This window comes from Corythoichthys intestinalis, chromosome 9 (assembly GCF_030265065.1).
Source record: "Corythoichthys intestinalis isolate RoL2023-P3 chromosome 9, ASM3026506v1, whole genome shotgun sequence".
Taxonomy (NCBI): Eukaryota; Metazoa; Chordata; class Actinopteri; order Syngnathiformes; family Syngnathidae; genus Corythoichthys; species Corythoichthys intestinalis.
In genome coordinates this window covers 50,707,221-51,805,585 of record NC_080403.1, presented here as the reverse complement: position 1 = coordinate 51,805,585, position 1,098,365 = coordinate 50,707,221, and the positions used below count along the sequence as shown (strand labels likewise).

The 1,098,365-nt window shown below is 39.9% G+C and overlaps 18 protein-coding genes, 1 long non-coding RNA gene and 10 other non-coding genes across 35 annotated transcripts; 15 read left to right on the top strand and 14 right to left on the bottom strand.

Annotated features, from left to right (window-relative positions):
- Positions 1–123,708: 123,708 nt before the first annotated feature.
- Positions 123,709–513,465, bottom strand: arhgef10la (Rho guanine nucleotide exchange factor (GEF) 10-like a). 3 transcript variants are annotated; one of them, XM_057845783.1, is made up of 27 exons: positions 512,990–513,465; positions 480,478–480,720; positions 474,279–474,306; positions 469,625–469,719; positions 466,707–466,778; positions 466,505–466,635; positions 465,738–465,833; positions 462,707–462,815; positions 456,092–456,192; positions 455,949–456,026; positions 446,079–446,258; positions 437,883–437,999; positions 395,924–396,016; positions 395,673–395,843; positions 380,269–380,414; positions 373,583–373,755; positions 351,256–351,371; positions 344,716–344,843; positions 297,380–297,480; positions 276,691–276,812; positions 225,734–225,820; positions 188,165–188,376; positions 187,937–188,094; positions 171,029–171,171; positions 144,389–144,560; positions 135,062–135,184; positions 123,709–131,588 (listed from the first exon to the last, which is right to left on the bottom strand). In XM_057845783.1, exons 2-27 carry the CDS (start codon positions 480,713–480,715, stop codon positions 131,056–131,058), a joined length of 3,723 nt encoding a protein of 1,240 aa, XP_057701766.1. In that variant the 5' UTR covers positions 480,716–480,720; positions 512,990–513,465; the 3' UTR covers positions 123,709–131,055. The 3 variants fall into 3 exon arrangements, with proteins under 3 accessions (XP_057701766.1, XP_057701767.1, XP_057701769.1); XM_057845784.1 differs by lacking the exon at positions 465,738–465,833; XM_057845786.1 differs by lacking the exons at positions 466,505–466,635; positions 466,707–466,778; positions 469,625–469,719; ... (1 more) ...; positions 480,478–480,720; positions 512,990–513,465 and adding an exon at positions 466,266–466,475.
- trnat-ugu (transfer RNA threonine (anticodon UGU)) lies at positions 400,772–400,844 on the bottom strand. The gene has a single exon. It is a non-coding gene; the product is annotated as a tRNA-Thr (tRNA).
- Positions 402,473–402,545, bottom strand: trnat-cgu (transfer RNA threonine (anticodon CGU)). The gene has a single exon. It is a non-coding gene; the product is annotated as a tRNA-Thr (tRNA).
- trnat-ugu (transfer RNA threonine (anticodon UGU)) lies at positions 402,655–402,727 on the bottom strand. Its single transcript has one exon. It is a non-coding gene; the product is annotated as a tRNA-Thr (tRNA).
- On the bottom strand, positions 403,173–403,245 carry trnat-cgu (transfer RNA threonine (anticodon CGU)). Its single transcript has one exon. It is a non-coding gene; the product is annotated as a tRNA-Thr (tRNA).
- On the top strand, positions 408,142–412,471 carry LOC130921652 (zinc finger CCHC domain-containing protein 12-like). Of its 2 annotated transcripts, XM_057845788.1 has the most exons (3): positions 408,142–408,420; positions 408,503–408,569; positions 408,889–412,471. In XM_057845788.1, the coding sequence occupies exon 3, from the start codon at positions 409,851–409,853 to the stop codon at positions 411,573–411,575; it is 1,725 nt and encodes a 574-aa protein (XP_057701771.1). In that variant the 5' UTR covers positions 408,142–408,420; positions 408,503–408,569; positions 408,889–409,850; the 3' UTR covers positions 411,576–412,471. The 2 variants fall into 2 exon arrangements, with proteins under 2 accessions (XP_057701771.1, XP_057701770.1); XM_057845787.1 differs by having other exon boundaries at positions 408,142–408,569.
- On the top strand, positions 475,922–475,993 carry trnat-ugu (transfer RNA threonine (anticodon UGU)). Its single transcript has one exon. It is a non-coding gene; the product is annotated as a tRNA-Thr (tRNA).
- On the top strand, positions 477,350–477,422 carry trnat-ugu (transfer RNA threonine (anticodon UGU)). The gene has a single exon. It is a non-coding gene; the product is annotated as a tRNA-Thr (tRNA).
- trnat-cgu (transfer RNA threonine (anticodon CGU)) lies at positions 477,862–477,934 on the top strand. Its single transcript has one exon. It is a non-coding gene; the product is annotated as a tRNA-Thr (tRNA).
- Positions 478,144–478,216, top strand: trnat-cgu (transfer RNA threonine (anticodon CGU)). Its single transcript has one exon. It is a non-coding gene; the product is annotated as a tRNA-Thr (tRNA).
- Positions 478,480–478,552, top strand: trnat-cgu (transfer RNA threonine (anticodon CGU)). Its single transcript has one exon. It is a non-coding gene; the product is annotated as a tRNA-Thr (tRNA).
- Positions 487,698–487,770, top strand: trnat-cgu (transfer RNA threonine (anticodon CGU)). The gene has a single exon. It is a non-coding gene; the product is annotated as a tRNA-Thr (tRNA).
- A 7,423-nt stretch (positions 513,466–520,888) lies between the features above and the next one.
- Positions 520,889–610,092, bottom strand: chd5 (chromodomain helicase DNA binding protein 5). The gene is made up of 38 exons (XM_057845922.1): positions 609,837–610,092; positions 594,267–594,415; positions 579,488–579,706; positions 574,152–574,270; positions 573,531–573,766; positions 568,250–568,362; positions 568,040–568,172; positions 567,810–567,976; positions 567,491–567,712; positions 565,382–565,591; positions 565,086–565,297; positions 564,855–564,986; positions 560,637–560,745; positions 560,383–560,574; positions 560,075–560,275; positions 559,870–560,007; positions 557,113–557,234; positions 556,845–557,018; positions 556,616–556,757; positions 556,417–556,548; positions 555,036–555,153; positions 553,390–553,514; positions 553,053–553,302; positions 552,817–552,989; positions 552,556–552,730; positions 548,682–548,768; positions 548,434–548,522; positions 545,206–545,339; positions 544,996–545,140; positions 542,078–542,237; positions 534,939–535,280; positions 533,827–533,985; positions 533,163–533,271; positions 532,963–533,095; positions 529,813–530,008; positions 529,567–529,730; positions 529,372–529,498; positions 520,889–525,828 (listed from the first exon to the last, which is right to left on the bottom strand). Exons 1-38 carry the CDS (start codon positions 609,901–609,903, stop codon positions 525,710–525,712), a joined length of 5,994 nt encoding a protein of 1,997 aa, XP_057701905.1. The 5' UTR covers positions 609,904–610,092; the 3' UTR covers positions 520,889–525,709.
- Positions 610,093–618,831: 8,739 nt separating this feature from the next.
- LOC130921865 (60S ribosomal protein L22-like) lies at positions 618,832–622,119 on the bottom strand. The gene is made up of 4 exons (XM_057846206.1): positions 621,802–622,119; positions 621,394–621,507; positions 619,493–619,617; positions 618,832–619,249 (listed from the first exon to the last, which is right to left on the bottom strand). The coding sequence occupies exons 1-4, from the start codon at positions 621,892–621,894 to the stop codon at positions 619,108–619,110; spliced, it is 474 nt and encodes a 157-aa protein (XP_057702189.1). The 5' UTR covers positions 621,895–622,119; the 3' UTR covers positions 618,832–619,107.
- Positions 622,120–626,587: 4,468 nt separating this feature from the next.
- rnf207a (ring finger protein 207a) lies at positions 626,588–677,467 on the top strand. 2 transcript variants are annotated; one of them, XM_057847107.1, is made up of 19 exons: positions 626,588–626,663; positions 630,235–630,425; positions 642,355–642,487; positions 642,551–642,695; positions 644,734–644,815; positions 644,915–644,990; positions 645,051–645,176; positions 647,069–647,115; positions 651,684–651,756; positions 651,867–651,935; positions 652,069–652,137; positions 653,586–653,692; positions 663,157–663,334; positions 664,978–665,163; positions 665,230–665,281; positions 666,913–667,030; positions 667,099–667,194; positions 669,211–669,312; positions 677,318–677,467. In XM_057847107.1, exons 2-18 carry the CDS (start codon positions 630,235–630,237, stop codon positions 669,269–669,271), a joined length of 1,809 nt encoding a protein of 602 aa, XP_057703090.1. In that variant the 5' UTR covers positions 626,588–626,663; the 3' UTR covers positions 669,272–669,312; positions 677,318–677,467. The 2 variants fall into 2 exon arrangements, with proteins under 2 accessions (XP_057703090.1, XP_057703088.1); XM_057847105.1 differs by lacking the exon at positions 677,318–677,467 and having other exon boundaries at positions 669,211–671,528.
- Positions 638,135–640,239, bottom strand: zpr1 (ZPR1 zinc finger). The gene has a single exon (XM_057847108.1). The coding sequence runs from the start codon at positions 640,077–640,079 to the stop codon at positions 638,745–638,747; it is 1,335 nt and encodes a 444-aa protein (XP_057703091.1). The 5' UTR covers positions 640,080–640,239; the 3' UTR covers positions 638,135–638,744.
- Positions 677,468–678,147: 680 nt separating the features above from the next.
- agtrap (angiotensin II receptor-associated protein) lies at positions 678,148–705,822 on the bottom strand. Of its 2 annotated transcripts, none has more exons than XM_057845010.1 (5): positions 705,631–705,822; positions 701,359–701,393; positions 701,141–701,249; positions 694,888–695,098; positions 678,148–678,471 (listed from the first exon to the last, which is right to left on the bottom strand). In XM_057845010.1, exons 1-5 carry the CDS (start codon positions 705,655–705,657, stop codon positions 678,347–678,349), a joined length of 507 nt encoding a protein of 168 aa, XP_057700993.1. In that variant the 5' UTR covers positions 705,658–705,822; the 3' UTR covers positions 678,148–678,346. The 2 variants fall into 2 exon arrangements, with proteins under 2 accessions (XP_057700993.1, XP_057700994.1); XM_057845011.1 differs by lacking the exon at positions 678,148–678,471 and adding an exon at positions 678,484–678,840.
- On the bottom strand, positions 685,486–894,774 carry LOC130921299 (uncharacterized). The gene is made up of 8 exons (XM_057845008.1): positions 894,594–894,774; positions 880,276–880,508; positions 880,096–880,198; positions 879,916–880,011; positions 878,410–878,930; positions 877,489–877,913; positions 871,582–877,281; positions 685,486–685,509 (listed from the first exon to the last, which is right to left on the bottom strand). The coding sequence occupies exons 1-7, from the start codon at positions 894,633–894,635 to the stop codon at positions 876,416–876,418; spliced, it is 2,286 nt and encodes a 761-aa protein (XP_057700991.1). The 5' UTR covers positions 894,636–894,774; the 3' UTR covers positions 685,486–685,509; positions 871,582–876,415.
- Positions 712,088–759,168, bottom strand: draxina (dorsal inhibitory axon guidance protein a). Its single transcript, XM_057845009.1, has 7 exons — positions 759,084–759,168; positions 749,973–750,199; positions 723,597–724,016; positions 717,708–717,992; positions 717,544–717,636; positions 713,579–713,668; positions 712,088–713,505 (listed from the first exon to the last, which is right to left on the bottom strand). The coding sequence occupies exons 3-7, from the start codon at positions 723,991–723,993 to the stop codon at positions 713,393–713,395; spliced, it is 978 nt and encodes a 325-aa protein (XP_057700992.1). The 5' UTR covers positions 723,994–724,016; positions 749,973–750,199; positions 759,084–759,168; the 3' UTR covers positions 712,088–713,392.
- Positions 767,616–792,578, bottom strand: pank4 (pantothenate kinase 4 (inactive)). Its single transcript, XM_057845007.1, has 19 exons — positions 792,436–792,578; positions 792,007–792,089; positions 787,222–787,427; positions 786,970–787,153; positions 786,781–786,873; positions 784,478–784,631; positions 784,233–784,414; positions 784,081–784,162; positions 781,266–781,366; positions 780,890–781,045; positions 777,817–777,929; positions 777,658–777,745; positions 777,426–777,577; positions 773,586–773,641; positions 773,452–773,501; positions 773,265–773,369; positions 773,023–773,123; positions 772,879–772,947; positions 767,616–769,684 (listed from the first exon to the last, which is right to left on the bottom strand). Exons 1-19 carry the CDS (start codon positions 792,563–792,565, stop codon positions 769,450–769,452), a joined length of 2,340 nt encoding a protein of 779 aa, XP_057700990.1. The 5' UTR covers positions 792,566–792,578; the 3' UTR covers positions 767,616–769,449.
- Positions 806,490–811,826, top strand: LOC130921303 (transcription factor HES-5-like). The gene is made up of 2 exons (XM_057845012.1): positions 806,490–811,218; positions 811,300–811,826. The coding sequence occupies exons 1-2, from the start codon at positions 811,168–811,170 to the stop codon at positions 811,579–811,581; spliced, it is 333 nt and encodes a 110-aa protein (XP_057700995.1). The 5' UTR covers positions 806,490–811,167; the 3' UTR covers positions 811,582–811,826.
- Positions 821,620–823,018, bottom strand: LOC130921306 (transcription factor HES-5-like). Its single transcript, XM_057845015.1, has 2 exons — positions 822,954–823,018; positions 821,620–822,873 (listed from the first exon to the last, which is right to left on the bottom strand). Exons 1-2 carry the CDS (start codon positions 823,002–823,004, stop codon positions 822,592–822,594), a joined length of 333 nt encoding a protein of 110 aa, XP_057700998.1. The 5' UTR covers positions 823,005–823,018; the 3' UTR covers positions 821,620–822,591.
- Positions 832,060–834,031, bottom strand: LOC130921305 (transcription factor HES-5-like). Its single transcript, XM_057845014.1, has 2 exons — positions 833,901–834,031; positions 832,060–833,820 (listed from the first exon to the last, which is right to left on the bottom strand). The coding sequence occupies exons 1-2, from the start codon at positions 833,949–833,951 to the stop codon at positions 833,539–833,541; spliced, it is 333 nt and encodes a 110-aa protein (XP_057700997.1). The 5' UTR covers positions 833,952–834,031; the 3' UTR covers positions 832,060–833,538.
- Positions 843,648–844,257, top strand: LOC130922089 (transcription factor HES-5-like). The gene has a single exon (XM_057846604.1). The coding sequence runs from the start codon at positions 843,648–843,650 to the stop codon at positions 844,002–844,004; it is 357 nt and encodes a 118-aa protein (XP_057702587.1). The 3' UTR covers positions 844,005–844,257.
- A 7,219-nt stretch (positions 894,775–901,993) lies between the features above and the next one.
- atrip (ATR interacting protein) lies at positions 901,994–924,473 on the top strand. 2 transcript variants are annotated; one of them, XM_057847235.1, is made up of 17 exons: positions 901,994–902,293; positions 905,186–905,520; positions 907,243–907,325; positions 907,393–907,563; positions 907,646–907,743; positions 909,347–909,486; positions 909,556–909,630; positions 909,719–909,836; positions 909,902–910,024; positions 911,660–911,879; positions 911,949–911,996; positions 913,405–913,574; positions 913,643–913,779; positions 913,847–913,938; positions 914,022–914,096; positions 917,662–917,917; positions 924,192–924,473. In XM_057847235.1, exons 2-17 carry the CDS (start codon positions 905,187–905,189, stop codon positions 924,263–924,265), a joined length of 2,214 nt encoding a protein of 737 aa, XP_057703218.1. In that variant the 5' UTR covers positions 901,994–902,293; position 905,186; the 3' UTR covers positions 924,266–924,473. The 2 variants fall into 2 exon arrangements, with proteins under 2 accessions (XP_057703218.1, XP_057703217.1); XM_057847234.1 differs by having other exon boundaries at positions 909,347–909,630.
- Positions 924,474–959,822: 35,349 nt separating this feature from the next.
- On the top strand, positions 959,823–970,919 carry LOC130921390 (snaclec echicetin subunit alpha-like). The gene is made up of 4 exons (XM_057845223.1): positions 959,823–959,956; positions 962,979–963,101; positions 970,597–970,693; positions 970,806–970,919. Exons 1-4 carry the CDS (start codon positions 959,846–959,848, stop codon positions 970,910–970,912), a joined length of 438 nt encoding a protein of 145 aa, XP_057701206.1. The 5' UTR covers positions 959,823–959,845; the 3' UTR covers positions 970,913–970,919.
- Positions 970,920–1,022,242: 51,323 nt separating this feature from the next.
- LOC130922300 (snaclec coagulation factor IX-binding protein subunit A-like) lies at positions 1,022,243–1,036,316 on the top strand. The gene is made up of 6 exons (XM_057846995.1): positions 1,022,243–1,022,339; positions 1,022,414–1,022,441; positions 1,022,621–1,022,706; positions 1,035,780–1,035,911; positions 1,035,986–1,036,076; positions 1,036,154–1,036,316. The coding sequence occupies exons 1-6, from the start codon at positions 1,022,277–1,022,279 to the stop codon at positions 1,036,273–1,036,275; spliced, it is 522 nt and encodes a 173-aa protein (XP_057702978.1). The 5' UTR covers positions 1,022,243–1,022,276; the 3' UTR covers positions 1,036,276–1,036,316.
- Positions 1,036,317–1,050,968: 14,652 nt separating this feature from the next.
- LOC130921275 (uncharacterized) lies at positions 1,050,969–1,054,183 on the top strand. The gene is made up of 4 exons (XR_009064322.1): positions 1,050,969–1,051,039; positions 1,053,660–1,053,788; positions 1,053,863–1,053,956; positions 1,054,034–1,054,183. It is a non-coding gene; the product is annotated as an uncharacterized LOC130921275 (long non-coding RNA).
- A 21,190-nt stretch (positions 1,054,184–1,075,373) lies between these two features.
- On the top strand, positions 1,075,374–1,089,285 carry LOC130922205 (killer cell lectin-like receptor subfamily E member 1). Its single transcript, XM_057846817.1, has 7 exons — positions 1,075,374–1,075,394; positions 1,077,254–1,077,316; positions 1,077,388–1,077,415; positions 1,077,769–1,077,854; positions 1,082,076–1,082,207; positions 1,088,815–1,088,908; positions 1,089,000–1,089,285. The coding sequence occupies exons 2-7, from the start codon at positions 1,077,254–1,077,256 to the stop codon at positions 1,089,173–1,089,175; spliced, it is 579 nt and encodes a 192-aa protein (XP_057702800.1). The 5' UTR covers positions 1,075,374–1,075,394; the 3' UTR covers positions 1,089,176–1,089,285.
- The last annotated feature ends 9,080 nt before the right edge of the window (positions 1,089,286–1,098,365 follow it).

The window sequence follows — 1,098,365 nt, the reverse complement described above, 5'->3', positions numbered from 1 at the left end:
AATATGACTTTTTTTTTTTTTTTTTAAACAGCCATCAGTATTCAAAATCAAAATTCCTTGTTGATAGTCACCTCTGCTCATGCTCATCAACTTCCATCCGGGATATATGACTGTCACTGTTATGCACTTAATTAGTGTTTCTCAACTGGTATGTTGTGACCAGTGTTGGGAATAACACCGTTATGTAACGGCGTTATTTTTTCAGTAACGGGGTAATCTAACTAATTATTTTTTCCGCAGTTAAAACGCCGTTACCGTTACTGACGGTCAACAGCGGTGCGTTACTTACTTTGAATAAATTGAAGAAACTACCAGCCGTAGTGAGTCTACTCTGCTCTGTTTATTTGTCATCCAAGACTTGGGGTGCGTTCAGGTTCATGGCAATGAAAATAGTAAACACACATAGCCTACCTTTGCAAGAACGATGGAGTTGCCGTTTGATACGGTCATAATGTGCAGGTCCTGTACCCATCCGCAGCAAAACTGTTCGTAGCTTTGTAGCGATTTGTAATTTCGGAATCGCTGATGAGTTTAGTAACATACACCAAACAATAAATACAACAGAATGTCCATTTCGCGTAATTGTGGAAGCCCGTCGACATCTTTACTCCATTTGTCTTCGGCTTGCTCGTAAGGGTCAACATTGTTCACATCCTTGAGTTTGATCACATATCTGTTCTTCGCCTAAGTAACGAGTTTGTCTCTTTATCGAACTGGCAAGTTAAAGTTTAATGTCCCGCGAGCTAGATGTGCTTCCAATATGGCTGCGTTGTTGTCAAATCTCACATGATCCCCCACTCTGTGACGTAAACGCTCGCGCCTAATAGCGCACGTACTTCGGAGCCGGTTGTTTATATGTGAATTGTCTCGCCCTATGTTTGTATATGTGTATTTGTTATAGATGTCCCGATCACGTCATTTTCAAAGTATCGGAATCGGCAAAAAAATATCGGACATGCCTTTTTTAAATATATATACTGTATATAAATTAAATCGTTTTCTCATTGTATTTAACGTTACAGACAAAATGTCTTCCACTCATCCAGAGTCTTTAGTTTTGGCTTAAAGTAGGGCTATCATATTTATCACATTAACGGCGGTAATTAATTTTTAATTAATAACGTTAAAATATTTAACGCAATTAACACATGCGTTGCGCGACCCACTCACGATTTGTCGCGTTCAATCTATAATGGCGCCGTTTTACCTATAGATAGAGGTAAAAGACAGCGTAAAATGAGTAGAGTGAATTTTGGCAGTCTTTGGAGCCTTTTTTTAATTGGCTAAAGCCTTACAATCCCTCTCTCAACAATTAGAAATATTGTGGGAAGCAATGTGGGGAGGAAAGGTAGTAGTTGATCTTTTTCTTAACACCCTATGTTATATCCCAACGCAGAGAAGATATATCAATTGGTGCCCATACACACAGTCATGGTTGCACTTCTCATCATGCATTTGGGCAGAACAGTTAAATGGCTACAGTATCATTTACTGAAAGCTCAACAAATACACTAGATGGCAATATTTAGTCACAATATACAAAGTCACAAGTCTTTCTATCCGTGGATCCCTCTCACAGAAAGAATGTTATTAATGTAAATGCCATCTTGAGGATTTATTGTCATAATAAACAAATACAGTACTTATGTACTGTATGTTGAATGTAAATATTCGTCTGAGTTTTATTCATTTTTTTCTTAATGCATTGCCAAAATGTATATGATGGGGGAAAATTATCAGGAATGATTGGAATTGAATCGGGAGCAAAAAAAAAGCAATCGGATCGGGAAATATCAGGATCGGCAGATACTCAAACTAAAATGATCGGGATCGGATCGGGAGCCAAAAAACATGATCGGAACAACCCTAGTATTTGTTGTTAATACAGTTTGTTTAAAAAAAAAAAATTAAAAACCTTCAGAGCTGGTGTTTTCATACACAAACCGAAACAGCGCGTGCGGCAAACACACACGCAAAACAGATGAAGAGGAATATGATGGCAGAGCACTTAGAGTAAAATTTGTCCTTTACGAGGTGGAGATATAACCACTATTTCAAGTTGGTCGAAATTAAAGGAAAGAACGTGCATGTAAAGTGTAATTTATGTCGCGGGAAAAAGCTTTTGTCGACATCTGGGGTAAGCAATTCAAATCTGTTTATTTTTGTTGCACTTCAAGTGTAGGATAACTCTGTTGCTGGTGAGGTGCAACAAATACTACAAGGTTCGATAACACAACTACCTGTCTGTTCTTCTCTATTCAACTGACTCAAATACTGCTCAGAAAATTTCAAATTCTTTGACATACAACAACTTCTTTTTAAAGTAAGGGAAAAAGTTACTTTCCCTGGTAACTAGTTACTTTTACTACAGAGTAATTCAGTTACTAACTCAGTTACTTTTTGGAAGAAGTAGTGAGTAACTATAACTAATTTCTTTTTTAAAGTAACGTGCCCAATACGTGACCTAAAAGTTGTTTATGTTGCCTCGGTGGGTTACCTAGCTTACTGCTCTCATTCCTCCCTGCTGCGAGCAAATGACTTTCCAATATCCATTTGCAAGATTAATGCTGTCAATGCTAATGAGTCAAATAGAAATAAAAAATAAGACATCTTGTTACAGATTACAGGAACTGCAGTAACTAGGCAATTCATACAGATTGATTCTATTAATTTTGATCACATAAACAAATAGCAATAAATAGCATCAGAATTTGATGCAGTTCAAATACCTCATATCATATCAACACATTACTAGACAAAACTCTGAAGTGAGCACCTCACTCAAATCGCATTTACCGTATTGGCCCGAATATAAGACGGCGCTGATTATAAGACGACCCCCTCGTTTTCAAGACTCAAGTTTGAAAAAAGACTTTTTGAACACCAAATTAATTTTTATACAGAAAATAATTACAATACATCAGAAACAAATGATTATAACAATATATTTGAGAGAAAAAGCATGTTATTTTGCCTCATTCAAATCTTAATATCTGAACATTTAAATATGTAAACTAAAGTGCAGTCACATTCGTAAATGAATGGCTTCTGGTTTTTGAAATGTAAATAAACCAATCTATTGTGATACAACAACAAAATTGCAATAACTGCATTAACCATCAAAGTGAAGTCTCACTGTAACTGTAGTCTTGAAACAAATCTGAATAAGGAAAAACATTGCAATAAAATAATGCAAACTGGTTAAACTAGTAGCTGAGATCTGTCATGACAGAACATCGCTTCAATGATATCTGGCGCCATCTAGCGTCGTGAATGGGGAGAGTAGCTGAGATCTGTCATGACAGAACATCGCTTCAATGATACAGTGGGGAGAACAAGTATTTGATACACTGCCAATGGGTTCCATTGGCAGTGGATCAAATACTTGTTCTCCCCACTGTATCTGGCGTCATCTAGCGTTGTGAATGGGTATAATGTCGAGAAAGCGAATATAAGACGACCCCCTATTTTTCAATCTTACAGTTGTGGTCAAAAGTTTACATACACATGTGAAGAACATAATGTCATGGCTCTCTTGAGTTTCCCGTTATTTCTACAACTCTGATTTTTCTCCGATAGAGTGATTGGAACAGATACTTCTTTGTCACAAAAAACATTCATGAAGTTTGGTTCTTTTATGACTTTATTATGGGTTAACAGAAAAAGTGATCAAATCTGCTGGGTCAAAAATATACATACACGGATATGAAAAAGCCAATCATTGATTGAACAAGTCAGGACAGTCACTTGGAGCCATTTCAAAGCAGCTGCACGTCCCAAGAGCAACAGTGCAAACAATTGTTTGTAAGTATAAAGTGCATGGCACTGTTTTGTCACTGCCACGATCAGGAAGAAAACGCAAGCTATCACCTGCTGCTGAGAGAAAATTGGTCAAGAGGGTGAAGATTCAACCGAGAATCACCAAAAAGCAGATCTGCCAAGAATTAGAAGCTGCTGGAACACAGGTGTCAGTGTCCACAGTCAAGCGTGTTTTGTATCTCCATGGACTGAGAGGCTGCCGTGCAAGAAGGAAGTCCTTGCGGCACCTTAAGGCTCGACTGAAGTTTGCTGCTGATCACATGGACGAAGATAAGACCTTCTGGAGGAAAGTTCTGTGGTCAGACGAAACAAAAATCGAGCTGTTTGGCCACAATGCCCAGCAATATGTTTGGAGGAGAAAAGGTGAGGCCTTTAACCCCAAGTACACCATGCCGACCGTCATGCACAGTGGTGGTAGTATTATGCTGTGGGGCTGTTTTGCTGCCAATGGAACTAGTGCTTTACAGAGAGTAAATGGGATAATGAAGAAGGAGGATTACCTTCAAATTCTTCAAGATAACCTAACGTCATCAGCCCGAAGATTGGGTCTTGGGCGCAGTTGGGTGTTCCAACAGGACAATGACCCCAAACACACATCAAAAGTGGTAATGGAATGGCTAAATCAGGCTAGAATTAAGGTTTTCGAATGGCCTTCCCAAAACCCCATTGAGAACTTGTGGACAATGCTGAAGAAACAAGTCCATGTCAGAAAGCCATCAAATTTAACTGAACTGCACCAATTCTGTCAAGAGGAGTGGTCAAAGATTCAACCAGAAGCTTGCCAGAAGCTTGTGGATGGCTACCAAAAGCGCCTAATTGAAGTAAAAATGGCCAAGGGACATGTTACCAAATATTAGCGCTGCTGTATGTATATTTTTGACCCAGCAGACTTGATCACTTTTTTCTGTTCACCCATAATAAAGTCATAAAAGAAACAAACTTCAGGAATGTTTTTGTGACAAAGAAGTATCTGTTCCAATCACTCTATCAGAGAAAAATCAGAGTTGTAGAAATAACTGGAAACTCAAGAGAGCCATGACATTTTCTTCACAAGTGTATGTAAACTTTTGACCACAACTGTATTTCAATGCATAAAACACCGTCTTATATTCAGGCCAATACGGTAATTGCCAATGTATTCCTAGCCAGTTAGCTAAAACATGGCAGCTAATCTGCTACTTCAATTTGCGATCAGAGTAGTTTACCACAACTGCCTGATACATAAAGAGTTAAAGTTGAACAATTTAAATTCGCAATTTGTGGGAATAGGCGACCAAACAAACATTGACACAGAGGTAAAAATAAACGACAAGAATGGGCAGTTTATCTGGCACTAACATGTAAAGCAGGTGGGATGAAGTAATACGCAACTTCGACTATGATTGGCAGTTTGGCACACACACCGTAATATTGATGCTACAGTCACTTGTTGTTGGAGTAATCGAAAAAACGATTCTCTACTATAGCCACGTTTACATGCTTTTATTCATACCGATTCAAATCATTCCGAATGGAAATTTCAGATCAGCTGTTTACATGTCACTTCATCTATTCCGATCCAGCGTTTACATGTGACTGCCTTTATTCCGAAAGGACGTTTGACAACTGCCGTCTGACATGCGCAGATTAATCAAAACAAAGCGTCACGTTGCAAAACATGAAGATCGATCGTCGGAGTGCTGCTGTTTTAACTTTAACCCACTTGTTGTGTTTGTGGGGTCGTATCAGCTTCTGCTGTTTTGCTCTTTTGCCTTGTAGTAGCCGGTTTTCCACCGGTTTCTAATCTGGTCAACGCTCCAAGTCTATTCCGGCTTCGTGTAACCTCTCGTGAACTTTTTTAAATAGTTCACTGTTCCTCGTTTTACGCCCGTTTAAGCGAGCAATTATATTCAATTCTTTTAAAGTTTGAATTAAATACAATCTTTCCGCCGGACTCCAATTAGGTGCGCTGTGCTTGGAAGCCATGTTGCAAGTGACGTTACTTACGTCACCAAGTGACGTCACCACGTCAGTACGGAGCATGTGCAGAAAGAACGCAACCAGCCACCATTCCGCTTCCCTGTTTACATGATATAATTTTACTTCTAATCGGTTGGGGAAAAGGAATATTCCACCCCTGTGAATCGGAATGAAATTCCATTCGGTTTGGGCCTGTTCATTCCGAATGAGGTGTTTATATGGAACACATTTATTCGGTTTGAACAAATATTCCGATTGTAATTGGAATATTTGGCTCCATGTAAACGTGGCATATGTGTAGGGTTGGGCATCGTTTGAAATTGAACGATTCCGATTCCACGTTTTGATTCCGGTTCTGAACGATTTTTGATTTTGATTCTTTGAAGAGGCAGGGTCAAAAAAATTGTATAGTTTATATTAAAGTCTTTGTTACGGCTCGCTCAACTTCACCTTCACATCCTCGTCCACCTCATCACTGACTCAGCTGTGCACACCTGTCACCAATCTCCACACCTTCCTCCACTTCCCAGTCAACTGCCTGCCACTATAAGAGACCAGTCTGCACGTCATTCAACGCCAGAGCTTCACCTCACCTCTTATGGTAAAAGTACAGGCCACTCTAATGACTAACTTTGTGACTCATTTTTACTTGCTCTCTTTCCAGCAATACCGACCAACTCAGCCTTCAAGCACAATCAAGAAATCTGCAGAGCCACCACTTCCCACCAACTTTCCTTTTTTTTCTCTTTGTCTAATAAACACACCCTTGGATTTTGAATTCCAGACTTCTCATTGCTGTGCTTTTGGGTCACACCATCAGGCCCCCTTAACAGTCTTAACTTCTTGATGATTTTTTAAAATTATATGAACTTCTCACAGGGCTATTTAAAATTTTTACATCAGTAATATCAGTCTTTCAACTTGAATGTGATGAAGTTTCTTTCCACAGGAGTGCACTTTCACAAAGATGTTTATTTTTCAAAAGCTCATAGAGAAAACATTTACACATATTGTTTTGCCATACGTGTACCTTAGCTGGTAGCTACAACAAAGCATTAGTGTAAATTCTTATATTGATGTAGATGAGGCAAGATAAGGTTATCTTATTTGTAAAACAAATTCTGCTGTTTTTACAGACACATGCAATGTTTATGTTGTGATAATACCAATTAGTACTGGTGTCAACAATAATCGATACGGCGATGCATCCCGATGCGGGGCATGGACGATTCAATTTGATGCGGGCAACAAGGCGAATCGATTCAGCGCATTTTAAAATATATAAGACTAATAGCCTAGATCTTGAGCCCGAACCCGAACCAACCCGACCCGAATTTCGGGCCGAGTCGGCCCAAAATGTCAATGATTTACGTTCGGGTCGGGTCCAGCCGGACTTTTCGCTCGCTTTTTTTTTTTTTTTTTTTAAATAAATATATATTTGTATACTAAAACGATGTATGGATGTTAAACTAAGGAATATTTGCTATAAAAATTAAGAAATTGGATAAAACAGAAAGAAGGCGCCTTGGTAATCCCAAACATGAGCCGCAGCAGAGCCAGTGCATTGTTTGCGCACATGAACGCCGTGGCCCCGCCCTCCTTTTAATCTTCCCCTCGCACTTTGGCCTCTCTGCGAGTCTGCAACTGCATCCTCGTATTTCCTTTTCGAATTTCGATATAGAGCAACAAGAGGTGAAAAGCAAACTAAAAACGGGGGGATCGAAAAGGCAAGAATCCACGAGTGGTGTGTGGAAAGGATTTAAATCGATAGTGAAAGATACTACAGAAACCGTGTCGGCCTTGCCGAATGCAACAAATGTGGCGCTTTGCTCTCATACGAGAGCAGAAAGACTGGCACCTTGACGCTGAGCAGGCATTTTAAAAACTGTACTGGCCTAAAAGATATTAGTCAAACATCGTTATTATCATTTGTTTCGAGGGCTGCACCTCTTCGTGCTAAGCAGGACATCGTGGTGTTCCTTTAAATGTTATTATTTATTTTGTTTCAGTGCTCCTTAAGGCAGGTTGTTCTTTTGTGTGTTCTAATGCGCGTCATTAAAATAAAGAATGTTGTTTAAAAGTATTTTAGTTTATTTTTGTATATGCTGCTGTTCCTCTCATTGTCATAGAGGCGCGTAGTGAGCAAAATATCCCACAAAGAAATATATTTAACAAACCTTTCCAGCGTTATTTCGTTGTGTAAATGCATTTATAATGATCAGAAAAATAGGTAGACTATTTAAACATTAAGAAAACATGCGTTTTTTTCTGCCACCTCGAAGAAATTAAAATAAATGTCTATTGCATTTTGCCGAGGAATTGACGCATGAACTATCCACCTGATAGAACAGACACAAAAATATAAAAAATATAAATGTTTATCGAATATGCATCTTACAGTCTTGTTTAACTGGGAGAATTTATTTAAAAAGACGGGCTTTAATTTGTTATCATTATGCACATGGCATCATCACAAAAAACGCAACCACGCATTGCATCCCCGCCTTTCCTCCTCCACCTGAGTCCTCACAAATAAAACGGGGTCGGGCCTACGAATAAAACGTACATTTTCGGGGGGGTTCCGGGCGTGGGCCTACAAATAAAACGTAAAATTTTGGGTTTTTTTCGGGCTCGGGCATACAAATAAAAAATAAATTTCGGGTTTTTTCGGGCCCGGGCCTGCAAGGTAAGTTCATTGCTCGGGCTGGGTCGGGCTTTACGCGCAGGCCGGGCCAGGTCTGGTCGGGCTGGATTTTTTAGGCCCGAACTAGGCTCTCATATAAGTACGTTAAAAAATCTTCCCTGCGCAATTCTGGTGATGCAACGGATTTGGTTTCCCCATTTGTATTATTATTCTCATGTTTACCTGTAGAGGAAGCTACTTTACATTCAAAGCAATGCAGGGGGGGATGAGGAACCCAAATCCGCTTCCTCACCGGAGTAACGTCACAGACATGCGCAGTTGCAATCAAGAGAGCAGAGAGATAGGACATGACATAACAATGGCTGAAGCGGAGAAAGAGGGAATGCTACTGTGTGTAAAAAAAAAAAAAGAGAGAAAGCCCTGGTCTCATTCAAAGCACAAATTAAATGCTGTGATCTTTTTTTTTTTTTTTAATAATATATATATATGAAAGTATACTATTTTCATTTGACTTCAACCAGGAGTGACACAAGAGCCAATAAAAAGTTGTTTAATGTCTGACCGCTTGTGTTGCCTCATGATTCACGAAAAATATGCTTTGCTTTAGAATTTGAATGCATCACAGGCTTTATTGCATTGCCGAATCGAACCGAATCTAATCATGACCCTCTGAATCGAATCGAATCGAATCGTGGCCCTCCGAATCGAATCGGGAGGGCAGTGCCGATGCACACCTCTACCAATTAGGCCAGTGAGTCGCGCTGTACGAGTGTGTACCTATAATGCGTAGAAGAAGGGATGAGAAGGTCTGGCTAGGATGCTATGTGATGTCTGCATGTGCTCACTGCTACGAGTTCATTAAAAAAGTAATCGAATGTTTATATGGCTGCTTTTTTCAAAACAAGCAACCAGTGTTGTTAATAACGGCGTTACAATATAACAGCGTTACTAACGGCGTTATGTTTTTTCAGTAGTGAGTATCTAATTAATTACTTTTCTCATCTTGGCAACGCCATTACCGTTACTGAGCGGGAAAGGCGTGCGTTACTATGCGTTACTAAGTTGGTTGAATAAAAAAAAGTCAGAGAGATGGACTCACTGAGATGAGAGAGCAGAGCAGGAGTGGGGAAGACGCCGTTGCAAACGCGATGCTAGGTAGCTCCAATAATACCTGACTGTAGCCTACAAACTACGCCCACATGATAAGGTAGATATCGCATATTATAGAACTAGATGCAAATGATAGACACGGCTGCATTGGCAACATGTTTTAAGGACTACATGCGTTAGTAAACAGCCGCCATCTTAAAACAGTAGACCTCTCAGGAAGGCTCTGTTGTAGAGCTCCTTTCTAGCGAACCTACTTTTAAAAATATATATATATATATATATATATTTAAAATGGTCCTAAATCGGCAAAATCTTGACTTAAATCTATCTTTAAATGATGAAACAGTTTTAAAACTTACACATGTTGAAAGTAGACAGAAGGGAACTAATGCAATAGCGGGAGCAATTTTAACAACTTTAACGGTTGATTCACAACTTTAAATGACTTCCACACATAGCAAAGGTTACTATCTAGTTATTGCAATACCCTTGTGTCTAGTTAAGTGGAGGGTAAAGAATTGGGCCAATTGTCCCAAAAACCCTTTAAACTTCACATTGTGTGACCTTTTTTTTTTTTTTTTTTTTTTTTTTTTTGACAGAAAAAAAAAAAAAAAAAACATGAAAATTTTCACTAGTTACTTTGCCAAGTAACTAATTACTCTTAAATTCAGGTAACTGAGTTACTAACGCAATTACTTTTTGGGAGAAGTAATTTGTAACTGTAATTAATTACTTTTTTAAAGTAAAATTAACAACACTGCAAGCAACGCAGCAGATTATAAAACAAGATGCTTTTATTACTGTTGATTTTAAGGGAGATGGCAACGCGCTACGTAAAGTATGTATCTGCTTATATAGCTACATTAGCCCGATGTAATAGTACTATCGTATAATAGTAATATATATACAGTATATAGTATAATAGTATTATCGTACTATTCCATCCATCCAGCATCTACCGCTGAATCCGGGGTCGGGTCGCGGGGGCAGCAGAAGACAGAGGTAATTTATTGTTTTTCTTACCTGGTTCTGACTGGTTAGCGGACAAGGACCAGCGCAGCGTGTCAAATACGCGCCACTCAGCTACACACTTAGCACTCGGCACTTGTATTCCATGAAGCCTGAGGTGTTTAATCGTATTGGTCGTGGATCTACCTTTGCATGATATAGTTGTGTTGCAAATGTTGCACTGAGATGACTTGTCTGTTTTTTTTCTCTCAACTCATATGCTTATCACAAAGTTACTTGCATAAATTACCATATTAAAGTGCCATGTGCAGATTGTGTATATTGCGTGAAGAGTGTAATATCACTAGGGATGGGAATCAGACCCGGCTGCAGAAAGAAATTACAGGGGGGGCATTACATTTTTTTTTGGGGGGGGGGCACACTTCTTCAACGTAAATTTAGCCGTAACAGTGGTGCTTTTACCCATTATATTTTCTGATGATAGTGTCAGTCGGTGAAACTGCAGGAGGTGGCAGCGCTATACCTTCATGTTGACTTTCGGCCGCGTCTTTGTCATGGCTTGAGTTCGTCTTTACTTTCTTGAAAAAAACACGGATGTCCATACCAATTTGAATTAGCAACGGAGGAGCCGCTCAATCGCCATTTCTGTAACCGGAGCAATACCTATCCAATCGTAGTACCCAATGGCCGGCTACTCATACTAACCCCATATCTGTGATTGGCTAGAAATTGCCTACATTCGCTACTCAGATTGGTTGAATGGAATGACGACAGATCAAGATAGGATGACTAGAGCAGTGTTTTTAAACCTTTTCTGAGTCACGGGACGTTTTTATGTTGGAAAAAATCTCGCGGCACACCACACCAAAATGTTCCAAAATTACTTTCTGTACAGTATATTTAATTATAAAATAATTTCTCAGTATTTATACTTCCTCAGTGTGAAACGTTTAGCAATTAGGCTTGAAAACCTATCAGACAGGGGACTTGAGCAATGTCTTTAAGCACATCAGGGCTGGTCGTCTCGCTGACAATGGCTTTGCAGGCAGGTAGTATTAACGTCTCTGCCACAGTTTGGGACTTTTGGGATTTAGCAACAAAGTAACTGGCTTTCAGGGCTTTCTTATTTACCTTTGTAGTTTTTCTCTGTGTGTTTTCACGAAGGTGTAAAAAAATAGTCCATCGACTTGTTCTGAAGCGACGGGCGTTCATTTGGAGATGACGTTTAAGCTTGTATGGCGCCATGGCGCTAGATAGCCGCTCGTGTCGCGTTCAAGAACTGCACGGATTTCTAGCCATCTCCCACCTTGCTGTCCTCAATAATGTGTTGGAATAAAACAAAGAGGGAGGATTAACAGTGGTCACATATGGATAAAATGGAAAGGACACTTTTGTGTATATCGACACTTGACGAGTCAAATAATGAACAGTAGACGTGCTGGGGTCCACATTGTTGCGGAGAGCAAGGTGGCTGATGGCTAGAAATCCGAGGAGCTCTTGAACGCAACACGACTCATCTGCACACAACCGAGAACTTTTTGCCTACTCCTTCCTTCCTACTGCAACTTTGCCCGACGATGTTAAAAAAAAGCGACATTGGATAATTTCTCGCGGCACACCTGACGATCTCTCACGGCGGTGGCACAATCGGTTGAAAAACACTGGAATATAGGGTTCATTCTCTCCGTGTGTGTGTGTTTTTGTGGAAGATTTTTTAAAAATTACGCAGTACAGTTTAATCGAGCTAGGGCGGGCACAGCCGTCCCTCAGGGCGGGCCCGGCCCCCTAATGCCCGCCCATGCTGCGGGGTCTGATGGGAATTGACATCCGATTCCAATTCCGAACCGGATCCTAGTGTTCCGAGGCCTCGACATCACAATGAAAAACGATCCCTTTAACGATTTCTAAAGACGCGTATTGTGCGTCTCACGTCACGTCATCGCGTGACGTGTCTTGTTGTCCAGATGCATCAAACTAGCATGGCGCCAAGAACCACTCGCTCCAAAGTTTGGCTTCACTTCACCAGGAAAGAGGGTGAAAATAAAAGGTTACGATGGTTTAGCACGAGCATTGCAGCTGTAAACATAAGAATGACAGCACGTAGGTTCAAACGCTCGAAAGTGTGTCTTCACTTCACGAGGAAAAATTACAACAAAGCGACTTGCAGTCATTGTAAGGTGGATATAACTGCGTCGGGAGGGAATACGACTGTACCGTCCTCACCGAGACGCTAAGGCTCAGTCCTGGCTATACAGCGAGCTAAACTCCCAAATGACGATGCAGAAGACGTTGGTATAATATGCTGACTTTATTTAGCCGTCGTTATGACACCATCACTTGAAGAGTGAAACTAAAAATAGAAATGAAACAAATCAATTTTGTCCCCAATAACAAACAGGTTCGCATCAACTTAGATCAGCAATGATTAGCTGCTAATACAGTAATAACACAAACGGTTAGCATGCGTTCGCTAGCATTAGCACATCGTTCAAACCACTACACAACTGGATTTAAGTTTTCGATCGCGAGTGGAAACACACAACAACAACACAAAAGATGATACATACAGGCGTTGCCTCTGTAGATATTTTACAAACATTAACAAAGAACGCAGGCTCGTAGCAGTGTTTCCCTCTCTCACTAACTCGCTCACTCGCTTGGATGCTTTGTAGCTGCACTTCTTCTTCGCGTGTAAGCGCGCTCATCTTCACGTGAGCGCGTTCTTCTTCGCGTGAGGAAGCACAAGGGCGCCCCCACTTGAGCGTGAAAGCACCATAAAAACTAAAAGGCAGGCATTTCAATATAATGGTAAATAAAACACTTTAACACAGACATGTCCAAAGTCCGGCCCGGGGGCCAAATGCGGCCCGTGGTCAAATTTCATCCGGCCCCCAGCATCTGTCATAAAATCCATAACGTCTGGCCTGCACACAGACTTAATAAATTGTTCAGCAGTACTGCTACCAGAAAATGAAGTAGCTTACACACTAAATGCTCCTCCTCATTTACCCACTAAAAGGCAGCAGCACTCCAAGCAACATTACCCTTTGTGACCCTTTACTTCCAATTTTCTAAAATGACGACAATCAACAACAACAACAACAACAAAAAGTTGACTGCGACGGCCGACATTCCGAGGATAGGTGGAATTTGGACTATTTCTTCACTAAAATATGCAACAACTGTGTCTGCCTCATTTGCAAAGAGACAGTCGCTGTTTTTATAGAGTTCAATGTGAGGCGATATTTACCAAACAAGACAAGCTGACATGTACGACAGTATTACAAGGGACGAAACACAGCGAGAAATCAAAGCAACTTGAAGCTAGTTTAATTTCACAGCAGCAGTATTTCGCAAGAGCCCGAGAGTAGAAAGAGAATGCCACAAAGGCTAATTGCGATATTGTTGAAATTATTAATTTTAAAAAATAATGAATCAAATGTAACACACAGAATGGCTTGCTAAAATTTGCTTAAGGCGGAAAACACAGACAAGACTGAAAAAGCAGTTTCTGCTCTTGCACTCCTCTTTAAAAGAAACTGTTGTATTTTAAGCCAAAACAACTGTTGTGTTTGATAGAATATGTCTATATGCTGCCACAGCAGATTAAGCGCATTAAGCCCCCAAACTATTTTTAATTGTCCGGTTTACCCTGGAAACCCCCGTTTACAGATGTCGCGCAACCGCTTTCAACCTAGCAATAAAAAGAAGGTAATTAATTATATTTATTATTCAAAATGTCTGTCATTTTTAGCTTAGAATCATTAATTGATGTATAATATTGACTTATTTTTTCTAAATACGTTTTTAAAAAATTATTCACTCACATATTTTAAACTTTTAAACAAATTACGTCACAATGAAAAAATTTGCGTCTAAAAAAAAGTCGTAGAGATCTACCCCATAACTATCGCTTAATTGTATTTTTTTCGTTACTGTCACATTTTCCCCAATATTTAAGATGATAAATAATCGATGCAAACAAAGAAAAATCGAGAGAAAAAAAAGATGTTTAAAAGGGTACATATATGAAAAAGAAAATCTCGACCACTCCTCGATGTCTGCGATTTCTGCATCACAACCCTTGTTATATTACCATGTTTCACGCATATAATCCACCAAAAATCCAGGTGTGGCCATTCAAGCTGTGTCTTGACACGCGGTGATACATGCATGGAGTTTTTGGATCGAAACAAGGTAAGTACGCGATAATATCTCGTTAAAGTCATTGCGTCTGTAATTCTGCTCTCGCGTCCTTTCACCTCCAGACCGGGTTTTGCTGTTAAAAAAACAGTTTTTTTTTTAAAATACCCTCCTGTTCAAAATTGTTCTTTTCCCAGAAAATTGAGATTTTAAGCTTTCCAATGATGTATCACACATGCATATCGGACAATTTTGAAATTTGGCCAAATTGGTGGTCTCAGAGCGAAACTTCAAGCCACCTGAGAGTTTTCCGCCTTAAATATATTGTTCTACGTAAAGGACGTCAGCCAAGGTCGGCCCCCGACATTTTTACCACACCAAATCTGGCCCCCTTTGCAAAAAGTTTGGACACCCCTGCTTTAACACATATTGCCAAAGGAAGAACAACGACCTATATGCCAATTATATATATATATATATATATTTTTTTTTTTTTAATTCTATAAGAAAAATGTTTCAGTAAAATGTTATACATTCTTGTGTATTTGCTAGAGATGTCCCCATAGATCGGCATCGCGATCACATCATTTTCAAAGTATCGGAATCGGCAAAAAAAATATCGGCCATTCCTTTTTTCAATATATATATATTTTTTTTTTTAATTAAATCGTTTTCTAATTGTATTTAACATTACAGACATAATATGTTACACTCATCCAGAGTCTTTAGTTTAGGCTTAAGATAGGGTTATCAAATTTATCACGATAACGGCGGTAATTAATTTTTTAAAAAATGTATCACGTTAAAATATTTAACAGAATTAATGCAAGCACTGCACGACCCACTCAAGCATTGTCGCGCTCAATCTGTAATGGCGCCATTTTACCTGTATAGAGAGATAAAAGACAGCGTAAAATGAGTAGAGTGAATTTTGGCAGCCTTTGGAGCCTTTTTTTAATTGGCTAAAGCCTTAGAATCCCTCTCCCTACGATTAGAAATATCATGGGAAGCAATGTGGGGAAACAAGGTAGCAATTGATCTTTTTCTTAACACCTTATGTTAGTTCCCAACGCAGAGAAGATATATCAATTGGTAGCACTACGCACAGTCATGGTTCCACTTCCCATCATGCATTTGGGGATGGCTACAGTATCATTTACTGAAAGCTCAACAAATACACTAGATGGCAATATTTAGTCACAATATACAAAGTCACAAGTCTTTTTATCCGTGGATCCCTCTCACAGAAAGAATGTTAATAATGTAAATGCCATCTTGAGGATTTATTGTCATAATAAAAAAAATACAGTACTTATGTACTGTATGTTGAATGTATATATTCATCCGAGTTTTATTCATTTTTTTTTCTTAATGCATTGCCCAAATGTATATGATCGGGAAAAATTATTGGGAATGATCGGAATTGAATCGGGAGCTAAACAAAAGCAATCGGATCGGGAAATATCGGGATCGGCAGATACTCAAACTAAAATGATCGGGATCGGATCGGGAGCAAAAAAACATGATTGGAACAACCCTAGTATTTGCCACTTATTTCCACAGTTAACATTGAGACCTTGGGCCTCTTCGTATCAATTCCAGTCCCTAAATACCACCATATTAAATATTCACATTTTCACATATTAACAGATTATGCTAGGTAAACGTAAAACTTCAAAGTATTTTATTTATTTACTTACTTATTTCCAGTGAAATTTATAATGGGCACTGCAGATCCATACTGGGGCACGAGCGTCAGTGAAATATGTCTGGCGACGCCCATGCTGGACAGTATAAAGTCATGTACGCAATCGTACATAATTCCTCCTAAATAAAGTGAAAATGTTGTCATTAAAGCACTCGATGACGCCGACGGCCGTATTTTCTGTTCTAAATATGAATTCACAGATGGTCGCACGCGTAAATCGGACTCCTGTCCACAGCCCCGTAAACGCCAAAACAAATTGCCGTTAACGACCTTGAAATCGGCGCCCGGCTTTAAGTTGACGGTGTGAAAGGTTGGCGTCGACCCCGTCCTAATGTGCCGCCGACCACCCGTAAGTCACCTTGATTGCATTTTAATGCGTCGTGCAAAAAAAAAAAAAACCAAAAAAACAAGGGCTAATGGCCCGGTCGTTGGCCGGGCAGGCTGACAGAGACGTACGACCCCGGCTCGGGAGACGAGTCAATCCACGCCAAGGCCTCTGCCAAGCGCGTATCGCGCGGGTGCCTTCCCGTCGGAGGGGTCGAGGCGTTCCGCTAATAGGCCTCGAAAGACGTTCCGCCTCACCCTCAAAGGAAAGTAATTACACCACTGATATTCAAAGGCGAGATTACAACCTCGCGATACGATCTCTGCTTCCCTGATGCGCAAAATGAGCATAATGGATCTAGGGGGAGCTGATAGCGTTGTTGATCAATACCAATGACTCACTTATTACGCTGGCAGCTTCTCGGGCTGCCGCCTTTCAAACTTCATTTTCCAGCTCATTTTGTGTAATGAAGAAAAATCTACCTATCAACATCTCGGCTCACGTCAGACAGATGAATTATGTTGCAGATACACACGAGTAGCACGTACAGTACACTAAGCACCTAAGTTCGCAACTGAAATGGACTTTTAGCACACTAGCAGATATTTCAGGCAAACCCCCCAAAAATTGCTATGCGGTTTCCTTGACAACGGATGATTTGGCTGCCTCAGACAACAGTGGAAGGACGGCAAAATGGCAAAAGCAAAGTTTGAAAGACTGAGAAATTCATTGTGAATCATTTCACTTAAAGCATTTGACAAGCTCTCAGAAACAGCGAAGTAATTTGAAATCCATGTAGAATTGACGGCGTAATCACCTTTTTTCTCTGTCATATTTGAGGAAATTTCAGATAAAATATGAGAAATGGCTAAAGACGTTTTCTGTGGGTATTGTATTTAGCAGGTGATGTGAAAGCAGCTCAGATAGGCGATTGTAACACAACTTTGGGAATGAAAATTTTGAAGTGCAAGTTTAGCCGTCAATGGCATAGCCTTACTTGGGTGCCAGTTGAATGTCAATGCGCTGTAATGGTAAGTTTATAGTCATAAATTACAGCCACACATGTTTTTCTGCCATTTAAAATGAATGGAAATTTTGGACGTGCATAGCCGTCAACGGCATGGACGTGAATGGCCTGCTAAACTGCCATATACCCCCCAAAAATGCCACATACTAAAAAAAAAAAAAAAACATGCCACAAACCAAAAAAAGCCTCATGTCAAAATGCATTTTGCGACAGGGCAAAAGTAAAAAATGCCACTTGCCACATGGCAAAATAAAATGCCACATGGCAAAAAAAATCCAACATGGCAAAAAAAATGCCACATGCCATAATCCATTTTTCTACATGGCAAAAAAAAAATGCCACATGGCAAAATCCATTTTGCCACATCGCAAAAAAAAAGCCACATAGCAAAATCTATTTTTCCACATGGTAAAAAATGCCACTTGCCACATAGCAAAAAAAAATACTACATTGCAAAATCAGTTTTGCCACATGGCAAAAAAATGTCACATGGCAAAAAGGATTTTGGCAAAAAAAAAAAAAAAAAAAAAAAATCAAAGCCACCTGGCAAAATCAATTTTTCTAGATGGCAAAAAAAATGCCACATGGCAAAATCCATTTTGCCCAAAAAAATCCAGCATGGCAAAAGAAAAATGCCACATGGCAAAATCCATTTTTCTACATGGCAAAAGAATGTCACATGGCAAAATCCATTTTGCCACATCGCAAAAAAATTGCCACATAGCAAAATCCATTTTCCACATGGTAAATAATGCCATTTGCCACATGGCAAAAAAATGTCACATGGCAAAATGGATTTTGGCAAAAAAAAAAAGCCCCTTGACAAAATCCATTTTTCTACATGGCAAAAAAATGCCACATGGCAAAATCCATAACTTGTACTAACATTTATCTTTTAAGAACTACAAGTCTTTCTATCCATGGATCGCTTTAACAGAATGTTAATAATGTTAATCTTGTTGATTTATTGTTATAATAAACAAATACAGTACTTATGTACCGTATGTTAAATGTATATATCCGTCTTGTGTTTTATCTTCCCTTTCCAGCAATAATTTACAGAAAAATATGGCATATTTTATGGATGGTTTGAATTGCGATTAATTACGATTAATTAATTTTTAAGCTGTAATTAACTCGGTTAAAATTTTTAATCGTTTGACAGCCCTAATATATATATTTTTTTCCCAACATAAGATACAAGGTCACAAGCAGGAGCTGTTTCCGGACAAGCCACATCCAGTATCAGTGGGATTGAGAAGTGACTGATGGCTTAATGCGGCAAATCTGCAGCAGTGAGGCTAACCATCAGCCGTCTATTAACATCAGTCAGAGCTTCGGGCGTGGCTTCCGAGAGAGTGAGCAGTCCTGGCTGCGGGGCATTGATTTCACGTGGGAGGATGCGATGTTGCAGCTGGCTCGGGGAAGTGCAATTTTGGGAGTGCGCACAATGTTGAGGCCCGTAATTATGATTATAGACGCTGCTCTAGACAGCAATAAAGAGGCCGAGAGTCCTCTTCGCAGGCTCGGTAATTTTGACAACAGTCAATAACTGTCAATAGGTGCTCTGCAATTGTGCTGACTGCAAATGTCAACGCTGGAAAAGTACAAGTGAGGGGTCATTAGTTGTGCTGAGATTCAACTAAATGGGTTTAAAGTCGCGACTGCTGTTGATTTGTGTGACTGAGCTCGTAATTCAATTTACTTGTTAAAACTGATTTTCGGCAATGAAACACATAGGCTAAAGATGGCTAAAGTAATGATTGTGTTTCAGCGCCATTGACACCGATAGGCGTCAAATCCTTGTTGAACAGGGAAGGTCAGCAGTAATCATTTTCCAATGAGTTAACATTTTGTGACAAAGAACTGTGTTGAAATGAAGAGAGAAGTTTCATTTCGTCATACAATACAGTATGTAGGCCTGTCGCGATAACAAATTTTAGCGGGCGATAAATTCTCTCATAAATTATTGCGATATGCGATATTATTACGCCTTCCCCCCCATTTTTTTTGGTTACCAATTTACAATAACACAGTAAGAATACAGTATATATTGATAATACTAAGTAATAGAGATGTCCCGTCGATCGATGCCGATCGATCAGGTCCGATCACGTCATTTTCAAAGTGTCGGAATCGGTAAAAAAATATCGGACATGCCTTTTATTAATTTTTTTTTTTTTTTTTTTTCATTAAATAGTTTTCTAATTGTATTTAACATTACAGACATAATGTGTTACACTCTTCCAGTCTTTAGTTTAAGCTTAAGGTAGGGTTATCAAATTTATCGCGTTAACGGCGAGAATTAATATTTTTTTACATTTATCACGTTACAATATTTAACGCCATTAACGCATGCGCTGCACGACCCACTCACGCATTGTCGCGTTCAATCTATAATTTACCCATATAGTATATAGAGCTAAAAGGCAGCGTAAAATGAGTAGAGTGAATTTTGGCAGCCGTTGGAGCCTTTTTTAAATTGCTAAAGTCTTACAATCCCTCTCCCAACGATTAGAATAATCGTGGGAAGCAATGTGGGGCAGAAAGGTAGTAGTTGAAAAAATTAATTAACGCACGTTAACGCGATAATTTTGACAGCCCTAAAACCGACATTTGGTCAGCTGAGCATCACCGTTGTCATGATTGTAAAATGAAACTTGATCGACAACGGGCCGGTGTGTGCCGAAAAATAGCTGCCTCGCGTGAAATGTCCCCCCTGGCGGGAGCGCTTATTTGTAACGCTTTATTGACGTGAAAACATCAAATGTTTTGATGGACGCATTACAGTAATGGATTTACAACTGTAAGATCAGTTTTAAATAATTAAGTTACACAAAAGACTAGTACTGTATTTTAGTAAAAAATCGTGGACTGGGCCACATAACCATCTTTGAACAGAAATGTATTAGTCTACAGGTTTTCACGACCATATCCAAATGACAATCACACAGGTATGACATTTATTTGTTGACGCAGAGTAAAATAATGCATATTCACAGTTCAAGAAAGTCGTTTTCGTGTGGGCGCTCCCGTCAGGGGGGACATTTCACGCAGGGCGGCTATTTTTCGGCACAACACCTGTTTTTGCGCTCACCTTCTTGTTGCGCGACCGTGGCAACGATCTTCGTAGTCTCCGTCTGATGATGTCTGCGATCGTGTTGGCATCATATTGATGTTTTCGCCGCTGTCTGACGGCTGTCGACACAAATGCATCATGGAGCGAGATAAATAAACCGTGCTGCTTTAGAGATTTGCCCTTTTAACAAAGGGCGCACAGCAACTACTAAAATGGCCGTTTATCTTCTCTGTTACTGCAACCAACCGCCACACATGCCTTCACCATTTTGATTAATCAATGTTAATGATTGTCAGGAAGGTTTTTGGGTTCGTTTACTAGGCGGTGATTCCTTAGACAAGCAGAAAAACACACAGTAATAGGAGGAATGTATGTAGCGGTAATATGTAAACACGATGAGCTGACGGACAATATGGCGGCACCATCCAGGGAGGCGGAGTTGTGACGTCACGTGATTGGGGTCTATACTGAAATATTGCTCATTCGGCGCATAGAATTAAAATCGAAAATCGTCAGGCTTATCCTTTTCTACATTTATTATTTTTTTTATGACCGTGTTCAAGCCCGCTTCGTGTATAAAAGCAGAGTTCAAGCTAGAAGCTAATGCACAGCTACATCGCTCCCGTCCTGCCTGCCGCTTTTGCTTTTCTGACGTCATTGCTGCATGAATTCCGACTCGGGGGACTTGAAAGTTCAGACCGCCAGCCACATTCTGGAAAAATGTGGCCCAGATCGGATTCAGACCACATACGAAAGTGACCCAGATTGGATTTGAAATGGTCCAGTTCTATGCGACTTGTCACGTTCAGATCGTCAAGTTAATGCTTCACTCGAGTCGGAAAAACACGAAAAAATCGGATTCATGCATTAAGACTAGGGCTATCAAAATGATCGCGTTAACGGGCGTTAATTAATTTTTTGAATTAATCACGTTAAAATATTTGACGCAATTAACGCAGATGCCCCGCTCAGACACATTTAAATGACGGTACAGTGAAACGCTCACTTGTTAATTGTGTCTTATGGAGTTTTGCCGCCCTCTGTTGGCGCTTGGGTGCGACTGATTTTATAGGCTTCAGCACCCATGAGCATTGTGTAAGTAATTAATGACATCAACAATGGCGGGCTACTAGTTTATTTTTTGATTGAAAATTTTACAAATTTTATTGAAATGAAAACATTAAGAGGGGTTTTAATATAAAATTTCTATAAATTGTACTAACATTTTCCTTTTAAGAACTACAAGTCTTTCTATCCATGGATCACTTTAACAGAATGTTATTAATGTCAATGCCATCTTGTTGATTTATTGTTATAATAAACAAATACAGTCCTTATGTACCATATGTTGAATGCAGAGGTTGCGCTAGACTTTTTCGTTGTCTGTCATTTTGACTGACAGGGTAATAAAAATCCGGTCATAATCTATTTTTACTTGTCACTTAAATTTTTAAAATGACTATATCTTGATGCAGTCACTATATGTATATACACAATAATACAATCATACTTTATAATATAAAGTAACTAACATTAGTGCAGTCATGGATTACAGTAAGCAGGCCAGTGCTGTGTTTCCATATATATATGTATTATATTATGTATATACAGGATATATATCCACCCCCCCCCCCCCCAAGTGGGACCTTCCATGATCCTAATACATTTAATAATAATAAAATATTATATAATTCATATACATATATATATATATATATATATATATATATATATATATATATATAAATATATGTATATATACAGTGCCTTGCAAAAGTATTCGGCTCCCTTGAACCTTGCAACCTTTCGCCACATTTCAGGCTTCAAACATAAAGATATAAAATTTTAATTTTATGTCAAGAATCAACAACAAGTGGGACACAATCGTGAAGTGGAACAAAATTTATTGGATAATTGGTAACACTTTATAATAACTATTCGTTTTACTAGTTAATAGATCACAAGTAAACTGTTGATAAATGATTTATTGTTGATTTGTGAAGTATTTGTTAACAGTTTGTTAAGCATTTACAGGGTGTTCTTAACCTGAAACACAGTTTGTGTAGAAACGTTCCAGGTTTTTGTGTGTAATGTTTGGCATTTCTATCTTTTCGGGTTAAGAAATGCCGTTCACTTCAAAAGAAAAGGCATTTTGATAAGGCATTTTGCAGGCAGCGCTCATGTTTTACATTTATGAAAATCTGTCATAGAACCAACAAATATTTGTACTTTTCTTTGTATATTTAACCAATAAAACTTATGACCTTCAACATAAAGTATATATCGTTTTATTAAGATCCATCAACTAGATTGGGCATTTAGAATGGGGTCAACCATATTGGAACACCCTGTAAATGCTTAACAAACTATTAACAAATACTACACAAATCAACAATAAATCATTTATCAACAGTTTACTAATGATCTATTAACTAGTGAAACGGATAGTTATTATAAAGTGTTACCGGATAATTTAAACTTTTTTAACAAATAAAAAACTGGAAAGTGGGGCGTGCAATATTATTCGGCCCCCTTGCGTTAATACTTTTTAGCGCCACCTTTTGCTCCAATTACAGCTGCAAGTCGCTTGGGGTATGTTTCTATCAGTTTTGCACATCGAGAGACTGACATTCTTGCCCATTCTTCCTTGCAAAACAGCTCGAGCTCAGTGAGGTTGGATGGAGAGTGTTTGTGAACAGCAGTCTTTAGCTCTTTCCACAGATTCTCGATTGGATTCAGGTCTGGACTTTGACTTGGCCATTCTAACACCTGGATACGTTTATTTTTGAACTATTCCATTGTAGATTTGGCTTTATGTTTTGGATCATTGTCCTGTTGGAAGATAAATCTCCGTCCCAGTCTCAGGTCTTGTGCAGATACCAACAGGTTTTCTTCCAGAATGTTCCTGTATTTGGCTGCATCCATCTTCCCGTCAATTTTAACCATCTTCCCTGTCCCTGCTGAAGAAAAGCAGGCCCAAACCATGATGCTGCCACCACCATGTTTGACAGTGGGGATGGTGTGTTCAGGGTGATGAGCTGTGTTGCTTTTACGCCAAACATATCGTTTTGCATTGTGGCCAAAAAGTTCAATTTTGGTTTCATCTGACCAGAGCACTTTCTTCCACATGTTTGGTGTGTCTCCCAGGTGGCTTGTGGCAAACTTTAAACGAGACTTTTTATGGATATCTTTGAGAAATGGCTTTCTTCTTGCCACTCTTCCATAAAGGCCAGATTTGTGCAGTGTACGACTGATTGTTGTCCTATGGACAGACTCTCCCACCTCAGCTGTAGATCTCTGCAGTTCATCCAGAGTGATCATGGGCCTCTTGGCTTCATCTCTGATCAGTTTTCTCCTTGTTTGAGAAGAAAGTTTGGAAGGACGGCCGGGTCTTGGTAGATTTGCAGTGGTCTGATGCTCCTTCCATTTCAATATGATGGCTTGCACAGTGCTCCTTGAGATGTTTAAAGCTTGGGAAATCTTTTTGTATCCAGATCCGGCTTTAAACTTCTCCACAACAGTATCTATGACCTGCCTGATGTGTTCCTTGGTTTTCATAATGCTCTCTGCACTTTAAACAGAACCCTGAGACTATCACAGAGCAGGTGCATTTATACGGAGACTTGATTACACACAGGTGGATTCTATTTATCATCATCGGTCATTTAGGACATCGGATCATTTAGAGATCCTCACTGAACTTCTGGAGTGAGTTTGCTGCACTGAAAGTAAAGGGGCCGAATAATATTGCACGCCCCACTTTTCAGTTTTTTATTTGTTAAAAAAGTTTAAATTATCCAATAAATGTTGTTCCACTTCACGATTGTGTCCCACTTGTTGTTGATTCTTGACAAAAAAATTAAATTTCATATCTTTATGTTTGAAGCCTGAAATGTGGCGAAAGGTTGCAAGATTCAAGGGGGCCGAATACTTTTGCAAGGCACTGTATATAATATTTTTTTTTTTTATTTCTTCTCATTATTATTATTAAATAAAAATGCACGTTGATACGACGCACATAAAGGAAACTTCAATTTTTTAAAAAAATCGTTAGAAAGTTGTATGGACTTACAATCCGCTAGCTTGTTGTTTCCTGTTGTCTTCCGAAATACACCTGGGTGACGGCGCGTCAAGTTCATTGGCGACGTGCTACCGTGCTATGCGAGCTCAGCTTAGCAAAAAGAGTACACACAGTGGTGGCACCCTCCATATTTTCCATGAAATAATTTCAGGCTCTGGCTAGTCTGGTCCGCTTTTTTGGCTTTATGCCGCTTTCACCGTGTTACCAATTCTGCCCTTCTTGGTAATTGGCGGCGTTTTCAACTGCTCGCCGCAGTGAGGAGTGAACCGGCGATTCACTTGATTCGTCGTCATCCTTCATCCTCCACTACATCAGTCCCTCTTTTTTCACCTCTTTTATCAACACCATCGTCGTTTTGGGGCTTTTTGAAGAAACTTCGGACACTCAGTTGCCTTGACATTTTTCCGAGTAAGGCCAACGACGTCATGCATCAAGAGAGACAATAGCTAATTAATATGCTCACTCGCCACCCTGTGGTCTGGGGTGTGAACTGCAACCTGTCAAAATGACGGCTGGACTTCAGTTTTTTCCGTCACCGTTTTAAAAAACCGGTCAACGACGGAAAATATTTGGTTAACGCGACCCCTGGTTGAATGTATATATCCATCTTGTGTCTTATCTTTCCATTCCAACAATAATTTACAGAAAAATATGACATATTTCATAGATGGTTTGAATTGCGATTAATTGCGATTAATTACGATTAATTAATTTTTAAGCAGTAATTAACTCGATTAAAAATTTTTATCGTTTGACAGCCCTAATTAAGACTTTTAGTATGAACGTAGCCTTAGGCTAGGTTCAAATGTGTAAAACGAACATATCCAGAAGTCAATAAAACAGAGTGAATTCCTCATCACAGCATATTGCGCTGTTTGTAACAAGGAAGCAGAACATCTGCTGCACGCACGCGCACGCAAGCACGCACGTGAGGCGATAAATTGCAGCAGGAAAATTACCCTCTTCATTTTCATTTACCGTGCGATGAATGGAATTATTGCATATTGCGACAGGCTTAACTGTATGGTGGGAGAATGGTTCAGACCTGTCAACCCGAGGCCGTTGGCAATCTTACAAATAGTGACGTATGCCCTTACAAATTGGTAACTAATCTTACAACGTTTTTATATAGCGTGCAATATGAAACAAAAATAAAACTCAATTTTTAAAATGAATTAATTGGTAATATTGTCACATATAACCTGGTGCAATCAAAGAACAATATCTTCAGCTAGATCATGATTACTAAAATTTAACAATGACTTTTGTTATAATTGTATGTAGCACTTTTGGCAATTTCTATGTATGAATGTAAGAGTAATTACTTGGCAAAGTAACGGGTTTTACCTTTCATGTTTTTTTTTTTCATTTAAAAAAAACAAAGCAAAAAAAAAAAAAAAAACATAGTAAGGGCCCAAATACACCAGATGCATGATCGTTGCGGTTCCGGTCCGACTCCGGTAAAAAACAGTGCCGGAGCCAATCCATTCCCATTATATCCTATTGTTCAACGTATACCGGCCGCGTCAGTGCTCCAGATTGCCCGCGGACTATCTCCGGCGTGCCGCAGCCCACCGGATGGTATAGGCCAGACGTGTCCAAAGTCCGGCCCGGGGGCTAAATGCGACCCGCGGTCAAATTTCATCCGGCCCCCAGCCTCTGTCATAAAATCAATTACGTCTGGCCCGTACAGACTTAATAAATTGGTCAGCAGTGCTGCTACCAGCGTACGAAGTAGCTTACACACTAAATGCTGCTCCTCATTTACCCGCTGAAAGGCAGCAGCACTCTAAACAACATTACCCCATGTGACCCTTCCCATTTTCTAAAATTGCGACAATCAACAAAAAAACAGAAAGTTGACTACGACGGCCGACGCTTCAAGGATAAGTGGAAATTGGACTATTTCTTCACTAAAATACGCAACAACTCGGTCTGCCTCATTTGCAAAGAGACAGTAGCTGTTTTTAAAAAGTTCAATGTGAGGCGATAATACGAAACAAGACACTCTGACATGTACGACAAAATGATAGGGAAGATACGCAGCGAGAAACTGAAGCAAACTTGAAGCTAGTTTAATTTCACAGCAGCAGTATTTCGCAAGAGCCCGAGAGTCAAAAGAGAACGCCACAAAGGCTAATTGCGAGATTATGCGAAATTATTAATTGAAAAAAATAATAAAGCAAATGTGATACACAGAATGGCTTGCTAAAATCTGCTTAAATATATTGTTCTCCGTAAAGGACGTCAGCCAAGGTCGGCCCCCCACATTTTTACCACACCAAATCTGGCCCCCTTTGCAAAAATTTTGGACACCCCTGGTATAGGCTATTTTCTATTTTTGCCGGACACGCATCCGACAAAATGGGCGGAGCTGGGCCTGGACGTAACAGCCCAGTTGCTTATTCACGGTTTAAACACCAGCAAACATGGACAAAGAACGTTTCATCATGGAGGTGGAAAGTCACAAAGATGCAGCAGATCGTTATTATAAGGACAGCATTAAAAGAGAAGCTGCAAGGTGTCCTATTATGTGTGTTTTTCTGGCAATGATATCAAACACACGACGTGCTGACAACTTTGAGCGGAAAAAAAAAAATAAAAGCAGCGTATCTGAAAGTGGCTCCACCGCTGAAATTCTCATGCCCGGCGCACACACAATGTCGGTTTGTATACAGAGTCGAGGGGGAAAAGTACGAAAGAGAATAAGGAGACACCCACAAGTTTCAACCTGGTGGTCTATTCAAGACGTTTCTCTTTTTTTCCTGCATTTTACTTGACTTTTCATAGAAAACCCAACAGTTTGCGCTGTGCACAGGAATCTGCAGTGTTGAGACACCAATTCCAAGTACGCTGTTTTTTAGTTCGTGTAGTATATAATCCGCTATCCATTTGATAAATATTACAGATTATTTAACAGTTGTTTATAACAGCTCTATGAGATGTTATGTGCCATAAATTTTAAATGTGCACAAAGATATAAACCCACCGACACAACCAAGGGCATAATAGGGCCCCGCCCCCCTTTCCCCCACACACGGAGCCCTGATCTCAACGTGATGCAGTCAATCTGGAATTAAGAGACAGACATAACTAAAATAACAATATGCAAAGGAAAAATGTGCTCTCTCTCTGCTTCTCTGATGAGTATAGACTCCGTGTGTTTTTCGTTGTTTTCAATGGCATATTATAGCGCGCAATTACGCGAGCGCTCAAGATGGAACGGAGTCGGCGGACCGCAGCTGTGCGCAGCCGGTATGATTTGCCTGTTTTTGACGCATCTGGTGTATTTGGGCCCTAACCTTTGCTATGTTTGGAAGTCATTTATTGTTGTGAATCAACCTTTAAAGTTGTTAAAATTGCTTCCGTTTTTGCATTAGTTCCCTTCTGTCTACTTTCGAAAAGTTTTAAAACGGTTTCGTCATTTAAAGATGGATTCAAGTCAAGATTTTGCTCATTTAGGAGTCTTGTCGATAAAAAGTTACATAGACTCGCTAGGAAGGTTCACTACAACAGAGCCTTTCTGAGAAGTCGACTGCTTTAAGATGGCGGCTGTTTACTAACGCCGCCGAGTCTGTCATTTCGCATCTAGTGCTTTATGCATATGAAATCTACTAGGGGTGTAACGGTACACAAAAATCTCGGTTCAGTACGTACCCCGGTTTTGAGGTCACGGTTCGGTTCATTTTCGGTACAGTTAGAAAACAAAATTCAAAATATAAATGTGCTAGTTGTTTATTACACACTTTTGTGCTTTCAAAAATAGGAACATTAGCCTATACAAAGCTAGAATTCTGCTCAAAAATAGAAAATACAATATTCTGAAATGTAGATATTTTGAAAAACAAAATAAAAATAACTTTGTATAAGACTTTTTCTTCAAAATAAATATCTGATGTGCAAAATTGAACAGTTGCAACACTGAAGTGAAGAGTTGTTCCATCTATATTCTTTTTTAATTTGAATTCCCCACCCAGAGGGCCAATCATCTTCCATGTTAACATTGAACCGTTACCCACGCTGCTCACTGCACTTCTGAGTGGTGCGACGGCCCCGGCCGTTTAATTGTTATCTTTTTTGAGACTGTCAGTCATCTGATCGCCGCGTCCGCCAGCTGGCTGCCTCCCCTCCCAACGTGGCGTACTCTGATTGACGCCGGACGGGCTGACGATGTCACCGCCGCTGACGGGCCACCCGAACTAGCCGCTGTCTGACGTGTATCCATTATGCAGCGCTTTGTTTACATTTGCGGCAATAACGACACTTGCTTTACGGCAGCTAATCCGATACACGGTAATACGGCTCTGGGTAATACTATTAGGCCATTGTTTGAGCTTGCATACCCGTGTGTGTGTTGTATTGTGCCTGAGTCTTGTTAACCAAATAAAGGCAGCATTAACAAAAGTCATCTGACCGCTCGTCAGTTTACAGTCAACACTCAGGGTTTGCAACTTCGCATTTGACAGGAGGCGTACCTCCTTGCCAGCTGTTTGCTCGCTATTCATTCACCTGTGCATTTGATCACTATTTTGTTACACTCCCGCTCTTTCGGTGAGGTATTTTGTGTTCATTCGTTATTGGATCGTTTTTGTTCACCACTGTAAATAAGAGCACCGCAGCAGTAGAGGTAAACTGCCGTTTTCGTTCAACCCGTTTTGTTTAGTGTAGAAGCCAGGTTAGTGGCTGTATTGTTTTTTCTTTTTTACGATCAGGGTTTACTTAGCGGGTGGGGTTCAAGTGTAGTTTCATTTTGTTTGTTGTTTTGGCCCGGGCTTACGCTGAAGCCAGCTTCTTCCGCATTTTGTATATTTTGTTCATTGCGAGTTCGACTTGTGTGAATAAATTTGAGTCCACTTGCAACCTGTGTGCGTGTCTCATTTTATGTTACGCCCTTAGCAGCCGTCCGTGGGGCGTAACAGTGGGATTATGGGAAGCATGAGCGGGCATTCCGCGCTTGCGTTAAATGCGTCAAATATTTTAATGTGATTAATTCAAAAAAATTAATTACCACCCGTTAACGCGCTAAATTTGACAGCACTTTACATTTCGTCAGAAACTCGTTCGGTACATCCCCGTATCCACACGAAACGGTTCAATACAAATACATGTACCGTTACACCCTTAATATCAAGTGGGCGTAGATTGGAGGCTGTCGGCTACTGTCAGGAAATAATGGAGCCACCTAGCATCGCGTTTGCAACAGCGTCACAACACTCTTCCCACCTTCCCACTCCCGCTCTTCTTTCTCCGTGTTTCTGACTTTTCTCGTGTCATTCAATCAAGATAGTAACGCACATTGTCTCGTTGCCAAAACTGTGACAAAATCCGAACGGAGAAAAATAAATTTACTGCACGAAAAATGTACGGATTTTGAACGTACGGCATACACATTTAAAAATCATTGCTCACTTGTACATATTACGCCGAAACCGTACAACTTTACAGGTATGGTGGTCTGAATGTCTGCCTCACAGTTCTGAAATTGTTGGTTGAATCACGGCTCCGGCTTCCTTTTCTCAATGGACAGTTGGCAACGCTAGCTAACGGACCCCCGTGACATTCGTGAAGATGAGCGGTTCAGAAGATGAGTGAATACTGTAGTCTTTCCTCATGGGAAAAAAAGTGTTTTCCTTCAATATTGTCATTTACGTACAAACCCGTTTGGATCGGTACTGCAGGTCGGTAGCACTGCTAGCATACTCACCCTGCTCTGCCATACACAAATCTGACCTGTCTTCCCACCTCCTGTCCTATGGGTTATCAGGTGTATGCCCCCCCTACATGGTCATTTAAGTCATTATTAGATTGTAATGCTTAATTATAGCTGGATAGCATAAATATTAAAGCTGTCAAACGATTAAATTTTTTAATTGAGTTAATCACAGCTTAAAAATTAATTAATCGTAATTAATCGCAATTCAAACCATCTATAAAATATGCCATATTGTTCCGTAAATTATTGTTGGAATGGAAAGATAAGACACAAGACGGATATATACATTCAACATACTGTACATAAGTACTGTATTTGTTTATTATAACAAAAAAATCAACAAGATGGCATTAACATTATTAACATTCTGTTAAAGCGATCCATGGATAGAAAGACTTGTGGTTCTTAAAAGATAAATGTACAAGTTATAGAAATTTTGTATTAAAACCCCTCTTAATGTTTTTGTTTTAATAAAGTTTGTAAAATTTTCAAACAAAAAATAAACTAGTAGCTTGCCATTGTTGATGTCAATAATTACACAATGCTCATGGGTGCTTAAGCCCATAAAATCAGTCGCACCCAAGCGTCAGCAGAGGGCGAAAAAACACCAAAAAACACAAGTAACAAGTGAAAATGACACTGTGCTGTCATTTTAATCTGTTTGAGAGGGGCATATGTGTTAAATGTGTCAAATATTTTAATGTGATTAATTTAAAAAATTAATTAACGGCCGTTAACGCGATAATTTTGACAGCGTTAATAAATATTCAATCATTTTAATCACAATTGTCCTGTTTTCCTTCTTTGTAGCCTACTAGCCAACTTTTATTTGCTATTTTCATGCAAATTTCTGCCTCGTTTGATAGACTTAACTTTTACACAAATGTAATCACCCAGCCCTAGTGGCCGCACATGTTCCCTGTATCAAAACAAGTCGCTCAGCCCTGCATTTATGAATCACAATTGAGGGAATATGAACCAAGATTTTCTGTTTCAAATCAAAACAAATGCAAAATCCAGATGTCCTCCTTCGACTTTCAAGCTTTCCACCTTGTTTAGCCTGCCTGTCATTCAGCAATCCTTCGGGGCCTCTATTTTGCATGTAATGTAATTGTTGCTGACAAAAGACTCCAAATGTTTTGCCAAGATATGTCAACATTTCACTGATGGGCTATGCACCTGTACCTCCTGTCTACTCGCACGAACGTAACGGCTCAATTTGCTACAGCGTCAACAATTTGTAAAAAGCCTTTAAAGGCTGCGCGGACAAAATATACGAGTGGAAAAAGGCTCCCCACAGCGATGTTTGATCAATCGAAAAGAAAATATAAGTAATGTTCCCCATGTAAACATTTCAAGAGTTCTGTTTATATTCAAAGCGAGAACCATGTCGATTTCAATATTATTTTGCAGGATGATCGTGGCAATTTCCAACCATGCAATTTTCACACTACAAAAAAATGTATTGATTTTAAAGAAGTAATTTTGCTTTCCTCGTTAAAATGTGTTTTTAAGAACAATTTTTTGAGTTGTTTTTTTTTTTTTTTTGTTAAAATGCAGGGAAGTTACTTTATCTCCTTCACTGCCATAGACGGCGACAGACGTCCAATCCATTTTGATCTTGTAAATTTTCAACCACACCATTTTCACATTGCAAAAAAAAAAAAGCAATTATTTTTTTATCTTTTATTTATTTATTTTTTTAACGTACCTCGTTTATTAGGAGAAAACGGTGAGCAGGAAGGCATTATGGGGGAACAAAAGAAAAGACGGAGAGAGAGACAGAAGAATCACAAACAATAAGAAATACATTGAACGCCAAAACTGACTATTAAAGGTGTCCCCATCCCGATCGATCAGGTCCAATCACGTCATTTTCAAAGTATCGGAATCGGCAAAAAAATATTGGACATGCCTTTTTTTTATATATATATATATTTTTTTAATTTAAATCATTTTCTAATTCTATATAACATTACAGACAAAATGTCTTACACTCATCCAGAGCAGTTTTGGCTTAAAGTAGGGCAATCAAATTTATTGCGTTAACGGCGGTAATTATTTTTTCTTAATTAATCACGTTAAATAATTAACGCATGCGCTGCACGACCCACTCACGCATTGTCGCGTTCAATCTATAAAGGCGCCGTTTTACCATTATATAGAGCTAAACGCAGCGTATAATGAGTAGTGAGAATTTTGACAGCCTTTGGAGCCTTTTTTTATTTGGCTAAAGCCTTACATTCCCTCTCTCAGCAATTAAAATTAACATGGGAAGAAAGGTAGTAGTTTATCATTTTCTTAACACCTATATTCTTTCCCAACGCAGAGAAGGTTGCACTTCCCATCATGCATTTGGGTTGAATGGCTGCAGTATCATTTACTGAAAGCTCAATAAATACACTAGATGACAATATTTAGTCACAATATACAAAGTCACATTTATCCTTTAAGAATTACAAGTCTTTCTATCCGTGAATCCCTCTCACAGAAAGAATGTTAATAATGTAAATGCCATCTTGAGGATTTATTGTCATAATAAACAAATACAGTACTTATGTACTGTATGTTGAATGTATACATTCGTCCGAGTTTTATTCATTTTTTTCTTCATGCATTGCCAAAATGTATATGATCGGGAAAAATTATCGGGAATGATTGGAATTGAATCGGGAGCAAAAAAAAAGCAATCGGATCGGGAAGTATTGGGATCGGCAGATACTCAAACTAAAACGATCGGGATCGGATCGGGAGCAAAAAAACATGATCGGAACAACCCTACTGACTATGGATATGTTACTGCTATCGTTAGCTCGTTGTATATCCGGTTGACACCATGTGGAGGGTCTGATGACAAAGAAAGAGGGGGGGAGTCTGAAGGATAAGTGATTGGGAGAGGTGAAGTGTACACAAATCAACCATGTGGTCTAGAACCATACACTGAGTATAAGGGGGGGGGGGCATGCCTCCCCTGATGGCCGAAAAGTGTCATTGCACGTAATTGACTTGCCTGTATATAATTTTTAAAATTAAGAGTTTTCCGGTAAAATATTCTCTATAAAAGTTGTAAAGCAATAAAACAAACAACAAAAATAAATGAAATGAACAAAAAAAAAAAAAGAAAAATTATATTAGGTCAAAATAATTTTTCAACCAGATCATGTGACTAAGACCTTAGACGGTCATTTGCTTTGGTTAGCCAAAACCACCTGAGGACCGAAGAGGCAAGGTGGATATAAGGAATTTTTTCAAACCTAAGCTTTCAAAAGGGACAACAACTACTAGGCAAGAAGCAAGGATTGAAAATGTGGACCATGAAACGCCAGAGAGCACCGCCAAAATGGTGAGGGGAGTTTCAATTTTCCCCACTAAAGACTCTAATTGTACAACAGAGCCACCACCGGCGGGTGTTGCATATTCAATGGATGACGATTTTGGCGAAAATTATAGCAGTCCTAAGCAGCCTGATTTGGAGTTCCCCTCAAAAATGATGGGAAACAAAAAAAAAAAAAAAAAAAAACGCTCATTTTCAACTTACTGTGATAAATATTCGGGGTCATCAACATGTTGCCCCCCCCCCCCCCCCCCCCCCGTCCCAAAAGTTAAACTCCGCCTATGTCTAGAACCCAGTATTTGTGTGAATCCCTTACGAGTGTGAGTATGTTGCCATCCTATTCTATGCTGTTTTATCGCGAATCCTGGCACCGAGGTTTCTACTTGAGTGTATCTAATTGCACCTAGTCATGCGTGAATCCAATCAGACATGTGATATTCCCGCAGATGAGTGGAGATGCTGCGTGGGTGCCACACCAGGTCCATGGCCCTTCCCCAGCCAACAGGGGGGCCCGGGGCGAGCCAGCGCAGCCCATCCCAGCAAAAGGGCTGTCGTTATCCCCTGGGATCTAGGGTGGTCCCCCGGGCCATCCCCGACCCCATCAACCGGGCATCAGGGATGGGATAAGGGGACGCGCCACCATACCCCCACGCCCAGCACCGCTGCCGCACCCGGCCCAGGAGCCACCACCGCGGCCCCCCAACCGGCATGGCACACAAATACAATTAATTCTGAAAAACAAATTTGTTTTAGTAGTCAAACTGTGTTTTTTACGTTATTACGTTAACGTTATTTTCAGGTTACGACACATTTAAACGGGAAAATATTGCCTCTTTTTAAGACAGAAATTTTAGGTTAAGAGAAGAAAAAATACGGGTAGTCCCATGATTTACATGATCATGTTACATGATTTCGACTTTACGACGCCGGAGTCTCGTCCGCCATTTCGTCTCGTCCGCCATTTCGTCTCGTCCGCCATTTTGTCTTGTCCGCCTTTTCGTCTCAAGTCAGTTTAAAAAAATTTTTTTTTTTTTAGAATGTTGACATTTGTTTGTGATTCATGCTTTTATTTTGGTGAAGGAAGCGCAGCGCAGATAGCACTTCCGCATGCGAGTAAGAGCTTATGTACACAAGAAGAAGAGCGCACACACGAGGAAGAGCGCATTTACGCCGACGAAGAAGTGGGTGAGAGACGAGCCTGCGCGCAAATATGTTGCTTGTGGAGCATCCACAGAGGCAACACTTGTACATAACACCTTTTGTACTGTATTGTACATTTTTAATTGTGGTCATATAGTTGGGGCAAGTTTATGTGATTGTTTTTGATGATGTGCGGACGCTAACTGATACATGCTAATCGGTTTATGTGGATTAGTATTTCTGTATATGCAGCTAGTTGTAAATGCACATTTGAATTGCTGTTATTGAAGATGAAACTGATTTCATCATGAGCAGCTGAATAAAGTCAGCAGATGATACGGACGTCTGACATTGTCATTTTGGAGCTTAGTTCGATGTCTAGCTAGGACTGCGCCAACGTCTTGGTGAGGACAGTACAATGATGAATAATACATATTTTTTGATGGTTATTTTGAGATTTAGGGGTAGTTAAAGGATTAATTCCGACTTACTTGGAAATTTGGGTTACGTCGCCAGCGTAGGAACCATAGGCGGAGTTTGACTTTTGGGGTAAGGGGGGCACAACATGCTGATGATCCCGAAACGCAGTGTCAGCAATAAAATTACCTTACAAGAATTTTTATAATAATAAGTTGACATTGAGCGTTTTTTGTTTCCCATCATTCTTGAGGGGAATTCTAAACCAGGCTGCTCAGGCAATACTTTTCGCTAAGATCGTCATCCATTGAATTTCGTACGCCCGCCGGTGTCTTGCCAATGTAGTTACCCCAGTCAAAAATGGTATTCCCTGGGCAGAGGCATATGGGGTAGATTTGTGTCTTTATTATTCAATCAAAAAAATAAAGTTGCTTCAATCAAAATATATATTTTCAGTCAAAAAAAAGTCGCTTCAATCAAAAAAAAATGTTTGAATGCAAAAATAAATTTGAAACTCGAAAAAATGCATGTGAAAGCTATTTTCCTTTGATTATTATTATTATTTCCTTTTTTTTTTATTGGAGTCAAGTTTTTTTTTTTTTTTTATTGAAGCAACTTTTTTGATTGAAGTAATGTTGATTTGTGTTTAGCTAGGACTTTTTTGTCTTTATTATTCAATCAAAGAATAAGTTGCTTCAAAAAATATATTTTCAAAAAGAAAAATCACTTCAATCAAAAAATGAAAAATTTCAAACTTTTTGAATACAAAAAAAATGTTTGAGATTGAAAAATTTGCATTTGAACTCAAAAATACTTTCAAAGAAAAAAATCTAAGGCTGTCAAACGATTAAAATTTTTAATCGAGTTAATTACAGCTTAAAAATTAATTAATCGTAATTAATCGCAATTAATCGCAATTAAAACCATCTATAAAATATGCAATTTTTTTCTGTAAATTATTGTTGGAATGGAAAGACACAAGATGGATATATATATTCAACATGCGGTACATAAGGACTGTATTTGTTTATTATAACAATAAATCAACGAGATGGCATTAACATTATTAACATTCTGTTAAAGCGACCCATGGATAGAAAGACTTGTAGTTCTTAAAAGATAAATGTTAGTACAAGTTATAGAAATTTTATATTAAAACCCCTCTTAATGTTTTCGTTGTAATAAAATCTGTACATTTTTCAATCAAAAAATAAACTAGTAGCCCGCCATTGTTGATGTCAATAATTACTTACACAATGTTCATGGGTGCTGAAGCCTATAAAATCAGTCGCACCCAAGCGCCAGCAGAGGGCAGCAAAACTCCACAAAACACAATTAACAAGTGGGCATTTCATTATACTGTCATTTAAATGTGTCTGAGCGGGGCATGTGCGTTAATTGCGTCAAATATTTTAACGTGATTAATTTTAAAAAATTAATTACCGCCCGTTAACGCGATAATTTTGACAGCCCAAGAAAAATCATTTGAAAAATAAAAATGCCCTCCCATAATTTTTTATTTTATTTATTTATTTATTTTTGTTGAAAAGTGAAATGACTAATGTGCTAGTCACATAATCTGTTCGAAAAAAAATAATTTTGACCCATTATAAAATATCTTTTTTTGTTCATTTCATTCATTTTGTTGCAGTTTTATCTTTACAAGTTTTATGTATATATAGGAAAGTCAATTTCATGCAATGACACTTTTCGGCCACCTTTTCGACCCCCCCGTCCCCTCCTTAAAATCCGCTTATGGTAGGAACGGAACTCGTTCGTAACCCTGGGAATACCTGTACTATACAATACTGTAAAAGAGACGTATGTACTTCCTCTTTTCTTCTTTTAAATGTCAGTCATAAGATCATACTGCCCTAATATTTCCCATTATGCTTTCCTGCTTTTCTATTGGCTTATTGTTAATGATGTTGCCAATTTGGGTGTCACAGTATGATGACGTTTACAGGCGCGACGGTGTTATTGTTGATATGGCGGTTCGACGTCCGAGTCAAATGAGCTCAAGGCTCCTCGTTTTTTTATCTCACAAAGAGTTTTTTTTAAAGCCCACAGACGGTTCATCACATTAGTAGCACATTAAAGCATAAGTCATGTGTTTTTTTTTCTGTTTGAAATGCACGGAAATGAACCTTACCACATTTCCTGCCATGGATGGCAATGAAGGTCCAATCCATTTTGAGGTCAATTTTCAACCCATTATCACACTGCAAAAAAAAAATAGATTTCAAACAACAAATCTTGTTTTAATAGTAAAAATGTGGGGATTTTTATGCATTTTACCTCATTCATTAACATTGACGGTGCAAGATGTCCAATCCATTTTGACTCTGTTGTTGTCAACCCTCCCTGTCAAAATGGATTGGACGATCATCACCGTCGATGGTACCGATACATGATCATTCACTACCAAGACATCTTCAATTCATTTGTGCAACACGCATGACTGAGGCTTTTATCGCCCCGAGTATTTAGCGACTAGCGACAGCCGCTAGTGACGTCAACACATTGGCATGTAATGCAGTTGCGGCAAGAAAAATGTCATTCATAATGTTCCGGCATTTCCGTCAATCCTCGTCGACTTAAAAATCTTCAGCGTTTGTAGCACAGCTAACGCTAAGAAAAAGCTGGAGTGCCCGAGCGGCAGCTTGGCTAAGATCCACTCGGCGGTAATCCCTTTACAGTAATGGCACTCTGTCTGTATTCCAGGTGCGTCATTAGCCATCAGATAACACTTTTAGAGAGCTGCCAGAGCACCCATTTTGAAGCATCTTCAAGTGTTTACGTTCTCACTTTTCTCACTGCTTAAATGGTTTTGAATTACTCATGTTTGGCCATCTTTTTGCGCTGCATTACATTAGGCAACAATCATGCATGGTGTTATTGTAGAAAGGAGGAAGGAGAATTTTAATTGCTTACATGCATAGGAGGAGATTGACTTTTGGGGCAGGGGGGACACAACATGTTGATGTCCCTGAAACGCAGTGTCAGCAATAACATTAACTTACAAGAATATTTATAATAAGTTCACAATGAGCGTTTTTTTTTTCCCCAAAGAAAAAAAAAAGTTGCTTCAATCAAAAAAAAAAAATGTTTTTGAATGCAAAAAGAGGCCTGTAATTGTCAACATGGGTAAACCTCAACCGTAAGAGACAGAATGTGAAAAAAAAAAACAACAGAAAATCACAATGTTTGATTTTTAAAGAATTTATTTGCAAATCATGGTGGAAAATAAGTATTTGGTCAATACCAAAAGTTCATCTCAATACTTTGTTATACACCTTTTGTTGGCAATAACGGAGGCCAAACGTTTTCTGTAACTCATCACAATTTCACACACTGTTGCTGGTATTTTGGCCCATTCCTCCATGCAGATCTCCTCTAGAGCAGTGATGTTTTGGGGCTGTCGTTGGGCAACACGGACTTTCAACTCCCCCCACAGATTTTCTATGGGCTTGAGATCTGGAGACTGGCTAGGCCACTCCAGGACCTTCAAATGCTTCTTACGAAGCCACTCCATTGTTGCCCTGGCTGTGTGTTTGGGATCATTGTCATGTTGAAAGACCCAGCCACGTCTCATCTTCAATGCCCTTGCTGATGGAAGGAGATTTTCACTCAAAATCTCTCGATAGATGGCCCCATTCATTCTTTCCTTTACACAGATCAGTCGTCCTGGTCCCTTTGCAGAAAAACAGCCCCAAAGCATGATGTTTCCACCCCCATGCTTCACAGTGAGTATGGTGTTGTTCGGATGCAATTCAGTATTCTTTCTTCGCCAAAAACGAGAACCTGTGTTTCTCCCAAAAAGTTCTATTTTGGTTTCATCTGACCATAACCATTCTCCCACTCCTCTTCTGGATCATCCAAATACTCTCTAGCAAACCGCAGACAGGCCTGGAGGTGTACTTTCTTCAGCAGGGGGACACATCTGGCAGTGCAGGATTTGAGTCCCTGGTGGCGCATTGTGTTACTGATAGTAGCCTTTGTTACTGTGGTCCCAGCTCTCTGTAGGTCATTCACTAGGTGGTCATATGGTTCTGTTTTTTTTTTTTGCTCACCGTTCTTGTTATCATTTTGACGCCACGGGGTGAGGAGGGAGTAGAAAGTCCGTGTTGCCCAACGACAGCCCCAAAACATCACTGCTCTAGAGATCTTCATGGAGGAATGGGCCAAAATACCAGCAACAGTGTGTGAAAAGCTTGTGAAGAGTTACAGAAAACGTTTGGCCTCCGTTATTGCCAACAAAGGGTACATAACAAAGTATTGAGATGAACTTTTGGTATTGACCAAATACTTATTTTCCACCATGATTTGCAAATAAATTCTTTAAAAATCAAACAATGTGATTTTCCGTTTTTTTTTTTTCACATTCTGTCTCTCATGGTTGAGGTTTACCCATGTTGGTAATTAGAAGCCTCTCTAATATTTTCAAGTGGGAGAACTAGCACAGTTACTGGTTGACTAAATACTTACCCTAATTTTCGGACTATAAACTGCTACTTTTTTCCCTCATTTTGAATCCTGTGGCTTAGGCAAGGCAAGGCAAGGCAAATTTATTTATATAGCACAATTCAACACAAGGCAATTCAAAGTGCTTTACATCACATGAAGACCATAAAAATCACATTTAAATCAACACAACGTAAAAACCAAGACAAATGATCGCATTTAATCACAGAATAAAAATAAAACAAAAATAAAAATAAAGCAAAAACTACTACTACTAATAATCATTGAAATCAGCAATGGAGATAAGCACAAGAGGAATAGAAGGCAGGTAGGTTGAAATATATAGACAGTTATGGATATGCAGTGCCAAACAAAAGTGTTTTTAGCCCTGATTTAAAGGAGCTAACAGTTTGAGCATACTTCAGACATTCGGGTAACTTGTTCCAGAGGTGAGGAGCATAATAACTAAATGCTGCCTCACCCTGCTTGGTTCTTGTTCTTGGAACATGCAGAAGACCCGTTCCAGACGACCTTAGGGGTGTAGATGTCTCATAGGAATCTAACAAGTCAAGCATGTATTTTGGTCCAAGGCCATTAAGTGTTTTGTAGACGAGCAGTAGTATTTTATAGTCTATCCTTTGACTCACTGGAAGCCAGTGTAGCGATTTCAAAACCGGTGTAATGTGATCCAGCTTCCTTGTATTTGTGAGGACTCTGGCTGCAGCATTCTGTACTAGCTGCAGCTTCCTGACTGATTTTTTATCAAGACCTGTAAATATACCGTTGCAGTAGTCCAATCTGCTGAAAATGAATGCATGCATAAGTTTTTCCATGTCTTGTTGAGTCAGAAGCCCCTTAATTCTGGTTATATTTTTTAGGTGATAATAAGCGGATTTAGTGACGGACTTTAGATGACTATCAAATTTTAGGTCTCAGTCAAAAATTACGCCAAGGTAGTACGCTTATAGTCCAGTGCGGCTTATTTGTTGATTTATTTGGGTTAATAGGTAACACTTTATTTGACAGTGGTATCATAAGACTGTCATAAGGACATCATAATTATGACATGACACTGTCATGGGCAGTAATGAATGCTTATGACGGATGTCAATATGTGTCATATAATATCACTAACTCCATTTATTTCCTGCTCAGATCTTTTACGTCCATACAAAAGTGAGATAATTTGCTGGGTGACACTAACCGACATCTATTATAAGCATTAATTAATGCTTATGACGGTGTCATGTCATAATTATGACTGTCTTATGACATTATTATGGCACCACTATCCAAGAAAATGTTACCAAATACCATAACTAGCAATTAATGAAACAACTGGAACAGTAACTGAAGAATTAATTAGCACAGAACATGACTGTTATTTACATTTGTAGCGCCGCAATGCATGCTAGGAGGAATGTTGGATGACAACATTGTTGACAGCAGGTGGCAGCAGAGGTTGACTGTCTCCCCCAAGGGAGCAGTGATGGCCAAATGAAGCTTTTAAAAACAATAAGGCTTTGCAGCCAATTGGTTCAAAGCTTAATGGTGGTTCATTTGGTCTCATGACAGTCTTATGATACCATTGTCAAATGAAGTGTTACCAGTTATTATCTTTTGGTGTAAATATCCCATAATACAATGAGGACAACTGCGGCTTATAGTCCAGTGCGTCTTATCTATAAACAAATGCCGTTTTCATGTCAAATTTGGTGGGCGGCGGCTTATAGTCAGGTGCGCCTTATAGTCCAGAAATTACGGTATTTGCCCCACTGTATGTTTATTTTTTAGTTAAAAACAAAAAGAAAAAAAACATTGTGCATTGAGTAACTTTGAACAAGTAGCCACAGCCCACAGCAACCTCCGAGCAAAAAAATAGTCAAGCCCCAGTTGTGAATATTGTCATCGACATTCAACCGTCCTATTTTAAGTCTGAGTCATGAGCTGTTCAATTATTCCAACGCCATTCTAAGCGCATGTCACATGACGTTTTAATAGAAGAAAAGGTTATTCTTCTCTCGGGGCGTGGGTTTTAAGATGAGTGGCTGCTCTGTGTATTCATACATAAACTATGCCGTGACCTCTGTCAAGCCAAAGAAAGAATAAGGTCGCGATTCCTCGCGCTATTTTTTTTTTTTTTTTTAACCACAGAAGGCTTCATGTCGGATGCTATTGGCAAAATCCCGGCAGCCATTTTCCCTCTTTTAAAACCAGCTGTCGTTCTCTCGTCTTAGTTAACTCCGATTCTTCACGGCTAATCTCCTTTGCAGAGAAAAGAAAACATCGAAAGACACGAAGGTTAGAAAAGCATCGAGGAATTACTTTTTTTTGTTTTGGGGCATGTGTTATCCATCACACGTCGTCTCTAGTTTTTTTCAAGCAACATCTTGACATAATCTTCAGCAAGTGGCCGTGTTGCTTCCCCATTCAACTGTCAGTCACTTTTAATGCGCCACGCTGTCGTCATCAACTTGCTCCAGCGGTTTGAAATGACCAATTACACAGTTGGATGGCCATTATGACCACGTAAGCCGCCCCCCCACTCGCTGAGTCCTTTTTAAATGAGTTTTCCTCGCGCGAAATCATCTTAAATGTGCTAATAGTATTATGCAAATGAGAGTAAATATCAGGAGGACAAAGATGGCGGAAATGGCGCCTGTGAGTTGGGGGAAAAGCAGATTAACAGTAAAAGACAGATTTGGGAATTCTTGGACTTCATCCCGATATTCTTCTGCCCATCTTTGCCTGTCATGCTTGTCAGGTCTGAAATGTGAAATTCTAGATTTTTCAGGGCAACACGGAAAAATTCAACCACTATGCAGCAAGTCCTTTAAGGTTAAATGAATTGGACATCTTATCTGTATCAATGGTAGTCTTAGTCTTTGGTCAATTAACTGCGTACTTATTGTTGCTTTCAGGTTCCAAGTTAGCCAGTAAAGGGCAGGCATGCTTTTCGGGTGTCTCTGGGCTGATGGGATTCATTTGAAGCTGAAGTTACACCATGTCTGTATTTACAGTGGTCTGAAAAAGTATCTGAACCTTTTGGAATTTCTCACATTTTTGCATAAAATCTAATGTGATCTGATCTTTGTCAAAATCACACAGATGAAAAAACAGTGTCTATTTTAACTAAAACCACCCAAACATTTATAGGTTTTCATATTTAAATGAGGATAGTATGCAAACAATGACAGAGGAGGGAAAAATAAGTAAGTGGACCATCACATTTAATATTTTGTGCCCCCCCCCCCCCCCCCCCTTTGGCAGCAATAACTTCACCCAGACGCTTCCTGTAGCTGCAGATCAGTTTGGCACATCGATCAGGACCAATCTTGGCCCATTCTTCTCTACAAAACTGCTGTAGTTCAGTCAGATTCCTGGGACGTCTGGCATGCTGTCTTTAGGTCATGCCACAGCATCTCAATGGGGTTCAAATCTAGACTTTGACTTGGCCACTTCAGAACGTGTGTTTTGTTCTTCTGAAACCATTCTAAAGTTGATTTACTTCTGTCTTTTGGACCATTGTCTTGTTGCACCATCCATCCTCGTTTTAGCTTCAGGTTTTCCTGCAAAACTTTCTGATAAACTTTTGAATTCATTCTTCCATTAATGTTTGCAAGTTGTCCAGGCCCTGAGGTAGCAAAACAGCCCCAAATCATGATCCCTCCACCATGCTTCACGGTGGGGATGAGTTGTTGAGCTGTTCCATTTTTCCTCCACACATGACGTTGTGTGTTACTCCCAAACAATTCAACTTTGGTTTCATCAGTCCACAAAATATTTGGCCAAAACTTCTGTAGAGTGTCCAAGTGCCTTTTTGCAAACATTAAACCAGCAACAATGTTTTTTGTAGCTTCCTCTGTGGAGTCCTCCCATGAACACCATTCTTGGCCATAGTTTTACATATAGTTGCTGTGTCCACATAGATATTGGACTGTGCCAGTGATTTCTGTAAGTCTTTAGCAGAGACTCTAGGGTTCTTTTTTACCTCTCTGAGTATTCTGTGCTGAACTCTTGGCATCATCTGTGGTGGATGGCCACTCCTTGGGAGAGGAGCACTGCCAAACTCTCTATTTGTGAACAACGTCTCTCATTGTTTATTGATGAACATCCAGACTTTTAGAGATGGTTTTGTATCCTTTCCCAACTTTATACAAATCCACAATCCTTGATTGCATACAGCTCTTTTGACCGAGCCATGATGCACATCAGAAAATGCTTCTTATCGAGACAATTCTTACCAGGTGTGTGTTTTATAGTGGGCAGGGCAGTTTTAAACAACTCATCAGTAGGAGTGGGAACCTCTTGGTAACTCACGATACGATACGATTTGCGATACAAAGCTCACGATAACGATGATCTGACAATATGGCGATACAACGATTATCGATACATTGTAGAACAGGGGTCCTCCCTCCTTTAACACACCTGAATCAAATGATCAGCTCATCAGCAAGCGCTGCAGGAGCCTGAGAATGATCGTGATTTTTTGGTTCAGGTATGTTGGAAGAGGGCAACATGGAAAACAAGCTGGATAGGGGCTCTCGAGGACCGGACTTGGGCACCCCTGTTGTAGAATATCCTAGAATGATTTCCTGACCAAAGAACTAATAAACAGAAAAACAGGCTTCTCCTGTAAATTGGAATGAGTTTATCACGAGTAGACGTCCAATCCAATTGAACTGGGAGGGTGGCAGCGAATGAACATTCGTTCATTCGCTGCCATCCCTCCCACTTCAAACGGATTGAACGTCTATGGATGTCCGTGGCAGCAAATGCCAGGCAATGAGGTAATTTTGGGACATTTAAGGTAATTTACCTGTTGATTTTCAGTTAATTCCTGTTGATTTGGGGGTATTTTATGGGTCACTTGCTGTTTATTTTGCGTTATAGAACAGAAAGTGACCTGGGAATCACCCAAATGAATAGGCAGAGACTCAAACTCAACAGGAAATGACCTTTAGATGCCCTAAAATGAGCAGCAAGTGACCTGATGATGTCCCGAAAATCAGACCGAATGACTGTGAATGCTCTGGTTTTGAATGAACGAACGTTCCCAGTCTAAATGGATTGGGCGTCGAGCACAGTCACTGGCAGCCTGAGAGTTAACTGAGACGCTGTTATGGTGGAAGATTTTGGTAGCAACTTGATGGTTCTTTTTTCAATTTAAAAAAAAAAAAAAAAAAAAACATTGACACCTTTATAAAACGATATCTCAATTCTTGACAGGAGCATATCGATAACCTTTTGGGGTACAAAGTATCACAATATATCACCATTTTGATATTTTGTCACACCCCTACTCATCAGTGATTGGGCACGCACCTAACTTAAATTGTTTGGTAAAAATTGGTTTCAATTACTCTTTAAGTCTCCTTAGGCAGACAGTTCACTTACTTATTTTTCCCCCTTCTGTCATTAGCCACGTTTACATGCTGACTTTTATTCATACCGATTCAAATCATTCCGAATGGAAATTTCACATCAGCTGTTTACATGTCACTTCATCTATTCGGATCCAGCGTTTACATGTGACTGCCTTTATTCCGAAAAGACGTTTGACAACTGCCGTCTGACATGCGCAGATTAATCAAAACAAAGCGTCACGTTGCAAAACATGGAGATCGATCGTCAGATCACCTGCTGTTTTAACTTTTCGAGTGGAAACAAAACTTCAGAATGACACGCCGTTCATTTAAAAAGTTGTGTGGGTGCGCTGTGCGTGTGCTTGGAAGCCATGTTGCAAGTGACGTTACTTACGTCACCAAGTCACGTCACCACGTCAGTACGGAGCATGCGCAGAAAGAATGCAACCAGACACCATTCCGCTTCCCTGTTTACATGATATAATTTTACTTCTGATCGGTTTGGGAAAAGGAATATTCCACCCCTGTGAAACGGAATGAAATTCCATTCGGTTTGGGCCTGTTCATTCCGAATGAGGTGTTTATATGGAACACATTTATTCGGTTTGTACAAATATTCCGGTTGTAATTGGAATATTTGGCTCCATGTAAACGTGGCTATTGTTCGCATGCTATTCCCGTTAAAATATGAAAACCTATAAATATTTGGGTGGTTTTAGTTCAAGCAGACACATGCCACGTTTACATGGAGCCAAATATTCCAATTACAATCGGAATATTTGTTCAAACCGAATAAATGTGTTCCATATAAACACCTCATTCGGAATGAACAGGCCCAAACCGAATGGAATTTCATTCCGATTCACAGGGGTGGAATATTCCTTTTCCCAAACCGATTAGAAGTAAAATTATATCATGTAAACAGGGAAGAGGAATGGTGTCTGGTTGCGTTCTTTCTGCACATGCTCCGTACTGACGTGGTGACGTCGCTTGGTGACGTAAGTAACGTCACTTGCAACATGGCTTCCAAGCACACGCACAGCGCACCCACACAACTTTTTAAATGAACGGCGTGTCATTCTGAAGTTTTGTTTCCACTCGAAAAGTTAAAACAGCAGCTGATCTGACAATCGATCTCCATGTTTTGCAACGTGACGCTTTGTTTTGATTCATCTGCGCATGTCAGACGGCAGTTGTCAAACGTCCTTTTGGAATAAAGGCAGACACATGTAAACGCTGGATCGGAATAGATGAAGTGACATGTAAACAGCTGATGTGAAATTTCCATTCGGAATGATTTGAATCGGTATGAATAAAAGTCAGCATGTAAACGTGGCTACTGCTTTTTCATCTGTGTGATTTTGGCAAAGATCAGATCACATTGTATGGTGATTTTTTTCAGAAATGTGAGAAATTCCAAAAGGTTCAGATTAGAGATGTCCCTATCGATTGGCATCGTAACGTTACAGACATAATATACACTCATCCAGAGTCTTTAGTTTAGGCTTAAGGTAGGGTTATCAAATTTATCCCGTTAACGGCGGTAATTAATTTTTTTTTAATTGATCACGTTAAAATATTTAACGCAATTAACGCATGCACTGCACGACTCACTCACGCGTTATCGCGTTCAATCTGTAATGGCGCCGTTTTACCTATATATAGAGCTAAAAGGCAGCGTGAAATGAGTAGAGTGAATTTTGGCAGCCTTTGGAGCCTTTTTTTAATTGGCTAAAGCCTTACAATCCCTCTCCCTACGATTAGTAATATCGTGGGAAGCAATGTGGGGAAGAAAGGTAGTAAATGATCTTTTTCTTAACACCCTATGTTATTTCCCAATGCAGAGAAGATATATCAATTGGTAGCACTACGCACAGTCATGGTTCCACTTCCCATCATGCATTTGGGCATGGCTACAGTATCATTTACTGAAAGCTCAACAAATACACTAGATGGCAATATTTAGTCACAATATACAAAGTCACAAGTCTTTCTATCCGTGGATCCCTCTCACAGAAGAATGTTAATAATGTAAATGCCGTCTTGAGGATTTATTGTCATAATAAACAAATACAGTACTTATGTACTGTATGTTGAATGTATACTGTATATTCGTCCGAGTTTTATTCATTTTTTTCTTAATGCATTGCCAAAATGTATATGATCGGGAAAAATTATCGGGAATGATTGGAATTGAATCGGGAGCAAAAAAAAAAAAAAAGCAATCGGATCAGGAAATATCGGGATCGGCAGATACACAAACTAAAACGATCGGGATCGGATCGGGAGCAAAAAAACATGATTGGAACAACCCTAGTTCAGATACTTTTTCATACCCCTGTAAGTTCCCATGTGCTTTCAGTTCTTGTTGGGTCATTGTCTATTTGAGTGTCTTGTCTATACCTGCGTCAAAGCCCTTGTGTTCCCTGTTTTCTGCCCACTTTTGTTTGAACTTTGTGTTTTTTTTCGTCCCGATAACTAAAGCATTTTGAGTTCACCGCCTCCCTGCCATGCCTCCCGTGTTTTCCCTGCAATTGGGTCCTCCTTACCCTCGGCGTCATGACACTGAACTCAACTGAATGAGTTCTTCAGCTTCCAAATCTCAGAAATGTCTTGTTTTTTCAGAGCAACATCCAATTAAAAATGGACTCAACATGCATGATTGAGACACGCATCCAAAATTGATCTGAGCGTGCCCGGCGACAAATCGCCTCCCATTTGCGCCCCACTTGATATTTTTGTTCGCTTGGCACGTGCCATTTGATATCTTGGGGTTTCATTGCCATAGCAACCAAGTTATGAATTACAAAACACAAGGCAAATGCTGTTTAGACCTGCTTCAAACATGTCATTTTCCATCAAAGAGAAAAGATGAGTCTGTGGAAAAGGCACGCATTTGTTTAAATTGAATACCTCCCTGCTATACCGGTGCAATCAGAGTTCTTGAGCCATAATTCACATGGGATCAAATTTGTCGCTTCCAGAATGAATTTATTGCTTTTATGACAGCAGCTGTGCACTTTCTGTTGAAAATATTACAGCACATACATAGCTCTGCATTACTGAAAGGCTGAAAACTCACTAAAAGCTTTTTGCTGTAAGAAAATGGAAGTTACTGTATGGTAATGCATTCAGACAGTATTTATTTGTGTGAATGGAAAGAATGACGTAAAGAAATACGCATATACAGTTGTGGTCAAAAGTTTACATACACTTGTGAAGAACATAATGTCATGGCTCTCTTGAGTTTTCTCTGATTTTTCTCTGATAGAGTGATTGGAATAGATACTTCTTTGTCACAAAAAACATTCATGAAGTTTGGTTCTTTTATGACTTTATTATGGGTGAACCAGGGGTCGCGTTAACCGAACATTTTCCGTCGTTGACCGATTTTTTAAAACGGTGACGGAAAAAACTGAAGTCCATCCGTCATTTTGACAGGTTGCAATTCACACCCCAGACCACAGGGTGGCGAGTGAGCATATTAATTAGCTATTGTCTCTCTTGATGCATGACGTCGTTGGCCTTACTCTGAAAAATGTCAAGGTAACTGAGTGTCCGAAGTTTCTTCAAAAAGCCCCAAAACGACGATGCTGTTGATAAAAGAGGTGAAAAAACAGGGACTGCACAAGCGGGCACGTAATTCAAGTCCATGCGCACCAGGAGGAAGGTGTAAGACTCCGTTCAGGCCACAGCAGGTGAACTGTTAATTTCATTGTTCCATATGTAGCCTACCTACTGGGGCCACAGTCAGCTGTTTTTGTCAATGCGGAGAAAAAGTTACATATTCATCTGCTTGATGTGTGATGGCACGGTGTGGATTCTCTGTTAAGCTTGTTCAGACAGAATATTAATTTCAAATGAATGAAAACGAAATACTATTGAATATGTTGAAGCGGTATGCAATGTTAAGAGTCTTGTTAGCTCGAATTGCTGTGTCCAGCCGCTGTAGCTCTGCTGCTCTCTGTGAACTCTCTATTCAAGCCGCAACGCGTGTGTCTCTGTCACTCGGCGCTCGGCCAAATGGACACACAAGTACGGAAGGTGAATTATGACAAACAAAGGGTCACCACAATGTCATTATCATCATTTTAAAAATTTAAGGGATGGGTAAAAATAGATTATGACCGGATTTTTATGACCCTGTCAGTCAAAATGACAGACAACGAAAAGTCTAGCGCAACCTCTGGGGTGAACAGAAAAAAGTGATCAAATCTGCTGGGTCAAAAATATACATACAGCAGCGCTAATATTTGGTAACATGTCCCTTGGGCATTTTCACTTCAATTAGGCGCTTTTGGTAGCCATCCACCAGCTTCTGGCAAGCTTCTGGTTGAATCTTTGACCACTCCTCTTGACAGAATTGGTGCAGTTCAGTTAAATTTGATGGCTTTCTGACATGGACTTGTTTCTTCAGCATTGTCCACAAGTTCTCAATAGGGTTTAAGTCAGGACTTTGGGAAGGCCATTCGAAAACCTTAATTCTAGCCTGATTTAGCCATTTCATTACCACTTTTGATGTGTGTTAGGGCCATTGTCCTGTTGGAACACCCAACCGCGCCCAAGACCCAATCTTCGGGCTGATGACGTTAGGTTATCTTGAAGAATTTGAAGGTAATCCTCCTTCTTCATTATCCCATTTACTTTCTGTAAAGCACCATTCCCATTGGCAGCAAAACAGCCCCACAGCATAATACTACCACCACCGTGCTTGACGGTAGGCATGGTGTACTTGGGGTTTAAGGCATCACCTTTTCTTCTCCAAACATATTGCTGGGCATTGTGGCCAAACAGCTCGATTTTTGTTTCGTCTGACCACAGAACTTTCCTCCAGAAGGTCTTATCTTTGTCCATGTGATCAGCAGCAAACTTCATTCGAGCCTTAAGGTGCCGCTTTTGGAGCAAGGGCTTCCTTCTTGCACAGCAGCCTCTCAGTCCATGGAGATGCAAAACACGCTTGACTGTGGACACTGACACCTGTGTTCCAGCAGCTTCTAATTCTTGGCAGATCTGCTTTTTGGTGATTCTCGGTTGACTCTTCACCCTCCTGATCAATTTTCTCTCAGCAGCAGGTGATAGCTTGCGTTTTCTTCCTGATCGTAGCAGTGACAAAACAGTGCCATGCACTTTATACTTACAAACAATTGTTTGCACTGTTGCTCTTGGGACCTGCAGCTGCTTTGAAATGGCTCCAAGTGACTTTCCTGACTTGTTCAAGTCAATGATTCGCTTTTTCAGATCCATATATGTATATTTTTGACCCAGCAGATTTGATCACTTTTTCTGTTAACCCATAATAAAGTCATAAAAGAACCAAACTTCATGAATGTTTTTTGTGACAAAGAAGTATCTGTTCCAATCACTCTATCGGAGAAAAATCAGAGTTGTAGGAATAACTGGAAACTCAAGAGAGCCATGACATCATGTTCTTCACAAGTGTATGTAAACTTTTGACCACAACTGTAGTTCATTCTCATTGGTTTTCGATCATTTGCTGCCACTGACGATGATTGACATCCAATCAGTTTGAAGTGGAATAGGCTGATAGTGATGGCACTGAAACATGATTATTTAATTGTGATCCACGTTGTTCTTGATTGTATAGGGTCCATATCAGGGAAATGTCTTGTGTTGTTAGGGTTTCAACAAAATTTTCATCATATTTTGGATGTCTATCATGGATTTAGCAGTCGGGCCTCTGTTGGGGGTACAAAAGGGCTCCAAATACGGCTACCGGACAAAAAAATTTTTAATTTATTTTATAGACCCTACTCACCTACGTCACAAAATGACGTGTCGCTGTATCCGGCCGCCATATTGTCCGTATTTTTTAGACTTATTCTCATTGTTTTCAGTTAGTCGTGCAAGTTATAGAGCAATTCATGGAAGCCCCGGTGTTATCTGATGCTGTAAACTCATTGGATGCGTTGCATAAAAGGCGTTATGTGGAAAAGCTTCAGTTTATCCATTCGCCAGATCCATATTTGATGCCTAAATCGATGTTTTTCGACCCGCTGTCTTCGCCGTCTTTGCCTGACATCTGCTAGCTACCCTGATATTTACAACTATCTTGTCCACACAAAATCAGCCTATTCTCACGAAAGTTTGAAAAACTTTAAGAGCTTGGAGGCTTATAAATACTTCGTTGCTGGTTGGGTGAAACAGGTCCTCGTCCACGAAAATTCGGCAGGAATCTATCGTGTGCTCGGGAAGGTGAGTTACGAAATTTTCAATTCAAAATCTTTTGTTCTTGCTAACATCCACTGTCAAGTCTAATGTATTTCATGTCATTTGTCAATGGAGCTAGGGCTTTTAATGTTTATATGGTTTAGCGATAGCACTCTCACTACATACATATATAATATGTAATAAATATGAAGTGCGATAGCACTACTCCAGATTGTCCCTAGTTGAATTTATTTTTTGGCTTTTGACCTCAATAGTGAAATTGTAAATTAATTGTATGACAACTGTCTGATTATCCCCTTATAATTATATATTTTCAGGTAGTTCATTCACAACGTCTGAGTGTATGTTGTCGGCGATTAGCCTAGCAATGATCTTAATTGTGGTTGTCAGCCCAAAACCCTCTAAATATATATTAAATGCATCTTACCAGATATAAAATGACTACTACATAATCTGTGGTAGTCGTTTGGAGCCCAGTTTTCTCGTCGAATTGCAGCAGTCAATCTCGGTCTCCTCTCCGGGTCTCTCGGAATACGGTAAAACTTCAAGTCTCTCCATCTATCTGCTCTGTTCTTGCAACCGACCGCCACACACGACTTCACCATTTTGATTATTAATGTTAACGAGCAGAAAAACACGCCATAATAGGAGGAATTTACGAAGCGCTAATGCATTAACATGACGAGTATACGGACAACATGGCGCTGGGGCGTGGCTGTGACGTCACGTGAGTAGGGTCTATAAATGGCGGAAAACACAGACAAGGCTGAAAAAGCAGTTTCTGCTCTTGCACCCCTCTTTAAAATACTGCAATTTTTGGACTATAAGCCGCTACTTTTTTCCTTCATTTTGAAACATAAGCTTATTTGTTTATTTATTTGGGTTAAGAGGTCACACTTTATTTGACAGCGGCTTCATAAGACTATTTTAAGACTGTCATAATGATGAGATGACACTATCATGGGCTTTACTAAATGCTTATTTCATTAAGTGTCATCCAGCAAATTATGTCACTAACTCCATTTATGTCCAGCTTGGATCCATTACATCCATTCAAAAGAGAGATAATTTGCCTGATAGCACTAAATTACATGTTATAATGCTCAGGACAGTGTTATGTCATAATTATGATTGTCTAATGACAGTCTTATAGCGCCACTGTCAAATAAACTGCCACCAAATACCATGACTAGCAATTAATGAAACAACTGGAACATTAACTGAAGAATTTATTAGCACAGAACATACATTTTGAGTGTTATTTACATCTGTAGCGCTGCAATGCATGCTAGGAGGTATGTTGGACGACAGCAGCGTTGACAGCAGGTGGCAGCAGAGGTTGACTGTCTCACCCAAGGGAGCAGTGATGGCCAAATGAACATACAGTCGTTTGATGCCGCTGTCAAATAAAGTGCTACCGGTTAATATATTTTGGTGTATACAGTGCTGCTCAAAAGTTTGTGAACCCCCTCAACATTTTGGAATTTTCTATTATTTCAACCTGATTTCCTAATCAATCAATTCAGTAGTTTTTTTTTTTGTTTTTTTAACAGTTGTGTTGTCGAGACTAAATTAAAAAGAGTTTTCATCAACTGATGTAGGTGCAAAATTGAACTGTTTGGTCACAACCAAAACCGCCATGTCTGGCGAAAAGTCAACACTGCATACCACCAAAAGAACCTTCTCCCAACAGTGAAGCATGGAGGTGGGAATGTCAAGATCTGGGCTTGCTTTTCATCCTCAGGACCTGGACAACTCCACATAGTCCAGGGAATCATGAATTCTGAGGAATATTGTCAAATCCTAGAACATAACCTGACGCCATCTGTTTTGAAGTTAAAGCTTGGCAGAAGGTGGATCATGCAACATGATAATGATCCAAAGCATTCCAGCAATACAACCAAGGAATGGCTGAAAAAGAAGAAGATTCGTGTTCTGGACTGGCCCAGTCAAAGTCCTGACCTAAATCCCATTGAAATGCTGTGGCGGGACCTGAAGCGAGCAGTTCATGCCAGACGCCCATCAAACCTCTCTCAACTGACTGCGTTCTGCAAGGAAGAATGGGCAAAAATCCCCCAAAGTAGATGTGAGAGGCTGATTAGTCACTACAGAAACCGTTTGGTTGAGGTAATCTCTGCAAAAGGAGGCGCAATATCCTATTAACTGAAGGGGTTCACATACTTTTGCACACATGATATCTGAGTTTTTCTTAAATCAACCACTTTTGTTAAATAAAGAATGACAATATAACTATTTCTTTTGTTTCAGTCCATTATTTGGAATGTCAGTATTGTGGATTTGGGTATAACTTAACATTTAATAAGGTTATTTTAGTTTTTTTTACAAAAAATCTGACCATCGCTGTGGGGTTCACAAACTTTCGAGCAGCACTGTATATCCCATAATACAATGAAGACAGAGTTAATGGGGCTGTTGCTGGTGCTGAATGTTTAGAAATATTTTAAAACTGTTTTCTTTCCTCATGCAGTTGTTCACAAAGTGGTGAACCCAGCCCCACCCTTGCATGTGCACAACTGAGACTTTCTAACCATTGTACTTTACGGTGTGTGCGAATGGGTAGCTAATGTATGGAAAAAAGTGTAATTACACACTCTTGGAAATGCTGGTGCGCCATTACAATTCCTTCAAAACAGGCTTGTTCAAGTGCATTAGCACAAAGAGGAACAGCGCTTTCCTCCATGTGCCGCTGGTCTGTCTGTCTTCGTCTTAATAGCATGCTGACCACTTCACCAGTCGCGCCTTCATAAATTTGACGCAGACTGAGTAAATTAGAATTACTCCTCATTTGTATGTGATTTCCATTTTCCACGTGGCTCTGAAAAAGAGCCCGAGTTGGGCAAAATAAGAAGATTAAAAGCAAATACTGTATATGTTTGTCAGAGCCAGAGTTTGGGTAAGACTTTCACGTCAGTTTTAAGTCGTCAAGTCCCATTGCTACTGTAGCTTACAGGAATTAAGTGTCCTTTTGTTGCCGGATCTCTGCTGTGGCTCATTTCCAATTAAAGTGCAAGGTTTCTTTTTTTGCACGGAGCAGAGTATGATTTCAGATGAGATGAGGGTGGCACAGATCATAAATATAATCCCACTTAACGTTCATTCAAAAGTGTAGTCAGTTGACATGATTAAGAGTGCAGTCTTTAGATGTACTGTATTTGCTTCTTGACGGTTGTCAATAGAGATGTCCCGATCGACGGGTCCGACCACGTCATTTTCAAAGTATCGGAATTGGCAAAAAAATATCGGCCATGCCTTTTTTTAAATATATATATATATTTTAATGAAATCGTTTTCTAAATGTATTTACTGTTACAGACATAATATGCTACACTCATCCAGAGTCTTTAGTTTAGGCTTAAGGTACCAATAACGGCGGTAATTAATTTTTTAAAAATGTATCACGTTAAGTATTTAACGCAATTAATGCATGCGTTGCACGACCCACTCACGCATTGTCGCCCTCAATCTGTAATGGCGCCGTTTTACCCATTTAGAGAAATAAAAGGCAGTGTAAAACGAGTAGTGTGAATTTTGGCAGCCTTTGGAGCCTTTTATTAATAGGCCTTACAATCCCTCTCCCTACGATTAGAATTATCATAGGAAGCAATGTGGGGAAGCAAGGTAGCAATTGATCTTTTTCTTAACACCTAATGTTATTTCCAACGCAGAGAAGATATATCCATTGGTAGCACTATGCACCATCATGGGTCCACTTCCCATCATGCATTTGTGTTGAATGGCTGCAGTATCATTTACTGAAAGCTCAACAAATACACTAGATGGCAATATTTAGTCACAATATACAAAGTCACAAGTCTTTCTATCCGTGGATCCCTCTCACAGAAAGAATGTTAATCATGTAAATGCCATCTTGAGGATTTATTGTCATAATAAACAAATACAGTACTTATGCACTGTACGTTGAATGTATATATTCGTCCGAGTTTTATTCATTTTTTTCTTAATGCATTGCCAAAATGTATATGATCGGGAAAAATTATCGGGAATGATTGGAATTGAATCGGGAGCAAAAAAAAGCAATCGGATCGGGAAATATCGGGATCGGCAGATACTCAAACTAAAACGATCGGATCGGGAGCAAAAAAACATGATCGGAACAGCCCTCATTGTCAACGGTTATAAAGGAGATTCTTGCCACTTGATTGTGATTGAAGTCCAATGCATTTGAACTGAGAGGGACGGAATTCCACAGGAGTCAATTTTAAAGTGCATGTGACACGAAAAAGCATGTTTATTTCATAATACACGCGGTATTTCATGTTCCTGAATGATATGGACTGCTTGGATGTGTGTGGAAGCGATTGTTATATTTATTTAGTTTTTTTTTAATCCCGCGCAATGAAAATGAGTGACTTCCGGCTTCGGTCAAGCATTGAGGAGGAGGGTGCTGTGACGTGTACGGGTGAAGGCGTCCTCTTCACTAAACAGCCGTACTGTTGTGTATGAGGACTAAGGATTCAGCTGATTTTGCGGATTAATACGTTTATTTTTCGCATCACGCCAGCCAAACGGCTGCAGAAAAATCTTGCTTTGTGAGGGAGAGGCGTATACGCCTTTTGGAGTTTCAAAAGGTTCCCATTCATATATGGATATTGGCCAAAACAAGCCTTTCTACTGTGGGACCATTGGACTTACGAGGAAGTGAGTAAACATCTTGTTTTGTATTATGTCAAATACGAATACAGCGATTACAAAGTAAACACTACAAACTTTCTTTAAATAAAGGACTACTTACGTTTGATCATTGATGGGCATGTAAAAAGCTCTCCTCATGCACATTAGCTGTACGTTAGCTGCACAACAACTGCAGCCGCCTTCCTCCGGGGAACGAACTGTAAATTGCTCTCCGCCGGGCGGTTGGCTGATCAGCGAAGACAATCGACAACCTAGTCATCATGTCAAAAGTTCTGGGCTAGTTATATGTGATTTTCCGCTTCGAAGGCTTTGTAACATCACTCGGTTCGCGTTAGCATGTCGGCTAGCTGTCACGCCTCTTGGTTTGTTTACATTCTCCGAAGCCGGGGAAGGGAAATGATGTAAGCCCGATATAGGTGTCATAAAATATCGTTTGGGAGGTGCGACAGTAAAGGTGAAGTCGACAGTTTTGACCATTATGAAGTAATTTTGCCATGTCGTCCGGAATAAGTGCATTTTTATTATTTCATATTCCATTTAGCACAAGACTGTTATTTGCCATGACCATGCCATTTATATAGCAATTGGGGAAAAAAATACTTGGATAAAAAGAATATCCTGTAAAAATATTGACGTAAAGAGACAGAAACAATGACATTTTGCTGCTCTCTTCGTCGCGTTTTCCTCGTTGTGAATACTTCCCCCTCGACGGGCTGAATAGTAAAACCGATGAGCCCAGTCTCCCGCTAACGTCATCCACCTGTTGGGGACACTAGAGCCCTATAATGGCAGGCATGGCTAACCGGCAGATTAAAAGACTAATTTCTCGTCATCTGCGTTTTGCTAAATTGTTGTATACAGTCGAATCGTCTCAAAATATGATTCTAATTCACATAATCATGCTATTTAAAACTTTTTTTCTCATGTTGTATGCTCTTTAAAGCCCCTGCTTATTTCATATGATCATGTTTGTGTTAAAAAGCTATCAATTTTCTCAAAAATTATACTCTGATCCAGTGGTGTTACCAGGATGCCAGGTCTGGGTGTGCATTAGTCTTACCTGAGGGTGCAAAAATAAAAAAATTAAAAAATGCTACAATGCTCAAGTAGGTCGAAATCCAGCGTAGTTTGTTTTCTCCTTGAGATAACTGTTGTTGTGATTTGGTCTAAACAAATAAAAGTTGATTTGATTTGATTTGACTTAGAACACATCCATAACTGAACAGTATGGACATGCAGGTGAAAATGTTTTTTTAGGTAACCTATTGTGGTTTCTCGGTTTTATTGTTATTATTATTAGGGTTTTTCCGATCATGTTTTTTTGCTCCCGATCCGATCCCGATTGTTTTAGTTTGAGTATCTGCCGATCCCGATATTTCCCGATCCGACTGCTTTTTTTTTTTTTGCTCCCGATTCAATTCCAATCATTCCCGATAATTTTTCCCGATCATATACATTTTGGCAATGCATTAAGAAAAAAATGAACAAAACTCGAACGAATATATACATTCAACATTCAGTACATAAGTACTGTATTTGTTTATTATCACAATAAATCCTTAAGATGATTTACATTATTAACAATCTTTCTGTGAGAGGGATCCATGGATAGAAAGACTTGTGACTTTGTATATTGTGACTAAATATTGCCATCTAGTGTATTTGTTGAGCTTTCAGTAAATGATACTGTAGCCATGCCCAAATGCATGATGGGAAGTGGAACCATGACTGTGTGTAGTGCTACCAGTTGATATATCTTTTTTGCTTTGGGAAATAATATAAAGTGTTAAGAAAAAGATAATTTGCTACGTTGCTTCCCCACATTGCTTCCCATGATATTTCTAATCGTAGGGAGAGGGATTGTAAGGCTTTAGCCAATTAAAAAAAGGTTGCAAAGGCTGCCAAAATTCACTCTACTCATTTTACGCTGCGTTTTATCTCTCTATATAGGTAAAACGGCGCCATTACAAATTGAGCGTGACAATGCGTGAGTGGAACGCATGCATTAATTGCGTTAAATATTTTAACATGATACATTTTTTAAAAAATTAATTTCCGCCGTTATCGGGATAAATTTGATAACCCTACCTTAAGCCTAAACTAAAGGCTCTGGATGAGTGTAACATATTATGTCTGTAAGGTTAAATACAATTAGAAAACGATTTAATTAAAAAATATATATATATTTAAAAAGGGCATGGCCGATATTTTTTGCCGATTCCGATACTTTGAAAATGACGTGTCGGACCCGATCGATCGGAATGCCGATCGATCGAGACATCTCTAATTATTAGAGTTATTCTTTGCTCCGCAGCCCTTTTAAGCTCCATTGACCCCCTTAGAATGCTTCAAAATGCACCAAAATCAGGAGGCAGATCAAGACAGGTGCAATCTTTGATACAGTGTAAAGACAAATTCCAAATACACTATGTAGCGCCCCCTAACAGTCCTTCTGTGTTCCGCCGACGCTTTGAGCCCTTCTTTGACCCCCTCAGAATGCTTCAAAACTCACCTAACTCAACAGCCAAGTGAACACTGGTGAAACCTTTGATGAAGTGTGAAAAAAAAATAATAAATCAAAATATGCGTAAATGTGTGTAGCGCCCCCTAGGAACAAAATCAACATTTCAATTTTTTTTGTTTTTGTTTTTAAGGAGAAAGAGGCGGTAACAACGCAAAGGTTAAAACTTAGAACACATCAGTACTATATGAAGGGGATACCATACGCGGTGCCCAATATGCCATTAGTACTACATCCAATTTTCTTTGGGTGGGCAGAGCGTGTCCGTGGGTGGGCACTGCCCATCCCTGGCCCCTCCTTGTAACGCCCCTGCTCTGATCAACTCATTGCCTGCCATTGACAGCGACAGACATCCAATCTATTTAAACTGGGAAGGCTGACAGTAAGTGGCTAAACTAAGGGGGGCCGAGGGGACCGGCGACCCCCGCCAAAGTTGCTGAGAAAAATTCTAAGCTGTGCTGGCACAACAGCAGTTGTAATTGGGTGCTTAAAAAGTTAATAACTTTGGAAGAAAAGTGCTTGTCAGCTTTTGAGCGCGTCACATGTAAGCCGCAACCGGGGCTCGGGCTAATGACGGCGACAGGGATTTAATTAAAACGCCTTTTCTCCCCTTCTACTCTTTGACTTCCTGTATTTCAAACGCATTCCGACTCAATTTCTCACACGGAGTTTGATTTGAATAATTCCTTTGCTTAAAGCTGCTTTTGAATTTAATTAAGATGCCTGTTTGTACTCGGAGACCAACAGATGCCCCGTGTTGGTTTAGCGTGAAACAACAGCAGCTTGCTTTAATTGAACAGTTCACCTCTAATGCAGTGTGTAAGCACCTAAAGACTCCCTTAATCTGCTGCGTTGCATTATTTCTCCTATCGTTTTTATTACTGGAGGCAGGACTATGAGTGCCTACGGGTTAACTTGGGTGGAAGTCATGGTTTGAAATACAATAGAATAGAATGCAATTTGTTGTCATTGTACATGGAAGCAAATGATTGTTGCCAGTATTCCCAGTTAAAATTAAATGAGCATCACATTAACTCATTCACTGCCAGCCATTTTCACCGGTGCAACCCCCTTCGCTCCTGGCCGTTTTACTGGATTTTGACTGATTTTGCAAGGCCGACAGAAAATTATGTTCTATTGCTATATAAACATGGAACCCACTGTTGAAATTTGCCTCCCCAGACAAGCCGCACGGAAACAGCGACAGCTGAACAAAGTGCTCTGGCGATGCTGCCTCCGCGCGCGCCAACCGGGAAGGCGGAACTTTGCGCGTTCATCTCTGGTCTTAACCCTTTGTACTTACTCCATGTTCTAAGAGTTTAAAAAAGACTCGCCGAAAGCAGGTTGACAATTTATTCGTCGACAATGGTCAAAAACAAGGCAAAAACAGACAACGTAGGGACTATTCTGGATCCAAAACAAGGCTACATGTTTCTGAGCAGCAAAATCTGTCTTATCTCGGTGTCCAGTGTTTTTTAAGTCCGTGGGCCGGCCGAAGGTGTGTCCAGGCGTTGCTTTGGGATCATCCCTCTCTGGCCGGTTTCGGGCTGTTTGGGTTCATGCGTGGATGGGATGTGGTTGCCACAGCAACCAACGCTGGTCTTGACGTCACAAGCGCCTGCTATCAACTTTGTTATCCTGGCTGGCACTACATGTTTTAGGACAAAGCGCGCTGGTCTTTGTCCTTGTTCGTTTGTCGGGAGGACTGATTGCCAGAGTTGGTGCGTCAATCTTGCTCGTGGCGTACACGTTTTGGGCTTCTGTGATAAGATGGCATTGTGTATCTATTCTGTTTCTTTAAACTATGGTGTGCTATTTATTTTACATAGGTGTGTTAGAGTAGTGCAGTCCTACAGTGAATATGAGAAATGATACTATTCCCTGATTGATTATATTACGTGAGTTCGAGTAATGCAAACAGTTAGACAGTGCCTACGAGAAACGGTACCATTTTTCCTTTTCCCCCTCATGAGCGCCGATAAGGTGATTCACTTTACTGTGTTCAAGGCCACTGAGTGGAGTCTGCCTAAACTATAGTTAAATGAATGTGTTATACTAATGCAAACAATTATATGGTGTGTGCAAGAACGGTACCTTTTCCCTTCACCACCAAAAGAAAGATTAGACTCTCTTCTTTCAGCAGGAAAAAAGTAAGTTCATATCTTTTTCCATTCTTTAGAAATCAGCATTGGAAAATAGCTTAATTTCAGCAATTTTCCAATTTCTGATGAAAAAACGGAGAAATTGAGCTTTTTGTGAAAGCATACATTTCAAACATAACTTTGACTTTAACACAGCTATTTTTTGCTTTAGTTACATCCCAAACATCTGAATAATGTTTTCCTTTTACAAAATAACATAAACAACAAGACAAATAGAGATTTTGATAGCAAAGTAACAATTTATTTACACATAACTAACTGAGATGACGCTGTTGTGGCCGCAACAGCCGGGTTAACTCTTCCCTCATCGCCGCCTGTCTCATAAAGATGGATATTTTTGAGTCTCTGCGGGGTCTGCTCGGCGAGAAGCACGGACTCAACGACATCGTCCGCTGCACTGGTGATCCCGATCGTTCTGCTCGGTCATCCAGCGCCTGGCATCTCGGGCATCCTCTCAGTTGTCCTACTCGGTCGTCCGCTGCCTAGCATCCTTACGCCAGCGCCCCGGCCGTGTGGTCCGGCCGTTCGTTGCCGTTGAATCGGGTTGCGGGTCTTACCAAATGCCCTACTGCCCTCCAGTGGCCAGTTTTTTGCTTTAAAGTGATCCTCTAACTTAAATACATGTAGGCTCTAATAAACCACAATTGTTCTCTTGAACTAAAATATATTGTTAGAAACACATAAAATGTTAAATCAATGGCAATATTTTATAATATTTAGTCCATATTTTGACCGTTAGTTGGCGCCATGGTTTGCGGGCTCGCAGTGATGACGTCATTGGAATCTTTCCAAATGTGTAGCGTGTTCAACAATTGCTAATTGCTGCCTAAACTCGCGAAGTAAAATACCACGATGCGCTGCTTTTGGATGCAATTTCCAGTCAAATGGAAACAAGGGGAGTGAAGTTAGTGGTGAAGGTAGAATTATTATTTTTATTGAATAAATGGGCAAAAGTGGAAGCTTCTCCCCCTTTTTGGTCCCTGTATGCACGTATCCTACCCACCACGCGTTACAACTGGCGCCCGAACATTTTTCCTGGATCCTCAGTCAAGTAAGGGATCCGTCTATTTTCTGGATCTGACGGTCCCACCGCGTCTGCAATATTGCTTCCGGATCTGTCCATTTTTTTGATTCGTTGGTCCCACAGCGGCTTTTCAGATCAGTCTATTTCGTGGAATCGACGGCCTGATCACAGCTACGACATTGCCATGGGATTGGTCTAATTCCTGGATCTTCGAGTGAGTAAAAAACGTGGATTTGAATTACTATTGCTATCTTTTTTGTTGACTATTCTTCGTGGGAGTTTTCCCCAAATCATACTATATAATTAAAGCACTATGGCACGCTACTGTGACGACAGTGACGCTGACATGGACCTTACAACAATGTTGGAGTTCGTCAGGGAATGCGTGTTTGCGTACTGCTGAGCTCCCGAGTGAAGAGTGGTCAAGGTTGAAATATTATTTTTTGTGAATAAATGTGCATAAGTGGAAGCTTCTCCCCTTTTTGGTACTTTTATACACGTATCCTAGCTACCACGCGTTACAATGTACAAGACATGGATTACACAAGGTGTGCTCTTTGGCCTGTACTGTATGTAAAGCACACGACAGCTCTGGATGCTAACAATCTACATAATTATATTGGGATAAGTTTGAAAACGCAATATGCTTACCTTGAATATCTGCTAATAAAACCGGACAGCATACACTCTCGCTCCCAACCGGAGTTCCCAACAGGACTCTCTCGCATCACCAGTTTTGCCCAACTTTTGACTTATCAGGTATTTGCTGCACGCATTTTTCCCTAAAGCTCGTCTTGTGAACGACCGACAGTGCTGTCCTGCCCTTCACTTTTCAGATCTGGTTCAAATAGGAAGGGTAGAACTGACGACATGTTGGGAAAGCTAATGAGTGACACGCTGGAATTTCGTCAACGTCATAGGAAGGTATTCAGTTTTCATCCTAGACAATAAACGCACACTGCCAAATAGAGCTGGGAATCTTTGGGCACCTAACGATTTGATTACGATTCAGAGGCTCCGATTCGATTATAAAACGATCATTGATGCACCCCCTTTTTTTTTTTTTTTTTTTAATGTTTTGTACATTAGTTCCAAAATTGTTCAAAAATACTCTCAGGCTAAACCAAACTACTATATCAGTATCAAGTTAACATATAGCAGTAAACAAATATACAAAAATAACAGTAAATAAAAAACTCCAGTCCCCATTCTGTATCAGCAGCTTTAAACTACATTCAATTAATTTAATGTTGTGAATCAACCGTTAAAGTTGTTAAAATTGCTCCTGTTATTCCATAATTTCCCTTTTGTCTACTTTCGACATGTGAAAGTTTTAAAACTATTTTAAAGATAGATTCGAGGCAATATTTTTACCGATTTAGGAGTATTTTAGATAAAAAGTTAATTCGGTTTGCTTGGAAGGTTCGCTACAACAGCCTTGCAGGGAAGTGTACTGCTTTAAGATGGCGGCCGTTTACTAACATTCCGCATCTAGCTTTTTGTAGGTGTGCTGCTAACACTACCGAATCGATATTGCATCTAGTCCTATATAAATGATATCTACCGTAACATTATGTGGATGTACTTTGTAGCAGCTTTTCGACAGCAGTCAGGTATGTTGTTGTGTTTTGTGTTGTCAAGACTACAGTTACAGTTAGACCTCACTTTGATGGTTAATGCAGTTATTGCAATTTTGTTGTCATAATAGATTGGTTTATTTACATTTCAAAAACCAGAAGCCATTCATTTACGAATGTGATTGCACTTTAGTTTACATATTACAATTTTCAGATATTAAGATTTGAATAAGGCAAAATAACATGCTTTTGCTCTCAATATATTGTTATAACCATTTGTTTCAGATGTACTGTAATTATTTTCTGTATAAAAATTAATTTGATGTTCAAAAAGTCTTTTTTCAAACTTGAGTATTGAAAAAGACTGGGTCGTCTTATAATCAGGGCCGTCTTATATTCAGGCCAATATGGTAATTCAGTTCAATACCAGGAGATCTTGGATGCAAATGTCATGCTGTCATTGACAAAGCTGAGGCTTGGGTGAGGTTGGACCTTCCAACAGGACAATGATCCTAAGCATACCTCAACATCTACCACATCATGGTTGCAAAAGAAGTGATGGGAGATTCTGGAGTGGCCATCACATCACCAGACTTAAATCCCATTGAAAATCTCTGGTGGGACTTCAGAAGGCGGTTGCAGCACACAAGCCCAAAAATGTTAATGAACTGGAGGCCTTTGCCCATGAAAAATGGGCAAAGATACCTGTGGATTGCTGCAAGAAACTTGTGTCAAGCTATGCTTCACGTCTAAAGGATGTTATTGTTGCAAAGAATGTTGTACTAAGTACTAAAGTTATGCATACCTAAGGAGTTGAATAATTTTGTCAATAAAGTAATCACAGAAAGGCCATACAGTGTCCTCCATAATTATTGGCACCCCCAAAAAAGATGTGTTTTTTAGCTTCTAATTTTTTTTATTTTTTTTTTTAATTCAAATAATATGGGACCTTAATGGAAAAAAAGAGAAAAATCCAACCTTCAATACAAGTGCATTCATTCAGTGGGGAAAAAAATCCCACATAAAGAAAAAAATATTTGACATCAAATAATGTGTGTCACAATTATTAGCACCCCTGGTATTAATACTTTGTACAACCCCCTTTTGCCAACCAAACAAGGTCTGGGGACTGAGATGGCCATGGGAGGAGCTTGATTTTGTGTCTGGTGAACCATTTCTGTGTAGATTTGGCCATATGTTTAGGGTCGTTGTCTTGCTGAAAGACCCAGTGAAGACCCATCCTAAGCTTTCATCTTAAGCTTTCGTGCAGAGGGCAACAGATTTTGATTTAAAATGTCCTGGTATTTCAAAGCATTCATGATGCCATGCACCCTAACAGGGATCCCAGGGCCTTTGGAAGCGAAACAGCCCCACAGCATCACTGACCCACCTCCATACTTCACAGTGGGTATGAGGTGCTTTTCCTACTTAGAGTGTTTGTTGCCAAAAAGCTCAATCTTGGTCTCACACGAAAATACACACGGTCCCAGGCTTCAACTGGGACCGTGTGCTTTGGTCAGATCAGACCAAGATTGAGCTTTTTGGCAACAAACACTCTAAGTGGGTCTGGCATGCCACGAAAGATGCGTATGCTGAGAAGCACCTCATACCCACTGTGAAGTATGGGGGTGGGTCAGTGATGCTGTTGGGCTGTTTCGCTTCCAAAGGCCCTGGAAACCTTGTGAGGGTGCATGGCATCATGAATGCTTTGAAATATCAGGACATTTTAAATCAAAATCTGTTCCCCTCTGCCCGAAAGCTGAAGATGGGTCGTCACTGGGTCTTTCAGCAAGACAATGACCCTAAACATATGGCCAAATCTACACAGAAATGGTTCACCAGACACAAAATCAAGCTCCTCCCATGGCCATCTAAGTCCCCAGACCTTGTTTTGTTGGCAAAAGGGGGTTGTACAAAGTATTAATACCAGGGGTGCTAATAATTGTGACACACATTATTTAATGTCAAATATTTTTTTCTTCATGTGGGATTTTTCCCCACTGAAGGAATGCACTTGTATTGAAGGTTGGATTTTTTTCTTTTTTCCATTAAGGTGCCATATTATTTGAATTAAAAAAAAATATTAGAAGCTAAAAAACACATCTTTTTCAGGGGTGCCAATAATTATGGAGGGCACTGTATATTGGAAAATTCCCAAAAAATATTTATGTTATTCCAGTTGTATTTGTCTATTTGACATGTTATTATTTAATGTGATTATAAACCAGATGTAAAAAAAATGTCAAACTTGCAAAAACACTTATCTACTGTGGGGACTGAGTTATTTTGAACACAACTGGAAGATCCTGCTTCAAATCCTACTGCCATAATAAAAGCTGGACCACTCCCATTTCCACTCATCCTCACCCCCAAAGGCCTGTTAACGCACACTGGATAGGCATCCTCGTTACCTCCGTGACAAAGCCGCGAACCAAACAAACATCGGACCAGAACAAAGCTCCCTCAACGATTGCTTCTGCGTTCATCAGCCCGATAAACAGCAATAATCACAGTAATGATGTGTATCCGAGGGCATTTTGGGGGGAGGCGGCAGGCGGGATGCTAATCTGGGAAGCTTGTACGGACTTCCAGGGGATAGCAGCAGTCCTGCGTCTGCTCAGATAAGGCCGCCCGGCCTCCGTCGGTGGGCCGAGGGGCTTGCTCGAGTGCGATAAGACGCTCTCGGGCTTTGGCCCGTAGCTCAGGTATTAGCTCGCGTCCGCACAAAGGAACGTCCGCGAATGGCACGTGGAGGACCAACCCGGGCGAGAGCCAGACACTCCGGCCGAGCGGATAAGCGGAGCTGGGACAAACGGGCTCGGCCAGCGTGCAGGTCGGCCGGCCCCCTGCCGCGGAGGATGAAGGCGAGCGCTCCATGACGTCCCATCAGGCGCAGCTCGCCAAACAACAGATTATTGCTGTTTTGTTTATCTGCAGGACGGTCAATGGATGGAGGAAATAATCCTGGAATTATTGCTCAATTATGCTTTGTTCTCGTTTGCTTTTATCTTTTTGTAGTTGTTCTGTAATTGACTTTATTGCATTGGGACATTACGTCATACATGTAGTGTTGTCACAGTTAAAGGTTTAATTCTGGAGATTAACACATTGGCTGCCATTGAGGGTAAAAGCCGAACCAGATCTGCTATATATAGTAGAAAATTGCGATAGTATCTTTGCTGTGATGGTTGGTATATCAGATCCCTTCCTGTTGATTTTTTTTTGCATTTTGTGTCCACTTCCTGCCCATATTGGGACACTTCCTGTTGATATGGGAGGGTTTCAGGGTCACTTTCTGTTGATTTGGAGCAGCCTCCCTAAGTAATTTGTTGTTGTTTTATTAAAAAAAAAAATCACAAAAAATGCTGACATATTCACAATAAAGTTGCCACAATATTAGTTTAAATAAGGGCTGTCAAACGATTAAAATTTTTCATCGAGTTAATCACAGCTTAAAAATCAATTAATCGTAATTAATCGCAATTCAAACCATCTATAAAATATGCCATATTTATCTGTAAATTATTGCTGGAATGGAAAGATAAGACACAAGACGGATATATACTGTAGCAAAGGTTACTATCTAGTTATCGCAATACCCTTGTGTCTAGTTAAGTGGAAACCCAAAAACCCTATAAACTTACGCAATTACTTTTTGGGAGAAGTAATTTGTAACTGTAATTAATTACTTTTTTAAAGTAAAATTAACAACACTGATTATAACAATAAATCAACAATATGGAATCAACATTAACATTCTGTTAAAGCGATCCATGTATAGAAAGATTTGTAGTTCTTAAAAGATAAATGTTAGTACAAGTTGTAGAAATTTTACATTAAAGCCCCTCTTAATGTTTTTGTTTTAATAAAATTTGTAAAATTTTCAATCAAAAAATAAACTAGTAGCTCGCCATTGTTGATGTCAATAATTACACATTGCTCATGGTGCTGAAACCCATAAAATCAGTCGCACCCAAGCGCCAGCAGAGGGCGACAAAACACCAAAAAAAAACACACGTAACAAGTGGACATGACATTGTGCTGTCATTTTAATCTGTTTGAGCGGGGCATGTGCGTTAATTGCGTCAAATATTTTAACGTGATTAATTTAAAAAATTAATTACCGCCCGTTAACGCGGTTTGAATCAATAATCATATAACCTGTCATTATTAACTTAAATATGATCATAAATCTGTCAATGACTTCATACAGTAAGGTAGAGACCCCTTTCAGTGCGTCACTATCCAATCCATTCCATTTGTTCATCTAGAGAATGCCCACATCTCTGAAAATCCCGTCTGCGTTTTCCCTGTGACATTGCTAGCAGTTGGTACTACCTTTTTTTTCCTGCAGTCGGTCTCTGTGCACGTTTAACCTTTGTTGTTTTGCGGTTAAAAGTTACATCCCAACCTCTAAAATAACGCTGCTGCTTAGCTGCTTCTAGCTAGTTAGTTTGAAATTTATTTAAGGTCGTAGTAGCGTTAACTGTGTACTCTTGCTACCACTATCTTTGGGGTGACTTCCTAATGGAGCATTAGCTGTGTTTCAGTATGGGAGCTGTGCTCATTCACGTCTGATTATCATCAGTGAATAGTCATAATAATACACTATGCACAATAATCACTTCACCATCTTTATTAGAGTCAGAGCAGAAGAGCAAAGAGGGGTGACAGGGGAGAGTCCTCTACTTAAAAGGTGAGTAGGAGAGTAATGATTAAAAAGTGGCGAAAGCCAAGAAGATGATTATATATAGCATACATACACCCCCCTGTGACCCAGACATTACTTAAATTCAGGTAATTAGTAGTATTTTTCAGGGTTTGAAATTATATTATTATATCTTTGTTAGCGGTTTGTGAAGTTTTGTGTTTATACGCTCCGTTCACTTACATCCTGTGTAACCCCCCTCCCCCCTTCTTAAAACCTAGTGACGCCCCTGATTTGGGGGAAATTCGAGTCACTTCCTGTACATATTGGGTCACTTCCAGTTGGTTTTGAAGCATTCCAGGGTCACTTCCTATTCATTTGGGGGCATTTCAGAGTCACTTCCTGCTCATATTGGGTCAATTTCTGTTGATATCAGGTAACTTATATACGTCGGGAAAAAAAGTTTTTGTGCTATTGAAATGAATGGCACATAGGGCTATTGGAAATCAATGGGAAATTTGTCCTATTTGAAATGAATGGGTATGTTTTTGGCAAATTTTGGGCAAACCGTACGTTTTTAGCAAAAACTTATACAGTACTACTTTATTTTGCTGCTTAACATCCCGAATTGTTTGATGTATCAATAAATGTGATTTGGGCAAAAAATGTAGGACAAGTTCTTTATGATTTTTTTGTTTTTCCAGAACCATCCCCCCCAACATGGTGTCAACCGGAAATACAACTAGCTAACGATAGCATCAACATATTCATAGTTAGTATAGGTGTTTAATGTATATCTCGTTGTTTTGTTTAGATGCATACAGACAGAACATACTGGACTAAAGATGCCTTTAAAAAAATAAAACGTAATAATATCAACTAGGATTGAATTAAATATGCTACGTGACTAATGTGGTCAAAACATCTACAATCTTCTTTAAAGCTACCACAAGAAAACAAAACTTAACTCATTCACTCCCAGCCATTTTCACCAGAGCAAGGCCCTTCACTCTCAGCCGTTTTTCTGGATTTTGACTGATTTTGCAAGGCCCACAGAAAATTGTGTTCTATTGCTATATAAACATGTAACCCACCAAAAGAAAGATTAGACTCTCTTCTTTCAGCAGAAAAAAAGTAAGTTCATATCTTTTTCCATTCTTAAGAAATCAGCATTAGAAAATACAGTAGCTTAGTTTGAGCAATTTTCCAATTTCTGATGAAAAAACGGAGAAAATGAGCTTTTTGTAAACGCATACATTTCAAACATAACTTTGACTTTAACAAAGCTATTTTTTGCATTAGTTACATCCCAAACATCTGAATAATGTTTTCCTTTTACAAAATACCATGAACAACCAGACAAATAGAGCTTTTATAAGCAAAGTGACAATTTATTCACACATGACTACTGAGAGATGACGGTTTGTCGCCGAGATGACGCCGTTGGCGCCACGTCAGCCGTGTAAACTTTTCCCTCATCGTTGTCTGTCTCACAAAGATGGATTATGTTTGCGTTTCTGCGGGGTCTGCTCGGCGAGCCGCTGCACTGGGGGTCTCACTCGTTTTGCTCGGTCGTCCAGCGCCTGGCCTCCCAGGCGTCCTCTCGGTTGTTTTGTTCAGTCCGAGCGCCGCCTGGCATCATGCCGCCAGGGCTCCGACCATGCTGCCCGGCCGTTCACTGCTGTTGAATCGGGTTGCGGATCTTACACAATGCGCTACTGCCCTCCAGTGGCCAGTTTTATTGCTTTAAAATAGGTTTGGAGTGTTGTTCTTTGTTTCTCAGATAGAGCGGAAGATATATATGCTTCTTATTTAAAAAAAAGATGTATAAATACGTTTTTGAGACAGTGAAGCATTTAAAAATAGAACGTATTTATATGTTTCTGGGAGCAAATGAGTTAATAGTATTAAAGGAAAACACTTGCAAAAGTCAATAAAAAGGTAATAAAAGACTCAGTAAAAATACTAATGTTAAGTACTCGCTGCTTTTTACCGATGTGAGCACGTGTCGGACGTCTTGCCACGTAGAAGGAATTGCAGATCACCGGTAGTGTTCGTCTAGTGACAGTGACAAATTACGTCCTCACCCCGAGCATCCATTGCGTGCAGAAAACATCCTTGGTATGTCAAAACATGTATTAAATATTATAGATTTTTAAATCAATGGCAGTATTTTATGTGTTTCTAAAACATTTTTCAGTAAAAGAAAACAATTGTGACTTATTAGAGCCTACAAATCTTTAAGTCCGAGGTTCCCTTTAAAATTGCATTTCAAGGTAGGTTTACAGTTGATATTATCCAGTCAGTTAATGTTCCGAATTAGGTGTAAAATTTCAAATTAGGCCTTCAAGATGTTGTCTGGATTCCAAATGAGGGTTTCTACTCAACATACTACTCAGCAGATTGGAACAGTGGGTAGGGCCTACTGACACTGTTCTTCAGTGGTTCACATCTTATTTACATGATAGGGATTTCTTTGTGTCAATCGGAAACCATCAGTCAGAACGAACCAAATTCACATGTGGAGTCCCTCAAGGGTCAATTCTTGGACCACTCTTATTTAACATCTATATGCTTCCCCTAGCTCAGATTATGGAACAGTATCCTTTCACACCTATGCAGATGACACACAACTGTACATTTCTGTGTCCCCACGTCACTAAATTACCACCTAAAAAATATAGCCAGAATTAAGGGGCTTCTGACTCAAAAAGACATGGAAAAATTGGACAATTGCAACGGTATATTTACAGGTCTTGATAAAAAATCAGTCAGGAAGCTGCAGCTAGTTCAAAATGTTGCAGCCAGAGTCCGCACAAATACAAGGAAACTGGACCACATTACACCGGTTTTGAAATTGTACACTGCCTTCCAGTGAGTCAAAGAATAGATTATAAAATACTACTGCTTGTCTACAAAACACTTAATGGCCTTGGACCAAAATAGATGCTTGATTTGTTAGATTCCTATGAAACATCTAGACCCCTGAGGTCATCTGGAACCGGTCTCCTGTATGTTCCAAGAACAAGAACCAAGCAGGGTGAGGCAGCTTTTTGTTATTATGCTCCTCGCATCTGGAACAAGCTACCTGAAGGTCTGAAGTATGCTCAAACTGTTAGCTGCTTTAAATCAGGGCTAAAAACACTTTTGTTTATCACTGCATATCCATAACTGTCTAAATATTTCAATCTATTTGCTTTCTATTCCACTTGTGCATTATTTTTTTTTCTTTATTTAATTTTTTAAAATTATTATTATTATTTATCCTATAGACCCTACTCACCTACGTCACAAAATGACGTGTCGCTGTATCCGGCCGCCATATTGTCCGTATTTTTTTAGACCTATTCTCATTGTTTTCAATTAGTCGTGCAAGTTATAGAGCAATTCATGGAAGCCCCGGTGTTATCTGACGCTGTACACTCATTGGATGCGTTGCATAAAAGGCGTTATGTGGAAAAGCTTCAGTTTATCCATTCGCCAGATCCATATTTGATGCCTAAATCGATGTTTTTTGACCCGCTGTCTTCGCCGTCTTTGCCTGACATCTGCTACCCTGATATTTACAACTATCTTGTCCACACAAAATCAGCCTATTCTCACGAAAGTTTGAAAAACTTTAAGAGCTTGGAAGCTTATAAATACTTCGTTGCTGGTTGGGTGAAACAGGTCCTCGTCCACGAAAATTCGGCAGGAATCTATCTTGTGCTCGGGAAGGTGAGTTACGAAATTTTCAATTCAAAATCTTTTGTTCTTGCTAACGTCCACTGTCAAGTCTAATGTATTTCATGTCATTTGTCAATGAAGCTAGGGCTTTTAATGTTTATATGGTTTAGCGATAGCACTCTCACTACATACATATATAATATGTAATAAATATGAAGTGCGATAGCACTACTCCAGATTGTCCCTAGTTGAATTTATTTTTTGGCTTTTGACCTCAATAGTGAAATTGTAAATTAATAGCCCAAAACCCTCTAAATATATAATAAATGCATCTTACCAGATATAAAATGACTACTACATAATCTGTGGTAGTCGTTTGGAGCCCAGTTTTCTCGTCGAATTGCAGCAGTCCATCTCGCTCTCCTCTCCGGGTCTCTCGGAATACGGTAAAACTTCAAGTCTCTCCGTCTATCTTCTCTGTTTTTGCAACCGACCGCCACACACGACTTCACCATTTTGATTATTAATGTTAACGAGCAGAAAAACACGCCATAATAGGAGGAATTTACGAAGCGCTAATGCATTAACGTGACGAGTAGACGGACAACATGGCGCGGGGGCGTGGCTGTGACGTCACGTGAGTAGGGTCTATTCATGATTAAATGCAATTTTTTTGTACAATTTTATTTCCTATTTCGACTGTCTTTGTTTTTACATCCTATTAATTTCAATGTGATTTTTATGATCTTCATGTGATGTAAAACACTTTGAATTGCCTTGTGTTGAATTGTGCTATATAAATAAATTTGCCTTGCCTTGCCTTGGCTCAAGATTAGGGTTTCTAACAATGATCCCGAGAGTTTCAAATCAGGGTGTTTGTGCGCTAATGGTGAGTGATCCCGTTTCACTGCACTGCCGGCGATAAACTTCGGATCCGTTTGACCTGGGAGGTCTGGCTCATTCATAGTCAGCCCTCCAAGCTCAAACGGATTGGACGTCTATTGCCGTCAATGGCTGCTAATGATTACAGAACCTGACTTCTTTTTTATCTACTCAAACATCATAATTTCCATGAATTGTTCTTCACATTTGTAACTCAGAATTGCCTCTTAACAAATCAATAATCGTAGAACCGTAACCCCTCTACTCTGAATTTGTTCGCCAGCGGCAATGCGGAGGAAGCGAGCAGATGTCCAAATATCCACTCCAGCGTTTAATTACGAGCCGTCCCCGATTGAAGTAAACAGCGCGTGATTGTCAGTGCATTACCGTTCTTTCACAAGTTCCTCCGGTTTTAATCAAGTGGGTTTTCGGCTTTCGGGTCTTCACCGAAGAGCATCCGCTAGCGAATTTTGAGGACACGTCATTAGGTACACTTGTACAGTCTCTCGTGAAAGTAAATAGACCGTCAAAAGAAATCAGGCACTAAATGGGAATTGGGCTATTAAGACCTGCGGTGTAAACGGAGGCGAGATCAGAAGCGATAAGTCACCCGGCTTTGGGTTCTGCCTCCGCTGCATTTTGTGCCGGTGACTTTGCGCTAGCGCGATTTACCGTCGGTGGAAATGGTGTCCGCGAGAAGGAGGGGCAGCCTGTCACGGCGACGCCATACTTCAACACGGGCAGGCCAATTGTGATGCGCACCTAACGTGAGGGTGTATATCACGACACTGCGGAGATTGTGTTGTGCTGTTACGAGTAATGGGGGAGGTGTTGGATGCTGAGGAGGAATCATGGCCCGTCGTGGGAGGTCGAGAGGTTAACGGAGCTAGCACGTGACATCCATTTTTACTGTACAATTAAATATAAACAAACAAACAAACAAACAAACAAAACAACCAGTTCAAAATGATTTCAAAATAAGAAATTATGAGGTACATTACATTATAAAAAATGGTATTTAGTGATGTTGTGTGCTTGGTTTAATTGTTTTCTTTGTTGTAGTATTTTTTGTACCCAATGTTTTATTTTGATGGTGTATATACTAAAAATATTAATCATTTTATTAGGGCTGTCAAACAATTAAAATTTTTGATCGAGTTAATCACAGCTTAAAAATTAATTAATTGTAATGAATCGCAATGGCGTACCGCACGCAGACTATTTGTAGACCGTGACGTCGCATTGTAAAGCGGAAGTAAAGCCGGAGTGGGACATTATAGACCCGCCCTCGCATAGACACAGCGTAATTTGTGCTACTTTTCTCCGGTAATCTTTCAAAAACGAACATGGCGATCACGCATTGCTTTTTTGAAACTTGTAGAAACGACTCTAGACATTACGACACATGAAGGATGTTTTCTTCATACGTTTCCGGAAACCAAAAACTCAGGAGGAAAAAATGTGAAGACCGAACTTGCGCGGACTTTTACACCAGCTCGGTGAATCCATTCACATTTCATGTGCGGTAAACATTTTGTTGGGTTGGCATGGTCTTTCAGAGGACAAAGATGTAAGCCATTTTTATATTTTTAACTTATTTTTTCAGCGTAACGTTGTGCCATACTGCTTCTGTCTGACAATGAATGACCTGAAAAGAATTACAATGGTATCTGACTGCCACTGTTACAGTTTCTGTTATATACAGTGCCTTGCAAAAGTATTCGGCCCCCTTGAATCTTGCAACCTTTCGCCACATTTCAGGCTTCAAACATAAAGATATGAAATTTAATTTTTTTGTCAAGAATCAACAACAAGTGGGACACAATCGTGAAATGGAACAACATTTCTTGGATAATTTAAACTTTTTTAACAAATAAAAAACTGAAAAGTGGGGCGTGCAATATTATTCGGCCCCTTTACTTTCAGTGCAGCAAACTCACTCCAGAAGTTCAGTGAGGATCTCTGAATGATCCAATGTTGTCCTAAATGACCGATGATGATCAATAGAATCCACCTGTGTGTAATCAAGTCTCCGTATAAATGCACCTGCTCTGTAATAGTCTCAGGGTTCTGTTTAAAGTGCAGAGAGCATTATGAAAACCAAGGAACACACCAGGCAGGTCCGAGATACTGTTGTGGAGAAGTTTAAAGCCGGATTTGGATACAAAAAGATTTCCCAAGCTTTAAACATCTCAAGGAGCACTGTGCAAGCCATCATATTGAAATGGAAGGAGCATCAGACCACTGCAAATCTACCAAGACCCGGCCGTCCTTCCAAACTTTCTTCTCAGACAAGGAGAAAACTGATCAGAGATGCAGCCAAGAGGCCCATGATCACTCTGGATGAACTGCAGAGATCTACAGCTGAGGTGGGAGAGTCTGTCCATAGGACAACAATCAGTCGTACACTGCACAAATCTGGCCTTTATGGAAGAGTGGCAAGAAGAAAGCCATTTCTCAAAGATATCCATAAAAAGCCTCGTTTAAAGTTTGCCACAAGCCACCTGGGAGACACACCAAACATGTGGGAGAAGGTGCTCTGGTCAAAGGAAACCAAAATTGAACTTTTTGACCACAATGCAAAACGATATGTTTGGCGTAAAGGCAACACAGCTCATCACCCTGAACACACCATCCCCACTGTCAAACATGGTGGTGGCAGCATCATGGTTTGGGCCTGCTTTTCTTCAGGGACAGGGAAGATGGTTAAAATTGACGGTAAGATGGATGCAGCCAAATACAGGAACATTCTGGAAGAAAACCTGTTGGTATCTGCACAAGACCTGAGACTGGGATGGAGATTTATCTTCCAACAGGACAATGATCCAAAACATAAAGCCAAATCTACTATGGAATGGTTAAAAAATAAACGTATCCAGGTGTTAGAATGGCCAAGTCAAAGTCCAGACCTGAATCCAATCGAGAATCTGTGGAAAGAGCTGAAGACTGCTGTTCACAAACACTCTCCATCCAACCTCACTGAGCTCGAGCTGTTTTGCAAGGAAGAATGGGCAAGAATGTCAGTCTCTCGATGTGCAAAACTGATAGAAACATACCCCAAGCGACTTGCAGCTGTAATTGGAGCAAAAGGTGGCGCTACAAAGTATTAACGCAAGGGGGCCGAATAATATTGCACGCCCCACTTTTCAGTTTTTTATTTGTTAAAAAAGTTTAAATTATCCAATAAATTTCGTTCCACTTCACGATTGTGTCCCACTTGTTGTTGATTCTTGACAAAAAATTAAAATTTTATATCTTTATGTTTGCAGCCTGAAATGTGGCGAAAGGTTGCAAGGTTCAAGGGGGCCGAATACTTTTGCAAGGCACTGTATATATCCGTCTATGTCTTATGTCTTATCTTTCCATTCCAACAATAATTTACAGAAATATATGGCATATTTTATAGATGGTTTGAATTGCGATTAATTACGATTAATTAATTTTAACCTGTAATTAACTCGATTAAAAATTTTAATCATTTGACAGTCCTAGTTTTTTTTTTTTTTTTTGTACCTGACACGTTTTAATCTCCCATCATCATTAGATGTCATAAGATGACACATCTGTTGAAGATAGACTTCATAGAAACATATCAGGTTTTGACGCTTTGAACCTTCACGGACCAAATAACCAATTTGCTCTCTGTGTTGAAGATTATCTGGGAAATCTCAAATTGCATCCAAGGGATTTTTTTCAGGTTCATGGTCCCACTGTGCGAACCGCAAACCACTTAGCAAGACCTCCCGGGGGGCTAATGGGCTCGCGTCTCATAATTTACCCATAAGGCCGCTCCTATGTGGCTTCCCCAGTATTTAATATTCATAGGATATTCAAGATGATGTATCCGGAGATCCGAGAGGTGAGAGCCGTTGAACTAATGTATTAACGCTCTTTTATTGGAGCCCGCCATGGAGATAATTGATGTCATTTATGGAAGATCAATGATATGATAATAAATGATTACCACAGACCCACAATTAGATCGCAGGCAATGTGTGAACTATGAGTAGCTTGGGAATATGAGTATCTTTTCCCGTATCTACTGTTTGTATTACTCTACCACACCCAATATAAAATAAATAGCATCTAAATCATAGTTTAAGTAAACAAGTAGAATATATTTGAAGTATGAGTGGAGTTGGAGTGATTGGAATTTGCAGTGCCAAGACAACGGGCAGATAAGGGCGATAACAACCACATGACGCCTGCTGACTAAGGAAGCCCAACGCGCGCGTCATGCAGCTAACTGAGCGAGATTGACGTTGACGGAGCGAGACAAGCAGGGGATTGCTAAAACAATTACAATGGGGAAAATAAGTATTTAGTCAACCACCAATTGTGCAAGTTCTCCAACTTGAAAAGATTAGAGAGGCCTGTAATTGTCAACATGGGTAAACCTCAACCATGAGAGACAGAATGTGGAAAAAAAAAACAGAAAATCACATTGTTTGATTTTTAAAGAATTTATTTCCAAATTAGGGAGGAAAATAAGTATTTGGTCACCTACAAACAAGATTTCTGGCTGTCAAAGAGGTATAATTTCTTCTAACGAGGCTCCACTCGTTACCTGTATTAATGGCACCTGAACTCATTATCGGTATAAAAGACACCCGTCATCAACCTCAGTCAGTCACAAAGAGACCAAAGAGCTGTCCAAGGACACCAGAGACAAAATTGTAGACCTGCACCAGGCAAGGAAGACTGAATCTGCAATTGGTAAAACGCTTGGTGTAAAGAAATCAACTGTGGGAGCAATTATTAGAAAATGGAAGACGTACAAGACCACTGATAATCTCCCTCGATCTGGGGCTCCATGCAAGATCTAACCCCGTGGCATCAAAATGATAACAAGAACGGAGAGCAAAAATCCCAGAACCACATGGGGGGACCTAGTGAATGACCTACAGAGAGCTGGGACCACAGTAACATAGGCTACTATCAGTAACACAATGCGCCGCCAGGGACTCAAATCCTACACTGCCAGATGTGTCCCCCCTGCTGAAGAAAGTACACGTCCAAGCCCGTCTGCGGTTCGCTAGAGAGCATTTGGATGATCCAGAAGAGGACTGGGAGAATGTGTTATGGTCAGATGAAACCAAAACAGAACTTTTTGGTAGAAACACAGGTTCTCATGTTTGGATTCGAATTGCATCCGAAGAACACCATACCTACTGTGAAGCATCGGGCTGGAAACATCATGTTTTGGGGCTGTTTTTCTGCAAAGAGACCAGGACGACTGATCTCTGTAAACGAAAGAATGAATGGTTCCATGTATCGTGAGATTTTGAGTGAAAATCTCCTTCCATCAGCAAGGGCATTGAAGATGAGACGTGGCTGGGTCTTTCAGCATGACAATGATCCCAGACACGCAGCCAGGGCAACAAAGGAGTGGCTTCGTAAGAAGCATTTCAAGGTCCTGGAGTGGCCAAGCCAGTGTCCAGATCTCAACACCATAGAAAACCTGTGGAGGGAGTTGAAAGTCCGTGTTGCCCAACGACAGCCCCAAAACATCACTGCTCGAGAGGAGACCTGCATGGAGGAATGGGCCAAAATACCAGCAACAGTGTGTGAAAAGCTTGTAAAGAGTTACAGAAAATGTTTGGCCTCCATTATTGCCAACAAACTTATTTTCTACCATGATTTGGAAATAAATTCTTTAAAAATTAACAATGTGGTTTTCTGGGGTTTTTTTCCACATTTTGTCTCTCGTGGTTGAGATTTACCCATGTTGACAATTACAGGCCTCTGTAATATTTTCAAGTGGGAGAATTTGCACAATTAGTGGTTGACTAAATACTTATTTGCCCCACTGTACAAGCCCACATCTGGACCCAAAAATCCCACCATCCGCTCTTTTGGTAACCAACAATGGACAGTCCAGAACAATGAAAGGACATCCTCTCCTCCCACAAGGAACATCTGATAACGGAGGAACCCATTGGACACTCAGCACTCACGTAGCGCTGAGGCTGGCAAAATCCTCAACTCTCGTTGCCCTGACAACAGTAACGCCCGAACTCTACTGGCCAATCCACAACAGACAATAACCCTAAACAACGCTCAAACACACTCTTCTTCCGGACCACAGCCCGCCTCCAAAGAGCCTTTAAAATACTCAATGATTTACTAATTGCTGTCATTTTTTTCGGGAATTTTTTGTTGACCTGTTGATTGTTGACCCTGGATCTAACCTTCCTCTTCGTCTAGGTCAGTTTGGCGTTTTTGCCTTGCTGTGTGATTGCTGTCGACTTGGAATGAATTGTCAACTTGTGTTTCGACCCCTTTTTCCAGCTTTTAAAATGGCGCCAGTAAAAGGGGTTGAAACTAGAGGCGTGCAAAATTTCCGATTCTTAGATTATTTGCGAATCGGCCGATCGATTCACAAACATCCAAATTCCGATTATTGAATTATACCAGGTAAAGCGGAAATAAAACGCAGTCAGTGCGGTCTTCGGGACGCAATGAGGAAAGGACCGAGAGGAAATATCATGTGCAGCTAATGCCGCTAGGTAAAAAAAAAACAACAATAATACCTGACTGCGGCCGTCAGCCGCTACAAACAGAGCCCAGTGTCTCGTTGCTACAAACATACGGCAACATATGGCTATGGTAGATATCACATATATCTAGACTAGATGTGAAATGACTGACTGCCCTGCGCTAGTAAACAGGCGCCATCTTAAAGCAGTAGACTTCACTAGAAGGCTCTGTTGTAGAGAACCTAATTACTTATCTAAAATACCCCTAAATCGGCAAAATCTTGACTTGAATCTATCTTTAAATGATGAAACAGTTTTAAAACTATGTCGAAAGTAAACATGAGGGAAATTATAGAGTAACGGGCGCAATTTTAACAACTTTAACGGTTGATTCACAACATTAAATTAATTGAATGTAGTTTAAAGCTGCTGATACAGAATGGGGAATTGAGTATTTTATTAACTGTTTTTAACCGGTAACTTGATACTAAAATAGTAGTTTCGTTTATTTAGCCTGAGAGGATTTTTGAACAATTTTGGAACAAATATACAAAACATAAAAAAAAAAAAAAATTTTAATGGGGGGGGCATCAATAATCGATTTGTAATCGAATCGGAGTGTCTGAATCGTAATCGTAATCGAATCGTTAGGTGCCCAAAGATTCCCACCTCTAGTTAAAACTAAGGTGAACACGCAGAGTTTGGCCTTTTGGCCGGGTTGTTGAGTTTGTGCCGGCCCGGATCATTGGAATTGCGCCAGTGCCGTTCCGGTGGTTTGGCTGGTGTAATTCCGGCAATCTGGCTAAAAGGTCAAATTCCAACACCGCCTATTGTATTCCTATGCATCGTTTCATCATCCCATACTTGCATTTTCTGACAGGATTTGGGCTTCTATCCTCCTTAAATAAACTCCCACAAAATGTATGAGCCATCAACAGAAAACAGCCTGAGCCTTTTAAATATTGCTTTTATTTTGCGAAAACCTGTAATGAAAATGAAGCTACTGAGTTTTTCAGGTTCCTTGGTTGAGTTGAAATTGAGAAATAAATTCCTTGTGTCCAAAATACTAACCCTATAGTAGGTAACTAGGCACTTGATCCGGTGTCAGCTCGCCATATCCACATAGCCATCACGTCTGCTGGGCACCATCAATCCAACAGTCCAAATGATAGGTTACGCACTGTTCTGGTGCGGACCGTGCAGACCGGATATGCTAAAAATCTGAAATTTAACGGTGGACATGTGACGTCACAACAGGCAAAGGCAGGCATCTGCTGCTGCGTTAAACTGGAGAACACGCAGGATTCAGAACACGTCATCTCAGCGTCAAAAAACTTTTATGGTAAGTGCTTTATTCAAAGTCATAATTGAGTTTTGAAGTCACTGCTTTACTGTTAAACAAGTTATTCAATCGAGCATTAATAGTAAATAATAATAAAAGTAGCCAGTGTATTCACATACCTGTCAACCTGAGGCCGTTGGCAATCTTACAAATAGTGACGTATGCCCTTACAAATTGGTGACTAATCTTACAACGTTGTATGTAGTGTGCAATATGAAACAAAAATAAAACGCAATATTTAAAATAATATCAATTTATTGGTAATATTGTAACATATAACCCGGTGCAATCAAAGAATCAATATCTTCAGCTACATCATGATTACTAAAATTTAACAGTGGCTTTTGTTATAATTGTATGTAGCGCTTTTGGCAATTTCTATCATGTCTTGATGGCTACACTTCATGGCATTTCAGCTCGCAATTCAGTTTGACTTGAGGGTAGTTCGTTAGTGTGTCCAATTATAAATTAAAAAGGTCAATTGATAAAATTAACTTACCAATGCAATCTTTGAGGGAACATTTCTTTTGCTAATTCTGAGAAGTGATCAGCAATAGTTGCGGGCAAATTGTGTTCGGCAACACATTGGCAGAATGAAATCTCCGCTTTTGTCACTTTTCATTCTGCAGACTTCATCTTTATGACCAGTGTTGTTAATCTTACTTTTAAAAAGTCATTAATTAGTTACAAATTACTTCTCCGAAAAATTTATTGAGTTGGTAAGTACCTTTCATGTTTTGTTTTTTTTTCATTAAAAATAAATAAATATATAAATAAATAAAACATAGTAACCTTTGCTATGTTTGGAAATCGTTTAATGTTGTGAATCAACTGTTAAAGTTGTTAAAATTGCTACCGTTTTTGCATTAGTTCCCTTCTGTTTACTTTCGACATGTTCAAGTTTTACAACTGTTTCATCTTTTAAAGATAAAGTCAAGATTTTTCCGATTTAGGAGTATTTTAGATAAAAGTTAGTTAAGTTTGCTAGGAAGGTTCACTACAACAGAGCCTTTCTGAGAAGTCTACTGCTTCATAATGGCGGCTGTTTATTAACGCTGCGGTCTGTCATTTTGCATGGAGTTCTATAAGCATTTGTTATCTAGGCGTAGATTGTAGGCTGTCGGCTACAGTCAGGAAATATTGGGGCCACCTAGCCTAGCATCGCGTTTGCTACAGCGTCACAACACTCTTCCCTCTCAGTGTTTCTGACTTTTCTCACGTCATTCAACCAATGTAGTAACGCATCGTAATGCACAGTCTCGTTGCCGAAACGGTGACAAAATCCGAATGGAGAAAAAAAACCCGTAATGCATGAAAAACGTACAGATTTTGAACGTTTGGCGTACACATTTAAAAATCAGTGGTCACTTGTACAAATTACGCCGAAACCGTACAACTTGACAGGTATGCATTCGAGTGATCTGCAATGTCTGTAATTCAAAATTTGTGTGCCATATCCGCGCCATACATTAATGTCGTGTTTGCTACTTTGGACCAGTTCTGGTCCAAAACTGGTTGCTGATCCGGCAAGTGAATCCCAGTTTGCCCCATTGTTCAAAAAGACACCGGGGTGGATCCGTCTTACGAAATTGGGCAGAAATTTGCAGTACATCTGGCCCATGTCCACTCTAGTTATATTTTGCGATCTGGGTTGGTTTGGCCACATTAGTTGATTCTTTCATTCTCAGAATCAACAGGTTAGTTGTTCATTTCCTCCTAAAAATCTCCTCATAGAAGTTCACTGTCAAACCAACCATAAAACCAAGAGAATGACTTCCTATTTTTGAAGTTCTTCCTTGTAATTGCATGAACGTCATTTGCACATTCAGCGTAATCTGCTAGAATGAAAGCCAGTGTATGGCGTCATCGCCAAGTGAAGCTGTCACAACTCAGCTCATACGTGACACGCACACGCTTTGTAATAGGCCGCCTCTGTCGAGAGAGGATGTACCTGTCAAATTGCCGAAATGACTACACGCGGGTGTCGAGAGGAGAATGCTGGCATCTGCAACATCTGTGATGATATCCCCGATGAATTTACGGCTCGATGATTTTCAGTGTTTTTGCGAAATGGAATTATGCGGCGAGAACATTCAGGAATATCTAGAATAGGATTCGGCTTAGGCAAATAAGCACTGGAGCAGTGATCGTGTTTCAGTGCCATTTACGCCAATGGACGGCCAATCCATTAGGGGTCCAAAACAATAACAGAATTTATTCAATATGCTTAAAAAGGAGAAGGATGAAGCGTATTATTAATTAAACCTACCCTCCTTTTCATATCACGAGTCCCCATATTAACAACTGAAATTCATAGGTAACCATATGAATTCTATATTTATATGGTTACGTTTATATGGCATACATTGTTATATTTTAAACAATGTATGGGTTTTAAATTACGGTTTCAAAGTATTTACGTTCCAGGCAGGGCCAGCCGTGGGTAACTACAGTGGGGCAAATAAGTATTTAGTCAACCACTAATTGTGCAAGTTCTCCCACTTGAAAATACTAGAGAGGCTTGTAATTGTCAACGTGGGTAAACCTCAACCATGAGAGACAGAATGTGGAAAAAACAGAAAATCACATTGTTTGATATTTATAGAATGCATTTGCAACTCAAGGTGGAAAATAAGTATTTGGTCAATACCAAAAGTTCATCTCAATACTTTGTTATGTACCCTTTGTTGGCAATAACGGAGGCCAAACGTTTTCTGTAACTCTTCACAAGCTTTTCACACACTGTTGCTGGTATTTTGGCTCATTCCTCCATACAGATCTCCTCTAGTGCAGTGATGTTTTGGGGCTGTCGTTGGGCAACACGGACTTTCAACTACCCTCCACAGATTTTCTATGGGGTTGAGATCTGGAGACGAGCTAGGCCACTCCAGGACCTTGAAATGCTTCTTACGAAGCCACTCCTTTAATGCCCTGGCTGTGTGTTTGGGATCATTGTCATGCTGAAAGACCCAGCCACGTCTCATCTTATATGCCCTTGCTGATGGAAGGAGATTTTCACTCAAAATCTCTCGATACATGGCCCCATTCATTCTTTCCTTTGCACAGATCAGTCGTTCTGGTCCCTTTGCAGAATAACAGCCCCAAAGCATGATGTTTCCACCCCCATGCTTCACAGTGGGTATGGTGTTCTTCGGATGCAATTCAGTATTCTTTTTCCTCCAAACACGAGAATCTGTGTTTCTACCAAAAAGTTCTATTTTGGTTTCATCTGACCATAACACATTCTCCTAGTCCTGTTCTGGATCATCCAAATGCTCTCTAGCGAACCGCAGGCGGGCCTGGACGCGGACTGGCTTCAGCAGGGGGACACGTCTGGCAGTGCAGGATTTGAGTCCCTGGCGGCGCATTGTGTTACTGATAGTGGCCTTTGTTACTGTGGTCCCAGCTCTCTGTAGGTCATTCACTAGGTCCCCCCGTGTGGTTCTGGGATTTTTGCTCACCGTTCTTGTTATCATTTTGACGCCACGGGGTGAGATCTTGCATGGAGCCCCAGATCGAGGGAGCTTATCAGTGGTCTTATATGTCTTCCATTTTCTAATAATTGCTCCCACAGTTGATGTCTTTACACTAAGTGTTTTACCAATTGCAGATTCAGTCTTCCCAGCCTGGTGCAGGTCTACAATTTTGTCTCTGGTGTCCTTTGACAGCTCTTTGGTCTTGGCCGTAGTGGAGTTTGGAGTATGACTGACTGAGATTGTGGACAGGTGTCTTTATACCGATAATGAGTTACAACAGGTGCCATTAATACAGGTAACGAGTGGAGCCTCGTTAGACCTCTTCTACAGCCAGAAATCCTGCTTGTTTGTAGGTGACCAAATACTTATTTTCCACTCTAATTTGAAAAAAAATTCTTTAAAAATCAAACAATGTGATTTTCTGAGGTTTTTTTTTCCACATTCTGTTTCTCATGGTTGAGGTTAACCCATGTTGACAATTACAGGCCTCTCTAATCTTTTCAAGTAGAGCTTGCACAATTGGTGGGTGACTAAACACTTATTTGCTCCACTGTATCATCTTGAAAATAATTAATATATCCTTTATATATAGCATTTGAAATGTACTTGATAATATGAGAAAACATTTGTGAAGCGTTGCATGAGTATTGTTTTTTCCCCCCAAAAGCAATTTGGCTCCGCCTCCACTACATGGTATTGTAGTCCAGTGTTTTTCATCCTTTTCTGAGTCACGGCATATTTTAACATTGGAAAAAAATCTCGCGGCACACCACAAACTAAAAATATTCCAAAATTACTTTCTGTACAGTATATTTAACCCTATATTGCCAGATGTATCACATTTATTATCTATATATTATATTATATATTATATTTATTATCACTGACAATGCCTTTGCAGGCAGGTAGTATTAAATGTCTCTGCCACAGTGTGGGACATTTTGGATTTAGCAACAAGTTCAGCAACAAGTTGATTTGATGGCTTTCTCATTTACCTTCTTAGTTTTTCTCCCAAAAATGGTTTGTTTCTCTATGTTTCCATGAAGGCGAAAAAAATATTTCATTGACTTGTTTGGAAGCAACAGGTCTTTTGTTTAGAGATTATGTTTAAACTTGCTTGGCACCATGGCGCTGTTGGAAAGCTGCTTGTGTCGCGTTCAAGAACTGCTCAGATTTCGGCCACCTTGCTGTCCTCGACAATGCGTTGGAATAAAACACAGGGAGGATTGATGGTCTTCACATATGGATAAGGTGGCTGGTGGCTAGAAATCCGAGCAGTTCTTGAATGCAACATGAGAAATACCTCCCTCATCTGCAAACGCCCTAAACCTTATACCTACCCCTTCCTTCCTACTGAAACTCTGCCTGACAGCGTGAAAAAAAACACCGGTTGAAAAACAATGCCCTGGGCAACCGCCTAGCTCGCCTATGCTGAGTTCCAGTGGTTCCCGATCAGGGTTTTAAACCATAAATTAGCAAAGTGGAACAGTGGACCAGCTCTACAACCTTGGTAGGGTCCTCGAGGGTGCATGGGAGTTCGCCCGACTAGTCAATATGTGTCTTGTGGATCTGGCGAAGGCGTTCGACCGTGTACCTCGGGGAGTCCTATGAGGGGGTGCCCCGGGAGTACGGGGTACCGAGCCCCTTGGTAAGGGCTGTTCGGTCCCTGTACGGCAGAGTGTCAGAGTTTGGTCCACGTTACCGGCAGTAAGTCGAATTCGTTCCCAGTGAGAATTGGACTCCGCCATTGCTGCCCTTTGTCACCGATTCTGTTCATAATTTGTATGGACAGAATTTGTAGGTGCAACCGAAACGTTGAGGGCGTCCGGTTTGGTGACCTCAGCATTGCAGCTCTGCTTTTTGCAGATGATGTGGTGCTGTTGGCTTCATCATCTCTCACTGGAGCAGTCGAATGTGAAGCGGTTGGGATGAATATCACCTCCAAATCGGAGAACATGGTCCTCAGTAGGGTTGTTCAAATCATGTTTTTTTGCTCCCGATCCCGATCGTTTTAGTTTGAGTATCTGCCGATCCCGATATTTCCCGATCCGATTGCTTTTTTTTGCTCCCGATTCAATTCCAATCATTCCCGATAATTTTTCCCGATCATATACATTTTGGCAATGCATGAAGAAAAAAATGAATAAAACTTGGACGAATATATACATTCAACATACAGTACATAAGTACTGTATTTGTTTATCATGACAATAAATCCTCAAGATGGCATTTACATTATTAACATTCTTTCTGTGAGAGAGATCCACTGATAGAAAGACTTGTGACTTTGTATATTGTGACTAAATATGGCCATCTAGTGTATTTGCTGAGCTTTCAGTCAATGATACTGCAGCCATGCCCCAATGCATGATGGGAAGTGGAACCATGATGGGAAGTAAAACCATGACTGTGCGTCATGCTACCAATGGATATATCTTCTCTGCTTTGGGAAATAACTTAAGTTGTTAAAACACAATCAATCGCCACATTGCTTCCCATGATATGTCTAATCATAGGGAGACGGATTGCAAGGTTTTAGCCAATTAAAATAAGGCTCCAAAGGCTCCCAAAATTCACTCTACTCATTTGCGCTGCCTTTTATCTCTCTTTATAGGTAAAACGGCGTCATTACAGATTGAGCGCGACATTGAGCGAGAGGGTCGTGCAGCACATGTATTAATAGCGTTAAATATATTAACGTGACACAATTTTTAATAAATTAATTGCCGCCGTTATCAGGATATTTTTGATAACCCTACCTTAAGCCTAAACTAAAGACTCTGGATGAGTGTAACATATTATGTCTGTAACGTTAAATACAATTAGAAAGCGATTTAATTAAAATATACTGTATACATATTAAAAAAAGGCATGGCTGATATTTTTTTGCCGATTCCGATACTTTGTAAATGACGTGATCGGACCCGATTGATCGGCATCCCGATCACACATCTCTAGTCCTCAGTCGGAAAAGGGTTGGAGTGCCCTCTCCGGGTCGGGGATCAGATCCTGACCCAAGTGGAGGAGTTCAAGTGTCTTGAGGTCTTGTTCACGAGTGAGGGTAGGAGGGAGCGGGAGATCGACAGCCGGATCGGTGCAGCGTCTGCAGTAATTCGGACTCTGCACCGGTCCGTAGTGGTGAAGAAGGAGCTGAGCCGAAAGCCGAAGCTCTTGATTTACGATTTATGGTCACGAGCTGTGTTTCGTGATCGAAAGAACAAAATCCCGGATACAAATGGCCGAAATGAGTTTCTTCCGCAGGGTGTCCGGGCTCTCCCTTAGAGAAGCTCGGTAATCCGGGAGGGACTCTGTGTCAAGCTGCTACTCCTATGCGTTGAGAGGAGCCAGCTGAGTTGGCTCGGGCATCTGGTCCGGATGCCTCCTGGACGCCTCCCTGGAGAGGTTGTCCGGGCATGACCCACCTGCAGGGAACCTGCCGGAGGAGCTGGTTGAAGTGCTTGGGGAGCGGGAAGTCTGGGCTCCCCTGTTAAAGCTGCAGCTCCCGCGACCTGACCCCGGAACAAGCGGATTATGGATGGATGGATGGATGGATGGATGGATGGATGGATGGATGGATGGATGGATGGATGGATGGATGGATGGATGGATGGATGGATGGATGGATGGATGGATGGATGGATGGATGGATGGATGGATGGATGGATGGATGGATGGATGGACTTGACCCACCTCTGACACACTCACACAGCCCCGACAGAAATACATGTCAACAACATGCAGCCTTCTCCGCCCCCTTTGAAGAGGAGGGATTTTTAAAGTTTTTGTCAACCAGAAGCAGGAACTGTAAGTAATTTAAAAAGACACCAGTGTTGTGGAGGTGGGAAACATAACACTAATTTTGCTACTGAAAGTCCAACCTGCATCAGAGTTAGCATCACATTAAACTGTATGAACTTGCTAACCTGCAAAAGTTGAGTAACAAGCTGCTTAGAGAGAAGTGTCCTTCTGTTTGTGTTTTCTACTGTTAACGTTAATTCAATTAAATTTGGGATGCTGCGAGCTACCCACACTAGCGTTGCGATTGACTGGTCGATCGTGATCGACGTAATGAGCACCCCTGATTTAGCATATCAATTAATTAGGTTCATATTCGTGAGAAATGTAGCCCTTCCAAGCAAAATGTGTACATGCAGGTTACACTGTTTTATCGTCCCTACAAATGTTGAGCCCAAATTTACGCCCCTGCTTTGAATGCTCATCTTTTCATGCCATTCACTGCACTAGACGTCCAATTCATTTGTGAGCACCAGTCGAAATAAACTGGACGTCTAGCCCCGTCAATGGCAGCCAATTAGTTAGTTGTGTTGGCAAAATGGTGTCTTCTATATTTCAACAATTTTGCTGGGGCGTGATCAGCTTGCGTTGTACTTTATGTCATTCCATCAACAATCACTTTCACCGTCATCACATTTTGACGTATTTGTCAAAAAGTGACATATTAATATCCACGTACAAGACAAGTACGGCATAAAGTTAAATGATCCCGGCGCTGGAAACTTCTTGACACAAAGGCTATATATTATTATCTTGTATTTTGATGTATACGGCGTATATCTCGCCCCCGCCATGCCGGTGCTGCTTAATGGGCTCTCGAAGCCTCTTGACTGTTCATAAATCAGACGTTCAGCTTTGGCGCTATAACAAATTGAGTCATCTAGCAAAATGCGTGTATCCATGAATCTTGACTGGGAATGTGTACGCAAAGAGAGCTGACGGACGAGAGCCAACCAGGCCGGAGGTATTTTGCATGTCGACCGCGAGTGTGTGGCTTTCTTTCATTTCGACACGCACCACAACTTTTTCAACTGGATTATTTTTGTTGTCTCGTTGCGGGATGCTCGGCTTTCTTCCAGCGTTGTTTTGCGACCATAAAGTTGGTGGGACGGTCAAACTGTGAGTACGGAAACTAGTTTCATTTGAAGGACCGTTACGACTGCCAAACCTTGATGCCACGATTATCCAACTAATCGGCAGCTAATCGATTGTTAAATGAAATATTTTGATAGCCGAGTTTGAATTGTGTCAGTGAACTAAAAATTGTCCAAATCCACTTTTTTAAAGCCTCTTAATATCATACGCAGTGTATTATTATATGTTTTCATCTATTTTTTTATTACAAAAAAGGAGGGAAAATGGTAAATATTTTCTTTTATTTTAAATTTTATACATATATATATATTATTATTTCATTTTATTTTATTTTATTTTTAATCAAAAAAAGGAAAATATACCTTAGGTATTTTCTTTTAATTTTAAATTTCAATAAAAATTCAGTAATTATTCTCACTTCAACTAATTTTATTTTATTCATTTTTTTTATAATCAGAAAAAAAATAAGTCAGTAAAATAAGTTAAAAAATTTAATTTCCTCAGTCTTTGTGTTTTGTTGACATTGTTGAACTAAAAATTGTCCGAATCTTATTTTTTCACACTCTTAAATATTTTCTTATGCTTTTTTTTCTCAAATATATTGTAATAGTTTTTTATTTTATTTTTTATTCGTTTTTTTTTTTTTTTAATATATATTTTTTCTAAATAATTTACAATTAAGTTACATTAATTTAAAAAAACAAAAAAAAGGGGGGGTGAATGTGATTGTTTTATTTGTGTTTTTTTTGTTGTTGTTGTTATTGTTGTTTTTTTTTTTACATGGGGAAAAAAATGTAAATATTACCCGAATTACACAATCTTTCTTTGAAAGAGCCAGATTTTTTGTGTCTAAATTTAATTTTTAAAAAAATATATAATTAATTGATGCACAAGATTTACTTTTGCGGGCCGGATAAATGATGTGACAGGCTCGATCCAGGCCCGAGGCCTGGGTTTTGACACCTGTTATATGCTTTTTAAATAAATTTTTAAAAATCTACCTATCAACAACCCCAACAGCAGATGACTATGCCAGATCCAGTGTCAGCTCTCCTGAATATCAGTACGCCAGATGCGGCCGGGATCATTAATCTGACAGTCCAGATAATTGGTTATGCACTGTTCCGGGGTGGAGGCGCTCAAAATCTGAAGTTTAACGGTCGACATGTGACATCACAACAGCGCGAACCCTGATGGCGGGCATCCGCGCTACGACACTAAACAGGAGAACACACAGGATTTAGGACATGCCATCTCAGCGTCAAAAAACTTTTATGGTAAGTGCTTTATTCAAAGTCATAATTGCGTTTTGAAGTCACTGCTTGACTGTTAAACAAGTTATTCAATCGAGCGTTAATAAAATGGCCGGTGTATTCAAGAGATCTGCCATGTCTCCAAGTTAAGTAATTCAAAAATTGTTGGATAACAACATATGGAGGTAGAAAGCATTTACTCTGTGTTGCTGTAAATGAGATATAAATATAGGAGGAGAACACACAGGAGTTGATGACACAGCATCTCAGCGGACAGAAAATTTTTATATTAAGTGCTTTACACAAAGCGTGTTTTGAAGTCACTGCTTGACTGTAAAACAAGTTATTCAATCGAGCATTAATTGTTAGGTTTTGTGTTGATTTCTCCTAGTGTGACTTGTCTCTGTGATTGCCCATTGATTTCACCTGTTGTGCCTTCTCCTAGTGTATCCTGCAATCTACATCCTACTGTGTTACCCAGCTGTTCCTCGTTGTCTCGTTACCCCTTGTCTGCGTGTGTGTATATATGCACCCAGTTTCTTGTCACTCCTTGTTGCGTCATTGTCAAAGTCCGTCTACGTCCACATTCTGGTCAGCATTCTCACGTTTCTCCAAGCCCTCGTGTTCGCCTCAGTAAGTTTTTAATACCCACCCTTTTGTTAGTGACCTGAGTTTTGTTTGCTGCGTTTTTTGGGATCTCCACATTATTTGCTGATACTTTTTTTTTTTTTGCTTGCCTTAATTAAATCATTTTTGCACCGTCTACCTGCCTCGCCTCCATTTTCCTGCAATTGGGTCCACACACCACCTGCCTGCCCGTGTTTTTCCTGACATTAATAAAATGGCCGGTGTAGTCAAGTGATCTGCTCTGTCTCCAAGTTAAGTAATTCAAAATTTGTTTCAGAACATATGGAGGGAGAAAGCATTTACTCTGTATTGCTGTAAAAGTTTTGATTTTGGAATACGGTTAGGGCCCCTGAGCCCTGCACCTCCGCCTTGTGTTTGTGTATGTGTGTCACTGCCTTGATTGCAGGATTGGATAAGATGGGTGAGCCTGGGACCAAGTGTCGGTGATCATCGTCAGCGGCTTACTTAAACTGGTCCTTGGCCTCACATCATCACCAGATCAACAACTCAACTACACATGTTTGTGACTCCAGCTTTCAGCAAACAAAGAATCTTGTAATCCTGATACTAAGCTCATTCTTGTTTTTTTTCCCTTGATCCTGTACTGCTTGCCTGCCAGAACACCTGCCTGATTGTTCACTTGTTCACCAAGCTGTCCACCGGATTCTTCAGACACTATTTTCCACTCCTTCTAATCATCAAACTCTTGTTAACACTGCCAGTCTGCCTCCTGTCTCTCTGCACTTGGTCTAAAAATGGATCGTCTTTAATGTTAGAGTTGCTTATTCCAGTTAAAATATTTTGTGAAAAAAACAATCTTTTGGTGCATTAATATGTTAGCATTAATACATGGCATGAAAAAGAGTGTTGTCAGTATTGCTTTTAATAGACACATTTAATTTGCAATATAAACACATTACAGTATGATAGACTGAACAAAATGGACCCCAAATGTCATACTGAAAACAGCTTTGATACAAATCTGGCCATGCTTGGGTAGCATGTGTGCCATATCGGGGCCATACCTTAATGTGGTTTCCGCTACTTTGGACCAGTTCTGGCCAAAAACTGATCCAGCAAGTGAATCCATACTGAGTTTGGGCCATTGTTCAAAAAAGACACTGGGGTGGATCAGTTTTATGAAATTCACCATTCCATCTGGCTCAAGTCCGTTCCAGTTATATTTTGCTATCTTGGTTATCAAACGTGAGCATGAAAATAATAATTTGCTGCTTTCCTACTAGTTTCAAGTCCAACATTTTCCAATATTCACTTTACTACCAATCTGTTGCCACGCAGACAGACAATGTCTCGTATTGATTATTGTGTACAAGCGAGAGACTTTCTTTGAACAAAAACAACATTGGATCTTAGTCACGCTTGTTGAGGGCAACAAAGCATGTCTTTAAAGAAGCGCCACAGAAACAGAACGAGTACCATGCCGCGCAATTCTAATTGATTTGCGCTCCGTCTGGTGTGTGTTCAATTATTGAAGCGGCGCAGTTGAGGAGACTTAACCGTCGCAGGCGTTTGCCATAGAATCGTCAATTAAAAGTTACTTTAGGTCACGCAGCGTTACGGTATCAACGCCAAGCAGCATTGACGATTCCTGAGCACGTTCTGAATTAGCGTAATTTTTGTTTCTGTCTAAATGGGTTGTTTTCTTTATCTTAATGGAGTCAAGGTAGCTATTAAATTAGAGATGTGACCGAAAATTTTGCGCCGAAAACTTTAGGCTGAAAATTGAATTTTCGATTTCCGGTTAAAATACCGAAAGTTTACCGAATAGTGTGAAGAACCGTGGTCCCCTTGTGATGACGTAATCAGAACACGACAATTTCACGTCATGGAGTTGTGTCACGTCATTTCCTGTTTTATTTTGAAGGCTTCACCCTCCTTGTGTCTGTACACTTGCCCTTCCTCTTGTCACCTAATCACCTATTGTTTCCACCTGTTGCCCATTACCTCTTGTGTATAAATAGTCTGCATCTCCCCTGTCTGGTGCCAAATTGTCTTACTACTCATGTTAGTCACGTCGGCCTGGTTTCACAGCATTCATAGTTGTCTAGATTTTACTTTTGATCATAGTTGTCTTGGCTTATTCCTCCAGTTGGAGCGTTTTATGTTTGTAATTTTCCTCCTTTTGGAGTGCCTTTTGTTTGAGTTTTTGATCGAGATTGTCCTGACTCATTCCTCCATTAGGAGCGCCTTTTGTTGGTATTTTTCCTCATCCCCGCATGCTAGCGGAAGAACCTCTGTTTTCTCAATAAAAGTTTTTGCCTGAAACTCCGCAGTTGAGCCCGCCTCGTCATCTCGGCCTGACAGACAAGAAGCAACACGTTGGCTGACTCTACTGACTCACGGCCAACATGTCCACAGTTTGAAAGTATTTTGAGGTATCAAAATAAAATGAATTTGCTTCATCGGGACACGCTCTTTCTGAAGTTGCTTTCCATCGATGTCCGCGTCACATCGAGTACAGTGTATTTGATCTATGGGAGGCCGTTTGAGAAGTAAATCATACTTTCTTTCACATGTAACGTCATACTCTCTCAAATGCACAACTACCGCATTGGCCCGAATATAAGACGGCCCTGATTATTAGACGAACCCCTCTTTTTCAAGACTCATGTTTGAAAAAAAGACTTTTTGAACACAATTTTTATACAGAAAATAATTACAGTACGTCTGAAACAAATGATTAACGATGCTGTATATTTGCGTGAAAAAGCATGTTATTTTGCCTCGTTCAAATCTTAATATCTGAACATTTAAATATGTAAACTAAAGGGCAATCACATTCATAAATGAATGGCTTCTGGTTTTTGAAATGTAAATATACCATTCTATTGTGATAAAACAACAAAATTGCAATAACTGCATTAACCATCAAAGTGAGGTCTAACTAACTGTCGTCTTGAAACAAATCTCAATAAGGAAAAACATTGCAATAAAACAATGCAAACTGGTTAAACATGAGAGTAGCTGAGATCTGTCATGACAGAACATCGCTTCAATGATATCTGGCGCCATCTAGCATCATGAATGGGTATAATGTCTTGACCCCAAGTATAAGACGACTCCCACTATTTCGGTCTTATTTCAATGCAAAAAACACCGTCTTCTCTTAGGGCCAATACGGTCCTTGCTTTCACATGTAACATCATACTCTCACACATGCACAACTATGCAGCTACACCAACATGATTACAACAACAGCACCAACACCGACATGAGTACTACAACAGTTACACCAAGTATGATTTACTTCTCAAACATTCTCCCATACTCCCATATTGAGCCGTGCGTAAGTAGTTGAACTACAGTTCCACAGAAACGTACATCGAGTTCCAAATTTCTTTAGCTTAGCAATTTTGAGAACCCTGCCTGATATGAATATAATTTTTTTTTAAAAAACATAATTCCCACATGAAAGGGTTCCAAAAGTCAAGAAAAAATGTTAATGTGACAGACTGCCAGCTGCTCGTCACACACTTTGGAGTCCATCAGACAGCGGAAAGAACAAGCTGTTCTTCATCCCGACCTGGGACCCTAATGTCTGGGATTTGTTCAAAATGGAAGAAGATGTCAACCTGTCATTTCTATTCTGGATGATGGGCGCTGTATGATTCTCGCTTCTCTTAAAACATGGTTAGTTTTTCAAATACATTCAATAAGCCATTATTAGTTTTCGCAACAATTGTTTAAGGCCAATTAACTCATTCAGTGTGCAACCCCCCTCGCTCCCAGCCGTTTTACTGGATTTTGACTGATTTTGCAAGGCCCAAAGAAAATTCTGTTCTATTGCTATATAAACATGGAACCCACCAAAAGAAAGACTCTCTTCTTTCAGCAGGAAAAAAAGTAAGTTCATATTTTTTCGATTCTTTAGAAATCAGCATTAGAAAATAGCTTAGTTTGAGCAATTTTCCAATTTCTGATGAAAAAACAAATTGAGCTTTTTGTAAACGGATACATTTCAAACATAACTGACTTTAATCAAGCTATTTTTTGCTTTAGGGGCAGTTAACATGGCGACTCTGCGACACAAAGATGCAGTGACTGTGTTGCGGAATGGCCTCGCGTGCATATGGTGTCGGCGAAGACGAAAAATTCTGAATCCTGCCTCCAAAGTGGAAGACTTCGATTGTGGGGGATTGAGGGGGGCTTTCTCCACATGCATATCAATGGCTCCCGCGCCGTGAGACCGCGCCGATAACGTCAGCACTTGTACACGTCACATTGGGCGTGGGCAGCAGTGCTACTAAAAATTACAAACAGCAAATATGGCAGAATGTCGGCTTTAATTTACTGTTTTTATAATATTTTTAAATTAAATATGTTGAACGTTTTTGTGCCTTTTTGAACAAAACAAAAATGCCATTGCTTCGAGTGGGCAGGCATATTTTTTTTCTGGGTTGAGGAGCTTGGTGGGGTTAAAGTGCATCATTCGCTGTCACCTTGTAAATCTGCACTGCCCCCTAGGGCTTGGCATGAATACGACATCGTTTTCATGCGGAATTGCAACACCGTTCGAATGGAGACGGGCCCATATAAATGCAAATTTGAAATTTATCGTATTCTCGGAAAAACACCATGTAAACGGCCCCTTAGTTACCTCCCAAAAATCTGAATAATGTTTTCCTTTTACAAAATAACAAACAACAAGACAAATAGAGCTTTAGATAGCAAAATAACAATTTATTTACACATAACTAACTGAGAGATTACGCTGTTGTGGCCACGACCGCCGGGGTAAACTTTTTCTCATAAAGATAGATTTTTTTTTTTTTTTGTCTTTCTTTTGTGGAGACCACTGCCTCGTGGCGGAGTTCGCCTGGGGAACTTGTTTGGCTGGTTTGGCCGTGCGCGTTTCCGGCTGAGTCACGGGACACTGGAGGGTGTGAGGGACGCGAGCGGCCAAGCACAGGCTCTGCTCGGCAAGCAGCACGGACTCAACGGCATCGTCCGCTGCACTGGTGGTCCCGGTCGTTCTGCTCGATCGTCCAGCACCTGGCATCCCGGGCGTTCTCCCGGTTGTTCTGCTTGGTCGTCTGCCGCCTGGCATATGATCCTGGACGTCCATTCAGTCATCTTCCGCCGGCACCCCGGCCGTGCGGCCCGGCCGTTCATTCCGTTGAATCGGGTTGCGGGTATTACCAAATGCACTACTGCCCTCCAGTGGCCAGTTTTGTTGCTTTAAAATGGATTTTCAGCATTGTGCTTTGGAGCTAATTTGAATCAGAACTTAAGAGATGTCTCTTGTGAAAAAAAATGTAAAAGACGTATAAATACGTCTTTGGGACACTGAAACAATTAAAAATAGAATGTATTTATACGTTTTTGGGAGCAAATGAGTTAAGGTTTCAAACGATGGTGATTTAAAATTTGTGGTTCAGTCTAGCTTTATGGTATCAAATTAGTGCTACATCAAGTCAGTGTGGTTTTAAAATAAAGGTTTTAGACAGCTTTTAACTTCCCTCTTGGCCAGAAGCAGAAAGGTTCTCATCTTAAAATGATGGGAGAAAATATTTCTTGTGCCTCCCCTTTAAAGCAAGAAATCATTCTATAAATGAGAGGCAAGCGTGGCCTCCTCAGTTCCCTTTTTTTTATGGCGCTGCCATTTAACCGACGTGCGGAAAAGGTTAGTGTGTCACGTATTCTGGGACAGCGGCCTGTGAATGCATGAATAGCGCTTACAAGCACAGCCAATTATTTTTTAACAAGACCTCTAAGGGAAGCAGGTACAACACCGACGCTAGCCTTGACGGAATAACAGCCTTTTTCAGAGAGGAGGAGATTATGAGAGTGTTCGTTGATTGAACTGGAACGTCACTTGTGACAGGTTTGATCTGGTCTGGACACTTCCGCCCCCTGTCGGCCTGCGGATAAAAAAAATCTGCCTTTGTTTGGAAAATGACTGATAAAGGACTACTGTTTTTTAATGGTTTGGTTTAAAAAACAACAACACAACAATAAAAATGAAAGAGATATACAGGGTAGGGCAGAGTAACTTGCTTATTTAAATTTGGCGCCTTGAAACGATGGTTGCTCTGAGGATGGCAGGGTTGGACTTATTTGAGAGGATGGGGCTTAAAGTTTGGTTCTTAATATGTGTTATTTATTTTGTGTTTATTAATCAGGAACCCCAGTGAGCATCATGGAGTGGACAAGTTTTTCAAGCGGTCGCTCAATCGTCGCAACGCAACGTGCATTCTGAAGACTCCCACGAACAACAAGGACACCCAAAAACATTGGCACGGTGAGACAATCTGACAGTCTGCCCACGAACAAGCATCTGCTCTGAGGTTGTCTGCTTGTTCTGTGAGACGAAAACGGAGCGCCATAGAGCAAATGAACCACCAGCTATGAGCCAATTGGCTGCAAAGCTTCATTGCTTGAAGAAGCTTCATTAAGCCATCACTGGTTGATATTGAGTCAATTTCTCACTTCCCTTGGGAGATACAGAGAACCTGCTGCCACCTTTCTCAATACTGTTCTCGTCCTATATGCCTCATGCATCCCAGCCTGCATTGCAGTGTTACAGATGTAAATAACAGTCATACTTCATGTTCTGTGCTAATTATTTCTTCAGTTATTGTTCCGGTTGTTTCATTAATTGATAGTTATGCTACGCAGTTTGATGTTACGTGATATTTTTAGTTTCGTTTTTGAAAACGTGAGTTTAAATGGCCTTTATTTAACTTGTTTCCTCCAAAAACGTGTATGTACGTTCTATTTTTAATTGTTTCAGTGTCCCAAAGACGTATTTATACGTCTTTTACGTTTTTTTTTTTTTTTTTTTTTTTTTTTTTTACAAGAGACATCTCTGGGTTCTGATTCAACTTAGCTCCAAAGCACAATGCTGAAAATCCATAAATCTGGCCACTGGAGGGCAGTAGCGCATTTGGTAAGACCCGCATCCCCGATTCAATGGAACGAATGGCCGGGGCGCGGCGGAAGACGACCGAATGGACGTCCAGGATGCCAAGCGGCGGACGACCGAGCAGAACAACCAGAAGGACGCCCGGGATGCCAGGTGCTGGACGACCGAGCAGAACGACCGGGACCACCAGTGCAGCGGACGATGCCGTTGAGTCGGTGCTGCTCGCCGAGCAGAGACAGGCGGCGATGAGGGAAAAGTTTCCCCCAGCTGTCGCGGCCACAACAGCGTCATCTCAGTGAGTTGTGTGTAAATAAATTGTTACTTTGCTATCAAAAGCTCTATTTGTCTTGTTGTTTATATTATTTTGTAGAAAGAAAACATTATTCAGATGTATGGGATGTCACAAAAGAAAAAAATAGCTGTGTTAAAGTCAAAGTTATGTTTGAAATGTATGCTTTTACAAAAAGCTAAATTTCTCAGTTTTTTTCATCAGAAATTGGAAAATTGCTAAAACTAAGCTATTTTCTAATGCTAATTTCTAAAGAATGAAAAAAGATATGAACTAACATTTTTTTCCTGCTCAAAGAAGAGAGTCTAATCTTTCTTTTGGTGGGTTCCATGTTTATATAGCAATAAAACAGAATCTTCTGTGTGCCTTGCAAAATCAGTCAAAATCCAGTAAAACGGCTGGGAGCGAGGGGGTTGCACTGGTGAAAGTGGTGGCTGGGAGTGAATGAGTTAATGACCTGCTATTACTTGTCATTGCTCTTGAAGTGGCTAGAAGCCTATTCTTCTGCTTACGCAATATAAGTGAAAAATTGAACCTCATGAGCACCACAAAATGGCTGGTGGCTCCTCGTGGAAAAGTTGCAAGGTCAGTAAATCGATTCGATGAAACTATTTATAAGCTACATTGATCAAATGATGTAGCAGTGCATTCTAGTGGTATTTCGCGATCTATGCACACCCCTAGGAACTTGGCGCGCCGGGCGACCGCCCAATCTGCTCATGCAAGGAACCGCCACTACTAACAAGGGATATTATTAAACCCAATTCGGGAGGGCACTGACAAACGCATTTGAATTTTCAGCAATTCACTTCAAAAGAAGCCATTGAGTTAATAACTGACACAACCAGGTTACGAATGTCGATTGGAAGCGTTTCAGTCACTAGCTCTTACACGTGAACTTCCTGTTTGCACAAAGCGAGCCCGTCAACTACATCTCTGAAATCCCCCAACATCGACATTAAGAAGCCTTTCCTGCGTCTTCCTTTTTCTCGTGGCGCACTCAGTGAATAATGCAAAGCCAGCCGGCGTGCCAGGTGATAAATTCTCCAGTGTAAATCCACAAGGCAAGTCGGAGGAGTGACTGTTTTGACAGCGCATCGTTATCATCAGAGAGAGAGAAAGGATTGCCAAGAGTCGGCGGGGGGGCTCAAAAAGCTCGTCGGCCGAGATTAAGAGGTTGACGGCGGGTGGTTAAATTGCTCCCTCAATGGATGATCGCATGACCGCTTAACAGATTCGTCCTCGCCAATAACGAGACTACAATGACCTGTAGGAGATGACGTACAGGTGCCCGCTGGTGTCACGTGATGGCGTTAACACTTATTTATTTTCTTGTTGTTTAGACACCGAGAGAAAAAATCTTGTCACGTGCTCGGCAACTGATTTCTTCGCTGACTATACTGAGGGGCAGTTTACATGGCGACTCTGCGACACAAATGACTGTGTTGCAGAGTTGCCTGGCGTGCATGCGGTGTCGGCAAAGACGGAAGGGGAAGACGAAAAATTCTGAATCCTCCCTCCAAAGTGGAAGAATTCCATTGCGGGGGATCAGGGCCGGTCCAGCCTATACACAGACTATGCAGCTGCCTAGGGCCTCTGACCACTAGGGGGGCCCCAATCTGGCAATTGTTTAATTTATAATTTATTTAGTTTACTACAGTTTGCTTTATTTGAATTTTGTGAGTTTTGATGCTTGATTACAAGCTTAAAAAATTAAAATTCTTCCTTAACCTCTTTCTTTCCTCTTTTAGAAAAAGATTTGGCGCTATCTATTGTAAGTATTGACAATCATTTGGGGTGAGAAGTTTGAAGTATGCAGTGCAACAAAATCTGATTAATATACAAAATATGGACGTATGGGTTGGATTGCATGTATGGGTTTCACAGTACACTGTGACGAAATGGTGGGCCAAAAATATGGGCCCCTTTGCATTATTTTGCTTAGGGCCCCCAAATGGCCTGGGCCGGCCCTGCAGGGGATTGAGAGGGGCTATCTCCGCATGCATATCAAAGGCTCCCAAAGGCTCTCGAAATTTGCAGTACATCTGGCCCATATCCGCTCCAGTTATATTTTGCTATCTTGGTAGGCAATAGCCAATGGCAGAGCAGCTATAATTATGTTACGTTCAGTAAACTGTGGGAGCTGCGAGCAGCAGTCCATACGTATTTTTGCCTTTCGTATCCTGAAATTTCTTTCGTAACAAGACGCAATATTTTCCCGCTGAGGCACATCGTTACCTGAAAATTCTGTATGTAGAGATGTTCGTAAGTCGAGGTACCACTGTACCCGCCATACTTGCATATTTGCGCACAGTGTCCCATTACACTTTGCATAATTTCAAATCCTTGCATCTGCAGGAGGATTTAACTTCCAAACACGATTGCAATCAAGTAAAAAATACACTTGGATAGCACACTTCAATCAATAACACACTTCTACGCAGTGGTTAAACAAAGCTGATCATGAGTAAGACTGGGACTGGTCGTGGTTGAGTCGCTATCGAAAAGTCTGATGTCAGCTGTGATATGTTCACACGCTTAAGCACTGTATAATAGCTCCGCATATCAGCATGGCATTGAATATTGCACGTTAATATTGCACGTAAGTAAGTATTGCACATAGAACATCTGAATAGGAGTGGAGTAGCAGCAGTTGGACAGTGAACGCATTGAATATTACACGTTAATATTAGGGGTGTCAAACGATTAGAATTTTTAATCAAGTTAATTACAGCTTAAAAATTGATTAATCGTAATTAATCACAATTAATCGCAATTCAAACCATCTATAAAATATGCCATATTTTCCTGTAAATTATTGTTGGAATGGAAAGATGAGACACAAGATGGATATATACATTCAACATACGGTACATAAGTACTGTATTTGTTTATTATAACAATAAATTAACAAGACGGCATTACCATTATTAACATACTGTTAAAGCGATCCATGGATAGAAAGACTTGTAGTTCTTAAAAGATAAATGTTTGTACAAGTTATAGAAATTTTATATTAAAATCCCTCTTAATGTTTTCGTTTTAATAAAATTTGTAAAATTTTCAATCAAAAAATAAACTAGTAGCCCGCCATTGTTGATGCCAATAATTACTTACACAATGCTCATGGGTGCTGTAGCCTTAAAAATCAGTTGCACCCAATCGCCAGCAGAGGGCGACAAAACTCCAAAAAACACAACAAGTACACATTTCAATGTGGTGTCATTTTAATGTTTGAGTGGGGCATGCGCGTTAATTGCGTCAAATATTTTAACGTGATTAATTTAAAAAAATAATTACCGCCCGTTAATGCGATAATTTTGACAGCCCTAGTTAGTATCGCACATGAGTAAGTATTGCACTTAGAATATTGCATGTAAATGAATATTCGACATTGGGTGATGTGGTTACACATGGCAGTTCAGGGTGGAGATGGCTTCAGCAAAGAAACTTAAGCCAAATAAGTCTATTTCCACATCAGAAAACTAATACTTAAGGAAAGCATGCAGAATCATCTTAATTTTACTCAACAAAAGCAAATTTTGGATTTTTCTAATACAATCACAACTTATTTAGGTTGAACGATGGGAATTGTTCAAACGGTCCCGAAAATTTTCCAGAAAAAAAAAAAGTTTCAAAATGTATTTAGTCCTACAATTTTTGACCAAATCACATAATTTGGGCATCAAAAATTCCGGGACGGTGAGGGGCATAAAATTTGTATACAGAATTTTGGAAAAAAATTACATTTCCCCGAAAATTTGCCCCAAACTTTCCCATTCATTTTTAATGGGAACTTTTCCATTCACCTCCAATGGAATTTCCAATGGAATTGACATTGCATTGATGCCACTGACAGCCATGTATGTCGAATCTATTGATGCTAATGTACTTAGATTTCATTGACGCATATGTGAATCGATGCCATTGACAGGCATGGACGTCAAAAATTTTTCCCATTCATTTTCAATGGGAAAAAAACAGCGTCCCCAAATTAAGAGAAAATGACCAGATATCAATAGGACTTGTCCCCCAAACTTCCCCGAATTCCATTGACGCTTATGAAGGGTGCTGCCATTGATGGCCATGGACGTCCAAATTTCCCATTCATTTCTAATGGCATTGGATTCCATTGCCGCCGATGTAAGTCGATGCCATTGACGGTCATGGACGTCCAAATTTTTCCCATTTATTTTCAATGGCAAAAAAAAAACAATGTCCCCAAATCAACAGGAAATGACCAGATATCAATAGGACGTGTCCCCCCAACTTCCTCGATTCCATTGACACTTATGGAGGGTGCTGCCATTGACGGCCATGGACGTCCAAATTTCGCATTCATTTCCAATGGCATTTACTTTGACCGAACGTGTCGGCAGCGACGCATTTACGTATATCATCTTTGAAGCTTCGTCACACTGTAATTACATCACCCACATGCTGCTGGTTGGTCTCGTTTGAAAGTGCGGAAGTTGATGTCCACACCAGTTTTTATTTGAAGTCAATCGGCCAAGAAAAACGGGAGATAATGTCATTTGAGTTTTATAGTTTTATTGCACTCATAAATATGCATTAAAACGCTGCATGGACCATGTATCCATCTCCATATTTCCATCATTTCTTGTCCTTTTTCAAAAGCACAAGCAGCACAAAAGACTACTTATCCCAAGAGTTGTTGTGATGTCAGGAAGGACGAACCGAATGTGATCATTTTTAATAAATTTCCGAGCGAGGCGCCAACTATTGAAAGGGAGGCATGCGAAGCAAGCCGCGGCCGGTGTCGCGCCGAAAAATGCACAACACCGGTTGGTTTGAGCGAGCGACTTTGAAACGTGCAGAATGAATCTAAAACTACATTTAGCACAAGCTAATGCATTATTTCATTAACTCAAGGATGAAGATGAGTCGCATTTGTCGTTGTTTTCCTCTGATGATTCGGCGTCTCGACGAGTAGAAGTGACAGTAGAGCACAAACGGCGAAAGAGTAGGCTGTGTGACGTTGTGTGTGACGCAGCTCCGTGACCTGTTCAAGAAGAAGCTTTGAGTGCGCAAAAAAAAAAAAAAAAAAAAAAACCTTTATTGGGTCGCATGCCTGAAAATTTTGAATTGAACTACTTGTCAATATTTTTTAAAATACTTTTTTTCAATGTTATATATTTTTTCTTCACTATAATCTTTTCAATTTTTATGTAGATGTGTGTGCGAGAAGCTTGATTGCATGTACGTATATACTTTTGATAAGGTGATGGGTACAACACCTAACTTCACAAAGAGATATCTTCCTAACCCTTTTTGTGTTAGATGATATATATAAATGTTTTTCTCACTAGTTTGCACACTATATAGACTGTTTTGACCATGGTATGTGTAAAGGCCAAAAACGCCTATGACCATACCTGCTGTTTGTGTTGAATTGTCAAACATAAAACTATTCAATCTAATTTTTTTCTATTGAATGTTTATCCTAACAAGTTGAATAAATATTATCAAGCTTCAAAACGGTTGGTCGAGCATGTTTGGTTGTCAATGGGACGTCAACATTACAAATTTTGAAAAAAGATTTTGGGGTTTTTTTGTCTTTTTGGGTCCAAAATGTGGATTATAATTGGTCAGTGAAGAAAACAACAGTTTAGACATGAAGTTCAAGGTGTCCTGAAAAAAGGGACCCAATTTGGCCATTGTAAACATTTTTTTCTTTGAAATATAAAGGCAACATCAAATGCATGCAAATTCGGCCAAAATAGGCTTAGGTGTTAAAGGGTTAATGCCGTTGACGGGCATGTTTGTCCATTCTATTGATCGCCCTGGGCGGGGCTAAGATCTGTATAGCCGCAATGCAAAGACCCAGAATAATTTCTCCAGAATCTGCAGTTTCTAGTTTGAATGTAAAGTTACGCTATTGTGTATGGATAAAAATCCAACATGGGGTTCCGTAACAAAACAAAGAGCTTTTGAAGTTCAAAATTCTTGTAAATAAATGCATAAATCCTGGAATATCTACAGATATGAATATAAAACAGTCTAGATTCTTGGTTAAAAGCAAAAAAAAACACACAAAAATGGGCCGTTATGATTTATTTTACGTAAATATTTCCATTTCATTTTTTCACAATGTTTCAAAGTGGACGCATGGTGCTATTTTATATCATAATTTCCTTGAATCCTTGACCAAATCACTCTTGAGACACTCCTGCCTGCTTGTGTACACTAAAACCTTTGTCCTGTTTCCACCTAAATCCGGCGTTAGAACACAGCGTGTATGAGTTTATCGCAGTGAAAATGCCACGACGCTCTACCTGGCCGGGTCCCCAACAGGAAGCTGTGGCGCCATGTCTAAACTGATATTGTCAACTGATAGTGAAGTCTATGGCTCAACTACGTCAAAAAAAATCAACCTATTTGCTGCACATTTCTACAATGTATAATCAGGGAAATACACAACTGCACACCAAAATCCTACCCCAGTTTTTCATGGTTATCTATCACGATTGTATACTTGCCCAATGCCCATCATTTAGAACAGATGTTAGTAAATGTCCTCAAATGATGTTTCATTCAGAATCAGTGCAGTTCTTGATCGACACTGATCATTTGACAAAGTAGTCAGGTGCGCTGGTTGCATGAAAAACAAACAACTTCATAGAAATCCTTGTGAAAGAACAAATTGAGAACCACTTTGTGTCTTTAGGGAGCTTGCCAGTGGTTTTGAATGGGCTTTGATTGGCTTCGCTTTTCAGGGCAGGTTCTGCAGACTAAATGCAAAACTCACATTTTTGAAAACGGATGACATCAATAGTTTCTGAACCTCAAAATTGACACTCACTCAATGCCATTGACGATGATAGACGTCCAATCTCTTTTGACTGGATTCGTTCATTCGCCTCTCCCAGTCAAAATGGATTGGACGTCTATTGCCATCAGTGGCAGCAAAAAAAATTGTGGTATGAAAAAGTGTCTGAACCTTTTGGAATTTCTCAAATTTCTGCATGAAATCACCATCAAATGTGATCTGATCTTTGTCAAAACCACACAGATGAAAAAACAGTGTCGTCTTTAACTAAAACTATCCAAACATTTATAGGTTTTATTAAACAATGATAGAAGGGGGAAAATAAGTAAGTGAACGATCACATTTAATATTCCGTGCCCCCCTGCCGCTTTGGCAGCAATAACTTCAACCGGCTATCGATTATTTCAGTAGTCAATTAATCGAGTAATCGGATAAGGAACATATAAAAATAAAAAATCTAAATTCTCAAAAATACCTGAGATGAGCCTCGAACAGTATAAAAAATAAATCAGAATCTAAGTACAACCAAAGAAAAATTGGCAAACTTACACAGCAAAGGTCTGCTATCTTAAATGCTACAAAAAGCAAACGTTTATTTTTTACAATGCTCTTAAATGATTCAAAAACATATTCCCATAAAAATCGGCTAAATATACCTACAAACAAAATTTTGAATGCATTAAATAAACATTACCTCAAACAAAAACTTTGCTTATGTTGATCTTAACAGGGAGCAGCTGGATTCAGCCATGTCCCACTAGAGGGCAGTGTACCCACCCAAATCAATAAATCTACAGTGGTATGAAAAAGTATCTGAACCTCACATTTCTTCATAAAATCACCATTAAATGTGATCTGATCTTTGTCAAAATCACACAGATGAAAAAACAGTGTCTGCTTTAACTAAAACCACCCTAACATTGATAGGTTCTCATATTTTAATGAGGATAGTATGCAAGCAATGACAGAAGGGGGAAAAATATGTAAGTAAACCATAGAATTTAATATTTTGTGGCCCTCCTTTGGCAGGAATAACTTCAAGCAGGCGCTTCTTGTAGCTGCAGATCAGTTTGTCACATCAATTAGGAATCTTTGCCCATTCTTCTCTACAAAACTCCTAAAGTTCAGTCAGATTCCTGGGATGTCTGGCATGAATCGCTGTCTTTAAGTCATGACACAGCATCTCAATGGGGTTCAAGTCTGGACTCTGACTTGGCCACAGCAGAGCGTGTATATTGTTCTTCTGAAACCATTCTTAAGTTTATTAATTCTGTGTTTTGGATCATTGCAGCATCCATCCTCTTTTTAGCTTCAACTGTCTGACAGACGGCCTCAGATTTTCCTGCAAATCATTCTGATAAACTTTTGAATTCATTCTTCCATTAATTATTGCAAGTTTTCCAGGCCCTGAGGCAGCAAAACAGCCCCAAATCATGATGCTCCCTCCACCATGCTTCTCGGTGGGGATGAGGTATTAATGTTGGTGAGCTGTTCCAATTTTGCTCCAAACATGATGTTGTGTGTTACTCCCAAACAATTCAACTTTGGTTTCCTTAGTCCACAAAATATTTTGCCAAAACTTCTGTGGAGTGTCCAAGTGCCTTTTTGCGAACATTAAACGAGAAACAATGTTTCTTTTAGACAGCAGTGGCTTCCACCAAGGAGTCCTCCCATGAACACCATTCTTGGCCATGGTTTTACATATAGTTGACGTGTGTGAGATATTAGACTGTGCCAGTGATTTCTGTAAGTCTTTAGCAGACACTCTCAGGTTCTTTTTTACCTCTCTGAGTATTCTGCGCGGAACACTTGGCGTCATCTTTGGTGAACGGCCGCTCCTTGGGAGAGAAGCAACAGTGCCAAACTCTCTCCATTTGTAGACAACTTCTCTGACTGTCGATTGATGAACATCCAGACTTTTAGATATGGTTTTGTAGCTTCTCCGAGCTTTATACAAATTAACATTTCTTGATCGCAGGTCTTCAGACAGCTCTTTTGACCGAGCCATGATGCACATCAGACCATGCCTTTCATCAGGACAATTCTTACCAGGTGTGTGTTTTATAGTGGGCAGGGCAAATTTAAACCACTGTTACGTCCTTCGGACAGCTCGCTAAGGGCGTAACATAAAACGAGTCACACAAGTTAACAAGTGGCACAAATTTATTTACACAGTCAAACTCGCCATGAACAATATAGACAAAATGTGGAAGAAGCGCGGCTTCAGGGTAAGCCCAGGCCAAAACAACAAACAAAAGGAATCTACACTTAAACCCTACCCGCTAACTAAACCCTGATCGTAAAAAGGAAAGAACAAAAAGACAGCCACTACCCTAGCTTCCTACTCTAAACAAAACAGGAGAAAACGAGTCGAACAGAAATGGCAGCTTACCCCTACTGCTTCAGTGCTCTTATTTACAGTGGTGAACAAAAACGATCCAACACAAAAGATCTCACCGAAAAAGCGAGAGTGTATCAACCTAGCGATCAAAGCACATGAGAGTGAATGGCGAGCAAACAGTTGGCGAGGAGGACAGCGGCAAGAATGCTGTCAATGCCCTTTTTCGTGACCAATCAGCGGCGGCGACATAGTCTGTCCATTCCGCGTCGATCAGCTTACATCACGTTGGAAGGGGAGGTAGCCAGCTGGTGGAGGCGATAATCAGCTGACTGAAAAAGTCTCAAAAAACAATAATTAAATGGCCAGGGCCGTCACAACCACTCATCAGTGATTGGGCACACACCTGACTTAAATTGTTTGGTAAAAATTGGGTTTCAATTGCTCGTTAAGTCTACTCAGGCAGAGGATTCACTTATTTAGTTTTTCCCCTTCTGTCATTGTTTGCATACTATCCTCATTAAAATAAGAAAATCTATAAATGTCTGGTTGGTTTTAGTTAAAGCAGACATTGTTTTTTCATCTGTGTGATTTTGACAAAGATCAGATCACATTTGATGGTGATTTTATGCAGAAAGGTGAGACAGTGGCGCCACCCGGGGGTGGCCAGGGGTGGCCGTGGCCACCCCTATGAATTGGTTGGCCACCCCACTGGCCACCCCGCTTGCCAGTATATCGTTAGATTGTTGTAGCATCAGTTATGCATTTCATCCAAAATGAATGCATTTATTTTGTTTTGTTAGATGTAGGGCTGTCAAATTTATCGCATTAACGGGCGGTAATTAATTTTTTTTTTATTAATCACGTGAAAATATTTATCACAATTAACGCCGTTTTACTTCTATACAGAGATAAGAGACAGTGTCAAGTGAGTGGAGTAGATACAAGCATTCATTGAGATGGTGCTTTTAATTGGCGAAAGCTTTGTCATCTCTCCCACAGCAACTATAAATATTGCGGGAAGCGACGTGGGGTAGAATGACAGGAGTTGATCTTTTTCTTAACACCCTGTAGTGTATTGTATCCAACGCAGAGAAGATATAGCATTTGCAGCCACCACACACAGTCATGGTTGCACCACTTCCCATCATGCATTTGGGCAGAACAGTTAAGTCGCTACAGTATCATTTACTGAAAACTCAACAAATACACTAGATGGCAATATTTAGTCACAATATACAAACTCACATTAATCCTTGAAGAATTACAAGTCTTTCTATCCGTGGATCCCTTTCACAGAAAGAATGTTGATAATGTTAATGCCATCTTGTGGATTTATTGTTATAATAAACAAATACAGTACTTACGTAAGAATGTTGAATGTATATATTCGTCTTATCTTTCCATTCCAACAATAATTTACAGGAAAATATGGCGTATTTTAGAGATGGTTTGAATTGCGATGAATTACGATGAAATAATTTTTAAGCTGTGATTAACTCGATTAAAAATTTTAATCGTTTGACAGCCCTAGTTAAATGTACACCTTATGCCTAATATATACATAACACAATAAAACAGAATTGTTGTGGAACTCAAAATGTTGACTGGACAGTTACAGACTATGCACATTAAATCATTAGTAACATCAAATATTACACAATACACCAAAGAATATCAGTAGCCGTGTCCTTAAGTCTTTCTGATAGTTTTTCCCTGACCTTTTTACTGCAATAATATAATGAAAACCTGAAATTATGGCTTTTAGTTTTGGCCACCCCAAGATTTTAAGTGGCCCCATCTGGCCACCCCTATGAAAAATTTCTGGAGGCGCCACTGATGTGAGAAATTCCAAAAGGTTCAAATACTTTTTCATACCACTGTAATATAAAATCTCAGTCCTTTGTCCGAGCTTTGACACCCGAATGTTTTTAATGAGTCTACCGGTGCGCACGACAGGGACCGAAGCGAGCGGTGTTGCGTTAATGCGAATGTATAATTCAACACGGTGGCACTACAAAGCGTCCAAATGAATTCTCCGTGTCGGAGACACGGAAGCGTGCGTTTGAGCAGCGAGGTCGTCGAGGAGTTGGCGACGTTCCGTGTGCAAACCTTGAGATGAAGAGAACTGAAGATTGCGTGCACGGCTTTCTGCCGCACTTCATTATCTGCGGCAAAGATCAAATATATGGACATTAGATGTAGGTTTTCACATTTGTTCATACAGAAGCCCACTTGATTGGACAAATGTCAGTATTTTACTATGCATTCATCTATGTTGACTTCATTATTTTTCTCTCCGACTAATGACTTTGGATTTTTTGGAGTGGAGGATGTCTATAAGACAGAAAATGATCAGTGACTCAGCAAATAGCCAAAGAAAGCAGGTTCCCGGCACTGACATCTTTACTAAACTGTGACATGGCGGGAGCCGTGCCAGATTAGATATTTCTCTCGTTTTGGGCCGCTTGCCCGCTTTGGACAAAACTTTTGTGGTGATATACGCTTCGAACACAATGTTAGAGGGGTAGCAATCAAACTAAAGACATTTTTGTGTTTTGTACACACAACTGTTAAGAACAACAAATCAAGTAACATACGTATTATTGAGTTGACCTAGCATACGCAAATCAAGAAACTAACACACAACTGCCTTTACTTGGCCTCAGTGCAATTGGATTTTGAGTTTTTGTATTAGCATCTTAGTAACACGCTAATGAAACAATTGACTGACTATTAACTCATTCACTCCCAGCCATTTTCACTGGTGCAACCCCCTTCGCTCCTGGCCGTTTTACTGGATTTAGACCGATTTTGCAAGGCCCACAGAAAATTCTGTTCTACTGCTATATAAACATATATAAACACAGATAAACCCACCAAAAGAAAGATTAGACTCTCTTCTTTCAGCAGGAAAAAAAAGTTAGTTCATATCTTTTTCCATTCTTTAGAAATCAGCATGAGAAAATAAGCTCAGTTTGAGCAATTTTCCAATTTCTGATGAAAAAACAGAGAAATTGAGCTTTTTGTAAAAGCATACATTTCAAACATAACTTTTACTTTAATACAGCTATTTTTTTCTTTTTGTGACATCCCAAACATCTGTTTTCCTTTAACAAAATAACAAACAACAAGACAAATGGAACTTTTGATCGCAAAATAACAATTTATTTACACATAACTAAACTATTGAACTGAGAGATGACGCTGTTGTGGCCGCGGCTGTGTCGGCAGACGGGATAAACTTTTCCCTCATCGCCGCCTGTCTCATCAATATGGATTTTTTTTTTTGTCTTTCTTTTGTGGTGACCACTGCCTCGTGGCGGAGTTCGCCTGGGGAATTATGTGGGGCATGTTGTGTTCCTGGGGGGGGAACTGGTTTGGCCATGCGCGTTTCGGGCTGAGTCGCGGGACACTGGAGGGTAGCGGGGGACACGAGCGGCCGAGCACCGGCGGCGTGGGCCCTGCCCGGTGAGCAGCACGGACTCAACGGCATCGTTAGCCGCACTGGTGGTCCTGGTTGTTCTGCTCGGTCGTCCAGCGCCTAGCATCCCGGTCATCCATTCAGTCGTCCTCCGCTGGCGCCCCGGCCGTTCGTTCAGTTGAATCGGGTTGCGGGTCATACCAAATGCGCTACTGCCCTCCAGTGGTCAGTTTTATTGCTTTAAAATGGATTTTCAGCAGAGAGTTCTAGCCTCCGGTGGAAACCAGCAAGCTGTGGCGGCTAGCTTCAAACTGGCGTCGAGCACTGCTTCCAGCATTTTGTCCGAGGTCTGCAAAGCCCTCCGGCCTGATTTGTTTGCCTTGGCCTACAACCCGCCAGTGGGAAGCCATAGCAGATTTCTAGTAGCTATGGAACTTCCCAAACTGCGTTGGAAGCCTTGATGTTAAAGTTATCATAAAAGCCCCCAGGCACTCTCAATTAGTGATGATGTATCTGAGTGTGAACTGTCTATTGTGGAAAATTAAACATCAAAACAACTCTTTTGACACCAAACTTGTGCTTTATTCTTCATATACTTGAAGTGTGACACGTGAATAAGTCACACTCACAGCAAACATATGTACACAACAAATGATGAAGTGCCAAAAATACGACATAAAGTGATAAAAAAGCTGGTAGTTTTTGGCCGACTGGGTCCCCGCTTCGTGTGGACATTCGATTCCGAACGCACACACACTCGTCTCGGTGGTCCTTCCATTATTTTTATTCAATCGCTGGCTGACCTCCAGCCCCGTATTTTCAGCAATCTCCTCCCACGAATTGCTTCCCATTTGGCAATCTTCATAATGTCTTGACGAGACATTGTAGAAGTTGTCGTACTTGCTCTTCGTTGATACTCTCGTCGGCTTGGTCCATTTTTTGCGTGTATCAAAATCATGTTTGATAATGGCGGTGATTTCGCGCTGAACCGGAAACAACAGTCTGAGCGGACCAGTCACAGTCCATTTCCGCCACGTCATATGCGTCGACGTGACGGTAGGGTTAGAAAATTCAATAGGAGCACATCAGGCTACGGCGCAGGGTCGTAAATCGGGTCTTCCTTGACGCCGCAGGTCTGACGTGGAAGCATAACTCCGCCTTGATAGCGAGCTACTTGAAGTCGTCAAAGGTCCCACAAAACCCTACAAACACAATGCCGCTTGGCGGTGAATTACAGATTAACGCCGCAGAACTATCGAATGCTCATTGACGCCGTAGTCCAGGGGTCCCAAAAATTTTTCCTGTGAGGGCCACCTAACTTTTCCCTTCTCTGGTGAGGGGCCGGGGTCAGATTGTAACAGAAAAAGTGTGACGATTGCAGGAGTGCCTAAATGTAAAAAATTATTGTTTTTCAGAAAGCCACAATCAAATAACCCGTTCTGGATTCTTCACGGAACAAAAGTAAATAAAATAAAAATAATAACATAACATAAGAATAATAAATAATAATAACACTATTAATTGAATAGATAATAACCAAATAACCCTCTCTGAGTTCTTCACAGAAAAAGGCAAGGAAATAGATAACACTATTGAGAAAGAAAAAAAAATTCAAAATGCTCTCTGGTACAGATCCCAATCACCAACGTCACACAATGACGTGTCGCTGTATTGTGCCGCCATATTGTCCGTCATTGTGTGTCCGTATTCTCAATGGTCTCAATTTATCGTGCAATTTATAGTGCAATTCATGGAAGCCCCGGTGCTTTCAGACGCTGTAAACTCATTGGATGTGTTTCATAAAAGGCGTTATGTAGAAAAGCTTCAGTCTATCCATTCGCCAGATCCATATTTGATGCCTAAATCGATATTTTTCGACCCGGTGTCTTCGCCGTCTCTGCCTGACATCTGCTACCCTGATATCTACAACTATCTTGTCCACAGAAACTCAGCCTATTCTCACGAAACTTTGAAAAACTTTAAGAGCAGCACTCTAAGCAACATTACCCCGCGTGACCCTTTACTTCCAATTTTCTAAAATGGCGACAATCAATTAACGCTTCAAGGATAGGTGGATATTGGACTATTTCTTCAATACAATACGCAACAACTGTGTCTGCCTCATTTGCAAAGAGACAGTTGCTGTTTTCAAAGAGTTCGATGTGACGCGATATTATCAAACAAGACCCGCTGACATGTACGACATTACAGGGAAGATACGCAGCGAGAAATTAAAGCAACTTGAAGCTAGTTTAATTTCACAGCAGCAGTATTTTGCAAGAGCCCGAGTGTCGAAAGAGAACGCCACAAAGGCGAGATTGCTGAAATTATGAATAAAAAAAATAATAATAATAATAAAGCAAATGTGACACACAGAAGGGCTTGCTAAAATTTGTTTAAATATATTGTTCTACGTAAATCAGCCAAGGTAGCCCCCCACATTTTTACCACACCAAATCTGGCCCCCTTTGCAAAAAGTTTGGACACCCCTGTTTAACTGATGATCCGTAGACGAGGCCAGCTTCTTTCACTTGGTACCAGCTAAATATTATTCAAAAAATAATGATGGCGGAAGAAATAAACATCTTGAATTTGAAATTGTATGTTGTCGGCGATTAGCCTCGCAATGATCTTAATTGTGGTTGTCAGCCCAAAACCCTCTAAATATATATTAAATGCATCTTACCAGGTATAAAATGACTACTACGTAGTCTGTGGTGATCGTTTGGTGCCCAGTTTTCTCGTCGAATTGCAGCAGTCCATCTCGCTCTCCTCTTCGGGTCTCTCGGAATGCGGTAGAACGTCAAGTCCAACCGTCACACACGCCTTCGCCATTTTGATTATTAATGTTAACGAGAAGAAAAACACGCAGCAATGTACATAGCAGTAATGTGTTAACACGACGAGCTGACGGACAATATGGCGGCTCCAGTCAGGGGGGCGGAGTTGTGATGTCATGTGATTGGGGTCTATTGTTCAGGGGGCCGGACCAAATGTGGAGTAGTTTGGGGACCCCTGCCGTAGTCGCTTCGCCGTCACTGCAACACAGTAACAAGAGTGTGGGAGATAAGAGGTTTGAGTGAAGCGAGAGTAAAAAGCATGTTCAAAATGATATATTTTTTACCTTCTAATTTCCACATCTGCTTCCCCATCAAATCAAATATTACACGGCAAAATTAATTTTGTCTACACCGAAACTACACCCAAGTTTGTAGTATCCTGTTTCCAACATCTAACACGTCCCATAATTCTCCTCACTCAAACGCAAAATGGGGATCCGGCCGCCGTGGGCCACTCGGCGCGAGCTGGCGAGTGCGTTTTGACAAAAAATCACAAGTGTCAGCGCAAGCATCGATTCCCGATAGCTTTCGAAGAACTAACGCTCTTAACTGCTCCCTGCCTGCGCATTTATTTGAATTAAGTGGTGAAATCAATCTTAATGAGCCCACGCGCGGTGCGTCGCCTTCTTTTTCTTGGTTCGCTTCAGACTGAGATGAATGCAATGGGAACAATGTTGCTGTGTGTTTACATCGCTAGCATTCTATATTGATGGTGGTCCATTAACTACCTACTACTACTGTGAAAGGGAGTCGCTGACTATTTTTTAATAAGCATTCAACATCCAGGAAGTGGACCATTTGAAACATGCAGTAATAAACACTTTGTCAAAGAAGCACAACAGTCGTAGGTGGAATTTGGCTTGTGTGTGGGGGTGGGAGGGGCAAAACATGTTGATGACCTCGTAATGCAGTGTCATCTTGACTCTGTGTTCAATCCTTGGGGGGGGGGGGGGGGGTTCAGATTTTTTTGACATAAGGCTAATCGTACAGTTAGTGGGTTGTTAATCAGTCAGTGGAGTTGGTTTCAACAAATTTCGAGCAGTTTGTCAGTTATTTGTTCCTTTCAGGGCTCCGGAGTGGCTAAGCTAGCGCGAGTCAATGGTGCCTGCTAGGAGCCTGTCTTGTAAAAAAGGCGTATCCTGTTTCCAGCAGGGAGCGCCAGGCCTAATGGTTAATATTTTAATGCAGTCGTGTTCAGGTTGGGATACCTCTCATATGAAATATACTGAACCTTGGATCAGGGAATTATTAGTCATTTACTGAATTTGGCGTGTTGTCAAATAAAGGTTGACATTGGCCCCCGCCCAGGTCAGGCCCATGAAGGAAAACCCACCATTTTCATAAATTTAGGTATCAAATGTCTCATGAAGAGTCTCGCCAATTTTGAGGAGGATCCAGCTTACTCCCTAGGAGCCAATGTCTCAGATAGGACCCCTGTAACTCGATATAAATTTCACATTAAATCCAAAATACCCGAGTTCCTGTTGGGTTTGGAATATGGGTGCAAGAGACATTTTGGAGCGGTGTTGCACAAGTTATTGACTCCCCAAATTTCACCATTGAAAAAACTTATCAGGCCTCTTTGAAAAATTCAAGGGGGCGATGTTGAGCCATTTTGTTACTATTTTTCGCATGGTCGAAAATTATCAAAATTTACGCCAAGCCGCATGTTCGAGCATGATAAGGACTTTAAATTGTGCTGTTTCTTTTGCCATGAAGAAATAATGATAAGTAAAAAAAACTGCAATTTCTGGAGAAATGACTATGGGGCTTTGCTGTGGTAAATACAGCTCTAAGACTCGCCCAGGTTGATTAGGGGACATTTCAGGGACACGTCTTGTTGATATCAGTTCAATGCAATGTAAATGCCATTCAAAATGAATGGGACATTTGGAGGTACCATGGGGCAAATAAGTATTTAGTCAACCACCAATTGTGCAAGTTCTCCTACTTGGAAAGATTAGAGAGGCCTGTAATTGTCAATATGGGTAAACCTCAACCATGAGAGACAGAATGTGGAAAAAAAAGAAAATCACATTGTTTGATTTTTGAAATATTTATTTCCAAATTAAAGTGGAAAATAAGTACTTGGTCACCAACAAACAAGCAAGATTTCTGGCTGTCAAGGAGGTCTGACTTCTTCTAACGAGGTCTAACAAGGCTCCACTCGTTACCTGTATTAATGGCACCTGTTTTAACTCATTATCGGTATAAAAGACACCTGTCCACAACCTCAGTCAGTCAAACTCCAAACTCCACTATTGGCCAAAACCAAAGAGCTGTTGAAGGACACCAGAGACAAAATTGTAGACCTGCACCAGGCTGGGAAGACTGAATCTGCAATAGATAAAACGCTTGGTGTAAAGAAATCAACTTTGGGAGCAATTATTAGAAAATGGAAGACATACAAGACCACTGATAATCTCCCTCGATCTGAGGCTCCATGCAAGATCTCACCTCGTGGCGTCAAAATGATAACAAGAACGGTGAGCAAAAATCCCAGAACCACACGGGGGGACCTAGTGAATGACCTACAGAGAGCTGGGACCACAGTAACAAAGGCTACTATCACTAACACAATGCGCCGCCAGGGACTCAAATCCTGCACTGCCAGACGTGTCCCCCTGCTGAAGAAAGTACACCTCCAGGCCCGTCTGCGGTTCGCTAGAGAGTATTTGGATGATCCAGAAGAGGACTGGGAGAATGTGTTATGGTCAGATGAAACCAAAATAGAACTTTTTGGTAGAAACACAGGTTCTCGGGTTTGGAGGAGAAAGAATACTGAATTGCATCCGAAGAACACCATACCCGCTGTGAAGCATGGAGTTGGAAACATCATGCTTTGGGGCTGTTTTTCTGCAAAGGGATCAGGATGACTGATCTGTGTAAAGGAAAGAATGAATGGGGCCATGTATCGAGAGATTTTGAGTGAAAAGAGCAACAAAGGACTGACTTTGTAAGAAGCATTTCAAGGTCCAGGAGTGGCCTAGCCAGTCTCCAGATCTCAACCCCATAGAAAATCTGTGGAGGGAGTTGAAAGTCTGTGTTGCCTAAGACAACCCCAAAACATCACTGCTCTAGAGGAGATCTGCATGGAGGAATGGGCCAAAATACCAGCAACAGTGTGTGAAAAGCTTGTGAAGAGTTACAGAAAACGTTTGGCCTCCGTTATTGCCAACAAAGGGTACATAACAAAGAATTGAGATGAACTTTTGGTATTGACCAATTACTTATTTTCCACCATGATTTGCAAATAAATTCTTTAAAAATCAAACAATGTGATTTTCTGTTTTTTTTTTTTTTCCACATTTTGTCTCTCAGGGTTGAGAGATTTGATATTTTCAAGTGGGAGAACTTGCACAGTTAGTGGTTGACTAAATACTTATTTACCCCACTGTATGTTGACCTATGTTTTACTTCCATTGAAAATGAATGGTAAATTCGACATATGTGGCTGTCAATTGCAATGTCGTTTGCAAGGCAAAGCCCCATATAATAATACTTTGCATTACAATAGGGCTCTCGCACTAATTGATGCCTGGGCCCTAATAATAATTGAATATGTGGTTACCTGTATTTCATGATAATTTTATATCTTTTTTTGAATAAATATAATCTAACAACTTTTAGCCTATACCATGTATGTTTGTTTCTGTACATCTTTGCGATTTTTTTTTTTTTGCTTACTTGATGGAGGCCGATAAGTGGAGGCAAGGTAGCCTTTGTGTGCGTTATCCTCACCATTATTTTATGCAAATGCACGGCAACATTTCTTTTGTCGTACGGTGTGTGTTTGTGTTCTATTTATCGCGGTTGCGCTGGCAAGCAAGCTTGCGGAAATGAAAGCCGATGCAAATACGGGGTGCCTCTTCTAAGGCGTGTGTGCTGATAAAGAGAGAGGACCTTGAAAGCGGTGCGGCTTGATCCGATTAAGGTGAGCCTCAGGAATCATATTTTCAGTCATTTGTCGCCATTGACAGCAATAGATGTCCAATTCTGGCTTGAAACCCAATTCCACTTCTGGTGTTTTATTTTGTCAGGCAGACATTTTTGGCTCAGTTCCTGCTCAGGCAGAACCTCAATGAGAGTTGACAGCTCCGTGCGGATTCTAAAGTTCAGTTACCATGGCAACATATCAACTTTCTTCGATTGGAAGTTGCTGAATAAAATTGTTGAGCACGGAAAAAGTCGATCTGAATGTTTGGGATATATGATCTTTTGTCATTTCAAGGTCTTTGGATGTATACGATTTGAAATAATTTTGAATGATGCTTTGTAAGTTCCAGGAAATGTATGAATAATATAAGAACTAAATTTGTTGGAGAGAATGAAATAAATTTTACGGGGGTCAGTTACGTTGAGAGTCAAAGTGTTATTTTTAGCAATGTCCCGATCACATATTTTTGCACCCCAGTACGAGTCACCCGATTTGGGAATCTGCTGATACAAGGTTTGGGTTTAGGCTTAGGTAGTATTTGAAAATAACTGTCTTAGACGGCAATATGCATGGGCACGAGAACCATTTCCATTAAATAAAAAGACATTATTATTTTTCAATTATAAAAAAGGGGTCGGGTTAGGGTTTTGAGTCCCGATCCAAGACCAAAAAAAGTGTTGTAAAAAAAACAATTTTTGCTGTGCCACTGTGCCGCATTCATAATGTGATTTTTAAAAAACTAGAATAACGTCGAAAAATGCCTGTCTTTATTGCCGTATTGGCCCGAATATAAGACACTGTTTTTTGCATTGAAATAAGACTGAAAAAGTGGGGGTCGTCTTATATTCGCGGTCAAGACATTATACCCATTCACGACGCTAGATGGCGCCAGATATCAATGAAGCGATGTTCTGCCATGACAAATTTCAGCTACTCTCAAGTTTAACAAGTTTGCCTTATTTTATTAACACCTTTATCCTTATTCAGATTTGTTTCAAGTCTACAGTTCCAGTTAGATGTTTTAAGGGGCCATCCCATATCAGATGGGAAATGCTCTGGCACAAATTACATTCAATGATCCTCCTAGAAAATAATCTTAATGATTTAAAAGCCCTGCTTAAAAAATAAAATTAAAAATAAAATTCTAAAAAAGTAAAATTAATTATAAGAATTTTGGTCCCAGCAATTAATCATATAAAAGCTATCTATTACATAAAACCCAGTTTTTATTTAATTAAAAAAACATAAATACTACTAAAATTTCTTTGTTAAAAGGATAAGTCCCCCCCCTCCTTGGCTCCACCCCTCCCCCTCCCAGGTGTCGGGTCAGGAATCCCCAGGGCACCACACCGGAAAAAACAGAATCTAAAAAGTGCTTAAAATATTAAATAAATAAATAATAATAAATCATTCCATCAAAACAGGTAAAACCATCTTTAGAAAATTTACAAGATTGTAAAATCACACCAAAAAATATATATTAAAAAAAAAGTTCTCTCGATAAGATTAATAAAGTGCTTAAAATAGAAAGTGCATAAAAAGGTTCCTTCTCCAGGCGCAGTAGTTACAGTTCGACTTCACTTTGATGGTTAATGCAGTTATTGCAATTTTGTTTTTTAAATCACAATAGATTGGTTTATTTACATTTCAAAAAGCCATTCATTTACGAATGTGATTGCACTTTAGTTTACATATTTAAATGTTCAGATATTAAGATTTGAATGAGGCAAAATAACATGCTTTTTCTCTCAAAAAGTTTGTTATAATAATTTGTTTCGGATGTACTGTAATTATTTTCTGTATAAAAATTAATTTGGTGTTCAAAAATCTTTTTTCAAACTTGAGTCTTGAAAAAGAGGGGGTCGTCTTATAATCAGGGCCGTCTTATATTCGGGCCAATACGGTATTAAATGTTTAATTGAGCGAGTCCACTCAAATCGACGAACACATTTTGAAATAACTAAAATATTACAATGACTAATAAGTATTTTCGTCCTAAAGACTAAAACAAAATTTAAAAGGGCTCTCAAATATAACACTGACCAGAAACAACTAATTTTCTCTTAAATAACCAGAATTCAACTTAGAATGTACAAACCAAGTGCAGTGGTATCTCGACATACTGTAAGTAATGGTACATAGAAAGTAAACTATGCTTGAAAAAAAAAGCCCGAATTTCAGGTCTTTTCACTGTTTAGAGTCTTTTTCAATACTCTTTCAAGGGCGTAGGTTTGCTCTCAGCATTGGTGTGGACAATATAACAGCATAACCTGCATGTACACTTTTTGGTGGGGATGGGACATTAATAAGACCAAACAGATTGAGTGGACAGAGTTCAGGGCTACATTTCTCATGAATATGAACCTAATTAATTGATAGGCCAAATGATAATGCAAAACAAATCTGAATTTACTCATACTAACTTTCATATGTATTGGTTCAGGTGATAGTTTAATTAACGCTAACGGTCGAAAACATACAGGAGGACATTTCTCTCTAAGCAGCTTCCTACTGGAGTTTTGTAGTTTAGCAAATTCACACAGTTTAATGTTATGCTAACTCTGATGCAGGTCGGACTTTCAGTTGCAATATTTGTGGTGTGGTCCCCACCTCCACAACATTGACATCTTTTTACATTACTTTCAGAGGTTGTTGCTCCTGGCCGAATCAAGCTTCTAATTTCGCTTCTTTTCGACATGTTGTGTAAGTCATCAGCTAATCAAACGTGGGTTTGAGGGTGTAAAAATGGACTGGCACATTCAGCAAGTGAAAAGGGGTAAATGTAAGTCTCAGCATAATGAAAATAATTCACTTAATAATACATGTGGGGTCAGTTCTAACCTTACAACATGTGGCAAAATGTAATTTGGAATTTTTTCTTGCCATGTGGCATTTTTTTGGTATATGGCAAAATGTATTTTGGCATGTGACATTTATTTTGTATGTTCCTTTGTTCTGGTATGTGGTATTTTTTTGTTTTGTTTGTGGCATTTTTTTGGTATGTGGCAAAATTCATTTTGCCATGTCGAATTTTTTTGCCATGTGGTAAAATGTATTTTGGCACGTGGCATTTTTTTGGTATGTGGCAAATATGATTTTGCTATGTGGCTGTTTTTTGCCATGTGGCAACATGTACCTTAGCATTTGGCTTTTTTTCTTGCCATTTGGCATTTTTTGGCATATGGCAAAATATATTTTGGCATGTGGCAAATTTGATTTTGCCATGTGGCATTTTTTTGCCATGTGACAAAATGTATTTTTTGTATGTGGCATTTTTTTTTGCCATGTAGCATTGTTTTTTGGTATGTGGCAAAATTGATTTTGCCATGTGGCAAAATGTACATTGGCATTTTTTTCTTGCCATGTGGCATTTTCCTTTTTGGTATCTGGCAAAATGTATTTTGGCATGTGGCATTTTTTTGGTATGTGGCAAAAATGTACCATGTGAATTTTTTTTTAGTATGTGGCAAAATGGATTTTGCCATGTGGCATTTTTTTGGTATATGCCTTTTTTGCGGTATGTGGCAAAAGGAATTTTGCCATGTGGCATTTTTTTGTTTTTTTGTTTGTGCCTTTTTTTTTTGGTATGTGGCAAAATTCATTTTGTCATGTGTTTTTTTTTTTTTTTTTTTTTTTTTTAAGTATGTGGCAAAATGTATTTTGCCATGTGGCATTTTTTTTTTTTTTTTTTTTGACGTGGCTAATTTTTTTTTTTTGGTATGTGGCAAAATTCATTTTGGCATGTGCCATTTTTTTCAAAATGTTTAATGAATTATAATTGTAATGAAGGTGGAGGTCTGCCATTTCTTTTTCCCATTAACTTCAATGTTTCGATCAAATGTCCAATACAGATGCGCAGAGCTATAAAGCAAACATTTGTCTAAAAAAACATGAAAAACAGATATTTTCAGCTTCAGTTATTAATATTATTAGTACATTCAGTATGTCTAAGATGTTAGCAAATACAACAAAAGAAGACACCAAGGCAAATGTTGACATATTCACCAAAGAAATAAGCACATGGTTCAAGGTAGCATCTGTTGGTTTTTTTTTTTTTTTTTTTGCGGAATCATGCATATTTCATCGGCGAGAATGCAAAAACAGAAAAGCCCAAACACCTCCACGCTGACCACAAGGATGTCGTGGCACATAAATCTGCGTATATACGTTTGCCACGCGCATTTACATTTAGATGACAGCCGGCGAGGCAGCTTTACGCGTCTCGTTGGCGGAACCATTCCCGCAGAAAGACGGGTGATGAAAGGATAAGGTGGGAAGCCAAACACGGCGGGAAGGTTAAGTAAAGACTTGAGGTGGAGATGCTGAGCGCCGTAACCTTCGCCGTTAGACGCCTCGCAGAAAAGCCCGGATTTGGCTTCCGGCAGCGTGTGTACTAGCAGAGACGTTCAGACGGGCGCCACCGCTTGTGAACGAGCATTTTGGCTTCAAATGTAATAGTTACTTGTCAGTTTTACAAAGCCAGAAAAACAAAACTGTCACATTCGGCTGCTATCAGATTGTGTTCTCATTACAGAGTGTGGGCAGTGTTACCTGGTCGCACCTGCGGCTAATCTCATCAGCGGGGTATTTAAACCAGAGGTTAATTTTATTAAAAGCAAACAAAAAATACACACGATTGCGGAAAAGGGGGAAGAACACAAAGGGTCCATTACAGTAGGTCGACGGGGATCAATAATAGTAACCTAAGCGGTAGGCAGAGAGCCGATAAGAAACAAAATACACTCAAATACCAGCACAACGTAGAGGATTTCAAAACAAGGGCGGCAGACAAACAAGCTAGCAAATGCACGAAATTCAAGAGTACAAGGTGTACCCTTCTCTTGGATCGCCTGGATTTAAATAGTCTTGATGAGTTTGAATTAACTGCAGGTACGACGTCGGGAACGCTCCCACAATTGGTGTTCTGTAAAAATGTTGCGAGATTGCTTAATCCAACATGGCGGCTGTCACGAAACTAAGAGCTTTTTTAAATTGAAAATTCTTGCAAATAAATAATTAAAATACGGAATTTCTATAGATATGAACATAAAAACAGTCTAGATTCTTGGTTAAAAGCAAAGAAAAGGGCGGTTATCATTCATTTTACGTAAATAATTTTTTTATAATTTGATATAATAATTAATAATTTAAATAATTACGGTATCGTTTAATCTAACATGACACAAAACAAAGAGCTTTTTAAATTGAAAATTCTTGAAAATAAATGCTTAAATTGGGGAATTTATATAGATATGAACGTAAAACAGTCTAGATTCTTTTTTAAAAGCAGAAAAACAGGCAGTTATTCATTTTACGTAAATATTTCAAGCCAAAATTACAGTATTGTTTAATCCAACATGGCGGCCGTCACGAAACGAAGAGCTTTTTAAGTTGAAAATTCTTGAAAATTAATGCTTATATTGGGGAATTTCTATGGTTATGAATGTCAAACAGTCTTGGTTAAAAGCAGAAAACTGGCCGTTATCATTCATTTTACGTGAATATTTAAAGCCAAAGTTATGGTATTGTTAAATCCAACATGGCGGCTTTCACGAAACAAAGAGCTTTTTTAAGTTGAAAATTCTTGCAAATAAATAATTAAAATACGGAATTTCTATAGATATGAACATAAAAACAGTCTAGATTCTTGGTTAAAAGCAAAGAAAAGGGCGGTTATCATTCATTTTACGTAAACAATTTTTTAATAATTTGATTTAATAATTAATAATTTAAATAATTACGGTATCGTTTAATCCAACATGACACAAAACAAAGAGCTTTTTAAGTTGAAAATTCTTGAAAATAAATGCTTAAATTGGGGAATTTATATAGATATGAATGTAAAACAGTCTAGATTCTTTTTTAAAAGCAGAAAAACAGGCAGTTATTCATTTTACGTAAATATTTCAAGCCAAAATTACAGTGTTGTTTAATCCAACATGGCGGCCGTCACGAAACAAAGAGCTTTTTAAGTTGAAAATTCTTGCAAATAAATGTTTAAATCACGGAATTTCTATGGTTATGAATGTCAAACAGTCTTGGTTAAAAGCAGAAAACGGGCCGTTATCATTCATTTTATGTGAATATTTAAAGCCAAAGTTATGGTATTGTTAAATCCAACATGGCGGCTTTCATGAAACAAAGAGCTTTTTAAGTTGAAAATTCTTGCAAATAAATGCTTAAATTGGGGAATTTATATAGAATGAATGTAAAACAGTCTGGATTCTTGGTTAAAAGAAGAAAACAGGCAGTTATCATTCATTTTATGGGAATATTTCAAGCCAAAATTGTGGTATTGTTTAATCCAACATGGCGGCCGTCACCAAAGAGCTTTTTAAGTTGAAAATTCTTGCAAATATATGCTTAAATTGCGGAATTTCTGCAGATATGAACGTAAAACAGTGTAGACTCTTGGTTAAAAGAAAAAAAAAAAGGGCAGGTAACATTCTTTTTATGTAAATATTTATCAATAAAAGAAAAAAAAAAAGGGCAGGTAACATTCTTTTTATGTAAATATTTATCAATAAATATAATAAAGCTATTTTTTTCCCATTCATTTCATTGTATTCACAATGTTTCAAAATGCATGCATGGTGCTACCTTGAATCGTCAACCAAATCACTCTTGAGACACTACTGCCTGCTTGTATGCAGTAAAACCTTCCTATTTCCACCTAAATCCGGCGTTAGAACACAGCGTGTTTGAGTTTATCACAGTGAATAGTGAAAGTCACGCTCTATGGGTTGGCCTCCTAAATACTCCAGAGGGAAGGTGTGGCACCAAGTCTGGGGAGGTTTTCTTGTCAACTGATGGCCGCGTATATGATCAACCAAAACTGAAGTTACCTAGTGTTGCTCTAAAAGGAACCAAGGTAAAGAATACTTGTAGCAGGACTTTGAATTTGAATAGGGTGTGTGTAAGTGGGGTGCTAGTGAAAAGATTTTTGTGGTCCCCTCCAGATCGCTGGCCAAGCGAGGAGGGTGTGGGGATTGGGGGGGAAAAAATACACCACATTTGTCAGAATCTTGGAAGCCTCATTTAGTTACCGCAGTTGTTAACATGTTTATTTTCACTTCAAGGGACTTTCAAAGAACATTTCAAATCCAAGTCATCTTTTTTCCTAAGAAAGAAAAAAATCCTACAACACATAAGTGCTACACGTTCAAAGCATTCTAGTGTAAACAAAAAGATGAGCATTACAAATATGTGCAACAAAGTTTAGTGGAGTCTCATGGTTCACTTTCACAAATTTGGCGAGTCTTCGCCCCGTTTGCTTTAAATCGTACGCTTTCAGCATTGTCCAACACCTGTCCTGCAGGGGGCGGTCTCGCACATTTCAAGCTGTTTGTCAAACACCAACAAAGCTTAAGAAAGGGTTTCCCTTATATATTCATATGAACGACATTTGTTTTTAACTGGGATGTCTAGCTTTGAATGATCATGTATCAGTGCCATTGACTGCAATAGACGTCCAATCCATTTGGAGTGGGAATTGTTAACCCTCTGATGCTAATTGTTTTTTTTTTGTTTTTTTTTTTCATTTTGGTCACTAGTAGATATCCAAACGTCAATTACCGTCAATGGCAACCAATGATTTAAGTTATGAAATAACATTAAATCAGATATACAGTGGGGCAAATAAGTATATAGTCAACCACCAATTGTGCAAGTTCTCCTACTTGAAAAGATTAGAGAGGCCTGTAATTGTCAACATGGGTAAAACCTCAACCATGAGAGACAGAATGTGGGGGAAAAAAACAGAAAATCACCTTGTTTGATTAAAAAAAAAAAAAAAAAAATCCAAATTAGAGTGGAAAATAAGTATTAACTTCTTCTAAAGAAGTTCCACTCGTTAGTTGTATTAATGGCACCTGTTTTAACTCATTATTGGTATAAAAGACACCTGTCCACAACTTCAGTCAGTCACACGCCAAACTCCACTATGGCCAGGACCAAAGAGCTGTCGAAGGAAACCAGAGACAAAATTGTAGACCTGCACCAGGCTGGGAAGACTGAATCTGCAACAGGTAAACCGCTTGGTGTAAAGAAATCAACTGTGGGAGCAATTATTAGAAAATGGAAAACATACAAGACCACTGATAATCTCCCTCGATCTGGGGCTCCATGCAAGATCTCACCCCGTGGCGTCAAAATGATAACAAGAACGGTGAGCAAAAATCCCAGAACCACACGGGGGACCTAGTGAATGACCGACAGAGAGCTGGGACCACAGTAACAAAGGCTACTATCAGTAACACAATGCGCCGCCAGGGACTCAAATCCCGCACTGCCAGACGTGTCCCCCTGCTGAAGAAAGTACACGTCCAGGCCCGTCTGCGGTTCGCTAGAGAGCATTTGGATGATCCAGAAGAGGACTGGGAGAATGTGTTATGGTCAGATGAAACCAAAATAGAACTTTTTGGTAGAAACACAGGTTCTCGTGTTTGGAGGAGAAAGAATACTGAATTGCATCCGAAGAACACCATACCCACTGTGAAGCAAGGGGGTGGAAACATCATGCTTTGGGGCTGTTTTTCTGCAAAGGGACCAGGACTACTGATCCGTGTAAAGGAAAGAATGAATGGGGCCATGTATCGAGAGAATTTGAGTGAAAATCTCCTTCCATCAGCAAGAGCATTGAAAATGAGATGTGGCTGGGTCTTTCAGCATGACAATGATCTCAAACACACAGCCAGGGCAACAAAGACGTGGCTTCGTAAGAAGCATTTCAAGGTCCTGGAGTGGCCTAGCCAGTCTCCAGATCTCAACCCCATAGAAAATCTGTGGAGGGAGTTGAAAGTCCGTGTTGCCCAACGACAGCTCCAAAACATCACTGGACTAGAGGAGATCTGCGCCAAAATACCAGCAACAGTGTGTGAATAGCTTGTGAAGAGTAAAAGAAAACGTTTGGCTTCCGTTATTGCCAACAAAGGGTACATAACAAAGTATTGAGATGAACTTTTGGTATTGACAAAAATACTTATTTTCCATCATGATTTGCAAATAAATTCTTTAAAAATCAAACAATGTGATTTTCTGGGTTTTTTCCCCACATTCTGTTTCTCATGGTTGAGGTTTACCCATGTTATCAATTACAGGCCTCTCTAATATTTTCAAGTGGGTTTTACCTTCCTCATTTACCTTTCATAAATAACGTTCTTTTTAGATATTTCTTAGTTCATAAGTAGTGTAGCTGTTGCAATGAGAACATGGGTCAACATACAGTTAGTCCCCGGGTTACGAATGAGTTACGTTCCTATGTTGGCGACGAAACCCGAATTTACACTTACGTCGGAATTATCCCTTTAAAAAATCAAAAGAACTATCCAAAAAGTCCAAATGTTTTGTATTTTGTTTAATGGTGGAGGATACACTGCCCTCTAGTGGCAGCGTTGGATCTTGCTGGACGTTCAATAATGCTTCCTTACAGGACCACTCAGACGTCTCACATGGATGAAAGGATAGCTACGCTCTGGTTTGGCCCACTTTAGGCTGTAAGTTGTTTTAGCTAATATATGTTTGTGCGTTCATTTGTAATTAAGTTTAGAGCTACTGTTTGTGGAATGACATGAGAGCGATTTGCTACTAGAATTGTAAATACGTTAGCATTAGCATTTAAGCTAGCAGACTTTTGTGAAGCAAATTAGGCTAATTTAATCTACTGAATTTAATAATAATAATAATTATACATGTTATTTGACGGCGCCTTTCTGGCACTCAAGGTCACCATACAATCATTTAAAAAAACAATCAGAAAAATGAAAGACTAAAAACATTAAAAACAATTTAGTATAGAACATTTAAAACGAAAAAAAATACTAATCGATGAAAATAATTAGCAGAACAGTAAAACACAAAGAAATCAGGGTTTATTATGGATATGCGAGTCTGAACTAGGGCTGCAGCTATCGATTATTTTAGTAGTCGATTAATGGATAAACCACTAATTCGAATAATCGAGTAATTGGATAAGGAAAATGAATAATTAAATTACCTGAGCTGAGCCTCAAACGGTATTAAAAAAATAAATAAATGAGGATCTATGTACAACAAAAGAACAATTGGGTAACTTACATCGCAAAAGTCCGCTAATTTTTTTACAATGCTCTAAATGGTTGAAACACATATTCCCACAAAAATATTCTAAACATACCTATTAACTAAATTACGAATGAATTAAAAAAAAATATTAGCTCAAACAAAAATTAGCTTATGTTGGTCTTAACAGGGAGCACCTAGATTCAGCCATGTGAATTGAGGCATACTAGAAGGCAGTAAATCCACCCAAATCAATAAGACGAAATGCAAACACTTTCAAAATAAACCATTACAACGTTACTTTAAATAAACGAATACTCGAAGCGGCAAAATTGAATATAAATTTTTTTTTGTCCTCATTGAATACTTGAGTTAATCGATTAATCGTTGCAGCACTAGTCTGAACAGGTGAGTTTTGAGTTTGGATTGAAAAAGGGGGAGTGAGTCGGTGTTCCTGAGGTCGGGTAGTGGTGAATTCCAAAGCCGGGGGGGGGCAGAGCAGCTAGAAGGACGTTTGAACACCAATTGTTTTGTGTCGTGTGTGTTATTGTTAAAATGTGTGTCGTTTCGAACAGACGTGTACATATTTGTGTTATAGCTTTACAAATTGTCAAAGCGAAGGAAGTAAAGTTTAAATTAGGTAGTTTGTGTGACTAAAAAAATTAAAAAGACCAGAGACAAAAGGCGGACGAGACTCCGGCGTCGAAAAGTCGAAATTGCGTAAGTCGAGTACGTAGTAACCTGGGGACTACCTGCAGTTGTTCTGACGTAATTTGGGTGGTGCTGAATTCAAATCTGACCTTTTGTGCAAATCAAGATTTCAATTTTTGTTGTGCAATGCAAAATTATTGCACAGCAATACTATAACAAAGTGGTGGGTATATAGCTGGCACTTAAAAAACACCCAAAAAGCATTATGTTGCAAAACTAAAAAATGCAATTTTGGGATAAATTGCAATGCTAGCTTTGCTGAGATAGTTGGTATAACTATATTCCTGTTGATTTTTGAGCATTTTTACCTGTTGATATAATGTCACTTACAAAGTAACACGTTACGCTATGTTTTAGACAAACTGCAGATACGGGAGACCAACAATAAGGACATTGTGACGATATGTTAAAATTAGTCAACGGTGAAAAGCTAATGTTGAAAACAATTCAAAAATATATACCGTATTGGCCCGAATATAAGACGACTCAAGACTCAAGTTTGAAAAAAGACTTTTTGAACACCAAATTAATTTTTATACAGAAAATAATTACAGTACAACTGAAACATATGATTATGACAATATATTTGAAAGAAAAATCATGTTATTTTGCCTCATTCAAATCTTAATATCTGAACATTTAAATATGTAAACTAATGTGCAATCACTTTCGTAAATGAATGGTTCCTGGTTTTTGATATGTAAATAAACCAATCTATTGTGATAAAACAACAAAATTGTAATATCTGCATTAACTATCAAAGTGAAGTGTAACTGTAACTGTAATCTTGAAACTAATCTGAATAAGGAAAAACATAGCAATAAAATAATGCAAACTGGTTAAACTTGAGAGTAGCTGAGATCTGTCATGACAGAACATCGCGTCAATGATATCTGGCGCCATCTAGCGTCATGAATGGGTATAATGTCTAGACCGCGAATATAAGACGACCCCCTCTTTTTCAGTCTTATTTCAATGCAAAAAACACCGTCTTATATTTGGGCCAGTACGGTAACTATGCAAAGGACTGAAAAGTTGATTTAGTTCTCGGTGAAAATATGACGAATCTGCATTAAATAACACTAACACAGTGAAATCTTAAGATAAGAAAGTAGTTTGTTCCGGAGTGGCTTTCGTATCATGTTTTTTTAATCGCCTAATTCGTTCCAAGCTCTACTTAAACATCACATTAAATTTATCGCCATGTCCTTTGATTGCCTGTCTGTTGTACCCCCCTAGTGGTGCTTAAGTGTATCTAATTCAGTGGTCTCCAAAATATTCCACATAGGGCTGCAGTGGGTGCAGGGTTTACTCCAACAAAACAAGACCAAACCTTTTCACCAATCTGGTGTTTTATAAGTGTAATCAGTTGATTGCAGTCAGGTGCTGCTTGTTTTAGTAGAAACCACATTGGTTAAAAGGTCTGTGCTTGGTCAGTATGAACAAAAACCATGACCCACAACGGCCCTCGAGGACCGGTTTGGAGACCCCTGATCTAATTTGTTAGGTTCCAGCTCTTCTACAGACGTTATCACATGACGACTGGAGCTCATAGCAAACAAAGAGTGCTAAAAGACGAGCTAACTTTGGTAGCCGTTGCTTGTTATTTCATCTTGCTGTTTGCTTCATGTTGTTTTCATATACATGAGCATAGTGTAGGACATTGTGGTGTGTACCATAACTTTCGCACTATAAGGCGCACCTGAACTTAAACCGCCACCCACCAAATTTGGCACAAAAACGGCCTCACTGGATGGTAAGCCGCAGCTGCCCTCACTGTATTATCGGGTATTCATACCAAAAGATATGAACCGGTAACCATTTATTTGACAGCAACATCATAAGACTACCATAAGACCAAATGAACCACCATGAAGCTTTGAACCAATTGGCTACAAAGCTTCATTGCTTCAAGAAGCTTCATTTGGCCTTCACTGCTCCCTTGGGGGGGACAGTGAACCTCTGCTGCCACCTGCTGTCAAAACTGTTGTCGTCTTACATGCCTCCTAGCATGCATTGCAGCGCTACAGATCAATCAAATCAAAACAATCAAAATACATGTTCTGTACTTAATATTTCTTCAGTTACTGTTCCAGTTGTTTCATTAATTGCTAGTTATGGTATTTGTTAAACTCTTTATTTGACAGTGACGCCATTAGACTGTCATTAGACAATCATAACTATGACATGACACTGTCATGAGCATTAAGCAAGGTTTATAACAGATGTTATTTAGTGTTATCTGGCAAATTGTGTCACTTTTAAATGGATGTAAAATATTCAAAGTAGACATAAATGGATTTAGTGAAATAAGTTAATGACATAAGCATTCAGTAATACCGATGATAGTGTCATGTCATAGTTATGACGGTCTTATGACAGTCTTATGACACTGCTTTAAAAAAAGTTACCTATTAACCCAAATAAATCAACAAATAAGCTGCACTGGACTATAAATAGCAGGATTCAAAATGAAGGGAAAAAGTCCAAAAATTACGGTATATTTAATTATTTGTTTACATTTATAGTCAAACATAGTTACATCATTGGATTGTTGCGAGTGGGAATAATCTATTAGAGTGCGTATTATCTTTTGTTTGATGAACAATTCTTCGGAATATTGAGCGAAAAGCTTCGAAAAACTTTTCGTAAAATGAATTTTTCTTGCACCGAAGCTTTCTTATCTTAAGGTACCACTATATAAGAATAACAAAAATGCCAATTGCAGGAAAAGTAAAGCATACAGGAAATAAAAACTAATAACAGATTTGAAATCAGCAACCACAAACTGTAAAGACTGAGTTTTTTAAAAATTGTCGGCTAATCGACTGTTTGGTAAATACCAGTTTTTGTGCAATTTGCCTGTTTGGGAAATTGTTGTTACTCTGTAATGACTTGTTTCTATGAATAAGAATGTTTTGTGATATGTGGGAAAATTCAGTTGTTATTCTGAGGCTGGGCAATGGCAACAACGCTAAAAACAAGGCAAAGTGCTTCCCTTATGATCACATCTTTCTGCCAAGATGAGTAAACATACTATTCATCTGGAATGCTATGTAATTTCACTAGAAGTTAAGTATGTTGTTATAAATTAAACAGTCAAAGGCAATTGCCAAACCATAAGAATGTTCTCTAAGGAATCCCCGCCAGTCCGAGCAGCCGCGGGAGCACCTTCTCGGAGCCTCCGGAAGCCCCGCCCTCCAGAGACCACGGCGGCCGAGACCACCCCATCCCTGCCCCTGCCGTCCTTCTCTGAGGGGCGCCCCCGCACCCACGTCTCGGGGTCGTCGCTGAGCTCGTAGATAGAGCCGTCCTCAACGCTGTGCTCTAGGGACTCCAGCGACGAGTCGGACGCTTCGTCAGCCGTCAGCGGGCGCCCGGGCAGTCCAGATGTGGAGCGGAGCTTGTACCTTAGCAGGACACCGCGGCCCCGCGCGCGGCCCTCACCCGGCTGCTGCAGGGATTCCTGGGAGGACGCGTCACTGGGATCCTCGCCCCCGCACGCAGAGTCCGGCCCGTCAGCTACCGAGTCCCTCTTCAGGAGGTTCGGGGACAAAGTGCTGGTGATGGACGTCAGGAAGTCCACCGGTCCGCAGTGGGCATTCAGGGAGACTCTGCCTTTACCTGGACCAGGTGAAAGCACTCAGATGAGGAGGTCACCTCGTATAAGGGGGATTTCATGGGTCTTTTGTTTTGTGAATAACCAGTTACTATTATTTTGTAGTTATTTGGGAAAACTACTTTTTTATTATTATTATCTTGCACTATAATGTCACTTTCATTGCACTGCTAATGCTATAACACTGTCACATGCATCTCACTCAGTAATATGTTCTCACATATCTGCCTCAGTCTATGTACTGTATGATCTGGGTACTGCATTCGCAATATTTGCAGTTACTCTATAGCGTTTTTGCACTGTTACATCAATACAGTGGGGCAAATAAGTATTTAGTCAACCACTAATTGTGCAAGTTCTCCCTCTTGAAAATATTAAAGAGGCCTTTAATTGTCAACATGGGTAAACCTCAACCATGAGAGACAGAATGTGGAAAAAAAAAAACAGAAAATCACATTGTTTGATTTTTTTTTAAAGAATTTATTTGCAAATCATGGTGGAAAATAAGTATTTGGTCAATACCAAAAGTTCTTCTCAATACTTTGTTATGTACCCTTTGTTGGCGATAACGGAGGCCAAACGTTTTCTTTAATCTTCACAAGCTTTTTACACACTGTTGCTGGTATTTTGGCCCATTCCTCCATGCAGATCTCCTATAGTGCAGTGATGTTTTGGGGCTGTCGTTGGGCAACATGGACTTTCAACTCCCTCTACTGATTTTCTACGGGGTTGAGATCTGGAGACTGGCTAGGCCACTCCAGGACCTTAAATGCTTCTTACGAAGCCACTCCTTTGTTGCCCTGGCTGTGTGTTTGGGATCATTATCATGCTGAAAGACCCAGCCAAGTATCATCTTCAATGCCCTTGCTGCTGGAAGGAGATTTTCACTTGCAGAAATACAGCCCCAAAGCATGAGGTTTCCACCCCCATGCTTCACAGTGGGTATGGTGTTCCTTAGATACAATTCAGCATTCTTTCTCCTCCAAACACGAGAACCTGTGTTTCTACCAAAAAGTTCAATTTTGGTTTCATCTGACCATTACACATTCTCCCAGTGCCCTTCTGGATCATCTAAATGCTCTCAAGTGAACCGCAGACGGGCCTGGACGTGTACTGGCTTCAGCCGGGGGACACATCTGGCAGTGCAGGATTTGAGTCTCTGGCGGCGCATTGTGTTATTAATTGTAGCCTTTGTTACTGTGGTCCCAGCTCTCTGTAGGTCATTCACTAGGTCCCCCCGTGTGCTTCTTGGATTGTTGCTCACCGTTATCATTTTGACGCCACGGGGTGAGATCTTGCACGGAGCCCCAGATCGAGGGAGATTATCAGTGGTCTTGTATGTCTTCCATTTTCTAATAATTGCTCCCACAGCTGATTTCTTTACACCAAGTGTTTTACCTATTGCAGATTCAGTCTTCCCAGCCTAGTGCAGGTCTACAATTTTATCTCTGGTGTCCTTCGACAGCTCTTTGGTCTCGGCCATAGTGGAGTTTGGAGTGTGACTGACTGAGTTGTAGAAAGGTGTATTTTATACCGATAATGAGTTAAAACAGGTGCCATTGATACAGGTAACGAGTTGAGGCTCATTAGATCTCGTTAGAAGAAGTTAGACCACTTTGACAGCCAGAAATCTTGCTTGTTTGTAGTGACCAAGTACTTATTTTCCACTCTAATTTGGAAATAAATTCTTGACAAAGCAAACAATGTGATTTTATTTTTTTTTCCCCACATTGTCTCTCATGGTTGAGGTTTACCCATGTTGACAATTACAGGCCTCTCTAACCTTTTCAAGTAGGAGAACTTGCATAGTTGGTGGTTGACTAAATATTTATTTGCCCCACTGTATCTATGCACAAACTGTCATTTGAACTAAGTCAGCCATCTCATTCCTTGTCCGAGTACTGTAAATTGTCAAATACCCACTGTTATATTATCACTACATCACCACTTTCTAGTCACTTATTCACTTTAGTCCCAATCTGTGTACAGTGTAACCTTTGTTTTTATATTAGCGACGCTTTACTCTAGTTACTCTCTATAATGACAATAAAGGTGTTCTATTCTATTCTATTCTATTCTTCTTTTAGGAATGTAAACAGTCTTTCACCTGTATAAAAGTTTTCTACCTTCTAGGTAATCTTTGTGCTTTGACACTATCTCTTCATTCACCTACTGAAGATGCAGTTTATACAGAGCCGCTAAAGGGACATCGACAGAAATAAAACTTAAGCAATCTGGTGCACACCAGATTGTATTGTGTACACCAGATTGTTTCTAGTGTGCACAGTTATGTACAGTACTTCCTCAATCAAAGTACATTTAGGGCTGAGACTTGAGTGGAACAACACTTCTTCATTCAGTGTGCTTCTCATCACATGTGCACACGACTCATCACAGAGGTTCCTTTTTACTGTATAACCACACCCACAGGGAGCACACAACTATGGCAACAGCAGTGTGACATTAATATGTTAAATGCACCAGAAATTATCTGGTAAACATGAGCATTATAGAATTGCATTGTCACAACAGCCTTGCATTGTCACAACAGGCTAATTTGCATAACATATGTCCACTACCTTAAATGCTATAAAATGCAAATGTTTACAACAATTGGCTAACTTGCATAGCAAAAGTCCGCTAGCTTAAATGCTAAATAATGCTAATGTTTACAAGAATTGGCTAACTTGCATAGCAAAAGGCCGCTAGCTTAAATGCTATACAATCCTAATGTTTACAACAATTGGCTAACAGATAGTTTCTGGTCCGCACCATATTGCTTAAATTTATTTCTGCAGATGTCCCTTTAGGGGCGCCGTAGGTTCAGGAGCAAAACAGGTTTTGGTTTTATGATCAGAGACACTTCGATATGATCACCAGGACGGGTGTTCGAACCCACCACACTTAAGTTTAGAAAAGAATACTCCGCCAGTTGCTTTCTTGTCATTTCTGGAGTGTTTTATTATTTTAAGAATGACCGTTTTTTTTCCCCCTAGAGGTGATCTTTAATTTGGAAAACAACATGTCCTTTTCTGATTATTATCTTGACAAACATCTGGAACATCATGAAATCTGTCCTTAGCCTGAGTTATGCCAGCTTGCTCTGGAAGTGATAATAATAAACACTTAACTACATCTGTAACATCATGAGCTCTGTCATTAGCCTGAGTTATGCTAGCTTGCTCAGTAAGTGATAATAATGAACTGAGTTTTTAAGTCAGGGGCTATACAATTATCTCCTGTGGAGATTTGACCTTTTTGTATCGGAATAATCTGTTCTTCTTTATAATAAGCCTTTTTGGTCATTGAATTGATTTTTGGGCAATTATTTGTGATTGCTAGACATGAGCTAAGCTTAAATTTTGTTTTCAGGACTGGCCTGTTTAAGTGTGAATGACAGTCATTTTAGGAATGACCTGTTGTATTGGAAACTATATTTTTAGGGAACGTGAAATGAAGGCATTTTTGTCGAGATTACCTGTTATTTTTGGTATGCCCTCCAGTTTGGGAACAGGAAGAGTGACAATGAAGCCTTGGGCGGTGCCGACCCACAATAGTCCTTGACAGATGAGCAGGCTGGTAACTCGCATGCTTTCTGGAACTGAAACATAAAAACCAGGAGAGGCAATATGACAAATTCAGCTACAAATCTATGACTATTACCACTACTATTATAACTATTTATTCATTTCTCGGCCACTGATTGCCCTCCCAGTCAAAATGGATTGGACGTCTATATGATTAATGATGCGCTGGATTTATATTGCACTTTTAAGGACAGTCAAAGATGTTTTAAATTGTATTATTTTTATTTTATTTTTTTATACTTTATTAAACGTGCCCTGTTCAGCTTTTTGACACGGAGAATGGAAGTCTAAGTGTTCGGTTGGACAGAACAGTTGAAATGTTTCACATTGAGAGTATGACATATTCCCGTTGTGATCATTCAAGATACCTTGTTTATTAAGACAAAGCAGTGAACAGGAAGGGGTTATGGGGGAACAGAAGGAAAGAAAAGAAAGAAAAAAGCACAAACAACAACAAGAAATACATTGAAAGCCTACACTAACTATGAATATGTTGAGGCTATCGTCAGCTAGATGAAGAAGGGGGGGTGTCTATAAGATAAGTGATTGGGAGGGGTGGAGTGTACACAAATCAGCTCTGTGATCTAGAAACCAGTAACCGTTTGAATCACTTGTGAGTGTAATGCCATTGGCAACCGACCATACGCTGCCCCATTGCCAATCCCGGCACCGAGGCCCCCCTCCCAAGCTTGCCCAATCACATCCAGCCGTGTGTGAGCCCCATCAAACATGTGACAGCCACGTAGACGAGGGAAAACCACCCCACGGCCATGGCCCCAACCCAGCCAGCCCAGGGAGGGAGGGCGGGCGTTTAGAGCCAGCGCAGCTCATCCTTCCTGTCGCAGCCCGGCAAAGGAGCCATTGTCAACCCCCAGGGATCCAGGGTGGTCCCCCGGGCCACCCACGTCCCCATCAACCGGCCTTCAGGGATGGGAAGAGGGGACACACCACCAACCCCACGCCCACCCCACCACCCACCCGGCCCACGAGCCACAGCCCCCCAACTGGCACGGCATACCACTGGACCCCCAACGGCCCACCAAGCCCAGGGCAGGACAGGGTTCCCCGCCGGAGCAGGCGACACCCAGTCGACACACCGGCATCTGGCTAGCTACCCGCGACGGAGCGCAGGGCGAATACCCCAGCAGAGAAGAGAGGGGAAGGCGGAAGCAGGAGAATGCCGAGGAGCCGCCACGTGGCGACGCGAGATCAGAGCCCCGACCTCCCCCCACTCCTGCGGCCGGCAGCCCAGGCAGCGGGGAGGTCACGCCCCGGGAGCCACGCCATAGAGAAAAAGTGTGGGACCCACCTACTACCCTGCACTATAAAAAATTGCTGTAAATTTACGGCCAATTTTGAACACTAAAATACCGTTTTTGTGTTAAACAGTTTATAACTGTAGTTAGCAATGCATTGTGGGTTACCAACATTAAAGCAACAAGACAAATGCTTTAAACGGTATGTTAATGTTTCAATTACATGACACTACAGTATTTTTTGGAAACTGAGTTTTGACTGGAAATTTGGAGCATGGTCAGAAATCTGACATCTTTTTAGGGCTGCAGCTATCGAATATTTTAGTAGTCGATTAATCGATGGACTAGTTAGTTCGAATAATCGAGTAATCGGATAAGGAACATGAAAAATTAAAAATACCTGAGCTGAGCCTCAAACGGTATACATTTTTTCTAAAAAATGAGGATCTATGTACAACAAAAGTTCAGTTGGCTAACTTGCATTGAAAAAGTCAGCGAGCTTAAATGCTATAAAATGCTAGTTTTTTTTTTTTTTTTTTCCCCATGCTCTTAAATGGTTCAGACACATACTCCCACAAAATACGGCTAAATATACCTATGAACTAAATTAGGAATGCATTAAAAAACAGCGCGAACAAAAACTTAGCTTACGTTGGCCTTAACAGGGAGCAGTTGGGTTCAGCCATGTGAAAAGAGGCACACCATAGGGCAGTGTATCCACCATAATCAATAAAACTAAATGCAAACACTTTCCAAATAAACCATTACAACGCAACTTTAATTAAACGAATACTCGAAGCAACAAAATTTAATTGGAAATTTTTTTTTTGCTAACTTAAATAGAAAAATTCCACTAGCTTAAATGCTACAAAATGCTAATGTTTTTTTTTCCCCAGAAGTCTCTTAACAAATGTTTCAGACACATTTTCCCTGAAAAAAAAAAAGGCTAAATATACTTACAAACTAAATTATGAATGTATTTAAAAAAACATTAGCTCAAACAACACCTTAGCTTATGTGGGAAGCAGCTGGATTCAGCCATGTGAAATGAGGCAGACTAGAGGGCAGTGTATCCACACAAATCAATAAAACTAAAATCAAACACTTTCAAAATATACCATTACAATTACGGTAAACGAATACTCAAAGCAGCAAAATCTAATTCGAATATTTTTTTCTAATCGAATACTTGAGTTACTCGATTAATTGTTGCAGCACTACATCTTTTACATTGTGGCAATATAGACTATGTTTTTTGCCAATTTAAATAACTAGACAACGCAAATAATTTGCCATCAAATCCTGGAAGACCTAATTACCCATAATTTGGATGTTGGAGACTCTTCAGAGGATGACTTTAGATCAGACATGTCCAAAGTCCGGCCCGGGGGCCAAATGCAGCCCGTGGTCAAATTTAATCCGGCCCCCAGCCTCTGTCATAAAATCAGTAACATCTGGCCCGCACACAGACTTAATAAATTGGTCAGCAGTACTGCAACCAGCTTACACACGAAATGCTGCTCCTCATTTACCCACTAAAAGGCAGTAGCACTTCAAACCCTTATTGCCAAATGTATCACATTTGATACACTTAAAATTTCATGATTTTCACACTAATTTAGAATTTTGACATTTCTTTTTGGAAAAAAAAAATGATGGATGCAAGTCAACACATGCATCTACAGGTTCCATTAGAAAAAAAATTACACATATTCATTTTGAATTTTCTTTTCATAAATTTGAAAAAAAGTTTCATTAGGACCTTATTTTTCAAATTTTGGGATTCTCTGATAATTGCTTCGTATTGCAGGGATTTAAGGGCTAAGCAACATTACTCCGTGTGACCCTCTACTTCTAATTTTCTAAAATGGCGACAATCAACAAAAAAAAGTTGACTGTGACGGCCGACGCTTCAAGGATAGGTGGAAATTGGACTATTTCTTCACTAAAATACACAACAACTGTGTCTTGCCTCATTTGCAAAGAGACAGTTGCTGTTTTTAAAGATTTCAATGTGAGGCGATATTACCAAACAAGACACACTGACATGTACGACAAGATTACAGGGAGCAGCAGGAAATTGAAGCAACTTGAAGCTAGTTCAATTTCACAGCAGTAGTATTTCGCAAGAGCCTGAGAGTCAAAAGAGAACGCCGCAAAGGCTAGTTGCGGGAATGTTGAAATTATTCATTAAAAAAAATAATAAAGCAAATGTGACACACTGAATGGCTTAATAAATTTTGCTTAAATATATTGCTCTATGTAAAGGACGTCAGCCAAGGTCGGCCAATTTATAAACGGCAAGTTAATGAAGTCTTACTCATATTACCTAAAATATTTTATATTAAACTAAAGTTCAGAGGATTGCTGGATAGCGGTATACTGTATAATACTGAGTGTCTCATATGTATGCAACAGTGGAGTTACAATACGATCAAATTTATTTTTAATTATTTCTCTATTTATATTTGTATTTAATTTATTATGTCTATGTTTTGATTATGTTAGTAGTTTTGAATTTTGATGTTGCAAATGCTAGTTAAATGCATTAGCGTTAGCTGTAGCGGACGATGTATGGGAGTTGAGCCTCAGACTACAACACAATCACATCGACGCAAACACCAGACTGGATGTTTTGTTGGCCTATAGGCTATATTATTATATTATTTGACGTCGCCTCCATTCTATTCTACTCATATATTATATGTTTTTTGTTGTATCCCCACTCTGATCTAAACTGGCCCATCTGACCTGACAGCAGAAAGAACCATATTAGCACCAAAGAGTTAAAAAATTCCAACAAAACAGAAAGCACATAATTCTATTAGGAATCAAGTATCAAGTAATGGTTTACATACTTGAAGCCCTTGAAAAAAAACCTTCACATTTGTTTAGTCAGTGATCAAGTGGTAACTGTGCATTATCATGTGACGTGTGTGTTTGTGCATGTCAATGAGATAATTGCACACTCGTACGGTGTTATTATTAACCACGTGTTTCCAGGCTGCTAACAAAGGGCTTAAAAACATGCTTTGTTACGCCATTATTTTCCGCATTTCCGACTGTCAGCTCCCATTGTGGCCCAGTTATCTATAGAACTTTCAGCAAGATGCCTCTAATTGAAACGCCAAAGCTCTTGTGATCGCAAGACGACAACTCCAAAGGAAGTCTGCTGCCTTTTGTGAACCCCGAAGCAAGACTTTTTTGGCCCCAAGGGCCAAAGCTCCAGACTGCCTCCCTTGGCTCGACCTTCCCACACTCCCCCCTTGTATCTCTTGCATATTTCAAGTAGGCGCGCCGGCCGGAAGACCCTCGGGTCGCCCGTTTTTCTCATGCGGGAGTGCGCGCTCTTGAGAGTCTCCCCGAAATACAAAGTAGGGGAAAGAAGACGGGAGTTTTGATGCACGGTGGAGACAGGCGTTGCGTTTCTTTATTTTTAATTTGTATCGTATTGTAAAAAGTAAAACATGCTTAAGGGATATCTACTTTTTTGCACCCTATTTCATCATTATCATCAAGTCAAACCTGTACATTTTGATATTTGATCTGTTTTGCATATGATTTGTGAGTAAATTATATTGAAAATACAGTAACACTTTACAACAATACATTAGTTAATGCATTTTTAGACAATAACTCATGTTTAAGTAACATGACAATAATTCATTTAATCCCTTATCTAACATTTATTAAAATATTAATTAACATGAGTTAATGCATTAAGTTCAAGGCCGGCCCAGCCTATGCGCAGACTATGCAGCTGCTTAGGGCCCCTGACCACTAGGGGGGCCCAGATAGGGGGCAGTCTGGCAATTGTTTAATCTATATTCTATTTTGTTTACTACAGTTTGCTTTATTTGACTTTTGTGAGTTTTGATACTTGATTACAAGCTTAAATAAATAAAAGTTGTTCCTAAACGCCAAACTTTTTTTCTAAAAGCGGAAAGAAAGAAGTTATCTACTGCAAGTACTGACAATCATTTGGGGTGAGAAGTTTGAAGAATACAGTGCAACAAAATCTGATTAATATACAAAATATGGACATATAGGTTGGATTGCATGTATGGGTTTCACAGTACACTGACGAAAGGGTGGCCCAAAAATATGGGCCCCTTGGCATTATTTTGCTTAGGGCTCCCAAATGGCCTTGGCCGGCCCTGATTAAGTTAATGCATTAGTTAATGCATTGTAAAACAATAATGTTTAAGTAACATTACAACAATTCATATAATCCCTTGTTTAACATTTAGTAATATATTAATTAACATTAGTTAATGCATAACCAGACTAACATAGTTTGGTGAAATTAAAAAAAAAAAAAAAAAAAAATGCCTATTTAGGGTTGGGGTTTGTTAACTTATGCATTTATAATTTTTTAGTTAAGGGACACATGTGCTACACTTTACAATAAGGGTCCAAAAACATTCATTAATGGTTAATTAAGGTTAAGTAATACTTATGAGGTACGTTCACGTCAGGGCCGGCCCAGGTCATATGGGGGCCCTAAGCAAAATAATGCCAAGGGGCCCATATTTTTCGTCACAGTGCACTGTGAAACCCATACATGCAATCCAACCCATACGTCCATATTTTGAATATTAATCAGATGCTGCTCCAGAAGGATAAATTCTCTTCGACATATTCGTGCATCTATTTTCCAAGCAAGTTTGAGCACCAATCATTGCAAAGCAGGTTCAATGTCACTCCCCAGGTTGCTAGATTGTGATGACAAGAAAATGGATGTTTGCACCAATAAACGGCAATGTGCGACACATTATTCACGATGCTCTATTAACAACGTATAAAATGAGGTTGCCAGATTGGGGGCTCTTAGTGGTCAGGGGCCCTAAGCAGCTGCATAGTTTGCGTATAGGCTGAGTCGGCCTTGGTTAATGTGAAATAATACCATACTTAAGGTTACGTTATAATTAGGGCTGTCAAAATTATCGCGTTAATGGGCGGTAATTAATTTTAAAAATTAATCATGTTTAAATATATGACGCAATTAACCCACATGCCCCCTTCAAACAGATTAAAATGACAGCACACTATAATATCCACTTGTTACTTGTGTTTTTTGTCTCCCTCTGCTGGCGCTTTGGTGTGACTGATTTTATGGGTCTAAGCACCATTGTGTAATTATTGACATCAACAATGGTGAGCTAAGGTCTATTTTTTAATTAAAATTTTTACAAATTTTATTAAAACAAAAACATTAAGAGGGGTTTTAATATATGATTTCTATAACTTGTACTAACATTTATCTTTTAAGAACTACAAGTCTTTCTATCCATGGATCACTTTAACAATGTTAATGTTAATGCCATTTTGTTGATTTAATGTTATAATAAACAAATACAGTACTTATGTACAGTATGTTGAATGTATATATCCATCTTGTGTCTTATCTTTCCATTCCAACAATAATTTACAGAAAAATATGGCATATTTTATAGATGGTTTGAATTGCGATTAATTACGATTATTTTTAAGCAGTAATTAACTCGATTGAAAATTTTAATCGTTTGACATTCCTACTTATAATATATAATAGGGCTGTCCCAAACGACTATTTTCTCCTGATTAGTCAGCCAACTATTTTTACGATTAGTCGACTCATTAAAAAAAATTTTTTTTTTTTTTACTAATTTAGCAATGAAAATTTTGTTGACGCTTATCAATTCACAAAAACATTTTGGAACACTTAAATTCTTTATTAAAGTACAAATAAACACATAAATAACAATAATAAATCACATCTAAACAATGACTTCAAATGCTGACAGAATTAACTAGTGCAAAAGAATGGAATGTAAACAGATTCCGAACACTGACTTCGCCTTTCCAACATGATTCAAAACAATTCTTTGAAAAACACCTAGCATTAATATTATAGTATAGTACTGTTTATAATAGTTTAATAATTATTATAATTTTCATTGCCAATCTGATTTTTCATAAAGGGTGTCATTTTAAAGGTTTTCTTAGTGTATAATCTGAATTCTGAAGTATGTGGGATTAACTCCAGAAATCGTTATTCATATGATGAACATGACATTCTTTTATTTTGAAATGTTCAACGGAAGTACGTTCGCTAAACAGCTAACTTAAGCTTTACACTCTGCAAAAAAAGCAATTTTTGTCATTGCATGTGGTGTCAGTAAGATTTTTTTTTCTTCATTTTATTCGTTTGCAAATGCTGTTAACCAGCGATTTTTCATGTTTGAAGTGTCACTTTTTAAAAGCAAAGTTTGCGTTTATGAGAAGACTGCCAATGTTTTATAGCAGGCTAAAGTAGGTTGCCTTTTTCCCCCATTCACCTCAGTGTAGCAATGCTAATGTTACAGTGTTTATTATAGATGTGTTTTTGTTATTTTGTATGTCTGAACTTTAATTCTACAGCGTGTTGATAAGAGAAAGGAACTGGAGTCTCATATGCCATCAGCACGCACGCACGCACGCACAAATGTATGCACGCACTCGCGCAGCGATAAAACGCAGCTGTGAAAATTACCGCCCTCATTTTTATTTGCCGTGCGATAAATGGACTCATTACATATCGCGACAGGCTTAGCAACTTCAATAAAACATGACGTTAGTTAGTTAGATGGATTTACTCCTGTCGTCTTCGAAAATTACAACTGGGTGACAGCATAGGTGTTTATTCACGGCCGACGTGCAGCCAAGCTTGGCATTGAAGAGACATGACACAACGGTAAAAAAATGTGTAAAAAGTGTCAAACTTCATAAATAAATGTCATTAAATAAATGTAGCTTGACATTTCACATGAGTCATGGAGGAGAAGGCAATTCGGCCATTGCGAGGGAATATTAGGAGTGTTTGTCTTGGGAAAGGCCAAGTCGGCCTCTGCTGGGTTTTCTAGTGTTAAACTTATTTATTAGCGCTTAGAAGTCTACTGCTTTAAGATGGCGGCTGTTTACTAATGCCGCTGACTCTGTCATTTCTCATCTAGTTCAACATACATGTGATCTCTATGAGACGCATCAGATACCACAGTAGCATTACGCGGGCTAGTTTTTAGCAACGTCGGCAACATTTATAGCGGCTGTCGGCTGCAGTAAGGTTTTTTTTTTTATTGCTTCTTCCTCTAAGCTTGTGACATCAGCGCGTTGTCCCGCATTAAAAGTAGTCCGGGCAAAACGTGATGCTTAGAGCTGTCAAAATTAAAGGATTGCTCGAGGTGGATAAAATTACTCGGATCAGTTTTTAAATTCGAGTTACTCGAGTATTTGTTTCAGCTCTAATCAAATTAGTTGGCAACTAATTTTAATCGATTAGTTGTTGCAGCCTTAATAAATATCCTTTTCTCTTTTATAATATGCACCCTTAGACCCACAAGAAATTCCGATAACCAAAACTTTACAGTTCCCCTACACCTCTTGCCACAACAACTGGAGAAACTTTACCATCAATATTTCATGGCTGAGGACGAAAGGAAGCGCGAGCCGGGTGACGTGTGGCATCTTAAACCGACCGCAGCTGAAGAAAGGGTGCGAGCGGGTCGCTGAGAGGAATTACAGCCGAGCGGATGAGAAGAAACGAGCGAGCGCAGGGGAAAAAAGTAGGACAAACACAGAGCATCGCATTAACTCCAAGCGGGCGCGTGTTTGGGAAACTAAGCAGGAGCGTACGGGAGGCGTAGATACGTTCGTCAGGTGTTTGCACTGAAGCCCCCTGAGGAGGCCCTTCTTCCTGGAGACTCTTTCATTCATATTAATCCCCCAGCTTTCACCCCCGTGGCTGCGCTGTGTCTCGGGTGCTTACTTATTCATATCGGTCCCCCACGTGCTGGAGCAGCGGGGGCAATTTGAACGAGATGAGAATATCATGCGAGGTATCGTCAGTGTCTTACCTGTGGCACGGTCCTGAATTTCGCTACCTAGGAAAGCTGTAGCCGCCCATGTTGTAAAATAAGTAAAAACAGATATTGAGATATTTACCGGTGTTGAGCAGAGTAGAGCGCGTCGAGATGTTTATCTCCTGCAGCAGTTCCAGCGTCTCGGTGTGAAAGAGACGAATGGATGAACCCTCCGAGAACGCCATCCACACCCCGCCGCCGGCGTGAGCTACGTGCGCCACGCTCACCGTCGGGTCAGGGTGAACCTCCACTTTCTGCAATGTTGGAGGACGACAAACATAAGCATATCTCATAAGATCGGATAAACTGAAAGGTACTTTATCCCGCTACATCATTATTTTATGAAGCACTCTGGTTTATGACAAAATCTCCAAACGCTGGTTTAGTGTTGTGCTCAAGGGTCAAGACCACAATATCCAAGATGTGACTTGTCTTTTTGGAATCGAGACTCAGCCAAGACCCCATTGCGGCTAAAACAAGATTATAACAAGGTGGGATCAAAATGAGACCAATGACAGACCATATCTTTTGGGAAATATCAACAGGGAGTGACCCCAAAATGCAGTCAAATCAACAGGAAGGAACCGTAAAATTCCTCCTAATCAACAGGAATTGACGCGATATCAATGGTGACGCTGACCGCCGTACACACACTCGGTCAATTTGGCCACAAAATGTCGCAGCAACTACGCACTTTATGCTCAATCGGACTTCCAACACATCCCAAAGATGCTAAACGAACACTTCACCTCACGGCAAGAACGTGCAACACGAAAATGATGTAAATGATGCTAGCTGTCTCGACGAGGAAGCTACGAAACGGACGCACGTGTAGCGGCTCCAACCTAGCGCTGGAACCCTCCAGAATAAAGGAAAAATCCTCACGTTCACTAATGGACGCACACAGATCAACATTCCCTCGCACATCTTCCAGCTCTCTGTAGGTCATTCACTAGGTCGCCCCGTGTCGTTCTGGGATTTTTGCTCACTGTTCTTGTTTTAACACCACGGGGTGGGATCTTGCATTGAGCCCCAGATCGAGGGAGATTATCAGTGGTCTTGTATGTCTTCCATTTTCTAATAATTGCTCCCACAGTTGATTTCTTTACACCAAGCGTTTTACCTATTGCAGATTCAGTCTTCCCAGCCTGGTGCAGGTCTACAATTTTATCTCTGGTGTCCTTCGACAGCTCTTTAGTGTTGGCCATAGTGGAGTCTGGAGTGTGACTGACTGAAGTTGTGGACATGTGTCTTTTATACTGATAATGAGTTAAAACAGGTGCCATTAATACAGGTATCGAGTTGAGTCTCATTAGACCTCGTTAGAAGAAATTAAACCTCTTTGACAGCCAGAAATCTTGCTTGTTTGTAGGTGACCAACAATGTTGGGAGTAACGCCGTTATAAATAACGCCGTTACGTAACAGCGTTATTTTTTTCAGTAACGGGGTAATCTAACTAATTACTTTTTCCGCCGTTACAACGCCGTTACCGTTACTGACGGTCAAAAGCGGTGCGTTACTTACTCTGAATAAATTGAAGAAACTACCAGCCGTGTCGAGTTGACTCTCTGCTCTGTTGATTTGTCATCCAAGACTTGGGGTGCGTTCAGGTTCGAGAATAGCACACGTACTTCTGACTCCAAGCTGTTTGTCCCTGCTCATTCAATTAGACAATGCTTTCCAAAGTTTGGTAAGGTTTCTCTGTTTGCTACACCTGATGCTAGCCTCGTTCCCATCTCCCACTGTCAGCCAGCAATAATTCTGCTTCCATCTTGAGGACGGCAGACGCCTTGAAGGTGACGTGAATTGTCGGGAAACGAGCCTACCTAAATGCAGCCCCTCGAGAGATGCGATGGAAGTGATTGTGATTGGCTGATGGTTAGAGTCATGTGTCGTAGTAAGCCAATCAGAGCCAGTGATTTCACAAGCAAACCGGAACAGCGCGTGCGGCAAACACACACACGCAAAACAGATGCACAGGGTCGGGATGGCAGAGCATTCAGAAGAAAAATTGTCCTTTAAGAGGTGGAGATATATACACTATTTCAAGTTTGTCGAAATTAAAGGAAAGAACCTGCATGTAATGTGTAATTTATGTCCCGGGGCAAAGCTTTTGTCGACATCTGTGGTAAGCAATTCAAATCTGCTGAAGCACCTAACAAGTTAAAGGGCATGAAAACGCAAAGGGGGTGTGAGACATCAATAGAACCGTTATGTGCCAAGATAACAAATATTGATAAAGTTAACAAAAAAATCAATCACATTAATGAGCAATTATCGAAAATAGATCGAAAATGACGAACATTTCCGAAAGTGTTCCGGAAACAGCCGAATGGGGCGGAGACGTCATAACAAGGAAACAAAAGGTCGAGGCAGGTGCCATTGTTGTTTATCGACGAGAGAGTTGCGTTCGTGTTTTATCAAAAAAATTGCTAAAATGGTTCAAACCTGTCATGCTATGTGGTTTACAAATAGCCATTTGTCGCAATGTAGTACCCATGAGTTCCCGAACGCGAGAAAAAGAGCTGGACTACGCAGACAATGAGTAAAGTTCGTCAGTGCTAAGAGGGCTAATTTTGCAATTTTACAGGGAAACGGGAACCTGACGAGCCAGAAGATGTGCCTACAACCTACCTAACCAACCTGGTAGAGAACTCTACCGAAGTTCTGGATTAAAGTCATTTCGGAATATCCCGACATCGCTTGGAGCGAGCTGAAAACTGTGCTACAATTTCCAACATCGTGTATTTGTGATGCTAGCTTCTCTCACTCTCCCATCTCGGGACCGTCTCGTCTCAACGAAACAAACTCAGCCCTCCCACTGATTCAGCGGGTGAGTTGTATTTTTTTCCCTGCACTTAACACGACGGGGCTAAGAACAAATGCTATTTTATATTTGCTGTATTTTTCTGCCGCACATTGCTGGTGTTCTGACAAAGTTGGCATGCGCGTAACGTTAAAAAGGACCGCGAATGCAGCGATTCCTAAGTACACACTACAAACTTTCTTTAAAGAAAGGAATATTAACTTACGTTTGCCATGTTTGGCGCACGCAACAACTGCACGTAGCCCTCTCACTTAACGACTTCGCCGTGTCGTTAAGCGTTAATTTACGCCATTTCCGTGTTGCACATGTATGTTTGTGATGTAAATAGTTTTTTAGCACCATTGGATAACATTGAGAGTCCAACTGAATATAAAAGAGGGCTTTTTTCACCGCCACAAAAGCTTTGGGAGCAAAATTTTATAAGGGTGCAAAATTTGACAGGACACCGGTCCGTGAAAAAAAGACCCAAATCACACCGGTCCGTGGTGCAAAAAAGGTTGGGGACCCCTGCTCTAATCTCATTCATATTTGCGTCGGTTGGCAGAGCGAAACCGATGATAGCATATTAAATGATAATTATTCTATACATTACTTTATTTTGAGGTCACGGTGTATCAGCTTCACAAAAAGAAATGCAAAACAAACCATTCGGTGATTCTGTTGCCGCCGGCCGGTGTTTCATCAGTGTGATTGCTCCCCTCAATGATCCTTTCATTAGGCTGCATTGGCTTTTGGCTCAAATTGATAACCCAAAACACCAAAGAAAGGTTCATAACTCTCCTCGTCACCATTAGAAGAACGTTCGTTACGTCGGATTCGTCGCTGCAACTAGAAACAAAATTGTCCGCCATCATCGCCGCCATTCAGTACTTAGCACTGAGCCGGGTGTTTCCTTGTTGTGACCTCACGCACACAATATGCTAGATTTCCGGCATCTCGCGGGCAGGTCCTTTTAGCTTGACAATCGACCTAATTTCTATCATTTTCTTGGTGTTGCGATGTGTGTAATTACACGAAGTGGCATGATATGAATTCAAAAGGCATGCGTTGATGGATAAATGATGGAATATTAGCTTTTCCCCAGGTGTTGTCGTACCCTTTAAAACTACCAGTCTGTTTTTCTCTCTTCCACTGACTCGAATACTGCTCAGAAAATTTCAAATTCTTTGACATACAACAAGTTCTTTTTAAAGTAACGGAAATAGTTACTTTCCCTAGTAACTAGTTACTTTTACTATAGAGTAATTCAGTTACTAACTCAGTTACTTTTTGGAAGAAGTAGTGATTAATGTAACTAATTACTTTTTTAAAGTAACGTGCCCAACACTGGTGACCAAATACTTATTGTCCACTCTAATTTGGAAATAAATTCTTTAAAAATAACAAAATATGATTTTCAGTTTTTTTTTTTTTCCCCCCACATTCTGTCTCTCGTGGTTGAGGTTTACTCATGTGGACAATTACAGGCCTCTCTAATCTTTTCAAGTAGGAGAACTTGCACAATTGGTGGTTGACTAAATACTTATTTGTCTCACTGTATGTGTTTACAAAAAGCTCAATTCTCTGTTTTTTCATCAGAAATTGGGAAATTGCTCAAACTAAGCTATTTTCTAATGCTGATTTCAAAAGAATGGAAAAAGATATTAACTAACTTGTGGGCCTTGCAAAATCAGTCAAAATCCAGTAAAACTGCCGGGAGCGAAGGGGGTTGCACCGGTGAAAATGGCTGGGAGCGAATGAGTTAATGGCAGGGTACCGAAATTTAGCATGCGCCAGGCACTCGTGACTTCTTTTGACGTCACTTCCCCGTCTTCCGTCTCCTCCGGTGCATTGTCTCGGAGCGCTGGTGCTTAATGAGCAGCTCAAAAAACAAACGCAATTAGCCTTATCGCGGCAAAGCAAGCAGCCCTCGCGGTCGGAGGCATGACAAGGCTCGCCGAGGGCCGTCATCTCAGCGCCGGTATCGCTGTCAGCACGGAGGCCGCGCAATTAAGGGGGTGAAAGGAAGCGAGCGAAGATGAGAACGTCGAGGCCGACTGGGATTAGCACCTGTTTGGGCGCCCTTGCCGGCGGGCGCTTCTTTGTTTGAAACGCCTGCTTTGATGTGTTTTCTCTTCTAATTGGCTCCTCGGCTGTGGGCGGCGGCTCGGGCTGCCAACGCGCGGGCGGATCGAGAGCGAGCGTTAAAAAAACGTGGATGTTCACCATGGAGAGGAGCGCTGAACGAGTCTTGCAGATGAAGCGAAGTCTGATGGTGACTGAAATCGGGAAAGGGGGGGGTGATACGATTTTCGCCACAAGGCTCACGATAAGACGATACAACAATTATCGATACAGGAGTCAGGAAATCATTCTTGGATATCCTACATAATGACTAATAAACAGAAAAATAAGTAAAAATGAGTTTATGACTAGTAGATGCCCACTGGGAGGGGTGGCAGCGAATGAACATTCGTTCATTCGCTGCCATCCCTCCCACTTCAAACCGATTGGACATCTATGGCCGTCAGTGGTAGACAACGCAAGGCAATGAGTTAATTTTGGGGCATTTCACATCATTTTCTATTGATTTTCAGTCACTTCTTTTTCCTTTTGGGGCAGTCACGGGTCACTTTTTGTTGATTTTGGGACACTCGCGGGTCACTTCCTGTTGATGTTGGTTTATTAAAAAAGAAGTGACTCAAAAATGTCCCCAAAAAAATAGGAAGTGACCTCAGGTGGGTAGTAACTAGGGGTGTGCCATCTATGGCACCCCACGATTTGATCGATACGATTCAGGGTGCTAGTAGGGCCGCAGCTATCGATTATTTTAGTAGTCGATTAATCGATGAACCATTAGTTCGAATAATCAGATAAAGAACAAGAAAAATTAAATTACCTGAGCTGAGCCTCAAACGGTATAAAAAATAAATGAGGATCTATGTACAACAAAAGAACAATTGGCTAACTTACATAGCAAAAGTCCCTAGTTTAAATGCTATAACATACTAACTTTTTTACAATGCTCTTAAAGTGATCCTCTAAGTTAAATACATGTAGGCCAGACATGTCCAAAGTCCGGCCCGGGGGCCAAATGCGGCCCGTGGTCAAATTTTATCTGGCCCCCAGCCTCTGTCATAAAAACAATAACGTCTGGCCGGCACACAGACTTAATAAATTGGTCAGCAGTACTGCTACCAGCATATGAAGTAGCTTACACACTAAATGCTGCTCCTCATTTACCCACTAAAAGGCAGCAGCACTCTAAGCAACATTACCCTGTGTTACCCTTTATTCCCCATTTCTAAAATGGCGACAATCAACAACAACAAAAAAAGTTGACTGTGACGGCCAACGCTTCAATGATAGGTGGAAATTTGACTATTTCTTCTCTAAAATACGCAACAGCTGTGTCTGCATCATTTGCAAAGAGACAGTCGCTGTTTTTAAAGAGTTCAATTGAGGCGATATTACCAAACAAGACACGCTGACATGTACGATAAGATTACAGGGAAGATACTGTACGTAGCGAGAAATTAAAGCAACTTGAAGCTAGTTTAATTTTACATTTTAATTTTTAGCAGTATTTCGCAAGAGCCCGAGAGTCGACAGAGAACGCCAAAATGGATAGTTGCGAGATTGTTGAAATAATTAATTTAGGGCTGTCAAATGATTAAAATTTGTAATCGAGTTAATCACAGCTTTAAAATTAATTAATCGTAATTAATTGCAATTCAAACCATTTATAACATATGCCATATTTTTGTGTAAATTATTGTTGGAATGGAAAGATAAGACACAAGATGGATATATACATTCAACATACTGTACATAAGTACTGTATTTGTTTATTATAACAATAAATCAACAAGATGGCATTAACATTGTTAAAGCGATCCATGGATAGAAAGACTTGTAGTTCTTAAAAGATAAATGTTTTGGTTATAGAAATTTTATGTTAAAACCCCTCTTAATGTTTTCGTTTTAATAAAATTTGTAAAATTTTCAATCCAAAAATAAACTAGTAGCCATTGTTGATGTCAATAATTACACAATGCTCATGGTGCTGAAACCCAAAAACTCAGTCGCACCCAAGCGCCAGAAGAGGGCGACAAAACACCAAAAAACACAAGTAACAAGTGGACATGAAACTGTGCTGTCATTTTAATCTGTTTGAGCAGGGCATGTGCGTTAATTGCGTCAAATATTTTAACGTGATTAATTTTAAAAATTACCGCCGTTAACGCAGTAATTTTGACAGCACTGAATTAATTTAAAAAAAAAAAAAAAAAGCAAATGTGACACACAGAATGGCCTGCTAATTTGCTGAAATATACTGGACTGTCTCAGAAAATTAGAATACACAATATTCTAATTTTTTGAGACAGTCCTGTGTATATATACAGGACTGTCTCAGGAAATTAGAATACACAATATTCTAATTTCCTGACTGTCTCAGGAAATTAGAATACACAATATTCTAATTTTTTGAGATTAGAATATTGTGTATTCTAATTTCCTGAGACAGTCCTGTATATATACACAGGACTGTCTCAAAAAATTAGAATATTGTGTATTCTAATTTCCTGAGACAGTCCAGTATTGTTCTACGTAAAGGACGTCAGCCATGGTCGGCCCTCCACATTTTTACCACACCAAATCCGGCCCCCTTTGCAAAAAGTTTGGACACCCCTGATGTAGGCTCTAATAAACCACAATTGTTCTCTTGTACTAAAATATGTTGCTAGAAACACATAAAATGTTAAATCAATGGCAATATTTAATAATATTTAGTCCATATTTTGACCGTTAGTTGGCGCCATGGTTTGCGGGCTCGCAGTGATGACGTCATTGGTATCTTGCGTGTTCAACAATTGCTTATTGCTGCCTAAACTCGCGAAGTAAAATGCCACGATGTGCTGCTTTTGGAAGCAATTTCCAGTCAAATGGAAACAAGGGGAGTGAAGTGAGTGGTCAAGGTGGAATTATTATTTTTACTTAATAAATGTGCACAGGTGGAAGCTTCTTCCCCTTTTTGGTCCCTGTATGCACGCATCCTACCCACCACGCGTTACAACTAGCGCCCGAACATTTTTCCTGGATCCTCAGTCAAGTAAGGGATCCGTCTTTTTTCTGGATCCGACGGTCCCACCGCGTCTGCAATATTGGCTTCGGATCTGTCCATTTTTTTGATTTGTCAGTCCCACAGCGGCTTTTCGGATCAGTCTATTTTGTGGAATCGACGGCCTAATCGCGGCTGCGACATTGCCATGGTATCTGTCTAATTCCTGGATCTTCGAGTGAGTAAAAAAAGCGCAGTTTTGGATTACTATTGCCATCTTTTTTGTTGACTATTCTTCATGGGAGTTTTCCCAAAATCATACTAAATAATTAAAGCACTATGGCACGCTACAGTGACGACAGTGACTCTGACGTGGACCTTACAACAATATTGGGAGTTCGTCAGGGAACGCGTGTTTGCGTACTGCTGAGCTCCCGAGTGAAAAGTGGCCAAGGTGGAAATATTATTTTTTGTGAATAAATGTGCATAAGTGAAAGCTTCTCCCCTTTTTGGTACTTTTATACACGTATCCTAGCTACCACGCGTTACAATGTACAAGACATGGATGACACAAGCTGTGCTCTTTGGCCTGTACTGTATGTAAAGCACACGACAGCACTGGATGCTAACAATCTACATAATTATATTAGTATAAGTTTGAAAACGCAATATGCTTACCTTGAATATCTGCTAATAAAACCGGACAGCATACACTCTCGCTCCCAACCGGACTTCCCAACAGGACTCTCTCGCATTCCCAACTTTTGTCTTATCAGGTATTTGTGTCACGCCTGGGTATATTCTTGGTATATTCTCTTCCTGCTTTATTTTGAAGCCTCACCCTCCTGTTTCCACCACTCACCCTTCCTGCTGTCTCACCTGTCTCATTATGATTACCAATTGTTCCCACCTGTGTCCTATTCATCATGTGCTTAAATTGTTTGTCACTCCCTAGTCTCGTGCCAAAGTGTCTTCGTCTTTCGTCTTCACTATAGCCCATGTTCATCGTCCATGATATTCTACGTTGTGAGTTTATTCATAGTATTCTACAGTTTGTTTTTTATGCTTGTTGCAAAGTCCTTTGTTATAGTATTCTACTCCAGTGCGTTTTTGCCTGGCTCTCCTGTTTCCCGTTTGTCCCATTTTATTTCATAGCTTGTTATTTCCTCCTTCTGGAGCGCCCTCAGTTTGTTACTGCTTCTGATTATTTGTGTTCATTAAAAGACTGACTTCTGCACTTGAGTCCGCTCCATTTTGCCAAGTGTGACAATTTGCTGCACGCATTTTTCCCTGAAGCTCGTCTTGCGAACGACCGACAGTGCTGTCCTGCTCTTCACTTTTCAGATCTGGTTCAAATAGGAAGGGTAGAACTGACGATATGTTGGGAAAGCTAACGAGTGACGCGCTGGGATTTCCGCAACGGGACCAGTGACATCACGCACTGCGACGTAACAAGAATGGCGACCCATCACTTAAAATAATTTTACAAACTTTATTAAAACAAAAACTTTAAGAGGGGGTTTTAATATCAAATTATTATAATTCATACTAACATGTATCTTTTAAGAATTACTTGTCTTAAAAACAGGATCCCTTTAAGAAATGGTTCAGACACATATTCCCACAAAAATAGGCTAAAAATACCTATAAATTAAATAATGAATGCATTAAAAAAACTAATATTAGCTTAAACAAAAACGAAGCTTATGTTGGTCTTAACAGGGAGCACCTGTATTCAGCCATGTGAAATGAGCCGGAGGTTCGAGCCTCAGCCAAAAATAGCGCACCTAAGTCGGACAACTTTGATGCGAGGTAACCTGTTAATGGCCTAAAAGGAACTAGAACTGACCTGTAAATGGCCACAAAAGACTGACTGTGAATGCTCATGTTTCTGTGCCATTGACGGCGCTAGACGTCCAATCCAGTGAGCTAACGTAGACACTAGAGATGATCCCAATCACGTCATTTTCAAAGCATCGGAATCGGCAAAAAAATATCCGCCATGCCTTTTTTTAATATACAGTGATACCTCAGCTCACGATCATAATTGGTTCCCAGAAAGTGTGTGTAAGGCGAAAAGTTCGTCTTCCGAACATTTATTTCCCATAAGAAACCATTAAAATGAAAATAATCCGTTCCCAGGTCCCCATAAAACATAATTTTCTACTAAATAAGCCTTAAAACTACACAAAAATATACCTTATTTTCTTTAATGTCTTCTTAGGCTTAACACTAGCCTGTGGTGGGGTCTTTTTCGGTCCCATAATAGCAAAAGTACACTCAATATGGTCCAAAATGTCTATCAAACACAAACCACGTCCGCACTCAACGAAAGGGAGAGGACGAACTGGGACGCCGTGAGCGTGCGTCAGCTTCTCGTGGCGCTGTTCGACCGCGTGGTTTGGTTCGTCCGCCGAAAACTAGTTCGTCAGCAGAGACTATATGCTCGCGAATTTAATGTTCTTGAGGCGAAAAGTTCGTGAGCTGAGGTATCACTGTATATATTTTTTAATCAAATCGTTTTCTAATTGTATTTAATGTTACAAACATAATGTTACACTCATCCAGAGTCTTTTAGTTTAGGCTTAAGGTAGGGTTATCAAATTTATCCCAATAACGGCGATAATTAATTTTTTAAAAAATGTATCATGTTAAAATATTTAATGCAATTAATGCATGCGCTGCACGACCCACTCATGCATTGTCGCGCTCAAATTGTAATGGTGCCGTTTTACCTATATAGAGAGATAAAAGGCAGCGTAAAATGAATAGAGTGAATTTTGGCAGCCTTTGAAGCCGTTTTTAATTGGTTAAAGCCTTACAATTCCTCTCCCTACGATTAGGAATATATGGAGAGCAATGTGGGGAAGCAAGGTAGCAATTGATCTTTTTTTTAACAGCTTATGTTATTTCCCAACGCAGAGAAGATATATCAATTGGTAGCACTACGCACAGTCATGGTTGCACCATCATGCATTTGGGCATGGCTGCAGTATCATTTACTGAAAGCTCAACAAATACACTAGATGGCAATATTTGGTCGCAATATACAAAGTCACAAGTCTTTCTATCCGTGGATCCCTCTCACAGAAAGAATGTTAATAATGTAAATGCCATCTTGAGGATTTATTGTCATAATAAACAAATACAGTACTTATGTACTGTATGTTGAATGTATATATTCGTCCGAGTTTTATTCATTTTTTTCTTAATGCATTGCCAAAATGTATATGATCGGGAAAAATTATCGGGAATGATTGGAATTGAATCGGGAGCAAAAAAAAGCAATCGGATCGGGAAATATCGGGATCGGCAGATACTCAAACTAAAACGATCGGGATCGGATCGGGAGCAAAAAAAATAGTTGAGATAAGCATTCTATACATGCCATTGATGGTGATAGAAGTCCAATCATTTGACTGGGAGAGTTGGCAGCAGTGGAATGACATGTCTGTGGTGATTAGACCCACAACAAAAGAACTTATGACAGAAAGGAAGACCAAGATTTCCACTTTAAAAGCGAAGGATGAGATGAAGCATAAATATTTTGGTATTATATTTTAGTTTCAAGGGCAAACAATCAAGGCACACACACAACTAAATGAAACGAAATCTTCATATCAAGCTGCAAACAAGATTCTTGTCACTTCTAAGACAGCTCAACAAAGGGTAACCGAGCATTCACGCCAAGCGGTGTGGATTTTAGGTGGGCATACAAAGATACACTCAGGTGCTGAAAATGATAAAAGACTAAAATGATGGACAGATTGTTTGAAGGCACACAATAAGCGAGAACAACAGCTAGAATTAAGCACATGAAAATGCAAATGAAACCCTATTTTGGAAATGTTTTTGTTTTGCATAAAAATGTCATTTGTTTGGAAAATTACAGTATTGTCACTTCTCAAAAAGTGCACTGATTAAGAGAAAAAAATACAGCAGGATTTTCCCATAAGAATACATTACAATTCCATTAATTCATTCCACAGTCTGAAAAACCAACACTAAATGCTTAGTAAATACTCTTCTTGTACTGTTACAAATGGCAATTACACATAGCTAAACAAATAGATTATTAATAAAATCAGAATAAAATTACAATAATGATAATAATTCATGTAATAATGTAACGAATCGGGTTCTAATGTGGCACACCATGCTGAATTTTTCCAATCATTTCCATCTTCATTTCAATGGTAAACGTCAACTTTTTCCTTGATAACCACCTGCACTAACCTTGGAACCCGCGTTTCCTCTAACAAGAAAATCTGCCGTGACTCTGTCTTCTGGCAAAACAAAGAAACTGAGGCGCTGTCATAAATCGTCAAATGTCAAGCATGTCGTCTGATGTAGAAACAAATGGCGAGTCAAATTTTACGTCGGATAAAAAAAAAGATTGTGTGTCGAAACGATCGTATGTCATGGTACCACTGTATAATGTTTAATGATGGAGGATACACTACCCTCTGGTGGCAGCGTTGGGTCTGGCTGGGCTGTCGCCTTGTATGACTGAGAAGCAGAGATAGACGTCTGACATAGATAAAGGTTAGCTGCGCTCTGGTTTGGCCCACATAAGGCTGTAAGTTGTTTCAGCTAATATATGTTTGTGTATGCATTTGTAATTAAGTTTACAGCTACAGTTTATGAAGTTACGTGAAATAATAATAATAATAAGAAGAAGAATAAGTAGGGTTGTTCCGATCATGTTTTTTTGCTCCCGATCCCGATCGTTTTAGTTTGAGTATCTGCCGATCCCAACATTTCCCGATCCGATTGCTTTTTTTTTGCTCCCGATTCAATTCCAATCATTCCCGATAATTTTTCCCGATCATATACATTTTGGCAACGCATTAAGAAAAAAAAAATGAATACAACTCGGACGAATATATACATTCAACATACAGTATAAAAGTACTGTATTTGTTTATTATGACAGTAAATCCTCAAGATGGCATTTACATGATTAACATTCTGTCTGTGAGAGGGATCCACGGATAGAAAGACTTGTAATTCTTAAAGGATAAATGTGACTTTGTATATTGTGACTAAATATTGCCATCTAGTGTATTTGTTGAGCTTTCAGTAAACGATACTGTAGCCATGCCCAAATGCATGATGGGAAGTGCAACCATGACTGTGCTTAGTGCTACCAATTGATATGTCTTCTCTGCGTTGTGAAATAAAATAGGGTGATAAGAAAAAGATCAATTACTACCTTGCTTCCCCACATTGCTTCCCACGATATTTCTAATCGTAGGGGGAGGGATTGTAAGGCTTTAGCCATTTAAGACAAGGCTCGAAAAGCTGGCAAAATTCACTCTACTCATTTTACACTGCCTTTTAGCTCTCTATATAGGTAAAACGGCGCCATTACAGATTGAGCGCGACAATGCGTGAGTGGGTCGTGCAGCGCATTCATTAATTGCGCTAAATATTTTAACGTGATACATTCTTTTAAAAAATTAATTCTTAATTAATTACCGCCGTTATCGGGATAAATTTGATAACCCTACCTTAAGCCTAAACTAAAGACTCTGGATAAGTGCAACATATTATGTCTGTAACGTTAAATACAATTAGAAAACGATTTAAAAAAAAATAAAAATAAATAAAAAAATTAAAAAAGCCATGTCCGATATTTTTTTGCCGATTCCGATACTTTGAAAATGACGTGATCGGACCCGATCGATCGGTAAGAATACATTTTATTTCTAGAGCGCTTTTCAAGCCAGACAAAGAAGCTTCACAATACAAATGGAATCACTGTATCAACAAAACAATCATTATTGGAAAAAAAGTGTGAGCGATTTGCTATTAGAATTTTAAATACGTTAGCATTCGTAGCATTTAAGATATCAGATAGGCAAATTTGGCTAGTTTAATCTACAGTCCTGGACACAAATCTTGTCGCTCATCCATTTTGTCGAAACAATTTGCTAATAACCTGACTTTTAATTATTCAATTAATTTCAGAAATGGCTCATATGAAAGGTAAGACCCTCCCAAATGATGTTGAATGTGCAAAAATGTATTTGTTTCACTGAAAAAAGATGAAGACATAAAGGTCAAATTTTGGCAAGACAAAAGTTTTGTCGCCTACAGAAAGTAGTGTAAAAATTGAACAAAAGATGTAATTCAAATACAAAAATATGTTACATAAGCGAATAAAGTAGTGGTGCTGTGAGATCCAAATTTAATATTTTGTATGACGTCCGTGGGCTTGATGGACTGCATCCATGCGGTTCGACAAGGATTCCTACAATTTACTGATGAAGTCATCAGGAACATCAAAGAAAGCAGTCTTGCATGCCTCCCAGAGTTCATCAACATTCTTGGGTTTCGTCTTCCATGCTTTCTTTTTCATCCTGTTCATGTCTGGTGACTGGGCTGGCCAGTCCTGGAGGATCTTGATCTTCTTTGCTTAGAGGAACTTTGAGGTAGAGATTGAAGTATGCGATGGAACACCATACTGCTGCAGAATGTGTCCCTTTTTATGGTTAGGAATGTAAGAGGCAGCTAAGATTTGTTGATATTACAGACTATTTATCTCTCAGGGTGCAGACAAATAAAAAAACGTGTAATATTTGCCAAGGCCCACAACCTGTTAAAAGGATGGAAGCTGGAAAAGTGGCAAAAGGTGGATTTTTTCAGATGAATCTTCCATTGAATTACACCACAGTCACCACAAATATTGCTGGAGACCTACTGGAGCCCGCATGGATCCGAGATTCACTCAGAAAACAGTGAAGTTTGGTGGCAAAATAATGGTCTGGGGTTACATCCAGTATGGGAGTGTGCAAGAGATCTGCAGGGTGTAAGGCAACATAAATAGTCTGAAATATCAACAAATCTTAGCTGCCTCTTACATTCCTAACCATAAAAAGGGACAAATTCTGCAGCAGGATGGTGCTCCATCGCATACTTCAATCTCTACCTCAAAGTTCCTCACGGCAAAGAAGATCAAGATCCTCCAGGACTGGCCAGCCCAGTCACCAGACATGAACATCATTGAGCATGTCTGGGGTAGGATGAAAGAGGAAGCATGGAAGACGAAACCCAAGAATGTTGATGAACTCTGGGAGGCATGCAAGACTGCTTTCTTTGATGTTCCTGATGACTTCATCAATAAATTGTATGGAACCTTGCCGAATTGCATGGATGCAGTCCTTCAAGCCCACGGAAGTCATACAAAATATTAAATTTGGATCTCACAGCACCACTACTTAATTCGTTTATGTTATGTAACATATTTCTGTCTTTGAAGTACATTTTTTGTTCAATTTTCACACTACTTTCTGTAGGCAACAAAACTTTTGTCTTGCCAAAATCTGACCTTTATGTCTCCATCTTTTTTCAGTAAAACAAATATATTTTTGCACATTCAACATCATTTGGGAGGGTCTGAGCTTTAATATAAGCCATTTCTGAAACCAACTGAATAATTCATAAGTCATGTTATTAGCAATTGTTTCGACAAAATGGATAAGCAACAAGACTTGTCAGGGAACAGTACTATATTTACATATTCATCAGACTAGATGGATGTTTGAACAGAAATTGTTTTGTGCCAAGTGTTTTATTGTTAAAATGCGTGTCGTTTTGAACTTAAGTGTTCATATGTGTGTTGCAGCTTTACAACTTGTCAAAAGTGAAGGAAGTCAAAAGGACAATTGCCTTGTTTGCTGTCTGGAAAGCTCAACAACTTCAAGTTTAGTGAGGACAGACCACGTCTGGGGACAAAATAGTGGACGAGACTCCGGTCTCGTGAAGTTGAAATCGAATACTTCGTAACCCGAGGACTAGCTGTACTGGTGTCACGATACTAAAATTTTCAACTTTATCAATACTAAAAAAATGGGTTTTTTTGAAATATTTTTGATATGACATTAATAAAAATACTTATATCAGGGGTCGCGTTAACCGAATATTTTCCGTCTCTGACCGGTTTTTTAAAACGGTGACGGAAAAAACTGAAATCCATCTGTCATTTTGACAGGTTGCAATTCACACCCCAGACCACAGGGTGGCGAATAAGCATATTAATTAGCTATTTTCTCTTGATGCATGACGTCATTGGCCTTACTCGGAAAAATGTCAAGGCGTGTCAAGGAGTGTCCGAAGTTTCTTCAAAAAGCCCCAAAACGACGATGGTGTTGATAAAAGAGGTGAAAAAAGAGGGACTGCACAAGCGGGCACGCAATTCAAGTCCATGCGCACCAGGAGGAAGGTGTGAGACTGCAATCAGAACACAGCAGGTGAACTGTTAATTTCATTGTTCCATATGTAGCCTACCTACTGGGGCCACAGTCAGCCGTTTTTGTCACTGCGGAGAAAAAGTTACATATTCATCTGCTTGATGTGTGATGGCACGGTGTGGATTCTCTGTTAAGCTTGTTCGGACAGAATATTAATTAAAAATGAATGAAAACTAAATACTATTGAAAATGTCATTATTATCATTTTAAAAATTTAAGTGACGGGTAAAAATAGATTATGACCGGATTTTTATGACCCTGTCAGTCAAAATGACAGACAACAAAAAAGTCTAGCGCAACCTCTGACTTAAATTGAGTTATACTGTATTTCCACAAACTATTTCAGTGTTTCTCCATTTGTGGTTATTATTTTTGACAACAACACAAAACTTCCTTGAATGGCCCCAAAATGGACCGCAAGTGACCCAAAATGTGAAGAAAGTGGCGTCCAATTCATTTTGACCGGGAGGGGCGAATGAACGTTCACCATTGCATTAGTCCGTGAGTGACAACTGCTTGCCTCCGCGAAAATGTCACGACCAGTGAGACGGGTATGAATGAAATAGAACACATTAGACAGTAGAACACATCAAATACCAAGTAATACACCCGCAACGATGAGGTGGTCAGTCAAGGTTGACGGTAGCGATGTGTCACACCCCCGATGTCAACAACAGCTCCACTAAACACCGCAATCGGGGACGCTACGAAGGATCTGAACAGCTCATTAGTCTTCGGTCACGCTGGGTGACAAGGTGTCCTCTGCTCGTGTTTGAGTCGAGTAATGGGAGGAGGAAGGAACACTGATTGATGTTCGCTATTGATCAGAGTAGAAGCATCTGCGGACGTTCTGCTTTTTTAGGGATATTTTTACAACTAAGACCCAAAAACGACTATTTGTGTTTGTGTAGTCTGAAGGCAAGAAATGTATAAGTTATGATTTTTTGCATTTTCCTTGTAAATCGTCGGTTATGGAGGACCAAATGGGACAGAATGAAAAATATAAACACATCTTTAAATAAATACTTAATTGTGTCATTAATTAAAATGGAAATGAAATAAACATGATTAATTATTGAGCCCCTAAAGGGATATCAACAGAAATAAAATAATTTTAAGCAGTCTGGTGCGCACCAGATGGTTTCTCGTGCGTACCAGATTGTTTCTAGTGCGCACCAGAAACTATCTGGTAAACATTAGCATTATATAGCATTTAAGCTAGCGGACGTTTGCTATGCAAGTCAGCCAATTGTTGTACTCATTAGTATTATATAGCATTTAAGTTAACAGACTTTTGCGATGCAAGGTAGCCAATTGTTGTAAACATTAGCATTATATATCATTTAAGCTAGCGGACTTTTGCAATGCAAGTTAGCCAACTGTTGTAAACATTAGCATTATATATCATTTAAGCTAGCGGACTTTTGCAATGCAAGTTAGCCAACTGTTGTAAACATTAGCAGTGAAGCGGGATGCTTTGCTAAGAGTCTTTATTGCTCAAATTGCTGTGTCCAACTCTCGTGCACTCTCTCTCTAATGAGCCGGAACGCGCGCGGCTCTTTATAAGGTCCGTCACGTGACTGTGACGCAGCCGGTAACGCGCTCGGCCAAACAGACAAGTAGGGTGGGTGAATTATGTCCAACAAAGGGTCACCACACAGGTCCCCCCAGAATTCACCCACACAGGACGCCAGGCGCAACCCGAATCAACAGTACGGAACGGAAGGGTTGCGCGGCTGGGACGTCAGTGGAAGACGACCGAACGGACAGTCAGGCGGCCGACCAGGATGCCAGACTCGGGACGCCCAAGCAGAACAGTCTGGAGGACGCCCAGGATGCCAGGCGGCGGGCGACGGAACGCGACGATCAGGCGGCCGTCCAGAACGCCAGATGCGGGACGTCCGAGCAGAACGGTCTGGAGGACGCCCATGACGAGGGGCGCGCCGTGCAGCACCGCGCAGGCGAGGCCGGAGAAGCGGACGCCGAGAGAGGCGGCACGCGTCGCTGAGCAGCGGTCGAGACTTGCGACGAGCAGCACCACCCAGTCGAGGCTGCAGACGAGGGCGACGGGCGCGGCGGTCGGAATCGGCCGGTCGAGGCCGGAGACGACGGCGACCGGTGCGGCGGTCGGAGTCGCCCGGTCGTGGACAAGGGCGACAGGCGAGACGAACCAGGCCGACCGGTCGTAGCAGGAGCGGGGGAAACGCCGAAACCGGAGCGACGTCATCGTTGTCCAAAGGCGGAGGACGAGGAGAGACGTCGGGGGCGGCGTTCGCTGGCGCTGGCCGACATGCAACCTCGGAGACTACCGGAGGCGCCGGCACAGCAGCAAGGCTAGCGGCGATGGCCAGCGGCGTAGGCTGATGACTGACCTCGAAGACTCCCGGAGGCGTTGGAGTGAGGTCAGAGGCGGCGGCGTCCAGTGGCGCCAGTAGAGGGGCGACCTCGGAGACTTCCAGAGGCGCAGGTGCTGGAGCGGCGTCGTTAGGAAGGCCAGAAGCAGGCGCAGCAATGACGTCGTGAGGCGAAGTGTCGCCGAGAAAACCAGGGCCGGACGGGACGCCGTCGAGGGGACCAGGGCCGGACGGGACGCCGTCGAGAAGGCCGCAGGCGGACGGGGCGTCGTCGAGAAGGCCGCAGGCGGACGGGCCGTCGTCGAGTAGGCCGCAGGCGGACGGGGCGTCGTCGAGTAGGCCGCAGGCGGACGGGGCGTCGTCGAGTAGGCCGCAGGCCGGCGCAAGGGCGGCGCAGCCGGGAAAGCCAGGGACGGGCGCACCGTCATCGAGTAGGCCGCAGGCGGGCGCACCGTCGTCGAGTAGGCCGCAGGCGGGCGCAACGGCGCCGTAGCCGGGAAAGCCAGGGACGGGCGCAGCGGCGTCGACGGAGAGCGGCGACGGAGCCGAGGCGAGCGAGAGCGGGGCCGGAGGCGAGACAGCAACTTCGGCGTCGGGAAGAGCCAGAGCAGAAGCGCGCGGCGGTGGCGCGGGTACCGGGACAGCAGTACGGCTGCGAGGAACCGGGGCGGAAGTGCCGCCATCTATGGCGGGTACCACGGGCAGCAAGGTTCGCGAGGCGGGCACCTTGGGCGCCTCTGAAGTCGATTTGTACGACGGTTCATAAAGTCTGAGGAGGTGCGCCTTGAGCCCCGTGTACTTGCCCACCTTCGGCGGATAGACCACGAAGCGCTGTGCTCTAACCGCCGTAGAGTACCCGAGCGCGGCCACCACGTGGTAGAAGCGCATGGTGTCGTCGGAAACACCACGGAGGACGAACTGCTCCTCCGCGTTAGCGAACCACGCGGCCGCAGAAGACTCGGAAAACGTCGGAAGCTCGAAAAAGCTAATAGCCGCCATTGCCGAAAGTGTTCAAACTGCCTCTGAGACTTCAGCGAGGCAGTCGGGGTCACCAGTGAAGCGGGATGCTTTGCTAAGAGTCTTTATTGCTCAAATTGCTGTGTCCAACTCTCGTGCACTCTCTCTCTAATGAGCCGGAACGCGCGCGGCTCTTTATAAGGTCCGTCACGTGACTGTGACGCAGCCGGTAACGCGCTCGGCCAAACAGACAAGTAGGGTGGGTGAATTATGTCCAACAAAGGGTGACCACAGCAGTATATAGCATTTAAGCTAGCGGACCTTTGCTATGCAAGTCAAGCAATTCTTGTAAACATTAGCATTACATATCATTTAAGCTAGCGGACCTTTGAAATGCAAGTTAGCCAATTGCTGTAAATATTAGCATTATATAACATTTAAGCTAGCAACCTGTGCAAGCTGCTATACGATGACAAAAAGCAGACCAAAGAAGACCTATTGAAGTCTGTCGAGTATGTTGCTTTGACACGGGACCACTGGACTTCCTTGAGTAATTCCTGACTGTGCAAAAAGCCAACGACAGACACTATGCAGTAAACTGTGCAGACCAGATTTTTTCGGTAGCTGAGTCCTGGGAGATTGAACGAAAAGTCACAACAATTGGTACGGATTGTTAAAAAACTTAAATGTTGAAGTGTTGCACTTTGATTGCTATTTTCTTGCAGTTTTATTATCAGTGTTTACATTTCACTATTTGATAGAAAATGTTTGGTGATATTTTATGCCTCATCGTTTTATCTTGTATACTACGCACTGGAAAGTAGTTAGTTAGTTTTTTAATTCTTTACATATCTAAAGAAAAATGTTTTCAAAGAACATGAATAATCAGGCTGCCGAAACACTTGAAACCTGAATAGCTGTATGAGCACTTAGACCAATTCTTGGCTGATGACATTACATATTAACAGGAATAAATTTGTTGTTAAGCTCAAAAAGGCTTTTTTGAATGAATGAATGGAATTTTATTATCATCATCATCGGTATCATTGACAATTACAAAATGTGATATGATTTGCCCGAAGGAACCGAAGAAGAAGACAAAGGCGGACGGGATGAAGCATATGCTTATCAGTTTCCCGTCCCCCATACAACTAAAGACGCACATTCAGGCATGGAACATACATCAAAACTGTAAAATAACACAGTCAACAATCTGGGTTTAGTAACTCAGCGTCCAGTCAAGCATCTCGATTAATTTCAGGGCGTACAAGGTTATGACTTTGTCGTGTCCCTGACATTTTTGGATCTGTTTGCTGTGGCAGTTCGGCGAGTCAAGTTGTCATGCAAAAAAAATCTTCGACCCTTTCAGGTGGCGGCGCTGGTTAAGCAGGGCAGTCTTGGTCTTGTGGTCTGCCAGCTTCATGAGCACCGTCGCTGGTCCTTTCCCCCCAGATGGGAGCAGAAGGCAGCGACGGATGTCCAGTGGTTCCATGTTTATTCCATACTCTTTCACCTTAGCAATTGCCAGTTGCGCCACTGTGTCCCCTGGGCCAGGCGTCAGTTGTAATCCAGAAATGATGAGCTCATTTGCGCGTCGGCACTGGTCGAGTTCGTCAGGCAAAATTTCCAGCCTCTTGATGCGAACATCTCTCTCCTTGACCAATTGCTTGAGTTTCTCGTTTTCAGCGCGAATTAACTGGAGCTCTCTGACGATTTCTTGATTCTGGTTTTGAATCAAGCCAGTCAAGGAGACCTCCAACTTCTGTATGGAGGATTTTATTTCATCCAAGTCTCCAGGTTTCAAATTCTTTGGAGCCATACTGGGAGTCGAGCTTGCTGGCCCTGAGCGCTTATCGGTTAAGATAAGAGAGTGCTTCAGGAGCTCAGCGTGCGTCCGTACACGGTGAAGGCTGAGCAGCGATTGAGAACATGATTTGTTTTGTCAATATATGGTTTTCACTCAGAATGCGATTAATTTCGATTCATTAATTACAGACCCTGTAATTAACTTGATTATTAATTTTAATCGAGTCCCACCACTAATAGCAATAGAACAGAATTTTCTGTGTGCCTTGCAAAATCAGTCGAAATCCAGTAAAACGGCCGGGAGCGAAGGGGGTTGCACCGGTGAAAATGGCTGGGAGTGAATAAGTTAAGCGAGCAGACTTTTGCTATGCAACTTAGCCAATTGCAACAACTGATTTTAAAATGCATTAAAAACACAAATATGACACCTGGTTCAGTGCATCACGAAAATCAGCAATTTTTAGCAATGCACCCTTGTTCCTGCTATAGGTTATAAATGACAAATCCAATCCTGTGACACTTTGATCCATGACAACCTGACATGACAGTTCGATCCATAACAGAGGTCACATAGAAGTCTGAAGGGAATTTGCGCACGCGTTTTACTTCGAAATCTACACACCTTTTAGATTTCAGTCAACAAATATATGATGATGACTACATTACAGCTAGAGGACGCATAATCCCGATGTCTTCCAAATTCATCCCGAGGCTCTGCGGAGCTTATGACAGGGTATCTACATCCTTATGTCTGATGATTTATTCATGCCGAGCAATCCTCACTCCATTCATGTGCAGCTTTGTCAGCAATATACTTGATTGTATAGCCACTCATATTGCGCGCACGTCGCCGCCGATCCCCTCCGAGGCTTCGTGGATAAGCGGCGTCAAATGAGACAAACGGCAGCGTCCGGCGGAATTCATGTCGACGTGCTGCGTCTGTACGTGGAGGTTAAAAAATATAGATAATACATACCGGTGAGCCTGTGAGGCCTATCCGGTGATACGTTTGACCGCCAGTTCTGCTTGCCGGCGCCGTGTCAAGACAAGCCTCATGAGGGCACATTAGTGAGAAAGACAAGGTTGGCTCTGAAGTAACCATGTTGACCTGTTAAGCTCTCCGGTCAACTCGGCTCATTAAGTCCTCACCGCTAGAGCAAGGCAACTTAAGGAGACGTCTCCATCCTACACATCACAGTCTATTCAGAGTATGTATTTCGGATCGTTACCCTATTGGAAGAGCTGTCACTAAAGCACATTTCACTCAGAAAAGCCTTTACGGGCTTGAGGTTTTTTTGCAGCATAGATTCAAAACAGACATAGTTGGTGTAGGAAAGAAACTCCAGTTCCTGATGTAGCAAATCAGCCCTATTTTGCATATGTAAACTAGGGGTGGGAACCTTTGGGTACCTCACGATACGATATGGTTGAGATACGAGGCTCACGACAACAATGATCTCACGTTATGACAACTATCAATCCATGGGTCAGGAAATAATTCTAGGATATTCTAGTGCAGGGGGGTAAACCGAAAATTTACCATCACCGAAATTCTTCACGATGACCGACGTAATTTTGACCATGTCGGTAAATTCGGTAATTTAATAAAACAAGAAAATACAGTGGTACCTCGACATACGATCGCTTTGATACACGATCTTTTCGACATCCGACGTAAAATTTGACTCGCCATTTGTTTCTACATCCGACGAAAAGCTCGAAATACGACGACATGGCAGCACCGCAGACGAATGCACGACGGATTTTCTTGTGTGACAAATCGACACAGGTTTCAAAAAAAAGGTTGGTACAGGTGGTGAAACAAGGAAAAAGTTGATGCTTACCTTCTAAATGAAAATGCAAATGATTGAAAAATATGAGCGTGGGCTGGACATCCGTGAAATGGCTAAACAATAAATCTCCACAGTCCTCCTCCGACCATCGTTCGCCAGTCTTTATAAATTAAGCTAACAATTCTTATTGTGGTAACATCTCCATATAAATTGCCAGATTCGCCACGTTTTTATCATTTATTTCACAACTTATTCAAGACAAAACACCTACTGTGTGCTGCAATTGACGGTGTTCTCAAGAAAACATTAAAAGTGAAAGTGAAACTCTCAAGCTCACCGCTCTCTGTCTCTGGCACGTCAGCCCCGCGGTGCGTTCAGGTAGCACATAAAACGTCCGCCACATTATAACCCGATTCATTACATTAATACAGGAATTATTTTTATTATTTTTATTATATTATTCCGATTTTTATTTATAATTGATTTGTTTTGCTATGTGTAATTGCAATTTGTCATAGTACCAGCAGTATTTATTAGGGATTTAATGTAGGTTTTTGAGCTGTGGAACGAATTAATGGAATTATAATGTATTCCTATTGGAAAATCCTGCTCGACATACGACCATTTCGACTTACAAACAAGGTCCTGGAACGGATTAACTTCGTATGTAGAGGTACCACTGTATAGTCTTTTCATCCCGCTTTGACTCTGTGTTGTACGGCTATGTTCATTCCCCTTTAAGAAAGCAGACAGTGTGCTTGCGTATGGAGTCACGTGGACTTCAGGAAGCCAAACAAATAGAAGCCCGGAAGGCTAACGCTAGCGGCTAACGCTACAAGTAAACGGGATGGAGTTGGGCTTAAGTTAGCTTCGCCAAACTTTCACCCGACATTAAGTAAACTCTTGGCGGGTTCCAGACGGGCTTTCACCCGCTGTCCTCCCTGGTTCTCACGATTTCAGGAGAGGATGCTTTCAGTGCTTTCTTCTGGTAGCCAAGAAACAGGCTAACGCTGGCGGCTAACAGCGGCTACAAATGAACGTGAAAGAGTATGATAGCGGCTCTAACCTTGTCGAAACGGCTGAAATTAATGAGTGGACTGGGCACGGACTTCATGTAGCAATCATTATGTCGCATTATTTGGCATCTCTGTGTGATTTCTCAGAAAGCTTTCATGATGGTAAAGCACTCAGCATAAAGTAGAATCCAACAGTGAAGCCTATATATAAGATGACAGTTTAATGGCCACAGCTATTTTTCTGTTTGTGTTTGCTTTATTCTGCCATCATAAAACCTTAAATGTTTCATTGGCATCAGAGCAATACAGCTTTAATCTGGTTGTGTCTGTGTGGGGGGGGTGCATGTATTAAAAATGTTTCGGGGAAAAAAAAAAACCTGAAACCTTGACGTAAACACTTGTGTTGAATAATTATGTCACAGCAGCCATTACCAATAAGTTGCCTGAAGTGTAATGTTAAAGCTGCAAGTCATTTGTGTTAGAATGACATGTTTGCACAGTGGTCATATTGATTTTTATAATGTTGTACAAGTCATACAAGCTGTTATAAATGTTCACACTAGAATTCTTTTTGTTTACAAGATTTTGTTTTTAATACTTAACCCTTTAAGTCTGGGCCTATTTTGTCTGATTTTGCATGCCTTTGAAGTTGCCTTTATATTTCAAAGACAGAATTGTTTACGATGGCCTGGTTTGGTCCCTTTTTTTGTGACACCTTGAACTTCATGTCCAAACTGTTGTTTCCTTCACTGACCAATTATAAATCATAATTTTGGGCCTAAAAAGACCAAAAATTCCAAAATCGTTTTGTCAAAATTTTTAATATTGATGTCCAATTGACAACCAAACATGCGTAACGAACCGTTTTGAAACTTTGTAATATTTATTCAACATGTTAGGATGAACATTCAACCAAAAAAATTTAGAATAAATAGTCTTTTATTTGACAATTCAACATAAACAACAGGTATAGCCATAGGCGTTTTTTGCATTTATACATGCTCTAGTCAAAACAGGTTATATACAGCAGACCAAACAGTGAAGAACAGTGAAAAAATATACCATCTAACACAAAAAGTGTTTAGAGGCCATCTCTTTATGAGTTTAGGTATTGCGGCCCATCACCTGATGAAAACTATGTACACACAATCAAGCTTCTTGAACACACATTTATATACACAAATTGAGAAGACTGATTGTGGGAAAAAATATATATATATAACATTGGGGAAAAAAGTATTTTCAAAAATATTTACAATAAACAAGTTAAATTTTTTTCAGGCATGCCACTCCGAAAAGCAGTTTCGTCCTGGAATTAGACACAGGGCTACATCACAGCCCACACTTCCATGGGGTGTCGGTCCTCTTTCCACCCTTCCATTTTCATTTCACTTTACTTTCATTGTCACTATAAATGTACATGAAACAAAAGTCAGTATTTATGAAAATAATAAAGTATAAAATAAAAATATATACAGCAATAAATAATAATGGAAATCTATATGTATGACAATAGAAAGAATACCGTAGCTGAATATGTGCTACATCCCTAATCTTCATATAGAAAGAAGACCACAAATTATACTTTGATCTGATATGCACATTTTATTATTACATACACAAACACGCACTTATATTGCATCAAAATTAACTTCGTCTTGCAATATCAAAAGAAACTTTTACAGCATTAAAAAAAAAAAAAAAAAAAAAAAAAAAAAAAAAAAAAAAGTGAGTTGGCTTACCTCTGCTCGTCGATGGCGTCACCCACGTGTTCAAATCCGTCACTATCTTCACTCGAGGACTCTTCCGAGGAAGACGATGATGACGAATTTGGACCACCCTCTTCCTCAAGTTGATCAAAAAGCACAATTGCTTGCGCTAAATTTAGTTTTCCGTTCATCCTCAAAGTCACACAAAGTCGCTCGCCCGCTTGCTTGACTCAAACGGCCGTCGCTCGCCCCCTCGCTGCGTCAGAACACTCCTGCCTCTCGTTCGGTGGAACCTCGCACGGCAGTTATATTTGTAAAAAAAAAAAACGCATTTTGTGCTTCCACTGTGACTTCGAAAGGGTTCGTTTGATTTGTGTTTTTTTCATGGAGCTTCCGTTTTGAAAAAGGACAAGAAATGATGGAAATATAGACATAAACAAATGATCCATGCAGCGTTTTAATGTTTTTTTGAGAGGAGAATAAAACTATAAAACTTAAATGACAATATCTCACGTTTTAGTTGGTCGATTGACTTCAAATAACAACGAGAGTAAACCGCAACTTCCGCACTTTAAAACGAGACCAACCAACGGCATGTGGGTGACGTAATTAAAACGCGAGGGTGCTTCAAAGACGACGTGCGCTGAGGACGCGCCGGCGCGTCCTTCGACTCTCAAGGGTTAATGTTTAGACTGCATGTGCAATTGTTAAATTGAAAGCTGGTAAATAAATTTAACGAGAAACGGTTCATTTGTATTCCATGCATTGATTCAAAATTTCAAATTATATAACAGTCCGCTCGGGCGAATTTATCGTCATTTATCATTATCGAGGTAAATCTGCTCAATTTATCGTGATACCTACCATACCATATCGCCCAGCCCTAGGATTTTGTACAAAACAACGTGTCCACATATTTGCTGCAAAAACATAAAACTGATACGTCAGTGATTCTATGTTTACCTGAGTGCTGAGGCTGCAGATGTCAACCACCGTGACCGAATTTCCGCAACTTGCCCACACCGAGTCGTCGAGCACCAAAAGGGTCCGTACCGGATCTGAACCCAAGCTCACGCTTCTGCCAGAATCCGGGTCCCAGGGATCATCTGTTAAATTTTTTAAAATGTGAAAATGATAAATGTTACATTCAAGAAATACTGTAATTTCTTGCATAGTATGCACATATTTTATGCATTTGTGTGCATGTTAATGTTTTATATTATTTTTAATGTATCTGAACCAGGGCTGTCAAATTTATCGTGTTAACGGGCGGTAATTAATTTTTTAAATTAATCACGTTAAAATATTTAACGCATGCACGGAACGACCCACTCACGCACTGCCGCAAACAGATTACAATGACGCCGTTTTATGTATATTGAGAGGTAAGAGGCAGAGACAAGCGAGTGGAGTGGACACAGGCATTCATTGGGGCTGCGCCATTTGTTGGCAAAAGCTTTGGCATCTCTTCCACAACAATTATATCCATTGTGGCGAGTGACGTGGGGAAGAATAATGGGAGATGATCTTTTTATTAACCACTGTATTGAACACAACGCAGAGAAGATATACCATTTGCAGCCACCACTGACATTTATGGTTGCCCAGCGTCCCATCACGCATTTGGGCAAAACAGTTAAGTCGCTACAGTATCATTTACTGAAAGCACAACAAAAATAATATTCTTATCTCTCAAAAAGAAATAATGTTCACAAAAAGAAAAGCGCTCAATGCAAAGAGAACTGGCATTCCCAATCAAAATAGCTATGCAAAATATTACTCAGACTTTGGTCAAACTCTATTCAAACATTTCGTTTAGCTCAACAAATACACTAGATGGCAATATTTAGTCACAATATACGGACTCACATTTATCTTTTGATAATTACAAGTCTTTCTATCCGTGGATCCCTTTCACAGAAACAATGTTAATAATGTTAATGCCATCTTCTGGATTTTTTGTTATAATAAACAAATACATTACTTATGTACAGTATGTTGAATGTATATATCCGTCTTGTCTTATCCTTCCATTCGAACAATAATTTACAGAAAAATATGGCATATTTTAGAGATGGTTTGAATTGCGATTAATTCCGATTAAGTAATTTTTAAGCTGTGATTAACTCGATTAAAAATTTTAATCATTTGACAGCCCTAATCTGAACATCTGAAGAACAGTAATGAATATTCACCAAAATTTGAAACTGTACACAATGTTTGCGCCAGTACTTTTTGTTTTATGAGTGTAAACGTTTTTCTATGGGCACTAATCATAACGGAAAAGCTATCTATTTATCTATCACCTACTAATATCAGAGGTAGGTAACGTTACATGACGCATAAACAACAAACTGAGAACGTGCCCAGTCTGTTAATGTAACATAGCTATTAAAATTTTGTTTGGCCCTCCTCAGTTGTTTTTATAAGTTACCACTAATGTTGAAACACAGGCCTTGAGTGCTCTCTTGTGGTTTAGTGTGAAAATAACACGTGAAATGATATAATAATGTGTTAGTAATTTTAATATAAAAAATTGTAGCAACCTTGGTACTCGTACGCCAAAATGCGAGCCCCCACCTAAAATCTAATTACCATAATTTTCAGAATATAAGCCCCTACTTTTTTCCTTCATTTTGAATCCTGCGGCATATATGTGTGGCCTATTTATTGATTTTGGGTTAATAGGTAACACGTTATTTGACAGCAGCGTCATAAGACTGTCATAAGACCGTCATAATTATGACATGATGCTTTCATTGGCATTACTGAATGCTTATGACAGATGTCATTAAGTGTTATCCAGCAAATTATGTCACTAACGGCATTTATGTCCAGCTCGGATCTTTTACATCCATTCAAAAGTGAGTTAATTTGCCGGATGACACTAAATGACATCTGTTATGAGCATTCATTAATGCTCATGACAGTGTCATGTCATAATTATGATTGTCTAATGACAGTGTTATGGCGCCGCTGTCAAATAAAGTGTTACCTAATGCCAGTGTTGTCAGTAATCTATCTGATTACTTTCTTTCAGTATTGAGCAGTCTATCGTGTTAATTTTTTCAAGCCAGTAATCTGATTAAAGTTCGTTTTCTCAGTGCCGGTGCGTTACTATTTTGTTGTTGCCTCATACTGTATGTAGAATGAAGAATATTGTAGTCATGAACGAAGAGCATTTGAATAGAAAATACTGCTCTTGAGTTTGGGAGTGACATCCCATCTCACGTCTTCTCATCAGAAAAAAAGACGGGTCACGTGTATTACCATGCTGTGTGCGCGCTGTCGCCACGTCGGTCAACAACATAGCCTGGCTACCTATCAGGATGCTAACAGTAATGGAGCCGGAGAGATACAACAAACAGCTGAATTTGCTCACTGGAGATACAGCCATTACTTCACATATCCGTCCAGTAAAGATGACAAAAATATCTCCGTGCGTTGCAAACTCTGCACTGGCTCAGAAAGACTGTTGACCGCTAAAAACTCAACATCCAAATCAACAAGGAAGCACTTGAAATTACAGCACAACGCGAAAAAACTCGAAACAAAGCCGACAGGTACCGAGACAGCCAGCACTTCTACAGTTTGTAACCAGCCTTTATAATATGTGTAATTATGTACATTTTTTAGTCAGAGTTTGTAATCATAGGCTGAGTTTTACATTTGGGGACTGGGGGAAAAGCATGTTGAAGACTCTGAAACAAAAGTCAAAAGTCTGGACACACTTCATCATTTTTGCGATTTATATATTTTCACTACTATTGTTAATTTCCACTGAAGACATCAAAACTATGAACGAACATGTTGAATGGCAAAAAAAAAAAAAAAAAAAAAAAAAAAAGTGAAATAACTGAAAACAGTTTTTGTGTTTTACATTCTTCAAAGTATCCATCTTTGAGGTGTCTCCAAACTTTTGGCCAATACTGTACATATATACACATCTTGACACTGTTCGAGTTCAATCAATTGTTCAAGTTGTTGTTGGTAGCGTTTGAAAGTTTAGGTTTAAAGAAATTCTAAATATCCATCTTGCCTCCTCTGATGTAATTTTGGCTAGCAAAGCTAGCAAAGGATAGTCTCCAAGGTGCTAGTCACATGATCTGTTCAAAAAATGATTTTGACCCATTATGAAAACTTTACGTTGTAGGATTTTTGTTCATTTCATTAATTTTTGTTGTTTGTTTTATTGCTTTACAACTTTTATAGACAACATTTTAACGGCTAGGTCTTTATTTCAAAGGGGAAGTTCAGAATTTTTGACATTAGGCTTAATCTTGGAGTTAGCGGGGGTTTAATCGCTGGAGTTGATTTAAACAAATTTCGTGCAGTTTGTCTGTTATTTTTTAGTTTTAGGGCTCCGGAATGGCTAAGCTAGGGCGAGACAATGGTGGTTGAAATGAACTCCTTCGACTAATTAAACCCCCGCTAACTCAAAGATTAAGCCTTATGTGGAAAAACTCAATTACACGCGATCACATTTGTCTGTTATTTTTATGTTGAGGCAGCAAAAGGAGAAAAATTGGTAAAAAGTAACTGATAAGTTACTTTTAAAGTAACTTACTTACTTTGATAGTAAAGTAATCAGTAAAGTAACTAAATTACTTTTTGAGGTGTAATCAGTAATCAGTAATTAATAGAGATGTCCCGATCGATCGATCGATCGGGTCCGATCACGTCATTTTAAAAGTATCGGAATCGGCAAAAAAATATCAGCCATGCCTTTTTAAAAAAAAAAAAAAAATATATATATATATATATATATATATATATATATATATTTTTTTTTTTTTTTTTAAATCGTTTTCTAATTGTATTTAACGTTACAGGCATAATATGTTACACTCATCAAGAGTTTAGGCTTAAGGTAGGGTTATCAAATTTATCCCGATAACGGCGATAATTAATTTTTATGAAAAATGTATCACGTTAAAATATTTAACGCAATTAATGCATGGGCTGCACGACCCACTCACGCATTGTCGGGGTCAATTTGTAATTGCGCCGTTTTACCTATATGTATCTAGTGGGTAGGGCTTACTGACACTATTCTTCAGTGGTTCACATCCTATTTACATGATAGGGATTTCTTTGTGTCAATCGGAAACTATCAGTCAGAACGAACCAAATTCACGTGTGGAATCCCTCAAGGGTCAATTCTTGGACCACTCTTATTTAACATCTATATGCTTCCGTTAGCTCAGATAATGGAACAGTATTACATCTCCTATCACGCCTATGCAGATGACACACAACTGTACATTTCTGTGTCCCCACGTGATTATAGTCCCTTAGTCTCCCTGAGTAAATGCATTCATCAAATCAATGAATGGGTATGCCAGAATTTTCTCCAGTTAAATGAGGAGAAGACAGAGGTGTTCATTTTTGGGCCAAAAAAGGAAAGGTCAAAGATAAGCAAGCAACTTAGCACAATGTCACTTACAGCTACAAATCAAGTCAGAAACCTTGGCGTAATTATTGATTCAGACCTAAAATTTGATAGCCATCTAAAGTCCGTCACTAAATCTGCTTATTACCACCTAAAAAAATATAACCAGAATTAAGGGGCTTCTGACTCAACAAGACATGGAAAACTTATGCATGCATTCATTTTCAGCAGATTGGACTATTGCAACGGTATATTTACAGGTCTTGATAAAAAATCAGTCAGGAAGCTGCAGCTAGTACAGAATGCTGCAGCCAGAGTCCTCACAAATACAAGGAAGCTGGACCACATTACACCAGTTTTGAAATCGCTACACTGGCTTCCAGTAAGTCAAAGGATAGACTATAAAATACTACTGCTCGTCTACAAAACACTTAATGGCCTTGGACCAAAATACATGCTTAACTTGTTAGATTCCTATGAGACATCACCTCTGGAACAAGTTACCTGAACGTCTGAAGTATGCTCAAACTGTTAGCCCTTTTAAATCAGGGCTAAAAACGCTTTTGTTTAGCACTGCATATCCATAACTGGCTATATATTTCAATCTACCTGCTTTCTATTCCTCTTGTGCTTATCTCCATTGCTGATTTCAATTATTATTAGTAGTAGTAGTTTTTGTTTTATTTTTATTTCTGTTTTATTTTTATTTATGTATTTTTATTCTATTTGTGATTAAATGCGATCTTTTGTCTTGGTTTTTACGTTGTATTGATTTAAATGTGATTTTTATGATCTTCATGTGATGTAAAGCACTTTGAATTGCCTTGTGTTGAATTGTGCTATATAAATAAATTTGCCTTGCCTTGCCTATATAGAGAGATAAAAGGCAGCATAAAATGAGTAGAGTGAACTTTGTCAGCCTTTGGAGCCTTTTTTTAATTGGCTAAAGCCTTACAATCCCTCTCCCTACGATTAGAAACATCATGGGAAGCAATGTGGGGACGCTAGGTAGCAACTGATCTTTTTCTTAACACCTTATGTTATTTCCCAACGCAGAGAAGATATATCAATTGGTAGCACTACGCACAGTCATGGTTCCACTTCCCATCATGCATTTGGGCATGGCTACAGTATCATTTACTGAAAGCTCAACAAATACACTAGATGGCAATATTTAGTCACAATATACAAAGTCACAAGTCTTTCTATCCGTGGATCCCTCTCACAGAAAGAATGTTAATAATGTAAATGCCATCTTGAGGATTTATTGTCATAATAAACAAATACAGTACTTATGTACTGTATGTTGAATGTATATATTCGTCCGAGTTTTATTCATTTTTTTCTTAATGCATTACCAAAATGTATATGATCGGGGAAAATTATCGGGAATGATTGGAATTGAATCGGGAGCAAAAAAAAAGCAATTGGATCGGAAAATATCCGGATCGGCAGATACTCAAACTAAAATGATCAGGATCGGATCGGGAGCAAATAAACATGATCGGAACAACCCTAGTAATTAAATTACTTTTTTAAGTAATCCGTGACAACACTGCCAAATGTCATAACTAGCAATCAATGAAACAACTGGAACAGTAACAGAAGAAATAATTAGCAAAGAACATGAATTTTGATTGTGTTTTACAACAACAGTGTTAACAGCAGGTGGCAGCAGAGTTTGACTGTCTCCCTCCAAGGGAGAAGTGATGGCCAAATGAAGCTTCTTGAAGCAATGAAGCTTTGCAGCCAATTGGTTCAAAGCTTCATGGTGGTTCATTTGGTCTTATGATAGTCGTATGATGCTGCTGTCAAATCAAGTGTTACCGGTTAATATCTTTTGGTGTAAATATCCCATAATACAGTGAGGACATCTGTGGCTTATCTATGAACAAATGCTGTTTTCGTGTCAAATTTGGGTGGCTGCTTATAGTCGGGTGTGCCTTATTTAGTCCGAAAATTACGGTATGTTCATTTGTCTTATTTACAGGACACAGAGCTCTCTGTGTAATAAAACAAACACACACTGGTATAAAAGAGATGAAAAGAAAGCACTTTGTGGATCATTTTAATTAGCGTCTGCTTTCCAAATAATTTGCCAATGTAATGGTTTTAATTGCCGAGCACATGACCCAGTGTCCGGTGATTTCACACTTAGCTGCATTTTGTGAGGCTGTAAAAAACAAAAAAAAATGTCAGGAGTGACACACTGCCCTTTTCCTGCAACAAATAAATTGGAGTATGATCCTCGTCTTCCACCTCTGTGACGTTTCGCTTGGCCGGAGCGCGAGGGAAGTGGACCGTTGTCTTCTTTGAGGATTAATCACAAAGCCCTGCCACCCAGGCGCCTGATTATAAATTGAATTACATATGCATTTCCTTTCCTGCGCATTAATGAAGTCAAATTAGAGAGTGGGCCGCACTCGGCCATTTAATTAACATTTGGAGTTGTTTATTCCTGCCTTTCATCGCATTACAATGCCTTTTGACTCCAGTGGGTTAATTGCATGGCGTGATGAAAAGGTTAAATTCACCCCCTTCTGTGAAATTTTGCTTGCAGAAGGGAAGCCAGCTGTGCTGCTGCGGAACATATGTAGTTGTTTTCATTGTATCTTTCATTTTTGAATGTGTAAATAAGCTCTGTAAAAAAGGTTGTATTGTGAGGAAGTTGAAACCCCTTAGAAGCAAAGCAGCCCCAAAATTTAACTAAGTCATGTTTCATAGTACGGTATTTTCCAGACAAAGTTGGAGTTTTTTTCCATAGTTTGGCCAGAGGTGCGATTTATATTCTGGAGAGACTTATGTGTCAAATTATTTACATATTATTATTAGGGCTGTCAAAATTATCGCGTTAACGGGCGGTAATTAATTTTTTAACTTAATCACGTTAAAATATTTGACGCAATTAACGCACATGCCCCGCTCAGACAGATTTAAATGACAGTACAGTGAACTGCCCACTTGTTAATTGTGTTTTATGGAGTTTTGTCGCCCTCTGCTGGCGCTTGGGTGCGACTGATTTTATGGGCTTAAGTACCCATGACCATTGTGTAATTATTGACATCAACAATGGCGGGCTACTAGTTTATTTTTTGATTGACAATTTTACGAATTTTATTAAAACGAAAACATTAAGGGGGTTTTAATATAAAATTTCTATAACTTGTACTAACATTTATCTTTTAAGAACTACAAGTCTTTCTATCCATGGATTGCTTTAACAGAAGGTTAATAATGTTAATGCCATCTTGTTGATTAATTGTTATAATAAACAAATACAGTACTTATGTACCGTATGTTGAATGTATATATCCATCTTGTGTCTTATCTTTCCATTCCAACAATAATTTAAAGAAAAATATGGCATATTTTATAGATGGTTTGAATTGCGATTAATTACGATTAATTAATTTTTAAGCTGTAATTAACTGGATTAAAAATTGTAATCGTTTGACAGCCCTAATATTATTATATCATGTCACATGTTATTTCCACATTCCTCAGCCTCCCTAGGAAAGTCTACTCTTACTACTCCTAGTACTGGAATGGAGGGTCCGGCCGATTGTCGAACTTCAGATTGAGGAGGAACAATGTGGGTTCCGTTCTGCTTGTGGAACAACAGACCAGTTCTTTCCTCTTGAATCTTGGAGGGGGTTTCGGATTATGCTCATCCTGGGATGTACTGTGGGACGTACTGCGGGGTACTGTATGTCACATACAGTGGGGCAAATAAGTATTTAGTCAACCAATAATTGTGCAAGTTCTCCCACTTAAAAATATTAGAGAGGCCTGTAATTGTCAACTTGAGTAAACCTCAACTATGAGAGACAGAATGTGAAATAAAAACAGAAAATCACATTGTTTGATTTTTAAAGAATTTATTTTAGGGCTGTCAAAATCATCGTGTTAACGAGCGGAAATTAATTTTTAAAATTAATCACATTAAAATATTTGACGCAATTAACGCACATGCCCCGCTCAAACAGATTAAAATGACAGCACAGTCTCAAGGCCACTTGTTACTTGTTTTTTTTTTATGTTTTGTCACCCTCTGCTGGTGCTTGGGTGCCACTTATTTTATGGGTTTAAGAACCATGAGCATTGTGTAATTATTGACGTTAACAATGGCGAGCTACTAGTTTATTTTTTGATTAAACTTTTTGAACAAATTTTATTCAAACGAAAACATTAAGAGGGGTTTTAATATAAAATTTTTATAACTTGTACTAAGATTTATCTTTTAAGAACTACCATGGATCGCTTTAACAGAATGTTAAAGAGCATATGACACCAGAAAAAAAGTCTTAAATGGCATTATTATGTGAATTAGAATCATATTTTGAGACGATTCGACTATATACAACAATTTAGCAAAGCGCAGATGACGAGAAATTAGTCTTTTAATCTGCCGGTTAGCCACGCCTACCATTATAGGGCTTTAGCGTCCCCAACAGGTGGATGACGTCAGCGGTAGACTATGCTCATCGGTTTTACTATTCAGCCCATTTAGGGGGAATTATTCAGAACGAGGAAAACGCGACGAAGAGAGCCACAAAATGTCAGTGTTTCAGTCTCTCTACTACAATATTTTTACAGGATATTCTTTTTATCCAAGTTTTTTTCCCCAATAGCTATATAAATGGCTTGAGAAGGACCAGTCAGCCCGTCGAGGGGGAACTATTCACAACGAGGAAAACGCGACGAAGAGAGCTGCAAAATGTCATTGTTTCTGTCTCTGCTTCAATATTTTTACAGGATATTCTTTTTATCCAAGTATTTTCCCCAATTGCTAAATAAATGGCATGGTCATGACAAATAACAGTCTTGTGCTAAATGGAATATGAAATCATAAAAATGCATTTACTGGCAAAATTACTCCATAATGGTCAAAACTGTCGACTTCACCTTTACTGTCGCACCTCCCGAACGATATTTTATGACACCTAAATCGGACATATGTAATTTCCCTTCCCCGGCTTTGGAGAATGTAAACAGACCAGAAGGAGTGACAGCTAGCCGACATGCTAACCCGAACCGAGGGATGTTTCAAAGTCTTCGAAGTGGAAAATCACACATAACTAGCCTGGATTATTTGACATGACGACCCGGTTGTCGAGTTTCTTTGCGGATCGGCAAACCGCCCGGCGGAGAGCAATTTACAGTTCGTTCCCTGGAGGAGGGTGGCTGGAGTTGTTGTGTAGCTAACGCGCTAACAGCTAACTGCTAATGAGCATGAGGATAGCTTTTTACATGACTATCAATGATCAAACGTAAGTAGTCCTTTATTTAAAGGAATTTTATAGTGTTTACTTTGTAATCACTGTATTCGTATTTGACATAATACAAAACAAGATGTTTACTCACTTCCTTGTAAGTCCAATGGTCCCACAGTAAATATCCACGGTGAATGGGAACCTTTTGAAACTCCAAAAAGGCGCATACGCCTCTCCCGCATACAGAATGATTTTTCTGCAGCCGTTTGGCTGGCGTGATGCAAAAAATAAAAGTATTAATCCGCAAAATCAGCTGAATCCTTCGTCCTCATACACAACAGTACACTGTATAGTGAAGAGAACGTCTTCTACCGTACACGTCACAGCGCCCTCCTTCTCAATGCAAGACCGAAGCCGGAAGTCACTCATTTTCATGGCGCGGGATTCAAAAAACTAAATAAATATAGCGATCGCTTCCACACACATCCAAGCGGTCCATATCATTCAGGGGCATAAAATACCGCGTGTATTATGAAATAAACATGCTTTTTCGTGTCACAGGCACTTTAATGTTAATGCCATCTTGTTGATTTATTGTTATAATAAACAAATACAGAACTTATGTACAGTATGTTGAATGTATGTATCCGTCTTGTGTCTTATCTTTCCATTCCAACAATTCCATAATTTACAGAAAAATATGGCATATTTTAGAGATGGTTTGAATTGAAATTAATTACGATTAATTAATTTTTAAGCTGTGATTAACTCGATTAAAAATTTTAATCGTTTGACAGTCCTAATTTATTTGCAAATCATGGTGGAAAATAAGTATTTGGTCAATAGCAAAAGTTCATCTCAAAACTTTGTTATGTACCCTTTGTTGGCAATAATGGAGGCCAAACGTTTTCTGTAACTCTTCACAAGCTTTTCACACACTGTTGCTGGTATTTTTGCCCATTCCTCAATGCAGATCTCATCTAGAGCAGTGATGTTTTGGGGCTGTCATTGGGCAACACGCACTTTCAACTCCCTCCACAGATTTTCTACGGGATTGAGATCTGGAGACTAGCTAGGCCACTCCAGGATCTTGAAATGCTTCTTACAAAGCCACTCCTTTGTTGCCCTGGCTGTGTGTTTGGGATCATTGTCATGCTGAAAGACGCAGCCACGTCTCATTTTCAATGCCCTTGCTGATGGAAGGAGACTTTCACTCAAAATCTCTCGATACATGGCCCCATTCATTCTTTCCTTTACACAGATCCCTTTGCAGAAAAACAGCCCCAAAGCATGATGTTTCCACCCCCATGCTTCACATTGGGTATGGTGTTCTTCGGATGCAATTCAGTATTCTTTCTCCTCCAAACAGGAGAACGTGTGTTTCTACCAAAAAGTTCTATTTTGGTTTCATCTGACCATCACACATTCTCCCAGTCCTCTTCTGGATCATCCAAATGCTCTCTAGCAAACTGCAAATGGGCCTGGACGTGTACTGGCTTCAGCAGGGGGACACGTCTGGCAGTGCAGGATTTGAGTCCCTGGCGGCGCATTGTGTTACTGATGTCCTGGTGTCCTTCGACAGCTCTTTGGTCTTGGCCATAGTGGAGTTTGGAGTGTGACTGACTGAGATTGTGGACAGGTGTCTTTTATACGGTTAATGAGTTAAAACAGATGCCATTTATACAGGTAACGTGTGGAGCCTCGTTAGATCTCCTTAGCCCTCGTTGACAGCCAGAAATCTTGCTTGTTTGTAGGTGACCAAATACTTATTTTCCACTCTAATTTGGAAATAAATTCTTTAACAATCAAACAATGTGATTTTCAGTTTTTTTTCCACATTCTGTCTCTCATGGTTGAGGTTTACCCATGTTGACAATTTCAGGCCTCTCTAATCTTTTCAAGTAGGAGAACTTGCACAATTGGTGGTTGACTAAATACTTATTTGCCCCACTGTGCTTCCTCTGGATCGACAATATTGTTAGAAAAATCCACAGAATCGCTGAAAAACGCTTCCTCCTCCATTGAGCTCAATGTTAAATCCGCTGATATCGCTTGTTGTCTGACGTCAACACCAAGATGGAGGCGCCAGAGCACTATAATGACATTAGTAGCTAAACGGCAGATTTAAAGACACATTTCTCATAAATCCGTGCTTTGCCAATTTGTTGTATATAGTGGAATCGTCTCAAAACATAATTCCAATAATTCCAATACTAATGCTATTTAAGATTTTTTTTGTCATGTCATTTGCACTTTAATTTCATAGTGTTGAACTCATTGCCTGCCACTGACATTGATAGAGGTCCCATTCATTTAAACTGGAAGGACTGGCTGTGAATGCTTATATTTCAGTACCATTGATAGTGTGAGACTAGCTTTTGAACTAAATGAACGCCCTATAAGGGGTTAACAGATGTGCTGAAAGCCTTCCAGGTCTTCTGTCCTGCCTTCTCATAAACAAAACTGTTAATACTCCTCCCCTTTATGTAATTAATCATCCTTTTGTTTATTTATTTTAGCTGGGAGGACAGCAAGGGCCTGTTTGACGAGATATCACATCCAGGTAGGAAGTTTTTTTCCAAAGGGGGAAGGGGGGAGAAGCGCTGCTGGGAGCGTGTAACGCCTCACCGCATCTGACATGTTGTCTGGCGCATGCTGTTGTTTTGGCGCTGACAGGAACAATGCGAAGGGAAAGGTGGTCGGCCATTGATTCGGTGCGATGCGCCTCGCGTGTGGCAGCTAACATACGAGCAAAATAGATGATGTGTGTATTCATTATAAGATCGATCCACCAACTGAATTGTTGGCTTTTGTTGATTGTGCAATCATTAGAATTGTTCTGTTTATTTGTTTGCTGCAAGTTGACAGCAATTTTGAATCACTGGCTCGACACCGAGGAACATTATTTTTGCTGTTGGAGGTCTGAGAGCTGGTTTTAATCATTTTTGGGTGCTGAATCCAAAGGTGACATCAGTTTTTTTCTCAGTCTAAACAAAAGGATACTGTGGAAAATGCGAAATTTGAAAAACACTTTAAAAATTAAATAACATATCGTAAATCCTCTCGGTTAAATCGTTGTGGTTAAAAACGTATGTATTTTAGGTTGAACTTCGTATAGGTCATACTTAGAGGTGCAACAATTAACTATTATTATATTACAACTATTATTATATTATTATCATTATATTATTACATATTATTATATATATGGGTTGTTTCGATCATGTTTTTTTGCTCCCGATCCGATCCCGATCGTTTTAGTTTGAGTATCTGCCGATCCCGATATTTCCCGATCCGATTTTTTGCTCCCGATTCGGGGCACCAATTGATATATCTTCTCTGCGTTGGGAAAGAACATAGGGTGTTAAGAAAATAATCAACTACTAATTTTCTTCCCCACATTGCCTCCCACGTTATTTTTAATAGCTGAGAGAGGTATTGTAAGGCTTTAGTCACATTAAAAATGGCTCCAAAGGCTGTCAAAATTCTCTCTACTCATTATATGCTGCCTTTTAGCGCTATCTATAGGTAAAATGGCGTCTTTACAGATTGAACGCGGCAATGCGTGAGTGGGTCGTGCAGCGCATGCGTTAATTATTTAACGTGGTTAATTTAAAAAAATTAATTACTGCCGTTAACGCAATAAATTTCATAGCCCTACTTTAAGCCAAAACTACTCTGGATGACTGGAACACATTATGTCTGTAACGTTAAGTACAATTAGAAAACGATTCAATTAAAAAACTATATATATATATATATATATATATATATATATTTTTTTTTTTTTTTTTTTTTTTTTGCCGATTCCGATACTTTGAAAATGACGTGATCGGACCCGATCGATCATCCCGATCGATCATCCCGATCGATCGGGACATCTCTAATTATATATAACTATTTTGATAACCGATAAACCGTTTAGGACCTTACTTGAAATTAAAACAAATACCTTTTGAGTTGTAAATATCAGATTTCTTCTTATATTTTTGTTAAGTCAAAGTAGGACATGAACAAAAATCTGCTTTTCTTTGGAAAACAACATTTCACATTTTTGCCAATTTTTGGACATCTTACTGTCTGAACTAGCTTCTTAATAAAGCTGCAACAACTAATCGATTCAATCGATTAATTAAATAGTTGCCAACAAATTTGATAATCGATATAGTTGAAGGAAATAGTCATCCATTTTGTCTTCATTGACACTTGAAACAAGCCGAAAACAACTTTAAGGTGACTTGTGAAGGTAACTGAAAGAAGTGAAATTTATCTGATTAATCGATTAATTAATCGTTCGATTAATCGATTATGGAATTAATCCTTAGATGCTACTACAAAAGGATTGGACGTCTATGGCCATCAATGACAGACAATAAGTTAATTTGGGGGCATTTTATGTCATTTCTTGTTCATTTTTGGTCATTTCCTTTCCCTTTTGGGGCATTTATGGGTCATTTTCTTTGGATTTGGGGGCATTTGCAGGTCACTTCCTGTTGATTTTGGGTTACTCAAAAGGAAGAGACTCAAGAATGTCCCCAAATGAATAGGAAGTGACTTAAAATCAACAGAAAGTAACCTGTAAATGCCCTAAAATCAACAAGAATCGACCTGTAAATGCCCACAAAAGACTGGCTGTGAATGCTCTGGTTTCAGTGTTATTAACAGCACTATACGTCCAATTCAGTCAAAATGAATTGGATGTCTAGCGCCGTCATTAGCAGCCTGTGAGCTAATGTAGAAACTATTCTAATGTAAGATTTCGAATACAACATGTTGGTTCCTTTTTTTTGTTTCTTTAAAGGGAACCTCATACTTAAATAGAACAATTGTGGCTTATTAGGGCCTACAAGCACTAATAAGCCACAATTGTTCTCTTTTACTAAAATATGTTATTAGAAACACAGATATTATTGCCATCGATTTAAAAATCTGTTATATTTAGTACGTGTATTGACCTACGGAGGACGCCGTGTTTTACGCACACAATGCACGCTGCGGGTGATGACGCGGTTGGGCTGGTCTGGGAAAATGTCTGTGCAAGCTAGCAAACGAAGCCAGTATGACGACTGGCATGAATTGTTTATACAGAGCTGTCGGATGAGTTCCCAACGTCGTACCTGCATCAAATTCCAGCTCATCCGAAGTGTCTTTAAACCGATCCTAGGCGGCTTGCCAAGATATTAACTTGCTGCAAGTGGACAGTTTGTATATCCCTTCATTACTAGTTGCATCATTACCTTGTTTTTTTTCAGTTGTCTGCCTCTTACTGCGGTTTCCCTTTTTTTTTTTTTTTTTTTTTTTTTTTTTTTAAATCGATCTCAATCTACTACCCTTTTTGTGTCTCCATTTTGGCAATCGTGTGTTTTTTTGTGTGTTCAATAAACCTTTTCACGCAATCCCTATGTTATTGTTGTCTGCTTGCTGTCTGAATCAGCCGCGTTTTCTAATGCCGTGGTCAAGCCAGTGGCACTTTTTTTTTGGGCTACAAAGTATCGCGGTATATGACCTTTTCGACATACTTATTGTTACTCTTTATTATCTTTTTTTTAACCCTAGAATTTTAAAAACATCTCTCAAAATGGTTAAAAATAACTAGACAACAAAAAAAAAAGTAAGTACCGTATTGGCCCAAATATAAGACAGTGTTTTTTGCATTGAAATAAGACTGAAAAGTGGGAGTCGTCTTATATTCAGGGTCTAGAAACTATACCCGTTCACGACGCTAGATGGTGCCAGATATCATTGAACCGAATGCTGAAGTTGAGGAGTAATGTTCTATCATGACAGATCTCAGCTACTCTCAAGTTTTTAACCAGTTTGCATTATTACAATGTATTTCCTTATTCAGATTTGTTTCAAGACTACAGTTAGTTAGAAATCACTTTGATGGTTATTGCAGTTATTGCAATTTTGTTGTTTTATCACAATAGATTGGTTTATTTACATTTCAAAAACTGGAAGCCATGCATTTACGAATGTGATTGCACTTTAGTTTACATATTTAAATGTTCAGATTTTTAAGATTTGAATGAGGCAAAATAACATGCTTTTTCTCTCAAATATAATTTTATAATCGTTTGTTTCGGATGTACTGTAATTATTTTCTGTAGAAAAATAATTTGGTGTTCAAAAAGTCTTTTTTCAAACTTAAATCTTGAAAAAGAAGGGGTCGTCTTATAATCAGGGCCGTCTTATGTTCGGGCCAATACGGTATTTGGTATGTGGCAAAATTGCCATGTGGCATTTTTTTTTTTGCCATGTGGCATTTTTTTGCTATGTAGCAAAATGGATTTTGCCATGTGGCATTTTTTTGGTACGTGCCAAAAGGACTTTGGCATGTGGCATTATTTTTGGCCATGTGGCAAAATTGATTTTGCCGTGTGGCATTTTTTTTGCCATGTGGCAAAATTGATTTTGGCCATGTGGCAAAATTGATTATGGCCATGTGGGGGTTTTTTTGGCGATGTGCCAAAATTGATTTTGCCAAGAGGCATTTTTTTTTTTTTTTGGGTGTGTGTCAAAATGGATTTTGGCGTGTTGCATTTGTTTCCATGTGGCAAAATGGATTTTGCCATGTGTCATTTTTTGCCATGTAGCAAAATGGATTTTGCCATGTGGCATTTTTTTGTCATGTGGCAAAATGGATTTTGTGAAGTGGCATTCTTTTTGCCATGTGGCATTTTTTTTTTTTTTTTTTTTTGTGGCAAAATTGATTTTGCCAAAATTTTTTATGCCATTTAAAATGAATGGAAAATTTGGCATGGACGAGCATGGCTTGCAAAATACCATATGCCCCGAAAAAAAATGCCTCATACCAAAAAAAAAAAAAAAAAAAAAAAGACACATGGCAAAGAAAATGCCAAATGGTAAAATCCATTTTGCCACATGGCAAAAAAATGCCACATGGCAAGATCCATACATATTTAAATGTTCAGATATTAAGATTTGAATGGGGCAAAATAACATGCTTTTTTCTCTCAAATATATTGTTATAATCATTTGTTTCAGATGTAGTGTGATTATTTTCTATAAAAAAAAATAATTTGGTGTTCAAAAAGACTTTTTTCAAACTTGAGTCTTGAAAAAGAGGGGGTCTTCTTATAATCAGGGCCGTCTTATATTCGGGCCAATACGGTATTGTCACACCCCTAGTTTAGACTGCATGAAAATGTCAGGTACATGTTGCAAAAAAATCTCAATTGATCTCCGGTGTGAACGTAGCCTAAACGGCGACAACAAAAAATACAAAGCATGTTGGAAGCTTACCTCCGTTTTTCCTCCCATAAACCATCAAGGTACCGTCGTGCAAACCGGCAAACAGGAAGCAAGGCGAGTGTTTCAGGCACAGAACAGGGCAGCCCTGGGGGTTACTAAGGGTCAAGAGGCACTGAGCCGTAGCGTCCACGCTGCCGTACACCAGAATTCTAAAGACGATGAACTCAAATGAACACCGTAATTCCAACTTTCATGGAAATGTCAAAGCGTCTTTCTCACCGTCCGTCATCTAAACCGACACAGACGCCGGTGCTGTTCCCCGGCTGGAGCTTGTGAGCGCCGTCCTCCGTCTCCTCGGCGGGAGAAACCTCTGGCACGTATTCCAGACAGCGGACGGCGGAGCCCACTTGCAGGCTCTTCACAGCTCTCGGCACAGGTCTGTTGAGGGAGAATATCTCGATCTGGCCCTGATCTTCCGCGCCGGCCGCCACCTGCGAAAAGAAGGAAAATGAAAGAAAATGTTCAGGTAAAAAGGAAAATAAATGTTTGGTGTAGCGTGGAAAACACTTCATTGTAACGTGAAAAGGTGAGTCACCTTGATTCAAGACTCATAAAAAGTATAGAATAGTGGAATTCAATTAACGTAATCGAAAACTTTATTTCATACTTGGCTAATCGTTTCGAGTGCTTGTGTAGTTAAAATGATCCAAAAGGTTTGAATTTCATCCTGTCAATGGAAAATATTCTCCGGTTTCGTAGTCTGGTTTTACTTAATTTTTATCACTGATTAATAATTTCAAGTTTGCATAGATGCTATAAAATGGTGAGCAATGACAAATGACTGCACTGATACAATTTTACATTAAGAAAACAAATTCGGCACTCAAACCATGCTACTTTATTTATTTATTTTTTAAAATACCATTCATCGTTATCCCACCCAAAACAATGCATCAGGGAACGCTCCCTTTTTTTCTGTAAATCTTGTTGTGATATCATTACCAGAATTTATGATCTTTTAGCTAATTAACTAGCTATTACATGTTGAGAGGATGACAGAACGGTCACATGGAAACAAGAGACTTCTCATTCCCATTCTGGGTGGAGATTTTTTCAGCAGTGCCGAGAACGAAAAGTGGTACCGGATTGGCCCGACTATAAGACGGCGTTTTTTGCATTGAAATAAGACTGAAAAAGAGGGGGTCGTCTTATATTTGCGGTCTAGATATTGTACCCATCCATGACGCTAGATAGCGCCAGATATCATTGAAGCAATGTTCTATCATGATAGATCTCAGCTACTCTCCCCATTCACAACAATAGATGGCGCCAGATATTATTGAAGCGATGTTCTGTCATGACAAATCTCAGTTACGCTCATTATTTTATTGCAATGTTTTTCCTTATTCAGATTTGTTTCAAGACTAAAGCTACAGTTAGACTTTACTTTGATGGTTAATGCAGTTATTGCAATTTTGTTGTTAAATCACAATAGATTGGTTTATTTACATTTCAAAAACCAGAAGCCATTCATTTACGAATGTGATTGCACTTTAGTTTACATATTTAAATGTACAGATATTAAGATTTGAATGAGGCAAAATAACATGCTTTCTCTCACATATTCATTGTTAAAATCATTTGTTTCGGATGTACTGTAATTATTTTCTGTATAAAAAAATAATTTGGTGTTCAAAAAGTCTTTTTTCAAACTTGAGTCTTGAAAAAGAGGGGGTCGTCTTATAATCAGGGCCGTCTTATATTCGGGCCAATACGGTATTTGGTATGTGGCAAAATGGATTTTGCCATGTGGCATTTTTTTGGTGTGTGCCAAAAGGACTTTGGCATGTGGCATTATTTTTGGCCATGTGGTAAAATTGATTTTGGCCATGTGGCAAAACTGATTATGACCATGTGGCTTTTTTTGCCATATGCCAAAATTGATTTTGCCATGAGGCATTTTTATTTTTTGGTATGTGCCAAAGTGGATTTTGGCGTGTTGCATTTGTTTCCATGTGGCAAAATGGATTTTGCCATGTGTCATTTTTTGCCATGTGGCAAAATGGATTTGGCCATGTGGCATTTTTTTGGTGTGTGCCAAAATGATTTTGGCATGTGGCATTATTTTTGGCCATGTGGCAAAATTGATTTTGCCATGTGGCATTATTTTTGGCCATGTGGCAAAATTGATTTTGCCGTGTGGCATTTTTTTTTTTTGCCATGTGGCAAAATTGATTTTGGCCATGTGGCATAATTGATTATGGCCATGTGGTTTTTTTTTGCCATGTGCCAAAATTGATTTTGCCATGAGGCATTTTTTTTTGGGTATGTGCCAAAATAGATTTTGGCGTGTTGCATTTGTTTCCATGTGGCAAAATGGATTTTGCCATGTGTCATTTTTTGCCATGTGGCAAAATGGATTTGGCCATGTGGTATTTTCTTTTTTTGCTATGTAGCAAAACAGATTTGGCCATGTGGCATTTTTGCTATGTGGCAAAACGGATTTGACCATGTGGAATTTTTTTGTCATGTGGCAAAATGGATTTTGTGTAGTGGTATTCTTTTTGCCATGTAGTGTTTTTTTGCCATGTGGCAAAATGGATTTGGCCATGTGGCATTTTCTTTTTTTGCTATGTAGCAAAGCGGATTTGGCCATGTGGCATTTTTTGCTATGTGGCAAACCGTTTTTGGCCATGTGGAATTTTTTTGTCATGTGGCAAAATGGCTTTTGTGTAGTGGCATTGTTTTTGCCATGTGGCTTTTTTTTTTTTTTTTTTTTTTTTTTGGTATGTGGCATTTTTTTGCCATGTGGCAAAATTGATTTTGCCAAAAATCACAGCCCAACATGTTTTTCTGCCATGTAAAATGAATGGAAAATTTGGACGTGCATAGCCGTTAATGGCATGGACGTGCATGGCCTGCAAAAATGCCATATGCCCCGGAAAAAAATGGCTCATATTAAAAAAAAACAAAACAAAACAAAAAAAAAGACATACCAAAATCCATTTTGCCCCGTACCAAAAATTTGGTTACACCCCTGTATAACGCGCACCCCAAATTTACTTGTAAAATCTAGGGGAAATTATTGTACCCGTGTATAACGGGCACCCTAATTTTAGCACCAATAAATAGAAGAATACAGAAAACAGCTTGTGTACAAATACAGAAATGTAATTTTACTGAACGGTGAAACACAGCACAAGCATAGCACATTGGTAGTTCAAAACATTACCATAAACTGACATTATTTACGGTAAAAATATGATTTGACAACTTCTCCATTTTACAAGAATCTAGGAGAAAACAAAACAGATGTGACTTTTCTTTTGAAGGCTGCTGTATAACTTGCTCCTTATATCATGATGAATAAATGTTTCTTCCATGGAATGATACGGTAAAATGAAAGTGAGAACGTAAGTCGGAAATCCGAGAGAGCTCACCGCTGTCGACACGACAGTAACAATAGGAACTATTGTTATTTGGGTTTGACTTTCCCGAGGGACAGATATAGTTGACGGACGCAGGAAGACTGTGTTGTTACGTTTGTTATGGTCCGAGTTACGGAGCTGCAATAAACGTCGACTCAAATGAGTTCAAGAAACTTAGTTCTGTGCTTTATGAAGAGTGAAAAAAGCAGAATTTAACACAGACGAAATCATTTGGCCGATCAGAGTGAAGTGTTACTGAAACAAAAGTACGCGTTATATTCGGGAAATTACGGTAAATAATGGACAAAAATTTGTTTGGCTACTTAATTAATTAGTAATGCACGATGCATCGATAATCGTGATAACCGCGGTCATCATCAAAACCGTAATCATCGTTCAAGAATTAAATCGTAGCACCCTGAATTGTAATCAAATCGAATCCTGGGGTGCACAAGATGGCACACCCCTATCAGAGACCATGGTCCTCAGTCGGAAAAGGGTGGCATGCCCTCTCCAGGTCAGGAATGAGATCCTGCTCCAAGTGGAGGAGTACAAGTATATTGGGGTCCTGTTCACGAGTGAGGGTAGGAGGGAGCGGGAGATCGACAGGCAGATCGGTGCAGCATCTGCAGTAATGCGGACTCTGTAGTAGTGAAGAAGGAGCTTTGGCGAAGCTCTCGACTTACCAGTTGATCTACGTTCATAACCTCGCCTCTGGTCACGAGCTGTGGGTCATGACCGAAAGAACAAGAACGCGAATACAAGCAGCCGAAATGAGTGTCCTCGGCAGGTTGTCCGGGCTCTCCCTTAGAGATAGGGAGGGACTCGGTGTTGAGCCGCTACTCCGCCGTGTTGAAAGAAGCCAGTTGAGGTAGCTCAGGCATCTGGTTCGGATGCCTCATGGACGCCTCCCTGGAGAGGTTTTCCGGGCATGTTCCACCGGAGGGAGGCCCCAGGGAGGATCCAGGATACGCTGGAGAGACTACCGTAATTTCCCGAATATAACGCGCACTTTTATTCCGCAAAATCAACTTGTAAACTCATGGTGCGCATTATAAACGGGTACATGGATGGAGACAGAAATATATATATATTACATATAAATATATATATAAAAACCGATTTTTTTTTATTGATACGGCCACGTTGTGTTGAAGAAACGAATGCGGTGACCCGTTGCCGACCATCTCGGTACGTGACGTCACCATTTTATTTCGGTAATACTTCACTCGAATCGGCCGAATGATTTCGTCTGCGTTCAATTCTGCTTTTTTCACTCTTCATAAAGCACAGAATTTAGTTTCTTGAACTCATTTGAGTCTACGTTTATTGCAGCTCCGCAACTCGGACCATAACAAACGTAAGCACACACAATTCCTGTGTCCGTCAACTATATCGGTCCCTCGGGAAACTCAAACCCAAATAACAATAGTTCCTATTGTTACTGTCGTGTAGAGCTGAAACGAATACTCGAGCAACTCGAGTAACTCGAGTTTAAAAACTGATCCGAGTAATTTTATTCACCTCGAGTAATCGTTTATTTTGACAGCTCTAAGCATCACGTTTTGCTCGGACTACTTTTAATGCGGGACAACGCGCTGATGTCACGTGCGTAGAGGAAGAAGAAAAAAAAAAAAAACTTACTGCAGCCGACAGCCGCTACAAACGACGCCGACGTTGCGAAATACTAGCCCGCACGATGCTACGTTGGTAGCAGGTAGCGTCTGATGAGTCTCATAGAGATCACATGTATCTACATGTATGTATGTATGTACATGTATGCGTGAATGCGAAATGACAGACTCGGCCGCGTCTGGCCAGCGTTAGTAAACAGCCGCCATCTTATAGCAGTAGAGCGCTAAGTGCTAATAAAGAGCGCTAAGCGCTAATAAATAAGATGAACTTTAATGTCATTAGCTCATGACACATAACGTTAGCCCTGCGGAGGGCTAGGTTTCTATTAATTATGACCACGTTCGATGCGTGGCTAACGTGTCTTACATACAGGCTTTAACATAACCTAGCGTTGTGGAGTGATGAGGGTGTAAAATAAAAACTCAATAATGCTAACTATCAATTTTAGCTAAGTAGTCATTGCTGGATAAAACACCAAGTAGCACTGGTCCCTAATGTTCTCCAATACAACCTGTATCATACATTTATTTTGAACACTGCAAAAAAAATTAATAAGATCTAAAGGTTTTTTGAGTGAAAGCAGTGAATTAAGTCTTTTTTTTTTTTTTATTCTAGTTACATCTGAGATGCAATTGTTGGCTGTTTTCAACAATATACATCGAAAACAAAGACATTGATTGACTGAAAATGGTTCAAGATTAGATGAAATGTCTTGTTTTCTCATGTATATTTATAATTGCTCTTCACCTAAAAATATATTTGTTTCATCCGATTACTCGATTAATCGATAGAATTTTCAGTCGATTACTCGATTACTAAAATATTCGATAGCTGCAGCCCTACTGTCGTGTTGACAGCGATGAGCTCTCAAGGATTTCCGACTTACGTTCTCACTTTCATTTTACCCTATCAATCCATGGAAGAAACATTTATTCATCATGATGAAACGAGCAAGATATACAGCAGCCTTTAGACCAGGGGTGTCCAAACCTTTTGCAAAGGGGGCCAGATTTGGTGCGGTAAAAACGTGGTGGGCCGACCTTGGCTGACGTCATTTACGTAGAACAATATATTCAAGCAAATTTTAGCAAGCCATTCTTTGTGTCACATTTGCTTTATTATTATTTTTTTAAATTAATAATTTCAACAATCTCGCAACTAGCCTTTGTGGCGTACTCTTTTGAATCTCGGGCTCTTGCGAAATATTGCTGCTGTGAAGTTAAACTAGCTTCAAGTTTCTCGCTACGTATCTTCCCTGTAATCTTGTCGTACATGTCAGCAATATCCCCTCACACTGAACTCTTTAAAAACAGCGACTGTCTCTTTGCAAATGAGAAAAACACAGTTGTTGCGCATTCTAGTGAAGAAATACTCCAATTTCCAACTATCCTTGAAGCGTCGGCCGTCGCATAGTCAACTTTGTTTTTGTTGATTGTCACCGTTTTAGAATATTGGGAGTAAAGGGTCACACAGGGTAATGTTGCTTAGAGTGCTGCTGCCTTTTAGTGGGTAAATAAGGCAAGGCAAGGCAAGGCAAATTTATTTATATAGCGCAATTCAACACAAGGCAATTCAAAGTGCTTTACATCACATGAAGATCATAAAAATCACATCTAAATCAATACAACGTAAAAACCAAGACAAAAGATCGCATTTAATCACAAATAGAATAAAAATAAATAAATAAAAATAAAGCAAAATTAAAAATAAAACAAAAACTACTACTAATAATAATAAGTGAAATCAGCAATGGAGATAAGCACAAGAGGAATAGTAAGCAGGTAGATTGAAATATATAGCCAGTTATGGATATGCAGTGCTAAACAAAAGCGTTTTTAGCCCTGATTTAAAAGAGCTAACAGTTTGAGCATACTTCAGACGTTCAGGTAACTTGTTCCAGAGGTGAGGAGCATAATAACTAAATGCTGCCTCACCCTGCTTGGTTCTTGTTCTTGGAATATGCAGAAGACCCGTTCCAGACGACCTTAGAGGTCTAGATGTCTCATAGGAATCTAACAAGTCAAGCATGTATTTTTGGTCCAAGGCCATTAAGTGTTTTGTAGACGAGCAGTAGTATTTTATAGTCTATCCTTTGACTCACTGGAAGCCAGTGTAGCGATTTCAAAACCGGTGTAATGTGGTCCAGCTTCCTTGTATTTGTGAGAATTCTGGCTGCAGCATTCTGTACTAGCTGCAGCTTCCTGACTGATTTTTTATCAAGACCTGTAAATATACCGTTGCAATAGTCCAATCTGCTGAAAATGAATGCATGCATAAGTTTTTCCATGTCTTGTTGAGTCAGAAGCCCCTTAATTCTGGTTATATTTTTTAGGTGGTAATAAGCGGATTTAGTGACGGACTTTAGATGGCTATGAATTTTTAGGTCTGAATCAATAATTACGCCAAGGTTTCTGACTTAATTTGTAGCTGTAAGTGACATTGTGCTAAGTTGCCTGCTTATCTTTGACCTTTCCTTTTTCGGCCCAAAAATGATCACCTCTGTCTTCTCCACATTTAACTGGAGAAACTGTCATTGACAGTGATAGACATCAAACCAGTGTTGTTTTCGTCAACGATGACGATAACTACAATTCCTTCAGCGCGCCGCACAGCCCAATCCGATTTACCGACCGTCACCGTTCAAATGTCAAAATGACGGAATTTTCACCCACCTATAGGAATTTTTCGATGGACCCCCCAAAATTTCCATTCGTTCGTAAACATGTTTTTAAGGAGCAGCATTTAGTGTGTAAGCAACTTCATATGCTGGTAGCAGTATTCCTGACCAATTTATTAAGTCTGTGTGTGGGCCAGACGTTATTGATTTTATGACAGAGGCTGGGGGCGGATGAAATTTGTCCACGGGCCGCATTTGCCCCCCCGGGCCGGACTTTGGACATGTCTGCTTTAAAAGAAAAGTCACATCTGTTTTGTTTTCTCCTAGATTCTGGTAAGTTGGAGAAGTTGTCAAATCATATTATTACCGTAAATATTGTCAGTTTATGGTAATGTTTTGAACTACCAATGTTGCTTGTGCTGTGTTTCACCAATCAGTCAAATGACATTTCTGTATCTGTACACGAGCTGTTTTCTTGTATTCTTCTATTTATTGGTGCTAAAATTAGGGTGCGCGTTATAAATGGGTACAATAATTTCCCCTAGATTTTACAAGTAAATTTGGGGTGCGCCTTGTATTCTGGGAATTACGGTATGTCTCTTGGCCGGCCTGGGAACGCCTTGGAATTCGGCCGGAGGAGCTGGTTGAATTGGCTGGGTCCCCGCAACCCAACCCCGGATTAAGTGGTAGACGATGGATGGATGGATGGATGGATAATATATGTATCTGTCCCACAAATCCAGTTTCCAACTAATCCTAACCATGAATTACTATAAAAATCTAATCATTTTTAAGAGTGTCTGAACAGTTAAATAAATGTTTAAAACCTATTTCAGTGCTTTCATGGAAATTCCGCGTGCTTGATTGACTATACTTTCCCTGTCAGCAGTTTGAATAAAGTGAAATATCAAATCAATTATCCTTTCTGACTTTGTCATTTGTAGCCGCTGCTCAAGTTGAATGTTAAACACATTATCATCTACTGTCTTTTTTATTGCGGGAGAAAAAGTTCAAGCGAGTTCTCGAAAAGGATCAGCGTTGCTTAGCAAGTTTACAGGGTCAAGAAAGAATTGATCGCCGGAGTTCGTCGTTTTTACCACTTATGCTGACATTTTCACATTTCACGGTCACATTGGTGGTGGTATTTGATTGGATTCAGGGTATTCAAAGAAATTTCCTCTTGATTCTTTGTTAAATTTTCACGAATATGATGAATCATTCAATTTGGGTTTACAAACATCCTCTATGGGACGGAGTCCGGCGTTGTCATCGGCGCAATTAAAGCCTAGGGCCCTGCCAGACAAGCGAGCAATTCACTGGAACAAACCGCCGCCAATCATAATGACTGTAACAAAGCAATCCGCACGCCAGATGCTACGTGTCCGCCTTAATGGGGAAGCTTTCATTTCCTGTGTTGCATGCAAACACTGGCCTTTGTGGAGGAAAACATTTTCATTTGTGATTTTACTCCTCTGATAGAAATGATTTACTACGGAAATACTCAAAATTAGCAGGAAGTGATGCCGAATTGAATAACGATAAACAGGAAGTGACCCAAAATGCAGTAAAATAAACAGAAGTCACTCGCAAATGCCCTCAAAATCAAAAGCAAGTGAACCAGAATTTCACTTTGGGGGGCAAAATTTTTTCGAAACACAACTTGTCGTACAATTTTTGACCAAATTGCATAATTTACACATTAAAAATTCTAGGACGGTAAGTGGCATAAAAGTTGAATGCAAAATTTAGCAAAAATGTACGATTCCCCCAAAATTGGCCAAAAACTGTCCCATTCCTTTCTAATGGGGTGCCATTGACAGCCATGTATGCCCAAATTTCCCATTCATTTTCAATGGCAGGAAAACATAGGTTCTTGCGATTTTTGACCATTTGCCATGACAGCTCATTGACATTTTGTGACCTGATACCAATATGACATGTCCCCGAAATGTCCCCAAATCAACAGGAAGTGAGCTGCTGATATCAACAGGAGGTGACCCAAAATGCAGTCCCTCGCAAATGCCCTCAAAATCAAAAGCAAGTGAACCAGAATTGAACTTAAATCAACAAAAAGTAACCCCAAGTGACCAGGAAGTGACCTGTAGATGCCCCAAAATTAACTGCCATTGACAGCGATAGATATCAAACCAGCGTGGTTTTCGTCAACGATGGCGATAACGAAAATTCCTTTGGCGCGCCGCACAGCCCAAACCGATTGAGAGACCGTCACCGTTCAAATGTCAAAGTGACCGGAATTTTTGCCCGCCGCTAGGAATTTTTAGATTGACCCCCCCCAAAATTTTCCATTCAAACATGTGTTTATTTTTGGGGGGGGGGGACAATTTTTTTTTCGAAACGCTACTTGTCGTACAATTTTGGACCAAATCGCCTAAATTAAACAAAAAATTCCAGGACAGTACGGGGCATAAAAGTTGTATGCAGAATTTAGCAAAGATGTACGGTTCCCCAAAAAATTGCCAAAATCTTTCCCATTCCTTTTTAACAGGATGCAACGTTGGTTCAAATTTCCCATTCGCTTTCATTGGAATTTCAAATGGAATTTATAGTGTATTGATGCCATTGACGGCCATGTATATCAATTCTATTGATGCCAATGTACTTGGATTCCATTGACGCATATGGATGTCGATGCCATTGACGGCCAGGGACGTCCAAATTTCCCATTCATTTTCAATGGCATTTACTTTGTTTAATGTCACTGACGGCCATGTTTGTTGATTCTATTGATGCCAATGTACTTGGATTCTATTGACACAAATGTAAGTAAATGACATTGACGGCCATGGACATTCAAATTTCCCATTAATTTTCAATGGCAAAAAAAACAAATGTCCCCAAATCAACAGGAAATGACCAGTTAACAATAGGATGTGTCCCCCAAATGACCTGATATGTCCAGGACACGACCCCCCAATTGTCCCCAAATGACCTGATATGACCAGGACACGCCCCCCAAATGACCTGATATAACCAGAAGACGCTCCCCAAATGTGCCCATATGACCTTATATGATCAGGACACGCACCCCTAAATGTCTCCAAATGACCTGATTTGACCTAGACATGTCCCCGAAATGTTCCCAAATCAACAGGCAGTGACCTGGTATGACCAGGACGTGTCCTCCAAATGTCCCCAAATCAAAAGGAAGTGACCTGATATTGTCCCCGAAATGTCCTGAAACAAACCTGGGCGGGGCTAAGATCGGTATCTCCACACAGCGAAGACCCAGAGTAATTTCTCCAGAAATTCTCCAGTTTCTAGCCGCATTTATTTTCTGGTTACTTAATAAAAGATTATGTTAAATTATATTCTATTGATGCTAATGTACTTGGATTCCATTTACGCAAATGTAAGTCGATGCCATTGACGGCCACGGACGTTCTAATTTCCCATTAATTTTCAATGGCAAAAAAACAAATGTCCCCAAATCAACAGGAAATGACCAGTTAACAATAGGATGTGTCCCCCAAATGACCTGATATGACCAGGAAACGCCCCCCAAATGATATGATATGACCAGGACACGCCCCCCAAAGGTCCCCAAATGACCTGATATGACCAGAACACGCCCCCCAAATATGCCCATATGACCTTATATGACCAGGACACGCCCCTCAAATGTCCCCCAAATGACCTGATATAACTAGGACACGCACCCCCAAATGTCCCCAAATTACCTGATTTGACCTGGACATGTCCCCGAAATGTCCCCAAATCAACAGGAAGTGACCTGATATTGTCCCCGAAATGTCCTCAGACAAACTTGGGCGGGGCTAAGATCTGTATCCAATGTTCCCTCTATGCTGCGCGCGTGCGCAATCGCGCACTGCTGGCACCTACTCTGCGCACAACAAATTCAATGCTGCGCACAAAAAAAAAAAAAAATCAACAGAAACGTATGTTGTAACTCGGTGAGTGACAGGTGTCCAGCAAATGATACGATAAGGTTCACTTCCGCTACGCAGCCAATCATAGCATTGACATTGCTTGCGTATTGCCCAGCCTACACGCGCGGTGTAGTTTTAGCAAGCTGACAACAGTGCGTGAGTGCGGCGGAGTTGAGAGACGTAAAGGCCAACCCCTTATCATGGCGAAACGAACGGGCAGCGACACATCCACTCACCAAGCCAAAGTAAAAAAAAGAAATGCGGTCCATATAAGAAGGAGTGGCTGTCCTAGCATGTGCAAATAGACGAACAAGCGGTGAAACTGAAGCCAAAGTACCAAGTGAGTTTTCAGAGGGAAAAATGTGGACTGAATGGAAGTTGGACTACCTCAAGCGTCATATTCAGCAGAAAAGTCATTTTAAAGCTGTTGAAAATGACAAAGACTCAAGATGCGACAGGGGATTAGTACATTATTGCGGGAGAATGCAAAAGACCGACAGAAGAGAAACGAGCTGTCCCACAAAACAAAATCTGACCCAGAGCAAGTTGAAGTTCTCATTGACAATATTTTACTCACCATCGAAATGAATGCTTCAATGGTGTCAGTTCAACAAATCCACAATCACATGGCAAAGTATGTGAGTATACCAGAAAGCTGGCGAAGTAAAAACTATGCCTTTGAATTTGTATACTCAATCAATGATATAGTGGAGAACGAGACTATGTGCAGTGTTAAAAATGCACCCTGGCATACACTGATAGTAGATGAGAGCACTGACATATCAGTACACCAAATCCTATATATGTTAAGACGTGAAAAATAAGGTACAATTTAAGTCAGATTGGTGTGTATTCCAGTGACATTTATTAAGATATTTTAATTATGGATATTAATCATTAAATGCTCTTACTACTGGATAATTTACGGGCAGTAGAAATGCTAATAGGCGTGAAAAGGCATGATACTGGTGTGTGTGGCCGCTATGTACCGTATTTTTCGGACTATAAATCGCAGTTTTTTTCTTAGTTTGGCAGAGGGTGCGTCTTATTTTCTGGAGCGACTTATATGTGAACTTATTCACACATTATTATATCATTGTTGCTAGTTAGCATGTTGTTTATGCTATAGTTATCTGAATAACTCTAAATAGCTATGTTACATTGACATACCAGGCATGTTCTCAGTTCGTTGTTTATGAGTCATGTAATGTTATCATACCGTACACTTCTTCAGCCTGTTGTTCTCTATTGTATTTTTATTCTAAATTGCCTTTCAAAATGACATGTCTGTTTTTGGTGGTGGATTATACCAAATAAATTTCCCCCAAAAATGCAACTTATACGCCGGTGCGACATATATGTTTTTACTTTTTCATTGCGCATTTTTTGGCTGGTGCAACTTATAGTCCCAAAAAAATACGGTACACATCTGATGTTGCTCACCATGGGCCGTAGTGTGCTCAGGGAGATTGTGTGTTTGCTCAGACACATGAAAAATTAGAGGGAACATTGTCTGTATCTCCACATGGTAAAGACCCAGAGTAATTTCTCCAGAAATTGCAGTTTCTAGCTGCATTTATTTTCTGGTTAATTAATAAAAGATTATATTAAAAAGACAACAATAACAAATTGTATAAAGGGTGAAGAAATGTGCCTATAGGAGGCAGGGCCTGGTAGGATTGTGTGTGCGATGTCATGAAGTTGGAGTCTGACTAAACTGGCCAGAATCGGCATAACTTCATAAAAAGAAGGCGACAAACTACAGAAAAACAAGAACAAAATAAGCACATCAGTCAAATAAACCAAGGTTATATTAAGCAATAATGTTGATTCTGTTGCCAGAGGATGAGTGGCAAACAGGCAGATATGGACAAAGACAGTTTTATTGGAAGCTGTGAGAGTGTTACAGAAAAGGACAGAACATTTATTACGCTCGACTAAATGACAAGGCTGAACATTTTTGAAATGAGATTGATCGAATAGTCGCGGGTAAATTATTCTCTTGTATTTGTTTTTACTTTGTCGGGTGTTTGTAGATTATTTATAAGAGTGTATATGTGTGAATATTAATGTTGGAACAAAAAAACTGAAAATGTGTTGAATGTCAGAGATGATAAATAGTGGAAAAGGGAATAAAGAAGCCATTCATTAAAGGGAATACATTCATGAATAAACTGCATCGATGCACCGAATTAAAAAAAAAAAAAAAAAAACAGTAAAAGTTTTATTTATTTATTTATTTTTTTGCTGGTGTCACCAGTAAGATGCTGGTCAACTATATATACAGTAAATATAAACAGCTTCATAGGAATTACGGCTCCCACGAAAAATAGATAATTGATTAATCACCAATTAATGATCAGTTAATGATACAAACAGGATCTGTCTTTAAGTAAATGACGAAAATTTATTACAAGCCGATTTCACAAAGTTCCTGGTGAGTCGTCATTGACAAATAGTCATTAACCACGTAAAACGTGGGATGACTATATTTCCAAAACACACATGTAAGCAGTGTTGTTTTCGTCAACGATGACGATAACGAAAATGTTTCGTCAACGAACAATTTTTTTCATGACAATGAGGTCACGATGAGGCGCTGCAAACGTGTCTTGAGAAACTGAAACATAACCAGATGGATGCCAGTTGTCATCTGACGACACGAGAACATGATGAAAATTCGCCATAGTTTCTGTCATCGATTCACAATAACTATCTGAAGACAGTACACAAGAAGGCCCACAAACAGTTTGCTGAAGACATGTCAACAAAGCACATGGATTACTGGAACCATGTCCTATAGTCTGATGAGACCGGCGGGCTTTCTTGTGTACCGTCTTCAGAAGAGGCTTCCTCCTGGGGTGACAGCCATGCACACCAATTTGATGTAGAGTGCAGCGTATGGTTTGAGCACTAACAGGCTGACCCCCCACCTCTTCAATCTCTGCAGAAATGCTGACAGCATTCCTGTAACGAGTCATATGACATTTTGGAGGGAAAATGACAAACAGTACTCAATTTGGACATTTAGGGATGTACCTAGTTTCTATGCGGTGTACTCACCTTTGTTGCCAGGGTTTCGATATTAATGGCTATATTTTGAGTTATTTAGAGGGAAAAATAAATGAACTCTATTATATAAGCTGCACACAGACTACTTTTTATTGTGTCTAATTGTCATTTTGTCAGTGTTGTCCCATGAAAAGATATACTTAAATATCTGCAGAAATGCGAGGGGTGTACTCACTTTTTGTGATACACAGTAATGTACATAAACTAGTTACTTTGCCAGGTAACTTATTACCTTTTAGATGGAGTAAATGAGTTTAGGGCTGCAGCTATCGATTATTTTAGTAGTCGATTAATCGATGAACCATTAGTTCGAATAATCGAGTAATCGGATAAGGAACATTAAAAATTAAATTACCTGAGCTGAGCCTCAAACGGTGTGAAAAATAAATAAATGAGAATCTACAGTTGTGGTCACAAGTTGACATACACTTGTGAAGAACATGTCATGTCTCTCTTGAGTTTCCAGTAATTTCTACAACTCTTGATTTTTCTCCGATAGAGTGATTGGAACAGATACTTCTTTGTCACAAAAAACATTCATGAAGTAATCACCTGCTGCTGAGAGAAAATTGGTCAGGACGGTGAAGATTCAACCGAGAATCACCAAAAAGCAGATCTGCCAAGACTCAGAAGCTGCTGGAACACAGGTGTCAGTGTCCACAGTCAAGCGTGTTTTGCATCTCCGTGGACTGAGAAGCTGCTGTGCAAGAAGGAAGCCCTTGCTCCAAAAGCGGCACCTTAACGCTCGACTGAAGTTTGCTGCTGATCACATGGACAAAGGTAAGTCAGATGGTCAGACGAAACAAAAATCGAGCTGTTTGGCCACAATGCCCAGCAATATGTTTGGAGGAGAAAAGGTGAGGCCTTTAACCCCAAGTACACCATGCCTACCGTCAAGCACGGTGGTGGTAGTATTATGCTGTGGGGCTGTTTTGCTGCCAATGGAACTGGTGCTTTACAGAGAGTAAATGGGATCATGAAGAAGGAGGACTACCTTCAAATTCTTCAAGATAACCTAACGTCATCAGCCCGAAGATTGGGTCTTGGGCGCAGTTGGGTGTTCCAACAGGACAATGACCCCAAACACACATCAAAAGTGGTAATGGAATGGCTAAATCAGGTTAGAATTAAGGTTTTCAAATGGCCTTCCCACAGTCCTGACTTAAACCCCATTGAGAACTTGTGGACAATGCTGAAGAAACAAGTCCATGTCAGAAAGCCATCAAATTTAACTGAACTGCACCAATTCTGTCAAGAGGAGTGGTCAAAGATTCAACCAGAAGCTTGCCAGAAGCTTGTGGATGGCTACCAAAAGCGCCTAATTGAAGTGAAAATGGCCAAGGGACATGTTACCAAATATTAGTGCTGCTGTATGTATATCTTTGACCCAGCAGATTTGATCACTTTTTTCTGTTCACCCATAATAAAGTCATAAAAGAACCAAACTTCATGAATGTTTTTTGTGACAAAGAAGTATCTGTTCCAATCACTCTATCGGAGAAAAATCAGAGTTGTAGAAATAACTGGAAACTCAAGAGAGCCATGACATTATGTTCTTCACAAGTGTACGTAAACCTTTGACCACAACTTGTATGTACAACAAAAGAACGATTGGCTAACTTACATAGCAAAAGTCCGCTAGTTAAAATGCTTTAAAATGCTAACTTTTTTACAATGCTCTTAACAAATGGTTTAGACACATATTCCCACAAAAATAGGCTAAATATACCTAAACTAAATTACGAATGCATAAAAAAAAAAAAAAAAAAAAAAAATTAGCTCAAACAAAAACTTAACTTATGTTGGTCTTAACAGGGAGCACCTGGACTCAGCCATGTGAAATGAGGCAGACTAGAAGGTAATGTATCCACCCAAATCAAGAAAACTAAATGCAGTTTCAATACAAACCATTAAGACGCCACTTAAATTAAACGAATACTCAAAGCAGCAAAATTTTATTCGAATCTTTTTTTCTAATCGAATACTCAAGTTAATCGATTAATCGTCGCGGCACTAAATGAGTTACAAACTCAGTTACAGTTAGTAATTACTTGTCACAAAAACTAATTATTATTCTGAAGTGGCCCGAAACTGGTGACAAAGACAGAACATTTTTGAAGAACTTAGTGCCAATCTTCCACTGACAGAGAAAGACTTCCGAGCCGATTGAATCGCCGTCAATGGCAGCGAACGAGTTATCCCTCCACGTCCCGCCACCTGAAAGTCCATGTGACGACGCCACGGTGAGAAGGCCCGTATCGCTTCATTAATCTCTTCTGAGAGGCGCCTCGCCAGACGTTGGCACGAAACACGAGGACCCTTCTCGGCGGGGGGAAAGCGGGGATTTGTTCCTTGCCTAAATCACATCACGCGACGCTGACAGGAGCTAAATATAGTCTTTAGCCCCTCTCTTCCACGCTCACCCGTATTTGCATGCAATCATTTGTTTGATTTGTATCAGCGAGCGGGATCTGGACAGGAGAGATCCTGTGGGCTCTGGAGGACGAGCCAGAACAAATAACGCTCTGTTGAACAGACTGCGAAGACAACGATAGCGAGGAATTAGCGGGCCGAGAGGAAAAAAGATGGTTTCAAGTGGCGCCTCCCCACCTACACGCTTCAGCCCGCCTCGCCGTTTGCACGCTCACGTTTTAGCCCCTCGTGACATCCGCCGCCACGTTCCTGGCAAAGCGCTCGCCACTCGTTTAGGGAGACGAGCGATGTGGAGTGTTGATCTGGACTCGGTCCCGCTCGCCACTCAGGGGGGAGGCGGCCACTTCCAAAATGCTTTGCCAGCTTTAATTAGATTGCTTTAGAGTGCGCGAGACAGTGGCGGTGAACTACGCTCGAGTCGGAGACGAGGGGCTCCAGTTGTTGTCTGATGCTTTTCGGACTCTACTAGAGATGTTCCGATCGATCGGCATCCCGATGGATCGGGTCCGATCACGTCATTTTCAAAGTATTGGAATCAAAGTATTGGAATCGGCAAAAAAATATAGTTAAATGGCTACAGTATCATTAACTGAACACTCAACAAATACACTAGATGGCAATATTTAGTCACAATATACAAAGTCACATTTATCCTTTAAGAATCACAAGCCTTTCTATTCGTGGATCCCTCTCACAGAAAGAATGTTAATAATGTAAATGCCATCTTGAGGATTTATTGTCATAGTAAACAAATACAGTACTTATGTACTGTATGTTGAATGTATATATTCGTCCCAGTTTTATTCATTTTTTTCTTAATGCATTGCCAAAATGTATATGATCGGGAAAAATTATCGGGAATGATTGGAATTGAATCGGGAGCAAAAAAATAAAAGCAATCGGATGGGGAAATATCGGGATCGGCAGATACTCAAACTAAAACGATCGGGATCGGATTGGGAGCAAAAAAACATGATCGGAACAACCCTAGACTCTACGATGTAAATACCAAAGAAAATCGGGAAATCTGTTTTAGCAAATGTCCGCTATTAGCAGCGGTTAGCTTGCCCACTCGAAAAGGAGCGTCATTTCTGGACTATAGAGCGCACCTGGCAATAAGCCGCACCATCGACAATTTACTAGTTTACAGGCATCCACGGATGTAAGGACTGGGGGTATGACAAAATTTCGAAATGGTGATACAGTGGGGCAAATAAGTTTTTAGTCAACCACTAATTGTGCAAGTTCTCCCACTTGACAATATTAGAGAGACCTGTAGTTATCAACATGGGTAAACCTCAACCATGAGAGACAGAATGTTGGGAAAAAAAAAAAAATCACATTGTTTGATTTTTAAAGAATTTATTTGGAAATCATGGTGGAAAATAAGTATTTGGTCATTACCAAAAGTTCATCTCAATACTTTGTTGTTGTTGTTTTATCCTTTGTTGGCAATAACGGAGGCTCGCTTTTCACACACTTTTGCTGGTATTTTGGCCCAATCCTCCATTGAGATCTCCTCTAGAGCAGTGATGTTTTGGGGTTGTCATTGGGCAACACGGACTTTCAACTCCCTCCACAGATTTTCTATGGGGTTGAGATCTGGATACTGGCTAGGCCACTCCAGGACCTTGAAATGCTTCTTACGAAGCCACTCCTTTGTCGCCATGGCAGTGTATTTGGGATCATTGTCAGGCTGAAAGACCCAGCCACGTCTCATCTTCAGTGCCCTTGCTGATGGAAGGAGATTTTCACTCAAAATCTCGATACATGACCCCATTCATTCTTTCCTTTACACAGATCAGTCGTCCTTGTCCCTCTGCAGAAAAACAGCCTCGAAGCATGATGTTTCCACCCACATGCTTCACAGTGGGCATGGTGTTCTTCGGATGCAATTCAGTATTCTTTCTCCTCCAATCACGAGAACCAGTGTTTCTAACAAAAAGTTCTATTTTGGTTTCATCTGACCATAACACATTCTCCCATTCCTCTTCTGAATCTTCCAAATGCTCTCTAGCGAACCGCAGATGGGCCTGGATGTGTAGTTTCTTCAGCAGGGGGACACGTCTGGCAGTGCAGGATTTGAGTCCCTGGGGCGCATTGTGTTACTGATAGTAGCCTTTGTTACTGTGGTCCCTCTGTAGGTCATTCACAAGGTCCCCCCGTGTGGTTCTGGGATTTTTGCTCACCGTTCTTGTTATCATTTTGACGCCACGGGGTGAGATCTTGCATGGAGCCACAGATCGAGGGAGATTATCAGTGGTCTTGAATGTCTTCCATTTTCTAATAATTGCGCCCACATTTTACCTATTGCAGATTGAGTCTTCACAGCCTGGTCCAGGTCTACAATTTTGTCTCTGGTGTCCTTCAACAGCTCTTTGGTCTTGGCCAGAATGGAGTTTGGAGTGTGACTGACTGACATTGTGGAGAGGTGTCTTTTATACCGATAATGAGTTAAAACAGGTGCCATTAAAACAGGTAACGAGTGGAGCCTCATTAGACCTCGTTAGAAGAATTTAGACCTCTTTGACAGCCAGAAATCTTGCTTGTTTGTAGGTGACCAAATACTTATTTTCCACTCTAATTTGGAAATAATTTCTTTAAAAATCAAACAATGGGATTTTCAGTTTTTTTGTATGTAGAACTAGATGCGAAATGATAGACAACGGCGGCATTAGAACATGTATAGGAAACTAGATGCGAAATGATGGACTTGACGGCGTTAGTGAACAGCCGCCATCTTAAAACAGAAGACTTCTCTAGAAGGCTTTGTTGTAGCGAACCTAAATAACGTTTTATCTAAAGTACTCCTGATTTAGTGAAATTATTTTCCACTCTAATTTGGAAATATATTCTTTAAAAATCTAACAATGTCATTTTCTGTTTTTTTCCCACATTCTGTCTCTCATGGTTGAGGTTTACCCATGTTGACAATTACAGGCCTCTCTCATCTTTTCAAGTAGGAGAACTTGCACAATTGGTGGTTAAATAAATACTTATTTGCCCAACTGTATGTGAAGGAGTTTTTTTTTCCTGAATTCCATCTAATTCCTGCCTCGCACATATGTGTTTAATAGTTAGTTTGGGAATTTCTTTCCCTTTTCCATCCATTTATTAACTCACTAGCTTTCATTGACGGCGATAGATGTCCAATCCATTTTGACTGGGGGCTGGCAATGATGGAACAATGGCAGTGAAATAAATTAATGCATTCCAAATAGAAACTGTGGTGACAAATTGTAGACAATAGTCGTCAAGGTGTTACAATCAAAACTTTAAAGGCCCTCTTAGACATTCATAAGCCATAAAATAAAGCAAGGCCAACAACCTTGGTTAAGCCTTTCGAAGCATCCGTCCCTCATCGCAAAGTGAGATTAGATGCATGCAAAAGTGTGGCAGCGTTCAAGGCCGGTGGCTGCCCACACGCTGCCTGCTTCATCGGTTGCCAAGGGAAATGACAGTCTCGCATTATTTAAAGCTTTGGACATATTAACAGCTGCTCCGGCAAGACTATTAAGTACCGACACACCTCTTTAACATCACTTACTAATTTCATACAAACTAATTCCGTGTCAGCCATTTACTGAGAAATACAAACTGTTTTGCGAGATTTTTTAAACCATTTGGACGGTCTAGCCCCGTCAATAGCTACATTTACATGGACACGCTTATTCACACCATTGACACCGAACGTGTCGGCAATGACACGTTTACGCATATCATCTTTGAAGCCTCGTCACGTTGTAATTACGTCACACACGTGCCACTGGTTGGTCTCATTTGAACGCGCGGAAGTTGAGGTCCACACCAGTTTTTACTTGAAGTCAATCGACCAAGTAAAACGGGAGATAATGTCATTTGAGTTTTAGTTTTATTGCACTCATAAATAGGCATTAAAGTGCATACGAAAGGTTAAAAAAAGTCCTAAATAGCATTATTATGTGAATTAGAATCATATTTCGAGACGATTCGACTACATACAACAATTTGGCAAAGCGCAGATGACGAGAAATTAGTCTTTTAATCCGCCCTTTAGCCACGCCTACCATTGTAGGGCTCTAGCGTCCCCAACAGGAGGATGACGTCAGCAGGGTCTTGGTTTCATCTGATTTAGAATGCAGCCCACTGAGGGGAAATTATTCAGAACGAGGGCTATGTGACGGAGAGAGGCGCAAAATGTCCTTGTTTCAGTCTCTCTACTCCAATATTTTTATAGGAGATTCATTTATCCAAGTATTTTTTTCCCCAATTGCTAAATGAATTGTATGGTCATGACAAATAACAGTCTTGTGCTAAATGGAATATGATATAATAAAAATGCATTTCTTCAGTACGACGTGGCTGAATTACTCCATAATGGTCAAAACTGTCGACTTCACCTTTACTGTCGCACCTCCCGAACGATATTTTATGCCACCGTAGTTAGTCAGGCTTTTCTCATTTCCCTGCCCTTGCCCCGGAGAATGTAAACAAACTATGAGGCGTGACAGCTAGCCAACATGCTAACCCGAACCGAGTGATGTGTTAAAGCAGTGGTCTCAAACCGGTCCTCAAAGGGCCGCAGGGGGTACTGGATTTCATTCCAACCAAACGAGACAAATACCTTTTCACCAATCTGGTTTCTTACAAGTGTAATCAGTTGATTGCAATCAGGTGCTGCTTATGTTAGTAGAAACCTCATTGGTTGAACTGTTTGTGCTGGATCTGTTGGAACAAAAACCAGGACCCACTGCGGCCCTTTGTGGAGTCGGTTTGAGACCGCTGTGTTAAAGTCTTCGAAGCGAAAAATCACACAAAACTAGCCCGGATCGTGTCACACAGCAGCGGCGTTGTCGATTTTCTTCGCCGATCGGCAACCCACCCGGCCGCAAGCAAGTTAGAGCTTGTTGTTCCTCTGCTGCGGTCAGAGGGCTCATTTGACTGCCGGACAAACCAGCCGACGTCGGATGACTGCGTAACTGCCACATGGTCAACATGAATATGGCGTAAATTAATGCTTAACTACACGGCGAAGACGTAAACAGTAAGAGTCATACGAGAGCAGCTGCAGTTGTTCTGCAGCTAACATGGCAGGATGTGTCTGAGGAGATCTTTTCTACATGTTTGTCCATGATCAAACGTAAGTATCGTATTTTTCGGACTATAAGTCGCAGTTTTTTTTCCACAGTTTGGCTGTGGGTGCGACTTACAGTGGGGCAAATAAGTATTTAGTCAACCACTAATTGTGAAAGTTCTCACACTTGAAAATATAAGAGAGGCCTGTAATTGTCAACATGGGTAAAATTCAACCATGAGAGACAGAATATGGGAAAAAAAAAAAACAGAAAATCACATTGTTTGATTTTTAAAGAATTTATTTGCAAATCATGGTGGAAACTAAGTATTTGGTCAATACCAAAAGTTCATTTCAATACTTTATTATGTACCCTTTGTTGGCAATAACAGAGGTCAAATGTTTTCGTAACTCTTCACAAGCTTTTCACACACTGTTGCTGGTATTTTGGCCCATTCCTCCATGCAGATCTTCTCTAGTGCAGTGATGTTTTGGGGCTGTCGTTGGGCAACACGGACTTTCACTTCCCTCCTCACCCCGTGGCGTCAAAATGATAACAAGAACGGTGAGCAAAAATCCCAGAACCACATGGGGGGACCAAGTGAATAACCTACAGAGAGCTGGGACCACAGTAGCAAAGGCTACTATCAGTAACACAATGCGCTGCCAGGGACTCAAATCCTGCAATCCCAGACGTGTCCCCATGCTGAAGAAGGTACACGTCCAGGCCCGTCTGCAGTTCGCTAGAGAGCATTTGGAAGATTCAGAAGAGGACTGGGAGAATGTGTTAAGGTCAGATGAAACCAAAATAGAACTTTTTGGTAGAAACACAGGTTCTCGTGTTTGGAAGAGAAAGAATACTGAATTGCATCCGAAGAACACCATGCCCACTCTGAAGCAACGGGGGTGGAAACACCATGCTTCGGGGCTGTTTTTCTGCAAAGGGACTAGGACGACTGATCTGTGTAAAAGAAAGAAAGAATGGTGCCATGTATCGAGAGATTTTGAGTGAAAATCTCCTTCCATCAGCAAGGGCACTGAAGATGAGATGTGGCTGGGTCTTTCAGCATGACAATGATCCCAAATACACAGCCATGGCAACAAAGGAGTGGCTTTGTAAGAAGCATTTCAAGGTCCTGGAGTGGCCTAGCCAGTCTCCAAATCTCAACCCCATTGAAAATCTGTGGAGGGAGTTGAAAGTCCGTGTTGCCCAACGACAGGCCCAAAACATCACTGCTCTAGAGGAGATCTGCATGGAGGAATGGGCCAAAATACCAGCAACGGTGTGTGAAAAGCTTGTGAAGAGTTACAGAAAACGTTTGGCCTCCGTTATTGCCAACAAAGGGGACATAACAAAATATTGAGATGAACTTTTGGTGTTGACCAAATACTTATTTTCCACCATGATTTGCAAATAAATTCTTTAAAAATCAAACGATGTGATTTTCTAGCTTTTTTTTCTTCTCCACATTGTGTCTCTCATAGTTGAGGTTTACCCATGTTGACAATTACTGGCCGCTCTAATAGTGGGAGAACTTGCACAATTAGTGGTTGACTAAATACTTATTTGTCCCACTGTATATTTTCTTTGTTTTGATGAATACTTTTTAAAACCCCGTGATGCATTGAATCTGCGACATATGGATCCATTGTGCATTTCGCCCTGTACTTCGCAGACTGTTCTTTTTTTTTTTTAATCTGCTTTCCTGAGATTTCTGTGGTGGACTAATTAGCTTAGTTCCACAAAAAACACCGCAAATTTTTGAAATGGCGAACCGGTCAGAGGCAGGGGTTTACCACCAATGTCGGTATTAATGTCTGACTCGTAACAGACAGCACGGCCGAGCCGAGCGATGGGCCACATCGAACCAGATGAGGCAGAAACTCCCAGCAGTGTTGAGATGGAAGAGGCTCCTTATTGAACGTTCAGGGCTTCATTCATATTGCTCTTTGATTTTGCGAGCCGGCATCGGAAGAAGAGAGGGAGCCTTCTGAGTTATTGAGTGTCAAGGCACACCAGAGTCAGCACATCCCCACGGCAGCCCGGTTAGGGACCGCTAAAGAAAATAATGTGTGTTTAGGGAAATAATGCGGCATGAAAAGAGTGACAATCCTTTGCACACGTTCATCTTTCTGGTCGGCAAACACTGGGAAAGGGTAATCGTTCTTTGACCTGGCACGCCACAGTAGAGTATTTTTTATGAATATAATCAGAAAGTAAGTGCAGTAGGTGCAAGAAAATAGAATACAAGCAAAAAAAAAAAACCACCTAATAAAAACACAAAGCGCTGCGGAGGACCAAAACTGCCTAAATTAAAATAAATAAGTACATTTATAAATCAGACTAAAAATAAAAAATGATTATGAATACAAAAATGAGAAATAATATATAATAAATCGAAAACATTTTTTTCACGCTTTACATTCTTTATTTGACTGTCAATGTCAATATGCACAAGAAAATGCTACTTAAATGTCTGTGTGCCGTGTTTGCCTATTGATTGGTTAAGTGGATTCTAATGCTTAGTTAATGCTAACTGCTAGCTCTATATTAACGTTAATGCAATTTGCTTACTGATTTGCCAAAGTTAACTTCAAATGCTAACCGCTAATGCTAATTGTCGTCTGCAGGCCTTCACAATATATAGTTTGAACATCGCCATCGCAATGTACACATATGCAATAGTTAATAGATTTTTTTTTTTTATGTCAACTTTGTTTTGCTTCATAAAAGCAGCAATTGTGCAGAGACATGGCTTCCTGGATCTATTTCATATACACCAATCTTCATCATTCACAGATAAACCGATACCAAGTCCAAATCCGAAACCGAATAAAAATATGTTTGTTTGTTTTTTTTGCTTTGACGTTTACGCTGCCGAGAACAGCCCCTTACTTACACAATGAATAAGTTGCCACAGCACACTTCAGGCTGTGTATCAAGCTTAACGATGATTAACACATTTGTGCCTTTCATCGTAGAGCTACCGAGGTATCTCTGGCCAGATCAAAGCCACAAACCTGTCAATCATTGTTCACTTTAGGTACCAAACGCCAGCTGCACTGGTGACCAAGAAAAACAGTTTGATGGGGCGTCCCACCAGTGGGATATGCCCGGAACACCTCTCCAGGGAGGCGTACAGGAAACATCCAAACTAGATGCTTGAGTCACTTTAACTGCCTCCTCTCAACGTGGAGGAGTAGCGGCTCTACCCTGAGTCCTTCCCGGATGACCAAGCTTCTCACCCTATCTCTAAGGGAGAGCTCGGACAAACTGCGAGGAAACTTTCGCCCGCTTGTATCCGGGATCAGGTTCTTTTGGTCACAACCCACAGCTCATGACAATAGGTGAGGTTAGGAACATAGATCAGCAGGTAAATTGAGAGCTACGCCTTTTTGCTCAGCTCCTTCTTCACCACAATGAAGCTTTACGGAGTCCGCATCACTGCAGATGCTGCACCGATCCGCCTGTCGATCTCCCGCTCCGTCCTACCCTCTCTTGTGAACAGGATCTCAAGATACTTGGAACTCCTCCAGTTGGGGCAGGGTCTCCGGAGAGGGCACACCACCCTTTTCTGACTGAGGACCATGGGCTCAGATATGAAGGTTCTGATCTTCATCACAACTGCTTCACACTCGGCTGCGAAACGCTTCAGTAAGAGTTGGAGATCACGGCTTGATGAAGCCTCAAGCTCCACGTCATCTGCAAAAAGCAGAGATGACACCTAACCGGACCCCCTCAATGCTTCAGCTGCACCTAGGAATCCATCCATCAATCATCTACCGCTTAGTCCAGGGTCGGGTTGCAGGAGCAGGAGCTTTAGCAGGGAAGCCCAGACCTCCCTGTCCCCAGCCACTTTAATCAGCTCCTTCAGCGGGATCCCAAGGCGTATCCCAGCCAGCCGAGAGACACAGTCTCGCAAGAGTGTCCTGGGTCGTCCCCGGGGCTTCCCACAAGTGGGATATGCCCGGAACACCTCTCCAGGGAGGCGTACAGGAAACATCCAAACTAGATGCTTGAGTCACTTTAACTGCCTCCTGTCAACGTGGAGGAGTAGCGGCTCTACCCTGAGTCCTTCCCGGATGACCAAGCTTCTCACCCTATCTCTAAGGGAGAGCCCGGACACACTGCGGGGGAATTTTTCGGCCGTTTGTATCCGGGATCTTGTTCTTTTGGTCAGGAACCACAGCTCGTGACCATAGGTGAGGTTAGGAACATAGATCAACTGGTAAATTGAAAGCTGCGCCTTTTTGCTCAGCTCCTTCTTCACCACAATGAAGCTTTACAGAGTCCCCATCACTGCAGATGCTGCACCAATCCGCCTGTCGAAGTCCCGCTCCCTCCTACCCTCACCCGTGAGCAGGACCCCAAGATACTTGGAACTCCTCCACTTGGGTCAGGGTCTCTTCCCCAACCCAGAGAGGGAACGCCACCCTTTTCCGACTTAGGACCATGGGCTCAGATTTGGAGGTTCTTCTTCATCGCAACTGCTTCACACTTGGCTGCGAACCGCTTTAGTAAGAGTTGGAGATCCCGCCTTGATGAAGCCTCAAGCACCACGTCATCTGCAAAAAGCAGAGATGCAACTAAACCGGAGCCTGTAAATGCTTCGGCTGCGCCTAGGAATTCTGTCCATAAAAATTATGAAGAGAATCGCTGACAAAGGAAAACCTTGGCGGTCTCCAACCCTCCCTTGGAATGAATCCGACTTACTGCCGGCAATACGGACGAAACTCCAGTACCGGTCGTACAGGGACCGTACAGCCCTCACCAGGAGCTCGGTACCCCGTAATCCCAAAGCACCCCCACAGGACGCAGTCTTTCTCCAAATCCACAAAACACATGTAGACCGGTTGGGCGAACTCTCATGCACCTTCGAGGACCCTGCCGAGGCTGTAGAGCTGGTCCACTGTTCCACGGCTAGCGATGGAAATTGATATGATTTTTACGATTCCGATTCCATTATCGATATTGCTTAACGATTCGATTCTTTATCGGTTCTCTTATCGATTCTAATTTGGGGAAAAGGAAGAACAAACGTTTTGATTGGCATCGAGTTTGTTGAATCAGAAGTCACAACCTTAAAAATTCACAACGAGGTCAAAAGAAGCCCAAGGTCTCAATGTTAACTGTGGAAATAAGTGGCAAATACACAAGAATGTGTAACATTTTACTGAAACATTTTTCTAATAGAAATTTTAAAAATTGGTATATATTGGCACATAGGTCGTTGTTCTGCCTTTGGAAATATGTGTTAAAGTGTATTATTTAGCATTATATTGAAAAGCATGCCTTTTAGTTTTTAGTGTGCTTTCCCGCTCAAGTGGGGGCGCCCTTGCGCTTCCTCATGTGAAAAAGAACGCGCTCACGTGAAAAAGAGCGTGCTTACATGCGAAGAAGAAGTACAGCTACAAAGCATCCAAGCGAGTGAGCGAGTTAGTGAGAGAGGGAAACACTGCTACGAGCCTACGTTCTCTGTCCATGTTTGTAAAATATCTACAGAGGCAACGCCTGTATATATCATCTTTTGTGTCGTTGTTGTGTGTTTCCACTCGCGATCGGACACTTAAATCCAGTTTTATAGTGGTTTGACGATGTGCTAATGCTAGCGAACACATGCTAACCGTTTGTGTTATTACTGTATTAGCAGCTAATCATCGCTGATTTACGTTGATGCGAACCAGTTTGTTATTGGGGATGAAATTGATTTGTTTCATTTCTATTTTTAGTTTCACTCTTTAAGTGTAGGCTGAATAAAGTCAGAATATTATACCAACGTCTTCTGCATCGTCATTTGGGAGTTTAGCTCGCTGTATAGCCAATACTGAGCCTTTGCGTCTCGGTGAGGACAGTGCAGTCGTATTCCCTCCCGATGCAGTTATCTCCACCTTGCAATGTCTGCAAGTCGCTTTGTTGTCATTTTTCCTCGTGAAGTGAAGACACACTTTCGAGCGTTTGAACCTACGTGCTGTCATTGTTGTGTTTATGGCTGCAATGCTCGTGGTAAACCATCGTAACCTTTCATCTTCACCCACTTTCCTGGTGAAGTGTAGCCAAACTTTGGAGCGACTGGTTCTTGGCGCCATGCTAGTTTGATGCGTCTGGACAACAAGACACGTCACGTCACGTGACGACGCAATACGCGTCTTTAGGAATCGTTAAGGCTTTTTCATTGTTATGTCGAGGCCTCGAAACACTAGGAACCAGTTCGGAATTGGAATCGGATTTCGATTCTCATCCGCGGCCGGGACAAACCCCATTCTTGTGAAAATCTTTGTTTTTTTAAAGGATAATTTTATGCTCCCTAAAAAAACACTGCATTGACTCATCAGTCAGAACAACAAGCAAACTGTCAGGGAAGCTCAAGTTTGAACTCCAAGACAAGTGCTACCTCAATAGCTCGATTAGAGAAATAAATACGACCCCAACCATGGATTGATTATCTTCGAAGGCTTTATGTACAAGAGCTCTCGGGTACAGACGCGGAGCCACGCACAAAGCGCCTCTCCGCATGTGGACTAAAGAGACATGCAGGGCATGCCTTTATTTATGGGTTCACATCATAGAAACAAAACCGAAACTTACTAAGAAACGAAACTCGTCATCTCACAAACCTTGGTATTTTTCCATACAAAAACATCTTTGAGCTTAGACCTTGAACACTGGTCCCGGCTAGATCGAAGATAAGAAAACATCGTCCTCTCTTGTATTCATTCAGGGCATATTGAAAAACAACAGAACATAACAGTCCATATTTGGGCATATGGTGATACCGTCTACGATCGTCAAGGCCATGAGAAGACACACTCAAAAAGATTACAACAGATTAATATAACAACGATACTCTATGCTATAATCAGGGGTGCACATAAGTGGTCCGCATGCGCGCATGCGTACTGGACGTAGACAAATGCGCTGGCCCTCAACGGCTTCCATACGCTTTTGCGTACCGATGGCTGACCACTGTATTTGCGGCGGACACGAGAAAATAACTTCTCAAAATTTTGAAGAGGCAGGCCACACTGAGTAATTACTTTAGTGATGGGACGAAATGAGCCGAGGTTCCGAAGCTTGTGTCGAGTAATGGGAGGGGGGTTTCCACGAAGCTTGTAGCGAGGCGCGCTTCATTTCGGCAAAACCCGGAAATGATGACGTGGGAAGCCTCGCCGGCGGCCGGCTGAATCTCATGAGTGCTTCGGAAGTGATCCAACGTTTGGCGCACATTGCAAAAACAGGACAGACTACGGTATAAATTGGTTGCAAAACGCAATGGCGATCGCCTGTTATCTCACATTTTGTGGATTTCGGGCTCCTGTACTTGTTACATCTGTGCGCAACAGTGCAACCAGTGCAATCTTTTTTCGAGCCTTGTCCTTTGCTTGCGATGGAACCTGCGCGAAAAGAGCGATCCTCCCCCGTATGGGAACATTTTGATTTTATTGCTTTCAATAAGGTAAGGGAGAAAAACTACTTTAATATAAATGTGAGTGTGTGTGTGTACCTATCTGAACCAAACATCAACAGAATGAACAATCCATTAGTGTACTGGGAGGCACAAAAGAATACCTACCCAAATTTATATAAACTGGTACTCACATTTCTCTGCACCCCAGCTTCATCTGTGCCTTGTGAAAGAATATTTTCTAAAGCTGGTGAAATATTTCCCCCCCCAAAAAAAAACTGTTTAAAGCCAGCCACTGTGGGAAAGCTATTATTTCTAAATAAAAATGAATAACAAATTACCCTTAGCACTTGTTGTATTTTGTTCACATACTAAATTACTAACAGAAGCACATTCATATCTTTGTCTTAAGCAAATAGCCATTGAATTCTTAACAATGTTGACCTCTTGGGCTTCTAGACCACTTGATGGCGCCATAGGGTAAATGAAGCACCATTAAGCTTTGCTACATGTGCAAACCAATTGGCTGCAAAGCTTCATTGCTTCATGAGGCTTCATTTGGCCATCACTAAATTACTTCCGTGTTCCCCCACCCCCGTCAAAAGACAGACAGACGACAGAGATGTCACCGGAGCTACCGAAAAAAAGGACTTTTGCTGAAAAGTGGCTACAGGAGGTACCATGGCTAGAAGCAAATGATGCTCGCACGGAAATGCGGTACAAAATGTGCCGTGAGAATCCCAATGTCGCGGATAAGAGCAGCGCATTTTATGTAGGGTCAAAGAATTTCAGCCATCCAAACTTTGAAAAGCACGAAAAAACCAGAGCGCATGTGGCAATTAAGCAAACTATCGATGTCAAACAGGACCCCACTCGCCCTATGGACAAGTGGCGGAATAAAGGTAATGAACAGCGACATGCACTGACAAACGTGTTTTTGCTCGCATTTTACAAAGCTAAACATGCACGTTCAATGAGGTCTTATGAGGAGGATATCCCACTTTTAAAAAGGCTTGGAGTTCATGTGGGAGCCGCATAATGCCCTTTATTTTGAATTGGTGCTTCTTATTTCTTTACATTTCACTTCAAAGTAATGGCAATTTTGTTGTGACAGTTGATGTTAATCAAGCATTAATTGTTAATATAATCAATTAAAGTTAATTGGCTCTAAGTAAAGCTTGTCATAAATTTATCGCATCAGGCGGGTCGGCTCTCAAGCTCAACGAGGACCAAGTCACATCTCCAGGTCCTCCTCTGAGAACCTGGGCAAAAAAATTATGTGCACCCCTGGCTATAATGTTCTCATGCAAGCATAACAAATGCATACAAAATATGAAATGTATAATGGTTGTGTTTTAAGCATGAATAAAATTCTCTCACACAAACTAATTAACGGACAGGAGATAACAGCAAATTTTGGACTGTGGGCAATCACGTGACTTTGATAAATGGACTTCAACGTGTTTTTATTTTTGTCTTTGGAAAAGTGGCAAGATTGAGAATGAATGTCATGTACTTATCTCTAACAGGCGAAAACCTGAGGACGCTGATCCGTGCTTCCTGTCTTTTTCCTTGGGCGGCCTACGCTAGTTTTCGCCACTTTCTGGGCCAGAAGAGGATTACCTGATCAGCTGCCCACCTACCCACCGCAAACAAGTCCAAAAATAAATACTGCATCTTATTTTTCTTCCAGTTTGCTTTTCTTTCCAGGCAGCTGCAGCTGAACTCCCACAAGTCCCATTGCATTGTGATCGGGTGCGCTTCATCAAAGACTCTGCAGCACATCGCCTACCTCCAACTTACCTTTATGTTACACCAATTCAGTTTCCTAGCAACATTTGACTGCGCCTGCCTGTTTTTGGCCTTGGAGATTCACTCTTGACTTGCGAGTTTATTTCCGAATGAAAAACACTACTATCCCACATCAGCTTTGTATTTTGAAAATCCAAAATGAAGGGAAATATACTTAATAGGGGTCACTACAGGCGACAGATAGGGGTGTGACAATATATTGAAATGTTGATGTCTGTGTTTTCTCATTGGCTGCCATTGACGGTGCTGGGCGTCCAAACCATTTTGACTGGGAGGGTCAAACATAGATTAGACTTCAAGCACAGTCAATGGAATTGAAAGAGAGCATTCACAGCCAATCTTACCGGTTTGGGGGTCACTCCATGTTCATTGGCTGCCATTGACGGTGCTGGGCGTCCAAACCATTTTGACTGGGAGGGTCAAACATAGATTAGACGTCAAGCACAGTCAATGGGACTGAAACAGAGCATTCACAGCCAGTGTTACCGGTTTGGGGGGCATTTTTAGGTCACTTCATGTTAATTTTAGGGCATTTACAATGCCTGTTGATTTTGAGTCACTTCCTATTCATTTGGGGACATTCCCGGGTCACTTCCTGTTCAGTAACCCAAATTTAACAAGAAGTGATCCGCAAATTCCCCAAAATCGAAAGGAAATGACTAGTGCTGCAATGATTAATCGATTAACTTGAGTATTCGATTAGAAAAAAAACATTCAAATTTTATTGCTTCGAGTATTCGTTTAATTAAAGTGGCGTTGCAATGGTTTATTTTGAAAGTGTTTGCATTTAGTTTTATTGATTAGGGTGGATACACTGCCCTCTGGTCTGCCTCTTTTCACATGGCTGAATCCAACTGCTCCCTGTTAAGACCAACGTAAGCTAAGTTTTTGTTTGAGCTAATGTTTTGTTAATGTATTCATAATTTAGTTTATAGGTATATTTAGCAGTTTTTTTGTGTGACTATGCGTCTGAACCATTTGTTAAGAGCACTGTAAAAAAAAAAGGCATTTAGGGATAGGCATAGCATTTAAGTTAGCAGACTTTTTCTATGCAAGTTAGCTAATTGTTCTTTTGTTGTACATAGATCATCATTTAAAAAAATGTTTATACTGTATGAGCAGTGTTGTTAATCTTACTGAAAAAAAGTAATTAATTATAGTTACAAATTACTTCTCCCAAAAAGTAATTGCGTTACTAACTCAATTACCTGAATGTAAGAGTAATTGGTTACTTGGCAAAGTAATTGGTGATAATTACTTTTTTTTTTTTCCCTCCAAAAAAAAAAAAAAAAAAAAAACATTGGCCACACTATATGAAGTTTTTTGTGGAGGTTTTTGGTACAATTGGCCCGAGCCCAATTCTTTACCCTAATTTACCCTTTACCCTGAATCAACTGTTAAAAGTTGTTAAAATTGCTCCCATTATTGCATTAGTTCCCTTCTCTCTACTTTCGACATATGAAAGTTTGAAAACTGTTTCATCATTTAAAGATAGATTCAAGTCAAGATTTTGCCGATTTAGAAGTATTTTAGATAAAAAGTTACTTAGGTTCGCGAGGAAGGTTCTCTACAACAGAGCCGTCCTAAAATGCCTACTGCTTTAAGATGGCGGCTGTCATTTTGCATCTAGTTATATCTATATACAGTACAAGTGATATCTACCATGTCTACCATATCTACAATAACATGCGGGCGTAGTTTGTCGGCTATCGGCTACAACATGTATTATTGGAGCTACCTAGCATCGCGTTTGCTCGGCGTTACAACTTTCTTGCCTCCTCCCCGCTCCTGCTCTGCTCTGTCGTCTCGGTGAGTCCGTCTCCCTCAGACTTTTCGACCAATATAGTAACGCATAGTAACGCATGCCTTTCCGTCCTCAGTAACGGTAACGGCGTTGCCAAGATGAGAAAAGTAATTAATTAGATTACCCACTACTGAAAAAACCGTTATTTTGTAACGCCGTTACTAACAACACTGTGTATGAGGCTCAGCTCAGGTATTTTTTCATGTTTCTTATCCGATTACTCGATTATTTCAACTAACTAGTCCATCGATTAATCGACTACTAAAATATTCAATAGCTGCAGCCTTAGAAATGACCAAGAAATGTCCCAAAATCAATTGACAATTTTTTTTTAATACATTTCGTATTGTAGTATGATTTCCTTAAAAAAAAAATTCACTCGCATATTTTAAACTTTTAAACAAATTACATCACAATGAAAAAAATGGTGTCTGCAAATAAGTCACGTGTATCTACGTCATAACTATCGCTTAATTGTATTTTATTGTTTTCCTTGGCACTTTAAGGAATATTCATTCTAGGGCTGTCAAAATTATCATGTTAACGGGCCATAATTGATTTTTTAAATTAATCACGTTAAAATATTTGACACGATTAGCACACATGCCCCGCTCAAACAGATTAAAATGACAGCACAGTGTGATGGCCACTTGTTACTTGTGTTTTTTTGTCTCCCTCTGCTGGCGCTTTGGTTCGACTGATTTTATAGGTTTAAGCACAATGAGCATCGTGTAATTATTGACATCAACAATGGCGAGCTACTTGTTTATTTTATTCATTGAAAATTTTACAAATTTTATCAAAACAAAAACATTAAGAGGGGTCTTAATATAAAATGTCTATGTCTTCTACTAACATTTATCTTTTAAGAACTACAAGTCTTTCTATCCATGGATCACTAAGAGAATGTTAATAATGTTAATGCCATCTTCTTGATTTATTGTTGTAATCAGCAAATACAGTGCTTATGTACCGTTTGTTGAATGTGTATATCCGTCTTGTGTCTTATCTTTCCATTCCAACAATAATTTACAGAAAAATATGCCATATTTTATAGATGGTTTGAATTGCGATTACTTACGATTAATTAATTTTTAAGCTGTGATTCACTCGATAAAAAATTTTAACCGTTTGACAGCCCTGATTCATTCATATAGTCATGTATACAGGCAGTCCGAGGGTTCCGAACAAGTTTTGTTCCCAGGTTGGCGATGTAACCCGAATTTCCGTGTAAATCGGAATGAAACATTTAAATAGGAGTGGGAACCTCTTGGTACCTCACGATACGATACGATTTGCGATACAAAGCTCGCGATTACGATGATCTGACGATATGGCGATACAACGATTATCGATACATTGGTCAGGAAATCATTCTAGGATATTCTACAAACAACTAATTAACAGAAAAACAAGCTTCTAGTGTGAATTGGAATTAGTTTATCACTAGTAGACGTCCAATCCATTTGAACTGGGAGGGTGGCAGCGAATGAACGAATGCCATCCCTCCCACTTCAAACGGATTGAACGTCTATGTCAGTGGCAGTCAATGCCAAGCAATTAGGTAATTTTGGGCCATTTAAGGTCTCACTGGAACAGCACCAAACAAAAGTTCCAGCATCATCCCCTTGCCCAATGCAGATTCTTGACTCTTGACAAGGTGATGATGCTGGAACTTTTGTTTGGTGCCATTCCAGTGAGATTTACAAAGATGATTGCTTGAAGAAGACAACAAAATTCCCTCAGTCCTTGATGATATGGGGCTGCATGTCAGTCAAAGGCATTGGGGAGATGGCTGTGGTTAAATCTTCAATAAATGAACAAGTTTACATTGAAATTTTAGGCAGCTTTCTTATCCCTTCAATTGAAAATATGTTTATCATTTTCCAAGATGACAATGCATCATGCCACACAGCTAAAACTGTTCAAGCGTTCCTTGGAGAAAGACTCATCCAGTCAATGTTATGGCCTGCAAATAGTCCAGATCCCAACCGTATTGAAATTGAAAAAAACGGTCCACACCAAGGCTCCGACCTGCATGGATGATCGGGCAACTGCAATCAAAGACAGCTGGCACCAAATTGATGAAGAATACTCATCAAGTCCATGCCTCAGAGACTGCAAGCAATCATAAAAGCCAGAGGTGGTGCTACTAAATACTAGAAATGTGTTTTAATTGTTATTTCTTTGTTTCTCATGATTCCATATTTTTTTTCCTCAGAATGGAGTGATTCCATAAATATTTCCTGCACTTGCTCTATAAAGGTAACAATTACTGACCACCAAAATGTTTTTATTAATTTCATTTAGTGTTTCTGAATGCTAAAGAGTTGCACTTTTGAACTAATTATTTTTTTCAAGCTTTTTATCTGAGTTTGTTCTACATGATAAAATGTCTGAGTGAGTGCTCTTCCGAGACTGGTGATTGCATACTTTTTGCTAGGGGTTGTATTATGGTGCAAGATTTTGATAACTTGTTGGCTCATTTTTTTTAATTTTGTTTTTTTTAAACATTGAAATCTTTTTAAAACGATATCTTGATTCTTGGCAGGAGCATATCAATAACCTTTTGGGACACAAGGTATCATCATACATCACCATTTCGATATTTTGTCACACCCCTACATTTAAGTACCTCTCAATACAAAATAACTGTCCAAAAACATGTCCGGTGTATCACAAAAGTGAGTACACCCCTCGCATTTCTGTAGATATTTAAGTATATCTTTTCATGGGACAACACTGACAAAATGACACTTTGACACAATGAAAAGAGATCCTCATTTATTGATTTATTTTTGATACCGTTTGAGGCTAAGCTCAAATATTTTAATTTATTTTGAAATTAAAGTGTATTTCTGCATAGTTTGAAGAAACACTCAGGGAATTTGATTTTCACTCGCATTTAATGCTCTTTTGAAAGTGCAATCTTAGCAAACCTTTGTATTACAGTGGGGCAAATAAGTATTTAGTCAACCACTAATTGTGCAAGTTCTCCCACTTGAAAATTTTAGAGAGGCCTGTAATTGTCAACGTAGGTAAACCTCAACCATGAGAGACAGAATGTGGAAAAAAAAAAAACAGAAAATCACATTGTTTGATTTTTAAACATTTTTTTTTGCAAATCATGGTGGAAAATAAGTATTTGGTCAATACCAAAAGTTCATCCCAATACTTTGTTATGTACCCATTGTTGGCAATAACGGAGGCCAAACGTTTTCTGTAACTCTTCACAAGCTTTTCACACACTGTTGCTGGTATTTTGGCCCATTCCTCCATGCAGATCTCCTCTAGAGCAGTGATGTTTTGGGGCTGTCGTTGGGCAACACGGACTTTCAACTCCCTCCACAGATTTTCTATGGGGTTGAGATTTGGAGACTGGGTAGGCCATTCCAGGACCTTGAAATGCTTCTTACGAAGCCACTCCTTTGTTGCCCTGGCTGTGTGTTTGGGATCATTGTCATGCTGAAAGACCCAGCCACGTCTCATCTTCAATGCCCTTGCTGATGGAAGGAGATTTTCACTCAAAACCTCTCGATACATGGCCCCATTCATTCTTTCCTTTACACAGATCAGTCGTCCTGGTCCCTTCGCAGAAAAACAGCCCCACAGCATGATGTTTCCACCCCCATGCTTCACAGTGGGTATGGTGGTCTTCGGATGCAATTCAGTATTCTTTCTCCTCCAAACACGAGAACCTGTGTTTCTACCAAAATTTCTATTTTGGTTTCATCTGACCATAACACATTCTCCCAGTCCTCTTCTGGATCATCCAAATGCTCTCTAGCGAACTGCAGACGGGCCTGGACGTGTACTTTCTTCAGCAGGGGGACACGTCTAGCAGTGCAGGATTTGAGTCCCTGGCAGCGCATTGTGTTACTGATAGTATCCTTTGTTACTGTGGTCCCAGCTCTCTGTAGGTCATTCACTAGGTGCCCCCGCGTGGTTTTGGGATTTTTGCTCACCGTTCTTGTTATCATTTTGACGCCACAGGGTGAGATCTTGCATGAAGCCCCAGATCGAGGGAGATTATCAGTGGTCTTGTATGTCTTTTTGTATGTCTCTTTGACAGCCAGAAATCTTGCTTGTTTATAGGTGACCAAATATTTATTTTCTACTCTAATTTGGAAATAAATTCTTTAAAAATCAAACAATGTGATTTTCTGTTTGTTTTTCCCCACGTTCTGTCTCTCATTGTCGAGGTTTACCCATGTTGACAATTACAGGCCTCTCTGATATTTTCAAGTAGGAGAACTTGCATAGTTGGTGGTTGACTAAATACTTATTTGCCCCACTGTACATCTCCTAAAATGTATTCTGCAACGCATTAAATGTTCCTCATCCGATTACTCAATTACTAAAATAATCGATATCTGCAGCTCTTATTTAATACTGTGTTTTGATTTTTCCTCAGAATTTTCATTTTTCTTACAAAAAATGTGACTTTATGTCTTGCAGGGTGCTCATATATCCAAATTCCGAAATAAAATTTAAATTCAAAACTAGCCTAGTGTCAGCTGGTTCCTTTCTTGTTCAAATATAAATGCAAATAGCACTCGTTTGTAAAGCTAAAGCGAGAACGATAAGGTAAAACATTAAAAAGCACTTTACTTTTTCTTCTCATCGATTCTGGTTACTATTACGGAGTGGATCAGTGTATGAGAGTGTGAGTGCCTTACTCACCCAGAGGAAGCCTTGAGGTAAGGATGTGCTGGCTGCCGAGAAGCCTAACATCGCACAGTGAACAGGATTGTGGATGGCGGCTTCAAGCTACAGGAGACAAAATCAATATTGATTTCTCATACATCACTTCAGGACATTCTTTTTTTTTCTTCTCCCTCCCGACTTCTTCATTGTTTCCAGGCTGTCTCGCTGCATTTTATCAAAGCGACACACACACATTGGCACCGGTTTTGACACTTTTCCCAAATTCAATTGGGTTCAAAGCGTCCCGCGGGTGTTTGCTGAGGACTTTGTTATCCTGTTAGTAAGTGATGACGCGCCAGCCTCGTTGGAGGGCAACCACACGTCAAAGTGACATCAGCATTGGCATCTGGTCACACCATGACAGTGCCAGTAGAGGACTATGAAAAGTGTTGCGACCCTAATTTATCAACAATGTGGCAGCTACAAACCATGATACGATTAATAGTCAACGAATCAGCGAATAATTTTTCAATTAGATGAATAACAAGCTCATACATTGCCCTCCATAATTATTGGCACCCCTGAAAAAGATGTGTTTTTTAGCTTCTATTTTTTTTTTTTTTTTAATGCAAATAATATGGGACCTTAATAAAAAAAAAAGTCAAAAATCCAACCTTCAATACAAGTGCATTCATTCAGTGGGGAAAAAAATCCCACATAAAGAAAAAATTATTTGAAATCAAATAATGTGTGTCACAATTATTAGCAACCCTGGTGTTAATACTTTGTACAACCCCCTTTTGCCAACAAAACAAGGTCTGGGGACTGAGATGGCCATGGGAGGAGCTTGATTTTGTGTCTGGTGAACCATTTCTGTGTAGATTTGGCCATATGTTTAGGGTCATTGTCTTGCTGAAAGACCCAGTGACGACCCATCTTCAGCTTTCGGGCAGAGGGCAACAGATTTTGATTTAAAATGTCCTGGTATTTCAAAGCATTCATGATGCCATGCACCCTAACAAGGTTCCCAGGGCCTTTGGAAGCGAAAACAGCCCCACAGCATCACTGACCCACCCCCATACTTCACAGTGGGTATGAGGTGCTTTTCAGCATGCGCATCTTTCGTGGCACGCCAGACCCACTTAGAGTGTTTGTTGCCAAAAAGCTCAATCTGTGTCTCATCTGACCAAAGCACACGGTCCCAGTTGAAGCCTGGGACCGTGTGTATTTTTGTGTGAGACCAAGATTGAGCTTTTTGGCAACAAACACTCTAAGTGGGTCTGGTGTGCCTGGCATTTTTTCCATTAAGGTCCCATATTATTTGAATTTAAAAAAAAAAAAAAAAAAAAAATAGAAGTTAAAAACCACATCTTTTTCAGGGGTGCCAATAATTATGGAGGGCACTGTATGTAAATCCCGTCTGATTTATTGTTTATTGCTCTGGGCTTTACATTTCAACTGGAAATGTGTATTCGATCCAAAAACTAAGGACAGAGATAATTTTTATATTAGGTGAATATTTACGGGATCTTTTATTTATATACTAGATTTCCGTACTATTTCACATGTTTGTAGTGTTCCCGCTGTACTTAATCCTGGTTTTAAACGTTCTGCATCTGGAGTAACTTTTGTACACCACCAAACAATGTGCTAATTAGCATCGCGCTCGGCGCTAACTATTAACTTCTCAAAAAAAACAACAATAAAAGCTAAACAGTACAGGAGGGTTCGTCTACTCACCTCTGATAGACACAGGACTTAGCAAAACACTAAGGACTTTTTCCAATTGACACGACTTAAACCTACTGCTGGACAACTTAAAGTGCCTGTGACACGAAAAAGCATGTTTATTTCATAATACACGCAGTATTTTATGCTCCTGAATTAAATGGACCGCTTGGATGTGTGAAGAAGCGATTGATATAATTATTCAATTTTTTGAATCCCGCGCTACGAAAATGACAGATTTACGGCTTTGGTCTTGCATTGAGGAAGAGGGCACTGTGACGTGTACGGGAGAAGGAGTCCTCTTCACTATACAGCCGTACTATTGTATGAGAAGGACTAAGGATTCAGCTGATTTTGTGGATTAATTTGTTTATTTTTCGCATCAAGCCAGCCAAACGGCTACAGAAAAATCTTGCTGTACGAGGGAGAGGAGTGTGTGTCTTTTTGGGGTTTCAAAAGTTCCCATTCACCGGTGGATATTGGCCAAAACAAACCCTACTACTGTGGGACCATGGGACTTACGAGGAAGTGAGTAAACATCGTGTTTTGTATTATCTCAAATAGTGGGATCATTTTAATATGTAGGTGGCTTGCATTTTGTGGCTGACATGCTCCTTGTCCCCTCGGCCGACGACCAGCAGCATGTCGCACGTCCCCCTACCGGGAGAGCCCTATACTCAGCTTATTGCCCTCTTCATGTGCCCAGTGTTCTGTCAAATTTTCCAACCGATCAGAAATTGCAACTTTGTGTTGAAAATAGCCGCGAATACAGCGATTACAAAGTAAACACTACAAACTTTCTTTAAATAAAGGAGTAATTACTTTTGATCGTGGATGGGTATGTAAACAGCTCTCCTTATACACATATTGTCATGTTAGCTGGGGTGGCGTGGCTCAGTGGTAGAGTAGTACACAAGGTCGTGAGTTCGATTCTCTGTCCTGATGAACTCGCTTAAGTATCCTTGAGCAAGATACTGAACCCCACATTGCTACTGGTGTTGCGTCACCAGTAGGTAGATGGCAATGTAGTGTAAAGTGCTTTGAGCACCTTGAAAGGTGGAAAAGCGCTATACAAGTATAACTCCATTTACCATTTAGCTGCATAACATCTGCAGCCGCCCTCTTATGAGTATCTCGCTGTTTACAACTTTGCCGTGTAGTAAAGCATTATTTTGCCATACTCGTGTTAACCATTTGGCAGCTACGCGCTCCTCCGACGTCGGCCGGTTCGTCCGGCGGTCATTATCCAGCTGCGTACCCGCAAACGAGCCCTCTGCCCTCAGCAGGGGAACGACGAGCTCTAACTTGTTTGCCATCGGGCGGGTTGCCGATCGGCGAAGACAATCGACAACCCAGTCGTCATGTGAAATGATCCAGGCTAGTTATGTGTGATTTTCTGCTTCGAAGACTTTGAAACATCACTCGGTTCGGGTTAGCATGTCGGCTAGCTGTCACGCCTCTTGGTTTGTTTACATTCTCCGAAGCCGGGGCAGGGAAATGACAAAAGCCGGGCTAACTACGGTGGCATAAAATATCGTTCGGGAGGTGCGACAGTAAAGTTCAAGTTGACAGTTTTGACCATTGGGGAGGAATTTTGTCATGTCGTCCTGAATAAATGCATTTTTATTATTTCATATTCCATTTAGAGACTGATATTTGTCATGACCATGCCATTTTTTTAGCTATTGGCTTGGATAAAAAGAATATCGTGTAAAAATATTGGAGTAGAGAGACTGAAACCATGACATTTTGCGGCTCTCTTCGTCGCATTTTCCTCATTCTGGTGTAATTTTGCCATGTCGTACTGGATAAATGCATTTTTATTATTTCATGTTGCATTTAGCACAAGACATATTTGTCATGACCATACCATTTATTTAGCTTTTGGGGAATAATACTTCAATAAAAAGAATTTTCTGTAAAAATTTTGGGAGTAGAGAGACTGAAACAATGACAATTTTCGTCCGTCTTCGTCGCATTTTCCTCATTCTGAATAATTCCCCCACTATATCCTGAATAGTAAAACAGATGAAATCGTTACTCTGCTGACGTCATCCACCTGTTGGGGACGCTAGAGCCCTATAATGGTAGGCGTGGCTAACCGGCAGATTAAAACACTAATTTCTCGTCATCTGCGCTTTGCTAAATTGTTGTATATAGTCGAATCGTCTCAAAATATGATTCTTATTCACATAATAATGCTATTTAAGACTTTTTTTCTCCTGTCATACGCACTTTAAACCTACTGCTGGACAACTCAAAGAGACGTAGCAATAAGCTACAGTATCTCTCCTCCCAAATACACACTCTCCCCCTATTAGTAGGAGTGACGTTCTTACAGGAAGGCACTGCCCCCTGGGGGCCGGTGGCATTCTCTTCACATCCAACATTTTGCGTGCGTCCGTTAAAGGTGTCCGGGCGGCAGACGTGTCTTGAATTACTTTCTGCTGCTAGTGGCTGTCATAAAGGTTATTAGGGAAAATCATCGTTCTTGAACATTTATGAATCGCAATCAAATCGTCACGTGCCGAAACACGATGCAGCTAATAATTGATTTTTTGGAACACCCTTAATGACGCGCACACATATGGACAATTTGCCCCAACTCTCGGCTGAGTAAGCAATCTTGAAATATTGTTCATTTGGAGCACAGAAAGAAAACTGAGCATTGTCAGGCTTATCCTGCCCACACCCCCATTTTATTTTTTTAACGACTGTTGTCAAGCCCGCCTCTTCTCTAAATGTCTCGTTCAAGCTCGTGCTAATGCTAATGCCTAGCTCCATCGCTACCGTAGCGCCCTTTCTCGCTCTTTGCTGAAGTAATTGCCGCATGAATTCCGATTTGGGGGACTTGACAGTTTGGACCGCAGCCACATTCTGGAAATTTTGTCTAAGATCGGATTTTAAACACATACGAAAGTGACCTAGATCGGATTTGAAATGGTCCCCTTTTATGTGATTTCCCGTTCAGGCCGTCAAGTTAATGCCTCACTCCAGTCGGAAAAACACGAAAAAATTGGAATCATGCATTAAGACCTGCGGTATGAACCTAGCCTTATAGTCCAAAAAATAAGGTAATCATTTCAGAGACTTAATTTCTGCCACTTAGCAGTAAATATAAAAGATCGGCTAGCGCAGAGGGATGGAGTGGAGGTGGATGGAGAAGCGGGGGAGTGCGCCTTTCTCTGTCATCCTCCTCACCGACCACTATCAATCACAGCTGATTTATGGTCCTCGGAAAGCAGGGTCCGCCCCCTTTTCCCTTCTCTGGGGTGTGTTTGTAAACAAAAAAAGGTCAGCGGCCACCGCTTTCTCCATCCGCCGGAGACACCCACCAAACCACCCGCCCGTCCCGCCGGATGTTCGTCTCCGTCACGAAGCGCAACTCGACCTTTCTCGTTCCTCTGTAAAACTTTTCTGAGCGCTCCCCTACTGCCGTTCCTCCGTCCCGTCCCGTCACGCCAAAGGACGTTTTTTATAGTTGATTAATTACCGGCAGCCGTAACGCTCTACCATATGGAGGTTACGGGAGGGCATGAGAAAAAAAACAACCTTCCGGTGGATGCCACTGCTGGGTTTTTATCAGCCGTTGGAGAATAGCAAACAATTTTCCCCGGCTCAAATTGCTTTGTTATGTTAGTAGGTGGGGGTGTCAATAATTGTGGAGGGGGTTGATAGGGGTATTTTCAATCCATTTCACCTAGCATTCAAAACGACACATTGTGCAAAAAAAAAAGTAGAAGGGAGTACATACTTTTATGCTCGAGGATCACATTTTATTAATTCATAAGCTGCCGTTGACAGCACCAGATGTCCAATCCATTTGGAACTGGTCAAAATGACCGTCGTTTTGTCCAGCAAAGTGCGTATGTTAGCAGATTTGAAGCCATATTATTAATTGTCTTCTAATTAATCTTCTTTTACAAATTCCGAGGTCAAGACTTAAACAGTGGGGGGACCGATCTTTTGCAGTTGCTGCCCCCAGGTTATGTAATAGCCTACCCCCTGAAATCCGTACCATTACCAATTTAGGCCTTTTTAAATCTCGTTTAAAGACGCACTTTTTTTAGACTCGCTTTTTCCCCTGACTAGGGTAGCCTGGTTTTATTTCTTAATGGTTTTAATTAGAGATGCCGATCGATCGGGTCCGATCATGTCATTTTCAATGTATCGGAATCGGCAAAAAAATATCGGCCATGCCTTTTTTTAATATATATATATATATATATTTTTTTTTTTAATTAAATCGTTTTCTAATTGTATTTAACGTTACAAACGTAATATGTTACACTCATCCCGAGTCTTTAGTTTAGGCTTAAGGTAGGGTTATCAAATTTATCCTAATAATGGCGGTAATTAATTTTTTAAAAAATGTATCACGTTAAAATATTTAACGCAATTAATGCATGCGCTGCACTACCCACTCAACGCATTGTCGCGCTCAATCTTTATTGGCGCCGTTTTACCTATATAGAGAGATAAAAAGCAGTGTAAAATGAGTAGAGTGAATTTTGGCAGCCTTTGGAGCCTTTTTTAAATTGGCTAAAGCCTTACAATCCCTCTCCCTACGATTAGAAATATCATCAGAAGCAATGCGGCAAATGATCTTTTTCTTAACACCTTATATTATTTCCCAACGCAGAGAAGATATATCAATTGATACCACTACGCACAGTCATGGTTCCACTTCCCATCATGCATTGGGCATGGCTACAGTATCATTTACTGAAAGCTCAACAAATACACTAGATGGCAATATTTAGTCACAATATACAAAGTCACAAGTCTTTCTATCCGTGGATCCCTCTCACAGAAAGAATGTTAATAATGAAATGCCATCTTGAGGATTATTGTCATAATAAACAAATACAGTACTTATGTACTGTATGTTGAATGTATATATTCGTCCGAGTTTTATTCATTTTTTTCTTAATGCTTTGCCAAAATGTATATGATCGGGAAAAATTATCGGGAATGATTGGAATTGAATCGGGAGCAAAAAAAAAAAGCAATCGGATCGGGAAATATCGGGATCGGCAGATACTCAAACTAAAACGTTCGGGATCGGATCGGAAGCAAAAAAACATGATCGGAACAACCCTAGAAATTAGTCTTTTAATCTACCGTTTAGCCACGCCTACCATTATAGGGCTTTAGGATCCCCAACAGGAGGATGACATGGTCATGGTTTCATCTGATTTAGAATTCAGCCCATTGAGGGGGAATTATTCAGAACGAGGACAATGTGACGAAGACAGACGAAAATTGTCATTGTTTCAGTCTCTCTACTCCGAAATTTTTACAGAAAATTCTTTTTATTGAAGTATTTTTCCCCAAAAGCTAAATAAATGGTATAGTCATGACAAATAACAGTCTTGTGTTAAATGCAATATGAAATAAGAAAAATGCATTTATTCAGTACGACATGGCAAAATTACACCATAATGGTCAAAACTATCGACTTCACCTTTACTGTCGCACCTACCAAACGATATTTTATGCCGCCGTAGTTACCCCGGCTTTTGTCATTTCCCTGCCCCGGCTTCGGAGAACGTAAACAAACCAAGAGGGGTGACAGCTAGACGACATGCTAACCAAAACGAGTGACATCTCAAAGTCTTATTTTCACTTATCGAAGCGAAAAATCACACAAAACTAGCCCGGATTATATCACACGGCAACGGGGTTGTCGATTGTCTTTGTTGATCAAGCAAGTTAGAGCTCATCGTTCCCCTGCTGCGGGCAGAGGACTCGTTTGCGGGGAAGCAGCTGGACAATGACCGCCAGAAAAAAAACAAACAAAACTAAAATCATGTTCTGTGCTAAATATTTCTTCAGTTACTGTTCCAGTTTTTTCATGAATTGCCAGTTATGGGATTTGGCAACACTTTATTTGACAGTGGTGCCATAAGACTGTTATTAGATAATCATTATTATGACATTACACTGTCATGAGAATTCATTAATGCTTATAACAGATGTCATTTAGTGTTATCCAGCAAATTTTCTCACTTTTGAATTAATACAAAAGATCCAAGCTGGAATTACAGTAAAAGGAATTAGTGACATAATTTGCCACTTAATGACATAAGCATTCAGTAATGCCCATGATAGTGTCATGTCAGAATTATGACGGTCTTATGTCTTAGGACCCAGCTGTCAAATAAAAATAATACCTACTAACCCAAATAAATCAATAAATAAGCCGCACTGGACTATAAGACGCAGGATTCAAAATGAAGAAAAAAAAGTAGTGGCTTATAGTCCGAATATTACGGTATTATCGTAATTTATAGTACTGAAAGAGTTAAAAATGAAGGACAACTTGGCTTTGACAAAACCAGTCATTCACTGCCACCCCTCCCAGTTCAAATGGTACAGCAACTGATAAACTCATTTAAATTCACAGCAGAAGAATCAAAAGAGCCAGATTTCTTCGGTTACTGTTCCAGTTGTTTCATTAATAGCTATTTATGCTACTTAGTTTGTTGTTATGTGATCATTTTAGCTTTTTGTTTTGAAAATTTAAGTTTGAATGACCTTTGATTAAATGGCGTGCTATTACATGTTGTTATACATAATATGGTTGGAAGTCCGTTCTTCTGATTTCACATTATAAGTGGGAAATTATCCTCCCTGCCTCATGAGTGCCACAATATGGCTGGCGGCTACTTGTGGTACAGTTGCTAGATGGGTGCATCAATTTCACTTAAATATCTATGAGCTATACTGCGAAAATCCTGTGGAAGTGCATCTAGTCTACATAACGCGATCTAATTTTTTCAAACTCGATGCGTATCGTGATGTTTTGGATCGCGATATACAGCCAAACGATATTTTCTCTAGGGCTGCAGCTATCGATTATTTCAGTAGTCGATTAATCGATGAACTAGTTAGTTTGAATAATCGAGTAATTGGATAAGGACATGGAAAATAAAAATACTTGAGTTGAGCGTCAAACGGTATTAAAAAAATAAATAAATAAATAAACGAGGATCTATGTACAACAAAAGAACAATTCGCTAAATTACAAAACTCCGCTAGCTTAAATGCTATAAAATGCTAACGTTTTTTTTTTTTACAATGCTCTTAACAAACGGTTCAGAGACATATTCCCACCAACGGCTAAATATATCTATAAACTAATTCACAAGTGCATTAAAAAATATTGGCATAAACAAAAACGTAGCTTACGTTGGTCTTAACAGGGAGCAGTTGGATTCAGCCATGTGAAATGAGGCAGACTAGAGGACAGTTAACTTTTAAAATAAACCATTTCAACGCCACTTTAATTAAACAAATAATCTTCTCCCAAATCTAAAACCTAGTATCCCTGGAATTTGCCATCTTTGCTTGACTGTGATAGACGTCCAATCCATTTGAATGAATGTTCATTTCCTGCCACCCCTCCCAGTTCAAATAGATTGGGCGTCCACTAGTGATAAACTCATTTAAATTCACAGCAGAAGGATTAAAAGAGCCACATGATTGGACATCTATCACCCTCAATAGCACTGAAAGAGTTAAAACCCTAAAACAGCATCTTGGCTTTGACAAAACCAATCGTCAGTCTCATTTGTAAAACTGTCTTTGAAGGTAAATGCGATCCCACGTGGGGAAAGGGAGAGCGGTGCAACCAGAGGATGGAAAAGGATGACGAAGCGGGCAGGTGAGCTAATTAAAACGAGATTTGTAGACACGATGAGAGGGAGGCTAAGACCCCCGATCTTGCCCTGCCAGTTACCCCGGGAGGGCGTTGGCCCATATGCTGCTTCCAGGTGCTTTACACAGGGAGATAAATGTCTAAGATTAGACTCAATGCTGTGAAGTGGACCGAACTGCAATACGTATTCATCCCACTAAAAGAAAGTTTTATATTTGATAGTGTAAATCAGGGGTGTCCAAACTAGGGATGTCCCGATCCAGGTTTTTGCACTTCCGATCCGATATTGTCTTGCACTTCCGATCCGATACCGATACTGGCCGATACCGACACCGGCCTATCTGAGCATGATGTTTACTCTCGGGATGCAATGCGGTCCGTTTCTCATTGCGTCCCGAAGACCGCGGTGTGTGTTAGTTCCGCTTTACTTGACATATTTCAATAATCGGAATTTGGGTGTTTGTGAATCGTTCTCGAATCTTCAACGGCTGAATCGCTCAAGGATGTAATGACGGCTGAGCATGTTGTACCGTGGTTCTAAGTGTAGGATGGTGCGTCTTTACTCACGAGAGATAATGGCTCATCATCCAGAATGAATTCTTCGGCAATGACTCCTGTTATTCCCTGGGCTTTGGGACTGTGGAGTGCCAGTTTGTCACGCATAGCAAACGTTTCTGCCAGTGTTAGTTGCGTAGGACCTTTCTTTTTGTCTTCGGTTTTCTTAACACACTCCTTATATTGTTTGTGGCGGTATTTCGCTAAATGCTTGATTAGGTTGGTTGTATTAAAACTTCTTACAGCTTTACCACCACGCTTGACTTTATTGTGGCATATGTTGCATTCTGTCTCTTTGTCGTCCTTTAAGGTGAAATGATCCCACACAGCTGACATTTTTACCGATAAAGTCTCTCGGTAAATTGGGAGACTGTAATGTAGTGTGTGGAAGGTGTGCCGTAAAATGCGGACCGGATATTAGGGAAACCGAAGCAAAAACTGGAATGGATTATGTAAATTGGTGCACTAGACTTTAAAAAAAAAACTGGATCGGAAGTCTGGATCGGAATTTTTCCGTGTCGGCCGATCCGATACAGATGCGCATTTTTTTGCCCATATCGGCATCCGATCCGATCCAAATATCGGATCGGGACATCTCTAGTCCAAATTGGTCCTAAAGGGCCACTGTGGGTCCTGGTTTTTGTTCCTACCAATCGAGCACAGACAGTTTAGCCAATGATGTTTCTTCTAAAACAAGCACCACTTGACTGCAATCAACTGATTACACTTGTAAGACATCCGATTGGTGAAAAGATGTCGTCTTGTTTTGTTGGAATGAAATCCAGCGCCCACTGTGGCACTACGTGGAATAGTTTGGACACCTCCGGCGTAAATGTTCCCCCTAGTGCTCCCTGTTTCTACTGTAGACCACAATGTCATCTGAGGATATCATGCTCCATGAGAACTCCAATCGAACTTCATCTGTCAGCCGTTTTCTAGAGTAATTCTGAAATGACCGCATATTAAATTGTGCTATTTCCAATTCTGTAGTCAGTTCCAACACTCAAGCGCCATCTTGCCCCTCCGGTTCCACACAACAACATTCTTTACACGCTCTAACAAGCACTAATAGAAAATTTCCACTGTTTATTAAGTGGCAATTGACTGGCGTCGGCAGCACTGCCGCCCACCATCAGCCCTCGACGGCGCCGCAGGCCGACACGTGGGGTGGTGACGCGCTAGTCAACAGTCCAGAAAATGATGGTGTTCAAAGCGTGGCTAAAATGTAATGTGATTTTTCATGAGAAAACTCGCATTCTTATGATATTGTATTTTATTCCTTGGCTACCACTGACAGCGAGAGACGTCCAATCCAACTTGTCCGGGGGGCTAGCAGCTAACGTTTTTTCGTCAATAGCCGTGAGTTCATAAAAGTTTATAGCGTTTACGTAATTAACTCATTGGCATACAATTAGGCAAATAAGTATTTACTCAACCACCAATTGTGCAAGTTCTCCCACTTGAAAATATTAGAGAGGCCTGTAATTGTCAACATGGGTAAACCTCAATCATGAGAGACAGAATGTGGGAAAAAAAACAGAAAATCACATGGTTTGATTTTTAAATAATTTATTTCCAAATTAGAGTGGAAAATAAGTATTTGGTCACCTACAAACAAGCAAGATTTCTAGCTGTCAAAGAGGTCTTACTTCTTCTAACGAGGTCTAACGAGGCTCCACTCGTTACCTGTATTAATGGCTCCTTTTCTAATTAATTATCGGTATAAAAGACACCTGTTCACAACCTCAGTCAGTCACACTCCAAACTCCACTATGGCCAAGACCAAAGAGCTGTCGAAGGGCACCAGAGACAAAATTGTAGACCTGCACCAGGCTGGGAAGACTGAATCTGCAATAGGTAAAACGCCTGGTGTAAAGAAATCAAATGTGGGAGCAATTATTAGAAAATGGAAGACACACAAGACCACTGATAATCTCCCTCGATCTGGGGCTCCATGCAAGATCTCACCCCGTGGCGTCAAAATGATAACAAGAACGGTGAGTAAAATTCCCAGAACCACACAGAGGGACCAAGTGAATGACCTACAGAGAGCTGGGACCACAGTAACAAAAGCTACTATCAGTAACACAATGCGCCGCCAGGGACTCAAATCCTGCACTGCCAGTACAAGTCCAGGCCCGTCTGTGATTCGCTAGAGAGCATTTGGATGATCCAGAAGAGGACTGGGAGAATGTTATGGTCAGATGAAACCAAAATAGAACTTTTTGGTAGAAACACAGATTCTCGTGTTTGGAGTAGAAAGAATACTGAATTGCATCCGAAGAACACCATACCCACTGTGAAGCATTAGGGTGGAAACATCATGCTTTGGGGCTGTTTTTCTGCAAAGGGACCAGGACGACTGTGTATAGGAAAGAATGAATAGGGCCATGTATCGAGAGATTTTGCGTGAAAATCTCCTTCCATCTGCAAAGGCATTGAAGATGAGACGTGGCTGGGTCTTTCAGCATGACAATGATCCCAAACACACAGCCAGGGCAACAAAGGAGTGGCTTCGTAAGAAGCATTTCAAGTTCCTGGAGTGGCCTAGCCAGTCTCCAGATCTCAACCCCATAGAAAATCTGTGGAGGGCGTTGAAAGTCCGTGTTGCCCAACGACAGCCCCACAATATCACTGCTCTAGATGAGATCTGCATGGAGGAATGGGCCAAAATACTAGCAGCTGTGTGTGAAAAGCTTGTGAAGAGTTACAGAAAACGTTTAGCTTCCGTTATTGCCAACAAAGGGTATATAACAAAGTATTGAGATGAACTTTTGGTATTGACCAAATACTTATTTTCCACCATGATTTGCAATAAATTCTTTAAAAATCAAACAATGTGATTTTCTGGTTTTCTTTCCACATTCTGTCTCTCATGGTTGAGGTTTACCCATGTTGACAAATGCAGGCCTCTCTAATATTTTCAAGTGGGAGAACAATTTGCCCCATTGTAAGATGAATTCTAATGTTTCTATTGCCTCACGGCTTGCCTGTTTTCTGTCAAATTTTATACTGGATCAGGGTTAGGGCTAGGACTGTTAATATACAGTGGGGCAAATAAGTATTTAGTCAACCACTAATTGTGCAAGTTCTCCCCCTTGAAAATATCACAGAGGCCTGTAATTGTCAACATGGGTAAACCTCAACCAGAGACAGAATGTGGAAAACAAACCCAGAAAATCACATTGATTTGAGTCCCTGGCGGCGCATTGTGTTACTGATAGTAGCCGTTGTTACTGTGGTCCCAGCTCTCTGTAGGTCATTCACTAGGTCCCCCCGTGTTGTTCTGGGATTTTTGCTCACCGTTCTTGTTATCGTTTTGACGCCACGGGGTGAGATCTTTCAAGGAGCCCCAGATCGAGGGAGATTATCAGTGGTCCTGTATGTCTTCCATTTTCTAAAAATTGCTCCCACAGTTGATTTCTTTACACCAAGCGTTTTACCTATCGCAGATTCAGTCTTCCCAGCCTGGTGCAGGTCTAAATTTTTGTCTCTGGTGTCCTTCAACAGCTCTTTGGTCTTGGCCATAGTGGAGTTTGAAGTGTGACTGACTGAGAATGTGGACAGGTGTCTTTTATACCGATAATGAGTTAAAACAGGTGCCATTAATATAGGTAACGCGTGAAGCCTCGTTAGACCTCGTTAGAAGAAGTTAGACCTCTTTGACAGCAGGAAATCTTGCTTGTTTGTAGGTGACCAAATACTTATTTTCCACTCTAATTTGGAAATAAATTTAAAAATCAAACAATGTGATTTTCTGTTTTTTTTTCCACATTCTGTCTCTCATGGTTGAGGTTTACCCATGTTGAAAATTACAGGACTCTCTAATCTTTTCAAGTAGGAGAACTTGCACAATTGGTGATTGACTAAATACTCATTTTCCCCACTGTAAATGAGTTGTATTTGTAAATAGAAAAATGCAAATTTTGCTTTTGTTGAGTAAAATTAAGATGATTCTGCTGGCTTTCCTCAAGTATTCAGTTTCTGAGTCATTTATTAGCTGATGAAAATTTCCACACAAAAAAAAAAAAATTAAGTTGCTATTTTGAGCAAAAACTCATGTAAATATTGTTATTGATCGTGAAAGTATAGGTGATTATCTCTGCATTTGGTGATTTCTGTGCATCTAGCATAAAATTTGAGGATTTAACAGCCATTTTAAGTTTTGTTTTACTTCTATCCAAAACAATCAATCAGGATTATATTAGGGAACTACTTTGAATTTTTTTGATGTCGCTGCTAATGGAGACTCATATATACCTAACGGAGGTGCCTGTTTTTGTTTTTAGGCCGCTATAGGCTCCCTACCGATCAGCTCCAGGCTCTGTGTCCCGTCGACTTATGGTGAAGTCTATGGATTGGACATCTAGTGCCGTCAATGATAGGCAATGAGTTAAATGAGGGCCTTGTAAAGGGCTAACTGACTAACGGGACAAGTTACAAAAAACAAAACAAACTAAAGTGAATTCAGTGGAATCGTTAGAGGAAGAACGATACAATATTTGTCTTAAACTCATCAACATTTTGGGGCCAATTAAGTAATATTGGTTGATTTCCCAAGACTCGCTAATGTGCTGCAGCACAGCGGTTGGCAACCTTTATATAAAAAGCATTTTGTTGGTCTCATTTTATGCATAACCTGCACGCGCACAGTTGCATACACTGCTGACAACCGTCACGCTGGGCCAGCAAATTGTTGTTTGCTCATTCCGGAACGTCCGATACATCGAGTTCCCTAATGAAGCCCGCGCAGCGTGGTGCCGAGCATCAAGGTTGCCGCTTGACGTTTGCGATGCGGTCATCCGGGGCGCCCTCGGATTCAAATTCAACCCGCGTCCCCTCAAACGGATCAAAGGCCCGAGCGCCCGCTGCTCTCCTCGCGCGCCGACATTCAAAGTCGTACGAAGACAATGAAAGCTATAGAAGAGGAGGGGGTCTGATGTTTAATTCCTGATGGGGTAGCTGTCAGCATGAAGAAGCGCAGTGATGTCATAATTACCACTGCAGTCACGCTTCTCCACAGCAACGCAACAGAATGGAGACGCCGGCGAGGTTGTTGTTAACGTGTCCTTCATCAGAATGGATGGTAAAATTGGATACATATTTGCTTAGGTGGTTGCTAGGCACATTCTCAGAAAAACACAAAAGTAAAGAAACCAGAGGAGCACTCTGACAGAACAGACATCTACCAAAGCAGTCAAATTGAAAGCATCATCATATTTGTTAGAGTTATGACTTTTGACCTTACGCTCTTCTCATTTTAGAACCTACTCAGAAAAATTGAGTTAAATAGGCTAATCTGTTATCAAGTTATTGCGAAATTCCTTTTCTGACCTCTGTGACCTTTGACCTCATCACCCCAATAGACATACAGATCCGAATACCAGCGGTGGATGAAGTACTAACTCTTTTTTGCTGAAGAAAAGTACAGCTACAGGGGCAAAAAGTAGGAGTACAAGTATTTAAGAAAAATATTACTCAAGTTTAAGTACAAAGTACTTGCTTTAACATTTTCTTTATAAGTAAAAAGTAAAAGTATTTTCTCCTGACATGTGCAGCACCCATGTTAAGGCACACTACTGTTTTTTTTGTTTTGTTGTTTTTGTTGTTGTTGTCAATATCTTGTTCACCTGCCTAATTTTGCTTGTGCTCGTATTGCTGCCTCTAGTGTTCAACTGCGGAATAGTTGCAAAGGGCTTATCGATTGCGCCGGAGGCTTGAAAACGAAACAATCAACTCACAATGTAATGTGTAACATAGGCGACATTTTGAAAAGTAGTGGAGTAAAAAGTACAGACACGTGCTGTAAAATCTAGTGAAGTAAAATTACCACTTCATATTTGTACTCAAAGTACAGATACACAATGTACTTCGGTACAGTGGGACAAATAAGTATTGAGTCAACCACTAATTTTGCAAGTTCTCCTACTTGAAAATATTAGAGAGGCCTGTAATTGTCAACATGGGTAAACCTCAACCATGAGAGACAGAGTGGGAAAAAACACAGAAAAACACATTGTTTGATTTTTAAAGAATTTATTTGCAAATTATGGTGGAAAATAAGTATTTGGTCAATACTGTTATGCATCCTTTTTTGGCAATAACGGAGGCCAAACGTTTTCTGTAACTCTTCACAAGCTTTTCACACACTGTTGCTGGTATTTTGGCCCATTCCTCCATGCAGATCTCCTCTAGAGCAGTGATGTTTTGGAGCTGTCGTTGGGCAACACGGACTTTCAACTCCCTCCACAGATTTTCTATAGGGTTTAGATCTGGAGACTGGCTAGGCCACTCAAGGACCTTGAAATGCTTCTTACGAAGCCACTCCTTTGTTGCCCTCGCAGTGTGTTTGGGATCACTTTATGCTGAGAGACCTAGCAACGTCTCATCTTCAATGTCCTTGCTGATGGAAGGAGATTTTCACTCAAAATCTCTTGATACATGGCCCCATTCATTCTTTCCTTTACACAGATCAGTCGTCCTGGTCCCTTTGCAGAAAAACAGCCCCAAAGCATGATGTTTCCACCCCCATGCTTCACAGTGGGTATGGTGTTCTTTGGATGCAATTCACTGTTTTTTCTCCTACAAACACGATAACCTGTGTTTCTACCAAAAAGTTCTATTTGGTTTCATCTGACCTAAACATATTCTCCCAGTCCTCTTCTGGATCATTCAAATGCTCTCTAGCGAACCGCAGACGGGCCTGGACGTGCAATGGCTTCAGCCGGGGGACACGTCTGGGAGTGCAGGATTTGAGTCCCTGACGGCGCATTGTGTTACTGGTAGTAGCTTTTGTTACTGTGGTCCCAGCTCTGTGTAGGTCATTCACTAGGTCCCCCTGTGTGGTTCTGGGATTTTTGCTCACCATTCTTGTTATCATTTTGACGCCACGGGTTGAGATCTTGCATGGAGCCCCAGATCGAGGGAGATTATCATTGGTCTTGTATGTCTTCCATTTTCTAATAATTGCTCTCACAGTTGATTTCTTTACACCAAGCATTTTACCTATTGCAGATTCAGTCTTCCCAGCCTGGTGCAGGTCTACAATTTTGTCTCTGGTGTCCTTCGACAGCTCTTTGGTCTTGGCCATAGTGGAGTTTGGAGTGTGATTGACTGAGGTTGTGGACAGGTGTATTTTATACCGATAATGAGTTAAAACAGGTGCCATTAATACTGGTAACGAATGGAGCCTCTTTAGATCTCGTTAGAAGAAGTTAGACCTCTTTGACAGCCAGAAATCTTGCTTGTTTGTAGGTGACCACATATTTATTTTCCACTCTAATTTGGAAATAAATTCTTTAAAAATCAAACGATGTAATTTTCTGTTTTATTTTCCACATTCTGTCTCTCATGGTTGAGGTTTACCCATGTTGATAATTACAGGCCTCTCTAATCTTTTCAAGTAGGAGAACTTGCACAATTGGTGGTTGACAAAATGCTTATTTGCCCTACTGTACATTAACAAAGAACATGTGATTTGTTCGAGGATTCAAGGTAATTTTTAGATTTTTTTGTAACATGCATGCATTTTGAAACGTTGTGAAAAAAATCAATGGGAGAAATTAACTGCTACGGCATTGGCGTCATAATTCGCAATATTTACGTCAAATAAATGCTAACTGCCTGGTTTTTCGCTTTTAACCAAGAATCGAGACTGTTTTACCTCCATTCCTAGAAAGAATTCAGGGATTTAAGCATTTATTCAGTAGAATTTTCAACGTAAAAAGCTCTTTGTGGTGATAAGGGAGCACCACAGTGGCTTAAAGACTAGCAGCACATTTTACATATTTAAGTAAAATAAATGCTAACTGCCCATTTTTTTTTTTTTGCTTTTAACCAAGAATCAGGACTGTTTTACGTCCATATCTATAAAGAATTCAGGGATTTAAGCATTGATTCACAAGAATTTTCAACGTAAAAAGCTCTTTGTCTGTGTTTCCACTCGGTCAGCTTTGACGAAGATGAGCCCCCTATTAATCGGCCATCGACCCATGTCCCGTCAATATATCGTGAAGTCTAGGCATGGGAGAAATTCATGTGGTTATATGAGATTAAAATGGTACTTTTTGGTCTTAATTCCACTTATACTGTTTGAAGGAAGAAGAATGATAAGTACCATTCCAAGAACACCATCCCTACTGTGAAGCAGTACGGTGGTAGTATTATGCTTTGGGGGTGGATGACTGCACTGTATTAAGAAAAGGATGACCAGGACAATGTATTTTTGGATTTTGGGAAATAACCTCCTTCCCTCAGTTAGAGCATTGAGAATGCGTCGTGACTGGGTCTTCCAACATGACATTGGCCTGAAGCAGACAGCCAGAATTACCAAGGAGTGGCTTCGTAAAAAGCATTTCAAGGTTCTGGCGGGGCCTAGCCAGCCTCCAGAACCAAACCCAAAAGAAAATCTTGATTGATTCGTGTGGAGCAGGGGTGCAAAATCCCTGCTGCAGTCTGTGCAAACCTGAAAAGTTACAGGAAACGTTTGACCTCTGTAATTGCATTCAAAGGCTACTGTACCAAATATTAACAGTGGTTTTCTCAGATGTCCAAATACTTATTTTCAGCAGTATAATACAAATAAAATGTTCAAAAAATCATACACTGTGATATTTGCTGTTTTGTGGATAGTCCACGCGGGCGGTTCCGTTTATCCTCATCGAACCCTGTTCATTTTTTTTCCAGCCAGGAGGTATATCATTGTGTGTATCAAATAAGAGTTAAACCAATCAATGATTTAACTACTGAATAAAGTTATGTACGTACCATGGGTTCATAACTGTGTACATGCTAAGTGGATCACTTGTGATACTTACAGTTTCAAGTCATCTCCCGCCATCTCGTGGCATCCTAACGCGGTTACAGCTCCTTTTATGAGCGTGAATTATTTTCCGATTTCGGTGGCGGTTCATTGACGGGCGGGTAAAATCGACACGATTCCAATTCGCATTTACAGCTAGGAAAACATCACCTCATCATTAGAGCTGTCATCGCAGGCGCAAATTAAAAATCCCAAATCCAATTCGCCATCCCTGCTCCAGCTGTTTAGTGAATTAATTAAAGATTTAGTCGCGCAGCGGGCTGTGATGACATGACAATATTTGCATGCTGATGGCGGCCGAGCCTCCTGGGGTCTTTATTTATGCGGTTTTATTTTCAATGCACTTCAGGTTTCATCTGGATAATCATACACGAGCAACTGTCGCTTTGGAGAGACTACCGTGGAAAGGAAGGGTGCATTTACAGTTGGCTGCATGACCCATCTTACATCGAATCAAGATATTGGAAAAGCATAATGAATGAGCCAACCTTTTGGTGTAACAGTCCAATTTGTCGTCCGTCTTTTTTCAACAGAATACAAAATGTGCAGCAACTATTCGGCTAAAAAGAATAACTAAAAAATAGGGCTGTCAAACGATTAAAAATTTTAATCGAGTTACTCACAGCTTAAAAATTAATTAATCGTAATTAATTGCAATTCAAACCATCAATAAAATATGCCATATTTTTCTGTAAATTATTTTTGGAATGGAAAGATAAGACACAGGACTGATATATACATTCAACATACTGTACTTAGTACTGTATTTGTTTATTATTGCAATAGATCAACAAGATGGCATTAACATTAACATTCTGTTAAAGCGATCCATGGATAGAAAGACTTGTATTTCTTAAAAGATAAATATTATAAGTTAAAGAAATTTTATATTAAAACCCCTCTTAATGTTTTCGTTTTAATATAATTTGTAAAATTTTCAATCAAAAAATAAACTAGTAGCTCGCCATTGTTGACGTCAATCATTACACAATGCTCATGGTGCATAAAATCTGTAAGATAAGTTGTATGCCAAATATATTATGCCAGTTTGCTCTCCCACAGCTATTATACGTGCACTCCAAAGCTATTATGAAGAATACAGTTTTAGCCCATAATCATGTGCTTACCAGTGATTGCTCACATTCTGCTGATCAATAGATACACACACATATGTTGATTCATCACACAACGTCTCAGTACTTTTCCACCAACCTACAGTACTTTGAGTGCAAATGTGTGTTCAAAACAAAGATATCTTGCCTGCTCAGGAGTGTGACTTAATTCAATCAGGAAGCACTGTTCAATCAATGACTAGAATACTGCCACGTTGGACAACAGTGTTGTAACTGTATTCTGCTCATCAACAAGCCCTCAATAAAAGTTAGCAGCGCGGGAGAGCTGGGAGAGAGACTCTAATGAGACATTGGTCGCGGAACATGTCTCCTGGCTCTCCCAACCTGCAGGTTGAAAAATGTCAACTCTCTGACTCTGTCTCACCGTGCCCTGCCTTTTGTCAGCTTGCCTTGGGTAAATAACTAAGTTAAAGAACGAGTTTTAGACCCAACAAATCAGTCGCACCAAAGCGCCAGCAGAGGGAGACAAAAACAAGTAACAAGTGGACATGACACTGCTGTCATTTTAATGTTTGAGCGAGGCATGTGCATTAATTGTGTCAAATATTTTAACGTGATTAATTAAAAAAATTAATTATCGCCCGTTAACGCAATAAGTTTGACAGCCCTACTAAAAAAATTAAAATGTTCGAGCTTTTAGTAACACAATGTTCAACAGATCAAGCTAATTTGTGAAAGACGTCAAATAAAATGGCAACATTGCTTGGCTCACATAATGTGACATTAACTCATTCACTCCCAGCCATTTTCACTGGAGCAAGGCCCTTCGCTCCCGGCCGTTTTACTGGATTTTGACTGATTTTGCAAGGCCCACTGAAAATTCTGTTCTATCGCTATGTAAACATGGAACCCACCAAACGAAAGATTAGACTCTCTTCTTTCAGCAGAAAAAAAAGCATACATTTCAAACATAACTTTGACTTTCCCACAGCTATTTTTTGCTTTTGTGACATCCCAAACATCTGAATAATGTTTTCATTCTACAAAATAACATTAACAACAAGACAAATAGAACTTTTGACCGCAAAGTAACAATTTATCTACACATAACCAGTGTTGTTAATAACGTCGTTAGAATATAACGGCGTTACTAAAGGCGTTATTTTCTCCAGTAGAGAGTAATCTAATTAATTATTTTTCTCATCTTGGCAACGCCGTTACTGTTACTGAGGCGGGAAAGGCGTGCGTTACTATGCCTTACGACGTTTGTTGACTGACGCGAGAAAAGTCTGGAAAAAGACGGACTCACGGAGACGAGAGAGCAGAGCAGGAGTGGGGAGGAGGCAAGGGAGTGTGACGCCGTTGCAAACGCGATGCTAATATGCTAGGTGGCTCCAATAATACCTGACTGTAGCCTATAGCCTACAAACTACGCCCAAATGATGCTTTGGTAGATATCACATATATCGTTAACATTAATAATCATAATGGTGAAGGCGTGTGTGGCGGATGGTTGCAGTAACAGAGAAGATAGATGGAGAGACTTGACGTTCTACCGTATTCCGAGATACCCGGAGAGGAGAGCGAGATGGACTGCTGCAATTCGACGAGAAAACTGGGCTCCAAATGATTACCACAGATTATGTAGTAGTCATTTTATATCTGGTAAGATGCATTTAATATATGTTTAGAGGGTTTTGGGCTGACAACCACAATTAAGATCATTGCGAGGCCAATCGCCGACAACATACAGTTTCAAATTCAAGATGCCTTTTTCTTCCATCATCATTACATTTTGAATAATATTTAGCTGGTACCGAGTGAAAGAAGCTGGCCTCGTCTACGGGTCATCAGTTAAACAGGTGTGTCCAAACCTTTTGCAAAGGGGGCCAGATTTGGTATGGTAAAAATGCGGGGGGCTACCTTGGCTGATTCAAATAGAACAATATATTTAAACAAATTTTAGCAAGCCCTTCTGTGTGTCACATTTACTTTTTTTTTTTTTTTTCATTAATTCATAATTTCAACAATCTCGCCTCTGTGGCGTTCTCTTTCGACACTCGGGCTCTTGCGAAATACTGTTGCTGTAAAATTAAACTAGCTTCTAGTTGCTATAATTTCTCGCTGCGTATCTTCCCTGTAATGTTGTACATGTCAGCGTGTCTTGTTCGGTAATATTATCGCGTCACATCGAACTCTTTAAAAACAGCGACTGTCTCTTTGCAAATGAGGCAGACACAGTTGTTGCGTGTTTTATTGAAGAAATAGTCCAATATCCACCTATCCTTGAAGCGTCCACCATCGCAGTCAACTTTTTTTTTTATTGATTGTCGCCATTTTAGAAAATTGGAAGTAAAGGGTCACACATGGTAATGTTGCTTACAGTGCTGCTCTTAAAGTTTTTCAAACTTTCGTGAGAATAGGCTGATTTTGTGTGGACAAGATAGTTGTAGATATCAGGGTAGCTGATGTCAGGCAGAGAGGGCGAAGACAGCGGGTCGAAAAATATCGATTTAGGCATCAAATATGGATCTGGCGAATGGATAGACTGAAGCTTTTCCACATAACACCTTTTATGCAACGAATCCAATGAGTTTACAGCGTCTGAAAGCACCGGGGCTTCCATGAATTGCTCTATAAACTGAACGACTAATTGAAACCATTGAGAATAGGGCTAAACGGAGATGGACAATATGGCGGCCGGATACAGCGACACGTCATTCTGTGACGTTGGTGAGTAGGGTCTATACAGAACTAGATGCGAATGGCATTAGCAACATACAGTGCCTTGCAAAAGTATTCGGCCCCCTTGAATCTTGCAACCTTTCTCCACATTTCAGGCTTCAAACATAAAGATATGAAATTTAATTTTTTTGTCAAGAATCAACAACAAGTGGGACACAATCGTGAAGTGGAACAACATTTATTGGATAATTTAAACTTTTTTAACAAATAAAAAACTGAAAAGTGGGGCGTGCAATATTATTCGGCCCCTTTACTTTCAGTGCAGCAAACTCACTCCAGAAGTTCAGTGAGGATCTCTGAATGATCCAATGTTGTCCTAAATGACCGATGATGATAAATAGAATCCACCTGTGTGTAATCAAGTCTCCGTATAAACGCACCTGCTCTGTGATAGTCTCAGGGTTCTGTTTAAAGTGCAGAGAGCATTATGAAAACCAAGGAACACACCAGGCAGGTCCGAGATACTGTTGTGGAGAAGTTTAAAGCCGGATTTGGATACAAAAAGATTTCCCAAGCTTTAAACATCTCAAGGAGCACTGTGCAAGCCATCATATTGAAATGGAAGGAGCATCAGACCACTGCAAATCTACCAAGACCCGGCCGTCCTTCCAAACTTTCATCTCAAACAAGGAGAAAACTGATCAGAGATGCAGCCAAGAGGCCCATGATCACTCTGGATGAACTGCAGAGATCTACAGCTGAGGTGGGAGAGTCTGTCCATAGGACAACAATCAGTCGTACACTGCACAAATCTGGCCTTTATGGAAGAGTGGCAAGAAGAAAGCCATTTCTCAAAGATATCCATAAAAAGTATCGTTTAAAGTTTGCCACAAGCCACCTGGGAGACACACCAAACATGTGGAAGAAGGTGCTCTGGTCAGATGAAACCAAAATTGAACTTTTTGGCCACAATGCAAAACGATATGTTTGGCGTAAAAGCAACACAGCTCATCACCCTGAACACACCATCCCCACTGTCAAACATGGTGGTGGCAGCATCATGGTTTGGGCCTGCTTTTCTTCAGCAGGGACAGGGAAGATGGTTAAAATTGACGGGAAGATGGATGCAACCAAATACAGGAACATTCTGGAAGAAAACCTGTTGGTATCTGCACAAGACCTGAGACTGGGACGAAGATTTATCTTCCAACAGGACAATGATCCAAAACATAAAGCCAAATCTACAATGGAATGGTTCAAAAATAAACGTATCCAGGTGTTAGAATGGCCAAGTCAAAGTCCAGACCTGAATCCAATCGAGAATCTGTGGAAAGAGTTGAAGACTGCTGTTCACAAACACTCTCCATCCAACCTCACTGAGCTCGAGCTGTTTTGCAAGGAAGAATGGGCAAGAATGTCAGTCTCTCGATGTGCAAAACTGATAGAAACATACCCCAAGCGACTTGCAGCTGTAATTGGAGCAAAAGGTGGCGCTACAAAGTATTAATGCAAGGGGGCCGAATAATATTGCACGCCCCACTTTTCAGTTTTTTATTTGTTAAAAAAGTTGAAATTATCCAATAAATTTTGTTCCACTTCACGATTGTGTCCCACTTGTTGTTGATTCTTGACAAAAAATTAAAATTTTATATCTTTAGGGCCCGAGCACTAGGCGTGCGAAGGCCCTATTGTAATGCAAAGGATTATTATTATTATTATTATTATTATTCTTCTTTCTTCATGGCAAATGAAAATGGCCAATTTGGAGGCCTGAACATGCACGAAAAGTCACCAAAATTTGCACATACGTGCAGATTCGCGTAAATTTCGATAATCTTGCGTCGTTTTGAAAAAATGTCAAAAAATGGCTCAGTGGCGCCCCCTTGACCCTTAAAATTTTCAAAAAGGCCTCTCCTCTCAGGTTTTCAACGTAGAGCAATGAAATTTGGGGAGTAGATACCTTATACCTAACTGCTCAAAAAAGCCTCTTGCACCCATATTCCAAATCCAACAGGAAATCGGTTATTTTGGATCGAATCTGAAATTTTTTCGGTTCACAGTTGGAGTTCACATTTGGAGGCTTGAACATGCACGAAAACTCACCAAAATGTGCACATATGTTCAACTTTGCGTAAATTTTGATAATCTTTGAAAAAAATTAACAAAAAGGCTCAGTGGCGCCCCCTTGAAATTTTCAAAAAGGCCTGTCCTATTAGGTTTTTTCAACGTAGAATGATGAAATTTGGTGAGTCGATACATTGTGTAAAACTGCTCCAAAAAGTCTCTTGCACCTATATTCCAAATCCAACAGGAAGTCGGAAATTTTGGATCAAATGCGAAATTTTATCGATTTACATTTGAGACCTTGTCGCTGAAGAAAATAGTTGGATCGTCTTCAAAATTGGTCAGACTATTCAGGAGACATATGAGATCTTAAGTTTTCAAAATGGTGAGTTTTCATCCAAGGGTCTGACCTGGGCGTGGTCCCAAAGTCGGCCATTTTTGGGCAAAATACCAAATTCAGAAAATGATTAAAAACTCCGTGATACAACGTTCAATCTTTTTCATTTCTAGCATGTATATGAGATATCCCAGCCTGAACACGACTGCATTGAAATATTACTCATTAGGCCTGGCGCCCCCTAGTGGGAACAGGAAATGGCCTTCTTTACGAGACAGGCTCCTCCTCCAAGGGAAAAAAATCTATTGACTTCAAACCTGTTTCAGGGGAGCCTCAAGACATGTGTTCAGGTGCCTGATGAAAAATATTGAGGTTTCGTTGAAGCGGAGAGGTCCAAACTGGAAGTGAAAATGACCGTCAACAATTTGTCTCGCCAAAAACTTTGAACAGTCATAACTCGGCAGATATGCAACATATCTGCGCCAAACTTTCCGTGTTTGTTGAGAGTCATACCCTGAAGGTTCTTGTAGGGGTCATTTGCATCAACTCTACAGTGCCAACTAGTGGCGACAGAAAGAAGTTTTAAAAAAGGCCTTTCCTATTGGGTTTTTTCAACATAGAGCGAGGAAATTTGGGGAGTAGATACCTTATGCAAAACTGCTCCAAAAAGTCTCTTGCACCCGTATTCCAAATCCAACAGGAAATCGGGTATTTTGGATCAAATGTGAAATTTTTATCGGTTCACAGTAGGAGTTTACATTTGGAGGCTTGAACATGCACGAAAACTCACAAAAATTTCGACATACATGCGGCTTTGCATAACGTTCAATAATCTTGCAACGTTACGAAAACATGTAAAAAAATGGCTCACTGGCGCCCCCTTGAAATTTTCAAAAAGGCCTCTCCATTTAGGTTTTTCTAACATAGAGTGATGAAATTTGGAGAGTCAAAACTTTGTGCAAAACTGCTCCAAAAAGTCTCTTGCACACACATTCCAAATCCTACAGGAAATCGGGTATTTTGGATTGAATGTGAACTTTTTATCGATTTACAGTGTGCACATTTTACACCTTGGCACCTAGGGAATTAGTTTGATCATTCTCAAAATTAGTGAGACTGTTCATGAGGCATATGAAATCTTAAGTTATAAAAATGGTGTGTTTTCATTCATGGGCCTGACCTGGGCGGGGCGCCAAACTCTTCCATTTTTTCGCCAAAAACCGAATTCGGAAAATGACTGATAACTCCCTCATACAACGTTCAATCTATTTTAAATCTGGCATGTGTGTGAGGTATACCAGCCTGAGCAGGACTGGATTGAAAATTTACCATTTGTGCCTGGCGCCTCCTAGTGGGAACAGGAAATGCCCTTTTTTACGGGACACACTCCTCCTCTAAAGGGAAAAAAATCAATCTACCTCAAACCTGCATAAGGGAAACCTTAAGACCTGTCTTCAGGTGCCTGATGAAAAATATTGAAGTTTCGTTGAAGCGGAGGGGTCCAAACAGGAAAGTGAAAATGACTGTCAACAATTTTTCTCTCCAAAAACTTTGAACAGTCATAACTCGGCAGATATACAAGATATCTGCGCCAAACTTCCCGTGCTTGTTGAGAGTCATACCCTGAAGGGCCTTGTAGGGGTCATTTGCATCAACCCTACAGCGCCAACTAGTGGCGATAGAAAGTCACTCGTTTTTCCAAAACATGTCCAGTTCTTTTCATGTTGGTCATTGTAGTTTCAAGACCTATTAAAATACTTTTTTACGGCCAATGTCCACGTGTCTCTGTCTGTTGCCGTGACGACCCTTTGTTCGCCATTTAAAGGAAATATTTTTTTTCAGAGACTCAGGGAGCTTATAGAGCCACAATAGTTGGCACACTTGGTCGAATTGGCCGAGTTAGAAGATTAATTTTGGTTTTGAATAAGGGCTTGGCTGCACAGCTCAGTAGTGGCTCCTTTTTTGTAGTACTCTCTCCAATAGGGGTTTTTATCTCTTGGGTGTGGGAATGTAAATAGGCGACTTTCGAGCATGTTAGGTTCTAATGAGATGATTAAAGAGGAGGATCTGCCACCACCCTGACCTGCACACAGTCCGAGTTGCGTGACGTCCGAGTTGCGCTAGATTGCGAGGGCCCGTTCAGTCCTGCTTGTTATTATTCTTCTTTTTTCAGGGCAAATGAAAATGGCCAATTTGGAGGCCTGAACATGCACGAAAAGTCACCAAAATTTGCACATACGTGCAGATTCGCGTAAAATTTGATAATCTTGCGTCGTTTTGAAAAAATTTCAAAAAATGGCTCAGTGGCGCCCCCTTGACCCTTAAAATTTTCAAAAAGGCCTCTCCTCTCAGGTTTTCAACGTAGAGCGATGAAATTTGGGGAGTAGATACCTTATGCCTAACTGTTCAAAAAAGCCTCTTGCACCCATATTCCAAATCCGACAGGAAATCGGATATTTTGGATCAAATGTGAAATTTTTTCGGTTCACAGTTGGAGTTTACGTTTGGAGGCCTGAACATGCACGAAAACTCACCAAAATTTGCACATACATGCAACTTTGCGTAAATTTTGATAATCTACAAAAAAATGTAACAAAATCGCTCAGTGGCGCCCCCTTGAAATTTTCAAAAAGGCCTTTCCTATTAGGTTTTTTCAACGTAGAACGATGAAATTTGGTGAGTCGATACATTGCGTAAAACTGCTCCAAAAAGTCTCTTGCACCTATATTCCAAATCCAACAGGAAGTCGGAAATTTTGGATCAAATGTGAAATTTTATCGATTTACATTTGAGACCTTGTCGCTGAAGAAAATAGTTGGATCGTCTTCAAAATTGGTCAGACTATACAGGAGACATATGAGATCTTAAGTTTTCAAAATGGTGAGTTTTCATCCAAGGGTCTGGCCTGGGCGTAGTCCCAAAGTTGGCCATTTTTGGGCAAAACACCAAATTCAGAAAATGATTAAAAACTCCGTGATCCAACGTTCAATCTTTTTCATTTTTACCATGTTTATGAGATATCCCAGCCTGAACATGACTGCATTGAAATATTACCCATTAGGCCTAGCGCCCCTAGTGGAAACAGGAAATGGCCTTCTTTACGAGACAGGCTCCTCCTCCAAGGGAAAAAAATCTATTGACCTCAAACCTGTTTCAGGGGAGCCTCAAGACATGTGTTCAGGTGCCTGATGAAAAATATTGAGGTTTCGTTGAAGCGGAGAGGTCCAAACTGGAAGTGAAAATGACCGTCAACAATTTGTCTCGCCAAAAACTTTGAACAGTCATAACTCGGCAGATATGCAACATATCTGCGCCAAACTTTCCGTGTTTGTTGAGAGTCATACCCTGAAGGTTCTTGTAGGGGTCATTTGCATCAACTCTACAGTGCCAACTAGTGGCGACAGAAAGAAGTTTTAAAAAAGGCCTTTCCTACTGGGTTTTTTCAACATAGAGCGAGGAAATTTGGGGAGTAGATACCTTATGCAAAACTGCTCCAAAAAGTCTCTTGCACCCATATTCCAAATCCAACAGGAAATCGGGTATTTTGGATCGAATGTGAAATTTTCATGGGTTCACAGTAAGAGTTTACATTTTGAGGCTTGAATATGCATAAAAACTCACCAAAATTTGCACATACATGCGGCTTTGCATAACGTTCAATAATCTTGCAACGTTACGAACACATGTAACAAAATGGCTCAGTGGCGCCCCCTTGAAATTTTCAAAAAGGCCTCTCCTTTTAGGTTTTTTCAACGTAGAGGGATGAAATTCGGAGAGTCGATACCTTGTACAAAACTGCTCCAAAAAGTCTCTTGCATGCATATTCCAAACCCAACAGGAAATCGGGTATTTTGGATTGAATGTGAAATTTTTATCGATTTACAGTGTGCACATTTTACACCTTGGCACCTAGGGAATTAGTTTGATCATTCTCAAAATTGGCGAGCCTGTTCATGAGGCATATGAAATCTTAAGTTATCAAAATGGTGTGTTTTCATTCACGGGCCTGACCTGGGCGGGGTGCCAAAGTCGGCCATTTTTTCGCCAAAACACCAAATTCGGAAAATGACTGATAACTCCCTCATACAACGTTCAATCTATTTTAAATCTGGCATGTGTGTGAGGTATACCAGCCTGAGCAGGACTGGATTGAACATTTACCATTTGTGCCTGGCGCCTCCTAGTGGGAACAGGAAATGCCCTTTTTTACGGGACACACTCCTCCTCTAAAAGAAAAAATCAATCTACCTCAAACCTGCATAAGGGAAGCCTTAAGACCTGTCTTCAGCTGCCTGATGAAAAATATTGAAGTTTCGTTGAAGCGGAAGGGTCCAAACAGGAAAGTGAAAATGACTGTTAACAATTTTTCTCTCCAAAAACTTTGAACAGTCATAACTCGGCAGATATACAAGATATCTGCGCCAAACTTCCCGTGCTTGTTGAGAGTCATACCCTGAAGGGCCTTGTAGGGGTCATTTGCATCAACCCTACAGCGCCAACTAGTGGCGATAGAAAGTCACTCGTTTTTCCAAAACATGTCCAGTTCTTTTCAGGTTGGTCATTGTAGTTTCAAGACCTATTAAAATACTTATTTACGGCCAATGTCCACGTGTCTTTGTCTGTTGCCGTGACGACCCTTTGTTCGCCATTTAAAGGAAATCTTTTTTTTCAGAGACTCAGGCAGCTTATAGAGCCACAATATTTGGCACACTTGGTCGAATTGGCCCAGTTAGAAGATTAATTTTGGTTTTGAATAAGGGCTTGGCTGCACAGCTCAGTAGTGGCTCCTTTTTTGTAGTACTCTCTCCAATAGGAGTTTTTATCTCTTGGGTGTGGGAATGTAAATAGGCGATTTTCGAGCATGTTAGGTTCTAATGAGATGATTAGAGAGGAGGATCTGCCACCACCCTGACCTGCACACAGTCCGAGTTGCGTGACGTCCGAGTTGCGCTAGATTGCGAGGGCCCGTTCAGTCCTGCTTGCAGGCCTAGTTATGTTTGAAGCCTGAAATGTGGCGAAAGGTTGCAAGGTTCAAGGGGGCCGAATACTTTTGCAATGCACTGTATATAATAAATAATTAGATGCGTTAGTAAACAGGCGCCATCTTAAAGCAGTAGACTTCTCATGAAGGCTCTGTTGTAGAAAACCTTCGAAGCGAACCTAAGTCACTTTTTATCTAGAATGTTCCTAAGTCGGCAAAATTTAACTTAAATCTATCTTTAAATGATGAAACAGTTTTAAAACTTACACATGTCGAAAATAGACGGAAGGAAACTAATGCAATAACGGGAGCAGTTTTAACATCTTTAACAGTTGATTCACAACATTAAATGACTTCCACACATAGCAAAGCTTATTATCTAGTTATCGCAATATCTGCAATACCCCTGTGTCTAGTTAAGTTTAAATTTAAGAAAGATTTTTTTTTTTTTTAATTATCACCAGTTACTTTGTTAAGTAACTAATTACTCTTAAATTCAGGTAACTGAGTTACTAACGCAATTACTTTATGGGAGAAGTAATTAGTAACTGTAATTAATTACTTTTTTAAAGTAAGATTAACAACACTGCACATAACTAAACTATTGAACTGTTGAACTATTTGCGCACATAACAACGGGGAAGGCTCTCGGCTGCTACCTGTTGAATGAGGTGGCTCCCAGTAATCTGATGAGTCCGGATCATGATCGGTCTCACTTTTTTCATCATCTTCATCGTTGGTTTCAACCTCGGGCTCAGGAGTAACGCAACGTGAGATCCGCAGAACGCGTGCGGAACCTGATGCTGTTGAGGCCGTCACCGTCTGTCTCATTAAGATAGATTTTTTTTTAATCCTTCTTTGAAGATGGTTTCGTTTTCTTTTCAAAAAACTCCTCAAGTGTCGTTTGCCTTTTTTTTCCGATCGTTCTCCATATTTTTTTCCAAATTCTCACGCGTCTTCACAAGATCCCTCCAATTTCCGTTTCTTGACTATTTTTCTTCACTTCCTTTCATGACCCGAGATGAGTTCGTACAAAATGCGCTACTTCCCTCCAGTGGCCAGTTTTATTGCTTTAAAATGAGTTTTGAGCATTGTGCATTGCAGTTTAGGTGCAACAGAACCTAGAGATGCCTCTTGTAAAAAAAAAAATTAAAAAAAAAATAAAATAAAAAAAACGTAAAAGACATATAAATACGTTTTTGGGACACTGAAACAATTAAAAATAGAACATAGTTATACAGTTGTGGTCAAAAGTTTACATACACTTGCGAAGAACAATGTCATGGCTCTCTTGAGTTTGCAGTTATTTCTACAACTCTGATTTTTCTCCGATAGAGTGATTGAAACAGATACTTCTTTGTCCCAAAAAACATTCATGAAGTTTGGTTCTTTTATGACTTTATTATGGGTGAACAGAAAAACGTGATCAAATCTGCTGGGTCAAAAATATACATACAGCAGCGCTAATATTTGGTAATATGTCCCTTGGCCATTTTCACTTCAATTAGGCGCTTTTGGTAGCCATTCACAAGCTTCTGGCAAGCTTCTGGTTGAATCTTTGACCACTCCTCTTGACAGAATTGGTGCAGTTCAGTTAAATTTGATGGCTTTCTGACATGGACTTGTTTCTTCAGCATTGTCCACAAGTTCTCAATGGGGTTTAAGTCAGGACTTTTGGAAGGCCATTCGAAAACCTTAATTCTAGCCTGATTTAGCCATTCCATTATCACTTTTGATGTGTGTTTGGGGTCATTGTCCTGTTGGAACACCCAACTGCGCCCAAGACCCAATCTTCGGGCTGATGACGTTAGGTTATCTTGAAGAATTTGAAGGTAATCCTCCTTCTTCATTATCCCATTTACTCTCTGTAAAGCACCACTTCCATCGGCAGCCAAACAGCCCCACAGCATAATACTACCACCACCGTGCTTGACGGTAGGCATGGTGTACTTGGGGTTAAAGGCCTCACCTTTTCTCCTCCAAACATATTGCTGGGCATTGTGGCCAAACAGCTCGATTTTTGTTTCGTCTGACCACAGAACTTTCCTCCAGAAGGTATTATCTTTGTCCATCTGATCAGCAGCAAACTTCAGTCGAGCCCTAAGGTGCCGCTTTTGGAGCAAGGGCTTCCTTCTTGCACGGCAGCTTCTCAGTCCATGGAGATGCAAAACACGCTTGACTGTGGACAGTGACACCTGTGTTCCAGCAGCTTCTAATTCTTGGCAGATCTGCTTTTTGGTGATTCTCGGCTGAATCTTCACCCTCCTGACCAATTTTCTCTCAGCAGCAGGTGATAGCTTGCGTTTTCTTCCTGATCGTGGCAGTGACAAAACAGTGCCATGCACTTTATACTTACAAACAATTGTTTGCACTGTTGCTCTTGGGACCTGCAGCTGCTTTGAAATGGCTCCAAGTGACTTTACTGACTTGTTCAAGTCAATGATTCGCTTTTTCAGATCCATGTATGCATATTTTTGACCCAGCAGATTTGATCACTTTTTCTGTTAACCCATAATAAAGTCATAAAAGAACCAAACTTCATGAATGTTTTTTTGTGACAAAGAAGTATATGTTCCAATCACTCTATCGGAGAAAAATCAGAGTTGTAGAAATTACTGGAAACTCAAGAGAGCCATGACATTATGTTCTTCACAAGTGTATGTAAACTTTTGACCACAACTGTACGTTTTAGGGAGCAAATGATTTATAGTTTTATTACTTTTCATAACAATGGATTCCACAACAGTGGACTAAATATGCGCTACAACGTACTCAACTTTTGTTCAGAATTAGCTTCCTGTCAGTGGTTACCAGTGTTGTTAATAACACCGTTATTTTTGTCAGTAGTGAGTAATCTAATTACTTTTTCCATCTTTGCCAAAAAAAAAAAAAAAACGACACGGAGAGAGCAGAGCGGGAGGGGGAGAAAGGAAATGGTTGTGACGCCGTTGCAAATGCAATGCTAGGTGACTCGGAGCATTAGCGTAGCATTTGCATTCTCGCTAGCATTAAAAAAAATGTTTTTTCTTTTTTTTTTTTCCATTCAGTTCGTGGCGTTCAGGTGGGTAATGACCATATTTTGATTTCCAAAAAAGAGGACACTCGGCCCGGCCTCAAGATACTTAAATTTTACTTGAAGTTAACTCACAGATGCCTTATCAATTTAATATATTTAAAGAGTGCCTCTTCCGCCTGGATAGAAAATTCAGTTTTATAACAAAATAATTTATATATAACTTAATACACAAATTCTCAGAGGTAAATCAACAGGCTTTTTATTTCTAAAATAATAGAAAAATAATAAAACGTAAAAATAAAATAAAAAGGAACAACAACAAAAAAAAGTTAAAAAAAAAAAAAAAAAAAAAAAAACTGGGATGAAATAATGATAAATAAATAAAAAAAAAAACCTCTTCTGTATTAGCAAATAATCCTCACACGAATTGGTCCCGTGAAGAAATAGTGAAAACCGGACTTTTCATGAATTTCTAAAACCCCGCCGGATGCCCTGGACAGGATGTAAAAAGTGGACATGTCCGGGCATCGTATTTTTTTTTTTTAAGGTAGACTGACAAATCTTTGAGTATCGTAATTATTGCTGATTCTCAGGGGGTATAAATACTTATGAACTCCAGTAAAAAAAAAAAAAATTTAATCATACAATGTGATTCCTGTATTTTTTTAGATTATGTCTCTAAGTGGAAATGCATCTATGATTTAAATTTCAGACATCTATCTATTTTCTAAGTGGGTGAACTTGCAAAATAACAAAGGGTGCAAATACCTCTGCTCTATTGAATTATGAAATATATAACTAATCTGTAGAATAGATATTATCAAGCTTCAAAACAGTTTGTTGAGCATTTTCGGTTGTCACCGGGGCATCAATATTACAAATTTTGACAAACAGATTTTGGATTTTTTTTTGTCTTTATGGGCCCAATATTGATATAATTTGTCAATGTAGACAATAATAGTATGAACATGAAAGTTATGGTGACCTGAAAACAGGGACCCAACCAGTCCATTGTGAACAATTCTTTCTAGAGAATGAACATGTCATTTTCAAAGTATCGGAATCGGCAAAAAAATATCGGCCATGCCTTTTTTTAATATGTATATATATATATTATATATATATATATATATATATATATATATATATATATATATATATAGATATATATATATATATACTGCATATTTTTTAATTAAATCATTTTCTAATTCTATTTAACGTAACAGACATAATATGTTACACTCATCCAGAGTCTTTAATTTAGGCTTAAGGTAGGGTTATCAAAAATATCCCGATAACGGTGGTAATTAATTTTTTAAAAAAATGTATGTATGTAAATGTATGTATGTATATATACTTTTTAATTAAATCATTTTCTTAATGTATTTAACGTTACAGACATAATATGTTACACTCATCCAGAGTCTTTAGTTTAGGCTTAAGGTACCAATAACGACGATAATTAATTCTTTAAATTATATCACGTTAATGCAATTAATGCATGCGCTGCACGACCCACTCACGCATTGCCACGCTCAATCTGGAATGGCGCCGTTTTACCTATATAGAGAGATAAAAGGAAGCGTACGATGAGTACAGTGAATTTTGGCAGCCTTTGGAGCCTTTTTTTAATTGGCTAAAGCCTTACAATCCCTCTCCCTTCGATTAGAAATATCATGGGAAGCAATGTGGGGAAGCAAGGTAGCAATTGATCTTTTTCTTAACACCTTATGTTATTTCCCAACGCAGAGAAGATATATCAATTGGTGGCACTACGCACAGTCATGGTTCCACTTCCCATCATGCAATAGGGCATGGCTACAGTATCATTTACTGAAAGCTCAACAAATACACTAGATGGCAATATTTAGTCACAATATACAAAGTCACAAGTCTTTCTGTCCGTGGATCCCTCTCACAGAAAGAATGTTAATAATGTAAATGCCATCTTGAGGATTTATTGTCATAATAAACAAATACAGTACTTATGTACTGTATGTTGAATGTATATATTCGTGTGAGTTTTATTCATTTTTTTCTTAATGCATTGCCAAAATGTATATGATCGGGAAAAATTATCGGGAATGATTGGAATTGAATCGGGAGCAAAAAAAAGCAATCGGATCAGGAAATATCGGGATCGGCAGATACTCAAACTAAAACGATCGGGATCGGATCGGGAGCAAAAAAACATGATCGGAACAACCCTAATTCTTTCTTTGAAATATAAAGGTAATATAGTAAGCATGCAAAATCGGACAAAATAGGCCTGGACCTTCGAATGTTAACTGCAAGTGCAAAAGTGCAGAAGTACATGAGTATGTGACTTTCACGAAGCACAGAAGGACAAATCTTGAGTCAACTGGAGACAAATCCTAAGGTAGCCATTAGAGTGGGGATTTCCTTTTTATATTGTCTTCTTTTTTAAAGCCCCTTTTGTTCATAACATCTGCGCTTTGCTACACAAATCTTCCTTCATCTGGTACACGGGAGTTTCATAAATCCGTCACTCAGCGGGCAGCGGCACCCTCAGTCTCTGAATCTGCGAGGCGAGCCTGTTTACGGAGGCCGCGGCCAAAACCCGGCCATGCTGTGTAATCACTCCATCAACGAGGGAAGATGGATGCACAACATGCCCTCCCGAAAAAAAAGTCCCAATACATGGGAGTGTGATTGTGTGGGCTTTGCAAAAGATGAAAATCACCTGTGACTATTTTAAAGGGAGGATAAACAACAAAAACACAATACTGAATAAATAAGAATAATCATGTTTCAGTGGCATTGACACCAATAGATGCCTATTGTCGTTAAAATACAATAGGCTTGTCACAATCACATATTTTTGTACGCAAGTTCGAGTCTGAGGATCCCGAGTATCCGATCCGATACCTTAATAATTTAGTAAGAGACAAAAAAAAAGGCATATCCAAATGTAAAATATTGTTATATTTCATCCATTATCACTCTTACATAAGCAGATTTTAAAGGGGGGCCAGGGGAGCCAGGCGCCCCTGGTGGCCAAAAAATGTCATTGCATGTAATTGACTTTTCTATATATAGTGTATCAAAGTTGTAAATAGAGATGTCCCGATCCGATATTTGGATCGGATCGGACGCCGATATGGGCAAAAAAATGCACATCGGTATCGGATCGGCCGACACAGAAAAATTCCGATCCAGACTTCCGATCCAGTTTTTTATGAAAGTCTGGTCCGGGTTTTCCAGCGCACCGTTTTACATAATCCATTCCAGTTTTTTCTTCGGTTTCCCTAAAATCCGGTCCGCATTTTACGGCACACCTTCAACACACTACATTGCCGTCTCCCAATTTACCGAGAGACTTTATCGGTAAAAATGTCAGCTGTGTGGGATCATTTCACCTTAAAGGACGACAAAGACGAAGAGGCAGAGTGCAACATATGCCACAAATAAAGTCAAGCGTGGTGGTAAAGCTGGAAGAAGTTTTAATACAACCAACCTAATCAAGCATTTAGCGAAATACCTACACAAACAATATGAGGAGTATGTTAGGAAAACCGAAGACAAAAAGAAAGGTCCTACGTAACTAACACTGGCAGAAACTTTTGCTATGCGTGACAAACTGGCACTCGACAGTCCCAAAGCCCAGGGAATAACAAGAGTCATTGCCGAAGAATTCATTCTGGATGACGAGCCATTATCTCTCGTGAGTAAAGACGCACCATCCAACACTTAGAACCACGGTACAACATGCCCAGCCGTCATTACATCGTTGAGTGATTCGGCCGTGGAAGATTCGAGAACGATTCAAACATCCAAATTCCGATTATTGAAATATGTCAAGTAATGCGGAACTAATACACAGCGAGGTCTTCGGGACGCATTGAGCTGCAATTAGAAAACAATTTAATTAAAAAAAATATATATATATATTAGGGCTGTCAAAATTATCGCGTTAACGCGCGGTAATTAATTTTTTTAATTAATCACGTGAAAATATTTGACGCAATTAACGCACATGTCCCATTCAGACAGTATTCTGCCTTTTGGTAAGTTTTACAGCAAGGCTTTTTGTGCTGTCTAACAGCGAACTCTTGTGGTCGCTTTGCGACATGGTTTATTGTCTTCTTGCCAGTTCAATATGGCTGCACGACGTCTCGGCCTGACGCCTACGTTGTAATGTTGTACTTATATGATCCTTGGACAAGATTTGTCCGTAAGTATGGTTGTTGTAAAGAAAGTACATATTATTTTAGTAAGCGAAATGTTATATTTTTTGTATGAGATGCTTTTTGTTTATGTTTAGTGAACCTGTATAGTGTATAGCGTGCTAAGCTAACGTTGTTGCTAATGCAATGCTTGTGTACTTTTTTTTGTAGTTTTACGACGGTCTAAAGAGGACAATGGTTTGAGGCCATTTTATTAATAAATCAGATGAAAAAGGAAGAAGTCTGATTATTAAGGCGTCGTTCACTAGCTGTCTAGCTTTGGAAAAAGTAGACGCTTCGGAGTGAGGACAGCATAGACAGATTTAAATGACAGTAGAGTGAAATGCCCACTACAGTCCTTATGTACCGTATGTTGAATGTATATATCCATCTTGTGTCTTATCTTTCCATTCCAACAATTTATTTTACAGAATATATATATATAATTTACAGAAAAATATGGCATATTTTATAGATGGTTTGAATTGCGATTAATTGCGATTAATTACGATTAATTAATTTTTAAGCTGTAATTAACTCGATTAAAAATTTTAATCGTTTGACAGCCCAAATATTTATTAAAAAAAGGCATGGCCGATATTTTTTTGCCGATTCCGATACTTTGAAAATGACGTGATCGGACCCGATCGATTAAATTTGTATATTTTTTACGACAATTAACTTGATATGAGGGAAATCAAAATTGTTTTGTGTCAGATTAAAAAACCCAAAAAAATTATAATTGTTTACTTGATTTCTGATGTATGAAACTGTTAAGCGCAGATGATACACAGATTAATCGACAACAGTGATGTGCTCTTGATTGCGGCGTATTACAGCTGAGGAAGGAGGCAGAAGAAGCTGCCCGGCTTCCTAATCCCGATGCGGCCCAAACCGGTTTGTCATCGCACACTTCAAAGCGTACATGATGAAATCCCCCCCGAGGAATTAGAGGAGCGCTGTCATCGCGGGCCTGTGCTCCCTAATGCTTCATAAACTCAGTCGGGCGGGGAAACGTGTGCCTCGACTGCTTGTACAGCCGCCGCAGATTTGAAAGGCTGAAATCTTTTAAGAGTTTCCAAGGAAGACGAGGCTTTCAGCCAAGGAATTTGGGCATCATTATGTTGAGAACGACTACTGGAAATGGAGAGGTTCGTTCAGCATGTTGCAGTGGAGGAATCTGCTTTACGTGAATACAAAAATGCAGCAAAAGAAAATGTCTTGGCTGGGTAGATACTTTGCGGGATTTTTGCTGAGATGTCGTCTCTCTTCTGAGCATCAACCTGGACTAACTTTAAGGAACTCATTTGCAGGAATATCACGTCTGATGGGATTCACGTATGACTGGGTGCAATTAGACACACTCAATTAGAAAAACTCAGGATTAGCGGTCAGATAGAATAGGATGCCAACATACTCACACTCACAAGGGATTCACACACACACAAAAAAAACAAAAAAACCCTCTCATCTCATTGCAAAGATTTTACCTCAGCTGTCATGACAGATGTTTGGGGATACTGATGCAAAAACAGATGTTAACCCGGTTTAAATGTCTGCAGAGCTGTTGTGTGCTTTTATTGACATCTAACTCTGTATCATTTTAGTTGCGTGTGTATCTGCAAAGAAGGATGCAAAATTATAATTGATTGTCTTAAAAATAAATAGAACCATCTTGCCCTGAATTTGTTCAGAAAGCTATGTTACATACATATTAGGGCTGTCAAACGATTAAAATTTTTAATCAATCACAATTCAAACCATCTATAAAATATGCCATATTTTTCTGTAAATACTGTACATAAGTACTGTATTTGTTCATTATAACAATAAATCAACAAGATGGCATCAACATTAACATTCTTTTAAAGCGGTCCATGGATAGAAAGACTTGTAGTTCTTAAAAGATAAATGTTAGTACAAGTTATAGAAATTTTATTTTAAAACCCCTCTTAATGTTTTCGTTTTAATAAAATTTGTAAAATTTTCAATCAAAAAATAAACTAGTAGCTCGCCATTGTTGATGTCAATAATTACACAATGCTCAAACCCATAAAATCAGTCGCACCCAAGCGCCAGCAGAGGGCAACAAAACACTTGTAACAAGTGGACATGACTGTGCTGTCATTTTAATCTGTTTGAGCAGAGCATGTGCTTTAAATGCGTCAAATATTTTAACGTGATTAATTTAAAAAATTAATTGTGTTAAATGTGCGTTACATGCGTCAAATATTTTAACGTGATTAATTTAAAAAATTAATTACCGCCCGTCAACGCGATAAGTTTGACAGCCCTAATACATATACATATATATATATATAAATTATATTTTTATAATTATATAGTATATTATTATAATTATATTATTATAATTATATATATATTATTTTTTTTAATTAATCACGTTAAAATATTTGACGCATTTAACGCACATGCTCTGCTAAACAGATTAAAATGACAGCACAGTGTCATGTCCACTTGTTACTTGTGTTTTTGGGTGTTTTGTCGCCCTCTGCTGGCGCTTGGGTGTGACTGATTTTATGGGTTTCAGCACCATGAGCATTGTACAATTATTGACATCAACAATGGCGAGCTACTAGTTTATTTTTTGATTAAAATTTTTTGAAATTTTATTAAAACATTAAGAGGGGTTTTAATATAAAATTTCTATAACTTGGACTAACATTTATCTTTTAAGAACTACAGGTCTTTCTATCCGTGGATCGATTTAACAGAATGTTAATAATTTTAATGCCATCTTGTTGATATTTTGTTATAATAAACAAATACAGTACTTATGTACAGTATGTTGAATGTATATATCCGTCTTGTGTCTTATCTTTCCATTCCAACGATAATTTACAGAAAAATATGGCATATTTTATATATGGTTTGAATCGCGATTAATTACGATTAATTAATTTTCAAGCTGTGATTAACTCGATTAAAATTTTTAATTGTTTGACAGCCCCAAAATATATATAAACAATGTTGTTAATCTTAAAATCTTAAATCTTAAAATGTAATTAATTACAGTTATAAATTACTTCTCCCAAAAAGTCATTGAGGTAGTAACTCAGTTACCTGAGTGTAAGAGCAATTACTTACTTGGCAAAGTAACTGGTGTTACCTTTCATGTTTTTTTTGTTTGTTTTGTTTTTCTTCAAGAAAAAAAATAACATAGGTCACACGATGTGAAGTTCAAAGGGTTTCTTGGAACAATTGGCCCAATTCTTTACATAAATCTTAAGTAGACAAAGGGGTATTGCGTATATTGCGGTAACTAGACATTAACTTTTGGTATGTTTAGAAGTCACTTGGTAACAATTTACAATAAGGGTCCCTTAATTAACATTAGTTAATGCATTTTAAGACAATAATTAATCTTTCAGTAACATTACAATAATTAATATAATTGCTTATCCAACATTTATTAATATATCAATTAACATGAGCTAATGCATGAGCTAATGCATTAATTCATAGCATAGTTCAAAACTTTTTTGCATTTCCAAAAAAAGTGACACTTCGATAAAAAATAATAATAATAATAATAATTTCAAATAAAAATATTATTTAAAAAAGAAAAATAGGGAAGGGCAATTTTATTTATTAAATGATTTTTTTCTTTGATTGAAAATATATTTTTTGATTGAAGCTTTTTTTGGGATTGAATACATTTAGACACAAATGTCCTACCCATAATATGGCCCAAACACAAAAAGGATTGCTTCAATCAAAGAAAACATTTTCAATGAAAAATTAAGTGTTCAAATGCAAATTTTTGAGTCTCAAATATTTTTTCGCATTCAAAAACTTTTTTTTTTTTTTTAAATGAAGTGATTTTCCTTTTCAAAATATTTTTTTTTGTTTGAAGCAACTTATTTTTAGATTGAATAATAAAGACACAAATGTCCTAGCCAAAATGCGGCCCAAACGCAAAACGTTACTTCAATCAAAAAAGTTCCTTCAATCAAATAAAACAGTTTTCAAATGCATTTTTTTTGTTTTAATTATATTTTTGCATTCAAACACATTTTTTTTGATTGAAGTGACTTTTTTTTTTTTAACTCATTTTCTCCCAAAAACGTATAAATACGTTCCATTTTTAATTGTCTCAGTGTCCCAAAAACTTATTTATGCGTCTTTTACATTTTTTTTCCACAATAGACATCTCTAGGTTCTGATGAAACTTCGCTCGAAAGCACAACGCTCAAAATCCATTTTAAAGCAATAAAACTCGCCACTGGAGGGCAGTAGCGCATTTGGTAAGAACTCATATCGGACCATGAAAGGAAATGAATGAAGAGAAATAGTCAGGAAACGGAAGTTGGAAGAAGTAAGAAGCGTGAGAAAAATGTGGAGAACGATGTAAACACAAGGCACATGCCCCACACAAGTTCCCTAGGTGAATTCTGTTACTAGGTAGTGGTCACTACAAAAGAGAGATTAAAAAAAAATCTATCTTGATAAGACAGGCGGTGATGTGGGAAAAATTTACCCAGCCGCGGCCACAACAGCGTCATCTCTCAGTTAGTTATGTGTAAATAAATTGTTACTTTGCTATCAAAAGCTCTATTTGTCTTGTTGTTTATGTTATTTTGTAGAAGGAAAACATTATTCAGATGTTTGGGATGTCACAAAAGCAAAAAATAGCTGTGTTAAAGTCAGTTATGTTTGAAATGTATGCTTTTACAAAAAGATCAATTTTCCTGTTTTTTCATCAGAAATTGGAAAATTAGCTAATCGATTTTCTAATGCTGATTTCTAAATAATGGTAAAAGACATGAACTAACTTTTTTTTCCTCCTGAAAGAATAGTGTCTAACCTTTCTTTTGGTGGGCTCCATGTTTATATAGCAATATAACAGAATTTTCTGTGGGCCTTGCAAAATCAGTCAAAATCCAGTAAAACGGCCGGGAGCAAAGGGGGTTGCTCCGTTGAAAATGGCTGGGAGTGAATGAGTTAATTGAAGCAACATTTTTTTGATTGAATTATAAAGACACAAATCTACCTCCATAGAAACTAATAAATTAACTCATTTGTGTGTCAAACATACTGTACATGACCAGTCAATATGATTTCTACTCTGTGTCTATGTTCCGTGACCACCTCACCGTCCATTCCGACCCCGCCTCCTCAAGACGTCTTCATCTTTCAAAAAGGTAGCGTGGGCAGAGTGAGCGGGCGTGGACTTCAAAACATTCATGTTAACTCCATTAGCGCAGATAACGCCAACAGAGAGAGAGAGAAAGTTTGTGAGAGATGGAGAAAATGAAAGAGATAAATGGACTATCTGTCTGCCTCGGACTCACTCAGCGCCGCTGTGATAAAGGTTTATCTCCGCCGGCAAACAAGTTGGCCCGCTCGGCCTCTCCGGCTCCCGCTGAGCGGCTCCCAGACGTGGGTTGAGTCCCTCCGGGGGGGCAAACATTGTTTGTGACACGGCAACTTTAGAACTTTGTCCATTTGAGATGAATTGGGCCGCTTTGGTCAGATCTCCTTTAATCCAAGATTTCTTACTTCCTTACCGTCTTTGTGCCAACGTGACTAAAGTTCAAGGAAATGGAACAAAATAACCTCCTAAAAATTAGTTTTTGAAATAAAATTCAATTTCTGGAGAAAATACGTCGGGTTCTTTGCTCTCTCTCTCTCTCTCTCTCTCTGATTGGTCATTTCCTATTAATTTTGGGGCATTTTCAAATCCTTGTTAACTAATTTCCTGCCATTGACAGTGCTAGATATCCAATCCCATTTTGACTGGGAGGGGAGGAGAAAGGAAGGAACGTCCAAATGGATGGATGTCTAACGCCGCAATTGGCACTAAAACATGAGCATTCACAGCCAGTCCTCCAAATTGAAATGAATTGGATGTCTATTTTAGGGCTGCAGCTATCGAATATTTTAGTAGTTCTTAGTAGAGCTGAGCCTCAAACGGTATATATATATATATATATATATATATATATATATATTTTTTTTTTTTTTTAAATGAGGATCTATGTACAACAAAAGAGCAATTGGCTAACTTACATAGTAGTCCGCTAGCTTAAAAGCTATAAAATGCTAAAGTTTTTTTTACAACGCTCTTAACAAATGGTTCGGACACATATTCCCAAAAAAAAAACTGCTAAATATACCTATCAAGTAACTGATGAATGCATGAAAAAAAACATTAGTTCAAACAAAACTTAGCTTACATTGATCTTAACAGGGAGCAGTTGGATTCAGCCATGTGAAAAGAGGCAGACCAGAGGGCAGTGTATCCACCCTAATCAATAAAACTAAATGCAAACACCTTCAAAATAAACCATTACAACGCTAATTAATTAAACGAATACTCGAAGCAACAAAATTTGTATAATTTTTTCTTATCGAATACTCGAGTGAATCGATTAATCGTTAAAGCACTAGTCGATTTTCTCAATGATAGGTAATTACCATAATTTTCGGACTATAAGCCGCTACTTTTCCCCCTCATTTAGAATCCTACGGCTTATAGTCCAGTGTGGCTTATTTGTTGATTTTTTTGGGGTTAATGGGTAATGCTTTATTTGACAATGGTGTCATAAGACTGTAATAAGACCGTATTAACTATGAAATGACATTATCATGGTCATTACTGAATGCTTATGACAGATGTCATTAAGTGTCATCAGGGCAAATTACAGTGGGGCAAATATGTATTTAGTTAACCACTAATTGTGCAAGTTCTTCTACTTCAAAAGATTAGAGAGGCCTGTAATTGTCAAATGGGTAAACCTCCACCATGAGAGACAAAATGTGGAAAAAAAAAAACTGAAAATCACATTGTTTGATTTTTAAAGAATTTATTTGCAAATCATGGTGGAAAATAAGTATTTGGTCTATACCAAAAGTTCATCTCAATACTTTGTTATGTACCCTTTGTTGGCAATAACTGAGGCCAAACGTTTTCTGTAACTCTTCTCAAGCTTTTCACACACTATTGCTGGTATTTTGGCCCATTCCTCCATGCAGATCTCCTCCAGACCAGTGATGTTTTGGGGCTGTCGTTGGGCAACACGGACTAACAACTCCCTCCACAGATTTTCTATAGGGTTGAGATCTGGAGACTGGCTAGGCCACTCCAGGACCATGAAATGCTTCTTATGAAGCCACTCCTTTGTTGCCCTGGCTGTGTGTTTAGGATCATTGTCATGCTGAAAGATCCGGCCACGTCTCATCTTCAATGCCCTTGCTGATGGAAGGAGATTTTCACTCAGAATCTCTCGATGCATAACCCTATTGATTCTTTCCTTTACACAGATCAGTCGTCCTGGTCCCTTTGCAGAAAAACAGCCCCAAAGCATGAAGCTTCCACCCCCATACTTCACAGGTGGTATAGTGTTCTTTGGATGCAATTCAGTATTCTTTCTCCTCCAAACATGAGAACCAATGTTTCTACCAAAAAGTTCTATTTTGGTTTCATCTGAACATAACACATTCTCCCAGTCCTCTTCTGGATCATCCAAATGCTCTCTAGCGAACCGCAGACGGGCCTGGACGTGTACTGGCATCAGCAGTGGGACACGTCTGGCAGCGCAGGATTTGAGTCCCTGGCTGCGCATTGTGTTACTGATAGTAGCCTTTGCTACTGTGGTCCCAGCTCTCTGTAGGTCATTCACTAGGTCCCCCCGTGTGGTTCCGGGATTTTTGCTCCCCGTTTTTGTTATCATTTTGACACCACACGGTTAGAACTTGGATGGAGCCCCATATTGAGGGAGATTATCAGTGGTCTTGTATGTCTTCCTTTTTCTAATAATTGCTTCCACAGTTGATTTCTTTACACCAAGCATTTTACCTATTGTAGATTCAGTCTTCCCAGCCTGGTGCAGGTCTACAATCTTGTCTCTGGTGTCCTTCGACAGCTCTTTGGCCTTGGCCATAGTGGAGTTTGGAATGTGACTGACTGAGGTTGTAGACCGGTGTCTTTTATATGATAATGAGTTAAAAAAGGGTGCCATTAATACAGGTAACGAGTGGAGCCTCGTTAGACCTTTTTGACAGCCAGAAATCTTGCTTGTTTGTAGGTGACCAAATTCTTATTTTCCACTCTAATTTGGAAATAAATTCTTTAAAAATAAAACAAAGTGATTTTCTGTTTTTTCCCCACATTCTGTCTCTCATGGCTGAGGTTTACCCATGTTGACAATTACAGGCCTCTCTAATCTTTTCAAGTAGAAGAACTTGCACAATTAGTGGTTGACTAAATACTTATTTGCCCCACTGTAGATTTGATCATTTGAAAATCTAAAGGTTTTTGCAATTGAAATTTTGAACAACCGTCAACATTAACAGGCGAAATCGAAGGAGAGCATGTGTTGCGTGAATTTTCTAAACGTTTCCAAGCTTTGCACATTTACTTGCTTCTTTCTGAATAGAAAGCGGAGATACCAGCGAGGGCGGGGGGCACGTATGTGCTGCTGCTGAGTTAAGCCCCAAATCACCGTCTGCTCTGCATGAAAGGCTTAGAGTCACTCCATTTAATGCCACCTTCTCTTTAGTCCAAAATAGGAAAGTAATATTGCCACTAAAGTCAAACTCTATAACTGAAACGTTCCCTTGCTGCCCACGTTGGAACCCCTAACAACAAGACTGCGAGCCAGAGACACTAGCCACTTGTCCACTCGAACAATCAAAGGATTCAATCCGTATTGCTTTGAAGCTGCATGATTTCCAAGTCATTTCAAAGCATAATAATGCCATTTCATATCTTGGCAGCAGACAACAAGTGAGCAACAGCTCTTCCGTTCAACTCGGAAAATAAGTTCACGCTTCTGCGATGCCCTTCGCCGGAGCTCTCAGGTGCTTCATTTCTTTGTGCACGGAGCGGAGAAGACGAGCGGAATCCTGCGAGAGAGCCTTCTGGAAATATATTAATTGACTTTCCGCTTTTTGCGGTCAGGTGTAACGCACGTTAGCGGAGATACGCCTGGCGAGGCCTTCTGGGAAATCCCTCGGTCGCGCAGCTGCCGCATCAGCTAACCTTCGCCTTTCCATGATGAGGCTAGCAGACTACGACAAGAGGTGGGTGTGGCGTGGAGGTCTTTATCGAATGTTGAAACATTGATTTACACTCGGATGTCCCGCAGCTATTAAGATAATTGCATGATCACGTTATAACATCCCTCTCAGGTGACTCCATTCCCTCTGACAATATCCCCCACCTTGCTCCGGAAGACCTGCAACTGCATTAGACGGATTGAAAAGATGCTCTAAAATATCACTTTTGATATTGTATTTCAAAGCATTTCCACTTATAAAAGCACTTCAGTCTATCCGACAACTGTGCTAATGATTTAATCGATGGATTGTCATTGCATGTATTGTTGGACGCAAAAGTCTTTCAGATAGAGATTACTTGAGTTAGGAATAAGATGCCACTTTTTAAACTTGGGATTTTCTACAATGTGTTAGATAGAGTGGTATGAAAAGTATCTGAACCTTTTGGAATTTCTCACAATTCTGCATAAAATCACAATCAAATGTGATCTGATCTTTCTCAAAATCACACAGATGAAAAAACAGTGTCTGCTCTAACTAAAACCACCCAAATATTTTTAGATTTTCATATTTTAATGAGGATAGTATGCAAACAATGACAGAAGGGAGAAAAATTAGTAAGCGAACCATCACATTTAATATTTTGTGGCCCCGCTTTGGCAGTAATAACTTCAACCAGCACATTGTTCAGGACTAATCCTCGCCCATTCTTCTCTACAAAACTTCTGTAGTTCAGTCAGATTCCTGGGATGTCTGGCATGAATTGCCGACGTTAGTTCATGTCCACAGCATTTCAATGGGGTTCAAGTCTGGACTTTGACTTGGCCGCTCCAGAATGTGTATTTTGTAGGGCTGTCTAACGATTAAAATTTTTAATCGAGTTAATAACAGCTTAAAGATTAATTAATCGTAATTAATCGCAATTAATCACAATTCAAACCATCTATAAAATATGCCATATTTTTCTGTAAATTATTGTTGGAATGGAAAGATAAGACACAAGATGGATATATACATTCAAAATACGGTACATAAGGACTATTTGTTGATCATAATAATAAATCAACACGATGGCATTAACATTATTAACATTCTGTTAAAGCGATCCATGGATAGAAAGACTTGTAGTTCCTAAAAGAAAAATATTAGTACAAGTTATAGAAATCTTATATTAAAACCCCTCTTAATTTTTTCGTTTTAATAAAATTTGTAAAATATTCAATCAAAAAATACACTAGTAGCCCGCCATTTTTGATGTCAATAATTACTTACACAATGCTCATGGGTGCTGAAGGCTATGAAATCAGTCGCACACAAGCGCCAGCAGAGGGCGGCAAAACTCCATAAAACACAATTAACAAGCATTTCAGTGTACTGTCATTTAAATCTGTCTGAGTGGGGGGAGTGCGTTAATTGCGTCAAATATTTTAACGTGATTAATTTAAAAAATTAATGCCCGTTAACGCGATAATTTTGACAGCCCTAGTATTTTGTTCTTATGAAACTATTCTGAAGTTGATTTACTTCTGTGTTTTGGATCATTGTCTTGTTGCAGTATCATCCTCTTTTTAGCTTTAACCGTCTTGCAGACAGACTCATGTTTTCCTGCAAAACATCCTAAAAAAACTTTTGAATTCATTTTTCCATTGATGATTGTGAGTTGTCCAGGCCCCGAGGCAGCAAAACAGCCCCAAATCATGATGCTCCCTCCACCGTGCTTTAAGGTCAGGATGAGGTGTTGATGTTGGTGAGCTGTTCCATTTTTTCCCCCACACATATTGCTGTGTATTACTCCCAAACAATTCAACTTTGGTTTCATCAGTCCCCAGAAAATATTTTGCCAAAACGTCTGTGGAGTGTCCAAGTGTCTTTTTGAGAACATGAATGTGCAAAAATGTTTTTTTTTTAATTATTATTTTTTTTTATATTAAGACAGCAGTGGTTTCCTCCGTGGAGTCCTCCCATGAATTCTTGGCGATAGTTTTACATATAGTTGATGTGTGCACAGAGTTATTGGACTGTGCCAGTGATTTCTGTAAGTCTTTAGCAGACACACTAGGGTTCTTTTTTATCTCTCTGAGTATTCTGCGCTGAACCCTTGGTGTCATGTTTGGTGGAAGGCCACTCCTTAGGAGGGAAGCAACAGTGCCAAACTCTATCCATTTGTAGACAACTTCTCTGACTGTTGATTGATGAACATCCAGACTTTTAGAGATGGTTTTGTATCTTTTCCCAGCTTTATACAAATCAACAATCCTTGATCGCAGACAGCTCTTTTGACAGAGTGATGGGGGAAAATATTACATTATGCTTTTGTGATGTATGATTGCTTCTGTGACATAGATTGTAACAAGTTCTATTGTTTTTATGTCTGTGAACAACTTCTATTGTTTTTCACCTTGTTCCCATAGTTAGGAGACGCGCTTGAGTAGGGAATCTCACGAGATAACTTGTTTTGCACCAAAGTTTTTTTTTTTTTTTTTGTTACACGCCTGTGTCCCATAGTTACACGCCTGGATCCCATAGCTAGAAGGGAATCTCACGAGATAACTTGTTTTGCACCCATAATATTTACCATTTGTTGCGTCTGTTGCAGCACAGCTCATTTGTCCTTTTTCAAGGGGGCTGAACCAAAAGTAGCTTTAATTTTTGTCATTGGACAAGGCCGCACCGCTCGGGGACGGAGGTTGGCCTCTACACCTCCGTGGGGCGCGTCCCTACAAAAAACGGACATTTCCGGGCGACCCGTGAAGTCCGCCAGCGGGTCACGTACGGATCGCCTGGCTTTGTTCCTTCGCCGCCTTACCGGAGTGTGTTGGCTTCCTGCTCATTAGTCACGGTAAGCGATTTTCATTGCGAAGGGACATTTCGTTTTGCTGTAACGGTAACGCGGGGATTCTGAGGTTGACAAACTCAAATCTAGCGTCATCGTTGACATTTGTTGATACTTGTTTGCTTGCGCTTGTGGGATTGTAATCAATAAATCTCATTTATTCTGCATTTTCTAATCAATAAACATTGTCTATTTTGCAAAAGTGTGCCTGTTACTGATTCACCGCGAACCTGGAAATTTCGGAAAAAACAGAGCCATGATGCACATTAGACAATGCTTCTTATCAAGACAATTCTTACCAGGTGGTGTGTTTTATAGTGGGCAGGGCAGCTTTAAACCACTCATTAGTGATTGGGCACACACCTGACCTTTGTTTGGTAAACATTGGTTTCAATTGCTCGTTAAAGGCAGAGGGTTGACTTACTTATTTTTCCCCCCTTTTGTCATTGTTTGCATGCTATCCTCATTAAAATATGATAACCTATAAAAGTTTGGGTGGTTCTAGTTAAAGCAGACAGTTTTTTCATCTGTGTGATTGTGACAAAGATCAGATCACATTTGATGTTGATTTTATGCAGAAATGAGAGAAATTCCAAAAGGTTCAGATATTTTTTCATAGCACTGTATAATAGACCTACAGGCAGCGTGGACTGCGCAGATAAGCTAATAATTATAAAATAATAATAATAAAAAAACATTTCCGTCACATTTTACACCATGAAAATAGTATGTAATGCAAGGATGACAAAAATGAGAACGTAGAGATGAAGACAACAAAAGGAACTGTGTGCAATGAGGAGTTTCGTTTCACTTTCGAATGTGAAAATCAGCAGCAAAGGCAAAATTATTTGTCGTAAACTTTAAATTGGAAAACATTTGAACGGGCTTCCACTTATTGACTAATCCGAGTAGAGATTCGTGTACGTCGTCCTCTCGTGGTTGGCCGCCATTGATGGAGTGTTTGTACTCAAGTATTTTTGATTGAATTTTTTTTTTTTTTTTTTTAATGAATGAAGTGATTTTTGATTTGATTTTTTTTGTTTGTTTGTTTAAAGCAACTTATTTTTTGACTGAATAATGAACACACAAATGTCCTAGCCAAAATGTGGCCCAAAAGCAAAACAAAATTACTTCAATCTGTTTCAATCAAAAAAAAAACAAAAAAAAACAATAAAAAAGTTTTCAAATGCATTTTTCTGAGTTTCAAATTTATTTTTGCATTCAAACAATGTTTTTGATTGAAGTGGCTTTTTTTTGGATAGAAAATATATGTTTTGATTGAAGCATTTATATGCTTGAATAATAAAGACAAATCCACCTCCATATGTACTTCAAGTTGGTGTAGTTGTTCAAAAGTGATACTGAAGATGTAGACTTGAGTGGATTTGGTAGTATTTTGGAGTGACATCAATAGTTTGTTTTCTTATCATTATCTGAATAACTCAATATGTTAACAGATACCGAGTTAGCACTTTGTTCCCTGTTTTATTCCTACTATAAAATATTATGTTTGCGCTTTGTCTCTGATTAAATAAAATGACCTCCACAAAATTCGACTTATACTCGGGTGCGACGTATAGTCCGAAAAATACGGTCGTATAAAGTCATGAAGTGACTACAGTGGGGATAATGATGTTTTAGAAAAATGTGAAACCCTTCGTAGGAACAATCCTTAAAGAACCTTTGCTATCTTGGAGAGAGTTATCGCAAACAAAGATGAACACCCTCAAAGACTTCTTTTGAACTGCCGAGGATAGGTTATCACCCGTGTCGGTTGTTACTCTTTGTCAGCACGATTACAAAAAAAAAATCGTCAGTGTTCTTGCAAACTGGCAAGAAGGAGTAAACGCCACGAGATGAGGGGGAAAAGGCATTTAAGGCAGAAGGAGGATCGATTTAACACGGCGACGAGCTTCATTTCTCACAATGGCACAGCCCGAAAGTGTGCTGGCAGAGTTGTTAAGTATTGAATTAACACCCGTTATGGCTACGTAATGAAGGGAATTCATAGGATGTGACTTACCTTTCTCTCAGGGGACTTGGTCGCAAAAACGGGCATGTGACAGACAAGCAGCGGACCCCAAAAAGGGGCCGTCGGCTTGCCCTCGTGCTCGCCGGACAGCCAGCCGGGGGAGTTTTCCTCGCCTAAAAAATTCAGAAAACAACCTTTAAAGGAAGCCTCGGACTTCAAGACTTGTTGGCTCCAAGAAGCCACAATTGTTCTCTTTAATTAAAATATGTTCTTAGAAACACATATATTATTGACATTGATTTTAAAATTTATAATATTTAGTACATGTTTTGACCTACGGAAGGCACCATGTTTTAAACCCGCAATGCACACTGGGGGTGATGACGCTGTTGGGCTGGACTGGGAGAATAGCTGTGCTAGCTAGCAAGTGAAGCTAGGATGATGACTGGGATGACTTTGTCACATTCTGCTGCTGGTCAGAATGTTTTGTTACAGAGATGTGGGATGAGTTCCCAACGTCGTACCTGCATCCAATTCCAGCTCACCGGCAGTGTCTTTAAACCGATCCTAGGCGACTTGCCGAGATATTGACTTGCTGCCATTTGACAGTTTGTTTATTCTTTCTTTGCTAGTTGCATCATTGCCTTTTTTTTTTTTTGTCTGTCTCTCACCTTGGTTATCCCTCAGATTTTTTTTTATGGATTCACAGCCAGTTCTCTGTGTTAACATAAAATGGCTGTCTATCGCCGTCAATGACATGCAATGACTTAAAGACAATTAAAAAAATAAATAAATCTACTTTAGAGAATCGTAACCAGATGTATTCCTGTTTTTATTCATTTTAATGTAAAAAAAAAATTGCTTTAATTGACAATGTAATAATTTATAATCATAAAAAATATATTTCATAAAACCCAATAATGATGAATAAGTTTTAAAAAATTTTTTATCATAATAATAATAATGGCTAACATTTAAGTTTTATTGAAGGACCAAAAATAATTGCTTTCCCTACGGAGGGTTAAAGGTCTGAAGTGTCAAGGGTTAAATATATATTTAAAAATTTCATCAAAGCTTTTACATGTTTTCCTGTAATTCCTGTCTACCCTGTCACAATTACTTCAATATCAGAAAGCTTAACATTTCCACTCTGTCTTGGTGAAATATCAACAGATGTGCCGACAATTACTGGCTTTGTAATTCCTGTCCACCCTGTCACAATGACTTCAATGTCAAAAAGCTTAACATTTCCACCCTGTCATGGTGAAATATCAACAGAGGAGACAACAATGACTGATTATGTTTCAGTATTCTATATTTTCACCAATGGGTTAAACTCTAAGATGAAGTAAACACGTCCACCCTGTCATTTACACCCTCCCAAAAAGAAAGTTTCAGAGCGGCACGGTGCCCCCACCAGTTTAAGTGTGAAGCCAGCGCTCATGATGCAAGAAGAAGACGACGGCAAGCAGCGGTGAGCGCAAATTAGCCTTGACCTTCAGTCTTCCCAACCTCGTAATGATGATGAATAACAGTAAACAACATTAACGAGCGCACGCACATCGCCACGCATCCCATTGACACACAATGATGAACTTTTTTCCCCCTCCAACTCCCTAACTTCTACAGGAGAGAAGCCACCTTGCTACAAATCGACTGCACCTTGTCACTTTCAAGGCAAAAAAGCTTAGAAAACGATGCGGGGATGAAGAATTAAACCGCTTTTTATTCACACGGCCTTACGAACACGCAGCGCGAAGGACGACCCGAACGCCGCCGATCGACATGATGAAATTAAAACATCAATGGCGTTTCGCGTAAATGTATTTGTTTTACAAGGACAAATGCGGCAAATGATTGCGCTCGCAGATTTCATTGTGATGAGCATGGATTTGCCATAAATAGGCCTTTAATGTCAGCTTCCTGATAGCAATTACGTGATGCATCTGTGACCTACCGCATCTGCAGGGGAAAAAAAACAACCAATCAGCAGGCGTGCAACGTAATTAGATTCGAATGAATACATTATTTAATGTTATTCGTATAAATATTTTAAAGACTGAGGCGGGCCCGCAAGGACACACGGCTAACCTTAAGACACTGACCTGAAAATCAGCACGTTCCCAATTAGGGACACTCACACTTTGGCCTTAATTGAACAAAATGCCCCCAATTAACTTAATGTGGAATTTGTCCGCCAAAGTGGTCAAAGTCAATATTACACACACACATCTCTTGTCAGTGAGCCACCACAATGTCCCCATTACAACAATTCCATTGGACACTGCAATGACAATAAATAATTTTAATTCAATGTACTTCAAGTGTGCCGTATATCAAATAAACAATGTGTCAAATTGACTCTAACAGTGCGGAACTATGTTCTTGTCGATTGGTTTGTAAAAAGATAGGCATTGCTGATGTGGCAACCCCTTACATCTTACAGAATTGGCGAAGCAGCCTGTACACAACTACTTGCCCAGCTCAGGCCCGTGAATGAAAACTCACCATTTTGATAACTTAAAGTGCCTATGACACGATGAAAAAAAAAAAAAACTAAATAACATTAAAATGTGAATTAAAATCATATTTTGAGACGATTCTACTACATAAAAAAATTTGGCAAAGCGCAGATGATGTGAAATGAGTTTTTAAACTGCTGTCTAACCCCGCCTGTCATTGTAGCGCTCTAGCGCCTCCATCTGGGTGATAACGTCGGCAGAGTAAAGATTTCAGCTGATTTATAATTTAGCCCATTAAGGGGGAAGATTCAGAACGGAGAAAATGCGACAGAGAGCAACACAATGTCATCATTGTTTTTATCTCTCTACTCCAACATTTTTATAGGATATTCTCTTTATCTTAGTATTTTTACCCAATTGCTAAATAAATTGTATGGTCATGACAAATAACAGTCGTGTGCTAAATGGAATATGAAATATTAAAAATGCATTTGTTCAGTACAACAGGGCTAAAGTACTGCATATTGGCAAAGTGACGACATCTTAAACCTCCCGAACGGTATTTTATGCCACCGGAGTTAGTAGAGGTGTGCACTATTGCGTATTGGTGTAAATATTGCGAACTATGATGCCAATGCCGTAGCGGCTAATTTCTCCCATTGATTTTTTTCACAACGTTTCAAAATGCATGCATGGTACGAAAAATACAATAATTACCTTGAGGCCTCAAACAAATTACTCCTGTGACAATCCTTCCTGTTTGAATGTGGTACAGCTTTCATACTTTTATCCTAAATCCGGCGTTGAATCGCTGCATGTGTTGCTGTGACCGGCTGCGAATGACTAAAGCGGATTGTGGGATGGGCCCCCTGCTTGAAGGCGTTGCACAGTGGCTGGCCGAATTGACCCGTCAATACAATTATAAAGTCTACACACTAGCAGTGCAATGGTTTGCGGTTCAAAGCAACCATAAGGTTCGCCCTGTACAACAATACGCCTTTATGAACCGCGACTTTTCGGTTTTGCAATTAATGTATTCCGAACGCTTGTGGAATGAATTGATTGAGCTCTGTGTGCCTGTGTGTGACGTGAAGCACGAGCACCTGTGTAATAGAAGCCGAGTAACGCCCTCTCTCGCTTACGAGCGAAGTGAAAGTGAAACAAGAAAGAAAACAAATACCTGTAGCTATGGCGAGCGGAGGAGTGGAGAGACCGAATTTTGAGGAAGCATCGGCTTCTTTCAAATCTGCGGTGTGGCAAAATTTTGGTTTCCCTGTGGACTACAATGCGGAGGGAGAGAAAATATTGAAGAAAAAAAGAATTTCAAGCATTGCTCAGCGCTTGTTCCCCATGCTAATGGCAACACTTTTATAACATGACTCCGGCACCTCAGCCGGCATCATCCACAGATATCACTTTCTCAGGGCAAGAAAAACCCTGAAGATGACACAAATCAAAACACACAGCGGGCTTCGTTAATGTATTTGCAACGCTTGACCTGCGTTACATTGCTCCCTCGCAGACATATTTCTCCAACAACGTCATCCTCGACATTTATGAAATGGCACGCAAAGCCATAGAAGATGATTTCGCTAAAGCACATAGTTTCGCCATGACCACTAATAGCTGGACGTCCCGTGTTACAGAGTGCTAATACCTAACTGTGACAGTCCACTATAATTCATACCTGTCAAGTTGTACGGTCTCGTCGTAATTTGTACAAGTGAGCACTGATTTTTAAATATGTACGCCATACGTTACGTTCAAAATCTGCACGTTTTTCATGCATTATGTTTTTTTTTTTTCACCCGTTCGAATTTGGTCACCGTTTCTGCAATTAGACAATGTTCGTTAATATGTTGGTTGAATGACGCGAGAAAAGTCAGACACGGAGAGGGAAGAGTGTTTGTTGAGACGCTGTAGCAAACGCGATGCTAGGCTAAGTGGCTCCAATATTTCCTGACTGTAGCCGACAGCATACAATCTACGCCTAGATATCTCATGCATATAGAACTACATGCGAAATGACAGACTCGGTAGCATTAGTAAACAGCCGCCATTTTAGAGCAGTAAACTTCTCAGAAAGGCTCTGTTGTAGTAAATCTTCCGAGCGAACCTAAGCAACTTTTTATCTAAAACACTCCTAAATCGGCAAAATCTTGAGTCTATCTTTAAAGGATGAAACCGTTTTAGAATTTTCACATGTCGAAAATAGACAGAAGGGAACTAATGCAAAAACGGGAGCAATTTTATCAACTTTAACGGTTGATTCACAACATTAAATGACCTCCAAACATAGCAAAGGTTATTACCGTAATTTCCCGAATATAAGGCGCACCCGTGTATAATGCGCACCCCAAATTTATTTGTAAAATTTAGGGAAAAATATTGCACCCGTTTATAATGCGCACCCTAATTTTAGCACCAATAAATAGAAGAATACAAGAAAACAGAGCTCGTGTACAGATACAAAAATGTCATTTTACTGACTGGTGAAACAGCACAAGCATAGCATATTGGTAGTTCAAAACATTACCATAAACTGACAATATTTACGGTAATAATACGATTTGACAACTTCTCCAGCTTACCAGAATCTAGGAGAAAACAAAACAGATGTGACTTTTCTTTTAAAGGCAGCTGTATAACTTGCTCGTTTCATCATGATGAATAAATGTTTCTTCCATGGATTGATACGGTAAAATGAAAGGGAGAACGTAAGTCGGAAATCCGTGAGAGCTCATCGCTGTGACCACGACAGTAAAAATAGGAACTATTGTTATTTGGGATTGAGTTTCCTGAGGGACAGATATAGTTGACGGACACAGGAAGTCTGTGTGCTTACATTTGTTATGGTCAGAGTTGCGGAGCTGCAATAAACGTTGACGCAAATGAGTTCAAGAAACTAAATTCCGTGCTTTATGAAGAGTAAAAAAAGCAGAATTTAACACGGACGAAATCATTCGGCCGATTAGAGTGAAGTATTACCCAAACAAAATGGTGACGTCTTGTACCGTAATGGTCGGCAACGGGTCGCCGCATACGTTTCTTCAACACAACGTGGCCGTGTCAATAAAAAAAAAAAAAAAAAAAAATCGATATATATATATATGTAATATATATATATTTCTGTCTCCATCCATGTACCCGTTTATAATATGCACCATGATTTTACAAGTTAATTTTGGGGAAAAAAAGTGCGCGTTATATTCGGGAAATTACGGTATGTTTTTGGGTTTGTTTTTTTTTTTTTTCATGAAAGGTATCACCAGTTACTTTGCCAAGTAACTTTTTTACTACTGTGTGTGTATTTCAGTAGTCAGTCAATACACTAGCCAAAGAGCTAAGAGGCATTTTAACAGTCAAAAATGTTTACATTTTAAGTGTTTATTTCATTTTTTAAAAAGCAAAATAAAGGCAGTTTTTTTTTTTTTTTTTTAAAATACAAAACGCAAACCGAAACCGAACCGAAACCGTGATCCCAAAACCGAGGTTCAAACCGAACCGTGGGCTAACTGAACCGTTGCACCCGTACTACACACCGCTTACTTTAACCGCACTTCATGTTGTTCTGTCCATGTCCGCCAATGTTTCGCTCAGGAAACTTGTCTATAGTCCGGAAAATACAGTTACTGACGTAATCAAAGAGTATAACAGAGACTTGAAGAGACTGTAGTTCAAAGATGAGACATGGCAAAATCCCTGATATCCATGAATATTTCAGTACTGCTGACGGCGATAGACGTCCAATTCCTTTGCACCTGGAGGGCTGGCAGCGAATGAACGGCTCTCACCGGCTTGCACCCGCGAAAATTAATTTTCCGAGCACGTTTTCCGTTTCACCACCCCCGTGACGCAAAGGCCAAAGATATAGACTAATTAAATAAAGCAGTGCAATTGATATTTCAGCATGGATCAATGCGAGTGCAGGATCTGTTAATTAAATCCTTGATAATGTTTACTCATCATAAACATTTCCCACGTTTGAGCTTGGCAAGATAGAGCGTGGGCGGGGGGGTCTATATGGCGAGGGTGTGTGTGTGATAATCGGAGACGTTTGACAGATTAATTTCGGGGTCGTGCAAACAGCCTTCACGCGCACGCTTGCTGAAAGCTTTTTTGTTCTGCTGCTTTCAATACTCGGAAGATTTAAAAAAAAAAAAAAATTAAACGCGGAAAAATGAGTTGATTCATCGAATAGATATGTTTCAAAAGCACAAAAGAGGATGGATAAAAGTTACATGTGAGGTTAAGCCGGTGTTGTGTGAACTTCCATGGTCGTTATGGCAACCTGGCAATCTGAATCCCGAGTGCTGGTGAAAAATGTAAGATTTGAAGGCAACGCGTTCCTATGGATTTGGCGTATGTGGGCACGAGGCAGGTTATCGGCGAGTGGATTAAGAAAGAGGGTTAGCATGTATGTGCGCCAGCCATGTGTTGTGGGAGAGACTTGGAAATTTAGAAAAAATGTACTTCAAATACAAAAATATGTTACATAAGCGAATCAAGTAGTGGTGCTGTGAGATCCAAATTTAATATTTTGTATGACTTCCATGGGCTTGAAGGACTGCATTCATGCAGTTCGACAAGGATTCATACAATTTATTGATGAAGTCATCAGGAACATCAAAGAAAGCAGTCTTGCATGCCTCCCAGAGTTCATCGACATTCTTTGGTTTCGTCTTCCATGCTTCCTCTTTCATCCTGTTCATGTCTGGTGACTGGGCTGGCCAGTCCTGGAGGATCTTGATCTTCTTTGCCTTGAGGAACTTTGAGGTAGAGATTGAAGTATGCGATGGAGCACCATCCTGCTGCAGAATTTGTCCCTTTTTATGGTTAGGAATGTAAGAGGCAGCTAAGATGTGTTGATATTTCAGATTATTTATGTTGCCTTCCACCCTGCAGGATGGATGTAACCCCAGACCATGATTTTGCCACCACCAAACTTCACTGTTTTCTGAGTGAATCTCGAATCTATGCAGGCTCCAGTAGGTCTCCTGCAATATTTGTGGCGACTGTGGTGTAATTCAATGGAAGATTCATCTGGAAAAATCCACCTTTTGCCACTTTTCCAGCGTCCATCCTTTTGACCGGCTGTGGGCCTTGGCAAATGCCACACGGTTTTTTAATATTCTGCACCCTGAGAGATGTGCAGGGTGGAAGGCAACATAAATAGTCAGAAATATCAACAAATCTTAGATGCCTCTTACATTCCTAACCATAAAAAGGGACAAATTCTGCAGCAGGATGGTGCGCCATGGCATACTTCAATCTCTACCTCAAAGTTCCTCAAGGCAAAGAAGATCAAAACCCTCCAGGACTGGCCAGCCCAGTCACCAGACATTAACCTCATTGAGCATGTCTGGGGTAGGATGAAAGAGGAAGCATGGAAGACGAAAACCAAGAAAGTTGATGAACTTTGGGAGGCATGTAAGACTGCTTTCTTTGATGTTTTTGATGACTTGTATGAATCCTTGCTGAACCGCATGAATGCAGTCCTTCAAGCTCATGGAAGTCATACAAAATATTAAATTTGGATCGCACAGCACCATTACTTGAGTTGCTTATGTTATGTAACATATTTTTGCATTTGAAGTACATTTTTTGTTCAATTTTCACACAACTTTCTGTGGGCGACAAAACTTTGTCTTGCCAAAATTTGACCTTTATGTCTTCATTAAATGATTAATCTTTTTTCAGTGAAACAAATATATTTTTGTACATTCAACATCATTTGGGAGGGTCTTAACTTTCATATGAGCCATTTCTAAAACCAATTGAATAATTAAAAGTCAGGTTATTAGCAATTGTTTCTACTGAATTGATAAGCAACAAGACTTTTGTCAGGGACTGTACTGTGTCCGGGTAGAACATTGGAACTTTTGCCAGAATAACATTTTTTTTCCAGATCGAGTCGTGATATTATGATATAAAAGTTTACCAAGGTAAGAAACTCGTAAATTTTGAAAAAATATAATACAACTGTGTTGTCTTTCATAGTGGAAATGACATCTTTACTGTTAAAAAAATATATTTTCTCTAAGAAGTAGCTTTTTGTTCTCCAAAAAAATAGCACTTTTTTGTTGTAATAATTTCATTCTATATTTATGTGATCATACATCCCAATGACAAGAGAGCTTTTAATTGGCCCCAAAGTAAGGTATGGAGGATTACAGCATTAATATTCATTCGAAAGGATGCTCAGTGACGCACGGGAGGGGCAATTTTAGCCAAACAGCCTTAGGCGAGCATCCCACCCTCCGCCTGCCCTCTCTGTTCCCTGCAGTGGGGCTGATTGCACATCTCAATCATCCCAACAGCTCTCGTCCCTTGTTTTGCCCTCCCATAATGCATCGGCCTCGCCGCAGTCAAAGTCTGAGACCCCGAGCTTGGCGGGGAAGCGATTAATTTCAAGAATGGCAAAGCCCATTAATTAGGCAATGTTTCGGGCTAGTTCCTGAAGACCCCTCATAAAATACATTGTACTGTCATTGTCTCTTGAAAAAAAACTGTATTTTGGGGGAAAGCTTGGCCCGGTCATGCAGGGTTGAGTATTTTAATGACATACTCAGACAACAATTTGTTGTCATTAAAGCAGTCACGATGTGAGGAAGGGGTGTTACTGTACATTGGTAAACGGCAATTTAGCCAGAAGCCGCCCGCGAGGTGTACGGCTTTCTGCCATTTATGGCCTCAAGCGCCGACATAACTTTTGACTACAGTTACCTTAGGCACTGTTATGCCAATCAAATGTGATATTGATGAAAATTAACCACAAAGTTTTGAACGATGGCGCACCATCCGCGAAATTCAATTGAAACTCGCTCAAGCTGAAGTAGGGCTGCAGTTTTCGATTATTTTAGTAGTCGATTAATCGATGAACCATTAGTTCAAATACTCGAGTAATCGGATAAGGAACATGAAAAATTAAATTACCTGAGCTGAGCCTCAAACGGTATAAAAAACAAATAAATGAGGATCTATGTACAACAAAAGTAAAACTGCCTAACTTACATAGCAAAAGTCCGCTAGTTTAAATGCTATAACATGCTAACTTTTTTACAATGCTCTTACCAAATGATTCAGACACATATTCCCACAAAAATAGGCTAAAAATACCTATTAACGAAATAACGAATGCATTAAAAAAAAAAAAAAAACATTAGCTCAAACAAAAACATAGCTTATGTTGGTCCTAACAGAGAGCACCTGGATTCAGCCATGTGAAATGAAGCAGACTAGAAGGCAGTGTATCCATCCAAATCAATAAAATTAAATGCAAACACTTTCAAAATAAACCATTACAACGCCACTTAAATTAAACGAATACTCAAGTAATCGAATTAGGAACATGAAAAATTAAATTACCTGAGCTGAGCCTCAAACGGTATAAAAAACAAATAAATGAGGATCTATGTACAACAAAAGTACAATTGGCTAACTTACAGAGCAAAAGTCCGCTAGTTTAAATGCTATAACATGCTTTTTTACAATGCTCTTAACAAATGGTTCAGACACATATTCCCACAAAAATAGGCTAAAAATACCTATAAACTAAATAACGAATGCATTAAAAAAAAAAAACATTAGCTCAAACAAAAACGTAGCTTATGTTGGTCTTAACAGGGAGCACCTGGATTCAGCCAAGTGAAATGAGGCAGACTAGAAGGCAGTGTATCCATCCAAATCAAAAAAATTAAATGCAAACACTTTCAAAATAAACCATTACAACGCCACTTAAATTAAACGAATACTCGAAGCAGCAAAATTCAATTCAAATCTTTTTTTCTAATCGAACACTCGAGTTAATCGATTAATCGTTGCAGTACTAAACTCAAGTTTCCGTGCCAAAGAAGGGGTTTAACGGTACACACAAATAAAAAAAGACCCAAATCACACCGGTCCGTGGTGCATAGAAGGGTGGGGACCCCTACTCTATATCACCCAAATCACAAAACTGTCAGGTAAACTTTAATTTGGGATTTAACTTAAACGATATTCTGTTTTATCATTTGTTAGACTCTTCTTGCTTTCACTTTAAGTTCATCTATTCACTCAATGTTGCTGTAATCTCTTATTTCTTTTCTTTGCTAAAGCATGATGGGTTTACCTTGTGTTTGAATGGTGCTATAGAAATCAACTTGCCTTGCTTTAAGGGGTAACATTGAAGTTTAAAAGGTGCTGTTGGAGCGATATAAAAGTGATTTTACTGTCGTTTTATGAAAGGCATCTGCTCCTATAGTTTTTTTCATCAACACATGTGCAAGGGCAGCGCACTTGTTTTTGTTCACAAAAGATTGCGATTCACCCAGCCAAAGTGTCTTTCTTCCTGTAAAAATATAAGTTATTTTCTGATTGAATTAGAACTTTTCCTCGAAAAGCCTGTACAGTCCCTGACAAAAGTCTTGTCGCTTATTCATTTTGTAGAAACAATTGCTAATAACCTGACTTTTAATTATTCAGTTCGTTTCAGAAATGGCTCAAATGAAAGCTAAGACCCTCCCAAAAGATGTTGAATGTACAAAAATATACAGTGCCTTGCAAAAGTATTCGGCCCCCTTGAATCTTGCAACCTTTCGCCACATTTCAGGGTTCAAACATAAAGATATGAAATTTAATTTTTTTGTCAAGAATCAACAACAAGTGGGACACAATCGTGAAGTGGAACAACATTTATTGGATAATTTAAACTTTTTTAACAAATAAAAAACTGAAAAGTGAGGCGTGCAATATTATTCGGCCCCTTTACTTTCAGTGCAGCAAACTCACTCCAGAAGTTCAGTGAGGATCTCTGAATGATCCAATGTTGTCCTAAATGACCGATGATGATAAATAGAATCCACCTGTGTGTAATCAAGTCTCCGTATAAATGCACCTGCTCTGTGATAGTCTCAGGGTTCTGTTTAAAGTGCAGAGAGCATTATGAAAACCAAGAAACACACCAGGCAGGTCCGAGATACTGTTGTGGAGAAGTTTAAAGCCGGATTTGGATACAAAAAGATTTCCCAAGCTTTAAACATCTCAAGGAGCACTGTGCAAGCCATCATATTGAAATGGAAGGAGCATCAGACCACTGCAAATCTAGCAAGACCCGGCCGTCCTTCCAAACTTTCTTTTCAAACAAGGAGAAAACTGATCAGAGAGGCCCATGATCACTCTGGATGAACTGCAGAGATCTACAGCTGAGGTGGGAGAGTCTGTCCATAGGACAACAATCAATCGTACACTGCAAAAATCTGGCCTTTATGGAAGAGTGGCAAGAAGAAAGCCATTTCTCAAAGATATCCATAAAAAGTCTCGTTTAAACTTTGCCACAAGCCACCTGGGAGACACACCAAACATGTGGAAGAAGGTGCTCTGGTCAGATGAAACCAAAATTGAACTTTTTGGCCACAATGCAAAACGATATGTTTGGCATAAAAGCAACACAGCTCATCACCCTGAACACACCATCCCCACTGTCAAACATGGTGGTGGCAGCATCATGGGTTGGGCCTGCTTTTCTTCAGCAGGGACAGGGAAGATGGTTAAAATTGACGGGAAGATGGATGCAGCCAAATACAGGAACATTCTGGAAGAAAACCTGTTGGTATCTGCACAAGACCTGAGACTGGGACGGAGATTTATCTTCCAACAGGACAATGATCCAAAACATAAAGCCAAATCTACAATGGAATGGTTCAAAAATAAACGTATCCAGGTGTTAGAATGGCCAAGTCAAAGTCCAGACCTGAATCCAATCGAGAATCTGTGGAAAGAGCTGAAGACTGCTGCTCACAAACACTCTCCATCCAACCTCACTGAGCTCGAGCTGTTTTGCAAGGAAGAATGGGCAAGAATGTCAGTCTCTCGATGTGCAAAACTGATAGAAACATACCCCAAGCGACTTGCAGCTGTAATTGGAGCAAAAGGTGGCGCTACAAAGTATTAACGCAAGGGGGCCGAATAATATTGCACGCCCCACTTTTCAGTTTTTTATTTGTTAAAAAAGTTGAAATTATCCAATAAATTATGTTCCACTTCACGATTGTGTGCCACTTGTTGTTGATTCTTGACAAAAAATTAAAATTTTATATCTTTATGTTTGAAGCCTGAAATGTGGCGAAAGGTTGCAAGGTTCAAGGGGGCCGAATACTTTTGCAAGGCACTGTATTTGTTTCACTGAAAAAAGATTTATAATTTAATGAAGACATAAAGGTCAAATTTTAGCAAAACAAAAGTTTTGTCGCCTACAGAAAGTAGTGTGAAAATTGAGCAAAAAATGTACTTCAAATACAAAAATATGTTACATAACATAAGCGAATTAAGTAGTGTGCTGTGAGATCCAAATGTAATATTTTGTATGACTTCCATGGGCTTGAAGGACCGCATCCATGCGGTTCGGAAAGGATTCATACAATTTATTGATGAAGTCATCAGGAACATCAAAGAAAGCAGTTTTGCATGCCTCCCAGATTCCATCAACATTCTTGGGTTTCATCTTCCATGCTTCCTCTTTCAATCTACCCCAGACATTTTCAATGATGTTCATGTCTGGTGACTGGGCTGGCCAGCCCTTGAGGATCTTGATCTTTTTCCACTGCAGCAGAGCTCCACGAGACCTGGTCACCTGAAGTCCCTGTGTCAACCAGAACATTCTGTCGAATTCTGTCTAGAAATGGCCTCCATGGTCGAACAGTCTGTCGAATTCTGTCTAGAAATGGCCTCCATGGTCCAATTAGTGCCCAGAAACCAACATTAAACAAAAGACAATTAAAAAACCATGTGGCATTTGCCAAGGACCACAGCATGTCAAAAGGATGGATGCTGGAAAAGTGGCAAAAGGTGGATTTTTCAGATGAATCTTCCATTTACAGGGTCCCCCCAGGATTGAGAAATCTAAATTCAAGACTTTTAAGACCTTTTTTAATGCCATTTCAACTGAAAATTAATACTTTTCTCGCACCCATTATTTAGATAATATTGAATTATATTAAAAAAAATAAAGCACTGAACATCAAATTTAACCTCAATTACGAAGTGTGTTTGACAAAAGAATCACATTTATTGAAGATACAATTAAAACATTTAAATATAAGGTCTTTCAGAATTTTTTTTCCCAGGATAAAATGGATTTTACACTATTATTGTAAAGCAACTTCAGAAATTACATTTGCAAGACAACAGGTTTCCCTTTTAAGAGGACCTAGTCAAGGTGGTATGGAGGTAATTGTCAAGTTGGCCACCTTAACTGTAAAGTGCTTGCAATTGGCAGTGAAAGTTTAAAAAACAGCCACTCAATGGCAGTAGTTTACCATTAATTACCACAAAATAAAAAAGCTACACATGACCGTTTCCCTTGGTAACTTTTTTTTTTCTAATCACATTACAAGAAGTATAAAAAACACGTTAATCCTTTGTTAGCTATTGAAGACATTTCTTTTAATCAGATAGAGAAAATCCATACTCTTATTTAATCAAGAAAAACATTTAAATATACCAGTTGTTGTTTTATTATCACCTACATTATAATTTGCCTATCACCATGCCATGTTATTCAGATCAACGTTACCCCGCACTTGTTCCAATAATAGACAGCGTCAACCGTGTTGTGTATCTGAGAGATGGTGAATTTACCACTCCGGGTTATCCATGATAAGGCTAGTACACCTGCCAATACCCCATTGAACATGGCTAACTCTTGAGTTAAAACTGCGAAATTCACATTCATTCAAAAGGCAAACCGTGCAGAAATACATTATTGCATCTAACACATTTTAATTGGAGAAATTGGCAACTTACTTTGAAATGTTAAGCAGGTCCACTCCCTTCGCATGACCCATAAACTGCGACCCAAAGTATCTGGATGCGACTTGGTCGCCGATCCAATATCTCACATGCTGGTCCAACTGTTTGGACTTGGTTGTCTTGTTGAGGCTTTCGTCGAACATAACAACTAAGGCATCTGAGCAGTTCCTTGCGTTAGCACACAGTACTGTGCGATTGCCTGCTGTTGATGCTAATGATGCTAACGGCGCGCACGCACGAGGTGCAGCGCATCGTAAAAATTCTATGCGTCATCTTGGATTTACAAAAAAAAAAAAAAAAACTTCGTCACGGATATAATTTAGGTTTCACTGAGATGTTCTTGAAAATTAAAACCACTGTGAAAAAATTCCAGACTTACGACAGCTAATTTAATGCTTTTAATACCTTTAATAATGGAAAACTAAATACAATGCTTTTTTTTTTTTAAATACTTTTAATAACCCGCGGGTACCCTGATTTAATGACACCACAGTCGCCGCAAATACTGCAGGAGACCTACTGTAGCCCGCATGGATCAGGAATTCACTCAAAATCATGGTGGTATGGTGGTGGCAAAGTTCCTCAAGGCAAAGTAGATCTAGATCCTCCAGGACTGGCCAGCCCAGTCACCAGACATGAACATGCTTTCTTTGATGTTCCTGATGACTTCATCAATAAATTGGATGAATCCTTGCCGAACTGTATGGATGCAGTCCTTCAAGCCCATGGAAGTCATACAAAATATTAAATTTGGATCTCACAGCACCACTACTTAATTTGCTTATGTTATGTAAGAAATTTTTGTATTTGAAGTACATTTTTTGTTCAATTTTCACACTACTTTCTGTAGGCGACAAAACGTTTGTCTTGCTGAAATTTTACCTTTATGTCTTCATTAAAGGATAAATTTTTTTCAGTGAAACAAATATATTTTTGTACATTCAACATCATTTGGGAGGGTCTTATCTTTCATATGAGCCATTTCTGAAAGCAATTGAATAATTAAAAGTCAGGTTATTAGGGCCCGAGCACTAAGCGTGCGAAGGCCCTATTGTTTCGCAAAGGATTTTTTTTTTTTTTTTTTTCCAGGGCAAATGAAAACGGCCAATTTGGAGGCCTGAACATACACGAAAAGTCACCAAAATTTTATCGATTTACAGGGTGCACATTTGAGACCTTTTCGCCGAGGGAGTTAGTTGGATCGTCTTCAGAATTGGTGAGACTGTTCAGGAGACATATGAGATCTTAAGTTTTTAAAATGGTGCGTTTTCATTCATGGGTGTGACCTGGGCGTGTTGCCAAAGTCGGCCATTTTTTCGGCAAAATGACAGATTCAGTAAATGACTAGTAGCTCCTTGACACAACGTTCAATCTTTTTCATATCTGGCATATATGTGCGGTATCCCACCCTTAACACAAGTGCATGAAAACATTACCTCTTAGGCATAGCGCCCCCTAGTGGGAACAGAAAATGCCTTTTTTTACGAAACAGGCTCCTCCTCCAAGGAAAAAAAATCTATTCACCTCAAACCTGCATCAGGGGAGCCTTAAGACATGTGTTCAGGTGCCTGATGAAAAATACTGAGGTTTGGTTGAAGCAGAAGGGTCCAACAGGAGAAGTGAAAATGACTGAAGCCATTTCGTCTCACCACAAATTTTGAACAGTCATAACTTGGAAGATCTACAACATATCTGCGCCAAACATCTCGTGCTTGTTGAGTCATACTCTGAAGGGTTCTGTAGGGGTCATTTGCATCAACCCTACAGCGCCAACTAGTGGCAATAGAAAGTCACTCATTTTTCCAATACATGTCCAGTTCTTTTCAGGTTGGTCATTGTAGTTTCAAGACCTTTTGAAATACTTCTTTTACGGCCCATGTCCACATGTCTCGGTCTGTTGCTGTGACGACCCTTTGTTCGCCATTAAAAGGATTTTTTTTTTTTTTTTCAGAGACTCAGGCAGCTTATAGAGCCACAGAATTTGGCACACTTGGTCGAATTGGCTCAGTTAGAAGCAGAGGTTGCGCTAGACATTTTCGTTGTCTGTCATTTTGACTGACAGGGTCATAAAAATCCGGTCATAGTCTATTTTTACCCGTCACTTAAATTTTTAAAATGATAATGATGACATATTCAATAGTATTTAGTTTTCATTCATTTTTAATTAATATTGTAACGCTTGCTTGGAGGTGAAAAATTAGACACTGAAGTCGTGGTATTTTTCTCCCTTTTTACTCTGCTTACCGCCAACAACTCCGCCCCCAAAGAAAAGGAGGCAACGATATAGACCCCAATCACCAACGTCACACAATGATCTTAATTGTGGTTGTCAGCCCAAAATCTTCTAAATATATATTAAATGCATCTTACCAGATATAAAAAGACTACTACATAGTCTGTGGTGATCGTTTGGTGCCCAGATTTCTTGTCGAATTACAGCAGTCCATCTCGCTCTCATCTTCGCGTCTCTCAGAATACGGTAGAACTTCAAGTCTCTCAGTCTATCTTCTCTGTTACAGCAACCAACCTCCACACACGCCTTCACCATTTTGATTATTAATATTAACGAGCAGAAAAACACGCCGTAATAGGAGGCATGTACGTAGCGGTAATGTATAAACATGACGGGCTGACACACAATATGGCGGCTCTGGTCAGGGGGGCGGAGTTGTGACGTCATGTGATTGGGGTCTATACACAGGCGGCAATCTTGTCCATCAATTGGATAACGCGCTGGCACACCGGGTGCACCAATAAGAACCTCGCGTTGATGTGTCAATCACGGTGCCGCCGCCAGACCCTGGTTACGCTACAATATTCTGACAGAATAGCCAACGACGTCATGCATTAAGAGAGACAATAGCTAATTAATATGCTAACTCGCCACCCTGTGGTCTGGGGTGTGAATTGCAACCTGTCAAAATGACTGACGGACTTCAGTTTTTTCCGTCACCGTTTTAAAAAACCGGTCAACGACGGAAAATTTCCGGTTAACGCGACCCCTGGTTAGAAGATTCATTTTGGTTTTGAATAAGGGCTTGGCTGCACAGCTCAGTAGCGCCTCCTTTTTGGTAGTACTCTCTCCAATAGGGGTTTTTATCTCTTAGGTGTGTGAATATGAAGAGGCGACTTTCGAGCATGTTAGGTTCTAATGAGATGATTAGAGAGGACGATCTGCCACCACCCTGACCTGCACACTGTCCGAGTTGCGTGACGTCCGAATTGCGCCAAATTGCGAGGGCCCGTTCAGTCCTGCTTGCAGGCCTAGTTCGCAATTGTTTCTACAAAAAGGATAAGCGACAAGACTTTTGTCAGGGACTGTAGGACAATTTTGAAATTTGGCCAAATTGGTGGTCTCAGACCGGAACTTCAAGTCAGCTGAGTGTTTTCCGCCATATACGTTTTTTTCCCTTAAATTACTGCATGACCTGACTGTAAAATAATTGCTAATAATTAAATGCAATCATTTTCAACTTTTGTGCCTTCGCTCATGTCAATGTCAGTGTGCATAAAGCTTCAAATTCTGCCTACAATTACCATTTGACGTGTACATTTCTTCACTATTTTAAAGGGAACCTCGGACTTAAAGACTTGTAGGCTCCAATAAGCCACAATTGTTCTCTTTTACTAAAATATGTTATTAGAAACACATAAAATCAGCTCTACACACTCGCCCCAAAAAAGTTTAAAGTGCGTACGACAGGATAAAAAAACTCTTAAATTATTATGTGAATTAGAATCATAATTTGAGACGATTCGACTAAATACAACAATTTGGCAAAGCGCAGATGACGAGAAATTAGTCTTTTAATCTGCCGTCTAGCCGCGCCTACCATTATAGGGCTCTCGTGTCCCCAACAGGTGGATGACATCAGCGGGAGAATGGGCTCATCGGTTTTACTATTCAGCCCGTTGAGGGGGAATTATTCATATCGAGGAGCCGCAAAATGTCAATGTTTCAGTCTCTCTACTCCAATATTTTTAAAGGATATTCTTTTTATCGAAGTATTTTTTCCCAATTGCTAAATAAATGGAATGGTCATGACAAATAACAATCTTGTGCTAAATAGAATATGAAATAATAAAAATGCATTTATTCAGTACGACATGGCAAAATTACTCCATAATGGTCAAAACTGTCGACTTCACCTTTACTGTCGCACCTCCCGAACGCTATATTATGCGCCGTGGTTAGTCAGGCTTTGGTCATTTCCCTGCCCCCCGGCTTCAGAGAATGTAAACAAACCAAGAGGCATGACAGCTAGTCGACATGCTAACCTGAACCGAGTGATGTCTCAAAGTCTTATTTTCGCTTTTCGAAGCGAAAAATCACACAAAACTAGCCCGGATCATATCACACTGCCGCGGGGTTGTCGATGGTCTTCGCCGATCGGCAACCTGCCCCTCGGAGAGCAGGTTACAGCTCGTTCCCCTGCTACTACGGACAGGAAAGCTCGCCGGGGAAGCAGCTGGAGAGTACCGCCGGACAAATAAGCCGACGTCGGAGGAACGCGTAGCTGACGCATGGTCAACATGAATATAATGAAAAATAATGCTCTACTGCACGGCGACGACGTAAACAAAAAGGGGCGTGCAGTTGTTGTGCAGCTAACATGACATAAAGAATGTGTCTTAGGAGATCTTTTCTAGATGCCCATCTACGGTGGCCGAGAGGTGTCAGGCGAAATGCAAAGTCCAAACACTTTGCAAATAGAAAAAGCATGAACCCCAATTGCAAACGCTTTGCAAAAGATAAAAAGCACGAATGCAAACTGACACAACACGATCCCCAATTCCTAAGGCGCGATTGCAAATTGGCAAAAGCACGAACCCCAATTGCCACAACACGGCAGCAAATGGCTCGCAGCACGAATGCAAATTGCCACAACACAATCCCCAATTCCTAAAGCACGATTGCAAATTGGCAAACGCACGAACGCCAATTGCCACAACACGACAGCAAATGGTTTGCAGCACGACCGCAAAAGGCTCGCAAGAAAATTGCAAAGACAATGACCCAGAAGTTAAAAAATAATAATAATAATAATAAAAAAGACGACACGTTGTGTATTGCTATATGTGCTTTATGACCATCTCTACGGGCCTCCATAAAGCTGCCCCCCATCAGACGCAAATTTATATAAAAATGATGTTAATCGTTTGTGCTGCAACGGTTTTGTGTAGATACAGTATCATGCTTTTATTGATAATTTAATTACGAGTGGGGACGTCATTCGTAGCTTTTTCTTAGCTTAGCTCCCGCAGCTAATGGAGCGTATCAACTCTCTCAATAACAGAGGGTTGTCCTAACAAGGCTAGCACGAACGTACCGCAAACAAATTCGGGTCCATTTTGCAGTAAATTGGGGGGCTTGAGATATTAATTTCGAGTGAGTGATGACATCCCTCTAAATTAATTACGAGTGGGGACGTCACTCGTAGCTTTTTCTTAGCTTAGCTCCCGCAGCTAATGGAGCGTACCAACTCTCTTAATAACAGAGGGGTGTCCTAACAAGGCTAGCGCGAACGTAGCGCAAACAAATTTGGGTCCATTTTGCAGTAAATTAGGGGGCTTGAGATATTAATTTCGAGTGATGACATCCCTCTAAGCCCCCAATAAGCAATTGTTGAACAAGCTACACATTTGGAAAGATCCCAATGACGTCATCACTGCGAGCCCGCAAACCATGGCGCCAACTAATGGTCAAAATATGTAGTAAATATAATAAAATATTGCCATTGATTTAACATTTTATGTGTTTCTAACAATATATTTTCGTACAAGAGAACAATTGTGGTTTATTAGAGCCTACATGTATTTAAGTTAGAGGATCACTTTAAGAACCCACGATTTAAACCCAGTATTAGAATTAGCGCATCTCCTCCATGTACAACTGAAACTATTTTAGCATTTCCTTTTTTTTTTTGTTATTAGTTTGCAATTCTACAGACATTATTTAGTCTCTGACTATCATCCACACCCACACTCTTGCACCTATGCCAGCATCCCCCCCGAGCCGCCTGCCGCGCGCCTGATAAAAACGTGCGTGACGAAGGGAGCCGGGACCGTGAGCCGCCAGAGCGCTCCACTGTAAAGCCTGCGGATGTGTCGCCCTGACTCAAAAGCCCGCGGCTGCCGTCCAAGGTTCAAGTTGCGTGCTAAAGGGATCAATTCATCGACAAACAAATCCTAGCTGTGCGCTATAGGTGAACTCTCGACCATGAAAAAATTGGTTGGAACATACACTAATAGCTCCGCCTCAGTGTTGGCATGACCTCGAAGATGTGCAGTGAGGCAACAATGACGAGTAAGCGATTGAAAAGAAACGCTGTGAATTGTATTTGACCCTCAAGTAACAGATCCTCTGAATAAAGAGTTCTTTATATTTCTTATCGTATATACAGTTAAAAATTAATCCTTTCACTACAGTGGAGGTTGAATAATTATTATTATTATTTTTTTGGTTGTGTGTGTGTGTGTTGCGTTCCTACGTTGCGCAATCTTGGCCAAGTGCAACCGGTTGACCCAGGAGATCTTGCTAAGGGGGTTTGGAGTGTTGAAGACCACCATGAAGCTGACGGGACGACCGGACCTGCAGAAAAATAACAGAAACAGTTGCTTTTAATAGGGTTATGGTTAAAGTTTTGCTGTTAATAGGTGTGAGAGCTAGCAAAATGAATGCATGCTAGCAAAATTAACATCCATTAGAAAGCAAAAGCAGGTGACACTTCAAACAGTAAAAATCGCTGGTTAACAGCATTTGCAAGTTAAAAAAAAAAAAAAAAAAACTATGAGTGACACCACAAGCAATGACAAAAAGTGCTTTTTTTGCGGCGTGTGAAGCTTTTAGCGGTTTAGCGAACGTACTTCCAGTGAACACTTCAAAATAAAAGCACGTTACGTTCATATAAATAACCATTTCTGGAGTTAATCCCACATACTTCAGAATTAATACAATAATATGTAATGGCTTTAAAATGACACCCAATTTGAAAAATACGTATGGCATGAATATTATAATTATTATAATACAATACATTTAGTAGTATACTACAATAATAATGCTAGATATTTTTTTAAGAATTGTTTAAAATAATTTTGGAAAGGCGAAGTCAGTGTTCTGAATCTGTTTACATTCCATTCTTTTGCACGAGTAAATGCCATCAACATTTGACCTCATTGTTTATTTGTGATGAAATATTGTTATTTACATGTTTATTTATACTTTAATAAAGAATTTAAGTGTTCCAAAATGTTTTTTGGAAAATTAATAAGCGTCAACAAAAAATTCATTGCTGAATTAGGAAAAAAGAAAATAATAATAATAATTTACTTTTTATTAGTTGACTAATCGTAATAATAGTCGGCTGACTAATCGGGAGAAAATTAGTTGTCTGGGACAGCCCTACTGGAACATATTTCCTCCATACCCTTCTCAATTTTTTAACCCCTTACCAATTTTCATGCCTGTATGTTTCTCTGCTTCATGCTCGCACAGCCTCTCACTCTCTTGCTGCTTTTCTTGGTCAGCAGTACACTGGAGTTTGCTTGTTCAAGTTAACGATGATTGACAGGTTTGTGGCTTTGATCTTGCCAGAGAAGTTTGGTAGTGCTACTGTCAAGTTCAAAAATAGACCCTTAGGTAGACATTTGTAAAATTACCCAAAAGTAAGGAGAGAAGACACTCAGTTTTCTTGGCTAAGGAGAACAAAGAGGGACTAGACAGAGGAATGCTAGATTACGCTGTATAGTCACCAAAATTGATCTAAGGAAAAAACCCTCTTTGCTCTTTTTATTAGGGGTTTGTCCTAACACAGAAGGGTGCCGCCCTGAAGGAAGGAGGAAAGCAAGCTGGAGACACCCATGTGATTTTGGTTGGCTATGTGTGAGCATGTAGGTGGAACTAACTAAATACACGTGTGTAAGCAAAGGCACAGGTAAAAAATGGTCAGAATGACCCAGACACTTCAGTTATGCAACGCTGCGGCCATGGAAGATGTCCTCGAATGGAAAATTGTCCTCGAAGGTCTAGACGAAAGTCCAGACGCCAGGTGCTGAAGATGTCCCGGAAGGTCTAGTTACGCAATGATGGCCATGAAGCAAGGCAGTTGTCATCCCAACAGTCTTTACTCTTTGTAACACTTAAACATACTACAACCTCGTATAGCAAGCAATAATCATTTACTGGTTATATCAATAAGAAAAAAATATGGCAATATATATTATGTACGGTATATATGAGCACAAGCAAATATTCAATCAATCAAGCAAATATTCAATCAATCAACCCTCGATAATTACCTCAACAGCTACCTTCAAAGCCACGGATCTGTTAATCATCGTTTAGCTTGTTACACACTAGCGGGAGTGTCGGGATTGGCAACTCATTGTTTAAGTGAGGCTGTTCTCGGCAGTGTGAGTGGATTTACTCAATGAAGCATCTAATAAAGATAAGCATTTTTCTATGTTATTCTTGTTTAAAAATAATTCGGTGGGACAGTAATATGTTTATAGCAAGTTTTATCTACCATTTAGCTGAATTGCGTACACGTAACACAAACCTGAGCAACAGAGAATTTAAAAGCATGACTAAAATGGACATTTTGTACTCGCTAGATGAGCTTGCATGTTTGACCCACCACTCTAATGGAAGGACCTTCAACTGATGCAAGTTCAACATAAAATGAACTCGCACAATTAAGTTCATACACCTCAAACGTAAAAAATGCGCTTTTCATTTGTAATTTTTAATGTAATTTCGCTTCGGAGTTTTCATTTTCTACGTCAATCTGCATGTAAGGGGCAGTTTACATGGTGACTCTGTGACACAAAGACGCAACGACTGAGTAGCGGACTCGCCTCGCGTGCATATGGTGTCGGCGAAGACGGAAGGCGAAGATGAAAAATTCAGAATCCTGCCTCCAAAGTGGAAGAATCCGATTGCCGGGGATTGAGGGGGGGTTTCCTCGGCATTCATATCAAAGGCTCCCGTGGCGCGAGACCGCGCCGTTAAGGTCAGCACTCGTACACGTCACATTGGGCGTGCGCAGCGGTGCTACTAAACATTAAAAACAGCAAACATGGCAGAATGTCGGCTTTAATTTACTGTTTTATTAATATTTTTACATTAAATATGTTGAATGTTTCAATTTTTGCGCCTTTTTGAACAAAAGAAAAGTGACATTGCTTCGAGTGGGCGGGCATATTTTTTTCGGGGCTGAGGTAGCTTGGTGGGGTCAAAGTGCATCATTCTCTGTCGGCCTGTAAATCTGCACTGCCCCCTAGGGCCTGGCATGAATACTACATCGTTTTCATGCGGAATTGCGACATTGCTCAAATGGAGACGCAAGTGCAAATGCAAATTTGAAATTTTTCGTATTCTCGGAGAGTCACCATGTAAACGGCCCCTAAAACTGCATTCCCTTACATACAGTATATAGAGCCCTGATTCCCGGTAGTTGATTTCCTTTTACGCTTTCATGACGCATACCCGAATCGTGCCAAACATGGGGGAAAAAATGCTATTAGAATGGTGTGACTGTAAATCCAGCCTAAACGAATCAGCAAATGTCACTGCAAGTCGTCGAGACGCCGGGGGCGAGATGCTCTTAAAACGCCTGGTAGAAGCTTTGGCTTGTTTATTGGGGGCCTCGTTGCCTCTGGCATATTTAAAAGAAGTTGGCGTGGGTTGTGACTGCCGAGTGATTACAGCGTGACCCTGGCGGGAGTTTAAATACCTCGAGCGGTGGCTTTAAGATCACACGTTTAAGTGCGCAGTCAAAGGGAAAAAGGCTTTAGGATATGCCCAAGTAATGTGGGGCAATGGGCGAGTTGATTTAGGGGGCAACCTGGATGAGAAACAAGGAGTACTTATGTTGTCATTGACGATAGACGTCCAATCTATTTTGATTGGGAGAGGAGTCGAAATGCATTAGACATCTATTGCCATTAATGGCAAAGATTACTGCACATTGCAATTGCATTGTTTTATTTTTGTTACAGAGGGGATTTTTCCGAATTCCACACAAAGAATATTAGTTGGGAGGTGTTATTTTTTTCCTCTCTTCCACCCTTTTGTTTTCCCTTTTCTTACATATCGGGGTGCATCTAGGCCAGGGGTCGGTCACTATTAACACTCAAAGAGCCATTTAATCCACGGAAAAGACAACTGTGTAAATACGATATATCCGGTATATATACAGTGGGGCAAATAAGTATTGAGTCAACCACTAATTGTGCAAGTTCTCCCACTTGAAAATATTAGCGAGGCCTGTAATTGTCAACATGGGTAAACCTCAACCATGAGAGACAGAATGTGGAGAAAAAAAAACAGAAAATTCCCATTGTTTGATTTTTAAAGAATTTATTTGCAAATCATGGTAGAAAATAAGTATTTGGTCAATACAAAAAGTTAATCTCACTACTTTGTTATGTACCCTTTGTTGGCAATAACTGAGGCCAAACGTTTTCTGTAACTCTTCACAAGCTTTTCACACATTGTTGCTGGTATTTTGGCCCATTCCTCCATGCAGATCTCCCCTAGAGCACCTAAGCTGTTTTTGGGCAACACGGACTTTCAACTCCCTACACAGATTTTCTATGGGGTTGAGATCTGGAGACTGGGTAGGCCACTCCAGGACCTTGAAATGCTTCTTACGAAGCCACTCCTTTGTTGCCCTGGCTGTGTGTTTGGGATCATTGTCATGCTGAAAGACCCAGCCACGTCTCATCTTCTATGCACTTGCTGATGGAAGGAGATTTTAACTCAAAATCTCTCGATACATGGCCCCATTCATTCTTTCCTTTACACAGATCAGTCATCCTGGTCCCTTTGCAGAAAAACAGCCCCAGAGCATGATGTTTCCACCCCCATGCTTCACAGAGGGTATGGTGTTCTTCGGATGCAATTCAGTATTCTTTCTCCTCCAAACACGAGAACCTGTGTTTCTACCAAAAAGTTCTATTTTGGTTTCATCTGACCATAACACATTCTCCCAGTCCTCTTCTGGATCATCCAAATGCTCTCTAGCGAACCGCAGACGGGCCTGGACGTGTACTTTATTCAGCAGGGGGACACGTTTGGCAGTGCAGGATTTGAGTCCCTGGCGGTGCATTGTGTTACTGATGGTAGCCTTTTTACTGTGGTCCTAGCTCTCTGTAGGTCATTCACTAAGTCCCCCCGTGTGGTTGTGGGATTTTTGCTCACCGTTCTTGTTATCATTTTGACGCCACGGGGTGAGATCTTGCATGGAGCCCCAGAACAAGGGAGATTATCAGTGGTCCTGTATGTCTTCCATTTTCTAATAATTGCTCCCACAGTTGATTTCTTTACACCAAGCGTTTTACCTATTGCAGATTCAGTCTTCCCAGCCTGGTGCAGGTCTACAATTTTGTCTCTGGTGTCCTTCGACAGCTATTTGGTCTTGGCCATAGTGGAGTTTGGAGTGTGACTGACTGAATTTGTGGACCGGTGTCTTTTATACCGATAATGAGTTAAAACAGGTGCCATTAATACAGGTAACGAGTGGAGCCTCGTTAGACCTCGTTAGAAGCAGTTAGACCTCTTTGACAGCCAGAAATCTTGCTTATTTGTAGGTGACCAAATACTTATTTTCCACTGTAATTTGGAAATAAATTCTTTAAAAATCAAACTGTGATTTTCTGTTTTTTTTTTCCACATTCTGTCTCTCATGGTTGAGGTTTACCCATCTAGACAATTACAGGCCTCTCTAATCTTTTCAAGGAGGAGAACTTGCACAATTGGTGGTTGACTTAATACTTATTTGCCCCACTGTATGGCAGAAAACACAGACAAGACTGAAAAAGCAGTTTCTGCTCTTGCACCCCTCTTTAAAAAAAAAAAAAAAACTTTTATTTTAAGCCAAAACAACTGTTGTGTTTGATAGAACAATATGTCTATATGCTGCCATAGCAGACTCATGGCGCATTAAGCCCCCAAACTATTCTTAATTTGTCCATTTTACCCTGAAAACCCCCGTTTACAGACGTTGCGTAGAGTAGTCATTCTCAGGTACAATAGTGTGCCTTGAGATACAATTAATCCCACTGTGCAAACTATATTAAAATCAATTGGCCAATTTTGAGGTGAGGAACTTGCCAGCACTGCTTTTTTAATGCTTTTGATGTCATTTATTTGTGGGCCTACTGAGACGTTTAGTAATGAGTCCAACCGTGCCTTAGACGATTGAAGGTCGCGCAGAGTTCACGTGCGATAACTGGGGTCCTCGACCACCGTGGATTTTATTGATTTCCAAACGGCTGCAAAACGCTGGCGTTAGATGAGGTCAAAGGAACATGTTCCCTTGCCGTCGACCATTATTTCTGGAGATAGTAATACGCTTAACGGGTCCCGCGAAGCCTACAGCGTGTACAGCGTGGGAGACCAAGAGAGCGTGCCAGCGTGACATCCAATGACAGACGCTCGTAAGAAAGAATCACTCATTAATCTTTAGCCCATCCCTCCGGCATTGACGTTGTAACCGGGACAAACTGGAAATGGAAGGCCCACAGACGAGCGATACATTAATAATGTGCTCTGTGTGATTTTTAGACAGCAGGATTGACAAGTGGCCAAAGAGCCAGCTGGCAAGCTGGCGGATGTGCTTCAATATGGGCCAAAAAAAAAAATGCTCTTGGTGATCATGCTGTGTTTTGCTGCAGATGGAATTTGGAGCCACTTCTGACTAATTCTGGCCCGCATCTGCCTTGAAACAATTTGGCATTATGTATCAGAAATGTATTCTATTTTATTGATTTGATCAAAAATATTGTTTTCAAATGAGGTAATCATGACGTAGCACCTGACATGATTATGAACGATTGCTTATGATGGATGTCATTAATTTTCAATTAAATTACGTAACTTTGATGCATAATTGTGTTTCAAATGCCTTAGGGTTAGGAGACTTAAAGACATGTCAGTGTCATGTCATGTTCGTGACTTGGGTCATGTCATTTTCACAACAAGGTCATGTCATTTTCACGACATGGATCATGTCATCTTCATGACATAGTCATGTCATTTTCACGGCGTGTCGTGGCATGTCATGCTTACGACATGTGGCATGTCATGCTTATGATGTGTCAGGATCAAGGCACTTAACAGGGTTAGGACAGTTAATGACATTTGTCATAATCATTAATGTCACCTTCATGACATGAGTCATGTCATCATCATGACATGATCATGTCGTTTTCACGACTTGGATCACGTCATCTTCATGACATGGTCATGTCATTTTCACGACGTGTCATGTCATGTTCACGACATGTGGCAAGTCCTGATCACGACATCTGGCATGTCATGCTCATGAAGTGTCAGGATTAGGACACTTAACAGGGTTAGGACCGTTAATGACATCAGTCATAAGTATTCATGTCACATTCATGACACGTGTCATGCCACCTTCACGACACGTGTCATGTCACCTTAATGACACGTGTTATGTCACCTTCATGACACGTGTCATGCCACCTTCACGACACGTCATATTCAATGACAAGTGGCATGCCACGATCACAACATGTGGCATGCCACGATCACAACATGTGGCATGTCATGATCACGACATATGTCAGGATCAGGACACTTAAGAGGGTTAGAACAGTTAATGACATCTGTCATAAGCATTCACGTCACATTAATGACATGTGTCACGTCACCTTCATGACATGTATCAAGTCACCTTCATGACAGGATTAGGACACTTAACAGCATTCATGTCACGTTCATGACATGTGTCATGTCACGTTCATGACATTTGTCATGTCATGCTCATGAAGTGTAAGGATTACGACACTTAAAAGAGTGAGGACAGTTAAGGACATTTGCCATATGCATTCATGTCACGTTAATGACATCTGTCATGTCACCTTCATGACATGTGGCATGTCATGATCACTACATGTGGCAAGTCATGCTCATGACGTGTCAGTATTAGGAGATTTAAATGACGTCTGTCATAAGCATTCATGTCACGTTCATGACATGTGTCATGTCACCTTCATGACGTGTCTCGTCACCTTCATGATATGTGGCATGTCATGCTCATGACATGTGGCATGTCATGCTCATGACATGTGGCATGTCATGCTCATGACATGTGTCAGGATTAGGACACTTAACAGGGTTAGGACACTTAATGACATGTGTCATAAGCATTCATGTCAGCTTCATGACATGGGTCATGTCATGCTCTCGATATGTGACATGTCATGCTCATGACAGTCTTATGACATTGTCACTAAAAGCATTCAGAAAAAGTGTTACCAAAAACCTTATCTTTAGTGAGCGTTATAAAATAAGTATTTGTTTCCAAGGTCGATGTGGTCATCTCCATGAGATGGTCATGTAATTTTCAGGAAGTGCCATGTCATGTTAACAATATGTGGCATGTCATGATCAAGACATGTGCCAAGTCATGCTCATGAAGTGTCAGGATTAGGACACTTACGAGGGTTAAGAACAGTTAATGACATCTGTCATAAGCATTCATGTCACGTTAATGACATGTGTCATGTCACGCTCACGACATATGGCATGTCATGGACACGACGTGGGCGAAAAAGTTACCAAAAACCTTATTTTTAGTGAGCAGTATAAAATAAGTAGTTGTTTCCAAGGTCGATTTGGTGACGAGTTTTCAGACAAAGTAGACTTTAAAGCACTGCCAAAACAGAATTGTGAAAAAAACTTTTCTCACATCAAAGAACAATGATTTTTCTTTCTCTTTCTTTACTTCATTTCTTCTTGTGTGCTCAAGCATTTGACTTGCTTCAAGCATTTTCCCTCATCAAAAAGTTTTTTTATCATAATTTTGACTGTATTACCACTTTTGAGTAACTTCCTAATATAAGAAAATATGTGCAGTACCTACATAGGTGTATGACGGTGTTTCTTGACCCGGGTTTGGCCATTAAGTCCAAAGGCTTTTTCACAAAACTACTAAAAATGTACAATTCAGCCAAAATTTGCCAAAAAAATACCCATTTGTTTCTAAAGGGAAAAAAAATTCCCTATCTTTCAAATGGCCTTATTCACCGTTCATTTTAATAGCACCAAAACTTCCATTCATTCTTATGAATTTCCCACACAAGTGACCCAATATCAACAGGAAGTGACCCTGAAATGTCCCCAAATCAACAGGACATGAGCCAAAATCCCTGCATATAAACAGTTATGGACCCAATATAAATTTGCATTTGCTGTGTAAAATACTTCACAGAAGCAGCTTTCATTTTGATCAGGAATATGCATTGAGCGACTGATCAAAATGATACCGTCACTGCCTGAATTTACACTAGGAAAATCTCTGCCGCCCATTTTCTCCCCTCCACAAACACAGAAACACACAACAATCAACACCTATTCTCATGTGAAAGCGAGCTGGACATCACAAGGAGGACTTTGATGACAAGAAGAAAGCCCCAAGATTTTTTTTGTAGGTGAGAGTGTGACAGAGAGAAAAAAAAAGAACATTTTTCATTTCATGGGACTTTAAGTTTAATACACAGAATTTTCTGTCAGCACGGCGAGCGCCTGCTTGTCGCTCCAAAGTGCTCGAGTGCAGCCACGTCGTCGTCATTCAAGACGGGTTGTGACAATCACACGGCCCAGACACAGTAAATTGGCCCTCGGTGAAGGCGCGCACTCTGGCTCTCCGTGTGTGTGTTGAATTTCATCATGAGCTACAAGCCCTGCTTGACCTTCAGTCTTTAGATGTCGAGTCAAGTCGTGGGTCTCTTGCTTCTAACGGTCACAACAAACTCGCGTTAAGTCGCCCTTAGCGACAAGGCTAGCCAGTGATCTGATGTTCCACAGCCAAATATGGTGTGAAAATGTCCATAAAGTAGCTACAGTGGGGCAAATAAGTATTTAGTCAACCACTAATTGTGCAAGTTCTCCCACTTGAAAATATTAGAGAGGCCTGTAATTGTCAAAATGGGTAAGCTTCAACCATGAGAGACAGAATGTGGAAAAAAAATAGAAGATCACATTGTTTGATTTTTAAAGAATTTATTTGCAAATCATGGTGGAAAATAAGTATTTGGTAAATACCAAAAGTTCATCTTAATACTTTGTTATGTACGGAGACCAAACGATTTCTGTAACTCTTCACAAGCTTTTCACACACTGTTGCTGGTATTTTGGCCCATTCCTCCATGCAGATCTCCTCTAGAGCAGTAATGTTGTCGGGGTGTCGTTGGGCAACAGGGACTTTTCAACTCCCTCCACAGATTTTCTATAGGGTTGAGATCTGGAGACTGGCTAGGCCACTCCAGGACCTTGAAATGCTTCTTACGAAGCCACTCCTTTGTTGCCCTGGCTGTGTGTTTGGGATCATTGTCATGCTGAAAGACCCAGCCACATCTCATCTTCAATGCCCTTGCTGATGGAAGGAGATTTTCACTCAAAATCTCTCGATACATGGCCCCATTCACTCTTTCCTTTACACAGATCAGTCGTCCAGGTCCTTTTGCACAAAAACAGCCCCAAAGCATGATGTTTCCACCCCCATGCTTCACAGTGGGTATGGTGTTTTTCGGATGCAATTCAGTATTCTTTCTCCTCCAAACACGAGAACCTGTGTTTCTACCAAAAAGTTCTATTTCGGTTTCATCTGACCATAACACATTCTCCCAGTCCTCTTCTGGATCATCCAAATGCTCTCTAGCGAACCGCAGACGGGCCTGGACGTGTACTTTCTTCAGCAGGAGGACACGTTTGGCAGTGCAGGATTTGGGTCCCTGGCGGCGCATTGTGTTACTGATAGTAGCCTTTGTTACTGTGGTCCCAGCTCTCTGTAGGTCATTTGCTAGGTCCCCCCGTGTGGTTCTGGGATTTTTGCTCACCGTTCTTGTTATCATTTTGACGCCACGGGGTGAGATCTTGCATGGAGCCCCAGATCGAGGGAGATTATCAGTGGTCTTGTATGTCTTCCATTTTCTAGTAATTGCTCCCACAGTTGCTTTCTTTACACCAAACGTTTTACCTATTGCAGATTCAGTCTCCCCAGCCTGGTGCAGGTCTACAATTTTGTCTCTGGTGTCCTTCGACAGCTCTTTGGTCTTGGCCATAGTGGAGTTTGGAGTGTGACTGACTGAGGTTGTGGACAAGTGTCTTATACCGATGAGTTAAAACAGGTGCCATTAATACAGGTAATGAGTGGAGCCTCGTTAGAAGAAGTTAGACCTCTTTGACAGCCTGAAATCTTGCTTGTTTGTAGGTGACCAAATACTTATTTTCCACTAATTTGGAAATAAATTATTTAAAAAATGGGTTTTTTTCCACATTCTGTCTCTCATGGTTGAGGTTTATCCATGTTGACAATTACAGGCCTCTCTAATCTTTTCAAGTAGGAGAACTTGCACAATGTGTGGTTGACAAAATACTTATTTGCCCCACTGTACCAGTTGATTTTCAGTTACTTCCTGTTGATTTGGGGGTATTTTATGGGTCACTTCCGGTTTATTTTGAGCTACAGAACTGGAAGTGACCTGGTAATCACACAATGAATAGGCAGTGACTCACACGCAACAGGAAATGACCTGTAAATGTCTTAAAATGAACAGCAAGTGACCTATGAATGCCCTGAAAATCGGACTGAATGACTGTGAATGCTCTGGTTTCGAATGAACAAACTTTCCCAGTCTAAATAGATTGGGCGTCAAGCACCATCAATGCAAAGTTAAGAGAGTTAGGGTTAACTGAGACACTATTATGGTGGAAGATTTTGGTCGCCACTAGAGATGAGAGATCGACATCCCGATCGATCGGGTCCGATCACGTCATTTTCAAAGTATCGGAATCCGCGAAGAAATATCGGACATGCCTATATATATATATATATATATATATATATATTTTTTTTTTTTTAAATTTATTTATTTTTAATTAAATCGTTTTCTAATTGTATTTAACATTAAAGACGAAAATACACTCATCCAGAGTCTTTAGTTTTAGCTTAAAGTGGGGCTGTCAAATTTATCGCGTCAACGGCGGTAATATCATTAAAATATTTAACGCAATTTACGCATGCACAGCACTACCCACTCACGCATTGTCACATTCAATCTATAATGGCACTGTATTACGTATACATAGAACTAAAAGGCAACGTGAAATGAGTAGAGAGAATTTTGGCCGCCTTTGAAGCATTTTTTTAAATGGCCAAAGCCTTACATTCCCTCTCTCAATGATCAGAAATATCGTGGGAAGCAAGGTGGGGAAGAAAGGTAGTAGTTGATCTTTTTCTTAACACCCTATTTTATTTCCCAACGCTGAGAAGATATATCAATTGGTACTATTACGCACAGTCATGGTTGCACTTCCCATCATGCATTTCGGCAGAAGTTAAATGGCTGAATTATCATTTACTGAAAGCTCATAAAAATCCACTAGATGGCAATATTTAGTCACAATATACAAAGTCACATTTGCTCTTTAAGAATTACAAGTCTTTCTATCCGTGGATCCCTCTCACAGAAAGAATGTTAATAATGTAAATGCCATCTTGAGGATTTATTGTCATAATAAACATAGAATGTATATATTCGTCCGAGTTTTATTAAATTATCGGGAATGATTGGAATTGAACCGGGAGCAAAAAAAAGCAATCGGATCGGGAAATATCGGGATCGGCAGATACTCAAACTAAAACGATCAGGATCGGATCGGGAGCAAAAGACATGATCGGTACAACCCTAGTCGCAACTTGTTGGTTCTTTTTCTTTTTCTCAAAACATTCACACCTTTTTAAAACGATATCTCGATTCTTGGCAGGAGCATATCGATAACCTTTTGGGATACAAAGTATCACGGTATATCAACATTTCGATATTTTGTCACACCCCTATAAGTCACACCAACATTTATCTTTTCAGAACTACAAGTCTTTCTGTCGGCGGTTCCCTTTAAATAAGCAGAACCCATCTAAACTTCTTAGTTCGGGGCTTTCGTTTGCATTGCTTCAACAAAAGGTTATGACCATCCGCCCCGGTGTCAAAATAGCTCCAAGGATACGTGCCAAATGAGTAAAAAATGTTGGCCAGAAAACAAGCCCCCAAAAAGTTAGCATAATTTATGCTTTTTGCCAAGTTTTGCTAGTCACATTTGCATTTGTGGAATTTGACTGTCGGTGAGATTTGCTGGCTAGGATGCCAAGCAAATGTGAATAGTGCTTTGGGAAAGGAAGAGAGGGAATTTTTTTGTTTGTTTTGTTTTTTTACTTTTACCCCTACGAGGGATTCCAGGGGTGTGTTGAAACTTGACAAGTGACACCATTCAAAAATGAAATAACAAAAAACAATTCAGTTCTCAAGGGACAGATGCTGTTATGTTCGTGATGGATGCATTTATTTCCATGGTAAAGCCATCATTTAAAATGTAATACTGTGCTGGTTTGAATACAGAGTTAAATAATGTAAATATATTTGACTGGAGGCTCAAAGAGAACAACAACAACAACATGTTCCAACACATGGTCTTTCACTGCGCTGGTGAGTGTGACCAGAGGCGAATATGCTGTTTACTTAGGCCACGAGCGGCACATTACCATCACTTCCATCCAAAACTTTCTCATTCCATTATTACTTCCAGCGAAGACTTTTTGCAACTTTTTGACGATGTTTTTTGACGGATAACAAAAACTGTAACCAGTTTACAATGGGCCGAACAATGAATATGTCAAACATTTGTCGCTGTCAGGCAGAAACCATCTCAATAAAGCTCTATTTCATATTTTTCGAACATGGATACAAGGACGATGACTTAAACGAGCTAAAAAAAATTTTACATGATAATTGTCACATTTTTAGACAAAAATGAACACGTTTTTACACAATCGTATCATGTTTTTATATGATCATTTTCACATTTTTACATAATCGTTATCACATTTTTACAAAACAATTTTTATACAAAATTTATCATGATTTTACACTATCATTTTCACATTTTTACATGATCGTTTCACGTGTTTACAAAAAATGATCACATTATTTTTAAACAAAAATAATCACTTTACACAATTGATCATGTTACACAAAATTATCCCGCTTGCACATGATCGTGATCACGTTTCCACGTGATCGTTTTCACATTTTTACAATGGAAGTTATCACATTTTTACACAGAAATTATCACGTTTTTGTCAAGGAACGCGGGCAGGCAGGTTGTCTGGACCCAAATGCAGGGAAACAAAAAATGCAGCGAGGCAAGTGGCAGTGAACTCAAAAACACCTTTTAATGATAACTAACAAAATCACAAAGTACAAACAAAAGGGCTAGGGCTCAAAAGGCAATGTTCAAACAAAACTTACTTAAGCGAAGGGACGGGAACACGAGGACTTGGACGGGGCTTGACTTGAACGTTGATGTAGACACGGACATTGACATAGACAATGACGCAACCGGGAGTGACAAGAAACTGGGTCATTATATACGCAGACAAGGGGTACACTGTAGTATACACTGGGAAAACACACACAGGTGAGAGCAATGGGTAATCACAGGGACAAGTCACACTAGGAGAAACCAACCAACCAACACAAAACCTAACAGTTTTTACATATCACGGTTTTACATCTAAAAATTGCACATTTTTTTCACACAATTATCACGTTTTTAAATGATTGTTATCATGTTTTTATAAAAAAATAAAATAAAAAATCGTTATCGCGTTTTTACACATTTTCACATTTTTAAATGATCGTTATCACGTTTTTACAAAAAATGGTCAAAAATCACTTTGCACAAAATTATCACATTACACAAAAATATCACGTCTGTACATGATCGTTATAACGTTTTCACGGGATAGATTTCACATTTGTACATTGTAGTTATCACGGTTTTACAAAAAAATTCTCACGTTTTTACCTGATATGACTGTATTACCCTAAAAAAAAAAAAAAAATGCTTTTTTCACAAAAAGTATCATTTTTTATACAAAATTATGTGCTGTTTTCTTCAGTGATGACAGTAACGAAAATATTTCATTTCGTTTTCATTTACGTGGTACTTAGCACATTTTTACACAAAAATCATCATTTTACACAAAACTATCACGTTACACAAAAGTACCACATTTGTACGTGATCGTTATCATTTTTTCACATTATAGTTTTCGCATTTTTACATGGTAGTTATCACGTTTTTACAAAAAAAAAAAAAAAAAAAAAATCTTACGTTTTCACATGATATCACGGTCTTACAAAAAAAAATGCATTTTTTTTCCACAAAAAGTAGCACATTTTTACACAAAATCGTTGATCGTGATCATTATCGCGTTTTTACATAATAGTTTTCAATTTTACATAATATCACGGTTTTATGAAAAAAATTGCGCATTATAACAAATTATGTTTTTACATAAAAAATATCACATTTTTACATGATAATTATCACATTTTTTAACAAATATGTTCACGTTTTTACACAAAAAAATCCCAGAGTTTGTTTTCACAAAAAGTATCACATTTTTACACCAAAATGATCACTTTTACATGATCGTTACCATGTTTTTCCACGACTGTTTTCCCGTTTTTACATGACAGTCATCACGTTTTTTCAACAACAAAAAAAAGAGCATATTTTTTACACAAAATGTTCACGTTCTTACAAGATCGTTATCCCGTTTTGACATTTTTACTTGATTGAAGTTTTTTTTTTTTTTTTTTTTTTTTAAGAAAAAAATCACATTTTAATGCAAAATTGTCACTTTTTAACATGATCCATATGTTTTTACAAGACACTTCACGTTTTTAAATGATCGCTATTACGTTTTTACATGATCATTTTAACATTTTTACATATTTATCATATTTTTATGGGGGGGAAAAAATCACTTTTTAACGCAAAATTATCATGTTTTTACATAATCGTTATCACGTTTTTACACAAAATTATCAAGTTTTTACGTGATAGTTACGTTTTTACACAAAAATGATCATGTATTTACATGATCATTATCACGTTTTCAGTTCTCACATTTTCACATGATGATGATGATGATGTTACATTTATATAGCGCTTTTCCACCTTTCTAGGCGCTCAAAGCGCTTTACACTATCTCACCATCCACCTACTGGTGACAGTTATCACGTTCTAACACAAAAATTATGTTTTTACACAAAATGATCATGTTTTTAAACAAAATTGTTTCTTACGTTTTTAGAAAAAAAAATCATGTTTTAATGCAAAATGAACCCGTTTTTAAATAATTATCCCATTTTTACACAAAATGATCACGTTTTTACATGATAGTTTTCCATTTTATGCAATATCACGGTTTTAAGAAAAAATGTGCGCATTTTTACACAAATTATGTTTTTACATACAAAACCACGTTTTTTGGGATTGTTATCACATTTCTACACAAAAATGATCATGTTTTAACACAAAAATGATCACGTTTTTTACGCAAAATTATCACATTTTTACATAATATAAACACAAATACCATTGCACTCTTAGGAAAAGCATCTAAAACAAACTTTAATATGTGAATTTCAGAAAAGAAATAGCTGTTACTTTTGTATTCACTAAAATAAGATGCACTCGTTTTCATTTTTAACAACAAATAACATGAAAAAAATTGTCAATCAGTTTTTGGGGGGATGGGTTAAGCTATATTAACCAGCCCTGGTATAATACTAACGTGAGATAGTGTTTGGATTCAAGCAAAGTCCGTTTCAAGGATTCCGCCTGAGAGCAAGAAAAAAATAATAAAACCTAAATTAGCTGGAAAGATGAGAAGTCATCGCCTGTAAGCTCCAATTACATCGTACTTCACTGAGAAGCCTTCTAATTCAACTGTGACTTCGCGCATACCTTCCGAAAGTCTGCCTTCCTTCTTTGACATCTTCCGCTGATGTTTAATGGGTTTGGAGCACAAATGACCGCGAAGGCCACAGCAGAGACGCTCATCATTTTTTCACTAGGCCTCTTGAACTCTTGATACGGTTGCCTTTTTTTCTTTTTATCCTAACTTGGAAGTTTATTTCACCTATTTTTAACATCACAGCCTACCATCAATGCTCCAGAAGATCAAGGGATCAAAATGGCTATTTCTTTAAGTCCAACTCCCACACAACATGACACTTAGAGTCTATATAGAGAGGTCCTAGAAGATGACATGGCAAACAAGCGGAAGTGTCATTCACGCCGCTCGCTGCTTAAATATAGCCCAAGCAACTTGTAAAATACAGAGAAAGAGACCAAGCATGATAAGACAGACTCTGATTGGATGACTGACAGCCGCAGTGCATGTGCACACCAGCAGAATTAAAGGAAAGATGAAAGCGGTAGGAGGTAAAGGAGAGAGGAAGGAATGGAGCTGATTTATGGCAGCAGGTGAGCGGCGAGGCACCGGCATGACACTGATGCACAAGGACGCGGCGACATGAGGGCGAATGAGTGGCAGGCCCACGTTTGCCGGCTCGATGCTTCTTTAAATTTGCGAGGATTTAAGATTGTAGAATCTGAGAAAATGGCCAAATATGACAGAGAGGCTAGAGAGATGTTTGCATTACAAAAGTCGTTAGCAACCTTTTTTTTTTTAAATTACTTCTGAACCACATTTTGAGTATTTAAAGGTAACCATGGAAAGACAGACTTGTAGTTTTGAAAAGATAAATGTTAGTATGAGTTCTAATTAGTGCTGTCAAATTAATCGCATTAACGGGCAGTAATTACTTTGTTTTAATTAATCGCGTTAAAATATTTGACGCAATTAACGCATGCACGGAATGACCCGTTCATGCGTTGCCTCAGTTTACAATGACGCCGTTTTAGCACATTGAGAGCGAAAAGGAAGAGAAATGCGAGTGGACACAGGCGTTCATTGGACCGCGCCTTTTATTGGCTTAAGCTTTGGCAACTCTTTCACAACAAATATAAGTATTGTGGCGGAAAAAGTGGGGAAGAATGACAGGAGACGATCTTTTTCTTAACACACTTAATTGAACACAACGCAGATACTACTGTATACCATTTGCAGCCACCACTGACAGTCATGGTTGTCCAACTTCCCATCTTGCATTTCGGCGGAACAGTTAAGTCGCTACAGTATCATTTAGTGAAAGCACAACAAAAATAACATTCCTATCTCGCACAGGAGACAAACTTTTTCTCAACACGCTTAAATGAACACAACGCAGAACATACTCGATACCATTTGCAGCCACCACTGATAGTCATGGTTGTCCAACTTCCCATCAAGCATTTGGGCAGAACAGTTAAGTCGCTACAGTATCATTTATTGAAAACACAACAAAATTAATATTCCTATCTCTCACAAGAGACAATCTTTTTCTTAACACGCTGTAATGAACACAACGCAGAACATACTGTATACCATTTGCAGCCACCCCTGACAGTCATGGTTGCCCAACTTCCCATCATCCATTTGGTCAGAACAGTTGAGTCGCTACAGTATAATTTAGTGAAAACACAACAAAATTAATATTCCTATCTGTCACAGGAGACGATCTTTTTCTTAACACGCTTAATTGAACACAACACTGATCATACCGTATACCATTTGCAGCCACCACTGACAGTCTTGGTTGCCAAACTTCCCATCAGGCATTTGGACGGAACAGTTAAGTCGCTACAGTATCATTTAGTGAAAGCATAACAAAAATAATCCTATCTCTCAAAAAAATAATGTTCACAAAAAGAAAAGCACTCAAAGCAAAGAGAACTGGCATTCATAATCAAAATAGCTATGCAAAATACACATAAAACTTACTCAGACTTTGCCTTGGTTAGATCTCTAATTAATTTAAAACTCCTTGTCACCTTGTGGTGTATTTCAATCACTGCCTTACGTAGTTAAAGACACTGTGGAAGAACGGCAGGGAGCCCATGTGACGTCCCGCTCGGCGATGTCAACAATTTTAAAATGATTTGAAATTTTACAAATTTTTTTCAAACGAAAACATTAGGAAGGGTTTTAATATAAAATTACTATAACTTGTACTCAAATTTATCTTTAAGAACTACTTAATAAACAAATACAGTACTTATGTACAGTATGTTGAATGTTTATGTCTGTCTTGTGCCTTATCTTTCCATTCCAACAGTAATTTACACAAAAATATGGCATATTTTAGAGATGGTTTGAATTACGATTAATTGCGATTAATTAATTTTAAGCTGTGATTAACTCGATTAAAACTTTTAATCGTTTGACAGCCCTAGTTATAATAATTTCATATTCAATCCTCTATGAATGTTTTCATTTTTATAAAATTTGAAAAATTAGTTTAACTAGCAGGTCGCCATTGTTTTTGACGACGCAATTCACTCTGGGCAGTGACGTCAATGGGCAGCGCTGCCATACTGCGTAAAAGGGTTTATTGAACACACAAAAAACACACGTTCGCAAAAAGGGAGACACAAAAAGGGTCCGTGAAAGTAGGACGGGATCAATTTTTTAAAAATAAATAAATAAAATGATAAAAATGAGGAAAAACCGCAGTGAGAGGTAGACACATGAAAAAAAAAAACAAGGCAATGATGTCACTAACAACCAAGGGATATACAAATTGTCAAATGGCAGTAAGTCAATATCTCGGCAAGGCAAGGCAAGGCAAATTTATTTATAGTGTTTCTCATAACCAGCGTTGTTAATCTTATTTTTAAAAAGTAATTCATTATAGTAACAAATTACTTCTCCCAAAAAGTAATTGCGTTAGTAACTTACCTGAATGTAAGAGTACTGGTGAAAATTTTCATGTTTTGTTTTTTTTTTCCCTCAAAAAGTCATAGGTCACATTATGTGAAATTTAAAAGGTTTTTGGGACAATTGGCCCTAGCCCAATTTTTTCCCCTAATTTACCCTTTACCCTGAATCAACGGTTAAAAGCTGTTAAAATTGCTCCCATTATTGCATTAGTTCCCTTCTGTCTACTTTTGACATGTGGTAGTTTTAAAACTGTTTCATCATTTAAAGATCGATTCAAGTCAAGTTAAGATGGCGGCTGTTTACTAACGCATCTAGTTCCTATACTGTACATGTTGCTAACGCCACCGTGTCTGTCATTTCGCATCTAGTTCTATATATATGTGATATCTACCATGCCTACCATATAATGTGGGCGCTTTAGGACAGGGGTGTCCAAACTTTTTGCAAAGGGGGCCAGATTTGGTGTGGTAAAAATGTGGAGGGCCGACCTTGGCCAACGTACTTTACTTAGCAAGCCATTCTGTGTATCACATTTGCTTTATTATTAATTTTTGTAATTAATTTAGGGCTGTCAAAATTATCACGTTAACGGGCGGAATTTTTTTTTTTTTTTTAATTAATCACGTTAAAGTATTTGACGCAATTAACGCACATGCCCTGCTCAAACAGATTAAAATGACAGCACAGTGTCATGTCCACTTGTTACTTGTGTTTTTTGGTGTTTTGTCACCCTCTGATGGCGCTTGGGTGCGACTGATTTTATGGGTTTCAGCACCATGAGCATTGTGTAATTATTGACATCAACAATGGCGAGCTACTAGTTTATTTTTTGATTGAAAATTTTACAAATTTTATTAAACAAAAACATTAAGAGGGGTTTTAATATAAAATTTCTATAACTTGTACTAACATTTATCTTTTAAGAACTACAAGTCTTTCTATCCATGGATCGCTTCAACAAAATGTTAATGTTAATGTGATCTTGTTGATTTATTGTTATAATAAACAAATACAGTACTTATTGAAGGGGAAACAATATCGTCATCGCACACACCATATAATTGTCTGCATTAGTCTAACACATATATAGTCTAACACATACATATGACACCGTCTAAGTGTTTGCATTACTCTAACACACGTAATATAATTAATCAGGAAATAGTATCATTTTCATATTTACGGTAGGACTACGCTACTAATATAAAATAAATAGAACACCATAGTTTAATGAGAGGAAATAGAAGAGATACACAATGCCGTCTTATCACAGGAGTGACGCACCTACTCTGGCAAATCTGCTCTCCCAGCAAACTCCAAGGACAAAGCGCTTTGTCCTAAAACAAGCACAACCAGCCCGGACAGCAAAGTTGATAGCGGGCGTCCCAATCCGCGCACGAACCTAAGTCGCCCAAAACCGGCCACAGCGGGGGTGGCACAAAAGCAACGCCCAGAAACGCCTTCGACAAGACCCGCGTCAGCAAAGACTTCAAAAAGACTGGACACTGAGATAAGACAGATTTCTTCTGCTCGGAAACATGTAGCCTTGTTTTGGATCCAGAATTGTCCCTCCGTCGTCTGTTTTTGCCTTGTTTTTTACCATTGTCGACGAATAAATTGTCAACCTGTTTTCGGCGAGTGTTCTTCAAGCTTTTGAAACATGGAGTCAGTGTGCAAAGGGTTAACACAGGAACGCGCGGAGTTTAGCTTCCTCCTGGCCAGTCTCTTCGGGGGCGTCGAGCGGCAGAGCACATTTCCGTTCTGTTGCCGGCCTCCCCGTGCGGTTTGGGCTGGGAGGACTAAATTCCTTCAGTTGGTGACCCCGACGTACAGTATGTTAAATGTATATATCAGTCTTGCGTCTTATCTTTCCATTCTTACAATAATTTACAGAAAATTATGGCATATTTTAAAGATGGTTTGAATTGCGATTCATTACGATTAATTAATTTTTAAGCTGTGATTAACTCGATTAAAATTTTTAATCGTTTGACAGCCCTAAATTATTTCAACAATCTCGCAACTAGCCTTTGTGGCGTTCTCTTTCGACACTCGGGCTCTTGCGAAATACTGCTGCTGTAAAATTAAACTAGCTTCAAGTTGCTTCAATTTGTTGCTATGTATCTTCCCTGTAATCTTGTCGTACATGTCAGCGTGTCTTATTTGGTAATACCGCCTCACATTGAACTCTTTAAAAACAGCGACTGTCTCTTTGCAAATGACGCAGACACAGTTGTTGCGTATTTTAGAGAAGAAATAGTCCAATTTTCACCTATCCTTGAAGCGTCGGCCGTCACAGTCAACTTTTTTTTTGTTGATTGTCACCATTTTAAACATGGGGAATAAAGGTTAACACGGGGTAATGTTGCTTAGAGTGCTGCTGCCTTTTAGTGGGTAAACGAGGAGCAGCATTTAGTGTGTAAACTACTTCATATGCTGGTAGCAGTACTGCTGACCAATTTATTAAGTCTGTGTGCGGGCCAGACGTTATTGATTTTATGACAGAGGCTGGGGGCCGGATGAAATTTGACCACGGGCCGAATTTGGCCCCTGGGCCGGACTTCGAACATGTCTGATTTAGGAGAATTGGCGCCACCACTCTGGTGCGCAGGGTATTGCATTAAATGGTGTAATTGTAACGTGTGGGGGGACTAGTCAGCAGCATTGTTTTCGTCAACAATGACAATAATGAAAACATTTCGTCAACAAAAACACTTTTTCAAGACGACGACGACGAGACGATAACAAGCTAAAAATGTGTTTTTGGAGACTAAAACACAACGAGATAAATGCCAGTTTTCGTCTGACCAGATGAGAACGTGACAAAAATGCGCAGCAGTTTCCATCACATGTTCACAATGTTTGACATTTATAGTGTAGTTAGCATGCATCGTAGCATTGTCTGTTTGCATCACGCATGTGACGTGCTGTTAACCCCCCGCCGACTCCAGTGTGTCGTCTCCAGTCGAAATCACGTAAGTCAGGTACGTCGAAACCCGGGGCCTACTTGTATTTTCTTTTTTTAAAAAATCAAGCAGAATTCTTCACTTCTCAACCGTTGAACAAACTTTCTGAACACCTGCTCAAAATTTGAGTCAATACAGAAAACCTTGCTGTTCACGTCTGCTTATTCATACATAGATATTATTACCAGATAAGTGTTTTTATTTGAAATCAGCTTGCATTTATTCTGAGATTTTAACTCAATAATATTTTGTCATTTTAGTATTTTATCTTTTCATTTGTCAGGCTTTAAGGTTAGGGTTTTATCTCGCTTTTCATCTTCGCATTCTTATTCCTCATTATTTGTTTGCCTCTCTAAAGCAAAGAAGCCTTGAGAATAAATGCTGCTTTCCAAATAAACATGCTTTGCCTGAAATCAAAGGACTCATTTATGAAAGGTGCACTTGACTTTCATTTTTCTACATTATTTTTCATAACATTGGATGCCATATTAGCAGTTTTGCGTGACAATTTGCATTGAAAATACCCAGAATGTCCTTTTTTTTCAGTCCTGTCCAACATATGGCGGAAAACACTCAGGTGACTTGAAGTTCCGCTCTGAGACCCCCAATTTAGCCAACTTTCAAAATTGTCCGATATACACGTGTGATTGGAAAGCTTAAAATCTCAATTTTTGCGGGGAAGAAACATTTTGACCAGGAGGGCATTTTGAAAAAAAAAGTTTTTTAACCCTTTAACACCGAACGTGTCGGATGCGACACGTTTACGTATATCATCTTTGAAACCTCGTAACGCTGTAATTACGTCACCCACGTGCCCATGGTTGCTCTCGTTTGAAAGTACGGAAGTTGATGTCCACACCAGTTTTTATTTGAAGTCAATCGACCAAGTAAAACGGGAGATAATGTCATTTGAGTTTTATAGTTTTATTGTACTCATAAATATGCATTGACACGCTGCATGGACCATGTGTCTATCTCCATATTTCCATCATTTCTTGTCCTTTTTTCAAAACCGAAAGCAGCACAAAAGACTACATATCCCAAGGGCCGTTGTGATGTCAAGAAGGACGAACCTAATGTGAACATTTTTAATAAATTGACGAGCAAGGCGCCAACTAAGGGAAAGGAGACACGCGTAGCAAGCAACGGCCGGTTGAATTGAGCTAGCGACCCAAAAAACGTGCAGAATGAATCGAAAACTAAATTTAGCGCAAGCTAATGCATTATTTCATCAACTCAAGGAATAGGATGAGCTCTATTTGTCATTATTTTCCTCGGATCAGTCGGTGTCTCGGCGAGTAGAAGTGACAGCAGTGCGCAAACGGCGGATGAGTAGGCTGTGTGACGTTGTATGTGACGCAGCTTAGTGACATGTTCAAAAACAAACTTTATTCAGTGCGCAAAAAAACTTGGGTCGCATGCCTAAAAAAATTTGAATTGAACTGAACTACTTGTCAATATTTTTTGAAAATACTTTTTTTCCAATGTTTGTTATTTTTTCTTCACTATGAATCTTTTCAATTTTTATATAGATGTGTGTTCGAGAAGCTTGATTGCATGTACATATATACCTTTGATAAGGTGATGGGTACAATACCTAACTTCACAAAGAGATCCAAACCCTTTTTGTGTTGGATAATATATATTTAAAAAATTCTCACTATTTTGCATTGTATATAACACGTTTTGACCATAGTATGTGTGAAGGCCAAAAACGCCTATGACCATAGCTGCTGTTTGTGTTGAATTGTCAAACATAAAACTATTCAATCTTATTTTTTTCTTTTGAATGTTTATCCTAGCAAGTTAAATAAATATTATCAAGCTTCAAAACGGTTGGTCGAGCATGTTTGGTTGTCAGTGGGACTTCAACATTACAAATTTTGAAAAAAAGATTTTGGGATTCTTTTGTCTTTTTGGGTCCAAAATGTGGATTAAAGTTGGTCAGTGAAGAAAACAACAGTTTGGACATGAAGTTCAAGGTATCCTGAAAAAAGGGACCCAACTTGGCCATTGTGAACAGTTTTCTCTTTGAAATATAAAGGCAACATCAAAGGCATGCAAATTCGGCCAAAATAGGCTTAGGTGTTAAAGGGTTAAACAGTAAAACCCCATCTGGAGGTGAGAGCACGCGAGAGAAGAATTACAGACGCCATGACTTTAATGAGATATTATCGCGTACTTACCTTTTTTCGATCCAAAAACTCCATGTAGCGTGTATCACCGAGTGTCAAGACACAGCTGTGAATGGCTACAGCTGGATTTTTGGGGGATTTTATGGGTGAAACATGGTAAAATAACAAGGGCCATGATGCAGAAATCGCAGACATCAAGGAGTGGTCGAGATTTTCTTTTTCATATATTTACCCTTATAAACTTTTTTTTCAAAAAATTTTTTGTCTGGATCAATTATTTATCATCTAACATATCGGAGAAAAAGGGACAGTAACAAAAAAAATACAGTTCAGCGATAGTTATGAGGTAGATATCCGTGACTTTTTTACAGACGCCATTTTTTTCATTGTGACCTTATTTGTTTAAAAGTTCGAAATATGCGAGTGAATAATGTTTTCAAGTCGTTTTTTTTTTTTTTTAACGAAATATTAAACATCAATTAATGATTCTAAGCTAAAAATGACGGACATTTTGAACAATAAATATAATTTCTTACCTTCGTTTTATGGCTGGGTTGAAACAAAAGCGGTTGCACGACATCTAAACGGGTTTTTTCAGGGTAAAACGGACAAATTAAAAATAGTTTGGGGGCTTAATGCACCATGAATCTGCTATGGCAGCATATAGACAAATTGTTCTGTCAAACACAACAGTTGTTTTGGCTTAAAATACAGAAGTTTTGTTTTAAGCGGAGTGCAAGAGCAAAAACTACTTTTTCAGCCATGGCTGTGTTTTCCGCCATATACATGGTGTTCTTCGGATGCAATTCAGTATTCTTTCTCCCTCCAAACACGAGAACCTGTGTTTCTACCAAAAAGTTCTAATTTGGTTTCATCTGACCATAAAACATTCTCCCAGTCCTCTTCTGGATCATCCAAATGCTCTCTAGCGAACCGTAAACGGGCTTGGACGCCACGGGGTGAGATTTTGCATGGAGCCCCAGATCGAGGGAGATTATCAGTGGTCTTGTATGTCTTCCATTTTCTAATAATTGCTCCCATAGTTGATTTCTTTACACCAAGCATTTTACCTATTACAGATTCAGTCTTCCCAGCCTGGTGCAGGTCTACAATTTTGTCTCTGGTGTCCTTCGAGCAGGGGTTAACCGAATATTTTCTGTCGTTGACCGATTTTTTAAAACGGTGACAGAAAAAACTGAAGTCCATCCGTCATTTTGACCGGTTGCAATTCACACCGCAGACCACAGGGTGGCGAGTGAGCATATTAATTAGCTATTGTCTCTCTTGATGCATGACGTCGTTGGCCTTACTCTGAAAAATGTCAAGGCAACTGAGTGTCCGAAGTTTCTTCAAAAAGCCCCAAAACGACGATGGCGTTGATAAAAGAGGTGAAAAAACAGGGACTGCACAAGCGGGCACGCAATTCAAGTCCATGCGCACCAGGAGGAAAGTGTGAGACTACGTTCAGGCCACAGCAGGTGAACTGTTAATTTCATTGTTCCATATGTAGCCTACCTACTGGGGCCACAGTCAGCTGTTTTTGTCACTGCGGAGAAAAAGTTACATATTCATCTGCTTGATGTGTGATGGCACGGTGTGGATTCTCTGTTAAGCTTGTTCGGACAGAATATTAATTTAAAATGAATGAAAACTAAATCCTATTGAATATGTTGAAGCGGTATGCAATGTTAAGAGTCTTGGTAGCTGTAGGCGCACTATCCTATTCCCCTCACTATCCACTCGCGGGGGCCTGCGCTCGTCAGTGACGTTCCTTATTCTCGCTATATGATTATACAACTTTAACATTTGTTAATAATACGCTCTGTGTGTAGTATCATCCATCGCTTTTCCTTTTTAAATGGGCACTTATAAGCGAACGCAAGAAGTAACAACGGGAACATTTTTAAACAGGCATTTCACGGGAGAGCATTTCGACTCTTCGGCCAATCATATAGCGAGAGCGAGTGGATAGTGAGGGGACCGCGCGCGGCTCTTAAGTGTCTCTGTCACATGACTGTCGTAGCCGGTAACACGCTCGGCCAAATGGACACACAAGTACGGAAGGTGAATTATGCCGAACAAAGGGTCACCACAATGTCATTATCATCATTTTAAAAATTTAAGTGACGGGTAAAAATAGATTATGACCAGATTTTTATGACCCTGTCAGTCAAAATGACAGACAACGAAAAAGTCTAGCGCAACCTCTGGTAAGCACATAAATATTATGCACTAAAATGCATGTTTATATGATGGCAATTTAATTTTTGCTCCTTAGCAAAAAAAAAAGAAACACAACAAAACATTTTTTTTTTTTTTTTAAAGCATTAAATGTATTGAATCGGATCAAAAATCGTGTGCCCGTATCGAAAATCGTACCGAGCCGTGATTTAACTGTATCGTAGCATCCCTATGGAACACCATTGCAGAAGCTATGACGGGAAAAGTTTTCATTTGCCTAAATACTAAAGTTATTAAGTGCAATTTTATTTTATTTTTCTTGAAAAACACATTTTATTTATTCTGTGTTTCTGTGCGGTATCAATATTGTTATCTTTTACTTAAGAGGCATGGTCTATTGTTTATAGTTGTGATTTCTTAAATAGTATTTTTGAATTTAAGAGTAAATATTGTTCGCGTTTAAATGGGTGTACTTGATCTTTTAACATATGCTGTATTGTCACTGTTATTGTAAATTAGTTTTAAAAAAAATTGGGGGGCGGGTGCAATAATATCGCATATCACAATAATTTATGAGATAAATTTTTGCACACTAAAATTTGTTATCACGACAGTCCTAGTTCAAAAACTTATTTTCCTTACTGTATAAACATGTCCGTTACATTGCCACACAAAATGCCTGTACAGCTAATAAAGGATTTATGACAAAGAGAGTTTATTAAAGATTCTTCCAAATATAATTGATCTCAACGGGAAATGTTTTGGAGTGAGTCACCATTAAAAAACAGGAACTTTGCCACAGCGATTCGGTATGTGAGATAACGAGTATGTCTCCTGTCTTTGTCGACCTTTCAAGCCATTCATCAAATCTTAATATCGGCCTGTCAAAAATGCGGCACCTGTGTTTTTTTTTTTTTTTTTTACATTTTTCGGGATATGGTCTGAGGAAGCCGACACAAAGAATAACTGAATACTTCGAACGTAGCAACGCTTTTCAAGTTGCGGCAGAATTTGGAGCCCGCAGCCGTTGACCTCCTGGCGCCAACGCCGAATTATTTTCTGCTTTTTCAACTCAGATTATGAAAAGTTAATGCAAGAACTCGCATTGGATGTCTTTGAGGGGGCTAAGAGTCACACCCCCATCTCCATTTTGTCTCCGAGTTGAAGTCGCCGCATAATGCGGGCGGAACAGCGCCAGCTTTGAGGCTTCTTTAATAATGCAACGGCGGCGAAAACACGGAGCAACTTGATCTTTGACCGCCGCTCCCTTAAGCGGGCCCTCGCGGAACCGTCGGCGCGTGGGTCGATTTTTATTGGCAGAGCAAAAAGCTCTCAGGTATTTTATTGGCTGTCAAGTCAGCCCACACTTTGACTCAATAAGATGTTTTATTGGCAGGCAACCATTTGAGATAAGAGTGCTGCTTGGTGGCAGTTGAGACTGTTTTGGGTTGATCCTTTGTAGGACACTCGTTTAAATACAGTGTTCCCACAAGGGATTAATTCGTTTTCGGAGGGCCTTTCGTATTGTGATTTTTTTTTTTTTTCATATCATTTTCATTATACATATATTATCTTTTTCTTAGCACAGTTAATTGAACACAACGCAGAACATACTGTATACCATTTGCAGCCATCACTGACAGTCATGGTTGCCCAACTTCCCATCATGCATTTGGGCGGAACAGTTAAGTTGCTACAGTATCATTTAGTGAAAGCGCAACAAAAAATATTATTCCCATTTCTCACAGGAGACAATCTTTTTCTTAGCACAGTTAATTGAACACAACACAGAACATACTGTATACCATTTGCAGCCACCAATGACAGTCATGGTTGCCCAACTTCCCATCATGCATTTGGGCGGAACAGTTAAGTCGCTACAGTATCATTTAGTGAAAGCGCAACAAAAATTCTATTCCTATCTCTCGCAGAAGACGATCTTTTTCTTAACACGCTTAATTGAACACAACGCAGATCATACTGTATACCATTTACAGCCACCAATGACAGTCATGGTTGCCCAACTTCCCATCATGCATTTGGGCGGAACATTTAAGTTGCTACAGTACCATTTAGTGAAAGCGCAACAAAAATAATATTCCTATCTCTCAAATGTTCACAAAAAGAAAAGCGCTCAATGCAAAGAGAACTGACATTCCCAATCAAAATAGCTATGCAAAATACACATAAAACTTACTCAGACTTTGCCTTGGCTAGATCTCTAATTAATTTAAAACTCGCCATTGACACCTTGTGGTGTATTTCAATCACTACCTTACGTAGTTAAAGACATTGTGGAAGAACTGCAGGGAGCCCATGTGACATCCCGCTCGGTGAAGTCAACAATGGTAAGCTATTTTTTTTTTGGATTGAAAAATTCACACATTTTATTAAAACAAAAACTTTTAGAAGGGTTTTAATATAAAATTACTATAACTTGTACTCAAATGTATCTTTTAAGAACTACAAGTCTTTCTATCCGTGGATCCCTTTAACAGAAAGAATGTTAATAATGTTAATGCCATCTTGTGGATTTATTGTTACAATAAACAAATACAGCGGTACCTCTACATACGAAGTTAATTCGTTCCAGGACCTTGTTTGGAAGTCGAAATGGTCGTATGTCGAGCAGGATTTTCCCATAAGAATACATTACAATTCATTAATTCGGTCCACAGCCCAAAATCTGAAATAAATGATAAAGACCTGTCGAAGCTGGCGATTTCTTTGGTGATGTTACCACAATAAGAATTGTCACCTTAACTTATAAAGACTGGCCAACGGAGGTCGAAGGAGGACCGTCGAGAGTAGACATTCTATGGCCATATTGTCGAGCCAATTCATGGATGCAGACACCATGCTTATATTTTGCCATCATTTACATCTTCATTTCAATGGTAAGCGCCACCGTTTCTTTTTTTTCTCAACCTGCACAAACCTTTTTGGATCCAGTGTTAATTTCTCTCACAAGAAAATCAACCGTGCGTCCGTCTTCCGGCAAAACAAAGAAACTGCGGCGCTGTCAAAAAACGTCGTATTTCGGGCAAGTCGTCGGATGTAGAAACAAATGGCGAGTCAAATTTTACATCGGATGTCGAAAAGATCGTGTGTAGAAGCGATCATATGTCGAGGTACCACTGTACAGTACTTATGTACAGTATGTTGAATGTTTATGTCCACCTTGTGTCTTATTTTTCCATTCCAATAATAATCTACAGAAAACTATGGCATATTTTAGAGAGGGTTTGAATTGCGATTAATGTTCAATAATTTTTAAGCTGTGATTAACTCGATTAAAATTTTTAATCATTTGACAGCCCTAGAAAAAATTAGGACACCTTATGGAAGCCTGTGTTTTCTAACATATTTGGTCACATGGATATTCAATTTCAATTTTACAATCTTGAGAGATTCAAGTAATACAACTAAAGAATTAAAATTAAAAAAAAAAAAAAAAAAGTTATTTTATAACTCTCTGTAAAATAAAAATTTAAACAAATGCAATTTTTGTTGAGGAATAAATTTGAACACCCTACATTCAGTCCTACCTAAAATGGCTATAATCACACAAGTGTATCACAAAGGCACTTGGTTAATCCACAGAAGTTTTGGCAAAATATTCTGTGGAGTGATGAAACCAAATTTGAATTGTTTGGGAGTAACACACAACGTTAATGTGTGCAGGAAAAAATGGAACAGCTCACCAACATCAACACCTCATCCCCAGCGTGACGCGTTGTGGAGGGAGCATCATGATTTGGGGCTGTTTTGCTTCCTCATGGCCTGGACAACTTGCAATCATTAAATACCTGGATGAGCACTAACTACCTTCTACTTAACCCTGAAAAGACAGAAGTCCTTATAATAGGCCCGAAAAGTGTGCGCGACTCTTTAGCTGCCCAGATAGTCACTCTGGACAATGTAAGTGTAGCCTCCAGCACCACAGTTAAAAACCTAGGAGTGTTATTCGACCGTGACTTATCGTTTAGCTCACATTAAACAAACCTGCAGAACGGCCTTCTTTCACCTGCGCAACATAGCCAAAATTAGAAAGATTTTATCTAAAAGTGATGCAGAAAAATTAACGCATTCGTTACATCGAGATTGGATTACTGTAACTCCCTACTTGCAGCTTGTCCTAAAAGTTCTCTAAAAGGTCTTCAGCTAGTCCAAAACTCAACAGCAAGACTTTTAACAGGAACCAATAGAAGAGAGCACATCAGCCCTGTGCTCCAGGCCCTTCACTGGCTTCCAGTCCAGTTTAGAATTAAAAATTTAAAATCCTCCTTCTTACATTTAAGACCATTAATGGGTTGGGGCCATCTTATCTCACCGATGCTCTGGTTCCATACCGCCCCAACAGAACACTCCGCTCTCAGAATGCAGGTCTACTGGTAGTTCCCAGGGTTTCTAAAAGTACTGTCGGAGCTAGAGCCTTTAGCCACCAAGCACCTGTTTTATGGAATCAGCTTCCAGCTAATATTAAAGAAGCCAGACAGTCTGCACATTTAAGATTAGATTAAAAACGTTCCTATTCGACAAAGCTTATGGTCAGGCTAGTTGAAGTCTGAGTAGACTCACAGTTTAGTCTAAGCTGCACTAGAAGCTATAATGCTGGGGGAAGTACATCCACTGAGTTCTATCTCCTTTTTCTCACTCTACCTACCACTTGTCTTAATTTATTTCTATTTTCCAATGTAGATATCTAGTTGTATAGTCTCTTCATCACTACTCACCCAGTGTCCCCTTTCCCTCCTCCCCTCTGGGGAGGGGCTATTTTTCAGCTGCAGCCTCCTGACTGTCCGGACCCCTAGCTGGATGGACGTCCTCGTTGCTACCCCCGTCTCATCTGGCTAGATGGACCTCTTCTTGTTCCTTTACTCCACTGCATCTTTACAGACTAACTTCGCCTGCTAATTCCCATTAGCGGTTCTGGGGCTTCCTGTCTATCCGTCCTGGGAGTGGCTCTCTCCTGACTGTGACACTCCCCAAGGTTTCTCATTTTCTCCCAAAGACTTTGGAGTTTTTGGAGTTTTTCCTTGCTGACATGGAGGGTCTAAGGATGGGGGATACTCAGGACTTGAACTTTATTTATTCATTTTTGTTGCTTTGTTTGCTGTTTCTGATTGTGTATCATATTGCCTCTGCAAAGCCCTTTGAGACAACCTTGTTGTGATCCAGGGCTATAAAAATAAAATCGAATTGAATTGAATGGAAGAATGAATTCAAAAGTTTTGCAGGAAACCTGAGGCCGTCCGTCAGACAGTTGAAGCTAAAAAGAGGATGGATGCTGCAACAAGACAATGAAGTCCAAGTCAAAGTCCAGACTGGAACCCCATTGAGATTAGGGTTGGGCATCGAGCATTGAGCATCGATGGGACCCGGTTCTAACACTCCGGTTCTCCCGGAACCATTCCAATTTTGAAATTTCGATTCCCTGTTTCGATGCCCTAACCGCCGAGCGGCTACCGAAAACCACGAAGAAGAAGCCACAAGAAGCGCCTGTTTGTGCATTGCAACCGTGGACACGGTGCGGCGGCGCTCAAAAGTTTGACTTAACTTTACAAAAAAAAAAAAAAAAAAGTGACCAGTTATCTCAGTGCAACATTTGCAACACAACTACATAATGCAAAGGTAGCTGCACGACCAATTATGCACGACCGGCTTCATTGAATATAGCCTAAGTGCCAAAGAAGTGCCTAAGAGAAAAGCTAGCTGAGTGCTCTAGTTGACACGCTGTGCCGTCAGAACTAGGTAAGTAAAACAATAAATTACAGTTGTGGTCAAAAGTTTACATACTCTTGTGAAGAACATAATGTCATGGCTCTCTTGAGTTTCCAGTTATTTCTACAACTCTGATTTTTCTCCGATAGAGTGATTGGAACATATACTTCTTTGTCACAAAAAAACATTCATGAAGTTTGGTTCTTTTATGACTTTATTATGGGTGAACAGAAAAAAGTGATCAAATCTGCTGGGTCAAAAATATACATACAGCAGCGCTAATATTTGGTAACATGTCCCTTGGCCATTTTCACGTCAATTAGGCGCTTTTGGTAGCCATCCACAAGCTTCTGGCAAGCTTCTGGTTGAATCTTTGACCACTCCTCTTGACAGAATTGGTGCAGTTCAGTTAAATTTGATGGCTTTCTGACATGGACTTGTTTCTTCAGAATTGTCCACAAGTTCTCAATGGGGTTTAAGTCAAGACTTTGGGAAGGCCATTCAAAAACCTTAATTCTAGCCTAATTTAGCCATTCCATTACCACTTTTGATGTGTTTTTGGGGTCATTGTCCTGTTGGAACACCCAACTGCGCCCAAGACCCAATCTTCGGGCTGATGACGTTAGGTTATCTTGAAGAATTTGAAGGTAATCCTGCTTCTTCAATATCCCATTTACTCTCTGTAAAGCACCGGTTCCATTCGCAGGAAAACAGCCCCACAGCATAATACTACCACCACCGTGCTTGACGGTAGGCATGGTGTACTTGGGGTTAAAGGCCTCACCTTTTCTCCTCCAAACATATTGCTGGGCATTGTGGCCAAACAGCTCGATTTTTGTTTCGTCTGACCACAGAACTTTCCTCCAGAAGGTCTTATCTTTGTCCACGTGATCAGCAGCAAACTTCAGTCGAGCCTTAAGGTGCCGCTTTTGGAGCAATGGCTTCCTTCTTGCACGGCAGCCTCTCAGTCCATGGAGATGCAAAACACGCTTGACTGTGGACACTGACACCTGCGTTCCGGCAGCTTCTAATTCTTGGCGGATCTGCTTTTTGGTGATTCTCGGTTGAATCTTCACCCTCCTGACCAATTTTCTCTCAGCAGCAGGTGATAGCTTGCGTTTTCTTCCTGATCGTGGCAGTGACAAAACAGTGCCATGCACTTTATACTTACAAACAATTGTTTGCACTGTTGCTCTTGGGACCTGCAGCTGCTTTGAAATGGCTCCAAGTGACTTTCCTGACTTGTTCAAGTCAATGATTCGCTTTTTCAGATCCATGTATGTATATTTTTGACCCAGCAGATTTGATCACTTTTTCTGTTAATCCATAATAAAGTCATAAAAGAACCAAACTTCATGAATGTTTTTTGTGACAAAGAAATATCTGTTCCAATCACTCTATCGGAGAAAAATCAGAGTTGTAGAAGTAACTGGAAACTCAAGAGAGCCATGACATTATGTTCTTTACAAGTGTATGTAAACTTTTGACCACAACTGTAAGTCTGTCTTCCGCTGTTCCGCGATCCGACCCCGGATGGATGGATGGATGGATGGATGGATGGATGGATGGATGGATGGATGGATGGATGGATGGATGGATGGATGGATGGATGGATGGATGGATGGATGGATGGATGGATGGATGGATGGATGGATGGATGGATGGATGGATGGATGGATGGATGGATGGATGGATGGAGTAGTACGGGAATAAATCGCGTTTTTACGTCGGGCTATCGTCAATATCATGTATATAGAACTAGATGCAAAATGACCGACTGGGGCGGTATTCGAACATATAAATAGAACTAGATGCTGGCGTTAGTAAATAGCCGCCATCTTAAAGCAGTATACGCCTCCGTCAAAATCAACAGTATTAAAAGGATTTTTGTTTTGGAATCTATGTGTGTTGCTTATTTAGAAAGAAGCAGCCATATGAAGCATTCGATTCCTTTAATAATGAACTCGTAGCAGTGAAAACATAGTATCACTTCGCAAAGCATCCTAGCCAGACGCTCTCATCTCTTCTTCTCCGCATTATACGTACACACTACTACAGCGCCACTCACTGGCTCAACTGGTATTATCACAACATTGCATGTGTCTGTAAACACATCAGAATCGGTTTCACAAATAAAGAAACATTATTTTGCCTCATCTAGATCAAATTATAATCAATAGAACAATGTATACTAATGCTTCATTGTAGCTCTCAGCTAAGGTACATGTATGGCAAAAGAATAAGTAAATGTTTTTTCCGTGAGCTTTTGAAAAATAAACATCTTTGTGAAAGTGCACTCCTGTGGAAAGAAACTTCATCACTTTCGACTGATATTTATCTACAAGTTAAAAATGTCATATTAATTGTAATAATAATAATTAATATAAAATTCACATGAATAAGAATACATTTAAAATTCATATAATTAAAAAAAAATCGAGAAGACATTAAAATAAACTAATACTATTTTAAACTATAGATATTTTGATCCTGCCTTTTTTTTTATTTTTTTTTTTTTATTATTATTATACCCTGCCTCTTAAAAGAATCGAAAATGAGAATCGTTCGGAACCGGAATCGAAACATGGAAGGAGAATCGGAACTGGAATCGTTCAATTTCAAACGATGCCCAACCCTACTCAGGATGCTCTTAATATGAAACAGAAGCGGTGATTGCATTTTGGGTTAATGAGGTCAAAGAAGTCCGAAAAGGAATTTTGTGATAACTTGGTAACAGATTCGCCTATTTAACTCAAATTGGCAGGGTAGGTCAAAGGGTCAAAGGTCAAAGAGGTCGGAAATGTGCTATACTCTCAGAGTGCGCATCTAGTTTTACAGTGTAGTTTGTATATCAGTTTCCACATTAAATTGCATGAAAATCAGTTCATGTCTAATTTTCAGGTCTCTCGAGTTGTACACAAGTACAATTACAATCTCCCCTAGACATTGGTACGTGGTCAAAGCGGAAAATTCATAAGGAGCCTCTGTAATGAGAGACCTCTTCAACTTGATGAACTCCCAATGAGTGGATGAGATGAAGAAACTTGAAGTGCATATTGGTGGCTCCCAAAATATTAATACGCCACTGTCACACACGGGTCGCTGCCTTGAGGCGAGCAGTTGGGATTCTCCCAGCGTACTCGCTTTGTTTGCGGTGTACAGCTTGTGATGTGCCCGCTTGACTACAGAACGTCGCTCCGGGCCAGACAGGAAGGGACGTCCCCATTGAGGTTCTACGCTGGTACTCATTGAGATGCACAATGTGAAGTAGGCCTTGTACATTGTTACAAGGATTGCCAGGGGGTGGGAAATCTCTGGTAAATTTACACAGAAAGCTGTGTTTTGGAACGAGAATAGAGGAAAGATTTCTGCCACAAAATGAGAGGGAAAGGGACCTGAATCTAGCATGCGCACAAACATGAACATAAAAATTTAGTAGTTAAAATTGGTCAGTTAAGTCATTCAAATCGCAACGGTAATTACATGGAAATGTATGATATTCAAGAATAAATAGAAACATTTTGTTTTGCCCATGCAAGGGCAATACAGTAACTAGGGTTGTTCCGATCATGTTTGTTTGCTCCCGATCCGATCGTTTTAGTTTGAGTATCTGCCGATCCCGATATTTCCCGATCCGATTTTTTTTTGTTTTTTTTTTTGCTCCCGAATTAATTCCAATCATTCCCGATAATTTTTCCCGATCATTTACATTTTGCCAATGCATTAAGAAAAAAATGAATAAAACTCGGACGAATATATACATTCAACATACAGTACATAAGTACTGTATTTGTTTATTATGACAATAAATCCTCAAGATGGCATTTACATTATTAACATTCTTTCTGTGAGAGGGATCCACGGATAGAAAGACTTGTGACTTTGTATATTGTGACTAAATATTGCCATCTAGTGTATTTGTTGAGCTTGCAGTAAATGATACTGTGGCCATGCCCAAATGCATGATGGGAACTGGAACCATGACTGTGCATAGTGCTACTAATTGATATATCTTCTCTGCGTTGGGAAGTAACAAAAGGTGTTAAGAAAAAGATCAATTGCTACCTTGCTTCCCCACATTGCTTCCCATGATATTTCTAATCGTAGGGAGAGGGATTGTAAGGCTTTAGCCAATTAAAAAAAGGCTCCAAAGGCTGCCAAAATTCACTCTACTCATTTTACGCTGCCTTTTATCTCTCTATATAGGTAAAACGGCGCCATTACAGATTGAGCGCGACAATGCGTGAGTGGGTCGTGCAGCGCATGCATTAATTGCGTTGAATATTTTAACGTGATACATTTTTTTAAAAATTAATTACCACCGCTATTGGGATAAATCTGATAACCCTACCTTAAGCCTAAACTAAAGACTGGATGAGTGTAACATATTATGTCTGTAACGTTAAATACAATTAGAAAACGATTTAATTAAATAATATATACTGTATATATTAAAAAAAGGCATGGCCGATATTTTTTTGCAGATTCTGATACTTTGAAAATGACGTGATCGGACCCAATCGATCGGCATCTCTCACAGTAACATATCTGCTCCATTTTTAGCGGTGTATCTATAAAAACTCATTTGTTACAGAAAATAAGTTAAAACTGTGCCAACTGCAGCTCATAAATGTAGAAATTTGGAAGTTGATGTACCTTCATGAAATCTGGTCGTGAAAGTCAGAGCTAGCAAAAAAAAAAAAAAAATGCATATGTTCCACAACTATTCAGCATTGAAGTTACCTAACATCCAACCAATTTATTACTGTAGATTTCAGGTTTATTCCCATGAATAATGAAACCGTTTCCAACTAGACTCCCAACCAAGCCAGCAAAATAAAATGAAAGTGGGTTTCTTTGTGCACCTCCCTGAACCTGCCTGCTGTTCCACACTCCCCTTAAAATCTGCCATCACTGCACCCTGGGTGGCGTTAGAATGGGTTGGCGTGCCGACTGTGCAACCTGTCGCCCCCCTGCCTACACCACCAGGGTGCTAGGACGGCCAGGCGCAAATTACGTCGTAACCGCGCAGGCAGTGTTGCTTCTATTACCTGGAGGGAAATTGAGTTGGCTTTTTTCCACTCCAGACTAACTTTGTGGTCGTCTTTGGGGACTGGAAACAGTGTGTGTGAATAGAATATGTGGGAATCAGAGATTTTCTTGTTGTCTATTGTCTGTTCAATGTGGAAGTTATTGTTAAGGGTGTGACAAAAGATCAAATACAGTATGTACAGTAGGGGTGTGACAATGTATCGAAATGGTGATATATCGTGATACTTTGTACCCCAAAAGGTGATCGATATGCTCCAGCCAAGAATCGAAATATCGTTCTAAAAAGGTGTCAATGTCTAAAAAAACAAATAAAAATGAACCAACAAGTTGCTACCAAAATCTTCCACCATAATAGTGTCTCAATTAACTCTCAGGCTGCATTGACGGTGCTTGACGCCCAATCCATTTAGACTGGTGGACAGTCATTCTGTCTGATTTTCAGGGCATTTAGAGGTCACTTGCTGTTCATTTTTGGGCATTCACAGGTCATTTCCTGTTGAGTTTGAGTCACTGCCTATTCATTTGGCTGATTCCCAGGTCACTTCCTGTTCTGTAACTCAAAATAAACAGGAAGTGACCCTTAAAATACCCCAAAATCAACAGGAGGTAACTGAAAATCAACAGGTAAATGACCTTAAATGGCCCAAAATTACCTCATTGCCTGAAATTGGCTGCCACTGACGGCCATAGACGTTCAATCCGTTTGAAGTGGGAGGGATGGCAGCGAATGAACATTCGTTCATTCGCTGCCATCCCTCCCACTTCAAACGGATTGGACGTCTACTAGTGATAAACTCATTCCAATTCACAGCAGAATCTTGTATTCCTGTTTATTAGTTGTTTGTAGAATATCCTAGAATGATTTCCTGACCAATGTATCGATAATCGTTGTATCACCATATCGTCAGATCATCGTTATCGTGAGCTTTGTATCGCAAATCGTATCAGGAGGGACCAAGAGGTTCCCACTCCTAATGTACAGTATATCGTGATATATCACAATACTTTGTATCCCAAAAGGTTATCGATATGCTCCTGCCAAGAATCGATATATACGTTTAAAAAGGTGTCCAAAAAAAAAAGTTTTAATGTATCACATGGGAGTATGATAAACTCCCATTGTGATGATTTTTCATTGTGTTTCTGTTATTACGAGAAAGTGGTGAGCAGAAAGGAGTTATGGGGGGACAAAAAGGGAATTACAACAGGAGAAAGAAACAGAAGAGAAAAACAAACAACAACAAAAAATACAGTACATTCAACGCCTACACCAGCTACAGCGGGGAAAATAAGTATTTAGTCAACCACTAATTGTGCAAGTTCTCCCACTTGAAAATATTAGAGAGGCCTGTAATTGTCAACATGGGTAAACCTCAACCATGAGAGACAGAATATGGAGAAAAAAAAAAAAAAAAAAAACAGGAAATCACATTGTTTGATTTATAAAGAATCTATTTGCAAATCATGGTGGAAAATAAGTATTTGGTCAATACCAAAAGTTCATCTCAATACTTCGTTATGTACCCTTTGTTGGCAATAACAGAGGCCAAACGTTTTCTGTAATTCTTCACAAGCTTTTCACCCACTGTTGCTGGTATTTTGGCCCATTCCTCCATGCAGATCTCCTCTAGACCAGTGATGTTTTGGGGCTGTCGTTGGGCAACACGGACTTTCAACTCCCTTCACAGATTTTCTATGGGGTTGAGATCTGGAGACTGGCTAGGCCACTCCAGGACCTTGAAATGCTTCTTACGAAGCCACTCCTTTGTTGCCCTGGCTGTGTGTTTGGGATCATTGTCATGCTGAAAGACCCAGCCACGTCTCATCTTCAATGCCCTTGCTGATGGAAGGAGATTTTCACTCAAAATCTCTCAATACATGACCCCATTCATTCTTTCCTTTACAAAGATCAGTCGTCCTGGTTCCTTTGCTGAAAAACAGCCCCAAAGCATGATGTTCCCACCCCCATGCTTCACAGTGGGTATGGTGTTATTCGGACGCAATTCAGTATTCTTTCTCCTCCAAACACGAGAGCCTGTGTTTCTATCAAAAAGTTCTATTTCGGTTTCATCTGTCCATAACACATTCTCCCAGTCCTCTTTTGGATCATTCAAATCCTCTCTAGCGAACCGCAGACGGGTCTGGACGTGTACTTTCTTCAGCAGGGGGACACGTCTGGCAGTGCAGGATTTGAGTCCCTGGCGGCGCATTGTGTTACTGATAGTAGCCTTTGTTACTGTGGTCCCAGCTCTCTGTAGGTCATTCACTCGGTCTCTCCGTGTGGTTCTGGGATTTTTGCTCACCGTTTTTGTTATTTTGACGCCATGGGGTGAGATCTTGCATGCAGCCCCAGATCGAGGGAGATTATTAGTGGTCTTGTATGTCTTCCATTTTCTAATAATTGCTCCCACAGTTGATTTCTTTACACCAAGCGTTTTACCTATTGCAGATTCAGTCTTCCCAGCCTGGTGCAGATCTACAATTTTGTCTCTGGTGTCCTTCGACAACTCTTTGGTCTTGGCCATAGTGGAGTTTGGAGTGTGACTGACTGAAGTTGTGGAAGGTGTCTTTTATACCGATAATGAGTTAAAACAGGTGCCATTAATACAAGTAACGAGTGGAGCCTTGTTAGACCTCGTTAGAAGAAGTTAGACCTCTTTGACAGCCAGAAATCTTGCTTGTTTGTAGATGAACAAAAACCTATTTTCCACTCTAATTTGGAAATAAATTATTTAAAAATCAAACAATATGATTTCCTGTTTTTTTTTTCCACATTGTGGTTGAGGTTTACCCATGTTGACAATTACAGGCGTTTCTAATCTTTTCAAGTTGGAGAACTTGCACAATTGGTGGTTGACTAAATACGTATTTGCCCCACTGTATATTTATAATGGCTCTTTACCTAAAAAAATGATTTATCCGGTTACTCGATTAATTGACGGAATTTTTAGTAGAATACTCGATTACTAAAATATTCGATAGCTGCAGCCCTACTTACAAGTGAAATCAAAAAACTGTATTGGTTAAAACGGCCTGTGCTCGATCCGTGGACCAAAAACCAGGACCCACAACTTAAAATGGTGATTCACACTACTAAAAAAATAAAATAAATAAATAAAAACAATTACTACATTTTTCACCCTCATGTCATTCCAAATGATTTCCTTTCAAAGCAATCCAGGGACCCTCGTACGAGCGCAACATCTGGCGCCATCAAACACGTGAGTAAGCAGATTGGCCCAGCAGGTCTGCCGCGCCATCGACAAGGAAACCGGGAGACGCCGTCAAAAGCGATGCCTACGCTCAAGCTGTCACTTGAACTCATCGCCGAGGGTGGTCGGCCCGCTCCGAGCGTTTCACCGCGGAGGTCAATCATTGCAGCCTTTCTTCTTCTTACGATAAATTCTCTCAGCGGGACCCGAGCGTCTCCGTCGCAATCAGTCTTTTTTGTGCCTCTCGTTCGTGCTCTTTCCACCGCCGGCGGCCGGAAAATGGGATCCATTATCATCCGACATTATTTCATTTTCCCGCTTCCTGCGTCGTGTCCAAAATAGCACTTTGGTTATCTCTCCTCACGCAGAGGTCCTCACAACCCATCAGGATTCGATTCAGTCTTTAAAGTGGTTTGTATAAGTCATTTAGAGCATTTATACACACAAAAACTAGGATACAAAGCCAGGCGTACAATATTACAGGAGTCCAACATGCCATGTGTGTCGTATTATTCAAACTCTGTAGCCGTGCTCGCAAACAATGACAAAATCGCTCATTTTGTGCACTTTAGCAAAACATGGTTCAAGTTTGGTAGCGATTGGACAAAACTAGGGCAACCCTGCCAATGTATAGAAAAAAAGTGGCCAATCAATTCTTTTCATGTATGGCTTTTCAAGACTTTTTTTTGTGGTTCTACTCGTAATAGTGATGCCTATTACAGGTGGACTGGCATTTGTCTCGTTATGTTCTAGTTTCCCAAGCCCCGTTTTTAGCTTGTTGTTATGTCATCGTCATAAAAAAAATTGTCGACGAAATATTTTCATTATCGTCATTGTTGACAAAAACTAGAGATGTCCCGATCCGATATTTGGATCGGATCGGACGCCGATATGGGCAAAAAAATGCGCATCGGTATCGGATCGGAACACGGGGAAAATTCCGATCCAGATTTTCGGTCCAGTTTTTTTTAAACTGCGGTCCGGGTTTTCCAGCGCACCGATTTACATAATCCATTCCAGCTTTTGCTTCGGTTTCCCTAAAATCCGGTCCGCATTTTACGGCACACCTTCAACACACCACATTTACATTACCGTCTCCCAATTTACCGAGAGACTTTATTGGTAAAAATGTCAGCTTTGTGGGATCATTTCACCTTAAAGGACGAAGAGGCAGAGAGAAACATATGCCACAATAAAGTCAAGCGTAGTGGTAAAGCTGTAAGAAGTTTTAATGCAAGCAAACTAATCAAGCATTTAGCGAAATACCACCACAAACAATATAAGGAGTATGTTAAGAAAACCGAAGACAAAAAGAAAGGGCCTACGCAACTAACACTGGCAGAAACTTTTGCTATGCGTGACAAACTGGCACTCGACAGTCCCAAAGCCCAGGGAATAACAAGAGTCATAGCCGAAAAATTCGTTCTGGATGACGAGCCATTATCTCACGTGAGTAAAGACGCACCATCCAACACGCGATTCGGCCGCTGAAGATTCGAGAGCGATTCACAAACATCCAAATTCCGATTATTGAAATATGTCAAGTAAAGCGGAACTAATACACAGCGCGGTCTTCCGAAAGTAAACATAACTTGTCTTAGACCCGGGTAATGCCAATGCTCAACTCACGGCTTTAGCTCAACTCATGCCGCTGGATAAAAAACACAAGAATACCTGACTTTTGAAGTATTGAAAACCAGATGCATTAGTAAACAGCCGCCATCTTAAAGCAGAAGACTTCCCTAGTAGGCTGTTGTGAACCTTCCAAGCGAACCTAATTAACTTTTTATCTAAAATACTCCTAAATCGGCAAAATATTGACTTGAATCTATCTTCAAAACAGTTTTAAAACTTTCACATGTCAAAAGTAGACAGAAGGGAAATTATGGAATAACGGGAGCAATTTTAACAACTTTAACAGTTGATTCGCAAAATTAAATGAATTGAATGTAGTTTAAAGCTGCTGATACAGAATGGGGACTTGAGTATTTTATTTACTGTTTTAAAATGTTAACTTGATACTGAAATAGTCGTTTATTTAAACCTGAGAGGCTTTTTATACAATTTTTGTAACTAATGCACGAAACATTAAAAGCATCTAATACAGACATGTCCAAAGTCCGGCCCGGGGGCCAAATGCGGCCCGTGGTCAAATTTTATCTGGCCCCCAGCCTCTGTCATAAAAACAATAACGTCTGGCCTGCACACAGACTTAATAAATTGGTCAGCAGTACTGCTACCAGCATATGAAGTAGCTTACACACTAAATGCTGCTCCTCATTTACCCACTAAAAGGCAGCAGCACTCTAAGCAACATTACCCTGTGTTACCCTTTATTCCCCATTTCTAAAATGGCGACAATCAACAAAAAAAAAAAACAAAGTTGACCGTGACGGCCGACGCTTCAGGGATAGGTGGAAATTGGACTATTTCTTCTCTAAAATACGCAACAACTGTGTCTGCATCATTGGCAAAGAGACAGTCGCTGTTTTTAAAGAGTTCAATGTGAGGCGATATTACCAAACAAGACACGCTGACATGTACGACAAGATTACAGGGAAGATACTGTACGTAGCGAGAAATTAAAGCAACTTGAAGCTAGTTTAATTTTACATTTTAATTTTTAGCAGTATTTCGCAAGAGCCCGAGAGTCGACAGAGAACGCCAAAATGGATAGTTGCGAGATTGTTGAAATAATTAATTTAGGGCTGTCAAACGATTAAAATTTGTCATCGAGTTAATCACAGCTTTAAAATTAATTAATCGTAATTAATCGCAATTCAAACCATTTATAACATATGCCATATTTTTGTGTAAATTATTGTTGGAATGGAAAGATAAGACACAAGATGGATATATACATTCAACATACTGTACATAAGTACAGTATTTGTTTATTATAACAATAAATCAACAAGATGGCATTAACATTGTTAAAGCGATCCATGGATAGAAAGACTTGTAGTTCTTAAAAGATAAATGTTTTGGTTATAGATATTTTATGTTAAAACCCCTCTTAATGTTTTCGTTTTAATAAAATTTGTAAAATTTTCAATCCAAAAATAAACTAGTAGCCATTGTTGATGTCAATAATTACACAATGCTCATGGTGCTGAAACCCAAAAAAATCAGTCGCACCCAAGCGCCAGAAGAGGGCGACAAAACACCAAAAAACACAAGTAACAAGTGGACATGAAACTGTGCTGTCATTTTAATCTGTTTGAGCGGGGCATGTGCGTTAATTGCGTCAAATATTTTAACATGATTAATTTAAAAAATTAATTACCGCCGTTAACGCAATAATTTTGACAGCACTGAATTAATTTTTAAAAAAATAAATAAAGCAAATGTGACACACAGAATGGCCTGCTAATTTGCTGAAATATATTGTTCTACGTAAAGGACGTCAGCCATGGTCGGCCCTCCACATTTTTACCACACCAAATCCGGCCCCCTTTGCAAAAAGTTTGGACACCCCTGATCTAATAGCTTGGGGGATTTGTGGGATTTTCCACCGAGGTTGTTGGTGTGTTTTGCTTTTTTAAGACAGTTGACAATATTATTTGCACGTTTTACTGACTGACTATGCCATTTCTGTTTGTTATCTATAATGTTTTGTGTTAGTCACTGAATAAACAGGTTAGTTTCTTGTTACCAACCATTGTGTGTTATTCAAACTCACCTAATTCAGCTGGCTAGTTGTTATCAAGGGTACTAAAACCTTTTTCAACACGAGTCTGACAACTAAGTAAGGAGGCTAAATAACTTTAAACTTTAACACATGCTCAGATAGGTCGGTATCGGCCAGTATCGGTATCGGATCGGAAGTGCAAAACAATATCGGTATCGGATCGGAAGTGCAAAAACCTGGATCGGGATATCCCTAACAAAAACAACAATGGAAACAATCAATAAATTCCCAATGCATCAGATCGGTACTCAGTAGACGTGTGCCAATTACCGGCTTCAAGGTATACCGTGGTATGAAAATGTCAAGGCTTCAAAACAGCAAAAATTTTCCGTCATACCGTCGCTAAGGTATTAGCTATTTTTTTATGTCCCAAAAATGCATGGGGAAATCCCTCGCTTGCAGCTGTAAGGCTCAGCCCTTTGCCCCACTGTATAGTTATATAAGTTTTTTTTTTTTTCCAATTAAACATGTCTTGTATGTATCTCTTTCCAATGCTAAATCTGAATAAATACATTGAACACACAAAAAATAATAATAATAATTGGGGGTGGGGGGGACTACTTCGCAGTTTTTCCACTTATCGCGGCGGGTATGGTCCCCGTTAACCACGAAAAACGACGGATCACTGTATTCCTCTATATACTGGCCAACAATGTCTTTATAACGAGTACAACAGACGTTATGGCATAAGCGGATTTTAAGTGGTGGCAGAAAAGTGTCATTGCATGTAATTGACTTTCCTATATATATATATATATATATATATATATATATATATATATACACATACATAAGTTGTAAAGCAATAAAACTGCAACAGAAATGAATCAAAAGAACAAATAAATGTATTTTTATATTGGGTAAAAAATATTTTTTGCACAGATAATGTGACTAGCAACTTAGATGGTCATTTGCTTTGCATATAATTTTCAAAAACAAAACAAAAAAAATTAGGGGAGGGCAATTTTATTTTTCAAATTATTTTTTTATTTTGATTGATTTTTTTTTTTTTGATTGAACTTTTTTGGGGATTAAATGATTTAGAATCAAATGTCCTACCCATATTATGGCCCAAACACAAAAAGGATTGCTTCAATCAAAGAAAACTTTTTCAATGAAAAATTAAGTGTTCAAATGCAAAATCTCAAATATTTTTTCGCATTCAAAAACGTTTTCCATGATTGAAATTTTTCTTTTTTATTGAAGTGATTTTTTTTTTTTTTTTTTAAAACAACTTATTTTTTGATTGAATAATAAAGACACAAATGTCCCAGCCAAAATGTGGTCCAAACACAAATCAACATTACTTCAATCAAAAAAGTTGCTTCAATAATAAAAAAAAAAAACTTCAATCAAAAAAATAAATAAATCAAGGAAAATAGCTTTCGCATGCATTTTTATTTGAGTTTCAAATTTATTTTTGCATTCAGATTTTGCAAGCGACTTTTTTTTGGTTGAAAATGGAGATGTCCCGATCGATCGGCATCGGGTGTACCATCGGCATACCGATCGATCGGGTCCAATCACGTCATTTTCAAAGTATCGGAATCAACGTCATTTTCAAAGTATCGGAATCAACAAAAAAATATCGGCCATGCCTTTTTTTAATATATATATATATTTTTAATTGAATCGTTTTCTAATTGTATTTAACTTTAGAGACATAATATGTTACACTTATCCAGAGTCTTAAGTTTAGGCTTAAGGTAGGGTTATCAAATTTATCCCGATAATGGCGGTAATTAATTTTTTAAAAAATGTATCATGTTAAAATATTTAACGCAATTAATGAATGCGCTGCACGACCCACTCACGCATTGTCGCGCTCAATCTGTAATGGCGCCGTTTTACCTATATAGAGAGCTAAAAGGCAGCTTATAATGAGTAGAGTGAACTTTGGCAGCCTTTGGAGCCTTGTTTTAAATGGCTAAAACCTTACAATCCCTCTCCCTACAATTAGAAATATCGTTGGAAGCAATGTGGGGAAGCAAGGTAGTAATTGATCTTTCTCTTAACACCCTATTTTATTTCCAAACGCAGAAAAGATATCAATTGGTATCACTAAGCACAGTCATGGTTGCACTTCCCATCATGCATTTGGGCATGGCTACAGTATCATTTACTGAAAGCTCAACAAATACACTAGATGGCAATATTTAGTCACAATATACAAAGTCACATTTATCCTTTAAGAATTACAAGTCTTTCTATCCGTGGATCCCTCTCACAGAAAGAATCTTAATATTGTAAATGCCATCTTGAGGATTTATGGATATAATAAACAAATATAGTACTTATGTACTGTATGTTGAATGTATATATTCGAGTTTTATTCATTTTTTTCTTAATGCATTGCCAAAATGTATATGATCGGGAAAAATTATCGGAAATGATTGGAATTGAATCGGGAGCAAAAAAAAGCAATCGGATCGGGAAATATATAGGGATCGGCAGATACTCATACTAAAATGATCGGGATCGGATCGGGAGCAAAAAAACATGATCGGAACAACCCAAGTTGAAAATATATATTTTGATTGAAGCAACCTTTTTTTTAAATTTTATTTATTTTTTTATTGAAGCACCTTTTTTTCTGATTGAATAATAAAGACAATAAAGACAATCTACCTCCATATGGCTCGGGTAACTACATTGGCACGACACCGGCGGGTGTACCATATTCAACGGATGACGATCTTGGCGAAAAGTATTGCCTAAGCAGCCTGATTTAGAATTCCCCTCAAGATGGATGGGAAACAAAAAAATGCTCATTATCATCAATATTCTTGTAAATGAATTTTATTGCTGACACTGCGTTTCGGGGTCATCAACATGTTGTTCCCCCCCTGCCCCAAAAGTCAAACTCCGCCTATGGTTATGGTCCACAGAAATCAAGGTGATGCCGGCGTCCGCGATTGTACAGCTCGGAGTGGAAAGGCTTAATTTTGTGTGACAATACAATCTTTTTCCTAACCTCTGAAAATGACATGATTAGGCCAGATTTCCCATCACTTGCTCGGGGTCATCCCTCATCAAAATGCTCGTAAATAGCTATCAATATGAGGTTGGCTGAGCTGAAAATTCACACTGCATTGAAACAAAGCTGAAATGCACAGTTCGAACATTTAAAAGCTGCATGCGTTACAGTACTCACTTGTCTGGCCTTCCGGGCACCTGCAGGCGCAAGCGGCATTTGTTGGCGCTCTGGATCTGCTCCTCTTTGATACGAATGAGCCTCTGCAGTGCCAGACACCAGTCCTGGGCCACTGTGGTGTTCAGGTTCTTTGATGGAAGAGGAAAGTGAACATGATCAACGACGATCGGCAAGTTTGGGAAACATTCGTGGGGACTTTCGGTCCCGATCGGCCGTTAAAATGTATCATATCATTGGCAGAATGAGATGATCAAACAGAATGGATGCATTTCCAGAAGCGAGTGAACATTTTGTCCGATGTGACGGCGACATTATTCGTTCTCCTGAGGACGATGAGCTCTATGAGCAAATGTTGCGGCATTAGTTCGAGAGGCTCTTCTGTGATTGCAGTGTCTCACCGTCAACCGTTTTTTTTAACGCAGTGGATGACAACTGTCAGCGGCAGACTACTGGGAAGTGTCCTGATTTGAACGCAACGGGTGGAGTGGCGGCGTACCAAGAATGACGATCGCATCAGTAGGGGGGCAATATATTGCTCTCGCCTTGCTGATGAGAAGATAGAAGCCTCATTTGAAGCAATTGAGAGAATTGGGGAAGCAGTGTTGACTATGTTTTGGAAGCCCGGGCGCAGAATTTATGGGAGAAAACAGTAACATATTAACCTTTTATAGTGAACTCATTTAACTTATTATCTTCTATTGACGGCGCTAGATGTCCAATGTATTTATACTCTTTTGATCCTTTTGCTGAGAAATATAAGTAGGTTATGTGACAATTTATCTAAATGGTGATGTATCGTGATACTTTGTATCCCAAAAGGTTGTTGATATAGACCCTACCCACCGACGTCACAAAACCACGTGCTCGCTGTATGGTTCCGCCCACTTGTCCGTCATTTTGTCTCTGTATTAGCATTGGTTTCAATTGATCGAGGAATTTAAAATGCATTTCATGGAAGACCCGGTGCTTTCTGATGCCGTAAACTCACTGGATGTGTTGCATAAAAGGCGTTATGTGGAAAAGCTTCGTTCTATACAGTCGCCAGATCCATATTTGATGCCCAAATCGATGTTTTTCGACCCACTGTCTTCGCCCTGTCTGCCTGACATCTGCTACGCTGATATTTACAATTATCTTGTCCACACAAAATCAGCCTATTCTCACGAAAATTTGAAAAACTTCAAGAGCTTGGAGGCTTATAAATACTTCGTTGCTGGTTGGGTGAAACAGGTCCTCGTCCACGAAAATTCGGCAGGAATCTATCTTGTGCCTGGAAAGGTGAGTTACGAAATTTTAAATTCAAAATCTTTTGTTATTGCTAACATCCACTGTCAAGTCTAATGTATTTCATGTCGTTTGTCAATGGAGTTAAGGCTTTTAATGTTTATATGGTTTAGCGATAGCACTCTCACTACATACATGCGTGTATGTTGTCGGCGATTAGCCTAGCAATGATCTTAATTGTGGTTATTTGTCAGCCCAAAACCCTCTAAGTATATCTTAAATGCATCTTACCGGATATAAAATGACTACTACATAGTCTGTGGTGATTTTTTGGTGCCCAGTTTTCACGTCGAATTGCAGCCGTCCATTTCGCTCTCCTCTTTGGATCCCTCGGAATACGGTAAAACTTCAAGTCTCTCCTTCCATCTTCTCTGTTAGTGCAACCAACAGCCACACACGCCTTCACCATTTTGATTATTAATGTTAAGGAGCAGAAAAACACGCCGTAAATAGGAGGAATGTACGTAGCCGTAACAGGTTAACACTATGTTTTGACGGACAATTGGGCGGTACCATTCAGGAGAGCGGAGTTGTGACGTCACGTGGGTAGGGTCTATACCATGCACTTCACTATCAGTTGATGAGACAGCTCCTACAGACATTGCGCCACGGCTTCCTGTAGGGGGCCGGGCCAGGCAAAGCATTGTGGCAGCTTTCACTGCGATAAACTCAAACACACGCCAGGTTCTGATCATGTGGGAGCAGAGGTTGCGCTAGACTTTTTCGTTGTCTGTCATTTTGACTGACAGGGTCATAAAAATCCGGTCATAATCTATTTTTACTCGTCACTTAAATTTTTAAAATGATAATAATGACATATTCAATAGTATTTAGTTTTCATTCATTTCAAATTAATATTCTGTACGAACAAGCTTAACAGAGAATCCACACCGTGCCATCACTCATCAAGCAGATGAATATGTAACTTTTTCTCCGCAGTGACAAAAACAGCTGACTGTGGCCCCAGTAGGTAGGCTACATATGGAACAATGAAATTAACAGTTCACCTGCTGTGGCCTGAACGCAGTCTCACACCTTCCTCCTGGTGCGCATGGACTTGAATTGCGTGCCCGCTTGTGCATAATCAAATGTCTCAAGTGGGATTGCTGCAGAGGCTATTGTCGTGAGGTTTTGGACTTTTGCCTCGGACAGACGACTTCTCATGGCCGTTTTGATGTTGTTCTGGAGGCTGAATCAGCGCTCTGCGGCCACACTTTTTTCACCTCTTTTATCAACACCATCGTCGTTTTTGGGGCTTTTTGAAGAAACTTCGGACACTCAGTTGCCTTGACATTTTTCCGAGTAAGGCCAACGACGTCATGCATCAAGAGAGACAATAGCTAATTAATATGCTCACTCGCCACCCTGTGGTCTGGGGTGTGAATTGCAACCTGTCAAAATGACGGATGGACTTCAGTTTTTTCCGTCACCGTTTTAAAAAACCGGTCAATGACGGAAAATATTCGGTTAACGCGACCCCTGTGTGGGAGGAAACCGGAGTCCCCATGGAAAACCCACGCAGGCATGGGGATAACATGCAAATTTCACACAGGAAGTCGTTTTAGTGTAAAATCTGGGCATACTTAACCATAGACTTCATAATGATATTGGTGGGACACGGGGTGAGGGGCAGATTAATAGGGGGCCTACCTCCGTCAAAGCTGACCGAGTGAAAACACAGACAAAGAGCTTTTTACGTTGAAAATTCTAGAGAATAAATGCTTAAATCCCTGAATTCTTAATATATATTGTGAAAGAATATATTTTATTCATGCTTATAAAACACATTACTGGTGTGGTATTCATTTCTTAGACTGTATTCAACCATGTTCATGTGCTCTATTTCTTTGAATATAATATGAAGAGGTGTTGTTGACTGTGTTATCAAATTTTCCCTCCCTTTTGGTGCCAGCCACGGCCAGGTTCTCAAGGTCGTAAGCTGTGGAAAATCAACAGAGTTGAAACTTCTTTTTCACTCCGTTTTTTCTAGTGATCGTTTCACAGTAAGCATCCAGTTTTGAGAATCACCACCAAATAAGGCACTTCCTATAGACCCTACTCACCTACGTCACAAAATGGGCGTGTCGCTGTTTCCGGCCGCCATATTGTACCTCTTTTTCAGACCTATTCTCATTGTTTTCAATTAGTCGAGCAAGTTATAGAGCAATTCATGGAAGCCCCGGTGTTATCTGACGCTGTAAACTCATTGGATCCGTTGCATAAAAGGCGTTACGTGGAAAAGCTTCAGTTTATCCATTCGCCAGATCCGTATTTGATGCCTAAATCGATGTTTTTCGACCCGCTGGCTTCGCCTGACATCTGATATCCTGATATTTACAACTATCTTGTCCACACAAAATCAGCCTATTCTCACGAAAGTTTGAAAAACTTTAAGAGCTTGGAGGCTTATAAATGCTACGTTGCTGGTTGGGTCAAACACGTCCTCGTACACGAAAATTCGGCAGGAATCTTGTGCTCGGAAGGTGAGTTACGAAATTTTCAATTCAAAATCTTTTGTTCTTGCTAACATCCACTGTCAAGTCTAATGTATTTCATGTTTATATGGTTTAGCGATAGCACTCACTACATACATACGTGTATGTTGTCGGCGATTAGCCTAGCAATGATCTTAATTGTGGTTGTCAGCCCAAAACCCTCTAAATATATATTAAATGCATCTTACCAGATATAAAATGACTACTACATAATCTGTGGTAGTCGTTTGGAGCCCAGTTTTCTCGTCGAATTGCAGCAGTCAATCGCGGTCTCCTCTTCGGGTCTCTCGGAATGCGGTAAAAATTCAAGTCTCTCCGTCTATCTTCTCTGTTTTTGCAACCGACCGCCACACACGACTTCACCATTTTGATTGTTTAATGTTAACGAGCAGAAAAACATGCCATAATAGGAGGAATTTACGAAGCGCTAATGCATTAACATGACTAGTATCCGGACAACATGGCACGGGGGCGTGGCTGTGACGTCACGTGAGTAGGGTCTATACTGTTGCTATTCTGAACTAAACAATCACTGCACGCCATGTACTCACTTTCTGCATATTCTTGTGTTATTACGTATTATCATGTGATTTTGGCGAATAAAAGATGTGCATGATGAAAAAAGATTCGGAGATCGTCATTGTGCACGTAAGCTGAAACTCGAGTGGCTTCTGATTGGGATGTGAGATTCCAGTTTCCTTGTGACTGTCTTTAGAATAGAATACTGGTTGTGTTTTATTTCCTGACGTATATGGACATAAAACAGTCTCGATTCTTGGTTAAAAAAAAAATAAAAACGGGCAGTTAGCATTCATTTTACGTAAATATGTGGAATGTGCTGCTAGTCTTTAAGCCACTGTGGCGCTGCCTTAGCACAACAAAGAGCATTTTACATAGAATTTTTTGGGAATAAACACTTAAATCCTGAATTCATTAGAGATATGGACGTAAAACCGTCTCGACTCTTGGTTTAAAAAAAAAATTTTAAAAAGGGCAGTTAGCATTTATTTTACATAAATATGTTGAATGTGCTGCTAGTCTTTAAGCCACTGTGGCGCCGCCTTATCACAACAGAGTTTTTTACATTGACATTTTTGGGGATAAACACTTAAATCCCGAATTCCTTATAGATATGGACGTAAAACAGTCTCGATTCTTGCTTAAAAGAAAAAAAACTGGGCAGTTAGCATTTATTTTACGTAAATACAGTGGGGAGAACAAGTATTTGATACATTGCCAATGGGCTTTCCCATTGGCACTGTATGTTGGCAGTGTATCAAATACTTGTTCTCCCCACTGTATGTGTATGTTGGCACTGTATGTTGGCAGTGTATCAAATACTTGTTCTCCCCACTGTATGTGGAATGTGCTGCTAGTCTGTACCACAACAAAGAGCTTTTTACGTTGAAATTTTTGGGAATAAATGCTTAAATACCAGAATTCTTTATAGATATGGACGTAAAACAGTCTTGATTCATGTTTAAATTAGGGCTGTCAAACGATTAGAATTTTTAATCGAGTTAATTACAACTTAAAAATTAATTAATCGTAATTAATCGCAATTGAAACCATCTATAAAATATGCCATATTTTTCTGTAAATTATTGTTGGAATGGAAATATAAGACACAAGATGGATATATACATTCAAAATACGGTACATAAGGACGATTTGTTTATTATAACAATAAATCAACAAGATGGCATTAACATTATTAACATTCTGTTAAAGCGATCCATGGATAGAAAGACTTGTAGTTCTTAAAAGAAAAATGTTAGTACAAGTTATAGAAATTTATATTAAAACCCCTCTTAATGTTTTCGTTTTAATAAAATTTGTAAAATTTTCTATCAAAAAATAAACTAGTAGCCCGCCATTGTTGATGTCAATAATTACTTACACAATGCTCATGGGTGCTGAAGCCTATAAAATCAGTCGCACCCAAGCGCCAGCAGAGGGCGGCAAAACTCAACACAAACACAATTAACAAGCATTTCACTGTACTGTCATTTAAATCTGAGCGGGGGGAGTGCGTTAATTGCGTCAAATATTTTAACGTGATTAATTTAAAAAAATTAATTAACGCCCGTTAACGCAATAATTTTGACAGCCCTAGTTTAAATGCAGAAAAAAACAACAACAACAAAAACGGGCAGTTAGCATTTATTTTACGTAAATATGTTGAATGAGCTGCTAGTCTTTAAGCCACTATGGCACCACCTTATCAAAAGAAAGAGTTTTTTTACAATGAAATTTTTGGGCATAAACACTTAAATCCTAAATTTTTTATAGATATAGACGTAAAACACTCTCGATTCTTGGTTAAAAGCAAAACAAACCGGGAAGTTAGCATTTATTTTATATAAATATTGTGAATTATGACACCAAGGCCGTAGCGGGTAATTTCTCCCATTGATTATTTTCACAACGTTTCAAAATGCATGCATGGTACGAAAAATATAATAATGACCTTGAATCATCAAACAAATCACTCCTGAAACACTCCTTCCTGTTTGTATGCGGTAAAGCTTTCGTACTTTTTCGACCTAAATCCGCCGTTGGGTCGCTGCATGTGTTGAATAACTGCGACCAACTTTGCCCGACTGAATCGGAGTGTAGGATGCCCCCTACTTGAAGGTGTGGCGCAGTGTCTGATGAACGTGACCCGTCAAGATCATTATGAAATCTATGGCTTAACATTATTAGGTAGTAAATAAATCAACGGTCGGGTGGGAATCACTAATCAAAACAAGCCGAGTACCTGGTACGTCCCTTCTAGGGTGCCCACCAGTAGCGTCACGTCCTCCACCACACCGAGGTCATGCTGGAGTTCCTGCAGTTCTTGGTAGAGCCTTGGAGGACCCAGAAGGGATTTACCTAAAACATACAAAATAGCCGTCCGATCGAAATCAATTTGAATAGCAGTCAATGAACTAATAAACCTGAATTGGTAAGACCCGAAAACAACAATTCAAAGTTTAGAAAATAGCAACTGCGGTCTACCTAAAAGTGCAGAGGCATAAATGAAAAAAGGTGCGTTGTTTGCGTCGAGCTACACGGACGGATCGATCTTCATCATTACGGCGCGGAGCCTGAGATACGGAATGTAGAAACTGTTATTCGGGGCTATGATGCCCTTTGCTGGGCCAAAAGGAACGCAGGTGTCTTATTAGACGCAAAACACGGCATCGATTCGCAGGCGGCGCTACCTTCAAAGTCTGGCCGCCGATCGATGGCGCGCCTTCCCCGCGCCTAATTAAATCCACAAGGTACGTTTGACTGCAGAGGTGTCGCGCACCGTCACTGCTGCCGTGTAATAAACTAAGAAGAAGATCACAGGCAGTCGGCGGGCTTAGCCGTCCCTCCTCGGGGACTTGTTGTCTAGCCTCGTGAACGGGAACGAGAGGATGTTTGGACGGGCTTGAGATGTTCATTTAAGGGGCTCTATCGTAGAGCTTCGCTTTTAATGGGATCTCTCAGACGCGGGAAGCATGTGACAACAGCAAGGAAATCAATAAACGGTGAAAAAAAATGGAAGAGGGCTTGCGCCAACTTGTGTACAGGTTCGACGATACGTGGTTTTCTTGGTTAATTTATTTGGAGGTGGCACGGTGAACCTCACAGTTTAAGTAGCAGCTAGGAGAGCCTAACCAAAGTGGTATATACAGTGGGGCAAATAAGTATTTAGTCAACCGCTAATTGTGCAAGTTCTCCCACTTGAAAATATTAGAGAGGCCTGTAATTGTCAACATGGTTAAACCTCAACCATGAGAGACAGAATGTGGAAAAAAACAAACAGAAAATCACATTGTTTGATTTTTAAAGAATTTATTTGCAAATCATGGTGGAAAATAAGTATTTGGTCAATACCAAAAGTTCATCTCAATACTTTGTTAAGTACACTTTGTTGGCAATAACGGAGGCCCAACATTTTCTGTAACTCTTCACAAGCTTTTCACACACTGTTGCTGGTATTTTGGACCATTCCTCCATGCAGATCTCCTCTAGAGCAATGATGTTTTGGGGCTATCGTTGGGCAACACAGACTTTCAACTCCCTCCGCAGATTTTCTATGGGGTTGAGACCTGGAGATTGGCTAGGCCACTCCAGGACCTTGAAATGCTTCTTACAAAGCCACTCCTTTGTTGCCTTGACTGTGTGTTTGGGATTGTTGTCATACTGAAAGACCCAGCCACGTCTCATCTTCAATGCCCTTGATGATGGAAGGAGATTTTCATTCAAAATCTCTCTATACATGGCCCCATTTATTCTTTCCTTTACAGAGATCAGTCGTCTTGGTCCCTTTGCAGAAAAACAGTCCCAAAGCATGATGTTTCCAACCCCAATGCTTCACAGTGGGTATGGTGTTATTCGTGTGCAATTCACCATTCTTTCTCCTCCAAACACAAGAACCTGTGTTTCTACCAAAAAAGTTCTATTTTGGTTTCATCTGACCATAACACATTCTCCCAATCCTCTTCTGGATCATCCAAATGCTCTCTATCGAACCGCAGATAGACCTGGATGTGTACTGGCTTCAGCAGGGGGACATGTCTGTCAGTGCAGGATTTGAGTCCTTGGCGGCGTATTGTGTTACTGATAGCAGCCTTTGTTACTGTGGTCCCAGCTCTCTGTAGGTCATTCACTCGGTCTCCCTGTGTGGTTCTGGGATTTTTGCTCACCGTTCTTGTTATTTTGACGCCACGGGGTGAGATCTTGGATGTCGCCCCAGATCGAGGGAGATTATCAGTCATCTTGTATGTCTTCCATTTTCTAATAATTGCTCCCAGAGTTGATTTCTTTACACCAAGCGTTTTACTTATTGCAGATTCAGTCTTCCCAGCCTGGTGCAGGTCTACAATTTTGTCTCTGGTGTCCTTCGACAGCTCTTTGGTCTTGGCCATAGTGGAATTTGGAGTGGCACTCACTGAGGTTGTGGAAGGTGTCTTTTATACCGATAATGAGTTAAAATAGGTGCCATTAATACAGGAGTGGAGCCTCGTTAGACCTCGTTAGAAGAAGTTAGACCTTTTTGACAGCCAGAAATCTTGCTTGTTTGTAGGTGACCAAATTCTTCTTTTCCACTCTAATTTGGAAATCAACTCTTTAAAAATCAAACAATGTGATTTTCTGGGGGGGGGGGGGGGGTTCCGCATTCTGTCTCTCATGGTTGAGGTTTACCCATGTTGACAATTACAGGCCTCTCTAATATTTTAAAGTGGGAGAACTAACCCTAATCTCCTTGCTCGAACTGACTTTTCGAGTGACTCAGCACGGCTAATCAGTTTCCGTCGTGAAGTGCTCCGCGGAGGGTTGCGGACGCGCCCGCTCTGCTTGTGTTGCCCAACGGCAGCCCCAAAACATCACTGCTCCAGAGGAGATCTGCATGGAGGAATGGGCCAAAATACCAGCAACAGTGTGTGAAAAGCTTGTGAAGAGTTACAGAAAACGTTTGGCCTTCATTATTGCCAACAAAGGACACATAACAAAGTATTGAGATGAACTTTTGGTATAGACCAAATTACGGCTGCAGCTATCGAATATTTTAGTAATCGAGTAATCGACTAAAAACTATCGATTAATCGAGTAATCGGATAAAACAAATATATTTTTAGGTGAAGAGCAATTATAAATATACATGAGAAAACAAGACATTTCATCTAATCTTGAACCATTTTCAGTCAATCAATGTCTTTATTTTCGATGTATATAGTTGAAAACAGCCAACAATTGCATCTCAGATGTAACTAGAATTTGAAAAAAAAAAAAAGACTTATTCACTGCTTTCACTCAAAAAACTTTGAGATCTTATTAAAAAAAATATATATATATATATATATATATCTTACCTAAAAATGCCGTTACGCTTGATAACACACATCACTTAAAAGTTTTCCCACGTGTTTCAATTGAATTTCTCTTTGTGTCAAGCCATTTTTAAGTTCTAGTTAAGTTTTAAGTTAGTCTAAACTGTAAGCCCTGATAGGATTTTGAGTTTTTGCAGTGTTCAAAATAAATGTATGATACAGGCTGTATTGGAGCACATTAGGGACCAGTGCTACTTGGTGTTTTATCCAGCAATGACTACTGAGCTAAAATTGATAGTTAGCATGATTAAGTTTTTATTTTACACCCTCATCACTCCACAATGCTATGTTATGTTAGATCCTGGATGTAAGACAAGTTAGCCACGCATCTACAGTGGTCATAATTAATTGAAACCTAGCCCTCCGCAGGGCTAACGTTACGTGAGCTAGTAGTGACAGTAACGTTAATCTTATTTATTAGCGCTTAGCGCTCTACTGCTTTAAGATGGCGGCTGTTTACTAACGCTGCCCAGACGCGGCCGAGTCTGTCATTGTGCATCTAGCTCAACATACATGTGATCTCTATGAGACGCATCAGACGCTACCTGTACCAACGTAGCATCGTGCGGGCTAGTATTTATCAACGTCGGCGTCGTTTGTGGCGGCTGTTGGCTGCAGTAAGTTTTTTTTTTTCCTTCTTCCTCTCCGCACGTGACAGCGCGTTGTCCCGCATTAAAAGTAGTCCGAGCAAAACGTGATGCTTAGAGCTGTCAAAATAAACGATTACTCGAGGTGAATAAAATTACTCGGATCAGTTTTTAAACTCGAGTTACTCGAGTTGCTAAAGTACTCGTTTCAGCTCTAGACCTAATATTTATTTTCCACCATGATTTGCAAATAAATTATTTAAAAATCAAACTGTGATTTTTCTGGGTTTTTTTTCCACATTCTGTCTCTCATGGTTGAGGTTTACTCATGTTGACAATAACAGGCCTTTCTAATATTTTCAAGTGGGAAAACTTGCACAATTAGTGGTTGACTAAATACTTATTTGCCCCACTGTAATGGAGACCCACAACTAATTTCAGGCCACCTTTGGATTTAAAAGCTGTAACATTATGAAAGGTGTTATTTTCCAACCAGGAATGCACTTTTACTGGACTGAAAATGTGCCATAATAATAGATGCCCTAGCAGTATGGCTCAGGTGGAAGCGTGATGATCAAGTGGGTTGGATACTGAGCCCTAGTAAATAAGTCAAACTGTCCTTTAGTTTCCTCAAATGCTGGGTCATTTGAAGGTCAACTGAGCATTTATCTACTCTGAACAACTTGAATGCAGAGCTGTACATCTTGCAATGATTGTAAAGGTCAACAGACATATCGGTATCTATGGACTTTTATCAGGATCGGCCTTCGGCTAATATAATAGAAGAACTTACTGTTAGCTGTTTGGGTGCTGATTGACTATTTTATTGGGCTGATTTATGGACTTTTGTCAAAATCGCTCGACATACGGTAATAGGATCATTATTATGTTCACGGTTTGGGTGAGGAATTTTTCTTAAAAAGGTCAACGGATACATTGGACTTTTCCACAATCGGCCGATATCTGCTGATATACTGTATAGCGGCTATACAGAAAAATTCGGGCCAATACAGTATATTGGCTATACTATAGCCAATATACTGTATTGGCCCGAATTTTTGTATTGAAATAAGACTGAAAAGTGGGAGTCATCTTATATTCGGGGTCTAGACATTATACCCGTTCACGACGCTAGATGGCGCCAGATATCATTGAAGCGATGTTCTGTCGTGACAGATCTCAGCTACTCTCAAGTTTAACCAGTTTGCATTATTTTATGGCAATGTTTTTCCTTATTCAGATTTGTTTCAAGACTACAGTTATAGTTAGACCTCACTTTGATGGTTAATGCAGTTATTGCAATTTTGTTGTTTTATCACAATAGACTGGTTTATTTACATTTCAAAAACTCTATGAATGGTGACGGTCAAACGATTTGGGCTGTGTGGCGCGCCGAACAAAGCCAATTAAAAAAAAATAATTATAAAAAAAAATAATAAAAAAAAAGACTTACTATCTGGGCCTTTGCCTAAATCGGCAATCAGCTGAATTATATATATTTTTTAAATTCAATATCTGCCTTTGAAAAATCGCATATCGGTCGACCTCTACAATATTGAATCTATTATTCTATTGTATCATTTCAACATATCAGCTGTTACTGTTCAAATGGACTGTGTAAATGCCAGCTAATTAGTTAATAAGCGATTAATCTGTAGATTACATTTCGATTAATTGGGTGGGGAAAAAAAACATTTCTCTCTGTATTCAGAAAACAGGCAAGAACCGGAAACTGCCGACCCATAATTTGATTATGATTCATCAACAAAACGTGAGAAAAAGGACAAAAATGTTGATCATCATTTTTCATAGTTGTTTACAGTAAATGGTAAACTCTTTACCGATTATTATACAAGTTGTCAATTATTTCGACTAAGAAAGGTTTTTTTGATTATGTAAATTTGCACTCATTTAAATGCTACGATTTTGCAAAAATGTCCGAAAATAAACGAGCATTTTTCAACACTAGGTGACATCCAGTGTTTAAAAGAAAAATCTCAATTGAAGTACAGCTATATACACTTCCAAAAAAAAAAAAAAAAAACGGTTTTATCACAAACATACACACTGGTGCAACTGGTCAGAATTACAGCACCTCCGGCTCAGTCGGCGCAAGGTAAAACCCTGCCAAATTCTCCTGAGGTGAATGTGCTGAGTTGTAATCCAGCGTAATCCAGTCAAACCCAGATACGGGTTTTCACGCTGACAAATGGACGTCCGCGAAGGGTCGAAACATCGGCTTTTACCTCACTAAATCGCATGGGTGTGACCGTGTTCACGCTTTGCAATGGACTTGAAGGGTTATTGTGGGAAAAGGTGACCGTAAACCCTTGTCTGATCCGCATCCAAATCCTGCTGGAACACGTCGGACAGTTGAATTGGACTGAGGGCTGGCAGCGAATGAACCCTCTCAGTTCTCAGTTCAGCCCTTTCTATTGAAATGGACTGGACGTCTATCGGCGTCAATGGTAGCCAATGAGTTAAACTATTTTGAGATCATGGTTTACGGTATATTTCTGAATTTATTCAAGAGTTCTCAAACTCAATTTATCTGAGGCTGCCACAGGAGATAAGAGTCTGGGTCGCATCAAGTATTCCGCAAATAAAATGTTTACTACTCAATGATTGAAAAAAAGGATGTACAACTATTCTTATCTTCTGAATCTTTCAAAATCACATTTTAGACCGGTTTTGCTCACATAATTTCCTCAGCAACACAAACATCAACAGGAAGTGATCCGTATAGCCCCAAATGGAAAAGGAATTAACCTAAAATCAACGGGAAATGCAGTGACATGCCCCAAATGAACTCATTTCCTGGCATTGGCTGCCACTGACGTCAATTCGAACATTCACTGCCATCCCTCCCACTTCAAACGGATTGGACGTCTACTAGTGATAAACTAATTCCAATTCACGGTAGAAGGATGACAACTGCTTGTTTTTCTGTTTTTTAAATGTTTTGTGGATTGTGGATTTGGAGATCCTGAAAATGATTAACTAGCCTGTCGATAACTGTCGTATTGCAATATCGTGAGATCATTATTAATCGTGAGTGATAATATAATTATTAAGATGTTGTAACAACTTCTATTGTTTTTCACCTTGTTCCCATAGTTAGGATACGCGCCTGAGTAGGGAATTTCACGAGATAACTTGTTTTGCACCATAGTACGTGCTTGAGTCCCATAAGTTAGGAGGGAATCTCACGAGATAACTTGTTTTGCACTCATGGGAACACAACATCTGCTACCGGACAGCACAACCTGGGAACCACGCAAGGAAAAGCCCCTTTTTCGAGGGGCTGAATCAAAAGTAGCTTTGTCATTGGATGGGGCCGCGCCGCCTGGGAGCATAGGTTGGCCGTCTCCGCCCCCGTGTGGCGCGTTCCTACAAAAACCGGGCATTTCCAGGCGACCAGTGAAGTCCGCCAGCGGGTCACGTACGGATCGCCTGGCTTTGTTCTTTCGCCGCTTTACTGAAGCGTTGGCTCCCGCTCATTTGTCACGGTAAGCGATTTTCATTGCTAAGGGACATCTTGTTTTGCTGTAACGGTAACACGGGGATTCTGGGATTGACAAACTCAAATCTAGCGTCACCGTTACCCTTGTTATGCTTGTTTTTGATACTTGTTTGCTTGCTTTTGTGGGATTGTAATCAATAATTCTCATTTATTCTGCATTTTCTAATCAATAAACATTGTCTATTTTGCAAAAGTGTGGTTGTTACTGATTCACCGCGAACCCGTAACTTTTCGTAAAACAGATGTTTATTATATATTTGCTTTAATCAATTGCTGCTCATAATGAAGAGATGCTTTGCTTGTTATTGCTCACAATGAAGAAATGTTTTGTCTTGTTTTGCCAACTGGCATGCTCGAGATAACGTGGCAAAGACAGCGTTGCTGTGCTAGAATGCTTTGGCACACATGCATTAATTTCACCTACATGTACATTGAGGGAATCTGACCCCTTTGCCAGATTGCCGGAATCACGCCAGCCGAGCCGCCGGGCCCGCGCGGGCGCAGCTCCCCGACAAATCGGACAACCCGGCCAAAAGGCCGAACTCCGCGCGTTCACCTTAGTCTTAACCCTTTGTACCGTCTCCATTTTGAAAGCTGGAAAAAGGCTTCGACAATTTATTCTGAGTCGACAGCAATCATACAGCACAGAGGAACCCAGGTGAGGATCCACGGTCACCATATCATAAGTAGGGCTGTCAAATTTATCGTGTTAACTGGTGGTAATTAATCTTTTTAATTAATCACGTTAAAATATTTGACGCAATTAACGCATGCACGGAATGACCCGTTAATGTGTTGCCTCAAACAGTTTACAATGACGCCGTTTTAGCACATTAAGAGCAAAAACGCAGAAAAATGCGAGTGGACAAAGGCGTTCATTTATTAGCTTAAAGAGCATACGACACGAGAAAAAAAGTCTTAAATGGCATTATTATGTGAATTAGAATCATATTTGGAGACGATTCGACTATACACAACAATTTAGCAAAGCGCAAATTACGAGAAATTAGTCTTTTAATCTGCCGGTTAGCCACGCCTACCATTATAGGGCTTTAGCGTCCCCAACAGGTGGATGACGTCAGCGGTAGACTGGGCTCATACGTTTTACTATTCAGCCCATTGAGGGGGAATTATTCAGAACGAGGAAAACGCGACGAACAGAGCCGCAAAATGTCATTGTTTCAGTCTCTCTACTCCAATATTTTTACAGGATATTCTTTTTATCCAAGTATTTTTCCCCAATAGCTATCTAAATGGCTTGAGAAGGACCAGTCAGCCCGTCGAGGGGGAACTATTCACAACGAGGAAAACGCGACGGAGAGCAGCAAAATGTCATTGTTTCTGTCTGTTTACTTCAATATTTTTACAGGATATTCTTTTTATCCAAGTATTTCCCCCAATTGCTAAATAAATGGTATGGTCATGACAAATAACAGTCTTGTGCTGAATGGAATATGAAATAATAAAAATGCATTTATTCAGGACGACATGGCAAAATTACTCCATAATGGTCAAAACTGTCGACTTCACCTTTACTGTCGCACCTCCCGAACGATATTTTATGACACCTAAATCGGACATATGTCATTTCCCTTCCCCGGCTTTGGAGAATGTAAGCAAACCAGAAGGCGTGACAGCTAGCCGACATGCTAACCCGAACTGAGTGATGTTTCAAAGTCTTCGAAGCGGAAAATCACACATAACTAGCCTGGATTATTTGACATGACGACCCGGTTGTCGATTGTCTTTGCAGATCGGCAAACCGCCTGGCGGAGAGCAATTTACAGTTCGTTCCCCGGAGGAGGGTGGCTGGAGTTGTTGTGCAGCTAACGTGCTAATGCTAACGAGCATTACGAGAGCTTTTTACATGCCTATCAATGATCAAACGTAGGTAGTCCTTTATTTAAAGGAAGTTTGTAGTGTTTACTTTGTAATCGCTGTATTCGTATTTGACATAATACAAAACAAGATGTTTACTCACTTCCTCATAAGTCCAATGGTCCCACAGTAAATATCCACGGTGAATGGGAACCTTTTGAAACTCCAAAAAGGCGCATACGCCTCTCCCTCATACAGAATGATTTTTCTGCAGCCGTTTGGCTGGCGTGATGAGAGAAATAAACGTATTAATCCGCAAAATCAGCTGAATCCTTCGTCCTCATACACAACAGTACACTGTAGCATGAAGAGGACATCTTCTACCGTACACGTCACAGCGCCCTCCTCCTCAATGCAAGACCAGAGCCGGAAGTCACTCATTTTCATGGCGCGGGATTCAAAAAACTAAATAAAAATAGCAATCGCTTCCACACACATCCAAGCGGCCCATACCATTCAGGGGCATAAAATATTAGTATTAAATAAACATGAATAAACATGCTTTTTTGTGTCACATGCACTTTAAGTTTTGACAGCCACTACTAACAGTCATGGTTGCCCCACTTCCCATCATGTACCATTGGCAGTGTATCAAATACTTGTTCTCCCCACTGTATTTGGGCGGAGCAACAGACGATCTTTTTCTTAACACGCTTAATTAAACACATATTGTATACCATTTGCAGCCACTACTGACAATCATGGTTGCCCAACTTCCCATCATGGATTTGGGCAAAGCAGGAGACGATCTTTTTCTAAACACGCCTAATTGAACACAACGCAGAGCATACTGTATACCATTTGCAGCCTCCACTGACAGTTATGGTTGCCCAATTTCCCATAATGCATTTGGGTGGCGCAAGAGACGATCTTTTTCTTAACACGCTTAATTGAACACAACGCAGTACATATTGTATACCATTTGCAGCCGCCACTGACAGTTATGGTTGCCCAATTTCCCATCATGCATTTGGGTGGAGCAGGAGACGTTCTTTTTCTTAATATAAAATTACTATAACTTGTACTCAAATTTATCTTTTAAGAACTACAAGTCTTTCTATCCGCGGATCCCTTTAACAGAAAGAATGTTAATAATGTTAACGCCATCTTGTGGATTTACTGTTATAATAAATACAGTACGTATGTACAGTATGTTGAATGTTTATGTCCGTCTTGTGTCTTATCTTTCCATTCCAACAAAATGTACAGAAAAATATGGCATATTTTGGAGATGGTTTGAATTGCGATTAATTACGATTAATTAATTGTAAAGCTGTGATTAACTCGATTAAAAATGTTATTTGTTTGACTGCCCTAATCATAAGTCAACAAAAGGTTCCAGAGAAAAAATGACAATGTTTAGTTACACATTCAGCCTTTTGAAGGCTCTCGTGGGGTGGGTCGTGGGCAGGAAGAAGGGTGTGTTTGGGCGTTATTTAGGATTATTGTCTGTTTGTGGATTGGACAGGAGGAATCGGGAGTTACTGTTGTCAGGGCAGCAAAAGTTGTGGATTTTGCCACCTCTGCGTCAAAGGGGCTTTTGGACTCTTGTCAGTCGTGTTATCAGTTGGATATCGGGCGTTCTCCGGTGTCCCTTGTGTTGGGTCAGAACGTCCCGCCATTTGTTCTGGACCAGGGGTCGGGAACCTTTTTGGCTGAGAGAGCCATGAACACAACATATTTTTAAATGTAATTTCTATGAGAGCCATACAATATGTTTAATACTAAAAATACAAGTAATATGTGCATTTTATGTAATTTCAACACTTTTAAAGTACAATAAGTCTCTGAATTTTTAATAACATATCAGTAATAACAAATTAAATAATAATTATTAAATAATATTTAAATAGTTATTTTAATCCACAGATACTCTTGTACTTACGGTTTTAAACCAGCAGGGGGGAGGCGTTCGCTACGTGCCGTGCATGGGCAATAAATGTTCGCATTTTAGAGCAAATAAGAAATCAGCCGTCTTGGCAGTAATGTGAGACGGAGGTTGTAAACTAGTATTTTTTTTTCTTGTTTGAGGTGAGAAAAAGAGTACAATTTGACTGTGTATATTAGCGGATTGCTTTATTTTATGATGATTGTGATGTGTGCTGAGTGTTATTATAGTTCAGAAATATGTTAATCGTTAAGTATTGTAATGTCCGTAACTATTTGTGGGCCTTTGAAGAGGCCATCAAATGGCAGAGTAGTGACGTAGCGGGAAGCAAGGAGGAGAGAGCGTACGGCATGAGAGCGGAGTTAGCATGTTGCGGATGCCGCTGTTATTTTGTTTACTATTTCTATGGTTGCCACAATAAAGTGGGAAAGTCATCACCGACTCCTCTCCTTCCTATTTCCCCATTCGGGGCTATTACAGTATGTTTATGTATGACTGCAGATGTGCAGATGCCAAAAAGCTCAATCTTGGTCTCACACACACAAAAAAAAAAAAAAAAAGGTTCCAGGCTTCAACTGGGACCATGTGCTTTGGTCAGATGAGACCAAGATTAAGTTTTTTGGCAACAAACACTCTTAAGTGGGTCTGGCGTGCCACGAAAGATGCGCATGCTGAGAAGCACCTCATACCCACTGTGAAGTATGGGTGTGGGTCAGTGATGCTGTGGGGCTGTTTCGCTTCCAAAGTCCCTGGGAACCTTGTTAAGGTGCATGGCATCATGAATGCTTTGAAATACCAGGACATTTTTAATCAAAATCTGTTGCCCTCTGCCCGAAAGCTGAAGATGGGTCGTCACTGGGTCTTTCAGCAAGAGAATGGCCAAATCTACACAGAAATGGTTCACCAGACACAAAACCAAGCTCTTCCCATTGCCATCTCAGTCCCCAGACCTTGTTTTGTTGGCAAAATGGGGCTGTACAAAGTATTAACACCAGGGGTGCTAATAATGTTTTCTTTATGTGGGATTTTTTTCCCCACTGAATGAATGCACTTGTATTGAAGGTTGGATTTTTCTCTTTTTTCCCCATTAAGGTCCCATATTATTTGAATTTTTAAAAAATTATTAGAAGCTAAAAAACACATCTTTTTCAGGGGTGCCAATAATTATGGAGAGCACTGTATGTTCCGGGACCTGTGCCCGTCTCGTCATCCCTGCGCTGGCAAAAATACTTTGCTTTCCGGCACCTTATGATTTACAAATTAAGCACTGGGAACAAGTATGGAATCTGTATTGTTTAGTCTTAGTATTACATCCTATAGGTTCCCTCCGCTCTGCTTGCAAGTTATTCAACTAAATTGAATGCCTTCTCTCTTTATTTTCTGTAATGTTTATAAATGACCTCCTAAGGCTTTGTATTTGAACTCGACAGTAAGCCTTGTATCGCAAATCGTATCGAATCGTAAGCTACCAAGAGGTTGCCACTTCTAGTCGCAACACATGCAGCGCATTCAACCCTCTTGCCAGCGCAATAGAACGGCAGGACAGTATTCGAGAATGACATTTTTTTTCCCTCAAGGGGTTTTACTGGAGCTTTCAAACTTTTCATCACCATGACACTAAATACTAAGAGGGAGCTGAGAGAAAGGTGAAGAACTGAAAAACCCACATGTCGGAAAAGAAATCTCTCTTTTTTCTGGGCTGACTTTAATGCAAGTGCTTCATTCAAAGGCACTTTCCATTCAATGCAAGCTGTCAGAGCAAGGTCAGGACCAAAAGGGTATTCTCAATTTTTGTGGGATATTAGAAGAAAAACAGTATCTACTAGTATATTCAAAATTAGGCGAGTGACAAAATATCGAAATGGTGATATATTTTGATACTTTGTATCCTAAAAGGTTATTGATATTGTCCTGACATGAATCGAGATACCGTTTTAAAAAGGTGTCAAAGTTGGGAAAAAATAAAAATAAAAAATCCATTTAGACTGGGAAAGTTTGTTCATTCAAAATAGGGCTGCAGCTATCGATTATTTTAGTAGTCGATCCATCAATGAACTATTTAGTTCGAATATTCGAGTAATTGGATAAGGAACATAAAAAATTTTACCTGAGCTAAGCCTCACACGGTATATACAGTGCCTTGCAAAAGTATTCGGCCCCCTTGAATCTTGCAACCTTTCGCCACATTTCAGGCTTCAAACATAAAGATATGAAATTTAATTTTTTTGTCAAGAATCAACAACAAGTGGGACACAATCGTGAAGTGGAACAACATTTATTGGATAATTTAAACTTTTTTAACAAATAAAAAACTGAAAAGTGGGGCGTGCAATATTATTCGGCCCCTTTACTTTCAGTGCAGCAAACTCACCACAGAAGTTCAGTGAGGATCTCTGAATGATCCAATGTAGTCCTAAATGACCGATGATGATAAATAGAATCCACCTGTGTGTAATCAAGTCTCCGTATAAATGCACCTGCTCTGTGATAGTCTCAGGGTTTTGTTTAAAGTGCGGAGAGCATTATGAAAACCAAGGAACACACCAGGCAGGTCCGAGATACTGTTGTGGAGAAGTTTAAAGCCGGATTTGGATACAAAAAGATTTCCCAAGCTTTAAACATCTCAAGGAGCACTGTGCAAGCCATCATATTGAAATGGAAGGAGCATCAGACCACTGCAAATCTACCAAGACCCGGCCGTCCTTTCAAACTTTCTTCTCAAACAAGGAGAAAACTGATCAGAGATGCAGCCAAGAGGCCCATGATCACGCTGGATGAACTGCAGAGATCTACAGCTGAGGTGGGAGAGTCTGTCCATAGGACAACAATCAGTCGTACACTGCACAAATCTGGCCTTTATGGAAGAGTGGCAAGAAGAAAGCCATTTCTCAAAGATATCCATAAAAAGTCTCGTTTAAAGTTTGCCACAAGCCACCTGGGAGACACACCAAACATGTGGAAGAAGGTGCTCTGGTCAGATGAAACAAAAATTGAACTTTTTGGCCACAATGCAAAACGATATGTTTGGCGTAAAAGCAACACAGCTCATCATCCTGAACACACCATCCCCACTGTCAAACATGGTGGTGGCAGCATCATGGTTTGGGCCTGCTTTTCTTCAGCAGGGACAGGGAACATGGTTAAAATTTACGGGAAGATGGATGCAGCAAAATACAGGAAGATTCTGGAAGAAAACCTGTTGGTATCTGCACAAGACCTGAGACTGGGACGGAGATTTATCTTCCAACAGGACAATGATCCAAAACATAAAGCCAAATCTACAATGGAATGGTTCAAAAATAAACGTATCCAAGTGTTAGAATGGCCAAGTCAAAGTCCAGACCTGAATCCAATCGAGAACCGTGGAAAGAGCTGAAGACTGCTGTTTACAAACACTCTCCATCCAACCTCACGGAGCTCGAGCTGTTTTGCAAGGAAGAATGGGCAAGAATGTCAGTCTCTCAATGTGCAAAACTGATACAAACATACCCCAAGCGACTTGCAGCTGTAATTGGAGCAAAAGGTGGCGCTACAAAGTATTAACGCAAGGGGGCCGAATAATATTGCACGCCCCACTTTTCAGTTTTTTATTTGTTAAAAAAGTTTAAATTATCCAATAAATTTTGTTCCACTTCACGATTGTGTCCCACTTGTTGTTGATTCTTGACAAAAAATTAAAATTTTATACCTTTATGTTTGAAGCCTGAAATGTGGCGAAAGGTTGCAAGGTTCAAGGGGGCCTAATACTTTTGCAAGGCACTGTATATATATATATATATATATATATATATATATATATATATATATATATATATTAGGGCTGTCAAAGGATTAAACTTTTTAATTGAGATAATCACAGCTTTAAAATTAATTAATCGTAATTAATCGCAATTCAAGCCATCTGTAAAATATGCCATATTTTTCTGTAAATCATTGTTGGAATGGAAAGATAAGACAAGACAGATATATACATTCAACATACTGTACATAAGTACTGTATTTGTTTATTCAAACAAAATATCAACAAGATGGCATTAACATTCTGTTAAAGCGATCCATGGATAGAAAGACTTGTAGTTCTTAAAAGAAAAATGTTAGTACAAGTTATAGAAATTTTATATTAAAACCCCTCTTAATGTTCTTCTTTTAATAAAATTTGTAAAATTTTCAATCAAAAAATAAACTAGTAGCTCGCTATTCTTGATATCAATAATTACACAGTGCTCATGGTGCTGAAACCCATAAAATCAGTCGCACCCAAGCGCCAGCAGAGGGCGACAAAACACCAAAAACACAAGTAACAAGTGGACATGACACTCTGCTGTCATTTTAATCTGTTTGAGCGGGGCATGTGTGTTAAATGCGTCAAATATTTTAACATGACTAATTTAAAAAATTAATAATCCCCCGTTAACGCGATAATTTGACAGCCCTAATAGATACACTCACCGGCCACTTTATTGGGTACACCTGTCCAACTGCTCGTTAACACTTAACTTCTAATAAGCCAATCACATTGAGGCAACTCAGTGCATTTAGGCATGTAGACATGGTTTAAGACAATCTCCTGCAGTTCAAACCGAGCATCAGTATGGGGAAGAAAGGTGATTTGAGTGACTTTGAACGTGGCATGGTTGTTGGTGCCATAAGGGCTGGTCCGAGTATTTCAGAAACTGCTGATCTACTGGGATTTTCATGCACAACCATCTCTAAGGTTTACAGAGAATGGTCCGAAAAAGTTCTGTGGGCGGAAATGCCTTGTTGATGCCAGAGGTCAGAGGAGAATGGCCAGACTGGTTCGAGCTGATAGAAAGGCAACAGTGACTCAAATAACCACCCGTTACAACCAAGGTAGGCAGAAGAGCATCTCTGAATGCACAGTACATCGAAGTTTAAGGCAGATGGGCTACAGCAGCAGAAGACCACGCCGGGTGCCACTCCTTTCAGCTAAGAACAGGAAACTGCGGCTACAATTTGCACAATTTCATCGAAATTGGACAATAGAAGATTGGAAAAACGTTGCCTGGTCTGATGAGTCTCGATTTGTGCTGCGGTATTCGGATGGTAGGGTCAGAATTTGGCGTCAACAACATGAAACCATGGATCCATCCTGCCTTGTATCAACGGTTCAGGCTGGTGGTGGTGGTGGTGGTGTAATGGTGTGGGGAATATTTTCTTGGCACTCTTTGGGCCCCTTGGTACCAATTGAGCATCGTTGGAACGCCACAGCCTACCTGAGTATTGTTGCTGACCATGTCCATCCCTTTATGACCACAATGTACCCAACTTCTGATGGCTACTTTCAGCAGGATAATGCGCCAAGTCAAAGCTGGAATCATCTCGGACTGGTTTCTTGAACATGACAATGAGTTCACTGTACACAAATGGCCTCCACAGTCACCAGATCTCAATCCAATAGAGCATCTTTGGGATGTGGTGGAACGGGAGATTCGCATCATGGATGTGCAGCCGACAAATCTGCACCAACTGTGTGATGCCATCATGTCAATATGGACCAAACTCTCTGAGGAATGCTTCCAGCACCTTGTTGAATCTATGCCACGAAGAATTGAGGCAGTTCTGAAGGCAAAAGGGGGTCCAACCCGTTACTAGCATGGTGTACCTAATAAAGTGGCCGGTCAGTGTATATAAAGAGGATTTATGTACAACTTACATAGCAAAAGTCCGCTAGCATAAATGCTGTAAAATGCTGACGCTTTTTTACAATGCTCTTAACAAATGGCTCAGACACATATTCCCACCAAAAAATGGCTAAATATACCTTTCAGCTAAATGACGAATGCATTCAAAAAAATCATTAGCTCAAACAAAAAATTATTGGCACCCCTGAAAAAGATGTGTTTTTTAGCTTCTAATATATTTTTTTCTAATTCAAATAATATGGGACCTTAATGGAAAAAAAAGAGAAAAATCCAACCTTCAATACAAGTGCATTCATTCAGTGGGGAAAAAATCCCACATAAAGAAAAAGTTATTTGACATCAAATAATGTGTGTCACGATTTTTAGCACCACTGGTGTTAATACTTTGTACAACCCCCTTTTGCCAACAAAACAAGGTCTGGGGACTGAGATGGCCATGGGAGGAGCTTGATTTTGTGTCTGGTGAACCATTTCTGTGTAGATTTGGCCATATGTTTAGGGTCATTGTCTTGCTGAAAGACCCAGTGAAGACCCATCTTCAGCTTTCAGGCAGAGGGCAACGGATTTTGATTTAAAATGTCAAATTTCAAAGCATTCATGATGCCATGCACCTTAACAAGGTTCCCAGGGCCTTTGGAAGCGAAACAGCCCCACAGGATCACTGACCCACCCCCATACTTCACAGCGGGTATGAGGTGCTTTTCAGCATCCGCATCTTTCGTGGCACGCCAGACCCACTTAGGCTACGTTCATACTACAGGTCTTAATGCACACCTCTGATTTTTTCGTGTGTGTGTTTCGGGGTGCCAATAATTATAGAGGGCACTGTATGTTGGTCTTAACAGGGAGCAGATGGATTCAGCCATGTGAAATGAGGTAGACTAGAGGGCCGTGTATCCACCCAAATCAATAAAAATAAATGCAAACACTTTCAAAACAAACCATTACAACGCCACTTTAATTCAACTAATACTCGAAACTGACCTTAAATGGCCCAAAATTACTCATTGCCTGGCATTGGCTGCCACTAACGGCCATAGACGTTCAATTGGATTGGACGTCTACTAGTGATAAACTCATTCCAATTCGCAGCAGAAGCTTGTTTTTCTGTTTATTAGTTGTTTGTAGAATATCCTAGAATGATTTCCTGACCAATGTATCGATAATTGTTGTATCAACATATCGTCAGACCATCGTTATCCTGAGCTGTGAATCGCAAATCGTATCGTATCGTGAGGGAACAAGAGGTTCCCACTCCTATTCAAAGTAAGACTCGGTAATTCCTCAGCAATGCTAGCTTGTACTGCGAGTGATTAGAAAAGTGGCTGCAATGGATATGAAATAAGGGGCTGCAGAATCTTCTTTGACCTTTCTGGGAGTGTAGTCATTCGTTTAAGGTTTTTCACTATTGGCAGCAAGGTTCTGTCCTTGCGTGGTTTACTGTACATCAAGGGTCTTAAACTCAATTTATCGAGGAGCAGCTGGAAATAGTCTGGGTGAGTCTGTGCTGCAAGGAAAAACCGACTAATGTCGCTAATTCACTTTGGCTATGTTGTTGGTAAAAACGGCAAAAGTTATCATCAGCTTGAGCTACTGTATGTTAGGACAAATGAACATTTAAAACAGTACTTCTGTGACCTTCTGTGTGGGGGGCATGTGACCTCGGAGAACAGACTTTTTTGCCGTACTAGAATAAAGTGTAATTGCGTATCCACTCATTGGGTGGCAGTGGCGCTCTCATTTCCAGAGTGTTCGGCTGTGCGCAGTATTTTTTAAAGGGATCCTCTATTTTTAAGACAAGTAATTCTTAAAAGATAAATGTTGGTATGGCTAACCCTAACCCTAATTAGATCGGTTGGGTCCGATCACGTCATTTTCAAAGTATCGGAATCGGCAAAAAAATATCGGCAATGTCTTTGTTAATTTTTTTTTTTTTTTTTAAATTAAATCGTTTTCTAATTGTATTTAACGTTACAACATAATATGTTACACTCATCCAGAGTCTTTAGTTTAGGTTTAAGGTAGGGTTATCAAATTTATCCCAACAACGGCGGTAATTCATTTTTTAAAAAATGTATCACGTTACAATATTTAACGCAATTAATGCATGCGCTGCACGACCCACTCACGCATTGTCGCGCTCAATCTGTAATGGCGCCGATTTACCTATATAGAGAGATAAAAGGCGGCGTAAAATGAGTAACTTGAATTTTGGCAGCCTTTGGAGCCTTTTTTTAATTGGCTAAGGCCTGACAATCCCTCTCCCTACGATTAGAAATATCATGAGAAGCAATGTGGGGAAGCAAGGTAGCAATTGATCTTTTTCTTAACACCTTATGTTACTTCCCAACGCAGAGAAGATATATCAATTGGTAGCACGACGCACAGTCATGGTTCCACTTCCCATCATGCATTGGGGCATGGCTACAGTATCATTTACTGAAAGCTCAACAAATACACTAGATGGCAATATTTAGTCACATTATACAAAGTCACACTATCCGTGGATCCCTCTCACAGAAAGAATGTCAATAATGTAAATGCCATCTTGAGAATTTATTGTCATAATAAATACAGTACTTATGTACTGTATGTTGAATGTATATATTCGTCCGAGTTTTATTCATTTTTTTCTTAATGCATTGCCAAAATGTATATGATCGGGAAAAATTATCGGGAATGATTGGAATTGAATCCGGAGCAAAAAAAAGCAATCGGATCAGGAAATATCGGGATCGGCAGATACACAAACTAAAACGATCAGGATCGGATCGGGAGCAAAAAAAACATGATCGGAACAACCCTAGTTTTAATAGTTTGATATTAAGACCCCTGTTAATGTTTTTGTTTTAAAAAAGTTTGTAAAATTATTTTAAGTGATAGGTCGCCATTCTTGTTACGTCGCAGTGCGTGACGTCACCGGGCCCGTTGCCGAAATTCCTGCGTCACTCGTTAGCTTTCCCAACATGTCATCAGTTCTACCCTTCCCATTTGAACCAGATCTGAAAAGTGAAGAACGGGACAGCACTGTTGGTCGTTCACAAGACGACCTTCAGGGAAAAATGCGTGCAGCAAATACCTGATAAGACAAAAGTTGGGCAAAACTGGTGATTCACTCGCTGCAAATGAGTCTCAATGGCTACAGAGCGAGAGAGTGCTGTTGGGAACTCCGGTTGGGAGCGAGAGTGTATGCTGTTGGGAACGCCGGTTTTATTAGCAGATATTCAAGGTAAGCACATTGTGTTTTCAAACTTATCCCAATTATGTAGATTGTTAGCATCCAGAGTTGCCGTGTGCTTTACATACAGTACAGGCCAAAGAGCACACCTTGTGTAATCCATGTCTTGTACAGTGTAACGCGTGGTAGGTAGGATACGTGTATAAAAGTACCAAAAAGGGGAGAAGCTTCCACTTATGCACATTTATTCACAAAAAATATTTCCACCTTGACATCTCTTCACTCGGGAGCTCAGCAGTACGCAAACACGCGTTCCCTGACGAACTCCAACATTGTTGTAAGGTCCACGTCAGAGTCACTGTCGTCACTGTAGAGTGCCATAGTGCTTTAATCATTTAGTATGATTTGGGGTAAAATCCCACGAAGAATAGTCAACAAAAAAGATAGCAATAGTAATCCAAATCCACGTTATTTACTCAATCGCAGATCCAGGAATTAGACCGATCCCATGTCAATGTTGCAGCATTGATCAGGCCGTTGATTCCACAAAGTAAACTGATCCGAAAAGAAGCTGTGGGACCGACGAATCAAAAAAATGGACAGATCCGAAACCAATATTGCAGACGCGGTGGGACCGTCGGATCCAGAAAATAGACGGATCCCTTACTTGACTGAGGATCCAGGAAAAATGTTCGGGCGCCAGTTGTAACGCGTGGTGGGTAGGATACGTGCATACAGGGACCAAAAAGGGGGAGAAGCTTCCACTTATGCACATTTATTCACTAAAAATAATAATTCCACCTTGACCACTCACTTCACTCCCCTTGTTTTCATTTGACTGGAAATTGCATCCAAAAGCAGTACATTGTGGCATTTTACTTCGCGAGTTTAGGCAGCCATAAGCAATTGTTGAACACGCTACACATTTGGAAAGATCCCAATGACGTCATCACTGCGAGCCCGCAAACCATGGCGCCAACTAACGGTCAAAATATGGACTAAATATTATAAAATATTGCCATTGATTTAACATTTTATGTGTTTCTAACAACATATTTTAGTACAAGAGAACAATTGTTGTTTATTAGAGCCTACATGTATTTAAGTTAGAGGATCACTTTAACCAAACAAGAGCACACATCAAAGAGCACTGGAGATATGAAGAGCCAAGCCAATACGATTCTGATTTTTATTATTATTTTTTTTTTAAATAGTTTTATTGCCCAATGCAAAATACTGTATGTGCAGACTAGGGCTGTCAAAATTAGCGTATTAACGGGCGGTAATTCATTTTTTTAAATTAATCACGTTAAAATATTTGACACAATTAACGCACATGCCCCGCTCAGATTAAAATGACAGCAGTGTTATGTCCTCTTGTTACTTGTTTTTTGTTGTTTGGCGCCCTCTGCTGGCGCTCGGGTCCAAATGATTTTATGGGTTTGGGGAGTGAGCGTGGTATAATGACAACAATGGCGAGCTACTAGTTTATTTTTTGATTGAAAATTTTACAAATTTTAATAAAACTAAAACATTAAGAGGGGTTTTAATATAAAATTTCTACAACTGGTACTAACATTTATCTTTTAAGAACTACAAGTTTTTCTATCCATGGATCGCTTTAAGAAAATGTTAATAATGTTAATGCCATCTTGTTGATTTATAGTTATAATGAACAAATATAGTACTTATGTACCGTATGTTGAATGTATATATCCGTCTTGTGTCTTATCTTTTCATTCCAACAATAATTTACAGAAAAATATGGCATATTTTATAGATGGTTTGAATTGCGATTAATTCCAATTAATTAACTTTTAAGGTGTAATTAACTCGATTAAAAATTTTAATCGTTTGACAGCCCTAGTGCAGACAAAACTTTCGAATAGAGGGCCTCAAAATTATTTCCTGATGGCCCCGACTGAGCCTCGATCCCTCAATTTGGGAGCCCTGCATTACATGACAATCCTGATAGAAGATCGTACGCTCGATGTCACATTCATCAGAAATCCGGTCAAGCAGCCGTACGAAAAAAGGGTCGGTCGAATGTTTTTGACCAGCGGTCCCCATCCGACGCCGCCGGCTCTTTAATTGGGCCCGGAAAATGGCGGCACAATCCCAGCAGATTGATGACTGCGCCGCGAACGTGTTTGTGGTCTATCAGAGAGTGAAATGAGACGCCGGTGACTCTGCGACGGCAGAGAGGGAGGAACCGTCCACCCTCGCATCGCTCTTCAAGATAAAGCACCCCGAGGCTGGCGCGGGAACAAGTGGCCGTCATCGCCGTCCCTTCTTGCAAACACCGTCCTCAATCAGAGTGACAAGCAGAGCGGGCGCGTCCGCAACCCTCCGCGGAGCACTTCACGACGGAAACTGATTAGCCGTGCTGAGTCACTCGAAAAGTCAGTCCGAGCGAGGAGATTAACTCAGGGGTGTCCGACGTGGGCCTAGGGTGTATTGTAGAGTATAATAAAAAATTTCAATAGCTCTCAACTGGGACTCACCTGAAGTGTGGGCGGCGTTTTGCCGCTTGCTAGCATTCTGCGGGAAGACGGCGTCCTTGCTCTGGGATGTCTCCTGACCCACTTCCACAACCTGCACCTGCTGCAAGGGGGCGCTCCACTTCATGGTGTACTTGGGCCCCACCGGGACTAAGCTGCTGATGTCTGGAGAGCCCCTAGTGGGAGCCAATGAGAATAATTTGAACTGGAACGGTTGGCAGTGAAAGATTGTGATTTTGTGCAATTGACAGCAACAAACATCCAATCTATTTGGACAAATTTAGTACCGTATTGGCCCGAATATGAGACGGTGTTTTTTGCATTGAAATAACACTGAAAAAGAGGGGGTCGTCTGATTCAGTATTCGTGGTCTAGACATTATACTAGGGCTGCCAAACGATCAAAATTTTTAATCGAGTTAATAACAGCTTAAAAATTAATTAATCGTAATTAATCACAATTAATCGCAATTCAAACCATCTATAAAATATGCCATATTTTTCTGTAAATTATTGTTGGAATGGAAAGATAAGACACAAGATGGATATATACATTCAACATACGGTACATAAGTACTGTATTTGTTTATTATAACAATAAATCAACAAGATGGCATTAACATTATTAACATTCTGTTAAAGCGATCCATGGATAGAAAAAAGATAAATGTTAGTACAAGTTATAGAAATTTTATATTAAAACCCCTCTTAATGTTTTCGTTTTAATAAAATTTGTAAAATTTTCAATCAAAAAATAAACTAGTAGCCCGCCATTGTTGATGTCAATAATTACTTACACAATGCTCATAGGTGCTGAAGCCTATAAAATCAGTCGCACCCAAGCGCCAGCAGAGGGCAGCAAAACTCCATAAAACACAATTAACAAGTGGGCAGTTCACTGTACTGTCATTTAAATCTGTCTGAGTGGGGAATGTGCATTAATTGCGTCAAATATTTTAACGTGATTAATTTTAAAAAATTAATTACCTCCGCGACCCTCGTGAGGAAAAAGCGGCATGGAAAATGAATGAATAAATGAATAATTACCGCCCGTTAACGCGATAATTTTGACAGCCCTACATTATACCCATTCACGACACTAGATGGCGCCAGATATCATTGAAGCGATGTTCCGTCATGTCAGATCTCTACTACTCTCCCCATTCACGACGCTAGATGGCGCCAGATATCATTGAAGCGATGTTCTGTCATGACAGATCTCAGCTACTTTTTGCATTATTTTTCCTTATTCAGGTTTGTTTCAAGACTACAGTTACAGTTAGACTTCACTTTGATGGTTAATGCAGTTATTGCAATTTTGTTGTTTTATCACAATAGATTGGTTTATTTACATTTCAAAAACCAGAAGCCATTCATTTACGAATGTGATTGCACTTTAGTTTACATATTTGAATGTTCAGATATTAACATTTGAATGAGGCAAAATAACATGCTTTTTCTCTCAAATATATTGTTATAATCACACACATAAAACTTACTCAGACTTTGCCTTGGCTAGATCTCTAATTAATTTAAAACTCCCCATTGACACCTTGTGGTGTATTTCAATCACTACCTCATGTAGTTAAAGACACTGTGGAAGAATGGAAGGGAGCCCATGTGATGTCCCGCTTGGCGAGGTCTACAATTTTGTCTCTGGTGTCCTTCGACAGCTCTTTGGTCTTGGCCATAGTGGAGTTTGGAGTGTGTGTGGCTGAGGTTGTGGACAGGTGTCTTTTATACCAATAATGAGTTAAAACAGGTGCCATTAACACAGGTAACGAGTGGAGCCTCGTTAGGCCTCGTTAGAAGAAGTTAGACCTCTTTGACAGCCAGAAATCTTGCTTGTTTGTAGGTGACCAAATACTTATTTTCCACTCTAATTTGGAAATAAATTCTTTAAAAATCAAAAAATGTGATTTTCTGTGGGGTTTTTTTCCACATTCTGTCTCTCATGGTTGAGGTTTACCCATGTTGACAATTACAGGCCCCTCTAATCTTTTCAAGTAGGAGAACTTGCACAATTGGTGGTTGAATAAATATTTATTTGCGCCACTGTACCTTGAAACCGGTTATCGGCACATGCCTATTCTCAAGCATACGAATCAGTCTTTTTTTTCTGTTGAATGTTTATCCTATCAAGTTGAATAGATATTATCAACCTTCAAAATGGTTCGTCGAGCATGTTTGGTTGTCAATGGGACATCAATATTACAAATTTTGACAAAATTCTAAAGTCTTTTTGAGTCTAAAATGTTGCTTTTAATTGGTCAGGGATGAAAACAACTGTTTGGACATGAAGGTTATGGTGTCGTGGAAAGGACCAAACTAGGCTATTGTGACAATTTTTTCCTTGAAATACTGTATAAAAGCAATGTCAAAGTCATGCAATTTCGGACAAAATACGCTTCGGTGTCAAAAGGTTAAGGAGGGCTGTTTTGATAGGCAATCAAGAATTTCACCAACTTTTGCGTTCCTTGCACGCGTTAAAAAATTGCTCATCTTTTTAAAGGTAACATGGCGGGTTTTTTAGTAATTAGAATTAAAAAGCGGCTCATCACATGTGTTCCCAACCACGACTGGACACCCCGCCGCACCGAGGAGCTCATTGGCATTCATGTATTCGTGCAATCACGCAGACAATCAACATCGTGCTCAGTTTGTCGAGATACCGGAGGGCGGACAAACAACTTTGGGACTCTTGAGCGCAATGATACATGGAGAGATAATTACTCCGACAAGAGGGCTGTGAGCAGCATCTTTGGGCAGGGGGAAAAAAAACATCCAAAAATCAAAATATAAATTCTTATTGATGATTCATACTCGTGATGCAAGGAATAATCAATTGAACTGATTAATTCGATTTTTAAAAGAGCTTTGAATTCAATTTTGCGATTATTCGTTTGATTAGAGTGGAGTTGGAATGATTTGTTTTGAAAAAGCTGTACCGTATTTGGTTTTATTGCTTTGGAAGGATACACTGCCCTCTGGTGTCAACAGTGAATATGACATAACTAGGGCTGCAGCTATTGATGATTTTAGTAGTCGATTAATCGATGAACTAGTTAGTTCGATTAATCGAGTCATCGGATAAGGAACGTTAAAAAATAGCTGAGCTGAGCCTCAAATGGAATAAAAAAATAATAATAAAAGAGGAGTACAAGTACAAGGACAACAAAAGAACAATTGGCTAACTTACATAGCAAAAGTCCGTTAGCTAAAATGCTATAAAATGCACTTTCATTTCACAAGAGCAATAAATGCATTTTAAAAAATGAATTAAAATCCGTAAGCGTAGCATCAATAAATTTTTTTTAAAAAGTTAATAAATGAGGAGTACAAGTGCAACAAAAGAACAATTGGCTAACTTACACAGCAAAAGTCCACTGGCTAAAATGCTATAAAATGCATAAAACTTCTTTTTTTTACAATGCTCTTAACAAATGATTCAAATACATATTCCCACAAAAAATGGCTAAATATACAGTGGGGCAAATAAGTATTTAGTCAAACAGTAATTGTGCAAGTTCTCCCACTTGAAAATATTAGAGAGGCCTGTAATTGTCAACATGGGTAAACCTCAACCATGAGAGACAGAATGTGAAAAAAGAAAAACAGAAAATCACATTGTTTGATTTTTAAAGAATTTATTTGCAAATCATGGTGGAAAATAAGTATTTGGTCAATACCAAAAGTTCATCTCAATACTTTGTTATGTACCCTTTGTTGGCAATAATGGAGGCCTAACGTTTTCTGTAACTCTTCACAAGCTTTTCACACACTGTTGCTGGTATTTTGGCCCATTCCTCCATGCAGATCTCCTCTAGAACAGTGATGTTTTGAGGCTGTCGTTGGGCAACACGGACTTTCAACTCCCTCCACAGAGTTTCTATGGGGTTGAGATCTGAAGACTGGCTAGGCCACTCCAGGACCTTGAAATGCTTCTTACGAAGCCACTCCTTTGTTGCCCTGGCTGTGTGTTTGGGATCATTGTTATGCTGAAAGACCCAGCCACATCTCATCTTCAATGCCCTTGCTGATGGAAGGAGATTTTTACTCAAAATCCCTCTATACATGGCCCCATTTATTCTTTCCTTCACACAGATCAGTAGTCCTGGTCCCTTTGCAGAAAAACAGCCCGAAAGCATGACGTTTACACCCCGATGCTTCACAGTGGGTATGGTGTTCTTCGGACGCAATTCAGTATTCTATCTCCTCCAAACACGAGAACCCGTGTTTCTACCAAAAAGTTCTATTTTGGTTTCATCTGACCATAACACATTCTCCCAGTCCTCTTCTGGATCATCCAAATGCTCTCTAGTGAACCGCAGACGGGCATGGACTAGAGGTGGGAATCTTTGGGCACCTAACGATTCGATTACGATTCAGAGACTCCGATTCGATTATAAATCGATTATTGATGCCCCCCTTCCCCCATTTTTTTTTTTTTTTTAATGTTTTGTATATTTGTTCCAAATTGTTCAAAAATCCTCTCAGGCTAAATAAACCAAACTACTATTTTAGTATCAAGTTACTGGTTAAAAACAGTAAATAAAATACTCAAGTCCCCATTCTGTATCAGCAGCTTTAAACTACGTTCAATTAATTTAATGTTGTGAATCAACCATTAAAGTTGTTAAAATTTCGCCCGTTATGTCATAATTTCCCCCATGTCTACTTTCGACATGTGAAAGTTTAAAACTGTTTCATCATTTAAAGATAGATTCAAGTCAGGATTTTGCCGATTTAGGGGTATTTTAGATAAAAAGTAATTAGGTTCTCTACAACAGAGCCTTCTAGAGAAGTGCACTGCTTTAAGATGGCGCCTGTTTACTAGCGCGGGAAAGTCTGTCATTTCATGTCTAGTCTAGATATATGTGATATCTACCATAGCCGTATGTTGCCGTATGTTTGTAGCAACTAGACGCTGTTTGTAGCGGTTGACGGCCGCAGTCAGGTATTATTGTTTTTTTTTTTTACCTAGCGACATTAGCTGCACATGATATTTACTCTCGGTCCGTTCCTCATTGCGTCCCGAAGACCGCGCTGACTGCGTTTTATTTCCGCTTTACCTGGTATAATTCAATAATCGGAATTTGGATGTTTATGAATCGTTCTCGAATCTTCCACGGCCGAATCGCGACTAATCTAAGAATCGGAAATTTTGCACGCCTCTTGCCTGGACGTGTTTTCCGCTTTACCTGGTATAATTCAATAATCGGAATTTGGATGTTTATGAATCGTTCTCGAATCTTCCACGGCCGAATCGCGACTAATCTAAGAATCGGAAATTTTGCACGCCTCTTGCCTGGACGTGTACTGGCTTCAGCAGGGGGGACACGTCTGGCAGTGCAGGATTTGAGTCCCTGGCGGCGCATTGTGTTACTGATAGTAGCCTTTGTTACTGTTGTCCCAGCTCTCTGTAGGGTCATTCACTAGGTCCCCCCGTGTGGTTCTGGGACTTTTGCTCACCGTTCTTGTTATCATTTTGACGCCACCGGGTGAGATCTTGCATGTAGCCCCAGATCTTTCTTTTCTAATAATTGCTCCCACAGTTCATTTCTTTACACCAATCGTTTCACCTATTGCAGATTCAGTCTTCCCAGCCTGGTGCAGGTCTACAATTTTGTCTGGTGTCCTTCGACAGCTCTTTGGTCATAGTGGAGTTTGGAGTGTGACTGACTGAAGTTGTGGACAGGTGTCTTTTATACCGATAATGAGTTAAAACAGGTGCCATTAATACAGGTAACGAGTGGAGCCTCGTTAGAAGAAGTAAGAACTCTTTGACAGCCAGAAATCTTGCTTGTTTGTAGTGACCAAATACTCATTTTCCACCATGATTTGCAAATAAATTCTTTAAAAATCAAACAATGTGATTTTCTGTTTTTTATTCCACATTCTGTCTCTCATGGTTGATGTTTACCCATGTTGACAATTACAGGCCTCTCTAATCTTTTCAAGTAGGAGAACTTGCACAGTTGGTGGTTGACTAAATACTTATTTGCCTCACTGTAGCAAATCAATAAGTAGTTGTTCTTTCATGCATTGCATGTTTTCATAAAATATTCTTTTGTTGTACTCAGATTCTCTTTTTTCTTTTTTTTTGAAACACCATTTTTGCTCAGGTATTTTCATTTATTTTTGAATGCACCCATTGCTCTTGTGAAATGAAAATTAAATTCTTTGGATTTTGAAGAAAGGCATTTTATCTTGTATCCGCATTTAATGCTCTTCTGAAAGTGCAGTCTTGGATTTTCAGCTCAAAATCAATGTTATTGCAAGCTGAAACACTTGTTTCTTTGTTTTTTTCATCTCCTACAATTATTCCGCAACGCGTTAAATGTTTGTTATCCGATTAATCAAACTAAGTAATTGATAGATTACTTAAATAATCAATACGTAGCTGAAGCCCTAATTCATACGAATGAGGCAGAGTCACTAACCTGCAGCTATTTGTAAGGAATTTGAACATTTTTTTGTTTAAAAAGGCAATTGAACTCCTGCACGCTCAGATAGCACCCGAAAGCTCTCGCAGACATCTGTCACGCGCCGGAATATCCTCAGAGCGGCACATTAGAGTCTTGTGTAACCTAATTGCCATTTGCCGCCAGTCTCCCTTGGAAAATTCGACAACTGTGCAAATGCAAGAGTTGAGAAAGAAGGGATTTCGCATCTCCCGCCGGGACTTACTTGACATTTATGTTGGCGCAGATTAAGACGTCGTCGAAGAGGAAGACCTTGCGCTCTTTGGACTTGAGGACTTGTCCCCGCTCGCCGTACACGGTCTCGATGAGCGTCTCGCATTGGACCAGAGCGCCCTGCTCCAGGTTCAGTTGCTGAAAGTGACACTGACTGTTAGTGTTTTTCTTTGGTTTAAGCCTGTTTTTTTGTCTGGTTTCAATTTGCAAGCATATCTGATTATATTTCCTCCTCAAAATGGATTTTTAGGGCTGACTGTTCACATTATTTATAAAAAGTGTCCAAATAGATCGGGGCCTGTTCAGAGAGGGCCACATTATTGACACACCTGACAGGTTGCTGTGGCAACAAAGGCGTCACCCACCATAGAGTGACATCAGAGACTGTCAAATCCCATTTGAGCTGCTCAGACTGAGGCCATGTCTACATGTAGCAGGGTTTTTTGTGCCAACTCGATAGCTCGATTAGAAATGAATCAGACCATCCAGTCGGGCAAATAAGTATTTAGTCAACCACTAATTGTGCAAGTTCTCCCACATAAAAATATGAGAGGCCTGTAATTGTCAACATGGTTAAACCTCAACCATGGGAGACAGAATGTGGAAAAAAAAAAACAGAAAATCACATTGTTTGATTTTTAAATAACTTAATTGTAAATCATGGTGGAAAATAAGTAATTGGTCAATACCAAAAGTTCATCTCAATACTTTGTTATGTACCCTTTGTTGGCAATAATGGAGGCCAAACGTTTTCTGTAACTCTTCACAAGATTTTCACACACTGTTGCTGGTATTTTGGCCCATTCCTCCATGCAGATCTCCTCTAGAGCAGTAATGTTTTGGGGTTGTCGTTGGGCAACACGGACTTTCACCTCCCTCCACAGATTTTCTATGGGGTTGAGACCTGGAGACTGGCTAGGTCACTCCAGGACCTTGAAATGCTTCTTCCAAAGCCACTCCTTTGTTGCCCTGGCTGTGTGTTTGGGATCATTGTCATGCTGAAAGACCCAGCCACGTCTCATCTTCATTGCCCTTGCTGATGGAAGGAGATTTTCACTCAAAATCTCTCGCTACCTGGCCCCATTCATTCTTTCCTTTACACAGATCAGTCGTCTTGGTCCCTTTGCAACAACAAAAACAGCCCCAAAGCATGATGTTTCCACCCCCATGCTTCACAGTGGGTATGGTGCAATTCAGTATTCTTTTTCCTCCAAACAAGAGAACTTGCGTTTCTAACAAAAAGTTCTATTTTGGTTTCATCTGACCATAAGGCATTCTCCCAGTCCTCTTCTGGATCATCCAAATGCTCTCTAGCGAACCGCAGACGGGCCTGGACGTGTACTTTCTTCAGCAGGGGGACACGTCTGGCAATGCAGGATTTGAGTCCCTGGCGGCGCATTGTGTTACTGATAGTAGCCTTTGTTACTGTGGTCCCAGCTCTCTGTAGGTCATTCACTAGGTCCCTCCGTGTGGTTCTGGGATTTTTGCTCCCCGTTCTTGTTATCATTTTGACGCCACGGGGTGAGGAGGGAGTTGAAAGTCCGACGACAGCCCCAAAACATCACTGCTCTAGAGGAGATCTGCGTGGAGGAATGGGCCAAAATACTAGCAACAGTGTGTGAAAAGCTTGTGAAGAGTTACAGAAAACGTTTGGCCTCCGTTATTGCCAACAAAGGGTACATAACAAAGTCTTGAGATGAACTTTTGGTATAGACCAAATACTTATTTTCCATTCTAATTTGGGAATAAATTATTTAAAAATCAAATAATGTGATTTTTTTTAGTTTTTTTCCACATTCTGTCTCTCATGGTTGAGGTTTACCCATGTTGACAATTACAGGCCTCTCTAATATTTTCAAATGGGAGAAATTGCACAATTAGTGGTTGACTAAATACTTATTTGCCCCACTGTACCATTGATTGCTTGCTTCGAAGATTTTATATAAAAACTTGATATATCCAAGGTTACAATAGCGTGATCCGGCAAGGAGCCGTGAACACGCAAGAGTACAAGGAGGCTGGACATTTATACTGTTGAAAGGGTGTTACCCAAGGATGCTTACTGTGAAACGATACCTATGAAAATGAAAGTGAAACTTAAGTATCAACTCTGGTGGTTTTCCACAGAAAAACATGGTGACTTACAACCTTGAGAACCTGGCTGTGGCTGGCACCAAAAGGGAGTTGAAATATGATAAGACAGTCAACAGAAACTCTTTGTATTATGTTCAAAGAAATACAACACACGAACCTGGATGAATAGTCTAACAAATGAATATAGTATCACACCACTTATGTGTTTTATAAGCATGAATAAAATTTCTTTCACAGGTCGGTCTATCTCTACCTAAACTACTTATGACAGAGAAAAGCATGTTTATTTCATATTTCACGAGGTGTTTTATGATTCTGAATGAAATGGACCGCTTGGATGAGTGTGAAAGCGATCGTTTTATATATGAAAATGAGTGACTTCTTGGATTGAGGAGGAATGAGAATGTGACGTGGATCAGCATATCACAATACAGCATTGCTTTCAGCTGGTTTTGCGGACTAATTTGTTTATTTTTCGCATCACGCCAGCCAAATGTGCTGCAGGTTTTTGTTGTTGCACCAGGAAGAAGCGTGTGAGCCATTTACTTGAGTCGGAAAAACATGAAAAAATCAGATTCGTGCATTAAGACCTGCGGTATCAACCTAGCCTAAGTGAGTAAGCTACGTGTTTTATGTTATGTCAAATACTGGGCTCATGGCACACGTTTTAATTAGGAGGTGGCTTGCATTTTGTGGCTGACAATGCTACTCGTCCACCGAGAAAGGGACTCGGCAGACGACCTGCAGCTTGTTGCACATCCCCCTCGCTCCTCTTCGCTTGCCCGCCGAGAATGCGCTTTCCTCGGCTTGGCGACAAGCACTGGAAGCCCGCCGTGGCCACAGTAGAGCGACGAGCTGTAACTAGCTCGCCCCGGGGGCTGGCCGATCCAGCTCAACTCAGTCCTCTTCCCGTGCCCACCGAGAACGCACTTTCCTCGGCTTGTCCACAGAGAATGGGCTATTTTCGGCGTTCATTCCCGGCAACGAGCACTGCCAGGCCGCTTTTGTTTGTTTTGTTTGTCTCAGAAGCCGGGGGCAGGGAAATGACAAAAGCCGGACTAACTCCGGTGGCATAAAACACTGTTCGGGAGAGGAAGAAGTCGGCAGTTTTGACCGTTATGCAGTAATTTTGCCCTGTCGTACTGAATAATTGCATTTTTAATATTTCATATTCCATTTAGCACAAGACTGTTATTTGTCATGACCATGCCATTTATTTAGCAATTGGGAACAAATACTTAGCAAACAAGAATATCCTGTAAAAAATATTGGAGTAGAGAGATTGAGACAATCATGACATTTTGCTGCTCTATGTCGTATTTTCTTCGTTCTGAATCTTCCCCCTCAATGGGCTGAATTCTAAATCAGAAAATTGTGACCCTGCCAACATCATCTTCCAGCTGGGGACACTACAGCGCTATATTGACAAGCAGGGCTAAACGTCAGATTAAAATACTAATTTCTCGTCATCTGCGCTTTGCCAAATTTTTGTAGATAGTCGAATTGTCTCAAAATATGCTTTTAATTCCGATAATAATACTATTTAAAATATTTTTTATGCAGTCACAGGCACTTTAAATGGCTTAGAAACTAAACATCTGAGCACTTTTTTAACCCTTTAACACCGAACGTGTCGGCAGCGACGCGTTTACGCATATCGTCTTTGAAGCTTCGTCACGCTGTAATTACGTCACCCACGTGCCGCTGGTTGGTCTCGTTTGTAAGTGCGGAAGTTGATGTCCACACCAGTTTTTATTTATCAGCCCAGAAAAACGGGAAATAATATCATTTGAGTTTTATAGTTTTATTGCACTCATAAATATGCATTAAAACGCTGCACGGACAATGTATCCATATTTCCATCATTTCTTGTCCTTTTTCAAAACCCAAAGCAGCACAAAAGACTACATATCCCAAGAGCCGTTGTGATGTCAAGAAGGACGAACCAAATGTGATCATTTAAAATAAATTTCTGAGCGAGGTGCCAACTATTGAAAGGGAGGCATGCGAAGCAAGCAACGGCCGATTGGTTTGAGCGAGCGACTTTGAAACATGCAGAATGAATCCAAAACTACATTTAGCGCAAGCTAATGCATTATTTCATTAACTCAAGGAAGAAGATGAGCCGTATTTGTCGTTGTTTTCTTGGGATGAGTCGGCGTCTCGGCGAGTAGAAGTGGCAGCAGCGCGCAAACTGCGAAAGAGTACGCTGTGTGACGTTGTGTGTGACACAGCTCCGTGACCTGTTCAAGAAGAAGCTTTACTGAGTGCTCAAAAAAAAAAAAAAAAAAAAAAAAAAACTTTATTGAGTCGCATGCCTGAAAATATTGAATTGAACTGAATTGTCAATATTTTTTAAAATACTTTTTTTCAATGTTATATATATATTTTTTCTTCACTATAATCTTTTCAATTTTTATGTAGATGTGTGTTCGAGAAGCTTGTTTGCATGTACGTATATACTTTTGATAAGGTGATGGGTACAACACCTAACTTCACAAAGAGATATCCTCCAAACCCTTTTTGTGTTAGATGATATATATAATTTTTTTTGTCACTATTTTGCACAGTATATAACCTGTTTTGACCATAGTATGTGTAAAGGCCAAAAACGCCTATGACCATACCTGCTGTTTGTGTTCAATTGTCAAAAATAAAACTATTCAATCTTATTTTTTTCTATTGAATGTTTATCCTAACAAGTTGAATAAATATTATCAAGCTTCAAAACGGATGGTCGAGCATGTTTGGTTGTCAATGGGACACAGGGCCGGCCCAGCCTATACGCAGACTATGCAGCTGCTTAGGGCCCCTGACCACCAGGGGGCCCCCAATCTGGCAATTGTTTAATTTGTGTTCTATTTTGTTTACTACAGTTTGCTTTATTCGACTTTTGTGAGTTTTGACACTTGATTACAAGTTTAAAAAATTAAAAGATCTTCCTTAACTTCTTTCTTTCCTCTTTGAGAAAAAGGTTTGGCGCTATCTTCTGTAAGTGCTGACAATCATTTGGAGTGAGAAGTTTGAAGTATGCAGTGCAACAAAATCTGATTAATATACAAAATATGGACGTATGCGTTGAATTGTATGTATGGGTTTCACAGTACACTGTGACGAAATGGTGGGCCAAAAATATGGGCCCCCAAATGGCCTGGGCCGGCCTTGCCCCACAGTACACGTTTTTGTTGACGAATATTTTCCTGGGCTGAATTTTGTTGTACTTTGGATGATTCAAATGAGCTATTGAGAAGTATCTCAGTATGGAATTGGAGGTGCCGTCATCTTCACAAGATGATGATTTCCCCAAATGTACAATTCAAGGCAATGCTTGGCAATGTCGTGTACATAGTTAAGAGATCAAGAATCAAGAAAGATGCATATAAGGTTACAATTTTAATACATTTTTACCAAAACATGGGCCCCTTGGTATTATTTTGCTTAGGGCCCCAAATGGCCTGGGCCGGCCCTGATGGGACATCAACATTACACATTTTTTTAGGTGTTAAAGGGTTAAACAAACTGTTGTGCAAACCTGGTAAAAGGTCATCCAATGTTATCAAAATAATGTGACAAAAAATAATGTGAGTCAAGTGCACCTTTTAAGTTAAAAAAATCTTGCAAATTTTCAGAAAGCTATAACTGCAGTATCTATGTAATGGGTAGAATAATGGCGGCTAAAAGATACAGTTGCCTTGAGTTTGCTGCATATTGAGTTTGCCACACAAGTTAAGCACCCAATAACGGAGTTTTATTCAAGAGGAAGCGTTTTTATCTCTTTATCCCGCTTCTTTTACGAGTGTCCAAATCAATGCATCCACTTTAATACATTACGTGACCATCTGAAGGTGGTCGCACAATGCTGGCAGCAGCGAGGAGCTCATTCAGATATGGATTTCCATCACCTTGCAAGTTCATAAAAGGAGAAAACTAGTTTCGCTGCACAAGTTTTTATTTTTTCCATTTTGTGTTTTCAAAGCAACTATTATATGTTATTAACAATAAAAAAAAATCAGTTTGAGCTTTTACAATAGAGTTCTCATTTTGTTAACTCATTCATTGCTATTCATGGCACCTTGATAAAAGAAACACTCGTGTGCGACTACAGGCCCTCTACTGGCTCTACTTCTAACCTACGGGAAACAATAGCCACGTTTACATGCTGACTTTTATTCATACCGATTCAAATCATTCCGAATGGAAATTTCACATCAGCTGTTTACATGTCACTTCATCTATTCCGATCCAGCGTTTACATGTGACTGCCTTTATTCCGAAAGGACCTTTGACAACTGCCGTCTGACATGCGCAGATGAATCAAAACAAAGCGTCACGTTGCAAAACATGGAGATCGATCGTCAGATCAGCTGCTGTTTTAACTTTTCGAGTGGAAACAAAACTTCAGAATGACACACTGTTCATTTAAAAAGTTGTGTGGGTGCGCTGTGCGTGTGCTTGGAAGCCATATGCAAGTGACGTTACTCACGTCACCAAGTGATGTCACCACGTCAGTACGGAGCATGTGCAGAAAGAACGCAACCAGACACCATTCCGCTTCCCTGTTTACATGATATAATTTTACTTCTAATCGGTTTGGGAAAAGGAATATTCCACCCCGTGAAACAGAATGAAATTCCATTCGGTTTGGGCCTGTTCATTCCGAATGAGGTGTTTATATGGAACACATTTATTCGGTTTGAACAAATATTCCGATTGTAATTGGAATATTTGGCTCCATGTAAACGTGGCAATTGAGTCCTCAATTAATTAATCAACACTTGCCACGTTTACATGGAGCCAAATATTCCAATCACAATCAGAATATTTGTTCAAACCGAATAAATGTGTTCCATATAAACACCTCATTCGGAATGAACAGGCCCAAACCGAATGGAATTTCATTCCGATTCACAGGGGTGGAATATTCCTTTTCTCAAACCGATTAGAAGTAAAATTATATCATGTAAACAGGGAAGCGGAATGGTGTCTGGTTGCGTTCTTTCTGCACATGCTCCGTACTGACGTGGTGACGTCACTTGGTGACGTAAGTAACGTCACTTGCAACATGGCTTCCAAGCACATGCACAGCACACCCACACAACTTTTTAAATGAACGACGTATCATTCTGAAGTTTTGTTTCCACTCGAAAAGTTAAAACAGCAGCTGATCTTACGATCGATCTCCATGTTTTGCAACGTGACGCTTTGTTTTGATTAATCTGCGCATGTCAGACGGCAGTTGTCAAACGTCCTTTCGGAATAAAGGCAGACACATGTAAATGCTGGATCGGAATAGATGAAGTGACATGTAAACAGCTGATGTGAAATTTCCATTCGGAATGATTTGAATCGGTATGAATAAAAGTCAGCATGTAAACGTGGCTACTGATACAAAAACAGAAATCATAAATCAGGCTCCGAGGGTCGATAAATACTGGGCAATGCTCAATAGTTACCAAGTTTCAAGACGATATGTTAGGAGAACTTCAACGCACGTGTCCCAAAGAACTACATGAGCGGCAACTTGACAGGCCTTCAGCCTGTAAAAAAGTAGATTTTGGCACCTATAGAATATAAAGTAGCACTCTTTAAATAATGGATCCAAGAAACTGGATCATTGAAAATGTACATCAAAATACAGTGGTGAGTCGTCTTATAAGTTCTCCCACTTAGAAATTATGGAGTGGCCTGAAATTCTCATTGTAGGTGCATGTCCACTCTGAGAGAGAGAATCTAAAAAAATAAAAAAAAAAATCCAGAAATCCCTATGTATGATTTCTTATTGATTTATTTATGTGATACAGCTGCAAATAAGAATTTGAACACCTCAGAAAACGAATATTATAGGGCTGTCAAACGATTAAAATTTTTAATCGAGTTAATCACAGCTTAAAAATTAATTAATCGTAATTAATCGCAATTAATCGCAATTCAAACCATCTCTAAAATATGCCATATTTTTCTGTAAATTATTGTTGGAATGGAAAGATAAGACAAGACGGATATATACATTTGACATACTGTACATAAGTACTGTATTTGTTTATTATAACAATAAATCAACAAGACGGCATTAACATTAACATTCTTTCTGTGAAAGGGATCCACGGATAGAAAGACTTGTAATTCTTAAAAGATAAATGTGAGTACAAGTTATAGTAATTTTGATAGTTTGCATATTGTGACTAAATATTGCCATCTAGTGTATTTGCTGAGCTAAACTTAATGTTTGAATAGAGCAGGGGTCACGTTAACCGAATATTTTCCGTCGGTGACCGTTTTTTTTAAAACGGTGACGGAAAAAAATGAAGTCCACCTGTCATTTTGACAGGTTGCAATTCACACCCCAGACCACGGGGTGGCGAGTGAGCATATTAATTAGCTATTGACTATTGTCTCTCTTGATGCATGACGTGAAATGTCAAGGCAACTGAGTGTTTGCCTGGCACGGCCAGACTGTTCTCCCTGTATTTTTCAAACACTCTGGGACCCAGCCCATTAACGGCCTTTCGAGTAGGTACAAAATCAATCGACAAATCAGATTTGTTTATTTGCGTGACGTGTTCTTCACGAGCAACGTCACTCTTGTGCGCCGAAAGTCGTCTCCACAACAACACGGATGGCGAACGGGAGAGCCGAGAATATGTTCCAATCCGCGGTAAATTCAGTTTTAAATGAGCTAAAACACATCGACACGAGTCATTGACAACAGTCTGTCTCGCGCTAGCCATGTTGAATAAACTCCGCTCTCCTCGTATGTTTACTTCCGCGCGCAAGTCCCTCCTACTGCCCTCGTCGCTTTGCTAAAATCCCATCTGCCCGTTGCTGATTGGTGCACTCCGCTGTCTGTTTGCCTCTGTTAAGCTTGTTCGGACAGAATATTAATTAAAAATTAATGAAAACTAAATACTATTGAATATGTCATTATTATCATTTTAAAAATGTAAGTGACGGGTAAAAATCATCAGATCATGACCGGATTTTTATGACACTGTCAGTCAAAATGACAGACAATGAAAAAGTGTAGCGCAACCTCTGGAATAGAGTAATTTTTTCCATAGCTATTTTGATTGGGAAAGCCAGATCTCTTTGCATTGAGCGCTTTTCTTTTTGTGAACATTATTTTATTTTTGAGAGATAGGAATATTATTTTTGTTGTGCTTTTACTAAATGATACTGTAGCGACTTAAATGTTCTTAACTGCCCAAATGCATGATGGGAATTTGAGCAACCATGAGTCACAGTGGTTGCTGCAAATGTTAGATCTTCTCTGCGTTTAGTCCAATACATGGTGTCGAGAAAAATATCATCTCCAGTTACACTTCGACATGTCTCTTGCCACAATAATTATAACAGTTGTGGAAGAGATGCCACCGCTTCTTCCATTAAATAGCGCGGTTCTAATAAATGCCTGCGTTACCAATTTGCCCTTCTTGGTAATTGGCGGTGCTATGGATATATATATATATATATATATATATATATATATATATATATATATATATATATATATATATATATATATATATATATATATATATATATATATATATTAGGGCTGTCAAACGATTAAAATTTTAATTAAAATTAACTCGTTTGACAGCCCTAATATATATATATTAGGGCTGTCAAACGATTAAAATTTTTAATCGAGTTAATTACAGCCTAAAAATTAATTAATCGTAATTAATCGCAATTAATCGCAATTCAAACCATCTATAAAATATGCCATATTTTTCTGTAAATTATTGTTGGAATGGAAAGATAAGACAAGATGGATATATACATTCAACATACGGTACATAAGGACTGTATTTGTTTATTATAACAATAAATCAACAAGATGGCATTAACATTATTAACATTCTGTTATAGTGATCCATGGATAGAAAGACTTGTAGTTCTTAAAAGATGAATATTAGTACAAGTTATAGAAATGTTATATTAAAACGCCTCTTAATGTTTTCGTTTTAATAAAATTTGTAAAATTTTCAATTAAAAAATAAACTAGTAGCCCTATTCTGTCCTCTATGTGTGTGAGTACACAAATTGACAGATAGCGAACATAAGTTCCAAAAAAAAAAAAAAAATCAGACGGTGTGGCAAAGTTGCATGGGCTTTACTGAAGTCATCTCTTTTTGACAGGAGCACGTTTCTTGTATTTTTGTAAAACTGAAAATAACAAGGCAATGTGTCAATAACTTGCATAAATCACAAAATAACATAAAATGTACACACACGTGTCCATTTGAGCAGTAGCACTAGCCAATTAGCTCACAAGCATCTAACAATGTAACTGCATTTCACTATATATGTGAACAAATTCAAATACACATCATCAATAACTATCTAATGCTCATGAATATAAACAAAGGAGAAATATAACTCACAAGCGATGCATGTATTAGACACAAACAGTGTGATGGGGCTATGAGAACTGCGACTGAATACTGGATGCGGACGTTAGCTGGTCTGAATAGCACTGTCTATTAGTGTGAGTTCGCGTCGACATATAATCACGTCAGAAAAGCGCGCCGAAACCCAAATAATCAGCTGCACTGAATCGCCAGCAGAGGGCGACATTACGCCACATAACATATGCAAGTCACACCCAAGTGCCAGCAGAGGGCGGAAAAACTCCATGAAACACAATTAACAAGTTGGCCTTTCACTGTACTGACATTTAAATCTGTCTGAGCGGGCCTAGTGCGTTAATTGCGTCCAATATTTTAACGTGATTAATTTTAAAAAATTAATTAACGCCCGTTAACGCGATAATTTTGACAGCCCTAATATATATATATGTAGGCTGTCAAAATTATCACGTTAACGGGCGTTAATTAATTTTTTTAATTAATCACGTTAAAATATTGGACGCAATTAACGCAGATGCCCCGCTCAGACAGATTTAAATGACAGTACAGTGAAACGCTCACTTGTTGTGTTTTATGGAGTTTTGCCGCCCTCTGCTGGCGCTTGGGTGCGACTGATTTTATAGGCTTCAGCACCCATGAGCATTGTGTGAGTAATTATTGACATCAACAATGGCGAGATACTAGTTTATTTTTTGATTGAAAATTTTACAAATTTTATTAAAACGAAAACATTAAGAGGGGTTTTAATATAAAATTTCTATAACTTGTACTAACATTTTTCTTTTAAGAGCTACAAGTCTTTCTATCCATGGATCGCTTTAACAGAATGTTAATAATGTTAATGCCATCTTGTTGATTTAATGTTATAATAAACAAATACAGTCCTTATGTACCGTATGTTGAATGTATATATCCGTCTTGTGTCTTATCTTTCCATTCCAACAATAATTTACAGAAAAATATGGCATATTTTATAGATGGTTTGAATTGCGATTAATTGCGATTAATTACGATTAATTAATTTTTAAGCTGTAATTAACTCGATTTTAAATAAAAACACTTTCAAAATAAACCATTACAACGCAACTTTAATTGAACGAATACTCGAAGCAGCAAAATTGAATTCGGATCTTTTTCTTTTTTCTAATCGAATACTCGAGTTAATCGATTAATCTTTGCAGCACTAATTTCAAGCTCTTCATAATGTACTGTTTACATAAAGAAAAGGCCACGTACGCCTCCTGCAGTGCTAGGAAGCATCTCGGAGGATGTCCTGACTACCGCAGCGTCAACCCGGCGGTTCGCTCAAGGCCTGAGCCCATAAAGGGAGTGATTGGTGGTTTAATGGCTTCCTTCCTGTAAGACTGTATCCTTAAAGTCGTCAGTTTCAGGGCACAATGGGCTTTGCAGCACATTTATGTATGCTGGGTGTGTGAGCGCGTTCACACTCTCGCTGTTATCGGTCCAATCTGGCCAACGTCGACAGTTTGAAGGAAACAATGAATATTTCATTGGGCGGTTATGGGGGCAATAGAAGAAGAGGCGGTCTCCCTTTCTGCAGTGTCACTGCAGTGAATTGGGTGCGAGGGGGAATAAAGGAGGATCGGTCCAATCGGCTCATCACAGAGGAAAGAATCGTCTGACTGGGGGGAGGAATGAGTATAGAAAGCGATGAGGGGCGTGAGTAGAGAGAGCGGTCTACAGTTTCCAATTAAATGTATCATTTAGCGTCTAATTATTTGGATGCAGCGCAGCATTTGTTGAGACGCAAGGCGGGAGGACCGTCATTTCGGGACGTTAATGGAGAGTGGCTGGAATAATAGGCGTCATATTTAGGAGTTTATCAAAATGTTAAAAAAAAAAAATCCTCCCCACTAGAGATCATTGCCAATGATTAGGATTCTGGTTATGATCTGACACTAACTGTTGATAAACTGCTTCTTGAAGTGGAACTGAGTGCAAGTGTCAGTTTACTTTCTGATGAAGTTGAAAATGGCAGGTTAATCCCTCGCCTACATCACTTTGTAGGGTTGTCCAAAGCAGTGTTGTTATTGGTAGCCCTTTTAATTTTTGTCTTTGTCTCTTGGACGAAAAATACTTATTAGTAGAGATGTCCCGATCCGATATTTGGATCAGATCGGACGCCGATATGGGCAAAAAAATGCGCATCGGTATCGGATCGGCCAACACGGAAAAATTCCGATTCAGACTTCCGATCCAGTTTTTTTTTTTTAAAGAAAGGTTTTCCAGCGCACCGATTTACATAATCCATTCCAGTTTTTGCTTCGGTTTCCCTAATATCCGGTCCGCATTTTACGGCACACCTTCAACACACTACATTTACATTCCCGTCTCCCATTTTACCGAGAGACTTTATCGGTAAAAATGTCAGCTGTGTGGGATCATTTCACCTTAAAGGACGACAAAGACCAAGAGGCAGAGTGCAACATATGCCACAATAAAGTCAAGCGTAGTGGTAAAGCTGTAAGAAATTTTAATACAACTAACCTAATCAAGCATTTAGCGAAATACCACCACAAACAATATGAGGAGTATGTTAAGAAAACCGAAGACAAAAAGAAAGGTCCTACGCAACTATCCCTGGCAGAAACTTTTGCTATGCGTGACAAACTGGCACTCGACAGTCCCAAAGCCCAGGGAATAACAAGAGTCATTGCCGAAGAATTCATTCTGGATGACGAGCCATTATCTCTCGTGAGTCAAGACGTACCATCCAACAGTTAGAACCACGGTACAACATGCCCAGCCGTCATTACATCCTTGAGCGATTCGGCCGAGGAAGATTCGAGAACGATTCACAAACATCCAAATTCCGATTATTGGAATATGTCAAGTAAAGCGGAACTAATACACAGCGCGGTCTTCAGGACGCAATGAGAAACGGACCGCATTGCGTCCCGAAAGTAAACATAATGCTTGTCATAGACCCGGGTAATGCCAATGCTCAACTCACGGCTTTAGCTCAACTCATGCCGCTGGATAAAAAACACAAGAATACCTGACTGCTGCTGACAGCCGCTACAAACTACGTCAACGTCGTTTTACTGGAGATAATAGATATCATCTGTATATAGAACTAGATGCAAAACGACAGACTCGACTGCGTTAGCAACATTGAAGTATTGAAAACCAGATGCGTTAGTAAACAGCCGCCATCTTAAAGCAGAACACTTCCCTAGTAGGCTGTTGAGAACCTTCCAAGCGAACCTAATTAACTTTTTATCTGAAATACTCCTAAATCGGCAAAATCTTGACTTGAATCTATCTTCAAAACAGTTTTAAAACTTTCACATGTCGAAAGTAGACAGAAGGGAAATTATGGAATAACGGGAGCAATTTTAACAACTTTAACAGTTGATTCGCAAAATTTAATTAATTGAATGTAGTTTAAAGCTGCTGATACAGAATGGGGATTTGAGTATTTTATTTACTGTTTTAAAATGTTAACTTGATCCTGAAATAGTCGTTTATTTAAACCTGAGAGGCTTTCTATACAATTTTTGTAACTAATGCACGAAACATTAAAAGCATCTAATGGCTTGGGGGATTTGTGGGATTTTCCACTGAGGTTGTTGGTGTGTTTTGCTTTTTTAAGACAGTTTAAAATATTATTTGCACGTTTTACTTATGCCCTTTCTGTTTGTTATTTATGTTTTGTGTTTGTCACTGAATAAACAGGTCAGTTTCTTGTTACCAACCGTTGTGTATTATTCAAACTCACCTAATTCAGCTGGCTAGTTGTTATCAAGAGTACTAAAACCTTTTTCAACATGAGTCTGACAACTAAGTTAGGAGGCTAAATAACTTTAAACTTTAACACATGCTCAGATAGGTCGGTATCGGCCAATATCGGTATTGGATCGGAAGTGCAAAACAATATCGGTATCGGATCGGAAGTGCAAAAACCAGGATCGGGACATCCCTAATCTCAATACTTTGTTATGTACCTTTTGTTGGCAATAACTGAGGCCAAACGTTTTCTGTAACTCTTAACAAGCTTTTCACACACTGTTGCTGGATTTTGGCCCATTCCTCCATGCAGATCTCCTCTAGAGCAGTGATGTTTTGGGGCTGTCGTTGGGCAACACGGACTTTCAACTCCCGTGGCGTCAAAATGATAATAAGAACGGTGAGCAAAAATCCCAGAACCACACGGGGGGACCTAGTGAATGACCTACAGAGAGCTGGGACCACAGTAACAAGGGCTACTATTAATGACACAATGCGCCACCAGGGACTCAAATCCTGCACTGCCAGACGTGTCCCCCTGCTGAAGAAAGTACACGTCCAGGCCCGTCTGCGGTTCATTAGAGAGCATTTGGATGATCCAGAAGAGGACTGGGAGAATGCGTTATGGCCTGGACGTGTATTTTAACACTTGTGTTGAGTAATTATGTCACAGCAGCCATTAACAGTAAGTTGTCTTTTTGAAGTGTACTGTTCAAGCTGTAAGTAATTTGTGTTACAATGACATGTTTGCACAGGCATATTAATTTTGACAATGTACATTGTTCAAGCCATACAAGCTGTTTTAAATGTTCATACTTGAATTCTTATTGTTTACAATACATTTTTGTATACTTAATGTTTAGACTGCATGTACAATTGTTAAATATATTAAATTGAAAGCTGGTAAATAAATCAACAAGAAATGGTTAATCTGTATTTCATGCATTGATTCAGATTTTCAAATTATATAACGGTCTGCTTGGGTGAATTTATCGTCATTTATCATTATCGAGGTAAATCTGCTCAATTTATCGTGATACGTGCTTAAGGCCATATCGCCCAGCCCTAGTAAATTGTCGTGTAAAGTTAGAGATTCTTTTCACACATATGCATGAATAACTTAAACACCCAAACATTACTGGATTGCAGACATGTCTGAGAGCTTGAATTGATTAGTCACCTTACTGAGCAGGCGATCGCTAACGCTGCGAGCGAGCTGCTGGGTCTCGGCGATCTGGTCGGCGACTCGCTTCTGCTCGTTGAGCTTCTCGGCCAGCGTCTCCAGTTCGGTGAGGGCGAGCTGCAGGGGCAGGCGGTCCACGTGGCCTTTAGGTGTGTTCTTAAGCATGTCCTGGAGGTGGGATAAGGCAACATTTGATGTTTTTGCTCGAGGAAGGAGTCGCTTCATGGCTGAACAAGGAATGTCAGTACCTGCAGGAGCAATATGAACTGTGGGAATCGCTGGACGGGCTTCACCATTAGGCCGTAGAGAGTGATGCGGTCCGTGCTGGAAGCCTGTTTCTTCTGCAGGATGGAAGCAAACCGCAGGGCACATTTTTCAAAGACAGAAAATGTACCTGCTTGTTCTCTTAAAGCAACACTGGTGACTTTCCAACTTTTAAAAACATTTTCATAACATTTGTGATGATATGTCAACTGACGACCATGATATGCTATTGTTTAGCCACAACAGGATCCATTACCTGATTAATATTCATCCTTCACACAGCCGCTAGAAACAGAAATGTCATTTAATCCGTCTGCAGGCTACCGGGAGATCATGTTTTTATGACAGTATGCGGGTGTGCGTTGGTCCTCATGCGAAACGCAATCTTCCCTGTGGCAAAACACTACCACTTTTGTCCACTGGCGTCGCTAAAATCGACCAAAATTGAAAAGTTGCCTAGTATTGCTTTAAAGGTGCTATGAAACGGTGACAATGTCCAAAAATGAAATTAAGTGCAGTAATTTTTAATTATGCATGTAGAAAACGAATTTGGCACTCAAATCTGGCTGTTTTTTACCATTTCATAGTTATTCCACCTAAAACAGGATGTCTACCTTTATTCCCAGCAATTCAGGTTATGACATCACAACCAGAATTGATGATCATGTCCAGCTTTCTAGCCCTTCGCTAGCTAGTACATGTAGACAGAATGATAGAACGGTCACACGGCAACAGCAGAACAGAGAGCCTATGATAGCCTGCCAGTAGAGTGCAAAAATCTGCAGCTGATTCTGGGTGTGACATTACCTTCTGTTTGGATTTTTTTAGTGCGGGGGGCCAAAGCAGCTAAGAAAGAAAGACTAATCAGGATCTATTTTTCTACTTTTTGGGGTGGATTTGTGTCCACAATATGGTCTGTTATCATTTTAAAGTCATTTTCTGTAGTACAGGTCGTCCCCAGGTTACAAACGAGTTCCGTTCCTAGGCTGGCGATGTAACCCGAATTTCCGCATAAATCAGAATTAACATAACGTAACGTTAAAAATACATTGTCTCCATTTCTTAAGAACTGTGTCAAAAATCTAGGGGTCCAATTTGATTCTGATTTTAAATTTGAGAAGCAGATTTCCTGCGTTGTACGTGACTGTTTTTATCAGCTTCGCCAGATTGCTAAGGTGAAATCTACTATTTCACGCTCTGATTTGGAGAAATGGATCCATTCTTTTGTCATAACTCAGCTGGATTATGGTAATTCTTTGTATGCAGGCGTCGGTCAGGCTGCACTGGCCCGTCTACAACTTGTGCAAAACTCAGCTGCTCGACTCCTAACTAAAACCCGCAGGCGCGAACATATCACCCCGATTTTAGCATCTCTTCACTGGCTCCCAGTACATTACCGAATGCATTTTAAGATATTATTATTTGTTTTTAAATGTTTGAATAATCTTGCGCCGCCATATCTGTCAGAACTGCTTCAGCCTTACAGTCCAACCAGAACCCTCAGATCAGCTGACCACCTGCTTCTAGAAGTCCCAAGATCAAGGCTGAAGCTTAGGGGTGACCGTGCATTTGCAGTGATGGCGCCCAGGCTGTGGAACCAATTACCACTTACTATTAGACAGGCCCCTTCACTTACGGATTTTAAATCACGCCTTAAAACATTTTCTTTTTCTTCAGCTTTTAATGGGCAATGACTGTTTATTTTATTTTTGTGTTTGTTTTATCTTTGAAAGTTAACTTATTTTGCTGTTTTATTGGTATGTAAAGCACTTTGGTCTCCTTGGCGGATTTTTTAAATGTCCTATACAAATAAAGTTGATTGATTGATTGATTGATTGATTGATAGATTGAACCCTTTAAGTACCCTGAAATACCCCATAAACCTCAAAATAACTCTCCAAAAATATGTATTTTACACCATATTAGATAAAATAAAAAATAGGATACTGTGAGGTATGTTGTGTTAAATGCAGTCATGTTCAATGGCTATTTGGGCTTTAAAAAAAAACACACACAATTTGGGCTTTATGCACGAGTGAGTCGCCTTCCTGAGAGAAAAGGGCGATGTGGAAAGAATAGGGAGGTGAGAGAAGGAGGATATCATGGCTGCTCGGGTCACCAGCGTCGCCTCTCCTAATGTGAGCCTGCCTTCCGAACCGGATCGGGACTCACAAGAGGAGCCGGGGGAGAAGCAGAAGCACCAGCAGCATGAGAACAAGGAAGTGGGACCTGACGCCTTCAGGAACTGCAGAACGGCAGCGAAGCTGCTGGGGGAGGAGGGAATCCTGACATGGCAAGAATTGGGTACTGTTTACGCGATTAAAAAAAAAAAAAAAAAAAAAAAAAAAAAAAAAAAACGACTTCAGACAGAATGCCAGATGAGACTCCGGCGTCGTAAAGTTTTTGAGTTTTTGAGTTTTGGGGCAGTGGCGCAGTTTGAATTTTAAAAAGTTACATTCGCGTGTTTGTCGTCATGCCAATCCATGTAGTATGGGAGGCCATTTGTGAAGTAAATCATACTTGCTTTCACAAGTAACATCATACTCCCACATATGCACAACTGTACAACTCCACCTACAGTACTATTCTCTCTCCCACTTAGTAGTGTAGTCTCTCACATCCACTACAATACTGTCACTCACACTAGTATACTCTCTCAGGCATAGTAGTATAGTCTCTCACTCAAACTACTATACCCTATCACATATTACTATAGTCATACACATACACACCCTTATAATATCACAAACACACTACTATAATATCTCACACATAATAGTAGTCTGTCACACACACTAGTATAGTCTCACAGACATAATGGTATATTCTTTCACACATTTAATAAAGTTTCTCATATTCACTAGTATAGTCTCTCACCTACACTACTATACTCCTTTACACGTTGTAGTATGGTCTCTCACACAGTACAATATTCTTTCACACGTAATAGTATAGTCACATACACTGACAATTACACTGTGCACAAATAGGAAGGAAGATGATTTAAACACCCGTTTAAAGATGACGGTCCTAAAAATAAACACAACCGTTCGCAAAGTTTAAGTGGCTTGGGGACATTTAAATCAAGAATGAAAAATCATTATTATAACTGTGCGTATATGAAACTATAGTTGTGTGTGAGAGATTACAGTAGTGGGTGGGAAAGACCATGCTAATACGTGTGAGAGAGTATTGTAGAGTGTGTGAAAGACTATACTGCTATGCATAACAGTGTATGATAGTGTGTGAGAGTATAGTAGTGCGAGACTATAGTAGTGTGGGCGAGAGTAAAGTATTGTGTGTGAGAGAGTATAGTTGTGTGTCTGTAAGACTATACTACTGTGTGTGAGAGAATATTGTCATGTGTGTGAGACAGCGTACACTAGTGTATGTGAGAGAGTATACGAGTGAATAGAGGTGGGAATCTTTGGGCACCTAACGATTCGATTCGATTACAATTACGATTCAGAGGCTCCGATTCGATTATAAAACGATTATTGATGCACCCCCCCTCCTTTTTTATTTTTATTTATTTTAATTTTTTTTTATGTTTTGTACATTAGTTCCAAAATTGTTCAAAAATACTCTCAGGCTAAACCAAACTACTATTTCAGTATCAAGTTAACATATAGCAGTAAACAAATATACAATAATAACAGTAAATAAAAAACTCCAGTCCCCATTCTGTATCGGCAGCTTTAAGCTACATTCAATTAATTTAATGTTGTGAATCAACCGTTAAAGTTGTTAAAATTGCTCCCGTTATTCCATAATTTCCCTTTTGATCCACCTGTTCATTGAAAGCATTTAAAAGTAGTGGAATCACTTTAACCACTTTTTATGAATGAAAGGAAAAAAATGCGCTAATTCCTATTTGTGCCTTTATTAACACACTGAATCATTGTCATATCAAGACTGCACATAAATTAGACCAAAGTATAAAATCAATTTCACAAACTAATGACCTCCATATCAAAAGATGTGGAAGGAGTAAAAGCAAACTCTGGATCTTTCTATGAGGAAATTCACTACGGAAGGCCGTAACCTCTAATTAGGTAAAAATGTGAGTGAGCAATAATTGGAGTAAGACACTTAAGAGTTAGGTAATGAGCGTGATGATGATTGAAGACATCATAATGGATCATTAAGGTTCTTATCGCCGTCTGCCCTGTACTTGTTCTACTTCTTCTGTTCCTTAGTATATTTAATGATTAATAACAGAACAAGAACACATGCTTGTGAACTTATAGAAAAAGCAACAAGTCCACTTGAAATGAGAGATAGTGGGTGAAGTTAACAAAGGAAAGTGTAAAAGAGTGAAGTCACATGAGATGTGATTTTTTACCATCAAAATAGCAATCTATTCTACCAACAGCAAGTAAAATGTCAAGTCAAAGAATCGACATGACCTTTTTGGTAGAAAGGCCCAAGTGAAAGTTGAACTCACGACCCATGGTTTACAAGAACCTCCCTCGTTCATCACAAGGTCCTGGTGAGAGTTGAACACACGACCCCTGGTTTACAAGACCAGTGCTCTGACCGCTGAGCTAGAGAGCCCACTATCCTTACCATTTTTTACCCTCAAAACAGCAACCTAATCTACCAACAGCTAAAAAGTAAAGAGTGAAGTGACAGAAATGACCTCCATCATTCACAGTACGGCCCTGGTGAAGCTGAACACACAAACCCTAGTTCACAAGACCAGTCCTCTAACCGCTGAGCTACAAGGCCCACTAACTGCTTGTATCTTACCCTCAAAACTGCTACCTATTTCTCTAACAACTACAACATGAAGAGTCAAGTAAGAGAAACGACCTCCATCATTCATAGTAAGGCCCTGGTGAGAGTTGAACACACGACCCCTGGTTTACAAGACCAGTGCTCTGACCGCTGAGCCACAGAGCCAACTAACCTTACCATTTTTTGTCCTCAAAACAGCAACCTAATCTACCAAAAGCTAGAAGGTAAAGAGTCAAGTGACAGAAACGACCTCCATCATTCACAGTAAGGCCCTGGTGAAATTGAACACACTAACCCTAGTTTACAAGACCAGTCCTATAACCGCTGAACTACAAGGCCCACTAATTACTTACATCTTACCCTCAAACCGCCTACCTAGTTTTCCAACAACTACAACATGAAGAGTCAAGTAAGAGAAACGACCTGCCTTGTTCATAGTAAAGCCTGAGTTATACTCCCGCGTTGCGGTGACGGCGTAGCGACTACGGCGTCATTCGACATTCGATAGTTCTGCGGTGAGGGAACGCGTTGCTCTGTAATTCACCGCCAAGCCACTAGAGGGATGTGGCGTTATGTTTGTACGGTTTTGGGGCATGCTTGTTTACTTCCGCTAGTCGGAGAAAAAATAAACAATGCAAGATGGAACTCTTGAAAGTAAATATTCTGCTCATCAACACTGAATAAATATTGAACATACAAATGTTGACGGGCAGGCGACGCAGAAGACGGTTTCGAGGCGGTCTGGCCGACTTTTGATGCCGCACAGAGACTCGGGTGGAGAGAGCTAGCTGTGGCGGCTAGCTTCAAACTGGCGTCGAGCACTGCGTTCAAGGTCTACAAAGCCCTCCAGCCTGTTTGCCGTGTCCTACAACCAGCCAGTGGGAAGCCATAGCAGATTTCTGGCGTCTAGGGAACTTCCCAAACTGCGTTGGGAGGCTTGATTTTAAGGTTATCATAAAAAGCACCGAGGTACTCTCAATCAGTGATGATGTATTGTGTGTGTGAACTGTCTGTTATTGAAAATTAAAGATCAAAACAACTCTTTTGACACCAGATCTGTGCTTTATTCTTCATATACTTGAAACATATGTACACAGTAAATGATGAAGTGCACCAACCAAAAATACGACATAAAGTGATAAAAAGTTGGCAGTTTTTGGCCGACTGGGTCACCGCTTCGTGTGGCCACTCGATTCCGACCACCCACGTCTTGGTGGTTCTTCCATTTATTTATTTTTTCGATCGCCGACCTTGCCATTTGGCAGTCACAATAATAATTTCTTGACGAGACTTGCTCTTCGATGATACTCCCGTCGGCTTGGTGCATTTTTGCGTGTAGAAAATAATGTTTGATTCTATTCTACAATGGCGGTGTTTTCGCCCGGAAACAACAGTCTGAGCGGACCAATCACAGTCCGTTTTCGCTACGTCTACGCGTCTACGCGACGCGAAGGTTACAAAAATCGAGAGGTGCGCGTCAGGCTACGGCGTAGGGTCGTAACTCGATTCTTCCTTGACGGCGTAGGTCTGACGCAGAAGTATAACTCAGCCTTAAGGCCCTTGTGAGAGTTGAACTCACGGCCAGTGCTCTTACCACTGAGCTACAAAGGCCACCAATCTTGGCTTTTTTCCCCTTAAAACACCAACCGAGTCTACCAACAGCTAGAAAGCAAAGAGTCAAGTGACAGAAAACCCCTGGTTTACAAGACTAGTGCACTAACTGATCTATAAGGCCCACCCTCAAAACCTAATGAGGAGTCAAGTAAGCAAAATGACCTCCCTTGTTCATAGTAAGGCCTTGGTGAGACTTGAACTCACGACCCCTGGTTTACGAGACCAGTGCTCTTACCACTGAGCTACAAAGCCCACTGATCTTTGTGTTTTCATATATTTTTTTTTACCCGAAAAACAGAAACCTAGTCTACCAAGAAAGTGAAGAGTAAAGTGAACGAAAAACTCTCCCTTACTGACAGCAAGGCCTTGGTGAGAGTTGAACACACGACCGCTGGTTTACAAGACCACTGCTCTACCCGCTGAGCTACAAGGCCCACTTACTACTTGTATCCTACCCTCAAAACTGCTAACTAGTTCTCTAACAACTACAACATGAAGAGTCAAGTAAGAGAAACGACCTCCATCGTTCATAGTAAGGCCCTGGTTGAACACACGACCCCTGGTTTACAAGACCAGTGCTCTAACCGCTGAGCTACAAGGCCCATTAACTTCTTATGTCTTACCCTCAAAACCGCAACCTCGTCTTCCAAAGTCTTCCAACATGAGGAGTCAAGCAAGAGAAACGACCTCCCTTGTTCATAGCAAGGCCGTGGTGAGAGTTGAACACATGACCCCTGGTTTACAAGACCAGTGCTCTACCCGCTGAGCTACAAGGCCCACTAACTTCTCATATCTTACCCTCAAAACCACAACCTAGTCTTCCAAAGTCTTCCAACATGAAGAGTCAAGCAAGAGAAACAACCTCCTTCGTTCATAGTAAGGCCCTGGTGAGAGTAGAACTCACGACCCCCAGTTTACGAGACCAGTGCTCTTACCACTGAGCTACAAAGCCCACTGATTTGAGTGTTTTTTACCCTAAAAACAGCAACCTAGTGTACCAAAAGCTAGAAAGTAAAGACTCAAGTGACCGAAAAACTCTCCCTTATTCACAGCAAGGCCCTAGTGAGAGTTGAACACCGCCCCGTTTTACAAGACCAGTGCTCTAACCGCTGAGCTACAAGGCCCACTAACTTCTTACATCTTACCCTCAGAACCGCAACCTAGTTTTCCAAAGTCTTCCAACATTGAGAGTCAAGTAAGAGAAACGACCTCCTTCGTTCATAGTAAGGCCCTGGTAAGAGTTGAACTCACAACCAGTGCTCTTACCACTAAGCTACAACTTAGCACTGAGCTACAAAGCCCACTAATCTTGGCTTTTTTACCCTCAAAACACCAACCGAGTCTACCATCAGCTAGAAAGTAGAGAGTCAAGTGACAGAAAACCCCTAGTTTACAAGACCAGTGCACTAACCGCTGAGCCCACTAAAGGCTTATCACGACCCCTGGTTTACGAGACCAGTGCTCTTACCACTGAGCTACAAAGCCCATTGGTCTTGGCTTTTTTTACCATAAAAACAGCAACTTAGTCTACCAACAGCGAGAACGTAAAGAGTCAAGTGACAGAAACGACGTCCCTCGTTCATTGTAAGGACCTGATGAGAGTTGACCACACGACCCCTGGTTGACAAGACCAGTGCTCTTACCACAGACCTGCTCCAAGTCTCTGAGATTTGAAGCGTGCCTTCTCCAAACCGCTATTTTTAGATCTCTCCACAGGCGTTATCTGGGATTCAGTTCTGGACTCTTTGCTGGCCACTTTAAAAGTCTCCAGTGCTTTCTCTCAAACCATTTTCTAGTGCTTTTTGAAGTGTGTTTTGGGTCATTGCCCTGCTGGAAGACCCATGACCTCTGAGGGAGACCCAGCTTTCTCACACTGGTCCCTACATGATGCTGCAAAATTTGTTGGTAGTCTTCAGACTTTATAATGCCATGCACACAGTCAAGTGTCCAGTGCCAGAGGCAGCAAAGCAACCCCAAAACATCAGTGAACCTCCACCATGTTTGATGGTGGGGGCCGTGTACCTTTCTTGAAGGCCTTGTTTTTTTTCCTGCAAACTCCAGCATGGCTTTTTTATGTCTCTGGGTCAAAAGTGGAGTTTTCCTGGGTATCCTACCATAGACTCTGTTTTCATTAAGATGCGGAGGGATAGTACGGGTAAACACTGTTGTACCCTCGGACTGCGGGACAGCTTGAACTTGTTTGGATGTTAGTCGAGGTTCTTTATCCACCATCCTTACAATCTTTCATTGAAATCTCTTTACAAATTTTTTTTCCGTCCACATGTAGGGAGGTTTGCCACAGTGCCATGGGCTTTACCCTTATTGATGACACTGCGTACGGTAGACACAGGAACATTCGGGTCTTTGGAGATGGACTTGTAGCCTTGAGATTGCGCATCCTTCCTCACAATTTTGCTTCTCAAGTAGTCAGACAGTTCTTTGGTCTTCTTTCTTTTCTCTAAGCTCAATGTGGTACACACAAGGACACAGGACAGAGGTTGAGTCAACTTTAATCCATTTTAACTGGCTGCAAGTGTGATTTAGTTACTGCCACTGCCTGTTATGTGCCACAGGTAAGTAACAAATGCTGTTACTTACACAAATTAGAAAATGATGATTTTTCAAAGGGTGCCAATACTTTTGTCCGGCCCATTTTTTGAGTTTTGTGTAAAACGATAATGATTTTTTTCCCATTCTCTTTTGTGTTTTTTCATTGCAAGCAAAATAAATGAAGATATTACTACTAAAGCATTTGTAATTGCAAATTTTCTGGGGGAAATTGAGCATTAACTGACAGAATTGGAGGGGTGCCAATACTTTTGGCCAGCACTGTATGTATACATGTACATGAACATATATATACATATGGTATCAGTATGGTATCGGCCGATACTGCACAGCCAGGTATCGGTATCGGGGCCAAAAAATTGTATCAGCACAACACTAGTAATAACCACTTCAGCCTGCTATAAAACACTGGCACTCTTCTTCAAAATGCAAACTTGCGGTTTGAAGGTGGCACTTCAAACATGAAAACTCGCTTGTTTACAGCGAGAAAAAAAAATCTGTTGCTAATTCCCAATGCATGACGAGCAAAATTGAAGACGAGTGCACCTTTGTTTTTTAACGGAGTGTAAAGCTTACTGTTAGCGGCTTAGCGAACATACTTCCGGTGAACATTTCAAAATAAAAACAAAGTAAAAGCACATAATCAGGGGTGCACATAAGTGGTCCGCATGCGCGCACGTAGACAAACGCGCTGGCCCTCAACAGCTTCCATACGCTTTTGCATACCGATGGCTGACCACTGTATTTGCGGCGGACACGAGAAAATAACTTCTCAAAATGTCGAAGAGGCAGGCCACACTGAGTAATTACTTCTGTGTTCCCCCACCCCCGTCAAAAGACAGACAGACGACAGAGACGTCACCGGAGCTACCGAAACAATGGACTTATGCTGAAAAGTGGCTACAGGAGGAGCCATGGCTAGAAGCAAATGATGCTCGCACGGAAATACGGTACAAAATGTGCCGTGAGAATCCCAATGTCGCCGATGAGAGCAGCGCATTTTATGTAGCAGGGGTCCCCAAACTACGGCCCGCGGGCCGGATACGGCCCGCAGCCACATTTGGTCCGGCCCCCTGAACAAAAAAAAAAAAAAAATTTGGAAAAAAAAAAAAAAAAAAAAATTTGGAAAAAAATTTTTTTTTTTTTTTTTTTTTTTTTCCAATAGAGTTATTTATGTCCTGGCTTTTTTCTGTGAAGAACTGAGCAATGGTTATTTGGTTATTATCTATTTAATTAATACAGTATTATTACATTATATTACATTACATGATATTATACTATATTATATTATATTCAGGGGTGCACATAAGTGGTCCGCACATGCGTACTGGACGTAGACAAACGCGCTGGCCCTCAACGGCTTCCATACGCTTTTGCGTACCGATGGCTGACCACTATTTGCGGCGGACACGAGAAAATAACTTCTCAAAATGTCGATGAGGCAGGCCACACTGAGTAATTACTTCCGTGTTCCCCCACCCCCGTCAAAAGACAGACAGACGACAGAGACGTCACCGGAGCTACCGAAAAAAAGGACTTTTGCTGAAAAGTGGCTACAGGAGGTACCATGGCTAGAAGTGAATGATGCTCGCACGGAAATGCGGTACAAAATGTGCCGTGAGAATCCCAATGTCGCCGATTAGAGCAACGCATTTTATGTAGGGTCAAAGAATTTCAGCCATCCAAACTTTGAAAAGCACGAAAAAAACAGAGAGCATGTGGCAATTAAGCAAACTATCGATGTCAAACAGGACCCCACTCGCCCTATGGACATGTGGCGGAATAGGGCGGAATAAAGGTAATGAACAGCGACATGCACTGACAAACGTGTTTTTGCTCGCATTTTACAAAGCTAAACATACACGTTCAATGAGGTCTTATGAGGAGGACATCCCACTTTTAAAAAGGCTTGGAGTAAATGTGGGAGCCGCATAATGCCCTTTATTTTGAATTGGTGCTTTTATGTTTATTTCTTTACATTTCACTTCAAAGTAGTGGCAATTTTGTTGTGCCAGTTGATGTTAATCAAGCATTAACTGTTAATATAATTAATCAAAGTTAATTGGCTCTAAGTAAAGCTTGTCATAAATTTATCGCATCAGGTGGGTCGGCTCTCAAGCTCAATGAGGACCAAGTCACATCTCCAGGTCCTCCTCTGAGAACCTGGGCAAAAAAATGATGTGCACCCCTGATTATATTATATTATATTATATTATATTATATTATATTATATTATATTATATTATATTATATTATATTATATTATATTAAGGGCTGTCAAAGTTATCGCGTTAACGGGCGGTAATTAATTTTTTTCATTAATCACGTTAAAATATTTGACGCAATTAACGCATATGCCCTGCTCAAACAGATTAAAATGACAGCAGTGTCATGTCCACTTGTTACTTGTGTTTTTTGTCTCCCTCTGCTGGCGCTTGGGTGACACTGATTTTATGCACCATGAGCATTGTGTAATTCTTGACATCAACAATGGTGAGCTACTAGTTAATTTTTTTGATTGAAAATTTTACCAATTTTATTAAAACGAAAACATTAAGAGGGGTTTTAACATAAAATTTCTATAATTTGTACTAAAATCTATCTTTTAAGAACTACAAGTCGTTCTATCCAGGGATTGCTTTGACAGAATATTAATGTTAATGCCATCTTGTTGATTTATTGTTATAATAAACAAATACAGTACTTATGTACAGTATGTTGAATGTATATATCCGTCTTGTGTCTTATCTTTCCATTCCAACAATAATTTACAGAAAAATAAGGCATATTTTAGAGATGTTTGAATTGCGATTAATTACGATTAATTTTTAAGCTGTGATTAACTCGCTTAAAAATTTTAATCGTTTGACAGCCCTAATTATATTATATTATACTATATTATATTATATCATTTTTATGTTATTTACTGTGGTTCCATGAAGAATCCAGAAAGGGTTATTTGATTGTGGCTTTCTGAAAAACAATACATTTTTACATTTAGGCACTCCTGCAATCGTCACACTTTTTCTGTTACAAACTGACCCCGGCCCCTCATCAGAGAAGAGAAGGGTTATGTGGCCCTCACAGGAAAAAGTTTGGGGACCCCTGTTATGTAGGGTCAAAGAATTTCAGCCATCCAAACTTTGAAAAGCACGAAAAAAACAGAGAGCATGTGGCAATTAAGCAAACTATCGATGTCAAACAGGACCCACTCGCCCTATGGACAAGTGGCGGAATAAAGGTAATGAACAGCGACATGTGTAACCCAGGTTAACATAGTCTCACCAAATTAAGAGCCATTGATAACGACAACCAAATAAGACAAATAAGACTACATTATTAAACATTAAAATGGAAAAATGTTTAAAAACCCGTGTTTAAAAATATTAAAAACCTGATATAATCATCAAACTAAGTTATTTGACAATTACTTGATTTAAAAGAAATAAAAAGTTAAATAATTCGGCTACACTTTTATTTTGAAAATCTCTATTGGCACTAACCTGTAGAATGCGCACTTGCACCGCTACTGCTCATTCGTGATTGAAGAAGGAAAGCGGTAAGCCCCTTAGAGTTGCTGCTAAAAAGATTAAAATATGATAAAAACTATGATACTAAAACTTTTCTTCTAACTGTGAAAGGTGTATTTTTGGACTACTCACAAGCACTGTTCATCTCTATGACAAACTGCTTGCTGAAAGGGACTTGGTGAGTTAGAAATCCTACTTAATCATATTTGTTTAATATTTTAGTTCATATTATTTGAGCCAGTGTATGCTAAAAGTGTCAATTCATGATATTTTTGTCACACGATTGTTGTAAACCAAGAAATGGTGGTTAATTGAACGTATGACGTCGCAAAATGTCTCCTTTTTGCCTAGCCTAGCCACCTGCTCTGTCGGTTTATAACGTGCGTCACTGCACTTTTGTCGACTTCACTCGACGATAACTTTATTTTAAAACATACTTAGATCTCTTTAGTGTGCGAATTAGTTTATTTATTTATGTATTTTTGTGAATTCGATAGGCTATTAAAGCTTGATCCAGAACTAATTGAGAAATTGTTGGAAAGAGAAAGTCCAACCAAGAAACAAGATGGCGAGCTAATCCGGAGAAGATCCATCGAACTGTGCCGCACGCAGGAGCGAGAAGCACGCGAGATTCCCGTTTAACATCCTTCGACCTGGTAGGATCTACTATATTTTTTTTTGTTGCCCCAGCGGAGGATTTTCCCCCCTCTGATCTCAAGGAACAGCAGAAAGACTGGAAAAAAAAAGACATTGATACAGAAAAAGGACACTCCTATCTATCGGAGCCGTTCAGCCTTTTGCTGAATTGTTTTGAGTTTACCATTTTTGTCAAGTTTATTTTTCTGCATCTGTCTTTAATGCTCTAAGTGTTATTGACTTAAGGTTTTGTTGATCAACAAAATTATACCATTTGATGAGAAATTTTGAATATTGAAGAAATCAATTGATTTAAAAAGGAAAATTAGAAATCTGAAAAACAAAAACAACCCGGGTTGATAGATCCTAAAAATAATCAAAAATAACTGATTATAAGATAGGAGAAATAATTGATAATAGATCCTACAAATAATCAAAAATAACTGATTATAACATAGGAAGAGAACTTAAAGGAAAAATTGACTTATTCAATAAGGGAACAAATTTCCTTTTGTGAAATTTATATATATATTTTTTTCAATTCTTTGTTAACTGTATGTCATTGTATGTCTATTGTGTGTTTTTGTTTATAAAGAATAGGCCGGCAGTTCAACAACATAATTTGTCCGAGTCATTTATTTGGTTTGTGCATATACTGCTTCAGTAGTCGAACCTAGTACTAGCCATTGCATAATTAATTGACTGTAATCACGTCATAGGTGTTACAGAAACTTGGCGAGCTAGCCAGGAGCAGTACATAAACCAAATAAATCTCCCTGGCCTAGACATTGAAATAGACCAAACTAAAAAAAAAAAAAAAAAAATGGATACAGTTGACAAAGAAAACGTTAAAATTCCAAACGCAGTTATAGTTAGTGGGATCACTAATACAGCTGTTGATGAGGAGTTAACTGACTTCCTGAATCAGTATGGGCGAATTGCTAGAAAAATCTCAGTCGATGAACCCCAGTCACCCTTCCACAAAAATGCCATTGTGGAATATGAGAGCGGAGCTGCCCTGAGAGCTCTTGAGCATTTACTGCCCCATTCCCTCGAATGTTCAAGTGACGTTACTTACCAGATCAGAGCTCTTTCAACTGAGTATATATCAGCTTTCACAGATAGCGCCACCAACAGTTTTTTCAGCGAATTGCAGAAAATTGCCAAACTCAGTGGCAAATCTTTTGAAGCTGTCTTGCATGAGCACCTTTCCAAATGCGCTCAGTCAGTTGGAAGCAGTGTTGAACCACCTGAAACCTCAAATTCAACCTCAGAGACACAAAGTGAACCAACAACCACAGATGATAGACAACAATCAGTAAATGACCAAATTCAACATGAAACTATTCAACCGATCAGCACAAGCATAACTTCCAACACTTTTAGGCCAGCTAATGTACCACAAAGTGTCTCTTCATCTGGTACACCAACAAGCCTCATACATCACCCAGACGTCCAAAAAGTTGTGGTAGAACACATAGTTCGAAGTGAAGCTCCGATATCACATGCGAATGCCTCTTTCCGCCTCAAGCAGTTTTCGGGCAAAGTACCCTGTCCTCCACATGAGGCAGATTTCGATACATGGCGCCATAGTGTGGAGCTCATACTTCAAGATCCTGACTTATCTGATTTGCACCGTTCACGCAAAATTTTGGACAGTCTTGCGCCACCTGCTGCAAATGTGGTGAAGCCTCTTGGGCCCAAAGCCTTACCAGCTGCTTATCTTGAACTGCTTACATCAGCTTTTGGTACAGTTGAAGATGGCGAAGAGCTTTTTGTCAAATTCGTAAACACGTTCCAAGACCCAGGCGAAAAGTCCTCACACTATCTTCATCGGTTGCAAACAGCTCTAACCAAAGTTTTGAACAGAGGTGGTATACTAGCTAGTGAAGCTGACAGACACCTTCTACGTCAATTCTGTCGCGGGTGTTGGGATAATGTTCTGTTAGCTGATCTTCAACTTGAAAAAATGAAAGAGAATCCCCCTACTTTCACTAATCTACTTCTGCAATTGAGAATAGAAGAAGATAAACAAAATGCAAAAGAAAGTCGGATGAAAAGCCATTTTGCTGCTACCAGACCAAAAGTAGCATCGCATGCTATTGCTGAGAATGATAGCATCCCGGATACCGATCTTGCTGAAGTGCGATCACAGATAACTGAAATACAAAAGCAACTGACCAAAATGAAGCCTCAAAAAGAACGCCCACAAGTAGTTCTTCAAAATGATGTAGTCACTGAACTAAAAGCACAAATTGCTGAACTCCAGAGTCATATCGCAAGGCTAAAGCCAGAAAGTCAGAATAAAAGACCAAATACCAAGACAAAAGCAGAATCTAAAGGAGCTCATCAAAATTCTCCAGCATCCAAAAATTTGAAGAGCAGGCCAAAACCTTGGTATTGCTTCCAGTGCGGTGAAGATGGTCACATCATTTCTTCATGTTCCAATGATCCCAATCCGTCCTTGGTTGCTGATAAACGAAAACAACTGAAAGAAAAGCAGTCACTTTGGGACAGGCAAAACAGTCCCAAGCAGACTTTAAACTGAAACCAGCGCTCATAGCGGGACAGATGGGCGCTGCACTTGAAACTAGTCCCACTGAACAGCTACGAAAGACCAGAACACAATTCCAGCGCAACCAACCTGCCACTGCGACATTACCCAAAGGCCTAATTGGAGCTAAATACACAGCACAAGTAATAATCAACAAACAAGCTTGCAATTGCCTACTTGACACCGGATCACAAGTGACCACAATATCTCAAACGTTCTACAATAGTTATCTCTCACATATGGAAATCCATTCAATAAATGACCTTCTGGAGGTTGAAGCTGCAAATGGTGAAAATGTTCCATATGCAGGTTATATCAATGTTGATATTACCTTTCCAAAGGACTGCTTTGGAAGTGAATTCACTGTGTCCTCCCTTGCTTTAATTGTTCCAGACACACGGTCCAGTGTCCAGTCTTCCCTCTTGATTGGCACTAACACACTCGACCTTCTCTTCGAAAATTTTCTTTTGACTAACACAGATCTCAGTATCCTTCCACATGGTTACAGAGTTGTATTAAGTGTGTTGCAACGAAGACATAAAACAAAAGAGAACAGCAGCTTTGGTCTTGTCACATTTTCAAGTAAACACCCTGAAAGGCTTCCTGCTGGACAAAGTCGAGTCTTGGAAGGAAAAATCCATGTAGACTTTGAGAACCCAGGCAAGTGGGTCGTGGTCGAGTCTCCCTCCGCATCTTCCTTGCCTGGTGGTGTCATAGTCACCAATTGTCTACTTAAACTTCCTGATAAATGCTCACAAAAACTTGCAGTAGTTCTGCGAAATGAAAGTAAACATGATGTGTTTATCCCGGCAAAAAGTGTTGTGGCTGAAATTCATGCTGTTCAAGAAGTAATGAAACCCAAGCAGAAATCCAGCTCAAATTCCACTACTAAGCTGAATCTAAATTTTTCCGATTCTCCAGTTCCTGCTGAATGGAAGGAGCGTATCGCACAGAAGTTAAGTTTGTTGCCTGAAGTTTTTGCACTGCACAGTACAGATTTTGGTTGCACTGATAAAGTCAAGCATCAAATTAAATTAAGTGACGAAACTCCATTTAAACACCGACCCCGTCCAATACGACCACAAGACCTCGATGCTGTACGCCAGCATTTGCAAGAACTGACTGAAGCAGGAATAATTCGGGAGTCTGAGTCGCCATTTTCCTCGCCAATTGTTGTGGTGAGGAAGAAAAATGGAGATATAAGGCTTTGCATTGATTATCGGAAACTGAATTTAAACACAATCAAAGATGCCTATGCGCTTCCTAATTTGGAAGAGACCTTTTCAGCGCTCACAGGATCGAAATGGTTCTCAGTCCTCGATCTGAAAAGTGGTTACTACCAAATTGAGGTCGATGAAACAGACAAGCACAAGACAGCCTTCACATGTCCATTAGGATTCTTCGAGTTTAACAGGATGCCCCAAGGCGTAACAAACGCACCAAGCACGTTTCAAAGACTAATGGAGAAATGTATGGGTGATATCCACCTAAAGGAAGTCCTTGTCTATTTGGATGACCTTATAGTTTTCTCAGAAACACTTGAACAACACGAAGCCCGCCTTCTTCACGTGCTTCGTCGTCTCAAAGAATATGGCCTTAAGCTTTCGCTTGAAAAATGCATATTTTTCCAGACATCGGTAAAATACTTGGGCCACATTGTTTCCCAGCGCGGTGTTGAAACAGATCCTGAAAAAGTTGCTGCTTTAAAGACATGGCCAAGTCCCCAGAATTTAAAGGAGCTTCGTTCCTTTTTGGGATTCACAGGTTACTACAGACGATTTATCAAAGACTTCTCTAAAATTGTCAAACCGCTTACCAATCTTACAGCTGGATACCCACCGCTCAGGAAGTCAAATAGCCACAAATCAAGCGATGTCCAATATTTTCAGCCAAAATCTTCATTTGGGCAAAGATGGACAGAAAGTTGCCAGCAAGCATTTGAAATGATAATACACAAACTGACTTCTGCTCCAGTTTTGGGTTTTGCCAACCCCAAGCTGCCGTATGTATTACATACAGATGCCAGTACAACTGGACTAGGAGCAGCTCTTTATCAAGAGCAGGATGGAGAGATGCGTGCAATTGCCTATGCAAGCAGAGGACTGTCTGTCAGTGAGAGTCGTTACCCTGCTCACAAACTCGAATTTCTTGCTCTCAAGTGGGCTGTAACAGAAAAGTTTTGTGATTACTTGTATGGCAGTCCTTTCACTGTAATAACAGATAGCAATCCTCTAACTTATATTTTGACCACAGCTAAGTTAGATGCGACAAGCTATCGCTGGTTGTCCAGCCTTTCGTCTTTCGAGTTCCAGCTTCGTTACAGAGCAGGCAAACAAAATGCTGACGCAGATGGCTTATCTCGACGCCCACATCCTGAGCCAGTCAACGATTGTGTATCACTGAAAGAACAAGAAAGAATCCGCCAGTTTGTCCACCACCACTTAGCTGGTGCAGATCCTTTCACCCACATTCCGCACCAAGTTGTAAGGGCAGTCTGTGAAAAACACTTCGTTTTCCAATATTTTGGCTCGGACCACAATGCACTTACTAGTCCAATAGTAACTTCATTGTCCATGTCCGCTGACGCTATTCCAGACAGTTTTGATCAGAGTAACATTCTTCCTGTTGGTTCAAGCATTTCAGAAGAAGAGTTGAGAAAAAGCCAAAGAAATGATCCTGCCATCAATATAATCATTCATCAGCTCGAAACAGGTGAAACCCCTCCACCTACTGTACGGAAAGAAATCCCACAACTCTCCATTTTTCTGCGTGAAATAAACAAGCTTGAGCTGCAGAATGGAGTTTTGTACCGGAAAAGAAATCTTGGCGAAACACAGTATCAACTCATTCTTCCTGAAAGCCTGAGACCTATGGTTCTAAAAAGCATACATGATGACATGGGTCATCTTGGTTTTGATCGTACCCTCGACTTAGCCAGATCAAGATTCTTCTGGCCGAAAATGGCTTTGGACATAGAGAAGAAAATAAAAAGTTGCCAGAGGTGTGTCTGCCGAAAAACACTGCCTGAGAAAGCAGCACCCTTGGTTAATATACATGTCACCAGACCTCTTGAACTTGTATGCATTGATTTTTTGTCTATTGAGCCAGACCGTAGTAACACAAAAGATGTCCTTGTAATCACTGACTTCTTCACAAAGTACGCTGTTGCTATCCCGACTCCGAACCAAAAAGCCCGAACCGTAGCCAAGGCCCTGTGGGAGAACTTCATTATCCACTATGGTTTCCCAGAGAAGTTACATAGTGATCAAGGGACAGACTTTGAATCACGAACCATCAAACAATTGTGTGATATGGCTGGAATACAAAAAGTTAGGACCTCACCCTATCATCCCAGGGGAAACCCTGTTGAGAGGTTCAACAGGACGTTACTAAACATGCTTGGAACATTGAAAGATGAAGACAAGAAACATTGGCATGACTTTGTAAAGCCACTCGTGCATGCCTATAACTGCACCAAACATGATAGTACAGGATTTACCCCATATGAGCTAATGTTTGGTAGGCAGCCTAGACTACCAATCGACCTCATGTTCAATGTTTCTCTGAATCATCATCAGCAACAATCCCATTCTCAATATGTGAAAACTCTAAAATCTAACCTCCAAGAGAGTTACCAACTGGCTATTAAGAATGCTGCTAAAGTTGCTGATCGAAATAAAACTAGATATGACAAGCATGTAACCGAATCTGTCCTAGCAGTTGGTGATCGTGTGCTCGTGAGAAATATTCGAATTAGGGGAAAACAGAAATTGGCTGATAAGTGGGAGTCTACAGTCCATGTAGTTGTGAGTCAGAAGGAAAATTTACCTGTATATACAGTAAAACCTGAGCATCACAACGGTCCCACTAGAACCCTTCACAGAGATCTTTTGTTACCCTGTGGTTTCTTGCCAACTGTTCCAGTGAGTCCTCTTGTAGAGAAGAAGCCACGACGGCCATGCACACGACAACACCCAACACACAATCCTGACGAATCTGAACCAGAGTATAACTCTGAGGAAGAGGAAGACTATTATTCATTCCATCTTCCAGTTCCTCCACGCGAGATCTCGAAGTCAATTGAAGAGTACGAAGTAGTTCTTCCCAAACCACAAGCAGATCTTCCTGACGAGCAACCAAAGTTGAACGATGGTGTAGAATCATTACTTCCTACCTTACATGATGATGCTCTGGAGGTCACACATGAAACCTTGAATTCACCTGATGTAGAAAAATTACTGGAAATGGAAAGATCAACAGAAAGTCTACTTGAACCTGAAGGAGATCCAGGCATTCATCTGGATGGAGCAGTCGAATGTTCAGACTCAAATAAGACTCATGCTGAGGAAGCAACAAAGCTTCAAGTAAATGGAGTGGAGCCTCTGAACAATGTCAATGAAGAAAATGCCACTGACAATGCCCTAGAGACAGAACAAGTTTTCAGAAGATCGTCCCGAGAGAGACGAAAACCTCAAAGGTTAACCTATCCGCAACTTGGCAACCCTATTGTCAGCATAGTTCAATCCTTATTCCAGAGTTTAAGTGAAGCTGTAACCACTTCTATTGAAGCCCATGAGATAAAGGTAGTCTAATTTGTGCAATATGCAAAGGGACTTGCATAGATTTTAGTGGGGAGGGTGTAACCCAGGTTAACATAGTCTCACCAAATTAAGAGCCATTGATAACGACAACCAAATAAGACAAATAAGACTACATTATTAAACATTAAAATGGAAAAATGTTTAAAAACCCGTGTTTAAAAATATTAAAAACCTGATATAATCATCAAACTAAGTTATTTGACAATTACTTGATTTAAAAGAAATAAAAAGTTAAATAATTCGGCTACACTTTTATTTTGAAAATCTCTATTGGCACTAACCTGTAGAATGCGCACTTGCACCGCTACTGCTCATTCGTGATTGAAGAAGGAAAGCGGTAAGCCCCTTAGAGTTGCTGCTAAAAAGATTAAAATATGATAAAAACTATGATACTAAAACTTTTCTTCTAACTGTGAAAGGTGTATTTTTGGACTACTCACAAGCACTGTTCATCTCTATGACAAACTGCTTGCTGAAAGGGACTTGGTGAGTTAGAAATCCTACTTAATCATATTTGTTTAATATTTTAGTTCATATTATTTGAGCCAGTGTATGCTAAAAGTGTCAATTCATGATATTTTTGTCACACGATTGTTGTAAACCAAGAAATGGTGGTTAATTGAACGTATGACGTCGCAAAATGTCTCCTTTTTGCCTAGCCTAGCCACCTGCTCTGTCGGTTTATAACGTGCGTCACTGCACTTTTGTCGACTTCACTCGACGATAACTTTATTTTAAAACATACTTAGATCTCTTTAGTGTGCGAATTAGTTTATTTATTTATGTATTTTTGTGAATTCGATAGGCTATTAAAGCTTGATCCAGAACTAATTGAGAAATTGTTGGAAAGAGAAAGTCCAACCAAGAAACAAGATGGCGAGCTAATCCGGAGAAGATCCATCGAACTGTGCCGCACGCAGGAGCGAGAAGCACGCGAGATTCCCGTTTAACATCCTTCGACCTGGTAGGATCTACTATATTTTTTTTTGTTGCCCCAGCGGAGGATTTTCCCCCCTCTGATCTCAAGGAACAGCAGAAAGACTGGAAAAAAAAAGACATTGATACAGAAAAAGGACACTCCTATCTATCGGAGCCGTTCAGCCTTTTGCTGAATTGTTTTGAGTTTACCATTTTTGTCAAGTTTATTTTTCTGCATCTGTCTTTAATGCTCTAAGTGTTATTGACTTAAGGTTTTGTTGATCAACAAAATTATACCATTTGATGAGAAATTTTGAATATTGAAGAAATCAATTGATTTAAAAAGGAAAATTAGAAATCTGAAAAACAAAAACAACCCGGGTTGATAGATCCTAAAAATAATCAAAAATAACTGATTATAAGATAGGAGAAATAATTGATAATAGATCCTACAAATAATCAAAAATAACTGATTATAACATAGGAAGAGAACTTAAAGGAAAAATTGACTTATTCAATAAGGGAACAAATTTCCTTTTGTGAAATTTATATATATATTTTTTTCAATTCTTTGTTAACTGTATGTCATTGTATGTCTATTGTGTGTTTTTGTTTATAAAGAATAGGCCGGCAGTTCAACAACATAATTTGTCCGAGTCATTTATTTGGTTTGTGCATATACTGCTTCAGTAGTCGAACCTAGTACTAGCCATTGCATAATTAATTGACTGTAATCACGTCATAGGTGTTACACATGCACTGACAAACGTGTTTTTGCTCGCATTTTACAAAGCTAAACATGCACGTTCAATGAGGTCTTATGAGGAGGACATCCCACTTTTAAAAAGGCTTGGAGTTAATGTGGGAGCCACATAATGCCCTTTATTTTGAATTGGTGCTTTTTATTTCTTTACATTTCACTTCAAAGTAATGGCAATTTTGTTGTGCCAGTTGATGTTAATCAAGCATTAATTGTTAATATAATTAATTAAAGTTAATAGGCTCTAAGTAAAGCTTGTCATAAATTTATCGCATCAGGCGGGTCGGCTCTCAAGCTCAATGAGGACCAAGTCACATCTCCAGGTCCTCCTCTGAGAACCTGGGCAAAAAAATTATGTGCACCCCTGCACATAATGATCAACATGTAAATAAAAATTTAGTTAATCTCACATACTTGACATTCTACACTAAGGATAGCTTTAAAATGACACCCATTATCAAAAATATGATTGGCAATAAATAATTTGGCTTCAACTTTGCTGACATGCGCACTTTACAGGATGAGATGACAGTCATTTTGGATCAAATAAACACTTTGATGGGCTTTAATTGGTAGAGAACAAAAAATGGCTTTGGGTTTCTCACCTATTTCATACTCTGCATTTAGCTAGTTTACAAATGACTCGTTATGCATTGTGTGTGTTTTTTTAGAATATTTATTATTTTTAATAGAGTTTGTTTTATTTAAGAATAACTATTTACTGCATTTCAATGAGTGATTTTTCAGGATGTATTGTAAAAATTGACAGTAATATGGCATATCGGCAATAATTTATGAGTAGCGTTGTCACTAAATTAATCTGATTACTTTCTTTCAGTAACGAAGAATCTAATGCGTTTATTTTTCCAAACCAGTAATCTGATTAAAGTTAGTGTCCATAGAGTTTGTGCGTTAATATTTTGTTATTGCCTCACAATGTATGCAGAATGTAGAATATTGTAGTCATCTACAAAGAGCATTTGGAATAGAACATGTTAAAAAGGTTCCCACTGCGCGTTCATTTCCATTGTAACCGCTAATAGTTACTTTCTGTTTTAGTCTTGTGTCACACGTACTAAGTGTTCAGGGACTGAGAGGCGCGAGGAGTGCAGGTGCACATTCGAGCCGAGTGCAGCCACCTGTCGAGATGTGTAGGAGAATATTGATCTGTGTGCGTCCATGACTGAGCGTGAGAATTTTCCCTTCATTCTGGAGGGTTCCAGCGATCGGTTGGAGCCGCTACATGCGAGGGCCGTTACGTAACTTTGCCGTTGCAACTGCGGGTAGTCATCGCTCCCGCCTACTAAAGTTTGTTATCGCAACAGGCCTACTTAGAATTATTTTATGGATAAATGATACCGTATTTAGTAGGGTTGGGAATCTTTGGCATGAAGCCGATTCGATATGTATCTAGATACACAGGTTACGATTCGATTAAAAAAACGATAGATTTTTAAGGCCGAGCGATTCGATACGATTCGATACAGTGTAAGAACGATACGGTTCGATAGAGTGAAAATGATACGATAGTAAATATTTGTTGTGTGTGTTTGTACAGTATTTTAAACATATAAAAATACCACATTTCTAGTATAGCAAAATTAAACAACTAAATTTCATATCAATGTTATGTTTTATTTTTTTATGGGAAAAAAAAAAAAAAGGCTTACTATATGACCGTCATTTTGTTGGATGGGATTGATAATAAAACAAAACTCCAGTGACAGACAACAATAAAGTGCAGTAATTCAATTACTGTATTTCCTGGTGTTTTTAACACAAGAGGTAAGTAATTTAAGTGCAAACTTTCAACGTAAACATCTTATAAACAAAAAATATTAATTATATGCAGCAGCTCTAGAAAAAAAACAATTAAACCTGCTAGTGTTATCATATATAAATAATAAATTATGCTTTACGACTGGTATAACTGGGGGAATAAAAACATGGCATTTTAGACAGACAGGTCAATAATCTTTTTAAAGAGACCCTGCCTCTAACTATTGACACTATCTTAAATATAATAAATACCTCATTAGTTACTGGCTACGTGCCGCAGTCCTTTAAATATGCAGTTATTAAACCGCTCTTGAAAAAACCTACTCTTGATCCTGATATTTTGGCCAATTATAGACCTATTTCTAACTTACCATTTCTCTCCAAAGTCCTTGAAAGAGTGGTAATTAAACAGCTCTGTCAGCACATACAGGACAATAGTTTATTTGAACAGTTCCAGTCTGGCTTTCGAGCTCATCATAGCACTGAAACCGCATTAGTTAAAGTAACTAATGACTTGTTACTTGCCGCTGACGTTGGATTAGTCTCAATCCTGGTTCTGCTGGACCTGAGTGCAGCCTTTGACACAATCGACCATAATATCTTATTGCAGAGATTAGAATGTGACATAGGCATTAGAGGAGCAGCCCTCTGCTGGTTTAAATCATATTTATCTAATAGGTACCAGTTTGTCAATGTAAACCAGCAATCATCATCGTACTCTAGAGTTAGTTATGGTGTGCCGCAAGGATCTGTCCTCGGGCCCATCTTGTTTTCGCTGTACAGTGATACCTCAGCTCACGAACATAATTGGTTCCCAGAAAGTGTGCGTGAGGCGAAAAGTTCGTCTTCCGGACATTTATTTCCCATAAGAAACCATTAAAATGAGAATAATCCGTTCCCAGGTCCCCATAAAACATAATTTTCTACTAAATAAGCCTTAAAACTACACAAAAATATACCTTATTTTATGTATAATAAGTGTGCTATTGTATTATAATTAAAGAAATAAACTGTACTGTATAATAAAGTTGTTTTATTTACCTTTGCGATGGTATGGGAGTGGGAGGAGTGGGAGGAGGAGGGAGGGAGTTACTGTTTGGAAGGAGAGTGTTACCGGCAAAGTGCGCAGTTAGCGTAGACTCCACTGCTGTGCCCCCCACATGCTTTTGGTTGTTAATAAAAGTGCCCACAAAAAGCCATCCGACGCCTCTGGGTGTTTGTATGCACGCCGCCTCCTTTCTGGAGAGGAAATCGGGCGAACCGAAGACAACCGACGACAACGAGCCAACGTGACTCGCCGGTCCACTTCTCACGACGGTGGGAAGCTGAAAGCACCGCCAATTACCAGTCGAGGGCGAATTGGTAACACGAGTCACCTTCCATAAGGACTGTATGTAACTCTTTTTCGGTCCTATAATAGCAAAAGTACACTCAATATGGTCCAAAATGTCTATCAAACACAAACCACGTCCGCACTCAACGAAAGGGAGGGGACTAACTGGGACGCCGTGAGCGTGCGTCAGCTTCTCGTGGCGCTGTCCGACCGCGAGGCTTGGTTCGTCCGCCGAAAACTAGTTCGCCAGCAGAGACTATATGCTCGCGAATTTAATGTTCTTGAGGCGAAAAGTTCGAGAGCTTAAGCGTTCGTGAGCCGAGGTATCACTGTATATGCTTCCTCTAGGTAATATCATCAGAAAACATAGCATTAACTTTCATTGTTACGCTGACGACACACAACTGTATTTATCAATTAAACCTGAGCAGGTCAGGCAAGTAGAAAAACTAAGCGCCTGCGTCCGATATATAAATACCTGGATGAGCACTAACTATCTTCTACTTAACCCTGAAAAGACAGAAGTCTTTATAATAGGCCCGAAAAGTGTTAGAGACTCTTTAGCTGCCCAGGTAGTCACTCTGGACAATGTAAGTGTAGCCTCCAGTGCCACAGTTAAAAACCTTGGAGTTTTATTTGACCCTGACTTATCGTTTAAAGCACACATTAAACAAACCTGTAGAACGGCTTTCTTTCACCTGCGCAACATCGCCAAAATTAGAAGTATTTTATCTAAAAGCGATGCAGAAAAATTAATTCACGCGTTCGTTACATCCAGATTGGATTACTGTAACTCCCTACTTGCAGCTTGTCCTAAAAGCTCTCTAAAAGGTCTTCAGCTAGTCCAAAACGCAGCAGCAAGACTTTTAACAGGAACCAATAGAAGAGAGCACATCACCCCTGTGCTCCAGGCACTTCACTGGCTTCCAGTCGAGTTTAGAATTAAATTTAAAATACTCCTTCTTACATTTAAGACCATTAATGGGTTGGGGCCACCTTATCTCACCGATGCTCTGGTTCCATACCGCCCCAACAGAACACTCCGATCTCAGAATGCAGGTCTACTGGTAGTTCCCAGGGTTTATAAAAGTACTGTCGGAGCTAGAGCCTTTAGCCACCAAGCCCCTGTTTTATGGAATCAGCTTCCAGCTAGTATTAAAGAAGCCGAGACAGTCTGCACATTTAAGATTAGATTAAAAACGTTCCTATTGGACAAAGCTTATGGTTAGGCTAGTTGAAGTCGGAGTAGACTCACAGTTTAGTCTAAGCTGCACTAGAAGCTATAATGCTGGGGGCAGTACAGCCGCTGAGTTCTATCTCCTTTTCTTACTCTACCTACCACTTGTCTTACTTTATTTCTATTTTCCAATGTTAATATCTAGTTGTCTAGTCTCTTCATCACTAGTCACCCGGTGTCCCCTTTCCCCCCTCCCCTCTGGGGAGGGGCTATTTTTCAGCTGCAGCCTCCTGACTGTCCGGACCCCTGGCTGGATAGACGTCCTCGCTGCTACCCCCCTCTCATCTGACTAGAGGGACCTCTTCTTGCTCCTTTACTCCACTGTATTTTTACGGCCTATAACTTCGCTTGCTAATTCCCATTAGCAGTTCTGGGGTTCCTGTCTATCCGTCCTGGGAGTGGATCTCTCCTGACTGTGGTACTCCCCAAGGTTTCTCATTTTTCTCCCAATTGACTCTGGAGTTTTTGGAGTTTTTCCTTGCCGGCATGGAGGGTCTTAAGGATAGGGGATACCCAGGACTTGAACTGTATCTATTCATCTTTGTTGCTTCATTTCTAATTGTGTATCATATTGCCTCTGTAAAGCCCTTTGAGACTTCTGTTGTGATTGAGGGCTATACAAATAAAATTGAATTGAATTGAATTAATCATTACTTTAACCTAATACACAGCACAGTCATTCACTTATGCTTGCGCTTCCTCATTTTTTATTCCTCATCACTGTCCATATCTTTATTGAAGGGCAGATTTTTCTTGAGGAAGATCAACTAATCCACATGTTCATGTTTAAGTAGACTGCGTTTCTTGGAAACAATATGCCGCCCTTTCCACCATTGTAGTGGGTTATTTTTCAGGGTCAAAAACTCACGATGTCTGTACCGCTCCACACTTCACACAAGCTCTGTCCCATGCGAACAGATCTGGCTGCCTTCATCACTTCAAAGTCCGACTTTTGTTTTCCTGGGTGCGTTGAAAATCAATCGCTGCACGTCGCTGGCGTCGGTGATCACACTGTCCAATGTTTTAGCATGTTGCTTCGTTGCCACTACTAGTTTCGTTTTGGGCTGTGAAGAAAATGCTACAGAGAGTGCGTTACAGTGGTTTCGTTAGCTCTCGCGTTGTTATGACACGCCCGTGACGATCGGGTAATGACGGCGACTAGTAGCGGTTCTGCCGAAATGCATGGGAAGTTGAGGCAACCACGACTGTGAGTAGTGCTTGTCCATATTATATCATGCGTGCGGTCTCGCGCTAAGTGCGCTGTGTGGTGAATGACACAAGCGCAGCATGTGAAGTAAAAGCTAAATTATTATCATATTAAGCAAAGCATTGAAGGCATTAGAAGCCGATTCTTGTGTTCGCGATAGCCGAAATCTATCTCTACTATCGGTTCATTGAATATTTAATGGCTAATTACTGTCGAATGGTAACTTTACTATCGATACATCTGTATCTCTCACCTGTAAAATCGGATATCCGGTCATATTGGTTTATCGTTCTCAAGCTTAGTATTTAGTTTTGCAAAGTACCGTATTGGCCCAAATATAAGACGGTGATTTTTGCATTGAAATAAGACTGAAAAAGAGGGGGCCGTCTTACATTCGCGGTCTAGACATCATACCCATTCACAACGCTAGATGGCGCCAGATATCATTGAAGCGATGTCCTGTCATGACAGATCTCAGCTACTCTCCCCATTCACGACGCTAGATGGCGCCAGATATCATTGAAGCGATGTTCTGTCATGACAGATCTCAGCTACTCGCAAATTTTAACCAGTTGGCATTATTTTTATTGCAATGTTTTTCTTATTCAGATTTGTTTCAAGACTAGTTACAGTTAGACTTCACTTTGATGGTTAATGCAGTTATTGCAATTTTGTTGTTTTATCACAATAGACTGGTTTATTTACATTTCAAAAACCAGAAGCCATTCATTTACGAATGTGATTACACTTTAGTTTACATACTTAAATGTTCAGATATTAAGATTTGAATGAGGCAAAATAACATGCTTTTTCTCGCAAATATATTGTTGTAATCATTTGTTTCGGATGTACTGTAATTATTTTCTGTAAAGATGTCCGATCACGTCATTTTCAAAGTATCGGAATCGGCAAAAAAATATCGGAAATGCCTTTTTTAAATTTTTATTTTATTTTATCGTTTTCTAATTGTATTTAACGTTACAGACAAAATGTCTTACAGTCATCCAGAGTAGTTTTGGCTTAAAGTAGGGCTATCAAATTTATTGCGTTAACGGCGGTAATTAATTTTTTTAAATTAATCACGTTAAATAATTAACGCATGCGCTGCACGACCCACTCACGCATTGTCGCGTTCAATCTATAAAGACGCCGTGTTACATATAGATAACGCTAAAAGGCAGCGTATAACGAGTAGAGAGAATTTTGACAGCCTTTGAAGCCATTTTTTTATGTGGATAAAGCCTTACAACACCTCTCTCAGAAATTAAAAATAACGTGGGAGGCAATGTGGGGAAGAGAGGTAGTAGCTGATCATTTTCTTAACACCCTATGTTCTTTCCCAACGCAGAGAAGATGTATCAATTGGTGCCCCTACGCACAGTCATGGTTGAACTTCCCATCATGCATTTGGGCAGAAGTTAAATGGCTGCAGTATCATTTACTGAAAGCTCAACAAATACACTAGATGGCAATATTTAGTCACAATATACAACGTCACATTTATCCTTTTAGAATTACAAGTCTTTCTATCCGTGGATCCCTCTCACAGAAAGAATGTTAATAATGTAAATGCCATCTTGAGGATTTATTGTCATAATAAACAAATACAGTATGTATATATTCGTCTGAGTTTTATTCATTTTTTTCTTAATGCATTGCCAAAATGCATTAACATACATACAATACATTAATCCATTAACATACATATGTAATTTGTCGTATCAGACTGGTAAGTTTCCAAATAAAATGAAGATAGCCAAGGTAATACCAATATTCAAAACTGGGAACAAGCATTCCTTTACGAATTATAGACCTATATCTCTATTACCTCAATTTTCAAAAATATTTGAAAAACTTTTCAACAATAGACTAGACTCATTCCTAGAAGAACACAACATCCTTGCTGAAAATCAGTATGGGTTTAGGTCAAACAGGTCTACAACTCTGGCAATAATAGAAGCAATAGAATCAATAACAAATGCTATAGACCACAAGAAATATGCTGATGGAGTATTTATAGACCTGAAGAAGGCATTTGATACAATTAATCATGAGATATTATTTAATAAACTCCAACGATATGGCATTAGAGGAATATTGCTTGAATGGGTAAAAAGTTATTTTAGGGGGAGGCAGCAGTTTGCCAAATTAGGTAATAATTCCTCATCATGTTTGGATGTTGTGTGTGGTGTCCCACAGGGGTCAGTATTGGGCCCCAAATTCTTTCTTTTGTATATAAATGATATACATGTGCAAGGTTTCCACGCTACTGCAGTTTGTGTTGTTTGCTGATGACACAAATATTTTTCACTCAGGGGATAACATATTACAATTGCAGGGGGAAATAATAACAGAAATGAACAAATTAAAAATATGGTTCAGTAATAATAAATTATCATTAAATTTAGAGAAGACAAAAATAATATTATCTGGGAACAGTAAAAACGATGCACAGTTGAAGATAATAGTAGATGGGATAGAAATTGAGAGAGTACATGAAATCAGGTTTTTGGGGGCAATTATTGATGAAAAACTTAACTGGAAACAACATATCAAACACATGCAGGGCAAAATTTCGCGGAATATTGCAATGATAAATAAAGCAAAGTGGGTATTAGATTCCAAATCACTCCACACTCTATATGGTTCACTAGTCTCTCCTTACTTGCAATACAGTGCCGAAGTATGGGGCAATAATTACAAAACTTCGGTATATTCAGTAAATGTACAGCAGAAAAGGGCATTACGGATCATACACAAAGCTGGTTATCAGGATCGTACAAACACACTATTTCATAAGTCAAAATTGCTCAAGCTTTCGGATATCGTACAATACCAAACAGCACAAATAATGTTCAAAGCTGTAAGAAATTTATTACCTCAGAACATTCAGCAGTTGTTTACAAACTACGAAACAAGTTACAATTTACGGGGATCTTGGGACTTCAAAGAACCCAGATTTCGGGAGACAAGGAAGTTTTTGCATATCAGTATATGGGGTGAGACTACTGAGGAAATTTCGTGTGGATTTAAAACAATGTATAAATATTGGACAATTTAAGAAACTATAAAGATATGATTTTCAAGAAATATAAGGATGATGGAAATATGGATAATAACTAGGGTGTTGTGGTTATTGGGATATGGGACATTGCTGTCATTTATTCATTGATTCATGTTTTCTGGGCTTTTGCAACATTTGTGTATAGGTCATATGCAGGGTTATATGGTGAGATTGTATAAGTGTTAAACAAGAATGTATATATTTAAATGTAAGGAATGGAACTGATATGCCAGGACTTAAGGACAAGGGGTGGGAGTAAATAAGTTTTTACTTCTTCTCACTCCTTTTCGAATACTCATATTTTGTTTTTTCTTTTTTTTCATTATTGTCACCGATTATCGGTACCTATGTATTAAGTATTCAAAATAAACGTGTTCAAAAAATGTATATGATCGGGAAAGATTATCGGGAATGATTGGAAATGAATCGGGAGCAAAAAAAAGAAAGCAATCGGATCGGGAAATATCGGGATCGGCGGATACTCAAACTAAAAAGATCGGGATCGGCTCGGCAGCAAAAAAAAACATGATCGGAACAACCCTAATTTTCTGTACAAAAAATAATTTGTTGTTCAAAAAGTCTTTTTCAAACTTGAGTCTTGAAAACGAGGGGGTTGTCTTATAATCAGGGCCGTCTTATATTCGGGCCAATACGGTAGTACTCTCATCCTAGGAGGGCGTAAGAGAAAATAATTGAGAAGAACTGACTTATAAAAGAGCCCAGATATAGGCTGCATGGTCTCTTTCCTTCCACCACTGAACGGTTCTCTTTCAAGATGCTATGAATAATAGAAAATACATAAGTGGTGCTGATTGAGGACATTATTACTTCTTAATCAGGTCATTGTTGTTCAGCTCAGCTCTGCTAGGCAGCTTACAAAGATGACAGATAAAGCCCCCGGCCTGCCTCAGACAATAATATACTTCACCTGACTGAACACTGAGGACAGGACCTGAATTTCTCCGCTGATACAAAAAGCCGCACCTGCAGTAATCCCGCCTCGAGTAATCATTTATGGGGGGCGTCAAGCAGAGTCGTTCTCCCGCCGGCAAATGGGAGTCTGAACACCCGGCGGGGATTCGTTTATGATTTGTTATTGGACGCTTCCAGGTGGCCGGGTGTCGAGAGGACGTGAGCGGCGGACGTGAGCGAAAGATGCGGCTCGACGTCGTGAAAATTACAAGGTCTTAATGTTCTTACACCACCATTAGCCTGAATGTACCTCTCCCCGGGGGATCTGTAAGAATGGTGGAGCGGCAAAAAGGGAACGAGGGGAGATGGGACAATATGTGCATCAGGAGCCCCACTGCTACGCCACTTTAGTTCTAATGGAAATGCTCCAAAATCAACAGGAAGTCATCAAAAATAAACAGGTGGCAAACCAAAAATTAACAGCAAGTAAGCCAGAAATGCCTCAAAATCAACGGGAGTTACCAGAAAATGCTAGCAAATCAACAAGAAGTGGCCAAAATACAAGAGAAATTATCTAGAAATAACTCAATATCATCAGGAAGTAACCCGAAATGAACAGGAAGTGGCCCAGGAATTTCCCAAAATACACAGGAAATGACCAAAAACACAAGAAGTGACCCAGAAATGCCCCCAAATCAACAGATCAGCACGCCAAATGACACAACCAGACACTGCTAAGATGCAGGCTAACTACATATAAAATGTCACACATTGTGAACAAGACATGGAAAATATTGCGCATCATCAACACGCCGTAGAATTAAAGTTCAGACATAAAAAAATAAGAAAACACATGTATATTTAACACTGTAAACGTTAGCATTGCTACATTGAGGCTGTAGTGGTGCAACCATGACTGTGTGTGGTGGCTGCAAATGATTTATCTTCTCTGCGTTGGGTACACTACAGGGTGTTAAGAAACAGATCAACTCCTGGCATTCTTCCCCACATCGCTTTCCACAAAATTTATAGTTGCTGTGGGAGAGATGACAAAGCTTTTGCCAATTAATAGCACGGCCCCAATGAATGCTTGTATCTACTCCACTCAGCCTCATATCTCTGTATATAAGTAAAACGGCGCCATTGTAGGCTGTTTGCGGCAAAGCGTGAATGAGTCGTACCGCGAATGCGTTAATTGCGATAAATATTTTCACGTGATTAATTTTTAAAAATTAATTACTGCCTGTTAACGCGATAAATTTGACAGCCCTACATTTAACAAAACAAAATAAATGCATTCATTTGGGATGAAATGCATAACTGATGCTACAACAATCTAGCGATACACTGGCAAGAGGGGTGGCCAGTGGGGTGGCCAACCAATTTATAGGGGTGGCCACGGCTGGTGGCGCCACTGGTTAATAGCATTTGCAAACGAAAAAATTGAGAAAAAAAACATCTATTACTGACACATGTAATGACGAAAAGTGCTTTTTTGTGTGTTTTTGAGTGTAAATCTTACCGTTAGCGGTTTGGCTGACGTACTTCCAGTGAACATTTCAAAATAAAAGCACGTCATTTTCGTCATATAAATAACGTTTTCTGGAGTTAATCCCACCTACTTCAGAATTCAGATTCTACACTAAGAGAAGAAAAAAATATATTACATTCGTCGACTAATCGTAAAATTAGTCGGCTGACTAATTGGGAGAAAATTAGTCGTTTGGAACAGCCCTTGAAGCCACTGCTGTCTAAAAAAAAAAACAATGGATAACGATAAATGAAGATAAATTCGCCCAAGCGGACTGTTATATAGTTTGAAAATCTGAATCAATGCGTGAAATACAAATGAACTGTTTGTCGTTGATTTATTTACCAGATTTCAATTTAACATATTTAAACAATTGTACATGCAGTCTAAACATTAAGTATCTAAAAATGTCTTGTAAACCATAAGAATTCAAGTATGAACACTGATAACAGCTTGCATGACTTGAGCAATGTACAACATTATAAAAATCAATACGACGACTGTGCAAACATTTCAAACAGACAACTTATTGTTAATGGCTGCTAAGTGTTTACTTCAAGGTTTCAGGTTTTTTTCCCCAGAAAAAAGGTTTTTTTTTTCCCCGGAGCATTTTTAATGCATGCACGCACACATGCACCCCACACAAAGAAACACACACACACATATTAAAGCTATATTGCTCTTTTGCCTATGAAACATTTAGGATTTTATCATGGCAGTAATGACACAGAATGAAGTAAGCACATACAGAAAAATAGCTGTGGCCGTTAGACGGTCGTATTATAGCGTCACTGTTGCATTATAATTTATGCTGAATGTTTTACTGTCATAAAACATATCAAAGAAATCACACACACACAGATAAAAAATAACACGACATACTAATTGTCCGATGCAGTCTGTGCTAGAGCAGGGCGGTAAACCGAAAATTTACCGTTACCGAAATTCTTCACGATGACCGACGTAATTTTGACCATGTCGGTAAATTCGGTAATTTAATAAAAGAAGAAAATATAGTCTTTTCATCCCGCTTTGACTCTGTGTTGTTCGGCTATGTTCATTCCCCTTTAAGAAAGCAGACAGTGTGCTTACGTTAGGAGTCACATGGTTTTCAGGAAGCCAATCAAACAGAAGCCCGGTAGGCTAACGCTAGCTGCTAACGCTACACGTAAACGGGATGAAGTCGGGCTTAAGTTAGCTTCGCCAAACTTTCACCCGACATTAAGTAAACTCTTGACAGGTTCCAGATAGGGATGGAAAAACCGAGGCTTTCTGAAACAATGAACCACTTTTAAGACAATTGCCCTAAATTGAATCACTGTTTGACACACTGCAAGAGCCCCATCTACTGGATAAACAGTGCACGTTTCTTTTTAAAAGTAAAGTTGACAAATTGCCCCAGCATTACATATCTTCAATAGAATTAAGTGGATGTCGTCTATTTCAACCAGGAGATCGTGTCGTCATTAAGTGTGATTTACACAATTAAAGTTGACCTCTTTAAGACTGTGTCATTGCTTTTGTCTGTGAAGATGTGTTCAAAGCAGTATTTGTAATACACGACAGTGCTAGTCTTGTAAGTGGCTCGTCCTAGATGACAGGGAGTAACTATGTATTGTTTATTTTTTGTAAAAATTACAGTACAGTAAGCACAGTGCTTGGGAACAGGAATATTATTTATTGCATACTGTAAGGATTTCCAAAATCATAAGATGTAAATAATTGAGCTGAATAAAAGAAAGGAAAGGTTTGTGAAACATTTTATTTTTAAATTAAGTATAATTTCTGGGGGGCGGGTGGATGTGTCGTATTTGTATCTATTCCAAATATCTAAACGTATGCCACTATCTAGTGTATAACAATGCGGAATGAATTTAATGAAATTCAAGTGATGATATTTTTCAAGTCATACAAGCTGTTATAAATGTTCACACAAGAATTCTTATTGTTTACAAGATTTTTTTAATACTTAATGTTTAGACTGCATGTGCAATTGTTAAATTGAAAGCTGGTAAATAAATTTAACGAGAAACTGTTAATTTGTATTCCATGCATTGATTCAAATTTTCAAATTATATAACAGTTTGCTTGGGCGAATTTATCGTCATTTATCGTTATCGAGGTAAATCTGCTCAATACGTACTTAAGGCCATATCGCCCAGCCCTAGTCTGTGCCCAATCCACTCATTAAGTTCAGCCATTTTGACAAGGTTAGAGCCGCTATCCGACTCCATCACGTTCATTTTATAGCGTTAGCAGCTAGCGTTAGCCTGTGACCTGGCCAGTGTTGGGCACGTTACTTTAAAAAAGTAATTAGTTATAGTTACTCAGTACCTTTTCCAAAAAGTAACTGAGTTAGTAATTGAATTACTCTGTAGTAAAAGTAACTAGTTACCAGGGAAAGTAATTATTTCCATTACTTTAAAAAGAAGTTGTTGTATGTCAAAGAATTTGAAATTTTCTGAGCAGTATTCAAGTCAGTTGAATAGAGAAGAACAGACAGGTAGTTGTGTTATAGAACTTTGTAATATTTATTGCACCTCACCAGCAACAGATTTATCCTACACTTGAAGTGCAACAAAAATAAACAGTAAACAATATAATAAAATAACAATCAGCAGTAAACAATATAAAGTGAATTTAATCAATTAAATCTAACTCTCACAACCTGAGATAACTGGTCAAGTAGACATAGCCTACTGTACTTCAAGTATTTTGACTTGAAATAGTGTTTATATCTCCACCTCGTCAAGGACAAATTTTCCTCTGAATGCTCTGTCATCATATCCCTCTGCATCTGTTTTGCGTGTGTATGTTTGCCGCACGCGCTGTTCCGGTTTGTGTGTGAAAACACCGGCTCTGATCGTCTTACCAGGACACATGACTCTAACCCTCAGCCAATCACAATCACTTCCATCACATCTATCCAGGTGTTGCATTCAGGTAGCTTCATCCCCCTACTCCTCCCGTCACCCTCAAGCCATCCTCAAGATGGAAGCAGCATTCTTGCTGGTTACCAGTGGGGGATGGGAACGAGGCTAGCATTCAGGTGTAGCAAAAACAGAAACGTTAGCAAGCTTTGGAAAATCATTGTCTAATTGAATGAGCAGGGACAAACAGCCTGGAGTCATATTAAGTACGTGCTGTAATATTCTGATACAGAATTATCCGAGGCACCCTAAAGTGGACACGGCCCCAATATTGTTTTGCTCACATGATGCGGGAGTGAGTTAGAGACACGGCCTGCCGAGAGCCGTACGTTTGTGTTAATGTTGAAGTTATATGTGCTATTAAACAAATGGAGTGCCAGCACGTCCTGTGTGGTATATCTTTGCTAAGAAAAAGCACAAAACAAAACGTGCGCTATTCTCAAACCTGAACGCACCCCAAGTCTTGGATGACAGATAAAGAGAGCAGAGTAGACTCGCTACGGCTGGTAGTTTCTTCAATTTATTCAGAGTAAGTAACGCACCGCTGTTGACCGTCAGTAACGGTAACAGCGGAAAAAAATAATTTGTTAGATTACCCCGTTACTGAAAAAATAACACCGTGATGTAACGGCGTTATTTATAACGGCGTTATTCCCAACACTGGACCTGGCTACCAGTAGAACGCACCCTCTTCTGAAATCTTGAGAACCAGGGAGGAAAGCGGGTGAAAGCCCGTTTGGAGCCCGCCAAGAGTCTACTTAATGTCGGGTGAAAGTATGGCGAAGCTCCCTTAAGCCCGATTCCATCATGTTTGCTTGTAGTGATAGCCGCTAGCATTAGCTGCTAGCGTTAGCCTACCGGGCTTCTGTTTGTTGACTTCCTGATAACCACGTGACTTCATACGTAAGCACACTGACTGCTTTCTTAAAGGGATCCTCTATTTTTAAGACAAGTAATTCTTAAAAGATAAATGTTAGTATGAGTTATAATAATTTGATATTAAAACCCCTCTTAATGTTATTGTTTTAATAAACTTTGTAAAATTATTTTAAGTGATAGGTCGCCATTCGTTACGTCGCAGTGGTGACGTCACCGGTCCCGTTGCCGAAATTCCAGCGTGTCACTCGTTAGCTTTCCCAACATGTCGTCAGTTCTACCCTTCCTATTTGAACCAGATCTGAAAAGTGAAGAGCAGGACAGCACTGTCGGTCGTTCACAAGACGAGCTTCAGGGAAAAATGCGTGCAGCAAATACCTGATAAGACAAAAGTTGGGCAAAACTAGTGATGCGAGAGAGTGCCGTTGGGAACTCCGGTTTTATTAGCAGATATTCAAGGTAAGCATATTGCGTTTTCAAACTTATCCCAATATAATTATGTAGATTGTTAGCATCCAGAGCTGTCGTGTGCTTTACATACAGTACAGGCCAAAGAGCACACCTTGGGCAATCCATGTCTTATACATTGTAACGCGTGGTAGCGAGGATACGTGTATAAAAGTACCAAAAAGGGGAGAAGCTTCCACGTATGCACATTAATTCATAAAAAATAATATTTCCACCTTGACCACTCTTCACTCGGGAGCTCAGCAGTACGAAAACACGCGTTCCCTGACGAACTCCAACATTGTTGTAAGGTCCACGTCAGAGTCAGTCGTCACTGTAGCGTGCCATTGTGCTTTAATTATTTAGTATGATTTGGGGAAAACTCCCACGAAGAATAGTCAACAAAAAAGATGGCAACAGTAATCACAATCCGCGTTTTTTACTCACTCGAAGATCCAGGAATTAGACCGATCCCATGGCAATGTCGCAGCTGCGATCAGGCCGTCGATTCCACAAAATAGACTGATCCGAAAAGCCGCTGTCGGACCGACGAATCAAAAAAATGCAAATGTCCGAAACCAATATTGCAGACGGGGTGGGACCGTCGGATCCAGAAAATAAACGGATCCCTTACTTGACTGAGGATCCAGGAAAAATGTTCGGGCGCCAGTTGTAACGCGTGGTGGGTAGGATACGTGCATACAGGGACCAAAAAGTGGGAGAAGCTTCCACTTATGCACATTTATTCACTAAAAATAATCACTCCACCTTGACCACTCACTTGAGTCCCCTTGTTTCCATTTGATTGGAAATTGCGTCCAAAAGCAGCACATTGTGGCATTTTACTTCGCAGGTTTAGGCAGCAATAAGCAATTGTTGAACACGCTACACATCTGGAAAGATCCCAATGATGTCATCACTGCGAGCCCGCAAACCATGGCGCCAACTAACAGTCAAAATATGGACTAAATATTATAAAATATTGCCATTGATTTAACATTTTATGTCTTTCTAACAACATATTTTAGTACAAGAGAACAAATGTGGTTTATTAGAGCCTACATGTATTTAAGTTAGAGGATCACTTTAAAGGGGAATGAACGTAGCTGAACAACACAGAGTCAAAGCGGGATAAAAAAGACTACTAGTATATTTTCTTGCTTTATTAAACTACCGAATTTACCGACATGGTCAAAATTACGTCAGTCATTATGAAGAATTTCGGTAACGGTAAATTTTCGGTATACCACTCAGCTCTACTCGGGCCGTAAAAATAATTGAGACTGAGGCCATGTCCACACGTAGCAGGGTTTTTTAAAAACGAGAATTCTGCCCTAATACGTTGGGATAAAATAATTTCGTCCACACCTGCACGTTTGTGTAGAAAAAAAATAATAAAAAACTTTCACAGCCAACCGCCTTCATTCATTTTGAAGTACATTCAAAACAATAAAATAATTGTCCAAAATACCCATTATTCAATAAGAAGCACAGCAAGATTTTGTAAAAAAAAAAAAAAAAAAAAATGGAAGCAAAAAAGCGCCTATTTGATATACTCCAAATGTAAAAAATTGGTCTCGTGTAACATGAGGACAAAATTTGTCGCAGCCAGTGGCGTAAATCTTCAGTTATCAGTGTCCACAAGATGGAGCCACAAACGCAGAATTCGCAAATCTTCACCTTCCCCGTCATTTTTAAGAACCCTGGTTTAAATCTGCGTGCGCGTGTGGATGATAGGTTAAACCGTAGAAAAATATCTTCTTTTTGCCAAATCCCCTGCTACGTGTGGACATGGCCTGAGACTAAAAAAAAAATTACCGTCATTTTCGGACTATAAGCCGCTACTTTTTTCCTTCATTTTGAATTCTGCGTCTTATAGTCCAGTGCGGCTTATTTGAAGATTTATTTGGGTTAATAGGTAACAATTTATTACAAAGCGCCATCATAACATTGTCATAAGACCATCATTCATACTTATGACACGACAGTATCATGGGCATTACTGAATGCTTATGTTGTGAAGTGACATCCGGCAAATTATGTCAATAACTCAATTCATGTCCAGCTTGGATCTTTTACATCCATTCAAAAGTGAGTTAATTTGCCGGATACCACTAAATGACATCTGTTATAAGCATTCATAAATGCTCATGACAGTGTCATGTAGGGCTGTCCCAAACGACAAATTTTCTCCCGATTAGCCAGCCGACTATTTTTACGATTAGTCGACTAATTTTTTTTTTTTTTTTTAACTAATTTAGCAATGAAATTTTTGTTGACGCTTATCAATTCACAAAAACATTTTGGAACACTTAAATTCTTTATTGAAGTTCAAATAATCAGATAAATAACAATAATAAATCACAAAAAAACAATGACTTCAAATGCTGATAGAATTAACTTGTGCAAAAGAATGGAATGTAAACAGATTCAGAACACTGACTTCTCCTTTCCAACATGATTCAAAACAATTCTTAAAAAAATACCTAGCATTAATATTATAGTATACTGTAGTACTATATATAATAGTATTATAATAATTATTCACTGCCAATCAGACCTTTCATAAAGTGTGTCATTTTAAAGGTATTCTTAGTGTAGAATCTGAAGTATGTGGGATTAACTCCAGAAAAAGTTATTTATATGACGAACATGACATGCTTTTATTTTGAAATGCTCACCGGAAGTACGTTCGCTAAACCGCTAATTTAACCTTTACACTCCGCAAAAAAGCACTTTTTGTGATTGCATGTGGTGTCAGTAATAGATTTTTTTCCTTTTGCAAATGCTGTTAACCAGCGATTTTTCATGTTTGAAGTGTCACCTTTTAACTGCAAGTTTTGGAGAAGGCTGCCTGTTTTATAGCCGGCTAAAGTAGGTCGTCTTTTTTCCCCATTCAACTCAATGTAGCAATGCTAACGTATATAGTGTTTAATATAGATGTGTTTTCTTATTTTGTATGTCTGAACTTTAATTCTACAGCGTGTTGATGAGAGAAAAGAACTGGAGTCTCATATGCCATCAGCACGCACGCACAAATGGATACACGCACGCATGCACGCGCCCTCATTTTTATTTACCATGCGATAAATGGACTCATTGCATATCGCGACAGGCTTAGCAACTTTAATAATACATGGCATTAGTTAGTTAGATGGACTTACAATCTCCTGTCGTTATCATTCCCGGCCCACGTCCAGCCAAGCTTGGCATTGAAGAGACAGAACACAACAGTGTACCCTCCTTTGTTTCTTTAAAAATAAGTCAGTGTTTTGGACTCTCTGGTGCGCTATTGTTTGGGCTTTGTGCCGCTTTCCCCGCTTGCATACCAAGCGTCCGACATTCTGAACTTTCCACGCATATATTTTTTTTAACCCTTCATTAACCGTCGATGGGATGTTGTGCTCGTCGACGGATTTACGTCATCGATGACATCGACTATGTCGACTAGTCAGGACAGCTCTAGTGTCATGTCATAATTATGACAGTCTTATGGCACCACTGTCTAATAAAGTGTTACCAAATACCATAACTAGCAATTAATGAAACAACTGGAACAGTAACTGAAAAAAGTATTAGCACAGGACATGAATTTTGATTGTATATACATCTGTAGCGCTGCAATGCATGCTCGGAGGCATGTTGGACAACAACAGTGTTGACAGCAGGTGGCAGAAGAGGTTGACTGTTTGACAGTGATGGCCAAATTAAACTTCATGAAGCAATGAAGCTTTGCAGCCAATTGGTTCAAAGTAATTGGTATGACGCCGATGTCAAAGAAAGAATTACTGGTTAATATCCTTTTCGTGTAAATATCCCATAATACATACATACATACATACATACATACATACATACTACAGGACAGCTGCGGCTTATAGTCCAGTGCGGCTTATCTATGAACAAATGCCGTTTTCGTGCCAAATTTGGTGGGGGGCAGCTTATAGTCAGGTGCGCCTTATAGTGCGAAAATTAGGGTAATAGGGCTGCCAAAGACAACACTGCTTCCCACGCACTGCGATTAAATATATGATTGTATCTGTAGTCTGCATTTTGCCTTGAGTAAGTGGTGCTGAAGTTTAATAAACGATGTTTTTTCTATAGTTCAATGAAAATTGCCCTTGAATTGTCAATGTTGTTTGAAGACCTCCTTTGTACTATACACAATCCAATATGCAAAGCATTCAGCACCTTGCCAGATTTGAAAAAAATATTTTTCTCTTGAATGAAAAAAGGTAAACTGCTGCAGAGGCGGACTTTCAAGTACGCAAAACAATTTAAAACCTAATTAGAAATTAAAGGACCCGAAATGGGAATAATGTGAGGCAGTCAAACATTTCTCATTGTAACACGGAAGTAACCATTCTCCGCCGACCTGTGTCAAATAAACACCCGGTGCTGCAGTCTAGTAAATAAAATTGCCCCTAGCCACTATTTGAGAAAATGAAGTATATATTCCCACACTATAAAAGGTGTCTACATCTAATAGGACCTATTTTCAGAGTTGCTGGACATTTATAAAGCACATAAAAAGATAAGTTGTGAAAAGTATTAGTTTGTCTCTTTAGAAAGTGAAGATGTATGCATTATTAAACGTCCATTGGCCATGGAGGCGAGGAGACAAGACACGATCGGCTACAAATACTACAGAGGAAAACAAACCCTTATTTTGGGGGGAAAAAACATCTAATAAAACAAAAGCTCACCTTTAGGAATTCCAGAAAGGCCGGCTTGGACAGACAGGCTTTTTTAATGAGCGCCATGGCATTGGTGAAGTTGTTCACGTAGTCGCTGTACACGTCCAGCACCATGGACTTGGAGAACTGAAGGCACATTGAGGAGCTGTTAACCTAGGGCGCTTATTAAATGATTGGCTGCCACTGACGGTGCTCAACGTCCAATCTTGACTGGAACATTCATAGCCAATCCAGTTTTAAGTGAATTTTTGTCAATTACGGAGGACCAATTGGAATGAGTTTATGACTAGTAGACGTACAATCCATCTGAACTTCAAACGGATTGGACGTCTATGACCGTCAGTGGCTGCCAATGCCAGGCAATGAGTTAATTTCGGGGCATTTACATTATTAACATTCTGTCTGTGAGAGGGATCCACGGATAGAAAGACTTCTAATTCTTAAAGGATAAATGTGACTTTGTAAATTGTGACTAAATATTGCCATCTAGTGTATTTGTTGAGCTTTCAGTAAATGATACTGTAGCCATGCCCAAATGCATGATGGGAAGTGCAACCATGACTGTGCGTAGTGCTACCAATTGATATATCTTCTCTGCGTTGGGAAATAACCTAGGGTGTTAAGAAAAAGATCAATTACTACCTTGCTTCCCCACATTGCTTTCCACAATATTTCTAATCGTAGGGAGAGGGATTGTAAGGCTTTAACCAATTAAAAAAAGGCTCCAAAGGCTGCCAAAAATCACTCTACTCATTTTACGCTGCCTTTTAGCTCTCTATATAGGTAAAACGGCGCCATTACAGATTGAGCGCGACATTGCGTGAGTGGGTCGTGCAGCGCATGCCTTAACTGCGTTAAATATTTTAACGTGATACAATATTAAAAAAAAATAATTACCGCCGTTATCGGGATAAATTTGATAACCCTACCTCTAAGTCTAAACGAAAGACTCTGGATGAGTGTAACATATTATGTCTGTAACGTTAAATACAATTAGAAAACGATTTACTTAAAAAATATATATACAGTATATTAAAAAAAGGCATGTCCGATATTTTTTTGCCGATTCCGATACTTTGAAAATGACGTGATCGGACCCGATCGATCGGGATGCCGATCGATCAGGACATCTCTAGTTACAGTTGTAAGAACTGCTCCCGTTATTCCACAGTTTCCCTTCTGTCTACTTTCGTCAAAGTTTTAAAACTATTTCATCATTTAAAAATAGATTCAAGACAAGATTCTGCCGATTTAGGAGTATTTTAGATAAAAAGTTAATTAGGTTCGCTACAACAGAGCCTTTTAGAGAGGTCTACTGCTTTAAGATGGCAGCTGTTTACTTACTCCGCAAAGTCTGTCATTTCGCATCTCTGTTCGATAATACAAGTTCTAACACCGACGTCGTCTGTCATTTTGCATCTAGTTCTACATATCTATGATATCTACTGTAGCTAGAGATGTCCCGATCAATCGGCATCCCGATAATAGATGGCAATATTTAGTCACAATATACAAAGTCACAAGTCTTTCTATCCGTGGATCCCTCTCACAGAAAGAATGTTAATAATGTAAATGCCATCTTGAGGATTTATTGTCATAATAAACAAATACAGTACTTATGTACTGTATGTTGAATGTATATATTCGTCCGAGTTTTATTCATTTTTTTCTTAATCCATTGCCAAAATGCATATGACCGGTAAAAATTATCGGGAATGATTGGAATTGAATCGGGAGCAAAAAAAAGCAATCGGATCGGGAAATATCGGGATTGGCAAATACTCAAATTAAAATGATCGGGATCGGATCAGGAGCAAAAAAACATGATTGGAACAACCCTACTATATACACTTTATGTTGAAGGTCATAATTTTTATTGGTTAAATATACAAAGAAAAGTACAAATATTGGTTCTATGGCAGATTTTCATAAATGTGCAACATTAGCGCTGCCTGCAAAATGCCTTATCAAAATGCCTTTTCTTTTGAAGTGAACGGCATTTCTAAACCTGAAAAGATAGAAATGCCAAACGTTACACACAAAAACGTTTGTACAGTCAAAATACTAATAATGAAATACATAAATAAATCAATAAATAAAATTTCTGGCTCCGTGGCAACCTTCACGTCGGGGAGTTTTGGCAAGAAATTCTAGCCACTTTCACCCCTGCTTTAGACATTAACAGGTCACTTGTTGTTGATTTTGGGACATTTACAGGTCACTTCCTGTTGATTTTGGGTTACTAAAAAGAAAGTGACTCAACAATGTCCCCAAATGAATTGGACGTGACTCAAAAGAAACAGAAGGTAACCTGTAAATGCCCAAAAATGAACAGGAAGCGACCTGTAATGCATAGGCGGAGATTGAGAGGATGCCTAATACACATGTGTGTCGAGCTGTACAAATTGTCAAAAGTGAAGGAAGTAAAAAGCTTCAAAAACTAAGCACAACTGCCTTGTTTTTCTTGCAGTTTGTAAAGCTGAACAACTGGACTTTTAGTTAGGACAGAAAACGTCATATTATTAAAGTAAAGTAAAATATAAGATATTGTGAGGTACAATAAGGTACTGTTTATGTGTCCAAAAAAGACGAGACAAAATGGCGGATGAGACTCCAGCGTGGTTAAAGTCGAAATGGCGTAAGTCGAGTGCGTCGTAACCCGGGACTACCTGTATATCCGAAGGTAAAGTATTCTTCTGCGACTTTATTTCGTAACGCTGGCTGATGGTTCACAATGACTATGAACTAAGATCATCATACCTACCAGTTATCCTATTATATCAGCTGATATTGGCTGATCTTGAAAAAAGTCGATAAAATATTATCTCGGTACATCGGTCGGCCAATACAGTTGGGCAAATAAGTATTTAGTCAACCACTAATAGTGCAAGTTCTCCCTCTTGAAAATATTAGAGGCCTGTAATTGTCAACATGGGTAAACCTCAACCATGAGAGACAGAATGTGGAAAAAAAAAAAAACAGAAAATCAGTTTGATTTTTAAAGATTTTATTTGCAAATCATGGTGGAAAATAAGTATTTGGTCAATACCAAAAATTCATCTCAATACTTTGTTATATACCCTTTGTTGGCAATAACAGAGGCCAAGCGTTTTCTGTAACTCTTCACAAGCTTTTCACACAGTTGCTAGTATTTTGGCCCATTCCTCCATGCAGATCTCCTCTCGAGCAGTGATGTTTTGGGGCTGTCGTTGGGCAACACGGACTCACAACTCCCTCCACTGATTTTTTATGGGGTTGAGATCTGGAGACTGGCTAGGCCACTCCAGGACCTTGAAATGGTTCTTACGAAGCCACTCCTTTGTTGCCCTGGCTGTGTGTTTGGGATCATTGTCATGCTGAAAGACCCAGCTACGTCTCATCTTCAATGCCCTTGCTGATGGAAGGAGATTTTCACTCAAAATCTCTCGATACATGGCCCCATTCATTCTTTCCTTTACACAGATCAGTCGTCCTGGTCCCTTTGCAGAAAAACAGCCCCAAAGCATGATGTTTCCACCCCTATGCTTCACAGAGGGTATGGTGTTCTTCGGATGCAATTCGGTATTCTTTCTCCTCCAAACACGAGAACCTGTGTTTCTACCAAAAAGTTCTATTTTGGTTTCATCTGACCATAACACATTCTCCCAGTCCTCTTCTGGTTCATCCAAATGCTCTCTAGCGAACCACAGACGGGCCTGGACGAGACACGTGACGGTTACCGGTTTCACGGTTTACCGTGGTGTGAAAACGTCGCGGTTTCAAAACCACTAAAATTTTCTGTCAGACCGCAGTACGGTATTCGCTATTTTTCATGTGTCAAAAATGCAGACTGAAGTGGCTTGGCACGGCAGCGCTCACCCCCTCCCGTTTGTTGCTGTGTGTGAAAGTGACGCTATCGGCTAGACAGCCAGTGAACCCAAAAACAAATACTCCAAACATAAAGCGTACATTTCTTAAATTTATTGAGCTCTCAAATCATGGTAAGTGGAATATACAAAATGAATACATTTAAAACATTGTACAATTGTATTTTTCCATGTGTGAGTAGCTTCAACAGATTAGCACCATGAAAAGTTTGCCAAAAACAAAACACACATTTTCCTTCCAAATTCAATATACAAACTAACTAAAAGCTTACAAAGACGAATGTTAGCCTAGGCTTAGCTGGGAGAGCAACTTCGTCGAGTGTTACAGCCGCAGAGTGAGAAAACAAGCTTGATTCGCTTGAATGAAGGGGTAAAGGGGATAGCATCAAAGATCGCTAATTGCGAAGGATACTCTTGCCCTAAGCACAAATCCACGTTAGCGGGATCAAGGGGAGGTCTCACTCCCAATGTTTTTTTTGTTGTTTTGTTTTGTTTTTTTGTTTAGATGAAACCTTTCCACAACAATATTTACACTTTAAACTAACTTATACATTTTTAACTTATTAACTTATGAATTCTTTGTTTTTTAACACATAGGCATGACATCATGTAGACTAGAGATGACACAGTGGCTGAAAATGGCGAAACTTCACTTGAGCTTTTCCACCCTGAAAAAAAAGTCATGCAGTAGAATTATTTTAATTTTTATTCAGAAGTGTTTTTACTTTTTTATGGAAATTATTTTGTTCTTGCTCTAATCTGGAGCAACTTGAGCTGTGGCTGTGGGTTTAGTCTATAAGTTATATTTATTTCAATTTTATTTAAAATATATATTTTTTTAGGGCTGTCAAACGATTAAAATTTTTAATCGAGTTAATTACAGCTTAAAAATTAATTAATCGCAATTAATCGCAATTCAAACCATCTATAAAATATGCCATATTTTTCTGTAAATTATATATATATTCTGTAAAATAAATTGTTGGAATGGAAAGATAAGACACAAGATGGATATATACATTCAACATACGATACATAAGGACTGTAGTGGGCATTTCACTCTATTGTCATTTAAATCTGTCTATGCTGTCCTCACTCCGAAGCGTCTACTTTTTCCAAAGCTAGACAGCTAGTGAACGACGCCTTAATAATTAGACTTCTTCCTTTTTCATCTGATTTATTAATAAAATGGCCTCAAACCATTGTCCTCTTTAGACCGTCGTAAAACTACAAAAAAAAAGTACACAAGCATTGCATTAGCAACAAGGTTAGCTTAGCACGCTATACAGGTTCACTAAACATAAACAAAAAGCGTCTCATACAAAAAATATAACATTTTGCTTACTAACATAAAGCCTTTCTTTACAACAACCATACTTACGGACAAATCTTGTCCAAGGATCATATAAGCACAACATTATCAGCCCGAGACGTCGTGCAGCCATAATGAACTGTCAAGAAAACAATAAACCATGTCGCAAAGCGACCACAAGAGTTCGCTGTTGGACAGCACAAAAAGCCTTGGTGTAAAACTTACCAAAAGGCAGAATACTTTCTGAGCGGGACATGTGCGTTAATTGCGTCAAATATTTTAACGTGATTAATTTAAAAAATTATTTACCGCGCGTTAACGCAATAATTTTGACAGCCCTATTTTTTTTTTTATTGATAATTTATTTTAACAATATTTTTTGTTCCAATTTGCAACTATGTTCTGAACATTTTTTTTTTAATCCTGTTCAATGGAATTTTTTTTTTTTTTTTAACCCATACATCTCAAAATAACACATTTTGGAGCTATAATTGCAATACCGTGATACCGTGAAACTGCGGTATTTTTGCCCACGGTTATTGTACCGTCAAAATCTCATACCGGCACATGCCTAGCCTGGACGTGTACTTTCTTCAGCAGGGGGACACGTCTGGCAGTGCCTGACGTGACACCTGACACCTGACGGGTGGAGTGACGGCAGCTGTCAGCAATCACCATCACCAGCCTACTTAAGCCAGCCAGAGCTCCACCACGTCGCTGGATCGTCTCTTTCAGTTCACTGTTAGTGCCTTCTCGCGTTGTGATTACTTCTGTGTGGATTCATCTGATCATCGACCTATTTGCTCTGTTCCAAGATTTCGTCTACGCCTTGTGTTTTTGGTACCTTTGCCCAAGACGCTCAACGCCACAGACTCCACAACTCTGCTAACATTAAACTACTTGAACTTAGAGCCTCACCATCTCACGTGCCTGTTTTGGGGTTTCTCTGCCCACGACCGTAACACTGTAGGACATTCACGAGGTCCCCCCGTGTGGTTCTGGGATTTTTGTTCTCCGTTCTTGTTATCATTTTGACGCCATGGAGCCCCAGGTCCAGGGAGATTATCATTGGTCTTGTATGTCTTCCATTTTCTCATAATTGCTCCCACAGTTGACTTCTTTACACCAAGCATTTTACCTATTGCAGATTCAGTCTTCCCAGCCAGGTGCAGGTCTACAATTTTGTCTCTGGTGTCCTTCGACAGCTCTTTGGTCTTGGCCGTAATGGAGTTTGGAGTGTGACTGACAGGTGTCTTTATACCGCTAATGAGTTACAACAGGTGCCATTAATACAGGTAACGAGTGGAGCCTCGTTAGACCTCGTTAGAAGAAGTTAGACCTCTTTGACAGCCAGAAATCTTGCTTGTTTGAAGGTGACCAAATACTTATTTTCCACTCTAATTTAGAAATAAATTCTTTAAAAATCAAACATTGTGATTTTCTGTTTGTTTCTTCACATTCTGTCCCTCATGGTTGAGGTTTATCCATGTTGACAATTACAGGCCTCTCTAATCTTTTTGAGTAGGAGAACTTGCACAATGGCGTACCGCACGCAGGCTATTTTTAGACCGTGACGTCGCATCATAAAGCGGAAGTAAAGCCGAAGTGGGACATTATAGACCCGCCCTCGCATAGACCCAACGTAATTAGTGCTACTTTTCTCCGGTAATCTTTCAAAAACGAACATGCCGATCACGCATTGCTTTTTTGGAACTTGTAGAAATGACTCTAGACATTACGACACATGTAGGATGTTTTCTTCATACGTTTCCGGAAACCAAAAAATGTGAAGACCGAATCAACTTGCGCCGACTTTAACACCAGCTCGGCAAATCCATTCATGTTTCATATGCAGTAAACATTATGTTGGGTTGGCATGGTCTTTCAGAGGACAAAGAGGTAAGCCATTTTTATATTTTTAACTTATTTTTTTAGCGTAACATTGTGCCGTACTTATATATATATATTTATATATATAAACAACTTTAGTAAGGGGGAAGTGTAAATAAATTATAGGATTAAGATGTCTTATCAATGAAAAAATTAAAAGTGTTCGTTGGCTGTCACTGAGTAGCATTTGCGATCGCTACACAAAGCTAACTAAATTACCCCCAAGAACGGTAAGACACGTAGGACAACCAGAGGATATAAAAGAAGGACAGGGCTAATGGTAAAAGATAGCTTGTTGAAACAGGAGAATGTCATTGTCAGTCGCGTCGATAAAAAAAGCTAAAGCTATGCTTGGGTCGGCTAGTTTTTTTTTGTCTTTTTCAGCCTTCAACACTAAAGCCATCTCTTTAACTGAACATTTTTATGTTCTTCCACATCTTTGCCAGTCAATTTGGCACCAGGCACATCATTGTCAGAGAAAATTGGTAGGTTTAGCTCTGTAAACATCTCCTTCGTACACGATTTCCATTCATTTCCTATTAGGAACAAACGGTGCCTTGTTCCTACTTAGCAACAGTAGCTAATTACATGAATATTAATGAGCGGAAGTGACGTGTGGCATGCGGTACGCCATTGGTGGTTGATTAAATACTTATTTGCCCCACTGTATATCACTTGACGATCGGTTGACCTTTAAAATGAACCACAGGTCTTTATGTAAAAATGATGTCAGCACTAAAATGAACCCCCTCTGAAAACTGCAGTGATTTAAGGTGAGGTTTGTAGCAGCACATTCAAATGCTTTCCTTTTACTTTATTCCATGATGAAAAGAAAAGGTCAATCCCATCCACAACTTTTTTTCTTACTTTTTCCACCGAGGCCTCATTTGGCGCTCGGACAGCAATAAAGCAGCGCCGCATGATGCCCAGCTGAGAATTACAGGCTTGAACCCTTGGCACTGATGGACAAATAATGAGTGGAACTAATGGGCGCAGAGTTCCACAGTAAAAAAGCCCGATGAGGGAGTTCATTTTAAGACCAGAGTGGAAGACCACTGACAATAAAATCTTAAACCTGCAGCTCACTTGAACTATGGCAGAAGAAGAATGAAACGACAAATGCAAACAAGTACTGACCGAGGCCACGAACAAGTCTCCGATTTTCTCGCAGCTGTCCCATTCGGCCACTCGGGACGCCAGCGCAATCTGGAACATGGAATGGCAATGCGTAATCTCCCGGACTCGGTAAAAGATGGGCCGGATCTTGCGCGGACTCAAAATGCGTGGGTCGGCCTCCAGCAGAGGTTTGTGGTATTCCTACGAAGAAAGTATCATGGAATTCATGAGAAGCGCAATTACTTTCACCATCTTAAGTTAAATGATGTCTGATCCATTTGAATTGGAAATTTTGGTTCACGACACATGTTAACTTTGCGGTATTTATGTTCAACAGCAGCTTAAGTCAGGTCAGAAAGGATGAGGAAAAACTCATTTCTATAAATCTCTAAAATGCTTGAGATTTGTACAATATTCCTAGAAAATCACAATGTTCTATCACTGCTAAGCTATTTGAAGAACGGGCGCGCAGGCTATTCATGTCATCCCTAGGGGCTACCTGCTGCCTCCAGTCTAATTTGTGCAACTGAAGCGTGACAGTAGAGTTTATTTTTCCTCTTTGAGGTCAGACCAGGGCGCTTGATGTGCATGTGTGAGGTTTTGAAGCACTCTAGTACATAAAATGACCGATCTCAGCATCTTGAAAACTACAGACAAGGGGTATTCTGCTAAATACATATTCATACATTTTTTTGGAACACTAAAGTATGTACTTTTAACAAGGGCTGTCAAAATTATCGCGTTAACGGGCGGTAATTTTTTTTTTCTAATTAATCACGTTCAAATATTTGACGCAATTAACGCACATGCCCCGCTCAAACAGCTTAAAATGACAGCACGGTGACATGTCCATTTGTTACTTGTGTTTTTTGTCTCCCTCTGCTGGCGCTTTGGTGCGACTGAATTTATGGGTTTAAGCACAATGAGCAATGTGTAATTATTGACATCAACAATGGCGAGCTACTAGTTTATTTTTTTGATTGAAAATTTTACAAATTTTATTAAAACGAAAACATTAAGAGGGGTTTTACTATAAAATTTCTATAACTTGTACTAACATTTACAAGTCTTTCTATCCATAGATCGCGTTTACAGAATGTTAATGTGAATGCCATCTTGTTGATTTATTGTTATGATAAACAAATACAGTACTTATGTACAGTATGTTGAATGTATATACCATCTTGTGTCTTATCTTTCCATTCCAAAAATAATTTACAGAAAAATATGGCATATTTTATCGATGGTTTGAATTGCGATTAATTATGATTAATTAATTTTTAAGGTGTGATTAACTTGATTAAAAATTTTAATCGTTTGACAGCCCTACTTTTAACGTTATTGGTGGGTGAGGCTACATAAGGGTTTGACAGAATTCTTCACCAAAGTATTAATCTGGTAGAGCAATTTTAATGCCCCTTAAACAGCCAGCAGGTGGCAGAAGTGTATTAAATGCACTCTGCAAGTGTCAGTAAAAGAAGGGAGTTGGAGGACAGATGTCTTGTGAAAAAATGGTGAGAAGTGAACGATAATTATTAGGGCTGTCAAACGATTAAAATTTTTAATCGAGTCAATCACTGCTTAAAAATTAATTAATCGTAAATAATCGCAATTCAAACCATCTCTAAAATATGCCATATTTTTCTAGAAATTATTGTTGGAATGGAAAGATAAGACGGATATATACATTCAACATACTGTACATAAGTACTGTTTTTGTTTATTATAACAGTAAATCCACAAGTTGGCATTAACATTATTAACATTCTTTCTATTAAAGCAGGGTCCCCCCAGGATTGATAAATCTAAATTCCAGACTTTTAAGACCTTTTTAATGCCATTTCAACTGAAAATTAATACTTTTCTTGCACCCATTATTTAGATAATATTGAATCATATTAAATAAATAAAGCACTGAACATCAAATTTAACCTCAATTACTAAGTGTGTTTGAGAAAAGAATGCACATTTACTGAAGATACAATTAAAACACATTTAAATATAAGGTCTTTCAGATTTTTTTCCCCCAGGATAAAATGGATTTTACACTATTTTTGTAAAGCAACTTCAGAAATTACATTTGCAATACAACAGGTTTCCCTTTTAAGAGGACCTAGTCAAGGTGGTAGGTTGGTGATTGTCAAGTTGGTCACCTTAACTCTAAAGTGCTTGGGAAAATCTTGCAATTGGCAGTGAAAGTTTAAAAAATAGCCACTAAATGGCAGTGGTTTACCAGTAGTTACCACAAAATAAAAAAGCTACACATGACCATTTCCCTTGGTAATTGTTTTTTTCTAATCACATTACAAGAAGTATTCAAAACACATGTTAATCCTTTGTTAGCTATTGAAGACATTTCTTTTAATCAGATAGAGAAAATCCATGCTCTTATTCAATCAAGAAAAACATTTAAGTATACCACCAGGAGGTGTTTTACTATCACCTACATTATAATTTGCCTATCACCATGCCATGTTATTCAAATCAACGTTACCCCGCACTCGTTCCAATAATAGTGTCAACCGTGTTGTGTATCTGAGGGTGATGGTGGATCTACGACTCCGGTTTATCCATGTTAAGGCTAGTACACCTGCCAATACCCCATTGAACATGGCTAACTCTTGAGTTAAAACTACGAAATTCACATTCATTCGAAAGGCAAACCGTGCAGAAATACATTATTGCATCTAACACATTTTAATTGGAGAAATTGGCAACTTACTTTGAAATGTTAAGCAGGTCCACTGCCTTCGCATGACCCATAAACTGCGACCCAAAATATCTGGATGCGACTTGGTCGCTGATCCACTACCTCACATGCTGGTCCAACTGTTTGGACTTGGTTGTCTTGTTGAGGCTTTCGTCGAACATAACAACTATGGCATCTGAGCAGTTCCTTACGTTAGCGCACAGTAATGTGCGACTGCCTGCTGTTGTGATGTTGATGCTAATGATGCCAACAGCGCGTATGCACGAGGTGCATCATGATTTGTAGTGCAGCGCATCGTAAAAATTCTAAGCGTCATCTTCGTTATGGATTAAAAAAAAAAAACTTCGTCACGGATATAATTTAGGTTGCACTGAAATGTTCTTCAAAATTAAAACCACGGTGAAAAAATTCCAGACTTACGACAGCTAATTTAATACTTTTAATACCTTTAATAATGGAAAACTAAATCCAATGCTTTTTTAATACTTTTAATAACCCGCGGGTACCCTGTAAAGTAAAGATACACGATGATATCGGTCGCCGATAATTATCGGCCGATAATGGCAATTAAGACGTCACACAGATAATCCAGATAATAAAAAATTCAACCGATAATGCAATCCGATAATTATATACTTGATTTAGCCTCCAAATGTGCACAACCGAAGAATTCAGCACGCCGCCTCCTCAACCCCTCCCCTCTCTGAAGCCCCTGAGGGAGGAGGGGTTGAGGAGGCGGAGTTACACGACAAGAAATAGTTGAACATTATGGCGGCTGTTACTAAAAAAACGACGCTGTCGCCATTTGCGAAACATATACCGCAGAACTTCCACGAGGCCGAAAGAAAGCGTCCTCATTCAAAACCACTAACCCAGCATCCATTTAAAACTGCATCACAAAGATTTTTGGAACGAATACCAGGCTGCTGCTGCTAGCGGGAATGCTAAAGCTATTGTAAACACTAAGTTAAACTAGGGGCTTGTGACGATACAGAGTCGGGTTGTTTGGGAAAGCAGCCCAAGGCGGGTGGTAAACTCGCATCTAAGGCTAAACACCGGCACGACTGGAGACCGATAGTCCGCAAGTAGCCGTCTTCCGACGGAGCCCGCCGCTCTGGCCGGTCCGGCAGGCCGCCGCCGCCTCGCCGTCGGCGGGGCGGGCAGAGCCCGGTTCCCCGGCTTCAGGACCTCCGGCGAACACCCCGGTTTCTCGAGCGTTCCCTCACGGCGTGTGAGCAGAGCCAGGCCCCGAATACACCGCGGCAAACCGGCCGGATTATCCGGTACGAACGTAGCCGCCGCCGAGACGAGACACGATTTTTTTTTTTTTACCGAAATGACCCGAGAGCCAAAGCCCTGGATAAAAAAATAATGCAGTTTATACGACCACCATTCTTCATGAAAAACATGCCAATCACATTTTCACCACTACATTTGGAAAAGTGATGTCCAGTAAGCAAGCTTATCATGACGGCTCAGTGGTTAGATGATAATTTAAACATAGAGAAAACGAAGTCAGCCCGTCAATAATGCATTCAGTATGTAAAATAACGAGCGGTCAGATGACTTTGTAATGCTGCCTTTATTTTCGGCTTAACAAAACTCAGGCACAAAACAACACGCACGGACATGCGAGCTCCAACTGCATCCAAATAGTACTGCCGTTTATCAGTTTAGCTGCTGTAAAGCGAATGTCGCGACTCGTGAGTGCCGCAAATGTAAACAAAGCGCTGCAGAATGGGTACATGACATCTCGCTCTTTTGAGTTAGTCATTTTCACAGTGTGCAACAAAGCATATAACATTAGCAATCCATTTTCAAATTAATTTAACTTATTTTTCTGCTCAATTACAGTCACAGTAGATAATCTAAACTTATTGGCACTTATTAACACTTATTAATTTAAATATGCACATTCCTGTTGTAATGAAATAACAATAATATTCTGTAGCCACAAATATTCAAAATCTTTTCTTTATCCAAGTTTTTTTTAGGATTAAGTATAATAATGTATTGCTTAAAATAAGGCTGTTAAGATTATTTTCAGCTAGCTATTTTTCTTCCAAGAAATCTGAGAAATGCACCTGAAGCGCTGGCAGATAATTTAACTTATTTCCAATAGATTTACACTTAAAACTGACTAGTTTTAAGGAAGTGTGTTTTGCAGTGTATTAATGTTATGTTAGGAATGGCTTACTTTTAAAGGCATTTTTGTGCAACTTAGGTATTTACTCTGTAAGTAATTGTTGCCAAAAGTTTACCATTACACAATGTCAGACAATGTCATTATTTAGATGTTGGAATTGACGACTTGTTCATATTTTATGTTGAAAAGAAAAAAGAGCAATAAATTATATTTTATATTCTTTTGTTTAAAATTTTACATAAATCTTTTAATAGAATTATCGGCTTGACATTATCGGTTATCGGTAGGAATGAGGAGGAAATTATCGGTTATCGGTATCGGTTGAAAAATGTATTATCGTGCATCACTACTGTAAAGGGATCCAAGGATAGAAAGACTTGTAGTTCTTAAAAGATAAATGTGAGTATAAGTTATAATAATTTTATATTAAAACTAGGGTTGTCAAAATTATCGCGTTGACGGGCGGTAATTAATTTTTTAAATTACGTTAAAATATTTGACGCATTTAAAGTACATGCCCCGCTCAAACAGATCAGAATGACAGCACAGTGTCATTTCAACTTGTTACTTGTGTTTTTTGGTGTTTTGTCGCCCTCTGCTGGCGTTTCGGTGCGACTGATTTTATGGGTTTAAGCACCATGAGCATTGTATAATTATTGACATCAACAATGGCAATGGAAATAACAGCGTGTTGAAAAAAAGATCAATTACTACCTTTCTTCCCCACATTGCTTCCCACGATATTTCTAATCGTAGGGAGAGGGATTGTAAGGCTTCAGCCAATTAAAAAAAGGCTCCAAAGGCTGCCAAAATTCACTCTTCTCATTTTACGCTGCCTTTTAGCTCTATATATAGGTAAAACGGCGCCATTACAGATTGAACGAGACAATGCGTGAGTGGGTCGTGCAGCGCATGCGTTAATTGCGTTAAATATTTTAACGTGATCAATTTTTTTTAAAATTAATTACCGCCGTTAACGGGATAAATTTGATAACCCTACCTTAAGCCTAAACTAAAACTGTAACGTTAAATACAATTAGAAAAGGATTTAATTAAAAAATATATAAATATTAAAAAAAGGCATGTCCGATATTTTTTTGCCGATTCCAATACTTTGAAAATGACGTGATCGGACCCGATCGATCGGGAAAAAGCACACAGTAATGCCCATTATAGTGTCATGTCATAGTTATGACTGTCTTATGACGCCGCTGTGAAATAAAGTGTTACTTAATAACCCAAATAAAATCCCCCCCAAAAAATCGCACTGGACTATAAGCCACAGGATTCAAAATGAAGTAAAAAACTAGCGGTTTATTGTCCGAAAATTACGGTACGGCATTTCGATATTGTGATATAAAATTGCCCATATCGCAATAAGATTTTTTTCCCATATAGCACAGCACTATTTGTTGAAAACCAATTTTAAAGGCCTTTTTCCATTCCCAGAAGAGTAGGTCTTAGTTTCACTCTCAGTCTGGTTTCAGTCTAGTCTCAGTCATGGTCTTGAGCACAAAACTACAATAGACTATCACCATCATTGGCAGGAAACTCTGTAAACTACAAAATTGGAAGCGGTAAAAATCTACGTTTGTGTGTGTGGGGGTTTGTGTGTGTATGTGTAAGCAACCAATAGTTTAGCCAACAAAGCAAAGAGTTGTTTATCTCCCAATTGACAAACACTCCACAAAATAAGAGAAACAAAAAGTTGATTCAAGTGATTTCAACTTGTTTGGAAGTGATGCCTAGTGAGGCGTAAAAGGTAAACACCTCGAGGTGAACTCACTGAGATGTTGATAAAGCCTCGCGGAAGCAGCCTGGCACATGTCTTCAAGTGGACATAATGTGTGCCAGGCTATTGAAGCAAAAGTGGTCCCTTTCTTTGTATTCCTGGCAATTTTCTCCCTCCAAAAAATCCATCCAGCGGTAAAGAACGTCACAACCTTCAGTGTCTAATTGGCCTTGTGAACACATCGCCTTTTAGCACACGATTGGACGCCGTGACAAGACGGACGTTTTTCCACTGAGTTGCACATTGCAAAGTGTCCCATCTGGTCGTGTTGTTTTGTTTGTCCAATGCGTAGAAATCGCTTCTAAAGCTGTCACGGGATTGTCTTGTGTTGGGTTTCTATTGTGCAAGTAGGGCTGCAGCAAACAATTACTTTGACAGACAATTAATCATTCATTATTTTTGCAAACATGTTATTTATTTTAAATTATTTTACTATTTATTATTTAGTATGTAAGTATCGAACTGGATCATTGTTTTACAAAGCAAATATTTGATTTTTATTAATTACATCGACTTTCATCTGAGAGACAGTGAGAACGAAAATTAGTGTTTGGTATGAGGCAAAATTTATTTTGGAATGTGGCATTTTTTTTAGTATGTGGCAAAATTGATTTTGCCATGTGGCATTTTTTTGGGGTATGTGGCAAAAAGGATTTTTGCATGTGGCATTTTTTGTTATGTGGCAAAATTGATTTTGCCATGTGGCATTTTTTTGGTATGTGGCAAAATTGATTTTGCCATGTGGCATTTTTTTGGTATGTGGCAAAAATGATTTTGCCATGTGGCATTTTTTTGGGGTATGTGGCAAAATGGATTTTGGCATGTGGCATTTTTTGTGGCATGTGGCATATTTTTGGTATGTGGCAAAATTGATTTTTCGGATGTGGCATTTTTTTGGGTGGGTGGCAAAATAGATTTTTGCATGTGCCATATTTTTGGTATGTGGCAAAATAGATTTTTGCATGTGGCATTTTTTGGTATGTGGCAAAATTGATTTTGCCAAGTGGCATTTTTTTTTTTTTTTTTTTTTTTTTGGTATGTGGCAAAATGGATTTTGGCATGAGGCATTTTTTGTGGCATGTGGCATATTTTTTGTATGTTGCAAAATGGATTTTGGGATGTGGCATTTTTTTGGGTAGGTGGCAAAATAGATTTTTGCATGAGCCATATTTTTGGTATGTGGCAAAATGGATTTTTGCATGTGGCATTTTTTGGTATGTGACAAAATTGATTTTGCCAAGTGGCATTTTTTTTGGGCTAAGTGGCAAAATGGATTTTGGCATGTGGCATTTTTTGTGGCATGTGGCATATTTTTGGTATGTTGCGAAATGGATTTTGGGATGTGGCATTTTTTTGGGTAGGTGGCAAAATAAGATTTTTGCATGTGGCATTTTTTGGTATGTGGCAAAATTGATTTTGCCAAGTGGCATTTTTTTTTTTTTTTTTTTTTGGTATGTGGCAAAATGGATTTTGGCATGAGGCATTTTTTGTGGCATGTGGCATATTTTTTGTATGTTGCAAAATGGATTTTGGGATGTGGCATTTTTTTGGGTAGGTGGCAAAATAGATTTTTGCATGAGCCATATTTTTGGTATGTGGCAAAATGGATTTTTGCATGTGGCATTTTTTGGTATGTGACAAAATTGATTTTGCCAAGTGGCATTTTTTTTGGGCTAAGTGGCAAAATGGATTTTGGCATGTGGCATTTTTTGTGGCATGTGGCATATTTTTGGTATGTTGCGAAATAGATTTTGGGATGTGGCATTTTTTTGGGTAGGTGGCAAAATAAGATTTTTGCATGTGGCATTTTTTGGTATGTGGCAAAATGGATTTTTGCATGTGGCATTTTTTGATATGTGGCAAAATTGATTTTGCCATGTGGCATTTTTTTGGCTCTGTGGCAAAATTGATTTTGGAATGTGGCATTATTTTGTGGCATGTGGCATATTTTTGGTATGTGGCAAAATGAATTTCGGGATGTGGCTTTTTTTTTCGATGTGGCATATTTGCAGGCCATGCACGTCCATGCCCTTGACGGCTATGTACGTCCAAATTTTCCATTCATGTTAAATGGCAGAAAAAAATGTGTGGCTGTGATTTTTGACCATACACTTGCCATAACATCGCATTGACATTCAAGTGGCACCCAAATAAGGCCATGCCATTGATGGCTATGCATGTCCAAATTTTCCATTCATTTTGAATGGCAGAAAAATGTGGTTGTCATTTTTGACCATACACTTTACATTACAGCGAATTGACAATCAACTGGCACCATTTAAAATGAATGGAAAATTTGGACGTGCATAGCCGTCAATGGAATGGACGTGCGTGGCCTGCAAATATAACATATACCCAAAAAAAAAAAAAAATGCCACACGCCAAGATTCATTTTGCCACATACCAAAAAAAGGCCACATGCCAAAATCCATTTTGCCACATGCCAAAAAAAAGGCACATGGCAAAATCCACTTTGCCACGTACCAAATACCACTTTTCATTCTTGGCCCTGCTAATTTTAATTGCTTTTAAATAGCTTTAAATTTAGCTAAATTACTTTTTAAAAATTAAAAAAAGAATATTTACTTTTTTAATTAAAAGAAATAATTTAAAATTGAATAAATAAAAATATTTTAACATAAATATATAGTAAAATACATAATACATTTTTAGAAAATAAATATAATAAACATAAAAATAAAAAGTTATATAAATAAACACATACAAATTAAATAACAATATTTTTTTTAAAAAACAAATATACAGTATATACATATATAGGAATATAATAATATAAAAATATTAGAAAATGAACTAAAAACAAATATGTACCGAATATATACAGTATTAAGGTTGTAATAAAATACTAAAAAAAAACAAATTAGATAGAATTAGGTAAACATAATTTTTTTTTTTTTTCTCACTTTTTTCGTGAAAAAGAATTCAAAAATAGATTAGATAATATCTGCTATTTACAGGCTTAAAAAAATGAGGGCCAACAATGTCTGTAAATAACTACTCAACTATAACAAAAAAAAGTCTAAAAAGGTAATTTGGTAATTGATTCGTCAATTAGATTATTCCTTGCACCCCTGCATTCAAGGGGGCGTTTACCGTGAATAACTCTCAATAACCGCTAGCTAATGTGGACTTTTTATTTTGGTTGCGTGTATCATTCAAAGTAATTTTGTACATTCCCACTATTCAAATGGGCAGTTAGTGACGAAAAGAATCTCAAATCACCTGCAGAATCCTCCGCAAGGACTCCAGGTAGCTACGCTCGCTCTGAATGATGGATCCGAGGATGTGACGCCGGACAACCTGCAACAACGAAAGGCCGAAGTGATACCCTGAGATGCGTTGATGACACTTTAAAAAGTCTCCACCTGGTGGCTGGTCAGGCCCTCCGGCATGGCGCTCAATTGCGGCGGCGGATGCGTCACGTCTGATATCGCCACGTCCAGGTAGCCCGCGTCGTCCTCCTCCTCTGTTTTCAAAAGACAAGTGAGTTAAAAGGGAGAAAGGAAATGATACTGAAAGGGCTGGCAGTGAGTGATCATGTGTTAAAAATGGAATTACGTTTCTTTGTATAGCCCTAAATCATCAAAAGAGATCCAACAGGGCTTCACAGACACATTATTGATATTAAAATGTTCTAAATATTTATATTACATGAATTAATATCAGTATATTAAATAAATACAATTCAGTACTGGTGAATTATTAATATAATTATAAAATAAATGGGTAACAAAAATTTTAATTATACATGAGCATTAAACAGTAATAAAAAAATAAAGATTAATGGTGACATCCCCTGATCGAAAACTCTCATCAGGCCCAAGAACAAATAAAAAGAGATCACAGTGTGGCGTCCCAGGGCCACAGGGCTCGCCACAGAGGTCAGCACCATGGCCGGCGACACACCTGGCAACCAACACACCTGCTGGCAATTGCCTCATTAGGCAACACCTGATGAGGCAATTGCAATCAAGGCTCTTTCCCAAAAGAAGGAGATGAGTCGCGAGAGCTACCTAGAGTGAGAGACTCGAGAACTACCAAGTGGCTTCGTAAGAAGCATTTCAAGGTCCTGGAGTGGCCTAGCCAGTCTCCAGATCTCAACCCCATAGAAAATCTGTGGCGGGAGTTGAAAGTCCATGTTGCCCAACGACAGCCCCAAAACATCACTGCTCGAGAGGAGATCTGCATGGAGAAATGGGCCAAAATACCAGCAACAGAGTGTGAAAAGCTTTTGAAGAGTTACAGTTAACGTTTGGCCTCCGTTATTGCCAACAAAGGGTACATAAAAAGTATTGAGATGAACTTTTGGTATAGACCAAATACTTATTTTCCACCATGATTTGAAAATAAATTCTTTCAAAATCAAACAATGTGATTTTCCGTTTTTTTCCCCACATTCTGTCTCTCGTGGTTGAGGTTTACCCATGTTGACAATTACAGGCCTCTCTAATATTTTCAAGTGGGAGAACTTGCACAATTAGTGGTTGACTAAATACTTATTTGCCCCACTGTAAGTGTACAATGTGTAGATGCATTTAAATAAATATTGTTTACGTCAATATTTTTTAGGGTGTAGGTGGGCAAGACCACATCCAATGAAATTTAAAACTAATCTCACACCTATTCTGGCATACATTTATGAAACAATGCTGTTTAGTGTTTGTACCTTTGTTTAGGTTTTCGTCAAGCATGACCAAAATCCAGATGCCTTATTGACCTGCTCGGTCAGTTGTTTGGTGATGAAAGGGGCCAGACCAAACTTAGTAATGTAGGCAGTCTTGTTGCTCCCAAATGTGAAAGTCGTGGCGATCTCTGAGTCGGGGAACATGACTTTGAAGAGCTCGCTTTTATTTGAGAGCCACAAAGAGCTCTCATGTTACCTGGCTGAGAGGGCTCGGTGCTGCTGGCAGCCGAGGTGACTGTTGCGGTTAACGTCGGGTTAGCTGAGCAGAACTGGGATATGGGTGCCTGCCTCCATGTACCTGCTGAGCATGCTAAATATTTAGCACTCTTCATGTGCGACTCCAAGGCCATATGTCCCATTGTGCCGAGCATGACATTTTTACGGCACAGGCTGCACCGACCGAGCCTTTCACTCATTCCCTGGTACAGCCTGAATGAACCTAGTCATATTTTGAGTCACTCAACCACAAAGGGTCCAATCTGCACTTTCCCATCCCAAAGGTGCTGTGCCGACGACTACAGCTTGTCAGTGACTTACTGTACGTAAAGCTCCAACGTAATGCTGCATTTTCGAAAACGCGGAAATCTGGATTTTCCGACTGAAACAGTGCATTTATCGGTCAGAGATCGATAAAGTTGGAGAAAATGAAAAATAATTTTATGACACAACGTTCCATACTTTTTTGTTTACTAATTATACAGTTTTTAGCTCTATCACGCAGATAAGACAGGGAAAAATTAAGACATTTGAGAATGAAATGTAAGACTTGTAAACAAAATTTAACCCGATATTGCCAAATGTATCACATTTGATACACCTAAAATTAGTGTTTTGGCCGCGATACCGATACCTGGCTGTGCAGTATCGGCCGATACCGATAGCATACCGATACCACCCCGTTTATACATATATATATATATATATATATATATATATATATATATCCCCCCCCCCAAAGAGCGACATAATTGGATGTGAAATCATTGCTATCAAGGCTTTGTCAGGCTGTTGCTTACCTTTGCAAAATAGGAAAAAGACTAGTACAAAGTGAATAGTCTACTAAACCCTTGTAGACAATAGTTGAATAAACCTTTGGCTCTCAAAGGCCAAAATAGTGCTACATTTGTGAAATTAATAAAACATGTACAATGCTAGCCCAACAGTAAGAAAGTAAAAATAAATTCATAATAATAAACTCAGAATGAACTGAATAAACCTTATAAACCTCTCAAAGGCCAAACAGTGCAACTTTCATGAAATTATTGTCACATTCTGCTGCTGGTTAGATTGTGTCTTGTTGCTGGGCTGGTCATGGGAGCTTTCCTGACGTCGCACCTGAATCCAATGCAGGCTCATCAGCGGAGCATTTAAGCATGGGTGATCTCAAAGATATTTGCCTTGCTGACCGCCATTTGACATCTCGCACTATAGTCTCGCTACATTTGCTTGTTACGCCCCTGCATTGGGTTTTTTTTCTGTTAGTGTGCTGCTCTCATTTGTAACCTCTACCCTGTGCAGGTATTTGAGTGTTTTTATTTTGGTTTTTTGTCTCGCTGCCTTTCGTCTTAGTTAATCTCGAGTTTGTAGTATTGAACTCCGTCGACCTGCTGTCACGGACTCATTTTGTTATTTCTTCTATCCCGTGATCGCGTGTTTTTTTTTTTGTTTGCAATCATTAAACCCTTGTACGTATCCCTCGCTTGTTGTCCGCTTCGAGGTCCAACCTTGTTTCCGCATTTGCGGACACTAACAATTATAAGTAATAATAATTAACCACAGCATCCCGTCTCTCTATTAGCCTCCTTTTTTTCGGGAGGGGGCAGTCCCTTATTTCTATTTCTGAAAGGTGGCAACCCTACTTTGGAAACAGTTCTCAAATTACTGCGGCATTTCTTTCAGTAAAAGACAATAAAAGTAAAGTAGACGTAGTGAACTGACCAGAGATTGTTGCTCCGGTCCAGCGACCTTCCTCTGGATAGCAGTCCTGCTCTTGCAGGCTGAAACCCGTTGTGTTCGTTCACGTTTCGTCTTCAAATGTTTTATCAGGTTCGAGGTATTGAAACTGGCCGATTTAACTCCACATCTCGAAACGTTCAGGCCGCAAATCTTGCATGCAGCCATTGATTTTAATTGACGGGATTTCTATTTTGAAATATTTCCCGACCGCTGCCATGTTGGCGCCGCCATGTCGGCGCCACCAAGCGGCCTTGTCATTGGTCAGGAGTGGCTATTGGCCCGTTCTCATTGGTCTGGAGCAGGCCAATAGCAATAGCTGCTTGGTGTTCACGTGTCATCATCACACAACACAGAGACAGAGTGTAGTGAGCGCCAGCGCTAGGAGAAAAAAAAAGGCTGCGGTCAAATGTTATAATAATGGACCGGTAAATGGTATCCGCGCCGTCTTTGTTGGTACTCGCCGATACCGATACCACCATTTCGGGCCGGATCGGCGCCCCCTCCCGATACTAGTATCGGTATCGGTGCATCTTTACTAATTATACAGTTTTTAGCTCTATCACGCAGATAAGACAGGGAAAAATTAAGACATTTGAGAATGAAATGTAAGACTTGTAAAAAAAAAAAAAAAATGAACCCTATATTGCCAAATGTATCACATTTGATACACCTAAAATTTCATGATTTTGAGACTAATTCAGAATTTTGACATTTCTTTTTGGAAAAAAAATGATGGCTGCAAGTCAACACATGCATCTGCAGGTTCCATGAAAAAAACAAACTGGATTTAGCAAGGGTTATAGATATCTGAGCGCTTATTACACATATACATTTTGACTTTTCTTTTTACAAATTTGAAAAAAGGTTGTAATGGTACACAAAATTCTCGGCTCGGTACGTACCTCGGTTTTGAGGTCACAGTTCAGTTCATTTTCGGTACAGTAAGAAAACAAAATGCAAAATATAAATGTGCTAGTTGTTTATTACACATATTATTGTGCTTATAATAGGAACAGTAGCCTATACAAAGCTAGAATTCTGCTCAAAAAGTAGTGGGTATTTAAAGATAATAATCCAACAACAATTTGCCTTTCACACCCCGCGTATTGGTCAGCTTCCTTTCAGAAAGAAAGAAGAAAAAAGAAGCCCTGTGCTAAAGAGAAAAGCAATCCCAATGACAAAGATTTTAACCTGTATTTTACAAATGAAATGCCTCAATCAATCATTTTTTTTTCTTATGAACGGTTTTCAAAAGCTTTATTTTTGGATTTTCTCAAGTTAAAGCGCCACACAGAAATTAATAAATTTAATTGTGTAAGCAGGATCTGTCTATTATTCTTATTATTTAATTACAGGTGTTTTAGCTCATTTCAATTTATTTTATTTAAATGGGCTATTATTTATTCTATTATGTGTTTGTATTTTACAAATGTCATGTAGTAATCATTTATATTGTATATTTTATGTTGTGTAACTTTAGTTCCTATGTGAATATTAGTTCCTACTTGTTTTGTTGTGGTAGGCGGGTTTTGTATTGAACACGGGGCCGTGTTGGTTATTATTATAGCAGAGAAGACAACTGTAAATCAACAAAGACAAGTCAACTGTGCCCCGATCTACCACTCAAGAGATCTGATGGACTCAAAAATTAAGTTACGATTGCATATTAGTTTGAAAATCGACCGGATCCACCGTATTTTTACACGAGTGACTTCCTGTCTGCCCGATCCTAGCTACCGGTTGTAGTATTGACGCAGAAGGGTCGCGTCTCGCGTCAAATAATAAACTCTGCCGTTCTTTTCGCGTGCATCGTGTTGAGCCGCTTCTGGGACGCGTCTAACACGCGGCCGCACTGCGACTTGTGTGCATTGGCTGATTGACTTTAACGGCCGCATTTCACTGCGTTCTCGCGGCGGCCATGTTGTTGCGCCGTTGACGTTTCTTACTGTCCTACCGTGTTGGTCCTCATTATAGTAGAGAATACGGAGTAAATATAATCTACACAAAGAAAGTGTAACCCGATCAACTCGCAGCCTCAAAAAGTAAGGGTTACATTACGTCAGAAACTCGTTCGGTACGCCTCCGTTCCGAACCGACCACCAAGTACCGAAACGGTTCAATACGAATACATGTACCGTTACATCCTTATTATTTTTCAAATTTTGGGATTCTCTGATGATTGTTTCATATTGCTGGCATTAAAGGCTTAAGACCTTTAATTTACAGTTATCAAATGTAAGACTTTTTCAAGTTTTTAACACCCCGCGGGTACCCTGCTTGAAAACTGCGCCCAGAGTAAAGATGTGCGAATTCTGCGTTTGTGGCGCCATCATGTGGACACTGCTAACCGAAGATTTAACTGTGGAAACGTCACTGACTGCGACAAACTTTGTCCCTACGTCACACATGAGACCAATGTTTGGTAACACTTTATAATAACTATCCGTTTTACTAGTTAATAGATCATTAGTAAACTGTTGATAAATGATTTATTGTTGATTTGTGAAGTATTTGTTAACAGTTTGTTAAGCATTTACAGGGTGTTCCAATATGGTTGACCCCATTCTAAATGCCCATGCTAGTTGATGGATCTTAATAAAACTATATACACTTTATGTTGAAGGTCGTAAGTTTTATTGGTTAAATATGCAAAGAAAATTACTAATATTTGTTGGTTCTATGGCAGATTTTCATAAATGTGCAACATGAGCGCTGCCTGCAAAATGCCTTATCAAAATGCCTTTTCTTTTGAAGTGAACGGCATTTCTTAACCTGAAAAGATAGAAATGCCAAACGTTACACACAAAAACTTGAAACGTTTCTACACAAACTGTGTTTCAGGTTAAGAACACCCTGTAAATGCTTAACAAACTGTTAACAAATACTTCACAAATCAACAATAAATCATTTATCAACAGTTTACTAATGATCTATTAACAACTAAAACATCATTATTATAAAGTGTTACCCAATGTTTACATTTGGAGCAATTTAGGTGATTTATGCTTCCATTGATTTACAAACTCTTGCAGTGCTTCATTTTGAAGAACACATGCGATAGATTGGGGTATTATGGATGAATATTTTTCACGCATTGTTATGAATGTACTTAAAAATGAATGCGGTTGACGTGGAAGCTTTTCTTTTTTCTACAAATGTGCTGGTGTGGACGTAAATATTTTTTCCTGACGTATTACAGCAGGATCCTCGATATAAAAAACCCTGCTAGGTGGCCGAAATAATGAACTTTGGACAAGTCACTGCTATCAGATTAACACATAGGCTGAAGGTGAGCCCCGAACGTATCTTAAATTAAGCAAAAATCAAGATTTTAGGTTACCAATAGTGTCTTTCCGGTGAAGGAAGGAGACTTTGCGCATGACGGCCATTCTGGTCTTTTCAAGCCCATCCTTGGTGTTGCTTCTAGCTGCCTTCATGAGCTGCTGCACCTGGTGTGGGAGTTTCAAGGGGAAAGATACATCAGAGCACCGTCATTGGTTGCCTAGCTTACTGACAGAACGCTATCACGGTGGGAATCTCGCCATCTGCGGCCCCCCGCACGCCAGTGCTCATCAGACCTGCGAACGAGATGACGGCGGCGCGGGGAGAGCCGCGTTCGTGGCTCGACGTGTCGACGAAGTCCACCTCTGAGCCCGACAACCAGACGCCGCACGGGGCCCGGAATATACACTGGCGCGTCACATCATTGTTGTATTTTTAGATGAAAAGTAGGTCAGTCGTTCGAAGAATGGCGGCAGTCAGGGAATTAAACGTTCAAAAAATAGCATTCCACAATGCATATTTGATATTTAAAGGTACGGTAAGGACAGTCCCGTGATATCACTATAATTATGTAAGTATGCACTTATATAATTGTAAGTAAAATACTTGTGCTGAGTTTAGTCACAACTTTGATATTTCACCAAAAAGGTAGAACACACATTAGTCAAGTCATAATACTTGCACAAAATTTCCTATTTTTGATTTTGACCTTTCAAAAGTGTATTAATGATTCAAAGAGAGGATTAATTAAAAGTCATAATCAAAATTCCTGTCTTTGCTTCAAAACGCTGTCCAGAATTTAGCAAATCTGGACAGATTTCAAAGAGTCATAACTTACATTTTCTTCTGATCGTGTTCAATCTTCACACTTGACCAACTTTTAAGATGATGTTTCTCCATTGTGTGATATCTCTGTCATGGCATCTCTGTCGTGGCATAAAATATCGTTTGGGAGGTGCGACAGTAAAGGCGAAGTCGACACTTTTGACTAGAGATGTCACGGCATTTTCAAAGTATCGGAATCGGCAAAAAAAATATCGGCCATGCCTTTTAAAAAAAATTTTTTTTTTTATTAAATCTTTTTCTAAATGTATTTAACATTACAGACACAATATGTTACACTCATCCAGAGTCTTTAGTTTAGGCTTAAGGTACCGATAAAGGCGGTAATTAATTTTTTAAAAATGTATCACGTTAAATATTTACCGCAATTAATGCATGCGTTGCACGACCCACTCACGCATTGTCGCGCTCAATCTGTAATGGCGCTGTTTTACCTATATAGAGAGATAAAAGGCAGCGTAAAATGAGTACAGTGAATTTTGGCAGCTTTTGGAGCCTTTTTTAATAGGCTGCAGCCTTACAATCCCTCTCCCTATGATTAGAAATATCATGGGAAGCAATGTGGGGATCCAAGACAGCAATTAATCTTTTTCTTAACCCCTTATGTTATTTCCCAACGCAGAGAAGATATATCAATTGGTAGCACTACGCACAGTCATGGGTCCACTTCCCATCATGCATTTGGGTTGAATGGCTGCAGTATCATTTACTGAAAGCTCAACAAATACACTAGATGGCAATATTTAGTCACAGTATACAAAGTCACAAGTCTTTCTATCCGTGGATCCCTCTCACAGAAAGAATGTTAATAATGTAAATGCCATCTTGAGGATTTATTGTCATAATAAACAAATACAGTACTTACTGTACGCACTGTATGTTGAATGTATATATTCGTCCGAGTTTTATTCATTTTTTTCTTAATGCATTGCCAAAATGTATATGATCGGGAAAAAATATCGGGAATGATTGGAATTGAATCGGGAGCGAAAAAAAAGCAATCGGATCGGGAAATATCGGGATCGGCAGATACTCAAACTAAAACGATTGGGATCGGATCGGGAGCAAAAAAACATGACCGGAACAACCCTTCTTTTGGAGTAATTTTGCCATGTCGTCTTGAATAAATGCATTTTTACTATTTCATATTCCATTTAGCACAAGACCATTATTTGTCATGACCATGCCATTTATTTAGCTATTGGGAAAAAAAAATACTTGGATAGAATAATATCCTGTAAAAATATTGGAGTAGAGAGATTGAAACGATGACATTTTGCGGCTCTCTTTATCATGTTTTCCCCGTTGTGAATAATTCCCCCTCAGTGGGCTGCATACTAAATCGGCGAAGACAATCCACAAGCCAGTCGTCATTTGAAATGATCCGGGCTAGTTATGTGTGATTTTCCGCTTCGAAGACTTTGAAACATCACTCGGTTCGGGTTAGCGTGTCGGCTAGTTGTCACGCCTCTTGGTTTGTTTACATTCTCCGAAGTCGGGGGAGGGAAATGACATATGTCCGATTTAGGTGTCATAAAATATCGTTCGGGAGGTGCGACAGTAAAGGTGACGTCGACAGTTTTGACCATTATGAAGTAATTTTGCCATGTCGTCTTGAATAAATGCATTTTTATTATTTCATATTCCATTTAGCACAAGACCGTTATTTGTCATGACCGTGCCATTTATTTAGCTATTGGGGAAAATACTTGGATAAAAATAATATCCTGTAAAAATATTGGGAGTAAAGAGACTGAAACGATGGCATTTTGCGGCTCTCTTCGTCACGTTTTCCTCGTTGTGAATAATTCCCCCTCAATGGGCAGCATACTAAATCAGATGAAATCATGACTCCGTTGACGTCATCCACCTGTTGGGGACGCTAGAGCCCTATAATGGTAGGCGTGGCTAACCGGCAAATTAAAAGACTAATTTCTCGTCATCTGCGCTTTTCTAAATTGTTGAAAATAGTCTAATCGTCTCAAAATATGATTATAATTCACATAATAATCCTATTTAAGACTTTTTTTCTCCTGTCGTACGCACTTTAATAGTAATGCTAGCTGAGGAGTACAAACTAGCTTCAAACCAAGCCCAAATTGTACCTTTAAATATACATCATTTGAAGCACCGGGAATAACAAAGACAAGGTCACAAAAGCATTGGGAAAAGGGTTAATATAGCCAAGAGTCAGCTGGATTTGTCGTAAACATGTTTGAGTTTGTTTTTTCCTTGAAATGCGATACCTTGATGTCATAGTTGTGCTTGCCAGACAGCTTCATAGCCAGCTCACGCTTGGTCCTGGCGCAGCGTTCCCTCAGCCGTCGCACTTCAGGGGACAGCTACAGGTGAGGGAAAGGGGGGGAGGCAGGTGGGTTGTATGGATGCAGCATTAGGGGAAAAAAATCAACGTGGAGGCAACAGGAAAATGAGGGCAGCAGGAGACAGATGATCAAAGCGGCACAAAATGGTAGTCGGAATAATGACGAGGAGTGAAAAGCACGGCGCGGTTATTATATTTGGAGCGGGGGTTGATTTATGAGACCTGCTGGCAGTCAAAAAAGGTCAAGTGTGAAAATAAAAAATCAACTTCCAACATTGAGAAAGCATAAAAAAAGTTAATCGGGTAAAACTAATTAAAAGGAATGTGTTTGGGAGCAGGAAAACCTAACGGTTAATGTTTCCTGAGTAATTACTGCATAAAGTCTTCTCCGCTTTGCTCAGCAGACTGAAAAGTGCAAAGACTTTCCCACAGGCTTCCGCGCTTTAATTACCTGAGCAAGACATTCTGTCCACATACATCACGCTTTTGTTTCCAACTCTTTGCTCTGCCATCGATTGAGCTTCCCTTGAATAACAAACATGTGCGTGCAGATGGTTTTAAAAAAATGGCTATTAGGCCTAACATAACCTCTCTCATATCTGTATGGATTCCACAGAGCAGAGGCACGATGCTGGGGTGTGCCCACAGCGCCATCAAGCGGACGGAAGCGGAAGTAGTGAGTGCATTTACCTTGCTGCGAGTGGGAACTTTGCTCTCTCCATCCGACTGCTCGTCGTAGCTCTCAAATTCGCTGGAGCTCCACCCGTTGCCCGCAACGGATGGGCCGCAGGAGTCCCGCTGGACATCCTCGTAGAGCGTGTCTACAGAACAAACACGAGGAGAATGGAAATGAGTTTAATGTGGTTCAAGGTGAGTTGCAGTTTTCACGCACCTTCATCAGGTGAGATGGGCTCCTCACTCGGGACGTCGTCGTAGATGACGTCGGCTTCAATTTCAAGAGATGCTGGTGAAGAAATATAGCAAGAATGTTTATATCATTCGTTTTTTTTTTTGTATGATCCTACAGTGTCACAAAATTTTTGAAATTACTATAACTATATCAATGTATTTGATTTGGATGAGTAATACTCAATTTTGATTAATTGTCATCGTTAGTGGTCACAAAAGGTCATTTGTCAGTGAACTCCCAGTTAAAATGAATCTGGATATTCATGGCCGTCAGTGGCACTAAAATATGCAGCAGGGCCGAGAACGAAAAATGATATTTGGTATGTGGCAAAATGGATTTTGGCATGCGGCATTTATTTTGTCATGTTGCAAGATTGTTTTTGCCGTGTAGCATTGTTTTGCCATGTGGTATTTTTTTGGGGTATGTGGTAAAATTGATTTTGCCATGTGGTATTTTTTTTTGGTATGTGGCAAAATAAATTTTTGCATGTGGCAAAATTGCCATGTGCCGTTTTTTTCGGTATGTGGCAAAATAGATTTTTGCATGTGGCAAAATTGCCATGTGGCGTTTTTTTGCCATGAGGTTTTTTTGTTTTTTTTTTTGGTATGTGGCAAAATGGATTTTGGCACGTTGCTTTTATTTTGCCATGTGGTAGAATTGATTTTGCCATGTAGCATTTTTTTATCCATGTGGTATTTTTTGGGGTGTGTGGCAAAATTGATTTTGCCATGTGGCTTTTTTTGGGGGGTAAGTGGCAAAATTGATTTTGCATGTGGCATTTTTTGGGGTATGTGGCTTTTTTGTATGTATGGGGTGGTGTGGCTCAGTGGTAGAGTAGTTGTCCCCCAACCCAAAGGTTGTGGATTCAATTCTCCGCCCTGATGAACTCATCTAAGTGTCCTTGAGCAAGACACTGAACCCCACATTGCTCCTGGTGCTGCGTCACCAGTAGGTGGATGGTGAGATAGTGTAAAGCGCTTTGAGCGCCTTGAAAGGTGGAAAAGCGCTATATACAGGTAAGTATAACACCATTTACCATGTGACATTGATTTTGCCATGTGTATTTTTTGGGGTATGTGGCAAAACTGATTTTGTCATGTGGCATTTTTTTTTGGTATGTGGCAAAATGGATTTTGGCATGTGGCATTTATTTTGCCATGTGGTAAAATTGATTTTGCCATGGAACATTTTTTTGGTATTTGGCAAAATGGATTTTGCCATGTGGCATTTTTTCGGGTATGTGGCAAAATGATTTTGCCATGAGGAAACATTGAATTTGCCATGTGGCAAAATGATTTTGCCATGAGGCAACATTGAATTTGCCATGTGGCTTTTTTTTTTTTTTTGGTACGTGGCAAAATGAATTTTGGCATGTGGCTTTTTTTTGCAGTATGGCAAAATTGAATTTGTAATGTGGCATTTTTTTGGTATGTGGCAAAATGGATTTTGGCATGTGGCATTTTTTTTGTCACATGGCAAAATCAATTTTGCCATACTGCATAAAAATGTCAAATGCCAAAATTCATTTTGCCACATACCAAAAAAAGCCACATGGCTAAATCAATTTTGCCACATAGCAAATTCAATTTTTCCACATAGCAAAAACAATTTTCCCACATGGCAAAATCCCATTTGTGTGCGTCATGCACACACAGTGCGTGCATGCTATCAATACATATAAACCTTGAATACAAGTCTAAACGGGGCTTATTTATGTCTGTTACTTGTCACCTCTTATTGGAAATCAAAATATGATCGGCTCTAGAATGACGTCGAGTCAGCATTTGTTTTGATGCTCCTGCACATGCGGCTCAGTTTGCAGAGCGCATCTCTGACTGCGAATTAGTGCGCATGTGTGATACTTGAACGGGCTCAAAGGACAAAGGCAGTCTGAACGGTCACGCCAAAAAAAAAAAAAAAATATGACAAAAAAATCGGAAATGTGCATTAAGACCTGTGGTATGAATCTATATCTGTGGTATACTGTTTGAGGCTCAGCTCAGGAGTTTTAATTTTTCACGTTCCTTATCCGATTACTTGATTATTCAAACTAACTAGTTCCTCGATTAATCGACTACTAAAATAATCGATAGCTGCAGCCCTATTTTTTACTGTTCTCAACTTCGATTAAATGGTCTACATTTTGGAAAGTCGTTGTCCGATCTTTTCTCCGGATTATAGAAGTTAGCGTTCAGTGTCAGTGGTTACAAAGACATGAACGCACGGCGTTGGACTATGAGATCAAATGCCGATATTAAATATTGCACCAAGAGTGTTACCTCGATAGTACTTTAATTTTGTTTAGTGAACTAAACACACTGAGTACAACCAAAAAAACAATTAATTGATTAGGGTCTCCACTTTGTCACACGGCTTCTTCCTCTCGTCACTAGCCTAATTTAGCTCTCTAAGCTTCTATCGATCGGCTTCTAAACTACCGTTTGTCTGCATTGCTTTGCTCCTTAGCCTCCCGACAGACGTAATCACTGTTTCCAATTCATCTGATTTAAAAAAGTCTATTCCGTCACGGATTACTAGTCCGCAGACTTCCAAAGCGACTAAAAAAAAAAACCACTGTAAAAAAGCGGATTATCAACACAAATGTTTCTGTTGTTCCGATATTAACAGGATTGGACTCATGTCAGTGTAGGAATTGAGCGTGCGGCGTTCTACCACTGTCGTCGCTGCAGAAATCAATAAAGTGAGAGATGAACTCAAGGTGCGCTGCCTCTTCGGATCAGGCTCACCCGCTGCCCGCGTCATTGCGTCGTCGCCCGCAGAGATACCGAGCGACGCTTTAACAATCCAATCCCGATGTCTGAATGAACCCGTATCCCCAGGCGAGTCTGGGTTTAATCTACGGCAATACTTCCCTTTGTCAAAGTCATTCCGTTTCGTACCTTCCGGAACGTCCCCGGAGCTTTCCTTGGCTGTTTCCGCCTCGCTGGCTCCTGGATCAGCGTCCGCTGTTATTAGCTGGGCTGCTGCGGGGACCCTGTGAGGTTCCAGAACATCAGCAAAGTTACGCCAACAGGTGTTTGATTCACTTGTGTAATAATCCAGAGCACTGCTATGAATAGTGAAAAGCTAGTACCGTATTTTTCAGACTATAAATCGCCGTTTTTCTTCATACAGTGGTATGAAAACGAATCGGAACCTTTTGGAATTTCTCACATTTCTGCATAAAATCACCATCAAATGTGAATTGATTTTTGTCAAAATCACACGGATAAAAAAACAGTGTCTGCTTTAACTAAAACCACCCAAATATTTACAGGTGTTTATTAGAGATGTCTCGATCGATCGGGTCCGATCACGTCATTTTCAAAGTATCGGAATCGGCAAAAAAATATCGGACATGCTTTTTAGTTTTTTTTTTTAATTAAATTGTTTTCTAATTGTATTTAACGTTACAGACAAAATGTCTTACACTCATCCAGAGTCTTCAGTTTTGGCTTAAACTGGGGCTATCAAATCTATCGCGTTGACGGCGGTAATAACTTTTAAATATTTAACGCAATTAATGCATGCGCTGCACTACCCACTCACGCATTGTCACGTTCAATCTATAATGGCACCGTATACATAGAGTTAATAGGCAACGTTAAATGAGTAGAGAGAATTTTGGCAGCCTTTGAAGCTTTTTTTTTTTAATTTGGCTAACGCCTTACAATCCTTCTCTCAACAATTAGAAATATTGTGGGAAGCAATGTGGGGAAGAAAGGTAGTAGTTGACCTTAACACCCTATTTTATTTCCCAACGCAGAGAGGATATATCAATTGGTACCACTACGCACAGTCATGGTTGCACTTGCCATCATGCATTTGGGCAGAAGTTAAATGGCTACAGTATCATTTACTGAAAGCTCAACAAATACACTAGATGGCAATATTTAGTCACAATATACAAGGTCACATTTATCCTTTAAGAATTACAAGTCTTTCTATCCGTGGATCCCTCTCACAGAAAGAATGTTAATAATGTAAATGCCATCTTGAGGATTTATTGACATAATAGACAAATACAGTACTTATGTACTGTATGTTGAATGTATATATTTGTCCGAGTTTTATTCATTTTTTTCTTAATGCATTGCCAAAATGTATATGATCGGGAAAAATTATCGGGAATGATTGGAATTGAATGGGGAGCAAAAAAAAGCAATCGGATCGGGAAATATCGGGATCGGCAGATACTCAAACTAAAACGATCGGGATCGGATCGGGAGCAAAAAAACATGATCGGAACAACCCTAGTGTTTATATATTAATGAGGATAGAATGCAAACAATGACAAAAGGGGCAAAAATAAGTAAGTGACCCATCACATTATATATTTTGTGGCCCCTCCTTTCAACTTCAACCAGACGCTCTCTGTAGCTGCAGATCAGTCTGGCACATCGATCAGGACTAATCTTGGCCCATTCTTCTCTACAAAACTGCTGTAGTTCAGTCAGATTCCTGGGATGTCTGGCATGAATCGCTGTCTTTAGGTCATGCCACAACATGTCAATGGGGTTCAAGTCGTGACTTTGACTTGGCATCTCCAGAACGTGTAATTTGTTCTTCTGAAACCATTCTGAAGTTGATTTACTTCTGTGTTTTGGATCATTGTCTTGTTGCAGCATCCATCCTCTTTTTAGCTTCAACTGTCTGACAGACAGTCTCAGGTTATCCAGCAAAACATCTTGATAAACTTTCGAATTCATTCTTTCATTAATGATTGCAAGTTGTCCAGGCCCTGAAGCAGCAAAACAGCCCCAAATCATGATGCTCCCTCCACTTTGCTTCAAAGCGAGGATGAGGTGTTGATGTTGGTGAGCTGTTTCATTTTCCCTCCACACATGACGTTGCGTGTTACTCCCAAACAATTCAACTTTGGATTCATCAGCCCAAAAATATTTTGCCACTACTTCTGTGGAGTGTCCACATTAAACGAGCGACAATGTTTATTTTAGACAGCAGTGGCTTCCTCAGTGGAGTCCTCCCATGAACACCTTGGCCATAGTTTTACATATACGTAGTTGATGTGTGCACAGTGATGTTGGACTGTGCCAGTGATTTCTGTAAGTCTTTAGCAGACACTCTAGGGTTCATTTGTACCTCTCTGAGTATTCTGCGCTGAATTCTTAGCGTCACCTTTGGTGGACGACCACTCCTTGGGAGAGAAGCAACAGTGCCAAATTATCTCCATTTGTAGAAAACCTCTCTGACTGTCAATTGATGAACATCCAGACTTTTAGAGATGGTTTCGTATCCTTTACCAGCTTCATACAAATCAACAATCCTTGATCGCAGGTCTTCAAACAGCTCTTTTGACTGAGCAATGATGCACATCAGACAATGCTTCTCATCAAGACATTTCTTTTTGATTTGTAGTGGGCAGGGCAGCTTTAAACCATTCATCGGTGATTGGGCACACACCTGATTTAAAATGTTTGGTAAGAATTGGTTTCAATTGCTCTTTAAGTCTCCTTAGGCAGAGGGTTCACTTCCTTATTTTTTCACCCCCTTCTGTCATTGTTTGCATGCTATCCTCATTAAAATATGAAAATCTATAAATGTTTGAGTGGTTTTAGTTAAAGCTAACACAGTTTTTTCATCTGTGTGATTTTGACAAAGATCAGATTACATTTGATGGTGATTTTACGCAGAACTGTGAGAAATTCCAAAAGGTTTAAATCATAATTAAGCAGAAAAATACTTGGCTTTAATAAATGCTTCATTGAGTGTGGCCACTCAAATCCGCTCATTTACACACAATGAGTTGCCACAGCAACTGTTTAACAAGTTAAACGATGATTGACGCATGTGGTGCTTTGATCTTGATCTCAAGAGGAGTGAACTTTGAACATTAAACGTCTGTCAATCATCGTTTATCTTAATAAACAACTCAGGTGCACTCACTGCCTGATCAACAAAGAGCAGGGGGAGAGGGAGGGAGAGTGAACTTCACGATCAACTCAGGACAGCTCATCTGTTTCATTGAGTGAGTCTACTCAAATCTGTTCACTTACTCAGAATGAGTTGCCACAGCAACTGTTTAACAAGTTAAACGATGATTGACGCATGCTGCGCTTTGATCATGCAAGAGGAGGGAACTTTAAACATTAAACATCTGTCAATCATCGTTTACCTTAATAAGCAACTCCGGTGCACTCATTGCCTGACCAACAAAGAGCAGGGCGAGAGGGAGGGAGAGTGAACTACACGATCAACGATCACGATTTTTTTTGTTTGTTTGTTTTTTAATTGGAAAAAAATCTGCAATGGACTGATGGCGCGAAGTTTGAAGCGCAGAGTGGCGAGGGATCACTGCATATTGATTCTTAAAATATTCCACAGTGACAGCCCTAGTTAAATATTAACTAGGAATAAAATGCAGAACAACTGACACTATAAATCCCCCATATTTATATGCTTGCAAATCTAGCCGAAATGATGAGAGGACTTCATGAAAAAAAAATAAATGCACTTCAAACAAGCTTTACAGAAAGACTGCAAAGTAGGAAAAAAAGTGTATAAAGTTAAGGACACAAAAAGAAAAAGTGCTGAAAAGTCAAGCTGCACTCTGCATACACGCACCGTTGTCATGGCTGCCTTTTTTGTATGCTTAATGAAGACAATCTGTCACTGGGTAAAAAGAGGATACTAAAGTAAATGTTGGCTTTGAGGACCGAGCGAAATGCTGCCTTATGTTTAATAACTGCTATTAAAAAAGGAATACATCCACAATAACAATAGCAAAGTAATCTTTTTCCAAAATCTGCTGACACTTTTAACACCTTGACGGTGGGAAGTTGCTATTGATAGCTCACCGATTTAGGAGCCCGACTTATTGACTGAGGCAAAGTGGAAAATGTAGACTCAGCAGAAATTATTCCAGCGTGAAAAATAGTTGGGACCCTACGTGACTCCTCAAACACGCACGCAGTAAAGTGTGCGTTCAGATAATTATGGTGCGCTAACTTTTATATAAAGCATATATTCAGCACATTATATTAAATTAGTTCCTCTTATTTAGCGATTGTAAGCAACGTTCAAAATGTTGTCAGAGCAAACCGTATGATCTTACGCTGTTAACTGGCACGAGAATGTAAACAGGAATGAGATTAAATCTTAGGCCAAACAAGTGATAAGCAAATGAAGCAGAACAAATAAAACCCAAACTAGGTCTAAAAACTGATGTCCGATGTGGGTGCGACCAATACAGGAAATAAAACTCCACCCAAATAGACTCACACCTGGGTCACTTCTCCTAGCACAGGAAAATCCACAGGAATCCAAATTACAAGAGTAAAGGTTTCTGAGCACACTTCCTAGAAGGCCATGCTGGTGTCATCATCATCTGAATTCTATATGGAACTTTGCCTGATGAAGTCATGCATTGATTTCCCTGCTCTGTCGAATTTGCACTCATGGTCGCTCCCATCTGGCATGGAAATGTCACTCAAACTGTGTTGAATTCTAGTGGAAGTTCGACATTGTCTTGATACGTGTCAACTTGGTCTATTTTAAGATTTAGTAATTGTGTCTGCTGTGAATGCAACTTACCCAGTGGCTGAATCAGCAACTGGAACATCTGTCAAAAAGAGGAAGAAAGACATTATTAAAAAGGCGAAAGGATAGTGAAGCCTCAGGCATAGGTTTTGCATGATTAGATGCGTCTATAGTGAGCTTATGTTTGGATTTGGTGTTCAAAAAGGCAAACAGTCAGAACACAATCATAAGTGTGCTACTATAGACTAAAGCCTGAGTTATACTCCCGCGTTGCGGTGACTGCGTAGCGACTACGGCGTCATTCGACATTCGATAGTTCTGCGGTGAGGGAACGCGTTGCTCTGTAATTCACCGCCAAGCCACTAGAGGGATGTGGCATTATGTTTGTACGGTTTTGGGGCATGCTTGTTTACTTCCGCGAGTCGGAGAAAAATAAACAATGCAATATGGAACTCTTGAAAGTAAATATTCTGCTCATCAACACTGAATAAATATTGAACATACAAATGTTGAGGGGCAGGCGACGCAGAAGACGGTTTCGAGGCGGTCTGGCCGACTTTTGATGCCGCACAGAGTTTTAGACTCAGGTGGAGAGAGCTAGCTGTGGCGGCTAGCTTCAAACTGGCGTCGAGCACCCAAGGTCTGCAAAGCCCTCCAGCCCGATTTGTTTGCCGTGTCCTACAACCAGCCAGTGGGAAGCCATAGCAGATTTCTGGCGTCTAGGGAACTTCCCAAACTGCGTTGGGAGGCTTGATTTTAAGGTTATCATAAAAAGCACCGAGGCACTCTCAATCAGTGATGATGTATCGTGTGTGTGAACTGTCTGTTATTGAAAATTAAAGATCAAAACAACTCTTGACACCAAATCTGTGCTTTATTCTTTATATACTTGAAGTGTGACACGTAAATAAGTCAGACTCACAGCAAACATATGTACACAGTAAATGATGACGTGCACCAACCAAAAATACGACATAAAGTGATAAAAAGTTGGCAGTTTTTGGCCGACTGGGTCACCGCTTCGTGTGGCCACTCGATTCCGACCACCCACGTCTCGGTGGTTCTTCCATTTATTTATTTTTTCGATCGCCGACCTTGCCATTTGGCAATCACAATAATAATTTCTTGACGAGACTTGCTCTTCGATGATACTCCCGTCGGCTTGGTCCATTTTTGCGTGTAGAAAACAATGTTTGATTCTATTGTACAATGGCGGTGTTTTCGCGGTAAACCGGAAACAACAGTCTGAGCGGACCAATCACAGTCCGTTTTCGCTACGTCATACGCGTCTACGCGACGCGAAGGTTACAAAAATCGAGAGGTGCGCGTCAGGCTACGGCGTAGGGTCGTAACTCGATTCTTCCTTGACGGCGTAGGTCTGATGCGGAAGTGTAACTCAGGCTTTAAGGATGTGATGAAAAGCCAGCATGTCCTCGACTAGCTAACTGCTAAGCTAAAGGCATAATAAATCTGCATTTATCTAATCACCCCGATACCGAACGTAGACATCCCTATAATATACAGTACAGTAGTTGCAAATAAACTGCTAATTTAGCAATACAGCTGCTTACACTATGTTGCCCTCACAATCTTCATTCAGGATACCTTCCAATTACTGGACTGGTCCCACTTTGCTCTCGGAACTGCCTGAATCTACTATGTCATAGACTTTGAAGGTAGAACTGGAACAGTCAGAGGGCCTTGTAGCTCAGTGGTTAGAGCGCTGGTCTTGTAAACAGGGGTCATGAGTTCAACTCTCATCAGGGCCTTTCTACAGATGAAACGCATCATTTCTTGAATTTGACTCTTTACTTTCTAGTTGTTGATTGCAGTTTACATCGTGACTCTTCACGAACACAAGAGAGTTCAAATTTGCATTTACATGGTTCGGTCTCCATTCGAACAATGTCGCAATTCCACGTGAAAATGCAGTATACATGCCAGGCCCTAGGGGCAGTGCAGATTTGCAAGGCGACAGCCAATGATGAACTTTGACCCCAACAACCTCCTCAGCCCGGAAGTTTAAATACCCGCCAACTTCAAGCAATGGCATTTTTCTTTTGCTCCAACCAAAAGGCACAAAAATGGAAACATTCAGCATATTTGAATAAAAGATATTATAAAAAAAGTAAATTAAAGCCAACATTCTGCCATATTTGCTGTTTTTAATGTTTAGTAGCACCGCTGCGCACACCAAATGTGACGCGTGCGAGTGCTGACGTTATCAGCACGGGAGCTTTCCATTGATACGGATGCGGAGCAAGCCCCCGCAATCAAATCCTTCCACTTTTGGGTCCGGATTCAGTGGTTTGCGTCTTCGCAGACACCATATGAAGGTGAGGCCATTCTGGAACACAGTCATTGCGTCTTGGTGTCGCAGTCGCCATGTAAACTGCCCCGAGGTTGCAGTTTGGAAAGCAAAACACTAAAGGTTAGTGGGCTTTGTAGCTCAGTGGTAAGAGCCCTGGTTTCGTAAATCGGGGGTCGTTAGTTTAACTCTCACCAAGGCCTTACTATGAACAAGGAGGCCGTTTCTTCAACTTGACTCTTTACTATGGAGTTGTTGGTATACTAGATTGCTGTTTTGAAGGTAAAACATCAGTCCTTAGTGGGCCTTGTAGCTCAGCGGTTAGAGCACTGCTCTTATTAACCAGGGATTTTGAGTTCAACTTTCTCCAAGGACTTTCTATGAACAATGGAGGGTGTTTCTTCAACTTGACTTTTTACTTGTTAGGAGACGAGATTGCAATTTTGAGGGCAAAACAGAAAAGGTTATTAGGCCTTGTACCTCAGTGGCTAGCGCACTGGTTTCTTAAGCCAGGGATTGCGAGTTCAGCTCTCATCAAGGCCTTACTGTGAACGAGGAGGTCGTTTCTTCAACTTGACTCTATACTATTTAGTTGTTGGTATACTACATTGACGTTTTGAGGGTAAAACACCAATGGTTGGTGGGCCTTGTACCACAGCTGTTAGAACTGTGGTCTGGTAAACCAGGTACTGCAAGTTCAACTCTCTCCAAGGCCTTTCTATGAACGATGGAGGGCATTTGTTCAACTTGACTCATTACTGTCTAGTTGTTGGTAGACTAGGTTACAATTTTGAGGGTAAAACAGGAAATGTCATAAGGCCTTGTAGCTCAGCGGTTAGAGCATTGGTCTTGTAAACCAGGGGTCGTGAGTTCAACTCTCACCAAGGCCTTACCTTCAGCGAGGGAGTTCACTTCTGTAACTCTTTATGAGGTAAAACACCAATATGTAGTGGGACTTTACCGCTCAGCGGTTATTTGCGAACGATGGAGGTCGTTTCTTCAGCTTGACTCTTTACTTTCTAGTTGTCGGTCAGCTGGATTGCAGTTTTGAGGGTACACGTCAGTTGAAAGTGGGCCTTGTAGCTCAGTGGTAAGAACGCTGGTTAGTTGTCAGTACACTAGGTTGCAATTTTGAGGGTAAAACACATGAGGTTAGTTGGCCTTGTAGGTCAGTGGTAAGACTGGTCTTGTAAACCAGGGGTCGTGAGCTCTACTCTCACCAGGGCCTTTCTACGAATAAGGAATGTCATTTCATCAGCTTTACTTTTTAACTTTCTAACTGTTGGTAGACTTGGTTGCAGTTTTGAGGGTAAACACCACAGATCAGTGGGCCTTGTAGCTCAGTGGTAAGAGCACTGGTCTCGTAAACCAGGGGTCGTGAGCTCAACTCTCACCAAGGCCTTACTATGAATGAGAGAGGTTATTTCTGTGACTTTACTAAAACACGTGAGGTCAGTGGTAAGACTGGTCTCGTAAACCAGGGGTCGTGAGCTCAACTCTTACCAGGGCCTTTCTACGAATGAGGAATGTCGTTTCATCGCCTTGACTTTTTACTTTCAAACTGTTGGTAGACTAGGTTGCAGTTTTGAGGGTAAACACCACAGATCAGTTGGCCATGTTGCTCAGTGGTAAGAGCACTGGTCTCGTAAACCAGGGGTCGTGAGTTCAGCTCTCACCAAGGCCTTACCATGAACGAGGATATCGTTTCTTCAACTTGACTATTTAGTTGTCAGTACACTAGGTTGCAGTTTTGAGGGTAAAACACATGAGGTTAGTGGGCCTTGTAGGTCAGTGGTAAGACTGGTCTTGTAAACCAGGGGTCGTGAGCTCAAATCTAACCAGGGCCTTTCTTCGATTAAGAAATGTCATTTCATCGGCTTGACTCTTTACTTTCTAGTTGTCGGTCGGCTGGATTGCAGTTTTGAGGGTACACATCAGTTGAAAGTGGGCCTTGTAGCTCAGTGGTAAGAGCGCTGGTCTCGTAAATCAGGGGTCGTGAGTTCAACTCTCACCAAGGCCTTACCATGAACGAGGAGGTTGTTTCTTCAACTTGACTCTACTATTTAGTTGTCAGTACACTAGGTTGCAGTTTTGAGGGTAAAACACATGAGGTCAGTGGTAAGACTGGTCCTGTAAACCAGGGGTCGTGAGCTCAACTCTAACCAGGGCCTTTCTACGATTAAGAAATGTCATTTCATCGGCTTGACTCTTTACTTTCTAGTTGTTGGTAAACTGGGTAGCAGTTTTGAGGGTACTCAGCAGAGGTAAAGGGGCCTTGGAGCTCAGTGGTAAGACCACTGGTATCGTAAACAAGGGTTGTGAGCTCAGCTCTTACCGAGGCTTTACTATGAACGAGGGAGGTCATTTCTGTGACTATACTATTTAGTTGTTGGTATACTAGTTTGCAGTTTTGAGGGGAAAAACAACAAGGCTCAGTGGGCCCTGTAGTTCAGCGGTTAGAGTGCTCGTTTCTTTGGCTAGACTCTTTACTTTCTAGTTATTGGTTGACTGGGTTGCTGTTAAAACATGAGAGCTTAGGGGGCCTTAGAGCTCAGTGATTCAAGTGCTACAACTCTTGATCATCAGAGTTTTAACTTTAGTTTCTAGATGTAGGCAACTGAGTTAATTTGAAGTTTTGAAGCTAAACCACACAATCCAGGGATCGTGAGTTCAACTCTCACCAGGGCCCTCGCAAAAACGAGGGATGTCTTTTCTACGACTTGTAAATTTACTTTTGAGTTGTTAGGCCTTCCAATCTTATACATTACTCTCTTAAGACTTGTCCTCCAGAAGAAGTCGTGGGTTGACAAACACGTCTAGTTTAACATATTGTCTGTGTAAGCTGTTGCTAAGATATGAAGCGCAAGATAAAAACCAGCAACTGTGAACATTAAATAAATAATAACAAAGGTGTTGACTGTTCACCTAAAAGAGCAGTGTGGGTGTATGTTGCTGTTTGTAAGCCTTCGAATAGAACATTAAACTGAAGATAAATAGCCTGTATAATGACAATGCGAGAGAAAAAAAAGTGTTTTCCACATTTATATCATTTCGGGTCAGTTTCATCAAGTCTTGCATGCATAAAAATTCAATTTGCTTGCTGCTGTGATAAGACTCATTACTGTGTTCATTTTGGTCACGATAACCATGATCTGGATGAAAGGAATGTAGGCCAGAACCAGATTAGTTTGCTGTTTTTAATGTGAGAGCGACAACAGAAGGCGTTACAGTTCATCGTTTAGAGGAATCGCCTAGTAAACCATTTTGCGCTGTTTGTGAAAGTCTTGTATCATAACTACTGTATTTAGTGCTTCCGGAATTAGCAATTCGGGATTACAGAAAATGCTGACTGTTGAAAAGTTTTTTGTCAGGTCATCACTTCACTATTTTTCTGTAGAAGCAACAGTTATGTAAATGTGCCTTGAGAACCTCTGCTATGATATCATCCCTCTGACTACAGTTCAGCCAAAACACATGCAATATTGACTGTGTAATAACATTACATGCATGGAAGGCTGAAGCAGCCCTCAGAGGTGCTCTGTTTTGCTAAGTGATTGCAGAAGACCGCCAAGCTTATTTGGGGCAGACTAGTAAAGTAGAAAGACCGTGTGTGCGCAGATGTGCACTAATTTCACTGACTTTATAGCATCTGACAAATGTAACGGCGGGTTAAACTGGTGTCACGAGCCTGATGTGTAAACATGGCCTATCAGGCAAGGGAGGGTGTATACTTACTCCTTCTTACATAACAGCACCCCCCACTACTTTTCATAAGAATTTCTCCTTTGTATCATCAAAGTCTGACTTCATGGATTACGACATCAAATTACAAAATTGAAAAACCCGTAAAAAAAACCCTCTACAGTATGCGGTCTCAACGTCTGTTTTGAATGAACAACAGTTGACCTCTTTAAAAAGGGTCAATACCAATAAGGAATGTCTCACCATCCTTGTTGGCGCTTCCTTCCTGCGGCGTGACGTCTTTGACAGCCCGCGAAGAGTCCTCGCACATCTTTGGGACTTCCGGCTTTGACAATTGAAGCAAGTCTCGGTCATCCCCCGGAGGCTTCTCTTCGTCCTCGCTGTCGTCAAAAACAAACTCCTCGCCTTGCTCCTCATCCTCTTCCTCCTCCTCCACCTCCTTGTCCTGCTCTGGTAGTTGGTGAGATACGGCGGTGGACATGGCTCCTAAAGGAATTGTATTCAGAGATCAGACCACCATTTTCAATCATTTATCAGTCAAGAAGAAACAAGAGTACGAGGCCTTGTAGTTCAGTGGTTAGAGCACTGGTTTTGTAAACCAGGAATCGAGAATTCAATTCTCACCAGTGCCTCCTTCCTGACTGTTAAGTAACATGTTCTGTTGACTGACCAGCCACATTGGGCAGTTCAAGGGTGAACTATTTTCACTAGGGGTGTAACGGTACACAAAAATCTCGGTTTTGAGGTCACGGTTCGGTTCATTTTCGGTGCAGTAAGAAAACAAAATGCAAAATATAAATGTGCTAGTTGTTTATTACACACTTTTGTGCTTTCAACAATAGGAACATTAGCCTATACAAAGCTAGAATTCTGCTCAAAAAGTAGCAAGTATTTAAAGACAGTGTTTCCCACAGGATTTTAGGAGACTGTGGTGGGAGGGTCTCTGACCATAGGATTTTTTGAAACTGTGGTGGTGGGTTGCATCGGAGTCGGACAGCCACACCATGTCGTGCCACGGCGATTTTTTTATTTTTTTCATTATTTTTTTTCCCCCAAGAAGAACCATAACAAAGATATATTTGAAATATTTCATTAGCTAGGCTAATGTTATAGCTCTCAGCTACGGTACATGTATGTAAAATGCGTTGCTGATTACAGCTACGTTACCCTATGTAATAATGCGACTTTTTTTCTCGTAGCAATAGTACAACTTACATCTCGTAGTGACTCAGGGTTGGCAACCCAAACTGTTGAAAGAGCCATATTTGACCCCCCCCCCCCAAAAAAAACCTGATACAGTATGTCTGGAGCAGCAAAAAATTAAAAGCCTTGTACAAGCCTTATAGCATTATCAATACTAGCTATATTAGCCTACTATAAAAATGACTAAGTTGGCTAGAAATACATAATTAGCCTTCATGATTAAATGTTTATTTTCCCTGCAGTGGATCCTATAGCGCACCACGTGACTACTCTGTTGTACGATGACACCAAAAGTAAATGGTAAATGGTGTTATACTTATATAGCGCTTTTCCACCTTTCAAGGCGCTCAAAGCGCTTTACACTATCTCGCCATCTACCTACTGGTGACGCAGCACCAGGAGCAACGTGGGGTTCAGTATCTTGCTCAAGGACACTTAGGCAAGGTCATCAGGGTGGAGAATTGAACTTAACTTCATTACAATATTAATGAATTGAAAGAATGTTTGTATCATGTTTGTCCTCCTAGAAATCCTATTAAAACAAAAAATATATTTCCCTCCCCCATCTTTTTCCATTAAGAAAAAAAAAAAAGCTCCGAAGCAGCACTAAAGAGCCGCATGCGGCCCAAGAGCCGTGGGTTTCAGACCGCCGTCGTAGCCCTCCTTTTTCCTTTTTATTTGACCCTCATAAGTACTACATTACCACAACAATAACAGTCCTTCTGTCAACAGACCCATTTACAGGACTGGGGGAATTCTAATGGCCGTGTAAAGAGTTTTTCTTGATTCGGTGAGAAGGTGAATAGTTTTTTCCCCGTTGTTCGTAAACTAAATTTCCACACAAACGCACATCGAGGTACCATTAACTTAGCAAGGAGAGGTATGAGAGTCATTTTTCGAGTGTCCCAGAGCTCGCGAAATTGGGGGGGGGGGGGGGGGGGGGGGGGCGCATTTATCCAACTCCTGTCTGAAGTTGGCGCGTCGGTGTTGTGCCGAAAAATAGCCACTCCACGCGAAATGTCCCCCCGACGGGAGCGCCCACACGTCACTCGTACAAACAGCCTTTTCTTACCAATCGATGGACATGGAAACGACGTTCTTGTACCGTGAATATGTATCATTTTACTCTGCTTGAACTAATAAATACTTTACTGTGACCAACGCTCTGAAAATAGAGCAAGGCTTTATTTTGGGCCCCGCCTCTCCGCGCAAGTTCAATCAAAGTTTGCTGTCCGTCCAAGACGGCTGTCCACCGCTCACTTTCGCCGAAAAGTCCGATCCAAACTATTGTAATGCCCCGGATATGGGGAAGAAGGAGAGAAGTCTGTATTTGCTTACCCACTTGATTGTGGTAACAATAATAAAGAAAAACAATAACAAAATAACAGCGGGCTGCTAAGACATGCGACCGCTATCTCTCGCTATCTCGCTCGTTCTCCCATTCTTCCTACTCGTTCCCCTTGCGTCTCTTAAATAAATAAATAAATAAAATACTACTCTAAAATGCTGCTCTCGCTCGCGCGGGTAGTAGAGTGGAGTGGGCTACAGCTGTGTAATCGGCTGACTGACGCATCTGATTAGTTTTTTGTTTTTTTTTTCCCGGCGTTGGGGGGGGGGGGGGGGGGGGTGTCAAACGAGACTGTGGCGGGCCGCCACAGTCTCGTTCATTGGTGGGAAACACTGAAAGATAATCCAACAACAATTTGCCTTTCAGACCCCCCGTATTGGTCAGCTTTCTTTCTGAAAGAAAGACGAAAAAAGAAGTCCTGTGCTAAAGAGAAAAGCAATCCCAATGACAAAGATTTTAACATGGATTTTACAAATGAAATGCCTTGATGAAACATTTTTTTTTCTTATGAACGGTTCTCAAAAGCTTTATTGGTGGATTTTCTCAAGTTAAAGCGCCACACAGAAATTAATAAATTTAATTGTGTAAGCAAGATGTGTGTATTATTCTTATTATTTAATTAGAGGTGTTTTAGCTCATTTGAATTTATTTTATTTAAATGGGCTATTATTTATTTTATTATGTGTTTATATTTTACAAATGTGATGTAGTATTCATCTATATTGTATATTTTAAGTTGTATAACTTTAGTTCCTATGTGAATATTAGTTCCAACTTGTTTTGTTGTGGTAGGAGTAGGCCTAAACGATATTGGAAAAAACTATTGCTGCAATTTTTGGGGGGTTTGCGATATAATATTGCAATGTTAAAAAATATATATATATATTTTTTTTTTTTTTTTTTAAGTAGTGATGCACGATAATACATTTTTCAACCGATATCGATAACCGATAATTTCCTGCCCCTTCCATCCGATAACCGATAATGTCACGCCGATAATTATATTCAAATATGTATGTAAAATTTTAAAGTATACATAGATCAAATGTTACTGTGCAAAAATGTAATTTAGCGCTATTTTTTTCCACATCAAATGTGAACAAGCAGTAAATTTCAACATCTAAACAATAGCAATGACGTTGTGTAATGGTAAGCTTTTGGCAACAATTACTTAGAGAGTCAACACCCAACTTGCACAAAAATGCCTTTAAAAGTAAGCCATTCCTAACATACATCACATTACTACACTGCAAAAACACCTCCTTAAAACTAGCAGAATTGGACAAAACTGTTGATTGCGCACATTTGGAGGCTAAATCAAGTATATAATTATCGGATTGCATTATCGGTTGAATTTCGTTTTATCTGGATTATCTGTGTGATGTCATAATTGCCATTATCGATGACCGATATTATCGTGCATCTCTATTTAAAAGACATTTTTACTAGATGACTTGAATAGCTGTTTGGAAAGACTTTGGATGACTCATCATGACCACAGTGTACAGTATTCCATCCATTTTTCGCGGTTAATAGGGACCAGAACCCGCCGCGATAAGCGAAAAACCACGAAGTAGCGCCCCCCATTTGTGTGTGTGTGTGTGCTCAATGTATTTATTCAGATCTAGCACTGGAAAGAGATACATATAAGACACGGTTTTCCCCCAAAGTATGATTTTCAAAAATGTATATACAGTATATATATTTTAATAAATGTTTTTAAGCACTTCAAAAGTAAAAATTATGATCAGTTTTAAGCATACTTGTCCTACTGAATCATTTTTAAACAAAAATAAAGTACTGTAGTAGAAAAATGCTTGGCTTTATTAAATGTTTCGGTTTACCTAACATGGCTGTGACTCTTGGAGTGACATGTAGAAATTACAAACTCCTCATTATCATTTCTGGCCTTTATTTTATATGTCTCGAACGTCTCCACATCCTCCCCTCCACAGACACACACATTCATTCCAGCCCGCGCTTCTTTGCAGAAACTGTTTAACAAGTTAAACGATGATTGACAGATTGCTGCCTGGCTTCTTACACCAGATCAAAGCCATCGTTAACTTTAATAAGCAAGTGCCGCAGTGACTGAGAGCTGGGAAAGGGGGTGAGAGAGGCTGTGCGAGCGAATGAAGCAGATCAAAGGTTTCAAAGATCAACACGCGGCCGCACTGCGACTGGTGTGCATTGGCTGATTGACTCTCACGCCCGTGTTTCACAGCGTTCTCGCGGCGGCCACGTTGTCACGCCGTTGATGTTTCTGGGTTATACTGTCCTACCGTGTTGGTCGTCATTATAGTAGAGAAGACGGAGTAAATATAATCTACACAAAGAAACTGTAACCCGATCGACTCACAGCCTCGAAAAGTAAGGGTTATATTACGTCAGAAACTCGTTCGGTATGCGTCCGTTCCGAACCGAGCACCACGTACCGAAACGGTTCAATACTATTACATGTACTGTTACACCCTTAATTTTCAAGTGCGCAGAGCAAGAAGCAATAATACCTGACCGCAGCCAAAAGGTGCTACAAACTACTCCCACATGATGCTACGGTGGTAGCGTCCGATGCATCTCATAGATATCACATGTATATAGACTCCAATCACGTGACGTCACAACTCTGCCCCCCTGACTGGTGCCGCCATATTGTCCGTCATCTCATCGTGTTTACATATTACCGCTATATATATTCCTCCTATTACTGCGTGTTTTTTTGCTTGTCTAAGGAATCACCGCCTAGTAAACGAACCCAAAAACCTTCCTGACAATCGTTAACATTGATTAATCAAAATGGTGAAGGCATGTGTGGCGGTTGGTTGCAGTAACAGAGAAGATAAACGGTCATTTTAGTAGTTGCTGTGTGGCCATTGTTATAAGGGCAAATCTCTAAAGTAGCACGGTTTGTTTATCTCGGTCCATGATGCGTTTGTGTCGACAGCCGTCAGACAGCGGCGAAAACATCTATATGATGCCAACACGATCGCAGACATCTTCAGACGGACACTACGAAGCTCGTCGTCACGGTCGCGCAGCAAGTAGGTGAGCGCAACAACAGGTGTTGTGCCGAAAAATAGCCGCCCTGCCTGAAATGTCCCCCCTGACGGGAGCGCCCACACGGAAACGACTTTATTGTACCGTGAATATGTATTATTTTACTCTGCTTGAACTAATAAATGTCATACATGTGTGATTGTCATTGGGATACGGTTGTGAAAACCTGTAGACTAATACATTTCTGTTCAAAGATGGTTATGTGGCCCAGTCCACGATTTGCTACTAAAATACAGTACTAAAATTTTGTGTTATCATTTAAAACTGATCTTACAGTCGTAAATCCATTACTGTAATGCGTCCATGAAAACATTTGATGTTTTCACGTCAATAAAGCGTTATAAATAAGCGCTCCCGTCATGGGGGACATTTCACCCGGGGCAGCTATTTTTCGGCACACACTGGCCCGTTGTCGATCAAGTTTCATTTTACAATCGTGACAACGGTGACGCTCAGCTGACCAAATGTCGGTTTATATTCGGGCCGGTGCCGATTTTGGGTACCCGACTCCTCATCGTGACATAAACTGGAGTATGATTGGAAATTTTGTGGTCTCAGGACGAGCTCTGACGCACGGGACGGGACCGGTGAGATTTTGGCAGAACACCGGACGGGAGGAAACATTGGTTTGGGCATCAAATATGGATCTGGCGACTGGATCGACCGAAGCTTTTCCAAATAACGGCTTTTATGCAACTCATCCAATGAGTTTACAGCGTCTGAAAGCACCGGGGCTTCCATAATTTGCAAGTGAATCCACCTTTAGAAACTACGATCATTGACAATACGAACACACAAGACGGACAATATGGCGGCACAATACAGCGATCACGTGATTGTGTGACGTTGGTGATTGGGGTCTATAGAACTAGATGCGAAATGACAGACTCGCCTGCGTTTGTAAACAATCTCATCTTAAAGCAGTAGACTTCTTAGCGCTAATAAATAAGATTAACATAACTGTACCATGTTAACGTAACAGCCCTGCGGAGGGCTAGGTTTCTATTAATTATGACTACTGTCGATGCGTGGCTAACGTGTCTTATGTACAGGCTTTATTTAATCTGTAAAAACAGCACTGTAGAGTGATGAGGGTGTAAAATAAAAACATAATAAAGCGAAAGTCAATTTTAGCTCGGTCGTATTTGCTGGATAAAACAAGTAGCACTGGTGCCTAATGTGCTCCAATGCAACAGGTAGCATACATTTATTTTGAACACTGCAAAAACTCAAAATCCTATCAGGACTTACAATTTAGACCAACTTAAAATTTAACTAGAACTTAAAAGTAGCTTGACACAAATGCAAATTCAATTGAAATGTGGAAAAAACACCTAAACTTTTAAGTGATGTGTGTTATCAAACGTAATGACATTTTAAGGTGATAAATAAGATATTTTTTTAATTAAAGATCTGAAGTTTTTTGAGTGAAAGCATTGAATTTGTTTTTTAATTTTTCTAGTCACATCTAAGATGCAATTGTTGGCTATTTTCAACAATGTACATCTAAAATAAAGACATTGATTGTCTAAAAATGGTTCAATATTAGGTGAATTGTCTTGTTTTATCATGTATATCTATAATTGTGCTTTACCTAAAAAAATGTTTTATCTGATTACTTGAATGAATTTTCAGTAGAATACTCGATTACTAAGTATTCAATAGCTGAAGCCCTACTCTTGTTATAACAATTTCAATAATTTTTATTTTATTTTTTTTTTGTCTTGAGTCCACTTTTGGAGGATTTCATACACAGAAATGTACTTTACTTTGCTATGAGAACTAACGTCTTGGGATCTATACTAGCAGTTTGTTTAATAAGGTGTTTTTATGTTTGTAATTGCAACTCAGAGAAGGCCTTGTAGCTCAGTGGTTAGAGCACTGGTCTCGTAAACCAGGGGTCGTGAGTCCGACTCTCACCAAGGCCTCTCTCATGATACAATTAAAAAGTGTAGCTCAGGGGTTGTGAGTTCGATCCTCACTGGTGGTGGGAACCTCTTCATACAACATGAAATCATTCTAAGTTATTTAACAAACAGTTAAGCCATATTTTTTATCCTTCGGCTTTTTATCATTAGTCCAATGCATTTGAACTGGGAGGGTGGCAGTGAATGATTTTTTTTTTTTTTTAGATGAGATTTAAACTTTTATTGTCCTCCCATTTCAAACGGGCCCCTCCCACGTCTTTGGCCGTCAGTGGCAGCCAATGCCAGGCAATGGGGTAAATTGTGGGCCAATTTCAGGCCATTAGCTGTTGATTTTCAGTCACTTCCTTTGACATTGGAGCATTTCAGGGTCACTTCTTGTTGATTTTGGGGCATTTTATGAGTCACTTCCTGTTGATTTTGGGTTACAGAACAGAAAGTGACCCAAAAATCTGCCAAAGCAATAGGCAGTGACTCAGACTCAAGAGGAAATGACTCGTAAATGCCCTGAAATGAACAGAAAGTGACTGTTTGAATGTTAATTCGCCCTTCCTTGTCTTCATGGATTGGGCGTTGAGTGCTGTCAATTGCGGCCATAGAGGTAACTGTAACACTGTTATGGTGGAAGATTTTGGAGGCAACTTGTTGGTTCCTTTTTTGTTTTTGCCACCTTTATCAAACGATATCTCGATTCTTGGCAAGAGCATATTGATAACCTTTTGGGATGCAAAGTATAACGATATATCACCATTTCGATATTTTGTCACACCTCTAATCCTCACTAAGACCTACAGTGCCCTCCATAATTATTGGCACCCCTGAAAAAGATGTGTTTTTTAGCTTCTAATAATTTTTTTAAATTCAAATAATATGGCACCTTAATGGAAAAAAAGAGAAAAATCCAACCTTCAATACAAGTGCATTCATTCAGTGAGGAAAAAATCCCACATAAAGAAAACATTATTTGACATCAAATAATGTGTGTAATTTTGTGTGAGACCAAGATTGAGCTTTTTGAGATTAAAATGACAGCACAGTCACATGTGCACTTGTTACTTGTGTTTTTGGTGTTTTGTCAGGTGACTGATTTTATGGGTTTCAGGACCATGAGCATGGTGTAATTATTGACATCAACAATGGCGGGCTACTAGTTTATTTTTTGATTGAAAATTTTACAAATTTTATTAAAACGAAAACATTAAAGGGTATGTCAACCCCTGGGGAAATGTTAATATTCCATCATTTATCCATAATCGCATGCCTTTTGTATTCATATCATGCCACTTCGTGTAATTACACACAAGAAAATGAGAGAAATTTGGATCGATTGTCAAGCTAAAACGACCGGCGCCCGAGATCTGGCAGATTGTGTGCGTGACGTCATTACAAGTGAAGAGAGTGCCACCGGCCACTAGGGGGGCAGCGCCTGTCTGCATCAATATAATTCCTTCTAGTGAGGGGAGAATTAGGGGTGTTTTGAGCTGTTTATGTTGTTGCATTGTGTTCGTCCTGCACATATTCCAGGTTCCCTCATGAAGAAACACCCCTCGTTGTCAATAAAGAGAATTCAGAATTGACAGTGAGGGGTGTTTCTTCAACAAGAAAAAGGCTCAGTGCTTTAATACTGAATGGCGGCGATGATGGCAGACAATTTCGTTTCTAGTTTCAGCGACGAATCCGACGTAGAAGGACGTAACGAATGTTCATCTAATGGTGACGAGGAGAGTTACGAAGCTTTAATCGGTGTTTTAGGTTACCAATTTGAGCCCAAACGAACGCCAATGCAGCGTAATGAAACGGTTATTGAGGGGAGCAATGACACTGATGAAACATCGGCAGCAGATCGTGTGGGAAACACCAATGATTTGTTTTGCATTTCTTTTTGTGAAGCTGATACACCGTGACCGCAAAATAAAGTAATGTATAGAATAATTATCATTTATTGCGCTATCATAGCTTTTCGCTCTGCCAACAGACACAAATATGAATGGGATCAGAGGATTTGTTCTATATATTTTACGAGCGATAATTCATACATGTGTCCAGTCCTGTATCCAATGCGTGATATTTTTTTATTATAAAAGAGTACTCACTTTGGCCATTTCGAGCTTGGCTGCTCCCCTCCTTTGCTTAGCCTTAGCCTCCTTTGCCAGTCATCATCCTCTTTCTTGATATCTCGGGACATTTAGGTGGGTGCGCGTGTATGGTGGGCACCGCATCTCCTTTGAGCAGCAATCTTTTAGCAAAACCCGATTTCACTTGTCCATAGTTCGAGAAGCTTTCAGGTGGAAAATGCGCACCACAGAAAACCGTGCCAGAGGCTGTGTCTAGAAAATTAGCCCTCTTTGCACGGACGAACTTTACCCATTGTCTGCGTAGTCCAGCTTTTTTTTTCGCGTTCGGGAACTCAGGGATACTATAGTCCGATAAATAGATATTTGTACACCACATAGCACAGCAGTTTTGAACCATTTTAGTGATGTTTTGGTCAAACAAACCCGAACGCTACTCTCTCGTCGTTTAAAAAACAATGGCACCTGGCTCCGCCTCGACTTTCATTCACTTGTAGTGACATCCCCGCCCCATTCGGCTGTTTCCGGAACACTTTCGGATATGTTCGTCATTTTCGATCTATTTTCGATAATTGCTCATTAATGTGATTGATTTTTTTGTTAACTTTATCAATATTTGTTATCTTGGCACATAACGGTTCTATTGATGTCTCACACCCCCTTTGCGTTTTCATACCCTTTAAGAGGGGTTTTGATATAAAATTTCTATAACTTGTACTAACATTTATCTTTTAAGAACTACAGGTGTTTCTATCCATGGATCGCTTTAACACAATGTTAATAATGTTAATGCCATCTTGTAGATTTATTGTTATAATAAACAAATACAGTACTTATGTACAGTATGTTGAATGTGTATATCCGTTTTGTGTCTTATCTTTCCATTCCAACAATAATTCACAGAAAAATATGGCATGTTTTATAGATAGTTTGAATTGCGATTGATTAATTTCTGAGCTGTGATTAACTCGATTAAAAATATTAATCGTTTGACAGCCCTAAATTTAACATTATACTTATGTTCCAATTTGCTAACATGTTTTGAAAAATAAAAATCCTGTCCAATGGAAAAAAGTATTTTTTTTTCTTACCCAGATACCTCAAAGTAACACATTTTAGAGCTGTAATTGCAATATCATGATACTGTAAAATCGTGATATTTTTGCTTAAGGTTATCATACAGTTAGAATCTCACGCACATGCCTAGATAGATGGGATGTCCAGCATTGCATTTTGACTCTAAAGAAAACCATCAGCAAATATTTATGAATATTCAAGAATTAACAGTTAGACAAATATGTTAATATTATAAACCACCCTTGGTAACCCCCCCTAATAACTTTTGCCTCCCCCACTTAAAAGCAGATTTGCTCATAGCAGAGAGAAATGTCCACCACTGAGCCAGCTTAGTACTGACATAAACATAATTCCAAGCAGTGAAACGTTGCGTAGAACAGGAAGAAAACTATTATTCCCCCCCTTCGTGATAAGAGTTAACTGAATAGACAGATTGCAGAGGCCGGAATGTTCTAAGCTTCTTAGCATATAAATCATATAAAACACCTTTGCGATAAAAAGGCCTATTAAAAACACTCCACAACAGCCAGCATGCTACTGACATGGAAGGTTCAGAACGAGTAAAGCCGCTAAATAAATTCTACAATCAGTAGAACGTAAGCACACAAAATGAGCAACACTGATGTGACATATGGCGGTTAGCATGTCTGCTAGCTGAATCAAAAAGTCTGAGGCAGCTTAGAGGCGGATTAATTAAGACGGGCCCACAACAGCTAATGACTATGTCAGAGCTCTGACAGTACCAGTGGTCCAGGGGAATTAGAAATTTCCTACTATTTGGTTTTCAGTGGACCAAAAATGCTCATGGGTCAATGTGCCTGCATCATAAAAACTAAACAGTTGCCAGTTGCCCTTATAGTTAAAGAGGTGGTGCCCATATTACAACATAACAGGATGGTTAACTAAATAGCCTCGGTTTATGAGATGGTAAAAGACAATGAAACTTGTCCAATTGCCTTGTCCAATTAAATACTTCCTTCAATATAGCAGAACAATCCCTCGACTATCAAAGGTTCGTGGTTAAATCCTACTTTTGGTGCCTTAGAGTAGCAGTTTACAACTTTAATACACAAGCTAATTATTTCTATGCTCTACAAAATGGTGATTTTACACAAGAACTTCTAGGCTCATAGTACCGTAGCGTGCGGTGAGATCGCCGCATCTGCTTTGCATTTTAATCAGGACGCCTCCCGTACCCAAGGATTCTTTGGCTTTTACGGGCCGGAACTACGTGCGTGTCGATTGTAAAAGCAAAAAAAATGTCGCCGTAAGCAAGCACATATTGCTTCACCTACTGTAAATGTCTGTCATGATGTGATAGAGTCCTGCTACTGCTTTTCGATGATCCAATGAGGAGTTTTTTGAGACCTCTTTGAAGTCTGAATCACCAACCGTGTGTGGGTGTACTGATTTTTTATCATTTGAAAGACAGAAAGAGAATCAAAAAGTGCAACTAGCATTAGAAATGGCTTCCGTTTACAAACAGAGGAGATTCTACAGCAGGTCTCATCCTACGAGTTTCTCCATCCGGCCCACTGGCTACCCCCAGCTAGCAACAATGACCCCTCTGTGGGGAGCAAACCTCTAGCAGGCCTGCAGAAAAGCATTGTTTCTTCATTCGTCACTGTGCTACTCATTAGCTCACGGGTCATTTGGGCCACGGCTGTGAGTTCTGTGCTTTCACGCCACTCGTGTGAAAGTAGAAGGACGCTTCCTCTTGGTGGGGGAACCGCTGAAAGAAAAGCCCAACTTTGAGCTTATAGACTACCAAATACAGTGGTATCAAAAAGTATCTCAAACTTTTGGAATTTCTCAAATTTCTGCATAAAATCACCATCAAGTGTGATCTGATCTTTGTCAAAATCACACAGATGAAAAAAAAAACAGTGTCTGACTTAACAAAAAACACCCAAACTGTCAGGGAAGCCCCTTTTTGAACTCCAAGACAAGTGTTACCTCGATAGTTCGATTAGAGAAATAAATAAAAACCCAACCATGGATTGATTTTCTTTGATTTGACTTTATAAACAAGAGCTCTTGGGTACAGAATGATTTAACCCAACCAGGAGCTGTGATCACCCAGAAAGTACGAAGCTGTACAATAGAAGCTGGGCATTTACAGTGCCTTGCAAAAGTATTCGGCCCCCTTGAATCTTGCAACCTTTCGCCACATTTCAGGCTTCAAACATAAAGATATGAAATTTAATTTTTTTGTCAAGAATCAACAACAAGTGGGACACAATTGTGAAGTGGAACAACATTTATTGGATAGTTTAAACTTTTTTGATAAATAAAAAACTGAAAAGTGGGGCGTGCAATATTATTCGGCCCCTTTACTTTCAGTGCAGCAATCTCACTCCAGAAGTTCAGTGAGGATCTCTGAATGATCCAATGTTGTCCTAAATGACCGATGATGATAAATAGAATCCACCTGTGTGTAATCAAGTCTCCGTATAAATGCACCTGCTCTGTGATAGTCTCAGGGTTCTGTTTAAAGTGCAGAGAGCATTATGAAAACCAAGGAACACACCAGGCAGGTCCGAGATACTGTTGTGGAGAAGTTTAAAGCCGGATTTGGATACAAAAAGATTTCCCAAGCTTTAAACATCTCAAGGAGCACTGTGCAAGCCATCATATTGAAATGGAAGGAGCATCAGACCACTGCAAATCTACCAAGACATCTACCAAACTTTCTTCTCAAACAAGGAGAAAACTGATCAGAGATGCAGCCAAGAGGCCCATGATCACTCTGGATGAACTGCAGAGATCTACAGCTGAGGTGGGAGAGTCTGTCCATAGGACAACAATCAGTCGTACACTGCACAAATCTGGCCTTTATGGAAGAGTGGCAAGAAGAAAGCCATTCCTCAATGATATCCATAAAAAGTCTCGTTTAAAGTTTGCCACAAGCCACCTGGGAGACACACCAAACTTGTGGAAGAAGGTGCTCTGGTCAGATGAAACCAAAATTGAACTTTTTGGCCACAATGCAAAACGATATGTTTGGCATAAAAGCAACACAGCTCATCACCCTGAACACACCATCCCCACTGTCAAACATGGTGGTGGCAGCATCATGGTTTGGGCCTGCTTTTCTTCAGCAGGGACAGGGAAGATGGTTAAAATTGACGGGAAGATGGATGCAGCCAAATACAGGAACATTCTGGAAGAAAACCTGTTGGTATCTGCACAAGACCTGAGACTGGGACGGAGATTTATCTTCCAACAGGACAATGATCCAAAACATAAAGCCAAATCTACAATGGAATGGTTCAAAAATAAACGTATCCAGGTGTTAGAATGGCCAAGTCAAAGTCCAGACCCGAATCCAATCGAGAATCTGTGGAAAGAGCTGAAGACTGCTGTTCACAAACACTCTCCATCCAACCTCACTGAGCTCGAGCTGTTTTGCAAGGAAGAATGGGCAAGAATGTCAGTCTCTCGATGTGCAAAACTGATAGAAACATACCCCAAGCGACTTGCAGCTGTAATTGGAGCAAAAGGTGGCGCTACAAAGTATTAACGCAAGGGGGCCGAATAATATTGCATGCCCAACTTTTCAGTTTTTTATTTCTTAAAAAAGTTTAAATTATCCAATAAATTTTGTTCCACTTCACGATTGTGTCCCACTTGTTGTTGATTCTTGACAAAAAATTAAAATTTTATATCTTTATGTTTGAAGCCTGAAATGTGGCGAAAGGTTGCAAGGTTCAAGGGGGCCTAATACTTTTGCAAGGCACTGTATTTGCTGTTATACAGTAGCTGTTCCATTTTTCCTCCACACAAGGCATTGTGTGTTAAGCCTGAGTTATGCTCCCGCGCTACGGTGACGGCGCAGCGACTAAGGCGTCATTTGACAATCGATGGTTCTCCGTCCAGGTGACGCATTGCTCTGTAATTCACCGCCAAGCCACTAGAGGGGTGTGACGTTATGTTTGTACTAGGGCTGTCAAAATTATCGCGTTAACGGGCAGTAATTAATTTTTTAAATTAATCACGTTAAAATATTTGACGCAATTAACGCACATGCCCTTCTCAAACAGATAAAAATGACAGCACAGTGCAATGCCAACATGTTACTTGTGGTTTTTTTTAGTTTTGTCGCCCTCTGCTGGCGCTTGGGTGCGACTGATTTTATGGGCTTAAGCACCCATGAGCATTGTGTAATTATGGACACCAACAATGGCGGGCTACTAGTTTATTTTTTGATTGAAAACTTTACAAATTTTATTAAAATGAAAACATTAAGAGGGGTTTTAATATAAAATTTCTATAACTTGTACTAACATTTATCTTTTAAGAACTACAAGTCTTTCTATCCATGGATCGCTTTAACAGAATGTTAATAATGTTAATGCCATCTTGTTTATTTATTGTTATAATAAACAAATACATTACTTATGTACCGTATGTTGAATGTATATATCCATCTTGTGTCTCATCTTTCCATTCCAACAATAATTTACAGAAAAATATGGCATATTTTATAGATGGTTTGAATTGCGATTAATTACGATTAATTCATTTTTAAGCTGTAATTAACTCGATTAAAAATTTTCTTCGTTTGACAGCCTTAGTTTGTACGGTTTTGGGGCATGCTTGTTGACTTCCTCTTGTCTAGTTTAATGGAGAAAAAAATAAACAATGCAAGATGGAACGTTTGAATGTGGATCTTCAGCTCATCAACACATTGCTGCTCGTGCCTTCATGCCTCCCAACATGCAATGTGGCGCCACGGATCTACAATTCAAAGTTCAATTTCTGTGCTTATTATTTATTCTGCTGCTATTCCAGTTGTTTTATTACTGTTTTATTTACTGCTAGTGATGCTAGTTTGTTGATATGTGTTCTTTATTTTTTTTTTCGTTTTACTACCATGAGTTTGTATGACCTTTGATTTAATGACCGGCTTGTCAGTGTTTATGAAGTGGGTATCGAACCTCCCTCACTGATAGCTACTCGCAGTAAATTTGCTGGGTCTGTAATAGTCATAGGGCTATATTCCTCAAATCATGTGGCAGAGCAACTAGTCTATGTACTGTAACCCATTTTTTTCCAAACTTGATGCGTATTGTGACATTTTGTAACACAATAAATGACCAAATGACATTTTGTCCTAAATCTACATATTCCTGGTCATTTTACAGGATTTTAACTGACAGTGATTAAAGCAACGAGAGAGAGAGAGTTCACTGCAACGCTCAGGTTGGGTTGCTGAATCAATAATACTGTATTACGAAGTATAGAGGGTTAGCTTGTCTTTTGTGTTGTTAGATCCAGTGTGCTTCCGTCAGAGGTGAGTAAATTAAGCCAATTGAATTTTTTGTGTTCTTTGTTGATGAGACGTTACTACTTAGCATGGAGCACTAAGTTAGTTGGCGATTATGCTAATCAGTGTCTTAAGTGTCTGTTTGTATTGTGTTTTGGAAACGCATATTAGCACTTGAGTTATTGTTAGATAGTAAAGTTTTCTCATTTCTTTTTATAAAGAAACCACACACATAACCCCATTCATTTAACCGCTTAGAGCAGGGGTCGGGAACCTTTTTGGCTGAAAGAGCCATGAACACCAAATATTTTTAAATGTAATTCTGTGAGAGCCATACAATATGTTTAAAACTAAAAATACAAGTAATAGGTGCATTTTATGTAATTTCAACACTTTTAAAGTACAATAAGTCTCTGAATTCTTTTTAATAACTTTTATAAATGATAATAAATTAAATTATACAATTTACAAAAAAATACAATTATTAAATAATATTAAAATAGTTATTTTAATATTTTGTGTCCACAGATAGACTGTTGTACTTACGGTTTTAAACCAGCAGGGGGGAGGCGTTCGCTACGTGGCGTGCATGGGCTATAAATGTTCGCATTTTAGACCAATGTGAGACGGACGTTGTAAACTAGTATTTTTTTCTTGTTTGAGGTGAGAAAAAGAGTATAATTTGACTGTGTATATTAGCGGATTGCTTTATTTTATGATGATTCTGATGTGTGCTGTGTGTTAATATAGTTCAGAAATATGTTAATCGTTAAGTATTGTAATGTCCGTAACTATTTGTGGGCCCTTGAAGAGGCCATCAGACAGCAGAGTAGTGACGTAGCGGGAAGCAAGGGGGAGAGAGCGTACGGCGTGAAAGCGGAGTTAGCATGTTACGGATGTTGCTGTTATTTTGTTTATTATTTCTATGGTTGCCACAATAAAGTGGGAAAGTCATCATCGACTCCTCTCCTTCCTATTTCCCCATTCTGGGCTATTACAGTATGTTTATGTGTGACTGCAGATGTGCTCGTAATGGCGAGCGGACGACGAGTGAATGCTAGTAGTGTCTAAAATGCAGAAGTTAAAAGTTTTGTCACAAAAACTAGTATTTGTTTATTAATTATGTAAGAATCCACATTTCAGAGCGAATAAGAAATGAGCCGTGTGTGTGCAGCAATGCGAGACGGACGTTGTTTTTTTCTTTTTTTCAGCTGTACAAGAAAAAGGAAAATAAAGCAAAATTAAATGTGTAGCAACAGACTGAAGCATTTAATTCCTGTCTGCACCACGCTACAGATCCATAGTTATTATTTCAACCGATTGCCACACACATCATCAGACTTTAGATGTTCTCCACTGCCGCACCTGTAGCGTCCCGAATGTCGCCTGATCACTAGTTTGCTAATGGAAAATATGTGAGCGCCCCTTACTGGTTGCTATTTTTAACGCTTCCCCTGTGGCTCTTACGCCCGCCAGGTTTCCCCCGAGGTCCTAGCACCCTTCCCATTACATAACGACTTTTTTTTTTTTTTTTTTGAATAACTGAAGATTTGTCTGCGAGCCATATGCAGCTGTCAAAAGAGCCATATCTGGCTCGCGAGCCATAGGTTCCCGACCCCTGGCTTAGAGTCTCCGTTCAACACAAACTCATTCAAACTGTAAATTGTCATACAAGAGAGAGTGCTTTGAAATTGGATTTGGATTGTATTTATGAACAACTGTTTGATAAAGAAATTGTCCGATTAATCGATTATAAAAATACCGTATTGGCCCGAATATAAGAAAGTGTTTTTTGCATTGAAATAAGACTGGAAAAAATGGTGGTCGTCTTATATTCGCGGTCTAGACGTTATACCCATTCACGACGCTAGATGGCGCCAGATATCATTGAAGCGATGTTCTGTCATGACAGATCACAGTTACTCTCAAGTTCAACCAGTTTGCATTATTTTATTGCAATGTTTTTCCTTATTCAGATTTGTTTCAAGACTACAGTTACAGTTAGACCTCACTTTGATGGTTAATGCGGTAATTGCAATTTTGTTGTTTTATCACAATAGATTGGTTTATTTACCTTTCAAAAACCAGAAGCCATTCATTTAAGAATGTGATTGAACTTTAGTTTACATTAGGGCTGTCAAAAGTATCGCGTTAACGGGCGGTAATTAATTTTTTTAATTAATCACATTAAAATATTTGACGCAATTCACGCACATGTCCCGCTCAGACAGATTTAAATGACAGTAGAGAGAAATGCCCACTTGTTGATTGTGTTTTATGGAGTTTTGCCGCCCTCTGCTGGCGCTTGGGTGCGACTGATTTTATAGGCTTCAGCACCCATGAGCATTGTGTAAGTAATTCTTGACATCAACAATGCCGGGCTACTTGTACTAACATTTATCTTTTAAGAACTACAAGTCTTTCTATCCATGGATCGCTTTAACAGAATGTTAATAATGTTAATGCCATCTTGTTGATTTATTGTTATAATAAACAAATACAGTCCTTATGTACCGTATGCTGAATGTATATATCCATCTTGTGTCTTATCTTTCCATTCCAACAATTTATTTTACAGAATATATATATAATTTACAGAAAAATATGGCATATTTTATAGATGGTTTGAATTGCGATTACTTGCGATTAATTACGATTAATTAATTTTTAAGCTGTAATTAACTCGATTAAAAATTTTAATCGTTTGACAGCCCTAGTTTACATTTACATTACATTACATTACATTTAAATGTTCAGATATTAAGATTTGAATGAGGCAAAATAACATGCTTTTTCTCTCAAATGTATTGTTATAATCATTTGTTTCGGATGTACTGTAATTATTTTCTGTATAAAAATGAATTTGGTGTTCAAAAAGTCTTTTTCAAACTTGAGTCTTGAAAAAGAGGGGGTCGTCTTATAATCAGGGCCGTCTTATATTCGGGCCAATACGGTAATTGTTGGTAGCAGCCCTAATTTGAACTATTATCTTTGGATAGATTAGCATCAGGAAGCCAAAATCTATACTTTGTTCTTCTCTGTCTTCTGTGTGAAAGGTAGTGACAGATAATGACATGTTCTACCTACTTCATTGACTTTTCTGCAAAAAAACAGGCAGATAAATGACAGCGCTGCTGTGATTCACAAACTCTCATGCGAAAGAGACTTCTGGTTCATGGACTCCGTAACTCACCGTGCTATGAACAGACATCTGCTGACTTTATGAGCGCACATTTGACAGAATTCATTACAAATGTATGCCTTGTGAACAAGGTGCAGTCTGCCGTTGGCCTAGTGTCAGCTGGGATAGGCTTCACTACCCTACACTGAATGAAAATCAGCAGTGTAGAAAATGGATGGATGGATTACTAATGTACGGCATGGGTCAGAGAAACCAAGGTTTAACAGTTACTTGTTATAATTGCGGGAAAACAAATATTACCCAAGGGTTATAGTGTCACGAGGACACTGCATAGGTCGCCTAGGCGAAAGTAGAAAACAGGAATGAAAACTAACAGATGCCTGACCAGACCTTGAATCCAAACACAGTTTGTTAAACAAACTGTAGTCCTCGGTACACCTGCATACCAACCTAAATCCATGTCAACCCATCCCAAATGTTATTTGAAAATACAATCATTTACGTCATATTCTTCTTTCCTGAGTCATATTCCCATCACGTGTCGGCTTCCAGCTCTGATGTACACAATTCAGTCTTTTTTTCTTTGGACAACGAGCTCTGACACGTTCTGCTTTGCAGACTAATTTCTAGATGGTGAACCATCTTAGCCTGGAATGGAATGCGTGTGGGGAATGACAGCTTTAATAGATATGTACGTATTATATTGCACAACAAACCAGCCGGTGTGTTCCAATCCTGTTCAGTGCAAGCTTATTTTTATAAACATATATTTTTCTATGGCTTTTTTGTCCACACACAAAGTTTTTTTTTTAGAAATGGCCAATGTTGGGAAACTGTTGCCAGGATCCAGTCATTAAAATGGATGGTTTGTTGTTTTTTTTTTCCTCCACTGTTATCTTTACATGACTGGCTAAGCTACATTGTCATCGGCCTTATCAACCCATGAAAGTATGGAGAATATTTGCAATTGATGCCCCTACCCAAAAATAATATACATATACATATTAGAGCTGAAACTATGAATCGATTAACTTGAATAATTCGATTATAAAAAAGCTGAGCTGACGTGACGACTCAACGTAGTCGACGTATTCGATGACGTAAATGCTTCAACGAGCACAATATCCCTTCGACGGTTAATGAAGGGTTAAATATATAAATAAAAAACTGAAAGGTGGGGCGTGCAATATTATTCGGCTCCCTTGCGTTAATACTTTGCAGCGCCACCTTTTGCTCCAATTACAGCTGCAAGTCGCTTGGGATATGTTTCTATCAGTTTTGCACATCGAGAGACTGACATTCTTGCCCATTCTTCCTTGCAAAACAGCTCGAGCTCAGTGAGGTTGGATGGAGAGTGTTTGTGAACAGCAGTCTTCAGCACTTTCCACAGATTCTCGATTGGATTCAGGTCTGGACTTTGACTTGGTCATTCTAACACCTGGATACGTTTATTTTTGAACCATTCCATTGTAGATTTGGCTTTATGTTTTGGATCTTTGTCCTGTTGGAAGATAAATCTCCGTCCCAGTCTCAGGTCTTGTGCAGATACCAACAGCTTTTCTTCCAGAATGTTCCTGTATTTGGCTGCATCCATCTTCCCGTCAATTTTAACCATCTTCCCTGTCCCTGCTGAAGAAAAGCAGGCCCAAACCATGATGCTGCCAGCACCATATTTGACAGTGGGGATGGTGTGTTCAGGGTGATGAGCTGTGTTGCTTTTACGCCAAACATATCGTTTTGCATTGTGGCCAAAAAGTTCAATTTTGGTTTCATCTGACCAGAGCACCTTCTTCCACATGTTTGGTGTGTCTCCCAGGTGGCTTGTGGCAAACTTTAAACGAGACTTTTTATGGATATCTTTGAGAAATGGCTTTCTTCTTGCCACTCTTCCATAAAGGCCAGATTTGTGCAGTGTACGACTGATTGTTGTCCTATGGACAGACTCTCCCACCTCAGCTGTAGATCTCTGCAGTTCATCCAGAGTGATCATGGGCCTCTTGGCTGCATCTCTGATCAGTTTTCTCCTTGTTTGAGAAGAAAGTTTGGAAGGACGGCCTGGTCTTGGTAGATTTGCAGTGGTCTGATGCTCCTTCCATTTCAATATGATGGCTTGCACAGTGCTCCTTGAGATGTTTAAAGCTTGGGAAATCTTTTTGTATCCAAATCCGGCTTTAAACTTCTCCACAACAGTATCTCGGACCTGCCTGGTGTGTTCCTTGGTTTTCATAATGCTCTCTGCACTTTAAACAGAACCCTGAGACTATCACAGAGCAGGTGCATTTATACGGAGACTTGATTACACAGAGGTGGATTCTATTTATCATCATCGATCATTTAGGACAACATTGGATCATTCAGAGATCCTCACTGAACTTCTGGAGTGAGTTTGCTGCACTGAAAGTAAAGGGGCCGAATAATATTGCACGCCCCACTTTTCAGTTTTTTATTTGTTAAAAAAGTTTAAATTATCCAAGAAATGTTGTTCCACTTCACGATTGTGTCCCACTTGTTGTTGATTCTTGACAAAAAAATTTAATTTCATATCTTTATGTTTGAAGCCTGAAATATGGCGAAAGGTTGCAAGATTCAAGGGGGCCGAATACTTTTGCAAGGTACTGTATTTATTCAGATTTAGCTTTGGAAAGAGATACATTTAAGACATGTTTTTTCACTTTTTTCCCTAAAATATGACTTGAAAACTTGTATATATATTTTAATAAATGTTTTTTAAGCACTTCAAATGTAATAATTATGATCAGTTTTAAACAACTGTCCCACCAAATCATTGTTAAGCAAGAAAAAAACTACCGCACATCCTTGCGACGGGACTATCGCGCATGTAAGCCTGTCGCAATATGCAATACAGTGGTACCTCTACATACGATCACTTCGACACACGATCTTTTCGACATCCGACGTAAAATTTGAGCCGCCATTTGTTTCTACATCCGACGAGTTGCTCGAAATACGACGACGTGACAGCACTGCAAACGAACGCACGGTGGATTTTCTTGTGTGAGAAATCAACACAGTTTTCAAAAAAAGTTGATACAGTTGGAGAAACAAGGAAAAAAGTGATGCTTACCTTTGAAATGAAGATGCAAGTTATAGAAAAATATGAGCTTGGGGTGCGTGTCCCTGAACTGGCTCAACAATACAGCTCCGTGGTCCTCTTCCGACCACCGTTCGCCACTATTTATAAGTTAAGGTGAAAATTATCATTGTGGTAACATTGCCAAGGAAATCGCCAGCTTCGTCACGTTTTTATCATTTATTTAAGAACTTATCCAACACAAAACGCCCATTAAGCAGTTGACTGCTCTCAAGAAAACGAAAGTATTATCTCTACCGCACCGACCTATCTCACTTCGCGGTGCGTTCAGGGACAGTAAAAAGCCTGAACTGGCTCAACAATACAGCTCCGTGGTCCTCTTCCGACCACCGTTCGCCACTATTTATAAGTTAAGGTGAAAATTATCATTGTGGTAACATTGCCAAGGAAATCGCCAGCTTCGTCACGTTTTTATCATTAATTTAAGAACTTATCCAACACAAAACGCCCATTGTCTTAAGCAGTTGACTGCTCTCAAGAAAACGAAAGTATTATCTCTACCGCACCGACCTATCTCACTTCGCGGTGCGTTCAGGGACAGTAAAAAGTGTCCGCCATATTAGAATCCGATTCGTTACATTATTTACAGGAATAATTATTAATTATTCTTCTTATTATTATATTATTCTGAATTATTTATTTATAACTTATTTGTTTTTCTATGTTTAATTGCCATTTGTAACAGTGCCAGCAGTATTTATTAAGAATTTAGTATATGTTTTTAGGCTTTGGAACGAATTAATGGAATTATAATGTATTCCTATGGGAAAATCCTGCTCGACATACGACCATTTCGACTTACAAACAAGGTCCTGGAACGAATTAAATTCGTATGTAGAGGTACCACTGTAATTCCATCTATCGCGCAATAAATAAAAATGAAGGCGGTAATTTTTCCGCTGCGATTTATCGCCTCGCGTGCATGTGTGTGCGCACGTGCGGCAGACGTGCTGTTAAAAGTTCGGATTCCTCGTTACCAACTGCGCAAAATGCATCTTTGTTCCAGGTCCGGCAAAAACTAGCGCCGGAGCCAATCGTTCCCATTATATCCCATTGTTCAACGTATACCGGCCGCGTCAGTGCTCCGGAGTGACTGTGGACCATCTATGGCGCGCCGGTGTTGTTGACGTGTGAAATAACATGTGAAATGATATCATAATTAGAGGTGTGCAAAATTTCCGATTCTTAGATTATTCGCGATTCGGCCGTGGAAGATTCGAGAACGAGTCACAAACATCCAAATTCCGATTATTGAAATATGCCAAGTAAAGCAGAAGTACGACACACTCAGCGCGCCGCGCGGTCTTCGGTACGCAATTAGGGACGGAGCGAGAGTAGCTAGACGTCATGCTTCTCATTACCCGGCCCCTCGGGTAACGCCAATGCTCAACTCACGGCTCTAGCTCAACTCATGCCACGAGATAAAAAAAAAACAAACAACAACGTACCTGACTGCTGCCGAAAAGCTGCTACAAGCCACATTATGTTACGGTAGATATCATTTATATAGGACTAGATGCATTATAGCTTCGGTATCGTTACCAGCACATCTACAAAAAACTAGATGCGGGCGTTAGTAACGGCCGCCATCTTAAAGCAGTGCACCTCCCTGCAAGGCTGTTGTTGCGAACCTTCCAAGCGAATCTAATTAACTTTTTATCTAAAATACTCCTAAATCGGTAAAATATTGACTTGAATCTATCTTTAAAATAGTTTTAAAACTTTTACATGTTGAAAGTAGACAAAAGAGAAATTATGGAATAACGGTAGCAATTTTAACAACTTTAACGGTTGATTCACAACATTAAATTAATTGAAAGTAGTTTCAAGCTGCTGATATAGAATGGGGACTGGAGTTTTTTATTTACAGTTATTTTTGTATATTTGTTTACTGCTACATGTTAACTTGATACTGAAATAGTAGTTTGGTTTAGCCTGAGAGGATTTTTGAACAATTTTGGAACTAATGTACAAAACAAATTTAAAAAGAAAAAAAAAAAAAAAAGGAGTGGGTTGCATCAATAATCGTTTTATAATCGAATCGGAGCCTCTGAATCGTAATCGTAATCGAATCGTTAGGTGCCCAAAGATTCCCAGCTCTAATCATAATGTGTTAATAATTTCACACATAAGTCACTCCTGAGTAAAAGTCGCACCCCCAGCCAAACTATAAAAAAAAAGACTGCGACTTATAGTCCGAAAAATACGGTAATCAATTACTTAAATAATCGATAGCTGCAGCCCTACTCCAAATTTAGGTTAATAGCTCCACTCTTTGATTTGGCATGATCTTTACATACTGTGAGTGCTTTTTGTGGCTGACAGATAAGGTTTTTAACTGCAAAAAAAGAAGCATTAAGTCCATGCAGTCGCAGTCAGGGCTTGAAGTATCAATCTGACAGGTAGGCCGAGCATTTTTGAGGATGAAAGGCTTTTGGATGACTTATAAAAGAACTCCCACTTGGACAAAACAAAGAGCCTCAGGAGTGAACAAAGTAAAAGCTATTCTTCTTATGGGGGGGAATAAGATGACAAAATAGAGATGAAATCGACTCCTACACACCCATCTCCTGACCTACATACAACAGAGAGAAAAAAATCCCCCCACTGTCGAGAAAATTGGGTAATAAGTGAAATGACGTTGCTGGTTAAAAGTGGTCCAACAGGCCAGAAAACTTTGGGACTAATTACCGGCAGCAAAACTGTACTGAAACTTGATTTCTCAATACAACTCATACAAGGGTGCTCTGTCTTCGCAAAGAATGCATGGAATTTGTTACATCTTCAATGTAAACCATGATGTGTTTTCACAGACACGCAATTACGTTCCCTTTTGTAACGCGGTGCTTTGTCAATTAAAGCGGAGCTGAACTCTTACAAATCCTAGGGCTGTATATTTTAACATCTTTTTTGAAATGCAAAATAAACAACTTGACGTGCCACAATTAAAGAATGATCTAGCAAGACATGCAGTCAGTTGCCACTGAACTGGATTCCCCAATAATTTTAATCAAAGATCTTGACAAAGTCAACATTGGAATATGGTTATTCCATAGAAAACTGCGCCTGGATTTGTCGTGGACCACAAGATTTGGGACGAGATATCATTTGGCAAGATGTCACGATACGCAAAAATGGATCACGATATACAGACTAGTTTTATTGCCCAATGATTTGCACAAAATAGCTCATAAATAGTTCAGTCAATTCGCTTTACTAACCCAGAGACTTTACCATTAGTGGCCACCATTCAATTTGTGGCACTCATAAGGCAGGGAGGATCAATTCCGTCTTAATTTGTAAGCTTTAGAACTGGCTTCCACCCACTTCACAAACAATGACAAGTAATAGCAGGCCATTAAATCAAAGGTCATTCAAACTCATTGTTTCGAAACAAAACTAAAATGAACACATAACAACAAACTAAATAGCATAACTAGCAATTAATGAAACAACTTGAACAGTAACTGAAGAAATATTTAGCTCAGAACATGATGTTTGAATGTTATTTACATCTATAGCGCTGCAATGCATGCTGGGAGGGAGGAGGCATGTTGGACGACAACAGCAGTGTTTCCCCTAGGATTTTTTGAAGCTGCGGTGGTGGGCTGCATCGGAGTCGGACTACCTCACCATGTCGTGCTATGGCAAAATTGCGTCATATCATGACTTTTTTTTTTTTTCACATTTTGTTTCCCAAAAAGAACCATAACAAAGGTCCATTTGAAATATTTCATGAACCAGGCTAATGTCGTAGCTCTCAGTAACGGTTCATCTACGTAAAATGCGTAGCTGATTACAGTTACATTACCCTCCGTAATAATACTAGAGATGTCCCGATCCGATATTTGGATCGGATCGGACGCCGATATGGGCAAAAAAATGCGGATCGGTATCAGATCGGCCGACACGGAAAAATTCTGATCCAGATTTCCGATCCAGTTGTTTTTTGAAAATCCGGTCCGGTTTTTCCAGCGCACCGATATACATAATCCATTCCAGTTTTTGCTTCGGTTTCCCTAAAATCCGGTCCGCATTTTACAGCACTCCTTCAACACACTACATTACCGTCTCCCAATTTACCGAGAGACTTTATCGGTAAAAATGTCAGCTGTGTGGGATCATTTCACCTTAAAGGACGACAAAGACCAAGAGGCAGAGTGCAACATATGCCACAATAAAGTCAAGCGTGGTGGTAAAGCTGTAAGAAGTTTTAATACAACCAACGCAACTAACACTGGCAGAAACTTTTGCTATGCGTGACAAACTGGCACTTGACAGTCCCAAAGCCCAGGGAATAACAAGAGTCGTTGCCGAAGAATTTATTCTGGATGACGAGCCATTATCTCTCGTGAGTAAAGACGCACCATCCAACACTTTGATGTTGCATTCCAGAGAAGTGGGAAGTCGGATTTATCCCACTCGGATGGTACCAGTTCCGACCTCAAAGCGTTCCAAGCAAATGTAAACAACAAAGATGGCTGATCGTGACGAGGTGTGTTTTATTTTGGCCATCCAAAGACATTTTGACCTCCAGCGAACCTGCCTTCCTATTAGCGATCAAATAGTAGAGGAAAAACGACGGCTGCGTTATTGCCCACACTGTAAACTGCCTTTTTTTAGTTACATCCTTTGCTGATCGTCAATATAAAAAAACATAGCACAACAAAGATAATTCACTGTATGATAAAAAATACATGGCGTCTCAAATAAACTTGATTTACTTCATTATTGTGTTATCATTCGTTTTCTTGAGCGCCATTTTGTCCAGTGACGTCAGATTGAAACAACTTGGAAGTCGGGGTAGTTATTTTTTCTCTGACTTCGCGACTTGGACCTCCCAGTTCAAGTGGTGTTCCAATTATATTTTCCTTGTCGGAGGTCGGAAAAGTCCGTCATCCCACTTTTCTGGAACGCAGCATTAGAACCACGGTACAACATGCTCAGACGTCATTACATCCTTGAGCGATTCGGCCGTGGAAGATTCGAGAACGATTCACAAACATCAAAATTCCGATTATTGAAATATGTCAAGTAAAGCGGAACTAATACACAGCGGGGTCTTCGGGACGCAATGAGAAACGGACCGCATTGCGTCCCGAGAGTAAACATCATGCTTGTCTAATAGATATCATATGTATGTAGAACTAGATGCACAATGACAGACTCGACAGCGTTAGCAACACATGCATTGAAAACTAGGTGCGTTAGTAAACAGCCGCCATCTTAAAGCAGGAGACTTCCCTTGTAGGCTGTTGTAGTGAACCTTCCAAGCGAACCTAATTTATCTAAAATACTCCTAAATCGGCAAAATCTTGACTTGAATCTATCTTCAAAACAGTTTTAAAACTTTGACATGTCAAAAGTAGACAGAAGGGAAATTATGGAATAACGGGAGCGATTTTAACAACTTTAACAGTTGATTCACAAAATTAAATTAATTGAATGTAGTTTAAAGCTGATGATACAGAATGGGGACTTGAGTATTTTATTTACTGTTTTAAAATGTTAACTTGATAATGAAATAGTCGTTTATTCAAACCTGAGAGGCTTTTTATACAATTTTTTAACTAATGCACGAAAAATTAAAAGCATCTAATAGCTTGGGGGATTTGTGGGATTTTCCACTGACAGTTTACAATATTATTTGCACGTTTTACTGACTGACTATGCCATTTCTGTTTCTTATTTAGAATGTTTTGTGTTTGTCACTGAATAAACAGGTCAGTTTCTTGTTACCAACTGTTGTGTGTTATTCAAACTCACCTAATTCAGCTGGCTAGTTGTTATCAAGAGTTCTAAAACCCTTTTCAAAATGAGTCTGACAACTAAGTAAGGAGGCTAAATAACTTTAAACTTTAATACATGCTCAGATAGGTCGGTATCGGTATCGGCCGGTATCGGATCGGAAGTGCAAAACAATATCGGTATCGGATCGGAAGGGCAAAAACCTGGATCGGGACATCCCTAGTCCACACATCACTTTGACTAATGTATTCAAATAACGCACCCTGGTCCTGCTCACCCTAAATTCATAGTCGTTTTCAGTTAGCATAGCTGGTTGCAACAATGCCATTCCCAGTAGCAACACAAGCCAGGTTGAAAGCAGCGGAATGAAGCTATTTTTACTAGCTCGCTTGAAATAAGGAGCACTTAAGACTTTGCAAACAGCTGTAAATCTGCCACCAAAAAAAGCAAGAGTGCAGCAAGCGACAATAAACGTCCCACACGGGAACAAATGTTGGCGATGTACGAGAAAGTCACGGATGAGGAAATGCAACTTTTTGGACTTTCCTCCAGGCAAACAATTGCACAAGGCTCAACAGCACGAGGATCTAAAACGTTGCCAGGCGCTGATGTTACTGGAGCGTTTCCTTCCACTTTCCCTAAAGACTTACTATCTTTAAATGGTTCACCCTGCGCCAATATGTCTTTGGTCTCAACAACCTGAGTGGGAAGCTGTTAGAGCTGACACTGCCTGGCTAAGATAGACAATTAGTCACTATGACTAGGGCTGGGCGATATGGCTTAAAGTAGGTCTCACGGTAAATTGAGCAGATTTACCTCGATAGCGATAAATGACGCTAAATTCGCCCAAGAGGACTGTTACACAATTTGAAAATCTGAATCAATGTGTGAAATACAAATGAACTGTTTCTCATTGATTTATTTACCAGAGTTCAATTCAACTTAAACGATTGTACATGTAGTCGAAACATTAAGGATATAAAAATTTCTTGTAAACCATAAGAATTCAAGTATGATCACTAATAACAGCTTGTATGACTTGAACAATGTACAACATTATAAAAATCAATACGACAACTGTGCAAACATGTCATTGTAACACAAATGACTTACAGTTTGGACAAAACACTTCAAACAGACAACTTATTGTTCATGGCTGTTGTGACATAATTACTCAACACAAGTGTTCACTTCAAGGTTTCAGGTTTTTTTTCTCCAGAGCATTTTTTAATACATGCACGCACACATGCACCCCCCACACAGACGCACACACACACATTAAAGCTATATTGCTCGTTTGCCAATGAAACATTTTCAGATTTTATCATGGCAGTAATGACTCAAAATGAAGCAAGCACATACAGAAAATTAGCTGTGGCCCTTAAACAGTCATATAGGCTTCACTGTTGCATTATAATTTATGCTGAATGCTTTACCCTCATAAAAGATATCAAATAAATCACACACACAGAGATACAAAATAACATGACATACTAATTGCTAGTTGCCTGGTACACCAGACTCACCGCTGTTCCAGCTATTGAGTCTGGCCACCATTCCCGCGGATACAATTTCCAGGGCGGAGCAAGCCATAGCAAACAGACAGCGGAGTGGACCAATCAGCGACGGGCAGACGTGACGTTAGTAAAATGACGACGGAATGACGGACTTGCCCGCGGAAGTAAACATACAAAGAGAGCGGACTTTATTCAACATGGCTAGCGCGAGACAGACTGTTGTCAATGACTCGTGTCGATGTGTTTTTGGTCATTTAAAACGGATTTTACGATGGATTGGAACATATTCTCGGCTCTGCCGTTCACCATCTGTGTTGTTGTGGAGACGACTTTCGACGCGCAAGAGTAACGTTGCTCGTTAAGAACACGTCACGCAAATAAACGAATCTGATTTGTCGATTGATTTTGTACCTGTTCGAGAGGCCGTTAACGGGCTGGTTCCCAGACTATACTCTCAGTGTTTGAAAAACACAGGGAGAATAGTCTGGCAGAGCCAGGCAAAATTGCTAGATGCAGTCCGTGCCAAATCCACTCATTAAGTTCAGCCATTTTGACAAGGTTAGAGCCGCTATCCGACTCTATCACGTTCATTTTATAGCGTTAGCCGCTAGTGTTAGCCTGTGGCCTGGCTACCGGTAGAAAGCACCCTCTCCTGAAATCGTGAGAAACAAGGAGGAAAGCGAGTGAAAGCTCGTTTGGAGGTCACCAAGAGTCTACTTAACGTCGGGTGAAAGTGTGGCAAAGCTCCCTTAAGCCTGACTCTATCACGTTTGCTTGTTGCATAAAGTCAGTATGCATCTCGCCTAATGCAATCTTCTGATATGCTTGCAAGCATGACCACGAATGGAATTGTTTTTCACTGAAACTGCTGATATATATATGTTCTTTTTTAAATTATGACAAAGCAGCGAACAGGAAGGGGTTACGGGGGAACAGAAGAAAAGAAACACAAACAACAAGAAATACATTGAATGCCTAAACTAACTATTAATATGCTGGTGCTATCGTCAGCTAAATGTATTTCCAGTTGACACCATGTGGGGGGCCTGTTGACCAGGGAAAGAAGGGGAAGGGGGTGGGGAAGTGTTGGCAGAGTTAACCCTCACAGCGGTACACGTTGCGTACCTTTTCAGTTAGCGAAAGCACCGAATATAAAAAGTAGATACAAACTGTTCAAAAGGAGGACAATGAGACGCTGCTGCTTGCTTGGTCACTCGCTGCACACACACTGACTGCATGCAGGGGGGCATTTATTCACCACCACACAGGTGCACACAATCAGGTCAATTAACACATAATTGAGAGCATAGTTTAACAGGAAGTCTATAAGCTAAGTGATTGCGAGGGGTAGCGTGTACACAAATCAGCTCTGTGATTTAGAACCCAGTAATCATGATAATGCCTTGTGGGTGTAAGCCCGTTGGCAACCGACCCTACGCCGCCCCACTGCCAGTCCCGGCACCAGGACCCTCCACCCGAGCGCGCCCAATCACATCCAGCCGCACGCAGGCCCCACCAAACACACTCATAGTTTTGCCTCAGATAATCATCGACTTTTAACTGCCAAAGCAACAAGGCTCATGACCTATTTTGCAAGATCTGCAAGAAGAGTTAATCACCAAACGTTCCAGACACACCTCCTTATTTGTATATAATGAAGGCCTAGCCCTCTGTTTAATGTGCATTTCTCTACACGGCTTGTCCTGTAACTAAGTGCACCCAGAAATTTCTGAAATTATAACTGCACAGTATTGATCTCTTGCCTCCAGTCTTCATTCAACAATCCAGTCCAGCCGTCTCACCTGAATTGAAAACGAACACGCGGAGGACCAACAAGCGATAGCCACTAACGTTAGCCTACCGGGCTTCTGTTTGTTTGAGTTCCTGATGACCATGTGACACAATACGTAAGCACACTGATTGCTTTCTTAAAGGGGAATGAACATAGCCGAACAACACAGAGTCAAGGCGGGATGAAAAGACTATATTTCCTTGTTTTATTAAATTACCGAATCTATCGACATTGTCAAAATTACGTCGGTCATCGTGAAGAATTTCAGTAAGGGTACATTTTTGGTATACAGCGAGTAAATTTAATTCCAACTAATTTGGATTCCTAGGAATATCATATCAGAAAGTAAACCCGGTAGCACACGCCTTGTGCTATCAGCAGATGCTGGATTATTTACTCTTTGAGTGTGAATTGTGCCTGTGTCATCAGTTTGGCTTTCACCTGCCTTGCCGCATGCTGGCAACGCACCCTCGCGAACAACTCGGCTAATGTGATGGATGTGCCGAGGAAGCAGCAGTATTGATGTTGCTGTCGTAAGTCAAGGTCACCCATCTGTCAGAACAATAGTGCACTGCCTTTATATGTCACTATTGTGGCAAGACAAGGGTGCGTTTAAAGCACTGGACACGCAAACAAGGATTGCATTCATCTTTTAAAAAGATGACAAGAGTACAAACAAATGGTAGCTTTTGTAACTTTGCGGTTCTTTTCTGCACCGACAGGTGAGCGACACTGGTATCACCTGGATTTTTAAGCCCCGCCCTATTACATATTATTCAAGTTTACCCTAGGAAGACACATTCAACAACTTTTGGACAAACTGGAATGGATTTTAAAAGAGTAGGCTCCTACAAATGCTAATTTTTCTTCCAGTATCACTTCCCCTGCTGTCTTCAGGGCACAAATCCCCGTTGTGCAATTTTTGCCGGCTCAGTGTTGTTGTCAAGCGAACCTTCAAGCATATCAATGGAGTTTTGTGCGTGTCCGGGCTTCCGGAGGGGTGCGTGAATGGATTGGGCTGTGACTAAGAAGACAACAATGTTGTACAGTGAGCCCCCACCACCCTGAAAGATGGAGGAAATGCAAATCAGGGCTATGCTTCTTCCCCTTAAACCCTCTCTTCCCAAGATGGGACCCCCATTGACGCTGTGTGACGTCCTTCTCAGGAGGGGAGGCTATTTATAACTCGGTGTCCCGCCCTGTCATTGGCTGGTGCCCGGTCCAGGGTGTTCCCCACTTTGCATGCCAAAAGTCAGGTGGGATTTGCTTATGTGCCCTGTCATTGGCTGGCAAGTACCTGTAAAGTCTATAATGGAAAATGAATGATTGAAGAATTAGGGAATGACACAGTATTGCAGGCTTTCATCTTTCCTTGAGGAGGAACCCCAAAACAAGGCCCCTGAACCCCATTACTCACTGCTCAGTACTCCCACCCCCCATTATTGATCCCCACTCTTGTGCTGCCTCTGCAAAATGCAAAGAAAAAGCCTCACCTCTGCGTCCTCTGCTTGCTTCAATGCTGGTAAACTCGCATAAAAATCCCACTTCTCATCTTTGGAGTGTCTTCGTTTCGTGTCCCGTTGGCAAGTAGGTACGCTCGTACGCCACCTCGCTAGCCGGCTGTAGTCGTCCTTCGTCGCGCCTTTCTCTGTTAAGCCCTCGCCGCCTTTTCAGTAGTGCTTTCCCCCCAGCTTCCATCCCTGTCTGTCCTTTCTTCGCTTCGTCTCCCTCCTCCCACCGTCCACGACCCCGCGCTGTTACCCAGACAGCGGCACAAAAGCTGGACGACCGAGGGAGAGCTCTCACGCTACACCGGCCAATGGCGAAACAGGTCAACGACAAGTGAGTGACCAATAGGAGGGATCGAGCAGGGATTTTGGACCAATCACGGAGAGGTTAGGGGGTAAATAGGCGGGCATAGCGGAATTAAAACCAATCTGTCTCGGCGGTCGCTTCCGGGTTTCGCTTAATTTTTGCGGCATTTCTATTAAAACTTTTTGGGGGAAGTACATTAAATGATATATTGATCTTGTTTGATACTATAATATGAAAGTAGAGGTATAATTATTGTTTGTTTAAAGATTTAATACTCGGCATACTTTTCGCTGTAACAGTGGCGTAATACATGCTGAATATACGTAATGCAATACATAATGCTTGAATTCCAATGACATTATTTGTTACTAGTATTACTACTATTTTGTTACTACGTTTTTTAGTCACAAACAAAAGTTCGCTAAGAAATCTCCTATATTGACATTTTTTGGGTCAAAAATAGATTATACACTAAAATGAGTAAGACTAACTAACCTTTTTTTTTTTTTTTTTTTTTTTTTTTTTGAAGCCTCTGGTTAAAAATGTATCTTTTTTTTTTTTTCAAGTTAAACTGTATATATTATCTTTTTGATTAATGTGAAGCGGTTTGCAATGTTAAGAGTCTTTATTGCTCAATTGCTGTGTCCAGCTCTGTAACTCTCTGCACTCTGTGAACTCTCCTGTATTCTCTCTAATGAGCCGGAACGCGCGCAGCTCTTTATAGTGTCTGTCACGTGACTGTGACGCAGCCGGTAACGCGCTCGGCCAAACAGACACACAACTACGGTGGGTGAATTATGTCCAACAAAGTGTCACCACAAATGTCTATTATTTTGTAATGATAATGTAACCAGTATGAATACATCTGTATTTGTCAATTTTTTGTCAATTGTTTTTTGAAGCAGATTTTTGTAAGCATGCAAGTTTGAATTAAAGAAAAAAAGCCTCACCTTCTATATGGAATAACTAACTGTATTTTCAAGGAGTCATTAAAAAACTGACACAGTCAAAGCCTGACTCAATTGGCTGTTTATAAGACTTATTTTTATTTTACATTTTATAAGGGAGAGCTGAAAGCCTTTTAATGTTGGAGCCTGGAAGAGTTTCAATGTGCCACAGGGAAGTTTTGTTATATTCCCTTTATTTTCATCCCCTGTATAAAGTGTGTGTATGTGTGTATATTTATTTTTAAAAAATTTTAAAATCGTCTCGCCCACCCGGGCGATATGGTCTCTCCTCGCAAGTTCCGGTCCTCTACCAGAGGCCTGGGAGCTTGAGGGTTCTGCGCAGGATCTTAGCTGTCTGTCACGCCTGGGTGTGGGTTGTCATGTCTTGGTATATTGTTGTCTCTTCCTGCTTTATTTTGAAGGCTCAACCTCCTGTTTCCACCACTCACCCTTCCTGCTGTCTCACCTGTCTCTGATTATGATTAGCTATTGTTCCCACCTGTGCCCCATTCCTCATATGCTTAAATTGTTTGTCACTCCCTAGTCTTGTGCCAAAGTGTCTTCGCCGTTCGTTGCCACCAAAGCCAGTCCATAGCCAAAGATATTCTAAGTTGTAAGTTGTTCATAGTATTCTGCCATAACTCTTTGTTATTTTGTGCCTCATGCCTAGCGCTTTGTTGTAATGGTATACTCCAGTGCATTTTGCCTGGCTCTCTTGTTTCTCGTTTTTATTATTTTTGTTTCATAGCCCGTTATTTCCTCCTACTGGAGCGCCCTTAGTTTGTACTTGCCTCTGGCCATTTTAAGTTATTAAAAGACTGAATTCTGCATCTGAGTCCGCTCATCTTGTCTTCTGAATGGAGATGTCCGACGTTGTTCCTGGTATCTGTTGGAGCCATTCACCCAGCTTGGAGGTTACTGCCCCTAGTGTCCCGATCACTACTGGCACCACTGTTGCCTTCACTCCCCACATTTTCTCCAACTCTTCCTTCAACCCTTGATATTTCTCCAGCTTTTCGTGTTCTTTTTTCCTGATGTTGCTATCGCTCGGGATTGCTACATCTATCACTACTGCCATCTTCTGATGTTTATCCACCACCACTATGTCAGGCTGGTTGGCCTTCACCAGTTTGTCTGTCTGGATGTGGAAGTCCCACAGGATCTTGGCTCGGTTGTTCTCGACCACCTTTGGAGGTGTCGCCCACCTTGACTCTGGGGTCTCCAGTCCGTACTCGCCACAGATATTCCTGTACACTATGCCTGCTACCTGGTTATGTCGTTCCATGTATGCCATGCCTGCCAGCATCTTACACCCTGCTGTGATGTGCTGGACTGTCTCAGGGGCCTCTTTGCATAGCCTGCACCTGGGGTCCTGTCTGGTGTGATAGACCCCGGCCTCTATTGATCTTGTGTTTAGGGCCTGTTCTTGTTCTGCCATGATCAGTGCCTCCGTGCTGTCTTTCAGTCCGGCCTTTTCCAGCCACTGGTATGTTTTTCCCATGTCAGCTACCCCCTCAATTTGTCAGTGGTACATACCATGCAGCGGCTTGTCCCTCCATGATATCGCCTCAGGGTCCTCCTCTTTACTGGGCTTCTGTTGCCTTAGGCATTCACTGAGCAGGTCATCACTGGGGGCCATTTTCATGATGTACTCTTGGAGGGATGTAGTTTCCTCCTGGATAGTGGCTCTGATGCTCACTAGTCTTCGGCCTCCCTCTTTCCGCTTTGTGTGGAGCCTCAGGATGCTGGACTTAGGGTGAAACCCTCCTTGCATTGTAAGGAGCTTTCTTGTCTTGATGTCGGTAGCCTGCATCTCCTCCAGTGGTCAGGATACGATGCCAGCAGGGTATCTGATTACTGGTAGGGCATATAGTGGGGCAAATAAGTATTTAGTCAACCACCAATTGTGCAGGTTCTCCTACTTGAAAAGATTAGAGAGGCCTGTAAATGTCAACATGGGTAAACCTCAACCATGGGAGACAGAATTTGGGGGGAAAAAATCTGAAAATCACATTGTTTGATTTTTAAAGAATTTATTTCCAAATTAGAATGGAAAATAAGTATTTGGTCACCTACAAACAAGCAAGATTTCTGGCTGTCAAACAGGTCTAACTTCTTCTAATGAGGTCTAACGAGGCTCCACTCGTTACCTGTATTAATGGCACCTGTTTTAACTCATTATCGGTATAAAAGACACCTGTCCACAAGCTCAGTCAGTCACACTCCAAACTCCACTATGGCCAAGAACAAAGAGCTGTCGAAGGACACCAGAGACAAAATTGTAGACGTGCACCAGGCTGGGAGGACTGAATCTGCAATAAGGTAAAACGCTTGTTGTTAAGAAATCAACTGTGGGAGCAATTATTAGAAAATGGAAGACATACAAGAACACTGATAATCTCCCTCGATCTGGAGCTTCATGCAAGATCTCACCCTGTGGCGTCAAAATGATAACAAAAACGGTGAGCAAAAATCCCAGAACCACACGGGGGGACCTAGTGAATGACCTACAGAGAGCTGGGACCACAGTAACAAAGGCTACTCAGTAACACAATGCGCCGCCAGGGACTCAAATCCTGCACTGCCAGATGTGCCCCCCTGCTGAAGCCAGTACACTTCCAGGCCCATCTGCGGTTCGCTAGAGAGCATTTGGATGATCCAAAAGAGGACTGGGAGAATGTGTTATGGTCAGATGAAACCAAAATAGAACTTTTTGGTAGAAACATAGGTTCTCGTGTTTGGAGGACAAAGAATACTGAATTGCATCCGAAGAACACCATATCCACTGTGAAGCATACGGGTGGAAACATCTTGCTTTGGGGCTGTTTTTCTGCAAAGGGACCAGGACGACTGATCTGTTTAAAGGAAAGAATAAATGGGGTCATGTATCGAGATATTTTGAGTGAAAATCTCCTTCCATCAGCAAGGGCTTTGAAGATGAGACGTGGCTGGGTCTTTCAGCATGACAATGATCCCAAACACACAGCCAGGGCAACAAAGGAGTGGCTTCGTAAGAAGCATTTCAAGGTACTGGAGTGGCCTAGCCAGTCTCCAGATCTCAACCCCATAGAAAATCTGTGGAGGGAGTTGAAAGTCGGTGTTGCCCAACGACAGCCCCAAAACATCACTGCTCTAGAGGAGATCTGCATGGAGGAATGGGCCAAAAAACCAGCAACAGTGTGTGAAAAGCTTGTGAAGAGTTACAGAAAACATTTGGCCTCTGTCATTACCAACAAAGGGTACATAACAAAGCATTGAAATGAACTTTTGGGATTGACCAAATACTTATTTTCCACCATAATTTGCAAATAAATTCTTTAAAAATCAAACAATGAGATTTTCTGTCCCCCCCCCCCCCCCCCGAATTCTGTCTCTAATGGTTGAGGTTTACCTATGTTGAAAATTACAGGCCTCTCTAATCTTTTCAAGTAGGAAAACTTGCACAATTGGTGGTTGAATAAATACGTATTTGCCCCACTGTATATCAGTTGACGATCGGTCGACCTCTAACCCTATACTTATTTGACCCACTGTATTTGTAGCTGTCCAGCACATCAGTTATGTTGCCTTCGGGTAGTTCAGCCCCTTCAGTTGAGATCACCTTCCCTCTTCTGGAAACCATTCGCCCACATTTATCTAGTCCACTAGATGTAAATGGGTTACGTAAATGGGGTTCTCCAGGGTAAAATTGTATATCAATAGTAATTTAGGGAAGTTCAGTGACCTAACATTCTGTAAAGTCATTTGGTTTTATGGAAATACAATAAAATACTTATTTTAATTGTTTTTTTTTTTTTTTATTCAAATGTTTCCTTTGCTTGTTTTGTTATCACTAAGTTACTCAAGAGAATGCCCCCGGCCCCTAGGGGGCAGCGCCGTTCCATTGTAATGTTATTCATCTCAACAGTGGGAGAGGTGGAACTTGGTAGTTGTATGAGACGTTTATGCTATTGCTATGTGCTATTTGTGCTCCACACATATTTCTGTAAGTCTACTCTCTGTTAATGTCAATTATGTGCATCTTGTTGTATTTTGGCTTACATATGTACAGAGAAAGATATGTTATCTGTTGTGTTAGTACTTGTTGTTCTGTTTTCAGTTAAGTTAGTATGCTGTGGCTAATTAGATATTTTCTTGTTCTTCAGGGTTCCCTCATCTTTGTCAATAAATGAGAATTATAACTTGACATTGAGGGGTATTTCTTCAGTCACCCTTAAGAAAAAATTAAAATTTTGAAGAGTGAAAATATTCTTTAAAATGATCATGCAGTAAAGGATAATACTTTTTTAATAATTTAAAATAAAAGATTTACTTGAATTTCACATTTACCATGTATGTATTGTATCGTTACAACAATTATCTTCAAAAAATCAAAACAAATTAATTGTAAAAGTCATGTATTAGCCTATGTATCTTTAATTTTTTAACTTATCATTATAACTGTTTTTCAGCAGTTTCGTATATCAAATTTAAACTTGATGAGTTATGCCCTGCTATTTAGGATAATTAGTTTAACTGTAATAATAATAATTTGAAATACAAATAAGGGTTAGCCTAATGTTAATAAAGTGGTAATTTCATATTTATTGTTACAATCAAAACTAAAAATAAGTAGTTTAATTAAAATTATGTTTTGCCTACCAGTGTTTTTTCTTTTCGCTTATTATTTATGTAATGTAATTTTCGGACTATAATCCACTACTTTTTTTCCTTCATTGTGAATCCTGCAGCTTATTTGTTGATTTATTTGGGTTATTAGGTAACTTTATTTGACAGCGGCGTCAACACACTGTCATAAGACCCTCATAATTATGACATGACACTATCATTGGCATTACGAAATGCTTATGTCATTGTCATCCGGTAAATTATGTCACTAACTCCATTTATGTCCAGCTAGGATCTTTTATATCCATTCAAAAGTGAGATAATTTGCCATATAACACCAAATGACATCTGTTATAATCAATTCATAAATGCTCATGTCAGTGTCATGTCATAATTACAGTGGGGAGAACAAGTATTTGACACACTGCCGATTTTGCTGGTTTTCCCACTTGCAAGCCATTTAGAGGTCTGTAATTTGTATCATATGTTCTCTTCAACGGTGAGGGACGGAATCTAATACAAAAATCCAGAAAATCACATTGTATAATTTTTAAATAATAAATTTGTATTTAACTGCATGAAATAAGTATTTGATACATTACCAACTAGTAAATATTTCGGCTCTTAGTTCTTTTTTAAGACCCCCTCCTGTTCTCCACTCATTACCGGAAGTAACTGCACCTGTTTGAACTTGTTACCTGTATAAAAGACACCTGTTCACATGCTCAAACAAACAAACTCCAACCTCTCCACAATGGCCAAGACCATAGAGCTGTGTAAGGACATCAGGGATAAAATAATAGACCTGCACAAGGCTGGGATGGGCTACAGGAAAATAAGCAAGCAGCTTGGTGAGAAGGTAACAACTGTTGGAGCGATTATTAGAAAATGGAAGAAGTTCAAGTTGACGGTCAGTCTGCCCCGTTCTGGGGCTCCATGCAAGATCTCACCTCGTGGGGCATCACTGATCATGAGGAAGGTGAGGGATCAGCCCAGAACTACACGGCAGGACCTGGTCAATGACCTGAAGAGAGCTGGAACCACAGTCTCCAAGAAAACCATCGGAAACACATTACGCCGTCATGGAATAAAATCCTACAGCACACGCAAGGTCCCGCTGCTGAAGCCTGTGCATGTCCAGACACGTCTGAAGTTTTCCACTGACCATCTGGATGATCCAGAGGAGCAATGGGAGAAGGTCATGTGGTCGGATGAGACCAAAATTGAACTTTTTGGTCTAAACTCGGCTCGTCGTGTTTGGAGGAAAAAGAAGGATGAGTACAATCCCAAGAACACCATCCCAACCGTGAAACATGGAGGAGAAAACATCATGTTTTTGGGGCTGCTTCTCTGCCAAGGGTACAGGACGACTGCACCGTATTGAGGGGAGGACAGATGGGGCTATGTATCGCCAGATCTTGGCTGACAACCTCTTTCCTTCAGTGAGAGCCCTGAAGATGGGTCGTGGCTGGGTCTTCCAGCATGACAACGACCCATGGCACACAGCCAATGCAACTAAAGAGTGGCTCCGTAAGAAGCATCTTAAGGTCCTGGAGTGGCCTAGCCAGTCACCAGAGCTGAACCCGATAGAAAATCTATGGAGGGAGCTGAAAGTCCGTGTTGCCCGGCAGCAGCCCCGAAACCTGAAGGCTCTGGAGAAGATGTGCATGGAGGAGTGGGCCAAAATCCCTGCTGCAGTGTGTGCAAACCTTGTCAAGGACTACAGGAAACGTTTGGTATCTGTAATAACAAACAAAGGTTTCTGTACCAAATATTAAGTTCGATTTTAGTGATGTATCAAATACTTATTTCATGCAATTAAATGCAAACTTATTTAAAAATCATACAACGTGATTTTCTGTTTTTTTGTATTAGATTCTGTCCCTCACAGCTGAAGAGAACTTATGATGCAAATTACAGACCTCTACATGCTTTGCAAGTGGGAAAACCCGCAAAATCGGCAGTGTATCAAATACTTGTTCTCCCCACTGTATGATGTCTAATGACAGTCATATGGCGCCACTGTCAAATAAAGTGTTAACAAATACCGTAACTAGCAATTAATTTCCTCTAAATGTCACAAAACACTCAACATGAACCAAGTTTTAGTTGACATTGACAAGCGCATACAGAACATGTCATCAGAAGATTTATTAAAACACAATGAAACAAAACCACAGTACAAATCAAAAGATGACCGTTCACTTTGTGGTCCAGTCCCTTCACAGCACAAGTCAGAAGAAGACCGTATGCGTCGTCTTCATCAAAACGCCCCCCCCCCCAGCCCCAAAGTGAACCGCCATAGAAAAAAAGCTTCAGAAGCTGTGCATTCGCTGCAACAAAAGGTGCCTCGTCAAGGTCTTTTTTGTTCTTTTTTTTCCTAGCTTTTGAAGCCATGTTCAATAGAAGCATGTACATATGCAATATTTATATTAGACTGAAGTCTGTTTGTTTTTTTTAGTACATTCGTCCTGACTTCAGTTTGATTGCATTTGATCAGAATACGTTGTCTCCGGCGTTCCTTTCGAGGTCACCTTGCGGACATTCATCTTATTTTCATGGGGATTTCGGCACCTTATTTACACGTTTCTGAGGTTTCGTCTGTAACGCGAGTCGTTTGCGACAAGAACAAAAACGATAGTGCAACAAAAAAGCTTTCACATGGAATGAAATAAATAGTCTGCTTGGATGGGAAGAGACAATAAGGTTTGGGCGCTTTCGTATCAGGAAAACCACAATCGTGGGGCAAAAACCGAGCTGTATGTTAAAAAAACGACCAGGTGTGTTTGTTTGTTGTGTTTACAATCAACAACCATAATTTGTCACAAAACCAAAAACTTTCGGAAACGGAAAACTAAACTTTGATGGTCCTGTCGTGGTTCTTTTACAACCTAACCCAAACCGGCTAACTACAAATGAGGAGATAAAAACTACGTGTTGGTCCCAGGTTCTAAAGAGAGGATTAGCATTACGGTATTAAATATACACGAAACAAGTCATGTTCATGGAGGACTGAAGCGAGAATTTCGCATCCATGCTGAAAAAAACTGCAAGGGTGAGTTTTTTGTTCTAATGCAGTGGTTCTTAACCTTCCTAATGGTACCGAACCCCATGAGTTTCACATGTGCATTCACCGAACCCTCAAGAATTTAATAATAATGCAACTTTTTTTTAAAATTCAGAACCGATATAGCTAAGCTAGCAAGCTAATATCCAACTCAGTGGTTCTTAACCAGAGGTGGGTGGGTTAGTAACCCATTACATTAACTTGAGTAACTTTTTAGAAAAATGTTCTTCTAAGAGTAGTTTTACCACGACATACTTTTACTTTAGATTCGTGAAGAAGAAACACTACTCTGGACTACATGAGAGGCGTTACATTCTTCCTCTTTATTCTACTAATTCGATTTGACTTTATTTTTTAATAGAATAGAACTTTATTGTCATTGTTAGCAAGAACGTTGTCAACAATCAGAGCTATCCACAGTGGCTCTACCCATAGGCGGATCTTTTCAGGCGAAGTAGGCGATCGCCCTAGGCCCCCAACCAGCTGCCCTTGCCCCAACGAGCAAGGGCTTGGGTCACCGGAGCCAGCAGCACCCCCAACTATTCGTCATGTATAATTATGTTAGCATACCAAACAAACAAATAACAAAACAAAAAGAAAGCCATTTGAATGCTGCATTTATATTACCCCCCCAACACACACGCACTACAATGGATTGTTCCACGACGACGGACTGAGTATCAGTCGCTTAGCTTCATTTAGCGCTGTTTAGCTTCGCTTAGCTCCGTTTAGCATTGCTTAGCTCCGCTTAGGTGTTCGTTAGCTTCACTTAGCTCTCCTGCGTTTTTCACCCCGCTAAGCTCGCTATTTTTACAGCTCACTTGCTACTTTGCACGTCGGCTATCGTTGATTTCGAACACATGAGCGTACGTGCTCTCCATGAGAGCCAAAGTGCAGTGTGGGAGAAGTTGAGAACAGGCCGGAGGCCGCTAATGCCTCTTTTAACTTTCTTCTTCACACCGAACATAAAATACACGACAGCACACTCTGTGGCAAAACAATGCAGTACAGCTTCAATCAGTCATACAATAACACTCAACAGCTGGTTAACAGCATTTGCTAACGGAAAAAAATTAAATCTATTAGTGACACCAAAAGCAATGATGAAGAAAGTTTTTTTACGGAGTGTAAAGCTTTCGGTTTGCAGTTTAGCGAACATACCTCTGGTGAACATTTCAAAATAAAAGCACGTCATGTTCGTCATATAAACAAAGATTTCTGGAGTTAATCCCACATACTTCAGAATTAATATTATAATATGTTGAGTAAATACTACAGAATACAGATTTTACACGAAGAATGATACTCTTTATGACAAATATGATTGGCAATGAATAATTATTATAATTATACTATTGTATAGTGTACTATAATAATAATGCTAGAATTTTTTTTTAAGAATTGTTTTGAATAATGTTGGAAAGGCAGACAGAACACATCATATTAATAAGGTAATGTAAAAAATAAGATATCGTAAGATGCTGTCTATGAGACTAAAAAAAAATTACTGGAGACAAAATGGCGGATGAGATGCTGATAAGTCGAAATCATTTAAGTCGAGTACATCGTAACCCGGGGGCTACCTGTATTGGAAAATTCTTAGAACATTTTATAAAAATGATATGCTAAGAAAAAAAAAAATAAATACCACTATTTAAAAAAATCCAACAATGTAAGCAGTTATTAACATTGTTACACTTATATAGCGCTTTTCCACCTTTCAAGGCGCTTTACACTATCTGGCCATCTACCTACTGGTGACGCAGCACCAGGAGCAACGTGGGGTTCAGTATCTTGCTCAAGGACACTTAGACGAGTTCATCAGGGTGGAGAATCGAACCCACAGCCTCTGGTTATGGGGACAACTACTCTACCACTGAGCCACGCCACCCCACTTATTGAGTACACTTTTCGCCCAATACTTATTTGTAGTTGAGTGATGAATACTTTTGATTGAGTAATATTATTCTGAAGTAACACTTCTTACCTGAAGTAACATTTCTTGAGTAAAGTTTTTAGCTACTCTACCCACCTCTGGTTATATTTCCTCATATCAAGTGCGACTGACTGGAGACAAAATGGCGGACGAGATGCCGGCGTCGTAAAGTCAAAATCGCGTAAATCGAGTACATTGTAACCCGGGGACTACCTGTATTCGACACCTCTTATAACAGTTCAAAAAGAGGATATGGTAAGAAAAAAATATACCACTGTTATGAAAAAAATCTGACATTTTAAGCAGTTACTCACAATGTTACTCAATAATTTTTGCCTAATACTTTTTTTTGTACTTGAGTGATGACTACTTTTACTTAAGAAAAAAAAAAAAAAAAAAAAACTTTATTTTAAAAAATCTGACAATGTAAGCAATTATTAAAATGGTTACTTATTGAGTACACTTTTCGCCTAATACTTTTTTGTAGTTGAGTGATGAATACTTTTGATTGAATAATATTATTCTGAAGTAACACTTCTTGAGTAAAGTTTTTAGCTACTCTACCCACCTCTGGTTATATTTCCTCATATCAAGTGCGACTGACTGAAGACAAAATGGCGGACGAGATGCCGGCGTCGTAAAGTCAAAATCGCGTAAGTCGAGTACATTGTAACCCGGGGACTACCGGTATTGGACACCTCTTATAACAGTTCATAAAAATGATATGCTAAGAAAAAAATATACCACAGTTTTTTTAAAAAAATCTGACATTGTAAGCAGTTACTCACAATGTTACTCAATACTTTTCGCCTAATACTTTTATTGTAGTTGAGTGATGACTACTTTTACTTGAGTAAAGTTTTTAGCTACTCTACCCACCTCTGGTTATGCTTCCTCATACCAAGTGTGAGTCAACCTTCCACTGAGCGAACCATCTTCTCCTCCCATTGGATAGAAGACTAGCAGTTGAAAGAAATAGAATAAAGCCTGTAAATAGGGTGCAAACCAGTCCAAAACCTGGTTTAAAACGACACTTTGCCTTTAGCCTCTGTGTCTTAACCTTCGCCGAACCCCTTAGACTTACTCACCGAACTCCTGGGGCTCGCGCGAACCCAGGTTAAGAACCACTGTACTAATGTTATGGTCAAAATGAAGTAATGGTCCCGTTGCTATCTTCAAACTGTATAGGTTATAGTTGTTAAACCAGGGTTACGGATTTTTAAATTAGGTAATGACTTGATGATGCCGTCAAAGTGACTGGATTAAATTTTCTAACAGAGGTTATGGATTAAAATTTGGGTTTCCAGTTAGGGATTCAAGCCTTTAAAACAGACAGCATTCTCGATTTCAAACATAAGCGCACATGTTCATGAAGGACTGAAGCCAAAACATAGCTCTGATGGTCCCGTCGCATTCTTCAAACTAAACCAAAAAGCAGCCTCCGCATTCAGAGTGCAGTCACTAACATTCAAATCACAAAAATATCCCGAGTCGGGTACAAACCGAACACGCTGCAATGCATCAAAAGTCCTGCAGGTGTCACCCACAACACCATCCATGTGAGGTAAAGACCGTCGCAACAAGCAGGAGGCGCATTTCCGGGCATGTACTGCATACATGAAGAGGTTTTCGAAATAATCAACACGACATGAATGACGAATACTGCGTTAAAAAAAAAAAAAAATTGAGGAAAAGTCACACTTTACCTCAGTCCTGACATCTCGTCGGAGGGTGTTTTTTTTTCAGTCAAAATATTAAGTTAAAAAACCTCTGCAAAGGTCAAAGTGCAATTCTTGAGATTCAATATGTCAGCAAATGAAAACGCGGGAGAGAAAGCGTCTCAGTCCTCGATGCAGATGACATCGCTCGCCTTTCCGGACTTGAGGTCGGGCGTGGCCGCGTCTCGCAGGGACTCGAACGTCTTCTTGTCTAGGTGGCTGCTGGGCGGACCGTTTGAAACTGAAACCAGGACATTTGTGTACTTATGAATTCAGGAATTCTCAAACAATTGTAATGTAACTACAGTGGTACCTCTACTTATGAACGTCTTAACATACAGAATTTTCAGGTTAAGACACGCCTTTCGAGAAAATATTGCCTCTTGTTAGGAAAGAAATATAAGGATAAGAAAGGCCAAAATACAGTGTGGCTGGTACTCCCAGCTCCCAGAGTTAATTGAGCGTAGCATACTTTTAGCTGTTCTGCCATTGGCTATTTCCTAGCATTCCTGCTATTCAATTGGCTAAGAGGGACCTCTATTGTATGTGTATGCACAAGCACGTGCGGTGGGGCTTGAGCACTTGCCCCTTTGCCCCTACATGCCCAAAGTGCCCCTTTTGTGACATGAGGAGTCTGAGGAGATCTGGTGGTTGAAAACAAACGGTGTTACCCTATTCAACTGTGTTCGAGCAAATACTGTAGTGAAAATTCTTACACCAGGTTTATTGTGGGGATTTAAAAAAAATTTTTTTTTTATAATATTTAATTTTCACTTACCGTATATAGTTTTGTACTTTAATAATGAATTATTCCCCTGCCCGAAGGCTATTTCGACCCGTGTGTCTCTACTCGCTATAGTAGAGGTGGGAATCTTTGAGCACCTAACGATTCGATAACGATTACGATTCAGAGGCTCCGATTCGATTATAAATCGATTATTGATGCACCACAACCCCCCGCTTTTAATTTTTTGTACACTAGTTCCAAAATTGTTCAAAAATCCTCTCAGGCTAAACAAACTACTATTTCAGTATCAAGTTAACCGTTAAAAACAGTAAATAAAATACTCAAGTCCCCATTCTGTATCAGCAGCTTTAAACTACATTCAATTAATTTAATGTTGTGAATCAACCGTTTAAGTTGTTAAAATTGCTCCCGTTATTCCATAATTTCCCTTCTGTCTACTTTTGACGTGAAAGTTTTAAAACTGTTTCATCATTTGACAATAGATTCAAGTCAAGATTTTGCCGATTTGGGGTTGTTGTATTTTTGGATAAAAAGTAACTAGGTTTGCTACAACAGGGCCTTCTAGAGAAGTCTACTGCTTTAAGATGGCGCCTGTTTACAAGTGCGGGAAAGTCTGTCATTTCGCATCTAGTTCTTGGTATATGATCTAACACGGCCATCGTCTGTCATTTCACTTGTAGTTCCGGATATATGTGATATCTACCATAGCCGTATGTTGCCGTATGTTTGTAGCAACTAGCAACTGGGCGCTGTTTGTAGCGGCTGACGGCCGCAGTCAGGTATTATTGTTTATTTGTTTTTTTATCTAGCGGCATGAGTTGAACATGATATTTGCTCTCGGTCCGTTCCTCATTGCGTCCCGAAGACCGCGCTGACTGTGTTTTATTTCCGCTTTACCTGGTATAATTCAATAATCGGAATTTGGATGTTTGTGAATCCTTCTTGAATCTTCCACAGCCGTATCACGAAAAATCTAAGAATCGGAAATTTCACACGCCTCTACTCTATAGGCAACCATATTTGTCCGTTCTCTTAACAACGTTATCTAGAAAGGTACACATTTATGAGTTCTCTAATAATGAAATAATAGTTTTGAAAAAACTGCTGATGGTGGCTCAGTAAACATCTAATTTGATTTGTTCTCAGATGAAAAATAAGTTGAGTAAGGAAGTTTTGATATAGAGTTTGAAGAAAGAAAAGAGGCAAAGACTGACTGAGTCACAGCCAGAAAGTGTTGATGACAGTGTTGATTTCTATTCACTGTTCCCTCATCCCAGTTAAAGCCTGTCAGAGTCACAGCCATTTATAGTGTAAAGCTGGTTAAACTGAAGTTATGTAGTTGTAAGCTGAAAAATAAACACTAAATAAATAACCCACGTTGAGAACCAAACTTTAACCCCCACCCTCTTAAATAAGTCCATCCCTACCATCCTCAGAGCAACCACCGCTTCAGGGTGCCAAATTTAAATAAGCAAGTTGCTTATTTATTTACTTATTTATGGTTGCCTATTTATTTACTTATTTATTGTATCGGCTGGATGTTGCCTGCTACAACGGGGGATCCTGCCCTGCCCTGGGCTTAGTGGGCCGCTGGGGGCCCCATGGCGTGCCGTGCCGGCTGGAGGGCTGCGGCGGCGGCTCGTGGCCCGGGTGGGCGGACGGGGTTGGGGATGGGCGTGGGGTTGGTGGTGCGTCCCCTGTTGCCATCCCTGAAGGCCGGTAGATGGGCGCGTGGGTGGCCCGGGGGACCACCCTGGATTCCGGGGGGGGGGAGGCGAGAGCTCCTTTGCTGGGCAGCGGGAGGAGGGATGGGCTGCGCTGCCCCCCCACCCGCACTGAAGCCCCACACGCCCCGCCCTCCCTCCCCGGGCTGGCTGGCTGGGTGGGGGCCGTGGCCCTGTGTCGGCGCATGCGTGGTGTCTCCGCTCGTCTGCGTGGCTGTTGCGTGCCCGGTGGGACTCGCGTGCGGCTCGATGTGATTGGGCACGCTCGAGCGGGGGGGTTTCGCTGCCGGGATTAGCGATGGGGCAGCGTAGGGTCGGTCGCCAACGGGCTTACACTCACAAGGGATTCACACAATTACTGGGTTCTAGATCACAGAGATGATTTGTGTACACTCTACCCCTTTCTATCACTTAGCTAATAGACTCCCCCACCTCCTTCCCCCTCTTTGCCTGGTCAACAGGCCCCCCACATGGTGTCAACTGGAAATACATTTAGCTGACGATAGTACCAACATATTAGTAGTTAGTGTAGTTAGGCGTTCAATGTATTTCTTGTTGTTGTTTGTGTTTCTTCTCTTTCTTCTCTTGTGTTTCTTTTCTTCTGTTCCCCCATAACCCCGTCCTGTTCGCTACTTTGTTATAATAAACAAGGTATGTCAGACTCTCAATGTGAAACATTAAAACTGTTCAGACTATCCAGGCACTTAGACTTCCATTCTCCGTGTCAAACAGCTGAACAGGACAGGTTAAAATAAATAAATAAATAAATACATGAAAAAAAAAATAATAATAAGCAAGTTGATCTGCCCCACCCGGTTTTATGACTCAAAATCAATAGGTTTCACGTTGCTACTGTTAGGTCTCCAAAGCCTGGGGCCTTTTGCATGCATCGGAGAGTTGGACCAAGCTACCCATCAAGCAAGGGGGATTGCAACTGTTTATTCTAGTTATTTTATGCGGTGCGGTGGAAATTGTTGAATCAGCATCCCAACTGCTCAGTAGCCTTTTTGGATTTTCATCTAAAGATTAGCAAAATTACAAAAATTCTAAATATAAATGCGAATTTGAGTTAAATTACAATATGAAAACCTATAAATGTTCGGGTGGTTTTAGTTGAAGCAGACAGTTTTTTAATCTGTGTGATTTTGACAAAGGTCAGATCCGATTGTGATTTTAAGCAGAAATGTGAGACATTCCAAAAGGTTCAAATAATTTTTCATACCACTGTAGTACAAGTAAGAAAACTACAGTTTGATGCAAAATATTCGTGTGAACTGTGCAAAGACTATGTCTTGAAGACGTCACTTCTCACCACTGACGTACGGCCCCAGAGGCATCTGACTGTAATTGACCATGGGCTGCCCCCCGGGTCCCCTGAACGCACCCCCAAATGTGCTTCCGTACATCTGGGAGCAGGTGAATCCCCCTTGGCTGAAAGTCTGAGACAGACGGGAAAAAAAAATCACTTTAAGGTCAAGACAGATGTATAAAATCGGGATCCACGCACCTGCTGCGGCGGAGGTTCGCCACCCCGACTGGTGAGACGGCTCAGAATGCTGCGCTCGGACATTTGCAAGCGAGCCGACACGGGCGGGATTCGTGACAGCATGTTGGGGAGCCGCGTCACGTCGGCTTTCATGTCGCTGAGGAGCTCCTCCAACTGGTTCAGCACTATATTGAGAAGAAAACATTCAAAAATTATCGCGACTTATAGTCAGAAGACCAAGGAGAAGTCACAGATCTTAAGGTTTACCTTTATGCAGAACGGCGTTGGCGGGCTTGTTGCCGCCGAGTGATTCTTTGGAGAGGTGCTGGTGGGACTCGGCCAGGCACTCCACCTCAGTGAAGCGGGTGTTGAGCGCCATGGCGGGGTGCCCGGGATCCTGACTCATGTTGAGGTAGGCCGCGCGCCGGAGCTGCTCCTCGATTACCAGCGCCTGTTCCAGTAACTGTACGGATGGGACGACTTCATGTCAGGCTTTCAAACTTGAGTTTTATTGTATTGGGCCGAATATAAGATGGCCCTGATTATAAAACGACCCCCTCTTTTTCAAGACTCAAGTTTGAAAAAAAGACTTTTTGAACACCAAAATAATTTTTATACAGAAAATAATTACAGTACATCAGAAACAAATGATTATAACAATATATTTGAGAGAAAAAGCATGTTATTTTGCCTCATTCAAATCTTAATATCTGACATTTAAATATGTAATTTAAAGTGCAATCACGTTCGGAAATGAATGACTTCTGGTTTTTGAAATGTAAATAAACCAATCTATTGTGATAAAACAACAAAATTGCAATAACTGCATTAACCATCAAAGTGAAGTCTAACTGTAACTGTAGTCTTTAAACAAATCTGAATAAGGCAAAACATTGCAATAAAATAATGCAAACTGGTTCAACTAAAAAGAGTAGCTGGGATCTGTCATGACAGAACATCGCTTGCTTCAATGATATCTGGCGCCATCTAGCGTTGTGAATGGGTATAATGTCTAGACCGCGAATATAAGACGACCCCCTCTTTTTCAGTTTTATTTCAATACAAAAAACACAGTCTTATATTCGGGCCAATACGGTAATTCAGTAAAAATATGGTTTAACTCCATATAAGGCAAGTGTACGCAGCTCTGAAAGGGACATTGACAGGAATAAAATAAACATAAACCATCTGGCGCGCACCAGAAACTATCTGGTAAACATTAGCATTTAAGCTAGCGGACTATTGTTTGCACGATACCTAATTGTTCTTTAGTAAGATCCTCATTTATTATTTTTTTATATCATTTGAGGCTTAGCTCAGGCGCGCATTGGACACCAGCAGTTTTGGTGCGCTAAAAAAAAAAAAAAAAAAAAACATGATTTAGCTGCGCTTTACTTCAATCTTGGACTCAACTGGCGCCTGAGCTTAGCCTCAAACGATATAAAAAAAATAAATAAATGAGGATCTAAGTACAACAAAAGAACTTGCATGCCAAAAGTCCGCTAGCGTAAATGCTATACAATGCTAATGTTTACCAGTTTGTTTGTTGTGCGCACTACAAACAATGTGGTGCACACCAGATTATTTAAATGTATTTTATTTCTGTCGATGTCCCTTTAAGGGCTCTGTATAAGTGTCTATTTTTGTTCATTTAAAAATAACTTAAACACCTAAAGATCTGGCGACCATACATGTGGAAATCACATTATTGGTCACGTAGGCCAAATTATGAATTAACATTTCATATACAAGTGTGGCTTACACGACCCAAAATGTGATGTCCACATATATGGATGCCATGTCTTCGTTATAATTAACTCTGGCAGTAGGTGAAACCTAAGGAAGAGGTGATTAAAATTTGGGCAAATGAGGTCAGTGTTCAAAGTTCGCAAAGGTCATAAAAACAATACCTTGGTAAAGAAATTAGCCTATGTAACTCAAATTTGCAGGGAAGTTGATATGAAGGGAAAGGAAAGGGTCAAAGGTCACAAATGTCAGAAAAATAACAATGCTTCGAATTTGGCTGCCTAGGCAGGTCAGAGTGCTCCTCTCGTGTTTTTGTAATTATTACCTTAATTATTGAATTCTTATTAATTAATAGTAATAATTATTCATGATAATTACTAATTAATTTAATAATTTAATCCATTATTGTATTTTAATGTATACTGTGTATTTTGTAATGGATGATTAAATGTATTTATAATAAAATGTTCATAAAAACAAAAATAATACAATTAAAATTAATCAAAACAGATATACACTCTGGTTATATCCTCCAATAATACTCAAAACTTTATTTGAGTTTTTTTTTTTTTTTTTTAATGTCGTAGACTCGTAGTATTTAACTCATTGCTTGCCATTGACAAAAATAGATATCCATTCATTTAAACTGGGAAGACAGGTTGTGAATCCTCAAGCTTTATAATGCCATTGTTGGCGCAAGAAGTCTAATTCATTTTGACTAGGAGGGCTGCAAGTGAGATATCGCTTCCAGCCTCTCCCAGTCAAAATGAATTACCGTAATTTTAGGACTATTAGCCGCTACTTTTTTCCTTCATTTTGAATCCTGCAGCCTATATTCCCGTGTGGCTTATTTGTTGATTTTTTGGGGGATTAGTAGGCAACACTTTATTTGACAACGCCGTCATTAGACTGTCAAAGGAGCGTCAAAATTATGACATGACACTATCATGGGCATTAATTAATGCTTATGACAGATGTCATTAATTGTCATCTGGCAAATTATGACACTAACTCCATTATGCTCCTCACCTCTGGAACAAGTTACCCGAACGTCTGAAGTATGCTCAAACTGTTAGCTCTTTTAAATCAGGGCTAAAAACGCTTTTGTTTAGCACTGCATATCTATAACTGTCTATATATTTCAATCTACCTGCTTTCTATTCCTCTTGTTTTTATCTCCATTGCTGATTTCAATTATTATTATTAGTAGTAGTTTTTGTTTTATTTTTATTTTATTTATTTATTTTTATTCTGTGATTAAATGCGATCTTTTGTCTTCGTTTCTACGCTGTGTTGATTTAAATGTGATTTTTATGATCTTCATGTGATGTAAAGCACTTTGAATTGCCTTGTGTTGAATTGTGCTATATAAATAAATTTGCCTTGCCTTGCCTTATGACAGTCGTATGATGCCGTTGTCAAATAAAGTTTTACCGGTAATATCTTTTGGTGTAAATATCCCATAATGCAGTAAGGACAGCTGCGGCTTATAGTTCAATGCGGCTTATCTTTCAATAAATGCCATTTTGGTGTCAAATTTGGTGGGTGGTGGCTTATAGTGAGGCCCGCCTTATAGTGAGAAAATTACGGTAGATAGCTACTGATGTCAATAGCTCCTAATGAGTTAAACTGACCTATAAAGAGTCTAAATTATACTTAGTTTGCACTTACCTTGAACCGTCTAGCGAGGAACTTATTCTTCATCTCCAAATAGTTGCCTTTGTGTATCTCCGTCTTAAAGGGCTCGTTGAGGATGGCGTAACGTGGGTCGTTTTGGATGTCCTGCCAGCGCGCGTAGCCGTGTCTAACGCCAGGTCAAGGCCAAAGCACACAATAGAGAAAACCTCTAAAAAGTTTATTATTTAGGATACGTGACAATCCCCGCCAGCAGCCAGTAGTCGTGGCGACGATGCCAGATCTCCGCCATCTTGCCGGACGACAGCGCCGCTCGCTCTTCCGTCTGCCAAAGTGTGTGTAACTCTGCGGACAAATTGCTTGAGTCATTTAAAAGAAATCCTGATTAAAATGACATGTTGTTTCTGTATGCTTTATTTTAATGTTCGTAACTAATCTACAATATGTATATAATCTGTCATTCTTTACATGCTATCCTCATTAAAATATGAAAACCCATAAATGTTTCGGTGGTTTCAGTTAAAGCAGACACTGTTTTTACATCAGTGTGATTTTGACAAAGACATTTGATGGTGATTTCATGTGACAAATTCCAAAAGGTTCAGATACTTTTTCCATACCAATGTATATTTAATAATCATATTTGAAAGTATGTGTTCTTGAATAAATAGTCCTCCTCACAGGGCCACAGTTTGTTTTACATCACCACATTGTGACGTAAACAACAACGGAGATTGACGTAAAAATAATGTTTTTTAATCATATAGTATATTAAACTGCGAATTCTTTTCAAAATTTGTATATACCGTAAATTATTAGTTACTAACATTTAAATAAAACATTTTGGAATTCTCTTTACGACTCATTTGTTATGGAGTAAGAGTTAAGTGAATCTGTCACCTGTGAAGCCGCCATCAGCGATGTTGAACATGAACTTGGTTTTGAATCCGATCTTCTCCTCCTTTTTGGTGTCGTCCACATCTTCAGGTGGGTCTTTGTCGCCGTTTAGTCGAGCGTCCGGGACAGCAGCAGAAGGGGTGTCCTCGCTTTTAACATCATCTGTGCAAACAATAAGCATCAGGGCTGAAACAGAAATGTCATAGAAATTTAAAAACGTGTATTGTTGTGAAAAATACGTTTTAAAATGATAATTTGGCATTTTTCAACAAAAAAGATTGTAATCTTACAGAAACAAATACCTAAATATAAAATATATATATATATTTTTTTTTGTGGCATAGTAAGTTGCAGTGAGGACCGCTTTATATTATGAAAATAAGTGTATCAATTAGGGCTGTCAAAATTATCACGTTAACGTGCGGTAATTAATTTTTTAAATTAATCACGTTAAAATATTTGACGCAATTAACGTACATGCCCCGCTCAAACAGATTAAAATGACAGTACAGTGCAATGCCCACTTGTTACTTGTGTATTTTGGAGTTTTGTCGCCCTCTGCTGGCGCTTGGGTGCGACTGATTATATGGGTGAGCATTGTGTAATTATTGACATCAACAATGGCGAGCTACTAGTTTATTTTTTGATTGAAAATTTTACAAATTTTATCAAAATGAAAACATTATGAGGGGTTTTAATATAACATTTTTATAAATTGTACTAACATTTATCTTTTAAGAACTACAAGTCTTTCTATCCATGGATCGCTTTAACAGAATGTTAATAATGTTAATGCCATCTTGTTGATTTATTGTTATAATAAACAAATACAGTACTCGTGTACCGTATGTTGCATGTATATATCCATCTTGTGTCTTATCTTTCCATTCCAACAATAATTTATGGAAAAATACGGCATATTTTATAGATGGTTTGAATTGCAATTCATTACGATTAATTAATCTTTAAGCTGTAATTAACTCAATTAAAAAATTTAATTGTTTGACAGCCCTAGTATCAATATTTTTATATGATAAAAATAAATAAATTAATAAAACACTAATTTAGTTGTAGACCCCCAATCTTTAGCTCGCGGACCCAATTTTCATAATTACCGTCGCCTTTCCCTGTTTTGCTCCCCTTCTCATCTCCATCTCGTCCCTCTGAAGTCTTCTCAGGCTCTTTGGGCTGACTCTCGCTTTTCGGCGAGTCCTGATTGGTCGCCCTCTCGTCCGTTTTTTCCCCCTTGTCGTCTCCTCCCGTTTTCTCCTCGGAAGCCGTCTTGCTCTCGTTGCCATCGGCTGCTTCCTTTTCCTCTTGTCGATGAGGCTCCTCCTCCTCGTCTTCACGGGGAATCGTCGGTTCTGCCTGTCGGTTTTGACTCACTTCCTGTTCTGATTGTTTCTTGCCGTCTTGCTCAGCTGTGTCTTTGTCCTCAGCTGGACCCTCCGTCCTCTCTACAAACACATGCATGAAATATTAGGGCTGCAGCTATCAAAGATTTAAGTACCGTCATTTTCGCATTACCAGGCATGCCTGACCACCAAATTTGACACGAAAATGAGATTTGTTCATTGATGAGCCGCACTGGACTATATGCCGCAGCTGTCCTCACTGTATAATGGGATATTTACACCAAAAGATATTAACTGATAGCACTTTTTTGGCGCCATACGACTGTCATAAGACCAAATGAACCACCATGTAGCTATGAATCAATTGGCTGCAAAGCTTCATTGCTTCAAGAAGCTTCATTTAGCTATCATTGCTCCCTTGGGGGAGACATTCAACCTCTGCTGCCACCTGGTGTCAACACTGCTGTTGTCCAACATAGGGCTGGGCGATATGGCCTTAAGTACGTATCACGATAAATTGAGCAGATTTACCTCGATAACGATAAATGACGATAAATTCGCCCAAGCGGACTGTTATATAATTTGAAATTTTGAATCAATGCATGGAATACAAATTTCTCCGTTTCTCATTAAATTTATTTACCAGCTTTCAATTTAACAATTGCACATGCAGTCCAAACATTAAATATTTTAAAAAAAAATCTTGTAAACAATAAGAATTCTAGTGTGAACATTCATAACAGCTTGTATGACTTGAAAAATGTACAACATTAAAAATATAAATATGACGACTGTGCAAACGTCATTCTAACACAAATGACTTGCAGCTTTAACAGTACACTTCAGACAACTTATTGGTAATGGCTGCTGTGACATAATTATTTAACACAAGTGTTTACGTCAAGGTTTCAGTTTTTTTTTTTCCTGAAACATTTTTTAATACATGCACGCACCCCCCCCCCCCCCCCCACACACACACACACAGACATAACCAGATTAAAGCTTTATTGCTCTGATGCCAATGAAACATTTAAGGTTTTATGATGGCAGAATAAAGCACACACATACAGAAAAATAGCTGTGGCCATTAAACTGTCATATTATATATAGGCTTCACTGTTGGATTATACGTTATGCTGAGTGCTTTACCATCATGAAAGCTTTCAGAGAAATCACACAGAGATGCCAAATAACGCAACATGATTGCTACATGGAGTCAGTGCCCAGTCCACTCATTAATTTCAGCCGTTTCGACAAGGTTAGAGCCGCTATCCGACTCTTTCACATTCATTTGTAGCCGCTGTTAGCCGCTAGCGTTAGCCTGTGGCTTGGCTACTAGAAGAAAGCACTGAAAGCATCCTCTCCTGAAATCGCGAGAACCAGGGAGGACAGCAGGTTAAAGCCCGTCTGGAACTCGCCAAGAGTTTACTTAATGTCGGGTGAAAGTTTGGCGAAGCTAACTTAAGCCCGACTCCATCCCGTTTATTTGTAGCGTTAGCCGCTTGCGTTAGCCTACCGGGCTTCTGTTTGGCTTCCTGAAAATCACATGACTCCATACGTAAGCACACTGTCTGCTTTCTTAAAGAGGAATGAACATAGCCGAACAACACAAAGTCAAAGCGGGATGAAAAGACTATATTTTCTTGTTTTATTAAATTACCGAATTTGCCGACATGGTCAAAATTACGTCGATCATTGTGAAGAATTACGGTGACGGTTAATTTTCGGTTTACCGTCCTGCTCTACTCCAAAATGACTCCTAGCATGCATTGCAGCATACAGGTGTAAATAACAAACAAATTTCATGTTCTGTGCTAATTATTTCTTCAGTTACTGTTCCAGCTGTTTCATTAATTGCTAGTTATGGTATTTGGTAACACTTTATTTGACAGTGGCCCCGTAAGACTGTCATTAGACAATCATAATTATGACATGACACTGTCATGAGCATTAATGAATTCGTATAACAGATGTCATTTAGTGTTATCGGGCAAATTCTATCACTTTTGAATGGATGTAAAACATCCGATCTGTCATGAGCATTCAGTAATGCCCATGATGGTGTAATATCATAATTATGATGGTCTTATAATGTCAAATAAAGTGTTCCCTATTAACCCAAATAAATCAACAAATATGCCGCACTGGACTATAAGTCGCAGGATTTAAAATGAAGGAAAAAATGTAGTGGCTTATAGTCTGAAAATTACGGTAATTGATTATCTATCGATTATTTAGTTCGATTAATAAATTAAGGGGATAACACTGTGTTGCAGAAAAACTTTGGGAGATATTAACCCTTTAACACCTAAGCCTATTTTGGCCGAATTTGCATGCATTTGATGTTGCCTTTATATTTCAAAGAAAAAATTGTTTACAATGGCCAAATTGGGTCCCTTTTTTCAGGACACCTTGAACTTCATGTCCAAACTGTTGTTTTCTTCACTGACCAATTTTAAACCACATTTTGGACCCCAAAAGACAAAAAAATCCCAAAATCTTTTTTCAAAATTTGTAATGTTGACGTTCCACTGACAACCAAACATGCTCGACCAACCGTTTTGAAGCTTGATAATATTTATTCAACTTGTTAGGATAAACATTCAATAGAAAAAAATAAGATTGAATAGTTTTATGTTTGACAATTCAACACAAACAGCAGGTATGGTCATAGGCGTTTTTTGCCTTTACACATACTATGGTCAAAACAGGTTATATATTGTGCAAAATAGTGAAATTTGTTTTTATATATATCATCTAACACAAAAAGGGTTTGGAAGATATCGCTTTGTGAAGTTAGGTGTTGTACCCATCACCTTATCAAAAGTATATACGTACATGCAATCAAGCTTCTCGAACACACATCTACATAAAACTTGAAAAGATTATAGTGAAGAAAAAAAAAATATAACATTGAAAAAAAGAAATTAAAAAAAAAAATATTGACAAGTAGTTCAATTCAAATTTTTCAGGCATGCGACCCAATAAAGTTTTTTTTTTTTTTTTTTTGCGCACTCAATAAAGCTTCTTGAACAGGTCACGGAGCTGCGTCACACACAACGTCACACAGCCTACTCTTTCGCCGTTTGCGCTCTACTGTTACTTCTACTCGCCGAGACGTCGATTCATCAGAGGAAAACAACGACAAATACGACTCATCTTCTTCCTTAAGTTAATGAAATAATGCATTAGCTTGTGCTAAATGTAGTTTTAGATTCATTCTGCACGTTTCAAAGTCGCTCGCTCAAACCAACCGATGTTGTGCATTTTTCGGCACAACACCGGCCGTTGCTTGCTTCGCATGCCTCCCTTTCAATAGTTGGCGCCTCGCTCGGAAATTTATTAAAAATGATCACATTCGGTCGTCCTTCCTGACATCACAACGACTCTTGGGATAAGTAGTCTTTTGTGCTGCGTTCGGTTTTGAAAAAGGACAAGAAATGATGGAAATATGGAGATGGATACATGGTCCATGCAGCGTTTTAATGCATATTTATGAGTGCAATAAAACTATAAAACTCAAATGACATTATCTCCCGTTTTTCTTGGCCGATTGACTTCAAATAAAAACTGGTGTGGACATCAACTTCCAAAGAAAAAACTGTTAGTATAGCCTAAAAAAATGAGGACAACAAAACATTTTGTGAAAACATTGGCAATGTACAGTATTAACGAAGACCTATTTATTGATTTGCTATTTCGTATGCCTGCTGTCTTTTGCCAAAAAAAACAACCAAACAAAAAAAAAACACAGTCTATAAGTAATTTTATTACACCTGTTCGGTATTCGCAAAAGGTGACGTTAGTCAGCTATATACCCAAAATGTTGAAAGAGCCATACTGGAGTAAAAAAACAAATATGTCTGGAGCCGCAAAAAAATTAATTAATAAAGCCTTATATAAGCCTTATAATGAAGGCAACAAAAGCTGTATGTATCTATATTAGCTATATTAGCCTAGTAGTCAAAATGACTAAGCTGACTACAAATACATAACAAGCCTTCATGGTTACTGTATTTCCGCACTATCAGGCGCACCTGAAAGCCTTTAATTTTCTCAAAAGCTCACAGTGCACCTTATAAATATGGATTAATATTTGTTAATCATGGCATGACATTCGATTTAGCTCAGCTCCATCTTGTGGATGCATCACCCAAAGCCAACCACTGCTACTACTACTATTACTACTAGAGCTGGGAATCTTTGGGCACCTTACGATTCGATTACAATTCAGAGGCTCCGATTCGATTATAAAACGATTATTCATGCACCCCCCTCCCTTTTTTTTTTTTTTTTTCAATGTGTTGTACATTAGTTCCAAAATTGTTCAAAAATCCTGTCAGGCTAAACCAAACTACTATTTCAGTATCAAGTTAACATATAATAGTAAACAAATATACAAAAATAACAGTAAAAAAAAAAACTCCATTCCCCATTCTGTATCAGCAGCTTTAAACTACATTCAATTAATTTAATGTTATGAATTAACCGTTACAGTTGTTCAAATTGCTCCCGTTATTCCATAATTTCCCCTCTGTCTACTTTTGACATGTCAAAGTTTTAAAACTGTTTCATCATTTAAAGATAGATTCAAGACAAGATTTTGCCGATTTAGGAGTATTTTAGATAAAAAGTTAATTAGGTTCGCTACGACAGAGCCTTCTAGAGAAGTCTACTGCTTTAAGATGGCGGCTGTTTACTAACGCCGGCAAGTCTGCCATTTCGCATCTCTGTTCAATAATACATGTTCTAACACCGCCGTCGTCTGTCATTTTGCATCTAGTTCCACATATGTATGATATCTACTGTAACCGTATGTTTGTAGCAACTAGCAACTGGGCGTTGTTTGTGGCGGCTGTTGGCCCCAGTCAGGTATGATTGTTTATTTTTTTTATCTAGCGGCATGAGTTGAACATGATATTTACTATCGGTCCGTTCCTCATTGCGTCCCAAAGACCCCGCTGACTGTGTTTTACTTCCGCTTTCCCTGGTATAATTCAATAATCAGAATTTGGATGTTTGTGAATCGTTCTCGAATCTTCCACGGCCGAATCGTGAATAATCTAAGAATCGAAAATTTCGCACGCCTCTAATTACTACTACTACTTCCACTACTGTGTCTTTATAATGCACTGCGCCGTATACATGAAAACAGCTTTAGAATAGGTCAATCCGTGAAGGTGCACCTTATACTCCGATGCACCTTGTAGTACGGAAAATATGGTCACTTGATAACAATATTAATGAATTAGAAGAATGTTTATGTCATGTTTGTCCTCCTACAGAAACCATATTAAAACTAAAAATCTATTTCCCTCCTCCATGTATTTCCATTTTCAAACATTTTTGAAAAGCTCCACGGAGCTACTAGGGCAGTGCCAACGAGCCGCAAGTGGCTCAAGAGCCACAGATTGCTGACCCCTGAGCTCAAGGGTGTAGGTTTGCATAGGGACAGTAGGGACATTACACCACCAACTTTTAGGGATGCTCAATTTGTCCCCACCAACTTTTAAGCTACCTTATTTGCATTATATAATGCGTTTAGTTATATAGGTAATTTAAAAATTGTCTTCCAATATATTGTAAGGATAGAACTGACCCTACCATTATTAAGTGAATTACTGTCATTATGTTCAGACTTACCCTTTTCACTCACTGAATGAGCCTGTCCATTTTTTTCCTCTCAAACGCACGCTTGATCGGCTGATGACTCGAACCCCCGCATTCACACAATCCCGACAGAAATACAGGTCTACATGCCGCCTCCTCCGCTCTTTTTGAAGGGGAGGGATATTAGAATTTTTGTTTTCGGCCAGCAGCAGCAGCCACAGTAAGTAATGCAAAAAGACGTCAGTGTTGTGGAGTTGGGGAACACACCACTAATTTTGTGACTGAAAGTCACTAACCTGTAAAACTTAGTAGAAAGCTGCTTAGAGAGATGTCTTCCTGTACGTTTTCTTCTGTTAACTTTAATTCAACTGTGCATTTTGTGCATTTATTCTTTAATCAAAATTTATATTTTTTCTACATCATTGAAGCAAACATTTTGAAGAATGACTTTCTTCCATAAAAATAAGTTTAACTTTTTTCACTTTACGTATGAACCAGCTATTTTTGAGAAATGTACCCAATCTTTTCGGTCTTATTAATGTCCCGTCCCCAGCAAAAGTGTACATGCAGTTTATGCTGTTATAGCGTCCCTATCAACGTTGACACCAAACCTACACCCTTGCCTGAGCTAGACAGACAGTAAACACGACAAATTTTGGTTCTTTGAACATTACTTTCTTCACTTTTTCCACATTTTGTTTTTTTGTAAAGCTGTAACACAAACAAATGTACAACTATGACCTCACATTGCGACAATGAAACACTTAACACAAAACAATTGGAGTGTAAATGGCTTATTAGTCAAACTGATATGTAAATTTAGTAGATCGACTCAACCTAACTTGCCTTGCAAAAGTCCGCTAGCTTAAATGCTATAAAATGTTTTTTTTTTTTTTTTTTTTTTTAAATCCTCTTAACAAATCTTTCAAACGCATATTTTCACTAAATATACCTCTAAACTAAATTATGAATGCATAAACAGCAATATTAGCTGAGACAAAAACATACAGCCTTATGTTGAATTCACATTAGACGAGTTATGGGATATTCACTGTTGCCACCAGAGGGCAGTGTATCCTCCCAAATCATTAGAACTAAATGCAACACGGTCAAAACAAACCATTTCAACGTCGCGTTATTCTAACGAATCATCGAAAGAGCTACATTGAATTCAAAGTTTTTTTTTCTGATCGAATTACTCGCTTTGATCGGTTAATCATTGAAGCACTACAAAAACATACATTAGTACAACGCAAAAAAATGTATAGGTGTGCTATTTTTTTGCTGACCTGGTGGGTTTGGTGTCCCGGGCTGTGTGGCAACCGGGCTGGCCTGCAGCGGGGTGTTGGGGTCTGACGATACGCTATCGGTCAGCTTCTTTAGCTCCATACCGATGGGGATCAAGTCTGGCGAGCTCAGCTTTCCATTTACATGCTCGAACTCTTGTACCTGCCATCCACAATTTACAGTCATGTGAAAAAATTAGGATATTTAATATCAATTTTCACAATCTTAAGAGAGTCAAGTAATAGCATTAAACAATTAAAATTTTTTTATAAATTTCTGTTGAATGTTATTTTAAATAAATGCAATTTCTGTTGAGGAATAAATTCAGACACCCTCACATTCAATCTCACTTAAAATGGTTAAAATCACACACAGGGGTATCACATCAGGTGCACATGAATAAAACATCATTACCCAGTGTTTTGAAGGAGGCTTGCCTTATTTAAACCTCACATTTGGTTTGATGTGCCTCTGACTGTTGAAGTGAGAGAAAACACCATGGACAGATCATAGGAGCTGTCTGAGGCCTTCAGAAAGAAGATTGTGTACGCTTATAAGTCTTGTAAGGGATTTCAAAAGTTCTCAAAAGAATATAAAATCAGTCATTCCACTGTCCGGAAAACAGTCTAAAAATGGAGGACATTCAAAACAACTGCCAACATGCCCAGATCCGGCCGTCCAAGCAAGTTCACTGCGGGAGCAGACCACAAGATGCTAAAAGAAGTCTCCAAAAATCCTAAAATGTCATCATGGAAACTACAGCAGGCCCTTGCTAATGTTGATGTGAAAGTGCATGTCTCTACAATCAGAAATCGAATTCACAAGTTTAACCTTCATGGTAGGTGTGCAAGGAGGAAACCTTTGCTCTCCAAGAAAACATGAAGGCCAGACTGAAGTTTGCCAGAGTGAATGTAGACAAAGACCGGGACTTCTGGAACAATGTTCTTTGGACAGATTAATCTAAAATTGAATTATTTGGACACTAGAACAGAGAGCATGTTTGGCGTAAACCAAATACAGCATTCCAGGAAAAGAACCTCATACCAACTGTGAAGCATGGAGGTGGAAGTGTCATGATTTGGGGGTTTTTTGTTACAGCAGGACCTGGCCAGCTCACCAACATAGAATCCACCATGAACTCCATTGTGTATCAGTGGGAACATGTGAGATCATCTGTGAAAAAATTTAAAGCTGAAGCAAAACTGGACCCTGCAACATGGCAATGACCCAAAACATACCAGTAAATCCACCAAGGACTCGCTGAAAAGCAAGAATTGGAGAGTCCTGGAATAGCCGAGTCAAAGCCCAAATCTTAAACCCATTGAGATGCTATGGGTGACTTGAAACGGATGTACATGCAAGAAACCCCTCAAACATCTCACAGTTAAAAGTATTCTGCATTGATGAGTGGGGCAAACTTTCTTCAGACCGATGTAAAAGACTGGTGGATGGCTACAAAAAGCGTCTCACTGAAGTTATTTCAGCCAAAGCGGGTAACACTAGCTATTAGCTGGTAGGGTGTCCGAACTTTTTCCTCAGTTGGAATATGCATTTTTGTTGAATATATTTGGTTTAATGAGTAAAACAAATTGTTAATTTTTGTTGTTTACCTGCAATTAAATCACTTTCTTTTCCAGATATAAAGAAAAATAAGATCAGCCATTGATATGTGAACATTTCTTAATGAAGAACTGAATATTTCATGGGGTGTCCTAATTTTTTTCACATGACTGTATATAGTTTGGTCATTTGATCATTGTATTAGTTCAACCTGACCGATGAAAGGTGATCCGGAGACCCCTCATTGAGCACATTAATTCAAGGTATGACATGACTTGCTTTGTTAAAATTTGAATTTTGACATTCTCGCCACTGACAGCGGCGGACGTCAAAATATGTTTTGACTGGGAGGGTTCTAATTTTAATTGAGTCGTTTGATTAACTAATTTGCTGCCACAGATGTCCGTCACTGTCATTAGCAGTCAATGAATTGACTCATTCACTTTGATAAGATTTATCTAAAAAATATTTATATGAATAAACTTTCACCTCAGAAACTTTCACTTAACTCATTGAATGAGTTTCCTTTGAGTTGGTATGAGTTGTTATGGTATACTTTACGTCCACCAACTTTGGAAAATACTGGCTAGGAACTCTGAGGAAAAAATTTAATTTGAAAATATTATTACTAGGGCTGTCAAAATTATCGCGTTAACGGGCGTTAATAATTTTTTAAAATGAATCACGTTAAAATATTTGACTCAATTAACGCAGATTACCCGCTCAGACAGATTTAAATGACGGTACAGTGAAACACCACTTGTTAATTGTGTTTTATGGAGTTTTGCCGCCCTCTGCTGGTGCTTGGGTGCGACTGATTTTATAGGCTTCAGCCACCCATGAGCATTGTGTAAGTAATTATTGACATCAACAATGGCGGGCTACTAATTAATTTTTTTATTGAAAATTTTACAAATTTCATTAAAACGAAAACATTAAGAGGGGTTTTAATATAAAATTTCTATAAATTGTACTAAAATTTTTCTTTTAAGAACTACAAGTCTTTCTATCCATGGATCGCTTTAACAGAATGTTAATAATATTAATGCCATCTTGTTGATTTATTGTTATAATAAACAAATACAGTCCTTATGTACTGTATGTTGAATGTATATATCCATCTTGTCTTGTCTTTCCATTCCAAAAATAATTTACAGAAAAATATGGCATATTTTATAGATGGTTTGAATTGCGATTGCGATTAATTGCGATTAATTATGATTAATTAATTTTTAAGCTGTAATTAACTCTATTAAAAATTTTAATCGTTTGACAGCCCTAATTATTACGTAAACTGAAAGAATATCAAATATTTCCTTGTAGATGTGTGAGCACAAGCAAGAATCGAGTGCACATTGACCTTTTTTCTGACCAAAGACATGACCCCGATTCTGGTGAGCACGTGCTGTCGCGACAGGCCTTCACGTGGGACGCCGTCCGCGAACGTCTCGGCCCCGTCGGCGCCCGGTTCGCACAGATGTCTCATGAACAGAGACACGTAGGCTCTAGTAAAATCACAGTGGCAATTATAGCAATGTAGCAATCAAAAAACTATCAAATGGAGTCTCACCTGAACTCTCGCTCACTCTTTCCCCTGAGGTCTCGCACTATCCAGTGGGAGGTGAAGGCATCCTGAGGAGGCATGCCCCACCGCATGATGGCATTCAAGAAGGCTTTCCTCTGCCTGGCGTTGAAGCCAAGCACCTTGAGAGGGCAGCAAAACACGAAACAAAAGTGAAAAAGGTACTTTCCACTCATTACAACACAAAAAAGTTCAACTTTAGTCTGATCACAACACAAAAAAAGGCTAAAAAAGACAATCACAAGCTTGAAAACCATTTTATTGCCAGCAGATGGCAGCAATGCACTTTTTTCAATATGCTTATCAAATCTGGGAGTTCACATTCTTTTTAAGAATAACTAAAACCATTTAATGTGTGATTAATTTAAAGCTTAATTGAAAACCCTGCTTTAATTTGGGAAGGTCGTGTTCTCTGTTTGTCATAGCGTGCACAAGTCAGTGATGATATGTTTACTAATTTTTAAATAGGCAACATAAATAGTCTGAAATATCAACAAATCTTAGCTGCCTCTTACATTCCCAATAGGGTTGTTCCGATTATGTTTTTTTGCTCCCAATCCGATCCCGATCGTTTTAGTTTGAGTATCTGCCGATCCCGATATTTCCCGATCCGATTGCTTTTTTTTTGCTCCTGATTCAATTCCAATCATTCCCGATAATTATTCCCCATCATATACATTTTGGCAATGCATTAAGAAAAAAATGAATAAAACTCGGACGAATATATACATTCAACATACAGTACATAAGTACTGTATTTGTTTATTATGACGATAAATCCTCAAGATGGCATTTACATTATTAACATTCTTTCTGTGAGAGGGATCCACGGATAAAGACTTGTAATTCTTAAAGGATGAATGTGACTTTGTATATTTTGACTAAATATTGCCATCTAGTGTATTTGTTGAGCTTTCAGTAAATGATACTGTAGCCATTTAACTGTTCTGCCCAAATGCATGATGGGAAGTGCAACCATGACTGCATGTAGTGGCACCAATTGATATATCTTCTCTGCGTTGGGAAGTAACATAGGGTGTAAAGAAAAAGATCAATTACTACCTTTCTTCCCCACATTGCTTCCCACGATATTTCTAATCGTAGGGAGAGGGATTGTAAGGCTTTAGCCAACTCATTTCACGCTGCCTTTTAGCTCTATATATAAGTAAAACAGCGCCATTACAGACTGAACGCGACAATGCGTGAGTGGGTCGTGCAGCGCATGCATTAATTGCGTTAAATATTTTAACGTGATAAATTTTTTAAAAAATTAATTACCGCCGTTAACGGGATAAATTTGATGACCCTACCTTAAGCCTAAACTAAAGACTCTGGATGAGTGTAACAAAAACACGTCTGTAACGTTAAATACAATTAGAAAACGATTTAATTAAAAAATATATATATATTAAAAAAAGGCATGTCGGATATTTTTTTGCCGATTCCGATACTTTGAAAATGACGTGATCGGACCCAATCGATCGACATCTCAAATTCCCAACCATAAAAAGGGACAAATTCTGCAGCAGGATGGTGTTCCATCACATACTTCAATCTCTACCTCAAAGTTCCTCAAGGCAAAGAAGATCAAGATCCTCCAGGACTGGCTAGCCCAGTCACCAGACATGAACAACATTGAGCATGTCTGGGGCAGAATGAAAGAGGAAGCATGGACGACGAAACCCAAGAATGTTGATGAACTCCGGGAGGCATGCAAGACTGATTTCTTTGATGTTCCTGATGACTTCATCAATAAATTGTATGAATCCTTGCCGAACCGCATGGATGCAGTCCTTCAAGCCCATGGAAGTCATACAAAATATTAAATTCTCATCTCACAGCACCACTACATAATTCGCTTATGTTATGTAACATATTTTTGTATTTGAAGTACATTTTTTGTTCAATTTTCACACTACTTTCTGTAGGTGACAAAACTTTTGTCTTGCCAAAATTTGACCTCGTCTTCATTAAATGACAAATATTTTTTTCAGTGAAACAAATATATTTTTGTACATTCAACATCATTTGGGAGGGTCTTAGCTTTCATATGAGCCATTTCTGAAACCAATTGAATAATTAAAAGTCAGGTTATTAGCAATTGTTTCTACAAAATGGATAAGCAACAAGACTTTTGTCAGGGACTGTATAATATTGCATTAAAAACGGACATTTCCAGCTAAAATATTCATTTACCACATTAATCATGTATAGTGTTTTTCTGATTAGTTTAATGTTATTTCCATTGAAAAAAACTGTGCTTTTCTTGCAAAAAGGAGGAAATTTCAAAGTGACCCCAGACTTTTGAATGGTAGTGTATATGAGGTTTTTCTTTATCTGTTTTTTTTTTTTTTTTTTTTTTACAGGTTTTTACACTCTTAAGTCACTGTTAGCTAGTTTCCAGAGGTTGTAACAGTTAGCATCTTAAAACAGTTCACGTGGATAGGAAATGGCTTGCAATATACTTCCTTGATAACCTTTACCATAATTAATAACTTAATAACTAGGGCTGTCAAAATTATCGCGTTAACGGGCGGTAATTAATGTTTTTAATTAATCACGTTAAAATATTTGACGCATTTAACGCACATGCCCCACTCAAACAAATTAAAATGACAGCACAGTGTCATGTCCAATTGTTACTTGTGTTTTTTTTGGTGTTTTGTCGCCCTCTGCTGGCGCTTGGGTGCGTCTGATTTTATAGGTTTCAGCACCATGAGCAATGTGTAATTATTGACATCAACAATGGCAAGCTACTAGTTTATTTTTTGATTGAAAATTTTACAAATTTTATTAAAACAAAAACATCAAGAGGGCTTTCAATCCAAAATTTCTATAACTTGTACTAACATTTATCTTTTAAGAACTACAAGTCTTTTCTATCCATGGATTGCTTTAACAGAATGTTAATAATGTTAATGCCATCTTGTTGATTTATTGTTACAATAAACAAATATAATACTTATGTACAGTATGTTGAATGTACTGTATATATCCGTCTTGTGTCTTATCTTTCCATTCCAACAATAATTTAGAGAAAAATATGGCATATCTTAGAGATGGTTTGAATTGCGATTAATTACGATTAATTAATTTTTAAGCTGTGATTAACTCGATTACAAATTTTAATCGTTTGACAGCCCTATTAATAACATTTATTATAAGTGTAAAAATGTACTTGTTGTGAAGATATTTTGGACACGTCCTGGTTTTTACCTCGATGCTACCGCCGACTCTGGCCAGCAGGGGGGGCAAGGGCTTATCTTTGTCGTTCCTCAGATGACGGCGAGAGTGTCGACGCCCACCTGCCACGAAGAGAGACAGTCAGCAAAATCCCCACAAAATGCACCCTATGACTCACATTACATCCCCCACCTACTTGCGGTCGTTTCATAAACCATACATAAAAAGACTCACTTTAGGTTCGTCTAAACAAAATGCCCCAAATTAAATGATCAAGATACCTTCCGGCCGCTCCTCGAAGTCTTCGTCCTCGTCCTCGGACCCCACTGAGTACTCCGACTGGTTGTCTGAAACATCATCCTGCCACTCTGAGCACCACACATCAGAGACAACACAGAACATTGCTTCCGTCGGATGCCGCCGGCTCGGCAAGCGCACCTAAATGAGAGAGTGCTCTCCAAAAATGTTCAAGCTCTCAGGCTGGCTGTTGTTGAACTGTGGCACGGAGCCTTTGGAGAGAGCTCTAATAGCAGAACTAGTGCACTTTAAAGATCTCAGTTTCTGAGGTCAAAAGCTGTAATATATAGACAGCTGAGAGCTTGGAATCAAATCTGCATGGTTTCTGGCTTGAAATCTTGGGTGTAAAAGTCAATTAAATAGTTGGAAATATGAAAATCTGAGTGTGCAGTAGCTAGGCTAGAGCAATGTGATCGTAAAACGTGTCTTCTATGTTCACCAAAAGCATTTGGGGTACAGGCAAATTATGCTATGCACGGAAAGTTTCCTGTAACTGAATTTGTTCTTGACAAACCATGTAAAAGGTTCCAGTGCAGTCTTTAGATAAAGTTAACCTTGCTAAAAGAGTTCACAGTGTAATGCGAAAGTCTCACATTTCTACATAAAATCGCCATCAAATGTGATCTCATCTTTGTCAAAATCACACAGATGAAAAAACTGTCTGATTTAACTAAAATCCCCCCAAAATGTATAGGTTTTCATATTTTAATGAGGATAGCATGCAATGACAGAAGGGTGAAAAATAAGTAAGTGAATCATCTGCCTCAGGAGACTTAAAGGGCAATTGAAACCATTTTTTACCAAACAATTTAAGTCAGGTGTGTGCCCAGTCACTGAAGAGTGGTTTAAAGCTGCCCTACCCACTATAAAACACACACCTGGTAAGAATTGTCTTAATGAGAAGCACTGTCTGATGTGCATCATGACTCGGTCAAAAGAGCTGTCTGAAGATCATGGATTCGTGAGTTGTATAAAGCTGGGAAAGGATACAAAACCATCTCTAAAAGTCTGGATGTTCATCAATCGACAGTCAGAGAAGTTGTGTACAAATTGAGAGAGTTTGGCACTGTTGCTCCTCTACCATGGAGTGGCCGTCCACTAAAGATGACGCCAAGAGTTCAGCGCAGAATACTCAAAGAGGCAAAAAAGAACCGTAGAGTGTCTGCTAAAGACTTATTGAAATCACTGGAACAGTCCAATATCTATGTGCACACGTCAACTATGTGTAAAACTATGACCAAGACTGGTATTCATGGGAAGACTCCACGTAGGAAACGACTGCTGTCTAAAAACAAAACATTGTTGCTTGCTTAATGTTCGCAAAAAGGCACTCCAGAGAAGTTTTGGCAAAATGTTTTATGGACTGATGAAACCAAAGTTGAATTGTTTGGGAGTAACACACAAGGTCATGTGTGGAGGAAACATGGAACTGTTCACCAACATCAACACCTCACACCCACTGTAAAGCATAGTGGAGCGAGCGTCATGATTTGGGGCTGTTTTGCTTCCTCAGGGCCTGGACAACTTGCAATCATTAATGGAAGAATGAATTCAAAAGTTTATCAGGATGTTGTGCATGAAAACCTGAGGCCGCCTGTCAGACAGTTGAAGTTAAAAAGAGGATGGATGCTGCAACAAGACTATGATCCACGAAACGATGAAACAAGCAAGTTTCATGTTTGCTAAAAGGAACTTGGACACTCCACAGACGTTTTGGCAAAATAATTTGTGGACTGATGAAACCAAAGTTGAATTGTTTGGGCGTAACATACAAAGTCATGTGCGGAGGAAAAATGGAACAGCTCACCAACATCAGACTGATCTGTTGCTACAGGAAGTGTCTGGTTGAAGTTATGGATGCCAAATGGGGGCACAAAGTATTAAATGTGATGGTTCACTTACGTATTTTCCCCCTTCTGTCATTGTTTGCATTAGGGCTGTCCCAAACGACTAATTTTCTCTCGATTAATCAGCCGACTATTTTTACGATTAGTCGACTAATCTTTTAATTTCTTATTTATTAATAAAAAAATTTTTTTTTTTACTAATTTAGCAATGCAATTTATGAGACGCTTATCAGTTTACAAAAACATTTTTTTTAAACTAATTTAGCAATGAAATTTTTGTTGACGCTTATCAATTCACAAAAACATTTTGGAACACTTAAATTCTTTATTAAAGTACAAATAAACAGATAAATAACAATAATAAATCACAAACAATGAGTTCAAATGCTGATAGAATTAACTTGTGCAAAAGAATGGAATGTAAACAGATTCAAAACACTGACTTCACCTTTCCAACATGATTCAAAACAATTCTTAAAAAAATACCTAGCATTAATATTATAGTATACTATAGTGTACTATAGATAATCGTATTATAATAATTATTCATTGCCAGATTTTTCATAAAGGGTGTCATTTTAAAAGTATTCTTAGTGTGGAATCTGAAGTATGTGGGATTAACTCCAGAAATCGTTATTTATATGACGAACATGACATGCTTTTATTTTGAAATGTTCACCGGAAGTACGCTCGCGAAACCGCTGACCCTAACCCCGCTTTACATTCCACAAAAAAAGCACTTTTTGTCATTGCATTTGGTGTCAGAAATAGATTTTTTTTCCTTTTGCAAATGCTGTTAACCAGCGATTTTTCATGTTTGAAGTGTCACCTTTTAACTGCAGAGTTTTGGACAAGGCTGCCTGTTTTATAGCTAAAGTAGGTTGTCTTTTTTCCCCATTCACCTCAATGTAGCAATGCTAACGTATATAGTGTTTAATATAGATGTGTTTTCTTATTTTGTATGTCTGAACTTTAATTCTACAGCGTGTTGATGACAGAAAAGAAATGGAGTCTCATATGCTATCAGCACGCACGCACAAATGTACGCACGCGCGCGCAACGATAAAACGAAGCCGTGAAAATGACCGCCCTCATTTTTATTTACCATGCGATAAATGGAATCATTGCATATCGCGACAGGCTTAGCAACTTCAATAAAACATATCATTAGTTAGTTAGATGGACTTACAATCTCTTGTCATTATCATTCACGGCCGACGTGCAGCCAAGCTAGGCATTGAAGAGACAGGACACAACAGTGTACCCTCCTTTGTTTCTTTAAAAATAAGTCAATGTTTTGGACTCTCCGGTGCGCTTTTTTGGCTTTGTGCCGATTTCCCCGCTTGCATACCAAGCATCCGACATTCTGAACTTTCCAAGCATATATTTTTTTAACCCTTCATTAACCGTCGACGGGATGTTGTGCTCGTCGACAGATTTACGTCATCGATGACATCGACAATGTCGACTAGTCGGGACAGCTCTAGTTTGCCTACTATCCTCATTAAAATATAAAACCCTATAAATATTTGGGTGGTTTTAGTTTCAAAGCAGATACTGTTTTTTCATCTGTGTGATTTTGACAAAGATCAGATCACATTTGATGGTAATTTTATGCAGAAATGTGAGAAATTCCAAAAGGTTCCGATACTTTTTCATACTACTGTAGCGTTGATACCAGTGATAGTAGCGGGTCCTCCGCTAGGTACACATCCGGTTTATAGAACCTTGCCATTAATAGTGTAAATTGCATTACACGTTGTCGTAATCGAAATAATAGGAATAAAGATTTTGGAATCTATGTTAAAATATTACAAAATATATTTCTTTATAAGATCTTTTGTATCAATATGGTGCCCTATTCTGGAACTCTTCCAGTGTAAATGTTCCACTGTACAAGTACAAAATGTCTTCCATCCCGCGCATTAGTCCTGCTTGCCACTATTAAACATTAACATGGGCGCTAATGGAAGCCGGGGATAAAGTGCTAGCTTGGTTTGGCGGCACCTACCTTGGTCCTCTTGGGTGGTGTCGTTGTAGTTGACTTGTTTCCGGATGCGCTTGCCCTTGCCCAGGTTGCGCGCCAGATCTTCCTGCTGCTGCTCGTAGTGATGACGCAGGAGCTTCTCCCAGTAGTCCGGGTCTACGTTCTCCTCCTGCTTGATGATTTCTCGCTCCACTTCCTCCTGTGGTCAGGTATACAAATTTACTTCAGAGAAATGTTAAATATTTAGGGTTGTATGATCAAAAGGTGGGGTAATCATTCTCCCACCTCTCCATCCTCCTCTTTGACCACATACTGGGCCACCTTGAAGGAGCTGAGGTACTCGTTCATGTTCTGGATCTCTGTGTCCTCGGTAGCGTCTTGGCTACGGTCAAGCAGTTTGGAGATGGCGTCGTCGTCGTAGTGGATCACGTTGCCTTCCTCGCCGTCTTTGGTGTCGCCTGATAAAAGCGAGAGATGATGTTAAATGTCAGTTTTTCCTGTGCTTCGGATGTATCACTTACCCCCCATGTTGCGAGCGGCCTCCATCTCGTCCTTGAACAGCTCCTCCGTCCCGAACTTGAGGATGTCGTCCAGCTCCTGCTTGGACATGGAACCCGTCTTGGAACCCAGGCCGGGCCGCACCACCAAGTGGGTCAGCATCATCTTCCTCTTGGCCACTTGAGTAATCCTCTCCTCCACCGATCCTCGCGTCACAAAGCGGTAAATCATCACCTTCCTGTTCTGCCCGATGCGGTGCGCTCTGCTAAAAGCCTGAAAAGAAGTCAACAAATAGAGAATTGTTAATTGTGGGTTGACTTACAACCAAACAACCATGGGAGAACGTGAAACAAGGCTTACTTGGATGTCATTGTGAGGATTCCAGTCAGAGTCGTAGATGATGACAGTGTCAGCGCTGGCTAGATTGATTCCCAGACCACCGGCCCGGGTTGAAAGTAGGAAGCAGAACTGCTGAGCACCTGGTGCTACAACCCGAGGACATAAGCAAAAAAGAAAATGAAACAAGAATTCAGGGAAGGGAGAACCATCCCTCAGCATTGCATCTCAGATTTTTTTAAAGATGATGTGGTGCTGTTTGCTTCATCAAGCCGTGACCTCCAACTATCACTGGAGCGGTTCGCAGCAGAGTGTGAAAGGGTCGGTGTGAAGATCAGCACCTCCAAATCCGAGACCATGGTCCTCAGTCGGTCCTCAGATGAGATCCTGCCCCAAGTGGAGGAGGTCAAGTATCTTGGAGTCTTGTTCACGAGTGAAGGGTAGGAGGGAGGGGGATATCGACAGGCGGATCGGTGCAGCGTCTGAAGTGATGCGGACCCTGCACCGGTCCGTAGTGGTGAAAAAGGAGCTGAGCCGAAAGGTGAACCTCTTGATTTACCAGCCGATCTACGTTCCTACCCTCACCTATGGTCACAAGGTGTGACCGAAAGAACAAGATCCCAGATACAAGCAGCCGAAATGAGTTTCCTCTCGCTAAGAAATAGGGTGAGAAGCTCGGTCATCCGAGAGGGACTCGGTGTCGAGCCGCTACTCTTCTGCGTTGAGAGGAGCCGGTTGAGGTGGCTCGGGCATCTTGTTCGGATACCTTCTGGACACTTCCCTGGAGAAGTAGTCCGGGCATGTTCCACCAGCAGGAGGCCCCGGGGACGACTCAGGACACGCTGGAGAGACAATGTCTTTCAGCTGGCCTGGGAACGCCTTGGGGTCCAGCCAGAGGAGCTGGTTGAAGTGGCTTGGGAAAGGGGAAGTCTGGGTTTGATGGATGGATGGATGGATGGATGGATGGATGGATGGATGGATGGATGGATGGATGGAGGGATGGATGGAGGGACGGATGGAGGGACGGATGGAGGGACGGACGGACAGCTAGGCCTTGTTCGGACTGGCAGACAAAATCCAATTTAATGCCCATCCATATTGAAACTGGATGGCTCTTTTGCAGTCTGAACAGTCACGAAGCATGGAAATCGGATTGATCCCACACACAGGAGGTAGTTCCACATCCAATATGGGCAAGCTGCTTCTCAGTCTGAACAGCTCAGATGAGTTTTGACTGTCCGTGACGTCGCTCAACGCTAGATGACGCCTTCGTTGCCACAATAACCTGTCAGATCGGTCAATACTGTGGCTCACGCTGACACTTACTAAAAATAGTGTGAACGGTCAACCCTAAAAATCAGATTCGAAGAGGAATCCAATTTGAATCATATATGCCTGCAGTCTGAACACAGCCTGAGCAAAATGTGAAAAAATAGGTGGCAATAGGAAGAAAACAACTCCCAACTATGCTCCTATCAGAGCGGACAGAATTGACTTGAGGGACAAAAACATCTCAGCAAACAAGCAATAGCATAAAACATCAGAACTCAAAGACCTGCACATTTTTGGGCAATTCCAGAACAAAACCCGAACTCAAACCCAAAATAGAATAAATACAGATTCAACTGAATTGTTTGAGTAAAAGACAAAACTCATTGAACAAAACTCACCATTGAAGCGGTCAATGGCCTCTTGCCTCAGACCTCCGGTGATACCGCCGTCGATGCGCTCGTATTTATAACCCTCAAACTCTAGAAAGTCCTCTAGGAGATCCAACATCTTTGTCATCTGGTACAAGAATACAAAACAATATTGAGCAAGGGTCCCCAAACTATATACGGCCCGCAGCCACATTTGGTCCGGCCCCTGAACAACAACAACAACAAAAAGATTTTGTTAAAAAAAAAAAAAAAAAATTGTGTTATTTATTTCCTTGTTTTTTTCTGTGAAGAACCCAGGGAGAGTTATTTGGTTATTATTTATTTAATTAATAGTGTTATTATTATTTATTATTATATTATATTTAGGGCTGTCAAACGTTTAAAATTTTTAATCGAGTTCATTACAGCTTAAAAATTAATTAATCGTAATTAATCGCAATTCAAACCATCTATAAAATATGCCATATTTTTCTGTAAATTATTGTTGGAATGGAAAGATAAGACACAAGACGGATTTATACATTCAAAATACGGTACATAAGTACTGTATTTGTTTATTGTAAAAATGAATCAACAAGATGGCATTAACATCAACAGACATAACATAAGAACATAACATTCTCTTAAAGTGATCCATTGGATAGAAAGACTTGTAGTTCTTAAAAGATAAATGTTAGTACAAGTTATAGAAATTTTTATATTAAAACCCCCTCTTAATGTTTTCGTTTGATTAAAATTTGTAAAAATTTCAATTTTCAAAAAATAAACTAGTAGCTCGCCATTGTTGATGTCAATAATTACACCATGCTCACTCATGGTACTAACCCATAAAATCAGTTGGGCCCAAGCGCCAGCAGAGGGCGCCAAACACCAAAAAACAAGTAACAAGCGGGCATTACACTGTGCTGTCATTTTAATCTGTTTGAGCAGGGCATGTGCGTTAATTGCGTCAAATATTTTAACGTGATTAATTTAAAAAATGAATTATCGCCCGTTAACGCGATAATTTTTGACAGCCCTAATTATATTATATTATTTTTATTTTATTTACTTTTGTTCCCTGAAGAATCCAGAAAGGGTTATTTGATTGTGGCTTTCTGAAAAACAATACATTTTTACATTTAGGCACTCCTGCAATCGTCACACTTTTTCTGTTACAAACTGACCCCGGCCCCTCATCAGAGAAGGGTTATGTGGCCCTCACAGGAAAAAGTTTGGGGACCCCTGATATTGAGGGTAGCAAAAACTGTTCTGTGTTTAGTCAAATCAATTAAAAAAATAAAAAATCTGTTCTTCCACTAGATGGCAGAAGGTACACAACTGAACAACAGACCCACTTTTGTGAGATCTTTGGTGGTGTGCTATAAGAGTTTGAGATGAAGGTACAAACCTGTGAAAAAATGAGTACCCTGTGGCCTTCGTCTTTGAGCTTCTTCAGCATCTTCTGCAGCAGCGTCAGTTTTCCCGACGACTTCACCAGCTGGTTGCCGTCATACGAGCCGTTGGGCAAGACAGGAGCCTCCTACCGGAAAGAACGACATCAACAACCAGCTCACAACACTTGTAGAAAACATTTTGAGTGGTCTTACCACAGCGGCAACAGGGAAAAGATAAGGGTGGTTGCAGCACTTCTTCAAGTCCATCATGATGTTGAGTAGGGACACTTGGTTGCCACCTCCTTTGGAGTTTAGAGCCTCAAAGTTTCGCGTCAAGATGAACTTGTAGTATTTCCTGTAAAGAACAAAATCACCAGGGTTTCTCAAACTAGGCTCCATGAGCGATAGCTGGCACGATAGGTTCCTAAATGCGGCCGCTGACTTCTGCATGGGACTGAGTTCCACTCGTACGATGAGCTCCGTCTTGGCGGGCATGTTCTTGAAGACGTCAGCCTTGAGCCTCCTGAGCATGTGCGGGCCCAGCAGGTCGTGGAGCTTCTTGATCTGGTCTTCCTTGGATATGTCGGCAAACTCCTCCAGAAAGCCTTCCAAGTTACTGTGAGGTAATAAAAACAGAATAAACATGTATTTCGACCAGTTGGTGCTAGGGCAAAAAGTGAGTCAACAGGATTTTGGTTTGGTAATCTTACTTGAATCGATCTGGTGTGAGAAAGTTGAGTAGATGGAATAGCTCCTCAAGGTTGTTCTGAAGCGGCGTTCCGGTGAGCAACAGCTTGTAGTAGATTTTGTATCCATTGAGAATCCTGAAAAACTGCAAGAGACAAGAATTAAGTAGTAGCAAATGGGATTTGAGCCACGCCTTCCTGTACAGGGCCGACCCATAGAGCGTTGAGGTGGCTTTCACTATTCACTGTGATAATTTCAAAGACACTATGCGTTCTAACGCCTGATTTAGGTGGAAATAGGATGAAGGTTTTACTGCATACGAGCAGGCAGGAGTGTCTCAACAATGATTTGGTCGAGGATTCAAGGTAATTATTATATATTTCGCACCATGCATGCACTTTGAAACGTTGTGAGTACAATGAAATGAATGGAAAAAATTAGCCCTGAAATATTTACGTAAAAAGAACGATAACTGCCCTTTTTTCTTTTGACCAAGAACCTAAACAGTTTGGATTAAACAATACCGTAACTTTGGCTTCAAACATATACGTAAAATGAATGATACCTGCCCGTTTTTTGCTTTTAACCAAGAGTCTAGTGTTTTAAATTCATATCGACAGAAATTCCGTGTTTTAAGCATTTATTTGCAAGAATTTTCAACTTAAAAAGCTATTTGTTTAGTGACGGTTGCCATGTTGGATTAAAAATATACCGTAACTTTGGCTTGAAATATTCACGTAAAAAGACAATAACCACCCGTTATTTGTTTTTAATCAGGAATCTAGACCTTTTTACATTTATATCAATAGAAATTCCGCAATTTAAGCATTCATTTGAGAGTATTATCTACTTAAAAACCTCTTTGTTTCGTGACGGCCGCCATTTTTTATCAAACAATACTGTAACTTTGGCTTGAAAAATTTACGGAAAAAGAATGATAACTGCCTGATTTTTTGCTTCTATCAAGAATCTAGACCGTTTTACGCTCATATCTATAGAAATTCCACGATTTAAGCATTTATTTGCAAGAATTTTTTACTTAAAAAGCTCTTTGTTCCGTGACGGCCACCATGTTGGATTGAACAAAACTGTAACTCTGGCTTGAAATAGTTACGTAAAAAGAATGATAACTGTCTGTTTTTTGCTTTTAACCAATAATCTAGACTGTTTTACATTCATATCTGTAGAAATTTTGCGATTTAAGCATTTACTTACAAGAATTTTCAACTTAAAAAGATCTTTGTTTTGTGATGGCCGCCACGTTGGATTTTGTATCTCTATACAATAGTGGAATTCAGCCTAAATAAGTTTAGATTGTGAATAGAAAAATGCTAAATTTACTTTTGTTGAGTGAATTTAAGATGATTCTGCATGCTTTCCTTAAGTATTAAGTTTCTGATGTGAAAATTGAGTGATTTATTAGCTAATGAAAACTTGCTATTTTGGGCAAAAAACCTATATGATATGTTAAATATTGCTATTGATCCGGAAAATATAGGTGATTGTCACTGCATTTGGTGATTTTTGTGCATCTAGCGTAAAATTTGACAATTTTATAGCAATTTAAGTTTTGTTATACTCGTATACACTACCGTTCAAAAGTTTGGAGAACCGTAGTGTAAATAATGAAAGGGAGGTGCCTGTTTTGGTTTTAGGTCGCTAGCGGCTTTGGTTTTGAAAATATTTGAATTTTAGTTTTTGAAAATAGGCCCCCTACGGATCAGTCCCGAGCAGTGTTGTTAATAACGGCGTTACAATATAACGGCGTTACTAACGGCGTTATTTTTTTCAGGAGTGAGTTATCTAATTAATTACTTTTCTCATCTTGGCAACGCCATTACCGTTACTAAGGCGGGAAAGGCGTGCGTTACTATGCGTTACTAAGTTAGTTGAATAAAAAAAGTCAGAGAGACGGACTCACGGAGACGAGAGAGCACAGCAGGAGTGGGGAAGACGCCGTTGCAAACGCGATGCTAGGTGGCTCCAATAATACCTGACTACAGCCTACAAACTGCGCCCACATGATACGGTAGATATCACATATTATAGAACTAGATGCAAATGTTAGATACGGCTGCATTGGCAACATGTTTTAAGGACTACATGCGTTAGTAAACAGCGGCCATCTTAAAGCAGTAGACCTCTCAGGAAGGCTCTGTTGTAGAGATCCTTCCTAGCGAACCTACTTTTTAATTTATTTTTTTGATCTAAAATGCTCCTAAGTCAAAAAATCTTGACGTAAATCTATCTTTAAATGAAACAGTTTTAAAACTTACACATGTTGAAAGTAGACAGAAGGGAACTAATGCAATAACGGGAGCGATTTTAACAACTTTAACGGTTGATTCACAACTTTAAATGACTTCCACACATAGAAAGGTTACTATCTAGTTATCGCAATACCCTTGTGTCTAGTTAAGTGGAGGGTAAAGAATTGGGCTAGGGCCAATTGTCCCAAAAACCCTTTAAACTTCACATTGTGTGACTTTTTTATTTTTTATTTTTGAGAAAAAAAAAATAAAACATGAAAATTATCACTAGTTACTTTGCCAAGTAACTAATTACTCTTAAATTCAGGTAACTGAGTTACGAACGCAATTACTTTTTGGGAGAAGTAATTTGTAACTGTAATTAATTACTTTTTTAAAGTAAAATTAACAACACTGGTCCCGAGCCCCGTGTCCCGTCAATTGATAGTGAAGTCTATGTAAAAACGCTTAGCTACGGCATCAAAGTGCTTGACAGAAGCAAGGATTCTCTGTCAAAGCTTGCCGTTTTACCTTTGACTGGTTGTTCTTCAGCCTGTGGGCTTCGTCCACCACTAGGCAAGCCCATGTGATGGATCCCAAAATGGCTTGATCGATGGTGATCAGCTCATAGGATGTCAGCAGAACATGGAACTTGATGGGCGTATCTTTCTGTAAGATAACAAAACACGTTCAGTCAAATCAGCACTGTCGGAAGTACAAGGATGTGGATGTGAACCTTCATGCGAAAGGCTTTGCGTCCCAACTTGACGGCACTATCCTCATAGGTGAACTCGTTCTCCCGGATGATGGCGCGACTGTCCTTGTCTCCCGTGTAGGTCACCACGTAGAAGTCAGGGGCCCACATCTCAAACTCACGTTCCCAGTTAATGATGGTCGACAGGGGTGCGCTCACCAGAAAGGGACCCTTGGAGTGACCCTGTAGGACAACAGGACATGTTGGAAGAAGCGTAGTCTGAGAGTTGTCGTTTTAACTCTTCCATCTAAGGAACATTTCAGTGTTTGGGTTGAACGTAGTCACGTCACCTCTTTGTAGAGCGAGTAGAGGAAGACGATGGTCTGCACCGTCTTGCCCAGGCCCATCTCATCAGCCAAGATGGTGTCGGTGCCCTGCGCCCACGAGAAGCGCAACCAGTTGAGACCCTCCAGCTGGTACGGGTGCAGCGTGCCTCCCGTGGCGTTGATGTACCACGGCTGGTGTTCGAACTTGATGGTCGGCTGTGAATGAAGTCGTGATTTAAAACCGTGGGGCGGTTCTTTTTGACAGTTTTCAAGCTTACATCGATGATGGGGGCGTCTGGTGGGGTCTCTCGCTTTGAGTGCTCGTCTTTCCGCTGAGTTCCTTTTGACACCACCGCGGGGCGCTGGTCCTCCCCTAAGATTTGCTCCCTGAACAACAAGGCATTAGAAAATTAAGTACAAAAATAGTAGGGCTGTCAAATGATGAAAATTTTTTATCGAGTTAATGACAGCTTAAAAATTAATTAATCGTAATTAATCGCAATTAATCGCAATTCAAACCATCTATCAAATATGCCATATATTTCTGTAAATTATTGTTGGAATGGAAAGATAAGACACAAGATGGATATATATATATATATTCAACATGCGGTGCATAAGGACTGTATTTGTTTATTATAACAATAAATCAAAAAGATGGCATTAACATTATTAACATTCTGTTAAAGCGATCCATGGATAGAAAGACTTGTAGTTCTTAAAAGACAAATGTTAGTACAAGTTATAGAAATGTAATATTAAAACCCGTCTTAATGTTTTCGTTTTAATAAAATTTGTAAAATTTTCAATCAAAAAATAAACTAGTAGCTCACCATTGTTGATGTCAATAATTACTCAATGCTCATGGTGCTGAAACCCACAAAATCAGTCGCACCCAAGCGCCAGCAGAGGGCGACAAAACACCAAAAAACACAAGTAACAAGTGGCCATGACACTGTGCTGTCATTTTAATCTGTTTGAGCGGGGCATGTGCGTTAAATGCGTCAAATAACGTGATTAATTTAAAAAATTAATTACCGCCCGTTAACGAGATAATTTTGACAGCCCTAATGTATTTTTATATTTAAATCATTGTCGGATTAAATATTATGTTCTACTCGATATATACTTAAAAACTTTAACATATTAAATATTTCAAATACTTTTTTTCCCCCTTTTTTTTGCACAACGCCCCCACTCCTGTCTTAGCAGAGAATGGTTTGCCTTCGGTAAAATGAAAATAATAAAAAACTACCTACGCTTCACCATATCACAGAGCAAGCTTAACAACCTAGCCATTGTTACCAAACTGCACTTTATGGTAAGTTGCGGTGCTCTCAACTCCGCACCGTAGTGTCTAGTGGACGGGTGGACGGCTCGTTTGTCGTCAGTTCGTTCGGGTCTTCCTTCAGGAAGGTGGTGATGTGCATGAAAACGCAGAGACACGTCGGATGGCTTCTTGGTGGAACTTTTATTAACGATGGGGGACTAACAGCCACTCAACTCAGCGCTAACGCGCAACAACTCACAACAACGCCTATCTCACCCCCTTACGCTCGCCCATCTCTTCGTCTGGGCCAAATTATTGGAGGGGACAGCGGCCCCTTTAGGATGCCAGTAACACCATGCTCTCCATTGAGTGTGAGCTTGCTCAAAAACTGGATTTCACTGATGTTATAAATGACTTGATGTCAAAAAAAATCTAGGCGCATCACTGTTTGAGGGCTTGACAACCCCAGGGATGTGGAGGGGCAGGCACAGGATGTTTAGTTATACTGTTTTGTTGCTTAGCAGGAAGGCATAGCACTCTCAGTTGTGTTGCACTGTAGCCGACAAGGGACAATAGATGGAAATTGTTTGTTTATACTGTGTCCAGGGGTGTAACGGTACACAAAAATCTTGGTTCGGTACGTACCTCGGTTTTGAGGTCACGGTTCGGTTCATTTTCGGTACAGTAAGAAAACAAAATGCAAAATATAAATGTGCTAGTTGTTTATTACACACCTTTCAACAATAGGAACATTAGCCTATACAAAGCTAGAATTCTGCTCAAAAAGCAGTGGGTATTTAAAGATAATCCAACAACAATTTGCCTTTCAGACCCCGCGTATTGGTCAGCTTTCTTTCTGAAAGAAAGAAGAAAAAAGAAGTCCTGTGCTAAAGAGAGAAGCAATCCCAATGACAAAGATTTTAACATGTATTTTACAAATGAAATGCCTCAATGAATCATTTTTTTTCTTATGAACGGTTTTCAAAAGTTTTATTGGTGGGTTTTCTCAAGTTAAAGCGCCACACAGAAATTAATAAATTTAATTGTGTAAGCAGGATCTGTATTATTCTTATTATTTAATTACAGGTGTTTTACAATTTATTTTATTTAAATGGGCTATTATTTATTTTATTATATGTTTATATTTTACAAATTTGATGCAGTATTCATTTATATTGTATATTTTATGTTGTATAACTTTAGTTCCTATGTGAATATTAGTTCCTACTTGTTTTGTTGTGGTAGGAGGGTTTTGTATTGAATACGGGGCCGTGTTGGTTATTATTTTAGCTGAGAACACAGCAGTAAATCAACACAGACAAGTCATCTGTGCCCCGATCTACCACTCAAGAGATCTGATGGACTCAAAAAGTTTAGCAGTTTGAAAATCGACCGGATCCACCGCATTTTTACACAAGTGACTTCCGGTCTGCCTGATCCTAGCTACTGGTAGTAGTACAGGAGGGTCGCGTCTCGCGTCAAATAATAAACTCTGCCGTTCTTTTCGCGTGTGTCGTGTTGAGCCGCTTCTGGGACGCGTCTAACACGCGGCCGCACTGCGACTGGTGTGCATTGGCTGATTGACTTTAACGCTCCCGTTTCACTGTGTTCTCGCGGCGGCCACGCTGTCGCGCCGTTGACGTTTCTGGGTTATATACTGTCCTACCGTGTTGGTCCTCATTATAGTAGAGAAGACAGAGTAAATATAATCTACACAAAGAAACTGTAACCAAGATCGACTTACAGCCTCGAAAAGTAAGGGTTACATTTAGACATGTCTTACACGACTGAAAAAAAGAACCGGAAGTCGGGTACGTAACCTGAGCACTACCAGTATATAGTATCAATTAGAGATGTCCCGATCGATCGGCATCCCGATCCATTGGGTCCGATCACGTCATTTTCAAAGTATCGGAATTGGCAAAAAAACAACGGCCATTCCTTTTTTTAATATATAAATATATATATATTTTTTTAATTAAATCGTTTTCTAATTGTATTTAACGTTACAGACATAATATGTTACACTCATCCAGAGTCTTTAGTTCGGGCTTAAGGTAGGGTTATCAAATTTATCCAGATAACTGCGGTAATTAATTTTTTAAAAAATGTATCACGTTAACAAATTTAACGCAATAATGCATGCGCTGCACGACCCACTCACGCATTGGCGCGCTCAATCTGTAATGGCGCCATTTTACCTATATAGAGAGATAAAAGGCAGCGTAAAATGAGTAGAGTGAATTTTGGCAGCCTTTGGAGCCTTTTTTTAATTGGCTAGAGCCTTACAATCCCTCTCCCTACGATTAGAAATATCATGGGAAGCAATGTGGGGAAGCAAGGTAGCAATTGATCTTTTTCTTAACACCTTATGTTATTTCCCAACGCAAGGAAGATATATCCATTGGTAGCACTAGGCACAGTCACGTTTCCACTTCCCATCATGCATTTGGGCATGCCTACATTATCATTTACTGAAAGCTCAACAAATACACTAGATGGCAATATTTAGTCACAATATACAAAGTCACAAGTCTTTCTATTCGTGGATCCCTCTCACAGAAAGAATGTTAATAATGTAAATGCCATCTTGAGGATTTATTGTCATAATAAACAAAAACAGTACTGTATATTGAATGTACTGTATGTTGAATGTATATATTCGTCCGAGTTTTATTCATTTTTTTCTTAATGCATTGCCAAAATGTATATGATCGGGAAAAATTATCGGGAATGATTGGAATTGAATCGGGAGCAAAAAAAAGCAATCGGATCGGGAAATATCGTGATCGGCAGATACTCAAACTAAAACGATCGGGATCGGATTGGGAGCAAAAAAACATGATCGGAACAACCCTAGTTACATTACGTCAGAAACTTGTTCGGTACGCCTCCATTCCAAACCGAGCACCACGTACCGAAACGGTTCAATGCAAATACATGTACCGTTACACCCTTAACTGTGTTACATCCCATTACGGTCTGTTGTATTTAACTGTCCATCTCAAATTAAATAATTTGAAAATTTACACTGCGATTCCTTGCAAAGCGCTAAAGTACTGCGTATGTTGTCGTGACAAGCCGGTGGCAGGGGTGGGGTGGGGGGGCCCTATAATGGTTATACTTGTCTCCGGGCCCCTGCAACTCTGTTGACAGCCCTGTCTTTTATATTGTAATTTAACTGTTAAAGCTTAACTTAAAATTGTAACATTCGATTTTGATGTACCTGTGGTCCCAGTAGGCCGCTTTATGGCTGTTGTATTCAGGGACGTCGAATTCATCCACCTCCCATGTGCACTGGTCGTATGGGAGGTCCCTCCACTTGATCAGATAGTGCACGTCACCATCTTTGTCAAAGCTACACAAGCACAATTCATTTTTCGTATTGTTCTCACAAAAAAACTTTTAAAACATGTATTAGGGTTTCAACTAGAATTCGTATTCTCCCCCCATGTACCTGTGGTTAAGCACGCGATGGATGACCATCCACTCGGGTTTGATGCCGTATCTGTAGAAGCGCTCCTCCATGGCGGCGTACTGTGGGTCTTTGCTCTTGCGCTTGTCACTGTTGAGCTCCTCCTCACCCGAGCCGTAGTCGTACGGCGGTGGCTCGTCCATGTCGTTCTTACGCTGGTAGTTGCGGTACATCACCGTGTGGTACAGTTCCAACTGTACACACACACACACAAGGGTTCAAAGTAGGGTTTGAAGGATTTCAAAGTGTCCCCGACATGGTGATAAGCGGCACATCACCTGCAGCTCGCTGACCCAGGAGCAATGCCAGTAGGACAGTCCGGCCCACTTGACCAAGAACTCTCTCTCGGGGTGGCCCTTAAGGGGCGGCTTGCTCAGGGGGTCCACGGGCGGCTGCCCGTCCACGCCTGGTGGCATCTCGGCTGGGAGTGGTGCCTCACCCCACGTCCAGTGCATTATTTTTTGCACTTTGCCTTTTAGGGGTGGGCACTAAAAGGAATATAAGAATATAACATAATATTTTACCACTGTATTGAATAAATTGGGTTTGAGAAAAACTGTGGCACAGGTTCAGCACACAAAACAATCTCCCACTCAGATATCATGAAGGAGTCTGAAATTTTCATCCTAGGTGCATATCCACTCACTGTGAGAGAGATATTCTAAAAAGAAAAATCCAGTGCCAAACTCTCTCCATTTGTAGACAACTTCTCTGACTGTCGATTGATGAACATCCAGACTTTTAGAGATGGTTTTGTATCCTTTCCCATCTTTACACAAATCAACAATCCTTGATCGCAGATCTTCAGACAGCTCTTTGACCGAGCCATGATGCACATCAGACAATGCTTCTCATCGAGACAATTCTTACCAGGTGTGTGTTTTATAGTGGGCAGGGCAGCTTTAAACCACTCATCAGTGATTGGGCACACACCTGACTTTAAATGTTTGGTAAAAATTGTTTCAATTGCTCTTTCAGTCTCCTTAAGCAGAGGGTTCACTTACATATTTTTCCCCTTTCTGTCATTGTTTGGAGGCTATCCTCATTAAAATATGAAAACCTTTAGATGTTTGGGTAGTTTTAGTTTAAGCAGACACTGTATTTTAATCTGTGTGATTTTGATAAAAATCAGATCACATTTGACGGTGATTTTATGCAGAAATGTGAGAAATTCCAAAAGGTTCAGATTAGAGATGTTTTCAAAGTCTCGGAATCGGAAAAAAATATCGGACATGCCTTTTTTTAATATAAATATATATATATATATATACATATAAATAAATTAATCGTTTTCTAATTGTATTTAACGTTACAGACATAATATGTTTCACTCATCCAGAGTCTTTAGTTTAGGTTTAAGGTAGGGTTATCAAATTTATTCCGTTAACGGCGGTAATTAATTTTTTTTAAAAATTTGTCACGTTAAAATATTTAACGCAATCAACGCATGTGCTGCACGAGCCACTCACGCATTGTCGCGTTCAATCTGTAATGGCGCCGTTTTACCTATATATAGAGCTAAAAGGCAACGTAAAATGAGTAGAGTGAATTTTGGCAGCCTTTGGAGCCTTTTTTTAAATTGGCTAAAGCCTTACAATCCCTCTCCCTACGATTACAAATTTTGTGGGAAGCAATGTGGGGAAGGCAGGTAGTAATTGATCTTTTTCTTAACAGCCTCTGTAATTTCCCAACGCAGAGAAGATATATCAATTGGTACCACTGCGCACAGTCATGGTTGCACTTCCCATCATGCATTTGGGCAGAACAGTTAAATGGCTACAGTATCATTTACTGAAAGCTCAACAAATACACTAGATGGCAATATTTAGTCACAATATACAAAGTCACATTTATCCTTTAAGAATTACAAGTCTTTCTATCCGTGGATCCCTCTCACAGAAAGAATGTTAATAATGTAAATGCCATATTGATGATTTATTGTCATAATAAACAAATACAATACGTATGTACTGTATGTTGGATGTATATATGCGTCCGAGTTTTATTCATTTTTTTCTTAATGCATTGCCAAAATGTATATGATCGGGAAAAATTATCGGGAATGATTGGAATTGAATCGGGAGCAAAAAAAAAAGCAATCGGATTGGGAAATATTGGGATCAGCAGATACTCAAACTAAAACGATCGGGATCGGATCGGGAGCAAAAAAACATGATCGGAACAACCCTAGTTCAGATACTTTTTCATTCCACTGTATAATGAAAATTTCAGGCCCCTCCATGATTTCTAAGTGGGAGACGTCGCAAAATAGCAGGATGTTCAAATACTTATTTTCTTCACTGTATTTAACTTTTGAGTTCAACTGTAACTGTTGTTGGTTTCTTGAACCATCGGCCGAGTTAAACTAAAGAATGTGATAGGCTTACCATACAGCGTGGACATAGCCATTCCCCGTTGGGTATCTCGGGCAGTGGCGGGTTGAGGCAGTGGATGTGGTAAGAAGACGGGCAAGCGTCGCAACACAGCAACTCGCCGCCGTCCTTGCAAACTCGGCAAAACTCCATGTGGTCGTCCTCTTCCTCGCCTGCCGCCTCCTCCTCCTCCTCGTCTTCCTCGTCTTTGGCTTCCCACTGGATGCCCTCCTTCTCCTGCGGCCAGGCATTTACAGTTTTACACGTTGAACGAAGGTTGTTAAAGTAAACGAGCCAGGCAGTGGTACCAAATCTCGGCCCCACTGGTACTTACACAGTGTGGACAGCTCCATTTACCCTCGGGGGCCTTCTCCAGCTCGGGTTCTAGGCACACCAGGTGGTACGCTCGCGGACAGGTGTCGCACAGGATGATCTCGCCGCCCTGCTGACACACCTCGCAGTAGTCCTGGTGGTCCGTCTCGTAGCCGTCGCCGTCCTCCTCTGGAAGGACGACCACGTTTAAATAGGGTCACTTATTGACCACCAATGCGATGACCAACCTACTTTTTCTCTTTTTGCGGCCGCGTCTAGCCTTTTTCTTGGCAGCGACGGCAGCCCCCGAGGCGTCACAAAGCACCGAGGCACTGAGGATGCTGATGTCGTCGAAGTCCGACTCGTCCAGGAAGTCTTCGTCGCTCTGTAATGGAAACCGACTTATTACGGCGACCCGATTAAGACAAAAGATGGACGTTCCCGCACAAGGCTGAGTCGGACCGAGGATGCTTTCTTTTTCTTCCCGCTTTGGCCCGACTTGGATTTGGTCTTCTTCGGTTTCACTTTCTTCTTGCCGTCTTTTGCGCTCTTGCTTCTCTTTCGAGCACCGGGCCCTTAGAACACACGGATGACGTAAGTGACCGCTGATAAACCCACAGATGAAAACTTTCAAGGACAGTGGCGACTACAGTGGACATCTATTCAAAAAGTGTTCATTAGCTTAACTCGTTAACTCCAAGATCAGGTCACAGAGTATGTGTTGTGGTAGTTAGCAAAAGAGGGAAATTGATATTGAAAACACCGACTGATGTCAGTAGCCGTCCAATTCATTTCAATTAGGAGGGGCAACATCATGATTTGAACATCTATTCCCGTTAAAGGCAGCCAACGAGTTAGGCTTTGTGAGGTCACAGGTCACACACAAATAAATAAATAATAAAATTCCCACAGCAAAATAGACACAGACCACACTCACTTGAATTTATGTCTTTTTTTAAATCTTCTTTTTATAATTATTTATATTTTAATTACTCAGTGTGCACCAGATAGTATGTGGTGCACACTACAAACTGGTGCACACAAAAAATAATCTGGTGCGAACGAGATAGTATGTCTGGTGCGCACTAGAAACTATTTAGAGCACACTAGATAGTATGTGGTGCGTACTAGAAACTCTGGTGCGCACGAGTAACAATCTGGTGCGCAACAGATAGTATGTGGTGCGCACTATAAACTGGTGCGCAAGAGAAATAACCTGGTGGGCTCGAGATAGTATGTCTGGTGCGCACTAGAAAATATCTGGTGCGCACCAAATAGTATGTGGTGCACACTGGAAACTCTGGTGCACAAGAGAAACAATCTGGTGCGCACCACAAACAAACAATCTGGTGCGCACCAGACATACTATCTCGTGCGCAGCAAATTTTTTCCCGTGCGCACCAGTTTGTAGTGCACACCACATACTATCTGTTGCGCACCAGATTTTCTCTTGCGCGCCAGAGTTTCTAGTGCACACCACATACTATCTCGTGCGCACCAGATAGTTTCTAGTGCGCACCAGACATACTATCTGGTGCGCACTGCGTGAGTCCGGCTGGGAAACGGCTTTCGAAAACGTGCACACAAGATAGAAGAGTATACGGTGTGCATTAGAAACTATCTGGTGCGCACGAGAAACAATCTAGTGCGCACCAGATAGTATGTGGTGCGCACTGCAAACTGGTGCGCACAAGAAATATTCTGGTGCGTACGACAAACAATCTGGTGCACACCAGATAGTATGTGGTGCGCATTAGAAACTGGTGTGCACGAGTGACAGTCTGGTGCACACTAGATGGTATGTGGTGCGCACGAGTTGTATGTGGCGTGCACTACAAACTCTGGTGCGTACGAGAAAATCTGGTGTGCACAGGAAACAATATGGTGCGCACTACAAACTGGTGAGCACAAAAAAATAATCTGGTGCGAAAGAGAGTATGTCTGGTGCGCATTAGAAACTATCTGGTGCGCACAAGATAGTATATGGTGTGCATTAGAAACTATCTGGTGCGCACGAGAAACAATCTGTTGCGCACCAGATAGTATGTGGTGCGCACTACAAACTGGTGCGCACAAGAAATAATCTGGTGCGTACGACAAACAATCTGGTGCACACCAGATAGTATGTGGTGCGCATTAGAAACTGGTGTGCATGAGTAACAGTCTGGTGCGCGCTAGATGGTATGTGGTGTGCACTAGAAACTATTTGGTGTGCACAGGAAACAATCTGGTGCGCACTACAAACTGGTGAGCACAAAAAAATAATCTGGTGTGAAAGAGAGTATGTCTGGTGCGCATTAGAAACAATCTGGTGCGCACCAGATAGTATATGGTGTGCATTAGAAACTATCTGGTGCGCACTAGAAACTATCTGCTGCGCACAAGATAGTATATGGTGTGCACTAGAAACTATCTGGTGTGCACGGGAAACAATCTGGTGTGCACGGGAAACAATCTGGTGCGCACTACAAACTGGTGAGCACAAGAAATAATCTGGTGTGAAAGACAGTATGTCTGGTGGGCATTAGAAACTATCTGGTGCGCAAGAGAATCTGGTGCACAACAGATAGTATGTGGTGTGCACTACAAACTGGTGCGCAAGGGAAAAAAATCTGCTGCGCATGAGATAGTATGTCTGGTGCGAACAAGAAACAATCTGGTGCGCACCAGATAGTATGTGGTGCGCACTATAAACTATCTGGTGCGCACGAGAAACAATCTGGTGCACACCAGATAGCATATGGTGCGCACTACAAACTGGTGCGCACAAGAAATAATCTGGTGCGTACGACAAACAATCTGGTGCACACCAGATAGTATGTGGTCCGCATTAGAAACTGGTGTGCAGAGTAACAGTCCGGTGCACACTAGATGGTATGTGGTGTGCACTAGAAACTATCTGGTGTGCACGGGAAACAATCTGGTGCGCACTACAAACTGGTGAGCTCAAAAAAAAAAAAAATCTCGTGCGAAAGAGAGTATGTCTGGTGCACATTAGAAACTGGTGCGCACGAGAAACAGTCTGGTGCGCACTAGAAACTATCTGGTGCGCACGAGTTGTATGTGGCGTGCACTACAAACTCTGGTGCGTAAGAGAAAATCTGGTGTGCACAGGAAACAATCTGGTGCGCACTACAAACTGGTGAGCACAAAAAAATAATCTGGTGCGAAAGAGAGTATGTCTGGTGCGCATTAGAAACTATCTGGTGCGCACAAGATAGTATATGGTGTGCATTAGAAACTATCTGGTGCGCACGAGAAACAATCTGGTGCGCACCAGATAGTATGTGGTGCGCACTACAAACTGGTGCGCACAAGAAATAATCTGGTGCGTACAACAAACAATCTGGTGCACACCAGATAGTATGTGGTGCGCATTAGAAACTGGTGTGCATGAGTAACAGTCTGGTGCACGCTAGATGGTATGTGGTGTGCACTAGAAACTATCTGGTGTGCACAGGAAACAATCTGGTGCGCACTACAAACTGGTGAGCACAAAAAAATAATCTGGTGTGAAAGAGAGTATGTCTGGTGCGCATTAGAAACAATCTGGTGCGCATCAGATTGTATGGTGCGCACTAGAAACTATCTGCTGCGCACAAGATAGTATATGGTGTGCATTAGAAACTATCTGGCGCGCACGAGAAACAATCTGGTGCTCACCAGATAGTATGTGGTGCGCACCAGATTGTATGCCTGGTGCGCACTAGAAACTATCTGCTGCGCACAAGATAGTATATGGTGTGCACTAGAAACTATCTGGTGTGCACGGGAAACAATCTGGTGTGCATGGGAAACAATCTGATACGCACTACAAACTGGTGAGCACAAGAAATAATCTGGTGTGAAAGACAGTATGTCTGGTGGGCATTAGAAACTATCTGGTGCGCACGAGAAACAATCTGGTGTGCATTAGAAACTATCTGGTGTGCACGAGAAACAATCTGGTGCGCACCAGATAGTATGTGGTGTGCACTACAAACTGATGCGCACAAGAAATAATCTGGTGCGCACGACAAACAATGTGGTGTGCACCAGATAGTATGTGGTGCGCATTAGAAACTCTGGTGTGCACGAGTAACCGTCTGGTGCGCACCAGATGGTATGTGGTGTGCAGTAGAAACCATCTGGTGTGCACGGGAAACAATCTAGTGTGCACGGGAAACAATCTGGTGCGCACAACAAACTGGTGAGCACAAGAAATAATCTGGTGTGAAAGACAGTATGTCTGGTGCGCATTAGAAACTATCTGGTGCGCACGAGAAACAATCTGGTGTGCATTAGAAACTATCTGGTGCGCACGAGAAACAATCTGGTGCGCACCAAATAGTATTTGGTGTGCACTACAAACTGGTGCGCACAAGAAATAATCTGGTGCGCACGACAAACAATTTGGTGTGCACCAGATAGTATGTGGTGCGCATTAGAAACTCTGGTGTGCACGAGTAACAGTCTGGTGCGCACTAGATGGTATGTGGTGTGCACTAGAAACTATCTGGTGTGCACGGGAAACAATCTGGTGCGCACTACAAACTGGTGAGCACAAAAAAAATAATCTGGTGCGAAAGAGAGTATGTCTGGTGCGTATTAGAAACAATCTGGTGCACACGAGAAACAATCGGGTGCGCACCAGATTGTATGTCTGGTGGGCACCAGATTGTATATCTGGTGCGCACGAGATAGTATGTGGTGTGCACTAGAAACTCTGGTGCGCAAGAGAAAATCTGGTGCGCACAGATAGTATGCGGTGTGCACTACAAACTGGTGCGCAAGGGAAAAAAATCTGCTGCGCATGAGATAGTATGTCTGGTGCGCACTAGAAACAATCTGGTGCGCACCAGATAGTATGTGGTGCGCACTATAAACAATCTGGTGCGCACAAGATAGCACATGGTGTGCATTAGAAACTATCTGGTGCGCACGAGAAACAATCTGGTGCACACCAGATAGCATGTGGTGCGCACTACAAACTGGTGCGCACAAGAAATAATCTGGTGCGTACGACAAACAATCTGGTGCACACCAGATAGTATGTGGTCCGCATTAGAAACTGGTGTGCACGAGTAACAGTCCGGTGCGCACTAGATGGTATGTGGTGCGCACTACAAACTGGTGAGCACAAAAAAAAAAAAAAAATCTGGTGCGAAAGAGAGTATGTCTGGTGCGCATTAGAAACAATCTGGTGCGCACTATAACCCATCTGGTGCGTACAAAAAACAATCTGGTGCGCACTAGAAACTATCTGGTGCGCACCAGAAACAATCTGTGACATAATGGTGACGATGTGCAAGTAATGCAGTAATATCATTATAGTTTAGTCCAAGATTGAAGTAAAGCTCAACTAAATCCTGTATTATCCTTTTTACCACGCCAAAACTGCTGGTATCTGATGCGCGCCTCCAGTTTGTTGCCTATAAAAGGGAACTTTTTAGTGCGCACCAGAACCACATACTATCCGGTGGAAACCACAGTTTATATTTATTTCTGTTGATGTCCCTTTAGGGACTCAGTAGATCCTTCAATTCATTCATTCCTTTTATTTAAATTTACTGCATATATTTTTTAATGGCCATCCCGAAATATGAGTGGACAACCCTAATATTACATTTGAATGTCAAGCAGGGGCCGAAAAATATTGTCCCATGGGCCGCAAGTTTGAGACCTCTGTCCTATATGAATAATAAAAACATTTAAGATAAAAAAAACAAAATTCGTGCACAAAAGTGTTAAGCGTGACTTGTACCTTTTCCCTCTTTGGTTTTGGCTTTTTTGACGGGCCCGAGCTGACCGCTCAATTGAGTGACAGAGGCTGGGGGCGCCACGGTCACCGTTTCCACAGCGGCGGCTACGGCGGCGGCCACAGCGGTGGCCGATGCCCCCTTGAATGGGTTGTTGGCGCTGAACTCGCGCCACTTTGCCCCCAGGACAGTCATCATCTTGGACATGGGGATCTTAGGGTTCTTCTTGGCAATGAGAGGCCTGGCGAGAAACCAGACGACATACTGTAACTCCACATCGACCTTTTGACAGAGCGCGTCTGCATGCAGAAGCTGAAAACAAACGCACGTGGCCGAAAGCCCGACACGCTTACAAACAGCTTTGTAAGGTCGTGTTTGTCATTTGTCAGGCAACAGCTTGAGCTTTGGCACGCCGGCCTACGAGAGACCGCAATTTCCGAACCCCCGGGAACCCTCCGCCCCCCCCTCCCTCGGCTTTCCCAGTATTCCTGCAAGCAGCTGACTCCGCGCATTGGCTCGTGCTCTTGCTTCAGCTGTTCCAGACCGCCCCAGGTGAGTCTGGACCGGGTTGACACAAAAGAAGCAGTGTTTGCTGCATGTCTGAAGAGAAAAAAATGAAGGCTTGCCTGAGGAACTGGCTGAATGCTTTATAGTTGGTGATGGTCTTGTAGTCGTCCTCGGTGAAGCCGTACTGGACGTCCTCCAAGCCCCATTCGTGCATTAACTGGCTGGAGGATTTCGGCTCCTAGGTCATAAAAAGAAATAGTATTTTTGCTAATTGCTAATCATTAATCACAGTCAGACATGCCTGCTACTATTGCTTTAGTACATGGCGGAAAACACTCAGGTGACTTGAAGTACGGCTCTGAGACCCCCAATTTGGCCAAATTTCAAAATTGTCCGATATGCATGTGTGATACGTATTTGGAAAGCTTAAAATTTCATTTTTCTGGGGGAAGAAAAATTTTGGACAGGAGGGCATTTAAAAAAAAAACAACAGTTTTTTGAACATCAAAACCATAGGCGGAGTTTGACGTTTGGGCCAGGAGGGGCACAACAAGTTGATGACCCCAAAATGTAGTGTCAGCAATAAAATTAACTTACAAGAATATTTATAATAATAAGTTGAAAATGAGCGTTTTTCTTTGTTTCCCATCATTCTCAATCAGGCTGCTTAGGACAGCTATACTCGCCAAGATCGTCATCCAATGACTATGGTACACCTGCCGGTGTCGTGCCAATGTAGTTACCCCAGTCAAAAATTGTATCCCCTGGGCGGAGCCATATGGAGGTAGATTTCTGTCTTCATTATTCCATCAAAAAAAATGTGTTTGAATGCAAAAATAAATTTGAAACTAAAAAAAAAAAATGCATTTGAAAGCTATTTTTCTTTGAATTTATTTTTTGATTGCAGTCAATTTTTTGGGGAATGAAGCAACTTTTTTGACTGAAGTAATGTTTTTTGGCATTTGGGCCACATTTTGGTTCGGACATTTGTGTCTTTATTATTCAATCAAAAAATAAGTTCCTTCAAACAAAAAAAAAATTTTTTTTTTCAACGAAAAATCACTTTAATCAAAAAAATAAAAATTTCAATCATAGAAAAAATGTTTTTGAATGCGAAAAAATATTTGAGACTCAAATATTTGCCTTTGAACACTTAATTTTTTATTAAAAAAAGGTTGATTTTAGCAAGCCTTTTTGTGTTTGGGCCATATTATGGGTAGGACATTTGTGTCTAAATCATTCAATCCTCAAAAAAGTTGCTTCAATCAAAAAAAAAAAAAAAAAAAAAAATTCAAACAAAGAAAAAAATCATTTGAAAAATAAAATTGCCCTTTCCTAATTTTTTTTTTGTTTTTGTAAGTAATATGCAAAGCAAATGACTGTCTAAGGTGCTAGTCACATGAGCTGTTCGATAAATAATTTTGACCCATTAACATTTTTTGTTGTTGTTGTTCATTTCATTCATTTTTGTTGTTTGCTTTAATGCTTTACAACCTTTACATATACAGTGGTACCTCTACATACGATCGCTTCGACACACGAACTTTTCGACATCCGGCGTAAAATTTGACTCGCCATTTGTTTCTACATCCGACGACATGCTCGAAATACGACGACAATGGCAGCACCGCAGACGAATGCACGGCGGATTTTCTTGTGTGACAAATCAACACAGGTTTCAGAAAAGGTTGGTACAGGTGGTGAAACAAGGAAAAAGTTGACGCTTACCTTCTAAATGAAGATGCAAATGACAGAAAAATATGAGCGTAGGGTGGGCATCCGTGAAATGGCTCAACAATACATCTCCACGGTCCTCCTCCGACCATCGTTCGCCAGTCTTTATAAGTTAAGCTGACAATTCTTATTGTGGTAACATCTCCAGAGAAATCGCCAGCTTCGCCACGTTTTCATCATTTCTTTCACAACTTATTCAACACAAAACGCCTGCTGTCTGCCGCAATTGACGATGTTCTCAAGAAAGCATTGAAAGCGAAAGTAAACTTTCACCCGCTCCCCTCCCTCTTTGTCACGTCAGCGCCGCGGTGCCTTCAGGTACAGAAAAAAACGTCCGCCTTATTAGAACCCGTTTCGTTACACTATTACAGGAATTATTATTATTATTACATTATTAATCCGATTTTTATTTATTATTTATTTGTTTTGCTATATGTAATTGCTATTTGTAATAGTACCAGCAGTATTTTTTAAGGATTTAGTGCAGGTTTTTGGGCTGTGGAACGAATTAATGGAATTATAATGTATTCCTATGGGAAAATCCTGCTCGACATACGACCATTTCGATTTACAAACAAGCTCCTGGAACGGATTAACTTCGTATGTAGAGGTACCACTGTATATATATACTGTATAGGAAAATCAATTACATGCAATGACACTTTTTGGCCACCGGGGGGGCCTGGCCCCCACTGCCCCCCTTAAACTCCGCTTATGAGCAAAACCCTATCTGGAGGTGAGAGCAAGCGAGAGCAGAATTACAGACGCCATGAATTTAACGAGATATTATAGCGTACTTACCTTGTTTCTATCCAAAACCTCCATGTAGCATGTATCACTCAGTGTCAAGACACAACTGTGAATGGCCACAGTTGGATTTTTTGTGGATTTTATGGGTGAAACATGGTAATATAACAAGGGTCGCGAAGCAGAAATCGCAGACATCAAGGAGTGGTCGAGATTTTCTTTTTCATATATCTACCCTTTTGAACATTTTTTTTTTTTGTTTGGATCAACTATTTATCATCTGATATATCGGGGAAATGCGACAGTATAAAAAAAAATACAATTTAGCGATAGTTATGAGGTAGACATCCGTGACTTTTTTACAAACGCCATTTTATTTCATTGTGACGTAATTTGTTTAAAAGTTTAAAATATGCGAGTGAATAATATTTTTAAATCGTTTTTTGGGTTAAAACAAAAACGGTTGCGCGATGTCTGTAAACCAGGGTTTCCAGGGTAAAACGGGCAAATTAAAAATAGTTCGGGGGCTTAATGCGCCATGAGTCTGCTGTGGCAGCATATAGGGTGGAAAACACAGACAAGACTGAAAAAGCAGTTTCTGCTCTTGCACTCCTCTTTAAAAGAATGCTGTATTTTAAGCCAAAACAAATGTTGTGTTTGATAGAGCAATATGTCTATATGCTGCCAAAGCAGATTCATGGCGCATTAAGCCCCCAAACTATTTTTAATTTGCCCGTTTTACCCTGGAAACCCCCGTTTACAGACGTCACGCAACCGTTTTTGTTTCAACCCAGCCATGAAAACTAGGTAAGTAATTATATTTATTATTCAAAACGTCTGTCAGTTTTAGCTTAGAATCATTAATTGATGTCTAATATTTTGTTAAAAAAAAAAAAAAAAAAAAAAAAAAAAAAAGGACTTAAAAAAATTATTCACTCGCATATTTTAAACTTTTAAACAAATTACGTCACAACGAAAAAAATGGGGTCTGTAAAAAAGTCACGGATATCTACCTCATAACTATCGCTAAATTGTATTTTTTTGTGACTGTCGCATTTCCCCCGATATGTTAGATGATAAATAATCGATCCAAACAAAAAAAAAAAAAAAAAAAAAAAAAAAACATTTAATAGGGTTAATATATGAAAAAGAAAATCTCGACCACTACTTAATGTCTGCGATTTGTGCATTGCGACCCTTGTTATATTACCATGTTTCACCCATAAAATTCCCAAAAAATCCAGCTGTGGCCTAGTCACAGCTGAGTCATGACACTCAGTGATACATGCGACATGGAGTTTTTGGATCGAAACAAGGTAAGTACGCGATAATATCTCGTTAAAGTCATGGCGTCTGTAATTCTGCTTTCGGGTGCTCTCACCTCCAGATAGGGCTTTGCTGTTTTTTTTCTTAAAATGCCCTCCTGTCCAAAATTTTTCTTCCCCCAGAAAATTGAGATTTTAAGCTTTCCAATGATGTATCACACGTGCATATCGGACAATTTTGAAATTTGACCAAATTGGAGGTCTCAGAGCGGAACTTCCAGTCACCTGAGTGTTTTCCGCCATAGGCATATTGTTCTATCAAACACGACAGTTGTTTTGGCTTAAAATACAGCAGTTTCTTTTAAAGACGAGTGCAAGATCAGAAACTGCTTTTTCAGCAGTGTTGTTAATCTTACTGAAAAAAAGTAATTAATTATAGTTACAAATTACTTCTCCCAAAAAGTAATTGCGTTAGTAACTTAATTACCTGAATGTAAGAGTAATTAGTTACTTGGCAAAGTAATTGGTGATAATTACTTTTTTTTTTTCCCTCAAAAAAAAAAAAAAAAAAAAAAACATTGGCCACACTATGTGAAGTTTTTTGTGAAGGTTTTTGGTACAATTGGCCCGAGCCCAATTCTTTACCTTAATTTACCCTTTACCCTGAATCAACTGTTAAAAGTTGTTAAAATTGCTCCCATTATTGCATTAGTTCCCTTCTCTCTTCTTTCGACATATGAAAATTTTAAAACTGTTTCATCATTTAAAGATAGAATCAAGTCAAGATTTTGCCGATTTAGGAGTATTTTAGATAAAAAGTTACTTAGGTTCGCTAGGAAGGCTCTCTACAACAGAGCTGTCCTAAAAAGTCTACTGCTTTAAGATGGCGGCTGTCTACTAACTCATTTAGTGCCATGTCTGTCATTTTGCATCTAGTTATATCTATGTACAGTACATGTGATATCTACCATGTCTACCATATCGACCATAACATTCGGGCGTAGTTTGTTGGCTATCGGCAACAACATGTATTATTGGAGCTACCTAGCATCGCGTTTGCTCGGCGTCACAACTTTCTTGCCTCCTCCCTACTCCTGCTCTGCTCTGTCGTCTCGGTGAGTCCGTCTCCCTCAGACTTTTCGACCAATATAATAAAACACATACAGTAGTAACGCATGCCTTTCCGTCCTCGGTAACGGTAACGGCGTTGCCAAGATGAGAAAAGTTATTAATTAGATTACCCACTACTGAAAAAAATAACGGCGTTAGTAACGCCGTTATATTGTAACGCCGTTATTAACAACACTGTTTTTCAGTCTTGTCTATGTTTTCCGCCATATAATAAAATAAACATATCAAAAGCATAGAGAGATCAACAACAAAATGCATCCAAAATGAGTGCATGTCCATGTGTTCAAACATAAGAGCCCCTATATGCACAAAAATGAGTAAGCGATAAGAACAAGCCACTATGCTGACAGTTGACAACCACATCACACTCTTGACAATGATAACTGATGGGCGTAACTTTCTAAGCTAACATCAAGCCCAAACTCGGCTGATGTTGACAGAATCAGCGTTGCCCTGACCACAGGCACGCAGAACTCTTTTGTCCATCCTCTCGGCCCCCTTTCAAAAGACTGAACAATTCCGTCTTCAACGAAAAATCGGTAGCAATGTTTTAAAAAAAAAAAACTGACGCAACTCACCTTCATGTTCCCATCATCCTCGTCATCATCGTCATCCTCCTCGTCCCGCTTCTTCTTCCTGGGCTTCCTCTCTTTCTTCTCCCTGGGTTTTTTCTTCTTCTTCTTGGTGGGTCCGAACATGCTGCTCTCGCTCCCGGAGCCCCGCTCGGGATGCTCCACCTCTTCGTCCGCCTCGGACACTCGGTCCTGATCGCTATCCACGCTCACATGGATGCCTCCCTGACGACAAGAAAATAGGCATTTTCCAATTTTATTTTTTTAAGTTTCTGAGGTCAAGGTTTATTCATGAATCTTTTGAAGTGAGTTATCTCATAGCCTATCATTTGCAAAAATAGACACCCAGTCTAAAATTGATCATTCCCAGTTAAAATGAGTCAGGGTTATCAAACATACGGTCCGCGGGTCAGAAGAGGCCTGCTAGCAGTGTTGTTTTTGTTACCAATGACGGGAACGAAAATATTTTGTCGACGAACAATTTTTTCATGACGATGACGTGATGATGACGAGTAGCAGTGCACCTGAATTTAGGGTGTGCTTCAAGATAGGCTTTGCTCCAGCTTGCTTGTTTGGAAACACATGGTAAGATTTGTTTTCTTATCTTGACCAGAGGGAAAATGCAATGTTACTTTAGTCTTTAAAGGTCTGAAAGAGATCATCACACACTAAATGTAACTCATTGTTAGCATAGTATCCGCGTCAGCGTTAGCATCAACTTTAGCTTAGAGAGCATCCCCTTAAACGCTCGGACAATTTACATAGAGTTCGTGGCTTCTCGGTGGGTCTAATTGAAGTTGTATTGTGTGTATTATTATCATCACGAAGTTGGCGTTGTCCTTGTAGATGTAACAATATGTGCTCGTCCGTCTCTGTTCCTTCGAAATTGTCGGAAATCTTTATTTATATTTATTTTTTGATTAAAACTTGAATTTTACAGACGAAAACATTTTCAGTAACGGTCAACTAAAAACGAGACAAAATGGCAACGGTCATTTTCACTTTCCTGTTTGGACCACTCTGCTCCAACGAAACCTCAGTATTTTTCATCAGGCACCTGAACGTCTTAAGTCCTAATGGGAAATATTTCAATGCAGTCGTGTTCAGGCTGGGATACCTCTTATATATGACAGATACGAAAAAGACTGGGCCTTGTATCAGGGAGTTATTAGTCATTTACTGAATTTGGCGTATTGCCAAAAAAAGGGCACCGGCTTTGGCACCCCGCCCAGGTCAGGCCCGTGAATGAAAACTCACCATTTTGACAACTTAAAGCGGAAGTTAAGGATTTTTGACATTAAGCCTAATCTTCGGGTAAGCAGGGGTTTAGTTAGTTGATGTCAACAAAATCTGTTTCATTTGCAAGTTATTTGTTAGTTTCAGGGCTCCGGAGTGGCTAAGCTAACGCGAGTCAATGGCACCATTATAGCATGCCAATAAAAAAATGATGCCTACCTACGAACAGATCCAACATAGTCAAATAAATTCAAAACGTAGATCATTGTTTTAAAACACCCATGCGGCAAAAACAATGTCACACCAAACTCCTGTAATTCATTTCATTCTGCAGGACTATTTTTTTTTAGATGCGTAATACAACCCCAATAAAGAGGAGCGCTTCGGTCACTCGTTCTCACGCCGCATTCGAGGAAGGTGGGAAGTCGGACTTGTCCCTCTCGGAGAGTACCAGTTGCGACCTTAAAGCATTCCAAGCGAATGTAAACAGCAAAGATGGCTGATCGCCACAAGTTGTTTTTTATTTTGGCCTTCAAAAGACATTTTGACCTCCAGCAAACCTGATTTCTCACAAACGATCAAATAGTGGAGCGTACTAATGATATTTTTCCAGGTCAGAGGTTGGAAACTCTGACTTCCCACCTTCCTCGAATGCAGTATCAGTCTGCTGAGTTAACTAACGGCCGGCAACATTGCGAAATGTGCGAAATTTAGAGGCTGTGGAAACATATAAAAAACGTGCAAAGGAAAGTTTCCACAAATTCCCGATGAAGAACGGAGAAAAATATAAACTCGTCACTTGCTGCTGGCTAAGACATAAAAAAATCAGCGGTGAAAAAAAAACGATGGGATATCACTTCGCCCTGCTCCTCTGCAGAGCTTCTGGATCACAAATGTTGCTGTTCATTCTGCAATTATTGACATGCAATGGTAAGTTTTAATAACTTTATCCTGAAAACATAGCCAACACAATTGATTGCATGGGTCATCGATGATTTTCTTGTATGCATAACATATGTTGTTTTTTATTGGCACAGTAAATTGGTGCCATTGACTCGCGCTAGCTTAGGCACTCCAGAGCCCTGAAACTAACAAATAACTTGCAAATGAAACGGAATTTGTTAAAACCAACTCCACCAACTAACTAAACCCCAGCGAACTCGAAGATTAAGCCTAATGTCAAAAATCCTGAACTTCCGTTTTAAGATCTCATACAGTGGGGCAAATAAGTATTTAGTCAACCACTAATTGTGCAAGTTCTCCCACTTGAAAATATTAGCGAGGCCTGTAATTATCAACATGGGTAAACCTCAACCATGAGAGACAGAATGTGGGGGGAAAAAAAACAAAAAAAACACATTGTTTGATTTTTAAATAATTTATTTACAAATCATGGTGAAAAATAAGTATTTGGTCAATACTAAAAGTTCATCTGAATACTTTGTTATGTACCCTATGTTGGCAATAACGGAGGCCGAACATTTTCTGTAACTTTTCACAAGCTTTTCACCCACTGTTGCTGGTATTTTGACCAATTCCTCCATTCAGATCTCCTCTAGAGCAGTGATGTTTTGGAGCTGTCGTTGCGCAACACAGACTTTCAACTCCCTCCACAGATTTTCTATGGGGTTGAGATCTGGAGACTGGCTAGGCAACTCCAGGACCTTGAAATGCTTCTTACGAAGCCACTCCTTTGTTGCCCTGGCTGTGTCTTTGGGATCCTTGCTTGTTTGTAGGTGACCAAATACTTATTTTCCACTCTAATTTGGAAATAAATTCTTTAAAAATCAAACAATGTGATTTTCGTTTTTTTTTTCTCACATTCTTGTCTCTCATGGTTGAGGTTTACCCATGTTGACAATTGCAGTCCTCTCTAATCTTTTCAAGTAGGAGAACTTGCACAATTGGTGGTTGACTAAATACTTATTTGCCCCACTGTATGTCTCATGAACAGTCTCACCAATTTTGAGGAGGATCCAACTAACTCATTAGGTGCCAAGGTCTCAAATGTGCACCCGCTAAATCAGGGGTCCCCAAACTATGGCCCGCGGGCCGGACACGGCCCGCCTCCACATTTGGTCCGGCCCCCTGAACCCAAAAAAAAAAAAAAAATATATATATATATATATATATATTTTTTTTTTTTTCCAATAGTGTTGTTGATTTCCTGGATTTTTGATTTTTTTCTGTGAAGAACCCAGAGAGGGTTATTTGGTTATTATCTATTTAATTAATAGTGTTATTATTATTTATTATCATATTATATTATTATTATTTTATTTACTTTTGTTCCGTGAAGAATCCAGAAAGGGTTATTTGATTGTGGCTTTCTGAAAAACAATTAATTTTTACATTTAGGCACTCCTGCAATCGTCACACTTTTTCTGTTACAAACTGACCCCGGCCCCTCATCAGAGCTCTAAATCTATTTATTAAAAAATCATATTCAATCCAAAATACCCGATTTCCTGTTGGTTTTGCAATATAGGTGCAAGAGAGGAGCAGTTTTGCACAAGGTATTGACTCCCCACATTTCATCGCTCTACGTTGAAAAAACTTAATAGGAGAGGCCTTTTTAAATTTCAAGGGGCCGCCACTGAGCCCTTTTGTTATGTTTTTTCGCAAGGTCGCAAAACTGTCGAACCCTAAACCCTACGTGTGTGTGTGCAAATTTGGGTTACTTTTTGAGCATGTTCAGCGCTCTAAATTGGCCATTTTCATTTGCCATGAAAAAATAATATCAATCCTTTGCATTACAATAGGGCTCTGGCGCCAGTTGGTGCTCGAGCCCTAATTACCTATTTAACTGAATTCATTATCTAATGCAAATAAGATTGCTTAAAAGTTGGTGGGAACAATTAGAGCATCCTGAAAAGTTGGTAGTGTTACATCCCTACCGTCCCTATGCAAACCTATGCTCTTGGATTGGATTGGAATTAATGAAGTTATAAAGGATATTGTTCTTAATAAAAAAAATACACTAATGACCTCAGTTAAACAAATTCAATTTTTAAAAATGCATTAAGAACATCTGTAAGGCTGCATGGTTAAACACTAACCAGGTGTTTCCGTACAAGTGTGTGTGTCAACACCAGTGTTTGCGTGTCCCATCACCCATTGTGTGTGATTGTGCGGCCATGTTAGCATATTCATGCATTTGTGTTTTCCTTCCTCTCACATCTGCATGCATTTTTTAGTCCCCTGTTTGTATTTCTTTCATGTTGTGCATATTAAAGCGAAACGCGAGTGTGTGCGTGCAGCCTGTTGCTTTCACACACAAATCCACAAATACAGACTTGCGGGCGTTTTTGCTCCGTGGCGCAGTGGAAAGGCTCGTATTGCCGCAGCGCCCGCCAACCTTTTACCAGCAGCCTGGCAGTGTTGCCATGGCGACCACATTTGAGCAGTCTCTCTCTCTCTTCCTAGTTTTGCTGTCATTCTCATCACCAACACACACACATAAAACCCCTCCACTGTTCATTTCCCTCTCTACTTGCACACCCCCCATTTAATTTTCTTCTTCCTATCCTTCTGTTCACCCTACACACACAGTAGCTAATAGAAGAGCGCCATCCAATCACACAGCTCCGCATAACGAGCTTGTTATGCAGAGGCCCGCGCTCCTCCGCCAGCCGCCGTCTAGACAAATCTCATTTATGCAGAAGAAGAAAAAAAAAAGGAGTTTAAATGGAGGAGGGGAGCGGAGGTGACTGAGGAAAGGAACCCCAAAGAGGACAAAAGCCCCTTCTTAGGAGAGCGAAATCAGATAACTGCTGATAACCTAATCAAATTAGATGCTCCTGCATATTGGTTCCGCCTCGGAGGGGAAGACTGCAGTGCAGCGGCGAGCCAATGAGCAAACGAGCGAATATTAGAGGCAGATGTAAAAAAAAAAAAAAAAACAACTCTTTGTCCTCACAGCTGAACTGTAAAATCAACACGGCGGGCTGATCTGAGAGCTGTTTGGAAAAACAGCTTCTCTGAGCTGCACACTGTGGAGTCTTTGTTTCACTGCCAAATGGATAAACAAGAAAATTCTGACTGGGATTCTTGACTAAAGGAAGAAGGATGATGGGATAGAGATAACGAAAGGAGGATGGCGGGATGAGTGGATCGTGACTTGCTCGGTTGGAAGATGTGAAGAAGGTTAATGATGTGGGGATAGTCGGACAGAGCGCACCTTCAAGCTTTGATGAAAATGTTTGTTCATTACATCAAATATTGAACAAAAACATTTTATTTAGATCTAAAACAGGGTTGTCAAATTTAATGATTTAAATACAGCGGGGCTTTTCACACTCTGTTGCTGGTATTTTGGCCCATTCCTCCATGCAGATCTCCTCTAGAGCAGTGATGTTTTGGTGCTGTCGTTGGGCAACACAGACTTTCAACTCCCTCCTCACCCCGTGGTGTTAAAATGATAACAAGAACGGTGAGCAAAACTCCCAGAACCACACAGGGGGACCTAGTGAATGACCTACAGAGAGCTGGGACCACAGAAACAAAGGCTACTACCAGTAACACAATGGACCGCCAGGGACTCAAATCCTGCACTGCCAGACGTGTCCCCCTGCTGAAGAAAGTACACGTCCAGGCCCGTCTGCGGTTCGCTAGAGAGCATTTCGATGATCAAGAAGAGGACTGGGAGAATGTGTTATGGTCAGATTAAATCAAAATAGAACGTTTTGGTAGAAACACAGGTTCTTGTGTTTGGAGGAGAAGGAATACTGAATTGGAGGAGAAAGAATACGGAATTGCATCCGAAGAACACCACACCCACTGTGGACACATCATGCTTTGAGGCTGTTTTTCTGCAAAGGGACCAGGACGACTGATCTGTGTAAAGGAAAGAATAAATGGGGCAACGTATCGAGAGATTTTGAGTGAAAATCTCCTTCCATCAGTAAGGGCATTGAAGATGAGACATGGCTGGGTTTTTCAGCATGCCAATGATCCCAAACACACAGCCAGGGCAACAAAAGAGTGGCTTCGTAAGACGAAAATCCATAGAAAATCTGTGGAGGGAGTTGAAAGTCCATGCCCAACGAAAGCCCCAAAACATCCCTGCTCTAGAGGAGATCTGCATGGAGGAATGGGCCAAAATACCAGCAACAGTGTGTGAAAAGCTTGTGAATAGTTACAGAAAACGTTTGGCCTCCGTTATTGCCAACAAAGGGTACATAACAAAGTATTGAGATGAACTTTTGGTATAGAACAAATACTTGTTTTCCACCATGATTTGCAAATAAATTCTATAAAATCAAACAATGTGATTTTCTGGGGTTTTTTTTCACATTCTGTCTCTGATGGTTGAGGTTTACCCATGTTGACAATTACGGGCCTCTCTAATATTTTCAAGTGGGAGAACTTGCACAATTTGTGGTTGACTAAATACTTATTTGCTCCACTGTAAATTAGCGTGTAAAGATTCACCAGAATGCTGGAAATTACGTAGTTGATACTCTAAATGTGGATGTATCCCCCAGCACTGGTTGTGGGGACCAAAGTGATATCTTTTCAAAATCCCTGGCAGCGCCCCTGCCTAAAATGAACAAAAAGTTACCTGTATACGCCACCAAAATAGGGGGAAAAAAACCCAACCTTTTTCAAACGATATACCGATTCTTGACAGGAGCATATCAATGACCTTTAGGGATACGAAGTATCACAAAATATCACCATTTTAAGATGTTCTCACACCCCTTTTAATGCCTAGATGCACTGCCATATGATTTGTGCACTATAATCCACAAATGCACTGCTGGCCAAAAGTATTGCCACCACTGCAATTCTGTCGGATATTGCTGTTTCTCCCAGAAAATGATTGGAATTACAAATGCTTTGGTAATAATATATTCATTTATTTTGCTTGCAATGAAAAACACAAAAGATTTTCATTTTACACAAAACTCCAAAAATGGGCTTGACAAAAGTATTGGCACCCTTTGAAAAATCATGTGATGCTTCTCTAATTTGTGTAATTAACAGCACCTATTACTTACCTGTGGCACATAACAGGTGGTGGGAATAACTAAATCACACTTGCAGCCATTTAAAATGGATTAAAGTTGACTTAAACTTTGTTCTGTATCCTTGTGTGTACCACATTGAGCATGGAGAAGAGAAAGAAGACCAAAGAACTGTCTGAGAATTTGAGTAGCAAGATTCTGAGGAAGCATGGGCAATCTCAAGGCTACAAGTTCATCTCCAAAGACCTGAATGTTCCTGTGTCTACCATGCACAGTGTCAACAATAAGTGTAAAACCCATGGCACTGTGGCTAACCTCCTTATATGTGGACGGAAAAGAAAAATTGACGAGAGATTTTAACGAAAGATTGTGTGGTGGATAAAGAACCTCGACTACCATCCAAACAAGTTCAAGCCGTCCTGCAGTCCGAGGGTACAACGTGTCAACCCGTACTATTCGTCGGCATTTGAATGAAAAGGGACTCTATGGTAGGATACCTAGGAAAAACCCCCACTTCTGACCCAGGGACATTAAAAAAGCCAGGCTGGAGTTTGCCAAAACTTACCTGAGAAAGCCAAAAACGTTTTGGAAGAATGTTCTCTGGTCAGATGAGACAAAAGTCGAGCTTTTTGGGAAAAGGCGTCAACATTAGGAGTGGAAACCTCTTGGTATCTCATGATACGGCAGGAAAGCTTCTGCTGTGAATTGGAAGGAGTTTATCACTAGTAGACGTCCAATCCCAGTTCAAACAGATTGAACGTCTATGGTCGTCAGTAGCAGTGCAACGGTTTGCGGTTCAAAACCGAACCGTACTGTTCGCCCTGTACGGTTCAATACGCCTTTATGAACCGTGCCTTTTTGGTTTTGCGAATACAGTAATTTATTCCGAACGCTTGTGGAATGAATTGGTCAAACTCTGTGTGCCTGTGTGTGACGTGAAGCGCAGCTGTGGAGAAATTCCCGCCCTGCGAGTAAATGTCCAATTGCTGTCAAGCCACCTGTGTAATAGGAGCCGAGTAACGCCCTCTCTCGCTTACGAGCAGTGTTGTTAATCTTACTGAAAAAAAGTAATTAATTATAGTTACAAATTACTTCTCCCAAAAAGTAATTGCGTTTGTAACTCAATTACCTGAATGTAAGAGTAATTAGTTACTTGGCAAAGTAATTGGTGATAATTACTGTACTTTTTTTTTTTCCTGAAAAAAAAAAAAAAAAAACATTGGCCACACTATGTGAAGTTTTTTGTGAAGGTTTTTGGTACAATTGGCCCGAGCCCAATTCTTTACCCTAATTTACCCTTTACCCTGAATCAACTGTTAAAAGTTGTTAAAATTGCTCCCATTATTGCATTAGTTCCCTTCTCTCTACTTTCGATATATGAAAATTTTAAAACTGTTTCATCATTTAAAGATAGATTCAAGTCAAGATTTTGCCGATTTAGAAGTATTTTAGATAAAAAGTTACTTAGGTTCGCTAGGAAGGTTCTCTACAACAGAGCTGTCCTAAAAAATCTACTGCTTTAAGATGGCGGCTGTCTACTAACTCATTTAGTGCCATGTCTGTCACTTTGCATCTAGTTATATCTATGTACAGTACATGTGATATCTACCATATCTACCATAACATGCGGGCGTAGTTTGTACTAGCTATCGGCCACAACATACAGTGCTGCTCAAAAGTTTGTGAACCCCCTCAACATTTTGGAATTTTCTATTATTTCAACCTGATTTCCTAATCAATCAATTCAGTAGTTTTTTTTTGTTTTTTTAACAGTTGTGTTGTCGAGACTAAATTAAAAAGAGTTTTCATCAACTGATGTAGGTGCAAAATTGAACTGTTTGGTCACAACCAAAACCGCCATGTCTGGCGAAAAGTCAACACTGCATACCACCAAAAGAACCTTCTCCCAACAGTGAAGCATGGAGGTGGGAATGTCAAGATCTGGGCTTGCTTTTCATCCTCAGGACCTGGACAACTCCACATAGTCCAGGGAATCATGAATTCTGAGGAATATTGTCAAATCCTAGAACATAACCTGACGCCATCTGTTTTGAAGTTAAAGCTTGGCAGAAGGTGGATCATGCAACATGATAATGATCCAAAGCATTCCAGCAATACAACCAAGGAATGGCTGAAAAAGAAGAAGATTCGTGTTCTGGACTGGCCCAGTCAAAGTCCTGACCTAAATCCCATTGAAATGCTGTGGCGGGACCTGAAGCGAGCAGTTCATGCCAGACGCCCATCAAACCTCTCTCAACTGACTGCGTTCTGCAAGGAAGAATGGGCAAAAATCCCCCAAAGTAGATGTGAGAGGCTGATTAGTCACTACAGAAACCGTTTGGTTGAGGTAATCTCTGCAAAAGGAGGCGCAATATCCTATTAACTGAAGGGGTTCACATACTTTTGCACACATGATATCTGAGTTTTTCTTAAATCAACCACTTTTGTTAAATAAAGAATGACAATATAACTATTTCTTTTGTTTCAGTCCATTATTTGGAATGTCAGTATTGTGGATTTGGGTATAACTTAACATTTAATAAGGTTATTTTAGTTTTTTTTACAAAAAATCTGACCATCGCTGTGGGGTTCACAAACTTTCGAGCAGCACTGTATATTATTGGAGCTACCTAGCATCGCGTTTGCTCGGCGTCACAACTTTCTTGCCTCCTCCCTAATCCTGCTCTGCTCTGTAGTCTCGGTGAGTCCGTCTCCCTCAGACTTTTTGACCAATATAGTAACGCATAGTAACGCATGCCTTTCCGTCCTCAGTTACGGTAACGGCGTTGCCAAGATGAGAAAAGTAATTAATTAGATTACCCACTACTGAAAAAAATAACGCCGTTAGTAATGCCGTTATATTGTAACGCCGTTATTAACAACACTGCTTACGAGCGAGGTGAAAGTGAAACAAGAAAGAAAACAATAAAAGTTATGGCGAGCGGAGGAGTCGACAGACCGAATTTTGAGGAAGCACCTTCTTCTTTCAAATCTGTGGTGTGGCAACATTTCGGTTTCCCCGTGGACTACAATGCAGACGGGGAGAAAATATTGAAATAAATAAATAAATAAAACAATTTGCAAGCATTGCTCAGCGCTTGTTCCCTATGCTAACGGCAACACTTCTAACATGACTCAGCACCTCAGGTGGCATCACCCACAGACATCGCTTTCTCAGAGCAGGACAACCCCGAAGATGACACCAGTGAAAACACACGGGTCTATAGAAGAGGCGTTCCAAAAGCCTTACAATATCAGGTCAGAAAAACACAGGAAAATAACCCACGCAGTGAGGATGTGCATTGCAAAAGACATGCAACCATATTCCGTGGTTGAAGATGCGGGCTTCGTTTATTTAATTGCAACGCTTGACCCGCGTTATATTGTTCCCTCGCGGACATATTTCGCCAACAACATAATCCCCGACATTAATGAAATGGCACGCAAAGCCATCGAAGATGATTTCGCGAAAGCACATAGTTTCGCCCTGACCGCTGATAGTTGGACGTCCCGTGCTACAGAGTGCTACTACCTAACTGTGACGGTCCACTATAATTCATACCTGTCAGGTTGTACGGTCTCGTCGTAATTTGTACAAGTGAGCACTGATTTTTAAATGTGTACGCCGTACGTTACGTTCAAAATATGCACGTTTTTCGTGCATTGCGGTTTTTTTTCATCCGTTCGGATTTGGTCACTGTTTCTGCAAGGAGCCAATGTTCTTTAATACTTAAAATGACGCAAGAAAAGTCAGACACGGAGAGGGCAGAGTGTTTGTTGAGACGCTGTAGCAAACGCGATGCTAGGCTACGCCTGACTTTAGCCGACATCATACAATCTACGCCTAGACAACTCATGCATATAGAACTACATGCGAAATGACACTCGGTAGCGTTAGTAAACAGCCGCCATTTTAGAGCAGTAAACTTCTCAGAAAGGCTCTGTTGTAGTAAACCTTCCGAGCGAACCTAAGCAACTTTTTATCCAAAATACACCTAAATCGGCAAAATCTTGACTTGAGTCTATCTTTAAAGGATGAAACAGTTTTAAAATTTTCACATGTCGAAAGTAGACAGAAGGGAACTAAGGCAAAAACGGGAGCAATTTTATCACATTTAACGGTTGATTCACAACATTAAATGACCTCCAAACATAGCAAAGGTTACTATGTTTTTGGGTTTGTTTGTTGTTTTTTTTTTTAATGAAAAAAAAAACATGAAAAGGTATCACCAGTTACTTTGCCAAGTAACTTTTTTACTACTGTGTGTGTATTTCAGTAGTCAGTCACTACACTTGCCAAAGAGCTAAGAGGCATTTTAACAGTCGAAAATGTTTACATTTTAAGTGTTATTCATTTTTTATAAAGTAAAATAAAGGCAGTTTAAAAAAAAAAAAAAAAAAAAAAAGCAAAACGCAAACCGAAACCGAACCGAAACCGTGATCCCAAAACCAAGGTTCAAACCGAACCGTGGGCTAACTGAACCGTTGCACCCCTAGTCGTCAGTAGCAGCCAATGCTAGGCAATGAGGTAATTTTGGGCCATTCAAGGTCATTTACCTGTTGATTTTCAGATACTTACTGTTGATTTTGGGGTATTTTATGGGTCACTTCCTGTTCGTTTTGTGTTACAGACCTGGGAATCACCCAAGTGAATAGGCAGTAACTCAAACTCAATAGGAAATGACCTGTAAATGCCCTAAAATGAACAGCAAGTGACCTATAAATGCCCTGAAAATCTGACAGAATGACAGTGAATGCTCTGGTTTGGAATGAACGAATGTTCCCAGTCGAAATGAATTGGGTGTCGAGCACCGTCAAGGCAGCCTTAGAGTTAACTGAGACATTATAATGGTGGAAGATTTTGGCAGCAACTTGTTGGTTCCTTTTTTTTTTTTTTTTTTTTTTAAGACATTGACACCTTTGTAAAATGATATCTCGATTTTTGCAGGAGCATATCGATAACCTTTTGGGATATCACGATATATCACCATTTCGATATTTTGTCACACCCCTAATCAGTGTTGGGCACGTTACTTTAAAAAAGTAATTAGTTATAGTTACTCACTACTTCTTCCAAAAAGTAACTGAGTTAGTAACTGAATTACTCTATAGTAAAAGTAACTAGTTAGCAGGGAAAGTAACTATTTCCGAAAGAAGTCGTCGTATGTCAAAGAATTTGAATTTTTCCGAGCAGTATTCGAGTCAGTTGAATAGAAAACAACAGACCAGTAGTTGTGTTATAGAACCCTGTAATATTTATTGCACCTCACCAGCAACAGATTTATCCTACACTTGAAGTGCAACAAAAATAAACAGATTTGAATTGCTTACCACAGATGTCGACAAAAGCTTTGCCCCGGGACATAAATTACACTTTACATGCACGTTCTTTCCTTTAATTTCGACCAACTTGAAATAGTGTTTATATCTCCACCTCGTAAAGGACAAATTTTCCTCTAAATGCTCTGTCATCATATCCGTCAGCATCTGTTTTGCGTGTGTGTGTTTGCCACATGCGCTGTTCCGGTTTGTGTGTGAAAACACCGGCTCTGATTTTTTTTTTTTTTTTAAACAAACTTTATTTACAACAAATACACATATACAAACATAGGGCGAGACAATTCACATATAAACAACCGGCTCAGAAGTACGTGCGCTAATTAGGCTCGAGCGTTAACGTCACAGAATGGGGCATCAAGTGAGATTTGACAACAACGCAGCCATATTGGAAGGAGGTCTGGCTTGCGGGAAATTAAACTTTACCTTGCCAGTTCGATAAAGAGACAAACTCGTTACTAAGGCTAAGAACAGATATGTGATCAAACTTAAGGATGTGAACAATGTTGACCCTTACAAGCAAGCCGAAGACAAATGGAGTAAAGATGTCGACGGGCTTCCACAATTACGCGAAATGGACATTCTGCTGTATTTATTGTTTGGTGTATGTTACTAAACTCATCAGCGATTCCGAAATTACAAATCGCTACAAAGCTACGAACAGTTTTGCTGCGGATGGGTGCAGGACCTGCAAATTATGACCATATCAAATGGCAACTCCATCGTTCTTGCAAAGGTAGGCTATGTGTGTTTACTATTTTCATTGCCATGAACCTGAACGCACCCCAAGTCTTGGATGACAAATAAACAGAGCAGAGTAGACTCGCTATGGCTGGTAGTTTCTTCAATTTATTCAAAGTAAGTATAACGCGCCGCTTTTGACCGTCAGTAACGGTAATGGCGTTGTAACGGTGGAAAAAATAATTAGTTAGATTACCCCGTTACTAAAAAAAATAAAGCCGTTATGTAACAGCGTTATTTATAACGGCTTTATTCCCAACACTGCCTCTAATCAACATCGAGTTTACAGCAAAACAAAAAACAAAAAAACGAGGCGTTCAAAGAAAAGAACACAGTCCCCACAGTCAAACATGGAGGATGTTCCCTGATGTTTTGGGGCTGCTTTGCTGCCTCTGGCAATGGACTGCTTGACCGTGTGCATGGCATTATGAAGTCTGAAGACTACCAACAAATTTTGCAGCATAATGTAGGGCCCAGTATGAGAAAGTTGGGTCTCCCTCAGAGGTCATGGGTCTTCCAGCAGAATAATGACCCAAAACACACTTTAAAAAGCACTAGAAAATGGTTTGAGAGAAAGCACTGGAGCAATGAGTCCAGACCTGAATCCTATAGAACACCAATGGAGAGATCTAAAAATGGCACCCTTCAAATCTCAGAGACCTGGAGCAGTTGGCCAAAGAAAAATGTTCTAAAATTCCAGCAGAGCATTGTAAGAAACTCACTGATGGATACCGGAAGCAGTTGTTCGCAGTTATTTTATCCAAAGGTTATGCTGTCAAGTATTAGGCTGAGGGTGCCAATACTTTTGTCCATCCCATTTTTGGAATTTTGTGTAAAACGATTTGATTGTTTGTTTTCATTCTCTTTTGTGTTTTTTAATTGCAACCAAAATAAATGAATGTATAACGACCAAAGCATTTGTAATTGCAATCATTTTCTGGGAGAAAATGAGCATTATCTGACAGAATTGCAGGGGTGCCAATACTTTTGGCCAGCAGTGTAATTCAGTCAAATCACATTACTGACCCAGCAACTTTATCACAATTAGCCACCAGTCATTTAGTGAGGATCAATTCCTGATAATAGCTTGAAGGCAAGAGAAAAATGGCTAACAAGCATTAACAAACAATAGCAAGTATTCAAACTCATGGTTGAAAAACGACTCTAAAATGATCACAGAACAACAAACGAAAGCGCATAACTTGCATTTGATGAAACAATAGGAACAACAACCGAAGATATAATTTACACAGAACATGAACTTTGAAAGTTATTTAAATGCTCAGCGCCGTATTGTATGCTGGGAGGCATGAAGTACGAATTGCAATATTTTAGGAAAACAACAGTGTTGACAGCAGGTGGCAGAAAAGGTTTTCTGTCTCTCCCAAGGGAAGTAAGAGAACAGATTGAACAGTGATAGCAAAATGAAGCTTCTTGAAGCAATGAAGGTTTGAACCATTCATTTGCTCTCAAGTGGTCTTAAAGCCAAAGAGCGAACTCACCTCCTTTTTCCGCTTCTTGACTTTGGCTACCTTTTCCTCCTTCATTTTCTTGCTCTTCTTCTTTTTCTGCTGCTTGAGGGAGTCGTCATCGTCTGAGAAGAAGCTGCCGATGGACGCCAGGGGCAGCGCCGTGCGCACGTCCTCCTCATCTACAAAATCATAATGCATAATAAGCATTTGTACATTGAATGATTATTTGTTTATATGGGCCAGTCAGAGTTGGTCAACCAGAAGAGATTGTGTTCCACTTGAGTTCCATTCAACAATGGACAAATGAACACCGCTAAATTGTCACAGCTCCGATTAGGATGGAAATTGTGGATTTACGGCCAGAACCGAGCATTGAATTCCACCGATAATCGCCTATGTGTGAAAGCCAAGCGCCGAATATGAAAACAAAACGTCACAGCTGAGTGAAACCGAGCGCTAAACGGAGAGTGGGGGACTCCCTTGGCAAACCCCGGGCCCCGCTGAGTCTTTCCCAGCTGCCGCTTGTCAAATCGTCTGCGTACAAACGAGCTCACTTGCTGAGCCCAGCGGCCTGCTTCCTGTAGCGTCAGGGTTCAACTACATCACTACCAACACGCCGCATGAATAATACAGCACGGGGATCAACCTGCCAACATTTACTCGCCTGGCCTAGAGGGGAGTGACGCCTGGTTGAGGCAGACACACCAAAACAAACAGTTTAGTAGCGCTGGCAGGAGGTAGCCACACACATAACACAGTATTACACACCAGACCCATCATGATTTGCCGGCTCTTAAAGGGAACCTCGAATTTTAGAAGCCAAAATTATTCTGTTTTACTAAAATATGTTATTAGAAACACATAAAATGTTGCCATTGGTTTAAAAATCTATAATATTTAGTACATGTTTTGACCTAGGGAGGGCGCCATGTTTTATGCGCGCAATGGACGCTCGGGGTGATGATGTAGTTGATCACTGTTGCTAAACGTACCCGGATTACTTCCTTTTTTTTTGTCCTGTTCAGCTGTTTGACACGGAGAGTGGAAGTCTGAGTGTCGGGTTGGTCTGAACAGTTTTAATGTTTCACATTGGAGTATCACCTACTCCCATTGTGAGCAATCAACATATCTCATTTATTAAGACATAGCAGCGAACAGGAAGGGGCTTTGGGGGAACAAAACAAAAAAAGGAAAGGGAGACAGAACAAACAAACAACAACAAGGAATACATTGAACTAGGGCTGCAGCTATCGATTATTTTAGTAGTCGATTAATCGATGAACTAGTTAGTTCGAATAATCGAGTAATCGGATAAGGAACATGAAAAATTCAAATACCTGAGCTGAGCCTCATACGGTATATATATACATTTTTTAAATGAGGATCTATATAAAACAAAACAATTGGCTAACTTAAATTTAAAAAGTCCGCTAGTTTAAATGCTATAAAATGCTAAAGTTTTTTTTTCAATGCTCTTAACAAATGGTTCAGACCCATATTCCCACAAAAACAGCTAAATATACCAATAAACTAAATTATGAATGCATTAAAAAACATTAGCTCAAACAAAAACCTAGCTTACGTTGGTCTTAACAGGGAGCAGTTGGATTCAGCCATGTGAAATGAGACAGACCAGACGGCAGTGTATCCACTCTAATCAATAAAACTAAATGCAAACACTTTCAAAACAAACCATTACAATGCCCCTTTAATTAAAAGAATACTCGAAACAATAAAAATTAATTCGAATATTTTTTTTCTAATTAAATACTCGAGTTAATCGATTAATCGTTGCAGCACTACATTGAACGCCTACATTACCTATGAATATGTTGGAGATAACGTCAGCTAGATGTATTTTTGGTTGACACCATGTGGGGCGCTTGTTAACCAGGGAAAGAGAGGGGGAGGGGGAGTCTGGAAAATAAGTGATTGGGAGGGGTGGAGTGTACATAAATCAGCCCTATGATCTAGAATCCAGTAATTGTGTGAATCCCTTGTGAGTGTAAGCCCGTTGGCAACCCATCTACGCTGCCCCATCGCCAATCCCAGCACCGAGGCCCCCACCCGAGCACGCCCAATCACATCCAGTCACGCGCGAACACGATAGCCCCGCAGACGAGCGGAGACGCCACAGCAGACCCCCCCCCGGTCCAGCCAACCCGGGGGTTAGGGGGGAGGAGGGGAGTCAGCGCAGCCCATCCCTCCGTCCCAAGGGTCACCCGCGCCCCCATCAACCGGCCTTCAGAGATGGGAAGAGGGGACGCACCACGAAACCCCGCACCCGCCCCCACACCTGTCCGCCCACCCAGCCCACGAGCCACCGCCGCAACCCCTCAACCGGCAAGGCACATTGCGGAACCCCCAGCAACCATCAATCCCATGGGCAGGACAGGGTCCCCTGCAAGAGCAGGCGACATCCAGCCGACACAACGGTGTCGAGCCAGCGACCCGCGTCGGAGCGCATGGTGGATACCTAGGCAGAGAAGAGAGGGGAAGGCAGGAGCCAGAGAACGCTGAGGAACCGCCGCGGGGCAGCATGAGTTCGGAGCCTCGATCTCCCCCCACTGCCGCGGCCGGCAGCCCAGGCAGAGAGGGAGGCCACGCCCAGGGAGCCCCGCCATCGAGAAAAAGTGTGGGACCCACCTACTACCCTATTACTGTCGGGGCCCTGGCAGCTGTCGGGGACCTGGCAGCCATTATCCAGCACCGTGATGGGATTGTGTGGGGAGGGTGTATGCATTAAAATAGGAAAGGTAGGCTTGGGGCAGTGGGACCGCTGCATGGATATTCTACTCAGCAGCTCGTCCCACCGCCCTTTGCTGCAGCTCCCCCGTGGGGTAAGATGTGTGTGGTGCATTAAAATAGGTGTGGGAATGGTGGGGCCTGGCGTGAGGAGGTAACAGTGATGTCACCCCATAGTCATTCCCATTCACACTCGCAAAACCACAGGGTTGGATTGCTCCAATTAACATCTTGAGTGTTTGCAGGGCTGGGCTGCCTTGGTTTTGTTGTACAGTGGACCGCTCAGGCAGACAATCGGGCGGACAACCTTTTTACATATTTCAAAAGCTGCAGTTTGCCTAGTATGTACTGTATAATTAAGCTTGTGTTTGCTGTGACAAATCAGCTGTTTGAGCTGCTGTGGAAAGTTCTTTGGTCATTGTGTGTTTCAACATAATAACCTGTGAAACTTGACAACTGAATGTTGGACTTGTCAAGACAAAGTAAAGGTGCTTGATGCGATTTGTCCCAGATGTTATAAAACTCGATTTTCTAAAACGTAGACCAGTCATGTCCAAAGTCCGGCCCGGGGGCCAAATGCGGCCCATGGTCAAATTTCATCCGGCCCCCAACCTCTGTCATAAAATCAATAACGTCTGGCCCACACACAGACTTAATAAATTGGTCAGCAGTACTGCAACCAGCATATGAAGTAGCTTACACACAAAATGCTGCTCCTCATTCACCCACTAAACGGCAGCAGCGCTTTAACCCTTTATTGCCAAATGTATCACATTTTAAAAACCTAAAATTTCATGATTTTGAGACTAATTTAGAATTTTGATATTTTGAAAAAAAAAAAAAATGATGGATGCAAGTCAACACATTCGTCTGCAGGTTCCATGAGAAAAAAAACATGATTTAGCATGGGTTATTGATATTAGAGCGCTTATTACACATATTCATTTTGACTCTCTTTTTACAAATTGGAAAAAAACGTTTCATTAGGACCTTATTTTTCAAATTTTGGGATTCTCTGATAATTGCTCCATGTTGCAGCTATTTAAGGCCTAAGCAACATTACCCCGTGTGACCCATTCCATTTTCTAAAATGGCGAAAATCAACAAAAAAAAGAAAGTTGACTGTGACGGCCGACGCTTTAAGGATAGGTGGAAATTGGACTATTTCTTCACTAAAATATGCAACAACTGTGTCTTCATTTGCAAAGAGACAGTCGCTCTTTTTAAAGATTTCAATATGAGGCGATATTACCAAACAAGACACGCTGACATGTACGACAAGATCAGAGAGAAGATACGCAGCAAGAAATTGAAGCAACTTGAAGCTAGTTTAATTTCACAGCAGAAGTATTCCGTAAGAGCCCGAGAGTCGAAAGAGAACGCCACAAAGGCAAGTTGCGAGATTGTTGAAATTATTCATTTAAAAAAATAATAAAGCAAATGTGACACACTGAATGGCTTGCTAAAATTTGGTTAAAAATATTGTTTTTAAATGTAGTGTAAAAGACATTAGCCAAGGTCGGCCCCCCACATTTTTATCACACCAAATCTGGCCCCCTTTGCAAAAAATTTGGACACCCCTGACGTAGACAGTCTGGTTTAACTAAAGTTCTGAATGCTAGTCATGGTTTCATTCCGCATAGTCTTCTGATCATTTTCACACTAACCCAGGAGTTAACAAGTCTGGATTTGCAAATATTCAAGATGCTAATTGCAGCTATCCAGAGTGAAACCCCCACTTCACACCTAGGCTGCTTGATTGCTTGTTTGAGTGGTCTATTGTTTAACAAAGCCAAGTAGTCAGTTTGGTATCGGGGTCATTTGACGCCTTTCTAGTACTTCTTTATAGCCAAAAAAAACCCGGTAGTTCCAGAGTTAAGAGGCAGGCTCACGCAGGCGCGGCCCTGTCTGCTGGGGGAAGCGCCAAGGCCCCTATCAACCCCCGCCCCAGACCACCCCCAGCGCGCCCGCATTCGCCAACCCTTCCCTTCGCCGCCCGAGCACCCATCCCAGATTACTTCCATTCCTTCTACACGGCGAGATGTCCGACACATGCGCACAGCAGTGAAAAGCGGCGAGTACTTACTATTTGTGTTTTTACTGAGTCTTTTATAACCTTTTCATTGCCTCAAAGTAATTTTTGCACATGTTTCCCTGTTATACTTTTAGGCATTGTGTTTTCTTGTGGTAGCTTTAAAGCAGATTGTTGCGCTGTTGACCACATTAGTCACACAGCATATTTAAACCACCCTTATTTGATATTAATACGTTTAAGTATTTTTAAGGCATCTTTAGTATGTTCTGTCTGTATGCATCTCCATAAAACAAGCTTAAAGCGCACGGTAGTACTTAGGGTGTAAAATTTGCTTCTTCGCCGGTGAAGCACATTTTGGCAGAACAGTTTTTTTTTCCTTCTCCCGTCTTGTCTCATCCCGTCTTTCCTGTTCCATTTAATGTTCTTCTCGGGTTCAAATTGAAAGGGTTGAACAGATGACATGTTTATGTCGTAGAGACATACGGTGGAAGCACGGCAGCGTAATCATGTGACGTCACCGCCCTGCGACGTCAACAACATTGGCGACCTACTAGTTAAAGAAATTTTACAAATTGTATCAAATGAAAACATCAAGAGGGGTTTCAATTTTAACTCATAATAACGTTTACCTTTTAAAGGGATCCTTTATTTTTAAGACAGGTAATTCTTAAAAGATAAATGTTAGTATGAGTTATCATAATTTGATATTAAAACCCCTCTTAATGTTTTTGTTTTAATAAAGTTTGTAAAATTATTTTAAGTGATAGGTCGCCATTCTTGTTACGTCGCAGTGCGTGACGTCACCGGGCCTGTTGCCGAAATTCCAGCGTGTCACGCGTTAGCTTTCCAAACATGTCGTCAGTCTACCCTTCCTATTTGAACCAGATCTGAAAAGTGAAGAGCAGGACAGCACTGTCGGTCGTTCACAAGACGAGCTTCAGGGAAAAATGCAACAAATACCTGATAAGACAAAAGTTGGGCAAAACTGGTGTCTCAGTGGCAACAGAGCGAGAGAGTGCTGTTGGGAACTCCGGTTGAGCGAGAGTGTATGCTGTCCGGTTTTATTAGCAGATATTCAAGGTAAGCATATTGCGTTTTCAAACTTATCCCCATATAATTATGTAGATTGTTAGCATCCAGAGCTGTCGTGTGCTTTACATACAGTACAGGCCAAAGAGCACACATTGTGTAATCCATGTCTTATACATTGTAACGCGTGGTATCTAGGATACGTGTATAAAAGTACCAAAAAGGGGAGAGGCTTCCACTTATGCACATTTATTCACCAAAAAATTATATTTCCACCTTGACCACTCTTCACTCGGGAGTTCAGCAGTACGCAAACACGCGTTCCCTGACGAACTCCAACATTGTTGTAAGGTCCACGTCAGAGTCACTGTCGTCACTGTAGTGTACCATAGTGCTTTAATTATTTAGTATGATTTGGGGAAAACTCCCACAAAGAATAGTCAACAAAAAAGATAGCAATAGTAATCCAAATCCGCGTTTTTTTACTCACTCGAAGATCCAGGAATTAGACCGATCCCATGGCAATGTTGCAGCCGCCATCAGGCCGTCTATTCCACAAAATAGACTGATCCGAAAAGCCACTGTGGGACCGACGAATCAAAAAAATGGACAGATCCGAAACCAACATTGCAGATGCGGTGGGACCGCCGGATCCAGAAAATAGACAGATCCCTTACTTGACTGAGGATCCAGGAAAAATGTTCGGGCGCGTGGTGGGTAGGATACGTGCATACAGGGACCAAAAAGGGGGAGAAGCTTCCACTTATGCACATTTTTTCACTAAAAATAATATTTCCACCTTGACCACTCACTTCACTCCCCTTGTTTCCATTTGACTGGAAATTGCTCCAAAAGCAGCACATCGTGGCATTTTACTTCGAGAGTTTAGGCAGCAATAAGCAATTGTTGAACACGCTACACATTTGGAAAGATCCCAATTACGTCATCACTGCGAGCCCGCAAACCATGGCGCCAACTAACGGTCAAAATATGTACTAAATATTATAAAATATTGCCATTGATTTAACATTTTATGTGTTTCTAACAACATATTTTAGTACAAGAGAATAATTGTGGTTTATTAGAGCCTGAATGTATTTAAGTGAGAGGATCACTTTAAGAACTACAAGTTTTTCTATCCGTGGATCCCTTTAAGTCATTCACTGACATGGACAGTGATAGACATCAAATCACCTCGGATGACTGGCGATGAGAGATCATGTTTTACTGCCATTGACGGCGATAGACGTCCAATCCATTTTGACTGGAACAGCCTCTTCCAGTCAAATTCAATTGGACGTATATTGGACGCCATTGACGGCGACATACGTCCAATTGAATTTGACTGGAAGAGGCTGTTCCAGTCAAAATGGATTGGACGTCTCTAGTCGTCAATGGCGGCCATTGTGTTACAGTTTAAACGGAACTCGTTCGTAACCCGGGGACTACCTGAAGTACCTTTGTCCACAAACCCAAATCTGTCTATTTTAGCACCTTGTCCACTGTTAAATACTGCGTAATACCCCAGATGGCAGGGTGGTGGTGCCAAAAATGGTCATAATGAGGGTCAAAACTTTTCGATTACGTTATGGTTGCTTGGCAGGGGCAGAGCCTGGGGGGATGCGACCGCACCCAGGTCTAGGCCTTTAAAGAGCTCGGTTTGCATTGATCATTTGCGATGATGCACGGAACAATAATATAGCGTTTAAAATAGTGTTAAATAATACATTAAATAATAAGTGTTAAAATATCTCTGCCAGCACAATATCCCTCCAAATCCCCCACACTTGTCTGGAGAGGCCTGCGACTGACCCACTAACAACGCAAGGCAAATCTAACAAAACATCCAAAGAAGCTTTTGGCCACTACGAAATGATCATGTCCCTCACATCCTCTCCTAAAGTCTCTCACATACCGAGTGTGACAACAGCAGCGGTAATTCCGCGCCTTTAGCACCTGCCTCGCCACACACTCAAACCGCTAAATGGTGCGTGACTTCCCCTCGGGCAACGACATCTTCTTTCTAGCGGCTTAGCGCGACGGGACGGGCAGGACGGCGGGGTGGGAAAGGGTGAAGGTCAGCAGCGGGTTGTATTAGTCACGGGACCGCAACTGCGCCAGGATAACGAGCCTTGTACAGCCCGGACAGATGACAGAAACGCTTCTGACCTTCCCGGCTGCGGGAACGAGCCGGGGGAGATTAATGGGGACCACCGCAGTGAAGACACTTGGCCCCCGCTTGGAAAATCTATATTGAATAATAAATTAAGTCATACTGTTTGAAACGTGCCCTTCATTTTTACTGTGAATAACAATAACAATATGATCTCATGCTGACTACTGAAACACGCCATCACATCATATTACATTTTTGTTTTGTTTTTTTCTCATACGGTACTGACACATTGCTAAACAGAACACAGAAATATTACCTCACCTACAACTGAAACATTGTCTTGCTGCTCAAACACTACTGAAACAGGTGAAAAGTTTACACACAAATTGTTCAAAACACTATCTCACAAACACTAATGGAACATTCTCGAACCCACCAAGTGAAATGCTTTCAGCTACTAAACTGAAGCACTATCAAACACTCTCACACATAATTAAAATGATTTTACATACACATAAACTACTGAAATATTCTCATACATGAGTGAACCATTCTAACACACAACGGAATATGCTCTTATTATACACTAAGAAATTCTATTAAATATGGACATCTCTTCTCTCACACACACACAAGCATTTGACTAATTTTTGTGCTTATACACTACAAAAACACTCATGCAATTAAAAAAAATGCTCTCACACAATGCTCAAATGTTATCACACGCACTACTCAAATGCTCTTATCCATTTGAATAAAACACTTTCCTAAACATTACTTAAAGACTCTCACACATCGAGGACTACTAAAATGTTCTCATGCGCACATCCAAAATGCTTTTATACGCACTACTGAAACGCTTTCACACACGACTAAATATGCTCATATACATGAAATGCACTCTCTCTCTCTCACTCTTTCTCTCTCACATAAACAAACCACCAACACACACACCCACGCGTGGTGAATAATTCTTGTGCTTATACACTACAGAAACACTCTCATTCCACTAACAAAATGCTCTCACACGATGCTCAAATGTTATCACACACTCTACTGAAGTGGTCTAATCCACTTAGATACTGTAAAACACTCTCAAATACATTACTTTAACACTCTCACAAACAATTAAAATGATTTTATATACATATACACTACTGAAATATTCTCATAACTGAATGAAACATTCTCACACACAACCGAATATGCTTTTGTACACTAAGAAATTCTATCAAAATATGTAAATACTCGCTCTCTCTCACAGACAGACAGACACACACACACGCCGTTGACAATTTTTTGTACTTATACACTACAGAAACACTCTCATGCAACAAACAAAATGCTCTTACACAATGCTCAAATGCTATCACAAACACTACTCAAACACTCTTACCCATTTAAAATTAAATACTTTCATAAACATTACTTAAACACTCTCACACATACAGGACTACTGAAATGCTCTCATGAGCACGACAAAAATGCGTTCATACGCACAACTGAAACATTTTCACACACGACTGAAAAAGATCTTATACACTAGGAAATGCTCTCACACTTTATCATATAAACAATGAATGAATTAATTAATTAAAAATACACTACAAAAACACTCTCATACCACTAACAAAATGCTCTAATTAATGAATTAATAATACACTACAGAAACACTCTCATACCACTAACAAAACGCTCTAACACAATTCTCAAACGTTATCTCACACACTACTGAAATGCTCTCTAACCACTTAGGTAAAACGCTTTCAAATACAATACTTCAACACTCTCACACCTACATTACTACTGAGATACTCTCATCTGCACAACATAATTTTACGCATTACTGAAATGCTTTCACACATACGACTTATCCACTAAGAATTGATAATACAATACAGAAATGCTCTTACTGCAAAACTTTCACATATACAGGACAATTGAAATACTCTCACACACACAACAGAACACACATACAAACCAGGGACAAATGTTTGTACTTATACACTACTGAAATGCTCTAATTCGCTTGGGTAAAACACTTTCATACACATCACTCTCACACATACAGTACTACTGAAATGCTCTCATATACACAACAGAAATGCAGTGACATTCACATTTTGTGTGGCTCTTAAATGGACATAAGAAAAATGCTCCCACTTGCATTATTGAAACACTCTCATATCAGTACATACAGTCGTGAAAAAGTTAGGACACCCTATGGAAGCCTGTGTTTTCTAACATAATCGGTTATATGGATAGTTAATATCAATTTTAAAAATATTGAGAGATTCAAGTAATAGAACTAAACAATTAAAACTGAAAAAAATATTTCTATAACTTTCTGGAAAATGTAATTTTACATAAATACAATTTCTGTTGACACCCCCACATTCAATCACTTAAAATGGTTAAAATCACACACAGGTGCATCACATCAGGTGCACACAATTAGAACATCATTACCTAGGGTTTTGAAGGAGGGTTACCTTATTTAAACCACACATTTAGTTTGGTGTGCCCCTGACTGTTGAAGTGAGAGAAAACACATCAGTGAGATCAAAGGAGCTGTCTGAGGCCGTCAGAAAGAAGATTGTACACACTTCTAAGTCTGGTAAGGGATTTAAAAACATCTCAAAAGAATATAAAATCATCCATTCCACTGTCCGGATAATAGTCTACAAGTGGAAGACATTCAAAACAACAGCCAACATGCCCAGGTCTCGCCGTCCAAGCAAGTTCACCCCGAGAGCTGACCGCAAGATGCTAAAAGAAGTCTCCAAAACACCTAAAATGTCATCACGGGACCTACAGCAAGCTCTTGCTACTGCTGATGTGAAAGTGCATGCCTCTACAATCAGAAAGAGACGTTACAACTTTAACCTTCATGGGAGGTGTGCAAGGAGGAAACATTTTTTCTCCAAGAAGAACATGAAGGCCAGACTGAAGTTTGCCAGAGTGAATGTAGACAAAGACCAAGACTTCTGCATAATGTTCTATGGACAGATGAATCTAAAATTAAATTATTTGGGCACCAGAACAGACGACATGTTTGGCGTAAACCCAAAACAGCATTCCAGGAAAAGAACTTTATACCAACTGTGAAGCATGGGGGTGGAAGTGTCATGGTTTGGGGATGCTTTGCTTCAGCAGGACCTGGCCACCTCACCATCATAGAATCCACCATGAATTCTATCGTGTATCAGAGGGTTCTTGAGGAACATGTGAGATCATCTGTGAAAAAAATGTAAGTGGACCCTGCAAAATGACAGTAACCCAAAACATACCAGTAAATCCATCAAGGACTGGCTGAATAGGAAGAAATGGAAAGTCCTGGAATGGCCAAGTAAAAGCCCAGATCTTAAACCCATTGAGATGCAGTGGGTGACTTGAAACAGGCTGTACATGCAAGAAACCTCTCAAACATCTCACAACTGAAAGTATTCTGCGTTTAGGAGTGGGGCAAACTTTCTTCAGACCGATGTCAAAGACTGGTAGATGGCTAAAAAAAGTGTCTCACTGAAGTTATTTCAGCTAAAGGGGGTAACACTAGCTATTAGGTGGTAGGGTGTCCTAACTTTTTCCTCAGTTAGAATATGCATTTTTGTTGCTATATTTGGTTTAATGAGTAAAACAATGTTATTTTTTGTTGTTTACCTGCAATTAAATCACTTTCTATTCCAGAGAAAAATCAAAACAAGATCAGACATTGATACATGAACATTTCTTAATAAAGAACTGAATATTTAATAGGGTTTCCTCATTTTTTCACATGACTGTCCTCTCACACATCATTATGAAATACACATTTCCTTATATCTTTAAATGGATACATGGATGAAAATTAGGGCTGTCAAATGATTAAAATATTTAATTGAGTTAATTACAGCTTAAAAATGAATTAATCGTAATTAATCGCAATTCAAACCATCTATAAAATATGCCATATTTTTATGTAAATTATTGTTGGAATGGAAAGACAAGACACAAAATGGATATATACATTCAACATACGGTACATAAGTACTGTATTTGTTTATTATAACAATAAATCAACCAGATGGCATTAACATTATTAACATTCTGTTAAAGCGATCCATGGATAGAAAGACTTGTAGTTCTTAAAAGATAAATGTTAGTACAAGTTATAGAAATTTTATATTAAAAACCCTCTTAATGTTTTCGTTTTAATCAAATTTGTAAAATTTTCAATCAAAAAATAAACTAGTAGCCCGCCATTGTTGATGACAATAATTACACAATGTTGATGGGTGCTGAAGCCCATAAAATCAGTCGCACCCAAGCGCCAGCAGAGGGCGACAAAACTCCAAAAAACACAAGTAACAAGTGGACAGTGCACTGCTGCTGTCATTTTAATCTGTTTGAGCGGGGCATGTGCGTTAATTGCGTCAAATATTTTAACGTGATTAATTTAGAAAATTAATAACCGCCCTTTAACGCGATAATTTTGACAGCCCTAATGAAAATACTTATAAACTATAATATATCTAAACAGTGTTTAGGATAGAAAGTATAAAGTGCACTTTAAAATTTAGCATTTTATTTTTAAATGGAAAATAACATGAGTTTGTTAGCATAGCAAGTGGGCTTATTTTACAGTATCTGACAGGAGACCAAATGTGGAGAATGTGGATTGCAGTACAAAACTGAGGTTAGACTAATGTTAGCCTGCACTTTGGTATATTTAGAATGACGCTGCAATCTGCTGGAACTCCACTCGTCTTGGTGTATCCTTCATAATGCGTTAATCAGACGGAGGAGAGACAATGCGAATGCAGCACCGGCAGCTGGATTCAAATGGTGTCAACTTTCATAGAGACGAGCCAAAAATAGACACATTTCCAATTGGGGGGGATGGGGGCTATTAGGGTCCCTTGACAATCTTTCACATCTCGGGATGGAACAAAAAAGAGCAATTTAAAGCAAGAAACGTGGCCTGACACTTTGTGAAGTGATGACACGCGCGACACGTCCCTTGAGAGCAGGAATCCGTGAGCATCGATGAATTCACTTCTCGGCTTCTCTGATTTTGTGATGTGATTTTAGACATCGGAAGCAATTTATTATTAAAGTGGCACTTCTAACATTAGTGCCAGTTTGGGCTAGTTCATACAGGGTGGCTTTTTTGTCTTTAGTTGTGATACTTTGTAGACACAAACGTTTTACAAAGAAATAACTAACGCTGCAAGTGAAATAGAAATGATACAAATAAAATACTATATGCAATACTGTACAAATGTTAAAATATTTTTTTGAATGGTATTAAATGAAAAGAAGAGCAAGGAATTATTAACCGGAGATTAAAAAATAATACAATATGGAGATATTCATATGTCTCACACACACACACAAATATAAAAAAAAAAATAATCTGAAAATTGGAATTCGAACTGAAACATTTTAACATAATAATAAAAATGTGAAATGAAAATAATACAATATGAATCTGAAATATTATAAGTAGACTAAATAAAGTAGAGTGTGGCAAATAAGTATTTAGTCAACCACCAATTGTGCAAGTTCTCTTACTTGAAAAGATTAGAGAGGCCTGTAATTGTCTACATGGGTAAACCTCAACCATGAGAGACGGAATGTGAAAACAGAAAATCACATTGTTTGATTTTTAAAGAATTTATTTCCAAATTAGAGTGGAAAAAAGGTATTTGGTCACCTACAAACAAGCAAGATTTCTGGCTGTCAAAGAGGTCTAACTTCTTCTAATGAGGTCTAACGAGGCTCCACTCGTTACCTGTATTAATGGCACCTGTTTTAACTCATTATCGGTATAAAAGACACCTGTCCACAACTTCAGTCAGTCACACTCCAAACTCCACGATGGCCAAGACCAAAGAGCTGTTGAAGGACACCAGAGACAAAATTGTAGACCTGCACCAGGCTGGGAAGACTGAATCTGCAATAGGTAAAACGCTTGATGTAAAGAAATCAACTGTGGGAGCAATTATTAGAAAATGGAAGACATACAAGACCACTGATAATCTCCCTCGATCTGGGGCTCCATGCAAGATCTCACCCCGTGGCGTCAAAATGATAACAAGAACGGTGAGCAAAAATCCCAGAACCACACGGGGGGACCTAGTGAATGACCTACAGAGAGCTCGGACCTCAGTAACAAAGGCTATTATTGGTAACACAATGTGCCGCCAGGGACTCAAATCCTGTACTGCCAGATGTGTCCCCCAGGTAAAGAAAGTACACGTCCAGGCATGTCTGCGGTTCACTAGAGAGCATTTGGATGATCCAGAAGAGGACTGGGAGAATGTGTTATGGTCTGATGAAACCAAAATAGAACTTTTTGGTAGAAACACAGGTTCTCGTGTTTGGAGGAGAAAGAATACTGAATTGCATCCAAAGAACACCATACCCACTGTGAAGCATGGGGGTGGATACATCATGCTTTGGGGCTCTTTTTCTGCAAAGGGACCAGGACGGCTGATCCGTGTAAAGGAAAGAATGAAGGGGGCCATGTATCGAGAGATTTTGAGTGAAAATCTCCTTCCATCAGCAAGGGCATTGAAGATGAGACATGGCTGGGTCTTTAAGCATGACAATGATCCCAAACACACAGCCAGGGCAACAAAGGAGTGGCTTCGTAAGAAGCATTTCAAGGTCTGGAGTTGCCTAGCCAGTCTCCAGATCTGAACCCCATAGAAAATCTGTGGAGGGAGTTGAAATTCCGTGTTGCTCAACGACAGCCCCAAAACATCACGGCTCTACAGGAGATCTGCATGGAGGAATGGGCCAAAATACCAGCAACAGTGTGTGAAAAGCTTGTGAAGAATTACAGAAAACGTTTGGCCTCCGTTATTGCAAACAAAGGGTACATAACAAAGTATTGAGATAAACTTTTGGTATTGTGCAAATATTTATTTTCCACCAGGATTTGCAAATAAATTCTTTAAAAATCAAACAATGCGATTATCTGTTTACTTTTTTTTCTACATTCTTTCTCTCATGGTTGAGGTTTACCCATGTTGACAATTACATATTTTCAAGTGGGAGAGCTTGCACAATTAGTGCTTGACTAAATACTTATTTGCCCCACTGTATATATATATATATATACATATATATATATATTTTAACCCAGATAGCTCAAGGTAACACATTTTAGAGCTTTAATTGCAATACAATGAAACTGTGATATTTTTGCTTAAGATTATCATACCGTCAGAATCTCATACCGGCACAAGCCTAGTAGTTAGTACTAAAAGGTAAACAAATATTTTAAACAACACACTAGAACAGGGAGGGCCTCTCCCAGCTCCATCGGATTGGACGTCCATAGCCGTCAATGGCAGACAATGAGTTAAAAAAACAATGCACCCACTCTCGCTAGTGACAACACGTCCACATGCATGATCAAGGGCGACACGAGGAGGATTCCAAGCAGGCTGCACAAGCAAACTTGGGCTTCTTTTGTATCTTTTCTCATATGGTGCAAGAAAAAAAACAGCGTGACTCTGCTTGTTTTATGCAGCCCATCCCTACTTCTCCTCCTTCTTCTCGGACAAGCCCTTTCTTAAAAACCCAGTATAGAAAGCGTCGCTAAATAAGCTGAAGGACACTCCTCCCCACCACCCCCGAACTCCCCCACCTCGCTTCCTTCCTCCCTCCCTCCCTCCCTCCTCACCTGGCATCTCGTCGTCAAAATCCATGTCGTCCTGCGCCTCGTCTTCATTGCTCAGCGACCCGGGCATCTTGATCTCATCGCCCCCTCCTCCTCGTGCAAAAAGCCCCCTTTTAGGCTGACAATCGGGGAAGTTAACCCTCGGCACGCCGCTCACCCTTCCTCCTCCTCCTCCTCTTCTCGTCAGCCGCCGCTATATCCGCAGCTCTGTGATGAAACAAGAACATTCAAATGTGACGATGCGAGATCCGCGAATGAAAAAAAGAGGGGGGGGGGGGCAGTCTGGAGAAATAAAAAATAAGAAACACAGAGAAGAAGAAGGAGAAGAGGGGGGGAAATGGAACACACATGCCCAGATTGTGACGTCTGGTCTGTTGCCATGACGATGCATCCCATAATTTCAGACACAACTAGTTAGGCATGCCTGCAGAGTTCCACTAGTAGGGTGCAGAGAAATGAATAATAAAAGAGAATTTAAAAAGGTTGGACGCGCCAATTGATTTTTTTTTTTTTTTATGGTGGAAGCTTTTCCGTCAGACGTCCGCAAATTTGAGCGCCAAACTTCTCTGCTGCAGACCAAAATGAAGCCCCTCCCCCCCATCCAGGCACCCACCTCCCACTACCAGCGATATGTCAGTCTGTAACCATATATGGATGGTTATACTGACGTTTCGTTTCAATGTTTTGCATGTTATTTCATGTTTTCCAAAGCCAACGTGGCTAAAGTCCGAGGAGGCAGGCTGGCTGGTTGTCATGGTAACCGCAGCATCAACACGGGATGCCCCACGCGCGCAAACGCACAGCACTTGTTCTTCATTTAAGGCAGTGCTTCTCAATTATTTTCTCTTACGCCCCCCCAGGAAGACGTAAACGTTTCGCCCCCCCCCCCCCCCCATACACAACTCTCTGCCGCCACTGTAAATTGTATCAATTGCCTATAAATGGTTAATATAAGTATACCGCTGCATAATATTGTATCCTTTTTAATATTAAAGAAACAATACATAGCTCCATTTACAATAAAGTACAGAAAAGACAAAGTGCATCACTTTGCCTGAATTAAAAAAAAAAAAGTCACATTTAATCTGTACACATTCACAGTACATTTTTGACCATTTCATAGTGTAAAATAAATTTGAATAAAATCAATCAATAAATGATAACACATTCAAATAACCATTTAACTGTAAAAACAAAAACTTATTGAACAAAAACAACAGTGTCATTGGACAGTGGGACAGTTTTTATTTTTGCTATTTTGCACTGAGCAACTTGGTATGCCACCTTATATGATGCTAACAGTGCTCGCTGGTTTACTGATGTAACACTGTGAATCAAAGCGGGACAATTGTTGGCAATATTCGGCACGTCTTGGCCAAGGGTGAAAGTGGGCCAGAACGGTCAGGAATGCAGTTCCGGTATAAGATTCCGGGCCGGAATGCAGTTCCGGAATAAGATTCTGGGTCGGGATGCTGCTCTGGTACACGGTGCTTTGATTCCGAAAATATGACGGCAACTGTCAAAACGCTATGTAAAAAAAAAAAAAAAATTTAAATGCTAAGCTGCCACACATGCATTTCATCTCCAAAAAGAAAACAATCTGCCAACATCAGATTTACATACACAAGTGTTAACAACAAGCATAATAAAGTGCTTGTGTAGCGTAATCCGTTTCCACCGATATTTATTATCAATTTTATTCCACGGACGGCATGGAGGTTTCCCCAGCTGCTGCAGTAATCTTGAGTCTGACGATGATGAGTCACGTCAATGTGTGAATGCACGCAGCAAAGCAAAATGCCTGGAGTCATTTATCCGTTCAATTGGCTGACATACTGACATGTGATCAGCAGAGATAGTTAGCTCTGATTGGTTCAAATGTGCATGTTTTCTGGAACAGCAAAAAAAAAAAAAAAGTTTGTTGAATTGATGGGACAAAAAAAGCGCAATGCAACAGAAAATGGATCACATCTTTTATAGCAGGGAAAGAGTTGCGGAGGCTTTGGGGCCGTTTACATGGTGACTCTCCGAGAATACGAAAAATTTCAAATTTGCATTTGCATTTGAGAACGATGTAGTATTCATGCCAGGCCAGAGGGGGCAGTGCAGATTTACAGGGCGACAGAGAATGATGCACTTTGACCCCACCAAGCTCCCTCAACCCGTAAAAAAATATGCCCGCCCACTCGAAACACTGTCATTTTTCTTTTGTTCATAAAGGCACAAAAATTGAAACGTTCAATATATTTAATTGAGAAATATTATTAAAACAGTAAATTAAAGCCGACATCCCGCCATATTTGCTGTTTTTAATGTTTAGTAGCACCGCTGCGCACGCCCAATGTGACGTGCACGAGTGCTGACGTTAACGGCGCGGTCTCGCACCGCAGGAGCCTTTGATATGCATGCCGAGGAAGCCCCCCTTAACCCCCCGCAATCGGATTCTTCCACTTTGGAGGCAGGATTCTGAATTTTTCGTTTCGCCTTCAGTCTTCGCCGACACCATATGCACGCGAGGCGAGTCCGCTACTCAGTCATTACGTCTTTGTGTTGCAGAGTCGCCATGTAAACTGGCCCTTATTTATCATATTTAGTTTTATTTGCTCTGATTGGGAGGTTCAGAGCATCTTAGCTGTCCATGTGCACTTTGGACTTATTTTTGTTCATTTATGTTAGGCTTATTCATTTCCTTATGATTTAAAAAAGTCTATGTTTGCGCGATCTTCAAAATATATTCCATTTCACTCTGCATAATGTAAGTTTGTACTTATTTTTCTGAATGTATGTTACTTATATCTCTATTATTAAAAAAAAAAAGTAAAAGTAAATGTTTACATTAACTTCAATTTTAATATACAGCCTATGTTCTTAAGTAGTTATAATTGAGATTTGGCATTTAGTATGTGAGGAAATGAGGGAAAATAAAAATTAGGAGATGGAGGTTGGGGTTATTGCTGTTTTTGTTAACTTTTATTTTGCAAATCATTGAAAAAAATACAATTTTGAATGAAAATCAGTTTTTGTATGTGTTATAGAAATAATTGTGCCAAAACAGTTGTCTTTGAATTTCAGTAGTTTTAGGAGGTTTGACCTCCCCCCCCAAATGTAAATAAATAAATAGATAAATAAAAAATTCTGGCTCCGTGGAGACTTTCACATCAGGGAGTTCCGGCAAGAAATTCTAGCCACTTTCACCCCTGGTCTTGGCTGAAAAGAAATCAAGTGGCTTATCAATGTGAGCGGGGTCTAATGTTTATACGTGACATCTTATTTGATGTGGCTTCCTGCTGCCTGTTGCAAACATTTTTAGACACCGACTGGTGTTTTCTCATCTCCCACTGTATTAAAAGTCAAAGCCAAACGCTACATTCGCTTAGTCATATTTCCTCGTCTTAGCTCATCATATAGCCAGTGCTCTTTGCTGTGTGCTCTTGTTTTGTTCAAAATACTGCGCACACTTTAAAAATGATACATTATTCTATGGCGAAAAAAGTATGTTCCCCGAGGTCACATGCGCCACCCCTGGCAATACTCTGCGCCCCCCTAGGGGGGCCCACCCCACTATTTGAGAGGTACTGATTTAAGGGATTTTAATGGTGGTTAAAATTAACCAATATCACAAAAAGGTCGTTTATAATCTAACATAATAATATAAACATAATAATAATATTAACAAAAATGAATATATGGCGGAAAACACAGACAAGACTGAAAAAGCAGTTTCTGCTCTTGCACTCCTCTTTAAAAGAAACTGCTGTATTTTAAGCCAAAATAACTGTTGTTTGATAGAACAATATGTCTATATGCTGCCATAGCAGATTCATGGCGCATTAAGTCCCAGAACTATTTTTAATTTTTCCATTTTACCCTAGAAACCCCCGTTTACAGACGTTGCGCAACCACTTTTGTTTCAACCCAGCCATAAAAAGGTAAGTAATTATATTTATTGATCAAAATGTCCGTCATTTTTATCTTAGAATCATTAATTGATGTCTAATATTTCATTAAAAAAAAAAAAAAAAAAAAAAAGACTTAAAAAAATTATTCACTCTATTATTTTTTTTAAATGCCCTCCTGTTCAAAATTTTTCTTCCCCCAGAAAATAGAGATGTTAAGCTTTCCAATGATGTATCACGCATGCATATAGGACAGTTTTGAAATTTGGTCAAATTGGGGGTCCCAGAGCGGAACTTAAAGTCACCTGAGTGTTTTCCGCCATATACAGTGCCTTGCAAAAGTATTCGGCCCCCTTGAACCTTGCAACCTTTTGCCACATTTCAGGCTTCAAACATAAAGATATAAAATTTTAATTTTTTGTCAAGAATCAACAACAAGTGGGACATAACCGTGAAGTGAAACAAAATTTATTGGATAATTTAAACTTTTTTAACAAATAAAAAACTGAAAAGTGGGGCGTGCAATATTATTCGGCCCCCTTGCGTTAATACTTTGTAGCGCCACCTTTTGCTCCAATTACAGCTGCAAGTCGCTTGGGGTATGTTTCTATCAGTTTTGCACATCGAGAGACTGACATTCTTGCCCATTCTTCCTTGCAAAACAGCTCGCGCTCAGTGAGGTTGGATGGAGAGTGTTTGTGAACAGCAGTCTTCAGCTCTTTCCACAGATTCTCGATTGGATTCAGGTCTGGACTTTGACTTGGCCATTCCAACACCTGGATACGTTTATTTTTTAACCATTCCATTGTAGATTTGGCTTTATGTTTTGGATCATTGTCCTGTTGGAAGATAAATCTCCGTCCCAGTCTCAGGTCTTGTGCAGATACCAACAGGTTTTCTTCCAGAATGTTCCCGTATTTGGCTGCATCCATCTTCCCGTCAATTTTAACCATCTTCCCTGTCCCTGCTGAAGAAAAGCAGGCCCAAACCATGATGCTGCCACCACCATGTTTGACAGTGGGGATGGTGTGTTCAGGGTGATGAGCTGTGTTGCTTTTACGCCAAACATATCGTTTTGCATTGTGGCCAAAAAGTTCAATTTTGGTTTCATCTGACCAGAGCACCTTCTTCCACATGTTTGGTGTGTCTCCCAGGTGGCTTGTGGCAAACTTTAAACGAGACTTTTTATGGATATCTTTGAGAAATGGCTTTCTTCTTGCCACTCTTCCATAAAGGCCAGATTTGTGCAGTGTACGACTGATTGTTGTCCTATGGACAGACTCTTCCACCTCAGCTGTAGATCTCTGCAGTTCATCCAGAGTGATCATGGGCCTTTTGGCTGCATCTCTGATCAGTTTTCTCCTTGTATGAGAAGAAAGTTTGGAAGGACGGCCGGGTCTTGGTAGATTTGCAGTGGTCTGATGCTCCTTCCATTTCAATATGATGGCTTGCACAGTGCTCCTTGAGATGTTTGAAGCTTGGGAAATCTTTTTGTATCCAAATCCGGCTTTAAACTTCTCCACAACAGTATCTCGGACCTGCCTGGTGTGTTCCTTGGTTTTCATAATGCTCTCTGCACTTTAAACAGAACCCTGAGACTATCACAGAGCAGGTGCATTTATACGGAGACTTGATTACACACAGGTGGATTCTATTTATCATCATCGGTCATTTAGGACAACATTGGATCATTCAGAGATCCTCACTGAACTTCTGGAGTGAGTTTGCTGCACTGAAAGTAAAGGGGCCGAATAATATTGCACGCCCCACTTTTCAGTTTTTTATTTGTTAAAAAAGTTTAAATTATCCAATAAATGTTGTTCCACTTCACGATTGTGTCCCTCTTGTTGTTGATTCTTGACAAAAAAATTAAATTTCATATCTTTATGTTTGAAGCCTGAAATGTGGTGAAAGGTTGCAAGATTCAAGGGGGCCGAATACTTTTGCAAGGCACTGAATATAAATATTCTTTCCGACGATAAAATGAAAACGATCCAGTTAAATGCATTTTTTTTCGAATTCGTGGAGTGCATTGCTTAATATATAAGGGGGGTTGGACAACATAATGGGAGACACCATAAAAATAAACAAAAACAAATTTAATATGGTGTAACATGAAGTGTATGGTGCAACTTGTTAATTGTTTCCAAAGGAATTCCCAGCCATTCTACAGTTAGAATGACCATAAATGCTCAATAATGTTGAGGTCTGGGGATTGTGCAAGCCATACGAGATGCTCAATCAACTTCATTAGAATAGGGATGCAGCTATTGATTATTTTAGTAGTCAATTAATCGATGAACTGCTTAGTTCGTATAATTGAGTAATAAGGAATAATAATAAGGAACATAAAATAAAATTGAAATACCTGAGCTAAGCCTAAAACAGTATTAAAAAAATAATGAAGATCTGAGTACAGCAAAAGAACAATTGCTAACTTACATAGCAAAGGTCCGCTAGCCTAAATGCTATTAAAAGCTAACGTTTATTAAATTTTTTTTATTTTATTTTTTTTTTACAATGCTCTTTATTAGGCATGTGCCGGTAAAATATTCTGACAGAATAACCTTAGACCAAAATATCACGGTATTGCAATTACAGCTCTAAAAAGTATTAGAGATACTTGGGTTAAAAAACTTTTTTTTTTTTTTTTTTTAACTTTTTTCAATTAAACATTTTTATTTTTCAAAATATCTTAGCAAATTGGAACATAAGTATAATGTTAAGGAAATAAAAAATAACTGAAATATTCTCAATAAAATTACAATGAATGCAGTCCTTTAGGTGAGCCTAAACCAGGGGTCAGAAACCCGCGGCTCCGGGGCCATATGCGGCTCTTTGAATCTTCTGATGCAGCTCAGTTTTATAAGAAATAAATGCATATTTGATTAAAAGTCAATCTCGGGCTTGTGGGATTTAACATAGAACTTCCCATTAATAGGCAGATCAAGTCAGGATCACTGTTTTGTGTCTTTACAGAAGACTCACGCAAGTCTTTAATTCACCAACTATGTAAAGTCACGGTTGTGACTGGAAGGGGTACCCTGAAGTCTTTACTCTATCCACAGGCGCAAAGACTTTATGAAAAACCAAATGGTTAAAGGAAGCTATAATCTTTTGTTGCGTCAAATATGCACCACAGAAGAGTCGACCTGACGCAATCAGTTCAGAAGTCAATATGTACAGTACACGCGGCTCCCTTTAACGACTATTTTGCCAAAACTGGGTCGAAATGGCTCTTGGAGTGTTAAAGTTTGCCGACCCCTGGCCTAAACCCTCAGCCACAGTTTAACATTATTACCATCATCCCAAAAATAATTGAATTATTTTGAAGAAAAAGCACGTGTGTATGACTCGTAATCATGTTTACATTATACACACTCTTTCTCAACACAGGCAGTTGCCAGAGAGAAAAAAACACGTTTTACCACCGCTAGACACACTAAACGCGTTGGAGTTAATTCTTGTAGCTGGTGGGAAGTCTACTGCTTTAAGTTGGCGGCTGTTTACTAACGCCGGCAAGTCTTAGTCATTTTGCTTCTAGTTCTCTCTACATGTTCTAACGCCGCCGAGTCTGTCGTTTCGCATCTAGTTCTATATACATGTGATATCTACCAAAGCATTATGTGGTCGTAGTTTGTAACAACTGGGCATTGTTTGTAGAGGCTGTCGGCCGCAATCAGAAATGACTGTTTTTTTAATCTTGCAGCATAAGTTGTCGGTCCGTTTCTCATTGCGTCCCGAAGACCGCGCTGACTGTGATTTAGTTCCGCTTTATTTGGCATATTTCAATAATCGGAATTTGGATGTTTGTGAATCGTTCTCGAATCTTCCACGACCGAATCATGAATAATGTAAGAATCGTAAATTTCGCACACCTCTAGTAAACACTGTCATGAACGTTTCCCACCACGACAGTATTTACGAACCTTTAATTTTATATAAATGCGAAAATCATATTGGAGGTATTGCTTCCTTGGCAGCCACTCTGCAAACATGTTTTACATGTCAGTTGGCCCTCCTCCTCTAAGCCGCGGCCATCTGTAACTTTTCTGTAGCCGAAGTATTCCCATACCAGCGATTTCGTATTCTTCGATGGGGGAAAAAGTTAAGGAATTTCACCTCCTCCAGAAATTGTGTAGCACAGCTGACTCACTGACACTGAGCAACAACCCATGGGGGAGGGTTGACCCTTGCAGCTGCAAGCGAGGGATTTCTCCCTGCATTTTTGGGACATACAAAATAGCTAATACCGTAGGGACAGTATGACAGAAAAACGTTCAAACGTTTTCATTCCACGGCATACCTTGAAACCGGTAATCGGCACGTTACAAATGGTTTAAACACATATTCCCACAAAAGAACGGCTAATTATACCTATAAAGTAAATTACGAATACATTAAAAAAAAAAATTACTTAAACAAAAACTTAGCTTATGTTGGTCTTATCAGAGAGCAGCTGGATTCAGCCATGTGAAATGAGTTGTCATATTCACTGTCGCCACTAGAGGGCAGTGTATCCCTCCAAATCAATAAATCTAAATGGACACACATTCAAAACAAACCATTACAACGCCACATTAAATTCGAATCTTTCTCATCCAATTACTCGAGTTATTCGATTAATCGTTGCAGCACTACATCAGAATGTTCCTCATGCCATTCTTTATCAATTATGTTCATTGACTCTGATAGCACGCTCTTTGAGTGGACACCAGTTTATTATTTGCCTATAAAAAAATTAATGTTTTAGAATAGTGAAATACAATATATTACTAAAAAGGTACAATTACAATGTACTTCATTTTAAGGACATTTGTTAAAATACATTGCATAAATATTAGGATTACTTTAATAAGCATTTCTTTTAAATTTTATTGAACTTTACCAGTACCAAATATTTTTGTAATTGAGTTATAGTGCATTACAGTAGCCTTAAAACAAATACTTGAAAAACTGTCGACTTATAATTGATTTTGTGTACCACCACTCATAAGACATTTTAAAAAGGTCACATTTAAGCATGCCGAAACCATTGTTGATGCATTTTATAAGAAGTGAATTCAAATTTCCAATACCAAGAAGAAGTAAACTTCTAAAAGTAAGAATCCATCATCTTTATTATATTGTAGTTGTAGATTGCCAAGAATGAATAGAAAACTGTGTTCAATATCTGACCTCTTGTGGTAGATTACATAACCGAAACATGATCATATGATAACATAGCACACTACTTCGGAGCCCTCAAATATTTTCCGGGTTTATTTGGAAACTCGAGCATGATTTCCTGCAGTGAAATGAAAAAGAAAAAAGAAAAAAAACAGTCTTCCATCTTTGGGGTCTTTTATTGAGCTGTGTGGGTTTTTTAGGTACTTTTTTTAATCTTCCTCTTCCTCCTCTTCGTCCTGGTTGATCTGGAAGTAACGCAGCTCGTAGCTCTCCTTGGTGTTTGCCACCACGCGCAGCCAGTCCCGCAGGTTGTTCTTCTTCAGGTATTTCTTGGTCAGATACTTGAGGTACCTAGAAAGAGTAAATTCTTGTATAGTTGCAGTTTGGTGACAGAAACAGCATCGTGCTTGTGTGTGTCGCCCTCTAGTGGCGGTTGTTTTCAAAATTACAGTGAAATAAAGTTGGGCATGTCATTATAGTGCCATTTAGATTCACCCTATGCCAAATGTCAGCAGTTTGGCCCATTAAAGTGACATACAGCACAAAAATGAACGTTTATGGACATTTCCATTTTGGAGATGAGCATGATCGTACCTCTTTGAAAAAGGAACTTCAGAGCTGACTGCAATTTTGCTCTTGCTCCTCTCGATAGACACCACACCGCCACCCAGGCTGCCCGCTTTGCCGTTGACTTTAATGCGCTCCTGAAGGAATCGCTCCTGTTGAGTAATGTCAAATGTGTGACAAGGGTACAAGTAATGACAAGTGGTGGAATGTAACGAAGTACTAGTATTATTCAAGTACATTTTTGTGTATCTGTACATTATTTTCGTACAAATATTAACTTCACTACATTTTACAATAGGTATCTGTAATTTTTACTCCACTTTTCAAATTGTCGCCTGCAGTACACGTTATTTTAGTTTTCTTTGTTTTCTCATTGTGAATTGATAGTTTCGTTTTCATGCCTCTCGCGCAGTCGACAAGCCCCGTGCAACGATACCGTACCTGAGCACTAGAGGCAGCAACACGAGTACAAGCAAGATATTGCAGGTGAATAAGATATTGACCAATAAAAACCACCATTCGCTTGTACAGTAGGTGGCGGTATGCACCTAATAGTTGCTTGCAGCCTGCCATTAAGCTAAGATTTTGAACTTGTTAAGCTTCTGTTTATAGTGCAGTCAATTTTATTGCTTGTTTTTTTCCATTCTCCATATTTTGAAATAAAACTGAGAAGTCAATGAATTTCCTGTTCTGTCTTTGAATATTGACTCAGATCTCCTTATGTATATATCTATATATTTATGTAAATATATTAGTGCTGCAACGATTAATCGATTAATTCGAGTAATTCAATTAGAAAAAAGCTTCAAATCAAATTTTGCCGCTTCAAGTATTCGCTTATTTAGTTTTTGAAAGTGTTTGTATTTAGTTTATTGATTTGGGTGGATACACTGCCGTCTACTGGCAACAACAAATAAGAAATAACTCATTTAACATGGCTGAATCCAGTTGCTCCCTGCTAAGACCAACATAAGCTAAGTTTTTGTTTGAGCTAATATGTTTTTTTACGCATTCGTAATGAAGTATATAGGTATATTTAATCCTTTTTTGTGGGAATATGTATTTGAACGATTTGTTAAGCGCATTTAAAAAAAAAAAAAAAAAAAAAAAAAAAACTTTAGAATTTTATAGCATTTAGGCTAGAAGATTTTTGCTATGGAAGTTAGCCAATTGTTCTTTTGTTGAACTTAGATCCTCATCTACTTTTAATACCATTTGAGGCTAAGCTCGGGTACTTTATTTTCAAATGACAGTGCAACTCTGCATAGTTTGAACACTCAGAAATTTTATTTTGTCTCCGCATTTAATGCTCTTTTGAAAGCGCAATCTTAGCAAGACTTTGTTTTACAACTGCTAAAATTTATTCTGCAAAGAATTAAATGTTCCTAATCTGATTACTCTTATTCCAATGAACTAGTTAATAGATGACTTGACAACTAAAATAATTGATAGCTACAGCCCTAAAAAATATTGCAATGGGAGAAAATACTTTTACGTCTAACTTGTCATTTTGTACTTTTACTCAAGTAATCTTTTGCTTAGATATTGTACTTTTACTTTCCTTTTAGATACTGTACCATTTTTTGCATCTGCATCTGTACTTTTACTGAAGTTGAAAAAATTAAGAGTACTTCATCCACCACTTGTAATGACAAAATATGGATTTACACCTAAAAATGTCAGTAAGGCTGAGGAATAACTGAGTTTGAGTGAACAAAAAATAGCATGTCATTTTTTTAAACAATGTCTGATTGGAGAAAAAAAATAAAGAAAACTCAGTAGCATTGGTGTAAAGTTTGCATTCTTACATTGTATTTGAGACTGTCATTACATAAGTAGCCTACAAGATGAAAAAGCGAGGTCACCCCGAGTCTATTTTAACACTTCTTGCGACTGACAGCTGTCAGAAACCATCATAATCTACTCACAAAGTTGGCAGCGTCCATAATGCCATCCTCCACGGGGTGCGTGCAATCCAACGTGAACTTTAAAATCTGCTTCTTCCTCTTCCCACCGGGCTTTTTGACCACCACGTGCTTCTTCTGACGAGACACAACATGACAACGTGTTACATTCAAACCACACAACCGCCAACTAAACGAGTGGCATTAACCATTATAATAAGTGAAACTCCGCTGTTTTACGCGGAGCTGCGGCTAAGCTAACGTTAGCAATAATATTGTTGACAAGCGGCGCGACATGTAAACGCCGACGCGTGCCGAAAGTCCGTCGGCGGAGCTCTGTAACATTCGGCTACCTTGTTACGTTAACCCGGGGGGGACATATATCATATGTATTGAGAGAGGAGTGTTTAGTTTGGTCGCCGAAATACTCACAGTCGGCGCCATGGCTGACACGTTCAGCAAAAAGGAAGAGGAAACGCTGGACAGGAAGTATAATAGATGCCCGCTGTATTCAAGCAGCGACATTGCTTTCTCATCGATGACTCGGCACTCGATTAGCAAATTAATGTCCTGTTTATCCCAGGCAATGTGTTTTTGTTGCTTTAGCGCGATACATTTAGGACTTTTTGCAAGTTATATCAAATTTGTAAAAATACCGTTCAATAAATTAAAGCTAAAAAGTAAATATTCCTTTGAAAAAACACATGATTCAAATTTGTGGCTCAAGTAGACAATACAGCACAGGTGTCAAACCGATTCCAGAAAGGGCCAAGTGGGTGCAGGCTTGCTTTCCAACCAATGAAGAGGACACCTTTTCACCAATTAGATCTTTTACACGTGTAATCAGTTAAACTTTGTCAGGTGCTGCTTGTTTCAGCAGGACGTTCACTGGTTAAACTCTCTGCGCGTTATCGGTTGGAACAAAATCCAGCACCCAACTGGCCCTTTCTGGAATCGGTTTGACACCTGTGCAATACAGTAACCTTGATAAGGAGTTGCTTTATTATTAAATTATTAAATATTAAAATGTATTAAAGTATCATTTAATATATATGCGGCCACTTTATTAGGTACACCTGTCCAACTGCTCGCTAACACTTAATTTCTAATCAGCCAATCACATGGGGGCAACTCAGTGCATTTAGGCATGTAGACATGGTTTAAGACAATCTCCTGCAGTTCAAACCAAGCATCAGCATGGAGAAGAAAGGTGATTTGAGTGACTTTGAACGTGGCATGGTTGTTGGTGCCAGAAGGGCTGGTCTGAGTATTTCAGAAACTGCTGATCTACTGGGATTTCCACGCACAACCATCTCTAGGGTTTACAGAGAATGAAAAAATATCCAGTGAGCGGCAGTTCTGTGCGCGGAAATGCCTTGTTGATGCCAGAGGTCAGAGGAGAATGGCCAGACTGGTTCGAGCTGATAGAAAGGCAACAGTGACTCAAATAACCACCCGTTACAACCAAGGTAGGCAGAAGAGCATCTCTGAATGCACAGTACATCGAAGTTTAAGGCAGATGGGCTACAGCAGCAGAAGACCACGCCGGGTGCCACTCCTTTCAGCTAAGAACAGGAAACTGAGGCTACAATTTGCACAAGCTCATCGAAATTGGACAATAGAAGATTGGAAAAACGTTGTCTGGTCTGATGAGTCTCGATTTTTGCTGCGACATTCGGATGGTAGGGTCAGAATTTGGCGTCAACAACATGAAACCATGGATCCATCCTGCCTTGTATCAACGGTTCAGGCTGCTGGTGGTGGTGTAATGGTGTGGGGTAGATTTTCTTGGCACTCTTTGGGCCCCTTGGTACCAATTGAGCATCGTTGGAACGCCACAGCCTACCTGAGTATTGTTGCTGACCATGTCCATCCCTTTATGACCACAATGTACCCAACTTCTGATGGCTACTTTCAGCAGGATAATGCGCCATGTCATAAAGCTGGAAACATCTCAGAGTGGTTTCTTGAACATGACAATGAGTTCACTGTACTCAAATGGCCTCCACAGTCACCAGATCTCAATCCAATAGAGCATCTTTGGGATGTGGTGGAACGGGAGATTCGCATCATGGATATGCAGCCGACAAATCTGCACCAACTGTGTGATGCCATCATGTCATTATGGACCAAACTCTCTGAGGAATGCTTCCAGCACCTTGTTGAATCTATGCCACGAAGAATTGAGGCAGTTCTGAAGGCAAAAGGTCCAACCTGTTACTAGCATGGTGTACCTAATAAAGTGGCCGGTGAGTGTATATACACCATAATTTTCGGACTATATAATGCTACTTTTTCCCTTCATTTTCAGTCCTGAGGCTCATTGTCCAGTGCATCTTATTTGTTGATTTATTTGGGTTAATAGGTAACACTTTATTTGATAGCGGTGTCATAAGACTGTCATAAGACCATCATAATTATGACATGACACAATCATGCGTATTAATGAATGCTTATGAAAGATGTCATTAAGTGTCATCCAGCAAATTATGTCACTAACTCCATTTGTGTCCAGCTTGGATCTTTTACATATATTCAAAAGTGAGATAATTTGCCGGGTAACACTAAATGACATCTGTTATAAACATTCATTAATGCTCATGATTGTGTCATGTCATAATTATGATTGTCTAATGTCACCAAATACCATAATTAGCAATTAATGGAGCAACTGGAACAGTAACAAAAGAAATAATTAGCACAGAACATGAATTTTGATTGTTATTTACATCTGTAGCGCTGCAATGCATGTTATGAGGCATGTTGGACAACAACAGTTTTGACAGCAGGTGGCAGCAGAGGTTGACTGTCTCCCCCAAGGGAGCAATGATGGCCAAATAAAGTTTCTTGAAGCAATGAAGCTTTGCAGCCAATTGGTTCAAAGCTTCATGGTGGTTCATTTGGTCTTATGACAGTCATATGATGCCGCTGTCAAATAAAGTGTTACCGGTTAATATACTTTGGTGTAAATATCCCATAATACAGTGACGACAACTGCGGCTTATAGTCCAGTGCAGCGTATCTATGGCCGTCCGAAAATTACGGTATACAGTGAACTGTTTTTATACAGGGTGCTCCAAAAGGAATCTACATTATTTGAGACACATGTGTATCCAAGATTTTTTATTTATTTATTTTATCAGGAAATGTCCTATTGAGATTAAAACCCTTCCTGTCAAGCGAGCAGCATAAAAATACGATTACAACTGTAGATATATTTATTCCCACATATTTGATCATTTTATCTGGTTTATTAATTTCCATATTGTTTCATATTTACTAAATGTCTGTAACCTGTGACGTTATTTGAAAGAAAAGTGGGAGCTTTTCTCCCCAGGTCATTGTAAACAGATGACGATCTATTGTCCCTGTATTGTGTATTGTCATCTGCTGTGCAAGAGAATTTAAAGAACCTGTATTAAGGGAAAATCAACTTTTTTCTACTTCAAAACCAGTGCCGATTGCTCTAAGACTGCAATGGAAGCTCAACTACTCTCAAAAAGGCAAACAATAAGTGATCAAATGTATATTGTTGTGTGTACATATGTCATTTACTAAAGAGGCGCTACGTACTTTTGTTCAGAATTAGCCTCTTATCACTGGTTACGATGCGGCTTGCTATTCATTCCAGTGCTGCAAAGATTAATCGATTACCTCGAGTAATTCGATTAGAAAAAAGCTTCGAATCAAATTTTGCTGCTTCGAGTCTTCGTTTAATCAGAGTGACACAGTGAAATGGTTTTGAAAGCGTTTGTATTTTGTTTTATTGATTTGAGGGGATACACTGCCCTCTCGTGTCAACAGTGAATATGACATAACTCATTTAATATGGCTGAATCCAGCTGCTCCCTGCTAAAACCAACATAAGAGAAGTTTTTGTTTAAAGCTAATGTGTTTTTTAATACATTCATAATCTAGTTTATAGGTAAATTTTGCATTTTGTTTTCTGTGGGAATATGTTTATGAGCGATTTGTTAAGAGCATTGTGAGAAAAAAAAAACCCGTTAGCATTTAGAACATTTAAGCTAGCAGACTTTTGCTATGCAAGTTAGCCAGTTGTTCTTTTATTGTACCGAGTTCCTCATTTATTTATTTTTTACACCATTTTAGTCCAAGCTCGTGTATTTTAATTTATTTTTTAAATGAAACTGCAATCCTGCATAGTTTGAAGAAGCACTCAGGAATTTTAATTTGTATTAGCATTTAATGCTCTTTCGAAAGTGCAATCTTAGCAAGCCTTTGTTTTACATCTCCCAGTTTATTCTACAATGCATGTTCATAATCCGATTACTCTATTATTCAAACTAACTAGTTGATAGATTAATCGATAGCTGCAGCCCGAGTTCATTCATTCGCGTAGTTTCACTCCTATAAACAATGTGGACGCCGGTGCATCTCCAGAGTTGAGAGCGCATTGTTCCACTGCAGTGAAACGAGATGAGTCATAGGTTAAAGGGTGGGTCCATCCCGCCCATCGAACGCACAGCGTCTGTGTGGGTCTATGGGCATTGGGCGGGGCTTGGCTTGGCTGGCCGGGACGCTCTGCTTCTCTGTGCGATGATTGGAGGAGGTGTGTAAGTCTAAATCCCTTTTTAAGTGACAGCGAAATGAACAAATCAGTGACCTTGTCATATTAACATTCGCAGGAGGAATTTTTTCAATTTTCAATCACTTGTTCTGAGTCGAACAAGAGATTTTCATAATCATCTTAGCGACACTTGCTTTGTTAAAATGACTAGAAAAAATTGAGCTTCTATTTCTGGTGAGTTTTTTTTATTGTAGCTTCTGGTGTTTGGAGACTTGATTTCTGGCACTCTGGTTTCTTTCCCTACCGAGCAGTGGGTGTCGCTGAGCCCCTCACCGTCACAAGTAGCAGTTGCAGCAGGTCCAAGACTGGACACCTCAAAAATATGTGGTTATATCTTTGTTCACTGATTAGAGGTTCCTCTTTGTTTCATTCTTGAGATGCCGTTTGCTGTCTTCACCAAGACCCCAGCCGCACTCGAGGTGTTGACGCTTGGACAACTGCATGTCCATGTTGCACTTTGGCAATACGTGGGGTGCCGGCTGCAGCCAACGGCACGAGGTGTGTGCCGTCAGCTGCCTGGCAGAGGCTGACCGAGGGCCTACTATTGAAGCATTGTTGTCATTCCTGCTGGGGGCAGGCTGATAGCGCCGCTGCAAGGTAAGACAGTGGCTCTCTTTTGCCCTCTGTGGACTATTTAGTTTTGTTGGTCGAAGGTACAGTACTTTATTTTGCGTTATCTGTGGATGACCACCAATCACATGTCAAGGTAAGAGCGGTAGTTTATTTTAATCCCTATGGAAGTTATTTGATTCCTGCTGCTGTTAGCAACAAGCCAAGCGTGACTCTATGAAACATGCTAGTGACTTCCAGTTTGTGCAGATGAGGGGATTTTTTAAAGGAGACACGTCCAATCTATTTCAACTGGGAGGGTTAGCAGCGAAGGATCGCTGCCTGCCGCTGTCCTGATAATGCCCCGATACCGATTTTTTTAAAACTTCCAATCCAAATATTTTTAGACATTTGAAAATGATGCAAAAAAAATGATCTGTTTACAAGTATTTGACGATGCTCTTTCAACATGTTTGGTTTCTAAATAGAAGAATTCCCACACAGCAGACATGTTAACCTAGTGGTTTGATTTACAGCTGCTGAAAACGTGAAAACTGGATCAATTCCTCTCTTGTATCCAAATCCCACACTGTCCGATATTCCAAAAACAGCCACCAATACCGATACAGCCTATTGGATTGGAACAATACTAACCGTTATTGGGTGTTTTTACTAGATGAATTGCATCCTTCTTATACTAACTATTTGGGGTGTAACAAAATATAGAACTGGTGATATATCATGATACTTTGCATCCAAAAGGTTATCGATACGCTCATGCCAAGAATTGACATATCGTTTTAAAAAGATGTCAGTGTTTGAAATAAATAAATATATAAATAAGGAACCAACCAAGTTGCTACCAAAATCTTCCACCATAATAGTGTCTCAGTTAACTTTTTGGCTGCCACTGACGCCGCTTGACGCCCAATCCGTGGAAAGGGCGAATAAACGTTCGTTCATCCAAAACCAAAGCATTCAGAGTCACTCTTTCCGATTTTCTGGCCATTTACAGGTCACTTTCTGTTCATTTTAAGGCATTTCCAGGTCTTTTGCTGTTGCGTTTGAGTCACTGCTTATTCATTCCTGGGTCACTTTCTGTACTGTAACCCACATTCAACAGGAAGTGACCCATAAAATGCCCCAAAAATCAACATGAAGTGACAGAAAATCAACAGGCCTGAAATGGCCTAAGATTAACTCGTTGCCCGGCATTGGCTACCACTGATGGCCATAGAAGTAGGAGGGGCACGTTTGAAGAGGAAGGGGTTCATTCAGTGCCACGCTCCATTTTCTGGAGATTTTTTTTCTCTCACCAGAATTCAATGATTGTTTGTTTTTTTTTTCATTTATTTGGGTTAATGTGGTAATGTAATCAGTTATAGTAGAGAATAATAATAATAACAACAGTTCATATCAGAAAACTTTGTGCTGAGGAAAAAACAACAACCTTTGTTTAAAATTTAAAAAAAAAAATCAAACAACATAAGCAGTTATTCACAATGTTGCTCATTACTTGAATATTGTTTTCACCAAATACTTTTTTACTTGTACTTGAGTCCATTTTTTGGATGACTACCTTTTCTTTAACTTGAATAATATTAATTTGAAGTAACGCTACTCTTGGGTCAAATTTTTGGCGATGCTACCAACCTCTGCTCTTAAGTGCCATTGATGGCGATCAGAAGTGGGTTATAATGTATTACATTTAGTCCTTTAGATTTTCTTGAGTACCTTTTTGAGAAAAATGTACAGTACTTCTAAGAGTAGTTTTACCACACCATACTTTTTGCTTTTATTTGAATAGATTTGTGAAGAATAAGACACGCTACTCCTACTCTGCTACTTTGGACTACACTCGATTCGTTACATTTTTCTACATCTTAGATTTGACTTTATTTTTGCCAGCACATTGGCTCTAGCAGTTTCACAAATGAGACGTCGCAACAATAATCACATGACTCCATGATTCCAATCAGACTTAACAATACATTTACATGACCACACACAAGCTTGCAGCCGGAAATCCTATAATCACTCTGAGCTATTCAATCACGTGGTTTCTTTAAAGCGCGGTAAAAATGTAATTATTTGACATACAGTCGCAACATCAACCTTTGTCCCAGTTTTTATTTCGCACCGATAGACCACAGAAAACCGGCGATATGATCATTTTAATTTCATGCTAAGAAATAAGTTTTCTCCACTCGAGAGCACTCATGCTCTTTGGACAGGTGGTGTTTCATTTCTGTGGATTTTTCCATTCGGAATCCGATGATTTCTTTTGGCCTAACATGGTTGTGTAATACATACGCTATAATACAGTAGAACATAAACAATGCATATAGATGACGTTGTATTAAGAAAAAAAATATACCATTGTTTTAAAAATTATCAGACATTTTAAGCAGTTACTCACAATATTACTCATTAATTGAGCACTCTTTTCACCACTTTTAAATTTTTTTTTTTTTTTTTTTTTTGGAATGACTTTTACTTGAGTATTTTTTTTAGTCACGTTTTCCCAATAAAATGTTTTGCTACTCTACCCACGTGTGACAGCGATAGAAGCCCAATCCATTTGAACCAGCCCTCATAGTTTAAATGGATTGAGCGTCTACTATTAACTATTAATATTTTTTAATTTTAAGGTAGGAAATATGTTTTTTTTTTTCCACTAGAGGGCCCTCATGCGCTTTGGATGGGTGATGTCTGAATTTGATAATTTATCTGAATTTTTTGGCCCCATATGCTCATGTAGTAGGTTATAGTACAGTATAATAATAACAGTTCATTTAGATGAAGTTGTGCAGAGGAAAAAAAATATACCATCGTTTTAAATCAATTCAGACATTGCATGCAGCTACTCACAATGATACTCATTACTTGAGTATTGAGTAATTGAGTATTAAGTAAAGATGCACGATAATATCGGTTACCGATAATTATCGGCCGATAATGGCAATTATGACGTCACACCGGTAACAGAGATTTTAAAAAATTCAACCGATAATGCAATCCGATAATTCTATACTTTATTTAGCCTTCAAATGTGTGCAACCGACACAATTTTGTCGAATTCTGGGCCGGCACCCCAACCCCTCCTAAAGGTATTTTTTGTGCAATTAAGTCATTAATTTGTAAGCATTATGAATATTAATCAATATACAATGATTCGACGTTGGAATTTACTACATGTTCTACATCTGATGTGGAAAAAGTAGTGATAAATTGTATTTTTGCACAGTAACATTTCCTCTTTTTTATAATTTAAATTTGTGTATATGTATATCTTTTCAATAGAGTTATCGGCTTGACATTATCGGTTATCGGCTGGAAGGAGGAGGTGATTATTGGTTATCGGTATCGGTTGAAAAATGCATTATCGTGCATCACTAGTATTAAGTATTGAGTTTTAAACATTTTTACTTGTACTTAAGAAATTGTTTGGATGACTACTTTTACTTGAGTAATACAATTTTAAAGTAACGCTACTCGAGTAAAATTTAGGGCTACTCTACTCAACTCTGATGGCGAAAGACATTCATTCCGTTTAATCTGTGAGGGCTGGCTGCAAATGAAGTTCATCCGCTGCCATCCCATATAGTTCAAATGGACTGGACGCCTTCCACTAACAAACTAATTTAAATTCACAGCAGAATCATATGGCGTTTATATGATTAGACTGAAAGAGTTAAGTGTGCAATTTTTGTTTTTTATGAAATCAGATGGCTGGTGGTATCCTGAGTAACTTGGACAACCTTTGCAACGTAGACTGCGCCAACGTGCACCCTTTGGTCTGCCACCTGTGCCACGAGCAGTACCAGTCGCCGTGTCTGCTGGACTGCTACCACATCTTCTGCGCCCGCTGCTTGCTGGGCCGGACCAACGACAGCCGACTCAGCTGTCCTCTCTGCGGGTAAGATTGAAGACAAATTGCAAACCAAATGGAGCTGGAATGTTTGCTAAACGTGCGGAAGAGAATCTTGCTTTTGGCAAGCTCGGTGTTTTGCTTGTCCACGAGCCCGCTTGGCTCATTCGGGTCTGAGTGGCTGGAACAGCTGGAGGTGTCGCTGGTGTCGAGGGAGGCTTCCCGGCCTCAGATTTAGCCCGTCCGGTCACACGGCGAACAAAGAGTCGTGGCATTTGGCAGCATAGTCGACAGCTTAAAGCAAATCAAATGCGGTAACTTGATAGCAATGCATTTCATCTCCATCAAGGGTGACCTTCAGGCCTGTGTTGCTAAGTGGCATCAAATAAGGAAGAGGCGATAGCCTGTCATCTCACATTTTGTGGATTTTGGGCTGTGAAATAATGTTTTCTAGAGCTAGTGAACTACTTTTCCAAACAAAAGAAACAATTTAAAGCCAAACACTGTGGGACAGGTATTATTTCTAAATAAAAATGAATAACAAATTATCCTCATAGCACTTGTTGCATTTTGTTCATATGGTAACAACAAAAGCACATTCATATTTTCTAAAAGAAAACTAGCCTTAGAATTCTCAACACTCTTGGCCTCTTGGACTTCAAGACCACTGGATAGTGCCATATAGCAAATGAACCACCCTGAAGCTTTGAACCAATTGGTTGCAAAGCTTCATTGCTTCAAGAAGCTTCATTTGGCCATCACTTTTCTCTTGGGGGAGACAGTCAACCTCTGCTGTCAACACTGTTATCATCCAACATGCCTCCTAGCATGCATTGAAGCGCTACAGATGTAAATAACAAATCAAAATTCATGTTCTGTGCTAATTATTTCTTCAGTTACTGTTCCGATTGTTTAGTTAATTGCTAGTTACGGGATTTAGTAACACTTTATTTGACAGTGGCGCCATAAGACCGTCATAATTATGACATGACACTGCCATGACCATTAATGAAAGCTTATGACAGATGTCATTTTGTGTCATCTTGCAAATTATGTCCATTTTGAATGGATGTAAAAGATCCGAGCTGGACATAAATGGAGTTAGTGACAAAACTTGCCGGATGACCCTTAATGACATCTGTCATAAGTATTCATCAATGCCCATGATAGTGTTATGTCATAATTATTTTATTTATTTTTACTTATTTTTACTTATTTACTTATTATTGCCATATTTTTCCGTAAATTATTGCTGGAATGGAAAGATAAGACACAAGATGGATATACAGTATACATTCAACATACGGTACAGAAGTACTTTATTTGTTTATTATAACAATAAATCAACAAGATGGCATTAACATTATTAACATCCTGTTAAAGCGATCCATGGATAGAAAGACTTGTAGTTCTTAAAAGATAAATGTTAGTACAAGTTATAGAAATTTCATATTAAAACCCCTCTTAATGTTTTCGTTTTAATAAAATTTGTAAAATTTTCAATCAAAAAATAAACTACTAGCCCGCCATTGTTGATGTCCATAATGGCGTACCGCACGCATGCTATTTTTAGACCTTGACGTCGCATCGTAAAGCGGAAGTAAAGCCGAAGTGGGTCATTATAGACCCGCCCTCGCATAGAAACCACGTAATTTGTGCTACTTTTCGCCGGTTATCTTTCAAAAACGAACATGCCGATCACGCATTGCTTTTTTGGAACTTGTAGAAACGACTCTAGACATTACGACACATGAAGGATGTTTTCTTCATACGTTTCCGGGAACCAAAAACTCGGGAGGAAAAAATGTGAAGACCGAATCAACTTGCGCGGACTTTAACATCAGCTCGGTGAATCCATTCACATTTCATATGCAGTAAACACTTTGTTGGGTTGGCATGGTCTTTCAGAGGACAAAGAGGTAAGCCATTTTTATATTTTTAACTTATTTTTTTAGCGTAACCTTGTGCCGTACTGCTTCTGTCTGACAATTAATGACCTGAAAAGAATTACAATGGTATCTGATTGCCACAGTTACCGTTTCTGTATATATATATATATATATATATATATATATATATATATATATATATATATATATATATATACAGTGCCTTGCAAAAGTATTCGGCCCTCTTGAATCTTGCAACCTTTCGCCACATTTCAGGCTTCAAACATAAAGATATGAAATTTAATTTTTTTGTCAAGAATCAACAACAAGTGGGACACAATCGTGAAGTGGAACAACATTTATTGGATAATTTAAACTTTTTTAACAAACAAAAAACTGAAAAGTGGGGCGTGCAATATTATTCGGCCCCTTTACTTTCAGTGCAGCAAACTCACTCCAGAAGTTCAGTGAGGATCTCTGAATGATCCAATGTTGTCCTAAATGACCGATGATGATAAATAGAATCCACCTGTGTGTAATCAAGTCTCCGTATAAATGCACCTGCTCTGTGATAGTCTCAGGGTTCTGTTTAAAGTGCAGAAAGCATTATGAAAACCATGGAACACACCAGGCAGGTCCGAGATACTGTTGTGGAGAAGTTTAAAGCCGGATTTGGATACAAAAAGATTTCCCAAGCTTTAAACATCTCAAGGAGCACTGTGCAAGCCATCATATTGAAATGGAAGGAGCATCAGACCACTGCAAATCTACCAAGACCCGGCCGTCCTTCCAAACTTTCTTCTCAAACAAGGAAAAAACTGATGAGAGATGCAGCCAAGAGGCCCATGATCACTCTGGATGAACTGCAGAGATCTACAGCTGAGGTGGGAGAGTCTGTCCATAGGACAACAATCAGTCGTACACTGCACAAATCTGGCCTTTATGGAAGAGTGGCAAGAAGAAAGCCATTTCTCAAAGATATCCATAAAAAGTCTCGTTTAAAGTTTGCCACAAGCCACCTGGGAGACACACCAAACATGTGGAAGAAGGTGCTCTGGTCAGATGAAACCAAAATTGAACTTTTTGGCCACAATGCAAAACGATATGTTTGGCGTAAAAGCAACACAGCTCATCACCCTGAACACACCATCCCCACTGTCAAACATGGTGGTGGCAGCATCATGGTTTGGGCCTGCTTTTCTTCAGCAGGGACAGGGAAGATGGTTAAAATTGACGGGAAGATGGATGCAGCCAAATACGGGAACATTCTGGAAGAAAACCTGTTGGTATCTGCACAAGACCTGAGACTGGGACGGAGATTTATCTTCCAACAGGACAATGATCCAAAACATAAAGCCAAATCTACAATGGAATGGTTCAAAAATAAACGTATCCAGGTGTTAGAATGGCCAAGTCAAAGTCCAGACCTGAATCCAATCGAGAATCTGTGGAAAGAGCTGAAGACTGCTGTTCACAAACACTCTCCATCCAACCTCACTGAGCTCGAGCTGTTTTGCAAGGAAGAATGGGCAAGAATGTCAGTCTCTCGATGTGCAAAACTGATAGAAAAATACCCCAAGCGACTTGCAGCTGTAATTGGAGCAAAAGGTGGCGCTACAAAGTATTAACGCAAGAGGGCCGAATAATATTGCACGCCCCACTTTTCAGTTTTTTATTTGTTAAAAAAGTTTAAATTATCCAATAAATGTTGTTCCACTTCATGATTGTGTCCCACTTGTTGTTGATTCTTGACAAAAAATTAAAATTTTATATCTTTATGTTTGAAGCCTGAAATGTGGCGAAAGGTTGCAAGGTTCAAGGGGGCCGAATACTTTGCAAGGCACTGTATATATATATATATATATATTTTAACGTGCTTAATTAAAAAAAATAATTACCGCCCGTTAACGCGATAATTTTGACAGCCTTAGTTAAAATATTTGACGCAATTAACGCACATGCCCCGCTGAAACAGATTAAAATGACAGCACAGCGCAATGCCCACTTGTTACTTGTGTTTTTTGGAGTTTTGTCGCCCTCTGCTGGCGCTTGGGTGCGACTGATTTTATGGGTTAGTACCATGAGTGAGCATGGTGTAATTATTGACATCAACAACGGCGAGCTACTAGTTCATTTTTTGATTGAAAATGTTACAAATTTTAATAAAACGAAAACATTAAGAGGGGTTTTAATAAAACATTTCTATAACTAACATTTATCTTTTAAGAACTACAAGTCTTTCTATCCATGGATCGCTTTAAGAGAATGTTAATAACGTTAATGCCATCTTGTTGATTTATTGTTATAATAAACAAATACAGTACTTATGTACCGTATGTTGAATGTATATATCCGTCTTGTCTTATCTTTCCATTCCAACAATAATTTACAGAAAAATATGGCATATTTTATAGATGGCTTGAATTGCGATTAATTACGATTAATTAATTTTTAAGCTGGAATTAACTCGATTAAAAATTTTAACCGTGTGACAACCCTAATTTTAATGTGATTGATAAAATAAAAAAAAAATTACCGCCCGTTAACGCGATAATTTTGACAGCCCTAATATCAACCCAAATCAATAAACTGCACTGGACTATAAACCGCAGGATCCAAAATTAGGGAAAAATGTAGCAGTTTACGGTATAAATCACAGTATCGTTATATTAGTCTGGTCTTAAGATTTTGAGCTGTAATTTTGCAGTTGGATTATGAATTTATTATAATTATCAATATAATCATAATCATTAACAAATTATTCCCTTTGCATAAATTTCTTGAAGACTATAGAAATCTAGAGTATTTACTGTTTCTTCCTTTTTAAATTTTGGGGGATAGAAATAAATTTTTATTGTCTAAATTAAAAAAATATTAACAAGTCTTTTAATTTAAAAAAACAACAACGGAGAAACACTATTCAAAGAGGCTAAAAAAGAATGTTAATGTCAATAATATTCAATCAATTGATAATCAAAATAGCTGATTGATAATCAATTAGTTGTTGATTAATCATGACAGCCCTATTCAGCACTGAAGGAGTTAAATATGAATGATTTAGCATTACTGCTCCCATTGATAGTCAAATGCATTGGACGTCTATCGCCATCAATGGTTACGAACATAGTTTTGACTTATTATTAGTGCTGCAACGATTAATCGATTAGCTCGTGTAATTCAATTAGAAAAAAAGCTTTGAGGATTCATTTAATTAGAGTGGCGTTGTAATGTTTTGTTTTGAATGTGTTTGCATTCAGTTTTATTGATTTGGGCGGATACACTGCCTTCTAGTGGCAACAGTGAATACGGCATTGCTCATTTAACGTGGCTGAATCCAGCTGCTCCCTGTTAAGGCCAACATAAAGTTGTGGGTTGTTGTTTGAGCATATATGTTTGTTTATGCATTCGTAATATACCGTAATTTTCGCACTATAAGGTGCAACTCACTTTAAGCCGCCACCCACCAAATTTGAAACGAAAACGGCATTTGTTCATCGATAAGGCGCACGGGACTATACTGTATTATGGGATATTAACACCAAAAGATATCAACCGGTAACACTTTCTATGACAGCGGGATCATAAGATTGTTATAAGACCAAATGAACCACCATGAAGCTTTGAACCAATTGGCTGCAAAGCTTCATTGCTTCAAGAAGCTTCATTTGGCCATCACTGTTCTCTTGGTTGAGACAGTCAACCTCTGCTGCCACCTGCTGTCAACACTGTTATTGTCGTCGTCCAACATGCCTCCTAGCATGCATTGCAGCGCTACAGATGTAAATAACAAATCAAAATTCATGTTCTGTACTGATTATTTCTTCAGTTACTGTTCCGGTTGTTTCATTAATTGCAAATTATGGAATTTGGTAACACTTTATTTGACAGTGGCACCATAAGACCGTCATAATTTTGACATGACACTGCCATGACCATTAATGAATGCTTATGACAGATGTCATTTTGCGTCATCCGACAAATTATCTCCATTTTGAATGGATGTAAAAGATCCGAGCTGGACATAAATGGAGTTAGTGACATAATTTGTGGGATGATACTTAGTGATATATGTCATAAGCATTCATTAATGACCATGATAATGTCAAGCCATAATTATGCCGGTCTTATGGCAGTCTTATGTCGCGCTGTTAAATAAAATGTTACCTATTAACCCAAATAAATCATCAAATAAGCCGCACCGGACTGTAAGCCGCAAGATTCAAAATAAGGGGAAAAAAGTTTTAGAATTTTTTGGTGGGAATATGTGTTTGAACGATTTGTTAAGAGCTTTGTAAAAAATGTTGGCATTTTCTAGCATTTAAGCTAGCGTACTTTTGCTATGCAAGTTAGCCAATTGTTCTTTTGTTGTGCTTTAATCATTTTTTTAAATACAGTTTGAGCCTAAACTCAGGTATTTAAAATTTTTAATGAAAGTGCAATTCTGCATTGTTTGAAGAAACACTCGGGAATTTTTTTTTTCGAATTGAATGCTCTTTTGAAAGTGCAATCTTAGCCAGCCAAAACAAATATTATTGCAAGCATAAACACTTATTTTCTTTTACATGTCTGAAAATGTATTCCGTAAGGCATTAAAGGTTTGTAATCCGATTACTAGAACTAATTAATCAATAGATTACCGTATTTTTTTGGACGGTAAACCGTAGGTTTTTTTCATTGTTTGGCTGGAGGTGCCACTTAATACTCTTGAGCGACTTATGTGTGAAATTAATACCACATTATCATTAGGGCTGTCAAAATTATCGCGTTAACGGGCAGTAATTAATTTTTAAAATTAATCACATAAGAATATTTGACGCAATTAACGCACATGCCCCGCTCAGATTAAAATGACAGTACAGCGTAATGCCGGCTTGTTACTTGTTTTTTGGTGTTTTGCGCCCTCTGCTGGCGCTTGGGTCCAACTGATTTTATGGGTTAGTAGAGTGAGCATGGTGTAATTATTGACATCAATAAAGGCAAGCTACTAGTTTATTTTTTGATTGAAAATTTTACAAATTTTAACAAAACGAAAACATTAAGAGGGGTTTTAATATATAATTTCTATAACTTGTACTAACATTTATCTTTTAAGAACTACAAGTCTTTGTATCCATGGACCCCTTTAAGAGAATGTTAATAATGTTAATGCCATCTTGTTGATTTATTGTTATAATAAACAAATACAGTACTTATGTACCATATGTTGAATGTATATATCCGTTTTGTGTCTTATATTTCCATTCCAACAATGATTTACAGAAAAATATGGCATATTTTATAGATGGTTTGAATTGCGATTAATTAATTTTAAAGCTGTAATTAACTCGATTAAAAATTTTAATCGTTTGACAGCCCTAATTATTATATAATTTCACGTTATTTGGTGTTTTGGAGTGACACTGATAGTTTGGTGAACTTGTTAGCATGTTCTTTATGCTATAGTTATGTGAATAACTCTTAATAGCTATGTTACGTTAACATACCGGTCATGTTCGCATTTTGTTGTTCATGCATCATGTAACGTTATCATACTGTACTTATTTAGCATGTTGTTCTCTATTGTATTTTTATTTTAAATAGCCTTTTAAGATGTCATATCTGTTCTATGTGTTGGATTTTATCAAGTAAATTTCCTCCAAAAATGCGACTTATACTTCAGTGCGACTTTTTTTTTTCCTCTTCATATCGCATTTTTGGCCAGGTGCGACTTACAGTCCGAAAAATACGGTAATCGATTCTGCAGACCTACTTATTATACAGTTCCTAAATTTATATTTTACTGCAAACGACAGCTAAGTGTATCAGATTGAATTAATGTAAAATGAGTGTATGCTTGATGAAACAATCCATAATAAATGATACAATGAAACCTTTATTTCCGAATTGGTTTTGCATTTCAACATTTTTAAACCTCTGATATCACATATATACATATGATGCAACATTTGGCGTTTTAATTGGACATACCACCACACATTTAACATAAGGTCTCCAAACCAGATGAATACAAACGGTCATTGTCCAAATAAAATTGATAATTATACAAATAATCCTGTTAAAAAAATACAATTCAGTTTCAATTCTGAACGTTGCTCTGATAAATTATACTGACGTATGCACACACACACAAAAAAAAATCTAAAATGAGAGAATTCCCATGCCAGCTGCAACCCAAATATTTCTATCCAGTCAATTCTAAATCTGGAAAATACATTTCCCATGTACTCATATGCTCTTCCAAATATGTGCACTTGTAGAATTACTAGCTGTCAAGTAGCACAGCTTTGCTTTACTCAAACAACTTGAAGTCATTCTGCCATTAAAAAAAATGTTCCTAAATTCCCACCCTTTCATAAACAACTTAAATTGTCTTATGTCGTGATTAAAAATGGACACGAGCTCAACTCTAGAAGTGACGTGATAAAACAAACACGTTGGAGGTAAATTTTTTTGTTATTGTGAAAGCGCCGTCTAATTTTCAATTATCGTCCTGGTAGTTTTCCGTTTTCATATCGTTCAGCCCGAGTTCTTCGTTCTGCTCGAAAGTGCGCTCGTAAATTTCCACTGTCATCTCCGGGTCGGGTTCGGGCACGTACACGTTCTCCAGGTAGCTGTTCCCCGCCGGGTCGTCGAGAATCAACCGGGCCTTGGTCCGGCCCGCGATGATGCTGTCGATCTTCTCGCCGAACTCCTTGAGCTTGTCCGCGCGGGACGAGTCGCCGCTGTCTCCGCACACGAAGGGGTTCTTGGCCACCACCAGGTCCTTAATGTCCGTCAGGAGGCCCTCGACGGTGGTGAACTTGCCGCAGAGCGCCGCCATGCCCAGCTCGAAGTCCAGCTCCGGGATGAAGACGGAGCACGTTTCGGACTTGAGCAAGTCGCGCGTCATGTCAGACGCGGAGGTGATTCGCAGGGTGATCTTGGTGCCTTTGTCCTCGGTGGCGCCGCCCGATTTGACCTCGTTTGTGCGGTGGCCGCAGGAGTCGCAGATGGTTGCCATGATGATGGCCTCCTTGAAGTGAGGGATCTGCACCAGCTTCATGTTGGTGGAAGCCGGCGCGTTACACTCCGGACAGTTGGTGTTGAAGACCAGCACCTCGCCTCGCATGGACTCCAAATCATCACCGGGCGGTGGGTCATTATCCGACTCGTCGTCAGCTCGCAAGCCCAACTGCTTCTCCTGCTGCGCGCTTCTCCGAAACCAGGACACCGTCAGGGCTTCGTCCTTCAGCGGGGCGGACGGGTTCTCCACGAAACTGTTGCCTGACGGGTCCTCGATCACCACCGTGAAGGCCTCGTCCACGTCTTTTAGCTTCTTCAGCTTCTGGAGGAAAGTGTGGATTTTATCAGCTACTTCAGGGTCAGCCTCCCGCCTGGCCGCTTGGTCCTGCTCCAACCCGGCAACGGCTCGGTCCAGAAGCCCCTCTACGGTGGACAAAGCACCTTTCTGCGTAAACGGAGGGATCTCAAAATCCAGCTCTGGTATTCTGGTGGTCGCGCTGTCCATTTTGACCACTTCGCGGTTCAAGTCATGTTTACTCGTGACTTTAAGCGTGTAGCACACACCTTGCTCCTGGATGCGCCCCGCCGACTGGATCTCCGTGTTGGACCAGCGGCATTGGTCGCAGCTGAACGAGCTGACGATGATTTCTTTGAAAAAGGGGATTTTGGTGAGGAGCAAACGTGTCGTACCGTTCTGGTAGCAGTTCATGCACAAGCTCTCGATTTCGGTCGGCTGCCAGTCTTCGTCGTCGGCGCTCAGGTCTTTAAAAACATTCCCGCCTCGAACGTGTTCCTGGGCAATTACGGACATTTTGTCGCTTCGGTAGTGTTTTACGCTGGATTAAATGTTTGAAATGTGGGTTGGCGCTGAGCCGGAGAAGTTTCTAGACAGCACACAGTCAGCACATGCTAGCAATGACGTCCCCTCGGCTACTTCCGCATTTCTTCTTCGGTGTCGACGTGTAGCTGAGACTGGAGACCTTCAGTGACCCTAGCAGGCTTTTTTGAATGCTGCAACTGAATTTTGGCTATAAAGCAGTGATCCCTCGCTACTTCGCGGCTCAATTTTCACTGCCATACGCCATCGCGGATTTTGGTTAAAAAAAATATTGTATTGCTATATAAAACAGTTCTTAAAACATATTTATGTGCACTTTATTTACATGTATGTATGCCCACGTACACCCCCACATCATTTGAAAGAAAGAGTGAGAGAATGAATGTACAGTACGTATGATTTATATTATCCCTATATTGCCAAATGTATCACATTTGATACACCTAAAATTTCATGATTTTGAGACTAATTCAGCATTTTGACATTTCTTTTTGGAAAAAAAAAAAAAAGATGGATGCAAGTCAACACATGCATCTGCAGGTTCCATGAAAAAAACAAACGGGATTTAGCAAGGGTTGTAGATATCTGGGCACTTATTACACATATTCATTTCGACTTTTGTTTTTACAAATTTGGAAAAAAGGTTTCATTAGGACCTTATTTTTCAAATTTTGGGATTCTCTGATAATTGCTTCATATTGCTGGCATTAAAGGGTTATTTATTCATTATTTTGTGTGTTATATATATATTATTAATATTTTATTGACATGTTTCAAACTATTCTTTAATATTCTAATGATAAAATGCACTTTCATATACACTTATTGATACTATATACAGGTAGTGCTCGGGTTACGATGTATCCGACTTCCGTTTTTTTTTTTTTTTTCAGTCGCATAAACAGTACGTAGTTCTTCCCATGTCAGGATCCCCTCCTCCCCTAGCAGCGTTGCCGTCGTCTTGCAGTTCCTGACGGCGTCAGGTCTCACTTCCTTGACCTCATGCTGCTTCTGCTCCACGCCAAACCCACTCCCCGCCCCCTGGCGCAGACTCCTCTTGCGAGTAGTGTTGCAACAATTAATCGGTTAGCTCGAGTAATTCGATTAGAAAAACGATTTAAATTCAATTTTGCTGCTTCGGGTATTCGTTTAATTAAAGTGGCCCTGTAATGGTTTGTTTTGAAAGTGTTTGCATTTACTGTAGTTTTATTGATTTGGGTGGATACACTGCCCCCTAGTGGTAAAAGTGAACGTAACTCAATTCACACGGTTGAATCTAGCTGCTCGCTGTTAAGACCGACATAAGTTTTTGTTTGTGCTAATGTTTCTTTAATGCATTCGTAATTTAGTTTATTGGTATATTTAGCTGTTTTTTTTTTGTTGGAATACGTATTTAAACTATTTGTTAAGAGCATTGTTAAAGAAAAAAAAAAAGAAAAACGCTATTATTGTATAGCATTTAAGCTAGCCGACTTTTGCTATGTTAGTTTGCCAATTGTTCTTTTGTTGTAATTAGAACCTCATTTATACATATTTTTATACTGTTTGAGGCTCAGCTCAGGCATTTAGATTTTCGATGTTACTTATCCGATTAATCGATAATTCAAACTACCTAGTTCATCGATTAATCGACTACTAAAACAATCGATAGCTGAAGCCCTACTTGCGAGCTTTGAGTTCAGACGGCGGGCTCACGTTAAAAGAGGGGACGCTGGCGACCTGATATCCTCCTTCTCTCGCCTCCCTACTTTTTCCACAGTACCCTTTTCTCTCAGCAAGGCGCCTCACACACGAGTAAAGCCCGAGTAGTCATTGAATATAACGCCATTTAACACAAGGTACCTAACAGTATCTTATTTTTCTCATTAATATGACGTATAATACATATTTTTTGACAGTTATTTTGAGGTTCGGGGGGTATCTTGGGGTACTTAAAGGGTTAATTCCGATGCGGAAATTCAGGTTACATCACCACCCTAGGAACGGAAATCATTCATAACCCGGGGACTACTTGTTTACACAAAACAAATGTATGGATGGCTGGCATTGAGTGATCATGCTTTACTGCCAATGACGGTGAAAGACGTCCAGCCCAATTTGACTCTTACCATCAATGCAGCAAATGACTTAAAGATGTTTAGAATTGAGTGCAAGTCCATGTTTTTTCAATGGCAGCCAATAATGGTAATTTTATTTGAGAAGGTGATCAATTCACAACTTGTAATTGATATTTTCTTGCTTCTCCCAGGTACCCGTCCATCATAAAGGGGAACAACGGCCTCCCACCAGAGGACCGTCTGCTCAAGTTCCTAGTGGACAACAATGCAGATGCTGAGGAGATTGTACAGTGTGCCAACTGTGATCAAGAGAGCAATAAAAAGGTTAAAAAATGTTTTTTCTTTTCCGACAAGTTCTGATTAATCACTGTTGCGTTTTCTGTTCAGGACACAGGTGTGATGTTCTACTGCAACACGTGTAACCAGCCACTTTGTTGCACCTGCAGAGAGCTCACACACAAGGCCCGAATGTTCGCCAACCATGATATCGTCTCGCTGTCCAAGCGCAGTAAAGCCAAGCATCGAAAATGTGGTGAGTTTAACAGTGATGGACGTTCATTCCATTATGAGTCAAAATGGAATTAATGTCGTTCACCGTCAATGGCAATGAAACATGATCTTGCACTTCTTGGATGTAAAATGACATAAAAGGTAGAGAATGAGTTAAAAAGATTGCCGAGTCATGTTATGACCCTGGACCTTCATGTATAATCCAAATCCTTTTTGTTATTTTTTTACCTGTCCTGTTCAGCTGCTTAGACACGGAGAATATGAATCTGAGTGTCCTTATAGTCTGAGCGGTTTTAATATATCACATGGGAGATTGATATAGTCCCATTGCGGTTTGTTTATTATGTTTTATTTATTAGGAGAAAGCAGCGAACTTATTGGGAGACAAAAAGGAAGGAAGTGAACAGAAGAGGAGAAGAATAAACAACAACAAGAAATACATTATTATACATGTATGCTACCTCTGAACATAGAGGTGGTATTGTTAGCTAATTATATTAATGCATGGACACCATGGGGTTGGGGGGGGGGGTGGAAATGCTGCTCAGGGGCCACCCCGGGGCGCCGCCCCAGCCAATCAGAGGTGGAAGTGAGCGCGGCACACCCCTCCCTTCACAGCTCGGGCAAAGGAGCCACCAACATCCCCCCGGGACCCAGCGCGGTCCTCGGGACCCAGAGCGGTCCCCCGGACCATTCGTACCCCCGTTAACAAGCTCTCAAGGAATGGATGAGGACACGCGCCACCACCCACCTGGAGCCCCAGCCACCGGCGCAACCCACCAATCGACGCAGCGCACCACAGGAACCCCACAGCCCACTAAGCCGGGGTAGGAAAGGGTCCCCACCCGAAGGGGGCGACACCCCGCCGCCCTGCACCAGGGCCCAAGGAGGATTACCGGGTAGAAAAGACAGGAAGGCAGAAGCAGGAGAATGCCAAGAAGTCGCCACAGGGGGGCGTGGGAACCGGAGCCCCGACCCCTCTACCCCTGTGACTGACGACCCAGATGAAGAAGAGTGCCTGCCCCAGGAAACCCCCATATTAAAGTGTGGGACCCACCTACCACCCTATTACTGTGGCTGCCAGATCCCCGACTGGCCACATTCAGATTCTAATATTTGTGTCATGTAATATTATAAACATAAGATTAAATGATTACGATAATAATAATAATAATATAATTAATATAATTTTATTCGGGGACATTTCGGTGACATGTCCTGGTCATATCAGGTCATTTTGGGACATTTCGGTGACATGTCCTGGTCATATCAGGTCATTTTGGGAACATTTGGGGGACATTTTCTGGTCATATCAGGTCATTTGGGGACATTTGGGGGACATGTCCTAGTCATATCAGGTCATTTGGGGACATTTCAGGGACATGTCTTGGTCATATCAGGTCATTTGGGGGACATTTCCTGGTCATATCAGGTCATTTGGGGACAATTGGGGGACATGTTCTGGTCATATCAGGTCATTTGGGGACATTTGGGGGACATGTCCTAGTCAATACAGGTCATTTGGGGACATTTCGTGGACATGTCTTGGTCATATCAGGTCATTTGGGGACAATTGGGGGACATGTTCTGGTGATATCAGGTCATTTGGGGACATTTGAGGGACATGTCCTGATCATATCAGGTCATTTGGGGGACATTTCGGAGACATGTTGTGGTCAAATCAGTTCATTTAGGGACATTTCGGAGACATGTCCTGGTCATATCAGGTCGTTTGGGGACATGTTGTTGTCATATCAGGTCATTTGGGGACATTCAGGGGACATGTCCTGGTCATATCAGATCATTTGGGGAAACTTCAGGCAACATGGCCTGGTCATATTAGGTCATTTGGGGACATTTGGGGGACATGTCCTGGTCATATCAGGTCATTTGGGGACATTTAGGAGACATTTCCTGGTCATATCATTTCATTTGGGGACATTTCGGGGACATGTCCTGGTCATATCAGGTCATTTAACAATTTAATAATTAAGAATCAGTTTTTTAAATGTACCCAAGGATGATCTAAACTGGCCTTCTGTGTCTGTGTTTGTCGTCAGTTCTACACGAGGAGCCCTACATCCTGTTCTCCACCGAGAACAAGTCTATGCTTTGCGTCAAGTGCTTCCGAGATATGCAAGTGTAAGTGAAATTGCTGTGCAAAACCTATTAAACCACGCAACTGTGTTCGCATCGTGACATCATGTTCGGTGTGTGTCTGCGTGTTCGTGTACTCCACAGGGAGAGTCGAACTCACTGCATCGACATTGAAACGGCCTACATGCAAGGATGTGAGATGTTGGATCAGGCCGTGCTGGTAAGAAAAATCACACCGTCAACCGTATGAGCTGAAATCGACCGTGTCCAATAAACGCAGGTGGTGAAGGAGCTGCAGACGTCCACTCGAGAGGCCATCTTTCTGCTGAGGTCTATGATTGGAGAAGTGTGTCTCAATGTGGAGGAGGAGGAAAGTGCCATCTGCTCTCTGTTTAACAGTCTGCAGGTAGTCAATGTTAAAAGCTAAACACATATTTCATAGACCAAGGTGTCAAATGTACGGTCGGTGGGCCGGAAGCGGCCAAATCCGGCCCGCCTGACAGGCACGTGGTAGCTTAATATATATACACATAAATATTATATAAACTTGTAATACAGTGGTATGAAAAGTATCTGAACCTTATGGAATTTCTCACATTTCTGCATAAAATCACCATCAAATGTGATCTGATCTATGTCAAAATCACACAGATGAAAAAACAGTGTCTGCTTTAACTAAAACAACCCAAACATATATGTTTGCATATTTTGATGAGGAAAGCATTCAAACAATGACAGAAGGGCGAAAAAATAAGTAAATGAACCATCACATTCAATATTTTGTGGCCGCCCTTTGGCAGCAATCACTTCAACCAGACGCTTCCTGTAGCTGCAGATCAGTCTGGCACATCGATCAGGACTAATCTTGGCCCATTCTTCTCTGCAAAACTGTTGTAGTTCAGTCAGATTCCAGGGATGTCTGGCATGAATCACTGTCTTTAGGTCATGCCACAGCATGTCAATGCGGTTCAAGTCTGGACTTTGACGTAGCCACTCCAGAACAGCACTGGCTTCCTCCATGGAGTCCTCTCATGAGCACCATTAATGACCATAGTTTTAATATAGTTGATCTATGCACAGAGATATTGGACTGTGCCAGTGATTTCTGTAAGTCTTTAGCAGACACTCTTGGATTCTTTTTTACTTCTCTGAGTATTCTGCGCTGAACTCTTGGCGTCATCTTTGGTGGACGGCCACTCCTTGGGAGAGAAGCAACAGTGCCAAACTCTCTCCATTTGTAGACAACTTCTCTGACTGTCGACTGATGAACATCCAGACTTTGAGAGATGGTTTTGTATCCTTTCCCATCTTTATACAAATAAACAATCCTTGATTGCAGGTCTTCAGACAGCTCTTTTGAGCGAGCCATGGTGACCAGCAGTCAATGCTGCTCATCAAGACAATTCTTACCAGGTGTGTGTGTCATAGTGAGCAGGGCAGCTTTAAACGACTCATCAGTGATTGGGCACATCCCTGACTTAAATTGTTTGGTAAAAATTGGTTTCAATTGCTCTTTAAGTCTCCTTAGGCGAAGGGTTTGTTTACTTATTTTTCCCTCTTCTGTCATTGTTTGCATGCTATTCTCATTAAAATATGAATACCTACAGTATAAATGTTTGAGTGGTTTTGGTTAAAGGAGACCGTTTTTTTCATCAGTGTGATTTTGACGAAGATCAGGTCACAGTTGATGGTGATTTTATGCAGAAACGTGAGAAATTCCAAAAGGTTCAGATACTTTTTCATACCACTGTAGCTGACTCAATAGGTTTAAAGCAGTTTTGCCATTGCAAAGAACTAAAATGAAGTCGGTGTTTGCATTATTTATTTATTTATTTATTTTGCTAGATAACATAAGCACATGAACTGGACGCACTACGCAATTACCAATTAGCAAGTGCTAAGCATCATCTTTCCCAGAGCATTGAAGGCAGCATGACTGTGGATGCTCATCTTTCAGTGCCACTGACGACACTAGATATCCATTAGACGTCTAGCGCCGTCAATGGTAGCCAGTGAGTTAACTTATTTGGGTAAAAATAAATTATTCCGGCCCACATGAACTCCAGTTGCCGTGAATGTGCCCCGCGAACCAAAATGAGTTCGACAGAATCGTCACCACTGACTACACTAAATCGACAAAACAGCAATATCACCATGTGGCCACTGGAGGTCACTATTGATCTAACTGATCCACGAGACGATGTTGAACTCTTGTCAGCAGTCATTTTATGGACGTTTTCATCACACCTCCGAGAATGTACGAGCCTAACGTTTGTTCATTTTACCCTTACTCGACAGGAAAAACTCGCCGAGAGGAAGAAGATTCTGCTGAAGACTGCACAGAGGTACAACAGAGCACACATTGTGCAAACTTGATGGGATCGTTGGAACAAGGCAGACGATACAAGAGCAGTAGTTCTAAAACTTTAAACACCAGAGAAATCATTAGATCTGCGAGTACCACTCAAGTTTCTTAAAGAAAAATAACATATTTTATATCATTTTAAGCCATCACCTAAAAAACCCCCACTAAATTATTGACATTGTTAAATCATTGGTTGCCTTTGACGGTGCTAGACGTCCAATCCATTTTGACTAGGAGGTCTGGCAGCGATCGAATGATCAAGTCAGTCAAAATGGATTGGACGTCTATCACCGTCAATGGCAGTGAAACATGATCACTCAATGCAGGCCAGTTATAAGAGATTAAATGTCTATAAGTGGGAATGCTAGTGAATTAGTTACTAATAAGGATTTGATTTCATGCCACCGAAAGCGTCGCCGTCATCCGTCACAAAAGGCGCTCTGCTTCATTTTAATGACCGATCAATGTTATTATTCCCTTTGATTGACTATTAGAGTTGCTGGATGGCGGAAATTTGGGCCAGCGCTCACTGCCTCTGGGAACACACCCTCCCAGTGGCGGTTTTAAGGGTGTGCTACACGGGCACTGGCCCCCTCTCTAATTGGAATGGCCCCTGAACTGCCGTTTCCCATTTTATTACAAAGCATGGCAATTGGTGAATTCTTCTTCTCTGAAGTGAGAGAGAATGGTTAGTTGGTCTCTCCGCGCAATTGACAAGATTTTTTCAACAAGACACGGTGCACTAGGAGAGCCATCTTGCCCAGCCGGGATCTTCGCTGCTGGATATGTGAGAGATTAATGGTATCACTGGAAGCCAGCGTGTCTTACTGTCCTATCTGTGGAAGATATCGAGGATATTTGGCTGTTTGGCGTGACGGTTGTAGGGTTCCTTCTGCTTGGCTTAGGTGTTGCCCTGCTCTACCGGAAAGTTTCCAGGACGGCAGCTTTCAAGGAAATCAACAAATTGACTACGGATCAAACGGTGTGATTCTAGGCATTGGAAGACCGCGTCAAGGGTCGGATCGTGAACTGGCTCCCTAGACTCACGGTTCGGTCTGAGGAAGGATGGAGAAAAGTGGATGCTACCTTGCGCCATGTGACGGAACTGTCGAGGCAGACCGCGACTATTGGCAATGACTTAAGGGACCTGAGGTCTCGCCTACGCCATGAGGAGCACGAATTTGACTGAAGACCAACCTTATTTGGACATATTAAATTCTTATTCGGCTTAATTCGATTTTAATTTTTTAAAAAACCTTCCCGAACACCCTTACCCCACCCCTCCCTTCTCCTGGAGAGAGCCGCGCAGATGGCCCAATCTCTTGCCCTTGATCTATTCCTAAGGCCGGTTGCAGGGCCCTGCGACTCTTATTTTGTCTACAGACACGTACAAACACTGATACACTTGTGCATACACACACACTCACAGACAACCTCCCCTCCTTCAGTCCGCCACCGCCTTTTTCTTACTATGACTGATCCCCCCCTTCCTCCAGTCATGACTGGTAGTTCTCCTTTTTTTTGTACAAAAAAATCCCTGCATGTGACCTGTGCGTCGTGTCATACCCATGCTATGTTGTATGATATACGTGTGTCTACTTGTAACTTGCTCTGTAATTTCTGATGAAGAGAGAGATGTGGCGGCGAGGAACAAAGTCTGCAGCGGCTCGTTGCTCACTCATCAAATGGAATTCATTGCATCTGTTGTCATTTTGTGAGATTTGGTGTCATTGACAAATGAATCTCTGAATCTGAATGATATAAGAGCATGCTAACACTCATTCACTCCCAGCCATTTTCACCGGAGCAAGGCCCTTCGCTCCCGGCCGTTTTACTGGATTTTGACTGATTTTGCAAGGCCCACAGAAAATTCTGTTCTATTGCTAAATAAACATGGAACCCACCAAACGAAAGATCAGACTCTCTTCTTTCAGCAGAAAAAAAGTTAGTTCATATCTTTATCCATTCTTTAGAAATCAGCATTAGAAAATAGCTTAGTTTGAGCAATTTTCCAATTTCTGATGAAAAAACAGAGAAACTGAGCATTTTGTAAAAGCATACATTTCAAACATAACTTTGACTTTAACACAGCTATTTTTCACTTTTGTGACACCCCAAACATCTGAATATAGTTTTTGTTCTACAAAATAACATAAACAACAAGACAAATAGAGCTTTTGATCGCAAAGTAACAATTTATTTAACTACCTATAACTAAACTATTCAACTGTTGAACTATTTGCGCACATAACAACGGGGAAGGCTCTCGGCTGCTCCCGGTTGAATGAGGTGGCTCCCAGTAATCTGATGAGTCCGGATCAAGATCGGTCTCACTCTTTTCATCATCTTCATTTTTGGTTTCAACCTCGGGCTCAGGAGTAACGCAACGTGAGCTCCGCAGAACGCGTGTGGAACCTGATGCTGTTGTGGCCGTCACCGTCTGTCTCATCAAGATAGATTTTTTTGAATCCTTCTTTGAAGATGGTTTCGTTTTCTTTTCAAAACACTCCTCCAGTGCCGTTTGCCTTTTTTCCCCCCGATCTTTCTCAACATTTTTCTCAAATTCTCACGCGTCTTTACAAGATCCCTCCAACTTCCGTTTCCTAACTATTTTTCTTCACTTCCATTCTTGGCCTGAGATGAGTTCTTACAAAATGCGCTACTACCCTCCAGTGGTCAGGTTTATTGCTTTAAAATGAGTTTTGAGCAGTGTGCATTGCAGATTAGGTTCAGGTTTAGGTAAGTATTAATGCTATTTTTGTGTTTAAAATGGATTTTCAAAAAAGCGATTACATTTATTGTTCCTTGTATTGTATCCTTACAAGCACACATAAAGATTAAATTCGAATGGTTACAAACTAGGGTTGTCAAAATTATCGCGTTAACGGGGGGTAATTAATTTTTTAAAATTAATCACGTTAAAATATTTGACGCAATTAACGCACATGCCCCGCTCAAACAGATTAAAATGTACAGTACAGTGTAATGTCCGCTTGATACTTGTTTTATGGGCTTTGGCGCCCTCTGCTGGCGCTTGGGTCCAAATGATTTTTATGGGTTATTACCATGAGTGAGCATGGTGTAATTATTGACATCAACAATAGCGAGCTACTAGTTTATTTTTTGATTTAAAATTTTACAAATTTTAATAAAACGAAAACATTAAGAGGGGTTTTAATATAAAATTTCTATAACTTAAGCGGCATGGAAAATGGATGGATGGATGGATGTACTAACATTTATCTTTTAAGAACTACAAGTCTTTCTATCCATGGATCGCTTTAAGAGAATGTTAATAATGTGTTGGGTCTAAAACACCTTCTTCCATTTAGCTGTTGACCCAGAGTGAGGTGACAAAGGCAGGACACAAGGAGGCAGGAGTCAGAGAGTAGACTTTTACCAAGTTGCAGTTTGGGGTGAGATTGGGCAACGTGACTAAGAGCGTCTCATCGAAGTCTCTCTCAGAGCTCCCCGCGCTGCTGACTTTTATTGAGGCCTTGTTGCTGGGCAGAATATAGTTACAACACTGTTGTCCAACGTGGCAGTTTCGATCGGGCAAGTTCCTTATTCTAGTCATTGATTAAATTAACAGTCACACTCATTGATAAAATTAACTGTCACACTCTTGATTAAATTAACAGTCACACTCTCGATTAACAGTCAGACTCTTGAGCGAGCAAGATAACTTTGTTTTGAACACACATTTGCACTCGAAGTAGCTTGGTGGAAAAGTACTGAGACGTTGTGTGATGAATCAACATATGTGTGTGTATCTATTTATCAGCAGAATGTGAGCAATTGCCGGTAATAAAAATGTAAGCACATGATTATGGGCTAAAACTGTATTCTTTATAATAGCTTGGGAGAGCAAACTTATATAACCCGCAGAGTATAATGGTCATACAATCAAGCATATCTTACATAATGTTAATGCCATCTTATTGATTTAATGTTATAATAAACAAATACAGTACTTATGTACCGTATGTTGAATGTATATATCCGTCTTGTCTCTTATTTTTCCATTCCAACAATAATTTACAGAAAAATATGGCATATTTATGGATGGTTTGAATTGCGATTAATTACCATTAATTAATTTTTAAGCTGTAATTAAACTCGATTAAAAATTTTAATCGTTTGACAGCCCTATTACAAACTTGACTGTTTTTTTACCAGTAGTAGTTCTGATGCATGCAGGATAAACTGCATGTTGTTGACCAAAACAAACACTGAACAAAGATGGCAGCGACACTTGGCCCCTGAGGGTTGCACGGGTCCCCATCTTGGCCCCTGTTTCGGTGTGGGGTGGGGGTCGGTTTTTCGGCCAAGTGTTTCCAATATTCGGTTTCGGCCTAGAATTTTGCTTTCGGTACATCCCTTGTTACTACCCACCTCTGAAAACACAATATAAAAACACTGAAGGTATTTGATTCTGAATACACTGTGACTCCCTGATCACTATATAATTGACACAGCTTAAACGATTAATCGAATAATTCTTGAGTGGCGTTATTAGTAAACCACTAAACAAAAATCCCTGTGCAGCCAGCACGAAGAGAAGGAGAAAGCGCTGAAGGAGCAGCTCTCACACCTCACCTCACTGCTGCCAACACTCCAGGTAGTCAATGCAAGCACCTCTTCATTTGAGAGAACCATTGTTGAAATTACAAGCCCAGGTTTTAAATAGTCCTGTCAAGTGCTTAACAGGTTCTTCTTTGTTGTTTGCAGGTGCATCTGGTGACCTGCTCAGCCTTCCTCAGCTCAGCCAACATGTTCGAGTTTCTGGACATGGGTTATGTGAGTCTATTCCACTCCGAGTTATACCACCAAGCAAGAAATGTCAATAAATTGTATTGATATTCTGGCCTCGCACTGACAGCAGTTGCAATGGAAGTAGTCCATCTTGTTGAAGATGTTTTTGCCTCCGCAGCAACTGATGGAGCGTCTGAAACGAATCGTGAAGCTCCCTCATCGGCTGAGACCTGTGCAGAGCAGCAAAGTTAGTTTTTATGGTTTAAAACAGACATGTCCAAAGTCCGGCCCGGGGGCCAAATGCGACCCGTGGTCAAATTTCATCCGGCCCCCAGCCTCTGTCATAAATTCAGTAACTTCTGGCCCGCACACAGACTTAATTAATTGGTCAGCAGCACTGCTACCAGCATATGAAGTAGCTTACACACTAAATGCTGCTCCTCATTTACCCACTAAAAGGCAGCAGCACTCTAAGCAACATTACATCGTGTGACCCTTTACTTCCAATTTTCTAAAATGGCGATAATCAACCAAAAAAAAAAAAAAAAAAGAAAGTTGACTGCATTGCCCGATGCTTCAAGGATAGGTGGAAATTGGACTATTTCTTCACTAAAATACGCAACAACTGCGTCTGCCTCATTTGCAAAGAGACAGTCGTTGATTTTAAAGAGTTCAATGTGAGGCGATATTACTAGGGCTGTTAAACGATTAAAATTTTTAATCGAGTTAATTACAGCTTAAAAATGAATCGTAATTAATCGCAATTCAAACCATCTATAAAATATGCCATATTTTTCTGTAAATTATTGTTGGAATGGAACGATAAGACACAAGATGGATACATACATTCAAAATATGGTACATAAGTACTGTATTTGTTTATTATAACATTAAATCAACAAGATGGCATTAACATTATTAACATTCTTTTAAAGCGATCCATGGATAGAAAGACTTGTAGTTCTTAAAAGATAAATTTTAGTACAAGTTATAGAAATTTTATATTAAAACCCCTCTTAATGTTTCCGTTTTAATAAAGTTTGTAAAATTTTCAATCAAAAAAATCAACTAGTAGCCCGCCATTGTTGATGTCAATAATTACACAATGCTCATGGGTGCTTAAGCCCATAAAATCAGTCGCACCCAAGCGCCAGCAGAGGGCAGCAAAACTCCAAAAAACACAAGTAACATGTTGGCTTTGCACTGTGTTGTCATTTTAATCTGTTTGAGGGGGGCATGTGTGTTTTTGCATCAAATATGTTAACGTGATTAATTTAAAACATTAATTACTGCCCGTTAACGCGATAATTTTGACAGCCCTAGATATTACCAAACAAGACACGCTGACATGTACGACAAGATTACAGGGAAATTTAAGCAACTTGAAGCTAGTTTAATTTCAAAGCAGCAGTATTTCGCAAGAGACTGAGTGTCGAAAGAGAACGCCCCAAAGGTTAGTTACAAGATTGTTGAAATTATTTTAAAAAATAATAATAATAATAAAGCAAATGTGACACACAGAATGGCTTGCTAAAATTTGCTTAAATATGTTGTTCTACGTAAAGGACGTCAGCCGAGGTCGGCCCCCCACGTTTTTACCACACCAAATCCGGCCCCATTTGCAAAAAATTTGGACACCCCTGGTTTAAAATATACTTTTCCTCATTAATTTCATCTCAAACATCATCGCGCCAGATCAACACCGACTACCGCAGCGAGTTCGCCCGCTGTCTGGAGCCCTTGCTTCTGATCGGCCAACGCTGCGCCCCGTCCATCGCCGGCTCATCCAGCGTCGCCACGAGGTGAGATCATTTCCGATATTCTGTTTTCCGCGTATGCAGCGTTCCGGGAAACCTGGCGAGACATTTGGCGCTTAGTGAAACGTCCCGACTTGAAATCCCCGAATGGTTTGCGATTACACTGCGGGATGACAGGTGGTGTCAGAATGACTTCTGACAGAATCGCCACAGATCTGGTTTATTTGTCGAGAACAAATCCTGTTTTGAGAACAGTACAAAACTAGCCAAGTTAAGATCTAGGCTAGCATAGAGCTTTGCAGTCTTAGACTTAGAAAACCTGCTTTTCAAATACAGATGACGATATTTCTTAAAGTGATCCTCTAACTTAGATACATGTAGGCTCTAATAAACCACAATTGTTCTCTTGTACTAAAATATGTTGTTGGAAACACATAAATTTTTAAATCAATGGCAATATTTTATAATATTTAGTCCATATTTTCACCGTTAGTTGGCGCCATTGTTTGTGGGCTCGCAGTGATGACGTAATTGGTATCTTTCCAAATGTGTAGCGTGTTCAACAATTGGTTATTGCCAGTGTTGTTAATCTTACTGAAAAAAAGTAATTAATTATAGTTACAAATTACTTCTCCCAAAAAGTAATTGCGTTAGTAACTCAATTACCTGAATGTAAGAGTAATTACTTACTTGGCAAAGTAATTGGTGATAATAACTTTTTTTTTTTTCCTCAAAAAAAAAAAAAAAAAAAAAAAAACATTGGCCACACTATGTGAAGTTTTTTTGTGAAGGTTTTTGGTACAATTGGCCCGAGGCCAATTCTTTACCCTAATTTACCCTTTACTCATTGCTGAAAAAAATAACGCCGTTAGTAACGCCGTTATATTGTAACGCCGTTATTAACAACACTGGTTATTGCTGCCTAAACTCGCAAAGTAAAATGCCACGATGGGCTGCTTTTGGATGCAATTTCCAGTCAAATGGAAACAAGGGGAGTGGAGTGAGTGGTCAAGGTGGAATTATTATTTTTAGTGAATAAATGTGCATAAGTGGAAGCTTCTCCCCCTTTTTGGTCCCTGTATGCACGTATCCTACCCACTACGCGTTACAACTGGAACATTTTTCCTGGATCCTCAGTCAAGTAAGGGATCCCTCTATTTTCTGGATCCGACGGTCCCACCGCGTCTGCAATATTGGTTTCGGATCTGTCCATTTTTTTGATCCGTCGGTCCCAAACAGCAACTTTTCGGATCAGTCTATTTTGTGGAATCGACTGCCTGACGCGGCTGCGACATTGCCATGGGATCGGTCTAATTCCTGGATCTTCGAGTGAGTAAAAAATGCGGATTTGGATTACTATTGCTATCTTTTATGTTGACTATTCTTCGTGGGAGTTTTCCCCAAATCATACTAAACAATTAAAGCACTATGGCACGCTACAGTGACGACAGTGACTCTGACGTGGACCTCACAGCAATGTTGGAGTTCATCAGGGAAGGCGTGTTTGTGTACTGCTGAACTCCCGAGTGAAGAGTGGTCAAGGTGGAAATATCATTTTTTGTGAATAAATGTGCATAGTGGAAGCTTCTCCCCTTTTTGGTACTTTTATACACATATCCTAGCTACCACGCGTTACAATGTACAAGACATGGATTACACAAGGTGTGCTCTTTGGCCTGTACTGTATGTAAAGCACACGACAGCTCTGGATGCTAACAATCTACATAATTATATTGGGATAAGTTTGAAAACGCAATATGCTTACCTTGAATATCTGCTAATAAAACCGGACAGCATACACTCTCGCTCCCAACCGGACTTCCCAACAGGACTCTCTCGCATCACCAGTTTTGCCCAACTTTTGTCTTGTCAGGTATTTGCTGCAGGCATTTTTCCCTGATGCTCGTCCTGTGAACGACCGACAGTGCTGTCCTGCTTTTCACTTTTCAGATCTGGTTCAAATAGGAAGAGTAGAACTGACGACATGTTGGGAAAGCTAACGAGTAACACGCTGGGATTTCGGCAACGGGACCAGTGATGTCACGCACTGCGACGTAACAAGAATGGCGACCTATCACTTAAAATTATTTTACAAACTTTATTAAAACAAAAGCATTAAGAGGGGTTTTAATATCAAATTATTATAACTCATACTAACATTTATCTTTTAAGAATTGTCTTAAAAATAGAGGATCCCTTTAAGCTCAACTGACATTTATTATCCAAGGCTATGTTCACACTGCCGGTTAAATCCGATTTCTTTGCCCGTATGCAACTCGTATCTGATTTTTCTCATGCTGTGTGAACAGTTCAACTCTGATTTTTTCAAATCTGACCTGGATTTATTAATGTATGGAGATAAACAACATATTTATCTGACGCCGTAGTCGGATAAACATGGTCTGAATGCATGCGACCTATTGCTCATTAAACTAATAAACACCACTGTTCATCTAAAAACAGTGGCGATGGAAGTGGGTTGCAGCACCCCCTGGTGTTGTGGAGAAGAAATCGTGTTTTAGATAGATTCTTTTAAAAAAATGAATATATATAATTCAAATAAAACATATTGAAACAATAGCATATTTATCTTTGGGGATTAAACATATATTTTGAAAAAGTGTTTTTTGATAATAACCCTTTGGACCGAAACGGCTGTTTTTGGATGAGAAAAACAAAATAAGATCCTCGGCACCCCCTGCTGTGAGTGACTTCTAGCACCCCTGTCTAAAAACCTAGAAATTGCACAAAAGCATCACTGCCACATATGCAGATATCTTACAGTGTGCATGAGTTTCACCTACAAAGCACATTTGTTTCTGTCATCTCACATTTTGTGCATCTTGGGCCGTGAAAGAAAGTTATCTAGAACTAGTGAAATACTTTCCCCGCGAAAAAAGAAACTGCTTAAAGCCAAACACTGTGAGAAAGCTATAATTTGTAAATACGAATGAATAACAAATTATTCTTAAAGTGCATGTGACACGAAAAAGCATGTTTATTTCATAATACACGCGGTATTTTATGCTCCTGAATGATATGGACCGCTTGGATGTGTGTGGAAGTGATCGCTATATTTATTTAGTTTTTTGAATCCCGCGCCATGAAAATGAGTGACTTCCGGCTTCGGTCTTGCATTGAGGAGGAGGGCGCTGTGACGTGTACGGTTGAAGGCGTCCTCTTCACTAAACAGCCGTACTGTTGTGTATGAGGACTAAGGATTCTGCTGATTTTGCGGATTAATACGTTTATTTTTCGCATCACGCCAGCCAAACGGCTACAGAAAAATCTTGCTTTATGAGGGAGAGGCGTGTGCGCCTTTTTGGAGTTTCAAAAGGTTCCCATTCACCGTGGATATTGGGCAAACCCTACTACTGTGGGACCATTGGATTTACGAGGAAGTCAGTAAACATCTTGTTTAGTATTATGTATTAATACAGCGATTACAAAGTAAACACTACAAACGTTCTTTAAATAAAGGACTACTTACGTTTGATCATTGATAGGCATGTAAAAAGCTCTCCTCGTGCACATTAGCTGCACGTTAGCTGCACAACAACTGCAGCTGCCCTCCTCCGGTGAACGAACTGTAAAATGCTCTCTGCCGGGTGGTTTGCCGATCCGCGAAGACAATCGACAACCCAGTCGTCATGTCAAATAATCCGGGCTAGTTATGTGTGATTTTCCGCTTCGAAGACTTTGAAACATCACTCGGTTCGGGTTAGCATGTCGGCTAGCTGTCACGCCTCTTGGTTTGTTTACATTCTCCGAAGCCGGGGAAGGGAAATGACATTTGTCCGATTTAGGTGTCATAAAATATCGTTCGGGAGGTGCGACAGTAAAGGTGAAATCGACAGTTTTGACCATTATGGAGTAATTTTAATCTTCCTGAATAAGTGCATTTTTATTTTTTCATATTCCATTTAGCACAAGACTGTTATTTGTCATGACCATGCCATTTATTTAGCAACTGGGGAAAATACTTGGATAAAAAGAATATCCTGTAAAAATATTAAAGTAAAGAGACAGAAACAATGACATTTTGCAGCTCTCTTCCTCGCGTTTTCCTCGTTGTGAATAGTTCCCCCTCGACGGGCTGACCCTTCCTTCTCAGGCCATTTATTTAGCTATTGGGGAAAAAAATACTTGGATTAAAAGAATATCCTGTAAAAATATTGGAGTAGAGAGACTGAAACAATGACATTTTGCGGCTCTCTTCGTTGCGTTTTCCTCGTTCTGAATAATTCCCCCTCAATGGGCTGAATAGTAAAACCGATGAGCCCAGTCTCCTGCTGACGTCATCCACCTGTTGGGGACGCGAGAGCCCTATAATGGTAGGCGTGGCTAACCGGCAGATTAAAAGACTAATTTCTCGTCATCTGCGCTTTGCTAAATTGTTGTATATAGTCGAATCGTCTCAAAATATGATTCTAATTCACATAATAACGCTATTTAAGACTTTTTTTTCTCCTGTCGTGTGCTCTTGAAGGCACTTGTCGCAATTAGTTCACACAAGCACCTTCATATCATGTTCTTATACAAATAGCCGTAGAATTCTCTACACAGCTCACTTATTGGGCTTTAAGACCACTTGATTGGACCATAGAGCAAATGGGCCACCATGAAACTTTGAACCAATAGCGTACCGTATGTAACACGTCGCCTTTGCTCATTAATATTCATGATGTTAGCAACTGTTGCTAAGGGGGTCAAACTCGTGTTTGTCCCTCATGCTACATGCATGTAAATAGTGTACAAATGAGGTGTTGACTGAGCTAAACCCACCAATTCTGTCCGAAAATGATATCCCTGTTGCAAAATTCACTGGTAAAGATGTGGAAGAACATACAGTGGGGAGAACAAGTATTTGATACACTGCCGATTTTGCTGGTTTTCCCACTTGCAGGCCATGTAGAGGTCTGTAATTTGTATCATAAGTTCTCTTCAACTGTGAGGGACGGAATCTAATACAAAAATCCAGAAAATCACTTTGTATAATTTTTAAATAATACATTTGTATTTAACTGCATGAAATAAGTATTTGATACATTACCAACTAGTAAATATTTCGGCTCTCAGTTCTTTTTTAAGAACCCCTCCTGTTCTCCACTCATTACCGGAAGTAACTGCACCGGTTTGAACTTGTTACCTGTATAAAAGACACCTGTTCACATGCTCAAACAAACAAACTCCAACCTCTCCACAATGGCCAAGACCAAAGAGCTGTGTAAGGACATCAGGGATAAAATAATAGACCTGCACAAGGCTGGGATGGGCTACAGGAAAATAAGCAAGGAGCTTGGTGAGAAGGTAACAACTGTTGGAGCGATTATTAGAAAATGGAAGAAGTTCAAGTTGACGGTCAGTCTGCCTCGTTCTGGGGCTCCGTGCAAGATCTCCCCTCGTGGGGCATCACTGATCATGAGGAAGGTGAGGGATCAGCCCAGAACTACACGGCAGGACCTGGTCAATGACCTGAAGAGAGCTGGAACCACAGTCTCGAAGAAAACCATCAGAAACACATTACGCCGTCATGGATTAAAATCCTACACCGCACGCAAGGTCTCGCTGCTGAAGCCAGTGCATGTCCAGACACGTCTGAAGTTTGCCACTGACCATCTGGATGATCCAGAGGAGCAATGGGAGAAGGTCATGTGGTCGGATGAGACCACAATTGAACTTTTTGGTCTAAACTCGGCTCGTCGTGTGTGGAAGAAAAAGAAGGATGAGTACAACCCCAAGAACACCATCCTAACCGTCAAACATGGAGGAGGAAACATCATTTTTTTGGGCTGCTTCTCTGCCAAGGGTACAGGACGACTGCACCGTATTGAGGGGAGGATGGATGGGGCTATGTATCGCCAGATCTTGGCTGACAAACTTCTTCCTTCAGTGAGAGCCCTGAATATGGGTCGTGGCTGGGTCTTCCAGCATGACAACGACCCAAAGCACTCAGCCAAGGTCACTAAAGAGTGGCTCCGTAAGAAGCATCTTAAGGTCCTGGAGTGGCCAAGCCAGTCACCAGATCTGAACCCAATAGAAAATCTATGGAGGGAGCTGAAAGTCCGTGTTGCCCGGCAGCAGCCCCGAAACCTGAAGGCTCTGGAGAAGATCTGCATAGAGGAGTGGGCCAAAATCCCTGCTGCAGTGTGTGCAAACGTTTGGTATCTGTAATAGCAAACAAAGTTTTCTGTATCAAATATTAAGTTCGATTTTTGTGATGTATCAAATACTTATTTCTTGCAATTAAATGCAAATTTATTATTTAAAAATCATACAACGTGATTTTCTGTTTTTTTGTATTAGATTCCATCCCTCACAGTTGAAGAGAACTTATGATACAAATTGCAGACCTCTACATGCTTTGCAAGTGGGAAAACCAGCAAAATCGGCAGTGTATCAAATACTTGTTCTCCCCACTGTACAAATGTTCAGTTAAAGAGATGGCTTGAGTGTCGAGGGCTGAAAAAGACGGGAAAAAGAGATGACCTGATCCAGAAGTAGCTTATTATTGACACCCTTTTCTTGTGCGCATTGCCTTACACCACTGACAATTACATTCTCCTGTTTCAACAAGCCATCCTTTACCACCATATGCCCTGTCTTTCTAATATATTATGTCCTCTGGTTGTGTTACGTCTCTGACCGTTGTTGGGGGTAATTTATATTGCTATTTTTGTGTAGCGATCGCAAATGCTACTCAGTGACAGCCAGTGAACACTTTTACACATTTTTTTCATTAATAACAAATCTTAATTCTAATAATTAATTGGCACTCCTCCCTTACTAAGGTGGTTTCTCTACAGCAGAAAAGGTAAAACTGTTAAATCTAGAGGCTACCTGTAGGCCTGAACAAGCTCACCACAAAAAGACCAAATCCAAACATGACTAACTTATTTTAAGATCCATATATATCAGTGATATATAAATGTCAGTCAAAGCAGTAGTACCACCTACAAGTAACTAGGTAGGAGGCCATAACATATACAGTTCTCAACAACTAAATAAAAACTAAATAAAAAAGATAGTTCATAAATATCACACTTGATATGTGAGCCAATCTGACTCTTGGCAACACAAGTCAGAACCACAGTGGCCGTCAGATACCATTTTACATTTTTTTAGGTCATTCATTGTCAGACAAAAGCAGCACGGCAAAACGCCACGCTAAAAAATAAGTAAAAATATCAAAATGGTTGACCTCTTCAGGGCGGGCTATGGCAGGCAATGGATCAGGATTGTCATCTGTAGGACCATGGCCGCCAATAAAATGTTTACTGCATATGAAGGTGAATGGCCTCACCTCGGTGACGTTAAACTGGTCTTTTGGACGTCCGCACAAGTTGATCCATTGTTCACATTGAATCCCTTTGACTTTTTGGCTTTGTGAAACATATGAAGAAAACATCCTTTATTGGTCGTAATGTCTAGAGTCGTTTCTACAAGTTCCATAGCAGCAGTGTTTACTTGGCATGTTATTTTTTGAAAGATTACCGGTAGAAAACAAGGAGTACTAGAATTGGTTGTATGCAGACGCGCTTTGATGTTGACCCCCTTCCGGTTTACGATGGTAACGTCACGCAGCCTTGCGGTCTAAATATAGCATTCGTACGGTACGCTCTTGGCTCCAAAGCTTAATTGTTTCAACAAGCGTTATTTGGCCATATTTGCATCCTTGGGAAAGACAGACTGACTGTTGCCACCTGCTGTCGATACTGTTGTTGTCCAAAATGCCTCATGCCTCCTAGCATGCATTGCAACAGTACAGACTTCATGTTCTGTGCTAATTCTATCTTCAGTTACTGTTCCAATTGTTTCATTAATTGCTATTTATGCTACAGGTTGTCCCCCGGTTTACGAACGAGTTCCCTTCCGATATTTTGTCTCAAATTTGGTGTGAACTAAAGATGTCACGATCGGGGTCCGATCACGTCATTTTCAAAGTATCGGAATCGGCAAAAAAATATCGGACATGCCTTTTTAAAAAAAAAAATATATATATATATATATATTATTTAAATCGTTTTCTAATTGTATTTAACGTTACAGACAAAATGTCTTACACTCATCCAGAGTAGTTATGGCTTAAAGTAGGGCTATCAAATTTATTGTGTTAACGGTGGTAATTACTTTTTTAAAATTAATCACGTTAAATAACGCATGCGCTGCACGACCCACTCACGCATTGTCGCGTTCAATGTATAAAGATGCCGTTTTACCTATAGATAGCGCTAAAAGGTAGCGTATAATGAGTAGAGAGAATTTTGACAGCCTTTGGAGCCATTTATTATGTGGCTAAAGCCTTACAATACCTCTCTCAGCAATTGAAAATTATGTGGGAGACAATGTGGGGAAGAAAAGTAATAGTTGATCATTTTCTTAACACCCTATGTTCTTTCCCAACGCAGAGAAGATATATCAATTGGTGCCCCTACGCACAGTCATGGTTGCACTTCCCATCTTTGGGCAGAAGTTAAATGGCTGCATTATCATTTACTGAAAGCTCAACAAATACACTAGATGGCAATATTTAGTCACAATATACAAAGTCACATTTATCCTTTAAGAATTACAAGTCTTTCTATCCGAGGATCCCTCTCACAGAAAGAATGTTAATAATGTAAATGCCATCTTGAGGATTTATTGTCATAATAAACAAATACAATACTTATGTACTGTATGTTGAAGGTATATATTCGTCCGAGTGTTATTCATTTTTTTCTTAATGCATTGCCAAAATGTACATGATCGGGAAAACTTATCGGGAATGATTGGAATTGAATCGGGAGCAAAAAAACATGATCGGAACAACCCTAGTGTGAACATAGCCAAAGAAATTGTAACGCCTTTGTCAGTTTTATGTTCCTTGGGCGGGTTAAAACTGAGAAATATTCTTGATTTCTCTTCTCATCCGCAAAGGTTAAAGAAAGTTATAATCTTATTTTGTCAAAGGGGTTAAAACTGAATATACCCGTTTTAAAAATCAAAAAGTCATCAAAATAAATGAAAACAATCACGGCTTCCTGAAACTCTCTATCTTTCTCCACATGTAATTCCATCACAGCGTTCAGCACTCAACACGCAAAGAGTCCCGGGGATCGGCCGGCACTATTTTTATCATAATTTCACAGAACCCTCCGGAATTAATCTGCGGGCTGGCAGCAGCTTTTGTTCCAGGCTGCTTGATGTCACGGGGCGGGCAAAGTATTTATTAAAAGCGGGGCGGCTCGCCCTTCTCTCGGTGCATCGGGGAGTCTGGATTTCCTTCTTTATTGTGGCCTTTTATCTCCGAGCGTCCGTGACGGACTGATCGATAAATCCGCGTGAGTTATTTTGTCTCTCTGCGTTATTGAGTTTGGGATGATTGCCTGTTGAGTGTTAACCACTTTTGCTAGAAATTTGGTGTCCATTGCGGGTATGTTAGCGATTTGCGGGTGTGTTGTGTTGCTGTCAAATGGAACAGCGTGCCAAAGGAAAGCAGCTGTGATATTTTCCCCACCTCACCTCAGGCTGCAGTCGCCTCTCTCCATGTCTTGCCGCTCCCTGTCTCTCAGTGAAATGCCGCTCGGATCCGTGTTCGGCAGGAGGCCCACGTCCCACCGCAACATCTGCACCAAGGTCCTGTTGGCCGAGGGGCGCGAGACGCCCTTCACTAAGCACTGTAACAACTACGAGAACTCTTATAGGGTAAGTGTATGCCATTTGAAATGTGCAATGTACAGTGGGGCAAATAAGTATTTAGTCAACCACCAATTGTGCAAGTTCTCCTACTTGAAAAGATTAGTGAGGCCTGTAATTGTCAACATGGGTAAATCTCAACCATGAGAGACAGAAAGTGGAAAAAAAACAGTAAATCTCATTTTTTGATTTTTAAAGAATTTATTTCCAAATTAGAGTGGAAAATAAGTATTTGGTCACCTACAAACAAGCAAGATTTCTGGCTGTCAAAGAGTCTAACGAGCCTCCACTCGTTACCTGTATTAATGGCACCTGTTTTAACTCAATATCGGTATAAAAGACACCTGTCTACAACCTCAGTCAGTCACACTCCAAACTCCGCTATGGCCAAGACCAAAGAGCTGTCGAAGGATACCAGAGACAAAATTTTAGACCTTCACCAGGCTGGGAAGAATGAATCTGCAATCGGTAAAATGCTTGGTGTAAAGAAATCAACTGTGGGAGCAATTATTAGAAAATGGAAGACATACAAGACCACTGATAATCTTCCTCAATCTGGGGTTCCATGCAAGATCTCACCCCATGGCGTCAAAATGATAACAAGAACAGTGAGCAAAAATCCCAGAACCACACCGGGGGACCTAGTGAATGGCCTACAGAGAGCTTGGACCACAGTAACAAAGTCTACTATCAGTGACACAATGCTCCGCCAGGGACTCAAATTCTGCGCTGCCAGACGTGTCCCCCTGCTGAAGAAAGTACACGTCCAGGCCCGTCTGCGGTTTGCTAGAGAGCATTTGGATGATCCAGAAGAGGACTGGGAGAATGTGTTATGGTCAGATGAAACCAAAATAGAGCTTTTTGGTAGAAACACAGGTTCACGTGTTTGGAGGAGAAAGAATACTGAATTGTATCCGAAGAACACCATACCCACTGTGAAGCATACGGGTGGAAACATCATGCTTTGGGGCTGTTTTTCTGCAAAGGGACCAGGACGACTGATCAGTGTAAAGGAAAGAATGAATGGGGCCATGTATCGAAAGATTTTGAGTGAAAATCTCCTTCCATGAGCAAGGGCATTGAAGATGAGACGTGGCTGGGTCTTTCAGCATGACAATGATCCCAAACACACAGCCGGGGCAACAAAAGAGTGGCTTCGTAAGAAGCATTTCAAGGTCCTGGAGTGGCCTAGCCATTCTAAAGATCTCAACCCCAGAGAAAATCTGTGGAGGTAGTTGAAAGCCCGTGTTGTCCAACGACAGCCCCAAAACATCACTGCTCTAGAGGAGCTCTGCATAGAGGAATGGGCCAAAATACCAGCAACAGTGTGTGAAAAGCCTGTGAAGAGTTACAGAAAACATTTGTCCTCCGTTATTGCCAACAAAGGGTACATAATAAAGTATTGAGATGAACTTTTGGTGTTGACCAAATACTTATTTTCCACCATGATTTGCAAATAAATTCTTTTAAAAAATCAAACAATGCGATTTTCTTTTTTTTTCTCCCACATTCTGTCTCTCATGGTTGAGGTTTACCCATGTTGACAATTACAGGCCTCGCTAATATTTTCAAGTGGGAGAACTTGCACAATTAGTGGTTGACTGAATACTTATTTGCCCCACTGTATCTTGCAATGTTGTGCGTGTCTGCAGACTCTTCAGACAGAGATTCAAACTCTGAAGGACCAGGTCCAGGAACTGCACAGAGATCTGACAAAGCACCACTCCATTATCAACACAGAGCAAATGGGCGAGATTCTGGACCGCTCACTGCACATTGATAGCCGGATCGCGTCGCAGTACAGCATGGTGGAGACCATGCGGGCCATGTTTGAAGAGGTGCCCAAGTGTCTTTGTCTTTTAAAATGTTTGGGAGTATCATTGTCATGGTTTTTCGCCTTGCAGATCTGGGACGAGACTTTTCAGAGGGTCACCAATGAGCAGGAGATCTATGAAGGTTTGTCTTTCCTAACAGTGTTTTATTCTTAGCCATAGACTTCAATATTAGTTGACGAGACAGCTCCTACAGACATTGCGGCACGGCTTACCGTAGGGGGCCGGGCCAGGCAGAGCGTCTTGGAAGCTTTCACTGTGATAAACTCAAAGAAACGTTTTGCTAGGGGTTGGAGTGATCTTTTTCAGCAGCCATATTTGTAGACATCTTTCAGTGACCCAACGCTGTTTTGACTCGGGTTAGCAAGCCAAAAGAACTACTCAATATCCCCCTAATCCATCAGTGCTTGCAATCGACGATTTTTACCCGTGGCTGTGTTGCGATCTCAATACGTTAGTTAATCAAAATGACAGATGACACTTTTGAGGAAAAATTGAGACACGGAGAAGTTATACATCATAAATTTCAAGACACAGATATCAAAATTCAATATTTTTTTTCAAGACTTTTAAAGGTATTATTCCCCAATTCATAAATTCAATGCTTTTAAGACTTTTTAAGACCCCACGGGAACCCTGTATACCAGGGGTCCCCAAACTACAGTCAGCGGGCTCCACATTTGGCCCACTGAACAATTTTTTTTTTTTTTTTTTGTCTTTTTCCCCAATAGTGTTATTTATTTCCTGGCTTTTTTCTGTGAAGAACCCAGAGAGGGTTATTTGGTTATTATCTATTTAATTAATATTGTTATTATATAATATGATATGATATAGGGCTGTCAAAATTATCGCGTTAACGGGCGGTAATTAATTTTTTAATTTATCACGTTAAAATATTTGACGCAATTAACGCACATGCCCCGCTCAAACAGATTAAAATGACAGCAAAGTGCAATGTCCACTTGTTATTTGTGTTTTTTGGAGTTTTGTCGCCCTCTGCTGGCGCTTGGGTGCGACTGATTTTATGGGCTTAAGCACCCATGAGCATTGTGTAATTATTGACATCAACAATGGTGAGCTACTAGTTGATTTTTTGATTGAAAATTTTACAAATTTTAATAAAACCAAAACATTAAGAGGGGTTTTGATATAAAATTTCTATAACTTTTACTAACATTTATCTTTTAAGAACTACAAGTCTTTCTATCCATGGATAGCTTTAAGACAATGTTAATAATGTTAATGCCATCTTGTTGATTTATTGTTATGATAAACAAATACAGTACTTATGTACCATATGTTGACTGAATATAGCCGTCTTATGTCTTATCTTTCCATTCCATCAATAATTTACAGAAAAATATGGCAAATTTTATAGATGGTTTGAATTGCAATTGATTACAATTAATTAATTTTTAAGCTGTAATTAACTCAATTAAAAATTTTAATCATTTGACAGTCCTAATATTATATTATTATTTTATTTACTTTTGTTCCATGGAGAATCCAGAAGGGGTTATTTGATTGTGGCTTTCTGAAAAGCAATAAATTTTTATATTTAGGCACTCCTGCAATCGTCACACCTTTTCTGTTATAAACTGACACCGGCCCCTCATCAGAGAAGGGAAAAGTTATGTGGCTCTCACAGAAAAAAGTTTGGGGACCCCTGCTGTATACGGTTCTATGTGTCATCTTTCCCCCATTCAAAATAATGAAAATTTCATAAATCCATTTCCTAAATTTGGATCCTTGCAGCTCAGCTCCACGATCTGATGCAGCTGAAGCAAGAAAACTCCTACCTGACCACCATCGCCAGGCAAATAAGTCCCTACATTCTTTCCATCGCCAAGGTCAAAGAAAGACTGGAACCCAGGTGGCATATTGATACCCATCTTTGATATAAAATATATTGACTAAAATGAAACAACATACATTTTCTAGACTCCAGGAGCCCAAAGAGTGCCGCGACGATCGCACAGAAACCATGTTGAAGATTTACGACGATGGCACCGCAACCGCAGCAGAACGTCAAGACGCGTAAGCACAACTGAGGTCCCCATTTTGGCATAGACCTGAAATACAGTTTACACACTGGCGGAAAGACAGATTCAAACATCCACCAGAAGACAAATGAAATGAAACATGACATTGAATGGTTTGCTTCCAACATACAGTGGTATGAAAAAGTATTTGAACCTTTTGGAATTTCTCACAATTCTGCATAAAATCAAATGTGATCTGATCTCTGTCAAAATCACACAGATGAAAAAACTGTCAGCTTTAACTAAAACCACCCAAACATTAATAGGTTTTCATATTTTAATGAGGATAGTACGCAAACAATGACAGAAGGCAGGGAAATAAGTAAGTGAACCATCATATTTAATATTTTGTGGCCCCTCTTTGGCAGCAATAACTTCAACCATACGCTTTCTGTAGCTGCAGATCAGTCAGACACATCGATCACGACTAATCTCGGCCCATTCTTCTCTACAAAACTGATGTAGTTCAGTCAGGTATTCACTGGGATGTCTGGCATGAATCGCTGTCTTTAGGTCATGCCACAGCATCTCAACGGGGTTCAAGTCTGGACTTTGACTTGGCCACTCCAGAATTATTTTTTTTTCTTCTGGGACCATTCTGAAGTTGATTTACTACTGTGTTTTGGATCATTGTGTTGTTGCAGCATCCATCCTCTTATTAGCTTCGACTGTCTAAAGGACGGTCTCAGGTTTTCCTGCAAAACATCCTGATAAACCTTTGAATTTATTCTTCCATTAATGATTGCAAGTTGTCCAGGCCCTGAGGCAGAAAAACAGCCCCAAATCATGATGCTCCCTCCACCATGCTTCACGGTGGGGATAAGGTGTTGATGCCGGTGAGCTGTTCCATTTTTCCTCCACACATGACGTTGTGTGTTATTCCCAAACAATTCAACTTTGGTTTTATCAGTCCACAAAATATTTTGGCAAAACTTCTGTGGAGTGTCCAAGTGCCTTTTTGCGAACATTAAATAAGCAACAATGTTTTTCTTTGACAGCAGTGGTTTCCTTCGTGAAGTCCTCCCATGAACACCATTCTTGGCCATAGTTTTACAGATAGTTGATGTGTGCACTGAGATATTGGATTGTGTTTTTGATTTCTGTAAGTCTTTAGCAGACACTCTAGGGTTCTTTTTTGTACCTCTCTGAGTATTCTGCGCTGAACTCTTGGCGTCATCCTTAGTGGACGGCCACTCCTTTGGAGAGAAGCAACAGTGCCAAACTCTCCATTTGTGGACAACTTCTCTGAGTGCCGATTGATGAACATCCAGACTTATAGAAATGGTTTTGTATTTTTTTCCCACTTTATACAAATCAACAATCCTTGATCGCAGGTCTTCAGACAGCTCTTTTGACCGAGCCATGATGCAGATACAATGCTTCTCATCAAGACATTTCTTACCAGGTGTGTGTTTTATAGCGGGCAGGGCAGCTATAAAACACTCATCAGTGATTGGGCACACACATGACTTAAATTGTATGGTGAGAATAGGTTTCCGTTGCTCTGTAAGTCTCCTTAGGTTGAGGGTTCACTTACTTATTTTTCCCCTTTCTGTCATTGTTGGCATGCTATCCTCATTAAAATATCGAAACCTATAAATCAGGGTTCACTAAATCTGGACCTCGGTGCCACATTTTCTGTCGTGTTTTCCATGTCTCTCTCCCCTAACACACCTGAATCAAATGATTGTGTCATCAGCAACTTCTCCAGAAGCCTGATAATGATCCTGATTATTTTGATTCAGGTGTGTTTGAGGAGGGAGACATGGAAAACACGACAGGAAAAGTGGCACCGAGGTCCGGATTTAGTGAACCCTGTTTGGTTGGCTTTAGTTAAAGCAGACACTGTTTTTTTCATTTGTGTGATTTTGGCAAATATCAGATCACATTTGATGGTGATTTTAAGTTGAAATATGAGAATTTCCAAAAGGTTCAGATACTTTTTCATACCATTGTAAGCACATGTGCTGCATCACTGAACACATGTCCGACTTTTTCTTGTTCTTTTTAGAAGTGACAAGCAGACGTGCGTCCCGGAACAAGACAAGAACAAGCACCCACTCATTCTGTAATGTCAACGCCTCATAGCAACCCTGGAGATACGCCGCATAGTGTACGTGACATTCTCCTAGCAGTAGGGTTGTGGTGGCGGGGGTCTGTCTGCGGGTGAGAAAGCTTTGCATGCCGCCGCTAAGTGGTTGAGGTCACACCACTGTCAGGGCCGCACTTCATCGTCCCCGCGAAGACAGTAGTGTCGCTCCGTCGGGGCTGAGTGTTAATGACTTCATGATTTGCCCTGTGGGCGCTCTTAAGGTAAACGTTCTCATTTGGGATTTTAATTTTACCCATGGTAAGCAGCTGTACTTGTATGAATTCATTTCCACAAAATGAAATCTGTTATCACTTCTTGAGATTTTTTTTCGGGTCTACTCATGGCGGACATGCCCAGTGAAATTTATCTTTCTAAAGGAAATTGGAATTGGGGGCACAAGCACAAGTTCATATTTGAAGCGCCCCAAAGTGACAGTAAATTGGCTCCCTCAAACTTAAATGGAAGACTTCCTGTGGCCTTTCAGGTATGGCGTTTGGAGAAAAATTGGAACTGGTGAATAAATAATAAATGATGAGAAGTTACTGTAATTTCCAGGCTGTAAGACGTTACTTTTTACTTCCACTTTGCACGCTTCGACTAAAACTCCGGTGAAGCTTATTAATGAATTTTTACAGGCTCATAAGCACTAAGTCTTTATGTGTAAATATTATATTTACTATTTAATATCATTATTAGGGCTGTCAAAATTATCGCCTTAACGGGCGGTAATTAATTTTTAAAAATTAATCACGTTAAAATAGTTGACGCATTTAACCCACATGCCCCGCTCAAACAGATTAAACTTGTGATTTTTGGTGTTTTGCCGCCTGCTGGCGCTTGAGTGCGACTAATTTTATGGGTTTCAGCACCATGAGCATTGTGTAATTATTGACATCAACAATGGCAAGCTACTAGTTTAGTCTTTGATTGAAAATTTTATTAAAACGAAAACATTAAGAGGGGTTTTAATATAAAACTTCTATAACTTGTACTAACATTTATCTTTTAAGAACTACAAGTCTTTCTATCCATGGATCGCTTTAAGAGAATGTTAATAATGTTAATGCCATCTTGTTGATTTATTGTTATAATAAACAAATACAGTACTTATGTACAGTATGTTGAATGTATATATGCGTCTTGTGTCTTATCTTTCCATTCCAACAATAATTTACAGACAAATATGGCATATTTTATAGATGGTTCGAATTGCGATTAATTACGATTAATTCATTTTTAAGCTGTGATTAACTCGATTAAAAATTTTAATCGTTTGACAGTCCTAATTATTACTATTAAAATACGTTACGAACGAGTTCTGTTCCTCTGCTGGCGACGTAACCCGAATTTCCACGTAAGTCGGAAATAGCCCTTTAAAGCAACACTTGGTAACTTTTCAGTCTTGGTCGAATTTAGCGATGCCGAACCTTTTTGAATTTCCCACATTTCTGCATAAAATCACCATCAAATGTGATCTGATCTTTGTCAAAATCACACAGATGAAAATACAGTGTCTGCTTTAACTAAAACCACCCAAACATTTATAGGTTTTCATATTTTAATGAGGATAGCATTTAAACAATGACAGAAGAGGGAAAAATAAGTAAATAAACCCTCTGCCTAAGGAGACTTAACCCTTTAACACCGAACATGTCGGATGCGACACATTTACGCATATCATCTTTGAAGCCTTGTCACACTGTAATTACGTCACCCACGTGCCGCTGGTTGCTTTCACTTGAAAGTACAGAAGTTGATGTCCACACCAGTTTTTATTTGAAGTCAATCGACCAAGTAAAACGGGAGATAATGTCATTTGAGTTTTATAGTTTTATTGCACTCATAAATATGCATTAAAACGCTGCATGGACCATGTGTCTATCTCCATATTTCCATCATTTCTTGTCCTTTTTCAAAATCGAAAGCAGCACAGAAGACTACATATCCCAAGAGCCGTTGTGATGTCAAGAAGGACGAACCTAATGTGAACATTTTTAATAAATTGCTGAGCGAGGCGCCAACTAAGGAAAGGGAGGCATGCGAATCAAGCAACAGCCGATTGGATTGAGCGAGCTACTTTGAAACGTGCAGAATGAATCATATAACTAAATTTAGTGCAAGCTAATGCATTATTTCATTAACTCAAGGAAGAGGATGAGCTGTATTTGTCGTTGTTTTCCTCGGCTGAGTCAGCGTCTCGGCGAGTAGAAGTGACAGCAGCGCGCAAATGGCGGAAGAGTAGGCTGTGTGACGCAGATCAGCGACCTGTTCAAGAACAAACTTTATTGAGTGCGCAAAAAATTGAGTGCGCAAAAAAAAAAAAACTTAATTGGGTCGCATGTCTGAAAAAATTGGATTGAACAGACTTGTCAATATATTTAGTCAGCCGCTAATTGTGCAAGTTCTCCCACTACATTAGAAAGGCCTGTAATTGTCAACATGGGTAAACCTCAACCATGAGAGACAGAATGTGGGAAAAAAACAGAAAATCACATTGTTTGATTTTTAAATTTTTAAACTTGGTCAATACCAAAAGTTCATCTCAATACTTTGTTATGTACCCTGTGTTGGCAATAACGGAGGCCAAACGTTTTCTGTAACTCTTCACAAGCTTTTCACACACTGTTGCTGGTATTTTGGCCCATTCCTTCATGCAGATCTCCACTAGAGCAGTGATGTTTTGGGGCTGTCGTTGGGCAACACGGACTTTCAACTCCTTCCACAGATTTTCTATGGGGTTGAGATCTTCAGAATGGCTAGGCCACTCCAGGACCTTGAAATGCTTCTTACGAAGCCAATCCTTTGTTGCCCTGGCTGTGTGTTTGGGATCATTGTCATGCTGGAAGACCAAGCCACGTCTCATCTTCAATGCCCTTGCTGATGGAAGGAGATTTTCACTCAAAATCTCTCGATACATGGCCCCATTCATTCTTTCCTAGATCAGTCGTCCCGGTCCCTTTGCAGAAAAACAGTCCCAAAGCATGGTGTTTCCACCCCCGTGCTTCAAAGTGGGTATGGTGTTCTTCGGATGCAATTCAATATTCTTTCTCCTCCAAACGCGAGAACCTGTGTTTCTACCAAAAAGTTCAATTTTGGTTTCATCTGACCATCACACATTCTCCCAGTCCTCTTCTGGATCTTCCAAATGCTCTCTAGTGAACCGCAGATAGGCCTGGACGTGTATTTTCTTCAGCAGGGGGACACGTCTGGAAGTGCAGGATTTGAGTCCCTGGCGGCGCATTGTGTTACTGATAGTAGCCTTTTTACTGTGGTCCTAGCTCTCTGTAGGTCATTCACTAGATCCCCCCGTGTGGTTCTGGGATTTTTGCTCACTGTTCTTGTTATCATTTTGACGCCACAGGGGGAGATCTTGCATGGAGCCCCAGATCAAGGAAGATTATGGTCCTGTATGTCTTCCATTTTCTGAAAATTGCTCCCACAGTTGATTTCTTTACACCAAGCATTTTACCTACTGCATATTCAGTCTTCCCAGCCTGGTGCAGGTCTACAATTTTGTCTCTGGTTTCCTTCGACAGCTCTTTGGTCTTGGCCATAGTGGAGTTTGGAGTGTGACTGACTGAGATTATGGACAGGTGTCTTTTATACCGATAATGAGTTAAAACAGGTGCCATTAATACAGGTAACGAGTGGAGCCTTGTTAGACCTCTTTAGAAGAAGCTTGATTGCATGTAAATATACTGTACCTTTACTGTTCTATACCTTTGATAAGGTGATGGGTACAATACCTAACTTCACAAAGAGATATCCTCCAAACCCTTTTTATGTTAGATGAGATATATAATTTTTCTTCTCACTATTTCGCACTTTATATAACCTGTTTTGACCATAGGATGTGTAAAGGCCAAAAACGCCTATGACCATACCTGCTGTTTGTGTTGAATTGTCAAACATAAAACTATTCAATCTTATTTGTTTCTATTGGATGTTTATCCTAACAAGTTGAATAAATATTATCAAGCTTCAAAACGGTTGGTCGAGCATGTTTGGTTGTCAGTGGGACATCAACATTACAAATTTTGAAAAAAGATTTTAGGATTTTTTTTTTTTTTTTTTGTCTTTTGGGGTCTAAAATGTGGATTATAACTGATCAGTGTAGAAAACAACAGTTTGGACATGAAGTTCAAGGCGTCCTGAAAAAAGGGACCCAACTTGGCCATTGTGAACAATTTTTTCTTTGAAATATAAAGGCAACGTCAAAGGCATGCAAATTTGGCCAAAATAGGCTTAGGTGTTAAAGGGTTAAAGAGCAATTGAAACCAATTTTTACCAAACATTTAAGTCAGGGGTGTGCCGAATCACTGATGAGTGGTTTAAAGCTGCCCTGCCCACTATAAAACACACACCTGGTAAGAAATGTCTTGATGAGAAGCATTGTCTGATGTGCTTGTACTTATGTACTGTATGTTGAATGTATATAGTCGTCCGAGTTGTATTCATTTTTTTCTTAATGCATTGCCAAAATGTATATGATCGGGAAAAATTATCGCGAATGATTGGAATTGAATCGGGAGCAAAAAAAAGCAATCGGATCGGGAAATATCTGGATCGGCAGATACTCAAACTAAAACGATCGGGATCGGATCGGGAGCAAAAATACATGATCGGAACAACCCTACTGGCAAGCGGGGTAGCCAGTTGGGTGGCTAACCAATTTATAGGGGTGGCCGTGGCCACCCCTGGCCACCCCCTGGTGGCGCCACTGGATTGACTCACTATTGATTACTATTATTTATTCACACAAGAATTGATCAGACGTCTATTGCTGTCAATGAGTGTTTTCAATGTCAATTTACTCAACACATACTCTCAGTAAATGAGTTAATGGTGACTAATGGAGTCGAAAAAGCTTATTTACATTTCAGTCACAGCCACTAAAGTCAAATAAATATTGAGTCTTGTTTTGCCTTGGGAAGCGGCGAAAAGGGTCCGAAGCGCACGTTCATTAAAAATGCATTTCTGACAGCCCAGTAACAAACGAGCGTGTTCCGGCGCCCCTCCCTCGCCTCCCCGAGGTCGTTCATCACGCCGACCCGACAGTCCGGCGAGCGGCTTTTCATTATTTCTCCCGCTCAGAAAGGGAAACTTTATTTTGACCGTCACGTTTTTTCCCCGTTTCGGGAAAGCGAGATTACACGTTGAAAGTTTTCGGCAAGTAATTGAGCATTAAAGATGGAGGAAGGAGATAAAATGAAAGTTTAATCATCTTCTGGAAGGGGAATTTGGGTCAGCGAGGAATAAAAAGAATACAATTAGAGCAAATAGAGCTGATTTAGAGGGAAGAACACACACGTGATCGCGTAATGAGAAGCCGATAAGCCCTCGAGTGACTGCATTTTTAAAGTTTTAAGTATTTCTGTGACAATTCTCTCTCAAAAAAAGGTTTTTTTTTCAATTCTCAATTGGTAAAGGCAACATTGGCGCTAAATGAGGTTTGCTAACACTTCGTCCAAACATCTCCGGGGATGCTCGCTGTCGCCATAACAAATGGACTTCCTGTTATTGCTTCCCGCCTCAATTAGCCGGCGGCGCGTGTGTCCTTGACCCGGAGGACTCGCAAGCGTGAGGCTGTGTCAAAGTCGCTCTTATTCGGCCTCCTCAAAATCTACGTCCTCCATTTCGCTGCCCGCACGCTAATCTATCTTGAGTGTCATTTACGAAATAGTCAATAATGAGTTCATTTTGTTTTGTTACATTTTGTCAATTAGCTTGTGTTAGCTTGGAAACGGGTTGGTCTTTTCCTTGCCAAGAAATCCTGCAGTTGTGTTTTGGAACTGGTCTTATTAGTACAGAATCCAGCAGAGGTGGGTAGATAAGCCAAAAATTTTACTCAAACAAGAGTTGCATTACTTCAAAATAATATTACTAAAGTAAAAGTAGTCATCCAATAAATGTATTCAAGTACAAGTAAAAAAAAAAATTCGGTAGCCGACAATCCAGTGAGGAAAATAAGTATTTGAACACGCTGCGATTTTACAAGTTCTCCCACTTCTAAATCATGTAGGTGTCTGAAATTTTCATTGTTGGTGCATGTCCACTGTCAGAGACAATCTAAAGAAAAAAAATCTCGAAATCACAGTGTATGATTTTTTAACAATTTATTTGTAATATACTGCTGCAAATACAGTGGGGTAAATAAGTATTTAGTCAACCACCAATTGTGCAATTTCTCCCACTTGAAAAGATTAGTAAGGCCTGTAATTGTCAACATGGGTAAACCTCAACCATGAGAGACAATGTGGAAACAGAAAATCACATTGTTTGATTTTTAAAGAATTTATTTCCGAATTAGAGTGGAAAATAAGTATTTGGTCACCTACAAACAGCAAGATTTCTGGCTGTCAAAGAGGTCTAACTACTTCTAACAAGGTCTAACGAGGCCTCGTTACCTGTATTAATGGCACCTGTTTTAACTCATTATTGGTATAAAAGACACCTGTCCACAAGCTCAGTCAGTCACACTCAAAACTCCACTATGGCCAAGACCAAAGAGCTGTCGAAGGACACCAGAGACAAAACTGTAGACCTGCACCAGGTTGGGAAGACTGAAAATGCAATAGGTAAAATGTTTGGTGTAAAGAAATCAACTGTGGGAGCAATTATTAGAAAATGGAAGACATACAAGACCACTGATAATCTCCCTCGATCTGGGGCTACATGCAAGATCTTACCCCGTGGCGTCAAAATGATAACAAGAATGGTGAGCAAAAATCCCAGAACCACACGGGGGGACCTAGTGAATGACCTACGAAGAGCTGGGACCACAGTAACAAAGGCTACTATCAGTAACACAATGCGCCGCCAGGGACTCAAATCCTGCACTGCCAGACGTGTCCCCCTACCGAAGAAAGTACACGTCCAGGCCCGTCTGCGGTTCACTAGAGAGCATTTGGATGATCCATAAGAGGACTGGGAGAATGTGTTATGGTCAGATGAAACCAAAATAGAACTTTTTGTTAGAAACACAGGTTCTTGTGTTTGGAAAAAAAAGAATACTGAATTGCATCCGAAGAACACCATACCCACTGTGAAGCATAGGGGTGGAAACATTGTGCTTTGGGGCTGTTTTTCTGCAAAGGGACCAGGACGACTGATCTGTGTAAAGGAAAGAATGAATGGGGCCATGTATTGAGTGAAAATCTCCTTCCATCAGCAAGGGCATTGAAGATGAGACGTGGCTGGGTCTTTCAGCATGACAACGATCCCAAACACACAGCCAGGGTAACAAAGGAGTGGCTTCGTAAGAAGCATTTCAAGGTCCTGGAGTGGCCTAGCCAGTCTCCAGATCTCAACCCCATAGAAAATCTGTGGAGGGAGTTGAAAGTCCGTGTTGCCCAACGATAGCCCCAAAACATCACTGCTCTAGAGGAGATCTGCATGGAGGAATAGGCCAAAATACCAGCAACAGCGTGTGAAAAGCTTGTGAAGAGTTACAGAAAATGTGATTTTCTGTTTTTGTGCCCCACATTCTGTCTCTCATGTTTGAGGTTTACCCATGTTGACAATTACAGGCCTCTCTAATGTTTTTAAGTGGGAGAACTTGCACAATTAGTGGTTGACTAAATACTTATATGCCCCTCTGTAGGTAATTGAATACCTGTCTATTAGCTAGAATTGTGAGCCCATGAGACCTGCTAGTCGCCTTAAAAAGTCCAACGAATAAGTGGAGGTGGACTTTCTGAGTCTCAGACTTTTTGATCTGTTTGAGGCGGTTAGCTGCATATAAACACCTGTCCACCCCATACAATCAGGAAGGCTCCAGTTACTAACATGGTCAAGACCAAAAACCTGTCCAAAGACACCAGTGACAGAATTGTAGACCCCTCCAAGGCTGGAAGGGTGATGGAGCAATTACAAAGCAGCTTGGTGATATAAGCAGTGTTGTTAATCTTACTTTTAAAAAGTAATTAATTAAAGTTGCAAATTACTTCTTCCAGAAAGTAATTGAGTTAGTAACTCGCAGTATAATACAAATAAATTGTTAAAAAATCATACACTCTCATTTCAGGATTTTTTTTTTCCAGATTGTCTCTCACACTGGACAAGCACCTACCATGAAAATTTCAAACCCGCCCATCAATTCTCAGAACTTGCAAAATCGTAGGGTGCAAATATTTACTCATTTAGTTTTAACAGTTATAATCTATGTTTTTTGTTTGTTTTTCCAAAGGATAACGCTTACTGTTTAGCTCGAAACGTTTGTTTACAAGCAAATTAAAACACTATGCTAACATTTGTATCCAGGTTAGCTTTTTTACTTTGGGTTCAAAATGCTAGCAGTATGCTACCAGTGGTATCGTTTTACCATTTTACTTGGCATTCATGTAAAAAAAAACAAAAAAACTTGACTTTAGTCCTATGTAAAAACAAAGATTTGCACATTTGGACTGTATGCTAATGTTTAAACGAAAGGCTAACATTTGTGTCTGTATTCGTTCACTTTGCGCTCAAATAGTAATAAAAATGCTGATAATTGCATCTTTTTTCCGCTATCATTTTACTTGGCATTCATGTAAAAAAATACTTAGTTCTTTATTTTTGAATAAGAACACAAATTTGTGCACATTTATTAATCATGCTAATATTAACAAAAATGCTAACATCCTTGTCTGTTCCTTTTATTCTGTGCTGATATGCAAAACATTTTTCATGAATTTTGTTGTTCTTGGAGACAAAATGCAAATGTTTGTATCAATTTTTTTTTGTTTGACTTTGTATTCATGTATAAAGATTTGCATTTGCATCCACAAGATTTGTTTTTTTAGTATTTATTATAAATAGTAGCATGTGAGCAGTCCACAAATGAGATTAAAACAAACATACATTAAAAACGGACATTTTATTGCAGGGATGTTACGGTTTTATTACCATTTCGCGTGCCAAAAAAACAAAACAAAAACAAAACAACTGTCAAATGAGTGCATTTGTTGTAAACATTAGTTAACTAGCAACAATAGGACACAGCTAATTAATCTTCCTATGAAAACACCTTAAAAACAATAACACCGTTTAGCTTCAGCAGGTGTGCTGGACGATATCAGTACGCTCGCACCGCTTTGGCGTCCTGTGCTTGGTTGAACGGGTTGGCGGCGCTGGTGGACGCGTCCTGTTGAGGGTCAATGGACTGGTACGCTTCTCGATTCCGGGTCATGGAGGGAAAACCTACGAGGCAAATACACGCTAACCACATTGGCTCATCATGTCTCAGTCCAAATGAATTGGACGTCAATGGCAGCCAATGAGTAAACTCTATTTTAAATCATGACATGTAGACGATACATTTGTCACATTTATTCCAACATGTACAAAACTGCAACATACACACTTATAAATACACATGCAAACGAAAAAAGAGAAAATAAAAGCGGTTTTCTTGTCCTTTCCTGGTGGTGAGCTCACTTCCTGTGCAGGGGGGATGGAAGCGAGGTGATTGGCAGAGAGAGTAGAGGGGGAGGGGTCAATAGCGGCGGCCGATAAAGGCACTGTCAGCACTGTCCGTGGTACAGCGACTGTCAATGGAGGTCTCGAAGTCTGAGAGGTCAAAGGTAAAAGAGGGAGGGAGGGGGAGGAGACAACGGAGAGATGAGACAAGGGGGCGGGGCAACGTGGCATGCAAGAGAGGAAGTTAGGGAAATCTTTTAAAATAAAACCTTTAAGCAGGGTCCACATCCATGCAACATTTATTTGTATTACACATGCATTTTTTGAAGTATAAAAAAAGCATGCAGTTTTTAACGAGCACAATCACACACACACATTATATACTTTGCACACACACACACACACACACACACATATATATATATATATATACATACATATATTTATATACACACTCACCGGCCACTTTATTAGGTACACCTGTCCAACTGCTCGTTAACACTTAATTTCTAATCAGCCAATCACATGGCGGCAACGCATTTAGGCATGTAGTCATGGTTTAAGACAATCTCCTGCAGTTTAAACCGAGCATCAGTATGGGGAAGAAAGGTGATTTGAGTGATTTTGAACGTGGCATGGTTGTTGGTGCCAGAAGGGCTGGTCTGAGTATTTCAGAAACTGCTTATCTACTGGGCTTTTCACACACAACCATCTCTAGGGTTTACAGAGAATTGTCCGAAAAAGAAAAAATATCCAGTGAGCGGCAGTTCAGTGGGCAGAAATGCCTTGTTGATGCCAGAGGTCAGAGGAGAATGGCCAGACTGGTTCGAGCTGATAGAAAGGCAACAGTGACTCAAATAACCACCCATTACAACCAAGGTAGGCAGAAGAGCATCTCTGAATGCACAGTACGTCGAACTTTGAGGCAGATGGGCTACAGCAGCAGAAGACCCCGCCGGGTGCCACTCCTTTCAGCTAAGAACAGGAAACTGAGGCTACAATTTTCACAAGCTCATCGAAATTGGACAATAGAAGATTGGAAAAACGTTGCCTGGTCTGATGAGTCTCGATTTCTGCTGCGACATTCGGATGGTAGGGTCAGAACTTGGCGTCAACAACATGAAACCATGGATCCATCCTGTCTTGTATCAACGGTTCAGGCTGGTGGTGGTGTAATGGTGTGGGGAATACTTTCTTGGAACTCCTTGGGCCCCTGGGTAACAATTGAGCATCGTTGGAACGCCACAACCGACCTGAGTATTGTTGCTGACCATGTCCATCCCTTTATGACCACAATGTACCCAATATCTGATGGTTACTTTCAGCAGGATAATGCGCCATGTCATAAAGCTGGAATCATCTCAGACTGGTTTCTTGAACATGACAATGAGTTCACTGTACTCAAATGGCCTCCTCAGTCACCAGATCTCAATCCAATAGAGCATCTTTGGGATGTGGTGGAACGGGAGATTCGCATCATGGATATGCAGCCGACAAATCTGCACCAACTGTGTGATGCCATCATGTCAATATGGACCAAACTCTCTGAGGAATGCTTCCAGCACCTTGTTGAATCTATGCCATGAAGAATTGAGGCAGTTCTTGTTAGGGCCTCTGCCCCTCCTTCCTAATTACAGGTCAGACGGGTGGAGTGGCCGCAGCTGTGAGCAGTTACAATCAGCCAGCTTTAAAAGCCCAGCGGACGCACCACCACGTCGCCAGATCAACTTGTCTTTCTTCTCAGTCAGTTGTATCCCGCACCCCTATTGTACACATTGATTTTGACTCTCGGCTCATGACCTCTTTGTCTCGCTTCCAGGACCTGATCAGCGCGCCCCTCGTCGGATACCTCAGCTTATCTTCTGACCCGCTCAAGCCGACAGCCGCCGACATCTCACGTTGGCTTCAACTTGCAACAACTCCTCCTTCCGTCTGAGTAATCATCGTGTGTTCAATAAACTTGTCATCTCCCCACTCACGTTCCCTGTTGTCTGCGTTGGGATCCCCCACCACTTCCGCGATCCTTAACAGTTTGATCTGGCCAAATGGATCCCGCAGACAACGCCAGCTTCCCGCCCGCATGGCTGGACGGACACCATCAAGCCATCCAGCACCTCTACGAAATGGTAACGAATATCGGGCACACACTCCAAACAGTGCAGGCACGGCTTACGCCGCTCCCTCAACCGGATCGCCCGGTCGAACCACGCACACGCCTGTCAAACTTTCCTCCCGCCACAGCCGATCTCCGCGAGCCTTTCGTTCCCGCCCCGGCTCCCTATAGCGGCGACCTCGGAACCTGCCGGGCATTTCTCGTGCAATGTAGCTTGGTATTTGAACAACAGCCGTCTACTTACCGGGATGAAAAGGCGAGAATAGCCTATCTGATAGGCTGCCTTCGTGGTGTAGCTTTGGAATGGGCTTCCTCTGTCTGGGAGCAGGATTCCCCCGTGTGTAATTCCTACGTCGAGTTCACCGAGGAAATGAAGAAAGTTTTCGACCACCCCGTTCGTGGCAAGGAAGCTGCTAAGCGACTCATGTCGGTACGCCAGGGAGCCCGGAGCGTCGCCGAGTTTGCCATTGAATTCCGAACACTGGCGGCTGAAAGCTGTTTTAATGACCAGGCTCTACAGGAAGTGTTTACGCGTGCTCTCAGCGAGTCTCTCAAAGACGAACTGGCCACACAAGATGATTCCCTCTCGCTGGATCGTTTGATCGAGCTGTCGATCAAATTGGACAATCGGATTCGGGAACGCCAGCGACAGCGTCGGGAGCCTCCTCACGCCCGTGTCTCTTCCCCTCAGCCGTTTCCGCCTCTCGGCCAGGCACCCAGCACTGCGTGTGTGCGCGCAGGCGCACCTCCTGCTGACAACCCGGAGCCCATGCAACTGGGCCGAACCAGACTAACACCTGGAGAACGTCAGCGAAGATTCAATAGCAGATTATGCATCTACTGTGGAACTGGGGGACATTTCCTTCGCGATTGCCCAATACGCCCGGAAAGACCAACTGACTCACCAGTAGTCGAGGGGCGACTCATGAGCCATATGAATAATATTCCCTCTCGCCGACTTCAACTCTCAGCTACCCTCTCCTGGAAGAGCCAGTCACGCACAGTCACCGCCTTGGTGGACTGTGGCTCAGATGAGAACTTCATCGATGGGGAACTGGTCCATCAATTGGGGCTTGTGACACACCTTCTCTCGGCTCCTTTACATACCACCGCTTTGGACGGCCGAGTCCTGTTCCAGGTGACTCATCAGACGGAAGCCATCAACCTCCTCACATCAGGTAATCACCAGGAGGTGAGCTCTTTCCTCATTTTCAAGAGCCCTCGAACCCCCCTCGTCCTTGGGCTGCCGTGGTTGAAGAGACACAATCCGTCCATTGACTGGTCCCACCCCAAAATAACCGCCTGGAGCCCGTATTGCCATGCACACTGTCTCAAATCCTCCCTGACGCCGTCCTGCCCTGTCTGGAAAGTTGAACAACCGGACCTCTCCGCGGTACCCGAGTGTTACCATGATCTCGGACAGGTCTTCAGTAAGGAGCACGCAGCTTCGCTCCCTCCACACCGCCCATACGACTGCGCTATCGACCTCCTACCAGGAGCAGCCCTCCCCAGGGGGCGCCTGTTTTCCATCTCTCAACCTGAGAGGGAGGCGATGGAACAGTACATCAAGGAATCCCTGGCAACGGGAGTTATACGGCCGTCCTCTTCTCCGGTGGGTGCGGGGTTCTTCTTCGTGCCGAAAAAAGATGGCGGCTTACGTCCCTGCATCGATTACCGATCCCTGAACGATATCACTGTAAAGAATAAATATCCTCTACCGCTCCTCGATTCCGCCTTTACCCCCCTCCAGGGGGCCACTGTATTCTCCAAACTCGATCTCCGCAGCGCCTACCATCTTGTCCGCATTCGAGAGGGGGATGAGTGGAAGACTGCGTTTAACACACCCCTAGGTCACTACGAATACCTAGTCATGCCATTTGGTCTCACTAACGCCCCCGCGATCTTCCAGAACCTTGTGAATGATGTTCTCGGTGACATGATCAATCAGTTTGTGGTAGTCTACCTAGATGACATCCTGGTCTACTCTAACACCCAACTCGATCACGAGCGTCATGTCCGCCAGGTGCTCCAGCGTCTACTCGAGAATAAACTCTTCGTAAAGGCAGAAAAATGCGAATTCCACGTCCCCGAAACCACCTTTCTCGGCTACATAATCGGCAAAGGCCAGTTACGCATGGACCCAGCTAAGGTCTCAGCGGTTCAGGATTGGCCTCTTCCCACAGACCGTAAACAGCTCCAGCGCTTCTTGGGCTTTGCAAATTACTACCGTCGGTTCATTCGTAACTACAGTCGGATTGCTGCTCCTCTCACTGCCCTCACTTCCACAGCCACACCATTCCGCTGGTCTCACTCTGCCAGTATGGCTTTTCATGAACTCAAGACCCGTTTCACCTCAGCTCCTGTGTTAGCCAATCCTGACCCAGCACTTCAATTCATAGTGGAAGTGGATGCCTCTGAGGTAGGAGTTGGTGCTGTGCTGTCCCAGCGCGGGGCCGACGGCAAGGTGCATCCTTGCGCCTTTTTCTCCCGTAGGCTGTCTCCCGCCGAACGTAATTACACCATTGGCGATAGGGAACTCCTTGCGGTGAAGCTGGCCCTGGAGGAATGGCGCCATCACCTGGAGGGGGCATCATTACCGTTTGTCGTACTCACTGATCATAAAAACCTAGAGTACCTAAAATCCGCCAAACGCCTCAACCCACGTCAAGCACGGTGGGCCTTGTATTTTTCCCGGTTCAATTTCACCTTGTCCTATATTCCAGGTTCCAAGAACACAAAACCAGACGCCCTGTCCCGGCAATTCCAAAAGAACCAGTCCCAAGAAGAACCTCCGACTATCCTCCCGCCAACCTGCTTCCTCGCCTCGGTCGAGTGGGAAATCGAGGCTAAAGTTAAAGAAGCGCACGGAGCACACCCAGACCCTCGTGAGGGGGACCAGCCAAACCTCTTTGTGCCTCCAGACCTTCGTTCACAGGTACTGGACTGGGCGCATTCTTCACGCTTGTTTTGTCATCCTGGCATTAGGAGAACACTGGCGGTGCTACGCCAGCGGTTTTGGTGGCCCACCATGGCAACGGACACCCGAGCGTTCGTCCTTGCATGCACTGTCTGCGCCCGTAGCAAGACGACAACCAGACCCAGCGCTGGACTCCTACGCCCATTACCCATCCCGAGCCGCCCTTGGTCGCACATCGCCCTGGACTTTGTAACCGGTCTCCCGTCGTCCAAAGGCAACACGGTAATCCTCACAGTGGTAGACAGGTTTTCCAAAGCAGCCCACTTCATTCCTCTCCGCAAGCTTCCTACCGCCTCAGAGACTGCTGACCTCCTCACACAAAACATCCTCCGTCTGCATGGCATTCCAGCAGATATAGTTTCAGACCGGGGACCGCAGTTCACCTCCCAGGTGTGGAAGGCCTTTTGCTCAGCATTGGGCATTGAGGTGAGTCTTTCCTCCGGTTATCACCCACAGTCAAATGGACAGTGCGAGCGCACCAACCAACAACTAGAAGCTGCCCTCCGATGCACCACGCAGGCCGATCCTGCCTCCTGGAGCGACCATTTGCCATGGATTGAGTACGCTCACAACTCCCTTCCGAACGCCTCATCCGGTATGTCCCCGTTCCTCTGCTCCCTTGGCTACCAGCCCCCGTTGTTCCCCACACAGGAACAGGACATCGCCGTGCCCTCGGTCCAGGCTCATGTCAACCGGTGCTCCCAGGTCTGGAACACGGCTCGCACTGCACTTCTACGTGCCTCACAGGATTCCTGCACCCAGTCTAACCGTCGCCGCACAGCAGCGCCAGTCTACACTGTGGGCCAGAAGGTTTGGCTCGCGTCAAAGTCTCTACCGGTGAAGTCGGGTACAGCTAAACTCACCCCCCGTTTTGTGGGCCCATATGAGATTGTTAAGGTGGTGAACCCGGCAGCCGTACGTCTCAGGCTCCCTCGGCATTTCCGCGTCCATCCCACATTCCACGTCTCCCAGGTCAAACCTGTTTCCTCGTGTCCTTTGTCCCCCCCTGTTCCGCCCCCTCCTCCTCCTCTGTCGGTCGATGGGGGCCCTGCGTACCAAGTGAGGCGGCTGTTGGACGTCCGCCGCCGCGGCAGGGGGCTTCAGTACCTCGTGGACTGGGAGGGCTATGGTCCTGAGGAACGCTCCTGGGTCCCGTCCCGGTGGGTGCTGTCTCGGGCCCTCATCCGGGATTTCCACCGCGCCCATCCCGATGCTCTCCGTCGGTCGCCAGGTGGCGCCCGTGGGAGGGGGGGTCCTGTTAGGGCCTCTGCCCCTCCTTCCTAATTACAGGTCAGACGGGTGGAGTGGCCGCAGCTGTGAGCAGTTACAATCAGCCAGCTTTAAAAGCCCAGCGGACGCACCACCACGTCGCCAGATCAACTTGTCTTTCTTCTCAGTCAGTTGTATCCCGCACCCCTATTGTACACATTGATTTTGACTCTCGGCTCATGACCTCTTTGTCTCGCTTCCAGGACCTGATCAGCGCGCCCCTCGTCGGATACCTCAGCTTATCTTCTGACCCGCTCAAGCCGACAGCCGCCGACATCTCACGTTGGCTTCAACTTGCAACAACTCCTCCTTCCGTCTGAGTAATCATCGTGTGTTCAATAAACTTGTCATCTCCCCACTCACGTTCCCTGTTGTCTGCGTTGGGATCCCCCACCACTTCCGCGATCCTTAACAGTTCTGAAGGCAAAAGGGGGTGCAACCCGTTACTAGCATGGTGTACCTAATAAAGTGGCCGGTGAGTATATATATATGTATATATATATATATATGGTAATTTTCGCACGATAAGGCGATATATGATTATAAGCCGCCACCCACTAAATTTGACACGAAAACGGCATTTCTTCCTAGATAAGCCACACTGGACTATAAGCCACAGCTGTCCTCACTTTATTGTGGGATATTCACACCAAAAGACATTAACCGGTAACTCTTTATTTGACAGCGGCATCATATGACTGTCATAAGACCAAATGAACCATCATGAAGCTTTGAACCAATTGGCAGCAAAGCTTTATTGCTTCAAGAAGCTTCATTTGGGGTTCCATTGGGGGAGACAACTTCTGCTGCCACCTGCTGTCGACACAGTTGTCATTCAACATGCCTCCTAGCATGCATTGCAATGCTAAAGATGTTAATTGCAATTAAAATTCCATATTCTGTGCTAATTATTTCTTCAGTTACTCTTCCAGTTGTTTCATTAATTGACAGTTATGGTATTTGGTAACACTTTATTTGACAGTGGCACCATAGGACTGTCATTAGACAATCATAACTATGACATGACACTGTCATCAGCATTGATGTATGCTTATAAGAGATGTCATTGAGTGTTATCTGGCAAATTATCTCACTTTTAAATGGATGTAAAAGATCCAAACTGCATATAAATGGAGTTAGCAACATTTGCCGAATGACACTTAACGACATCTGTCATAAGCATTCAGTAATGCCCATGATTGTGTCATATTATAAATATGACCGTTTTATGACAGTCTTATTACACCACTGTCAAATAAAGTGTTACCAAATACCATAGCAAGCAATTGATGAAACAACTAGAACAGTAACTGAATAAATAATTAGCACAGAACATGAATTTCGATTGTTATTTACATCTGTAGCGCTGCAATGCATGCTAGGAGGCATGTGTTGCCTATTAACCCAAATAAGCAAATAAGCCGTACTGGACTATAGGCCATGGGATTCAAAATGAAGGAAAAAAGTAACTTCTGTAGTCTATGCTATACTATACTATACTATACTATACTATACTATACTATACTATACTATACTATACTATACTATACTATACTATACTATACTATACTATATACATATTAAATATTTACTGTACATGTGTATAAATACATGCAAATATAATTACAGATAAATATAATCGGATTGTTGTGTCATATGTCAAAAAATGTTTAATTTCCACAAATATCATAAGAAATGATTATGCTAATAATAATGACCAACAACCAATTATGACGAATATAAAAATATAATAAAGTAATAACAAGCAGTTGTGCATTTCAAATAGATATTTTTCCCCCATACATATCGAAAAATAAATATTTTGAATGCAATTGTGATGCCTTTGAATACAGTCCACTTTTGTTTAGTAGAAAATATAAATAAAAAATGATTTTCAATATTCTCATAGCGAAAACTCTTTTTTTATCTAAAACTTTTGATTCAATTATAAAGAAAAATCATGATTTACAATTAAATCCTGATGTCATGAAACACATTTTTCTTATATAAAATTATTCATTAAAATAAATATGTATTTTTTCAACTTTGCCATCAATATTTAAATAATATTCACGATTGTGTGCGTAAGTAATTTGGAATGAAAATGTGACATTTATATTTAAGAAAAAAAATCATGAATGTATAATTGACTTATGTTAAGAAATGTTAATACATATTAAATCTAAATCATATAAGTTAGACTTATTATAAATATCAATGGATTTTGTCTGCCATGGATCCGACATCCATCGACATCAATGGCGACCAACGAGGTAAAAATCCGTGCCACTCTTGCCACCAAACTCGTAAGCATGTCATCAAATTAAAGTGTTGTCGTGATAGTTAGTAAAGCGTGATGAAGCAGCCGCCCGTGGGGAACTCCTCCTAAATACTAATGATGGCATTCAGGCGGCAATTAAAAGACACATCAGTCGCTCCGGCGCTAATAATCAGCGCGAGTGTGCCGTTCTGGAGCATCAACATTCAACTCAATCAGGCAACACCACATAAATATAAAGAAATATCACATCGGCTTGAATCGTTTGTTGCTTTTCCAGCTCTGTTTTCCCTATAAAATTGGAGAAAACTGCTAAATTTGTAGAGCTTGAACACAATAGTCCAACTGTAAAACCTTCAAATTCTTGATTAATAACTTAACAGCCGACTCTGTTTTCACGACCAGCACGCACACAACATAGCACTATATCAGGGGTGTCCAGACTTTTTGCAAATGGGGCCAGATTTGGTGTGGTAAAAATGTGGGGGGCCGACCTCGGCTGACGTCTTTTACGTATAACAATATATTTAAGCAAATTTTAGCAAGCCATTCTGTGTGTCACATTTGTTATTATTATTTTTTTAAATAATTTCAACAATCTTGCAACTAGCCTTTAAGGCGTTCTCTTTCGACTCTCAGGCTCTTGCGAAATACTGCTGCTGTGAAATTAAACTAGCTTCAAGTTGCTTAAATTTCCCTGTTATCTTGTCGTACATGTCAGCGTGTCTTGTTTGGTCATATCTAGGGCTGTCAAAATTATCGCGTTAACGGACGGTAATTAATTTTTTAAATTAATCACATTAAAATATTTGACGCAATTAATGCACATGCCCCCCTTGAACAGATTAATAAGACAACACAGTGCAATGCCAACTTGTTACTTGTGTTTTTTGGAGTTTTGCTGTCCTCTGCTGGCGCTTGGGTGCGACTGATTGTATGGCCTTAAGCACCCATGAGCATTGTGAAATTATTGACATCAACAATGGCAGGCTACTAGTTTATTTTTTGATTGAAAATTTTACAAATTTTATTAAAACGAAAACATTAGGAGGGGTTTTAATATAAAATTTCTATAACTTGTACTAACATTTATCTTTGAAGAACTACTGGTCTTTCTATCCATGGATCGCTTTAAAAGAATGTTATTAATGTTAATATTATCTTGTTGATTTATTGTTATAATAAACAAATACAGTACTTATGTACCGTATGTTGAATGTATGTATCCATCTTGTGTCTTATCTTTCCATTCCAACAATAATTTACAGAAAGATATGGCATATACAGTGGGGAGAACAAGTATTTGATACACTGCCAATGGGTTTTCCCATTGACTGTGTATCAAATACTTGTTCTCCCCACTGTAGACGGTTTGAATTGCGATTAATTACGATAAATTAATTTTTAAGCTGTAATTAACTCGATTAGAAATTTTAATCGTTTGACAGCCCTAGTAATATCGCCTCACATTGAACTATTTAAAAACAGCAACTGTCTCTTTACAAATAAGGCAGACACAGTTGTTGCGTATTTTAGTGAAGAAATAGTCCAATTTCCACCTATCCTTGAAGCGTCGGCCAATGCAGTCAACTTTCTTTTTTTTTTGTTGATTATTGCCATTTTAGAAAATTGGAAGTAAAGGGTCGCACGAGGAAATGTTGGTTAGAGTGCTGCTGCCTTTTAGTAGGTAAATGAGGAGCAGCATTTAGTGTGTAAGCTACTTCATATGCTGCTGACCAATTAATTAAGTCTGTGTGCGGGCCAGACCTTACTGAATTTATGACAGAGGCTGGGCGCCGGATGAAATTTGACCACGGGCCACATTTGGCCCCCGGGCCGGAATTTGGACATGTCTGCACTATATAATAGCTAGGGTTGGGCATCATTTGAATTTGAACGGTTCCGATTCCATGTTTCGATTCCGGTTCCAAACGATTCTTGATTACGATTCTTTTCATAGGCAGGTCCCCAAAAAATTTGCATAGTTTAAAAAAAAACTCTTAACTTCTCGATTATCCGGTCGCAAACGATTCTTGATTACGATTCTTTTCATAGGCAGGGCAAAAAAAAAATTGCAAAATAATTTCTTAACGTCTCGATTATTTTTTAAATTATATTAACTTTCAATTAACTTTGCTATGTATTTCTCACAGGGCTATTTTTAACTTGTATATAAATATCAGTCTTTAAACTTGAATATGATGACTTTCCACATGAGTGTACTTTCACATTGGTGTTTATTTTTCAGAAGCTCACAAAGAAAACATTTACACCAGGGCTGTCAAACAATAGAAATTTTTAATCGAGTTGATCACAGCTTAAAAATTAATTAATCGTAATTAATCGCAATTCAAAGCATCTCTAAAATATGCCATATTTTCCTGTTAATTATTGTTGGAATGGAAAGATAAGACACAAGACGGACATAAACATTCAACATAATGTACATAAGTACTGTATTTGTTTATTATAACAATAAATCCACAAGATGGCATTACATTATTAATAGAGATGTCCTGATCGATTGGGTCCGATCACGTCATTTATAAAGTATCGGAATCGGCAAAAAAAATATCGGACATGCCTTTTTTTAATATATATATATTTTTTAATTAAATCGTTTTCTAATTGTATTTAACGTTACAGACATAATATGTTACACTCATCCAGAGTCTTTAGTTTTGGCTTAAGGTAGGGTTATCAAATTTATCCCGATAACGGCGGTAATTAATTAAAAAAAAAAAAAAGTATCACGTTAAAATATTGAACGCAAATAATGCATGCGCTGCACGACCCACTCACGCATTGTCGCGCTCAATCTGTAATGGCGCCGTTTTACCTATATAGAAAGCTAAAAGGCAGCGTAAAATGAGTAGAGTGAAAGTTGGAAGCCTTTGGAGCCTTTTTTTGATTGGCTAAAGCCTTACAATCCCTCTCCCTACGGTTAGAAATATCGTGGGACGCAATGTGGGGAAGCAAGGTAGTAATTGATCTTTTTCTTAACACCTTATGTTATTTCCCAATGCAGAGAACATATATCAATTGGTAGCACTACGCACAGTCATGGTTCCACTTCCCATCATGCATTTGGGCATGGCTACAGTATCATTTACTGAAAGCTCAACAAATACACTAGATGGCAATATTTAGTCACAATATACAAAGTCACATTTGTCCTTTAAGAATTACAAGTCTGTCTATCCGTGGATCCCTCACACAGACAGAATGTTAATAATGTAAATGCCATCTTGAGGATTTATTGTCATAATAAACAATTACAGTACTTATGTACTGTATGTTGAATGTATATATTCGTCCGAGTTTTGTTCATTTTTTCCTTAATGCATTGTCAAAATGTGTATGATCGGGAAAAATGATCGGGAATGATTGGAATTGAATTGGGAGCAAAAAAAAAGCAATCGGATCGGGAAATATCGGGATCGGCAGATACTCAAACTAAAACGATCGGGATCGGATCGGGAGCAAAAAAACATGATCAGAACAACCCTAATTATTAACATTCTTCTTATTAAAATGATCCATGCTCCACGGATAGAAAGACTTGTGCTTCTTAAAAGATCAATTTGGGTACAAGTTATAGTAATTTTATACTAAAACCCCTCTCAATGTTTTCGTTTTAAATAAAATTTGTAAAATTTTTAATCAAAAAATAAACTAATAGCTCGCCATTGTTGACGTTGCCGAGCGGGACATCACATGGGCTCCATGCCGTTCTTCCACAGTGTCTTTAACTACGTAAGGTAGTGACTGAAATACACCACAAGGTGTCATTGGTGAGTTTCAAATTAATTCGAGATCCAGCCAAGGCAAAGTCTTAGTAAGTTTTATGTGTATTTTGCATAGCTATTTTGATTGGGAATGCCAGTTTTCTTTTTGTGAACATTATTTTTTTTGAGCAATAGGGATGTTATTTGTATTGTGCTTTCACTAAATGCTACTGTCGCGACTTAACTGTTCCGCTCAAATGCATGATGAGAAGTTGGGCAACCATGACTGTCAGTGGTGGCTGCAAATGATATGCAGTATGTTCAGCGTTGTGTTCAATTAAGCGTGTTAAGAAAAAGATCGTCTCCTGTCATTCTTTCCCACGTCATTTGCCACAATACATATATTTATTGCAAAAGAGTTGCCAAAGCTTAAACCAATAAAAGGCGCGGTCCAATGAATGGCTGTGTCCACTCGGATTCTGCCGTTTCGCTTTCAATGTGTTAAAACAGCGTCATTGTAAACTGTTTGAGGCAACGCATGAATGGGTCATTCCGTGCCTGCGTTAATTGCGTCAAATATTTTAACTTGATTAATTTAAAAAATTCATTACTGCCCGTTAACGTGATAAATTTGACAGTACTAATTTACACATATTCTTTTGCCTATGTTTTAGAGTGTCTTATGCTGCAGGCCTTTATTGTATTGCATCATTTGTTTTAGGTAAGTATTTCTACAAGTTAGTTAATGGCTGACAAGTTTGATTTCTTTCTAAACTGATATATTGTTCATCCATCCACAAGATGTCACTATTGTAACTTCGGACTCTACAGTTTTTCTCTGGTTTTGCTATTTGCGCTTAGCTTCCCCTAGTGGTGACTTACTGGAAGCAGCAGGCAAAAAGAACTTATGACTTTAGTTGGAAAAGAATCCTTGAGGTGTACAGTCGCGACACACTTCCTCTCACTACACATCGTTGGGGACCGTTGATGAAATAAAATCTGTAAGCTTGCACGTTTAAATAGTGGGCCTGATATTTCGGTGCGTTTATTCTGTTACTTGTCATTTAAAAGCGAAGCAACACGTTTTTTTGTGCTAAGCTAAATTCAGTGTTGTCACAGATTACTTGAAAAAGTAATTTAATTACTGATTACTGATTACGCCTCAAAAAAGTAATCTAGTTACATTACTGATTACTTCATTATCAAAGTATCTAAGTTACCTTAAAAGTAATCTGTCAGTTACTTTTTACCCATTTTTCTCCCTTTGCCGCCTCAACATTAGAATGACAACAGAAAAATGTCATCACATGTAATTGACTTTCCGATGATTGAATTTAAAGGGGAATATCAGAATTTCGCGCTAGCTTAGCCACTCCGGAGCCCTGAAACTAACAAATATCTGACAAACTGCTTGGAATTTGTTGAAATCAACTACACCGACCAATTAAACCCCGCTAACTCTAAGATTAAGCATAATGTCAAAACTTCTGAATTTCGGGTTATGGTTAACAGCATATCAGTGCCAATGTAAAACAATGCAAACTGACTATACAAAATTGCAAAGGTGGTGGCGGGCGCGGATGCGCGTCCACAACCTGGAAGTACTCCTCTCAACACAAATGCTGTCAATTTGGCCACAAAACATGGCGGCAACTAAGCACTTTACACTCAATTGGACTTAGAACACATCCCACAGATGCTAAAGGAACACATCACCTCACGGCATAAATGTGCATATGATGTAAACAAAGCTCGCCAACTTGGAGCGATGACTGCCTGTCGTTGCTACAGCAAAGCTACAAAACGGCCACGCATGTAGGAAGTCCAACCTTTTGCTGATACCCTCCAGAATGAAGGAAAAATACTCACATTCATTCATGGATATCCACAGATCAACATTCCCTCGCAACGTCTCAACACTCGGCGCGAATGTCCACCCGCCTCAGTCCCACAACACATGTGACACGAGACCAAAACAGGAAATAGCTAAGAGGTTGTCATGGAAACACGTACCAGGAACCTTTTATTTTAGTATTTTCTATTCAAAATGCTCTTCGTACATGACTACAATAATCTTCGTTTTACATCCCTTATGAGGCAATGAAAAAATAGTAACGCAGAGACACTAAGGAAACTAATCAGATTACTGGTGTAGAAAAATGAACGCGTTAGATTACTCGTTACTGAAAAAAGTAATCAGATTACTAACTACCGCGTTACTGACAACACTGGCTAAATTAGCCGCTTCATTTGATCTGCTCATAACGGAGCTAGTCTTCATGTGGCTTCTTCTTTCATGGTGTTCGGCAGCGAATTTTTTCCGGTTGACGGTCAGGGCATTCGAAACTTGGAATCAAAGTAAAAAATTCCGGGAGAACTGGAGTGTTAGGCCCCGATCCCATTGATGCTCGATGCCTAACCCTAATGATAACCAGAAAATGAAATTTCTGGGAAAATTACAATGGTAGCTTTGCTATCTTGTGGTGTGTAAATATATATATATATATATACTTTTTTAAAAATTTTGCATATTGGAGATTGTATATAGTATTAGTCCATTTTATGCGTAAGTATGTGTGCACTCTATAGGGCAGCTTTGAATTTCGTAACACTTTGTGTAATGACAATAAAGGCATTCTATTCTATTTTTATTCTATTCTATTAATTATCTCCCTTTTGAATGGATGGGTAAAATTTTATAATAACTATCTGTTTTACTACTTAATAGATCATTAGTAAACTGTTGATAAATGTTTTATTGTTGATTTGTGAAGTATTTGTTTACATTTTTTTAAACATTTACAGGGTGTTCATAACTTGAAACACAGTTTGTGTAGAAACGTTTCAAGTTTTTGTGTGTAACGTTTGGCATTTCTATCTTTTCAGGTTAAGAAATGCCGTTCACTTCAAAAGAAAAGGCATTTTGATAAGGCATTTTGCAAGCAGCGCTCATGTTGCACATTTATAAAAATCTGCCATTGAACCAACAAATAATTGTACTTTTCTTTGTATATTTAACCAATAAAACTTATGACCTTCAACAAAGAGTGTATATAGTTTTATTAAGATCCATCAACTAGCATGGGCATTTAGAATGGAGTCAACCATATTGGAACACCCAGTAAATGCTTAACAAACTCTTAACAAATACTTCACAAATCAACAATAAATCATTTATCAACAGTTTACTAATGATCTATTAACTACTAAAACGGATAGTTATTAGAAAGTGTTACCAATGGATGTAAACACAGAATGACTTTCATAAGCATTCCCATGCCCATGATAATGTCATGTCATAGTCGCAGGATAAAAAATTAGGGAAAAAAAGTAGCGGCTTATAGTTAAAAAATTACGGTACATATTGCATAGCATCGGCACGTCCTTAGTACTTGCCGATGACTTCATTTCTGTGCCGTATCGTACCGTATAACCACTAAACAATTTCCCCTTAATTCTAAACACTAACCCTTATCCCCTAAGAGAAAATACAGTCTTTCTACTTCCTCATTCATGAGTCCACAAATCACTGCTCGGTTAATGAAAAAAAAATGAAGACGCCTAAGGCTCAGTACACTCGCTTGAATCCAACAGCGCGTGCAAGGATGGTCAATGTTTGTCGTGAAACCACGTCAAATGGTTTCACGTGGCGCATCTTGGACATTTCACGACATTTACAGTCTTGTGACTGTAAATAATCACGTTTGTTATAGCAAACGCAGCTGTGAGTGAGTTAACTCATTGGCTGTCATGGACGGTTATAGACGTCTAATCCATTTGGACTCTCCCAGTCCAAATGGATTGAAGGTTTAAGACGAAATTTCATACTGACCGAAGTTGACGTTGTAGTCGCCACCTCTCTCTCGGTACATCTGATAGACGAAGAAACAGGAGGCGGGCTTTAGCAGCAAGCTAAGGATAGCCATGCCGGCGCTGAAGCGGAACACGTCCCGCCCCTTTTCCGACGCCAGCTCACTCAGCGAGTAGTAGATGCCAAAGTGGATGATGTCGGTTATAATGGTCACCGCCATCCCGATGAGAAACTGCATAAAAAGATTCAGATGAAATAACAATTCACCCCGATCTAAACCCAATTGACCTTTTGCCAAAGCTCCGCCTCTCTTAGTTACGGTTGCAAAACCGATAAGCTTGAAGTATACCGGAGTGTTTGAAGTGATTTATTTTGGAACAATACAAGTGCAACATCCTCTAGCTCAATGGTGTTCTAACTATTCCACATAGGGCCGCAGTGGGTGCGGGTTTTTGTTCAAACCCATCATGAGGACAACCTTTCACCAATCTGGTGTCTCACAAGTGTAATCAGTTGATTGCAGTCAGGTGCTGCTTGTTTTCGCACAAACCTCATTGGCTAAACTGTCTTTGCTCGATTGGTAGGAACAAAAACCAGGACCCACAGCGGCCCTTGAGGACAGGTTTGGACACCCATGCTCTAGATCAGGGGTGTCCAAACATTTTGCAAATGGGGCCAGATCTGGTGTGGTAAAAATGTGGGGGGCCGACCTCGGCTGACGTCCTTTACGTAGAACAATATATTTAAGCAAATTTTAGCAAGCCATTCTATGTGTCACATTTGCTTTATTATTATTATTATTATTTTAAAGGGTATTACAACTAGAGATGTCTCGATCCAATATTTGGATCGGATCGGACGCCGATATGGGCAAAAAAATGCACATCGGTATCGGATCGGAACACGGGAAAAATTCCAATCCAGACTTCCTATCCAGTTTTTTTTAAAGTCCGGTCGGGTTTTCCAGCGCACCGATTTACATAATCCATTCCAGTTTTTGCTTCGGTTTCCCTAAAATCCGGTCCGCATTTTACGGCACACCTTCAACACACTACATTTACATTACCGTCTCCCAATTTACCGAGAGACTTTATCGGTAAAAATGTCAGCTGTGTGGGATCATTTCACCTTAAAGGACGAAGAGGCAGAGAGCAACATATGCCACAATAAAGTCAAGCGTAGTGGTAAAGCTGTAAGAAGTTTTAATGCAATCAACCTAATCAAGCATTTAGCGAAATACCACCACAAACAATATGAGGAGTGTGTTAAGAAAACCGAAGACAAAAAAGAAAAGTCCTACGCAACTAACACTGGCAGAAACTTTTGCTATGCGTGACAAACTGGCACTCGACAGTCCCAAAGCCCAGGGAATAACAAGAGTCATTGCCGAAGAATTCATTCTGGATGACGAGCCATTATCTCACGTGAGTAAAGACGCACCATCCAACACGCGATTCGGCCGCTGAAGATTCGAGAACGATTCACAAACATTCAAATTCCGATTATTGAAATATGTCAAGTAAAGCGGAACTAATACGCAGTGCGGTCTTCGGGACGCAATGAGAAACTGACCGCATTGCGTCCCGAAAGTAAACATAACTTGTCTTAGACCCGGGTAATGCCATTGCTCAACTCACGGCTTTAGCTCAACTCATGCCGCTGGATAAAAAACACAAAAATACCTGACTGCTGCTGAGAGCCGCGACAAACTACGTTAACGTCGTTTTACTGGAGATAATAGATATCATATGTATATAGAACCAGATGCTACACGACAGACTCGACTGCGTTAGCAACATGGAAGTATTGAAAACCTGATGCGTTCGTAAACAGCCGCCATCTTAAAGCAGAAGACTTCCCTAGTAGGCTGTTGTGAACCTTCCAAGTGAACCTAATTAACTTTTTATCTAAAATACTCCTAAATCGGCAAAATCTTGACTTGAATCTATCTTCAAAACAGTTTTAAAACTTTCACATGTCGAAAGTAGACAGAAGGGAAATTATGGAATAACGGGAGCAATTTTAACAACTTTAACAGTTGATTCGCAAAATTAAATGAATTGAATGTAGTTTAAAGCTGCTGATACAGAATAGGGACTTGAGTATTTTATTTACTGTTTTAAAATGTTAACTTGATACTGAAATAGTCATTTATTTAAACCTGAGAGGCTTTTTATACAATTTTTGTAACTCATGCACGAAACATTAAAAGCATCTAAAGGCTTGGGGGATTTGTGGGATTTTCCACTGAGGTTGTTGGTGTGTTTTGCTTTTTTTAAGACAGTTTACAATATTATTTGCACATTTTACTGACTGACTATGCCATTTCTGTTTATTATTTATAATGTTTTGTGTTTGTCACTGAATAAACAGGTCAGTTTCTTGTTACCAACTGTTGTGTGTTATTCAAACTCACCTAATTCAGCTGGCTAGTTGTTATCAAGGGTACTAAAACCTTTTTCAACATGAGTCTGACAACTAAGTAAGGAGGCTAAATAACTTTAAACTTTAACACATGGTCAGATAGGTCGGTATCGGTATCGACCAGTATCGGTATCGGATTGGAAGTGCAAAACAATATCGGTATCGGATCGGAAGTGCAAAAACCTGGATCGGGACATTCCTAATTACAACACCTGAGGAAATGCTAATATTCCATCATTTATCCATAAACACATGCCTTTTGGATTCATATCATGCCACTTCGTGTAATTATACACATCGCAACACCAAGAAAATGATAGAAATTTGGATCGATTATCAAGCTAAAACGACCGGCGCCCGAGATCCTGGAAATCTATATATTGTGTGCGTGACGTCACAGCAAGGAAACAACCGGCTCAGTGCTTAGTACTGAATGGCGGCGATGATGGCGGGCAATTTTGTTTCTAGTTGCAGCGACGAATCCGATGTAACGAACGTTCTTCTAATGGTGACGAGGAGAGTTGTAAACCTTTCTTTGATGTTTTGGGTTATCAATCCGAGCCCAAACGACAGCCAATGCAGCCAAATGAAAGGATCATTGAGGGGAGCAATCACACTGATGAAACACCGGCAACAGATCGTGTGGGAAACACCGAATGGTTTGTTTTGCATTTCTTTTTGTGAAGCTGATACACCGTGACCGCAAAATAAAGTAATGTATAGAATAATTATCATTTTTTGTGCTATCATAGGTTTTCGCTCTGCCAACAGACCCAAATATGAATGGGATGAGATGACTTGTTCAATATATTTTACGAGCGATAATTTATACATGTGTCCAGTCCTATATCCAATGCGTGATATGTTTTTTTATTATAAAAGATGGCCATTTCCCTCCTTTGCTTAGCCTGGGGTGGTGGGGTGGTCTCATCAGAGCCAGTCATCGTCCTCTTTCTTGATATCTCAGGACATTTAGGTGGCTGCGCATGTATGGTGGGCACCGCATCTGCTTTCAGCAGCAATTTCTTAGCAAAACCTGATTTCATTTGTCCATAGTTCGAATAGCTTTCAGGTGTAAAATGCGCACCGCACAAAACCGTGCCGGAGGCCGGGTCTGGAAAATTACCGGTAGCCCTCTTAGCACGACGAACTTTACTCATTGTCTGCGTAATCCAGCTCTTTTTCTTGCATTCGGGAACTCATGGGTACTACATTGCGAGAAATGGCTATTTAGCATATAGCATGACAGGTTTGAAACATTTTAGCGATTTTTTTGATAAAACACGAACGCAACTCTCTCGTCGATAAACAACGATGGCACCTGCCTCGACCTTTTGTTTCCTTGTTGTGACATCTCCACCCCATTCGGCTGTTTCCGGAATACTTTCGGAAATATTCGTAATTTTTGATCTATTTTCGATAATTGCTCATAAATGTGATTTATTTTTTTTGTTAACTTTATTAATATTTGTTATCTTGCCACATAACGGGTCTATTAATATCTCACAGCCCTTTAGTATTATAATACCCCTTAATAATTTCAACAATCTTGCAACTAGCCTTTGTGGCGTTCTCTTTCGACTCTCAGGCTCTTGCGAAATACTGCTGCTGTGAAATTAAACTACCTTCAAGTTTCTTAAATTTCCCTGTAATCTTGTCGTACATGTCAGCGTGTCTTGTTTGGTAATATATAGGGCTGTCAAAATTATCGCGTTAACGGGCAGTAATTAATTTTTTAAATAATCACGTTAAAATATTTGATGCAATTAATGCACATGCCCCCTTCAAACAGATTAAAATGACAACACAGTGCAATGCCAACTTGTTACTTGTGTTTTTTGGAGTTTTGCTGCCCTCTGCTGCCGCTTGGGTGCGACTGATTTTATGGGCTTAAGCACCCATGAGCATTGTGTAATTATTGACATCAACAATGGCGGGCTACTAGTTTATTTTTTGATTGAAAATTTTACAAATTTAATTAAAACGAAAACATTAAGAGGGGTTTTAATATAAAATTTCTATAACTTTTACTAACATTTATCTTTTAAGAACTACAAGTCTTTCTATCCATGGATCGCTTTAAAAGAATGTTAATAATGTTAATGCCATTTATGATTTATTGTTATAATAAACAAATACAGTACTTATGTACCGTATGTTGAATGTATGTATCCATCTTGTGTCTTATCTTTCCAATTAAACAATAATTTACAGAAAAATATGGCATATTTTATCGATGGTTTGAACTGCATAACATTATGTTCTTTTTAATAATAAAGAAAAAAAGTATCCATACTGTAAAAATACACGCAAGATTTTTTTACTGTTTGATACTGAAAAATACGATTTAATAAATTCAATAAATAATAATAAATTCAAATTGATTAGCAACATTAACTCAAAAGGACAATATGCCAAACAATTAGACCGAAAAAAAAAAAAAAAAAAAAAAAATAGAACAAAAACGACAGTCTCATTGGACAGAGGGACAGTTTACTTTTGCTGCTGGCAGTATCAGCTCCTTTCCTATGTTGTGGAGTTATTTTGCACTGAGCAACTTGGTATGCCACCTTATATGATTATTTGACAGTGCTTGCTGGTTTACTGATGTAACACTGACAAAGCGGGAGGATTGTTGGCAATATTCGGCACGTTTTTGCTGAAAAAAATAATTTCTGCTGTCAGCTGTGAACATTTTTAGACAAAGTAAATAGACCGGTCTTTCCTTGTCCCCCACTGTACTAACAGTCAAAGCCAAAAGCCAAATGCTGCATACGCTTCATCATATTTCCTTGTCTTAGCTTTTCATATCTCCAGTGCTCTTATCTGTGTGCTCTTGTTTGGTTAAAAAATATTGCGCACACGCTGAAAATGAGAGCTGCACTGCCACCCACTGAGTGTATGTGCAATTACACTTTATTCTAGTATGGCAAAAAAGTATGTTCCCCAAGGTCACATGTGCATTCCCCATTTGCCGCACCCCCACTATTTGAGAAGTACTGCTCTAAATGTAACTTGTAGCTGTAGACTTCATAATTGTACTGACAGGTCACAGCCGTCAGCCACTGCGCAACGCCTTCATGGAGGGGGCCGTCCTACAGTCCGCTTCAGTTATTCGCAGTTAGTCAACACATGCAGCTATCCGACGCCGGACTTATGTTGAAAAAGTACGAAAGCTGTACAACATTCCAAGAAGGATTGTCTCAGGAGTGATTTGTTCGAGGATTTAAGGTAATTATTATATTTTTCGTACCATGCAGGCATTTTGAAACATTGTGAAAAAAAATTTGGCTACTCTACCCACCTCTGTTTATAAAGCTATAGACGTCATAGCGATGGCATGTTAGTAAAATATAATATTCGTTAACTGTAACTGCATCTTTAATTTCCAGTTTTGTGAATGTTCTTTCCTCAACTAGAGCATTTTAGGCAAGAAAGCTCACTAGTTAGCCTCTAGCGTTAGCTTAATCTTACCTTAAGAGAACACGTCTGTATGCTTGTTTATTTTGGAGACACTTAGCTAGGAGTGACACTTTCTTAATCCTTTGGAATCCAGCTGTTTTTCCGGCTTTGGGAACGTAACCAACCGTATTCATACTAATATATTCCTGTCTTAGTTAGATATTCCATAGGCGCATTTCCTTCACCAACTTGGATGTCAGCCGAATGTTGATTCTTTTCGTCTTCTTCCGTAAAGTTCTATGGCTGGCAGTTGTCAATTTTAAAACCACCAAATCAATCAATTAGATGACGGGAATCCGAAAGTTTCATCCCTTAACATTAGTCTCTAGGAGGCGGAGTTTGCGAAAGGTCAATTGGGGAAAAAATGACAAAAGGGCCTTTCGCTGACCATAAGTACAGCGTCGATAGAGTCCCGATGAGCGATGGCCCAAACCCCCACGGCTAGAACGCTGAAGTTGCCCCAGGCGTAGGAGGTGGGAAGCCACGCCATGCATCCCCTGCACACACGCAAACAAACGCGTGAACATTTCCACGTACGGGTGACCTATTGGTGGTCGACAGGGGGAGAAATTCCACAAGTTTGTGAAAATAAACGTGTTGACTCACCAAACTGTAAGCAGCCAGTGCACCACAACGATGGCCTGACAAGAACAGCGGAATGATGGTGAAATGATCACAAAGCAATTGAAATGAATGGAAATCATGACAAAAATTGGATTTGATCACTAATAATAAAAGAATGAATATGGCAACAATACTACACTACGGAGCCCCTAAAGGGACATCAACAGAAATAAAATAAAATTTAAGCAATCTGGTGCACAACTATCTGGTAAACATTAGCATTACATAGCATTTGAACTAGCGGACTTCTGCTTTAGTTAGCCAATTGTTGCACTGTTGGATTTTTTTTTGTTTGTTTTATCTTAAATGCTCTATAATATTGATTTTTTTTTTGTTTTTAAAAAATTGGCTAACTTGCATAGCAATAGTATGCTAGCTTAAATGCAGTTTTTTCTTCTTTTTCAAAGCTTAAATGCTGTATACTGCTAATGTTTACAATAATTGACCAACCTGCTTAGCAAAAGTCCGCAAGCTTATATGCTCTTTTTTTGTTCTTGTTTTTTTGTTTTTATCTTAAATGCTCTATAATGCTAATGTTTACAACAATTGACTAACTTGCATTGCATAAGTCAGCTAGCTTAAAAGCTATATAATGCTAATGTTTGCAACAATTGGCTAACTTGCATAGCATAAGTCCGCTAGCTTATATGCTGTTTTTTGTTTTTGTTCGTTTTTTTTTTTTTTTAACTTAAATGCTCTATAATGCTAATGTTTACGACAATTGGCTAACTTGCATTGCAAAAGTCCACTAGTTTCAATGCTCTATAATGCTAATGTTTATAACAATTGACTAAATGGCATAGCAGAAGTCAGTTAGCTTAAAAGCTATATAATGCTAATGTTTGCAACAATTGGCTAACTTGCATAGCAGAAGTCCGCTAGCTTATGTGCTTTTTTTGTTTTTGTTTTTTTGTTTTTCGCTTAAATGCTCTATAATGTTAATGTTTACGACAATGGGCTAACTTGCATTGCAAAAGTCAGCTAGCTTCAATGCTCTATGCTAATGTTTACAACAATTGGCTAACTTGCATAGCAGAAGTCAGCTAGCTTAAATGCTATACAATGCTAATGTTTACAACAAGTGGCTAACTTGCATAGCAACAGTCTGCTAGCTTAAATGGTCTTTTTTGTCAAAGCTAACTTGCATAGCAGAAGTAAGCTAGCTTAAATGCTATTTAATGCTAATGTTTACAACAATTGGCTAACTTGCATTGCAAAAGTCCGCTAGCTTATATGCTCTTTTTAGTTTTTTTTTTGTTCTTGGTTTTTTGTGTTTAGCTTAAATGCTCTATAATGCTAATGTTTACAACAATTGGCTAACTTGCATAGCAAAAGTCAGCTAGCTTAAATGCTATATAAATGTTTACAACAATTAGCTAACTTGCATAGCAAAAGTCCGCGACTTTATATGCTTTTTTTTTTGTTTTTTTGTGTTCATCCTAAATGCTCTTTAATGCTAATGTTTACGACAATTGGCTAACTTCCATTGCTAAAGTCTGCTAGCGTCAATGCTCTATGCTAATATTTACAACAATTGGCCAACTTCCATAGCAGAAGTCAGCTAGCTTAAATGCTATATAATGCTAATGTTTACAACAATTGGCTAACTTGCATAGCAAAAGTCAGCTAGCTTATATGCTCTTTTTTTTCTTGTTTTTGTGTTTTTAGCCTAAATGCTGTATAATGCTAATGTTTACAACAATTGGCTAACTTGCATAGCAGAAGTCATCTAGCTCAAATGCTATATAATGCTAATGTTTACAATAATTGGCTAACTCGCGTAGGAAAAGTCCGCTAGCTTAAATGCTATATAATGCAAACGGTTACCAGATAGTTTCTGGTGTGCACTAGATTGCTTAAATTTATTGGATTTCTGTCGATGTCTCTTAAGGGGCTCTGTACAACACAGATAAAAATTAACCTGTCATGAGAAAAAAAACCCCCGAAAATATATGTGTGGAATTTTATTCATTATATAGAATTAAATTTAAAAACAATTACAGTATATGAGGAAAGACTAAATTAAAAATGCTTTACTGATACCTAGATGTAAACAAAGGTATACAAATGATACTTAAAAAAATATGACTAATCATTGTAACAACATATACTAATAGAAAACAACTAATAAAAATAATAAATAATAAAAAATATCAAATAATAAAATACTAAGTTGACATCACAATGATCCAATATATGGCGGAAAACACTCAGCTGACTTGAAGTCCCGCTCTGAGCCCCCCAATTTGGCCATTTTTCAAAAGTGTCCTGTATGCATGTGTGATACATCATTGGAAAGCATAAAATCTCAATTTTCTGGGAGAAGAAAAATTTTGAACTGGAGGGCATTAAAAAAACAAAAAAACAAAAAATTAAACAGCAAAACCCTAACTGGAGGTGAGAGCACGCGAAAGCAGAATTAAAGACGCCATGATTTTAACGCGATATTACCGCGTACTTACCTTGTTTCGATCCAAAAACTCCATGTAACATGTATCACCGAGTGTCAAGACACAGACGTGAATGGCCACAGCTGGATTTTGGGGGGATTTTACGGGTGGAACATTGTAATATAACAAGGGTCGCGATGCAGAAATCGCAGACATCAAGGAGTGGTCGAGAGTTTCTTTTTCATATATTTACCCTTTTAAACGTTTTTTTTTTTTTTTTTTCTTTTTTTCAAATTTTCTTTGTTTGGATTGATTATTTTTCATCTAACATATCAGGAGGGAAAATGCGACAGTAACAAAATAAATACAATTAACCCTATATTGCCAAATGTACCGGTATATCATTTGATACACCTAAAATTTCATGATTTTGAGACTAATTCAGAATTTTGACATTTCTTTTTGAAAAAAAAAAAGATGGATGAAAGTCAACACATGCATCTGCAGGTTCCATAAGAGAAACAAACCAGATTTAGCAAGGGTTATAGCTATCTGAGCGCTTATTACACATATTAATTTTGACTTTTCTTTTTACAAATTTGAAAATAAAGGTTTCATTAGGACCTTATTTTTTAAATTTTGGGATTCTCTAAAAATTGCTTCATATTGCTGGCATTAAAGGGTTAAGCGATAGTTATGAAGTACATATCCGTGACTTATTTATAGACGCCATTTTTTTCATTGTAACGAAATTTGTTTAAAAGTTTAAAATATGCGGGTGAATATTTTTTTAAAGTTTTTTTTTCCAAACGAAAAATTAGACATCAATTAATGATTCTAAGCTAAAAATGACAGACATTTTGAATAATAAATATGATTACTTACCGTCTTCTTATGGCTAGATCAAAACAAAAGCGGTTGCGCGACGTCTGTAAACGGGGGTTTCCAGGGTAAACCGGACAAATTAAAAATAGTTTGCGGGCTTATTGCACCATGAATCTGCTATGGCAGCATATAAACATATTGTTCTATCAAACACAACAGTTCTTTTGGCTTAAAATAGTTTATTTTGCAGAGGGGTGCAAGAGCAGAAACCGCTTTTTCAGTCTTGTGTTTTCCGCCATATATAATTGAAAACAAAACTAAATATAAATAGAAACAAAACATTTTTAAATGAATAAAAATAAACAACCATTTGAATGATATATACATTATCCATGAATACACACATAATTGTTAAACAAAGCTGTCAAATATGAATAATTCCCATCTAAAAACAATCCCAAGAAATAATACTAAAAAATGAAAATAAATCCCTTTCAATAAGCATTCTCATGAGTCATAAGTTACAAGTAACAAACGACCACTCTATTAAAAAAAAAATCGTGATAAATAATAAAAAAAAAAAAAACATCAATAATGCCTGCGAAAAGTCCACATTAAAAATAATATTAAATATGAATAAAGCATTAGCAAAAAAAACTATATAAAAAAAAAAAAAAAATCCTTTTTAATAAACACGCTTTAAACAAACCAACATTTTTAAGAAAACAAAATTTCAAAATAAACTTTTTCTAAGAATAATATCACACGATGATACTTTTTTGATTTTCACCTTACTTTTACTCTTCTTCTGCACTTCCACATAACATATTTTGATCGTCCAAGATTTATTTGAGCTGTAAAACACCTAAAAGTAAACTCAGCTGTTAAAAGAGTGACGTTCAAGAATTTCTCATCCTCTTGTCACGCTGGCTTCCCCATTACGTTGCAACACTTGACTCAGAACTCCGTTTACAAAACCTCTTATGACTCAAATGCCAAAAGCGGGACAGCAAAACAAGAGTTTAAAAAGCAGCCTCACCTTTAAATTGATGGCAGGAATTTCCATTACAAGCAGCTGAGCTTCAAGCCGTCTGACGTTTAAAAAGAGGAACACAGCACGCAAACTTAGTCTGTATTTCTTTTTTTTGGGTTAGCCTCAGCTTGCAAACACAAACCATGTGACGGCGCCCTGACTGTTTCCCATGTGACACACACACACCCTCGCAGCCCCCTTACCTCCCACTCACTTGCTCTTCCGCTTCCCTTGAAAGTCAACCACACTGGATTTTTCACGCTTTTATCGAAATAACCAATCAGACAACCTTGTTTTTAACACAACAAATTATTTAATCTTGATAAAAAGCACAATACATCAAATAAATACAGTGGTGTGAAAATGTATCTGAACCTTTTGGAATTTCTCACATTTCTGCATAAAATCACCATCAAATGTGATCGGATCTTTGTCAAAATCACACAGATGTAAAAACAGTGTCTGCTTTAACAAAAACCACCCAAACATTTAGAGGTTTTCATATTTTAATGAGGATAGCATGCAAACAATAACAGAAGCGGGAAAAATAAGTAAGTGAATCCTCTGCTTAAGGAGACTCAGGCCATGTCCACCCGTAGCAGGGTATTTGGCAAAAAGAAGATATTTTTCTACGGTTTGACCAATCATTCACACGCGCACGCAGATTTAAACCAGGGTTCTTAAAAACGACGGGGAAGGTGAAGATTTGCGAATTCTGCGTTTGTGGCTCCATCATGTGGACACTGATAACCGAAGATTTATAATTTTTACATTTGGAGAACATTAAATAGGCGCTTTTTTGCTTCCATTTTTTTTTTTTTTTCTTACAAACTCTTGTTATGCTTCTCATTGAATAATGGGTATTTTGGACAATTATTTTACTGTTTTGTATGTACTTAAAAATGAATGAAAGCGGTTGGCTGAGGAAGTTTTTTTCTTCTTCTACACAAACGTGCAGGTGTGGACGCAATTATTTTTCCCCGATGTATTAGGGCAGAATCCTCGTTTTTTTTTTAAAAAGAAAAAAAAAACTGCTGCATGTGGACATGGCCTTAAGGAGCAACTGAAAACAATTTTTACCAAACACTTTAAGGCAAGTGTTTGCCCAATCACTGACGAGTGGTTTAAACTGCCCTGCCCACTATAAAACACACACCTGGTAAGAAATGTCTTGATGAGAAGCATTGTCTGATGTGCATCATGGCTTGGTTAAAAGAGCTGTCTGAAGACCTGCAATCAAGTATTGTTGATTTGTATAAAATTGGGAAAGGATACAAAACCATCTCTAAAAGTCTGGATGTTCATCAATCGAAAGTCAGACAAGTTGTCTACAAATGGAGACAGTTTGGCACTGTTTCTTCTCTCCCAAGGAGTGGCTGTCCACCAAGCAAGGCCGGCCCAGCCTATACGCAGACTGTGCAGCTGCCTAGGGCCCTTGACCACTAGGGGGCCCCCAATCTGGAAACCTCATTTTATATGTTGTTAATAGAGCATCGTGAATAATGTGGCGCGCATTGCCGCAAACATCCATTTTCTTCTCATTACAATCTGGCAACCTGAGGAGTGACGTTGAACCTGCTTTGCGATGATTGGTGCTCAAACTTGCTTGAAAAATAGATGAACGAATATGTCGAAGAGAATTTATCCTTCTGGAGCAGAGAAACGAAAAATCTGATTAATATACAAAATATGGACGTATGGGTTGGATTCCATGTTATGGGTTTCACGGTACACTGTAAGGAAATGGTGGGTCAAAAATATGGGCCCCTTGGCATTATTTTGCTTAGGGGCACCAAGGATGACACAGTTCAGCGCAGAACACTCAGAGAGGTAAAGAAGAACCCTTAAGTGTCTGCTAAAGACTTACAGAAATCATTGATACGGTCCAATATCTCTGTGAACACATAAATTATATATAAAACTATGATGTTCATGGGAGGACTCCACGGAGGAAGCCACTGCTGTCTAAAAAAAAAAAAACATTGTTGCTCGTTTAATGTTCCCAAAAAGACACTTTGACACTCCACAGAAGTTTTGGTAAAATATTGTGGACTGATGAAAGTTGAATTGTTTGGTAGTAACACACAACGTCATGTGTGGAGGAAAAATGGAACAGCTCACCAACATCAACACCTCATCCCCACCGTAAAGCATGGTGGAGGGAGCGTCATAATTTGGGGCTGTTTTGTTGCATCGGGGCCTGGACAACTTGCAATCCTTAATGGAAGAATGAATTCAAAAGTTCATCAGGATGCAGGAAAACATGAGGCCGTCTGTCAGACAGTTGAAGCTAAAAAGAGGATGGATGCTGAAACAAGACCATGATCCAAAACACAGAAGAAAATCAACTTGAGAACAGTTTCAGAAGAATAAATACACGTTCAGGAGTGGCCAAGTCAAAGTCCAGACTTGAACCCCATTGAGATGCTGTGGCATGACTTTCATGCCAGACATCCCAGGAATTTGACTGAACAACAGCAGTTTTGTAGAGAGACATGGGCCAAGATTAGTCCTGATCGATGTGCCAGACTAATCTGCAGCTACAGGAAGCATCTGGTTGAAGTTATTTCTGCTACAAAATATTAAATCTTTCATTGTTTGCATACTATCCTCAGTAAAATATGAAAACATATAAATGTTTGGTTGGTTTTAATTAAAGCAGACACTGTTTTTTCATCTGTGTGATTTGGAAAAAGATCAGATCACATTTGATGGTAATTTTATGGAAAAATGTGAGAAATTCCAAAAGGTTCAGATACTTTTTCATACCAATAAGAGTGAAACAGCAAAACTGTATTTACACATGATTAGGAATCACCTCGCGGCGGATATTCAGTAGGAGACGAATGATATCGGCTAGCGTGCGTGTGATGAATGCAAAAAGACGAAGACTAACAATTCTTCCTGCCATACCACAACAACAAAAAAACTTCGCACTTCAAACACAAAATCGTTGAACATCTGGAAATTGCGCCCGAGGATGACTCAGACTTGTGAATGTACACAATTCAGATTTCTTTTGTCATTCTGTTGATGGGAAAGAATCTTGTTGACTGAATTGGGGGGGGGGGGGACGGAATTGGATTATTTTTTTCTGATGTGTAATAGTGGAGAAAAATGTAAATACAATGCTACCTCTACTTACGAACGTCTCTATAAATGGAATATTCAGGTTATGACTCGCCTCAACGGGGAAAATTCGAAAGAAATTCCAGGATACAAGAGGCAACAATACAGTATGGGCTGCTAATGGCAGCTCTCAAGAGTTTACTGAACGTAACATATTTACAGTCATGTGAAAAAATTAGGACACCCCATTAAATAATGAGTTCTATATTAAGAAATGTTCGCATATCACTGTCTGATCTTATTTTACCTTCATCTCTGGAAAAGAAAGTGATTTAATTGCAGGTAAACAACACAAATTAACATTCTTATACTCATTAAACCAAATATATCAACAAAAATGCATATTCTAACTGAGGAAAAAGTTAGTACACCCTACCATCTAATAGCTAGTGTTACCCAATTTGGCTGAAATAACTTCAGTGAGACGCTTTTTGTAGCCATCTACCAGTCTTTGACATCGGTCTGAAGAAAGTTTGCCCCACTCTTCAACGCAGAATACTTTCAACAGTGAGATGTTTGAGGGGTTTCTTGCATGTACAGCCCATTTCAAGTCACCACACAGCATCTCAATGGGATTAACATCTAGGCTTTGACTCTCCATTTACTCCTTTTCAGCCAGTTCTTGGTGTATTTACTGGTATGTATGCCGGGGTCCAGTTTCGCTTCAGCTTTAATTTTTTTCACAAATGATCTCACATGTTCTTCAAGCCCCCTCTGATACACGAAAGAATTCATGGTGGAATCTATGATGGTGAGCTGGCCAGGTCCTTCTGCAGCAAAGCATTCCCAAACCATGACACATCCAACTCTATGCTTCACAGTTGGTATGAGGTTCTTTTCCTGGAATGCTGTATTGGGTTTACGCCAAATATGTCCTCTGTTCTGGTGTCCAAATAATTCAATTTTACATTAATCTGTTCAAAGAATATTATTCTAGAAGTCCTGGTCTTTTTCTACATTCACTCTTGCAAACTTCAGTCTGGACTTCATGTTCTTCTTGGAGAGCAGAGGTTTTCTCCTTGCACACTTCCCATGAAGGTTAAATTTGTGCAGTCTCTTTCTGATTGTAGAGGCATGCACTAATGCACATCAACAGTAACAAGAGCCTGCTGTAGGTCCAGTGATGACATTTTAGGGTTTTTGGAGACTTCTTTTAGCATCTTGCGGTCTACTCTCGGGGTGAACTTGCTTGGACGGCCAGACCTGGGCATGTTGGCAGTTGTTTTGAATGTCTTTCACTTTTAGACTGTTTTCCAGACAGTGGAATGGCTGATTTTTTATTCTTTTGAGATCTTTTGAAATCCCTTACCAGACTCATATGAGTCTACAATCTTCTTTCTTAAGGCCTCAGACAGCTCCTTTGGACTTACCATGGTGTTTTCTCTCACTTCAACGGTCAGGGGCACACCAAACTTATTGTGAGGTTTAAATAAGGCAAGCATCCTTAAAAACATTAAGTAATGATGATCATTTGCACCTGATGTGATAGACTTGTGTGTAATTTTAGCCATTTTAAGTGGGACTGAATGTGGGAGTGTCCTGATTTATTCCTCAACAGGAATTGCATTTATTTAAAATAATATTTTTTACAGAAAGTTATAAGACTTTTTTTTCTTTTTTTCAGTTTTAATTGTTTAGTTCTATTACTTGAATCCCTCAAGATTGTTTAAATTGATATTAAATATCCATATGACCAAATATGTTAGAAAACACATAGGCATCCATAGGGTGTCCTAATTTTTTTTTTTACATGACTGTATATAACTGAAGTCATTATACAGAGTGATTAAAAAAAAATGTGCCAAAATTTTTAAAATCATTGAAATAGAATTACCATACCATACCATACCATGCCATGCCATGCCATGCCATGCCATGCCATGCCATGCCATACCATACCATACCATACCATACCATACCATACCATACCATACCATACCATACCCATACCCATACCAGTGCTGCAACGATTAATCGATTAACTCGAGTATTCAATTAGAAAAAAAAAATTCAAATTAAATTTTATTGCTTCGAGTATTCGTTTAATTCCTGCGACGTTGTAATAGTTTATTTTGAAAGTGTTTGCATTTAGTTTTATTGATTAGGTTGGATACACAGGCCCACTGGTCTGCCTCATTTCACATTGCTGAATACAACTGCTCCCTGTTAAGACCAACGTAAGCTAAGTTTTTGTTTGAGCTAATGTTTTATAATGCGTTCATAATTTAGTTTATTGGTATATTTAGCCATTTTTGTGGGAATATGTGTCTGAACCATTTGTGAAGAGGATTGTAAAAAATTTTTTTAGCATTTTATAGCATTTCAGCTAGCGGAATTTTGCTATGTAAGTTAGCCAATTGTTCTTTTGTTGTACATAGATACTGTTTTTTTTGTTTGGTTTTTTTTTAATACCGTTTGAGGCTCAGCTCAAATATTTTAATTTTTCATGTTCCTTATCCGATTACTCGATTATTCGAACTAACTAGTTCATCGATTAATCGACTACTAAATTAATCAATAGCTGCAGCCCTAAACCATACCCATATTTATTTATTTATTTATTTTTCAATTATAACGCAATGGTTTTGGCACATTCTTTTTGAATCGCCCTGTGTAATGGAAATAAGGTTGCTTAAAGTTGGTTGGGACAGTTTGAGCATCCTGAAAAGTTGGTAGTGTTATGTCCCTCCAGTCCCTATGCAAACCCACACCCTTGTGTATGTGTGTATCCCAGCATTCTCTTCATTCACCATGAGGTGTTCAGACTGCAAAACACTACCACTTTTTAGTGCTGCAACGATTAATCGATTAAATCGAGTATTCGATTAGAAAAAAATATTCGAATTTTGTTGCTTCGAGTATTCGTTTAATTAAAGTAGCGTTGTGATGGTTTATTTTGAAAGTGTTTACATTTAGTTTTATTGATTAGGATGGCTCCACTGCCCTCTGGTCTGCCTCATTTCGAATGGCTGAATCTAACTGCTCGCTGTTAAGATCAACTTAAGCTAAGTTTTTGTTTGCAATAATGTTTTTTTAATGCATTCTTAATTTATTTTATAAGTATATTAGCCGTTTTTGTGGGAGTCTGAAACATTTGTTAAGAGCATTGTAAAAAAAAGCGTTACCATTTTATAGCATTTAAGCTAGCGGACTTTTGCTATGTAAGTTAGCCAATTGTTTTGTTGTACATAGATCCTCATGTATTTTTTTTTCATACCGTTTGAGGCTCAGCTCAGGTATTTTAATCTTTCATGTTCCTTATCCGCTTACTTGATTATTGGAACTAACTACTTCATCGATTAATCGACGCAGCCCTACCACTTTTGTCCAACTGCTCGCTGTTAAGATCAACGTAAGCTAAGTTTTTGTTTGAAATAATGTTTTTTAATGCATTCATAATTTATTTTATAGGTATATTTAGCCGTTTTTTTGTGGGAATATGAGTGAACCATTTGTTAAGAGCACTGTAAAAAATAGTTACCATTTTATAGCATTTAAGCTAGCGGAGTTTTGCTATGTAAGTTAGCCAATTGTTTTGTTGTACATAGATCCTTATTTACTTTTTTAAACAGTTTGAGGCTCAGTTCAGGTATTTTAATTGTTCATGTTCCTCATCCGATTACTTGATTATTCAAACTAACTACTTCATGGATTAATCAACTACGAAAATAATCAATAGTTGCAGCCCTACCACTTTTGTCCAACTGCTCGCTGTTAAGATCAACGTAAGCTAAGCTTTTGTTTGCAATAATGTTTTGAAATGCATTCGTAATTTATTTTATAGGTATATTTGGCCGTTTTTTGTGGGAATATGAGTGAACCATTTGTTAAGAGCATTGTAAAAAATAGTTACCATTTTATAGCATTTAAGCTAGCGGAGTTTTGCTATGTAAGTTAGCCAATTGTTTTGTTGTACATAGATCCTCATTTCCTTTTTTAAACAGTTTGAGGCTCAGCTCAGGTATTTTAATTGTTCATGATCCTTATCCAATTACTCGATTATTCGAACTAACCACTTCATCGATTAATCGACTACGAAAATAATCGATAGCTGCAGCCCTACCACTTTTGTCCACCTGCGTTGCTAAAATCGACCAAAAATGAAAAGTTACATAGTGTGGCTTTAATTCCAAAGGGGAAAAATGATCTGGCACCAAAAGTAACTTGAAAAAGCCACAAAATCTACATGAAGTGACCCATAAATGCCTAAAAATTAACAAGAAAAGATCCAAAATGTACAGGAAGTAACCCCAGAATGCCCCAAAATGTATAGGATCTGACCCAAAATCAACAGTAAGTGGCCCCAAGTACTCTAAAATAAACAAGGAAGAGACCTGAAATTAAGTAATTACATGCCAGTTCGTTCATTCACTTCTTCCAGTGAAAATGAATTGGACGTCTAGTGCAGTCAATGGCAGCCAATGAGTTAATGAGAAAGTGATACTAAAATGCCACGAAATTAATAGTAGTGACCCTTGTAAATGTAATTTCACTGGAAATTGCATTTTCCAGTTAAATGGGTCATAATACGTGCATGAAAGGGTTAAGGTTGGAGGTTCGGGTTGGGTTAGGCTTAATGGGTTCATCATTTGTGCTTCAAAATGTCCGCCTGTTTACTTCAACTCTACTGTCGCCGCCTTCAAACGGTGATGAAGCCGCCATGGTCACTGCTGACGGAGTCGGGCGCCACGCAGCGGCCGCGCCTCCTCGTCACGCGCCGCTTGCGGTGGAATTTGGCGTAGCATCGGAAGCCTGAGTGAGAATTTTTTAAAAGTAATTTTTGGGGATATTGTGAAGAAGGTGCGGTGAAGAATGACGTTCTGACCTTCCTCGCACATGCAGTCGTCGTAGCACTTGTTGTTGAGGCCTCGGTTGTGAGCTTTGCATTCGTGTTGCCTCAGGTCACAGCAAGAACCTTCAGAAAGGGAAATTTAAAAAAAAAATCAGGATTCTGACGCATTTGCAACCATTGACGGGGATAGACGTCTAATCCATTTGGGGCTGGGAGAGGCTTCCTAGCCAACATGGATTGGATGCAGGGGTTGCAAGTGGTTAGAATTTCTTGCTGGAACTCTGTGAAGGTCGCCACGGAGCAAGAAATTTTATATATTTTTTAAATTTGACAAAAAATTGACAATTTATTTTGTCAAAACTACTGAAATGCAAAGAAAACTGTTTTGGTCAGTTATTTCTAAAACACATACAAAACTGATTTTCATTCAAAATTGTATTTTTTCAATGATTTGCAAAATAAAAGTTAACAAAAACAGCTATAACCCCAACCTCCATCTCCTAATTTTTATTTTCCCTTATTTCCTCACATAATAAATGCCAAATCTTAATTTTTAACTACTTAAGAACATAGGATTTATATTAAAATGGAAGATAACGTAAACATTTACTTTTTGTTGTGTTTTTTATAGGGCTGTCAAAATTAACGCGTTAATGGGCGGTAATTAATTTTTAAAAGTCGGACGTCAGACGTCTTTGGACAGATTTTTTACGGGGAAAGGGGCACCTGACGAGCCAGAAGAGGAGCCTACAACCTCTAAGAAAACAAAATCTATGCTACTCCCCAATCACTAAAGACCCACGAACTGCCAAGGAGTGGATTCGTGACCAGTATGTGAATAAACCGAGTGATTCGAGCATGTCTGTGCAACAGGAATATCAGCTTGTAGAGATTGCGAATCACGGCGACCTTAAACGTATATTTGAGACAACAACTCTGCCCAGGTTCTGGATAAAAGTCATTTTGGAATATCCTGACATCGGTAGGAGAGCACTGAAAACTGTGCTACAATTTCGTATCGTATCTTTGTGAAGCGGTCTTCTCTCACTCTCCCATCTCAGGACCATCTCGTCTCAACGAAACAAGCTCAGGCCTCCCACTGATTCAGCGGGTGAGTTGAACAGTGCCCTCCATAATTATTGGCACCCCTGAAAAAGATGTGTTTTTTAGCTTCTAAAAATTTTCTTTTAATTCAAATAATATGGGACCTTAATGGAAAAAAAGAGAAAAATCCAACCTTCATTACAAGTGCATTCATTTAGTGGGGAATGAATCCCACATAAAGAAAAAATTATTTGACATCAAATAATGTGTGTCACAATTATTAGCACCCCTGGTGTTAATACTTTGTACAACTCCCTTTTGCCAACAAAACAAGGTCTGGGGACTGAGATGGCCATGCGCATCTTTCGTGGCACGCCAGACCCTGGGACCGTGTGTATTTTTGTGTGAGACCAAGATTGAGCTTTTTGGCAACAAACACTCTAAGTGGGTCTGGCGTGCCACGAAAGATGCGCATGCTGAAAAGCACCTCATACCCACTGCGAAGTATGGGGGTGGGTCAGTGATGCTGTAGGGCTGTTTTGCTTCCAAAGGCCCTGGGAACCTTGTTAGGGTGCATGGCATCATGAATGCTTTGAAATACCAGGACATTTTAAGTCAAAATCTGTTGCCCTCTGCCCAAAAGCTGAAGATGGGTTGTCACTGGGTATTTCAGCAAGACAATGACCCTAAACATATGGCCAAATTTACACAGAAATGGTTCACCAGACACAAAATCAAGCTCCTCCCATGGCCATCTCAGTCCCCAAACCTTGTTTTGTTGGCAAAAGGGGGTTGTACAAAGTATTAACACCAGGGGTGCTAATAATTGTGACACACATTATTTGATGTCAAATAATTTTTTCTTTATGTGGGATTTTTTCCCCACTGAATGAATGCGCTTGTATTGCAGGTTGGATTTTTCTCTTTTTTTCCATTAGAGTCCCATATTATTCGAATAACAAATATATATTAGAAGCTAAAAAAACACATATTTTTCAGGGGTGCCAATAATTATGGAGGGCACTGTATTTTCCCTGCACTTAACACGACGGGGCTAAGAACAAATGTTATTTTATATTTGCTGTATTTTCCTGCCGTGCATTGCCGGTGTTCTGACAAATTTGGCAAGTGCGTAACGTTAAAAATGGCCGCGAATGCAGCGATTCCAAAGTGCACACTACAAATTTTCTTTAAAGAAAGGAATATTAACTTAAGTTTGCCATGTTAGCTGCACACAACAACTACACGCACCTCTCTCACTTGACGACTTCGCCATGTCGTTAAGCATTAATTTACGCCATTTTTGTGTTGCACATGTATGTTTATGATGTAAATAGTTTTTTTTAGCACCGTTGGATAACATTGAGAGTCCAACTGAATATAAAAGAGGGCTTTTTTCACCACCACAAAAGCTTTGGGAGCAAAATTTTATAAAGGTGGAAAATGTGACAGAACAATGGTCTGTGAAAAAAAGACCCAAATCACACCGGTCTGTGGTGCAAAAAAGGTTGGGGACCCCTGCACTCGGCCCAGGGCAGGACAGGGTCTCCACCCAAAGTGGGTGACACCCTGCCAACCCACCGGCATACGGTCAGTGACCCAGGGCCCTGACCACCTCCCATCTCAGAATACCCCCAGTGCTGCCAACCCCCTACCCTGGGCATCCACCCCATACCCACGAACGGGCACCACACCATATGCTGGAGACCATGGGACAACCACCCCCAGAGCAGGGGATAACAAGTGCTACCGCAGATCTCTCGGGTCCCAGGCGGGCCCGCCGATGACACCACCGATAGAAGGGCAGCGGCAGCCCGAAGAGGCGGGCGGAGCCAGAGACAGCCCCTTGGGATGGAGGTGTATCCACCCCCCCCACCCTGCTATTGAGTTTGTTGTTATGTGAATATTTTAGTTTTGCTTTGAAAACGTGAATTTGAATGACCTGATGATTTAATGACTTGCTCTTACTTTTCGTTGTTTGTCAAGTGGATGGAAGTTCTTCCGGTTCTTCTGCTAACATTTTATAAGTGCGAATTGATCCTCCCTGCCTCATGAGCACCACAAAAATGGCTGTTGGATACTCATGGTAAAGTAGCTGAGCTAGTAAAGCAATTTGATTCAATTATTCATTATTTAGCTCAAATCATTTGGCAATGCATCGACTCTATATATCACAATCCTTTTTATGCGTATCATGACATCTTGTATCGCGATTAGGGCTGTCAAACGATTAAAATTTTTAATCGAGTTAATTACAGCTTAAAAATTAATTAATCGTAATTAATCGCAATTAATCGCAATTCAAACCATCTATTAAATATGCCATATTTTTCTGTAAATTATTGTTGGAATGGAAAGATAAGACACAAGATGGATATATACATTCAACATACGGTACATAGGGACTGTATTTGTTTATTATAACGATAAATCAACAAGATGGCATTAACCTCATTAACATTCTGTTTAAGCGATCCATGGATAGAAAGACTTGTAGTTCTTAAAAGATAAATGTTAGTAGAAGTTATAGAAATTTTATACTAAAACCCCTCTTAATGTTTTCGTTTTAATAAAATTTGTAAAAATTTCAATCAAAAAATAAACTAGTAACCCGCCATTGTTGATGTCAATAATTACTTACACAATGCTCATGGGTGCTCAAGCCTATAAAATCAGTCGCACCCAAGCGCCAGCAGAGGGCGGCAAAACTCCATAAAACACAATTAACATGTGGGCATTTCACTGTACTGTCATTTAAATCTGTCTGAGCGAGGCATTGGCGTTAATTGCGTCAAATATTTTAACGTGATTCATTAAAAAATTAATTACTGCCCGTTAACGTGATAATTTTGACAGCCCTAATCGCGATATATTGCTAAACAATATTTTGTCCCAAATCTAACGTCCATCCCCGTCAATGGCGGTAAGTGGGTTAAAAATCGATGTCTACCGACCGGGTAGGCAGTCCAGGTGGTGGTCACACGGTTCAACGTCGTCCGCATCATTGGTCGCGTTCCCGCTGCTCAGGTTTTTACTTCGCATTTTTTCTAATTAGGTGAAAACGACAAAATTAGGCCAAAATCTAAAAATAGGAGCCACCGTTTTAGGAGGCGGACACCTTTTTTCCGGGAGGAAGGCCACCCATCCACAGGCTTTATGTCTTCATAGTCGGTCCAGTCGAAGAGTGCCATGTCCAGGGTGGGCAGCACCTCGCCTTGCCCCTTCGCTCGCTGGGGTCGGGTGGTAGACGGAGGAAGCGTAGGGGAGTGATCGTCGGTCACCAAGGCGACCATGGAGGAGGACCCGGAGCCGAAGGTGGTGAAGTTGGGGGAGGAGCCGTCTCCCAGTGAGGCAGAGGAGGACGGAGGCGGGGGATCATCCGGGATGACGCCTGCGAAAAAACCTAAAGGTACAAAAAAAGACTCATGTTTTTGCTTTTTTATGCCCCAAATCAATAGGAAGTGACACAATATCAACAGGAAGTGACGTGTTATACCAACCAACCAACACAGCAAAGCTCCCATTGTAATTTCTCCAGAAATTACATAGTTTAGTTTGAATGAATGTTAAAGGTACTATACGGAATTTTAATGTGAATATAAAATACTTTCCTACATGTATGCTCCACCAGTGCCCTGATGAGTACATAGAGTCCTGATATTTGAACTTAGACTGCCCATAAAAGCCCTTCAATAGAGAGTGTTCGGGTCAAACACTGAGCCTTTGCCTAGTCCCCGCTTGGCATAAACACTTTTCTAACCCACTTAAGACTTGCTACTAACTGTTAACAACCTTGTTTGCTGTTTTTACGTTTCTGGTGCTGATTTGATGGGCCAAACACTCGTTGCTTTCTGTTTGTGCTTTTACAAGTACGCAAAAGCTGGACACTGGCTGCAGTTACGCTTTAAGCCAGTGGTGGCAGTCGTGAGCAAAAAAAGTGACAAACTCCATATAGACTAGGCATGTGCCGGTATGAGATTTTGACGGTACGATAACCGTGAGCAAAAATACCGCGGTTTCACGGTATCACGGTGTTGCAATTATAGCTCCAAAATTTTGAGATGTATGGGTTTTTAAAAAGAAAAAATAATTTTTTTTTCCATTGAGCAGGATTTTTTTTTCAAAACATATTTGCAAATTGGAACATGAATATAATGTGAAAATAGATAAATTAACAAAAAATAAATATTTTATATAAAATTAAATAAATAGAACCTAGACTATAGCCACAGCCACAGCTCAAGTTGCTCAATATTAGAGTAAGAACAAAAAAAAATTGCTACAAAAAAGTTAAAACACTTCTCAATAAAAATATATACTGTATGACTTTTTTTGAGGGGGGGAGCTCAAGTGAAGTTTCGCCATTTTCAGCCACTGTGTCAACTCTGGTCTATATGATGCCATGCCTTTGTGTTAAAAAGAACATACAATTCATAAGTTAATAAGTTAGTTAAAAATGTATAAGTTAGTTTTATAAATTAGGTAAAATGTAAATATTGTTGAGGAAAGGTTTCATCTAAAAAAAAAAAAAAAGTGAGGAGTGAGACCTCCTTTCTCTAATAGCGATCTTTGACGCGATCCTTTTTCTTCCCCCCTTCATTCAAGCTTGTTTCTCACTCAGCGGCTGTGAGACATAAAACCTCGACGAAGCTGCTCTCCCAGCTTAGCCTAGCCTAACATTCGTCTTTGTAAGTTTTAGTTAGTTGGTATATTGAATTTGAAAGGAAAATGTGTGTTTTGTTTTTGGCGAACTTTTTAATGGTGCTACTGCTATCCTGTTGAACCTAATCACACGTGGAAAAATCGAAATGTACAACGTTTTAAATGTTTTCATTTGTATATTTCACCACGATTTGAGAGCTCAATAAATTGAAGAAAAGTACGCCTTGTGTTTGGAGGGTGTGTTTTGGGGTTTGCTGGCTGTTTAGCAGAATAGCGTCACTGACACTCACGGCAACAAACAGGGGAAGGGTGAGCGCTGCCGCACCAAGCCACTTCGGCTGCATTTTGGCACATGAAAAATAGCGAATACCGTACTAAGCTATGACAGAAAATTTTAGTGGTTTTGAAACCGCGACATTTTCACACCACGGTAAACTGTGAAACCGGTAGCCGGCACATATCTAATATAGACCCCAATCACATGACGTCACAACTCCGCCCCCCCTGACTGGAGCCGCCATATTGTCCGTCAGCTCGTCGTGTTTACACATTACCGCTACGTACATGCCCCCTATTGCGGCGTTTTTCTGCTCATTAACATTAATCATCAAAATGGTGAAGGCGTGTGAGGCAGATGGACTTGGAAGTTCTACCGTATTCCGAGAGACCCGAAGAGGAGAGCGAGATGGACTGCTGCAATTCGACGAGAAAACTGGGCACCAAACGATCACCACAGACTATGTAGTAGTCATTTTACACCTGGTAAGATGCATTTAATATATATTTAGAGGGTTTTGGGCTGACAACCACAATTAAGATCATTGAGAGGCTAATCGCCGACAACATACAGTTTCAAATTCAAGATGCTTATTTCTTCCACCATCATTACATTTTGAATAATATTTAGCTGGTACCAAGTGAAAGAAGCTGGCCTCGTCTACGGATCATCAGTTAAACAGGTGTGTCCAAACCTTTTGCAAAGGGGGCCAGATTTGGTGTGGTAAAAATGCAGGGGGCTACCTTGGCTGATTTACATAGAACAATATATTTGAACTAGGGCTGTCAAACAATTAAAATTTTTAATCGAGTTAATTACAGCTTAAAAATTAATTAATCGTAATTAATCGCAATTAATCGCAATTCAAACCATCTATAAAATATGCCATATTTTTCTGTAAATTATTGTTGGAATGGAAAGATAAGGCACAAGATGGATATATACATTCAACATACGGTACATAAGGACTGTATTTGTTTATTATAACAATAAATCAACAAGATGGCAATAAAATTATTAACATTCTGTTAAAGCGATCCATGGATAGAAAGACTCGTATTTCTTAAAAAATTGTTAGTACAAGTTATAGAAATTTTATATTTAAAAGCCCTCTTAATGTTTTCATTTTAATAAGATTTGTAAAATTTTCAATCAAAAAATAAACTAGTAGCCCGCCATTGATGTCAATAATTACACAATGCTGATGGGAGCTGAAGCCTATAAAATCAGTCGCACCCAAGCGCCAGCAGAGGGCGGCAAAACTCCATAGACACAACAAGTGAGCGTTTCACTGCACTGACATTAAAATCTGTCTGAGCGGGCCATCTGCGTTAATTGCGTCAAATATTTTAACGTGATTAATTTAAAAAATTAATTAACGCCCGTTAACGCGATAATTTTGACAGCCCTAATTTGAACAAATTTTAGCAAGCCCTTCTGTGTGTCACTTTTACTTTATTATTATTTTTTAAAAATTCATAATTTCAACAATCTCGCCTTTGTGGCGTTCTCTTTCAACACTCGGACTCTTTCGAAATACTGCTGCTGTGAAATGAAACTAGCTTCAAGTTGCTATAATTTCTCGCTGCGTATCTTCCCTGTAATGTTGTCGTACACGTCAGCGTGTCTTGTTTGGTAATATCGCGTCAAATCGAACTCTTTGAAAACAGCGACTGTCTCTTTGCAAATGAGGCAGACACAGTTTTTGCGTATTTTATTGAAGAAATAGTCCAATATCCACCTATCCTTGGAGCGTCGGCCATCGCAGTCAACTTTTTTTTTTAATTGATTGTCACCATTTTAGAAAATTGGGAAGTAAAGGGTCACACGGGCTGCTTAGAGTGCTGCTCTTAAAGTTTTTCAAAGATTCGTGAGAATAGGCTGAGTTTCTGTGGACAAGATAGTTGTAGATATCAGGGTAGCAGATGTCAGGCAGAGACGGCGAAGACAGCAGTCCGAAAAATATCGATTTAGGCATCAAATATGGATCTGGCGAATGGATCGACCGAAGCTTTTCCACATAACGCCTTTTATGCAACACATCCAATGAGTTTACAGCGTCTGAAAGCACCAGGGCTTCCATGAATTGCACTATAAATTGCACGATAAATTGAGACCATTGAGAATACGGACACACAATGACGGACAATATGGCGGCACAATACAGCGACACGTCATTGTGTGACGTTGGTGATTGGGGTCTATAGCACCTGTAAAGAGAAGGGTCCAGCCGCGCCCACTGCTTTCAACGACCAATCAGATCAAGCTTCGTCATCCGCCTTCCACACCCCTCTGAGAGAAAATGAGTTATAGACCCTACCCACCGACGTCACAAAACCACGTGCTCGCTGTATGGTTCCGCCCCCTTGTCCATCATTTTGTCTCTGTATTAGCATTGGTTTCAATTGATCGAGGAATTTAAAATGCATTTCATGGAAGACCCGGTGCTTTCGGATGCCGTAAACTCACTGGATGTGTTGCATAAAAGGCGTTATGTGGAAAAGCTTTGTTCTATACAGTCGCCAGATCCATATTTGATGCCCAAATCGATGTTTTTCGACCCACTGTCTTCGCCCTGTCTGCCTGACATCTGCTACGCTGATATTTACAACTATCTTGTCCACACAAAATCATCCTATTCTCACGAAAATTTGAAAAACTTCAAGAGCTTGGAGGCTTACAAATACTTCGTTGCTGGTTGGGTGAAACAGGTCCTCGTCCACGAAAATTCGGCAGGAATCTATCTTGTGCTCGGAAAGGTGAGTTACGAAATGTTCAATTCAAAATCTTTTATTCTAGCTAACATCCACTGTCAAGTCTAATTTATTTCATGTCATTTGTCAATGCAGTTAGGGCTTTTTATGTTTATATGGTTTAGCGATAGCACTCTCACTACATACATACGTGTATGTTGTCGGCGATTAGCCTAGCAATGATCTTAATTGTGGTTATTTGTCAGCCCAAAACCCTCTAAGTATATCTTAAATGCATCTTATCGGATATAAAATGACTACTACATAGTCTGTGGTGATTTTTTGGTGCCCAGTTTTCATGTCGAATTGCAGCCGTCCATTTCGCTCTCCTCTTTGGATCCCTCGGAATACAGTAAAACTTCAAGTCTCTCCTTCCATCTTCTCTGTTAGTGCAACCAACAGCCACACACGCCTTCACCATTTTGATTATTAATGTTAAGGAGCAGAAAAACACGCCGTAAATAGGAGGAATGTACGTAGCCGTAACAGGTTAACACTATGTTTTGACGGACAATTGGGCGGTACCATTCAGGAGAGCGGAGTTGTGACTTCACGTGGGTGGGGCCTATATGCCAGCCGCTCTGCTTGGATTACATCACAGGATCACTGCTTGCTCAACGCAGGTTCTCCTATTTCACGTAACGGCGTTCCGGCCGTCCTCACTTCCATCTCACTCCAGTGGGTTCTTTCCCGACCAACAAACCCCATCAACTGGATGCATGCGTTCAACACACAGGTCGCCGCGCCTTTTCAGCGGTTAAACCCTAACCTAAACCCTTAAACCCTAACTTCAACACAAACCCTAACCTTTAATAGAAGGCCGAAACGTTTCGTGACCTAACCCTAACCTAACTAACCCTAACACAAGGGTTAAAAAAAAAAAGAAAGGAACCATGTTTGTCAAAAACTTTTTATTAAAAACTGACAAACCTAAAAACAAATTCAGCCTAATTTTCATATAAAAACATCTTTGTTCTCATCATATTTAATTTTAATATTAACCCTAACACAAGGGTAAAAAAAAAAAAAAGAGGAACCATGTTTGTCAAAAACTGTTAAAAACTGACAAACCTAAAAACAAATTCAGCCTAATTCTCATAAAAACAACATCTTTGTTCTCATCATATTTAATTTTAATATTCTCAATACTATTTTCTTTAACAAAAAATCCCATAATGCTTTATTACTGTAAGATTTTTTTTTGTCGCATAAAGAACATATCTCAAAACAAAACACGTTTCATTGTGATGGTTTTTATCGGTCTCGTGTTTTATTGTTGTTGTAGTATGATGAAGATATTGTGAATTTTGCTCACCTCGTCCGTGCCGTCCCTTGTCCCGTCTCCCTCCATGTCTCCTAATCTGCGAATGGTCGCCATGTCCATATCCTCTTCCCTTGCGGGTCCCCATCAAGCGGTTGTCTCTCAGTCCGGCTCCACCCGGCGGTCCTGCCTCAGCCCACGCCGGCCGCCGACCCCAGCCCGCGCCGTCGTCCTCGGGACGACCCGAACGGCGCGCCGGCCCGCGGGACACGTGACCGCCGTTCCGGCCCCTCCGTGTCGCCCTGGAGTCGCCGTAGCCGGTGGCGGCCCGTAGAGGGTGCTGCGAGCGTCCTCCTGAGTCTCGCCGCCTCTTGCCGCGATGGTCGGCGGCGAGGGAAATGGACAAAAGCGCCAAAAGAAAAGCCAGCGTCGCCAACGATGAGGGCGACATCGTATCAAGAGCTTAATGCCAACCTGCCAACAGAAGGAAAACAGTTTTCGTTTTTATACAATTTGTAAAATTAGTTTTTAGTAGTTTCCCATTGTTGTTGACGTCGCAGGGCGGTGACGTCATGTGGTTATGCTGCCGGGCTTCCAGAGTATGATTCTAGCGACATAAACACGGCATTTGTTCAACCCTTTCAATTTGAACCCAAGAGGAACATTAATGAGCATGACAGCACTGTCGATATGTCACAAAACGAGCAGCAAAAGCAAACTGAACAGGAAAGACTGGATGAGACGAGATGAGAGTTGGAAAAAACAACAACTTTTTTTCCTCGTATAAACAGTACGACTTTAATCTCGTTGTCATTATTTTTTTTCTTTATCAATCAACAGTATTGGGCACGTTAATTTAAAAAAGTAATTAGTTATAGTTACTCACTACTTCTTCCAAAACGTAACTGAGTTAGTAACTGAATTACTCTGTAGTAAAAGTAACTAGCTACCAGGGAAAGCAACTATTTCTGTTTCTTTAAAAAGAAGTTGTTGTATGTCAAAGAATTTGAAATTTTCTGAGCAGTATTCGAGTCAGTTCAGGTAGTTGTGGTATAGAACTTTGTAATATTTATTGCACCTCACCAGCAACAGATTTATCCTACACTTGAAGTGCAACAAAAATAAACAGTAAAGAATATAATAAAATAACAATCAGCTGTAAACGATAGAAAGTGTGTTTAATAAATTAAATATAACTCTCACAACCTGAGACAACTGGTCAAGTAGACATAGCCTACTGTACTTATAGTATTTTGTTAACAAAAAATCAATAGCAAAACAATATAAAGTGAGTTGCTCACCACAGATGTCGACAAAAGCTTTGCCCCGGGACATAAATTACACTTTACATGCACAAACTTTCCTTTAATTTTGACCAACTTGAAATTGTGTTTATATCTCCGCCTCGTAAAGGACAAATTTTCCTCTTAATGCTCTGCCATCATATTCCTCTGCATCTGTTTTGCATGTGTTTGCCGCATGCGCTGTTCTGGTTTGTGTGTGAAAACACTGGCTCGGATTGGCTTACCATGACACATGACTCTAACCCTCAGCCAATCACAATCACTTCCATCACATCTATCCAGGGGGTGCATTCAGGTAGCCTCGTCCCCCTACTCCTACCGTCACCCTCAAAGCGTCTGCTTTATTCCCAGTACTGTCAATCAGTATTCAAAATGATAAAATATCAAATTTAAATAACTTTTGGTCATTTTTTACAACGGTGTGTTAGTTTTCTCTTGTTTTCTGAAAACTTTCAAACATATTTTATGAGAGCAATTCTTCACCAGCTTTGCTGGATAGCTGGCACTTTGGAGGATAAATCTCCAGACACATTAAAAATCCCAGCTTTAAATCTCAGTTTTTGATGGTAGAAAACACAAAGTCTCAAGCATTTGTCATTCCCCATCCTGCAGCTTTTGGCGTGCGAGACCATTTATCTCTAGTGGACTCAGGCAAGGCGATTCTCACTTACGCCCTCCCGGCCAAATGACACGGAGTGGCCGGCATCCTTTCCGGGCTTTCATTACGAGAGTCAACACTTCAGTGAGGTGTGACGGACGCGGAATGGCCCGTGGTGTGTCTGCGTTGCTTTGTCCCGAAGGAAAAGGCGCTCCATTTTCCCTTTAATCCATTCGGCGTGAAGTGCAATTTCATCCTAAGTGTTTACTTCCTCGGAGATGTTTAGAATTCACAGAAGGAAGCCGCTCAAAATACATGGAAATGCATGAGCAACAGTGCCGTCCAGGAAAAAAGAGGCTGTGCATTTTGTTGAACATTTACAGAAGCTGGCTTTTAGCGTTGAGGAAAAAAATAAACAAAAAAACAAAAAACAAACAAACACGAGTAAATGTAAGCTCATATAAGCTAAATCGAGTTCTTGGTGTCCATTTACATACTTATTTATTACATTTGAAAAGTCATGTTTTACAATTGTACCGATCACATATTTTTGCACACAAGTCCAAGTCACATGATTGTCACGATCAGCCGATACCGAGTACCGATCTGATACCTAAGCAATGTATTAACTTATTAAATAATTAATTACAAAACTTTTATCTCAAATATCTTTTGACAATATCCTCGTCCATCTTATTTTTTTTCTTTGTACCTGATTCCGATCTCCTAAAAATGTTGCGTAGTCACCAAAAAAATTGTCCACAAGGGCGTAGGTTTGATCTCAACATTGGTAGGGATGATATAACAGCATATACAAACACTAAATGTAACTCATATCGTTAGCATAGCATTCACATTAGCAATAGGCTAATGCTAACGGCGAGCGTCCTCTTAAAAGCTTTTTAAAAGACTTTTTTTTTTTTTTACATACATTTCGTAGCGTCCAGGTGGGTATTCAGTGATGCCTCGCTACTTCGCGCTTCAAACTTTGCGCCCTCAGTCCATCACCGTTTTTTTTTTTTCAATTAAAATTAAAAAGAAAAAGAAAAAGAAATCCCGAGCTGATCGCGTACTCTCACTCTCCCTCCTGCTGCTCTTTGTTGGCCAGGCAGTGCACTAGAGTTGCTTATTAAAGTTAACGATGGGTGACAGTTGCCTAGGAGCCGAAGCTTCAAAGCGCATTATGCGTCAATCATCGTTTAATATGTTAAACAGTTGCTGTGGCAACTCATATATACATACATATATATGGCGGAAAACACAGACAAGACTGAAAAAGCGGTTTGCACGCCTCCTTAAATGAAAATGCTGTATTTTAAGCCAAAACAACTGGTGTGTTTAATAGAACAATATGTCCATATGCTGCCATAGCAGATTCATGGCGCATTAAGCCCCCGAACTATTTTAAAAAATTTGTCCATTTTACCCTGGAAACCCCCGTTTACAGACTTCGCGCAACCGCTTTTGTTAAAACCCAGCCATAAAACAAAGGTAATTAATTTTATTTATAATTCAAAATGTCTGTCATTTTTAGCTTACAATCATTAATTTATGTCTAATATTTCGTTTAAAAAAAAAAAACAACTTAAAAAAATTATTCACTCACATGTTTTAAACTTTTAAACAAATGACGTCACAAAGAAAAAAATCTGTACGTCTGTAAAAAAGTCACGGATATCTACCTCTTAACTATCGCTCCAATTGTATTTTTTCTTTTTAAATTGAAAAAAAAAAAAAAAAAAATTTTAAAGGGTAAATATATGAAAAAGAAAATCTCGACCACTCCTTGATGTCTGCGATTTCTGCATCGCAACCTTTGTTATATTACCATGTTTCACCCATAAAATCCCCCCAAAATCCAGCTGTGGCCATTCACAGCTGTGTCTTGACACTCGGTGATACATGCTACATGGAGTTTTTGAATCGAAACAAGGTAAGTACGCGATAATATCTCGTTAAAGTCATGTCGTCTGTAATTCTGCTCTTGTGTGCTCTCACCTCCACATAGGGTTTTGCTGTTTAGAAAAAAAAAAAAAAAATCCTTCCAGTTCAAAATTTTTTCCCCCCAGAAAATTGAGATTTTAATCTTTCCAACGATGTACCACACATGCATATTGGACAATTTTGAAATTTGGCCAAATTGGAGGTCTCGGACCGGAACTTCACTACCCTTCAAAGGTTTGGGGTCACTTTGACCCCAAACTTTTGAATCGGATTGTACATAATGAAAAAACCCATATGATACACTACGGTTCAAAAGTTTGGGGTCAAAAAATTCTGGAACTCACATTGTATGAGTTTTCAATTATTTATTTGTCATTTACTGGGGTTTCAGAAGTATTTGTACCTATGAGAATCAGCAAAAATTATGACACTCAAAGAGTTGTCAGTCTACCTTAAAAAAGTCCACCTTTAACCCATGAGTAACCACCCACCCACCACCCGTTTCAGCTCAATATTGTCACCTGTGCACCCCACAGTCTGTCATAATCCAACTGCTACCATGGACAAGACCAGAGAGCTTTCGAAAGACACCAGATAAAAAAAATTGTTGAGCTCCGCAAAGCTGGAAAAGGCTATGGGACAACTGGAAAGCAGCTTGGTGAGAATAAATCAACAGTTGCAGCAATTGTTAGAAAATAGAAAAGGCTAAACATGACTGATAATCTATCTCGGACTGGGGCTCCATGCGAAATCTCTCCTCGTGGGGCATCACTCAAGTGAGGGCTCAGCCTAGAAATACACGGCAGGAGCTGGTCAATGACCTGAAGAGAGCTGGATGCACAGTTTCAAAGGCTATTGTCAGTAGAACACTAAAGTGAAATGTTGGAGCCAGTACATGTGAAGGCCTGTCTGAAGTTTGCCAGGGACCATCTGAATAATGTAGGGGTTCATGGGAGAAAGTCATGTGTTCAGATGAGACCAGGGCCGGCCCAGGGCATTTGGGGGCCCTAAGCAAAATAATGCCAAGGGGCCAATATTTTTGTAAAAATGTATTAAAATTGTAACTTTATGTGCATCTTTCTTGATTCTGAATCTCATAACTATGTACACGACATTGCCAAGCATTACCTTGAATTGTACATTTGGGGAAGTCATCATCTTGTGAAGAGGACGGCACTCCACCTCCAATTCCAAGATACTTCTCAACAGCTCCTTTAAACCATCCAAAGTAATTGTATTATTACCTTGATGCTGTTATTTCTTTTCTTCTCTGATTTTCTTCTTCTTTCGTTTCTCTGCTCCAGGAGGATAAATTGTCTTCGACATATTCTTGCATCTATTTTCCAAACAGGTTTGAGCACCAATCATGGCAAAGCAGATTCAACGTCACTCCCCAGGTTGCCAGATTGTAATGACAAGAAAATTCATGTTTGCATAGATAAACGGCAATGCGATCCACATTATTCACGATGCTCTATTAACAACGTATAAAATGAGGTTGCCAGATTGGGGGCCCCCTAGTGGTGGCCCAAAGCAGCTGCGTATAGACCCTACCCACGTGAAGTCACAACTCCGCTCTCCTGAATGGTACCGCCCACTTGTCCGTCAAAACATAGTGTTAACCTGTTACGGCTACGTACATTTCTCCTATTTACGGCGTGTTTTTCTGCTCCTTAACATTAATAATCAAAATGGTGAAGGCGTGTGTGGCTGTTGGTTGCACCAACAGAGAAGATGGAAGGAGAGACTTGAAGTTTTACCGTATTCCGAGGGATCCAAAGAGAGCGAAATGGACGGCTGCAATTCGACGTGAAAACTGGGCACCAAAAAATCACCACAGACTATGTAGTAGTCATTTTATATCCGGTAAGATGCATTTAAGATATACTTAGAGGGTTTTGGGCTGACAAATAACCACAATTAAGATCATTGCGAGGCTAATCGCCGACAACATACGACGTAGTACGACATAGTTTCAAATTCAAGATGTTTGTGACTTCCCTTTCTTCCACCATCGTTATTTTTTGAATAATATTTAGCTGGTACCAAGTGAAAGAAACTGGCCTCGTCTACGGGGCTGACAAATAACCACAATTAAGATCATTGCTAGGCTAATCGCCGACAACATACACGTATGTATGTAGTGAGAGTGCTATCGCTAAACCATATAAACATTAAAAGCCCTAACTCCATTGACAAATGACATGAAATACATTAGACTTGACAGTGGATGTTAGCAATAACAAAAGATTTTGAATTGAAAATTTCGTAACTCACCTTTCCAAGCACAAGATAGATTCCTGCCGAATTTTCGTGGACGAGGACCTGTTTCACCCAACCAGCAACAAAGTATTTATAAGCCTCCAAGCTCTTGAAGTTTTTCATATTTTCGTGAGAATAGGCTGATTTAGTGTGGACAAGATAATTGTAAATATCTGCGTAGCAGATGTCAGGCAGACAGGGCGAAGACAGTGGGTCGAAAAACATCGATTTGGGCATCAAATATGGATCTGGCGACTGTATAGAACGAAGCTTTTCCTCATAACGCCTTTTATGCAACAGATCCAGTGAGTTTGCGGCATCAGAAAGCACCGGGTCTTCCATGAAATGCATTTTAAATTCCGCCATCAATTGAAAACAATGCTAATACAGAGTCAAAATGACGGACAAGTGGGCGGAACCATACAGCGAGCACGTGGTTTTGTGACGTAGGTGGGTAGGGTCTATAGGCTGGGCTGGCCTTGGATGAGACTAAAGTAGAACGTGTCGGTGCAAACTTTACTTGGCTTGTGTGGAGTACAATCCCAAGAACACCATCCCCACTGTGAAGTATGGGGTGGAAACCTCATGCTATGGGGCTGCTTTTCAGCAAAGGGGACAGGATGACTGCACTGTATGAAGCAGAGAATGAATGGTGAAATGTATCGTAAGATTTTGAGCCAAAACGTCCTTCCCTCAGTCAGAGACCTGGAGATGAGTCGTGGCTGGATCTTCCAAAATAAAAATGATCCGAAGCACACAGCCTAGCTGACCAAGGAGTGGTACCTCACTGTATATACACTGTATCTATATTTCTACTATTTTAGTCTTTTAGTTTACACTAGTGTGTATTATTGAATGGCTCTCATTAGATTCTGCAATTGTATTCACACACACATACAGTAAATGTCTGTATACAAATGTGTATAATATGCCCACAGAATTGTTGCCGCTGCTGTCTCCTTTGTGTTAAAAGACGAACGGCGGCGCAGAAAATCAATGCGGTGGAAGAATTGATTTGTTGATGATGACTTGTGTTCGTGTGCGCATTCATGCGCGGCACACGTTAGCAAGGTGGGCTGTTAGTTTCATCAATAGAACACGTCAAGAATCTTTAGCAGTTTCTTATCAGTCGTGTGTGTGTGTGGTCAAGTGGGGGATGATGGGCGCAATGGATGTTGGGGGATGTCCGAGTACAAGTGCACCTCAGGGAACAAGTTCAGCTGACCTCCATGAATAAGAGCAGCTGTGGCGTTTGCAGACGCTGAGGTGACACTTTTATCTTTGGGGAGTAGGTGGGGGGAGTGTTTTTTATGAGGTTTGCTTGGGAAAGTAAGCATCATTTATGTCAGTAGGGGGCGCGTGAGTGGTTTCACGTCACACAAAAGATGCTTGGTCAAGCAGTGACCTTGTGGGGGTGGACTTGGATTGTCGTGTTTCATGGCGAGTCATCATATTTCATGCTCGTCCAACACGAGATGAGAAAAACGCAGTTATCTTTGGGATTTAGCGTCGTCCATCTGGTGAGTAGACATACATCCAATTTGGTGGAAAATGGATGCAATGTCTAGGAGCAGTTTGAATTGAGCTTGGAAATGGCCAAAATAAAAGTCAAGTGTTTGCTTGTATCCAAAATTTAAGGCTTTCTGTCTTTTAGGCAAGCTTCATGAGATGTTTTTGTGGGTCTGCAAATAATAATGTTATATCAATAGGCAAAACCGGCTGCGAGGACTGGATTAAAAGGGGAAAAAAAACTTGAACTCTCTTTAGGATGTCCTTCAAAATGTACAAGAATTTGCCTTTAACAGCCACTTCAAGCACGAGTAGCTGTGTCTTTTCAGGCTTGAACTCGAGACTTTTTTGTGGGTCTACTCATGATAGACATGTCTATCAAATCTATCTCTATTAAATCCATGTCTATTAAATTTCATCTTGCTATGTGAAACGTTTTCAGGGTTGAACTTTCAAATATCTTTTAAACACAAACTACCTTAAAATGACTGTTTTAAAGTTTCAAACATCATATGTGTTTTGGGACATGTCTTCTTGAGGCTTTTTTTGTGGGTCTACTTGTTAGAGACCTGCCTACCAAATCTCATGTTGTTATGGGAAACGGTTTTCAGGGGGTATATTTTTTAAAAATGAGCTTTTTACTTCAAATGACCCTAAAATGATGGTTTCAAATCAAAATGGCAGACTTTCTGAGTGATTTGGAGCATGTGCTCTTGAGGCTTTTTTGTGCGTCTACTTGTTATAGACATGCCCACCAAATTCTATGTTGCTATGAGAAACTGATTTCAGGGGCTAGATTTTTTAAAATGTTATTAACCTCAAATGACTCTAAAATGACATTTTTAAACCAAAATGGCAGACTTTCTGTGTGGTTTGGAGCATGTCCTCTTAAGGCTTTTTTGTGGGTCTACTTGTTATTGACATGCCTACTAAATCTCATGTTGCTATGAGAAACAGTTTTCACGGGCTATATTCTTAAAAATTAGTTTTTAACCTCAAATAACCCTAAAATGACTGTTTTAAACCAAAATGGCAGACTTCCTGAGTGTTTCTGGGCATGTCCTCTTGAGACTTTATTGTGTCTTTACTTGTTACAGACCTGTCTACCAAATCTCATTTGCTATGAGAAACAATTTTCAGGGGCTATATTTTTAAAAATTAGTTTTTAACCTCAGATGACCCTAAAATGACAGTTTCAAACCTAAATGGCAGATTTCCTGTGTGATTTAGAGCATGTACTCTTGAGGCTTTTTTGTTGGTCTACTTTTTATAGACATGCCTGCCAAATTTCATGTTGCTATGAGAAACGGTTTTCAGGGGCTTTTTTTTTTTTTTTTTTTTTTTGAATGATCTTTGAGATTACCCTAAAACGACAGTTTCAAACCAAAATGGCAGACATCCTGTGTGTTTTGGGGCATGTCCTCTAGAGGCTTTTTATGTGTCTACTTGTTGCAGACCTGCCTACCAAATCTCATGTTGCTATGAGAAAGTTTTCACGGGCTATATTTTTAAAAATTAATTTTTAACCTCAAATAATTGTTTCAAACCAAAATGGAAGACTTCCTGAGTGTTTCTGGGCATGTCCTCTTGAGACTTTATTGTGTGTTTACTTGTTACAGACCTGTCTACCAAATCTCATGTTGCTATGAGAAACCGTTACCATTTGTTTTTAACCTCAAATGACCCTAAAATGACGGTTTCAAATCAAAATTGCAGACTTCCTGTGTGATTTGGAGCATGTGCTCTTGAGGCTTTTTTTGTTGGTCTACTTGTTATACAGATGCTTGCCAAATTTCATGTTGTTATGAGAGACGGTTTTCAGGGGCTGGATTTTTAAAAATTAGCTATTAACTTGAAATTACCCTAAAATGACAGTTTCAAACCAAAATGGCAAACTTCCTACAGTATTTGTTTTTGGGCATGTCCTCTTGAGGCTTTTTATGTGTCTACTTGTTACAGACCTGCCTACTAAATCTCATGTAAAATTAGCTTTTAACTTCAAATGACCCTAAAATGACGATTTCAAATCAAAATGGAAGACTCCCTGTGTGATTTTGAGCATGTGCTCTTGAGGCTTTTTTGTGGGTCTATTTGTTATAGACATACCTAACAAATTTATGTTTCAATGAGAAACGGTTTTCAGGGGCAGGATTGTAAAAAAAAAATTTTTATGATCTTTGAGATTACCCAAAAACGACGGATTTAAACCAAAATGGCAGACATCCTGTGTGTTATGGGGCATGTCGTCTTGAGGCTTTTTTTGTGGGTCTACTCATTATAGACCTTCCTACCAAATTTCATGTTGCTATGAGAAACAGTTTTCAGTGGCTATATTTTTAAAAATTAATTTTTAACCTGAAATGACCCTGAATTGACGATTTCAAATAAAAATGGCACACTCCCTGTGTGATTTGGAGCATGTGCTCTTGAGGCTTTTTTGTGGGTCTACTCGTTATAGACATGCCTGCCAAATTTCGTGTTGCTATGAGAAACGGTTTTCAGCGGCTGAATTTTTAAGATTAGCTATTAACCTGAAATGACCCTAAAATGACAGTTTTAACCCAAAATGGCAGCCTTCCTGTGCGATTTGGCGCATGTCCTTTTGAAGCTTTTTTGTGTGCCTACTTTTTACAGACCTGTCTACAAAAATTTCATGCTGCTATGAGAAACAATTTTCAGGGGCTATATAATTAAAAAAAAAAAAGGTTGTAACCTCAAATGACCCTAAAATTACAGTTTCAAATCAAAATGGCAGACTTCCTGTGTGATTTGGAGCATGTACTCTTGAGGCTTTTTTGTGGGTCTACTCGTTATAGGAATGCCAACCGAATTTCATGTTGCTATGAGAAACTGTTTTCAGGGGCTGGATTTTTAAAAAATTAGCTATTAACCTGAATATACCCTAAAATGACAGTTTTAAACCAAAATGGCAGCCTTCCTATGCGATTTGGAGCATGTGTTCTTGAGGCTTTTTGTGCGTCTACTTATTGTAGACATGCCTGCCAAGTTTCATGTTGCTATATGAAACGGTTTTCGTGGTCTGGATTTTTTTAAATGATCTTTGAGATTACCCTAAAATGACAGTTTCAAACCAAAATGGCAGTTTTCCTGTGTGTTTTGGGGCATGTCCTCTGGAGGCTTTTTTGCAGGTCTACTTGTTATAGACATGGCTACCAAATTTCATGTTGTTATGAGAAACAGTTTTCAGGGGCTATATTTTTTTAAAATGAGTTTTTAACCTCAAATGGCCCTAAAATGACCGTTTCACATCAAAATGGCAGACTTCATACGTGATTTAGAGCATGCGCTCTTGAGGCTTTTTTGTGGTTCTACTTGTCATAGGCATGCCTACCAAATTTCATGTTGCTATGAGAAATTATTTTCAGGGGCTGTATTTTTAAAAATTAGCTTTAAACCTCATATGACCCTAAAATTACGGTTTCAAACTAAAATGGCAGACTTCCTGTGTGATTTGGAGCATGTGCTATTTAAGCTTTTTTTTTTTTTGTCTACTACTTTATAAACATGCCTGCCAAATTTTATGTTGCTATGAGAAACAATTTTCAGGGGCTGGATTGTTAAAAATTAACTATTAACCTGAAATGACCCTAAAATGACAGTTTCAAACCAAAATGGTAGACTTCCCGTGAGTTTTTGGGCATGTTCTCTTGAGGCTTTTTTGTGGGTCTACTTGTAATAGTCCTACCCACCAAATTTCATGTTGCTGTGAGAAACAGTTTTCAGGGGCTGTATTTTTTAAAATGAGCTTTTAAACTAAGATGACCCTCAAATCATGTTTTTCTTAACCAAAAGGGCAGACTTTCTGCATCTTTTATGTGTTTTTGAGATTCTTTTGTGGGTCTGCTCATTTTTGACATCCGTAACTACCAAATTTCATGTTGCGATACAATACATTTCTTAGACGGCTGAATTTTCAAAAACTCTCACAATATTCTCATGACACTCCGGCTATGCTTTTTTTCTTTAGCTAATTTAGGGCTTCTATCTACTTTTCTAATGCAATTTGAATTCAAGCTTAGCAAAGACACATCAGCGTGTGTGGCGTTTCCAACCAGCGCGTCTCGTGTGTGGTCGGCAGCAGGTTGAGCATCTGTTCCCGGGGATTCCTGGCCAAGGCGCTGGTGTGGAACTGATGACTTTCATTCTCACACTAGCTTATCCATCAGTGTAACAGTCACTCATCCCGCAACCCCCTTTGGGCTTCACAACACAGATGTCATAAAAAATCTCCATTCCAAACCTCTTTATGACCCGTGCGGAAAGTGCGCCCGGCCGGCCTACTCACAACATAATGAAATCTTGAAAATGGAGTTGTACGTCAAGCCAGGCAGCTGAGCGTAGATGATAAAGCTGCTTATATTTGCTAGAAAATGCAACATTTTCTCCCTCTCGGGAGGCCAGCGTCGCATTGAGAAGCACGTAAGTGTGAAGTGATTGCTAATCTTGCAAGAAATTGCAATAGAGGCCCATTTGAGGCGGGGCGAGACACCAGACAAAAAATATATAGAAGAGGACGAGATGAAAAAAAGCAGAAACACCTGCTGTGACGGCAAACCTCCAGCAGCCATCTGCCGGTCTTCTTCTTGTTTGGGTCTCTCATAGCAACCAAAAAGAAGACGGTAGACAAAAGGATGCAGGAGCAAAGACCACCCTTAAAGACACTCCACAAATATAAAGAATAGTCGTTAACCCATTCACATTGACGACGATAGACGTCCAATCCTTTTAAATTTGGAAGGATGGCAGCAACCCAGTAGAGCTGAGACGAATAATCGATTAAATAAAGTAATTCGATTTTTTGAATCTAATTTTCTGCTTCGATGATTTGCTTAATTAGTGGTGATTTGTTTTGAAAGGGCTCTATAGTGGTACCTATACAAGGGCTGAACGATATTGGAAAAAACTAACATTGCGTCTTTTTGGAGGTTTGCGATATACTGCCGTATGGTATACAGTGGTATGAAAATATATCTGAATTTCTCACATTTCTGCATTAAATCAACATCAAATGTGATCTGATCTTTGTCAAAATCACATAGATGAAAAAACAGTGTCTGCTTTAAGTAAAACCACCCAAACATTTACAGGTTTTCATTAGGCCTGCCAAACGATTAAAAATTTTAATCGAGTTAATTACAGCTTAAAAATTAATTAATCGTAATTAATCACAATTAATCGCAATTCAAACCATCTATAAAATATGCCATATTTTTCTGTAAATTATATATAAATTCTGTTGGAATGGAAAGATAAGACACAAGATGGATATATACATTCAACATACGGTACATAAGGACTGTATTTGTTTATTATAACAATAAATCAACAAGATGGCATTAACATTATTAACATTCTGTTAAAGCGGTCCATGGATAGAAAGACTTGTGGTTCTTAAAAGATAAATGTTAGTACAAGTTATAGAAACTTTATATTAAAACCCCTCTTAATGTTTTTGTTTTGATTAAATTTGTAAAATTTTCAATCAAAAAATAAACTAGTAGCCCGCCATTGTTGATGTCAATAATTACTTACACAATAATCATGGGTGCTGAAGCCTATAAAATCAGTCGCACCCAAGCGCCAGCAGAGGGCGGCAAAACTCCATAAAACACAATTAACAAGTGGGCATTTCACTCTACTGTCATTTAAATCTGTCTGAGCGGGACATGTGCGTTAATTGCGTCAAATATTTTGACGTGATTAAGTTTAAAAATTAATTACCGCCCGTTAACGCGATAATTTTGACAGCCCTAGTTTTCATATATTAATGAGGATAGTATGCAAACAATGACAGAAGGTGGAAAAATAAGTGAGTGTACCATCAAATTTAATATTTTGTGGACCCCCTTTGGCAGCAATAATTTAAACTAGACGCTTCCTGTAGCTGCAGATAAGTCTGGCGCATCGAACTGGACTAATCTTGGCCCATTTTCTCTACAAAACTGCTGTAGTTCAGTCAGATTCCTGGGATGTCTGGCATGTATTGCTGTCTTTAGGTCATGCCACAGCATCTCAATGGGGTTCAAGTCTGGACTTTGACTTGGCCACTCCAGAACATGTATGTTGTTCTTCTGAAACTATTCTAAGGTTGGTTTACTTTTGTGTTTTGTATCATTGTCTTGTTGCAGCATCCATCCTCTTTATAGCTTCAACTGTCTGACAGACGGCCACAGGTTTTCCTGCAAAACATCGTGATAAACTTTTGAATTCGTAGCAAAACAGCCCCAAATCATGATGCTCCCTCCACTATGCTTCACAGTGGTGAAAAAAAAACTTTTTTTGCGGGATTGGACTCGGGTACAAAAATATGCAATCAGGACATCCCTAGTAAATGGTGTTATACTTACATAGCGCTTTTCCACCTTTCAAGGCGCTCAAAGCGCTTTACACAATCTCACCACCTACCTACTGGTGACGCAGCACCAGGAGCAACGTGGGGTTCAGTGTCTTGCTCAAGGACACTGAGACGAGTTCATCAGGGCGGAGAATTGAACCCACAACCTCTGGGTTGGGGGAACAACTACTCTACCACTGAGCCACGCCATCCCGTATTCATATAAATATAATATATAAATATAGTATTCATATAAAACTCTTTAATCCAGGCTAAGGAGGTTTATCTGTGAATGATGAAGATCGGTGCATATAAAAGTAATCCGGGAAGCCATGTCTTCGTACATTTGCTGCTTTCATGAAGAACAAACAAAGAAAAACAGCCGTGGGTTGCTGACCGCTGCTCTAGCTGAATAACGTCACATTTAGTAAGGACAGAACAGGCGTATTAAAATGACTTATAAACTGGCTGTCCATAAGTGGATTTTAAGGGGGGCAGGGGGTCCAGGCCCCCCCTGGTGGCCGAAAAGTGTCATTGCATGTAATTGACCTTCCTATATACAGTATATATGAAAGTTGTAAAGCAATAAAACTGCAACAAATATGAATGAAATGAACAAAAAAAAAAATTCTATAATGGGTCGAAATTATTTTTCGAGCACCTTAGACAGTCATTTGCTTTGCATATAATTTAAAATATATGTATATATATTAGAAAAAAAATATTTTTAAAAACATTTTTTTTCTATGATTGAAAATGTTTATCTATTTTTTATTGACGCAACTTTTTGAGGAATTGAATGATTTAGACACAAATGTCCTAATCGTAATATGGCCAAACACAAAAAGGATTGCTTCAATCAAAGAAATCTTTTTCAATGAAAATTTAAGTGTTCAAATGCAAATTTTTCAATCTCAAATATTTTTTGGCGTTAAAAAACTTTTTTCTATGATTGAAATTTTTCTTGTTTTTTTTTTTTTAGATTGAAGTTATTCTTCTTTTTGAAAATCTATATTTTTTTAAGCAACTTATTTTTTGATTGAATAATGACGAAAATGTCCTAAATCAACATTACTTCAATCAAAAAAAAAAAACAAAAAAAAAAAAAAAAAAAAAAAAAAAATCAAAGAAAAATAGCTCTCGCATGCAATTTTTTTGATTTTTTTTTTTTGGAATTTATTTTTGCATTCAAAATCTTTTTTTTTTGTTTTTTTTTTTGATTGAAGCGACATTTTTTTTGGTTGAAAATATATATATATTAATTAATATATATTTATATTTATTTTTTTAAGCAACTTATTTTTTGATTGAATAATAAAGGGAAAAATGTCCTAGCCAAAATATCGCCCAAACACAAATCAACATTACTGTACTTCAATCAAAAAGTTGCTTCAATTAAAATAAATAAATAAATAAATAAATAAATAAAAATAAATTAATCAAAGAAAAAGAGGCTTTCACAAGCATTTTCTTTTAGTTGTTTGAGTTTCAAATTTATTTTTGCATTCAAACACATTTTGAGGGGGGGATTGAAGCGACCTTTTTTGGTTGAAAGTATATATTTTGATCGAAGCAACTTTTTTTTTTTTTTACTAAAGTAACTTTATTTTGATTGAATAATAAAGACGCAAATCTGCCTCCATATGGTTCCGCCCGGGGGATACAATTTTTGACTGGGGTAACTACATTGGAATGACACCGGTGGGCGTACCAAATTCAATGGATGACGATCTTGGCGAAAAGTATTACCTAAGCAGCCTGATTTAGAATTCCCCTCAAGAATGATGGGAAACAAAAAACGCTCGTTGTCAACTTATTATTTTAAATATTCTTGTTAAAGTTAATTTTATTGCTGACAGTGCGTTTTGGGGTCATCAACATGTTGTGCCCCCCTGCCCCAAAACTCAAACTCCACCTATGTGGCTGTCTGCGTCTTCTTCAATTTTCATTTTTTGGCGGCAGCAAAAGACAGGAGACATAAAAAGTAGAAAATCAATTTAGTGTTCTGAAAGTATTCTTTTATTGTGCCTAGAGACTCATTTTTATTTTTAATACCGTTTCACTGTTTACGCTCAGGTATTTTAATGCAGTACTTCTCAAATGGTGGGGCGCGCCCCCCCAGGGGGGCGCAGAGCGATGCCAGGGGGGGCGCGAGTGACCTCGGGGAACATGCTTTTTTTTTTTTTTTTTGCCGTACTAGAATAAAGTGTACTTGCACATCCACTCCGTGGGTGGCAGTGGCGCTCTCATTTTCAAAGTGCGTGCAGTATTTTTGAAGTAAGCAAGAGCACACGGAAGAGACTCATGCAGAGCTGGACTCACGCAGCGACCCACTGTCTTCTTCGGTTCTCACGTGTCCGGCCGAGAAGTGCCGTTTTCGGCTTGGGATCGTCACGACCACCGCCCTCACCTACGGTTCTCCCTCGGCCGCCGAGAATGCGCTTTTTTCGGGCCGTTTGCCTTTGACTTTTAATATAGTGGAAAATGAGGAAAGACCACTGTTTACTGAGTCTAAAAATGATTATAGCGGAGAAGCCAAATCAGTTAAGACGCCACTTAAAGACATTAGACCTCAATCTCATTGATAAGCCGCTTGACTATTTTTCAGCGAAAATGTGCCGAATACTGCCAATTTTCACAATCGTCCCGCTTTGTCAGTGTTATATCAGTAAACCAGTGAGCACTGTGGTGAATCAGCGAAAATAAAAACTTTCCTTCTGTCCAAACACCCCCCCCCCTTCTATTCAGTTTTGTTTTTTTTTCGGTCAAATTTTTTGGCATGTTGTCCTGAAGAGTAAATGTTTCTAATCAATTTGAATTTGTTATTATTTACTGATTTTATTACATTTTATTTTTCAGTATCAAATGGTCAAAAATGTACCTTGAGTGTATTTTTTACAGTTTGGATGTGACTTTTTTTTTTTTTTTTTTTTTTTTTAACTTCAGGCAAATTGATGCGCGTTAAGTCTTTTCTGTTACAAGCAACACAATGTTAAAGAAGTTATACTTTATTATAAGTTGATCTATGTTACTTTTTTTCTTTAATAGAAAAAAAAGGACACAATGTTAGGCTGAGGCGTACTTATAATAGTAATATAGACGAATGATACTATTTACAGTGGCGGCAGAGAGTTGGGGGGGCGCGAAACATTTACGTCTTCCTTGGGGGGGCGTAACAGAAAATAATTGAGAAGCACTGTTTTAATGTATATTTGCATTTAATGGTCTTTTAAAAGTGCAATCCTGGTGAAAATAAATGCTATTGCAAGCATAAATGCCTTTTTCTTTGTTTTATAGCTCCTAAAATTATTCTCACTTGGTTAATCAAACTAATTAATCAATAGATTAATCGATTACTTGAATAATCGATAGCTGTGGCCCTACAACCCACCACTCTTGCATGAAACGCCTTCGCAATTACGACAGCGCTGGCTCGCAGCTGCTTTTTTTCCACACTCGTTTTAACAGCGATTAGGTGCGTACTGGTTGTTAAAATGGCTATTAAGCACAAGATGGGGAGTAAAAAGTCGGCGTCTGTTCACAAGCGAATCTAGAAACGTGGCGGTGGGACCGACACATGTGGCGCTTTGGCAAAATCGCACTACTGGGCCCTTATCGAGCGTTCGCCAGGGCCTCGTGTGCACGCACGCACAGCGGGGGAACCTCCCCCGACACTCCTTCTGCCGAGGCGAGTTCCAAGGCAACAGTGACACCGGCGGCTCCCCGCTGAGCGAAGAGCGACGAGTAGACAAAAGGATGGAGATGGAGTCGGAGGAATTCAAATGAGGCTGTTTTTAAAAAGACATTTTAAAAATGGAATGACATATCAGCGGAAAAGTTTTTGGCAGGAAACTTAGCGCTCGTCTGACTGTGAAATTTGGAAACCTGTTTAACACGGGTACGACAATCAAGCAACTGAGGCGGCAAAACACTTATTACGTCTTCTTCCTTGTGAGGCCCCGCTATTACGTATGCAGTACGCCCTCGCGCTTCGCTAGTCGCAAATTTGCTAATTCGCTTTTAAGGATGGTGCTGAAAAGCTTTTTGTGCACTTTCCTGTACAAATAGGAATTGGTATCAAAGACGTATGTTGATCTGCCATTAAACGACCTGTCTATTAACTAGAATTGTGAGCCTCAAAGACATGTTAGTCGCCTTTAAAAAGTCCAATCATAGACTTCATAATGTATTGACGGGAAACGGGGCGCGGGGCCGACTGACCAAGTGGAAACACAGACAAAGAGCTTTTTCTGTTGAAAATTCTTGATAATAAATGCTTAAATCCCTGAATTCTTTATAAATATGGATGTAAGACAGTCTCGATTCTTGGTTAAAAGCAAAAAAACAACGTGCAGGTAGCATTTATTTTAAGTAAATATTGCGAACTCAGAGGCTAGTCAGTAAGAAAATTGGCGGCTGCCATTTGTAAACAAGGAGCTTTTTCCATTGAAAATTCTTGTGAATAAATGCTTAAATCCCTGAATTCTTTATAGATATGGACATAAAACAGTCTCGGATCTTGGTTAAAAGCAAAAAAAAAAAAAAAAAAAAAAAAGCGCAGGCAGCATTTATTTTACGTAAATATTGCGAACTATGAGGCTAGTCAGTAAGAAAATTAGCGGCTGCCATTTGAAAACAAGGAGCTTTTTCCCGTTTAAAATTCTTGCGAATAAATATTTAAATCCCTGAATTCTTTATAGATATGGACGTAAAAGAGTCTCAATTCTTGGCTAAAAGCAAAAAAAACGTGCAGGTAGCATTTATTTTACGTAAATATTGCGAACTATGAGGCTAGTCAGTAAGGAAAGTAACAGCCGCCATATGTAAACAAAGAGCTTTTTCCATTGAAAATTGTTGTGAATATATGCTTAAATTCCTGAATTCTTTATAGATATGGCCGTAAAAGAGTCTCGATTCTTGGTTAAAAGCAAAAAAAAAACAAAAAAACGTGCGGGTAGCATTTATTTTACGTAAATATTGCGAACTATGAGGTAAGGAAATTAGCTCCCACCATATGTAAACAAAGAGCTTTTTCCGTTGAAAATTCTTGTGAATAAATGCTTAAATCCCTGAATTATTTATAGATATGGACGTAAAACAGTCTCGGTTCTTGGTTAAAAGCAAAAAAAAAACAACAACAAAAAAACTTGCAGGTAGCATTAATTTTACGTAAATATTGCGAACTATGAGGCTAGTCAGTAAGGAAATTAGAGCCCGCCATATGTAAACAAAGAGCTTTTTCCACTGAAAATTCTTGTGAATAAGGTTAAAAGCAAAAAAAACCCCAAAAAAAACAGTGCAGTTAGCATTTATTTTACGTAAATATTGCGAACTATGAGATTAGTAAGGAAATTAGCTGCTCTCATATGTAAACTAAGCACTTTTTCCGTTGAAAATTCTTGTGAATAAATGCTGAAATCCCTGAATTCTTTATAGATAGGGACGTAAAACAGTCATGGTTCTTGGTTAAAAGCAAAAAAAAAAGTGCAGGTAGCATTTCTTTTACGTAAATATTGCCAACGATGAGGTGAGTCAATAAGGAAATTACCGGCTGCCATATGTACGCCATATGTAAACAAAGAGCTTTTTGCGTTGAAAATTCTTGTGAATAAATGCTTAAATCCCTGAATTCTTTAAAGATATGGACATAAAAGAGTCTCCATTCTTGGTTAAAAGCAAAAAAACAAACAAACAAAAGAATGTGCAGGTAGCATTTATTTCGTGTAAATATTGCGAAGTATAATGCCAATGCTGTAGCGGCTAATTTCTCCCATTGATTTTTTTCACAACGTTTAAAAAATGCATGCATGGTACGAAAAATATAATAACTACCTTGAATTTTTGAACAAATCACTCCTGAGACAATCCTTCCTGTTTGTATGCAGTACAGCTTTTGCCCTTTTTCAACCTCAATCCGGCATTAGTTCGCTGCATGTGACCGACTGCTAATAAATGAAGCGGAGTGTTGGACAGCCCCCTTCGGGAAGGCGTGACGCAGTGAATGGGGAATGTGTCATGTCAATACATTATGAAGTCTATGGTCAAATGAATAAGTTGAGGTGGACTTTCTGAGTCTTACTTTTTAACCTGTTTGAGGCAGTTCGCTGCATATAAACACCTGTCCACCCCATACAATCAGGAACACTCCAATTCCTAACATGGTCAAAACCAAAGACCTGTCCAAAGACACTAGAGACAGAATTGTAGACCTCTACAAGGATGGACAGCGTTACGGGGCAATTACTAAGCAGCTTGGTGATATAAAATCCACCGTTGGAGCAATTATCAGAAAATGGAAGACGCTAAACATGACTGTCAATCTCCCTCGGACTGGGGCTCCATTCAAGATCTACCTCGTAGGGTTTCAATAATCCTAAGAATGGTGAGGAATCAGCCAAGAACTACACAGGAGGAACTGGTCAATGACCTGAAACGACCTGGGACCACCATTTCCAAGGTTACTGTTGGTAATACACTAAAACGTCATGTTGTAAAATCAGGCATGCCATGGAAGGTTTCCCTGCTTAAACCAGCACATGCCCAGGCCCGTTTTAAGTCATATGAGATCAAGATAGAACTTTTTGGTCTTAATTCTACTCGTAGTGTTTGGAGGAAGAAGAATGATGAGTATCAGCCCAAGAACACCATCCTTACTGTGAAGCATGGGGGTGGTAGAATCATGCTTTGGGGTGTTTTTCTGCGTATGGGACATTTTGGGGAATAATCTCCTTCCCTCTGTTAGACCATTGAAAATGGGTCGTGACTGGGTCTTCCAACATGACAATTGCCCGAAGAAGATAGCCAGAACAACCAAGAAGTGGCTTAATAAAAAGCATATCAAAGTTCTGGAGGGGCCTAGCCAGTCTCCAGACATAAACCCAATAGAAAATCTTTGGAGGAAGCGCAAACTCCCGTGTTTATCAGTGACAGCCCAGACATCCGATTGATCGAGAGAAGATCTGTGTGGAGCAGTGGTGCAAAATCCCTGCTGCAGTATGTGCAAACCTGGTGAAACGTTACAGGAAACGTTTGACCTCTGTAATTGTAATCAAAAGCTACTGTAGCAAATATTAACATTGATTTTCTCATTTGTTAAAATACTTTTTGCAGCAGTATAGTACCAATAAATTCTTACAAAATCAGACACTGTGATTTCTGGATTTTTTTTTCACAGTGGACAAGCACCTATCGTGAAAATTTCAAACCCGCCTCTCATTTCTAAGTGAGAGAACTTGCAAAATTGCAAGGTGTTAAAATACTTATTTTCCGCACTGTATCTGTAGCGGTTTGATATCGGTAGTGGATTTTTAGAGTTAGAGAATATCAGGATATTGGTTAGGTGCCCCAGTATTGATCTGCAGTGCCCCAGTATAAATTTCACCGGTAAAAAAAAAATAATAATAAAATAAAATGAATTACAGCATTGACAGCATTTGCAAACGATGCGGAAAAAAAGAAAAAATACTGACACTACATGCATGACAAAAAGAATTTTTTTTCCCGGAGTGGAACGTTTACGGTTAGCGGCTAAGCAGGCACGTGCTGAGGGGGTGGTGGAGGGTGCTTGAGCACCTGCCCCTTTGCCTGTACATGCACAAAGTGGCCCTTTTGACTGGGCTTTTTTTTTGTGCATATGTGTGTGCTGGCACGCCACCGAGTACTTAACTTGAACACCGAAAACACCTTGAACATTTTTTTTTTAATAAGCCGACTGCGTGCCGCTAAACAAATGCTTAACGCCCACGCCCCCTTGAACGCTGCTCATCTGTGAGCTGGATGTGTGGTGAGGAGTCTGAGGACATCTGGTGGTGGAAAAAAAACGGTGTCACCCTATTAAACCATGTTCGAGCAAATACTGTAGTGAAAATTCTTGCACCAGGTTTATTGTAGGGATTTTAAAAGATAAATAAATAATTTTCTCTTACAGTGGGGCAAAAAAGTATTTAGTCAACCACTAATTGTGCAAGTTCTCCCACTTGAAAATATTAGAGAGGCCTGTAATTGTCAACATGGGTAAACCTCAACCATGAGAGACAGAATGTGGAAAAAAACAGAAAATCACATTGTTTGATTTTTAAAGAATTTATTTGCACAGCATGGTGGAAAATAAGTATTTGGTCAATACCAAAAGTTCATCTCAATACTTTGTAATGTACCCTTTGTTGGCAATAACGGAGGCCAAACGTTTTCTGTAACTCTTCACAAGCTTTTCACACACTGTTGCTGGTATTTTGGCCCATTCCTCCATGCAGATCTCCTCTAGAGCAGTGATGTTTTGGGGGTGTCATTGGGCAACACGGACTTTCAACTCCCTCCACAGATTTTGTATGGGGTTGATTTCTGGAGACTGGCTAGGCCACTCCAGGACCTTGAAATACCTCTTACGAAGCCACACCTTTGTTGCCCTGGCTGTGTGTTTGGGATCACTGTCATGTTGAAAGACCCAGGCACGTCTCATCTTAAATGCCCTTGCTGATGGAAGGAGACTTTCACTCAAAATATCTCGATACATGGCCCATTCATTCTTTCCTTTACACAGATCAGTTGTCCTGGTCCCTTTGCAGAAAAACAGCCCCAAAGCATGATGTTTCCACCCCCATGCTTCACAGTGGGTATGGTGTTCTTCGGATGCAATTCAGTATTCTTTCTCCTCCAAACACAAGAACCTGTGTTTCTACCAAAAAGTTCTATTTTGGTTTCATCTGACCATAACACATTCTCCCAGTCCTCTTCTGGATCATCCAAATGCTCTATAGCGAACCGCAGACGGGCCTGGACGTGTACTTTCTTCAGCAGGGGGACACGTCTGGCAGTGCAGGATTTGAGTCCCTGGCGGTGCATTGTGTTACTGATGGTAGCCTTTGTTAATGTGGTCCCAGCTCTCTGTAGGTTATTAAGTAGGTGCCCCCGTGTGGACCTGGGATTTTTGCTCACCGTTCTTGTTATCATTTTGACGCCACGGGGTGAGATCTTGCATCGAGGGAGATTATCAGTGGTTTTGTATGTATTCCATTTTCTAATGATTGCTCCCACAGTTGATTTCTTTACACCTAGCGTTTTAGCTATTGCAGATTGAGTCTTCCCAGCCTGGTGCAGGTCTACAATTTTGTCTCTGGTGTCCTTCGACAGCTCTTTGGTCTTGGCCATAGTGGAGTTTGGAGTGTGACTGACTGATGTTGTGGACAGGTGTCTTTTATACCGATAAGGAGTTAAAACAGGTGCCATTAATACAGTTAACGAGTGGAGCCTCGTTAGACCTCGTTAGAAGAAGTTAGACCTCTTTGACAGCCAGAAATCTTGCTTGTTTGTAGGTGACCAAATACTTATTTTCCACTCTAATTTGGAAATAAATTCTTTAAAAATCAAACAATGTGATTTTCTGTTTTTTTTCTTCCACATTCTGTCTCTCATGGTTGAGGTTTACCCATGTTGACATTTACAGGCCTCTCTAATCTTGTCAAGTAGGAGAACTTGCACAATTGGTGGTTGACTAAATACTTATTTGCCCCACTTTATATTGTTTTCTGCTTTAATAATGAATTATTCCCTGCCACAAGGCTATTACGACCCAGGTGTCTCTACTCTCTATAGGCAACCATATTTGTCCGTTCTCTTCACGTTATCTAGAAAGGTACCCATCTTTAAGTTCTCTGATAATGATATAATAGTTTTGAAAAAACTGTGCTGATAGTGGCTCAGTGAACATATAATTTGGTTTGTTCTCAGATGAACAACAAGTTGAGTAAGGACGTTTTGATATAGAGGTTGAAGGAAGAAAAGAGGCTGAGTCACAGCCAGAAAGTGTTGATGACAGTGTTTATTTTTATTCACTGTTCCCCCTTCCCAATTAAAATCTGTCACATGTTGTTGCAAGGTGTATTAAATTTTTGTTCATGTGCCTCTTTTGATCTATGAGCACCTGCCCCTCCATCAGCCTCCGCACAGCCCTGCGGCTAAGCGAAAGTACTTCCGGTGAACATTTCAAAATAAAAGCATGTCATGTTCAACATGTAAATAAGGATTTCAGGAGTTAATCTCACATACTTCACATTCTATACGAAGAATAGCTTTAAAGTGCATGTGACATGAAAAAGCATGTTTATTTCATAATGCACGCGGTATTTTATGCTCCTGAATGATATGGACCGCTTGGATGTGTGTGGAAGCGATCACTATATTTATTTAGTTTTTTTAATCCCGCGCCATGAAAATGAGTGACTTCCGGCTTCGGTCTTGCATTGAGGAGGAGGGCACTGTGACGTGTACAGGAGAAGGAGTCCTCTTCACTATACAGCCGTACTGTTGTGTATGAGGACTAAGGATTCAGCTGATTTTTTGGATTAATACGTTTATTTTTCGCATCACGCAAGCCAAACGGCTGCAGAAAAATCTTGCTGTATGAGGGAGAGGCGTGTGCGCCTTTTTGGAGTTTCAAAAGGTTCCCATTCACCGTGGATATTGGCCAGAACAAGCCCTACTACTGTGGGACCATTGGACTTACGAGGAAGTGAGTAAACATCTTGTTTTGTATTATGTCAAATACGAATACAGCGATTACAAAGTAAACACTACAAACTTTCTTTAAATAAAGGACTACTTACGTTTGATCATTTATAGGCATGTAAAAAGCTCTCCTCATGCACATTAGCTGCACGTTAGCTGCACAACAACTGCAGCCGCCCTCCTCTGGGGAACGAGCTGTAAATTGCTCTCCGCCGGGCGGTTTGCCGATCCGCAAAGACAATCGACAACCCAGTCGTCATGTCAAATAATCCGGGCTTGTTATGTGTGATTTTCCGCTTCAAAGACTTTGAAACATCACTTGGTTCGGGTTAGCATGTCGGCTTGCTGTCACGCCTCTTGGTTTGTTTACATTCTCCGAAGCCGGGGAAGGGAAATGACATATGTCCGATTTAGGTGTCATAAAATATCGTTCGGGAGGTGCGACAGTAAAGGTGAAGTCGACAGTTTTGACCATTATGGAGTAATTTTGCCATGTTGTCCTGAATAAGTGCATTTTTATTATTTCATATTCCATTTAGCACAAGACTGTTATTTGTCATGACCATGCCATTTATTTAGCAGTTGGGGAAAATACTTGGATAAAAAGAATATCCTGTAAAAATATTGAAGTAAAGAGACAGAAACAATGACATTTTGCAGATCTCTTTGTCGCGTTTTCCTTGTTGGGAATAGTTCCCCCTCGACGGGCTGACTGGTCCTTCTCAAGCCATTTATTTAGCTATTGGGGAAAAATACTTGGATAAAAAGAATATCCTGAGAAATATTGGAGTAGAGAGACTGAAACAATGACATTTTGCGGCTCTCTTCGTCGCGTTTTCCTCGTTCTGAATAATTCCCCCTCAATGGGCTGTATAGTAAAACCGATGAGCTCAGTCTCCCGCTGAAATCATCCACCTGTTGGGGACGCTTGAGCCCTATAATGGTAGGCGTGGCTAACCGGCAGATTAAAAGACTAATTTCTCGTCATCTGCGTTTTGCTAAATTTTTGTATATAGTCAAATCGTCTTGAAATATGACTCTAATTCACATAATAATGCTATTTAAGACTTTTTTTCTCCTGTCGTATGCTCTTTAAAATGACACCCGTTATTACAAATGTAATTGGCATTGAATAATTTGGTTTCAAATTTGTTAACGTGCACTTTGCAGGACAAGCTGACAGTCTTTTTGGATCAAACAAACGCTTCTGAGGGGCTCTCATTGGCAGAGAAAAAAAATGGCATTGGGTTTCTAACTTATTTCATATTCTGCACTTAACTTTCAAATGCATTTTTGTACGTATGTTTTTTAAATTTTATTATTTTTGTTATAGTTTGTGTTTCATTTAAGAGTAACAATTTATTGAAATTTGAATGGTTGATTTATTAGGAGGTATTGTCACTACATTAGTGATTGAATAGGTTTTTTTTAAAAAAATGCTATCGGGACAGGCCTACCGATCACGTCCCTTCTAGAGAACTAGATCGGGTGAAAAAGATCGGGTTTTTAAAATGTATTTATTTTTATTTTTTAGTATTAACTCGCTGTCAAACCTTCCAGTCAAAATAGATTGGACATCTAGCGCAGTCATTGGCACTGAAACATGAAAGTTCACAGCCGCTCCTCCCACCTTAAATGAATTCTATTGTTGTCTATGGCAGACAATGAGTTAAAAATAGGTAATTATAATGACTTTTATAGGGGAGTGTTGCAACAGGGTAACAATGAAATATGACTTACAATTTCAGACATCAATATTTGGCCATATCTAATCAACTCATCATCAGGTTGCTGTTAAAAAATAGTTTGTGATAAGGTTTCAAAAATAAATAATTATAACTTTATATGGGGAGAAAAACAAATATAGCTTTGCTAATAGGTCTGTTGAGATTTTTGCATAAAACCTTCTGGGATCTTCCGGGAGAAACACACATAAGATTAAGAGAACGTCTTACCTGCGGTTGTGGTTGTGCGGTGATGTCGCTGCGGGCTTTTGGAACCTTTGTAGGAAGCGAGCTGCTGGAGCATCGACACCGCTGCGGCTCCTTGTGTGCGTGCGTGCGCGTGCGGCAGACTCACTACAGCCACAGAGGGAGAGAGGACTCGCCGGCGCGCGTCCGCGTCCACGCCCGGGATGGAGGCGGGGCTTGGTCAGTATTGACTTTTGGGGGCTGATAACAATCTGCGTGTTGGGTGAGATGCAAAATGACAGTTTGTCAGTTTAATTAATTAATCAACATTTTAATAGTCAATTTTATATATGTAGTTATTTTAAAATGGGAGCATTTCCAATTAAAAACAAAACAAAAAGAGTAAATGTAAATCTAGAAAATGAAAGTATTTTTCAGTTTTTAATAATGTATTTTTTTTTTTACTTTTTTAAAAAAAGTTAGAAAAATAAAATCGTTAATATAATAGTAAATATTCAGATTTTTCTTATTTTTAATTTAATAATTTATGTATTTTTTCTCACAAAAAAGTAGGGAAAAAATACATAATATTTATTTTTTCACATTAATATTATTTAATTATATTCCGTTTTACTGTACAATTTATTGTATTTATTTTAAATTTATACTGTACATTTTACATTAAATAAAAAAAAAACAGGAAATAAAAAAAACTAAGAACATACAGGATTTTTTTTCTCCTTTTTGGCATTTTTGTTGCAAAAAAATAAAAAATAAAAAAAACTAAACAGGTGCTTTTTAAAAAATTTAAATACAGTAATCTGTCAAAATATTTAAATAATATATTTTAAAAAATGTTACTTTAATTTTTAAAAAGGGAAAACAAACTGACTTTTGTAGTACTCGATGAAAGAGAATGATTTTTATTATATTTAACTCAAAATAACATTTACAAATTTTGTCGTTTGCATTTGTTAGTTTAATTAATTAACTATTTGATAGTCGATCTTATTTATTTTGCCTTTTTTTAAATTAATATTTTGAACATTTCTGATTTGTAAAATAGGACGGAAGGGTAATAATTCTGATTTGATCTATTTTGAGTTTTTAACACTTTTTTAAAAACATACATCTTTATATTTTGTCATAGACTTCATATTATATTAACGGAACATGCTGGGCCGATTAATAGGGGGCCTATTTCCGTCAAAGCTGACTGAGTGGAAACACAGACAAAGAGCTCTTTACGTAGAAAATTCTTGAGAATAAATGCTTAAATCCCTGAATTATTTATAGGTATGGATGCAAAACAGTCTCGATTCTTGGTTAAAAGTAAAAAAAAACCAAAAGTGAGCAGTTAGCGTTTATTTTACGTAAATATGTCGAATGTCCTGCTAGTCTTTAAGCCACTGTGGCGCTGCCTTATCACCACAAAGAGCTTTTTACGTTGAAAATTATTGTGAATAAATGCGTAAATCCCTGAATTCTTTATAGATATGGACGTAAAACAGTTTCGATTCTTTGTTAAAAAAGCAAAGAACAGGGCATTTCACATATATTTTATGTAAATATGTCTAATGTTCTGCTAGTCTTTAAGCCACGGTGGTGCCGCCGTATCACCACAAAGTGCTTTTTATGTTCAAAATTCTTGTGAATAAATGCTTAAATCCCTGAATTCTTTATAGATATGAATGTAAAAAAGTCTCGGTTCTTGGTTAAAAGCAAAAAAAAACACAAAAAAAACGGGCAGTTAGCATTTATTTCAAGTAAATATTGCGAATTGTGACACCAATGCCGTAGCGGTTGATTTCTCCCATTGATTTTTTTCACGTTTCAAAATGCATGCATGGTACAAAACATAATAATTACCTTGAATCCTCGAACAAATCACTCCTGAGACAATCCTTCCTGTTTGTGTGTGGTACAGCTTTCGTACTTTTTCAACCTAAATCCGGCATTGGATCAATGCACGAGTTTGAGAATAACTGCAAGCGACTTCGACTGACTGAAGCGGAGCATGGGACGACCCCCTACTTGAAGGCGTGGCGCAGAGTCTGGGGAATTTGTCCCGTCAATATCATTATGAAGTCTATGATTTTGTTTAAAAATCTATTTTTAAAATAAAAAACTAAATATTCTCATTTTACATTTTTTTTCATTTATGTATTACATATTTCCCCATACGAAACAACACTTAATTTTCTTTACTTTTTTAACATAAATGTTTGTAAATATTCAGATTTTTTTTTTTTTTAATTTATGATTACTGTATTTATTTTAAATGCGATTTATATATGAGCTGACTCATCGCAAAAAAAATCTGTGATTACTCAACTATCAAAATAATCATTTGTGGCAGCCTATAACAAAAGTTACTCAAAGTTATTTAAGAAAAAAAAAAAAAAAAATCCCGAAATTTGGATTGTGAAAGAGACTCCGTTTTTTTCATAGTGAATACAGAGAAATGATGTGACGTATTCATATACTGCAGTGAATGCAGACAAGAGTCACATACTGCATTTAGGAGAGACAAACACTGCTATCTCTCCTTTGGCATTTCCACTGCAGGCTTGAGAGACGTCCGACCAAAAGAAATAATTATCAGTATTATTCCGAGTCGCTAATTTGCTTTTAAGTGCTTCAAAGCTGAGTGTAATACAGCAGGCTGCTCGGGAACGATAACAGCAGCCAGTAAAGAAACTCTCTGAGTGAAGGAGGTTTTTGTCATGTATTTGCGTCAATCGGATCAACGGGAAATTAATTAGCACGCAAAGCCGCGTACTGTATTTACTGTCAACACGTCTTTGGAAAGTGCTAAGCCACAAGCAACCCCACAGTGTACTGAGAGGGCATGCAGCGAAAGATCATCTTTCAGTGCCATTGACGGCAATCGATCATCGACTCCACCATCAGTTGACAAGACAACTCCCATAGACTTTGCGCCACGCCTTCCCGTAGGGGGACGACCCATAGAGCGTTGAAGTGGGTTTCACTATTCACTGTGATTAACTCAAACACACGCTGCGTTCTAACGCCGGATTAAGGTGGAAATAGGACGATGGTTTTACTGCATTCAAGCAGGCAGGAGTGTCTCAAGAGTGATTTGGTCGAGGATTCAAGGTACTAATTACAGTGGGGCAAATAAGTATTTAGTCAACCACTAATTGTGCAAGTTCTCCCACATGAAAATATTAGAGAGGTCCGTAATTGTCAACATGGGTAGACCTCAACTATTAGAGACAGAATGTGGAAAAAAAAACCAGAAAATCACATTGTTTGATTTTTGAGGAATTTATTTGCAAATTATGGTGGAAAATAAGTATTTGGTCTATACCAAAAGTTCATCTCAATACTTTGTTATGTACCGTTTGTTGGCAATAACGGAGGCCAAATGTTTTCTGTAACTCTTCACAAGCTTTTCATACACTGTTGCTGGTATTTTGGCCCATTCCTCCATGCAGATCTCCTCTAGAGCCGTGATGTTTTGGGGCTGTCGTTGGGCAACACAGACTTTCAACTCCCTCCTCACCCCGTGGCGTCAAAATGATAACAAGAACGGGGAGTAAAAATCCCAGAACCACAGGGGGGGACTTAGTGAATGACCTACAGAGAGCTGGGACCACAGTAACAAAGGCTACAATCAGTAACACAATGTGCCGCCAGGGACTCAAATCCTGCACTGCCAGACGTGTCCCCCTGCTGAAGAAAGTACATGTTCAGGCCCGTCTGCGGTTCGCTAGAGAGCATTTGGATGATCCAGAAGAGGACAGGGAGAATGTGTTATGGTCAGATCAAACCAAAATAGAACTTTTTGGTAGAAACACAGGTTCTCTTGTTTGGAGGAGAAAGAATATTCAATTGCACCATACCCACTATGAAGCACGGGGGTGGAAACATCATGCTTTGGGGCTGTTTTTCTGCATAGGGACCAGGACGACTGATCTGTGTATAGGAAAGAATGAATGGGGCCATGTAGCGAGAGATTTTGAGTGAAAATCTCCTTCCATCAGCAAGGGCATTTAAGATGAGAAGTGGCTGGGTCTTTCAGCATGACAATGATGTCAAACACACAGCCAGGCCAACAAAGGAGTGGCTTCGTAAGAAGCATTTCAAGGTCCTGGAGTGGCTTAGCCAGTCTCCAGATCTCAACCCAATAGAAAATCCTCTCTGTGGAGGGAGTTGAAAGTCCGTGTTGCCCAACGACAGCCCCAAAACATCACTGCTCTAGAAGAGATCTGCATGGAGGAATGGGGCAAAATACCAGCAACAGTGTGTGAAAAGCTTGTGAAGAGTTACGGAAAACGTTTGGCCTCCGTTATAGCCAACAAAGGGTACATAACAAAGGATTGAGATGAACTTTTGGTGTAGACCAAATACTTATTTTCCACCAGGATTTGCAAATAAATTATTTAAAAACCAAACAATGTGATTTTTTTTTTTTTTTTTTCCACATTCTGTCTCTCATGGTTGAGGTTCAACCATGTTGACAATTACAGGCCTCTCTAATATTTTCAAGTGGGAGAACTTGCACAATTAGTGGTTGACTAAATACTTATTTGCCCCACTGTATATTTTCCGCACCACGCATGCACTTTGAAACGTTGTGAATACAATGAAATAAATGGGAAAAAAATTAGGCTAACTTTAGCTTGAAATATTTAAGTGAAATGAATGATAACGATAATGTTTTTTTTGTTTGTTTGTTTTGCTTTTAACCAAGAGTCTAGACTGTTTTACGTTCATATCTACAGAAATTCCGTGATTCAAGCATTTGTTTACAAGAATTTTCAACTTGAAAAGCTCTTTGTTCTGTGACGGCCGCCATGTTGGATTAAACAATATCGTATCTTGATGAAGAATACTCATCAAGTCCATGCCTCAGAGACTGCAAGCTGTCATAAAAGCCAAAGGTGGTGCTACTAAATACTAGAAATGTGTTTTGATTGTTATTTCTTTGTTTGTTTCTCATGATTCCATATTTTTTTCCTCAGAATGGAGTGATTCGATATATATTTCCCTGCACTTGTTCTATAAAAGTAACATTTACTTACCACCACAATGTTTTTTTTGTTCATTTCTTTTAGTGTTTCTGAATGCTAAAAAGTTGCACTTTTGAACTAATTCATTATTTTTTCAAGCTTTTTATCTTGTTCTACATGATAAAATGTCTGAGTGAGTGCTCGACCGAGACTGGTGATGCCATACTTTTTGCTAGGGGTTGTATAAAAGATCCTCAGCACCCCCTGCTATGAGTGACTTCCCTGAAGGTCGTGGAGGGGTGACAAAGACAGGAACTGGTCGTGTGACTAAAGTATTGCACTAAACCACAGCAATTGCACATGTATAGAATTAAATCATATTTTATTTATTTATGCAGGAAGTGGCAACCTCCAGACGGCTCAGCGTTCCTGATTTAAGTGGCCGTGAAAGATTTTTGTGCAGTGTCACGTCACACTTTGCACAATATCAAATCCTAGCGTTTGCAGGAGGATTTAACTTAAAAAAAAAAATGCAATGGCTATGAAAAAAAAACAAAAAAAAAAAAAAAAAACACTTGGATAACACACTTCAACTAAGGGCACACTTCTATTTCGACCTATTTTATGCATGTAGCACTTCAGAATATATGAAACTGAGCTGAGTTCCTCTTTAGAGTACATGACCTTTTTCCAATTTTTTTTTTTTTTTAAACTATTATGAGCTTTAGCCTTGTTTATTTATGTAACTGGGTATTATACTGTGTTGGCGGTCTATATAACGAGTACAATTTGCACTGACAATTTGCAATTAAGGTAGCATTTTTATTAGGGCTGTCAAAATTATCGCGTTAACGGGCGGTAATTAATTATTTTAATTAATCACGTTAGAATATTTGACGCAATTAACGCACAAATGCCCCGCTCAAACAGATTAAAATGACAGCACAGTGAAATGTGTACTTGTTGTGTTTTCGGAGTTTTGCCGCCCTCTGCTGGCGCTTGGGTGCGACTGATTTTATAGGCTTCAGCACCCATGAGCATTGTGTAAGTAATTATTGACATCAACAATGGCGGGCTACTAGTTTATTTTTTGATTGAAAATTTTACAAATTTTATTAAAACGAAAGCATTAAGAGGGGTTTTAATATAAAATTTCTATAACTTGTAATAACATTTATCTTTTAAGAACTACAAGTCTTTCTGTCCATGGATCGCTTTAACAGAATGTTAATAATGGTAATGCCATCTTGTTGATTTATTGTTATAATAAACAAATACAGTACTTATGTACAGTATGTTGAATGTATATATCCATCTTGTGTCTTATCTTTCCATTCCAACAATAATTTACAGAAAAATATGGCATATTTTATAAATGGTTTGAATTGCGATTGATTGCGATTAATTACAATTAATTAATTTTTAAGCTGTAATTAACTCGATTAAAATTTTTAATCGTTTGACACCCCTAATTTTTATATATCAGTGTAAATAGGACTAAATTGGTGTATTTAAGTATTAGAGTGGGTAGCTTTGTTCATTCATTCATTCTTACTGTACCTCTGCCAGGATATGTATTCAGTCTGTACGTTTCTATTCAAGATAACGCAAGAACGAATAAAGTTCATTTTCTCCCGCTTATCCAAGGTCGGGTCGCGGGGGCAGCAGATTCAGCAGAGAAGCCCATATTTCCCTCTCCCCAGCCACTTCATCCAGCTCTTCTTGGAGGATCCCAAGATGTTCCAACGCCAACCAACAGACAGTTTCCCCAGTGTATCGTGGGTCAACCCTGCGACCTCCTCCCAGTGGGACGTTCCAAGGACACCTCACCAGGGGGATGTCATGGAGGCATCCTAATTAGATGCCCGCGCCACCTCACCTAGCTCCTCTCTGACACCGGTCATACAGGGACCGGACCCCCTCGTATCAGGGGAAAAAAGGGATTAGAGGTAGTCCCCGGGTTACAAGCGAGTTCAGTTCCTACGCTGAGGACGGAACCCGAATTTCCGCGCAAGTCAGAATTTACCATTTTAAATACCCCTAAATCTCCAAATAACTATCCAAAAAGTCCAAAAGTATTGTATTTCGTTCAATTATGGAAGATAAACTGCCCTCTGGCGGCAGCGTTGGGTCTGGCTGTACAGTCGCCCTGTATGACTGAAAAGCAGACTTGGACATCTGACATGGATAAAGGATAGCTGCGCTTTGGTTTGGCCCGCGTAAGGCTGTAAATTGTTTTAGCTAATGTATGTTTATGTATGCATTTGGAATTAAATGTAGAGCTACAGTTTGTTGATTTACATGTGAGCCGTTTGCTCTGAAAACTGTAAATACAGTACGTTAACATTCGTAGCATTTAAACTAGCAGATTTTTGTTAGGCAGGGTTAAGGTTTAGGCTAATTTAATCTACTAAATTTACATATTGATCAGACAAGATGGACATATGAACCACAATTGTTTTGTGTCAAGTGTTCTATTGTTAAAATGTGTGTTGTTTTGAACATACAGTGGTAGGAAAAAGTATCTGAACTTTTTGGAATTTCTCACATTTCTGCATAAAATCACCATCAAATGTGATCTGATCTTTGTCAAAATGACACAGATGTAAAAACAGTGTCTGCATTAAACTAAAACCACCCAAACATTTATAGGTTTTCATATTTTAATGAGGATAGCATTCAAACAGTGACAAAAGGGGGAAAATAAGTAAGTTAACCATCACATTTAATATTTTGTGGCTCCCCTTTGGCAGCAATAATTTCAACCAGACGCTTCCTGTAGCTGCAGATCAGTCTGGCACATCGAATAGGACTAATCTTGGCCCATTGTTCTCTACAAAATTGCTGTAGTTCAGTCAGATGTCTGGCATGAATCCCTGTCTTTAGGTCATGCCACAGCATCTCAATGGGGTTCAAGTCTGGACTTTGACTTGGCCACTCCAGAACGTGTATGTTGTTTTTCTGAAACCATTCTGAAGTTGAATTACTTCTGTGTTTTGGATCATTGTCTTGTTGCAGCATCCATCCTCTTTTTAGCTTCAACTGTCTGACAGACGGCCTCAGGTTTTCCTGCAAAACATCCTGATAACTTTTGAATTCATTCCATTAATGATTGCAAGTTGTCCAGGCCCTGAGTTAGCAAAACTGCCCCAAATCATGATGCTCCCTCCACCAGCAGTGGCTTCCTCCGTGGAGTCCTTCCATGAACACCATTCTTGGCCATAGTTTTACATATAGTTGATGTGTGCACAGATATATTGGACTATGCCATTTATTTCTGTCTTTAGCAGACACTCTTGGGTTCTTTTTTTTTCACCTCTCTGAGTATTCTGCGCTGAACTCTTGGTGTCATCTTTGGTGACGGCCACACCTTGGGAGAGAAGCAACAGAGCCAAACTCCCTCCATTTGTAGACAACTTCTCTGACTGTCGATTGATGAACATCCACACTTTTAGAGATGATTTTATATCCTTTCCCAGCTTTATACAAATCAACAATCCTTCATCGCAGGTCGTCAGACGGCTCTTTTGACCGAGTCAGGATGCACATCAGACAATTCTTCTGATTAAGACAATTCTTACAGGGTGTGTGTTTTATAGTGGGCAGGGCAGCTTTTAACCCCTCATTGGTGATTTGGCACACACCTGACTAAAATTGTTTAGTAAAAAATGGTTTCAAATGCTCTTTAAGTCTCCTTAGGCAGAGGGTTCACTTACTAATCCCTCGCCTGTCAGTCATTGTTTGCATGCTATCCCAATTGAAATATGAAAACCTATAAATGCCTGGGTGGTTTTAGTTAAAGCAGACACTGTTTTTACATCTGTGTGATTTTGACAAAGATCAGATCACATTTGATGGGGATTTTATGCAGATTTTATGCAAAGGTCACAGAGGTCAGAAATGCTTGGGTTCAAGATAACTCAAAAACAAAAAAGGGATAATGAAACTCACAGGAAATGTTAGCAATATGCAACGGAAAAGGTCAATAATATTTACAGCTTAAATGTAATGCAATTAACATGATTTGTCAGTGAGCCAAAGAGTCAACTCTTGGCCAAAATATTCGTCGATTATCAAAATGATCGTTTGTAGTTGCTCTAGTCATCACTAATACATGGAACCAATGGGGAAAAGTAAGTTTGGCATTGTAAACTTCAAAATATACAAGTGTACTCACCCACTCACTCAAAACAGCATTTCCACTGTCGGGCTGAATTTGTGTTTTCGCGTGTGTATGTGGGGCAAGATGAATGGTGGGGAAGACCCCCCGGTGGGCCTCCTCCAACATTTGCAGCCCGCAGCTCCTCAGCAGGCATCAAACGCCTCATATGGCGCAGTGTCAAGCTTTAATACAGCAGCCGGATCAGGGCCATGCAAGGCCTCTGTTATGATCCACTTTCACAAACGCACACAGAGGAATAATTTTTTTCTTGCCTTTTAAAAGGGGAAAAAATGAGAAGAATAACAATGAGGCAAATGCGCTTTAAGTACATGATTAGAAAACAATTCTGTACATGTGATTTGTTATGTGATACACAGTTGACTAATAAGGCGCGCTTTAAATTGTACTTTCTCACCTGAATGAATGACGCGAAAGTGGGATTTCTAAAAGCAGACTTCCATTGAAGTCCAGCACTGCCACCTTGTGGACAAAGTGCTTGACGTCACTTCTGATGGCACTTTGCACGGGTTCTCAAAAAGTGGAGATTTTTTCTAAGCTTTTGCCAGCATTAAGTCATTGATGCCATTGACGGTGATGGATAAATGATCGCTGCCAGCCTGTCTCAGTCAAAATGGATTGGACGTCTATCGCCGTCAAATGCAGCAAATGATTTAACGGAAAAGTTAGGAACTGACCTTTCAATAGAGCAAGGGCGTAGGATTGGTCTCAACATTTGTAGGGACGATATTACAGCATAACCTGCATGTACACTTCTTGCTGGGGACGGGACATTAATAATAACAAACAGATTGGGTGAACAGGGGTCACGGCTACATTTCTTACAAATATGCATCTAATTAATTGATAGGCTAAATGATCAATGCAAAATAAATCTCCATTGCCTTATCCTAACTTTCATGCAGGGGCGGACTGGGACTAAAAAGCAGCCCTGGACTTTGACTCAGCTCAGCCCATAAGAATCGCTATACGAAGGGAAACACAGACCCCATAGGGGGGTCCGGGAACATGCCCCTCCCGGGAGAATTTTTTTTTTTTTTACATTTTATCGTAAAATGCACCAATTTCGTGCACTTTGAGAGAAAAATGAAGAAAATGTGTCTAGACTGTGACTGTCTGACTACGGGCGCTCAAAGTACTGCAAGGCTGAACTGGAGTTGGATTCATTTTCTGTACTAGCTCTATGATCAACCTGAATAAACAAATGAAAGAATTTATTTTTCAAAGCAAGTTTTACGTATCCAATTGGTTATAATATATCTTTAAAGATCTCTGTCTATAAAATGACTTCATTGTTTATGCCATAATTCAGTGGTCTCCAAACTATTCCACATAGGGCTGCGGCGGGCGCAGGATTTCATTCCAACAAAACAAGACAAAACCTCTGCACCAATCTGGTGTCTTACAAGTGTAATCAGTTGATTGCAGTCAGGTGCTGCTTGTTTTAGCAGAAACTTCATTGGTTAAACTGTCGGTACTCGATCGGTTAAAACAAAAACCAGGCCCCACAGCGGCCCTTGAGGACCGGTTTGGAGACCCCTGCCATAATTAATCTTGCCATACAAATAATAAATTTCAATGAAAATACAATACATATTTCAAGACAAATCCTGTATACATAAACTTCATTGGAAAGTATTAACCAGAAAACAAAACGATATATAAATGATTAATAATGTATATAACATCAATTTAACTACCTAAAGTTTAAAGTAAAACCATTCATTTTATTAATATTTTGTTATATTTCTTCTGAATTAATATTGCTATGCTGCGTGTGCATACATTGTTTTACGGCTAAAATATTTTTTCTTAGGAGAGGGATAGTAGGACTAGCATACTGTAACTTGACACGATTGCAAACGGGTACATCGACTAGCTGGCACTAACCCTTTAATTGTCATTTATTTGATTTAAAATGTAGCTACCTGATGGATAACAATTGCCAGTTTACAGAGCAAGTAACCCTCTTCATCCCAATTTACTTGCCCTGCGCTTGTCTGGGGAACTTCCAACAGTTTATCGTTGCCCCCTCCCTCTTCTTTTCTCTCTCCCAGCACCGTCTGCACGTCAGAGCGGCTGCAGCTCCCTCTCACCATCGCCGGGAGCTGAGCTGTTGTTACCCGACGTGGCCGTTGCAGCCAGACTGCTGCTTGCGAAAATATTTGTCGATTTATGACATTTTAATGCTTCACTCTCCAGTTTCTTTAATTTTTTCTCTCTAACCTTCTCCGCGCCACCCTGCTCTTTTCAGTTTTTTTGCCACCACCATCCATATTGTGCATTAACACTCGTCGCTATTTTGCTTCCACAAGGAAGGAACCAATGAAGGCTACTCTGTGCTTTCGTCGTTCCTAGTCTATCAGATTGGCGGTGAAAAGCCAGGCGCATTGCTGCCACCTGTCGGATTGGATGCGAACTGTAGATAATCAGAGGATAGGGGGGATAAAAACAGTGATGCATAATGAATGGCGGCCGCCGGCCGTCCAGGGCACCGGCCGTTCTGTGATCCTCCAGAACCCACAGATTACCAGTCCGCCCCTGCTTTCATGTGTATTGGTTCAGGTGATACGACGCTCGATTCAAACATTTGTTTGAAAAAAACTACTAAAGAAACAAAGCTATCGAAAAATGGGTCCAATTCTGTGAGACACTGGACTCTGACCCTAGACTCAAACTAAACAATAGTAATATTAAAGTGATTTTAATGGAAAAAAGTCTGAGCTAACCAAGGATTGATCGACATCTGAGGCATACTACCAAGACTCGAACCAAAGTACTCTCATGTAATTCTGATGCAAACAATGATCCAAATGACGGACGGCTAGCTTGACTTCGTTGTTCCTTGTGGAGGCTCGTCCGACTGCAGGTAGTTTTGCAGGTTAGCAAGTTCACACAGACAAATGCTATGCTAACTCTGATGCAGATCGGACTTTTAGTAGCAAAATTAGTGGTGTTTCCCCCACCTCCACAGCATTGATGTCTTTTTACATTACTAACAGTGGCTTGTGGTGCCCCCCCCCCAAAAAAACCGTCTAATATCCCTTTTCTTCGAAGGGGGTTGCGGAGGCGGCATGCTGTATTTCTGTCAGCGGGGGTTGTGTGAATGTGAGTCTGTGTGGCAGGAGGTCATCAGCCAATCAAATGTGGGTTTGAGGGGGGGGGGAAATGGACCAGCACATTCAGTATGTGAAAAGGGAAATCTAAGTCTGAACATGATGAAAATAATTCACTTCATAATGGTAGGGTCCATTCTATACTTACAACACATGGGAAGACTATCTAAATTACCCATTTAACTGAAGTCATAATGCAAATAAGGTGGCTTAAAAGTTGGTGGGGACAATTTGAGCATCCTGAAAAGTTGGTAGTGTTATGTCCCTACCGTCCCTATGCAAACCTACGCCCTTGCAATAGAGGATTTTAGCAGAGGTGGGTAGAGCAGCCAAACATTTTACTCAAGTAAGACAAGCATTACTTCAGAATAATAGTACTCACATCAGGGAGGGAGAGAACTTCAGGGGGTTGACGGCGCCCGGGGCCGGGCCTCTAAGGCAGTGTTTTTCAACCGGTGTGCCGCGGCACGCAGATGTGCCTTGACTTTTAATCAGATGTGCCGCGAGCAATTATCCAATATCGCTTTTTGAAAAATATATATATAATTTATAAAATTATTAGGGTGGCCCCTGATGATATTTTGATGGACACTCAGCCTTGTTAACAGCACGCGGACGTCGTCGGGTGAAGTAGGAAGGAAGGAGTAGGTGGAAGGTTCTCAGTCATGTGCAGGCAAGCAAATTATTGTTCGTGTTGCATTAAAGAACTGCTCGGATTTCTAGCCATCAGCCACCTTGCTGTCCACGACAATGTGTTGGAGTAAAATGCAGGGGGAGGATTGACCTTTGTCACGTATGGACAAAATGGAAAGGATATTTTCGTGTATATCGACACTTGATGAGTCTAATCAAATGATGTACAGTAGATGTGCTGAAGTCCACACTGTCGCGAACATCAAGGTGGCTGATGGCTATAATTCCGAACAGTTCTTGAACGCAAGAAATTACCCCGCTTGCCAGCACGCGACCGAGAACCTTTCTTGTGACGCACGTGGAAGTCGTGGTGGCAGTCATGGATCTTAGTTTTTAAGTTTAAAGGACAACTTCAAAATCCAAACAAGATTCTGACCCAGATAAAGGCCATAGTATGAGTCGTGGTGAAAAAAAGAAAAGACGGAGAGCTCAAAGGCAAGGCAATACAGTTGATGTGGGAAAATATTACATTATGCCTTTGTGATGTATGATTGCTTCTGTGACCTAGATTGTAACAACTTCTATTGTTTTTTACCTTGAGTCCCATAGTTAGGAGGGAATCTCACGGGATAAATTGTTTTGAGTTCCATAGTTCGGAGGGAATCCCATGAGATAATTTAAATAAACATTCTACTTTAAACGCTGGGAGCCTCAATTGGGGGGGAATCTCATACCCTTGCGGGGGGTGGGGGGTGGGGGGGTGAGTCTCACGAGTTCGGGTGTGTTTTCGTGGGGGCAGGGAGTGGGCACCCGTGCCCCCGCGTCAGACGTACCTATAAGAGTCGGGAGATTCCCCCAACTCGCTGGAAGTCTGCCAGTGGATTACATTCGGGTCGCCTGGTTTTGTTCCTTTGCCGCTTTGCCGGAGTGTTTTGGCTCCCCGCTCATTTGTCACGGTAAGCGATTTTCATTGCTAAGGGACATTTCGTTTTGCTGTAACTGTAACGCAGGGATTCTGGGGTTGACAAACTCAAATCTAGCGTCATCGTTGACATTTGTTGATACTTGTTTGCTTGCTCTTGTGGGATTGTAATCAATAAATCTCATTTATTTTGCTTATTCTAATCAATAAACATTGTCTATTTTGCAAAAGTGTGCCTGTTACTGATTCACCGCGAACCTGGAAATTTCAGAAAACAACAGTGAAAGCCAAGTTTTGTTCAGATTTACTTTCACTGGGGATGAGACAAAACAGACTCCATTATGTGTCACGTTCCATCACTGTACTGTACTGTACAGAAAGTCATTTTGGAACATTTTTAGTTTGTGGTGTGCCGCAAGATTTTTTCCAATGTAAAACATTTTCGTGACTCAGAAAACACTGCTCTAAGGAGCCTGGTTGGTGGGCGTGGTGGGGAGAGGCGAGAGTCAAAGAAAAACGTAAGATGATGTGCGGAGCTGTAATATAGTGTTTGTAAACGTTAAAATATCTCTGCCAGCCACTTGATCGCTGTTCGTCCATTCCTTACTACACAGCGAAACGTCCTACACAATGCTCAGCGCGCTTGCGCAAGCATTCGCACGCATGCGCACATCGTTTAGAAGCGGTGAGTACTCATTTTTTGTTTTTATTTACGGTAGTTTTTTAGAACCTTTTCACTGCCTCAAAAATATTTTTTGCATGTATTACCCTCTCATACTTTTAACCATTGTTTTTTTTGTGTTAGCTTTGAACCAGTTGACTACATTAGTCACGTAGCGTATTTAAACAGTCCTTATTTGACATAACTACATTTAAGTATTTTCTTAAGGTATTTTTTTAGTATGTTCTGCCTATATGCATCTAAACAAATCAAGTTTAAAGCGCACGGTAGTACTTTGGGTGTCAAATTCGACTCATGTAGAACGTTTCGCCGATGTAGCAGATTTTGACAGAACACCGGTTGTCTGGAGGGGCTCACATAAAAAAAAAAAAAAAAATCACTTGGACTCCGCCCCCCCCCACACACAAACAAACACACTGGACGATCATCTTGAAGGGCCCACGAATAATTGCACCTCCCCGATTGGATGGTCCACTCGGGTTCCCGTTTATGCTCATTGTAGCTGGGCCCTGTTCACATTTTCTCCGCCACTGACTCAAGTAAAAGTAATAGCCATACCAAACACGTACTTAAGTACAAGTAAAAAAAGGTATTCTGGAAAAAGAATACTTGACTAGCATTACATAACTTGAGTATTTTTTTAAACAATGGTAGATTTTTTGTTCTAAGCGCAACGTCATATATATGAACTGCAATTATTTTACTGTACTATACATGTTACAAAAAACTTAACAAAAATCATTGAATCCAAACTAGAAAAATGAAACATCACCAGTCCATAGAGAATGAGTGCCCTCTAGTGAAGAAAACCTATTTCCAACCAAAAAATGAAAACGATCATATCTCCGTTTTTTTGTGGTGTATCGCGCCAAATAAAAACTGGGAGAGGGGTTTGAGTAATGTTGACTCTATGCTAATAGTTTAATTTTAATTTAATCATAAGACTTCCGACTGTGAGCTTGTAGTGTAGCCCAAAGTAGTGGAGGAAGAGTACTGTTTTTCTTCACAAATTTACTCAAGTAAAAAGTATAGCGTGTTAAATTACTTTTAGACGTACATTTTTCTCAAAATGTTACTCAAGTAAATGTAACGCATTACTACCCACCTCTGGTTTTTAGTTTTCTACGTTTTGTACGTAGTAATTATTTACAGAGATCCCCAGCTTGGGAACGACTAATACACACTATTAAAGTCCTGTACGATAATGCGCCTGACTGCGGAGTTCAAATTCCTTCTTCCGCCAGCCTCATTAAATGCACTTTAGAGCAGGAAACGCAATCGGAAAAAATATCCCGCGTGACTTGGCAGGTCATTTTCACAAATCCTGAGTGAGGCTAAATCTTGATTTATGCTGCAAGGTTCAAGTGACACAATTTCTTTGCTTTTTGTTCAGTGAAGACTGAGAGGACATATTTAAAAATTTAATTTAAAAATAAATGCCATTATCTGATGTAATAGAGAATAAGGGTGCAACAATTAATCAATTGATCGACAACTAATCGATTAGCAAATTAATCGACAACTATTTTAATAGGCAATTAATTGTTTAAGACCTTCTTCACCTTGAACTTGTACAAATTCTTGAAATTCTAACATACAGTGCCTTGCAAAAGTATTCGGCCCCCTTGAACCTTGCAACCTTTCGCCACATTTCAGGCTTCAAACATAAAGATATAAAATTTTAATTTTTTGTCAAGAATCAACAACAAGTGGGACACAATCGTGAAGTGGAACAAAATTTATTGGATAATTTAAACTTTTTTAACAAATAAAAAACAGAAAAGTGGGGCGTGCAATATTATTCGGCCCCATTGCGTTAATACTTTGTAGCGCCACTTTTTGCTCCAATTACAGCTGCAAGTCGCTTGGGGTATGTTTCTATCAGTTTTGCACATCGAGAGACTGACATTCTTGCCCATTCTTCCTAGCAAAACAGCTCGAGCTCAGTGAGGTTGGATGGAGAGTGTTTGTGAACAGCAGTCTTCAGCTCTTTCCACAGATTCTCCATTGGATTCGGGTCTGGACTTTGACTTGGCCATTCTAACACCTGGATACGTTTATTTTTTGAACCATTCCATTGTAGATTTGGCTTTATGTTTTGGATCATTGTCCTGTTGGAAGTTAAATCTCCGTCCCAGTCTCCGGTCTTGTGCAGATACCAACAGGTTTTCTTCCAGAATGTTCCTGTATTTGGCTGCATCCATCTTCCCGTCAATTTTAACCATCTTCCCTGTCCCTGCTGAAGAAAAGCAGGCCCAAACCATGATGCCACCACCATGTTTGACAGTGGGGATGGTGTGTTCAGGGTGATGAGCTGTGTTGCTTTTACGCCAAACATATCGTTTTGCATTGTGGCCAAAAAGTTCAATTTTGGTTTCATCTGACCAGAGCACCTTCTTCCACATGTTTGGTGTGTCTCCCAGGTGGCTTGTGGCAAACTTTAAACAAGACTTTTTATGGATATCTTTGAGAAATGGCTTTCTTCTTGCCACTCTTCCATAAAGGCCAGATTTGTGCAGTGTACGACTGATTGTTGTCCTATGGACAGACTCTCCCACCTCTGCTGTAGATCTCTGCAGTTCATCCAGAGTGATCATGGGCCTCTTGGCTGCATCTCTGATCAGTTTTCTCCTTGTTTGAGAAGAAAGTTTGGAAGGACGGCCGGGTCTTGGTAGATTTGCAGTGGTCTGATGCTCCTTCCATTTCAATATGATGGCTTGCACAGTGCTCCTTGAGATGTTTAAAGCTTGGGAAATCTTTTTGTATCCAAATCCGGCTTTAAACTTCTCCACAACAATATCTCGGACCTGCCTGGTGTGTTCCTTGGTTTTCATAATGCTCTCTGCACTTTAAACAGAACCCTGAGACTATCACAGAGCAGGTGCATTTATACGGAGACTTGATTACACACAGGTGGATTCTATTTATCATCATCGGTCATTTAGGACAACATTGGATCATTCAGAGATCCTCACTGAACTTCTGGAGTGAGTTTGCTGCACTGAAAGTAAAGGGGCCGAATAATGTTGCACGCCCCACTTTTCAGTTTTTTATTTGTTAAAAAAGTTTAAATTATCCAATAAATGTTGTTCCACTTCACGATTGTGTCCCACTTGTTGTTGATTCTTGACAAAAAAATTAAATTTCATATCTTTATGTTTGAAGCCTGAAATGTGGCGAAAGGTTGCAAGATTCAAGAGGGCCGAATACTTTTGCAAGGCACTCTATATACAGTTTAACTTCTTAGTTGTACCATATTGGCCCGAATATAAGACGGCCCTGATTATAAGACGACCCCCTTTTTCAAGACTCAAGTTTGAAAAAAAGACTTTTTGAACACCAAATTAATTTTTATACAGAAAATAATTGCAGTACATCTGAAACAAATGATTATAACAACATATTTGAGAGAAAAAGCATGTTATTTTGCCTCATTCAAATCTTATTATCTGAACATGTAAATATGTAAACTAAAGTGCAATCACATTCGTAAATGAATGGCTTCTGTTTTTTTTAATGTAAATAAACCTATCCAAACAACAAAATTGCAATAACTGCATTAACCATCAAAGTGAAGTGTAACTGTAGTCTTGAAAAAAATCTGAATAAGGAAAAACATTGCAATAAAATAATGCAAACTGGTTAACCTTGAGAGTAGCCGAGATCTCTCATGACAGAACATCGCTTCAATGATATCTGGAGCCATCTAACGTCATGAATGGGTATAACGTCTAGACTGCGAATATAAGACGACCCCCACTTTTTCAGTCTTATTTCAATGCAAAAAACACCGTCTTATATTCTGGCCAATACGGTAAATATGATCAGATGTCTTCATATTTGTAATAAGTCAAAGTAACACATGAAAAAAAATCTGCTTTTACTTTGGAAAACAACAACTCACATTTTTGGCAATTTTCGGACATCTTACAACCCAAACTAGCTTCTTAATGAGGCTGCAACACCTAATCGATTAAATTGTTTAATAAATTAGTTCCCAATGAATTTGCTCATCAATTTTTGCCGGCAGCGATGAGCATTCCTGTTTGGGTCCTTGTTTGTGTGTAAAGTGGGGCTGCGTGCGCGTGCCACTGATTAGAACAAGAGAGAGAGAGTTCACTGCTACACTCGGGTTGGGTTGCCAGTGTGCCTCTGTCAGAGGTGATTAATGAAGCCAATTCCATTGTTTGTATTCGTTGTTGATGAAACGTTACTACTGTACTTATCACCGAGCGCTAAGCTAATAAGCGATTATGCTAATCAGTGTCCTAAGCATCTGTTTGTATTGTGGAGAAGCATATTAGCGCTTGGCTGATTGTCCGATAGTAAAGTTGATAGTACATTTCTTTTTATAAAGAAACCACACACATAAACTCATTCACATAACGGCTTAATCTCAACACAATCTCCCATTCAATCTGTAAATTGTCATACAAGTGAGTGTGCTTCGAAATTCGATTTTGTCTTCATTGTTACTTACAACATGCCTAAAACAACTTCAAGTTAAACTGTGAAGGTAATTGAAAAAAGTGACATTCATCCGATTATTCTTTTAATTACTTGGTCGATTAATCGATTCCGTATTTTAGACTGTCCACTCAGTAGACACTTGAATATGATAACAGATAGTGATCTATGGTAAGTGAAAATTGTTATGTATAAACACACTAATATTATATCGGAGTGAAAGTACAACGTTTTCATAAGCCCTAGATACCCGTAAACGTCAATATGACACATTTTCCTAATTCATTCACTGCCATTGATGAAGATAGACGTCCAATCCCTTTTGAATGCTTAAAACGATTGCACGTCTATCTTCGTTAATGGTACCGAAATATTGTCGGTGCACTCGGACCTGCAGTGTAAATCCAGTCTGAATACAGTAAATAAAGCAAAATAATCAATGACACATTTTTAAAAAGAATGTAATACTTCTCAACACCTGTAAAACATTCACTCATTCGCCATACATTCATTAGGTTCAGTCCCATAAAATCCTCCCGGCGCTTACACGGAGTAGGCGTGGGGAACCACGGGTGGCACCTCATACTTGAAAACCACGCTGAAAAGTTTGCCACCAAGTCGATCGGCAAGCCAGGAGTTCTTGATGACGGCCATCTTGAGGCTCTCGCAGCTGAGCGTGGCGTAGTAGTTGGTGTGGATGGCTCGCCCCATTCCCTCGATGATCACCAGGTCCGTGTGACGCTCGCGCACGACCATAGCCAGAACTTTGTCCAAGCGGCTGGAGGCGCACGCCATGAAAGAGTAGAGCATTTTACAAAGTAAAATTACAAATTTCACAAAGTCATTTCATAATGACCTAAAATATTTGTGAAATATTTGTACTTTTTTCCAAAAAGCACCAAAGATGATAAATTAAAAACATAGAATAGTTGCTCTAATCAACATATACACTGTGAATTAATCGTGCCCCGGTTCATTAGGAGGAAAAGGGAAAACAAAAATGGCCAAAGAGGAAAGAAAAAAAATCCCAAACTATGCTCCGTAATGATTATTATTACGTAAATCATCACCATTAGGTGGACAAGGAGGGGAAAAAAAACTCCCACACTATGCTCCCAAACTCACCAATCACTTAGGTGGAAGAGGGAAAATAAGAGGGTGAATGAGGGAGGGGGAAAAAAATCTGACGTGGTTCCTGATGTGGAAAAGGGAAAATTAGGGGGCGGGGGGACCTCCCACACTATGCTCCTTAGCTTACCGATTTGTTAAGTGGAAAAGGGAAAACAAAGATCGCCAAAGGGAGAAAAAAAATCCCAAACTATGCACCTTAACATCCCAATTATTTAGGTGGACAAGCGGAAAAACACACACACACACAACATGCTTCTCAGCTCACCAATTAATTAGGTTGCAAAAGGGAAAATAAGGGGATGGAAGACGGAGGGAAAAAAATATCTTCCAAACTATGCCCAAATTCTTTATACAGTGCCCTCCATAATTATTGGCACCCCTGGTTAAGATGTGTTTTTTAGCTTCTATTCTTTTTTTTTATTCAAATAATATGGGAGCTTAATGGAAAAAAAAGAGAAAAATACAACCTTCAATACAAGTGCATTTATTCAGTGGGGAAAAAAATCCTGCGTAAAGAAATTATTATTTGACATCAAATAATGTGTGTCACAATTATTAGCGCGCCTGGTGTTAATACTTTGTGCAACCCCCTTTTGCCAACAAAACAAGGTCTGGGGACTGAGATGGCCATGGGAGGAGCTTGATTTTGTGTCTGGTGAAGCATTTCTGTGTAGATTTGGCTATATGTTTAGGGTCATTGTCTTGCTGAAAGACCCAGTGACGACCCATCTTCAGCTTTCGAGCAGAGGGCAACAGATTTTGATTTAAAATGTACTGGTATTTCAAAGCATTCATGATGCCATGCACCCTAACAAGGTTCCCAGGGCCTTTGGAAGCGAAACAGCCCCACAGCATCACTGACCCACCCCCATACTTCACAGTGGGTATGAGGTGCTGTGAGCATGCGCATCTTTCGCGGCACGCCAGACTCAGAGTGTTTGGTTCCAAAAAGCTCAATCTTGGTCTCATCTGACCAAAGCACACGGTCCCAGGCTTAAAAAAGCTCTTCAACTGCTTCAACTGGGACCGTGTGCTTTGGTCAGATGAGACAAAGATTGAGCTTTTTGGCAACAAAGTGGGTATGAGGTGCTTTTCAGCACGCGCATCTTTCAAGGCACGCCAGACCCACTTAGAGTGTTTGGTTCCAAAAAGCTCAATCTTGGTCTCATCTGACCAAAGCACAAAGTCCCAGTTGAAGCCTGGGCTTCAACTGCCACGAAAGATGTGCATGCTGAAAAGCACCTCATACCCACTGTTAAGTATGGGGGTGGGTCAGTGATGCTGTGGGGCTGTTTCACTTCCAAAGGCCCTGGGAACCTTGTTAGGGTGCATGGCATCATGAATGCTTTGAAACACCAGGACAATTTAAATCAAAATCTGTTGCCCTCTGCCCGAAAGCTGAAGATGGGTCATCACTGGGTCTTTCAGCAAGACAATGACCTTAAACATATGGCCAAATCTACACAGAAATGGTTCACCAGACACAAAATCAAGCTCCTCCCATGGCCATCTCAGTCCCCAGACCTTGTTTTGTTGGCAAAAGGGGGTTGCACAAAGTATTAACACCAGGCGCGCTAATAATTGTGACACACATTATTTGATGTCAAATAATAATTTCTTTACGCAGGATTTTTTTCCCCACTGAATAAATGCACTTGTATTGAAGGTTGGATTTTTCTCTTTTTTTCCCATTAAGCTCCCATATTATTTGAATAAAAAAAAAGAATAGAAGCTAAAAAACACATCTTAACCAGGGGTGCCAATAATTATGGAGGGCACTGTATGACTTGACCAAGTACCTTAGGTGGAAAAGGGAAAATGAGGGGGGGGGGGGGGCTCCCACACTATGCTTCTTAGCTCAACGATTTGTTAGGTGGAAAAGGGAAAACAAATATCGCCAAAGAGAGAAAAAAAAACTCAAACAAACAAAAATATGCACCTTAACATCCCAATTCTTTAGGTGGATAAGCGGAAAAACACACACACACAACATGCTTTTCAGCTCACCAATTACTCAGGTGGGAAAGGGGAAAAAAAAGAGGGTGGAGGAAGGAGAAAAAAATACAATGCCCCAATTCTTTACATGACCCGACATGGTTCCTTATGTGGTAAAGGGAGAGTATGGTGAGACCTCCCCACTATGTTCCTTAGCTCACCGATTCGCCAAATGGAAAAGGGAAAACAAAGATGACCAAGGGGAGAAAAAAACTCCCAAACTATGCACCTTAACATCCCAAATTGTTAGGTGGACAAGGGGAAAACACACACACGCACATACACACAACATGCTTCTCATGTCACTAATTACTTAGGTGGAAAGGGGAAAATGAGGGGTGGACGAGGGAGAAGAAAAATATCTCCCAAACTATGCCCCAATTCTTTGCATTACCTGACCCAGTTCCGTAGGTGGAAAAGGGAAAATGAGGGTGAATGACTTCCACACTCCCACCTCTGTTCACCAATTTCTTAGATAGAAAGGGGAAAACAAAGAGGGCCAAGGAGAGAAAAACAAACTCCCAAACTTGCACCTTAGCATCCCAATTCTTTAGGTGGAAAAAGGAAAAAACACAACAACATGCTTCTCAGCTTCCTGATTCCAAAGGGTTGGAAAAGGGACAATAAGAGGCTAAACGAGGGGGAAAAAATGTCCCAAACTATGCTCTAAGCGGCCAGATTCCTCAAGTGAAGAAGAGAAAAAAATGGGAGGAAATAATTTTAACAACCACACTTTTCTCTCAGCACGCCGATTCCTTAGGTTGAAATGGGAAAACGAGGGTGGATTGGGGGACTCCCACGCTTATTGAAAAGTCAAATTCTGTCATTATCATCAACCCGACCTACCTCAGATCCAAGCAGGGAGAACTGGAACCGCTCTGAATCAAGGTCAGCCTGTCGTCCTTGAGCCCCGCCCTGCATAACATCACAAGCTGACAATCGAAAATCAAGCCACCTAATGTGGCTAATCTTTGTCCGTTCGGTGCTCACTGAATGACCGGATCCATAGCGGCGATCCTCTCCGTTAGAATCTGCAGCTCGCCGTTTGTGACGTCGTTTAGAGCCGGACCAGAGTTGCTGGCCAGCACCACCTGAGCCCAGGAAAAGATGAGAGTTATTTCATTATAGTGAGAAAAGTGCAGTCTCGGGTTGTTGTCTTCTATTTAAATGAGTGACGGCCATCAACTTTTGTCCGCGAGACGTACGGGAGGACCGACTCGTCTTGATCTTACCTCCGTTCCCCTCGACAGAAGCTCCCTGACTAAAGGCATCACCCCTAGAATGATGTCTACGCCGCTATTATCTACGAAAAACAAGGCACACTTGTGAGGACGCCCCTGTAAGACACAATTTGGACGGATTGCATTCAAGCACACAAAGCAGAAAAACAGTGAAGAAGGATTAAAACAAACAATTGACCTTCAGTCTTTGGAGCCACTGGTCGTAGGAATCCACCAGCCACGGCCGCTCTGATGGAAGAAAGGGGGAAAAGAAATCTAAAGTTTGATGCTGCGTTTGAGCTTTTGACGTTTTTTTATCAAGCAAATTATTACCTTCTAGCTGCATTTTTGCTTCCTGAAAGCCAAACTCTGGGTCTGATTCCAGGACACTGCAAGACAGGAAGCATAGGAGAAGTCAAATAACATTAAAACTTAATTTACCGTTTAGAGAATTTAATCGAAATTTGTCACTCAGGCTAGGTTCATACTGCAGGTCTTAATGCACAATCTGATTTTTTGTCATATCTGGTTTTTTTGGTGTGCCCGTTCAGACTGTCTTTGTCCTTTGAGCTCGTTCAAGTATTGCGCATGCACACTAATTCGCAGTCCAACACGCGCTAGGCAAACGGACACGCATGCTCAGAAGCATCAAAACAAATAACTACGCACTGTGCATGCATGATGCACAAATATAAGCCTTTTGTGTGTGCGTGTTTCCCCCGACTCGGTCATGTAAGCAATACTGAAACATTGCTCATTTGACCTAGAGTAAAAAACCGAGCATTATCAGGTTTATCCTTTTCTTAATGTAATGTTTTATGACTGTTGTCAAGCCAGCCTCCTGCAGAGTAAAAGCTAGGCGCCAACGCTAATGAACATCTACATCGCTGCCATCTTGCGTGCCTCTCTAGCTTTTTGCTGATGTAATTGCTGCATGAATTCCGATTTGGGATACTTCACAGTTCAGACCGCCGCTACATTCTGTAAAAATGTGTCCCAGATGGGATTTAAACCACATACGAAAGTGACCCAGATCGGATTTGAAATGGTCCACTTCTATGCGACTTGTCCCGTTCAGACCGTCAAGTTAATGCCTCACTGAAGTCGGAAAAACATGAAAAAATCGGATTTGTGCATTAAGACCTGCAGTATGAACCTAGCCTTATAGACGTTCAATCCATCTGAACTTGGAGCCCTTCCAGTTCAAATGGATTGTACGTCTATCGCCGTCAATGCCAGCCAATGAGTCAATTTGTCGTTAAACCGTTATCATAATTCAAAGTGATATAATAATATATGTCTTGTTTTTTTTTTTAAATTAAGGTTTAATGAAGGCCAGTGTTTTTTTCGACAACGATGACGATAATTTGTTTCATGACGATGACACGCTGAAAACGTATCTTGGGAGACTATAACATAACGACATGGATGCCAGTTGTCATCTAACAACACGAGAAGGAGATTAAAATTCGCCATAGTTTCTATCATAAATTCACAATGTGCGATATTCTCTTATTTTATGTGTAGTTAGCACACATTTTGAATTGTTTGGTCGTGTCACTCATGTTGCGTGCTGCGCCTTCCCCCGGCCCCACACAAATTCCAGGCTCCTTTTGTGAAACATATGTGTCAAGTGCTGCTTGGTAAGTTTTGCTTTCTTATCTTGGCTAGATACAGTGCCTTGCAAAAGTATTCGGCCCCCTTGAATCTTGCAACCTTTCGCCACATTTCAGGCTTCAAACATAAAGATATGAAATTTAGTTTTTTTGTCAAGAATCAACAACAAGTGGGACCCAATCGTGAAGTGGAACAACATTTATTGGATAATTTAAACTTTTTTAACAAATAAAAAACTGAAAAGTGGGGCGTGCAATATTATTCGGCCCCTTTACTTTCAGTGCAGCAAACTCACTCCAGAAGTTCAGTGAGGATCTCTGAATGATCCAATGTTGTCCTAAATGACCGATGATGATAAATAGAATCCACCTGTGTGTAATCAAGTCTCCGTATAAATGCACCTGCTCTGTGATAGTCTCAGGGTTCTGTTTAAAGTGCAGAGCTCATTATGAAAACCAAGGAACACACCAGGCAGGTCCAAGATACTGTTGTGGAGAAGTTTAAAGCCGGATTTGGATACAAAAAGATTTCCCAAGCTTTAAACATCTCAAGGAGCACTATGCAAGCCATCATATTGAAATGGAAGGAGCATCAGACCACTGCAAATCTACCAAGACCCGGCCGTCCTTCCATACTTTCTTCTCAAACAAGGAGAAAACTGATCAGAGATGCAGCCAAGAGGCCCATGATCACTCTGGATGAACTGCAGAGATCTACAGCTGAGGTGGGAGAGTCTGTCCATAGGACAACAATCAGTCGTACACTGCCCAAATCTGGCCTTTATGGAAGAGTGGCAAGAAGAAAGCCATTTCTCAAAGATATCCATAAAAAGTCTCGTTTCAAGTTTGCCACAAGCCACCTGGGAGACACACCAAACATGTGGAAGAAGGTGCTCTGGTCAGATGAAACCAAAATTGAACTTTTTGGCAACAATGCAAAACGATATGTTTGGCGTAAAAGCAACACAGCTCATCACCCTGAACACACCATCCCCACTGTCAAACATGGTGGTGGCAGCATCATGGTTTGGGCCTGCTTTTCTTCAGCAGGGACAGGGAAGATGGTTAAAATTGACGGGAAGATGGATGCAGCCAAATACAGGAACATTCTGGAAGAAAACCTGTTGGTATCTGCACAAGACCTGAGACTGGGACGGAGATTTATCTTCCAACAGGACAATGATCCCAAAACATAGAGCCAAATCTACAATGGAATGGTTCAAAAATAAACGTATCCAGGTGTTAGAATGGCCAAGTCAAACTCCAGACCTGAATCCAATCGAGAATCTGTGGAAAGAGCTGAAGACTGCTGTTCACAAACACTCTCCATCCAACCTCACTGAGCTCGAGCTGTTTTGCAAGGAAGAATGGGCAAGAATGTCAGATGTGCAAAACTGATAGAAACATACCCTAAGCGACTTCCAGCTGTAATTGGAGCAAAAGGTGGCGCTACAAAGTATTAACGCAAGGGGGCCGAATAACATTGCACGCCCCACTTTTCAGTTTTTTATTTGTTAAAAAAGTTTAAATTATCCAATAAATTTTGTTCCACTTCACAATTGTGTCCCACTTGTTGTTGATTCTTGACAAAAAAATAAAATTTTATATCTTTATGTTTGAAGCCTGAAATGTGGCGAAAGGTTGCAAGGTTCAAGGGGGCCGAATACGTTTGCAAGGCAGTGTATGCCATGTTGCTTTAGCCTTTAAAGGTCTGTGCTGAGTGATCATCACACACTGAACTAACTTGTAGCGTTAGCATTAGCGTTCATGTTAGCATTAGCATTTAGCACAGTGACTGTCTTCTTAAACTCTTGGAAAACGTTTTACAAACAGTTTGTGGCGTCCAGGTGAGTTAAAATAATTTGCAAATAATGTGCGGTTTTCCTGTTCAGTGTGTATTATCATGAAAATGGTGATCTGGTCCTTGTAGAATCTACAGTTAGGTGCTCGTCTGTCATGTTCATTCGAAATTGTTGGAATCCTTTTATTTATTTATGTTTTCATTGACTAAAACTTTTGAAGTTTATTGACGAAAACATTTTGACAATTGTCGACTAAAACTAGACGAAGACGAACACATTTTGAAATGACTAAAATATGACTACGACTAATAAGTAATTTCGTCCAAAAGGCTAAAACGAAAACTAAAATGGCTGCCAAATGTTTATGTTTTCAAACGTAAAAGTAAATACTGCCGTATTTAAACAATTAAAAACCTAGAATAAATTCAAATAAAATTGCTGGAGGAAAAAAAACAAATAGGGTGAACACCACTTAATAGATTAAGATACAGTCTAGTTCAACAACTGTATGTCGTCGTTGATAATCAAAATGAAACACGTGATCATATTAATTAATATTATCCGTTTCAATTACGAAATAACAGTAAAAGATGGGCAATAAAATGCATGCAATTTCACAAATAAGTCGTTTCAGTACAGTTATTTTAATTTCATAAATATTTAAATTATTATAAAATATTCCAATAGTTAAATCAACAAAAATAAAGAGTTGAAAAAACCACCTGTGTAAAAGGTAAAATTTTGAAACCACTCACTCCGACACCGCCTTAGCTCCCCAATCGAAGACATTCCCTGCCAGGACGCCCCGGACCAACGCAAATTGTTTTTCCTCCCAGTCGAGCGCCTCCAAGCACATCACCACCTTCTGGTAGTACTTGAGCGCCCCGTCGTTCTCCCTCTGTTTGATCTGAAAGCACCCGCGAGGAGCAAATGTGTACATGAAAAATGGACGAGCAAATGTTTGCGGCTGTCGGATTGAAGTCAAACCTTGGAATACGGGTCGGGGAAGTTGAACTCGTTTAAACAGTGCTCTCTTGTGTCTAGAAGACTTCTGACTGTGAGAGATCCGTAAGCGCTAGGAGATAAGACATGGTGCTACGTTAGCATTACCCGACAGTGAAACGTAGCGGTAATGTAGTGTCTTACAAAGGTTGATGTCGCAACGTCTGAAGCTTGTGTCTGTATTTGTGACGAAATTTCTCGGCCCGCTCCACCGATTCGGCAATGTCGGGCTGACTGGCTACTGCCCGCTTCACCACCTGCGATCGTAACAAAAAAAAAAATCAGCCAACCATAGCCCAGTATTTTTGTTATTTCAAAGGCCAAGGACAAAATAAAAACTGCGAAGTGATCATGGGCAAACTGCACGTACACACTGGTTCTAATTAGATAGCTTGACCTTGTTGGTTTATAATAATAGAGCTTGATTAATTAGGAGAAATTAGAGGCTAAAACCCTGCAGAGGACTGTGACATACAACATCATGCACGTGATGACACCCGCTGTGCATCTAGAGTTCATCTGGGTCTTTTATTGACAGGCAAAGCTAGCCACGCGTAGTGCTATGTATTTGTTTTGAGCACAATAAACCTTTTAATATACACTAACATTCTGAGAAATATTTTAATCATGCTTATAAAACACAATTATTACCTGCTGTGAAACTATATGCTTGCATGTGAGACTACATTCATGTTTGCGCGTGCGTCACATATTCCTTTGAACTTCCACAATGACGCCTGTCTACTGCCTTACCAAGATATGACTCCCTCTTGTACCAGCCAGAGCTAGTTTCCAAGGTCATAACTCAGGATATTTTTCTGTGGAAAATCCCCAGATTGGGCTGTAATAAGTTTCACTTCTGTTTCATAGTAAGCATCCAGTTTTGAGAAACAACACCAAATAAGGAGAAGCAGTTAGAGCTGACTCACTTCCCAAATTGTTGCTATTCTGAACTAACCAATTATCGCGCACCACGCACCCACTGTTATGACATGTTTTGACTATTGCTACTAAATATAAAAAGTAGGGCTGTCAAACGATTAAAATTTTTAATCGAGTTAATTACAGCTTAAAAATTAATTAATCTCAGTTCAAACCATCTATAAAATATGCCATATTTTTCTGTAAATTATTGTTGGAATGGAAAGATAAGACACAAGATGGATATATACATTCAAAATACAGTACATAAGGACTATTTGTTTATTATAACAATAAATCAACAAGATGGCATTAACATTATTAACATTCTGTTAAAGCGATCCATGGATAGAAAGACTTGTAGTTCTTGAAAGAAAAATGTTAGTACAAGTTACAGAAATTTTATAATAAAACCCCTCTTAATGTTTTCGTTTTAATAAAATTTGTAAAATTTTCAATCAAAAAATAAACTAGTAGCCCGCCATTATTGATGTCAATAATTACTGACACAATGCTCACGGGTGCTGAAGCCTATAAAATCAGTCGCACCCAAGCGCCAGCAGAGGGCGGCAAAACTCCATAAAACAGAGTTAACAAGCAGTTCACTGTACTGTCATTTAAATCTGTCTGAGCGGGGGAGTGCGTTAATTGCGTCAAATATTTTAACGTGATTAATTTTAAAAATTAATTAACGCCCGTTAACGCGATAATTTTGATAGCCCTAATAAAAAGGCAACACGGGAACTCGGCAATTGGGAGATGCCTCGCAACGATACACAGTTGTGTGGAGCCTCGCAGCTGCCGACCCGTTAAACGTTAAACTTTGAAGCTAACTCGAGTGATTCCTGACTGCAAATGGTTTAATCCCCGATGAGGTGGGAGGTTTCTGTCGTTGTGACTGTTGAATAGAATACTCGTTTTATTTCCTGACACATTTTTAAGTTTGGCGTCACCCAGAAAAGTTTGTGTTTTCCATGAAAGGACAGATTTCTTTTTGGAACAGAATAGGCATGTGCCGGTTTAAGATTTTGACGTTACGATAACCATGAGGGAAAAATACCACAGTTTCACGGTGTCACGTGATTGCAATTGTAGCTCCAAAATGTGTTATTTTGAGATTTATGGGTTAAACAAAAACTTTTTTCTGGGATTTTTTTTTAATTTTTCAGAACATATTTGCAATTCGGAACATGAATATAATGTTAAAAAAATAAGCAAAAAAAAAACAAATATTTAAAATAGAATTAAAATCAATAGAACTACCCACAGCCACAGCTCAGGTTGCTCAAGATTAGAGCAAGAACAAAAATAATTGCTATAAAAAAGTAAAAACACTTCTAAACAAAATTAAACTATATCTACTGTACGACTTTTTTTTGAGGAGGCAAAAAGCTCAAGTGAAGTTTCGCCATTTTCAGCCACTTTGTCAACTCTAGTCTACATGTCCTGCCTTTGTGTTAAAAAGACAAAGAATTCATAAGTTATTAAATTAAAAATGTATAAGTTAGTTAAAATGTAAATTGTTGTGTAAATGTTTCATCTAAAAAACATTGGGAGTGAGACCTCTCCTTTAACAGCGAACGTGCATTCGTGCTTAGAGCAAGATCATCTGTCGTAATTAGCGATCTTTGTTGTTATCCCTTTTCCTTCATTCAAGCTTGTTTCTCAGTGGCCGTGAGATTTATAACCTCAACGAAGTTGCTCTAGCAGCTAACACTAGGCTAACATTCATCTTTGTAAGTTTTTAGTTAGTTTGTATGTTGAATTTGAAAGGAAAATATGTGTTTTGTTTTTGGCGAACTTTTTCATGGTGTTCATGGATATGACTTCCTCAGATTCTGCTGTGTTTGTGCTAAGAAGCTACTCATACGTGTAAAAATACGATTGGACAACGTTTTAAATGAATTCGTTTTGTTTATTTCAGTTACCATGATTTGAGTCGTTACATAAATTCAAGAAAAGTATGCCTTGTTTTTGGAGTGTTTCTTTTTTGGTTCACTGGCTGTATAGCAGAATAGCGTCACTGAAGGAGGGGTGAGCGCTGCCGCTCCAAGACACTTCTGGCTGCATTTTTGGGAAATGTATAATAGCGAATATCGTACTACGGTATGACGAAAAATTTTAGTGGTTTTGAAACCGTGACGTTTTCATATCACGGTAAACCTTGAAACCGGTAACCGGCACATGCCTAGAACAGAAAATATAGTCAAGACAGTGAGAAGGTTACAAGTAATGATTTCCATCATGACGGCGGAGAACTTTAACCCATGCATAATTTACAAATGTGATGACTTACGCCATCCAGAGCCTCCTCGAAACAGTCCAGCCAATATTCCCGGGCCGGAGCGTCCTCGGTGAGGTCCACCGTGTCGGGGATGTACGAAGAAGGGTCCTGGAGCAGATGAAGATTGACTAGCTGCCGCTCCAGGCGATCCATTTCTAGCATGTCGAACTGAAGTTAAACAAGAGTCGAACATTAGAGCACAAGCAAATAAGTCTACAGTCGGCTTAGTTAACTACTTACGGGAAACTGAAGGTGTGGAGGGTGAAGAGGGCATGAAAAGACGAGGATGAGGACAGATGTGATTTCATGATAAAGTCAATCAAAGAGTAAACTCAATGGAAAAGCAAAGGGAGCTGACGATGGTTATTTCATATGTCGGCGGGCTCACCGTTCCGCTTCGTGCGCGTTGCATGGGGTTCATTTCTGGAGAGATGCTCATCAAGCCTGAGCTTCCTGCGTAATTCTCACCCCAGCTGTACTGGTTTGGATCTGGATTTTTTTTAAAATGCAGTATTTTATGATACATATAAGCACAAACATGCAATGTATCATCATTATTATTAAAGGTACTTTACAGAATTTTTTGTGTTCATTTAAAATGCTCTACTTTTCTACTATTTAATGCTCCACCAATGCCCTGATGAGTACACAGAGCCCGGTCATTTTAACTGAGAATACCCCAAAAAGCCATTTTTCTTCCCTTCAATAGAGATCGTTCGAGTCAAATACTCTGGAGTGAATACGTGACTGCGCATGTCCACAGCGGCAGCAGCACAGTTTCACCGCCTAGTTCCTCTCGGGAAAAAAACACTTTTCTAACCCACTTAAGACTTGCTACAAACAGTAAACGATCATGTTTGCTATTTTTAGGTTTCTGGTGCTGATTTAATGGGTCAAACACTCGTTGTTTTACATTCGTGCTCTTACAAGCATGTGCGCCACTGACGAGGTGCAGTTATGCTTTAGGCAGTCGCAAGTAAAAAAGTGACAAACTCCATATACAGTGATCCCACGCTACTTTGCACTTCAAACGCGATGCCCTCAGTCAGCCCTGAGTCATTGCAAATATATATATACATTTTTTTAAATTTAAAAAGTAAATACTGATGAGCTGTCCCGATCTGATCATGTAGTGTCATTCTCCCTACTGCTGGTTTTCTTTGTCAGCCAGTGCACTGGAGTTGCTTATTAAAGTTAATGATGATTGACAGACGTTAAGGTTTGATCTTGCCAGAGATGATAGGAAGCTAAAACTTCAAAGCGCCGCATGCGTCAATCATCGTTTAACTTGTTAAACAGTTGCTGTGGCATTTCATTTTATGTAAGTGAGCAGCTTGAGCGAATTTGAGGGGACTCACTCAATGAAGCATTAATAAAGACAAGCGTTTTTGTACTGTATTCTTGTTTAAAAAATAATTTAGTGGGACAGTAACATGTTTAAAACTTATCATAAATATTACATTTGAAGTGCTTGAAACCCATTTATTAAAATATACATTATATATATGCCGGAAAACACAGACAAGACTGAAAAAGCAGTTTCTGCTCTTGCACTGCTCTTTAAAAGAAACTGCTGTATTTTAAGCTAAAACAACTGTTGTGTTTGATAGAACAATATGTCTATATGCAGTCATAGAAGATTCATGGCACATTAAGCCCCGAACTTAATTTGTCCGTTTTACCCTGAAAACCCGTTTACAGACGTTGTGCAGCCGCTTTTGTTTCAACCCAGCCATAAAATAAAGGTAATTGATTATATTTATTATTCAAAATGTCTGTCGTTTTTAGCTTAGAATCATTCATTGATGTCTCATATTTCGTTTAAAAAAAAAAAAAAAGACTTTAAAAAATTATTCACTCATATATTTCAAATTTTTAAACAAAATATGTCACAATGAAAAAAATTGCGTCTGTAAAAAAGTCACGGATATCTACCTCATAACTATCGCTTAATTGTATTTTTTTTGTTACTGTCGCATTTTCTCCGATATGTTAGATCATAAATGATTGATCCAAACAAAAAAAAAAATTAAAAAGCGCTTAAAAGGGTAAATATATGACAAAGAAAATCTCGACCACTCCTTGATGTCTGCGATTTCTGCATCGCGACCCTTGTTATATTACCATGTTTCACCCATAAAATCCCCCAAAAATCCAGTTGTGGCCATTCACAGCTGTGTCTTGACACTCAGTGATACATGCTACATGAAGTTTTTGGATTGAAACAAAGTAGGTACGCGATAATACCTCGTTAAAGTCATGGCATCTGTAATTCTGTTCTCGCGTGCTCTCACCTCCAGATAGGGTTTTGCTGTTTAAAAATTTTTTTTTTTTTTAAATGCCCTCCTGCTCAAAATTTTTCTTCCCCCAGAAAATTGAGATTTCAAGCTTTCCAATGATGTATCACACATGCATATCGGACAATTTTGAAAGTTGGCTAAATTGGGGGTCTCAGAGCGGAACTTCAAGTCACCTGAGTGTTTTCCGCCATATACATAAAAGTTACTTTTTAAATTATACTATAGGGAAAAAAAAGTGGAAAAAATATGTCTTATATGTATGTTTTTTCAATGCTAAATCTGAATAAATATATTAAACAGTTTCACTTTCATGAATTTTTCACCAGTCAAAACTGTCACCACTTCCAGGAGAGCGAGTCTCGTGAACCCTGTCTCGGCCACTGATACGCACACACCCTCCTAGTTGAGGTTTCCACTTCAAGGAAATATACGCAGCGCCACACCAAATGTTTCTATTTGTTATTTTCCAAGTGGTGAGTGTGCAACGATTGTAACATCCGAAGTAACAATGTCAGGCTTTCAATGTTGTTTTCTAAAGATTTATTTACTCCTCTTAAAAGCTCAGTGTGCCCTCGGTCCCTTAGCTCCCGCGTGATGCACTAAAATTCGTTCTTGGAAAAAACACAGTGCTCACAAAACGGAGTTCCCGACCCCTGGTCTAGAAGGTGTAGTAATTTCGATTTCGTTTCTGGTTCAGAGGTAAATCGTGCAGACGATGACGTAACACATGAGGCTGCTCCTTTCTACGCATGTAGTTTGCGCGAATGCAGCTGTACCTTGCAGAAGCGGGGGGGACTTAAACACACTTTAAATGTAGTGCAGACAGGTATAAAAATAGTCGGCAAAATACCCTGGAGAAAATTATCTGTTCTAATGTAGACATAGCCTAAGAATGGTTCTTACTGTCTTCCTCCGCGCCTTTGAGAAAAGCTCCAATGGCCCCCAGATAGCCTTCGTGCCTCAGAAACAAGGCCTGCACTTCCCCCTGCAAAAACACATACCGTTACGTACATTGACGTTATAACTTACAATTGAAATGAATCCAAATATCTTGCCTTGGTGAAGAAGTTGATGCTGTAGGTAATGGTATGCATTGTGACAGGATGCCCCCTGATAAAGAAGCCCCCGAAGTAGACCCGCGACAGCTTGTGGAGTTTGGCGTACAGGCAGGCCAGCTGCCCGATGTCGTTGCTGATCATGTGCAGCAAACTCTTGGCCATGTCCTCTTTGGAGAACTCTGAAATGCAACACGCGCGACAGGTCAGCTAAGGAAACAAGAAGGCGATCTGTCCATCGTCACCTTTGTCGGCAGTGGCGGACTTCCCGAAGCTGCTGGCGATCAGGTCGCCCGTGAGGCCGAGAGAACCGTAGGATCCGCCGTAAATGTCCTTGACCAGCATGTCCACGCTGGTGTGCTGGCCCTTGGATGCCAGTTGGAGAAGCTCGTCAAACCTCTGCGGGGTGAGAGGAGATGAAAAACAGTACGAAATTTAGAGTTGGAACCAAACGTTGCGTAAGGAGATGCGTTCTGAGGTGGAAAAGGGAAAATGAGGGTGGATGAGGGGGAAAAACAAAGTGCCACACTAAGATCCTTAGTGGCCCAATTCTTTAGGTGGAACAGTTCAAACAAAAAGGTGGAAAAGGGAAAAAAAACACGCTCATTCTTTAGGACGAACAGGGAAAATAAGACGGATGGGGAAAATAAACCCCCACACTTTGGTTTTTAGCACCCATCGATTCTTTAGGTGTAAAAGGTCAAATTTGAGGATGGATGAGGGAAAAAAATAGCTGAAGTCCCACAATGGTCTTCAGCGCCCTGATTGTTGGGTGGAAAAGAGAAAACATAAGAGAAGACATAGGGGAACAGAAAAACAAACTTCCACACTATGATCATCAGTGCCCTTATTGTTGGGTGGAAAAGGTAAAACATGAGGGTAGTGCTGCAACGATTAATCGAGTAACTCGACTTAAATCGATTCGAAAGAAGTTTTCAATCAAATTTTGCTGCTTCAAATACTCGTTTAATTAGAGTGGCTTGTAATGGTCTGTTTTGGAAGTGTTTGCATTTAGTTTTATTAATTTGGGTGGCTACACTGCCCTCTAGTAGCAACAGTGAATATGACATAACTCATTTAACATGGCTGAATCCAGCTGCTCCCTGTTAAGACCAACATAAGTTAAGTTTTTGTTTGCGCTAATATCTTTTTTATGCATTTGTAATTTTAGTCTGTAGGTATATTTCACCGTTTTTAGTGGGAATAGGTGTTTGAACGGTATGTTAAGAGCATAATAAAAGAAAATTTAAAAAAACATAGCATTTAAGCTAACGGACTTTTACTATGCAAGTTAGCCAATTTTTTTTGTACTTAGATCCTCATCTAGCCATTTGAGGCTGAACTCAAGTATTTTCATTTATCTTTAAATGAAAGTGCAATTCTGCATAGTTTGAAGAAACACTCAGGAATTTTGTTTTGTATTCGAATTTAATGCACTTCTTAGCAAGCCCTTGTTTTACATCTCCTTAAATCTTTTCTGCAACGCATTAAATGTTCCGAACTCGATTAGTCGAACTCTATCAACTACTAAAATAATCGCTAGCTGCAGCCCTACATGAGAGTCGACGCAAGGGTACAGACAAACAAACTCCCACACTATGCTAATAGGAGCTTTTACAGTTTGTGGAAAAGGGAAAAAAACAAACTGCCACACTATAGTCATCAACATGCTGATTCTTCAGGACGAAAAGGGAAAATAAAGCGTGGTTGAGGAAAAATAATCTCCCACACTATGGTTCTCAGCACCTCTGATTTATTTTGGTGGAAAAGGGAAAATATGAGGGTGAACGAGGCAGGAAAAAATAGTTGAAGTCCCACAATAGGGTCTTCAGCGCCTGAATGTCGGGTGGAAGAGGGTAGATGCGGAGAAACAGACAAACAAAGTCCCACACTATGATCATCTGTGCTTCAAGTCTTTACTGTGTGTGGAAAAGGGAAAAACGAGGGTAGATGTGGAGGGAAAAAGCTTAGTGCCACACTATGGTCCTCACCGCCCTTATTTTTGGATGAAAAAGGTAAAACATGAGAGTTGACGCAAGGGTACAGAGAAACAAAGTCCCACACTATGCTCATCTGTGCTTCGATTCTTTAGCCTTTGTGGAAAAGGGAAAAAAACTGCCACACTGTAGTCACCAACACCTTGATTCTTCAGGACGAAAAGAAAAAATAAAGCGTGGATTAGGGAAAATAAACTCTCACTATATGGTTCTCAGAACCCCTGATTTTTTTTGGGTGGAAAGGGGAAAATATGAGGGGGGAAAATAGCTGAAGTCTCCACACTATAGTCTTCAGCGCCCTGACTGTTGGGTGGAAAAGGGAAAACATGAAGGCAGACACAGGGGAACAGACAAACAGACTCGCACACTAGGATCATCAGTGCCTTAAATCTTGACAGTTTGTGGAAAAGGGAAAAACGAGGGTGAATGAGGGGGAAAAACACATCTCAGCACATAAATAACAGGATAAAGGAGTAATTGGACACTTTCTGGACACATTGGTGACCAAAAGGTAGAGTGTTACGTGTACAGATTAGTTTTCTTTTTCTTACCTTTGTTTTGGTGAGTAAGGCCCCAAGACCCCAGAACGTCCCGCCACCTATGGAGCTTCCTCCGATGCGCTCGAATTTGTCTTCCGATTCCACCTGTCAGCCAGATAAGATAGTGTAGAAACAGCTTGACTTAGAAATTGAATATGTTCTCAACTCAAAGCACTTTTCTATTTTGAAATGTGTTCCTACCTTGACGATGGACACCCCGGATCCGATGTTGACGAGCAGGTAGGGAAAAATATCGGGCTGGGTGGTCTGGAAGCGGAACTCTGAATCGGCGTGCTTGGCGTACACGAAGGCCTCGTGGGGGATGTTCCTCAGCACAAAGTTGCAGCCCTTGATCAGACATGTCATCTCGTCCTCCTTGTCCACTCTCGATGCACAAACAAATGCTGATTTTCATCCATTTAAAAACAAACAAACCCTTATCAATTCACTCACTTGAGTCTCAGTTTCTTCTCGAGCAGCTCTTTGAATTTATGTGCCCCGCCGCCCGTGGCCTTGATGACTTTGGTGTCGGTGTTGACCAGGTGGTCTTTGATGAAGTCCAAGCAAGTTTCGATGTAGGCATTCTCAAACTTGATGAAATGCAGGCGTGCTGTCACCTCCTCTTGAACTGAGATCTCGTAAAGTTTGTCGGCTGCTTCCTGGCAGGCAAAACGAGAAAATAATAGAAATACACGGTAAATAATTACTTTTGCTGTACATCTATATTATTATTAATCAGTACCTCTTAACCCTAAATATGCAACTTGAGATTTGCTGTCTCTTTTGACCGAGCCATGATGCACATCATACAATGCTTCTCATCAAGACATTTCTTACCCCGGTGTGTGATTTATAGTGGGCAGGGCAGCTTTAAACCACTCATCAGTGATTGGGCACACACCTGACTTTAAAATGCTTGGTAAAAATTGGTTTCAATTGTTCTTTAAGGCTCCTTAGGCAGAGGGTTCACTTACTTATTTTTCCCCCTTCTGTCATTGTTTGCATGCTATCCTCATTAAAATATGAAAACCTTTAAACCTTTTCCACCTCTTCAATCTCTGCAGCAATACTGACAGCACTCCTGTAACGAGTCACATGACATTTTGGAGGGAAAATGACAAACAGTGCTCAATTTGGACATTTAGGGATGTATGTTTTTTCAAAGGGGTGTACTCACTTTTGTTGCCAGGGGTACTTTTCATTGTGTCAAAGAGTCATTTTGTCAGTGTTGTCCCATGAAAAGATATAGTTAAATATGTGCAAAAATTTGTTTTTTTTATTATAATTACGTAAATTAAATGTTAACTGCCCGTTTTTTTTCTTTTAACCAAGAATCTAGACTGTTTTACGTTGGTATCTATAAAGAATTCAGGGATTTAAGCATTTAGTTACAAGAATATATAACGTAAAAAGCTCTTTGTGGTGTTAAGGTGGCGCCACAGTGGCTTAAAGAGCATACGACACGAGAAAAAAAGTCTTAAATGGCATAATTATGTGAATTAGAATCATATTTTGAGACGATTCGACTATATACAACAATTTAGCAAAGCGCAGATGACGAGAAATTAGTCTTTTAATCTGCCGATTAGCCACGCCTACCATTATAGGGCTTTAGCGTCCCCAACAGGTGGATGACGTCAGCCGTAGACTGGGCTCATCGGTTTTACTATTCAGCCCATTGAGGGGGAATTGTTCAGAATGAGGAAAACGCGACGAAGAGAGCCGCAAAATGTCATTGTTTCAGTCTCTCTACTCCAATATTTTTACAGGATATTCTTTTTATCCAAGTATTTTTCCCCAATAGCTATATAAATGGCTTGAGAAGGACCAGTCAGCCCGTCGAGGGGGAACTAGAGCTGAAACGAATACTCGAGCAACTCGAGTAACTCGAGTTTAAAAACTGATCCGAGTAATTTTATTCACCTCGAGTATTCGTTTATTTTGACAGCTCTAAGCATCACGTTTTGCTCGGACTACTTTTAATGCGGGACAACGCGCTGATGTCACGTGCGTAGAGGAAGAAGCAAAAAAAAAAAACTTACTGCAGCAGACAGCCGCTACAAACGACTCCGACGTTGCAAAATACTAGCCTGCACATGCTACGTTAGTTGCAGTTAGCTCTGGTGAGTCTCATAGAGATCACATGTATGTTGAACTAGATGCACAATGACAGACTAGGCCGCGTCTGGGCAGCGTTAGCAAACAGCCGCCATCTTAAAGCAGTAGAGCGCTAAGCGCTAACAAAGAGCGCTAAGCGCTAATATATAAGATTAACGTTACTGTCACTACTAGCTCAAGTAACGTTAGCCCTGCGGAGGGCTAGGTTTCTATTAATTAAGACCACTTTCGATGCGTGGCTAACGTGTCTTACATACAGGCTTTAACATAACATAGCGTTGTGGAGTGATGAGGGTGTCAAATAAAAACTCAATAATGCTAACTATCAATTTTAGCTCAGTAGTCATTGCTGGATAAAACACCAATTAGCACTAGTCCCTAATGTGCTCCAATACAGCCTGTATCATACATTTATTTTGAACAAAAATTCAAAATCCTATCAGGACTTACAGTTTAGACTAACTTAAAACTTTACTAGAACTTAAAAATGGCTGGACACAAATAAAAATTCAATTGAAAAACGTGGGGAAAAATCGTAACTTTTAAGCGAAGTGTGTTATCAAGCGTAAAGGCATTTTTAGGTGTGTGTATGTGTATATATATATATATATATATATATATATATATATATATATATATATATATATATAGTGAATTAGTCTTTTTTTTTTAATCCTAGTTACATCTGAGATGCAATTGTTGGCCGTTTTCAACAATACACATCAAAAATAAAGACATTGATTGACTGAAAATGATAAAATGTCTTGTTTTCTCATGTATATCTATAATTTCTCTTCACCTAAAAATATATTTGTTTTATCCGATTACTCGATTAATCGATAGAATTCTCAGTCGATTACTCGATTACTAAAATATTCGATAGCTGCAGCCCTAGGGGGAACTATTCACAAAGAGGAAAACGCGACGAACAGAGTGGCAAAATGTCATTGTTTCTGTCTCTTTACTTCAATATCTTTACAGGATATTCTTTTTATCCCAGTATTTTCCCCAATTGCTAAATAGATGGCATGGTCATGACAAATAACAGTCTTGTGCTAAATGGAATATGAAATAATAAAAATCCAATTATTCAAGACGACATGGCAAAATTACTCCATAATGGTCAAAACTGTCGACTTCACCTTTACTGTCGCACCTCCCGAACGATATTTTATGACACCGAAACCGGACATATGTCATTTCCCTTCCCCGGCTTCGGAGAATGTAAACAAACCAGAAGGAGTGACAGCTAGCCGACATGCTAACCCGAACAGAATGATGTTTCAAAGTCTTCGAAGCGGAAAATCACACATAACTAGCCTGGATTATTTGACATGACGACCCGGCTGTCGATTGTCTTTGCGGATCGGCAAACCGCCCGGCGGAGAGCAATTTACAGTTCGTTCCCCGGAGGAGGGTGGCTGCTAGCCTGGCTCTGCCAGACTATTCTCCCTGTATTTTTCCAACATTGAGAGAAATAGTCTGGGAACCATCCCATTAACGGCCTTTTCGAGCAGATACAAAATCAATCGACAAATCAGATTCGTTTATTTGTGTGACGTGTTCTTCACGAGCAACGTCACTCTTGCGCGTCGAAAGTCGTCTCTTCAACAACACGGATGGTGAACGGCAGAGCCGAGAATATGTTCCAATCCACGGTGAAATCAGTTTTAAATGACCAAAAACACATCGACACGAGTCATTGACAACAGTCTGTCTCGCGCTAGCCATGTCGAATAAACTCCGCTCTCTTTGTATGTTTACTTCCGTGCGTAAGTCCCTCGTCCTGCCGTCGCCATTTTACTAACGTCACGTCTGCCCGTCGCTGATTGGTCCACTCCGCTGTCTGTTTGCTGTGGCTTGCTCCGCCCTGGAAATTGTTTCCGTGGGAATGGTGGCCAGACTCAATAGCTGGAACAGCGTTGAGTCTGGTGTACCAGGCTAGGTGGCTGCAGTTGTTGTGCAGCTAACGTGCTGCTAATGTGCATGGGGAGAGCTTTTTACATGCCTATCAATGATCAAACGTAAGTAGTCCTTTATTTAAAGAAAGTTTGTAGTGTTCACTTTGTAATAGCTGTATTAATATTTAACATAATACTAAACAAGATGTTTACTCACTTCCTCATAGGTCCAATGGTCCCACAGTAGTCATCGGGCTTGTTTTGGCCAATATCCACAGTGAATGGGAACCTTTTCAAACTCCAAAAAGGTGCATACGCCTCTCCCTCATACAGAATGTTTTTTCTGCAGCCGTTTGGCTGGCGTGATATGAAAAATAAACGTATTAATCCGCAAAATCAGCTGAATCCTTCGTCCTCATACACAACAGTACGCTGTTTAGTGAAGAGGACGTCTTCTACCGTACACGTTACAGCGCCCTCCTCCTCAATGCAAGACCGAAGCCGGAAGTCACTCATTTTCATGGCGCGGGATTCAAAAAACTAAATAAATATAGCGATCGCTTCCACACACATCCAAGCGGTCCATATCATTAATGAGCATAAAATACCGGGTGTATTATGAAATAAACATGCTTTTTCGTGTCACATGCACTTTATAGACTAGCACCACATTCGACATACCAACTGCGAGTTTTGTTTGCTTTTAACCAAGAATCAAAACTGTTTCACGTCCATATCTATAAAGAATTCAGCAATTTAAGCATTTATTTACAAGAATTTTCAACGCAAAACGCTCTTTGTCTGTGCTTCCATTCGGTCAGCTTTGACTGAGATAGGGCCCCGCGCCCCGTATCCTGTCAATATATTATGAAGTCTATGATTTCATTAGCATAACAGCGTGATTACCCTTGTCATATTTTTGCCAAATTAAGATTTATGCATAATCCTGCTTTACTGCTTTCCTCCTAAAACAATCAGAACTGCTCAAAAACATTCAGCCTTAGTCATTGAAATATAAATGTGTTTGCAAAAAGATATATTTTTCCATTAAGACGTTAAAATATGAGTTAAGATACTATGTTACTGAATAACGATTTGTCACAATACAAAACATAATTTTTTGCAATCACTTCACCACACCTTGCTGAATCCACGCCAACGAGGATTTAGGCAAGAAGCCTTATTAACGTTGCCTGATGTAAATAATATTAATAATTACCTTAGCGGAGTGCTCGAAGGAGCGGACTTTGGCCACTTTGTGCTGAACTGTGGAGTAATACGCGAGTTTGGTGAGAGATCCACCTGCATGAAAAAGAGTAAATAGCGGAGATTGGCGTAATTAGCTGAGGAAAAAAATCCGTGAAGCTGCAACATAAACAAGAAGCTGCAACATAAACAAAACAATGCAAGCGTCAACAGCTAACTTCCGCGCTTGTGTCGAGATTGTTTAGACAAATTCGACGTGTTTGTAAAACAAAAGAACGCACTTGAATGACATTTGACAATATGTTTTTGCCTAAAGTAGCCTGTTGTCACACTGACTTTCACTTGTGCCCTCGGTCCATGAACGCAACATCATTTGTTATTTTGATTCTTTTTTTAGCCGAATTGCGTTGAGGTAGAGGCAAACTTGCATATTTGTGTGTACCTATGTCTATGGCGAAGCGCTTGGCGTTCTCCAAGTTCCGGAATATTTCGTCTGGAGGGAGAGTGATGCTTTTATCCATCGTATGGTGACGGCTCGCGTCGTTGCTGTCAACTTGGCTACATTCCGCCATAGTCGACCACGTCATGACGTTGCCAGAAGGAAGTGCGTCCGCTGGGCCAATCAGCGAGGACTTACGGGTTGGTGGGCGGAGTCCAGGTTGAAACTCCGTTCACACAGTTTTTACGATGGTATTATAAATACGTAAAAATGTCAACCAAAGTGTTATTAATATTAAATAATATTGGTGTCAATAAAGTTATTAGAAACTGATTAACGTTTTAAGTTAATAATTTATCAAAATACATTACTCAAGTTGAAAGCTTGTTATAAAAAGCTATGGCTAGCTAGCTAAACAAATGGCTAGCTAAACAAATGCCCATTCTTTCTATAAAGAATTAAGTAAATGTGTATATACTCAATTTGGTGCATGCTTTTGTTTTTAAAAACATATTTAATTTAAAATAAAAACGTTGTCAACAGGTTGCTAGCAAAATCTTCCATTATATAACTGTCCACGCTAGGTCACTGGCTGCCATTGACAGCGGTAGACATCGAATTCATTTTTACTGGACTGGACGTCTAGCGTCGTCAAATGTACTGAAACAAGAGCATTCACAGTTAGTCTTTTGTGTCATCTAAGTTAATTTACAGGTTACGTCCTGTTGATTTTCAGTCACTTCCTTTCATTTGGGGACATTCTTAAATCGCTTACTTTTCAGTAACCCAAAATCAATGGGAAGTGACCTGTAAATGACCCAAAATCATCAGCGGATTTTAAGGGGGATGCCAGCCCCCCTGGTGGCCGAAAAGTGTCATTGCATGTAATTGACTTTCCATATATATATATACTGTATGTATGTATATATATGTATGTATATATATATATATATATATATACAGTGGTACCTCTACATACGAATTTAATTCGTTCCAGGACCTTGTTTGTAAGTCGAAATGGTCGTATGTCGAGCAGGATTTTCCCATAGGAATACATTATAATTCCATTAATTCGTTCCAAAGCCTAAAAACATACACTAAATTCTTAATAAATACTGCTGGCACTGTTACAAATGGCGATTAAACATAGAAAAACAAATAAGTTATAAATAAATAATTCAGAATAATATAATAAGAAGAAGAATAATTAATAATTATTCCTGTAAATAATGTAACGAATCGGATTCTAATATGGCGGACACTTTTTACTGTCCCTGAACGCACCGCGAAGGTGACGTCTCAGTGAGATAGGTCGGTGCGGTAGAGATAATACTTTCGTTTTCTTGAGAGCGGTCAACTGCTTAAGACAATGGGCGTTTTGTGTTGGATAAGTTCTTAAATAAATGATAAAAACGTGACGAAGCTGGCGATTTCCTTGGCAATGTTACCACAATAATAATTGTCACCTTAACTTATAAATAGTGGCGAACGGTGGTCGGAAGAGGACCATGGAGCTGTATTGTTGAGCCAGTTCAGGGACGCGCACCCCAAGCTCATATTTTTCTATAACTTGCGTCTTCATTTCAAAGGTAAGCATCACTTTTTTCCTTGTTTCTCCAACTGTATCAACTTTTTTTGAAAACTGTGTTGATTTCTCACACAAGAAAATCCACCGTGCGTTCGTTTGCAGTGCTGTCATGTCGTCGTATTTCGAGCAACTCGTCGGATGTAGAAACAAATGGCGGCTCAAATTTTACGTCGGATGTCGAAAAGATCGTGTGTCGAAGTGATCGTATGTAGAGGTACCACTGTATATATATATATATAGGGAAAGTATATATACATATATATTATAAGTTGTAAAGCAATAAAACTGCAACAAAAATGAATTAAATGAACAAAAAAATATATTTTTATAATGGGTCAAAATTATTTTTCGAACAGATCACGTGACTAGCAACTTAGACAGTCATTTGCTTTGCATATAAATTAAAAAAAATAATAATTTTTTTTCATCTTTGATCGAAAATATATATTGAAGCAACTTTTTTGGGGATTAAATGATTGAGACGCAAATGTCCTACCCATAATATCGCCCCAACACAAAAAGGATTGCTTCAATCAAAGAAAACTTTTTCGATGAAAAATTAAGTGTTCAAATGCAAAATTTTCGATCTCAAATATTTTTTTGCATTCAAAAACTTTTACCATCATTGAAATTTTTCTTTTTTTGATTGAAGTGATTTTTCTTTTTGAAAATATATATATTTTTTGAAACAACTTATTTTTTGATTGAACAATGGCGGAAATGTCCTAAATCAGCATTACTTCAATCAAAAAAAAATTGACTTCACTCCAAAAAAAAAAAAAAAAAAAAAAATCAAAGAAAAATAGCTTTCACATGCATTTTTTTGAGTTTCAAATTTATTTTTGCATTCAAACACATTTTTTTTTTTTGTTTTTTTTTTGATTGTAGCGACTTTTTTTGGGGGTTGAAAATATATATTCTGATTGAAGTTTTTTTTTAAGCAATTTGTTTTTGGATTGAATAATGAAGACACAAATCTACCTGCATATGGCACCGCCTGGGGATACAATTTTTGATTGGGTTAACTACATTGGCACGACACAGGCGGGCGTACCATATTCAATGGATGACGATCTTGGCGAAAAGTATTGCCTAAGCAGCCTGATTTAGAATTCCCCTCAAGATTAATGGGAAACAGAAGCACTTATTGTCAACTTATTATTATAAATATTCTTGTAAGTTAATCTTATTGCTGACACTGCGTTTCAGGGTCATCAACATGTAGTGCCCCCCCTGCCCCAAAAGTCATACTCCGCCTATGCCCAAAATCAACAGAAAGTGACATATAAAGGAAGTGACTGAAAATCAACAGGAAATGACTTGAAACGCCCCAAAATTAACTCCTTGCCTGGCATTGGCTGCCACTGACGGCCCTAGACATCCAATCCCTTTGAAGTGGGAGGGATGGCAGCGAATGAATGTTCATTCCAATTCACAGCTGAAGGATGAAAACAGGTTAGATGTATTGTAGAATGATTTGCAGAAGTAAGAAAATAGCTTGTTTTTCAGTTTATTAGTTGTATCGTTCGTATTTTAGTACAAAAATGTGCTATATATATTAGGGCTGTCCGAAACGACTAATTTCTTCCCGATTAGTCAGCCGACTATTTTTACGATTAGTCGACTAAGCTAATATATATATATATATATATATATATATATATATTTTTTACTACTTTAATAATGAAATTTTTGTTGAAGCTTATTAATTCACAAACAACATTTTGGAACACCTAAATTCTTTATCAACCTATAAATAAATAACATAGATATCAATAATAAATCACAAACAATGAGGTCAAATGCTGCTGGCATTAACTAGTGCGAAAAAAATGCAAATGGAAACACTAAGACTTCACCTCTTTAACAGGAGTCAAAACACAATTCTTACTCTTTTTGCGGTATGTCATTGTCTATATTTTTCTAAATGTTCAAATGAATTGCAATGTCCCGGACAACCATTTTCAGAATACTTTGTGTGAGTTCAGATGCTTTTTCTGGTGTGCGTTCCGCATTTTTGGGGGAGGGGAAAAAACTGTTCAACTGTTGTTTGTTTTAACCTGAAAATAGATAAAGGAGAGGCCACACTGAAATATTACCACAATTACCGTATTGGCCCGAATATAAGACGATGTTTTTTGCACTGAAATAAGATTGAAAAAGAGGAGGTCGTCTTATAACTGCGGTCTAAAAAAAAAAAAAAACTGCGGCCTAGACATATACCCATTCACGACGCTTGATGGCGCCAGTCATCAATGAATCGAATGCTGAACGCGACTCGGGCGGCCAAAGCGAACCCCTGACACGAAGAAGAAAGTGGTAAGAAGGAAAAGAGAAGAAAATACCGGTAATAGAAGAGATAACCGAAAATGGAGAAACTTCGCGACAATTTGGAGAAAAGTGGGTCGAAGATTGGCCAGGTTAACCGGTGTTTGGCCATTCCTTACTACGCGGCGAAACGTCCTACACAATGCTCAGGGCGCTTGCATATGCATTCACACGCGTGCGCACATCGTTTGGAAGCGGCGAGTACTCACTATTTTTGTTTTTATTTAGTTATTTAGAACCTTTTCACAGCCTCAAAGATACTTTTTGCATGTATTACCCTCTCATACTTTTAACCATTGTGTTTTTTTGTGTTAGCTTTGAAGCAGTTGACCACATTAGTCACGTAGCGTATTTAAATCGTCCTTATTTGACATAACTACATTTAAGTATTTTCTGCAGGCATTTCTTTAGTACGTTATTCCTGTATGCATCTAAACAAAACAAGTTTAGAGCGCACGGTAGTAATTTAGGTGTCAAATTCGACTAATGTAGGACGTTTCGCCGATGTAGGACATTTTGGCAGAACACCGGCAGCTGAGGAGAAGTTATGACGCAAACTTCAAGTTGATGGTGATAAATGAGGCGGTGTCTTCAAACAACTGCAAAGCGGCTGTGAAATATGGTGTCACAGAGTGTAATGTACGGAGATGGAGAGCTCAAAAAGATCGCCTAAAAAATGCTCAGTCAGAGAAAAGCTTTCCGTGGTCGTTTCTGTATAAAAATTAATTTGGTGTTCAAAAAGTCTTTTTTCAAACTTAAGTCTTGAAAAAGAGGGGGTCGTCTTATAATCGGGGTCGTCTTATATTCGGGCCAATACGGTATTTTGAATGAGAGGCACACATACTCACACTAACAAAAATTAAATATATAGTATTAATTAATTAATTTATATGTATTTATATATTATACTATATGTATATACACAATGATACTTTATAATATAAAGTACTAACTAACATTAGTGCAGTCATGGATTACAGTAAGCAGGCCAGTGCTGTTTCCATATATATTTTTATTAAATATATATATATATATATATATATATATATATATATATATATATATATATATATATATATATATATATATATATATATATATATATATATATATATATATATATAATGCACGTTGATACGACGCACATAAAGGTAACTTCCATTTTTATAAAATTGTTAGAAAGAAACATGCATTTTTTCTGCCATCTCGAAGAAATGAAAATAAATTGCTGCTGCTGCGTTTTTTTTTCTTCGCGTCACTCCAAGCCGGGTCGGGCTTCAATACCAGCGGGCCGTCTTGGGTCGGGCTGGATTTTTTAGGCCCCATCTAACCTCTACTATCTCTCTGCTCTCTCAATTGCAAAAAAATGATATTTCCTCATGTTGAAAAAGATTGTTATGGCTGCTAAAATGCTGCTGCACTTCATTTTAAGTTCTTTATTTTTTATTGTTATGTGGTAGTTACTGATTGCATTTCTAAGTTGATTGCACATATATAGTGGGCTAGTCCTACATTTTACTTTTGTTCTACATTGCAATTTAGTTGATGTTTTGTTTTTTGTTTTGATATTGCGATAAAGATGCTGCTGCACTACAATATTTTCTTTGTTGCTTTCTTTAATATTTACTTGAATATTTTTATCGATGGGTTGTTGTGACTAAAATACAGTGACTGTTATTACTGATTTTGCACAGGAGTTCAGATGTTGCACTGTGTGAAAGGCTGCTACTGTGTGTAAAAAAAAGCGAAAGCCCTGGTCTCATTCAAAGCACCAATTAAATGCTGTGATCTGTTTTTTTGTTTGTTTTTTTAAAATATATATCTAAAAGTATTTTCATTTGACTTCAACCAGGAGTGACACAAGAGCCAATAAAAAGTTGTTTAATGTCTGACCGCTTGTGTTGCCTCATGATTCACGAAAAATATGCTTTGCTTTAGAATTTTAATGCATCCCAGGCTTTAAGGCATCGCGATGCATTGCCGAATCGAATCGTGACCCTCTGAATCGAATCGAATCGAATCGAATCGTGGCCCTCCGAATCGTAATCGAATCGAATCGTGAGGGCAGTACCGATGCACACCTCTAGTATACAGTATATGTTGCAGTCCTGTAATGTTATTTCCTCATTTATAGGAGCAAAATGGTGTTGAACACCAGAGGGCAGTGTTGAGCAAGAAATAAATGCAAGCTGGTTCCACTACTTTTGTTTTATGTCCCAGAGTAATTATTGAAACAGCACCATATTTTCATCTAACATTGTGTTTTTCCATAACAAAAATAGTGTTTTAATACTAAAATGAAATTCAAGTAGGGTGGAGGAGTCTCCGTGAAAATTCATGATACACAATGCAAGGTCATCTGAGTCCGGTTTGCCTTCTAAAGCCCCCAGAGGGCACTACCGTCCGTGCTTTCCTCTTTAGTGATGCTGCAGGAGAGAAGTCCGCTCAGTGTTGTATTCCTTCTACATCTTTGCAGAATTTTGTGTAAATACTAATATTAATACTTGTGTGAATAATAATATTCGTGCCAACTTGGTACAATTTTGCAAGATGAAAAAAGGCAGAAGTTGCCCGTGGTTGTCAAATTGTGCACAGGTTTGCTTCACGACTAACCTGTTGACCTTCTCGTGAGTACAACTCTTTTAGTTCATGGACCTTAAACTGACCTCATTTGCAGTGGGGGAATTACTTGAGCTCCGTGTGAACACGGGAACGTGTTGACCCAGTAGAGATCAGAATATTAGGTACATGAGAATAGGCCAAAAAGTGTCATTGCATGTAATCGACTTTCCTATAAATATAAAAGTTGTAAAGCAAGAAAACAAAACAAAACAAAACAAAAACATGAATGAAATGAGCAAAAAAAAAAAAAAAAAAGATAATTTTATAATGGAACTGATCATGTGACTAGCACGTTAGACGGTCATTTGCTTTGCATATTATTAAAAAAATAAATAAAATAGGGGAGGGCAATTTTATTTTTCAAATCATTTTTTTTTCTTTGATTGAAAATATTTTTTTTATGATTGAAGCAACTTTTTGGGGGATTGAGTGATTCAGACACAAATGTCCTACGAATATTATGGCCCCCAAACACAAAAATGATTGCTAAAATCAAAGAAACCTTTTTTTTTTTTTTTTTTAATGAAAATGTATTTGTTTAAATGCAAATTTTTGAGTCTCAAATATTTTTTCGCATTCAAAAACTTTTTTTTCTATGATTGAAATTTTTCTATTTTTTGATTGAAGTGATTTTTCTTTTGAAAAAATATTTTTTTTTTTTTGTATGAAGCAACTTATTTTTTGATTGAATAATAAAGACACATATGTCCTAGCCAAAATGTGGCCCAAACACAAAACAACATTACTTCAATCAAAAAAGTTGCTTCAATCAAAAAAAAAACAACAACAACAAACCCCTCCCAACAAAAATGGACTGAAAAAAAAATACAAATAAAAATAGCTTTAAAATTTCATTTTTTTAAATTTAAAATTTATTTTTGCAATCAAACACATTTTTTTTATTGAAGTGACTTTTTTTAAATTGAAAATATATATTTTGATTGAAGCAACCTTTTTTAAAAATGAAAATGTATGTGTTTAAATGCAAATTTTTGAGTCTCAAATATTTTTTCGCAATCAAAAACTTTTTTTTCTATGATTGAAATTTTTCTATTTTTTGATTGAAGTGATTTTTTTTTTGTTGAAAATATTTTTTTTTTTTTGTATGAAGCAACTTATTTTTTGATTGAATAATAAAGACACATATGTCCTAGCAGAATGTGGCCCAAAAACAAAACAACATTACTTCAATCAAAAAAGTTGCTTCAATCAAAAAAAAAAAAAAAAAAAAACCTCCCAACAAAAATGGACTTAAAAAAATACAAATAAAAATAGCTTTAAAATTTCATTTTTTTTTAATTTAAAATTTATTTTTGCAATCAAACACTTTTTTTTTATTGAAGTGACTTTTTTTTATTGAAAATATATATTTTATTTGAAGCAACTTTTTTTTTGATCGAATAATGAACCTACCTCCATATGGCTCCACCAGGTGATACAATTTTTGACTGAGGTAACTACATTGGCACAACACCGGCGGGCGTACCATATTCAATGGACGACGATCTTGGCGAAAAGTATTGCCGAAGCAGCCTGATTTAGAATTCCCCTCAAGAATGATGGGAAACACAAAAAAGCTCATTTTCAACTTATTATAAATATTCTTATAAGTTAATTTTATTTCTGACACTGCGTTTCGGGGTCATGAACACGTTGTGCCCCCCCGCTCCAAAAGTCAAACTCCGCCTATGATTATCGTACAAGAGTGTAATGTAAGTCTCGCATTATTTACTAAACGGGGTCACAAAAACACTATGAATAACCACAAAAATAAACAAGTGTACCTGTAGGTCAGCATAGGCGTTTTGTGATTTGACGGAAAACAAAAGGCATCATCTCGAAAGTAAATAAATAAATAAATAAATAGAATTAGAGCCTGCCTGATATTTCCAATAACCGATTTATAGATTTAAGTGTTACTTTTTTAACTTAAATGTAATAATATTCATTATGAGATCAATTCTTTTAGGATTTGAATGTCAATTGTGAAGCCCTTTGGGATTAGTTTGAAAATCTAAGGCCATATAGACTTTATTCAAACCGATTAATCAGCGTATTCATATATCAAAATATAGGATGAAAAAAATCACTAAGATGTGATACAAAAAATCTGGAAAAACTGGCAATTTTTTTCCCCACTTTTAAAAAAAAATTAATTGGTAAAAATTGGCCAACTCTCTTTCAAAATTCCTTCAAACATTTTTGGAGTAGGCTAAAAAGCCCATTTATATATATATATATATAAAAAAAATTGTAAAATGCCGAAAACCTGTCAGATTTTTTGCTCAAATATATTTCATTTAATTTTTCTTATATTTACGCATGCGAATGACATTGTTTGAAAATATGGGTGTGACAAATTATCGAATAGTTGATATATTGTGATACTTTGTATCCCAAAAGGTTATTGATATGCTCGCGCCAAGAATCGATACATCATTTTAAAAGGGTCTCACTGTTTAAAAAGAAATCATCAAATCATATATCATCAAAATCCTTCTGTAGAATAGTGTCTCTGTTGACTCAATGGCTGCCATTGACGGTGATGGACGCCCTATTTATTTAGACTGGGAGGAGCGAATGAACGTTCGTTCATTCAAAACCAGAGCATTCGCTGTCAGACTTTCTGATTTTCATTTCTGTTCATTTTCGGGCGTTTACAGGTCACTTCCTGTTACTTTGAGTCACTTCCTATTCATTTAGGAACGTTGTTGAGTCAATCAACAGGAAGTATGCCATAAAGGTCCCAAAAATTTAACCGGAAGTGACCCAGAAATGCCCTAAAATCAACAGGAAGTGACAGAAAATCACCAGCAAATGACTTCAAATTAAAGTGAGATTAGAGACTGTGGTGAAATTACCGCATCACAGGACACAGCATTAGAAAATGATTCCATTATTTTTTTAAAACTTATGTATTGTGGTTCTTTTGTTTTATTGTCTTGTAATTTTTTTGAATACTGCTATCATGTATTATTTGAACATTTTTCTTGACGCCGTTTTGGACGCTGCGACGCCCTTAGCATTTGCCTAGCTCGCCTAAAGGACTTCACGGGTCTGCTGTTTATGAGTTGAATATCCTAGAATGATTTCCTGACCAATGTATAAATAATCGTCGTATCGTGAGATCATCGTTATCGTGAGCTTCGTATTGCAAATCATGTCGTATCGTGAATTATACCTGAGATCTCTCAGGGTGCAGACAATTGAAAAACCCGTGTGGCATTTGCCAAGGCCAACAGCCTGTCAAAAGGATGTATTGTACGCTGGAAAAGTGGCAAAAGGTGGATTTTTCAGACGAATTACACCACAGTCACCGCAAATATTGCAGGAGACCTACTGGAGCCCGCATGGAGCCGAGATTCACTCAGAAAACAGTCAAGTCTGGTGGTGAAAAAGTCATGGTCTGGGGTTACATCCAGTATGGGGGTGTGCGAAAGATCTGCAGGGTGGAAGACAACATAAATAGTCTGAAATATCAACAAATATTAGCTGCCTCTTACATTCTTAACCATAAAAAGGGACAAATTCTTCAGCAGAATGGTGCTCCATCGCATACTTCGATCTCTACCTCAAAGTTCCTCAAGGCAAAGAAGATCAAGATCCTCCAGGACTGACCAGCCCAGTCACTAGACATGAACAGGATGAAAGAGGTAGCATGGAAGACGAAACCCAAGAATGTTGATGAACTCTGGTAGGCATGCAAGACTTCTTTCTTTGATGTTCCTGATGACTTGTATGTATCATTGCTGAACTGCATGAATGCAGTCCTTCAAGCCCATGGAAGTCATACAAAATATTACATTTGGATCTCACAGCACTACTACTTAATTCTCTTATGTTATGTAACATAATTTTGCATGCAAAGTACATTTTTTGTTCAATTTTCACACTACTTTCCATAGGCGACAAAACTTTTGTCTTGCCAAAATTTAACCTTTATGTCTTCATTAAATTATAAATCTTTTTTCAGTGAGACAAATATATTTTTCGTACATTTAACATCATTTGGGAGGGTCTTAGCTTTCATATGAGCCATTTCTGAAACCAACTGAATAATTAAAAGTCAGGTTATTAGCAAATGTTTCTATAAAATGGATAAGCGACAAGACTTTTGTCAGGGACTGTATAATATGAGAGTAAATAAACGTATCTGACTGACAGGGCGTCAACCAAATCTCCCTGTGAAGTGTGCCAAATCCCCTCGGGGCTGGGGAGGGTGGTCTTGATGTTAATCATGCCGCAGGCACTGTGACTCCTCGCTCAGGACGTTCCCACACTCCTCGCACGATTGAGCCGGCGCCCGCTCAGCAGACATGTGCCTCGTTAAATGCTAATTCGCCCTCATTCAGGAGGGACCCCCCGACCACCACCCACTTGCGTCTCTCCTCATCCTTCTTCATGGCTGAGAGGAATTAAGGCCAAATATTTAAACCGCATGTTGCGTCGATACAACTCGTTTCATCACGATTTGGTTTGGGCAGTGGATTCTTCTTAATGAAATTTGGCGTGTTCTTCAAATGGACATTTGTCCCATATTGACGTTATTAATATTTTGACACAACATGAGTTCGACAGGTTGACAATAACTAATGAAATCATGATGAAATTTCTTTCATGATCAGATCTGTTTTATGCATTAATGACATGAAATTAATTCTCCTGTTATGTTGATGGTTTAAATTGACCTGTTTTAAATGTTAACACATACAGTGGTATGAAACAATATCCGAATCTTTTGGAATTTCTGCATTAAATCACCATCAAATGTGATCTGATCTTTGTCAAAATCACACAGAGGAAAATACAGTGTCTGCTTGAACTAAAACCACTCAAACGTTTATAGGTTTTCATATTTTAATGAGGTTAGCATGCAAACAATGACAGTATGGGGAAAAATAAGTATGTTAACCCCTCTGCCTAAGGAGACTTAAAGTGCATGTGACACGAAAAAGCATGTTTATTCCATAATACATGCGGTATTTTATGCTCCTGAATGATATGGACCGCTTCGATGTGTGTGGAAGCGGTCTTGCATTGAGGAGGAGGGCGCTGTGACGTGTACTGATGAAGGCGTCCTCTTCACTATACAGCCGTACTGTTGTGTATGAGGACTAAGGATTCAGCTGATTTTGCGGATTAATACGTTTATTTTTCGCATCACGCCAGCCACGGCTGCAGAAAAATCTTGCTGTATAAGGGAGAGGTGTGTGCGCCTTTTTGGAGTTTCAAAAGGTTCCCATTCACCGTGGATATTGGCCAAAACAAGCCCTACTACTGTGGGACCATTGGACTTACGAGGAAGTGAGTAAACATCTTCTTTTGTATTAAGTCAAATACGAATACAGCGATTACAAAGTAAATACTACAAACTTTCTTTAAATTAAGGACTACTTACGTTTGATCATTGATAGGCATGTAAAAAGCTCTCCTCGTGCACATTCGCTGCACGTTAGCTGCACAACAACTGCAGCCGCCCTCCTCCGGGGAACGAGCCGTAAATTGCTCTCCGCCGGGCGGTTTGCCGATCCGCAAAGACAATCGACAACCCAGTCGTCATGTCAAATAATCCGGGCTAGTTATGTGTGATTTTCCGCTTCGAAGACTTTGAAACATCACTCGGTTCGGGTTAGCATGTCGGCTAGCTTTCATGCCTCTTGGTTTATTTACATTCTCCGAAGCCGGGGAAGGGAAATGACATATGTCCAATTTAGGTGTCATAAAATATCGTTCGGGAGGTGCGACAGTATAGGTGGAGTCGACAGTTTTGACCATTATGGAGTAATTTTGCCATGTCCTGAATAAGTGCATTTTTATTATTTCATATTCCATTTAGCACAAGACTGTTATTTGTCATGACCATGCCATTTATTTAGCAATTGGGGAAAATACTTGCATAAAAAGAATATCCTGAAAAAATATTGAAGTAAAGAGACAGAAACAATGAGATTTTGCAGCTCTCTTCGTCGCATTTTCCTCGTTGTGAGTAGTTCCCCCTCGACAGGCTGACTGGTCCTTCTCAAGCCATTTATTTAGCTATTGGGGAAAAATACTTGGATAAACAGAATATCCTGTAAAAATATTGGAGTAGAGAGACTAAAACAAAGACATTTTGCGGCTCTCTTCGTCGCATTTTCCTCGTTGTGAATAATTCCCGCTCAATGTGCTGAATAGTAAAACCGATGAGCCCATTCTCCCGCTGACGTCATCCACCTGTTGGGGACGCTAGAACCCTATAATGGTAGGCGTGGCTAACCGGCAGATTAAAAGACTAATTTCTCGTCATCTGCGCTTTGCCAAATTGTTGTATATAGTTGAATCGTCTCAAAATATGATTCTAATCTATCCTGTCGTACGCACTTTAAAGTGCAATTGAAACCATTTTTTACCAAACAATTTAAGTCGAGTGTGTGCCCAATCACTGATGAGTTGTTTAAAGGTGTCCTGCCAACTATAAAACACACATCTGTTAAAAATTGTCTTGATGAGAAGCATTGTCTGATGTGCATCATGGCTCGGTCAAAAGAGCTGTCTGACGACCTGCGGTCAAGGATTGTTGATTTGTATAAAGCTGGGAAAGGATACAAAAACATCTCTATAAGTCTGGATGTTCATCAATCGACAGTCAGAGAAGTTGTCTACAAATGGAGAGGGTTTGGCACTGTTGCTTCTCTCCCAAGGAGTGGCCGTCCACCAAAGATGACGCCAGGAGTTCAGCGCAGAATACTCAGAGAGGTAAAAAAGAACCCTAGAGTGTCTGCTAAAGACTTACAGAAATCACTGGCACAGTCCAATATCTCTGTGCACACATCAACTATATGTAAAACAATGGCCAAGAATGGTGTTAATGGGAGGACTCCACGGAGGAAGCCACTGCTGTCTAAAAAAACATCGTTGCTCGTTTAATGTTCGCGAAAAGGCACTTGGACACTCAGGGGAAGTTTTGGCAAAATATTTTGTGGACTGATGAAACCAAAGTTGAATTGTTTGGGAGTAACACGAAACGTTATGTGTGGAGGAAAAATGGAACAGCTCACCAACATCAACACCTCATCCCTAACGTGAAGCATGGTGGAGGGAGCATCATGATTTGGGGCTGTTTTGCTTCCTCAAGGCCTGGACAACTTGAAATCCTTATTGGAAGAATGAATTCAAAGTTTATCAAGATGTTTTGCTGGAAAACCTGAGGCCGTCTGTCAGACAGTTGAAAGTAAAAAAGAGGATGGATGCTGCAACAAGACAATGATCCAAAACACAGAAGTAAATCAACTTCAAAATAGTTTCAGAAGAACAAAATACATGTTCTGGAGTGGCCAAGTCAAAGTCCAGACTTGAACCCCATTGAGAGGCTGTGGAATGACCTAAAGACAGTGATTCATGCCAAACATTCTAAGAATTTGACAGAACCACAACAGTTTTGTGGAGAAGAATGGGCTAAGATTAGTCCTAATCGATGTGCCAGACTGATCTGTAGCTACAGGAAGCGTCTGTTATTGCTGCCAAAGGGGGGCCCACAAAATATTAAATGTGATGGTTCACTTACTTATTTTTCCCCTGTTCTATCATTGTTTGCATACTATCCTCATTTAGATTTGAAAACCTATGAATGTTTGTTTGGTTTTAGTTAAAGCAGACATTGTTTTTTCATCTGTGTGAGTTTGACAAAGATCAGATCACATTTGATGGTGATTTTATGCTGAAATGTGAGAAATTCCAAAAGGTTCAGATACTTTTTCATACCTCTGGACGTCCAAATTTCCCATTCATTTTCAAAGGCTGGGAAACATAGGTCCTTGTGATTTTTAACCATTTACCATGATAGGCGCACAAGTAAGTTGATGCAATTGACAGCCATGCACGTATATGCCATTGACGACCATGTACGTCCAAATTTCCCATTGATTTTCAATGGCAGGAAAACCTGTGTGGTTAAGATTTTTGACCAAAAACTTACCATTACAGCTCAATGGCATTCAACTGGCGCACAAGTAAGTCGATGCCGTTGACAGCCATGCAATCGGACGTATCCCCAAGATGTCCCCAAATCAATAGGAAGTGACCTGATATCAACAGGACGTGTCCTCGAAATGTCCCCGAATCAACAGAAAGCCAAAATCAATAGGAAGTTACCTGATATTAACAGGACGTGTCCCTAAAATGTCCCCAAATCAACAGGAAGTGACCTGATTGATCTGTATCTAAAAAGTAGTGCAGGGCCGGCCCAGCCTATACGCAGACTATGCAGCTGCTTAGGGCCCCAGTCAACTAGGGGGCCCCCAATCTGGCAATTGTTTAATTTATATTCTATTTTGTTTACTACAGTTTGCTTTATTTGACTTTTGTGAGTTTTGATACTTGATTACAAGCTTTAAAAAAATAAAAGTTCTTTCCTTAACTTCTTTCTTTCCTCTTTTAGAAAAAGGTTTGGCGCTATCTACTGTAAGTACTGACAATCATTTGGGGTTGAGAAGTTTGAAGTATGCAGTGCAACAAAATCTGATTAATATACAGAATATGGATGTATGGGTTGGATTGCATGTATGGGTTTCACAGTACACTGTGACGAAATGGTGGGCTAAAAATATGGGCCCCTTTGCATTATTTTGCTTAGGGCCTCCAAATGGCCTGGCCCTGAAGTAGTGGCTTATAGGCCGAAAATTACAGTAGTTTAAGCCCAGCATTGGTTCTAAGAGTGAGCCTTGTGGAACGCCTTTACTGTGCTTAACTCATTTGCTGCCATTCACGGTGATAAACAGATTGACCTGATGTTATTGGAATGGCAAATTGAAGCCATTAACAACTGAATTAGCATAAACTAATTTCTTTTGGAGTCGTGTTAATATTTTGGCAAATGAGTGATTATAACCCAAGTTTAAGATACAGCAACATGTTTCTTTATATTAACCTATTATGTCAGGTTTTGCAGTATACTATTGAATGACTCTACTGTCATAGCTTTGAGGATAAAATACCATTTAACATGGAGAAACTGACAGAATATCATGTTCTTGGAGGAATGTCCATCACATAAATGCTGCGCAAAATCGCATTAAACTCCCTGTTGGCTGGGAATGTGGATTATAATGAATGACGGGCTTGATGGAAACATCTAAAGCGACCCGCCCGTTCGCCCCCCACCCATCTTGTCTATTATGCCCTGTGGGCTGTGAGTCGCTTTCCTCGCCTTTCCCACACCGGCTTCCATTCAGCGCACTTGCGCCGAACAAAAGAAGTGTGTCTGCTTGCACATCACATTGATGACACACACCCTCACTTTACGGCTTCACTTCCATTCAGGAGCAATGGGAACTCCCTGTTTTTTTCTTTTTTTTAGTCAAAAGGCCAGCAGGAATTCAGACTTGCACGGGATTCCCAGGACTTGGCCGGCGTTCCCGCTTGTTTATGTTGGACGTGTTGGACCCCCTTGTTAACGATGAATGAGACGGCCGTCACTGGCTAAGGTTCAATTTGAAAACGGGAGTGAGAAATGGGTTGTTTGGTCAAAAACAATTTGATCATTCCTGAAATTCCAAGCTTCCTTTTGGCAATGGATTCAAGAATTGATACTTCAAAAGATTGTTATGAGCAAAATATATAGTAATAACTACTATATATTAAGTAACTATTCCACTTGGCTATTAAAACATTCGCCAATCACTGCAAACATTTAGCATATTCCTCGTTTAGCATAGTCAATGCTTCCAACTTTAAGATATTCACAAACAGTTAGGATATCAACAGTAAAGATCTTTTTTTCCCCATATTCCCCAGATTCCTTACCTTTTCCAAAATCCCACATTACCAGAAATATAAATCCACGTGAAATGATTAAGAAATCTCTTAGGATCCTATTTCCCACAGTCCCCCAAATCTTTACTTTTTCCAAACTTCCACATTACCAACGGAAATGAGTGGGAAACTTTCCAAATTTACTTGATTCCTCCACATTTAGTGATCAATTCAAACTACTTTGAATTTAAAAACTAACAAAATCTTGAATATGTTAGGATCCTATTTCCCACATTCCCTAAATTCTTTACTTTTTCCAAACTTCCACATTACCAACAGAAATGAGTGGGAAAACTTTAGAAATTGACTTGACCTCTCAACTTTTAACGACCAATTGAAACCATTTCAAATTTAAAAAATGACAACAATTTGGGCATCTAAGGCTCCTATTTCCCACATCCCCCAAATTATTTACTTTTTCCAAACTTCCACATTGCTAACTGAAAGGAGTGGGGAACCTTTACAAATGGACGTGATCCTTCCACTTTCAGCGACCAAACCATTTCAGATTTAAAAATTCACAACATTTTGGACATCTTAGGCTTCTATTTCCCACATTCCCCAAATTCTTTACTTTTTCCAAACTTCCAGTTTATCAACAGAAATGAGTGGGAAACTTTCAAAATTCACATGATACTTCCACATTTAGTGACCAATTCAAATTAATTCAAATTTAAAAATTCGTAACATTTTGAACATCTTGGGCTCCCATTTCCCATATTCCCCAAATTCTTTACCTTTTCCACATCACAAACTGAAATGAGTTGGGAAACTTTACAAATTGACTTGAGCCTTCTACTTATAGCGACCAATTCAAACCATTTAGAATTGAAAAATGCACAACATTTTGGACATCTTAGGCTCCTATTTCCCAGATCCACAAAATTCTTTACTTTTTCCAAACTTCCACATTACCAACTGAAATGAGTTGAGAAACTTTACAAATTGACTTGAGCCTTCCACTTTTCACGACCAATTCAAACCCTTTCAAATTTAAAAATTCACAAAATTTTAGATATCATAGCCTCCTATTTCCCACATTTCCCAAATTCTTTACTTTTTCCAAACTTCCACATGACCAAAATCATAAATCCAAACGGAAGGAGTGAGAAACTTTACAAATATACTTAATCTGTCCAAATTTGGCGACCAATTGAAACAATTTCAACTTCCATTTCATAATCGCAATTTTTTGGGATGGCTTGATTCCATTTTCCCACACTCCCTAAATTCTTTAATTTTTCCAAACTTCCACATTACCAACTGAAATGAGTTGGGAAACTTTACAAATTGACTTGAGCCTTCCACTTTTCACGGCCAATTCAAACCATTTCAAATTTAAAAATTCACAAAATTTTAGATATCTTGGCCTCCTATTTCCCGCATTTCCTAAATTCTTTACTTTTTACAAACTTCCACATTACCAAAATCATAAATCCAAATGGAAGGAGTGAGAAACTTTACAAATATACTTAATCTGTCGAAATTTGGCGACCAATTGAAACCATTTCAGCTTCCATTTCATACTCGCAATTTTTTGGGATGGCTTGTTTCCATTTTCCCACATTCCCTAAATTCTTTACTTTTTCCAAACTTCCACATTACATACTAAAACGAGTGGGGAAACTTTACAAATTGACTTGACCCTTCCACTTTTAGCGACCAATTCAAATCATTATAAATTGAAAAATTCACATTTTGGACATCTTAGGCTCCTATTTCCCACATCCCCCAAATTCTTTACTTTTTCCAAACTTCCACATTACCAAAATCATAAATCCAAACAGAAGGAGTGAGAAACTTCATAAATATACTTAATCTGTCCAAATTTGGCGACCAGTTCAAACCATTTCAACTTCTATTCATACTCGCAAATTTTTTGGATGGCTTGAATCCATTTTCCCACATTCCCCAAATTCTTTACTTTTTCCAAACTCCCAAATTTCAAGAAATGAACAAGAAACTGTACAATTTTAATTGTTTCTTCCACATTTCCCAACTGATTCAAGCAATTCCACATTTGAAAAATAATCATATTTCACTGCCATTGTCAGCAATTGACGTCCAATCCATTTGGCAGCCAATAAGTAAAATGCAGAAGGAAACAAGCACGCAATCTACACTCGTCTAGTTGTCGTACAGTAGCCTGCTTGATCAAAGTCTTTGTCCAGAGCAGATGTGCACTGGACAGGGTCACCACTTTCCCACATTCACACAGAGCTTGGTAAGACCCCCGCTTAGCCCCCCTCCGGCAGTCCAGCTGCTCCCCTGAGATGTAACTATTGTCCCCACTTGCCGCTCTCTGATTGGCCGCCAGTGTGAGAAAGTGGCGAGGCCCGCATTGATATGGAGATCCGGGACTATAAATAGGAGACGTGAAGCTAGTAGAGATCACATCTCGCACAGCCATGGCACCTACAATCTCTCTGCAAGACTCTCACATGACTCTCACTCATAAGGTATGTTCATCTTCATCATCCTAATCATCATGATCTCATTGGTAGACACGCATCCTTATGTTAGTGTTTTTCCTGTCACAGATTCGAAAGCCTCTAGTGGAGAAGCTCCGTCGCGAGCGAATTAACAGCAGCATCGAGCAGCTCAAGTCTCTCCTGGCTCCGGAGTTCCTCCAGCAGCAGCCGGACTCCAAGATGGAGAAGGCAGACGTCTTGGAGATGACCGTTTGCTTCCTAAAGAGACTTCGGGCCAGCCATGCGGCCGGGATGCACTTTGGAGCTTCCTGTGAGGAGAAGACGACTCCTCTCAAAAGCATCAAAAAGGAAGACAGCTCAACCAAGAGCATCCCTTGGAGGCCATGGTAGAACTCCAGAACTTTGGACTGAGTTGAATTCACCTTTTGTGAAGGGGTTACATGTTTCCACGCAACATTTGCTTGTCAGTGTTGACTCCCAATGGGAGTGCGAGCATATTTGCCATTATACCTTTGATTGGTGTATTTGTACATCCTCCTTTATGAAGGAGAAATTGTGATACATATTGAATATGTGCATGTGTATGATCTGTTTTGAACTCAAATGATGCGGAACGTGCTACTTCAGTGAATGGAAGCAGGAAAACTAATAAGCACACCTTGAGTGAAGGTGTCAAAAATGAATGTATTGCTTTTAAACCAAGGCATTCGCATTAAAGCAATCATAAAAAACAACATGCGCTCCTCTGGTGTTTACATTTTGGAAATTATTTAAAATATTCCATTTTCACGTGTGTATGTCTTTTGAATTTTGGGGTAATGTTTTATTATTTTTGCTAATTTCAAACTGTGCTCTGAAAGGATTTTGGTGGAATTCTTGTTTTCCCTTTCCCACCTAAGGAAGTGCGGCAACCATTCATACGCGGTCAGGTTCCTTTTATGTTGCACTTTTACTATAATATAATAATCATAAACAATATAGTGACATATTAGATTAGTGTGGGAGTAATTTCTATTCCTTATCCAACCTCTTGCTTTCCCTTTTCCACGTAGTAAATCGGGCCACTGGCTCTTGGACGGTCGGGTTGCATGTATTTTGTACCCTTGACATATTATAATAATCATAAGCAACATAATGGCAAAGGAGCTTAGTGTGGGAATTGTCATCTCTTATCCAACCTCTTTTTTTCCCTTATTCACCCTAGGAAATTGGGGCACTGTTTTTTGGACGGTCAGGTTGCATTAATGTTGCACCTTTGATATATTATAATAATTATAAACAATATAGTGATATAGTAGCTTAGTGTGGGAGTAGTTTATATTCCTTATTCAACCTCTTGTTTTCCCTTTTCCACCTAGAGAATTGGGGCACTGGCTCTTGGACAGTCAGGTTGCATTTATGTTGCACTTTTGATATACAGCAATATAATAATCATAAGCAATGCAGTGACAAAATAGCTTATTGTGGGAGTTGTTTTTATCCCTTATATAACCTCTTGTTTTCCCTTTTCCACCTAAGAAATTGGGGCACTGGTTTTGGACAGTCAAGTTCCATCGATGTTGCCCTTTTGATATACAGTATTATAATTATAATAAACAATATATTGACATAGTAATTTAATGTTGGAGTTTTTTTTTATTCATTATGCCACCTCTTGTTTTCCCTTTTCCACCTAGGAAATTTGGCCACTGTTTTTTGGATGGTCAGGTTGCATTTATGTTGCCCTTTTGATATATTATAATAATCATAAGCAATGCAGTGACAAAAGTAGCTTAGTGTGAGAGCTGTTTTTATCCCTTATCCAACCTCTTGTTTTACCCTTTTCACCTAGGAAATTTGGGCACTGGCTTATGGACAGTCGGGCTGCATTCATGTTTCCCTTTTGATATATTATGATAATCATAAGCTATGCAGTGACAAAAGTAGCTTAGTGTGGGAGTTGTTTTTATCCCTTATCCAACTTGTTGTTTTACCTTTTCCACCTAGGAAATTGGGGAACTGTTTTTTTGGACGGTCAGGTTGCATTGATGTTGCACTTTTGCTATATAATAATAATCATAAACCACATAGTGACATAGTAGCTTACTGTGGGAGTTGTTTTTATTACTTATGAAACCTCTTGTTTTCCCTTTTCCACCTCGTGAATTGGGGCACTGGCTCTTGGACGGTCTGGTTGCATTTTATGTTGCACTTTTTAGATATTATAGTGCTCACAATAAATATGGTAACAAAGTAGCTTAGTGTAGGAGTTGTTGCTTTCCCTTATCCAACCTCTTGTTTTCCCTTTTCCACCTAGGAAATTTGGGCACTGGTTCTTGGACGATCAGGTTGCATTTAATTTGTCCTCTTGATTAATTATAATAATCATAAACAATATGGTGGCATAGTAGTTTAGTGTTAGAGTTGTTTTTATTCCTTATCCAAACTCTTGTTTAACCTTTTCCACCAAGGAAAATGGGGCACTGGCTCTTGGACGGTCTGGTTGCATTTTATGTTGCACTTTTGATATATTATAGTGTTCACAATAAATATGGTGACAAAGTAGCTCAGTGTGGTAGTTGTTGTTATCCCTTATCCAACCTCTTGTTTTACCTTTTCCACTTAGGAAATTTGGGCACTGTTATTTGGACAGTCAGGTTGCATTTATGTTGCTGTTTTGATATTTTATAATAATCATAAGCAATGTAGTGACAAAAGTAGCTTAGTGTGGGAGTTGTTTTTACCTTTTATCAAACCTGTTGTTTTACCTATCCCACCTAAGGAATTGGGGCAAGTATTCATATGTGGTCAGGTTCCATTTATGTTGCACTTTACTATATTATGCAGTAATAATCATAAGCAACATAATGACAAATGAGCTTAGTGTGGGAGTTGTTGTTATTCCTTATCCAATCTCTTGTTTTACCTTTTCCACCTAGGAAATTGGGGCCCTTGTTTTTGGAGGGTCAAGTTGCATTGATGTTGCACTTCTGATATATTATAATAATCATAAACAATTTAGTGACATATTTTAGTGTTGGATTTGTTTTTATCCCTTATCCAACCTCTTGTTTTCCCTTTTCCACCTAGGGAATTGGGGTACTGGCTCCTGGGCGGTCAGGTTGCATTTATGTTACACTTTTCATATATTATAGTGGTCACAGTAAATATGGTGACATAGTAGCTTAGTGTGGGAGTTGTTGCTATCCCTTATCCAACCTTGTTTTCCCTTTTCCACGTTGGAAATTGGGACACTGGCTCTCGGACGGTCAGGTTGCATTTATTTTGTACTCTTGATATATTATAATAATCACAAGCAATGCAGTGACAAAAGTAGCTTAGTGTGGTAGTTGTTTTTATCCCTTATCCAACCTCTCATTTTACCTTTTCCACCTAGAAAATTGGGGCACTGGTTTTTGGACGGTCAAGTTGCATTGATGTTGCACTTTTGATATATTATATTAATCCTAAGCAATGCCTTGACAAAGTAGCTTAGTGTGGGAGTTGTTTTTATCCATTATCCACCCTCTTGTTTTACCTTTTCCACAAAGGAAATTTGGGGCACTGGTTCTTTGAAGATCAGGTTGCATTTAGTTTGTACTCTTGATATTATAATAATAATAAACTATATAGTGACATTGTAGTTTAGTGATGGTCATGATTCATTTTCATGACACCCTTACATGTAAAAGACAATTTATTAAATCTTGTTTACTATTTTTGACAACAAAAACTGCAAAAAAAAAAAAATTGGTACATGTTGACTTAAAAAATTGCTTTGATGTGTAAATGATGCAAAAGAGATCACCAAGTGATACGTAAATAAGTTGTGCATCAATGCATTATTTATTCTTTCATGTCAAAAAATATCAAAACAACGACAAATGCATACACATAGCATACATCAAATAATAGCCGAGGCCCTTTTAAAACAAATAAAAGGTAGATAATGCAATTAAGCCCTTGAAACAAGGCAGGACATAATTTTTTATGCAAATTTACACAAAAATTAAGGCAGCTTTTAACTTGTTCGATGCCATTAACTTCATCACATCCAATCTTATTTTCTCTGGGAGAAAAAATGGATTGAATGTCTATCACCGTCAATAGGAAAGAATGAGTGACAACTAGTGAAAAAAAAAATTAAGTAGTTGCAAGTCAACGCAACCATAAGACACTTTTGTGAAAAACAAATAGCAGCATAGTCATCAAGTCATCCTCGAGCATCTCTGTCTTGCACGCTGTCGTAGTCATGGATGCTTAGCAGCAAAGCGGCGCCAGGTCTTCGTCAGCATCGGGGAAAAGTCGTAAAAGTTCCCGGGTGAGTTTGGAGTAACCCTGAGGGGAAAGCGGTGCCCTCCGCAGCGTCAGGAGACACTTGGTTTTCTCCAGAAGCTCCGCCATGGGGAGGCCGCGCTGCAGTACCAGATCTTCCAACAGGGAGCGCATTTTTTCCACTCCACCACTGCATTTTCGCTCAAGCGTGTGCAGCTTGCATCTAAACCACAGAAGAAGAGTTGAAGACCATGTTAAAGACAGTTTAGATAATTATAGTGATTAATAATAAAATAATGTTGATAATTATAATTGCATTATTTATCTGTTCATTTACATTCATTGGTTAATCTTAATATTTTCTTTACATCTACAATGGTATGAAAAAGTATCTGAACCTTTTGGAATTTCTCACATTTCTGCATAAAATCACCATCAAATGTGACCTGAACTTTGTCAAAATCACACAGATGAAAAAAAAGTGTCCGCTTGAACTAAAACCACCCAAACATATATTGGTTTTCATATTTTAATGAGGATAGTATGCAAACAATGACAGAACGGGGGAAAAAATAAGTAAGTGAACCATAACATTTACTATTTCGTGGCCCCTCTTTGGCAGCAATAACTTCTGCCTGCATCTAACTATAGTTATTCAAATATATATACACTTATAAAAAAAACCTATGTTCGGATAAACTTTATAAAAAAAAAACTAAATATTTTGAGAATTGTGTCGCTAACGAACTTGTTGGCTGCCATCGACTAAGCAAGACGTCCAATCCATTTTGACTGGGAGATTAGGCAACAATTGTTTATGGACTGAAATGAAAGTGAACATTTACTGCAAAGCCTTCCTGTATTACTGTAAATGAATTGGACGTCCATCGTTGCCGAGGGCACACAACGAGTTAAAATAAACAAATATAGAGAGCAGGCTTCATTTGCATACAACTGAAGCTGTTTCTAATATTTTGAACCAACCCAAAACATTAGGAGCAACCTAAATTTGGATGCAATAACAAATGTTCCAAATATTTTGATCATCATCTAACTAACCAAAATGTTAGTAAATAGCCGATATATAGCCGATATGATAACTGTTATGTTCACTCTTTGAGTGATTAGCTTTCTAAACAGGTTTTACTAATATATCGGGCTGATATATCGCCGATATATCGTCTTTTTTAAGATCGGTCGATATCAGCCAATACAGAACTGATATAATCATGTAACTGTTATGTTTAGACGACAATTTTTCCAATAAAGGGTGACCGATATATTGGCCAGCCGATATACAGTATCAGGCCGATATATGGTCTTATTTCCAACCAAGAATCTAGACTATTTTACATTCATATCTAGGGAAATTCCACGATTTAAGCATTTATTTACAAGAATTTTCAACTTAAAAAGCTGTTTGTTTCATGACGCCTGCCATTTTGGTTTCCAAATACTGTAACCTTGGCTTGAAATATTTAAGTAAAATGAACGATAACTGCCTGTTTTTTTGCTTTTAACCAAGATTCTAGACTGTTTTTACGTTCATATCTAGAGAAATTTCACGATTTAAGCATTTATTTACGAGAATTTTCACCTTAAGCTCTTTATTTTGTAATGCCTGCTATGATGGAGTACAAAATACCATAACTTTGGCTTGAAATAGTTACGTAAAATGAACAATAACTGGCCGTTTTTTGCTTTTAACCAAGATTCTAGACTGTTTTTACGTTTATATCTAGAGAAATTCTGCGATTTAAGCATTTATTTACAAGAATGTTTAACTTAAAAAGCTGTTTGTTTCGTGACGCCTGCCATGTTGGTTTCCAAATACTGTAACTTTGGCTTGAAATATTTAAGTAAAATGAACGATAACTGCCCGTTTTTTTGCTTTTAACCAAGATTCTAGACTGTTTTTACGTTCATATCTAGAGAAATTCCACGATTGAAGCATTTATTTACAAGAATTTTCACCTTAAAAACCTCCTTATTTTGTAATGCCTGCGATGTTGGAGTACAAAATACCGTAACTTTGGCTTGAAATAATTACGTAAAATGAGCGATAATTGGCCGTTTATTGCTTTTAACCTAGATTCTAGACTGTTTTTACGTTTATATCTAGAGAAATTCTGCGATTTAGGCATTTATTTACAAGAATTTTCACCTTAAAAAGCTCTTTATTTTGTAATGCCTGCGATGTTGGAGTACAAAATACCGTAACTTTGGCTTGAAATATTTACGTAAAATGAACGATAACTGCCTGTTTTTTGTTGTTGTTTTTTTCTGCTTTCAACCAAGATTCTAGACTGTTTTACATTCATATCTATAGAAACTCCGCAATTTAAGCATTTATTTACAAGAATTTTGAACCTAAAACGCTCTTTGTTTTGTGACCGCAAAAAAACGTAAAAAAAAATTTTTTTTAATTAAGTTGCTATTTCTGGTGAAAACTTTTTAAACTTTCATGATATGTTAAATATTGCTATTGATCCTGAAATTAAAGGTGATTACCTCTGCATTTGGTGATTTTTTTGTGCGTCTAGCGTAAAATATGAGAATTTTATAGCCATTTTAAGTTTTGTTATACTTATATAAAAAATATTAATCTGGATTTTATTATGGAACGACTTTGAATTTTTTGATGCCGCTGCTCATGGAGCTGCATATATGCCTAAGGGAGGTGCTTGTTTTGGTTTTATGTCGCTTGTGGCTTTGGTTTTTAAAATATTTTTTAAAATAGGCCCCCTACGGATCAGCCCCATGCCCAGTGTCCTGTCAGCTGATAGTGATGTCTATGATCCTTCTTATAAAGTTCAAGCGATATATAGTCTAAGCTTCCTAATGAAGGGTTACCGATATATTGACCGACCGATATATCGGGCCGATATATCACCTAACTAACCAAAGTATAAGGAAAAATTTCCATTTAGATGCAAGTACAGAAATTCCCAAATATTAAGAACGCATTCAGCAACAACGTCAGCCGTCCCTAATATTTCGACTCGACCAAAAATATTCGTATCATCTCTCGGCGTGACACAAATGAGTGTACCTAATAAAGTGACCAACCTAAAAAGCTGCTCCTTGACGCTGTCCTGAAGGTGAAGGTCGGCGTAGGTAGACATGACGCGTTACGCTTTGGAGTCCAAATGAGTCGGATGAGACCAAGTGCTGAAGCGTCTCTTATTTATGCTCCCCGCTGGCCAATGGGAGGCTCGCGTATTTTGGCAAGGGGGGGGCGACGATGTATGGAGAGGGGGTGTCAGACGGAGCAGGTGGGCTGCAACCGGGTTCACGGGAGGTCAGTGGGAAAATGTTTGCCCTTGGGTAGACACGACCTGCACGACGCCCCACCCCGAGCATATGAGGCCCTGGCGTGAGATGACGACGAGACCCCCAGTCGCACGTTCGATTGCTATATAAAGCTCCCAATCAGAAATGTCTATTGCAGTTAAGAAACAATTTATTTATAACGGCAAAATAGATTTGTCATGTGATACATCCTTCTTTTATACTGTCAACCCTTTCCTTCCTTTTATATCCATCCTTTATTTCTATCCCTCCGCCCTTCCTTATGTTCTTCTCTTTCCATTTTCTTGTTTCTACATCATCACCATCTTGTTTTTCATCCTTTTATAATCCATTTATTCTTCTATACGTCTTATAACTACCTGCCATCTTGCATCATCTGTTGCTGACTGTTGCCGTGGTGATAGAGTTACTCGTGTGCGCCAGCCGTCACGCGTTTCCCACGAGCGGCGGGCAGATGGCGGCTCCGTCCGGGCTTGGGAATCCAACCCGGCCTTTTGTGGAGGAGGCACACTCCCATTGTGTTGGCCGCCTTTCACCAGTGTGGGAAGTCGTGTGTCGCCGAGTCTCCCAGCTCCTTACGAGGAACGGAGGGGTGTGACGGTGGCACTTGGGCATGTCCAGTCATGCGCTGGAGAGTGTGTGAAAGTGTTAAACCTCTGCACAGATGGAGAAGAGATGACAAACAAGATGAACAAGTGCTTACAACGTGGTTAACGCTTATAATCGACAGATATATAAGATGGCGAATACAGAGCCTATATGATAACTGATATGTTCACTGTTTAGGTGATACGCTTTCTAATGAAGTTTTACCGACATATTGACTGGCCGATATATCGGGCCGATATGTGGTCATTTTCAAGATCGGCTGTTATCAGCCAATTAAGAGCTGATACAATCATGTAACTGTTATGTTTAGATGACGATCTTTCTAATAAAGGTCAACCGATATACTGACCAGCCAATATAAAGTATATGGACTTTTTTCAAAGTCGGCCGGTATCAGCTAATATGCAGTATAAACTGAACCAAGGGCGTACGTTTGCATAGGGACGGTAGGGACATAACACTACCAATTTTTCAGGATGCTCAAATTGTCCCTACCAACTTTTAAGCCACTTTATTTGCATTATATACAGTGTATGACAAAGTGAGTACACCCCTCGCATTTCCGCAGATATTGTCGACCGGAAATACTATAAGCTTTTTGTAGCACTACCATATTCATAGTTAGTGTAGGTGGTGAATGTATTTCTTGTTTGTCTTCTCTTTTGTCTTTTTCTATTTAACTTTCTGTCCACCCATAATTCCTTCCTGCTTGCTGTCTTTCCCTAATAAATGCAAAACAATGAATAATCATCACATAGGGAGTACGGTATATCATACTCCCATGTGATACATTATAACAAGGGTTGTTCCGATCATGTTTTTGTGCTCCCGATCCGATCGTTTTAGTTTGAGTATCTGCCTATCCCGATATTTCCCGATCCGATTGCTTTTTTTTGCTCCCGATTCAATTCCAATCATTCCCGAAAATTTTTTTCCCGATCATATACATTTTGGCAATGCATTAAGAAAAAAATGAATAAAACTCGGACGAATATATACATTCAACATACAGTACATAAGTACTGTATTTGTTTATTATGACAATAAATCCTCAAGATGGCATTTACATTATTAACATTCTTTCTGTGAGAGGGATCCACGGATAGAAAGACTTGTAACTTTGTATATTGTGACTAAATATTGCCATCTAGTGTATTTGTTGAGCTTTCAGTAACTGATACTTTAGCCATGCCCAAATGCATGATGGGAAGTGGAACCATGACTGTACGTAGTGCTACCAATTGATATATCTTCTCTGCGTTGGGAAATAACATAAGGTGTTAAGAAAAAGATCTATTGCTACCTTGCTTACCCACATTGCTTCCCATGATATTTCTAATCGTAGGGAGAAGGTTTGTAAGGCTTTAGCCAGTTAAAAAAAGGCTCCAAAGGTTGGCAAAATTCACTCTACTCATTTAACGCTGCCTTTTATCTCTCTATATAGGTAAAACGGCGCCATTACAGATTGAGCGCGACAATGCGTGAGTGGGTCGTGCAGCGCATGCATTAATTGCATTTAAATATTTTAACGTGATACATCTTTTAAAAAATGAATTACCGCCGTTATTGGGATAAATTTGATAACCCTACCTTAAGCCTAACTAAAGACTCTGGATGAGTGTAACATATTATGTCTGTAACGTTAAATACAATTAGAAAACGATTTAAATAAAAAAGAAATATATCAAAAAAAGGTATGACCGATATTTTTTTGCCGAAAATGACGTGATCGGCCCCAAACGATCAGGATACCGATCGATCGGGACATCTCTAATTATAACTGTTCAGACCAATAGGACATTCAGATTCACATTCCCCGTGTCAAGCAGCTGAACGGGACAGGTTTAAAAGAAGAATAAAAACAACAACAACAAAAAAAGTGTACCTCACATGCTGTACCATTTTAGAAAAATGTATTTTATTGTATAATCAATCATATAAAGTATATACCTATATCTGTGTCAACGCTTGAGAGGAAGTGACGTTAGTTCGCGCATGCGCAGTAGCAATCTGCTGCGATCCGGTAACCTGTCACGATCAGGTAGTGACAAGGTTGTGATTTTTGTGGTTTTGTGTCCATCTATTTTTAATTTCTGCATTATTAATTCATCATTAATTACCTCCAAATGAATTGATTTCATAATAGCTTTTTTTTTTAAATGACAGACTTTTAATCATAATTGTGTTAAAGTTATTTCATTGCTATTGTTTGGCAGCAAAGCTGTAATATAACATAAGACAAAACAAATCATGTTCGCCGACAAATTTGTTTATTCGCAAAGAGTCAAGTCAGCAAGGTTGATGATGCATCACATTATCAAAACATTGTATGTCTTTACAAAAAGACTCAAAATATGAACACAACTGGTTCAAACAAAACAAAACAAGACAAAATACATGAATTGGTTTGACGTAAACCATAAAGCAAGTCAGAATGTTAAGATGAAATTAAATTAAGCATCCAAACTCATGGAATCTTACAAAGATTAATGAAAACGTCATACATGACTGTTTTATTTAAAACATTTTTTTAGATCAATGTGATCCATAGCATTGTGATCAAATAAAATGTATTACTGGTTACATAAAATGTATGAATGCAGTTAGAAGATCAAGTCAATGAAAAACAATTGCCAAGTGCAATCATGTCCATACAATATGCATGAAAAAAAAAATGTTATTAAAGACATTTGGTTTCCCAAGGAAAAGTAATCATTGAAAATTGGAAAACAATACGGTTAATAACATAATCAATCATATTTCTCTTGTTTCCACAGGAAAATAATAATAATGTCGAGTGACAAGAAAACATTGAGCGCACGAATTGCAAATACAATCAGACATGCATGTCAAAATGTTTTTTCTTTAGCAAAATCTGTTCCTATAAGAACAACAAAAGCTTAGATCAATTTGATAATTCATCATCATCATATAAAAACATATGAAAAGGCTGTAAAAATATTAGTAAATATTACTAAAGCAATCAGACTGCTAATACAACATGCATGAAAATGCATTATCATTACAGTTGCTTCCGTAGGAAGTCAATGAAAAAATGTGACAAATTAACATAATTTGCCACCATTTTCATATAGAAAATATAAAGAGTAAGCAATTGCAAATGCAATGAGAAGTGGTCCATGCATTACGCATGATAAATCCGCTAACATTTCCCATAGGAAATGCACCGAGTTGACTTTGTGCCATGAAAAAGAGTCAGTGTGTCTACCACGGCCTCCAGGGGGCGTTCTTTGCCGAGCCCTCCTTCTTGCTGATGCTGCCCAAAGGAGTCATTTTCTCCTCACAGGACGTGCCAAAGTGCATCTCAGCTTCAGCGTTGGCCCGGAGTCTCCTGAGGACGCAAACGGTCATCTCCAGGATGTCTGCCTTCTCCATCTTGGAGTCCGGCAGCTGCTGGAGGAACTCTGGAGCCAGGAGAGACTTCAGCTGCTCTATGCAACTGTTGATTCGCTCGCGACGGAGCTTCTCCACTAGAGGTTTTCGGATCTGTAACAGCGATAAAGTACGATGAGTACACTTGTTGAGTGGTGAGGACATGATGATTAAGATGATGAAGATGAACATACCTTATGAGTCGGAGTCAGCTGAGAGTCTTGCACAGAGATTGTAGGCGCCATGGCGGTGTGGGATGTGATCTCTCCCGGCTTGATGCCTCCTATTTATAGTCCCGCATCTCCATATCAATGCAGGTCTTGGCACTTTCTCACACTAGCAGCCAATCGGAGAGCAGTAAGAGGGACAATAGTCCCATCTCAGGGGAGCAGCTGGACCATTGCGAGGGTTTGTGAGGGTGGAGTGGGAATCTAGTGGGAAAGTGGTGACCTTGTCCAGAGCACATCTGCTACACGTAAAGGGAGGGAAATAGGCTACTTCGACAAAGGTATAGGACTCCATTTAGTTAGGGCATTGTTTTTTAACCTGCGGTTCAGCGAGTGAGTCTAAAGTAGCCAAAATATCGTATTTTTAGCCCATCCAGATTGAAACTGGATGGCATTTTTGTAGTCATAACTGTCACAAAGCACAGAAATCTGATTTTTGCAAGACGGATTGAAACCAATATGTTTTAGATCTGGACAAGATGCTTCTCAGTCTTAACAGCTTAGATGGGTTTTGACTTTCCGTGTCGTCACTCTATGCTTGATGATGCCTTCGTTGCCACAGAAACCTGTCGGGTGTGTCAATAATTTGGCCCAGTCTAAACAGGCCCAGATATTATTTGGATACTTGTTAAAAATAGTGTGAACAGTCACCCCTAAAAATCAGATTTGAGGAGGAATCCGATTGGAATCAGATTAACCTGCAGTCTGAATATAGCCTAAGGGGTTCGGTGAAGGTTGAGACATGCAGGGCAGACCTCGGTGAAGTTGGCCCCCCATCAGACGCAAATTAATAGAAAAATAGTGCCATTCGTTTGTGCTAGGTTTGTGCTGGAAAAAAAAAATTTGTTTGTGCTGATATCGTTTTTGAGATATCAACAATTATTTATAGGTCAATCTGAGGTCAACCAGCCCCCCCGCTTTAACTAAAAATGGCATAAAAATTGTGTCAATCGTTTGTGCTGTAAAAAATGTTGTAAAAGTTTATGCTGTAAAAATGTAAAAGTTTGTGCTGCTACATAGCACAAAGGGGTGCCATTGGTTTGTGCTATGTTTGCACTCGTTGTTGGGACACCCCTCTGTTATTGGGAGACTTGGTACACTTCATCAGCCGCTATTTAATATCTCAATATCCCTAAAACGATAGCAGCACAAACAAAAATATCTACCGCAGAAAAGTAGCTGTCATGGTTTGAGTTAAGTTTGTGCCCTAGTGTGTCTGGTCATTGTGATTACCCATTGATTTCACCTGTTGTGGCCAGCTCCTTGTGTGTTGACCAATCCGCTGACTCTTATGTCCCCCACCTGTGCCTCGTTGTCTCGTTACCCAATGTCTGTACTTAAGTTCCCCATGTGCTATCTTAAAACATTTTATAGTTCTCTGCCACCCTGCCTTGCCTCTCTGTTATTTCCCTTCCTTTCGGTCCACCTTGTCTGCCTGCCTGCTTGTCCCTGACAGTAGCATAAACAAATGACACCATTTTGGGTCCATTTTGCAATAAATGGGGGACTGCGTGACGTCATCACTCGAAATAAATATCATAATATCTCAAAAACAATAGCAGCGCAAACGAAATTTTTTACAGCACATGCCAGCACAACTAATGCAAACGTAGTGATAGTTTTTGTGACACCCCTCTGTTCTTGAGACATAGACTTCATAATGTATTGACGGGACACAGGACGCGGGGCCGATTCATTTACTAAAGTTTTTTTTTTTTTTTTTTAACAACACAAAAGGTAAGTGGCAGTCAGATACTATTTTAGTTCTTTTCAGGTCATTCATTGTCAGACAGAAACAGCACGCCAAAACGCCACGCTAAAAAAATAATTAAAATATCAAAATGGCTTACCTCTTTGTCCTCTGAAGGACCATGCTAACCCAACAAAATGTTTAGTGCATATGAAATGTGAATGGCTTCACCTTGTGTTAAACGTCCGTGCAAGTTGGTCCATTCTTCACATTTTTTCCTCCGAGTTTTTGGTTCTGGGAAACGTATGAAGAAAACATCCTTCAAATGTCGTAATGTCTCGAGTCGTTTCTACAAGTCCCATAGCAGCAGTGTTTGATCAGCATTTTCGTTTTTGAAAGATTACCGGAGAAAAATAGCAGAAATATAATGGTTTGTATGCGAGGGCGTATCTATAATGTCCCACTTCCGCTTTACAATGCGACGTCACAGCATTCGTGCTGTACGTATTGACACAATTTTTAGCCATTTTTAATCAAAATGGGGGGCTGGTTGACTTCAGATTGACCTATAAAAGAATTGTTAATATTTCAAAAACGATAGCAGCACAAACAAAAAACATTTAAAGTACAAACCAATGATATTAATTTTTTTATAAATTTGCGTCTGATGGGGGGCAACTTCACGGAGGTGCAAGACCAACCAGTTTTTGGACTGGTTTGCTCTCAGTTTAAATGATTTATTCAATTTATTTCTTCCATGTTTTGGCCTTCTGCCATCCGACTGAGGAACAGCTAATCTATTGAATACCTATTATGTATTTATATGAACATGTTTTAATATTATTAAATTTCCTTTGACCAGTCCCTACTCTTTTACTGTTGTGTATTTTTCTTTGTATCTTATAGATATTTTCTGAACTTCTTTGCCCGCCTGGGGTGTCGCACTTTGTTATACTATTGTTTGGTTTGGTACTGTGTTGTGTGATGATAACGCACTGACTAATAGAATAGAAAAGTTCTTTGAAGTTGAAGTTCATTCAACTATCTTATGGGAGGAGAAACTGGTTTGTTCAGTGGAAGGTTGACAGGCTTAATGTTAAACAATATAAGATTGATTCCTCCAAATTTGAATGAAAAATTCTAAGATATGATACATAAAGATAAAAACATTAAAACTCTCATTTTGACCTGTTCAAAAGCATGCTTTCTGAAAGAATAATTTTGAAAAGGAATTTGCTTTAATATTAGTTTGGTAGCTTAAATTTTAATTTAAGAAAAAGGATTTATTATCTAATTTAAAGGGTTAGTTTAATGCCCATGAGAAACACATGAGGTTCGGTACCTTTAGCAAGGTAAAGAACCACTGCGTAAGGATTTTAAACCAACTCATCCAATTTAGAATGATGATGAATGCTTTGACTAGTACTGACGAGTATAATTATTAATCAGACTGTTTGCCCACGTGTCTCAGTGTGAGTCAAAGCGTGGCTTCACTTTCCCACGCCGACCGGGCACACGGCTGTGCTGCTATGGAAACGGGTCCATCTGGTTCAATAACAGTCAAAAACTGTTCAAGCCAAGGTTGAAGATACAGTTGTGGCCAAAGGTTTACATACACTTGTGAAGAACATAATGTCATCGCTCTCTTGAGTTTCCAGTTATTTCTAGAACTCTGATTTTTCTCCGATAGAGTGATTGGAACAGGTACTTCTTTGTCACAAAAAACATTCATGAAGTTTGGTTCTTTTATGACTTTATTATGGGTTAACAGAAAAAGTGATCAAATCTGCTGGGTCAAAAATATACATACATGGATCTGAAAAAGCGAATCATTGACTTGAACAAGTCAGGAAAGTCACTTGGAGCCATTTCAACGCAGCTGCAGGTCCCAAGAGCAACAGTGCAAACAATTGTTTGTAAGTATAAAGTGCATGGCACTGTTTTGTCACTGCCACGATCAGGAAGAAAACGCAAGCTATCACCTGCTGCTGAGAGAAAATTGGTCAGGAGGGTGAAGATTCAACCGAGAATCACCAAAAAGCAGATCTGCCAAGAATTAGAGGCTGCTGGAACACAGGTGTCAGTGTCCACAGTCAAGAGCGTTTTGCATCTCCATGGACTGAGAGGCTGCCGTGCAAGAAGGAAGCCCTTGCTCCAAAAGCGGCACCTTAAGGCTCGACTGAAGTTTGCTGCTGATCACATGGACAAAGATAAGACCTTCTGGAGGAAAGTTCTGTGGTCAGACGAAACAAAAATCAAGCAGTTTGGCCACAATGCCCAGCAATATGTTTGGAGGAGAAAAGGTGAGGCCTTTAACCCCTAGTACACCATGCCTACCGTCAAGAACGGTGGTGGTAGTATTATGCTGTGGGGCTGTTTTGCTGCCAATGGAACTGGTGCTTTACAGAGAGTAAATGGGATAATGAAGAAGGAGGATTACCTTCAAATTCTTCAAGATAACCTAACGTCATCAGCCCGAAGATTGGGTCTTGGGCGCAGTTGGGTGTTCCAACAGGACAATAACCCCAAACACACAACAAAAGTGGTAATGGAATGGCTAAATCAGGCTAGAATTAAGGTTTTCGTATGGCCTTCCCAAAGTCCTGACTTAAACCCCATTGAGAACTTGTGGACAATGCTGAAGAAACAAGTCCATGTCAGAAAGTCATCAAATTTAACTGCACTGCACCAATTCTGTCAAGAGGAGTGGTCAAAGATTCAACCAGAAGCTTGCCAGAAGCTTGTGGATGGCTACCAAAAGCGCCTAATTGAAGTGAAAATGGCCAAGGGACATGTTACCAAATATTAGCGCTGCTGTATGTATATTTTTGACCCTGCAGATTTGATCACTTTTTTCTGTTCACCAATAATAAAGTCATAAAAGAACCAAACTTCATGAATGTTTTTTGTGACAAAGAAGTATCTGTTCCAATCACTATATAAGAGAAAAATCAGAGTTGTAGAAATAACTGGAAACTCAAGAGAGCCATGACATTATGTTCTTCACAAGTGTATGTAAACTTTTGACCACAACTGTAGGGTAAAGTGTCACTTTTGCTGCTTCTGGTGTCAGAAAAATGAGAAAAGGATAAAGCAACGTTCTTCTCCACACGTGAGGCTTAAATGGAAGTGTGCCGAATCCCTTCGGGGGCCCGGAGGCAGCTGGCGAGGGGCTCAATATGACCACTGCACCTCCCGTTCTTATCGACTCTACTTTCCCACACTGAGTCAGTGAATGCCACACATTCACTGTCAATATGTTAGACTAATTTGTCGACATTTGAACACAACCTAGTGACTTCAACACTCGTACTTCTTAATAAGCTTCGTAGACATCTGAACCTAGCAATTTTACTACTAAGACACTTAGGAGACATATGAGAACAACACTGCGATGCTAATAGGTGTTCGTGTAAATACAAAATAGACACCAGCGTGTGCGTTAAGCTGCGTCTCGAGGGACGCACATTTAAAGCACTTGTCCCAAGGGGCTTCCTCAGGGAGCGCCCCTCTCCTCCAGTTCCCACACTTCCAACAATGTAAGTGTGTCTCATTTGGTAGACACCAATAAACATGCAAGTGTGGATGTGTTGAAAGACAAACTTGCGTTTGCGAGGTGGTCAACTCAAAGTTTTAGGTGACGATCCCGCTCGTGAGACAGGACATGAAGTCGTTTGAAGACGACCGCCGTGAGCTGTGAGGAGAAGCTCAATGCCACTTTCCCACACACGCTCCTTCAATGCTGTTGTCCGTTAAGCACAAAGACATGAATGGGGCTGATTGTGTTACACACACACACAAAAACCCTTAGAGGATGACATGTGGAGGGAAAGCGCGCCATTGGCCCGAGACGGCAGCTGTTTCCTGAAGTGTGCCAAATCCCTTTGGAGTTTTGGGCCCCATCTTGGTGATGCTCTCCATGATTATCGATATTCATATTCAGCTTGATTGACAGTATTAATTCATTTGGCATTGTTTTTTTTTTCATCTGTTGGATGTACAGTGGGGCAAATAAGTATTTCGTCAACCACGAATTGTGCAGGTTCTCCCACTTGAAAATATTAGAGAGGCCTGTAATTGTCAACATGGGCGAACCTCAACCATGAGAGACAGAATGTGGGAAAAAAAACAACAGAAAATCACATTGTTTGATTTTTAAAGAATTTATTTGCAAATCATGCTGGAAAATAAGTATTTGGTCAATACCAAAAGTTCATCTCAATACTTTGTTATGTACCCTCTGTTGGCAATAACGGAGGCCAAACATGATGTTTTCACCCTCATGCTTCACATTGGGTATGGTGTTCTTCAGATGCAATTCAGTATTCTTTCTCCTCCAAACACGAGAACCTGTGTTTCTGCCAAAAAGTTCTATTTTGGTTTCATCTGACCATAACACATTGTCCCAGTCCTCTTCTGGATCATCCAAATGCTCTCCAGCGAACCGCAGACGGGCCTGGACGTGTACTGGCTTCAGCAGGGGGACACGTCTGGCAGTGCAGGATTTGAGTCCCTGGCGCCGCATTGTGTTACTGATAGTAGCCTTTGTTACTGTGGTCACAGCTCTCTGTAGGTCAATCACTAGGTCCCCCCGTGTGGTTCTGGGATTTTTGCCCACCGTTCTTGTTATCATTTTGACGCCACGGGGTGAGATCTTGCATGGAGCCCCAGATCGAGGGAGATTATCTTGTCTTGTATGTCTTCCATTTTCTAATAATTGTTCCCACAGTTGATTTCTTTACACCAAGCGTTTTACCTATTGCAGATTCAGTCTTCCCAGCCTGGTGCAGGTCTACAATTTTTTCTCTGGTGTCCTTCGACAGCTCTTTGGTCTTGGCGATAGTGGAGTTTGGAGTGTGGCTGACTGAAGTTGTGGACAGGTGTCTTTTATACCGATAATGAGTTAAAGCAGGTGCCATTAATACAGGTAACGAGTGGAGCCTCGTTAGACCTCGTTAGAAGAAGTTGGACCTCTTTGACAGCCAGAAATCTTGCTTGTTTGTAGGTGACCAAATACTTATTTCCCACTCTAATTTGGAAATAAATTCTTTAAAAATCAAACAATGTGATTTTCTGTTTTTTTCTCCACATTCTGTCTCTCATGGATGAGGTTTACCCATGTTGACAATTACAGGCCTCTCTAATCTTTTCAAGTAGGAGAACTTGCACAACTGGTGGTTGACTAAATACTTACTGTATTTGCACCACTGTATTAGTTTATTGGGTAACACTTTATTTTACAGTGGGTTCGTGAGACTGTCATAAGACTGTCATAACGATGCATTAAGGATTGCTTATGACAGATGTCATAGGCTAGGTTCATACCACAGGTCTTAATGCACAATTCTGATTTTTTTTGGTCATATCTAATGTTTTGGCTTGCAGATTCAGACTACCTTTGTCCTTTGAGCCCGTGCTAACGCTAATGCACAGCTGTACCGCTACTGTCGCACCCTCCCTCTCTTGCTCTTTGCTGACGTAGTTGCTGCATGAATTCCGATTTGGGGGACTTGACAGTTCAGACCGCCGCCACATTCTGGAAAAATGTGGCCCAGATCGGATTTAAACCACATACGAAAGTGACCCAGATCGGATTTGAAATGGTCCACTTCTATGCGACTTGTCCTGTTCAGACCGTCAAGTTAATGTCTCACTCGAGTCGGAAAAACATGAAAAAATCAGATTCGTGCATTAAGACCTGCAGTATGAACCTAGCCTAAGTGTCATCCGGCAGATTATGTCACTTTTGAACGGATGTAAAAGACAAAGGCTGGACATAAATGGAGTTAAATATATACTTTGCCTGATGACAATGATGCCATAAGCATTCATTAATACTCATGACAGTGTGATGTCATAATTATGACAGTCTTATGGACCTACAGTGTCAAATAAAGTGTTACCGTTTAAATTTGATTTTTTTTTCTAGTTCATTTTGCTATATTTGAAAATGAAATGTCTATTTTGAAAAATGACAACTTTTACTGTCAAACACTCATATCATTGGGGTGACCCAAGCGATGTCGTGTTTTCCATAAAACCACAGGTTTGTACGTAATACTTTAGTCAGAGAATGCAGGCGGGCGAGCAGTGTGTACCCAAATGTAGGGAAAGGGAGGCGAGGCAGACAGTCGGTGCAAAATTGTTTTAATTAACACCAACAAAAAAACAAAGTACAAACAAAACGAACAGGGATCAAAAAACACTAAGGCAAACAAAAGGTTGTCATCAAACGAGGGCACAGGGAAACACGGAGCTCAAACGCAGACGTGAACAGGAAGAATGTCGCAACAAAGACTCAACAAAAACGGGGAGCTTATAAGACAACAAGTAACGAGACAACGAGGCACAGGTGGGTGACACGGGGATAAAGCAGGTTGGAGTATACACAAGGAGCAGGCACTACAGGTGAAATCAATGGACAATTACCTAGGAGGAAACAAACACAAAACCAAACGGCTTAAATGTTCTCTGTGTGTTTTTTTAAGCATACTTGACATCAGATCCATTTTAACTAGGGAGGCTGGCATGAAGCATTCACTTTTCACTGCCATTGACAGAGATACACGTCCAATCCAATTTGACTGGGAGGTCGAACATTCGCTGCCAACCCCTCAGTCTATCACCGACAGTGTCAACCAATGAGTAATTACAATGACTAGCAGGGCTGTACACAAAATCTACATGTATGAACAGAGAGGTTTTTAACAATGACATAATAATGGCTTGACTGTATCCAGGACTAATTTAATATTATCTTCATTGAACAAAAAATGAAGTAACCATAAACATTTTAACTGTACTTCGAACATAACTCAACAAAAAGAAAATAGCCATTTCATTCTGCATGCTCAACACAAAGCTTCATAACAAGTTGAGTCAAGTTATGATGTCATTGTGCTGTCTCTCAGACACACATCTGCCTTACAGGGGTCAAAGGTGAACATCTCTCATCCCCTCTGAGAGAGGCTCTCCTCTGCTTTCCCAGACAGCAAACAATACAAGTGTGTCAGCACATTAAATACACCCTTCATTAAGCGAGACACAGGATGGCATCCTGTCGTTTGGTCTAATTGGTCTTTACGACAGTGTTGTATAATGTGTAATAAGAGTGGTCGATTGTTGGTTTGAAGAGACCAGATGACACAAAGTTAGAGAGTGATGTCTTGTGTTTATTGACACGAGAAACAAGACGTGATGATGCATCACAACAACTTGTAGACGTCTACAAGACACGTGGCACTCACAGACAGTGGAGGATAACTTTACAAACAAACATGTATTTTGCAACACATACAATATGTGTTTTTTTTTTATCAAATTACTGTAAAAAATTGCTGAAAAACAATTGACCTTAAAACAGATCTAGTTCATAATATTGACAATCATCATATAGTCATGAAGAAAAGCAAATTCATCTACAAACAGCATTTTTCGTTATCAACAGTCCACAAATTGAACATCTAAGTGGATTTTTTTTCACAATAAAACTTGATCATAATGCAAGTCATCAACATAATAGATCTTCAAACAGATCTGAGTGCCTTCATGTACATTTGCAAACATTTCCAGAAAGTACTTTTTGACTTTTGAATCATTAAAATGATCTTCAAACAAGACAAATGTCATCAAATTGTATTTAAAAACATCAAACTTCTTCCTAACCGATGAAAAACAAAAACAAACAATGGAATTCATGCAACATGCATGACACTAAACCGTAATATAAAAGATTACGTGACGGTTATTTTCTTGCGAAAAAAATACATGTGTCATCAAAAATCATGACTATAATTGATAAAACTTAAAGAACATTTTGGGTGGTCGACTGTTGGTTTGAAGAGACCAGATGACACAAAGTTAGAGAGTGACGTCTTGTGTTTATTGACACGAGAAACAAGACGTGATGATGCATCACAACAACAACTTGTAGACGTCTACAAGACACGTGGCACTCACAGAGAGTGGAGGGTAACTTTACAAACAAACATGTATATAGCAACACATACATGTTTTTAGATGAGATTGCTGCAAATAAAAAATGCAGAAAAACAACGGATCTGACAACAGATCAACTTGTTCATAACATTGACATCATCACATAGTGACAAAGAAAAGCAAACTGATCTACAAACAGCATTTTTCCTTATCGAGCGTCCACAAAATGAACATTTCATTATACATCAGAATTTAAAAAATATTGCAATCATTTCACTTTGTTTACATTAGCAAAAAACATCCAAAAAGGACTTACAACTTGGAATCATCAAAATGATCTTAAACAAGATGACAAAAACTATATAATATATATATATAATATGAGGAAATATGACATTTTCTTGCGAAAATCTGCCATCAAAAAACCACGAAGATTCATAACATTTGAAGAATATTTGGATCAATGTGATCCAGGAAGTAACGTTATCACATAAAAATACATGAAAAATCTTCACAACATAACAATACTGATGATTACTAATGCAATCAGTCTTTTGTTACATGTATGACATAATAATATTGCTGCTGTTTCCATAGGAAGTCATCCAGCAAAAAAAGATCAATATGATCAATAACACCAAAAATGAACATACCATATAAAAACATATGAAAAAGCTTTCCAAAAAATATTAGCGACGATTGCCAAAGCAATCAGACTGCTTTCGAACAAGAACGACAAAATATTGCTGTTGTTTCCAGAAGAACTCAACCAGCAAAAACGTGACCAATATGATCAATAACATGACAAATTAATATAATTTGTCATCATTTTGGGCCATTGCAAATGCAATGAGATGTGATTCATGCATCACGCATGACAAATCCGCTTAGAGTTGATTTTGTTCCATGATAGAGTCACTGTGTCTACCATGGCCTCCAGGGTGCGCTCTTTACTGGGCTCTCCATCTTGCTGACGCTACTGAGAGGAATGATCTTCTCCTCACAGGAAGCTCCAAAGTGCATCCCTGCTCCAGAGCTAGCCCGGAGTCTCTTGAGGACGCAAACGGTCATCTCCAGGACCTCGGCCTTCTCCATCTTGGAGTCTGGCTGTTGCTGGAGGAACTCTGGAGCCAGGAGAGACTTCAGCTGCTCGATGCAGCTGTTGATTCGCTCGCGACGGAGCTTCTCCACCAGAGGTTTTCGGATCTGTAACAGCAATAAAGTACGATGAGTACACTTGTTGAGTGGTGAAGACAAGATGATTAAGATGATGAAGATAAACATACCTTATGAGTAAGCGTCAGCTGAGAGTTTTGCAGAGAGATTGTAGGTGCCATGGCTGTGCCCGATGTGATCTCTCCTGGCTTCACGTCTCCTATTTATAGTCCCGCATCTCCATATCAATGCGTGCTCCGCCACTTTCTCACACTTGCGGCCAATCAGAGAGCAGCCAGGAGGACAATGGTTCCATCTCAGGGGAGCAGCTGGACTAATGCGAGCGTTTGTGAGAGCGGGGTGGTGATCTAGTGGGAAAGTGGTGACCCTGTCCACATCACATCTGCTGCCATCAATGAATTTGAGCCGGCACACGCCATTAGGATTGTTGGGGGGGGGCTTGTTGGGCGCTTAATGACATCAAATGGTGAGAACACATTCCTGTATCTTCACCCATATCTAAATCCTACGTATATAAAGCTAACTAGCAGCATGGCCTGGCGTTGCTTGGGTTTGTGTAACGTGAATACGCAATTGCTTTTCCATCACTGTGTACAGTATTGTGGGGAGCGACGAGGAGAAGAATGAGAGCGACAGTTCTTATGTTTCACACTTGCTGTTCTTGTTCCCCATACAACGCACGACCCCAAGAGACAGCGTCCTTTTTGAACAGAAAACACCAGAACATAACAACGGCATGCAGCACTCACAGTCATGGTTGCTACAACTACCAATGAACCATTGCAGGTGTAACACATAACAAATAACAGTCGCTTATTCATTCATTCATTAGTGCTCCAGCTACGGTCAGGGCGTCCAGGCCTGTGCGCCGAGCTGACCAAATGAACCAGGTTTTGCCAATGCTGGCGGTCTTGTGCCAGCTGCTCTGCATCGCACCACTTTCAGTCATGGTTGCCACAACTACCCATGAACCATTGCGGCTCGTTTTCGCCATACCTCGCCCAGAGGTTTGTCTGGACAATATCACTTACTTCTGAAAACTTCACCTCGGCGTCTTTGGCGGTTTGGTGTAACTCAGCCTTTTGATGTAGGTAAAAAGCTGGTTCTTCTTCATCCTCTTCAGTCTTCAACTCAGCCAGTAGACCGGTGGCGTAGTCCTCGGTGGCATCCAGAAATTGTCGGAAACACTCTGAGAGTCTGGCGAATTTTTCCTTTAACTCAGTTTCAGTCATGTCGGCTGCTACTCTTGTGATGAAGTTGGCCTGCTTGGTCAGGCTGGCTTTGCCTGTGCTCCTGGCTTTCTTGAGCTGTTGGACAGTCTTCCCCAAGAGTTCTTCGGCCATCTTGGAATTTAGTTATGCCCGCTTTTGTCTCTGGATGTCTGATGCAATTTATCTTCAGGTCCAGGCTCTTTTAGTTAATAACTGTCAAGTTCTAAATTTTTTGGGAACCTCAACTCTTGCCCGAACTTGAAAAAGGCTCTGTTCAAGGGAAAGGACGTGGACAACTCAAAAGTCTTTTTTTCTCCTTTTATTTTCCTTTTGTTTGGAGAACTTCTTTCCTTTAACTTCTTTTTAGCTTATTTTTAGGTTATAAACCTAGGCACAGAAAATGTAGTGTTAAATCATGACAATACAATATAATACTGAACATGCTCTCAGTAAAACAATTAAAATTTAAAACATCCCAGATTAACACTACTCAACACAGTCACCATTAGCCACAATTCAATTCAAACCAAATAAACATAATAGCAAGGAATGGTCTTACCAGCAGTCTTTCCAGTGAATTGTAAGAGCTGAGTGTTTGTTCCGACTGCACTGGTGCCCAGGAGCTTTAAGTGGTGAATTATGAGTGGCTACCCTAATGCACCCAGGTGTTTTCAATAGGAGAGATGCAGTGAAGTAACTAGCGTTTGTTGTTATTATCCGGTAACACTTTATTTGACAGCGACATCATAAGACTGTCATAAGACCAAATGAACCACCATGAAGCTTTGAACCGAATGGCTGCAAAGCTTCATTGCTTCAAGAAGCTTCATTTGGCCATCACTGCTCCCTGAGGGGAGACAGTTAACCTCTGCTGCCACTCAACCTCTGCTGCCTCCTGCTGTCAACACTGTTGTCGTCCAACATGCCTCCTAGCATGCATTGCAGCGCTACAGATGTAAATAATAATCAAAGTTCATTTTCTGTGTTAGTTATTTCTTCAGTTACTCTTCCAGTTGTTTCATTAATCGCTAGCTCTGGTATTCTGTAACACTTTATTTGACAGTGGCACAATAAAACTGTCATAAGACCATGACATGACACTGCCATGAGCATTAATGAATGCTTATGAGGGATGTAATTTTGTGTCATCCGGCAAATTACCTTACTTTTAAATAGATCTGGAGAGCTGGACATAAATGGAGTTAAGTGACATAATTTGCCTTAATTACAGTAGTAGTGTTAAGCAGAGGTTGCGCTAGACTTTTCCGTTGTCTGTCATTTTGACTGACAGGGTCATAAAAATCCGGTCATAATCTATTTTTACCTGTCACTTAAATTTTTAAAATGACTATATCTTGATGCAGTCACTATATGTATGTACACAATAATACAATAATACTTTATAATATAAAGTAACTAACATTAGTGCAGTCATGGATTACAGTAAGCAGGCCAGTGCTGTGTTTCCATATATATTTTTATTACATTATGTATATACAGGATATATATATATCCCCCCCGCCCCCCAAGTGTGACCTTCCATGATCTTAATACATTTAATGATAATAAAATATTATATAATTCCATTATATATATATTATTATATTATTATTATTATTAAATAAAAATGCACATTGATACGACGCACATAAAGGAAACTTACATTTTTTAAAAATTGTTTGAAAGTTGTATGGACTTACAATCCGCTAGCTTGTTGTTTCCTGTTGTCTTCCGAAATACACCTTCAAGTGTTCGTTCATAGCCGACGTGCTACCGTGGTATGCGAGCTCAGCTTAGCAAACAGAGTACACACAGTGGTGGCACGCTCCATATTTTCCTTGAAATAATTTCAGGCTCTGGCTAGTCTGGTCCGCTTTTTTGGCTTTATGCCGCTTTCACCGTGTTACCAATTCTGCCCTTCTTGGTAATTGGCGGCGTTTTCAACTGCTCGCCGCAGTGAGGAGTGAACCGGCGAGTCACCTGATTCGTTGTCATCCTTCATCCTCCACTGCATCAGTCCCTCTTTTTTCACCTCTTTTATCAACACCATCGTTGTTTTGGGGCTTTTTGAAGAAACTTCGGACACTCGGTTGCCTTGAAGTTTTTCCGAGTAAGGCCAACGGCGTCATGCATCAAGAGAGACAATAGCTAATTAATATGCTCACTCGCCACCCTGTGGTCTGGGGTGTGAATTGCAACCTGTCAAAATGACAGATGGACTTCAGTTTTTTCTGTCACCGTTTTAAAAAAACGGTCAACGACGGAAAATATTCGGTTAACGCGACCCCTGGTGTTAAGTCAATATCAGTTAAGTTTATCAGTGATGAAAAAGTATGTAAAGCAAGATGCTAAAAAATATTAGTTCAATATCTTCACTTGTTGCCCGTGAAGCACATCGGTGGGAACGCTTGCGCGCACGGAGGTCAAAGTTGGCCACCACGCGCCAAACGTAAGCTGGCGGCGTGAAAGGGGCCATGGAATGCGCTGCATAATGAGACACACTTGTATTGTTGCGCTGTGGGAAAGCCGGGCAGAGTCTCTCTCAGAGAGGCTGAGGGACTATTGAAACTGACCTTTAACCTAAGGTCATGTGATCACACAATCGAGATCAAACTTGAACACTTTTTAATGCAAAAAATGCGCACACCAGAATGTTTTTCCCTATTTAGAACGTTAACTGAGTGGCTGCCATTGGCTAAACTGAAAGATGACTTGTCAATGTCTTGCCATGAGTTTAAGTTTTTTAGTCTGGCAGGATTAGAAAACCTACATGAAGTGAGTAAAAACGTGTATATACACATTGCAATACTGTTTTGATCCCAATGTTGACGATTATGAAGAGCGCCACCAGCAGGTCACTACTGTCTAAACTCCAAAGGGATTTGGCACACTTCAGGAAACAGCTGCCGTCGTGGGCCAATGGCGCGCTTTCCCTCCAGATGTCAGCCTCCGTGGGTGTGCGTGTAACACAATCAGCCCCTTTGGGCCCATTCATGTCTTTGTCCTTGATGGACAGCAGCATTGAAGGAGCGTGTGTGGGAAAGTGGCACGACGCTTCTCCTCACAGCTCATAGTAGTCATCATCAAACTACTGCATCTTACAACCAGAATGGTCAACTAAAAGTTACCTAAAACTACAAGTTGACCAGCTCTGAAATACAAGTTTGACCTTCAATATATCTACACTTGCATGTTTATTGGTGTCCACCCAATGAGACACACTTGGATTATTGGAAGTGTGGGAACTGAAGGAGGGGTACACTCCCTGAGGAAGCCCCAAAGGACAAAAGCTTTATCCCTCGAGAAACGGCTTAACGCACACAATGATGTCCATTTTGTATTTACATGAATATCTTTTAGCACCACAGTGTGTCATTACACTACTAAGTGTTGCCAGTCTTAAAATTGTGTTCAAAATTATACTTTATCATTCATGTTGATTATTTTGTTGTTTTGTAGCCATTCAAAAATCGTAAAAAGACGATCTCCTTCCAACCAAGTCCAATCTTAAAGGGAACCACAGACAGAAAGACTTGTAGATATGTATCTATGTTCATAAAAGATAAACGTTAGTATGATGACTTATAATAATTTGATATTCAAACCCCTCTTAATGTTTTCATTTTTATAAAATTTGAAGAATTCTTTTAACTAGTAGGTCGCCATTGTTGTTGACTATGCAATGCACTCTGGGCGGTGACGTCACTGGGCAGTGCTGCTGTACTTCCACAGTGTCACTCGCCAGCTACATAAACATGTCGTCGGTTCTGCCCGTTCAATTTAAACCTGAGCAGAAAAGTGAAGAGCAGGACACCACTTTTGATATTTCACAAAACGAGCAGCAAAAGCAATTAAATGAACTTCTCCAGTGGGATTAAAAAAAAAAAAAAGAAAAAAAAAAAACGAGGGAAAATTGCTGTGAAAGGCAGACAAACTTAAAAAAAAAACTGGGAAATGATGCAACTAGCAACAAAGGGATTAACAAACTGTCAAATAGCAGTAAGTCAATATCTCGGCAAGCCGCCTAGGATCGGTTTAAAGACACTGCGGATGAGCTGGAATTGGATGCAGGTACGACGTTGGGAACTCATCCCACAGCTCTGTAACAAATTAATCTGACCAGCAGCAGAATGTAACAAAATTATGCCAGTCGTCATACTAACTTCGCTTGCTAGCTAGCACAGCTATTCTCCCAGTACAGTCCAACCGCATCATCAGCCCAAGCATGCATTGCGCGTGTAAAACATGGCGCTCTCCGTAGTTCAAAACATGTACAAAATATTATATTTTTAAACCAATGGCAATAATACATGTGTTTCTAATAACATATTTTAGTAAAAGAGAACAATTGTAGCTTATTAGAGCCTACAAGTCTTTTAGTCCGAGGTTCCCTTTAAAATGTTGCATAGAACAAAGCCCATATTATTTCTGTTTCTATTGACGATATCCTTGCACATCTTGTTTTGTTGCTTCTTAACCATTAAATAAAAAATGAATCTTAGAAATTCAATCTTTTTCACCTGATTCTGATCTTCTAAAAATGATGTGATCGGATCGTGCACATCCCTAATCGATTTCCCCACTGGATTTTCTTGTTGCTCATAGACTTTAACTCATTCACTGATATTGACAGCGATCATCGTTAATTTTATTTGAACTGGGAAGACTGGCATTGAATGATCATGTTCACTAGCGTTGACGGCGATAGACATCTAATCCAATATTGGACAATGGCAATGGCAGCCAATGAGTTAACACTTCAAAATAAAATCAAATGAATACATTTTAAAACCACGTTTTTTTTCACCCGATTTCTATCTTCTAAAAATGACGTGATCGGGCCCAATTTCCGATCATGTGATGAGACCAGAGACATCCCTAGTATATGGAGTTGTATTTCAATGTTTTTTTCAAGTCAATGTCTGCCTGCTTGAAAGAGCTTCGCTATCGGTTCTCCCAGTTCAAATAGATTGTACATCTACTAGTGACAAACTAAATTGAAATTCACAGTAGGATCATCATCAATGGCACTGAAAGAGCTAAATGTCCACTATTATCAATATTGATACAGTACATACATAATAGTGATACATTCAAATTAAATCATTCAACTGTAACTACATCATTATTACTATTTAAACATTAGGTAATTAAATTGCATTCAAATGTCTGTTTAGAGTATTGGTAGACATTTTGAATCTTGACATATTGAAATAGCTAACAGTATTTTAGTCATTACACAAGTACTAGATGCCATGTAATGCTAATGCTGATGACATTTTTTTTTTTTAACAATCTGGCATAAGGATTTTTATTTTTTTTGGGTCTGTGTCCACATTCCAAACGCCACCCCCGCCCTAGAATCATTATGGCGTGTGCCAGGTTAAAGCCATTGATGCGCTCTCTGAGGGTCACTGCTTTCCCACGTGTGATTCGAATTGTGTTATGCACCAACACTCGAGTACAGAGGATGACATCAGCAACCATCTGGAGGGAAAGTGCGCCATTGGCCCACGTTGGCAGCTGTTTCCTGAAGTGTGCCAAATCCCTTTGGAATTCTGGTAGCGCTCTCCATGATCATCAACATTTAGGAGCGCACAGCAATTTTACTTAATTTATCAAGATTTTTCAATGATAAGAGCAGTCTAAAAAAAAAAACTTGATCATACAATATAATTTCTCTATAATGTGTGCTAAAAAATCCCTATTTGACACACTATTGTGAACAATTCTGCATTAAAAAGTCTTCACGTTTGATCCCGAATGTCACATGACCTTAAGTCAAAGGTCAGCTTCAATGATCCCTCAGCCGCCGCTCTGAGAGAGTCTCTGCTCTGCTTTCCCACACGGCAACAATACAAGTGTGTCTCATTATGCAGCACATTCATACCCCCCTTCACGCTGTAAGCTAACTGGGGGCGTTAGCCGTGTGGTGGTCAACTTTGACCTTCGTGCACACAATCGGTTCCCATCGACGTTCTTCATAGGCAACAAGTAAAAATGATGAACTAATAGTTAGCAGCAACTTACATTCAATACATGATGGACCAAACACTTTCAAGGAACTTTTTGACACTATAAATTTAGAGCTGGGAATCTTTGGGTACCTAACGATTCGATTACGATTCAGAGGCCCCGATTCAATTATAAAACGATTATTGATGCAACCCCCCCTCCCTTTTTTTTTTTTTTTTTCATGTTTTGTACATTAGTTCCAAAATTGTTAAAAAATCCTCTCAGGCTAAACCAATCTACTAGTTCAGTATCAAGTTAACATATAACAGTAAACAAATATACGAAAATAACAGTAAATAAAAAACTCCAGTCCCCATTCTGTATCAGCAGCTTTAAACTACATTCAATTAATTTAATGTTGTGAATCAACTGTTACAGTTGTTAAAATACTCCTGTTATTCCATGATTTCCCTTCTGTCTACTTTTGTCAAAGTTTTAAAACTATTTCATCATTTAAAGATCGATTCAAGACAAGATTCTGCCGCTTTAGGAGTATTTTAGATAAAAAGTTAATTAGGTTCGCTACAACAGAGCCCTCTAGAGAGGTGTACTGCTTTAAGATGGCGGCTGTTCACTTACGCCGGAAAGTCTGTCATTTCGCATCTCTGTTCAATAATACAAGTTCTAACACCGACGTCATCTGCATTTTGCATCTAGTTATACATATATATGATATCTACTGTAGCCGTATGTTTGTAGCAACTAGCAACTGGGCGTTGTTTGTAGCGGCTGTCAGCCGCAGTCAGGTATGATTGTTTTTTTTTTTTTATCTAGCAGCATGAGTTGACCATGATATTTACTCTCGGTCCGTTCCTTATTGCGTCCCAAAGACCGTGCTGTGTTTTACTTCCTCTTTACCAGGTATAATTCAATAATCGGAATTTGGATATTTGTGAATCATTCTCGAATCTTCCACGGCCGAATCGCGAATAATCTAAGAATCGGAAATTTCGCACGCCTCTACTATATATCCTCATTTACCTACTGATGATGCAGCATCAGGAGCAATGTGGGGTCCAGTACATTGCTCAAAGATACTTAGACGAGGTCACCAGTAGGTGACAATGAATCGAAATGGTGATATATCGCAATAATTTGTAGCCCAAAAGGTTATTGATATGCTCCTACCAAGAATTTTTTTGTCATGCGACATTTTTTTTTTTTTTTTTGCGGTGTGTGGCAAAATTGATTTTGCAATGTGGTATTTTTTGTATGTGGCAAAATTGGTTTTGCAATGTGCCAAAATGGATTTTGGCATGTGTCATTTTTTGGGGATGAGATATTTTTTTGGGTATGTGGCAAAATTGATTTTGCCATGTGGCAAAATGTATTTTGGCACATGGCATTTTTTTGGTATGTGGCAAAATGGATTTTGGCATATGGCTTTTTTGCGACATTTTATTTATTTTTTTTTTTTGCAATGTGGTATTTTTTTTGGTATGTGGCAAAAGTGGTTTTGCCATGTGGCATTTCTTCTGCCATGTGCCAAAATGGATTTTGGCATGTGTCATTTTTTGGGGATGAGATATTTTTTTGGGTCTGTAGCAAAATTGATTTTGCCATGTGGCAAAATGTATTTTGGCATAAGGCATTTTTTTGGTATGTGGCAAAATGTATTTCGGCATGTGGCCTTTTTTTGTCATGCGACATTTTTTTTTTTGCCGTGTGGCAAAATTGATTTTGCAATGTGGTATTTTTTTGGTATGTGGCAAAATTGGTTTTGCCATGTGGCATTTTTTTTTGCTATGTGCCAAAATAGATTTTGGCATGTGGTATTTTTTTGGGTTGAGAATCTTGAGATGTAACCATGACAGCAACTGCACGGTCAAGGTTAATGCAACTAAGCAAGTTTAATCTTGAACAATATAAGATATATTCCTCCAAATTTGAATGAAAAATTCTAAGATATGCGCATTGGGCCAGTCTTGGTTTTGTGGTCTGATGATGATGCAGGCTGTGAGCGATGCAAAAAAAACAACAAAAAAAAAACAAAAAAAAAAACATACATTTTGGCCTGCTGTCTAAATGAGAAGGAATTTGAATGGAAATTCATTTAGGTTATGTATTGATTCTGTATTTGAAAAAAAAAAAAAAAAGATTTTTAATTCCAAAGGGTTTGGATAATGCACGTGTAAAACTCATGGGGTTCGGTATCTTTAGCAAGGTTAAGAACCACTGCTTTAATAATATCAGAAGAACATTAACTATATTTATGTAGGATTTACATAAGGGTGAAGATACAGGAATGCGTTCCCACCATTTGATGTCATTAATGGATAAACCCCCCCCCCCCCCCCCCCCAACAACCATAATGGCGTGTGCCGGGTCAAATTCATTGATTGCAGCAGATGTGCTCTAAAAAGGGTCACCACGTTCCCACCAGACTCCCACTCCACCCTCACAAACACACACATTAGTCCAGCTGCTCCCCTGAGATGGAACTATTGTCCTCCTTGCTGCTCTCTGATTGGCCGCTAGTGTGAGAAAGTGCCGAGGCCCGCATTGATATGGAGATGTGTGACTATAAATAGGAGGCGTCAAGCCAGGAGAGCTCACATCAGGCACAGCCATGGCACCTACAATCTCTCTGCAAGACTCTCAGCAGACTCTCACTCACAAGGTATGTTCATCATGATCCTCATCATCTTAATCATCATGTCTTCACCACTCAACAAGTGTACTCACCCTAATTTATTGCTGTTACAGATCCGAAAACCTCTGGTGGAGAAGCTCCGTCGCGAGCGGATCAACAGCTGCATCGAACAGCTGAAGTCTCTCCTGGCTTCAGAGTTCCTCCAGCAACAGCCAGACTCCAAGATGGAGAAGGCCGACGTTCTGGAGATGACTGTTTGCGTCCTCAGGAGACTCCGAGCAAGCTCTGGAGCAGGGATGCACTTTGGAGCGTCCTGTGAGAAGAAGATGATTCCTCTCAGTAGCGTCAGGAAGAAGGAGAACTCGGTCAAGAGCGCCCCCTGGAGGCCGTGGTAGACACGACGACTCTTTCAAGTGAACTTGGCGTGGATTTGTCATGCGTGATGCATGAATCGCATCTCATTGCATTTGCAATGACGCACTTTTCATATTTTTTATGTATGAAAACGATGACAAATTATGTTAATTTGTCATGTTATTGGTCCTATTGGGCACGTTTTTGTTTTGTTGATTCACTTCCAATGGAAGTACATGGAAGTAACGGCATTAATTTGCAATACATGTTGTATGAGCAGTATGATTGCTTTGGCAATCATTATGAATATATATTTTTTTTTTGGTCAAGATTTTTCATATGTTTTCATATGATAGTGTTATTGGTCATATTGATCTTTTTTTTTTTTTTGCTGTCGTTTCCTATGAAAACAACAGCATAACAGTAATATTATTTTGTCATACATGCTTTTATTATAGCCTGATTGCTTTTGGCAGTCTTTATTATTGTGTTGTGAAGCAGTTTCATATATTTTTATATGATAATGTTACTTGCTGGATCACACTGATCAAAATATTTTGAAGTTTTATTAATCAAATTCATGATTTTGGATTACAGATGGATATTTTCGCAAGAAAATAACAGTAATCTTTTATATTTACTGTATAGTGTCATGCATGTTGCATGAATTCCATTGTTTTTTTTTTCTCATCGGTTAGGATGACGTTTGATGTTTTTAAATACTTGTATTAAGATCATTTTGATGATTTAACATTGTAAGTCCCTTTTGGAATTTTTTGCAAATGTACATGAAATGAAATTATAGGATTTTTTTCCACTCAGATCTGTTTCAAGATCTATTACGATGATGAGCATGCATTATTGATGCATTATTATCAAGTTTTATTGTGGAAAAAATCCACTTAAATGTTCAATTTGTGGACAGTCGATAATGAAAAATGCTGTTTGTGGCTGAATTTGCTTTTCTTCATGACTATGTGATGTCAATATTATGACTTAGTTGATCTGTTTTAAGGTCAATTGTTTTTCTGCAATTTTTTGCAGTAATTTCATATAAAAACACCTATGTGTTGCTATATACATGTTTGTAAAGTTATCCTCCACTCTCTGTGAGTGCCATGTGTCTTGTAGACATCTACAAGTTGTTGTTGTGATGCATCATCACGTTTTGTTTCTCGTGTCAATAAACACAAGACGTCACTCTCTAACTTTGTGTCATCTGGTTTCTTCAAACCAACACTCGACTACTCTTATTACACATTATACAACACTGTCGTAAAGACCAATTAGACCAGATGACAGGATGCCGTCCTGTGTCTTGGTTAATGAAGGGTGTATTTAATGTGCTGACACACTTGTATTGTTTGCTAGTGTGGGAAAGCAGAGGAGAGCCTCTCTCAGAGGGATGAGAGATGTTCACCTTTGACCCGCAGAGGCAGATGTGTGTCCGTGAGACGGCACAATGACATCGTAACCGGACTCAACTTGTTTAGAGCATTTACAGTTAGTTGTATGAAAAGTGTCTGAACCTTTTGGATTTTTTCACATTTCTGCATAAAATAACCATCAAATGTGATTGGATCTTTGTCAAAATTACACAGGTGAAAAAACAGTCTCTGCTTTAACTAAAACCACCCAAACATTTATAGGTTTTCATATTTTAATGAGATTAATATGCAAACAATGACAGAAAGGGGAAAATAAGTATGTGAACTTTCAAATTTAACATTTTGTGTAGAGGTGTGCAAAATTTCCGATTCTTAGATTATTCGCGATTCGGCCGTGGAAGATTCGAGAACGATTCACAAACATCCAAATTCCGATTATTGAAATATGCCAAGTAAAGCGGAAGTACAACACACTCAGCGCGCAGCGCGGTCAATGAGCAACGGAGCTAGAGTAGCTAAACATCATGCTTCTCATTACCCGGCCCCTCGGGTAATGCCAATGCTCAACTCACGGCTCTAGCTCAACTCATGCCACGAGATAAAAAAACACAACAACATACCTGAAGCTGCTACAAAAGTACGTCATCCACATAATGTTACGGTAGATATCATTTATATAAGACTAGATGCACTACGGTAGCGGTAGCGTTTGCAGCACATCTACAAAAAGCTAGATGCAAACGTAGTAAACGGCCGCCATCTTAAAGCAGTACACTTCTCTGCAAGGCTGTTGTAGCGAACCTTCCAAGCAAACCTAATTAACTTTTTATCTAAAATACTCCTAAATCGGTAAAATATTGACTTGAATCTATCTTTAAAATAGTTTTAAAACTTTCACATGTCGAAAGTTGACAAAAGGGAAATTATGGATTAACGGGAGCAATTTTAACAACTTTAACGGTTGATTCACAACATTAAATTAATTGAATGTAGTTTAAAGCTGCTGATACAGAATGGGGACTGGAGTTTTTTATTTACTGTTATTTTTGTATATTTGTTTACTGCTATATGTTAACTTGATACTGAAATAGTAGTTTGGTTTAGCCTGAGAGTATTTTTGAACAATTTTGGAACAAATGTACAAAATATTAAAAAAAAAAAAAAAAAAAAAAGGGGGGGGGGTGCATCAATAATCGTTTTAGAATCGAATCGGACCATCTGAATCGTAATCGTAATCGAATCGTTAGGTGCCCAAAGATTCCCAGCTCTAATTTTGTGGCCCATATTTGGCAGCAATACCTTCAACCAGATGCTTCCTGTAGCTGCAGATCAGTCTGGCACATCGATCAGGACTAATCTTGGCCCATTCATCTCAACAAAACTGCTGTAGTTCAGTCAGATTCCTGGGATGTCTGGCATGAATCGCTGTCCTTAGGTCAAACCACGGTATCTCAATGGGCTTCAAGTCTGGATTTGACTTGGCCACTCCAGAATGTGTATTTTGTTCTTCTGAAGCCATTCTGAAGTTTTACTTCTGTGTTTTGGATCACTGTCTTGTTGCAGCATTCATCCTCTTTTTAGCTTCAACTGTCTGACAGACTGCCTCATGTTTTCCTGCAAAACATCCTGATAAACCTTTGAATTCATTCTTTCATTAATCATTGCAAGTTGTCAAGGCCCTGAGGTAGCAAAACAGCCCCAAATCATCATGCTCCCTCCACTATGCTTTACGGTGGGGATGAGGATGTTGGTGAGCTGTTCCATTTTCCCTCCACACATGACGTTGTGTGTTACTCCCATACAATTCCACTTTGGTTTCATCTGTCCACAAAATATTTTGCCAAAACTTCCCCTGAGTGTCCAGGTGCCTTTTCGCAAACATTAAACGAGCAACGATTTTTTTTTTTAGAAAGTGGCTTCCTCCGTGGAGTCCACCCATGAACACTATTCTTGGCCATAGTTTTACATATAGTTCATGTGTGCACAGAGATATTGGACTGTGCCAGTGATTTCTGTAAGTCTTAAGCAGACACTCAAGGGTTCTTTTTCACCTCTCTGAGTATTCTGCGCTGAACTCTTGGCGTCATCTTTGGTGGGTGGCCACTTCTTGGGAGAGAAGCAACAGAGCCATACTCTCTCCATTTGTAAACAACTTCTCTGACTGTCAATTGATGAACATCCAGACTTTTAGAGATGGTTTTGTACCCTTTCCCAGCTTTAAACAAATCAACAATCCTTGATCGGAGGTCTTCAGACAGCTCTTTTGACCGAGCTATGATGCACATCGGACAATGCTTCTCATCAAGACAATTTTTACCAGGTGTGTGTTTCATAGTGGGCAGGGCAGCTTTAAACCACTCATCAGTAAATGGGCACACACCTGACTTAAATAGTTTAGTAAAAATTGGTTTCAATTGCTCTTTAAGTTTTCTTAGGCAGAGGGTTCACTTAGGGGCAGTTTACATGGCGACTCTGCGACACAAAGACGCAATGACTGAGTTGCGGACTCGCTTCACGTGCATATGGTGTCGGCAAAGACGAAAAATTTTGAATCCTGCCTCCAATGTGGAAGAATCCGATTGCGGGGGATTAAGGGGGGCTTCCTCGGCATGCATTTTAAAGGCTCCTGCGGTGCGAGACCGCGCTGTTAACGTCAGCACTCGTACACGTCACATTAGGCGTGTGCAGCGGTGCTACTAAACATTAAAAACAGCAAATATGGCGGAATGTCGGCTTTAATTTATTGTTTTAATAATATTTTTAAATTAAATATGTTGAACGTTTCAATTTTTGTGCCTTTTTGAACAAAAGAAAAATCACGAGTAAATCGATTAATCATTGCAGCACTAATTTGATGTCTCTCACTATCAATAACAGTGAATGATTTAAGAGTTTTTAAAAAACAGAACATTTAAACTACAGTACTTTGTAAAACCTTGTGGTTTTATGGAAAACATAATATTGTTTGGGTCACCCGTATGATTTGAGTGTATGACAATAAAAGTAGTCATTTAAACCAAATAATAATAATCATCTCCTCCGTGAGTCATCACCTTATCGTGGTGGAGGGGTTTGCGTGTCCCAATGATCCTAGGAGCTATGTTGTCTGGGGCTTTAAGCCCCTGGCAGGGTCACCCATGGCAAACAGGTCCTAGGTGAGGGGCCAGACTAAGCATGGCTCAAACTGACCCCTTATGATGAGAAAAAGAAATGAACTCCAGTTTCCCTTGCCCGGACGCGGGTTACCGGGGCCCCCCTCTGGAGCCAGGCCAGGAGGTGGGGCTCGAAGGCAAGCGTCTGGTGGCCGGGCCTGTCCCCATGGGGCCCGGCCGGGCACAGCCCGAAAAGGCAACATGGGTTCCCCTTCCCATGGGCTCACCACCTGTGGGAGGGGCCAAAGGGGTCGGGTGCGTAGAGCGTTGGGCGGCAGCCAAAGGCGGGGGCCTTGGCGGTCCAACCCCCAGCTGCAGAAGCTAACTCTTGGGACATGGAATGTCACCTCTCTGGCAGGGAAGGAGCCTGAGCTGGCGGGTGAGGCAGAGAAGTTCCGACTAGATATAGTCGGACTCTCCTCCACACACAGCTTGGGTTCTGGTACCAATCCTCTCGAGAGGGGTTGGACTCTCTTCCATTCTGGAGTTGCCCACGGTGAGAGGCGCCGAGCAGGTGTGGGCATACTTATTGCCCCCCGGCTTGGTGCCTGTACGTTGGGGTTTACCCCCGTGGACGAGAGGGTAGCCTCCCTCCGCCTTCGGGTGGGGGGACGGGTTCTGACTGTTGTTTGCGCTTATGCACCGAACAGCAGCTCAGAATACCCACCCTTTTTGGAGTCCTTGGAGGGTGTGCTGGAGAGCGCCCCCTCTGGGAACTCCCTCGTTCTACTGGGGGACTTCAACGCTCACGTGGGCAATGACAGTGAGACCTGGAGGGGCGTGATTAGGAGGAACGGCCCCCCCGATCAGAACCCGAGTGGTGTTCTGTTATTGGACTTCTGTGCTCGTCACGGTTTGTCCATAACGAACACCATGTTCAAACATAGGGGTGTCCACATGTGCACTTGGCACCAGGACACCCTAGGCCGCAGTTCAATGATCGACTTTGTAATCGTGTCATCGGACTTGCGGCCACATGTTTTGGACACTCGGGTGAAGAAAGGGGCGGAGCTGTCAACTGATCACCACCTGGTGGTGTGTTGGCTCCGATGGTGGGGGAAGTTGCTGGCCAGACCTGGCAGGCCCAAACGTATTGTGAGGGTCTGCTGGGAACGTCTGGCAGAATCCCCTGTCAGAAAGAGTTTCAACACCCACCTCCGGCAGAACTTCTCCCTTGTCCCGGGGGAGGTGAGGGACATTGAGTCCGAGTGGGCCATGTTCCGCACCTCCATTGTTGAGGCGGCCGATCGGAGCTGTGGCCGTAAGGTGGTTGGTGCCTGTCGTGGCGGCAATCCCCGAACCCGCTGGTGGACACCAGCGGTAAGGGATGCCGTCAAGCTGAAGAAGGAGGCCTATCAGGCCTTTTTGGCCTGTGGGACTCCGGAGGCAGCTGACAGGTACCGGCTGGCCAAGCGGACTGCGGCTTCGGCGGTCGCCGAGGCAAAAACTCGGACATGGGAGGAGTTCGGCGAGGCCATGGAAAACGACTTCCGGACAGCTTCGAGGAAATTCTGGTCCACCATCCGGCGTCTGAGGAGAGGAAAGCAGTGCACCATTAACACTGTGTATAGTGAAGATGGTGTACTGCTGACCTCGACTCGGGACGTCGTGAGTAGGTGGGGAGAATACTTCGAAGCCCTCCTCAATTCCACCGACACGCCTTCCTTTGAGGGAGCAGAGTCTGGGGACTCTGAGGTGGGCTCTTCGATCTCTGGGGTTGAAGTCACTGAGGCGGTTGGTAAGCTCCTCGGTGGCAAGGCCCCAGGGGTAGATGAGATCCGCCCGGAGTTCCTAAAGGCTCTGGATGTTGTGGGGCTGTCATGGCTGACACGCCTCTACAACATTGCGTGGACATCGGGGACAGTGTCTCTGGATTGGCAGACCGGGGTGGTGGTCCCCCTTTTTAAAAAGGGGGACCGGAGGGTGTGTTCCAGTTATAGAGGGATCACACTCCTCAGCCTCCCCGGTAAAGTCTATTCAGGGGTGCTGGAGAGGAGGGTCCGTCGGGAAGTCGAATCTCGGATTCAGGAGGAGCAGTGTGGTTTTCGTCACGGCCGTGGAACAGTGGACCAGCTCTACACCCTCGGCAGGGTCCTCGAGGGTGCATGGGAGTTCGCCCAACCAGTCCACATGTGTTTTGTGGATTTGGAGAAGGCGTTCGACCGTGTGCCTAGGGGAGTCCTGTGGAGGGTGCTCCAGGAGTACGGGGTACCGAGCCCCCTGGTAAGGGCTGTTCGGTCCCTGTACGACCGGTGTCAGAGTCTGGTCCGCATTGCCGGCAGTAAGTCGAATTCGTTCCCAGTGAGGATTGGACTCCGCCAAGGCTGCCCTTTGTCACCGATTCTGTTCATAATTTTTATGGACAGAATTTCTAGGCGCAGCCGAAGCATTGAGGGTGTCCGGTTTGGTGGCCTCAGCATTGCATCTCTGCTTTTTGCAGATGATGTGGTGCTGTTGGCTTCATCAAGCCGTGACCTCCAACTCTCACTGGGGCGGTTCGCGGCCGAGTGTGAAGCGGTTGGGATGAAGATCAGCACCTCCAAATCCGAGACCATGGTCCTCAGCCGGAAAAGGGTGGAGTGCCCTCTCCGGGTCGGGGATGAGATCCTGCCCCAAGTGGAGGAGTTCAAGTATCTTGGGGTCTTGTTCACGAGTGAGGGTAGGAGGGAGCGGGAGATTGACAGGCGGATCGGTGCAGCGTCTGCAGTGATGCGGACTCTGCACCGGTCCGTTGTGGTGAAGAAGGAGCTGAGCCAAAAGGCGAAGCTCTCGATTTACCGGTCGATCTACGTTCCTACCCTCACCTATGGTCACGAGCTGTGGGTCGTGACCGAAAGAACAAGATCCCGGATACAAGCGGCCGAAATGAGTTTCCTCCGCACGGTGTCCGGGCTCTCCCTTAGAGATAGGGTGAGAAGCTCGGTCATCCGGGAGGGGCTTGGTGTCGAGCCGCTACTCCTCCACGTTGAGAGGAGCCAGTTGAGGTGGCTCGGGCATTTGGTTCGGATGCCTCCTGGACGCCTCCCTGGAGAGGTGTTCCGGGCATGTCCCACCGGTAGGAGGCCCCGGGGTCGACCCAGGACACGCTGGAGAGACTATGTCGCTCGGCTGGCCTGGGAACGCCTTGGAATCCCGCCGGAGGAGCTGGCTGAAGTGGCTGGGGAGAGGGAAGTCTGGGCTTCCCTGCTAAAGCTGCTGCCCCCGCGACCCGACCCCGGACTAAGCGGAAGATAATGGATGGATGGATGGAATAATAATCATGTCATTTTACAATAGAGCAGGGGTCGCGTTAACCGAATATTTTCCGTCGTTGACCGTTTTTTTAAAACGGTGACGGAAAAAACTGAAGTCCATCCGTCATTTTGACAGGTTGCAATTCACACCCCAGACCACAGGATGGCGAGTGAGCATATTAATTAGCTATTGTCTCTCTTGATGCATGACGTCGTTGGCCTTACTCGGAAAAATGTCCGAACTAGCATTCAAGTGTAGCAAACACGGAAACGTTAGGAAGCTTTGGAGAGCATTGTCTAAGGCTACGTTAGGTCTCAATGCACGAATCCAATTTCTTCGTGTTTTTCCGACTCGAGTCAGGCATTAACTTGACGGTCTGAACGGGACAAGTCGCATTTCAAATCCGATCTGGGTCATTTTTGTATGTGGTTCAAATCCGATCTGGGCCACATTTTTCCAGACTGTCGCGGCTGTCTGTACCGTCCAGTGTCCCAAATCCGATTTCAGCTGTGCGTTATTAGCGCCTAGCTTGCAGTGAACACGGCTTTTGGGAAGGGCCGGGCTTGACAACAGTCATAAAAAAATAAAAATGGGTTGAGGATAAGCATGAGAATGATCGGTTTTCTCTCTGCTCTATGTGAGCTATATTTCAACATTTCCTACACGGCCGAGAGTCGGGAGAGGGGTCTGGCTGCAGCCCGTCTTGGAGAGTCGGGGAAAACTGCCCGTATGTGTGTGTGACATGCACGGACAGTGCGTGCATGCTATCGATCCATATAAACTGTGAATATAAGCCTAAACGGGGATTATTTATGTCTGTTATTTGTCTCCTCCTTTTGAAAAGCAAAATATGATATCCCTGGAATGACGGATGACTTGTCATTTGTTTTGATGCTTCTGCGCACCGGCGCGTGTCGGACTGCGAATTAGAGCGCATGCGTAATACTTGAATGGTCTCAATGGACAAAAGCAGTCGTAACGGGCACGCCAAAAAAACGGATATGACAAAAAAATCGGATTTGTGCATTAAGACCTGTAGTATGAACGTAGGCTAATTGAATGAGCAGGGACCAACAGCTTGGAGTCAGAAGTACATGCGCTATTCTCAAACCTGAACGCACCCTGAAGCCTGAGTTATACTTCCGCGTCAGACCTACGGCGTCAAGGAAGAATCGAGTTACGACCCTACACCGTAGCCTGACGCACACCTCTCGATTTTTGTAACCTTCGCGTCGCGTAGACGCGTATGACGTAGCGAAAACGGACTGTGATTGGTCCGCTCAGACTGTTGTTTCCGGTTTACCGCGAAAACACTGCCATTGTACAATAGAATCAAACATTGTTTTCTACACGCAAAAATGGACCAAGCCGACGGGAGTATCATCGAAGAGCAAGTCTCGTCAAGAAATTATTATTGTGATTGCCAAATGGCAAGGTCGGCGATCGAAAAAATAAATAAATGGAAGAACCACCGAGACGTGGGTGGTCGGAATCGAGTGGCCACACGAAGCGGTGACCCAGTCGGCCAAAAACTGCCAACTTTTTATCACTTTATGTCGTATTTTTGGTTGGTGCACTTCATCATTTACTGTGTACATATGTTTCAAGTATATGAAGAATAAAGCACAGATTTGGTGTCAAAAGAGTTGTTTTGATCTTTAATTTTCAATAACAGACAGTTCACACACACAATACATCATCACTGATTGAGAGTGCCTCGTTGCTTTTTATGATAACCTTAAAATCAAGCCTCCCAACGCAGTTTGGGAAGTTCCCTAGACGCCAGAAATCTGCTATGGCTTCCCACTGGCTGGTTGTAGGACACGGCAAACAAATCAGGCTGGAGGGCTTTGCAGACCTTGAACGCAGTGCTCGACGCCAGTTTGAAGCTAGCCGCCACAGCTAGCTCTATCCACCCTATCTGTGCGGCATCAAAAGTCGGCCAGACCGCCTCGAAACCGTCTTCTGCGTCGCCTGCCCGTCAACATTTGTATGTTCCATATTTATTCAGTGTTGATGAGCAGAATATTTACTTTCAAGAGTTCCATCTTGCATTGTTTATTTTTTCTCCGAGTAGCGGAAGTAAACAAGCATGCCCCAAAACCGTACAAACATAACGCCACATCCCTCTAGTGGCTTGTTGGTGAATTACAGTGCACCGCGTTCCCTCACCGCAGAACTATCGAATGTCGAATGACGCCGTAGTCGCTACGCCGTCACCGCAACGCGGGAGTATAACTCAGGCTTGAGTCTTGGATGACAAATCAACAGAGCAGAGAGTAGACACAACATGGCTGGTAGTTTCTTCAATTTATTCAGAGTTGAGTAAGTAACGCACCGCTTTTGACCAACACTGCTATTGAATATGTCATTATTATCATTTAAAAAATTTAAGTGACGGGTAAAAATCGATTATGGCCGGATTTTTATGACCCTGTCAGTCAAAATGACAGACAACGAAAAAGTCTAGCGCAACCTCTGAAATGGAGCAAAATTAATTTTAAAATACGGTAACACTTTCTTTGACAGTGAGTTCATAAGACCGTCATAACAACGTTTATGTGCAAAATTTGCCGGATAAAACTTAATAAATCTAAGTTTAAACTAATACACCCAACAGGTTAAAAACAATAACATGCCAAAGAATGAATAATGTCGATCAGACTAAATATGAATGTCGATGATGACAGAGAGCGCCACCATGAGGGCACTTTTCTGCTAACTCCAAAGGGATTTGGCACACTTCGAGAAACAGCTGCCGTCATGGACCTACGGCGCGCTTTCCCTCCAGATGTCATCCTCTAAGGGTGTGTGTCTAACACAATCAGCCCCATTCATGTATTTGTTCTTGATGGACAGCAGCATTGAAGGAGCGTGTGTGGGAAAGTGGCACGGAGCTTTTCCTCACAGCTTATAGCGCTCATCACCAAAATGCTTCATCTTAGAACCAAACTGCTAACTACGAGTCACCTAAAACTTCCAAGTCGAGCAACTCGCAAAAACAAGTTTGTCCTTTAACGCATCCACACTTGCATGTTTATTGCTGTCTACCGAATGAGACACACTTGCATTGATGGAAGTGTGGGAACTGAAGGAAAGGGGCACTCCCTGAGCAAGCCCCCTGAGACAAGCGCTTTATAAGTGCATCCCTAGAGACGCAGCTTAACACACAGGCTGATGTCCATTTTGTATTTACATGGACATCTATTAGCTTCACAGTGTTGTGTTCAAATGTCTACTAAGTGTAAACTGTTAATATTGCTATATCTATGAGTATTAAGTTGTTTTTTTAAAGAAGTACGAATGTTGAATTCAAAATTTGTTTAATGTATACATTGTGTTCGAACGGCAAAAAAATAGTGTACCATAATGACAGTATGTGGTATTCAATGAGTGTGGGAAAGCAGAGAAGACAAGAAGAAGAGGTGCGGTCGTCATATTGAAGCCACCACCAGCTGCGTCTGGGTCCTCCGAAGGGATTCAGCACACTTCTATTCAAGTTGCTTTTTGTCATTTTGGCTATTTTCTGACACCAGTAGAAGCAAAACAGACACTTTAAACTAGCGTTGTTGGATTTTATTGGGTCGCCGTTGAAAGCATTTTAAAATGATTTTGGACTATATAGACATCGGTTTCTCATTATCGGTTTAGGGCCAATATGCATGTTGCCTTGTAAGTGAATGTATTAGCCTTCTGCCTTTGTACAAGAGCTGGTCACAGCTTAGCACAGCAGTTATGCTTATTGACAATTAGATGTTATCGGGGATTCGTGATGGATTGTGCGCAGGTGTTGACCTACACTTGATGAGACGCCAACGTCACTAGCGATTATACAGTGTATCACAAAAGTGAGTACACCCCTCGCATTTCTGCAGATATTTAATAACATAATAACAATACACAAGAAAGCCCGCAAACAGTTTGCTGATGACATGTCAAAAAGCACATGGATTACTGGAACCATGTCCTATGGTCTGATGAGACGGGCGGGATTTTTTGTGTACCGTCTTCAGAAAAGGCTTCCTCCTGGGGTGACAGCCATGCACACCAACTTGATGTAGAGTGCGGTGTATGGTCTGAGCACTAACAGGCTGACCCCCCACCTCTTCAATGCTGACAGCACTCATGTAACGAGTCACATGACATTTTATGACAATGAAAATGACAAGCAGTACTCAATTTGGACATTTAGGGATGTACGTACAGTGCCTTGTAAAAGTATTCGGCCCCCTTGAATCTTGCAACCTTTCGCCACATTTCAGGCTTCAAACATAAAGATATAAAATTTTAATTTTTTGTCAAGAATCAACAACAAGTGGGACACAATCGTGAAGTGGAACAAAATTTATTGGATAATTTAAACTTTTTTAACAAATAAAAAACTGATAAGTGGGGCTTGCAATGTTATTCGGCCCCCTTGCGTTAATACTTTGTAGCGCCACCTTTTGCTCCAATTACAGCTGCAAGTCGCTTGGGGTATGTTTCTATCAGTTTTGTAGATCGAGAGACTGACATTCTTGCCCATTCTTCCTTGCAAAACAGCTCGAGCTCAGTGAGGTTGGGTGGAGAGTGTTTGTGAACAGCAGTCTTCAGCTCTTTCCACAGATTCTCGATTGGATTCAGGTCTGGACTTTGACTTGGCCATTCTAACACCTGGATACGTTTATTTTTGAACCATTCCATTGTAGATTTGGCTTTATGTTTTGGATCATTGTCCTGTTGGAAGATAAATCTCCGTCCCAGTCTCAGGTCTTGTGCAGATACCAACAGGTTTTCTTCCAGAATGTTCCTGTATTTGGCTGCATCCATCTTCCCGTCAATGTTAACCATCTTCCCTGTCCCTGCTGAAGAAAAGCAGGCCCAAACCATGATGCTGCCGCCACCATGTTTGACAGTGGGGATGGTGTGTTCAGGGTGATGAGCTGTGTTGCTTTTACGCCAAACATATCGTTTTGCATTGTGGCCAAAAAGTTCAATTTTGGTTTCATCTGACCAGAGCACCTTCTTCCACATGTTTGGTGTGTCTCCCAGGTGGCTTGTGGTAAACTTTAAACGAGACTTTTTATGGATATCTTTGAGAAATGGCTTTCTTCTTGCCACTCTTCCATAAAGGCCAGATTTGTGCAGTGTAGGACTGATTCTTGTCCTATGGATAGACTCTCCCACCTCAGCTGTAGATCTCTGCAGTTCATCCAGAGTGATCATGGGCCTCTTGGCTGCATCTCTGATCAGTTTTCTCCTTGTCTGAGAAGAAAGTTTGGAAGGACGGCCAGGTCTTGGTAGATTTGCAGTGGTCTGATGCTCCTTCCATTTCAATATGATGGCTTGCACAGTGCTCCTTGAGATGTTTAAAGCTTGGGAAATCTTATTGTATCCAAATCCGGCTTTAAACTTCTCCACAACAGTATCTCGGACCTGCCTGGTGTGTTCCTTGGTTTTCATAATGCTCTCTGCACTTTAAACAGAACCCTGAGACTATCACAGAGCAGGTGCATTTATACGGAGACTTGATTACACACAGGTGGATTCTATTTATCATCATCGGTCATTTAGGACAACATTGGATCATTCAGATATCCTCACTGAACTTCTGGAGTGAGTTTGCTGCACTGAAAGTAAAAGGGCCGAATAATATTGCACGCCCCACTTTTCAGTTTTTTATTTGTTAAAAAAGTTTAAATTATCCAATAAATGTTGTTCCACTTCACGATTGTGTCCCACTTGTTGTTGATTCTTGACAAAAAAATTAAATTTCATATCTTTATGTTTGAAGACTGAAATGTGGCGAAAGGTTGCAAGATTCAAGGGGGCCGAATACTTTTGCAAGGCACTGTAGTTCCCATGCGGTGTACTCACTTTTGTTGCCACAGGGTTAAGATATTAATGGCTATATTTTGAGTTATTTTGAGGGGAAAATAAATTAACTCTATTATATAAGCTGCACACAGACTACTTTTCATTGTGTCAAAGTGTCATTTTGACAGTGTTGTCCCATGAAAAGATTTACTTAAATATCTGCAGAAATGCGAGGGGTGTACTCACTTTTGTGATACACTGTAATATTGTTAAATCTTCCGCCATTGTAAACATCTGTTCAAAATAACACTGTCACAATACAGCCTGTGGTGTTTCTCTCCGGCGACTTTGTGTTGACAGAGGGTGGGTGTCTGTCTACAGACCGGATTCGGTTGAAGTTGGGAAATTGCGTAAAATGAAAAAAAAAAAACCAAAATACAACAATTTGATAATCCTTCTCAACCCATATTCAATTGAATACACTACAAGACAACATATTTAATGTTCAAACTGATAAACTTAATTGTTTTTTGCCAAATAATAATTTACATAGAATTTCATGGCTGCAACACATCCAGTAGAAGTTGGGAAAGGTGGCAAAATATACTGAGAAAGCTGAGAAAAGCTCATCAAATACCTATTTGGAAGATCCCACATGTGATCAGGCTAATTGGGAACAGGTCGGTACCATAAAAGGAGCCTCCCCAAACATGCTCAGTTATTCACGAGCAAGGATAGGGCGAGGTTTACCACTTTGTCTACAACGGCGTGAGAAAATAGTTGAACAACAACATTTCTCAAAGCAAAATTGCAAGGAATTTAGGGATTTCAACATCTACGGGCCATAATATCAAAAGGTTCAGAAAATCTGGTGAAATCAATGCACGTAAGCGCCGCGGCCGGAAACCAAGACTGGATGACCGTGACCTTCAATCCCTCAGACGGCACTGCCTTAAAAACCGACATGAGTGTGTAAAGGATATCACCAAATGGGCTCAGGAAAACTTCAGAAAACCACTGTCAGTGAATACAGTTCGTCACTACATCAGTAAGTGCTGGTTAAAACTCTACCATGCAAAGAAAAAGCTGTTTGTGAACAACATCCAGAAACTCTGCCGGGTTCTCTGGGCCCGAGATCATGTAAAATGGACTGATGAACAATGGAAAAGTGTTTTGTGGTTCGATGAGTCCACTTTTCAAATTGTTTTTGGAAACGCTGGACGTCGTGTCCTCCGGACTAAAGAGGAAGCGGACCATCCGGACTGTTATCAACGCAAAGTTCAAAAGCCAGCATCTGTGAGAGTATGGGGGTGCATAAGTTCCCATGGCATGGGTGACTTACATTTCTGTGAAGGCAACATAAATGCTGAAAAGTACATACAGATTTCGGAGCAAAATATGCTGCCATCCAAGCGATATCTTTTTCATGGTCGCCGCTGCTTATTTTAGCTAGATAATGCCAAGCCACGTTCTGCACGTGTTACAACAGCGTGGCTTCAAAGTAAAAGAGTTCTCCCCTGGCCCGCTTGCAGTCCAGACCTGTCTCCCATTGAAAATGTGTGGCACATTATGAAGCGTAAAATACGACAGAGAAGACCCTGGACTGTTGAACAACTGAAGCGGTTCATCAAGCAAGAATGGGAAAGAATTCCACATGAGAAGCTAAGACATATTAGTCTCCTCTCTTTCAAAACGTTTATTGAGTGTTATTAAAAGGAAAAGTGATGTAACGAAGTGATAAACATGCCCTTTCCCAACTTCTACTGCACGTGTTGCAGCCGTGAAATTCTAAGTTAATTATTATTTGAAAAATTAAAGTTTATGAGTTTGAGCATTAAATATGTTGTCTTTGTAGTGTATTCAATTGAATATAGGTTTAAAGGATTTTCAAATCATTCTATTTTGTTTTTATTTACATTTTACACAATTTCCGGACTTCAACCGAATCCGGTTTGTATAATGTGTAAATAATGATACGAGTCATACACACGCGCTGCCTCTCTCACTCTCCATTAATATTCAACTAATTCATGTTAATAGTAGAAGTGGTATATTAACAAAGAAAATGTGAACATACTGACATTAATTATTTTTCTTCTAATGTTTGGCAACTTGAGCTGTGCCTGTGGGTTTTTTCTATAAGTTCTACTTGTGTCAATTTTATTGAAAATATTTCAGTTATTTATTTTTTATTTAACATTATATTCATATTGATGTTCCAATTTGCAAATATGTTGTGAACAATTAAAAAAATCCCGTTCAATGGGAAAACATTTTTTTAGTCCATAAATCTCAAAATAACATAGATTGAATTCATTTTAGAGCTATAATTGCAAAAACGTGATGCCGTGAAACCGTGGTATTTTTGCTTAAGGTTATACTGTCAAAATCTCATACCAGTACATGCCTAATTCTAATGAAAGATTTTGGTAGCAACCTGTTGCTTTTTTTTTTTTTCAAGCAAGTGACAACTTTTTAAAGCGATATATCGATCCTTAGCGGGAGCACATTCATAACCTTTTGAAGTTACAAGTATCGCGAAATATCACCTTTTTTTTTATATACTACCACACCTCTACTGAGCATCTACATTCAGCATGATTATGACTTGCATGACTTATATTGGCACCTTGACTACTTTCCATTTTCAACCATGTTGAACCTCTCGCTTTCTCCTTCTGCACGTGGCAGATGTGCTGTGGACAGGGTCACCAATTTCCCACTAGAATCCCACTCCGCCCTTACAAACCCTCGCAATGGTCCAGCTGCTCCCGAGATGACTATTGTCCACCTTGCTGCTCTCGGATTGGCTGCAAGTGTGGGAAAGTAGCGAGACCCGCTTTGAAATGGAGATTTGTGACTATAAATAGGAGGCTTGAAGCCAGGAGAGATCACATCACACACCGCGTTGGCACCTAAAATCTCTCTGCAAGGCTCTCAGCTGACTCTTACTCAAAAGGTATGTTCATCTTCATCTTTATCAGTATGTACTCACCACTCAACAAGTGTACTCATCGTAGTTTATTGCTGTTACAGATCCGAAAACCTCTGGTAGAGAAGCTCAGTCATGAGCGAATCAAGTCTCTCCTGGCTCCAAAGTTCCTCCAGCAGCAGACAGACTCCAGGATGGAAAATGCCGAAGTCCTGAAGATGACCCTTTGCGTCCTCAGGAGGCTCCCTGGAGCTGTGATGCACTGTGGAGCTTTCTCAGAGAAGATGACTCCCCTCAGCAACATCAGCATGGAGGACAGATAGGCCGACAGCGCCGCCTGGAGACCATGGTAGACCCTGGCATGACCTGTTTTTATGGCGCAAACACAATTTGAGTGGATTTGTCATGCATGCATTTGCAATTGCCTATTTTTCCTTTTTTAATTTAATTTTATTTTATTTTTAATAGGAAGAGTCACAAATTGTCCATTTGTGATGTTATTGATCATAATGGTCACTTCTTTTTGCAATAATATTGTGTTCTCAACTTCTCGTGCATGTTGTATGAGCAGTCTGATTGCATTAGCAATCACTATGTTTATGTTTACATTTCTAATCCTTTTCATGTGTTTTCATATGATAATGATATTATTTCTGGGTCATGTTGATCACAACTTTTTTTTCTTATTGGGGAAAAAAAAACATCTTTTATGAGATAATATTGTCATGTTTTTTACAATGAATCTCAAATGATTGCATTTATAATCACCGGTAGATATTTTCTTTTAATGGAAATGTGCCTTAATTCATGTCATTGATCATATTAATCAATATTTTTTGCTTGTTGACTTCCTATGGAATGGACAGAATTACGATTATTTGTCATGCGTGATGCGTGAATTGAATGATTTTAACATCTAAGGACGTTTATGCCTTTTGTCATAATGACAAGACTATTAAAATGATTTATCAAGTTATGTTTAGACAGTCATTTCATATTGTAATGATAAAAGCTATGAGTTGGTAAACAGTGTCATCTATTGTTATGTCATCATAATTTTGTTGCAATGTAACAATTTTGTCAATGCATTTTTGGTCTTTGTTTTTAAAGACTAGTGTTCCTCCCACTCAATTTGAGTGCATTGTGTCTAGTGGAAATCTACAAGTATTGTTGTGATGCATCATCACTTGCCATTGTTTATTGAGCGATTAAAAACTTGATAACAAAAATGAAAGTGTCATTTGTCCTTTTCATAAAGCAAACAATTAATACATCATTTTAAGTTTTCCCGCTATTATGTACATTAAAGCTCCTATTTGGGCAGTTGTTTGTTTAAAGTAGTTTTGCATTCAAAATGGAAGATACTAGCTAGGCTATGCTAACTCAGTGACAATACCTTATGGGCATTTTTGTTTTTCATTTAATTTATATCATGGTTACACTCGGGAAAAATTGCCTGCAAACAAAAATCTATTTCAACAAACAAATTTCTATCTTTGTGTAAAGTTAGTTACATGACCGACAACTTACTTTTAAAACTTTTATTTGCTCCAGACGCTTCCGCCTTTGTCACTCTGCTCGCGTCTGATTGGCTGTCCTAGTTTCATAGTGTCGTATTTTCATTTAATTGTTGACGTCACAGAACACTTAGGCATCGTAAATATTTAATTTGATTCTTAAAATGTACTAAATAACTCGACCGATAACATAACAATAACGTCCCGTCTGGCGAAGACGTTTTTTGGTAACCTTGATGTGTGATTTCTGTAGTTTCTAACACTGCCATTAGAGAGCACTGTTGAATCAATATATAATTTTGGTAAAGCCAGTTGCATAAAAACGAGACAAAAAATGTACAGTAAGTGGCTTTTAAGGGCTCGAATTATTCTTATTCTTATTCTTATTTTTTTTTTATATATATATCAATATATTTATTTTACGTTGAGGACTGAGATAATTGGTGACTCAAACACCTTTTGCTTAAAAAAAACCCCAAAACAGTTAAATGGTATATATTTCGAAGTATTTAATGTAACTATGAGAATTCGTTCTATATATATTTTTTTAAATTAATATTTAATTTAATTGTAAGCAATCCACTAAACATTTGATCTATAAAAAATATTGACTGCATATGTGAAATTATTCTCAATTATTTATTTTTTTATGAAATATTTTGGAGAATCAATTCATTTTAACCTAAAACAAATATATATGGCGGAAAACACAGACAAGACTGAAAAAGCAGTTTCTGCTCTTGCACCCCTCTTTAAAATAAACTGCTGTATTTTAAGCCAAAAGAACTGTTGTGCTCGATAGAACAATATGTCTATATGCTGCCATAGCAGATTCATGGCGCACTAAGCCTCCGAACTATTTTTAATTTGTCCATTTTACCCTGAAAACCCACATTTACAGACGTCGCGCAACCGCTATTGTTTCAACCAAGCCATGAAAAGAAGGTTATTATATTTATTATTCAAAATGTCTGTCATTTATAGCTTAGAATCATTAATTGATGTCTAAATTTTAGTGAAAAAAAAAAAAAAAAAACTAAAAAAATGATTCACTCGCATATTTTAAACTTTTAAACGAATAAGTCACAATGAAAAATTTGGCGTCTGTAAAAAAGTCACGGATATCTACCTCATAACTATCGCTTAATTATATATTTTTTGTTACTGTTGCATTTTCCCCGATATGTTAGATGATAAATAATCGATCCAAACAAAAAAAAGAAATGAAAAATAACGTTTAAAAGGCTAACTATATGAAATAAAAATCTCAACCCCTCCTTGTCTGCGATTTCTGCATCGCGACCCTTATTATATCACCGTGTTTCACCCATAAATTTTTTTTTTTTAAATCCATCTGTGGCCATTCACAGCTGTGTCTTGACACCCGGTGATACATGCTACATGGCGTTTCTGGATCGAAACAAGGTAAGTAGGCAATAATATCTCGTTAAAATCGTGGCGTCTTTAATTCTTCTCTCGCGTGTTCTCGCCTCCAATGGCGCACTGCAAGCAACAGGTCACTTCCGCACATTAATATTCATGACATTAGCTACTGTTGCAAAGTAGGGACAAGCCACCGTTTGTCCCTAATAGGAAATGAATGGAAATCGTGTACGAAGGAGATGTTTACAGAACTAAACCTACCAATTCTTTCCGAAAATGATGTGCCTGATGCCAAATTGACTGGCAAAGATGTGGAAGAACATAAAAATGTTCAGTTAAAGAGATGGCTTTAGTGTCGAAGGCTGAAAAAGACGAAAAAAATGAGCCGACCTAAGCATAGCTTTGGCTTTTTTATCGACGTGACTGACAATGACATTCTCCTGTTTCAACAAGCTATCCTTTACCATCAGCCCTGTCTTTCTTATATATCCTCTGGTTGTCCTACGTCTCTTACCGTTCTTGGGGGTAATTTAGTTAGCTTTGTGTAGCGATCGCAAATGCTACTCAGTGACAGCCAACGAACACTTTTAATTTTTTCATTGATAACACATCTTAATCCTATAATTTATTTGCACTTCTCCCTTACTAAAGTTTATAAATATATATATATAAATATAAATATATATAAGGGCTGTCAAAATTATCGCGTTAATGCGCTGTAATTAATTTTTTAAATTAATCACGTTAAAATATTTGACGCAATTAACGCTCATGTCCCGCTCAGACAGTATTCTGCCTTTGGTAAGTTTTACAGCAAGGCTTTTTGTGCTGTGTAACAGCGAACTCTTGTGGTCGCTTTGCGACATGGTTTATTGTTATATTGCCAGTTCAATATGGCTGCACGACGTCTCGGGCTGACGCCTACGTTGTAATGTTGTGCCTATATGATCCTTGGACAAGATTTGTCCGTAAGTATGGTTGTTGTAAATAATGTACATATTATGTTAGTAAGCGAAATGTTATATTTTTTGTAGGAGATGCTTTTTGTTTATGTTTAGTGAACCTGTATAGCATGCTAAGCTAACGTTGTTGCTAATGCAATGCTTGTGCACTTTTTTTTTTGTAGTTTTACGACGGTCTAAAGAGGACAATGGTTTGAGGCCATTTTATTATTAAAGGGGAACTGAAGACCTTTCCGGATTTTGGTGTAATTTTATGAATATAAACTTGGGACAAGTTCGTCAAAACAACCATGACATTATCAACACGTAATTGTAAGGATAATTTGCGTTTTTTTAGTTTTTTTGCACTCCGTTAATGGTCCCTTCGCAAACCCGGAAGTGTGACGTAGGCAACAGAAGACTACCCACAGCTAACATAGCAGCAACAACGATGTCAGTGATATTTCCACCAAAGGTAACCATTCAGGATCGCTCTTTCGTGACGCTACCGATGGCAACGGCTCCCAGGAAAGATGAACTACAATTAATCCCTACATGTTTGAACCTCAGGCGTCAGATGACGGCGATTTACTTGACACAGCAGATGGCGTCATGACGCCAATTGACAGCTCGACACTTCACGAACGGGAGAGTGAGTGGTAAATCCAGCATCGTGATTTTTTTATTAGAATGCGATTACATGGTTGTATAATTTTCCATGCTCTACACATAGCTAAAACTGGATATTAGGTAATGGGACAGCTCCTACGGATCTATATATGATAAAGCTAGCCCAAATGTGGCTAAATGAATGCTCTACACATAGCTAAAACTGGATATTAGGTAATGGGACAGCTCCTACCGATCTAAATATGATAAAGCTAGCCCAAATGTGGCTAAATGAATGATATGTTATTGATATTTCAAAATAAATGACAAAACCATTTTATTTTCCAGGTGTTGCTGTAAACCGTCAAGTAATTACCCTTCCAAGAGTATGCCTGTGTCATCAGGAGATCCCAGACGTGAGAGCCAAACTTGCGGAGGCTGAAGCACTGACAGGGGCATGAATTTCATTAAAAAAATAAAACCATAAATTGTTAACAACATTGACACACAAAAGAAAAAAGTCTAATTATTATGGCGTTGTTCACTAGCTGTCAGACGCTTCGGAGTGAGGACAGCATAGACAGATTTAAATGACAGTAGAGTGAAATGCCCACTACAGTCCTTATGTACCGTATGTTGAATGTATACATCCATCTTGTGTCTTATCTTTCCATTCCAACAATTCATTTTACAGAATATATACAGTACTGTGCAAAAGTTTTAGGCAGTACACCTGCCTAAAACCTTTGCACAGTACGGTATATATATTTTTTTGATTATTAAATTTATTAGGATCATGGAAGCTTCCACTTGGGGAAAATATATACATACAGTATATCCTGTATATACATAATATAATAAAAATATACAGTACTGTGCAAAACTTTTAGGCAGGTGTCCTGCCTAAAACTTTTGCACAGTACTGTATAAAATTTACAGAAAAATATGGCATATTTTATTGATGGTTTGAATTGCGATTAATTAATTTTTAAGCTGTAATTAACTCGATTAAAAATTTTAATCGTTTGACAGCCCAAATATATATATATATATATATATATACAGTATATATAACAGAAACGGTAACAGTGGCAGTCAGATACAATTGTAATTCTTTTCAGGTCATTCATTGTCAGACAGAGGCAGTACGGCACAACGTTACGCAAAAAAAAAAATAGGTTAAAAATATAAAAAAATGCTTACCTCTTTGTCCTCTGAAAGACCATGCCAACCCAACATAATGTTTACTGCATATGAAACGTGAATGGATTCGCCGAGCTGGTGTTAAAGTCCGCGCAAGTTGATTCGGTCTTCACATTTTTTCCTCCCGAGTTTTTGGTTTCCGGAAACGTATGAAGAAAACATCCTTCATGTGTCGTAATGTCTAGAGTCGTTTCTACAAGTTCCCAAAAAGCAATGCGTGATCGGCATGTTCGTTTTTGAAAGATTACCGGAGAAAAGTAGCACTAATTACGTTGTGTCAATGCGAGGGCGGGTCTATAATGTCCCACTTCGGCTTTACTTCCGCTTTACGATGCGACGTCACGGTCTAAAAATAGCCTGCGTGCGGTACGCCATTAGGGTTTTGCTATTTAATTTTTTTTTTTTTTTTTTTTTTTAAATGCCTTCCTGTTGAAAATTTTTGTTCCCCCAGAATATTGAGATTCTAAGCTTTCCAATGATGTATCACATATGCATTTCGGACAATTTTGAAAGTTGGCCAAATTGAGCGGAACTTCAAGTCACCTGAGTGTTTTCCGCCATATAGGCAACTAGTATACTTATATTGTAGATTATTGACACAAGTAATAACATGATTTTTTTTCCACAAAAAAAAAAAAAATCAGGAATAATCAAGATTTTGTCATTAAAAAAAGTAATCTCAAATCATAGTTCCAACTAATTCTGTCTCATTGTGAATCCGCCCGGGGTGTCCAATGTGACTCCAGCCATGTGTTGTAGTGAGCGCATGGGTGAACACAGAACACAACCAGGGGGTCACCGCTCATTAAAATCTGTTTATTTTCATTACAGCACACATGTACATCGTATTCCAAAAGGTTTGCTGTACAGATGCTGCAGGCCCAGATGGATGGAGAGATGGATGAACTGATGGACAGATGGACGGAGGGGGAAACTAACTAGTGTGCCGTTGCCCGGTAGCGACTCTCCGCTCCAGTGTGCTTTAAATTTCACATCACATGAGGACACGAGTGCTATTCTCAGCTTGAATGTCTTTGTGTTAGTTGTAAGAGAGCAGAAGGGTAAAAAAACAAAAAAAGGCATCTATTATTCAGACGCTTTGGAATCTGGCTCTCTTGTCACGTAACCTTGAAAAGTCGTACTAAAAAGACTTATCAAAGCATAAAATGGGAGTGAATGGTTGTTTCAATACCATTGGCAGCGATAGACGTCAAAACCATTTCGGTGTCAGACCTCCCAGTCATAATGAATGATGATACGATCTAATCTGATGACGTGATCGTAAATCGGGCCCGATTACGTCATTTTTAGATGTTTTCCGCCATATGTATGTGTTGGACTATGCAACATTTTTAGAAGATTAGAATCGGGTTGGAAAAGATCGTATTTTAAAGATTTTTTGTAATGGCTACAAAGCAACAAAATAATCAAGGCAGGCACATTGTCAAAAGAAACACCAAAAAAGTATGTTTTGCAATAAATTATTAAATAAATGAATTAATCGCCGAGGTATTGGATCGGTACTCGGTATCAGCGGACCCTCAAAATCAGGTGACTCGGGCGCAAAAATATGTGATTAGGACATCTCTAGTTAACCCTTAGATGCATAAGTGGGTCAAAAATGACCCGGTGTGGTTGTTTTCTTGAAATATCTTCGGAATGAAAAATTATTATCAATTCATATTCCAGGTATTCCTCAAAAAACATGTTTTTGATATAATGCCATTCAAATTTTTGATGAACTTTTTATACATTTGAAGAAATTGTCATTTTTGTATTACTACCCTAAGCTTCCACAAGTGGATCAAAAATGACCCACATGCATTTTCTATGGAATCCAATGGGAATATTTCATTCTTATCAACTTTGGCTGTCAGGAATAAATTTACCATGGACCACACAGACTAGGTATGTAAAAAGTGACATCCCTTAAGATTTTTTTTACACAGCAAGAGCTGATACGTGTACTATAAGTATTATGTCAAATAGTATTTTGTGTGTGTATTTCATGACTCTTTATTATTATTTATCAACAAATTAACCTACTTCATAACTAGCTAGCTAACTAAGGCTAGATTCATACCGCAGGTCCAAATGCACAATTCCGATTTTTTGTCATATCTCTTTTTTTGGCGTACCCGTTCAGACTGCCTTTGTCCTTTGAGCCTGTTCAAGTATCACACATGCACTCTAACTCGCAGCCTGAGATGTGCTGAACAGACTGGCTCGCATGCGCAGGAGCATTGGAGCAGAGAGGAAACCGAGCATTGTCAGGCTTATTCTCAACCCCTTTTATTTTTTATGACTGTTGTCAAGCCCGCTTCTTCCCCAAAAGCCACGTTCAAGCTCGGCGCTAACGCTAATGCACAGCTGCACCGCTACCGCAGCACCCTGTCGGTCTCGCTCTTTGCTGATGTTAATTGCTGCATGAATTCCAATTTGGGGGACTTGACAGTTCGGACCGCAGCCACATTCTGGAAAAATGTGGCCCGGATGGGATTTTAGCCACATACGAAAGTGACCTGGATCGAATTTGAAAATGGTCCACTTTTATGCGACTTTTCCCGTTCAGTCGAGTCGGAAAACACGAAAAAATCGGATTTGTGCTAGATTTACAGCTGAAATGGTCCTACAGATGTTGGATGATGGAGAGGCAGTGACAGGGTTGGACTCAAGTGTCCGAAATTTCTGATGATGAGGACACAGACTATTGTCCAGGTGGCAGTGGCAGTTGTCCACCTGGAAATCCAACTGAACAGGATCAATCTGACTCATAAGTTTCCACTTATGTGTCCTCTGAAGAAGAAAGTGTCCAAATAATGGCCAACAGAATGAGTTGGTAGGGCTCTAACTAGAGAGAATTACCTCCCACCCAGGGCAGAAAACAGAGCCACAATATCCTCAGAAATCGGTCAGTGCCTCCACAAGGGCTTAGCATCGCTGTCTCACCAAAAAGATGCATGGGAGCTTTTTATCATTGATGATAATATACAAGGAAGGATGAAGTTTATTGCTGTTCTGTTTTTTGTTTTTTTTTTTCCCAAAAATGTTGATTGAATCATAAAGATATTTCAAGCATGAAATCATTCTTGTGTGGCCCTAAATATCACACTAATTAATTAATATACAAGTTATTATTCTTCACCAAAATGGCCTAAAAACACATTGGTTCTAAAATGGGTCATTTTTGACCCACTTATGGAGGAATGTAGGGTCCAGTAACTTGTGCATCCAAGGGTTAAAATCACCAAGACTTGCATAACTTGGTTAAAAAAAAAAAAAAATCAATGTGCAAGCAGTAAATGACTCACGGCCTCGAATTATGACATCATTCGTCGGACACTTTGCCAAAAAAGCAACGTCAAAATCAACCGGTAGAAGTCGTGCGAGAACTAATACATCAATGCTATGTACAGCCTCCAAAACAACAGCTACAGCTATAACCAAACATGGAAGCGTCACTTTCTACTTTCACCTGCTGGATGTGGGAAAAAAAATCAATATCTACACATCCGGGTGACACAAAACAACAGTCAAATTTAATTCATCGACGATAATATTCACACTGTTTGTGTTCACCTTTAAAAAAAAACGTACAATGTGCAATAAAACCCTTAAAGATTACCCAAAAGAACTCAGTACAAGAAGAAAAATATTCCAATATGTTCAAACACAATAGCTGATAACTAAAACATCGACACACACGCGCGCGCACACTGTGTTCTATCTACAGTCGTCCACTGGCCTCGGTCCCTGTGAGAGAGCGATAGGTAGGGAAAACTTTTGTATAAAAAGAAAAACAATGTGCAAAAATTGTTTGCTGTCTTAGGTCCCTCTCGTGGATTTACAGTAAAGATATGTAAATATCTACAAGGATCTCTGTGCACCTTTTTTCCCCCGTCTGCCTAAAAAACTGCAGCACTGAGACTGAGGTATTATTGCACTTCATTTCGCACCCAACAACGACAAACTGGGCGTACTTCCATCGATTCCATCGCAACCCAAGCAGCAAGATGGACACGCGTCCTTTCAGTCAGTGCATTATTGGTCGGTAAACAGGTCGGCAGGTACAATGTGTAAACAACCAGCTGTGGAGAGCCGGACACACTATGTGCTGCATGCATTTCGAGCAGTCAGGAGCTCAAAAACAAGAACAAGGAGCATTGCTTGTGTTTTACGACCCTTAGCAAAGAATATGGAATCACCAGTCTCGGAGGAGCACTCATACATTTTTCCATGTACAACAAACTCAGATAAAAAGCTTGAAAAATATAACGAATTAGTTAAAAAGTGCAACTCTTTAGCATCCAGAAACACTAAAAGAAATGAATAAAAAACATTGTGGTGGTCACAAGGCCGGCCCAGCCTATACGCAGACTATGCAACTGCTTAGGGCCCCTGACCACTAGGGGGCCCCCAATCTGGCAATTGTTTTATTTTTATTCTATTTTGTTTAATACAGTTTGCTTTATTTGACTTTTGTGAGTTTTGATACTTGATTACAAGCTTAAAAAAATAAAAATTCTTCCTTAACTTTTTCTTTTCACTTTTTGGCGCTATCTACTGTAACTACTGACAATCATTTGGGGTGAGAAGTTTGAAGTATGCAGTGCAACAAAATCTGATTAATATACAAAATATGGACGTATGGGTTGGATTGCATGTATGGGTTTCGCAGTACACTGTGACGAAATGGTGAGCCAAAAATATGTGCCCCTTTGCATTTTTTTGCTTAGGGCCCCCAAATGGCCTGGGCCGGCCCTGGGTGGTCAGGAAAAAGTGCAGGGAAATATACACTTACCGGCCACTTTATTAGGTACACCTGTCCAACTGCTCGTTAACACTTAATTTCTAATCAGCCAATCACATGGCGGCAACTCAGTGCATTTAGGCATGTAGACATGGTTTAAGACAATCTCCTGCAGTTCAAACCGAGCATCAGTATAGGGAAGAAAGGTGATTTGAGTGACTTTGAACGTGGCATGGTTGTTGGTGCCAGAAGGGCTGGTCTGAGTATTTCAGAAACGGCTGATCTACTGGGATTTTCACGCACAACCATCTCTAGGGTTTACAGAGAATGGTCCGAAAAAGAAAAAATATCCAGTGAGTGGCAGTTCTGTGGGCGGAAATGCCTTGTTGATGCCAGAGGTCAGAGGAGAATGGCCAGACTGGTTTGAGCTGATAGAAAGGCAACAGTGACTCAAATAACCACCCGTTACAACCAAGGTAGGCAGAAGAGCATCTCTGAACGCACTGTACGTCGAACTTTGAGGCAGATGGGCTACAGCAGCAGAAGACCACGCCGGGTGCCACTCCTTTCAGCTAAGAACAGGAAACTGAGTCTACAATTTGCACCAACTCATCGAAATTGGACAATAGAAGATTGGAAAAATGTTGCCTGCTCTGATGAGTCTCGATTTCTGCTCCGACATTCGGATGGTAGGGTCAGAATAACCCTAATACCTAATAAAGTAGCCAGTGAGTTTATATGGAATCACTCCATTCTGAGGAAAAAAATATGGAATAATTAGAAATGAACAAAGAAATAACAATCAAAACACATCTCAATTTAGTAGCACCACCTCTGGCTTTTATGTCTTGCAGTCTCTGAGGCATGGACTTGATGAGTATTCTTCATCAATTTGGCACCAACTCTCTTTGATTGCAGTTGCCAGATCATCCTTGCAGGTCGGAGCCTTGCTGTGGACCATTTTTTTCAATTTCCACCACAGGTTTTCAATAGGGTTGAGATCTGGGTTCTTTGCAAGAAAAGTTTAACAGTTTTAGCTCTGTAGCATGTTGCATTGTCATCTTGGAAAACGACAAACATATTTTCAATTGAAGGGATAAGAAAGCTGTCTAAAATTTCAATGTAAACGTGTAAATTTTTTGAAGATTTAACCACAGCCATCTCCCAGGTGCCTTTGCCTGACATGCAGCCTCATATCATCAAGGACTGAGGGAATTTTGATGTTTCCTTCAGTCAGTCATCGTTGTAAATCTCACTGGAACAGCACCAAGCAAAAGTTCCAGAATCGTCACCTTGTCCAATGCAGATTCTTGACTCTTGACACCTTGTACAGTACAGATTCTTGACTCTTGACAAGGTGTGTGTTTCTGAATGCTAAAGAGTTGCACTTTTGAAATTATTTTTTTCAAGCTAGTTTGCTCTACATGATAAAATGTTTGAGTGAGTGCTCGTCCGAGACTGGTGATTCCATACTTTTTGCCAGGGGTTATATTTGTGAATTTATGTCACTGAGTTTGGTCAGCCACGTTTTGGCTCGTATCAGAGTTAAAAGTATGTGCTCCCTATTATGTGTTCCAGTTAGGAGGCGAGCAGCAGAATTATGGAGTCAACTGGATAATTTTGAATGAATATAATCTAAAAATCAAAGGCTGATGCGTCGTGTGTAAGGGACAAGAGAATAAAATCTAACATTATGCCTTTAGTTGTGCGCAATTTTCCAGTCATGCAAAGAGGCTCTGAATTGCGTCTTTCAGTGATTTTCAACTACTACCGTGCTGCAAAAGATTCGAAAGTCTCACCAACTTCAGGTCGTTCGGCATCAAATTTTTGGCAATCTGAAGTTTGCAACCTTCAGCGTAGACGTTGGCTAGCTTGCGCAAACGTCTTTCGGAGTTAAGTCTATTTATAACAGATCCTGTTTTAGGAAACATCCCAAGGATATTCTAAGTTGTCCTAAGCCTTGACCATAGACTTCACTATCAGTTGACGGGAAACGGTCCGTAGAGGGCCTATTTAAAAAAACTTCAAATTTAAATATTTTCAAAACCAAAGCCGCAAGCGACCTAAAACCAAAACGGGCACCTCCCTTAAGCGTATGAGTCTCCATTAACAGCAGTATGAAAAACTTCAGTTGTTCCCTAATAAAATCCCGATTCATTATTTTTCATATTACAAAATTTTAAAATGGCTTTAAAATTCTCAGATTTTACACTAGATGCACAAAAATCACCGGAGGCAGAGAAAATCACTTATAGTTTCAGGATCACTAGCAATATTTAACATATCATATACGTTTTTGCCCGAAATAGCGACTTAGAATTTTTCAACAACTAATAAATCAGCTCAATTTTCACATCAGAAATTTAATACTTAAAGAAAGCATGCATAATCATCTTAATTTTACTCAACAAAAGCTAATTTTGCATTTTTCTATACAATCAAAACTTGGTTGAATTCCAGCACGTCTTGCCGGCTTTCTGGCCCTCGTCGGTTTTAGATTGAAATGTTACATCAAATAAAACACATAAAAGCCGAATGTTTTTTGTATGGACGCAGAAATGTCTAAATTACAAGGTTTTTTTTGCCGAAAAATGTGCAGTTGGCCGAAAAAATAACAGATTATTTCAATGTAAAGTCACGCTATTTTGTATGGATACAAAATCCAACATGGCGGCCATCACAAAACAAAGCAATAATACCTGACTGCAGCCGACAGCCGCTCTCGCGTCAGTCAACCAACATAGTAACGCATAGTAACGCACGCCTTTCCCGTCTCAGTAACGATAACGGCGTTGCCAAGATGAGAAAAGTAATTAATTAGATTACTCACTACTGAAGAAAATAACGCCGTTAGTAACGCCATCATATTCTAACGTCGTTTTTAACAACACTGAACCTAAGTAACAAAATATTCCTAAATTGGCAAAATCTCGACTTGAATCTATCATTAATGATGAAACAGTTTTAAAACATGTGAAAACATGTCGAAAGTAGACAGGAGGGAAATAATGCCAAACGGGAGCAATTTTAACAACTCTAACGGTTGATTCACTACATTAAATGACTTCCAAACATAGCAAAAGTTACAAAATGGTTATCGCGATATCCGCAATACCTCTCTGTCTAGTTAAGTTTAGGGTAAAGAGTTGGGCTAGGGCCTATTGTCCTAAAATCCCTTTAAAATTCACATAGTACAATAAACTAAACCTTCGCGCCGACGTACCAACAGCAGGCGTGGTTTGGAGGGTCGTAATTTGGATGAGGAGTGGTTTGTAGCGTGGCTCCGGCTGCAGTCAGACCCTTCTCAAACAATGAGCTTTTTAAAGTTGAAAATTCTTGTAAATAAATGCGTAAAAACCCGGAATTTCTATAGATATGAACAGAAAACAGTCTAGATTATTGGTTAAAAGTAGAGATGTCCCGATCACGTCATTTTCAAAGTATCGAAATCGGCAAAAAAGTATCGGCCATGCCTTTTTTTAAGTTTTTTTTTTTTTTAATTCAATCGTTTTCTAATTGTATTTAATGTTACAGACATAATGTGTTTCACTCTTCCAGAGTCTTTAGTTTAGGCTTAAGGTAGGGTTATCAAATTTATCCTACTAACGGCGGTAATTAATTTTTTGAAAAATGTATCACGTTAAAATATTTAACGCAATTAATGCATGCGCTACACGACCCACTCATGCATTGTCGCGCTTAATCTGTAATGCTGTTTTACCTATGTAGAGAGATAACAGGCAGCGTAAAATGAGTAGAGTGAATTTTGGCAGCCTTTGGAGCCTTTTTTTAATTGGCTAAAACCTTACAATTCCTCTCCCTACGATTAGAAATATCATGGGAAGCAATGTGGGGAAGCAATCTGGGGAAGCAAGGTAGCAATTGATCTTTATCTTAACACCTTATGTTATTTGCCAACGCAGAGAAGATATATCAATTGGTAGCACTACGCACAGTAATGGTTCCGCTTTCAATCATGCATTTGGGCATGACTACAATATCATTTACTGAAAGCTCAACAAATACACTAGATGGCAATATTTAGTCACATTATACAAAGTCACAAGTCTTTCTATCCGTGGATCCCTCTCACAGAAAGAATGTTAACAATGTAAATGCCATCTTGAGGATTTATTGTCATAATAAACAAATACAGTACTTATCTACAGTATGTTGAATGTATATATTGGTCCGAGTTTTATTCATTTTTTTCTTAATGCATTGCCAAAATGTATACTGTATGATCGGGAAAAATTATCGGGAATGATTGGAATTGAATCGGGAGCAAAAAAAAAAGCAATCGGATCAGGAAATATCGGGATCGGCAGATACTCAAACTAAAACGATAGGGATCGGATCGGGAGCAAAAAAACATGATCGGAACAACCCTAGTTAAAAGCAAAAAAAAAAAAAAAACGGGCAGTTATCATTCATTTTACTTATATTTCAAAATTTCCTAAATATTTCAAGCTAAAGTTACTCTAATTTTTTCCATTCATTTCATTTTTTACACATTAGAAAATGCACGCACGGTGCTATTTCATATAATTACCTTGAATCCTAGACCAAATTACTCTCGAGAAACTCCTGCCTGCTTGTATGCACTAAAACATTAGTCCTGTTTCCACCTAAATCCGGCGTTAGAACGCAGCGTGTGTTTGAGTTTATCACAGTGAAATCTTCTACAACGCTCTGCCTGACCCGGCCCCTTACTGGAAGCCGTGGCGCAATGTCTATAGGAGCTGTCTCGTCAACTAATAGTGAAGTCTATGCCTTGATGTTGAAGAGCTTAACGTACAAAGGTCCTGTAAAATTGCAGCACCAGAACATGATTTCAGTTGTAGAATTTGCTATGGGAACGCCTAACCTTGCCCGCATAACATCTGACAAAGATTCGCCTCAGCCTTTTATGCATCTCACAATCAGTAACTATAGTAGCTGCAAAATCTGAAACTGCATCAGCAGTGTAAAAAAAGGCTTTAGTTTTATGTATTTGTGGAGAATAGTGAGGTGAGGAACACCCTGACTGCTAGTTAGAGGATGAAGAAGGGACACCTGGATTGTGTTGATGTTCTTTCCTGATAAAAAGTGACATCACAAGTAAAGCGATTTAGTAAATTAGTGGCCCTACCACAAGGATCGGTAATGCAATAACCGTTAGCTTGAAAAAGCAGACAAAAGGTTTGTACCGCCGGTTGCTTTGTGCCGCATGCTTCAGTGATTTTGGTCAACAACAGTGCTGCTTAAAGTTCTGTACCAAGTTCCATATGTGCACCGTGAAAAGACACCCACTGTGTTCTAGTGCACTGAAAAGTATGGGGTGGTTCTCAAACTGGGATTCTGGAACCCCAAGATGGAGACTGGAGCCAGCAAAATAATTTGCAAGAAATGATTGTGGGGTATCACTTTGGAAAACGGCAATTTAAAAAAACAATTACTCATAAATATGGCATGGTAGTTATCTTGACTTGGTGTAAGGCTTATGGGATGAATAGAATTCTCCTCAGTATGGGGTTCCTGGACCCCAAAAGTTTGAGAACCCCTGGTTTAAACGGTAGTGACCGTGAGCAGGGGGCTGGGACACAGCATGGGGTGGTCGTGCCTGGTGCCGTGAGTCAGCAGCTCCTCCACCGTGGTCCAGTCGTCCAACATCTTCCGGTTCCTCAGCCGACTCAGCTTCCTCTGACTCATCTCTAGCACGGTGTTGCACCGGGCGTCCGTCAAAGCGCCACCGGCCCGGGTCTCTGTCGCAGGGGAGCGTGGCGGGCCAGACGCGCCCCCACCCCTTGCCTGCTGTTGCTTCTGTTCTCGGGCCAGGAGAAAGTGTTCCCTCCTCTCCGTCCGGCTCCAGTAGCGACCCAGCAGCATGTCCGCGCTGGTCTCCTCGTCCGTGCTCATCCCGCTGCGCTCGTCGGCCAATTGTGACGCCCGGTCCCTCAGGAGCTGGTTCCTGGACACCCGAGTTGTTGTGCTGGGTTTAGGGCAAGGATTCACTTTGGGTTGTGGCTGTGGATCTGATAGGTCGTTCTTTGCATCTGGAGCGGGTGTTGGCGTGGCTCCCATGTGGACCTCCAAGGTACTGTAAAGGCCTCGGGCTCCTCCTCCATTACCCTGGGATTGGCGGCTCGCCGGCTTGGGCCAGGTGTCGTTGACGTCCCCCGGCTGGCTGAGATGGGCGGGCCCCTGCAGGTGCTGCTCCCTTGCCGCCCGGCTCCTTTGCATTTCTCGGTCAACCTCCTCCTGAATCTGCACTTCCCTTTCCAGACTCTTCTCCATTTGCTCCCTCTCCATTTGCTCACTCTGCTCTGCTTCAAGAGGGTCGGGCATCAAGCTCATTTGCTGCCACCAGTCTTGGTGGGTGTTGGGGTTGTTGTTGTACTGCAGCTCGTGAGCACTGGGCACCCGAATGTGGACTGGATAAAAGATAAAATAGATAGGTAATGAATTTACCAACTTACCAATTTACCACAGTTTGCGCCTGTGAATGGCGCAAAGACTTTTGGCTACACCTTCCGAGTGGAAACCAAGACTTTATAGTTTTATAGATAGCTAGATAGTTGGTGAGATTTTTAGACTTATCCCAAAAACAGGATCCAAACCAAATTGACAATTTCAAGTACCTGGGTGTGGCTGTGCTGAGAGCGGGGAGGCCATCACATCCGCCCCCATTTCGCCCTCTTCTGGCAGCCCTGGTGGTAGGACACCATGAGGCGGGACCCCTCCGCAGTAATGCAGGGTGGCCGCGCAATAGGAGGGTGAGGCCGGGTGGCTGGCCCTCCGACGGTACTCTTGCTGCGGGGGGCGGTGGTGCAGGGTACGGCTTCTCCTCAGCATTCCCATTGAGCTGGAACCCTGATGGTGCGGTTGCTGTATGGGAGCTAATGGTCTCCTGTGGCTGGAGGGCGTGCTGCAAGTGGAGAGGACTGGGCCGCTCATGCGGGGCACGGATGTGTGGGCGTGGGATGGGTTGAAAAGTGCGCCGCTGCTGGAGCTGTGGCGGTTTAGACAGGGCCGGTCTGCTTTGTGGAATTGGACTGATGACACCCTAGAAAGAAAATTTATGGCTTTAAAAAATGCACCAATGAAAACATAGCTTCTCCCCAAGATGTATCAATTTTGAAATACTTCATTCATCAATTACTGCTGACCCATCAGACAATGCAGTTTACACAATCTCGTGAATAACAGAAACAGAACAAAAATATGCAAATGTGAAAAAATTCAAATTTTGGAGAGAATAGCTGATTAATCAGTGTTCTTATTATTCAGCCACTGACATTTTCCCCCCTCAATTTTCACATTTACGCAAGAAGTTCTTGGCTGTTTCCATGGAGACGAGCTCATTTTGAGGTGGCCCATATTGGCTTCAGTTTGAATTAATCTAGTTTTGTGTACAAATCATTATCCGCTACACTGGCATACCCGTGAATTTGAGTGTGAATGATTGTCTATATGTTCCCTGCAATTGGCTGGGGACTAGAACAGAATTAAACCTCTCTCCCTTTTGAATCTTCACAACCATCATTTCATATTCAACATACCTGAAAAGTCCACGGTTCGGCACGTCCAAGACCGCCCCGGTGGCCTCCTCCATCCCCATTTGCATGCGCTGACATGGTGGATGCATGGTCAGCGTCTCAGGGATGGCCTCCAGTAACTCGCGGTGGCTCATAGGGCAGCTGTCGCGGCGCTCCCGCCTCTCGCACGTCTCCCCCTGGTGCTGCAGTCGGGCATTGTAAAGCCGCATGCGTTTCTCCAGCATCCTCTGGAAGTGGCGGAACTCGCCGGTGCTGACGCTATAGAAGCCCGAGTCGCTAAGCTCTGACGAGATGAAGGACTCAGAGGAAGGCGAGCCGCCGCCACCCGGTCCGAAGGACCCGCAGCCACCAGGGCCCAAGGCGCCGTGGGAGTGGCAATCCTCCAGCCCGGCCTCCTCGGTCTCTAAGCCGGAGAGGTCCCCTTGGTGGAGGGAACCGTCGGTCCAGCCCAGGCCGCTGTCCAGCTCATGGTGGAGGGGCAGGAAGCCCAATGGCTTCTCCAACAGGAAGTCATCATCGTCCGTCTGCGAAGAACACAATTGGAATTTGTTCTCTGGATTGGCACAATGAAGCCTCTACCTAAGATCTGCGCAGTATTCATGGTTAGACTTATTTTGCAACTGCCTCTCATTTCGTTTCAGGTAATTTGCCCTTTCCCTATGTTTCACGCAAGTCAGAGTGTCTTCCCGAGCCTTAATGTTTTCCAACTGTTTTACGTTACCTTTTTGTATAGTTATTTTTTTTTAATGACAACAGCTGACAATACACTTCAATTGTACTTTTTACCATCGTTTGGAAGACCATTCAATCATTCTATCATCACTGGCATAGCTATATGAACAAGATACAATATTTAAGGTGAAATATCACCTATTTCAAGGCACATGGTGTCATTTTAAAGCACATTCAAGTAACAATTTTACCTAGTTGATTTGTGAAAGCTCTATATTTCATACACGACTTAATATAAACTTGTCTTAGCATCACGGCTGTCTCAAACAGCTCCAAATAGGACTTTTTGAGAACCTCCCCCTCCCCACCTTAAAGGTTTAATTTCATTTTCATAGTCCAGCCATTTCTGATGAAGCGCATCATCCTTTGGAAGTGTGAAAAGAGGTTGCAACCAAAAATACACGTATTCTTTAACATTTCGGAAAATTACTCGATTAAAAAAGCTTTTCTCCCACTTGTAGTCTGCCCGAATGCTCAGTATTAGCTAAGCTTTAGCATTATCTGCAACTTGTCTTAAGGGGAAAGGGAGGCGGCACACAGGGGAGGGGAGCAGTGCGGCACACGTCAGAGAGGAGGAGGAGCTCAGAGAAAGAGGCGGAGCTAGGTACCACTGAGTGTTTCAGCATCCCCCACCAGTAGAACATTTGACGATTTCTCACACACAGTTGAATGGTTTAGAAAACGTGTTTTAACCAGGGAATGACCATTATGCATGATTAAAAGCTCCAAAAAGTGAAATTTGCATGCAAAATAATTATTTTGGAGAAATGAAGCTACCTGGCTGTGAAAGCCTTTGGGCTCATCTAGATTGACGTTACAGCATCCCATCAGGCAGTTCTGCTCCTTGGCTCGCCGGCCGCCCATTTCCGGATCCTAATTTAGTCATCGCACAGGAAATGTGGACATTAGAACAAGTACATGTCAGTATCTAGTGATGGAAAGGCTAGCCAGTGTCACCTGGTGGCTCATTTCCACGGTGTCCCTTGGGGAGTTAGGCAGGTAGCCGTAGTGTCCTCCATCGCAGTGATCTTGCGGCAGAGACAAGTGGCCGAAATAATGTCTGAAAGCAAGAAAAACAACTTTTTAGTGTTTTTTTTCTACTAACATCACAAAATTTGAAGGGAAATCTTTCATCACCTGTCCTGATAAGTGGGGCTGGGAGCATTGAGCCCTGCCGGCATCCTTGTCAGTGGCAGGTTGAGGTGCTGTAGGTTGAGGGGCAGAGGCTCCCAGGCGCCTCGGTGGTCCGCCTCAATGCTGCTACGGCCCCTTTGAGTCTTGACCTGCATGGTAACAGGGAGCTGACTTGCAGCCAGGATGCGTAGCGCGTCCCGTTGACTCAGGTGCGCCAGGCTGCGCCCACCACCCAGCTAGACACCAGGGAAGATAAAAGACAATGCTGTCGATTAGAGGAAGATGTTTAGTTTGTCTAAGTTCATGATGTACCCAGCGACCATTTTGAGTGTGGTGTCTTTTAGAGGAATGGAGAATGTTTCTGAGTAAATACAACACACACTTTGCAGTGGCACGTTTATTTCAAGGAAGGAATCTATTTCTGTAACTGAATGACGCACTCGGCTCTTAGCAGATGAAAAGAACATGTGATGGAGTATAAATTTTCATTTTATTCTCCCACATGTGCATGTGTTGAGTTTTTTGTTATCATGTTTTAGTCTGTTGCTTCTGTGCTAATGTTTTTTCCTAATTCCAAGTTTGTTTTTTGTTTTTTTACCTGTTCACCCATTTACTTTGCCATTTGTCTTCTCTTTTAACGCTTTCACCATTTCATTTCCCTTTTCTAAGGAATCAAGACGCCATCCATCCATCCATCCATCCATCCATCCATCCATCCATCCATCCATCCATCCATCCATCCATCCATCCATCTATCCATTTTCTCCCGCTTATCCGAGGTCAGGTCACGGGGGGAGCAGCTTAAGCAGGGAAGTACAGACTTCCCTCTCCCCAGCCACTTTATCCAGCTCTTCTTGGGAGATCCCAAGGCGTTCCCAGGCCAGCCAGGGGGCATAGTCTCACCAGCATGTCCTGGGTTGGACCCGCGGCCTCATCCCATTGGGACGTGCCCAGAACACCTCACCAGATAAGCGCCCCGGAGGCATCCTAATCAGGTGCCCGAGCCACCTCATCTGGCTCCTCTCGATGTGGATGCTCTACTCTGAGCCCCTTCCCGATGACCGAGCTTCTCACCTTATCGCTAGGGGAGAGCCCGGACATTCTATGGAAGAAACTCATTTCAGCCGCTTGTATCCGGGATCTTGTTCTTTTGGTCACAACCCACAGCTCGTGACCATAGGTGAGGGTAGGAATGTAGATCGATCTGTAAATAGAGAACATCGCCTTTCGGTTCAGCTCCTTCATAGCCATGACGGACTGATGCAGGGGCACCAATCCCCCTGTCGATCTGCCGTTCCATTTTTCCGTCACTTGTGAACAAGACCCCAAGATACTTGAACTCCTCCACTTGGGGAAGGACCTCATCCCTGACCGGGAGAGGGCATTCGACCTTTTTCCGACTAAGAACCATGGTTTCAGATTTGGAGGTGCTGATTCACAGCCAGACCGCTTCACACTCGGCTGTGAACCACTCCAAGTGAGAGTTGAAGGTCAGGGCTTGATGAAGCCAAAATCTACATCTACAAAAAGCAGAGATGCAATACTGAGGCCACCAAACGGGACCCACTCAACACCTCGGCTACGCCTGCATATTCTGTCCATAAAAGTTATGAACAGAACCGGTGACATCGGCAGCCTTGGAGGAGTCCAACCCTCACTGCAAACGGATCTGACTTACAACCGGCTACACGGACCAAACTCTGACACATCCCCCTTATTAGGGATTCCGATACCCCATACTCCCGGAGCACCCCCCACAAGACTCTCAGGGGACACGCTTGAACGCCTTCTCCAAGTCCACAAAACACATGTAGACTGGTTGGGCGAACTCCCATGACACCCGAACAATCCTGCTGAGGGTATAGAGCTGATTCATTGTTCTGCGGCCCGGAAGAAAACCACACTGCTCCTCCTGAATCCGAGATTCGACTTCGCGAAGGGCACTCCTCTCCAGCACCCCTGAGTTAACCTTCCCAGGGAGACTGATGAGTGTGATCCCCAGTGTTGTCAGTAACGCGTTAGTTAGTAACGCGTTAGTGTAATCTTATTACTTTTTTTCAGTAACGAATAATCTAACGCGTTCATTTTTCTACACCAGTAATCTGATTAAAGTTAGTTTCCTTAGTGTCTCTGCGTTACTATTTTTCATTGCCTCATAACGTATGTAGAATGAAGAATATTGTAGTCATGTACGAAGAGCATTTGGAATAGAAAATGCTAAACTAGAGGTTCCCGGTACGTGTTTCCATGACAACCTCTTAGCTATTTCCTGTTTTGGTCTCGCATCATATGTGTTGTGGGACTGAGGCAGGTGGACATTCGAGCCGAGTGTTGAGACGTTGCGAGGGAATGTTGATCTGTGGATATCCATGAATGAAGGTATTTTTCCTTCATTCTGGAGGGTATCAGCAAAAGGTTGGACCCCCTACATGCGCGGCCGTTTCATAGCTTTGCCGTAGCAACGACGGGCGGTCATCGCTCCAAGTTGGCAAGCTTTGTTTACATCATATGCGTGTTGCACATTTATGACGTGAGGTGATGTGTTAGTTTAGCCTCTGTGGGATGTGTTGTAAGTCCGATTGAGTGTAAAGTGCTTAGTTGTCGCCACGTTTTGTGGCCAAAATGACCGCGTGTGTGTTGAGAGGAGTACTTCCGGGTTGTGCACGCGTATCTGCGCCCGCCACCACCATTGCAATTTTGTGCAGTCAGTTTGCATTGTTTTACATTGGCACTGATATGCTGTTAACTAGGGTTGTTCCGATCATGTTTTTTTTGCTCCCGATCCGATCCCGATCGTTTTAGTTTGAGTATCTGCCGATCCCGATATTTCCCGATCCGATTGCTTATTTTTTTTTTTTTTTGCTCCCGATTCAATTCCAATCATTCCTGATAATTTTTCCCGATCATATACATTTTGGCAATGCATTAAGAAAAAAATGAATAAAATTCGGACAAATATATACATTCAACATACGGTACATAAGTACTGTATTTGTTTATTATGACAATAAATCATCAAGATGGCATTTACATTATTAACATTCTTTCTGTGAGAGGGATCCACAGATAGAAAGACTTGTAATTCTTAAAGGATAAATGTGACTTTGTATATTGTGACTAAATATTGCCATCTAGTGTATTTGTTGAGCTTTCAGTAAATGATACCGTAGCCATTTAACTGTTCTGCCCAATGCATGATGGGAAATGCAACCATGACTGTGCGTAGTGGTACCAATTGATATATCTTCGCTGCGTTGGGAAATAACATAGGGTGTTAAGTAAAAGATTAATTACTACCTTTCTTCCCCACATTGCTTCCCACGATATTTCTAATCGTAGGGAGAGGGATTGTAATCAATCAAATCAATCAATCAAAATTTATTTATATAGCCCTTTACAAAACCCGAAAGGCCCTCAAAGTGCTTTACAACAAAACATGGCTCAAGATAAATAAAAGGCAGGAAAATATTATACAATGACATTTTAAAAAATAAAATAAAACAAAGAGCGCATCGCAATAACATTCCAGCAAGTAAAACAATAAAACCGATAAAATCGAAAAAACATTAAAAAAGCCCTTAAGCTAATAAAACCAGGCCATCCTAATCTTTGTAAAAGGCGAGTCTAAAAAGGTGTGTTTTTAGCCGAGACTTAAAAAGACCTACATCCGTGGTGGTGCGGATTTCGGGGGGAAGGCTGTTCCACAGCCTGGGGGCAGCAACCGCAAAGGATCGGTCTCCCCACTGTTTAAGTTTTGGCCTTGGAACATCTAAAAGAAGCTGGCCGGTCGAGCGAAGAGTCCTGCCAGAGTTAAGATAGTTAAAATTTCCGATAGATAAGATGGAGCCTGACCATTAATAGAATTAAAAACAAACAGTAAAAGTTTGAAATCAATTCTAAAATGGACTGGAAGCCAGTGGAGTGATGATAGCATGGGGGTAATATGCTCACGTCTAGGTGTACCTGTTAAAAATTGAGCAGCAGCATTTTGAACAAGTTGCAGCCGAGAGATCGAGGACTTGGGTAGGCCAACATAAAGTGCATTGCAGTAGTCCAGCCTTGAACTTATAAAAGCGTGAATTGCTTTTTCAAGGTCGTGGCGACTAAGAAAAGGCTTCACTTTGGCTAAGAGACGAAGCTGGAAAAAACTTGCTCTTACAACGGAACTAATCTGTTTTTCAAAGTTAAGCCTGCTATCGAATATCACTCCGAGATTTTTAACGTGTCTTAAAAATGTCAGCCGGAGCGCCAGAGTTGGGCACAAGGGCTTTCATCATGGAAGGTGTGCCAAAAGTAATAAATTCAGTTTTGCTCTCGTTAAGGTGTAAAAAGTTTTGTGCAAGCCACTGCTTCACATCAGATATGCACCCTATCAATTTAGCAAGAGCAGTTTGTATGTGTGTTTGGATTGTAAGGCTTTAGCCAATTAAAAAAAGGCTCCAAATGCTGCCAAAATTCACTCTACTCATTTTACCCTGCCTTTTATCTCTATATTTAGGTAAAACGGCGCCATTACAGATTGCACGCGACAATGCGTGAGTAGGTTGTGCAGCACATGCGTTAATTGCGTGAAATATTTTAATGTGATAAAAAAAAATTTTTTTAAATTAATTACGGGCGTTAACGGGATAAATTTGATAACCCTACCTTAAGTCTAAACTAAAGACTCTGGATGAGTGTAACATATTATGTCTGTAACGTTAAATACAATTAGAAAACGATTTAATTTAAAAAAAAAAATATATATATATATATATATATATATATATATATATATTAAAAAAAGGCATGTCCGAAATTTTTTTGCCGATTCCGATACTTTGAAAATGACTTGATCGTACCCGATCGATCGGGACATCTCTACTGTTAACCATAACCCGAAATTCAGAGAAGTTTTGACATTAGGCTTAATCTTAGAGTTAGTGGGGTTTAACTGGTCGATGGAGTTGATTTCAACAAATTCCCAGCACTTTGTCAGATATTTGTTAGTTTCAGGGCTCCGGACTGGCTAAGCTAGCGCCAAATCCTGATATTCCCCTTTAAATTCAATCAATATGTTGAGGTGGCAAAGGGAGAAAAATGGGTAAAAAGTAACTGATTACTTTTAAAGTAACTTAGTTACTTTGATAATGAAGTAATCAGTAAAGTAACTACATTCCTTTTTTTTAGGCGTAATCAGTAATCAAATTACTTTTTCAAATAATCTGTGACAACACTGGTGATCCCCTATAATTGGAACACACCCTCCGGTCCCCCTTTTTAAAAAGTGGTACCACCACCCCGGTCTGCCAATCCAGAGGCCTTGCCACCGTGAATCAGGACGCCCAACCTGTCAATTCACTCTACTCTTTTCTCTTGTTTGTGTTATTGTCTTGTCTTGAAACTGAAAAATGAGTTCCTACACACCACATTATAACCACTAGTCAACATTCTGCTGGCGGTTCTTTGTTTGTGCTCGCATAGTCCAATTATACTTAATGTGTTTCATCCATTGTGGCGACAAACAGCAGGTGTCCCCACCTCTTCCTTTCCCTCGTCTTCTCATTTTCACACAAACAAACGAGCTCGCTGTGTTCTCAAGCCCGCTGAAAAAAGAACCCCGCTGATGTCACCGTGATGTAATTGGCGCCTCGGAATATCGGGAAGTGCGATTCCAGAAATTTGCTTGCAAATGTGCAACTGTCACCTATTTATTGGCATGGTACTGCTTCCATTTTAACCGCTCCTTTCGCCGCCTTCGTGGCGCGCAGTCCACATTATGCAACTGGGTCAGAACACGGCGTTCTGCCCGCAGACGAGCACACAGCCTTCTTTCTGGGTTTGCTGCAGCCGTGTGATGGGAGTAAGATGGACGTGGCGACGCATGCACACATAAACACACATGCACACACGGCTTAGTACACATCAAATGAGACACATGAGCTGCAGCACATCACATCCATGAGTCACCCTCTTCTACATCCAGCTAGCTACAGACGCATGCATGAATGCACGCACAGACTGAGCATCTATTGAGGTCAATGCGTTAAACAGCATGTTTACTGTTGAACTTAACATAGACATGTTTCCACTTAAACATAAAAACACAAAAAGATAAATATTGGGCAACTGTGTAGTGCACCAGTCAAGATAAAGCTTGTCTAAGTCCTGGTGTGTTGCATACAGGATATGCAGAGGTTACTCCTATACATTTACTTGAGTAACTTTTTGAGAATGTACTCTCTAAGAGTAGTTTTACCACACTCTAATTTTTACTTGAGTAGATTTGTGGAGGAGAAACGCTACTCTTACGTCGCTACTTTGGGCTACACTAGCGTTGTTACATTTTTCCTATTGACTCTACATTAAGACTGCAACAACTAGTCTATTACCGTATTGGCCCGGATATAAGACGGTGTTTTTTGCATCGAAATATGACTGAAAAAGTGGGGGTCGTCTTATATTCGCTGTCTAGACATTATACCCATTCATGACGCTAGATGGCGCCAGATATCATTGAAGCGATGTTCTGTCATGATGGATCTCAGCTACTCTCAAGTTTAATCAGTTTGCATTATTTTATTGCAATGTTTTTCCCTATTCAGATTTGTTTCAAGACTAGTTACAGTTAGACCTCACATTGATGGTTAATGCAGTTATTGCAATTTTGTTGTTTTATCACAATAGATTGGTTTATTTACATTTTAAAAACTAGAAGCCATTCATTTACAAATGTGATTGCACTTTAGTTTACATCAGGGGTCCCCAAACTACGGCCCATGGGCCGAATACGGCCGGCCTCCACATTTGGTCCGGCCCCCTGAACAAAAAAAAAAAAAAAAAATTTTTTTCAATAGTGTTATTTATTTCCTGGCTTTTTTCTGTAAAGAACCCAGAGAGGGTTATTTGGTTATTATCTATTTAATTAATAGTGTTATTATTATTATTTGTTATTTTATTTTATTTTATTTTATTTTATTTTATTTTATTTACTTTTGTTCCGTGAAGAATCCAGAAAGGGTTATTTGATTGTGGCTTTCTGAAAAACAATACATTTTTACATTTAGGCACTCCTGCAATCGTCACACCTTTTCTGTTACAAACTGACCCCGGCCCCTCATCAGAGAAGGGAAAAGTTATGTGGCGCTCACAGGAAAAAGTTTGGGGGAACCCTGGTTTACATATTTAAATGTTCAGATATTAAGATTTGAATAAGGCAAAATAACATGCTTTTTCTCTCAAATATATTGTTATTAGAGATGTCCCGATCGAGATCACGTCATTTTCAAAGTATCGGAATCGGCAAAAAAATATCGGCCATGCCTTTTTTTAAATATATATTTATTTTTTAATTAAATCGTTTTTCTAACTGTATTTAACGTTACAGACATAATATGTTACACTTATCCAGAGTCTTTAGTTTAAGCTTAAGGTAGGGTTATCAAATTTATCCCATTAACGGCGGTAATTAATTTTTAAAAAAATGTATCATGTTAAATTTATCACAATTGATGCATGCGCTGCACGACCCACTCACGTAGTGTCACGCTCCATCTGTAATGGCGCCGTTTTGCATATATAGAGAGCTAAAAGACAGCACAAAATGAGAAGAGTGAATTTGAGGAGCCTTTAGAGCCTCGTTTTAATTAGCTAATGCCTTACAATCCCTTTCCCTTCAATTAAAAATATCATGGGAAGCAATATGGGGAAGCAAGGGAGCAATTGATCTGTTTCTTAACACCTTAAGTTATATCCCAGTGCAGAGAAGATACAGTATATGAATTGGTAGCACTACGCACAGTCATGGTTCCACTTGTCATGGTTCCACTTCCCATCATGCTTTTGGCCATGGCCTTCAGTATCATTTACTGAAAGCTCAACAAATACACTAGATGGCAATATTTAGTCACAATATACAAGGTAACAAGTCTTTCTATCCGTGGATCCCTCTCACAGAAAGAATGTTAATAATGTAAATGCCATCTTGAGGATTTATTGTCATAATAAACAAATACAGTACTTATGCACTGTATGTTGAATGTATATACTCGTCCGAGTTTTATTCATTTTTTTCTTAATGCATTGCCAAAATGTATATGATCGGGAAAAATTATCGGTAATGATTGGAATTGAATCGTGGGCAAAAACAAAGCAATCGGATCGGGAAATATCGGGATGGCAGATACTCAAACTAAAACGATCGGGATCGGATCGGGAGCAAAAAAACATGATCATAATCATTTGTTTCAGATGTACTGAAATTTTTTCTGTATAAAAATTAATTTGGTGTTTAAAAAATCTTTTTTCAAACTTGGGTCTTGAAAAAGAGGGGGTCGTCTTATAATCAGAGCCGTCTTATATTTGGGCCAGTACGGTAAATTTATTAAAATCAATTAATCAATTAGTTGACAACTAATTTGATATTTGATTTTAACGGATCCTTGATAATGTGTAATGTGAGACTGCACGTGCCAGTGATTCGAGCAAGAGAGAGAGAGTTCACTGCTGCGACTGCAGCTGTTGGCTTGTTGAATCAATAACACAGGTAGTTCCCGGGTTAAGACGTACCCCACTTACGTGATTTCGACTTTATGACGCCTGTCGCGTTGTCGTTTTTTAAAAATTTTTTAATCTTGACTTTTGTTTTGTGCTGCATGCTTTTATTTTGGCGCAGGAAGCATAGAGCAGATTGCACTTCCTCACGTGAGCCATTTACACACCGCCCATCCCACTCATGCACATATAAAAGAAACCGCAGCAAAGTGAAGAGGTGACAGCCTGCGCACACATTTGTTGCTTGTGAAGCATCCAGATGCGACAATTGTATATAATCCCTTTTGTACTAGTTATTGTGCGTTTTCAATTGTGGTCGAATATTTGGGGTGAGTTTATGTGATTGTTTTTGATGATGACACAAGAAAAAGGTGTCGATAAAAAAGCTAACTGTGGATCAAGTCGGCTCTTATTCCCGTCTTTTTCAGCCCTCGAGACTCATGCCATCTCTTTAACTGAACATTTGTATGTTCTTCCATATCTTTACCAGTGAATTTGGCACCAGGGACATCATTTTCGAACAGAATTGATAGGTTTAGCTCAGTAAACATCTCCTCTGTACACTATTTCCATTCATCTACTCTTAGGGACAAACGGGAGGTTGACCCGCCTAGCCACAATTACTAACGTCATGAATATTAATTAGCAAAAGTGACATGTTGCTTGCAGTACGCCATTGTATTGTTTGCAGTCTTTGTTGATGAGCCGTTACTAAGTTACTTAGCGATCATGCTAAACAGTGTCTTAAGAAAGGTGACCAAACATCCTCTTTTTCCCGGACATGTCCACATTTTACATCCTGTACATATTCGTTACTACTTCAATTCACGTGTGGAGTCCCTCAAGGGTCAATTCTTGGACCACTCATATTTAACATCTATATGCTTCCCTTAGCTCAGATTATGGAACAGCATGACATCTCCTATCACACCTATGCAGATGACACACAACTGTACATTTCTGTGTCCCCACATGATTATAGTCCCTTAGTCTCCCTGAGTAAAAGCATTCATCAAATCAATGAATGGATGTGCCAGAATTTTCTCCAGTTAAATGTGGAGAAGTCAGAAGTGATCATTTTTGGGCCAAAAAAGGAAAAGTCAAAGATAAGCAGGCACCTTAGCACATTGTCACTTACAGCTACAAATCAAGTCAGAAACCTTGGCGTGATTATTTACTCAGACCTAAAATTTGATAGCCATCTAAAGTCCGTCACTAAATCTGCTTATTACCACCTAAAAATATAACCAGAATTAAGGGGCTTCTGACTCAACAAGACATGGAAAAACTTATGCATGCATTAATTTTCAGCAGATTGGACTATTGCAACGGTATATTTACAGGTCTTGATAAAAAAAAATCAGTCAGGAAGCTGCAGCTAGTACAGAATGCTGCAGCCAGAGTCCTCACAAACACAAGGAAGCTGGATCACATTACACCGGTTTTGAAATCGCTACAGTGGCTTCCAGTGAGTCAAAGCATAGACTATAAAATACTACTGCTCGTCTACAAAACACTTAATGGCCTTGGACCATAATACATGCTTGATTTGTTAGATTCCTATGAGACATCTAGACCCCTAAGGTCATCTGGAACCGGTCCCTGCATGTTCCAAGAACAAGAACCAAGCAGGGTGAGAAAGCATTTAGTTAGTCACCTCTGGAACAAGTTACCTGAAGGTCTGAAGTATGCTCAAACAGTTGGCTCCTTTAAATCAGGGCTAAAAACGCTTTTGTCTAGCACTGCACATCCATAACTGTCTATATATTTCAATCTACTTGCTTTCTATTCCTCTTGTGCTTATCTCCATTGCTGATTTCAATTATTATTAGTAGTAGTAGTTTTAGTTTTATTTTTATTTAGTTATTTTTATTCTATTTGTGATTAAATGCGATTTTTATGTATAATTTATGTATCATTTTATTTCCTATTTTGATTGTCTTGGTTTTTACGTTGTATTGATTTAAATGTGATTTTTATGATCTTCATGTGATGTAAAGCACTTTGAATTGCCTTGTGTTGAATTGTGCTACTGTATATAAATAAATTTGCCTTGCCTTGCCTTGCCTACTGCAGCCGACATTTTTATCGACATACGAATGAGCCCAGGTCGGATTTGAAAAAGTCAGAATTGGACTGTTCACACTGCATGAAAAATATCTGATACGTGTCGCATTCGGGCAAAGAAATCGGAATCAAACTGCATTGCAATGCAGCCTTTGAGACTTTTGGGAGTTGAGACTGAGACAAGACCAAGACCCGCAAAATGTGGTCTCGAAATTGGTTTCCAGACCAAAATTGGCTTGGAGAGTAAAACACTAGCTAAAAAACATGCAATTTGTGAAGGGCAGTAGAATGAATCTGGTCAATTTATGAATCTCTGGATGGCAATGTCCACTTCAACAGTCTGACCGATTTACTCACACTTATTGCTTGATGTCAAATCATCATTAGTTTTATTTGTTTAATTAATCATTTTTAGAATAGTGTGTTCTCATTTAACAAACAGCTCTTTAATACACTTTACACGGAGAGGGTTGTGTGCACGTTAAGAACACTGTGTAACAACTTAAAAAAACAACAACATTCTGTTCAGTTAGATTTTTATCATAGCTAAAATTAAAATTGACAAGCAGATTCTAGCATTTCCCACACCTTATCTACTGTACTACTTGCACACAGCTATAATTACAGTAGCGCTGTCCTTTGAAGAAATATAATAATGTTAAATAAATGTTGCAGTCATGCTTGTTTCTTCCATAATTCATCGTATAACACTATTAGATTTTTTGTATATGTCGGAAAACACTCAGGTGAATTGAAGTTCCACTCTGAGACCCCCAATTTGGCCAACTTTCAAAATCATCCGATATGCATGTGTCATACATCATCAGAAAGCTTAAAATCTCACTTTTCTGGGGGAAGAAAAATTTTGAACAGGAGGGCATTTAAAAAAAATGTTGAAACAGCAAAGCCCTAACTGGAGGTGAGAGCACGTGAGAGCAGAATTAAAGACGCCACAATTTTAACGAGATCTTATCACGTACTTACCTTGTTTCGATCCAAAAACTCCACGCAGCATGTATCACTGAGTGTCAAGACACAGATGTGAATGGCCACAGTCAGATTTGGGGGGGATTTTATGGGTGAAACATGGTAATAAAACTAGGGTCGCGATGTAGAAATCGCAGACATCAAGGAGTGGTCGAGATTTTCTTTTTCATATATTTACCCTTTTAAACTTTTTTTTTTTTCAATTTTTCTTTGTGTGGATCGATTATTTATCATCTAACATATCGGAGAAAATGCGACAGTAACAAAAAAAAATACAATTAAGCAATAGTTATGAGGCAGATATGTGTGACTTTTTTACATACGCAATTTTTTTCATTGTGACGCCATTTGTTTAAAAGTTTAAAATATGCGAGTGAATAATTTTGGTAAGTCGTTTTTCTTTTTTAAACAAAATATTAGACGTCAGTTAATGATTCTAAACTAAAAATGACAAACATTGTGAATGATAAATATAAATAATTACTAGGGTTGTTCCGATCATGTTTTTTTTCTCCCGATCCGATCGTTTTAGTTTGAGTATCTGCCGATCCCGATATTTCCCGATCCGATTGCTTTTTTTTTTTGCTCCCGATTCAATTCCAATCATTCCCGATAATTTTTCCCGATCATATACATTTTGGCAATGCATTAAGAAAAAAATGAATAAAACTCGGACGAATATATACATTCAACATACAGTACATAAGTATTGTATTTGTTTATTATGACAATAAATCCTCAAGATGGCATTTACATTATTAACATTCTTTCTGTGAGAGGGATCCACGGATAGAAAGACTTGTAATTCTTAAAGGATAAATGTGACTTTGTATATTGTGACTAAATATTGCCATCTAGTGTATTTGTTGAGCTTTCAGTAAATGATACTGTAGCCATGCCCAAATGCATGATGGGAAGTGCAACCATGATTGCGCGTAGTGCTACCAATTGATATATCTTCTCTGCGTTGGGAAATAACATAGGGTGTTAAGAAAAAGATCAATTACTACCTTGCCTTACCAATTACTCACATTGCTTCCCACGTTATTTCTAATCGTAGGGAGAGGTGTTGTAGGGCTTTAGCCAATTAAAAAAAGGCTCCAAAGGCTGCCAAAATTCACTTTACTCATTTTACGCTGGCTTTTAGCTTTCTATATAGGTAAAACGGCGTCATTACAGAATGAGCGCGACAATGCGTGAGTGGGTCGTGCAGCGCATGCAATAACTGCGTTAAATATTTTAACGTCATACATTTAAAAAAAAATTTAATTACTTATTGGGATAGATTTGATAACCCTACCTTAAGCCTAAACTAAAGACTCTGGATGAGTGTAACATATTATGTCTGTAACGTTAAATACAATCAGAAAACGAGTTAATTAAAAAAAAAATATATATACATATATATATATATATACTGGACTGTCTCAGAAAATTAGAATACACAATATTCTAATTTTCTGAGACAGTCCTGTACATTAATCCACCATTTAAAGCAGGGGTGTCCAAACTTTTTGCAAAGGGGACCAGATTTGGCGTGGTAAAAATGTGGGGGGCCGACCTTGGCTGACGTCCTTTACATAGAACAATATACAGGACTGTCTCAGAAAATTAGAATATTGTGTATTCTAATTTTCTGAGACAGTCCAGTATATATATATATATATATATATATATATATATATATAAAAAAGGCATCGCCGATATTTTTCTGCCGATTCCGATACTTTGAAAATGACGTGATCGGACCAGATTGATCGGCATCCCGATCGATCGGGACATCTCTACAATTAAGCGATAGTTATGTATGACGTAGATATCCATGACTTTTTTACAGACGCCTTTTTTTTTTCATTGTGACGTCATTTGTTTAAAAGTTTAAAATATGCGAGTGAATAATTTTGTAAAGTCGTCTAATATTTCGTTTAAAAAAAGAAAAACATCAATTAATGATTCTAAGCTAAAAATGACAGACATTTTGAATGATGAATATAATTAATTACCTTCGTTTTATGGCTGGGTTGAAACAAAAGCGGTTGCGCGATGTCTGTAAACAGGGGTTTCCAGGGTAAAACGAACAAATTAAAACTAGTTCGGGGGCTTCATGCAACATGAATCTGCTATTACAGCATATAGACATATTGTTCTATCAAACACAACAGTTGTTTTGGCTCAAAATACAGCAGTTTATCTTAAAGGGGTGCAAGAGCAGAAACTACTTTTTCAGTCTTGTCTGTGTTTTCCGCCATATAACAAGCGCATGTCTTTTAAGAAGACGGTACTGCTTATCCTATAGGTAGAAAAAAGTGAGGTGATTAAGATAAACTGATATCAGGATATTCAGAATGAAAAGACCAAGTATTAAAAACAGCTCCTGAACAAGTTCTACAGGGTAGTTTTTTTGTTGCTCGAACCAAGTTATCAGTGTACTATTGATAGTATAGACTGGGAGGGGCTCCAGTCAAATTGGATTGGACGTCTACCACCGTCAACACACACATGCACGCACACACACAGCGCTGAGAAGCACAAAATGGCTGACGGAGTGCATGTTTCGTTGGTGCGAACAAACATAATGATGTGAATATGACATTTCTTAATTAAGTGTTATGCAATTTCACAAATGACCAGTGAGGGAAGTGCCATTTTCAGCAAAAAAATGCATACCCAAGCCAATTTCATATGCATATCAATGCCCAGCATGCTGTGCCAGATCGGGGTTTAACGGTACTCACCGCAGGGTCGCCCATCCACGGTCCGGAGAGCCAGCAACCCATGCTTGGAAGATCAGCTTCTGATGCTTCGTCACAATTGTCTGACTCTGTCCCGGTTTATTTCCTCAGCATCTCTGCATCATGTGCGTCCCGCCCCTCCCCCTCCTCCATCACCACGGCTCCCAAAAACCCACAGTCGAGCCCCGGCACGTCTGTGCGCCACTGCGAGAGCGGGAGAGTGATGTGCAACGCAGGGAGGAGAAAACACGCAGACCAGGGTGGAATCTGATTGGACGCTTCCTCAGACCGGGAGCCAATCGGGGCCATTCCGGACTCCCTTTAGGACGTCGTCGCCTCCGAGAGAGAAGCGACGTGCGCAAAAAGGGGGTAGCCTGGATGCGGAGACAAATGCAGAGGAAACACTTCATCCATCTTTACTGAATTCATGTGTATATGTCTGTGTGTTTTTTTCTTCCAAGTATTCCACGCAGGGATTCCACAAAATACCCAAAAAATAACTCGATACCGAAACAGTATTTGGACTAGGGGTGTGATAAAATATCGAAATGGTGATATATCGTGATACTTTGTATCCCAAAAGGTTATCGATATGCTCCTGACAAGAATCGAGATATCGTTTCAACAAGGTGTCAATGTTTAAAAACAAAAACAAAAAATTTAAAAAGGAACCAACAAGTTGTTATCAAAATATTCCACCATAATACAACCCCTAGCAAAAAGTATGCAATCACCAGTCTCGGACGAGCACTCAGTCAGACATTTCATCATGCATTCGAAAACACTAAAAGAAATGAATAAAAAACATTGTGGTGGTCAGGAAATTTTACTTTTATAGAGCAAGTGCAGGAAAATATACACTCACCGGCCACTTTATTAGGTACACCTGTCCAACTGCTCGTTAACACTTAATTTCTAATCAGCCAATCTCATGGCGGCAACTCGGTACATTTAGGCATGTAGACATGGTTTAAGACAATCTCCTGCAGATCAAACCGAGGATCAGTATGTGGAAGAAAGGTGATTTGAGTGACTTTGAACATGGCATGGTTGTTGGTGCCAGAAGGGCTGGTCTGAGTATTTCAGAAACGGCTGATCTACTGGGATTTTCACGCACAACCATCTTTAGGGCTTACAGAGAATGGTCCGAATAAGAAAAAATATCCAGTGAGCGGCAGTTCTGTGGGCGGAAATGCCTTGTTGATGCCAGAGATCAGAGGAGAATGGCCAGACTGGTTCGAGCTGATAGAAAGGCAACAGTGACTCAAATAACCACCTGTTACAACCAAGGTAGGCAGAAGAGCATCTCTGAATGCACAGTACGTCGAACTTTGAGGCGGATGGGCTACAGCGGCAGAAGACCACGCTGGGTGCCACTCCTTTCAGCTAAGAACAGGAAACTGAGTCTACAATTTTCACAAGCTCATCGAAATTGGACAATAGAAGATTGGAAAAACGTTGCCTGGTCTGATGAGTCTCGATTTCTGCTGCGACATTCTGATGGTAGGGTCAAAATTTGGCGTCAACAACATGAAAGCATGGATCCATCCTGCCTTGTATCAACGGTTCAGGCTGCTGCTGGTGGTGTAATGGTGTGGAGAATATTTTCTTAGCACTCTTTGGGCCCCTTAGTACCAATTGAGCATTGTTGGAATGCCACAGCCCACCCGAGTATTGTTGCTGACCATGTCCATCCCTTTATGACCACAATGTACCCAAGTTTTGATGGCTACTTTCAGCAGGATAATGCGCCATGTCATAAAGCTGGAATCATCTCAGACTGGTTTCTTGAACATGGCAATGAGTTCAATGTACTCAAATGGCCTCCACAGTCACCACATCTCAATCCAATAGAGCATCTTTGGGATGTGGTGGAACGGGGGATTCGCATCATGGATGGGCAGCCGACAGATCTGCACCAATTGTGTGATGCCATCATGTAAATATGGACCAAACTCTCTGAGGAATGCTTCCAGCACCTTGTTGAATCTATGCCACAAAGAATTGAGGCAGTTCTGAAGGCAAAAGGGGGTCCAACCTACTAGCATGGTGTACCTAATAAGGTGGTCGGTGAGTGTATACGGAATCACTCCATTCTGAGTAAAAAACTATGGAATCATGAGAAAGAAACAAAGAAATAACAATCAAAACACATCTCTAGTATTTAGTAGCACCACCTCTGGCTTTCATTACAGCCTGCAGTCTCTGAGGCATGGACTTGATGAGCATTCTTCATCAATTGGCAATTTCAATCAATTTGGCACCAACTCTCTTTGAATGCAGTTGCCAGATCATCTATGCAGGTCGGAGCCTTGCTGTGGACCATTTTTTCCCTTCATTTTCCACCACAGGTTATCAATAGGGTTGGGATCTGGGCTATTTGCAGGCCATGACATTGACTGGATGAGCCTTTCGCCAAGGAATGCTTTAACAGTTTTAGCTCTGTGGCATGATGCACTGTCATCTTGGAAAATAACAAACATATTTTCAATTGAAGGGATAAGAAAGCTGTCTAAAATTCCAATGTAAACTTGTGCATTTATTGAAGATTTAACCACAGCCATCTCCCTAGTGCCTTTGCCTGACATGCAGCCCCATATCATCAGGGACTGAGGGAATTTTGATGTTTTCTTCAGTGAGTCATCTTTGTAAATCTCACTGGAACAGCACCAAGCAAAAGTTCCAGAATCATCACCTTGTCCAATGCAGATGCTTGACTCTTGACACCTTGTACAGAGCAGATTCTTGACTCTTGACAAGGTGTGCGTTTCTGAATGCTCAAGAGTTGCACTTTTGAAACTATTTTTTTCAAGCTAGTTTGCTCTACATGATAAAATGTCTTAGTGAGTGCTCGTCCGAGACTGGTGATTCCATACTTTTTGCCAGGGGTTATATTTGTGAATTTATGTGTATTGGGCATTAATGAATGATTATGACAGACGTCATTTTGTGCCATCTCACTTTTGAATGGATGCAAAAATTCCGAGCTGGACATAATGGAGTTGGTGCCATAATTTGCCGATGACAATTAATGACATCTGTCATAAGCATTCATTAATGCCCAATATAGTGCCATGTCAATCTTATAACGGTCTTATAGCAGTCTTATGACAACACTGTCAAAGTGTTACCTACCGTATTTTTCGGACTATAAGTCACAGTTTTTTTTCATAGTTTGGCTGGGGGTGGGACTTATACTCAGGAGCGACTTATGGGTGAAATTATTAACGCATTATGATATTATTTCACATGTTATTTTGGTGTTTTGGAGTGACACTGATGGTTTGGTAAACTTGTTAGCATGTTCGTTATGCTATAGTTATCTGAATAACTCTTAATAGCTATGGCCACGTTCGCGTTCTGCCTTTGGCAATGTGTGTTCAATTGTATTATTGACTTTTTTGTATTGAAATGCATACTTATACGCCCATGTGGGGCGCACTTGCACTTGTTTACGTGAAGAAGAGTGCTCACACGCCAGAAGCAGACTGACAGCTACGTAGCTATGAGTGAGTGGGCGAGTTAGCGAGAGAGAAACATGGCTGCGAACCTACGTTCATTTTTTATGCTTGTAAAATATCTCTACAGAGGCAACGCCTATGTGTGTCATCTTTTCTGTTGTTGTTGTGTGTTTTCCACCCGCGATCGGACACTTAGAGCCAGTTGTGTGGTTGTTTGAACGATGTGCTAATGCTAGCAAACGCATGCTAACCGTTTTTGTCATTGCTGTAAAAGCACCTAATTATCATTTATTTACGTTGATGCGAACCTGTTTGGTATCGAGGACGAAATTGATTCAGCAAATTATACAGACGTCCAGCATCGTCATTTGGGAGTTTAGCCCACTGAATAGCCAGGACCGAGCCGTAGCGTCCTGGTGAGGACAGTATATTCGCATTTCGTTGTTCATGCACTTTACACTGTACACTTATTCAGCATGTTGTTCTCTATTGTATTTTCATATTAAATTGCCTTTGAAGATGACATGTCTGTTCTATGTGTTGGATTTTATCACGTAAATTTCCCCAAAAAATGCGACTTATACTCCGGTGCGACTTATATGTTTTTTTCTCTTCATTAGGCATTTTATGGCTGATGACTTATACTCAGGTGCTCACTCAGGTGTAGTATTAACCCAAATTAATCAATAAATAAGCCACACTGGACTATTTGCCGCAGGATTCAAAATTTGGGAAAAAAGTAGCGTCTTATTATCCGAAAATTACGGTAACTTTTGTTTAAGATAATGACGAGCATACCCCTATCCTAGGCCTGTATTTTCTCCACCTCCTTTTGTCGCCTTCATAAAGCAGCATCTGAAGGCTTGAACCTTTTTATATTAAAAGTCTTAAATGTCTTATTGACAGCAACATAAGTGAAACATTGTATTAGCAGCTAGCACTGTTGAAAAATCAGTAGATGATGATGCACAACCCCTACCCACACCTTTCACTGTATACAAGAGTGCAAAGGGAACAAAATAAGAGGATCAGGGTGGTAGGTCATTATTTGACTCACTGCCATTTTGAACATAAAATATTTTTTTATATGTAGCATACTGAATTGTGGTTGATATGTTAGAAAACGTTAGGAGGTGTAACATGAGTATTTTATTTTATTTTTTTTATTCTACCCCAAAGCAATTTGGCGCCCCCTTCACTAGATGGCACCCTAAGCAACTGCCTAGCTTGTCTATGTTGAGGGCCGGTACCGGTTGCATGTCAGCTATTTTATCGAGGTAAATTCCCATCATACAGGTAGTCCCCGGGTTACTAGTCTTACGACTAACCCGACTTACGTGATTCCCCCCCCCCCCCCCCCCCCCCCCCCAGTTGCGGAAACATTGTACCTCGCAGAATCTTATTTTGTATTTTATTTTATTAATATGACTCTTCTTCCCTTTGGCGAGATGTGTATTTGATTATAATGTTGACTTCTGTTTTGCAATGCATGCTTTTAATTTTAGCACAGGAAGCGTAGAGCAGGTAGTACTTCCGCACGCAAGTAAAAGCGTATGTACACACAAGAATGTATTTGCTCCCACGAAGAAGTCGTGAAGCTGAGTGGGAGAGAAAGGGGAAGGACAACAGCTTACCTTGCTGTCTAGCTAGGACTTCGTGCCAAAGTCTTGGCGAGGACAGTACAATGACGTATAATTTTTAATAATTTTTAGATTTAGGGGGTATTTAGGAGTACTTAAAGGGTTCATTCCGGCTTACACGGAAATTCAGGTTACGTCGCAATGGAAAAAAAAAAAAAAAAAATGGAACTTGTTAATGTAAAACAACTAATAAACAGAAAAACAAGCTATTTTCATCATTCTGCTGTGGGATGTAATGAGTTTATCAGTAGTAGACATCCAATCCAATGGCAGCGAATGAAATTCGTTCATTCACTGCCATCCCTCCTATTTTAAACGGATTGGACGTCTATAACTGTCCCTGGCAACCAATGAAGGCAAGGAGTTCATTTTGGAGCAGTTCGCGTCATCTCCTGTTGATTTTTTTTGTCACTTCCTTTTCCTTTTGGGGTATTTACGGGCTACTTTCTGTTGATTTTGGGTCATTTACAGGTCATTCCCTGTTGATTTTGGATTACTGAATAGATTAATGTCCCAAATGAATGACTCAAAATTAACAAGAACTAACCTATAAATGTCCTAAAATGAACAGCAAGTTATCTGTACATGCCCACAAAAGTTTCATTGCGATTGACGGCGCTAGACGTCCAATCCAGTCAAAATGAATTGAATGTCTAGCACCGTCAATGGCAGCCAGTGAGCTAACGTAGACACTTTCTAATTGAAGATTTTGGTAGCAACCTGTTGGTTCATTTTTTTAAGCAGTGACACCTCTTTAAAGCTATATATCAATCCTTGGCGGGGGCATTTCAATAACCTTTTGGGCTACAGAGTATTGCGATATATCACTTTTTCAATATATTGTCACACTCCTAATTTATAATGTTGACTTTTGCCATAAGGCCTCTAGGGGTGCCGTATGGATTTTTTAGCAATACAACAGAGTACTTACAAACTTACTTAGCAACAAAATGATCCTGTATTTATACAGAATCCCCACAAAGAAATGTACTGTTTCAAACTGCCTGTAAACGATGTCACTTTCCACCTTCATACCCATGTTGCCGTTTCATAGTTGCACCACCAACACAGAATGGGCGGTACAAAGTCAACCTGGCAATTTTCTGCCTTGGAAAGGTAGTATCAGAACCGTGACAGAGGCGGAATAGTCACGTGCTCTCATAGTGTTACACCTCATGCTCACGTGCACCAAACCTTCCATCACAATTACTGAGCATGCCCCGGTGCTTTAGTTGCTATGGTTACCAACCAAGAGCGTGTGCGTGTATATGTTGCGTGGGTTATATTATTTCACTCAATTTTTTCATCTGCATGAAGACTGGAGATGAAGCTGTATCGCTGCAAAATCGTCATTGGGTTTTAACTGTATGTGTGTGTTTGTGTGTGTGATGGCTGCAATGCATCATGGTGCCTTTCGCTGAGCTCTGCCATTTCGGTGCTGGAGAACGGAGGCGGGGAGCGAGAGATAGTGTGCATGCATGTATCCCCCGCTCACACATGCACGCACACGGAGTCAGTGTCTCAGACCTGCCTATGTCTATAAATGGAACACACACTTGCTGTTGCTAAGTGAGAAGATGCTCTCCTAGTATATAAGGGTGTAGGATGGATAACATCCAGAATCAATACAAATCAAGAAAATATAATGTAGATCACTGTAATGGACCTCTGGGAAAGCTACTGTTTCCTTGTATTCCATAAAAAGATGAAAAATGCAACAAGTGTGGCTCTCATTTCCCACATACGAGAGTTTAATAATAAGATAATTTTATTAAAATCGTACAGAAAATCCGCGAATAATGAACCATCATAGAGGGGGGAACTTAAACCCAAGTCTTAATGCATTTTAACCTCTGGCCACGAGAGGTCAGTGTTGAGCGAAAAGCAACGATTGTTTAGAAATACGTGGCTAACATGAAAGTGTTTAAAAGAAACACGATTGAGTTGACTTTTTGTACCTTTTTATCTTCCCATTTCCAATTGAGACTAAATAAAAATTGAATAAATTACCTTATGTGCCATTTTTCCTTTACGGTTGAACTTTAGCTTCAGAAAATGCACAAAAAAGTGTTCAGCAACTTGCACTGGATTCGTAAACACGCATCTGTGATATCTGAAGGAACAGCTATTTCCAAACAAAAATAGATTATTATTTAGAACGTAACTATTTAAACTATCGACTTGTATTTGCCTTTTTGCGAAAGCTACGTCCCAAATCGTTGTATGTCCTAAATTGCTACTCGTACCTTAGCTCTCCTTTGATTGGTCGAAAAAATCAAAGTCGTGTTTTGATTGGTCAGGTTTTGCAGCCAACACCGCAGGGTCGAAAACATAACTGTTAGAACTGTTCGTAGCTCGCTCAATTATGTGATTACGAAAATATCTCCGAAATATCGATTGTTACACCGTTCTGTTAGCGACAGAGCGAATGGGAGCGTCTGCCGTGGTCACACAACGCTCAAACAATTACGTTGACTAGCATTGTATACTTTTAGCCTAGCAGCAAGCTAACCCTGCCATTCATTGGAAAGCATAGTTCAGATGGTCACTTGGTCGTGCTAATCAGCAGTTAACAGGGACGGCAAGAACACCACACTCAAAGGTAATAAAAAAAAAAAAAAAAAAACTTTTCACCTAAAGAATCAGAAAATAGTGAATAAAATGGTTCGGTCCTTTTTCTGTCTGGGCAAACAAAGTGAAGCAGTAGTTATCTCATGAATTTGCCTTAATATTTTTGTTTCTTATCAGTATTTAAATGCATTTCATTGGTCTATGACGTGTAAATTACTATACTTAAATCGTTTCGAATAACTACCAAACAGAAATGTTGAAAAGATACTCGATTAAATACGCTGTTTTAAACGCAGGAATGCATTCAAGTGTTTTTTTTTTTTTTGTAGTTGAGAATTAAGTTCTAAATGGTCTCCCTTCTTTTATGCATGTTTTCTATTTAAATTATAGAATTGCATAGCTTTTTATGACAAATGTTAAACATAGGCAGCAACAGGTGACTTTTGCTACAAACCTTGTTAAGTAACACTGAGGCAGTTTAATTTGGAATTAAAGCTACAGTGCCCTCCATAATTGTTGGATTTATAATAATTGTGTTTTTAGTTTTTAATATTTTTTTTTCTAAATAATATGTGACCTTAATGGAAAAAAGAGAAAAATCCAACCTTCAATACAAGTGCATTTATTCAGTGGGGAAAAAATCCCACATAAATAATTATTTGACATCAAATAATGTGTGTCACAATTATTAGCACCCCTGGTGTTAATGCTTTGTACAACCCCCTTTTGCCAACAAAACTGCACCTAATCTTCTCCTGTAATGTTTCACAAGATGGGAAAAGACAGAAAGAGGGATCTTCAGCCATTCCTCTTTGCAGAATCTCTCTAAATCATCCAGAGACCTGGGTCCTCTCTTCTGTACTCTCCTCTTCAGCTCACCCCACATGTTTTCAATGGGGTTGAGGTCTGGGGACTGAGATGGCCATGGGAGGAGCTTGATTTTGTGTCTGGTGAACCATTTCTGTGTAGATTTGGCCATATGTTTAGGGTCATTGTCTTGCTGAAAGACCCAATGACGACCCATCTTCAGCTTTCGGGCAGGGGGCAACAGATTTTGATTTCAAATGTCCTGGTATTTCAAAGCATTCATGATGCCATGCATCCGAACAAGATTCCCAGGGCCTTTGGAAGCGAAACCGCCCCACAGCATTACTGACCCACCCCTATACTTCACAGTGGGTATGAGGTGCTGTCTACACGCCAACAAGCTGTTTGGGAGGCATGCACGGAGAAAAACTTTCCTCACTCACAATAATAAACGCAAACGTCTGGAGTTCGCCAAGCGGTATTGGGGCTTCAACTAGGACCGTGTGCTTTGGTCAGATGAGACCAAGATTGAGCTTTTTGGCAACAAACACTCTAAGTGGGTCTGGCGTGCCACGAAAGATGCGTATGCTGGAAAGCACCTCATACCCACTGTGAAGTATGGGGGTGGGTCAGTGATGCTGTGGGGCTATTTCGCTTCCAAAGGCCCTGGGAAGCTTGTTAGGGTGCATGGCATCATGAATGCTTTGAAATACCAGGACATTTTAAATCAAAATCTGTTGCCCGAAAGCTGAAGATGGGTCGTCACTGGGTCTTTCAGCAAGACAATGACCCTACCCTAAACATATGGCCAAATCTATACAGAAATGGTTCACCAGACACAAAATCAAGCTTCTCCCATGGCCATCTCAGTCCCTAGACCTCAACCCCATTGAAAACCTTTGGGGTGAGCTGAAGAAGAGAGTACAGAGGAGAGAACCCAGGTCTCTGGATGATTTAGAGATTCTGCAAAGAGGAATGGCTGAAGATCCTTCTTTCTGTCTTTTCCCATCTTGTGAAATATTTTAGGAGAAGATTAGGTGCTGTTTTGTTGGCAAAAGGGGGTTGTAGTGCTGCAACGATTAACTCGAGTATTCGATTAGAAAAAAATATTCGAATTCAATTTTATTCCTTCAAGTATTCGTTTAATTAAAGTGGCGTTGTAATAGTGTATTTTGAAAGTGTTTGCATTTAGTTTTATTGATTAGGGTGGATACACTGCCCTCTGGTCTGCCTCATTTAACATGGCTGAATCCAACTGCTCCCTGTTAAGATCAACATAAGTTTTCGTTTTGAGCTAATGTTTTTTAATGCATTCGTAATTTCGTTTATAGATTTATTTAGCCGTTTTTTTGTGGGAATATGTGTTTGACTCTTTTGTTAAGAGCATTGTAAAATAAAATGTTAGCATTTTGTAGCATTTAAGCTAGCGGACCTTTGTTATCTAAGTTAGCCAATTGTTCTTTTGTTGTACATAGATCATTTCTTTAAATTTTTTTTACACCGTTTGAGGCTCAGCTCAGGTATTTTAATTTTTCATGCTCCTTATCCGATTACTCGATTATTCAAACTAATTAGTTCATCGATTAATCGACTACTAAAATAATCGATAGCTGCAGCCCTAGAGGGTTGTACAAAGTATTAACACCAGGGGTGCTAATAATTGTGACACACATTATTTGATGTCAAATAATTATTTCTTTATGTGGGATGTGTTCCCCACTGAATAAATGCACTTGTATTGAAGGTTGGATTTTTCTTTTTTTTCCATTAAGGTCCCATATTATTTAGGGAAAAAAAATATTAGAAGCTAAAAAACACATAATTACTATAAATCCAATAATTATGGCGGGCACTATATTTGTTTTGATATCTGGAAAGATTTAGGAAGGGACACATGAACTCACTGGCTGTCATTGACGGCACTAGACGGCAGCCCTCTCAGTTCAAATGGATTTGACGTCAAACAGACTAACTTTTAAATTCAGAGTGATGAAAATAGCCACACAATTTTGGAAATGGCACTGAAAGACTTCTTGACTCAAACAGTTAACAATTTGAAGCACTTTTATTTTCTGAGATATTATTGTATAGCCTCACATTTTTCCCTCACAAACAGCATGGCTTGCCCTCCCAGCAAGCGTCTCCGAGGCCTGAACCAGGACGTCCCAAAGGTTGACCCGTTCGAGGCAGACCCTTTCGGGGACGAGGACGACTTCACTCAGGATGACCTGGAGGAAATCGACATGATTGCCTCACAGGCCATCGCCTCGCAAGCCATCTGCGCAGCGCACGCTTCGGCTTTCGGCTCCAAGGGGGCTGCCAGAACGGGATCGGAGCTAGGGCACGGGTCGGGATTTCATCCATCTGCCAGGCCGCCCTTGAGAGGAGAGAACTCAGGTGGCTTTGTGGGCAAGAGAGGACATTTGGGAGCGACCAGTAGAGAGCTTCTTGGTGAGTGTGTGGTAGAGGTTGACCGATATGGGATTTTTAAAGACTGATGCCAATTTAAAAAAATTAATTCAGCCGATTGCTGAAGTCTAAAGCTGATTTTGTAAGCCAATATTTAGGGCCGATGTAATTTTTTAAAGCATATTCTAGGGCTGCTGCTATCGATTAGTTTAGTAGTCGATTAATCGATGAACTAGTTAGTTCGAATAATTGAGTAATCGGATAAGGAACATGAAAAATTTAAATACCTGAGCTGAGCCTTAAACAGCATAAAAAATAAATGCGGATCTAACTACAACAAAAGAACAACTGGCTAACTTACATAGTAAAAGGCCGCTAGCTTAAATGCTATAAAATGCTAAGGTTTTTTTTTTAACAATGCTCTTAACAAATGGCTCACATATTCCCATGAAAAATGGTTAAATATGCCTATAAAGTAAATTATGAATGCATATAAAACATGATCTCAAACAAAAACTTAGCTTATGTTAGTCTTAACAGGGAACAGTTGGATTCAGCCATTTGAAATTAGGCAGACCAGAGGGCAGTGTATCCGCCCTAATCAATAAAACTAAATGCAACCCCTTTAAAACAAACCATTACAATGCCACTTCAATTACGAATACTCAAAGCAATAAAATTTAATTCGAATATTTTTCTCTAATCGAATACTCGAGTTAATCGATTAATCGTTGCAGCACTAGCTTATTGATTAGGAAAGGAAACACAACTATTATTAATCAACTACAGTGGCGCCTCAATAGACGGAAATTTTTTGTTCCGAAGTGACTTTCTTATCATGAATTTTCCGTATAATTAATTGCGTTTTACTTGTAAATCCCCTAATACGTTTCAAGCTAAACTAAGAGACCAGGTCTAGACATTATACCCATTCACGACGCTAGATGGCACCAGATATCATTGAAGCGATGTTCTGTCATGACAGATCTCAGCTACTCTCAAGTTTAACCAGTTTGCATTATTTTATTGCAATGTTTTTCCTTATTCAGATTTGTTACAAGACTAGTTACAGTTAGACTTGAATTTGATGGTTAATGCAGTTATTGCAATTTTGTTGTTTTATCACAATAAATTGGTTTATTTACATTTCAAAAACCAGAAGCCATTCATTTACGAATGTGATTGCACTTTAGTTTACATATTTAAATGTTCAGATATTAAGATTTGAATGAGGCAAAATAACATGCTTTTTCTCTCAAATATATTGTTATAATCATTTGTTTCGGATGTACTGTAAGTATTTTCTGTATAAAAATTAATTTGGTGTTCAAAAAGTCTTTTTTTTTTTCTTTCAAACTTGAGTCTTATAATCAGGGCCGTCTTATATTCGGGCCAATACGGTAATGAAGTAAAGTAAGAAGTAAGATACTGTGAGGTATAACAAGGTACTGTTTACGCGACAAAAAAAACAACAAGGCTGGAGAGTGGACAACATGGCGGATGAGACTCTAGCCGCGTAAAGTTGAAATCACGTAAGTCGAGTACATGTAACCCGGGGACGACCTGTTTATGTAGGCCAGCCAATACATCGACCTTTATAAAAAAGATAACCACCCAAACATAAGTTATCCGATTACTGTATAACGGCTATATATCTATAGATCTGGAAAAAAGTCTGTTACATCGGCCAGCTGATATTTTGATCGACCTTTAGTGTGTGGTGAGCGTGTGAAAAACTGACCTGAAACTTAAGTGTTTGTTCAGACAACAGGCCGCAGCAGATTGCTGCAGGCGGAGAGGAGTCCTACACCCTGCTGGAAGCTCAGCATGCGAGTCTCAGGAGGAAGGTTAGCGAGCGCATCCGAAATATCTCAACGCAGCAGCTTGAAGTCTGTTGTGTATTTGCGTCGCCAGCTAAAAGAAGTGGAAGAGGAGATAGTGTCAAAAAACGGCGAGATCCGAATGCTCCGGGACTCGCTGAAAGGAGCCCAACAGGAGAAGGAGACGCAGAGGCAGACATTAGCCCTGTTGGAGAAGCAAAAGGAGAGGGAACAAAGTGAGAAGGAGAAGGAGCTTAGCAAGAAGGTAAGTTTAATTTTTATTTTTTTGTCGTGCTCAGGCCATGAACCATTATGAACAGTTGCCAGTGACGTCATTTGGCGCGCAGGTTCAGTCGCTGCAATCGGAGCTGCAGTTCAAAGAAGCTGAGATCAACGAGATGAAGAGCAAGCTGCTGAGCGCCAACAAGCATAAAGCCGCAAACAGGTCAGTAATTGGCTTTTAATTGAACGTGAGAAAGTTATAGAACAAAACTGAATGAGTCAGGAAAGTAGTGCTATAAAAATGAATCGATTAACTCAAGCAATTTGATCAGAAAGAAGTTTCGAATAAAATTTTGCTGCCTTGAGTATTCGTTTAATTAAAGTGTCATTTTAATGGTTTGTTGTTTGCATTTAGTTTTATTTATTTGGGTGGATACTTTGCACTCCAGTGGAAACGGTAACTATGTCATAACTGATTCTAATGGCTGAATCCAGCTGCTCCTTGTTAAGACCAACATAAGGTAAGTTTTTGTTTGAGCTAGTGTTTTTTTATACATTTGTAATTTGGTTAATATTTAACAGTTTTTTTGTGGGAATACAGTGATCCCTCGCTACTTTGCGCTTCAGACTTTGCACCCTCAAGCCATCGCATTTTTTTTCTTCAATTAAAGAATAAATAAATACAGATGAGCTGTCCCGAGCCAATCGCGTAGTCTCACTCTACCTCCCTCCCTCCCTCTCCCTGGTCTTTGTTGGTCAGGCAGTGCACTGGAGTTGCTCATTAAAGTTAATGATGATTGACAGACGTTTGGGTTTGATCTTGCCAGAGACGCAAACTTCAAAGCGCCGCATGCGTCAATCATTGTTTAACCTGTTAAACAGTTGCTGTGGCAACTCGTGTGTAAGTGAGCAGCTTGAGCGGATTCGAGTGGACTCATTCAATGCAGCATTTAATACAGCCAAGCATTTTTCTACTTTATTTTTGTTTGAAAATAATTCGGTGGGACACTAATATGTTCAAAACTTTTACATTTCAAGTGCCGAAAAAAACATTTATATATATATATGTTTTTTTTTTTTTTTAATTATTATTATACTTTGGGGAAAAAAGTGAAAAAACATGTCTCTTTCCAATGCCAAATCAATGTTCAATGTATTTATTCAGAAAATTAAAAAAAAAAAAAAAGATTTTATTGTTTTTGTGAGTGGGTGCGCTACTTCGTGGTTTTTCACTTATCACGATGGGTATCTGGTCCCCACTAACGCAAAAAACGAGGGATCACTCTATGTGTTTGAACGATTTGTAAATAGCATTGTAAAAAAAAACGTTGGCATTTAATAGCATTTACGCTAGTCGACTTTTGCTATGCAAGTTTGCTAATTGTTCTTTTGTTGCACTTAGATCCCCCCCTTTTTTTTGTACAGTACATATATTTTTGAATGAAAGTGCAAATCTGCATAGTTTGAAGAAACACTCGACAATTTTATTTTATATTTGTATTTAGTGCTCACTTTTACATCTCCTAAAAACTATTCGAACTAACTAGCTGATTGATTAATCAACAGCTAAAATAATCGATAGCTGCAGCTCTACAGGAAAGTGCAAAGAAGTGAATTACTGCAAAAAAATTGCTAACATTTTCTATATTCATGCATGTGACAATGTTGTGGCATTAGCAGTGCAATGACATTAAAATTTCAATGCAAAGTTGAGTAAATGTTTTAGAAGTATAAGAGGTTAGCCTTATATTGCAACTGAAATAACAACTTCCATGGCAGTAATTTTGTAACTGATTGAAACACCTTGTGCGTGTTTGTCTTCTTAGCCCAAAACTACCCAACGGCCTTTCCCAGCTTCATTCCTCTAGCAGCTCCGCGTCGCCGAAAGGAAGTGGGTTCATCACCACGGAGACGTTCGCGGCACAGCTCACGTCTAAAAATGCGTCGCTCAAAACACGCAGGGACGGTGAGTCACGGTATTGGTTGCCGGGGCGGGTTGACGTCACGCTGTTATTAATCGGATGTTTTAATGCAGGAGCTGTTGACAAACAAGAAGTAGCCTTTCCTGATCCGTTCCGTGGTGGACAACCGCCACATCGACAGCACCGGGGTCAGTATGCGATGTTCAGTACTAGATAGTATTACTGCTCCCTCTTTAATCAGGATGAATGGCAACCTTAGCATTGTTAATTCCTTAGGTGGCGTCCTATTGGGGTTGCTCCTGCAGCAGCCACTTTTTCCCAGCAGCCTTTGCCTCTCGCACTTGCTGTCAATGAGTTTGAGTGACGCCTGCTTGACAGCTAGGCAAGACTTGAGGTAAAACACGCACTCAGAAAGACTTACATGTGTGATTTGAGATGATTTTATGTGCTTTTATACAGTGGGGACGGGGGTCTCGCAGTCCCCCGAGCGAGCCTCAATCCAGTCCAGAGCCTGGCAGTAACAGGACTCAACATGCTGAGTCAAAGTCGACCTGGGGCATCCAAAGCTGTACAAGAACACGGGTAGCCGGTGGACATATAATTGTGGACCATAACGCCCTCCAGTGGCCACATTCAATACACTACATACAGTCATGTGAAAAAATTAAGACACCCCATGAAATATTCAGTTCTCTCTTAAGAAATGTTCACATATAATGTCTGATCTTGTTTTTCTTTATCACTGGAAAAGAAAGTGATTTCATTGCAGGTAAACAACAACAATTAACATCGATAAACCAAATTTATCAACAAAAAAGCATATTCTAACTGAGGGAAAAGTTAGTTAAGTTAAAAACCTAATAGCTAGTGTTACCCCCTTTGGCTGAAATTGACACACTTTTTTTAGCCATCTACCAGTCTTTGATATCGGTCTGAAGAAAGTATGCCTCACTCCTCAATGCAGAATACTAATGGGATTAAGATCTGGGCTTTGACTCAGCCATTCCTGGACTCCATTTCTTCCGTTTCAGCCAGTCCTTGGTGGATTTACTGGTATGTTTTAGGTCATTGTCATGGTGCAGGGTCCAGTTTCGCTTCAGCTTTAATTTTATCACAGATGATCTCACATGTTCCTCAAGCATCCTCTGATGCACGATAGAATTCATAGTGGATTCCATAATGGTGAGCTGGCCAAGTCCTGCTGTAGCAAAGCATCCCCAAACAATGAGACTTCCACCTCCATGCTTCACAAGTTTCTATGAGGTTCTTTTCCTAGAATGATGTATTGGGATTCTGTCAAACATGTCCTCTGTTTTGGTGTCCAAAAAATTCAATTTTAGATTCATCTGTTCAAAGAACATTATTCCTGAAGTCCTGGCCTTTGTGCACATTCACTCTGGCAAACCTCAGTCTGGCCTTCATGTTCTTGGAGAGCAAAGGTTTCCTTCTTGCACACCTCCCATGGAGGTTAAACATGTAAAGTCCCTTTCTGATTATAGAGGCATGCACTCATGCACTTTCACATCAACAGTAGCAAGAGCATGCTGCAGATTCTAGAGGACATTTTAGGCTTCTTTGGAGATTTCTTTTAGCATCTTGCAGCTGCTCTCGGGGTGAACTTGCTTGGACGACCAGACCTGGGCATGTTGGCAGTTGTTTTGAATGTCCTCCACTTGTAGACTATTTTCCTCACAATGGAATGGCTGATTTTATATTGTTTTGAGATCTTTTGAAATCCCTCACCAGACTCATTGTCTACAATCTTCTTTCTGAAGGCCTCAGACAGTTCCTTTGATCTCACTATGGTGTTTTCTCTCAATTCAACAGTCACCGAAGTAAATGTGAGGTTTAAATAAGGCAAGCCTTCATCAAAACACTGGATAATGATGTTCTAATTATGTGCACCTGATGTGATACCCCTGTGGGTGATTTTAGCCATTTTAAGTGGGATTGAATGTGGGGGTGTCCTAATTTATTCCTCAGCAGAAATTACGTTAATTTAAAATTACATTTTACAGAAAGTTGTAAAAAAAAAAAAAAAAAAAAAAGTCAGTTTTAATTGTTTAGTTCTATTACTTGAATCTGTCAAGATTGTTAAATTTGATATCAAATATCCATATGACCAAATATGTTAGAAAACCTACAGGCTTCCATAGGGTGTCCTAATTCTTTCACATGACTACATGAGAGAAGAAAAACGTTTGTTCATGTACGCAGGTGTCCTGGCGCTGTACTTCTTCTCCCACTACTGGACATGCATTTATCCCGCCTCTGCCAAGTTTTAGACGCACATGACGCGGCGTCTGGGTCTCAGCCAGAAGGGCAATTCGTCAAAACAGGGAGGCCGGATGAGGCGGTAGTGAGCGGCGTTAGCCCAGAAGACGCCGGACTGGCAGCGCTGAGGGTCCTTTACCTGCTGATAGATCACAGTGATGAGGTGCGGTGACCAATAGCAGAGCTGTAAAGATGAGAAGAAGTAAAGGCTCATGTGCTTGATGTTCTGCAGGTTGTCCAGTCGGTTCTCGCAACAAAAAGCGGAGGCATGGAAAACCAGGTACAGACAAAAGTAGAATTATAATTTCAGTTCCAATTTCTATCAGAATACAGTGCAAGGTTATCTCACTCATTGGTATTGATAGCCATGAAATTAAATTATTTTGTACAGGGAAGGCTAGCATTGAATGATCATGTTTCAGTGCCACTGACAGCAACAAACGTTCACTCCATCCAACAGTAACTTTCTGTAGAAATTGAGTTACTTCCTGTTGATTTTGGGAAATTTTCAGGTCACTTCATGTTGATTTTGTGTCACTTCCTAATGATTTTTTTAGCATTTTCAGGTTGAAATCAATCACTTCCTGTAAACTTTACGACATATTTGGTTACTTATAGGGCTGTCCTAAACGACTATTTTTCTCCCAATTAGTCAGCAGAATTTTTTTAACGTTTGGTCGACTAATCTAATAATAATCATAATTTTTTTTGTTTTTTACTGATCTAGCATTTAAATTTTTGTTGACACTTATTTATTCACAGAAACATATTGAAACACTTAAATTCTTTATTAAAGTACAAATAAACACGAAAATAACAATAATAAATCACAAACAATGAGGACAAATGCTGATAGCATTAGTACAAAAAGAATGGAATGTAAACAGATTCAGAACACTGACTTCGTCTTTCCAACATGATTCAAAACAATTCTCAAAAAAAATATCAAGCATTAATATTAAAGTATACTACTATATATAATGGTACTGTATTATAATAATGATAATTATTATTAATTGCCAATCAGATTTTTCATAAAGGGTGTCATTTTAAAGCTAATCTTAGTATAGAATCCTAATTCTGAAGTATGTGACATTAACTAAACCGCTAACCGTAAGCTTTACACGCCGCCAAAAAAGTGCACTTCTCTTTTTGTCATTGCATGTGGTGTCGGTGATAGATTTTTTCCCCCATTTTTTTCATTTGCAAATGCTGTTAACCAGCGATTTTACATGTTTGAAGTGTCACCTTTTAACCGCAAGTTTGCGTTTTGGAGAAGATTGCCAATGTTTTATAGCAGGCTAAAGTGGTTAGTACGTTGTCTTTTTACCCCATTAGCCTCAATGTAGCAATGCTAAAATTTACAGTGTTTAATATAGATGCGTTTCCCTATTTTGTACGTCTGAACTTCCCACGCATATATGTTTTTTAACCGTTCATTAACTGTCGACAGGATGGTGTGCTCGTCAACGCATTTACGTCATCGATGACTTCGACTATGTTTACTAGTCGGGACAGCTCTAGTTACTTCCTGTAATACAGTTCACTTCCTGTTGATGTTTTGACATTTTTGGGACACTTCCTGTTGATATTAAGTCACTTCTATTGATCTGGGACATTTTTGGGTCACTTCTTGTTACCTCAACCTGAATATTAGCTTCACGTGAACAACGCCACTTGTGTTTCAGACCGGCGCCTTTAACACAAGCGAGCAACTACTTTCCCACAATGCCTTGCTGCAGTCCGTTTTGCACCTCTGCCGTTCCACCCGAGCTGAAAAAGAGTCAGAGATCGTCATCGACGCGGTGAAGGCCGTTAGCGTTCTGATTGAGAGGACGCCAGACACGCATGTTGACCAGTAGGTCGAGCAGGAACTTTTTTTTTTTTTTTTTGGAAACGAAATAGTTCATAAATGATCTTTTCCAGACTGCCACCCATTTTGCGGGCGTTGTGCGAGTGCGTGTCGGCCCACGACGAGCCGTGTTTGCTATCCAAATGCGCCGCCGCGTTAGCTTGCACGTGTGACCACACCACGCTAACTCGACAACTCTGCTCACAGCACGGTGGGTTTTTGTCTAATCATGAGGTCAGCAACTATAGTGACGTCACCATATTTATGTTTCTTTTCAGAACCCTGCGTCATATTAAAGCTGCTGCAGCAGGTGCGAAACAGAACCGGCAAGCGGGCGTCGCACGATGAACTCATTCTGCTGGATCTGCAGGTGCTCGACCGGTCTTGATGGAAAATGTTGAACGCGTCCGTTTTGAGACATCGACGCTCTTATTATTATTATTTTTTTTCAAGGTTGTTCGATTGTTGAACCGTCTCGCGCAGACAGAAGAGAACTGGCAGAGTAGTAGCTGCCCATGTTACACTGAGGTACAGTGCATATGTTCTTTATCCTCTGCCAAGAATGATTAAGATTAAAGCCCGATCGATCGGGTCCGATCACGTCATTTTCAAAGTATCGGAATCGGCAAAAAAATATCGGACATGCCTTTTTTTAATAATGTAGTGGACCGACATACACGCGGACACTGGTGTTTCAACTTAGGTAAAAATTCAATTTAATAAAGTCACAAAACAAACAGTTTAACAAAATATCTTGGGCCCAACATAAAAGAGGCCAACATAACAAAAAGGCTTCAACCAAACCGACCTGACCTCTAGACACATCTGTGTGGCTGTTTAAATCAAGGCGGACTCCACTAACGACCACCTGAAGGAGGTATGACAAATTAACCAAACATTTTCAACTTAATACAACAACAGATGGAAAATATACAGTGCTGCTCGAAAGTTTGTGAACCCCACAGCGATGGTCAGATTTTTTGTAAAAAAAACTAAAATAACCTTATTAAATGTTAAGTTATACCCAAATCCACAATACTGACATTCCAAATAATGGACTGAAACAAAAGAAATAGTTATATTGTCATTCTTTATTTAACAAAAGTGGTTGATTTAAGAAAAACTCAGATATCATGTGTGCAAAAGTATGTGAACCCCTTCAGTTAATAGGATATTGCGCCTCCTTTTGCAGAGATTACCTCAACCAAACGGTTTCTGTAGTGACTAATCAGCCTCTCACATCTACTTTGGGGGATTTTTGCCCATTCTTCCTTGCAGAACGCAGTCAGTTGAGAGAGGTTTGATGGGCGTCTGGCATGAACTGCTCGCTTCAGGTCCCGCCACAGCATTTCAATGGGATTTAGGTCAGGACTTTGACTGGGCCAGTCCAGAACACGAATCTTCTTCTTTTTCAGCCATTCCTTGGTTGTATTGCTGGAATGCTTTAGATCATTATCATGTTGCATGATCCACCTTCTGCCAAGCTTTAACTTCAAAACAGATGGCGTCAGGTTATGTTCTAGGATTTGACAATATTCCTCAGAATTCATGATTCCCTGGACTATGTGGAGTTGTCCAGGTCCTGAGGATGAAAAGCAAGCCCAGATCTTGACATTCCCACCTCCATGCTTCACTGTTGGGAGAAGGTTCTTTTGGTGGTATGCAGTGTTGACTTTTCGCCAGACATGGCGGTTTTGGTTGTGACCAAACAGTTCAATTTTGCACCTACATCAGTTGATGAAAACTCTTTTTAATTTAGTCTCGACAACACAACTGTTAAAAAAACAAAAAAAAACTACTGAATTGATTGATTAGGAAATCAGGTTGAAATAATAGAAAATTCCAAAATGTTGAGGGGGTTCACAAACTTTTGAGCAGCACTGTACATATATTCAAACAATAATTAACTAATGTGCATTTAAACAAACAGTGAAAACTTTACTACAAACAATCAAAATTAAATCAACTTAAATAACCCCCTTCAGTATGGTAGGTGCCAGATCTTACACAGCTGTGGTCATTAACTCAAATTGGCAAATAAAATCTAATAGGCATTCAGACAAATATTAACTAAAGTGTGCACCCATTAGAAAATACATGTCCAAAAAAATATCACATAAATAATTAACTAAATCTTGAAACACTAAATTGTGGTGGTAGTGGTAGCTACCACAAATATATATACTGGACTGTCTCAGGAAATTAGAATACACAATATTCTAATTTTTTGAGACAGTCCTGTGTATATATACAGGACTGTCTCAGGAAATTAGAATACACAATATTCTAATTTCCTGACTGTCTCAGGAAATTAGAATATTGTGTATTCTAATTTCCTGAGACAGTCCTGTATATATACACAGGACTGTCTCAAAAAATTAGAATATTGTGTATTCTAATTTTCTGAGACAGTCCAGTATATATTTTATCTAAATTGTTTTCTAATTGTATTTAACGTTACAGACAAAATGTCTTACATTCATCCAGAGTAGTTTTGGCTTAAAGTAGGGCTATCAAATTTATTGCGTTAACGGCGGCAATTAATTTTTTTAAATTTAATCACACTAAGTAATTAACACATGCGCTGCACGACCCACTCACGCATTGTCGCGTTCAATCTATAATGACGCCGTTTTACCTATAGATAGCACTAAAAGGCAGCGTATAATGAGTAGAGAGAATTTTGACAGCCTTTGGAACTATTTTTTGTTTGGCTAAAGCCTTACAATACCTCTCTCAGCAATTAAAAATAATGTGGGAGGTAATGTGAGGAAGAAAGGTAGTAGTTGATCATTTTCTTAACACCCTATGTTCTTTCCCAACGCAGAGAAGATTTATCATTTGGTGCCCCTACGCACAGTCATGGTTGCACTTCCCATCATGCAATTGGGCAGAAGTTAAATGGCTGCAGTATCATTTACTGAAAGCTCAACAAATACACTAGATGGCAATATTTAGTCACAACATACAAAGTCACATTTATCCTTTAAGAATTACAAGTCTTTCTATCCGTGGATCCCTCTCACAGAAAGAATGTTAATAATCTAAATGCCATCTTGAGGATTTATTGTCATAATAAACAAATACAGTACTTATGTACTGTATTTTGAATGTATATATTCGTCCGAGTTTTATTCATTTTTTTTCTTAATGCATTGCCAAAATGTATATGATCGGGAAAAATTATCGGGAATGATTGGAATTGAATCGGGAGCAAAAAAAAAAGCAATCGGATCGGGAAATATCGGGATCGGCAGATACTCAAACTAAAACGATCGTGATCGGATCGGGCGCAAAAAAAACATGATCGGAACAACAATTTACGTTGATAGACGTCCAATTCATTTGAACTTGGAGGGATGGGAAGCGAACGACTGGCATCAATGGCAGTCATTTAGGAAATTACTAATATTTATTATTAAGCACATTTCAAAATTGAGCTGATGAATGGCTATCTATTGATTCTAATGGGAACAGATGACTTGAGATGTTTTGAATGACGAGCATGCAACGACGTAAACTTGTATCACTGGGCACCATTGTATATTTGTTTAATCTAAGTTAAGATGAATTTGAATTTTTTTGCATATAAATGAAATGTAAACCCTTTATAAGGCAAGCAACTATTTTTGATCTTTAAAAAACTTTAAAATTTTGATTTAATATTTTTTTTTTATAAATGTGTGTATTATACGTTTTAAAACAAAATGAAATTTAAAGAAAAACAAAAATAACATTAAAATGAGTAAAAACAGGAATAAATTCTGGTTAATAGTTGATTTTATTTTTACTACCATTGACAATGATAGACATCCAATCATGAATTTATCACTTATAAACGTCCGATCTATTTGTAGTGGGAGGGTTAGCAGCAAATGAATGGACGTCATGGATTGGACATCTATTGTTGTCAATGGCAGCCAATGAGTTAAATGAGTGCCCTAGGTTTGTATTTGAAAAGCCATCAAAATGTTCAGTTTTTGAAAGTTTTATGGAAAGAAAATGTTTTTGTCATTTGAAAATGGAAAAAAATTGAATCATATAGCAAAAATCTACAATATTAGGTCAACAACATTGTGTGTGTGCGTGTCAGGTGGTTCAGACGACAGTGATCCTCCTCCACCGTCAATGGTTGGGGCTCCGCGACTCTCCCACGGCGACGGAAACGTCGCCCGATGCCGACCCCTCGCGGTCGTTGCTCAGGGAGTGCGTGCTCCTACTACACCGGCTTCTTCACCATCATGCCGGATTCTCGGCCAGCTGCCGGCCCTTGCTGCACATGTACGACCAGGTTATCCCGGCGTTGAAGGACACCCTCAGGAAGATCCCCGACCTGAACGAAAGCGAAGGTAAGCACGGAATGACGCTATAAGTATCTGCAGATTTAAAATCTTACTAATAGAGCTGCATTTTTTAATCGAATAAATCGAGTAACTCGTTTAGAAAAAAAGCTAATTCATTTTTTGCTGCTTCCTGATTTGTTAAATTAGGCGTTGTAATGTCTTGTTTTGAAAGTGTTGAATTTTGTTTTATCGATTTGGGAGGATAGACTGCCTTCTGGTTGCAACAGTGAATATGACATCTCGTCTAACATGGCTGAATTCAGCTGCTCCCTGTTCACCCTGGATGGATGTCATGTACACTTTGAAGTGTACATGACATCCATTCATTTTCTCTTGGTTAGCTGAGGTCGGGTCGTGGCGGCAGCAGCTTTAGCAGGGACGCCCAGACTTCCCTCTACCCAGCCGCTTCATCTAGCTCTTTTTGGGTGATCCCAAGGCGTTCCCAGGCGAGCCGGGAGGCATAGTCTCCCCAGCATGTCCTGGGTCAGACCCGCGGCCTCCTGATAGTAGGACGTGCCTGGCCTGGAACACCTCCCCAGGTAGACGCTCTGTAAGCATCTTAATCAGATGCCCAACCCACTTCATCTGGCTCCTCTCAATCTGATGCCCTCCCAGAAGACCGAGCTTCTCACGTTATCTCTAACGGACAGCCCGAACACCCTACGGAGGAAACTAAGGAAACTAATTTTGGCGGCTTGTATACGGAATCTTGTTCTTTTGGTCACTACCCACAGCTCGTGACCATAGGTCAGGGTAGGAATTAGTGTTGTTGAAAAATATCAATCGTGAGATTCATCGTGATATTACGTCACTCAATTCTTGTATCGATTCAAAATCTATCTGTATCGATTCTTACACATCTGTTTTTGGTGGAAAAAAACAATTCAGTGGCTGCACATCTACACCCGTCGAATAGTTGACAGCGCGCAGCAGCATTGCCTTGCAGTCTGCTGAAGTAACAACAACAGACTAATCAGAGTAGAGATTTGTGTTTGTTGCCCTCTAGTGGTTGGCCGCCATTACTGTACTGTATGCAGCCCAGAGCAGCCCGGACCTGCGTGTACCTGTTACACTACCATATTCATTCAGATGCCGACGGATAGTACGGTTTGACACTGTTGTATCCTCGGACTGCGAGACAGCTTGAACTTGTGTGGATGTTAGTCGAGGTTCTTTTATCTACCATCCGCACAAAAAAGAAAAACTTACTTTAGCCTGCTATAAAACATTGGCAGTCTTCTCCGAAATGCAAACTTGCGGTTATAAGGTGACACTTCAAACATTAAAAATCGCTGGTTAACAGCATTTGCAAAGGAAAAAATGAAGAAAAAAAAAATGAAAAAAAAATCAATGAGTGACACCGCGCAATGACGAAAAGTGTTTTTTGTGGAGTGTGAAGCTGTTAGCGGTTTAGCAAACGGTGAACATTTCAAAGTAACAGCTCGTCACGTTCATATAACGATTTCGGGAGTTAATCCCCAATACTTCAGAATTAATACGATAACATGTAAATACTATAATACTACAGAGGTCAGATTCTACACTAAGAATAGCTTTAAAATGACACCGTTTTTGAAAAATACTATTGGCAATGAATTTTATAATTATCATTCATTCATTTTAATCCTATTAAATAAAGTAGTATACTATATGTAATATATAATGTTAGATGTTTTTTTTTAAAGAATTGTTTTGAATAATGTTGGAAAGGCGAAGTCAGTGTTCTGAATCTGTTTACATTCGATTCTTTTGCAATAGTAAATGCTATCAATATTTGAACTCATTGTTTATGTGTGATTAATTATTGTTATTTACTTGTTTATTCGTACTTTAATAATGAATTTAAGTGTTCCAAAATGTTTTTGTGAATGAATTAGCGTCAGCAAAAATTTCATTGCTAAAGTTAAAAAAAAAAATACATTTTTTTTTAATTAGTCGACTAATAGTAAAAATAGTCGGCTGACTCATACCTGTTTAGTTGTACGGTTTTGGCGTAATTTGTACAAGTGAGCACTGATTTTTAAATGCGTACGCCAGGGGTGTCCAAACTTTTTGCAAAGGGGGCCAGATTTGGTGTGGTAAAAATGTGGGGGGCCGACTTTGGCTGACGTCCTTTTCGTAGAACAATATATTTAAGCAAATTTTAGCAAGCCATTCTGTGTGTCACATTTGCTTTATTATTTTTTTTAATTAATAATTTCAACAATCTCACAACTATCCTTTGTGGCATTCTCTTTTGACTCTCGGGCTCTTGTGAAATACTGCTGCTGTGAAATTAAACTAGCTTCAAGTTGTTTCAAGTTCTCGTTCCATATCTTCCCTATAATCTTGTCGTACATGTCAGCATGTCTTGTTTGGTATTATCGCCTCACATTGAACTTTTTAAAAACAGCTACTGTCTCTTTGCAAATGAGGCAGACCAAGTTGTTGCGTATTTTAGTGAAGAAATATTCCAATTTACACCTATCCTTGAAGCGTCGGCCGTCGCAGTCAACATTTTTTTGTTGTTGTTGTTGATTGTCGCCATTTTAGAAAATTGGAAGTAAAGGGTCACACCGGGTAATATTGCTTAGAGTGCTGCTGCCTTTTAGTGGGTAAATGAGGAGCAGCATTTAGTGTGTAAGCTACTTCATATGCTGGTAGCAGCACTGCTGACCAATTTACCGTATTGGACAGAATATAAGACTGCCCTGATTATAAGACGATCCCCTCTTTTTCAAGACTGAAGTTTGAAAAAAAGACTTTTTGAACACCAAATTAATTTTTATACAGAAAATAATTACAGTACATCTAAAACAAATGATTATAACAATATATTTGAGAGAAAAAGCATGTTATTTTTGCCTCATTCAAATCTTAATATCTGAACATTTAAATATGTAAACTAAAGTGCAATCACATTTGGAAATGAATGGCTTCTGGTTTTTGAAATGTAAAGAAACCAGTTTAATGTGATAATACAACAAAATTGCAATAACTGCATTAACCATCAAAGTGAAGTCTAACTGTAACTAAGCTTGAAACAAATCTGAATAAGGAAAAACATTGCAATAAAATAATGCAACTGGTTAAACTTGAGAGTAGCTGAGAATTTTCATGACAGAACATCGCTTCAATGATATCTGGCGCCATCTAGCGTCGTAAATGGGTATAATGTCCAGACCGCGAATATAAGACGACCCCCACTTTTTCAGTCTTATTTCAACGCAAAAAAATACCGTCTTATATTCGGGCCAATACGGTATTAAGTCTGTGTGCGGGCCAGACGTAATTGATTTTATGACAGAGTCTGGGGGCCGGATGAAGTTTGACCGCAGGCCACATTTGGCCCCCGGGCCGGACTTTGGGCATGTCTGGTGTACGCCATATGTTCAAAATCTGTACATTTTTCGTGCATTACCGTTTTTTTTTCTCCGTTCGAATTTTGTGACAGTTTCGGCAACGAGACAATGTGCATTTCGATGCGTTACTACGTTGGTTGAATGATGCGAGAGAAGTCAGAGACACTGAGAGAGAAGAGTGTTGTGACGTTGTAGCAAACGCGATGCTAGGCTAGGTGGCTCCAATATTTCCTGACTGTAGCTGACAGCCCACAATCTATGCCTAGATATCAAATGCTTATAGAACTACATGTGGAAAGACGGACGATGGGGTTAATAAACAGTCGTCATTTTGAAGCAGTATACTTCTCAGAAAGGCTCTGTTGTAGTGAACCTTCCAAGCGAACTTAAGTAACTTTTTATCTAAAATACTCCTAAATCGGCAAAATTTTGACTTGAATCTATCTTTAAATAATGAAACAGTTTAAATGATGAAACAGTTTAAAAACTTTAACATGTCAAAAGTAGACAGAAGGGAACTAATGCAAAAACGGTAGTAATTTTAACAACTTTAACAGTTGATTCACAACATTAAACAATTTCCAAAACATAGCAAAGGTTACTATGTTTTTTTTTTTTTTTTTTTTAATAAAAAAAAAAAAAAGAAAGGTAACACTAGTTACTTTGCCAAGTAACTAATTACTCTTACCTTCAGGTAACAGAGTTACTAACTCAATTACTTTTTGGGTGAAGTAATTTGTAGCTAATTAATTACTTTTTAAAAGTAAGATTAACATTACAGGTCATAAAGATGAAGTCTGCAGAATGAAAAGTGACGAAAGCGGAGATTTCATTCTGCCAATTTGTTGCCGAACACAAATTGCCCGCAACTATTGCTGCTCACTTCTCAGAATTAGCAAAAGAAATGTTCCCTGACTCAAAGATTGCATCGGCAAGTTCATTTTAACAATTGACCTCTTTAATTTATAATTGGACACACTATCGAACTACCTTCAAGTCAAGCTGAATTGCGAGCTGAAGTGCCACGAAGTGCAGCCATCAAGACTTGATAGAAATAGCCAAAAGTGCTACATACAATTATAACAAAAATCACAGCTAAATTTTAGTAATCATGATGTAGCTGAAGATATTGATTGTTCTTTGATTGCACCAGGTTATATGTTACAATATTACCAATACATTCACATTATTTTAAAAAGTGAGTTTTATTTTTGTTTTATATGACACTCTATACACAATGTTGTAAGATTGCCAACGGCCTCGGGTTGACAGGTATGATGATTAATCGAGAGAAAATTTTTGTTTGGGACAGCTCTACCGAAACATGTTTCCTCCACACCCTCTCTCACGTTTTTAACCGTTGGCCCTTTTTCATGCCTGTTTTTAACCCTCTGCAAGTGTGATTTAGTTATTGCCACTACCTGTTATGTACAACACTCGACTGCGAACCGTTCCAGTAAGAGTTGAAGGTCACGGCTTGTTGAAGCTAACAGAAATACATCATCTGCAAAAAGCAGAGATAGATGCAATACCAAACCAGACCCCTTCAACGCCTCGGCTGCACCTAGATATTCTGTCTATAAAAGTTATGAACAGAACCGCTGACATAGGGCAACCTTCATAGGGCAGAGTCCAACCCTCACTGGAAACTGATCCTTCTTACAGTTCAACCGGCTACGTAGACTAAACTCTGACACCAGTCATACAGGGACCGGACCCCCGTATTAGGGATTCCAAAACCCCATACTCCCGGAGCACCCCCCTTTTGCGCTATTTCTGCAGAGAAGGCAGAGCAACAGGAAACAAAAAGTTTTGTCTGAGGAGGGGGAAAAAAGACAGGCTACCAGGATATACAGAATAAACATTGGCCCGACGTGACGCGCGAGAGGCAATATAAAAAATATCAATGAATTCAGCTCATTTACTGTATGAGAAAAAATTCATGGCGCCTCAAACAAACTTAATTCAACTTCATTATTATGTCATCAATACGTTGTCTTGAGCACCATTTTGTCGAGTGAGGTCAGATTAAAGCATCTTGTGAAGTGGTACATTTTTTCCCCCCCGGTTTGATGACTAGGATTTCCTAGTTCGAGTGGCATTCCAATTACATTTTTCCTGGGTGAAGGTTGGAAAAGTCCGACTTCCCACTTACCACACAAATGCAGCGTGAGCACGAGTGGCCGAAGCACTCCTGTCTATTTTGGTTGTATTATGCATCTAAAAAACATAGTCCTGCAGAATGAAATTACCTACGGCAGTTTGGTGTGACATTGTTTTGGCCACATGGGTGTTTTGGAACAATGATCTGTGTTTTGAATTCATTTGACTATGTTGGATCTGTTCGTAGATCTGTATCGTTTTTCATTGGCATGCAAGAAAGGTACCATTGACTCACTCTAGCTTAGTCCCTCCGGAGCCCTGAAACTAACAAATAACTTGCAAACTGCACAGGATTTGTTGAAATCAACTCCACCTACTAATTAAACCCCTGCTAACTCAAAAATGAAACCAAATTTGATCATTCTGAACTACCGCTGTAGGCGAGCGGGAGATTGATGTTTGATTGATTGATGATTTTACAACACTGCAGGTGTGCGGCGTGCTGGTCCTCATGTGAAACGTTTTCTTCCTTAAGGCCAAATACTACTGCTTTTGTCCACCGGTGTCGCTAAAATCGACTAAAACTGAAAAGTTACATAGTGCAGTTTTTGTTTTTTTCAGCCACTGTTTAACGGTCTTTTCAAAGGTGTTGTGATGACTTTTAAACTGTGGCTGCCGAAGTTTTAATTTTTTTCGCCTTTTTTTTCCCAATTCTGCAACACTAGATTGTTTGTTATCCAATGACTCGATTAATCGGAGTAATTAATCGATTACTTAATTATTCGAGAGCTGCAGACTTACATCATACGATGTTGTAATCATTCTACATCCTTCAGAACTGGCCTTGGAGGAAATCTGCCGTCCAGAAAGCGACGACAACGATGACATGGACACCGATTCTGGCTCCTGATTGGTCCAGCGCCTTCCAAAACTTTTGTTTGGGAAAAAGTCCAAGTTGAGCAAGTAAACTTAACTAGGCTAAAAAAAACTGCTTTAATAAACAGGATTCTACAAGTCTTTTGATTTTGTTCATATTTCAAAATAGCATTGATAGGCCAAACTACTGGTACTTCTTAAAGAAAAAAATAAGTTTTTTGGTGCCTTAGATTGTAGGTGTGATGGAGCTAATTAAAGTTTAACCATCACTGCTTAAAAGTTTCCTTTTTTTTCTGTCGTACTACGCATACCTTTCAAACTGCAAATATATCTGTGCGGCAGTAATTAATTGCCTGGAACTACAGACTCACCAATGTTCCAGTGATCCGTTACGCGGATCAAATTTTCCAGAACGGAGCAAGCCACAGCAAACAGAAAGCGGAGTGGACCAATCAACGACGGGCAGACGTGACATTGGTAAAGCAACAAGAAACTAGCATCTTGAAATAAACATACGAGGAGAGCGGAGAACCGAGAAGTTTATTCAGCATGGCTACCGCGAGACAAACTGTTGGTTTTAGCGACTTGATGTGTTTTTGGTCATTTAAAACTGAATTTACAGCGGATTGGAACATATTTTTGGCTCTCCCGTTCACCATCTGTGATGTTGTGGAGACGACTTCTGACCTGCAAGAGTGACTTTGCTCGTTAAGAACACCTCACGCAAATAAACAAATCTGATTGCACGGATGATTTCGTTCAGGCTCAAGATGCCATTAAGGAACTGAGTCACAGACTCTTCTCATGGTGTTTGAAAAATACAGGGTGAACAGTCTGGCCATGCCAGGCAAGTAATTAAGACAGCACAATTACAACAATTACTTCCTGATTTTTCGATGCTTGGTATGCTACTGCACCCATTTTACATCAACCATCTCCTGTAAGACTTGTTAACTCATTGGCTGCCACTGACGACGAAGGACATCCAATCCATCTGAAAAGCATGAAGGCTGCCAACCTCCCGTCTGCTAGTGATAAACTCATTTTAATTCACGGCGGAAGCGGGAAAACAGCTACGTGATTGGACGGCTATCATTGTCAATGGCATTTAAAAAAATGGCAAAAACTAGAATTGAAAAACATTTTATTTCTTGAATAAAATAAAAACTTGATTAAAAAAAAAAACTTGTTCACCAAAATAGACTATTACTGTAATCCTAAGTGTTTCATTAGTTTTGTCAGTTTTTTCCATTGATTGGAAGCAATGTAATATTAACAGGTGACCATAGGCGGAGTTTGACTTTTGGGGCAGAGGGGACACAACATGTTGATGACCCCGAAACGCAGTGTCAGCAATAAAATTAACTTACAAGAATATTTATAATAATAAGTTGACAGTGAGCGTTTTTGTTTCCCATCATTCTTGATTCTAAATCAGGCTGCTTAGGCAATACTTTTCGCCAAGATCGTCATCCATTGAATACGGTATGCCCGCTGGTATCGTGCCAATGTAGTTACCCCAGTCAAAAATTGTATCCCCTGCCGGAGCCATAAGGAGGTAGATTTGTCTTTATTATTCAATCAAAAAAAGTTGCTTCAATAAAAAAAAAGTTGGTTGAATCAAAATATATATTTTCAACCAAAAAAAAAGTCGCTTTAATAAAAAAATGTTTGAATTTGAAACTAAAAAAAAAAAAAAAAAAAAAAAAATGCATGTGAAAGCTATTTTTCTTTGATTTTTTATTTATTTATTTTTTTTAATTGAATTAATCAATGTTGATTTGTGTTTGTGCCACATTTTGGCTAGGATATTTGTCTTTAATATTCACTCAAAAAATAGGTTGCTTCAAAAATATATATATTTTCAAAAAGTAAAATCACTTTAATCAAAAAAAAATTTCAATCATGGAAAAAATTTTTGCGAAAAAATATTTGCGATTGAAAAATTTGCATTTGAACACTTAATTTTTCATTGAAAAAGTTTTCTTTGATTGAAGCATTTCTTTTTTGTGTTTGGGCCATATAATGGGTAGGACATTTGTGTCTAAGTCATTTAATCCCAAAATAAATTGCTTCAATCCCCAAAAAATATTTTCAATCAAAGAAAATCATTTGAAAAATAAAATTGCCCTTACCTATTTTTTTTTTTTTTTTATTATATGCAAAGCAAATGACCGTCTAAGTTGTTAATCACGTGATCTGTTTGAAGAATAATTTTAACCCAGTATACAAAAAAAAAATTTTTTTTTTGTTCATTTTTCATTTTTGTTGTAGTTTTATTGCTTTACAACTTTGATGTATATATAGAAGTCAATTGCATGCAATGACATTTTTCGGCCACGGGGGGGGCCTACTCCCCCCCCCCCTTAAAATCCGCTTATGCAGGTGACCCCGAAATGCCCAGGACATACACAGGAAGCGACCAGATATCTACAGGAAGTCTAAGATGCCTCAAAATCAACAGGAAGTGAGCCGATATCAACAGGATATTATACTTTATAAATCATACACCAACACGGACTGGATCTCCCCAAAAACTACTTATGATGATCAAAATGAATCTCTTGTACTGAATTACCAGATCATGGTTTCCAACATGGCAGGTCAATCTTTAAATGGGAAAACATGGCTTTATTGGGCTTGAATTTTCTTGTGGCAGAACCTGTTTGGGGCATAATTAGGGGCCAAATTATATCATTTGAGCTCTTCCTTCTCTTTCACATTGACAATCTCCACTGCAAAGGTAAGACATCTTTTTTCCACTCCTTTTTTTTATTATACAGTATAACATTTTCAATTCATACAACACAAGCATGTATTTGTGTCTCTCCACAGATGGCATTTGCGCTCAGTGTGTTGCTCCTAATTTGTGGAATTGGAGGATCGTTCTTTGGGGCTTTAAGTCAAAGTAAATATACCTGAAAAATTATTTCTTAGTTTTAAGTCATGGACAGTGGCAGACGAACGAGATTTGCGCTAAAATGAATTGTGCGTACATTGACCACGCGGTAATTTTAACATGTTTTGACTTACAACTTTGTAATTATTAAAAAATACATTAGCAACCTTACGAATTTGGTTACTGCTTTAAAGTTATTTTAAAAAAAAAATTTAAAAAAAAAAAACGGGACCTGTATTGTATAAATGATTATTAATGTTTTTTTCCATCAAATATATGTATAGTGTAAATATATTTAAATTTGGGGTGTCAAACGATTAAAATTTTTATCGAGTTAATTACAGTGCCTCGTGTTGAATTGTGCTATATAAATAAATTTGCCTTGCCTTGCCTTAAAAATAAATTATTCGTAATTAATCGCAATTCAAACCATCTATAAAATATGCCATATTTTTCTGTAAATTATTGTTGGAATGGAAAGATGCGACACGAGATGCATATATACATTCAACATACGGTACATAAGTACTGTATTTCTTTATTATAACAATAAATCAGCAAGATGGCATTACCATTATTAACATACTATTAAGGCGATCCATGGATAGAAAGACTTCTTCTTCTTCTTCTTCTAGTTCTTAAAAGATAAATGTTAGTACAAGTTATAGAAATTTTATATTAAAACCCCTCTTCATGTTTTTGTTTTAATAAAATTTGTAAAAATTTCAATCAAAAAATAAACTAGTAGCCCACCATTGTTGATGTCAATAATTACTTACACAATGCTCATGGGTGCTGAAGCCTATAAAATCAGTCGCGCCCAAGTGCCAGCAGAGGGCGCTAAAACTCCGAAAAACAAATCAAGTACGCATTTCACTGTGCAGTCATTTTAATCTGTTTGAGTGGGGCATTTGTGCGTTAATTGCGTCAAATATTTTAACGTGATTAATTTTAAAAAAATAATTACCGCCCGTTAACGCGATAATTTTGACAGCCCTAATTTAAATTCATTTAAAAATTGTTTTTACTCACCCAACAGAAATATTACGCATGATACAAAAATAAAGGGGTTTAAAAAACAAACAAACTAATGAGTCAGCTATATGAGTCAGCTAAAAACACAAAACAAGGCTTTCAGGTGCACCTTATGTGGAAATGTGGAAATTACGGTAATCATGAAGGCTCATTACGTATTTGTAGCCAACTTAGTAAATTTGATACTAGGCTAATATAGGTACATACAGAATGTGTTGCCTTCATTATAAGACAGGGGTGTCCAAACTTTTTGCAAAGGGGGCCAGATTTGGTGTGGTAAAAATGTGGGGGGCTGACCTTGGCTGACGTCCTTTACGTAGAACAATATATCTAATCAAAATTTAGCAAGCCATTTGTCACATTTGCTTTATTATTTTTTAAATGAATAATTTCAATAATCTCGCAACTAGCCTTTGCGGCGTTCTCTTTCGACTCTCGGGCTCTTGCGAAATACTACTGCTGTGAAATTAAACTAGCTCCAAGTTGCTTCAATTTCTCGCTGCGCATCATCCCTGTAATCTTGTCGTACATGTCAGCGTGTCTTGTTTGGTAATATCGCCTCACATTTAAATCTTTATAAACAGCGACTGTCTCTTTGCAAATGAGGCAGGACACAGTTGTTGCGTATTTTACTGAAGAAATAGTCTAATTTCCACCTATGCTTGAAGCGTCGGCCGTCACAGTCAACTTTTTTTTGTTGATTGTCGCCATTTTAGAAAATTGGAAGTAGAGGGTCACACGGAGTAATGTTGCTTAGCCCTTAAATACCTGCAACATGAAGCAATTATCAGAGAATGCCAAAATCTGAAAAATAAGGTCCTAATGAACCCTTTTTTTTTTTCAAATTTGTGAAAAGAAAAGTCAAAATGAATACGTGGAATAAGCGCTCTAATATCTATAACCCATGCTAAATCATGTTTTTTTCTTAGATGATGCATGTGTTGACTTGCATCCATCATTTTTTTCCAAAAAGAAATGTCAAAATTCTAAATCAGTCTCAAAATTATTAAATTTTAGGTGTATCAAATGTGATACATTTGGCAATAAAGGGTTAAAGTGCTGCTGCCTTTTAGTGGGTAAATGAGGAGCAGCATTTTGCGTGTAAGCTACTTCCTATGCTGGTTGCAGTACTGGTGAGCAATTTATTAAATCTGTGTGCAGGCCAGACGTTATTGATTTTATGACAGAGGCTGGGGGCCGGATGAAATTTGACCACGGGCTGCATTTGGCCCCCGGGCCGGACTCTTTCAACATTTTGGGTTGCTGACCCCTGACTTAGACGTTAGATTGCTATGTTTTGAATTCGTAAAAAAATTGCCTTATTTTGAAATTCTGAAGGGTTCGGTGAATGCACCTGTGAAACCCGTGGGGTTCGGTACCTTTAGCAAGGTTAAGAACCACTGCCCTAGGTTATGAAGTCTATGATGTGATCTACGAGGCAGATCGCATTGAAGAGCAAATATAAATAGAGCTCTGTCGACTTGATTTTTATTTATTTATGTATTTTACATTGTGACAACGGTAAAGGTTTTTTTTTTTGGCCAGGAGAAAAGTCCCTAAAACTTCGGGAACATCTGTAAAGATGATTCCCCCCCCCCGTTATTATTGAACAATTCAACAACAATCACTGTACCACATTCAAGACAGACATAACAGATCAATAAGGAAAATACTATATTAACATAAAATAAAAATTGTGCCATGTACAAAATGCCATGGTGTTTAAAAAAAAAAAAAAAAAAAAGACATTAAATTTGGAACACAAATACAATGTGCTTAGAGCTTTTCAGATTTTTTTAAAAACTTAAAATACAGAGCCATTTCTTTGTTTCAAAGCCAATAAAATGAGATTTTAATTTTCACTTAGGAATTTAAAAAATAGCCAAAAATAAGAACAATATAGTAAATAGTATTTTTATTATAAACTTTATTTCCAGAATAGGTGAATCAAAGTTTCCTCACGACAATCACAGAGAGCACATTTTAGGTGAAAGTCTTTTTTAAAACTTTACATCTTATAAGGTAACAACAATGAATTATTTGAAAGAAACGTTGTGATTTACCAAAAACGTACAGTATTTCCGTGGGAGAGACCACACCATCTTCCAACTATTCCAGAACGAGTTGATAGTGATACAGTGTCACACTGAAACGATGTGCGTACCTTGCGCTTGTTTTTGAAACAAATTCAGTTAAAGCACACTTTTCTCACGTATGATGATGAGCATTCAGGATCAAAATTCCTCAACAACATAGTCTGTAAAAATAGCGTCTGATTCCTCTGTTGCAACTGTAACACAAGCAGTCTCGCTTTCTCTACGAAACCTCAAGAACGAACATGGTACTGTTACATTCTCACAGGAAGTATTTAGTACCACGCCAAGAAGGATAGGCCTAATTACAGAGCCTTGGGGCACACCCTAGGTGATTAGAGGGCGATGTACGATAAGTATAATTCAGAAGCATTCATATAAATTAGGGCTGTCAAACGATTAAAATTTTTAATCGAGTTAATTACAGCTTAAAAATTAATTAATCGTAATTAATCGCAATTAATCGCAATTCAAACCATCTCTAAAATATGCCATATTTTTATGTAAATTATTGTTGGAATGGAAAGATATGACACACGACGGATATATACATACAACATACTGTACATCAGTACTGTATTTGTTTATTGTAACAATAAATCCACAAATGGCATTATTACCATTCTTTCTGTTAAAGTGATCCACGGATAGAAAGACTTGTAGTTCTTAAACGATAAATGTTATAGTTACAAGTTATAGTAATTTTATATTAAAACCCCTCTTCATGTTTTCGTTTTAGTAAAATTTTCAATCAAAAGTAGTTAATATAATAATAAGAAGAATAAAAATAGAGTGAAAAGTTGTACGTGTATTTTGCATAGCTAAATTGATATGGAATGCCAGTTTATTTAGCATTGTTGTTTAACTGTGTGTCAGAATAGGGCCTCATTACTATAGACTGAAGTCCTTTTCTTTTTCAGAACATTATTTTTTATTTGGAGAGATAGGAATATTATTTTTGTTGTGCTTTCACTAAACGATACTTATATTTGTTGTGAAGAAGAAGCTTATGCCAATAAACGGCGCGCCTGTGTCCACTCGCCTTTACTGTATAACATATACAGTGAGGAGAACAAGTATTTCATACACTGCCAAAACCCATTGGCAGTGTGTCAAATACGTTTTCTCACCACTGTATCTGTACATATCTTACCCAAAATAAAACAAGAGACACATAATTGCCACTAAAAGAAAGAAAACTTACCGAAATATGTGTGGAGCACAAATAGCAATTTGCATTGCATTGTGAATACAGCATAAACGTCTCACAACTACTAATTTTCCCACGTTTAGAAGACATAATATGAGTATGGAACGGCGCTTTCCCCAAGCGGCCGTTGGCATTCTCTTCACTCTTAATGTCCATAAACGGCCTCATTGTAATGTTTGAGGCAATATGCCAGCGGGTGCGTTAATTGCGTCAAATATTTTAACGTGATTAATTTAAAAAATTAATTAACGCCCGTTAACGCGATAATTTTGACAGCCCTAATATAAATATATTTTTTTATTTACGCAGGTGATCGCTGCCCTGATGAATGGTTTCAGTTAAACAATCACTGTTTCCTCAACAGAACAGAGGAACTGACGTTTATTGATGCTGAGGTAGGAAAGAATTGCGCATAGAGGTGCGTAGTTGCCAAAAATTTTACTCAGCTAAGAGGAGCATTACTATAGGGCGCTGTTTGTAAAGCAGCACATGCCGAAAATTACGACATTTTCTCACATTTAGCGCAACGCAGTGTGACCAAAGCACACGGTCCCCGTTGAAGCCTGGGACCATGTGTATTTTTGTGTGGGACCCAAGATTGAGCTTTTTGGCAACAAACACTCTAAGTGGGTCTGGCGTGCCACGAAAGATGCGCATGCTGAAAAGCACCTCATATACACTGTGAAATATGGGGGTGGGTCAGTGATGCTGTGGGGCTGTTTCGCTTCTAAAGGCCCTGGGAACCTTGTTAGGGTGCATTACATCATGAATGCTTTGAAATTCCAGGACATTTTAAATCAAAATCTGTTGCCCTCTGCCCGAAAGCTGAAGATGGGTCGTCACTGGGTCTTTCAGTAAGACAATGACCCTAAACATATGGCCAAATCTACACAGAAATGGTTCACCAGACACAAAATCAAGCTCCTCCCATGGCCATCTCAGTCCCCAGACCTTGTTTTGTTGGCAAAAGGGGGTTGTACAAAGTATTACCACCACTACTACTACCACTAATTGTGACACATATTATTTGATGTCAAATAATTTTTTCTTATGTGGGATTTTCCCCCCCACTGAATGTATGCACTTGTATTGAAGGTTGGATTGTTCTCTTTTTTTTCCATTAAGGTCCCATATTATTTGAATTAAAAAAAAAATTATTAGAAGCTAAAAAACACATCTTTTTCAGGGGTGCCGATAATAATTATGGAGGGCACTGTATATATATATATATATATATATATATATATATATATATATATATATATATATATATATATATATATATATATATATTACAGTGGGGAGAACAAGTATTTGATACACTGCCGATTTTGCTGGTTTTCCCACTTGCAAGCCATGTAGAGGTCTGTAATTTGCAGTGTTGTTAATCTTACTGAAAAAAAGTAATTAATTATAGTTACAAATTACTTCTCCCAAAAAATAATTGCGTTAGTAACTCAATTACCTGAATGTAAGAGTAATTAATTACTTGGCAAAGTAATTGGTGATAATTACTTTTTTTTTTCCCTCAAAAAAAAAAAAAAAAAAAAAAACATTGGCCACATTATGTAAAGTTTTTTGTGAAGGTTTTTGGTACAATTAGCCCGAGCCCAATTCTTTACCCTAATTTACCCTTTACCCTGAATCAACTGTTAAAAGTTGTTGAAATTGCTCCCATTATTGCATTAGTTCCCTTCTCTCTACTTTCGACATATGACAGTTTTAAAACTGTGTCATCATTTAAAGATAGATTCAAGTCAAGATTTTGCCGATTTAGAAGTATTTTAGATAAAAAGTTACCTAGGTTCGCTAGGAAGGTTCTCTACACAGAGCTGTAATAAAAGGTCTACTGCTTTAAGATGGCGGCTGTTTACTAACGCATCTAGTGCCGTGTCTGTCATTTTGCATCTAGTAATATCTATATACAGTACATGTGATATCTACCATGTCTACCATAACATGCGGGCGTAGTTTATACGCTATTGGCTACAACAGGTATTATTGGAGCTACCTACTGTAGCATCGCGTTTGCTCGGCGTCACAACTTTCTTGCCTCCTCCCCTCTCCTGCTCTGCTCTGTCGTCTCGGTGAGTCCGTCTCCCTCAGACTTTTCGACCAATATAATAACGCATAGTAACGCATGCCTTTCCGTCCTCAGTAACGGTAACGGCGTTGCCAAGATGAGAAAAGTAATTAATTAGATTACCCACCACTGAAAAAAATAACGCCGTTAGTAACGCCGTTATATTGTAATGCCGTTATTAACAACACTGGTAATTTGTATCATAAGTTCTCTTCAACTGTGAGGGACGGAATCTAATACAAAAATCCAGAAAATCACATTGTATAATTTTTAAATAATACATTTGTATTTAACTGCATGCAATAAGTATTTGATACATTACCAACTAGTAAATATTTTGGCTCTTAGTTCTTTTTTAAGAACCCCTCCTGTTCTCCACTCATTACCGGAAGTAACTGCACCTGTTTGAACTTGTTACATGTATAAAAGACACCTGTTCACATGCTCAAACAAACAAACTCCAACCTCTCCAAAATGGCCAAGACCAAAGAGCTGTGTAAGGATGTCAGGGATAAAATAATAGACCTGCACAAGGCTGGGATGGGCTACAGGAAAATAAGCAAGCAGCTTGGTGAGAAGGTAACAACTGTTGGAGCGATTATTAAAAAAATAGAAAAAGTTCAAGTTGACGGTCAATCTGCCTCGTTCTGGGGCTCCATGCAAGATCTCACCTCGTGGAGCATCACTGATCATGAGGTAGGTGAGGGATCAGCCCAGCCCAGATCAACTACACGACAGGACCTGGTCAATGACCTGAAGAGAGCTGGAACCACAGTCTCGAAGAACACCATCGGAAACACATTACGCCGTCATGGATTAAAATCCTACAGCGCACGCAAGGTCCTGCTGCTGAAGCCAGTGCATGTCCAGACACTTCTGAAGTTTGCCACTGACCATCTGAATGATCCAGAGGAGCAATGGGAGAAGGTCATGTGGTCGGATGAGACCAAAATTGAACTTTTTGGTCTGAACTCGGCTCGTCGTGTTTGGAGGAAAAAGAAGAATGAGTACAACCCCAAGAACACCATGCCAACTGTGAAACATGGAGGAGGAAACCTTTTTGCGGGCTGCTTCTCTGCCAAGGGTACAGGACGACTGCACCGTATTGAGGGGAGGAGGGATGGGGCTATGTATCGCCAGATCTTGGCTGACAACCTCCTTCCTTCAGTGAGAGCCCTGAAGATGGGTCGTGGCTGGGTCTTCCAGCATGACAACGACCCAAAGCACACAGCCAAGGCAACTAAAGAGTGGCTCCGTAAGAAGCATGTTAAGGTCCTGGAGTGGCCTAGCCAGTCACCAGATCTGAACCTGATAGAAAATCTATGGAGGGAGCTGAAAGTCTTTGTTGTCCGGCAGCAGACCCGAAACCTTAAAGTGCATGTGACACGAAAAAGCATGTTTATTTCATAATACACGCGGTATTTTATGCCCCTGAATGATATGAACCGCTTGGATGTGTGTGGAAGCGATCGCTATATATATTTAGTTTTTTTGAATCCCGCGCCATGAAAATGAGTGACTTCCGGCTTCGGTCTTGCATTGAGGAGGAGGGCGCTGTGACGTGTACGGTAGAAGACGTCCTCTTCACTATACAGTGTACTGTTGTGTATGAGGACGAAGGATTCAGCTGATTTTGTGGATTAATACGTTTATTTTTCGCATCACGCCAGCCAAACGGCTGCAGAAAAATCATTCTGTGTGCGGGAGAGGCGTATGTGCCTTTTTGGAGTTTCAAAAGGTTCCCATTCACCGTGGATATTTACTGTGGGACCATTGGACTTACGAGGAAGTGAGTAAACATCTTGTTTTGTATTATGTCAAATACGAATACAGCGATTACAAAGTAAACACTACAAACTTCCTTTAAATAAAGGACTACTTATGTTTGATTATTGATAGGCATGTAAAAAGCTTTTCTCGTGCTCATTAGCAGCACGTTAGCTGCACAACAACTCCAGCCACCCTCCTCCGGGGGAACGAACTGTAAATTGCTCTCCGCCGGGCGGTTTGCCGATCCACGAAGACAATCGACAACCGGGTCGTCATGTCAAATAATCCAGGCTAGTTATGTGTGATTTTCCACTTCGAAGACTTTGAAACATCACTCGGTTCGGGTTAGAATGTCGGCTAGCTGTCACTCCTTCTGGTTTGTTTACATTCCCCGAAGCCGGGGAAGGGAAATGACATCTGTCCGATTTAGGTGTCATAAAATATCGTTCGGGAGGTGCAACAGTAAAGGTGAAGTCGACAGTTTTGACCATTATGGAGTCATTTTGCCATGTCGTCTTGAATAAATAGATTTTTATTATTTCATATTCCATTTAGCACAAGACTGTTATTTGTCATGACCATGCCATTTATTTAGCAATTGGGGAAAATACTTGGATAAAAAGAATATCCTGTAAAAATATTGAAGTAAAGAGACAGAAACAATGACATTTTGCCGCTCTCTTCGTCGCGTTTTCCTCATTGTGAATAGTTCCCCGTTGACGGGCTGACTGGTCCTTCTCAAGCCATTTATATAACTATTGGGGAAAAATACTTGGATAAAAAGAATATCCTGTAAAAATATTGGAGTAGAGAGACTGAAACAATGACATTTTGCGGCTCTCTTCGTCGCGTTTTCCTCGTTCGGAACAATTCCCCCTCAATGGGCTGAATAGTAAAACCGATGAGCCCAGTCTACCGCTGACGTCATCCACCTGTTGGGGACGCTAAAGCCCTATAATGGTAGGCGTGGCTAACCTGCAGATTAAAAGACTAATTTCTCGTCATCTGCGCTTTGCTAAATTGTTGTATATAGTCGAATCGTCTCAAAATATGATTCTAATTCACATAATAATGCCATTTAAGACTTTTTTTCTCGTGTCATATGCTCTGTAAGGCTCTGTAGAAGATCTGCATGGAGGAGTGGGCCAAAATCCCTGCTGCAGTGTGTGCAAACCTTGTCAAGGACTACAGGAAACGTTTGGTATTTTTAATAGCAAACAAAGGTTTCTGTACCAAATATTAAGTTCGATTTTTGTGAGGTATCAAATACTTATTTCATGCAATTAAATGCAAATGTAATATTTAAAAATCATACAACGTGATTTTCTGTTTTTTTTGTATTAGATTCTGTCCCTCACAGTTGAAGAGAACTTATGATACAAATTACAGACCTCTACATACTTTGCAAGTGGGAAAACTAGCAAAATTGGCAGTGTCTCAAATACTTGCTCTCCCCACTATATATATATACACAGTGCCTTGCAAAAGTATTCGGCCCCCTTGAACCTTGCAACCTTTCGCCACATTTCAGGCTTCAAACATAAAGATATAAGATTTTAATTTTTTGTCAAGAATCAACAACAAGTGGGACACAATCGTGAAGTGGAACAAAATTTATTGGATAATTTAAACTTTTTTAACAAATAAACTGAAAAGTGGGGCGTGCAATATTATTCGGCCCCCTTGCGTTAATACTTTGTAGCGCCACCTTTTGCTCCAATTACAGCTGCAAGTCGCTTGGGGTATGTTTGTATCAGTTTTGCACATTGAGAGACTGACATTCTTGCCCATTCTTCCTTGCAAAACAGCTCGAGCTCAGTGAGGTTGGATGGAGAGTGTTTGTGAACAGCCGTCTTCAGCTCTTTCCACAGATTCTCGATTGGATTCAGGTCTGGACTTTGACTTGGCCATTCTAACACCTGGATATGTTTATTTTTGAACCATTCCATTGTAGATTTGGCTTTATGTTTTGGATCATTGTCCTGTTGGAAGATAAATCTCCGTCCCAGTCTCAGGTCTTGTGCAGATACCAACAGATTTTCTTCCAGAATGTTCCTGTATTTGGCTGCATCCATCTTCCCGTCAATTTTAACCATCTTCCCTGTCCCTGCTGAAGAAAAGCAGGCCCAAACCATGATGCTGCCACCACCATGTTTGACAGTGGGGATGGTGTGTTCAGGGTGATGAGCTGTGTTGCTTTTACGCCAAACATATCGTTTTGCATTGTGGCCAACAAGTTCAATTTTTGTTTCATCTGACCAGAGCACCTTCTTCCACATGTTTGGTGTGTCTCCCAGGTGGCTTGTGGCGAACTTTAAACGAGGCTTTTTATGGATATCTTTGAGAAATGGCTTTCTTCTTGCCACTCTTCCATAAAGGCCAGATTTGTGCAGTGTACGACTGATTGTTGTCCTACGGACAGACTCTCCCACCTCAGCTGTAGATCTCTGCAGTTCATCCAGAGTGATCATGGGCCTCTTGGCTGCATCTCTGATCAGTGTTCTCCTTGTTTGAGAAGAAAGTTTGGAAGGACGGACGGCCGGGTCTTGGTAGATTTGCAGTGGTCTGATGCTCCTTCCATTTCAATATGATGGCTTGCACAGTGCTCCTTGAGATGTTTAAAGCTTGGGAAATCTTTTTGTATCCAAATCCGGCTTTAAATTTCTCCACAACAGTATCTCGGAGCTGCCTGGTGTGTTCCTTGGTTTTCATAATGCTTTAAACAGAACCCTGAGACTATCACAGAGCAGGTGCATTTATACGGAGACTTGATTACACACAGGTGGATTCTGTTTATCGTCATCGGTCATTTAGGACAACATTGGATCATTCAGAGATCCTCACTGAACTTCTGGAGTGAGTTTGCTGCACTGAAAGTAAAGGGGCCGAATAATATTGCACGCCCCACTTTTCAGTTTTTTATTTGTTAAAAAAGTTTAAAATTATCCAATAAATGTTGTTCCACTTCACGATTTTGTCCCACTTGTTGTTGATTCTTGACAAAAAAATTAAATTTCATATCTTTATGTTTGAAGCCTGAAATGTGGCGAAAGGTTGCAAGATTCAAGGGGGCCGAATACTTTTGCAAGGCACTGTGTATATATATATATATATATATATATATATATATATATATATATATATATGTATATGTAAAGTAAAGTAAATGACTGTCGAAGGTGCTCAAAAAATAATTTCGACCCATTATAAAAATGTTTTTTGTTCATCCCTTTTTGTTGCAGTTTTATTGCTTTACAACTTTTAAATATATAGAAAAGTCAATTACATGCAATGACACTTTTCGGCCACTGGGGGGGGCCTGGCACCCCTGGCCTCCCCTTAAAATTAGCTTGTTTTTTTGTTTCCCATAAACGTGACAAGCAAGTAAGTAAATGTAACACTTTACTACCCACCTTTTTACATGAGCATCTCGCCAACAACTAGTTTTTCATTTTTCAGCTATCTGTTAATTACGTGAACCCATTATCACAACATAACACTTTTGTTTTTTGTTTTTTTTTACAATGTGGCAAATGTTGGGCTTTTGTCTTCTCTTTTTCCAATTAGACTGCCTGCAACGAACGCGGTGGGCATCTTGCATCCATCCAGAATGATGTGGAACTTGCTTTGCTTCATCATATCAGTCCACCCGGGACATGGATTGGACTCTTCTGGGAAGAAGTGAGACATTGACACAAAATTCTCTGATATATAACTTAATGTACTTTGTCCATAACTTTACTAGTATTGCATCGTTACTAGTGGCAATGACGTATCGGGAGAACTAAAAAATAACGTGTCGATGCTGCACAATATGTACTCTCCGAGATCTAGTTTCCAACCCTACGCACACCGCTGTAAAAAAGGGAGTGCTTTCCTCCTTCCCAAGATAATGATAGATAATAGTGTAGCATCCAATCATCCTTCTGTGAATTTAAAGTGTATCGCTAGTGAACTAGCTTCATCAGTGGCAGCCAATGAGGTAAGTAGTGTCTGACCAATCTAGGATAGATATACTTTACATACAAAGTGTATTGGTACAGTATCGGTGCAATACTAGTTTTTCAAACAAATACTAGCCCAAAAAGACTTACCGTACATACTCGCATATAGGTCACAATTTTTTTACAGAAATTTTTGCCCAACAATGCAGGTGCGCCCTATATACTGTCCTCGCTCTGACCATTACCCAATTTAGACTGTCGTAAAATTGAAAAAGCATACGATTTAGCATTAGCGCCTTACGCTAATTATACAGACAAGTTACGCTCAAAATCATCTTCAAATGTTTAATATAAAAAAATACAACATCCTATACAACAACAAAATACGCACTGTACTTTAGACAAGCAGTACTTATGAACAAAATTTGCCGAAGAAAAAAATAAAGACAAGACGAAACTGCAACTGTGTACGTCGTGCACCCATCTTGGCTTTCATAACAAACAATGTCGTCAAGCAACCTCAAGAGGAGAGCACAAATAAAATCTGATTAGGAGATGAAAAAAAAAAGTTTAAACGTGATAGTGATGATGAAATGGAATTTGAGGGCTTCCATCCATGATGATGGGGAAGAGTTTACCGTAAGACAGTTAAGAACGTTAACACTGTTATAAAACAAAAACTAGAAACTTAATATATTTACCACACTGGTATTGTTTGTGTTGTTTTCCTAGTTGTCACTATGTATGTTAGTTGCTGCTAAATAAAAATACTAAAGATCCCGATCGATCGGGTCTGATAACGTCATTTTCAAAGTATCGGAATCGGCAAAAAAATATCAGACAGGCCTTTTTTTAATATATATAATTTTTATTTAAATCTTTTTCTTATTGTATTAAACGTTACAGACAAAATGTCTTACACTCATCCAGAGTAGTTTTGGCTTAAAGTAGGGCTATCAAATTTCTTGCGTTAACGGTGGAAATTAATTTTTTTAAATTAATCACGTTAAATAATTACCACATGCGCTGCACGACCCGCTCAGTCATTGTCGTGTACAATCTATAAAGTCGCCGTTTTACCTATAGATAGCACTAAAAGGCAGCGTATAATGAGTAGAGAGAATTTTGACAGCCTTTGGAGCCATTTTTTATGTGGCTAAAGCCTTACAATACCTCTATCAGCAATTAAAAATAACGTGGGAGGCAATGTGGGGAAGAACGATAGTAGTTGATCATTTTCTTAACACCCTATGTTCTTTCCCAACGCAGAGAAGATATATCAATTGGTGCCCCTACACACAGTCATGGTTGCACTTCCCATCATGCATTTGGGCAGAAGTTAAATGGCTGCAGTATCATTTACTGAAAGATCAACAAATACACTATATGGCAATATTTAGTCACAATATACAAAGTCACATTTATCCTTTAAGAATTACAAGTCTTTCTATCCGTGGATCCCTCTCACAGAAAGAATGTTACTAATGTAAATGCCATCTTGAGGATTTATATGTACTGTATGTTGAATGTGTTTATTCGTCCGAGTTTTATTCATTTTTTTCTTAATGCATTGCCAAAATGTATATGATCAGGAAAAATTATCGGGAATAATTGGAATTGAATCGGCAACAAAAAAAAAAGTAATTGGATCGGGAAATATCGGGATCGGCAGATACTCAAACTAAAACGATCGGGATCGGATCGGGAGCAAAAAACACGAACAACCCTAAAAAAATACAGTCAATAAATAATAAAATGTACCATTAAAAAAAAAAAAATTATATCTTGTTGGTATCGAAAACTGGTCCAAAAATTCGCAATTTTTTAATCACAATTTTCGCCCAAAAATACAGGTACGACCAATACACCCGACATGCTGTTCTCACTCTGACCATTACCCAATTTAGACTTTCATAAAACTGAAAAAACATACAACTTAGCATTAGGTACGAACGCTAAGTATAAATACAATTTACGGTCAAAATAGGCTACAAATGTCTAATACATAAAATACAACATCTCGTACAACAACAAAAATATGCACTGTATATCAGACAAACAGTACTGATGAACACTTTCCAAAGGGAGAAATCGAAGCAAAATTACAACCGAAGCTACAACTGTGTACTGTAGTTTCGCCATGGGACCTCAAGAGGGTACTCTAGGACGACGCAAAAGAACTGAATGACGTCTCTGGCACAGTTACTGAAGAGAAGATGAAAAAAATGTTTGAAAGTGATAGTGATGATGAAGAATTACCATAAGACATTTATGAAACAAAAACTAAAACCAAATATATTTAACACATTGGCATTGTTTGTGTTGTGTACTTTGTTGTTACTATGTATGTCAGTTGTTACTAAATAAAAATACAGTCAATAGATAATAAAATAAATAAAATGTTTTATTTGTTCAGTCATATAGGTGTTGAAAATTGGTCCCAAAACTTGCCTAAAAATCTCCCATATTGTGGTGCGACCTATAAGAGGGCCAACCAAATATACCTACAGTGCCTTGCAAAAGTATTCGGCCCCCTTGAATCTTGCAACCTTTCGCCACATTTCAGGCTTCAAACATAAAGATAGGAAATTTAATTTTTTTGTCAAGAATCAACAACAAGTGGGACACAATCGTGAAGTGGAACAACATTTATTGGATAATTTAAACTTTTGTAACAAATAAAAAACTGAAAAGTGGGGCGTGCAATATTATTCGGCCCCTTTACTTTCAGTGCAGCAAACTCACTCCAGAAGTTCAGTGAGGATCTCTGAATGATCCAATGTTGTCCTAAATGACCGATGATGATAAATAGAATCCACCTGTGTGTAATCAAGTCTCCGTATAAATGCACCTGCTCTGTGATAGTCTCAGGGTTCTGTTTAAAGCATTATGAAAACCAAGGAACACACCAGGCAGGTCCGAGATACTGTTGTGGAGAAGTTTAAAGCCGGATTTGGATACAAAAAGATTTCCCAAGCTTTAAACATCTCAGGGAGCACTGTGCAAGCCATCATATTGAAATGGAAGGAGCATCAGACCACTGCAAATCTACCAAGACCCGGCCGTCCTTCCAAACTTTCTTCTCAAACAAGGAGAAAACTGATCAGAGATGCAGCCAAGAGGCCCATGATCACTCTGGATGAACTGCAGAGATCTACAGCTGAGGTGGGAGAGTCTGTCCATAGGACAACAATCAGTCGTACACTGCACAAATCTGGCCTTTATGGAAGAGTGGCAAGAAGAAAGCCATTTCTCAAAGATATCCATAAAAAGTCTCGTTTAAAGTTTGCCACCTGGGAGACACACCAAACATGTAGAAGAAGGTGCTCTGGTCAGATGAAACCAAAATGGAACTTTTTGGCCACAATGCAAAACGATATGTTTGGCGTAAAAGCAATACAGCTCATCACCCTGAACACACCATCCCCACTGTCAAACATGGTGGTGGCAGCATCATGGTTTGAGCCTGCTTTTCTTCAGCAGGGACAGGGAAGATGGTTAAAATTGACGGGAAGATGGATGCAGCCAAATACAGGAACATTCTGGAAGAAAACCTGTTGGTATCTGCACAAGACCTGAGACTGGGACGGAGATTTATCCTCCAACAGGACAATGATTCAAAACATAAAGCCAAATCTACAATGGAATGGTTCAAAAATAAACGTATCCGGGTGTTAGAATGGCCAAGTCAAAGTCCAGACCTGAATCCAATCGAGAATCTGTGGAAATAGCTGAAGACTGCTGTTCACAAACACTCTCCATCCAACCTCGCTGAGCTTGAGCTGTTTTGCAAGGAGGAATGGGCAAGAATGTCAGTCTCTCGATGTGCAAAACTGATAGAAACATACCCCAAGCGACTTGCAGCTATAATTGGAGCAAAAGGTGGCGCTACAAAGTATTAACGCAAGGGAGCCGAATAATATTGCACGCCCCACTTTTCAGTTTTTTATTTGTTAAAAAAGTTTAAATTATCCAATAAATGTTGTTCCACTTCACGATTATGTCCCACTTGTTGTTGATTCTTGACAACTTTTTTTATATCTTTATGTTTGAAGCCTGAAATGTGGCGAAAGGTTGCAAGGTTTAAGGGGGCCGAATACTTTTGCAAGGCACTGAACATCCTAAATAGCAAACTATGGGTGCGACCCATCTGCCGGAGCGACCGAAACACGAGTATGTACGGTATCTCACCAAGTACCACTTTAACGACATTCGGTAGCTTCCTGTTGATTGGTTACTTCACGGGGTGGACACTTTTGTTCCACTCACTCCACACAAACCATGCAACACTTGTAGTTTTTTTCAAATGACGTGATATGTTGTCATTGTTCATCTACAGCCGACATTATTGTCTTGGACTGATGATTCAAACACAGAATTTGCTGTGCAGGAGTCAGACTTCAGTGGCCTGGGCTGCGCAGTGACTTCGGATAGTAGTAATATTATAATTAACTCAGATTTATTCTTCAGTTTATAATGTGTCACATTTCATTTAACATTGTGTAAACAGATTAATACATTAATACATTTTGTGTGTTTTATAGGTGGCAATCCTTGGGACTTTGTTGTCTGCACAAATCAACGGGGTTATTTATGTAGTCGCGATGTGTTAGAGTGTGCCTTAATTTGCATTCTCGATGATGATGATGATGATGATGATGTTGATGTTGATGATGTAGATGAATAATAGTTCTGAAACAAATCAAGGGGAACCCACTTCTGGGCAAGTGTTTTAAAACCTTACCTGCAGTACCGGAGATATCCACTGGAGGCTGGCTTGAAAACCACAATTTCCTGTTCATTTGCATTACAAAACGTTGTATTTCAACATCAAAATGAACCCGTTTGAAGCAATTTCTCAGTTTCATTGATCTTCTTTCCTGTTAGTGAATATTACTATTTAGAGTGAATCATCCCTGTAGGTGCACAGACTGTTCAAGGTTGCCTACGTTTCACATGATTCAGGCTATTTGATGTGCTAAAGCAGACATGTCCAAAGTCCGGCCCGGGGGCCAAATGCGGCCCATGGTCAAATTTCATCCGGCCCCCAGCCTCTGTCATAAAATCAATAACATCTGGCCCGCACACAGACTTAATAAATTGGTCAGCAGCACTGCCACCAGCATATGAAGTAGCTTGCACACTAAATGCTGCTCCTCATTTACCCACTAAAAAGCAGCAGCACTCTAAGCAACATTACCCCGTGTGACCCTTTACTCCTAATTTTCTAAAATGGCGACAATCAACAAAAAAAGTTGACTGTGAAAGGCTGACGCTTCAAGGATAGGTGGAAATTGGACTATTTGTTCACTAGAATACGCAACAACTGTGTCTGCCTCATTTGCAAAGAGACAGTCACTGTTTTTAAAGAGTTCAATGTGAGGCGATATTACCAAACACGACACACTGACATGTACAACAAGATTACAGGGAAGATACACAGCGAGAAATTGAAGCAACTTGAAGCTAGTTTAATTTCACAGCAGCAGTATTTCGCAAGAGTCCGAGAGTTGAAAGAGAACACCACTAGGCTAGTTGCGAGATTGTTGAAATTATTAATTTAAAAAAATAATGAAGCAAATGTGACACACAGAATGGCTTGCTAAAATTTGCTTAAATATATTATTTAGGGCTGTCAAAGTTATCGCGTTAACGGGCGGTAATTCATTTTTTAAAATGAATCACGTTAAAATATTTGACGCAATTAACACACATGCCCCGCTCAAACAGATTAAGATGACAGCAGAGTGTAATGTCCGCTTGTTACTTGTTTTTTCGTGTTTGGCGCCCTCTGCTGGCGCTTGAGTCCAACTGATTTTATGGCTTTCAGCACCATGAGTGAGCATGGTGTAATTATTGACAACAACAATGGCGAGCTATTAGTTTATTTTTTTGATTGAAAATTTTTTACATATTTTAATAAAACGAAAACATTACTAGGGGTTTTAATACAAAATTTCTATAACTTGTACTAACATTAATCTTTTAAGAACTTCAAGTCTTTCTATCCATGGATCGCTTTAAGAGAATATTAATAATGTTAATGCCATCTTGTTGATTTATTGTTATAATAAACTAATACAGTACTTATATACCGTATGTTGAATGTATATATCCGGATGTCTTGTCTTACCTTTCCATTCCAACAATACAGAAAAATATGGCATATTTTATACATGGTTTGAATTGCGATTAATTACGATTAATTAATTTTTAAGCTGTAATTAACTTGATTCAAAATTTTAATCGTTTGACAGCCCTAATATTATTCTACGTAAAGGTAGTCAGCCAAGGTCGGCCCCCCCCACATTTTTAACACACCAAATCTGGCCCCCTTTGAAAAAAGTTTGGACACCCCTGTGCTAAAGACTTATAATGCACTTGTGTAAAAGTGCATGGCAAACGTGTCCGACCACCCAAACACATCCTGTACACAGAGGCGTCACTTCCTATTAGGCAAACCAGGCAATTGCCTAGGGCCCCCAGCAAGCAGGGGCCCCCAGAGGGCCAACAGATTTAGCACACGCTGCTGTACTGCACTGTCGCAGCGACAAGTGCAACAGTGCCAGTGAAAGCCTTGTGTTTGAGTTCCCTGAAGGGGCCCCTTCACTCGCTCTACCCCCCCCCCCCCCCTCACGTGAGTGAGAGTGAGCGGCGATTTTGCTTTTTTTTTAATTAGCGTATATCCAAAATGAAGAGAACTTATCCTTCTGGAAGCGACAAAAGAAAGGGAAAAAAAACAGAAGAGGAGAAACGGAAGCAAGACAGCGGTGAGTGTACTATGTTACTATAGTTTTATGTCCTAATGTAGTAGAAGCCGGGCACTTTGAGTGTCCTGAAAAGCGCTCTATGAGACCGAGGCGTTATTATACATTTATTAAATATGCTATTGCTCCAAGTCCAACTTGCACACTCTCGAAGGGCCCCATGTTGCTTGTTGCCTGGGGTCCCGGGGACCCTTGATACGCCTCTGCCTGTGTACACTAATATGCAGTGGCGGTCCTGGCTACTTTCGCCCCCCCCCCCCCTCGCCCCCCCCCACAAACCGACATTTAAAAATTTTTTTCTTTAACATTTTACAAAGACATTTATTGGGTTATGTCATAACCCGATACATTTAATAATATTTATGTTAATTTCATGAGTTAAATACAATTTATTTGGAAGCAGGAGTTTGTGTTGTGTGGCCTGGGATCATGAGAGGTCAGTCTATCCCCGCCCCCCTCCTTGCTTTTCCTCTGAGAGTGAGTGAGACTCGTCCTGCTCACTCACTCTGCAGTTGCTAGCAGCTGATCCCCCTCCCGTCTCCCCCTGCCTTTTCTTCTGACACACACGACTCTCAGCAGCAGTTGACATGATAGTAAGGGGCGCCCAGAGGCGTAGCAAGGGTCCCCGGGGGCCCCAGGCAACATGGGGCCCTTTGAACATGTGCAAGTAGGGGTTGGACTTGGAGCAATAGCATATTTAATAAAAGTCTAACAACGCCTTGCTCTCATAGAGCGCTTTTTAGGACACTCAAATTGCAATTGCATTATTCATTCACTAATCTTAAAAAAGGCAGACGTTCCAAATGCAACTTTGCCGTCATTTCTAAACCTTCGCATTAAGTAGCCAAAGAACTTGAATGCACGTGACTCGAAATTACAAAATATGTAACCATTGACTACCATTATAATTAATAAATTTGGATTTATTGTACACCTGACGTATTTTATTGCAATTTTCGTATCAATCCTTTCAACGACGGTCAAATAACATGCGAGACGGATATAGTGTATTTACACCTCTAACCCAGCAGGTGGCGCAAGAGACCACTAAATGATTTTGCATGCAAACTCCATACTGTTTAAAAACTGGATTTTCATCTTGGCCATAAAAGTGGCGAATACAACCCCATAGGCCATAAAAGTGGCGAAAACTAAGCACTTTACACTCATATGGATGTACAACATCATTTTAAGATGCTAAACTAACACCTTCCTTCTTAAAGCAAATGTGCAATGCGAATATAAAGAACGCTCTCCTCGACGCAGCGGGAACGAGTGGGATCAACTATGGGGTTATATTGCTGACACTATTCTGAGCGAGCAATAATGGAAATTGAGCAAAAATAACCTAGATTTCGAGCACCAAAAAAATCTATATTGAGCGAGCAGTTAAAGATTTTAAGCGAGCAATCGTTGATTTTGAGCACAGAAAATAATATTGAGCAAAAAAAATCTACTCTGTGCCGCTCAATTCCCCCCTCGTGCTCTCGCTCCGTATCTCAACTGCTCTGTAGTGTTGTATCGGTCGCGAACGATTCGTTCTTTTTGAACGAATTGTTTGGGTGAACGAGACCGAACTAATCACCATCTGCACCGATTCGTTCTATGAAGTTGGTGCTTGTTCACTGCGTGGGAGGGCGTTGAGCAAGCGGCAGCGTCTTCTGACATCGCACACGACCAATCAGACGCCAGCCTCATCGCGGGCAGGGGAGGGACCGGAAACAGAATCAGGGCGTATGTCACTCACTTCCACGTGTGGCCAATAAGCAGCCAGCGTGCAGGCAAGGGGGCAAGACTGAGTTTTGTCACTTCCCGTTCAGTGACTCGGTCCTCCGGTTCCTGACCTAGCTTGCTGCTAACGTGACTTTCCAGTAATGACTATGCGGTGAACGAATCAAAAAATGAAAGGAAAGGACTTTGTCACATATTTGTTAACGTGGAGCCTATCAAATGCAGCTCAAAAAGACAAAAACACCACACAAATCTAGCGAGCATGGTTTAGTGTACTACTTTTCTCAACAGACTCGGGACTACCTATTACGACATACTATCAAATTTACAGTAATTTAAAACACGGGTAGCTACGAGGCAAGCAAAAGCTGAGCTGCGGTCGCGTGACGGCAATGAAGGGGGCAAAGAACTGTCACTATATGGAGGCTTCATGGCAGCGATATTTACCTCATATGTGCACAGAAAAAAAGAATATTTAGTATGATCACCATAATACTGATTTGCAATGAAACGGTATATACATGTCCATTTTTTCCAAGTGTTTTATTTTTTTTTTCCGTGTCAGGTGTTGGTTGGTTTGACAAATTATGTCAATCCGTCCATCATGTGCTACTCAAGCGGCCCCACAACAACGCACATGGACACGGGAGGTGTCGCAATATGTCTACATTTTTCTTAACAGACTAATGAGAGTAGAAAGGCGATATCGTAAAGAGAAAACAATTATTTCTCGTCAGCATTTGACGATCTGAGAAGCGGGGACGACAGGGGAGCTGACCGGATTATTTTATTTATTAATACCAGTGCAAAAATTCAATACGATCACCATAATACTGATTTGCAATGAAACTATATACATGTCAAATTTTTTCCGAGTGTTTTTTTTTTTTTTTTCCGTGTCAGGTGTTGGTTGGTTTGACAAATTATGTCAATCCTTCCAAAAATTCAATACGATCATCTTAATACTGATTTGCAATTAAACTGTCAAATATCAAAATGCAGTATTGTCTTTATTTCAGAGCAGCACATTCGACAACTAGCTATTTACACTTATAGTTTTAACAATAGTGACTAAAATTAATAGTGATGAGCATAAAAACAAAAATACAACAGAGCGAGAGGTAAATATGATGTGTTGGTCGTTCCATATTTAGAAATTAAACTTTCGATTTATTTTTATTTTCGTGACAGCAAGCATGCTGCGTTGGCTGGTAGCAGGCTAGCAGCAGCATTGTATATGTGATCAAGAACATGCTAAAGAAAGTCCGTGCGCCTCCGACCCCAAACCCCCACTCCTCCCACAAAAGGAGAATGTTTAACCGTGTCCTAAATCGAAATGCAAGCACGAGCCATGACTTTGAACCCATAGAACTAGGACAGACGACGCGGAAGTTCTCCCTCGCTTTTGCAGCAGCGGGAGGGAGACGAGGCTGTCTGTAAAAGCAGAATGATATTGCCTGTCACTCATTACTGAAACTACGACGAGCGGTCAATGAGGAGCCTGTCTGCAAGAGAGAGGGAGGGACCAAGAATGTCACTTCCCGTTCAGTTATACTGCGAAGCGGTCTTTGGTGATTTGTTCGGAACGTCACTTCCCGTTCAGTAACCGAACGATTCATTTGGGCGGGGAGGGAGATGAGGGGGGCGAACGATTCGTTGAACGATTCGTTTGAACGAATCTTTTTACTGAACGAGCCGGAATGGATTCGTTTACTCAAGTGAACGACAGATCCCGTCACTACTGCTCTGCTCGTCGGTTTCTTTTCTCTGCGCGCTCGCCGCGCTGAGTTGTAGGGATGGACGGATCGATACCAAAATATCGATATTTCGATCCAGTGTATTAAATTTTAGGTATGGATCCCTAAGCAAAAGTATCGATATCTGGAATTAATATATTATATTTTCTTTGTCAATTTTTGGGTGTATTTTTGTGCACACTTTTTGTACTACTTTTCCCTTTCGCATTCTACACGCACGTAATCAGTGCACACACATAAGCAGTGCACCGGCATGTGCTCCCGCCCCCATTCACGTCCCTATCCTGTGTCCAACAGCATGCTTTTCCTCCGCCCCTCTCACGCCACGCCTAATTTCTTACTTAACCTTTTTATTATTTCTTATTCATTTATTATTATTTCTTGTGAATTTATGTTTCATAATTTTATTTTTTCATGAAATGTTTTTCCATATTTTTTTTTATGTTACAAACAATTAAATGCTTGATTTCTTATGTTTTGTTTCTACTTATTTTTATTCTGTTAAAGGTCTGTTTCAATTATTTCAAGATCTGTATTTTTTAAATTTATTTATTTTTATTACATATATTTTTTTCAAAATCTATTTGAAAATTGTGTTAGTAAAATAAAATTCAAAAACGGAAAGTGACTATTGATTATTGGATTTGTTTTTAGTGATCTACCATTTGAGGGCGGTAACATGCTACTATTAATTTGTTCTTTAATTAGATCAAAAATATTTATTTAGGTAGATTAACATTTGATCACATACAACGTGTAGCAGGGAAATGTTCTGTGCATATGATTTTAAGGGTCATGGTTAAAGAGTGAGACTTTGCTCGTTATTAAAAGCTGCAGTTTTCCATTGCAAAGCATATTTGACACAAAGAGACTAAATAGTTTTTGAGTGCTTGATGTAGTTGTACATTAGATATCATCAGAATGGCTGAGAACACTGCAGGGTTGTCTATATATATTTAAATATATATATATATATTTTATATATCATGAACTTCCGGTTTCGATATCGGATTGGGATCACAATATTTAGCCTTGGTATTACTTGGTATCTGATCAAAACCAAAATCACTGGTATCGCCCATCTCTAATCTCGACTCCTCTGCTCGTTATTTCTTTTCTCTGCGCGCTGAGTTGAGCACATGCGTCACCAACGTGTCACGAAGCCAACCAATCAGAGAGCTGGCGGAAATACCGCCAGCTCTCTGATTGGTTGGCGGAAATACCGCCAGCTCTCTGATTATCGTTGGCGTTGAGATACGTAGCGAGAGCAGGAGGGGGGAATTGAGCGGAGTCGAGATACGTAGCGAGAGCAGGAGGGGGGAATTGAGCGGCACAGAGTAGTTTTTTTTTTTGCTCAATATTATTTTCTGTGCTCAAAATCTACGATTGCTCGCTTAAAATCTTTAACTGCTCGCTCAATATATTTTTTTGTGCTCGAAATCTAGGTTATTTTTGCTCAATTTCCATTATTGCTCGCTCAATTTCCATTATTGCTCGCTCAGAATAGTGTCAGCAATATAACCCTAACCCTAACCTTCTACAAAATGGATAAGCGACAAGATTTTTGTCAGGGACTGTACTCCATCTCCCCCTACTAATAGGAGCCATGTCAGTGCAGGCAGGTGCTGCCCCCCAGCGGCCGGAAGGACTCTCTTCAAATTTGTCCCGTGAAAAATGAAAACTGGACATTTCCAAAAATGTATAAAAACCCAGCCGGACGATACGGACAAGAAGTGAAAAGTGGACATGTACCGGCAAAAGAGGACGTTTGGTCACCCTATCATATTTTTTAGCCACAACTGGATTAATTTCCTCATCACTATTCATCCTTCACACAGCCGCTGGAAACTGATGTCGTTCAAAGCAATATCAGGAGATCAGGATTTTACGATACTGTGCGCTGGTTCTCAGGGAAAATACAGTCTTCTTTAAGGCAAAACACTACGGCTTTTGTTCACCTGTGCTGCTAAAATTGACCAAAACTAAAAGTTCTATAGTGTTGCTTTAAAATGCCCGTTTTTCCTCAACCTCGCTTTGTCACTTTCTTAAAACAAGACCTAAGGGCTTGGACCTCTTTCATGTTAAAAGTCTTAAAAGCTGTAATGGCAGCAACAGAAGTGAAACATTCTTTTTTTTTTCATTGCCCTAGATGAAACAAGAGTTTCAGGGCGACAAGTCATGTCTGACTCATTGTCATGGATTCATACCAGAAGTCATTTTGGTAATAGTATTAGTATATTTTCTATACGTAGCATATTTTATGTTAGAAAAGGCAAGCCATCATAAGAACTTTTTTCCCCGGGTATGTTTTTTGACAAAAGCAGTTTGGCGCCCTCTCCACTAGATAACGCCCTAGGCCCTGCTCTAGGCATACAGTACGCATCCATCGTCTAAGTCCAATTTTTTAATATAAATTTTTTTCAATTATAGCTGTTACATGGTATTAAAGTAGAGCAATATCAGCATTGCGACGTAACGTTGCTACAGGTCACAACACATAAGCTCATGTGAATATACAATGCTGGCCAAAAATATTGGCACACCTGCAATTCTGTCAGATAATGCTCAATTTCTCCCAGAAAATGATTGCAATTACAAATGCTTCGGTTGTAATATCTTCATTTATCTTGCTTGCAATGAAAAAACACAAAAGAGAATGAAAAAAAATCATTATCATTTGACACAAAACTCCTAAAATGGGCCGGACAAAAGTATTGGCAACCCCAGCCTAATACTTGGTAGCACAACCTTTAGACCAAATTCTGCGAACAACCACTTCCGGTATTCATCAATGAGTTTCTCACAATGCTCTGCTGGAATTTTAGACTATTCTTCTTTGGCCAACTGCTCCAGGTCTCTGAGATTTGAGGGTGTCTTCTCCAAACTGCTATTTTCAGATCTCTCCACGGGTGTTCTATGGGATTCAGGTCTGGACTCATTGCAGGCCACTTTAGAGGTCTCCAGTGCTTTCTCTCAAACCATTTTCTAGTGATTTTTGAAGTGTATTTTGGGTCATTGTCCTAATGGAAGACCCATGACCTCTGAGGGAGACTCAGCTTTCTCACACTAGGCCCTACATTATGCTCCAAAATTTGTTGGTAGTCTTCAGACTTCATAATGCTCTGCACACGGTCAAGCAGTCCAGTGCCAGAGGTAGCAAAGCAACCCCAAAACATCAGGGAACCTCCGCTATGTTTGAATGTGGGGTCTGTGTTCTTTTCTTTGGAGGCTTCATTTTTTTTGCCCTGTAAACTCTATGTTGATGCCTTTTCCCAAAAAGCTCTACTTTTGTCTTATCTGACCAGAGAACATTTTTCCAAAACGTTTTTGGCGTTCTCAGGTAAGTTTAGGCAAACTCCGGAGATCCTGGCTTTTTTATGTCTATGGGTCAGAAGTGGGGTTTTGCTGGGCATAAGCAGTTTTTGGGGGGTGCGGGGGGCCAGGCCTCACCCTGGTGGCCGAAAAGTGTCATTGAATGAAACTGACTTTCCTATATATATATATATATATATATATATATATATATATATATATATATATATATATATATATATATATATATATATATATATATATATATATATATATATATATATATATATAAAAGTTGTAAAGCAATAAAACTGCAACAAAAAAATGAATGAAATGAACCAAAAAAATATATTTTTATAATGGATCAAAATGATTTTTCGAACAGTTCATGTGACTAGCACCTTTGACGGTCATTTGTTTTGCATATAATAATAATAAAAAAAGGGCAATCTTATTTTTCGAATGATTTTTTTCTTTGATTGAAAATATATATTTTTTAAAATAAATAAATAATTTTTAAAAAATCATGAGCAATGAGGTAACTAGAGTGATGAACTAGTGTCTTCCATACAAGTCATGCTTTGTTAGTAAAGTTCTGAATGGTCAACAGTTATTTTTGACAAGTTATTTAAGGCCCCTCTATACTCTCTGATGATTACAGAAAGGGAAGAGTCTTGCCTTGTTGTGAAGGTCGTTTCATTTGTTTAGCCATCGAGAGCTTATCAAACCATAGAGCTCCGCTACAGGTCGCATTTGAAAGTACCCCCATTCCTGCGCTGTTCGTACACCCACCCCCCACCCCTCAGTTCATAAAACAGCCTACAGGTGTACTTCTGTTTATCCAGTATGATGCCCTATCAATCGAAGTTAAGGACCATGGGACTAATTGCTTTGGTTGAATGTAAATAAAGTTATGATCACTACAGTTAATGCTTTTGAAGACTTGTAATTTGTTTATTCCATCCATCCATCCATCCATCCATCCATCCATCCATCCATCCATCCATCCATCCATCCATCCATCCATCCATCCATCCATCCATCCATCCATCCATCCATCCATCCATCCATCCATCCCGTAAATTTCGGACTATAAGCCGCTACTTTTTCCCGTCATTTTGATTCCTGCGGTTTATAGTCCAGTGCGGCTTATTTATTGATTTATATGGGTTAATATGTAGCACTTTATTTGACAGCGACGTCATAATACTGTCATAAGACCATCATAATTATGACATAATATCATGAATGTCACTATCATGAATGCTGAATGCTTACGTCATTAAGTGTTATCTGGCAAATTGTGTCACTAGCTCCATTTATGTCAATCTTGGATCTTTTACATCCATTCAAAAGTGAAATAAATTGCCAGATAACACTAAATGACATCTGTTAAAAGCATTCACTAATGCTCATGACAGTGTCATGTCATAATCATCTTATCTAATGACAGCCTTATTGCGCCACTGTCAAAAAAAAGTGTTACCAAATACCATAACTAGCGATGAATGAAACAACTCGAAAAGTAACTGCAAAAATAATTAGCACAGAACATGAATTTTGATTGTTATTTACATCTGTAGCGGTGCAATGCATGCCAGGAGGCATGTTGGACAACAACAGTGCTGACAGCAGGTGGCAGCAGAGGTTGACTGTCTATCCCAAGGGAGCAGCGATGGCCAAATGAAGCTTTTTGAAGCAATGAAGCTTTGCAACCAATGGGTTCATAGCTTCATAGTGGTTCATTTGGTCTTGGGACAGTCGTATGATGCCGCTGCCAATCGAAGTGTTACCGGTTAATATGTTTTGGTGTAAATATCCCATAATACAGTAAGGACAGCTGCGGCTTATAGTCCATTGCGGCTTATCGCTGAACGAATCCCCTTTTCGTGCCAAATTTGGTGGGTGGCGGCTTATAGTCAGGTGCGCCTTATAGTGCGAAAATTAGGGTATCTATCAACACATAATAGTTAAGTGAATGGAATTTATACTGTACCTGTAAATTCCTATTTTATGCTGTACAGCTGTTCTCTGCTTAATGCAAATGGGACATACTGTATATTTTATAATTTAGATTTTGTATAATTTGCTACTTCATGCGTCTTATATGTTCTGATTTCAGGATGAGAGATTTAGGAGTGAAGGATGGAGTGCTGCAAAGTGCGACAGCAAGTAAAGCCGAGATGGCTGACAATGAGAAGCAGGCCAGGCTGAGGCACGCAGCTAAGCACCGGAAGAGGGCCTGTGAGATTTTAGTGCAGGCCAAAAAGAAAAAGAAATGAACTTTGTTCTCAATACTGTTAATGCCTATGATATTGGTTTTTTTTGTCTACAGTTGTCCAATAAAGACTTGTATATGTTAATTATGTACTGTGTATAATTTGAGATGTCTCTGGTTGCACTATGAAATGCACTTCTCCGCGCATGCCGTGTATCCATGTTACTTTGTCACCTTTTTCACCGTGAACCAGTTTGCATGCTTGAAAGTAAATCTGTGCGGCAGTAATTAAGACATGTAGAATAATTACTTCCTGATGTTTCGGTACTCGGTATGCTACTGCACCCATCTTACGTCAACCGTCTCCCTGTAAGACTTTTTAACTCATTGGCTGCCACTGACGACCAAAGACGCCCAATCCATTTGAAAAGGGAGAGATGGCAGCGTATGAACGCTGCCAACCTCCCGTCTGCTAGTGATGAACTCATTTCAATTCATGGCGGAAGCGTGAAAACAGCCACATGATTGGACCGCTATCCTTTTCCATGGCATTGAAAAAAATGGCAAAACCTACAATTGAAAAACATTTTTGTTAAATGAATAAAATAAAAACTATTGATTCAAACGGGGAGAAAAAAACTTGTATTCACCAAAATACGTAGACTATTATTGTCATCCTAAGTGTTTCATTGGTTTGGTCAGATACCCCGAAATGCTCCGGACATCAACAGGAAGCGACCCGATATCTACAGGAAGTCCGAGATGATACTTTATAAATCATACACCAACATGGACTGGATCTCCCCCCAAAGAACACCTATGATCATCAAAATCAATCTCTTGCACTGAATTACCAGTACATGCTTTTAAACATGGCAGGCCTATCTTTAAATGGGAAAACATGGCTTTGTTGGGCTTGAATTTTTCTTGTGGCAGAACCTGTTTGGGGGATAATTAGTGCCCCAACGTATGTATATAAGATGAGCTGCTCCTTGTCTTTTACATTGAGGATCTCCACTGCAAAGGTAATGCATCTTTTTTCCACTCCCTCTTTTTATTATACAGTATAACATTTATTATTTTCAATGCAAACCACACAGCATGTATTTGTTTCTCTCCACAGATGGCATTTGCGCTCAGTGTGTTGCTCTTAATTTGTGGAATCGGAGGACCGTTCTTTGGAGCCTTAAGTCAAAGTAAATATGCCTGAAAATGATTTATTAGATTTAACAAGATCTGCTCTAAAAATGAAGGTTTCGTACTTGGACCACACAGTGATTTTACAATGTTTCAACTTACAACATTGTAATTAAAAATACATGAACAACCTGACGACTGTTGTAACTGCTCTAAAGCTATTTAAAAAAAAAAAAAATAATAATAATAATAATAACCTGGACCTGTATTGTTTAAATGGAAGTGAATGTTTTTTTTTTGTTTTTGTTTGTTTGTTTTTTTTAATTTTTTTTATCAAATACATAGTGTAAATATATTTGAATTCATTTTAAAATAGTTTATTTACCCAATGGAAATATTACCCATTGTGCAAAAAATACAAAAATAAAGGGGGAACCGGGTTTAAAAACATCCAACATTATAAAGTGTAGTTGAGCTATATGATTCAGGAAAAAACAATATAGTGGTAGAGAACCTAGCTAGCCATTTTGTCACTAAAATAATAATAATAATAATATCAGCAGGAATCATTTTACTGCAAATTTAAGAAAACATTTTTATCAAAATCCAGCTAGAACCAACACTTTTTTTTTTAAAAATACACCATTCTCTAAGATTTAAGCGAGTCAAGAGTATTTTAGTGGAGAAAATCACTCACCTTACGTCTGCTACAATCGAGCCTATCAGAAAAGTCCGCTGAGGCAAGATGACCAGTAGTTATTAACGTCGCCGAGTCCCCGTTTTGACATCCAGCCTTATACATATATATATATATATATATATATATATATATATATATATATATATATATAGTGTTGCACCGATACAATTCTTTGGGCCCGATACAGATACCTGGCTGTGCAGTATCGGCCGATACCGATACCATTCCGATACCACTCTGTTTGCAAAAAAAAAAAAAAAAACCATATATATATACATATATGTGTGTGTGTGTGTGCGTATAATGGATGCAACGATACAGTTAAGTCGCGGTTCGGTGCGATTTTTGATACAATTCAATACATTCAATACATTTAATGCTCTGAAACAGAAAATACAACTGTTATTATTATTATTATTTGTTTTTTGTTTTTTTGCTAACAAGCAAAAATGTCAGTGCCATCATATAATCAAGCATTTTAGTGCATAATATTTATGTGCTTACTTCTTACTGATCTGAAGAAAAATTTTGTATATAAGTGCTGAGAACAATTTTTACTGTTTGTAAAGTGGGTCACACTGTTGATTGCTGCAGCTCTCTTAGCAGCTATATTTAAACATCCTATTTGTGGTCCGAGTCCATCTGTAACATGTACTGAATTAACAGTATTTGCAGCATTATCTATAGTCACTGCTATGGGTTGATTTGGCCTGCTTAACTTCCATTCAGTCATGGCGGTTTCTATTTAATCAATGTAGTCTATGGACTACGCGTCGCTCTGGGCTCACGCAGCTAATGGCATGGGATCTAGTGTAGAACATCTAGGTTGCTATTTGATGATATCTAGTGTGTGCGCGTCAGAGTTGGCATGTGATCAAGAGACATATAGACATCTAGATTGCTTTTTGATGATATCTATTGTGCACGCTGCGCAGCTCGAGTGTTTTCTGGCCACAGAAGTCACTTTTGTTCATTACTGCACAACACCAGCTTATTACAATCGACTTTCACAAACAGGACGAGTTTGAAGTACGGCGCTCTTAATTTGCCACTCATTGTTCATCATGAAACCATGAGTTTGCTGAGTCTCCTACGGTCTTAACCTTTCTGAACCCATCGATGTAACATCAGTGAGCGTTAGCTTACACATGTTAATTGTTTATGAATACCATGTTAAATGAGCAGTGTAACATCGCGGAAATGAGTTGTAGTGTACATCCGTAGTATTGAAGAAGAAGGTGAAAATTGTGTGTGGTAATTTCTAGAAAAAGACACTCAGATGTAATGATTTGGGATGTTAGCTCACGTGGGGAGGACAGTATATGCGGTCAAATGGTGCCAGTAGATGGTCTCGGCGCCCTAAATGTTGGTACTCGTTGATACAGGTACCACTAATTCGGGCCGGATTCGCGCCCCCTGCCGATACTGGTATCGGTATCGGTGCAACTTTAATATATGTATATATATATGTGTGTGTGTGTATATATGTATATACAGTGGGGCAAATAAGTATTTAGTCAACCACTAATTGTGCAAGTTCTCCCACTTGAAAATATTAGAGAGGCCTGTAATTGTCAACATGTGTAAACCTCAATAATGAGAGACAGAATGTGTGTGTGTGTGTGGGGGGGGAGAAAATCACATTGTTTGCACACATTTTTAAAGAATTTAAAATCACATTGTTTGCACACATTTTTAAAGAATTTATTTGCAAATCTTAAAGAATTTATTTGCAAATCATGGTGGAAAATAAGTATTTGGCCAATACCAAAAGTTCACGGAGGCCAAACATTCTAGGCCAGTCTGCGGTTCGCTAGAGAGCATTTGGATGATCCAGAAGAGGAGTGAGATAAAGTGTTATGGTCAGATGAAACCAAAATAGAACTTTTTGGTAGAAACACAGGTTCTCGTGTTTGGAGGAGAAAGAATACTGAATTGCATCCGAAGAACACCATACCCACTGTGAAGCATTGGGGGGGAAACGTCATGCTTTGGAGCTGTTTTTCTGCAAAGGGACCAGGACGACTGATCTGTGGAAAGGAATGAATGAATGGGCCCATGTATTGAGAGATTTTGATTGGAAATTCGCTGCTGAGCCTTCACTGCTTATAGACGCACTCTGAGCTCCTGAAGCACTCTCTTATCTTAACAGATAAGCACTCTCGGCCAGCAAGCTCGACTCCCAGTATGGCTCCAAAGAATTTGAAACCTGGAGACTTGGATGAAATAAAATCCTCCATACAGAAGTTGGAGGTCTCCTTGACTGGCTTGATTCAAAACCAGAATCAAGAAATCGTCAGAGAGCTCCAGTTAATTTGCGCTGAAAACGAGAAACTCAAGCAGGCGGCGTTCAAAAAGTCTATTTTCAAACTTGAGTCTTGAAAAAGAGGGGGTCGTCTTATAATTAGGGCTGTTTTATATTCGGGCCAATACGGTAAATCACTCTCTTTTCCAAAGATAAAGAAAGACAAGCTCAGACGTTGATATGTAAAGAACTGAATATTTAATGGGGTGTCCTAATTTTTTCACATGACTATGTTTTTTATTGGCATGCCAATTGACTCGCGCTAGCTTAGCTGCTCCGGAGCTCTGAAGCTAACAAATAATTAACAAACTACACGGAATTTGCTGAAACCAACTCCACTGACTAATTAAACCCTTGCTAACCCGAAGATTAAGCCTGATGTCAAACATTTTGAACTTCCCCTTTAAGGATGGCTTCAGGATCAAAATTCCTCAACCACAGAGAATTTCTAAAAATCGCTCTAATTCCTGTCATGCAACTGTGACGCAAGCAGTCTCGCTTTCTGTATGAAACCAGAGACAAAAATGGTGCTGTTACGTTCTCACAGGAAGTATTTAGTACCACGCCATAAATGGTAGGCGTAATTACAGAACCCTGGGGCACACCGTGGTTGATTTGAGGGCTTGCACGATCAGTACAACTCAGAAGCAATCATGTTTTATTGTTTTGTTTATGCAGGTGATCGCTGCCCCGATGACTGGATTCAGTTAAACAATCGCTGTTTCCTCACTGGAACAGAGCCACTGACGTTTAATGATGCAGAGGTAGGAAAGAATTGCGCAAAGTTGGAGTTGCCAAAAATTTTACTCAACAAAGAGGAGCATTACTTCTAAATAATATTACTCAAAAGTATCAGTAGTCATCCAAAATATTTACTAAAGTTAAATAAAGTATTCGGAGAAAAAAAATACACAAGAAATGAGTAACATTGTGAGCAACTGCTTACACTGCCTGATTTTTCCTTTTTAAAACAATGGTAGTTTTTTTTCCCTCCAACGTAATCTACATACATGAGCTGGTCCAGTGCCTTGCAAAAGTATTTGGCCCCCTTGAACCTTGCAACCTTTCGCCACATTTCAGGCTTCAAACATAAAGATATAAATTTTTTTTTTTTTTTGTCAAGAATCAACAACAAGTGGGACACAATTGTGAAGTAGAACAAAATTTATTGGATAATTTAAACTTTTTTAACAAATAAAAAACTGAAAAGTGGGGCGTGCAATATTATTCGGCCCCCTTGCGTTAATACTTTTTAGCGCCACCTTTTGCTCCAATTACAGCTGCAAGTCGCTTGGGGTATGTTTCTATCAGTTTTGCACATCGAGAGACTGACATTCTTGCCCATTCTTCCTTGCAAAACAGCTTGAGCTCAGTGAGGTTGGATGGAGAGTGTTTGTGAACAGCAGTCTTCAGCTCTTTCCACAGATTCTCGATTGGATTCAGGTCTGGACTTTGACTTGGCCATTCTAAAACCTGGATACGTTTATTTTTGAACCATTCCATTGTAGATTTGTCTTTATGTTTTGGATCATTGTCCTGTTGGAAGATAAATCTCCGTCCCAGTCTCAGGTCTTGTGCAGATAGCAACAGGTTTTCTTCCAGAATGTTCCTGTATTTGGCTGCATCCATCTTCCCGTCAATTTTAACCATCTTTCCTGTCCCTGATGAAGAAAAGCAGGCCCAAACCATGATGCTGCCACCACCATGTTTGACAGTGGGGATGGTGTGTTCAGGGTGATGAGCTGTGTTGCTTGTATGCCAAATATATCGTTTTGCATTGTGGCCAAAAAATTCAAATTTGGTTTCATCTGACCAGAGCACCTTCTTCCACATGTTTGGTGTGTCTCCCAGGTGGCTTGTGGCAAACTTTAAACGAGACTTTTTATGGATATCTTTGAGAAATGGCTTTCTTCTAGCCACTCTTCCATAAAGGCCAGATTTGTGCAGTGTACGACTGATTGTTGTCCTATGGACAGACTCTCCCACCTCAGCTGTAGATCTCTGCAGTTCATCCAGAGTGATCATGGGCCTCTTGGCTGCATCTCTGATCAGTTTTCTCCTTGTTTGAGAAGAAAGTTTGGAAGGACGGCCAGGTCTTGGTAGATTTGCAGTGGTCTGATGCTCCTTCCATTTCAGTATGATGGCTTGCACAGTGCTCCTTGAGATGTTTAAAGCTTGGGAAATCTTTTTGTATCCAAATCCGGCTTTAAACTTCTCCACAACAGTATCTCGGACTGTGTTCCTTGGTTTTCATAATGCTCTCTGCACTTTAAACAGAACCCTGAGACTATCACAGAGCAGGTGCATTTATACGGAGACTTGATTACACACAGGTGGATTCTATTTATCGTCATCAGTCATTTAGGACAACATTGGATCATTCAGAGATCCTCACTGAACTTCTGGAGTGAGTTTGCTGCACTGAAAGTAAAGGGGCCGAATAATATTGCACGCCCCACTTTTCAGTTTTTTATTTGTTAAAAAAGTTTAAATTATCCAATAAATGTTGTTCCACTTCACGATTGTGTCCGACTTGTTGTTGAATCTCGACAAAAAAATTAAATTTTCATATCTTTATGTTTGAAGCCTGAAATGTGGCGAAAGGTTGCAAGATTCAAGGGGGCCGAATACTTTTGCAAGGCACTGTATATATATATATATTTTTTTTTTTTTAATTAAATTGTTTTGTAATTGTATTTAACGTTTCAGACAAAATGTCTTACACTCATCCAGAGTCTTTAGTTTTGGCTTAAAGTGGGGCTGTCAAATTTATTGCGTTAACAGCAGTAATAACATTAATATATTTAACGCAATTAACGCATGCGCTGCACTACCCACTCACGCATTCAATCTATAATGGCACCATATTTCGTATATATAGAACTAAAACGCTATGTAAAATGAGTAGAGAGAATTGTGGCAGCCCATTTTTTTTAATTGGCTAAAACCTTACAATACCTCTCTCAGCAATTAAAACACCGTGGGAGGCAATGTGGGGAAGAAAGGTAATAGTTGATCATTTTTTTAACACCCTATGTTCTTTCCCAACGCAGAGAAGATATATCATTTGGTGCCCCTACGCACAGTCATGGTTGCACTTCCTATCATGCATTTGGGCAGAAGTTAAATGGCTGAATTATCATTTACTGAAAGCTCATAAAAATCCACTAGATGGCAATATTTAGTCACAATATACAAAGTCACATTTGTCCTTTAGGAATTACAAGTCTTTCTATCCGTGGATCCCTCTCACAGAACGAATGTTAATAATGTAAATGCCATCTTGAGGATTTATTGTCATAATAAATAAATACAGTACTTATGTACTGCATGTTGAATGTATATATTCTTGCGACTTTTATTCATTTTTTTCTTAATGCATTGCCAAAATGTATATGAGCGGGAAAAATTATCGGGAATGATTGGAATTGAATCGGGAGCAACAAAAAAAAAAAAGCAATCGAATCGGGAAACATCGGGATCGGCAGATAATCAAACTAAAACAATCGGATCGGGAGCAAAAAAACATGATCGGAACAACCCTACTTAAAAGTGTTTTTTTTTTTTTTTTTCCCCAAAACGTTACTAGCAAGTAAGTAAATGTAGCACTTTACTACTCATCTCTATACATGAGCATCTCTCCAACAACTAGTTTTTCCTTTTTCAGCTATCTGTTAATTTCGAAAATCCATAATCACAACATGACAACATAACACTTTTGCTTGTTTTGTTTTTTTTCACATTGTGGCAAATGTTTGGCTTGTGTCTTCTCTTTTTTTCAATTAGAGTGCCTGCAACAACCAGAGTGGGCATCTTGCATCCATCCAGAATGGAGCGGAACTTGCTTTGGTTGACTATATCAGTGACGTTCAGTCCGGGTCATGGATTGGACTCTTCCTGAACGAAGTGGTGAAGCATTGACACAAAATCCTCTAATATATAAATGAAAATACTACATCAATAACTATACTAGAGTTGCACCGATACTAGTGTCAATACCGATTTGGCAATACAATGACTTTTCGGGAGAACGAAGAAATAACATGCCGATGCTACGTAATAATGTACTCTCCGAGATCTAGATACTAACCCTACACAAGATGGCCGCCAGCTGCCACTTCTGTAAAATAAGGAGCGCTGGTCGTCCTTCCCAAGATGATGATAGATAATTGTGTTGCGTCCAATCATCCTTCTAACGGTAAATAAAGTGTATCGCTAGTGAACTAGCTTCGTCAGTGGCAGCCAATGAGGTAAGTAGTGTCTGACCAAGCTATTATAGATATACTTTACATTCAAGTGGTATCGGTACATAGACTTCATAATTATACTGACGGGTCAGATTTGACCTTCACTGCGCCTCGCCTTTAAGTAGGGGGCCATCCCACAATCCGCTTCAGTTTTTCGCAGTGGTTGCAGCCAAAGGCGTAGCAAGGGTCCCCGGGGCCCCAGGCAACAAGCAACATTTGGCCCTTCGAGCGTGTGCAAGTAAGGGGGACAGTTGGACTTGGAGCAATAGACCCTACCCACCGACGTCACACGTGCTCGCTGTATGGTTCCGCCCACTTGTCCGTCATTTTGTGTCTGTATTATCAATGGTCTCAATTGATCGAGCAATTTATAATGCATTTCATGGAAGACCCGGTGCTTTCGGATGCCGTAAACTCACTTGATGCGTTGCATAAAAGGCGTTATGTGGAAAAGCTTCAGTTTATCCATTCGCCAGATCCATATTTGATGCCTAAATCGATGTTTTTCGACCCGCTGTCTCCGCCGTATTTGCCTGACATCTGCTAGCTACCCTGAACTGTACAACTATCTTGTCCACACAAAATCAGCCTATTCTCACGAAAGTTTGAAAAACTTTAAGAGCTTGGAGGCTTATAAATACTTCGTTGCTGGTTGGGTGAAACAGGTCCTCGTCCACGAAAATTCGGCAGGAATCTATCTTGTGCTTGGAAAGGTGAGTTACGAAATTCAATTCAAAATCTTATGTTATTGCTAACATCCACTGTCAAGTCTAATGTATTTCATGTCGTTTGTCAATGGAGTTAGGGCTTTTAATGTTTATATGGTTTAGAGATAGCACTCTCACTACATACATACGTGTATGTTGTCGGCGATTAGCCTAGCAATGATCTTAATTGTGGTTGTCAGCCCAAAACCCTCAAAATATATATTAAATGCATCTTACCAGATATAAAATGACTACTACATAATCTGTGGTAATCGTTTGGAGCCCAGTTTTCTCGTCGAATTGCAGCAGCCCATCTCGCTCTCTTCTCTCCGGGTCTCTCGGAATCCGGTAGAACTTCAAGTCTCTCCGTCTTCTCCGTCTATCTTCTCTGTTATTGCAACCGACCGCCACACACGCCTTCACCATTTTGATTATTAATGTTAACGAGCAGAAGAACATGTCGTAAATAGGAGGAATGTACGTAGCCGTAACAAGGAAACATGATGTGTTGACGGACAATTGGGCGGCACCAGTCAGGAGGAAGGAGTTGTGACGTCACGTGGGTAGGGTCTATAGAAGAAAGAGTAGCAACACAAAAATACCACCATCGGAAGTGGAGGTATATACATTTGTGTGAAATCAGTAGTCAGATTGGCCCTACGACTCACCAAATTCAAATTATTCTGTAAAAACCACTGATTGGTGGACTACCGACCAAAATTAGTATTAAATTTGCTAATAAAATTGTTTAGGATTATTTTAGATGCATATACAGTATGTTATATCTTTCTTATTGAGTATTTGACGAGGAATACGATGGACCCATTATTAGACTCTTTGGGAAAAATCTCCATTTGTTTAAGCAGTCATATGAATAATGAGGTGGCCTGTGAAAATCAACGTGAAACAACTCGGCAAGGACTTTCCAGAGAGTACCTGGTGGGTCACCCTTTAAACAATCATATGGTATTAATAGCTGATTGGACTTTCTTAAACATGTATGATCAGCGTGACATGGTTAGTGCTGATTGGGATTGATAACAGAATCATTAGATAATCTGCCAAATTATTCCACGGTATTGAAACACTCCCTACACTTGTCGCTGCAACAGCGCAATAAAGCTGCGTGTGTTAAAACTGTTGGCCCTCTGGGGGCCCTGGCTGGCTGGAGGCCCTAGGCAATTGCCTGGTTTGCCCAATGGGATGCGACGCCTCTGGTAGCAGCAACACATCTAGCGATCCAACGCCGGATTTAGGTTGAAACAGTAAGAAAGCTGTACCGCGTACAAACAGGAAGGATCGTCTCTGGAGTGATTTTAAATTATTCAAGGATTCAAGGTAATTATTATATTTTTCCGTTTTTTCACATGAATTTTCAATGTAAAAAGCTCTTTGTTGTAAGGCAGCTGCCACGTTGTCTAACAGACTGGCATCATTCTTTGACATATTTACGTAAAATAAATGCGAACTGCCTGTTCTTTTTTTTTGCTCTTTTAATAAAGAATCAAGACTGTTTTATGTTCATATATATAAATGGTTTTAAGCATTTATTCACGAGAATTTTCACCGGAAAAGCTCTTGTTTACATTAGACGGCCGCCACATAGACTAACAGACTAACATCGTACTTCGACATATTTACGTACTCCACAATAAATGCTAACTGCACATTGTTGTTGTTGTTTTTTTCCTTTAACCAAGAACCGAGACTGTTTTGCGTCCATATTGACAAAGAATTCAGGGATTTAAGCATTTACTCACAAGAATTTTCACCGGAAAAGCTCTTTGCATAAAGTGGCCGCCACATAGACTAACAGACTAGCATCGTACTTCGTCATACTTACGTACTGCACAATAAATGCTAACTGGACATTTTTTTTTTTTTTTGCTTTTAACCAAGAACCGAGACTGTTTTGCGTCCATATCGACAAAGAATTCAGGGATTTAAGCATTTATTCACAAGAATTTTCAACGAAAAAAGCTCTTTGTCTGCGATTCCACTCTTTCAGCTTTGACAGCCACGGCAACAATGCAGGCCCCCTATTAATCAGCCCTGCGCCCCATGTCCCGTCAATATCATTATGAAGTCTATGATCGGTAGAGTCTCGGGGTGTCCCACACAGCCAGGTATCAGTGCACGGGCTTGCTACCCGTCCCTTGAAATAAGGAATCGTTCCGAATTGGGAATTAAAATTTGCGTTCCAAATTGAATTGATACGAAATATATATAAATAGTAGGGCTGTCAAAATGATCGCGTTAATGGGCGGTAATTAATTTTTTAAATTAATCACGTTAAAATATTTGACGCAATTAACGCAATGCCCCGCTCAGACAGATTTAAATGACAGTATAGTGAAATGCCCATTTGTTAGTTGTTTTTTATGGAGTTTTGCCGCCCTCTGCTGGCGCTTGGGTGTAACTGATTTTATAGGCTTCAGCACCAATGAGCATTGTGTAAGTAATTATTGACGTCAACAATGGCGGGCTACTAGTTTATTTTTCTGATTGAAAATTTTACAAATGTTATTAAAACGAAAACATTAAGAGAGGTTTTAATATAAAATTTCTATAACTTGTCCTAACATTTATCTTTTAAGAACTACAAGTCTTTCTATCCATGGATCGCTTTAACAGAATATTAATAATGTTAATGCCATCTTGTTATAATAAACAAATACAGTTCTTATGTATCGTATGTTGAATGTATATATCCATCTTGTGTCTTATCTTTCCATTCCAACAGTAATTCACAGAAAAATATGGCATATTTTATAGATGGTTTGAATTGCGATTAATTGCGATTAATTACGATTAATTAATTTTTAAGCTGTAATTAACTTGATTAAAATTTTTAATGGTTTGACAGCCCTAATAAATAGATATATTTCTATGCATTTTAGGAGTTTTTTTTTTTTTTTTGTCTTTTTCTCGCCAGTACGGCTTTGGGTGTGAAGGGGGGGGTCCCTTATTTCTATTTCTGAAAGGTCGCAACCCTATCGGTGCAACACTACTTTTCAAACAAATACAAGCCCAAAAAGAGATTTACCGTATACAGTCGCTTATAGGTCACAATTTTTTTTAACTGAAATTTTTGCTCAAAAATGCAAGTGCGCTCGATATGCTGTCCACACTCTGACCATTACCCAATTTAGACCGTCGTAAAACTGAAAATAAGCATACAATTTAGCATTAGCTCTGTATGCTAACTATATAGACAAGTTGTGTTCAAAATAATCTTCAATTGTTTAATATAAAAACATACAACATCCCATACAACAACAAAAATATGCACTGTACTTTAGACCAGTGTTTTTCAACCGGTGTGCCGTGAGAGACCATCCGGTGTGCCGCGAGAAATATTCCCATATCGCTTTTTTTTTTTTTTTTTAATATATAAACGTCGTTGCTATAGTAAGGAAGGAGTAAGTAGAAGGTTTCGGTTGTGTACAGATGAGCGAGGTATTGCTCGTGTCTCGTTCAAGAACTGCTGGGATTTCTAGCCATCAGCCACCTTGATGTCCGCGACAATGTGGACCCCAGCGCGTCTACTGTATATCATTTGATTAGACTCGTCAAGTGTTGATATAAACGAAAGTGTCCTTTCCATTTAATCCGTATGTCAACTGACCGTCAATCCATTTTATTCTAACATTGTCGACGACAGCAAGGTGACTGATGGCTAGAAATACAAGCAGTTCTTGAACGCGACACGAGTAGATATCCAACAGCGCCATGGTGCCAAGCAAGTTTAAACGTCATCTCCAAACGAAACACCCGGCGCTTCTAAATAAATCGATGGACTATTTTGTTCGCCTTCGTGGAAACAGAAAAAGGCAACATTTTTGAAGAAAATTGCAAAGGCAAATGACAAAGCCCTCCAAGCCAGTTGTCTTGTTGCTAAATCCCAAAAATTACTGTAGCAGAGACAATAATACTACTTGCCTGCAAAGTAGAGCCTAGTTTGGGCCTAAAAAATCCAGCCCGACCCGACACGGCCCGCTGGTATTGAGGCCCGACCTGGCCCGAGCTCGATCACTTAACTAGATTTGCAGGCCCGAGCCCCAAAAAACCCGATTTTTTTTTTTTTTTTTTTTTTTTGAGTGACGCGGAAAAAACGCAGCTGCAGCAAATTATTTTTATTTCTTCGAGTTGGCAGAAAAAAACGCAAGTTTTCTTAATGTTAAAATAATCTACATATTTTTTTGAGAATTATCAAAGCATTCACACAACGAACACTGCTCTAGAGGAGATCTGCATGGAGGAATAGGCCAAAATATCAGCAACAGTGTGTGAAAAGCTTGTGAAGAGTTACAGGAAAAGTTTGGCCTCTGTTATTGCCAACAAAGGGTACATAACAAAGTATTCAAATGAACTTTTGGTATTGACCAAATACTTATTTTCCACCATGATTTGCAAATAAATTCTTTAAAAATCAAACAATGTGATTTTCTGTTTTTTCCCCATTCTGTTTTTCATGGTTGAGGTTTACCCCATGTTGACAGTTACAGGCCTCTCAAATATTTTCAAGTGGCAGAACTTGCACAATTAGTGGTTGAGTAAATACTTATTTGCCCCACTGTATATGTATGTATACAATCGTGTGAAAAGCTTGTGAAGAGTTACAGAAAACGTTTGGCCTCCGTAATTGCCAACAAAGGGTACATAAAAAAGTATTGAGATGAACTTTTGGTATTGACCAAATACTTATGTTCCACCATGATTTGCAAATAAATTCTTTAAAAATCAAACAATGTGATATTCTGTTTTTTCCCCATTCTGTTTTTCATGGTTGAGGTTTACCCATGTTGACAATTACAGGCCTCTCTAATATTTTCAAGAGGGAGAACTTGCACAATTAGTGGTTGACTAAATACTTATTTGCCCCACTGTATATACTGAACAGACAGTAATTTTCGAACATTTTCGGCTAGTGGTGTGCCGCAGGATTTTTTCCAATGTAGAAACGTGCCGTGACTCAGAAAAGGTTGAAAAACTGCTTTAGAGAAACGGTACTTATGAAAAAATAAAAACAAGACAAAGCTGCAACTCTGTACGTCGTGCACCCGTCTTGCCCCTCCACCCCCTGCCTCCAAAAAAATCTCCCGATTAGGAGATTTAAAAAAATGTTTGAATGTGATAGTGATCATGAAACGGAATTTTGAGGGCAACGTTGATGAGGAAGTTAGCATAAGACAGTTAAGAACGTTAAAACAGTAAAAAAACAAAAAGTAGAAACTTAATATATTTGCCACTTTGGCATCATGTTGTTTTCCTTGTTGTCTCTATGTATGTTAGTTGCTACTAGGCGTGAACGATATTGGAAAAAACTATTGCTGCGATCTTTTTGGAGTTTGCGATATATTGCGATATTAAAAAAAATATATATATATATATTTTTTAAAATCACTAGATGACTCGAATAGTTGTTTGGAAAGACTTTTGATGACTCACTATGACCACAGTGTACAGTATTCCATCGTTTTTCATGGTTAATAAGAACCAGAACCCGCCGCGATAAGTGAAAAACCGTGAAGTAGCGACCCCACCCAATATTTTTTTCTTTTTGTGTGTGCGCTCAATGTATTTATTCAGATTTAGCATTGGAAAGAGATACATATAAGACATTTTTTTAAAGTACTGTAGTAGAAAAATGCTTGGCTTTATTAAATGCTTCTGTTTACCTACCTTGGCTGAGACTCTTGGAGTGACATGTAGAAATTACAAACTCCTCAGGATCACTTCCGGCGTTTATTTTAGATGTCTCGAACGTCTCCACACATGCACACATTCATTCCAGCCCGCGCTTCCTTGCAGAAACTGTTTAACAATTTAAACGATTATTGACAGATCGCTGCCCGTGTGAAGTCCCTTCTTTGGCAAGATCAAAGACATCGTTAACTTTAATAAGCAAGTGCCGCAGTGACTGAGAGCTGGGAGAGGGGGTGAGGGAGGCTGTGCGAGCGAATGAAACAGAACAAAGGCTTGTGGATTGAGAAAAATAAAAAACTATCGCACGTCCTAGCGATGGGACTATCGCGCATGCGCACATCGCAATGGCGATGTTTAAACGATATATCGTTCAGGCTTAGTTGCTACTAAATAAAAATATAGTCAATAAATGATTTGACAAATTTTTTTTTGACTTATTGTTATCGAAAATTGGTCCAAAAATTTGCCCAAAAATCTTCCATATTGTGGTGCGACCTATACGAGGGTCAACCAAATATACCTAATTTTCTAACTGCAAACCATGGGTGCGACCCATCTGCCAGAGCGACTGACTGAGTATGTACGGTATCTCATCAAGTACCACCTTAACGACATTGGGTAGCTTCCTGTTGATTAGTTGCTTCACGGGGTGGACACTTTTGTTCTATTCACTTCAAACAAACCATGCAACACTTTTCTTCTTTTCAAATGACATGATTTTTTGTCAATATTCACTTCCAGTTGAGCTTGACTTGGACTGATGGTTCAGACACAGAATTTGTTGGGATATTCACCAGTGGCTCGGGCTGCGCAGTGACTTCTGATACGTCTACCGATGGTAATATTATAATTAACTCAAATTTATTTTTCAGTTTATATGTGTGTCACATTTCCTTTAGCATTGTGTTAACAGATTCATACATTAATCAATTTTGTGTGTTTTATTGAAGACAACCCTTGGACGTTTGTTGACTGCGAGAATGAACATCCCTATGTATGTACCCGAGATGTTTTCGAGTGTGCCTTAATTTGCACTCTAGACGGAGATCAACTATAGTTTTGAGACAAATCAAGGGGAACCCACTTCTGGGCAAGGGTTTTCATAACCTTGCCTGCAGTACCGGAGATTTCCACTGGAGGCTGGCTTCAAAACCGCAATTTCCCGTTCATTTGCATTACAAAATGTTGTATTTCAACATGAAAATGAACCCGTTTAAAGCAATTTCTCTCTTTCATTGGTCTTTTTTTCTATCAGTAATTATTTTTATTTTGGGTGTATCATCCCTGTAGGTGCACAGAGTGTTCAAGGTGGCCTACGTTTCACACTATTCAGGCTATATGATTGGCTAAACAGTAATGCGCTTGTGTAAAAGCGCATGGGAAACATGTGTGACCACCCGAACACATACGCGCGAGTGACAGTAACGGTAATGTTATTAGCGCTGAGAAGTGTACTGCTTTAAGATGGCGGCTGTTTACTAACACCGCTGACTCTGTCATTTCGCATCTAGTTCAACATACATGTGATATCTATGAGACGCATCAGATGCTACCTGCTACCACCGCATCATGCGGGCTAGTTTTTAGCAACGTTTTTAGCAGCTGTTGGCTGCAGAAAGGTGTTTTTAAATTTTTTTTTTATTGCTTCTTCCTCTATGCGCGAGACATCAGCGCGTTGTCCCGCATTAAAAGTAGTCCGGGCAAAACGTGATGCTTAAAGCTGGCAAAATTAAACGATTCCTCGAAGTGAATAAAATTTTTCGGATCAGTTTTTAAACTCGAGTTACTCGAGTTGCTCGAGTATTCGCTCTAATATACTTTATTTAATTTGAAAGGGGGAAAAGGTAAACATTTTTAACAAGGCACTTTTAAAGGAGCGCATTTCAATTATTAACAAATCGAGAAATTAAAAACATATTTTAGAATGTAGAGTGGTTTGAAAAAGTATCTGAACCTTTTGAAATGTCTCAAATTTTTGTTTAAAATCACCATCAAATTTGATCTGATCTTTGTGAAAATCAAGCAGATATAAAAACAGTGTCTGCTTTAACTAGGTTTTCATATTTTAATGAGCGTAGCATGCGAACAATGACAACGGGAAAAACAAAGTCAACCTCTGCCTAAAGGCCGAGTTATACTTCCGCGTCAGACCTGCGGCGTCAAGGAAGACCCGAGTTACGACCCTGCGCCGGAGCCTGACGCGCGCCTCTCGAATTTTCTAACCTTCGCATCGCGTAGACGCGTATGACGTGGCAGAAACGGACTGTGATTGGTCAGCTCAGACTGTTGAACGCAGTGCTCGACGCCAGTTTGAAGCTAGCCACCACAGCTAGCTCTCTCCACCCGAGTCTAAAACTCTCTGTGCGGCATCAAAAGTCGGCCAGACTGCCTCGAAACAGTCTTCTGCGTCGCCTGCCCCTCAACATTTGTATGTTCAATATTTATTCAATGTTGATGAGCAGAATATTTACTTTCAAGAGTTACATTTTGCATCGTTTATTTTTTTCTCCCTTAAACTAGACTAGCGGAAGTCAACAAGCATGCCCCAAAACCATACAAACACAACGCCACACCCCTCTAGTGGCTTGGCGGTGAATTACAGAGCAACGCGTTCCCTCACCGCAGAACTATCGAATGTCGAATGACGCCGTAGTCGCTGCGCCGTCACCGCAACGCGGGAGTATAACTCAGGCTTAAGGAGACTTTAAGAGTAATTGAAACCAATTTTAACCAACCATTTTAAGTCAGGTGTGTGCCCAATCACTGATGATCGGTTTAAAACTGTCCTGCCCACTATAAAATACACACCTGGTAAGAAATGTCTTGATGAGAAGGATTGTCTGATGCCCTGCCCACTATAAAATACACACCTGGTAAGAAATGTCTTGATGAGAAGGACTGTGTGATGTGCATCATGGCTCGGTCAAAAGTAGAGATGCACGATAATATCGGTCACCGATAATTATCGGCCGATAATGGCAATTATGACGTTACACAGATAATCCAGATAAACTGAAATTCAACCGATAATGCAATCCGATAATTATATGCTTGACTCGGCCTCCAAATGTGCGCAATCAACAGTTTTGTCCAATTCTGCTAGTTTTAAGGAGGTGTTTTTGCAGTGTAGTAATGTGACATATGTTAGGAATGGCTTACTTTTAAAGGCATTTTTGTGCAACTTGGGTGTTTACTCTCTAAGTAATTGTTGCCAAAAGCTTACCATTACACAATGTCATTGCCATTGTTTAGTTGTTGGAATTTACTACTTGTTCACATTTGATGTGGAAAAAAATAGCACTAAATTACATTTTTGCACAGTAACATTTGATCTTTGTATACTTTAAAATTTTACATACATATTTGAATAGAATTATCGGCGTGACATCATCGGTTATCGGGTGGAAGGGCCAGGTAATTATCGGTTATCGATATCGGTTGAAAAATGTATTATCGTGCATCACAAGTCAAAAGAGCTGTCTGAAGACCTGCGATCAAGGACTGTTGATTTGTATAAAACTGTGAAAGGATACAAAACCATCTCTAAAAGTGGATGTTCATCAATCAACAGTCAGGGAAGTTGTCTACAAATAGAGTTTGGCACTGTTGCTTCTCTCCCAAGGAGTGGCCGTCTACCAAAGATGACGCCAGGAGTTCGGTGCAGAATACACAGAGAGGTTAAAAAGAACCCTAGAGTGTCTGCTGAAGACTTACAGAAATCACTGACACAGTCCAATATGTCTGGGCACATATAAACTATATGTAAAACAACATTCTTTCATTCAAATAACATTCTTTCTGTGAGAGGGATCCACGGATAGAAAGACTTGTAATTCTTAGAGAAATGTGACTTTGTATATTGTGACTAAATATTGCCATCTAGTGTATTTGTTGAGCTTTCAGTAAATGATACTGTAGCCATGCTCAAATGCATGATGGGAAGTGGAACCATGACTCTGCGTAGTGCTACCAATTTATATATCTTTTCTGCGTTGGGAAATAACAAGATCAATTACTACGGTACTTTGCTTCCCCACATTGCTTCCCTCGATATTTCTAATCGTAGAGAGAGGGATTGTAAGGCTTTAGCCAATTAAAAAAAGGCTCCAAAGGCTGCCAAAATTCACTCGACCAATTTTACGCTGCCTTTTAGCTCTCTATATAAAGTAAAACGGCGCCATTACAGATTGAGCGCGACAATGCGTGAGTGGGTCGTGCAGCGCATGCATTAATTGTATTAAATATTTTAATGTGATACATTTTTTAAAAAGTTAATTACCGCCGTTATTGGGATAAACTTGATAACCCTACCTTAAGCCTAAACTAAAGACTCTGGATGACTGTAACATATTATGTCTGTAACGTTAAATACAATTAGAAAACGATTTAATCAAAAAATATATATATTTCAAAAAAGCATGCCCGATATTTTTTTGCCGAACCCGATACTTTGAAAATGACGTGATCAAACCCGATCGATCGGGATCCCGATCAATCGGGACATCTCTACTATTAAGTATTTTCGTCCAAAGGACTAAGACGAAAATCAAAATGGCTGCCAAAACAACACTGGTTTCAAACAATTATTTATTGTTCTAATGATACCATGCATTCATAAGGTTTTATATACACTGACTGATATTATACCTACGCAAAAAAAAAAAAAAAAATGTTTAAAATGTGATGGTGGTGACACTACCCATTAATAGTAATAATTGAGGGATCACTGTATAACAATTGAAAATACTTTATAAATTATACACTAACACGGACTGGATCTCCCCCAAAAAACATTTATGATGATCAAAATGACTCTCTTGACCTGAATTACCAGTATGTGCTTTCAGACATGGCAGGCCAATCTTTAAATAGGAAAATATGGCTTTTTTGGGCTTGGATTTTTCTTGTGGCAGAACCTGTTTGGTGGATAATTAGTGGCCAAAGTAGAAAAGATGAGCCATTCCTTGTCTTTCACATTGAGGATCTCCACTGCAAAGGTAACGCCTCATCCTTTCTCTACTCCTTTTATATATATCTAACCTTATTATTTTCAATGCAAACCACACAGCATATATTTCTGTCTCTCCACAGATGGCATTTGCACTCAGTGTGTTGCTCCTAATTTGTGGAATCGGAGGATCGTTCTTTGGGGCTTTAAGTCAAAGTAAATATGCCTGAAAAATGATCAAAAATAATTGACGGTCGGTGGTAGATGAAACACATCTGCTCTAAAAATGAACTGTTCGTACATTGACCACATAGTAATTTTAACATGTTTGGACTTACAACATTGTAATTATGTAAAAATACATTCACAACCTTACGACTGTTGTAACTGCTTACATTAAAAAAATATATATTATAAGTACAAAATACCATGGTGTCTAAAAAAAAAAAAAAAAAGACAAAGACATTCAATTTGGAACACAAATACAATGTTTTTAGAGCCTTTTAGTTTTTTTTTTTTTTGTTTTTTTTAAACTTTGATATAGACTTAAAATGCAGAGACATTTCTTTTTCAAAGCAAATAAGATGAGGTTTTGTTTTGGAGTATTTTAATTTTCACTTAGGAATTTAAAAAAAAGCCAAAAATAAACAGATTTACAAAATAACATTCTTTCTTATAGGCTCTACCAAAAGATCAAAGATCAATATTTTTCTAAAATAAAACAGAAAATAGCTTGCCAAAATTTATCTCACATTTCCAGAACAGCTGAATCAAAGTTTCCGTATGATAATTACAGAGAGCACATTTTAGGTTAAAGTCATTTTTAAACTGACGAGATGGGCAGAAAATGGTGCTGAAAACAACACGCAAATGCCCACTTGCCATGCTGTGGGAGTTACAAGCCTGAATTTCAGATAATATCCATGATATAAATGTTATGACAACAGTTTACAATTATTTAGGTTATACTCCGCACAGCACGGGCAACTGCCCAAATAAGCCCCGGTGGGACTTAGGCTAGGTTCATACTACAGGTCTTAATGCACAAATCCGATTTTTTTTCATATCTGTGTTTTTGGCGTTCCCGTTCAGACTGCCTTTGTCCATTGAGACCATTCAAGTATTACGCATGCGCACTAATTCGCAGTCCGACACGCGCTGAGCAAGACGACCCAATGCAGAAGCATCAAAACAAATGACCACACAAGCTGACTGTCATCCGTTGTTCTGCCAAAATCTCCTACATCGGTGAAACGTCTACATTTGTCAAATTTGACACCTAAAGTATTACCGTGCGCTCTAAACTTGTTTTGTTTTGTGCATACAGGCAGAACGTACTAAAAAATGCCTTAAGAAAATACTTAAATGTAGTTTTATCAAATAAGGACAGTTTAAATACGTACGTGACTAGTGTGCTCAACTGCTTCAAAGCTAACACAAAAAAACACAATGGTTAATAGTAGGGTTGTTCCGATCATGTTTTTTTGCTCCTGATCCACGGATAGAAAGACTTGTGACTTTGTATATTGTGACTAAATATTGCCATCTAGTGTATTTGTTGAGCTTTCAGTAAATGATACTGCAGCCATGCCCCAATGCATAATGGGAAGTGGAACCATGACTGTGCGTAGTGCTACCAATTTATATATCTTCTCTGCGTTGGGAAATAAAATAAGTTGTCAAGAAAAAGATCAAATGCTACCTTGCTTCCCCACATTGCTTCCCATGATTTTTCTAATTGTAGGGAGAGGGATTGTAAGGATTTAGCCAATTAAAATAAGTCTCCAAAGGCTGCCAAAATTCACTCTACTTATTATATGCTGCCTTTTATCTCTCTATACAGGTAAAATGGCGCCATTACAGATTGAGCGCGACAATGCGTGAGTGGGTCGTGCAACGCATGCATTAATTGTGTAAATTTTTTTTAACATGATACATTTTAAAAAACTACCACCATTATTGGGATAAATTTGATAACCCTACCTTAAGCCTAAACTAAAGACTCTGGATGAGTGTAACATATTATGTCTGTAACGTTAAATACAATTAGAAAACGATTTAATTAAAAAAAATATATATATATATTAAAAAAAGGCATGGCCGATATTTTTTTGCCGATAATTTGAAAATGACGTGATCGGATATCTCTAGTTAATAGTAAAGATGATGTCGATCGATCGGGTCCGATTACGTCATTTTCAAAGTCTCGGAATCGGCAAAAAAATATCGGACATGTCTTTTTTAATATATATATATATATATTTCAATTAAATCGTTTTCTAATTGTATTTAACGTTACAGACAAAATGTCTTACACTTATCCAGAGTCTTTAGTTTTCGCTTAAAGTAGGGCTGTCAAATGTATCACGTTGACGGCGGTAATAACATTAAAACATTTAATGCAATTAACGCATGCGCTGCACTACCCATTCACGCGTTGTTGCATTCAATCTATAATGGCACCGTATTACATATACGTAGAGCTAAATGGCAACGTAAAATGAGTAGAGAGAATTTTGGCAGCCTTTGAAGCCTTTTTTTTAATTGGCTAAAGCCTTACAACCCCTCTCTCATCGGTTAGAAATATCGTGGGAAGCAATGTGGGGAAGAAAGGTAGTAGTTGGTCTTTTTCTTATAACCCTATATTATTTCCCAAAGCTGAGAAAATAAATCAATTGGTACCATTACGCACAGTCATGGTTGCACTTCCCATCATGCATTTGGGCAGAAGTTAAATGGCTGCAGTATCATTTACTGAAAGCTCATAAAAATCCACTAGATGGCAATATTTAGTCACAATATACAAAGTCACATTTATCCTTTAAGAATTACAAGTCTTTCTATCCGTGGATCCCTCTCACAGAAAGAATGTTAGTAATGTAAATGCCATCTTGAGGATTTATTGTCATAATAAACAAATACAGTACTTATGTACTGTATGTTGAATGCATGTATTCGTCCAAGTTTTATTCATTTTTTCTTAATGCATTGCCAAAATGTATATGATGGGGAAAAATTATCGGGAATGATTGGAATTGAATCGGGAGCAAAAAAAAAAAATGCAATCGGATCGGGAAATATCGGGATCGGCAGATACTCAAACTAAAACAATCGGATCGGGAGCAAAAAACATGATCGGAACAACCCTAGTTAATAGTATTAGAGGGTAATACAATCAAAAAGTATCTTTGATGCAATGAAAAGGTTGTAAAAAACAAAATAAAAATAAAAATAGTGAGTACTCGCCGCTTCTAACTGATGTGCGCATGCATGCGGATGGTTGCGCAAGCGCGCTGAGCATTGTGTAGATGTTTCGTCGCGTAGTAAGGAATGGCCAAACACCGTCATTCCAGGGATATCATATTTTGCTCTTTTTAAAAAAGGACACAAATAACAGACATAAATAATCCCAGTTTAGGCTTATATTCAAAGTATATGGATCGATAGCATGCACGCACTGTCCGTGCATGTCACACACACATACGGACAGTTTGCCCTGACTATCGGCCGTGTAAGCAATGTTGAAATATTGCTTATATGGAGCAGACAGAAAACCGATCATTCTCAGGCTTATTCTCAACCCATTTTTATTTTTTTATGACTGCTGTCAAGTCCAACTCTTCCTAAAAAGCCGTGCTCAAGGCAAGCTAGGCGCTAATAACGCACCGCTACGGTAGCGTCTCTCTCACTTTTTGATGACGTAATTGCTGCATGAATTCCGATTTGAGAGACTGGACAGTACAGACCGCCGCGACAGTCTGGAAAAATGTGGCCCAGATCGGATTTGAACCACATACGAAAGTGACTCAGATCGGATTTGAAAATTGTCCAGTTCTATGCGACTTGTCACGTTCAGACCGTCAAGTTAATGCCTCACTCGAGTCGGAAAAACACCAAAAAATCGGATTCGTGCATTAAGACCTGTAGTATGAACGTAACCTTAGAGTACACAGTCAGCAATTACCGGTAGTTTCTCAACAAGTGTAACTCGTAAAACAAAAACAAAAATCAGAGAATACAATAAATACTACAAACTAGGGTTGTTCCGATCATGTTTTTTTGCTCCCAATCCGATCGTTTTAGTTTGAGTATCTGCCGATCCTGATATTTCCCGATCCGATTGCTTTTTTTTTTTTGCTCCCGATTCAATTCCAATCATTCCCGATAATTTTTCCCGATCATATACATTTTGGCAATGCATTAAGAAAAAAATGAGTAAAACTCGGACGAATATATACATTCAACATACAGTACATAAGTACTGTATTTGTTTATTATGACAATACATCCTCAAGATGGCATTTAAATTATTAACATTCTTTCTGTGAGAGGGATCCATGGATAGAAAGACTTATAATTCTTAAAGGACAAATGTGACTTTGTATATTGTGACTAAATAAAACCGTGACTGTGCGTAGTGGCACCAATTGATATATCTTCTCTGCGTTGGGAAATAACATAGGGTGTTAAGAAAAAGATCAACTACTACCTTGCTTCCCCACATTGCTAAGCACGATATTTCTAATTTGTTGAGAGAGGGAATGTAAGGCTTTAGTCAATTAAAAAAAGGCGTCAAAGACTGCCAAAATTCACTGTACTCATTTTACGCTGCCTTTTGGTTCCATAGACCCCACTCACCAACGTCACACAATGACGTGTCGCTGTATCCGGCCACCATATTGTCCGTCATTGTTTATCCGTATTCTCAATGGTTTCAATTTGTCGTGCAATTTATAGTGCAATTCATGGAAGCCCCGGTGCTTTCAAACGCTGTAAACTCATTGGATGTGTTGCATAAAGGCGTTATGTGGAAAAGCTTCGGTCGATCCATTCGCCAGATCCATATTTGATGCCTAAATCGATATTTTTCGACCCGCTGTCTTCGCCGTCTCTGCCTGACATCTGCTACCCTGATATTTACAACTATCTTGTCCACAGAAACTCGGCCTATTCTCACGAAAGTTTGAAAAACTTTAACAGCAGCCCTCTAAGCAACATTACCCCCGTGTGACCCTTTACTTTCAATTTTCTAAAATGGCGACAATCAATAAAAAAAAAAAACTTGACTGCGATGGCCGACGCTTCAAGGATAGGTGGATATTGGACTATTTCTTAAATAAAATTCGCGACAACTGTGTCAGCCTCATTTGCAAAGAGACAGTCGCTGTTTTCAAAGAGTTCGATGTGACGCGATATCACCAAACAAGACACGCTAACATGTACGACATTACAGGGAAGATACACAGCGAGAAATTAAAGCAACTTGAAGCTAGTTTAATTTCTCAGCAGCAGTATTTCGCAAGAGCCCGAGTGTCGAAAGAGAACGCCACAAAGGCGAGATTGTTGAAATTATGAATTAAAAATAATAAGGCAAATGTGACACACAGAAGGGCTTGCTAAAATTTGTTTGAATATATTGTTCTATGTAAATCAGCCAAGGTAGCCCCCTGCATTTTTACCACACCAAATCTGGCCCCCTTTGCAAAAGGTTTGGAAACACCTGTTTAACTGATCATCCGTAGACAAGGCCAGCTTCTTTTACTTGGTACCAGCTAAATATTATTCAAAAATAATGATGGTGGAAGAAATAAGCATCTTGAATTTGAAACTGTATGTTGTCGGCGATTAGCCTCGCAATGATCTTAATTGTGCTTGTCAGCCCAAAACCCTCTAAATATATATTAAATGCATCTTACCAGATATAAAATGACTACTACATAATCTGTGGTGATCGTTTGGTGCCCAGTTTTCTCGTCAATTGCAGCCGTCCATCTCGCTCTCCTCTCCAGGTCTGTCGGAATACGGTAGAACCTCAAGTCTCTCCGTCTATCTTCTCTGTTACTGCAACCAACCGCCACACATGCCTTCACCATTTTGATTATTAATGTTAACGAGCAGAAAAACACGCCATAATAGCAGGAATTTACGTAGCGGTAATGCGTAAACACGACGAGTTGACGGACAATATGGCGCAGAGGCGTGGTTGTGACGTCATGTGAGTAGGGTCTATAGGTAAAACGGCGCCATTATTGATTGAACGCAACAATGCGTGAGTAGGTTGTGCAGCGCATGCGTTAATTGCGTTAAATATTTTAATGTGATTAATTAAAAAAAATTAATTACAGCCGTTAACGCGATAAATTTGATAGCCCTACTTTAAGCCAAAAATAAAGACTCTGGATGAGTGTAAAACATTTTGTCTGTAACGTTAAATACAATTAGAAAACAATTTAATTAAAAAAAAAAAAAAAATATATATATAGAATTAAAAAAAGGCATGTTCGATATTTTTTTGCCGATTCCGATACTTTGAAAATGACATGATCGGACCCGATCGACATCTTTACCACAAGCCCATTTATTTGCTTGGCTGGCTGTCCGTGAACCTGGCTAGCTGCCTAGCTGGCCTCCTGCTGCACCCGGTCCTTCCTGTTAACATGATCGCTGCAGTTGCCCTCATCGCCGGTTGTTGCTTGTCTGACACGTTTTGAACCATCTTCCTTCTTTTTGAAAAAAGACAGTAAATGCGACTGTCTTTTTGGCATGTTGAAATTCCGTTTGATCCTGGCTGCTTGCTCCCCAGATGCCGCGAATTTCCCAATTTTGTTTTTTTTAATGTCAGGTGCGTGATTTGTTGGTCCAGCTTTTCAGTGCATCAACAAATCTCCGACTCTTTCAAATGACGTTAAATTTTTATAAACAACATGCAATTCTTGGGATTTGTTCTGTAAATGAATGTATGCATATTATTATTTTATTTCATACATTTTTAAAAACTGTTTTTATATTATTATTATTTTCTATACACGAGAGGTGCCGGATCAGCCCAAATAAGTCCCGGAACACTGGGAGGCCAAAATCAAGAGGTGCTGGATAAAGATGTCCCGATCGATCGGGATGCCCATCGATCGGGTCCGATCACGTCCTTTTCAAAGTATCGGAATCGGCAGAAAAAATATCGGACATGCCTTTTTTTAATATATATATATATATATATATATATATATATATATATATATATATATATATATATATATATATATATATATATATATATATATTTTTTTTTTTAAATTAAATCGTTTTCTAATTGTTTTTAACGTGACAGACAAAATGTCTTCCATTCATCCAGAGTCTTTAGTTTTGGCTGTCAAATTTATCGCAACAACGGCAGTAATTAATTTTTTTTAAATTAATCACGTTAAAATATTTAATGCAACTAACGCATGTGCTGCACGACCCACTCATGCATTGTCGCATTCAATCTATAATGGCGCAGTTTTACCTATATATAGACCTAACAGGCAGCGTAAAATGAGTAGAGAGAATTTTGGCAGTCTTTGGAGCCTCTTTTTAATTGGCTAAAGCCTTAAAATTCCCTCTCTCAACAATTAGAAATATCGTGGGAAGCAATGTGGGGAAGAATAATCTTGAATGATCTTTTCCTTAACACCCTATGTTACTTCCCAACGCAGAGAAGATATATCAATTGGTGCCACTTGCACAGTCATGGTTGCACTTCCCATCATGCATTTGGGCAGAACAGTTAAATGGCTGCAGTATCATTTACTGAAAGCTCAACAAATACACTAGATGGAAATATTTAGTCACAATATACAAAGTCACATTTATCCTTAAAGAATTACAAGTCTTTCTATCCGTGGATCCCTCTCACAGAAAGAATGTTAATAATGTAAATGCCATCTTGAGGATTTATTGTCATAATAAACAAATACAGTACTTATGTACTGTATGTTGAATGTATATATTCATCCGAGTTTTATTCTTTTTTTTCTTAATGCACTGCCAAAATGTATATGATCGGGAAAAATGATCGGGAATGATTGGAATTGAATCGGGAGCAAAAAAAAAAAGCAATCGGATCGGGAAATATCGGGATCGGCAGATACTCAAACTAAAATGATCGGGATCGGATCGGGAGCAAAATAACATGATCGGAACAACCCTAGTGCCGGATCTTGTTCCGGCAGGATCCGGCACAAATTAACCACTGGTTATAGACTTAAAATACAGAGCTATTTCTTTTTCAAAGCCAATAAAATGAGATTTTGTTTTGGAGAATTTCAATTTTCACTTAGGAATTTAAAAAAATAGCCAAAAATAAGAACAACACAGTAAATAGTCTTCTTTCTTATAGCCTTTATTTCCAGAACAGGTGTATCAAAGTTTCCTCACGACAATCACAGAGAGCACATTTTTAGGTTAGTCTTTTTTTAAACGTTACATCTTACAGGGTAAATTCGATGAATTATTTTGAAACGTTATTCACCAAAAACATATTTCCGTGGGAGAGACCACACCGTCTTCCGATTATTCCAGAATGACACACTGTTTGATAGCGAATAAGTGACACACTGAAACAATTTGCGTACCTTGCGGTTGTTCTTTAAACAAATTGAGTAAAAGCACACTTTTGTAACGTATGATGATGAGAATTAAGGATGGATTCAGGATCAAAATTCCTCAACAACATAGAATCTGTAAAAATAGGGTCTGATCCCTCTGTTGCAACTGTGACGCGCTTTCTCTAAGAAGCCATAAGAACAAACAAGGTACTGTGTCATTTTCACAACAATTATTTAGTACTACGTCAAGAAGGATAGGCCCAATTACAGAGCCCTGGGGCACACTGTGGTTGATTTGAGCGCGGTGCATGATAATCATGCTTTTTTTGTTTTGTTTTTGCAGGTGACCGTTGCCCCGATGAATGGATTCAGTTAAACAATCGCTGTTTCCTCAATAGAACAGAGAAACTGACGTTTAATGAAGCTGAGGTAGGAAAGAATTGCGCAGTTGTCATTAAACACAAACAGAGGTGGGTACAGTAGCCAAACATTTTAAGAGAAGAGCAGCGTTACTTCAAAATATTTTTACTCAAGTGAAAGTATCAGTAGTCATCCAAATATTTACTCGAATACAAGTAAAAAAAAGTATTCAGTGAAAAGGATACTCAAGAATTAGTAACATTGTGTGTAACTGCTAACAATGTCAGATTTTTTTTTTTTAAACAACGATTAAAAAAAATTCCCCGCTCAAACCTAATGTATATGATCTGTTATTATTAGACTGTACTATAACTTATTACATGACCATATTAGGCCGAAACATATACAAATCGAATTCAGACTAGAAAAATATAAATAAATGAATCATAACCTGTCCAAAGAGCACTAGTGCTTTTAAACTCATTTACTCCAAGCCATTTCCACCGGGGCAACCCCCTTTGCTCCTGGCCGTTTTACTGGATTTTGACTGATTTTGCAAGGCCCACAGAAAATTATGTTCTATTGCTATATAAACATGGAATCCACCAAAAGAAAGAATACTCTCTTGTTTAGCAGGAAAAAAAGTTAGTTCATATCTTTTTCCATTCTTTAGAAATCAGCATTTGAAAATAGCTTAGTTAAATGGTAAATGGTGTTATGCTTATATAGCGCTTTTCCACCTTTTCAAGGCGCTCAAAGCAATTTTCCAATTTCTGATGAAAAAACTGAGAAATTGAGCTTTTTGTAAAACCATACATTTCAAACATTGACTTTAACACAGTGATTTTTTGCTTTGGTGACATCACAAACATCTGAATAATATTTTCCTTCGACAAAATACCATAAACAACAAGACAAATAGAGCTTTTGATAGCAAAGTAACAATTTATTTACACATAACTAAACTATTGAACTGAGAGATGACGCTGTTGTGGCCGCGAGAGCTGGGGTAAACTTTTCCCTCATTGCCACGTGACTCATCAAGATGGATTTTTTTTTTTTTTGTGGTGACCAATGCCTCGTGGCTGAGTTCGCCTGGGGAACATGTGTGGGGCATGTTGTGTTCCTGGGGGGGAACTGGTTTGGCCGTGCGCGTTTCCGGCTGAGTAGCGGGGGACGCGAGAAGCCGAGCACGGCGGTGCGGGCGCTGCTCAGCGAGCAGCACGGACTCAACGTCATCGTCCGCTGCACTGGTGGTCCCGGTTGTTCTGCTCGGTTGTCCAGTGCATGGCATCCTGGGCGTCCTCCTGGTTGTTCTGCTCGGTCGTCCGCCGCCTGGCATCCTGGTCGTCGCACTTGATCGTCTTCCGCCGGCGCTGCGGCCGTGCGGCCCGGCCGTTCATTCCGTTGACTCGGGTTGCGGGTCGTACCAAATGCGCTACTGCCCTCCAGTGGCCAGTTTTATTGCTTTAAAATGGATTTTCAGCATTGAGCACTGGAGCTAAGTTGCATCAGCACCTAGAGATGTCTCTTGTGGAAAAAAAACGTAGAAGACTTATTAATGTCTTTGGGACACTGAAATATATAAAAATAGAACGTATTAGTATGTTTTTGGGAGCAAATGAATAAATGGAGAAAACATTGCCTATCATTTTTGGGAGAGACACAAAAACTTAGAACATGCCGCATGCCTCGCAGCATGCATTGCAGCATGAGAATTTTTATTTCAGGGTGTTTTTTTCTCCAAAGCAATTTGGTGCACCCGCCACTAGATGGCACCCTACGGAACCGCCTAGCTCACCTATGCTCTGATGTCAAATAGTTTTTTATGGTGCGTTAAAGACGCCACGAAACTGAACAGGCCGGTGTGATTATATGAACTGCAAGCTTGTGTGTGGTCATGTGACTACATTATTACATCTAATTGGTATAATGCGGTTATTGTGGTCAAACTAGCGACATTGCATCACACCTGACGCATGTCACCCATCGCGAAGTCATATTTCGCGTTGCAATGCATGATTATGTTGAATTTGGATGGCACGAGGAAAAAACGTGTCCGGTTTGAACGCAGCTTAAGGAGGAAAAATGCAATGAATGTAGTGTAAACTAAAGTAGTGGAGTAAGAGTAGCGTTTCTTCTTCACAAATCTACCCAAATAAAAAGTATGGCATGATAAAACTACTCTTACAAATGTTTTTTCTCAAAAAGTTACTAGCAAGTAAGAAAACGTAACACTTTACTACCCACCTCTGTACACGAGCATCTGTCCAACAACTAGTTTTTTTTTTTTTTTTTTTTTTTTTTTTTACACTGTGGCAAATGTTTTGTTTTTGTCTTTTCTTTTTCTGATTAGAGTGCCTGCAACGTTCGCGGTGGGCATCTTGCATCCATCCAGAATGATGTGGAACTTGCTTTGGTTGATCATATCAGTCAGGGCAGGGCGTGGATTGGACTCATGTCGAATCAAGTAAAACATTGACACAAAATCATCTAATATACAGTATAAATTGGAGTACTTCGTCCATAACTTTAATAGAGTTGCACCGATACTAGTATCGGTACTGATGTGGCAATGACGTGTTGGGAAAACTCAAAACTAACGTGCCTATGCTACACAATATGTACTCTCCGAGAGCTAGTTTCCAACCCTACACAAGATGGCTGCCAGCTACGCACACCGCCGTAAAAAAAGGAGCGCTTGTCATCCTTCCCAAGATGATGATAGATAAGTGTAGCGTTCAATCATCCTTCTAACTGTGAATTTAAAGCAGTAATGTGAAGTAAGGTTGGCCAACCATGTTTTTGAATAATATCAATGGCTAAACAGTTATAAGCATATTTTCGTTATTTTTTTTAACGCAACACTTCCAGATTCTTTGTTTAACCCATAGCAACGCCCTTGACAACGAAAATGCTTTTCTTCGGCAATCTTCGGAAATTACGTCACACCTAGAAGTGCGAGGGATGTCCGCCATAGAACAGTATTGTTTGTTGAATTGCTTCTCGGTAAGATGCCACGGCGGTGTGTGGCGATGTTTTGTTCTCACTCAAATGAAAAGTTGTATGATTGGCCAAAGGATAGCAGGGCACGTAAATGGACATCTTTCGTTCGCACGAAGCGAATGAATTTCACGCCATCATCGAGAAGTGTTCTCTGCTGCAAACACTTCGAAGATGCCTGCTTCCTTAACTGGTCTGCTTATGATCAAGGATTTGCCAAAAAGTAAGTGCGATTTTTGGATAGATGACTGATTACTCTGTCAAAGCAGAGCTGCCAACTGTTGTGGAATGAACAGTAAAAGCTAGCGACATTAGCCAAAAGCTAACTCGTGGCAATCCCTGATCATAGTTGTTGTTGCGTTCACTAGGTTAAGCGTGTTTAAATTGTGCGTCATCTACGATCTTGTCCGGAAGGGTTAATCCACTGTCAATCGGGAAAGGGGTGTGGATGGGCATATAAGCGGGTCGGCGTCGCAGTAATTCACGGTCGTGTTGCAGTAAGACACACACCGCCGGTGAGTTTGTGCAAATTTATTTGTATTTGTATTATGTATTTCCACCTTCATGTTTCAAGCATTGCATTGCATTTGTACGGTTCAGCGTTTCTTTCACGGTGATCGCTTGATAGCCTTCTAGTTTGTGTTTCGCGAGAGCCACTGACAGGTGATAACTTAGCATGTTGGCATTGAGTCAATCTCGCAGCTAATCAGCGAGCGGCTCAAGTCACGCAATGAATCATGGGAAATGTAGTCTCGGGACAACACTGAAGCGGTGCTTTGTAATCTGTTCGCTTGTGTAGAAAAACTACATTTCCTAACGCCATTAGACGCCACTTCCTGCCGAGAGCTGTGCCGGGCTGTGTTCTTACTGTTAGCTCCTTGTGTTAATAAAGAGACAAAGTTGTCAGCACGTCGTGTGTTTGATACATTTGTAAACCAAAAGCTCATAACAAGACACTATGCACGATCCATTTAAGAGACGCTGGAGTAGTATGAGGCGAGGAGGAGATCAGCGAGAAGCAAAACTTCGCGGTTGAATGTGGCGGCAGTCCGCTATTATTTTGTTTTCTTATTGTTGCCACAATAAAGTGGAGAAAGTCATCAACGACTCATATCCTCCTTTCCCCCCAACTTTTTTATATTATTAATTTATATGCACAAGAGCTGCCGGACCTGCCAAAATGAACATGAAGTCTGATTATTATTTTTTTAACAATGTCATCAGATAGACAAAAACATAAAAGTATGTGCGAATGCCTGCATCTTCAAATCTTGAAAATAATAACAGCCTATATCTTACCAATCTTGTAATCTCGATGGGTCTTGTATCCAATCCATGGCAGGTAGTCTAGGCACATTGTTTGCGTCCTGATTAGCGTCTGGCTAATACATGTTAGGTCCAACATAAAATTCCAAGCTCCTCTTCTTCCTCCAACGCTTCAAAAACTTGGATCTCCTCCCTTGCGCTCGATCTATCGCTTATATTGCTGTTTGAATAATTGTTTGAAGGGCTTTGTATGGCGGCCGTATGTATGGAGCTGCCATCGCTGTTCCCGGTGTGACGTATCACTTCCGGGTTCGTCCCCTTTCAGGCTCGAACTTCGGAAACGCGATTATTTTGTCAAAAATACAACATAAAAAATTATTTTTTCATGCTTTATTTGTTGGACAATGTTTAATTACTTTAATTGTGACCCTATTTGGCATGTGAAGAAATTACTTCACATTACTGCTTTAAAGTGTATCGCTAGTGAACTAGCTTTGTACGTGGCAGCCAATGGGTTAAGTGGTATCTGACCAAGCTATGACAGATATACTTTACATTGAAGTGGTATTGGTACAGTATCGGCCTGTACCACACAGCCGGGTATCGGTGCAAAACTACTTTTTCAAACAAATACAAGCCCAAAAAGAGATTTACCGTATATACTCACATATAGGTCGCACTTTTTTTTAACTGAAATTTTTGCCTAAAAAATGCAAGTGCGCCCTATATACGGTCCTCGCTCTGACCATTACCCAATTTAGACTGTCGTAAAACTGAAAATAAGCATACAATTTAGCATTAGCGCTGTATGCTAACTATACGGACAAGTCACACTCAAAATAATCTCCGAGTGTTTAATATAAATGAAATACAACATCCCATACAACAACAAAAACATGCACTGTACTTTAGACAAACAGTACCTATGAACAAAATTTGCCCAAGGAAGAAATCAAGACAAGACGAAGCTGCAAATCTGTACGTCGTGCACCCGTCTTGGCTTTCGCAACGAACAATGTCGCCAAGCAACCTCAGGAGAGGGCTTTAGGAGCCTACCCCCCCAAAATCTCCTCATTCGGAGATTAAAAAAACAACAACTTTTGAGCATGATAGTGATCATTAAACAGAATATTGAGGGCTTCCATCCATTATGATGAGGAAGAGTTAGCGTACGAACATTAAAACAGTTAAGAAACAAAAACAATATATTTACAACATTGGCATTATGTTGTTTTCCTACTTGTCACGATGTACAGTGGTATGAAAAAGTATCTGAACCTTTTGGAATTTCTCACATTTCTGCATAAAATCACCATTAAATGTGATCTGATCTTTGTCAAAATTAAACAGACGAAAATACAGTGTCTGCTTCAACTAAACTATCCAAACATTTATAGTAAGTAGTTTACAAGTAAGTGAACTCTCTGCCTAAAGAGACTTAAAGAGCCTTTGGAAACAATTTTTACCAAACAATTTAAGTCAGGTGTGTGCCCAATCACTGATGAGTGGTTTAAAGCTGCCCTGCCCACTATATAACGCACACCTGGTAAGAATTGTCTTGATGAGAAGCATTGTCTGATGTGCGTCATGGCTCGGTCGAAAGAGCTGTCTGAAGACCTGCGATCAAGGATTTTTGATTTCTATAAAGCTGCGAAAGGATACAAAACCATCTCTAAAAGTCCAGATGTTCATCAATCGACAGTCAAAGAAGTTGTCAATGGAGAGAGTTTGGCACTGTTGCCTCCCTCCCAAGAAATGGCCACCCACCAAAGATGACGCCAAGAATTCAGCGCAGAATACTCAGAGAGGTAACAAAGAATCCTAGAGTGTCTGCTAAAGACTAACAGAAATCACTGGCACAGTCCAATATCTCTGTGCACACATCAACTATATGTCAAACTATGCCCAAGAATGGTGTTCATGGGAGGACTCCATGGAGGAAGCCACTGCTGTCTAGAAAAGCATTGTTGGTAGTTTAATGTTCGCAAAAAGGCACTTGGACACTCTTGGCAAAATACTTTGTGAACTGATGAAATCAAGTTGAATTTTTTGGGAGTAACACACAATGTCATGTGTGGAGAGGTTGGGTGCTGTAACAAGACAATGATCCAAAACACAGAAGTAAATCAACTTCAGAATTGTTTCAGAAGAACGAAATACACATTCTGGAGTGGCCAAGTGAAAGTCCAGACATGAACCCCATTGAGATGCGATGGCATGACTAGGCATGGGAATTGATAAGATTTTTCCCGATTCCATTATCGATATTGCTTAAAGTGATCCTCTAACTTAAATACATGTAGGCTCTAATAAACCACATTTGTTGTCTTGTACTAAAATATGTTGTTAGAAACACATAAAATGTTAAATCAATGGCAATATTTTATAATATTTAGTCCATATTTTGACCGTTAGTTGGCGCCATGGTTTGCGGGCTCGCAGTGATGACGTCATTGGGATTTTTCCAAATGTGTAGCGTGTTCAACAATTGCTTATTGCTGCCTAAACCCGCGAAGTAAAATGCCACGATGTGCTGCTTTTGGATGCAATTTCCAGTCAAATAGAAACAAGGGGAGTGAAGTGAGTGGTCAAGATGGAATGATTATTTTTAGTGAATAAATGTACATAAGTGGAAGCTTCTCCCCCTTTTTGGTCCCTGTATGCACGTATCCTACCCACCACGCATTACAACTGGCGCCCGAACATTTTTCCTGGATCCTCAGGCAAGTAAGGGATCCATCTATTTTCTGGATCCGACGGTGCAATGTTTTTGTCCATTTTTTTAATTTGTCGGTCCCACAGTGGCTTTTCGGATCAGTCTATTTTGTGGAATTACGGCCTGATCGCGGCTGCAACATTGCCATGGGATCGGTCTAATTCCTGATTCTTCTAGTGAGTAAAAAACACGGATTTGGATTACTATTGCTATCTTTTTTGTTGACTATTCTTCATGGGAGTTTTCCCCAAATCATACTAAATAATTAAATCACTATAGCACGCTACAGTGACGCCAGTGACTCTAACGTGGACCTTACAATGTTGGAGTTCGTCAGGGAGCGTGTGTTTGCGTGCTGCTGAGCTCCCGAGTGAAGAGTGGTCAAGGTGGAAATATTACTTTTTGTGAATAAATGTGCATAAGTGGAAGCTTCTCCCCTTTTTGGTACTTTTATACACGTATCCTACCTACCATGCGTTACAATGTACAAGACATGGATTACACAAGGTGTGCCTGTACTGTATGTAAAGCACACGACAGCTCTGGATGCTAACAATCTACATAATTGTATTGGGATAAGTTTGAAAACGCAATATGCTTAGCTTGAATATCTGCTAATAAAACCGGTGTTCCCAACAGCATACACTCTCGCTCCCAACCGGAGTTCCCAACAGCATACGCTCTCTCGCTCTGTTGCCATTGAGACTCACTTGCAGCGAGTGCATCACCAGTTTTGCCCAACTTTTGTCTTATCAGGTTTTTGCTGCACGGATTTTTCCCTGAAGCTCGTCTTGTGAACGACCGACAGTGCTGTCCTGCTCTTCACTTTTCAGATCTGGTTCAAATAGGAAGGGTAGAACTGACGACATGTTGGGAAAGCTAACAAGTGACACGCTGGAATTTCGGCAACGGGCCCGGTGACGTCACGCACTGCGACGTAACATGAATGGCGACCTATAACTTAAAATAATTTTACAAACTTTATTAAAACAAAAACATTAAGAGGGGTTTTAATATCAAATTATTATAACTCATACTAACATTTATCTTTTAAGAATTACTTGTCTTAAAAATAGAGGATCCCTTTAACGATTCGATTCTTTATCGATTCCCTCATCGATTCTAATTTGGACTAATGTACTGTATGAGGTTCTGGGTTCAAAATGTTTTATGGTTCATTCGCCTTGGGGTGTCGGTTAGAACAAAAGGAGCAGAGAGTGGCACTTTTAATCCAACTTGGCAACAGGCACAACTATATACAGGCAATGGCACTTGATATGACAATCACTCAATGAGCAGATGAGAGTATGCGTGGAAAGATGTTGATGTATTTTTATGCGTATGGAAGAAGACTTGAATGTGTGGGTATATACAGTTGTGGTCAAAAGTTTACATACACTTATGAAGAACATAATGTCATGGATCTCTTGAGTTCCCAGTTATTTCTACAACTCTGATTTTTCTCTGATAGAGTGATTGGAACAGATACTTCTTTGTCACAAAAAACATTCATGAAGTTTGGTTCTTTTATGACTTTATTATGGGTTAACAGAAAAAGTGATCAAATCTGCTGGGTCAAAAATATACATACAGCAGCGCTAATATTTGGTAACATGTCCCTTGGCCATTTTCACTTCAATTAGGCGCTTTTGGTAGCCATCCACAAGCTTCTGGCAAGCTTCTGGTTGAATCTTTGACCACTCCTCTTGACAGAATTGGTGCAGTTCAGTTAAATTTGATGGCTTTCTGACATGGACTTGTTTCTTCAGCATTGTCCACAAGTTCTCAATGGGGTTTAAGTCAGGACTTAAGTCAGGAAGGCCATTCGAAAATCTTAATTCTAGCCTGATTTAGCCATTCCATTACCACTTTTGATGTGTGTTTGAGGTCATTGTCCTGTTGGAACACTGCGCCCAAGACCCAATCTTCGGGCTGATGACGTTAGGTTGTCTTGAAGAATTTGAAGGTAATCCTCCTTCTTCACTATCCCATTTACTCTCTGTAAAGCACCAGTTCCATTGGCAGCAAAACAGCCCCACAGCATAATACAATACTACCACCACGGTGCTTGACGGTAGGCATGGTGTACTTGGGGTTAAAGGCCTCACCTTTTCTCCTCCAAACATATTGCTGGGCATTGTGGCCAAACAGCTTGATTTTTGTTTCCTCTGACCACAGAACTTTCCTCCAGAAGGTCTTATCTTTGTCCATGTGATCAGCAGGTAGCTGTCCTCTGCAAGAAATGCGCACCTTATGCCTATTCTCGGTCCCAGAATAGGCAGCGCTTATGACATAGGACAAAAACCAGAAGCAACGACTGGTTGCTATGTGAACGAACGCATACCAATGGAAATCTTTCTAACAGGAGTATTAAAATTGCTAATAAAATCGTTTAGGATTATTTTCGATGCATACAGGTATATGTTTTTTTGTTTTATAGAGTATTCGACGAGGAATACGATAGAGCCATTAATAGACTTTTTGGGAAAAATCACCATTTCTTTAAGTAGTCTCATGAATAACAGCCTGGTCTGTGAAAGTCAATTCAAATTCACGCGGCAACGACTCTCTCCAGGTTACACTTGATGAGAAGTCTCTCCATGAGTAAATATGTAACCGTGCTTGTTGAAACGAATGTATGCAACATGCAATGTAAATCTCGCTGGTAGGAATTGATAAGAGAATAGTTAAGTAAATTGCTAAACAATTCCATGGAATTGGAACACACGGAGCAGGTTCTTCTCGATTCTCATCCCTAGGCATGACCTAAAGACAGTGATTCATGCCAGACATCCCAGGAATCTCACTGGGATGGGCAAAGATTAATCCTGATCAATGTGCCAGACTGATCTGCAGCAACAGGAAGCCAAAGGCGATTGGGGGGCACAAAATATTAAATGTGATGGTTCACTTACTTATTTTTTCCCCCTTCTGTTATTGTTTGCATATTATCCTCATTATAAACCTATAAATGTTTGGATGGTTTTTGTTGGAGCCAAAATTAGTGTTGTTGTAAAATTAGAATAATTATGAAGAGTAAGACTTCCGATTATGAGGAATGAATAAGACATCAGATTGAATTTTGGTTAGTTATGAAAGAAAACTTTTATTTTGAAATCGGAGGCGCACTTCCGGTACGAAAGAGATAAAAGGAAGAGATTGTCGGGAGAGCGGGGACAGTGAGTTGGTAGAAACGAGGAAGACGATACGGATTTTCGCTCACACACGAAGACAAACAAATTGACAATTGACACGCGCTCACGCGCACGTGTACAAGCCAACGGGACTCTCGACATACTGTAACTTAAGTTGTGGAAATATCGTCGCGCTTTGTTTTTCTTTTGAGTGTACACATACACACACTGACTATTAACATAACGTGACTGAGCCAAAGGATTACACTCATCATCGAAAGACGAGAGCACCTGTGGACTGCTAGCAAGACGTCAAGTAAGGTGCGTTGGAACCAACTCTTTCTACACTCTTGCTAGGCTGATGGTTAATTTGTTTTGATTGATAGCCATCACAGTTTTAGTTGAAGCAAACAGTTTTTTCATCTGTGTGATTTTGACAAAGATCAGATCACGTTTGATGGTGATTTTATGCAGAAATGTGAGAAATTCCAAAAGGTTCAGATACTTTTTCATATCACTGTTACTTGCTACTAAATAAAAATATAGTCGATAAATCATAAAATATACCAAGTTTTTTTTGTTTTGTTTCAGTCTTATTGGTATCAAAAATTGGTCCAAAATATTGCCCCAAATCTTCCATACTGTGTTGCGACCTACGCGAGGGTCAACCAAATATACCGTTTAAATTTTTTTTTTTTTTTTTTTACCCCAAACCATGGGTGTGACCCATCTGCCGGAGCGACCGAAAAAGGAGTATGTACGGTATCTCACCAAGTACCTTAACGACATTGGGGTGTTGATTGGTTGCTTCATGGGGTGGACACTTTAGTTCCACTCACTTCACACAAACCACGCAACACTTGTAGTTCTTTTCAAATGACGTAATTTGTTGTCAATACTCACTTACAGAGCATATTGACTTGGACAGATGGTTCAGACACAGAATTTGCTGAGCAAGAGACATTCATCAGCGGCTCGGGATGCGTGGTGGCTATTGATGACGGTAATAATATTATTTTCAACTCAGATTTGTTTTTCAGATTATATTTGTGTCACATTTCCTTTAACATTGTGTTAACAGATGTGTATGGGGCGCCGTTTGTAAAGCGGCACATGCTGAAAATCACGACATTTTCTCACATTTAGCGCCACACAGTGTTTAAAACGTGGTGTAAATTTTTTAGTCACTTTTTTTATTTTTTGCACATTTACATTATTTGAGAGGATTATTTAGCAACTTAAATATTCATTTTCAAATAAGACATTTTGTACCTGAATGTTTAAATCCAGAACTCAAAATTGAATTTAAATCTTAAATTTATCCTATATCCTAAATGCTAAATCTGGAAACGGTTGGAAATAAATATTTAACTTAATATGCAAATTCACATGACTTGAGACCGGAAGTAACAGAATAAAAGCAGGAGCACACACAATGCTCTTTAAATAGTTTTTCCTAAATATGTATTTTACCTATATATTGTTATCATCACAATGACTCATCTCTAAGCAGTGGCACCTCCAGAAATTTTCATAGGGGTGGCCAGATGGGGCCACTTAAATTCATGGGGTGGCCAAAACTAAAAGCCATAATTTCAGGTTTTCATTATATTATTGCAGTAAAAAGGTCAGGGGAAAACTATCAGAAAGACTTAAGGACACGGCAACTGATATACTTTGGTGCATTGTGTAATATTTGATGTTACTAATGATTTAATGTGCATAGTCCATAACTGTCCAGTCAACATTTTGAGTTCCACAACAATTTTGTTTTATTGTGTTATGTATATATTAGGCATAAGGTGTACATTTAACTAGGGCTGTCAAACTATTAAAATTTTAAATCGAGTTAATCACAGCTTAAAAATTAATTAATCGTAATTAATCGCAGTTCAAACCATCTATAAAACATACCTTATTTTTCTCTAAATTATTGTTGGACATTCAACATTCTTACGTAATACTGTATTTGTTTATTATAACAATAAATCCACAAGATGGCATTAACATTATTAACATTCTTTCTGTGAAAGGGATCCACGGATAGAAAGACTTGTAATTCTTAAAGGATAAATGTGAGTTTGTAAATTGTGACTAAATATTGCCATCTAGTGTATTTGTTGAGCTTTCAGTAAATGATACTGTAGCGACTTAACTGTTCTGCCCAAATGCATGATGGGAAGTGGTGCAACCATGACTGTGTGTGGTGGATGCAAATGCTATATCTTCCCTGCGCAACTCCTGCCATTCTTCCCCACATCGCTTCCCACAATATTTATAGTTGCTGTGGGAGGGATGACAAAGCTTTGGCCAATTAAAAGCACGGCCCAAATGAATGCTTGTATCTACTCCACTCACGTGACACTGCCTCTTATCTCTGTATGCTGTTTGCGGCAATGCGTGAATGAGTTGTACTGCGAATGCGTTAATTGCGATAAATATTTTCATGTGATTAATTTAAAAAAATTAATTACCACCCGTAAACGCGATAAATTTGACAGCCCTACATTTAACAAAACAAAATAAATGCATTCATTTAGGATGAAATGCATAACTGATGCTACAACAGTCTAACAATATACTGGCAAGCGGGGTGGCCAACCAATTTATAGGGGTGGCCGTGGACACCCCTGGCCACCCCCTGGTGGCGCCACTGTGTCTAAGAGCAGGCTGCCACCGTTGAGTAGGTTTTATTCATTTTCAAGCAACGTAAACAGACAGTCTGAGCTGCTAGACCAGCTTTTATTTTGTTACTTCTGGTCTCTCCAGTCATGTGAATTTGCAAATTAAGCCAAATGTTGAGTTCTGGATTTAAAGAATCAGGTCCAAAACGTCTTGTAATGAATATTTAAGTTGCTAAAAATGTTGTAAATGTGCAAAAAAAAAAAAAAAAAAGTTGACTCTAAAAATTTCACACCATTTTAAACACTGTGTGGTGCTAAATGTGAGAAAATGTCCTAATTTTCAGCATGTGCTGCTTTACAAACGGCGCCACATAGATGTTTACATTCATCAATTTTGTGTTTTATTTAAGGCGGTCCTTGGGAGATTGGTGACTGCTTGAATCAAGAGACCTATTTATGTAGCCGAGATGTGTTCGAGTGTGCTTTAATTTGCACTCTAGACAGAGATGAACGATAGTCTTGCCTGCAGTACCGGAGATATCCACTGGAGGCTGGCTTGAAAACCACAATTTCCAGTTCATTTGCATTACAAAGCGTTGTATTTCAACATCAAAATGAACCCTTTAAAGCAATTTCTCTGTTTTAGTGATCTTATTTTATTTCAGTGATTATTATTCAGTGAATTATCCCTGTAGGTGCACAGACTGTTCAAGGTGCCCTACGTTTCACACGATTCACGCTATGAGATTGTCAAAAGAGTTATAATGTGCTTGTGTAAAAGTGCGTGGCAAATGTGTCTCACCACTTGAACACATCCTGAACATACGAATATATATTTTATTAATTTGAAAGAAAAAGAAGTGAACATTTTTAACCAGGCACTTTTAAAGGAGCGCATTTCATGTGATATTATACCAAGGGCGTAGGTTTGCATAGGGACGGTGGGGACCAGGGGTCGCGTTAACCGAATATTTTCCGTCGTTGACCGGTTTTTTAAAACGGTGACGGAAAAAACTGAAGTCCATCTGTCATTTTGACAGGTTGCAATTCACACCCCAGACCACAGGGTGGCGAGTGAGCATATTAATTAGCTATTTCTTCTTGATGCATGACGTCGTTGGCCTTACTCGGAAAAAATGTCAAGGCAACTGAGTGTTCGAAGTTTCTTCAAAAAGCCCCAAAATGACGATGGTGTTGATAAAAGAGGTGAAAAAAGAGGGACTGCACTAGCGGGCACGCAATTCAAGTCCATGCGCATCAAGAGGAAGGTGTGAGACTGCGTTCAGGCCACAGCAGGTGAACTGTTAATTTCATTGTTCCATATGTAGCCTACCTACTGGGGCCACAGTCAGCTGTTTTTGTCACTGCGTAGAAAAAGTTACATATTCATCTGCTTGATGTGTGATGGCACGGTGCGGATTCTCTGTTAAAGGGGAAATGTGAACTAAGGTTGGCCAACCATGTTTTTGAATAATATCAATGGCTGAACAATTATAAGCATATTTTCATTATTTTTTTTAACGCAACCCTTCCAGATTCTTTATTTAACCCATAGCAATGCCCTTGACAACGAAAATGCTTTTCTTCGGCAATCTTCGGAAATTTTCGGAAATTACATCACACCGGGAAGTGCGAGGGAAGTCCGCCATAGAACAGTATTGTTTGTTGCATTGCTTCTCGGTACGATGCCACGGCGGTGTGTGGCGATGTTTTGTTCTCACTCAAACGAAAAGTTGTATGAGTGGCCAAAGGATAGCAGGGCACGTAAATGGACATCTTTCGTTCGCACGAAGCGAATGAATTTCACGGCATCATCGAGTAGTCTTCTCTGCTGCAAACTCTTCGAAGATGCCTGCTTCTTCACCGGTCTGCTTATGATCAAGTATTTGCCAAAAAGTAAGTGTGATTTTTGGATAGATGACTGATGACTTTGTCAAAGCAGAGCTGCCAACTGTTGTGGAATGAACAGTATAAGCTAGCGACGTTAGCCGAAAGTTAACTCATGGCAATCCCCGATCATAGTTGTTGTTGCGTTCGCTAGTGTTACGTCCCAAGGACGGCTCGTGAAGGGCGTAACATAAAACGAGCCACACAATTTCACAAGTGGCACAAAATTTACACAACAATCAAACTTGCAATGAATATGTATGTACAAAATGTAGATGAAGCGCGGCTTCAGGGTAAGCCCAGGCCAAAACAACAAACAAAAGGAATCTACACTTGAACCCCACCCGCTAACTAAACCCTGATCATGAAAAAGAACAAAGAAAAGACTGCCACTAACCTAGCTTCTTACGCTAAACAAAACAGGAGAAAACGGGTTGAACAGAAATGGCGACTTACACCTATTGCTTCAGTGCTCTTATTTACAGTGGTGAACAAAAACGATCCAATAACGCATAAACACAAAAGACCTCACCGAAAAAGCGGGAGTGTATCAGACTAGCGATCAAATGCAAACGAGCGTGAATGGCGAGCAAAAAGCTGGCGAGGAGGACCGGGGCAGAATGCTGTGAAATGCGACCTCCCAGAGCGTTGACAGCGGCAGGTTTACACCGCCGGTGAGTTTGTGCACATTTATTTGTATTTGTATGATATATTTCCACCTTCATGCTTCAAGCATTGCATTGCATTTTTAGCGGCGTTTCTTTCACGGATCGCTTGATACCCTTCTAGTTTATGTTTTGCGAGAGCCGCTGACAGGTGACAGTGAGCGTGTTGGCATTGAGTCAACCTCGCAGCCAATAAGAGAGCGGCTCAAGTCACGCAGTGAACCATGGGAAATGTAGTCTCTGGACAACACTGAAGTGGTGCTTTGTAATCCGTTCGCTTGTGTGAAAAAACTACATTTCGTCACGCCATTAGACGCCACTTACTGCCGAAAGCCCCAGCTACTGTTAGCTCCATGTGTTAATAAAGAAACAAAGTTGTAAGCACGTCGTGTGTTCGATACCTTTGTCAACAAAACGCTTATAACAAGACACTATGCATGATCCGTTTAAGAGACGCTTGGGCTGGATTAGTAGTAGCTGGTAGTACGAGGCGAGGCGGAGATGAGCGAGAAATGCCTGTTTTTCCTCAACCTCGTTTTGTCACTTTCTTAAAGAGTATGTAGCGGCAAAGGGGGTGTGAGACATCAATAGAACCGTTATGTGCCAAGATAACAAATATTGATAAAGTTAACCAAAAAATCAATCACATTAATGAGCAATTATCGAAAATAGATCGAAAATGACGAACATTTCCGAAAGTGTTCCGGAAACAGCCGAATGGGGCAGAGACGTCACGACAAGTGATTGACAGTAGAGGCGGAGCCAGGTGCCATTGTTTTTTAACGACGAGAGAGTAGCGTTGGGGTTTGTTTGACCAAAACATCACAAAAATGGTTCAAAACTGCTGTGCTATGTGGTGTACAAATAGTTATTTATCGGAATATAGTATCCATGAACGCGAGAAAAAAAAAAGCTGGACTACACAGACAATGGGTAAAGTTCGTCCGTGCAAAGAGGGCTAATTTTCTAGACACAGCCTCCGGCACGCTTTTCTGTGGTGCGCATTTTCCACCTGAAAGCTTCTCGAACTATGGACAAGAGAAATCGGGTTTTGCTAAAAGATTGCTGCTCAAAGGAGATGCGGTGCCGACCATACAGGTGCAGTCACCTAAATGTCCTGAGATATCAAGAAAGAGGACGATGACTGGTAAAGGATGCTAAAGCTAAGCAAAGGAGGGGAGCAGCCAAGCTCGAAATGGCCAGAGTGAGTACTTTTTTATAATAAAAAAACGGTCACGCATTGGATACAGGACTGGACACATGTATAAATTATCGTTCGTAAAATATATAGAACAAATCCTCTGATCCCATTCATATTTGTGTCTGTTGGCAGAGCGAAAAGCTATGATAGCGCAATAAATGATAATTATTCTATGCATTCCTTTATTTTGCAGTCACGGTGTATCAGCTTCACAAAAAGAAATGCAAAACAAATCATTGGTGTTTCCCGCATGATCTGCTGCCGATGTTTCATCAGTGTCATTGCTCCCCTCAATGACCGTTTCATTACGCTGCATTGGCGTTCGTTTGGGCTCAAATTGGTAACCTAAAACACCGATTAAAGCGTCGTAACTCTCCTCGTCACCATTAGAGGAACATTCATTACGTCCTTATTCGTCGGATTCGTCGCTGAAACTAGAAACGAAATTGTCTGCCATCATCGCCGCCATTCAGTATTAAAGCACCGAGCCTTTTTCTTGTTGAAGAAACACCCCTCACTGTCAATTCTGAATTCTCTTTTATTGACAACGAGGGGTGTTTCTTCATGAGGGAACCTGGAATATGTGCAGGACGAACACAATGCATCAGCATAAACAGCTCAAAACACCCCTAATTCTCCCCTCACTAGAAGGAATTATATTGATGCAAACAGGCGCTGCCCCCCTAGTAGCCGGTGGCACTCTCTTCACTTGTCGTGACGTCACACACACAATCTGCCAGATCTCGGGCGCCGGTCGTTTTAGCTTGACAATCGAGCCAAATTTCTCTCATTTTCTTGTGTGTAATTACACGAAGTGGCATGATATGAATACAAAAGGCATGCGTTTATGGATAAATGATGGAATATTAAAATTTTCCCAGGGCACTACATACCCTTTTAAACAAGACCTAAGGACTTGGACCTCTGTCATGTTAAAAGTCTTAAAAGCTGTAATGGCAGCAACAGAAGTGAAACATTTTTTTTTAATTGCGCTAGATGAAACAAGAGTTTCAGAGCAACAAGTCATGTCTGACTCATTGTCATGGATTCATACCAGAAGTCATTTTGGAAATAGTATTCGTATATTTTTTTTATACGTAGCATATTTACTGTTAGAAAAGGCGCGAGCAAGGCATCATAAAAACTTTTTTCCCCGGTTTTTTTTTTTTTTGACAAAAGCAGTTTGGCGCCCTCTCCACTAGATGACGCCCTAGGCCCTGCTCTTGGCATACGCATCTCTCGTCTGAGCCAGATTTTTAAATATATATTTTTTTCAATTATGGCTGTTACATAGTATTAAAGTAGAGCAATATCAGCATTGCCACGTAACGTTGCTACAGGTCACAACACATAAGGTCATGTGAATATACAGCACTGGGCAAAACTATTGGCACTCCAGCAATTCTGTCAGATAACCTTTCAGTTTCTCCCAGAAAATAATTGCAATTACAAATGCTTTGGTAGTAATATCTTCATTTATCTTGTTTGCAATGAAAAAACACAAAAGAGAATGAAAAAAAAAAAAATCATTATCATTTGACACAAAACTCCAAAAATGGGCCGGACAAAAGTTTGTTTTTTATTTTGTTTTTGTTTTTTACCTGTGCTGTTCAGCTGTTTGACACGGAGCATGGAAGTGTCCAGTTGGTCTGAACCGTTTTAATGTTTCACATTGAGAGTATGACATACTCCCATTGTGATCATTCAACATACCTCATTTATTATGACAAAGTAGCGAACAGAAAAAAAAACACAAGAAAAGAAAGAAAAGCAACAACAAGAAACACATTGAACGTCCACACTAACTAATAATATGTTGGTGCTATCGTCAGCTAAATGTATTTCCGGTTGACACCATGTGGGGGGGGCTGTTGACCGGGGAAAGAAGTGGAGGGGGCTGTGGGGGAGACTATAAGCTAAGTGATTGGGAGGGGTAGAGTGTACACAAATCAGCACTGTGATCCAGAACCCAGTGATCGTGTGAATTCCTTGTGAGTGTAAGCCGTTTGGCAACTGACCCTACGCTTCCCCTCTGCCAATCCCGGCACTAGGACTCCCCACCCGAGCGCGCCCAATCACAACCAGCCGCACGCGAGCCCAACCAAACACGCGACAGCCAAGCAGACGAGCGGAATCGCCGCGTGGGCGCCAACCCAGGGCCACGGCCCCACCCAGCCAGCCCGGGGAGGGAGGGCAGGCCGGGTTGGGGCCTCCCGCAGCCCAGCAAAGGAGCCATCGTCACCTGGATCCCATCAACCGGCCTTCAGGGATGGGGAAGAGGGGACGCACCACCAACCCCACGCCCACCCCCAGCCTTGGGCCGGACAAAAGTATTGGCACCCTCAGCCTAATACTTCGTAGCACAACCTTTAGATGAAATAACTGCAAACAACCGCTTCCAGTATCCATCAATGAGTTTCTTTCAGTGATCTGCTGAAATTTTAGACTATTCTACTTTGGCCAACTGCTCCATGTCTCTGAGATTTGAAGGGTGCCTTCTCCAAACTGCCATTTTCAGATATCTCCACAGGTGTTCTATGGGATTCGGGTCTGGACTCATTTCGTGCCACTTTAGAGGTCTTCAGTGCTTTCTCTCAAACATTTTTTTTGTCATTTTTGAAGTGTGTTTTGGGTCATTGTCCTTCTGGAAGACCCATGACCTCTGAGGGAGACCCAGCTTTTTCACACTGGGCCCGACGTTATGCTCCAAAACTTGTTGGTAGTCTTCAGACTTCATAATGCTATGCACATGGTCAAGCAGTCCAGTGCCAGAGGTTGCAAAGCAACCCCAAAACATCAGGGAACCTCCGGCATGTTTGACTGAGGGGCCGTGTTCTTTTCTTTGAAGGCCTCGTTTTTTCCCCTCTGTAAACTCTATGTTCATGCCTTTTCCCAAAAAGCTCTCCTTTTGTCTCATCTGACCAGAGAACTTTCTTCCAAAACGTTTTTCGCTTTCTCAGGTAAGTTTTGGCTAACTCCAGCCAGGCTTTTTCCTGTCTCTGGGTCAGAAGTCGGGTCTTCCTGGCCATCAGTGGATTTTAAGGAAAGGGGGGGGGCAAAAGGGCCAGGCCTCCCCCTGGTGGCCGAAAAGTGTCATTGCATGAAATTGACTTTCCTATATATATGAAAGTTGTAAAGCAATAAAACTGCAACAAAAATGAATGAAATGAACAAAAAATATATTTTTAAAATGGATCAAAATTATTTTTCGAACAGACATGTTGTGCCCCAAAAGTCAAACTCCGCCTATGTTACTGGGTATCCTACCATAGAGTCCCTTTTCATTCAGACGCCGTCGGATAGTACGGGTTGACATTTTTGTACACTCAGACTGCAGGACAGCTTGAACTTGTATGGATGTTAGTCGAGGTTCTTTAATCTTTCGCTGATATCTCTCGTCAAGTTTTCTTTTCCGTCCACATCTAGGGAGGTTAGCCACAGTGCCTTTACACTTATTGATGACACTGCGCACGGTAGACACAGGAACATTCAGGTCTTTGAAGATGGACTTGTAGCCTTGAGATTGCCCATGCTTCCTCACATTTTTGCTTCTCAAGTCCTCTCACAGTTCTTTGGTTTTCTTTCTTTTCTTTATGCTCAATGTGGTACGCACAGACAGATGTTGAGTCAACTTTAATCCATTTTAACTGGTTGCAGGTGTGATTTAGTAACTGCCAACAACTGTTATGTGTCACAGGTAAGTTACAGATGCTGTTAATTACACAAATTTGAGAAGCATTACATGATTTTTCAAAGGGTGCAAATACTTTTGTCCAGCCCATTTTTGGAGTTTTGTATGAAATTATAATGATTTAATTTTTTTCCCATTCTCTTTTGTGTTTTTTCATTGCAAGCAAAATCAACGAAGATATTACTACCGAAGCATTTGTAATTGCAATCATTTTCTGGGAGAATTTTCATTATCTGGCCAGCAATGTAATAATTGGCCTAAATTAAAAAAAAATGTTGACCAGTCTGAAGTTCATTCATTGACTGTCATTAACGTTGATAGACACCCCAATCACGTGGCTCTTTTCATTCCTCTTTTGTGAATTTGTATTAGAATGTGGCTAGCAGGGCCGGCCCAGGCCATTTTGGGGCCCTAAGCAAAATAATGCGAAGGGGCCTATATTTTTGGCCCACCATTTCGTCACAGTGTACTGTGAAACCCATACATGCAGTCCAACCCATACGTCCATATTTTGAATATTAATCAGATTTTCTTGCACTGCATACTTCAAACTTCTCACCCTAAATGACTGTCAGTACTTACAGTTGGTAGCTCCAAACCTTTTTCCAAAAGAGGAAAGAAAGAAGTTAAGGAAGAACTTTTATTTTTTTTAAACTTATAATCTGTTAGGGTGTGCGACGAGGAGGGATCTAAGTGCAGACACACGGTGGTTGCGGTGAGTAATATTTATTTACAGACACCAGAGATAACGTGGCGGATGGGGGTTGCTTCGTGAGCCGGCGTGAGACGTGGGAGCTTGGGAGGAGACAGGCGTGGGAGCTCGGAAGGAGGCAGGCGTGGAAGCTCGGAAGGAGGCAGGCGTAGAATCCGACAAGGAGCGCGCAGAAGACAGGACCTGGGGCGAGAGCAAAGTAATCGTGAGCCGGGAATCAATGATATCATATAAAGAATGCGAGAAGCAACTGACGGCGAAACCAGACAAGTTGATCGGGCGACGAGGTGGAGCGTCTGCTTGGCTTTTAAAGCTGGCTGATGTTAATTGCCCTCAGGTGTGGCCGCTCCACTCGTCTGACCTGTAATCATTAAAAACATGCACACCTGCTGGAGGTGGGCATGTCTCAGAAGGAAGGGGAAGAGGACCTAACAGGACCTCCCCCCCTACGGGCGCCACCAGGCGCCCGACGGAGACGCCCCGGATGGGTGCGGTGGAAGTCCCGGATGAGCGCCCGCGACAGCACCCACCGGGCAGGGATCCAGGACCGCTCCTCCGGGCCATAGCCCTCCCAGTCAACAAGGTACTGGAGCCCACGGCCACGGCGGCGGACATCCAGAAGCCGCTCCACCCGGTAGGCCGGATCCCCGTCGACCGACAGAGGCGGCGGAGGGGGCGGAACAGGGGGGGCCAAAGGACTAGAGGACACCGGTTTGATGAGGGAGACGTGGAACGTGGGGTGGACCCTGTAATGCGCCGGGAGCCGGAGACGCACAGCGGCGGGGTTCACTATCTTCGTGATTTCGAAGGGCCCAACGAACCGCGGGGAAAGCTTCACCGACTCAGTCTTCAAAGGCAAGGACTTTGACGAGAGCCATACCTTTTGGCCGACAGTGTAAGCCGGCGCGGGCGAACGGTGACGGTCAGACTGGGCACGGGATCTCCCGGAGGCACGGAGGAGCGCTGCGCGTGCCTGTTCCCAGATTCCGGAGCAACGGTCGATATGGTCTTGGACAGACGGGACGGCGATGTCACTTTCCTGGGATGGGAATAATGGGGGCTGGTACCCCAAGGAGCACAGGAATGGTGACATACCTGAAGAGGCATTCGGCAGGGAGTTGTGCGCATATTCAATCCAGGGCAGTTGATCGCTCCAGGTGTTGGGGTGAGCTTGAGTGGTGCAGCGGAGGGCTGCTTCGAGCTGTTGGTTGGTACGCTCACACTGTCCATTCGTCTGGGGGTGGTAACCGGAGGAGAGGCTCACGCCAACGCCCAGGGCCGCACAGAAAGCCCTCCAGACCTGGGAAGTAAACTGGGGTCCCCTGTCGGAGACTATATCTGTCGGGATGCCATGCAAACGGAAGACATGGTTAGTGAGCAGGGTTGTAGTTTCCGTGGCTGACGGAAGTTTACGAAGGGGAATGAAATGAGCGGCTTTGGAGAATCTATCCACTATAGTGAGGATTACAGTGTTTCCTTTGGAAGGGGGCAAACCAGTGACGAAATCCAGGGCTATGTGGGACCAGGGTCGGCTTGGGACAGGTAGTGGGCGAAGGAGTCCAGAGCTGGGCTTGGTTGATGTTTTGCTGCGCGCACATACCGTACAGGCTAGGACATAGGATCTAGTATCTTCTGGCATGGAGGGCCACCAGAACCGCTGGCGTAGTACAGCCAATGTCCTACGGATGCCGGGGTGGCAGAACAGCCGGGATGAGTGAGCCCACTCCAAGACCTGGGAACGGAGACCCTGGGGCACAAACAGGCTAGACTGGGGACCGGCTCGAGGATCTGGGTGCTCACCATGGGAATCCTTTACTTTGCGTTCGATCTCCCATTCCACGGAGGCCAGGAAGCGGGTTTGAGGAATAATCGGCGCGGGTTCCTCCTTAGGTTCAATGCTTTGGAACTGACGAGACAGGGCGTCGGGCTTTGTGTTTTTGGAGCCTGGGATGTAAGAAAGAGCAAAGTCAAAACGGCAGAAAAACAAAGCCCACCTGGCCTGTCGTGGATTCAGTCTCCTAGCCGCCTTGAGGTACTCTAGGTTCTTATGGTCCGTGAGCACGAGGAATGGCTGTGGTGTGCCTTCCAGGTGGTGACGCCATTCTTCCAGAGCCAATTTTACTGCTAGGAGCTCTCTGTCCCCGATACTGTAATTGCGTTCAGCGGGTGAGAGCCTGCGGGAGAAAAAGGCACATGGGTGGATTTTGCCATCAGTGGGCTGGCGTTGGGAGAGCACCGCACCCACGCCCGACTCCGAGGCATCAACCTCCACAATGAACTGGAGTGACGGGTCGGGGTGGACCAGCACGGGGTCTGAGGTGAAACGACTCTTGAGTTCGCTGAAAGCGGCGTCTGCAACGTCGGACCAGAGGAACGGTTTTGCGGTGGAGGTGAGGGCCGTGAGGGGTGCTGCGATCCGGCTGTAATTGCGAATGAATCTCCTATAAAAGTTGGCGAAACCGAGAAAGCGTTGTAGTTGCTTCCTGTCAGAGGGGCGAGGCCAGTCCAGAACAGCAGTCACTTTTGCCGGGTCCATCCGCAGCTTCCCACGCCCCACAATGTAGCCAAGGAAGGCAGTTTCTGGAACATGAAACTCACATTTTTCAGCCTTTACATACAGTCTGTTCTCGAGGAGCCGCTGGAGCACTAGACGAACATGGTTCTCATGCTCGTGTGGTGTGGGAGAGAACACCAGAATATCGTCCAAGTAGACCACCACAAACTTATTAATCATGTCACCGAGTACATCATTAACCAAATTCTGGAAGACAGCAGGGGCATTTGTGAGCCCAAATGGCATAACCAAATATTCATAATGACCGATGGGTGTGTTGAAGGCAGTCTTCCACTCATCGCCCTCCTTAACACGGACGAGGTGGTAGGCACTACGTAGGTCTAGCTTCGTGAAAATCGTAGCGCCCTGGAGGGGGGTGAACGCAGAATCCATCAGCGGAAGAGGGTATTTGTTTTTAACGGTGATCTCATTCAGGCCACGGAAGTCTATGCAGGGTCTTAGGCCTCCATCTTTTTTACCCACAAAAAAGAACCCCGCACCAACGGGGGAGGAGGACGGGCGAATAATACCCGAGGCTAAGGACTCGGTGATGTACGACTTCATCGCCTCCCTCTCTGGAAGCGAGATGTTATAAAGACGACCCTTGGGGAGAGTCGCTCCAGGAAGAAGGTTGATGGCGCAGTCGTAAGGACGGTGGGGAGGAAGCGACAGCGCGTGATCCTTACTAAATACCTGCCCAAGGTCATGGTAGCACTCCGGCACCGCAGACAGGTCGGGCGGCCCCAATTCCCGGACCGGACCAGACAGCACTAGAGCAGATTTAAGACAGTGAGTATGGCAGTAGTCACTCCATGCAGTTACCTTAGGGTGTGTCCAGTCTATGGAGGGGTTATGAGTTTTAAGCCATGGGAGACCAAGGACGAGCGGTGTTCGAGGACTACTAAAAACCAAAAAGGAGCTCACCTCTCGGTGGTTGCCTGACAGGATGACGTCGACGGCCTCAGTCCGTCGGTTCACGTTAAACAGGGGCTGTCCGTCCAGTGCTGTGGTCCTTAACGGGGCAGGAAGTGGGTGCGTGCACAGCCCCAACTGGTTTGCCAGGCCTTCATCAATAAAATTTTCGTCCGAACCACAATCGACTAGGGCGGTGACTGTGTGAGACTGGCCCTTCCTGGAGAGGGTGGCTGTGAGCTGGAGTCTGCGTGAAGAATTGTGAGACATGTGGCTCACCAATAGTCCTTCCTCTATTGGCGAGCCATTTCCCGGACGCACCGGACAGCCACGAATAAAGTGCCCTCCCTCACCGCAGTAAATGCATAACTGAGCCTTATACCTGCGTGTGCGCTCCTCCAGGGACAGCCTTGTGCGGCCCAACTGCATTGGCTCAGTCTTGTCAGAAGGGGGCGACTTCGCCTGCACAGTGTCAGCTGCCTGGGCAGGAAGTGGCGGTAGTAGTGGAAGGGCAGGGAAGATTTTGCGTGTGGCGTCCAGCTCTTCTCTGCGTTGCCTTTCTCGCTCGCGTAAGCGATTGTCAATATTTATTGCCAAAAGAACCAGGTTTTCCAAGGAACTGGGCTCGTCCCGTGTGGCCAATTCATCCTTGAGGGATTCGTTCAAGGCGCGGGTGAACACTTCCTGGAGAGCCGCGTCATTAAACCGGCTTTCCGCGGCCAACGTCCGGAACTCAACCGAGAATTCGGCGACGCTCCGAGGCCCCTGGCGAATGGACATTAGCCGCTTGGCTGCCTCTTTGCCACGGACTGGATGATCGAAGATCTTGCGCATTTCCTTCGTGAAGCGGGAGTACGACACACACACGGAAGAACTCTGCTCCCATATTGAAGAGGCCCATTCCAAAGCCGCTCCGCGAAGGCAGCCGATGAGGTAAGCAATCTTTGTACGGTCCCCTTGATACATGGACGGCTGTAGTTCGAAAACAAGGCTGCATTGGACCAAAAAAGCCCGACACGTACCGAGGTTTCCATCGTAAGGTGCCGGTGCGGGAACGTGCGGCTCCCGGTCTGCAGCTGATGACACCAGGTTAGTTACGGGAACGTGGCTTGGCGAGGCGGCGGCGCGGCGAAGGGGAGGCGGGGAGAGTTGTGCTTGTATGGCCTGGAGTGAGTGGGAAATGTCCGTTACCTTATGGAAGAGGAAGTCAATGGCTTGGTGGTGGTCTCGGAGTGACGTGGGTGAGCCGGTGGGTTTGTCTGCGAGATCCATTATGGCCCGATCAAACTGTTAGGGTGTGCGACGAGGAGGGATCTAAGTGCAGACACACGGTGGTTGCGGTGAGTAATATTTATTTACAGACACCAGAGATAACGTGGCGGATGGGGGTTGCTTCGTGAGCCGGCGTGAGACGTGGGAGCTTGGGAGGAGACAGGCGTGGGAGCTCGGAAGGAGGCAGGCGTGGAAGCTCGGAAGGAGGCAGGCGTAGAATCCGACAAGGAGCGCGCAGAAGACAGGACCTGGGGCGAGAGCAAAGTAATCGTGAGCCGGGAATCAATGATATCATATAAAGAATGCGAGAAGCAACTGACGGCGAAACCAGACAAGTTGATCGGGCGACGAGGTGGAGCGTCTGCTTGGCTTTTAAAGCTGGCTGATGTTAATTGCCCTCAGGTGTGGCCGCTCCACTCGTCTGACCTGTAATCATTAAAAACATGCACACCTGCTGGAGGTGGGCATGTCTCAGAAGGAAGGGGAAGAGGACCTAACATAATCAAGTATCAAAACTCACAAAAGTCAATTAAAGCAAACTGTAGTAAATAAAATAGAATATAAATTTAAAAAATTGCCAGATTGGGGGCTCCCTAGTGGACAGGGGCCCTAAGCAGCTGCATAGTCTGCGTATAGGCTGGGCCGGCCCTGGTCGCTAGTAAACGTCAATGCCATCCACTGAGTTAAATGTGAGTTGTTTTTCTCACAATCCTCCTATGCTACTAAACTAGTTTGTCCTTATCTGTAATTAGTACTTAATGGTTGTCTCAACACAAGGAATCACCTGACAAGACATACTTTTGCTGTGATTGATAGTTCTTTGATTTGTTCGTGAGTCCATAACATATGTTTACTATAATTACATTAGGGCTGCAATGAACGATTATTTTTATCATCAGTTAATTAAATGATTAATCAGATAAATATCACCTTTTTTCAATTACCTGCACAATTTCACTTGAAGTTGTTTTAGGCATATTGTAAGTAACGATTAAGACAAAATCCAATTTCAAAGCACACTCTCTTGTATGACATTTACAGTTTGAATGGGTGTTGAAAGGAGACTAAACTGGGTTTATGTGTGAGGTACCTTTAATAAAGAAAGGAGGCAACTTTTCTATCTAACAATAACTCGAGTGCTAACTAACTTAGTGTTCCGTACAAACAGTAACGTCTCATCAACAAAGAATACAAACAATACAGTTGGTTTCATTTACTGCCCTGACGGATGCACACTGAATCTAACAGCACAAAAGACAATATAACTCTCGACACTTTGTAATATTATTGATTCAGCAACCCAACCTGAGTGTAGCAGTGAACTCTCTCTCTCTTGTTCTAAACACTGGCACGTGCGCGCACACAAACCCTTGCATTACACACAAACAAGGACCGAAACGGGACCGCTCATAGCTGCCGGCAAAAATGTATTTTTAAATTTGTTGGCAACTAATTTAAATGGATTTAATCGATTAGTTGTTGCAGCCTTTTTAAGAAGCTAGTTTATACAGTAAGATGGCTGAAAATTTGAAAAAATGTGAATTGTTGTTTTCTAAATGTTATGACGGCAAGCCGTTAATGTGGATCCAAAAACACAGACCAGGAGATCAATAGAACAAATGTTTGTGTTTAATTAGTATAACAAAGGGCGCACGCTAGAAAACGCGGATATAACAAGTACAACTGAGGACGCACGCTAGAAAACGCGGATATAACAAGTACAACTTAGGACGCACGCTAGAAAACGCGGATATAACAAGTACAACTTAGGACGCACGCTAGAAAACGCGGATATAACAAGTACAACTTAGGACGCACGCTAGAAAACGCGGATATAACAAGTATAACTAAAAGAGCACCCAAGATGGCGTGAATATAACAGAGTACAAAATCCTAACTACAAAAACCAGAAGAGCACAAAAGTAAATAAGATCAAACCAGAACACGACCGAAGAACGTCGGAAGGCACCGAGGATGACGATGAGCACACAGCGGTAAGCAAGGCAGGAACAAGCATATGCAATAGTCCGACACTCGCAGACGGTGACAGGAATCCTTAAATAGTGAGCGCTCCTAATGCGCCACAGGTGTGCGGCCACGGCCCCGCCCATCCAGCTGAATCAGATGCTGGAAAGAAAAAACAACTGAGAAGGCATACAGATATGACAGAACCCCCCCCTCAACGGACGCCCCCTGGCGGACCACCTGGTTTCGAGGGATGAAGGGAGTGGAAATCCCGCAAAAGCGATGGATCGAGGATCCAGGAGCGGGGGACCCATTGGCGCTCCTCAGGGCCATAACCTTCCCAGTCGACCAGGTACTGCACCCCCCTTCCCCGCCTCCTAGAATCGAGAATAGTACGCACCGTATATACCGGCCCACCGTCAACCACGCGAGGGGCAGGAGGAGGCACTGGTGGAGGGTTCAGGGGGCTAGTGGAGACCGGCTTGAGCAGAGACACGTGGAAGACTGGGTGGATCTTCATTGAACCGGGAAGCTGTAGCCTGACCGCGACGGGGTTCACCACAGAGTCCACAGCAAAAGGGCCCACGAACCTAGGGCCCAACTTCTTGGAAGTCCCAGCAAGGTTCAAATCCCGCGTTGATAACCAGACCATCTGGCCCGAACGATAGACCGGAGCGGGTCTTCTGTGGCGGTCAGCAATCAGGCGGTTGCGGGCTGCAGTGCGGACTAGTGCAGCCCTAGCGTCCCTCCAGACTCTATGGGCCCTCCGCAGGTGTACTTGGACGGACGGCACGACGACCTCGGCTTCCTGAGAAGGGAACAGTGGTGGTTGGAACCCGTATGCCGACATAAAAGGCGACCTCCCAGTGGCTGAGCTAATGAGGGTGTTGTGGGCATATTCCACCCAAGGCAGGTGTGAGGCCCAGGAGGCCGGATGCAGTTGGCAAACGCAACGGAGGGCAGCCTCCAGCTCCTGGTTGACCCGTTCTGTCTGTCCGTTGGACTGTGGGTGGTAGCCGGAAGACATACTTGACGTGGCCCCCAGAGCTTTGCAGAATGCTCTCCAAACCCGAGACACAAACTGGGGTCCCCTGTCAGAAACTAGGTCAGACGGAATGCCATGGGTTCGAAAAACGTGTGTTACCAGCAGGTCAGCGGTCTCCAGAGCTGAAGGCAACTTGGGGAGAGCGACGAAGTGCGCCATCTTGGAGAATCGGTCAATCACTGTCAAGATGACGGAATATCCCCTTGAGCGTGGAAGGCCAGTAATAAAATCGAGTGCAACATGGGACCAAGGACGAGATGGAACAGGCAACGGACGCAGAAGTCCTGCTGGAGCTTGATGGGCCGATTTGCCCCGAGCGCAGATGGAACACGCAGAAATGTAGTCCATGACGTCCTTTCGCATACCCGGCCACCAAAACCTCTGGGAAATGAGGAAGAACGTGCGGGACACACCCGGGTGGCAGGCAAACTTCGAGGTGTGCCCCCACTTTAGCACACCTGCACGCTGAGCGTCCGGAACAAAAAGTTTGCCAGCAGGGCAGCCTCCGGGCACCCTAACACCCCGTAGAGAGTCATCCGTCTCCGCCGCTCCTCCGTAGAAAGACGACCGCTGCCGAGTTGCATTGGCTCCTCCCCCGCCAGGACCGGACTCCGCGTCGGCGTAGAGGTTGATGGTGATTCGACGAAGCCGTCTGCACGTAACGTTGCCGGACCGTACCGCGATGACGACCCACGACGGCCCCGCTGCTCCAAGGCTCGTTCCCTCTCGCGCTCCTTCAGTCGATTGTCCAACTTCACGGACAAGGAGATAAGGTCTTCCAGGCCCGAAGAATCCTCCCGGGCCGCCAACTCGTCCTTCACCGCAGACGACAGCCCCCTCCGAAAAATTCCACACAGCGCCGCCTCATCGTAACCGCACTCCGCGGCCAAAATGCGGAATTGGATGGAGTAGTCCGCCACGCTAAGCTCGCCTTGAAAAAAATCCAGCAGGCGGCTGCCTGCCTCCTTGCCTCTAACCGGGTGATCAAACACTCTCACAAACTCTGTTTTAAAAGTCTCGAATGACTGACGGATTGCGGGATTAGCGTTGCTTACCGCCATTGCCCAAGTGGCCGCTTTACCGGCGAGGAGACTCATGGTATACGCTACACGGGACCTGTCACTCGCGAACGTATATGGCTGCTGGTCAAATACAAGGGAGCACTGGTGCAGAAATTGTCGACATGCGCCGGGTTCTCCCTCGTAACGATGGGGGTGTGGCAACACTGGCTCCCGGAAAGCAGCCGGTGGAACAACCGGAGACGGGGCGGAGTGACCGGGCGCCGCGGCAGCGTTACCTACGCCACCGGACTGTGCAGGTGGGGCCATATTTTCAATTCTAGTGGTTAGCGCGGTGATCACGTTCACTAGTTCATTTAACGATTGTTCATGCTTGCTGATCATATGACCATGACCGGCAAGCGCGTGGCGAATACCCTCCGAGTCTGTGGGATCCATGGTCGGACTATTCTGTTATGACGGCAAGCCGTTAATGTGGATCCAAAAACACAGACCAGGAGATCAATAGAACAAATGTTTGTGTTTAATTAGTATAACAAAGGGCGCACGCTAGAAAACGCGGATATAACAAGTACAACTGAGGACGCACGCTAGAAAACGCGGATATAACAAGTACAACTTAGGACGCACGCTAGAAAACGCGGATATAACAAGTACAACTTAGGACGCACGCTAGAAAACGCGGATATAACAAGTACAACTTAGGACGCACGCTAGAAAACGCGGATATAACAAGTACAACTTAGGACGCACGCTAGAAAACGCGGATATAACAAGTACAACTTAGGACGCACGCTAGAAAACGCGGATATAACAAGTATAACTAAAAGAGCACCCAAGATGGCGTGAATATAACAGAGTACAAAATCCTAACTACAAAAACCAGAAGAGCACAAAAGTAAATAAGATCAAACCAGAACACGACCGAAGAACGTCGGAAGGCACCGAGGATGACGATGAGCACACAGCGGTAAGCAAGGCAGGAACAAGCATATGCAATAGTCCGACACTCGCAGACGGTGACAGGAATCCTTAAATAGTGAGCGCTCCTAATGCGCCACAGGTGTGCGGCCACGGCCCCGCCCATCCAGCTGAATCAGATGCTGGAAAGAAAAAACAACTGAGAAGGCATACAGATATGACACTAAAGTGTTTGTTCATGTGCTCCTTTGACTTAACAGAAATATAACGAAGAAATCTGATATTATTTACAACTGAGAAGCTATGTATGTGTCACGTCTGCAGCTCCTGCCTCTTTCCCATGCTTTCTCATTCGCTATCAGAAGGTGACCAATTAACCCACATTACAGTATGTGGTTCGCGGGAGAGCAAAAGTGTCATTTCTAGCTAAGAAAAGCTTTTTATGACATTCTTTCCTCTTTTCCAATGAGGAAATGAAGTGCATTCCTAACACTGAATGGTCCGCCCCGGAACAGTGTTTAACTTATCATTTGGACCGTCAGATTGGTGATCCCGGCCGCATCTGTCGCACTGACGTTCAGCGGGCGTGATTGCTATGTGAATCTGGCGAGCTGACGCGGATCTGGCGCATATTCACCTGCTATCGGGGTACTGACGGGGACTTTGTTGTTAGAAAACTATAATTTTGGTGACCCAAATATTGAAATATGATTCACATATAACTTTCGTAGATTGGCATTTCTTTTGTCGTGACACTTAGAGATCCAAAACAAACGGCAGATTTTGCGGTGAGTTTTCATATTGTTCTTGAACATGTAACATAATTCCATTGACTTGTTGGATTTCCCCGTTGCAGAAGTTGCCCAGTCAGTTACTTGACATGGCTCATCTTTCTAGTCAACATTTGTCATCTCCACTGCAATGATATCACTGAGATGTTATCCGGGCTTGCAGCCTTGCGGGGGTTGATACCCTGGAGCAGTGTTGGGAATAACGCTGTTATAAATAACGACGTTACATATGGGCGTTATTTTTTCAGTAACGGGGTAATCTAACTAATTATTTTTTCCGCCGTTACCGTTACTCACGGTCAAAAGCGGTGCATTACTTACTTTGAATAAATTGAAGAAACTACCAGCCGTAGCGAGTCAACTCTGCTCTGTTTATTTATCATCCAAGACTTAGGGTGCGTTCAGGTTCATGGCAACGAAAATAGTAAACACACATAGCCTACCTTTGCAAGAACGATGGAGTTGCCGTTTGATACGGTCATAATGTGCAGGTCCTGCACCCATCCGCAGCAAAACTGTTCGTAGCTTTGTAGCGATTTGTAAGTTTGGAATCGCTGATGAGTTTAGTAACATACACCAAACAATAAATACAGCAGAATGTCTATTTCCCATAAATGTGGAAGCCCATCGACATCTTTACTCCATTTGTCTTCGGCTTGCTCGTAAGGGTCAACATTGTTCACATCCTTAAGTTTGATCATATATCTGTTCTTCGCCTTAGTAACGAGTTTGTCTCTTAATCGAACTGGCAAGTTAAAGTTTAAAGCCCCGCGAGCCAGACCTGCTTCCAATATGGCTGCGTTGTTGCCAAATCTCACGTAATCCCCCATTCTGTGACGTAAACTCTCGAGACTAATAGCGCAAGTACTTCAGAGCCGGTGTTTTCACACGCAAACCGGAACAGCGCGTGCGGCAAACACACACACACATGCAAAACAGATGCAGAGGGATATGATGGCAGAGCATTCAGAGGAAAAATTGTCCTTTACGAGGTGGAGATATAAACACTATTTCAAGTTGGTCGAAATTAAAGGAAAGAACGTGCATGGGGCAAAGCTTTTGTCGACATCTGTGGTAAGCAATTCAAATCTGTTTATTTTTGTTGCACTTCAAGTGTAGGATAAATCTGTTGCTGGTGAGGTGCAATAAATATTACATGGTTCTGTAACACAACCACCTGTCTGTTCTTCTCTATTCAACTGACTCGAATACTGCTCAGAAAATTTCAAATTCTTTGACATACAACTTCTTTGTAATGTAACGGAAATAGTTACCTTCCCTGGTAACTAGTTACTTTTTGTCAGGGTCCTCGAAGCAGGCATAGAACTGGTTGAGGGTGTCTGGCAGAGATGGGTCTGATGGGCATTGTGCATCCTTGATGTTGTAGCCCGTGATGCACTTAATGCCCGTCCACATGTGCCGGGGGGTCGTTGGTGGTGAAGTGACCCTGGATTCTGCTGCTCTACTGTGCGCCGCCATTATGAGATCTGCCTGGAGTTCCTACGGGCTCTGGAAATTGTGGGGGTTTCGTGGCTTACACGCCTCTACAACATCGCGTGGACATTATGGACAGTGCCTCTGGATTGGCAGACCGGGATGGTGGTTCCCTTTTTAAGAAGGGAAACCGGAGGGTGTGTTCCAATTATAGAGGGAGCCATTCCTCAGCCTCCCTGGTAAAATCTATTCAGAGGTGCTGGAGAGGAGGGTTCCGTCGGGAAGACGAATCTCGGATTCAGGAGGAGCAGTGTGGTTTTTGTCCCGCCGTGGAACAGTGGACCAGCTCTACACCCTCGGTAGGGTTCTCGAGGGTGCATGGGAGTTCGTCCAACCAGTTTACATGTGTTTTGTGGATCTGGGGAAGTCGTTCGACTGTGTGCCTCGGGGAGTCCAGTGGTGGGTGCTGCGGGAGTACGGTTGCCTGGTACACCAGACTCACCGCTGTTCCAGCTATTGAGTCTGGCCACCATTCAGCGGATACAATTTCCAGGGCGCGGAACTAAACATACAAGGAGAGCGGAGTTTATTCAACATGGCTAGCGCGAGACAGACTGTTGTCAATGACTCGTGTCGATGTGTTTTTGGTAATTTAAAACTGATTTTACCGTGGATTGGAACATATTCTCGGCCCTCCTGTTCACCATCTGTGTTGTTGTGGAGACGACTTCCGACGCGCAAGAGTGACGTTGCTCGTTAAGAACACGTCACGCAAATAAACGAATCTGATTTGTCGATTGATTTTGTACCTGCTCGAGAGGCCGTTAATGGGCTGGTTCCCAGACCTTTCTCTCAGTGTTTGAAAAATACAGGGAGAACAGTCTGGCCGTGCCAGGCTAGGAGTACGGGGTCCTGAGCCCCTTGGTAAGGGCTGTTCGGTTCCTGTATGACCGGTGTCAGAGTTTGGTCCACATTGCTGGCTGTAAGTCGAATTCGTTCCCAGTGAGGGTTGGACTCTGCTGCCCTTTGTCACCGATTCTGTCCTTAATTTTTATGGACAGAATTTCTAGGCGCAGCCGAAGTGTTGAGGGGGTTCAGTTTGGTGACTTCAGCATTGCATCCCTGCTTTTTGCGGATGAGCTGTTGGCTTCATCAAGCCGTGACCTCCAACTCTCACTGCAGCGGTTCACAGTTAAGTGTGAAACGGTCGTGATGAAGATCAGCGCCTCCAAATCCGAGACCATGGTCCTCAGTCGGGAAAGGGTGGAGTGCCTTCTCCGGGTCGGGGATGAGACCCTGCCTCAAGTGGAAGAGTTCAAGTATCTTGGATGTGAATTCTGCTGTTGGCGACATTTTTCTTTATTACAGTATTTTCCGATTCATGTTGATCCAAGAAGTAGATACCTTTGAGTCACTCATTGATCACGTCATTCGTGGAGTTTTAAATTTCTTCATCTTTTTTTGATGATCCAGAACATTACTGGGAGAATGTGTTATGGTCAGATGAAACCAAAATAGAACTTTTTGGTAGAAACACAGGTTCTCGTGTTTGGAGGAGAAAGAATACTGAATTGCATCCGAAGAACACCATACCCTCTGTGAAGCATGGGGGTGGAAACATCATGGTTTGGGGCTGTTTTTCTGCAAAGGGACCTGGACGACTGATCTGTGTAAAGAAAAGAATGAATGGGGCCATGTATCGAGAGATTTTGAGTGAAATCTCCTTCCATCAGCAAGGGCATTGAAGATGAGATGTAGCTGGGTCTTTCAGCATGACAACGATCCCAAACACACAGCCAGGGCAACAAAGGAGTGGCTTCATAAGAAGCATTTCAAGGTCCTGGAGTGGCCAGCCAGTCTCCAGATCTTAACCCCATACAAAATCTGTGGAGGGAGTTGATGAAAATCCGTGTTGCCCAACGACACCCCCAAAACATCACTGCTCTAGAGGAGATCTGCATGGAGGAATGGGCCAAAATACCAGCAACAGTGTGTGAAAAGCTTGTGAAGAGTTACAGAAAACGTTTGGCCTCCGTTATTGCCAACAAAGGGTACATAACAAAGTATTGAGATGAACTTTTGGTATTGACCAAATACTTATTTTCCACCATGATTTGCAAATAAATTCTTTAAAAATCAAAATATGTGTTTTTACTTTGCATCCTAATAAAATGGTTGCGAGTGGTTTGGCCTTACCATTTGATTTGATTGCATTAACTCATCAGATTTGCCCCTCAGCCAGCCAGAACTTATAGAAGTCATTCTTGGCCACTTAATGGTTGTCATGCTACTCGGCTAGATTGTCCTCTTTTGTGATTGCTACTTCGTCGTTATCTCAAAACAAGTTCTCATCAGACAATACAAATTCCAGTTGCTCACCTATAATTACTACCTTTTGTTTACAGCAATGTCATTTCTGGGAAAGCTTATTAAACTTTACTGAAGGGGATTTTTCTTTGTTACAAAGCTGTTTTTCTTTAAAGGGAAAGTTCAGAATTTTTGACATCAGGCTTAATCTTCGCCGGTGGAGTTGATTTTACCTAATTCCACGTCGTTTGTTAGTTATTTGTCAGTTTCAGAGCCCCGGAATGGCTAAGCTAGCACAAGTCTATTGGGCTGAATTAGCAAGCCAATAAAAAAACAACATATGCACACATTAAAATCATCGATGACCCATGCAATCATTAGTGTTGGCTATGTTTTCAGAATAAAGTTATTAAAACTTACCATTGCATGTGATTAATTGCAGTATGAACAGCAACATTTGTAACCCAGCAGCTCTGCAGAGGAGCAGGGCGGAGTGATATCACATTTGTTTTTTTTCCCCACTGTTGATTTTTTCATGTTGTAGCCAGCAGTATGTGACCAGTTTATATTGTTCCTCGTTCTTTGTGGGAATTTGTGGAAACTTTGCTTTGCCCATTTCTTCTGTCTGTTTCCACAGCCTCTAAATGCACATTTTGCCATGTTGCTGCCCGTCTGTTAACTCAGCAAACTGATGCTGTATTCTAAGAAGGTGGGAAATCAGAATTTCCAACCTCCAATCCGGAAAAATATCACTGGAATTGTTTGATAGCTTAAGTGAAGGCAGGTTTTCTGGAGGTCAAAACGTCTTTTGATGGCCAAAAAAACAAAAACAAGTTGTCGCGATCAGCCATCTTTGCTGTTTACATTCGCTTTGGAGGGCTTTAAGGTCGCAACTGGTACTATCCGAGCGGGATAAGTCCGACTTCCCACCTTCCTCGTCACCGCCCTGAGACGTCAACAACAATGGTGATCTACTAGTTAAACTAATTTTACAAATTTTATTAAAACAAAAACATTAAGAGGGGTTTTAATATCCACTTATTATAACTCGGACTAACATTTATCTTTTAGTAACTACATGTGTTTCTAGTTCCCTTCAAGTACATTCCTAACAATTTGTGAAAAATAATCGTCCATAATACCGCCATCCTTGCATTTAATTTTTTATTTACTCCAAATGCAAGCATTGGTCTCATGTGTGACGTAGGGACAAAGTTTGTCGCGGTCAGTGACGTTTCCACAGTTGAATCTTCGGTTATCAGTGTCCACATGATTGCGCAACAAATGCAGAACTCGCACATCTTCACTTTGGACTGAGTTTTTAGGAGCCCTCGTTTAAATGTGCGTGTGGTAAACCCGCGATGGACCCTTGGCGCTTTCCTACTTCCGCCCTCCTCTCTCTTCTCTGCCTGGGTATCCCCCTGTGCTGGCTGGATGCCTGTGGGTCAGCTGGATGATGTTGCCTGCTCCAGCGGAGGACCCTGGTTCGCCATTGGTTTGGTGGGCTGTTGGGGGTCCCGTGGTGTTTTGCGCCGGCTGGGGGGCTGCGCCTGTGGCTAATGGGCCGGGTGGGTAGGTGGAGGTGGGTACGGGGGTTGGTCGTGCGTCCCCTCTTCCCATCCCTGAAGGACGGTTGATGGGGGCGCAGGTGGCCCGGGGAACCTCACTGGGGGCTGGCGATGGCCGCATTGCTTAGCTGCGGGAGGAGGGATGGGCAGCGCTGGCTACCTCCCCCCCGGATGGGCTGGTGAAGGGCCAGGGCCCTAGGGTGGCACTCACGCGGCATCTCCATTTGCCTGCGGGACTATCACATGTTAGATGGGACTCACCATGACTAGGTAAAATAAGACACACTCAAGTAGGAAACCTCGGTGTCAGGATTAGCGAAGAGATGGCATAGAATAGGATGCCAACATACTCACACTCGCAAGGGATTCACACAGTACTGGGTTCGAGACCACATGGATGATTTAGGTACACTTCACCCCTTCCAATTAATTATCTCTCAGACCCCCTCCTTTCCCTGGTTATCAGGCCCCCCACATAGTGTCAACCGGAAATACAACTAGCTAACGATAGCTCCAACATATTCATAGTTAGTTAGAGTAGGCGATTAATGTATTTCTTGTTGTTTGTGCTTTTTCTGTCTCTCTCTCCCTCTTTTCTTTTGTTCCACCATAACCCCTTCCTGTTGGCTGCTTTCTCTTAATAAACAAGATACGTTGAATGATGACAACGGATGTATGTCATACTCCTATGTGATACATTAAAACTGTTCAGATCAATCGGACACTCAGATCTTCATTCTCCGTGTCAAGCAGCTGCACAGGACAGGTTAAAAAAATTAAAAAATAAATAAATAAACGTGCGTGTTGATGATAGGCCAAACAGTGTAAAAAATTCTTTTTTTTGCCAAATGACCTGCTTAAGTGTATACATGGCCTAAGTGGGCAGTGTGAGTGGATTTAAGTGGACTCACTCATTGAAGCATTTAATAAAGATAAGCATTTAGTTACATTATTCCGGCCAGTCTCCAGATCTCAACCCCATAGAAAATCTGTGGAGGGAGTTGAAAGTTCGCGTTGCCCAACGACAGCCCGAAAACATCACTGCTGTAGAGGAGATGTGCATGGAGGAATGGGTCAAAAATACCAGCAACAGTGTGTGAAAAGCTTGTGAAGAGTTACAGAAAATGTTTGGCCTCCGTTATTGCCAACAAAGGGTACATAACGAAGTATTGAGATGAACTCTTGGTATTGACTAAATACTTATTTTCCACCGTGATTTGCAAATAAATTCTTTAAAAATCGAACAATGTGATTTTCTGTTTTTTTTTTTCCACATTCTGTCTCTCATGGTTGAGGCTTGCCCATGTTGACAATTACAGGCCTCTCGAATATTTTCAAGTGGGACAACTTGCACAATTAGTGGTTGACTAAATACTTATTTGCCTTACTGTAAGCTGCTTTTTATTGTGACTAAGTGTCATTTCGTCAGTGTTGTCACATGAAAAGATATACTTAAATATCTGCAGAAATGATAGGGGTGTACTCACTTTTGTGATACACTGTATATAAAAAAAGAACTAAGCGGGATTTTATAAGGGAACGACTTTGAATTTTTTGATGCCGCTGCTCATGGAGACTCATAGTTGAGAGACTCGGTTGTAGCTTTGGTTTTGAAAATATTTGAACTTGAAGTTTTTTAAAATAGGCCCCTTACGGATCGGCCTTGCGCCCCGTGTCATGTCAATATATTATGAATATGAATATCTATGACTTACTTGCACTTGAGTAATTTTTTGGGTCACTACTTTTACTTGAGTAATATTATTTTGAACTAACGCTACTCTTACTTGAGTACATTTTTTGGCTACTCTACCCACCTGTGGAAAATATTATCCGCATAAAAATTTGGCTGAGTGACTTGCTGTATCACTCCTCAAGCTCTGTTTACCTCTGAACATGTTTTACAACATGTCAATCAAATTTGGTACTGACTTAACTGACTGACATGTGAAGTTCCCCAGTGCGGCCAAGGTATAAAAAGAAGGCTCATCTTCGTCCGCGACACTCGACAACTCCAGCGTGGAATTGGAATCTCGACGTGTTGGAACATCACTCTACGGATGGCGTCTGCTTTTATCTCGCTGCTCTTCATTTATGCATTCAGTAAACTGTACGCGAATGCCGTAAGTCAAATTAAATGTTCATGTCGCTGTGTCCGATGTGAATTCTGCTGTTGACGACATTTTCTTTATTACAGTATTTTTCGATTCACGTTGATCCGAGAAGTAGGTACCTTTGAGTCACTCATTGATCACGTCATTCTTGGAGTTTTAAATTGCTTCATCCTTTTTTTTTAAATGGTCATCTTCTATTTTTCAAAGTGTTTTATGTTTTTACTGACAACATGCTCAAATTGTGTTTGCGTATGGCTTCAGTGGCACTAAAATGTGGTCATTTGTTCCAGACGATCGATGCCCCAAAAACTGGGCGCTGTTGAACAATCGGTGTTATGGGAACTTCACCTTCTATGATACGTTTGATGAAGCAGAGGTAGGAGTGAATTCCAAAACGTTGTTTTTCTTTAATAAACAAATTAGCAAATGCAATTCAATGACCTCAAATCATTTTTATGGGTGTTCTTTCTTTTTTTTTTTAAATTGCATTTTATACAGTGGGGCAAATAAGTATTTAGTCAACCACCAATTGTGCAAGTTGCTACTTGGAAAGATTAGAGAGGCCTGTAATTGTTAACATGGGTAAACCTCAACCATGAGAGACAGAATTTTGAAAAAAAAAAAAAAAAAATCACATTGTTTGATTTTTAAAAAAAAATTATTTCCAAATTAGAGTGGAAAATAAGTATTTGGTCACCTACAAACAAGCAGGATTTCTGGCTGTCAAAGAGGTCTAACTTCTTCTAACGAGGTCTAACGAGGTTCCACTCGTTACTTGTGTTCATGGCACCTGTTTTAACTCATTATCAGTATAAAAGACACCTGTCCACAACCTCAGTCAGTCGCACTCCAAACTCCACTATGGCCAAGACCAAAGAGCTGTCGAAGGAAATCAGAGACAAAATTGTAAACCTGCACCAGGCTGGGAAGACTGAATCTGCAATAGGTAAATGCTTGGTGTAAAGAAATAAACTGTGGGAGCAATTATTAGAAAATGGAAGACATACAAGACCACTGATAATCTCCCTTGATCTGGGGCTCCAAGCAAGATCTCACCCCGTGGCGTCAAAATGATAACAAGATCGGTGAGCAAAAATCCCAGAACCACACGAGGGGACCTAGTGAATGACCTACAGAGCTGGGACCACAGTATCAAAGGCTACTATCAGTAACACAAAGCGCCGCCAGGGATTTAAATCCTGCACTGCTAGACGTGTCCCGCTGCTGAAGAATGTACACGTCCAGGCCCGTCTGCGGTTTGCTAGAGAGCATTTGGATGATCCAGAACAATACTGGGAGAATATGTTATGGTCAGATGAAACCAAAATAGAACTTTTTGCTAGAAACACAGGTTCTCGTGTTTGGAGGAGAAAGAATACTGAATTGCATCCGAAGAACACCATGCCCACTGTGAAGCATGGGGGTGGAAAAATCATGCTTTGGGGCTGTTTTTCTGCAAAGGGACCAGGACGACTGATCTGTGTTAAGGAAAGAATGAATGGGGCCATGTATAGAGAGATTTTGAGTGAAAATCTCCTTCCATCAGCAAGGGCATTGAAGATGAGACGTAGCTGGGTCTTTCAGCATGACAACGATCCCAAACACACAGCCAGGGCAACAAAGGAGTGGCTTCGTAAGAAGCATTTCAAGGTCCTGGAGTGGCCTAGCCAGTCTCCAGATCTCAACCCCATTGAAAATCTGTGGAGGGAGTTGAAAGTCCGTGTTGCCCAACGACAGCCCCAAAACATCACTGCTCTAGACGAGATCTGCATGGAGGAATGGGCCAAAATACCAGCAACAATGTGTGAAAAGCTTGTGAAGAGTTACAGAAAACGTTTGGCCTCCGTTATTGCCAACAAAGGGGACATAACAAAGTATTGAGATGAACTTTTTGTATTGACCAAATACTTATTTTCCACCATGATTTGCAAATAAATTCTTTAAAAATCAAATAATGTGATTTTCTAGGGGGTGGGGGGGTTTCACATTCTGTCTCTCATGGTTGAGACTTACCCATGTTGACAATTACAGGCCTCTCCAATATTTTCAAGTGGAAGAACTTGCACAATTAGTGGTTGACTAAATACTCATTTGCCTCACTGTAAATTACTTTAAGCGTTGGTTGGTTTTAATGTCAATTTTTTTTTGTGAATCTTAAAAATGTAGTGATTTTGAAAAACATTCAAGCTAATGACTAAATACCAAAAAGCCAACAATTTGACTCAAGTAAGTACAAATAGAAAATTATTCATTAAAACAATTCTGTAAAGAATACAGTAACACTTTACAATAACTGATATAGCTAGTGATTAGATCATGGGTCCCCAAACTTTTTCCTGCGAGGCCACATAACCCTTCCCTTCTCTGATGAGGGGCCGGGGTCAGTTTGTAACAGAAAAAGTGTGACAATTGCAGGAGTGCCTAAATGTAAAAACGTATTGTTTTTCAGAAAGCCACAATCTAATAACCCTTTCTGGATTCTTCACGGAACAAAAGTAAATAAAATAAAAATAATATAATATAATATAATTCGGGCTGTCAAAATGATCGCGTTAACGGGCTGTAATTAATTTTTTAAAATTAATCACGTTAAAATATTTGACTCAATTAACGCACATGCCCCGCTCAAACAGATTAAAATGACAGTACAGTGTAATGCCCGCTTGTTACTTGTTTTTTGGTGTTTGGCGCCCTCAGGTGGCACTTGGGTCCAACTGATTTTATGGGTTAGTACCTTGAGTGAGCATGGTGTAATTATTGACATCAACAATGGCGAGCTACTAGTTTATTTTTTGATTGAAAATTTTACAAATTTTAATAAAACGAAAACCTTAAAAGGGTTTTAATATAAAATGTCTATAACTTGTACAAACATTTATCTTTTAAGAACTACAAGTCTTTCTATCCATGGATCACTTTAAGGGAATGTTAATAATGTTAATGCCATCTTGTTGATTTATCGTTAGAATAAACAAATTCAGTACTTATGTACCGTATGTTGAATGTATAAATCCGTCTTGTGTCTTATCTCTCCATTCCAACAATAATTTACAGAAAAATATGGCATATTTTATAGATGGTTTGAATTGCGATTAATTTTTAAGCTGTAATTAACTCGATTAAAAATTTTACAATATAATTAATAATTGTATAATATAATATAATATAATATAATATAATATAATATAATATAATATAATATAATATAATATAATATAATATAATAACATTATTAATTAAATAGATCATAACCAAATAACCCTCTCTGGGTTCTTCACAGAAAAAGTCAGGAAATAAATAACACTATTTAAAAAAAATAATTTTATTTTATTCTATTTTTTGGGGGGGGGGGGGGCAGACCAAATGTGACTGCGGGCCGTGTGCGGCCCGCGGGCCGTAGTTTGGGGACCCCTGGATTAGATCATTAGTCAGGGGTGTCAATAGGTTTTAAGAACATGGGGGCTTAGCCCCCAGGAGTTACACAGGATATAAGTGGACATAGCATTTTTGGCACATATGTAACAAAAATGGCTGTAATTTCAAACCCTGAAAAATACTACTAATTATTTCAATTTAAGTAATATCTGGGTCAGGTTAATTTACACACACGCACACCCACATACATGCAAACATATATCCAAACATTATAACATACTTTTTCACACCATTATAACATACTTTTTCATACCACTGTATGTATGTATGAATCTGAACCTTTTGGAATTTCTCAAATTTCTGCATAAAATCACCATCAAATGTGATCGGATCATTGTCAAAATCACACAGATGAAAATACAATGTCTGTTTTAACGAAAACCACCCAAACATTTATAGGTTTTCATATTTTAATGAGGATAGCATGGAAACAATGACAGAAGGGGGGGGAAATAAGTAAGTAAACCCTCTGACGATGGAGACTTAAAGAGCAATTAAAACCAATTTTTACCAAACATTTTAAGTCAGGTGTGTGTCCAATCGCTGATGAGTGGTTTACAGCTGCCCTGCCCACTATAAAACACGCATGGTAAGAAATGTCTTGATGAAAAGCATTGTCTGATGTACATCAGGGCCCGGTCAAAAGAGCTGTCTGAAGACCTGTGATCAAGGATTATTGAGTTGTATAAAGTTGGGAAAGGATACAAAAAACATCTCTAAAAGTCTGGATGTTCATCAATCGACAGTCAGAGAAGTTGTCTACAAATGGAATGAGTTTGGCGCTGTTGCTTCTCGGAGTGGGAACCTCTTGGTACCTCACGATATGATACGATTTGCAATACAAAGCTCACGATAACGATGATCTGACGATTCAACGATTATCGATACATTGGTCAGGAAATCATTCTAGGATATTCTACAAACAACTAATTAACAGAAAAACAAGCTTCTAGTGTGAATTGGAATTAGTTTATCACTAGTAGACGTCCAATCCATTTGACAACCCTCCCACTTCAAACGGATTGAACGTCTATGGCTGTCAGTGGCAGTCAATGCCAGGCAATTAGGTAATTTTGGGCCATTTAAGGTCTCACTGGAACAGCACCAAACAAAAGCTCCAGCTTCATCACCTTGTCCAATGCAGATTCTTGACTCTAGAAAAGGTGATGGTGCTGGAACTTTTGTTTGGTGCTGTTCCAGCGAGATTTACAAAGATGATTGCCTGAAAAAGACATCAAAATTCCCTCAGTCCTTGATGATATGGGGCTGCATGTCAGGCAGAGGCACTGTGGTTAAATCTTCAATAAATACACAAATTTACATTGACATTTTAGACAGCTTTCTTATCCCTTCAATTGAAAATATGTTTGTCATTTTCCAAGATGACAATGCATCATGCCACAGAACTGTTAAAGCATTCCTTGGAGAAAGACTCGTCCAGTCAATGTCATGGCTTGAAAATAGCCCAGATCCCAACCCTATTGATAACCAGTGGTGGAAATTGAAAAAAATGGTCGACCGCAAGGCAAGGCAAGCAAGAGTTGGCACCAAATTGATGAAGAATACTCATCAAGCCCATGCCTCAGAGACTGCAATCAGTCATAATAGCCAGAGATGGTGCTACTAAATACTAGAGATATGTTTTGATTGTTATTTCTTTGTTTGTTTCTCATGATTTCATATTTTTATCCTCAGAATGGAGTGATTTCATACATATTTCCCTGCACTTGCTCTATAAAATTAACATTTTGTGACCACACAATGTTTTCTATTCATTTCTTTTATTGTTTCTGAATGCTAAAGAGTTGCATAGTTTGACTTTTGGGGTGGGGGGGGCACAACATGTTGATGACCCCGAAACGCAGTGTCAGCAATAAAATTGCCTTACAAGAATATTTATAATCATAAGTAGACAATGAGCGTTTTTTTGTTTCCCGTCGTTCTTGAGGGAAATTCTAAATCAGGCTGCTTAGGCAATACTTTTCGCCAAGATCGTCATCCATTGAATATCATACACCCGCCGGTGTCATGCCAATGTAGTTACCACCGTCAAAAATTGTATCCCCTGAGCAGAGCCATATGGAAGTAGATTTGTGTCTTTATTATTCAATCCAAAAAAAAGTTGCTTCAATCAAAATACATACTGTCAACTAGGGCAGCAGCTATCGATTATTTTAGTAGTCAATTAATCGATGAACTAGTTAGTTCGAATAATCGAGTAATCGGATAAGGAACATGAAAAATTAAAATACCTAAGCTGAGCCTCAAACGGTATACAAAAAATAAATAAATGAGGATCTATGTACTAAAAAAGAACAACTGGCTAATTTACATAGCAAAAGTCCGCTAGCTTAAATGCTATAAAATGCTAACTTTTTTTTACAATGCTCTTGACAAAAGGTTCAGTCACATATTCCCACAAAAAATGGCTAAATATATCGATAAACTAATTTACGAACGCATTAAAAAACATGAGCTCAAACAAAAACTTGCTAACGTTGGTCTTAACGTTGGGAGCAGTTGGATTCAGCCATGTGAAATGAGGCAGACCAAAGGGCAGTGTATCCACCTTAATCAATAAAATGAAATGCAAACACTTTCAAAATAAACCATTAGAACGCCACTTTAATTAAACGAATATTCGAAGCAGCAAAATTTAATTAGAATATTTTCTTCTAAACGAATACTCGAGTTAATCGATTAATCGTTGCAGCACTACTGTCAACCCCCCCCCCCCCCAAAAAAAAATCGCTTCAAAAAAATTGAAACTCAAAAAACTCCCCAAAAATGCATGTGGAAGCAATTTTTCTTTTTTTTTTTCGATTGAAGTCATTTTTTTTCAATTGAAGCAACTTTTTTGATTGAAGTTATGTTGATTTGTGTTTGGGCCACATTTTGGCTAGGATATTTTTGTCTTTATTATTCAATCAAAAAATAAGTTGCTTAAAAATATATGTATGTTTAAAAAGAAAAATCACTTCAATAAAAAAAAAAGAAACATTTCAATCATAGAAAACGTTTTTGAATGCGAACAAATATTTGAGATTGAAAAATTTGTGTTTGAACACTTAATTTTTCATTGAAAAAGTTTTCTTTGATTGAAGCAATCCTTTTTGTGTTTGGGTCATATTAAGGGTAGGACATTTGTGTCTCAATCATTCAATCCCTCAAAAAGTTAATTTTATTATTTTAAATATTTTCAATCAAAGAAAAAAATCATTTGAAAAATAAAATTGCCCTCCCCTAATATTTTTTTGAATTAAATTTATATGCAAAGCAAATGACCGTCTGAGGTGCTTGTCACATGATCTGTTCGAAAAATAATTTTGACCCATTATAAAAATATATTTTTTTGTTCATTTTATTCATTTTTGTTGCAGTTTTATTGCTTTACAATTTATATACATATATATAGGAAAGTCAATTATATGCAATGACACTTTTTGGCCACCGGGGGGGGGGGGCTGGCCCCACTGGTCCCCCCTTAAAATCCGTTTATGACTTTTGAACTAATTCATTATTATTTCAAGCTTTTTATCTGAGTTTGTTGTACATGATAAAACCTTTTTAGAACGATATCTCGATTCTTGGCAGGAGCATATCGATAACCTTTTGGAATACAAAGTATCACGATATATCACCATTTCAATATTTTGTCACACCCCTAGTTGCTTCTCTCTCAAAGAGTAGCTGTCCACCAAAGATTATGCCAAGAGTTCAGCGCAGAATACTCAGAGAGGTAAAAAAAAAAAAAAAACCTCGAGTGTCTGCCAAAGACTTACAGAAATCACTGGCACAGTCCAATATCTCTGTGCACACATCAACTATATGTAAAACTATGGCCAAGAATGGTGTTCATGGGAGGACACCACAGAGGAAGCCACTGCTGTCTAAAATAAAAAAAACATTGTTGCACGTTTAATGTTTGCAAAAAGGCACTTGGAAACTCCACAAAAGTTTTGGCAAATTTAAAAAATTAAAAATATTTTGTGGACTGATGAAACCAAAGTTGAATTGTTTGGGAGTAACACACAACGTTATGCGTGGAGGAAAAATGGAACAGCTCACCAACATCAACACATCATCCCCACCGTGATGCATGGTGGAAGGAGCATCATGATTTGGGGCTGTTTTGCTCCCTCAGGGCCTGGACAACTTGCAATCATTAATCAGGGTCCCCCCTAGAAATTATAAATCTAAATTCAAGACTTTTAAGACCTTTTTTAATGCCATTTCAACTGAAAATTAATACTTGTCTTGCACCCATTATTTCGATCATATTGAATCACATTAACTAAATAAAGCACTGAACATCAAATTTAACCTCAATTACTAAGTGTGTTTGACAAAAGAATGCACATATATTGAAGATACAATTTAAACACATTTAAAGTAACATTATATAGTCTGTCAGAATTTTTTTTAAACCCACACACGCACACAATAATGATGGACAAAAAAAGGAGGAGGACAGGACTCAGACCAGCCATCTTCTGTAACAGGCTAGCCGCTAGTGCACCTGCCAAGACCCCAGTAAACATGGCTAACTCTTGAGTTAAAACGGCAAAATTCACATTCATTCGAAAGGCAAACCGAAATGATTAAGCAGGTCCACTGCCTTCGCATGACCCATAAACTGCAACCTAAAGTATCTGGATGTAACTTGAGCCCCTATCACATACTCCAAAACAACTGGAATATCGCGGGACTTAACCGTGCAGCAGTTGTGTGTGAAAACAATTTCCCGTGTCGACTGACATTGGAAGCAGTGTGCGTGAAAGCAGGCGTTAAATTCCCGGGTCACAGCAGATGGCTGACGACTTAAATATCATAGCGGTGGCCGATGTAACTTCCTCCCTCTTCGCAGTAAGAGGAAAAGCGGTAAACAAACATCGCAATTATAAACATAGCAAGCTGGAAACAGCTAAATTAAACTGAAAACATGACCAAAATTAAAATGTCAAATATTACGTCGGGCCGGGCCAGGGTTCTTTCTCGCTAACTTTTTGAAATAAATATATATTAATGATGTATGAATGATAAACTAAGAAATGTTTGTTATAAAATAAATAATTTGGATAAAAAAAAGAAGGCGCTGTATGGTCATTGCAGAGCCAGAGCGTGCCTGTACGCCCTTTTTAATCTTCCCCTCTGCGAGTCCGTGAAACCGCCTCTGTTTATTTATATTTAACAAACTTTTCCAGCGTTATTTCGTTGTGTAAATAAATTTATAATGATCATAAAAATATGTAGTCTATTAAAACATTAAGAAAATGCGTTTTTTTCCTGCTAACTGAGAAATCGTTACAAAAGACAGGGTTTTATGCAGACATCGTCACAAATGTTATCACACAAAACGCGGGTCGGGCTTTAATACCAGTTCGGGTCGGGCTGGATTTTTTAGGCCCGATTTTACCTCTATCTTCAAATCTTAATGAGCTTAAATTGGCTGCAGTTACGAAGTCGGGAATGCTCCCTCTGGAAAAAAACAGGATTTGACCAACTGTATGTTTAACAAACTTTTCCAGCGTTATTTCATTCTGTAAATGTATTTATAATGATCATAAAAATATGTAGACTATTTAAACATTAAGAAAATGTGCGTTTTTTTTTTTCTGCCAACTGAAAATTCGTTACAAAAGACAGTTACGACATCGGGAACGCTCCCTCTCCCTCAACATTGTGACAGCCGATGCCGACCAAAAATGACGTAATATCCGAAACAGATCACCAATGGACTCATTTGAAGTATATGAATAGTTGTCTGTTTTGGTGTTCAGAATCCACAATACTTCTGCCTGCAGGGTTTTCGTTCCACCGACAAACGGACGCATTCCCGATGCAGAGGTGGGTGGATTCTCCGTTTTGCCGGTTGTGGTGGTTTGGCACGCACGAGTTGCATTTCGATTTTTAGTGCAGAGCATCGGAAAAATTATATGCGTCATCTGCGTTATGGATTAAAAAAAAAAAACTACGTCACGGATATAATTTAGGTTGCACTGAGATTTTCTTGAAAATTAAGACCACGGTGAAAAAATTCCATACTTACAACAGCTAATTTAATACTTTTAATACCTTTAATCATGGAAAACTAAATTCAATGCTTTTTTTAATACTTTTAATAACCCGCGGGGGCCCTGTTAATGGAAGAATAAATTTAAACGTTTATCAGGTTGTTTTGCAGTAAAACCTGAGGCTGTCTGGCAGACAGTTGAAGCTAAAAAAACAAAAAAGATGGATGCTGCAACAACACAATGATCCAAAACACAGAAGTAAATCAACTTCAGACTGGTTTCAGAAAAACAAAATACACTTCTGGAATGATCCTAGTCGAAGTCCAGACTTGAACCCCATTGAGATGCTGTGGCATGACCTAAAGATAGTGATTCATGCCGGACATTCCAGGAATCTGACTGAACTACAGCAGTTATGTAGAAAAGAATGAGCCAAGATTAGTCCTGATCGATGTGCCAGACTGATCTGCACCTACAGGAAGCATCACGTTATTACTGCTAGTGTTGCACCGATACCATTTTTTTGCCCCGATACCGATACCTGGCTGTGCAGTTTCGGCCGATACCGATACCATACCGATACCACCCCGATTATTATGTATGTATATATATTTTTTTCTTTTTTTTCTTTTTTTCCCAAATAGCTACATAATTGGATGTGAAATCATTGCTATCAAGGCTTTGTCAGGCTGTTGCTTACCTTTGCAAAATAGGAAAAAGACTAGTACAAAGTATAATACTAGCCCAACAGTAAGAAAGTAAAAATAAGTTCATAATGATATACTCTGAATGAACTGAGTAAACTTTTTTTAAACCTCTCAAAGGCCAAACAGTGCAACTTTCATGAAATTATTGTCACATTCTGCTGCTGGTTAGATTGTGTTTTGTTGCTGGGCTGTTAGTGGGGGCGTTCCTGACGTCGCACCTGAATCCAATGCGGGCTCATCAACGCAGCATTTAAGCACGGGTGAGCTCAGAGAAGGCTGCCGAGATATTTGCTTTGCTGATCGCCATTTGACATCTCGCACTATAGACTCGCTACATTTGCTTGTTACGCCCCTGCATTGGGTTTTTTTCTGTTAGTGTGCTGCACTCGTTTGTAACCTCTACCCTGTGCAGGTATTTGAGTGTTTTTATTTTGGCTTTTTGGCTCGCTGCCTATCGTCTTAGTTAATCTTCGAGTTTTTAGTATTGAGCTCCGTCGACCTGCTGTCACAGACTCCTTTTGTTATTTTTACTATCCCGCGATCGCGTGTTGCTTTTTGTTTGCAATCATTAAACCCTTGTACCTATCCCCCGCTTGTTATCCGCTTCGAGGTCCAACCTTGTTTCCGCATTTGCGGACGCTCACAATTATAAGTAATAATAATTGACCACAGCATCCCGTCTCTCTATTAGCCTCGTTTTTTCGGGAGGGGGTGCGTCCCTTATTTCTATTTCTGAAAGGTGGCAACCCTACTTTGGAAACAGTTCCCAAATTACTGCAGCATTTCTTTCAGTAAAAGACAATAAAAGTAAAGTAGACGTAGTGAACTGACCAGAGATTGTTGCACCTGTCCAGCGCCCTTCCTCTGGATAGCAGTCCTGCTCTTGCAGGCTCAAACTCGTGTTCGTTCACGTTTCGTCTTCACATGTTTTATCAGGTTCGAGGTATTGAAACTGGCCGATTTAACTCCACATCTCGAAACTTTCAGGCCGCAAATCTTGCACGCAGCCATTGATTTTAATTGACGGGATTTCTATTTTGAAATATTTCCTGACCGCCTCCATGCCGCCATGTCGGCCATGTCGCCATGTTGGCCATGTCATTGGTCGGGATGGGAATCGAAATCCGATTCCAATTCGGAACCGGTTCCGAGTGTTTCGAGGCCTCGACATCACAATAAAAAAGCCTAAACGATCCCTTTAACGAGTCCTAAAGACGCGTATTGCGTCGTGACGTGTCTTGTTGTCCAGACGCATCAAACTAGCATGGCGCCAAGAACCACTCGCTCCAAAGTTGGACTACACTTCACCAGGAAAGAGTGTGAAAATGAAAGGTTACGATGGTAAGCACGAGCATTGCAGCCATAAACATAACAATGACAGCACGTAGTTTCAAACGCTCGAAAGTGTGTCTTCACTTCACGAGGAAAAATTACAACAAAGCGACTTGCAGTCATTGCAAGGTGGAGATAACTGCATCGGGAGGGAATAGACTGCACTGTCCTCACTGAGACAGCTATACAGATAGCTAAACTCCGAAATGACGATACAGAAGACGTTGGTATAATTTGCTGACTTTATTCAACCATCACTTGAAGAGTGAAACTAAAAATAGAAATGAAACAAATCAATTTCGTCCCCAATAACAAACAGGTTTGCATCAACGTAAATCAGCGATGATTAGCTGCTAATAACAGTATGGTTTGCATTCGTTCGCTAGCATTAGCACATCGTTCAAACCACTACACAACTGGATTTAAGTGTCCGATCCCGAGTGGAAACACAACAACAACAACACAAAAGATTATACATTAACATTAACAAAGAACGTAGGCTCGTAGAAGTGTTTCCCTCTCTCACTTCGCACGCTCACTCGCTTGGATGCGGCATGTCTTCGGGTGCCCAAACTGCGGCCCGCGGCCCAAATACGGCCCGCCGCCACATTTGGTCCGGCCATTTTGATTTTTTTTTTTTTCTCAATCGTGTTATTTATTTCCTGGCCTTTTTCCTTGAAGAATTCAGAGCGGGTTATTTGGTTATTATCTATTTAATTAATAGTGTTTTTATTATTTTATTATTTTTTATTTTATTTACTTTAATTCCGTGAAGAATCCAGAAAGGGTTATTTGATTGTGGCTTTCTGAAAAACAATAATTTTTTACATTTATGCACTTCTGCAATCGTCACACTTTTTTTGTTACAAACTGACCCCGGCCCCTCATCAGAGAAGGGAAAAGTTATGTGGCCCTCACAGGAAAAAGTTTGGGGACCCCTGCTTTAACACATATTGCCAAACGCAGAACAACAACCTATCTCCCAATATATACCAATATTTTTTATTTCTATTAGATAAATGTTTCAGTAAAATGTTACACATTCTTGTGTATTTGCCACTTATTGCCACAGTTAACATTGAGGCTTTGGGCCTCTTTTGATGTCGTTGTGAGTTTGTAAGGTTGTGAGTTCTGATTAAACAAACTCAATGCCAATCAAACCGTTTGTTGTTCTTTTCCCCCAAAGTAGAATCGATAAGAGAATCGATAAAGAACCGAATCGTTAAGCAATATCGATAATGGAATCGGAATCGTAAAAATCCTATCAATTCCCATCCCTAGTCATTGGTCAGAAGTGGCTATTGGTCCGTTCTCATTGGTCTGGAGCAGGCCAATAGCGATAGCTGTTTGGTGTTCACGTGTCATCACACAACACAGAGACAAAGTGTAGTGAGCGCCAGGAGAAAAAAAAAAGGCTGCGGTCAAATGTTATAATAATGGACCGGCAAACGGTATCGGCGCCATCTTTGTTGGTACTCGCCGATACCGATACCACCATTTTGGGCCGGCTCGGCGCCCCCTACCGATACTAGTATCGCTATCGGTGCATCTTTAATTACTGCCAAAGAGGGGCCACAAAATATTAAATATGATAGTTCACTTATTTATTTTTGCCCTTCTGTCATTGTTTGCATACTATCCTCATTAAAATAGGAAAACCTATAAATGTTTGGGTGCTTTTAGTTAAAGCCGACACTGTTTTTTCATCTGTATGATTTTGACAAAGATCAGCTCACATTTGATGATTTTATGCAGAAATGTGAGAAATTCCAAAAGGTTCAGATACATTTTCACACCACTATAAATAAAAATGCTAATTATCTCATATTCTCATATTCATTTCAGGGTAATGTGGTTTTAATGTCATAATGCAATTTTTGTGTGTGTGAATCTTTCAAATTCACAGTGCTTCTTATTTGTCAATCGAGCAACCAATATGACTGATATTTTTGTCCAAGTAGCATTACTGTATGAAACTGTACGATACGCACCTAGTATCCATCCAGAATGAAGTGCAACACGCCATTACTGCTGCACTCCACCTGCCTAACAGATCCAACGGTACCTGGACTGGACTCAGAGTCGGTGCTGCGGTGAGAAACAGAAACAAAACCCTGCAACATCTCCTTTTTTCGGACTAATTTTTCATCTTACGTTCTTCTTCTAGGGAAACATGTCATGGACCGATGGCTCTGATGTCACATTTGTGTCAAGATTCATTACAAATACCACCGAAGGCTGTGTAGCAATTTTGCAAGGTGATAAAGAGGAAACGGCATGTAGGTAAATTTGATATTATTCCCTTTTTGAAGTTTTTTTGTGTTCTTTCTTACAGATGTCGGTTGGCAGGTTATTGATTGCAACACGCGTCTTTACTCTGTTTGTGCCCGACCTTCGTTCCCGTGTGCATTAATATGTGATCTTGAGTCATATCCATATTATTCTTCTGGAGATTAATACATTATTTTTATGTTTATTCCATACGATTCCTCCACTATTGCTTTCTTTAAAAACCCTTTATAGGGTACTCATTCAACTGATTGTTGCTGACAGTTTCAGGAAAAAATATCGTTTGGCGATGTATCGTGAATATGTCACGTTTCACATTGAGTTTGAATAAAATTAAAATTAAAACATTTTTTGTCCTAGTCTGGGTCTTTTGGACGAACTGATTAGTCTCATTCGTACTCGAACTGATTAGTCTCATTCGTATTTTAGCAGAGGTGGGTAGTAACGTGTTACATTTATTCTATTACATTTACTTGAGGAGTACATTTACTTCTTCGAGTAGTTTTACAACGCAATACTTTTTTACTTTTTTTACATCTTAATGAGAGCAAAACTGACTAGGCCTGCAAGCAAGATTGGATGGGCCCTCGCACTTTGGTGCAACTCAGACGGCACGCAGGTCAGGGTGGTGGCAGATCGTCTCCCTCTCATCATCTCCTGAAAACTTCACTTTCACGGAACACCCCTCTTTTTGGGGGATTACAAACACATTCACACACCTAGGTGAAAAAGCCCCCATTGAAGACAGTCCTACAAAAAAGGAGGCACGCCCATATTCAAAAACTTCCTTTTAATGGCGGGCAAAGGGTCGTCACGGCAACAGACAGAGACGTGTGGACATTAGCTTTAAGTTGTAGTCTTACAAAAAGTCTTGAAACTACAGTGACCAACCTGAAAAGAACTGGACATGTATGAGTACAATGAGTGACTTTCTGTTGCCACTAGTTGACCCCTACAGGACCCTTCAGGGTACGACTTTCACCAAGCACGGGAAGTTTGGCGCAGATATGTTATATGTCCGCCAAGTTATGACTGTTCAGAATTTGTGGCGAGACGAAATGGCGACTGTCATTTTCACTTTCCTGTTTGGACCCCTCCGCTTCAACAAAACCTCAATATTTTTCATCAGGCACCTGAACACATCTTAAAGCTTCCCTGAAACAGGTTTGAGGTCAATAGTTTTTTTTCCATTGGAGGAGGAGCCTGTCTCATAAAAAGGGCATTTCCTGTTCCCACTTGGGGAAACCAGGCCTAATGGGTAATATTTCAATGCAGTCGTGTTCAGGCTGGGATACCTCACATACAGTGCCTTGCAAAAGTATTCGGCCCCCTTGAACCTTGCAACCTTTCGCCACATTTCAGGCTTCAAACATAAAGATATAAAATATAAATTTTTTGTCAAGAATCAACAACAAGTGGGACACAATCGTGAAGTGGAACAAAATTAATTGGATAATTTAAACTTTTTTAACAAATAAAAAACTGAAAAGTGGGGCGTGCAATATTATTCGGCCTCCTTGCATTAATACTTTGTAGCGCCACCTTTTGCTCCAATTACAGCTGCAAGTCGCTTGGGGTATGTTTCTATCAGTTTTGCACATCGAGAGACTGACGTTCTTGCCCATTCTTCCTTGCAAAACAGCTCGAGCTCAGTGAGGTTGGATGGAGAGTGTTTGTGAACAGCTGTCTTCAGCTCTTTCCACAGATTCTCGATTGGATTCAGGTCTGGACTTTGACTTGGCCATTCTAACACCTGGATACGTTTATTTTTGAACCATTCCATTGTAGATTTGGCTTAATGTTTTGGATCATTGTCCTGTTGGAAGATAAATCTCCGTCCCAGTCTCAGGTCTTGTGCAGATACCAACAGGTTTTCTTCCAGAATGTTCCTGTATTTGGCTGCATCCATCTTCCCGTCAATTTTAACCATCTTCCCTGTCCCTGCTGAAGAAAAGCAGGCCCAAACCATGATGCTGCCACCACCATGTTTGACAGTGGGGATGGTGTGTTCAGGGTGATGAGCTGTGTTGCTTTTACGCCAAACATATCGTTTTGCATTGTGGCCAAAAAGTTCAATTTTGGTTTCATCTGACCAGAGCACCTTCTTCCACATGTTTGGTGTGTCTCCCAGGTGGCTTGTGGCAAACTTTAAACGAGACTTTTTATGGATATCTTTGAGAAATGGCTTTCTTCTTGCCACTCTTCCATAAAGGCCAGATTTGTGCAGTGTACGACTGATTATTGTCCTATGGACAGACCCTCCCACCTCAGCTGTAGATCTCTGCAGTTCATCCAGCGTGATCATGGGACTCTTGGCTGCATCTCTGATCAGTTTTCTCCTTGTTTGAGAAGAAAGTTTGGAAGGACGGCCGGGTCTTGGTAGATTTGCAGTGGTCTGATGCTCCTTCCATTTCAATATGATGGCTTGCACATTGCTCCTTGGGATGTTTAAGGCTTGGGAAATCTTTTTATATCCAAATCCGGCTATAAACTTCTCCACAACAGTATCTCGGACCTGCCTGGTGTGTTCCTTGGTTTTCATAATGCTCTCTGCACTTTAAACAGAACCCTGAGACTATCACAGAGCAGGTGCATTTATACGGAGACTTGATTACACACAAGTGGATTCTATTTATCATCATCGGTCATTTAGGACAACATTGGATCATTCAGAGATCCTCACTGAACTTCTGGAGTGAGTTTGCTGCACTGAAAGTAAAGGGGCCGAATTATATTGCACGCCCCACTTTTCAGTTTTTTATTTGTTAAAAAAGTTTAAATTATCCAATAAATGTTGTTCCACTTCACGATTGTATCCCACTTGTTGTTGATTCTTGACAAAAAAATTACATTTCATATCTTTATGTTTGAAGCCTGAAATGTGGCGAAAGGTTGCAAGATTCAAGGGGGCCGAATACTTTTGCAAGGCACTGTACATGCCAGATACGAAAAAGATTGAACTTTGTATGAGGGAGTTATTAGTCATTTTCTGAATTTGGTGTTTTACCAAAAAAATGGCCGAAATGGTCAGGCCCGTGATTGAAAACTCACAGTTTTGAGAACTTAAGATCTCATACCTCTCATGAACATTCTCACCAATTTTGAGGAGGATCCAACTAACACTTTAGGCACCAAGGTCTCAAATGTGCACCCTATTAATCGATAAAATATTCACATTCAATCCAAAATACCAGATTATGATACCCGAACATCTGCCATGATGGTCAAAATGGATGCTCATGGGTCTCTATTGAATAGCCTCACCTCCAACAACATCTAGTCATTACATCATTGCATAAGCTTTTACATGCAAAATGGATAAACATATTCTCTGAATATGTCAAAATGCGTGTGCTTATTTCCAAACATTTTCGTTACTTATTTTAACCTGCCAAAATTTGTGATGGTTTGGGACAATGTGGGTTTCCACCACTCCAACATAATAATCAGGGAATGGTTTGCAACCCATAATAGAATGGAAATGGAGTTCCTTCCACCATACAACCCATTCCTCAATCACATAGAAGAATTTTTCTCCACATGGAGATGGTAAGTGTATGATCACCAGCCTCACACTCAGATGTTGTCATTCTGACAGCCCTGACATGTTCATTGATAGAGAAAGTTAATTTTGAGCGTTTGAAGAAGTATTTTCCACAGAAAACTGTAGCCCCTCCGGTGGCCGAAACGTGTCATTGCATGTAATTGACTTTCCTCTATATGATTTTTAAATTTAGCCTTCTGGTAAATATTGTCTATGAAAGTTGTATAGCAATAAAACAACAAAAATCAATGAAGTAAACCAAAAAAAGATATTTTTATAATGGTTCAAAATTATTTTTCGAACAGATAATGTGACTTTTTGCTATTGCTTTGCTGAGCCAAAACCACCCAAGGAACGAAGAAGCAAGATGGATAAATGTAATTTTTTTCAAACCTAAGCTTTCAAAAGCGACTACAACTACTGAGCAAGAAACAAGGACTGAAAATGTGGACCATGAAACGCCAGAGAGCACCGCCAGAATGGTGAGCGGAGTTTCAATTTGCCCTACTAAAGATGCTATTTGTACAACAGAGCCACCACTGGTGTCTTGCCAATGTAGTTACCCCCCTCAAAAATTGTATCCCCTGGCCGCAGGAGGGCACACACACACACATTAGTCATGAGTTATGTCGACTTAAACAATTAATTGAAGCCAGAAAAAAAACACAGGTATATATTTTGGACATCAACGGTTATTAAACTGGAGAAACTCCATATAGGACTTGAATTACAGTTAATAACAGTTAAAGGTCATCCTACGCGTAAAACAGGCTTTTTTACGTTCAGTATGTATATTATATGACAGAAAAAAAAGTTTTTTTTTTAATCGATGGGCCATGTTTTAAAAAATGTTTTAGATAACTACAACACACGAAAATCAAGCAAATCAGTGCAGCCCAGGGGCATAAACTTCATAATGATATTGACGGGACTCGGGGCGTGGGGCCGATTAATAGGGGGCGTGCATTGTTGGCGTGGCTGTCAAAGCTGACCGAGTGGAATCACAGACAAAGATCTTTTTTCATTGAAAATACTTGTGAATAAATGCTTAAATCCCTGAATTCTTTATAGATATGGACGTAAAATTGTCTAGATTCTTGGTTAAAAGCAAAAAAAAAACAAAAACAAAACGCGTAGGTAGCATTTATTTTACGTAAATATTGCGAACTATGAGGCTAGTCTGTAACGAAATTCGTGGCCGCCATATGTAAACAAAGAGCTTTTTCCGTTGAAAGTTCTCGTGAATAAATGCTTAAATCCCTGAATTCTTCATAGATATGGACGTAAAAGAGTCTCCATTCCTGGTTAAAAGCCGGAAAAAATGTGCAGTTTGCATTTATTTTACATAAATATGTCAAAGGAAAATGCTAGTCTGTTAGAGAATGTAGCTAGCGGCCGCCTTTTGTAAACAGAGCTTATGCGGTGAAAATTCTTGTGAATAAATGCTTAAATCCCTGAATTCTTTATACAGTGCCTTGCAAAAGTATTCGGCCCCCTTGAATCTTGCAACCTTTCGCCACATTTCAGGCTTCAAACATAAAGATATTAAATTGAATTTTTTTGTCAAGAATCAACAACAAGTGGGACACAATCGTGAAGTGGAACAACATTTATTGGATAATTTAAACTTTTTTAACAAATAAAAAACTGAAAAGTGGGGCGTGCAATATTATTCGGCCCCTTTACTTTCAGTGCAGCAAACTCACTCCAGAAGTTCAGTGAGGATCTCTGAATGATCCAATGTTGTCCTAAATGACCGATGATGATAAATAGAATCCACCTGTGTGTAATCAAGTCTCCGTATAAATGCACCTGCTCTGTGATTGTCTCAGGGTTCTGTTTAAAGTGCAGAGAGCATTATGAAAACCAAGGAACACACCAGGCAGGTCCGAGATACTGTTGTGGAGAAGTTTAAAGCCGGATTTGGATACAAAAAGATTTCCCAAGCTTTAAACATCTCAAGGAGCACTGTGCAAGCCATCATATTGAAATGGAAGGAGCATCAGACCACTGCAAATCTACCAAGACCCGGCCGTCCTTCCAAACTTTCTTCTCAAACAAGGAGAAAACTGATCAGAGATGCAGCCAAGAGTCCCATGATCACTCTGGATGAACTGCAGAGATCTACAGCTGAGGTGGGAGAGTCTGTCCATAGGACAACAATCAGTCGTACACTGCACAAATCTGGCCTTTATGGAAGAGTGGCAAGAACAAAGCCATTTCTCAAAGATATCCATAAAAAGTCTGTTTAAAGTTTGCCACAAGCCCCCTGGGAGACACACCAAACATGTGGAAGAAAGTGCTCTGGTCAGATGAAACCAAAATTGAACTTTTTGGCCACAATGCAAAACGATATGTTTGGCGTAAAAGCAACACAGCTCATCACCCTGAACACACCATCCCCACTGTCAAACATGGTGGTGGCAGCATCATGGTTTGGGCCTGCTTTTCTTCAGCAGGGACAGGGAAGATGGTTAAAATTGACGGGAAGATGGATGCAGCCAAATACAGGATCATTCTGGAAGAAAACCTGTTGGTATCTGCACAAGACCTGAGACTGGGACGAAGATTTATCTTCCAACAGGACAATGATCCAAAACATAAAGCCAAATCTACAATGGAATGGTTCAAAAATAAACGTATCCAGGTGTTAGAATGGCCAAGTGTCACACCGTGGTGAGGTTGGTCGTGTCATGGTCATTTCCTGCTTTATTTTGTAAGTCTTTCCCTCCATGTTTCAGAGCACTTGCCCTTCCTCATGTCCTCCCTAATCACTAATAGGTTCCACCTGTTCCCCATTACCTTCTGTGTGTATATATAGTCACTCTCCCCTTTGTTTTGTGCCAGAGTGTCTTCGTCCGCTGACGTGTCATTCCAGCCTGCTATCATCCACAGCCAAAGCCACCACGTAAACCTAGTCCTGAAGAATTTAGTAAGGCTTTTGAGTTTGTTTGCTGCTTTGTTTTTGATAGTATTTTTGCCTTCCTTGTGAAGTGAATTTTTGTTGAAAAACCTGCCTTTTGATTGCGAATATTTTGTAAGCATTTCTGAGTTAATTTGTTACTTTGTGTTTATGATAAGATTTTTGCCTCCCACAGTGGAGTGACCTTTTGTTGAGCCTTATTGTAAAATAAATTTTTGTTAAACAAGAAAACTCTGCATTTGAGTCCTGCCTTGAGTCCAGTCCTGACACCAAGTCAAAGTCCAGACCTGAATCCAATCGAGAATCTGTGGAAAGAGTTGAAGACTGCTGTTCACAAATACTCTCCATCCAACCTCACTGAGCTCGAGCTGTTTTGCAAGGAAGAATGGGCAAGAATGTCAGTCTCTCGATGTGCAAAACTGATAGAAACATACCCCAAGCGACTTGCAGCTGTAATTGGAGCAAAAGGTGGCGCTACAAAGTATTAACGCAAGGGGGCCGAATAATATTGCACGCCCCACTTTTCAGTTTTTTATTTGTTAAAAAAGTTTAAATTATCCAATAAATTTTGTTCCACTTCACGGTTGTGTCCCACTTGTTGTTGATTCTTGACAAAAAATTAAAATTTTATATCTTTATGTTTGAAGCCTGAAATGTGGCGAAAGGTTGCAAGGTTCAAGGGGGCCGAATACTTTTGCAAGGCACTGTATGTGACCAGTTTATATTGTTCCTCGTTCTTTGTGGGAATTTGTGGAAACTTTTCTTTGCCCATTTCTTCTGTCTGTTTCCACAGCCTCTGAATGCACATTTTGCCATGTTGCCAGCCGTCAATTAACTCAGAAGACTGATGCTGCATTCGAGGAGTTTCCAACAAGACCCATGCGGTCCATAAGGCAAGCTAGGTAAGTGCCAAGGGGCAGCGTCCAAAAGGGCGTCAAGAAAAATGTTCAAATAATATTTAATGATAGCAGTATTTTAAAAAATTATATAAAACAATAAAACAAAACAACAAAACATATCGTAATAAGTCTTTAAATAATAATGAAATCATTTTTCTAGTGTGGTTGTGACTGTTTCACTGTTTCCTGTGATGCGGTAATTTCCCCACATACCCTCGTCTCACTCACCACCTAGCAGACCAGCCAGACCTGAAAGTGCTATTTTTAGCCTCCGCAATTGAGCGATGTTACGGTGACAAGTCAACGTCATGAAAAGACAAAAGCCCTCCGGGTCGCATTTTAGAGAGATGGAAAAAAAAAAAGAGCATAAACGTGAAGAAAGACAGAGGTTTGTTGTGATTAAAAAAAAAAAAAAGCTTTTTTCAAAAGATAAGCACGCATTCTTAGCGCACCTGCAAGCTAGTGGTTATTTACATAGAGTTTATATGACATACAGTGGGGCAAATAAGTATTTAGTCAACCACTAATTGTGCAAGTTCTCCCCTTTGAAAATATTAGAGAGGCCTGTAATTGTCAACATGAGTAAACCTCAACCATGAGAGAAAGAATGTGGAAAAAAAAAAACAGAAAATCACATTGTTTGATTTTTAAAGAATTTATTTGCAAATCATGGTGGAAAATAAGTATTTGTTCAATACCAAAAGTTCATCTCAATACTTTGTTATGCACCCTTTGTTGGCAATAACGGAGGCCAAACGTTTTCTGTAACTCTTCACAAGCTTTTCAAACACTGTCGCTGTTATTTTGGCCCATTCCTCCATGCAGATCTCCTCTAGAGCAATGATGTTTTGGGACTGTCGTTGGGCAACGCGGACTTTCAACTCCCTCCACAGATTTTCTATGGGGTTGAGATCTGGAGACTGGCTAGGCCACTCCAGGACCTTGAAATGCTTCTTACGAAGCCACTCCATTGTTGCCCTGGCAATGTGTTTGGGATCATTGTCATGCTTAAAGACCCAGCCACGTCTCATCTTCAATGCCCTTGCTGATTGAAGGAGATTTTCACTCAAAATCTCTCGATACATGGCCCCATTCATTCTTTCCTTTACACAGATCAGTCGTCCGGGTCCCTTTGCAGAAAACAGCCCCAAAGCATGATGTTTTCACCCCCATGCTTCACAGTGGGTATGGTGTTCTTCGGATGCAATCCAGTATTCTTTCTCCTCCAAACACGAGAACCTGCGTTTTTTCAAAAAGTTCGATTTTGGTTTTATCTGACCATAACACATTCTCCCAGTCCTCTTCTAGATCATCCAAATGCTCTCTAGCGAACCACATACGGGCCTGAACGTGTACTTTCTTCAGCAGGAGGACACGTCTGGCAGTGCAGGATTTGAGTCCCTGGCGGCGCATTGTGTTACTGATAGTAGCCTTTGTTACTGTGGTCCCAGCTCTCTGTAGGTCATACACTAAGTCCCCCCCGTGTGGTTCTGGGATTTTTTGCCCACGGTTCTTGTTATCATTTTGACGCCACGGGGTGAGATCTTGCATGGAGCCCCAGATCGAGGGAGATTATCAGTGGTCTTGTATGTCTTCCATTTTCTAATAATTGCTCCCACAGTTGATTTCTTTACACCAAGCGTTTTACCTATTGCAGATTCAGTCTTCCCAGCCTGGTGCAGGTCTACAATTTTGTCTCTGGTGTCCTTCGACAGCTCTTTGGTCTTGGCCATAGTGTAGTTTGGAGTGTGACTGACTGAGTTTGTGGACAAGTGTCTTTTATACCGATAATGAGTTAAAACAGGTGCCATTAATACAGGTAACGAGTGGAGCCTCGTTAGACCTCGTTAGAAGAAGTTAGATCTTTTTGACAGCCAGATATCTTGCTTGTTTGTAGGTGACCAAATACTTATTTTCCACTGTAATTTGGAAATAAATTCTTTAAAAATCAAACAATGTGATTTTCTGTTTTTTGTTGGTTTTTTTTCACATTCTGTCTCTCATAGTTGAGGTTTACCCATGATGACAATTACAGGCCTCTCTAATCTTTTCAAGAGGGAGAACTTGCACAATTGGTGGTTGACTAAATACTTATTTGCCCCACTGTACTGCTAAAGCTAAATTATAATCTATCATTAGCCAGGCTGTTCTTATAAAAATATTTTTCGTATTCAGTCAGCTGTGGATTACGGGCAGTAGGCAGGGCACACCCTGAACTGGTTGCCAGCCAATCGCAGGGGACTAAAATTGTCTTGCTGATTTTCATTTCATTTTTACCTTGTGTTAAATTTGTGCTTTTAAAAATTTGCTTTGCCTAACACTGCCAAGGTTATTTAAATGAATACACCATTAAATATGCAATTAATAATTTCAAAGTTACGTGGTATAGAGGACTAGAAGTGCCATGGATTTAAGTGCAAACATTTGTAATTAAATGTGTTATTAATTCATTAAAATGGCGATCACGTTCATGTAAAAAAAAAAATTCAATTTATTATTATTTTTTTGCTATTATATATTATTTAATTCATTATTATTGGATAGTTCTGTGTAGTTGCAGTGCTTCAAGATTTTTTTTTTCTTTTAACTGCACTCCTCAAAGATAATGGCTGGATCCAGTAGACTGCAAGAATTTAGGCGCTATTATGAATATGTCATGCTGTCAACAGTGAAAGAATTCAGCCCCCCGGCCAAATGGGGCGCCGTTTGTAAAGCAGTACATGCTAAAACTTATGATATCATTTTCTCACATTTAGTGCCACACAGTGTTTAAAATGGTTTGAAATCTTTAGTCACTTTTTTTGCACATTTACAACGCAATTTAGCAAATTAAATATTTAGTTTTTAATAAGAAGTTTGAGACCTGACTGTTTAAATCCAGAACTAAATTGTTAAGTTTTGTGTTGGTTTTTTTCCTAGTGTGACTAGTCCCTGTGATTACCCATTGATTTCACCTGTTGTCCCTGCTCCTAGTGAGTCCTCCTGTATTGCCCAGCTGTTCCTTGTTGTCTCGTTACCCCTTGTCTGCATGTTTGTATATAAGCACCCAGTTTCTTTTCACTCCTTGTTGCATCATTGTCAACGTCAAAGTCTATGTCAATGCCCATGCGCTCGTCAGTGTTCTCAAGTTTTCTCCGTCCAAGTCCTTGTGTTCCTCAACGGATTTTTTTTTTATATCAACCCTCATGTTAGTGACCTGAGTTTTGTTTGTTTCTGTGTTTTTTGGATCCCCACAATATTGGTTGATACCTTGTTTTTTGTTAGCCTTAATTAAATCATTTTTGCACTGCCGGTCTGCCTACTTTTCCCTGCATTTGGGTCAACACAACCTGCCTGCCCCGAATTCCTGACATAAATATTTAATTTTAATCATAAATTTATATCCTATAGCCTAAACATTAAATCTGGAAACGGTTTGAACTAAATATTTAGCTTAACATGCAAATTCACGTGACTGAAGACCGGAAGTAACAAAATAAAAGCTGGGGCAACTCAGACTGTCTGTTTTCGTTAATTAAAAATGAATAAAACCTACTCAACGGTGGTAGTCGGGTGCCTCTTGGACATGAGTCATTCTAATTATAACAATTTATAGCTAAAATACACATTTAGGAGAAACTATTTAGAGTATTTTGTGTGCAACAGCCGCTAGCCTCATTCGCTAACAGAGTAGCGTTGTACTTCGACAACATACGTAAAATAAACGCTAACTGCACTTTTTTTTTTTTTACTTTTAACCAAGAATCGAGACTGTTTTACAGTCCATATCTATGAAGAATTTTGGGATTTAAGCATTCATTCACAAGAATTTTCACCAGAAAAGCTCTGTTTACGCCAGGCGGCCCCAGCCTCAGTCCCTAACAGGGTAGCATTGTACTTCAACATATTTACATAAAATAAAAGCTAATTGCTCGGTTTCTGCGCCTTTAACCAAGAATCGAGACCGTTTTATATACATATCTATGAAAAACTCGGGGATTTAAACATTTATTCACAAGAACTTTCGCCAGAAAAGCTCTGTTTACGTCAGGTGGCCGCTACCACTTTCACTAACAGAGTAGCATTGTACTTCGACATATTTACGTAAAATTAACGTTATATACATGTTTTTTTGCTTTTGACCAAGAATTGAGACTGTTTTACGTCCATATCTATGAAGAATTCAAGGATTTAAGCATTGATTTATAAGAATTTTTGCCAGAAAAGCTCTGATTACGCCAGGCAGCCGCTAGCCTCATTCGCTAACAGAGTAGTATTGTACTTCGACAATATACGTAAAATAAACATTAAATGCACGTTTTTTTGCTTTTAACCAAGAATCGAGACTGTTTTACGTCCATATCTATGAAGAATTTGGGGATTTAAGCATTCATTCACAACAATTTTCACCAGAATAGCTCTGTTTACACCAGGCGGCCGCTAACCTCATTCGCTAACAGAGTAGCATTGTACTTCAACATTTTTACATAAAATAAACGCTAACTGCTCGGTTTCTGTGCCTTTAACCAAGAATCGAGACCGTTTTACAGTCCATACCTATGAAGAATTCAGGGATTTAAACATTTATTCACAAGAATTTTCACCAGAAAAGCTCTGTTTACGTCAGGCGGCCACTATCCTCATTCACTAGTAGAGTAGCATTGTACTTCAACATATTTACGTAAAATAAACGCTAACTGCACGGTTTCTTGGCTTTTAACCAAGAATCGAAACTGTTTTAAGTCCATATCGATGAAAAATTCGGGTCTTTAAACATTTATTCACAAGAATTTTCACCAGAAAAGCCCTGTTTACGTCAGGCAGCCGCTAGCCTCCTTCACTAACAGAGTAGCATTGTACTTCAACATATTTACGTAAAATAAACGCTAACTGCACGGTTTCTTGGCTTTTAACCAAGAATCGAAACTGTTTTACGTCCATATCTATGACAAATTTGGGGATTTAAACATTTATTCACAAGAACGTTCACCAGAAAAGCTCTGTTAACGCCAGGCGGCCGCTAGCCTCATTCGCTAACAGAGTAGCATTGTACTTTGACAATATAGGTAAAAGAAATGCTAACTGCACGGTTTTTTTTGCTTTTAACCAAGAATCGAGACTGTTTTACGTCCATATCTATGAAGAATTCAGGGATTTAAGCATTTATTCACAAACATTTTCGCTAGAAAAGCTCTGTTTCCATCAGGTGGCCGCTAGCCACTTTCACTAACAGAATAGCATTGTACTTCGACCTATTTACGTAAAATTATCATTAAATACATGTTTTTTTTGCTTTTGACCAAGAATTGAGACTGTTTTACGTCCATATCTATGAAGAATTCAAGGATTTAAGTTTCATTCATAAGAATTTTTGCCAGAAAAGCTCTGATTGCGCCAGGCGGCCGCTAGCCTCATTTGCTAACAGAGTAGCATTGTACTTCGACAATATATGTAAAATAAACATTAAATGCACGTTTTTTTTTGCTTTTAACCAAGAATCGAGACTGTTTTACGTCCATATCTATGAAAAATTCGGGGATTTAAACATTTATTCACAAGAATTTTCACCAGGGAAGCTCTGTTTACGTCAGACGGCCGCTAGCCTCATTCATTAACAGAGTAGCATTGTACGTCGACATATTTACGTGAAATAAACGCTAACTGTACAGTTTCTTAGCTTTCAAGCAAGAAACAAGACTGTTTTACGTCCATATCTCTGAAGAATTCAAGGATTTGAGCATTTATTCACAAGAATTTTCACCGTAAAAGCTCTGTTTATATTAGGCGGCCGCTAGCTACATTCACTAACAGACTAGCATTGTACTTCAACATATTTACGTAAAATAAACGTTAAATGAACGTTTTTTTTTTTTTTGCTTTAAACCAAGAATAGAGACTGTTTTACGTCCATATCTCTGAAGAATTTGGGGATTTGAGCATTTATTATTCACAATAATTTAAACCAGAAAAGCTCTGTTTACATCAGACGGCCGCTAGCCTCATCCATTAACAATGTAGCATTGTACTTCGACATATTTACGTAAAATAAACGCTAACTGCACGGGTTCTTTGCTTTTAACCAAGAATCGAGACTGTTTTACGTCCATATCTAATGAAGAATTCAGGGATTCAAGCATTTATTCACAAGAATTTTCACCAGAAAAGCTCTGTTTCCGTCAGGTGGCTGCTAGCCTCATTCGCTAACAGAGTAGCATTGTACTTCAACATATTTACGTAAAATAAACGTTAACTGCACGGTTTCTCTGCTTTTAACCAAGAATCGAAACTGTTTTGCGTCCATACCTATGAAGAATTGGGGGATTTAAGCATTTATTCACGAGAATTTTCGCCAGAAAAGCTCTGTTTACGTCAGGCGGCCGCTAGCTAGCCTCATTTGCTAACAGTATGTAATGTATAATGATTATAGAGGGCTATTCTATTCTATAATAAGTTGTGATTGTATATAGAATTTATTAATTGTCTATTTACATATTATTTACAATTGATTCTGCATGTTTTCAAGTACTCATTTTCTGAAGTTAAAGTGATTTATTAGCTGTTGAAAACTTGCAGTAAATAGATAAAAACAAATAAGCAGATATTTTGGTCAAAAACATATATGATAAAATATATTAAATATTGCTGTTGATCCTGAAAATATAGGTGATTGTCTTAGCATTTGGCTAAGGTAGGTGCCTGTTTTGGTTTTAGGTCGGTAGCAGCTTTGGTTTTGAAAATATTTGAATTTAAAGTTTTTGACAATAGGCCCCCTACGGATCAGCCCTTCGCCCCGTGTCATGTCAATATATTATGAAGTCTATGACTTGCACTTGAGTAATTTTTTGCGTCACGACTTTTACTTGAGTAATAGTATTTTGAACTAACGCTAATCTTACTTGAGTACATTTTTTTGGCTACTCTACCCACCTGTGGAAAATATTATCCGTATAAAAATTTGGCAGATTGACTTGCTGTATCATTCCTCAAGCTCTGTTTACCTCCGAACACGTTTTACAACATGTTGATCAAATTTGGTACTGACCGACTTGTAAAGTTCCCCAGTGAGTCACTCGACATGACGGCCAACGTATAAAAAGAATGCTCATCTTTGTCCGCGACACTCGACAATTCCACCGTGGAAGTGGAATCTCGACGTGTTGGCGGATGGCGTCTGCTTTTATCTCGCTGCTCTTCATTTATGCATTCAGCAAACTGTTCACTAATGCCGTAAGTCAAAATAAATGTTTATGTCGCTGCGTCCTATGTGAATTATGCTGTTGACGAAATGTTCTTTATCACAGCAATTTCAGAGTAGAGTTGATCCGAGAAGTAGGTATCTTTGAGTCACTCATTGATTCTTGGAGTTTTAAATTGCTTCATCCTTTTTTTTTTTTTTTTTTTAAATGGTCATCCTCTATTTTTCTAAGTTTTTTATGTTTTTACTGACAAAATGTGTTTGCATATGACTTCGGTGGCACTAAAACGTGGTCATTTGTTCCAGACGATCGATGCGTAAAAGGATGGGATTTGTTGAACGATCGGTGCTACAGTGACTTCAGCTCCTATGATACTTTTGAGGAAGCAGAGGTAGGAGAGAATTCCAAAAAGTTGTTTTTGTTTAATGAATGCAAATGCATTCGAATTACCTCAAATCATTTTTTAATGTGTTTTTTTTTTTTTTTTTTTTAATTACATGTTATAAATTACTTAAAGCGTTAGTTGGTTTTAATGTCAAAATGTTTTTTTTTTGTTTTTTTTTTTTTGGTGAATCTTTCAAAAATGTAGTGCTTTGAAAATCATTCAACCTAATGACTAAATCAAACCAGAGGTGGGTTGAGTAGCCAAAGGTTTGACTCATTATGTAGAAAATTATTCGTTAAAAGAATACTGTAAAGAATACGGTAACACTTTACAATAACTAACTGTTATACTGTAGCTCGTGATTAGAGCATTAGTCAGGGGTGTCACTAGGTTAGTAGTATACACCTAGCATACAAACACATATATTTGGGCTGTCAAAATTATCGCGTTAACGGGTGTTAATTTTTTAAATTAATCACGTTAAAATATTTGACGCAATTAACGCAGATGACCCGCTCAGACAGATTTAAATGACAGTACAGTGAAACGCTCACTTGTTGTGTTTTATGGAGTTTTGCCGCCCTCTGCTGGCGCTTGGGTGCGACTGATTTTATGGGCTTCAGCACCCATGAGCATTGTGTAAGTAATTATTGACATCAACAATGGCGGGCTACTACTTTATTTTTTGATTGAAAATTTTACAAATTTTATTAAAACGAAAACATTAAGAGGGGTTTTAATTAGGGCTGTCAAACGATTAAAATTTTTAATCGAGTTAATTACAGCTTAAAAATTAATTAATCGTAATTAATCGCAATTAATCGCAATTCAAACCATCTATAAAATATGCCATATTTTTCTGTAAATTATTGTTGGAATGGAAAGATAAGACAAGATGGATATATACATTCAACATACGGTACATAAGGACTGTATTTGTTTATTATAACAATAAATCAACAAGATGGCATTAACATTATTAACATTCTGTTAAAGTGATCCATGGATAGAAAGACTTGTAGTTCTTAAAAGACGAATATTAGTACAAGTTATAGAAATGTTATATTAAAACGCCTCTTAATGTTTTCGTTTTAATAAAATTTGTAAAATTTTCGATCAAAAAATATACTAGTAGCCCTATTCTCTCCTCAATGTGTGTGAGTACACAAATTGACAGACAGCGAACATAAGTTCCAAAAAGAAATCAGACGGTGTGGCAAAGTTGCATGGGCTTTACTGAAGTCATCTCTTTTTGACAGGAGCACGTTTCTTGTATTTTTGTAAAACTGAAAATAACAAGGCAATGTGTCAATAACTTGCATAAATCACAAAATAACATAAAATGTCCACACACGTGTCCATTTGAGCAGTAGCACTAGCCAATTAGCTCACAAGCATCTAACAATGTAACTGCATTTCACCATATATGTGAACAAATTCAAATACACATCATCAATAACTATCTAATGCTCATGAATATAAACAAAGGAGGAATATAACTCACAAGCGGTGCATGTATTAGACACAAACAGTGTGATGGGGCTATGAGAACTGCCACTGAATACTGGATGCGGACGTTAGCTGGTCTGAATAGCACTGTCTATTAGTGTGAGTTCGCGTCGACATTTTATCACGTCAGAAAAGCGCGCCGAAACCCAAATAATCATCTACACTGAATCGCCAGCAGAGGGCGACATTACGCCACATAACATATGCAAGTCACACCCAAGCGCCAGCAGAGGGCGGAAAAACTCCATAAAACACAATTAACAAGTTGGCCTTTCACTGTACTGACATTTAAATCTGTCTGAGCGGGCCTAGTGCGTTAATTGCGTCAAATATTTTAACGTGATTAATTTAAAAAATTTATTAACGCCCGTTAACGCGATAATTTTGACAGCCCTAGTTTTAATATAACATTTCTATAACTTGTACTAACATTTTTCTTTTAAGAACTACAAGTCTTTCTATGTACTGTATTTTGAATGTATATATCCATCTTGTGTCTCATCTTTCCATTCCAACAATAATTAACAGAAAAATATGGCATATTTATAGATGGTTTGAATTGCGATTAATTGTGAAAAATTACGATTAATTTTTAAGCTGTAATTAACTCGATTAAATATTTTAATCGTTTGACAGCCCTAATATATATATATATATATATATATATATATATATATATATATATATATATATATATATATATACATATTAAATAAAAAGGCATGTCCGATATTTTTTTTGCTGATTCCGATACTTTGAAAATGACGTGATCGGACCCGATCGATCGGCATCCCGATCGATCTGGACATCTCTAGTACACATGTTTGGGTGGTTTTAGTTGAAGCAGACATTTTTTTTCATCTGTGTGATTTTGACAAAGATCAGATCACATTTTATGGTGATTTTATGAAGAAATGTGAGAAAGGTTCAGATACATTTTCATACCACTGTAAATAAAAATGCTAATTATCTCAAATTCTCATATTTATTTAAGGGTAATGTGGTTTTAATGTCATAATGCAGTTGTTTTTTTTTTTTTTTGTCAATCTTTCAAATTCACAGTGCTTCTTATTTGTCAATCGAGCAACCAATATGACTGATCTTTTTGTCCAAGTAGAATTACTGTAAGGGATACAATTCGCACCTAGTATCCATCCAGGATGAAGTGCAACGCGCCCTTACTGTTGCACTCCACCCGTCTCCCGGATTCAACGGTACCTGGACTGGACTCAGAGTCGGTGCTGCGGTGAGACACTGACACAAAACCCTGCAACATCTCCTCTTTTCTGACTAATTTATCATCCTACGTTCTTCTTCTAGGGAAACTTGTCATGGACCGATGGCTCGGATGTCACATTTGCATCACAATTCATTACAAATACCACCATCGAAGGCTGTGTAGCCATTTTGCCAGGTGATAAAGACGAAACGACATTTAGGTCAATTTGATATCATTCGGTTTTTGAACTTTTTCTGTTTTCTTTCTTCCAGGTGTAGGGTGGCAGGTTATTGATTGCAACGCGCGTCTTCGCTATGTTTGTGCCCAGCCTTTGTTTTCGTGTGTATTAATATGTGATTTTGAGTCATATCCATATTATTATTCTGGATATTAATACATTATTTTGTGTTTATTCCATATGATTCCTCCACTATTGCCTTTTTTTTTTTTTTTAAACCCTTTATAGGGCAATCATTTAACTGATTGTTGCTGACAGTTTCAGGAAAAAATATCGTTTGATGATATATCGTGAAAATGTCATGATCCACATTGAGTTTGAATAAAAAAATTTTAAAATGTTTTTAAAATTTTTGTCCTTGTCTGGTGGGTGTTTTGGACAAACTGATTGGTCTCAGTCATAGACTTTATTATTTATTGACGTGATACTTCGTCATTCTTTGCGCGATGCCTAACCAGAGGGAGCCGAGCTTCATTTAGTAATAGTCGAAGGCTGTTTAAAGGGATCCTCTGTTTTTAAGACAAGTAATTCTTAAAAGATAAATGTTAGTATGAGTTATAATAATTTGATATTAAAACCCCTCTTAATGTTTTTGTTTTAATAAAGTTTGTAAAATTATTTTAAGTGATAGGTCGCCATTCTTGTTACGTCGCAGTGCGTGACATCACTGGTCCGGTTGCCGAAATTCCAGCGTGTTACTCGTTAGCTTTCCTAAGATGTCGTCAATTCTACCCTTCCAATTTGAACCAGATCTGAAAAGTGAAGAGCAGTATGGAGGTAGATTTGTGTCTTTATTATTCAATCAAAAAAATAGTTGCTTCAATCAAAATATATATTTTCAATCGAAGAAAACGTCACTTCAATCAAAAAAATGTGTTTGAATGCAAGAATAAATTTGAAAGTCCCAAAAATATATTTGAAAACTATTTTTCTTTGATTGAAAATTTTTTTTTGATTCAAGTCAAGTTTTTTTTTTATTGAAACACCATTTTTGATTGAAGTCATGTAATTTTGCATTGGGACCACATTTTGGCTAGGACATTTGTGTCTTTATTATTCAATCAAAAATTAAGTTGCTTCAAACAAAAAATATATATTTTCAAAAGAAAAATCACTTCAATCAAAAATTTTAAAAATATTCAATCGTAGAAAAAATGGTTTGAATGTGAAAAAATATTTGAGACTCAGAAATTCGCATTTGAAAACTTTATTTTTCATTCAAACTCTTTTCTTTGATTGAAGCAATCCTTTTTGTGTTTGAACCATATAAGGGGTAGGACATTTGTGTCAAAATCATTTGCAAAAATATATATTTTTTGAAAATATTTTTTTTAATTTGAAATATATTTTTTTTTTATTGAAGTGTCACTTTTTTTGAAAAGCAAAAAGTTTTAAACTCTTTTTTTACAAAGTGAAAAAAGTTTTGAACACACTTTTTTTTTGAAGTGGAAAAAGTTTTGAAGGCACTTTTTTTTCGATTGAATCATTTTGACACAAAGATTCAACTTCAACGCTAGTTCCGGTGTGTTTGAGAGGCAGGTGGCTACGCCAATGACATAAGAGTATGAAGCAAGCATAATGGCCGCCAGGGCTCCATCCAGCCATCGGAGTCTGATGGACTCTAAGCCGAATATAGGGCACCGGTACGGGAGTGGTCGGCGAGTGGCCCGACACTCGCGGGCCGTCCACTCGACAGCCGGCCTCCGCGCCTGGGGGGTGATATCGGGGTCCGACCAGTGTGCCCCGACAGGTCAAAATGTGTCAAAATGATTCAATCGAAAAAAAGTGCCTTCAAAACTTTTTCCACTTCAAAAAAAAAAAGTGTGTTCAAAACTTTTTCCACTTTGAAAGAAAAAGAGTTTAAAGCTTTGCTTTTCAAAAAAAGTGACACTTCAATAAAAAAATATATATATTTCAAATAAAAACAATTTTTTTCAAAAAATAAATATTTTTGCAAATGATTTTTTTCTTTGATTAAAAATAATTTTTTGATTAAAGCAACTTTTATTGCGATTGAATGATTTTGACACAAATGTCCTACCCCTTATATGGTTCAAACACAAAAAGGATTGCTTCAATCAAAGAAAAGTTTGAATGAAAAATAAAGTGTTCAAATGCGAATTTCTGAGTCTCAAATATTTTTTCACATTCAAACCTTTTTTTCTACGATGGAATATTTTTAAAATTTTTGATTGAAGTGATTTTTCTCTTGAAAATATATATTTTTTGTTTGAAGCAACTTAATTTTTGATTGAATAATAAAGACACAAATGTCCTAGCCAAAATGTGGTCCCAACGCAAAATTACATGACTTCAATCAAAAATGGTGTTTCAATCAAAAAAAACTTGACTTAAATTTTTAAAAAAAAATGTTTTCAAAGAAAAATAGTTTTCAAATATATTTTTGGGACTTTCAAATTTATTTTTGCATTCAAACACATTTTTTTGATTGAAGTGACATTTTCTTCAATTGAAAATATATATTTTGATTGAAGCAACTTTTTCTTTGATTGAAGCAACTTTTTTTTGATTGAATAATAAAGACACAAATCTACCTCCATAGAGCAGGACAGCACTGTCGGTCGTTCACAAGACGAGCTTCAGGGGAAAATGCGTACAGCAAATACCTGATAAGACAAAAGTTGGGCAAAACTGGTGATGCGAGAGAGTCCTGTTGGGAACTCCGGTTGGGAGCGAGAGTGTATGCTGTCCGGTTTTATTAGCAGATATTCAAGGTAAGCATATTGCGTTTTCAAACTTATCCCAATATAATTATGTAGATTGTTAGCATCCAGAGCTGTCGTGTGCTTTACATACAGTACAGGCCAAAGAGCACACCTTGTGTAATCCATGTCTTGTACATTGTAACGCGTGGTACCTAGGATACGTGTATAAAAGTACCAAAAAGGGGAGAAGCTTCCACTTATACACATTTATTCACAAAAAATAATATTTCCACCTTGACCACTCTTCACTCGGGAGCTCAGCAGTACGCAAACACGCATTCCCTGACGAACTCCCAACATAGTTATAAGGTCCACGTCAGAGTCACTGTCGTCACTGTAGCGTGCCATAGTGCTTTAATTATTTAGTATGATTTGGGGAAAACTCCCACGAAGAATAGTCAACAAAAAAGATATCAATAGTAATCCAAATCCGCGTTTTTTACTCACTCGAAGATCCAGGAATTAGACCGATACCATGGTAATGTCGCAGCCACGATTAGGCCGTCGATTCCACTAAATAGACTGATCCGAAAAGCCGCTGTGGGACCGACGAATCAAAAAAATGGACAGATCCGAAACCACTATTGCAGACGTGGTGAAACTGTTGGATCCAGAAAATAGACGGATCCCTTACTTGACTGAGGATCCAGGAAAAAAATTTGGGCGCTAGTTGTAACGCGTGGTGGGTAGGATACGTGCATACAGGGACCAAAAACGGGGAGAAGCTTCCACTTATGCACATTTATTCACTAAAAATAATAATTCCACCTTGACCACTCACTTCACTCCTCTTGTTTCCATTTGTCTGGAAATTGCATCCAAAAGCAGCACATCGTGGCATTTTACTTCGCGAGTTTAGGCAGCAATAAGCAATTGTTGAACACGAAAGATATCAATGACGTCATCACTGCTAGCCCGCAAACCATGGCGCCAACTAACGGTCAAAATATGGACTAAATATTATAAAATATTGCCATTGATTTAACATTTTATGTGTTTCTAACAACACATTTTAGTACGAGAGAACAATTGTGGTTTATTAGAGCCTACATGTATTTATGTTAAGAGGATCACTTTAAAAAAACCTCATTTAACTGATTGTTGCTGACAGTTTCAGGAAAAAAATATCGTTTGACGATACATCGTGACACGAAACTTCAATGTCACGATCCACATTGAGTTTGAATAAAAAAATTTTTAAATGTTTTAAATTTTTTTGTCCTACCTAGTCCGGGTGTTTTGGACGAACTGATTAGTCGCAGTCATAGACTTCATTACCTATTGACATGACACTTCGTCATTCTTTGCTAATGCCTTATCAGAAGGTGCCGAGCTTCATTTAGTAATAGACCCCGATAGGGATGGGAATTGAGAACCGGTTCTTATACAGAACCGGTTCTTATACAGAAAATTCTTGTGAATAAATGCATAAATCCCTGAATTCTTTATAGATATGGATGTAAAACAGTCTCGATTCTTGGTTAAAAACAAAAAAACAAACAAACAAAAAAAAACGGGCAGTTAGTATTTATTTTACGTAAATATGTCGAATGTGCTGGTAGTTAAGTAACTGTTGTGCCCCCCTTACTACAATAAAGAGCTTTATGCGTTGAAAATTCTTATGAATAAATGCTTAAATCCTTTAATTCTTTTTAGATATCGATGTAAAACAGTCCCGATTCTTGGTTAAAAGCAATAAATAAATAAATAAAAAATAACCGGGCAGTAAGTATTTATTTTACGTAAATATGTCGAATGTGCTGCTAGCTAGGTCACTGTGGCGGCCCCCTTAGTACAACAAAGAACTTTTTGCGTTGGAGATTCTGATGAATAAATGCTTAAATCCCTGAATTGTTTATAGATATGGACGTAAAACAGTCTCGGTTCTTGGTTAAAAGCAACACAAAAAAAACGCGCAGGTAGCATTTATTTTACGTAAATATTGCGAACTATGAGCCTAGTCTGTTAAGAGAGTATTAGCCACCATATGTAAACAAAGAGCTTTTTCTGTTGAAAATTCTGGTGGATAAATGCTTAAATCCCTGAATTCTTTTTAGATATGGACGTAAAACAGTCTCGGTTTTTGGTTAAAAGCAAAAAAAAAAACAAAAAAAAACACGTACAGGCAGCATTTATTTTACGTAAGTATTGGGAACTATGAGGCTAGTCTGTAAGGAAATTAGCAGCCGCCATATGTAAACAAAGAGCTTTTTCTGTTGAAAATTCTTGTGAATAAATGCTTAAATCCCTGAATTCTTTATAGATATGGATGTAAAAGAGTCTCGATTCTTGGTTAAAAGCAAAAAAAAAAAAAAAAAAAAAATGCATACATGGTACGAAAAATATAATAATTACCTTGAATCCTCAAACAAATCACCCCGGAGACAATCCTTCCTCTTTGTATGCGGTACAGCTTTCGTACTTTTTCCTATCCTAAATCAGGCGTTGGATCACTGCATGTGTTAACTCTGCGAACGACAGCGAATAACTGAAGCGGACTCTAGGGCGGCCCCCAACTTAAAGGCGTTGCGCAGTGAAGGTGGAATCTGACCCGTCAATCATTATGAAGTCTATGACTGTACTTTAACGTAGAAAATCACCATATTAGGCAAAAATATGACACAAAAATCGGCAAATTCACACCAGAACAACACTTGAAGCATCACACGTACTTTAACTCATTTGCTTCCAAAAATGTCGAGATACCATCTATTTTTAATTGTTTCAGTGTCCCAAAAATGTATTTATACATCTTTTATGTTTTTTTTGTTTTTTTTTTAACAAGAGGCCTCTCTAGGTTCTGTTGCACCTAAACCGCAATGCACAATGCTCAAAACTCATTTTAAAGCAATAAAACTGGCCACTTTTGTAAGAACTCATCTCGGGCCAAGAAAGGAAGTGAAGAAAAATAGTCAGGAAACGGAAGTTGGAGGGATGTTGTGAATATGCGTGAGAATTTGAGAAAAATGTGGAGAACGATCGGGGAAAAAAAGGCAAACGACACTGAAGGAGTGTTTTGAAAAGAAAACGAAACCATCATCAAAGAAGGATTCAAAAAAATCTATCTTGATGAGACAGACCGTGACGGCCACAACAGCGTCAGGTTCCACACGCGTTTTGCGGAGCTCACGTTGCTTTACTCTTGAGCCCGAGGTTGAAACCAACGATGAAGATGATGAGGATGATGAAAAAAGCGAGACCGATCTTGATCCGGACTCATCAGATTACTGGGAGCCACCTCATTCAACCGCAAGCAGCCGAGAGCCTTCCCCGTTGTTATGTGCGCAAATAGTTCAATAGCTTAGTTATGTGTAAATAATTTGTTACTTTGCGATCAAAAGCTCTATTTGTCTTGTTGTTTATATTATTTTGTAGAAGGAAAACATTATTCAAATGTTTGGGGTGTCACAAAAGTGAAAAACAGCTGTGTTAAAGTTATGTTTGAAATGTATGCTTTTACAAAAAGCTCAATTTCTATGTTTTTTCATCAGAAATTAGAAAATAGCTCAAACTAAGCTATTTTCTAATGCTGATTTCTAAAAAATGTAAAAAAAAATATGAACTAACTTTTTTTTCTGCTGAAAGAAGAGAGTCTAATCTTTCTTTTGGTGGGTTTCATGTTTTTATAGCAATAGAACAGAATTTTCTGTGGGCCTTGCAAAATCAGTCAAAATCCAGTAAAACGGCCGGGAGCAAAGGGCCTTGCTCCGGTGAAAATGGCTGGGAGTGAATGAGTTAATCTTAAAAGATGAGTAACATTTTTATCTTAATTGGGCCTTATTTAGGTGACAATGTCAACCATTAGTTTTTCGGGACGACATTACCATGATTATACAGTATTTTGAACCACTTTTGGAATTGTTTTGCTTCCGTTTTACCCTTCTTATGCACTGTCGAGTGATCAAAATTTGACTGAAATTATAATTTTCTTGTGGGGAAAAAAATAAAACAATCTTTGGTTCTTGCTCAGTAGTTGTTGTCGCTTTTGAAAGCTTAGGTTTGAAAAAACAATGATATATACAGTATCCAACTTGTCTCTTCGGTCCTCGGGTAGTTTTGGCTAAGCATAGCAAAAGTCTAAAGTGCTAGTCACACTATCTGTTGGAAAAAGCTTTTAACCATGATAAAAATATATTTTTTTGGTTCATTTCAATCATTTTTGTTGTTTTATTTCTTTACAACTGCTATATACAATATTTTACCAGAGTGAAAGCTTAGGTCTGAAAAAAAATTACATATATCCAACTTGTCTCTTTGGTCCTCGAGTGGATTTGGCTAAGCATAGCAAAAGCAAAAGTCTAAAGTAGGGTTGTTCCGATCATGTTTTTTTGCTCCCGATCCGATGGTTTTAGTTTGAGTATCTACCGATCCCGGTATTTCCCAATCCGATTGCTTTTTTGTTGTTGCTCCCGATTCAATTCCAATCATTCCCGATAATTTTTCCCGATCATATACATTTTGGCAATGCATTAAAAAGAAAATGAATAAAACTCGGACGAATATATACATTCAACATACAGTACATAAGTACTGTATTTGTTTATTATGACAATAAATCCTCAAGATGGCATTTACATTATTAACATTCTTTCTGTGAGAGGGATCCACGGATAGAAAGACTTGTGACTTTGTATATTGTGACTAAATATTGCCATCTAGTGTATTTGTTGAGCTTTCAATAAATGATACTGTAGCCATGTGTTAGGTTTTGTGTTGGTTTCTCCTAGTGTGACTTGTCCCTGTGATTACCCATTGCTCTCACCTGTGTGTGTTTTCCCAGTGTATCCTGCAATCTGCATCCACCTGTGTTACCCAGCTGTTCCTCGTTTCGTTACCCCTTGTCTGTGTATATAATGACCCAGTTTCTTGTCACTCCTTGTTGCGTCATTGTCTATGTCCGTCTTTGCCAAAGCCGAGTCCGTTCCACGCCCTCGTGTACCAGTCCCTCTACTTAAGTAAGGTTTGGTTTGAACATTGCCTTTTGAGCCCTAGCCCTTTTGTTTGTACTTTGTGATTTTGTTAGTTATCATTAAAAGTTTTTTTTTTAGTTCACTGCCACCTGCCTCGCTGCATTTTTTGTTTCCCTGCATTTGGGTCCATACAACCTGCCTGCCCGCGCATTCCCTGACACCATGCCCAAATGCATGATGGGAAGTGGAACCATGACTGTGCGTAGTGCTACCAATTGATATATCTTCTCTGCGGAAATAATATAAGGTGTTAAGAAAAAGATAATTTGCTACCTTGCTTCCCCACATTGCTTCCCATGATATTTCTAATTGTAGGGAGAAGGATTGTAAGGCTTTACCCAATTAAAAGAAGGCTCCAAAGGCTGCCAAAGTTCACTCTACTCATACACTGCAATTTATCTCTCTATATAGGTGTAACGGCGCCATTACAGATTGAGTGCGACAATGTGTGGGTGGGTCGTGCAGCGCATGCATGAATTGTGTTAAATGTTTTAACGTGATACATTTTTTTTTTAAATTAATTACCGCCGTTATCGGGATTAATTTGATAACCCTACCGTAAGCCTAAACTAAAGACTCTGGAAGGAGTGTAATATATTATGTTTGTAACGTTAAATACAATTAGAAAATGATTTAATTAAAATATATATATATATACAGTATATTTAAAAAAGGCATGGCCGATATTTTTTTGCCGATTCCGATACTTTGAAAATGACGTGATCGGACCCGATCGATCGGGACATCTCTAAAAATAACATTTGTTGTTAGCCCCATTGTGTTAAGTGCAGGGGAAAAATAACTCACCCTCTGAATCAGTGGGAGGCCTGAGCTTGTTTCGTTGAGACGAGATGGTCCCGAGATGGGAGAGTGAGAGAAGCCCACTTCACAAAGATACGATGTTGGAAATTGTAGCACGGTTTTCAATGCTCTCCTAGCGATGTCAGGATATTCCGGGTTGACTTTAATTCAGAATCCCGGTAGAGTTGTTGTCTCAAATGTACATTTAAAGTCGCCGCCATTTGTGATGTCTACAAATTGATCATCCTGTTGCAGAGACATGCTCTAATCACTCGGTTTATTCACAAACGGGTCACAAACTACTCCTTCATAGTTCTTGGGTCTTTAGTGATTGGGAAGTAGCGTATATTTTCTTTTCTTCAAGGTTGTAGGCTCATCTTCTGGCTCATCAGGTGCCCTTTTCCCCGTAAAAAATCTGTCCAAAGACGTTTGTATTCCCGGGATTAAATGTGATGCGCCCGCCCAACGTCAGACATTATTATCGAGTGCAAGCGCCCACAGATATACAAAACAAGATGTACTGCTAGCAGTCCAATCAATGGATTTCTATGACGACATTCCATCCTGTAATATTATATCTAGAGTAGACAGGGATACTGGTTTGTTAAGGGGCACAGGCCAAAGTTAATTTGGCCATTATGCAGTCGTTAATAAATTATTATTTCTTTTGCGACCCGGTACCAAATGCGCCGCGGACCGGTACGTGGTTGGGGACCCCTGAATTATAAAGTCTATGGTACAGTAAAATAATAACAGTTCATATAGATGACAGTGTGCTGAGAAAAAAATCAATACAATTATTTAAAACAAAACAAAATCATATTCTAAGCAGTTACTCACGATGTTACTTATTACTCGAGTATTCTTTTCAACGAATACTTATTTTAATTGTACTTGAGTAAATTCTTGGATGACTCTTTTACCTTAAGTAATATGATCTGTAAGTAACGCTACTGTTACTTGAGTATAATCTTTGGCTACTCAACCCACCTCTGCTAATAAATCAAAAGATAGTATATTTGCTAAAACAGATAACTAACACTTTGAAGAAAAAAAAACAAATCTGGTTTTGCTGTTTGAGCTCTTATTTTGCAAAGCTGTATTTACTTCCTGACATTTTTGTCAAATCGTCAACCACAAACTTGTCTGTTGAGTCACATGACTTGACAACATGCAAAACAGCCCCCCCCCCCTTTTTTTTTTTTTTTCTCTGCATTGAGCATCTCCACTGTAAAGGTAATGGAACTACTTTTGTCCGGATAAACTCATCTTGACCTTGAACAAAACTGCGTTTCACTCCATAGATGGCGTTAGCACTCAGTTTGTTGGTTTGTCTCTTCATTTATGGACTCAACCAACCATTCCCCATGGCGGTGAGTCAAAATCAATGTGATTTTTTTTTTTTGTGACTGAGGATGATAATTATACTTGAATAAAGTCAGCAGAACTCCCAAGAGAACAATATTTAAAATGTAACACCAGTTGCTGTGTCCGATTTGAACAATATTTTCCTTATCATTACAGCTCGGATCAACAGCACAAAGTACGTAACTGTGAATAACTCCTAGAGTTGTAATTAGCATACATTTCTCCTATAGCATGGCCACACCTCAAGCAATGACAGAAACTTGAAAGTGTTTTGCAATGTAGTTTCACCTGTGTGTCTACTGTACGGTATTTAATTAAACCTTTTAGCATTGCTTTGTCAAACTGATTCTTTTTTGGATTTCTTAGTCAAAATAAATATCTTTCAATTGAGAAGAAATGGGGGCTAAAGGCGGAGCCTTGTGGCACACCTTTGGTTATAGGTTGGGAAACTTTCAGTGGGGTATGAGTGGAATCAAGAAAAAGCTGTTAAAAAATGCAGAAGAGAACATTAAACTGTTGAAGGGGTAACTTTTCTGGTCGCCGTGAAGGATTTGTTACCTTCTAAGGAGATTTGTGCTTTCTTTTAAAAGAAAGATTTGATTGGGGACAAAAACAAAACTTGTTTTGTTGCAGGTGATCGATGCCCTGAAGGCTGGACTCAGTTGAACAATCGCTGTTACATCTTTATTGAGAAAACATCGCCTTTTGATATAGCACAGGTACGGAAGAATTGTGCTACAGTACAATGCTAAACTAATATTGCATTCTCTTGTCATTTTATAAGGCATTTGTTAAGGAAACAGCTCTATCATGCCGTGGAGAAAAAAACTGATGAAAGGCAGTAATTCCTTAGTGTGGGCTATTAATTTATGTACTGTATATCTATTCATGCGTATATGGGGGTGTGCAGGGGTGCGTTTCTGTATGCCTATATATTTACTGTGAAGTATATGTATATACAGAAATATATATATATATACAGCGGGGCAAATAAGTATTTAGTCAACCTCTAATTGTGCAAGTTCTCCCACTTGAAAATATTAGAGAGGCCTGTAATTGTCAACATGGGTAAACCTCAACCATGAGAGACAGAATGTGGGAAAAAAAGCCAGAAAATCACATTGTTTGATTTTTACAGAATTTATTTGGAAATCATGGTGGAAACTAAGTATTTGGTCAATACTAAAAGTTCATCTCAATACTTTGTTATGTACCCTTTGTTGGCAATAACGGAGGCCGAACGTTTTCTGTAACTCTTCACAACCTTTTCACACACTGTTGCTGGTATTTTGGCCCATTCCTCCATGCAGATCTCCTCTAGAGCAGTGATGTTTTGGGGCTGTCGTTGGGCATTACGGACTTTCAACTCCCTCCACAGATTTTCTATGGGGTTGAGATCTGGAGACTGGCTAGGCCACTCCAGGACCTTGAAATGCTTCTTACGAAGCCACTCCTTTGTTGCCCTGGCTGTGTGTTTGGGATCATTGTCATGCTGAAAGACCAAGCCACGTCTCATCTTCAATGCCCTTGCTGATGGAAGGAGATTTTCACTCAAAATCTCTCGATACATGGCCCCATTCATTCTTTCCTTTACACAGATCAGTCGTCCTGGTCCCTTTGCAGAAAAACAGCCCCAAAGCATGATGTTCCCACCCCCATGCTTCACAGTGGGTATGGTGCAATTCAGTATTTAGTATAGGATTTGAGTCCATGGCGACACATTGTTTTACTGATAGTAGCCTTTGTTACTGTGGTCCCAGCTCTCTGTAGGTCCTTCACTAGGTCCCCCCGTGTGGTTCTGGGATTTTTGCTCCCTGGTCTTGTTATCATTTTGATGCCATGGGGTGAGATCTTGCATGGAGCCCCAGATCGAGGGAGATTATCAGTGGTCTTGTATGTCTTCCATTTTCTAAGGCCATGTCCACACGTAGCAGTTTTTTTTTTCCCTTTTTTTTTTTCTTTTAACGAGGATTCTGCCCTTATACGTCGGGGGGAAATAATTGCGTCCACACCTGCACGTTTGTGTAGAAAAAAAAACTTCCGCAGCCAACCCCTTTCATTCATTTTTAAGTAGATTCAAAACAATAAAATAAATGTCCAAAATACCCATTATTCAATAAGAAGCACAGCAAGAGTGGAAGCAAAAAAGTGCCTATTTGATATTCCCAGCCTGGTGCAGGTCTACAATTTTGTCTCTGGTGTCCTTTGACAGCTCTTTGGTCTTGGCCATAGTGGAGTTTGGAGTGTGATTGACTGAGCTTGTGGACAGGTGTCTTTTATACCGATAATGAGTTAAAGCAGGTGCCATTAATACAGGTAACGAGTGGAGCCTCGTTAGACCTCGTTAGAAGAAGTTAGACCTCTTTGACAGCCAGAAATCTTGCTTGTTTGTAAGTGACCAAATACTTATTTTCCATTCTAATATGGAAATAAATTCTTTAAAAAAATCAAACAATTAGATTTTCTTTTTTTTCCCCTACATTCTGTCTGTCATGGTTGAGGTTTACCCATGTTGACAATTACAGGCCTCTCTAATCTTTTCAAGTAGGAGAACTTGCACAATTGGTGGTTGACTAAATACTTATTTGCTCCACTGTAAATTCTTAATAGGGGTGCACGATATCCATTTTTGGAAACCGATACCGATATCGATAACTTCCTGCTCCTCAAAGTCGATATCGATAACCGATAATAAATATAAAATATATAATTTTAAAAATGTATAACCTGAGGTCATGAACACCTGGAAGTTTAAAACAAAAAAACAAAAACAAAAAACGTGGTGGATTCAACATAGATTTGCCTTTGATCTCACCAGATTTTTCATAATGACATGAACAAAACGGTGCGTTTCACTTCTGCACTGCCCGACAGCCAGCTAAGAATGAATGCACTTCCATAAACCACAAGGCTTGGTCTTTTCTTGCTTCTATGGGAAGACACTCGTCTTAATATTGTGAAAGTACAACAGAAAAATACACATATTCAATACTCAATATACAACAAACTGCACAATACACTTAAATACACAACTATTATATGTATAGCATAGCACACTAGCTTGAGCTACTAAAGCATTGGCCGGCTTCTATAACACAACAACTTATGAAGTTCTGTACATATGACCCTTTACCACAGAAGTAAAAATATTTTGCACATGGCGGAAAACACAGACAAGACTGAAAAAGCAGTTTCTGCTCTTGCACTCCTCTTTAAAAGAAACTGCTGTATTTTAAGCCAAAACAACTGTAGTGTTTGATAGATCAATATGTCTACATGCTGCCATAGCAGATTCATGGGCCATTAAGCCCCCGATCTATATTTAATTTGTCCGTTTTACCCTGAAAACACCAGTTTACAGACATCGTGCAACCGCTTTTGTTTCAACCCTCTCATAAAACGAAGGCAATTAATCATATTTATTATTCAAAATGTCTGTCGTTTTTAGCTTGGAATCATTAATTGATGTCTCATATTTCATTAAAAAAAAAAAAAAAAAAGACTTAAATTCACTCACATATTTTAAACTTTTAAACAAATTATGTCACAATGAAAAAAATGGCGTCTGTAAAAAAAAGTCACGGATATCTACCTCATAACTATCGCTGGATTGTATTTTTTTTGTTACTGTCGCATTTTCTCCGATATGTTAGATGATAAATAATCGATTCAAACAAAGAACATTTGAACCAAAAAGTTTAAAAGGGTAAATTTATGAAAAAGAAAATCTCGACTACTCCTTGATGTCTGTGATTTCTGCATCGCGCACCTTGTTGTATTACCATGTTTCACCCATAAAATCCCAAAAATATCCGGCTGCGGCCATTCACATCTGTGTCTTGACACTCGATGATACATGCTACATGGAGTTTTTGGATCGAAACAAGGTAATTATGCGATAATATCTCGTTAAAATCATGGCGTCTGTAATTCTGCTCTCGCGTGCTCTCACCTCCAGATAGGGTTTAGCTGTTTAAAAATTTATTTTTTTTTTAATTCCCTCCCGTCCAATTTTTTTCTTCCCCCAGAAAATTGAGATTTTAAGCTTTCCAATGATGTATCACACATGCATATCGGACAATTTTGAAAGTTGGCTAAATTCTCAGAGCGGAACTTCAAGTCACCTGAGTGTTTTCCGCCACATGCATATGTTATAGTAAACATAAAATACTTACAAATATTTCCGAGGCGGAAACGTAACAGAAAGCATTCACGATTGTCAATGCTACCGCTAGGCACCGCAATGAGTAAGTGAATGAACCAAACTACTGTAACAAAAAATAAATGCAGCGAATTACTCTGACCAGCAGTTGGCAGCAATGCCCCGCAAATAGTTAACTGAGTTGCCATGCTAGTGTGTAAACTGAAAAGCCAGCACAGTCCATAATATCGGTCCTATTAATAATGTTATTGGATTTATCGGGATTACATCATATTTCTTATTATTGGATAATTATGGGACCAATAAATATCGTGCACCAGTAATACTTAATCAAAGAATTCACAGTGTTTTGTTATGTGTCCAAAATAGGAGAGCTGTGAAATTCTCGGTGGGGACCTGGTGTCCATCCAGAATGATATGGAACTTGCTGTGGTCAATGAGCTCGCAAAAAATGCTATCGATCTAAGCGACGTCTGGATTGGACTCTCCGTATTTGAGGTTGCATACAAACAAAAAATACCGCCCAATATGCAAAGTTCTATGAGTAGCACTATCACACCTAACTTTCAAATGTGTTCTGATTAAATGAGTAAATGCTTGTCTTCCAGGGCTCTGTAATGTGGACTGATGGCTCCGACACAGACTTTGCTAAAATCGAGTTGATTGACCTAATGCCAGGAGGCTGTGTGGCGATTGATACATCCGGTAAAAGTTCTATTCATTCGTCTTGAACAAAGGCCTCATGCTTCAATTATTATTAAAAAAAAAAAAAAAAAAACTTTTAATGTATTTTTTAATCAATTTTTGAAGTATAATTTGACACCACGGTTCCCCTAAATTTGACATGGGAAACAGCTTTGCTCCGGTTTTTGTTTTTGTTGGCGCCGTTTAATTTCAGCGGACCGTCCACAGAATTGTGGCCGGCCACGGTGATCCCTGAGGCGGTCATGAAAGCACGGCGGCCCGGGGTCACTGAAGGGAAAATGTTTGTTTTTTATGGCGGTTTTGAGATAGTTCTATGGTACAACGCTAGATGGCGGCAGTGGACTTACACTGAAATGAAGGTAAGCAGTTTTTAATAATGTACATTACGTGTGTTTTTTCACAGATATTGTGTGGAAAATTGTGGATTGCGACTCGCCACTGCCCTACATTTGTGCCCGAGATGTGTTCCAGTGTGCGTTAATATGCAAAGAAGAAGATCAAGTGATGGCTAATTAAGAGAGCTGTTGCCATACTTCAACATTTGTCGTTCAACCAAAACCACTAAGTAGATCTGTATTACTTATATTTTTAAATAATTGATGAAGTCAATACATCTGAATAAATTTGAATTATCATTTAAGCAGACTGACTGGTAAAATGACTTTAAGGCACGCACATATAGCTAGGGTTGCCACCTTTCAGAAATAGAAATAAGGGACGCCCCCCACGCGCCCAAAGCCCTATGGGCAAAAAAAAAGGGGCATACACAAAACTCCTAAAATGCATAGAAATGTATCTATTTTTAGATGAGAAAACTGTATTGTGCACTATGTGGGCATGGCAGTTTCCTTGCAGCAGACTGTTTTTTGTTTTTCTTTTTTCTGCAGGTTAGTGAAAACGAAGTTAAGAATATCGTAATTAACATTTGTGTTGTCGGCACTGAATCTGGTCACGTGACCCATTGACAAGCCAAATTTCTTAAGGGAATGTTCCAGGAAAGCTAACTTCCAGCAGCTGACTCGTCTGCATTCTCTATGAAGTCCAGCATTTTATTGACCCCAGACTCTTGACTGAAGTACTGGACAGCAAGGGGAAACATCTTCCTGCTCAATTTATTCGAGGCATCAGTCTGTATGGAGAATGGGATGGATGATGTTAAGATCTTGAGCACCCCACCCACTGCCTTTGGACCCAGGACTTGTTTCAGCAGTGCCTCTTGCTTTGTTCTCCCCAAAGTCCTTTTCTTCACCATTTTGGAATCACATAAAAATCTTCTGATTGAGCCTGTGTCCACAGTCAGCACTATTGTAGCTCTGGCTGGCTACGTTTTACTGTGTGGTATACCTGTGTCACCTCAGCTGCAGTAATTTAGAGGGTAGGAGTGGGATGATGTCAAATTATTGCTTTAATTTTGGTATCACTATCAATCAATAGACAGTATATATTCGCAGTAGGACTATTTATTCAGTGTTTATTTGCTGTTAATCTATTAGGAATAATTCCAAATGAGGATCATTAGTTAGCATAACAAAATTAGATGTTCTTTATGAGTACATAAATTCATTCAATATTGATTGATAAGAAATGCATGTTTCCAAAAAAAAAAAAAAAAAAAAAAACATTCCTGAAAATAATCAACCATAGTAACAACTGAAATAGCCTAGCTATGCTCCCATCAATGCAAGATGTATGAAGGTAAATATAAATATAGCCTATATGTTATCCAGATACAAGAGCATAATAACATACCAGATCAAGCTCAGGGGATGTTTCAGGTACAAAGAATTATGACAAAGGCTCTTCTGGGATCTTATATTCCGTTTGTGGAGGTCCCCTGCAGCATGCTGTTTTACACCTCCGTGAGACAGTGCAAAAACTTTCCTGCCTGCCTTGCAGTTCGCTTTATAATCATCATCAGTGACTCTATCAAGCCACGGGTTACCCGAGTCTTCCCACTCCAGTCTATTTTTTGGAGACGTTTCCTCTTTTGAGGATGAGGTGGGGTGTCCTGAGCTTCTCCTGTTGACAAAGACATCTTAGTTTTGAAAACGCGCAGGGCGGTGCACTGAGCAGAGCGAGCGATGTAACTAGGCAACGAACCCGGAAGTGGAGCGCAGTGCAGGGCAGACAGCGGCGGGCAGGCAGATAACTATCTTGCTGTCTTTAATATCTCCTGCCGTTTTTGTTCATTATTGTTGGCTCAGTGTTCACTCATGAGCACAGGTGTGTGTTTGTCTGTGCCAGACGTGGATGGGCTGGGCGCGCCGCCGGAGCCACGGGTCGCGCGGGCTCGCCCCATGGGACAATTGTGAAATACGGAATAAACTGTGTTCCGTATTGGTTCAATACAACTTTTAATTCCCAATTACGGAACGAGTCCGTATTTCAAGGGACGGGTGGCAAGCCTACATATAGCTAACATTTTAACAGAGGTGAAAATATTACCCAAGTAAGAGTACCGTGACTTTAAAATAGCATAGCTAATGATGTCTCAGCTGTGACGCAACACACAGAATTGTTGTCAAATTGAACATAATTACGCGTGAGAGCTCTATTGGAAGGCAAAAGATTTTTTTTTTTTCATGGCGAATGCAAATGGCCAATTTGGAGACCTGAAAATGCTTGGAAACTCACCAAAATTTGCACATACATGCAGCTATGCATACATTTTGCTGATTTTGTAACGTTGCGAAAAATCTGGCAAACAAAAAATCAGGCAATCCTTGGCTGAGTCTGATTTTTTCTCCTATATTGATACTTGTCTGGGTGTTCAAAAGTGAACTTCCCTGACACTACAACAAGAGGACGCTATGCTGACATTGATTAGCCATTTTCAAATAGCACTCGGAGGACTTTATTGCCACAGAATGCTACAACAGAGCCGCTATATAAAAGCCAGCGCTAGCAGTTAGGTGGATTGTATATCATTATGGATTATGTAATTTTGCAAATTAGTCAACTGTTTTTTAAAGTTACGTTAATTTTTAAGAATTCAGACAACAAGGGTTAGTAATGTTGATGCGTGTTTATCTAGCTGATAAATATAATTTTGATCAATCAAAATTTTATGTGTAACATTTATGTGAATACCCAATGTTAAGATATGGACACCCGCGGCTTATAGTCAGGTATGGCATATACAGTGGGGCAAATAAGTATTTAGTCAACCACTGATTGTGCAAGTTCTCCCACTTGAAAATAGTAGACAGGTCTGTATTTGTCAACATGGGTAAACCTCAACCATGAGAGACAGAATGTGGAAAAAAAAAACAGAAAATCACATTGTTTGATTTTTAAAGAATTTATTTGCAAATCATGGTGGAAAATAAGTATTTGGTCAATGCCAAAACTTCATCTCAATACTTTGTTATGTACCCTTTGCTGGCAATAATGGAGGCCAAACGGTTTCTGTAACTGTTTTCCGAAATTTCCAGGTTCGCGGTGAATCAGTAACAGGCACACTTTTTCTCAATAGACAATATTTATTGATTAGAAAATGCAGAATAAATGAGATTTATTGATTACAATCCCACAAGAGCAAGCAAACAAGTATCAACAAATGTCAACGATGACGCTAGACTTGAGCTTGTCAACCCCAGAATTCCTGTGTTACCGTTACAGCAAAATAAAATGTCCCTTTAGCAATGAAAATCGTTTACCGTGACAAGTGAGTGGGAAGCCAGCAACACTCCAATAAAGCGGCAAAGGGACAAAGCCAGGCGATCCGTACGTGACCCGCTGGCGGACCTCATGGGTCACCCGGAAATGTCCGGTTTTGTAAGGACGCACCCCTCGGAGGCGGAGAGGCCAACTTCCGCCCCCGAGTGGTGCGGCCCCGTCCAATCACAAACATTTAAGCTACTTTTGGTTCAGCCCCCTTGAAAAAGGGCTTTTCACATGGGACAAATGAGCTGTGCTGCAACAGATGCCAACAAATGGTAAACATTATGGGAGCAAAACAAGTTATCTCTTTGGGACCCAGGCGTGTAGTAAAACATTACTATGGTGCAAAATAAGTTATCTCGTGAGATTCTCAAGCGCGTCTCCTAACTATGGGAACAAGGTGAAAAACGATAGAAGTTGTTACAATCTATGTCACAGAAGCAATCATACATCACAAAAGCATAATGTAATATTTTCCCCCATCAGTAAAGGCCCAAGTACACTGCATGCGTGATCGTTGCGGTTCCGGTCCGGTTCAGTGTTGCCTGCGTGCCACGCAGTCCGTCAAAAACAGACAAATCATACCGGCTGCTGCACGGCTGCAGTCCGCCAACCTCGTCCCCCCCGTGAGCTCTCGCGTGATCGCGCGCGATAATGTGCCATTTAAAACAACGAAAAACACACGGAGTCTATACTCATCAGAGAAGCAGAGAGAGAGCACATATTTTCTTTGCATATTGATATTTTAGTTAATCTGGAATTAAGAGACAGACATGACTGCATCATGATGAGATCAGGACAGAAAAACACACATAATAGGACACCTTGCAGCTTCCTTTTTTATATTGTCCTTATAGAAAGGATCTGCTGCATCATAAATGATTTTGTGGGTTTCCACCTGCATGATGAAGCGCTCATCAATCATCTTCGCTCGTGTTTAAACCGTGATTAGGCACCTGGGCTGTTACGTCCAGGCCCAGCTCCGCCCATTTTGTCGGATGCGTGTCCGGCAAAAATAGAAAATAGCCTATACCATCCGGCGGGCATGTGACACGCCGGAGGTGGTTCGCAGTCAAGCCGGAGCACTGACGCGGCCGGTATACGTTGAACAATAGGATATAATGGGAACGGATTGGCTCCGGCGCTATTTTTTATCAGAGTCGGACCGGAAACGCAACAATCACGCATGCGGTGTACTTGGGCCCTCACTCTTCACAAGCTTTTCACACAATGTTGCTGGTATTTTGGCCCATTCCTCCATGCAGATCTCCTCTAGAGCATTGATCTTTTGGGGCTGTCGTTGGGCAACACGGACTTTCAACTCTCTCCACAGATTTTCTATGGGGTTGAGATCGGGAAACTGGCTAGGCCACTCCAGGACCTTGAAGTGCTTCTTACGAAGCCACTCCTTTGTTGCCCTGGCTGTGTGTTTGGGATCATTGTCATGCTGAAAGACCCAGCCCCGTCTCATCTTCAATGCCCTTGCTGATGGAAGGAGATTTTCACTCAAAATCTCTCGATACATGGCCCCATTAATTCTTTCCTTTACACAGATCAGTCGTCCTGGTCCCTTTGCAGAAAAACAGCCCCAAAGCATGATGTTTCCACCTCCATGCTTCACAGTGGGTATGGTGTTCTTCAGAGGGAATTCAGTATTCTTTCTCCTCCAAACACGAGAACCTGTGTTTCTACCAAAAAGTTCTATTTTGGTTTCATCTGACCATAATGCATTCTCCCAGTCCTCTTCTAGATCATCCAAATGCTCTCTAGCGAACCGCAGACGGGCCTGGACATGTACTTTCTTCAGCAGGGGGACGCGTCTGGCAGTGCAGGATTTGAGTCCCTTACGGCGCATTGTGTTACTGATAGTAGCCTTTGTTACTGTGGTCCCAGCTCTCTGTAGGTCATTCACTAGGTCCCCCCGTGTGGTTCTGGGATTTTCGCTCACCGTTCTTGTTATCATTTTGACGCCACAGGGTGAGATCTTCCATGGAGCCCCAGCTCGAGGGAGATTATCAATAGTCTTGTACGTCTTCTGTTTTCTAATAATTGCTCCCACAATTGATTTCTTTACACCAAGCGTTTTACCTATTGCAGATTCAGTCTTCCCAGCCTGGTGCAGGTCTACAATTTTGTTGTCTCTGGTGTCCTTCGACAGCTCTTTTGTCTTGGCCATAGTGGAGTTTGGAGTGTGACTGACTGAGGTTGTGGACAGGTGTCTTTTATACCGATAATGAGTTAAAACAGGTACCATTAATACATGTAACGAGTGAAGCCTCGTTAGACCTCGTTAGAAGAAGTAAGACCTCTTTGACAGCCAGAAATCTTGCTTGTGTGTAGGTGACAAAATACTTATTTTCCACTCTAATTTGGAAATAAATTCTTTAAAAATCAAACAATGTTTGATTTTCAGTCCCCCCCCCCCCCCCCCCCCCCCACATTCTGTCTCTCATGGTTGAGGTTTACCATGTTGACAATTACAGGCCTCTCTAATCTTTTCAAGTAGGAGAACTTGCACAATTGGTGGTTGACTAAATACTTATTTGCCCCACTGTATATGTGTGTCGCGGGGTTCTTCTGGCTACAGGAGAATACAGGTGTTGTGACTTTTTAATAGGTTCGAACCCCAGCAAAAACAAAGGGCACCATTGGATTATATACAAAAAAGAAAAAATATATAACTTTTTACAGCAAAAAGTCAAAATCACTAAAAAAGGAAGATAATACTATTTACAAAAAATATGAGTAGATTTCCACAGCAACATCCAAACATACAAACACAAGAAGCAAAAGTGGGATTACACCCAGACAAAACTACCTTTTTGCTCTGGCATGGACAAACCCACCTCACGTTTTCCTCTACCTGCAGAAAATGCCTCTTTTTATGCTAATAGCTCCTCCCCTCAAGCCCACCCGCTCCCAAATTACGCAGGAACTTTTCCCATTTAAGGGTCCCGAAACCGTCACACCTGTTTGGCTCTCCTCACTTCCTCCTTGCCGGTAAGTGATAAATGATCAGAGTGAATGGATTGTTTGATTGTATGTGAAATGGATTTATTTAACAATGTGTAGAGCGACGACTGTGCACCCTTGTGAGAGAATATTAGGAAGAGAAAAGTGTCTCGATTGTCCAAACAACGGCATGAGTAATACAAAACGAGCGCCATGTGCGTGAGCGCAGCTGCTGCCTATTGTGTATGTGCGTACGTGTGTGCATGCGTGCGTGCGCATGCCATCAGTGACGGAACCGCTCCGTCACAATGTGGATTTATTTCTAAAATTCTGTGAAATTTGGCCGGTGCTGCTTATAATTAGGTGCGCTTTATAGTCCAGAAATTGCGGTAATTGAGTGTTGTTAAAAGTGGGTGTTAAACCGAGGTTTACTGGACCTTTTGTTTTCAAATGTATTTGTGTGTCATTGCGCCATCGAGCTGCCTGGGATTCACATTATACCGTATTGGCCCGAATATAAGACGGTGTTTTTTTGCATGGAAATAAGATTGAAAAAGAAGCGGTCGTCATATATGCGCGGTCTAGACATTATATTCATTCACGACGCTAGATGACGCCAGATAACATTGAAGCAATGTTCTGTCGTGACATATCTTAGCTACGCTCCCCATTCACGACGCTAGATGGCGCCAGATATAATTGAAGCGATGTTCTGTCATGACAGATCTCAGCTACTAGTTTAAACAGTTTGAATGATTTTATTGCAATGTTTCAAGACTACAGTTACAGTTAGACTTCACTTTGATAGTTAATGCAGTTATTGCAATTTTGTTGTTTTATCACAATAGATTGGTTTATTTACATTTAAAAAACCAGCAGCTATTCATTTATGAATGTGATTGCACTTTAGTTTACATATTTAAATGTTCAGATATTAAGATTTGAATGAGGCAAAATAACACGCTTTTTCTCTAAATTATATTGTTATAATCTTTTGTTTCAGATGTACTGTAATTATTTTCTGTATAAAAATTAATTTGGTGTTCAAAAAGACATTTTTCAAACTTGAGTTTTGAAAAAGAGGGGGTCGTCTTATATTCGGGCAAATACGGTAACACACGAGCGCTTTTATTTCCAATACAAAAACTCCAACACACACTGTAGGTGAAATAGAACACTGCCTTTGCAGTGGCTGAGTAGTAGTACGTAAACTAATAATAATTTTAAAAGGGAACCTTTTACTTTATATTTTTTAGAGCCACAATTACCACTAAAACGTTGTTGACAAGGAAGATGCTTTTTTGGGCATTGACTTTGTTTTCCTCATAGCAGAACAGGTCCGGTGACATTATAGCTTTCCTAAAAGGAGATCACATCCGCCTCACCACCGCAAAGTTTCACTTGCTTGTTTGATTGTAAACCGCACCTACTGTGTGAACCGTACAGATGGCAATTGCTCTCAGCTTGGTTCTCCTCATTTGTAGAATAAGCCAAAATCAATATATGATAGATGATGAATAATGATTTAGGGATTCCAGGTACAATTCATTTGAAGTAGGAGGATTGGCAGCAATTATTTGTGGGATTTCCACCCACCACCTTTGCACCCAATCCCCATCCAGCGCATGGAAGTGTGGTTTAACGGTTTATTTTCCATATGTTCATTAAAACATTGTTGTCAAATTATCAACTATTGCGACATTTCTTGGATGACTTTTGAGTTTCCGTGAAGGAACTCGCCCTCGCGAGACACGTGACATCGAGGCCAACATTTAAAATGAGTCTTTTTCCTCATTCTATTCATTACATCCACTCCAAAGGTAATGGCACCACTTTTTTTATCTCCCAGCTAAGATGCTTATTGTAATTGTAAATCAGACTGCCGTCTTTTGTATGTCACTCCTCAGATGGCGTTTGCGCTCGGCTTGTCGCTCTTCATTTGTGGAATCAGCCAACTGTTCAGTGGAGCGGTAAGTCCAAATAATTTAAACTTTAACAACAACAGGTGCTACATCTGATCTGATGTTTTTCCTTATTATAGTGTGCTCAGAGTGGACCATCATTCGCACGTACGTACCTATGACTTAATCATGCTTACTTGAATAATTATCATCACAATAGGTTTTTCTATCACAAGTATTTAAACATGACCCTCGAGCAGTTACAAGTCAGACTTACATTGTCTTTTCAAGCATGGCTTTTTGAGGCATTTTTGTGGATCTACTCATGTTTGGCAAGTTCACCAAATTTCACGTTCCTACATTAAACTGGCTTTTAGGGCTGAATTAAAAAAAAAAAAAATCTAAACAGACGTCTTTAAATCAGGACTAGAAGTCGGCTAATAACATTACCTTGCGGCACTCCTTAGATGATTAGAGGGCGATTTATTATCATGATTTTTTTTTTTTTTTTATGGTTACAGATCAGCTGTGCCCTCCTGGTTGGATTCAGGTGAAAAATCGCTGTTTCACCTTACAAAATCAAGCTCTGTCCTTTGCTCAAGCTCAGGTATGGATGAAATCAGAACAGTTTTTGTAACGCGAGATGCTACAATGCACTGTTCGAAGTACTTAACTCATTGGCTGCCATTGACAGCGCTACACGAAACATGATCGCTCAATGTAGCCATCCCAGTTCAAATAGATTTGATGTCAATGTCAATGCATGAGTGAACTGGGACCTTACAGTACTGTACTACTAAAACAATATTATACTCTTATCAAATCCAATGAGTCTATTTTAGAGGACTCTTCAGATTAAATCAAATGATTTAATAAGCTCAAGTGAGTCGGGCGTCAATGTACCCAGTATCTACAGTGGGGCAAATAAGTATTTAGTCAACCACTAATTGTGCAAGTGCTCCCATTTGAAAATATTAGAGAGGCCTGGAATTGTCAACATGGGTAAACCTCAACCATGAGAGACAGAATGTGGAGAAAAAACACAGAAAATCACATTGTTTGATTTTTGAAGAATCTATTTGCAAATCATGTTGGGAAATAAGTATTTGGTCAATACCAAAAGTTCATCTCAATACTTTGTTATGTCCCCTTTGTTGGCAATAACGGAGGCCAAACGTTTTCTGTAACTCTTCACAAGCTTTTCACACACTGTTGTTGGTATTTTGGCCCATTCCTCCATGCAGATCTCCTCTAGAGCAGTGATGTTTTGGGGCTGTCTTTGGGCAACACGGACTTTCAACTCCCTCCACAGATTTTCTATGGGGTTGAGATCTGGAGACTGGCTAGGCCACTCCAGGACCTTGAAATGCTTCTTACGAAGCCACTCCTTTGTTGCCCTGGCTGTGTGTTTGGGATCATTGTCATGCTGAAAAACCCAGCCACGTCTCATCTTCAAAGCCCTTGTTGATGGAAGGAGAATTTCACTCAAAATCTCTCGATACATGGCCCCATTCATTCTTTCCTTTACACAGATCAGTCGTCCTGGTCCCTTTGCAGAAAAACGCCCCAAAGCATGATGTTTCCACCCCCATGCTTCACAGTGGGTATGGTGTTCTTCGGAGGCAATTCAGTATTCTTTCTCCTCCAAACAGAGGAACCTGTGTTTCTACCGAAAAGTTCTATTTTGGTTTCATCTGGCCATAACACATTCTCCCAGTCCTCTTCTTGATCATGCAAATGCTCTCTAGCGAACCGCAGACGGGCCTGGACTTGTCCTGGCTTCAGCAGGGGGACACGTCTGGCAGTGCAGGATTTGAGTCCCCGGCGACGCATTGTTTTACTGATAGTAGCCTTTGTTACTGTGGTCCCAGCTCTCTGTAGGTCCTTCACTAGGTCCCCCCGTGTGGTTCTGGGATTTTTGCTCCCTGTTTTTGTTATCATTTTGATGCCATGGGGTGAGATCTTGCATGAAGCCCCAGATCGAGGGAGATTATCAGTGGTCTTGTATGTCTTTCATTTTCTAAGGCCATGTCCACACGTAGCAAGTTTTTTAAATTTATTTTATTTTATTTTTTTAAACGAGGATTCTGCCCTAATACGTCGGGGGGAAATAATTGCGTCCACACCTGCACATTTGTGTAGAAAAAAAAAAAAAAAAACTTCCACAGCCAACCGCTTTCATTCATTTTTAAGTACATTCAAAACAATAAAATAATTGTCCAAAATACCCATTATTCAATAAGAAGCACAGCAAGAGTTTTAAAAAAAAAGAATGGAAGCAAAAAAGTGCCTATTTAATGTACTCCAAATGTGAAAATTGGTCTCATGTGTGACGTGAGGACATAATTGCAGAAAAACAGCCCCAAAGCATGATGCTTCCACCCCAATGCTTCACAGTGGGTATGGCGTTCTTCGGATGCAATTCAGTAGTCTTTCTCCTCCAAACACGAGAACCTGTGTTTCTACCAATAAGTTCTATATTGGTTTCATCTGATCATAACACATTCTCCCAGTCCACTTCTGGATCATACAAATGCTCTCTAGCGAACTGCAGACAGGCCTGGACGTGTACTTTCTTCAACAGGGGGACACGTCTGGCAGTGCAGGATTTGAGTCCCTGGTGGCACATTGTGTTACTGATAGTAGCCTTTGTTACTGTGGTCCCAGCTCTCTGTAGGTCCCCCCGTGTGGTTCTGGGATTTTTGCTCACCGTTCTTGTTATCATTTTGACGCCACGGTGTGAGATCTTGCATGGAGCCCCAGATCAAGCGAGCTTATCAGTGGTCTTGTATGTCTTCCATTTTCTAATAATTGCAGTTGATTTCTTTACACCAAGCATTTTACCTATTGCATATTCAGTCTTTCCAGCCTGGCGCAGGTCTACAATTTTGTCTCTGGTGTCCTTTGACAGCTCTTTGATCTTGACCATAGTGGAGTTTGGAGTGTGACTGACTGAGATTATGGACAGGTGTCTTTCATTCATTCATTTTCCATGCCGCTAATTCATCTTATACCAATAATGAGTTAAAACAGGTGCCATTAATACAGATAACAAGTGGAGCCTCGTTAGAAGAAGTTAGACCTCTTTGACAGCCAGAAATCTTGCTTGTTTGTAGGTGACCAAATACTTATTTCCCACTCCAATTTGGAAATAAATTCTTTAAAAATCAAACAATGTGATTTTTTTGTTTTTTTTTCCCCCACATTCTGTCTCTCGTGGTCTCTCATGGTTGAGGTTTACCCATGTTGACAATTACAGGCCTCTCTAATCTTTTCAAGTGGGAGAACTTGCACAATTGGTGGTTAACTAAATACTTATTTGCCCCACTGTTGGTAGAGTCGGCCGGCCTGATAACTGTCATAGTCATTCGTTTATTTCAGGCATGACTCTCCTTGTCGAGGCAGCAAATATATACAACTCATAACAAAGAAAACAGCAGCAAAACAAATTAAGCAACATCAACAACATGCCTGGAAAGGAATGGGAAGAAGAAAATTTATTTATTCCCACCCCTATTCTCGTCTAATTTAGAGAAAGAAAAAACATTCTTGCTACTTCCTTCCAAAACATAGGAAACTAAAAATTCAGTTTTTTTTGGTTTTGTTTTGTTTTGTTGTAAGTTAATTTTATTGCTGACACTGCGTTTCGGGGTCATCAACATGTATTTCCCCGCCTCCCACAAAAGTCAAACTCTGCCTATGGTTTTATCACAATGCTAATAGTTAAAGCCTCCGCAAACTAGCTAACAATGGCAATCAGTCAAAAATAACTGCCATATCACCTGTATTAAAATACAGTGGTATGAAAAAGTATCTGTACCTTTTGGAATTTCTCACATTTTTGCCTAAAATCACCATGAAATGTGATCTGATCTTTGTCAAAATCACACAGATGTAAAAACAGTGTCTGCTTTAACGAAAACCACCCACACAAAATATTAAATGTGATGGTTCACTTAATTATTTCCCCCTTCTGTCATTGTTTGCATACTATCCTCATTAAAATATGAAAACCTGTAAATGTTTGGGTAGTTTTAGTTAAAGTAGACACTGTTTTATCATCAGTGTGATTTTGACAAAGATCAGATCACATGGCATTGGCAATGGCACCAATACTTCATGTCTAAAACGCAGGTAGTTTGACAGCAGATAAAAATGTGAACACATTAAAATTCTACTCAAAGAGGTAAAGGACAAATGGAGGCCAAATCTCGTTGTACTTGTACAATGATAATAAACAGAATAGACTTTATTTGTCATGATACATAGTACAATGGGATTAAAAGTAGCAACTCCCTTCTAGTGCATCACACAATGAACGTCATTAATAAAAAACATACAATAGAATTATCTTTAAAAAAAAATTTTTTTTTTAAAGTACGCAATTAAAAACATTCGACGGTACACAATTGTGAAGGAGGTAGAGTGTTGGTGATGAAATAAATAAACAGGTTGACAAACAAGAATCCACGATAATAGGAGCAACAGTGACAATGCAAAAATGACTATTGTATTGTATTGTATAATGTTGTATTTAATTTAATTTTACAGTACTTTATTTTTTAATTTTGTTTATTTTTATGTTTTATGTTTATTTTTTTCATCCTATTTTATTTTATTTTAAAAACTGATGAAAAAATAATGGCATAGTTTCAAATTAAGCTTGAAATAATTAACACATTAAAAGGTTGGAAGTATTCTGAACAGTACTACATTATGCACATCATTTTATGGGAGTGTGAGTTAGGTTTTCATGAGGAAGTAATGCAGCTTGTAAAGACTTTAAAATTAATTTATGGTTTAAATGTTATGTTGTTTGTCCAATTAGAACAAATGCAAGAGTTTCAATTCGAATTTGGTGTCCATTCGGCGGGAACTGGAACGCGGAGTGGTCAACGCGCTCATTGTCGAGGCCCCTGATGTAAACCAAGCCTGGATTGGACTGTCCATAAATAACACGGTGAAAAATTGATAATGTTCTCAGTAGAACTTTAGAATTGTAACAGGTGAATCCAAGAGATAATGTTTAAAACACAACAATAATGCCACAATGGAAAATGACTGCAGGTTGACACCATATCAAATGTTAAGGTAACAACGCTTTCCGATATAAATGCGTTGCGTACCTGTATTTGCTCTCAATGCAGCAAGCACTCGCAATCACATTGGAGCATGTTGCGTTCAAGTGCATTTTCAAATCCGGACATACTGTATGGCCGCGCTATTTACAAACTTTACACTCTTTTCCAGAGTCGGGTAGAGTAGCCAAAAATTTGGCTCGAATAATAGTACTGTACTTCAATAACATTACTCAAATAGATGTTCACCTCCTATTCCGATATCTGAAAAGAGGAGAAACAGGTTTGGTCTGTGGAACGTTGCCTCCCAATGGGTATGAGGAAGTACAACAGACCTACGGGCAAAGTGGATAGCGCTGGCATTGAAGGAATCTGACCTTTTAGCCGGAATCACGCCAGCCGAACAGCCAGAACGGCGCTAGCGCAATTCCAACGACCCGTGCGGGCGGAACCAGGACAACTCGACCAAAAGGCCAAACTCCGTACATTAACCTTAGTCTTAACCCCTTGTACTGACTCCATTTCAAAAGCTAGAAAAAGGCTTCGAAACACAAGATGACAATTTATTCCAAGTCGGCAGCAATCGTACATCACAGAGAGACCTAGGCGAAGAGGCAAACTGGATCCAGGGTACCATATCACAAGTCAACAAAAGATTCCCGAGAAAAATGACAACGATGAGTTAAACAATCAGTCATTTAAAGGCTCTGGTGAGGTGGGCGTTGGTCCGGAAGTAGGGTGTGTTTGGGCGTTGTTTAGGATTATTGTCTGTTTCTGGATTGGACAGGAGAATTCGGGAGTTGCTGTTGTCAGGGCAACGAGCGTTAAGGATTTTGCCATCCTCAGCGCAACGTGGTGCAGAGTGTTCACTTCTCGGTCTCCGTATCCGATGTTCCTTGTGGCAAGACAAGACGTCCCACCATTTGTTTTGGACTGTCCAGAAGAGCTTATTGCGGATTTGGTGGTACAGACGTGGGCTCGTAGATGTCTTGCCGATCACCTGCTTGTCAGCATCAATCTTGCTCAGTCAGCCGCATGACGCACTCGTTGGGCTTCCGTGGTCAGAAGGCGTACTGTATCTGTTCTGCCCTTATCTGCCCGTTGTCTTCGCGCTGCAAATTATAATCATTTGGAGTCCAACTGTTCATACTATAAAATACATTCAGCTTGTTTTTCTTAAACTATGATATAAATGCTACTTATTTTATTTTGGGTGTGTTAGAGTAATACAAAGAGTCAAACAGTAAATATGAGAAACGATACTCTTCCCTTATTGATTTGTGTTAAAAGTGTCAAAAATATTTGCGTCACATTTTATGCCATGAAAATGATATGTGATGCAGACTTAATGTTGAACAATACAGTTTTAGAATTTTTCCTCCAAAATTGAGCAAAAATTTCAAAGATACGGCCACGTCTGATGAAATGGCTTCAGGCATTTGTATACCTGTCAAGATAAAAACATGAAACATCAAATTTTAACCTATTCATTTAAAAAAAAAAAACACACAAAAAAACTTTCAAAGGAACAAATTTGAATGAGGGTTCGCTTAGATATTAGCTTGCTAGCTAAGCTATATCAGTTTTGAATTTGAACAAAATCACTTTATGTATTGTTTAATTCTGAAGAGTTCGGTAGCTTTAGCAAGGTTAAAAACTACTGTTTTGAAGTACATTTTACTCAATAAGTTACCGTAATTTTCAGACTATAAGTCGCTACTTTTCTTCCCCTCATTTTGAATCTTGCGGTTTGTAGTCCAGTGCGGCTTATTTGTTGATTTATTTAGGTTAATAGTGAACAATTTATTTGACAGCAGTGTCATAAGACTGCTATAAGACTGTCATAAATATGATATGACACTATCGTAGGCATTAATGAATGCTTACGACAGATGTCCAAAGCTCGGATCTTTTACCATCTATTCAAAAGTGAGATCATTTGCTGGATGACACACAATGACATCTGTTATAAGCATTCATTAATGCTCATGGCGGTATCATTTCATAATTATGATGGTCTTATGACAGTCTTATGGCACTAATGTCAAAAAAAAAAAATGTTACCAAATATCATAACTAGCAATTAATGAAACAACTGGAACAGTGGCTAAAGAAATAATTAGCACAGAACATGAAGTTTGATTGTTATTTACTATGTAGCGCTAATATGCATGCTAGGAGGCATGTTGGATGACAACAGTGTTGACAGGAGGTGGCAGTAGAGGTTGACTGTCTCCCCCAAGGGAGCAGTGATGGCCAAATGTAGCTTCTTGAACCAATGAAGCTTCACAGGCAATTGGTTCAAAGCTTCGTTGTGGTTAATTTGGTGTTACCAAATACCATAACTAGCAATCAATGAAACAACTGGAACAGTAACTGAAGAAATAATTAGCACCGAACACGAATTTTGATTGTTATTTACATCTATAGCGCTGCAATGCATGCTAGGAGGCATGTTGGACAACAACAGTGTTGACAGCAGAGGTTGACTGTCTCCCCCAAGGGAGCAGTGATGGCCAAATGAAGCTTTTTGAAGCAATGAAGCTTTGCAGCCAATTGGTTCAAAGCTTCATGGTGGTTCATTTGGTCTTCTGACAGTCTCATGACACTACTGTCAAATCAGGTGTTACCAAATACCATAATTAGCAATCAATGAAACAACTGGAACAGTAACTGAAGAAATAATTAGCACAGAACATGAATTTTGATTGTTATTTACATCTGTAGCGCTGCAATTCATGCTAGGAGGCATGTTGGACGATGATAGTGTTGACAGCAGGTGGCAGCAGAGGTTGACTGTCTCTCCCAAGGGAGCAGTGATGGCCAAATAAAGCTTCTTAACGCGATGAAGCTTCACAGCCAATTGGTTCAAAGCTTCATAGCGGTTCATTGGGTTTATGACAGTCTTATGACGCTACTGTCAAATAAAGTGTTACCAAATACCATAACTAGCAATGAATGAAAGAACTGGAACAGTAACTGAAGAAATAATTAGCACTGAACACGAAATTTGATTATTTACTTGGGCTGTCAAACAATTAAAATTTTTAATTGATTAAATTTTTCAATCGAGTTAATTACAGCTTAAAAATTAATTAATCGTAATTAATCGCAATTCAAACCATCTATAAAATATGCCATATTTTTCCGTAAATTATTGTTGGAATGGAAAGATAAGACGGATATATATATTCAACATACTGTACATAAGCACTGTATTTGTTTATTATAACAATAAATCAACAAGATGGCATTAACATTATTAACATTCTGTTAAAGCGATCCATGGATAAAAAGACTTGTAGTTCTTAAAAGATAAATGTTAGTACAAGTTATAGAAATTTTATATTAAAACCCCTCTTAATGTTTTCGTTTTAATAAAATTTGTAAAATTTTCAATCCAAAAATTAACTAGTAGCCCGCCATTGTTGATGTCCATAATTACACAATGCTCGTGGGTGCTGAAGCCAATAAAATCAGTTGCACCTAAGCGCCAGCAGAGGGTGACAAAACTCCAAAAAACACAAGTAACAAGCGGGCTGTGCTGTCATTTTAATCTGTTTGAGCGGGGCATGTGCGTTAATGGCGTCAAATATTTTAACGTGATTAATTTGAAAAAATAATTACTGCCCGTTAACGCGATAATTTTGACAGCCCTGTTGGACGACAACATTGTTGACAGCAGAGGTTGACTGTCTCCCCCAAGGGAGCAGTGATGGCCAAAGGAAGCTTTTTGAAGCAATGATGGTGGTTCATTTGGTCTTATGACAGACTACTTTCGCGCCCTGGGCGAACCACCCCATCAGCGCCCCCCCCACCGACATCCAAACTACCCCCCCCCCCCCCCCCGACATCAAACACAAGAATGTGTTACGTTTTTTTACATTATTTTATTAAAATAGTCTATCCCCGCCCAGAGGCGTAGCAAGGGTCCCCGGGGGCCCTAGGCAACAGGCAACATGGGGCCCTTTGAGCATGTGCAAGTAAGGGGGACAGTTGGACTTGTAGCAATAGCATATTTAATAAAAGTCTAATAAAGCCTCGCTCTCATAGAGAACTTTTTTGGACACTCAAAGTGCCCCCCCCCCCCCCCCCCCCCATTGCATTATTTATTCACTTCACACTATCCTTAATTATTTACACACATTTGCCTTAATAAACAAAATGTACTTCAGATTATTATTATTATTATTGTGCTTAGTACACATACCTTTACACGTACCGTATTCTACTGACTAGCTGGTAAGTTATATTGCTTTTACTTAATAAGGATAACATTCTGGCACAGAAGTGAATCATGTAACATCTTATCAGTCTGGCTGATCAGTGTGTATGGTGATTCTAAACACTGATTTAATGTTCTAGGTAACATCTTTATGTATGAAGAAACGCTAGCATGCTGCAATGCTGTTAGCAAACGCTAACAAGGTAGTTACAAGAAGTTAAGGCAGTTAATTGGTTTACTACTACTAGTCTGCAGTGCTTCGACTACATTAGGACATAAAACTACAGTAACATAGTACACTCACCGCTGTCTTGCTTCCTTTTCTCCTCTTCTGCTTTTTTTTCTTTCTTTTTTTATTTCCAGACGGATAACTTTTCATTTTGCCAATTAAAAAATGGCCCGATCGCCGCCCACTCACTCTGAGTCACGTGACACACATACATATTTGTGCAGTAGAAGTAGAAGTAGTAGAAGAGGAAATACTTACATTCGTTCATGGACGCACAGATTAATCCTAACAGGTGGAGTGGCCGTCCTCTGCTCAAAATGCGCACCTTACGCTTACGCCTATTCTCGTTCTCAGAATATGCAGCGCTTTTGACGTAGGACAATAACAGGACTGGTCGCTATGGGAACGTACGCAGCGGCATACCGCATACCCAAGTAACCTTGCTAAAAGGAGTATTAAAATTGCTAATAATATCGTTTAGGATTATTTTAGATGCATATATGTTATATTTTTCTTATAGAGTATTGAACGATGAATATGATAGACCCATTAATGGACTTTCTTGGAAAAAATCACAATTTCTTTAAGTAGTCATATGAATAATGAGGTGTCCTGTGAAAAGCTGTACAGGGTATGGGGCCGGCATCCTCTCCCTCCTTGCTTATCCTCTGAGAGTGATTGAAACTCATCCTTCTCACTCATTCTGCAGTTGTGAGAAGCTGATCCCCCTCCCGTCTCCTACTGCCTTATCCTCTGACACACACGACTCTCAGCAGTAGTTGACATTGTAGTAAGGGGCGCCCTAGAGCCCCTCTACTAACTTGACGTGGAACTGAGCGGTACTAGCCTAGAAACTAGCGGATTTTTTTTTTTTTTTTTCTCGAGGGCGCTTGTGCGCCCCCAAATAGATTGCGCCCTGGGCGGTCGCCCACATTGCCCATAGCAAAAACCGCCTGTGCCGCTGTCAAATAAAGTGTTACCGGTTTATATCTTTTGGTGGAAAAATCGCATAATGCGGTGAGGACAGCTGCGGCTTACATTCCAGTGCGGCTTATCTATGAACAAATGCCTTTTTCGTGTCAAATTTGGTGGGTGGCGGCTTATCGTCAGGTGCGCCTTATAGTGCAAAAATTATGGTACTCAAGTAAATATAATGTGCCTCTGCTCTTTTCTAATAAAACAGAATGCTAACTAGGGTTGTTCCGATCATTTTTTTTTTGCTCCCGATCCGATCCCGATCGTTTTAGTTTGAGTATCTGCCGATCCCGATATTTCCCGATCCGATTGCTTTTTTTTAATCTCCCGATTCCATTCCAATCATTCCCAATAATTTTTCCCAATCATATACATTTTGGCAATGCGTTAAGAAAAAAATGAATAAAACTCGAACGAATATATACATTTAACATACAGTACATAAGTACTGTATTTGTTTATTATGACAATAAATCCTCAAGATGGCATTTACATTATTAACATTCTTTCTGTGAGAGGGATCCACGGATAGAAAGAGTTGTAATTCTTAAAGGATAAATGTGACCTTGTATATTGTGACTAAATATCGCCATTTAGTGTATTTGTTGAGCTTTCAGTAAATGATACTGCAGCCATTTAACTTCTGCCCAAATGCATGATGGGAAGTGCAACCATGACTGTGCATAGGGGCACCAATTGATATATCTTCTCTGAGTTGGGTGTTAAGAAAATGATCAGCTACTACCATTCTTCCCCACGTTGCCTCCCACGTTATTTTTAATTGTGAGAGAGGTATTGTAAGGCTTTAAACATATAAAAAATGGCTCCAAAGGCTGTCAAAACTCTCTACTCATTATACGCTGCCTTTTAGCGCTATCTATTGGTTAGTGTAAGACATTTTGTCTGTAACGTTAAATACAATTAGAAAACAATATAAAATATTTATATTAAAAAAAGGCATGTCCGATATTTTTTTGCCGATTCCCATACTCTGAAAATGACGTGATCCGACCCGATCGATCGGCACATCTTTAATGCTAACGTTTTGCTCATGTTCCAGAACTCAGTTTGGACTGACGAGTCGGACACAACATTTGCCAACACCCAAATAAGTAACGCAACCGTGGACGGCTGTGTATTAACTCGGGCAACTGGTAAAAAATAACATTGTTCATTTGGACTGGGTGTGCAAGCTAACCTTGACAAAACATGTTAAAATTTACCATTTTTGTGTGTTTTTAACAGGTTGGGAAGTCGCCAATTGCAGCAGGCCACTGCCCTACGTTTGTTCCAGAAATGTGTTCGACTGTTTCTCAATTTGCAGACTGGAGACAAACGACACCTCTCCTGTCGGAATCGCTCCGATTGGCATTGGTGGCCCCGGTTCTCCCGCCTTTGATATCACCAGTTTGTTAGTTTGATTGTCTTGGTATTGTCTCAATTCCTCAACTCCACGCAGAGAACATGTACTTTTTGCAGCACAGTATTTTATTAGAGAGCTTTTTAGTTGCAGACACTGTTTTCGACTGACAAATGTATTTAAAAAAAAAAAAAAAATGAACCTTGTCATGGATTTAAACTTTATTTTCATGGTTTTGTCTTGTGTGTTAATGGTTTCTGATTGTGAGGTTTTGAGCACAACTCTATTAAATTTGAATACAAGACAAACCTCTCTGTCCAAATGAATTGAATGTCTATTGCTATCAGAGGTGGGTTTTAAAGGGCAACTGAAGACCTTTCCGGATTTTGGTGTAATTTTATGAATATAAACTTGGGACAAGTTCGTCAAAACAACCATGACATTATCAACACGTAATTGTAAGGATAATTTGCATTTTTTTTATTTTTTTTGCACTCCGTTAATGGTCCCTTCGCAAACCCGGAAGTGTGACGTAGGCAACAGAAGACTACCCACAGCTAACATAGCAGCAACAACGATGTCAGTAATATTTCCATCAAAGGTAACCATTCAGGATCGCTCTTGCGTGATGCTACCGATGGCAAAGGCTCCCAGGAAAGATGAACTACAATTAATCCCTACATGTTTGAACCTGAGGCATCAGATGACGGCGATTTACTTTACACAGCAGATGGCGTCATGACGCCAATTGACAGCTCGACACTTCTCGAACGGGAGAGTGAGTGGTAAGTCCAGCATCGTGATTTTTTTATTAGAATGCGATTACATGGTTGTATATTTTTCCATGCTCTACACATAGCTAAAACTGGATATTAGGTAATGGGACAGCTCCTACCGACCTAAATATGATAAAGCTAGCCCAAATGTGGCTAAATGAATGCTCTACACATAGCTAAAACCGGATTACATTTACTTACTTTTAAGAGTAGTTTTACCACGCCATACTTTTTACTTGAGAAGATTTGTCAAGAAGAAACACTACTCTTACTCAGGGGTGAAAGCGGGCCAGAACGGTCAGGAACGCAGTTCCGGTATAAGATTCAGGGCAGGAATGCTGTTCCAGTACACGGTGCTTTGATTCCAAAAATATGACGGCAACTGTCAAAACGTTATGTCAAAAAAAAAATTTTTTAAATGCTGAGCTGCCACAAATGCATTTCATCTCCAGACGAAAACAATCTACCAATATCAGATTTACATGCACAAGAGTTAATAACAAGCATAATAAAGTGCTGTGAGAATGCGCACAGCAAAGCAAAACGCCTGGACTCATTTATCCGTTCAATTGGCTGACAAACTGACATGTGTTCAGCAGAGTTAGTCAGCTAGCTAGCGCATGTTTTCTGGAAAAGCAACAACAAGTTTTTTGAATTGATGCGACAAAAAAAGGGCGATGCAGCAGAAAATGGATCAAATCTTTAAGAGCAAGGAAAGAGTTGAGGAGGCTTATTTATCATATTTAGTTTTATGTGCTCTGATGGGGAGGTTCAGAAAATCTAAGCTGTCAATGTGCACTTTGGACTTATATTTGTTCATTTATGTTAAGCTACTTATTCATTTCATTATGATTTTAAAAAGTCAATGTTTGGCCATCTTCCAAATATATTCCATTTCACTCTGCATAATATAAGTCAATTGTATTTTTCTGAATGTATGTTACTTATATCTAAAAGTTGACCTTAACTTCCATTTTAATATACATCATGTGTTCTTAAGCTGTTAAAATTTAGATTTGGCATTTAGTCTGTGAGGAAATGAGGGAAAATAAAAATTAGGAGATGGAGGTTGGAGTTATTGCTGTTTTTGTTAACTTTTATTTTGAAAATCATTGGAAAAAATACAATTTTGAATGAAAATCAGTTTTTGTATGTGTTATAGAAATAACTGTGCCAAAAGTTGTTGTTTTTTGCATTTCAGTAGTTTTAGGAGGTTTGCCCCCCCCCACAAAATAAAATAAAAAAATAAAATTTCTGGCTCCGTGACAACCTTCACGTCGGGGAGTTCCTGCAAGAAATTCTAGCCACTTTCACCCCTGCTCTTACTCTGCTACTCTGGGCTATGCTGGAGTAGAGTCGTTACATTTTTCCTAAATAAAGTATTTATTTTTACTTTATTTTTGCCAGAGATGCTAACAGTGGCTCTACAAGTTTCAATATTAGTCACCTGACTCCATTATACCAACAAGACGTAACAATACGTTGAATACATGACCACAAACGAGCTCTCCAAGTTTTTATTTGGCACCAATAGACCACGGAAAACCGGAAATATGATCATTTTAATTTCATGGTAGGAAATGTTGTTTCTTTACTAGAGGGCACTCATGCTCTTTTGACGGGTGATGTTTCATTTCTGTTGATTTTTCAAAGTCAGAATTCAATTAATTTTGTGTATCTCTGGGGGGCCTAATATGGTCACGTTATAGGTTATAGTACAGTATAATAATAACAGTTCAAAAAGATGTTGATGTTCAACCATTGTTTAAAAAATATCAGACATTCTAAGCAGTTACCGTTATTTTTTCACTATGAGGCGCATCTGAGTATAAGGCCAACCCTTCAAATATGGCACGAAAACTGCATTTTTTTTCTATAGATAAGCTGCACTGGACTATTAGCCGCAGCTGTCCTCACTGTATTATGGGATATTTACACTAAAAGTTATTAACTGGTAACACTTTATTTGACAGCGGCATCATACGACTGCCATAAGACCAAATGAACCAAGATGAAGCTTTGAACCAATTGGCTAAAAAGCTTCAAAAGCTGGCCATCACTCTTTCCTTGGGGAGACAGTCAACCTCTGCTGCCACCTGCTGTCGACACTGTTGTCGTCCAACATGCCTCCTAGCATGCATTGCAGTGCTACAGATGTAAATAACAATCAAAACTAGGCCTGCAAGCAGGACTGAACGGGCCCTCGCAATCTAGCGCAACTCGGACGTCACGCAACTCGGACTGTGTGCAGGTCAGGGTGGTGGCAGATCCTCCTCTCTAATCATCTCATTAGAACCTAACATGCTCGAAAGTCGCCTAATTACATTCCCACACCCAAGAGATAAAAACCCCTATTGGAGAGAGTACTACAAAAAAGGAGCCACTACTGAGCTGTGCAGCCAAGCCCTTATTCAAAACCAAAATTAATCTTCTAACTTGGCCAATTCGACCAAGTGTGCCAAATATTGTGGCTCTATAAGCTGCCTGAGTCTCTGAAAAAAAATATTTCCTTTAAATGGCGAACAAAGGGTCGTCATGGCAACAGACAGAGACACGTGGACATGGGCCGTAAAAAAGTATTTTAATAGGTCTTGAAACTACAATGACCAACATGAAAAGAACTGGACATGTTTTGGAAAAACGAGTGACTTCCTATCGCCACTAGTTGGCGCTGTAGGGTTGATGCAAATGACCCCTACAAGTTCCTTCAGGGTATGACTCTCAACAAGCACGGGAAGTTTGGCGCAGATATGTTCTATATCTGCCGAGTTATGATTGTTCAAAGTTTTTGGAGAGAAAAATTGTTGACAGTCATTTTCACTTTCCTGTTTGGACCCCTCCGCTTCAACGAAACTTCAATATTTTTCATCAGGCACCTGAAGACAGGTCTTAAGGCTTCCCTTATGCAGGTTTGAGGTAGATTGGTTTTTTCCCTTTAGAGGAGGAGTGTGTCCCGTAAAAAAGGGCATTTCCTGTTTCCACTAGGAGGCGCCAGGCACAAATGGTAAATTTTCAATCCAGTCCTGCTCAGGCTGGTATACCTCACACACATGCCAGATTTAAAATAGATTTAACATTGTATGAGGGTGTTATCAGTCATTTTCCGAATTTGGTGTTTTGGCGAAAAAATGGAAGAATTTGGCGCCCCGCCCAGGTCAGGCCCGTGAATGAAAACACACCATTTTTATAACTTAAGATTTCATATGCCTCATGAACAGTCTCGCCAATTTTGAGAATGATCAAACTAATTCCCTAGGTGCCAAGGTGTAAAATGTGCACACTGTAAATCGATAAAAAGTTCACATTCAATCCAAAATACCCGATTTCCTGTAGGATTTGGAATGTGTGTGCAAGAGACTTTTTGGAGCAGTTTTGCACAAAGTTTTGACTCTCCAAATTTCATCACTCTATGTTAGAAAAACCTAAATGGAGAGGCCTTTTTGAAAATTTCAAGGGGGCGCCACTGAGCCATTTTCTTAAATTGTTTCGTAACGTTGCAAGATTATCGAACGTTATCCAAAGCCGCATGTATGTGCAAATTTTGGTGAGTTTTTATGCATATTCAAGCCTCCAAATGTAAACTCTTACTGTGAACCCATGAAAATTTCACATTCGATCCAAAATACCCGATTTCCTGTTGGATTTGGAATATGGGTGCAAGAGACTTTTTGGAGCAGTTTTGCATAAGGTATCTACTCCCCAAATTTCCTTGCTCTATGTTGAAAAAACCCAATAGGAAAGGCCTTTTTTAAAACTTCTTTCTGTCGCCACTAGTTGGCACTGTAGAGTTGATGCAAATGACCCCTACAAGAACCTTCAGGGTATGACTCTCAACAAACACGGAAAGTTTGGCGCAGATATGTTGCATATCTGCCGAGTTATGACTGTTCAAAATTTTTGGCGAGACAAATTGTTGACGGTCATTTTCACTTCCAGTTTGGACCTCTCCGCTTCAACGAAACCTCAATATTTTTCATCAGGGACCTGAACACATGTCTTGAGGCTCCCCTGAAACAGGTTTGAGGTCAATAGATTTTTTTCCCTTGGAGGAGGAGCCTGTCTCGTAAAGAAGGCCATTTCCTGTTCCCACTAGGGGGCGCCAGGCCTAATGGGTAATATTTCAATGCAGTCGTGTTCAGGCTGGGATATCTCATATACATGCTAGAAATGAAAAAGATTGAACGTTGTATCACGGAGTTTTTAATCATTTTCTGAATTTGGTATTTTGCCCAAAAATGGCCGACTTTGGGACCACGCCCAGGTCAGACCCTTGAGTGAAAACTCCCCATTTTGAAAACTTAAGATCTCATATGTCTCCTGAATAGTCTGACCAATTTTGAAGACTATCCAACTATTTTCTTCAGCGACAAGGTCTCAAATGTAAATCGATAAAATTTCACATTTGATCCAAAATTTCCGGCTTCCTGTTGGGTTTGGAATATGGGTGCAAGAGACTTTTTGGAGCAGTTTTGCACAATGTATCGACTTGCCAAATTTCATCGTTCTACGTTGAAAAAACCTAATAGGAAAGGCCTTTTTGAAAATTTCAAGGGGGCGCCACTGAGCCATTTTGTTAAATTTTTTTGTAGATTATCAAAATTTACGCAAAGTTGCATGTATGTGCAAATTTTGGTGAGTTTTCGTGCATGTTCAGGCCTCCAAATGTAAACTCAAACTGTGAACCGATAAAAATTTCACATTTGATCCAAAATATCCGATTTCCTGTTGGATTTGGAATATGGGTGCAAGAGGCTTTTTTGAACAGTTAGGCATAAGGTATCTACTCCCCAAATTTCATTGCTCTACGTTGAAAACCTGAGAGGAGAGGCCTTTTTGAAAATTTTAAGGGTCAAGGGGGCGCCACTGAGCCATTTTTTGACATTTTTTCAAAACGACACAAGATTATCGAAATTTACGCAAAGCCGCACGTTTGTGCAAATTTTGGTGACTTTTCGTGCATGTTCAGGCCTCCAAATTGGCCATTTTCATTTGCCCTGAAAAAAGAAGAATAATAATAATAACTAGCCCTGCAAGCAGGACTGAACGGGCCCTCGCGTATGGCGCAACTCGGACGTCAAACAAAGTCGAAGGGCAGGCAGGTCGGGGCAGTGGCAGTCGACAACAGACAGATATCCAGGCAGATATATTGCATGTCTGAATGTTCAGAATTAGTGGGGAGAGAAAATGGCGACGGTCATTATGACTTTCCTATGGGACCCCTCTGCTTTAACAAAACAAAATTGTTTATTAGGCACCTGAACACGGTCATTATGACTTTCCTTTTGGACCCCTCTGCTTTAACGAAACAAAATTGTTGATCAGGCACCTGAACACATGTCTTAAGGCTCCCCTGATTCAGGTTTGAGGTCAATTGATTTTTGTCCCTGAGAAGCAGGAGCCTTTCTCTTTAACTAAAAGTGTGTTTCCTGTTCCCACTAGGGGGCGCCAGGCGTAATGAGTAATATTTCAATAAAGTCATGTGCAGGCTGAAATACTTCACATTCATGCCAAATATGAAAAAGATTGCACCTTCAATCAGGAAGTTATTACCGTATTTTTCGGACTACAAGTCGCACCTGAGTATAAGTCGCACAAGCCAGAAAATGCCCAACAAAGAGAAAAAAAACATATATAAGTCTTACCGGAGTATAAGTCGCAATTTTGGGGGAAATTTACTTGATAAAATCCAACACATAGAACAGATATGTCATCTTGAAAGGCAGTTTAATATAAAAATACAATAGAGAACAACATGCTGAATAAATGTACAGTGTACAGTGCATAAACAACGAAATGCGAATATACTGTCCTCACCAGGACGCTACCGCTCGGTCCTGGCTATATACAGCGAACTCCAAAAAGACAATGCTGGACGTCCGCATAATTTGTTGAATCAATTTGGTCCTCGATAGCAAACAGGTTCACATCAACGTAAATAAATGATAATTAGGTACTATTGCAGCAATAACGTGACAGATTAGCATGCGTTCGCTAGCATTAGCACACCATTCAAACAACCACACAACTGGCTGTAAGTGTCCGCTCGCGGGTGGAAAACACACAACAACAACAGAAAAGATGATACACGCAGGCGTTGCCTCTGTAGAGATATTTTAAAAGCATAAACAATGAACGTAGGTTCGCAGCCGTCTTTCCCTCTCGCTAACTCGCCCACTCACTCACTCACTCACTCACTCACTCACTCACTCACTCACTCACTCACTCACTCACTCACTCACTCACTCACTCACTCACTCACTCAGAGCTACGTAGCTGTCTGTCTTCTTCTGGTGTGCGAGCGCTCTTCTTCACGTAAACAAGTGCGAGTGCGCTCCCAGGTGGGCGTGAAAGCGCCACAAACTAAATGCATCCATTTCAATATAAAAAAAGTCAATTATACATTTGAACATACATTGCCAAAGGCAGAACGCGAACGTGGCCATAGCTATTAAGAGTTATTCAGATAACTATAGCATGCTAACAAGTTCACAAAACCATTAGTCCAAAACACCAAAATAAAATGGGAAATTTTATCATAATGTGTTAATAATTTCACACATAAGTCGCTGCTGAGTATAAGTCGCACCCCAAAGCAAAATATGAAAAAAACCGCGACTTATAGTCATTGACTGAATTGTATTGTCAAAAATAAGACACATTTGCTCCCCTGGCCAGGAAAGGGCCGTGAATGAAATGTCACCATTTTGATAACCTAACATCTCATATGTGTCATGAATAGTCTGACCAATTTTGAGGAGCATTCAACTTACTGCCTCGGCGTAATGGTGTCAAACGTGCATGCTGGTTTTAGACAAAAATGCCATGTTGTGCAAGATTCAATCCCTAATACCCGATTTCCTGTTGGGTTTGGAATATGGGTGCAAGAGACTTTTTGGAGCAGTTTTGCACAACGTATCCACTCCCCAAATTTCATCACTCTACGTCGAAAAAAACTAATAGGACAGGCCTTTTTTAAAAATTGAAGGGGGCGCCACTGAGCCATTTTATTACATCTTTTGGCAATGTTGCTAAATTCATGAAATTTACATGAAGCCGCATGTATGTGCAAATTTAGGTGAGTTTTCGAGCATGTTCAGACCTCGAAATTGGCCATTTTGTGACAAAATGCCGAGGGTCTTTTCACTTTCCTGTTTGGGTACTGCTACATCAACGAAAACTCAATATTTTTCATCATATACCTAAAGACATGTCTTAAGGCTCCCCTGATGCAGGTTTGAGGTCAATTGATGTTTTTCACCAGGAGGAGGAGCCTTTCTCGTAAAAATGGGTGTTTCCTCTTCCCACAAGGGGGCGCCAGGCCTAATGGAAAATATTTCAATGCAGTCGTGTTCAGGTTAAGACACCTTACACGCATGCCAAATATGAAAAAGATTGGACCTTGTATCAGGAAGTTATTAATCATTTACTGAAATTGGCGCGTTGCCAAAAAAACACCCGACTTTGGTACCCCGCCCAGGTTAGGCCCGTGGACGAAAACTCACCATTTTCACAACTTAATATCTCATATGTCTCATGAAGACGTACACCAATTTTGAGGAAGATCCAACGTACTGGCTCGGCGCAATGGTCTGAAACGTGCATGCTGGTTTTCGCCCAAAATGCTATGTTTTTCAACATTCAATCCAAAATATCCGATTTCCTGTTGGGTTTGGAATATGGGTGCTGCAGACTTTTTGAAGCGTCTCTGGACAACGTATCCACTCCCCAAATTTCATCGTTCTACGTTGAAAAACATCAAAGCAAAGGGCATTTTTAAAATTTCAAGGGGGCGCCACTGAGCCATTTTTTGATTTTTTTAAAAAACGTTGCTAAATTTTCGAAATTTTCGCGAAGCCGGATGTATATGCAAATTTTGGTGAGTTTTTGAGCATGTTCAGGCCTTCAAATTGGCCATTTTCATTTGCCATGAAAAAATAATAATAATAACTAGGCCTGCAAGCAGGACTGAACGGGCCCTCGCAATCTAGCGCAACTCGGACGTCACGCAACTCGGACTGTGTGCAGGTCAGGCTGGTGGCAGATCCTCCTCTCTAATTATCTCATTAGAACCTAACATGCTCGAAAGTCGCCTATTTACATTCCCACACCCAAGAGATAAAAACCCCTATTGGAGAGAGTACTACAAAAAAGGAGCCACTACTGAGCTGTGCAGCCAAGCCCTTATTCAAAACCCAAAATTAATCTTCTAACTCGGCCAATTCGACCAAGTGTGCCAAATACTGTGGCTCTATAAGCTGCCTGAGTCTCTGAAAAAAAATATTTCCTTTAAATGGCGAACAAAGGGTCGTCACGGCAACAGACAGAGACACGTGGACATGGGCCGTAAATAAGTATTTTAATAGGTCTTGAAACTACAATGACCAACCTGAAAAGAACTGAACATGTATTGGAAAAACGAGTGACTTTCTATTGCCACTAGTTGGCGCTGTAGGTTTGATGCAAATGACCCCTACA

What these genes read in the sequence shown, in the direction of transcription:
- LOC130921652 (XM_057845788.1), top strand. Translation starts at nt 409,851, where the DNA reads ATGGATACAGTTGACAAAGAAAACGTTAAAATTCCAAACGCAGTTATA.
- arhgef10la (XM_057845783.1), bottom strand. Translation starts at nt 480,715, where the DNA reads ATGTCCACCGCCGTATCTCACCAACTACCAGAGCAGGACAAGGAGGTG. An exon ending in AGTTCATATTGCTCCTGCAG is followed by an intron (nt 395,844 to 395,923) that starts GTACTGACATTC and finishes TCCCACCTCCAG; the next exon opens with GACATGCTTAAGAACACACC. An exon ending in TTATGGGAGGAAAAACGGAG is followed by an intron (nt 171,172 to 187,936) that starts GTAAGCTTCCAA and finishes AAAATTTAACAG; the next exon opens with ATGATCCCTGGGACCCGGAT.
- chd5 (XM_057845922.1), bottom strand. Translation starts at nt 609,903, where the DNA reads ATGCCCGGGTCGCTGAGCAATGAAGACGAGGCGCAGGACGACATGGAT. An exon ending in GGCCATTGACCGCTTCAATG is followed by an intron (nt 553,515 to 555,035) that starts GTGAGTTTTGTT and finishes CTCGGGTTGTAG; the next exon opens with CACCAGGTGCTCAGCAGTTC. An exon ending in CTGCTGGCGGGGATTGTCAC is followed by an intron (nt 533,096 to 533,162) that starts GTATCCTAAATA and finishes ACCTGGCGTTAG; the next exon opens with ACACGGCTACGCGCGCTGGC.
- LOC130921865 (XM_057846206.1), bottom strand. Translation starts at nt 621,894, where the DNA reads ATGTCGCTGCTTGAATACAGCGGGCATCTATTATACTTCCTGTCCAGC. An exon ending in TTATGGACGCTGCCAACTTT is followed by an intron (nt 619,618 to 621,393) that starts GTGAGTAGATTA and finishes ATTACTCAACAG; the next exon opens with GAGCGATTCCTTCAGGAGCG. An exon ending in GAAGTTCCTTTTTCAAAGAG is followed by an intron (nt 619,250 to 619,492) that starts GTACGATCATGC and finishes TACTCTTTCTAG; the next exon opens with GTACCTCAAGTATCTGACCA.
- rnf207a (XM_057847107.1), top strand. Translation starts at nt 630,235, where the DNA reads ATGGCTGGTGGTATCCTGAGTAACTTGGACAACCTTTGCAACGTAGAC. An exon ending in AGTTTCTGGACATGGGTTAT is followed by an intron (nt 651,936 to 652,068) that starts GTGAGTCTATTC and finishes TTGCCTCCGCAG; the next exon opens with CAACTGATGGAGCGTCTGAA. An exon ending in TGCGGGCCATGTTTGAAGAG is followed by an intron (nt 665,164 to 665,229) that starts GTGCCCAAGTGT and finishes TTCGCCTTGCAG; the next exon opens with ATCTGGGACGAGACTTTTCA.
- zpr1 (XM_057847108.1), bottom strand. Translation starts at nt 640,079, where the DNA reads ATGTCCGTAATTGCCCAGGAACACGTTCGAGGCGGGAATGTTTTTAAA.
- agtrap (XM_057845010.1), bottom strand. Translation starts at nt 705,657, where the DNA reads ATGGAAATTCCTGCCATCAATTTAAAG. An exon ending in CACTGGCTGCTTACAGTTTG is followed by an intron (nt 701,250 to 701,358) that starts GTGAGTCAACAC and finishes GCGTGTGTGCAG; the next exon opens with GGGATGCATGGCGTGGCTTC. An exon ending in CTATCGACGCTGTACTTATG is followed by an intron (nt 695,099 to 701,140) that starts GTCAGCGAAAGG and finishes CTTTTTATGCAG; the next exon opens with TTTCTCATCGGGATGGCGGT.
- draxina (XM_057845009.1), bottom strand. Translation starts at nt 723,993, where the DNA reads ATGTCGCCCTCATCGTTGGCGACGCTGGCTTTTCTTTTGGCGCTTTTG. An exon ending in CCACCTGGACTGCCTACCCG is followed by an intron (nt 713,669 to 717,543) that starts GTCGGTAGACAT and finishes CCCTTTCTGAAG; the next exon opens with GTTCTTGCTGTGACCTGAGG. An exon ending in CGACTGCATGTGCGAGGAAG is followed by an intron (nt 713,506 to 713,578) that starts GTCAGAACGTCA and finishes ATTCTCACTCAG; the next exon opens with GCTTCCGATGCTACGCCAAA.
- pank4 (XM_057845007.1), bottom strand. Translation starts at nt 792,565, where the DNA reads ATGGCGGAATGTAGCCAAGTTGACAGCAACGACGCGAGCCGTCACCAT. An exon ending in CCGGGGTGTCCATCGTCAAG is followed by an intron (nt 786,874 to 786,969) that starts GTAGGAACACAT and finishes TCTGGCTGACAG; the next exon opens with GTGGAATCGGAAGACAAATT. An exon ending in AACGCGCACGAAGCGGAACG is followed by an intron (nt 781,046 to 781,265) that starts GTGAGCCCGCCG and finishes GTTTAACTTCAG; the next exon opens with TTCGACATGCTAGAAATGGA.
- LOC130921303 (XM_057845012.1), top strand. Translation starts at nt 811,168, where the DNA reads ATGGCACCTACAATCTCTCTGCAAGACTCTCACATGACTCTCACTCAT. An exon ending in ACATGACTCTCACTCATAAG is followed by an intron (nt 811,219 to 811,299) that starts GTATGTTCATCT and finishes TTCCTGTCACAG; the next exon opens with ATTCGAAAGCCTCTAGTGGA.
- LOC130921306 (XM_057845015.1), bottom strand. Translation starts at nt 823,004, where the DNA reads ATGGCGCCTACAATCTCTGTGCAAGACTCTCAGCTGACTCCGACTCAT. An exon ending in AGCTGACTCCGACTCATAAG is followed by an intron (nt 822,874 to 822,953) that starts GTATGTTCATCT and finishes TCGCTGTTACAG; the next exon opens with ATCCGAAAACCTCTAGTGGA.
- LOC130921305 (XM_057845014.1), bottom strand. Translation starts at nt 833,951, where the DNA reads ATGGCACCTACAATCTCTCTGCAAAACTCTCAGCTGACGCTTACTCAT. An exon ending in AGCTGACGCTTACTCATAAG is followed by an intron (nt 833,821 to 833,900) that starts GTATGTTTATCT and finishes TTGCTGTTACAG; the next exon opens with ATCCGAAAACCTCTGGTGGA.
- LOC130922089 (XM_057846604.1), top strand. Translation starts at nt 843,648, where the DNA reads ATGATCCTCATCATCTTAATCATCATGTCTTCACCACTCAACAAGTGT.
- LOC130921299 (XM_057845008.1), bottom strand. Translation starts at nt 894,635, where the DNA reads ATGGGTTGCTGGCTCTCCGGACCGTGGATGGGCGACCCTGCG. An exon ending in CCGTGGAAATGAGCCACCAG is followed by an intron (nt 880,012 to 880,095) that starts GTGACACTGGCT and finishes TGACTAAATTAG; the next exon opens with GATCCGGAAATGGGCGGCCG. An exon ending in CCGAACCGTGGACTTTTCAG is followed by an intron (nt 877,914 to 878,409) that starts GTATGTTGAATA and finishes TTTTCTTTCTAG; the next exon opens with GGTGTCATCAGTCCAATTCC.
- atrip (XM_057847234.1), top strand. Translation starts at nt 905,187, where the DNA reads ATGGCTTGCCCTCCCAGCAAGCGTCTCCGAGGCCTGAACCAGGACGTC. An exon ending in AGAAGGAGCTTAGCAAGAAG is followed by an intron (nt 907,564 to 907,645) that starts GTAAGTTTAATT and finishes TTTGGCGCGCAG; the next exon opens with GTTCAGTCGCTGCAATCGGA. An exon ending in ACAACTCTGCTCACAGCACG is followed by an intron (nt 913,780 to 913,846) that starts GTGGGTTTTTGT and finishes GTTTCTTTTCAG; the next exon opens with AACCCTGCGTCATATTAAAG.
- LOC130921390 (XM_057845223.1), top strand. Translation starts at nt 959,846, where the DNA reads ATGTTTTATTGTTTTGTTTATGCAGGTGATCGCTGCCCCGATGACTGG. An exon ending in GACTCTTCCTGAACGAAGTG is followed by an intron (nt 963,102 to 970,596) that starts GTGAAGCATTGA and finishes ATTCACTTCCAG; the next exon opens with TTGAGCTTGACTTGGACTGA. An exon ending in TTCTGATACGTCTACCGATG is followed by an intron (nt 970,694 to 970,805) that starts GTAATATTATAA and finishes GTTTTATTGAAG; the next exon opens with ACAACCCTTGGACGTTTGTT.
- LOC130922300 (XM_057846995.1), top strand. Translation starts at nt 1,022,277, where the DNA reads ATGGCGTCTGCTTTTATCTCGCTGCTCTTCATTTATGCATTCAGTAAA. An exon ending in ATACGTTTGATGAAGCAGAG is followed by an intron (nt 1,022,707 to 1,035,779) that starts GTAGGAGTGAAT and finishes TTGTCCAAGTAG; the next exon opens with CATTACTGTATGAAACTGTA. An exon ending in CTGTGTAGCAATTTTGCAAG is followed by an intron (nt 1,036,077 to 1,036,153) that starts GTGATAAAGAGG and finishes TCTTTCTTACAG; the next exon opens with ATGTCGGTTGGCAGGTTATT.
- LOC130922205 (XM_057846817.1), top strand. Translation starts at nt 1,077,254, where the DNA reads ATGGCGTTTGCGCTCGGCTTGTCGCTCTTCATTTGTGGAATCAGCCAA. An exon ending in TGTCCTTTGCTCAAGCTCAG is followed by an intron (nt 1,077,855 to 1,082,075) that starts GTATGGATGAAA and finishes TTGTCCAATTAG; the next exon opens with AACAAATGCAAGAGTTTCAA. An exon ending in GACTGTCCATAAATAACACG is followed by an intron (nt 1,082,208 to 1,088,814) that starts GTGAAAAATTGA and finishes CTCATGTTCCAG; the next exon opens with AACTCAGTTTGGACTGACGA.